This window comes from Megalops cyprinoides, chromosome 17 (genome assembly GCF_013368585.1).
Source record: "Megalops cyprinoides isolate fMegCyp1 chromosome 17, fMegCyp1.pri, whole genome shotgun sequence".
Classification (NCBI taxonomy): Eukaryota; Metazoa; Chordata; class Actinopteri; order Elopiformes; family Megalopidae; genus Megalops; species Megalops cyprinoides.
The window spans coordinates 9,217,657-10,371,089 of NC_050599.1; the positions used below are offsets into that span (position 1 = coordinate 9,217,657).

The 1,153,433-nt window shown below is 41.0% G+C and overlaps 32 protein-coding genes and 7 non-coding genes across 69 annotated transcripts in view; 26 read left to right on the forward strand and 13 right to left on the reverse strand.

Moving 5' to 3' along the window:
* The window catches only part of dtnba (dystrobrevin, beta a), a 102,519-nt gene extending 81,101 nt beyond the window's left edge, over window positions 1–21,418 (forward strand). The window contains exons 12-22 of one of the 4 annotated variants that reach the window (XM_036549213.1): window positions 1,092–1,181; window positions 2,825–2,915; window positions 8,654–8,739; window positions 9,352–9,465; window positions 11,886–11,982; window positions 13,547–13,567; window positions 16,754–16,913; window positions 17,565–17,654; window positions 18,947–19,000; window positions 20,306–20,341; window positions 20,597–21,418. In XM_036549213.1, the coding sequence (XP_036405106.1) occupies window positions 1,092–1,181; window positions 2,825–2,915; window positions 8,654–8,739; window positions 9,352–9,465; window positions 11,886–11,982; window positions 13,547–13,567; window positions 16,754–16,913; window positions 17,565–17,654; window positions 18,947–19,000; window positions 20,306–20,310 (808 nt within the window). In that variant the 3' untranslated portion in view covers window positions 20,311–20,341; window positions 20,597–21,418. The remainder of the gene's footprint in view (window positions 1–1,091; window positions 1,182–2,824; window positions 2,916–8,653; window positions 8,740–9,351; window positions 9,466–11,885; window positions 11,983–13,546; window positions 13,568–16,753; window positions 16,914–17,564; window positions 17,655–18,946; window positions 19,001–20,305; window positions 20,342–20,596) is intronic. The other 3 variants (XM_036549214.1, XM_036549215.1, XM_036549216.1) reach the window with 3 other exon arrangements.
* A 31,497-nt stretch (window positions 21,419–52,915) lies between these two features.
* LOC118791804 (DNA (cytosine-5)-methyltransferase 3A) lies at window positions 52,916–211,648 on the forward strand. Of its 6 annotated transcripts, none has more exons than XM_036549255.1 (24): window positions 52,916–53,024; window positions 56,658–56,868; window positions 78,371–78,475; window positions 104,079–104,135; window positions 121,434–121,797; window positions 146,098–146,144; window positions 150,266–150,415; window positions 192,181–192,417; window positions 193,631–193,789; window positions 194,946–195,053; window positions 195,731–195,887; window positions 196,991–197,140; window positions 197,981–198,025; window positions 198,417–198,496; window positions 199,387–199,499; window positions 199,898–200,081; window positions 200,947–201,031; window positions 201,854–201,999; window positions 203,630–203,720; window positions 204,792–204,940; window positions 206,429–206,514; window positions 208,603–208,672; window positions 210,057–210,175; window positions 211,452–211,648. In XM_036549255.1, the coding sequence occupies exons 2-24, from the start codon at window positions 56,791–56,793 to the stop codon at window positions 211,591–211,593; spliced, it is 2,922 nt and encodes a 973-aa protein (XP_036405148.1). In that variant the 5' UTR covers window positions 52,916–53,024; window positions 56,658–56,790; the 3' UTR covers window positions 211,594–211,648. The 6 variants fall into 6 exon arrangements, with proteins under 6 accessions (XP_036405148.1, XP_036405149.1, XP_036405151.1 ...); XM_036549256.1 differs by having other exon boundaries at window positions 150,269–150,415; XM_036549258.1 differs by lacking the exon at window positions 150,266–150,415.
* Window positions 211,649–217,929: 6,281 nt separating this feature from the next.
* On the forward strand, window positions 217,930–263,249 carry dpysl5b (dihydropyrimidinase like 5b). The gene is made up of 13 exons (XM_036549572.1): window positions 217,930–218,065; window positions 228,988–229,252; window positions 252,747–252,905; window positions 253,564–253,743; window positions 256,722–256,790; window positions 258,032–258,076; window positions 259,151–259,226; window positions 259,787–259,943; window positions 260,572–260,713; window positions 261,069–261,211; window positions 261,721–261,928; window positions 262,526–262,694; window positions 263,008–263,249. Exons 2-13 carry the CDS (start codon window positions 228,992–228,994, stop codon window positions 263,091–263,093), a joined length of 1,695 nt encoding a protein of 564 aa, XP_036405465.1. The 5' UTR covers window positions 217,930–218,065; window positions 228,988–228,991; the 3' UTR covers window positions 263,094–263,249.
* trnal-cag lies at window positions 245,109–245,191 on the forward strand. The gene has a single exon. It is a non-coding gene; the product is annotated as a tRNA-Leu (tRNA).
* A 4,304-nt stretch (window positions 263,250–267,553) lies between the features above and the next one.
* Window positions 267,554–311,853, forward strand: LOC118792513 (microtubule-associated protein RP/EB family member 3-like). Of its 2 annotated transcripts, none has more exons than XM_036550384.1 (8): window positions 267,554–267,676; window positions 282,929–282,997; window positions 305,325–305,452; window positions 306,222–306,367; window positions 306,811–307,012; window positions 309,671–309,816; window positions 310,476–310,628; window positions 311,138–311,853. In XM_036550384.1, exons 3-8 carry the CDS (start codon window positions 305,332–305,334, stop codon window positions 311,204–311,206), a joined length of 837 nt encoding a protein of 278 aa, XP_036406277.1. In that variant the 5' UTR covers window positions 267,554–267,676; window positions 282,929–282,997; window positions 305,325–305,331; the 3' UTR covers window positions 311,207–311,853. The 2 variants fall into 2 exon arrangements, with proteins under 2 accessions (XP_036406277.1, XP_036406278.1); XM_036550385.1 differs by having other exon boundaries at window positions 267,555–267,676; window positions 306,811–306,967; window positions 311,138–311,852.
* Window positions 311,854–315,567: 3,714 nt separating this feature from the next.
* Window positions 315,568–331,631, forward strand: tmem214 (transmembrane protein 214). Its single transcript, XM_036550652.1, has 17 exons — window positions 315,568–315,849; window positions 318,753–318,955; window positions 319,572–319,722; window positions 321,537–321,671; window positions 322,647–322,729; window positions 323,144–323,249; window positions 325,107–325,188; window positions 325,532–325,633; window positions 325,846–325,987; window positions 326,078–326,169; window positions 326,886–326,934; window positions 327,628–327,735; window positions 328,172–328,289; window positions 328,878–328,974; window positions 329,768–329,936; window positions 330,043–330,194; window positions 330,530–331,631. The coding sequence occupies exons 1-17, from the start codon at window positions 315,699–315,701 to the stop codon at window positions 330,654–330,656; spliced, it is 2,067 nt and encodes a 688-aa protein (XP_036406545.1). The 5' UTR covers window positions 315,568–315,698; the 3' UTR covers window positions 330,657–331,631.
* A 1,072-nt stretch (window positions 331,632–332,703) lies between these two features.
* trnay-gua lies at window positions 332,704–332,789 on the forward strand. The gene is given in 2 exon segments: window positions 332,704–332,740; window positions 332,754–332,789. It is a non-coding gene; the product is annotated as a tRNA-Tyr (tRNA).
* A 365-nt stretch (window positions 332,790–333,154) lies between these two features.
* trnaa-agc lies at window positions 333,155–333,227 on the forward strand. Its single transcript has one exon. It is a non-coding gene; the product is annotated as a tRNA-Ala (tRNA).
* An 837-nt stretch (window positions 333,228–334,064) lies between these two features.
* agbl5 (ATP/GTP binding protein-like 5) lies at window positions 334,065–345,173 on the forward strand. Of its 2 annotated transcripts, XM_036549727.1 has the most exons (13): window positions 334,065–334,129; window positions 335,113–335,181; window positions 335,321–335,619; window positions 336,877–337,048; window positions 337,451–337,617; window positions 338,427–338,604; window positions 340,009–340,187; window positions 340,689–341,268; window positions 341,524–341,693; window positions 341,924–342,059; window positions 342,153–342,343; window positions 342,938–343,158; window positions 344,171–345,173. In XM_036549727.1, exons 3-13 carry the CDS (start codon window positions 335,399–335,401, stop codon window positions 344,608–344,610), a joined length of 2,655 nt encoding a protein of 884 aa, XP_036405620.1. In that variant the 5' UTR covers window positions 334,065–334,129; window positions 335,113–335,181; window positions 335,321–335,398; the 3' UTR covers window positions 344,611–345,173. The 2 variants fall into 2 exon arrangements, with proteins under 2 accessions (XP_036405620.1, XP_036405621.1); XM_036549728.1 differs by lacking the exon at window positions 334,065–334,129 and having other exon boundaries at window positions 334,701–335,181.
* A 3,707-nt stretch (window positions 345,174–348,880) lies between these two features.
* LOC118792399 (cytosolic carboxypeptidase-like protein 5) lies at window positions 348,881–352,167 on the forward strand. The gene is made up of 6 exons (XM_036550238.1): window positions 348,881–348,893; window positions 349,618–349,745; window positions 349,888–349,940; window positions 350,344–350,501; window positions 351,481–351,605; window positions 351,871–352,167. The coding sequence occupies exons 1-6, from the start codon at window positions 348,881–348,883 to the stop codon at window positions 351,943–351,945; spliced, it is 552 nt and encodes a 183-aa protein (XP_036406131.1). The 3' UTR covers window positions 351,946–352,167.
* A 746-nt stretch (window positions 352,168–352,913) lies between these two features.
* Window positions 352,914–354,067, reverse strand: ost4 (oligosaccharyltransferase complex subunit 4 (non-catalytic)). The gene is made up of 3 exons (XM_036550536.1): window positions 353,872–354,067; window positions 353,281–353,424; window positions 352,914–353,040 (listed from the first exon to the last, which is right to left on the reverse strand). Exon 2 carries the CDS (start codon window positions 353,421–353,423, stop codon window positions 353,310–353,312), a length of 114 nt encoding a protein of 37 aa, XP_036406429.1. The 5' UTR covers window position 353,424; window positions 353,872–354,067; the 3' UTR covers window positions 352,914–353,040; window positions 353,281–353,309.
* A 937-nt stretch (window positions 354,068–355,004) lies between these two features.
* On the forward strand, window positions 355,005–368,517 carry selenoi (selenoprotein I). The gene is made up of 10 exons (XM_036549994.1): window positions 355,005–355,175; window positions 361,008–361,076; window positions 361,680–361,788; window positions 362,457–362,531; window positions 364,277–364,539; window positions 365,214–365,322; window positions 365,501–365,549; window positions 365,871–366,051; window positions 367,152–367,334; window positions 368,286–368,517. The coding sequence occupies exons 1-10, from the start codon at window positions 355,119–355,121 to the stop codon at window positions 368,391–368,393; spliced, it is 1,203 nt and encodes a 400-aa protein (XP_036405887.1). The 5' UTR covers window positions 355,005–355,118; the 3' UTR covers window positions 368,394–368,517.
* A 5,510-nt stretch (window positions 368,518–374,027) lies between these two features.
* Window positions 374,028–382,917, forward strand: drc1 (dynein regulatory complex subunit 1 homolog (Chlamydomonas)). The gene is made up of 16 exons (XM_036550217.1): window positions 374,028–374,267; window positions 375,047–375,128; window positions 375,809–375,921; window positions 376,381–376,564; window positions 376,695–376,832; window positions 377,031–377,117; window positions 377,348–377,470; window positions 377,764–377,903; window positions 378,128–378,262; window positions 378,606–378,984; window positions 379,347–379,436; window positions 379,788–379,874; window positions 380,293–380,414; window positions 381,179–381,325; window positions 381,793–381,895; window positions 382,812–382,917. Exons 1-16 carry the CDS (start codon window positions 374,146–374,148, stop codon window positions 382,866–382,868), a joined length of 2,109 nt encoding a protein of 702 aa, XP_036406110.1. The 5' UTR covers window positions 374,028–374,145; the 3' UTR covers window positions 382,869–382,917.
* Window positions 382,918–385,876: 2,959 nt separating this feature from the next.
* Window positions 385,877–479,223, reverse strand: otofa (otoferlin a). The gene is made up of 46 exons (XM_036549549.1): window positions 479,098–479,223; window positions 473,894–473,952; window positions 456,009–456,097; window positions 442,612–442,711; window positions 439,023–439,219; window positions 424,296–424,369; window positions 423,782–423,908; window positions 423,089–423,143; window positions 422,003–422,134; window positions 420,854–420,916; window positions 420,674–420,758; window positions 420,398–420,557; window positions 419,738–419,924; window positions 418,844–419,030; window positions 418,402–418,625; window positions 415,862–415,970; window positions 415,290–415,479; window positions 414,583–414,703; window positions 414,094–414,194; window positions 413,637–413,727; window positions 413,090–413,206; window positions 412,632–412,784; window positions 411,895–412,084; window positions 411,269–411,393; window positions 410,581–410,715; window positions 406,606–406,767; window positions 405,322–405,441; window positions 405,038–405,199; window positions 404,744–404,906; window positions 403,464–403,606; window positions 402,852–402,881; window positions 402,319–402,450; window positions 401,784–401,859; window positions 399,032–399,180; window positions 398,683–398,820; window positions 398,220–398,357; window positions 397,683–397,810; window positions 395,882–396,052; window positions 395,075–395,235; window positions 394,455–394,597; window positions 393,990–394,078; window positions 393,026–393,124; window positions 389,368–389,609; window positions 388,812–388,990; window positions 388,255–388,355; window positions 385,877–386,217 (listed from the first exon to the last, which is right to left on the reverse strand). Exons 1-46 carry the CDS (start codon window positions 479,174–479,176, stop codon window positions 386,037–386,039), a joined length of 6,057 nt encoding a protein of 2,018 aa, XP_036405442.1. The 5' UTR covers window positions 479,177–479,223; the 3' UTR covers window positions 385,877–386,036.
* A 672-nt stretch (window positions 479,224–479,895) lies between these two features.
* Window positions 479,896–481,216, forward strand: fam166c (family with sequence similarity 166 member C). Its single transcript, XM_036549212.1, has 3 exons — window positions 479,896–480,090; window positions 480,270–480,540; window positions 481,070–481,216. Exons 1-3 carry the CDS (start codon window positions 480,017–480,019, stop codon window positions 481,166–481,168), a joined length of 444 nt encoding a protein of 147 aa, XP_036405105.1. The 5' UTR covers window positions 479,896–480,016; the 3' UTR covers window positions 481,169–481,216.
* Window positions 481,217–485,036: 3,820 nt separating this feature from the next.
* fndc1 (fibronectin type III domain containing 1) lies at window positions 485,037–528,385 on the forward strand. 2 transcript variants are annotated; one of them, XM_036550505.1, is made up of 23 exons: window positions 485,037–485,106; window positions 495,390–495,584; window positions 496,777–496,863; window positions 498,471–498,539; window positions 502,005–502,211; window positions 503,095–503,193; window positions 503,435–503,552; window positions 504,415–504,602; window positions 505,225–505,332; window positions 506,413–506,601; window positions 507,177–509,483; window positions 509,939–510,054; window positions 510,167–510,278; window positions 511,135–511,479; window positions 512,824–512,907; window positions 514,552–514,740; window positions 520,009–520,239; window positions 521,157–521,265; window positions 526,029–526,108; window positions 526,192–526,221; window positions 526,439–526,600; window positions 526,935–527,057; window positions 527,542–528,385. In XM_036550505.1, the coding sequence occupies exons 1-23, from the start codon at window positions 485,040–485,042 to the stop codon at window positions 527,655–527,657; spliced, it is 5,331 nt and encodes a 1,776-aa protein (XP_036406398.1). In that variant the 5' UTR covers window positions 485,037–485,039; the 3' UTR covers window positions 527,658–528,385. The 2 variants fall into 2 exon arrangements, with proteins under 2 accessions (XP_036406398.1, XP_036406397.1); XM_036550504.1 differs by lacking the exons at window positions 485,037–485,106; window positions 495,390–495,584; window positions 506,413–506,601 and having other exon boundaries at window positions 496,784–496,863.
* A 26,737-nt stretch (window positions 528,386–555,122) lies between these two features.
* On the forward strand, window positions 555,123–555,205 carry trnal-uaa. Its single transcript has one exon. It is a non-coding gene; the product is annotated as a tRNA-Leu (tRNA).
* A 15,258-nt stretch (window positions 555,206–570,463) lies between these two features.
* On the forward strand, window positions 570,464–570,536 carry trnaa-ugc. Its single transcript has one exon. It is a non-coding gene; the product is annotated as a tRNA-Ala (tRNA).
* Window positions 570,537–586,232: 15,696 nt separating this feature from the next.
* sod2 (superoxide dismutase 2, mitochondrial) lies at window positions 586,233–591,524 on the reverse strand. Its single transcript, XM_036549589.1, has 5 exons — window positions 591,379–591,524; window positions 590,504–590,706; window positions 588,557–588,673; window positions 587,322–587,501; window positions 586,233–586,762 (listed from the first exon to the last, which is right to left on the reverse strand). The coding sequence occupies exons 1-5, from the start codon at window positions 591,495–591,497 to the stop codon at window positions 586,617–586,619; spliced, it is 765 nt and encodes a 254-aa protein (XP_036405482.1). The 5' UTR covers window positions 591,498–591,524; the 3' UTR covers window positions 586,233–586,616.
* An 888-nt stretch (window positions 591,525–592,412) lies between these two features.
* LOC118792273 (WT1 associated protein) lies at window positions 592,413–602,381 on the forward strand. The gene is made up of 8 exons (XM_036550086.1): window positions 592,413–592,563; window positions 593,885–593,922; window positions 594,003–594,058; window positions 594,158–594,216; window positions 594,889–595,016; window positions 596,859–597,037; window positions 599,851–600,005; window positions 600,923–602,381. Exons 2-8 carry the CDS (start codon window positions 593,893–593,895, stop codon window positions 601,540–601,542), a joined length of 1,227 nt encoding a protein of 408 aa, XP_036405979.1. The 5' UTR covers window positions 592,413–592,563; window positions 593,885–593,892; the 3' UTR covers window positions 601,543–602,381.
* A 645-nt stretch (window positions 602,382–603,026) lies between these two features.
* Window positions 603,027–607,512, forward strand: acat2 (acetyl-CoA acetyltransferase 2). The gene is made up of 9 exons (XM_036550142.1): window positions 603,027–603,171; window positions 604,002–604,136; window positions 604,538–604,719; window positions 604,949–605,066; window positions 605,207–605,350; window positions 605,496–605,618; window positions 606,136–606,290; window positions 606,474–606,584; window positions 607,111–607,512. Exons 1-9 carry the CDS (start codon window positions 603,123–603,125, stop codon window positions 607,279–607,281), a joined length of 1,188 nt encoding a protein of 395 aa, XP_036406035.1. The 5' UTR covers window positions 603,027–603,122; the 3' UTR covers window positions 607,282–607,512.
* Window positions 607,513–608,309: 797 nt separating this feature from the next.
* Window positions 608,310–614,541, reverse strand: tcp1 (t-complex 1). Its single transcript, XM_036549768.1, has 12 exons — window positions 614,454–614,541; window positions 613,373–613,458; window positions 612,810–612,938; window positions 612,209–612,306; window positions 611,980–612,090; window positions 611,558–611,739; window positions 610,962–611,088; window positions 610,210–610,385; window positions 609,992–610,115; window positions 609,355–609,547; window positions 609,080–609,243; window positions 608,310–608,833 (listed from the first exon to the last, which is right to left on the reverse strand). Exons 1-12 carry the CDS (start codon window positions 614,524–614,526, stop codon window positions 608,620–608,622), a joined length of 1,677 nt encoding a protein of 558 aa, XP_036405661.1. The 5' UTR covers window positions 614,527–614,541; the 3' UTR covers window positions 608,310–608,619.
* Window positions 612,583–612,719, reverse strand: LOC118792772. Its single transcript, XR_005005626.1, has one exon. It is a non-coding gene; the product is annotated as a small nucleolar RNA SNORA29 (small nucleolar RNA).
* Window positions 613,857–613,994, reverse strand: LOC118792773. The gene has a single exon (XR_005005627.1). It is a non-coding gene; the product is annotated as a small nucleolar RNA SNORA29 (small nucleolar RNA).
* Window positions 614,542–617,266: 2,725 nt separating the features above from the next.
* Window positions 617,267–690,659, reverse strand: LOC118791932 (pleckstrin homology domain-containing family G member 1). Of its 5 annotated transcripts, none has more exons than XM_036549492.1 (19): window positions 690,319–690,659; window positions 672,671–672,746; window positions 645,318–645,802; window positions 636,930–637,030; window positions 634,602–634,671; window positions 630,895–630,941; window positions 629,216–629,366; window positions 628,566–628,697; window positions 627,683–627,865; window positions 627,019–627,114; window positions 625,816–625,902; window positions 625,327–625,360; window positions 624,619–624,714; window positions 624,204–624,242; window positions 624,061–624,080; window positions 623,775–623,966; window positions 623,391–623,510; window positions 621,099–622,722; window positions 617,267–620,843 (listed from the first exon to the last, which is right to left on the reverse strand). In XM_036549492.1, the coding sequence occupies exons 2-19, from the start codon at window positions 672,717–672,719 to the stop codon at window positions 619,795–619,797; spliced, it is 4,575 nt and encodes a 1,524-aa protein (XP_036405385.1). In that variant the 5' UTR covers window positions 672,720–672,746; window positions 690,319–690,659; the 3' UTR covers window positions 617,267–619,794. The 5 variants fall into 5 exon arrangements, with proteins under 5 accessions (XP_036405385.1, XP_036405384.1, XP_036405387.1 ...); XM_036549491.1 differs by having other exon boundaries at window positions 624,061–624,083; XM_036549494.1 differs by lacking the exon at window positions 690,319–690,659 and having other exon boundaries at window positions 624,061–624,083; window positions 672,641–672,705.
* A 20,384-nt stretch (window positions 690,660–711,043) lies between these two features.
* On the reverse strand, window positions 711,044–720,241 carry iyd (iodotyrosine deiodinase). Its single transcript, XM_036550489.1, has 5 exons — window positions 720,011–720,241; window positions 715,639–715,830; window positions 713,963–714,122; window positions 711,713–711,869; window positions 711,044–711,337 (listed from the first exon to the last, which is right to left on the reverse strand). The coding sequence occupies exons 1-5, from the start codon at window positions 720,192–720,194 to the stop codon at window positions 711,155–711,157; spliced, it is 876 nt and encodes a 291-aa protein (XP_036406382.1). The 5' UTR covers window positions 720,195–720,241; the 3' UTR covers window positions 711,044–711,154.
* Window positions 720,242–736,819: 16,578 nt separating this feature from the next.
* ppp1r14c (protein phosphatase 1, regulatory (inhibitor) subunit 14C) lies at window positions 736,820–759,756 on the reverse strand. Its single transcript, XM_036549852.1, has 4 exons — window positions 759,448–759,756; window positions 743,269–743,352; window positions 742,410–742,442; window positions 736,820–737,015 (listed from the first exon to the last, which is right to left on the reverse strand). The coding sequence occupies exons 1-4, from the start codon at window positions 759,679–759,681 to the stop codon at window positions 736,941–736,943; spliced, it is 426 nt and encodes a 141-aa protein (XP_036405745.1). The 5' UTR covers window positions 759,682–759,756; the 3' UTR covers window positions 736,820–736,940.
* A 12,216-nt stretch (window positions 759,757–771,972) lies between these two features.
* Window positions 771,973–819,119, forward strand: si:ch73-217b7.1 (ensconsin). The gene is made up of 19 exons (XM_036549704.1): window positions 771,973–772,125; window positions 799,224–799,325; window positions 799,817–799,891; window positions 802,192–802,355; window positions 803,560–803,674; window positions 805,283–805,393; window positions 807,581–807,697; window positions 810,375–810,499; window positions 811,998–812,134; window positions 812,813–813,069; window positions 814,153–814,327; window positions 814,990–815,158; window positions 815,925–816,029; window positions 816,475–816,525; window positions 816,715–816,769; window positions 817,092–817,224; window positions 817,504–817,715; window positions 818,152–818,205; window positions 818,554–819,119. Exons 1-18 carry the CDS (start codon window positions 771,993–771,995, stop codon window positions 818,160–818,162), a joined length of 2,247 nt encoding a protein of 748 aa, XP_036405597.1. The 5' UTR covers window positions 771,973–771,992; the 3' UTR covers window positions 818,163–818,205; window positions 818,554–819,119.
* A 4,699-nt stretch (window positions 819,120–823,818) lies between these two features.
* Window positions 823,819–832,548, forward strand: LOC118792400 (bcl-2-associated transcription factor 1-like). Of its 5 annotated transcripts, none has more exons than XM_036550239.1 (11): window positions 823,819–823,965; window positions 825,274–825,395; window positions 825,522–826,385; window positions 826,524–827,201; window positions 827,303–827,475; window positions 828,725–828,830; window positions 829,320–829,380; window positions 829,671–829,855; window positions 830,423–830,588; window positions 830,851–831,003; window positions 831,727–832,548. In XM_036550239.1, exons 2-11 carry the CDS (start codon window positions 825,292–825,294, stop codon window positions 831,949–831,951), a joined length of 2,715 nt encoding a protein of 904 aa, XP_036406132.1. In that variant the 5' UTR covers window positions 823,819–823,965; window positions 825,274–825,291; the 3' UTR covers window positions 831,952–832,548. The 5 variants fall into 5 exon arrangements, 3 of the variants coding, with proteins under 3 accessions (XP_036406132.1, XP_036406133.1, XP_036406134.1); XM_036550240.1 differs by having other exon boundaries at window positions 830,854–831,003; XR_005005600.1 differs by lacking the exons at window positions 830,851–831,003; window positions 831,727–832,548 and adding an exon at window positions 830,007–830,146 and having other exon boundaries at window positions 829,609–829,855; window positions 830,423–830,504.
* Window positions 832,549–833,079: 531 nt separating this feature from the next.
* On the reverse strand, window positions 833,080–835,809 carry armc1l (armadillo repeat containing 1, like). Its single transcript, XM_036550548.1, has 7 exons — window positions 835,776–835,809; window positions 834,951–835,122; window positions 834,662–834,753; window positions 834,362–834,551; window positions 833,883–833,999; window positions 833,585–833,659; window positions 833,080–833,271 (listed from the first exon to the last, which is right to left on the reverse strand). The coding sequence occupies exons 2-7, from the start codon at window positions 835,101–835,103 to the stop codon at window positions 833,080–833,082; spliced, it is 819 nt and encodes a 272-aa protein (XP_036406441.1). The 5' UTR covers window positions 835,104–835,122; window positions 835,776–835,809.
* Window positions 835,810–836,651: 842 nt separating this feature from the next.
* mtfr2 (mitochondrial fission regulator 2) lies at window positions 836,652–839,793 on the forward strand. Its single transcript, XM_036550673.1, has 7 exons — window positions 836,652–836,727; window positions 837,020–837,124; window positions 837,455–837,579; window positions 837,672–837,889; window positions 838,352–838,664; window positions 839,074–839,254; window positions 839,694–839,793. Exons 1-7 carry the CDS (start codon window positions 836,656–836,658, stop codon window positions 839,736–839,738), a joined length of 1,059 nt encoding a protein of 352 aa, XP_036406566.1. The 5' UTR covers window positions 836,652–836,655; the 3' UTR covers window positions 839,739–839,793.
* A 3,586-nt stretch (window positions 839,794–843,379) lies between these two features.
* Window positions 843,380–878,822, reverse strand: LOC118792684 (cAMP-specific 3',5'-cyclic phosphodiesterase 7B-like). 2 transcript variants are annotated; one of them, XM_036550585.1, is made up of 13 exons: window positions 878,586–878,822; window positions 871,309–871,369; window positions 854,986–855,069; window positions 852,432–852,583; window positions 851,993–852,056; window positions 851,576–851,671; window positions 850,804–850,904; window positions 850,039–850,170; window positions 849,387–849,478; window positions 848,932–849,076; window positions 848,246–848,342; window positions 845,021–845,101; window positions 843,380–843,775 (listed from the first exon to the last, which is right to left on the reverse strand). In XM_036550585.1, the coding sequence occupies exons 1-13, from the start codon at window positions 878,604–878,606 to the stop codon at window positions 843,567–843,569; spliced, it is 1,335 nt and encodes a 444-aa protein (XP_036406478.1). In that variant the 5' UTR covers window positions 878,607–878,822; the 3' UTR covers window positions 843,380–843,566. The 2 variants fall into 2 exon arrangements, with proteins under 2 accessions (XP_036406478.1, XP_036406477.1); XM_036550584.1 differs by lacking the exons at window positions 871,309–871,369; window positions 878,586–878,822 and adding an exon at window positions 862,753–863,087.
* Window positions 878,823–948,083: 69,261 nt separating this feature from the next.
* Window positions 948,084–959,206, reverse strand: myb (v-myb avian myeloblastosis viral oncogene homolog). 4 transcript variants are annotated; one of them, XM_036549694.1, is made up of 16 exons: window positions 959,108–959,206; window positions 957,173–957,290; window positions 956,833–956,904; window positions 955,918–956,010; window positions 955,190–955,410; window positions 954,478–954,706; window positions 954,094–954,162; window positions 953,617–953,721; window positions 952,191–952,430; window positions 951,507–951,824; window positions 950,759–950,898; window positions 950,557–950,671; window positions 950,231–950,347; window positions 949,989–950,087; window positions 949,286–949,393; window positions 948,084–948,826 (listed from the first exon to the last, which is right to left on the reverse strand). In XM_036549694.1, exons 1-16 carry the CDS (start codon window positions 959,131–959,133, stop codon window positions 948,713–948,715), a joined length of 2,184 nt encoding a protein of 727 aa, XP_036405587.1. In that variant the 5' UTR covers window positions 959,134–959,206; the 3' UTR covers window positions 948,084–948,712. The 4 variants fall into 4 exon arrangements, with proteins under 4 accessions (XP_036405587.1, XP_036405586.1, XP_036405589.1 ...); XM_036549693.1 differs by having other exon boundaries at window positions 950,542–950,671; XM_036549696.1 differs by lacking the exon at window positions 951,507–951,824.
* Window positions 959,207–967,469: 8,263 nt separating this feature from the next.
* Window positions 967,470–996,039, forward strand: hbs1l (HBS1-like translational GTPase). Of its 2 annotated transcripts, XM_036549498.1 has the most exons (18): window positions 967,470–967,634; window positions 968,316–968,381; window positions 968,758–968,895; window positions 969,703–969,900; window positions 987,639–987,747; window positions 989,026–989,273; window positions 989,786–989,951; window positions 990,095–990,212; window positions 991,686–991,832; window positions 991,959–992,033; window positions 992,187–992,304; window positions 992,590–992,658; window positions 992,763–992,867; window positions 993,337–993,427; window positions 993,832–993,940; window positions 994,072–994,172; window positions 994,499–994,643; window positions 994,774–996,039. In XM_036549498.1, exons 1-18 carry the CDS (start codon window positions 967,592–967,594, stop codon window positions 994,783–994,785), a joined length of 2,058 nt encoding a protein of 685 aa, XP_036405391.1. In that variant the 5' UTR covers window positions 967,470–967,591; the 3' UTR covers window positions 994,786–996,039. The 2 variants fall into 2 exon arrangements, with proteins under 2 accessions (XP_036405391.1, XP_036405392.1); XM_036549499.1 differs by lacking the exons at window positions 987,639–987,747; window positions 989,026–989,273; window positions 989,786–989,951; ... (9 more) ...; window positions 994,499–994,643; window positions 994,774–996,039 and adding an exon at window positions 970,989–972,729.
* Window positions 996,040–999,575: 3,536 nt separating this feature from the next.
* aldh8a1 (aldehyde dehydrogenase 8 family, member A1) lies at window positions 999,576–1,006,740 on the forward strand. The gene is made up of 7 exons (XM_036549960.1): window positions 999,576–999,826; window positions 1,001,756–1,001,903; window positions 1,002,316–1,002,471; window positions 1,002,926–1,003,075; window positions 1,003,693–1,003,949; window positions 1,004,798–1,004,959; window positions 1,005,444–1,006,740. The coding sequence occupies exons 1-7, from the start codon at window positions 999,680–999,682 to the stop codon at window positions 1,005,894–1,005,896; spliced, it is 1,473 nt and encodes a 490-aa protein (XP_036405853.1). The 5' UTR covers window positions 999,576–999,679; the 3' UTR covers window positions 1,005,897–1,006,740.
* A 60,834-nt stretch (window positions 1,006,741–1,067,574) lies between these two features.
* sgk1 (serum/glucocorticoid regulated kinase 1) lies at window positions 1,067,575–1,098,234 on the forward strand. Of its 5 annotated transcripts, XM_036549389.1 has the most exons (13): window positions 1,067,575–1,067,814; window positions 1,072,746–1,072,946; window positions 1,082,772–1,082,987; window positions 1,086,684–1,086,750; window positions 1,094,040–1,094,115; window positions 1,094,458–1,094,533; window positions 1,094,625–1,094,813; window positions 1,095,140–1,095,271; window positions 1,095,637–1,095,873; window positions 1,096,017–1,096,112; window positions 1,096,345–1,096,500; window positions 1,096,869–1,096,958; window positions 1,097,259–1,098,234. In XM_036549389.1, the coding sequence occupies exons 1-13, from the start codon at window positions 1,067,740–1,067,742 to the stop codon at window positions 1,097,424–1,097,426; spliced, it is 1,779 nt and encodes a 592-aa protein (XP_036405282.1). In that variant the 5' UTR covers window positions 1,067,575–1,067,739; the 3' UTR covers window positions 1,097,427–1,098,234. The 5 variants fall into 5 exon arrangements, with proteins under 5 accessions (XP_036405282.1, XP_036405285.1, XP_036405283.1 ...); XM_036549392.1 differs by lacking the exons at window positions 1,067,575–1,067,814; window positions 1,072,746–1,072,946; window positions 1,082,772–1,082,987; window positions 1,086,684–1,086,750 and adding an exon at window positions 1,089,100–1,089,200 and having other exon boundaries at window positions 1,097,259–1,098,233; XM_036549390.1 differs by lacking the exons at window positions 1,067,575–1,067,814; window positions 1,072,746–1,072,946; window positions 1,082,772–1,082,987; window positions 1,086,684–1,086,750 and adding an exon at window positions 1,091,570–1,091,667 and having other exon boundaries at window positions 1,097,259–1,098,233.
* A 4,933-nt stretch (window positions 1,098,235–1,103,167) lies between these two features.
* On the forward strand, window positions 1,103,168–1,111,320 carry slc2a12 (solute carrier family 2 member 12). Its single transcript, XM_036549942.1, has 6 exons — window positions 1,103,168–1,103,345; window positions 1,104,654–1,104,762; window positions 1,106,041–1,107,360; window positions 1,107,673–1,107,795; window positions 1,108,490–1,108,622; window positions 1,109,731–1,111,320. Exons 2-6 carry the CDS (start codon window positions 1,104,669–1,104,671, stop codon window positions 1,109,822–1,109,824), a joined length of 1,764 nt encoding a protein of 587 aa, XP_036405835.1. The 5' UTR covers window positions 1,103,168–1,103,345; window positions 1,104,654–1,104,668; the 3' UTR covers window positions 1,109,825–1,111,320.
* Window positions 1,111,321–1,111,330: 10 nt separating this feature from the next.
* Window positions 1,111,331–1,116,842, reverse strand: tbpl1 (TBP-like 1). 3 transcript variants are annotated; one of them, XM_036549945.1, is made up of 8 exons: window positions 1,116,775–1,116,842; window positions 1,115,739–1,115,810; window positions 1,114,929–1,115,120; window positions 1,114,214–1,114,296; window positions 1,113,955–1,114,018; window positions 1,113,749–1,113,852; window positions 1,112,834–1,112,928; window positions 1,111,331–1,112,035 (listed from the first exon to the last, which is right to left on the reverse strand). In XM_036549945.1, the coding sequence occupies exons 3-8, from the start codon at window positions 1,115,061–1,115,063 to the stop codon at window positions 1,111,956–1,111,958; spliced, it is 561 nt and encodes a 186-aa protein (XP_036405838.1). In that variant the 5' UTR covers window positions 1,115,064–1,115,120; window positions 1,115,739–1,115,810; window positions 1,116,775–1,116,842; the 3' UTR covers window positions 1,111,331–1,111,955. The 3 variants fall into 3 exon arrangements, with proteins under 3 accessions (XP_036405838.1, XP_036405836.1, XP_036405837.1); XM_036549943.1 differs by having other exon boundaries at window positions 1,115,611–1,115,810; XM_036549944.1 differs by having other exon boundaries at window positions 1,115,611–1,116,801.
* Window positions 1,116,843–1,146,354: 29,512 nt separating this feature from the next.
* tcf21 (transcription factor 21) lies at window positions 1,146,355–1,147,791 on the forward strand. The gene is made up of 2 exons (XM_036550596.1): window positions 1,146,355–1,146,905; window positions 1,147,693–1,147,791. The coding sequence occupies exons 1-2, from the start codon at window positions 1,146,459–1,146,461 to the stop codon at window positions 1,147,780–1,147,782; spliced, it is 537 nt and encodes a 178-aa protein (XP_036406489.1). The 5' UTR covers window positions 1,146,355–1,146,458; the 3' UTR covers window positions 1,147,783–1,147,791.
* Window positions 1,147,792–1,153,433: the final 5,642 nt, after the last annotated feature.

Here is a 1,153,433-nt window from a genome sequence, read left to right on the forward strand (position 1 = left end):
AGAGCATAAGAAAGAATGGGGCCCTGGACTCATTCTGTCTGTATTAGTCTGTCTTATCACTCCAGTGTGAGAACACCCACGTACTGGAGTGTTTGCTTTCGGTATTCACAGAAGAGCAGCGCATTGGAGTAGTCCATCAATTTCCATTTTCCTTTTAAGTGTTGGTAATTACTGCTCGTTGTGATTATTTATTCCACCGGTGAATGAATGGGTCATGTTTAGTTTCTCATGCACAGTGCTATTTGTTCTGAGATAGCACTGTGGATGTTTTTAAACGTTGCCCTCTTTGCCCTTTTTTTTAAGGCAGTAGGTGATTTTCCAAACTCAGCTTGCAAACACTCTACAAGCACTGTACAAAATGTATCTATCTGTCATACATGACCAATTTAAACCCACTGAAAGATTTAATGTACTGAAATGAATGGATTCTGCCCTCAATCACACTCCCTAACTCAGCACTGATCTCACATCAGTGGAAGGGCACAGTTGGTGTCCCTTGCTGAGTAGGGAGCTGGGGAACAGTTTGGAATTAGGTGATATTAGCTCTCTCACCAGGGACAGTTGACAACCTTGGTGCATCAGATGGCATTAATTCACCCTGTCACAGAAGTACCAAGGCTATGGAACATTGGCTGGGCTTTTGCACATTTAGCTTTTCCACAGATGTTTCATGTCCCATTTTTTGCTGAGGGGTTTAAATCTGCTCAGGCTCCCCACCCCCCAAAACCTAAAACACCCTCGGGGGTGTTCACGATTTCTGCTTGTTCTAAGTGACCGTCAACATTGCAGTGGCCCCCGGCTTTAATTGGAAGATCACCTCCTGCCTTTTTTTTTCCCCCATTTAGCACATAGAGAATGAATGTAGATTGCCAGCCATTTGGATGTACCGCCTCAACAGTCACCCATTAATTCATTAGTGTTTTTCTTTGTGTTTTTCTGTTTGTATTTGTGTTTTTGTGTTGGTGTCTGTGTTCGTGTGTGTTTGTGTTTGCGTGTCCGTGCATGTCCGTGTCTGCATGCGTTCCCCGTGTGCTCTGTGCATGCACCGCCCTCCCTCCTCCTCCCGCCCCCGTCATCGCCATGGCCACCAGACTGCAGCAGGGAATGTCCAGCGCGCGGGCAGTGACGGAGGAGCACGCTCTGATCGCTGCGTATGTGACTCGCCTACAGAGCGGGACACGGTCAGTGCCGGGACTCCGCAGGGGAGAGTCCTCTCCCGGGGACTGTGTTCTAATTTCAGCCGTTATCGGGCAATATGTCAGTCATTCCGTCAGATTTTATATGATATAGTACTCCTAGCAAAGGAGTTGTGTGATGCAGAGTGAATCAGAGAGGAACACTGCAAGATACAAGGGGTGCATGGAGAAGGTGGGTGGGAAGAGCTATCATCCAGTGAGGTGGGGAATACAAAACCACCAGGAGTGATGGTATTAAACGCAATGAGATGCAGTATGATGAAGTCATTCTGGTTTATGCACAATGAAATGGCTTTATGCAGCACCTCACAATAATGCGTGTAAAGAGGATTCAAAACCATCAAAGAGCCCCTTGGCAGAAAGTGTCCCCTTCATCCCAATGCCAAAGATAGACAAGAACCAGACATACTAGTGCGTACGAGTCCGGGAGGGGTGGCTGATCCAGGAAACAACATGCAGCCATTTGATGTGTCCTCCAAAATGACTGCACAATGACTGCGCCTCCTTTGAAAATGAAGAGCTCTCCTTCACCCCTCATTACGGATCATTCAGCTGTGAGTGACGGCATATGTCCCCTCATATGTTCATGCCATATGTTGCGGCACAACTTTAAGGACAAGAGTTTCTGAAACTCTTTAACTCCTGTGGTGAAATATCCTCAAACGCTGTCAGTGAATACTGCATTCTACAGCTTTTAAGAGGATGCCGTAGGTATAGGAGGCAGTAAAACACAGATCACAGATGTTCATCTGACAGCGAGCTACTACCAAGGAAAAGTTAAAAATTATAAAGAGTATTCACCCTTTTATAGCCAGTTCCTGTTTCTGTTCCTGAAAATAAATTCTTAAACATGGATACAAGAGATGCCTGCAATGGTGGAGATGTATACAGTGGATATTAAATGGTGCATTAGTTCCATTAGGGTTGATGTCATAAAAAATGCAGGACAACTATCCAGAATATTAGTAAGAAAACACTCATATGTGAAAAAATATGTCTGTATGTATGTATTTATTAGACAGTCCTGCCAACAGCCATGGCACAGTACTTATGCCTCGCAGCCAAGAGCTTTACTGTCAAGTTTTTCATTTATTCCAAGTGGAGTGCTTTGGCCATCTGGACTATTTGCATTTTTTGATTTGTGATATTTCCGAGGATCAGCTGGCAATATATCATTTTCTTTTAATTTCATTTGGTACCCTTCTGTTTCCAAGAAAAAGAAAAAAAAACACTATTTCAGATGTTTAAACCCAAGAAGGGATGTGGTGTTCCTTTGCTTTTTAATCCCTACTCTATTAATTTTATCAAAAATATTGATGATTAATATTATTACAGGATAGAGGGAGCATTTGAAATAACCAAAATAACCTCTCAGCTTTAGGTAAACCATTTAAACTCAATTTTCATTTCTTTCATCATTTTGATCAAAGCCAGCTACAGTCTATCAAGCAGTCCCAGCCTACGGTGTGTGAGTGTTTCACACCAAAATGTTATTGGGCTGTCCTGTGGATTGGCAGATTTTAAGCCATTGAGCTGATGGGTTTGAACAGGGGATCGTGAGTGAGATGACAGTGTTAGAGGTGTCACTGCACTGTTGCTCATGGCGATGCCTTTCGGTTTTCTCACAGCGCCCTGGATAGTCCCAGCAGACTGGACGAGGAGCATCGACTCATAGCTCGCTACGCTGCCCGGCTGGCGGCCGAAGCAGGCAACACCACGGTGAGTAACATGAATTAGTATTACATATGTTCATCGCAAGTACGTTGCAACCCACCCCGGTTCCCACAAGTGGTTCTTGATCCAAATTTTGGGTACCACAAGCGCATACAATATTTTTTTTCAGTCAGAAGAGCACTGACGTGTGCTGTTTTGAAATACCTGTTGGTTTCTTGCTAAATGATCTCAGAGAAAGCCAGATGTCATCTTGATATGTTAAGGTTTGTTTGACAGATGGCAGGGCATGAGAACCTAGAGAAAGAAAAACAAAGAAATTCATTCTGTTCAAAAAAACCTCCAAGATGGCATTAAAAACCCAACAGAAATAGCCCAAATAGCCCATGGAAATTTGCGTCAGTTGACCGCAGCCTTTGTACTGCTCACGCAGAGCTCACCCTGGTTCTGTCCAGGATTCAGGGTCAAACTCTGATATGGATTACCGTGCGTCTCCTCGGGAAAGAGATTTAATCATGTATAGCGGTTGTAATGACGATTGCCTTGATAGTTTCACAGCTGCGGAAGCTCACGCCGCCCTCTGAGCGTGCGGGCCTCCGTTCCGTCCTCTGCCGACCGCCGTCCGTGAAACAGCACAGAACCATCCGTGCAAATGTGGCTGATTGTTTTTTTTTGTTATCAGAAGGAGTCAGTGGCTCTGCAAATTGCTCCTCTGCCAAGCTACCCAACGAAGCACAAAAAAGCCAATGTTTACAGACGTGTCCAGGAGCGTTTGTGCTGTAGCCGGAACATCCTCACTGCTGGAAACTGATTTCCCTGGAAGGACAGATTAATCTGTGCCCATAATGGGGATCCAGTGCGCTGCATGGGTGAGGATTAGACATATATTGTGTTGGACGGCTCTACTGGTGGTTCTTGACTGACAGGCCGTGAGCAGTAGTCGGACTGGGCCCGGGAGTGAAGCCCAAGACTTAGGTCTTCATAGACCTAGCCAAAGCTCCACTGTGAATAATATCTGACGATACCTTTCAGACTCAAAGACACCACGTCTCACAGTCAGACCATTTAGTAATTGATTATTTTGGACGTGTGTTTATTGCCCGAGCTTGATTTTTCACCTCTCTCCATTGTATGATCACGCCAGAGACCGTTCATCATGGAGACTGTGCTCAGGATTCATATTGTCCTGAATATTTTCCATTTTTCAATCCTGGGATTATTTATACCTCTCATGGGAAATCCTAGTTTCTCAAACAAACCAGAAGTAACATTAATAAAGCTTAATATCTTGGAAATACGCTGAAAATTATCCGGTGCTACTGCAAATGGTATTTAGTACTGTTCTTTCATGACCATATGTTTTTAAACCAATGCTTAACTGCAGAACAGATGTGTTTTAATATGGTCCCTACATTCTGTTGTACTGTATGACCCAGTTTGTTGGGTATCTTAATTAAGTGTACAAAACCATCTCAGACACAAACAACTCTTATTCTTATGTTTCTTAGGTTTTACTCACTCTCAGACGCGTGCTACATTTCCTGTATCTGGTAGATTAGCAGTACATGGATGCTTCACTGTAGAAACTCCTTACAATAACTCAGTCTTTATATGAGTCAGTGATCTCAATATGGGTCCCCAAAGCATTTTCAGGTGACTGTGATGGACACATTAAGTCACATATATTTCTACAGGGATGTTATCATTTCATACGATTTCACATAAAATGATATTGATTGCTTCACCATCTCTCCTGTCTACCTCAAGTCCTCAGAATGCACATTGAGGTTGTTCAATCCATAAAGAGATGCAGAGACATGGCGCAATGCTTTCTGGGGCTTGTGAAGCTGATTGCTATGAAGTTGTAGCCACTGAAGCATTTCAGATGAACAGTTTATATTGCGTTTAAAAGAAAAAATATCAGCCCTTCTCATTGGATAGCTGCTTTTGGAAAGGTGAGGAGCAACACATACACTTACACTTGGCAGTTTAATTATTCTTCTTGTTTGCAACGCGGATCCAAAAAGATCACATAAAATTCGCTGCACGCACTTAAATACCCACACACCAGAACATTTCACAGACAAATAGAACATTTTAATAGAGTCATTACCATCTGAAATATTTAAATTAGAATTCATTCAGTTGGGAAATCTTGGCATCCTTGGTCTTTGTCTTAATCCCCAGACTGTTCAACCTGCTGTACATTTCTCCCCCGTTCTGGCTTAGAGTGAATGGCGTTATTAAAGTTGTGAAGTTCAGCAGTTCCAGTGATGGAATGTCCAAGGGCAGGCACAGGATTCTCAGTGACCCAGACCCAGAGCTCTGTGACCATACTTATGAAAAGTCACGCAGAACTGAACACTGACAGGAATTGCTATGTTTTGGCTTGACCCGATTAGCTGTATTCAAATTAATATGTAATGAAATTGGCTGATATCAACCATGTTGCCTCATATGTTCCAGAAGTGTGTTTTTTGAAATCATGGCATCCATGATTCTGAAGAAAGTCTTCCTCTAAGAAAGTAATTTCTAGATACCTTTCATTTTGACAGTTAATTTCGAAGAATGTTTTCTTCCGTTTTTTTTTTTTTTTTCCTTGCACTTCAAAATGTCAAATGAGCTCCCCTGTTTGCTTTAATAAATTATAATGTCACATGCTGGTAGTGTAATGTGACATATATAAGCTTCTCCCAACTTAGTTATGAAATTAATTGAACGCACTGTCATCCAAACCGCGCGTATAAAGAATTTGACTGTAATGCAGTATGAGTATGACGATCTAAAATTATACCTCAGATGTCACTTGTCCCCAGAGTACGTCAACACAAAGGCTCAATTAAATCCCACCAAAAACACATGCAACATTAATACACTGCAAGAGTCTGTCTCCTCATACACCCCAAAATTGTCAGATGATTCTATTTTTAAATTGAGTGATATTCTAGCCTTATTTTCACAAAAAAATACATCACATTGGAAGTCTTTAAAGATCCCTGTCTTTATTTTGGTTCTCTTTGTTTGTAAGCCCCTCACTACATCTTCCCAAGTTAGCTACCCCCATGGTGGTTGAATGCAACTCCTTTGTAACTGAAGTTTTTTTTTTTTTTTGTCGTTTTCCAGGCTGGCGCCAACGTAATTGAAGGTCGCTGTCTATGTCGCTAACTCCGTCCTCCGTCTCGTGCTTTCATGTCGGTTTGATGAGGCGCTGCACCAGCCCCGGGAAAAAACGCTGTCAAAAGAAATTACGAAAATAAAACTTTGCACATACGGAGTTCTTTTGAGACGGGCTCGCAGAGAGAGGAGCAGCTCGGCAGGACGCTCTCAGCCAAGTCGCAGAGCAGGGAGTGGCGAATCCTCAGGGGTGCCCGAATTTAAGATTAAATTGATTTAAGAGGGTACAGAACGGCGCTCTTTCGCTCCCTTCGAGGGGGTGAGGCAGCTTCTAATTACAGCTCTCCCAGGCACAAATTCACCCTCTCAAGTGCAGGAGTAATGAGTCCTCAGGTAATGGGAAGCGCTGTTGTCTTTGCCTCTGTGGCAGAGTGGGTGACGAGACAGTCCCAGCCAGGAGAAATGAACGTTTATTTATGTCCTTCCAGAATATTCTGAAGTCATGCGTCATATTATATGTTATACTTATAGGCCTCTCTGAAACTCTGTGCTGTCCTGACATTTACAGCAGGAACAGACATTTGGTCACTCTTAAGTGACCAAATGCTCAGTGTGTAAAATCAACCCTTGAAGTGTGAATGCATCGTGCAAACAGATCGCTAGCATGATGGATCGTCATAATTGCAAAAGAGGATTTTTCGGTGAGATCTGATGTTTTTGCATTCGTTATGGAAACACCTCAATATCTGATGCCATTCATGTTGAAATTGAAATTTTAATATTCGTAGTATTGTAAATTGCCATAATTGAACAGATGATTGCAGATTGATTCTTCCTGCCTCATTAATTTTAATGAAATATGCATTGCTTGTCAAGATCCCCTCCCTCAATTCAAAGTAGAAAGTTATCCGTTCATTACCCCTATGAGACGCAACATGCTGGAAAAAATTTGAAAACAAAGAATCAAGAGAGGGAACAGCGGCATACCAAGATCATATAAATAATTCCAAAATATTGTAAAATTATAGCAATAACTGTAAAGGGTTATGGCCAAATGAGTAATCCTGCTTTATGTTTCATATATAATATAGCCATTATTGTAGTTGAAAATTTCCAACATTTTAGATGGTGTGCGACTGACACAAACATAAACTCATTTGGAATTTTTTTTTTCCAGAAAATTATGTGTAAGTGTATGGTGTAATGACTTTCCAACCAATTTTATAATTTGAAATACTGAGTTGAAACACATACATTTTCAGTTTTTCCTTAAAAAGGTTCCATATGATTATGTATATGACTGAATCATTTAGCTCAGGAGCCCTTTTTCCTTTAATTTTTCTGCTGTAAGCTTTGTTTGGTCTCATATGATTGGGCAATACACTGTATTTCCTGACTGATCTGTTTTGTACCACCCTTATTTCTCAACAAGAATGGAAATGCTTATGATCTGCAGAACAGTATTTTATAGAAAAGTTTCTGGGGGGTATGTCTATGCCTGATTTTGTGCAGACTGCTTCCAGTGGCTTAACAGATGCAATTAATTGCATTTGCGCTGTGCATTTTATAAAATACGTCGCAGCAAAATCCTTGTTGTTTGCAGGGGCGCGAGTTTAATCCGAGCGGCGGGAGGCAGAAAGCAGTGTGCGCACAGGGCCTTGTGGGAATTGAGTCTGACACCCTGGGTGTAGTCTCTGGGAATGAACTCGCTGTGATGTGTATTTTCACTTTGGTTTTGATCGCGTTTGTTCGCCCCGAGGCTCTCCGGAGTTCAGCACCGGCTGATTAAAATATAGAAACGTGTCAGGCTCTCGGGGAAAGGGGGCTTTTTGAAGGCCCCTGCGCGTTCACCCCCCCTGACTGGCGAGGCGACCGCGGCTTTCTGACAGGGAGCTTGCAGACGGAGTCTTTCAACCCCAGCGATCACAGGCCCGCCATCCGTTAGGGGACATGCCGCTGCAGAGCTCGGACACGCTTCTGGTGGAAATTGTACCACGCCGACAGACCCGACTTAGGCAACATCTGAACCACCCCAACTCACAGTGTAGAGACGGCACTACGACCAATTACCATGGTGTAAATCAGAAGCTGTTCAAGCATGGTTTATGTACTGTGCAATTTTTTTTTCAAGTTACACTTCTTAATGCTATGCTGTGCTGCAGGAAACATTGTCTTGATATCAGTATTTATTTATTTATTTATTTATTTTGCCAAGTCTGGTCCTCGGTCATGCTTTGTAAACAGCCACACATCCCAAGAGCTGAGTTTCTCTTCTGCATAAATCTTGCATGCCGTCTTAACCCAGCGATTTGGATCGCCTCTCTCCTCTGTTCTCCCCCATCTGTGTGCCACTGGCCACTGATAACAAATACAGCAAATTTAGCATGCAGTACGCTCCGCTACTCTGCTAAGATATAACATACATACGGCGACAGGCAACATCTTGATCACAAATGAGCAATTTTGCATGCAAACAGGAAACTGTGATGTTAGAACAACCTTCCAGCATTTTGGATGTGGCATGTAATTGCCAACACAGAATTTTTTTATGTTAAACTGACTGCCTTTTCACCTTTTCGCAGGGAAAAAGGAGATTAGTTTCTGCTGTCTTATTTGAATAGTAATGCATTTTATTCTTGTAGTATAATGGCCTGTGTGTTTTTGTCTTTCAGCAACGCCCTCCAACAGATTTGGGCTTCAACTTTGATGCAAACAAGCAACAGAGGCAACTTATTGCAGAGCTGGAAAACAAAAACAGGTATTTCCTGCAGGGTTTTGTACAGATCCACAAATGCGTCCGCTCTTGATGCACTCTCGAATTTCATGGCAGAATGGGCCAAATCGTATATGCATGCAGTTATATAAAAAGAGGCAGGGACATTCAGGGTCTGTTCAAACCATGCGTAAACTTTGCCTGGGAAAAAATGCTCCGTTAAATCTCAGTTGTTATGCAGAACAGTGCTCTAGAAGTCTGGCTCAGGCAGAGGGATGATCTGTGGGCTTGAGGCGGAGATCCAGCTTGTATTTATATGTGTGTACTTGTGTATATACATGTTTGCACATGAATGTGTGTGTATGTGTGTGCGTGCTTGTGCATATATCTGTGTTTGTGTGTGCGTGCGTGTGTGTGTGTGTATCTCTATTTGTGTATCTGTGTGCATGTGTGTGTGCATGCGTGTGTGTGCACTAGTGTATGTGTTTGTGTATTTGTGTGCCTGCATGTTCGCATGCGTGTATGTACACACAGGCGTGGGCACATGCGTGTGTGTGTGTATTTTGTGTGTGTGTGTGTGTGTGTGTTTGTGTGTATGTGTGTGTATTTTGCGTGTGTGTGTGTGTGTTAATGTCCTCACCTGGTGTTTCTCTGCAGGGAGATCCTGCAGGAGATACAGAGGCTGCGTCTGGAACATGAGCAGGCCTCCCAGCCCACCCCAGAGAAGGCCCAGCAGAACCCCACCCTTCTGGCAGAACTCCGGCTGCTTAGGTACTGCACCCAGCACACAACCCAGTACTGCCCCAGACACTTCCCTACCCCAGAGCCCTGCTTCCTGCGGGCATCAGGAGTGCACATATCCATTATCATAGTGCTGCTATAGTTAGCCATTACCATAATGCTGCCCTCCCACTCCGCACTGCTAGTTATTCTTAAATATACCTCTCCTTTTTCCATGCCGCTACAGTCATCCATTATACTGCCGTCATCCACCTTCAGGTTACTGCAGTTATCCATTATCATACTAATGCATTATCATAATACTGAAATATCATAATACCTGTAATAATACATGATCATAATACCTCTTCATCCTCTCCCTGAGCCCACTGCTAGTTTCATGATAGTGCTGTTCTACCACTCAATGCTGCTGTAGTTATCCATTATCATAGTACTGCTCTCCCCTTCCATGCTGCTAAAGTTATACATTATCATACTACTGACCACACCCCCCTCCTCACTGCTACAGTTCCAGTGCTATTCTACCACTCCTGGCTCCCCTGGCTGTCTTTATCCTACTGTGGCCACGCTGTGTTTCTCCTCAAATAGAACTGCTTGTGCAGAGGGTTTATAAATAATTTTAGTTTTTATTTCTTTAATTTGTTTTCTTGTTTTTGTGTTGCAATTATTATGAGTGGAGGAGATGATGTCTTTGGGCGGGCTGACATCCTCCTGAAGTTATTTAAATGCAGTACGGGTCAAACTTTAAAAGGTGCCACCGGTGAACACTGATGTTTTAAACTTTATCTCAGGTTGTTGTTAATTAAAGGCTTTCCTCAGAGTCCAGAGGCTGTCCAGAGGCATTCATGTGGTGGATATTCTTAATTAATCTGTAGAAAGCAAAGCTTGCTGTTCGTAAAGGAGTGGTGCAAAGCAGTTTTTAGTTAACCCGTTATAGTCCACTGGTCACTGGAGCTGAAGAAATCTGTGCTCCTCCTTTGACTGCCATGTTTTGGTTGAAGAATAATCACCTTTCATACATCAGACATTAACTAAGGTGGTAGACCTGTTATATGCGTGTTTATGGAAGGCTGATTACCTGGTTTTTGAATAATGTTTCTTACAGCACAGCTTCTTGTGCTGTAAAGCAAAGCTCAGAGCTCAGCTGAAGTATTATAAAATTACATCAAAACCACTTTACAGTCATATGTTCATTTCCTCTTCTAAAGTTTGAAAATTTTACTCAGGCTTTAACTGCAGTGAGATTGCATAGTTTGCTGTTAAGTGTTTCATCCTTGCGTAACATGTCAGTATAAATTTAAGTATGGGGGTGCTGTACATCCAAGTGGTCCTTTATCTACAAATTAAAAAAAAAATCTATGCATTGCCTTGTTATCACTGTTCTCACTTTAATAGAAATACATTGTTGTTTAAAACAATTTGATGAATAATGTGTAGGATATGATAGTGCAAGCCTCTAATATATTTATGACTACAGTGTACAACAAATGAATGTACACCTGCACCAAGAAATACTGGTTCCAGATGTTCAATAATGGTAATTTTTGCAGTGAAAATTAATCACTTGGGACCCTTTGTGGTGGAATTAAAGTTAGATTAAGTATTAAACATAGATTAAGCATAGATTAAATATAATGTGATTTCATGCAACTAATCACTCTCTTTGAACTTGAGTACAACATAGTATCTGACGTTCTGTGACAGGTTTTCAAAACTAAACTTGGGCACAAGTCCTTGATCCGTCTGAGTTTGTCAGCAGCAGCAGATGTTGGCTGCATCTAGTGGCCCAATAAATGTACGTTAAATAATACACTATAGGCAGCACTGAAAAAGAGCCCTGATGCAGTGGTGTGTTCAGATCATCAGAGGAGTGACAGGGTTCACGCTGTCTGCACTGTGTTTATTTTTTTATGATCACACTGCACTCATAGTTAGTGTGGTCTGAAGCTTGCCTGGGTACTGACAGACTGAAACCTTTTCCGCTCTGTCGGGAGTTCTTTGTTCAACTGCTATCCCCCTGGGGATTGCACCCTTTCAGCCTTGCAGGATTTTTTTTCCCAGGGACAAAAAGGGTTTTACAGGGCCAAACAATCAAATTTCTATACATGCTGTTCTTAGTTCGAGTTTTTCTCCAAGAACAATGAATGTGAAAAATGTTTTTCCTTCAGCATCATGCTGCCGCAGTCACATTCTGTGAGAGCAGCTGGCCCCAGCCAGAGGGTGTCTGACAGCCAGAGAAATGGCCTGAATGCTGAGAGCTAAAAAACGCTTTATTATTTTATTATATACCCCTTTTATGTAACCTTAAACTTGATAAGGCCTGTTGATGTTCAGTGCTGATCCCGGTGCATTTGCAAGCCTCCTCTGTGGAGTGGGAGTGGGAGGTGGGGGAGCCGCGTGTGTCTGACGGTGAGGGGGGGGGCATGTTCTCTGTGTGTTTGGGGGCACAGGCAGAGGAAAGACGAGCTGGAGCAGCGCATGTCGGCTCTGCAGGAGAGCAGGAGGGAGCTGATGGTGCAGCTGGAGGGCCTTATGAAGCTGCTCAAGGTAAGAGACACGCCCACACACACACACACACACACACACACACACACAAGGTCCTTTCATTTCTTGGGAAAATATCAGGAATTATCAGCATTGTCTTGCAAGTATAAATCTGCAAAAACAATATACTGCCGCAGCAGTAAGTGTTGCTTTTTGAATTCTTCTAAACAGCTGTGTTCTGTATACTCATTGTCTCAGTATTGTACAAAATGAAGAGGTGTCTTCCCCACATGGTGTCTCTACAGCAGTTGATAGACCTGGGGCTATACTGTGTCTGAGTGGCAATGGCAGGCTAACTACAACTACTGCACATTTGCATAGTACTGCATTATTTATGTCAGGTGAACTTGTAGTATTTGAGTATGTGATGGTTTTTAAATTAAACATTTTTGCTAATGAGGCTGATTGGGAGCTGCAGGCTCTAAGTATGACTTCCCAGGTATAATGCAGTCAGTACGGCAGAGCAGTGAGATGTAACGTCTGTCTGTCCCTGAGTCAGTTCGTCCCAAAGAGAACAGTGATTCTTGAAGCTGTTTCCGCAGATCAGTACAAGACTGAACTGAACTAGGGACAGTCTTATTGTTTAATGTATGTATTTGTTTGTTTAATTGTTCTTTTTTGTTCATTTTGACGAAGAACAAGGTGATGTCAATACCAGGTGGTATCAGTGTCAGTAGTGTTTTGATTGGGAGAGCGAAGTCTTTTTATTGGTTCATTTGAGTCAGTGATTGATGCCATCGTTACTGAGGACAGATGTGTGAGTTACACATGCAGATAATTTGCTGTTATAAGAGGGAGGTTATGAAAAAGAAGAAATAAAAATGTCATTTTATCTGCAAGAGCTGTGATCATTAAGAGGATGTTTGGAATATAAACTATCTTCCCTGTTCCTTTTGAAGATTAAGGCTTCTCGACTAAACTCTGCAAATAGATATGAAGATATGAAATGAAAGGAGTGGCCCACTGTGAAAGAATCAATGTACATATTGAAGACAGATGCACTTAAATGTGCAGAGAATCACAAACTGAGAGAATTCATTCTCCTGCTGCAATACTATAGGAGTGCAGTGACTGGTTTGCATCACTAGATGGCAGTAGACACTTCTCTAAGCCATATTGCTTGTCTGAATAATGTATGCATGTATACTTCACTGTTTTCTCCTTTGACATGAACACACTAATAAAATATGGCGGTAGATTACACTGGAGGTAAAACTCAGTTTCAGAAGTAGAGGTATAGCTACCTGTACATGGAAGGAGGTGGCGTCATGATAAAATGGGACGCTCCCTAAAAGTGCTTGGGTGAGAATACAAAAATGGGAGAGAGTTCTGACGAGAGAGTTTTGGGTTAGAAGTGTATTAGGAAAGGCCCCCTCTGGCTGTTACCAAGCCCTCGCAGCCAGTGAATTAATCGGCAGCTTGCGTGTTTTTAATTTCCTCCTGATAGATGGCATATGTGGTGTGTGTGTGTGTAAGTGTGTGTGTGTGTAAGTGTGTGTGTGTAAGTGTCAGTTTTAGCTCCTCTCTTACTCTCCTGTGCTTTCTCTTTCTGACCGCTGCCTGATAGGATGAAGAACAAAAGCAGGCCGTAAGTGTCACCTCCCACGCGTGTCCGCAGCTCACGCTTAACAATCCCGCTACATATGCTGGAACATTGTCACGGTGTGATAACGTTGCCCGAACATTGCAGACACATTGTGCCAATGTTATGCCTTAGCCAGCTAATGGCTCAGGTGATGCGCAACAGTCAGAAATTGAACATGGAATGGATTGTTGTGGCTATGCGGAAATCACTGTCTGTTCCTTTTCAAAAAACCTTGCATGCCTGAAAAGGGTTTGTTTGTGTTCGTGTGTGCATGATCCATTTGAACGGCTGAGAAATGCCTTTATGAAGCTGTCAGCGCTAAAACCTTACCCATGATGCCATGCGCAGCTAAGGACGTTCACTGCCTGTTGGTTTTCTAGATATGTGTCTCGTCACGAATCTCCGTATTGTGAGCATATCACCCGAGTGTCTCCGCGATTAAAAAAAAAACAAATCAGGTAGTCATGACACGCTTGTATTTGCACGCCATTCTTCCTGGCTTTCTTTAGCTGTCGTTGCGGTTGACATAATTTTCAGACACTCTGGTGAAAGTTGCGATGAAAGTTGACATAGAAGCCGTACTGGGAGGGAGAGAGGGAGGCTGGAGTGAACGGCAGCGGAGAGGACATGTAAATGAGGGCGGGGAAGGCAGCGAACGATCGTGTTTCCCGGGTTCAGAACCGGGAGCCAGACGCGGCGCGCGAGATTGACAGTTAATTAAAACAAGATTTGTCTTTTTCAGTTCGAGAAATGACATTTCTCGCCATTTTTTCTTCCCCCGCCTTGCTACGGTTACTTTCACCCTCGTACTGACACTGCTATGGAGATGTCATATGTGCTCTGGCATTTACAGAGACTGCCTAGTTTGCTTCATGTGATACAGTAGTGCCAATGGATAGTTCACTCTCAGACGTATTAGGAGGTGCAAAGAGGTGTAGAATGCAGTCAACCCCGTCATCATCACCCCAGCCATCTCTACAGATGTCTGTGCTGTACCTCTCTTCAAGTGCTGATTGCAAGGACTGTCATCGTCCCGCAGATATGTGTCTCTGGTGACCGTTTTGCTGAATCAAAATGGCAGCTTTCCTTTTCTGTCTGCCTTGCTTTCAGTTTTCAGTGGGCTACAGGCCTGTGTTCTGGAGGGAGGTGTTTCTGTGACTGCAGCCATGAACGTTTGTAAAATAAGAGTTCCTGCTCTCCGTCCAGGGGTGGGATTAGTTAGGCAGAAACGTAGAGAAAGTTGATTCACATCTGTGCAAATGGCTGCGCTTTGCCAGGAAAAAACAGGCAAGTTGGATTCAATTTATCAGCAGTGATTACTATGGGGAGCCAGAGTGACCTAGGTATTACCTCCACCTGTAGTTCTGTTGTGATTGAAAAGGGGCTGCAGGCTTCTGCAGTAGAACTGGACCCATCGCTATTTTCTTTGTAGCACAGCTGGGAAAAGAAATTGCTGGTATTTGTCTACATCTTCTTTAACCACTACCACCACCAACAGTGCTCTTGTGTTCTACCTCTGAAACCATTTGTGTAAACAACATCCTCATCATCACCATCATTGTCATCCCCACCCTTACCATAATCATCACTATCATGATGATCTTCATTGTCATCATCACTACCACTGTCATGCTCATCCTTATTATTAGTCATCATTATCATCATCCTTGTCAAACTCAACATCATAAATATCACCATCAGCACCAGTCCCTTCTCTCTGAGAGAGAAAATGCTGAATGCTTGTTTGCCTACTAATTGTATGCAAGAAGAGTGCAAATTTTTTGACACAAAATAATTTTTCCTCCAGCCAGTTCAAATGTGAAGACCACGTGCAATTATTTGATTAAAATGTTCTGGCAGGTTTTTCATCATTTGGAAAAACAACAGGAAAGGAGTTTGAACTGGAATTGTGTTATTTCCTAAATATGTAGGGCTCAGTATCAAACAAAGAAAAGACCTTTTTATAAAACTCCTTTTGAAATTTTTTTAAGTGTTATGAAATTGCCAAGATTTGCAAAGCAGATAAGGTTTGATTGTGAAATCATAGTTCAGGACTTAAGAAAAATAAAAAGAAAAAAAAATTAAAAATCAAAAGACAAAAGGTAAAACAAGTCATCTTTTTTTCCTGACACAGATATTGGCACCTTATATCAGGCTCCACATTACAGAGGCACGAGTCCTCTCTGTGATGATTACACAAGCGACTGAAAACAAATCCTCTTGCAGTACACCTGCAGTTTACAGAGTGTCAGATGCATGGCTGTTTCAGTGCAGTATACCATAGTCCAGCCAGTCCATTAGCCTATAACAATGCAAGTAATCCTGTCCATGGGCCATCTGCTATGTGGCACCGAGCCACTCGTCCTGTGCACATCATTTGTACAAAGTGCCTCTTTCAGCTCTCTGCCCACTTCCAGCTCCAGCAGCGTGGATGATGCCAGGTTTGAACAAAAAAATGTATATTAGCCACCATTTTCCAAACAAACAAATGGAGAGTGTCTTCTTTTCTGTACCAATAACTCTCCCACCCACATGGGGGGGATTGGGGGGGGGTGCAAGAGAAAAGATATTGTGGTGATTGCATGGGCTTAATATGCTTCCTTTTGATGGAAAGTAATAAGACTTTGTTGAGATCTGAAGTATCTTTTCATGCATAAAAGGGGTAGATAATTCAGTTCTCACAAATCACTGTGTTTTGATCATTTGTAGATTGCATGGGGAGTTATGAAGTTGGAAGTATTAAATGCATTTCATATACTCTTTTTATGTTACACACCTGGTGGAACTAGACAAACTTTGAAGACCAACATTTTTGGATGTTTTTTCAGTATTATTTTTGACTAAGCAATCTGCAGCTCTTTCTAGAAATCAAAATACAAGCACTGATATATGTCAGTTTTGCTTGTCAGATTTAAACTGGCACATTTTTTCATGTCAGACTGCTGGTTGTCATGTTCTGATTGGACAGTAATTGTGACAGAGTGCTCATTGTCATGTTTTGATTGGATAGTGCTTGTGACCATACTGCAGGTTGTCTCTTTTTGCTGGACAGTAATTGTGACCAGGCTGCGGTAGCCACAGACTACGGATTGTCATGTCCCGATAGAACAGTGACACTTGACAGACTTCTCATTGTCACGTTCTCATTGGATGGTGATCTTGATGCAACTCTGCCTTTTTGTATCCCAGGCCCAAGCTGCCGGCTCACCCCATTCTTCACCCAGTCACGGGGCCAGTCGCCCAATGCCCATGCCTGTCCGCTCCACCTCCGCTGGCTCCACCCCTACCCACGTACCCCAGGACTCCCTGGCTGGGGTGGGAGGGGACGTGCAGGAAGCATTCGCTCAGAGTAAGTGTGAATTTCCCACCCACCAACCAATCCACATAATAAGAGCCAACCTGTAGAGTCACATTCTTCTTCTTCTATAATAGTACATTACATTATTGGCATTTAGCTCTTATCCAGAGTGATTTATATAGGTTATAATTTCTACATGTTATCCATTTATACAGTTGGGTTAAGTACCTTGCCCAAGGTTACAACAGCAGTGCCCCAGTGGGCAACCTTTTGGTTACAAGTCCTGCTCCTTACCACGATGCTACACTGCCGCCCAGTAATAATAATAATAATAATAATTGTTATTATCAGTAGTAGTAATGGTAGTAGTTGTAATATTAGTAGTGGTAGTATTTCAAGAGTACTTATCATTACTTAATAATTGTTTCAAGCTGTTGCAGAATTTCAGTTCAGATTTCCTAGTATGAAATGGTGCTTGCTTAACTTTGTGTGAACCTCAAACTGGTAGCATGGATCAGATTTTAACACCTAACTGAACACACATTTAGTGTCTGGTGGTCATTACAGGGATTCCTGGAAAGACGTGAATATTTATTTTTCATAATGAGAATTTGTTGCTAAATTTGAATCTGACTCTGGTGGGAGCTGAATGCTGGTTAAAAAACCCACACCAATGCTTTTCTTACTCCTTTGGTCTTTCAGGTGCAAGGAGAAATCTCCGCAATGATCTTTTAGTGGCAGCTGATTCGATTACGAACACGATGTCGTCCCTGGTGAAAGAGCTTCACTCGGGTAGGTGAAGAACAGCCCCCCCCTCGAGTGGGGCCAAGCCTAGAGCCGGCACCCAAATGGAAACCAAAGGATCCACGTCAAAACTATTTACATGACAAGAAACAGAAACAACACAGAATCGCCTACATCATTTTTTTTTCTGCTTGAAACGTGTCCACGTTCCACATCTGGCCAACAGAATCTTGAGTTTTTGTATGTGATTGTCTTGGAATATACTCATGAAACTGGCATTCTGAGCCTTTATTTTCATAGGTGGCATTCTCTGTTTGCCGTCCACTTTTCAGTCGATGTGAGGGCTTGTGTTTTTCCAAGAAAAAAAAAATTGGTAATGCAAGAAACACAATAAACCCATTATTGGCAGAACTTCAAAGGTTCATTCTGCCACTTTTGGGTTGTGCTCGAATACATCAATAAATCACAGCATATACTGGAAAAGCTCTGGTCCTGAAAATTGCACAGTAACGCAATTTTTTCACTTTAATCTCATGCCTACAAGAAATGAGGGGGAAATGCTAAATAATAATTAATATTTTTATGCTTTTCTCAGCTTTCTTTAGTGAGTACATTCTCACTCTCCTGTTTTTACAGCTTAGACAACGATCTTTTTCTAATAATGTTATCTAAAAAAATACGTAAATTGCTGTTATGTCATAAACATTCACGAACTGAATGCTTTCAGAGAAATCATTATCCTCAACTAGTTTACTTTATCCATGACTTTATCAAGCAGTTCTGCGTGCTGACTGACACTCTGTTTCGTACTTGCATTTGTTTTGAAGGTGGCTGCATATTCTGCATCTTAACAATTGTGCTAAACTGTTAAATTAGCAAAGCTGATTGTGTCCATGGTCGTCTACTGTCTGTGTTAAAGGTGAAATAATCATCTCTAAATATCTCTTTGTATGTAGAAGAGATAATTGCTTACACTGATGACTGTACAGCTGAGAACTGGGGGCTAACAATATGCTATAAATGTATGATCATATTGTCAATGTTAAGCTGCATTTACCTGAACCTCTCCCAGAGTGTGTCACCCACTTCCCAGAAACGATAGGCAAAGTTTGAGTTGCACTTAAAAAAGGGAATTAGAGCTGTAACATGGTGCTGATTTTACACATAATGCTCCACTTCTCTGTTGTAGGGAGGACATTCTCCTTTTTGTACTGAGACACCATGCTAATCAAACTATGTGAATGTCTCTCAGTCTGGTGCTGGACATGGAGTTTTTTGGTTCTGACTTCCCGCTGCGGAGCCTGGACTCTTTGTGACATGTGTCCTTTCTCTCTTTGAAGTAGATAACGGGGGCGAAGAGGAAGAGGAGAAACTGCAGAACGGGAAAGACCGGGGTGAGTGAAATCCAAGCCCTGCAATGTTAGTGCTGATTCCTTGGCAGTTTTAGCCTTTACAGCTGCTAAATAGAGCACTCTTTAAAACTAAAATTCAGTCTAACAGACTTGCTCTTTGCCCATAACATTTAAGTAAGAATTTAAACAAATCGGAACTCATTTTTTTAACACTTTATCACAATATTTTTACTGTACATTTGTATCAGCCACCACCAAATTCATAATGTTGTGCTGGTAACCATGAAAAATAAGAAACACTTGCTTAACGTTTGTATTCAGATTTAAGGATAAACATGTGGTTAGATGGAGCTGGAGCTTTGGTGTCCATGAGTTGGATAATAAGTCAAGACTGCATGTCCCTTTCAGCAGCCTGCATCTTAAGTGATATGACATTCACAGTTAAGCATATGTGCAGTTTTCATCCAGTTTCCAAGCATATGTATAGAGAAAAATAGCAACCGGTATTTCAGAGATGGACATGAGTGTTAGTACAGTCTTGTCCTCTTGTTCCCATAGGGCAGTTTGTCGGTGGGTAGTTATGGCTTTTAATGATGAGAGGTGTGAGAAAACACCTCACTCCTTTAAATGTGTACTTGGTTTCTCTGTGCCATAGGGTTAGAGTTTTATATTCAACAGGTCCCTGGTGGCTAACATGTTGTCTGCCCACATTCAATAGCTTGTTAATGATTCATTAAATGCAAGCTGTGGAGCCCATTTATGAAGAAACGCTTCTTTGTACTTCATATGACTTTTCGTCTGGGTGCTAACCAAGCTGCAGTTATGAATTTTATTGGTGTGAGGCAGCTAAAGTTTTTTTTTTAACTATTTCCTGTAAGATTTCAAAGGGGGTTAAGGTCTCAGACAGAGAAGCCATTTTGTTTTATTGGGTTAAACCCCACCTGGAGAGTCATGTGTTTTATTTCTCCTCATTTGCCTTCATTTTGCCAGACGTGACATAGAGTTTGTAAATTGGGGAGCTGTGCGTTTTTTGGCAAGTGAAAGGCCAGATTTGGCTAATTGGGATTCAGTACTTGTGGGGGTTTGTGGCTGGGATGTATAAAAGTGCTGGAGCAGCTGTCAAATGTTTGAACTGGCCCAGGCAACCTATGGCCTTTATTCTCATCTACAGAGACTCTCCACACACAGGCTTTTCTGTGTTTCTCATGGAAGAGTTAATTATGGTCGGTCTGTTGTTGAATACACCAGTGACTGTCGAACCCCTCAGAGTGCAGTCTGCGATGATAAGATGAACTGTGAAACTGCAGAGCTGACATGACTTTTTTGTGTTTCTTCCATGTTTTCTAGGTTAAGCAAAATGAAGCTAAAATGAAAAAATTCCAAGTAAGTATCAAATGAAACGACACACTGTAGATGAAGGCAGTAGATTTGTTTTAATAAGAATTTGTGTGGACTTGTGTATGTTGTTAGGTTTTGGATGTATTTTATAGATAGATAGATAGAATCTTATTCTTTGAGTATTCCCTGTATTGTACTGTCAGTCCACTTGCACTCAGTAAAGCAGGGCAGTATGTAAGGACATGGACACTCAGAGCCTGTGCTGGGTCCCGCTGTGACTCACTGTGCTTTGCCTTCCAGGCACAGTGACTGTACAGAAGCAAGTGATCACTCTGCAGACATCCCCTCTCCATGACAACAGGCACATCACCCCCGATCACCGAGGACACCACGGGAACGCGCTCGGGAGACCCAGCGGGAAAACGCCCGTCTCCACCACGCCCCCTCGCCCAACCCACCCTGGGACAGGGGAAGACCCTCCCTCCTGGCATTAAAACTTAGAAGTAGTGCATGCTGTAGTTAGAACAGGATCTTGCCTTTGTCCGGAGGGTCCTTGCACAGCCAGTTGTTTTTTATGTCTATTAGCAGGCTTGTGTGTAGACTCCCAGCTGTGGCTCTAATGATTTCTCTCACTATGGTGACGGAATGGCTTGCTGTGCTTTCTCTCACTCCCATGCTGATTCTTGACCCTAAGGGAATTTGCTTTCCAGCCCATCCCTCCACAGAAAAAAAAAAAAGAATGCGCACTGTACATACCGTATAGACGCCGCGCGCCAGGCCAACACGCTGAACGTCATGACCAGAGTTACCTTCCTGTTTGAAACTTATTTGTACTATTAGAAGTGATAGGCTTTGCATGACGCTGCACTCCAGTCTGGGCGTCGGTGCCACGTCCCCTTTTCACTGACCTCTGACCCCAGGCTGCTTTCTGTGTGTCTGTTGTTACCCATGAGTCTCTTACCTGTGGGTTTGCCTGCATTGCCACTATGGGAGCTTTCACATCTTGTTCTGTTTTTCTTTTTTTGCGTGTTTGTTGTATTTTTTCGGTGTCTGGAGAGGATAATTCGCTTCAGAGTTCATGTCATATCATGCTTTGCTCTGACCGGTGAATGCTTGCCCCCCCCCCCCTCCCCCCCACACACCGGGGGAAGCATCGAGCAGACGGACTCAGATCTGTGCTTTCAAGGTGGTCTCGATTTCATTGCAAACAAGCTGCCTGGAAGTGCGCTGCTGCCACTGCCTCTTTTCTCTGCTGTATCTCATCTGTAGAGACAAGGTTTCCTGTGCAGTTTCGTTTACGTTACAGATTCTCTCTGCTCTTTAAATCGCTTTACGCTCTTTGCTTTGCCTAAACTTCCTGCAGTGAAATCTGGGATAATACCTGTATGTGGCTATCAGAGCTGAAAATGAGCGTTTACATGCACTGATTTTTTGTTTTAACTTGTAAATTGATTTACATTGCTGTTTAAATATCCATTAACCTCTGATAATATTGGACTGTGCCGCAGAGGTCTAATCATTTTGCTATTACGATATAGTGCTACAGAGGTCTAATCGTTTTCCTGATATGATGGTCATGAAACTTGTCCTTTTTATTACTGGCAAATGTACAAGAGCTAATAGCAAAAACCTTGAAGTAGCTATTAGCCAAATGTTAATTCCTGTACTAATGTGTCAAGGTAGCTACAATGATTGTTAGAGCTTGACAGACAGCACATGTCAATGCCAACGTGTTTCTAATGTAAAACAATGTGCATATTTTGAAAGGATAAGTTAAAAATCTAGCAATTAGATTTGCTAGCTTCACGGTAAAACCAAAGACATTCAATTTGTAGTAGCAAAGAATACCTTTGGTAAAAACCTCAGTTCAAAGTGCTATAGGAAAAGCAATCATGAAAAAGCCGTAAGCTGGCTAAAGCTGTGTAATTGTTGTGTCATTGAATCTAACAACGCGAGAAGGAAAACGGTGAGTCCGTTTGTAGGTGAACTCTGATTCGAATTTCAGTAAGTGAGCTAGGTGTGAAAGCCTCCCATTCACTATATCGATGCCACTCGATTCATATTGAGTCATCCTCTTCTGTACTCTGCAGCTGGTTGCAGTAAGCCGGGCTTGAGAAGAACAAGGCCAAACAATGAACAATGGCTGGTTTGGTTTGGGGCATTAGCAGCAGGGGGTTCCGAGTTGTGTTTCATTGGCTCGTCAGAAACGGTTATCTTATTTTTTTAATTTTTTTTATTTTTTGGTTTGATTGGGTTTTCTTCTTTCTAATTGGACGGAGCTTTAAACAGAATTATATGCATCCCAAAGATATCTGAAGTAAGTGGACTGAACAGGCGGAGCTTCTGACTCCATGTTTATTTATGTTTGCCGTCGGTTTGGGACTGCACTGATCTTTAAATGGATAGTGAGTGGTGTGGGGGGGGGGTATGAGAGCCTCCTCCTGGCAGAATAAAAACACAGCTGCCAGCAAAGATGAATGGTAAGGAGGAAGCATATTCACATTAAATTGTTATGATTAAGTGCTCAGGGAAATATTAATGGATTATTAAAAATATATATATATTATACACACACACACACATATATATATATATATATACATATATATATATATATATATATATATATATATATATAATATCAATCTGTTGCAGTCGGTTCATCTGAGGAAAAAGTTGTAAAATAGTTGTTCCAATTATGCAAAGATTTTAGCAGAGGCCATAGGAACTGCAGAAACGAGTAGGGCAGCTCAGGGCTAAAGCCAGTGGTGTTGGTAAGCTAATAATAGCGGGTTTAGACAGTCTGGTTGGGAATGGGCAGGCCTCACACTACACACTATGTAGTGCTGTTTTGTTGGTAGAGAGTATGAGGGCATGCATGGAGATGAAGATGGAGATTGGCTATGGGGGATAGAGTCTGACGAAGGTATTTATTACATTCTGGAAGCTATGTGAACAGGAGATGTTGGATTCAATATATATTATTTATTTCTTGGATTCAATGTATTTTATTTATTTTATTTTTTTTAAAAAAAGCATGGAGTGTATACCACTATGACATCCCTTTTGTACCACTGGGGTACCCGGTACAGTGGGTCAGGTGCAAATGCGGATGTCGTTATGAGAAACGTTTGCCCTGTATCTTTAAATAAGCTCTCAGAACTGAAAAGCAGCATCCATTTAGGAGTAAAGCTAAAACATGTCCATTTAAAACATAAATGGGGATATCCAGTGTTCTGGATTTGTTCTACAGGAATCCAAGGGGAAAAGTTGTCAGAATATGCTTGGGCATTCAATGGCCGAATGACACACTCCATGTCTGAAGTAAATCTTCTGGATTTTTACATGTATTTGTGAGGTACCAGAGTAAGGACCTGTTGACAGAACAGTTATGATTTAAAATATAGATCTGGACAGACTGGCATTTCTCTTCATATTTATATATGATTCAAATTCAAGCAACTTGTTTAACATATTTTATTGAATTCCACTTTGTGTCTCAGCAAATGATGTTAAGAGTGTCCCATTTTTGGTTAAAGCATTGCTGCACGATTCCATTTATTAGTATGAATCGTACTTTTGAAAATGTGTGCCTGGATGCTGTATTAAGTCTTTCTGCCTTTGGGAAGTGGTTTTGACTGGTGACAGCAGTCATGGTGAAATGCAGCTTTTGATCTTACAGTTTGTGTTGTTTTTTTTTTTTTTTTGGTGGGGGGGGGGGGGGGGTACATACAAGAGTTGCAAAAAATATATATATCCATTTGATATATATGTGCCAAAATTCCTTGTCGAGTTTGCAGTTTTTTCATGTTTTAAGTTTAAGCTTTGTTCCTGCTGTGCATTTTAAGTTAATTTGATGTCGTTCATGAATCGGAGGGGGAAGGTCGTGTTTTAGGAGGCTATAGCCACGCGACCCTGTGGAAGATCCGTTCTGAAGTCCCCAGGAAGTAACGTTCCCTTCAGAGCTGTGGGGCAGGATAGATCGACGGTACATTTTGGGGTGAAACCTCACTTCCTGTGCGCTCCGATGGGGGCGTAACCAATCAGGCCTGCTGATGAACGTCACATGGGTCCGAAGTGTAAAAGTGTGACACGCAAGGGTTCCTCGCTGTTCGCTTGTGCTACTGCTGTCTCTGACGGGGGTTTGTGAACACAGGAGCGTGGGATTTTCAGACCACGGTGTTGAACATGAAGAGAATCCTTAATGATGCTTATTTTGAAGAACGTTTGGTGCTGGAAACCATTTGTTTCAATATTCATTTCATAAATCCTGAGTTTGTCACCGGATTACTGTGTTTCGTAAATGAATAAATTGTGAAATGAAAAGAAGAATTTAAAACCGCACATTTCGGGTGCTGTGAGTTTTTTTTTTTTTTCCCTCCACAGTGATTTCTCTTCCTTCCTTGCTACTTTTTGAATAGATAAAAAAGGAAAAATATGGATTGGATGCAGTTCAAACATTTCCACTTTATTCCGCTTGCGACTATGAACTGTGGGGAAGGCCTTACAGTCTTGCACTAAATTGAATCGTATGCAGCTGCCAGTACTGTTCTCTAAGCTGTTTCCTTTTTTATTATTACCTGTTATCAACAAAGAAGGACATTTATTAAGTGTTTACCCGATTAAGTAAGCCCTTTGGAATGTGCGTTTATAAGCTAGTAAGATCAGGAAATAAAAGTGGAGCAAACAAAGTTTGTATTAATATTAAAAGCTTAAGGCTAACTCAGAACATCACCCAAGCATAGCAGACAAAATTTACAAATATAACTGTCCTGTTAAGTGACTATGAAAAAAAGTTTTTTTCTTTCTTTCTTACAGAAACTATTTACATTACATTTACATATGTTAATACCTCATAGGCAACATTTTACATATGCATCAGCTGCCCCCTTAATCTGTTCATAGAGCATTGTATTATTGTTGTTATTTATATTATTACTTGTATTGTTGTATACAGTAAGCCTCCTGCACACAAGATCAATTTCTTTTCCCAGTGAATCTACAGGCATGGCTCCAGATGGAATCAGTCAGCATGTGGGTCTTAGACTGGAGACTTTCCAGTCCTCAATAAGATTAGTGTGTCTTCTAGGAGCTGGGGGTCATTTCTCTTTGTGTTCTGTACTGTATAAATAAGATCACATGCCCCAGCTCTGTTTCGGTCAAGATTTAATGAAGATAGGGCCAGTACAATTATTGAAGATGCCCCCCCCCCACCACACACACACACACACACACACACACACACAAAACTTCCAGTACAGTCATCTGCAATAACTCAGGGGAGCAAGGCTTCTCCCTGCTTCTGGACTTTTTTTTTTCTGATAACCCTGAGTCAGTGATCAAGGAAGACGTAACTGGCAATAGAGACAGTATAAGTTCACAGCCGTGTGCAGGAAATGATTACAGTGGGTGTTGAGCCTCACTCAGTGTTAAGGGAAAGCACATTGTTTCACTGGAGCATGAAAATGTAGTGTTGGGAAGATGTTCACTCCTCGAGGCAGGGACAGCACCAGGACCCAGGTGTATGTACTCCAGCAAAGTAGTATGTATAGGAAGACAGAGGTACTGCTGTACCTTACAGTACTGAGACCTTTGCATGAAGAGGTTCAGTGTGTGTGATGATCCCGGCAAGGATTTGGGTACCATTCAGACATAAACATATACACACACACACACACACACATGCCCACACACAGGTGTCGCAATTCATACAAAAAACAATTCGTACTTCAGTACTGAATGTTCTCTGTGTTTACCAGAACACAGTCTCAAGTGACAGTAAACCTGTTCAAATCTGAGAAACTTGCCAAGTAACGCTCATGGTGCTATATGTTTCAGCCATAAATAGCCAAAAAGCCTTAAAAGGCAAACTTTGATGTCTGTTCAGGTGTCATGAATCATGGTTTCAACAAAGGATACCCTTTTCAAAAGATCATTCACCTAAATTGTCCTGACCCCCTTGCTTAACAGCAGGCGACGTAGGCAGCACATTTTCTCCGGTTGATGCAACAGGTATACTGTATGCCCTGAAAATAACAGAAAATTGGGAAATCATTTCAAAAATGATGCTCTATACGCCATCTCAGGTTTAAAGAGAAACTTCTTTCATGTGCAGTTATGGCAGATGAAATGACTGACAGCCATCAGTGTAATGCTGAATACAGTAGCCACACACCTAAAGACTGATCCAGCTGTGCTATCTCAGCACAGGTAAACAATACAATGCAGAAATCCATCTGTATTATTGTCCCAACTGAAATAACGCCATGGCAGCCATTAAAACAGAATGTGACCGGGGACATGGAGCTGCACATGCAAATTTCCCAGCCTAAAATATCACAGTTGGGGTGAGATCACATTCCTTTCTCCCAGTGGTACACAGCAATTCATTTCAAGCAGCCAGGCCCTCCTCAGGCGCCGTCCATTCCTCTGGCCCTCTTGAGCCCTGTTGTGAAATAACTATGCTTTTCACTGCTTTGTAGCAAAAAGAAACTATTTTATCTACAATCTTTATTCACTTCTTCTCACTCGTACTTTTTGCCAGTTGTGGAGTCGCCTACGTCTTGTATTTCTCTCAAAACTACATTTTGTTGCTCTGACACAAAAAATAATCATCAAATGAAAGGAACTGATTCTCATCAGCGAGGTTCAGTAAATACACAAGTCAGTGCAGGGCTTCTGCATCTCCCCTATACCTGATGGGGAGACTGACCAAGACCTATATAACATTTAACTGTGAGCACACTGGATCCTCTCAGACTGTCATCTCCTTTCTACCAGCAGGGGGGGGGTTTCATTCTGACTTTCCAGCTTGCGCTCATGAGAGCAGCATTGGCAATATTGCCCATCCTAAAATTGGCTTGGTTTTGTTTCTAATTTGTAGCAACAAGCTCTTTATTACAACTGTTTGACCTATATTGCACTTTAATATTTAAATGGGTGATTGGATGAATGGGTAAAAGCTGTACACATATTGCACAATGAAAAACATTGTCCTCATATGTTTTACATATTCTACAGTCCTCCTTCCTGGCAATTACTGTCTAAATTCAGAGCACCGTTTCTTTCCTTTCACACTGGAGTAAACTATTTTTGTTAAAAATAAGCGTTCTAACAGGAATACTGAAGCTGAGTTCATCTTAGTCTAAAACTGGTTCCACTTGCTCTCTGTCTCTCTCGCTTGCTGGCTTTCTCTCACACTCTCTCCCTCCTCCTCCCTTCCTCTCTCTCTCACACACACAGACGTAAAGGCTGTGGAATTCAAACAAACTATAAACCCAGAAGGTACCGTTTTCTCTGTGTTTAAATTGGAATGTGTCACAGATGCACCCCTCGGCCCATTCATTAAAAGGGGAAAGGGTTTACAAGCTCAGAGCCTGTGAAGTTGTAGACAAGCAAATGACCAGCAGTCACACGTGTAAAGCTTTGAGGAACTTGCATGGCTGTTGTTACCTTCCCATTTTCATAAAGTCACATCTTGTTTAATGAGTTAACATGCCCCTAAGTGGGACTTTTAAGGTCCTTCAGTGGCTGAAATTAGTCCTTTGGGCGCTTTTTGAGCCACACCTGTCTTCAATAATTATAATTTGTGGACCTTTGCTGTTGTCTCAATCCACTGTGGGCCTATGTGTGGGAGATGGTTAAAGTCCAGCTAAGAATTTTGAAAAAGTAAGATACGATGGAATGCAGGCACCATATTAACCCAGTGACAAAACTATCAATGCTATTGAAATTGTGTCATCAAAGTACTGTAATACTTGGAATGTAACTATCTAAATTCTGAATCTACCAATAAATTGTGTATTTTTAAAATGACTTCCCCCACCACCACCACCCAGTTGGTGGATCCATGAGAAAGTAAATCTAGGGATAGTGATTAGTTGAATATTACCAAGGATTTACTAAAGTTGTTGTTTGTTTAGTGTGCGCACTGTACAAGAAACCCAACTTTCCATGTGGTTCTAATACTTACTTTTGAACTTTTTTACAGGGAATCAAAGTATATTATTCATGTAGTACTCATTAGAAATACTTTTTATACTGTATGCACATTGTGAGGTAAACTGATGATCTTCTTATATAAATGGATTTTTATAAAGTCCAGGGCCACACTGGGGATAATATAAAGTGCAAGTATGAAGTAGGATGAGCAGAGCAGACAAAGAAGCCTATTTTTCAAGAGCCATTAGAGCCTAGCCTGTTAAGGTCTAGCTGTCAGAGGGGTTAAGCTTTTGAGCCCATGAGGGTTTACCTGTCTGCCTAACCTTGACATTTCCACACTCTGCTCTAGACTGAAGCTTATCTATGGCACCATGACATACCTGAACAAAAGGATTAGACCTGCCCACTGACTGAGACCCCAAGTGTTAGACAAAACATTTCAGGGTCCTGAGCCTCATTCTCAAATGGGACTCTCTTTCCCAGCTGCAATACAAGCTTCACAGTGTCGAGTTAAATTACACCACCATACACATTTCTTTTATGTCCAGCTAACACTAAAGTGCTAATATCTGAATTGAGTGACCACAACACTCCTGAGGGAACTAAGTGAATGATGTGTGGAGATTGCTTGGATGCATACATGTGTGTATGTGTATATGGATATTCTGCACACCTCTATTTCTTTTCAGTTCAAATGAGCCTTATCACATCTATACTCAAGTATATGTTCATTCCTGCTGTTGTAATACATCACTTTTAATAACAAACATATAAAACAATAATGAGAGCAATAAGATATGATTCCATCACCACCAGTTTTTTATTATGAAGTAAAGACGACACATGGAGACACTTTAGTTTCTTGGTAAAAATTTCTTAGTCATGAATCTGACTGTAAGTCAGAATTTTATTCAGCTGTGAACTAACTAAAAATAAATGCCTGATGGCACATCTATACATGAACTACATACACATAAACATGTTATTATTAGTCTATTTGTTTATTAGGATTACCCATTACCTGTTACCAGAGCAGCAACTATGTTGTAATTAATATCCTTAAGAGGTACCCAAACATTAAGTCTCAAATGAAGGATAAATTAACTTGGATCAGTTTATATATCCATTTTCTTGCTCACTCCATGTTACATTCCCTCTCACCTCATCAATACATTTGTACAACGACCTCTGTTGTCCTCCACACACACACACACACACACACACACACAATATATAAATAATATATAATTTCCATCAAGCTCTACCCATACTTGTGTCCGTGGAGCCCCACTTCCTTGACACTGACTCTCCCCAGTCTGTGAATGATTGAATGAATGAATGAATGAATGAATGACCCTAGCTCCCCAACCCATGGATGCTGAGTAGCATTGTAGCATATGATGCAGAGGTTGGAGCACTGAATTGTGGCACCGAGGGTCATGGAATTGAAGCCCAAGTGGAAGATTACGCATATTTCGTGAAGGATTTCTGCTTCAAGTGCTCCAGTAAAAAATGCAGCTTCATAAATGTGCTAAAGAACGCTTCAAATGTGTGCTGAGTAAGTAATCGGAGATAATAATGTAAAGTGTCTTGCAGATAATTTGCCCAGATCTCCATCGGGCTAGCGAGAGCGTGAGGGTCTTTAGGTCGCAGCTTTAATGACGGAGGACAAAATTTGCTTCCTGTGTCAGAAAATTGGTGCTGCATAGATGGTCGATTAAGGAGAGATATACAGGGGTGCAGATATGACTGTCTGAGCGCTGTGATGCATATCATTGGTGTATTCTACGGCTCAGTCAGCTGTAGTGCTGATCACCGCCTGCAGAGGGCAGAGGCTTGCACAAGCCAGTATTACAATTGAAGACTGACTGTGCGTGTGTGTGTGTGTGTGTGTGTGTGTGTGTGTGTGAGAGTGTGTGTGTGTGTGTGTAACACAGAGAAAGGAAGAGAGGGAGGGAGGGAGGGAGAGAGCGAGGGGAAATTTTTCTCCTGAATGCAAATTGACATCATTAATTTTTCAGAGGTATTAATTGACCTCTGAGGACATGGTGAGGGGTGTGTGTGGCATGGGATCTGTGGGTGGGCCCGGCTCACTCCTGGCAGAGAAGGTGATCAGCTCAGACTCAGAATGACTGGCACAGGATCACCTCTATCCGCCTGTCACTCTGCGTAAGAAACGCCTTCCCCTTTGGGTCTCCTCCAAATAATGCTCCCTAAATTTGCCTCACTGAACGAGGCCCTCGTACTGGTAAAACCAAAGAAATTGAAAATATTTAACTTCTGCTATTTAATCTATTTATCTTCTGTAAAAAAAAAATAGTTTCCATAGTTGTTTAGATAAGCATTGCTTCCAAGAATTGTGCTGGTTGCATTTCATTTTATTCTGATTCTTGATTTTTCTTTCGTAGGATGTTGAACCACAGTGCAAAACAAAGCTCCAGTCGAAGGTTTAATTAAAAGCAGGTTAGGAATGCTTCGGCATTGAATGCAGCTCAACTGCGCTGTCTGCTTTAAAGCTAACATTTCAGCTTCAGTTACGGTTGATAAATGTTTTATTATATGTACAGTAGATCGAGTCATAAAGCATAGCTTGGCAATAGCACTAGCAAAGCATTACTGGAATTATGATGACAAAGAGGTCATTATTCACGATAGGTTGATTGCCCACACATTCAACGGCAAAATATATCACTGAGGTCAATCTGTTTATTGGTAATTTCCAAGGTATGGGTCACCTCTTGTTGGGTTAAAGCAAATGTGTCAGTAGACCGTTACAGTGGGTGACAACAATGCCCGCAGTGCCCCTGGAAGGTTGTGTAGCTGAAGGAAAGGTTATTGTGTTCTTTTCTGCCTTTTTTCTGGTAATCCCAGCAATTTTCTGTTGCTTTAGCGCTGCGTTCCCCCCGTCCTGTTTCTCATTTTTCCTTTTCTGTTTTCCCCCATCCCTCTCTTTCTGATCTCTCAGCAGATGCCTTGGGCAAAGATTTTCATCGTAGGCAGAACTAGAATGGGAATTTTTGACTAGCCGTGAGTAAACTGAAGGCTTTAAATGAGTTGTCAGAGTTCCATACCCCTTCTACACAGAGAGATTGTTTTATGTATAGTAAAGATCGTTTTAAAAGAAAAAGAAAAAAAAAACACATCATTTATGTTGATCCACACAAAGGGTTTCTCAGATCGGGTTTATTTATGGGCTGGTAATTGTTTTTTAACCTATGTACTGTAATCAAAGACACAGCTACAGTTCTGTTTGCTCAAACTTACCGTGATAAATTGCAATGATAAACTCCTGCAATCCAGCTCTTTCGCAACAGCGCGGTCTGAACTCAGTCACCTCTCGCTTAGTCTTGATGTCACTCGTGAAGCATTTTTTCCCTGACTTGGGATCACACACTTGAATGTGTTTGGCAACAGACAGGCGCTCAAGGGCACGGGAGTAGCAACATGCATTCCTCTGAAATCCCCCTCTCCAAAAGTCCAGGGATAAGACACCCCTGAGATATTACTCCACATCAAAAATATCTGTATCCTTCAATACAATAACTCTTCAAAGGGGGCGCTCCAGAACTTCATTGGTCAAAAAAGGGAAGAAAGCATAACATGAAGCTATGAGGATTACTTTCAAAATATGAAGTGTAACATTGATCAAAATCAAAATATCATTACGTGTTACTTAAAGTGGGTCATAAGTCACATTCATAACACCTTAATGAGCACTATCTAATCCTTCATAGCTGTCATAATAGGTGTACTATACATAAATATTATGGCTGGTTTAATAGGACATGTGATGTCATACAAAATCGAATGCAAATCATTGACAGTGATCCATTATATATGCTTCAGAGTGGCAGCTGATATCCCTGCATTTTATAATCTATGGGAACACTGACCACCTAGGTTATACATACAAAAAAGAAACTATAGTTTACAGTCCTTCATGTTACAGACTATTCTCAAGGTAAGAAAACAACAAAATGAACTTTGTGTGAAGTATCACTTTTTTGTGAGAAATGTGAATTTGAGAAATGAAGCTCTGCAGCCATTTTACCGGTCAGTCTTGCCTTCCTAAACCTGCACGGATACATACCCCCCCGTCTTCCTCTTTCAGCGTGTCGCTAAGCTCTCCCCCAGAGCGTCAGTTAATGAGAGGCAGTCTGCTTCCTGTCCTGCCGCTGTGCATTGTGGGTAGCACTGCCAGACCCGGCTGAGTAGGCATCTGCCGCCTATGTCTTCCCACACAAACCCAGGACGATACGCGTCCTGCCTCAGCACCATGTGTCACCTGGTGTCTTCACTGCACCTTGCAGGATTTTATCTCCACAGCAGAGACAGCCAAAACACAACATGTAGACGTTTTCTTCAGGGAAGCCGGGCTGCGCAAAGTGGGCCATATAAAGTCAACAGATAAATTGTATGTAATAATTGACTTTTATGGTGCCCACCGGAATGGTGAGATCATGCTTTGTGGTCTCTGTGGCTCTCTTTGGATAGCAGCGTTAACTGACACTTTTAAGCTGTGGCGATGTTATCCAACATGTTACAACGTGTGCATCGTTATTACCTCCTAATAGCCTTTTGCACAACTTAGCCATGTGAACTCTGATAGGCTCAGCACGCGGTGTGCATGGGGGTGTTAGAAGCTGGAAACACTCACCTGTTTTGTGTGTGTTTTTTTTTTTTTTGTAACGAACTGTCTCCAAAAAAGACAAAGTAAGTGACTCTTGACAACACCATTTCCCCTAAAGAGTTCCCCTAAAGAACTTTTAGTTTTTACAACTGTTTTTTTTTTTTTTTATTAAAAGAAGAGTCTGAGCAGACCAGACAGCTCAGGGGTTTGACTGAAGTAAAACGGATAAGGGAAACATAAGGTGCTCATATCTTTCATTGTTGTCTGGCAGTATATGAAGGTAAGCTTTGATTTACCACATCAACCAGTCAGGGTGCTGTTACACAACACCTGTTTTTTAGCAGCTGAATGCAAACAGGAAGGCACATTCTTGTCTCAGTTCAGTTGCTACATTATCCATGCAATAGACTATGCGTAGAGTCGCATACTTCAAGTATGATGAATCTCGAGGCCATATTTCACTGTGGATTAGAAAATATACACAAGCAGGAAGTATTTCAGAAGGAAGGAAGTATATAAGAACTTCACACGAACTACAAATTTGAATGTTTGGCCCAAGTGTTTTTTTTTTTTTTTTTAACCCAGTCAGTGTTTGCATCGAATGATATACAATGATTGTTATGAAATGTTTTGAGGGTGAAAATATATGTAAGCAACTGCAAATGGTCCTGCTAATGGAGTGCAATGGATTACTGCTTCAATATATTCACACCGGGCAATGAGTCAACATAAGGCTCATTAGTTACAGTTCTGGAGGATGTCTCAAATTGCCCTGATGCGGCTTGGGCCTTCCCACACTGCATCTCTCCTCCATCACTCCAGACTGGGCCAGGGGGACCTCTGCATCTGTGCTTCTCGTTGCCATGGTTGCACGGCATGTGACGTAGATCCTCCAAGGTAATTCCTTTTTGTGCGCCCCTTTGAAAGCCAGTGAATCATCTGTGGTGCAGCGGATGCACATCCAGCAATGCTTTGCATTTGAAGATGAAGGACGCATTTTTTGCTCCTAAACATGCCTGCCCTTTTTTTTCTAATTGGGCTTGTTGTTCAAAAAATGTGAATCATTAATCATACTTTAGACTGGCATTTTCTGATTTAAGCAGCAATAATTGAAAAAAAAACACCCTCAATGGATTAATTGTCCAGTTGCTTTTTTTTTTTGCTTTACCCCTTTAATACACCCCTCTTTTTCGAAGAGCCAATTGCACATTGTCAACAGTTGTATGTCTACTGGACTGGACTGCAGGAGCACAGGGCTTAGTGAGTTCAACCCTGCCATACATTTACATACCAACGTGGCTATTTTCCACACCACAACTGTCCCAGTCCACCACAGTGAGCTAAGCAGCAACTGGAGGATGGGGACAGCTCCATTGACATCTGACTTGCAGGTACCTGTTAAGTTAAAGTATCGGATAATGTTGAGATGGGCAACCCCTGCCAACATACCCACCCCTATCCCCGGTGGAACAGTGCCAGTTTGTTCTGCTGCTGTGGACGTTAAGCTGATGACATGACTGAAATCGAACATGGGCCGTAGCACTCGGCTTGCATTCAATGTGAGTGCCTTAACCACTGAGCAACTTGGGAGCCCCAACTGATCAGTGTGTTTTCAATTTATGGATAAAATACCCACTCATGGGCTCCCGAGTGGCTCAGTCAGTAAAAGCACTCGTTCTGAGTGTAGACTGAGCGACATTCCAGAATTCGGGGAATTGGCCATTCCAAATTGGGAAGAAAATGGAAAAATGAAAAAAAAAATATCCACTCACATTAACCTGTTGTACAGCATTTAAAACATACACTAAACTTGCATTAATTTCAATTCCAAAGAGTAAGGAAAGTCCTTCCTCCATCCTGAAAGCTTCTAGCTTACTATTTGCATGTATGTGCAAAATACTGTTTGCATCACACTTGCAAAAGGTATAAAAACCTCACTCCACCTTGACCCACTTAAGATGGGGTTAAAGGTCATGGCTGGCCAATGGCGCGTCTTCCTTGGGGCAGCATCTTTAACCTTGTTTGGAGTTCAGCTGCAGCCAGGTAGTGTGCACAGGACATACTGTAGATGTTCCTCTGGAACGGCTGTCTCCTGTGGGTTCTGGTTTCTGTATGCATGTCTGTATAATTAGATTTTCCCCTTACCTGGTTTCTGATGAGTGCATACGACACCTGTGGTCCCATTTGTAATTGTGCATGTAGTGACAACACTGTGCAAGATTTTATATTGATGTTTGCTACTTACCTAATCCAGTTAGCTTTGATGAGCAGCACACTCTAAACCAGCCATTTGAGGAACAAATAATGTTCTTGTTCAGAGCAACTTACATAGCCAACTGTTTGCATACTAATACATTTATATAGCTGAGTCCATCTAGGCTAAGGGTCAAGGGCACAAAAGGCGTCACTGCTACACCACACTGTATTCTACTCGTTTAGTAGAATACAGTGTTTATTTGCCTAGTTTATTTGCCTTTGCAATGCCTATGTTCATACACAGTGTACACACCATATGTACAAGTAAAAACTGAAGTAAAAATTGCCCAGAAATCCATTATAGTACTTGATGTTGTCATTTTTTTTTTTTTTTGGAAGAATCTGCTAATTTCATCAGTCTCTTGTTTTTTCAATCATTTTGTTCAGGTACTCTTGACCTCATGTTTATGTCACAGACATTAGTGAATATATTCAAACATTTTACATTGCATTGATATATAAAAATAGTGTTTAGACTACTGCATAGTATTTATTGTAATAAGACCATGTTGTCTCATCCCTAATGTCATATATTAGGCTTGCTCTTATCCTTCCAGTAGCCTATCTGCTTAGAAACGCTGGGCAGCAGCACTCCAACTAGAGTTATTATGACCACAACTGTACACGTACTTGTGCTGTATTCCTTACTGTCAGTCATCAGATTCACCCAGGAAGTGACATGGACCATCATTACTGATTGCAAGGAAATATATTCCTTAAGTGAATCAAGTAAAATTATCTTCTTTATCATTTTATAGTAAGCTAACTTTTCAGATTTTCTGTTCGTATTGCGGTTTGTGAGCACAGTTTGGCTATTTAAATCCGGAGACTGACAGGATTCCCTTTTTGTGCTTTGGTATTGAGACTGCAGCGTTTGGTGATGTTTAGCATGTGCTGTTTCCATCAAGCACCCATAAAAATGAAGGCTAGTGCACTCCCTGTGTAATATGAACTGTGTGATGTCATTGTGTTTGTTTCAAGTTTCCATCCAAACTGTTTGCAGAGTATTTATTATTACGATGCAGTTATTTTGTTTGGCAGAAACGTTTATCCATAGCGATTTACGATACTTGACATTAATTACATTAACAGATGCCGTATCAATCCAAATCTGGAAACAAAAGATTTAGTTTAAAACACATACCAAGATTCCATTTCCGTTGAGCTAGAAATACTTTCATATTAGCATACCGATAGAGTTTTTAAAAAGCACTGAGAAATTCACTGCTTTTGAAAGGATTAATGGTTATGTGAGGTAAAAACACCTGTTACAATAACAATACAAAAGTCATATAGCTATCCAGTCTTCATTGCACACACTGGCAAGGACACTCTTAAGAATTAATCCTTAAATTGATTTTGCAGTTTTGAAACTGCTGACAGCAGGCTGGCAATGAACCTCTATGTACAATATTTTACTTATATTAGGGGTTGGGTTTAGTGATAATGTTACGGCTCATTTGACAATCACCTAACTGCACTAATTGCAGTTCTTTATTGTAGATTTAGTGCCTGTAGGTTCTGTCTGTCTTTCTCTGTAATCTTAAACCACTGTCTTGGACACACTGTGCTGGGTCATGCTAAACCTAAAAAAATGCTTGTCAGGAATCATATTTTGCACGTAAAACCGTGCGCGCTGGAAAACGACTTAATTCTCAACGTGCTGTATTACCCCTTATTTTGCCCTCCCCTGTCAACATTCGGAGAAGGAGGTGGACAGTCTATGGGTGCAAAGGCGGGAGGAGGTGGGAGGAGGTGGGGGGCATTTCACTGGCGCTGTGCAGCTGATAATACAGAAGCTCCATCAACACGTGCAGGCGAGCGGGTGCGAGCGAGCTGGGTGACAGCCACCGGGAACCAGGTCCTGGCTGACAGCCAGCGGGAGCCAGCCGCTACGTGGGGCGAATTTTAATAGGGAGTCAAGCGAGGCTGGCTGGCTCGCCAGCCACCGGAGTGGGGGGCTGGGGAGCCTCGCTGTGCGAGTGGAAGTGGGTATTTGGTGCTCCTGTCAGCCAGACAAAAAAACTGAAATTCTATGCCCTGGAAAAAAGGAGGGGTAAATAATAGCCGGACCATCAATTTCCACACAGTGTGCCGAAATCAGATCGGTTCGATGGCACTGCGCCCGGTGTTTCAGTGTAGGAACCCACACGGGCTGGTGATGAAGGGTCTCTTCCATGGCTGGATTGTCGCTGGTGAGGCGTTGCGCACGCACCATCTTAACCGACTCTGTGTTTCTGTCAAGGTCATGGACAGTCAAGGCATTGTTGGGGAAAGGTCGGGAAATGGTGAGGCTCTTATTTCGCAGAATTGTGTCCCACAGCTGCCGGTTTTATTTTAAAAATAAAAAAAACTCGATTTAGAACGAACATAAAATAGACTTTTGTCCATCACCAGGAGATTGACCCATATGCTGCCACGTAGCATAAACATTTCACCTTCTAAGTACATTATTAGCAATTCAATTTATCTTAGAGCATTCAGGAACAGATCGCATTTCAGCGCTAGACACGTTAGAAACGGTTACGGTGCTAGAAACGGTCAGACGGTTATATGAATGCTTATAAATGTATATCTGCACGTCTAATAGAAACCAAGGCACACACACGCTGGGCTGTAGAAACAGCAGATTATAAGATGTAATCCATATATTAAATATATATATATATATATATATAAACATAAAACTCAGTGCAGACATTTGACATCATAATGTAAAAAAATCTTCATTCCATATTAACACGTTAAGACACTGCCGTTGCTATAAAAACAGATTATACATAGAAGAATCATAAGGACAGGAGGAATAACTTGGTTTTCTGGCCACACAATATTTATTCTGTTATTTGTAAATATTTATACTGTTAAAACTATGAATATTGTTTCTGGCTGTTTATACTTATTGACAAAGTATAATTAATTCTTACATGTTTAATAAACAGATGGTGAGCACAGAGTAAGTAGGAAAATAGGATTTTTCACTGGTTATTGGTACTTCACAGTTTACAGATTGTCATTCTAAATCCAGTCTCTTAAATCAGAAGTTTATTGTCTAACTAGAACTTACTTACTACTTGCTTACATGATACTTCAAAAAAAGTTAGCCATGTAATTATCAATAGCTTTCTAACAGTATTAACAGGCTTATAATAAATCGCATCCAGTTTTCTGTGGGTTGCAAATGACAGCTAACCTGTGAGAGGTGGATAGGCATGAGTGCCTGTGGGTCATTGTTATCATTTTGTGACCATTTAAATCATATTCTGTGAACACAGTACAGTATTACATGTGAGAGCTGTTCTTCCCTTCCTTGAACACATTCATTTATGTGTACATTTCATCCAATCACTTATCTTTCATATCGGCTATACATTTAATGACACGTTATGTTGGAATGAAATGTTATGAATGACTGGCAACAAGAAAAAGTGGTGCTCATTCAGCAGGTCTCAGCTAACAGGGTTAGTGTCACACTTGCCCTGTGGGAGACAGCAGAGATGGAGCTTCCTTTTAATATAGCTAGGGGTATCATGACTAACACAGGAAACTCCCCATACAGAGCACAGCAAGCTACAGTGCAGAAGTCAGGATTGTGCTCAGCTTCCATCACTGTGGTTTCTTTCAGACTCGGAACCCACCTGATTAGACCACATGTTGGCTCCCAGAACCAGGAAGTATACTACCCCATCCTACTCCAAGATATCTTAGCCCTCCTCAGCCCTCTCAGAATGCGGTCTGATGTATTGTTATTAGAAATGTGTCAGACACTAAATGCATATAAGTGTGACGCAATTTTATGCTTGTCTTACGGTTGCTCTTAAATTGCTCTTTTAACTGCTCTTATGGGTCTGTTGGGCTCTTTTTACACAATTAGATGAGGAGATATAAGTGTCATTTACACATTTACACTTACATCAGAACAGGCTTTTATGCTTGACAGGTTATCTAAACATAGTTTTTTAGCTTGACATCATGGATGTGTTACTTACCATTCTGTACCTGTGTCCCTGTTTTAGTAGTTCTTATGAAATGCACAATATGTATCTTGCCATGATGACCTTGTAAGAAGTTTCAGATAAGAGTATCTGCCAAATACAGAAATAATCACAGGTTATATCAAAAAAGACCACAATTGAACATGATTCTACCTCTCAGACAAGATAAAAAAAAAATACTGGCCCACCATGATAGATGCTTTTTTGCAAGCATGCACTTTCATGGTTGCAAAAGTTGCATTTGCACAAGACAGATGTTTGGCTGGTACTTTAACTGGTCATGTGACATAAACCCCTAGAACCACTTGTGCACCTTGTGCGTAATCCCAATATAAATGGGCTGTACCATTGACTGAACATATGACATGCTGATGAGTTCCCTTGATTGATTCCCCTTTGGTACGCCTTTTTCCTTCAAAAGTTGTGCTCTTGCTTACCACAGGGTTAACTGTATTGTGTGTCTTTATGTCTGATTAGTTGCTGCTCATTCAATCTGTTATATGTAAATTTTTATTGACATAATGTTCTAGCAACAAAGTTATTTTCTGAATATTAATTTTTATGCAAACTATTTGAAATATATGTCTCAAAACATTATTGTGTAATTCACTCATTAAATGTATTAAAAACAGGGCCAACAGCATACTCACATTTAAACAAAATGAGGCGTCAGCATGACTGTTTTGCCATGAATGACTTGTCACGGTTGTTTTCTTAACTTCACCCCAATATTTGATTTTAATCTTAACAATTTGCATTATTATATTTTATACAAGCCTGAGACTAAGGTGTTGGTTTAAAGTGTGATGCTTAGAATGTTTTGGCTACTATTTAGAGGCTGAATGTGATGATGCAATGTCCAAACTGCCTGATTGAGAGCCACTGTATAAAAGCATATTTGCATCGTCTGTGTATTCTTTTCGCAGACTCATTTTGCAGACTCAGTCAATTTGCCTCTTAAATACTGAAAGATTTACCTTCAGACTTCAAATGGAGTTGTTTTAGATATTTGGATTTCTCATTCTCTCTCTCCCCCTAATGTATCTGTAGATAAATTCATAATGTATGCCCGGAGCAGATCAAAGCTACTTACTCACCAACTAATCTGAAATAATAGCCTAATATAATTTACATGTACACACATTTATACTCATGAGCTCTTTAGCCATGTGGTTAGAGTTCGACCCCTGAACCAAATTGGCTGGGGTTTCACTTCCTTGCCACATCATACCGAGGTCTTTTAAAACAGTGCTCACATCCTCACTGCTTGCAGTATTAACAGAGAAGGATTATGGGTAATGGGTCTGTAACAGACTGACGTTTTGTCCAGGGATGTACTTGTACAACAAGTGCCTTCACACAGTAGAAACTGAGATAAGCTTTAAGCCTACATAGCTTACTGGCTTCTTTTACTTTCCAAAAGGAGTATATGCATTTGGCTTAAACTGGAAAGAAAGCCTGAGAGAGTAGATCTATCACCGAGTGATTAATAACGTTTGACCCTCTGTTTGTTTGCTTAAACTGATTAGGAATCAAGTTAGATCAATGTTACCTTCAACAGCTGAACCACATGTCAAGTGTGTGAAGGCCAAATATGCCTTCTCATTTGTTTTCTAATTACACCCAGTCACTCACAGACAGTAGAGCTTTGAGCTTTAGCTGAGTGCATTAGTTACATACGATTAAGTCGTAAGTGCTGTAATTGGCATGTTTTTTCAACCTTAAATATTTTTTCATCAGATTTTCCAATGGCTTTTTTTTCATGCAAAGGAGGTACAAATGCATCGGACCATGTTATGTGTAGAAGTGTCAGTCTCTGCTCTCTTATTCTTCTCTTCAACTTTGCCAACAAATGTCATAAAACACAAATATTTAAGTCCTTACTGGGCTCTTTTAGTCACTATTTTACCCTCCCATGTGTCCATTCACTAAGGCTGCCATGAGAGGATTATTAACAGCTATGTTATGATTACATCATCAGATATGATACTCTAACCACAGTTGTTGCTTTATGTGTAATGGTAATAAATAGTACACATCTTGTTGATTGGGTAATCTACATCTGTGCATATGCATTTCTGAATTACTTGTAGCTTATAATGCTTGTGTGAGATAAAAATCTCGTTTTGTCTGTAACGTCATTCACTTTCACAGAATGAAAATGAACACACTGAAAAAAACGTAAGAATTTTAGTTTCAATGATTTAAATAAATATATAAAATAAATATAAAATGTAATTTCAATAGATAATTTCCATATTTAAAGTGGTCCATACATTAGGGGTACACTTGGTATTTGTTTCTGTGTGTGTGTGTGTTTGTGTGAAGCAGCTGTGGCATTAATCGACTGTGTATCTATCAATCAAAACAGTTCTGCAGGACTTGAAGGAAAATATACAGTGCTTGTACAAGCATACATGTGTTTCACTGTGAAGAATGCAATGACATTTACATTACATGCAATGTTGCACATTTTCTTGATTTAAGTTAATTTATTTGGGAATTGAGGCTGAATGATAGATAAATATGCATTTTTCGAATACACAAAAACAAACATAGTTCTTATTTTCCAGTACTAATAATAATAATGGACAAATAGACCAATCATAGACTAATGAAAAAATAAATGTTTTTTTTGGCACTAGAGAGGCATGCCAATCATGACCTTACTTTGTTACTTTATGCTGCTTGGTCAGCTTATCACCTCTTGCCTATGTCTTCCACCTATGGTATCAGTACTCCCTATCCTCACTGCTTTACACTAGTCTACTATTTCAGTACAGGAACAGCCATAAGTAGTTATATGTAACTATATGTGTAGCTATATGTATTTATATACAGCTATATATGTAGCTATATGTAGTTTTATCTCCAGGGATAGGATATCACTGTGTAAAACAAAAGGAAATAGTTTTTAGAGTTTTTTTTACTGGCTCCATTGAAAACATCATCCTTTCCCATGATCATGTTACATTTGTCAAGTATTGTGACATAAAAACAGTTGTCCCATGAATAAGTTAATCTGGTAATCTGAAATAGTTTTTTTCTCCACAGTCTTTTCCATAGATTTTCCCCTGGGAAAATGATTCACGAGTTAACATCTGGTGTTTTGGCCTGTATAGTGTCAGAAAGGCATCCAGAGAAGTGACAGAGGAGTAAGTTTGGACATAAGTTTGAATTCCAGTTTTCTTGAGCCAATGTGTCATGGATCATTTCAAATCTGAACATTTAAACCGACATGTTTTCCTGTAACCGCACTGTAACTGACCACTTCTCCACCTCTAGTTTTAAGGATACATCTCTGTGACCACAGAAATAATAAAGACAAATAGATATATCTCCATCGAACTCAACTGTGGTGCAGCAATGCCAGAATTCTTACTCAGTTTAACTGTCAACATATCCACAAACTTAATTTTTTATTTCATAAAACTCCACACAATGAATCTGTTACTCGCTCTTTTTTGCCTCTGTTAAAAAAGGCGGACCATATTAACACAAGTCGAAATATTCTCATAACCAGCTGAGGGACTGGAACCTCATGTCATCAAAACTTTAAAAGACATCAGAAAAATGTTCCCTCAACTAGACCAATGACTGTCTTCCCAATGAACAACAAAGATACTGGTATTTTATAGCTGCATGTAGAAAGACTAACGATGACAGAAGATTGTACACAGATGGTGAGTAGAAAAAAAGAAGTCATTTACTGTTTGTACACAAACAATATATTATAGCTGAGATGAAATATGACTTATTTTATTCATTGCACATTTTTAGTCCTGTGGCAACATTACTGACTGCATGAGGATATATATACTCACAATTCCTAAAATGGAAACCTTTCTTTCGGCCCTTCCTACAAATAGTGGGCAGTACTGCCCATGGACCTTTGCTTTTCACTTTTCACTTCGGGTGGTTTACATGGTGAGAAATCAGAGGAGCTAAGTAGAGCAGAGGTAATGATGGGAGAGGGGTTTCAGGAGCCTCAGTATGGGTGGTGCTGCATGTGACATTAGCGCTCACTGATTTGAATCAATCATGTGTCATCAAGTGTTTTGAGTGGCTCATATGAATCAGGGATTTACAGGGTATGGTAGCATTACATTACATTATTGTCATTTAGCAGATGCTCTTATCCAGAGCGACTTACATAGGTTACAATTTTTTACATGTTATCCATTTATGCAGCTGGATAATTACTGAGGCAATTCTGGGTTTGGTACCTTGCCCAAGGGTACAGCAGCAGTGCCCCACTGGGGAATCAAACCAGCAACCTTTTGATAATGAGCCCTACACCTTACAACACTGCCCTAGCTCCACCCATTCTGCTGATGAAGCCTCACTCTCCCTTTGCTAGTTAGAGGTGCAGTTTACATGCAGAAAATTCTTAGAGAGAAAAACACTTGTAGACCAAAAAAAAAAAAAGAAATTGACAAACTAAACAAATGAGTAGAAAGGCTCCGAATGTCTGGACACCTTCGCGTGGGGGGGCGTCCTTTTTGTCCCCCGGATGCCTACCGTACAAGGCACAGGAACTGTTGATTCACACCCTGACATTTTCCACACCAGGGATGTTATTTTACAGGGTCAGAGGGGGTCACCGCCCCCAGTCCACCCCAGCAATTATATCACAGAAGAGATCCTACTTCCCTGCTCTGTCCTCCCGCTACAGCTCCTCTGTGATTCATGTCTCCACTGCATGGTGAAGCGTTTCACTTTTCATAGGCTGTTGAATATATATATATATATATATTTGTTTTTGGATATCTTTTTAGTTGCTTTTCCATGTGCTGAGTTAAAAGGTCATGCTGTTCCTTTAGGGTTTCACTATAAAGGCACTACTGTCTCTTCTTGAATATTTTAAACCAGAAAGGAAAACACTGCGGTTGTTGCAAGGTCCTGTGGTAACAGGCTTGTGGATTGCAAAGAAACACCAAAGTAAACAAACATACATCAGCTCTCAAATATGGGTGCTCCTGGTGAACTCATCTTGACTCACTCACAGCAAAGCCCACGATGACCTAAGCTTTCAGACGGCACTTATTGAGCACCCACATAATATGTATTAGCAGTCAATGGACATTTGCAAGTTCACGGGACTCAACTGCTTGGAGATGTCGCATTTTTTTTTTGCTCCATAATATCATATAGAAAGAGTGTATTGCGCTAATAATTATTCTTTCTGAAATTGACCTCAAATAGCACAGACCCCTAAGTGCCTCATTTGGTCTGTACTGAGGGACCCATTGGATTAACGTGTCTGAAGGATTATTTGAGACAGGTTGTCATTATGGAGTGTCTCATGAATATTGATGCACCATTACCCGGCCGTTCCCATGACTCCTCGCAGTCTGCTGTGACTCCGGCGGGGTCTGGCGTGGGCTGGGGGGGGGGGGGGGGGTGCACGGCTCACTTTTATTTATGGACTGGCAGGAGAACATTGAGATACGGCCCCTTGTGTCAGCAAAGGGCCTCTCCCAGAGGAGAACAGCTGGGCTGCGGAGGGAAGCAAACTTAACCCTTCTGGGCCAAATGAAGACGTCCATTTTTTTTTTTTCTGCTGACGCAATCTCCGCCAGCCAGCTACGGGTTGTTACTGTGGAAACCAGACACAGCGTGTTATTTATCTGTAAGTGAAAACGAAGATAAGAGGGTAGGGAGGGAAATGCACCATGTTCATCATATGGGCCTGCATGGGAACAGTGCAAACATGTAATCAAATTGTTAGATCTCTTTCTCACGAATGCACGGCAGCAGCAAGCAACACAAATTAACTCAAGCGAGGTCCTGAGCTGGCAGGATGCAACGATCAACCGCATGTGTCCTCTACTGTCACTTTCAATGTGTATTTTGTATTATTAGTTGTGAGGATGAATCATTGATTTAAGTTGTGTGAGCTTGCTAGAGCTATATTCTGTAGAGACCAACAGTAGAGAAACTGACTGAAAATCCAATTTTCAAAGATTAGTGAGTGGGGTAATTGAAAATGCCTTTAGATTTATTTTATAGATGCTACTGTACCACTGAATGATTCTGAAATTGTGTTTGGCATTAGGAACATTTATTTAATGTCAATAAAACAGCCTTCTACCCAATTCCAGGGATCAAATATTTACAACTATAGTCTGAAAAGATATTTTGAATGTACATTTTTTATACTGAGATTTTAATGTTACTATATTACCTATTTTAGTGAGTAATGTTTTATATATTTCACTTTAAAGGAAACTGAGGTATCTGACAGATATTTTTCAACTTTCTGTAAGTATAGGTAAAGTTAAAAGGCAAACGCATTCAGAAAACTTTATTAAAACCTCCATAAAGTACAGATTTACATGCCTGGTGAACACAGGAGAAAATACACACAAATCTGTTTCATAGTAAAATTTATTTTAATAATAAACTCAAATGTAGCTCTCAAAGGTAGTTCAAAGGTAGCTCTGAAACCAAGGAAGATTAATACCCAAAATCCAAGTTTATCAAAGGTCACATGTTAGTCAAACAAATGCTATCTTACTTCTCAGAATGACTCCCGCTTTCCACGTTTCCCACGAACAACACCAAAGCAGCAGAAAGGCAATGCTAGGAAGCCTCCTCTGAGCTCACACACAAAGGTGGAATGTGCCCTTATACTCTCCCACTCCCACCAAGAAAATATTAAACCTAATTGTATTGGGTCCCCTCCTCAAGAACATGACAGATAAGATTTCAACTTGCTAAGGTAACAAACAAAAAACATTTTGTGCCTGAGGCAAAAAAAAAGCTTTCAAATGAAAACTGCCCATGTGATAGACATCAGATTTTTATACAATAATGTCTCACAGCATAACTGAGATCATGGTAATAAACCGTGTCCTGCATGCAGCCCAGATTGCAGATATTCACACTTTGTTGGAGATGTCAAACTGACTCTGTTTGCTAATCAACCATGCCAGACTGCTGCTGAAGAGAAATACCTGACAAACTAAAAGGTTGCAGGTTTGAATCTTGTGTGGGGCACTGCTGTGGTAAGCTACCCTTGAACAAGGTGCTTCACCTGAATTGTTTCAGGGAAAATATACAACTGTATAAATGAATATGCAAAATGTAATAGTGTGTCTGCTAAGCAAATAAATGTATAATATTTTCATACCCAACTTGTCAGAAATTGCTGTGATGACTCAGACTTGTAGCTTAGCTTAAGTATTTAAGAGTAACTAAAGAGGCACGTTGATTCATCTGTCCTTATGCATATCCCGTAATTATGTGAGAAAATGAGATGCCATAGATGTTGCAGTGCATGTGAGATTGCGCACAGCTTATGAAGAGATTTAACCTCTTTAATGTCAAGCCCTATGAAAATCAGGAAAGAAAAAAACTGAAAAGAACCAAAACCGAATGTTCCACTTATTGCAAGAGCAGGGCTTTACTGCCTTCAGTATGCTGGAGGCTGCGCAGGGTCAGCACACTGTTAGTAACAGGCTGTGCTCTGGGAGACCATGAGTCACAGAACCTCACAAAAATCAAGACACCTCGTGATTCAACTTTATGACAATTTTCACACTGCCGGATAGACTGAATCAGAAATGTCAGGTGGCAATAACCAAGGCTTCGTCGATGTAGCGCTGTGCAGTCAGGTTGCCGTTAATCACAATAAAGAGTGCTTCTGAAACAAGTAGACACCTCTGCCCGAATGGTTGCACACGCACCTCCCTGTTGATCAGTCTGTTGTTTATCATTCTGTATGCCTGTGCCACACTTGCTGATGTCCAACAGTGTAGTCTACAAAAAGCCTTGATGCATCATGAAGGGGACATGGGTTCATTTCTGGTGAGCCCATCGCTGCAATAAGGCTGACACCATCTCATTCAGCTGTGTTGATGAGTGCTGTTGAATACTGGGTCCCTGTATGTATGTTTGCGGCAGTGTAGCATAGTGGGTGAGACGCAGGGTGCAGGGCTTGTAGCCAAAAAGTTGCTGGTTCAATTCCCTGCTGGGGCACTGTTGCTGTACCCTTGGGCAAGGTACTTAACCCATAATTGCCTCAGTTCATATCCAGCTGTATAAATGGATTCACAGACCATAAGATCTGGCTGTAAAGTCCCTCCTCGTTAGAAATTATTGACATGTAGCAGTACAAAGACATTCTTCTGCCTCTAAAATACAGATGGCTTGAAGGTGTTATTCTTCTATCAAGTAAGGCATATTAGCTCCTTTCTGTGATCTTATTTTTCGATTCTCACTGGAGTTCACATGAAAAAGCCGCTTATGCAACACCATCACAGTCAGCCACAGATAATCAATTAACTTAACTGATGTCCAAAACATTTTATTTATGCACAAAATCTGTATATATGTGTTAATAGATGCATGATGCGTTCCTTTTGATGCTCAGTACATGTTTAAGTGATGACAACATCTGTCAGCTCAAATGAGAATTTGTTTTTTTTTTTTACTTGCAGCTATATTCAGAGAGGGACCCTCACACACATGGTCTTGTTACCTATCATAGTGCTGTGCCATGGTCTGCATCAACAACAGGTGGCTATCATTGGTGAGTTTGCCGCTGAACATTCAAGCCTGCCAGAAGTAACAGGTGTATACTTATATCCCTGCATTATCAAAGTTCATTCTGTCCTTCACAACAGCATGCTACACAAGGGGAGGGCTGATACAAAACATTACATCACATTACATGCATTTAGCAGATGCTCTTATTAGCGACCCCCAGCACAAAAGAACAGAAGTGTATCCAGTCAAGTTGAATGAGCAACAGTATCAGACTAGGCTATCAACACTCCCAGACCACTGAGTGTGAGCATAACACCATTCAAGCCCTACCACAGGTTAACTTATGCAATCTGACTAGACAAGGGAAGCCAAGTATACTACCATACATCAGATAGTAGAACGCAGATTCCAAAATACATCACAATACAACATGTAAAATAAACTTCAAATGCTAGAGATAGCAGGTGTTAGGGGGACAGGGATTGAGGTGGAACCGAGATGAAGTGTGAAGAGTTGGGTCTTCAGTCTGCGTCAGAAGATGGCCAGTGATTCCCGCTGTCCTAACCTGCACGGAAAACCACACCCAGATGCTACTACGAAGCTGTCCGCATTCCACCTTTGGTGTACAGCGTGAGGGTGGGTGAAGAGGTGGAGACGCCGTCCCCTACCACAGCGGCAGGAGGCCGCTGGTGGCAGTGGGGGCGCCGCGGCGTTGCGCCTGTCCTCGGGTGAACTCCCCCCCCCCCCGCTGTCTGCAGGACGGCATCAGCTGACGCCTCCTCTCCTCCCGCCCCCGCTCTGAGACCTTCAGCCCCATGAATCACCTCGGTCGGACTGCCCGCCGAGCTCACAAAGACAGCCGGGATGCACTGGGACTCGACGGTGTGTGCTCTGTCCTGTTGGCAGCATCCTGTGAAGCACCATGTTGAGCATCACTAAAATGCATTTAAAAATATATATATATGTATGTTTTCATATCAGTCCCCCACCTAGTGGGCATGTACTGAAATGTTTTGTAATATGTTATCATTAGTCTGAATCATAGCTTTATTTTATATCATTCTCATCAAAGTGATGTGGCTCATGGGTAAATCACACCTTTATATCCAGTCTCCTCGGGTCCGATCTTTATTGGTTCATGTTATTGACCAATAAAGCACATTTAAAATCTTTCAATAAAGACTCTACATTGGAGTTTAATTATTTTAACACATAATATTTTTTTCACCCTCCAGACTGAATCAAAATGATCATCACTTTGTTTGTTGTCACTTCCTCCTCTTTGCTCTTGCCTCAGCTGGGAAATGAAAAATAAAAAAAAGGAATAATGTGCATAGTTTCACTCAATAGAAATAATCTCTTACACTCTCTAAAGTGTTTGATCTGAGAATAAACTCTACAAGAACAAAAGTGCAACCGATTTCATTTATATGACTGTCTCAGCGTGAATTGTTTGCATATGCTATACCTGCCACTAACACAATCATGGTGGAAAAAGAAGAAAAAAAAATGCACACATATGGAGTCTCAAAACTGGGTTTTTATCAGTATCTCAGACTGAATGTCATTTGTAGCCCTGGTCACCAAATGATTTTGTTCATATTAAGAGCAGTGTTTACATGCATAAATCTACCTGAAACATGCTGTGAGGAAAGCTCTTGCTCTTAACAGGTCTTGCTCTCTGATAAAGGTGATAGCTTTTGGCTTATCAGTGATTCTTAATTTTTGTGGCCTGGAGCAGTGTAACTGCAATGGTACTTTTCTCTTAACTTTGAGAAACTAATTTAAGCAAATGTTAAGCTTGTTTGACACCTGTCCACCATCAATAGCTGGTGGAAATGAATAAATCTCTCAAGATTTCACTCAGAGTTAAGTAAAACCACATCAGTGCTTAGATTTCGATGCTTACCTTGGTCCATGACTGGATCTTGCTCTACTGCTAAATTCAGGAAGTTGGTAAATTATGTACAGCAGTTGTAGTGCTGAGGTACAACAGATTTTTATGAACTATAAGCTTTGTTGCTACAAGCAGTTGGAAATGACAGCTCTTCTGCTCACAGCTACAATAATATTAATGATATAATAATGCAACATTTTAATAATATGGTAAAATGCATACTTGTGTAAAATAGTTCACTACTGTGCATATTTCTTCTGTATATGATGTCCTTGTGCGTCAGAGTTTCATTTTGGTGTCTGCCACAATTTAATTATTCCAGATATGTTTCTAACAGAATGATGAATGAATCTAGTAATAAGCATTTAATAATGAATGTATCTCACTTTGATACTGATTTTAACATAGAGCTAGGAAGACTGAATGCAAAACAATCTTTGGCTAATTACTTTGCAGTTAATAAAAATGTGTCCTTTGCCCATTAACACATAATGTCATAGTAATGATGGAATCAATAATAACTAACAACTATAACCATAATTAAATAGTTAAATGGATTGTACATACTGATTCCTCTAAGATAAACATGTCATGCACTGCAAGCAAGAGTCTCTGTCACACACCATTAAACTATGTTACTGGCTGCTGCATTTTGGACAGCTTCCCACCAAACTGCATTCTATAAATAGAAAATAACTAACGTTCTACCCAAATCTTTAGCTTCTTATGCTTTATTGACACAGTGTGATGCCATGGTTAAGGATTTGATCCTGTGACCAGAACGTTATTTGTTCATATTCTTACATGGGTCACTTGTATGCCTCCTAATTTTTCTTCATTTTTTCAGATAATTATACACCTTAGCTCATGATCAGCCATGGTAATTCTTGAATTAATTAAAATTGAAACATGTCCCATTAGCTCTGTATCATGCCTTCATACCATACAGTACATGGTTGTTGCCTGTTCATCTTTCAGCAAATGAGCCTTCTTGTGTCCCTCTTAATAAAACTGACATATCAAATTAAATGGTCATCTGATAAGACTGATCCATATTGATGCACATTTATTGTCATTCAACAATATGCAGTCTGTGGGACTTGGTTGCATGGTATACCCCATACTACAGCCATTAGCAGGGATGCAAAGAATGTGGTAGGGTTTTCAATGATTCAGCGTGATATGCATTTCTCATCTCTTCAAACAAATAACAAAAAAACATACTTTTTAAATGTATTTTTTAAGTGCATTTAACTGCATATTATTAAAGGAATATTGACTGACCACCATTTGACCACTAAGATTTTATTAATGAAAAACTAAACAACAACAAAAAAAAATCACCAGCTTTGACATGATTCAAAATAATAGAAGTTATACAGCAATAGCAGTTTGCAATAACAGTTTGCTTCCTCACACATACATAGAGAGAATAACGCTCAATAGAGTCAGAAAGAGAAGGAAAAAATAACATTCAATAATGTGGGAATCACTATTAATGCTTACACACAGTTATGCTTTAGCTCACCATGTGTAGCTAAACCTGAAGTCGTGTGGACTGTTCTTCTCAGAGTCAGAACAGCACTGACCAGAGACTGACCTCAAATCTTATGTTGGTGGGAAATGTTTATGTGTGGGAAGATACTGATCGATTGTTTTACAGCAGGGTGGAGGGTACAAAACGGCGATAGATAATCTGGAGATACGTTTAACACAAATTTATTTGGACTTGTAGCAATATTTTTTCCCTTATTTACACTACATGTATCTAGGTAAATACAAAACTCAAGATGAATGATGTTTGAACAAAAACAACATAAAACAGTCTATGCTGATGGAGCATATGTTGTGTACAGTAAACCACAGCATCTTGTGCATTTCTGAAGTGAATTCTTAAATTCAATCTGTTATTTCACATAGTGAATCTACTGTATCTCTATAAGGGTGCTTTCAGATTCAGATCAAGAGAGGCCATATCTCAAGTTCTCCATCTACTGTTCTTATTGCTGTAAGCTTTCAGTACTTCCAAAATCAGGACCAGATTTGGGAAATACTTTAAGTTATAAAAAATGCCTTTATTCTGTACATGTATTGCCAATCAAATATGTTGAAGTCTGACATGCTAATACTGTCAGCTTTCACAGGCCTGTTTAGTTAATCTAATGTCTAGTCAGGAGTCATTTTACCTCATCGGACCTCATCATACCGTTTCCCAATATTTGCCACAGGTGTAGAGATTAGCTTTTTACTGGATAGCATCGTCAATCAATGAATACCCTGTTTTCCAGTGGCCCAGTCAGGCAGCCATGGTTCCAAGCTAACATACAGTAAATACCTCTGTGTTTACAGAAATTGCCAAGAAAATTGAAAAATACAAAGGACATGAGATTGCCACACACTGTCATTTTAGCAGATTCAGCTTCAGGACGATACTGTACCTGTTGCTTGTTGTTGGGATAAAGAGACATAGACAATTACTATTTTAGGGCAAGAGAAAGGGGTATGCATCTACTCCAGAAATTAATCATTTTAGTGAGGGAATTATTGGATATGTTGCCATTACAACAGAGGTCATTTGACTCTTACCACAATGAGAGAATAAAACAGACTTTAATGACACCCACTTAGACTATGGTAGAAATATGACAGTTTTCAGGAGAAAAACATGTGAATAAATCAGTCATTTAATCAGGACAGAATATGACTTTATAACATCCATGGAGAGGTAAGTCATGAACATGGCTGAGATAGAGCGGGAGGTATTCTGGGCTTGGGCCATGGCTACAGTTTGGTTATATTAATTAATCTTGTATCTTGTATCCGTACAATATGCTATATCTAATGCACTATCATTATCCTATTGTTTGATTGACATTAAGATAATCATGTCTCCAAGGCAAGCATAAATTTGATGGTTCCGTCTAGCATGCAAATTTAAATTCTGTAAGTTTACAATTGACCACACACCTGCCTGCTGACCATGAAATTATGCAACTTTTTTTTTCTCGACTTCTGCAGTGGACATAATGTCCTGTATTACAAGAAACCTGTTATGTTTATGTTCTTATTTATCAAACAGAACAGTCAGGAACTAAATCCAACCAATACATGTACAAGTACTGTCATGCCACAGAAGTCGCTAACTTTGAAGATACATCCAGTTTCTATTCGCACAGTATAACTTCTATATTTTCTCTGGAAAGTATGATATAAAACAGTGTCCTCAGATAGAACAATTTTAACAAGTCTTATCTTTACTTGGTCAATTAACAAACTAACTACAATTACATGCGCCAGGCCTTAAAATCCGCTCGGTGATGTCATTCGGATAATCCGACAATTAACTACGTTTAGGACCCTGCGGAATCTCTTCCGGTCTGCCGGCCTCTGCAGTGAGAGCGGAGCAACTGGAGCAGGCCTCGCCGGTTGGGGAGGTGGAGGACAGGGAAAGAAGCAGAAGGAAGATCCGGGAGCTAGCGAAAACGAAAAGGGTCGGGCCTGGGACTGGCAAAACGGGTAATTAACACTGTGATCCACTAATTAAAACACCTCGACCCGTGGTATAAACCCTTTCTGATGATGTAACCTTACATGCTCCAAAGTAAAAAACCCAAATAGGGACGTATTTAATGGTGGAAAAACTGGCAGCATTTTTGTGCTTTTGCAGATGTGTGGTTTAAACATAGCGATCGGCACTTGAACTTGGGGACAGTTTTTTTTTGTAGCTAGAGAAAAAGAACCAGGACTTAAGCGGGTACTTTAGCGCGGTCACCTTTGCAAATTAAAATATATATGTAGGCTGCATATATAGCTAGCTACATATATATTTTTTGGTAATGATGTGTGCCACATTCGTCCAAAAGGGGTGGTTATGTACTGCTGGTCTAAGCTAATGATAAGGAAAACGAGAGGGTTCGCATTTTTCCTCAATTGCAGATGTGTCCTGAAAAGACAAGCACTAGAACTTGTCTCGGTACGGTTTCAAGAACGGTAAAGGCTGATGCCGGTCAGTGTGTATTTGATTTACCTGACATAATCTAATGATGCAATTGTCAAATTAGCTACCTAACTGTGTGGAAGCAGGTTTTTAACCGAAATTGGTACCATGACATTTTGTTCATAAATCTGAAAATGGTACCGTATAAAATAAACTGCATAATTACATGAATCCTCCAGAAGTGAGCTATGTCTCATTGTCCAGCGTGTATAATTGACCCTGTAACGAATATTTTGCGTTTAAAACGCATTCCTTCTGTTTCACCCGACCAAACGCTCTTGCATGGATCTATCTAACGTTTATTTTAAGCATAGATTAAAAAGACGTAGACTGTAACCTATCTGATATGCACGCATTCACAGAAATCTCCCAAAGTAACATGATGTCCCGATACAGGTACATTTAACCAGCAGCTGTTTCCATTGCATAATTTAGGCTTCTCGTTGTCACACTAAAATGAGACATATATAGATGTATATTCTAACCTACATCACATGACTTCTTGTGCTTGTCCTGGTAAACGTCATCTCTGCTCACTTTTTGGCGGAGGTGTGGTTGATGCGCTCATAGTCTTGAAATACTCAATGAAAACGTTTTCTGTGGGTGACTGTACCGTCTTGTGTATCCTTGATGTTTGTGACATTTTACAGAATTAAGTGGGTACATGCCTACCTGTGCCATTTTATTTCTGCATGCCAGTTTATTGAATAGATTATATGTTCCTGAGATCAATCAAAATGGAGATCTCCTCTAACATTTTGAACACCACAGGTTGCAGTACGTTTTAGTGTTGTGCCTGTAGGTCACTTCCTAGTATGTTGATTTGGGCAACAAGAATGGAAAACTAACAAAAACCATCATCAATTGGACTTTTAAAATAACATTGTTAGTTAGGCACATTTGTGTTTGTTACAATCTAAACTCTGACACCTTTGAGACAGAATAAAGTTCATTTCAATGTGTCTGTATGGTCACTCAGGTATAGGCCTTTGTCATTCTCACCTGCTCAGTTGTCTGCTTTGGACTACCCACTGCAGTGTACACTATGATAACATATACAGATACAGTAAGACATTTCCTGCAGTGTATCATGTTTGAAGTCTACATAATCAAAACGGTATACGCTCATGATACATTGTACCTTGGAGGTTTTTCCTTTTGCAAGTGACCTGTCTTCAGGATGAAAATGTGGTTCATCGTAGATACCTGTAAAGGTGTAAAAACATTCCAGTAATGTGTAATGCCAGCTATTGTAATTACAGTTACTTTGTTTTGGGATCCGTGACTTAATGTGAGACCATGCCAATTTTAATTAATTATATGCAATTTAAAAGCACTGTTTTTGAACCCTTTAAATAGGTTTAACAGTGGCTGATTCTGTTGCCTTTCTGCCAACACAATGATCCTGTAATTGACACATTGATATTAGGCAAATTGCTTTAATATTGTTATGAAATGCTGTGTTACCTTGTAATGCTGCAGGCCAGGCATATGTAAATGTAATCTGGATAAGAGTAGAAAGTGTTACTCACAAATGCCAATCCTCTGCCTGAAATGTATGGCACGTGCCAGTTTTAGATACTTGAATCACCATCCACACTGTCACTGAAATCATTCGGGGAAAAAAACGCTTAATTATGAGTTCTCACGTTATTGGCAAAAAAACGCTCAAAATCATATCAGCATATATAACGGAACGAGTACTATTATTGTTACGTTTCAGTTCTGTCTTTGTTGGACTTAATGTACATCTCCTACATGTGTATGAGTATTCAATGGTGAGTTATGGAACAGGCCCGGTGGTGTCTTTGCCGCCACTTAATTTAACATCTTACACTTTCCTTGACGGCTCCTGAACAATCCACGCGATATTTTATGAGTTTTGAAACATTTTGCAATGCTGTGTAAGATAACTTAATGGTGTGTAGGTCTACACATTAAGTTTCCTTGGAGATTTAAAACGGAGTGTATTTTCCCTTGCAATATGCGGACTTCTGAAATTGGGCAAACCGCGAGACCATGAATGGTCTATTTTCTCTCGAAAAGACATTTTGGCCTGTTACATCAAATACAAAAATGATCCCTTCCAGACAAAGTTGTTATGGGTACATGTTGCATGTCATGGAGATGTCATGCGTCCACCCGCTAAGATACACGCTATTAGACGCCCACACTGAGCAGCCTGAAGTTTAGGCTCGTCATCTCATCATCTAGGCTATCATAATGTTACCTGATAGTGAAATTCCGTAAGAAAGCGGAACTTCACTTTTTGACTTGGCAAACTCAGTAATTTAACGTGTCTATTTGTGGTGAATACAACAGTGACGCCTTGACCGTTGCCTTGTTTGGGAGATGTTACATTTTATGCGTGAAGTTTTCAACTGAGCTTGTTAAATTGTATCAACGTCAGGTCGTCACTTAAAAAGAACAGAAATTTGATATATCGAACTTATGTGAGCAGGGACACAATACTCTTATCATATGAATACGAACGAAAGAAAGTAATTTCTTGCAGATGTCGGGAAAAAAGAATCCCATTGGAATCAGACCGCAAATTGTGCAATCCTAGGCCGTGTAAAACTGGAAAATAGAATTTGGCAGCGATTCAACAACCGCCATGTTAAAGCCGAACACAAGAAGAGCGCGCTTTAATAGCTGGGGGTTATAATAGCTGTAGCGCTGTTACATGTATCTACGAAGATTTTCATTAGAAAGAAAAATAGTTTTTACTAGCTGTTTAGGGTGTTAAATTAAGTGTCAATTACAGACGCTGAATTGGTAAAGGATGTTATCAGCATACCACATTTTCATCCTAAATTCAGTCACTGAGATTGCAAACGTTTTGCCTCCCCGAATAATGCGTCTTGATTTGAAATTTACAATGGGTTTTAGTTTGAGCCAGTTAATCTGCCACTATTTAAACTAATTGTCCATCGCAAAGAATGCAGGTGTGTTAATCAATAAATAATTGATTCATTCGTCAGAGCCATATTGCCAAAAACAAGAGTTAACACGAAACATTAGGCCTTCTATTGTCAATTTTACATGATTTTAATCACACGCCCTATTTTATAAAATGTAATTGTGCGTTCTAGTTAAATAATCAACTTTTCTCACACAGCACCTTACATATATTCGTTTTTTATTTGCAGGAAAAGGAAGAACTGAAAGAGAAGACGACACCCAATTCATTTTTACCGTTTTTCTTTTTCTTTGATTATTATTTTTTTTATTTCATTTTAATTTGCTTTTAAATATATAAATATAGACTACGTTATTTCGGTGATGCCGTCCAACGCTGCCGCCACCACCACCACATTTAAAACTTCAGACTTCGAGTATGACGCAGCTGCAAATAAAATGGTAAGAAACAGCGCTGCCGGCGAGAAAAACGGCCGTCCGCAGCAATTTGCTCAATGTATTTTTGTGTGTGTGTGTGACTGTATTTTTCAGTCAGTAATGAACAGAAGCATATACCGTTGTGTTGCATTTTGCCCTGTGTGTGTAAATGGTGCGGTGGTGCAGAGAGACACTGCGGGGAAGCTGTCTGGAAACAGCCAGACGATGATCCGCTCTAGGCTGACGCAGTGAGAGGAAGAACGCGCAACGACAAAACACGACTGCTAATCCCCCGGTTTTCGTCATTGTTCCCCCTACGTTTTACTATAAGGATAGATGTATTGTAAATTGTGTCAATTTCATGTTTTATTTTAACATCAGGGTGGGGCAAAAAAAACCTTCCGTGGTCATAACGGATAGGTGGTGAACGGATTTAAAAATGTATGAGTCGAAAAAATGATTAAATGTTTTTTTTTCTTTACAACTCGCGGAAGGACCGAGTGAATTTCCACCAAAGGAAATGAAATGCGTCAATCCAAGGTTATTCGACGCACCTACATTTTCTGCTGTTTCTGGAGTCTTCTCTACACAACACTCGTACAAATCGTGTGATTATCGTCATTGTCACTTAGACTAAATGATACAAAATACAGTTTACAAAGATGTGCCTCCTCGAAGCATAACAGACATATCTTTCGCAAATAAATGTAATACATTAGAACAAAACTTAAAAATGTCATAACTGCCCCGCTCACCAGCAGGGGCAATACTATGTATGGTAGTCTTTAATGGTTAAACCAAATCGGCAATTTATATGATATATAATGCGTGTGTTCTTCAGCCAAATACACGAAAAAGAAGGACATTACTATTTCTATTAAGCAATTATTGTCAGCCACAACAAGTAAGCGTTACTATAGTGTTGGTCTTGCCTTATTCTGAAAGAGCACACTTCATGTATATTAGTAAGATTCTTTCCTGTTGTGTTTGTATTCAATATCTAGACTTTGTAGTATTGATTCCAAACCCTTAACCTACAGTGATATTTGTGAACCTTCTATCATAAACTAAGCAGTTCTTTGTTTTATGTTCTGATGCATAAGGCACCAAATATGAATTATTATTGATTTTTACCCCTTTGTACCTAATTTAGCCCTCATTACGACAGCATGTAACATTGTAGGGCTTTTGTTTGAATAAGGTTCAAGGTTAGTTTTAAGCTTGGGGGGGGGGGGGGGGGGCTGTAATATGTTAAGGCAGAGGCTGCCTGGAGGGTTTATCTCAATTTCCCCTTTGTAAAGTTTGCACCTTCATTTTTATGATTGGATGTGATTATTAACCTTTATCCCAAGAACCTCCGTATAACCCATCTGAAGTAGCTCTTGTTGAAAACGTGTGTTAAGGTAAGGGGGTGGGTGTCGGGGTGTTCCTCTGATTACATTTTCAGTCTGAGAGTCGACCTTTTGAAGATGAATACACACACCTGTCCAGGGTTTAGCAAGATATGGGATGAATATTTGAAGTCATAACAAACTATATGATAAATATTCTGTGCAAAACCATAGAAAATAGTGTAACAGGAATTAATGAATTTTTTCTCACCTAGCAGCCTGTGAGGTTGAGTGGTGGATAAGCCTAGACCTGTGGTTACAGCCACAGTTTTTTACATTACCCTTGGGCAGGGCATATTTGCTTGGGATGTTCTGCTAAAGGTAAAAAGCAAGGAAGCAAATACAGCAGAAGTATTCATCCAGACATCAGACACTGACAGGTTGTTAAATCCACAACTACATGCTGCCAGTACAATGAATGATTCTGAATAAAAAAATGTTTCTCAAGTGTCCTCAGATCCACAAGATGCATATATCTGAAATAAATTGAATGATGTTAAATTAGTTAAAGGTCAAGTGCTTTGAACATCTTACCAGGATTTGAAGTATGAGCAGAGACCCTTGGAGTGTTCAGGAAGTTTGGCACAGTACTCAATGCACTCTTGACTATGGGAAAAATGGTGAACGTAGGTTGGCCGAATGGTCTGATCTTAATATTAAATGTTCTTATGTTCTTATGATTGAAAGTCTGTTTTAGTCTTTCATTAGGTACCTTTACAGTAGGATATCAAAAATAGTTCTTCTTGAACATGGTAATGCCAAACACACTGTCCAAAAGTTGTAATGGCTAAATGACTCCACTTTCTATTAAAAAAGCAGTCGATATAGTGACCGCCCAGCAACAAGTGATCCTAATAACATTGAATAATGTTAGACCTGAATGATTTAATGGTCTATTCAGTGTCCAGAATGGTATACCAAATGATTCAGCTCCCCTTTTCTTTGCAATTTTCATTAATTATCCATTACCTTTTGTTTACATTTCATAGCATGGAATTTAAAAACCTATTTACTTTGCGACAGTATTTATTACTGTTGTCATAACATGTTTTCTTTGGTCTAGATTAATGTAGACAGCTGTTACAGCTTTGAAGACATAAAGTCTCAGGTAAAACATGTTCCATCTGTACCAGGGATGTGATAATTTTGTTTCTTTCACTTAGCAGCATAGAGGGGAAAAGCTGCTGAATATAGTAAAACAGATTTTTAGAGAGTTTTAATCTACATTCGATAAAAAGATCCACAACTCAACATTTTATATAAATACATGGCTTGGTGTTTCAAATGTTTTCGGCATCCTGAATTCATCAGTGAGATGTTATTTTTTCTTGGCAGTGTTTACACACCTAACTCTGAAACGTCACCACAGGTGTACAAATTCATTAGGGAGGAATTGCCAATCAGTGGTATTTTCATTAAGGTTACTAATGAGTTCTACTAATGAATCCAGAAAGAATACAGTTGTCTGAAAGGCCTCAACGCTGCCTTGGGTTGTAGTTGGCAAAATACTGGGGATTGCACAGTGTCCTTTTCTTTTCTCCCCTCTCCAAAATCATTTTTTAAAACCCAAACAGCCCAAGTGAAGAAGAATATAAATGACAAACCCCAACAGCCTGAGTTTTGCGTGATTGAACTTGGAACAATACATGTCAGAAGTACACTTGGTGTAATCTGTAGTGCGGAGGCTTTGAGTCTCTCCCATGTTGGGTTTAAGGCGAGTCTCTGTGGCGCAGTTCCCTGCTGATTTTTTGAATAATTAAAGCAACATTATACACTGTGCCTGGTCCTAACTGTGATATGTCTGGCCAAGCATATCATTCTGTCACCGCTGCCATGGCGTATGCAAGGCTACATGTTAAATTGACCGTATTCCGATTACAGCGGGGAGAAAAATGGTTGGTGGGCAGAGAACCTGGTCGGACATGACTCCTCGCCTTGTCAAAGCAACATTATCATTGACAAGAGTATTCACAGGCGTACTTATTCATCGGTCTGAAATGAGTCAGGCCTTTATGCCAGCTCATAAAAAAGCTCAGAGCCTGCACTCTGAGCACCACGACTTTCAGGGGTGTCACTCGGTGTTTGGAATCCGTCTGAAACAGATGTGTGTTTCACAGATACCACAAACCTTACTTGGTTTTAGTCAATCAATTGTTGTCGATGAGTTTATTGTATGTCTGAGGGTTCGATTAGATTAAATATGTGACCACCTGTTAATCAGAATAATGTATTTAATGCAGGAAGAAGATTTAGATTAGGATAAATCTTCCATCTCTCTGAAACAGACAGAACTGGCTTGTCTATACTACCTGGTCACATTTTGTGTACCAACATGAGGAAGGTGGAAGAGGACTCTGGAAGGTGGACCTGAATGTCCAGTTTGGAGGTTTTTACTATTAATTAATTCATTTGGCTGATGCGCTTATCCAGAGGCATTCACAAGGCTGTCAACGCCAAACACATTAAATGCATATGTACAGCCAGAGCTACAGTTAGCAGTCATATGATGGAGCTACAGCCAGATTTACAGTATATAGTCATCAAGCTGAAAATCAGGTTGGGGTGATCAGATTCTGAGTTTTGAGGTGCTGGACAGGTCCAGGTTCAGGGAACCAAGGTGAAATCTGAACAGGCGTGCTTTTTTCAGTCAGGCTTAGAAAATGTTCGGCAGTCTTTCAGTTCTGAAAACTGCTGGAGAGATTTGCAGGGGTGTTGGATCTAATGGTAGATTTAAGTACATGTTGGAGGGAGTGGGGAGGTGAGCATTTCAATATTATTCTTTAAGATAATTTTAGACCTTTCAGACTAATTTGACTCCAGTCTCCCCACCCCCCCCAAAAAAAAGGGGGGTTATAAAATTAACCAGCTAGACCGCCATTTTAGTTACGTCTCTCTCATTCAGAACCGGGAGATGTCGTGTAATTTAATGTGATGATAATCACCTATGCCATCAGTAATGATACAGCAGCGTTGGCCCAAAGCCACAACGGCGAGCACGACGAACTGTTATCATTATTGTCATTATAACACAAAATGAGCAATATTCTGGAAATCACTAGTGATCAGGGACCGTGTGGACATAAAGCAATGGTGAGTATACACTGAAGGCGTCAGCAGGGTAATTTGTTTTCAGTTCACGATGTAAAGCCAGATCGACTGGAGAACATGCGGTAAAATGGCAGCACAGCGGCGAACATGAAGAGTGTGTGTGTGTGTGTGTGTGTGTGTGTGTGTTGGGGGGGGGGAGGGGGGGGGGGTTCTTCTTCATTTGATTCCAGCCCACCCCTCAGATAGGTTATACTGTCTGAGTATGTGCAATAGACGCCCACTTCCGAGTTATATTAAAAGGCATCAAAAGAGATTTTCAGAAGTTATTCTGCAAAGGTCTGTATTAGCCTGTGATAAGAATGCATTGAAAATTAGCCGGCTGAATCATCGTGTGGGTTTAACACACCTGTGTTACCATCTGCTCCCACAAAGATTAGACATTATTGCCCTCAGATAGCCTTGATACAAGCAGTGGAAAGGTGAAAGAAACGGCACTGTTCTTTCCCGTGCCGCGTTCTGTCCTTGCAAGCTCCCATTCCTGTAAGCGTTCAGGCCGTTAAAAGAACAAACATATTTTTCTTGTTTTAGTTTGTGGGCAGCAATTTGTTGAATGTTATTTTTGGCTTACCTATTTAGAGTGTTTGAATGAACAAATGTTCTGAATCAAACACGCAGCTCTTTTCTTTTCAGTATGCAACCAGAATAATCAGTTTCAGTCAAAGTGACCTTTTTTACCATTCAGCTCTGCATGATAAAAGTCTCTATAGAAGGAGCCAACAGTTGACCTCAGAGAACTGTGTCAAAGCTCAAGGGGACCAGAAGGATTTAAAATATAATTTACATCAGAATTAAATGATGCCAAAATGTGACAAAATATGATAGACAAAATATACAGTCATAATAATTTAGAATAACATCATTTGTGGTTTTGAGGAAAATTGTAGTACAAGGTAAGTCTGCTTGGGCTACTACACCTGTTGTAACATTTTACTTAAAATAGGATTTGATAAGGTTTACAGGATCATCTAATGTCATATACTTATAAGTACTTTGATGTTTCAGTCAAGATTATTTTGGATTACTGTGGACATTCTACCTCTTACATTCTGAGCTGAAGTCGCACTCCAATACAAAGATTTATTTTTTCATGCTACACATAAGTTCGCATGAAGTTTGAAACCTTGGTGCTGGCATACAGGACAGTAAATGGCACAGCCCCCTCATACCTACAATCAATCTTCAAACTGTATGTATCAGCTAGATCACTAGGCTCTGCAACCCTGGGGAAACTGACTTTCCCTTCCTGACGGAGTTGCTTCTGTCAGACATGAACCCTGTCTGTGCTGGTCCCTCAGTGGTGGAATGAACTTCCCAGAGGGCTCAGGACAGCAGAATCATTGACCGTCTTCTGAAGCAGACTGAAGACCCACCTCTTCAGACTGCATTTTGGCTCCACCATAATCTCCACCCCCTTATACCTGCGACCTGTGTTACTTGCTGCTTATTTTATGTGTAGTAGCAGAATGTGTTATGGATATTTTGATCTAGTGACTGTGTGATGCATGGTAGTGTATGTACTTGCCTTCCCTTTGGTTCTAGGCTGTGTAGTTTCAGGTTAGCACAAGTTAAATTGTCGTAGTGCTTGAATGGTGTTAAAGCTCACTGGAGTGTTATCCTCGTCTGACTCTGTTCCTCATGTAACTTGAATGGTTACACTTCTGTTCTCTTGTGCTGGAAGTTCTGGATAAGCTCTGGGTAAGAGTGCCTGCTAAGTGAACGTAATGTAATGTAGCGAAGTAATAAGTGTAATCATTTGACTGTTTTCCTGCCTTTCCCACCAACAGTAAGTGTATAAAAGATGCTTCACATTTTTAGCCTTTCAACAGCAGTAGAATTTAAACCCAGTGTAATTGGAGATGGGTGGGTGGGGTGTTTAATGTTGGGCAAATCCTGCCCCTGAAGATGCAAGGTCTGCCCCACAATTAGTTGGAATTTCCAAAAGATCTTGTGACCCGTCTGCAATGGATTCCATTACTTTGTGGAGAGGAGGAACACCCTCTGAAACGCCTCACAGACTTGTCACGTTAAATCAGCTCGTCAGCGTCATGTTAAGGTGTTGCTATGGCGTAACAAAGCAAAAAAAAAAAAAAAATCACTTGACTTTGACTTTAAGAATATATCTACTCGTGGGAAGGTGAAGGTTCATGAAGCCCGTTATGTGTGCTGTGAGTCATAGACTCTTGTGAACCAATCATAATACGCTACTCACCATACAGTAGCAAAACACTACGTTTGGTGCCAAGAAACGGGTCATTGATATCGTGTGATAGCTCCAGCCATTTCTGAGTCCGTGAAGCCTCCCTCTCTTGTTACTAATGTTTGTCTTTATGTTGAGTTCATTAATCACACACAGCGATCTCCTCGTACCACAGCAGAGTGGCAAAATACATGGACACCAGTTGTAATTTTCAGTGGTTAAACAGTGGTCGGTGGTTGGATGCATAAGGGCATTTCTTAGTTATTACTGTTTTACCTCAATGTGTACTGCTGTTTTTCATCAAGTTATTTACTCGTTGATGGAGACCTCACATCACTTGTTGACAGTTTCATAATTTAGTGGTTTAGGATATGAAAATAATCAGTATGATTTGCCCTGTATATGAATGAATGTTCATCAAATTATTTGCTTCTGGTAACCTTATGAAAGAGCAATAGATGTCCAGATATTTGATAACAAATATCATGATATACAGTATAGTATTTTGTTTATATCAAAATGTGTGTCATATTTCAGGCATTAGTCACTGCTTGTTTCAGGTACCATATGTTTTTTTTTTTTTATGTTTATAGTCTGGCAGGATAAAATTTGTGTATATGCTGTGTAGAGGATATTCTGCAGTACATGGGTTGAAGTACTTACTGTGTATATCTGTGAGATCAAGTGTATAACACATTTTGATACATACAGAGATACTGAATACTCCTCACGCTGCTCACAGATACAACTTGCGTTTTAGGAATGTTATTTGAACAAATGGCCGATATCAGTCTGAAGCAAGTAACCTGTCAGGATTTTAACCGGGGGCCCCACAGCTTGCCTCATGTCAATCTAGCCATGTTATTATTGCTGTATGTTTGGTAGGTTCTGGCATCTGTCAGGGTTTTTCAGTGTAACAACACTATTACTGACAACGTTCCTAGTATGGGCTGCCATGCCTACATTTATTTTCAGTTGTATTATTTAGTCAAAAATATAATTATATTCAAGTATCAATAACTTGAAAAGTAGATATGATATATTCAGTTTCAGCGTTAGCATAAAAACACAGTTATAGCCTTTGATGTTTGAAGATGTCAGCACAGTGACACAAGTATGGAAATTACCAACACAAACTTGATGTGAAACACAAACTTGCTCATGAAAGACATTGTGTATATTTTTGGAGTGATGTGAAAGCATGTCGCTTGTATCGACTCCAGTGTAAATGAACTGCTGAGCTCGGTGTTGTTACACATTTTTTCCGCATAATATAATCTACAACAGTGTGAAATAAGCAATATCATGCTGAGCATTCCCATGCCTACAGAGTGATCAATACTCATATGTATGTTTAAATTTGAATTAATATGACTGGGTTTCAGAGTTGATTTAATGCATTGTCATTCATTAGCTTTTCATTAACATTTACTTTGTATGTTTTTTTTTACCTTTTCGTATGTTTTCTGACATCTTATCTACAGTGTGTAGTCAGATGTGTTGTGCTGCAGATGTTGGGGGTTGGATGGTAGGTTGAAGTGTCTTGCACGCACAAGAGGACAATGACAGTTTCCCACCTATGATTCTGAACCAGAAGCCTCAGGGCCAGACCTCTGTGATTTGAGATCATTGTTCTGAGCGCTTCATTGTCATATGTGTTATATATTTTTTAGTGTAGGCTATAAGCCCATTCATTTCCAGGAAAAAACCGCCAACAGATGTCCAAGTGGTGTTGGAATGATGTGCAGGTGTCTTTTTACTTTTTCTTATTTCCCTTTTTCATCCAACTTTAGTAATTGACAATTATGCATCTCCACCACCACAATAACAACAGCTGAACCCACACTGGAGTGTGGGGTGAGGTGTGTGCAGTCCTCCAGTACAGCGTTTCTCAAACCTCTCCTGGAGTACCCCCTGCCCTGCATGTTTTAGATCTCTCCCTGCTCCAACACAGCTGATTCAAATGATCCACTCGTTATGAACTCCTGAAGCTGCTTAATAACAAACTGATCATTTGAATCAGCTGTGTTGGAGCAGGGAGAGATCTAAAACATGCAGGGCAGGGGGTACTCCAGGAGAGGTTTGAAAAACGCTGCTCCAGTACACACTTGCACGTACATGGCTGTTTCTCACACTACAAGTCCCATAGTGCACCAGGAGGCAAACATTGTTGGAGGATAGTGCATGCCATCTGAGGAACTCTAGGTGCCCGTATGAGTCCCAGAATGTTGACAGTAGAGCGATGGGGGCAACCTGGCCAACCTATGTACCCCCATCCCCAGCGGAGTGAAGCTGGTTTTCTTCTGATGTGGGCTCCTGGTCAATATCGGTAAGTGATGTAGCCGGTTTCCACCCAGGGCAGTAGGGATCAGTCTGTCCTTGAAACCCGTTTGCACCACCCGGGAGCCCCAGCTGCAGGTTTCTTGACCTTTTCTGTCTATTTAAAAAAAGGAGCAGGTAAAGTACGACATCATAGTGACAGGGTGCCGTGTGAATGAGTCATCAGCTCCGCTCCCATTAACCGGTGGTGCCATGAATCTCACCGTAGCTGCGGCGGCTGGATGGCACTCTGTCCGTGGCCCTGGTCGGAGGTGTGTGACAGCACTTAACCCTGGAAAGGTTAGCAAGCGTCACAGAGGAAGACAGCGAGGGAGAGGGAGAGATAGTGCCGGAACCATGTCTGCTTCACCGGGGAACTTCCTCCTCCTCTACCGCCGATCGCAGTCTGGTTGCTTGGCAACAGTAGTTGCCTGAAATAACCTGCCGCAGACAGAAATAGAGCAAAGATATCGAAGGCAACAACAAACTGTGTGTCTCGTGCCCCATTTTTCAACCTGCCCCTCTTCGCTGGTTGTCTTTGTTCTTCGCCTTCAAAGGCAGAATTAAACTGAGCTCGGATTTCATAATTTTGTAAATGTTTTCAACATTCCCCCCCCCCCACAAAATGACATCGGGCTTGTGTGCCGTGCCGAGTGCAGGTATTTACTCTGAGCTTATTATATTGGCTGGCTTTTGTGCCCGGGTTTTCTGTCAGGCTCCTATTTTAAGTTAATGTGTAACGGTCAATAAAATCCACTGAAGCGACCCTCGGAGCCAAAGTAAACACACTAATGGTACAGATAGGTGTGCCATACGGATAAACGAAGGCAGAGCCCATCATGGAAAATGTTTCAGACGAAAAACACATACATGCATTAAGAAAATACATTTAATGACTGAGCTTCCAGTTCCAGTAGGCTTAAATTTCTTTTACAGTGCTCTCACACACAGTAGGCCTCGAAATGAAACCTCTTTCACATATTGGTTTTTTCATATGGAGTTAATATCTGCTTTAGGTTTAGAGGTCCCCTCTCGGTGCATTATGTGTGAAAACACCAGTGAGAACAGGAGGCACCGGCATCTGATAAACGTTTTATGTACAGACCGCACGCATATTTAATATGTTGTTGATGATAGTATAGGGTTGTGTTATCCAGTCTGATGAATACTGTGATTAGTTTCCAATTTTCCTCACTGAAGAGCCATCTGGTCTCCCCCCTCTTCTGTGTGGTCACCACAGACATTTAGGAGTACAACAGGGACACCGTGGGAATTCCCCTCGAGACCAAAATGTACACACCATCATCTCCATTTAATCAAGAGCTGGTATTGAATTCTCCATGCTTATTGTAGGTGGATTATTGTGGTGCTAGTGGAGGCTTCAAAAGAATGAGATCTAAGAATTATTATATTTTAAATGTAGCTGTAGACCTGAGGTTGGCTTCAGTTTGAATACATTTCATCTGCAACTTAAAAGAAGTTCAGCTTTCACTCAAAAAAACAAAATATTTACGTTTCATTGGATTGCCTTTTCAGGTGATGAGTAAGTTTTTGGTCAAATTGCAGATGTCGCCTTCAGCTTCAAAGGCTGAAAGCTGAAATGGACTTTGTGGTGAAAGGATGTTAGATAACAGATTGCGCTGAGGGATAATGTTTAATAAGGAACTCTATTTTTACTGTTATGTTCCTGTTTTAAATACATTTTTTCAACCCAATGCTTATTTGCTTTAATTATGGCTAATTCTGTGCTTATTACTATGGTATTTGATATTTATTCCTTTAAAATATTTTGGCCTTGTAAGTTGCTCTTGGTGAGAGTGTCTGCCAAATAAAAATAAATAAATAAATAAAAAACTACTACTACTACGACTTATAATAATAATAATAATGTCTGCGTTTATATACTTGACTGTGTGAGGTCTCTCTCACTTGCGGTCACGTCAGTGTCTTTGACAGTGACACCGCTGTGTGCCGGGAGGCATACCCCGAGTCACAAATAATTTAATGATTTGCTACATATCAGTGATATTTAATCGCATCCAGCTTCACATCTCTTTGAGCGTCGTGGTGCAGATCAAGCGCAGCCCATGGTTCCGCAGTAAATAAGCAGCAGGACACTGTGTACATTTGGCTTCAGACAGTAACCATCCGCTCTCTGTTTGAGATGGTTGAAGCACAGTTAAAAAAGAATCAATCCCTGAATCTTTTGCTTATTTACTTTTTTTTATGGAGACCAAAAAAAAAAAACCCACTCTGCATTTCTTCAGGCTTCCCTGGACTTGACGGATGAGTAGAAACAAAAGGCTGCGAGTCATTGTCTAAATTACCTCGACACGTTCCTTCCCAGAGCCGTGCCAGAGCTGTTAGTCAGCAGCCCCGCATCCCGCTCCAAGGAGGATCGTTGCTAAGCAGTATTTCCACCTTAGCAACCGCCCTCGTACCTTAGCGACTTGTTTATAGCCCCGGCGAAAAGCTCTCCACTGACACAGACCCCAGCCTGCAGGCCGGCCAGCACCACCAGCAGCAGCCGGAAGAGGAGAGAAAGAAAAAAAATAAAAAGCATACACAGCTCTGACAGGGGAAGGGTGGTGGAAACGGCAGCAGACCTATCAGGGGGGAGGGAGACGATGGGATTCCGCTGAGCCAAACAGTGAGAGGATGAGCAGAGGAGGTGTGATGTCACACAGGAGGATCTCTGGAGCTCCGGCACCTGCAAATTTGCATGTCTGTCTGGGTTATTTATTTATCGAGAGGGGAAAATAAATGCTCCCGTCCGACGCCTCTGCATAATTCATACGCTGTTGCCATGGTGCACGGGAACGTATGTTTTAAGTGTTTTCAGCCGATAGTGTGGTGTAGTGCCTAGGGAACTTGGCTTGCTACCAGAAGGTTATGGGCTCAAATCCTGGGAGGGATATTGCTGTTGTACCCTTAAGCGAAGTATTTAACCTGTGTTATGTCAGTAAATATTTCCTTCTGTTTAAATGGACGTGTTAAAGTAGTAAGCTTTATAAGACACCCTGGATAATCGTGTCTGCCAAGCCAATAAATTATGAATTAGTGGCCACTACTTGCATTGTGTCTAGGGTGGAGGGAATGACACCACAGAGAGGTCAAATGCTGAGCAGCGCATGATTCAGAGTGAAGTGTCATTTTTGAGCTTGGCTGTTCTCTCACTCAGCTCTTCTCTGCCTGTGTGCTGGGTTACTGTTACCTGAGGAGATTATTTATCATTGACTGTAGAGTGTTTCAGCTCACCCTGCATCATTCACTTTTACAAAAATATTATATATACAGTTTGCAATCACTAATGTTCATTCACTGTGACTGAAAGTGCACATCCAGAAAATGCACATCCAGATCAAATTCCAGCTCGTGAGTGGTACTGTATAAAGACCCATATTCAACCATAGCAACCATAACACCTTTGTCTTTGACCTTGCATGATGGTTTGTGGTGTTAAGGTTGTTAGGTTTGGTTTACAGGTTTCTGAATACCATAGTCTCTGACATTAATGAAAAAAATGGCAAAAATGTCACACCTATTTGAGTTTTCGTTACATAAAGTCAAAGCTTGACTGGTCACCAACAGCATATGACAGGTTACAGTATTATGTCTCAGTATAGAACTGCGTTCAGTATGGTGGAGGAAAGGTTTGCGTGGTAAGCCTGCAGATGAACTTCCTTGTGAGTAATGGAAAATGCATGCAAAAACGTTTTGACCTGGTCATAACACAGAGGAGGAACAGTGAAACTTCTGAAGACTTTTTTTTTTGGTTGTGCACTGTGCGTGCTTATGCATTTATGTGCATATGGAAGCATATGGTAGTAAAGATATTAGATGTAAAGGTTTTTTCCTTCATTTTTGTTTGCTTCAATATAGTTTGTTTTGCATATTTTTCACTAGTTTTTAAATATTGTTGTTGCGCTGTTGTTTTCATTGTTCTAATACATGTGATGTTTTGACTTGGGACAACCAATGAACTTGTACAGTATAATGCAATGCATGACTTGTTTTTAAGTGCGTGTTCTCCCCGTGAAATCAAGACATCAGCTCTACAGAAAAGCATTCAGCTGTATGGATAACTGGGGGAAAAAGGAAATCAATGACAGGTTCAAGGTGTTGTACTTCACCTGTCTGTGGAGTGAGCCCTTGTGCTCCGCTTACCTTTATGTGGAATAGCCCTGTGGAGCTTGAAAAGTGTGAGCCCCAGTGTAATGAGCTGACTTTGATTGTGTTTGGCAAGCCCTGGCAGGCCGGTCGGAGCCCCCCAAAGGGAGTCGTTTAACGAGGAAGTTGGTTTACAACTCCGAGAGACTTTTCATCATTTTCAGCACTGCTGTGCCCTTCCTCCCTCTACCTTTGCTACAGTTCTCACTGTCTGGAAGAACACCAAGCATTGAGTCCTATTGTTTTATGGACATTAATAAGCCAGTATTTAAAGTTAATTTACTACGCATGCTTTGGTCCAAAAACAGGCATTTGTGTGCATTTATAATGTATGTATTTAACCCATGTGAGAGTTAAGCCTACTGTACATATACATTTCATGACTTCGTAATCTTGACTTTGCCGACTGGAATGTGATACAAATATTTATTTAATCATTTATTTGGCAGACATTCTTGTGAAGAGTGATTATAAGGCTGTAATAGAAAGATGCATTACATGCTTATCAGAACACAGAACAGTGAGTAGCACAGCATTTGAACATAAAGCTGAAAAACAGTTCTGTTTATAATAAACATAGTAATAGTTTTTGCCTACACATGTTGCACAAGTTATTTTTAAGCAGCATGCCTAATGGTGATCTGTAAAAGCAACATAATGTTACATCAGAGTGCTCATGCGGGGTGAAACAGTGATCCATAGGAGTAACATTATTCCACCATATTGATGTACACTTAGAGCTTAACAGTGATCTTTAAGAGGAGTATTACATTATACTGGTCTTTATTTAGAGTTTGAAGTGATCAGATACTGGAAGCCAGGGGTAGGAAACATTTTGCATTTAATTTTTATTTTGATTACAGGGATTTTTCATACATTAAAATGTCACAAAGCAAGGAATGGATGCAGTGGGTGTGTCTCATTAACTTGCACCATGATGTGTGCTTTTTGAACGCCATGAACCAGGAGCAGGAAATGAAGTCAGTTCTTCTTAAAGTCTAGCTGTTGCCCATGCTGAGTGAAGACAAAGATGTCTGAAGGTGCTGCTCTTACACAATTGTAAGACAGACCTGACAGAGCATTCTCTGCTGTAACACCTCTCACACTACCTGCTGTATGATGTTTGAAATTACAGTGTCAAGCTAACTGTCAGCACCCTTTCTTTGTATTGAAAATGGAAAGCAAAGCAACATAAGAGGACACTGTTGGATCACAATCAGAAGTGAATGTTATCTGATACTATCCCAAAATGGCTTTGGCTATATTCAGTCTCTTCCCATTCTCCATATTACACTTTTCTTCTCCTCCATCATCTTATACTGCAGGGCTTCCATTTGTCAGTTATGTAAGCTATAGATAAGGAATTTCTCCTCTGTAGCTCCTCAGTGGTAGAATGGATTGCCTACCATAATCAGAACTACGGAAGAGGGAGAGTATTCTATTCCTTGAATATTCAATCACGAGATCACTAATCAATTACTTGTATCAATTTTTGAATGCCTGCTAATGAACAAAACTGAGGTTTTTTTGGTTCATTGTCATCAATATTCACAAGGGACAGCCTTACAAACTGTGTGTAAAATAGGATAATGCAATGATATTAATTTTCCTGCCTGAACGTGTGAGTGAATCTTGATCTTCTTGAAGTGAGTCAATATTTACACAGAATGTAGTGGAGTTTCGTACAGTGCTTGGGGCAAGAAATCATGGTTCCAGTATTCAGATAATTTCAGGAGCCATGGAATATTCCAGTATCCGTTCATGTCCTGAAGATGCACTGCGTTAGTCACACAAGATGCAAGAAATCTTTCTGAGCCACTAATTTAAAACAATCTGCCATTAGCAAATACCCTTATGCAAAGCATATCATATATCTAACATGCTATCCATTTATATAGCGGGATTTTTTCTGAGGCAGTGTGGGTTAAAAACACTGTGGTATAGCTTCCTTATGTGCCTATCCTCTTTTTCCTTTAGAGTGCCAACATTCTGGAGTAGACTTCCTGTCAGGGAGTCAGAAACAGTCCCAATATTTAAGTCAGGAGTCAAAACTCACCTCAACAGTCTGTCTTTGCCCTAATCCTCTCGTCCTCTTTCCCCTCACCCCCTCACCCCCTTCCTCCCCTTTTGTGTATTTGTATTTTTATCTATCATACGTGTTGTTGTTTTAAACAGTGTTTTGCTTCTTATGTATCTTTTCTTCAACTGTTTTTTTTATTTAACTCATTGATCTTTAAAGTGTGTTGAGACATTGCTGTTAAATGCACTTTAAACGGAAATAAACTTAAACTGTTTCCTCACAGACTGCACCACACCACCATAGAAAAATATGTGGTTTCTCACTTTTGTAATTTTAATTTGATTTATTAAAACGTATAAATAAGACTCAGTACTGTGGATTGTATTGAGTCCAATACTGGATGATCAGAATCTATGCTGGACTGTATGATTTGGCACTTCTGGCCTGTGCTTACGGCCGCTGCTACTGCTGTGCTGCCACAATAACTTTATATTACGAGCACCATGGCCACAGTGCCCAGCGCTATATGGTGTGCAATTAACAACCGAGTGGAAATTCAAAGCAGTGCCCTGATGAATAGCACATGGCATCTTTCTTTGTGTGGTGGAAATATAGCAGATGCGATTAACTCCGCGATGCCTTTGAAAGGCAGCGGCGAAAAATTGAATTAAGCTCCTGTTATGACGTACAGAAATGACTTCATGAACGGGAACCTATGCGCTCTCATTACACAGGGCTGAAAATATGTCCCACATTAAGAAACTTCTTGTTAGTTTTATTAGGGGGCTGCGCAGTTCGAGTCAGTAGGAATTCAGTGACTTTAATTTACAGAAATGTCCTTTTTTTTTCTCCTGCTGCCTTTAGTGAAAGTTAGAATGTCTGCATTTGTTTGCATTATATGTTCTCACTCACCTCCGCCCAAATGTGGATAATCCCTTGTGAAAGAAAGAATGATCTCTTGAAAAGGAAAAGGTTTACTCTCCCAATAAGTCTGTGGGCCGAATATGTATTTTTCTTTTTCCTGTCTCACAGCCCCCTTTCACTCCCCGCCCCAGCCCCCCTTTGGGACCACTCTGCACGGATTGGCTTATGCTAAAGTAAAGACATATCCTCTATCCCCCTTAATACCTCACCCAACCCAATACCATAACCCAAACCCCAGCCCCCTAACTCAATTCAGCATGTGTGCATATGAAGTACTTACAGTCTTTCCCCCTCCTCCCGCTCCCTCCCAACATTTTAACACAAATTAAAAAAAAAAAAAAAAAAATCCCACCTGTATAGCTAACATCGTGCGCTGGTGAATTTGTCAGTTGTGACAGTGTGACGGGGCGGCTTCGTGCGCTGAGTGAAGCCATGAAGAGTGAAGCATGGCATATTGTCTCGCCGCTCCTCGCTGATCATCTGTCGTGTACATCGTGTCTCTTTGGAGAGCTGGAGTCCTCCGTGTGGGAGATCAGAGAGGCAGGGGAAGAGCTGCGGGGCATGCGCGGTTTGCAGCGCCGGGGTTTGTGTAACGACACACGGCTCTGTGATTGCAGTTGACCTTTACCTTCTAAATAGGAATAACCCAATTACAAAAAGGAGCGTCCTGTGTGTCATTTTACAAAATGCCAGAAGATATGTACAGCAAGTTCCGTCATTTTTATCCCCTTCCAGGGAAGCTGGCGATAAAGTCTGTACATGGCAATCTAATTATGAAACTATGGAAAAATCCAGCAAAAGATATAAACACTTTACTGTTCTCACCCCCTTAGGTAATGACAGTGGCTCGCTCAAAACATAATTATGCCCACAGTAATCCCATTTTAATGAAAAGATCATGAACTAAACAGGCCATTTACCTCCATCTGTATTTTTATCAGTGTTTAATTATTCAGTGTAATTCTGAAATCAGTGATCAGCCAGTGTGTAAATGTTTTCCCTGATTGTGAATGAGTGACATTCTGCCTAGACTACTAGTATTATTCCGCTGTCAGACATATTGTACATTGTGACACACTTATGCATTAGATTATGTGGACAGTAGATTTTATAGGTTAATGGGTGGATCTCTGCCCTTTCAAGTTACATATTTGATGAACTGTAGCAGTCAATAAGATGAACCCAACATTATGACCATAGGTGCAGACTGAAAATGTTTAATTTCAGTAACAGTAGTTGTAGTGTATAGAGAGGTAGAGGTCAGGAGTGTTATAGGAGTAACAAATGTTGCCAGTAATGATCGCAATCTACCACTCTAGTTTGCTAGGCACACTGGGGATAATTATAAGGCCAACGTCCATAATACTGGACATCTATATTGTGGTAAGCTTGTGGGGCCCATTTCTGTCATAAGAAATAATAGCCGTAGACTTGATGATAATGAGTCGTGGAAGAAAAGACTTGCTGATGGTGCGGTCTCCTTCTCAAGCTGTTTTATGTTCTTTGGTCTGTTTGTAATTATGGGTCATCTGAAAGTGCAAGCTATTTAGTACACATTACAAATGTATATTTCTTTATGTTACACATGGTTTTTTAAGTACGCTATCTCTGTAGTTTGTGGGCCAAATGGGCTGAATTTTGTGGGTCTTCTCTGTGAGGCACAAACAGTTGTTTTGCTTCTTTTAAATCTGTTTGCTAGCATTAATATTACAAAAAAAATCATAATAAATACTTGGGAAGGAGAGCAGACTTCTTTTTTGCACGTCTGTAACTGAAGTACGGCTTTATAGTCATGTATGAATATTTGAAGGGATTGTGTTACTGGCAAATGTCCTTTTGTACAACCATTTATTGTAGAAACCAAAGACTTTATGTCATTTTTATAATTTATATGGTTTATGTAGTCCCGCTTTATACTCTCAACATGAACGTGAACATGAATTTAACAGACAAGGTGGCAGCCATCTCTTCTGTGTTCACCACATCATGCCCTACTTGGCTGAGCTGTTACGCTGAGGCTGGCTGTCTTCTTTCACTTTTTTGGATTACCCCCCCCCCCGAGAAAAAAAAAGTGACCAAAGAAATTGTCTGGTGTTATATTTGTTTTGGTGTGTTTAGTGGTGCAGCATTCCAGCTACAGAGATACTGTTGGCTGCTGCCAGGGGTGCTGTAGTAATACATGCGGGACTTTTACCTTTTGTTTGTCTGTTCTTATCTATTGTTCATTCTTATTCTTATGTGTAGTATGAATGTAATGTAAGTTGCTTACCTGGTTAGCTAAAGTAATACCATGGAAGTGTTGCTAAATACAGTTCTTTTTTGTAATTGTAGCTAGATTTAAGAAGCTTAACAATGAAGAACGCGGTACATACTAAATCATTGTCTGAATGCTGAACTTCCATTCTTTTTTGGCTTCATCCACTCCTTCTTAACAGAAACTTTGGTTTAGAATTAAAGTGGCAGTGATGGTAATTTAACAGCACTGTAACATCAGCAGTGGGCATGCAGCAGAGTACTTAAGGAAATGGGGAAGGAAAGCCGATGATTTCAAGTTTGAAACGTTGACGGGGCACTGCCATCAGCAAGGTGCTCAACCTGAATTAATGGACACTATGTAAAATCCAAGCCGTGTAAGCCGCTGACGACAGCGGACTAGAGATGGTGGTGTTAGCCATGCTGTGGTTTGAAGTTTGTGCTTCACAGCATCCCTACAACAATTGTGTATATATAAAAAAGTAGAATTTTAAAGCATTACCAGTGTATATATATACAAAGTCAGTTCACTCTTTTTTGGTTTCAGATGATTAAAGTACAGGACCTAGAGGCCATCACTGCTGTTACCGCTTGTAGAGCACATGAATCCAGGAAGAGCAGTGTAAAATGTTTTATGTTTACAATCGAACATAACATCATCCATATCACTGGGTTATTTCAAAAAGGTAAATTGAGCTGTTTTTTAGGTCATATTCAACAATGGTCAGCAGTGTCTTCCACACTGTTCCCTGCTGTTGTCACAGATTTTTCTCCAAGCTATATGATTGCTCAGCTCGACTGGATTTCTGTTAAGATGCTTGACAATTTCTATGGCAGAAGTGTAGAAATGTATTCAGTACTGCACTCATTGACCAACCCACACACCGTCCCGGAAATTGCTTGAACCACACAAATTTGGCACAGTACATGCTGTACAATACAGCATCCGTGGTTAACAGATATGAGTTGTTGCAGAGCTGTGGTTTGGGAGCTGCGCACCTCACTGTATCCGTCTCAAAGGGTAACATTTGGTAAAAAGAGAAACTCATTGAGACCCAGATTAAGAGGGATGGTGAATTTCATTTCTTTTTAAACCTTTTTCTTCCTCTTAAAACAAGGATGTCCTTAATTTCTCCTGGAAGGACGGGGTGTGTGAGGTTCCCCGTTTTTTTTAAAGCGTCCTCCAGCACCGCCCCTTTCAAGCTCCGACACGACGGCCTGCCCCAGGTGCGCCTCAGCCTGAGATGCGTCTCCATTCTGATTGAAGGGCCGAGCATTTCATCTCCGTTTGATCCCAGAACCTACAGCCATTCTGCCACCACTCGGAGTCGATGCCCGGGAAACGTCTCCCGAACGGAGACGAGCCGAAAGTGACAGCTTCAAGCTTTTCTGGACCCTGTCGAGGTTTTGAGCCGGCCCTAATTTTTAGGTGCAAGAAGTCAGGGATTCGCTAGGAGTTTTTTTACTGTCCCACCCTCCTGCCATGTGCAGATGCCGGGGGCGCAGCAGTCTCACGGCGCATTCTGATAAGATGAAGGTGGTCCCATTCAGGCCGCCCGCAAGCCTGCAGCAACAACAGTAGGATCGTTTTTTTTTTTTTTTTTTTTTCCTGCCGCCCCAGGGGAGCTTTGTTGGCACTAAAGCAAACTCTGAAAAGGGGAAGACATGGTTTTATTAATCAAAAGGGAAATTGGAGGGGGAGAAAAGACTGCTAAATGTCTTTGTAATAGTTTCATGAGGGAACCTCTTGTAAAGCCCGTGCGACAGTCAAAGTCTTAGCTACCTCTTGTGTAAGGACGTGTCATTCACATTTCATCTCTCATTGTTCAGCCTTCCTTGTCCAACAGAAAGCATCCAAAAGAAAGCAAAACAAAGCTATTGCAGGCCTGGAAATGAGGATAACTGGTAGCAAGGGTTTGTGTGGAGTAGTGGGACAAGAATCTAAGGCCTCAATACAGCTCTTCTGATAGGTAGTACTGCGTTAAAATGCAGCCTGCAGTAAATTTAGTCTTTTTTAAATAGTCTTTTTGTGCTTTTAAAGTTGTTACTTATTTTAAACCTAAATAAACAAAAGATGCTCTGTAACCAAGAAGAGCTGACCTGTTAACCACTGCTAACATTAGGACCTTTTAGCCAGATTTAACATTAGAATAAACCATATCCTTTTGGACTTGAATTGTTGCTTTCTTCTATTGAGTATTTTAGGCTCTCCATAAGGGTGAAAGTAGGCCAGAACATAGATCAATGAAAAAAAGATGGCAGTGATGTGTGCATATGCTAATGTTTAAGTTACAGTATAAAGCATGTCTCTTCTCATGTTCGCATGCCTCTCTCTCTCTTGGCGTCCTTCCCATTAAATTGGGTGAAGACGGAATTCTTGCACGCTTCATCAAAAGAATAAACATGAAGAATGCGTGCAAAATCCACATCTTAGAAATGTGATGCTGATTCCACAACTGTGCGTACAAAGGCCCCTGTTATTTTATTTTTTAATTTTTATCCTTGTGTGTGTGCGTAGCGTTTGGCCCATTCCTAAAGTACAAGCGACATCTATGTAAAGTATTTATCTTCCTCCCCCTTGTAGAACTATATTTGCTTTGCTTTCTAAAAAGTATGAATGATAAATATTCTCCTTGTTTTGGAGAGTATTTCCTTCTTTTTCCTACTGTCCATTTTTATCTGAAAGGGTGTGTATGTGTATAAATATGCATATGTTCCCTTTTTGATCCTGTTGGTTGTCTTGATTTAGAATGTTGTGTACATGGAACAGGTGGGGTCTTGGAGGTTAATCTGAGGTATTGCCAGGTAGAGGGGAGGGTGAGTTGGGATAGAGGGGTATGGGTGAGGGTCAGAGCTGAGAACACGGGTGCAACGGGAATTCAGAACCTCAGTGGTACAGTCGTGCAGCGGTTTTACTGCGCCTTTTCCGTAGCACAGTATGTATTCAAAAGGTAGATGTGATCTGGAACGGTGCTCGTGGAGGGGTTGGGTGGGGTGGGATCATGGGTTTTGGGAAAAACAAATCAATTATGGAATTAGTTCATGTGTCACCGTGGCAAGGTATTAGACAAAAAAGCTGTTGTTCCCTGTTTGTCTTACAGGGGAAATGTGCTGGAATGACGGATGTTTTTTTGTGCACCACAGAGTGAAGATAGACTGGACCAGGACAGCTTCAAGGAGGAGAAGCTGGCCAACAGCATTCCCACCCGCAAAGTGGGAAGGCCTGGGAGGAAACGCAAGCAGCTGCCGGTGAGTATCCCTCTGTACCGACGCGTGTGTGTCAGCGATCCAAACCCCCCCTGCTGATCTTACACAGTCCCGTGGAGTCTTAGATATCATACTGGCTTAGGTGAGCGTTCACTCAGAGTACCCGACCTTGTTTTTTTTTCTCTCTCTCTCTGGGATTTTTGCTCAGTTTCACCTCTGGATTGTATCAAAACCGCCAACCCCTCTAAAGGGGAAAAAAGTCACTTTGTTCTAATACAGTGCCTGATTAATCTGGGAGCCTGCTTTTATCGAACATCACTTTTTACATAAGATGACTTGGTTATTAACTCGGAGTATGCAACTATTAGGCTCAGTTTCACTTCAGTCTTTTCTGTGCCATTTTGAAACTTTCAGTGCCAAACTAAACAACGGGTAAGATTTTTTTTTTTTTTTTTTTTAAAGCGAATCCTCGCTTAAAGTTAGCAGGCTACGCAAAACTGAGAACAAAGGGCATTGTGGTTAGATTGAGTAGTTCCCTGAGTCGCAGTGGCCTGCAGCCTCTGTTGGTTGAAAGGGAACATATGTGGAGGCTCTTTAAGTCATTTTACTCTGTGCTGCTTCTGAGGCGAGTTCGCTTTGATCCACACTGTACCAGATGCTCTATCTGACTCTGCAGAGGGTGTTCATTTAGCTCCCTGCAGGAAATGGTAATATAGACCATGAGCAGGCTCAGGACACGGTGCCAATCCATACATGGGCTTGTCAAATAAAAAGGAATTAAGTGCTGGTGTGAAGCAAGAATGTGTTTTGCATTTGAGGTCAATTCCTGCGCTGAAGATTATTTTGAGAGCGGGGGGAAAAAATTTTGCTCTGGTTCTTAGGCTGGGCTCGCTGAAGAGCATGAGTTTGAGTGTGTTGCAGATGGAGAAGTGAGAGTGTTGACCAGGAGGCTGTAGGTTCAAACCCCATGAGAGAACACTGAAGTTGTACCCTTGAGGAATGCACTTAATCTTGCTAGTGTTCACAAACTTCTGGTTGTCTATATGTTGATCCCTAAAAATGACCTGTGCTGTCTCTTTCAATACTATGGACTCAGACAAGCCCTCGAAAGAGGAACAGGCACAGAATCATCCAACTCAAACCCATATTTGTAAAGCTGATCTCCATTTCCAAGACTTAAAATCTAAAATAGATACTTAGAATGACAGTACTGCATATCAGTCCCCACTGGAAGACGAGGTGATGATGCAGATAGATGAGCAGAAGTGATAGTACACTGTGCACCACGGGCAAAAACAATGTCTTAGCAAAGTAGTACTGATTCAGCCTAGGGTGTGACCCCATGTTACACATATTAATTCCTTATTTGAGGAGCAGACTCAGACCACAATGTTTATTGGTCCGTTAATGTCCAAGACAAATGCTTTTATGGCCTTTGGCTCCACCCACCAGTGTACCATTATACAAAAACTAATTGTATCCCTGACCTAAGACTGTTCCTCTTTTTCCTCTCAGTCTGTTTTATGTGCGACACCCTCTCTTGAATCATCCTCCAAGACACCCCAGACTAATCCTTCTTTCCCTCAACATAGATAAGGAAAAAGTAATTGTAAAAAAAAAAAAAAAAACTTAATGGTTCAACCTAAACACTGATCCCTCCATTCTTCAAAGGCTAACTGCCTCATTCAAATACAGAATTCTTCCCTCATAGCTTGGGGCCCAGTCCATAACTGTAGATCACCTCTGAACTCCATGCTGTCTTAGAGAACTGTATTTATATCCCAACCCTTCTATCTCCTCCTGTCTTAGACCCATTTTGTCATTGCTTTCGGCGTGTTGGTGGTTTCCAGTCAGAACGCTCGCCTTCTAGTAAAACCTGGAATGGCTCAAACTGCTCGGCAATGGGAAGTGCTGTTTCTGTTGTCTGCAATTCAAGGTTGGAGGCTCTCCAGTGCAATACTCACAGCTCTCAGCCGTTTGCAGGAGCTGTTACAAATACGCATTGTTTTGTTGTTTGTTGTGCTACCCTGAGGTCTCGGGCAACTGTGCTCCAAATTCACAGAGCTTACGGAAGGTGGGGGGGGGGGGGGGGGGGGGCAGGAAAATTTGGCAGTGGGATACGGTCACATGAGAGCGAGCGCTGGGGTCGAAGCCTGCCAGAAACGACAGCCGTCGTGTTTACCGGTACAGCCAATTGCCCATTTAAGGAAGTATTGGCCCTCTTCGTGTAATCATTGTAGCTTTTTTTATGACTTAAGGTTTAGTAAGATTATACAGCACAAATGAGCTGGAGACCTCTGTGGCTTTGAACTGAGTGTGAAAATAACAATACCATAATCCTTCCATTATTCATGGTTATTATTCCTCTAAGTGCTCATTTGTTTTCGGGTGGGGTAGGGGAAATGGAAGGAAAGACACTTCTCCAAATGTTTTGAATAACACAAATTCCAGTGTCACAAATTTTATATTGTGAATGAGGTCTTTCCCACAGTTCTTCATGAACATTTATGATGCGCTGTATCTTGAGTAATATGAATCAGCTCCAGCTCCAGAGTCATACAGGCTCAGATCAAGTCTGAGCTAGGTCATTCGTCAGCAGTGACCTGGAGTCCATAGTTGCAGATACTAGTGGTCAATGAGGTGCGTCAGAGTCACTCAGAGAACACCAGGGAAGATGCATCTATCCTCCAATCGGTGTTTGCTTCCCTTTGGTGCACCGTATGGCTTGTAGTGTGAAAGGCAGCCATTGGCGGCGTGTGAATGTATAAAACAACTGCCATTGTCTCACTCCGGCTTTCCTCCACGAAAGAGGGTGAGAGGAGGATGTGCAAAAAGGCAAGTCTACTATAATCGGCAATTCCAAATGGTGAAAAAAGGGTATGTTGGCCCTTTATAGTCAACATTTTTCTTTATAGTATCTTTACTACCAGTGGAATTTTTATGACAAACTGTGCAGTGTAATGTAGAGTCTAGAAATGTCTGGCATATGAATATTCCTTAGAAAATATCTGATATGATTTACACACACAATGGGGTTATATCCAGCAAATGACATGGATTACCATTCTATGTTACTTTATTTCACAAGGCAATTTTTTGTCCCAAGATGAATGAACTAAGTATATGTGAAGTGACTTGGGGGGACAAAAACAACATACTCTACCTTAATCGGCTATTTTGTGACTTTGTTTGTGGAGGGCTAGTCAAATCTTAAGAAGGCGAACCGTTAATTGCCTTTGTGGTTTGCCCCATTTTCAGTTCTAAGGGACGTCAGCAGTAGCAAAACTATCTAAGGATGACTGTTAGGTGTCCTCTAATGCCCGGTACGCATTTATGTAAAGAAAATTGAGGATTATCAGAATTTTTCAGGACACCTCCCATTTCATCTCAGAATACTTTAAATCACAGCTAAACCTTTGGATAGAATCAATACACCACCCCTGACACAGATGTTTAAGCTATTAAAGGCTGTCTTACATATTTTATAAAGCGGGGTTTTGGCTTTGCAGGGGCATAGTGTTATAGTATATGTCTAACACCAACGGGCCTCACAGACAGGTATGTGGAAAAGACTGTGATGGAGCAGCTCTGTAGGGTGTACCTAAATGATCAGGCCTCTTGAATTGTTTTCATTTGAAATGGAGACTCTCTGGAGTACAAAAAGGTTTATTGTTTATAGGTTTAAATCCAGATGTCTGCACTTATCTGGAGAGTGATTTACTTTCAGTATACAGTTGTCTCAGCTGCGAAAGAGGTATTTTTCCACCGAAGAAAGTTATTTTAGCGTTGGCCTCTACTCTGTTCACCAGTGGTGCTCTTTGTCCCTGACATTGAGTGACACACTTAAATGTGCTACTCGTTCACTATATTTGTGTTCACCATTCAATGACATATACGAAAATGTGTGAGAACGAAAGAAAAGTTTGTATGGGCTTAAAATAGTTACTCAGTGGTAAGAAGAAAATACATTTGCTTTTCATGGAATGGACCCATATGGTCTTCAGTTTGTTCCCTACGTCCCTGCCATCCCCCCCCCCCCCCCCCCCCCCCGCCCACCTTTTAACCGCTCCCACTCTTTAAACCCTTCCACTCTTCCCCTCCTCTTCACCCTTGCCCTTACTATTCATGCCCCCCTCCCCCATCCCATCCTCTGCTTTCTCTTTACCATGCTCTGGCACCGGGAGTACCACTTTGAACACTCCCCCCCCCTCCCCCACCAGTTGAACATGCCAGTCAAACAGAGGCTTGTCTCGGGGTGGAGGCGCTGGCCTGCCTGCACTGGACACTGTTTGTGGTGGTTGATAAAGTTGCCCTGTACCACAGCAGCCTGTGTTGACGGCTGCCTGTCTATGACCTAGAACACAAAGAGGCCAATTGTTGGTCACTGGGTTACTGTAACTGTTGCATAACACTTTTTTTGCTTTCAGATGCCAGCATCTCTCAGACAGTGATTTTTATTGCTCTCTCTCTCTCTCCCTCTCTCTCTCTCTCTCTCACTCACTTGATTTTTCTTGCTCTGTCTGACTCTCTCTCACTCTCGCTCTAACTCTCTCCGTCTCTGACTGGATCAAGATTTCAGTAATCATTGATGCATAGAAAACTTTCCTTTTTTTCTGAGCTTATTGAACCATGACATGGTAATCAAATGTCTCCTAAATGGAATACTTTTATGTCTGAACAATTATGGTAAACGCTGACTTTTAAAAGCTGTTCTTCTCAGCTAAATGCTGACCCCACCCCCCCCAAAATCAGAAAGACTGACATTTTTCAAAGCAAAAATTTCCTGAACCAGGTATTGTTTTGGAGTAAACAGTGTATGGAAAGGGAAGCACAAAAGTGACACGAAGTTCGAAAGCTTTTCCTTATTCGTGGAGATGAAATATTTGAGATGAAAGTCAGAGGATCAACATGCTCAGACCTGCACTGTCTAATTATGTCTCCAGATCCAGAATGCTTGGACGCTATCCCTCCGACAGGTTAAATGCATTAAAGGTTGTGTTCGGAGTCTCTCTTCAGCTTCTTGACGTGTTCCTGTGGTAGCATATTTCCAAGCCCCTGAAATGCCCCCAAGGGCTCATGTTTAGAGTTGTGGAACATTTATTACACTGTGATGAAAACATTTTAAGCGAGCACTGTTCCTTCAGATTTTGGAATTCCTCTCAAGCTGTGCTGCGTGCTTTACCGGCAGTGATATTGCGGTGACAGGGCTGGAGATAAGCTTGGGTTTTCATGGCAGACTTCACCTGGTTTCTTCTGTTTTGTGAACTGTGTGCTGGCATGCCCGTTATGTACATCCTACAGTCAAGTCTTTCGATGGTGTAAGTGGCACTGAAATTGAATGCAGAACACAGAAACACAGCAACAGAATAGATTTGTATTAGTTTGCATGTTGGGACTTTTCCTGATCGCTCCACCTTTTTGTGTATGTATGTTTGTATGTATGAATGTATTCATATGCTTAGCACACAGTCAGTTCCACAGAAGTTCATCATCATCATGTTATGTTACCCATTTAGATTAGATAGCTGGAAATTCCTAATTCAGGAGGAATATGCTACTGAGGACTATAACAGCAGTTTCCCACCAGTATTTTGAAAGCTTTTTCAACCTTCTTGTTATGAATTCCGCTCCCTACAGCTACTCCACACTGCTGCTCCGACCTCATGCTTCTCTGATTATTCTGTTTACTGCTTCCAGTGTTATAATGGCTTTTTTTTAGCAACCTATCAATGTTTTCTTACCAGATGGTGAGTGTTTTATTTTTAAAGAGTTTCACTTTGGACTGTATCCAAAGACAGAAGACAAAGACTAATAGCAGATTATTGTCCACTACCTGTGGCAGTTGGTTTAAAGGCCTTACTATGAATTAGGCATTTAATCCATTTTACTTTGTTCTTTTTCTAGTTAGTTGCGTGCTGTATAATGCTGTTACAAAATTTGTGCCACTCAAAAGGCAAAAACTAAAAATCACTTTGGAACCAGAAATTTCCCTGCTGAATCACTCGCTACTGCGGATTGCTTTTGAAGGTTATTTTCGGTGTCACCTGCCGTCCTTCAGGACGTTTTGTGCCCGCCGCGCTAGGTGCTGGGGGAGATGAGCTGGGTGGGTGAGAGGGTGCGGTGATCCAAAGGCTCCGGCTCTGCCAAGCTTCCAGCCGGGGAATCTGAGCCCGCGGCCTAGCGCTTGATCTCCGCGGCGGGCAGCGGGTGACAGAAATGTGGCCCGGGATCCTGGAGGCTTGTGGGGGCATCGGGTTCCTCGCTTAGCGGGCCCAGCTGGGTGTCTGCCTGCTGGGGATTAGTCCTTTTTCTGGAGGCCCCCCCTACAGTCAGAGGCGTGACCTCGGTCAACAGTGTTATCTCGTCCCGCTGACTGATCTCAGCGCCTCCAGAGGTCTGACCCTCCTCTCGGGCTGCACTGGAGCCCGGGGATTGGGGGGGGGGGGGGTCTCTCCTGCCAGGCCCCGGGCTTATTTCAGCAGAGCCGCTTTTTGAGCAGCGGCCAGGCCTGCGGACCATGGAAACAGTGCTGCTTTTGGCTGAGTGAGGGCTCCAACTGGCCACCTGTTCAAATATTTTGCAGTTGTTGATTTTTTTTTTTCCATTAATATTCATATCACCAAACAGTGTTCTCAACAAAAAAAAGAAAAGCAAAAAAAAAAAAAAAAGTGCCATTTCAGGCTGCTTGAGGCCGGTAATTGTGATGTCAGGGACAGGCCAAGTTTTCACGCATAATCCAAATCACTCTGATCCACACAAACCGGACTGGCACTATCATTCATGCTATGTTACTGACTGTGGCCATTGCTTATGTGTGTGAATTAAACCGTTTGCATATGAATTGTTTATTGTGTATTTCACACTTGAATGTGATGGTTAGCAATGAGGCTGGCAAGAATGCTACGCCTCTCAGCAAGAACACATGTGTCCAGAATCAAACATACTGCCAGGCGTGTTGCCCTGAAGTTTAGTAACAAATTACACACACGGCAGTGACAAGTTTGGTACTTACTAAATTTATCAAGAAATGTGTTAGTAACAAAACATTTGCCAGAGAGAATTAAGGTCATGATTCACTGCATTTACATGTACTGTTACTACAGATATTGAACATGTCCATCTGTTTTTTTTCTTTTATTAAGCACTTATGAGTGCCATGGTCCTTAACATTCTTTATTTTGGATAGTGAAGTTAAGCAAGCATTACATTCTTCTTATTCTTACACAACATTTTTCAACAACAACAATGCAAATCTCATCATTTTGTGTAAGTAAAAAATAACACCTGTTGCAGCTTATTAATTAGAAAAGTAAAGGACAAAGCACTCTGCACGTAGATGAAACTGAGCCTTATGAATGAATAACGTTAAAGAGTAATAATTCACAATGCCGGAGTTTGAAATTTGATACAGTAGATTTACACCTCTTAGCCTACGGTGAGCAAGTAGAGCGAGTGGATTTTAGTTTTGCCAGAGTGTTTAAGCACGCACGACAGGTAGCCAGCAGAAAAATTATGATAAGGAAAAAGAAGAGGATTACTATGTGGAAGACAAAGAGAATAAAAACAGTGTGTTTTTCAGGGCTGGGTGTAGCAGGTATGGAAGTGATTCCTTCATATTATATACGGCTGACAGGCTAATAGAAATATGTGCTTGAATGCTATGATACTCCTGACCCCTCTGGGTTTGTCTTTGCCGAAATTTGAGATGGGGCAGAGTGAATGTGCTGTACAGGTGGGGTTGGTCCGCCCTGTCTACCACTTTGAGCCGATTGTGAAACTTGTCAGAGGAGTGATTGTCTATTGAGGGGTTCATGCTGTTGTATATGCGCCTGCTGAAAAAGATATTGTGCATGCTGTGCTGGAGCAGTGAATGTAAAAGGGAGAAGATTAAGTCGGACACATTTTGTGGGTTTTCTTTTTGTTGTCGCTTCCTGCTTGTGCTTTTTGAATGTGAGATAACTTACCTCTGAAAAGGAAAATACTTACATCTTACGAGTTTGCCTTTGCCTACTCAGAGACATTGAAGCCCTTATCATCAAGAGCTTAATTTCTCCTCAAGGTCTCGGTGGTGATGAATAATCTCAGCGCGGCCATTGTTGAGAATGCAACCCGCAAAAAAAAAAGCTGAGCTCTCCAGCGTGCTCTCTGTCTTCCTCTGCATTTGCAGAGCTGACGTCCAGCCTCATTGATTAATCCCCAATCTGTCACCCCCCTAACAGCCAGGCAGCTGGCGTTCTGTGAGCGCAATTTCTCAGCCTGATCTCTCCATTGAAAGCCGCTGGAGCCTGTCCCGGGATGAGCCTTCACCGGGGGGAGTGAGGGGGGGTGGTGAGGTGGTGGGGGGAGGGGGGGGGGGCAGTCAGAGCGGGACAGGGTGAAAAGAGGGGTGAAGAAGGTGTGTCAGCGACGTCGTCTGTCAGCCCCCCGTAACTGCCCTGATGATGTTCTGCGCCGCCTGCCCCGAGACGAAGATTTTCACCGCCGATGTTATCGGTTTGGAGTGCTTGCGCTCTCTGAAGACCTGCTCCAGTTTTTTCCCCCCGACCTACTAGAGGAGTTTCCAAAAACTGCATTTGGATGCTATATATAGGCAGGATCTGAAGTGCTGCCAAGTTCTCTTTTTGCCCAAACCCCCCTCAACTTCAAACAATGGAGCATGGACACCGTGGCCATGCGGAATACTTTTGTAGGTCACATGAGCATTTTTTTTTCTTTCTTAGAGAGTCTTTGACAAGCAGGAAGTGCGCAAAATTGAGTGAAAGTACATCTTCATGCAAAGTGTGTTCAGTGGAGATGTAAAAAAGACAAGAATTTGCCTTTTTTTAACTGCATTTGAAATTTAGTTCAATCCCCTGTCGTGCTTTGTCCTCAGGTTTGAAAAAAATACTTATTGGAAATCAGTGATGGAAAGTGTTATGCAAGACTTGAAAGGCAATATAGTAGTTGCTCCTTTTCATTTCTCAAAGTTAGTATAGCCTGAGTCACCAGTTCTACCTGACCAAATACAACTCTTAACTTGTAACCGTGAGTTTTCAAGTTTGTATCCTGTTGGACACTTCCATTGTACCCTTGAGCAAAATACTTTCACTGCATAGTTTGAGTAAAATATGTAGGTGTATATATGGATAATATTGCACCCTGGATTGAGACAGGATGTGCTAACCACATAAATGCAAACATGGGCTGTTTTCCTTTGGGAAGAGCGTGTTCATTATCTTACAGGAAAAAGGGGTGGATATGTGTAGATGTTTACCAGCTTGAAGGAGGTTTGAAAATACTTGTTGTACAGCACAGTGGCTGGTTGCTTGAACAAACAGGTGCTCTACACACACACACACACACACACACACACGTGTTCAGAGTATCTTGCCTTCAGCTAGAGGAAGATGAATTGAGTGAGGAACAATAATCCCACATCGGGTGCCTTTCCAGGTCTTTAACTCCAGGGCAGGGCTGAAGACGCCCCTCCCTGCTCCCTGCTGTTTAGATTAGCATGGACTCTCCAGAGACACGGTTGAGCACAGCCAATGGCTCTGTGTAGTAAACCCACAGGTGTCTCTCTGGGGTCTTTGTTTCATATGGAAACTCTTGCCACACATCCATTACATTTATTACATTATTTATTTGCCTATCGCAAAAACCTCATCCTGAGCAACTTGCGTAGCTCGTGTTTTATACAAATGAGTATTTACTGAAGCCTAAATGAACCTGCAGTCTTGAGGTAAAGACTCCAGCAGGATCTAGGATACCCACTGTGGGAAATGGGAACCAGGATATTGAGATATCCACAATTCACCTCTTCTTGTGTACGCAGAGAGGGGAGCAGAATTATTTTAGAACTCGTGTATCAATATATTAAAGTACCTAACTGTTTATAAAGAAAATAAAATTTAAAAAGGCAGAAGCTGACGCTGAGCAGCCATTTTTGCGGGAGCATTGTTTGTTCGGCGCACTGCGCCCACTGCATAATGGCTGCCTCTGTCTGCGTCGTAGTTTCAGTTGGACTTCAAGGGAGCCTTGTTTCTCTGTGGGTAACAAAGGGGGCCGAACACAGTGGAGGAGCAGCCGCAGTGTCTCTCTCTCGCAACGTATTTGAATGGAGAATTATGGCGGGGAATCCTTTGTTTTTAAGGGCCAGGGTAATGAATGTGAAAAGGTATTGTGCGTGTGAGAGTGTGTGTTAGGTGTCTGTGAGCAGAGAGATGGCAGGCAGCGGTGGACCCAGGAGCCATCTGCCGTGGCTATGGGGTTTCTGGTTACCTGGTGACAGAGCCACCCCCCCCCTTTCCCCCCAAACACACACATACACACACATGGACACACATGTACAGTCACACATGCGCCTACATGTATAGACACACACATGCACGCCAGCGACAAGGGTGATAAATAGATTGCACTGCACTTCCCTCCCCTGTGCTATTTAAAGATGTATTGTCCCCCGCCGCTCGTGTAATTCATGCAGCCCAACAAGGCTTCATAATTGGAGACAATTTCCTTTGGTGCTGCAGACAGCGGTGCCCAGACATACTGGGAAACAAGTGGCCCTTCGTCCTCTGCGTATCCAGGGAGAGATGTGCGTATCCTAACAACCGAAGCCAAATGACCAAAAATGAATTTTATGCTTTTTTTTTTTTTTTTGCATCCCAGCAAGATCAATATCATAAAGCACCTTTTTGATATGAGCTGCTTCATAGTTGCCAATCAAGCAACAGCCTTGAATATTTGTATGCTGCTGAAAATTTCCCCTACCTTTATAACAGAAAACATCCTAGTGTGATACTGAAAAATGGAATATTAGAATGTATAGTTAATAACAATTGAAAAAAACATGGAAAATGAACCTTAAACATTAGCGCTTAACAGCTTAAAAAAAAATGAAGGAAGCCCGACCTTAATGCCATATTCATTTTTTGCAAGAGATTTTTTCCCAGTTGTTGAATCGCCTATTATTCCAAATGAGGAGTGATGAAGCAGTCATTACTTTAAGGGGCACTTAGGTGTAGTTTTCATGTGTCTTCAAGTAGCACTGTAAGTGCTTGATATGTGTGTGGAGACTGGAATTACTGTGGAATTCCATCCATCAGGCCATTGTACAGGTGATCAGAGGGACTCCAGACAGTCAGCTCTGCTGCGTTTCCTGTTCAAGTATGCATCAATCTTAGGCCATTGGTTGTACATTAAGCAATGCAATTTTGTTCCCCGGCAGCTATTTATGTTTTATTAGTTTGTGTGCACCTGTGAAGGATTATACAGTTGTTGTTTGAGAATGATTGACGGACCGGGCGCCGTGTCAGTGCTGAAGCCAAAAAGTATTTATTCCCAGACGGGTCAACAGCCTGGTTAAAAGGTTCTTATGGCTCTGTATGCAAAAATAAAAAATCCATTGTAGATTTATATGAAAACAGATTATGCTATAATCATGCAACATAATAACATTATAATTACACAACAACAACAACAACAATAAAAATAATGTAGCAAATTAATAGGGGCAGCAGATTTTTGTGAGGATGTTTGAACTCAATGTAGTGGTCAAAGATTGGCTATTGCAAATATGGTGCAGTGCTCTATCCTACCTTCTTTATCAGAGTGCATTTTCAAATGCTTATTCATTTTTATTTCTGAAAGTCCAATAAGATAAACACTAGCAGTTAAATGATGAATGTAATCTGTATGATCATCTTTGTATACTATTGATACATGTTTGGAGAACTTTTTCAGAACTTCCACTGTCATTTGATTCACAGAGAGGGGACATGTGGAGCACAGATGGAGCCACTGGTATCAACTCCTACAGTGACGAATGGGTTAAAAAAAGAAATCTGGTCCGCTCTTAGCTTTTAGGAGATTGAGAGACTGCAGAAATGGATTCTGTTGTGGAGGGGTGTTGGGGCAAACCTTCTCAGACCACTGTGACTTGAGTTTGGACTGATGTTGACTTTCTGTTATTGCCTTTGCATTCACCACTGTGGGGGTTTTAGAGCTGTTTTAGAGTCCCGTTCATAAGCTCTTTTTTTTCCTGTCAACATACCAAGAGTTTGTCGGCTTTAAAGAAACAAAAGTCTTCTGTTGCCGAAGAGGGCTGTCTTATCCAAAATTCCAGAGTAGAACAATGGAAAATCCCTAAATCCTGTTTAAAATTTTCAAACCTAGAAACGTTTTCTAGAACATCGGTGTATTTATGATCATTGACCACTTTGCTCATGTTCGGGGCAACAAAGTCCTGAGAGGAAAAACATTGTTTGACTGCGAGGCACACTTATTAATACAGAACGAATGCTGTGCAGTTTGTATGTCTTCTTTGAAAAAATGTCCTGGAGACAAAGACTAGCAGATGTCCAAGGCAGCATGGGACACGAGTTTATATTGTTGTGGTTTAACAGAATTTATTGGTTGGAAAGAAAAGAGGTTTATTTACTTTTGGACATTTTTAAAGATAAGAGAATCCCACTGGCAATGGGGTCTGATTTGAGTGAGAGAGTTGTGTCTACATCAGATTAGTGCAGGGTCAGAAAGTCCACGGATATGCACAAATTTTCATTAATTCATTACCAGCATGTACACTGTAGCTGATGATAAGGACTAATACAATTCATGTGGAACAAAAACACAATTCATTTCAGCCCGTATAATAATTTCTAATTACACAATCTTATACAGTTGTTTGTGTGCTGTACCTGTAGCAGTCTTATAACAGATACTTAAAGTGAGGCTAGCTGAAAGGAGCCTTGTGTCTCTAGAAGAGTTGAAGATCCCATTCATCACTTAAATGCTGTTGTTCCCCCATGCATACCTTCTGCAGCTGTTCAAAGCATTATTCTTGCCCTTGAGGCTTCAGTAGGAACTTGATTCAGATGGCATGTGCATGGAATTGAAGTGGATACATCATTTCAGAATGAAAAAAAGACATACATTCAGTTTGTGTTGCTATTAAAGTGCAACCTTGTCACTTCTGTTTTTACTGGGAGTATAAAAAAAAAACCTTTGAAATGGTTTCAGTTGATAAATAGCTGTTTTTATTACAGAGATACTCCATATTTAATAATACAGTAACAACAAATGAAAATGTCATACACTTTCACATCTGGTGTCTGTGACATGTGTGACTAAAAATAACATGGCTTTTAATCTGAAATGCAGCGCAGTTGGATCAAAGGAAAAAGAAGATCTGGATGAGTGGACTTGATGATATTTTAACAATTAGTACAGTTCCCCAGCATGTCCAAGTCAGCTGGTTATAATCAATCTCAAGTATAACCTCCCTTACTTCTGTTAATGATAAAGCCGCAATCTGTGATGTACAAACATCCAGTGTCTGGAGCTAGGACATGTAATCATGTAAGCTGATCAGTATTTTCAGGCCATTTTGTCAGTGGCAATTGTGTGCAGCGTCTCACACACTAACTGAACCTGCTGCTTTGTTATAAGTACATTTCCCTAACTGCTACACCTGTAGACTGATGGTAGACCTGTATTCCTGGCTGCAGGAATAGACTGTGGATCTGGGGGTTGAGAGGCTAAATCATATTCCTAAATCAGAGCTGTTACCTCTTTTGTACATACTGTTCTTCTATTGTACTTTACCCGTACCTGAATTGTTTCAGTTGTATCATAATTCACAAACCTGATAATAACGCATGTGGGTGTGAGTTCTGCACCTCACCTGAGAGCGAAGTAATTAACTGTCAAATGGCGTATCCAGTAGGACCTCTATCTACTCCTCAGCACAAGTCACTGTAAAGAAAAGCCTTATTGTTGAGGCACAAGGGGTCAGTTTACAGTAGTATTTGTGCATCTCATTCCCTTGCTAATTCTCAGACAGTAGTTTCTTTTGTTCTTGAATTACCATTCCTTTGATTAATAGAGCAGTTAAGTGTGGATCTGATAGGTGGTCAAACTAAAAGTCGAGCGTTCACTCACCATGACGCTCTCAGTAAAAGGAGAAGGTCCAGGCTGTGCAGGCTGATTATTCTTGAAATCAAGCATAGCTGCAGGTGTTTTACATCTCAGAAGGTGGAATTGAAATCTGTATCTTTTGATACAGTAGTATTTCGAGACAAAACAACAGAAGCCCTTTGAATTTTGGCCTCAGGCGCCTTGTGTCAAATGGCCTGCCGAAAATAAGGAGCAGTACTTTCACTGTTCCAGCTCAGCTTCTCAATACGAGTTCAGTTAGAAGGACTGTAGTGATTATTCTATGACCGGGGTCATTTTGGAGTTAATTCCTGGGCTAGCTAGTTTTATTTGTGTTGTAAATAAAATAATGTCTTAATAAATTACTTTAAGAGTTGCCACAGGTTTAGTAGCCTGAGAGGTATATGAATGTACCTTCCCTATCATACACCATGTGCTAAAAATACATCAACATTCAAAATAATCACAAAGGAATATCTAAAAATCTTGATTATAAAACATTAAACAAAAAATTTAACACAAATGAATGACTGGATCACAGTCTATAACACTCAAGAATCATGGACTGTTAGGGTGTGCTATTTGACCATTTTGCTAGGCAGGCACTTTTAAATGTACGATAAACACCTCATCAGTAAGTAGTGGCATGCATTACTTGTTTGATAACACTATAAATAGGTCTTTAAAGCGAAGTGCAATCCAGCTTTCCTTCCCACCCCCACAGCGTTATGGTCTGCGCTGCGGAACCGCTGCGTTTTAGCAATTAGCACGTCCTTGCTGCCCGTCTTTGTGAAGGGCATGTGGACTACCCAGACGCCGTCTCAAAGCCAAATTTGTGACTGGCAGGGGTGAAGGTAATTCAAGTCTGCCGCGAATTAACAATCGAGAATTCTGGTCGAGGAATTGCTTATACCGGTGCAATTTTTTTTTTCTCCCCCTTCCTCCCCCAGCTCGTTTTACAGATGGGTGTCTTTCGGAGGCAGCTCTGTCATCAAATACTCCACCACTACGTTCTGTGCAGCGCTCGCATCAGCAATTAACCGTACAGTAGAGTTCCCCCAGGAATCCAAAAACCAGCAGGATAGAACGGAGCAGGGACTGACTACAACAGAGAAGCGTATGCACGACACGGCGCGGCAGGCTTTTTACTCAAAGACAATGCACGCGGAGAGATTTGGCCTTGCTGGAATGTTTGCAGCTTCTGAGGGAACAGTTGCACATTTTAGCTTTGCTGTCTGTGTATTGATCTCCGGGTAGCAGGCTCTTCTCTGTCTGTTGAAGCTGGGACAGTCATTATAGGTTTGTCAAAAGAAGTCCTTATAAAGTTAAATAAATGTTAAATAAATAACTGTCTGTAGAGATTTTGAAGGATTGCCCTTCTTTTTGTTACCTGTAAATATATCCATGTTGAAATGCATAAAAAAATCCACTCATAGTACTAAATTTAGGATTGAAATTTAGATTTAACATCAGCCATCACAGTCTGAGGGGGATGGGAAGTTTTTTTTTGGTGTTGTATGCAAACCTCGAACTGCAGTAGTGGGGTGGTAAATCCGTCTTGTGAAAATGGCCTTACCCTTTGCAGGCCAGAGGCGTGTCTTGTACAAGGCTTGTTTTGCTAATCATGAACAGCCTGCTGACCCTAAATCTACACATAGTAAAGATCTTCATTTTTGGAAGTAAAAGAGGTAAGCTATGAATATTCTTTGTTACGAAATTTGAAAAAGGGTGCTATGGAAACTGGGCTGCATGGTGGATTAGGAGGAGACACTGTGTGATGGTTGATATGTCTGGATATAACTTCCAATAACCAATGTGATGAAATTCTTCCAGTTTCCGTTACCTTTCAACCATCAGAAAATGTTAAAAATGCATTCCCTGTATCTGATGCCTTGTGTCTCCTGATATACTGAACCAACATAATAGGCCCACGAGCTCTGAAATGAATCCAGAATGTCTCTTCCAAATCCAGAATGTCACGCTTTGCGTATATGTACTGCAGCCAGAATCACTCTGACTGAGTATTGTGTCTGTAAACCCATTTGTGGAATATGCCGTCTTCTTTCCTTTTACAAGTTTTTTTTTTGTTTGTTTTGGTTTCCTTTGTTTTTTTCAGTGGTGGAAAAAAAAACTCCCTTGAAGAAAGCGTTTGGCTCTTGTCACTGAACAGCCCTGTAAAAGCCCTGTGTGGTTCTGTGGCTGTTAATCTCCCACAAGAAGAAGTAGTAATGGGAAACGGCTATTTCAAAACTGTCTGGAGAGAGAATGCCGACGTTTCAAGGAGCACATGCCAATAACTAGATAGAAATCCTGAAATAGCTCTATTCATGGCAGTGAAAGGCTCAAGAGAGTACGGGACCTTGGTTGCTTAAATATAGCTCTGTCTATAGTAGCGGACTGACTTGCATCTATAAGAAGGCTGCGTAACATACTCCAGCTAAAGTGCACATCCTTTACCATGCAGGACATTTCCTGGAAACTTGCCTATTGTGTGATTAACAAGTATATACATCCATCTCTGTAATGAAAAAAATGAGGCCTTAAAAGTGACTATATTGACAGATACAGTTGAGTGTTGTTATGTAAGGATTTCAAAATGCTTGTAATCCTTGCCTGAGTGTCATTGAAGGAGTACAATAAAATGGTTTGCATGCTGAACTGAAGATAAATACAAGCAAGAGGTGGAATTGAGTATTTTCTTTTATGGTTGTTCTAGGGGAAAAAAACATTGACTTTTTTTTTTAGAAAGGTTGACAGGGTATTGGTATGATTCTGTTGCATTTGTAGTTGTGTGTGTGTACAGACTATATATCTCAATAACAAAAACAAGTTGTTTTTTACAAGAAATTTGGATTTGTTAACTTGAAAACAAGCCTTTTTGATAAAACAACATGTATCCATGATCCATGTTTTTGTACATCTCCGCAGACAATTCTCAATGGAGAATTGCGCGCACAAACAGGAAGTCCTTTATAATTAACAGTGAATATATTGTACATTGTCCGTGACAGTTTCTCCCTTGGGAAAACGAACAACATGATGACCATGAAGATGACATCGAACATTCTCAGCGCAGTTAACATTATACACCCCTAGCCTTGATATATTTCTTTGTCTGTCACTAGAGCAGTTCAATCACAGCAGTAGAAAAGGAAATTGTGAAGCTGGGTGGACTGGACAAGGATATTCAGAATAAAGCAAACTATTTTATATTTCGCAGCAAATTTTATCCCACCACTGCTTTATTCTTTTATGTTTGCGACCAGATAATTAGCAGCTTCTTTTATTAAAAGGGTACATTTTTTTCTAATACTACTTAAAATCATTCATCATTGGACAGCAATAAAAATTGTGATCTTGTAGCAGCATTCAAAAATATGAGTAATGGTTTGTCAGGCAAAAAAGAGCAGTTTATCATGTTACAGACCATCACAGAATCACAAAGATCCTTGCTTATAGGGCTTATCACTGATCCCAAATATCCATTAAAATGAATGGGATATCCATCTATCTCCATTATTCATCTAAATTGCAATAAGGCTTTATTTGACAGCAGGTGAGATATTTGACGATAACTAATATTTCACTGAAACCTCTGTGTTCAGTGCACTCACACAGTACGGCTGTAGCAGGACTTCCAGCCAAAAACCTGTATTACCTCTGATATTATGTCCGGCAGTTGCATCAAAACGCTGATGCATTGGACACAGCCGACTGTAACCCAGTCCTAAAATCAGTTTGGGCCCAGTTTTGTGTGCGGTGCGGTGTGTCAGAAATGGTCACACGCAACTGAAGTATGGAGGTTTAATTGTCTGTGTGCACAGATTAGCCTAAATACATTTTATTCCTTGAATGACAGGAAAAAAGAAGAATGTCACCTCTGCAAATGGATTGAAATGCTGTTGCATTTTCTGATAGAGTCCCCCTCCCCTCTTCTTTTTTCTTTCATTCTCTCTGCCTTTGACTTTGAGAAGAACTCGGTGTATCTGAGGCATAAAATAAGGGAGAAACCCTAGGAATTATCTGTGGTAATGCCTAGTGAAGGCCTACAATTTATCTGAGGCAGCATCTGAACAAAAAGGCCTGAGATTTTTCTTAGGTTACACTTGGGAGAGAATGCTAAAGATTTACTTGGGTAACACCTGAGAGAGAAGACCTTAGATATATCTGAAGCAACACCTGAGAGAGAAGACGTTATAGGTTTAACTGAAGCAACACCTTAGAGAGAAGGCCTCAGATGTAACTGAAGCTGCGCCTGAGAGAGGCCTTAGATTTAACTGAAGCAGCACTTGAAAGAAGACCTATGATATAACTGAAGCTGCACTTGAGAGAGAAGGCTTTAGATTTAACTGAAGCAGCACCTGAGAGAAAAGGCCTTAGGTTTAACTGAAGCAGCACCTGAACAAAAAGACCTGAGAATGACTAAGATTTATCTCAGATAACACCTGAACAAGATGCCAACTTAGAAAGAAGCTGTAATATTTATCTCAGGAAACATCTGGTAAGGCCTACAATTTTTCAGAGCCAGAAACTCAGATAGAGGACCAAAGATGTACCTGGTTTCGATCAATATGCACATGTGGGAGGCTAGGAACAAAGTTGACACCTGAATGACATTTGCTATGCCCCTGAAAGGATAAAAAACACACTGATGGTAAAGAGATGTACAGTAGGGGGTACTCCCAGGTGGAGAATCAACACAGAAAGTGCTGGAAAACACTGTCCCCATGGAGAAATTCACCTTTGTGGACACGGTCAGGTTTTTTTTTTCTGCACGGTTGCACTTTTTCCCTAAGATTAATCATCCTGTGAAATGCACGCAGCCAAGTATGACCACGGCGCAGTAAAAAAAAAAGAGAAGTTGTATGTTAGGGTGCGTACATATCCTCTCTGGGTTATTGCCTGGTTAATGTGAAGCACGGGAATGTTTTGTTATAGTCGACCGTGTCAATCATTACCCTGGTTCACATGGTTAAATTCTTAACTGCATAGTCAAAGCGGTAAGTTCAAAGGATCTTCCCCGGCTCTGTTTTAGATTTCTAGAGTGATAACAGAGCAGCTGCCTCAGTTTCTTGAGGGCACAAGGGGACATGAACAATGCTGATTGACAGTTAGAAATGTCTGTGTTTTGCCTGTTTTCATGAATAATACAGTCACTCAATGTATACAGAACAATCTCTCTTGTGTGCCGAATCAAAGTGGAAACATTTAGTAAAACAAAATACATTTAAATAAAATAAATAAAATTGCATGCATTTGAAAACTATGTGTAAGTAGGGAATTATCATACATCCTACCCACCTGAATTTGGAAATACAGTAAAAGCCCCCCTCCCCCCAATAAAAGGATTATAAAGGTTCTATAATCTGTGTATGCGAGGACTTGGTATATTATTTATGCAGACAATACAAGGTGTATTTTGATAGCTATAATCTCTGTTTTCCACAGAGTGAATGAAACTGCAGAACTTTTTGTAAATGTGTGTGGTAGATTTAAGTCAGGACAGCTCATATCCCCTTTTGCACTTCTTGATTTCCTTTGCTGGAGAGATAAAGCTGATTGTTGCAGTAAGAGCTTACAGGTCTAAACTGGACCACTAACAAGCAGCGCTTACATGTGTGTCAGCACTTGTTAATGCTGTGTTTGCGTGCAAGTGTGCTCACAGAAACTAAAGGTCCACACTCCTCCCCCTTAGCATCAGTGAGCTTCATAATGAGGGGTGGCAATGTGGCATGGGAGTTAGGGCCTCTAGCCACACAAATGGATAACATGTACAGTGAACATGTGAACTGAGTACCTACAGTAAGCCATTTGGGATGTGGGCATTTGCCAAACAGCTAAATGAATTGGAATGGCAGGTACACCATCTGCCAAATAATGAGAACTAAGCTCCTAGCCAAAAGATTAATAATGTTTATACAGAAATATAACTTAAACAGGTCAAAAATATTTCTGGAATACTTTGCCTTATTTCTGATTTAACAACAGTGTAACTTTGTATGTAAAGTCTTGCGGAATTGCAAACTTAAAAGATATGCTTAATATCCCCAATCTATATTTGCTTTTCACAGCCATCTTACACAGCCATCTTACAGTATCTTTTCTTGGTTAAAAATGGTTAACAGTCAACTGCTACATCACCCAGACTGATTGTTAGCTAGTTAATTCTATAGTCATCCCATGGGCTCACTAGCTGTGACTATTGCTTAAGTACAATGGGTACTTGCTATTGTTGGAGGCCAAATGCATTTTTTGTTAATAATGACAGTAATGGTAAGTCTTGGTGAAGTCATATTCAATGATATATTCATATTCAGTCATATCCCGTAGTGTCCCTGCAGACATCATGCAGTCCCCCCCACCGCACCCCCCCCCCCCCCCCCCCCCCAGCGCAGTATCTGCTGGTATTCTGTGGCCCATAATGGACAGCTGATGCCTGACCTCATGCTGCTGAACCCCTGATAGGGGTGATATGATTTAATGTGAGAGGAAGGATGAGCGGTAGGTGCAGGCAGTCTAATGGAAGCTTACTGCCCCCCCCCTCCCCCAACCTCCCACACTTGTACTGTGCTGCTCTCTATTACACGTTTATGGCCGAGAGTAAGGTAAGATGACCAGCGCTTAGCCCCCCACCCCCCACCCCCAACAACACAAGTCCCGCTTAACACAAGGTGGTTATTTATGACAGTCACAGGGCTGAGAGAGGCAGGGCCCAGCACCTCCTGTGTGACCATGGAAGAACCAGAAATGAGTAACTCAGTCCCACTCATAGGCAGTGAGCAATTAACCAATGTTTAGTGGAGACATTTGCACTGATATGAGTGAGTGTGTGTGTGTGTGTGTGTGTGCGTGTGTGCGTGTGTGCGTGTGTGCGTGTGCGTGTGTGTGTGTGTGTGTGTCTGTGTGTCTGTGTGCATGTGTGCGTGTGTGTGTGTGTGTGTGTGTGTGTGTGTGTGTGTGTGTGTGTTCATGCGCGCGTGTGTGTGTGTGTGTGTGTGTGTGTGAGTGTGGGTGTTCTTCCTACTAACTGACAGGAAAACAGCTGGTTTATGAACCATATTGTTTGTAGATGTCTGTTTTGCATTTGCTTCATTGTATACAGTAGATGCTGTTTGTATTCTGTATTTCATGCCATTATGACTTTTGAAGAAAGAGATTGAAATGTTGTGTGCAGTAGCAAGACATAGCATTCACCCAAAGCATTGCATTAGGTACATGTATCCTTGTACAGTATTTGTAGTTACTGTAAGTATGGTAATATGATGCAAGTAAATGCTCCCCATGTGAATCATTGTTTGGCACCATATAAACACTAAGACTTTTATGAATCATTTTGTATGGTCAGCTTTCAGTCTGGTATGATGCAATTAAATGGCACTAGTCTTTGCAGTTGTGTTTTAAGTGAAACAGTGTCATAGCTTTTGTCCTTATTTTCTTTGATACTCGTTGCTCTGTGAGTATATTAGTGTTGTTCTTTATTCAGCTGCATTTAAAATATCATGCCATTTTATTCTTGTAATGCAGGAATTCTGGATAAGTGTATATTAGTGTTGTTCTTTATTCAGCTGCATTTAAAATATCATGCCATTTTATTCTTGTAATGCAGGAATTCTGGATAAGTGCAACTGCCAAATACATAATTAATTAAATGCTGCATGTACATATTTTATATATTTTTCTAGTTACCAGTTTATATCACCATCAAATGATGATGATGATGATGATACTTTATTGTCAGACAAGTCTGAAATTTTTCTTGCATCACAGCAGCTCCATTTGCAACATCACAGAGAAGATTTAGGACATGATGATAGGACAATAGGATGATAGGACAAATGAAGATCACAGTGATGTTACCACAAAAATAGTAATTTAATTAGCTGTTAAATGAAGGCAGATTTTCCCCTAGTTTTCATCAGATTTGAATGAACTTCCAAACCATCTTGTTTTTCCAGTGATGTGCATTTCATGCATTTTTTTTTTAATTATCGTTTGAATTAATGTTACTGTTCATGAATAGTGTGCAAAGGGTAAGAGCTTTGAGTTGATTTCTTTATGCATACTTTTAAATCATTGTCTGTGTAACAGACATGGATTTCACATGCACAGCTAAAAAAGTTTCTGATATGTATGGCATACTATAGGACATCCAATAAAAGTTAGACTAAGAACAGCAGTAACCATCTCAGGCTAGAGTGTGTTGTCTTAATCGTTTGAACACATCACTGGAACATTCATCTTGCATCAACACATTAAGTGGGAAAATGCATAAGCATTGTCACTGAACTGAAAGACCACGTTATGACTGCATGATGGATCAAGAAGCAAAACATAAATCCTTTCTCTTAGTGACAAACCTCTAAAGGGTCACTTACAGTAGGAACTTTTTCTTAATCGTGTCATTATATCTTTAGCTCCTAATGTACTGTCATCCATCTTAAAACTTACTGTTACCATATACCGCACCAAGACTTTTAAAATTACATTCTCTATTTGTGACATAATTATGACATAACCATGACATAATTAAGTCTTGTGATTTAAATCACTGAATTTGTGTAAAAGGCTTATCTGTCCAGTGAGGGATAACTGGAAGAACATATTCTGTATAACAATCAAGCCCTGAAATTTGAATCAAGTCTTTAAAGAATAGCTACTGACATTAATACGACTATAAAGCAACAAAATCTACATTATTACATCACATTCAATTTGTATAAGTGGCTAACTAGCAGCTGGAGGTCTAAATTTTTAAATCATTCAGGTTGGCTCTTAATTTACAGGACTACATTAATAACTTTACCTGATTACACTTGTAAACACCATACAGTCAGCACACCCAGTTTGTTTTTAATCTTGTTTTAGAAGAAACATTGTTTTGTTTTAATCTTTAGTATGTTAAAATAAGTGTCTTAAATAGATGTTATACTGCAAAAACACATATAAATAAAAAAGAAAACTTATAGCAATAGTTCAAAACAGTGGTTCTTTCCACAAAAGCAAGAAAAAAAATCTTAGAATGCAGTCAAGATAGATCACAAAGAACCATCAAATTTCAAATTACAGAGCAACTTCCAGTCTGGTACCATAAACAATCACTTTTTCCTGACATTACCCATGTTACCTCTTTGTTAAATAATGTGCTTAAATTCTATGCCAAAATAGATAGTCATGCTGGAATGCTTTCTTGGCCCACATATAAATATTATAGTTACACTGATTGACTGCATCCATTGTGTAATACCACTGCCAAATACAATTTCCTGCTATCCAAGGTGCTATTCAATGGTCAATTAAGTTGTAGAAATTACTCTCTCTACTTGATTGAAGGTACATGAATCAACTGGTTCTATTTTTTTCAGTACATAGTCACTGACATGCCCATGATTCATTTTAGTTTTATTTATTCAACATTCTGAAATCATTACACGAGTTACACGACAGTGCACAGTTTTCTCCATAAATTGTAAGATGAGAATGCATGGGACAAATGACTAGAAAGCAACTGATTTCTTTGGGCGCAGGGTTTTTACTTGGATTGGTTTGGTTGAATTCCATACCCTTCTTTTCAAAAGTCTGCAGCACAGTCTTATTTGCATTCCATTTTCCATAGATACGGGCAGCGAGTTGGGGGTGGGGTGGGAGGTTTTCTTCTTTTGTTTTAACATAACATTAAACTGTGTCTCTTAATTGCATTCATTTAGCCTGGAGTTAGGTGTTATGGTTTATATGTCCCAAGAAAGGAACGGTCCAAAAAAAAAACCTGTCACTTTTCACCTTTGAGGAAACTAAGAAAGACGTATTGTCCTATAGGTATGCCATAAGATGGAGGCAAAAAGGCATGCATGGTCTACTTGGATGGCATTCAATTATTCATTTCCATTCACACTCATTCATCCCGGCATTCATTTACTCCCCTTCATTCAATCAGATCAGCTAGCCCTCCAGAGAAAGCAGCCTTAGGAGAGGTTATATTGTTGAATGTACTGTTAGCAGGAAGGCGGTTGAATGAATGGATTGTGAACGGCTTGTGTGTAAATGAATCTGTCTCAGCACCGGGTCCCTCCGCCCGGGAAAGACTTCCTTTATGTCCCGGCATTCCAGGAGAGAATCTTTTGTGTTTTTGCAGACCATTAGCTTGGACACGTGGGAAGTCATAATCCGCCGGTGTAAAGATACTGGCTATCAGCACTCTGAGCCCAATGTATGTGTGTATGTGCGTGTGTGTGTGTGTGTATGTGTGTGTGTGTGTGTGTGTCTGTGTGCCTGTATGCCTGTGTGTGTGTGTGTGTGTGTGTGTAGTGGGGGGTGGGGGGTTAGGGGTTTCTGCAGCTGGGACCAATTGATAAACCCTAAAAGTTACAGGGGCAGATTTTGTAAGCTTTGGCAATTGCTACCATACATTTTCCCATGCCCATGCATATTGATGTATGGCAAAGGCCAGTGCCTGCTTATAATAATTTTGCTCAAGAAGTGAAACATTTTGCAGTATCTGGTGGTGGTGTGGAGTTGGGGGGGGGGCTCTTTAGTCTCAGGTAGTGGGGTCGCTTTTGACTATTGTTCTTTTGCAAGGACAGGATCATTTCCTTTGGGTTGGAAGTCTCAAAATTCTTGGGTAACTTAGAAGAGATTCTTTCTCTTTCACCATATTTTCATTCATTTGTTCAGTTATGTCTTTGTTTCTTTGCTTGTTTGTTTTTTCCTTTCTGAACAGGTTTTCCCCATTCTAAAGTACAGTACAAAGTGTGCATAGTTAAACTCAGTGGTTCAGATAAATGTGAAAACTTAAACATGTGCACTCATGAGTTGCAAAGTTAAAAACCAGAATTTGAAAACCTTCCAGTGAATACTATATCATATAGCTATAATCATTTCGAAGCATACTTCATGAACAAGATAAGAAGCTACTGTATATTATTACTGAATTCTGTGTGAATTTTGATCCTCTTACAAAGTACCCCTTCAGTGGAGGGAAGCTAGTACTTACTAACATCTCTAACTCCAAGAGGTGGTAGAGACATTATGATTAGATCTACATGAAGCCATGAGGGCCTTGCCACTGCAGTGAAGGTCCTGTCATATACAGCCATAATCAATCACTGAGGAAATGTTTTTGTAGACCTCAGACCACTATGTATGTTTGAAATAAAAAAAGAAGATTTCATTATGATCGGAAAGCTGTCTATTTGCATTTTGAAATAGTGGGTTTCACTAACCTATAAGCCTAGGTGTATAGAACAAGTGAGTCAGCTGGGTTTAATTTACCATCAGTGGGGGCTTATTATTTTACAACTGAATCTTTCTGGGTAGTGTTAGAAGCAGTGTGCAGATTTGGAAATCTTAGTTAGCTACAGGACCTAGGAAGTACACAGTGATATCATTCACATATAAGTTAAGATTGAGACTTTTTTGGATAAAAACAGACTGTCACAGGCTTCGGGTCATGTAGAGATTATGTGTACATGTTGTAAAGTTTTACATTGTGTGTGCAGGAGGGAGGTTGATCGGTGTGTGTTTCCATGTGTGTCACATGCATACTGTCACATGTAGTTTTTGAAGCGCCGGGGGGTATTTGTTGTCCTGTCGTTTTTCGTGTGTGGCTAACTGCAGTGCAGCCATTCCACTCGAGAATGCCACAGTTCCATAGAATCAAAGATGAACGTCAGTGACTGCAGTAATCAATGTGGATTGTCTAACGCTGAAGTTAAAACGTTCTAATTCTCAACAGGACTACCAGGGGCACTATGGAGTGGATGCCATATCAAGAATGCTTAGAATGAGTCAGGTATGCCAAGTGCGCCACAGTGCATGCTTTTACTCTGATGATAACTCTAATACCCCTAATGATATTTAATACTAACCCAGCTTTCTTTAACTCTCTTTGAACAGAAGGTCCTCGCAACACACGAATAATGTTTTTTGTTTTTTTTTTTTGTTTTGTTTTGTTTTGTTTTACGTCTCAAACACGAGAAAGTTTTATTGAGCAACGGAGTAATTGCAGGCAGTTGCATCATCCGGGGGAACGTTCTTCATCTCTGTTTTGGCAGATCGGATCAAAGAGTGTGGTCTCCGCGGTAGCCACTGTGACTTTAAACAGCCCGCTCTTACCTGCTGTCAGTCATTCTTGCGGCGTTCCGTGAGCCCAGCTGCCGTCCCAATCACCATGGCGACAGGTCTGGCAATCCCTCTTAATTGCCCAGGAGTAATCAGCTTTTGCTTGACAAAGCATTTTGCATAATAAGCAGGTGTTTTTTATATACTTTAATTACAGTGATTGGTGGGTTTATTTGAGGAAATGAGAGCCCTGGATCGCTCGTCCCTTTCTCCATTCCGTCCTGTGGTCTGGCCCCGGCTATTCTCCTCCTTAATCCTCTAATTTGCACTTTTAACGCGCGGAGATAAGGGTCAGCCCAACTCGGCGGTTAATTGCGCTGTCGCATTGTTGTTATTTGTTTCGGCAGCTGACTTCGAGTTGATTGACAGCTCTGTGTCTCTCCTCCGCTGTCTGCTCCTCTTTCGTGTGCAGTGCTGCCGGCGGCGGGAGGTGGAGGGGTGGGGGGGGCTGTGGGGGGTGAGGGGGGGCGGTGGGGGGATGGATGTCACAGAGGAACTGCGTGTTCCCTGTGTGCGAGCCCGGTGGTCGGCGACACTGCTGTGTTAAATGCACACCAGAGAACGTATCGCGGGCGCTGAGTAAGCACATTGGTGATTACAGGGTTTTGATCCTCTCAGCTGCAAAATGAGTCCCTCGCTTGAGTTGCTGTGATTTACGGCAGGGATGTGTTCAGTCTAACCGCAGAGTACTTCGTCCTTAAATTTGCCTTCATTGTCTACGAAAAGCTTAACTTACTTCATGTTTAAATGAAAAGATAGATGAAGAACAGTGTAAGAAAAGAAAGCGTATCACAGTTTCATCACTACATTTGAATAGAGGCCTAAGATATCTCTCATAGTCTCTCATACAGTAGGAAACAGCCATTTGTCAGGCTACATGTACAATTATAACATGACACCATGCAATGCAATGTACACAAGTTATGCACTGGCTACCTTTACACTAACTGCTCCAGGTCTATATGAAGACAATAGAAAGACTCCATGTGTTTATAGCCGTATATACATCTGTCTGAATAATACTGTGACGCTACAGGGTGTCAGTGCTCCAGTTCAGCTTGGTGGCCAGGATAGAACACTACCCACAGAAACCTGAGGTTAAAGTGAAAGGAGCTCCATGTGTTACTCCCTCTCCCCCTAGCCCCGCACCGCATGTGTTGCTAGGTAGCACAAGTATCAAGCCCTGAAAAATGTTGAATGAAAACAGGATGTTTGTGGCTACCACGGAGGGTGTGAAATAAAATGGAGAGGAAGCAAAGGACAACGTGACACAGAGAGAGAGAGAGAGAGAGAGAGAGAGAGAGACGAACGTAGGGGTGGCAAGAGAGAGAAAGAGAGAGAGAGAGAACTAGAGAAGAGGAAGCGATCTACTGCGTCGCATGTGAAAAACGTGTGCTTGCCGGTCCAAACCTTTAGAGCAGTATATCACACTTCTGGATACTGTTCCAAACATGGTAGGTTACGCTTTTATTTATATTTTTTTTTGGTCTTGTACAGGAAGTGTCTAGGTACATCCCTATGTAGTAGTTTTCTACCTTGTACTCATCAAGGCCCATTGGCAAGGCGTTGAACATGTTGAACATGCACAGCTTTGCTTTAGCTGGAGGCTGTTGATCCGTTCTCTTGTTCTTTGCCCTGACCACAGTGCTTAGTTGAAGTTTGGATTGAAGCGCTTCCATTCTGATTTCGCTGTGGTGTTGAAATCGTAGTGAGCGGATTCAAGGTTTGGATTTTAAAGGGTAGCTGTGCAGCACTGCTACCGTGAGGCTTGCGCTGAGACAGGTTTGCCTCGTTGAAGGCTTCATAACAGCTTTTGCCGATCAGGTGAGGTGGGACCACTTCTGCTCATTTTTGGATGAAGGTATACACCGCGGATTAGTCTTGTTACAATTTAAGCGTTACTCGTTTCTTTGGAGAATTAGAACAGGTTGTTCAGTCATGCTTTGTCCCATGATGACTCCTCTCAAGAGCTCATGGAGGTGGTTTCAGAGATCACAGCTCGAATGTATCGTGAACTACATTGCTGAGCCATTGTCCTGCTTTAGTTATTAACTACAGTAAGCGCTGTGCAAACTTTGTCACTCTCCTTAAACCTTGAAGGAATCAAGCCCCTCCCACGGCCTCTCATGAGGCTGGTGTAACATGGAGCAGATGTACACTCTGCTGCTGCTAGGCCTCGCTCTTAAACAAAGCTCTTAAAAGGGGAACTCTGGTCACGGAAGCAAGTAATGCAAATAAGGTGTCCGCAGGAGAAGGTTGTATCTAGGTTTCTATGGCTCATTTACGGTGTGCTGCAACAGCAAGAGCGTGTCTGTGGGCATTTTCTCAAAGCCGCATGCCTTTTTATGAGTATATTTCATTTTCATTGTTTACAATCATTTGGTTAGAATCTCACAGGGTACATTCTGAATCAGCCTGCTAACAAAGCACACAGTAACCCATCTGATTACAGTGTTGGTATACGGCAGTCCTCAATGTGTATATGTTATGTCTTTGTTCCCTGTCTCTGTTCAACTGCCAGTATTCAGATTAGTTTAGATTTAGTTTCACAGTATCAATCAATTATGGTCAGGATTTAAGAGAGCTCTTTAGTATCAAAATAAGATGGCGTCAGCACCAGGATTGTAATCTCTTCAGAGTAGATGCAAGGAAACGATAATTTAATCCTGTCTCTAGTCAGATCATTGTCAAGATGTATTTGCAGCAGTGGAATTAGAGAATTATAGTGTAAAGTAAGATTCTACACAAGACAGATGTGTGTGGAAGGATGCCATGAAGACTTGTCCCTCTGCAGTATCTGTTCATCTGAATTGATGGAAAGATTAGATCACACCTGTTCATTATAGTAAATCTATAGTAGAGGGATTGAGGGTTTATGGGGACAGTGTTCCTGTTAAGAGAAGATAGTCTACTTGTAGAATCAGTCAGTGAATTGATGATCTCAACAGGAAGTCAATCTATTATGTGTCCGAATGCCACTAGGAAGTGGCCAAACAGATGTAGAGAGGTGTCATCCAGATCGCTGGTTTCTGGTGTTTCTTTGGTCCCTCACCCTCTGGGTGACCTAATTAGAACTATTTATTGGAGGAGAGTATGAGTCACCTGCTGTTTCCATTATCAATAAGATGCGAGTTAAGAGGTGTCTTTCTAACCCTCAGGGTGAGTTATAGAAATACCTCTGTGAGCTGGACTAGATCCCTTTCAATCAGGCAGTGCAAAACTGAAAATCTACAGAATTTTATCCTGTCAAATTAGTATAGGATATCTTTTACCAGGTCATTCGAAACTGAGCTTTGGAGAACTTGGGATTTTGCAGTTAAAAGTGTCACTACTGTATTAAATCAGACATTACATTGCGTGTAATGCAGGTTTTGTAATGGAAAGACGTTTCTCAGCCTTGTTACCTTGGCTGTGAGACCTGATGTTTTGTTGGTCTTATTTCTTTCACGTTTCTAACATGGCTCTACTATCACCTCCTACTCACGCTCAGACAGAGGTAGGGGGAAATCCCCTTAGTACAGAATAAGAGCACAGCCACCACACACAAAGAAAAAAGACTGGTAGACTCGGTGCATAGAACCCAAAATTGAATCAAGATGATATGAAGGTCCACACTAAAAAGGAGGCATCTGTAAGTCTTAATAAATGTTTCTTTTTATTGTAAGTTTTTAATTTGCACAGGAAGAAATAAATGGCCACAAACATTTTGGCTCAGGGGCCTGTATGTTTGCAGCTATCCTCTTGTGTGCAGTTACGTTTTGTCCTCTTGAGCAAGTTAAAAACTTAAAAAAGGGGGATTCCCTTTAAGAAAACTGATATTTGGCCTTTTTTCTGTGGTGTGATCCAAGCTGTGCATCTGAGAATTTTACCAGTGGCACTTAACCTCTGGAATGCACTTTATTAAAGCTATCACCTGTTCATTATGAAATCATTTGGTCTGGGAGGCAATTGCATCAGCTTTGAATTACAGACAAACTCACAGTGCTTCTTTCTTCTTTAAAGACACGACTAAAACACGTGTGAAGCAGTTTACCTATTAGGTGTGTGTGGCAGAAATCTAATCAAAACACTAGACTGCTGTTTTAAGCAGCCATTTTAGCATGTTTTTGTAGTTTGTCCTCTGTTAATTTGAATCATTGGTCATACTAACTTTTTCAACATCTCACCAACTGCAAATCAGACCCTGGGGGAAGTGCTCAGTTGGACACACAACTCATTTGTAAATCGGCCTTGAGAGACCGATTGACTTATTGCACCAAACACTTTCCCTGGGGTTCATTATCAAATGCTTAGATTTTTTCCCTTTTTTTCCAAATCATTTCATGATCCAATTACATTTGCATTTATTGCATTTATTTATCTGTCAGACGCTTTTATCCAATGTGACTTACAAAGGCATTATGGCAAGCAACATCAGTGCAGATAACAAGGTTTAACCACAGCGTGCAACAAAACAGTTGAAAGCAACGTGCTGTAATTGAAGTTTGGTGCCTAGCTAATTGTCAGTCAACATACAATTGAATGTTACTTGACAAGTGCATTAATTATTTACAGTAGTATTATGCGCTAGAATAGAAGTGCAACATTGGATGTGGTTACAGGGCTAATGGTCCATGAGGAAAACAGGTTTAGAGATAATTATAATGTAAATTACAATAATGTTTTTTAAAGAGAATGGCCCTTGGTGCCCTATAAATTCTGGAATTTTGACATCTAGTGCTTGAGTTTTGGCAGGACTCCTCCCTGCTGTGTGGTGGGGTTCTTTCTGTGGACCAAAACCCGAAGCTCCTTTAAGGCCCACGGAACGGACCCCTTTCCGAAAAGTTTACAACAGCGAGCAAAGGGATGAGGCCTGAGCTGGAAACGCTGTTTAACTGTTCATTTGTGGATACCCGGGAGGTAGGAAAGAGTGGGAATTAGAGAACGGCGGTCCTGGCTTGTTTTAGCGTCTGTCAGACTCTTAGATCATATTAGAAGCAGCAGGTGGGCTAATGGGTGCAATGTGGTTTTTTCTCTTTCTTCCTCTGAGTGCTAACCTCTTGACAGCATTAGAAATAACAAGAATGGACCGTAATTAATGCATGGGAGGGACCTGTGTCTGGCTGTAAGGGCACCACACAGCACGACATAAATCCTCAAACGACCATTTTGGCTATTATGATAATGACCTGAATTTGACACACATGCATAATGTATGCTGGATGTTAATATTTACCTATGCCCATTAGTTATCGTTATATATCTAATGTGTAATGACATTTTTCAGTAATTAATGACAATTATCTGAAAAAAACATCTGATTATATGGCAGTCTTTGAGAAAGTAAAACCCAGGTAAAGAGTTTGGTTGGACTTGCTCACACTAGATAGACATGCATTAAACCGCTGGCTGGTACACACCTTCTGATGCGATGTATCTCAGATCACACTGCACTTACATTTGGCTGCTTCACCACAGCTTGATGTTTCATGGCTTGCAGGCACTTGAAATGATGAGAGAGCTCATTTTGTGTCAAGGTGGAGATTATAATCACATGTGTACAGTATCATATTTTTTCATATTATCTAGGTTTATACAAGAGGATATTTTTTTCCTGAAATTCAGGTTAAGTACACTGCTGAAGCCAGCCAGCAAGGTGAACCTGCTGCCTTCTGGTTACAAGCCCAGTTTCTCAAAACAGAATCTCACTCTCTTTAAGCCAAGTTTGATAGAACAGGATATTTTAAAAAGCCATCAATATGGTCTTGGTATTATTCAGTGTAAAGTCTCCTACTTTGAAAATACTTTGAAGTATCACAATATCTGCTCACTGGGCTTGTTTGCCTTTGTCCCCATTTTTTTTTTTAGCTAGAGAAAGGGAAGTATGACATTGGTTCAGTTTTTGAGCCCAAACTGCCATTTGCTATACATTTCACAGAAGAAAAGAATCTGGTAACTCAGGCCATTCGAGATGTCATGAAGACGGAGTATACAGCAATTTGACTGGCTAAAAGAGACACCTGTCTGCCCCATGCACCCTAATTATCCTGTCTCCTCCACACTTGGAGCTAGAAACCTCAAGCACATCAGAACAGTAACAACAGCTTTTGAATACCCTATTCTCTTATTTTTAGACCTAGTTTATAATGGCTGAAATAATTTCCAGTTCAGCCACCACGTCAGACTTCTCTAAAATGGAAGATATCTTGTATCCTGCACTTTTGGAGTTGTTTGTTTCGGGGTTCCCAGGTAGCTCAGTGGTTAAGGTGCTTACCTTGAGAGCAAGTGGAACTCTACGGCCAGGGCTTGACCCCAGCAGTGTCATCAGCTGATAATGACCTGGAGCCCACAATGGTAGAACAAACTGGCTTTTGTTCCACGGGGGATTTGTCAGCCGGGGTTTCTCATCTCTCAGTGCTCCTGTGCGAGTGCAGAGGTTGTTGTGGTGACACAAACCTAGTATACAATTGATGATTCCAAAATAGGACAGCATAAAGGGTAAAAAGCATGAAAAACAAGCTTACTCACTGTGGTCATCCCATGGCACTTTTCACAAAGACTATGAGGTTCCCTGGTGTCCTGCCAAAATTCTCAATCTACCTTTCAAAATCAGGCCTCCTAATCATGCCGCACTTTACTTGGCTAAATAAATCCCTCTCCATATCAGCTATTTATTATTCCAGTTTAATGAGATGCTGATATGTGTATCCACCCTGCAGTTTTCAGGAACAGAACAGCACTGCTCCTAGTGTGTCCTGACAGTGGTATGCGCTAGCACCTAACGGGCCTGGTACAGTTAGCTGTTTATGAAGGGGATGATTGCTTCCCGAGACTGGCAATGCCAGGGCCTTTTGCCAGGGCGGATTAATGCCGCATTCACCTGGCCTGCCAAGCTGGCTGCGTTCCACCCTCTCCAGCATCGAGTAAACATAGCAGGAAATGTTTAGAGGCACTGTACTGCCTCTGTCTCTCAATCAGAGAACAGTGTTTGATCACAATACGTGAGGGCCGCTTGTGTTTTTCTGTTTCCCTTCTTTATTTAGAGTCAGGTAGGAATTCAGTGTAACAGCCGTGGTGCTGTGCCCACAGCTTTGAGAAATTAATTCAAGCTAGTATAGCTTTCATTTTTTTTTAAATGTCACGTGCCATTCCTACTTTAGCAGTCAATGACATTAATAGAAAATATTGTGTCAGAATCAATAACTGGTAATATTTCCTTAAATGCACTGCTCAGAGGTTCAGCAGAGCAAGCACATTAACAGACTGAAAGGCCCCTTCAGTGTCAATCAATCCTCCGTTTGAGTTACTGGTGTGAGTAGTTACTAAGTCTGCTTCTCAGATCCTTCCTGGTTTCTGCTGATAACTGTTTGCTTACAACTGTGATGGCTTAATTCTAAAAATTTGTCCGATGATATATAATTGTAGCAAAATATAATTTTGATCTTTAGTATTATGCCATATCAGCTTGTTTATGTGATTTGATCTTTGCTGTATCAGGGGGTCTGGTTCTTCCATATTGAGTATATTTCTGAACAAGAACGTGACCTTTTGCTTCATTGGCTACTGCAATCAGATCTTCAGCTGTACGAATGAAGCAGCTTTCTCAGAAGATGTTGTGCACTGCTGTAAAGTGATTGGAATCGTCTTTCAAACCAGCCAATAAAATAGGGGACATACCAGTTCACTTCTGACAGTTTAAGGTGTGAAAGACTTTTTGAATTCTGTGAATTGTGTCTGCAGCCTTATGATTAACTTCAGTTAGCCGTTTGCGCCATTTGCTGCTACAGTACTTGTAAAGACATCCACTTGTATCAGACTACAATGTTGACGCATTTACAGATCTGAGAAAAATATGAAAGATGTTAGCAGAAACATTTCTGAATGAAACAACAGATGTAAGTACTGAAAACCACAGGTGTTGATTACAAGATGTTTTTATGTGTCTCCTCAAAATATTTGCATCTGTGAAATTGAATTAGTTCACATACAAAATTAAAATGAATAATGTTTGCTAGTTCTGTGGGTACATGAAAATCAGTAATTCTGCTAATGTTTCCTTCTTGTCACACTTACAGAATGGACTACTTCATCCCTCTAGAAAATGTTAATAAATTTATTTTATATCAGTCTGGTAGTAAACAGACAACAAAAGTTTGATTGTTTGAGTATCACATTAATCAGGAAGGCACTAAAATGTATTCGGATGTGTATTGTTATACTGTATATTGTTAAATGATAACTCTGCACTGTTTTGTCAGTTTTTGACAAGTTATCTACCCCTCTTCTTTTCTAATAAAGCCATGCACATTTAAGAACTTGTAGAATATTTATCATAACTATTTTCTAACAGTACGTCATTGTCATTACAATAAAGGTTGAAACAATTACCTGCTGTTAATTTTGTACCAAAATGTGTGCACAGGGATATTGTTTCCGTTTCTGCCATAGTAGCACACATATAACCCATTGTACTCTCTCTCTCTCGCTTGATCTCAAGCCACATGTTAGTCAGTATTCAGGTTGTCTGTGCAAGGCATGGAACTCAAAATGTCAAGAGTATCGCAGCACACCACACTAGGCCTGTTAGCTGGATTTAACTTCTAGAGCAGTTGAGCTAGTATTTGAGGATGTGGCTTTAATTTGTCAAATGGTGGAAACATACCTAACACCCCCCCAACCCCCCCCCCCCCCCCAACAAACACACACACACACTCACTCACTCACTCAATCCAGAAAAGTTAAAATTAACACCTCTGTGCATAACTACTGTGGTCATCATTTGAACATAAACTTGTGTATGATATATATAAACAATGCAATGACTACAATGGACAAGATTTAGTAGATATGCATTATAAATTGCCTCATTTATTACTATTTCCACTTAAAGGGTACCGTCAGAGTTGAACTTTTTTCATATCTTGCCTTTGGGTAGCTGTAATCTTTGAGCAATGTAATATGAGATTAAATATTACTAAAAGAGAATATGGGGAGAGGCCGTGCAGTCAAATTAGAGGATGGTACCATTTACTGCATGATTGTAACACTGTCATATACATTTTACAGTTGGTAGCAAGGTAGCTAGCTAGTTTACATGAATTGTACTTTAGCAACGTAGCAGTAAGTGAATCAGTTTTGTTGGATCTTTACAATGATACCTATCAAGTAATGAGTTGTAGCTAGCTAGCTAATCATTTTAATAAAATGGTACACCATGCCTATTTGCAAGAGTTTTATATCATTTAGTTAGTGTTCATAGTTATCTTGCAAGCAAGAAACCCTTTAAACGCTTAATTATTTTGAGATCATGTAATGATTGCTGACAAACTGTTGATGTGTAGTTACTACCCATCTGGCTAGATAGCTAGGTAGTTTAGCTAAGTTCGTACAGATGTGCTGTACTTGGGGGGAGCATTATTTAACAACCAAACCTTCATATTAGACATCTTGTCCTGAATTGTTAACAGTTAGCTAACTTAGACGTTTTTGCCAAATTCAACTCAAATAAAGTTAATCAGTGGTTTGAATAAATATGGACGACACTGGACATTATTTGTTTGCTTAGAAAACATCTATTCAGCTATACACCTACTGAAGCAATTCAGGTTAAAAACATGGTCTATTTGCCCCATTAAGGATTCAAATTTACAGCCTTACTACACTACATCATACAGTAAGCTATGGTGTGTAGGATGCGTTTTTAACTACACAGATACAGCTGAGTATAACATTTCTTCCATACATCATTGTTTCTGTCTTTCAGATGAAATGTTATTACAGTGCTCTAACTTAAAGATCCCATGCCTCATTTAAATAGAGTTCGGGTGTTCACCCTGGTGTCCATTGGGAAGATTGCCAGTCTGGGTTTTGCTGTCTGCTGCCACGTAATGCCTTGCGCTCCAAATCTTCCTTGTTCCCTGTGTTGTCACTGTAAGAGAAACAAGCTCTCAGCTCAGTCTTATGGTTAAATGAAAGTTAAATAATCTATAAGATCATATGTAAGTTTGCTCATTACTTTTTTTTGTACTGTATGATATTATGTGCATTTTCTTGACATGTGGGTCAAGCTTTATCCTCAAACATAATCAAAATTTTACTGTTACAAGCATATTTTTGTTGACCAGCAGCTCTCATGATCAAGGGTGAAGTCAGACTGAGTTAAGTTTCTCGGGAAGATGGTGACTCCCCCTGTAAAATTCAGCAGGTTGTTTATTTACTTTTCAATTTTAATAGTGAGCCTTCCAGATTACATGATATTGCTCATTGATTAAAGCTGGGCTCTAGGAAGCTGTGAAAAGTGTGTAGTTTCCCTCTGGATGTACCCTGTAAAAGCAGGTGAAATAACATTACAGGAAATGAAATTAAAGTAGATAATATAATTCAGTTACTTTGTCATGAATTATGAATTCCATTCTATGTTCTGCTGAAAGATAGTCTATTATACATTTCTGCTATTAATATGCTGTAGTGAAGACATTCGTGTATATATTTGATTATGCTGGTTCTTATCTCTATTAAGTGCCAAAGCACAGCCGTCTGGGGGATGGAGTTTTTGGTGATTTTTGTGAACAGTGTTTCACCTTGATGATTAATCTGGTAATGACTTGCACTGTCATTGTGATGTTGTGAAGCACACCCAAATTCTGCTCATAGTACATTTTGTCAGTGGTCTCCACTGATTTGTGCCAAACAGGAGAACACTTTTATTTATTTATTTATTTATTTTTTGTTGGATCTCATAGTTGAGGGCCTCACATACAGTAACGCTGTGCAACAAAAGGAAGGTCTCTCATTTAGCCACTGAGGAAAGCCGTAATGTCAGTCATACTGCTCTTACCTCCATGATTGTCATTAAAGTGATGGTCTGGCTGGGTCCCAGCTTTGCCCCAGCAACCTTTATGTTTTTACACAGCTGAGATCTGCTCAGTGAGGTGCATCATGGGACAGCTTCCTGGCAACCGTTTCCAATGGCAACTACTATACAAGTCTCTATAGGACAGTGGAAGTATTGTACTACCGTGTTGCCAGATCTATTCCCCAATTAGTCAATTATAAATGTGAATCATCAGAACGTCAGTCTGAAGATTAATTAAGTATGGAACATTTTAAATAGTCTTTTTATTAAGTATTAAGTATATATCAGAGCAGCACATCAGCTTAACAGCCGTTTATTGGTCTTGGTCTTTCATCAGCTATAACAAAAATCCACTGTCATTACATGTAAACAGACCTTTTCTCCAATTAAAAATAAATCATGCTAATTTGTTTGTTATCAAACTGTTTCCTGACACACTATCACACTAGCCTCACACAGCTCTGATATGTAATGCTATCTACAAAATGAAAATGCTGAAGTTACCGTGACAGTCAGGAAAGTGATTCAAAAGTGGTCTTGTGCCTATGTACCTACTTATTTAAGTACTATGCAAGTATCAACTTGTATTCACTGTAAACAAAACAAAACAAACAGTCTCAGAGGGTAATTATATATGTACTTACATAATCCTTACATAGTAGTTAAATGTGCAGTTTCACAATTACAAGGCCAAGGTTTCTACCAAGACTTCAAGTGTGGTACTGCATTAGAGATGGTGCTGGAATGCACCAAAGTCTTTTTTAATGGATTGTATGTGGAAATGCTATTATCTAATAGCTTGAAGTGTTTAAGAGTTTGCATAGCATGGCACATTAGTCCTCATTTTGTTTGGTGAGTGAATCCTGCGTTTATTGCAGCAATATGGTGACACGAAAACTTATGCACAATCCCATTTGACTCCTTGTAGCCTCTAGTTAACAGAAATGATTTATGGGTAGCCATTTGACTTTCCCTTGTGAAATCTTGCTTTGATTTGTGTGGTGACGACAGATATTTTCTCCCTGCTCTTAGATTTCTCAGAGAATAATGAAAAGGAGGGCCGTAAACATTGTACAGTGTTGCTCATCGCGTTCAGAGTGAGGATGAGGGTGGATCAACACATCTTCTTTGCGTGATATGAGGGGGGCGTGTGCCCTGGGGGTATGAGGGACTCACATAATTTAGGCTCAGAAACAGTCTAACTATAGTGCATTTACTCCTCCTTTGAGTATGCCATTTTGTGCAGAATACACATATAAATGCCAGTCTTGAAAAAAAAAAAAAGAAAGCAGAACTCCTTGTTCTTTTTGTTGATCTCCTTGGTGAGTGTGGGCCTTACACTCCTTACAGTAACTCTCACTATCTTATTTAACGGTCGGGGTAGAGTTCTGTCTTGAAACATATTTAGTCTTAACTTTGGTTATGGAATTAAAATTAGTGTTTCTTTCCATTAGTGCTTGTTTTCATTTCTTATTAAAATGTCTCTGTTAAAATCACTGACCACCAAACTATTGATTATGTATAAATAATGGCAGTAGTTACTATTGCTTTCTTTGTCAAAGGTATGAACAAAGTATATTGTGGGAAGACTGACCTGGGCCTTAATGCTTGGTCTCACTGAGAATGATAATGCGTATAAATCATAACAATAATGATCTGTCTTTTCCTTGCATTCACACCAGAATAATAATAATTATTCTCAAAACAGCATTGATTGATTTTACCGATTCTAGATTTGAAAAAAAAAAAGTGAAAAGTGAAAGTGATCCTATGATGACTATGGTTACCCCTCAAGTTATTTACATATTTTAGCATTACATTTACATTATCACTGATGTTCTTGGTATTAGGTCATTTTTCCCCACATATCATCACAGTGATCCGAGAACTGACATCAACTGCAACAGCTTACACCTTGCACGTTATCATCAGTCCCTTGAAAGAGGTTGCTTAGATGTTCTGAAAGTGTGACAGTATCTGGTCTGTGTGCAGTGAGCTTTCATGCAAACCTCTAACCGTATCTCTGTTTGACACTAATATGAGTCTGTCAAGCGAAGGCAGTAGATTTTGTCAGGGAGGGGTTAACTCAGCTTCAAAATATTATAAGTTGTCTTGTTAATGGATCTAATTTGTACCTTCAGATCCTTAATGTGTGTCACTGAGAGTTTGAGACAATTGTGTCTTAATCTCTTAGTGACTCTCAAGTTGCTCTTGTTCAACAAAGAGTATAAAAAAGGTTTGGCCTGTGGTGGTGGTGGCTGATGTCTAGTGACACATGGAAGGTTCCGTATGACTGTGCCTCCACGTTTTGTGAGTGTGCACAAATGCCAGTGAAAATGACGCGTGGGCGTGTGTGTGCGGGTGTGTAACCTATGATGTTATCTTTTTTTCACCCTCCTTCTTGTTTCCAAAGGGAAGCATAAAGCTGCTTTGCTGATACAGACTCAGGTTCAACGCTGAAAACGTATTTGAGAGACATTCGTCTGGAATTAATTAAGTGATAGTGTGGCAACATGTGCAGATATTTAATTTGAGTACAGGTCTCTTTAGTCTCTAATTAGCAGATCTGTAGGTTGCCGCATTCCTAATAGCTGCTGTAGTTTCTGGGCCCAAGTGAGGCTCACTGCACCCTGCGTAATGACTGAGATTACAGCCTCCGTCCCTAATTTAACAAGTTGTGTTTTTTAATTGAGTTTTTCTTTCATTAAGGAAACTACAAAGACGTATACCATAGCGAACACATTTTGAGGTACTTTTGCTAAACTAAACAAAATGGTGTACATAGGAAAAAATAGCTAGGCTGTGCGATAGCATCTTGTGTGTGGAACGGGTATCTGCATGAATGTATGAACAGTATGTGTGTGTTTGTGTTATTATAGTTTCATTTACCTGGATTTTGTACTTTTTTACTAGAAGCCTATTTCTGAACATCAGTGGAATGTATAAAACCTTTGTCAACAATATCAACACATCAAAATGTGAACAATCTTCATGTCTATCCGTGCTAGTTATACTAGTGTAAAGTCAGAAAATTGCAGACTGAAACTGTGCTTGTGTATTCAGATGCACTTAGTCGTGGTTGCTTGTATAGTTCAGCCCATGACTTTTTTTGCATATATGGGCCCATGGTTGTCAGTATGACTGGGCTCGTGGTTGCCTGTATGACTGGGGCAGTAAGTTTCTGAATACCTTAACTTGTGGTTGCATATACGAATTGGCTCATGGCTACTTGTATGACAGGGCCAGTAATTCTCTTCATACCTTTGCCTGCGGTTGCCTGTATGACCATTGTTGCCTGTATACCTGGGCCTGTGGTTGGAGAGAGTCTGGCACGTCCCTATGTGTTACAGAGTGGCCTGGGGGTGTCGTCTAACAATCTGCCCCAACCCCTATTAATCTTTACTGCGCTACGCTGGGGAAGGAGGCTCACCCTTCCTGCAGCTTTAGTACTGCATATGAATCAAATGGCCCGACGGCGCAATGGGGTCCAATTAGATTGCAGACATGCACCAAAGGGACAGAGAGAGGAAGCCTTGCCGTTGCTGGGGGGTGAGCGGGGATGGACTGTGGGGAGTGTGGTCAAATGGATGCTGAGGTCAGACGAGGCATGCTGTCTTATAGCTTCGGCTGGCTTTTGGATTCTGTGCAGTCTAACAAAAAATGGGCTTGAATAGTGTTATGCTCACAGTCACTGGTCTTGGAGTGTTGTTAGCCAGGCCTGACACTGTTGCTAATTCAACTTGAATGGATACATTTATGTTCTATTGTGCTGGAAGTTGCTCTAGATAAGAGCTTCTGCTAAATGAATGTAATGTAGTGTAATTCTCTTTGCCCCTAATTTAAGAAATTTAAGCATATGTCATGTTTTTCCACAGACCTTGTAAAGTTGTGTGTGTAAAGTAAGACACAAAGACAAAACAAAAAAGTGATACTGAAATTTGTCACTTAATGTTGAGGACAAAGTACGTTGAATTTACATCAAATATGGACCAAATATGGAGTGTTCACTCGGCATCTCTGTGTTTTTTGCTGTCCCCTTTGCACATGACTGATTTTGTATTGTTGGTCACCTAAGCAGCTTCAGTTGATGTGTTTGCCTGCATATCTATGCTGTTGGCACTGTTTCCTACCGCTATGAGAGTGTAGTTGTACAGCAGAGCACACGATGAGATCAGTTTCACCTGGCTCCAGCCTGGTCACATCAGAACGTGCCGAAGAGTCCACTCAGATATTTCTGTTTTTATCACCGTGGTGCTTGGCTGTCACTTCAGTATTGTTAAATTCTAACATGAGGTGGTTCCGGGTAATGACCCTGGTCAATAATGAGTTTGTGTGTTACTTCAAGCGGAAGTTTATTTGGCAGCACTTGATTCCGTTACACAAATTCTTCTCTCGATTGGTTAGGAAATTTGGTTGATCGGCCCTAAGTCTGGCTTTTGCTTTACTTCACGTTCCACATGTGGGGACACTGTTTTGCATTCTCAAAAAGAACAAATTCATTATATACAGTTGCAGTTATTCTTATAGATATGAGTCACCTTTTTTGCAGCTCAGCAGAAGAGGTGATAGGGGTGATAGTTTGGCCAGGGTGTTTTGCTCTCAGGCACCCAGAGAGTCAGCAGGCGCCCGCAAGTTGCTCGGATGAAGTTGATGGAGTGTCACCTGTCCTCCAATGAGCACCCGCATTGCTGTGTTGCACCGTTGGACCTACAGTATGAAGAGCCACCATTGGCAGTGCGCGAGATGCGTTGGAGGTTAGGTTTGCTGTCGCCCTGCTCCTGCACAGATGAGCGAGTGCAGAGGCTGTGGCAGCGAGACGAGCCAAGCGCAGTTTGGCGATTCCAAGAACAAGATTGCATAAAGGGCAAAAAGCATAACAAACAAGTTCCTGTCTCGCTGTGGTCATCCGTGGTACGTTTCACAAAGAGTAAGGTGGGGGGGGGGGGGGGGTTCTCCCCCCTGGTGTCCTGGCAAAATTCCAAATCTAGCTCTCCAGCTCAGGCCTGCAATCATCCACCAGTTTAGTTAGCTAAATAAATCCCTTCTGTTTCCACACCAGCGGTGGTCAGCCTTCTGTCACATAATGGCTGATGTGCATTACCTAGATGGGTGGTACACACCGGTAAAGTATAGTTCTGAGGTCCACGACAATTGCTATGAAATGCAATCCATTAGTTTAATTATTGTGACACTATGATTTTGATGAGATTATGATTTGAGGCTTATGATGATTACGCTTTTCATGATAAACTGTCTACTTGGTCAGCTTGTCACATTTGGATTAGAGAGCATGATCTAAAAGACTTGAAAGCTTTCACAGCTGATCTTGTTTCATAAACGCAACCCTATACAGTTCTGAATTTTTGCACTGTTAGTGTATGATGTGTGTGGTGAGACAGAAGGATGCATAATTTACAGTGCTGTGTCAGGCAGGCTAATGATGATCATGAAACTCAAATTCTCTGACATGAAGCGGCATGAAATGTTTGTACACTTGGGTAGTGGAAATCTGAACAGTGTACTGCAGAATAATCTGAGGCCTTTGCAAGTAGAGATATCTGTCAGTGTACTCTAATTATAATCTATGCCCTTGAAATGCCATTATAACTAACTAATATTGATACCTTTTGACATAAGTGGGTTTATATGTAGATATGTAAATTATCATTGTTGCATGATATCCTAGGCTTGTGCACTATACAGGATCCCATTTGAAAGCCGTATCCTTACCAGAGAGTTGAGATGTGTACAGAGTGAAATCATCTTTGTGGATTTGACCTCATTTGACCCTCCTCACACATGCATTTGAGATAAAAGTCATAGTGCCCTTTTCTGAAAAACAAGCAGTTTACCTCACAGGTATAATTAATGACATACGGTATGTCATATAGAAGGCTGAAATAATTTTTTGTCTACAGGACAAATATCTGTGAAGATTTTACCATGAATCCTGAATTAGGGGCTTTGTTGGCCATATGGTGCCCACGCAAACATACCAAATCAGATTTACCAAATGCTTGGGATGTCAAACGAAACGTTTTCCCTGGCCTCCTCTGTAATGGACGCCCATTATAGACGTTACTGCTGGACGAGTCAGAGTAACGGGTTTCCCTTGCTCCTCTCTGCCCCCTGCAGGTGGCTAGCTGCGAGGCGACAAAGGAGAGCGTGGTGGGGTCGAAGGGTCACGCCGGCCCGGACGGCCAGTCCTCGGATCAGGTGCACAACGGAGAGCTGGACGCCCATGGTGGGGGCGCCGCTGCTGCTTCCTCCAAGCAGGACAGGAACATCCCGGAGAATGGCGTCCCCCGGGAGCCGGTCTGCAGGGCCGAGGGGCTTCCGGATCAGGGCTCCTCCAGGCGCGGGGCGCGCATGGACTCCTCCCTAGAGAATGGGCTCCTCACCCCCCCAGACGACCAGGACTCGGAGAAGGACGGGGAGCCGGTGCCGCCCACCCCGCGCAAGAAACGAGGCAGGCGGAAACTGGAGCACCCGGAGAAACGTGAGTGGCGTCCCGCTTCACCGTTCTGCATTTCCCCAAGCCTGCAGGCTGTGTTATCTGTGCATTCCATCGAAGCCCACTCAGGTTTTACTGAGCAGGAGATTCAGATGCGATTGATGGTTTTTCTGACCATTTTCTCTTCTGTGGTCATTGTGAGGGACCATGACTTCTGGCATCTGTAATGATCTGTGGCCATACCATTCATATGGACAATACATGTAGTAGTATTGTATACTATATGTAGTACATACACGTATGTATTAGCAGTATGTAGTACCTATAGTAGTATTACATATGTAGTAGTCTGCTGAGGCAGAATGGTGTGTGTCAATTCCTAACAATCATGTAAAATAATCATTGTGCAACCAATTAAAAAGTTTCTACTGTAAGTAGGTTGGACAAAATTCTTTATCTTGTGCTTTTGGAAGACTTTGCTAATGTGGCATTTAGGAAGTAGTCTTCAGCAACCATTCTGATTTATTTTCCGAGAGCATTGAGAGGGTAATAATTAATCACTGACTCCAGGGAGAAATACTCTCAAATCTTTGCAGTGGCTTCACTGTAGTCATGCTATCCCTGCATACAGGTGCAATCAACCCTCAGCTTTTTGGGCACAGACACCTTTAACAGGTGCGTGTGGACTGCTTTGGGACATCACAGCCATCTTTAGGTCATGTATAAATCCTGCTGTATCCTAAATTACATGGCCCAGAAATATGGCATCCCTTTGCAGCCAGGGGACATGAGAGGTGAACCACTGACAAAAAAGCCACCTGCACAGCCTATGAATGAGACTGCCATGACATTAGGAAACACCTGTGAGATACTGCAGGTGCAATTTCACTTCATTAAATACTACAGTGGAGCTTTCTGTCATTCTGAAATTTACCCTACAAATCACATGACTACAGTTCCCGTTAAGTATCTATTTAAGGAGATGAAGCAGCCCTCAGCCCTCGATTTGTTGTCGAAGGCCTGTTGGAGGATTTTCCTCTCATGGGGACTTCCTTTTGGCTCGGGCTAAGTCACATACACAGTACATGCTGCACTCACAGCTTTGGCAATTTGTTGCCAAGCAGTATAGTTTAGTTTGACTAGTTGCCTTTGATTTGTCTAAACCATGTTTTTCCACACAGCTTCTAGTATTAAAATCATTCTCTGCAAAGGTTTTTCTTTGTTGTTCACGCTGGATTTGAAGGCTGAAGAGTTTGTACCTTATGCTTCAAGGGACACAAGGCAGCTCGATGTAAAATCAATGGGCAGTGCATGGATAATGGACTTTACAGCACATCAAATTTACCAACAGTGTTACCCAAATGTTTGCGTATATGGCTCATACAGTACTGCTAAATTAGGCATAGGCACGTTATATATTTGTGCCTGCAATCAAATTTAGTACCAGACCTAAACACTTCCATAAATGAACTCTCTTGAAACAAACTGTAATTTTTTTCTTCATCAGTTGATTGTCTGCTGCTTCATCACACTTCTTCTCAGCCAATGATTCTCCTAATATGGGAGTGAAGGCCAATGGATGACTGGTGTCTGATGAGGAAAACCGCATACTTGGAGCTGAAGAAAGAAGAAATCATTATGTAATTCTTGTTAGGTTATTTCCACAACAGCTCTGTTTGTGGGCTTTGTGTCATTTGTATTCAGTTTGTTCTTGAGCTTTTAAACACAGTACAGTTAAGAAGTATTAAAAGGCTCTTTGATATTTCACTTCACAGCAGTGCATTAGGCGCTGCCTGTAAATCAATGAGACTTTGACATCCATAAACATTTTGTGTGGAAAGTTACAATGGACTGCTGATACAGTGTTTTTCTAAGCCCTTATCTGTAGTTGTACAGCTTTGGAAAACAACAGTCTGCATTCATTTGAACTCAAGAGTAACCCGCAGTGACTTCTACAAATATTACAGAATCAAGACAGCAGTCTTAAATTGTGTAGAGGAAACTGGACCTATAACCAGAAGGTTGCGGTTTCAAGTCATGGGTGGGCATTTTGTACACAGGGTGCTCAGCCTTAATTTCTGTATGGAATATGGAGAAATTGATAGTATGTGGTTTTAGAATTTAAAATGGCTAGTGTATAGCTAATCAAAGAGCTTTAAAGAGTATGGGTTCCAGAAGGCCAGGTTTAGACACTTCTGATAAACTTTTGATACAGTCTCCATCCTTTGTTGAAAAATCTCTTTTTCCATTTATAGGGGAAAAAAAGCTCTTTGGAATTACTGTCTTGTCTTTCACAGATCAATTCATAACACTCTAGTCTGGAATTTTTACTGAGTTTTGTTTCTTAAGCATTCCAGTGGAAGGCCTTTGTTCACACCTCTTTATAGTTTCTCAGAAGCCTGACCCTCCATTGTGGAGTGTGTTTAGGGGTGAGTGTGGGAGGCTGTGCGCACACGTGTGTGTGTGCGTGTGTGTGTGTGTGTGTGTGTGTGTGTGTGTGTGTGTGTGTGTGTGTGTGTGCGTGTGACTGTCTTAATCTGCCACCTGACTCCTTTTGTTTTCTCTCTCGAGTGGAAGGCGAAAGGCCATTCTCTATAAAGTGCCTCTCCTTTCCCTCGTTACTGCGACCTTCCATATCTGCCGCTCGGAAATCGGCCCCATTCTCCAGCTTAATAGAAAAATCAGTCAGCCATTGAAGTTGCTTTATGCATCAGGTAAAAGTCGGTGGTTCAGGAGAGAAAAGTCAGCCTTGTGTATTTTCAGATGACGAAAAAAACAGAAGAGCTGGAACTAACAGCATACAGCAATGCAAATAATCAAATGTGTTGGGTGCTTTCTTTCTACAGGAACGGTATTTCAAAAGTGTTAATACACATCTATTTGTGTTGATATGATTTGACAGTATATCATGGTGAAGGCCAAAGGAAAGGTGATATTCATTCCAGCAAAAATGTCTAAACACAAATCCATAGTTAAGAAAATAGGGAGCAAGGCCTTTACCTTTTTTTATTGTCATTCAAGGACAAATAAACGTGTTTCGCCTGTCAAGAAGCTGTCAGCTGTGCCTTTGGTACACAGTGTATCATTTTATAGCTAGTAAGACATTTTTAAAGACGTTTCTTGGTTGCCTTTGCTTGATCCCCCCCAACACCCTACCACCACCTAAATATGGCTGATGTTTGGCGCATTGGTGCTTAGGTTTCCTAGGATACCCCACTGCGTTGGAAAATCACAAGGGCTTACATCTTTATTTGGTTCCAGTGTGAATGCATTTCAGCAATTAGCTAGATGTGCGATGAACAAGGATACAGACCAATTAGTTCATGTGGTGGAACCACGACACTTCACTTTTTTAAAAGTGCCCAATTTGAACTCTCTGAAGACACGTATTCAGCAGTGACAATTTGATGTATTTCTGCGTTGTTAAACGTGTTGTGGGTAGAAATCTCTGGGAGTTAACTCAACAGGACAGAACAAAACAGAACTGGACAACGCCTTTCTTTGTGATTGCTTGTTTGGTTAGTGTGTGAAAAATCCATGCTAGCACAGGGTATGGGATTGGTACATCAGTCGGTAAACCCACTGCCATTTTAATGCTTTGTAGCATGTGCTGATTGCGGAAATGCAAGTGGGTGGAATGGCTGTTGGGATTTAAAAAAAGCCAGAACCAGAACTGAGGGTGGTAAGCAGGCAGGACCACTGCAAAGAGATTTAAAAGCATGCATCTTTTATGCACTGCAGGATCGGAGCCCTCAGGTTGCACTACTGATGATATGCCATCAGTCGCTATTGATGTCTTTCTCAGTTACATGATAAAATTTAACCAATGATTTTTACACCCTGGCAACAATGTACACATATTTCGTGACTTGTTGTACACATTGCAAAGAGCAATGTACAGAACATACACTAATTACATCTTACATTGCAGAATGCATCATTTGGAGGTGGATGTGCAATATGTATCTGATATTAATGCATTAGCATGTATGCTTCATTTGGAGGTAGATGTGTAATATGTGTCTGATATTAATGCATTAGCATATATGCATTATTTGGAGGTGGATGTGTAATATGTATCTCATATTAATGCATTAGCATGTATGAATAATTTGGAGGTGGATGTATAATATGTATCTGAAATTAATGCATTAGTGTGTATGCTTCATTTGGAGGTGGATGTGTAATATATATCTGATATTAATGCATTAGCATGTATGCATTATTTGGAGGTGGATGTGTAATATATATCTGATATTAATGCATTAGCATGTATGCATTATTTGGAGGTGGATGTGTAATATATATCTGATATTAATGCATTAGCATGTATGCTTCATTTGGAGGTGGATGTGTAATATGTGTCTGAAATTAATGCATTAGCATGTATGCATTATTTGGAGGTGGATGTGCATCCTCCAGAGAGGAGGGCAGTCCCTCTTCTGTAGAGTCGCGTCCCACGGAAGCACGATAGCATTGCAGGCTCTGTGGCGGCGAGCCGCGGCTCCAGTGGCTCACGCTGTGCGGTGCTGACAAGTGACAGCTTTCACGCTTCACCGTGTTAGCAATTGTCACTGGGAAGTCCCCAGAAAGCGGCGCTGAAATTGGTGTTGCACTGGCATGCAGGCAGAAAAACAACCCCCCCCCCCCCCCAAAAAAAAAAAGAAAAAACAACATGATTGCTTCATTAACTCTGTGTTTGTGAGTCCACCCGAAATATTGCTGATGCTTGATGTACTGGACGGGGTAACGGCCTACACATTCCCCCCAACAACACCCCCGCCAAAACACATATACACACACACACACACACACATAAAAAAATTATACACAGAAATGCTTGATGTTTCCGTGGTTACACTCTAATTGAATCTTAGAAATTGTAATGACTGTAAGAATCATGTTTTTCTTTTTTTTTAAATGAGGGACCATTTTACTTGAAGTGGTCAAGGGAAAAGAGAGCTGGATGTGACCAAGACTCACCGTGAATAGAGGCTATATTTGTGCCCGTTTGATCTTAAAATGCTTCACAAAACAGGGACTTTGGTGTATGTACAGTACATTTAAAGCAATCCCACAACCCCTAGAGGCTTGTCTCAGTGCAGTACAGTATCGTGTTTGAACTCTCTCCTACAGTCTGAACTGCTGCCAAAACCAATGTTTAACCCTGACAGAAAAATGGAGTCATTATTGTTTATAGCCCAGGTTTACTATTGAATTTACTGAGGGCCTTTGTCCCTCTTGTAGGTTTAATGCAGGTGTTTCTAGGGTGGAAGGGGCCCAGCAGGAAATGGCTGCAGTGTGCATGAACGGAGTGTATTTTCTGTTATTCGCTGCCATCGATCACGTGTGACTCTTGCTCCACATTCCAATCTGTTTTCTTTTATTGAACCTTTGCGTACAGACTGCACCAACTCCCCTACTTCTGTTATTTGTATTTGGACATCAGGGAAAAACACAGATAAAATATGTTTTGCTTGTTAAACTGACCTTATAGACTTCTATCTCTCATTCTCATAATGTCAGTATGGGATCTGGCCTGATGTTTCTCCTCAACAATTTCACAAGGGTTTTTATATTACTGGTTGTCATTTGAGTGTAGGGAGCCGACCTATGATGTTACTGATCACCCAGAATTGTATTAATGAGCTCTTGTAAAGATGTTAACTGTTATTATAATATATCATAAAATTGCCGTACTTGTTAACAGCATCTTGTTTTCCAAAAAAATCAATGCTATGCTGTTAGTCTTGTGTCCTCTTACAAATAAACAGAATTATCTTAGGCAAATACAATCTGGTAATGTTATTGGAATGCATGTTTACCAAAGTCAATGATGCTAAACAGGGGGTGGGTATTCCTAAATAATACGAAGCGCACAATTTCTCCCCAAATTAATGACTTCAGATTACCGTCAGAGCTGCGTGGAGAGGAATGGCAAGTTGCTTTGAGTTGAATCTCTCAGTTTTGGCAGGATCGCTTAAGAAACGCTACAGGGTCAGAAGGTATGCGGCCTTGAGTAATATGAGACAGATTCTGTGTTCTGCCTAATGCTGTAAACAGGGCCCTTGACAACAAGAGCGCTGATAGGCAGGAAATACAAGAATTCATTCCAGTATGGTGTCAGATTACCCAACATATATTTTTGAAGGGAGCAGGTCATTTTTTTTTTTTTTTTTTTTTGGTTTTTTACAAAACGCAGGCAAAAAATATGCATATGACCGATGTCTTAGCAGTATGCCTTTAAATCTATGATTTATTGGTTCCATGAATGTGAGTTTATTTTTGGCTGGTTTGCAAGTTTACTTTTATCATAGAGATCACTGGGCCTCTTACAAAACGGGTGTATTTGGACACACAAACACTGTAACTGTAAAACTGTGCCAGCGATTAGAAAGTCTGTTACATCTTATTACATATTAATTGCTACTATCCTTGGAGATTGGTACCTATGACTCATCGAGGGACTGGCTTGAAAAAAATCCTGATTCTTCAGTCTATAATGCCCAAATAAACACAACGTGATCTGTTCAGCCCAGTTAGGTCACACTGAGTGTCATGTTGATAGTGAGCTGACAGAATTTAGGCCGGACTCAGACCAAGATATAAAAACACAGCATAAATGCTGAAGGAAAAGCTGAATCCAGGTTACTGTAATCACCCTGGTTGTTCTGACCAAGTGCAATGTGATATTTTCAATAGCTGCAGAGCAGCTCTTGGGACGTATGATCAGTCCTGAATTGTAATGTATAATTTCATCAAAAAGGGCCAAACGCTGTTTATGACTGGGTTGATTAATTAATTAATGAAGAAGTCAGCGTACACACCAGCCCTACATCTGCCCCTGTGGGCAGGTAGACTGGGAGTTGCGGGGTGTGTGGAACTGAACTTTTAGGCTGGGTCTGGAAATTTTCCTGTTTCAGAAACAGTATGTCTGGAAAGTGCTTGAAATCGCCTTAAAAGACAGTATGCGAAGATGTGTTATGAGTATTATACTTATTGGTGGCAGGACATTGTAATGTCGGTCACATAAATAAAAAGGACTGCTCCTAATCACTTCAAATGCATAGGTGAGCCAGATGGTTACATTGCCTGAAGAAAAATGTACATCTTTGTTTAATTATGAAGACAAATATATGATGCATTGTTTTTACATCTAAGTAAACATAAAGTAAATTAATGTCACCCCTTCAGCCAGAATGATTATGAATTACTGCATGTAATTCAGACCCGGCCTTTGTTTAAGATTAAGGTAGTAAACCCTAGAAAGCATTTCATCAGTGATTTATAATGCATTTAATTTATGACTCAAACACTACAGTTCATTAGCCCTCTTTTCCCTACAGCACAATCTTTATTGGGAAACTCCTCTGGACCTCCATTCCCCATTTATCTATACTTCACTCAAAAAGTGGGATTTTATCTGTAATAAAGTGCTATTAGTCTTTCATTTCCACTATTTCTTATCAAAATGGTTTAATTTACATTATGAACACCCTCTGCATTTATGTTCTTAGAAAAAATGTATGTAATATTTATAGATATGTTTAGATTTGTATATCAATTGAATATTTGCATCAGTTTAATTAACTTATAATTCATGACTGATACACCTGAGTGACTCGCATATGCACAACATCAGCTCATTAATTTGATCAACTCATTAGAGGTGATTGTACATATTGTAGGTGAATGCCAAGACTAGTGAAAATCAAGAAATTAAAATGCAGAAAGGAACCAATACTTCATGATCAAGACAGCAATGCCCTTGAACCAGTCATATGAGGAAATCAGCAGACAATTGCTAGCCAGTCGGTGTCTTTTACCTTTACCTTTTTAAAAACGTGCACTCCAAAACAAATAACAGTTTTAAGTTATGATCAGTATACAGTTATGAATGTTATTTCCCTACAGTAATGCAAAGGAAAAATCTCCAGAACGTTAAAATGCATACACACAGAAGCAAACAAACATACACACAACACAGAGTGTGAGACGCCATTTTGGGCACATATTGCTGTGAAGCCACGGGATTGTGACTCTATGGGTGACAGGTAGGGGAAAAACCAAGCTCTGATCCCACAGCTTTAGTGCTGAAAAAACAGGATTAGAATCCAATTAGTTTCTGTTGACCCAGTTGAGTCGCAACAAAAGGACAGGCAATAATAGTAAAAGACGGCAGATAAATATGGCGGTGGGGGGAAAGAGAAAAAAAAATTCTGCTTTTAAAGTGACTGAGTCTCCCAAAACAGGAGGGAGATTAAACAAATCAATTAGCTGGTCTCCCTCCTCTGCACCCCGCACCCTCCCTCCTCTCGGTGCCCACTGCTTTAATAGGATAAGCCTGAGACAGCAGTGACCTTGATGAGCACTGTGCAGAAGCGCCGGGAAGCAGAGTGCTCTGCTGGCAGGCTGCCCCCGCTGGGCCCTGTGCTTGGAGACGCACCAGGTCTGGGCCGGAGCTCCTCTGTTTACGAGCCGGGGGAGGGGTGGGGGGGGGGGTGGGGGGGGCAGGGAGCTCATCCGTCGGGGGTGGGGAGGCCAGGACAGGGGCACGAAGAGAATGGCGCTGGGCCCAGTTCGCCACACACCGAGGCAGTGCTCAGTCCCATCCCGGTACACACATTGGACAGACCTTTCTTCCTCCTGGTGTACGCTGAGACTGCTCTTTATTCACCCAGGTCACTCTGACACTGCACTGTGTTCACCCAGTTCACAGCCTGATGCTCTTTACTTCCCTAGTGTATGGTGAGGCTGCTCTTTATTTACCCAGTCTATGCAGAGACTGGTCTGTACTTACCCGGTCCTCACTGAGACTGCTCTTTATTTACCCAGTCTATGCTGAGACTGTTCTTTATTTACCCAGTCTATGCTGAGACTGCGCTTTACTTACCTGGTCCTCACTGAGACTGTTCTTATTTACCCATGCTCTTTATTTACCCAGTCTATGCTGAGACTGATCTTTATTTACCCGGTCTATGCTGACTGCTCTTTATTTACCCAGTTTTTTTTTCTAAGACTGCTGTTTATTTACCCAGTCTATGTTGAAGCTGTTCCCTACCCCTGGTTTTTAATCATCATTGTGCATATTACTGTCAGCTTTTCTCTGTAAAGTCATGTAGCACACGTCATGAAGTACAGCCTACTAAATGGGTCTCCAAAATATATTTTAATAAATTGTAAAAAACACTACCTGCAGTGTGTAATATGTATACTTAGCTACCATACTGTTCCTTGCTGCCAAGTCAAGCTATACAAAGCTATACCATAGTAACACTGACACATTAAATTGTTAGTTTTGATCTACCCCCAGTAATAAACTTTGCTGTAACAAGTAGTTCTGAACAACATCCCACTATCCATGCATAGTTTTTTTTACTGTTGTAGTGAGTTATAGTGAATTAGTTATATAGTGTTTATAAGGTGTGAAACATTCTCTCACAGAGACAAAGTTTGAACAAAAACTTTACCGTTCCAGCTTCTCTCATAAGATAATAAAAGGTTGAATGAGTGAACTGTGGCCGCTTTGAAACTTTTACACCATCAGCACACTGTATCTGGCAGTTGTGCCATATGACAGGGGAAAAGACGTGAATATGATCATCTGCTGAAGTTAGGGACTGAGAATGTCTGTAGAGAAGTGAAAATTTTGTGGCCTGTGTTATCGCGGCAGACGCTGAAAATGGCAAACAAACATTCTGAATCTGAGGGTTTCAAAGGGCCTCTTCTTTTAAAGAAAGCTGGAGTGACTCCCAAATCTGACATTACCGGACTGAAAAGCCAGAGCGACGAGGGGTGTGCTTTGGCCCGGTTCCCTCCCGGGCTGTCCGGAGCAGCCCTTCTGTCTTGGGGCGCTCTGGTGAGGGGCAAGCTGAGCGCCGAAAACAGGATGGGCCGGGGCTCCGAGGGACCTGGCGGCTGCAGGGGATATCAGATGTCTCTGGCACAGGCTGGGGTGTAAGAGAGAAGAGACCTCATCCTGTCTGCGCTCTCATGGCCTGGCACTGCACTGCACTGCAGAGAGGGACACACACCCACACCCACACACACACACACACACACACACACACACACATGCACGCTCTCATACACACTCACAAACACATACTCGCACACACTATTGAAACACAAAAACACACAGACAGACACTCTTACAGAAACTCTCATATTGACAATAGCATTCAAACGTGCATCTGTGCGCTCCTACAAAAACATACACTGTCACACACACAAGAATTCAAACCCAGATGTATGTACTCCTACAAACACATGCTGTCACACATGCAAATGCAGTCCAAGCGCATACACACTTTCTCTCTTTGTCACACACAGCACACACTTGAGCACACATAACTTGGTTGCACACACACACACACACACACATACACACACACAGACACACTTACACACAAACACTGATATACAGCCTGCAATAGCAGGAGCTAAAATAGAATGGACAGTGTCTGAGAGGAGAATGAGAGTGAAAGAAAAAAGGGGTTGAATAACAGTTACAGGACATGCAGAGTTTTTAAACTAACAGAAGGTCCACACGTGTGCAGAAACGCTTCGCACAAGATAATCAAATCAAGATTGGCCTCATAAATGAGGGCAAGAGTGAGAATATTTATTTCATTTTGATATCACCCTGGCTGTCAGCATGGTAAATACAGGCAGAGATATCGGGTAGTGCTTTTGAGCTGCAGTGGGTAGCTCGAAGGGCAGAACACTCAGCGCTCGAGAGTTGGAACGCTGTCAATTGGCACGTATTTCTCAGCGGGGGAATGCAACCCAACCCTTCTCGCAAACCCAGTGACCTTGGCAGCTGGAACGAGGAGAACAAAACCCCTTTACCTCATGGATTGGCTATTTAGCAACCTATTCCCATTGTGCTAGAGAGAGGAATTAACACAAAGACAGAGGTGGAGAGGCCTGAGAGAGACAACTTTTGGCCTTGGAAGGGCTCTCGCTACACCAGGAGTTTGTGACAGAATAGTCCCACATAGCAGCCTGACCTCATACTGCTGCATTCTGCCGGCATTTTGGGGGCTACAGTTCGGTCACTTTTGCTGCTGAAACCACAAATGGAAATTTAAAAAAAACAAAGCACATGTGGAATTCTGGCCAGTCCTCTGAAGTGAAGCACAGTTCAGCCGCAGGTACACTTTGAATGAAAACACAAAATGTGGTTGTCTTTTTTCTCCCTGAGTGCTATCATGCTGTGTCGTTGTTTCCCTATGCAGTGATGTTTCAGTTTTTTTGTTTAGCATTGGAATATGATCTGAAACAAAATGACGTGTAGCTTCTTTTACCACTTAGGACCCACGCTTAAAATAAATTATGTCATCTTCAGAGCTCTTCCTTAAAATTAGACTGTGGGGCATTACAGTAATAGGCATTGTGAGGGTGTGCTCATTGTATTCTGGTGCATGCTGGCTTAGGTATATGTAAATTGGAGAAATGTTCATGCCTTTGATATGTGGATGACATAATTATAAATTATTTCTCTTTTACCGGGTTATACAAACCAGAGGTGAATTCAGACCTTTTATATAGCTATTATTGACAAAAAACTAAGCACATGGTTGCATTTATCTTTTCTCTTGTCATGTCTCAAATATATTAAGTCATATGTTTGATTGCGGAGTTTGATCCCTTTTTTCCCCATTTTTTATAATCCCAAATGTGTATTCCAGATGTCAATATGCATAAAATTTCAAAGCATTTATTTATTTTAACGTATTTTAAATATTTTAAATCCTTGCTGTACTGTGTGTGTGTCATATATGTGCAGTATATATAGTCATTATTGTTTACTGGAGAAAGTAGTATAAAGTTCCATTGTGAATAATGTGTTCCAGCCTTCAGTAGAAGAAAGTGCGGTGTGTTTCAGGATTAAAGGTCTCTACTGACTTTTGGTTATGTAGGTAATCACTTGCTCACATTCACTGATTTACAGTTTTTTTTTATTTATTTTATGTATAACCCATTCAGAAAACTGTATTTATGCCAGAGTAGTTCAGGTAGGGATTTGAGACTTGATCTTATGCCTCACATGGATTTTGAACCTCCCAGCATCTAGTTGCAAACCAGGGGGCCCTGAGCTACCTAACAGTGCTGACCGGACATGCATTTGTGTTTCATGACATTATTTGTTGTGCAAAGAACCTTTATCCAGAGTGACATATCCATTTGTACTGGTTGCTGGATATTTACTGAAGCAGTTCATTACCTTGCTCAAAGGTCCAAGAGCAAGATCTTTACCTGGAAGGCCTTCTGGTTTCAAGTCCCGTTTCCTAAACACCCCACCTCATCGCTGCCTGCCCCATTTCACATTTCAGCTGTGTTGACAAATAAACTCTGTGAGTTCTCCGTGGCTTTTGATCTCAGGGCTGTGTCAGATTTAAACCGCGTGGAATGTTTACCTCCCTTCATGCATGGGAGACTTCCTGGCTCAGAGGGAATGTGGAAGAATGTGAAAGCGATATTGAAATCGCTGAAAAAGGGCCAGCAAATATATGCATTTCCTCTTGCTTGACGGTTCACTCTGCGCGCTGTCAATCATTACTGCATCTAAATCCACCCCTTCCTCTCAGCCGGCTTTTGTCCGGCAGGTTTCGTTTTTAGTGTTTCTCCCACAGCGAGGAAGCAGATCGCCCTTTTTTCTAAAACACAATGGAAACAGTGGTTGGCTAAGCCTGAGTATTGGAGAAATGGCACTGTTTGATTCTGAGGTCTTGGTCTTAGTCATGTGGAAGTTTGAGCCGTCAGGTTCGTGGAACAGTTTGAAACGTGTAAAGGTCTGAAACGTGGAAAGGTTTTGAAATGTGGAAAGGTTTTGAAACGTGGAAATGTTTGAAACTGATTCAAAATGCAAATCCCTGCCTCTGCCTCACCAGCAGGCCACAGGTGCATCATAGGTCAAGCTGATTATTGCGTGGAACCAAGTGCACTGAAACCAATGTAAAAAGCACTGTAAAGCCTTTTCTTGCAGCTTCCAAAGCAGCTTTAGTATCAGAAAATATGCACATTAGGCAGGGTGCTCACAGATGGTGAAGTTAGCATAAATACTTCAGATCGTGCTCTCCTCTCTTCACTTTCCTCCGCTCTGACCTTTATGTATGTATGTATGTCTTTATGTATGCATGTCTGAAGCAACACTAACAATTTATTTAATTTGTTCTTTGTTTTTTATCTCAGTTTGGTCACCCCACACCTTTCCAGTCCTCGTTTCCTTTCTTTATACTGTTGAATTTTCCTTTTTTAAGACCTCTTCTCTTAAAGCCTCTGAATCTTACAATGACTCATGCTTTTTCCTTTCATTGGCTCCATACACTTGCAACTTTGGAGTCAGATACAATTTTAACTCACCGCTGCACTGTGTTGGTGCACACATGTGTACAGAATTGAATATGCCGCTTGTCTTTAGTAACACCTTATTTACCCCAGAAAACAGTGGTCATGAGAGTGGTGCTGTATGATAGACTTGCACAGCATCACTGTGACCAGAAGTGTAGAAATCTATTAGAACCCTTGTCTCTTTACACACCCATGTCAAACTGTGATTGGACACCATCCCTGCCAGTAATCTTCAGGAGAATGTATGCTGATCCTCATTCTTTTGGCATTCATTGTAGGTGCCAAAGCTTGGTGGAAATTATTTTTCTGATGTCGTACTATTGCTCTCTTCAGTACTCTGCATTTTCCATTGCATGGAGTAGTACTGCATTGTTCAAATGGGTACTTTGGAGAAATGGAAACTTTGACCAGAATTTGACCTGTTTTAGGACTTCCACCTCTTTGATTCTGATGTCTATGTTGTACACCTACAGTATCCCCTGTTTTTAAGCTCCTCTGCCCACTCATCTTCCCCAAATGGATCATTCCCCTGCTCACTTCCAGTTTCTTTTCTCATTAGCCCTCATTCATTTAAGGCTCATTCATTTCTGCTGTCCGACTGACTTTCCTTAAAGTCTTCAAAAAACTTCTTCCTCAAGAAAAAAAAAAACTTGAATCTTGAAACCTCAAATCTTTCAGATAACCATCCTGTCTCTTTGCAGCCATCCACCTCAAAAAAAAAACTTTAAACAAGTTGTCCGTTGCTAGCTCTCTGCAGTTCTGTCTCTTGATCCTTTCCGATCTCGACATCCTTCCTCTTGCTCTAAGGAGCTGCCCCATCTGTGAAAACTGACTGTCTGCTTTCTGATCCCCCAGCTTCTCTGTCCTCTTTTTCACATCCACCTTTATTTCTCAGCCTCTTTTAATAGAATACTAAACTGTTTCTACTCTGGGTAGTTGCTGATGTACATTGGTGATCCATTCAGTGAAAATACGACATAAAGCTAAACGATGTAAATTGGATGGTTTTCCAGTGGTCTAACCCGTGGATTTATTAAACATTTTTATAAAGAGCAAACACAATTATTTTTTATGTTATTGCTGTATTTGCCATACTGTTGCATTTGAATTCAAGTGTGAGCCATATTTATGTGCAAATATTGATAAAGTCAAGGGGTCAGTGTGATCATTGGGAGTTATGTTCCCTTGTAAACTTTTCTGGACACCTTAACAGGAAAGTCATGTAGTTAATTAGTAAAGCCAAGTTTTAAACAAATCAGGTTAGAAATAACAGAAATTAAGATTTGACAGGTAAAACGTAATCAATGTAGCAAATCTGATGTAAGTGTTTTTTACGGCATTGCAGACAGTTTCAACTTTAATATATTGCGCCAATGGGAAACGAAAGCATACCAAGAGGCCTATTCAACAAAAAGAAAATTAGTTATGGCTGTAAAATTTCACCGTAGGGGGTTAAGCTGCTTGTCAGTCGAATTCTGGCAAAAACGTGCACCATGTAGCATGTGCTGTGATTGACTGCCTTCTCTGTATAGTGTGTTTCAGCCGTGGCTTACTTTCAGAGAATTTCACCAGAGTCTGGAGAGATTGCAAAGTCACGCTGGTAGTTCTTGAGACCCCCTGTTGCTATGTTTATTCATCCGTGGCATTTTATATTTATGCCCATGTTGCGTTGGTATCTAAGATGATCTGCCACTTCATGGGCTTCAGTTTACAGAACACACCGCAAAGATCTGCCAACACTCACTTACATTATGTGCATGCCTCAGTCTAATAATCTGTGTCCACTGTCAGCCCACCCGTATAATACAAAGATCAGTGGATCTACATAGTTCCTGCCCTGAAATAATGCCTATGCCTGTCCGTGTGTCCCTCTAGAGTGCGGCCATTTCATAGCCACTGTACAGTATATAAGTACCTAGTTGATGGCATTTACAGTTTAAAATGGAGAATTTAGCTATTGTGCTTTGAATATTTAAATCAAAGGGAAGGGGGGGGGGGGTATGTGTATGGTTCAATTGAACAACCCACTGTATAGATAGGTAATAGTGTATGTAAAATGTAAGCCATACAAGGCACACTGGGTAAGAGTGGCTGGTAAGGCAGTAATCAGAAATAAAGACGACTGCATTATTGTTGGTTTTGTGCATCACTACATTGATTGTGTAGAGGCATACAGTGAGACCATTCTAATTTGTGAAAAAAAAATGCATTAAAACTTGAGAGCTGTCCATACAACCATGAAATAAGCAAATCTCTGCTGTATCAGATATACACAGATGAGGACAAAGTGTGCCAAAATGGTATCACCAGAATTAAACTAAGCTGTGGCTACCTTCTTGTATCATGGTATAGGTAAGAATTTATTTTGTCATATATTTTGTTATTTTAAGTGTCACAGTATTCAAAAGACTAATTTCAGGAATTTTATACAGACTAAAGACTTACTATGTGTGTAGTGTAGCTTTTGTCTTCCAAATAAGGCTGTAAGGGTTTGGTTCATGTCTGGACTTGGCATTAGGGTTGGAGTGTGCATCCTGTCCAATGTTCTGTAATATTTCTTTTTGAATAAAGGAAATAGGTCCAACTAGGGTCCGCAATCCACCACTAATCCCACCATCTCCTTCAGAATTATATTTGCTGTGATGCAGGTGAAAGGCTCCTTTGTTAATTATGGAAAATGAATATGAACTGTAGCTACGTTACATGCCCACCATCATGTTAGCAGTTCTCAGTTGCTGAGATGCCTCTTGCTCCTTCAGTACGCTGACCCAGAGAGAATCCGTCCGCACCCCGCGGATAGTAATTACCGGGTGGAGGCAGGTCCAATCCGAAAAGATTCACCTGCAGCGAAAATGGCCCTCCTCCTGCTCCTTCATTTTGAAGAAAGGAAAGCGCCCCTCCGGTGGTGTCAGTGGAAATGCAAAGAAAGGCGTCTTGCTGACTCTTAGTTTGGCAGCACTAGCAGGTAGGAGTACTGGGAGAAATGACATGGCTTCCTTCGTGGGCCGGCAGATGTGAGCTGTTGACTCATAGCCTGCGTGTCATCTCAAGCCTTGGGATATGTCATCAACCCACCAGCTGATACACTGATACATTGATCCATGATCCTTTCGCCACTGTGTAACCTAAACTAGAAAACTGGCAATATACAAGACATTTTTATATTCAGGTAGTACCATAGTAACTCAAGCGCTGAGTGGGCGCATTGCTCAGTCTTCAAAGAACATCCAGTGTGGACCAGATTGTGGTGATCTACTCTAAACAATGAAATGTTACAGCACTAAGATATTCAAGTCAGTGGGTCCCTTGTTTGTCATAGCTGCTATTACTTTACCTACTACCTGTAAGTATTAACTCTTGTTCTTTTTGGAAAGGTGTATTTGATGTTTTACATACAGTACAGAGATTGGTTTGTATAAAGTGTTCTTCCCCTTTTAGAGACAGTGATGTCATCGAAAACATGTAGGCATATTTATGAAAAGAGGAACTGTATGTGCGGTGCCATAGAAACATGTCCATTGTTTAAATGTCTTTAAATTGCTTCATGAATTCCAGATTTTTACAGAATCTCAAGCAAAAATCCCAATATTTTCAAATGAACTTGGCATAACACAATGACACATTTGAGAGACTGCCCAAGCTGAGGAATTCATATAAAATATGATAAGAAAACAGTATCTTTGGCAGTAGTTTGTGGCGTCTGCTGTATCATTCTGTCATTATTGTAAAGATGGTCACACTTTATTTTTTGCGGCCTGTTTATATGATACTGTTAGAAAACAATTCATAAATATGTTATTACTCATTAAATACTGTGTGTAAATAATTTTACAAAAACAGTAATTCTACACATTTACTGTCTGCTCAAAATTGCTCCTGCTTTAAAAAATAAATTGTACATAAGTAACATAACATGTAATAATTCATCATCTGTTTTCTAACAGTATAAGTAGGCCCTTAGAATAAAGTGTGACCATAAAGACTGTGCTGTCAGTCTTTATGAAACAATTCTGCAGTTGAAACTTTGAAGTAATAATTTCTTTTTGGTGGGAAACATCTATTCTTTGGTTTTGCTGGCATTGTTTCAAGCTAAACAATCATAAATAATTAACAATTTCCATGTGGGATAGAGGGCTGTGCTTCAAACCCTCTGTGTCCAACATTTCCATTCCATCTAGTATTGATGCTTTGATAATATCCACATTAAACAAGTTAAAAAAAGACATCGCTGGCACTGGAAAATATGCAAACATGACATGCGCGGATATTTGGGAGACTGCCCATGGGTGTTTTATATGTGAATCTCACAGGATGTGAAGGCACTGTAATCCAAGCAGAGTGCGCTGTCCTGAAATGACCCCGGGATCCAAAGGCTTTATTTATTTCTTATGGTGCAAACAAGACAAAAGAGCCTGGTTAATTTCTGCCCAAGGGTCGTTCCCACTGAATCCAGGCTTGGATTCTCAATCTTACGCTCACAAGGAATGGGAGTGAAAGAATGTTTCTTGTGGTTTATCTTATCAGGCAAGAGAGTGGAAGTGCAGCTTTGGGACTTTAGTTGCTTCGGTTTTGTACACTCGGCTAGATTTAAGGTTTTTGAAGAGTTCTTTTTAAGAAGCTAAGCTATTAGCTAAGAAGCTAATAAAGATATTGAGACAAAGAATGGGGTGTAATTTATGCCACCTCTTAGACAGTGTATGTTGTGGAAAAGCTACTTGTTTGTTTAATGTCAGTGTACTGATGTGTACAGTGTAAACCGATGTACTGTAAAGTAAACAGTAATATCAAATATGTACAGTGCAGTGAAGCAATGAAATTTAGTGGCTTCTGACAACAGTCCAGGTTTGAGAAATACTGCTGATTAATTCATGGTTTAGAAGCAGCTTTTGGTTTTGACACAGTTTACAGCAGAGAAAGAGAATGCGTCAAAAGAGAGAGAGAGAGAGAGAGAAAGGAGCCATTTGTGTTGTCATTCTGTGACCATGCTTTTAGTAATTCCAAGGGCTGGTCTTAGCAATTGCATCAGGATGTTCTAGCTACAAATTTGTAGTGCTTGGAAGAGTTCATCAGAGCATTTTTACTGAAATCTCAGCCCGCAGAATGAAGATGCAGTCATCCAGTTTGTACACTCTTCACAATGCCTTCTGGTATGTTGCGCCACACATGAACAATTATGCCCCACATTGAGTCATGTGGATCCCAACTGCCCAGGAAATCAGCTAATTTTCACTCATGGGAGCCACATGGTTTCTGTATGAAACAATCTCTCCGCCCTTTTAAAGAAGTAATGAAAGTGATTGATGAAATGAACAGTGGAGAGGAGTCATTTAGAACCATTTTGAGAGAGAGAGAGACTGCCTTTTGTGGACGTCAGTGTGACCTGTATTGTTGCGTTGCGATTGTGATCTGTTTGTGTACGCAGAGCGAACCGCTCTGTCCATCCTTGCTCCTTGGCCGTTAAATTGAGTGGAGTTCAACAAGGGCTGGAAGAGTGCCGCACTGCTGTTTCTGTTGGGTTATCTCCATACACTCTGGCTAACCCTCGTCTGCATTGTCGACCAAGGGAGAGTGGAGCTGTTTGAAAATGCATTACACCCCTTGGCAGTTTACTGACCTCAAGAATGTAATTCATACCAGAGAAGAGTAGTACGACCAGACTCTGATTTCCTCGAAAGTGTACAAATGACTTGTCACCTATTTTTGTTTTGTTTTTTTACTTTTTTTTACCTTTTACCATTTCTCTTGTGGTATGTCTGTTTAGTGTCTGGGTGCTTAATGCACTTCTAAATATAAATGCGGCAGTTTTAAATATTTATGAATATCACTGACAAATAATGATTCTGAATTCATCATTAGATTAAGTTTTCATTGCAGTGTATTGGGAATCCTTTGCAATGCAGTATGTGCTTTATGCATATTTATGTGCAGTTAGTATGTCATAATAATTGGAGTAAGATGGGGCATACTTTTGCAGGTCCTGTTCAGCTTCTCTATTCCATACCTTTCTATTCCATAGCTTTTATTCCATATTTATTCCATATTTCCATATCCCGTATTTTTCGGTTGAGTTTGCAGTGTGACATTTGGTGTGTCTGTATGCTTCGGTGTTTAATATTGTTTTTCTGAACTCAAAATGAATGCGGACGGAGTGTGACGAGAAGGGCTCAGACAAAACGTCGTTACGGCCGATGAGGTGTGGATGTGAGAGCGCCGCGTTTTAGCGCAGAGCTGAGCGCTGCGGCTCGGTCCCGTGAGTTTAAACCACGGAGGGGACTGTACCGGAGAACAAGGGGGACACACAAGGGCTCCAGTGTTTTTCTGCCTGAGCGTCGGAGTGCAGGAATGAGAGTAATCATAGACAGCTGCAGCTCATGGGAGGGGATATAAGGTCATGGCGTGACATGTGCTAAAGTAAACTTGGCGCCTTTCCAGGGCCATCATAGCTCTGGCAGCCTCTCTGGATCCTCTCCATTGTTTAAAACTCAACTTTGTTCTCTGCCTTGTGTGCCATTCCTTCATTTTTTTTTTTAAACACAACAACAACGGGTGACGTTACCGCTTTTCCACTTTTTGGGCATCGGTGCACTCACAAAAAAAGCCGAGGAGCTCCCGGGCGCTCTCGGGCCCTGCGATCGGCCCTGCTGTTTTAAATAGCCGACGCATAACTTTGAACACTCCATAAATCTCAGCGAAAATTTCCTCCCCTTAATCCAGTTCCTCTTTGCGATTCCAACCCAACGCTTTAATGAGTGTTGAACCGCAAATAACAAAGCCAAAAAATCCGGTAACTATTATTGAATGCTTTTGCCTCACTTGGCTACTGTAATTCTTTGTGTAATGCTTTTCCCCCTTTTTGCACCCCCTAACTTGGAATCGCCAATTGCATATTAGGCTCATCTCAGTGCAACAATCTCAGGATCGTGCAGGAGTTCTGGGGTTAGCAAATGCAGCGAAGTAAATTCTGATTGGACGACAGGCACGTCTCAACTTGTGTCATCTGAGTGGCTCATGGCTGCCTCACGACTCTCAGGGTGCCCAAGAACAGAGCGATGAGGTAAAACCTGCCATCCCAACCCCATCAGAACGAAGCCAGTTTGAACCACATCTGTGGGCTTCCAGCAATGGTTGGTTAATGACACAACTGGGGTTGAACCTGGGCCATAGGGCTCTGCCTGTGCTCCGAGCAAGTGCTTTAGATCACTGAGCCACTCGGGACCTCCTGTCTCTCTCATCCATAGTCTTGTCCCCTTTGACCTTTGAAATGCAGTAGTCGCATTTCTGTTAGGCCTCGTGTGCCATATTCACATTTGTGTAAAGGTAAAAGCTTGGGTTTATTTTTAATTTGTTTTTTTCCTATCATTGTTCTCCAAAGACCCCTGAACATATGCGATGGTTTCTTGTGTTGAATATGTCTTTGTCGGTTCTCCTGACAGGCTGTTTATTATGCTAACGTGAGCCTTTTCCTCCCGCGCCCCAGCGGCAGAGACAGGCAGTTTTGAACAATGGAAAAAAAAGGATGCATTAATTAACTTAATTAAGGAACCGTACAAGGGCAAAAAACAAAGACCCACTTTGGGTCATTGTTTTGACCCAAAAAAGGGGCTAAAATGCATGCATTAGTTAGCATCCTCAAAATGCATGCTTGAAGTGGTGAAAGGTTTTTTAATGCTGTAAGTCCATAGTAGTGATACGGGTTATGTTTGGCAGGTAAGCTAACATGCAGGTGGTCTTCACTTGTTGTACATCAGTGTTGTTTCCACTGATGTGTACATGTGGACTGTATACATGTGCCTGCTCTCTGACTGCTTCATTCGAAGAAACGAAGCACTCTTCTGCCCTGCAACAAAACACAGGAAGTACCACTGCGTTACGCTGTGTCTGTGTGATGCATGAGCTAAAAATACGGTTTGTCCTCAAGACATTATGACACGTTTTTTAAGATCTGTGCCAAAGTTTTTGTGTACTTTGTGTACTTTATGCTTTCACACCAGTGGTGCTATTGTGGCCAGTTGGAGCCATAGCTGACCAAATGATTTCTCAGCAGAAGCCAACAATAAATACGGAAGTAAATAATTTATTAAACAAATGCTTATTTCCCCGTGTATGTAATTATTTTACTCTGTGTCTTAAAACATTTTTTCATAGTTGCCCTACAGCATGCATTTATTCCGAAAGGTGAACATTATTTGGATTAATTGTGAATAATGTCAGCCTTAATCGTGCTTATTGAATGGCAGTGAAATTTATGGGAGACTGTGGTGTAGCGTCATGGCGCTGATTACAAAAAAGCAACAAAAAATAAAAAAGACGCGGGGGGGTGGGGTGGGGTGGAAACAGTCCCTGCTCCCTCTGTTATTTTTAGCCAGCGGCTTTTGTCTCGCTTTCCCCGAAGAAACTGAAATCTTGACAAGCGAGGTTTGATTCAGCGATAAGACAAGAGAGGAAAGACGGTGTTTTAAGCTCCTGGGCGATCACATTGTGTCACAGACAGCTAAATGCAGCACAGGTAAGGCCTCCTTTGTTTCCAAGCGAAGCAATATCAGATACAGGTCGCAGATGCAAGACAGCCCTCGTCTCCCCACGGAAAAAAACTGAGCGATTACTATCACAGTACGGGAGTGTACTTACTCTTCTTTTTGTATAGTTTGTTCACAGAGAAGTGCACCGTGCAGTCAGCTGTAGTTATCCACTTGGAGAGTCGTTGTCACATGGACAAGAAAAACTGTAATAAATAGTTTCAAAATTCTGTAAACTGTAGAGAAAAAATGTTACATTTTGGTGTTTACTATTGACACACACTTGCTAATAAATGGATATTACCTGTAAATACTTCTACAATTTTGGATTTAAATACTTCTAGAATTTTGGATATAATAACCAGCGACTGTTTATTATAATTATCACTGTTTAGCAGATACAAAATGATATGAAATCAGGATGCCTTTCGGTCGTAGGAACGTTGTGTCTGTTGTCCTGAAAGCCCCTGACAGCCCCTGCAGACATTAATTTTAGGGGCCTTTAGAACTTGTGCATAATGCTCATTTCGGTTTGTCTATGCTAGACAATGCTGTATGAGTCTAATAGAGTTGAAGGATAATGATGTCTCTGTCATTGTTTGGGAAAAACGTGCCTATTTAGACTAAATATAGAAATCATACCTCATACTTTTTAAAGAGATTTGAAAGAATGACTCCCTGCCCCCCCTCCCCCCCATGAATAATGAACATCCGTGATATTTAGTGCCGTGTGAAAGTATAATCCAGTGCTGGCTGTATATCACTGAGGCACTAATCATCAACATCTCTCTCTCTCCCTTTCCCTCTCTTTCTGTCACTCACACGCGCACACACACACACACACACACTCTCTCTCTCCCTCACTGTCACACTCTGAGTCTCTGGTAGTTAGAGCCTCCGTTACGCTGCGGATAAAAGATGGATTTTTACCAGGGCCCGATTTCCAAGTGACCCACTTTTCACTAAGCTGGGAGGAAAGCAAATATACAGCAAGCTGCATTCACACACTGCATTTGGAATTGCAGCCTTGGACAGCCTTTCGATGCCCAGCAGAAGGCAACACACTTCGAGGAACACACAGGAATAGCAAGAGTTTAAAGCTTGTATTGATGTCGTACAGAGAGGCAAATTTTGTGAAGTGGTGACAGGGTTGTAGAGATGGTGTACATGTGATCCTCACTGTTACTTTGGAAAAGATACCCTTTACTTTGAAAAGCACAGCATATTGTCCAAAAGTTCACTAATACATATGAATATGTATATGGGGGCGTTTTTATTTTTATGAATCCCAAAAATTGGTATTTCAGTAAGATTAACTCCCTTGTTTAATTGGACTTTGACTGCATGTACTGCAAAAAGACATATCAGCAAAATAAGGTCTGTTTATTATATTACATGTGTCCTTTGTGTGTTTCAGATGGAATGTAATTAAGTGCTTTTAGTGTTACTGTGACAGTCCTCCTCATATTCCTTCATGTGAGTTAGGGCAGAGTGACATAATGACATAATCCAAAGGTGATTGTGGGATAGAGTTGTATGTGGTCCTCACTTCGCCTGCAAGGTATTTCTTTGACTTGTGATTGATTTGTCTGCTCGTGATTGATTGTGCTGTGATTGATCACATACTGAGGGTAGAAGTCTGTCCAATGTCCCTATATGGAAATGCTCAATAACAATAATGTATAACAGCATTTCCCAAACCTCTCCTGGAGGACCACTTGTCCTGCATGTTTTAGATCTCTCCCTGCTCCAACACATCTATTTCAAATGATCAACTCGTTATGAACTCCTGAAGCTGCTTAATAACAAACTGATCATTTAAATCAACTGTGTTGGAGCAGGGAGAGGTCTAAAACATGCAGGACAAGTGGTCCTCCAGGAGACATTTAGGAAACACTGATGTATAGCATTTATAAAACACCTTTCACAGATTGTAAAGTGCTTTACAGTGAGAGAAATGTGACTAAGCTCAATGACCACAAATGTGCATAGGCTATGTTACCTGTACAGGTATGTTGGCCATGACCCAGGGAACTGATATATCCACTTTAAAAGCACACCTGTTTAGGATGTGCACTTTCTCATGAAGGACTCATAGGACCACTGGGGCGGCAGTATAGCATAGTGGTTAAGGAGCAGAACTCTTCTTCAGTTTCCTGCTAGGTCGCTGCTGTAGTACCATTGTGCAAGGTACTTAACCCACAACTGCCTCAGTAAATATCCAGCTGTGTAAATAGATAACACTGTAAAAAACTGTAACCGATGTAAGTCCCTCTGAATAAACTCGTCTGCTAAAAGCCAATAATGTAATGTAATCACCAAGACACTTACGCTTTGTCAAGATGAAAGCAGTGATGAAATTATTTTCGTACGAACGAAATGGTACTGATCATGCCTGGTACACGCTTATGTGCCAGTGGAAAGGTGGAGACGCCCTGCGGGGTGCACTCATTCGCCTTTTCCTGTCTTTCAGATGTGGAGGAGAAGGAAGAGAGCAGTGCCGAGTCGGTCCGGACGGAGGTAAGGAGGCCCTGATTTTGCTGTGCTGTGCTGTGCGCCCCCCCCCCCCCCCCGTCCCACTCCATGCTGCGACATCCCCCTGCACTTTCGCTCGGCCAACGCATCACACGCTGGTTTCTTGGGTTGCGTTCCACTGCAGCGTCTAACTGAGACACCTGTGTGGCAGCGGTCAATAGCACTGACACCCTTCAGTTACAGAAATGCCCTTCACTAACTGACTTTGCTGCTTGCTGTTCCTTCGTGGGTGTCTTCTCTGAGTTAACTGAACATCCAAGTGGGCCACTGTCTCTGGTGCAGTTCGCAAGCGTTCAGACTCAGAGAACAGAACTGAGACTATTGCAGCACCACCAGTTTCAATACAGACAGATGGAACCTTGGCTTCGGAGTTCAATTAACTCAGCAAACGGAGAGCTGACATATGTTTGGTTGTCAGGTAAAATGCCCCTGTTACATGAATCTGAGAATAACATTGTGATGTGCTTATTGTTTTAAGAGCACCATGTTAACTAAAGGCAGACAGACTAACTGACTGATTGATTGATTTATTGATTGACATTTTGCAACTTGAAGGGTGCCAGTTCTTACCTGCTGTTTCTGGATCACTCCCACTTGATCGGTTCTCATATGAGAGTGCTTTGAGGCTAACACATTGGCATCACTTGCATTATTTTCTGAGGCTTGGATTGCAGCTTCCTGGTTTTGATGTCTCTGCTCAGCCAGCGTGCTCTCTTTGTGTTGATGCTTCAGCCTGCTCCTGTGATACGTCATTCAAGAGATGAGATGAGATGCACAGAGCTTGAATGCAAATTGTCCAAGTGAATGCAGATCTATCAGTTTTATTCTGTTGCGATCTGCTGATCGTAAATTTCGTGACAGAATGCTCGCTTTTGATCCAGTCAGAAGAGTCTAGTGTGATCACATGACTCTTTCTTTCTTGGCCAACCACATCCTGTTTTATATGACTCCTCCCCTATTGGCTCCAGGGTTTTTGCCTTTTTTTCCCTTTTATTGAATGTTTGCATTTTCATTAAAAAAAAATTGCATTCATTTTTACTTTTGTACGTTGTTGCTTGGTCCAGACAGGTCATTTTTATGGGATTCTGTGACCCCAGAATGGCTATAATACTTCTGTGGTATTTTATTTTGTTATTCTATTAATTTGGTAACAAACTGCTGTCACTGTAAATGGCGTGTGTGCAGTTTGTGTCTGTTCAAGTTTGTTTGAACAGCCATGCCTGCTTCCTTCTGATGTTCTCCAGTTCCTCTGTTGTTTGTGTGACATTGGTCCTGTGTTCTCTACCCAAGTTTCACTGTAGCCTTTTAGGCCCAGATTCAGTCTCACCACAGTGCACTACGTCCCTGATACTAAGAGATGGATTTAAGTACTTTTGATCATCACACTTACACAGAGTACTTTCCTCGTAATACTGATACTTCATGACTTCAGCAGTTGCTCCGATTAGTGAGAAATACCGTTGAAGTACAGAGACATTGTAATAAGACTTAAAGTTATGAGTAAAGGTTCGGGACAGAGTGCATTTTCATAAGAATGAATCTGGCCCACAGACAGTGGCATAATAATTCTTTATCATTTGTGTCATTGGCTTTGGATCTGGCCAATCATGTTACAATGATCACTACCCTTGTGAATGTTATTGGTCACTAAATCAAGTTACCCAATATGACTCTGTGTAGCTTTTGTTGTGTCATAGTGACTGAAAGCTGTCAGGCTTTTGTGTAAACAGATGTTTTCTGGTTTTAAGCACTAATCTTAATCAATGCCCATATTGAAAGTGCTGTCTGATTAAATATGGTAAGCATACTAGTATATTGCATTAATCTACATTGAGAAAAATGAAATTGTTCAGCAGATACGAGACGTTTGTTTGTTTTTTAAATTAATTCTAATATGGTAATCTTTTAATTTCCTATGGAAATTCTACCATTGTTGACTCTCAGTTAATATTAAACCAGTATTAGTTTATTGGGATGTAGGTTAACCATGTTGGCCATACTGTTTACCATGGGCCCTATAGCTGACAGAGCAGAGAGGTTGGGTTAATAGAATACAGCAAAAGATAAAAAGAGAAGATGCTTGATAACCAGTCTGATTTGAACAATGTGCTCTTTGTGTGTACTCTCAGCCCCCAGTGGAAACTTTGCCTAAATGACCTTTGTTGTTTGTTACATAGGTATAAAGGGGGCCTGTAACCTCAAATGGCGTCTGCCGATTGCTAGTACTTTGTTCAAATTCAAGTAGTAACCGCTTTGCTAAGATGGTTTTTTCTGCTTCGTTTTTTGTGGCGCCGTGTTCACGTCAGTTTTGGTTACTGCAGTCAGTGCTGTTTTGTTACATAGACATTGAATGGCATCTGTCACAATAGCTTGGGTAGGCTTTTACGTGACACTTTAGCTGCAAATATGCCCCCGTTCACATCAAGTGATGTGAAGGTTTTTTCAGAATGACCTACCCCATAGTTGTGGTTTATGCTACAGAGTGTGTGTAGCATGTTTCCAGCAGAGATGTTGTTTTAACAAAGCGTCGCCGGGGTAGTTTCTGGTTGAGCAATTCAAAGAACTTCTTGTCCTCTTGCACCTGTTGGCCCCCCTTGCAGAATGATCTGCATTGTTTTCAGACAGAGTGGCTCAGATGAGTGCTTTGCCTTTTTAGCATTCCCAGTACCCTAAAGCTGACCTTATAAAGCCTGTATTAACCTTGACCGAAGGGGTCTTTTATTTACCAAGGCGTAATCCACTCCACCTAATGAATCCATGGCCTGGCCCTAGGCCGTGAGGGTTCGCTTCCATTCGATACCTGATTAGGAAATGATTACTAAGAAGCTGATGAATGCAGTCGCATGCCATAGTGCTGTTTTTGACCTTTGCTTTCTCAGCTGTCTGTGTGGGGGGGGGAGGGGCCCGGATCTGCAGGTAGGAGGGGAGAAGTCTGGGTAGGCACCCGCTGCAACTGCCCAAGCTGAACGTGAGTTGGTCCTTCACTTGTGAACACTACAGAAACACTTAAGTCTGGCAGGCACTCCTGCCCTCTTCAGATCTCACTGCTCTTGCTATCATTAGAATCCCACCCCCCCACCTCCAGAGGCTGGCTCAAGTGTTAAAAAATGACTTCTAAAATTAACTGTCATTCTACACGTGCGGCAGTGGTATAAAGGCAAAGAAATCTACGTAAAAAGAGAAGAATAACATTCATAAACCACAGAAGAGGCCCACTGCTTTTTATCAATTATATAGGTTCTCTCACACACACACATACACACACACACACACTGCCAATTCTGTAGGGAGTATGTCTCACAGCCAAAGAAAATGGCCTCTGTTTTATATTGTTTTGACGATATCCAGTTCCATCAGCATAAAGTCTTAATATAAACAGTGGACTAGCTGGTGGGGGAGCCACAAAGCACTTACTCCTCATATAGCGTATATATACTGACTGAAAAGCTTAAATCCACAGGTTTGGACATCACAAGAACATGTAAAGCAAACACAGACAATGGACAGGGTCCCCCTTCGAGTGGTCTCGGACTGCCGAGAGACTGAATCGTTGCCTAAGATGTCGGCAAGGACATTTTTTTTCTTCTCCACTCTCCTCAAGTTCAAGTTCAAGTTCCTCCTCACAAAAGCATCCTTTCAGCTCGACAGTGGTCTGGCGCATTCCATAAATGGTACCGAATGGTATATAAATTGGAAATATCAAATACACTTGGTTTTTTTTTTTCTCTTTCACGCGGAAGGCGACCGCGTGAGCGCTCAGGGAACACATCAGATGGCAGAGGTAGCCAGGGCCCGCTAGGCGCTCGGAGTGAGTAGTAGGCTGGCGTGCCCATGGGAAGGCCGCCCAGGAATCCCGTCTCTCGAGGTTGGCCGGAGCCACCAGCACCCGCCCACGCACCCGTTAGCCCCACTTTTTTTCGCGGTGGAACCCCCTCGTAAAGAGGCGATGTTCCCATCCTGCACTTTTCAGACCCACTCCCCCCCCACCCCACTTCCTCCCACTATCATCATTTTGGGGAAAAAAAAGAAAAAAAAAACAGTGAAAAAAAAAAAGACTCAGCAGTTTAATTCCTTCTGTTTTCCCGTGTTCTCTTTATCCCTTTGAGCAGGGAGAACGAGCCAGGCTCCGTGGGGGACTGGGCTGGGAAATCAGCCTACGTCAGAGGCCCATGCAGAGAATAACCTTCCAGGCCGGCGACCCTTATTACATTAGCAAGAGGAAGCGGGATGAGTGGCTGGCCAAATGGAAGATGGAGGTGAGTACTTGGCTCAACACGGTGCTGCAGAGAGAGGCAGGGCAGGGCTACCAGTCAAACAGTAGGGCAGGCAACAGGGGGGAGAGCGCAGTCCCAAAGAGACAGCACCCCACACGTTCAAAGCCAAGTGTATTTGATGGATCTGTTAATATCTCATGAAGGTACCATTTATTTCATGGGTAACATTCGCTGTGTCTGTTGCTGAGCAGGATTTTTTTTTTCCCCTTCCTTCGTTCACGTTCCTTTGAGGATCAGGGTTTCCATATTTGGTTTCTGTTTGCCGTTTACAGTTGTTGACGTTTTGAATTTTGTCACTTTACTGTTTGCAAGGGGAGGGCATATTCCCTTGCCAAACGCTTGTTGACAAGTGGTTGTGGAGCACGGTCGTAATGTATAGCCATATGCACGGTTTCCTTGCCATGACTCAATGGCGGTTTGAGCCAAAAATAACAAACTCTGTCACACAGGAAAATGGCTGCGAAAGCTATTGACTGTACTGTATGATGTCATCTTTGTGCAAAACCTCTGTAATAAGTTGTGTGTGTAAAATGGCAAAATCATGTTAGTGGGTGATGTAAAATGTCAGTGGTTTCCAAATTTCCCTCACAAGCGCTGCACAGAGCCAGAGAGGTGGAAATTTGGAAACGGTTTTTGGTTCATTTAAGTTTTTTGGAGATTTCGCCAGGAACAGAAGAGGAATCCATTCAGAAGCGTTCATGCGTTGTGGATAGGAGAAAGTTTAGTGACGTTCACTCATTTAGCCCATTCAGGCTTACCATTTTGCCTGTAATTTAAAGTGGAGCCAGCACTGTGTCATGTTAACGCCATGGGTCCTGGTGCTAATCCACACACTGCAGACAGATGCAGTGTAAAACACTCAGCATCTTTTAAGTCTAACTGGACTGTGCTTTTTTCTTAACTTAAAGTTTTTTTAATCTTATTTTATTGCATAAATCTAAGTTAAAACACAAAGCTTCCCAAAATTTTTAAACCGAGGAGCCACCTACTGAAATAAGTGAGTGACCCCCTCTACATGTAGACTAGCATAAGGTCAGCTATGGAAAAAATGAAGATTTTTCAGTATTAAACTCTATGTACAGTAAACCAGCCAGTGCTGTGTTTTGATGAGTTGTGAATGTGTAGTGGACTGGCCCAGGAGTCTCACCTGGAAGGAAGGATATAGTGCTCCAGCACAGATTCAGAGTCTTGTCCTCATCACCAACAACTACTGAGCTCTGGAGACCCAGTCTAGTCGTGTCAGGTCAGAGGTCTGACTAGGGGCATGTAGGTTGACTTCTTATATAGTACATGCGTGCAGCATCAGTGAATGGTCTATATGAGGTTTGTATGTGTGTGATGACCAGCAAACTTCATGATTAGTCAGCAGTCCCCATTCCTGTGTATGGGGGCCTTGATGGTCTTTTCCTTTGGTCCGTCTTGATTTATTGGTGGTTCCTTCTGACGAATCATCTTCTTCTGTTTTGTCACCTTATGGACTGTCATGCCACAACAAATGTGGAGGGGGCCTAATACAGTGTGGATTTTAGCACATGCAGATCGCAGCCTGCCTTAACTCCTACCATGACCCAGAGTTTGGTCATCAGAGTCATCAGAGGCTGTGGGTGGGATCTGTGGAAGACCTTTGTCTAAAGCCGTCTCATCTCAAGGGATTGTTTTACGTGTGAACCTGGGTGTTTTAGCTCCGAGTGAGCAGGGTCGGTCATGGATGGTGTGTGGTGGACTGAGAGGGTGATCAAGGGGAAAAGAACCTCTGAGCTGATTCAGACACATCTGCAGTGAACCTTAGACCCAGGAGCATGCAGCCAGTGCAGTGGGGGATTTTCATAAACAGCGCTTTGTCCCACAAGCCTTTCAACTGTCGCTTAGCGATGCTTGACCTGGTAAAATCTGTAAAAACAACCACCGCCTGGCTACAGGAAAGTGAGTCAAGTGGCCGTGCCCTGACAGACATACAGCATGACATCAGCATGATCTAACTTTTAAACCAATGAACAATACTGCAGGTGGATGAGTTCTGTATGGAGTTCAGATCCATGTCTAAAACGGTGCGCGCAAGATCACAGTTATGATTGCTACTTAATATGTAGTGCTACTGTCATGGTTCAGATGTCAGAGGTAAACTCGTCTGGCTTCTAAGCAGTCCATGCAGTAAAGGTGATTGCAGTTGAGATGTGGTTGCCATTGAGTTTGGTACCATAGGAAAGCATAGCTGTTAGTAGTAGGGCTTGTACCTGAATCCCAGTTGGGGAAGTCCTTGTTTATTTTGTCACATATGAAACTTTTGAGTTCATTGTTGAATGAACTCAAACGCTGAAAGGAACAAAAAAGTAAAAGGAACAAAAAAGAATCCTGCATGCTTAATTTATTCATTCAGCGGTAGACTGTTAAGGAGAATGCACATTGTAATGAAAGTAGTGTCTCACTCATGTTTTCACTATTATGACAAATTATGCGCCAGTGCTACTCACTTTACCTATTGTCACTAAGACAGTTTCAGAATGTCTGTATAGGCATGGCACGATGGTGAAACGGACGTCTTCTCAAAACTGCTTTTGATTTCAGCGTGCTGAGCAAGTTTGGGTTTGATCCTTGAGAAGGCCATTTGAAGCACTTTGTTGGGCCACCTCAAAGTCTACTTTACCTTGTGAATCAATTCATCATGAGTATAAATTCTTCTCCGCAGCGTGACCCCGCGCCCGGCAAACGTGAACCCTGTTCGATTCTTGCTAAAATCAGGCTTATTTTCTTGCTTTTTCCTAAATTAGCTCGAAGGTCCGGGACGCTGACTGACGGAGCACTGTAAAGCCGTCCTACTTTACAGTCCGCACAGGTTCTGTTGTGTTTAAAAGCTAATTAGTCAGAGGCAGCTTTTCTTCCCGAGTCCTCCCCCACCCGGCACGTGTGTCATGTCGCACACTGAGTGACCCACGTTTTTTCATCAATACTTAATTACAGGACAGGGTCACAGAGGCCATAGGCCAGATCTCTCTGAAGTGTGCTGCCATGGAAGTGCTCATCATCCCTTTCTGGGTGCCCCTGTAGTGTACAGTCAGGCAGACTTGTCGTGCATTGATGTTCAGTGACTACGGTGGTACCATTGGTTTGGTGTCTGTCTTTTAGAGGCAGTGAGATGTCTTTCAGGTGCCATCAGAGAGAGTGATGCTTTTGCAGCTTTGCAATCCACTCAGTTCTTAGCAGAATGGACAACTTCCTTTTAAAAAAAAAATTAGTAAAAAATAAGTAAGTAATGTGATGCTGGTTTGATCATTTTAAGGAAGCTGTATGATTACAAGTGAGTTTTTTTTTACTCATCTTAATCTGTCGCCTTCAGTGCAGATGTTTACCTCTAATCAACGCACAGAGACTTTTGTCCTTAGCTTTGAATAAGCCTTTCCAGAGCATCTCACTTCACTCACCATGAGCTTTGTGGCAAACATGAACATCATGGCGCCACTTTAGATTTCAGTGGCCTTGAATAGGGGCCACTGTTTGTTCTGCAATTTATGAGGAAGTAATAACAAAGTAATAACAAATTCGAGGAGCAAATGTGTGATGTCATTGTTTTGTCCCCGTACTGTCGCTATACTTACTGTATGCACTTTTGTACGTCGCTTTGGATAAAAGCGTCTGCTAAATAAATAAATGTAAATATAAATGTAAATACTGAACCCTGAAATACCCGATATTCTTAAGGTTTATGATGTTGTGCTATACACTGAGGTCAATCTCTTAATTTCATGGTAAACTGGTACGATTTAATATATATGTGAATACAAAGACATTTGTTGTATGAAGGTGTATCGTATTAGTTGCCCTATAGGCTGTAATTGTACAAATCTGATAGTACTGTGTCCTCAAACAGACCTTGCTCTCAGCTGAGAACTGTCTCATTGTGGAACTGTACACATCCTGTCCCCGTACTGTCGCTATACTTACTGTATGCACTTTTGTAAGTCGCTTTGGATAAAAGCGTCTGCTAAATAAATAAATGTAAATGTAAATATGTAAAGATTATTATAGAAAAAAATAGGGGTGTATTTTGGGGACTGATGATTCAGTTTGACTTGATTGTGTGTGTTCTTATAGTTACAATACATTATTGGCATTTAGCAGACGCTGTTATCTGGAGCGACTTACATAGGTTACAGAGTGGAATAGTTTTTACCAATCATGAGTTTACACCACACCATAGAATTCCCCAAATGCAACTCTCAAAAAATGTCCAACAGAGTATCTCTGCCGTACTGAAAATGGAAATGAATAAGATGAATACAGACTCAAATGTCATGCCAAAGCTCACTCATACATGCATGTGGCGATGAATAATTGTTTCTCTGTTTACGGTGAGGAAGAACATAATTTTGCTGTCAAAGTAACATCAGCTTGCATAATGACACTTTTCAGGGGGGGAATTCTACATTCCAAGCATTCTCTGTCAAAGACAGAAGATCTGGTAGAAACCCTTCATAGCCTACAGCAAACGTTCCATGGAATCTTTGACTGAGGTTAGAGATTTTCTTTTCCCCATCATGGATGTGTCATAAGGGATACCTTTAACCTCCTTTGGCATAAAGGGGCTTCAGATTTTGGCAGAAAGTTAATACATCTGCTACAGCATTTAGGTTTCTGTGATACTTGGATGAAACTAAAGGGTTAAGGAATGGAAACAGATCTCTTTTTTTTTGCTTTTTGACTTGCAGCCATTGAAATTTGACACTCCTCTCGCTGTTGAGAGGTCTGTCTAAAATGTGATTAAGAAGTGGTTTTAGCACGCTACCAGCACTTTCGAAAACTCCATTTCCGCCAGCTAGCTCGCAGCAGATGGGCCGTTTGCTTTGAAAAGATAAGATCTGGATTCGAGAAAACGGTCATTCTAAAATGGCCCCTCTTGTAACCTAGCTGCGATTTGAAGAACGTTTGACTCCGTGTGCAGCAAATATGTTGGTGTGCATAAGCACACCACAGAGCCGTGGTTAATGTGGGTGCCTTTCCACAAATTCACTCACTCTACGATGGCTCCCTTCATATTGTCACTGGGCCCTCTGTCCATGGTTGGCATAGTGCTACTTGCAATCAGGAATGTGCAGTTTTGCATTTTGCTTTTCTTTTTTTTGCCTTTCCTTTAATCTATGTGGCAACATACAGATGGAATGAGCCCCACACCCAAAAAGCAGTGCCACACTTGTCACCTTCATCTCTCGTTAGAATTGGTCATGCAGTCCAATAACAGACATAATTTACATTTCCGTTCAGTTCATCTTATTAGTTAACACTCCTGATAAATAAATGAATCAGTATGCTGTTAATCTACAAAAGGAAGGGCAGATGCTATCAGAATGACGTCACTGGGCCCAAAACGGAAGCTAATTAACTACAGTACTGTACGTGAAACCTGATTAGCTTTAATAAGGTATTGTGAAATTTTTGAGTAAGAGCCCTTGTAATCTACTCTAGAGATGAGGAATTGACAAGAACAGTACGAGGTAAGACACATTAAAGAAAATCAATGAGCGGGGGATTAAGACGCGGAAAGCTTTTTTTCCTCGTTTATTCCCTTTTTTCTCTCTTTATTTTAAAGCTATCGGCCATTGATGAAAGCAAGTTCAAGTGAGACGAGACTCATGTTAGGGGCATTAGCGCTAATGCTCTGAAAAGATCCTGTCTTATCCTTGCCGCCCGTGTGGACTGTAAAATAATGCAGCTTTTGAATTGACCCTGGTCTGAGAGATCGCTTTGATTGTGGACTTGGAAAGTGTCTTTTTGTTTTGTGGTGGCCTATTTAGCAACAGTGCAAAATTCCTGCGGCTCAATCCATGTTATGCTACTGGAAAGTGAGAAGCAGGCTGCTTCCTCCCAAGTGGAGAGGTCAGTGAAAAAAAACAGAGGAAGAGAGTCAAGTTTGTGTACGTTGACATGGGAATAAACAACGTCAAAGCTGATAAGTTATTCTGACACTGAGTTTCATTATTGATCGCACCTTGATTGAACCGTGATGCAACACCGGGTGGAGAGGGCAATCCCCCCAGGCAAGCAGTGACACCACTCAAGACCCAGAGCAAAGTGGAGTGTAAAACGAGAGAATACACTGAGTAAAATGCAGGGTTGAGGTGGGGACCAGAACAAGCTGCATGCCGTCACAATTTAGGGACCGCTGCAAGCGTGGCTGAAAGTCGTAACTGTTGCTGAATATGACAGGACAGAGCCTGGACTGTTGCTGTTGAATTTTCTTGTTTAATGCAAAGCTGTTCCTTCATGCACATACCACTGGATGGAGGGTGTGACCTAGTGGTTAGGGAACTGAGCTTGTAACCAGAAGGTTACAGATTTAAACCCTCAATGGGATACTTGTGCTGTTGAGTGCCTCGGTAACGACTCTGTACGGGCAGTATACAGTCGATGGAAAATATGTAAAAACAGTAACTATGTCAGTGTCCCTGAAGGAGGACTTGTGTCATGGAAATTAATAACGCTACTGCAATTATCACATATCATTCTGTTTTGTCAGATTAATTTATATTTGGGGGCTGAATACAGAATTCAATATTCTGAAAGTGTCATTTCTTCATTTCCCTTTTTGCTTTTGCTTTTGGGTGTATCTCACTGGAGTCTGTGGTCTGAGTTTCAGAATTAGAGGGTATTTCGGTAATTGTGTGCAAGTGACAAGCAAAGAAAAGTGTCAAGAAGATGTTCCAGCCCCCATGTCCCAGGTGAAAAGACCCTGTATACAGTAAACATGATAGACAGCCTCTGATAGACAGTGTTCAATCTGGAGTGAGGATACAGCTGTCGGTGTGTCGGTGATGTATTCATGGTGTACTTCTGTGCATAGAATAGATATGTTTCTATTTATCTCCCTCTCTTTCTCTCTCTCTCTCTCTCTACATATATATATACATCTATGCTGTACACGTACTACTGTATTACTGTATAGTATTTTCTGTAGGAAGACCAGAGAACCATTTTTTTTCATTTTGTGGTTCCATTGTAAGGCGCACAATGTGTGAGCCTTTCCCTCTCTCCAGCATCAGCATGCTCCAGTCTGGAATCCATTAGGACTCTAATTATTGGCATAGTTGCCTAGAGATCTGCAGAGAATCAAAATGGTTGACAAGTAGAGTGAGAAAGCGCATCTCTCGCAGTTTCAAGCTCGCCTCTCTGCAGGCAGATCTGAACAACGAACGAAAGGCTAAGCACAATGACATGGATGTGAGGGTCGCAACGGATCAGCCAGTGTGCCTAGCTGTGGCCATCTTATCGTCAGTACTGGCATGTCTGTCAGTGATGTGCAGTATCCCAGCAAATGTAAACCATTGTTACTTTCACCTGCGCCACAGTAAATTAAAATTCCATTAATTCAATAATTTTAACTGTAAATTTAATGTTTCAATTTAAATAAACATGTTATGATAGTAAGATCTACATCCTCACCCTCAGATCAGATATCTAACTGGGGTAGTCCAGTTTGCACAGAACAACCTTTAACAATTGTGCTTCGCAAATAACTATGTGAAAACCAGTAATGTGAATGACTAAATTCTTCAACCTTGCAGAGAGTTCATGGCAACATGTGTCGTGTAATGTCATTTGTATCCATAGGTAAACCATGTGGAATCCTGCATTTGGTCACTGTTATCTGGAACGCTTATACTGTTATTTGTTATTTCTGACACGTTGATTTCATTCCTGTTAAGTATTTGTGTAGCGCTTCACCTCATTGGAGGAAAGGTCACTGTGGCCTATCTGTGTCAGATTAGGTGTAAGAGATTATATGTCCACAGAGCAGAGATAAGAGAGCTTTAATTGGAACAAGATTTAGGGGCATTACCCCACTCAGACACCAGGTTAAAGCGAAGGAATTCGCAGGGACCTGACAGTGTGTTATTTGGGTCGCTCTTTATGTTTGGCTAATTTTAGTTATTAGCTTAAATATTCAAGCTGTATTTCAGATGTCCACTCCTGAGAGTGCAAAAGACTTGAGACAGTGATGAATGAGGAACAGATTTTTTTTTTTTTCACACAAAAGAATTGCAACCAGCTGTTCGCAACTCACTGTCCACAAATATATACTGTGGAATGAAGACATTTCATAGAGAGTGTGTGTGTGTGTGTACAAAAAAAAATCACTCCTTGGGATCAATGGCCTCCTTGAAAGAGTGAAGTTTGCAGCGGAAGTCAGGTGATCTGGATTGTCCAGGGATTAGTACCCTCAGAAACTGAGGTTTAGCAGGACCTGGACCCACCATGGGACAGAGTGATGAAACAGCCTCTCTCAGGAACTCTGCACTTGATATGACAGGTCTTTAGGGAAAGAGTCCTCCCCCCCTTAGTGGCATAATTATCCCAGTAAATCAAAATGGATTTGAATGGTTATTGGATGTGGCTTTCAGCGCAAGTGAAGTTTTCAAAGGAGGGGTGGTTGGCATGGTCAGAAACGATGAATAAGAACTGTCTGTCAATTTCACTGTTACGTTCGAGTATCAAAAACATGTTACCATCTGCACTCATCAGCACTCCTTATATGTAGTTAGTGGGCCCTGTATACAAGGTAAAATGTCCACCAGCTACAGAAAATGTGATCTGGAAAATGTGCCCCTCTGCTTTGGTATAAAGTGACGAAATTGTTAAGAAGTTAAGAAATTGGTGACCAATAACTAGCCAATGGTATGAAGGGAAAAAAAGAAATGACATTTGGAAGTGACACACTGGATGATGTGAAATGAGTTGTGAGGGACACGTAATTCTGTTCTGAGATGAGCATATGTTCTCCCTATTACCTCATCTGCTTAACAGGAAGGTCTTTCTCATATCACAAGTGAACTTTAATTTCAGGGCTGTTCCGGACAGCACTTAATCTATGACACTAACTCTGTAAGTTGCATTTTTGTTTTCTCTTGAATGGAAGGATTTGAAAGGCGTCTTGAGGAGGAGGGGTGTTCACTTCATGAGAAAGTAAATCTCAGGGAAAGCTTTTTGTAGGAATTTATTCATCAGCCTTGTAAGGGCCCGTAAATTTAGTGCAAGGTTGTTACATACATTTAAGTACCGTACAGTACAGTACAGTAAGTATTGTTTAGGGGTTTCCTCCAAAAAATATAGCACTTAATTTGGTGTTTCAATTAAAAAATGCATGTCCAGACATCATTTTGAAGTGACCTAGTGATATTTTTAATATGGCAGTGTTTAATGTGTTTTTAATGTGGCAGAAGCTGTATTTACAGATTGCTGAATTGCAGATTTACCATGCAAAGTAAATATGCTCATTTCTTTATCAGTGATATCAGTGATTTTTTTTCCGTGATTGTTTTTTTTTTTTTTTTTGCATACAATCAAGCGTTCCCTTGTATGTCAATTTTCTTCAGGGCAGAAATAATATTTATAGTTCTGGTGCTTTTTGAAGAGCCTGGATTCGATTTTTGGGAACAATACTGTGCCAAGCGTCACATATGCTTTAGATGTGAGCTTTGCTCCTCAAAGGACTGTGGAGAAACACTTTTCAGAAGAGAAACATTCCGACTGAGCGTGTTCTCCACCAGATACGCCAGAATGAGTTGTTTGCATTGTTTCAGTGTTCACATTTATTTTTGACTGGGGTGCAATGCCTGCAAGAATCCAAGGAGGTGTTGGTTGGCTAATTAAAGAGATTGTTGTTTCCGGTAAACAGGGTCTTGTTTTGCAGCAACATGCCCCTTTTTTTCCCTGGATATGTATTCCAATTAATTTGATATCCGGATGTTCTATGGCTCCAAAGATCAAGTATTCAAATGATCAAGTTATATGTTTTTATTTTCCCTCAACCTTTATCCCCCAATGAGTCAAACTGCAAAGAGATCTGCATTTACTAACTCTTTCAGGCAGGAAATTAAACGAATCAATACATTGTCTGTTATGCAGGTACTTTGGCTCTTCCTCATGAATACTGATGAGAAAGAGTAAAACTCTGGAGTTTGGAGAATACATACACACACACACACACACACACACACACACACACACATATATACATATATACACTTTCATAATTATTTGTTGATTAAGTACTGATCTGAGTAATCAATTGGTGATCTCAGGATTGTACGTTAATAGTTGAGTCCCTAGCTTGTACCTTGTTAAACAGTCTGTTGCCACAGGAGAGAGACCAGGGACATGTTTATATTCTGCTGGCTTCTCCAGCATAGGCCTCTGGAGAGACCATTAGTGGCGCTTTGGCAGAAATGGCTTCGCATTGTGGGCCGGAAGAGCAGAACTCTGTCCTGGGCTGAGAGACAGGGCCCTTTGAGATTGCGGTAGCTCGAGGACAAAGCGGTTCACATGAACCTTCTTTTCCTCGTCGCTTCGCCTTTTTTCCCCCATTATTATTCACGGAGGGCAGCATTGACTATTGTTCTCGGTGTGGAAAGCCAAGTGACAGAAATATGCACGTGTGGATTTATGTGGCTGAGGGTTACCATGGGGGCAGAGAGACAGCAGAGTGTGGCCTTACACTGGGCCGAGTCCTGTGTGAGCAAAGGCTGATGGGAATGTTAGCTTGCTGTAGTCCTGTGAATTTGATGTCCTGTGTATTTATACTGACATATTTTTGCAGAAAAAACATATATTGTTGGACTTCAAATGATTTCATTTCATTTTTTTTTAAATAAGAAAAAAAATCATTGTGACATTAGTGAAATACAGAGCCCTTGGTTTTGTCTGCTCTCTTTGTAATGTCGTGGGGCAGCCCCATTTGAACTTGAATGGACTTGAATGAACTTCTTAGCCTTGCATGATAGAATCTTGAGACACTTTTTCAGGAAGGATTTCCAAAGAACTTCCCTTAAAGTAGGTGTGTAGCAGGTGCATGTGTTAACTTTGCTGTTGCAATACCTGGATACATTTTTTTTGTCCTTGAGACCAACAGAGGGTGTGATAGGCCTCCAGCTGAATGCTGTTTTGAGGGCCTCAGAATGTGAGAAATGTAAGAAATTCCCCTTTGCCCTCTTGTTTTACATTTGCATGTGAATTTGAATATGAACTTGAACAACTCAGTGAAACGCAGAAACATTGTGTTATTTTGTGTCAGACAAGTGCTTTCCCACTTCCACAGTGTAATTTTTCTGTTTTTGGTGCTATACATCTAGATTTATGCTTTCTTTGAGGTGGATATTCTTCATAGTGAGACCTTAGCTGACTCTTTACGGGTTTTGCTTGAGAAATGCAGAGCTCATCTACACATAGTGTATGTAATTCATGCTGATATATGATATGATTGTTATTATACCGTACTGTGTGTTTAAATGGTGCTTTTCATTTGCAAATCTAATGTTTCAGTAAAAAAAAACAAAAAAAATCTTTCCAGCGGTCAGTGGAGAAAGTCTCCGTAGACATACGTACAAGATCGTTTTCTCCGACACAACAAAAGTCGCATTGTGTCCCGGCTGAGAGATGACAGAAGGCCGGCTGGGTGGGAAGCAGAAGGTATCGCTCGAGACGAACCTCTCGCTGCTCTCGCGGGGCGGCGCTGATCTGGAGTCAGCGAGTGCTTCTGCCGGAGCGGGGCCGGGGCGGGCTGTCCTCAGCTCACCCGGGCTGGGCCGACGGCACGCAGGAGGCCTGCAGACTCGGCCAGGGGTGCGGTGGCTCCTCTCCAGCCGTCCTGTCCAATCTGAGCCTGGAACGCTGCACCAGAGCGCTCCTCTCCCCTGCAGGATGTGACTGGAGCCCTGATTACTAACACATGTGCATCGGCGCACAGGTAAAACCCTGACCCCAGCACGCCCCCTTGTGGCCGGTAAGGAAACTGCTGCCGGCGTGAGACAAACACTCAATTGATAAGTATCAGCAGAGAAAGGGAAGTGGGGGGAGGGGGAGGAGAGGGGGAGCGAGGGAGAAGTTCAGTGTCTTTTCAGACTACAGTCTGTGTATGGCGTTCAGTTGAGGGGGGTTTTGCTGGTGCATTCTGCTTTGTTACGCTGTGTATTGACGAAACACCGTCATTGAAATTCATGCCTTTATTTATCCCGTCTTGGTGAATTTGTATTCCTTCAGTCCATTAAAAAATTAAAAAATTTCAAAAAAATGGGCAGAACTTCTAAATTGATATTCACACCTCACACATCACAAAGCATCTGTCACTGTTTTGTACACCACATATGTTTGAGTACACTGGTTGCACCGCACTGACCGATATATTCAGGCTTATGCTACCCATTGCTGCTAGATTCATGCTTTGTGCTGAGTGTTGTTGACCAACAGCAGGAGATGTTGTGGACCACAGGAATCTGTTGCGGAAGGTATTTGTGTGTGTAAGCATAGTGTTCTACTATACATTTCTGCTTTCTTTTATAAATGGCTGGCTCGTCCTGCACCACTCCTGCCTGAGCTTAGCGAAGAGGTCTTTAATGGCTGGGCACCATCCTGAGATGGTCTGAACGCTGGTCTGGAAACAGTTATTGGAGGGGATGGCAATCCGGTGAAAGGCTCCTGAGAGAAGGGGGTGGGAGGGGTAACTACATGGTGGATTTAACAGCACGCGGAAACGAGTGGTTCTGGCTGGGTCTCTCCCTCTCTCATTCAGATGGTACTGGCCAGTCACATGTGTGCGTACACACACACACAGACACTCACATACGCGCACACACACACACACACACACACAGGTACATGCACACATTTATATATATACACACATACACACACACTTACACACATACTCTCTCGCTCTCTCTCTCTCTCTCTCACTGTACACACACTTAGGCAAACATTTTCCTCGCTGATGGCCTAGAGACAGCTGTCAGGTGTTAAGTGCTTGGTGTTCCCTCTGAGAGTAGCTGGGGGGGGTAGCGTCCTGAGATACGTGCAGGTGAACCTGTTTTTTCATGCCACTGGCCAAAGATCTGGGGGATGGGTCCACATTTCACACAGCTGGGGGAGGGGTTTACTGGCCCATAGTTCTTTTTCCTTTTTCACCACATTAAGACACATAGGCGAATGTCCCATTTTGATCATTTTTAGGTAAACTGTCAAACCTCTGCTTCAGGTGTAAATCATGTTCATCTGGATTTTGATTCAGTGCTTAATGGGTGCAGTTACCTGGGGCAACCCATAGAGCCTGCACGGTTTTTGGCATACCATTTCCACTTATATGGTTTGAAGTAAGTTCAGGTTAAGCTGGCCGTTAACCTGAGCACACAGAATACTAGTGTCGCAGGAGCTGGATGCCGATTGGATGTCTCGCTGAGGAGGGGGCTGTGTGCTCATTTCCTGCAAGGCCCCAGGGGCAACTCGCGTGTTCCCAGCAGCCCTCAGTAAATAAACACGGCACTGGCTCTGATTGGGCTCTCTGTCAGCTTGGAGCAGACAACCCCCTCCACTCCCCCCCGCCCCTTGCCCCCAGATGGTCCCGCCTTACCAAGGCTGGGCTTGCACCTTCCCCCTAGGTGTGCACGGGCCCTGACCCTCACACCTCTCCTCAGGGTGACAACCACAGCGATTACCTAACCTCTGAACCCCAGGCTAGCTGAAGGAGCTTGTCATGGTCTTGGCAGTGGCAATCTGTACCACCTATGTCCTCCACAGACTCAGAGCCCTGGGAGAGGGTGAATCCTGTGGGACGTTGCTTTTGGAGGAGAAGGAAGTTTTTCTTGCTTTGCGTTGATTGGTTGGTAACAGCAGTTTATTTGGTGTTTGTTAGTTCTTTATGACTCATAGAATGAGTAGTGAGAAGTGAGTTGTGAGGGCCATATTCCCTACTTCCTGACCCTATATTAATCTTTACCCCACTCATTTGGCATTCTGGTCAGCACTCCCTTCTCTCTCTCTCTCTCTCTCTCTCTCTCTCTCTCTCTCCCCCCCCCCCCATTCAGTCTTTTTTTCATTCATTTTTTTTAACATTTCCTGTAAATGAATAACATTCCTTGCCCAGCTCTGGCTAACAGGCTCTACTAATAGACCTGTAGGTGGGGGATGGAGGTAACCGTGAGGCAACCTCACCGATCTGTCCTTTTCCTGTGACAGAGTGGAACGGCCTTTGCTGTGCTGTGACCCTGCTGTCCCATGGTGCATGTTTGTGCGCACACGTGTGTCTGTGTGTGTGTGTATGTGTGTGCGTGTATGTGTGTGTGTGCATGAGTGTGTGTCTGTGTGTGTGCATGTGTTAGCATGAGTGTGTGAATGTGTGTGCCTGTGTGTGTGTGTGTGTGTGTGTGTGTGTGTGTGTATGTGTGTGCGTGTATGTGTGTGTGTGCATGAGTGTGTGTATGTGTGCGTCTGTGTGTGTGCATGTGTTAGCATGAGTGTGTGAATGTGTGTGCCTGTGTGTGTGTGTGTGTGTGTGTGTGTGTATGTGTGTGCGTGTATGTGTGTGCCTGTGTGTGTGTGTGTGTGATGGTGGGAAGCAAACAGGCTGGTCCTCTCAGTGTCAGTGACTGGTCAGCCAGTCACCGCACATGTTTTTACTCACCCAGCCTGTATTTTTGTCAAAAGGTGTCATAGTGGGCAGGGATCTGGGCTCATAATGGAATGGTTGCAGGTTCAAAACCCAGGAGGGGCACTGCTGTTCTGTCCCTCAGAGAGGCCTTTTACCTCAGCGAATATGTGAAATGTGAACTCAGTATGTTTCCTTGAATAAGAGGAAATCAAGAATTAAGAAAACAAATTATAGCAGTAATGGGGGGGGGGGTCATTCAATCCATTTTCTCCTAAACTTTGAACAATTTGAAAGAAACGTGATTTTTTTTCTTTACGTATTCTTACCCAATGTAAAAAAAAAAGCCAGCGACCAATGAAACCAACCAGATTTTTGTGTAAGAATTTTAAAAACTGTAGCCAAACAGTTGTTCAAAACCATTAGTGCAGAGTAAAGACAAAGCAGTGTAATGGTAAGACTGAATGCCCCCCATGGCGGCCATGTTAATGGTTTGCTGTTGCAGTCGTGCTTGTTAAAATGCCGCACTTACCGAGAGCCCCCTCTGCCTGGTTTTTACTGCCATTTTTAAGGAGGTATACGGTGAAATTCATGCACAAACAGTGTTCCCTACGACCATGTTAACGCAGTTAATGCAAGGAAGCACTTGATTAGGATGCATATGTAAGGCTCAACAGTGACTGTGAGCTGGGCTTCTTGAACACATTTGGGAACCTGGTTGTTTTGACATGTTTTTTGAATTTCAGAATACTTTATACCAAGTCCCCGGCAAAAGAAAGAATTTTTATGTTTATATGTAGCGTGAAAGTAGTTGTAGCGCAGTTTGAAACACAAACCTCACCGCCATGTTGTCTCTTCTTATGTAACACACTTTAAAACTTTGTTGTGCAATATTGGCTCAGGATATTCTGGAGGTCTTTAGCATTTCAAGAGAAACTGGTTCAAAATGTTAAATGAAGCTTGCACCGCTAGATAAGACCCTCTCTCCCACTTCCCAGAGGAGAAGGAATGGAGGAGGGAAGGAATCTCTGTTCAGTCGGGGGGGGGTGGAAAAGGCACTGGGACAATGGGTAGCATTCAGCAATTTGTATGCATCACAAGTTCTGCACAGTGCTTGTATTTCTCTTGACCAGTTGGTTACTGTAGCAAGCGTAATTTTGATATGACATGTCAGTTTCCTTCCGAAGGTTGAATATCAGTAATGCATATCCGTATGTAAAATGGTGTATCACGTTTGCAATTTTGATGTCTTTACTATAGTTTGTTGATTTTTTTTATGGGGTACCAGTACATTTTTTGAAAGAGAAATCCAAATCTTGAATAATAACAATAATAATGGTAATAACAATGGTTATTATCTTTGAACTGAAATAACGTACCTATAATTGTTGGGTTATTATTGGCGTGTTGTGCAAGATTGAAGTTGTTCTGGTGGAGGGTGACAGGGAGGCCTTATGTGGGATAATTTTGTTTTAATGCCCTTATTATTTTTATTATCTTGCATCCCCATCAAGACAATATTTCTTTTTTTATTTTTTTACACTCATTCAAATGGGTTTCTGGTGTTTTTTTTGTTTGTTAATCAAATGAATTTTCCTTTTCATTTCGTTCATTGCAGTGTCAGAAATTGTTCCCAAATTAATATGAAGAAGAGAACACTTCAGTGTTCCATAATGAACTGTCACCATGGAAACGGGAGCAGGGCCTACCGTATCTGCAGCTCTGAAGCCTGAACCCCCCTGCCAGCACAGGGGGCTGAGAGGAGTCATAAATGTGTCTAAAGGGGAAAAATATTGCCAAATTAGCAGGACATGCGGGGTCTAGCCCAGGATAAAGGAGTGTGACAGACCAGGGAAACGCTCTGTGTCCAACATTCGTTTCTTTGTTTACACACACAGGGGATTTTCACACCGGCACTGTTGTAACAGAGAAAGCAGAGACCCTCTTCTATAAATAGCTCCTGTTTTTAGCCATGGCAGCAGCTGTAAAACCTGAAAAATAGCCAGATGAATCTATTTGCAATGCATTTGTCTCAGATTTTTTTTCTTAAATCCCTGTCATTTTTTTAAAATTTGTTTTGCACTCCTCATACAGTCTGAAAAAAAAGAAAACAACTGACCATGAATATGATTTTCACAGAAATGGCATACGTTGCAGTGTGCAGCATTGCCTTTTTAATGTCGTTGGGAGTCATCTACTGTAAAGGCGGCGTTTTGCATTGTGGTGGTACCTTGGAAGGGCAGTTTAACGTAGGTGGAAATCCTGCTCTGAGTCTCGCGGAGATGAGAACACTTCTCTTTTATGTGCCTGTGTTACAGTCTACTCCTCGCGCCCACCCCCCAGCCCCCACCCCCTCCCCCTCCCCCAGCTATGGAAATGAACCTTGTGCTATAGATATGAGGGTGAAGACGAGGTTTGCAGCAAATTTCCAGCCTGCATGTAGACAGCCTCCTGGCTCCCTGCCAACGCTTGCAAGTCCTCTCTAGCCAACCAGAATCCCTGTCGGCGATCACCTGACCCTGAATTCCCAGACAAAGAAATTTTCAGCGTTTTTTTTTTTTCCTTTTTTTTTTTTTAAGCAAGCTCCTTTACCCCAAGAGAGGGGGCAAAAAAAAATTTAAACCCCACACTGGATTTAAAGTTGCCTGCACGAGGGTTTATGGGTATGTTCACTGCATTATTTGTTTAATAACACAGTGTTGTGTGCGTTTGTGTTTAGCCCAGGCTACAGCAAGGAGAATATGCTGACTTAAGGTATTTCTGGAGAGTTTACGCAGAGCATCTGCTGTGAGCGGCTTAAAGGGAAACCGTCACTTTAAATAGAAAAGGGAAAACGGCAGCTTTCTGACCGGTCGAGGAAAGTACTTTTAAAGGGAAACAAGCTGGTGAAGGGAGACATGTTTGCAAGAGAGGGCTGTGCTTTTTTTTTACACAGAGAAATGTCACTTTTCTGTTTCACAGCGTTGCCGGGGGAATCACTTAATACTTTCATCTTTGCAGTAATGTTTAATTAGTCCAAATGCCTGTGATTGCACATTTGGAATGTATGCGGTGTGGCAGATTTCTGCAAGGATACTTTTCCAGGAGTTTCGGTTTGAGTTTTGAACGTGGATTTAAATCACTGAAATAAGATGTGTGAGAGGGAAAGAAAGAAGTGATTTAAGGAAGACCGGGCTTGTAAATACAAGGCGAAAGTTAATCTTGAGGGCCTCAAGCCTTGAACTTGAAGTTGTAAATGTTTTGTAACTGCATGACGGTGGTGTAGGTACAAAACTGGCTTTTATGACTGGTCAAAGAGAACAGATTTGTGTGACTTTGCAGTTCTGACTTTATGTTTGGTTGGAAACAATTTTTTTGAAGAGCTGGAGGTTGAAAATGCTTGTTTATGTATGTGAAGCTGAAACTAAAATGCATGACAAATTCACAAAGGACTTTAGTGATGAACGCTTAGACAATATGAAGTGAGGGAAAACAGTTTTCAGATAACTGCTGAACTGGAAAAGAACACAGCTTTGCAGGGAGTTTTGGAGGGGTTAATCTGCCTCTGTCCTCCCTTGCACAATACAGGGAAATGTTTACAACTCCCAAAGAAAACTTTCAACTTCAGGAAATCAAGATTACTGCTGCACTCAACATATTTTCCTTCTCAAGTTCATTTCAGCAGCTTGATTTGCATTCAGCCTATACAGTAAGTCAAGTTTCCGAAATCTATGTTGTACATGCACAGAAAAAAATTATATACATACATATATATATATATATTAAGGGAAAGGTTAATGAGTTTGTTATAATCACATTACTTCTCCCTGTATTCTGTCAAGTGAAAACCCAATGAGTTTCAGTCTGTGTGCTTAGCTTGGTGTGAAGGAGCATCCCTTGTTGTAAGCTGTATCGAGTTAATTGGATAGAACAGTGATTATAGCCAAACATTGTTGTAGATGTTTGTCCTATTGTCGGCCTCACAGTTTTTGTTTAAAAAAAGGAGGGGGGGGGGTGGTTCCTTCCCCCAAAGCAGGGTCATCAGGGACATTCCAGATTGAAGTTGGTGTAATAGTCCACAGTCAGAACAAGGGCAGGTTTTCACCAGATGCCAGTTTGTATTCTCTTCCAAGTTTCATTTTCCTTTTTAACACCTGCACCAATGTCACTACTGTAATCAGTAAAAACATAACCCTGTGGTCAGCGTTTCCTCTTGTTGCATCTTTAGTTTACTACTTCATGCATGAAATAATTATATTATATAATAAATGCATACAACAAAAGAAAAACAGAATAGAACTGAATAAATGGAAGGCTTAATTCACCACAATAATGAAAGTAATCAACATCTGCATGTGTCACTTAAGTCTAAATTACACTGTTTAGAAATTACACATATTTGTTTGCTAATAATTGCACTTACTGTATTGTGCAGTATTTGTTACTGAGTGTGAAACATTTCCAGTGACAAATAATCAAGCTTTTTGTTTGCTGATAGATATGATTTTATGCAATTGGGTTTTAAGGAATTAGATATGTTTTTACTTGCTGCAGGATCTCTCTGGGAGTCTCTCATGATAGCCCCATAGTTCCTGGTCCTATGGCACCAAGCAGAAAAGCAGCTATTCTAGAGAGACAGAAGAGGTCTGACGGACGCAATTACATGAAATGTAAGGACATACTAGACCGCCACATTTCAATCACATTTAAAGCAAATCTTAAATTAACCTGTATATATCTGTTTGTGAAATACAGGAGAAGCTGGTAATCACAGCTCAAGGCTGCTTGTTCGCTGTGGCCCTCCATAAACAGCAATATGGCCACCGCCAAGGAAATGGTGTAGAAGTATAAGGCTGTAGTGATGAATGTTTTATTCATATTTGATTCATCCACAGAATCACATATTGATTTTTCTTTGCCAAATCAATCCATTCAGCTGTTGAAAGAATGGGGAGATGGACTAGAGGGAGCAGGGATTATTGTGTGGAAGGTCGTTTCCAATAAAGAACCCACTTGTATTTTTGCAGTAATGTGGAAAAATGCAGCCCATGGATGTTGAGCCAAACTCAGAAATTGTGACATTTTTAAGGCCACCAGGAATGGGAGGCTATTATTATAGGAAATTGTATGCAACTTTACAGCCCTTAAAAAGCAAATCAAATCAGCAGTGCCCATGATTTTATGTATGTACTTATCTTATTATACATCTATGCACAAATACATAGAGTATAGTGTGCATCTTAAAGCAGATACTTCTGCTACCATCTCCCTACCTCTGTCTGTCTTACTCATGTTTTATGGCCTGTGTGGATCAGTAAGAGAGATAGTGAGTTTATGGGAGGAAACCTTTCTCCCAGAGATGGAGATTCCCTCTATAACATGTTAATTTCACAACCAGAGCGGACCTTATGGTGTCATCTTCGTCTATCACCTGGAATTTGCCCTGGAAGGTCTGGCCCCAGTCAGTGTCTCCCCAGACTGGGGTAATTAGGCCAGCAGGAGACCTCATTGGCACGATGGTCATTTCAAGTCAATCCCTTGAGTCATGTGATCTGATCCCCTAACACCATGCCTCCCCCCCCAGGCCCCTGAGCAGAGACTTGGCCCTCCACAACCCTCCCATCCCTCTCAAGAGGTCTCACTGTGGAGAAACGAGCTGATCTGAGCATTGTCACTGTGGAGAGGCCAGGTCCAGATTTAGCCTAACCGCTACACAGCTTCCTCATTCAAGTTCAACAACAAAATTAGACAGGCGCTGGGGTTTTCTTTTTGGATACTGGCCCATCATCACAAGGTCAGAAGTCACTCACTGTGATAGAAAGAAAAAGTGGGAGACACAGAAATATAAAGACATCTTAAATTGGTTTCTCAAAGTTAAGCAAAAAGGATGATTGTCCCCTATACCCCATGTCAATGTCTGTAAAACATCTGTACACACTGCGATTGTGTACAGAGGGGTAAATTATGCCCCCTTTAACTTTTAAAAGTATTGTAGATGTACCTGTAATTGATATATAACTGAGCCGCTCATTCATAATGCGCTCATTTCTCCGTTCCTGATCCCTGTGTCAGTGGCACCGAATACCCTGGTAGGTTCACATATGGCCGCTGGTCTGCCTTTAACCCACTCAGACGAAATCACCCGTAGTTCTCAGTGACCTGCAGCTCCCCCTCCTTTCAGAGCAATCTGCCTTTGTCCAGGGGAACAATGAGGCCAGAGCCCGCGCAGACAATACCTGTGAGGTCAGGGGGAGGTCATGACCATTAGGTGATGGACGCCTTGTCATGGGCTCAATGACGCAGAATACCAGACATTCTGTTGATAGCGTCAAAGGCAGGTTTGTGTGTGTGTGTGTGTGTGTGTGTGTGTGTGTGTGTGTGTATGTGTGACCAACTGCCACAGCGAGTATCAGTAGTTGAACAAAGTGATAATGCTATCATTGGAGTGTGATTTGCTCTTTATTACATCAAACATCATTCATTTGGTAGCTGCAGTTTTGCCTTTGTTGTTCCATTTGTTTTCATTATTCTTATTATTTTTGGTACTTTGTTTTGTCATTCTTATTGACTCAAGCAACAGTTTTGACAGGTGTTGTAATGGGTTTTTAAGTAATGTGTAGTGTAATAATGCAAATTAAGATTTTGTGAAGAGCAGAATCTCTTTAAAACAAATGTGAGCGGTAACATTTGTTAAAGAGCAACAGAAGAATGCCAGAGGTAACGCTGTGACTCTTCATGGCCCAGCAATGCCTTCTGACACACCAACTCACGGGTCATGTGTTCAGCGCTCAGGCTTTATCGTCCATGACAGGCAAGAGGCTTGTTCCTTAGTCCGCTGTGCCTGCAAAAACCATGGTACTTCTCAGCTTTATCACCCCTGACTGACCGTCACCTCACACACATCTGCTTAGTGTAAAGCTCCCATGTGGGGATTTGTGTGTGCGTGTATGTGTGAGTGTGTGTGGACACGTGTGGCAGTGTGTGTGTGAGTATGTGTGTGTGTATGGACACATGTGGGAGTGTGCGTGTGTGTGCATGTGTCTACACATGCGTGTGTGTGTGTGTTTCTGTGTGTGTGTATTTATGTGTGTGTGTAGGTGTGCATGTGCGTGCGTGTGTGTGCATGTTTGTGTACGCATGCATGTGTCTGTGTGTGTGTGCGTGCATATGTGTGCGCATGTGTGCGTGGGTGTGCATGTGTGTGTGGGTGTGCATGTGTGTGTGTATGTGTGCATGTGTGTGTGGGTGTGCATGTATGTGTATGTGGGGGCAATCAGCAGTGAGTGAGTGCTAAGTGAGGTTGTGCTAATGGCCGCTCCTGGACGGTCCACTCCCACGTTTCGCTCGGCCGACGTGCGGCTGCTGCTGATGTCATTGATGAATGAGGTGCGCGTAACGTCTTAGCGTGAGATTAGTGTGATTAATGCGAGTTTGGCTCTTCCGATACAGGTTAGTTGATTTATAAATCCCTCCGAAGTGCTGGCAGGAGAACGCAGTGGGAACGTCTGCGTTGTTTGGGCACTGTTCTGTAATTGAGCGGGACTCTGTAAAGTTCCATGTCCCCCGCTACTCAAGGCTGAATTAAGGGTTCGTGTCAGAACTTCAGAGGGGTAGCTTTCAATCACCAATGACTCGTACAGTATTGCACTTTCATCTGCATGGGTTGGGGAGATGAAATGCTTTCACAGAACATAAAGCATTTCATCATTGGCAGTGGATTTATTGCTCTCAATTTTAGGGAGGGTCAGAGTTTGATTTTCCATAAACCAGCCCCAAATATACACTTTGTTGCTAAGAGGGATTTAAGAGTTATTCCTGGTGAGTGTCTGTTTTTGTTGCTTTTTTCTTTAACTTAGTATCTGTCACGCTCAAGAATGTGTTGACTGTTGATGATATATGATGTTTTTTAGTAGATGTGTATAGCAGTAATGTATCATTATCAATGAAGACACCATTCAAGGAATGTAGTGGTTTTGTGCCAAGAAGCTTGGAACAGATTTGTTTCTCCACTGTATTATTTGTTGAAATCTCTAGTGGTCTGAACTCTGTGCGTTTGTGCTCCACAGTTCAGCAGAATCGCTGTAAAGTAAGAGCTCAAAGCCCCCTTCATAGACAGGAAGCAACAATCACATGGGGTTAGAGTAACCTTGGCGTGACTGTGCACTTCCTGTTCAATTACCATAAGCCATTCCTCTGTTTCTACCTTCAAAACACTGTTAAACATAGTGGTTGGGATTAATTATAATGCAATTTGTCACTCATCACCAGCACATACAAGGTTGTTTGATTTCTGCTGAAACAATTATTATACTCTTTTTTTTAAAGTAACGTTGTTGGCAAGTGAACAGACCTGGCCCAAAGCCCCAACAGGCTCCCTCCCAAACCATCGTCTGAATCTTAATTCTTACTATAGTAAGTAAGCAGTAGTAAGTCTATCAGCCTAACAGGTCTAATTCTAAAGATACCCAGAACCTTACAAACCAAAGCCTTATTTGACAATGACGTTGGATAAAACGTTGCTAAAAACAGTAATAACACTCTCAGTGTCTCTCAAAGTGGCCCTTAAATTGCCATGTCAGCAAAGCTAAACCTGTGTGGCGTCCGGCCGTTTAACGTTTAACACGACCGGGGGGCCTCACGTCCAGTCAGTCACGTCTCTGTGGAGGCTGCTGCGGACGAGGGGGAACAGATGTTGCGTCTCACGGGGCTTAGGCTAATTGCGGCTAACTGAAAAAAAAAACGCTGGACGTGTTTGTTGTGGATTGCCCCGGGGCCCTGACAGTGCGGTCCTGCCCTCGTCCCTGCGGACAGATGAATCTCTGACATTTACATTCCAGCAGGTCACCAGTGAGCAATGGAGATGGTGGAATGTCCTGCTGGTCCTGTATCTCAGACTGTTTTTTTTTTTAACTAAGAGTTTAATTACAGTTCGAGTGTATGTATTCGAACGAAGGTATTTGTATATGTTTCAGTGCTGCAGCCGTTCCCCTTGGAAGGCTAAAGGATTGGGGTATGAGTCATCCCACTGAATCACAAGCAACCGACGTGATGTACTGTAGGCCACCTACTGAGAAGACAGATCAGTAATTTCATTCAAAGATCTAACAGTTATCATTTCAGGGGTCTCCCAGGGGTTCTGAGACTTACTGGTGCAGAAGGGATGGTAGCAGGATGCCCGATGTGCCACAAAGCTGAAATATTTAACATATTTCAGATCCTCTTTTAGGCCATTTCCTGCTTGGAATCCCATCAAATAAGCCACCGCAAATAATATGTTAGGCTATAGAAAACGGGCAATCTAAATATTATCTGCGGAAAAAGCCTAAAGCAGCTTTGAAATGTGGTACTAGAAAAGGCACCACCATTACATTCTTTGTGGAGGCTCCCAAGCAACTTTTGTCTTCCCCATAGAGCAAACTCAGGTGCCTTTTAAAAACTGCTATTGAGAAGTTGGACTTTAGAAATGGTTTCAGCATTAAGACTGGGTATTGGTTTGACAGTGATTGTGAGTCTTTTTTTTGTCCCAAACACAATCTGGATCATACAGCAGTCAGGGGAATAGTGTCCCAACCAGAAAAAAGCCTCAGGGAAGGGCTGTATTATTATACCACCAGTCTCCACAGTCATGGGCCCATGCACATCATAAACCGTTTTCTCATAAGGTCTAGATAAGTTCAGGGTTGCAGTGCATGTCTGAAAGGGGCTATACAGTATTACATCTAATGTCCCATGCGCTAAGTTTTACCGAGATGGATGAAAGAAGTTTTTCACTGTTCTGCACGGTGATAAGGCAGGGTTCAGAGGGTGCAGGGATCCTTGCAGAGGCAGCTATGTGAAAAAGCGTCCGGAGATGCGCTGGGTATTCGTCTTGTTTGCCGCCGAGGGTGTTTTATATCCAAGACTGTGAGAGGCCCCATTGTGGGGGCCACTTGTTCTGATTTTTTTTTCCCACAATGCAATTCAACATCCACGGAGCCCCCGGGCGTCAGAGGACAAAGGGCACACTGTCACATTATCTCCAACCAAGCCCTGAACCAGTGGATTTCAATACAGTAAGCTCCGAGGGGCTGTGGGTGTGCGGCACACCACATTGTTGCCACGGTTGATTCATGGAAGGACAGCGTAGCATTAATGAAGAGGGATAGAAATTCATGTACTGTACATATTTATTCAGTTGGACACTGCACTATCACCATCCTTCGTTTAATTCCATGATCTAAAGGCAGAAAAAAAATCACTCCATGTCATTTTTCTCAGCTGCTGTATTTAATAAAAAATACATTCTTCTGGTGTATCTTTACTTAAGGTGTTCCAGAACAAAAGAAACCTACCTGAGCCTAGGGTTGTTTTCAGAAAAAAAAACAGGGAATGTGTTCTGGTGGACTGTATTGGTCATTTATCAGTCAGTTTACATGTGCTTGGTATTCCCAACCAACAACCTGGAACTTAAATACTTATTGATTTGTTTTCCGGAGGACTTAATTATATTAATTGATTTCTAGTTCTATTCTAATATGTGTGTGTGTGTGTGGGTGTGTGTGTGTGTATGAGAGAGAGAGAGAAAGAGAGAGAGAGTGAGTGTGTGTGTGCATGTTTGTGTCTTTGTGCAGTGATCGTAAGGTCAAGTATTGATCAGTTTAAGAGAACAGTATTGGGTGCCCTTGAATTAGCTCACATCTCCCTCACTAAGACTGCATAATCATTGAATAAGCTATATGGAATTTATTTCTTTTGGAACTATTGTATATTTCAATAATAAGATGTTCTATGCAGTCTCTCTCCCACATTTTGATCAATTATCAGTTGTTCTTCATTGTATATTGTTTTACCAAGTTAGGTATTGAAGAGACATAATTAGGTTTCATTACTGGTAATTATATGCCCATGTATTCATAGTAATGACATTGGTCCAGTGAAATGCTCTGCAAAAGCTTCTCATGAAAATTATTCATTCAGTAACATTTTGTAATTTAATGTAAGTCCAACAACTTCCAAGCTCATAGCTGTGTGTAGTTCAGCGTTGGCCATTTGGTCAGAGCGCAGTGAAAGTATTCAGTTTCACAAGTTTTTATTTTTTTAACAGTGAGGCTTGTGCGTGAACCCTCCTGCACTGGAGTCTGGACCCTCTTTTTAGAGCGAGGGCCCCCGCTCCACCACCTCTAATCACTGGCTCAGGCTAAAGAGAAACAGATCGCCGCTTTGAAGAGCGTGACAAGAAGGCTCTTGTTCCTTCCGCCTCTCCGCTTTTAGCTGTGGGCTGCAGCTTCCTGCCCGTGCAAGCAAGCTCTCTCGTGCTGACGGGTTCTGCGGTTGACAGGCCTCTGTGGGCGGGCACGGGCGGACCGCTGCCACCCCCACCCACCCCCCCGCTTCACCTCCAAGAGCCGGCCAAAGTCAGGTGTGACGGAGCGCCGGCCAGACAGGGCCAGCTTTCTTCGCTGCTCCGCCAGCGAGTGTTGTGTTAAGGGTGAAATGTCAGCGTGAGCGTCCTCACCGTTTCCCTGTTAGCGCTCTGATCCCGTAGCATCTGTTTGCTCTCTTGTGCGCCCATGTGTCTGTTGGAGAGGTGCGGGATTCAAGAAACAGGAAACCGAAAAAAAACGGCCCTTTTACTGAGTCTGGAAGAGGTTTAGCAACGCTGGCTTCTCGTATATATATGCCCCAGAAGGTGTGACTGTCACCTAGCCACAGAAAACATCCAGGGGATTCGCAGTCCAACTCAGCAGGTTTTTCATGCAAGTTTGTGTTTGGCAGTGTATGAAGTAACCCTTTGTAATCACTCTGCTTATGCGAACCGCATGAGTAAGAGTGAAAATTTAAGACTGACAAGAAACATTTTTCTGTATCACTGCTACTCATGCTAAAGAAAGAAATCTGAAAAGAAATCTACGGGAAGTATGATTTACAGTAAATTCCATTAACATCATAAGAGAAGTTGCTGCCACTCTCCGTAATCATTAGACTGATTGTGTACACACGAGAACATTATCAGCAGAAGGTTTCTCCAGGTGGGTCTGTGTCGATCGGCTTTCTCTTAAATGGATTTGCTGTACATGATTAAATCAGAGAAGAAAGCCGCTTGACCTCACATTAAATCTCTATAATTTCTACAGTAATTTCTGAAGCAGAAATAAATGTGGAAAAAATTTAAGCCATGCAATAAGCTGATCCAGAGAACTTGACCCCAGATCTGCTGCAAAGGAAACTGGTCAAAATCAATTATCTGATGTCTGATGGTTTATGGATATATATACATATAGATAGATAGATAGATAGGTAGATGTGCATAATGCCAATTCAGTGCTGTGTTACATCCACAGTGTCCTCACTGGATTGCTACCTGCACTGAGGACAGGTCTAAAATCTTTGCCCTCAAATGCACCTTATCCAAAGTAACCCCACAACCCCAGACATTTAAGACTAATAAGGCCATGAGTGTGCAAGTACCTCACACTGATCGCATCACTATCTGAATACATAATCATGTAACCACATTATTGATTTTAGCTGGAATTCCTGGAATATTTTATAACATTTTAATAACTTTTGTAAGTGGAGTTTCGTAAGATCACTGCTAGTCAACTTCAGGGCATCCATCTTGGTTTTTCTGTAGCTATAATCATCATTGATGATTACTAGAAATTCTGTCTTCTAGAAGTCAACCTAAAACTTGTAGAAGTACACAACTTGTTTTAAACTGTTGCTTTCAGTCAGCAGTTCCCTCCATTTGGTTCCAAATTATCTGTTTCCTGTCTTGCATTGAGAACGTTTCAGTCAATAAAGCTGATTCAAAACTGATCTTGTGATACCAGCTGCGTTCAATTTATAGACATGAGTGAAAAGGCCATTTTTCCCAATGGCTCCCAAGATTGTAAGGCAACGAATGTTCAAGAGAGCACAAATCATCTCCAAGCGAAAGCAAGAGTGTCATCTGAAGTCAGCTCCCTTGAATGTTGACAGTGAAATGCTGGATAGTTTTTCCTTGTTGGTAGTCCTTGCCCTCGTGTGAATAGGCCTTATCCACAGTTTTATACCACATTAACCTCTGCCAAGAGACTTAAATCCAGAATGCCAAGGCACTATAAACAGTAATGTGACCAGCTATGTGCTGTTGCCATGGTTACTTAAGCGTCATCTCAGTAGAACTGAACATTACTGGTTTACTGGGTATGCCCTACAGTCTGTCAGATGTTTGTTTATTTTCACGTCAGCCGAAATCACGTGAAATCACGATCACCTTAATACAATCTGAGTTAGAAATATGAGGTGATGTAATGTATGATTAAGTGGTTGAAGTTTCTTCATTTATCTTCTTCGTGTGATTCAAAGGGCAGTCCATCATAAGATGGTGGCGTGAGTGATATGGTTGTAGAGAGGTGGCAAATGTGAGGCGCCAGTGGAATTGGGGAGCTGATGGCAGGCTCTGATGGTTGAACCCTTTCTGAGGAGGGCTGGAAGGATCGATGGTCACAGGGGTCTCCCCTCCCAGGGCAGGGGAGATAGTGTTAATATCGATTCACATTTCATAGCCTCATTGGAGAGCCGGGAGAATTAATGTGTTTGCCTTCAGCCTGTGTCCCAATACAGGTCCCCGAGGCATGAGCCAGGAGAGGAAACCACACGGCTCAACTGTGATTAGTCTTAGAGCACGGGCAGTGAGGCTGGAGTCCTCCTTCTCAAATGCTTTCGGGGGAAGATGCTTTATTAGTCTTATTTTATTAGTCTTATTTATTGCTTTATTGGAGGCTGACACACTTGCAATTTCATTGTGCTTGCACAATGACAATAAAGTTCTTGAATCTTGAATCTTGAATCTAGTCGGCCTAGTTTTCTAGCATCTAATGCACTAATAAGAACGTCAGATCCAAGGAATAAGCGGGATGCTCTTTCTTCTATTAAAAAGAGAGACGGTCATTACAGGTGCCTCTTTAAATCCGAGTGGGAGTCTGTCATGTTTGAAAAAAAAACCCATAGTAGGTTTTGCCAGAGGTAAGAAGCTGCCAGCACCCACTATAATTATCCTTAATCGCCCTTTCTCGTGTGTGTGTGTGTGTGTGTGTGTGTGTTGTACGAGCAAAACAAGGGCATTGGAGCAGAGAATAAATATAGAAATATTCATAAATACTGCTCTTTAAATGAACAGAAAATATCTATTCTTTTGAATAAGCAGCACACAGCATGGACCTATAATATTGGGCCATTTTATGTGTCTGGAGCACTTTTTGTCAGCAACTCAGCCCACAGAATTCAGTCAAATATAAGAGGAAGCCATCATCATGATGAGAATTCCAGAGCCCAGTAAACCTTCTGTATTCTTTATCTTGATGCTTGTCATACTTTGATTACATTGAAGCACTGAGTTTATTTCCCTTTGCTTTGATAAGGTATTTAGGTAATTGATACCTCTGACAGATTTTGGTTTCCAGTTCATGTTGAGATGAACTAAATGATTGTTGTTTATTGTCCTACAGTGCTATACTTTTTGATATTGGCACATTTAGACATAGAGGATGCTTATAGTCTTGGTGCGGGACTGTCCGTCTTAGTTCCCATAGCAAATTTGGAGTGGTGTCTCCTAAAAGCTCAGATTGACTTGTCAGTGGATGGTGTGAGCAAATAATAAAGAATACATTGTGTTTCCAGGCTCAGGCTTTCTTTTTTTTATCCTCCTGGATCTGGAAAGCCTTCCCAGCTGGTGTGGTTGAGCTCATGAGAGAGGCCCAGAAACAGGGCACTCACAGCTGGACAAAGTCCAGAAGCAGCTCCTTGGTTCTGACAGCACACTCTCTCACCCAACCCCCAACCCCTAGTCCCCAACCCCCCACTCCCCAACTCTTTTTTTTTTAAGGAGTCAGTTTTCCATAGATTTGTAAGATAAATAACTCCCTCCTCTACAGCTTTAGTAAAAAAATGCATTGAGGTTTAAATTGCTTCTTTCTAGCATGTAAAATATACCACAGAAATGTGATTCCACAACCCATATTGTACTCGGACATAGCTAAAGCTTTTGCACGCAATATTAGCCTGACAAGAAAGTTGGTGTTTTTTTTTTTGTTTTGTTTTTTTTTTTTACATAATGGTAATTTGGTGTCCACTTGGGTGTTTTTTAAGTTGATACATTATTTGTCTTTGTGAGGAATGACTGATCTTTGTAATGCTGAAGTGTTTGCACTGCCCTGATTGTCTCAGGGGGCCGAGGTTAATTAAAACTGTGAATGATGTAATCAGAAATCACAAGCCCACTGCCAAAGATACTGTTTATTTGCCTAAGAAAGACTTCCCCAATGATTAATAACACTGCTAATTTCACAACTTTATAGGGCAGTTCAGAAAGAGAAATCTGAAACTTTAGGGCGCGAGAAATCTGAGAACCACAGAGTCAGCTGAGCTTCTTCAGAGAAAAAAGGCTGACTTGTAGAAACAACGAAGGCTCAGTTTCCTAAGACGGGCCATTTTCTACTGCACTGGCAAAGAGATGGCATGTGAGTGCAGGAGCAGCACCACCTGGGTCTGAGCTTTTATCCGATGCGTAACGGTCCAAGGCAAACACGTCATGGCCGGAGTCCAGGGACACGCACTGCAGTTTCACCGACTGCAGTTGTGGGACAGACAGCATTTTATGTGATGTGTGCTGTGCAGACTCACCGATCCTCATGGGCTGTGGATTGGCTGGTCAGGGGGGCACAGTGTGTGTGATGTGCTGTCCAGATGATTCTGAGATGAGTGAATCTGTGCAGTTTTGTATGTACACCTGCTCAGGTGTATGACTGTTGTGCTCGCCTTGGTTTCAGAACTGCAGTGCTGGTGGATAAGTTCCATGTTCTTACCACAAAGTCTAACTCCTCCCAGAACGCATTGCAGGTGTCACCAAAACAGACTCTCAAGTTTTTCAGCTGTTGCTCATTTGTATCAGGAATTGACCTGGGTTTAGATGCCGTTCAATATGGCTGCCGGCTGTTGCGTCTCGTTCAACCTCTTCTCTTGACGATGCAGCCCATCTGCCGATCTATATCTATGTCCCCGGCCCCGTTCTTTAGGCAAGCCATGCTGGGAGATTTATGTGAGGGGGGGGGGGGGGGGGGGGGGGGGGGGTGCGGGGTGCGGGAAAGGACGGTGGGAATGGGCGAGTTCGGTGAAGGATTTACGGCCAGCAGCATTAGTCACAGCTGGACCTGCGTCCTCTGGTGTTGATCTAGAACCGTCTGTCAAGTACCAGGACCTCTGGGACGGTGGAATGGAGCCTTCTGAGCCGCCCAGCTGCTGAAGTGTCTCCTCTCTGTCACGCTCGCACGGTGAGTGGGGTAGCTCAACGTTAATTACACCATGGGTTTTGTCCTTTGCTGTAAAGTTTTAGCAAAGTTTGTGTGTGTGTGTGTGTGTGTGTGTGTTTGCTTTTGTTACTCCACTGAAGATTTTAGCAGTATTAGAACCGTCACTTTGGATGGTTTAAATGTGAGATACTGTTGCAGGTACCTTCAGTAGGTTGTATGACATGGTCTTTATTAGTCTATGGGTGAGACTGCAAAGACCTGCAGGCTTTATGTTTCACAAAACAATAGAAGACACCCAAAGGATTGATTCCATTTTCGGGAACTAGCAAGGATCATCCACGCTATACCACCAGCCAGGTGCCTTCTGCATGTGTCTACTAAAACAAGAAGTGATTTTGCATCAGCTTTCCATCCGCAAACTATTCAATCATATTACATTTCCATACAGTTGCGTTGTCTGGCGCATGCAAGAATTCTGTTATGACAAATAGATTTATGTATTAGCAAAATATATGAAATGAGATTCTTATTATTTGCTGATTTCAGTAGGAATTTGTGTTGTTTCTTGTAGGTCAGATGGTTCATCTTGATGGTGGCATGTTTATCTTTAAGTTTTTGGGGTTCCCAGCTGTATTTAGGTTGAGCAAATGCTTGTTCCTTTGCACTGGCAGGTTCCCAAAAAACGTGTCTTTTTACCAGTATTGGCATCCTGCTCTGGGGTGGTAAAACTTTCTAAAGGTGGTAACTTTGAGGGTGAAGGCCTAGTGCTTCTGTTGCTTTTTCTAAAATGTTCTGCGGCGTCAAGGCAGGGGTTCTTGGTCGTTTTTCATTCTGTGTCTGTCTGCCCTAACGAGTGTAATCTCGATGTGGGCAAAAGTCCTTGTGTACACAAGGCCAGAGGCCGGGGTCCACAGCTGTGAGGCACAAAACGAAAGGCATTCTTTCAATCTATTTGGCAGTGTTGACTCTAAAAACGATTGCAGTCTACGCTAAGGAGGGAAATATGTAAACACTTTATAACTCACACACAGGGCACGCCAGTGCTTGGGGGGGCGGTCTTCCATGCATCTGCCTCGCAGTCATTCAGTTAAATATATGGAGGGCAAATGGAAAGTGCCTGTTAAATAGATCAACACCTGGAAAAACGAAACATCTCCAGTCACTTTAGAATATCTGTTTGTTGGGCTGTTTTCAATTTGTTCCAGATATGGAATTCCTGTGACTTTCAAGTTTTCTGAAGCAAAGTAGAGCTCAGATGTTCCCACCCCAATGCACACCCCCTTTACCTGTGTAACATAAAGCATACGTGATGGAATTGGCTTAGTATGGCTTCCGAGATGGCTATGCATCAATAAAATACAGCCTTCCATGTCTGTAAATATTTCAGGGCTCAGGAGGTAGAGCAGTCGACTGGGGATTGGAAAGTTCCTGGTTCAAATCTGGCTCCTCCTGGCAGAATGTCAAAGTGTCCTTGAGCAAGACACTGAACCCCAAACTGCTCCCAGTGGGCAGTTGGTACCTTGTATGGCAGCCTCTGCCACTGGTAGGTAGATGTGAGGCATATAACTGTAAAGCGCTTTGAGTACTCAAAATGAGTAGAAATGCGCTATATAAATGCAGTCTATTTACCATTTAAACATTTCCGAAATAAAAGGTGAACTTTGGTTGAGCTTTTGATCTGGGCACTCTGCAGTGTAGTCTTAAAATATGGAGGAAAGGTTGGAGGAGTTACAGGTGTGTACAAATATGTTATAAGTGCTTTCTATCTTTATGGTACAAAAAGATCAGTTATGGTGTGTAAGGATGTTCCCCCTTTTCTGATGTTTTTTTTCTTTTCTGAGTTCCTCTGTGTCTCTGCATGAAATTAGTGGAAGTCCAGTTTTTTGTTCTTAGTTTTTGAGCTTCTCATAATGTAAGACACATATTTCTGAATGCTGTTATTTACACTGCAGATCCTTTAGTAATTTTGCAGCTATTTTTGGTATTTGGGGTATTTGACAGAACATGCTGGCTATTGACATTTGTGCCGTTTCGGTCAGAGCAGAGGTAGTACTCACAGTCCCTTCAGGCGTCTCTGAAACATACGGCGATAAAAAGGGAAGTAAAGGTGTGTCGAGGGTCATCTGATGGATGGCTCTATTCAGTGTGTTTCTGACCGCTGTGTGACCTGTTCATAACTTTGAGTAGCTGTTTACAAGCAGGTTCTTCTTTCTTTCCATTGCTTATAAATAAAACCCCTGAAATAACGCAAGGTTGTGTAGGAGAGAGACGTGTAAAACTATCTTTAACGAGCGAATGGAAGTTAAGGAATGAGAACATGGCAGACTGAATAGAGGCCTCAGCCAGGCCGCTGATAGCATCACAAGGTGGGGGAGTGTACTGTTTAGAATGAAGATAGACCACATGTTACAGAGTAGTTCCTCTCTGGAGTCATGCTTTGCAATTTTGCAGGTCAAAACTTCAGAACATCAGAAGATGTTAAAAGATACGCTGGGCTTTTTTTTTTTGGTTGTTTGTTTAGCTTTCCCTTGGCAGCAGACTCTCACCCAGTGTCAAGCATGGGCCACAAGGACCAGAATTTGACATTTAAACCTTGTGAAATGTGTTTGGGTGGCCTGGGTTTGCTAGCATTGAACCACTAAACACGCCAATATTTCAGCACAATTAGGCTCCTTTGTTGGCAGTTTAAGGAGGTGAGGGGTCAATAGGGTGAGTGACCTGAACTTCCCTCTCTCTCTGTCTCCCTCTCTGTTCCACTTTCTCTCTCTCTCTCTCTCTCTCTCTCTCTCCCTCTCTCCCTCTCTCCCCCCCCCCCCCCCTCCTCCCTGGTGAGGCTGTTGTTCCTCTCTGCTTTGAGAGGAGATTATAAAGTGCTGCAGCACTAAGGATGACTGGAGGTATTCAGCCATGAATGTCCAGGTCCATCAAGGAGCAGTGCTCTTTGCCCTGATCCTTAAACAATGAAATTGAGAAAGTGTTTCCTTTTTCCGCAACAAATACAACATTTTGACATTGTGAATTTGATGGTTTTTACTGAAATTGCTTTGTTTCTTAAGCACAAATAAGTACAAGTTAAGCACAAATATGAATTTGACATGATTGAATCTGGGCCTGAATTATGTTGTAACCTTATGTTTTAACAACAACAATATTTATAATTTATAGTATTTATAATATATTTTATTAATAATTTTGATATTATTACAACCAAAGTTGTCACAGAGCACTGTACAGAGGTTTTCCCAAGACAATCAAAAAAAAACAAAACAAAAAACCCAAGTGCCAATCTAAGAAAAACTGAAAATTGTTCCTTGACCCCTAGCAAAGAGGTGGTTGAGTGAAAGTCCTGGAAAATATTTAAACACAAAAAAATGATTACTACACACGTAAATAGTGAAGTGTGTGTAAATCATTAGGTTGATTAAGCAGTCTCTTAATGGTTTGAGAGATGGTACGGCAGCGGGGTACAGGGGAATCTCTTGTTCGTTGGTGGGGCGGTTTTCAGGATAGGCCGATGGCTTGTGAATGTTGAACATCTCAGTTCCATTGAACTGGAATGACTGTTTGAAAGGGATTTGCAGACACTGGAGAGACACTCAGATTGTTTGAGCCATGCATGTGGCTGTGTATTTCAATAAAGGGATGGAAAATGTGTAGGCTGTGTTGGGTGATGCTGGGATGCAGTCAGGGATATTTCGGTGTCTAGTACTGTGACTGGCTGAAGTTTCTCTCTTATGGGACCAAAGACTGAAGAATGTGTCACTTATCATGTCATCAGCGGTCAGTGAACCATTTATGCAGTCATGGCAGACCTGTTCTACACTGATGTCTGAAGGATCGTCTTTCACCACAGAAATCCACGACTAGATCTCAGTTCTGGAGATGACCCGTAATTGGTTTTATGAAAGTATTCAATTATGTTTAATACGATATTTTGTGCTTGTGTGACTTTCACCCAGGCCTCGTGTGTTCATTCTAGTGGGGCAAGTTTTCATTTTGCACTTAACTAGTAAATTCCTGAGCTCCCAGGTCTCTCCCAGCTGTATCCTGGAGGCACAAAGGCGTATTGTTTTCCAAGCTATGAATTAAATTCCCTAGCTGTCTGTGAGGTCAAAGATCATGGAAGAAGTGTTATTCACTAATCTTTTTTTTTTTGTCAAAGCACTGAGTTCATCTCTGAGAGTATTGCAGCTGAAAGAGGGTCCGTGTTTATGTTTTAATATGTGACATATTGATTTGCTTATCAGATGTTATTCAGAGTTCTTCACATAGCTCACATATTTCAGCATGTATTATGTATTATGTACATCTGCAAGCTTATGGAAACAATTGTTCAGGTGTACAAAAGCTGTGCCTCATGTAGGATTTAGACTTGCAATCTATGAGTTGCAGAACAACACATCAGTTGTCATCACCCAACATTATTTAGTCAAGAAATATGTACAGTAGCTGTAGGGATGAATGTCCTACTTGTGCATGTTTTCTTTAGTGAATACAACTGTACCTGTGTGTACATGGAAATGTCTGTAAACACGAAAGAAATCAGTATAAAATGCGAGACAACATTTGCTCTACACGGTATTGCGTTATAAGAGTTACTTGGCATATGTAGGAAGTCAAATGGATTAAAAAATTCTTTGAGACACTTTTGAACTTTCATGTGTTTGAACTTTTTGAATGAATTAAAAACGACGTGGTTCATTGCCAGAAGATCAGTATGAGCTGAATATCTGTAAAAAGGAAAAGAGGAGTGTTTCACTGTGGTTATTGCGTTGTCTTGTTTGAAACAGTCCGTCTTTCTGAGATACTCGGCTAACATTGTCCAGCAGTTTTCCATGTTACATAGCTGCAGGCGATTTATCACCTTCTTCATTCGTATGTTCACCATTAACCTCTGCTTCCCCCATGGAGTATGAAAATGTCACTTCCTGTTTGGAAAAGCTGCAGTCTTTTAGGAAAAAAACACCTGTGTGCTGAGGAGAGAATTGATAGCAATTCTAAAATGAAGATTGATTTGTGCAAGGGATCTGTGAGAGAAAGCAGAAAAGCATCCATTAGTTTAAATAGTTTATAGAGTGTTTTTCAAAGCTTTTTTTTCCTCTCTTAGGGGAAAGAGCTTAGCTATTGTTTTCTTACTCAAAATTAATTTTGGAAAATTGCCCTGATGCTATTTGGAGCCAGACCAAGTGGAACGTGTTATGAATTGCAGCAGAAAGCTTTGAAAGTCAACGGGTTCACTGTACGAACTGCGCTTGAACTCAGAGAGCTAATATGTGCCATTCTGTGTTTTCCTGTTTTGAAGAATACAGTTACACGTATTCGCTCCTTATGGATTTTTGGCAGTATAAACATATGGAAACAAACTGCGCTCTCTCAAAAACATACAGGGAGCCCTAACTGGATACCAGCCAGACTTCTCTCAAGGTAATGTAGGTCTGTTTACTCTCTATATGAAACTTACTCCAGCCAACTCGTGTGCTGCCCGAGCCTTATGGATGTCCATCTTCGGTCTCTCAGGCCATATACTGACATATTCATATTCATTTCTCATCTCTCATAGCATTTAGTGCTATTCCATCTGTTGGTTGATGACATAATTTGGAAACGTTTGATGTATCAGGGCTTTGTGCATAGACTAGTTTATAGGCCTGCTGGAGATATGGCGTGACTATAAGCTGGTGACCATATATAGTGAGGGTAAGCCAGAGTGAGTACTGTTGGGCAGGAGGCAGACGAAATCCTGTTCTTTACTGTCTGTGTACAGATGTCACCAGCCCAATTCTGTACACCGAGCACTGAGGTGTACTGGGGTGCGCGGAGATCTGTCCATTTTCAAGAGGCCGGACATGGACGTCTTCCGTCTCCAGGAAAATCTGAGCGGACCAACACAAACTGCAGTGCAATATGTTCGTTTTAATTGCCTGGCAAAAGGGGGCTCCTGTCCGTTGGATCCGCCGCGGCCGCTCGCTGAACTTGACTGAACGTGTGCCCGGCTGTCGCAGCAGCTCCGCGAGGACGTCGTGTTCCAGCTGGGCTGTTGCCTCCTCTGTGTATCCCTCGGCAGATTGTTCCTCTCGGAAGCGTTTGCGGTCTGCAGTCAGTGTGTGCAAACTGACTGAAAATCCTTATGATGCCAGTTTAGCGTCACACACGTTGTACACGTCTCTCAGCCTTCTCGGCGCAGTGGGTCTGACGGGTTTTCAAAATAGGTGCTAAAATACGCACGGTTTATTTTAGGCTCTCGATATAATAGCGTGATTTTGACAGCGTTGAGGGGTCTTAAGTTAAAAATGAACACTTCCTCCACTTGGTCGCTGAAGCTACTCTTTCAATGGCCTACTTTGAAAGAGGAGTACAGTGTGCATACATTTTTGCACTGTGCTCTTTACCTCCCTGCCTGAGAAAGTCCCATGAGACCAAGTGGATGCCTGGCATGCCCGCACTGAGACAAAACACTGCTCAGCTACCAGAACAGACAGGCATCAGCCAGCCCGTCTCCATAGCAGGCAGTTATTCACGGCGGTAACCGTGTTACTCAATGCCTTTCTTGGAGGAGTTGGCTCAGTAGGCAGTCACCAGTGTTGTAAAAGACATCCTTGTTTCGTTTTGGGTTTATTTTTCTGAGAAAAAATTATTGATACTTAAAATTGTAATCAACGTGTAATATGAGAATAGGAGACAGACTGTTACCAATATTGTATATGGGGCTGAAAAAACGCATATTTGTTTGTGTGAACAGACCCTTTGAAAATGGATCATCACAGTACTGCTGTTCTTTCCTACTCATGTCTTTCTCTTTGTAAGTGCAACGCTGGCAACAAGCATTGAATGACTTTGGTCTGGTATGTACAAGTAGTTGCCTCTAGTGCAGTGGGGTCATGAGACGCAAGCTTGGTTTGTTTTGAGTGAGCAAGTGCTAAAAAAAAACTGAGTTTTACCAGTATAAACAAAGGTTGACAAGAACAGTAAAGTGGTAGAAGCAAAGGTTCTGTCAACTCTCTGACCTTTAAACCCTCATACTGTCTCACCGGAGCTGCTTCTCAAGAACTGACAGACGCTTTGTTTTATTAATGTGGTTCCAAACAAGAACGGTGAGGTTTAAAGGTGTTGATGTTGTCATCAGATTGGCATACCAGCCCTTCCACAAATACACTGCTTCCCCCATCACCGCCACCACACTCACTTTTTTCACACAAGCTTTAGACAGACCTAAAGGACTACTGGGATGTGAAAAGATCATTATGTACGTGTGTTTTTACTTTTCCTACATCCGATGTTTGTTTTGCATGTATATGTGGGAGCATTCTGAGCAGGTGTGTTGTGCTGTAGTTGTTTTTCCGTTTGAATAGGAGGGCCGTGGTTTGTGTTTTAAACAGCAGGGCTATAACTAATTTACTGTTTGAACATGAGGTTTACAGTTAGCTTCCGAAGCAGGAAGGATATAGGTACTTTACTCTCAGGATGGAAGGACAATAGTGGCTCTCTGTTCATCAGGGAGGCTGAAAGTTTCAGCATGTCAGTTCACATGTGCCTTGAAAGCTACTGAAAGAGTGTAGCCGACAGGACCTGAGCCTCTCCAAACACACCCAGGAGATGGAGAAGGAGCTGTGAGAGAGGCCTTTTGAAACGTGTCCAAATTTGAAAGATTCTGTTTATTTTGATAACAAGCTTTTAATGAGAAGATTCTTCCGAAGTGCTAGCAGTCACCACGGTTGCTTCTAATTAAGTTCTCCCTGTGAAGTTTTGGGGTACACAGATTTGTTGTCTGCGTGCTCTGCCATTTGCTGCATATGTTCCTGTCAGGTGTTGTCTCTACACTAGCGACGAGCAGATTGTACTTTACGTTCATTTCAAAAAACCCATGTGTTTCCTGTTAGTACATGCCTTTTATGAAATATATTTTATATATTTTTGGGGACAGCAGCAATATTTGGTCACAAAATAAGTCAGAATTTTGTATTTGATGTCAAGTGGTATGTTTTGTTGTTATTTTGTTGCTGTTGTTGCTATAGTAGATGCTAATGTTGTTCCTTTAAATGCTAAATATATTATGTGTATTTTCTTTGGAACAGTACATTTGTATGCATATACAGATATGTCTGTGTCTGTAGTCCTATGAAATACGAAAGGTTAATCCAACAAACTTAAGCTGCTGATGTATGTTTTAAGAAATGTGCTAAATGTGTGTTGTGCATTGAGACAATGTTCAGGTTACTGGTTTTAATAGTTGTTAGTTGTGGTGCAACTGGTTTTAATGGTTGTCAGTTGGGGTGCAACTGGTTTTAATGGTTGTCAGGTGTGGTGCAAATGTTGATGGTGACCAAACAGTACAGCATCCTAAACTCATTGTTGTTTTTTTGTTGTGTGTGGGTGTGCAATCATGCGTGCTTGTGTGTGTGTGTGTGCGCATGTGCGTGAGTGTGTTTGGCTCCATAATGACAGCCCCAGCTGATTGCGATTCCTAATGGACCTGCTTTTTTTTGTTCCTTTCATGTTCAACATGTATTTCCATTTCTTTTTTTTTTTTTTTTTAAAAAAAAGAAAAAAAAAAACCCCTCCAGGGAGAGCGATTCCAAACATCCTCAAATGAAATTAAAATCAGCAGTGAGGCAAACAGACAGAGATGGTTATATTTTAAAAAATTGACAAGGCATTTAAAAATGTTGGAAAGGAAACAGACCGTTTAATGAAGGCTGTGGGTGACAGCATAAAAAGTTACATATATCCTTTATTTCAGAATAAAACATATTGTTGTCTCTGTAGCAGGTGTACTCTTTGGATATGCATGCACTTGCGTATGCCTGTAGCAAATCCAAACTGACAGATTTGCATATTTTATAAGGTGGGTTTTAACAAACAAATCTGCTCAGTCCCGCCCGTGACTTGTGAAAGATGATATCTATGCCGCATGAAGGCGTAACCTAGAACATTCTACATTACAAGGTTACACAAAGAAACGGGGGGATACTAACCTTGCTCCATTTGAAATACCCTGTAGGTAATATTATAATTCACTTGTAACTCATATTCCAACCCTGGTCTTCAGTGTGGAGGCCAAGCTTGTTACCAGGCCCCATAAATCCTGCCTATAGGGTGAGGGGACAAGAAGACAGGGCAGTAAGCTTCTGTTTAGAGGGATTTTGTGGGATTAGCTTCCATTTGGAGGGATCTTAAACATTTTCGAGTAGGAGTAGTGCACAATCAGCCCTCCTGATTTAAAACAGACCTTTAAGCCAAGTGTTCGGTGAGGGCTGGCCTACGGGCACCTCTGCCTGTTGGGCTACTCCAAAATGAGGTCAGAGTGCTAATATTGCTAAACTACAACTGTCAGAAATTGCCCATTTTAGGTCCCATTCAAACATTAATCACAGCATCCCAGGATAGAGATCCTGGTGTGAATTTTACTGTATTGGTCTGTACATTGTCTTTAAGTCAAATGCAGTGTGTTCAGCTGCATTGCTTCAAGAAAATAGAGGATAAAGCAGGTCAAATGTGGCTTTAAAGTGATTTAAAAAGCCCATCTTGATGAACTGCCTGAGGTTCAGCATCCTGTATTAGTGTTAATTATTAGTGGAATGGAGATGCTTCTCACCGTGTTTTTAGTTCATGAATGGATTTAAATACACACTCTGACAGAGCGTGTATTAAGTTTTTCACTTTTTTCAGTGTCAAGGAAAGTCTTAAAATGCTGAGTACAGACATACAGGCATGTAGACAAGACTATGTAAATCTTCCTGTGGAAGTGTGTGAAGGTATCTTTTGTGTTATTTTTTTTCTTTTTTTGATATTGTTGTAGATTGAGCTGCTCAAGAGCAATTAAACATGTATTTTATACATGTGTTTTCAGTGCAGGGTAGAAGAGTAAGCTGTCTTTAATGAGAGAATGCCTGAGTGCTGACCCTAAACAGTGCTGACCCTTAACTGTGAAGGCTAATTGGCTTTGTGGCCTTGTGATGGAAAGATCCTGCCCATGCTTCACATCACAGAAAGTGGGATTTACTGCTGTGGCTATGAAGCTGTGAAGACCCACAAAACAGGCCTGTGAAATTATTTACTTTTTTGCCCTTGAGGGTGAATGAGAGGGGGGAACCTTAACAATGAGCTTAAATACCTGGTTCACGATGGCAAATTGGATGATTTTTTTAATGATTACTTTGAAAGCTGTGTTCTTCAGACCAATCATATGTTGGCCTCAGTGCAAGTGCTCGTATTTCTTTTAGAGAGCATTGTACTCCCTAGCATCTGATTGGCTCAGATAGCTGAGTACTGCAAGCACTCGCCTCTGAATGGCCAAGGTGATCATACTTGGAAACTCCAGTAACCTGAAGCATTTGAACTTTTTCTGTATAGCAGCAACAGCTGAACAACTAACATTAATTTACTGACAAATAACCTTTCATTGCTTTCCATTGTGTTGTGTACATATGTGATGCTTAGTTTTCTTTTTTATTGTCTTGTATCAGGTTATGTCACGTAGTAAATGTCTGTTTGGTAGTGTTTATATGCAGAAATGCTAAGTTGACTAAGAAACCAATGGATTTTACTGCAGTTCACCTCCTGCATTTAAAGCATTTTTATTACATTTAAAGGGAGTGAATAAAGTGACGTACCAAAACCATTAAGCCCTGAAATGTTTACTACACAGCCTCCCTCCATTGAAAAGGGTGCTGTAGCTTTGAGCTCCAAGCCCAATGTTTGCGCTATGTTAAGCGGAGGCTCTCAGGTCCTCCAGCTTTAATATAGGATACCTTACAGTAATTTTGCTGTCAGGCAGTAGAGAGACAAAGGCCACAGTTAAGCTTTGAATTTTGATGAGAGGGGTGAGAATGGTGTCAAGAAACGTAAAAACTAAGAGGGCTTACGACCGTGCCCTCAGTGTAGTAGTGTCTCTCCTGTTGACCTGAGTGTTCCTAAGTTGCATACCCCCACCTACCCCCCCCTACCCCCCCCCCCCCCCCCCCCCCCCCCGCCCCCGCGCTTGTGATGTTTACGTGTATTTGTCAATGTCCTGCCTTGTGATGAGAACCCATGAACTGGCAAAAGACAAAAGTGGTTTGACTGGTGCCCTGACCCTCCTGAGTGTTTCTGTGTTGCAGGCAGAGAAAAAGGCACAACTGGTTGCTGTGATGAACGCGATGGAGGAAAATGTGGGGGCGGAGCCTCAGAAAGAGGAGGAGGAAGTAGTCAACAGCCCGCCACCCCCTCCCCCTCCCCCCCAGCAGCAGGCCACAGACCCCGCCTCCCCGACTGTCGCCACCACCCCAGAGCCAGTTCCGGTTGGCAGTGGCGACAAGGCCACACCCAAGTCCACAGACATGGAGCCCGAGTACGAGGTAAACGTCTACCATTCACTATGAACCTCACCTTGCCGTTTTCCTCAATTAAAGCTAGTGTGTCTTCAAATGGTGGCATCAAGAGAAAGCCCTCATCCATATCACGTCTGTTCAATAGAGTTAGGCATTCCTCCTTTTTTCCCAATTAAAGGTACAAGTTCATCTAATACTGGTATTAAAGAATCAATATAAATAAAGCAATACATCAAATAAAATCAATGAAATATTCAATAAACTACATTTTTCCATATTTTCTCCCTTAGCGAAAGCTCCTTCCATATTTACATTAATGGTAAATGATAATACATTGACAGTGGAGACAGTGGATATTATAGTTGTTATTGGGATTTGTAACGAGGAGAACATGTTATACAGTGGTTATTTGTGTAGTGTAGTGTATGTGTAGTACATAGTAATACCTTATAATCTGCTGTAATGGAAATGGAAACACTTTCACCACATTATTTGAGTTATGGATCATTGAAGGTTATGTCATAAAGAGGGAGTATTCTAGGATCTTAGCAAACAACAATAATATCTGAACATCATAAGACATTCTGGCTTAACTCTTAAATCAGCATTTGTCAAATACAGCTTTGTAGTGTCATATTTTCATAAATGGCAACTTGTATTATAATGTTTGAAATCCTATAAACAATGGCGCCTTTGACATATATACCTATGAGTGAGTGAGACAGCTGTCGTCTTGAGAATCATAAGCCTGTGTTAATTATGAGTATAGCAGGTGCTGTTATCCTGGGTTTAGATTACATGTTTACATCCATTTATAGAGCTGGATATTTACAGAAGCAAGCCATGTTTAAGTACCCTGCTCAAGGCAGGAATGGTCGGAGTGATGCTTCATAAACCTCTTGATGGGTGGAGCTATTATGTGCTATCAATCACCTTCTTGTTTGAGTCAATCAAAAGACTTTGTGCTCTCCACTTTCTCTCTCTCAGCGCTCTCAGCATGTTTGGTTTTCAGCAACTCATTGACAAAATCTTAAGGGTGTCACAGCAATGACTCACTGCATACGCCTCCACCCTGAATTAATTAATAGTGGGAAGATTGCACTAGGCGTCAGAAGAGAATGACCTGACCACCATTTTCCATGTGACGTGCCCTCCCTTTAGTGCTGGCAGGTGTGTCCGGGTATGGCTGTTCCAGTGGGAGGGGCGTGTTCTGTGTTCTCAATGACGCTGCTCGTCACAGGATGGGCGTGGCTTCGGGATCGGGGAGCTGGTTTGGGGGAAGCTGCGGGGGTTCTCCTGGTGGCCTGGTCGCATCGTGTCCTGGTGGATGACGGGGCGGAGCAGAGCCGCAGAGGGAACCAGATGGGTCATGTGGTTCGGTGACGGAAAATTCTCTGTGGTGAGTTGTCGTGGAAGGAGGGAAGCGTCTGTGGAATGCACACGGAGAAACGTCTGCACACCTGATTCTCACATAAACCTCCACCTCTTGCCCTAGCCAGAAAAAAAGTTTTGAATGGCCTAACAACTACCAGTCTCAGAATTAAAGGAAAGCACAAATGTAAAAGTTCTCTTTGCACTATGCCCATGTCTCTTTTTCTCCTGCCCCCGCACTTCTCTTTTTCTCTAGCTCTCCTTTTACCGTTTGTACCTCGCTCTTTCTCTCTTTCACTCTCTGTGGGAGACCCCGCGCTAATAAAGGTGAACAGCAAATACTGCAGGAGGCTGTAGTAGTCCAATCATAGCCTGTGGTTATTATAAATGATTGTAGCGATGAAAAGAATGCTCTGTCAGTGAGCTCAGGGCCATCCTTGGTGAATAATGAATAGCGCTGTTATTATAGTGTAATAGTGTTGTAATAAAGGGATGATCGGGTGATTAAAATGATAGATAGGGTTGGGGAATATATAGAAAGCTCAGGCTTTCCTTTTTCAAGGCAACACAAATGAATTGTTAGCAGTATATTGGCTATGAGGTCTGATTTGCGAAACGGGCATCAGAAGAAAAGCTCTCGGAAACAGCTTCTTCTTGCCTCCTGCAATCACTCACAAACAGAATGCCATGAAGCCTGCTGGGGACGGGCCTGCTACCCACATGTGTCAGAGGGGCTTCCTCCCCCCCCGAACCCCCTTTTTTGGAAACCAAAACACGCACCGTGGACATACATCCGGCAGCCGAGATGCAGATGGATCATTCAGTAACCCCAAAATTTCCCCTGGAAGCATCACTGTTTTGAGCTCTCATGGCTGCATAATACTTCATTTCCTACAATAATGTTGTCCCCTTTTGTTCCTTGATGAATTAGCATCACAAAGCACATCTTTTTTTGCACATATACAGTGTGTTGAGTTGAATCACACAGTGAAGTGGCCTCATGTTTGTAACATTGTCAAGTATCAGTGTGTACCTGAAATCTCAGTTTGACAGTGGAAAATTAATAAACTATGTTACACGCGTAAGTTGAGGGATGAGGGCGAAATATGCTAACTGTGCTGGGAAAAGGGAAGAAATGCCTGAAAGTGGGGTCAGCGTGTGAATGTCCCTTCTTCTCCTGACAGGTCTGTGTGGAGAAACTGATGCCTTTGAGTTCCTTTTCCAATGCCTTTCACCAGCCAACCTACAACAAACAGCCCATGTACAAGAAAGCAATCTACGAGGTGCTACAGGTGAGCACTGCCAGTTCTGCCAAATCGCCCATGGGCGGGGGATGGCATTAAGGCAGCGGGAGTGTGTACTGTTGGGAGAATTTGTCAGAGACAGGATTTGTTTGTATTGGCACATTGTTGGGAGTCTCAATACCTGCTCCACCTCAAACTAATTTGTCTTTCTGTACTATTAGTGAGTTGCCACTTTCAATAGGTTATTTTTCCCATCTGAAGCATCAAGCTTCATGCATGGGATGACAGTACTGCTTCTACAATGAAATGTGTTATTTTATCTACAGTGCCTTGCTAAAGTATTCAGACCCTTGACCAATTCTCACATTTTACTGAATTACAAGTGACACATCGAAATTTCATTCTGTGTGATATTTTGTTGAAATTTATTGATATATAAAATATTATTAAGAAAAATAAAAAGCTCAAATATGCTGTTTGTGTAAGTATTCACCCACCCCCCCCCACCCCCCACACACATTTATATTTGGTAGAGCCACCTTTTGCTGCAGTAACAGCTTTAAGTCTTTTGGAATAAGTATCGACCAGCTTTGCACACTGTTTGGTAGAGATGCTTGCCCATTCTTCTTTGTAGATTTGCTCCAGGTTGCTCAGGTTGATTGCCTGATGCTTGTGGACCACAGTGTTCAAATAGTGCCCTTCCCTCCCCTCTCTCCCCTGTGTAGGTGGCCAGTTCCCGTGCGGGGAAGATTTTCCCCGCCTGTCCCGACAGCGACGAGACTGACACTTCCAAATCCGTGGACCTGCAAAACAAGCAGATGATTGAATGGGCCATGACGGGGTTCCAGCCTACTGGGCCCAAAGGCTTGGAGCCGCCTGAAGGTGCGCCTTCCTCTTTACATCTGGCATTAACAACACATTACCAGTGATAACGGTTTCCTGGGGATTTAACACAAAGAGGTTGTTCCTGCGCTCTTTGAAGGCCAGTTTCCGAGTATATGAAGCTGGTGTCTGTACCAGTAAGGACCTGTCAGCCTGGCAGTAGCCCAGCACTGAGGAATTATGGGGAAGCTTTTTTTTAAAAGGCAATTCTGTTGGAACTCATCACTAGTCCTGTTGGCCTCAAAACCGGATTGCTCAGTTGCTCTGAGTACCTTCGCATTTCTATGACAACTCTAATGTTTTGCTTTAATACAGGGAGACTTGATCTCCCTCTGAAACTTGCATCTGTCTGATATTCTTTGTGCACACTTGATAAGCAGGTATTTTCAATCCCTAAAATTCTGCATTACATGACTCGCATACTAATATCCTCTTAAAGTTTTTGAAAAGCAACATTTAATAAGTTTAAATTGGAATGGAAAGTAAACATATGTACATGTTAAATTTACTAACTGGTGTGGGTAGAACTTCATGTGGTATTGTAATCAAATGTATTTAAATGCATTAAATGATGTTTCTTTAAACCACTCCATGGCAACAGGAGCATCAACCTGTCAGTTATATAAATGGAACGGTGTCATTTTGTATCTAAAACAATTAGAGCCATTTTCATCAATTTACATGAAAAAACTTTCTGGAAAAATAGTTTATGCTCATATAAATGAAAGGAAAGAATGGTTGTACACTGAATTGTTCAGTCGTGCCTTGACTAGGATACCTGGCCTCTCACCTCTGTATCTGTAGGAATGTAGGAATGTATTTCCGAAAGGTGGTTTACCTCTGTGATGATCACTCTGTGAGCTAAGCAACACCACCTTCTTGCAGTTTAACTGGAGCCAGGCTAGCACAAGCAAGAGCCAAAGTTGTCTAGTGCAGAATGATTACTTTTCCATTGCATTACCCACAACCAGACTTGCACATGACATCACTCTGAACCCTGGCATCCTCTCAGATCAACACGATTGTGTGGACCAAAGGTAAGGTTTGCCAGACACATCTATCCATCTATCTCTCTCTCTCTGTCTGTCTCGCTCTCTTCTCAGAGGAGCGTAATCCTTACAAAGAAGTTTACCCCGAGATGTGGGTGGAGCCCGAAGCAGCGGCTTACACCCCCCCTCCTCCCGCTAAAAAGCCCCGCAAAAGCACAGCCGAGAAACCCAAGATCAAGGAGATCATCGATGAGGGGACCCGAGGTATGGGCCCTGGCACTCTGGTACACCTGCCACCTCTGTGTACCAGAGGATGACGGACGGGGGCTTTCCGTGATCCTCTGCTATTGTTGTTATTACTATTATTATTATTTTTACTGTTACTGTTGTTTTTGATGTTATTGAGGTGATGATAATGATTATTATTAGTGGTAGTCATAGTATTTAGCGGTATGCTGTTGAATTTCTTGTGAAGGATAAATGAGTAATCGTTTTAGGTGGTGTAAAATGGGAAAATGTCATTTCAGAAGTGCAGTGACAGGGTATATGGGTGGGGCTATCGTGTTATGAAGTAGTTTGGCAGTATAACTTGTTAAGAGGAGGTTGCTGGCTTGAATCCCAGGTAGGACACTTCTGTTGTTTCCTTAAGTGAGGTATCTTAACCTGACTTGCTTTAGTAAATATCCATATGCGTAAATAAGTAATATATTAAAATGAAACGGGCATCTTGCTTGGGAGAAGCCCTTTTCCAGCTCACATTTTCACAGATTATCCAAGATGGTCCAAGAAGAGTTAAGCATGTTAAGTCTAACAGCACAGGCTTACCAAGGAATCAAACCCGCGGCCACCTAGTTACAAGCCCCCTCTTTAACATTCTCATTGGCACCCTGCTGTGCCCAATCATTCTCTCTGCACACCATTAACTCTTTCCTATGCTCTGTGCTGGTGGCGCTCTGTCTGTAGATTAAATGTGGTGCAGTCAAAGGCAAATTGAAAGGTGGAACTGGAGATGGGGTGGGCTTGTACAGAATCAGATGAATTGGTGCAGCTGTTTTATCTTTATCCCTGACCTGCGGTGCTTCTGTTTTTTTTTTTTTTTTCCAGAGAGACTCGTGTATGAAGTGAGACAAAAATGCAGGAATATTGAAGGTAGGTGCAGCGAGAGTCTGTCTCTGCCGTCGTACAGTAATCACATCACTCTGCGTCCGCGAATCGCTTTCACTCATTTAGACAGCATGTCTCCTGAACGCAATACCACAGTCACATGCATGGGTCCACCACAAGTCACAACAGACACAGTGGCTTCACATCTGAAAACACACATTCACAGTGGTTTTAACTCTGTGTATATTTTATATTAATATATTGTGTATACATTTATTAGCTTGATAATATGGCCCTCTTGCACGCGGTCTTGTGTGAGAGGATACGCTCACATTGCGTGAGATGAGAGCAGTGCTTCCGTACCCGAGCTGCAGCGTGGTGTGCACTTTGGTTGACTTTGCTGCATGCTGATGCATCCTGTCCTGTGTCCGTGCAGATATCTGCATTTCCTGTGGAAGTCTGAATGTGTCCCTGGAGCACCCCCTCTTCACAGGAGGCATGTGCCAAAGCTGCAAGGTAAGTCGCAGTCACTTACCACAAAAAAAAGGTCAATGCTTTACCTTGTTATTTTCCTTGAAAGGACATCTCGCCCCCTGCTTTATGAGCAATGATCAAATCTGCATCTAAGCAGAGGCCTGACCTGGGGGTGGAGTGCCAAACCCACAGGCACTGAAGTTGCTGTGGAGTCATAGATACATGTGTGGAAATGTGGTTCTCTGTGTGGAGCTGTGTATAGCTTTGTGGAGCTGTGGTCAGCTGTTTTTATATAGTATGGCATGTAGAGTTATGGCTCTGTGTGTGGAGTAGCGTATAGTTTTGTGGCATTGTGATTAGCTGTTTTTGGTGTAGTATGATATGTGGAGTTGCGGTTCCTGTGTGGAGCTGTGTACAGCTTTGTGGAGCTTTGGTCAGCTGTTTTTCATATAGCATGGTATGCGGAGTTATGGTTCTGTGTGTGGAGCAGTGTAAAGTTTTGTGGAGCTATGATTAGCCGTTTTTGGTGTAGTATGCTGTGTGGGGCTGATTCTTAATGCTGAGCTGTGTTTTGCTGTGCAGAACTGTTTTTATCCCTGTGTAGTCATGTTCAGTTAGTCATAGTTAGCTGTGTGGAGTAGTAGCTTGCTTTGTAGACTAGAGGATTACTCCACAGAATAGTAGTGTTTAGTTCTGTGGAGTGGTGGTTACCTGTATGGTGCAGACATTCAAGGATAGCAACATGATGTTGCATATGTATATTGAAAGTTTTCAGGGCTTCACTTGTTAAAATGTCTGACTCAGAATTAACAACAACGCACATCTCCCATCAGACTGAATGCAGAAGGCAAGGACTCCGGTTTTTACTTCTTGCATAACCGCTGTTGCGCTGTCGTTTCACTGACAGAGCACTGTGTGCGCTCTTTTCACAGAACTGTTTCCTGGAGTGTGCATATCAGTATGACGACGACGGATACCAGTCCTACTGCACAATCTGCTGCGGGGGTCGCGAGGTGCTCATGTGTGGCAACAACAACTGTTGTCGGTAAGAGACTGCCGGGGTCACTTCGAGTCATTCTTCAAAAAATAATGATCGGTTTACATTCCTGTTGTCATGTTGCCAGGGAGGCCTTGGTTTGCTCTGTGAAAAATGATCTGTACATTCCTTTTGTGACTAGAAAGGCCATCGATGGCCATATGAGTGGTTTACCTTACACTCACCATTTTACATGTATATGTAATTGTCATTGAAAATGAATTCCCTTTGAAATAGGTAAGTATCTGAAAGTTAACCACAGCAAAATTATTTATTTTGATGCACCAGACAGGTTTTATTTTGTCACAGAGCAAACCTTGAAGCTTTCCAGAAGTACACACACAGCGCTTTGTGTCATGCAGATGCAAAAAATGTGTTGTGACGTTCGGGTCGATGGTCTCTGGCAGGTGCTTCTGTGTGGAGTGCGTGGATCTTCTGGTAGGGCCAGGTGCAGCTCAGGCAGCCATCAAAGAGGACCCGTGGAACTGCTACATGTGTGGTCACAAGAGCCTCTACGGGCTTCTGAGGCGCCGGGACGATTGGCCCTGCCGTCTGCAGCACTTCTTTGCCAATAACCACGACCAAGACTTTGTGAGTATCTCCAGAGGGCCAGCGAGGGGCCGAGGGGCAAGGGAGGACTGTGCCCCAGTTTGATGGACTGACACGCCAGAGAATGACGTCACTTCTGTTCTGTGGTGGGGTTGGGTTTTGGGTGAAGACAGGGTGGGGTAGAGAGGATGTGGTTGGGGTTAGGGGGTAGAAATAGGATAGGATTGTGTAGAATGGTAGTGTAGCACAGAGGTAAGGAGCAGAGCTCGTAACCAAAAGGTTGCAGGTTTGATTCCCCATTGAGGCACTGCTGCTGGACCCTTGGGCAAGGTTCCTAACCCAGAGTTGCCTCAGTAAATATCCAGCTGCATAAATGGATAAAGGTGTAACCTATGTAAGTCACTCTGGATAAGAGTGTCTGCTAAAAGACAATAATGTATATGTAATGGATTAGAGTAGAGGTTGTGGTTGAGGTTGGGGTTTGCTGATGATATGGATGGAGCTGAGGTTGTGGTTGGGGCTGAGGTTTGGTTTAGAGGATTAGAGAAGAGGAAGTGGCTGGGTTTACAGACTGGGTTTAGGATAGGACTGGAGTTGAAGATGTGGCAGGGGTTTCACAGTATATGAGGACAGGGCTGGGGTAGAGGATATAGCTAGAGTTAGCACGTGGATTGAGGATATGGATGAGGCTAAGGCTGTGTCTCTGGTTAGGGGTTGGATTGAGGAAAGGGTTGTGGTAGAGGAAATGGCTGGAGTTAGGGGTAGAATTGAGGAAAGGGTTATGGTAGGGGTTAGGGCTGGGGACTCTGGATGTGCTTTTCTGGCTGGATGCAGTCAACTTGAACAAGAGGGATCCGGTGCCTTTAAAATGAGATCTGATGTCTGTTATACCTTCTCTAAATTCCAGGATCCACCAAAGCTTTACCCACCTGTCCCTGCCGAAAAGAGGAAACCCATACGCGTCCTGTCGCTTTTTGACGGTATTGCCACAGGTGAGCTCAAAGCCTCTGCCTTTTTTTCAGCATGTCATCAGTGTATTTTATGTTACAGCAGACTTGTCTAGAGTTAATGTGGACTGCAGGAGAACCAAACCTGGATTATTACTCTGTGTGGAAGCAAGGGTTATCGTTGAGTAATGATTTACTACTGTGGTTCCCTGATTAAATTAGCAGGTAACCTTACAATTTCATATGTACATCTAACTACATCTCAAAATCAATAGTTTTTTCATGAAAATTAGTATATATTTGAAGATTAATCACAGAGTATGTGTTCAGCTGAATGAACCAAGCCCACATCAACTAAATGACATTCATAAGATTGATCTGTAAATGCATTAGACATCCAGGCAAGAATTATCCCTGGGTTTTGGTTTTTCATAGAGGTCTTGTTTTATGTCTTCTTGCTGTGCAGATTCAGCCCAGATTCACTCATCTTTAAATCATCTGAAATGACTCATCCTATTCACTATAGGCCACTATATCAGCCGAACCACATACCATAAAAACCAACCAACCCGTGCAGAATCTGCACAGTATGACGCCATGCAACCGGCCAAGCACCTCTCTGGATGTCTTAACATTGGCCGTTCAACAGTAAAAACTGGCTTATTTCTCTCTTTCCACTGAAGCTGAGGATCTGATCTTGCACTCACACTTTTTCACAGAATCTAGCACTTTGCCTCCATTTGCACCCCGTAAGATGAGTAATATGGATCAGTGGCCTTGCGCATGTTGCCTCCTGTGTGACCTCGGGCCCTACAAGCCAGGCCGTGGGACCCGAGTGGTGACCTCTGACCTCTGCCCTCTTTGCAGGACTGCTGGTGCTAAAAGACCTGGGGATCCAGGTGGAGAGCTACATTGCCTCAGAGGTGTGTGAGGACTCCATCACTGTGGGTATGGTGCGGCACCAGGGCCGCATCATGTATGTAGGTGACGTGAGGAACGTCACACGCAAACACGTGAGTGTTACCCCTCGGTTTGTCAACGAGCAGTGATATTAAAACAGTATATGAAAATTCCATTTACCTGTGGGGAGTTCAGTGAATATTGTCATGACGAAAGCAGATTGTCCAACAGAAACAATGGATTGGAGCTAACCGTTTTATAAAGCACTGAAATAACGCTACTGAGGAATAATGGACAGAACAAGTAAATCAAGTAAAAATTCTATTACATGATTTTTTTTTTTTTTTTTTTAGAAAAAAAATGTATAATACATTGTTGCCAGGTTTCAGCCTAAGTCACACGGTAATTTGATTTCACAGCATGTTTTAGGGCCACAAAATATTTAATTTTTCTGATTTTGTGAAATGCTGTATTACGATATTTCATCTCATGCCCAATGACTTCCCCTGAATGCCCCCCTATGGTAGCCGTGTGGAAGCAGTGATGTAGAGGCTACAGAACTAGATATGCTACGAGATATGTGAGGTAATACACTTACGCCCTTGAGCAAGGCACTTAACCCGAATTGCTTCAGCAAAAATCAGTCTTGACAGGGCATAGAGGTCGGCCAGGATGGAGGCGTCTGCTAAGGAAATAAATAATGCAATTTGAATTGATCAAGTAATCAGTGAGGTTTTCATTAGGAACAAATGGCTCCTGAATTTGAATGAGCAAGCGCATGATATATTCTCCAGGAAAAAAAGGGCGCAGCGCTGCTGAGGAGAGCTTTCCAGCACTTTTTGCATATTTGCAGTCACTCCTGTGCTATGTTTGTAGGGCTTTGAGCACAATCACACATAAGCCCCGCCGTGGCTGTTGACTGTATAGTGAGAATCTAAACTGCTGTCTGAAGCTAATGAGTTCTAAAATGTATTTCAATTTAAGGGTTACTATAACCCCCTAAAAAAAGCAGTATTTCACATGCTGTACTTGGTCTTTTGATGTCCTGATTATTTTTGGCCTCTAAAGGATACGAATGCACTGCGCTGAAATGCAAATGTTTCGAGCTGCTACAAATTACCATGGTTTTCCTGTCAGTCCTGAAGATTTCCTTTCTCAGAAGAAAGCGTTTTTTTTTTTTTTTTCAAGCCTTCACATCTAAGAGATAAAACTTCAGCCCTCGGTTCTCCTCACACCATGACTTATTGTGGCAACAGACAGAATTTGTTATCCATCTTGGTGACTAATGAACAGATTAGAAAACAAAATGGACACTGGGTACAACCTCCGGAAGCTACCAAGGTGCACGGGAAAAGAAGCAAGTCAATGCAGTTAAGACAAAATTCAACTTCTCTTGGAGGAAAAACGGAAAAAAAAAAAACTTTAATTATTGAAAAAAAGAATTGTGTTTTAACAGAAAAACTTCTCTTCCATTTCCCTGCAAGAGTCGTTGAATTTTGTCTTAAGAGTGTGATTAATGAACAGCCAATTGGGATGCTCCACTGTGTGGAGAGCGTCGTCCCAGAGCAGTAAATGAAGCATTCAGGAAATTCACTCTCTCTTCTCTCCCGCTCTCTTCTCACACACACACACACACACACACACACACACACACACACAGACAACCTTTCTCTCCTCTGTCTCACACTCTTTCTCACTCCCCTCTCTCTCTCCATTTCCCTCTTTTTCTCTCTCCGTCCACAGATTCAGGAGTGGGGTCCCTTCGACCTGGTCATTGGAGGAAGTCCCTGCAATGACCTCTCCATTGTAAACCCTGCACGGAAGGGTCTCTACGGTAGGCCTGCCCTACCTCCACACGCTGCTGCTGCAGCAGACGTACATACGCTATGTCTTTATAAAGGCTGCGATGCATGTGTTCAACAAAGAAAAAAATACTACTCTCTGAGACTTTAAGGCATGTTTTGGAGGCAGAAGTATTTACCTTAGATCTCATCAGCTTTTTGCTTATTTACGTTTCAGTTTTTTACTGTAGTTTTACTGGTGGATGGGATTGGTGGACAGTGATAAATGGGCACATCTTTGGGAATAAATGAGTTACTTGCCCTTAATTAGCATTATTTGAATCGTGTACTGTGTGTGTGTGTGTGTGTGTGTGTGTGTGTGTGTGTGTGTGTGTATCTATTGTGGGCCAGCTGACCCGCTACACAATACTGCTGTTCCAATCCCATGCAGACTAGAACTAGAAAAACCTGCACCGGATAGTGCCTTTATTTCATTTGTGAGGAGTGTTGCCAGCTCGGTGGAAAAAGTTGCCAGTTTAATTTCCAAAAGTTGCATTTTGTCAACAGAAGTTAATGCATCACGGTTGTGGCTGCCCAGAGAAATGTAAATTATTTTCTGCATATTTTATTCATTTTCAGGCACTCTGGAATGTTGGATGCAAAATGAATGCTAGCTTCTTTTATTACTTGGTTAACAACATTGTAATAAAAGAGGGAATTCTGCAGACCTATGTTTGTAAACAGGTCTCTAGATCTGGTAAAAATTGTCAGATGAGAGGCATTGTTTCTGAGGCTTAAATAAACACACAGAACCTCAAAAACAATTTGTGAAGGACTCAGTGGTCATAGACATCTTTTTTATCCATTTTGTTGTTGCAGCCACATATGTATTTAACATCATGCTGTAATTAACAAATAGGCCCTGCATATGGAGGCTGACAATGACAATAATAATATTTATAACACTATATATCATACATGTGCGTCACATCTTAGGGATTTTGCTAGGCGGCAAGAGATGAATCTGAATGTGTGTGTATGTGTGTGTGTGTGTGTGTGTGTGTGTCTGCGCATGAATCTCCCTCTTCTCCCTCTGGAGTGACGTTCTCTCTCCCCCCCCCCAGAGGGGACGGGGCGTCTGTTCTTTGAGTTCTACCGGCTGCTCCACGAAGCCCGCCCCAAAGAAGGCGACGACCGGCCCTTCTTCTGGCTCTTCGAGAACGTGGTTGCCATGGGTGTCAGCGACAAGAGGGACATCTCTCGCTTTCTGGAGGTAGCCCCTCCCCCCTCGCCCAGCGGCCGTTTGTCCCTGTCACATTAAGAGCTGGCGCACACGGGCTCGTGCGTCCGCGGCATCAGCTGCCGGGTCGGCGGGAAGCAGGACTCGTGCGTCAGCGTCGTGACAATGGAAACCGAGGCACCCCCTCCTCAGACACGCCGCCTCAACATTAATGCGCGGGACATGACTGACACCTTGTGGCAGTGGCTGGCATTACAGCCAGTCCAGCACATTTTGGACAGCGTCAGGGTCAATGAGTTTATTTGTTCCGTCATGGAGTTGAGGCAAGCACAGTCATCGAGAGCCAGAGTGGTTTCTGGTTCTTTGTTACCTCCAAGATCATAATGACAGAATTGGATTGATGCAGGTGACCGTGTGCTGAAGGTACTTGGTATTTCACCATTCATACTGGGTCAATTGCTTCGGCTTTCCAGTACCATTATGGGTTTCCATTACTACTCTGGCTCTTCAGTACTGCTGTGGTTTCTGGCCCTATTATGGCTCTCCAGCTCTGAGAAAGAGATTGGCCTGGGAAAAAAATATATTGTCACAAAACCATGGGTATGGTTTGCTACGTGCAGAGTAGTACAAATTGAGGGTCCAGACACTGGCAATGCTGAAAACAGTTAAATATTGCTTCACTGAGCCAAACACAATACTGGGTCTTGTTGAAAACAGCCCTTTTTTAACTCTAAGAAAAACAAAAAGGAGTTGCTCAGCCAAGGTATTCAGATCAAAGAATAGTCTCGTTTAGCCCAAGTTCAAACAATGGTCAATACTCTAGAGCAAATTCTCTTGCAGCAATAAGTTTTAGTCCCCCCCTCCCAGAAGAACCCCTTAGTATCCAATTAGGGGCTGCACACACTACGTGGTAACTTGCTCTCGCCAAACACTGAATTTCCAGGTTCCTTTAGTGCTGTGGTAGATGAGGCTTGATTGATTTCAGGAGTGCACTTGACCAGGCACTGCCTTGTGGGAAATAATGCAGGAGCTGCTTGTCCAGAAGGTGGAGCCATTTCCTCCTTGAGCCACACCTTTCATCTTGCCATAATATGTTAAATAAGGCTGCCTGTGATATTTAGCAGCTCAGTAGTGGATCTCCCCCACAGAAAGAGGCAGCCAAACTAGCCTTCCAAGGAAGTAAATGACAACTTACCAAAGTTCTTTTTTTACTGATTTATTTTTGACAAGAAAATGGGGCAGCCAGTCTATGTCCTCAAACCAATATGTGGACAATGTTATAAAAAAACATACAGCCAGTGCATAAACTTGTTAAAGCATCCAAATAATTGTTACAGACTTCTGTAAGGAATTGAAAATACACAAAATTAGTGCATCCATCAATCATTAGTTTATTTTGCAGCTTAAGATTAAAATGCATGATGTTGTCATGTTGGATAAAATATAAGATGTTTATTGAGGTGCTGTGCCGCTATTGTACACTGGTGTAACTGATTCTGGTGCACCCTCCCCCCCCTGCAGTGCAACCCAGTGATGATCGACGCCAAGGAGGTGTCAGCCGCCCACCGTGCCCGCTACTTCTGGGGTAACCTGCCCGGTATGAACAGGTTGGTGAGAGAATGGAGAGAGGGGGCTGGTACTTCGGAGGGGTAAGGCCCTTCCCCCCCAGCCTGTCTCCTCTGGGGTCCAGAGTCTTGGGATAGCTGTAGCATGCCGATGGGGTCTCTTTATTTAACCAAGAAAACCTCATTGAAATTAAAATCTCTTCTGCAAGGGAGACCTGTCAAAGATACATTTATACCTGATTATACAGTTATTCATGGTCTTGACTCATGTGTGTAAGTCAACTTCACTGCTATTTGTGGAAGGGACAGGAATGGCCCAGCATTCACACTATGTCCAGAGCATCTCCTGCCATGAGCCATGTGGCCATAAAGCTGGGGTAGTCCTCAGTTAGAGACCTCTGTAACTGAATGCTGAATACCACTTTCAGAAATGACTGAGTGTTGTGCATTCCAGCTCTCCCTTTTCCTCAGATTGCATTCTAGAGAAGACATTCCACACATTCCAAAGTTTGACAGTGTTCTGAGAGGAAAGAAAGGTTCAGAATATGCCAGTGCCTCCAAATGGCCTTTTAAGAGCACAGTCTTGGATGAGAGGAAAAAGGCATAGACAGAGGTTACACTGCTCACATCTGCTGTCTGCATACTTACTATAGGCCACTAAGTAATAATTATTAAGTAATAGTTACTAAGTAATCTAGGAGGGAAGTGGGAAACCTTGCCAGAGGATGTCCTTCTAACAATGTGGAGGAAGTGGCCTGAAGCCGGTGATATTTTAAGTTTTGATTGCGTCAGGTGTAAAATCAATGTAATTTCCTCAACTACCTTTGTACCCTTGTGTGTTTCTGACTGGTAAAGAGACACTGTTCAGGCTTGTAGAATTCTGAACGCACTGGCGCTGATGGCATCGACAGCTGCATTGTGATGTCAGAGTCTCAACTGAAATCAAGGCGGGAGCTCAACGACTATAATTCTCAATGAAGGTCAAAGGATGTGTGCTGACCAAACAAGGAATTCCAATCATGCAGCAATTTAGGAGAGCAGGCGTTTGAATTTGAGGCAATGCTGCCCTCTAGCGGTAGCACTTACTTACTGTACAAGCAGGCTCAGGGTTGGAAATCCAGTTTCCCATCAGTTTGAACATCTATAGAACAGGGGGAGGATGAATGGAGAGAAATAGATGTGTAGCACCCTCCTTACATGCCCAACAGAATTTAAAGAAGTGAGATGTTGCTTGTGTTAAGTCATCATAGACAACACTAGATGGGCAGTGTACATCTGTGGATCTCTTGAGAAAATGGTAAACAAGATTATTCCTTGTAAGCTGTTTTTATCTTTGTATTTTGATTTGAATTGGAATTAAAGCAAGGACATTTGGTTTTTATTTGTGTCCTTAAATGTGGTGAAATTCACCTTAAATGGCATTTATGTAAAGAAATGCTGGAATTCTTAGTTCCCTTTTAATGGTAACTTTTGGCAACTAAAGGCACACAAGCCGTGGGTCATTACTGGATTTAGTATGCACTGGTCCTCCTCTTGTTGATTTTTTACTATACATTGTCGCTGCCACTGAAATTTTCAGTTAATTCACCCTTTAAATTCCAATGTTTTAAATCTTCCAAAGACCAGATCTTTGTAACAGCCACATTAAGTGGTTGAGTGGCATGTCTTAATACCAAACCATATAACTGGCAGAATTAAGGCTAGTGTTCTTTTTGACCACAGCCTGCGTTGCCTTCAAATTTGTATCAGTAATTTGTCTTTAACTTAAAGTCAGTGTTATCTGTTGTCTACTTTCACTATTACCTCTGCAGGTGCTGAATTCATTACTCAAAGATAACGATAGACTGAGTCAAAGCCCATGCTCTCATGCATGAAGTAACACAGAATACTGTTGAAGTGCGTGTCTAGAAAGGTTTGTCTGGTCAGTGTGGTTGATTCGGTTGGATTAGTCAGGATGGCCAGCACGGTTGGCATGGTCAGTAGGGACAGTGTTGCCAGAATGATCCGTATGGTTAGTGTTGTCAGGGTGGTTGGTGCAGTCATGCTGGCCAGTGTGGTCAGCAGCAGTTGGTGTGCTCACAGAGACCCCAGCTGTGATTTGTTCTCTTCTCTCCGTCTCTGCCTCTGCAGACCGCTGACAGCCATGATCAACGACAAGCTGGACCTCCAGGACTGTCTGGAGCATGGAAGGACAGCCAAGGTGAGACATGTGCGCGACGCGTGTGTGTGTGTTCATGTTTGTGTGTGTGTGTGTGCATTGTGTGTTCTTACAGTAATTGTGCAGCATTTACTGTATTTGTGAATAGTATAGACGTTTTTCAATATGATATCAATGAGAAGTTGGAGAATACCTGTACACTAAAAAATATCCCATATGGAAAAAACTGGTCCAGTCCACACCAGAACCATAATAGCCACCTTCAAAATAATAGGACAGTCATTCTTCACAAGAAGCAAATATTTTTAACTGACTTACAAGTAAAGAAGCGTAATGTAGCAGCATTTAGCTGTGAAATGTCCTTAGTTAATATTCTGCTTTAAAAAAGCAACATAAAGTATTTGTTCTTCTTAAAATGAAAAAAAACATAATTTGCAGTTTAGCTTCAATCCTCAGTGGTGAAGAGATTGGCACACGTGCCATTTAAAATCTCAGGACGATGACAGGCTTTGAGAGGCTTATCCCAGTGTTAATGTCCTCTGAAGACCCTGTTTCCGAATGTGCACCCCCCCCCCCCCCACCCAGCCTGGGATGTCCTGCCCCTAACACCTGTTTCTGACCCCATGCTGGAGGACTCTCAGAGACAAATGTGGCTGCCCAGACCAGTAGAGCTGGAATAACACCGCTAGTGACAGGGCCTATAAGCCACCATTGCGGCCTTCCAGCACCAGGTTAGAGTAGCTTTTCAGACACTGCGGCCCTCCGAGACCAGGGTAGAATAGCTTTTTAGACACTGTGGCCCTCAACGGTCAAGTAGGCCTGTCAAAGAGTACAGCACATATTGTGCTGTAGAGCTCAATTTGCATGTGAGACTTGGCTACCTGCCTGAGAAACATAACACTTTAATTACATTTAAGGTTATAGGTCCCTCAAAAAACCTCACCAACTTCCTTGACAAATTCTGTTTGATTGAGTGAATGCATTGACAAGCGTGTTTGATAACAGGGTAATTGTAAATTAAAAGGTTATTGCTGGATTGTTACAATATGCAGTGCTCATCTTGCACTGTGTTTCTATTTTAATAATTTATAACTGTATGTAACCGTATTTATTTCATTCTCAGTCAGTCATGTAAAACACAAAATAGTGTAATAATTTTATTTGTACTATGTGACCTGATCCAATGTTCTGCCTTTGACAAGTTTCTTAACTGTGCAGCTACATGAAGTTTCACAGTTCAGCAATTTGGAGATAATTATTCATGTGAATTGGGCGCAAATTCATTTTGCAGTAAAATTGCTGCAATTACCTGCTTAAAAATAAGGCCCCCGAGGTACTGAGCGGAGCTGCAGTGAAACGTCTCAAAGGACAGACGGGGCGGCTCGAGGGAGCGTGTTCATTTGAAAGGGCTGGTTTGTCTTTTCAGTTCGGCAAAGTGAGAACCATCACCACTCGGTCTAATTCTATCAAGCAGGGCAAAGATCAGCACTTCCCCGTCTACATGAACGAGAAGGAGGACATTCTGTGGTGCACTGAAATGGAGCGGTAGGATACCCAGGGTTACCACAAGGGGGCCACTGTGCCATTTTCATGTATTCATCTTTCATAAATATTCATGTTATTACCTTTTACTTCATGTATTTTCTTTTTTTTTTACTGGAAGAGGAAATGGCACTGCAAACATTGTCAGCGTCATGGCACAATTGTGCCGCTGCAACACTTTACAATGAGATTTAGTCACCTGGTTTAGTGGAAGGATGGTTTAAGACCAGGCTGATTCTCCATGCAGTGCAATTTGGGTGCATGATTTAAGCAAATGTTACTTTTTAAAAAAATGCAACATAACATTTATGGCCCTCACATAAATTAAGAAAAAATGTTATAGAATAAAAAACTATACTTAATTCAAATCAGCATGAACAAAACATTACTTGACTGAATCTGGATACAAGGTCCTGTTGGAACATTGCAGACAACCTCAAGAAACAGGGGTAGTAATAATACTAATTATTTATCAGCAGGCCTAATAAGGCTCATGTATTTTGTGTACTAAGTCCTTCTCTGAGTTTGATTCTCAAGCACTTACTCGCATTTTTTCATGGAACTTGAAGTTAATTTCAGGCTCCAGGTAGGTACATACAGTGTCTTGCAAAAGTATTCAGACCCTTGACCATTTCTCACATTTAACTGAATTACTGAAATAAAATATCAGAGCACAGATCAAAATTTAAACATATCTAACTACTATGTTGCCATGAAAAGAATTCTGTCGGCCCTCTTCTTAACATTTCCCATCTTGGCAGTACAGCCAAGATACTGTGTTCTGCAGTAATTTTTATGTTACAAACACAAGAGAACACAGTACTATGAAATAATACTGAAAAGAGCAGCTTGCACAGAATGTTGTAGCAAGTGTTCTATGTGGTTTGAAGTACACAAAACATGATGACTTGATACCTGTGTCTGTATGGTGGGTGTGACTGTAGTCACTGGAGGTCTTAATGAATCTTAATGAGACCCCTTACTAAAGGTGCTGGTGGATCCCCTTTCTGATGTCAAATCCATCCTATTTTTCCCACCAGTCACAGCAAATAAGATGTTGAATGTTAGGGAAAAGTGTACAGTACTACTAAGGAGGTGTCGCAGGAGGGGGCTGAAATGCAAGTAAAAAGGGATGAGGTGAAAAATGAGATGAAAAAACTCAACCATAGCAGGGCTTGCTTCTCCTTGTTCAGACAGCCACTGACCATTTTTTCTAGAATTTTTTCTTTTGTAGCTGTAATGGTGAACTAATTGATCTTTTCTCCACCCTCTGCGGCAGGGTCTTTGGCTTCCCTGTCCATTACACAGACGTGTCCAACATGAGCCGGCTGGCCAGGCAGAGACTTTTGGGAAGGTCATGGAGCGTACCGGTCATCCGCCACTTGTTTGCACCACTCAAAGAGTACTTTGCCTGTGTTTAGACCGCCACTGCCCTCGTTGAGAGACCGAACGACAGAAAAAACACAAGAACTGATATTTAACATGAAACAAAACAAAAAAAAAACAAAAAAACAACAAAATTTTACTCTTCTTGATTATTCAAACACATTTAAAAAAGTAGATGTTTTACGTTATTTCTTGAATTTTTAAATGTCATTCTTTTTATCCTATTTAATTTTTTATGTCATGTTAATTTTTTAGCAATGTTATCCAGTCATGTTTTTTTTTTTTTTTTCAAAATTGATTTACGTGTGCAAGCTGTACTTGAGACAAGGCTTTCTTTTTACAGCACTGAGTAAAAGAGAAAAAAAAGTTTGGAAACAGAAAAAAAAACAGCTGAAAAATAATGATCTTTCTTAAGATGCATATATATATACTGCATGTTTGTATGGGCATATATATGTGTGTGTTAATTGGGCAATCATTTCAGCAGGATGGTGACAGACGGGAGAGAGGGGTGGGGGTACAATAATTCAGTAACGCTCACTCAAACTTCCAGCTACTGAGCCTTCACTGAGAGAGCTAGCAACCAACCGCAGAAACATACTTTTCTACACTGTTGAGACAGTTCTGTCTTAAAGAACCCTTGGAATTGAGAAACAAAAAAAAAACACCAGTCCACTTACCTCTTGTTTACAGCTCATATACACAAGTTAAAGGTACTACTGTACAATGGCGACTAATATAATGGTGCTTTAAAGATGATGAAAAACATACGCTCTCATGTGGCCTTACCGCTCAAACAGACAGGGATACGGCCGACAGTAACCAAGAGAGGTCGTCGGCTTTCGTTGTCTTTTTGTATTTCTTCTTTTTTGTCATTTTCAGTTTAATGGCGTGACTTCCATGTAACGGAGTAATGCAATACTTTAAAAGTGGCAAAAAGAGATCCTGGGCGAACACAGGAAGGGAACGTAGAAAGACAAAGAGCAAGGAAGAGAAAGAGCATGAGAGTGTTGGAAAATAAAGACAAATATGCCACAACTGCAGTTTTTTTACCTACCACAGCTTTTGTACAAGAACGTACTGGTGCTTTTTTATCAACCCTTTGGCCTTGGTGGCTTCAGGGCCATTGCCTGTGGCAGCACAAACCGGGAAAAAAACTCAAAGCCAGCCAAGTGGGCAGCGTTGTTTTTTGTCATCCGAGAAACCTTGAGATCACAGACTGCGGTGAGCTTTTCTAGTTTCACCGAGGGGGGGGGCTAATGTCATTTTACTGTACAACTGTGTGAGGGCGGGGGGGGTCGAAGGGCGGCATTTTTATAGCCAGGCATACACAACCCCTTCTTTCCTCGCCCCCGCAAGCTACGATTCAGTCAGGTGCAAATCTACAAACAAATATGGTGCGGCTTCACATAGCTCTTCTGCCTTTTTATAGCGGTTCTATGTTTATACTCTCTTTCTGTTGTTGTTTTCTCTGGCTATCTTTTATCCTTTTATCTTTTACCTGTGTGCTATTTTTTATGTTTTGCTTTTTTGGATGTGAACTGTAAGACCCTCTTAGTACTTGATCATGCTAGGGCTGTGCCAATGGATTTGAAAGAGAAGCAAGGGGTGGGGTAGGTATTTTTGTAATCAGAATTATGGAAATTAATAAATTAATTCACTACCCCTACAGTGTGGGAGATTGGCTGTGTGTATGAAACGCACACCACTGTGCAGACGCAGCCGCCCGCCACCACGGTTATTTGTCCCCACATTTCTTTCTCTATTTTAGGGTAGAGCGTGTCACTGTGTAATAGCTGACATAAAGGTGATTCTAATTACAGGCAGCAAGCAGGACATAGACAGGAGAAAGGAACTGCTTCAGATGCTCAACCAGGCGTCTTTGTGCCAGATCAACCTCATCCGCGTGGGTGTGGTGATCGAATGCATCTGCCTCACTCACGTAGGCATGGTCGTTTAATTCATCTGCCTCATTCTTGTGGGTGTGGTGATTGAATATACCCGCCTCGTTTTTGTGGGTGTGGTGATTGAATGCATCGGCCTCATCTGTGTGGGGCATGGTGATTGAATAGTATCCGCCTCATTCATGTGGGCATGGTGGTTTAATGCATCCATGTGCCCTAAAACATTCCCTCATTAGGGAATGCCACGTTCCTCTACTGTATGTTTCTCCTGTAGTGTCTGCATCCAGGTAGTCATGAATCCGCTGATCCCAGTCTCTGACAGATTTCAGTCTACATTACAGTATAATCTGCTTCTTTTTGTGAGGTTTTCGGGAGCAGTAGGGTGCTCTCACTGACATCACAGATTCGGGGTTCGGCAAAAAAAAAAAAGCGAAAAAAAAAGGAACTGCATCATCACGCTTCCTTTGAGTGCAACTCAACTCTAAAACTACTTTAATCCTTGGAAAGCCAATGTGACAAAGGACCCCAGCCACAGGTAAATGGATTTATACTGTAGTAACCACCATTGCACTGGATTGTATGTGATATCTTCAACTTTTGTTAACCAGTCGATCCTTTCTTCTGTGGTCCAACTCCAGTATAATAATAATGCCTAGATTTTATTGTACATAAACAAGTTTGCCTGTTGCTGTTTTTTTTTTTTTTGCTTTGTTTGTTATGTCTTTTTAAATTACCTATGGGATGTACAAATATGATTCTTTGCTAATATATATCATGAAATTAGTAAAGCTTAGATGAAACAAAAAAAAACAAGAGGTAATGAATTTGTATGAAAATAAGCTATGAAACAGTGGGACTGAGTGGTAGGAAGACTCCTGGCTCGCCCTTTTGTATTTATGAATTGTTTTTATGTCTGATTGAAAAGTGGTTTGTGATGAATTTGTGATCTTAACAATAACTTGGCAACAGCTTTAAGAAGGAAAATCTCAGCTTTACCGCACAGCCCTACATGCGGTAGTTTGTTTCTTTACATTTATTTTATAAAAAATAAGACTAAAAAGAGGGACTGTAGGTGTTTCATAAGGTGCTAAACAATTTTATCTAAAAAAATAAAAATATATTGTTAGGAGGAAAAAAATCAACTTGTCTTGACAATGACTGTTTTTAAGTTCTCGTAGTAATGAAAAAAGCACTATTATTTTACTCTTATATGAATATATTAACAAAGGCATTTTAACTTTGTACTTGAAAAAAATAATAAAAAAAATAAAAAATGGACAGATTCATGTGTTTTAGCCTAGACATTGCTGTAGTCGGTGCTTATCTGTGGGAAAATCCTGTATTCATATTGGAAATTAGAGATACATTTGGTAATAACTTTTACTGTTACATATGTACTTGCTTGATCCCTTGGCGGCAATGCTTCTTTACCCTACATTCCATGCAGAGAAACCCTCCCTGTTTCTTTCGGTTGTTTGTTTTAGTTTTGTTGGACTGTAATTTTTTACCGTCGCTTTGATATTTATTGACAACAATAATGTACATTTCACAGTCTCTTAAACAGGTCAATTTCTCTATATATCTCTCAGTGATAACTATTGTACTTCTGTGTAACTATTTTTCGTGACATAGCTGTTGATGGATTATACTATTCTAAAGGTCAGTGCGTTCAACCGATGTAGCAGTCAGCCTCGCTCCACCTTTGTCCCATTTTTTTCAGTGCCCAGAAAGAAGAAAAAACTCCTTTCTTATGTACTTGTGCTGGAGAACACTTGAATAAATGTACTGTTTTTGTGCAAAAAAATGCTTTGGTCATTCTTCTTGTCCTTCTTTTCCCCCCTTAGAGTAAATCTTTTTCTTTTCTTTTTTCTAACTTTGATAGAATGCTGTTGTCTGTACCTGTCACTTTTGTATGTTGATTTAATGTCCCGTAGCATACTATCACTCCACTAAATGCACACAAATTCAAATACAAACATAACTTTCCAGGATTTACATGTACTGTTTTTTTTGCATTTTCTGTTTTTTAAGAAATAAAATTGTAGCATTCATTTATACTTTTTTATATAAAACTACAACAATATTTTATTCATTAGCTCTTAATGCACTGCAAGTTCTCTTGTTGCAGATTTATCTTACAGCAAACAGCTAAATGGAATTTTTCAGATGTTCATCTGAAAGGTAAATGATTTTTTTTTTTTTTATTGATGTAAGTAATCACTTTTAGAAGGACTCTGTAAACTTGTGCAAAATGAGTTAATGAAAACTGTTTCAGAAAGTGGACAGTTCTCCCACATTGTGGATGGAGCTTTAAATGAATTCCCCATGAATTGGCATTGGTCCAAGTTTGTTGAAGGTTGGTATGAGTCTCCTAGTCCTAAATATGGAGCCAGTTTTTTTCCTATTTGTATATCATCATTAAAATTTAATGTAACTATTGTATACTATACTGTATGTGCTTTGCATCCAATGCTATTTGCCATCTTTGTAAGTACAATTCGTGTCAGGTTACACCTCTGGTTTATTCAATGCAGGATGAAATGACCAGAAATGTAAAACCCTGTGACTACCTTTTTTGGTAGCTACCTTTTTTACTTTTTGATTACTGACATCCGAATTACGGATCTGGCCTCCATACCTACATTTTAGTCCATTCAAAGGCTGCAAGAACATTATTGCTTCAGCTGAGTGACTCAAAAAAATTGGGTTTGACAAGTTATATCAAAGTGGGGAATAATGTGGTCATTGGACAGTTTGCAGATCAGTGTTGCAAGTCCATCTCCTCCAAGCCCAATGAAATTCAGTAATGACTGTGTGTTCACCAATAGCCATTAACATTTGCTTGGTCAGCAAAACCCTGACTGGATCATGTCTGTTTGGGACAGAGCCCCACCCCGAGCTTTCTCCATCTCTGCTCATGGGGTAAGCATTACTTCATCTCTGCTCCTTTGTCTAACTATTCACTCGGGACAAGCCATTTATTTTTCGGACCTAAGATTAATATGCCTAGTTGTACAATTTATCCTTTATGTTGGTTAGTTTTGCTTAGGCTCTTTAGTTTACCTTCAAGAAGTCTTAACAGACCTCTTGAAGGTAGAAAATGCAACCTGTTCACTACTTTGATTTTTCTCCAGATACACTGTACCCTAGAGATCATAGGAAAACGTGTATTCCCCTCCTTAAAATCCGTCAGAGGTGCAAGCTGAAGGAAAATATGATTTTTCTGTTTATTTAGGCTTCCACAACTAAAACAAAACACAGGCAGAGAAGCTTGACCAAAACCAATGAAAGTGAGGACATTTTATTAGCTAACTAGAAAGATAACTGCTGTGGTTATTTAAACATTATCTACAACCTTAGGCATTTTTGTCTTTGAATAACGAAATGACTTTCTGTCTCCAGTTTCACTTACCAATCTTCCAACAGGAATGCGAACTCTTCCTCAGTTTAGACAGTTAAATTTTCCCCATCTTCAAGAAGAGCCTCAAAGTTGTGCATGCATCTTTGCCCAGTAACTCTTATAATCCAGTCTTTCTTTCTCTTTTTTCCCTTTCCCAGGGGTCTCAGCTTCTATGACATCACTTCTATCAGCCATTATTTGTGTCTGTTGACCTGTGTCATGGTGCTTCTTTGGAAAGGTAAGAACAGGATGAAGAGGTGACGAAATAGGATTTTTACAGGTCATTGTGTGGGGTACCTTGTTGTCCATAGGGCACAATAAATGTCCGCAGCTAAATGCACAGAAAATGTAGTAATAATAACATACTACTACTACTCCTACTCCTTATTATTATGATCATTGTCTTTCATAGCCTGATTTTTTTCATATTTCCCTAAGGGTTGAAATAGGACTGTGTTTATGTACAGCGTGACCACTATAATAATTACCGTTATGGGCAGGGATCAGATTTGTCTGAGCGTTCAGATCACCCCGTAAAATCATTTACCCTTCGTTGTTTATCTCCGGTCTCTCCGAATTTAATTTTATTTTTATTTATTTTAAAACACTACAGTCTAAGCACGTTTTCGGCAGATAGGCATGCAGATGATGGGCCTTTAAAATCGAAGAGCTTTACACGGATGGAGCGAAGGCATGTTGCTCTGACCACTGCCTTGGTTTGCAACAGCTGACATTTGTTGAAACAGATCGACGCTCTTCAGCATGATGTCCTCAGAGCTCTATGTCAATTTCTTTCTTTTTAAATAATAGCCCTTGTTCGGATTTCATGTTAAAAGAATGTCACTGACTCTTGTAAATAACTCTTAGCTTGAGGCGTCTCCGCGTTGTTCATTTCGGTCATGACAAAATAAAGCGACTATTTCCACTTCAATTTACCCATGAATTCTGATAATGGTACAAACCATAACGAATAGACACGCCCTAACTGCGAACGTATTGGTCCAGCCGGGCGGCTCGCTTGGAGAGGACGCCCGCCATTGGTGCGTTTCTCTGTCGCCCGGTCTGGATGTTGAGGGAAGCTCCGCCGGTCTTGGCCAAGTGTAGCATCTGCAATTTTTTCATCGGCAGCTGCCATCAGATTGCACGGAGTGTGTGCTGTCCTTAAACGTGGCAAAGAAGGCATTGGACATACGATAAAATAAGGTATGTGACTTAACGTTTCGTGGAGCCAGCATTGCTTTTGTTTGCTCAGGGGTAACAGCGCTGTTTTTTGGCAGAGAGGTTTTTTTGTTGTTTATTAGACCCATGTTAACCAAACAGCCAAGGAGACACAGGAATGCTTTATTTGGGTACCTGCAAAAGCTATTCATCATGCTGCTAACAGTTTCTCTTGCCGAACCCACCATCCGCGTTGCTCCATTGATCAGAAGGTGGTTTAACTTGGTTAAGTGCTGAAATTAATCGGTGGTGAAGATCCAGCCAGCAATTGTCCTCTGTATCTTAATTGCGATCTGAATTGCCAGTGAAGTAAAAATAAACAATTAAATAAATAATTATAGCTAGCGCCCCCCTAATTGTCCACAGTTGCATATGACACATGAATGAATTGCGTGTAGGTATCAGCAGATAAAATTTCGCCGCACGAAATGAGATGTGTCGTTCATTTTTGTTTATTTTCAGTATGGCAGTGATGGATACTGAAGAATCTGTTGTTGTTAATTGGACCATAGATAAGTTGCAGTGCCTGAGAACATATTTCACTTAAGAATTAGGGCTTCTTCGTGTCTTCTTTGTGTGGGATAGGCACGAGAAGGAACCGGTGTCATATTGAGGCTTTGGCGAATTTTAAAATATCCCAAATAGCCGTAATGGCAAGTGGCACATACCCAAAGCGTAAAATTAACATTTATTGATAGAGGTGAAGCTATATTTGTGAGAACCTGCGCCAGCATCGATCTGCGTGTTATTTTGGTTTTAAGTAGTATCTTGCAACATTGTGTAGGGAAGGGTCTTTGCCAGGCAGAAAAAGGGTTGAGTTTCATTGTTGGGCGTATTGTGCGAAACGATGAGGGAGAATAACCAACGCAAATACCATACCGGCATCAGGAAGACATGAATGCAGGTTTTATGACTGTGAGAATCGAATTTTTGGAAGGTGTATAGTCTCACCAAATTATTAATTTACAGAACGCGTTCGGTTGCAGGCTAAATGCTTTGCAAGAGGTATAATTCAAACTCAAATTCAAACATATCTTCGGAAATAGCTTATTAACTCTTTCCAGTGGTTTGCGATCGCACAGGCCACATTTTCCACGAATGCTGTCACGCACATGAAGATCGTTATATAAAATAAATATGATGACCAAGGTTGCTTAAACCCCAAAAGCAGAAGCGAACCAATTGTTTGTTAAGATGTAATTAAATTATTTTGGGCGTGTCTTAGTAGGGAGAATACTATTTGAACATAATGAGAAATTTGGTCATTGAAGGCATTGTTGTAATTATTCCATAACAATATTATTTCCCGTGGTATTGCTTAATGTGTTCGAACAGGATGCGTGTGCTCTGTTTTGCCTCATGATTTATTTATGTCAGGACCCCAAAGAGACAAGGGGTCCCTCAAACACAAAGGGGCGAGTTCTGGGCATTAATTAGATTTACTATCAGATTCCCACACCTATTCCGTGCTGTCCATGGTTAACGAGGGCAGGGTTTATGCAAACGTTCTTACTGCATCGCTTTTGTTTTTGTGGGCCGATCTTTTCTGAAGTGTAAGCAAACGGGTTCAACAGATTTTTTGTGGGGGGGAAACCGGTGTCAATTTGAGAGGGGGATCCTGAGTAACCGAGACTGGGTAGGGTATTAGAGCGAATGATCCGCTGTGCCGTGACACTTTACGAATGGTTGATTTATGTTTCCCCTCCAGCTTTTTTTTTTCTTGCTTTTTTAACTAAGGCTGAGGATGAAGTCAAGTTTCTGGCAGCAGCTGTCTGCTCTTATCACAGTTCGTTTAAATCATGCATGAGCACACACCCTTCTGCCCAACCATACATCCCTGCGTTATGCGCTGTTGATACAGTCGGATCCGCTGTTCGGACCATGCGGATATAGAAGGCAAAAAAGAGGCCATACACCCGCGCTCGCACACACGCTTGCTACTGTGCTGCATGCCGGCTCCAGACATCCGAGGGACAACAGTGAAAAGGGGAGGAGAAGGTATCGCTGTGCGGAGTTCGGCCATGATGTCAGTGTCTGTTCTTCTTGTGCAGTCACACCCTCTTCTGCAGATCTCGGCCACTCCCATGCTGGAATGTAGATAGATAAGCAGCTGAGCCAGGATCTGTGTTAGCCTTTTTGCTCAGAATCGGTTGGGTTTATGATTAACGTTTTGCTTGCTGATCTTGGATCAGTGAGGAGGGTCGTTATGATCTTAGAGTCCCATGCTGCGCTCCTCAGGAGGTCTAGGCTGGTTAGCTGAAATTTTAGGAACCAGTAAGGACATGCCTTGTTGGCTGTGACTGTATCACAGAAAAATTACAGGCACATTTAATTCATTTTTTCAAAGCAAACATGCACACATGTAGAATGACCTATTTTTCATATTAGAAGAACAGACTGTAAGCATTACATTACATAATGTGCACACTGTAATATTTTATTTATACTTCATGACAGTTTAGCTCGCTGCTGAAAGTTGTGCCACTGGTGTCAATGGCCTCTATTAGTATTTGGGTTTGGTGCTGATATCAGGGTTACAAAAGCTCACTTTTGGCCCAATGTCATAGACTTAATTCGATATCAGTTGTGCTGTATCGTGCGTGCTGGGTGTGTTCATCAGCTCCACAGGGGTCCTATCGATCTGAATCACACTGCTGCTGCTGCTGCTTCTCAATTAGAACTTCCGCTATTCTCTGCAGCCGGGACAGGGCATAGCTCCTGCAGGATGGGGTGGTGGCTCACGTTTCAGTCTGGTGCGGGGTGCACCATCCCATCCCAGTACTCACTACATCAGACAGAATTTTAAATATAAAGTATGTAGACTTTTCATAGCGAGTTATTGCAGAGAATGTATGATATTTGTATTAGAGAAATATGGTACAGGAATCATGCCTGACTGACTGTGTGAGGGCACTAGGAACTAAGAACATTAAAGCATCGTTAAAAGGCTTGGTCTCCCAGTAAGGCTAGAATTATCTGCTACCAAGCATTTCCCATCAACATCTCCCTGCTGGACAGCTGTAATCGTTATATCATCATCCCTGAGTGCAAACTGTCTCACAAGTGTGTATCCCGTGTCTTACATCATTGTGGCAAGCAGGTGGTTTTCCAGGATATAAAACACTTATTTGCCAGGGTTGGGAACCAAGCCTGCAGGGGCATTGCCACATTGTTGAAAGGCCCACGCCACTTCAGGAAGCAGAAAAGGACTGTGGCCAACCAATGATGTTACCTGCCAAACAGGTGTGATTATTACATGATTGATCCAGGGTGGGGTGCACTGTCTCATCCCAATGCTTACCACATTTTATCTGACAGTGTGAGCACTTTCTCTGCAAGCATTGTGGGTGAGAGTTTACCTAGATTTCTGTGGAATCAAACGATTCGGCCTAGAAGCATTCCCCCTGGCTAGGAAGCCAATCTATAACAGGGCTGTTATCCACTCACTGTACCTTGCTATTATCTGTTACTTATAATGCTGAGTGCCAAGCAGAGAGCTAGCTAGTACCACTTCAAAGCTGTCTTTGGCATGACTGAACCAGGGATTGATCCCACAAATATTCAGGGTCAGGGCAGACACCCTAGCCATTGTTCCGGTTGCATAGCATGTGTCATCTTCATGGTAAGGTTACCGTGATGTCAGGAAGTTATTGTAGAAAATGTGATCTGGGAGGCGGGGCATATGGAGAGGGTGGGTGTGGCCTAATGGGAGTGTTTCCCAGCCATGGTACTTTCCATCCATCCATTTTTCTTCTGTGGATTACAAACAGGAAAACATCACTTTTTATATTTGTAAATTTGTTGTTAACATGAAGAACGCAAAATGAAATCAATTTTATGTTTTTATTTTATGTTTACATGTTTATTTTATGGCTACACTCAAATTTGTATGTTTATTTTATATATTTATATTTTATGTATGTTTATATTTAACCAGTAAAATGACATTGTGTTGCAATGTATTGTGATGACACATTTAGACCCAAGTGCATGGTGAACAGTGCATAGCAAATTAATCAGAGCAGCATAAAATATATTGAGAAATATATGCCAGTAGCAGTATTTCCTCCACAATGTAGCCAGTCTTTAGCTATAGCTGTTACAGATAGCAAGCTAGCCAGTTACTTATGTAGCTATCTATGGACCTACATAGTCAGCTAGCTACCTGTGTTGATATAGCTCGAATTCCTTGCTATATCATAACTAGCTATCTAGCTGTAGTAACTAACAAGATAGTAAATGATTTTGCAGTAACCTTTGCTTGTTAGCGATAGTTAATCAGGTATTGGCTTGCAAGCTATGGGCAGTTATTGATAGCAAACTTTTTTTCCCTCTTAAAATAGTTGCAGGGACTGCCAAATGAACAGGCACACTTACTGAGCTTCCCTCATGTCCTCACACAATTCTGCCATGTTATGACATTGTCGAGAGTGTCTAATAAAGCTCGGTATATAATTAAGTTCTCTGTCAAACCTGATTAACTGAGATCTCAGGTGGAGCAGAAACCAGAGTGTGTGCTGTGTCCCCAAATCCAGCATTAAGAATCACTGTGTGTTGCAGTTCAGTGCGGTTTCCCTTCCACACGTGATTGTGGTGGGGGAGTATGTCCACAGGCACACAAAAGCACATGCCAATGCCCTTTTCCCACACTGTGACTCAGGGTGGGAGCGCAAGAATTAGCCTCAGCTGTTGCTTTTGAATCATACGGCACAAATGACCTTCATGTTTTAAGAGATTTAGGAGTTACTAGTGAGTCCCATGTTCTTTAACCAGTTTTTAAATTAATGTGGTATTATTGCATCAGTGTGTTTCAGAGAGGTCAAGTTGGAACACAAAGGGTGTGACTGCGTTTCAGGCGACACAAGACCACGCTAGCTTTCATGAGGAGAAGCATTAGTCACGTTTCATTGTGGCAGTATACAGTATGCTGGATGCCATATTGACATGTGCTGGGTTTCACATAATTCTTAACATTAAAGCTTTTGCGCAATGCCGAATAATTTGTCACTTAACAGTGAAATGTACTGCACCTAAAAAAAGAAGTCAATTATAGCCCTCATTTTTGAATTTCCTGTGGCTACCATTTCTCATTCCCTCTTGCACAGTTGTTCGTTATGTAGAATACCATTTGTCAATACTCCTCTTTGTTGTCTTATGTGTACTTTTAATAACGCTCACGCTTTTCAGCTGTTTCCTTGGTGCTGGTAGACCTATAGGTCCTGTGTGCTTTTAGGATTTTATGCTACAGTGAACAGAGAGTACACTGTTTCAGCAGTGACCGCAAGGAAGGGTTTTGGAGCAGACAGAGTGGAAAATTGCAATTTGATCCCTTAAATATCCGCTATCGAGGCGAGGCGTTAGGAGCGGCGAAACCCTTTGGCTTCTCTGGGTCACGCCACCCCCATCAGTTTAATATATCACGCTGTAGGTCATGATTTGGCAGAGAAGTCAGTGATTGATACCCATTAGTAGATTAAGGGCAAGTCCTCTAACTCAGTCTTGGAAGTCATGAGGAAAAAGCTTGAATACCGTTTAATCGGAACACAAATTATAGTGTGCAGGAGCCAGGAGCAGGCTGTATTTTGCGTGACTTTTTTGCTGTTGGTACACAAAGGCCTGATGGGTCTGGGGAGGCAGCATGAGCTGGGTGTTCCATGTGCAGTGTGGAAGAGTGGCTGTTTATATAGTAAAAGCTGGGTCTTAGAAGGAGTTTTTGAAAATTTTTTTTGTCCTTCACTAATACCACAAACACAAACAAGTGACTAGCACATTCCTGCCCTGCAGAATCTTCACTGTTTAGATTAATACGTTCATCCTGGATGGATGTTTCCTGTTTTATCCTCAGTAAAGTTACACTGATCTCATCTAAGCCTAAAGCATTAAAAAGAACTTCTTTGCTTCTTTGTATAAGCTACAATCATATGATACATTAAATGCATGTTCAGCAGTAGTTGTCTTATTGTGATACACTTTGGGCAGAGGGTGTTACGCTTAATTAATATCCAAAAGCATTTGAACCCAATTCACTCAAAGGGTTAAACAGAATTTGTGGACAATCAGTACCATGTGTGAGTATCTGTACTAGGGAACAATTTACAGTATCGCTCTGTCTGCGTCTTTGTATTTTCAGTAGCAGCACATTGGCTGTCTATGACTCCACTGCACTTGTAGTATATCCAATATGGGGAAACAAACAGTCCCTTTATGGTGATTGTCAGTGCCATGAATGGTTTTGATGGCATTGCTCGACAATGGATGCTAATGACTAATTGGTATGGCATTCTAGACATTGCAACATTGCTAAAAGGCTGGGCCCTCCAGTTAGGCTAGAAATTAGTGCTGCCAAGCTGTTCCCATTGACACTTCCCTGCCCATTAGGTATAATCACTACATCCCTGGGTGTAAACTGAGCATATGTGGCAAACTGGGGTTTTCAGGGACGTAAAGCACTTAAATTCCAACGCCAGTGAAAGATTTCCATTTCCAACTGTCGACACTTTGTAATTCCACATAAACTATTCATTCATTTCTAGCCAATCGTAGTCATATGTGCCTAGATGACACAAAAAGGGTATGCGTCATGCCTGTTGACTGTAAATGGTGCATTCCCTGAATGAGAATATGAGATTCAGAGAATAGAAAAATACTTTCAAAACTGAAATGCATTTTTGTGTTGATAATGTAAAAATATCTTTTTCAATCAGAGACTATTCTGTAATTTCATAGTTTGTTACTGCATTTATCATTGTTTTGTTTTTCTTTTTAAGGAAGAGAGTATAGAAAAGTAAAAAAAAAAAAAAAGCTTAGAGCTTTATAAAACTTGTGACCAGGATGAACAAAAATTGTATTCTAAGATTTTGTTTGGCACATCTGGATTTAGCATGTGGGCTAATCTCTGATTTCTTTATTGCTGGGGATTTTTTCCCCAGACTGTGATGAGCTAGCCCTGCCATCAAAGCACACTGTCATTCTCTGAGTCCGACGGGGGATTATTGTCTGAGCTGAGAGCTTCATTCCTGTGTAAGAACAGGAAAGCGATTGGTGCTCTTCTCTTTCCCTTTGGATGCATCAGGGCATGAAGGAGCAACATGTCCAGCTATAATGAAACCCCAGTCTGTTGATCTCTACACAGAATTCACACTCTGCCTCTACACTTATTCTGGAGTGCTTCAGGAAACATCCAGCTGTGTCCTGTACATCAGTTATATGTAAGTTATATATAGTAGCTTGCCCCAGAGAACGGTCTTTCCCTGGAATGGAGTATAATGACATGGTCAGTATGAATATTCAGTGACAGTGGAATGAAGGTCTTGCAGCCCTATGGCCTCATTTAACTTTAAACATTAAAAGCATCATTGTTTTGGTTAATTAATACATAAATGAACAAGTAGCCACATTTATGCTTCCACAGTATTTACATTTTTTTTTACATCTATGTTCAATAGAGGTGATTAATGTCCCTACTGCAGGGCTCCTTACATTGGCAGGCATAGCCACTGGTCTCAGTTCAGATCCATCTTTATCAGAGGTTACCATGACAATGCACAATGCTCTCAATGTTTTCCACTGTCATTTTTGGCACTGAGGCTTGCTGCCTTGGTCTGAAGTTTTTTCGCTCTACAGTACCTGGCACTGGGTGTCTCTGTGGCCTGTGAAGCATTTCTAATTGAATTATTCTGTGCTACTGTAGCTGCCTAGCTACATTCATCTTCTGCTTTAGTCATAATTAATAATGGCGATGTGCTTTGGTTTCCTTTTTATTCAGTTTCACTGAAATCTGGAAGATTTAAACAGAATTCAGAATTAGGCAGATTATGAAAAAGAGACAGGGGTGGGGAGGGGGAGGTGGGTAAATTTCCTGTTGTCGATTTTTTTCAGTTTTCAATGATTAATAATTTGTTACAGTGCATTGCAGAAGCTTTGTCGTTATTATTAGAAGAGGGCATAGGTGGAAATTAGCTAAAGGCAAATTTCGCACAGATACTAGGAAGTTTTTTTTTTCACCTAGACAGTTAGTAATTGACAGTTGTTAATGAGCAGTCTTAGTGGAAGGAGAAAGTGGATGGATTGTTCATGAAAGAGCTTGACATACTGCGAGATGCAGTCTGGTGAAATGGTGAACCTAGATGGACTAAATGGGCTGCTCTTTATCAATGTCCATTAACCTTCCAATTAGCTAAAAGTGTAAGACTAGTATTGTTTTCAGCGATTCATCATTGAAAGGAGCCACCATTGGAGTGAAAGTGTTTTTCACAGCAGAGGATCTTTGCTTCAGTCTTGGTCTGATTGCTTAGTGGGATATGTTATTTTGCAGTAGGGGATCTTTGATGTAGTTGAGAGGACTATTCAGGCGGGAGAGGAGGCTGAGGACTCCACAGCTGTTTCCTGTGACTCATTGCCTCAAAATCCTGAAAATGACAGACAGAGCAAAATTGCTGTTTTTTTTCACCCTCTTTCTCTCATAGCATGTAACACATTGCCTTCCTTTGGCTGTCTGCCGCTTTTTATCCTTGAACCAGGGATAAATCATCTTAATTCAACAAACTCTGAGAGCATAGCTAAGTGTTCAACACTAGTGACCCTACCTTCCTGACCCAAATAAAAATATCATTAGGCACTGATTTAATGGTCAACAGTGATCAGAAGACACTTTTTGTACACCCTTTGCAAGCATTTTTTTACAATAAGTCCCTGCCTCCTGAAATCATGGTGTCTACTGAGAATACCAACAGCTAAAGATGACTCAGGCATCTGTTCAATTTCCTCAGTCTGATATGCTAAATCTGAATGTTTTGTGTGTGTGTATGTTTTGTAAACTAGTTTTGCACATGACTGTTTCCCTTGTAGAGCCTGTACATCTCTGTAGTACATAATTCATACTAAAACCTGACAAAACCCAGTAGCTGTAAGGGCACAATGCAAAGAACTGTAAGAACATCTGACTCTACTATGTAATAATCTGGAATTCCTGAAACATCTGAATTGAAAGATGTCACCTCACCATTATGGTGAACAGACAGATTAAAGGTCATCCATTGCTTCTCTTGGAAAAATGATACTTAGCTTACCTTATTGTCACTTATAGTCACATTTAACATCAATGCTTAGCTTCTGAGTTGAACTTAGAAGATAAGTCTCATGGGAAAAGTTACCAAAAAAATTAGAAAATGAACTCCCAGTAAGATGTCTGATTGGACATACCACATATACACCAAGTCATTAGCCCATGCATGGATGATGTATACATGCTTACTGAGTCCAACTGAAATCTCTCCTTGGGTTTCATTTTAATGGGACCACCCAAGTAGCTTTTAAAAAGCTTCTAATCACAAGTTACTGCTTAACAGGGTTTGGGATGGAACCAGATGCCATATGAATTGTAGAAAAAGTGGTGTAACATAATTTGCAGATGGGTGAAAGTTTTGATCCAATTCTAGACCTGTTTTTTCCTCTTTACTCATATAACTGCCAGTGTAGCAATGGAGTGGCAAACACTCATTATGAAGGTTAATAGTCTGCCAGGCTGTGTGTTGAAGCAACTACTTTAATGTCATTTTCTCTGAAAACATTTCACATTAAATGACTTGACTCTTCTGACCACACATCCCTCACAGATTGGGCCATAGGAAAGTTCTGTTCATCTCTACTGTCGTGACCCGTGGATGTAAATGTTCCTTGAACATTGAGTTTATATTGTATAGTTTGACCTCTGACTTCTTGTAAACTTGTATACTGTAATTGAATGCAGAAAAGTGGCCCTTTCTGCAGGCAGAATTCCTCAACTAAGACAAGAAAACAAACATTGAATTCAGCAATAATTACATAGTTTTAATCTGTGTTGTAGATTTTGCTTAGGTATTTTGCAGTCTTGTAGTGCCTTATGTGGAGTTCATTAAAAGTGAGTCTGACTGAAGACTCTGAATTGCTATATCACTTTACTTTGTATTAGTGCAGTACAAAATGTAGTTGAAACCTATAACAGACAAAATTTGATCTGATCTGATATGATTTGATCTGACATAATTTGATATGATTTGATTGACATTAAGGCATCTGTATTTAGGCATGTGATATTATTTTGGTTAGGTCAAAGCAGACAAATGAATCCCTGCTCCACTTAATTTTTTTTAAAGTCTCTAAATAATTGAGTGTCTTGCACTTTGCTGCAAGACATTAAATATGCACTCTAAAAGCACTTACAATTTTTTTTTGTTTCTGAACTTGTGCTTCAAATGTGTTATTTGTTGGTAAGGAACCTCATGCAGTTTCAGTATAGGTTTCATATAGATTAGATTCTGTGACCTAGTAACCTGTGGTCAACAGTCTGGTTTCTGGAAGGACACAGTACCTTTCTTCATGACTATTTAACCATGATCGATAAATTAACAGGCCATCCAGAACAGTGAATGGTTTTGCAACGTGTGATTTCAAGTATTTGTGTCAGCAGACTAGCCCATTAGTACACAACATGTATGAACCCCTTATTTATCATTTCATTACTTAATCATTAATACACTTGGTCTCTTACTGCATGACTACATCCACCAGTGAATTGCTTGAGTCTGTTTAGATGCTGGTTAAGTAATGAGTTTCATGTTTCTTATATGTTATACAATATTGATGATGGAGATGCCCAATAACCCTGCATAAAATAATACGATAGATGTTTTCAATACTGATATCTTTGCTGTGAGTCACAGAAACAACTGTAGATTGATTTATAGAGTTTATTATTGAAATATTCAATCTTGGCAGCTGTAGAGTGCACATCCTTATTCTGTGTGTGTGTGTGTGTGTGTGTGTGTGTGTCTCTCTCTCTCTCTTTGTGTGTGTGTGTGTGTCTGTGTGTGTATGTGCATGTGTGTGTGTGTGTGTATGTGTGTGTGTGTGTGTGTTTTCCACCCCAGGACGATGGCGGCGAACGCGGCGACGATGCGGATCCTGATCAAGGGCGGGAAGGTGGTGAACGATGACTTCACCCACGAGGCGGACGTGTACATCGAGAACGGGATCATCCAGCAGGTGGGGCGCGAGCTGATGATCCCAGGCGGTGCCAAGGTCATCGACGCCACGGGCAAGCTGGTCATCCCGGGCGGCATCGACACCAGCACGCACCTGCAGCAGAGCTTCATGAACGCCACCACCGTGGACGACTTCTACAGCGGCACCAAGGTACGAGCGCGTGTGCCGGCACGCCCCGCAAACCCGGCCTCCCCTGAAACTCCAGGGGAAGAAGTGTGTGAACCTGTCCTTTGTGTGAGTTGCTATAATTACGTGATCAAATCAGACCCTTCTGATATTACGAGTGTATACATTACAGAGGTAATGAAAGTTGAAGCGAAGTGCAACGTTGAACGTCATTGTTTCATTGCTGTGGTGTCGGAAGCAGGAATGGAAGATCAAAAACAAGCTTGTAGCATCATTTTCTGACAGGATTGTTATGAAGGTCCTGTCGGGGCCGTGAAATGTTTGTGTGAAGAGCGGCACGCTCTGCTGAACAGCGCTGCTTGGTTGTACTGTGGTGTGCGGTTGTTAAAGCAGAGGGATCATCACGGGGAGTCTGCTCGTCTTTGGCAAGATGTCAATCGTGTGCTGCTCCGCCCCTTGGCCAGAGCCAAACGGTCAACTCAAGTCAGCTGTCCCACCTCCTTAGCCATGTTGCTGGCAGGACTTCCACTTCATAGTTAGAGTTTGAAGTATTTTTCAAACTCTCTGTCCTCTGTGCTTCACTTTACATCAGCATCAGTTTGAAATGTTTCCCAGTGTTTTCCCTGTTTGAGCTGAGTTTTACTTGTGGAACTGAAGCAGGGCCATTTTTGTCTCAGGGACAATGCTGCACAGCGGATAACGTTAGATGTGCATTCGACTCAGTGAACCAGCATGGGCCCCCGTGTGAACATATGCATATGTGGAATCCAGGCCACAGCTGTCGAAGGGGATTGGCTACCAGCGCCTCTAGTGGGTGTGGCTTCGGAGATGCGGACCCACAGACTCACAAAGGCATTCTCTGGATCGGAGCCCAATTCTGCATTCTGAATTGGACATGCCTAGCAGAGCTGGTTTAATTAATGCATCCCGGGGCCTGCGGAACACTCCGCTTCCAGCTCAATCTGCTTCCGCCGGGGCCCTTGGGAAACAAAGCAGACAGCCGCCTTGACGGATTTATATGGAGCGCTGGAAGTTTGGATCGGGGGGCTCTTGCCAGCACTGCTCCAGTATGTGTCAGAGTGAGGTCTTTTGGAAAATTTGTAATGGGTGCTTCAGGTTTCAGCTTTGGAAGTTCAGACTGTTTGTGTGCAGCTATGTGGTCATTCTGGGCAGACATTAAAGGTCATTCCCTTCTGATCCTGATCCGATAGCATGTTATCATTTCGCTCCTCGGTTTTTTTGAAATGGCAAACTTCCAACAAAGCAGGAAATGGCACAACTGGGTGTGCCCATACAGAGTACGTGGCTCCCGTGTTGATTACGCTTGGACTCCAAGATGAAAATGTTTGCTCTGTAATATTTGCCAGGGGAAAACACATATGAAATAATTGTAAGAGGAAAACCCAAAAGCTCAGATATCCATTCAAAACTGACCGCCATCTGTGGTGGTATGGAAAACATGGCTCTCTTGTTTCCCCTCGGTCAGAAGGATTGGTTTTGTGGATCTGTGCTAGGGGTACATTTTGCTGGGAGGTGTTTTTTTTTCTCCGCTTTGATCCCTACTCTTTGCGCGGGCAAACTGAAACTGAAAAGTCATGGCCCATGCATGCGGGATTATGGGAAGAATTTGAAAGCACTGCCCAGACCACATCATGGAAAACTAGTGTACAGAGGGAGAGCACTGCTGCCAGGGCTGTGTGGATTTTGGTAAAGACGCACACACAGCCCAAATGTGAAGCAAATCACCATGGAAGGAGAAAACTTAAAATGCTCTGAGGCAGGAGTAAGGGGGGATATGCCAGCACCCTCCAGAGATTTTCTGCATTTGGTGCAAGGCTGTGTCTCAGCAGGATTGATTATTGTGTCAGAATCCTTTGCATCTCTTATGTCTTTGGGCACTTAGCAAACCCAGAGATCTAAGAGGGGCCAGATTGACTGAACTTTCTACCCTGCTGATTGAGAGATGAGACTCCCACAGCCCCCTGCCCCCCACCACCCCCAACCACCCTTCTCTGCTTTTAACAGCTCCCAACAATGGGGTCATGAGACCCTGGTTGGGCAACGGGTGGGGGGGATGGCGGAGACACAAAAGGAAATCGATCCTTTTCCGGAGGTTTCCCAGGTCCAGCGGGGAGTGCTACGGAAACCCACCATCTGCCACCCTCTCCAGTCTCCAGCAGTACACCACTTTCACCTTGCTGCCCTGGCAACGCCCCCCCCCCCCCCCCGCCCCCCAGCCTCTTATAACCCTGCCCTGCTCCCTGAGTGAACCAGTGGAAAGTTACATTTAGCCTCTCTTGCCAATCTGAATACTCAGAAACTCAGAAAAGAGGTTTAGGCCAAAGCAGACAGGTTGACATTTGCATGTGTTTCAAGTAAATCATTGAATGTAGACATTTTAACTTTAATTTCTTAAACTCTTAACTTTTGTGATCAATTAAAAATGAATTGCTGTGAAGGCCAAAGAGCCGCTTTTCACGTGGTTTGACCACAGGATTTTTGTGGTAGTGGGTGTTTTACATTTGCTCTCCTGGTGATGAGCTACCACAGGCTAGGACCTTGTGTGTGCCACCCATTGTTTTTCATAGCTCTCCTGTTTACAGAATAAAAATATCCCGAATGATGACTGCACCTCTTTGTTGCGGTGACGTTCACATGCTGTCTGCAGAAGCGGCTGCTGTGTGTCTTCAGGTGATTTGTTATTTTCGTACAAATAGAGCTGTAGTTACAATGTAATATCTGCTTAGTCATCTTAGACACGTGCCCCACCCGTTTTTGACATTCTCCTCTTCTTTCTCTATCAGTCTGTACACAGCCATCTTTCTGCATCAGTCACACGCTATGTGATGTTGTGTTTTCACACTGGGATGTCTGGTACTATAACTCTGTTAAACTGTAGAGGCAGGACTCGTTTGAGATCCTTTTATGGCATGAAGACTCATATAGGCTGAGCATATGGTGTGACACTGAAGCAGTAATGAAAGAATTGCATGGTAAAGAGATGACAAATGACGGAAATTATGTGTCGCACTGAGACTGTGTTGCCTCGAAACCCACAGTGTGTCATTAACGTAAATGGCTTGAAATCAACAATACACTGTACAGCACACTGATGGTGAGGTATACTCCTGCTTCCCTGCGTTTTACACCAAAGAGCCCTGAAATGAATCAGCCTGATGAGAATGTGTGCAAGAAACGCTGCATTAGCAGAACCTGCTGCCCCAGCCCCATACACACAAAAAAGGTTCTTCTTTCCTCTGGGTGGCAATTTATTTTTTGTTTTTATAATGTGCATTATTTGTATTTCGACAGCTGTTAGACAGCCATTAATGAGTAACCAAACACCAAGATACTCTTTAATGGGGCTAATGAGGCAGCACAGGGGGGTGCTGCCAGCAGGGGCCCTGTAGTGGCTCTCACAGATGCGGAAAGAGGAGCGTGAGAGCTCCATGCGTGGACACTCGGGTGTGAGTCATGACCTCGTCCCTCGGTGAGATAATTGAGAGAAGAACAGGGTTGTGTCTCGGTCACAATGAAGGGGCTATCCGCGCAGGGACTGTGTGTGGCTGCTGGTGACTTAAGGAGCATTGTCTCTTCATGTCCATCTGTCTCATTCCCCATCTCTCTCTCTCTCTCTCTCTCTCTCTCTCTCTCTCTCTCTCTCTCTCTCGCTCTCTCCTTCCTTCTGTGGCGAGCACAGAGACTGTGACAGATTATTGTTGGTTTCCATGGAAACCGTTGGGCTGCAGAGACGGCCTGTTTTCACTGGCGCCATTGTGTTTGGGAACAATGGCCGCTTAACACAGGGCCCCGGTTGACGCGCTGCCCCACCGCGACCCTCACCGGGGCCAACTGACACCTGGTGTCCCCGTTGCATTGTGGGATTGTTGGCTGCTTGATGATGAAATGCTTTCACAGTGGGTTGGGTCCTTGGCACTTGCCAAATCTCACCGCTGTGTGGGAATTCTTTATTTTTCAGCATGCCAGTGTTCGAAGTTTCCGGGGACATCTCTCTTGATTAGCAGTAGAATGAAGTTGTCAGCCCATTGTCTCTGGTTTACAATTGCTGACGTTGCTTGGACTTGACAAAATTGGATTTTACTGTCCTATTAAGTGTGAGATGCTAAGCTATTGGCCTTTTCATATCGATTCAGCAGGCATGTCTTTTCAAGATTTATAGAACAGAGGAGGATGTTCTTGTCCCGTTTCTCCAAACATATCAAATCATTCAGCCAGTCAAATTGTATTCTGTATCGCTCTCTTGTTAAAAGATTTGTTGGCGATGGTGTCACAGATCACGTTTTGTATGAACAGTTGTAGTTACAGTGGATGTAACTCAACATGTTCAGCATTCAGCGGAGTGTTCAGGATTCAGCATGTTCAGTGAACAGCGTTCAGAACCTCTCACTTCCTTCCCATTCCCACCTATCGCTGAAGAGTACTGCACGACTTCTGTTACCCAGATAGGAGACGCGGCGTGTTCCGACCTATGTGTCGGGGCTTTGATGTTCTCCTAATACCATAAACAGCCCAAGGCCCCTGGACGCGGGGACTGCGCTGAAAGAAAGTGGGGAGGAGAAGTCACACAGTCTGGTAATTCTGTCTGCAGGCTGCTGACCCTCCAGACTGCTCCTTGACGTGTGTCCTTGTTCACGGCTCTGATCTGACGCGTCTCCCTCTCCACTGTGCTCAGACGTCGTGTTGCGATTCCATCATGTTTTCCTCATCGCCATTCTACCGGACATCTTGCATTTGATGACTTCTGTCTCTCAGTGATAATCTTTGATTTATTTATTTTTCTGCAGCCCTTTTATTGTTTACTTTATTCAAAAGGATTTGCCCCTAATAATAAAAGTCATGCCATTTCACCCACATCCTCAACCCTTAAATAACCTGACATTCACCGCACCGGCGTGAAATTTTCCTCTAAAATGGTTCTTTTTTTCCTATCTTTGATGTTCGTTTTAGGTTGCTCGGCGTGAAAATCAGTATGACTTTTTTCCCCTCTGTGCAGACGTTCGGAAGGTTTTCCACACTTTTGAAGGAGAGAGTTGCGGTTTGATTTAAGCGTGCAGGTTTTAGAAGGTCCAGCGTTGGGGCCGGTCCAGTTTGCAGTCTGACGCTGAGATGCAGATGGTGAGCTGGATTAAGTCAAACACTTTTTTAGAGTGAAGAGCAGAAGAATGCAGCTGGCTGCGTGTGAAATTGGATTTAAGTGTACAGAAAAGTCCCCCAGTGTTGGATTTGTCACACTGCACAGAGCTCTGTTCAGTTTAGAGTGTAACAATGACACCTGACATATGGGAGTTTCATGAATAGGTGGATGGTCACCTCATCTTTATATAAAAGTAGTATGTTGCATATACTTACATAATACCAAGAAAGGCAAGCTAAGTCATACACAGGCACACACACATATATTATTTATATATAATATAAAGGGTCTCTCCAAAAAATGGAACAATGTTGATGTTGATCATACTCCTTCAAATACAGTATGTGTAGCAATCAAAAACACAAAGACAGAATAATGCCTACATTGCTGCCATTTAAATTCTGCACTTGTATTAGCCAATCTGCGTATAAAAATAAGTTTGGGCTCATTCATATCTGAACAATATTCAGTCAAGTGTAATAATCCGTGAAAAAGCCATTTAGTATATGAACACAGTGAGTATCTTAGCTTAGGCTAATTACTGAAGCACTTAGTATGTAAAGTATTTTGAGAATAAATTGTGCAATTTAGTAAAGTGGATGATGCCAGTTGACATGGCAAGGGAAAGAAAAAAACCTTTTTCAGACGAAAAACATTGGCATCTTGAGTCTTACAATAGTCCTAAACCCAAGAGAAGCAGATGAGACATTGTGCATTCTGCAGAGTGCTCTGTCTTAAAGGCAGAAGGAAGATTGTGAAGAGCAGGAAGGGGACAGGGAAGATGGAAGGAGAGAGGAAACGAATGTGAACCAGCAAGGCGTCTAGGCCTGAGGTGGCACTTCGTAGCCCATAGTGGCAATCACAAAGACACTCGAAAGTAATTAATCTGAGGCAAATTGTTATTTTATGCTTGAGGTTGGTTAAGAATGTAGACAGCACGCCAGCGTTGTAGCCTATTTAGCTTCCCGAATCCCCACAGTGACGTTCAGATAATTAACGTGGGTCATTCTGTTTAACAAAGGAACGTGTAAAATCACTGTGCAGTCAAATGCATTTTATTCCATGTTTGCGGAACAAAAATTCTCAATTAAATGACAGGAAAGTGTTCTTTAGAACAGCAAATGCATTTCATCCATTCTTTTGTAATTCTGAGACTAAAAATTATCATCGTATTAGAGTCAGACATTCCTGGATGGTGCACAATATATGTGTACAGAAATATTTCATGAAAATATATTTTTTTTTCATTTCAATGGACATCATGAGGTGAATGAAGTCATGCTTTGGCAGACTGCTTTGTTCCAGTAGATTTATATAGCATACAGTTTGTTGTGTTTTCTGAAGCAATACAGCAATACTGAACCTTTCTGAAAGGGACATTGACAGCTCCATATTTAGGAACTGACACCAGCAGATCTCAGGGTTACAAGGCCAGTACCATTATCACCACACCAAGCTGCCATCATGTACAGTATACTGTGATAGTTACTAAGTCTAATATTGAACCAATGAGCTTACAGAAGCAGAAAGTTCATAGGTTCATACGGACACACCATGGCAGCACTATTAGTTCAAATAGCATTTTTATTATTGGTAAGGAGTTGAACAAATCTAAGCCGTTTGGGCAGGATCCCAGACATGTCAGTGCCGTGGGTTATGAACCTCTGGGCCTGTCTGTGTCCTTGCTCGCTGTGTGACGGTGCACTGGGAGAATGCCAGCGTAGCGCCCGCCCCGTCTGACGTTTCTGTCTGGACGGGGGTGCTGTCCCCGCCACCGGTGCTGAAACTCACATGAACTGATCCTCGGGGCAAGATTGTCCAGTCGAATTTTGGTGATTCCAATAATGCGCTGCTCCCCAGTCAGCATTTCTCATTGGATTTCTGTAGATACAAACTCCATTGCAACAGTCTAGTGAAGTTAGACGGTGAATTTAGACACAAGTTGTGAGCACTGCATGGGAAACTTTTTCAGTCAGCACTCTTTGTGTTATTCTTGTCCATATTCAGAGCAAAGGAATAGCAAATCTGCGACAGATTTATTTTCAAACCAACTGTCAATGTGACATGATAGTTTGTACTGTTCTTTGCACAGCCTTAAATCAAAGATTTTCCTTTTTCCCAAACCATCTTCCCTCTTGTAACACGCGATTTTTCTGCGTGCCATCTACCCAAACAAAGATCCCAAGATCAGCTTTATGTCATATACAAACAGCCTCAGGAAGCAGATAGTATTTGGTAAATCCCGTGTAGCATTCATCAAGCGTGATGTACCTAGGGGTTCTTTACAACACAGCAAAACTGGATTTAAACTTAATATCCAATATAAGTTCTGACGTCATATTGAACTATCAGAATCAAACTAAATGCAAGAAAGCCAAGGGCAAAGCAAGTCAATTTATAAACTCAGAAGCAGAAGTAAAGACAACAGACAGGAGCTCTCACAGGAACTGTGGCTCTTCCTGTTTTAGAGCATCACCTGATCAAACCTGGGCAAAATGCACAGCTTTGTGGGAAGTGGAGTCCTGCTGTGCCAGTTTCTTCGGCACCCCCAGTCCCTCTGGGATAACACATGTTTCTAATTCTTAATATTTCAAAATGTTCTCCCTTCCTTTCTGCACATTTTTGTGACAGTCTGTAGGGAATGTGCCCTGGCAACACTGTATTAATGTCCAAATTATAAAGGGAAAGCATTCTTTCCCCAGAATTTTGTCTTCAGAAGAGCCCTCATTTCACCTGGGGACAGAGAGATTATGTAAACTACTTTCAGCATTTGTGTAATCATACAAAAAAATGATTATTTGGAGTGGTGCATTCTTATTTTAGAGTTGTTCCTTTTATTTATTTCTGTTTCAGTTATTTTAATTTAGCCCCAGTGGAAAAACAGAATAGAACTGTTTTGTTCAAATCCTGTTGGCTGACTCGCACCACACTCTATTCAAGAAGGGGATATTGTTTAAAGGATGTTCCAATTATTTCAAAATATTATTCCAAAGATTATTCTGAGGACACCTTAATATAAAAAAAAAGATTATACTGAGTTGAAAATTAAAGTAACTGTCCAATATTCGAGGGGAATGTACTAAATACTGCTTCTGTGATGGAGTGAATGTTTTAGGAGACAAGCAAAATAAGAATCAAGTATGCTTGTTGTTTTAGCTTTGGATGTGATGGTAGTCCTTTGACTTAGAATTTGATGTATTTAATTTAGATGGGATTAGCTGGAAAATTTCACGATTAAAATACCTACCTAAAGGACTCATCAGAATGCATAATTTCACAGTGTGAGGAAGCTGGCCAATGCTTCTCACAAAACAGCAGAATAGAAGGAACAAATAAACACAAACACCACAAGCTGCTCACAAAAGAGTCCCTAAAAGCAGCCACACACTGGTATTTAATGTGTATCTGATTGGGGAGGTGTGGTCAGTTAACCAATGGCTGGCTTCACACACACATCAATTACAATTACCAACAGTTAAACAATTATGTTACATTATTACATATGGGGTTTAAAGTCATGATGGGGGAGTGAGGCTATATGAACCTTATAATAGGTGAAGGTACCATGTTCTGTCAACTGCTCACTTTTATGATGTAATTATACACTTTGTGGAGTTACTAATAGCACGTAATAACTTCATAGCATTGGCATTCATAAAACTTCACTTTCCCATCCCTAGTTTAAAGGCTGCATAAAGTCAGGAAATACTCAGAACACCAAAATGTTTGGAAAAATTAAAAAATAAATAAAATGCTGCGATGTGTCAGAAAATCCTTACATTTGCTTTAACCCTGCAAAAAAGGGGTTCTTTCTCTAGAGTCACCATTGACAGACTGTCATGAGGAAAAGATGACTGAGAGGAGGAAGAGCCTGACCTTTTCCCTGTTTGAGACCACTGCTCTCATGGGGAGACCAACAGAGACACAACTGTGCTGCTCCATCCTCATTGAGAGAAACCAGCAGGAGACCCCTCCCCCCATACACACACACACTCACACACACACACACAGGAATGATGCAGTGACACTGAGAAGCATGGAACTCCATATGTTCCCCACCAGCAGAGCCCCGTTACTGAAAGGAGAGGTGACGAGCCAGCAGACACAGTGTCAGCGAACCCCGGAAGCTCTGCCATGCGCAGTGCACAAGTTCAGGAATCATTTGACATTACAGAGGCCCTTGCGGTTACTGATAAATTTATGCATGAGTTTATGAGTCATCATTCCGCCCCAGATGTAACCTTAATTTCGAAGAGATGGCCATAGCCATAAATAGATATACTGTTTGCTGTGCCATTACATAGGGAGCAGAAAGCCTTGCTGTGCCATTACATAGGGAGCAGAAAGCCTTGGCTTCTTTTAGGGTGTAATGATTTGCTCGCTTCTGTTGTCTAAAATTCAGTATCTTCCACTGTAAGTGATGAAATTCAGTACTTGTAAAAAAAAGGCAATTGTGCAATTACATTTTAGATGCTTAGTGTGAAGTTGCTGTTTGTCTACACAGCTGGTTGTTTATAGAAGTATTTTAGGTTAATAACCTTGCTCAAGGTTTCAGTAGCTGTGCTTCATCCTGGATTCTAACCTGCAGCTTTCCAAACTTAGTCCTTTAACAACCATACCATCACAGCTAATAAAATTGGTGTAAATAATAGATACAGTAATGCTAGAGCTGGACCTGTTGTGATGCATTCTGTTCATATTGCTGTGGTTTGGAGCGTTGCTCTGTTGCCTTCCCAATTAAATGACAGTGCCAGGAGAATAGAGGTGAGAGTAGAGGTGCTAAGGGAGTCTTTGCCTTGCTAGACTAAGGGAGTACGTTGCAGACACAGGAGGCGGAGGGCTCGTGCTGCACGGGAGATTTGCCAGTGAAATCAGACACCCACGCGTTCGTGAGCGGATGCCTCTCTGTCCTCTGCTTCCTCATTGGCCGGCGGGAGGACAGGCTGTGTGGGCGGGACACGGTGGGACTGGGGTGCATCACTGAGCATTAGCAAAAGATTATTTCATCTGAGGGTGAACCTGTCTCTGTGAGAGAGCTCTGGCTACAGACAAGCAGTTCTGTCGAAAAAATAAATAAATAAATAAAACAATTTGGTCCAAAAAGATCAAGTTTGCATGTATGACATTCCTAATCGTACCTAATTCTAACCTCAACCTCAACCTCAACTCCAGCTTTGAGATCAATCCAAACTTAAGCACCAACCCAAAATTTGCCTCTGGTTTATGCATCCAGCATCAGCCTGTCTCTGTGGTTGTGCTGTGCTCTCTACAATAGAGAGGGGGAGGAAACTGCCAGTCAAGTGGATGCTTAGAGAAGTGGAAAACGCTTTCAGAATTATGTAAGATGTTGGTTTAAATTTGAAATGTATGCACCATTCATCCATGAAAGGCCATCTGTACTGCTGATGTCTCTCAGTGCTTGCATATGTAAATATTCTTTTTAAGAAAAAGGAGAAGGTCGGGACGAGTTTGCTTTGTGCTGTCGAGAAAGGGTTATTCACCGTATGATCATTTCAGACTCCAGCTCCTGTAAGTCTTTGTGTCACTGCAGTTATCTGAATGCCATTATTATCATCTCCTCGGTTTCCTCAGAAAGCATCCCGATGTTTTCGATCATGAATTAATCACGACCCTGAATCGTCTTATCCAGTGTGGCTGTATTAGAGTTTATGCAGCACTGTCTGACTTCCCTAATGAAATTATTTACAGTCCCTCTCACCACCTGCTTACATATTGGTCCCTAAATTAAGATTCATGCACACTGCATGACAATGTGTGCTCCTGCCTCAAGGCCCTCCCTGTGAACCACCTCCTCCCATCAGCTAGACCATGATTCCCCTGGGTGCATTTAGCCACGCCCACACACAGTGCCTCCTCTTCCCATGTAATGGCTGCCACGAGAGACTCATTGTAATTTATTACCATTAAATCTACAGCATGGGCAGTAAATGCCAGCATGCGTTATCGTTGTCATTCTTTTTGGTGGTATCCGAGAAGGCAATAAACTTGTATGGCTTAATTGGCAATTATGTTTATTTACTTGATTAATTGATTGATTGATTGATTGTTTAATTTGTGCCTCTGGCATAAAAAAACATCTGTACTTGCCATTATGTTCACCCCAGAACCGCATATTCAGATAGAACCATCACTAGGGAATTTTGTAAAACACCAGTTAACAGTTACTTGTTTCTTGTTGGGCCTTATCTTTTTGTTTCCTGTCTGCTTTCCTTTGTAGAGGAGGATATTAAAATAGATTAAAAACTCACTGAAAAGAGCTGTCATCTGGCAGTTATATATAGCACAACTATGGTATTTTTCTCATCCTCTCAAAAATGTTATGAATTCATTTAGAAGTGGAAACTACTAGTAACGTTCTTAACTTGGCCTAAGAGGGAAAGCTGATGAGACAGATCGCTTACGCTCTTCCCATAGGATTGTGGCTGTTATTTCACCTTTGGCCAAAGCAGCCAAACAGATCATGTCCAATTAACATCTTGTGTTCTTGCATGTCATCTTTTTTCCAGGAGTATCAGTCTGCTCAAAGGAAGAAATTGTACTTATCGTTTTATAGAAGTAACGGCTGTTTCATAATTTCACAGTATCATTTTCTACACACCGATTACATTACGTTATTGTCATTTAGCAGATGCTGTTATCCAGAGTGACTTGCCTATGTTACAATTTTTACATGTTATCCATTTATACAGCTGGATAATTACTGAGGCAATTGTGGGTTAAGTACCTTGGCCAAGGGTACAGCAGCAGTACCCCAGCAGGGAATTAAACCTGCAGACTTTTAGTTACAAGCCCTGCATCTAACCACTATGCTACACTGCTGCCCCATTAGCAGTTAAAAGGAATGTGGTACAATTTTGCTCTTCATTCAGGCGGTCATGTCAGTAAAGGTGCTGTTTCTTAAATTGCACGTGGTTGAGGCTGACTATTATTATTGTTATTACCACCATTTGACAGACTGTTTCATTCACATGTACTTACATGGCTCTCATAGCAAGATATATTTGGTGCATGTCATAGAGCGGTAAAGACATACAGGAATTTTTCATCCATGACCACAGGGTGTGTGTGATTCTCCAGGCCCAGACCAGATACACTGTATGCAGTGTTGCAGTATTGCCAGTGTGATGTCACTGTATCAAACAGAAATACAAGCAGGATTTTTCCTCACAGTAAGATATCAGAACCCTGGACAGCAGCCACTTTGAATTTTCGGGTGGGCTAGTTAATCCTCATGTTTCATTCTTTGTCCGTAACTTCGACTCATGAATTTAAGCCGGTGTTTCCCTCTTGTTACAGATGGAGGTGTTAGTGTAGCAGGTGACCTGTTTTAGGCCAGCATGAGGGCTGGATGTCTCTCATCTGGGCCAGCTGCAGTGAGCTCTCAGTACTGCGACCCCCTGAGACCTAATGCCTGCTGTTATCTGCAAACCCCTTTGGACTTCACTCTGTAATCACAATGTAATGCAGCCCTGTCAGTCATGGTGAATATGTGAGTTAACATGGTTGTTATGTGGTACTGTGTAAAGACTATGATTTAAGTTTGTTTTGTGGGTCATTGTTGGGTTCTACATGATGCTGTAGGTCTGTTGCTCTTAAGTACAATATTGGGTACTATGTTTTATGTTTTCATTTTAGCACTGTATTTCAGCTTGACGCATATTTAATGTGACTTCGTCTTTAATGCCCTTATGTCCTGTTTCATTGTTATTTTGGTATTGCATTCATTTAATGTGCCATATGAGCCTTCTGTCACTCTGGATAAGAGCATTTATCTAATAAATTGTCAAATAATTATCGTTTTCATATGCAAAGGTGGCTCTTTAACTGGAGTGTGAACATAAATGAACGTGGAAATTGCTTTTGCAGGGAAGGAGAGTGACTGAGGGGGCATTCAGTCCAACTACTATGGCAGCGTGTCCTTTAGCTTGAGTGACGAACTTAAGCAAGGATTATAATTATTTTTGTGAGTTTTACACCATCATTTTAACATTTCAACAACATTTAAACAAACATGTGAAACCATGTGTAAGAATATAAAAGAACTAATAAATGTAACATGTGTTCAGATTTGTTACCTACAGTTGAAGAGAAAGTGCAGAGAGAGTGTGCCTGGACTGAGTTTCCCTCTGGAATGCACTCAGCATTCGAGAGAGAATAAGATGTAGTAGAACGGTAGGTTTGGCTGCAGCTAACGCACTGGTGGTGATAGATTCAGAATGTGTAGTATGGCACACAGGAGGCTCTGTGTGTGTATGTGGGTGGGTGGGTGGGGACTGCTGACTGCTGTTACGAGATCATGGGAAAAATTGGGGTGGGCATAGAGCTGCTGATAGGAATCTGTGTGTGTTGCCAAGGTTACAAGATGTGCTTCCCCCCCCCCCCCCCCCCCCTTCCTGGCAACACCCAGACTGCCATTAATGCTCCCTTTCTTCAGGAGGTCTCATCTGTGCAACACTGACACTCCTGACCAATCCCCCCACCCACACACACGCACACACACACACACACACACACATACACGCACACACAGACACACACACACGTACATGCACCACACTTACAAACCCATAGCCACACAAAGATACACACGCACACACTCACACACAGACATGCACGGACACACACATACATATGCATACACGCACCACAGTCGCACAAAGGAATACATACACACACACACATACACACACACACACACACACACACACACACACACAGGCACGCGCCACACATACAAGCCCACAGCTGCACAAAGGCACACACAGTGACACGCACACACGCCCTGCTCACAGCTGCGAGTGAAACACTCGACAGGCGAACCCCTCGGGTAAGGGCTTGTGCGGGACACTCATTAGCTGCTATTTTAGAATAAGGCCAATTATTCTTCATTGGAGTACTGCGCTGTAATCAAGCAGAGACAGCTGCCGGAGTGAAACCTGGACAGAGACCTCTCCCTGGAAGTCAGCGGCATGAAAGGGGTCTGTTCAGTAGAGCTGTAGATCAGCTAAACGACATTAAGTTTTTGTCATTATTTTGTTAACTTTGTGCTTAACCTACATCATAGGTTTCAGTTAAGACATAAATAAATGGCTTCTTGGTTGTTAAGGGAAATTGTTTCATTATGTAGGCCTCTCTAGTAGACTTAACATTATGAAACCGCTACTTCATTAAATATTGTCAAGTGATTAGCTGGCTAATTGCAAAATGAACTAGTAGATGTACTTTGTGGTTATTTTTATATTGAAGCACGTGTCAGTTTTAAAATACCACCGATTATCAGGTATGAGGACACTACTGTACTGATGTGTTTAAGTGAGTCATCAGAGTAATGGTGAAAAGCAGGAGAATCAGCTCAGGCAGTAGAGAACGAGTTTTAGCCGGAGGCTGTCCTCACTGCTACGCCTGCTGCAGATGCTCTGTGCGACCACGCCCGCTCATGAATATTTATGATGAGGCAGCGAATCAGAACACTTTCAGCGCCAATCAGGTTTGGAATGCTGAGCTGAGCACTATGAGCTGAGGCAGGGGACAACAGGTGAACACCTTGGTGTTCCGTGACTGCACACACCTGGCAGTGAGGCTGCAGAGGAATGTCGTGGTGCCTGAGATTTCACCACCATGCCTTAGATGTAGGTCACCTATATGAGAGGTAAACCGGAGCCAATTCAACTTGCTCCCCTTAGCTGACAGTCAGCTATACTCCAGGCTATGTGCCATCATTCCCATTGAGATCCATGGTGGTCAGCAGACATGTTTGACTGTACTATAAGCCAACAAGCGATGGTGATGAATACGGCTGTTAGCGTGTGTGAATCTGCAGTGTTAGCCTGACCTAGTCTCTCCTTTGCAGCCGGGTGTCCTCTGGCTGTCCCTGTTAATATTCTCTGTGTAACTGTGCCAGGCCAGACAGAGTCAGACGGGCCCAGTCTGCAAGGCTGTCTGTCTGCAACTCTATCTCCAAAGGGAGCCAGAGACACCATGAGCTTCATTCCAGATTTTCACACGAAGAAATGGAGAATTTGAGCCTCTGTGATGCTGTACTCCACCCTCAATGAATTTTACTGTATAAAAATCAGTTCATGTCTGGCTACATTAGTGGTTCTCAATATAAATTTTCTATGGGTATAAATTTGGTATCATGAGTGTCACAGGCAATAAGCTACTGATGATAGAGTGATTTAGCTAGCTATAGTAAACGCACATTTGTCCACAGCACAAAAGATATATTAAAAATTATGATAGTGATGAATAACAGGCAGGGAACAATTACTCATTTAGCTAGTTACTGATCCCAAAAGGCTTTCAGTCACAAAATGTTGAAGGTTAATGGATTATTGTAGGTAAAAGGAGATGTATGTTAGCATTTACATCTCAGAAGCCTCATTTTACCCTAGTGACCTATTTTAGAACATGATTTGTGGGCGTGACAAACACCTCACAAAGGCGTGAACATGCGGAAGGACCACCAGGCTCTAGCTGGCATGACGAGTCAGGCTTTGTGAATATCCTGAATTGACCACTAGGGGGAGCCTGGGTAGAAATGAGGTGCACCAATGAGGTGAGGGTCTGCAATGTCTGATACTGATACTGTCTACTAGTTTGAATCACATTTGTAGTTCCATAGGTGATCATCAGTTGTTAATAATACCAACTATACAGAAGTTATTTTACCTACACGCATATGGTTTTCACTGCATACATCTTGTCAGGATGGCCGAGCGGTCTAAGGCGCTGCGTTCAGGTCGCAGTCTCCCCTGGAGGCGTGGGTTCAAATCCCACTTCTGACATAATAATTCTTTTCTGTACAAGAATGCTAATTAATACGAAATGTGCAAAATTATAGCTTCTCTTACGGCGTAATGCAATAACAAAAATGTAGAGCATTGAAAAGCTGAGTAGTACCAACTGTCACTTTTGGAGGCAGCAGTGTAACATTGTGGTTACGGAGCAGGAACCGTAACTGAAAGGTTCGATTCCCTGCTGGGGCACTGCTGCCATACTGGGCAAGGTACTTAACCCAGAATTGCCTCAGTGAATATTCCGCTGTATAAATGGATAACATTGTAAAAAAACTGTACCCATTGTAAGTCAGTCTGTATAAGAGCATTTGCTAAAGGCCAGTAATGTAATATGGTCAATATGTCAAACCATCTTTTCATTCTTTCTTTTGTACACAGCACTGCTCTCCACAAATGCTCTTGAAGTGCACACATCATTGTTTGTATTGTGGCTGTTATATGTTACGTGGTTTTGTGTTTTTAACTCATGTTAAATATTGTGCATAGTCCTCAACAAATAAAAAAAATTAACAAAGGAAACCAAATATACCACCAGAAGCTTGCAGCTGGGAGGTTGAATGATTCATCCAGAAAAGTAGTGGAAGCACATATTGTATGTACTCATCGCAGATTTTTATCACAGTGCAGGGCCAAATTATTAAAGATTTTAATGTTTCAGTGTTTCATTGTCTTAGTTTCAGGAAATAGGCAGTGGCGGAGTAGTCATTGTGGTGTCACTTCCGTGTGTGACAGATTGACACTGAAAAGCTCTGAGATAAGACATAATTCCTATTACCATCCAGTTAAAAGATTATGCGCTCCAATTTTTCTGCTTGAAATGGCTTTCCATTCTGACATGTGATATTTAAGATCGTTCTGCTCTAATCCTGGACACTTTTATTAATTCATCCTAATTCTTTTGCCAGAAGCTGTCATAAAGAGCAGTTTCCCTGAGAGATAAGCCACACACCCATATGAACTGTGGCAGTGTAACATAGTGGTAAGGAGCAGGGCTCGTAACTGAAAGATTCAGCCGGTTCAGTTCCCCGCTGGGGCACTGTTGTTGTACCCTTGGGCAAAGTACTTAACCCAGAATTGCCTCAGTAAATATCCAGCCATATGAATGGGTAACATGTAAAAAATTGTCACCTATGTGAATCTCTCTGGGTAAGAGCATCTGCTAAATGCCAGTAATGTAATGTAATTAGAATACCTCTTGCCTGGGTTTAAATTGTAGGTGTCATGATACATAAATCTGGGCCTGGCCAGGTGGAAGATGCATGAGCACATTACAGTGTTAGATGGTGGACGGTGGTGTGTATTTCAGTGCTGGTTTTGCTACATGAAGCTACTAAAATTCTACCCATTGCCTTGTTTAGAGCTTTGAGTGCGGTGACTTCCTGGATGTTGTACACCGGAGTGAATTTGAGTGCAATCCTGAAGCTGGCTGGGGAAGGGAGGTGGATGGGCAAGCTGTTCTGGGGCTTCCTCTGGCCTTGTTTGCCGACCAGCCTTGGTCTGGGGGAGGTGGATTGTAGTTGTCTCTCTGCATTGTCTGGACCGCGCTAGGATGAGGCTGAGAGGCCCCGCCTCCCTCCAACATGCCCCGGGCTTTTTTTCCCAGAGCTTGCATGTCACTGCAGTGCCCTCTTCTCTGCATCACATTACCCCAAATCCTGCCTGATTCCCCCACGTGCCCTGCTACAGGGACGCGTCATTCCTAAACAGAGCAGTCCAGCTGCCAGGGGGCAGGCAGCCAAATTCATTTTAAGAGAGGATCCCAGTCAACATCTGTAAATGCAGACATGTGATATAATGTATCAGTGTAACAGAAGCTGATGTGTCTGGCATTAACAGTGGATTCATTTAGCAGAAAGTCGGTTCCGTAGACAGTGCATGCATTGACATATCATGAGGGGTATACAAGTATATAGTGTGTAGAAGTATACAAGTACACACTTGAAAGTTCAGCATCATAGTGCAGTTGCTTTGACCTGCAGATATGCCGTTCAGAGGTATAAGGTACCTCACTCTGTAGCTTCTGCTGCACCTCAGTACTGGCCTCTTTATTGTGGATATTAGGTATTTTGTCCATGCAAGTTTTGTTTATATAATAAGTGAAAGTGTAGATTTTCACCAGAGTTCACCTTTGGCATGGAACATAAACTGAGATGATGATGTTGATTTGGGAAGTAAATGAATGCCTTCATCAGAGCTCTAAGTTCCTCAGAATGTGGAAGGCCTTGACAGAACAATAACTTAGTTACAGTGTAGTGCTGTCTCTGTTATTAGGTCTGATGAATATCCAATTGTGTCAGTCAGTACTTTAAAGAGATGTGATTACCATTTGCCCTTTTGTTGGAAAACCAGTGATGGAGTAAATAACTCTCAAAGCCAGGGATCATAAAAAGTTATGCTGTGCGAGCAATTAAAAATAACTATAATATATGGATTGTCCATTTAATTCTGCTGATGAGGGGCTAAATGTATAAATGGTTCCATACCTTATTCCATAACACAAAACATCGCAAAAATGGGCATCTGGTGTCTAAATTGTCACACTCATGTGCACTGAATTATTCATTGCACACTTCCAAAGTTGAACCTTGAACTCTGTACATATGTGCGAGTCAAGGTGTTTCTAAGAGGGTGGCTTCGTGTAGGCGTTTGAACGCCTTCTTCCTACTGTCCTTATGCTTATGTGCTGAATTTAAAATGTTCGTTTTAGTTTGAGCCATGTCTTGGACAACCATCTGTATGTGTGGGCGAAATCATGATTTAAATATTTTTATTGTTTTTCTACATTACTTTTGCAGGGGGAGGGTAGGACTGTAAAACCCAACCAAATGTGTCCTGCCACAGCGGACACATGTGGTACGGGCACAGAAGACATAAAACACCTGTGAGTGCTAGGGCTTCATTTTTCTGCAGAGGCACTCCGACTGCAAACAGGACTGAACTAATGAAGTGCTTTGTCCATTTAGGCCCCTCTGCCTCTCTGCATTATTAATCCTGCAGATGGCTTTTATGCTGAGTCACTTGCAAAAGAGTTGAACCCACTTGCATCACGGGTATTTTACCGGAACATTCCAGCCAGAGTGGGCACTTAAGCTGAAAGATACAGAAACGGGGTCCTAGATAAGAGCTGAACTAGCAACCTCCTGGTTATGTGCTCAGAGCCACGGGCCATAACCACACCTCTCTGCTGGCAGGCAGCCTGATTGCTGTGTCCACACGAATGAGTGAATCCCAATATGTCCGCCTCCTGCTAGCAGGATGACCAGACTGCAGGCCTCACACTTTATCAGGAAACCCTTATCCGTTGGCAACAACAGAACTGGTTAAAAATTCATGAGAATATGAGCACAGATTTTACTAAGTCCAAGACCTGGCTCGGATTCCACACAGACAGTCTTCCGAAATTTTCGGCTGATGGCTGTAGCTGTTGGCTCCTTCCCCTGGCTAGTTTATGTGCCTGGAGGAGCATCAACATCGTTCATCGTTGGTCTCACCCCAGATGCAAATGCCGCCTCACCACTGTCTAAGATATCCCAGTGAGAGGATTTAAACAGAACCAATTCGCACTGCTTAATGACCTTTCTGAGGAGTAATGGGAGTAATGTCTCGATGGCCCGCTGAGAATCGCTCCCGTTGGAGAAGGCGGCGGTGATGAGATAAGGTGTGTCAGCAGTAACGAGAGGGAGAAAAACAGAGAGAAACAGGGCAGCAATGAATGTTATTCTGAGTAATGATGACCGGGCCCATGTTCCGGAACCCTCTGCCAGCATCAGGAGAGGCAGAGCATGTGCATGCGGTGTCTGAGTTCTGCGTGATCACAGAGACCATTAGCTGACAGAGACTGTCAGCTCTGTGTTCCATCCGTCCTCCATACCTCGGTGTCAAGTATGTTCATCTTGGTTATAAGAGGCTGCGGCAGTGTCTGCTCTGGTGTGCTAGCTATGGATTTAGCATCTTTTGCCATAATATTCACAATGTAGCGGTAAATGAAAACACTTTTCTGCAATGGCAAATGCAGTTTACAATGAAAAGTGTGAGTATTTTCACACTGAGTTGGGTATCTGTTCAGTAAACAGAATATCTGTGGTCAGAAACACTGGGCATGCGTTCCGGCATGCAGCATGTGCTTGACAATGCACAGGCAGTAGCTACATCATGCCGGGAGAGTGCTGTGGATTTGTGTCTTTTGAGAATGTGTGTACAGTGACCACATCATGCCTCGACAACACTGTGGATTGGGATCTTTTGAGGAAATACAGACAGTGACCATGTCATTCAGAGAGAGCTCTGTGGATTTGGGAATTCGAGCTGGGTGGATTTCACCCAGGTGTCAAATACAGTAACCACATAGATGGTTCTCTAAATGTATCGGCCACATTTTAGTTTGTAAATGCGGCAAACAGTCTTTCTCTGAAAAAATATTATTATTGAACATATTTTTTTTTTCTAAAAGGAACTTAACATTCTTTTAAAGTTGGCCATTCTAATCAGTCAGTAATAAATTGACTTAGAAACATTACTGAGAAATGCTTGGTATGTCCAAACAAACAGTTTGCAAGCAGTTGAGCAAAAAAAAATAAAAATAAAATAACTTTTTATTCAAATCTTGAACAGCAGGTTAAACCAGGCGATCAATAAACCAGGGGGCTCCAATCTGTCATTTTGACAGCCCACGACAAGTCCAGATTTTGAGTAATGAGCTATCTTCCCTATGGCCACCCTCTACCCTCAATTACCCCCGAAGCTCTGCAGATTTATATGGTATTCTATGACTATTCTATTCTTGACTCATGCCATATTCTCTATAACTCTATATTCAGTCAGTTTTCTGTGACATTAGATTCATGCAGTGATATAAGAATTTAGATTCATGCAGTAGTCTGCTACTCAGGAGTCAAATAGTAGTACATGACTCAGTGTGTAAACTACCTGAGGGCTTAGGTAAAAGCAGGGTCCATGGTTTTATTTATAACGGAAAAAGCCCTGTTGAAATCTTTTGTTATCAGCAATCCTCCCACTTTGATACATTTCTTTACAGTGAGCAGAAGAGCTCTTACTTTCCAGTGTAATCCATGGCACTGACAAGCACAACGGTCTCCATTTCCTGACCAGGAGAAAAAAGAATACGTCACGCAGAACCGCTCGGGCATCAGCTGGCCGGTCAGCGAGACGAGAGTCCGCAGCGTGGTTGCCATGGAGATCACACAGTGCGGAGCAGAGCCAGCCACCGTGCACGCGGCTGTGGTCACGTCGGAACGGGCCTGACCGTCTGCAGCTCGCAGGATTTGTGTGTGTGTAGGGGAGGGGGGCATCAGGAGACATTGTGTGAGGTGTTCTTTATGTGGCTGCCACAGACAGACTGTGAGCTGTTCCAGTGAGGGAATTCAGTCTGCATTTTCATCGGTCTACACTAATCTTGCGTAATAATCCCTTGCTATTCTCACCCACACAAAACGACATGTCTTCATTTTTTTTCCAGTGGTTATTTACTATAGCTATTGCAATTATTTGCTGTTTCACAATGGCAATTTGGAACACGACACAAATTAGAAAAAGGAAGCAAATCAGTCTTGTATCAGGTACAGGGAACAGTTAGATATGATCTGTTTTATGAAATTGGTGTTAATAAACCCCTTCTTTACAAAAACCTGAAGGCTTCGGAACATCATCCATTCTGACCTTGTTGAACCACAGACACTTTATGAGCTCACATGGCATGTCCTTGCCTTCCTGTACTAGCGTGACATTTTCCATGTTGTGTCAGTAGTTGCAGAATGGCTAGTGGTTTGTGGTGTACATGTAATCTGTCTGAAGGGATCTTCAGTGATTTCAGTGGCTCAAGTGAGACTTCTTTATATGTTGATATTTGGCTAAAAGCCTCACCATTTTACACCTTGTGCAATTACGAGGGTAGTTTAAAGACTGAGAGTGCTAATTTATTTTAAATGTTACATGTTTAAATCCCGTAATTAATTGGCTTTCTCTGATGTGTGACCGTAATTGTCTGATTAGAGCTGAAGACATCCAGTAGGCATCAGGCAAATAATTTCCTCCTGCAAATGTTAATGGGCTGATGCTTTGAAAAAAGTAATAATTCTATAATTTTAATATTCATGACTAAAACCATCATTTTCCTGATAAAAAATATTTACTAGCCCTATTGAAATAGGGCCTTTTATTAGTGCTACATGAGATTCCCTCTGGGTTTCCACTGCAGGGCAGTAATATGAAGTCTTTCTTTGCGTTCAGCCGGATTGGAGTTGAAGTAATCAGGCCACATATGGAGCAGTACTCTTATCTGCAGTGTTATGTGATGACGAATTGCTCACAGTTTGTTCTGAGAGCCTCTAAATGATGGAGAGGATACTTAAAGCCCTACACATACACACCTGCCAACCAAACATATAATAACTATTATCAGCTCTTACAGTTCTCTCCTTTACCTTGTATGTTGTTGGTTGTGGCTTGGGTAACCACGATTACGTGTAGTGCTGTTTTAATGTGTTCTTTGCTGCTGTAACAGATGATTAATATATGCGATTGTCTTGGATAAATCTGCCATTTTGGATCTGATAACAGCTTTACCCAGAAATATATTTGCTTTTTCAGTTCAAAGTTCAATTTGTAGCAGATGACTGCTTATTTACAATCCGTGTCTTACAAAAAACATTGCATCTCATGCAGTAACAAAATAAAACACAAAATTGGTACAACTTTAACATTTGAACAAAGAATGCAGATCTATTGAGGCTTCTGTATACCTTTGCATGGTGCATGGGGCTCTACTCTATAGTTAAAAAAATGCATGAGATTCCCTTGCCAATCTTCCTAAGATTACAATCTTCCTCATTTATTATTTTCCAATAAACCCCACTTAGAGTGTGTCTGGCTGCTGCGGTGCTGGGTGCATGCATAATGCATGAGAGCCAGACAGCAGGTAGTTGCAGGGTGTCGTAATTCTAACCCGTCTGGCGCATCCAGCCCGTGACTAGGCAATCTTGGCTATTAGTGTTTAACGAACCTTCATTCACATAGTAATTAAAGCGGGGGGTTACCTTCAGAGACTGACCAGAGCAGTGGGAATGGGCAGATAGCGATTGTCACATGTGGTCCAACCAGACTGGAGTCTTGCTCATTAAGAGCTGCCAAATAATCGGTCATCCTTCTGGTCTGCCTAATGAAATGGGGAAAGTGTGTGTTAATTGTTGGTTATGCGGGCTGCCTGATGGACAGTGGCGGGATCTCTTGGTGCAGATTTAAGCCATGTGCCTCGCAGAGCTTCACAACCCGGTTGATGAAGGACCAGATTGTGTCTTGCATGAACAAACGTCTTTATCAGATCTCTGTTCATACAGCTGAAAGTGGGTGTAAATCAGAAATCAGAGTCAATTGCAGTTTTTAATGTGGAAAAGCACTGGGTTCCTGCTGTGTCATGCATTACAAGGAACCAAATGTTGCTGAGTGAAGGAATCTCTGCTCCCACAGGCTGCTCTAGATGGAGAGAGTTGTGTGTCTTTGCTACAGTATCCCTGCTCCCCCCCTGCAGGCTGCCCTGGCCGGAGGTACGACGATGGTGATCGGACACGTCCTGCCAGACAAGGACACGTCCCTGCTGGAGGCCTACGAGAAGTGCCGCGCTCTTGCCGACCCCAAGACCTGCTGCGACTACGCCCTGCACGTTGGCGTCACCTGGTGGGGGCCCAAGGTACAGCCTCGCTTCGGCTTGGGTTCCAAAGCGATGCTGCTTTGGTCGTGCCCCAAGCAAAACGATCCCGCATTCAGACTGACATCTGCACAGCTGAATTATTTATGCCTGATCTTCAAATCCCAGTCCTCCTTCAGATCTGTCTACATTAGAACATCAAATGGAAGTTATGGTTCAGCAGCGTTTTGCTGCATCATTTTAGTTAAGGCTTGATGTTAAAAAGCCACACAGTAAATATTGGAAGACGATGTCACTACTCTGAGGGAATAGTGTTTCCGTTCCATGGTTTCTCTCCACCTCATTTTCCTTTCTATATATCATGCTCACTCTCTGCATGCTCTAGAGCAAACTCTTCATGGTGGGGTGACAGTGTAGCATAGTGGTAATGAGAAAGGCTGGTAACCGAAAGGTTGCTGGTTCGATTCCCCACTGGGGCACTGCTGCTGTACTCTTGGGCCAGGTATTTAACCCAGGATGGCTTCAGTTAATATCCAGCTGTATAAATGGATATTAAATTGTAACCTGTGTAAGTAGCTCTGGATAGGAGCGTCTGCTAAATGACAATAATGTAATGTAATGCAATGATGCTCTAAAACAGTGGGGGGTCAGTGAACCCTCAGTTTGCAGACAATGAACCTTCTGTCTGTCCTCTTTCCAGGTACGGGCTGAGATGGAGACGCTGGTCCGAGAGCGGGGGGTAAACTCCTTCCAGATGTTCATGGCCTACAAGGATCTGTACATGCTGAGGGACAGCGAGCTCTACCAGGTCTTCCAGACGTGCAAGGACATCGGGGCGGTGGCCCGTGTCCACGCCGAGAACGGCGAGCTGGTGGCTGAGGTGAGGTCACAGAGCCAGCAGGCAGGGTCACGCATTTTACAGAATTCACTGCCTCAGGTCAATTGGAGGCTTTCGTTTCGTAGGTCCTTGGCACTCATTTAATTGGTCCTCTTTTTCAAGGCTTGCTTAGATGGTGTTATCTCTGGTGCTTTCTTGGATATGGTTCTTTTTTTACTGCATGGAGGTGATCCATTGACTTCAAATGCTGTCTCTGGGTTCCTGGGGGACACAGGCTTTTTTCCGTGGGAAAGGAGAGGTGATGTCAGGAACTGAATGTGAAATGTCAGCAAAAAAACAAAGCGGCTTTTGAGCCTGCAGCTTCTGAGGCCCGGAGTGCTGGTGTGAATGTGGCACAGACCCTCAGGGACATCTTCCCCTTTTCACAGGCCAGTGTTGCTCCTGCTTCGTCTGATGGGCCAGTTTTATGTAAGGCATTTTGGAGGGCCTGATGCTTCTCTGTGGATACTGCACACCTTGCAAGTCTGCGATAAAGAGGGCCTGCGATTCAGGCCTGCGCTGAAGCTGAATCAGTTGCTCCTCAGTGGCAGCTGACTGCTTCAAAATCTCAGACACATCTGACAGGAGAGCTGTTAGCAGCAGTTAGAGGCAAAGTAAAAATGTATCAGCGAAGATGCAGCGTAAATCCTGTACCATTCTATAATTTCCATTGTGCGCACTGTCTCCTACTGTGTTGAGCTGAATTCCATCACCAAAACTCCTTGGTTCAAGAATGCCTAGAATTTCCTAGATAACCCAAAAAAGGAATGCATTATGTGTTGACTCTTTAGGGTGATTATTAACATCAAATAAGCAGTCCGTGATTGTGCAAGAGAGGGGCTTTAGTTCTGCGGTGAGGTGTTGTTAAGCGGTATTTCTGCTTGATCCACATCACAGCTTTAAGCCTGTTTCAGGGGGCTTAGTCTGGTAATTGTGGACAGAAACCAGAGATCTGAGAGGTGTGTTGAACCCAGCCATTTCAATCCTCTTTAAGATTACATCAGCAGACTCCTCAGAGCTTCAGAGGGGGAGAGCATAATGGTATGTCATAGTGTGCCTTTGTAACATCACAATGTAAATTCCCTGCTTTTGATGTCTTCATAGGTATGCTATAAATTCAGTATGGCGCTGCTCAAAGTGGCCAGTTTCAACAGAAGAGAGATATGAATGAAAATACATATAGTAGTAACACAAGACAGGCTGCCCTTGTTTAGTGTGTTATTTACAAGAAAAACAGACTTCAACACCATGGACACCTGAGTATACTGTTGAAATATTTCTCAGCTGCGTAACAGCCGCAGTTCATAGTGTTCCTGAAAAATACATTTCAGTCCAGTATTCAGCTCATCTAAAAGTATGCCATTGCAGACATGCTTAAGCTAGAGTTCTCTGTCACATACTCATAATGTGAGCACAATCACGGAGGCATGAACACTGATTTAAACAAGTGCACATACAAAAGAACACATCGCCTCAGCAATGAGAATTCTCTATTCACCCTCTCCCTCTCCCTCATTCTACCCTCCTTCTCTCTATTTCTCTCTTGCCATCTCTCTCTCTCTTACCTCTGTCCATCTTTCTCTTTTGCCATCTGTCTTGCACTCTGCCTTTCTTCCTCTCTGTCTATTTCTTTTTTGCCATCTCTCACCTCTCACAATATCTCTCTCACACTCTACCCCCCCCTCATGTGTGTGTGTGCACCCAGCCCCTCCTCTTCCCTGCATCCCTAATCTCCATCTCATGCCAAGTGCATTCACTTGTTTTCATCTCCTCTTTCCCCCCGGAGCACAAACGAAGCACCAGATCAAGCACATAGGAAGCGAGAGCTGAGAAAAGCTGCCCCCCCCCCCCTTCGCTGTTTGCAAACCTCCATTTTTCCTGCTGAAACCAGTTTGTACATTCTGTCCCCAGCAAATCAGAACAAGGAGGGCAATTTCCTATTCCGCTGCCTTCCCATGATGCAATAGCTCTGCATAGAAGCTCCCGGGTTGCCGTTGAGTAGCAGCGTTAGAAGCCTGTTATGTAACATCCACACTTTGAACTGCCTTTGAGCATTGTTCATACATCCATGTGCGGATGATCCACAAGTAGCGTAGAGAGGCCAAGGGGTCAGTCATGAATCAGTGGTTGTTAACGTGCGGTCACCCCCAAATCCCATGAATGAGATAGTGGTCCACCGTTCACACCTTGCCGGAGCATGGAGAGTGGATTACAGGGGCATTATCCCAGATCCATGAAGCAGTCAGAGTCTGGCAGGCAGGGCAGCGGCCCCTTTAACATCCCAACCAGCTTAGAAAGCCACCTGCTCTGTCTGTGTCTTACGCTGTCGCTGCTGTTACCTTTTTACCTTTTAAGCCTGCTTTTGTTGGTACCCAAACAATGGGCTCAAAAAAGTTAATACGGACATTAAAAAGAACCAGCTTTTATTTTCAGAGAGGGAAATGTCCACGTGTATGTGGCAAAGGCTCAGGTTTTTAAACCTTTTTTTCTCTGCAAGTCCTCCAGACAGCAGTCTCCCAGCTTGCCATTTTACAGAACAAGGAAGACTGCAATATGCTGTCTCATAAGGTTGATATTCCGTTGAGCTCCCTCTAGTGGCAGCGTTTAGGAAAAAAAACCTTAACATAATGTCTTGTTTGAAGAGATTTTGCTATATTGGATATACTATTACTGTCCAGTAATGTAATATTTTAAAGATATTATTGAAATAAAGAACAATTGAAATTGTTCTTGTTTTTTCAGCTCTAGAAAACTAAAATTATACTGTTCAGATTGTAACCCTCTAGAAATTTAGATCAGTGTTTAATCGGACAGTGTTGTTTCGCACATGTGGTACACTTGTGACTGTGTGAATACCATGCAGGTGTTTGGCAGTGTTTTATGTTCATCGGTTTTGCTGTGATCATGATTCCTAACCTTTTTGCTTCTGTGTGTGTGTGTGTGTGTGTGTGTGTGTGTGTGTGTGTAATCGTGTGGTACAGGGAGCCAAAGAGGCGCTGGATCTGGGCATCAGTGGACCAGAGGGCATCGAGATCAGCAGGCCTGAAGAGGTGAGTCTTCGAGTTCGCCTGGAGGGCTCTCTCATGAACCATTTTTAGCTCTGTCAACCCGATGTTACAATGAAATTTTTTGAGAAAGGCCAAATCTGCAAATTAACTATGGTTGGATTACTTCATTTAAGGTTGCTGATTGTATTCAAATCTGCTAATAGTTCCCATTAACATGTACAGTATGTCAGCCCTAAGCTTAAAAATGCAATAATAACGATGTCAGTCGTGCATCACTTGAAGGTCAAGTTTAAGTTTGAGTCAGTTTTTCCCCAGTGTTGACACATTACAGCAGGAGTTGGACTGCTCTGTACTGTCTGCCATGTCTGGTAACTCTTTCTGTGAAGGGCCCCCATAAGAACTATATAATGCCCTCATAGTAACTATACGAGTATTCATAAACATCCGTGCCAGACAAACAAGGTTCTCACAGGCTATGTGCTGCATCACCCCCATGTCTAGTACAGCATTGCTATGACATAACAAATCAAAATGCCAATGTGGTGCCGTTTAGGAAATGGATGGTGACATAGCACATCCTTTGACACTCTGTATCTTTTTCCATGAATATTTATGAACGATTATGTAGTTCTTATAAAAGATTTATGTAGCTGCTATGAAGCCATTATACAGTTACTATCTAAGCACCATCACAGCAACTGTTGCCCTGTGTTAGCTTTGAATCATGTTTCTTTTATGTTTTTTTCACTGATTTTTTTTATTAGACCAAAATGATTGATTTGGGTATCATGAAGGAACAGAACTGAAGGAAGGGTTTCAGTGGACAGAGAAAAGGTGTCCCGAGGCTTTTATAATAATAATAGTGATGAAGTAATAGTGATGTAAACAGATTAGTCATGAAAGTGAATATACTGTAGGAGGTAAAAGGGAGCAAAGCTATTTTGTCTTTCTTCTTTAATGTCTTTAAATCATATTTTTACTAATAAAATAATGGTGAGAGCAATTGTGAAAGTATTTATTTCAGCCTGTACCAATAGAGATGTGTGTGTATTTGTATGGTAGCATGATGCCGCAGGAACAGTGTGTAAACTTAAAGGTCGTTTGGTGGAGCTTTCACGCTTGATCAGCTTGAGTGATTGTCCGAGGCAGTGTGAGATCCTTTTGTAATATGAGAGGAGGCAGCACAGGTGCCCAGAGGACACTGGAGCTTTAGATCTCCTTTAAAAATTGAGAGTGGTCTGAGGTTCTCTCTCACCACTGTGATGTTTACCCCCCACCAACAGCTGGAGGCGGAGGCCACACACCGTGCCATCACCATTGCCAACAGGGTGAGTGTAAACACTGTGTGTGTGTGTGTGTGTGTGTGCGCGAACATGTTTCTATTTCTGTGCATTTTTGTCTCTGTCACTGTGTCTATCACTGTGTGGGTGCTTGTGTGTGTGTGTGTGTGTGTGTGTGTGTGTGTGTGTGTGTGCATGTATGTATCACTCTGTGTGTGTTTGCATATTGTCTGATTTTACAGTGAATTCCATAGCAGCTAATTTCTGAGATCAAATATCTAAGATATTTTGTTCCAAACATCTGAAATTGACACTAACCTTAAAAGGATACAAAGTCATTACACTGGCACCATGCTAAAACCTTTTAGACCAGAGGTGGAAAACCCCGGCTTCAGAAAGTAAAAGTCCAGCCACGTATTTGTTCCACCCATGCGCTACACCAGCTGAATTTAATTAGCACAACTCTTCAGCCAGGTAGAGGAGCTAATTAGTGAAATCACCTTGTTTAGTTAATGGTTAGAACAAATACATGGTAGGACTTTTACTTTCTGAAGCCGGGGTTTTCCACCTCTGCTTTAGACAAGCTAGAAACATCAGTTGGCAGTGATTCTATACCTCCTGCTGGATGAAAGATATCTTGCAATGCCCTGGTGCAAATTCTTTGTAATTTTCCAGACTAAACAAGAATCGGATTGGTGTCTTTCACTAGTAATATTTGCAATATACACGGTGATATGTGTACATGTAATATACAGAAATGTATTTTCAGGTCACAGGTTCAAATCTTAGGTTGTGACACTGCTTGTGTACCCTTGAGCCAGCTCCTTTAGTAAGTGTTTGGTATAAATGGATAATGTACAATAAAAGATGTCTGTGTAAGCTGGATAATGGTTCAGTGGTTTGTATATACACACAGCCATTCTGAGTTTCAGTATCAACAAGCTTAATGGCACTGATTTTGTATTGATAATATTCTTTTGCTGTGTACAGTCTGCACTTTGTAATAGAACATTTCTAGGCAACAGTGTCGATAGTTTTTGGATGATCCATTGCTTGGTACACCTAGTCTTGTGATTGATAAATATGTCTTGTGAATAAGACTGTTGGTCATCATTGATTTAGGCTCACTGCCCCATCTACCTGGTCAATGTGTCCAGCATGTCTGCAGGGGATGTTGTAGCCTCAGCCAAGATGCAGGGTAAGAGCTCTCTCTGTCTCTCTGTCTCTCTCTTTCTATCTCTCTGTCTCTTTCTATCTCTTTCTCTCTCTATCTCTCTCTCACACACACACACACACACTCATACACATACGTGCACACACACACACAAGCACGTACACACAGTGCTATTCACACAAATGGAAAAAAAAGAAAAATTCATACACATAACCGGGAACACATCGCTACCCCAATGAGCTTTCTATTTCTTTTATCTCTACCTCTCCCTCTCACTGTCACTTTCTTTTCTTTCCTTTCCTCTCTCCCTCCATCCCTCTTCTTCTGTCACCAAAAATGAGCACCAACCTTAAGAAGCAGCATTAATTTAGAAATCGGGAATACAGGATCAGTATATTGGCACCATGGTAAAATCTTGTAGACAAAGATAGAAATATCAGTTGGCAGTGATTATATAATTGTCTGTCTTTTTCTCCCCCCCTCACTGTCTCTCTCTCTCCCACTCCGGTGCTGACAGTGTGTCCCCAGACCTTTAACCTCTGACTCCTGTAACCGTGCACTGTGCTGTCTGTCCCTGTGCGCAGGCAAAGTGGTTCACGCCGAGGTGACCACAGCCCACGCGGTGCTGAACGGTATGCACTACTATCACCAGGACTGGTCACACGCCGCTGCCTACGTCACTCTGCCGCCCCTGCGCCTGGACCCCAACACGCCTAATTACCTACTGAGTCTGCTGGGAAAGTATGCCCGCCTTTTCTGCCTCACCTATAGTGCTGCACCTCTCAGAGCCTCACCTGTGTAGATCTTACGCACTGTTACAGTCTGAATGATTTAGTATGTGCCGCATGTGATTCCTTCAGGCATTATGTATCTGTATGACATGCTGCCAAGCGTGCCTGATTTAAAGGTCTAGAATGTCAAGCCTGAAGAACATTTTTAAAACACCTGGTGTGTGTGCTCAGTGTGTAATTTGACTCACATACGGTGGATTCCCACCGTTTCTCAAAAGTGTGGTCCAACAGGAGAGTATATTTGGAGAGCATCCCAGCATTTCAAAAAGAAGTCAATGTTCATTTTTCTTGAACTGCACTGCTTATTAATAACTTATTAATGAGCATTGTACTCAACAAAAATAGGGCATTCTATATTACTAAATAAAATGTACTAACAACAGCAGAACAATCCAGTAATGGAATGCTTGGGCCCAGGGAAGCAACCTATTGACCATAACAAACTAGGTGACCAGGCTAGCACGATCTGATCCAGGAACTGACACAGAAGCAGAGGGATTTTGTCGAAGCCGCCCACGTGTCCTGTTCTGCTGACTGTCTGCACACTTGTCTTCTTTATCATTGTCACTCGATCTCAGTGACACACTCAACGTGGTGGCCTCAGACCATCGCCCCTTCACCACCAAGCAGAAGGCCATGGGCAAGGAGGACTTCACCAAGATCCCGCACGGCGTGCCCGGTGTGCAGGACCGCATGAGTGTCATCTGGGAGAGGGGAGTGGTACGTAAGCAACACCCATCTGTTTTCCTGTGTGGTGCGGCAGTGAAGCATAGTGGTTATGGAGCAGGACTTGTGACCAAAAGGTTGCCAGTTTGATTTCCCGCTGTTGTAGCCTTGGGCAAGGTACTTAACCCCAAATTGCCTCAGTAAATACCCAGCTGTATAAATGGATAACATTGTAACTGATGTAAGTCGCTCTGGGTAAAAGCGTCTGCTAAATGCCAATAATGTAATGTAATGCCCACCCTGGCCGTTCTGACTCAGCAGAGACAGTGGAAGGGTAACAACATTAAAACCCTGTCTCTGTTTTCGCTAACACGGGCTGACCGAAACTCTTGCTCTCAACCCCTTGCAGGTCGGAGGAAAGATGGACGAGAACCGCTTTGTGGCGGTGACGAGCTCCAACGCAGCCAAAATCTACAACTTGTACCCCAGGAAGGGCAGGATTATCCCGGGAGCCGACGCCGATGTGGTGGTGTGGGACCCTGATGCAACCAGGTACAGAGACAGGATGTGGCCAGGGTGTGTTTCCCTGGAAACCAGGTGTGCCCCTGTGGGGGAGGAGCTTTGGACCCCTGCAGGATCCAGCAGTGTGACATAGTGGTGAGGAGCAGGGCTCATAACTGAAAGGCTGCTGGATTGATTCCCCCACTGGGGCACTGCTGCTCTACTTTTGGGCGAGGTACTTAACCCAAAACTGCCTCAGTAAGTATCCAGCTGTATAAATAGATAAAACTGAAACCTCTGTGAGTCCCTTTGATAAGAGCATCTGCTAAATCACAATAAGATAAAATCTCTAATCAAAGTACATTTTAACCAGTGCTTCAGCTTAATGAGCATTATTGTTAATAAGTTCATTTGAGGAAGAAGCAATTTACAATAGCTTATTGATCATCCCGCTGTATTTTCATCCTGCTGCAATCAAGTAGTTACCTAGAGCTTTGTGTATTACGTGTATTAATCATGTTGTGTGTGTATGTGTGTGTGTACCTGTTACGTTCAAACAGGACCATCTCGGTGACTACACAGGTGCAGGGCGGTGACATCAACCTGTATGAAAACCTGCGTTGCCACGGTGTCCCCCTGGTGACCATCAGCCGTGGCCGAGTAGTGTGCGAGAACGGAGTTTTCATGTGCGCGGAGGGTTCTGGAAAGTTCTACCCACTCCGAACCTTCCCCGATTTCCTCTACAAGAAGATGGTCCAGAGGGAAAAGGTTTGAGCAGTCTGGTTTCTCTCAGCGTGGAAAACGTCATGCACAAATTTGGGCGAGAAGCAGCGCCAGCAGAATAGTCTTGATGAATAATCAATGACAACTGAAATGTTGAGCAACATTATCACAAAGCTGTTTGATGTTAGCTGTGCATCCTAGCTGTGATAATAAACTCCTTTGTGAAGGAACAAATTGTTTGTTACACTTAATTCCGTTACAAATGCTACAGATTAGTGAAAATGGATGGCTTTGTTTTCCACTTTTGGTGGAATTCAGGCCTTCTGCATTGGGGTTTGGCCCCTTAATAACACCTGGCATTTTTTATTCTTTCACAGAATCTGACCTTTATTTAAAGCTGAAAGGTAACCAATAACTGTAAAGATAACCAATAACTGTAAAGGAGGAAAAAAGGTCACATTGCAAACCAGGATGATTGAACTCGTTCATTTTTCATTTTATATGAGGTTGCTATTATTAATGCTAATATGCCATTGCAGTGTCACCTTATCTCGTGAGTTTTGATTGAGGAGGCCATTATCTGTCAGTGACGTGGTGCTCTCGTGTGTGTGTGTGCGTGTGTATGTGTGTGTAACCCTACAGTGCCAGGCTCTGAAAGGTGTGGAGCGTGCCCCCTATGTGGGTGATGTTGCCGTGGCGCACAATTCTGGCAAGAAGGAGTTGGGTCCCCCTGATGGTGACACACCCACTCGCCCCTGCACTCGACATGGGGGCATGAGGGACCTGCACGAGTCCAGCTTCAGCCTGTCTGGTAAACATACTATACAGCACATCTATACATAGTATAGTACACACATCTGTTATTGTGTGTGTGTATGTTTATACATATGTGCTTAAATGTGTGTGCAAGCAGAGGTTAGACATGAAGCAATCATACAAGTGGAGCTGCTACTGTAGGTATTTTATTATTTTCTGACTGGGTTCAGACATAAGCTAATGCAGTGTCTGCCTGAGTGCTTAATAAATTGCCAATGTGTTTAGTAAATTATTTTTTGTAGTCGCATGTCAATACATCCTTTAGGCTTTCTTTTGTCATTTTTATTCTGTTTTATTCTTTCTACCAGGTTCCCAGATAGATGATCATGTTCCAAAGAGGTCCTCAGCCAGGATTTTGGCTCCCCCTGGTGGCAGGTCCAGTGGCATCTGGTAACCATGGAAACCCATACCATAGGACCAAACACAGCTGCAGAGTTCAGTACAAGTATGCTACTGGGCCACAACACAGAGATGAAACTGTCTTTAGTACATGTAAGACCAACCAAGAAAACTGCACTGATTTTGATATAGCAGGCGATTTTAAAAAAAAGCACTTTTTTTCAAATTGGAATTGAACACTGCTCCTAAGTGCATATGGACCGATCCAAATTGTGTATGTATTGGAATGATTGATAGATTTAAATGTATGCAAGCAAGGAAACTTAAAATATCCTTGCTCTTGATTTCAACAAGTTTTACAATGGAAACAGATATGGTCGAAAGAAAAGGTTAAATATCAATTAAGCTTATAATTTATCTGTTTTTATGGATGCCCTCAAGAGAACGTTTTGTTGAATATCTCTGAATGAGAAAACCAGTACAGTTTTTTGTTGGGATGCTAAATCGGTGTTGACTGGAGTTATTTAACAATACTAGAAGCTGAAAATGCATAGCGCTATAGATGTAGAATAGTTATGATACAATGTGCTTTTTGTCATCGTGTCTTCTCGTTACCAAGGATAAGTCTGAAAAAGTGAAACCTCCCAAGTTATATTTGTGTAATCAGTACGTTTCAGAATTTCAGCCAAGGAACATAGACCAGTTACGTCCTTGAACTAACTCCCGCGAACCCTTTGTTTTGATGTGAGTGTGCAACAGCGGCACATGGCTGCTCATTCCTATCCTTAAATCTGATTGATCACTTCCTGTAGCGATACTAAATGCAAGTTAAACATTGTACTTCTTGTGTACCACTTGTAGCACTTACAATTTGATGAAAACGAGAATACATACTTTTTTTTCCTCTCTCAGATTGTTTTTTTTTGTTCTTTTAATGAAGTGCAAATGTGGTGATGAAATCCAGCTGCTTCGATATATTGTTGTGGCTGGTTTCGAGAAGAAACAGGGTCCAAGGTCAGGCTTAGCACCAGCACCCTGACGATTCCTCTCCGAGACTTAGCGTGTTTATTGACCTGGAAGACAAGATAGTTCTTTTTCCTCTCTCCATGGCTTCTCCTGTGTGTGGCTCTCATGTTTAGAGCTGTCAGGATTTTCCTAAAGTGTATATCTTACCACACACACACACACACACTCATTTTGGCTTGTGCAGCAGTTTTGCTGTCCCTTGTACCAAGCACAAAGGGCATCAAGATTTTCAGCCGTTGGGCACAAAACCAAATTGCTGTTTGTCTTGTTTCGTCAAAACATCGTCAAAAAGACACAGCAATGGCAATTACATACTTCTGTTGAACAAAAATGTTCAGATATCTCTTCTAGCCCTGAAAAAAATTCAGCATTCACAAATTTGTGAAACGTAAGAAGACAAATGAAAGACACATATTTCCAGTTGGGTTAATAATAATGTTTACAGACAGCTACCCCTGTATCTTTATCTGTCCTCTTCCCACAAATGTGAATTTTGCAGCGGTTTGAGTCTTGAATTGACTTTAATGTGTTTCGTTCAGTACAGTATTATACCAGTGTTGATATCTGTTTATCTGTCTTGGAGAGTAAATTTGTGGGCTTTCCCTGCAAGTGTCACCAGCTTTCTGCTGCTGCAATCTAGTCAGTTGATTAAGTTGATTCAAATAATTAAATTTATGTTTGGTTCTATTGTGTTCAATATAATTTTCAAAATTTCAAATTAAAGTATGTTAGACATTAACCACACACAGACAGAATGCAAGACCCTGTATTTGACCATTAAAATCAGTTTAACAGGTACAAATTATGGAAAATATATATTATTTATAGCTCAAAATCCATTTAGCCAAAGAGCCATTGTGCACATATAAAACTGTATTCTGATTACCGCTGTATTATGGGCAAAATGGTAAAATGGATTTGTAAAGATTAAATGGATTTGTAATAAAGAATGTATATTTTCTGTAAGTTAGATTTGTGCCTATTCTGCTGAGTATTGATTATTGTTACTATTGGTGTATTGATAGCTATAAATCACTACTTTACTATTCATATTTTGGCTGCGCCTCTACTCTGGCTGATTTTGTCTCCACTCAATGAAAACAGATAAATTGAACAGGAACACTGTTAAAGGAAGAAGAAATGATTATTTGTAAAGCAGAAGTCGATAGGCCCAAAAGACATTTCCATGTGTCTGGATGCAGGTTTCAGTGCATTCTATGGACAAACATTGTGGACATACAGTATTAAGTAGTCAACCAGACACAACCAGACATAAAGACACAAGCTGGTGTACACAGCAGCTATTGGAAAGATTATTTCTGAGAATACTTTTCAGTCAGTGAAACCCTCTTAAAATAATGCACAATTCTTGACCATGCTATTGTCACTGAATATATTCATCTAATTAGATATTCATATGTATTTTTTAAGTTCTCCATGACAAGGGTACTACAAATTTGAAAAGAAACCTAGGCAAAGTGTTTGGTGGAATGTATCAAGTGAACAACCCTTACAAGGGTGACTTGCAAATACTTTGTGTCCAACTAAATGCTTTCTCTGGGTTTGTGTTTTTGATCATTCTCAGTGTCCTACACTGGAGGCCTCATTGACTCTTTACTGTTGTGTCTTACACAATACAGCCGAATTATCTTCACCATGATGCCACGCCCATAGTAACACTCACAAAGTCACTGTAATGTTTTATCAATACTTCAACAGAATATACTTAAACATCTAAAAATGCCTGAAAGCACATGCATTGGGTTGAAAACCTATGCTACTGCACTCACCCACACACTTCCATCAAAGGAATTACTGCTAGGCACTTAATCTCTATGTTGTGTGTTCGGTGCCGCCATTTAAAATCATGGAATGAAGCCTGATTTCAGTAGGTAGATCACTGCCAAAGCCTGTGATTGACAGCACTGACTACACGAGGGAAAGCAATCTCCCTTTAAAACGTAGAATAGCAATCACAATACCTCATGCACTTGTAAGCAGGTTGCATTCTGAAGTACAGGCAGAAGGCTTTTTTTTTTTTTTGCTAATATACAATATATACTTTTTGTTTACAATTATTGTCAACTCTGCGTCTGTACCTCAGCTATCCGGGGACAGACATTGTCAGCTGTGTTAAAGGCAAGTGCCAGGAAAAGGGCTATCAGAGATGGAAACAGCAGAAGTGCTTGGAAAACAAACAAAAAGTGCTTCTTCACAAAATGTTGCCACTACTTAAGAGGAATCAACATCAGAGTTTCGGAGCAAGCCCACGGTTCCCATCAACCCTTTTGGGACTAACTGGAAATCTGATTACGCTTCTCCAGCCAGTAAAACAAAACAGAACATTGTTGGCACACTTCTGAAACAGTGGGGTTCATGTAGTTGTTCAGAAATAATTTTATTCTAACTTGTGTATCACTGAAAGATGTTACGTGATCACACTGATGAGGGGTGAAAGCCACTGTTTCTGGTGGGCTTTGTCTCTTCCATCTGTCTTCACCTGTCCAGGAAAATTTGCTACGAAGCATTATGCTGATTGAGCTGCATGGGTTCACTTGGAAAACACTTACAACTTTATGCCAATTTTTAATTTTCCATTGTGTGTCTCATTCTGGAAGTTATGGTATTTATATGTTTTTTATTGTTTGTTTATCGGAGGATATAGCTCATGGAATTTTGTGTGGACAGTTTCCATCACCATGGTCACAATAGCAGATAGTAAAACATTGCATGGGCATACACAGTGTTTCTACTGGTGCTGATTTTTTTAATGTTACTATTGTTTTTATTGTTATTATTTGATTTCAAAAAGGCACTTTGTGAAAAGGTTTGTGATTGTATGTATCTGTAGAGACTCGTGTTGAAAGGTGAACTTAAAGTAATGGCTTGTTTCTTATCACATGAATGAGTGCAAAATAAACCACATAAGATTCTCAAAAGTGTGACATCATTTTCTTCTGTTTCTTTTTATGAGTACAACCCATCAGAGTTGTGTTGTGAAATGTGTACACAGTGAAACTGAAAATACACGCACCCAAATGATTAAAATAAGGTAGGGTTAGTAACAGAATTTGTAACCTAACTTGGACAGACTTGAAGTTTATATTTCCCTTATAACAGTTTATATTTTCTTAATGGAAAAAAGTCCTTCTATTTATTTTAAAGGTTATTTGCTTTTTCTGAACTATATGTTACACACACACACACACACACACACACACACACACACACACACACAAGTACACGCAAGTACAATTAAGTAAGATCAAAGTAGTGGGCGACTGTGATTTGAAATGATAAAATAAAAGTTGTGGTCATCCGACGGACATTTTGGCTCTATAAACTTGTCATAAGACACTATGGAAGAAAATTCCGAGCCAATATGGCGATCCGTGGGATGCAGCTGCGTGGTAGCGCTTGGCGTTTCCCTGCCAGTTCACCCGCAAAGCGCGCAGGCGCGTTTCCCGACAGGCTGGTTGGAGACGGATCGGCGGCGGTGGGGGCGGCCCGTTACTAGAACAGCGCTAGAGTTAGCAACGGCAGCGCCTGGTGTCAGACTACGCAGAGGGAATATAGCTAACAACACAGAAAAAGAGGAGCCGCTTGAACACAGTGAGTAAAGCAGACAGACAGCGGAAAAATGTCAGCACTTTATTTCTTTGGAATTTTCCCTTTGAAAACTGATTATGACAGTGCGTTAGCTGGTTGTACGCGTTTTAAGACATAAATAGACCAAGGGAAAGCTTTATCCATTCAATGATAATATTAGTGACAGTTCTGTGTGAGATTTCCATAAAGGCCTGCAGAGGGTGTCGACTTGAAGAAGCAGCATCGTAACTGGTTACATATATTATTGCTATGCGCTACTACGCAGCTGAAATGATTTGTGCGCCTGTTCTGTGTACACGTATTACATTTGCTACAAGGTTACACTGAGTATCGCCATGTGAAAAAAGTGCACAGTGTTAACACATGAATCAAATTTGTATGGGAATCGGGGGTATTAATTTCACGGGATGGGCCCGCATATAGCTGGTGTTTTAAATTAAACCCACCTAAGAATAATAATGAAAACTTCACAGTAGCTACAGTACCAGGCTCTGGCTCAGTACACCACAGCAAACAGGAGACTATATGTCGGTCGGGCTGATGACATTTTATTTCACATTTGACATTTCAATGCGTGGATACAAGCATTTGTCTTACCAACTGCTTTACGCTTTAAATATTTAGCAAAGCTTTGTGAGCTGTCAGTGTGGGATTTAATTTCTTGGGGGAATTTGGGCTCGTGGTTTCACGGTTGAAATGAGCGTATTCTGTAATGTGGACAGCAGCTAGCTAACATGTGATTTGATTTTTTTGTGTCGAATATCTGGTTATTTTATTATTCGGAGACAAGCATATGCCCGATTGACAAGTCTGTTTAACCAGAAAACGACATTCCTCGAATTTGCGGAGGAGCAGTGAAATGTTGGAATCATGCAAAGCGTTAGAGATAGGTTGCAACTTTCCGTTTCGATCGGCGAGCACAGTAAAATGTTTTGTCGTTTCAGCGTTTTGCAAATTAGTGATTAGTTTTTATGCAGCAGTGATAAAGAGTTATACATGTGTATATGCGTTAATGAATATAAAAGTGTATGACTGGACACGTTTTTAAGTGTCTTGAATGCCGTCAAATTACAGTGTAGCACTAGAAGGCAGGGTGACAACGTTTTGTAGTGATCATTACTTGCACAGCATGCGTCGGCAATATCCAGCATGATCCCGTTGCGACTAAAATCCTAATCGGACAAGTGTTTGACAATGTCCGTATTCATGCAAAACATGACCGACTTTTCCTTTAAAAATCAAGTTTGGTCCGTCGCGGAATCCGTTTTAATCTCAAAAGGCGATGTCAAGTCTCCACATCTACGATGCAATTACAGATTTAAGATAAAAGCTGTTTGGGACAGACGCTCAGGAAAGGAAATACATTTAAATGTGGATTTTCTGTAAATCAAGCATGTTGGTATAAGGGGGTGGGGCACTTCTATAACCTGTTATGAATTGTTGTGATTCAGAATTTATCTCAGGTTTGCCGAAACTTACTCTGAATATAGACCCCTTCATACACGCAGTTTCCCCCTCTTGTTTAACCCATTGTATCAGTCGTTCAGAAAACACTTAGAGGGCATAATTAAGTAATTTCTCTTCTGTTATAAAATAAATTGTCTGTCTTTTCCCTTGGTAACAGTTAGACTTCTCTTTGTTTCCTCCTCATTGGTCATTGTGTCTAGGCAAAAAAAAAAAAATCTATCACACCATACTGGATGAGACAGATGACCCTGCACTCTTTCTCTTGGGATCAGAGAGGAACCATTTGTGGGTAGAATCTGGAGTACTAGGTTGGAATGCATTTAGGCAGAGGATAGGGCTCTCTGTTCCCCTACCATTTGACTGAGCTTCTCCACATTAAAGGGAATATGCTTTTATGCTGAAGTAACATATCAGGTTTAACCAAGTTTGATACATTAAAGGATCCTTTAGGCTCTAATGAAGCCTAAATAATGGACCGTTTGTGTCATCATGGCTGTATTCACAGGAGACAGCGTAATTAATGTACAGGGAAAATACTCAACATTCTCATAATCTGAAGACACATTGGAGGTTTCATCCAGAAAACTGAAGCCTGGGTTTAAACTTGCCTGTATAGTGTTTCTCTCCCAGTGCTTTATGACTTTAGTTAGTTGGAGTGAACTATAGCATTCTGTGAGCTGTAATCATTTATTGTGCTCAAGCATGCACGACACTGTTAATTATTGATTTTCAAGGTGTAGTCCCATAAATTTTTCCCATTCACAGATGTTCATGAAATGCAAAGATTTATTTTCTAAGAGACACACAAACATGAAAAACGTTTTCCCACTCACCCCATGGAGTAAGATGAGTCAAAAACATTAATGTCATAAGTCAGCAAAAAGGCCAAGTGCTGGGATACTGATATTGTCAAAAAAGCGTACAGTGTTCAGTGAGTGCTTTTTTTCTGCCTATCAGACTTTCTTTTTGATCAGTGTAATTCCTAAACCTGTTCTTGAAATGAGAAACTAAACATATTTTGTGACATGAAAAACATTCACCACATAATTAAGTTTGCAAAATTAAGTGAGGAGTGTTTCTAAGTTAGTGGCACATTGCTAAAAAAAAACTCTGTTCTAGTTAATGAGAATTATGTTACACAGACTGTTGTGTTTTTAAGGCAGGATGAGAAATGTCTGTTTACTGCTCTAAAGTTTCATTTGCGTTATGAAAGGAGATGTCACTCAGAGTTTAACAAGCCAAGTACTAAAACGGTAAAGTAATAGTTAACAATATTGCAAGAGCATCATAATTGTGAGATTTTACTTTAGTTACCCTGTTTACCACATCAGACTTTCTAAAGTAGTTGATGAGAGATAGGTCTTTAAGTGGCGTGGATGTCTTGATTTCAGTTATAAAATGTCATACTGTCTCTACTTTCTTTCTGAATACTCTAATAACCTGCACAATGCTGCTCTGTTTCCACTGAAAATGACGTGGAGTGAGGAAAGAGCTAATGGGCTTATTCCAAGTTAATATCGATATAGGTCTGAAGGTATGTCGGTGGGAAATAAACAAAACAAAAACTATCCGTACTTTTACCTTGCAGTTACCATTTAACATTAGCCTATACCTGATTGGAGCTTGAAAGCATGTCACTGTAATATTTCTGAAAAAAAAAGACAAAATAGGTTGATGGGCATGTCCAAGCAAATACTTTCCCTGTTTTATTCTTTTTATAGTACCACCTCAGGTTCCAGTTAAGATAAAATTCAAGATAGCCCTGTATCAGGGGCCCCAGAACCCCATGAAAACGTATTATAGTGTCTGACACATCATTAAAATTCAGAACTGATTAATGGACTCACTCACAGTTTTTTCTTTTCAGATCACTGGTTGTTTAATTACTCTGGGAAGTGCCCCAGTAAAGAGTAATTATGATGGTGGAAGACATCCAGGAAGGGATTCAAGCAAAAAAAAAACCAAATAATATATGCCCAATTGCAGCTGATCATCAGCTTGGACTGGTTGTACATGTTTATTGAGTATGTAGGACATTAATGTGGACTAATGGAAAATTGCAGGGATGGGTGTGTTTCCCTGGATGATTGTCCACACCTCATTCCTGTGTCTGAATCTATTTTCTTGGCTGAGGATATGATCATCTCAGGGTATTTTGTGATTTTATTTCATCTTATATATATTAATTTCAACGGGCCTAGTGTACATACAGAATTTCAGAATTGAATTCTGTGACCCAGTATATGAGCCAGTTTCTCTGGCCCAGTGCAGATTCCAAGACACTCAATGACTGCAATGTCTTTCCTTTCCATTTAGCCTTGAGCAGAACTGCACTGAATGAGCACAGCCTGTCTTATCATAGGGAAAACGGCCCAGCTACTACATTGTGTCAGTGGCCAGTCCTGTTACATTGGTGTCAGGTGATCAGCTTGGAATGGGAGGGGCTACCGGCTGCTGAGGATCAATAGTGTTTATTTGTTCATGTGGAGGCGATAATGAATGAAGCATTGTTCACTCAGATCAGTTTTGAAAATCTCATTAAGCTTTCTCTGCCACTGCCTCTTTTAATGGGGGGGGGGGGGGGTGAATTTGAATTAGATTGTATGGAATTGAAATTAGAAAGCAAAATATTACCATTAATTTCAACATGGCTTATTACTGTTATGTCAAGACGGAAGCCCTAAGGGAGTGTTGTGTTGTGTGTGGTCTTATGCAATTGGATTTAGTTGAGTAGAGAGACTTGTTTCAAAAAAGCAATAACAAAATAGATTATGTAGGCCCTCTGTTTTTTTTATTTTCATTTGTTGCAAGCAAGTGGACTGTTGTTATCATTTGCAAAAAGTGCACTTGGAAAAAAAACAGTTAACCGCAAATGTATAAATCAGTGATGTAAGGACTACCATAACAGAGAGCCAGGCTACACTGTAACTCTGGTGATAGAATCTTACGAGGAGTAACACCTCATTGTTTTCCCTTTTAAGCCGCATTTTGATTCTGACTAATCAGATGCATATTTCAAACCTGTAAATAGGTGGTTTCATTCCAGACTGAGTAACAAAGGGGGAAACCTCAGACAAGCATGGATTTGACTCAGACGGGGTTTATCCTGGTCTCGCATGCCTGTGCCACCCTCTCTCCAGATTTTCAGAGAGTCAGCCTGCATTGCGCATTCATAGACAGCCAGCATTGTTTACCATGAGCGCTGCCTCTGTGGAGGTGTGAATATGAATATGAAGCAGGTGTCACAAGGTGTTGCACCCTCTGTTCTCACTAGCTGGAATTTTTTTTTTTTTTTACCACTGCATGTATGTGTGTGCATGTTTGTATGTTCACATGTGTTCCCATGTGCATGTCCCATGTGTTTATGTGTGCAGGTGTGTGTGTGTGTGTGTGTGTGTGTGTGTGTGTGTGTGTGTGTGTGGAATGGTCCTGCAGAGTTGTATACTGAGGATCTGCTATTTCTGAGAATGGGTTGTTCCCTAAAGAAGAAAAAATACATGTTTCAGGAGGTTTCATTGGTCCCCTAACCCTCTATATCACCTATCTGCACTTTCCAGAACCACTACATCTGGCCCTCCTTCTACAAGTCTAGTCCTCTGTGAAGACAGACATATTTATGTAGCAGACCTATATCTAAAACTTCTGGGTAACAGCAAAAGAGAATGGAGACACTTATCCTGGGGCAGGTTTACGCATGTTCAGCCTACAGCTGATGTGGTTTTTAAGTCAACCTTTGTTCTGAAAATGTCACCAAAATCAACCAGCATTGTCATCTAGGACAACATCCTGGTGCTTGGATGATGTCAATCATTATCAACAGGTTACCGTCTTCATCTGAAACTACAGTATTAGAAAATTATACGCTAGTTTCTGCCATCTGCCTCTTAATACCTCAGGACATTTCCTGTGTAAGAAGGTGAAGCGGCACCATTGTTTGTAAATGAATATTAGTATTCTGTTTCAGCAGACAAAACCAGAGCACAAAAGAACGGTGCCCCGGTTCCTTGGCAGTGAAGGGGGTTCTTTTACAGTACACAGTGTAAGTGAGCAGTTAAAAGAGACCATTCAGTCAGCTGGGTTTCCTGCACACAAACACTGAAACTCAGTTGTTTTGCATTGTGTGTGGTTTTCCTGATTTGAGACCGATTAGAGTGTGAGACCGACACTGCGCTAAGCTCAATGGAATTGGGGAATTATCCTGACCGATAACCAAGAGCACTTAAAAGGAAGCGCTTATGTCAAAGGTGAACTCTTCTGGGCTAATAGTGCTAAATTGGAACAGTTGCCTCTCACGACACTACACTGAAGTCTATTTGCTTGAACATATATATTTACTGCAGTAAAATTCAGTTTGCCTGTGGGTCTGAATATGCAGTGAATTCCAGGTTTTACAGTGCATTATCCTTGCAATGAGCCTGATCTGTACATTTTTGTTGAGCAATGTGTCGGGTTTCTTTTTTCGTTGTCAATCACTGTTGGAACACAGTGTCATAAAACATCGTCCAGAAACACTCTCAGACAAAAGCGTGCCGCATCATAGCACTGACAGAGCTGTAGTTTACTTGGGTTCACTTTTGAACCTGGTCGCTCAGGTAGCACAGTAGCTACTAGTTGAGTAGTGCATCATCCCAGTTTAGACGTACACATAAGGCTACTGCACATTTGTCACGTCAGCATGCTAACACATTCCAGCAGCGTCTTTCAGAGAGCTTTTTGTCGCTACAGTTTTTGTCAGCACTCCTGTTTATGCAGCTTTGCACCCACTGATTAAACACATGCTAATGGATTCTTAATTTTAATCAGTTGGTCTTTAATGGGTACAGTGACAGCACAGTTAGGGGGCATAATGAATGTGGGGAGGGGTGTGGGGTAATTATTTTTTGTCTCCAGCATGTTTGCGTTGCGATGTACAATATGACGGATGCTAAACCCTCATTTTTTTCCGTATGGTGTCTTTTCAGGGTGGAGTTAAATAAAACATGCCTGGTTGCTTTTGTTAAAGGAGGTATTGGGGTAATGATTTCTATTTGCAATACACAGAACTCAAATGAGCTTTTCCTCTGGGAATGTTCTGTTTGATGGTGCTACTGTGTGTGATGGATATTGACTTAAAGTAGTTAAATGTCAAAATGTACTTGGACTGTAATGAAAAGCGGAGGTGGTTTTAATGATTTGTCATTATAATGCATTCAGCTAATAGTTGTGTTGTGTTTTTTTTTTTTGAAAGGAGAGGTGTCTCACAAGTCAAACATTGTGTGGGAAGATCAGTGTGTCATTAATTATTCATGCTATTCATATTATCATATTTTCTTGATTTGCGTTCTACCACCGCCCGTTAAACACCCTACCTAAAAGTCCTTATTGTGGCACCCTAGGAGTGCGTGTTTTTCAGATGAAACTGAATAATACTGTTTTCTTCACATGAACAGAATGTCGTATATCTGTTCTCTTTCAAGTAAAACCACTGGCAGACTGAAAGCCTGACAGTTCAGGCTTACCGGAGTATGCCATGTCATTTATTTTGAGTATCAAATTTAAGTACGTAACTCTTATGCAGTAAATATAGTTTTTCCTTAAGTTTCCAGAGACTTCATGATGTTTTGTGGAAAAAAAAGAAACATTGTACTTTTGCTTACTTAAAAACCTACTTACAAAGTATTCCATGGTTATGGCAATTAGAGGCAATTACAAGATTTGAAACATTACAAGTATTTCTTGTAATCTGTGACTGAGATATTTGAGATTCATGCCCTGATATATACTGAAGGTCCAATGTCAATCTACAATATAAGACAGCAATATATCAGAGTGTCTACCTTTTTAATTGTTTGCTGTTTCATATTGTAACTTCAAAAGGTATGTATAGCCAATGGTGGCATTGCTGAACATCGTTTTTTTTCTCTGACAATAATCCGACTTGACGAGGATTTAGTTCACTGTAATCCTAATATCAGATTTGATTCTTGAGGTTGAGGCGTAATTATTGGTACAAAATAACATTGCAATTAAATTGGTTTATTGTTGATTTTACACAAACTTTTGGTGCACTCATCAAGTGGTATTCGAATATGTCCTATTACATAATTCATTCTATATCATTCTTGGATAGTTAGGAGGATTTCCTTCAGATTGTTTTTCTTGTAATTATCATAAATCCAGATTTCCCAAATTCAAACAATGGAGCATTCAGTTCACTCTTAATATTATTTGCACAGTAAGATTAAGATGTCTTTAGAAACAATGCAAAGAGTTTCAGTGATTAAGCACATTCAGTACGTTACTCAATAGATATTCCGTAGTCGGCCTTATATTCTGGTTAAAAATTTGTTTTACGAACCCTTACATTCCTTCTGCTTTGGCAGGTACTCGGTTTGGTAAGAAAAGGGGACATTTCATAACCTGTGCCAAGGACCATGTTGCTCAGTGCCTCTCTGATTCTCCAATCAAATTGCTCAGCAGTGCTCAGAATGGCCAGAGGTCATCACAACTGAACAAACCCCGCAGTGTGTTCATCTGCCAATTACGTCGTCTTAAATTAAACTGTTCCCAGTGCTCCAGGTGAGCAGCCTGCTCTGAGCACTCATCTGTGCAGCTCACCCATTGTGAATGACTGACAGTGAAATAAGATATCCACAGTCAACAGGGTGTGGCAGATGCACTGCATGTTCGGTACAGAAACGCTCTCCACGATGTGTTGTTAGACTGTTGTCAGACTAGCCGTTTGGAAATAGGGCTTTCTTCAGGATCACAAATAAGGCTGGAGGGATGTTACTGTAGAAATGTTATTGAGATGTTACTGTCATCTGCATTACATTATTGCCATTTAGTAGACGCTCTTATCCAGAGCAACTTACATGGGTTACAATTTCATCCATTAATACAGCTGGATATTTACTGAGGCAATAGTGGGTTAAGTACTTTGCCCAAGGGTGCAACAGCAGTGCCCTGTCAGGGAATTGAACCAGCAACCTTTTGGATACGAGCCCTGATCCTTACCACTATACCATACTGCTGCCCTAAATATATATAGTCTGCTGCAAAATAATTCGGTGTCGGATTGATTTAAACTTGAAACAGGTGCTCAGACGCATTCAGTTATTACCCTCACAAATCTCAACCTCATGATCTTCAAACCCTCATAGTTTAGCCGCTGTGTCTCTCCTCACTGCGGAGATACATCTGCACCTTGTGTAAACGGGCGCAGTAAGTGATGCCAGCCTGAGTGCATGAGCGCAGCTGGCACGGCGCTGTCTCTCTGTGGGCAGTGCCCATCCGCCGGAGCTCCACAGCCTTCCCGTGCTTTCTGCCCGCGTCCAGCGCCGGGGTCCCGTGCCGGCCGTCCAGCTGCGGCCCATTCTGCCCTGATCCCTTTGAGCCGGCAGGTATTTGCTGTCCCTCTGAACTCTCGGCACGCTGATTCAGCGCAATCCGGGGGGTGGGGGGTGGGGGGTCGGGGGGGCAGTCACAGCTCCAGCCAGACCGACAAAAATGCTGCCCCCGCTGGTGTCCAGCTCACCCCCGCCAGAAGTGAGCTGCAGAGAGCAGTTCCATCCATTCCAAGGAGGGGAGGGGTGTTCTCACTGTCTGGTGGAAAATTCTCAGCAGCACTGTGAAGTGAAGGAAGGCTCTCATATTTGGCGTTAGCTCTTTGCCAGGAATTTGCTTGTGCTTTGGTGATGGCTGTAGAATTGGTGTGGGAATTATTTCCCGTGGATGCTGCCCCCCCCCCCCCTCCCCCCAAGCTCATGATTGTGGACATTGAGTGGCACCCATTTGACAAAGGCCACTTTCTACTATGATCTGTTGAACTGCTGAACACTGACCAGTCCTGTTTACAGGGTACAGGGTTAATGTAACATTTCCCTTGGATTCAGTTTGTGGGGGGACAGTGTGGTGTTGTGGTAAGGAGCTGCGCTTGTTAACAAAAGGTTGGTGGTTTGATTCCCCACTGAGGCACTCCTGCTGTACCCTTGGGCAAGGTACTTAACCCACCATTGCCTTAATTAATGGTAAGTTAATGTCCAGCCATATAAATCGATAACATGTAAAAAAAAGCTGTAACCTATGTAAGTTGCTCTGGATAAGAGGGTCTGCTAAATGAATGTATTGTAATGTAGACAGGTTGAAAGGTTGAGTAGATTCTTGACTGTAGTGTCCTTAATGTTTTTGTTTTGTTACTTGATCTGATACCTGATCAGCGTCGTCTCATTCCTTCTGTGTGAGACAGAGTAGCAGAAGCAGAGGTAGGAGCCCTTCAAGCTCTGCTCCAGATGGTTATCGGGGGGATGGATGAGATGAATCGCTGGGAGCCTTGCCAAAATGCAGCGGACCTCTTTCATTATCGATCCACAAATTACAGACTTTTTTATGAGTAATGGGAGAGGAGAGGTGGGGTCGCGTGAGGACAGCACGGGGATGAGCCACTTGCGTCACCCTTTTCTTAGCCCTGGACCTGCCAAATTTGTTGCAGGGTTGTAAGTCACATGGTCAAGAACATACACCAAGGCGCTGCAAGGTCATGATGGTCAAATAATGATTTTCCAGTCTGACTTTTATCAATTTCAGTGGTGATGTGGGGTCTTAGAAGACAAATTGAATACAGTGCTGGTCATTCAGAAAATATGGGTTAAAATGTAATGCTTGTTTACTGTTGTATATAACAGTTTAGGGCAAGGAGACTATTATCATAGTTATAATCAGTTATTATCACCTGTTATAATGTTCTTGCAGCTCAGTAACTGCTGTTTTAGCTTAGCCTGGATGTTATGAATATTTGGGTCAAAAACAGGGTGCATTTGGACAGCAGTGTGTGTTTTGGTCCCCAGAATACCACCCTATGCCTTCTGGAGGTCAGAATCCCCTCTAAGCCTGTTCCATGACAGATGTGGGTGATTAATACCCCCTGAGTCTCCAGACACTTGAGGCTGCTATAGGCTTCTGGGTTGACTTTGGCAAAAGGTTTGTTTATACGGACTGGAAAAACGGTCCAAGATACTGTACAGGAAACGTTTAAGCGAGGTGACAAGTGAGAGGTGATTGGGTGTAGGGGGAGGGGGGGGGGGGCACTTTTTTATTTATAACCAACAGACACTGACAGCAGAGCTGTCATGATCTTACACCTGTGCAGCCCACATCTAATCACCAAAGGTGTCGTTCTGAGATGCTGGACGGATAGGAGAACCCCACACCAGCCTTGAGTTTAGTTGGCTGCGCTGTGAGTGGGCCGCAGCATGAAACGTATCGACTGAGCGGTTTCCAGTAATTGTTCAGTTAATGTTCCTGCTATGAAAAAATGGAACAGTAAATAAGGATTTCCGTATAGTGCTGGGTGTGGGGGGGAGCAATGTCCGCCGATCACTAAGGGGTGCCTGGATGGAGTTTCCTGCCATTAAAGTGTTAATACCACTGCTTCTGCATGTTCACTGTACAGTGGAAACACTTTTTAAATACTGTTAATACTGTACAGTTACTTTGTGGTCTTGGAAGTTGTCCTACCAGTATTTATTTTAACCACTACTTTGTTCTTAACTACTTAACTTCTTCCAGTACCCTTTTAGTGGCCTTTATCAATGCCTTCACTAAATCCAACCACCAACTAAATCCAACTAAAGCAAGCATTATATTTTACACATTTTAGTAACAGAAAATAACACAATCTATTGTGATTAGATTGAACAAGTATAATCTATAGTTAAGTAATAAAGACAGACTGACTGTTTGTGATCAGTCCCAAACAGCAAAACTTAAGCTTGGACCAGAGGCCCTCAGCCTACTGAGATGACTTTGTGTGAAGCAGAATGTTGTTTCTTGACCTGAAGCCAAAAAAATGGAAGTCTGAAATTTTACTTGAAGTTTGAATGCAGCCAGGAGCCTCTCACGGGGTCTGCCTGTCATCGGTGAACCACTAACACAGACGCGCTGGCTGACCTGAGGCAGCACTGACTGCCAGAGGGTTTGTGGAGTGCCGTGAAGGAGGAGATAACTGCTGTTACTTTACTGCATACTCTTTTATTTATTTTTTGATTCTTATTTTGGCAGACACACTTACCCAGACCGACTTACGAGTCCGTCAGGGCAGGCTCTCCATAGTGCACCTCATAAGAACAGCAGGAACAAGGGCAGAATGGTATATTACATAAATGTGATGTAGCTTTAAGATAAAGGACTGTTATTAATTATTATTATTGTAACAAGTCATTTTTCCTGCTAAAAATGAAAATGTTATAGTTGAATTTTGATATCATTGGACAGTTATATTGTTTCAGAATAAAACATTTTTATTCCATGAAGCCTGAGGGTCACAGGTGTCCATACCACACTAGTTAGCATTTTGTAAATCCTCCTCTGGCATGGATTTCACTTACAGAATACTTCCTGTGGAACATTATGAGAATGAGGCACTTCTGACAACACTTTTTGACCAGTCTTCCTGGTGGATTTGCTCTAGGTTTTTTAGATATTTTGTTCTTTATTTGTAATACATGGTCAGTAATGTTTTTGGAGATTTATTACAAAGTCAGATAACCTTGAATGAACATGCTGCAACAATAGTAGTTTTTAAAGAGTGAAAAAGTAAAGTCACCAGGGTGGACTAATCAAGCAGAACTGAAAAATAATTTAAACAACACTGTCTCTAGTCCACAAGAAGCATAAAACAAAGAGAAATACCCCACTGCGGTGCTTCAGTCATCTGCAGGAAGTGCCGACTTCTGAATGAGACATTAAACCCAAGGTCCTGACTCTCTGTTGACATTTAAAATCCCAAGGCTCTCTTCCGTAAAGAGTAAGAGTTTAACCCCTTGGTCACGTTCAGTTTCCCAATGCGGCTGTCTGAGTCAGACTACCAGTCATCTTCAATGTCCACCGTAACAGAATGGCATGACCAGTCTCCCACTTACCAGGCTATAACTGACAACAGTACAGTACATAATTATCTGTGTGACTCCATTATTGATTTTAGTATTAGCCTAGATAGGATTAACCTCAACTTGTTTTTTCTCCTGTTACTCTGTTACGCGTTTCGGTGTGTGTGGATAAATTACCCAGAATACATTTCTTTCATCTTCTTCCTCTATTTTCTTCCTTCTTTTCCTCCTGGTCTCTCCTTATTTTGACATTGTCCTTTTTTCATATATGCCGAGCCATGATTACTGCATTACCTGGGTGGTTGCCACCAGAGGTGGCACCACAAATATCATAAAATGCTGAAGCCAACTTCCTGTAAAGTGTTGTCCTGAAAGCACAGCCAGTCCATGACTTCAAGAAAAAATCATCTGGACACTTGCTGAGGATTACAGTGTACAGCACCTTTCCGGGTCACGGCTTTACCAGATGAAAAAAATGGGATTACCATCTTGTTATCCCGTTATCTTCTGCTCTGATTGCTAGCGGTGGATGAAGTGAGGAACTCCGTCACTGATAAGCTCCTTAGTGTACTAGGATGAAGGGCATTATACAAACTCCATATTGTCAGAGAGAAAGTGAAAACCACCCGTGTTCCGCACAGTTGTTCCTAGAAATACGGTAGGCCTTGCGTTACTTACGTGAACCCATCAAACGGTGCGTTTCAACATTGTGAAATGAGGCGCTGTTTACAGCAGGGCTCTGAACAGTAGGTGCTTGTGATGGGTGTCCGCAGCACCGAGGAGGTAAATCAGCGCTCTGACAGCATATTCAAGGCTCATTACAGCCCCCATACCATCACAGAGGAGCTTTCATTGCACACACACAATGACGCTCTGTGCCCCGCACTTGGTCCTCTGCAGTCACACTCGCCTCTCTTTTAGCTGGCGGGTTCAAAGAGGCCTAACAGCTCTTCATAGCATATGCTGTTTGTTGGAGAAAGCGCGTAAACGGGAGAACTGTCGGCGGCTCTTTCGGATACGGCTTGTGTTGAAGGCGGGTCTGTGCTCAAACCCTCTGCGGACGCCACGCAGTAAATGATTGGCTTGCTCTGCCACGTGTGAAGTAACCGCGCATACTGTATCGCGCTTCACAAGCCTTGAGTGCTGATGGACTTTGGCCTCGGAGATGAGGTCACCCCTTTGCAAAGAAAGTTGTCTTGTGACACAGAGTGCTTAGAGAAACCCATGAAAATGAAGAACAAAAAAAGGTGGCACTCTGATATCATATATCAAAACCTGTGAAATATGCAATATGCCATCAGAGCATCCACTAAACGGATAACAGATAATGTAATTAAAAGCATGTAACCTGTGTGTCACCTAGTTCAGTGCAGTTATAAGCATCAGTGAAACGAGGTAATAAAATAATTGTTTTGGGTGCTGGGTTTAACGCAAAGCACCAGCATTCTTAGCATTCCTCTGTTATCTCAATGCCCACTATCATCGTTTTTCAAAATAATAAAAAAAATAAATAAAGCTCTAGAGAGACATAATGTCCTCATTTTTCTCCTGCTCAGATCAGTGCACCATTCCATATTACTTTATATTCAAATTCTGCCTCACTTGTGGGTTTCTGCTTTTTGTCATATTGTCCCAGCCGCATTTATTGGCTTTGATCTGTTTTAGAGCTGATCTTGCTTAAGACACTGCCATGTATCTTCACAGAAATTCAGGTGATTTGGCAGGTTTCATTGAGGTTCCATTGGTGTGTTTCAGTTCACCCCAGGTATTTTTTTTTATTGGAAATATGTAAATAGGTACGTTTTGGAGGCTCTCCTAAGATCATTTTGATGGTATTTTTAGTCTGTGAGACACATATCTTTATGTGAGCAATACTTTGCAAGAGAAGAAATAGATGTGAAAAACATAAGAAAGCTTTGAAGAGATGTGCTGCAGAGCTGTGTTTTCTCTTGTCATAGTTTGGCTGCTTACACCGGTCTGAACCGCTCTGCCAGACTGCGGGTGTCTGTAAAACAGACCGCAGCTTTGACATTCACAGACATCCCAACAGAGTCATCTGCTTTACAAGTCAAGGTGCAGGTTGATGCACTGTGATCGGAGAGACAGATGGCCTTTGGCTGCTTGATTAAACGCAGATAGGATTCCTCCATGCTATGTCATTCCTGTCATATTCCTCCCTGTTAAATCCCGCGTTTGTTTTTACACATGCGAAGAAGGCATGTTTTTATGTACACATAATCTTTGTGGGGGGAGGGTCGGAAGAGACGGAGAGTAATGCAATTCCAAAGGTATGAGTGTAAGATCCCTCTCTGTCATGACAAAGACAGCAAGCTATCCTCGCTTATAGACTCAAGGTTACATTTCCAGCTATTACCGGCCAGGGAGGGGCCAGAGCAGAGCAGCTTATCTGTTACTTGTCATGGCAGAGATATCTTTGAATTGCCAGTCTTTCTCAGTAAAGAATGAAATGTCCAGAAGGGTTTGCTAAGTGATGAACTGTTGTGATCTGCTGAATATAGCAACATGTTAGTGGTTTTATTATGTCTTGGCACATTGTGAAAAATCTGTCATTTCAAAGGGAAATGTATTCCTTTCCTGTGTGCCAGAACATCTTATCAGATTCAGTAATTCATTGCTCGCATGTGAGAGTTTGCTTGAACGTTTTTCCTTTTGCATTTATTTGTGATGAAAGAGTTTGAGAGGGGCAGTTTCTCACAATACAAATGAGTTTGAGGTTCAGAATGAGTATAAATGTCTAATCTGTCTTCATGAATGCAGTAATATTTCAGGAATGTGGTGATAAGACTAAAAAGTAGCTCCAGTCTTGAGATGGTTAAACTGTCAGCACAGTTGAGGATTGTGTTTAAGTCCATGCTGTTGTTACCTGGAAGATTACAACTTTTTCTGTTCACTGTTCTTGTAGGAACCTGATCCTTGTGTACAGACAGGAAGTGAGCATTTAACAAATCACTCCAAGACACTCCATACAAAGGTAGGTTTCTCTGGATTGGTGCCAGAATGTGGACTTTTAAGGCAATGTTTAGCTTTCCATCCACCTACAAGGTTATTCGGATGATATTTTGCAGTGCAATCATTACACTTGGTTGATATAAGATGTTCATGAACATTCATTATGCAGAGCTTCTGGCTGAGCTGAAGACAGTTGTTATTCAATGGCTGTGCATATATTGTCACTTAGACTTTTTAATTATTCCTGATTCAGCTACCTAGTTTTTCCAGTGGTGGATAGTGAGCAAGTCAAAGAAAGTGACTCTATCCCATGATATAAAGAATGGGTTAGGAGGTGACTGTACACAAGACCGGTTAAGTTGATTGCTATACGGTAAAGTTTTGTTTAAAGTCACTGACTAAGTTTTGTCAACATGTGCCTCACCACCATGGCTCATTAGTTTTATGCATGACTGGCTGTGCTTTATGCATTTTCGAATGAATGAATATAACAATTCCTAGAATACAACTTCACTTTTGTGAAACACACTTCATGATGTTACACTTGACACTGTATAGCGCAGTCCAACTGTGATTCTACTTCAAAGTAAAGCCAAGTTAAAAGTGAACTCATTGAAAAACTGAACTCATTTCTGTTAGTTTTGTCCCTCAAACAAATGATTAATACTGTTTAGTTTTAGCTAATTGATCCATTGGACTCAGTGTGTCCCAGAACAGTTAATTAGTGCAACTGCCTTCACTTTAAAGGCAAGATATTAACAAACATAAGTTTGTCATAAGTTAGACAACTGTGAAGCAAAGGCAAACCCTAATCATTCATTCAACGGTTTAATTAAACCACATACATTAGAAGCATTTGGATGGAAAACCATTACACACAGTATGTCTTCACTGCCTTAGGGGTTAGGGAATTAGACCTATGACAAAGACATTGAGGTTCTGAGCCTGGATGAGGCACTGCTATTGTTTCCTATTTAAGTCCCCTGGATAAAGTGTACCTTCAAAACAGATGAAGCAAAACAATGTTGTGTCTGCGAAGTGCTTTGTATTGCCAAATCTCAGCAGAGGCCATTTGTCAGAACACTTGCAAACAGATGGTCGCCTTTTGTATATCCCGCGTCCGATTCTTTCAGCTCACGAGGGGACTCGCTTCGAGGTGAGGCGAGTAGCCTCAGAGAGGAACCCCGTTGTGAATGCAGGATTGTGGGGGTTCTCTATGGTGGCGTTCCTTCCCCACAGGAGCGGGGCTGCTGACAGCCATAATTGGGAGGGGCCGCCTGTGTGTTTGCTCCCCTCTCTCCGAGGATAACGTGATGACAATCTACAGCTGCCACAGCACCGTACCGCTGCCACAGGCTGTAGGAAAGAGATAAGAGATCAGTCTTAAGAGAGTATTTTTATACCTTTTCTTCGATTCCGATTTTGCACCAGGCTCGTATCTTCACACGCCTCCTGTGCTCATGTTGGAGCACTGAGCAAGGTGAATGCAATCCTCCACCGCACTGAGACCCCCCAGGGCACCGCAGCAGGGCGTATGCCAATTGGAGGATAGACAAGCCCCCACTGACATCACTGAGGGACATTGCAGGCACCTTATTAGCCATTAGAGGGCACTGCAGCAGAGTGGTGAGGGAATGCACTCCTACCCATGCGTGAACAAAGCCAATTTGTTCCAGTGCTACGGGCCCGTGGTCAGATGAGGTGACTGGATTTGAACCCGGGTTATAGGGCTCAGCCTGCGTTTGAAGCAAGTGCTTTAGCTGACTGAGCCTCTTGGGAGTGCCCTACCTTTTATTAACAATGAAAATGTTCGTGTGAAGTACAGAAGGGTTAAGAGCATTCTGTCCACCACATCAGAGGACAGTGAAATAAAACTGAATTAGCTGCTTGTACTGTAGGTCACCCCTGTTTCATTCACCTACAGTATAAGCAGTTCAGTTTAGCCTCTGCTGTTGGAACCTCTTTATTCTAGGAAGGATCAGGTGACCAGTTTGAGAAAACTGGAGTGGATTGTTTCCCTGACAACACACGTGTGAACTGTGACAATCTGACACTTGTCTGTACTCTCTCCTCCAGTTTCTCACTTCACCTGCACATACACTCTGCATTTGAGATGTCTGTCCCTGTATATAAAGTCCGTAAATCTGCATTCCTCAACTTAGACAAATAACAATCTCCCACTGTTTCAGGTACAACTGTCGTGTATGAATTGCCCTCGAGCGTTTGTTCTGGATGTGTGTTGGTCAGAGTTTACCTGCCGAAGTTGAGAGGGGATCACTGACGTGTGTGAAGGAGCAGGAGAGAAGCTTAGCAGTGGGCAAACCCTCACCCAGTGAAGCGAGGAACTAATTCACGCTCTGCTGTCTTCTCAGTTCCTCCCCTCTGAGGTCACACATTAGCAGAGCTAGGGTGTGCCAGCTGTATGTGATCCCAGTGTATGGATTACATTACATTATTAGCATTTAGCAGATGCTCTTATCCAGAGCGACTTACATCGGTTTCAGTTTTTTACAATGTTATCCATTTATGCAGCTAGATGTTTACTGAGGCAATTGTGGGTTAAGTACCTTAACCATAGGTACAGCAGCAGTGCTCCAGCGAGGAATCTAACTGGCAATCTTTCGGTTATGAGCCCTGCTCCTTAACCACTATGCTACACTGCCGTCGTATAGAGCTCCTGTTCATTCAAGCTGTTAATTGGCTCTGAAGGTATGACTCAGTTGCTACGGGCAGTGGGAGATGTGATCCCTTTACTTTTGGCAGTGAGGAATGCAAATCCCTTTCTGTTGACCATGGGAAAGGCAATTTCCTTTCTGTTGAGCCTGACGTGTGATTTGCTTGCTACTGGGTGTGGGAGATGTCAATCACTTGCTTTTGGCCCAGGGAGATATAATTTGCTCACAGTTGGCTAGGGGAGATATGATTTCTTTGCTGTTGGTCAAAAGAAGGGTTGTTTGCTTGCTGCTGGATGTGGTATAGATGATTCCCTATCTGTTGGACATTGCAAATGTGAAGTATGAAAAGAACATCAATTCTGTATGAGTTGATAATGAGATACTTTATAATACCAAGATGATGGACTATCTGTCCTTTACTTTCAAAGTTCTGCTTCTGCTTTCTTGAACTGAAAGTTCCATTGCCAGAACTCCTCGGTTCAAAAAGTACAGTATGTAATCTTTATAATGGTAAATAGCAACAGGTCATGCTTCTTCTAGGGTGTTGCTCAGGGTTGTCAAGGACTGCGATAACATTATCATGTTGTGAACTAAAGGAGAGCTATCCTTTAATGTTTGAAGTACCTACTCTGTGTGGGCAGTCTTAAGGTGGGATGGCAAAGTGAAACATCTCAGTGAAAACAGCCCTTTTCCCTCTTTGAGGCCATCTTAAGTTATGACATTGTCACTTTTTTGCTTTAGTAAAATTTTAAATAGGCAAAGGCAACTTTATTGTATGCTTTTTCTTTGAATGCTGTGGAACGAATGTATAGTATATAGATATGGACTCAATGTACACGTGGATGTTTGCAAGACACTGATTGCGGACACTAGATTTATGATCGTAGGAGTGTCAATTCTAACCCACCCATGCATACAAACTATAAAATATCTTCAAATGTGGAATTAAATAAGGTAAACAGGAAATAGTTTAAACAGTAACCCGAAGGGTGTAGGTTCCCTGAAAAAAAAAAAATATAATTTATGAATATTTTTATTATTGTTATTATTTAGTTAATTTGGTAATTTTTTTCTTCAGCATTCATGAGGAGACTGAGGGGAAATTTTCTGTGTTTTCCTTTTTCCTCACAAATGTATGAGTGTTTTTTGCAATTTGTGTCACTTCAAAAGCATCTGGCTTGTATGTCTGCATATGTTCCATGCATATATGTTCTATTAGGACATCTCTTTGCCTTAGATCAAATACGCTTTGATCACATCTATTTGCATTTCCCACTCTAAGGCTTTCTTTTATTGTGTCTGCTACAACTTGTGTTCTTTCCATGAAATATCCTATGTCCAGAATAATTCGATCGATTTGACTTTACTCCCCATGCTTTCGGAGGTTTGAGATGGTCAGGGAGAGAACACAAGCAGAACAGAGCACTGAACAGAAACAGCAGCAGGCCAGGTGCCTTTACGTCCCTGGGGAGTAAACGGTGTTCAAGATGGTTCTAAATTCAGTGAATTATCCCCTTTCTCCTGCAGTCCAATGAAACGTCTGCCTGGCGGTACTGACACAAATATGCATGTCTGCGTTTGTGTGCGTGTGAGTGTGTGTACATGTGTGTTTACTTGCATGGATGTGTGTGAGAGTTGGTGCATATGTGCTTGTATGTGTGCATATGTGTCTGTGCATGAGTGCGTGTGTGTGCATGTGTATATGTGTGTGTGCGCTTGTGCGCATGTGTGAGTGTGCGTGCGTGCGTGTGTGTGTGTGTGTCTATGAGTGTGTATGTGTGTGTGTGTGTGCCCTGTGCATGCGTGTGAGTGTGTAAGGGCAGGGCTGCCCCTGGCTCTCTGTGCTGCTGTTAGTAGGTCACCTATTTAAACCCTGAGTGCAGGGAGCTGCTTAGGGACACAGGGGAACGAGGAACTGCCCCTGTGTGACGGCTGCCTGATTTAGAAAAGGTCACACAGGGTGGTGTCAAGTAAATCTACCCCTACACACACACCCCAAATGCACACAAGGACACACACACACATACACACACACACACACACACACAAAATCCACACACATACTGAAAATACATACACACGCACATCCACATACACACCCCAAATGCACTCATCCACATGTGCACACACCTACACACACCCACACATGCTCACACACACACACACTCCACCCTCACATACTCACTCTCACTCAAAGGGAGACTGCCTGGGAACAGAAAAGGAAACACACTTAATCGATGTAATTGAAATAATCAACTGTGGCGATGTGGAACAGCAGTCGAGTAACAAGGCTTAGAACCATTAGGTTGCAGGTTCCATTCCACAGGACCCTTGAGTGCCTCATGGATTCTTTCAGTAGATACCCAGCTGGATAAATATGCAAAACTAAACGAGTTGCCCTGAGCTGTCTCATCAACAAATGGGCAATACAAATAATTATTTAATGTGTTATTACAACTGTTTCTGTATGGAATAAGCTCCTGTAAGATTTACACAAGCCACACAGGTGAGTGATGGGAGGCCAGGCAGTGAGCTGGCTCTCTCTGTCCTTTCACCTTGAACACTTCCCTTTTGGCCCGGCTCCTTTCAGAGGCCTGATGTGCCATTGATTACAGTTTAACCTCTGACAGATGGGTCACAGCAATTCACAGAGACGTGTGGTTGCAATCACCTAGATGAATGCAGCTCTGTGATGAAGCAGCACTTTCATTTGTTCAATAAAATATGGGCGCAGCCTTTAAAGACACATTGTTAGAGTATGGACTGCCAGAGAGCTGAAACTGCAGGAGATTGCTTCTAATTCTTTTTCAGTACAGTGTGGTAAAGAGCAGGCCTCATAACTGAAAGGTTCAACTACCCGCTGGGGCACTGCTGTTGTACCCTTGGGTGAGGTACTTTACCCCAATATCCAGCTGTATAAATGGATAATGTAAAAAAAAAAAAACTGTAACCTAAGTCACTCTGGATAAGAACGTATGTTAAATGACAATGATGTAATACAGGAATGCTTTTCCTACTTCTTCATAGAACTTTTTTCATGTTTTTAGCAGCTGGCTTTCAATGTTCATACATGGACCTGAATGCAGTTACACATGTCCAAAAATATACACAACTGATCAGTGATATTGAGGGCACTATGCAATTATAGCATAAAGCAGATTGTAGCCATTAAAATGATAAAGATGACTACCCACATGCTATTCAATACTCCCCACAGAGCACTTCCACACACAGCCCTGTTGGTGAGCACAAGGTTTATATCAATTTGAGTGTCATTCCAAGTCGCCTGAATCACTCTGAACCAGAAATGACTTCACACCTGTGGAGTGCGATAAGAGTCTGCTGTGTACCTAAAGGGCTTTTCATTTTTAACTGGCATTAATCTTGCTGTCAAGCTCGATAATGTGGAAATTGCTGTCAGGAAGAGTGGCCACTGCGGCTGTCTGCAAACATTTGACGCTGAAAGAAGAGCGGGGATCTTCAGTGGCTCTCAGCGATTTCAGAGAGCCGTCATTCTGCCCTTGTGGACAGAGCGTCGGCTTCTAAGCCTGATCCAATTAGCTTTTGATTCGTTTGTTTCCTGTTTCCACGGCAGTGGGTTGGGTCTGGGTTCGCTGCTGTGTGTTCCTCTGCATTTTCAGGCTTTTTTCTTGTCCTCAGAGCCAGAGCCTCATTAAGGTTAATTGTTTCCAGAGAGATCTGTGTGCAGCAGAGGCTGACTTGAGAATTCTACGATTTTCCACAGCTAAACTTCCCTTCTTACCCAGTAAAGAACCTAGGGATATATGGGGAGAAAAGTCCGTTCAGTGAATCTTGGCTTGTCATTTTGCCTGGATCTACTATAATAGTCAGAGACTATACAGCCTCTCATGGGTTCAGTAAAAGAAAAGACTTAAATAATTTAGAAATCTAGATATAAACTATAACTAAGTCAACAAAATAAGTATCTGTACATGGATTAGCCATCCCCACGCACACAGGTGGTGGTGCTGAGCGTTTGGACACCCTTGTCATTGTCTTCCCTTACCGGCCTTGGCTTAAAGAGGGTAGCTAAGGCAAGGCTGTTTATTTCCTGCGGCAGAGGTGATCTCCTAACATCAGATACTGCTTTCACTGGCAGCTTTGTGTGAGACTGAATTAGTGCAAACTACCAGCTGTATAGCTCTTAAACTGCCATAACTGTTTGTGCTCCACAGAGAGACTATTGAGGCTTGTTAAACAGAATTATTTATTAATGAACACACGACTGTATTTGAATGTTTTAGTTTATAAGCATGTATTAAGGAGGCCTACATACAAGGACATATATTAGTCCTATTAGAGGGCAATTGTCCATCCAGGTAGGTTATCATTATATTGAAGGAAGACATTGTTGTGTACGTCTAAACAGTATAACAGGTCTGTCATAAAATTCCAAGATGGAAGTGCAATGTTAACCTCAGAAACAGGAAGCACTGCTATACATAGCATTGCCATTGTGCGTCAAATTAAGGCAGTATGATTCAGAAGAAGACATCCCACATGATTGCTTGCAGTTGGCATGCCCCACATTGCAGTGCAGACTTCGTGCTTGAGAGCTGAATTCAGGTCAGCATTGATTACCTTGAGACAAAAGTAGGCCATTGTCATTTCAGACTTCAGTTAGTGAGGCAGCAGGAAGCGCATCCTGATGCAAAATCAGTCATGAGGAACCTTAGAGAGGAACAAAAAACAGGCAGGTGGGGAAGAAAACAATCAAGGAAAATAGAGATTTAAAGATGTCCACAAGATTTGACTTTTATTTTTTGTTGCACTTAAAGTAGTATCTTTCACTTAGCAATGTTCATGGATTACAGTGAAAATTCTGCATTGTTTGGTGGAATTCAATAACGTAGCTGACCAGGTGAATGTCAGCTCCTTTATAGAGGGTAATAGCACTTCCTATTTCCAGTTATTTCCCATTGCAGAGGACCCTGTTCTTGACTTCAGTGTCATAAGTGTATCTCTTCATGTTTGTTGAAGATGTCGAGGGCACAGCAGACCTGCCCCGTCTTTATTTACAGTATAGCTTTTGTGCGTGTAAAGACAGGAATTTTAAGGAAAAAAGATAATTATCAACAAACATGTCATATAAAAGTACAAAAGAAAGGGAAGGCACTGTGGTGTAGTAGATTCACCCAGATGTTTACAGGTTTACATCCTGGCTGTGGCTCTGCTGTTGTACCCTTGACCAAACTTCTTTGCCTGAATATTCAGTAAATATCCACTGGATTATATGTGAGCTATAGGTCACATATGTTGTATGTTAAGAAAACAGATATAAATAGTACTTTTGAAAGGAGTTCAAAGGTTTGAAATGAGTACTTTTAAAACAAGGATTCTTGTAGTGAATTGTAAAGAAATTTTAGACAAGCATGACTGCACGGTGTGGGAAATTCTGGGTGTGCTTTATGTTGCTGATTGTTTTCAACCAACTGCAGCGCTCTGCTATTCCTGCGTTGTTTACCCTCCCACCTTCCTAAAAATGCAGAGGCGCTGAGTTTTGTCTGTGTGTTGTTTAAGCGTGTGGAAGAGTGCCAGTGTGGTTCTTTGTTTCCACCAGGATCACTGCTGTGCAGCGCAGCGCAGAGCTCTCAGATCCTTCTGCAAGAGCGGGACAGGGCCGGGAGAGCAGGGGCAGTGCAGCACTTGCTTATTAACAGGCATCTCTGAGCATATGCTGTGCGTTAAAGCAAACGCAGCTCTGCTTCCTGAGGCTTCTCCCCAGAGCGGCCTGCTGTCGTCCACTCAGCCGGAAAGCGGAGGGAGAGTGTGGGGATATTGATGGACACGTGCAGTGGTGCGTGATGGGAAGGCATGGCAGAGTGTTGGACAGAGAGACAGGAAGCATTTGGGCTGAAGGGGGGCCCGGTCAGTGTGGGTGTTAATTGAGGGGAAGGAAAGGCCGACGGGTGGCCAGCCCACTGGAGCTGAGACCCGCACCCCTGTTTCTGTTGGTCAGTGTCAAAATGTGCACTCTCCATTGCTCCATTGCTCTTTCTTTCATGCACATATGACCCTGCATGACATAGTAGCATGAGTGTATGGTCAAATAAGTGATCTAGTATACAAGGAGCAAATCATTAAGATGCTGTATGTTCATGTGTACATCATATTGACTTTACGAAAAAGTAAATTATTGCTTTGTTCATTTTTATAGTGACTTTGCGCTTGCTAGAGAATGCATATTTACAAAATGTGTCATTTTTCAGTGCATTTTACAGTAGATGCATGAGACTGCATCTACTAAAAGTCTCAGCGATTAATTTTCTGGAATATATGTTTATGCATTTGAAATTATTCTTATAACTGGATTTAGCATTTTAACACACATCTCGTTATGTCATAGGGGCCTGTAAGTCGTGTAGGATAAATATGTTCAGGGTTTTTTTTTGGGGGGTGGGGGGGTTGGGGGGCGGGGTGGTCTTGAGGGGGCCTGGGAGGAGGGCAGTGGGCGAGCACTGTCCAGCCAGTCAGAGGTGAGGAGGAGGGTGTCTGGGCATGTGCGGGGATTGGGTGTCCGGAGCGTTCAGGGGGCTGGAGCTCAGCTGTCGGCTGGCCCACAGGCCTGCTCTCTCACCCCTGCCGGGGGCAGCTGGGATGGGACAGGTTCCAGAGCGTGCCATTCACCAGGCCTGGAAGTCCCAGCTGGTTCTACCAGCCCTGGACACCGCTGCAGTACCCTACCTCTAAAAATAGTTTGGCCTCGATTTTTTTTTTTTTGATGGGTAGCGTTAAATGTCCTCCTGTTCTGTGTGTTGCAAAAATTGCACTCCAGTGTTGCTGCCCTGGAACTACTCCTTAGTCCCTTTCTTTCATTTTGAGGCACAAATACATCTGCTCATCTTTATGAGGCGGCAGTGAATTAGTGAGGAGATTGGGGTCAACGTGAGGAACATGGTGGGGTTCCCTTGTTTCAGTGGGGCGGCGGCGTTGGCGTCACCTCGCAGCCGTGACGCAGCTCCCTGGCCGCTGACGCTGTCCACCGCGTTCATCAAAAACAAGGCCGTGATTACGCATCTTCAAGCTGAGCCAGGGGAGTAATCCTGCTCGGTCTGAAATTGAATTCTGCTCAGCTGTGACTCGGCAGCTACATTCTTATAAATAGTTCAGTCAAAGCAAACAACATAAGCAGTATGAGAGGACAGCCCTGTCTCCCCATCCCAAGGCCTTTAAATATCACGCTGGCAGTGAGACTCCTAGCGGAGTAATTTAAATTGCTTTCTGGGTTTCTGTGCTAGTGTGCAGCGGTTATTATGAATGGCAGTGGAATTGTTTGGTTGATTGGCTACACCTTGCAGAGCTCGATATGCTTTTTTATTTTGGAATTTTTCGTTGGTGTGTACAGACAATTTTTCAGATTTTTTATCAATGATTACTGTTATGGAAGCAAATAATCTGCATTAAACCACAACTTTTAAATGTCTGTATCTAACTGTATTATGAACGTTAATGAGATTTTTCTGTTCATCTTATTATTCATTGTTACAGAATATGAGAATAACAGTAAGAGTAATTGCATGAGTTCCGTGTTCCGTTGGAGTGGTACATTCACAGGAACGCAAAAGCAAGTCATAAACAAATTACAATAAACAAATAAAATAAATAAATTCCTTATAAATGAAACAATTGGTGATTTCAGTAATCATCTTTATCCCTAAAGCCGTGAGGGTATGAGAAAAAGTTGATGATAAAGGTTCGTAATCTCTGGCATGACTATGCAGTGAGCATGTGAACCATGGCTACTGCAGTGCTCATAGTTATTGTTAACGCTGGCACGTGTGGCGGGGCCCCCGGTGTGCCTGGCAGGGAAACGTGGTACAGATGATTATCAGAGTTCGGGAGCGGCGCACGTTGGCCCGTCGGTGTGTGTGTGTGTGTGTGTGCGTTTCCGCACGGCTGTGCAGATGAGCGGACAGGCGCGCGGTGCTGAATGCTGACAGGGAGGTCGGTTCGGCAGGAGACTCCGTCTCAGGGACGGGGGTGGGGGTGGGGGGGGGTGGTTGAGGGCGAAACGCCGACAGAGCGGGACAGAGCGGCGAGCGACGTCTCCTGTCTCCTGTCTGCGCTCGGCACCGGCCCACGGGCGCAGCCTCACTCTGAAAGGCCTGCGCACGACGCTGTCCTCCTCTGCCGTCTGCGCAGCGGGGCGGCTCAGAGAGCAGCCGCCCGTCCGTCTGCGGCTCTGCGCGGCCCTCGTACGCACACCACGCGACCTTATCTGAGGAATTCCGCCTCCGACCTGCACTGACACGTCGAAACACGAGCACAGATCACGCATCGTGCTGATTACACTGAGGACAAACAACATTCACAACATTCACATTCAAGTGAGCCAACTCTTTTTGCTTTTTTTTTTTGCTACAGGCAAAAGTGTGCATTTCTATTGTCTTCCGTAATGCATAATTATTTGAATATGTGACCATGGATTTTTTAAAGTTAAGTGCTTTACCAGAAAGATTCTTGTTTGAATCCCAGCCTGACGCACCTGTGTCTTACCTTCAAGCCATATATGCAACCTGAATTGGCTCGCTGAGCATTCCGCTGTATAAATTAATGATATGTGAAATGTGACCTATGTAAGTTGCCCCGGATAAGGGCATCTGCTAAGCTAATACATAATGTAATGTAATGTAATAGTCCTGTATGCTGCGCACGTGAAGGATGCTGATCATCGTGGCCGGTTTTGTTTGTCTTGCAGATTGTGCCCCGTGTAGCTGGTTCGTGTTTGGCTCACGCTCTCCCACACACATAAAGCATTATCTCCCTAGACACTGTGGTGAGCCTAGATTTGTAATTATTAATCAGGTTGTTAGGTTTAAGGATGGCAAACGGATGCTGTCATAGACTCACTAACCCAGGTTAAGATATAGAGCGGTTAGCAGTTGTAAAGATGGCATTCACATAGCAAAACTGTAACAAAAGCACCAGCCACCTCTGCATGCTCACTTGGCCTGGTGAGTACACTCATGTATAGAATACAATTGAATTAAATTGGTATGCATTTGACAATCAGGTACTACAGACATTCTGGATAACTTCACTCATGCCGAGAGAGGCTGTTGAAGTCTATTCAAGTTGTGTTTGTTGAAGAGTAGAGCTGGATGTTCTAACCACTCATAATGAACCTTGTGAAGTCCAGTGACTCTATAATGGAAGGCCAAGTGGCATGGGGACTACGGTGAGGTCTGTCCATAGACTTGGTCAGTTGCTGTTTGGTCGGCACATTCTGAAATACTGTTCTGACCATGAGTGGCAGAAATGGCCGTGTTATGAACTGGATGTTTCTCTGCTTCACAGCACTGCGCACTGGGTTACATTCCAGCATGCAGACATCCCACAGGAAACAAACAGGGGTCACTCCCATCAGCCAACACACTGCAAATACACAGAATCTGCTCCGCATAGACAGTTTCAGAGGGACGCGTTATGATGTGATAGATTTTGAAATGTACATTGTTTTATAAAGGAGAGAAAGAGCTGCACATTTCTTAGTGATCCAGAGAGGTAGCAGTATGAAGTACAGACCAATGTATTTCGCATAATGTGTTTGTGCAATTGACATCATATATGTCATCTTACGCTGGAAAATGTACACAATAAATGGGAAAGATTACCGCTACCCTAGTTTCTATTTCAAGTATTAAGCATTTCCAGAAAATTGTATTCTACTGCTTTTTGTAGTTCAGAAACATGCCTATGCTTGGTACAGACTAGGATATAGAGTCAGATATGTACTCAAGCAGGTTAAGTACATTTTACAACTGAAGTGCCCCACATTGGAGTCAAACCTGCAACCACTGCATTACAATCCCAGCTCTGCAGTCACAGATCCACATCCCCTCACTGTTGAGGTAAGTGCCAGGGAGTCGTTGATTGCTTTGTCACAGAGCGGTGTCATTGGTACAGTAGGCTGAGTGTGGGAACAGATGGAGCAGCTCTGAGTGTGCTGGTAATTGGATTATCCTTATGAGGTACGAATGTACCAGCGGCCACTGCGATGCCACTGTCTCACCACCTGCAGATGATGTAACAGACTTCATGAGCTCACTAATGATGTTAAGGCTTTTGAGCACATGTATAAATGTATGCGTACATATGTCTGTGCTGTTATGGCTTTCATCTGACAGGATCATTATACAATTACCACTAACTAGTAAAATGCATCTTTGTTGACATTAGACTGACAAAAGTTGCGGGGCTTTTTGTTGTTGTTGTATTCTCTTAGGTCTGAGCTTCAGTAAATACATGGAGTTGAGAATTGGTTGGACCCCACTCTTACACAAAAGAATTGACTTTTAGGATTTTAATTATTTAAATGTTTTTGCAAGGGCAGTGCCTCTCCAGCGGTACAGCTGCCCATACGTGAATGTGCAGTTTAATTATAGCAGCATCCATGCTTGTTTGAGCCATAGTAATTTTTTTTGTTTGGTCAATGGCATTAAGTTACATGATGCGTGTATTTTGTAATTAGGAGCACACTCTATAAGGCCGGAGGGGAATTGCATAGCTAATGGTGAAAAATAGTGCTGCATGCTCTATGCACACAGGGAAACACGACAGCTGGTTGATCCTTCCAATTAGCAAGATTATGTAAGAACAAAAGCCAAAGGCACCAGTTAAACAGGTGATGGAAATAATCAAAAATCACAAATGTGGCACACATCATTTTCTGTGTAACTTCATCAGTGACACGAAATGGCGTGTAATCTGCTGTGTTAACGGCATATTTTTCCTTCGTTTTATAGTGTAGATCAGCTCTGTACCCAGGTCTGAAAGGTGTTGTGAGGAACATTGAGGGCGTGTATTGTGCAACAGTTTGGAGTGTGGCTGCGATCGGGGCAGCCTTGGTGTCACCCTACCCGTGGGACAGCGCGGAGCAGCCTGACTTGGCTCGGTGGCACGTTCAGGAAGAATGTGCGGTCTGCCGTTTTAGAACAGTTCTGTTTATCTGGGAGGATTACCTCCAGCTGATAGGATGGGAAAGATGTGATTGCTTTTCCACTGGGCGCTGACACACTGACCTCTAGAGGATATTTTATAATAGTTTTTTCCTTTATTTTTATCATATAAATAGGATACAGTAGGCCGCACTTTTTTCCATTTACATTTTGGTCATAAGGGGGTGTTTATGGTCTGTAAGTTTTGTCCCATGGTGTAGTCATAGGCAAACATCTGGAAAGATTTATTTGTAAAATTGAATCTTTATGTAGTTTGTTTGAAAGTACATTACCCTATGCCAATTTATTTCATAGCAACTCCAAAAGAGCTCTCAGTTATTGGAAGTATGTTACTTGTGTGGCATTTGGTAATGTGGAGGAGGTTAGACATTGTGGCTTTGAGCTTTGATGACCTGTTCGGTTATAGCGTGACTCTAAGTTCAGCAGAGGATCTCTGTGAAAAAACGAAAGCCCTGAATCAGAGCCAATCAAAGCCACTGGCTCAGATCCCTGTGTCTGTGCTGAGAGTTAATCAGCCTCCATCCTTGGCAGACACTGTGCATAGTGATGCTTTATTGGGGACAGAGGATAAGGGATTTATACCTCTTCATTCTGTTGCCACACTGTAAAAAAAAGTTTACAGATGAAAGTGCGAGGAAGATGAAGGATAAGAATGACATGAAGAGTCCATTCTGTGCCCAAAGTTTCCTTCCACCCTGTGCTCTGGTCACCTGCCCCAGTCCTCCAGCAGAAATGGGTTAGGATCTGCCTAGGGTAAAGCTGGAAGCTTATTGGCTGTCCTGATTGAAGGCATCTTGAGGCTCCTCCCTCTGGCCTGGTTCAGTGAGGCTGAGCACACACATCCTGTGACAGTGCTGTCCCGGCAGCCACTTCTCCAGCGTACAGCCCCAGAGTCTGCTTCAGGGGCTGGAGCCGCGATAGAATGACTCCCACGCCCATGCGATCGCCCCTGCTGTCTCCCCGCCAGAGTCGGGACGAAGGCCCGGGAAGCAGGATCATCCCGTTCCGAAAACATGCAGTCCGCGAGGAGAGGTTCTTCAGGTAGGCAGTGGTCGGAGCGCAGAAGTGTGTGACATGGGCGAACTTCAGAGTCAGAAAGAGCGTTCGCTGAATCTTACAGAAATTCAAGACGGGACAGAAGCACTTTGTCTACTCTGCAAGCACTTCTTAGATACATGGAATCTTTGCTCTTTTAATGCATTAGTCTGATGAAAACAATATTGTGTTAGTGTGTATAAACTCCTAATGTATAAGAAACTTTACTGTGTTCTTTATCATTTAGGTGGGCAAATGCACGTGTGTAGGAACAGTTGTGTCTTACATAATATTCATTTCCAGGGTTACACTTCGAAATCGGATGTATTCAGTGTTACTAGACCCAAAAGTAGCTGTTTCATTACTCCATGTAACGTACTACTGTTAAATTATCCTGATTTTCAGACAGTAAGTACTGCTTACTGGCTTACAGGGTACAGTGTGCAGTTTCCAGCTGAACAACAACTGTCAGTTGTGGAGATGCTTATTCAAAATGATAAAAGTGTCAATGGTGCAAAGGCACCTAACACTGGGCTCTGAGTATTTTGGTATGCTCAGTGATCCAGACGTGCTAAATCTGTATTATTATTAGTGTAAAGGTACACATTGTCCCCGTTTTCTGTGCTTTGTGCTATAAAAATCGGGGACAGAAGTTTCAAGGTGGACATTAACTATTTTGCCACTCCTGTAAACTACCCATGTCCCTGCTGCAGGCTGGTTACATGGGGTTGGTATATAGCTTAGTATTTTTAGACCTTCTGTTTGACTGTCTTATTTTGGCTGCTTGTCTTGAAGGTCAGATTTAGAATTGGTAATCCACATGTCACCCCTAAATCCTCCAGGTGAAAGGATACTTATTTACATGGGTATGTAGCATCAAATATTTGTTCTACTGTAGCTATTTGATGACAAGCAATGGCGAAGAATGCTGGCCATGTGGAGTTGACAAACCCAAGCTCTCTTGTGCAAGTTAAGGACCATCATGTCAGCATTGCATGACTGACACCCTTACTTTTACCTTTATGTGTATTTCTTTTTAAGTTAGATTATTTTATACTTTAGTAAATTAATGGGAACACAGCAGTGTAAATCCAAGTGTCCCAAACACTCATTCACATTGCTGGCCCAGTAACTCTATTTAGGGGGTAATAGTTCTTTAGCTACCTCTGTTCTTGCAAAGCAGTCAGTCAGTTTCACAGCTCATAAAAACAGTGATGTTTGATCGCAATCGTGGACCAGAAAGCACTTTACAGTGAGGGTTGGAAGGGGATGACTCACCTTAACCTTCCAAAGAACATGGAATTTTCAGTCCTCATTATTAACTAATGCTAAGACTGGGGCTACCTGCTCTGGCTAGCTTCTTGGTGAGCTAGCTTTTTTGTATTTTATTTTATTTTATTTTTATGTGCAGCTGAGAGAAAGAGGAGTTCTAGAAGTGGAGCAGTTGCTTATGGGTAGTGACTTGTGGCCATGGTGCATGGGAGGTTTCAGTTAACCCCTCTTTTCTGCCTCAGGGCTGCCAGAATCAGAGGCACAGGGATTAATGGAGGAATATTCCCCTCCACCCCCACTGTTGGGGCACAGATGGATCCCGGATAGGCTCTACATCCCAATCTGTCAGCATCCTGCCAAGAGACGCATCAGGGATCACACAGATCAGACCTTGTGGTCCTGTGGTGTTCATTTGGAGCCCCGCCTCCCCCTTGCAGAAGTCTCACAAGGACAACGTCTCGCACTGTTTCACTGTCACACTGTCTCAGCTCTCAAAACTGAAGACAACGTGCCATTTTATGTACTAGTTACGTGATTAAAATTAAAGAAATTTTGCTTTTGATTTTTAATTTGAATTTGAATTTGAATTTGAATTCGAATTTGCATTTGAACTTGAATGTTTACCTTAAAGGACTACAAATAACCCCCTGGGTCATAAATACCAGTGTAGTTTCAGAAGCTCACAACTAAATATCCCAAAACAGCAGTGAATGTTAGTATTGAGATAACCATGGGGTGCGCCTGTTTGAGATTCATCCCCTTGATCTTACAGAAACATGACTCAAACTGGAGTCCAAAATTCAACACTGTGACTGATGACTAGAAGAGGTTTGGAAAGGATAAGCAATTTTGATCTGTATGTCTTCATCTACGGGGAGGCCTTCTTGAGAAATGGTGGTTGTGGCAAGGCACGTATTGCTTCATGAGACATTTTTCCATTGGCTGCCCCTCTTGTAGACAGGAAACCAGTGATGTGCACTGTTGGCTGAGGTGACCGGTGACAGAGTCAGTCTCAAGCTGAGTGTAGTAAAAGTGGCAAAGGAGCTTTCCGGTCAGCGGTTTTCTTAGAACAATATAATTGGATTACCTTAAACCTTACAGCTCAAGTGAAAAACTAGATAAAGTGGCAAAAAACAATGGCATATATATGATTTACCAAAAAAGAAAGCAACATATCCCAGCTCTGAAGACACAGTGGGTCATCCCAATCTTTCTTTAATTTGAAATGAGTACTGTCAGTCTGACTGTTGTTCCTGATGTTACCCTCAAAGGTTAATATTTTTAAATGCTGTTGGGTATCGCCATCCTTCATGCATCAGCTGTTTAATGAGTTTGTGTGTCTGAATAGGAACATGCAGTCGCTGATCGATAACTTTGTCCTCATTAACATTTCCATTGTGGCTGTGCTCAGAAGACAGGCCCTCCACTCAGCCGTTTGGGCAGAGCCGTTAATGTGCCATAAAACCAGATTAAGAGGCATGTGTTCTTAAATAAGGCCTGACCTCCACTGGGCTGCTGAATCTCCTGGTGCCAAGGTGAACTGCAGACATGTGTAGTGATGCCTGACCGTGGCAGTGTCCCCTGTCTGTCCCTTCACCCCAAAAACGTGTCGTTTTGGGGGTAACAGCATAGAGGTAAAGGACCTCATTTTGTAACCTGAATGTTTATGACTCACTTTCTTGGTTGGACACTTCAATCTTATCCTTGAGCAAGGCACCAAACCTGAAATGCTTCCATGAATATCCACCTTTGTCAATAGATAGTATATAACAACGGAAGCTGCAAGTATCCCTGGATAATCAGGAAATAAAATAAGGTAAATAATAAAATAATCTCCTCTTGGTAACACGGTCAGAGATGAAGCAACGCAGGGACTTTTTTTAGTATTGGATCATCTTACTTCTTATCTGGATCACTGCAAAAAATATGTGTTTGCCTAATTCTGCTTAGTGTAGAATTTCAGCATTTAATACTAATGTTGTTGTTGTTCTCTCTAATGGATGGAGACATGACCACTTGCAGCCTTGGTCTGTATAACCGCGACCTTGTGCAAGTAAATAAGATGTCAGTGTGTAAGTAATATGTATGAAACCATATCACTCTGCAGGTGGAAGAGTGTCAGCTCAGCAGAGACACTGATGGTATAATGGCGTAATGTGCATTTGGTCCCAGTGGAGCCTCGGGCAGGGGTACGAGAGTGAGATTATATACCTAGGATGAGTGACAGTGAAGGGAGGGTGCGGCCACTATGCTGACTCTGCACTCCTCCCCCTCCCATTTTAATTGGGCCCCTGGGCCCCCCTGGGGGAGATTAACTCCTAAATGCCGGTTCTGCCGAAGGCCTGATCGATAAACTCGCCACAGCGTTTTCAGCTCCAGCTGCGCAATAATCGCGGTGAAATTCTATGAAAATGGCAAAACCGCCATGCCATTGCAAATCACACCGATTTGCAATGTGTTATGCTGTTTGTCACTGCCAGCCGGGCTCTCTGGAACTCTCTCTCTGCTGGTAAAGAGGTGGCCAAGTTTTTTTTTTCAGTGTTATTTTTTATGCTATCTTTTTTCATATCCTTAAATCTTTAATGAAAGAGTGATGTTTGAGTTTAGTGCAATAAATATTACGCCTCAGATGAAAAATGAATGGAAATAAATGACTTTGAAATAACCTGTTCATTCTCATGTTAACAGGCTCATAAATTTCGCAACTCCTCAGCTGCAACTACATCAAAAACAGATTAAAGTTGCTTTTCATTGTAGTCCTTTTGCATAAATAGTTTATATTGCACATGATTCCACCTTCTGTGATGAGTACCTTATTATTCATAAAGAAAGCTCCAGAATAAATTCTGAAGGGTAAGGGTAAGGCCCTTGGGTGTGTCTTGTGTTTTTGCATAGGAGATGACATTAAGAGTGGGCTCTGGGATAAAGCGGGTGGTGGTGGGGGAGTAGTAGGCCTGAAAAATGCTGACTGCCAGCTTCATGTTTTTTCATGCACCTCGGGTTATGTTTATGGAGATTACACTGATTGCTGTGTGTGTGCTGAATGTTGTATCCAGGCACACTGAATGCATGATTTCTGCGTCCGTTTAATGACTACATACAGGTGCATTGTGGGGATGCCATCTATGACATCTGACCCAGGGGTGGATGTGAGGCCTGTCACTCTTTTGATAGATGGTTTTGAGTGGTAGCTGTGACAGTGAGACTGAAGCTCTCACTTCCCGGTAAGTATATGAGTAGAGTGTATTGTTCTCAGTGGAAAAGAAGGCCTCTCTCCCTCCCCCTATAGTTCTAGCAATTTTGAAAACTCTGTGGTCAGCAACTCTACTTACACTGCACTTTGTCTCTCCCTCTCCCTCTTTCTCCCTTTCCTTCCCTCTATGAAATTCAAATTCGAGTTAGCTTTATTGGCATGACTAACAAAGTGTATGCATTGTCAATGCATATAACTAATGAAATTAGTCATCAATGGGAAGAAAAAAGAAAAAAAAATTGTACAATATGGGCAGTATCAATCTGCCTTTTTCTGGTGATGTGATGCCCTGGGTGCTGAATCACTAACTCTCATGCTATGGCATGCTGCAGTATACCAAGCAGCCAATGATGTTGTGTGTCCTTTCCCAAAGGCTGGTAATTTGTCTTGCTTAGCCAACCGCGCCACTTCTTTACACACTGAAATCCCCATACCAAGCTTGGACAGACTCATGTCTACAAAAGCTTGGTATGGGGTGGCAATGTAGCACAACCTTGGCCACAGTGGCACTGTAGCATAGTGGTGAGGAGCAGGGCTTGTAACCAAAAGAAAAGGTTGCTGGTTCGATTCCTCTCTGGGGTACTGCTGCTGTACCCTTGGGCAAGGTACTTAACCCACAGCTGCCTCAGTAAATATCCAGCTGTGTAAATGGATAACTTATAAACTTTATAAGTTTAGTAAGTTGCTCTGGATAAGAGCATCTGCTAAATGACAAAATGTAATGTAAGAGTACTGTATGCAATGTCATTTAATGTAACGTAATGAGTCATAGCAAGACACTTCATGTCCAGCTTTATTCAGGCAGACTACAGGCACCCAGACTGACCAGCCAGGGTCACTGATGTGCAACAGGATGGCCAAACCCTCAACCACCCTACCCATCCCTATGTCCCCAGTGGTATCATTAGCTGATGACATGACTGGTATCAAACCGGGCAGGGCTCGGTCTGCACTTGAAAGAAGTGCTTTTACTGTGTGAGCCACTCGGGGGTACCTAGAGTCATCTTTTTAACTACATGCAGTGCTCTGCAAGTTTTTTCTCCTAAATAATTCACTTCCATGTTAAAATCTGTGATGCGCTGATTGTCAGACCAGGGTAGGTGTAGCTTAAAGTGTCTTCCAGGGTGGTGCTGTCTAGAGTCATGTGATGTCTGTTTTCCTGACATCTGGCCTATTTTTTTAGATGATTACTTTTGTCTATCTCTTTTTTACTTCTAGGGTCCAGGTTTAGCGGCGCTCTTCCAACAGAGCCAGATTGTGCTGTTGCCCTTGTTCTGTGTGCGACAGCAGAACCAGGTCACCCTCAGAAATTTAACTTCACCTGTCATGTTATGCGAGACCAAAGCCGATAAACTGTTCCAGCTGCACCTCTAACCCTTTTATGTAGATATCGAACAGCGCTGATCTCAGACCACTTTGTCCTTTTGTTGCCGATTGTGCACTTACGTTTAACACTTAATTGTGTCGCTGTCACATTTGCCAAATAGTCACATGCCTTTTAAATGAATGAAGCAGGTTAAAAGTGTTCCATGTTTGTGAGTTGCTTATTGAGTAGTGTGTGTTGCGTGTACATATGATCTGTTTTGCAATGATTTGGAGGAAAACAGGTGGTTGTTAACAAAGGTTAGTACCTTAGTGTTGGGGATGCTACAGCACTAACACTTTGGAAATGCCTTGGTAATGTTTTTAACTGCCAAATTTAAAACTGCTTTGTCATTTTTGAATTCTGGTGTGAAAGCTATTAATAAAGCTAATTAGTTCATCTGGATAAATTTGTGCTGCAGTTTGGAGCCCATTTGTTTGATTGATTCAGGTTGCATAGCTCGCTGGGCTGTGTCTGGATGTTTTTTTTTTTTTTTGCCTGCCAAGTTGTTTTTATATGTGCATTGGTTTGATTGTGGACTGAAAGGGGAGTTTGCTGCCTGACTGTGAATGCATTATTAATAGGGGGGTCCATGTCAGTAATGACCATGTCAGTAATGACATAAACAGCCACATTAGTCCGAAGAGCTGAACAAAATAAGAACTGACAAAGAGTTCCCTCTGGTCCTGATGTACAGGCCTCAGGCTCAACAGAGATAACACCCTACAGCTGTGCCATCTTATTTACTGTACTGTGTAGTCTGAAACTTTGTATTGTGGTTGGAGTAACACAGAGAAGCGCCTGTAAAAACTCATGGTTGTCTTCCTTCAGGTTCTGTGTCTATTCTGGCACTAAAAACTCCACACAGCAGCATTTTATACTGGGCCTGGAAAAGGCATATGCTGGTATGGATGGTGATGAAATACTCCTCATCATAGTAGGGGGATTCCATGGGAGGAATGTGGGCAGCGCCCAGATACACATCTTTTTCACAATGTCCCGTATTTTTTCTCAGCCAATTCCATATATGGGATTGGCCTCGCTTAATCTTTGTTTTGCTTTTGTTTCTGCCTCTCTCGGTCTGTGTCTCTTTTTCTCTGTCTGTCTCCCCCTACCGCACACCCACGCCCCCCCCCCCCCCCCCCCCTTCTCTTTGCTCCCCTGTTTCTCAAATACACGTACACTCATTTATGAAGGTGTGGCTACAAACACAACTTGAGAAGTGACCTCGGCTTACTGTGCTTCACTGGTAATTTACTGACACAAAGAACATAAAACAGTATTTGGGAGTGTCGCTTTGCTTTTTTCCCCCAGGAGGGCTTTTCTAGGTGAGGGTGACACCTCTCTTTGTGTTGCTGGTTTTGCATTACCATTGCAGCACTGCGTTAAATCTGTGAAATATCTGGCTGAGTGTCCTGTGGGGAGGAAACGGCATTCTCTCTTGTGTAGCTCCATCTGGTGGCAAAGCGGGGCTGGTACACCCTAAAACAGATCATAGGCAGTCTCACCACCTGTTTGTGTCAAAAGAATGACATAATTTTTTCTCCTGTAGAGTTTCAGCAGATCTTGTTATTAAGTGTTATAATCTTCAGTGAGTTGCTTTCTGACCAACCTAATTTTGCTAACCCTGTTGTGACACTATTTCAGCTTGTTAAATAAACACTTAAAGACATTCTGTGATCACACATTCCCATTGATGATGTTCTAAGACTGATAAATGATAATAATGTAATTAATGTCCGCTGTGAATGGTGTGCTCTTTTGCGTGACAGCTGGGGGATGGCCGTGAATGTGTACTCCACGTCTGTGACCATCGAGAACCTGAGCCGACATGACATGCTGGCCTGGGTCAACGACTCCCTGCACCTCAACTACAGCAAGATTGAGCAGCTGTGTTCAGGTGGGCTCCTCTTCGTGCTCAGCCCTGCGCTGGGACTCTTCCTCAGACCTTTCATGGAGTATCGTGAGCTTTACTGACTCGTCTCCAGCTGCTTAACTGGATGATCTTAAGCCAGACCTGTTTGAATGCAAGGTACTTCAAAGCACAACTTGCTAAAGACGATATGCTGAAAAGTGCAGGTCGTAGACTTATCAAACATCATTGTTATTCAGTATAACTGTGATTGGTGTTTAACAGCTTGGTGAGCTGTTTTCTTATTTTTGTCTCTGTCTCATAGACCTTGGTAATTATTGATATCCAGTCTACTTCCTCCAGACAACTTTCACTTTATGCTTCACCCAGTATACCTTTATTTGTATCTGAACTTTCTGAGGAGTATTTGTTGGCATCTGTTTTATGAAATTTAAATTACACACCTTGTGGTACATGGTGAATGCTTATCTTCAGCAAGTGTTTTCCGACAGATGATTTGGCAACACAATTTACAGATCAGTAGGAGGTGGAGTTCTTATGGAGCTTGCCTTATAATCACAAGGCTGGGGGCTCGAATCACAGTGTGCTTTACCCCTGAGCATGGAACTCACAGTATAATAGCTTCAGTGGAAAGCTGCATGAATGGAGGATATATAAAATGTTAGCAATGAAAGTTTTTGTGGATAATAACACCTGCTAGGATGCTAAATTGTGACGATAATTTAATTAGATATGTAATGAACAGATAGCAATATAGCAAATGCAAGACCCCAACACTCTTACTGCCCGTCCACAGGTGCAGCATACTGCCAGTTCATGGACATGCTGTTTCCAGGCTGCATTCTCTTGAAGAAAGTCAAATTCCAAGCCAGACTGGAACATGAGTATATACACAACTTCAAAGTGCTGCAGGCAGCCTTTAAGAAAATGAATGTCGACAAAGTAAGTCCTTGCATCATTCCTCATTCATACTGTACAAGGAGGTAAGCTACATCAAGATGCTGAGTTAGAGGGTGATAAATGTCTGTCTGGAACAATGCAGTAAACAGTGTATAGCTATGAATTATTGACTCCATTTAGCACCTCACGGTCAATGCTTAGCCTCTGTAAAGGCAGTGAAAATGAACAGTGACCTGGATTAAGACAGAGTCATTGTTTGTGCATGATTTATGTTCATATATTTTTGAACAACATAGACTAGGAGTTTAACCCCAGTAACTACAGGCGTATCTGCTAGAGAGATGAGAAACATTGAATAGCTAAATGGTCACTACTCATAGTTTACCCTTCTTGTGTTTTCATGTCCTGAACATTTCAAAACATCAGGTCACCTGATCACAGTCATAATCGGCCAATGGTAATGTTCACCCTCTTCTTCCTTTCAGATAATTCCCGTAGAAAGGTTAGTGAAGGGCAAGTTCCAGGACAACTTTGAGTTTGTGCAGTGGTTCAAGAAGTTCTTTGATGCTAACTACGACGGGAAGGACTATGACCCCTTACTGGCCAGGCAAGGTCAGGAGGTGGCCCCTCCCCCCAATCCAGGTGAACAAATTTTCCACAAACCCAAGAAACCCTATGGCCCCTCAGGTAACACACTGGTTCCACCTCGGCCGTCTTTGCCTCTTCTGCTGCGCTTTTCCTCCAAACGCCCCCCCCCCCCCCCAAAAAAAAGCTCGCTCTGGCTACTGGTTTTGCGGGTGGCCTGCAGAATGTGTGCGCTCCTTCCAGTCATGCGCTTCTGTTGAAGGAACACAGAAAAAAAGCAGCGCTTTTGTTTTCACTCATCAGTACGTCACAGGGCTGTTGTATGCAGTGCTTTCCGCTCTGAGTTACGTTTGAAAAGGGAATGGGTTTTGGCCTTGGGTCATATAGTGTTTCCTTCTTAGAACGGCCATGAAAATTGCTCATGATGACCTTGCTGGCTCCACATCTAGTTCTTGGCTTGCAGTATTACGCCGTGGCTTCAGGAAAGCAATGTTTTGCAGGATATCAATGATGTAGAGACTAGATGCCCTTTAATGTGGAATAGTACTTTTGGAACTTTATGGATTTTTTTGGTTCTCTACATTGGGCATAAGGATTTGTATTTGAACGGTGAATAGCAATGACTAATATGAAGAGCGACTACATGCAGAGAAAAGTTACCTGATTTACACTTTCTTATCATACTAAAAGTTCTCCTGGGAATCGCTAGGGAAGCTGACATAGGTTACAGCCATATGGTGAAATCTGTTCCGCCCACACTCCTGCATAGCATGAAACGTTGTACAGATAACACAGAGATGACACATTCTAAACAAGTAGAAAAATGAATTTTTCATAATCACACTGATTTTGGGCATTCTGAAATGCATCTCTGTGTTACCGCGAGCTCCTTCTGTATGCGCTTTTAACAGCAGGCAGCAGGACTGTGTTTCCGCAGAGCAGCACTTCTGGCCTGGCTCCATGCCAGGGTTGCCAACCATCCATACATTTTTGGACAGTTTGAAAAGATAAGACATATTTTACCTTCATCCATAAATCCACAAATTTCACAGACTTTCCCTAAATCTGAGAGAAAATAGGGACTTGCGTAAACTGTGTGTGTTCGTTTGTGGAATTGTTTTGCGTGAAATAAAATAACACTGACCCAGCACAGTCCCTGGGAACTTTCTGAAATTCCACCCACATGCCTGATTAGCTTTAGCTTAGGTTAGGTTTCCAAACAGCACTTATGTCATGCATGGAAAGTGGCCTTTTCACATAATCTGAGCGTGTACCTCTGTCTTTGCACCCTTCCTAAGGTAAAACCATGCATTAAGCAGCTGTTACTACCTGACCCAGGTAGCTACTAAACAGAGCATTTCTGGGGCATTTCTTACCCGTTTTCACCCAAACTTTTGTGATTGCTAATTGTACATATTAGGCTAGTCTGCCTGCCACACCCTGTGCACTGACGTGCAGGACTGGGTACATCAGCATAGATAACACTCAATACACATGCACACCAGTGTGACTGTTTTCACACTACAGTCCCGCAATTAACTATAACAAAGTGAGTGCCAGCTGGAGGATGGGCACCCAGTGAGTCACAGGGTTCCAAGAGCTGCGTGATGAGGGGACCCTGGGCAACCTGCCTACCCCCTAACCCCATGCCTAACCCCAGCAAAACAAAGCCGGTTTGTTCCAGTTTGTTCTGCTGGTGTGGGCCAGTAGATGACATAGACGGCCACAAAGCAAGGCTGTCAGGACTCTAAAAAGTGTATGTTTTGCTCAATGAGGCCACTCCATTCACCCGCCTTAGCTGTAGGTTAGCAAAAACTAAGCTGGGTCAGAGGCATTTTTACAATGAACTGCCTTGGGCTAATGTTATGTCCCACACGTCCTAGGAGATTCACCCAGAACAGAGAGAGGTCAAACAGAAGTAGATTTATTACATGCAAAACACCATAGCCAGAGAGTGTCTTTAGCCTTGTTTACACCTAGCCAGGTAGTATTGGCTTCATATATCATCAGTAGTATCTTTGTGGCTGCAGTCTTTCCAAAATGGTTACAAGAAAACAACTAGTCTTAGGATGTCACCATCGACCTAATAAGCTAGCAAGTAATCACACAAGCCTTACAAGGGATCTGATTTCTTCACAAATAAATGCAGTTCAAATGGGTATTGGAAGTACAAGAAAGGTTCAAGCATCATGCATCATGCTGTCATGCATCATGGCCCTGTTGCTGAGCTGTGAACAGATGCAGCATGGAAGGTTTTTTTTTCAAGTGTTTTAGATTCTGATTGGATCCTCTCAGCATGGTTCTCCTAACCTTTTGTCATGGTTAAATTACATAAACCCAACCCCAAGTACCAGATGCATGTAGAATCTCTTTGCTCATTTGTCAGACAGTAACGTAGTGTGAAGTGCATGCAAGTAATGCATTGTGAAAAGTCTTTTTAGATTTTTTTCATTTTGTTCTCACCCCGTTGAAAACAAAGAGAAAATATAATAAAATGCTGCTGTCTGTAAGAAATTACAAACGTTGAATTCATCAATAAAAACAAAAATTTTAGGTTGGCAACCCTGCTTTTTGGCCTTTTGGGGGTCCCTGATTCCCAAAATAAAAATGACGCTATGCTTGCTACTTCTGTGGTTTAAAAAAAAAACAGAAAACGGGTTTTGAAGGCATGTAGTGAGGCTGAGCATTTCTGATCTTTGTTTGCTTATGGAATCTGTCCGCGATTAATCACACGAAACCTGCATAATGTCCCTGATCCAGTACCACAGAGGACGTCCCCGACAGCACCCAAGAACATGCCCACCCCGCAGAGGGCACTCAACAGCAATCCCATGAGGAGGAACCCCCCCATGGCGCGGAACGGAGGCGGAGACACCGAAGCCCAGATCATGGAGCTAAATCAGCAGGTAGAGTCCTGGGGAGGGTAAGAAAGTATTACTATACCGTAGGGCTATCTCATTAAATCGACGTTCCTGTCCTCTGGATGAAATGTTAAACCAAGGTGCTGGCTCACTGTGTTTTTAAAGTGTGCCTCGAAACTTTTTAAATGGGTTTTCAAGGATATTTTTCTTTTATGGCTCTCTCAGTGCCATTGGTCTATTTTATCTGACAATTTATTTTTCATCCTGTATATGAGGGCTTTGAGGAGAAGAGAGCCATGCGTTTTAGAAGGAAGTGTGATGTACAAATACAATGTATTATTATTATAAGTAGTAGCATTGATAATAATCATATTAATGAAAAACACGATGGATGTCAGTGCTTTTCTGGATGAATGTGTGTCTCAGTACATCATCTCGATAAGTGAGTCATCTCAATGACTTTTGCTGTGACGTTGTGCTCCTGTTCAATTGATATGTCAACAAACTGCCTTGTGTAGAGACCTGGGGACCATGAGAAAATGAGTGAGTGTTGCATATTCTGAACCTTGCATTATGGTTCTCTAATCTGAGGAGGTGTGGAGGAGGCATAGTTCTTGGCAACTACTGACTTATAATGACCTGTTTCTTTCTTTGTGCGTAGTACTGATCACAACCCCGTCTCTGCTTTTTCTTCTTGTCTGAAGCTCATGGACCTGAAACTAACAGTGGACGGGCTGGAAAAGGAGAGAGATTTCTACTTCAGCAAACTACGCGACATTGAGCTGATTTGCCAGGAACACGAAAGTGAAAACAATCCTGTTCTCGCCAAGATTGTTGATATTCTTTATGCTACAGAGGTACCTGCGCTCCTCCGCCTCACCTCCTTTAGACAGTTCTTGTACATGCATATATTTTCTGTGCAGGAGGTGCAGCACTTTTAGTATGGCAAACTGAACATTCTTCCCTAGACTTGAGAAAGGGCTGTATGTATATTGATGGCTTAGTGTTGATGAATGAGTTCTTGAGTTTTTCTCCATTACCATTTCTTTTTTTCCCCCATGGGGGAGTTCATCAAATTAACTTGTAATGCCACAGTTCTTTTCATTGTTTTTAGTGGTCACATAGCCTTCAATGTCATTAGCTCAGTTTATTTACAGTTTTAAAGGCCTCAAAGCACAACATCGGCCCCAGTGGAGGGCTCAGCTAGGCCTAGAAATCGCAACCACTGCATTATAGTGACTGTACTTGGCTCAGTGTGTGTTCGCTCCAGTTGTAAGCATCCAGATCTTATTAGTGGAAGTGGTGACTTACAGTACATGGTGTCTGACCAGGTTTTTTTTACCTCCGTTTTTTTTTTTTTATCCAGGACGGCTTTGCTGCACCAGATGACGAAGAGATTGATGACCACCCACACGAAGACCCAGATGAATACTAAACCCTCCCTGCCTCTAGACCCCGTCTTTCCTTCTGTCCCCCCCCCCCCCCCCTCCCTCCCTCCTGTTCTTTCTCTCTAGCTCCTCTGGGCTGTCCACACACTCCACACTTTTGACTTCAGACGTCGCACAGCCTGTTGTTCTGCCCCTTCCACGCGATCACAGCGGCCAGCCCTCCACGTGTCAGCATGGCGTACAAAACCAACCGATGCAAAACGTAGGTGCAGTGAGATCATGAACCGAGCTATCAATGTCGCGATGAGGCGAGACCATGGAGCAGTCATCCACCCCTGAATGAGGTTACTGTCTTGCCTGCACCTTTTGTAGCCCTGTTCAGGACTTTAAAAAACAGCACTTCCAGCATTCAGGCCATTGCTGCACTACTCTCCCCCTTGTCCACGCACCATAGCAGCTGGTCTCATTCCCATCGCACGGCTGCTGAGACTCTATTATACACGACAGAACAAAGAAATTTATGTGTCATTATTTTCCTCAATGACTTCAGTGGTACTTTTCATTTTGTGTTAAGGCAATCAACTGAAAAAAAAAAAGACTACAAAACAGTGGCGATGATGACGTAATTACAAGGCAGGTTGTTTTAACAGCTTATTTGCGTTTGAAAGACAGCATGAGGCTTTTTTTTGTTTTTGTTGGTTTGTTTTTAATTTCTTTTGATTGGGGGTTTGGGTGTGGGGTGGGTGGGGGGGGCTGGGGGGCACGTAGCACCTTGGAGAAACGAATTAAGGGAAAAAGGAATAATAATGCACACCAGTAATGAGTAATGACAATGCTAATCATGATGGATGGCAACTGACCATTTTGGAACAGCTCTTTGGCTAGCTCTCCTTAAGTGCATATCTACATTGAGCATGTGAATGTTATAGATGAAGAGTGAAGGAGTGATATATATTTTTTTAACTACTTGTATTTGGAGCTTCAGTCCTCATTCGGAGGCCTGCGGATGTTCTGCACCATTTGGCTCATTACTAACTAAGATGGGGAACTTCCAGATGGGCAGTAGTGGGGTTAAGCATCGATGTCTGAGATTTACTGTAGACTGAGTGCAGCAGCACAGCCTCTTTTAGTGCAACTGTGAAATGTATTTATTTAAAAAGGAAAGGCCAGTTGATATTCAGAGGTAAGAGTGGTCACACTTTTCTTAAGGCCTGTTTAATCAAATTATTCTACAAATGACCATTTTAAAAGCAAATAAAAAAACACCACTATTGGCTGACTCCAATTCAGAGTATAAGAGTTTTTAGCTGCTATTTTTCTTTTAAGTTTTACGTATTTGGAATTTGATTTTTTTAATATATTGTACACCTTTAATTGCCACACAAGTTCCGATCTCAGGCAGTAGATCAGGAGAGACTTGCGGTTTGAAGGAGAGGTGTGGGACCGATTTGAGAGTGACGCTAGTGCAGTTATTGGCCTCATGGTTTTGATTCCCCCCGCCCCCTGCTGCCTGTACAACCACACTCCAAAGTCACCTGGCTCGGATATCTCACCTTCATTCTCACACGGACAGTCTGATTGAAATATCGTGGCCATAACAATCTTGTGCAAAAAACCTGCATCTGTTTTGAGTTTTATTAAGTAAATAAACTTGTGTGAAAAAACTGAAGCACATTTGTTGTCTCTGTCATTATTGCACAAAGTTTACATAGCTGGAACACTCCACATTTATCCCACAAAACAGTTATTCATAAATAATATTATTAATTAATAATAATAATAATTAATTAATAATAATTAATAATATTTTTCTGTGTGGTCTTGGTAAGACTAAAATATTGCATATTTAATTTAGTAGTTGAAAAAGTCTTGCTTACAGACTTTCATTTCTTCTATTTGATATTCTTTTTTGGGTTTATGAAAGGTATGAATAAATTTGGAGGCTACTATAATTACATTTACTTTTGCTTATTTGTGTAAAGGGAAAATACATATAAATACACTTAATACACCTGTGCAACATTGGTTTTGTTATTTTCCATGAATTCACTGATAGAGCTGAGGTTAAGTGATTATCCTTAGGTGTCAGCTTGTCTGTCTGTGAACAGGATGGGTAGAAAAGTTATGGACAGCATCAGGTGAAACTTTGTGAAATGATTTCCTGTGGGAGAAGGAGGAAATTGCTTGATTTTATGGTGGATACAGCAATTTACCGGGTGCCACTCGTTGATTGATGCTGCATTAGTTGGGCCAGTGTTTGAAGGACACCAGGTTATATTGTTGCACCAGCACACAGTAGCAAAGTATAGTCTTAGGAAAACAGAACATTTCTCAGAGTCCCACAGAAGAAAGGACATTAATTATCAAATTAAGCAGTAAAATGACATTCTGCCATTGTTTCATGATCAACTCTGGTAATTAAATTGTCATTCAAACCAAAGGATGCTTCTAAAGAGAGCCTCAAACTACTTTGTTATATCTGCTGTGGATTGAATGCAGAGAGTAGCAATGGTGCAGGAGTAACTTAAGATGAAATCTTTTAATGATGATAACATCCCCATGTAAACATGAGTGGATTCATTGGCACAAGACAGCTACCCGCATGCTGTGATGGCTCATGGGGTCATTAAAAATACTGACTTGTTGCAAGGCATCAGAAGTCAAGTATACACTGCCTGCTTCCACCCTGGAGGGGCAAAATTCAACAAGCCAACAATTAATGAGCCCAACTGGAGAAACAAATGCAAGAGATTTCTGCTCCTGAAATGACTTAGTGCACTTCATTTGCCTGCCAAATAGAGTGTAAGAATGAAAATAGGAAACATGAAAATAGTATTGGTTTGAGATTTAAAGGTGTGCTGCTGCTGTTAATCATAAGACCTTACTGTAGCTATGTGCTGCCACCTGGTGTCTTGAGCATGTGATTCATAATTGAACAATCAAATCATTTGATTGAAAATCATATTTTCACAAACAAAAACAAACATAAAACAGACAGATATCTAGGATGTGACCGAACGTGTTCCTGTATTAAACCTTTTTCTTCACTTGTTTTGTTGAATACATAACCCAACCTTTTTATGGGGCATTTTATAGGGCATTGTCATGGATTTGAAAAATGGCACCTCCTACAGCACAGTGTACTAAACACTTCATTGAGGAATTGGTTTTTCTATAGGGAAGACTGCCCCCAGCTGGCCTTCCATCACCACTTATGGAAGCAATATACAGTATATGACTTTTGGCTACAGGCTGCACAGCTGAATGGTTGCTCTTTAGTAAAGGTTTATTTTATGTTAGATTTGGGGTTTCCAGCCTTTACCACTGTGTATGCCTCCTTATTTAGGTAAATGTTGGTATTTTCTCAAGCAAACATAATGTTGATTAATGGATGGGGTTATTGTTTTCAACCATTTGGAAACCTACTGTAATTTTTTTTAATTGATTTTTTATTGCTATACATTGAAAAGAGGAACCATTTTTTCTATTCTCTGCAGAAGCCCTAACTGGATTTGAATGTCACTCATCACACTGTACAAATTACGTTCAGTAATTTTCATCTCAAAATAATCAATGCTTTGCTTTGCTTAGTTGAGACCCAAGCTCAGCTAATAAATACATTCAAAGGAAACCTATAATATTCAGCTTGATTCTAGCAATTTTGCATTAGCTGACAGAAAAGATTGCTAATCACAAAGGAACCTCTTTATTGATGTGTGTCAGTGGTAAAATGCCAATGCTAGCTCAATTGCAGTCAGGTACCACAAATTTCCTAATGTATTCCTGCATGTATTTTCTCTGAACTGAAGCATGGGATATATCCCCATCTTTCAACCAGTGAAGCCCAGGAGAGGAACTCCCTGTGAAGGTGTGATACACCTAATTCCTTATGAAGCCAGGTAAAATGCAACCCCAGAGTTCACATCCTTACCTAGGGGCATTGAGGTGGTCAACCAACAAGAGTATTTCATACACTCACATGTAACTCAAACAGCACACACTAATCTTCCCCCTTTGAAAGGGATCTGAGGTGCTGATATCAAAATAAATAAATGATATATGAAACCATTCGAACATTATCAGTGTATTTTTCCAAGAACTTTCAATGAAGTGTAATATCATTTAATGTCAATGAACTGAAATGCAATTAACATGACGGAATTAAATGCAGTGTGCATTAAAGAGGATGCATTGGCAAACACACAATGTCGTGTTCATAAACATAACGTCGAAATTAGGTGTTGGCTGTTCTGTAAACGTAGACAACCGGTGGTGCTCAAAAGCATGCCGCAGACGGCGCAATCTGTAATGTCAAGTAAAAGCCGATGGTTTTTCAAAAGAATACACGTTAATTTCTGACGTCATGTGGGCAAGGAGACGTGGCAAAGGGACGCTTAAATCCTCAGACACCGTCAACGGGGCGACCATTATTTCTTTGCACGCAACCACACAACGGTGGTGGCAGGAAAAAACTACAACGCAGCCAACACAAAAGACTTTTTTCTTATTTAGCTACAAAGCGTATAAACGTAGGGAATAATGGCTTCGGCTGGGAATAATGGATCCGTTGGCAAGTGGGAAGTGGTAAAGAAAAGCAAAAAGCAGAACAGTGGAAAGAATCAGTCTGACAAGAAATCGGGAGCAAGGAAAGCCCTGAGCGAGTCTAACCTGCCCAGGATTGACCCGGCTTGTAAGTAAGACATGTCACCGAGCTAACCGGCGGCAAGCAAACTATCTGCTGTGATGAATTTAATAAGAATGAAATTGAGTTTTGCTGAACGGAGTTTCCGCTAGTTGGTAGATTGTAATATTCAGTGCCTTACTGACCGAAGTAGCTAGCTGGCCTAGCCTGAACTGTAGCTAGCAGCTAGCTTGCTAACTAGCCGACTAACGTGCCTCGATGTGTTTCATTCTTAACCCCCCAAGCTAAACTGAGTTGGAGTACCTAGATCATATGAAAACTTAGCGATACATAACTAGCTAATTTAGAAACCGAACACGCTGTCATGCAGCTAGTTGGCTACCCGTTTTGATAGTTCGTAACAAATGTACGTGTTAGCTTAGCGAGATATATGTTAGCAAACGCTTGCTACATCAAAAATATTGCTAGTTATCGTTAGCTGCTCTATTGTCAAATATCCTGATAACTGTCTTTTTTGAATTAGCTCGGTAATCACTTGGTCGTTCGGAGGATCACTGGTCGTTAATGTTAGCCAAGTTAAATCGTTAACTAACGAAGTATTTTCTGATAGCCCTTTTAGCTGATTGATGTATGTGTAGCTGGTTTTTATCCGGGCAGTCCTTCGTATTGTCTGGCGTTTTAGAATAACGAAATTGCGAGATGGCTATAATTACATGTTGCTGGCCACATTGGGTGGTCTTTTAGGGTAACCTGGCACAAACAAGCCTCCATATTGAATGAAAGACCAGACTGGCCCCAGGTTAAGTTGTGCCATACGGATACGTTGTGGCATGTCATTTTAGCATGCTTTTTCCACTCGGCGAGGGATGTTAGCTCATTAGCGGAGGTACGGTGAATCTAGCTAAAGTTAGACAAGTTGGCAAAATGACTTCCTCCTTTAGTGCCATTACACGTGACAGCGAATGGCTTTTCACCAAATACTCCCTGCGTTTCGATATTCATGAAATCCAGAGGTCATTTCGAAACAGACGAGGCCATAATAGTTAGTTAGTGGTTGCACTTCATACATTTGACATTTTTTGAAAATAATTAGCTTGCTGTCTGCCTAGGTAACTTTAGTGTTAAAGTTTTTTTGTTTTACCGTTTCTCTTCTGTCGGTTCCATATTTGTTTGCCATCACCTCTTGTCGATATGCATACATAACCTCATTTACCCTGCTGTCTTGCTGTCACGATGGTTTGCCTCTCTCCTGCTTCATGCTGTCGTCGTTACCACCATAGGCATTTTGAACGGTTTTTTAAGCGAAGATCACTTCACATACTGTTTATGCAGTGTAACGTCGCTGCCAATTATTTTATCACGGAGTTATTATTGTAACCGGCTGCAGTTGTAATGGCAGCGCAGTCTAATCACAAATTGTAAGTTCAGTCGATGACAACAGTTACCAAAAATCATTGTTATAAATTGGGGGGAAAACAACTCAGTCCAGTAGCTTTCTAATTACTTTGCACTGTTTACCACCCCTGGGAAAGTTAGAGCTTAACCTGATGTGGACTGAGAAGGCTTAATATCAAAAACTCAAAGGTTGCAGCCTCTCAGGGCCTCATCACAAGTGACAGGCAGTTCTTTTTACTTTGTCTGCAGACCTCTAATGGTGTTACACGTAGTTGATTAGCAAGTGTTACAATCCGCTGCTTATCATGATACTAGCTCAGCAAATGCCAAACTTCGAAGGTGTTTTGTGTTACAACCTGATTTTACCTCTCTCCTTTAAGTTGCTTGACATGTTTGCATCTTTACTGGCCAATCTATCAGAATACTCCTTACTGTAAATGTGCAAATTAGACTGTCTGTGGTTGTGCTGTATGATAAAATGACATGGAAATACCCAGTTGGAGTCAACAAAAATGATATTGATCTAAATAGGGGGTTAAATTTAGACTTTCTAAAAATATAATCTATAGGATATGTGTAATCCATATGGCCTCGTGTTTTCCCACGACTTGTTTTTGTAAGTTGCAATTTGATCCTCTGTCACCTTAGATGCAGCCATAGTCAGTTGGCCTCTTAGCAAGCAGCATGTTGGATCCTAATCACTGCACAGCTGTTTAGTTTTCTCCCAATGTAAATTAACAGTGTGGTTAAGATGACAATTGTTGCCATGAAGATGGCAGTTGGGTCTTCATTCTGTTTTAAATGATTTGCTTCGTGGTTTTTATGAAGGTGTCGGAGTAGGGCATTCCAGTTCACTCCTGGTCGCTGCCATCTTGGAGGGTGTGTGACGCAATTGGCTTCATAGTTGACTGCAGTTCCATACATACCAGTTCTGTCAAGTACTGACACTCTCTCACAGTCCTTGTGTATGCATATATAGCCTGTAGTGTGTGTGTGTGTGTGTGTGTGTGTCTCAATACTGGAGAGTAAACCTTCAGCAAGTTCAGAAATAGAGAGATTAACATTGCGCACATTTCTAACTGCATTTAAGATGTAAATTAGAGGCGGTTATAAGCACACAAATATTGCACAGAGGCCTGCACTGTTATCATAAGTTAATGAGGGTTGTAGAGATGGAACTGATACATGTTAGGCACACCATGTGACCACTGTTTGTGCTCTTCTTTCCTGGGGCAAAACAACCCACAAAGCCAAGTCTGTAATCAAATGAAATGTCACTGATTATTAAATGTTCATGCATTGTTTTTTGAGACTTTTGTGCTGTACTGCTCCCTTTATGCAACAAACCAAACATTACTTCAAAGAGTGAAATAAGCTTGCTAAATCCTTTGCAACTGGGGAATTGAACTTGCTTTTGTGACCTTGCAAATGCTTTGTTGCAGAAGGGAGTAACTAGGCGATGCCAAAACACTTACTGCGCAGATGCGTCTACTGCTGGGGGGGAGACATTAATAGCCTTCTCACAGACTAACACCCGTTTTTAAAATTTGACACAGCGCCGTTGAAGATGTCGGAAACGATCTTCGAGGGCTTTGAGAAGATAGCAAAGAAACAGAACAAGGAGCAGGTCCCCCCAGCTCCAAGCCCAGAGCAGCAGCAGAAGAAGGCCAGCGCTGGGAAGCAACACAAGAAGTCCTCAGCCAACGGCAGCGGACAGAGGCCAGCCCAGTTTAAAACGCTGGAGGAGGCCATGAAGGCAGTGAGTTACTTTTTCTGTCCGTGTTTCCCTGTCCCGTACATTTCAGCTGAACCTGACATGACATTGTGGGTAGTGTGCTTTGTAGTTTAGATATTTCTTCATAGAGGTCCAGTATGGTTTCTCAGCACATGACAAAGGAAATAGGCTTTTTTACATTTAGAAATCGCTGAAAGCTGAGGCAGATATTTTATGCTTAACATGCAGAAAATATTTTTGTATTAACATGGTTATGCATGCAGTGGAGATGTAGCTTACAGTGAAGCAGCCTGTACTAGTTTGTGTTTTTGGCTGTGTAGTTAAGAAGGATGAAACAAAACAGGTGTTACAGTGGATTATTAACAAGTGAGTGGCATCCCAGCCCCAGATACTGTAACAGACCTGTTGTCATTATTCAAAATGTTTTTGGATTTGCAGTGTTGTGCAAATAGCTTGGGGTCACTCAAAGGAAAACATTCCTTTTAAATTTTGAACTTTGATATGCTGCTATGTAATAATCAACCCTGAAGAGGCGCTGATGGGCAGCTCTGAATGAGCTCCATTATTGCATGTTTTTTTTTTTTTTTTTTTTGTGGTTCTGAAAGGAGAAGTGAGCAGAGTGCTGTCGTGTCTTCCTCAGCTTGACATTTCAGAGCTACAGCAGCAGCTGGAGAAGAGTCAGAGCCTGTTTCCAGAGAACCCTTCAGTGTGGGTGAAGGACCTGGCTGGGTACCTCAACTACAAGCTCCTGGCCCCAGAAGGGGACCCAACTCTCAGCAGCCACACTCATGGTCAGTTCACTGCAGACTGGTATTGGCACCTTTTTTGTGTGAAAAGCATGAGCAGAACAGGCTTGGTGTAGCGTGTTCACGTAGCGTGTTCACGTAGCATGTTCACTTCATCACTAGAAATGATGTCCATTGTTTAGGCAGAGTACGCGACACGTTTTTTGTGCCCAGTGAATTAGTAACTGTAATATTTAGGGAGCCAAGTCTGGCTATGGCACCACATTCTTTCCTCAAGGGCACTGAAGGGCATTGTGCCACTGTTCCTGCGCGCCTCAGTCAAGGCACTGTTGGTCTGCATACAAGAATAAAGCTAAGCGTCAGCTGTTAGGTAATTCGAGGTTCCTTTAAACGACTTGACTTGGCACTAAATTCTTTAAGAAGAGCGTTGGTTTGCAACAAAGGATATCTCCATCTCAGTGTGTGGGTGGCAGGTCCTGGTCAGAGCAGAAATATAATTAGGTATATATTCTCCTGCCCTTGGGTGGAAAGAAAACAACAACCTGTACAGAAGTTGAGTCTTGTCATTAGTCCTGGCCTAGGGCAAGAGCCAAATGTCTTCAGGGTAGTTTTGCTTGTTTGTGTCCATGTTTTAAGAAGTGGAATTGGCTGAGTGATTAAGGCCACCTCTGCTTGACCTGGGCACTCCCTGGTTCCCTCGTCTCTTGCCGTCAGGGAGGTGATTCCTTTGGACGGAGGCAGACAAAGGCAATTTGAACTGCAGGGCCTCCTTCAGGGGCACAGCCTTTGTGCGCTCTGACAGGACAGGAGAAAATCATGAAATATGAATGAGTGAGTGAATCAGCCGCTATTTGCGGCGGGGGACCGTGGGTTTTTTACGTGAAGTCAGCACAGGAGGGCTCAGAGGAAAGGGTACTTATTTACATTCTCCAAACAGCTTGCCTGTGGTCCAGGGGCCAGAGCGTGACAGGGCGATAAATAAAAACGTCCTTGTAAAAAAAAAAAAAAAAAAAAACAGGACAGTTTCTTAATCAGGGAAATCCAATCGGATGGACAGCAGCCAGCTTGCGGCAGCGTTTCTCAGCTGCATCAAAGGACAGGATGTTCGAGATGATTCTCCAAGGCTGTTTGAGAAACATCTTTGCTCCAAAGTGCTTGTATTCTGTTGCGTTTGCTCCTAAGAGCAGAAAGAGGAGTTTGCTGCACACACAGACGTTTGTAGGTATTATTTATCATTTTACCTACAGAAGTGTTTTCTCTTGATATTTTAGTATGGTGAATTTTAGATTCTTCCAGTTTCTTGTATAGTTTTTGTAGTGTTTTGATTCCCGTGCTGAGAGACGACATGCTGGTGCAATGTGTACGCCCCTGTGTGTGGATTGCACAAGTTCTCTTTGGCCTAATAAAGAGTTGAGTATATAGGATGATGCAATGACTAGTCAGCCATTATGTTTTACACAACTCCCATGTCCCACTAATAAACCTGATTGCCTGCCTGGAGTGGACTCTGTCATTATGATTGCACGGTGTCACTGTGGCCAACAGAGATGGTGGTGGAGCAGTAGTGCGTCCTCTTCAGTGATGTTTTGAGTTCATATTTGTTCACTAATGCTGTGAATTGTGTTCTTCCAAATTCTCCCGTGAATTCAAAATTTGCTGTTACAAAAATGGCACATAGGGTACTGTGGTTTGAGTGTTTTCAGAAAAAAAATTGTGCAGTGGAAGCCACCAACAAATGTACTTTACCGTGTTTCCAGTAAAGCTGGAGTTGCTCAATCCCCTGTGTGTCAGGGTGTCATTTCAAAACCCGTTTGTTGAAAGCGGAGGATGCTGACCGCCTGAATTTGTGTATTGGACAGATTACCCCTACTGCCTGGCCCCGAAGGAGCTGAAGAGCATCATTAAGAGTCTGCTGGCCAAGTGCAGTGACACTCTGCAGGACTTCTTCGATCACTGCATTTACACCATGCTGCGGGAGCTGGACAAACCCTCAGGTGCGGTGCGCTTCCTCCGTCTGCTCCACGAAGGGCCGGATTGCTGCCTGCTTTAATGGGCAGGCTGATATTGGGCTACTAAGAGCTCTGGCCGATCAGATGTAAATCTGTCTTGAAAGCTGTGTTTGCAGATTGCACTTCAAGTCTGCCGAAAAAAGGAATGAATGCAAAAGCGTATTGGTCTTCAATAGGGATGTTAACCATTTGAACATGTACACAACACCTGAACTAACAGCACAGGTGTTCAGACTGTCAAAGAAGTGCAGTCACCTTCGGAATTAGATTGATTCATTATAGAATGCTAATTAATGTCTCATTTTTGTTTGTAGACATTATAGCAAGCATATTTATCTTCTGTAACGTATGTTAAATGTTCACTTTAAGTACATTTCACACTGACTGTGAATTCATGCTCAGTCCCACATTGACTTGATGTGTTGACCACTGCTGCTTCTGTAAGTTTCTAATTGGATAGGTGGTTCTTTTTAAATAGGATGAACTGAGCTAGCTAAATTCTGAATCGTGTGTGTTGAATTATTCTTGAACCGTGTACATGATTAAATGTTTAACATCCTTAGTCACCTCTTGATTGGCTCTGCCCGGGACAGTGCAGTTACTGTTGCTCGTGATTGGCCTGCCTGTCAGGCGCTCCGCTGTCTGGGATTCCAGGAGACGCATCCTCTGTCCCAGACACGTCAGTTACACTCCAGTGCACTGGGGATTGGAGCCTGGCGGGAGCACGTGTCAGCCACAGGCAGCGGGAGCGCTCCGCTGCCCTGCCGTCCTGGAGCCACATGGCTGGTTTTGTGTTTGGCAGGACCTGTAATGTGGCTGATAAGCTCTGCCAGTCTGGATGGGCAGGGTGGATGCCCTTGCGAGCTGCGCTTGCATGCCGTCTCTGCCCCCCCCCCCCCCCCCCCCCCCCCCCCCCGGTGCAGCAGTCTAAAGGTGAACTCTCACTCTGTGCTTTGGCAGGTGAACCGCTGCATGGCTACAGGATCTGTATTCAAGCCGTAATGCTGGACAAACCCAAAATAGCCACGTTGAACTTGGCGGATGTGAGTGGAACGCCGTGTGTTTGCAGAGGCTTGGACTGAACCTGAGGGTCACGCTGACCCCCGCAGGTGTCCCCGTGTGCAGCTGCCAGTGTTCAGCATGCAACAGTTCTTGGATTCCACTGTTTTTGATTAACACTCCATTTGTGTTCTTTGGGGGTTGCTAAATACTGAGTATGATGTCTCATTTATGTCAATAATTTGACCACAATTTATTTTAATGTACGCATGCAATATCTCTGTTCTTGTGTACTAAGATTGAACAGACTCTTCCCCTGAATGTAAAACAAACTGTTTCCTAACAAATTTAGATTCTGAGGTTAGTATCATTGACAGATACTTACACACGGGTTGAAACGTGTCCATGTGGCAGATAAAATACAGATTGTAACCGCTCTCCTCTCTTCCTCTGTGAAGCACCTGGAACTGCTGCGCTCTCATCAGAACCGGCCAGTGAAGTGCCTTACCATCATGTGGGCTTTGGGTCAGGTGGGCTTCTTTGACCTCAGCCAGGGGCTCAGAGGTGAGTTGTTGTATCGCAGGTGGAGGCTGAGCACGTGAAGGGAATGATAAGAGCACACAGAAAGTGTGCTCAGCTGCGCTCACCTCCAGCCCTGCCAGAATGTCAACGGCTAAAATGCTAGCCGAAAGTAAACTATATGTGATTCTTTAGTCTTTACTGGAGCACACGGCTCCCAGCTGCGGTAGTTTAGAAACCTCATGTGAAATGAAATGCAAAGTCGCTGCAACCTTCCCCTTTAGTTTTACTTTCACAACTGCAGCTGGAGCATGTTGGAAGACTGAGGAAGATTGCACTATGTCTGCCTTTGCTGATGCAATCAAAACGAACAAATCATTGCCATAATAAATCCTGTTCTCTTCGATCCTTTAACTAGACCCTAGACTTGTTTTAATATTTGTGACTACGGTTGAAGTTGGAGCATTGCTATGGCCAGTTCAACTTTTTTCGCTTCCTCAGTGGAAGAGCTTCCTTTCATTGTGGTTGCATAGCACAGTCTAAAAAAGCAGAAACATTACCCAGGAACCAATAGGGAAGGCCCGCACGTTCCAAAGTCCTTGTTTTTAATATGTGAAAAGAGGCAGACAAATTAGGGTTGTCTCACTGGAAGTGCGACCTCCCAGTTTCCCACCTTTGGAGGTAGTTTGCTGATTATTCATGCAGTTAATATTTAAGCTGAACTCTCTGCCACCCTAAATTCTCATGTAACAGCTCATTTAATAGCAGCTGGAAAGCTGTTAGATAGTAATATGTTTTATTATCCTATTTATAAGCATCCCTATGCTGTAAATGTCGCATTTTGTAAAGCGGTTCTCATTGCCCACAGGTAATATCACATAGTGTAATAACTCATAAGTGGATTTCTATCTGTCAGGGCTTTTCCACTCTGACCAATAAAATCAATCAATGTATTTATTAAGCAGTGATGACTGTGTGTGGATGGTCTTACTGTGTGCAGTTCTGGAGGCCAGGAGGTTCCTTTTGTGACCTCTTTGCTGAAGAGTTTAGTTCCATTACACTGCATTCTTCTAACCAGCCGCAGTTATATATCATAAGTGACACTACTAATTTATGTTCATGTCTGTGTGAAAGAAAGAAAGCAGGTCATATACTTGAGATGATGAGGTCTGAGGGTGAGGGTGGAAGACAGTATTTTGCCTCAGTGTGTCTTTATACAGGTTTTCTCAGAATGAGCAGTACTCAGCTTTCTCTGTTTTGACAGCCTCCAGGCTATGAAACCTAAAATTAGACTAAGGCCGTGGAATGGAGAGAGCGAGGCTATTGAAGTGTTTTTCTTTCCTCTAGATCTAAAACTAGCTGAGGAACACTTGCATTCATTAGAGGCATATCACTTTGTTCTCTGTTAGATAAAGAGCATAATGAGTGAGTGTTCGGGTTAGTGGCTTAAGGAGACGAGTGTCATTGTGGACCTCAATGAGGTGTCCCAGTTCTATGTCAGTATGAACAGGATATTATTCAGCAGGTAGCACTAACAGATTTCTCACTACTTAGAATCTATACATAATCCCTTATGTTCACAGCTACTACTTTCCATCACTTTTTTGTGGTCATTGTGCTACTTCTTTTGCTCACCTCTGTCTCAGTTCTTTGTTTGGGCTGCCAGCTTTTGCAACACACATGCTCATGCAAAAGTTGTTTCAAAACGTCATTGACCCACAAGGTCTCAAAAGTGCCGCTTTGAGATCTGGACCTTGTTCAAAAAAAATGCTGAAACACTACATGCGAGTCTCAGGGTTGTGATCCAGAAATGTAGAAGTGAACAGAGGATTGCTGGCATTTCCTTGGTCACAAGTGAATGATGTTTGTGAGTAATGCCATGTCTTTCCCTCCTTATTTCAGTGTGGCTTGGCATCATGCTCCCAGTTCTCGGTGTTAAATCCCTGTCATCCTACGCCATTGCATATCTGGAAAGACTTCTCATGTGAGTTTAAGAAACAAGCCATTGGCTGTTTGTGCATTGGCTGCTGCATCCTTTCATCTCTCAGATGAATGGCTAAAAAAAATACCCACCTCCAGTTTACATAGCTGCTGTTTGTTAGCATTAGCTCTCTTTCATGCAATTTTATTTATTTTTAAATCCTTACCTAATCATGTGGTAGCGTGCGTGTGCTCATTTAAAGTCATGTTTTGTAGATATTGAATTACTTCACTACAAGGTAATTAAACTAACCTTGTACCCTAGTTGATAGAAAAGTTTAGTTTTTGGATTCATGAACTGTTGAGTTTGGTTGTACTTGAGTTTTATTTATTATCTTTGTGTTTAGGTTACACGCCAACTTAACAAAAGGCTTCGGTATCATGGGACCAAAGGAGTTTTTCCCCCTGCTGGACTTTGCCTATATGCCTAAAAATGCACTATCCTCCAGGTAGGTGACTGTGGCATAGCCCTTAAAATGGGAATATGTAATATTGTCAGGATGTGGAGAAATCACTCAGATGATCATTTGAGAGGAGTATCATGTACTTCCAGAGTTTGTATTTTTGCTGTTAACACATCTCATAACTTATTCAGTGAAATATTCAGTTTTAAGTTGGAAGAAGAGGTGCTGGATGCGACTTTAAATCTTTGCTCTGCTAGTCTGCAGGAGCAGCTGCGAGGTCTTTACCCACGTCTGAAGGTGCTGGCGTTTGGAGCCAAGCCTGAGGCCACCCTGCACACCTACTTCCCTTCCTTCCTGTCCAGAGCCACTCCGCACTGCCCCGATGACATGAAGAGAGAGGTGAGCGTAAGCATGCGTTTAAAGAGCCTGCCGCTGCAGTCCTGTTCTCAGGTGGGGAGTGGCATTAATCAAGCCCCTCTACTCTTCCAGCTCCTCAACAGTATGACGGAGTGCCTGTCTGTGGACCCCCAGAGCTTGGGCGTGTGGAGGCAGCTGTACACAAAGCACCTGCCGCAGTCCAGGTGAGGAATCGTTTCCCTCTTGCGATGTCTGTTTATCTGCTTTATCTCGGCGCAGTCCATAAATGGGTCTGTTTCATGTCCTCCGGGCGTTTCATGTGTGAACAGCAGGACGTGACTTCTTTACACAGGAATCCTGCTTTTGCAGTCCACAGGTGCCTGCTGTCAGTGTGTTACATGGTGTTTCGGCGCAGTTCCTTTTAACTTGCCGTACGTTTAAAAGCATGAATGCTGGAATGCATTTGATCTCTCGCCTTAGCTGTTCTTTATATGAAGCTCATTTGCACAGGCTACCAGTTGAGGACAAGAGCAATTTAGAATTATTAACACTGCATGGGTTTTCATGCGATTTTGTTCCAAACAAAGAGGCATTATTGAAGAACTCATGGGGCCCCTTACAGCAACTGCAACGATAACCTTTCCCCCAAAGGACAGTCATCTGTAATCCTTGCTCTCTGTGCAAGAACAGGGAACTCAATGTCTGTCTGATCATTCCAGACATTGCTCAGTGGGCGAGTTTGACTTGGAATCTCATTACAACTGTTATATCTGATAGTCGTTTGCAATCAAAGATGATGGTGCAGGGCACAGTTTTCATACACAGCTGAAATAAGGGGAAATGAAAAGAACAGACTATAATTGATGAAATGTTATGCAGTATGTTGTAGTATGAAACTTTTTGGTTTGTCTTGTAACATTTACTTCTCTTTTTATGGTAGCCTTCTTCTAAATAATCTCCTTAAATCCTGGAACACTTTACCACCAAAGGTATGTACATTTCCATTGCATTTGCTGTTCTTCAGTTTATTTCATGCACTAGTACAGGGGCTGCCAGCCTGTGGCCCTTTACAGCTTTATGTGCGGACCCAGATGTGAGTGTGAGGAAAATAGGTGGGTCCTGTGAAATAAGGGATGTCATAGTGTGTAGACAAACATGGGCAAAGAGCAAAGAGTATTCAGATCATCCCCGTCTTCTCAAAAGAAGCCTAAAACCAAGAACTGCAATGGCAAGTGTAAAATGAAACCGATTTTACATGTAAATTAATATTATTTTAATAATTATAACCAAAGATTATGACCATGTTGCTTATGATATGAAAATACGTTACCAAAGACATAACATCAGTGGTTGTTAATGCTAACTGTTGAATTGGTGATGGTCACTGTAATCATTGCATCAAGGGTATATCATCTATTATTGATTATATTTATCTCAGGAAACATGGTCTGTTTAAGTTCAAATTTTAACACAAAGAGGACTGTGTCCATGACTGTCCTTCTTGACACTCATTGGTCTTTATTTGCATTAGATTTTACTGTGGCGGTTGGAAGGGAGGGGAGCACGGCTTAGACAGAGTATGTTTGTGTCATAGGTTGGCCACTAGAGGGAATCTGTGCAGAAATAAGTTGAGCCAGAGGGGACGTATCCAGGAGTCTCAGAATGCTCTTTTTGTTTTGTAGCTTCGCAAAAATCTTCAGGAGACTGTCCAGTCTTTCAAAGTGACCAATGAGGAGATGAGGACGTCTGCCAGTTCCCAGGAGGTGCAGGAGTGCAATGATCTGTGCAACGTAAGCCCCCTGCATTTGTCTCGAAACGCACGCACAAAGCATTGAACAAAAACCTCTGCACAGGCCTGCTCTACTGTTTTCACATACAAATTGTAATGTGCAAATTGCTTTGGTGGTTGTGTACATGAGGCCATTTCCTGAAGATGGGTGCAGATGTGTATCTTGGCATGTTAGGGTATATAAGTTCTTATGTACATTATCTTAAGTACAGTGCTTGCACAGTATGTTCCATAAATAACATTTTAATATGTCACAGTTTCATTATGGAGCAAAAGTATTGTGCAAGTGCTGTACTTTCCTCTCAGCACCTATTCATATATTATGTTGAAGTTAAAATTCACATTTGGCAAAGTTCAGACTGTAAAAGTTACCCCATATGTGGGTGAGTGTGTGAACCGAGCTGAGTGCATTGGCATTGCCTTTCTCCTGTGTGCAGAGCCTACAGATGAAGATGAAGGGCCAGGGCTTCCCCTGGTCACGTCTGCTGCTGGCTATGATGGTGTTTGCTACGGGCTTCATCGTCCATGATGTCAGATCCCACGGCTCCTTCAAAGGTTAGCTTCCAAACTTCAAACAGCGCCAGCCAGTGTTGTGAAGACATTATTGAGAACATATTAATGCTGTGGAAAAAACAAGGTTACCCTAATTCAGACCATGACACACACCGGCAAAGCAAATCACTCTGTCACCTGGAAGGGGATTAGAACAGCCATTTTCAGATAAGAATGTTACTGTATGTTACTTGATGAATTTCGAGCAGGGAGTGAGTGATTGAATAAAACTCACCTGGATTAATCAGGACAGGCGTTTTAAGTTTACATTTACCAAATGGAGATGCAGAGATGTATTTTACCAGTGGGGGATGATTAGGTATGTAGATTAGTTTGGTTACTCTTGACTGTTAAGGAATAGGGATATTTAATGATCAGTGTTTTGTCAGAAAGATGAACTGACACCTGGTGAGACAAGCCATGACTGAGTACAGCATCTCTTTTCACAGAGGAATTTTAAGTTCTTGATGAAGATTTTACAATGCAGTGCACTCTTGCCTCTTGCTTATAAAGAAGCCTGAATTAACTACTGTTGTTAAACTGGTAAACTCGTTGTTAAACATGGACTTTTTTGCTGTTGCTATTTTTCAGCCTCTACCACAGCAAATTACCTGCAGCAGTCAGGATTGATGTCAGTCTCACAGCAGGCCTGGAGCAAAGTTTCCCACTACTCTCAGGAGGGGTTCAGGTCAGTCGCATAAACTGGGCCACTAAAACGCTGTCAAGGACAGACTCTCACCTGCAGAAGTACATGTTCCACACAGTTAGAAGATGGGTCATGTCGGTATACAGTCAGACAAGAGAGAAAACCATTTACACCTGCACAGTTTAATGCAGAGCAGCTGCAAGGTGTAGCAGGTAAGAAGGACCTGAACTTATAACCCAAAGGTTGCAGGGTTGAATCTCAGTATAATCGCTTTTTTAAATGTACATTGTGCTACTGATGGTAAGAACTAATGGCAATAATAATGAAACTTAAAATTGACTTGTTGCTAACGTGACGTGTTTCCTAGCCACGTCAGCTTAACATGTCAGCTAAAACTCTTTGTGATATTAAAACTGACTGTTGGCTTTTGATTTGCTGGGGAGAAAGCTATTTCAGTAGGAGATACCATTACGTACAGCAATTAAACCATAAATGAAGTGGAGCTATTAAAATGTCACACAATCAACCTGTTCTTAAGGGGGAAGAGTGAAATGGCATTTAATACTCACCAATGAAAGAGTACTTCTGATTTCAGTTTTGACTGGAGAATTGGTACAGTGTGGACTAGGATGTGTGCACCATGTTTCCCACAATTCTAATCATTCACAAGAGGCTTTCATCAAATTTTGTACAGAGAATCTTAGATCTTTTCTGCATTATTCAACTTTATAATCATCTTATTAAATTGTGCGCATATACATATAATATATAAAAATATAGACACACACACACATACATACACATATAATAATGATCTCTTTCTCTCTTCATACAGTTGGTTGGAAACGAATGCTCCATATTACTACTCGGAGGCAGTCACTGCTGTCGGACCTGTATTGGAAGTTGCTTGGGAAAAGACGAAAGTCACCTGTGTCTTCATTGTGGAGCAGTGCTCAGACTTAATTGTATGGGTCAAAGAAAATACTCCTCGGTTTATTGAATGGGTAAGAGAAGCTGTCCTGGCAATAGAAACATTTTTATACTGCAAAGTGAGAATATGCTTTTAATAACTTTCTCTATGCATGTGTACATTTTTTTTTTATTATTCAGCTCAATGCTAACATCCCGGACAGCGTGTTTCAATTCCTTGAATATATGAAGGAGCTTCTGTTGTTTATCCATCAAAATTATCTCCTGCCATCTATGATGTATGTTAAAGCATCACTGGAACATGCGTGGCAGATGTTTGTAGATTCCTGCAAGTAAGTACCAAAACTCTAGATTTTATGTGGAGGATGTCCTTTTCTTCTGCATTGTTGTGAGGGTATTTATATTTTAAATTGATACATTTAAAATGCAGATTGAATATGCAGTTTGTAGTTGAATGTATTTACTTACCCAGACTACAAAGGTAGATTTAAGTTAAATAGATTTAAATGTTAGCTATTTTCATATCCATTATGAGTGTGATGAAGCAAATTCTTGATGATGCTTAATGAAAAATACCTGATAACAGACTGAATTATAAAAAGCAAGCATTCCATGTATTTCTGTGCAATCATCCTTTTTTCTTCTTCTTCTTCTTTTTCTTTTTCAGTGGGGAAGTATCGCTACACTGTGTTCAAAACCACGTGATAACCATTACCAATTCCACCTGGACGTATATGCAGGACACCACTGTGGCCATTAAAAACTGGGCCGTTGAACTGATGTCCAGGTCGTGAGAAGTGCGTGAAGCACTCACTCAGAGACTGTATTCGCTTGTGTTCGCCCGACCAGGGACTAAAACCACCTGCGCTTTTTAAAAATGATGGCTTAAAGAAGGAAGATGGAGAAGACACTTGTAAAAGACTTTTTTTTTCTTTTGTCAAATTGCATGAAATTTTATATCACACTTATTTTCTACCGAAAGCTGTATCATGTTTGGATGCACAGACATTTTTCCTTTTTTTACAGGAGTATTGAGGTTTATAAAGAAACCAGTATTATATCAAAATTAATTGCCAAATGGGAACAAGCTGGAACCCTGTTACCAGCTTCCAGCCAGTCTGCTTTTAAGATACACATTGAAGATATATGTTTTAGGTTGTTTTCCTGATATTGCTGGACTAAAAATGAAAATGCTTTAACACAGAACAGTTAAAACCTATCCTCCATGGTGGGTTAGGTGTTTTGAATGACCGCAGTTTTGGAAGCTGGTTACCTGGTCTGCTCCCATCTCCACATCCAAATTCCTTAAATTCTCTTTTTTATCGTATTTGTGTATTCCCATTGTGAAAGAGCACTGGACTATGGATTACTACTGCTGCTTAATATTATATATTTTACTTGAACATCAATTCTTTTCTGTCGTAGGGCGATTCAGTGACGATTGACCTACCTCTGTGCGGTTTAGTAGATGTAGGCTTATGCTCCTCTCCCGAGTCCCTGCATAGAGCTCCCAGAGCGTACGCAGCCCTGACCTTCGCCCACCCCCCTGCCGTTTCTCTGCCATGGCACGCTGTCTCTGGAGAGGAGTAGTCCGTGGATTTCACGGAACAGTGGAATGAACGATTTAAATTCAAGGCTTGTAAGAGGGGCTTGTATGAGCTACTCTGTTTAAAAACCAATAAACATTTGAAATTTGGAATATCAGCCTGAAGGGTGAACCAATTTGTGACTTTGTATTATGTAAGATGTTTATAAATAAAGACTGTTCAGCCCGTTACTGTGTTGCAGTTCATGAATACTTTTTTTGTTTTAATACCCCGCCTCACCCCCAATGTCTTTGAATCTCAGTGGATTAAAGTTGGATCTAGAGTGTGGCCACAGTTTCAGACTTGTATATACGGAGGCTATATATGCTACTGTACAATTTCACTTGCCACCAGGGCGTCCAGTTCAAAGAAATGGCAGTGAAAGCGATACAGGCTTTTAGGACCTGGCGAATATGGCTAAATTACCAAAAAGCTGACTCGCTATTACAGAGGAATGGAGAGCCTGGCAAAAGGCATCATACCTTCCAGGAGGAAACTTGTATATCATGTAGCTAACATTTAAAAGTGAGTGAAATTATATTATAATATTACTATTATATGATGGTATATTTTTATATTTAGTTGTATCAGGATAATTTGTGCCACTAGGGGAAACGTTCAAATTCAAATTCTTTATTGGCGTGACTATTTCAATAATAGTTGCCGACACATTCGTTACTTAGAAAGGCGTTTTAATAACAGCTCTGAAACTGCTGAACGTTAGGTGTTTAATGGTTAGTAAATCTCAGTATCAAATGATAGAACTGGCTAGTTTTCGGGTGCAATTCTTGGATTTCAGGTGCCTGAAGTTGCCGTTTGTCTTTGGCACTTGATTTAAAATGCATCCACAATTTAAGCGCTTTGTTTTAATATTTTAGGATGTTTAAGTTTGGTCTGTGGAGATAAAACGTCCATTACTATAACGTTACTGGAGTGTCAGTTTGGACATTCGCTTAATTTTAAAAAAACAATCCCGACTGCATTAATTTGGCAAGGTTGAGTTTACAGGACGCCGAAAGACTCGACAGCGACCGGAGAGGAAACCAGTGTATAAACAGAAAGGGGCCTATTGGATGAACTCCACTGTACTTTGCATATAGTTAACGTTAAAAGCAAACTACCCGAGATGTTGACAACATTCTTATACATGTAATGGATAGACCTGAAAATATTAAGATAAGTAAAACATAAATCAAATCTTTATATACAGGTAGGTTGTGTATTTATTGTTATCAAATCCGAATGAACACAACGGCCTTCGATAGCTCAGTTGGTAGAGCGGAGGACTGTAGAGGTACGATTGCCATCCTTAGGTCGCTGGTTCGAATCCGGCTCGAAGGACATGTTTTTGGATATTTTCGGCAGGAGGGAATAGTAACAGTTCAACGTCTACAGTTAACAACCTAGTTAGTATATGTAGCCTCTACATGGTAGAGTCTCATTTTAACAATAACTTAATGGATTTGGTAAAGAAAACAGAGGGCGCACGTGGCCCTCAGGGTAAAGGGTCGCGACCTCACTGACTTATCAGCGTTTACTTTATCATTAAAATAATTTACTCACATGATAGAGACAATGTAAGAGTGGTGTTTTGAGACAGTGTGCTCCCATTGCATGGTTTTCACGCCAGCATCACCGTCATACAGACTTTCACCAAGTAGTAGTTTAGTGAATATGAGAGCACTGCGCGAATGCATTTTGTGTGTGGGGGATTAGCTCAAATGGTAGAGCGCTCGCTTAGCATGCGAGAGGTAGCGGGATCGATGCCCGCATCCTCCAATGTGACTTTTTTTTCCCGATGGATTTTGAATCTGGAATCTATTCAGACGTGGACCTGGCGACCCTTCAATTTCCAGCTGTCTGTAAAATGACTGGTGCCAAAATCGATGTAAACATTTATTTGCTGACTAAACAGTATCTTTCTGACTTCACAAACACACTTCAATCAATATTTGTTTTCTCGGACATAAGGAACTGTCAAGTATTGTCAATTCCAGATCAGTGTTCAGTGAACATATTAGTAAAATCAAATTAATTAACACCACTGGAATTAAAAGCCAATATCTAGTGTGCCTCAAGGGTTAGGAATGGGGAAACTACCTTCGTTTGCTACATGGCTTGAATGGAGGCGAAAAGTTAGATATGATATGTGGTTAGAATTATGATCGACATACGAGTCTCTCCACCATACCATACAGGTTAACATTTGATTAAACGAAATGAAATGATGGGACGGTTTCGGTTTTCTACAGGGTTATGCCCTGCTTGGAGATAACATACTTCAAAATATTTCTCAGCATTTAGGCTACCAGCTGCCGTACCCCTCGTTTAATTTACCGAGCATTTTAATGGGATATTTTTGATTCAGAAGACCTGTTACAGCTAATTAATTTTCAAAAATCTGAAAATATGAAGGATGACCTGTAACCCAGTAACCTGCTACTTACTTGCTTGTGTTTAAATTACTCAGCCACACTACAATGTTCTTTCTGACGTAGCGTTCAAGTAGATCTGACCAATCCCTACTCCCTTTGATTTGAGGTCTTTCCTCTCTTCTCTGAGCCAATCAGCATACGACTTGTTGTCGTTCCGCGGAGACGGGAGCTCGGTGGGTTTGTTTGGGTTTAAAGAACTGGTTGTTGGTCGGAAAGGACACGTACTGGAGAAATGAAAACATTACAGTAATAAAGTCCTCCTAATCGCTAGCTTGCTAATTAAGTAGTTGCCGTGGCGTGTGATCGTAACTGTTATATGGAAATATCAGTGCCTTCAGCATTTGAAAGGAAGATTTTTCACATTCTTTATTTTTGCAAAGCCAACGTTAGCGATCTTAGCTGCCTAATTAGCTAGCGAACTAACGTTAACGCTATCTTCTTTATTTTTATTATTAATTTTTTTTTTCAGCAAAATAGCTGTGTAGCTTGTAAGAATGAGTAACGTTACCTTTAAATACCCTCGCTGCGGAAGAATACATTGAAATGGTAGCTTGTTAGCTTAAATAGAAATGATCTAAGCAAGTATCCAGCTAATGTTAGCTAGGTAGTCTAGCTATTTATTTTGTATTTAAAACGTTTACCAAGGTCGAGATGTTCAACGTACTAATGTTTGTGTGTTCACAGATTTAAAGAGAACAACAACAATATATGTTCGAATGTATGATTATGCATCGAATATTTGTTTTATTGTGATTGTATTTAGAAAATGGTTTTAGCTGTCTAGTTAGCTAATGTTAAAAGCAATGAGCTAGCCGCTTTCACACTAATTAAAAGGTTGCTAGCTAGTTATTTATCACATTACTACCAAGCTGTTTGCTTATTGCAGTCAGATCAAAAGGAATGAATAAGGTCTAAAAGTAGCTTCGTCTCTTCATTTCCTTCGTAAATGCATGTTGTGATCTATTATGGCAGTTTGAATGAGGGCAAATGACAAATCATTGGCATCGTTGGGAACGATCGATCGGTCCTTCTCAAACGGCCACAAAGATCTGAGACCACTGTTTGCGTGATATGTATACTGTCACTAAGATGTTTATCATTGAGCAGCATGATTGATCAGGTTTGGCTGGCAACACAGTAGGTAGTCGATAGACCGTCGTCTAGAACAGCACTTTCCACATTGTTCCCTCTCTGCCATTTTCATAGCCTTTATTGTTCTTTATTATCAGGTTTCCGCGTTAAAGATGCGTCGTCTCAGGGAATCCACAAGACCAATGCATGACATCAGTACTGTATCAGTAAGTGTAAACACACTGAAAAGTCAAGTTCTCGTTTTCTCAAATACAAAATCTAAACAGCCCACAGTATTCAGTATAATATTGATGACTGTTTCAGGTTTTGCATGCTTAATCAGTACTCTAAATTTTGCTTTTGCAGATGTCGGGATTGGTTTGACCTCCTACATGAGGGACAGAAAACGAGCTTTGGGCACTCGTTTAGGTGCAGAGTACAAATATGGAGTTCCGCTTCGGAAATGTGATTTTCAGCTCCAAATTCGACTCTGGTAACTTGGCTCGGGTTGAGAAGGTGGATCGCTCCGAGTCGGAAGGCGAGGGTGCTGGATCTGGGACTGCCGTTTCAGGGGTCCTGTCGGCAGGGCTTTGCAACCCGGACTATGAGTTCAACGTTTGGACGAAACCTGATTGTGCCGAGACGGAGTTCGAAAATGGGAACAGGTTAGCTCTCTGACTTTGACTGCTCTGTTACCTACCATAAATAGGAAAGCTAAGTGTGACTTCGTGTCTTTCTTGTAAGTGGATTTTTCAAAACCCTTGCAAGAGGAACATATAATTGATTTAGACTAAATCAATCAAGGGGAGGTGTGAATGTATGGCCAAACTTTGTGCAGTGCTCTTCATTTATGAGATCACTGATAAAAAGCCAATTGTGATCAAATTGTGCAAAAACTAACGTCCTTAAAATATGCTACTTATAAGCACAAAACATTTAGTTTCATTTAGTAGAAATGTATCACACCAAACAGATGAGTCTATATAGGGAGTGCAGTATTTTAAGCTTTAGAGAGAGACGCATAAGTTTAAATGCAAATAAAACGGGCTAAGAAGTAGTAGTGCGCTGTAAGACTCACTGGGATCTCCACTCATCTGTGGACAGGACGCGTTGATTTAGGGAAACAAAAACATTTGGCAAAGCCGAGTAGAAGGCTACAAGAACATTCCTGTTTTATTTACAGTGAAACAATAGCCACCATTCCAGACACATTCTTTGCATTAGCTTTTTTAGTAGCACTGCAGATTTCCAGGTTCCATGTTTCCAGTCAGTAGTTTTGTTTCCCCCTCTTAACTGGCTGCTCATCCACTCATTTATGTGAGCAAGGTATTCAGGGTGTGTCTGCCCTGAAGCGGCATATGCTTCACCTAAAGACTTGGTCATACAAAGACAAATGTCGCTGAGGGAGGATTTTTTTTTTCGACATTATCATACCCTTATATTAGCATTAACCCAGGGATGCTGTAAGTATATGTTGTATTGGAATGGTGCACTCTTGTGGGGTATATTGTGTGCTGAGCCAGGTGTGCATGGTCTCAGCCTTGTGTGTTTGCCACTGTGTGGATGATGGTTTCCCCGTTTATGTAATGTTTCATGTCATTTTGCTAGATGGCCTTCATGCTTGACTTCTGGGGTCGCTCTGGATAAGAGCATCTACTGGATGTCAACAATCTAAATGTAATGTTATATGTACTCATATAGTCATTAACTCTGGATAAAAGTGGCTACCTGATGTCAAGAATGTAAGTGTATTGTTAAAGGTACTCTTGTATGTTGCTCTGGGTAAGTGTGTCTGCTAAGTGACAAAATGTAACTGTAAATTTCCAAAAACCATCATCGGAATTTCAGTCATTTGTAACTCCAGTGGATAAAACTTCAGCAAAATAATTGTAGCCAAATCTTTTTTTTTTTTTTTTTTTAAGGTCCTGGTTCTATTTCAGTGTCCGTGGTGCAAGCCCCGGAAAGGTTATTAAAATCAATGTCATGAACATGAACAAGCAGAGCAAGCTCTATTCCCAGGGCATGGCACCGTTTGTGAAGACTTTGCCTGTGAAGACCCGGTGGGAGAGGCTGCGTGATAGGCCAGTGTTCGAGGTAAGTTGTAATGGCGGCACAAAGTATTGTGGGTAAAGCTGCTGGGCCTGGAGCCGCAAGGTCGTGGTGTTATTCTTAGACAGGGCTTCTTCTTGTGTCCTTGGACAAGGATCTTAACCTGAAATGCCTCAGTAAATATCTAGCCATATAAAAATGTAAGCAAACTAAGATATCTATGTGCCAGAAATAAATATAATTTATGTAGTTACCCGACATAATCTTGACATGTCTTCCTTCTGGTTATGGCCTGTATTATTAGGTTACTTTAATTTGCATGTCTTTCTGAAAGCACAACTTTGGAAATCAGTGCATAAGCCCTTTATGTGTAACTGTGTCAGTGTAAAATATGACACATTTTTAATTAAGGATGATCTACAGTGCAGTTGTCTTGTTCATGTACAGATGGCGGAGAACCAGTTCATTCTATCTTTCAATCACCGCTTTCTGGAAGTCCGTGGGACCACGACATACTTTGCTTTCTGCTACCCATTTTCATACACCGAATGCCAGGATATGCTACAGCAGCTGGATCAGAAGTACATCCACTCTATGCACCTTAGTCCAAATAGGTAGGCAAAGAGAGCTGGTATGTATGACATAAAATGTTGTCTTATTGTCCTCATAAATCTATAAGGTAATTTTTCTCCAGGACGTCATCTATTTATTGTCAATTAAAAACACAATGTTAAGGTTGCTGTTGACATCAACAGCTTCATCTTCACGGTAGTGATAGTCATTGTACTGTATACTTTGTACTGGTGTCAAAATAGTCACTGGTGTTTAACGCTTCAGATGCAAAATTAAACTTTAAAGTGGGAGGTATGTCAAAATGCATAGCAGCCTTCTTAGTGTAAATGGAAGCCATCAAGTGTTTGTGTACCTTAGACTGAAGTGCTTGATATTAGCTCCACACTGTACCACCAGTATGGATTTCAGATATTATCTAGCCTCTTTTAAGCACATTGTGTTTTCACCTCTTGCATTTATTATTCTTTACCTTTCAGGATTGGTGTACATAGATAGTTTGAGGATGATCTGTGTGTGTGTGTGTGTGTGTGTGTCAGAGAGAGAGAGAAACAAGGCTCCAGCAGACTGCCTGAGAGAAATGCAACGGGTTTTTGGTCAACCCAAACAGTTACCCAACTGTTTTATCTCTCTTTGCTGAAATGTAATGACATCTTCCTCCAAGCCTGAGCACGTTTGTGGTTTTGAGAGGGCTGAAAACCCTGCTGAACCGAAAGTTGTCCCTCCAGCCTTAGCTCCTTTTGTTACAGTAGAGGCGGGGCTGTTTTATGCGGTTGATGCAGTATTAGAAGTTTGATTAATCTGTGGATGTCCAGCGTAGGCGTGTATGACATTGCTGCACACTCCCTTTCAGTCCCTTAGATTCTGTGTATTACCACCGGGAGCTGCTGTGCCTGTCGCTGGACGGACACCGAGTGGACCTCATCACCGTCACCTCCTGCCACGGCATGATGGAGGAGAGGGAGCCCAGGCTGGACAAGCTCTTCCCAGAAAACCACACCCCTCGCCCTCACAGATTTGCCGGGAAAAGGGTGCGTGATCGCTGGATTCTTGCCAAATATGACACACTCTGCTGTGGTCTTTTTCTTTTTTTTGCCTGACATAAAGGGAGCCTAAAGCAGTGGTATGGTGTAGTGGGAAGGGAGGGGCCCGTGCTGCAGGGGCTTACCGGTGTCCAGACTGCAGCCTGAATGGAGGCAGGGCTTAGGGCGGCTCACGGATGAATAATCCCACAGGCTGTCACCATGCCATTGCACAGCCTCTGGGTCAGGGAGGGACAGAGCTGCTACAGAGCAGGGTCACTTTACACAAAGCTCAATAATTAAGCAAAGGTCTTCCTTCACAGAGAAATGACCTCTCTCCTCTTTCACGTGCCAACACCTGCCTTCAATACCTTGATTTGCAGAAGGTCAAGGTATCTGATATGGGTGCTTTTACTCCACTACAGAAACATAAGACCAGCATGTGAACCAGTAAAGTGTTTTCCACTTGTAAAGGACTACAGAGGCTAGCAAACTGGTGGGCTTCTACACAAATTGCAAATGTTGTATTGCTAACATATTGGTATGTTATCCCATTATTATGTTGATTCCTTTATATTAAATTGCATTTCCTTCACAGATTGTCTTTAAGTAAGGAAGCAGAGATATCGAATTATATTTCTGGTATTTTATGTCTCTTAGAGTATTCTGTCTGAAGGCTGTTCTTCCATAAGATTCAGTTTTAAAGATACAAAATTACTATATTTTAGAATGCCTCTAGACAGATGGTATAAGGCATTAGATAAAATAATTGCGGTTCGCTGTACAACTTCTTCAAACCCATAATTACAAAAACACCTGAAGAACTAAATAAAGCACAGATGACTAATGAAACACCAGGTGATTATCATTCTAAAAAAATTGTTGAAATCTAAAGAAATCAGAAAAGCAAAGTGACTGACAGCAGCACTTGACTGATATGAGGTGAAAACCCGTGGCTATTTGTTTAGGCCATTGTGACTATATATGTGACTAAGCCTATGCAGTCAGGAAACCATAGAGGATTGTGGGAAAAATATGTCTCTTTAGTCGGGTTGTTACCAGTTGTCTTTCACCTGGACAGTGGTTTCTGGCCCAAGGGTATGGGTCTGATTCCCCAAACTGGATTTTCTCGCTTCTGTTGTAAGCTAAAGTGTTTGAAAAGGAAGACATTCTGTAAACAGACAAAGGTGACCTTCTACATAATTTACTTCACTATCTCCTAGAGTAGAGATTTTTAACCAGTTGTACAAGTACTCTCAATGGTGCTTAAGAGGGTTGTAAGGAGTGCTTGAGTTCAAGGTAAATGATCACAGAGAATAATAAAACTGAAAGGGCAGGCTTCATAAATGGGTGCTTGAAGCTCTCTCTCTCTCCCCCCTCCCTCTCTCTCGCTCTCTCTCCCTCTCTCTGCAGGTTTTTTTCCTCAGCAGCCGTGTTCACCCCGGGGAAACCCCCTCCAGCTTCGTGTTCAACGGATTCCTCAACTTCATCCTGAAGCAGGAGGATCCGCGCGCTCAGACGCTGAGGAGGATGTTTGTCTTCAAGCTCATCCCCATGCTCAATCCGGACGGAGTTGTGCGTGGACACTACAGGTAATGCAGGGATTTTAAGGCTGCACTGGGGTTTGTCTTTAAACAGACATGAATGTCACCTCCACTAATCATACCATTATCTTTGAGCATATACTGTTCATCATACTGTAGTTTGACATTAAATATATTTTCTCTTGAAAATATATTTAATGTAATCATGTAGTTAAAAAAATTAAATGGTTCGAAAGAGTTGTCAGGTATGCACTAAGAATTCCAAACACAACTTGTTGTGGCAGTGCCATAGTCTCTGAGGCACAACTGAGTTCAGGAGCCTTGTAATCCTGGATGGATTTGTGTTTAAAGGTCAGAGTGTAGGAAAGATATGATCTATTGCTTCTGTTATAAATATTTTTGGACTATTTCCACACATACTTCTGGTGTCACAAAACTCACAAATCACTTGCCCCGAGGGTGGTAGGAATATCAAGATCCACTTCCACGCTGCAGCTGTACTCAGATTCAGGATCAGAATGTGTCTTATGCCTCGTTCTGTGTCATCAGGACGGACTCCAGGGGGGTTAACCTCAACCGCCAGTACCTCAACCCCAGTTTTGAACTCCACCCCTCAATATACGGTGCCAAAGCTGTCATACTGTATCACCACCTGCACAACCGCCTGGGGCCGGACTCTCCTGGCTGCAGGACGTTCGCCTCCCCCCTCTCCTCCAACCTGCTAAGCACAAAATCTTCCAACCATTCCAACACCGCCTGCCTGCCCCTTCTGGAGGCCCCCCTCTCGGCCATGGAGCGGAGCAAAAACCTGCGCAACGAGGAGGAGCACGGCGAGGGCGACCCCTTCCCGCCCCTCAACTGCTCGGCCCCCCTGGAGATCGCCATGCTGACGGAGGAGAACGGGCCGCCCTGGGGCCCCGAGGACCTGGAGAAGAGCGAGGCCGACTGCGAGGGGCCCTGCGACGAGAACGAGGTGCTGAAGGCGGCCACGCCCCCGGAGCTCTCCCCGCCCGCCGAGTACATTCCCCCCCAGGAGAGCGGCGTGGCCTACTACGTGGACCTGCATGGCCATGCCTCAAAGCGGGGCTGCTTCATGTATGGGAACAGCTTGCCTGACGAAAATGAGCAGGCAAGGAACCCCCCCCCCCCATTTCATATCTGTATAAGCGTGGTGGCTTTATGAGGAGGGATATTTATGTATATGGAAGAAATGACTTGACTTCTTTATGCCTTTTATTGTTCTGTTTAACTGTCGCAGAATCTGAATTCCAAAGTGGGATTATATACATCGTTTTTTTTACTTCTGACATTACAGATAGATTTAGATTTCAATATAATTTAACTTCTGATGGTCTTTTTCTCCCTGTGTCTTTGTTTAATGAAGGTGGAAAACTTGCTTTATCCAAAGCTGATCTCTGTGAATTCGGCACACTTTGACTTCATGGGCTGCAATTTCTCTGAGAAGAACATGTACGCCAAAGACAAGAGGGACGGGCAGTCTAAAGAGGGCAGCGGCCGCGTCGCCATCCACAAAGCTATCGGGCTCGTTCACAGGCAAGACAAATTTACGCCCTCACTGTGGGACAAGGGTTATTCATTAGTGCTGGGAAAAAATCCCTCTCATCCTGTAATCTGACCCCAGTCTTGTTAATCATTGAGGACTGCCATTAGTCTTGTGCACCAGGATATGATTGTATTTGCAAAGGATTGTATACGTGAGAGTAGGTGCTGGGGTCCTCTGATGATTGGCTTATCCTGAAGGAACCTGTTTGTTTCCCATGCAGCTATACCCTGGAGTGTAACTACAATACCGGGCGCTCTGTTAACACCATTCCTCCCGCCTGCCATGACAACGGCAGGGCGACCCCTCCCCCTCCCCCAGCCTTCCCTCCCAAATACACACCTGAAATCTTTGAACAGGTAGGTCTCGATGGGCTGCGAAAATACCCTGCTGGTTGTGAGATACTGGATATCGGTAATTCACAGCGAGCCTCTCGAATCCTGTCTCTTCAGGTGGGCAGGGCTGTAGCTGTGGCAGCACTGGACATGGCTGAGTCCAACCCCTGGCCCCGCATCGTCCTGTCAGAACACAGCTGTCTCTCGAACCTGCGCGCCTGGATGCTGAAGCACGTGAGGAACAGCAAAGGGACGAATACCAACATGAAGAGGAGCAGCTCCAAGCCCTCTCCAAAGGGGTTCGCCATGTAAGTGCCTCGCACAGTGAGCTCCTCGGCCAGGCAAAACTGGGGCTGAAATCCTCTTAAGGAGGCAACTGTACAAACCATGGGGAAACTGACTGTCCTGTCCCGGCGGGGTCACTCCTCTCAGACATGATCCCTGTCTGTACTGGTCCCTCAGTTGCAGAATGAACTCCCCATGAAGATCAGGACAGTGGAATCCCTGGCCATCTCCTGACGCAGACTGAAGGCCCACCTCTTCAGACTGCATTTCGATTCCACCTTAGTCCCCACCCCCTAACAAGAGCTACCTGTAGTACTTGCTGTTTATTTTAATGTCCTATCACTTTTGGATTGTGTGTTCTAATGCCAAATGTATGGTGGTATACTTGTTTTCCTTTGTCTAGTCAGATTGCACAAGTTAACTTGAATAGCTTTATGCTCACACTCACCGGTCTGGGAGGGTTGTTAGCCTGGTCTAACACTGTTACTCATTCAACTTGAATGGATACACTTATGTTGTATTTCCTGAAAGTCACTCCTGATAAGAGCGTCTGCTAAATGAAAGTAATGTAATATAAAGGAGGCAGCATTAGCCTGACGGCTGTCCGTGTGCCGCAGGGGCCTGACCAGCTCCGCCTCGGACAACGCCCTGAGCCGCGCCCGCAGCAACAGCAACGGCACCACCAGCGGCAGCAGCAGCAGCCAGCAGACCTCCCCGCAGCTGAAGAGCTCGCCCAGCTTCACCTTCGGCTGCAGCCAGCCACCTCGCTCCTCTGGGCCCCAGACCTCCAGCTCCGGCCTCCACAAGAGCAGCCACAGGGCCCTGGGACCAGTGCGAGGTAAGCTGGCCGCGGCGCTCTGCTGTGGGCGTCCAGGAAGCCTAGTGAACATGCTGTGGACCTGCCTAGCCCCTGCGCGCGAGGCTTAACATACACATACCTGCATAGCAGGGCCTGGTGTAGTATAGTCTTTGTGCCGCGCTTCCAAGGTGAAGTTATCTGTGCCCCCACGTGCTGTGTGGAAAGAGAGACCCTGTGTGGGGGATAGCTCTGGTTCTCCTCCCTGCTGTGTGAAAAAATGACTACTTTTTCCTTGCATATGAGAGATGACTGCAAAACCACATGAATATTCAAACCGCACATCAGAAATGCCAGTAGAAAATAACTGTAAAGAGCAGCCTCACGGAATGACTCTCAGATTTAATTCCATCCTTTTCTTTGGCTGATGCTTTGTGACAAAAAATCATTTCTTTCTCTCCAGCGCCGTTTTGCATAGAAATGACAGGTTGAAGGGCTATGTAGTCATTTGTGCAAATGTTCTTTTTCTGAGGTTTCTTTTCTGTGATGTTGCTTTCTGAGTCTTTCATTCTACAGAGTGTTGTGCGTGCTAAAACAGGAAAGCTCTGAACTGTGTTTTTCGTCCGCCCACTGTTGAGTGGATGAGTGATGTGACAGCTTAATGCCATCCTTATGATCAAGTCTGCCTTTGTGTAGTGTGGAAGTGTAGAAAAAAATGCATAATAATTTAAAAAATAATGCATCAAAGCAGTTCATCGTACTATTGTTCCAAACTGAATTGGGTTATAATTAGGGATGGGTGCTGAGGCCTCATGAACCCCAAGATGGACGGAGCTGTCACTTGTTATTATTGACTCGCTGATTTGAATAAATCACTGTTTGGCTATGTGCAAAGTCTTTTGATTGGTTTGAGAGTAAGTGATTGACAGCATGTGGAACTGCCATCTGTTGTGGAGTTCATGAAGCCACCTGCAGACACAGCCCCTTCATGTAAACCAGCCATAGTGTGTTCCCCTCTGTAATCCAGGAAGTATTTCTCTGTATCTCTGTGTAGAATCAAAAAGTCAGGAGAAGAGGCGCCCTCACCACCGCTCAATGTTACGAACAGCAGCCAGCAACCCCAGCCTCCACCAGCCCTCCCCCACCAACCCTCCTCTCTCCCCCACCTCCTCCTCCTCCTCTTCCTCGGTCTCGGCGGGACTCCCCAAACCTGCGCCCTGCCCCCAGCCCCATTCCGGCCTGGGCCCCTGCACCATCCCCGCCTCCTTCAGCATGGCAGGTCTGTACACCCTCCAGCCCCCCAGCTTCTCCAAGCTCCTCCCCTCTCTCCAAGCCATGCCCAAGGCCAACCTCCTAAACAAGGCCCTCAGCAAGAAGCTGAGCCCCCTGCTGCACCAGGGCCTGCCCCCTCTGGCCTTCCTCAATGACATGACCAGCTCTTTGGGCTCAGGGAGTAGCCTAGGCAGCCAGACAGGGAGAGCCGCGAAAGAGTAAACAGGGTAAGAAGGATCCAGACAACACAGTTCTGTGAGCGGTGGTGACGATTTACTTCAAAGTTTTGGTAAGGGGAAAAATACTGCTAATAGTACTAGTGTATTTCCCTATGTATTTTTTGACCCCAATTTAGCTCCGGTTTTGAACAGGGTGTCCTTATGTGTCCATAAGAGTTGAATATGGATCACTTTTACTAAAACATTCATCTGGGTCTTTTTTTCCCATTCAACACACAGGACATTTTTTATCTTGATCTATTTATATTGCAAAAGAGCCGTGGCACATTGTATCAAAGATACGGAAGTGAACCATTTGGCATTTAAATCTACCCAGGTTAGAGCCAAGGGCTTTGTTTTTCTTTGTCCCTGGGGCTGCGCGGCTGCCAGCTCTGGAGAGCTGCAGTGTAGCCGGGCTGTCGCTCAGAGAGTTCTGTTTGCCCGGTCTGGCTGGCTTTCACTCGCAGCCGTTCCAAACTACAGTACTGTAGCCAGTGTGGGAGTATCAGAGGCCTCTATTCAGTCTAACTGCTGTGTCCTTTGTCCTTCGTTTTGAGTGAAGAATGTTTTGAGCACTTTTTTAAATTTGTAGCATAACATTTTATGTTAATTTAAGAAATGTCTGAACAAAAAAACATTGTGTAAGACATGAAAAATGTAAAAAAAAAAAAAAAAAAAAAAACAATTGAAATGAAAACAAAATGTGTTGTTCAGATTTGACCTGTGGCTTGGCTCAGAAGGACAGTGAACATGGGGTTAATTAGAATCTGGGCCTTAGCGTTACATTCTGATTGAGACTCTGAAGTATTTTAATATGCTGCTTTCTGTTTTTTCGGTGAAAAAGCTAATTAAGGCAAATTTTAAACTCTTATCCACTTATCAGACTTACTTAATATCGTAAACCGTGAAGTGGAATAAGCAAGCATGTCTGGAACAGAGCAGATAATGAATGGAACATTATTAAGACAGAATAATAGTAATAATTATTCTAATAAAAAATAGAGCAGCTGGCAGTGTTGGTCTTGCTGCTGTCTGGCTCAAGCTGGCACTGGTTTATGACATCTAAAGATGAGAGAAAAGCAAAGAAAGCTGTTAAATGTGGTGGTTGCAGTAAAAACTGATTGTGGCCTCTGTATAAGACAGCCCATCTTCCTTCACTGCCTGCAGTGACTTCTGGATGTATTTTAAAAATTACATGTAACTAATTTTTTTTCTTCCAACTGAAAGCAACATTTTAAAACACTAGGATCATGATCAGAAAGTAACTGATATTGGCCAAATATGGCTACAGTACCACCAAATGAGTTGTAAAAAAATGTGTTCATAGATTTACATATGGAGCTAATTTATCTAACATAGCTCATATTCCAGTAGTCAAATATTTTTACATATAATGATAACTTTAGTTTTGTTTTATAAATCATAGTCTAGTGGAAATCATTAGTTAAATTTAAGAAGGAAAATGTACAATCTTCAGAAAACATCAGTGATCTAGTTTTCAAAATAAACGAAGAAAATGTAATAACTGTGTGAACGGTTCTGAAAAACCCACCAAAAATAGCTGAACTTTGGTTTTGCCACAATGCACTTTTTAATGTTCATTTGTGTAAATATGAAAGGTTTTTGTCACATCCTAGAGAAAGACAAGGTTCCTGTTGTTTGTCAGAATGTAACTGTAGCCGTGGAGCACAACTGAATGGCAGTTTCTTGGTGTTCCTTGGCAATGTAGCAACTTTGACTTCATTATTTGAGAATATGTCCATTTGTAGTCTTTTACTGTTTTCTGTGAGGAAACTTTTTATTAAGTCCTAGGCTATACTCGGCTGGTATTTTCTACACTTTTGTGTGCACTTTTTTTTACTGTCTTTTTAATGATCCCATGTGCTGGAAATTTCTACTACAGACTACACTTTCACCTGGAGTCCTGTGCCACAAACAATTTTGCAGAACACTTTACATTTCAGATCATTGTGTGTGATTATTTCAGTTGTTAAAGTAGCCATTTTTGCACATCTGTATGACTGAAGGCATTAAGTCAAATGCTGTCTTGACTGTGAGAATGAATGCTGTGCCAGTGTGGAGTGTATTTTTTAATTGCCTTTTCAACCTCTGTGTGATGCCCACCTGAACTCTACACAGTCTATTTACAGAAAGATTAGGCTAGGCTGCTGTCACGTGTAAAATGCAAGACCACTATGCACAATTTTTCATTTTATTTTTCATTTTAAGGAAAAAAAAAAATCATTTTAATATGACGACCGAGTGCCGGTTACACTGTACTAATAAAACAGTAATGGGTGAATACACGTGAAAAGCAGTAATTTTAGTTGCCACAAAACTTATATACTGCTAACTGTTATGTGCTCGACATGATGCTTGTGGCCTGAGTTACCTGGGCAATAGTTACATTCTCTTGTTATACTTTTTATTTCTATTGAAGTATAAAAGAATACATGCCTTTTGTTTACATTATTTTTCAACCTGAGGCTATATCATAAATAACAGCAATGTAAAACTGGAAGTTTGTTTTGTGCTAATTGATCTTTGTGTATCCCCAAAGGCGCTGAATGATTTTTACATACACTTTTTCAAATATACAGAAAGTGCTTAGAGAGAAACTTTCTCTGAGTGTTTATTGTCATATCTCATGAAAAACATGCCCAAATGAAAACACCCACAAACAGTGAGGCTACATTTCCAAAACCTCAATGTCAGGATTCTTCTTGGAGAGTGCTTTAGGTAATGTTGATGTACTTGTGTAAGTCGTTGTCGGCTAATTGGTGGCCAGATGTTGGTGAGCTAAAGACGTAATATCAGGACATATTTAAAGCATGCGCTTTAAACCGTACCTGTTGTTGGTTATCCCAGTGTTTCCCTTAAACATACTACATGTTCACCACAATTATACAAAAAAAGAAAAAACAATTTAACTGTTGTTGGAAATCGCTCTTACTGTTGACGTATATGATTGTCCTATTGTTCGTAATAAGTGCCATGTGTTGCCTTTTTCTAGCAGTATTATTAAAACGAAGCTACATGTAGATTTCTATTTATATATACATATAAACATATATACATGTACAATTTGCTGAAACAATTTAAGGTTTTTTTTCCCCCCGTTACTGTACTTTTTTCATTTAAGCCTCAGACTGTGCTGTTCTTTATCTCTGATTCCAGTGCTGAAATCTGTCACCTTGGAAATGCACATCTGAAAGGAGTAGTGCCCATTGACTTTATTAATGTTTGTAGCTGTACAGTGTAAGTACTGACGGAAGCAGCATGGAGGACACAGTTATGAAAAGCTTTCACCTAATGAAAGCCGAACTCATTATCAGCAGCACTTTGTGGATGGGGCTGACTCCCAAGAAGTGGACAGGCTGTGGAACATAATGTATTTAAGATACTGTATTCATTATTAAATCCCCCTTAATGATCCATGTTAAAACTACCCAAAATGGTCAGATTGTTTTCACTTCATAAAAGCGCTATTCCTTTCAGTACTGTGCATTGGAATTTTAGTTTCTTTCTCTTTGATGTCGTTATGATGCTTTTATTGCCTATTCCAGATGTGGTGGTCTGATTTCAAAATGTCTAATCTTTTATGTAATAAATGTTCCCTTTATGACTGAAAAAGATCCTTTCCTTTGCTCTTTTTCTGATCTCTTCTCTAACTAAATAAGTGTACTTGGTGTCCTTTACTGTTATAGGCCAAATTCTTGTGTAACAAATTGTGTATTTTTTTCCTCAGACAAGTCTCCTCACTAGATTGTTTACAGAAAATTGATGGTTGTCATTTACTTTTTTAAGTGGTGGTGATAGTCTTTAAGGATATACCACTGTCGGTTTCATGAGAATTTTAAAATGGTAATGTAGTTTAATTATAGTGTAAAAAGCTATAATACAATAGAAAAACAACTGTAATTAGGTCTTAGAACTTCAAAAAATCCTTCAATTCCTCTACAGACAGATAATCTTATTTTTCTGCTCAGTGATAAAAGGATTAGGAAAGCATGAGCCCTGAACTGCACACAAAATCAAGGGTGAAACTCATTATGTGTTGTGTATATGAACATATATGATATCTTTGTATGTATGCTTCAGTTTTGAGTGTTAAATGTATTAGTTCATGACTTAAAATTGGTAAAGATAATTTAGCATTATTGAGGTCACCTGCAATGGTACCTCAGTGTACTTAATTAGATCGCATTCATTTGTTGCCCATAAAGGAAGTTCATCTTTCTAGAGCTCATACTAGCTTGTACAAAAAAGTAGATATGATGAGTGCAGGTAGATTATCTTGAATCATCTAAAGAAACAACCCATCAGTAAGTCTCTTTTTTTGCCGCTGAATCAAACCAATAGACAAAGAAGAGGAATTTTCCCTACCCTCTCGTTCAAACACACACCGCTCTGAGGCTCATTTGCTTCACATCACGTGTGTCACATGTGAGGCTGAACACCCTGGTTTCCATGGCAACAAGGATCAATGGGAAAACATTCTCTTTCACACTAGACGTCTCTGTGGTTAATGATGCATTGCATCCAAGTGTTTGTCAAAAGGCCATGTACTACTGCCCCTTGTTGATTTGATATTGAGAATGTGTGAGAGTTGAAAAGGAGAGGGTACTTTTTGACAGCAAACCTCCTTAGCAGACTGACTAACAGATCTAACAGCTACTGCAGCCCTGAAGTATGGTGTGGTACATGAGCGGCTCATGAGGTCACCACTGCCGGGAAGGCAGAATCAGCACATTTAACACGTCATACTTCCATCATGTTCCATGTATATGCTGTAGTCCGAATGATGAAGCGTGTGTGTAGCACATTACCTTATAGGCTTGTTAAAGACTTACGGATCATACCATTTGATTTGTGTAACATCATCCCAGTAGCGTGTTCCTACCTGTAACATTGAGGTTAAATTGTCTACCATGCAACCAGTTTTTGAGTCTTATTTATTTTAAGCAATACATCTTGGTTTTGTTTCCATTCTCATCTCTCCATTGCTCAGGCCACAGCTGCCCAAATTTTCATGCTGGTTCGCAAAGTAAAGAATTTCCATTACGGAATGGGAGAGCTGGGAAGTCGGGATCCCAGCACCCTCCTGAGACCTCGAAAGGTAGAGTGGTTTCCTTGCAGGTAAGATGCTACTATCATGCAGGTATCTGAAATGTAGCTACATAAAGATTTGTTATATTATGACATTATAGAAGAACACGTTAATCAAGCACTCATTAAAAAAAAAAAAAAAATTCTCTTTTTTTTTTTTTTTTTTTTTTAGAATTCTGTGAAAGAGGGCACCTTAAACTTTTTATCATCCATTGAATATTCAAGGTAAGTATGTCTGGACTTTTTTGTCAGATGTCGACTTTTTATAACAGCTGCATGTTACTGGTAGGTTGTAATTCTTTAAAAACAATCGGGCATTCTGTTCCTCTGAAATGGACATGAATTCCATACAGGATCACATCAATGATTCTTTGATTTCTCTGCCTTCCACTGGTTGTAATCCAGCCATGTATTTGTATAGTGTTCAATACTGGTGCACCTTTTTGCCTAGATTGAACAGGCCCTAAAGCTCAATTAGTAATTAGACACACAATAACACCTGTCATCCATCTATTAAGCAATAGTTGTTATGCAAAGACCAATGGAAGGTGAGCTAATTTAGTTGTGACGGGTTCCTTAATATGTCTCTTGTGATGCCCCCTCACATGCTCTCCTGTCCTTTTGGCAGGTGTGAGCTGCAGCCAAGGCCGAGCCGGATCCCGGTGAGCAGAGCCCGGGCGCTCGCCGCTCATGGGCTGGCCCGCTCTGTCAGCGTGGCAGAGTCCACCTCCATGAGGGTGTGGAAGTTCATCAAACCAGGGATCAAAAAGCAGCTCTCGCTCTCCGGTGGGTGGACTCACCTGCTCTCATAATGTATTCTCACGCCATCCTGCAAAATTTCCTTCACATGTCATTATTTTCAACAGTCAGAAAAGTGCACAGTCACAAGTACTGGGGTTACAGCTCAAATGAAATAGTTGGCCTTGGTAACATGGACGCATTTTAGCACTGACTGCTATGGGTGGCAGTTTACCAGTACAAAATCGGGGGTAAATATGTATTCTTATTGAAATGTCTGCTGTTAAATTAGTGACGGCATGTAGCATTTACCTTCATTTTTCCCCTCAGATTAGCTAGGTCAAACGTGCTCCTAGCTTGTCAGAATCACAAAGAAGGCCTTTGTTAAAAGTAGGTATTGACACAAGTAGCTGTACAAACAGCAGGCTGCCCACTGTCTTTGCAAAGACTGGTAACACTGCCTGTGGTTCTGGGGTGAGCTTCACATGTCGTCAGGCCTTAGCCTGCTGTATACGAAAAGGGCATCAGAGAAAATGCTTAACACCAATTGCTTTAGTAACCACAAGTGTGCAGGTCTGAGTCTTGGGTAGGACACTGCTCCATTATGTATCCTGCTATTGAAATAGATCTATAAAATGTAATCTCTGTAAGCTGCCCTGGAGAAGACTATCTGCTGTACAAGAAAGAAAAAGCAGATTTTAGAGTACTGTTTTACATGCTCACAGTAACTATGGCTGTTTCTGCAATCACACCATAGCATGTGGTTTAGGAGGACAGTATGCTTTTGACAAAATCCAGAATTTTACCTTCATGGCATCACAGCACAGTTCTTCAATGTCCTTTCCTCCTGCCTGAAATATAATGGATTCAGAACAGAATAATTGCCAATGTGGATGCATTTAGATAACAGTATCTGCTTAGTGCATGTAATAATGTGATGTCCGATATTTTTGTCCTGATCAACCAATGTGTGTAATGGGCATATATCCGGACTGATGTGTTGCTCTCTCTTGCATGGCTGGGACAGGTGTGTCCAGGAAGGAGACCCCTTCACTGCAAGTCTCCTCCAGGGCTCTGCTGAAGAAGACTGGTAGGAGTTCCTTCTACAATGTGGACTTGGACACAGAGGGCAAGGGCACCACCTCTCAACAGGTGAACAGTATTGTCCCAACACCTGCCAAGCTTATGGCAAGATTCATTTCAGCTCCAAGGCTGTTTTTATATAATCTTCCATGGCTGGTTCAGAATTTAAGTGAAAGCATATTTTCATGCTTTCAAATGTATATGAAGAAAAAATACAACAAAATGAGTAGAGGTTTATCTTTCTATCCAGAAACAAAGGTTCCACAGGATGTGCTTATGTACCATTGCCTTATACACGTGTTTAAAACAGGTTTCTCTTCAACTGTCATTGCAGGAGATTCCTACAACACACCTGGTGTCTGAGCCTGTTCCACTTTGCAAAAAACTACCACTGTACAGTGAGGCTTGACTCAACTACGCCACACCCTTCACATCTGTCTCCGTCAACAAGCAGTAATCCTGGAGGAAAAGGTTGCTCTTTTGGTTTCTTGGGGCTGGAGTCACACCCACTTACATTCTCTGTACACGTGCACAGTTTGGGTTCGAAATGATGCAAATAGATTATGAAGAACTTGGTGCATGGTAAAAGTATAATAAGAAGGCTACCTCTTTGGACGTGGGAAGCTGTGATCCAGGGTTTGCACAATGCACAACAAAAAGTGAAAAACAAGTTTACTAAAGTCAGCTAGATTTGCACTACACTATCACACAATTGTGGTAATTTCTGATTCTGCATCAGAATGGACCAAATTTGTTTATTGTTACATATTATGGCAAAAATACTGTACACAGATCTTTTTGTCTGTGAGATGTGATGGAATAGTACTGGTCCAAGTCTGGGATTGCTTAATGTAGGTAGCATCATGCTCCATTACAACAATATATTTTTGTTAGACCTTGTGTGCACATCTTGTGTGGATTTGTGTGTTAATTTCATTTTAATTGTGAGAATTTCATTCCAGTAAAAGACATTGTTTTAAAAACAGGTTAATTCATTTCTGCCTAGCCTTTGAGCAGGTATTGCATTATGTGTAGGTTTTTTTCTTTTCTTTTAAATGTCTATAATGTGTTTGTAAACTTGATATGGACTAATTCATTATTACAACTTGCACTTTCTCAAAAAAGTTATCTATGCACATAGGAAAAGGCGTGAGGGAACATGGTCCTTAACTGCTACTCTACGTGTATGTATATTTTGAGAACAATAAATGGATATAAACGACTGCGTAAGTACTCGAACTGAATTCCATTTTACTCACAATAGCTACAGAACTGACGACACACCACAGTCTTGGAACTCTACATTAACGGCATGAACTAACTGGATTGCTTTATGCGGTTTCATATTCTACCCTCACAATTCATGAACAACAGAACTCCATGGAATACGTTTATTCACAACATATTTCTTACAAAAGAATCATTTACAGGCGGCTTCAGACAGTGCATGCGTTGCATTACGGCAAAGTGTCGTCACACGCTGGGAATGGTCTCCTCCTTCACCCTGGTAAAGAAAAGCAAATGAAAATGTGACGGAAACGAAAATTCACAGTCCGTCATGTTACTTCAGTATTTTCAATAGCAGTAAAAAAATATGCTGCTCAACGTGGTAATACAGTAGCTACATTTAGTTACACTATTTCGTCATTAACACGCGTTGTCCTGTATCGCAGAAAAATGTCAACCTGATTTTAAAACAGTAGCTAGCCAGCTAGCTAGTTACATGCATGAAGAACAGGCTTGCCTTCCAAATCAGTTGGTAAATTTTCTCATTCACTCCAGTTTCTTGGGATTGTTGACAGCCACGTAGTGGTACAAAACCACCAGCAGGAAGAGAGAGACGCCAAGCATGTTGGCGAAAATCGCTAGTTGTACGTCCGTCACCATTCTGCAAAGGAAGAAAACACTAACGTTAGTTCAGCCATCAACCTGTACAAAGCGATCTACCTACCTACCTGCATTTTAGTACGTTGCATCTAGCCTAAAGTAAGGTAGCAAGCTAGGCTAGCTATTAAGATCAGTTCACACGAGCCCCTGAATCGCAATTTCGTGTTGTTAAGGTAGTCCTTAATTACACAGTTCATTATTGATTCACCTTCCAATGGAAATGCTAGCTTGTAAGGAAACCAACGTTTCTTAGGTATATCGACGACACATTAAAGAATCAATCAATTAACGTGATTACAAGCTAAAGCTTCCCACCGAGCTAGCTAACGTTAGTTAGCTAGACACTGGAAACGTTCAATTCGTAGGTGGAGTTAATTTAGCTCACGTTAGACACCAAGTCATAAATTAACTTCAAACATGCAGTCATACAAATTTCCAGTTCACTTACGTTAGTCCTGTATTTTTAAATGCTTGGACCGAATGGTCTCTTTCGCTTTGCTAGATCGCCACTCTTACAGCAACGAACTCGAAATTTCCTCCCCTCGTCCTTCTTGGCCACGTCACATGAATGCAAGGAAGAAACCATAGATATTTGCGAGATCTGGTAACGTCATTTCCTACCTACAGTAACGTGTTTTCTCCTGGGACTTTGCCTGTAGTGTTAATTTGCGAGGACATGACTAAAAGTAAAACTTAACAACAAAAAGCCTATATATACGCTCAAGAAAGTCCAGAGAAGTCAAGTATAAAGCAAAGCAGGCCGTTATTCTCAGAGACTACTAAAATCTGGAGATAACACCCACTGCTGACTTTCCTGGTGTAGCCATATGAGTTCCGGTGTAAATTTCAACGGGAGCTGAGGCAGAAAGTCCAATAGGATACCATGCATGTTTGAACAAGAGGTGCCCTTTTAATCACTGCTGTAGACCTCAGCAGACTTTGCTGACTTTGGTTAGTTTGGAGACCATATAGCCCTCTTCCTTGGTGAAATTATGGGTTTATTGCTGTATCCTTGGCTGTCTGTGCTAGCTTGGGTGATGTCATCACAGGTGTCAGCTCAGTCTCTCCCGAAAACTTTCGGTATGTACAGTCAGTTTTTTATCAGTTACTGACATGTGTCATTCTCAGTTATGAAACAATCTAAAGCATATTATTTGGAATATCTGGCTAATGAAATCATAACACAAAACAGCAGCCCGTCAGGCAGAAGAATCCTGATCAAGTTCTTACTTTGTGAACGGAAAAAGTAATGGGACACATAAAACCAAATTAAACCTTGACTGTCCTGATGCTATACTTGATTATCTTGATGTCGCCTATAAGAACGGTTGTCTTAATCTCTTACAGAATTACAGTAGAGGACTAAGAGCAGACAATTTAAGAAAAACGTTACTTAAGGTTTACAAATGTACGACAATGAACCTAACGAGAAGAGAATTGAATTATCTTGGAAAGAATTTGAACCATTGCAATTACCCTCCAAGCCGCTGGGGGAAATATTTCTTTTTTGCTGGTTTGTGAGGTGAGTCCCGGATGTACATTCTGTTAGAGGCGTGGCTGGATCCAGTCGGAGCCGCTGCTGGTGCAAATGAGGAGTCGGCGTGACAGCTAGAATTAGGGAGAGTTGTGGGAATACCGACTCGCCGTTAACCTGGAAAATTAATATTTTCCCCATAAACGCTGAGGATTGTCATCATGGCTCTTTATGAGTATGTCACCAAGGAACAGCTGGCTGGTTTTGATAAGTACAAGGTAAGTTGGTTACTACATGCCCGCCTCATAATCATGTAGCTAGCATCATGTGCTGAAATATGATGACTAACACAATATTGAAACCTTGCTACGCTGGTTTACTTAGCTAACCGGCTGACTATGATTATTTATGTCTCTCTTTTCCGACTAGCCAAGTAGTCCACAGTCGTGTTTCGTTGCCGGGATAATAAACCTGCGGACCTTTTCGTGGTCTTTCGACTTGTGGATCTGATTGAGCGTCAAGATGGGAAAACACCCCTTCCTCACGTTGTGTGTCCTACCGAGCGCTCTGGTCCGATTAGCTACCTATCCGTTTGAGGGTTTTTCGTTCTCAACTTGTACTCAGCCGGAACTCATTCAGTGTATAGTCAGTTAGCTAGCATTGTATGCGGGCCCTCGTTGAGCAGAGAACTAGCTAGGTCGCAGTTTGCTGAAACGCATATTCCCAATCTGCATATTCCCAGCTAGTTAAAGAACCTTAATTTAACCTCTGTATGACACCACCTAGCTGTCTAGTTAATTCATGAGGAGCACCATGAGTTTCCCCGTGTGCTAGTAGCCAGCTAATGTTAGCTACCTGTCGGGCTAATCAGGTAACGAGATAGTTGGCTGGTTATTAGGACTCGATCATGAACTCAGCGTTTGCTGGTTGGGTTTAGGGAAAGGCAGAGAATAATAGCGTACATTATCTGATGTTAGGCAGCTATCTGACTGATTTTGCAGTTGATTGTCAACTGGTTATCTCGCTAGTTATGGCCCACTCTTTCTGCAAAACCACCGGCTATAGAGGCTGTCTCATTAGGCTGTAGGTAATTATTAATATTTGAGTGAATTGTGTTCATTTTAAACATCATATAGCTAATCTTTGCTACAGGCTGTCAGTTACTTCCTGTCAAGGTTGGTTTAAAAGGAGTATGAGAACGCCTTTATTCATTAAAGGAAACGATTGTTGATCATAGCTGAATCGTGACAACCTGTCTTCTGTATCACATCTGGCTACATCTTAGGTGAGTGACGCCCAACCCACGTGAGAGCAGTGGAATTTCAGATACTCATTAAAGCAAGCCTGTAATGTAGACACATACAACTATGGTCAAATTAGTTATATTACCATAGCTAGCCAGGTGAAAAAAAACATGTATTAAATTACCTGTAATTACGTTGTTATACGGCAACGACTATACAAAGATGTAGCTAGTCTCGTCTTCAGTGTTGTATGTGACGGACTTTCACATTCATGATTGAATTCTTCTGTCCGAATGCGAGTTTGTACATGGGGGTCATTTCACAGTGTTATAATTTTGTTGGACAGTTTAGGTTCAACTGATTAACGGAATTGAACTGTGTCAGAACAGTTTAGACGGTATTCAAGTTAATAGATGTATGAGACGAAACGAAATTTTAGCGTTGCCTATATTACTTGGCCTTTACAAAACACTGAATCAAACTAATATAATTTGTTGTGTGTAAAATTCTCCCTGCATTTATTCACTTACACAAGTAGAAGCATAGGTATGCTTCTCGTAATTTAGTGGCCAGAACTGTGGTGTCACATTAAAGCCTGTCAGTTAATTCTGCTGATGATTTGAATTGACATTTTTTGCTACATTTTTGCGTTGATTTATTCATCCCATTCATTGCCCATTAGCTGGATGTAGCAGCCCATTGCTCTGTAAACCATACTGTTTAAGCTACTGAAGACCATTACTCAACCTCTGTGCTCTGGTATGACTTTGTGCACTGGATTGTTTCTGGATGTGAACTTAGCACTTGTTCTCCGACTGATGGTGGTTATTACCAGACCATAGATCTATGCATGATTTAGGAGGCGTCACAAGGGCAGCCATTCAATACAGGGCAACGCAGCAAGAAGCAGTCGGACCTGAGGGGACACGAGTTCAGGGACGGCAGACGGGGGAAAGTGTGACGCAGCGCCAGGGAGGTTGGGTTTCTCTGGCCCCCCGTACCCTGGAGCGGCACATCAGCCGAGGGGGCACGGTTTAGCATGGCAGGAAGCTCCGTCTCAGAGAGCAGCTTGTGTTTCGGTTGATCGCGGGGATGCTGTGAGGACACTCCATTATTTATAGCCGTGCTCGCCAGGCATGTACGAGGCATTCCTGCCGTACCTCAGCTGCCCTGGGTCTGCCTGCCCACCTCACTTTGGTGTCAGGCTCCGCTGGCACTGGGTAATGCAGGGGTAGGCGGCCCTGGTCATAGAGTGCTGGAGATGTTGCTGGTGGTGTGACTATTATTATTTTCTTTCTTGCATCTTGTAATACGTTTATAGAACTGGGTCCAAACAATGGTCCTTGGGTGCTATAGGATAGATTGTAACGTAATGGAGAGCACCCTCTGCAAAAGGTTCACTGTTCCTAGGAGGGTTATCTTCTGTATTTCTTGGATGTTGGTGTTGCTCGGAATCCCATTGATAAATTTTTCCAAGCCTTTTCTTTACAAGTCCTACAGCTTCTATAACCACTGGTATAACCAATTGTTATGGGGAAAGCTTTTTTACTGTCCCTGATAATGTGCGGAATGCAAGTGACGTAAGATTAGGCCATCGGATGAGCGCATAAATAATTTAAGAGCTTTGGTGGAACAAAAACACAAAAACATCTGTGACACTCCAGGGCAAGAGTTGTCAGTGTGTTGACCTGGAACATATGGTTGATATTGCCTCCCCCCACCCCACAGATAGTGCTTTGCATTATTTGGTGAGCATTTCATTTTAATTTCATATACCCTGTAGCTGTATCATAAGCTTTATTTTCAATCACCCAGTAAGCATATGCCATTGATTCATTGAGCTCTTCGAAAAGTCTCTATCTTTTGATTTACACCCATGAGGATGGTTTTTAAGCAAATAAAAACAGATATCCTGTTGTTCTGTGTACATTATATACACTGCAGTCACAAGGCAGTGTAATAAAATGTGGTCTTCTGAGCTGGCTGGTTTGTAGGGTTCAGGGTTAACACTGAAAGGGCATGTTCAGATGAAGATGTGCAGCTTTGGTGTCTTCAGTGCTGTGCCGGCCCCAGTATGTACTCTGCAGCATGTGGGTGACACAAGGCTGCCGTCTTAGTGAGAAAAGCTGCATGCCGCTTGGTTTGACCCAGGGCGTGCGTTAGAGGCTGGACGTTGAAACCTCTGACCTCTTGCGTTGGTGTGAGTTTCAGGCTGGTGTGGCGTGACTGAGAGTGTTGTTTTACAGACCCCACCCCTCCAAGGATCACATCCCCATTCATCTGGTTTTTAACACCGATTTTGCATCAGAATTAATAATTGAATAAGTGATCCTAGTGTTTCCAGAAGGGCAGTTTTAACTTATATGTCCTTCGTCTAACGCTGGATATCTGCCCCAGAGCACATTCATTAGAGCGCTGCATGGAATGCATTCAGCAGGGCAATGCTCTGACGACATTCAGCAGAGTAGCGTACAGAGCACCTGCACTGGAGCACTGCATACATTAGCGCTGACCGCGGCTTCATCCTCCTCTCACATTTTACCCGCTGGCTGTCCTCTGCTGGAGGGCGTGTGCAGTAGAGAGCTGGGGGACCCAGGAGGACAAACCCTTTAGCTGCTGTCAGAGGTGGGGATGTGGCAGAGATGGATGGAGGGAGGGAGAGAGCGCTGCTGTTTTTATGGAAATGACGGGTGTCTCACTGAAGTCATTATCTTCAGGGAGTTACAGCTGTGAGAGGCCCATCTGTGTGGCTGTAATAGTGCTGTAGAGGGGGGAGACTGTTAGGGTGGGCCCCTGCTTTCATCAGTGCTGGACCTGGGCCAGAAACACTGGAGCTCCTGCACTCCACACTGTATTCAAAAGAAAGTCTGTTCCATAACACTGTCTACTGTAACCCGCCTACCTCCTCCATGCTGCTGAGGTTCCCTTCTGTTGTTTGTGGAAAAATAGGCAAATGTGCACACAGCTGGCCGGTTAATATTTCTCCATGCCCTTGTCGATGATTGAGTTTGCTTCCTGCACATATGCAGTTTACCCTATAACAGTCTGTGCAGTCAGCTGACTCCAGCTCTATTGCCGGTCTGCTTTACTTGGAACGAGCCTGCAGATAGTTAGTCTTTGGCACAAGCTTATTGAATTGTTGACCGGGTCTGTTAAGTAAAGGCTTTCCAACTGTGTCTGTTGTACAGTATCTTAATTACCATGCAGATTATGGTGTTACATTATTGCTGTTATCCTTATTAATATTTATTCTTCTGATGATGATTCAGATGATATAATAAAACCTACAAAAGCGACATTACACTGTATGAAGTTTTCCTAAGGGTGTTGAGCAATCAGGTACTCTGGCTCCAGGTTATTGCCAAACAGGTGTGCCTTGCTTTCGGTGTCAAAAGATGCTGAACGATCCTTCAGCTCAGACGATTGAAGGTAGCTTGTTCAACCACTGGTGATCAACTGAGGGAAAAGTGACGAGTTTTGGCTGTCTGGTTTTGGAGGGGAGGAGCTAGAAAATGATTAGGACACAGTAGCAAGACTAAGAGGTTGTGCAGGGGTGTAAGGCCTAATGATGGAATATCAGGAGTAGGACCTGTAGTCTTGACTGGCAGGCTAGGCAGGCTAGCTCCAGGGTCTTGAATATGAAGTGAGCAGTAACTTGGAGCCAGTGGAGGGAGATGACACAGGAGAATGCTTTATGAGGTTGAAGAGCAGTTGAGGGTTCAACGTCCAGATAAGAATAGATTGAAAGACTTTAACTGTCAATGCTTTCTGTTCTCAGCCCCCTTACAAATTGCAGTTGATAATATGCACAAGTTTGTTTTGTTTGTCTGAGATGAGGTTCTCATTTTGTGTTGCCTCTGTTCGTGGAATATTTCTTTTCTCACGGTTTAAGTTCTCCGTCGTTCTCACTGACTAAGCAGGGTAGCGTCTCTTTTTTTTTTTGGTTAAATGTTGCTGAAGAGGTTGCCACAGGAAATGGAGAAAAAGTGTTGCAAAGAGATATGGAAGTTAGTTGTGTGGTATTAGAAAACAATGATAAGTGGTAGGCATGTGTCTTAATTATCGACTGAGAAGGGACATCTCTCGGAAGTGAGATAAGCTGCTGTCTATCCCTATCTCTCTAAGTCTATCTCTCCGTTTTGAATGTAGACCTGTTATTTGTTTAGGGTTCGCTGAACCCAGTATGAAGTTGCACAGGGTCAGTAGAGGCCCCTGTTACAGAAACGTAGAATAACAGGATTTAATATCTTTCTGTGCTTTGAAGTTCTGAGGCATATCCTGATGTGAGTGCTTGATGTGCCAGCTCGTGGTTTCAGTTTGGATTCACTTTATCTGTCCAACTTAACTGGACCTGTCTCCAGAAGGTTGTATATTTGTGTCTTGGGTGTGGCCATTGCTTCTGTGCCCTCCAGTGAAGTACTTGGTGCCAGTCACTTCAATATATGCCCAGCTTTATAAATGTCTTGGGAGTCCACTTGCTGAAGCCAGTGGCACCATTGTTGTTTCGGCTATCCTGTAGTGCCTCATTATTTTTTTAAAAATATCCATTTTTATAGTCAGATGCACTGTTTGTTCTTTTATGTAATATTAATCTTAAATTGACCTAAATGCAGATAATAATGGCTACATGATTAAAAAGGCTAAATAATGGCTACATATCCACACCGCTCTGTGAGTGGAATAGAGTTACATGGTGTAAACTTCACTGTATGCATGCCCCATGGATTAAATCGTTTTTTTGTGAAAAGGTCAATATGTATAGTTTGAAAGGCCACGCCATAAGTTTTGGTGCTTTCTTTTAATAACCTGTTGTGAGAAGGGAAGAGGGAATCTGCACTCTTTTGATAATGCCCTTTTCTCCCACAGTACAGCGCAGTTGACTCCAATCCGCTGTCAGTCTATGTGATGCACCCCTTCTGGAATTCTGTTGTAAAGGTAAGTGAGGGACAGGCTGCTTGCACAACCTTCATTTGATTAGATCTTTTTTTATTGCTCCCCTTTGTCAGGAGTGTTTTACACTGTATGACATCACAACCTTAAAGAGACTTCAGAGCCAGAAATGCTGCTGGGCATGTTCCCATTGATCAACATAGTCCCGTATTGGATATCATATCTTAATATTGATGTATCCTCTTAAATATCATATCAGTGTTTGTCAGGCTTGTGAATATCAATAAAGTTTACACACAGTGTTTAAACTTTCACCTGAATTGAATTAGCTGTTGGTCAATATCTGATGTTAGCAGAGGGTGTGTCTGCAGCAAGTTGGCACATGCTGGCATTACCTTGTCTAACAGCAGATATGATGCAAGGTTCTGCCTGAGAATATGACTAACTTAATGTTGACATCAGGTTAATTTAATATATTAGTGTTTTTATATATGGATTCGTTTTTGGGTTTGTATATGTACCAGCAGAAATGGACATGACCACTAATATAAATTCACATCTTGGTTCTGCATCCAGGGCTCTATGACACATAAGGAAGACCAGTGGAATTTGCCCTGTGTTCAGTCTCCCTCTGTTATTTCTCCTCAGATTTTACCCACATGGCTGGCGCCCAACCTCATCACATTCACTGGCTTCATGTTCCTCGTGCTCAACTTTCTGATGTTGGCCTTCTTTGATTTTGACTTCTATGCTTCAGGTGAGCCGGCGGAGGTGTCGTTCTCTGAGGGGACTTGGCACCCACAGGCTTTATCGGTCCTGCCTTCATGTCACAGATGTCTGCAGCTTTCACATTTTACAGCCAGCTTAAGAGCAGCTGGCCTCAGCTCCACACACAGTGGCGATTTGTGGCTAGTCAGCTGTGAGGCCGATGGAGTGATGGCTCCAGAGGGCAGAGGAGATTTAGCTGTCATCCGGAGGTGTACAAAGTTCAGTTCATCTGTCTATCTCTCCTTTTCTTCCCCTCCTTCTCTCTGTATTAAAGAATTGAGACATGTTGTTTTTTTTTTACTGCCAAGTCATAATATGCTCAGTGTTCAGTGACTCAGTGAAGGCCACGTGTGCTACCTGGAGTGCACTGGCAAACGGAGGAACTTTATCTGTATTTTGTGACAGTGCTTTTATAAGGCAGGACAATATCTGACCAGGAAGTGAATACCCGGTTGTGTTTGCTTTCTCGGTATTATTAAATTCAGCTTTATCAAATTGTGATTGGTTCTCTTACATACAGTTTAGGTTATGTTGATCTTTGGTTTATGCTCCTCAGGCAGGAACGTGACTCACAGGCATATTTGTCATAGTGCACAGTATCAAACAATGGGCACCATAAAGAGCAATGTTGATTTTTTGTGTTGCTTTGCCTTTCAGCCCCAGGTCATGTTCACGTACCGAGCTGGGTGTGGATTGCAGCTGGTCTTTTCAACTTCCTAGCATACACATTAGGTACGTGCTTCCAGACAATCCTGTGGAGTCAAAACTTGGAGTTTTGTGTTTGAGCCAGCACAAGCGACTGAATGTGCAGTTTGTGTGTGTGTGTGTGTGTGTGTGTGTGTGTGTGTGTGTGTGTGTGTGTGTGTGTGTGTGTGCGCGTGCGCGTGCGCGCGCGTGTGTGTGTGTGCGTGCGCGCGTGTGTGTGTGTGTATGTGTGTGTGTGTGTGTGTGTGTGTGTGTGTGTGTGTGTGTGTGTGTGAGTCCAAATGTCCCAGAAGCCCACTGAAGCATGACGCTGCAGCATGGCGCAGTGCTGAGGAAGTGTGAAGGTTAACGGGGTCATCCTGGCACACCGACCACAGGCAGCCTCCAGGATGCAGTGTGCTTACACCAGGATATTGGTGCATATGGAGTGGAGGTGGTGTGATGGAGCAGTGAAGCTGCTCGGCTTGTTACCCAAAGGTTGCAAGTTTGAGTCCTAAGTGATTGCCCAAATTGCTTAATCATTACTGCCAGTATCCAATATCCCATATATGAAATGCGAATGTGTAAGCATTGCTTATGTAAAGGGAACTAATAGGCAAATAATGAAGTTATAAGGTCTCTGATACATACTGAGGGTTAAAGTGCAGACCACTTTTGCCGTCTCTTTGTTTTTGTCTGTGGAGTTATGTACATTACAGAGGCCCTGGGGCAAATTTAGTCTACCGCATGCTTTTCCCTGAGCTTTGAGGAGGCATTTTAAGCAAGCTCAAGCTTTGTCATTTATTTACTTGAAGTAAGTTGGGGGGAAAAAACTCTTTACATGTTTGCTGAATGTTGTAGTGCTTAAAATAAAATTGAGTTGTATTCTCTTACATGGACACAAGTGGCCTATCGGTTAGTGGTATGGATCTGGAGTGGTGGAAGCTTCTGGGCTCAGTCTGTATATGGGGTACCTGCTGTTCCATCAAAAAGACACACACACACCTCCTGTAGCACGGCAGGTGCTGGACACCCATACAGATTAAAAAGAAGTACAGCTTGTACACAGCTCTTATGAAATAAAAAATAATGTGATTTATTTGCACATAGAATATGATGAAAGAACATCATTTGGGATGGAAACAATCTTTTTAATCTGCTCATCCACCTTTGAGCTCAGTGTTACTCCAGTCAGTACTCGGGTACGTGGATTCATTGCATGGACACAGGGTGTAACATAAACAGTGGTAGGAAGTCACACTAGATGCGGGATTGTCTTTGGAAGCGGGACTGGTTTGCAGCAATGCACTTTGCAGCACATACTTTCTCACCCAAAACAGGCCTCAGGCACTGTCCTGGGCAAACATTCCAAAGTCGCGCGTGGAAAGTGACCGTGATATCAGTTACAGACAGGGAATTTATCTCCCTTTCGGAGTTCTTCCTCTAAGGCTGGGGAACATGCATACTCATTTGTTGTTTATGTCTCATGCTCAGCTGTGGCGTGTAAAACTCGGTAGCTTCTCACCCTCAAATTCTCAGCAGTCTCCTGTGTTTTTTTGCCAAGTCACCGCAGAAGGACTGATGGAGTCTTTTTATCACTCAATTTCTACTGAAGACAGCTGATATTTGCAGAATAGAACACCTTAAACCTATTAAGGTTTATTATTTCGCTGTTTTGCTTGATATAAAACACTGGATTATTTGTGTGTCTTAGAAGAAGAATACTGCTGTCATAACCTTGCTCACGATATATTGCAGGACTTTATGTAGTGTAATATGGTGGTACATTTCAGACGGTGTTGACGGGAAACAGGCCCGGAGGACTAACTCCAGCACGCCACTAGGGGAGCTGTTTGACCACGGGTTGGACAGCTGGGCATGCATCTTCTTCGTGGCCACGGTTTACTCCATCTTTGGGAGGGGCGAGACGGGCGTGGACGTAGCCACCCTTTACTACATCCTGTGGGTGGTGCTCTTCTCCTTCATCCTCTCCCACTGGGAGAAGTACAACACGGGCGTGCTCTTCCTCCCCTGGGGGTATGACATCAGCCAAGTGGTGAGCCAATCATTTTGCCTTGTGTCACAGTCTTTGAAAGGGCTGTATAAATTTTCCAGCCTGTGTTTGTCACTGCTACTTTCAAAATGAAGGATGGGTGGTAATTGGTTTAATTAATTAAAAGTTAAGAAACTACTTAATTTAGTTATATGTTGTGGTAGGTTTCTGCCTGGCAGAAACGACACTGTGGCCCTCCAGGATCAGGCACACACACACGCACAGTCCTCTAAAACCATCCGTAGACACCCATCTATTGGACATATCTGCCTCTACGCTTTTTCTGTGTGCTCTTGCAGGACTAAAGCGGAAAACAAATAATGAAGTCTCATCCACTGCCTTTCAAGGCAGCGTGTCCATCATTCCCATCATCAAATTCCATTCAGTTCCATTAAGCAGGATTTACTTGACAGATGTATTAGACAGAAGACAATAAGCCATATAGTACATTTGATTCTATTTAAGTAGTGATGGATTTGTTGCCCGTGGAAACTGTCTTTGTGTCCTCAGATGCCTCTGATTTAATAAAAAAAAAAAAAAAAATCAGTGATGTTTAGGATGTGAAATTGAGGTACTAGCCAAGTTGTTAGTCATAGTGTAAGTGTGGAGGAATTAGGGAAGTTTTTTTCTTAAGTCTTTAAAAATGATGCAGCTCTCTTTAATTATTTATTTTTTAGACCATCTCCATCGTGTACATTGTAACAGCAGTGGTTGGCGTGGAAACATGGTACATCCCCATAGTGTGGAACTTCCACTACAGAGACCTGTTCACTGTGATGATTCTGGGTAAGACACCAGGCTGTAGAATGCCACCTTTTTCCTTTGATTAAATCAGCTGGATTTAAGGTGTCAATACAAAATGTATATACATATATAATTTCCATTTGTATTTAACTTATGTCACTGTGAAAGTTGACAGAATATCATATAATGTGTATATTCAACCTTTTTTTTTTATTCCCAGGTTGTTCATTTGCAGTAACCCTTCCAATGAGCCTTTACAATGTATTCAAGTGAGTGGCTTATTATAACTATCAGTGAGGAGGTGTATTATTAATAGAAAATAAACTGCAGAAATTGTGTTTCATGCTTAGAGTAACAAGGATTGTAAGCATATTGTTCTTCTATATTTGTGGTATTTCAGTCACAGCCTGTGGTCCACACTTGCCATTCAGCCCAGTGTAATACAGGCTGCTGATGTTATTATCTGCCCAAGTATATTAGAGTATATCCATGTATGCCAGCACTGTTAGATCTCTACACTGCGAGGCACCGGGGCCTAGAGCCCCAGTTTCGGATCGGTCGTGAGCTCAGTTGTTGTGGTCTCTCGGCAGGGCGTACCGCAGCAACACGCTGAAACACAGCTCCCTGTACGAGTCCTTCCTGCCCTTCCTCTCCCCCGTGCTGCTCTTCATCCTCTCCACGCTCTGGGTGTGGCTCTCTGCCGTCAACATCATCCAGCTGCAGCCCCGTGTCTTCTACCTCATGGTGGGGACGGCCTTCGCCAACGTCACTGTGAGTCCCCCCCGCCGCCGTACTCTCCCCATCCTGTCACCCCCATCTGAGTTGTGCGGGTCCCTAGCTTGCCCTCTCTGGCTCCCTCTTGTGGAAGGCAAATGTAATGGGCCCTAGTTTTTGCTTGTTGGGTCAACAGAGCCTAGTTGTCACATATTTTCAGTGTATTTACTAAGGCAGTTGCTGTTATGTACCTTGCTCAGTGGTATAGCAGCAGTGCCAGACCCTGAATTCTTCAAACTTAGGTTACAGGACCACACACCAAACCTTCACTCTTCTCTACTGTCCAGCTGATTGCAGCTGGGTCGGTTGTATGAATGAATATTTTCTGACAACGAAAATATTCATGGGGTAACAGTGTGGTGGGGTGGTAATGAGTAGGACTCATTACCGAAAGGTTGCTGGTTTGATTCCCCGCTGGGGCCCTGCTGGGGTATGGCTGTTGTACCCTTGTTTGTACCCAAAATTGCCTCAGTAAATATCCAGCTGTATAAATGGATAAAATTTTAACCTGTGTAAGTCGCTCTGGATAAGAGCGTCAGCTAATTGACAATAATGCAAAGACCTGTTGGACCAGTCGTGTGTTGACTGAAACCGAATAGAGGAACTTGTCGTGCACAAGTGTGGCTTAGAATTACAGCGTGCATGTTGGGTATATCTGAAGGAGCGCTTTTGACACTGATCTGAGCTCGGCGCCTCCAAGGTGTAAACTGATCTGTGGTCTGTGAGGAAACGCACACCTCCCTAACGGGTACTTATGCGCCTGCTGTGACAGACCGAGAGAGCCATAATGTTCTGTCTGTGTGAAGTGTTAATAGAAGAGGGGCTCTGGGCACTGCTGAACAGTACTTGACTCTCCCGCTCAGTTGGCAGGTAGTGGAGGAGCTCTGACACCTGTGCGTGTTTCACGGGGAGTCTCAGCTCTACTGTGTGTGAGAGGGGTTCCGTGTGCAGCTGTAAAGCACTGAGCTTGTCAGGAGGGATACAGAATGCCCCCCCCCCCCCAGTTCTGTATCTGAGAAAGTACCATGTGACAGATAACCTCCCCCACCTGGCTGAGTTTGAGGAGTGAGTGTGTGTGACCCCCCGTGTCTCCGCAGTGCAAGCTGATCGTGTGTCAGATGAGCAACACGCGCTGTCAGCCCCTCAGCTGGCTGCTGCTGCCCATGGGCCTGGTGGTCCTGCTGGTGGCCTCGGGCGTCGCGGCGCACAGCGAGACGCTGCTCCTCTACGTCTGGACGGCCGTGGTGGTGCTGGCGCACGTCCACTACGGGGTCTCTGTGGTGAGTCCGACGGTTAAATAATAAACGGGAAAAGGCAGAGGGGAACCTGCTGCTTTTTCAGAGCTGACGTAGTTACAGGTGCCTACGGTTTTGCACTCCTCGTAGTGGTGTTTTTGGGAAAACATCTGCTGGGTAAGAGGAGCACATGGTCTCTCTGGAGCTTCAGGCTTGATAAGAAACAGAAGCAGTTAAAGTTATCATTCACTGCACACCTACTATATAAATACAGTAGTTTGTTATCTACAGGTCTGTTTCCTAAATTGACCTTTACTATCTATCCTCACTCTGTTTTACTATCCCTTGGCTAAATACGTAATGGATATTCTAGCACATTCCAAGATATTTTTTGTAAATGTTTCAAAACCTCCTAAAACTGTAGCTGAAATGAAATGAATGGTAATGAAGTGAGTGCCAAAGTAGACCCATTAGTTCAAGCATAAAAATGGAAAGAAGAAGAAGAAGAAGCAGCCACTGCCAAAAACCTTTTTGCTGGACCTGCACGCCACAAGATGGCAGTCAAAGTACACATTTTTCAGAAGGTGTCTACTAGATTTTTTAGGAAACAGCAGCTTGAGCGCACGTTATAAGCTTGGCTGGTTCACAAAAGGCGTCCAGTCCTTATTGGTGCTAAAATAAGAAGAAAAGGCTCATTGTTAGACATCTCTGCTGCTGTCATCTCTGTCATCAGGGTGATTGTCTTCAGTAAAGGCTGGGCAAGGCAGTTTCAAACCAGCCATGTTGTTATGCTGACAAGAAGTCACTTAAGCACTCCTACGCGAGTGCTGAGGTCATCATGGTTAGACAAGCTTCATGTACAATTGGCGATTGCAAAACAAAAGGAAAAGGCATAAAAATACCAACATCTGCCAAACGGATGGGCTGTGGAATTAGTGTCACTAGAACATAAACTGGTTTTGCCAATCGTTATGTACCCCCCTCTGTGACCCACAGGTACACCAGCTAAGCGACCACTTCAACATCTACGCCTTCTCGCTGAAGAAGCCCAGCTCGGATTGACTAGAGGAGGAGAAAATCGGCCTGCAGGCTGCCGAGGTTTAGACTCTCTCAGCAGCCCGCCGACACAACTACCATCACCACTGATACTGGCGACCATTCCCACGTGGAGACACATCATCCCCTCCCCCCTCCCCGCCCCTCCCCCCCACAGCGACTCGAGGCTCCCTCCAGCACCCAGACGGCGTTCTGCAAGGGCCCATCCTCAGCCTGCCGCACGTCGGTTCAGGAGGTTCAGCTCATTCCGTTGTTTTCAGCTGTAAACCAATGAGGTTTGCTTGTTTCCTAAGGAAATGTGCTTCTGCTGCGCAAAGAGTAGGTGTGCACCAGTCAGCTTAATCATTTCTTTAAGCTCCACAGTTACGCGAGTTGAGAAAACAACACACGCATATGTTTATACAGTCTTATGAATGTAAAGTGAATATTGCCTTGGAGAAATATCGTTTTTAAATCGCATATACCTTTTCATTTGGCGTGTAGCCCTATAAGTTAACATGTACTGGGTTGAAGGTTTTTCTGGGTTGGCATCTTTGGTTTTTCCACAGGTATTCAGTCAAAATGTATACAGCAGACAAAATCAAATACAGGTAGTTGAATGTCTGATGTAGTAGATGGACATAAATAGATCTATGGTGGTCAGTGGTTTGAACAAATCATTTTGAACTCAAAGTAAAGAAGGCAACTTTCAGTAGCTACTTTTTCCATCAATGTTGTCAGGAATAATTCATTAACCTTCAAAGCATATGGAAACGCAGTATTTCTGCCTTACAATTTACATAAATTCCATCCACTTCATTTAAGCTACTCTCCTGCAGAACCAGGAGTCACTTTGAAGTTAACATATCAAATTAGCCAACTTTCCAGCTCAACTGCACTTCTGGAAGTAAACAGAGTATTCTGCAAGTTGATTTATTTAACTTGTCAGGGATTTTACAGACTGAATCTTGAATTATGTTTCAAAGTGACCAGTGGTGGTGTGTCAGCATGCCGATTTTCATAGACATGGTTTTCTTTCTTTTTTATTTTTATCATGCTAGGAGGCTTTATTGAGTTTAGTTTGTGCTTGAATGAAGAGTATGCCTCAAACCCAGTCCTGGACAGGGTGTACTCTGAAGAAACAAGCATGTGTACCATTATTTAAACACGATAAACCACTAGTTTTCTGCTTATGAACTTATCTGAAGTTAAGTGTTGTCATTATTTTTGTGGCTATTGTATTACTCTTGTTGAGAGAGTGGGAGATGGACAGAAACATTGGTGTTAAATGATATGTTGCCATAGATTCAGTTTCAGTCCTGTGAACTGAATTGTATCAACTCTTGTACAGATTTTTTTTTTTAAAGTGAACTTTATATACAATTAAAAGTAAGATACCTTTACCCCCATCTCATTTCAATGTAATATTTTTGAAAATTAGTTTTCGAACCAACATGGTAAGGTTTGTGTTTAAAAGGGTAATGTACATGACATGACAGTGTTGTCAAATGGAAGTTGATTTTCCCTTGGTCGGTAGCATGTGGCAGCTGTTTGCAAGTTTTGCAGCATTCTCCCAACGACATTATAAATTCTGGGGTGTGTATGGTCAATATAAGGGTTTCTGCATTAACTTTCAGTTTTCCTCAAATTCTAAGATGGTAGCCAAAAGTATTTGGTATCACAGTCATGTTCATTAAAATAATTATTCATATTAATCTTTATTCACAGCTTTAATACCTAACCATGGAAATGTATTGTATATTAAAATTCATTATTTAACGTGTGTATATATGTACACATGCTTATAAGGCTACATGTATAATATAGACACCATGCTGCATAAGAGAAATGTTTAATCATTCAAACAGAAGCAGCTATTGAAACCCAGGTTGTGGCATTGACATGGAGCTAGTCATACAGAACAGGTGATAGTGGTGCCTTGGGTCTCACCCTCACCTAGTGGCAGTGTTGTGCCTGGTGTAATGCCATAGGGCCACCACACAGCCTAACAGAGCTAAATCATGTGCCATTTTGGTGAGGGGAAAAGCCTTCTTACAGGTCCCCTGTAAACTGGACAAGTGCTCTGAACCATAAACACGTGATATTTATGATAGAATCCTATTACAGTGTACAGTGCAAACAAGTACTGTGTGTGAAAATGTGTTTTCTTTATATGTCCTAATCGAGACCATAAGTGGTCGTTGGGGTTCTGCGTAGAACAGGTTGAACTACTCAAGCCATTCCTGTTCCCTCCTTGCCACTTTTCCATGCACTGAACCACTCTAGCTGTGTTGCATTCCGCACAGTTTCAAAGGCATATCAGCAATATTTACGAAGTTAACTTTGAAATGCCGTAAAACTGTTATTGAATCCATCTTCATCAGCTCACACTGGTGAAATTTGACCCAAACCCCACAGCCCTCATTATGTGGGGTTTATTTCAGAACAAGATTGGATTTTGTCATCCCCCCCCATTGTAAACTACTAGTAAATATTTACCCCAAACATAAAAGGGCATCAGCTGTAGCTTGTGCTAAAAGCATCCTATGGAATCTCCACAGTTAAATGGTGTTTAATTCTATCGCTGTGTTTTTTTTGAAATATGGACCTACTCCATGCAACTGTTCATTTTATTAAGCAGTTAAATAGTTCATTTACAAAAGCCTATTACAAACGTCAATTATTAAAGCACTAGATACACAAGTACTTGAATATTGTTGTGTTCCTACTGATTTTGGATATTTGGCCCAACAATTTGTAAGAACTATTTCTTTCCTGGAATTTTCATTGTAGCTATTGAGTTGCTGCACTGTGGGCATTTGTCTGCCACTAAAAAATTAAAAATTCTCATTGGCATTACGTTGTATATTGACAGCGACTGCAATCCTTGCTCCGTTGTTGGCACATGCCTGTCTGTGCACTTGTCATCTCTCTCTGTTCTACCTCAAGGTGTCTTAGTGCAGGAGTGACCTGATGCAGTGCTGTTGGGAACAGGAAGTAACACAAAATATTAAAGCACTTCAATGTTTTTTTTTTTTTTTTTTTGTCCTTGTTTTTTGATCCTCATAACATCTGTCGTTACAAATGTTAGAAACAAAACTATAGATGTTGGGAAATTGGTTTTCTTGAAAGCTTGGTGACGCGTTTTATTTTATTTACTGCAGTAGACAGGTTTTAGGGTCCTGATGTTTCTTACTGTAATGCTGAGCCATGTGTGTTACTGTATGCTTCAAATTGAATTTGGCCTCACCCATTGACAGCATTGGTGGGGAAGCAGTGTGAAGTAGTTTGAACTTGTGTTTTTGGATTGGCTTTCAAGCCTCCAAATTCCAGGAGGTGGGCACTGCTGTGAGAGAATTTTCATCAGGTGGATTATTTAAGAGTTTTTTTGTTTTTTTTTTTGTTGAATAAAGGCGGCCAAATAGATGGGTTAACAGACTTAAGGAAAAGGTAAAGCGTTTGCTGGTTTCATTGTTCTGGTGCTCTGAAAATCAAACTGTACCTGAGAATTGTAGGAACTTTATTTGTCCTAGTTGACCGTGGTTGTGATATGTGGTTTGTACATTTCCAGAAACAAAGTGGTTGGCCAGTCAACCAAAACTGGACCTTTTTGAAGTTTTTTTTTTTTCCTCCAATTTTTAATGTGAAACTTTTCAATGTGAGTTACAAGTTTTGATTAGAACATTTGAGGGAGAGGGGGGTGTGAATGCATAACCCTCCTCATCATGATTCAGAAAGTTCTTGTATAATGAAAGTGTTTTCAAATGTGTAACCTTATATAATACAATCACATAATATTTTTCTTTTTTTTCCATATTTCATTATAATAGGCCCCTATAATCACTTTCATATGTGGTGTCATGAACTACCCTCATGACATATTCTCTTTTAAAAAGCATATATCATAATTACAGAATTATTTACATTGTATTGTACCTGCCGATGATGTACTGTATGCACCTGGCTACTTGCATTTTCCTTCTTTGATGTCATGCCAGTTTATCGCTATTCCTGATGTGTTTTCATTTATTATTGTTTGCCGCTTACCCATTGGACTGAAAAACTGAATGACTGGTACTTTTCTCCTCTTCAGAATGGGGTATCTGCCTTGCCTGCCTCAAAATTGTGGGAATGGTGGAGACTGAACTATACAGCCATTGCTTTGCAAAAGGGCAGGCTTTCATGATCACAACTTTGTTCGAATTTGCTTCGGACTTCACTATTTGGTGCAGTGTTGCGCCATCTTGCAGCTCACCCAGGGCCGAGACCAGGGCCCAGGCGCCAGTATTTTCACATTCACACTTTTAAAAACAAGCATACAAATTATAACAACATGAACTTAAATATGGGAGGGAAAATGTTTTGCCACAATCACAGTAGTTCTCAATGGAATAGTTAGCACAAATAATTGATCTACACTGAAGCTTTGGGGAGGACTCATGTATATATTTCTAACCTTCCACTTTGCTTCTAAAATTCTCACACACTGGGTCTTTGACATCAGTTTCTACTTCAGTAACCAGGTCTGTGACAGGTTGAAAGCATTCTGTAAATGCAATGACAAGTAATTATTTATTGTGATGGCATAACGTTAATACTTCAATAAAGGAAAGTCGTACACAAGGTTATATGCTTGTTTAATTAATTAATTAATTTATTTTTTTGGACTGTGACTATATCAAACATCCATTTTTAATGACACCACTATCTCTAGTGTTGCACAATCCTTGTCACAGGGGACCCTCTGCTGGTTGTTAGTCTAACTAAGCTTGATGTTTGAGTTTTGAAATTAATACACTAATTACACTTTTATGCTACATGGTCTCGTGCAATGAAAGTGTTGTTGGAAGGCTGTTGATCTAGAGAGAGATCAGAAATAAATTTTGTCATCTTACTTTTTGATCATACCCTTAACTGATAAAGGACCGTTGTCTGGTTCATTGTTGTTGTTTTGGGGCCCCATGCCAGTTAATTGAGTAATATAATTAAACTCATTCAGTGTTTATGCTTGTCACTGAATTAGTAATTATTCATTTTACTGAGCTCTTTTGGAATGAAAACCAGGTTTGGCAGCTACAAGGCTACGCGGCCAGCACAAGGCAGGGCTGAGCAAGCAGGAACAGTCTAGGCTGAAAGGTGGGCCCATAACCTCCACGGTACTTCAGTTCATCATAGGACACACACAAGGGGATCTGGAAGTGATCCCAGAGAGTAAATTCAATCTCCACAGAAGGGGATGGGGGGTAGCAGACACAAGAACAGCATGCAAACCTTGGGAGTTTTCAGGTAACATTAGTAACCACATCACTACAGTTTACCTAATCTTAGCACTGTGTTTTAGAATTTTCAAAGATTGACCCCTCTTTTCAGTGAAGTAGCAGTAGAGTATCAACATCCCATTGAGCCTCAGGTGTGACCTTTGTTCAATCCTAATTAAGCGCCACATACTCTTGATTTCTCACAAGGAGCTTTCAATTTAAAAAAAGTATATTTTATGTTCAAGAATAATTATCAACAGCCATGTTTTTTTGTGTTGGGTGTGCCGTAAAAACAACTCCCTGAATTTTAACAGTGCGATAATCTAATTCTCTAGTGGTTGGGTTAAGTCAGGTTACTAATAAAAAATCCCATTCGTCCGTCTACTCTGTGAGCCAATGAGAAGTTCCCTGTTGAAAGGTGACGTATTCGGCGGTATCGTAGCAACCAGAATAACAATATCAACTTCCCTAATGTGTCTAGAGTAGAGAAAACAAGTAATCCTTGTTGCTGTTGTAAAACACTTTATGCAAATCATAATTTTCTATTTTAAGCAGTCATCGAAATGAGTGATGCCGGGGACACAAGCAAAGAGGAAAGCGGACCCTCCGTGGAGTCTGACAATCCACAGGAGAGAATTGCGGCACGCCATCAACGTATTGCGCAGCAAATTGAAGCAAAGCATCGGTAAATTCGCCAATTTGATCTAACGTTACCATATCCCACTTTAGATCCATCACGTGTGCGTAATGTTTAACAGGTAGAACTGTAGCTAATGACTAACCATCTAGCTAGCCAGGTAACTACAGTTTCATCAATGGAATAAAATCTAGAGAATAACACACCGCCCTTATTATTGCGAATTTGCGTGTGTTTGCGAAGATAAGTTGCCTAGTCTAGCTAACGTAAATACCAGGACTCACTCTCGGTTGTTAACAAATTAGGAAGATAATAGTAGGTGTGTTAGCTGGGTTTTCTTTTCATACTTCTGTCAAAATAGTCTTGGCCTACTTAAAACTCATCCTGAGTTGTTGTTTTTGCCTCTTGTTGAATGTTTTCACTAAAAAATAATTTCAGGTTCAACCACTTTAAACTGTGTTTGCTTTTTTTTTTTTTTTGCATATCTTTGCAATTACTTTAAAACGATTAAAAGTAGGTAGAAAATGTTGCATTCTGCATCGTTTCATATATATTTTGAATAATAGCCGAACCAATCAATTTCCATTTGGAATCTTTGGCGAAAGTCTACATAGTGTTACAGCCTTTGAATAGATGGTGAGAAGAGGTGAGATAATCTGCATCCTATGTTCTGTTATGTAGGTAGTCAGAGAAGCTAATATCTACCCTCACTGCAATTAAATTAGCATTATTATAAAAGGTGTATGTATATATGTGTGTGTGTGTGTGTGTGTCGGTGTCAGTGTGCACTCTGCAGTCTACACTGTTCATTACTTTTTTATATGCAGCAAGGAACTTGGCGATGACTCTGAGGAGGATGAGCAGGCAGAAGCCAGAGAGAGCCAGAAGCAGGTGGAGCATAGTGAGGAGGTAGGTGATATTCATTCACTCTCATCGACCTTCACACACTTGTGTAAACGTCAGTGATTTCTCTCTCGAAAGAACAGCTTACATGCCTATTTGACATATTTGGTCTGAATAAATTTGCTTCAAAGTCAACAAGACTTCTGTAATTTATTCGTTTTCTTTTTTTAAACAACACAGACAGACAAGACAAAACAGCACTGATTAAAATTAATGGACAGTGTATCAAAGCTAAATAAAAGTAAATTCAGTATCTAACAGTCCATTCCCTCATATAGTGGAAATAAAGACTATCCCAGACCCTTATTCAGATTCTGTTTCGTGGTAGCCAGTCTGTGTAGAATTTGCCCAAAGGATGCAGTCATTACCTTGGGTACCCTAGGGGGTGTTTTTTTAAAGGTAAAGCCCATTGCTGCTGTGTTCATCATCTCCAGTCCAAATACATTTATATGAAAGTCTGATGTGCTGATTACTTTTTTTTTTTTTTGTTAAACAACCGCCCACCCTCTGGAAAATAAACTAAGCAAAGCAGTATTGTCTCAGATCATTTTTGCGTTTTATTTTTTGGTGTTTGCACAATGTTTACTTAAGCTTGCAGATATTTTGTGAGAGGGAGTTGTCATTGTGAGTTGCGATGATGAGATCACTCTGCTATTCTCTGTGCATTTATTTATGCTCCCCAATAGCACATGATTAAGTTAGAGCGCGATGGGACAGAGCTGCTGACCAACATCGAAACAGCAGCTGACTACAGGGAGTCCCAGAGGAGGATGGAGGAGGAGGAAGCTCGCAGGCTGAGGTACCCTCCCCAAGGCTCCTCCTGCAAGCCCACCCATCACACAGCACTGGGATTTATTGGCAAATTACACCCACTGTGGTGAAGGATGGATTACATTTGTAGTGCCTTGCAAAGAAGTGCACTTGACGTGTTTTTGCAAAGACAAACATGCAGAAAAACTCCAGGAAAAATAATCCGGTGTCTGATGACAAACCTCCTCACTTGGTGCAACAGTATGTGTAAAGCAGATAATATGGGAGCTACGTAAGTCTCTCTGGATAAGTGACTACGAAGCAGTTAATGAAAAATGACAGCATTTTTGCTACGGGAAAATCCACCCAGGTGTATTGCAAAAATGTGTGCTGGTTTGTATTGCAAATGCATTTGATTTGTTTCAACTGTACCCAGTATCTCTTGAGCCATATGGCTGTACATACGTTTCATACGAGTTCATATCTGAGCCCACTGTTCCCTGTAAAGAGTAGAGAAGCTGGAGAATGAGGCCAAGTCAAGCCTGGAGAAGTTTGAGGAGATCACAAAGAAATGGACGTTGGCCAAGGAGAAGGAGATCCCCCAGGACCTTCGTGACGCCCTGGTTAGCCAGCAGCAGCTGTGTGCCCTCCTGATTGAGGACAAAAACAAGCTCATCAATGACTTGCAAGAGGTCAGGCGCGCGCCACCATGTCATATGAGTCACACACACCACATGTTAGTATTGCTTTGCTTAGCAGACCCTCTTGTCCAGAGAAACTTGCATACCTTACATTTTTTAACATAGCATGCTGTGTCAACAGGAGCTGAAAGCCAGTGACAATCTTTATGTGAAAGACTTGAAGAGGCAAGGAGAGGACATTGATCTCATGATCGAGAGAATGGAAGAACAAATAAAGAATTTGACAAAATCCTACAAGCAGGAGTTTGCACAGATTGAGGTATGACTGGCAGCACAACATCGATAAGTTTCTTGCACTCGTCTTTGCAGTTTCCTTGTTTGTATATTTTGGTCACTGTCCTTAGGCCTACAATACGTCTGTATGTAAGTAACCATCACATTGAAAGGAAGTTGAGAGGGAAATTAAATGAAATCTGACAACCTGAGTTTATATTAATTGAACATAACTGCCACGCAGAGTGCCTTTGAAAAGGAACGTGCAGAGCTCCTTCACAAAAACCGTGTGGAATGGGAGCGGAAGATGAAGGAAAGACGTGACAAGGAGGTAGGGGTCTCATCAGGGTTTATTCTCCAAGTCTTCACTAACATCACACACTTAGCAGCAAGTGATTACATAATTATGATGATTTCATAGAGGTTGCTCTGTAGATTTCTTTTTTTTTTTGTAAAACCAAATAATATAATTTAATAAAATAATAATAATACATTAGTTAGTATTTCAAAAGCACAGCTATAGGCCCTTCATTGTACTGTTTTTAAACTTGCTTCCTGCAGGTGGAGTACCTGATGCAAAGGATGAAGAAGGTGGAGGAGAACGAGATGATGCTGGAGAAGCTGAGACAAGAGGATGCAGAGGAGTGCAATGCCATAAAAACCAAACTGGACACAGAGGTGAAGGTGAGTTCTGTGCCCTCCACACCAATAGGAGGCACCACTGTCAATGGTGTCTACCACACTGTTGCCACATGGCTCTCTACCTGTTATGCGATCGTTCAAAAAATTTCTTTCACATTATTTTGCGAGTGTCTACCCTACTCAGGGGGACATCATCACTGTACTTGCAACAACATGCAGCCAACCACTTGCCCTGAAGTAACTTGTGTTTACCTGCTTTTTGGTATGGACGGAGATCCCAGTACATCTCTTTTATACAATGTGTTTGCTAAACAGACACTGCCGTCTTCCTTCAGGTGCTTCAGCAGCAGGTGCAGCAGATGAAAGCCACCTACCAACTGAACCAGGAGAAGCTGGAGTACAACCTTCAGGTTCTGAAGAAGCGAGATGAGGAAAACACCATCACCAAGACTCAACAAAAGAGGAAAATTACCAGGTACTGTTCTCCCAAGAGGACTTTCCTAATAGAATTCAGTTTAGCCCAATGGGATTCATACAACGAAATACATGTGCCAGATTGTGGAAAATGGAGAGTGTCCTTTTGTTGCTTTTTTCTGTAATTTTCCACACACGTATTTCACTTTGAATGTGCATTCAACAGCCGAATGAACAGGACAGAATGGATTAAATGTGAATGTCACCCTGTCAACCCTGTCTCAGACTCCAGGATGCTTTGAACAATCTCAAGGTCAGATGCGCAAAGCAGGAGCAGCAGGCTATGGAGGAGAACCAGTCAATCATCGACGACTACAAACGCATCGTGCAGGAGAACAAGCACAGGGAGAAGAAGATGAAGTGAGTACAGAGGAAGTGTCTCTGGACTCTCACTCACTGGCACACTTTTAAGAGTTTTTAATACTCTGTATGAAGCAGGGCTGGGAAACTGTAGTCCTGGGGGTTTTATCTTGGCAGATGACATGCAGACAGAGCTCTAATGCCAGACATTTTAAGTCCTGTAAAGATCATTTCTGACAATATGTGAAGCAACGGTCAGCATACTCTGAAATTCCTAGGGATTGGGGTTGCCTTAGAAAATTACCCCATGGTATATAAGGTGCTCAGGTTGCTCTTACAAGGGGAGGATTGTATTAGCTTCCAGTGCTGTCGCCGGATTGATTTCCCCCCTCCCTCTCTGAAGGCACTTTGCGACAGTCGACGCAAAGAAGTTTGAGGAGATCTGGCTGATGAATGAGACTGAGGTGAAGGGGCTGGTGGAGAAGGCCTTGGAGATGGACCGTATGGTGCACGAGCAGTACCTGGGCCTGGTGTGGGAGCGCCCGTCCATGCCCTTCATGGAGCGCACAGGGCCCGGAATTCAGCCGCTCCCCACGCCAAAATCTGTCACGGAGTCGCAGAGAGAGAAGGCCCAGGAGGAGGCGGGACCCAGCACACAGAGCCCCAAGGCCTCTGCCTCAGAATCCGCTGAGAGCGGACCGGGCAGTGTCAGCGGGGAGGGGGAGTCGACCGTCTCCGTGATGACAGTCAAGAGGATTCTGGAACTCCTGTGCGACGAGGCGGTAGGGACAGCTGGTCCTTCCTATGCATCAAAGCCCAGGCCTTTGGCCTTTTATGCTAAGAAAGGAATCCATTTCTGCCTCTGGGCTGCATGTGCAGTAATGCTATGAATATAATTACCCATGAAATCTGAATATGGAATATAGTAAATTGGGCCATTATATGCAGCATTTTTAACATTCTCTACAGAACGTTACAGAATTTGAAAGCCTGTTAAGCCTGTTACGTAGTGTCATATGAAATTTATGTAAATGAATGAAATTACACTATACTTCACAGAAAATCCTCTAAAAGTAAAATATGTTTATGACTACTATAGATCCCATTTACTTCTTCCATCTCACTGTATTTTTGTCCCCAACAGGGTTTTTTGATTGATAGTAAAGTTCTGAAACTCCTGGCTCCTCTGGAGAAAGATGAGAAGTCCCTTGTGAAGCTGGATATTATACTCTCGGTACGTAATTTAAGCTGTTAAGCTTTGCACACATTTATATGTAAACCAAGTATAAGTATAATTTTATTTTAAGATTATTGTATTCACAGTCAGGCCTTAGTTAAATAACTTATTCTTAGCATGCATTATGTCTAACTGTAATGTACTTCCCCCTGTACTCCTTTAGCAAAGATTAATAGTATGGCAGTCACTAAAATGAATCAAAACTTTTGTGTAGGACTAATATTGTGACAGTTAAGAGAGTTACATAACGTTAAAGACAAAACACGTTGTAGCTAGATTGAATCTGGCTGCAGTGTGTTTTAACTAATCTAAGTTAAAAGTAACTATGAATTGACTTTACTCATAAAGGCAATTGGGGTTGACAATGAGGAGGACATGTTCAAGCTGGCCAAGTTTTTCATCAAGTATGGACAACAGCGGAAAGAGAGCCAGGAGGTAGGGTGAGGAACTGGTAAAGTTATGTAGGATTGAAGAGATTTATTCAACTGTGTGAGGATATTTATTTGATACTGTATGTGTGATTGTACAGAGGACAATTTATTATCAATTTGTTGTTGAAGTTAATAATTTAATATTTTAAAATATAATAGAACAAGATATAAGAAAACAGAATGGAATGTATTGTCCACAAATGAAAAATTGTCTTTGGCTTCATCTTTATTATTACGTTAAGAAATTCATTAAAAACATTAATTAAAAATCTCTTTACAAACAAAGAGAGGGAGACACAGAGGAAGATGATTTGTATTTTCAGTAATATTTTTGGCAGAGCAGTTACTCTTTACGTTTAGCTAGATAGATAATGTTTTTCAGATTGCATTTTAAAGTAATTCATTTTTTTTTCCTCTTTCAGGCCACAACAGCGGAGAGGCCCCAGAGCGAGAGAGAGGGGAGTAGTCCCGTCTGGGAACTCATTCACCCCAACGACGTCCTGGCTGCGCTACGCGCCTTCACCGCTGAGCACTGCAAGCCCAAGTGAGTGGAAGGGAGCATACTGAGGCCCTGGGGGGCCATCAGTCACAGCGGATTCATTCCACTGAGTCGGAGGGGCCTACAGACGAGCTTTAAAAGCCTTAACTGGGAAGCTCTCACTTACACTCACAAATGGAGAACAACAAACTCACCTGTGTGGTCTTTCTTTCATCAGTACTGTTTGACAGTTTAGTGTGAGTTTTGTCTACAGTCAGTCAGTCAAAACTGATTTTGATACAGCAGAGGAAATGTCACAGAGCTCTTCATGGAGCACCTCTCATGGAAACAATGCAGAGTAGGGTGGATGTAACGTCAATGTAAGAGTAGTGGTTCTTTTTCGATATAAATTACCCAGCGTTGTGTAAGAGATTAACACAGCTATTCTCAATGGAACAAGGAAATAGAGAGGAAGACACAGCAATATGAAGGAGTTGCACCAGCATATTTAATTTGATCATTGATGCAAATGGATTTTCATACAGCTTGGATATGAATCTCAGTTGTTTTTGTACTAAAAGCTGTCAACCAGTTGATTAATAACAAATTTAATATTTATTAGAATATATTTATCTGTAGCATAATTAGCTATGAATTTCATTTTGATTTTAAACTTATAGAAAGATGAGAGGACTTATACCCTACATTATGACATTATAACATGTAAAAAGTGTAACACATGTATGTTTCTCTGGATAAGAGCGTCTACCAAGTGACAAAAATGTAATCTATTAAACATGTCTAAAATGTGATTCATAACCGATTTCCAGGGAGAAAAAACAGCAGTCCAAAATCCTGAGTTTGGATCAGAGGGATGAAGCAGCAGATGCTGCTTTCTGGGAAGCTGCGGCCAACGTCATCCCAGAGTCCAAGCTGAAGCTGTGGGACACCCTGGAGACTGCGCTGGATAAGTATCAGTGAGTGGGCGAGAGCCCAAATTGGCACACGCATCCATGTTATCTTAAGTACCGGGCAAAAAAGCCCCAAAACTATGACCAAACTCATGGAAAGAAAGGATGAAAAGTAATTTTGTGCACCCAGTGGCTTTGCACTTCCAGTAACTCATATTCAGGAACTGTTTCTGTTAGCTTTTTTGGTAATTCAGATAAATGCTAAACAAGTTACTCCCTGGATTTTTTTCAAGTTGATTATAGTTGATTATAGCACAGACATTCTGGGTAGAAAAAAGTACTTAATGTAACTTAATGTCAGTCTCGCTTTGATTTGCTATTACCCCATTCATGTAACTGTCTTTTGTGGCATTAACAATTGATTTCATTTCCAAAGTGTTTTTCAACTACTTATTGGATTTTTTTTTTGAGTTGAAGACAACAGAAAAGACTAGCGTTATATGTCTTACTGTGAGCAATTTGTGTGTTTTCAGCACTGTTCTGACTGAGAGGGCCCAGCTGCTGGAGGAAACGCAGCATCTGAAACAGCAGAACGAGGAGATGAGGAGGCTTCTGCAGAAGCACGTCAATTCCAGGGTGAGTGCAGTCACGAGGCCTGCGCCGATCGCAGATCAGCAGGGAACACATGCATCACAAATTCATTACTTCACTACAGCCAGGCCCTGATAACTGCATGCACTCAGGACTGTTACAGTGTTACACGCTTACCCTGAGTATGTGCATAGCAGGAGGAAGCGGAGTCAGGGGGGGATTAAAATGGGACCAGCTGCATATTGTACAATAAAAAGGATTAAGGAGTCGTCGCATATGCCACTACAGGAAAAAACTGCTGGTTCATGAAACTCAGTGGAGGCAGATAACACACTTAGTCCAAACTTCAGTCTCATTGCTTAGCACTGTTGTAAAGTCTGATCAGCTATTTCTTGCCACATGCACAATCAGGTTTGAAGATTTCTTGTATTAGTAGAAAATGTTAAATAAAAGTATACGTAAAAGAATACTTAAATCTGTCACTCAAAATATCAAAGTATGGACTCCTGAGGAGCTCAGTGGTTAGTACACTTGCCTTGAGCACAACCTGAGCTCTACACTCCGGGTTTGATACCAGCCAACAATGATAGGGAGGCCACAGCCCACAGAGACAGGAGTAGGTATGTCACCAGGAGTTGCTCATCTCACTGCTCTTAGGCACCTGTGAGTTGCTCAGATGGGGTCAGCAGAGTGAAGCATATCCTCCAGTGGGTTCTGTAGTGTGCTGTGTGACATGCAAAAATGCTGTTGACTGCATGCGAGTGTATTGCTGGATTGCATTCATCTCGCCTCGCAAGTACAGGGGTTGTCACAATGAGACGCGTCTAGTACACAATTGGTGAAATGGGAAAAAGTATAACATCAAAATATTATAACACAGGATTGAATCTGAACAATATTTCTATATATTTCAATCAAGTTATTTGTGTTAATGAACTGACACAATGTTTTCCTCTAACAGGTGAATGCTGAATTATTAATCCCACCCACAAAAGTAATGCAGCTTCAGCAAGAGTGAAGTCACTACTGTGTGAACACATGAATTTCCTACCAATGGCTGCTTAGGAAAGAAGTGAGGAGAAACAGTGAACAAAATAGGTTCATTTCAAATAAAGCCTTATTGATGCTGTAACAGACTTTTGTGTTGTGCTGGACTTTTAGATATTCAAAATATTAATGAGAGTAAGAAGAAAAAAAACTGCCAATTTTAAATGTAGTATCTAATTGAATATAGAAATATTACATTTATGTGTTAAAGTTGGAATTAAATCAAATGTTCAAAACAGATACTACTTATATTTAAGTATATGCTTCTGTAGGATTACCTATGATTATTTAAAAAGTTTGACACAGCTGTCCATGTCTATTCTAATATAGTCAATCAGGGTTATTCAGCTCTGAATAGTATTGTCTGTTAGTGGCACAAGATAATTGTAACTTCAACACATATTTTTTGTCTATACACGTAAACCACACGTTCCACAGGCTTCTTTATCATCATCCTTCATAAGTGCAGTGTGTGCTACTGGATATACGTGACCCTTCACACCACAGAATGGCTGCTCTTGTCCTCACAGTCAACAAACTCCCACACTGATGGCGTGCAGCTGTCTGCTTTATTAAAAAAGCCCGGGACACTTGGTCTCGCCTGTCCAGTCACCCACCAATATTCACGATCTTCTGACTAAGAGCTCCTGGCATGGAGAAGAACAGCAGGCCCAAGAACAGCAGGATCAGCAGAACAGCCAGCAGTCCCATACAGTGCAGCTTGTAGTGACGCCAGGCGAGGATACAGGTGACACGCATCGGGTTCAGCAGCCACGACATGCTGGTGTTGGGGCGACTGGAGAGACAAGCCAGGGGAGTCACCCGAATATTCGTTCATCTCTTTATTGTTTCTTCATCATTTAATACAGACAAAAAAAATATTGCACACTGTAGACCAAGGAAATATATTTTACACTCTTAATCATATAAACAAGCGAGAATCAGTGCAAACGAACCAAATGGATTTAATACAAATCATACCAGGACTACAATTCAGCAAGAGCAAACTCGGTTCAGAGAAAACGACACACTGCAAAACAAGATGTCAGATCGTGTTGAGGAAAGCTCACACTGTTTCTTTTTCCTTCCTGGGATCCTGGTTGAGACCTTTGTTATAAGACACTAATAAAACTTCCATTTCTAAACCCTTCATTTTAAACCTTTCTGTTCTATGTGGTCTTTAGAGCATTGAACCGGTATTGAACCAGTAAACATTCTTATTCACTAAGGTCTCTGATGCCCTCTCTCAAATAAAGGCCGGAAAACTTGGAACCAGAACGTTCCAACAATCTTTATATTGATTCACTTGTCACAAGAATTGCAAAAACAATGGAACGCGATAAACTGAGGTTTTCTTCAGCCAAATCTCTTAGAATTTCATTATCATGTTCTTTCTTAAAATGGGATACTAATGCTTCACTGGCTTTCTCAAATGAAGCACACAATGTGATATAACAAACATTAGACCTCTTTTTCCACTGTCAGTCCGCAACCAAGCATACAGGCCCTGTTTGTTTTCCACAATCTTTGTCAAGATTGAGAAACACTCTGATCTGGTGCTGGTTACAAGCAGGTTGCAAGCAGGGTTAGTGCTGTTTGTAGTGTTGGTGCCATCACCAAAGCTATCTGGAGGAAGGAAATGCAACAGGAGGGCTTGATTCATTGTACCAGGCTATTTACCTATCAAATGTCTGCACATCAGTATTGCTCAATAACCTTTGTTAAAATCAAATGTTGATTTTGTACTCTAACAATGTAAGTATGCAACAGCTACAGCATTTAATAGCTATGTTTACATTTACATTTACCACAGAAAGGGTAGTTGTATACCTGTGAATTAGCTAGTTAGCCAAAAATTGCGAGAATGAAAGCTTGAAAAAAAAATCTCTGAATGTACACCTGGTTAGGTATCTACAACAGCATATACCTCTCACAGCCAATTACTGCACTGAAAAACTCATCCTCATAACCAGCCTGGCCCAGCTCATCACCAGCACATCTCAGTTCTGTCAGTGGAAAAGGGGTATTTGTGGCTGAGTGTGTTATACAGAGGTTGGCAGTACCATCACTAAGGGAAAGGGTGACTGACACCTAGCATTGTCTTTCTTTGGGAAGAAAAACATTGACTTTGGTAAGGACTTTAACAGAACATGCACATCTATAAGACCCAAGTGCAATGTTAAGTAAGATTTAAGGTCCTGCATTTACACCCATGAAATCCTCACAACCTTAATTTATATTATTTGTCCTTAGTACAGTAGTTACTGATTTATCACTAAAAAATATTACATCACAGTTGCATGCTTTTTTCTGTTTACGCCTGCAAGACATGAGTACAGTAGTGTTTTACCAGAGGTTATCTGTCACAATACTATGGACAAATTACAGTTGCATTCAATAACATATTTGACGTTCTAGATAATTTTTTTTTTTTTTTTTTGTTACAGACGGGACCTGTGGCATATAACATAATGGTGTCCATACTGTTTGAGGAGTGAAATTTAAGCTACACAAAGAAAATTCCTTAAATCAAAGTGTTTAAATAGTCAAAGCTTTTAAAAAATAATCAGCCTTTTCAAAATCTCCTATTTTGAGTATACTCACGTGTTAATTAGCAAAATAGATATCTGCTACCCATTAATATTTTCATTGTTAATACATAACTGTGCAAAGGCTACAGGAGCCACAGCGGACACACTGATGATCTGTAGAAAGTTACTGCTTTCAGTTTTTTCAGCAATGCAAAAGTGCTTGGGGGTAATCAAAACCCAGTTACAAAGGTCCATCAGATTTAGAGACCACAGCAAAAATCTGAAATATTACAGTATTACTAGAAATATTACAATACTAATAGAAACTTATGTTTAAAGAGTCCATGCAATATCACTTTTGTAGCAACCAACTGGAGTATCAATTTAAAAAGTGTTCCCTAGAGGCAACGGAGAAGCAAGTCAAGCAAAGGTAATGGTGTTAGCCGTGTGATGTGGCAGAGAGCCTTTTGACTGAAAAGGTGAGACTGTTGAGATGTTTTCGCCGAGAGTGGGAGGGAAGTTGCTGGTGCTGCACTGCATAGCGAGAGGCAAGGTTAGGAGCAGAGACGGGGAGAGAGTACAGAGTGATAATCTCTCCTCCCCCCACCTCAGGCCCCCAGCAGCTTCTTCACCAAGTAGCCTGGCATGCTGTAGAGGAAGAGGCCCAGCATAACCAGCAGCAGCAGGGCCAGCACAATCTTAATGATCAGCCACTTGTAGCGGTTGCAGACGAGGTAACGGATCGCTTTGAGGGGACTGAGGAACCAGAGGAAGGTGGTGTCGGGTCGGCTGTTATAATATGGGAGGGAGACAAGGAGAGACAAGTTAAGCGGGTGTCAGTGGTTAATCAGCAATGACCTGGGCAATTGACTGAACTGTGACCTCCTCATCTGGTTTCCCTGACAAGGATTTGTTGATATGGCCCTGTTTATAAAAAGAGTGTCTGTTTTATTTAATTGTTTTATCTTTCTCATACACTCCTGTTTCAACTGTTCAGCATTTTTTCAGGTATGAGTGACCCAATGACAATGCTCTTCTCTTCTGTGTTTTTTTTCCTACGTTTTTGTTTGCTTAGTGTTGCCCCTCTCTGCACTCCCTTTCTGAGTAACTGAGGGAATATCTCCAAAGATAACAGTAGTACCTTTTTTACAACTAGTTGGCAAATGAAGACAGACCCTTAACAGGGCCTCTTTATATTATCTTATTGTAAAGCGTATAACTGAATCATATATGCTAGAACCTATTTAGATGGAGAGATGAACCAATTTGGACAGGGGGGGAGTTGAAAATCAGCAGTGTCGAAAGTTGTATTCAACCCCACAGTCCTCCAGGCCAAGAGCTTACTGTCCTTACCACAATTCCCACTTACAACTACCAAGCTAAGGTGCAATGAAAATGGAAGAAAATGTGCAATATATCCTTATACAAGTGTCCAAATTATTTAGAAAGAGTGAATATGTTGCAAAGGCAGGCTGAAGAAGCTGTTGAAGTGTTACATCAGCATTCACCTGTTACCATTTTTCTACAGCGGTATTATTTCCGTAAACCTTAGGGGTGTTTAATCCCCCTATAATAGACTTCCCTATAAAAGCACAAAACATATAAGTATCTTTTCTTTCAATCTGTTGATTTTGGAAGGGAAAGGAGAATTACTTCACAGTGACAAAGCACAGTGATATTCTGAGATGATGATGAACAGCCATAAAATGAGTGAGATGGGGATTAAAACTATCAATAAAGAAAAAACAGAAATATATAAAACAAATAACAAACAAATATCTTTTTTCCTTCCAACCACTTCAACTTAACTTTCAGATTAAGAGACATCAGCACTGAGGAAAGACATACAGAGGTCAGACAGAAAGATGCAGAGTGATGGAGATCAAGAAATACAAGAGATGGAGAGGACAGAAAGGTGGACAGGGGGAAAGAGGGCTACCCATTGGTTTTCTCCTTAGGCTCCAAGCAGTTTCTTGACCAGGTAGCCAGGTATGGAGTATAGGAAGAGACCCAGCAAAAGGAGCAGAAGGACCAGAACTAGGGCTTTCAGGATCAGCCAGCGGTAGTTGTGCCAAATGAAGTATCGGATGGACTTCAGGGGGTTCATGAACCAGATAAAGCTGGTGTCCGGTCGGCTTTCATCCAGAGAGGGGGCGGGGGGGGGGGGGGGGGGCAGGGGGGGGGACAAGGAGGTAATAATGGCAGAGTTGAAAGTGAAAGGGAAAAGAGGGTCAGAGGTCACACAGGAAGGAAACAGCAGGGGAATGGAGAAATGGGCAGGGGGGAAAAACAAATTGTGATTGTCACAGTGTGAAAATAAGAGTGAAGGCTGTCATAAATATTCCACCAGAGAACGATAAGTCTTTGCCACTGTTTGCGTCATTGCTGTGCCCTCCCTTACAGTTGGTTACAAGAAAGCAATTGGGGTTGTTGTCATTTACAGCAACATCTTGTTCACTGCCTTTTTTCAAATCAAGGCGCATTTGGTCAGCCAGATGTATGTATGTATGTATGATCTCAGGGGTTTGACTGAAGTTGGCACTAAGTACCCCTTTCAGCCTACCAATTTTGAATGAGCTGATTATGGTGGCCCTCCAGTAATATAATTTGATTACTGAATTACTGATTACTGATTATCTATAATATTATTTACTGTCACTGTTAGAGTGTTGCTTATTGGCAAAGTTCCTGATGTTAGGACACTGTAGGCCTATTTCAGTAGTGGGAGACAGTTTGGAAATGACAGAGACAGTGGCCACACACAAGACGCCAGGGTAAGGTCTCTCTTAGACTGTGCAGATGAGTGGTTGTCAAGGATGGACTTACTTTGGTTTCTCCAGAGGGTCTGGCTCATTGCGCCCCAGTCCGACTGGATTCTTCTCTGCCTCCTCAGCTGTCATGAGATGTAGCTCTGCCTCCACTTTGCCCTGGAAGGACAGTAAGACCATGTGATTAAGCATGTAGATCTATCTATTTAAATAAATGACATCACATTATTGTCATTTTCAGACACTCTTATCCAGAGTGACTTACATAGGTTACAATTTTATCCATTTATACAGCTGGATATTTAATGAGGCAACTCTGGGTTAAGTACCTTGCCCAAGGGTACAGCAGTGGTGCCCAAGCGGGGAATCGAACCGACAACCTTGTGGTTACGAGCCCTGCTCCTTGCTACTATGCTACACTGTCGTTTATTTGAAAATATACCTGGAAGTAGCTAATGCAGTTTGCACAAAAAAAATAGCAATGTTTCATATTGAATTGGAAAGCCACATCAGAGGTCTAGTTATGTTTAATTTTGTTGTTGCATTTGTATTCATTTTATTCTTTTTTATAACGCTGTTCATTTGTTGCTGGAGTTAAGTCCATCTGTGATTTACCGTGAGCTCCAGTTCGTCGTTTTCGTCGCGCGCTACAAACGGCCACCAGCCCTTGACCCTCTTCTGCTTGAAGATGGAGATGGTGGGGAGCTCCTGCTCATTCAGAATCATGTCGACGGAACACTGCTTGGCCGTCTTCGCACCTCGAGGAAACCGATTCAGGTCCAGCTCAATTGCACCTATGTAGAGAGAGTGGTGGCAAAAAGCTGAGTGCAGGCCTCAACACTACTCCTGAACAAGCACAGTCACTTTAAACCTTTATGATCCATAAATGTAAGGTAGGCATAAAGGTAAACAGCACATTTGGAGACAGTTTTAATTTTTCCTGCTCATAACTGAGGTTTTGAGAGAAAATCAGCAATCAATAAGTCATATTTGACATTTCTATGAGTAACAACTACTGCCTCAAGAATCTTATGAGATGGGTGTAATGTTATTTTTTATTAATTTTACAATGATTTGTGGTTAGATTTGCAAAAATGAAAAGGGCATCAGCCACAAAACAGCAACAACAAAAAATTCTTCAGGGGGAGGTTGAAGAAGGGGGCTGTCGCACCTAGGAAGTCGTCCGCTGAGAAGTGGTCAGCATCCCACACTTGCAGGGTGAGGCGGGCGGGGATCTTGTACTCAGTCTCGTCCCAGGAGAACATAGACTCCTTCTTGGAGATGACAATCTTCTCCTCGGCCAGCAGGTAGTCGAATGGGAAGACGAAGCGCCAGTTGAAGTTGCCCTCCCCCGTGAGCGAGTGATAGTGGACATCCGTGTCCTGCTTGTCTTCCTGTTGGCCCTTCAGCCAGCTAGGGTAACACCATCAGACAACCAGTCAGAAACTCTCTTCTGAGAATGGACTCCTATTTGGTTTATCAAGAGAAACTGATGAACAAGTAACCATCTGTGCTTTTTTTGAATGTCTGTTGTGGTTTGCTGAACCTGGCATAGCCCATGAAAGCTAGTGAATTTTTTATATGTGTTCCTGTCGCTTGAAATGACTTTTTTCTTATTTATCCACTTAAACAAGTTTTAACTAATATTATGCAGGAGGTATGAAATCACCCATGAATTTTCCTGGCTTCCATAATTTGGAGGTTGTAGGGGATGAACATTCAATCCAACCTCTGAGATGTTTTGTCTTTAACTCTGAGTAAGAATTTTTTTATATACTTGCACAATATTTATGATAATATCAGACACTGGAAAACTTGTCATTATGAAAATATAATAATATGCCATTTACTTTATCTCATTACTCAAAGATAACAGTAAAACAAATTTAATAAACCACTTACTCTACTCAAGATTTAATGAATAGCCTTCTCTGAAATATGTGATGCAATAAAATGTATACCTAAATACATATATGCAAATTATTTCTATCTGTAATTTACATTAACATTCTAAAAAAATTGTAACACTGTACATACTTTTATGTGACTCTGCACCAAAGAATCAGGCATAAGTATCGTTATAATGCTTTTACATTTAGATTAGTTATCTATGAGAACATTTAATCTCAACACATTAGCTAACACGTAATTAAACATTGTTAAATAAGTAAAAACTAAAATTAATTTAAATTAAATTAATTTAAAATCATTTTATGTTAAATGCCTTTTAAAAGTGCTTAAATGAGGTGAAGTGCTGTAGGTTACGACACAGATTTGAGCTAGTTTGGGACTTCAGCTCCCATAATCACCTCTGTGCAATCTTGTACAGTCTTTTGCCTCTTGAAATAACCCCTGTCCTTTTCTGTAAGTTACAGTAGCCACAAATATTCATCTTAAATACCATTAATTCAGCTGCAGTGAAAACAGACCATTTGGAAGACCTTTAGAATTTATGCCTGATATGGTGGCAGAGAGTCACATAGTTTAAATGCCATGCTTATTCTACAAAATGAAAAAAAATCATATAAAAGAGCAAAAGGAATATACCCATTTCAAATGCTACACCAAGGTCAACACAATTGCCATAACAACCATTTGCACATTGAAAGGTAACATTCATATATAAAGGACAGATGCAATATTCACTGAACTGAATGGACCAATTCTACAGCACCAGCAAACCAAGCTGCAAGTCCAACAGAGAGGAACGTACTCTCGATGCAAACCAGCCTCAAGTGCTTAAGCTTCTTTCATTGACTTGGATGAGCAAGACCTTTTGATGAATCTGAACTAGCGAAAATGCATTTTCAGTCCTTACAGACAATTTGGAGTACTTTTGAGAAGCCTGGATACAATTAAATGAATCCAACTTCCGCCTTGAATAAATTCAGTAAAAGCTGGCATAAAGCAGCTATCAGAACCTGGGTGAGCAGAGTATACATTCAATAGATGTATATTTGAATGATTTTTTTTTTTTTTTTTTTTTTACCCATTCCAAAGTCATTTTACAAACTGAAATGCATTTTAGCTCAAGGTGGAATAGTGGCAGATGGGACAGAGATGGAGAGATGCCAGTATGTGTTAATGATGCAGCAGAACATGCTTGGACTGAATCATGAAGAAGTTTCAGAGATCGCTGCACAAGTGAAGTGTTTTGGCCCCAGCTGAAGGAGGCACATAGCTGAGGTCTTCAAATAGGACCAAATAAGATACGTTGGCTTGTTGAGGCCACTTGGCTATCATAAGATTAGAAGATAAATAACTGATGATTACAATTTTAACTACATGGTTGTGTTAGGACTATGAGTACATATGGTCGTGCAAAGACAACGACTTCAGTAATGTTAAAATCCTGAGATAATTATCACGTAGTGTTACAGAACCACACAAAATCTTGTTTCTGAATGACCTCAAGGACCCAACGTGAGCATCAAGTCTGGTAAGATATAATTGGTGAGGCAGGACTGAGCTGCTGATATGTTGGCTGACCCGCGCTGGCCAGAGATCCTGGCTGTGAGGACGAGTGGGGTGAGGCCAGTGATGGAGGGAGGATGCAGCTGTTGATTGGGATGGGGTTGGGGGGTGATGTCATAGATGTGATAAGTGAAGCAGCCAGTGCTGGAGGTAGGGGCTCCTCCTGATGGGACATTCAGCAGTGGGGGGGGGGGGGGGGGGGGGCTTTCACATCTCAGCCTGAAGTTCTTAAACTTCATTAGGTAGACACATATGGAATAGCCCAAGGCGGCACCACTATGTCAAGTAGTTGTCAACTGTTTTTATCGGTGACAACTCTTCCTACAGTTTCTTTCTTTAACCTTTGTGCTAACATCAGTCAGTTGTAATTTACTGAATTAAATGTGCTTAGAGACCTGCGCCCCACCAAAAAAAAGCATTGTGATAAACCTCTTTTAAAAATATCAGCAGTCATTTTTAGTTTTCCTGTCATGCTAGGAAAGCAATTCAGGTTAATATGGTTCAGTATGTATACCCTGTTTTTGACCCCATTTAAAACATTTGACTGCTTTATGTGTGTATTGATTTAGCATATATATGTACAGTTGCTCTGTCAGTACATTTCTCCCATGCAAACTTGCATTCTTTAATGCTTTCATGCGAGGTCCATGACTTCCCATAATCCAAATAGTTTTCACCCCCCCCCCCCCCAAATAAAAGGAAAGAAAAATGCTGAATGATTATGCTGAAACAAGACCATACCAATTAAACCTCCACACACACAATCAGGACAGCGAGGTTATATGCTGAAATCCATGTAAACTGGGAGAGACTATGGAGTTGAACAGTCTCAAACATGCATGGTTAAGAAGTGTCTCGTTATCTGGGAAACACATTATTCCCTCTCCCCAAGCTGTCAAACTTGTCAAACCTGACACCAGCACACTTAAGTTTAGTAACAACCTGAATTGCAGTTATGTGTTTAAGTGGTATGGTCCTGGGGGTCTTTCTCAAGCTCCCTTAAGCTTTTGTAAGCGTGCTGTTGGAAGGGCTTGGGAGAGGGCAGTGTGGTGTAATTGTTTTGGGGGTGGGGAAGTGTAAGGCTGATGCATACGAGCCATGCAATGGAGTAATCTTTACCCCCTGACATAGATGTCAGACATCTTCTCTCCTGTCATGAAAGCATCATCTTCAAGAACTACTTCATCAGTGTTCCAAATAATAACACGAAGCTCATAACTAGACAACAGCACAGCAACGACACAGAGAAAAAGAACAAAAAAACAGACACAAAAAAAGGAAAAAAAAAAACAATGATTAACACCGAAAACACACACTTCCTGCACGACGGGGCACGCGTGCGCGCCCGTACCTACCCCCGAACAAAAATGTCACTGGACTTTTCCCCAGTGAAGTAATCATCGTCTTCCAGAATTACTTCGTCTGTATTCCAAATAATGACCCTTAGCTCATATCTGGCAAGGAGGAAGGGACACAGGATCAACCAGGGACAACTCTAATCAAAACTGGCCAATTCAAAGCCCTTTTGTTACTGCTGCCGTTTGTATATGTATATAACACATACATTTAAAATTCAGTATTATTCCTTTACCAAGGAGTGATACCAAATAACAACACCAAAACACATCTGTTCATGCTTGTTGTCACCTCCTTCAAATCAGCAGAGGCACTTGTTATAATACAGACAAACTACTCTATTTGTTTGGGTAATTGCAAAATAATTAGCAGAAATTACTTCAATGATTTAATTTCTGCATTAAATCATTGTTCGCAAAGCCTAATGCACTATAATAAATAAGTAATGCAAATGCCGGTAAGACTCACCCCCGAGAATCATGGGAAATGAGAGGGAAATGGAAAATTACTGCAGATATAAGACATGATAGATCTTACAGAGGAAAATGCAAAATAACAAAGAAACCTTCCACTTACATCATGAGGACAAATATAAAAATCCCATTGGAAAAAAAATAATTTTGAATAGAACAGACTGAAAAATTTAAATTACAACTGTAAGTAACATAAGTGAAATTTTACCCCATGTTGTAAATATCATATGTGAGTTTATCTCTTCTTCCTGTGTGTTCTGGTTTCACAGACATTTTGCAGAGGTGTTTCATCTAGAAACCCATTCTTAAAGCATGTGAGGAATGGGTAGTTTGTGATGCTGTGCCACCATGCTATTTGCACTGCACTAGGATCTATAAGCTGGTGTTTGGATAGCCCACTTTCTTTTGAGCATATCTTTGTCACATCTAATCCACAGGAAGACAGACCAGACACATGCTAAGCAATCCACCTCCACAGCTAAGAGCTCACCTCTTTGGCTTTCTGGGTGAGATGTCGATGGCTGGCCCTGGGGCTGGCATATCCATGGGAAACATGTCCACCCACATCTCGATTCTCCCCTGCGGAGACACAACACATCGGTGTCACCCCAGGACTGCACCAGACAAGATGAGTCAGCTAAAACCTTTATTTTTTATTAAGTACATGCTGGGTGACATGAGAAAAGACCTTGAACACAGCTTATTCACCAGCATCAGGTCAAAGTAGGTGCTGTGCTGCACAGGCGTATGTCAGCTGGATAGGATGATAAAAGGCAGCGACAGTTAAATGGATATATCCATGTAATATACAGATTTGTGAAGATACACAGAGCCTGCTCTGATCTGATGCCCATGAATAATCATTGTGAAGGGTCCTTTATTTATACTGATTCCAGTGGGAAGACAGACATGCAGCTGTTCCTAGAGAAACCAGGAGGGGGCGCCCATGCAGTACCTGCTCGATGCCTGGTTTGTCTGGGTTGAGGAGAGGCCTGGTTTCCACGTGTTCGGGGATGAGCTTGCAGCCCACCCGTGGGATCTCCTCCCAGTGTTTCAGCACTGTCAGGGCCAGGTGCTCGTCCGTCTGCTTCTTCAGTCCTGTCAGACACACACACCACCATGCCAACAACTTCAGCCAAGAACTTAAAACACAGTGCGGCCTATATTATTGCCATCTATGTGGTTAGCCAATGAAACTTATCCTGTGAGAAACACACAGACAATTTGACACATTATCCATTATATAGCTGCAGAAGCATTTCAGGTAAAGTACCTTGCTCAAGGGTACAACAGCATTGCACCACCTAGGATTTGAGTGAGACCCTTCAAGAACTTACCCCATAATAAGGATTCTGAGATCTTTATAATCCTATAAACATTTTACAGTTCGAAGCAAATAAAGCTGTGATCTGATATGAGCAAAGAAACCGTCTTCATTCCAAGGATTTATTATTAGCCATTACTGCCTCCATCCTCCATCCAGATATCACACGCACAAAAGAAAGAGGATAAATAATTTTGTGCTGAAATGCTGCCGCTGCAACGCTGTGCTAAGAAGACCTTGTCTCAACAAACCGTTTTCGTCCTCTATCTCAGTGGGTCCCAGGAAGATGCGGTTGGCCACTTTGACTCGCCCACCAGGCCCGTAGTGGGGCCCGTCCAGCTTGCCCTCTTTGCACAGCTTGGCCAGGATTTGCGCTGGCTTCATTGGGTCCCTCCACATGTTATAGCCATGGCTACAGAGACGGAAAACACAGCTCTTCTAAAAGGCTTTGAAGTGAATGTGCAGAAAAAAAGAACTTACCTCTTTCATTCTATTGCCCTTTGTAGTCAGACATTACTATTATGACTATCTATTTATTTGGTAAACGCCTGACGAGGCTTACATGTAAGATGCATTAAACACACATTGAGCAGCAACAAGAATAGGTACAGGACAGCCACTGTTACAGTGAAAAGCATCAAGCTAAAAAGACGGTGCTAAAATAAGATCATATCAAAGTAAAAACATAGTGCCTGGCAGTTATCCCTAAGAGCAAAACACATCACTCTAAAGTGAACACAGAGCCCAGAAATGATCTATAAAAGTGACATTACCTTAAATTAAGAGTGTTTGCATGGTGACAAACAATTTTCCATAAGAGCAATACTAACATACTACTATCAAAGTCATAATGACAAACAATGCTCTATTAGAACTATAGTACACCATGTCAAAGTGCACTTAAGAATGGAAAGATCAGATTGTGGGCACTTGGAGTAGGGCATAGAGTAATTACATTATAAAACATTATACAGTTTTTATATATCAGTGTAATAGTGGTAGTGAAGCTGTGGCATATGTGGGCATTAGAAAAGCAGCAGAGAAGGTGAGAGACTCACACAGAGTAGTGGGAGGCGATGCCACAGGTGGCTCTGTGCTTGCTGTAGTAGCGGTTCTCCAGGTCGATCTTGGTCTCCCCGATGAGGTCATCGGTGCCCACCAAATCCCAGTCATAGACTGACACAGTGAGCATGGACTCCATTGGGAAGGTGGCCTCAATGTCAAAGGACCTAACGGAGACAGTAGATAGAGAAGAGTTAGGCCACTTGTACATTTTGACATCTTGTTTTGAGGTGTCATATTGAAATTAAGCATGCTTACTCATTAGTACAATAGTGTCGATTTTTCTTTTTAACTTTACGTTTCCCCCATTGAGTCTCCTGGACAAAATGGCTCTTTCTATATGGCTGCCTAATAATCACAAGTTTAACTAGCTATGTACATTCCTCCCTCTCCATCTCAGCTGATCTGTGTGGTTTTGCCATTATGATATCGTATTTTACCCAAGTGGGGGCCAGGCATTGGTAGGGTTTGCGATGAGTTATCCTTGCTCACGGCAAAAGGCCTTAAAATACTTGAAAAGGAACTGAGGGAATTGAACATGCTGTTCTAATTCAGTGGTCACAATTTGTGCTTTCAGTAAGATCTTGTTGCATTCTGCTTGAATAAAAGAGCAGTAAAGTGACTGCATGTCAAATAGGTATCCTTCTTGTGTCAGTGTCATCGTGCCATTTTCACTTGAATCCATTCACTTGCACAGGAATAAATAATAAAGCACATTAATTTTGGTGAAATCTGGAGGGAAATCTGGAAAGGTTTTGACTCAGTTTTAAAAAGTGGGTATTTAATAGGATGTGTCTTGCTGGTGAACCGAGTAATAGAAATTTCACACCTCCTGAAATGACTGTGGAAGACTGGCTTCTTTGAGCATCTGTCCCTGGTAGTTCATTATCTCAGCATGGCAGTTGATGAGTGCTTTGTGCTATAGCGAATTTGCACATGCTGTGAATACAGAAATTCTAATCTTACCTGCAATTAATGAATTAACACCAGAAATCAATTTCATACTCTAATATTAACTCTAAAGTTAATAGGTTCAGTCATCAATTTAACTTTAATTATACATGGACAATATGTCACTTTGATTCTAAAATTATTTTCTTCCATTTTTAATGAGCAAATGTTCTTTTCACTCCTACAGGTTTTGCTTCACACAGCAAAGGCCAAACAAGACAAAAAATGCATTTCTCTAGAATATATTATCCCCCTAGTCTTGCAGAGAACATTTAATTTTAATAATCACTGGAAATGTTATGTAATGGATAACAGGGTAATAGTCAGTGCAGGTGAACTTGGATTTTAGATTTTCTGGCACACAAGTTATTATAACCCAAATATGTCAGTGTTTCCATGGATACGGTCATAGAATTCTGTGTGCACCATACGCAAAATTAACCTCCACACCTCAATAAACCTGGACATATGAATTTTTTTCTAGGAGATGTACTGCTGTCATAGCAAAAGACTGTATGAGAAACATTCTTTATTTATTTATTCTTATAATAATTATCTTAAGATTATTTATTTTCATAGCACACACCCTTATCCAGGACAACGTACAGTGCTTACATTTATTTTAAATATTGTTAAAACATACAGCTGGTTATTAAGTGAAATTCAGGTTAAATAGTATAGCTCTAGGATAGCTCTAGAACACAACAAGCACTTGTCTCACCTGGGAATAAAACCTACAACCTGGGTTATACCTCTTGATCTCACCTGCTTAACTGCCTCACCACATTGCACAGGAGTGTGGTGTACAAGGGACTATTGAATATTCTGTGCGCACCGAAAACTCACTTTCCAAAGACAGGGTTCAGCTGTTTGGAGATGTAATTCTCTTTGTCTTTGATCTCTGACTTGCCCAGTTTGATACAGATGTAAGGATCGGCCTTCCCGTTGATGTCGGCAGGGTGCAGGTCAGTGGCCTATGAAGAAACAGGTCACCAGGAGGAAAACACAGGATCCGCATCACCTTTTTACCTTAGCAATAAGTTCTTACCAAATAGATAATTAACTATGGGAATCAACAGGCAACATTCAAATGGAAGGTTTATGATCATGATGGATGTAGACATTACCATAGGAGCAACACCCTAACACCATGTGCCTAACACAGATCCACAGATGCGACATCACCTTAAATCACTGTGTTTAGATAATGCCAGATCCATATGTTATATCCAGTGTTAACTTGCATTTAATCACTAAATTCAATGGCAGTTATTTCTTAGCATTACACTATATACGAATTCAGTTCCTACTGATCAAATTATGTGTGCTAGGAGTAGGTTCCAAAACCAGGGAACTAAGGTTTAGGCATATTGAATTACCTACCCTGACCACATACACGCGGACGAGGACATTGATGGGGTCATTGTGTGGGATGCTCTGGAACGTGCCCATGTTGGGGTCGAAGCCTGCCTCCCTGGAGATTTCGTCTGACAATGGGAGTTTGTACATGCACAAGGATCCCTGCAACACACGAGCAATAGCACATTGTCTGTTTAAGATCCTTTTAGTAGCCCCACAACAGGGTGAATCCCTGTGTTTAATCCAACAGAATAATGTTCATTCTGGATCCAATTTTTCCAATAAATCTGGTACATTTTTCTTTAGGCATCTGTCAGCATTTTTGCGCCCTTTCCTTTTGTATACCAGTGGTTACTGTTTTTCCGTTGCCCTTCAGATTCTGTTTACATTCATATAAATGTGTGATCAACATGAGAGTCAGACTGGTTTTATGCTAGATCCATGTTTCTGAAACTCTCTCATAGTTAGAGCCCAAATCCAAAAATACTTTGAATCTGCCGACGATCCTGTCATCATCTCCCACGCTTTGGTCGTCATCGTCCCCAGCCTTTCCCCGGTACAGGTTGAACGTGTGAAGCCAGTCTTCGAAGTTGTCATATTCCTGCTCCAGCTCCTTGTTGTACACCTGTAGCCCAGTAAGGAATGTCACTTAAAACGTGATAACCACTGACAATCAGCTATGCCATACATAACTGACACAGGTGCGTCCCCATTGTCCTTTGTCCTAACAAAGATCCTTGAAGATCAAAACTCTGTCTATTTCATGAGCACATACGAGTTATGCCTTGTGAAGCATTACATTAATGAACAGCCTTTGCTTTTTCCAGGAAACTCACCTGCAGCTCATCAATTTTCGGCTTGCTGGGCTTCTTCTCCGCCCCGTCCCCAGCATGGCCCTTCTTCTTGTCCTTGGAGCTTTTGGCTTTTTCCTTTCCCTTCTCCTTGCCCTTAGTGCCTTTCATAGGAGAGTCATCAGGTTTGATCTCTGAATGTGGGGCGGGGGGGTCGGGTTGGGGGGGTGACACAAACCCACTCAAGACATGAATTCCACATGAAAGTTGCCAAACTGACATCTGGCCATAAACAGAACCACCAGACATTCAGAGGAGTTACAATGTGATCAGAGAATTCCCTTCACAAATGACTCTGATTAACTACTTTTTCACCATTTTCCAATTCTGAAAGTGCCACATGCAAAGTCTTGTAACATTTTATTTTAGGCACTGTAACATTCATAAGGCCTTAATAAGTGCTACACTACGCATAATAACTATTGACATAAACATACATAATACATAAAACCAGTCAACTGGTCTTAATATCATGATGTTATGTCACTAGTGACACAAACTTATCAGTTCTTGATTCATAACTTTACACTGGTTGTCATAAGCTAGAAAGGATGTTTATGCATGCTTATGACAGGGGTTACAGTCATAATCTAGAGCTGATAAAAGCATTATGAATACTATGAACAGCCACAGTTGTTACTGATGTTTAAAAAGCAGTTATGAAATATAATTAAAATTATAAATTATTATTATAAGCAATTTTTTTTAGTTTTTCACTGGCAAATTTATGTCTTTTCAGCATAAACATAGAGATGTTTTAACATTAACATTAGAATTAATTTAATGGGTGGAGTTTTAAAGGGATTAGTTCTGTTTAGCTTCTACCCTACAGTAAAGAATTATGAAAGTTTATTTTTGTTTTGGCCAACTTTCATGGCAGTAAAGGTTCATGCTGATGAGGGCAACAGATGAGGCCATGAAGCACGGGGTGGTGAGTAAATTCATGTCTTATAGCATACGTACATGAAGGGATGATGAGGATACCTGCACATGCTCAGAAATTCTCAGTCAGGTGACAAGCATGCACATGTATTCACATACACACTTGATAAAGCAAGCAGCAGTGCTGGTGTGAGATGTCAAATGCAGAAATCTAAACAATCTTTTAACAATGTTACAGTAACCACACAGATGACCTAACACAGATGATTTAACTTCAGCTTTTAAATTGGTGTTTAATTGCCTAGTCCACTTCTACGCTTCAATAAATAGAAGTTAGGTTGGCCTGTTGGCTTTTCCCAGGATGAGAAACTGACATTTTTACACTGCACTGAAGGTTCAAGAAGAAGTGAAGAGAATTTATTAAAACTCATGTAAATTCAAGAGACCCGTGCATATGTTTGATAGATACAGAAAGTGTTTAAAAGGGCAGTGTCAAGACTACCTTTAAATTCAAATATATTATAAAATGTATAAATAGCACATTCATCTTTGTGCGGACACTTCTACCCACACCACACCACATGAGGCATTTATCTCTCTCCTTCAATTCACACTCAAGGCCAACAGTCCAATGTATATCATGCATTGCACAAATTCAATATTCAGAATTTCAGTTCATTCCTTTTTATAGTTTCATATTTCATTCCACAGTGTCATCATTCACGTCCCTCTATCTACTTGTCTATATAAAATTTCAACCACTCTCCAAAAACCTGTTATTGATATGGGGACCGAATTTTGTAAGCCCCCCATTACATTAGTACAGTACAATGCTACTTTGTAAGTCATTTGTCATACTGGATGTCCAACTGAGCACTTAAGAATTCCGTTAAAATTCCCTTAAAAGTCCTAGAGCGTACTACTTAAAAGTCCCAGCTCAATGGTTAAACAGCAGCATCCCACAGCGTCCAACACATCGTCATTTCATTCCCTGGTTTCTATCACTTCGTTACATACACATCCTGTTTATGTTCCCTGCTTCTTCCATTTGATTTGGGTTAGAAGATCACAATCTCATGCACAGAGTCACTGAGGTCAGCATAGCCCCTAAACTAAAGTTATACCTGCAATTCTTCAGTAGAGAATGTTTCTGTTTGTACAGTGTGCCATTGAGTATTGAGGAAACTGCATCATTACCACCTTCGTTTGAGAAACTTTTTAAAAAACAAAAATTTATATTTATTAGATGTTTAATGTAAGTATTTAAAGATACCTCAATTATATTTAATAGATGTATATTTTATATGAGGCCTTGTGCATCAAAAAATACAGGAAGAATAATTAAATACAAGTTTTGAGCTGAACTGAAGAATCTTGAGAATCTGAAAACAGGAGATGGGATAAAGGAAACCATGGCCTGAAAAGCAAATGAGCTCTGCTTGACGTCTGGATCGTGGGGAATTGACCCTAATTGACCCTCCTGTCTCAGTACTTTTATATTTGCACTGCTTCAAGCTGTTTCAGATAGCTATTATTTATATTGTACATACAACCATCTGTACATATCTTGTCTATCCTGTACATACAACCCTTATATATACAGTCCCCTTTCCAACTTCCACTTCACTTCCACTCCAATGTCCACTTCACCCCCTATATATATATATATATATATATATATATATACACACACACACACATATATACATATATACTTCTGGTTAGATGCTAACTGCATTTCACTGGCTTTGTACTTGTACTCTGCACAATGACAATAAAGTTGAATCTAATCTAATGTAATCTATAGAAGAGGCCTCCTCAGTGCGTGTTTTGGGAAGGCAGTCTCTGAGGTTACCTCCACCCTCCGCAGCGATCTCCAGGTCCTCCTTCTCCTCTGCCTCCGCCTGTGCCGCTTCCTGTGCCCGCAGCATCTGGAACACACGTGGGTCATAGAACACGCCGGCTTTCTCAGAACACCATACAGCATGAGACCATTTCTACACCATACTACTGACGACTACCAACATCAGTTCCGGGCCATTTTACACTGACTGAAGACTGACAAATGTGGGCGTTTTCCAAGGTAGCTAATTGGTTCAAAACACACATATCTGCAAAGTCAACTAGTGCTTGTTTTTCAGTTTTTGTAGAAAGATACTAACAACAGCAGAGCATATAATTCATACAGGTTTGATGGAGACACAGCTTTGATGTAGATTAACACTGATCACATTGAACTGCCTGAGTAGATACAGCACTGATGAAGAAAAGCAACAGCTCTGATGTTACAGAGAACCGACACAATTACAAGGCAGAGAGGAAATTCAGGTTGGATTAAAGATTACTGGTAGAATCACCACTCATATTTTTTGATCATGCACATCTCTGACCTCCATCAGGGTTTCGATGGAGGCGAAGTACTTGGACCACCAGTCCAGCATGCTCTCGTCATATTCCTCCTCCTCGGGCTCCTCCCCCTTCTTTTTCTTCTTCTTCTTCTCCTTCTCTTTCTCTTCTTCATTCTGCAGTGAAGAACAAACACAGCCAAGGGCGCTTTAGCATGGATTCTAACGTTGTTCAGTTTCACCGCAACATAAAGTGGATTAAACTAAAGACAAATACCCATATTGGGTGCTAATAATTTCTGAGGAAACAAAAATACAGTGCACCCCTTTCGAAGATTCACACTGGGCTCACATAACTTTGTTACAGTAGATGGTTTACTCTTGTATTGGTTTATCAAAATTATTTTGATCACTGTAAGTAATATTAGATGTATCAGATCCAGTAATATAAGATATTTTTTTTATCTGTGATGCTCACGAAAGGAGTGCTGTGTATTTTTAACACTGCTTGCATATATTTGTTATTGCACTTTACTGCCAGTCATCTGCATAGCCTTGATTGGTGTGCCGGGACTTACCACATCAACTTTAACAACAGCATCAGAGGTCTAGGAGGAGGGTCACACAAACAAACATTAAATTAAACATAAAATTAAAAAAAAACAACAACAACACACTTGCACAAGACTGACTATGGACACACACAATAGGCAAGATCCCAACATTCAACAATAGCAAGGAAGGAATCTACTTCCATTTTACTTTGTTTACTGTCAAAGATCCTGTCTTTTTCAAACAAACCGGATATGAGATGTTAAGGCTGTTAAGACTGACAGACAAAGGTTATGAAATGACCTCTCAAGCATGAGCTGTATATTCTGTTTGGTACAATCAGCTGAAGGGGAACTCTGGTCAAAATCTATAATTTTAGTGGTTTATAATGTATTTAAGCTGTCATGGACCTGCAGTGAAAGAACAACTTATTTGAATTTAAGACTGAGAAGCTGATTTTCAGCTGTGTGCATGGAGTGCTGATCATCCAGTGACATAATCAGGACCAGCACACAAACTGAAGCGTACCCTTTATTTTACAAGACCCGACTTCATACATATCCACACGCATCATTAATCATAACAAAATTACAGGCGTTTTTGGCCAGAGTACCCCTTATACGAAGTCGCAGGCTTACAGCATCCAACTTGACCACGGTTTCCATCTTCTTGACAGGGGCCTCGGGCTCCATGTTGACCACTATATCGCCTGTGGGGCGAGAGAGGGTGCGAGAGTGGGGGCTCCCGTTGGTAAGGCCCATGTAGCCGTTCATCAGTCTAGCTGGAGGGCGGGAGTACAAACGCAGGACAGACAGACAGACAGACCGACAGACCGACAAGACAGCAGGACAGGACAGTTGACCACAGGGGCAGGGCAAGAAGGGAAAAAAGTGTAAAAGACTGAACAATGCAGGAGAAAGGTTAGATATTCAGGTAAACTATCAATGCAAGATGAAAACAGAGCTCACTTAGAATTATAGGGTTTTGCGTGACATTTTTGTCTAAAAATGAGTTGTTAAATACGTTCTGCAACACCTTACTTGAAAAGCGTCTTATGTAGTATTCATAACACCTTAAAAATGATGAATGATAAACATTGTAATAAGAATACCATATGTACATACTACAACCACTTTATAGTAACTAGCTTTATGGGAAATGGCAGTAGCACCATAATGTCACAACAGCTACAGTATCATACAGGATTCATAATTCCGTTCTTAAAAGTTGGGCATTTATTTATGCTTATGAAAATGGTTATGGTCATTATAAAGAGCTGATAAAAGCTTTATGAATGCTTCATGAGACCCATCTCAAATTACCAATGTCAATGTTAGCTGGGTTACTTGTAATGCCCTTTTTAAACACCTGAATTCACTTTTTGAAAGTATATTCAAACTTGTACAGATGTAATACAAAACTACAATATTTTATGGAATCTGAGAACTTGATGTATGAATATTATACTTTCTGCAAATATAACCCTTTAATTCTAACCTTCCGGGTGGAAGGGAAGAAGAGGATTTCAGAGAAAAACAGCCCTGCTCATTTTACAGCATGTAGACCAAGGCAATTCATTAGGGGCTGTGCAGTCAGCAGGTTTTCATATCCCCTGAGCTTTTAACTCGATTCAACTCAGGGGTTGCCTCGGTTTTAACAGCTCTTCCTCCCAGCGCCAGTTCATTCACCTTCTGATAAAACAGCCCCTCCTCCAAGCTCCCAGAGGAACAGGAAGAAGAAAGAAATTTAAACCTACAGCCAGGCAATCTAGTTTCTCAGAACCAGGATTTGTGGATCCTTAGTTTCAGTCATATCCCATGTATATATGTATATTCGTATATACTACATACACTGGATTCAGATACTACAAGCCAGAAGGCACATAACACCAGCAGAGAGATCTCAGTGGGAGACTTGCCTGCAGTGGCCCAGTTGTTGGCGTTCTTGTCAGGGGGGCTGTAGATGAACTTTCTGAGAGAGGTGACAGCATGAGACCCCACCAGCGTGTAGCGTCCAAAAGCACGGCAGTCCACCACACGGATGTTGAGTGGGGGATGGAGGAGCTCGTTTTCTGGCAGGTCCTAGGTGTTCACCGCAAAAAAAAAAAATCACCCACATTCAGGAAGTGCTTGGGGTCTGTCTCATTAGGCCCTAAAGCTAAAACTTTTAAAACTATGACATGTGGCCTCTGTGTTATATTAAAGCTACTCACCACTTCAAACCACTTGACCAGTGTGCTGAAATTGGGATTTTTCTTGTAGTTCTGGATCAGTGCAGACTGCACCCCTTTTCCGGCACACTCTATGTCCACACGAGGCCTGTCCACCTGGGCTAGGTTGACGCGCTTCAGGTCCCGAAGGCCCCAAAACAGTACCTAGACCAGAGGAGAACTCCAGCATATTAGATGCCTTGTATCACAGAGGACTCCAGCTGCAAGTGATTTCCATGGCAGCACATATGGCTTTCCTTCTGTGTGAGCAGAGAGACACTTCTTACCTCAATTCTGTACCTGCTCAGCACAGGTCTGATTCCCAACGGGACGGGGAGGATGGGTCCACGGTCAGAATCTGTGGGGCCATCGATGGGGGGCAGGTCGGCTTTACCGGCCGGGCCGATCTGGAAGCAATGTTTTTAGTTGTGGACAATTGTACACATCCCTTGTGTCCATCAGTATAAGCTCACAGTATCCAGGGCCTGCGTTACTTCACACACAAAAACTATCCCTGTCATATATACTGTATCTATCCTTAATTCACCTGATACCCTGTGTTAAGTACAATCCAGGAAATCTATATGCAATCCCTTTATTACTGATGGTAAAGTGCGTCTTCCTAAAACTCTTATTGAGCAGGGCTCAACATGCTATCAATTACTCGCTTGTATTAACCAATCAAAGGACCTCATAGCAAACCTTTATGATTGTTTCAAATAAGTGGGCCACTTCATATGACCCAAGAAATTTGGAGTTCACCTCTCTGATCTATACATTTGATGACAGCCCACATAGTCCATGAAAAGTCCTAAGAAACATGTCAGGTGTTTAGATGAGTAAAAGGTGAAGGGACAGCAGCAGCAGTGAATCAGAGAGAATGGGCAGGAGTGGGGGAAAAAAAGCACCTTGATCTGAGGCACAGCAAAGTCATGGACGGCCAGCAAAGCCCTTCTAATCTCTTCATCATCGTAAGGAATCTGTCAGGGAGGGACGAAGTGAACGGAATGGGAAAGGAAAGAAGCGGACAGAGAATCATGGGAGAGGAAACCCTGAGAGAGACTGGAGGAAAGTAGACAGAGAAGAGACCCCCCTTTTAAGGGAAAAAGAGAATAAACGTAGTGTATAGATGATGCCCAGTAATAAATGAGTACTAAAGAGGACAGCATGCCATAAACTATATGGTATGTTTTTCATTTAGGCTTTTCTTTGAACAGCATTAAGAGAAGGTAACGGCCATTGTACATACACTGTGCCTATGAACATCAATGAAAGGAAACCTCAGAGATATATGGTGGGCCCTGCTCTTGGCAATTTTTTTGCAATCTACACAAATATAATCAGAAAAAGGACACCACCAGGCTTAAGTTATGTGGCCATTTTTTGGTTCTTTGTGAGAAAAATGATAATACGTATCTAAAACCTAATTCCAAATGCAATGTGTGTGCACAACTGTTTGTGTAAATTAGGAAGAAGGATGGTCCTTTGAAGATTTCACTGTGTGGTCGCTCTGTGTCCGTGCTGTCTGTGAAACAGGCAGTATAAAACGATTTGTGATCAGACAGGCTCACCTGGAGCAGCTCGAAGGCCGCCAGCAGGTCTCCCGCTGTGCAGTTACCGCGATAGATCTGGTAATACTCCAGCTGCGGGGGAAAGCGGGGCGGCCCATAGTGCTCGTCCGACATCTTGGTGATGGGTTTGGCAAAGGTCCTACCTATAAACTCAGCTTTGCCCTAGAAATTGCAAAGTGAAACACTTTCAGTCTCTGTAGCTGAAAGAGCTGAGGAAAGCAATAGTTAGAATTTCAAAACCAGTAAAAAAATATTATTATTAATTATAACATTTAATAAATGAAAAAAGGAGAGTTAGAAAATGAACAAAACCCCATATAACAGAGTATCTATTAAAAGGGTATTATGCAGGTATTATGGATTGTATTTGTTTTACAACACAGCAGTGATTTTGTGCAATCTAGAAGACAAAGTAAAAGAATATTGACTTCTGGTCATGACCACTTAGAGTCAGCGTAAAAAAATCATCCTAATTTGATGAGCTGAGTTCAGGCATTTGGAAAAAATCATCTGTCTGAAGACAGATAATAATCATAATTCCTTTCATAATTCCTAGTAAATTCCTAGTAATCTATCAAAATAATGAGTGTATACCAGAGACAAATGGGAAATACTCGGTATTCTATTTAACGTCTGAGATATGGTATTAAAAAATGTAATAAAATAATTTCATTCCAGACTAACGTTAAACACAGACAATTCAGGAATATAAAATCTATTTTTCATAGAAATATTTTAACAGAATTACTTTCAATGGAAACAGAGAAATGTACACAGCAATTAATCAATGCAACATGAAAGGACAAAAAACATGCATGCATTAAACAAGACAAGGATACAAAGCTTTAATTACATTTAAAACCACAAACATGACTCTGACATAACCACTGTACTGCAAGAGCTTTGGGGCCTGGTGTGAACATATCGAGTCATTCATGGATAGACATTTGTGAAAACAACAATTTTTTAGTCCTCATAGACCTAGTAAACCTTGAATGGTACAACATAAAATGACAAATATGGTCTGCCTTGGTCTGATGCATGTACTAAAATTAGACATGAGGCAGGCTCTTTTTCATCATTTAAAAAAACTATGTACACCCTACTTTGCACCAATATGATAGAAATAAAGTGGTGAATAGCATGTAAATACATGTGAAATACATGTGTTTCATACATGTGATTACATGTTTGAAATTATCTATATTCACAATTACATATAATTGAATATTGTGACTGCACATAAGGTGAGATTCCTGGGTTATGTAAGTCATTAGAACCATTTATGACAGTAAAACTTAATCTTCATCTTAATCTTAAAATGGTTTTTCCATGTGTCAGAGCAAATTTTGTATTTTTTTATTAATATTTTTAAGGAAGGGATTTCACTAAATCAACCGATTTAAGAACACAAAAGTGGACAAAATTATAACTGGAAGTGTCTCTAGGACCAAACTGGTCCTTCACACAAATTGCTCAGACAGCCAGTGTGTAACAGTAGCAGCGAGTTGTTATGAGAGTGTAATGACTAGAATCTACCACGGCACCAAAAGAGTGGCTGCCGAAGGAATGCAAGAGGTATACGCTGAGAATGGAGTGACTTCAAATTGCCCAGAGTGACCAGCTTTACCGATAGGCCGCCTGAGATTCTGCCCTCCGCTATAAGCGTGTGCCCCACCAACTGAACCAGCACATACTCCTACCGTTGGCCATATCTAAGCTCTGTCTTCCAACCGCTCATTAAGTCATACCCTGTTGATATGAATTACGCGTGCATCCCTAAACCTCCCTAGTAGATGTGTCACTGCATTATTAAAGCGATTACCCAGCTTCCCATCGGAGCCTCGGCCTAATTGCAATCCTTACCACCTCACTCACTCTGGCTCCCGGGCTAAACGAAAAAAACCTGTCAATCACGGCGGAGTGCGCTCTGGTTTCAGAGCAGTGTGAATACATGGAGCCCCGCAGTGACAGACACGCTGAGTAATGAAGCCTGGGTCGCGGGAGAAAGTGTCTGAAGTGGAATGGCACGCCGTAGCTGAACTCAAGCTCAGGATTGGGGATCAGGCGAACGGTGAAATAAAAAAAAAACTACTGCTACTGAAAAAGTGCTGCTGTCTGTGCGCACTACCAAAGGTGATTAATTTCCAGGATAGCTGGTGGACTTTCAGCTCACTGTCCTTGGGATGGCATTAACCAGTACCGATCAGGTGATTGATGGTGGGAGACAAGAGGATCAGAGCTCATTAAACATGAACGCTTAGTGTTAGGATCGACAAACACTAATCAAAGGAGACCATTATGTCCATTTATTTTTGACTGGTTAATAGATGAACCCTATAAAAGTACAGGTATCCACATTTATGAAACACGTGCTAAAAATGGGGCTACATAGTGTGACACTCTAAAGCTCCTTCTAAAACTCCATGACCTATATTGTAGACAGCAATGCAGAGCCTAAAGGAAAATCTCGGTGACATGTTTTTCACCCAAATGATGGATCTACGTTTCAATAAAAGCTGTTTTCATTAGATTGCTCTGATATCCACTGCTCCACCGCCATTCACTTCCCCCTATGTGTCTTTGTAAGACAGATTCCATGCTGCTCAGACCATTACTTCAAACACCCAATCTCTGATTGAATGTGCGAGGAGTGCACTGGGGAGACTTCTGGAATGTGTGAAGACAAGGGAGTCATGACTGGTGGATGTGATTGAGCTTCTCAAGCGTATCCTGCCTCTTGCATGCCTTGGAGCAAGAGATTGATTCAACACACAATGCCCAGGGAAATCAAGGCTGCTACGTCTAGCTTTCAGAATGCACACTCTACTTAGCCCATTGACATCCAGAGAATATTACGGAGAATATGAACAGGAATAAAGACACAGTCAGGACAATGTGAGTCAATGAGTTCATTGTTCAAGCACATCTTATCAAAATTCTTGGTGCTTGTCTGCAGGCTGAAATAAATACCCTCAAAGAGAAACACTTGTCAGAGTTGGAGCAGTTGGATCACAGTAGAGTTGGATCTTGTCATTTAATGATTCATGCAAGGTTTAAGGTTTGAAGTTCAAAATTTCCAAACGGTCCACATCATCATAAGATCCAGATTTTCGATAAAGCACCAATAATTTCTGACTTACCACAGGATTACATGTGTATAATAGTCAACCGTTTAAAGCAAAATTTTGACTAATTTCAGCTGCCGTTGAATATGGGTGTTACACTGTTTCTAGTCCCTTCATGTTAAGGTAAATTTGAAAAAAATCTGTTTTCTTAGAGATTAATTCATCTTGAGAAAAGCACATGATCTGCAGAAAGAGCAATGAACAGACTGAACAAAATCAAACACATGAATCATAGACATAATAACATAACATTCAATTCTCTAATGACTAAAAAATATTAAAGCAATTTACTGAGGTGAAAGAAATTGAGTTACTCATGTTGCTCACATAATAAACACCTTCCTGATGATGAATTTCAGATGCTCTATTTGTTGAACTACCAGGTTTTCACCTGGGGCAACTAATTAGTTTATGGGTGTAAAGTCACACTACAGTAATCCCCTTTGGCTAGCCCAAGGTGAGATGCCTGTTAAGGGGAGCGGACGCACAGAGCAGTAAATTAACATCTAAATGCATGTGGCTTTCAGCTCTTCCTGCAGTTCCTGTTGTCCTCATTAAACATCTTTATGATCTTACATTCTATTTGTTAAACCTGTTGTTGTACTGTACACTAACTATTATGTAGCAGCTACAATGTGCATGTACTCAGTAGTTACAATGTAGGTGCATAATCGTACCTATGGAAGTATAGTATAAAATGGAATTATTAGGGTAGCTTGATGTAAAGTCGCATCCCAGTCCTTACTAGAGATATATCCATTTCTATTTTTTCCTCTTAAAAATGTCTTTGTCTCTCTTCAGAAATAGATTTGAAATAAAAAAAATGTTGTTGGGACCAGACTCTCACCACAGTGTCCTGGTCGTAGATCTCGATGACAATGATGGGAGGGTCATCCCTCAGCTCGCTGGCCTCCCCAAAGAGCTCCACATTATCAAACACCAGCAGCTGGTCCCAGGTGGGGCACAGAGTCTCATTCAGCACCTGGGACAGACACACTGACACTCAGATATCCCCCAGTGGGCTTCACAGGGTCCCTAGCTCAATATTTATTATTGCTTTCATATCAATGTTGCCTTCAGTCACTTTAAATGGTGCATATAACTGATTAATTTACCATCATAATGATTTAGATTTTCATTTATTTCAATTTATTTATCTGATTATAAGGTAGAAGTATATAGATGACACATGAAGGCCAGAGATTGTATTTGATTGGATGATTTGATTGAAGCACCCACAGCAGGTGGTCCTTCTGGGACTAATTACTTTGTACTAGAGCAATGTCCAACCAGAATCACCCACTGGGCTGGGATGAAATAAACACCTCTTCTCAGTCAAAATTCAAATTGTTTGATGTAACCTGATTGGTTGTAAAAAAGGTACAGATAACTGGGAACATGTAAAACCATCCAATGCAGGTTCTGGCCAGTTATCAGTTTATGTGTAGGTTCCCTGCCTCCCTTTGCTGGCATTTCCAGTATAGTGCAGTAGTGTATGAAAGTGGGAATGCTGCGGTATGACGCCCCCCCCTTACCTCGGTGACCTGGCTGTGGGTAGAGAAGAAGACCCGGGCAAAGGGGTCTGACAGGCCACTGCTGTCTGCTGCAAACAGGCTTCGGGCCTGGTACATGTGCACCCTTAGCTGGAACACCTGCTTCACTGTGGAACAGCAAAAGCATGTCTCACACAATGCTCTTCTCCTATTCAACCTATTCAATCATTATTCCCCTCTTGTGTGGAAGGTGCCCTTAGTCCAGACTATTCACCAAGCCTTAGAATGCACAGCACTGAATACAAAGATCAAATCATACACCAGCAGCATCAAACGCATTCACTTTAAAGGCAACACAGAGCCAACTTCTACTATCGAAGCACGAGCGTAGCATTGTAGCAGTTCCAATATGAAGTGTCATTAGCTGTCAGTAAAAAGCACTGAAAAACAACAGTGGCGTGTGCTTGAGGTGTTATTATAACTCTCTTCCTGCAGTGTGAAAGCAAGGTAGAGAGGTTATTAGGAAGGTGACACATTCTGATTGGTAGAGCCCTGAGTATGAACACGCTGATAGTCAGACATGCTTGAGAGGACACAAGTCCTGGTCGACTGTCCTTATGTGCCTCATTTTGCCCTTACGGGAGAGCAGGAAACGGCGGCTCACTTACTGTTGTACAAGAGACTGATGGGGGGCACGGACTGAAGGCCGGGGCCCTTCACAGCCTTGTTCTCCTCAAACCCGTTCGGCAGGCCGCTCAGGAAGTCCTTGCGCTGCTTGTTGAGACCCAGCCAGAGGTACACCTCCATCTTCGCCTGAACCGTCCAACCGGCTGGCCCAAAACCTTTTTTGCCGGGCAGCTGGGAAGCACAGCAAAACAAAGGTTAGATTAGGGATTTGACAGTGTTGGAGGAGGATATGAGGAACCGTTCAGTATGTTGCTAATGAGCCTATTCTATTAGATTTAAAAGGTTCCGAGAACACAAATACAAGGACAGGGGGATTATTGCAAATCTCAGTGTTCCTACATCAACTGAAGTTGTTTGCAGAAATTAAATCAGTTCCCTAATGGATCCTTAATGAGCAAACATCTCATCTCTCTTTCTTCCTGTAGTGTCCTGGACAAACATGTACCCCACCCCTTAGGAAAAAAAAAATTATCTACTTATTTAAAGGTTACTTAAAGGTTAACAATGTGCTTTAGGAACATGCACTATCCATTTGTAACTGCGCACATAAAAGGACTCTGACAAAGGGCACAATGTAACAACAAAAGTCTGACTGGTGAAAAACCTCCGGAATTACAAGGCTCATACTTCATGAATCACTGCAAATATGTTCTTCCCTGCAGGTGCGGGTAAGACGAGGTTTGCAGAGGAACTCAAGCACAAGGGGCGGTGAATCTACCTTGAGGAAGACTGCCTTGACTTTGCCACACTCCTTCCCAGTCTCCTCGTCCACGATGGAGTGCAGGATGTCTTTGGAAGGGATGCGGGCGTAGGCGATGCGCTTGTTGTTACTCATCATCCAGATGAAGATGTCGGGAATGCTGTGCTGAGGCTGAAGGCAAGCATCCGGAATTGACTACATCATTACAACAGGATTACCCATGTCCAGCTTAAGCCCTACTCTCAGAACTACTAGTCCCATACACTGTCTCCCATTTCAGTGAATCATAAAAGGTGGGTGGGGAACACTGATGGTCAAAGACCTTTAAGCTTTCAAGGGAAACCAATTCAAAATACTACACTATGTTTACGTCACACGCTACAGAAAAATGGATCAAAATTATGTCTACAAAAAAAATCAAAACATGCACATGCTAAGAGTGTACGGAGACCTGTTCAGTGTATTTGCTGTGTTACCTCATCGGCCAAGAATCTCAGCTTTTGAAGGAAGTTGTGCACCAGTTTCAGTTTGTCTTTGACTGTGTTCCTCTTCACCTGAGAGCGGATAGTCTTCGCTTGATGACCCATATTTTCCTTTAAAAAAAGCCCATCAAAAGAAAATCTCCTTATACACCACCAGAATAGCAAAGTTCTCTTTCTGTAGGCACAGTCGAACTTGTTATTATTCAGTATGGAGTGCTTTAGTTCAAAGGGTGAGAGAGATGCCTACAGTCAGTACTGTGTGCGGTGGCTTCTTCTCAGCAGGTTCTCAGGACAATATGGATGTTTCATACCTCATTTGCAATGCAAAGTGAGATTTCACCTTTTCACTGATTGGTTTGACCTATCAATCTTTTTTGTCCTCCAAACTGACTCCACAATGATCAGTTTGTCATTTCTTAGCAATATGCATCTGCCGTGTCAGATGAATGGCTGAAAGTAAAACAGGACCTCTGCAATGAACAAGGCGTTTTATCGGATCAAGGGTGTGATTGTGAATATCTCTCTTTTCTGAGTGCCGCACCAGTTCTCTCATGCAGGATTTGAGCCTCTCCCGGTCCAGCTTGGTTCTGCCCGCCTGGTTCTGGTCTTTGTTAGCCAGGGTTACAAAGCGACTAACATAAATAAAAGACAAGACAAACTGGTTATATCCTGATTGTGAAAACTCATTTTGAAGGACTAAAAGTATATATTACAAAAATGGCCACAAACGTATTATTATTGTTACCATGTTGTTGTTTTTTTTAAACTGAAAATGATAGCTTCCCTTGAGCAATGTAGCCACTTGTACTACTTCGGTAAATATGTAGCTGTATTAATGGATAATGTAATGATGTCAACTCTGGCTCGGGCTAGGAGCTGGCTTGAAGAAATTAAGAAAATAAACAATAATAAATTGTATTATTGTACGGTGCAAATTAATATTACTGAACAGCATTGTTCTTCTGAGTTGTTCAATCCCAGAGGCAACCAGTGCTCACCTGCAGCCTGTGCTCAGCTCCTCCAGGACTCCTCTAAGCCTGCGTTCAGGGTAGGCCTTCTCTGTCTTAATAATCTCCTGAACATCATTCAGCCCCTCTTCCTGTAGCAGCATGGAGAATTATAAGAGCGTCAGAAAATGTCACACCAGTGCTCAGTCGGAACACAGACAGGTCCATAGAGCTGGCAGCCACTATCAGTCATGTACCTGTACTTTCATTCCATCTCACACAATTGCTTACTTTCACTCAGGGCTTTTACAATAGAGTTAAGACAGGCTGCGATATACCCAATTTGTTGGTGCCAAACCAGAGCTATGTAATGAACCAGAGTCTCTTTAGTTCCAGTTTGTTGCTTAAAGTGGATTTGTCACAGTCTGGCTTAACCCCACCGTTATAACCCTGGATTCTCTCCCATATGTCAGAAAACAGACACAAAGATTTTTAGAATATTTTAGAGTATCAGCATTTTGTGTTCAGAGGGTGTCTGACCAGCTTATCTGCGATCTTGTCCATTATGTTGGCGTTGTAAAGTCGCCTGCGCTGGTCCTGCCACCAGCTCTTGATGTAGGTGCAAGGCTTCTTCTCAAAATAAGGCAAATGGAAATAATTCCTGAAATAAAAAATTAAACAGAACAGACTTGAGGGACCATTAATGAACGAACATAGAGATATCAAAGTATGACTCTGGAGGTCTATGATCCAGCAGGTAATGCCAGTTCTTTACAATCCACTAGTACTCTGGGAACAGGGGAGGGCAGTTCCAGTAAGCCAGGTTCAGTCAAGATGGTGATTAGCTGTATCAGGTAACTAAACGCCTTGCTGGTGCAAACATCCTGAGGATGGTGAAGTGCACAAAGGTTAACACTCCCACAGATGCAGTCAAATTTGAAGGAATCAGCTGCTAATGGGTGCTGCCTATTGAAACTGCTGTGGAAATTCAGCATCATAATTGGTTTTGTTCTGTATCTGTTATGTTCTATTGTGATGGAAGTCACTCTGGATAAGTGCGTTTGCTAAATGCATGTAATGCAGTGCAATGTATATCCCTGCCTATAGCCCACCAGCCGCCACAGACCGTCTGCTATAGTACATCAAATCCTAAAGAAGAGCAGAGTGTTCCCTTGAGAACCCAACTAGGGTTCTGAGTCCCTGTGCAGCCGGTTCTGGATTGGTTCTGGGTTGATTCTGGGTCACACCTGTCTGTTATGACGGGCTTCATGGGTGGGGTGGTGGAGACCGACATCAGGTCCCCGTCGTCCTCCGCCTCGTCATCACTAGAGTTCTGGATCAGGTCTGACTCCTCCTCGTCACTCTCGCCTCCATCCTTCTTCTTCTTCTTGGTCGACGTCGGTTTGCTCACCCCGTCGATCTGATTCCCATAGTTACCTGAAGATGCAGTAGTTACCGCACATGTAAACTGATGATACTGGAAGTGTCATAATATTCACAAATGCAACCTGACTTTGAATGATCAGCCTATTTATTGCAAATTCATATCTGCATATATAATATAAATGAGACAATTCTAACTATAAAAAATCCATGAACTAAAGTAAAAATTCATATCATGTGATATGGCCAATCTTATTCTAAATTTAATCTACCACCTATTTTAACTTCAGATTTGGCCAGCTCTTGTCTGCAAATTTCATCCATTTTAACCACAAAGCTGCCCACATATTTTTCTTCAAATCTACCCACCTATTCTAATTTTAAACCTACTCACCTATTTTAACTCTGATTTCAGCCACCTGTTTCATCTACCCACCTATTGTCACTTCAAAGTTGATGGGCTTATCGCCAATCTTCCTGTCAATCATAGTGGCCTCTAGGAAGGCTCCGAACAGGAAAAACTCCTCCACTTTCCCAGTAGCAGACTAATGAATGAAAGGCAGACACATATTACATTACATGGCATGCATTTAGCAGACACTCTTATCCAGAGGAAACTAGAACATAAGTGCATTCATTCAATTTAAAACATTAATACAGGACGATAAAACCTAGCTACAGATCCCATACTTCTGACAGGCAGAGCTTTTGGAAGCAGGGTAAGCATTCCTCTGAAAAAAGTGGGTAGGATGTTTCACCTGCCACTGAATCTTAATGTGAATGAATTTCTGCATATGTATTGAAAAGGGGAAACAACTGCATTTGCAATCTTCAAAATGACTCAGACTGTCACTTCACTGAGTGCTTTAAAGAGAAACAATGCAGGCTATTTCAGATAAAACTTTCAAAGAATGGAAAAGTAGTGCAATTATACAGAAACAACGGAAAGCAAATCCACCATATTATGGAATATATGTAAGGTAGCTTTCATCTTTAAATTTTTTCCCTAATTATTCTTCTTTAACAATCACTCTATAATACATATACCTCGTAAATCACATTCACACATTACTTTTAATGAAGTTACATGAATTTTAATGAAGTTAGAATAATGGCATAAGAAACACCAGACAGTATTTATAAGTATATTCTCTGCTCATTTGCACCACATGATTATTTACAAAGACACACTGATTCTTGTTGACCATATTCATTTGTTTTTTGCAAGTGTTATTAAGTGATTCACACTATTATTGCCAGCACTCTAGAGACGTAGCTGGCATTCCTTTCTAATGCAGTTCTGCGTTTCTTCCCATAATCATTCTTAAAGACTGTCCTTACATATTGATTGCTATAGTTTTCCTCCAAGCTGTTCTGAGTGCACTAAGTATTGACTGTTTCTGTTGGCTTACTCTTGCTAACAAGCCAAGTGCTTTGTTCAGCTAGCATTGCAAATATCTAGTGACAAACATGCACTTAACTGAGATTAATATATATAGACCCCCCCCTCCCAAAGCGCAGCAAGAAACACTGCTTGCTACCCACTTGCCCCTTATGTAATTGGAAATGGCTACTGAACACTGATTCAGTGGATGGAATGCTTGCAGTATTTGACTGCTCCGCCTTTGTTGCAAACATTATTTTGGTTTGGAGCACGGTAGTCACCAGACTGAAATCAGGCTGCAGAAACAGCTGGTAGATGAGGGTACTGTTGTGCATGAGCCCCCCCCCACCCCACCCCACCTCACCCCACCCCACCCCACCCCCACCACACACACACACACACACACACACACACACATCCTTCTTGTGGTTTAGGAGTTGCCCACTGTCGATGTCTATGCCTGTGATGTCAACACTGAACCCCTCTGACTGGCATACAGAACTCAGTCATCACCACCATCCAGGCTGCTAGGACTATCACAGCACCTGCTACTGACTGAGAGACACTGACATCAATAATTAAGCCTCTCTCTCTGGGGACAAACAAAGACAAGCTGGCAGACTTGACATGTGTGCTCTGACACTTAGCCTAAGGAAATGTGAGCCGTCATGAGTTTGTCACAGGCAGCTTGACAAATAGGTACAGACCACTTCTGTAACTTTCCACATAGAATTCTACAGTTACTTACTGTATTTTAAGCTTACAATTATATAATTACTCTTTGGATGTTGAAGTATCTTCACTGACATTTTTCTTCCATGTTAAAAACTATGGTTCCAAACAACTCCAATGACCACCTTAGGTTTAAAACATTATGACGATAAAAATGGAGGCACTCTTGAATCAGGTGCTTTCAATCATCATTATCATGATTCTGATCATGCTTCTGATGTACAGACAGATACTATAATGAAGATCATGAATTTTCTGTGCTTTGTGTTGAGACATCTGTATCTGGATTATTGATCTGAAACTTCATCTGGACTTCTTAGTTCAATTATTTAAACAGCAACCAGATCCACAGGTGTTCTATTTGCTGAACATATATTCAGCTCAATTATAATTAAAAAATTGGTCTCGGTTGAAGTGTTCTGATTTGCTGTCTCATGAACATTCATGTAGGTGGGGGATCAATAACAGAACAAGCAAAGCTGGAAAGCTGGCGCACTGCTAAAGACAGGAACCTCCTATTGCTATCCAGAACCTCATGCAGGGAATAAAGATATAAATATCAGTCAGTAAAATAATAAGTCAGTAAATATAAGTCAGTAAAAACATCTTCATTGGAACTCCTTTGCCGAACCAGGAAGGAATGCAGAATGTGTCATCTCTCTAATGAAAGACAGCCTCTGGTTAATAGGGTGCAACTGGGCAAAACGTTTTACTTGCATATAAATGCTTGATTCTACTAGTTATTGACTTGAACGAGTTAAACATGAGTGATTACCATTTAAAAGCAGTGGGAAAATCTGTGTCTGTCGTTCAGAGATAAACCTATGCTGATCTGGACCATGTTGGTGATCTTGACTGACCTCTGAGATGTTGGGCACTGGCTCCACCTGCACCTCAGTGGAGCTCACGATCTCTAAAGAGGTGGTGTCAAGGATCTCCACAGCGATGCTGATGAGCAGCCTGGCCCGGAAGGAGACCCCCTCCCCAAGCCCCTCGTTCAGATCCTGGTGCTCGTCCATGAGGGTGTAGTTCCGCGTGGAGCCGTACATGTTCACCCACGCAGGGCCGAACGTGGGAAGAAAACCTGCCGGTTAAAGACAGTTATCACTGCCAGAGCCCAGGGCATTTTAGCCTCATGTCTAAAAAATAATGGGAAAATGAAGCTTCATTGAGTCTTTGATTTTTACCAATCCTAGTGTTTTACTATTGTCATTTGTCATTTGTCAAATGACTAATGACAATAATGTACTGTGGAAAGCACAGTTTTTTGGAAAAAATCACAAGCAGAATTAAAAAGCATACCTTTGTCCCCATCATTGGCGATCTTCCGCAGATCGATAAAGTGTGTTCCTATGGCAACATCGTTCACTTTGTCCGAATCTCGTATCTGGACCTTCATCCGTTTGCAAAGTGGTGGAAACATCTCGGTGAAAATGATTTGTTCATTCCAGATTGGCTCGTAGCTGCTCTTTTGGACTGAGGTTTTCCCCTGGTTATAAAAGGAGATATTTCCTTTCATTGAAATGATAGTGAATACTGGAGGAAACTGCTGCAATATATTTGTGTAATCATGGAATACCCATGAATGTGTGATACTGTAATATATGCTAGTTTTTCTCAAATTTGGTCCTGGGGACCATTTTTTTTTATTCTAGGCGAGCTCTCAACGAATAAGGTTTGACTGAACTGTATACTGCATACTGAATGTCATTTTGACATCACTTAATCGGGTTAGCGATTTGTTATGGATATAGTTAGTGTGATAAACATGTTTGTTCTAAAAGAAGGATACTAGAAAGAGTGTTCCTACCAGTTACTTTCATTCACTTCAGCCTCCAAAACAAATTAGCAATGCAGGCAGGTATTGACTGAGAGTGATTAGATGTTCAATGGGGCCTAGAACAAGTAGGTAAATGGACCACCTAATCAACCTTAATTGAGACAGCTGCACTGAAAATTGTTCAAGGGGCAGATAAAAATACATCAACTGAATTGATATGAGCACAAATAAAACTCAGGCAATACATTTCTTTCACAAAGACTTTACAGCAGTTTAAATGCCCAGTTGACAAGTACAAACCCGTATTCAGGTAACAACTCAGTCAAGCATAATTATGCGCTCAGTTAGAATGAAAACCAGCACAAACAGCCTACCGTCAGGACCAGAGTTGAGAAACAGTGCTACAGATAACTGACCTTCTGTCCTGCAAAAATCACTTGGACGTAAGGGTCCACCAGGTCTTTGTTCTCTCCAATGAAAGCCTTCTTCACGTTGGCCATGATGCTCGTGTTCATCTTGGGAAGGCCCTCGGCTCTGTAGATCTTCACATAAAAGCGAGCCCACTGCCGTTCAGATGGGACTCCCTCTGGTAACAGCAGGTTGCTGGAACAGCAGATGGGGCAATGTATTGGGAGAGGTCATGCTTCCACAACACCTCCTGTGCTTTCCATACAAATATAAATATATTTTTTTTTCACTGTATATTGTACATTAATAATATATAATGTGTATCCCTGTAGTTTGTATTACTGAATTATTTGATTTTCTATTAATGCATGTTGCATTTTTTATTGGTTCCTTTTTACTGCCACAATTTTTACTTAATCCTATTATGTACTCCTTTTAGTAAGTCAAGTCATACTAGTTTTAGGCATATGGAATTTTTGGAGCTGATGGAAATGACATGGAATTATATGGAACTTACATAAAATATACAAACATATGTTGACATAAAATATATAAACCTGAAAAGATGCAGTAGTTTCCTTAACAAGTATAAAAAGCACATGAAGCAGTTACCACACACCTCTGAAAATTGTTAAAATGACACAAGCTTTTCACATGATGTCGTTTACCCTTCTATGTCGTCCTCATCGGTCTCGTTGGCCTTGTGTGGGGTTTTGATGTTGTCTCCCTTCCCCACCACTGCGATGTCACATTTGACGTAACCTTTACAACCAGCGGTGATGTCATCAGGGTCAGAGAGCATGGCCCATTTGTGGTAGAACTGATGCTCTGTGAAGGGGTATTGAGGGGTATTGAGGGGGTAAAGAGCAGTTGTCAGAAATCCTTTAAATGTGTGGAGAAGGACACCACTATAATGCAAACTGCTGGATCTGAGTGCTTCATACCAGGCTGTGAATAGACTGTGCCAACGTCCAGTTTAAATGTGCCGACTAGAGTCCCACTGCGCAGGAGGTTCTTTGAATGGATCACCTGGTGAGCAGAGAGCAAAGTTCACTCTGTGGCTTAGCAGGGGACTATAAGAATAGTGATGTATATTCATTTCATAAGGTCACTGCTGGACTTACCGACAACTTTAAGATCTTGTCAAACATGACATCAGGAGGAACGTGGAAGTCAAAGACAAAATACTAAACCGGGAGAAAAAAGCAATTAATTAATGGATCAGGCAGTAAATCTGATGTGCATTTGAATTAATGTAGAGCAGTTAGTTTTATTTTCACGTTTGAATTCTGAAGAGAGGTCAACCTGCAAATACTGAATTATGTGCTTGGAGGTATACACTAAAGACATTAAAGGTTCATGCATAAATGAGATTTGATCCCAGAAACATAGGATGTTTGAACCTTTATTGAAAATAAAATGTTATTTTGCAGTACACAAATAAATAAAATGTATATGATAGTGGCGATACAACATAAAGGTTTAACATGAAGTTTTGCCAAATACTTGAAACTGTGAACCAGCTATAATCTCATCTCTTTATTGAAAATACAGGCAGAACTAAGAGCATTGTGGTCCACGTGTCAGATGAACACAGTTTGCTTGAATTTACATGAGCAGACACTCATTTCTGCCAGTGATTGTTACTTGGACACACCTACACAAGCTCTTATCACTGCCTACCAGGTTCATGCTAACAAGCCTCATTGTGGAAAATGACATGGTAGCCAGTTACATCACAAGCCTGTGTTTTTTATCCTGGCAGAATCTCAGTCCTATTTCAGGGAAATTTCTATGCTGTTATCTTGGGCACTGAGTGATAAAACTGTGAAGATTCCTTTGTTGCCCACACTACAACATCCATAACACCATTGCAGTGCAAGGGCTTCAATATGAGAGGGCTGTTCTCTCACCTCAGGGCTTCTTTCAGCTATGCCTCATTACAAGGAACAGTGTGAGATAAACAGACAGCTACTCCGCAGCCTTCATTACTGAATTTTTAGCTGAAATCAATTATGTGACCCGAGGTTCAACACAACACTCTTTTCAATATTCTCCATTATAACACAGATGCGAGTTTAAATTTTCTATTCACTTTCCCAGCACGTGCTTTGGATAGCAAACCAGAAGAGATTACAGAGATGAGGGGTTTCCCCCATCAGATGCCTTTTCTTTACCCCCTTGACCAAATAATAAGGATTGGTTACCTAGGTTGTGGTAAGGGTAAAAGATGTTTTTGAATTACACTTGAAGAAACCATGACAGTGGGTTACCTCATTGTAGTAGGGGCAATTTGTTGACTCCTTCATGGACGTGTATTTCTTCTCCTCTCCAATCTCCACGCAAACCACTGGATCCATGTTCAGTCCAACTAGCTGTCGGGCCTCTATCACAGTGATACTAATCTGGGAAGACATTTTGGTTGGACCACAATGAGAATGAGTATGTGCGTTCCGCTGTCTGTTCTGCTGGTAATCTGCCTGTACACACTGACATACTCTATTCTGTAACTTATTTGCTGATGAAATAAATTGACTGTTTCCCTTCTATGTACTTTTTATAACTTTTTTCCCTTTTCTTCTTCTAATATGATGCACACAACATCATGAACACGGTAAACTTGATATGCGGCACTATGTTTTTGGAATAATGTCCTCGTACTAATATTCTCTGCTTTTTTACTACATCAATCATTCAGGATCCTGTTTCCTTTTTTACTGATTCAGCAAAAACTAGAACATTGAAACAGCTGAATCTACTGCAACAGCAGAGCCTTTTTATATAGTGTACACTCAACATTTGGACATCACCCCAAAAATAATCTTTCCTTATGTTTTTTTTTTATGGCCAAATGACCATATGTAGAATTTACAGTTTTAGAGTTTCATATTCCATGGGGCATGAAATCTTGGAACATTGTTGTTCAATTATTTTTAAATCTATCCAAGCCTAAACCGCAGGATGCACAAATGAAGATGAAGAATTACAAAGCTTAGTCCTTTCATCGTCAGTGAAGTCTGCAGTCTTTGTTGAGAGACAGACGAAGCCAGGTTCTCTGTATTTAGGCCGCTGACTTTGCAATCACATTGAGACTGCTCCCTGAGCCGCACTGCATAATGAATATATCACCTACTTCCTCTGCAGACTCCCTGAACAAGGCAATATCACGGAGCACAACTGAATATTGTGTTTTTATCATTAACAATTCTGTAAAGAGACAGGTTAAAAACCTTAGAGGGGATAACCATATAATCAAGATTACAGGCAAACCACCAATCAACCCGTCGGACTGACTGGTAAGAACAGACACCCTAACTATTTGTCATAATGAATCATTAACACCGAGCTTTTGTACTCACTTGGTAATCTACAGGTCTCCCGGCGCTAGGCTCCATTTTGATATCCGGCTTTGATCTGAGGGAAAGAATACAAAGAATTCTATGTTCAAGCGAAATCTCAAAAGGTGACTGGTGCTTTAGGAAGATAATTTTTAAAATTATTACTCCCCCTTAAAATTCTTGGAAATTACTCACACAAAAGACTTGTAAAGTAAAAAATTTTATTACATAAATCTGATTTACAACAATTGCCAATATTTATCTATTTAACTTACTAATTTATATATTCCTTATTCCTTCCCTGTCCATTTTTACCATACTAGGAGAGAAGTGGAAGCATCACCATTTGCAGAGAACAGATGCTGTCTATGTTCCAATTCTCACCTTCCTTACATAAAGTTGTTTCATGGATAACTCAGCAGAGAGTTTTATTTACAGGGGCATTAGAAAGGAACTCAAATTAAAATGTGTAATTAGTTATTATATGGTGGATTTTAGGATTTTAGTGGCTTTAGGATATAGCTTTGGAATATTCTACTTCAGCATTGCATATAATTAAGTGCTTAATTACACTATGGTGCTGAGTCAGTGAAATAGCTTTCGCTTTCTGTTGTAGAGTACTGTATCTTTGTCGTTTCAACACTATGAATGAGACAGTTTGAAAGGTATAGGATGAAACTGTATGCAGTTTGGGAGCAAGTGTGATGAATTGACCTTTTGTTGGAAACGTTGGTGGTGACGGCGGTGACAGAGGCCAGAGAGATGGTGTCAGGGTCCAGACCGCCACCCAGCCGCATGGCCCTGCGGTCAAGGTCCTCCGTCTCCAGAACGGCCGGCTCATCTGAGATTCACAAAGACAATCCGGAGGGTTAGGGGTGTGTATGTGTGTGTGTGTATGTGTGCGTGTGTGTGTGTGCATGAAGGCTGTGCTGTCACCACGGTGACACGGTTCACACAGTTCACACAGGTCACCTCGTATGAACCTACAAGTGCATGAGTGTATTTGCAATACAAGAGGCAACTCTGTCTAACTCAAGAGCTTCACTGCAATGCCAACAAACTAATAAGCTGCCCATGGCTTCTGCTATGTATAAGGTGTCATTCAAAAGGTGCAGCCAATTCAGTAACAGCTAGCCCAGTTCTCTATGGACTCCTTCCAATACGGAAATTTACCAAACCAAAGAGATCTTTTAGCAAAGATCTCTGGGTATACAGCCGCAGGCTTTACCTCCTTTCTTGTGGTCATCCTTGGAGGAACGCACCTTTCCCAGCTTCATGGCTGAAAACACCCCCTTCCCAGCTCTGTGTGAGAAAATGCAGAGTTATCAATGATGAAGATTAGGTTTGCGAGGTGAAATTACCATTGAGTAATCTGACACCTCAGAGGAGCACATAATGGGACAGCTTTCATTTTCAGCTGTGTTTCAGATGTGATGTCTGCACTGAAGTCCTGACTCGTGCCCTTTCTGCCAGTTTTGAGCATGTTACGTTAAACCGAGGTCCTGATTTCAACCGTGAACAGTACAAAAAGCAGTGCTGTGCTTTTTCAAGAACTTATAACTAATAAATAAGGACACTGAGGTCGGATATCGAAAGAAGAAAGCTTTACCTGACACAGGGTGGTCCACAGGGTAAGAGCTTATTCTGATTTCTGTGTTACGAAGTGGTTCAAAGTCTACAGTGGAAAGCATACCGAGCACTAACAAGGCTCTCATAACCCAATCTATCTTTTTTATGCTATGAACAAAGCAGAAGGTCAGTGAGGAACATTTTTACACTGTTTGGTTTGACAGAGTAGGAGGCAGAGGTTCTAACTATAAGAAACAGTGGCAGAAACAGCAGATATTGTTTGGTATTCACTTTCCATCAGTATTCTGACTTTTCAGCAAAACAGTCACATAGGTCATGAATAATTAGACTGGAAAAATGTCTGCATGTGTGCCTATGTATGGGAGGGGTTATGTCCAGGGGAAACCATTTACAATACAGCAATTTCAACACAATATCCAACGACAAAGAGTCCTGTGGTATTGGGTGACCCCAGACAGATATTAAATGTATCAAATGTCCACACACCAACAAAAGACGGATGATGTCACTGCCCAACCTACAAATGAGACATATTAATATTTAAAGTGGATGTGCTTGATCCGTCAATTAACTGTAGATACATATCACCTCCTTCATGCAATGTGGGAAACATAAAATCTTCATACAATTCATTTTTCATGCAATTTTACACAAAGTGAACTACAAATGATATCTAGTCTTAATTTAAAAAATTAAACTGACACACAAAACAAACCAAACAAAATGACCAAACAGACAAAACAATTTGGGGTATAATACAAAGCAATACTATATTATAAAAAGGAATCGTCTTTCAATATTTTGAAAAATGAATAAAACAAAACACTGCAATGTCATACTATAATAGTTAGTACAAAACACATAAAGAGGAAATCAATGTAAAAAATGTTGCAGATGGTAAATTTTGTATGCCCATAAGCATCTTTTCATTTCATTGTATACATTTATATATCATATTTCATAATATTAAATCGACCCATCTTTCTCAGATACATTCACAGCAATAATCACATCGTAAGCATGAGTCATGAACCAACAAGCAAGATAGAATGAGCTTTCACCTTGTTTCAGACATATTAATCTTATAAGATGTTATTACTGTTTATACCAACATGTTTATCAATGTCATTATTAATATACCATTCTCATTCAAAAATATGCAGAGCAGGTAAAAAAAAGCAAGAAATGACACCTGAAGCCCAGCAACAGCAATATTTTAAATATGAATGATACCATATGTCAGCTCTCCTTGCATTAAACAAATAATGGAAACTTTCGCTACATACCATACAAAAGTTGCAGTTGTCTTTCTCCCAAATCCAACTCCAAAATGAACCAAAGACCAGGCAGCACCAAGAACTCAAAAGTTTTGCCCCCCTTTCCTTGGAACAGTTGGCTCTACAGTCCCATTTTTCGAGTTTCTGTCATGGAATCATAAAGCTCACAAAAATAAAGCTGGACCAAACAAATAAATAAATAAATGAGTAAGTAAGCGTGCTGTAAGCTGGTTTTGTAGGAGGCTGCGATTGGGTCGGAGAGACAGAGTGCACTGATGAATTGTGAATGAGATAACCCGAGACACCGGTGATTGTGACCAGATCCCACTGGCATTGCACCACTGAGGAACGGCATGGACCACTGAGCCAGCCCAGGGCCTGTCATACTCCACTACACCGCGCACAGCTCAGTACGCTAAAATCCTGCCATATGACTTCAACGCTCAGACCGATTGCAATGAATCTAAAATCCTGCCTTAAGGTTTAAATGTTGTGATCCATCATGATTATTCACAAGACAATGGGGTGCACTTTGCAGGAATTGACCTGGTGAGCAGGTCAATTATATAGCTATATCTATAGCTATATCTTAGCTATGTGTATGCATGAGAGGAACAAAAACATTAATCTTGAAAATGGAAACAAGGTTTCCTGCTGTATATGTACTGTACTGTACATTTTTCTACAGATTTCATTAAGACAAGGTTCTGATCCATCTCTTGTGACACCTTTCACTTTATAGCACAGGGTTGCCCTTCTTGCTGGGCACAAGAGAAGAACTATTCAGCACAACATTCTATTCTGCACAGTATAGCACAGCACAGCTATACAGGAAGGACCTGTAAACGCATACATTATAATTACTGTGAAACTGAGAACTGAAATTGCTCATGTGTCTCCTGGCACACAGGCTACCTCCGATTGGAATCAGACAGGTGAAACTAAACTCTAAAGAACATCAAGAAACGAGGCAGTGAAAGACAAAGCCGGGTTTTTTTTAATTACACGCTTCAGTCCACCTGTTTGAGCCAGCCTCTAGGTTACAGACTCCCTTCTCCTCAGTGCAAGACCAAGCAATACAAACAATACGGCAGACAAAAAGGAGTTTAGGGAGCAACGTAAATTTAACCAGCCAGATAACTGAAAAATCCACACATTCACCTGATATTTCATCATGCATTTGCTTAGCAGATGCTGTAATTCAGGACAACCTACACAGGTCATATGTTTACATATATGTGCTGGATACTCACCGAAGCAACATACAACAGTATGCACAACACTACTGTCGCATCCAGGAATTCAATCAGCAACACTCTGTTCCCCAACCCCTTAAAACTAGAGAGTTGTGACCATGGGTGGCCAGTCTGACCCAGGGTAGGGAGCTAGAATTGACACCTTCTCAAAGGGTCACAGTCAATTTTTTTTTTTTTTTCTTCAACATTTTACTACTCAAACTGCTTATTATATTGAGAACTGCCAGATGTCTGTTTTATCCACCCACTTAGTAATCTGCATGTGGAATCTGTTTATCTGAAGCTTGTCATGAGGATCGTGGTGATGGAACAACTATTTTTCCAACCATTACATTGGTGTCTTGCAGATTTTATGCTTCAGGTGAAATGACAGGAATGCCTTGAAAACTTTTTTGCTCAATAGTGCCCTATCCGAAAATATGGATCCAACAGTAACTTTTACAACCATGACATTAGTCATACTTTCAATGGGTGTGTTTTTTTCCATCACTTTCTTCAAGGGGCAACCCTAAACATCTGAAGGGCAAACCTAAACATCTGCCCAAACCTCTCCCCCCACACGTAGCATATACAGGAGGCACATTAACAAAACACACGCATCAAATAATGCCCACACACACAATTACACGTAGAAAAGTGAGAGAATACCAAAATAGCAGGTATACAGAGAAAAGATGGAAACACAATGGAATGGAAGAGACACAATGGAAGAGAAGATAAAGCCACTTAGGCAGGGTCTTGGGGAAGTTGTTGTTCAGCTAGACAGTACTGTTGACGGCTAACACCACTCCACTCCACCCCTGGGTATTACTGGGCACTAGCAGACACTGATACCTACTTGTCTTTACCCCCTTTGCCATCCTTGCCTTCCTTCCCATTCTTGTCCTTCCCTTTGCTTAGCATGAGGAGCACATTCAAAAGCAGATCTTTAGAAATACAGCAAATCATAAGTTCACTGTAATATAGGGCTTTTTTCTTGTTGTTGGTAATTAATAAAGCTCTTGGAAGCAATTTCATAAAGGACAGGATTTCAAAAGTTCCAAGCATGTAGGCGTTGCATGGATTTATCTAATCACTTTTATGGAAATTACGACCCTCAAACTTGCATAGTTTATAAGCCATCTATTTTCTCTTTCTGTAGCAGCAAACTGTTCAAAGAACAAGCTCTGAAACCAGTCATACTACACTTTTTCCTCATCTGCCTTTGTTTTCACAGTGATACACACAGACTGTTTAATAAAACAACTTTTCCAACTGCTAAAGAAACTTTTGTAAGTTTACTTTTTGTAATCAAATATCATATGCAATGGAACAGGTTTAGGGGCTAGGAGAAATTTGATATACAGAATTAAGTAAAAAGAAATCAATTTCTGAGAAGATTTCTAGGAGGAGAGGTTATATTCCCTCTACACCAAAAGAAGATTGCTGAGCAGCAAAGTAACACAGCATTCTGAGATTGGGCAGTAACTTTCTATCCACCAGGGTATTGTACGTACTAGTCAGTCTGAGAGTTTGGGCTAACACATCTCAAAGACACATCTCAAACTTAAGACTAAATTGGGAGATAATACCTAAAATATAAGATCCAGCCTAGAGGAGAGACTGGATATCAAATAGGGACACTGAAATTTGATGCCTGCTTGCATAAGCACTGGTTAGCTACAAAGACTCAAATACCTGAAGGACATAATGCCAGCCTTTTTATCCTTCTTGTCTTTCGGTCTGAAATAACACAAATCAAGTGAATGAGATGGGAGACTACGTTATGATCCTCGCATTTTGCAGTTCAACGGCACCACAGCACATAAAAGTCACTCAAATCAATACTCCAGCTGGGTAAACCAAGGGACAGATTCAATCTCAACACACTCCGATTTGTCCTTAGCTTTGATAAATTTGTACTAAGCAGTTTTTTATTTCATTGTCACACAGTTTTATTCCTTAATTTCACAGACCATTTAACTCATGATGTTGTGTACAAACGATTAAAACATGAAACCTGATTAAATTTGTAACTCAGATTTTAGGACAAAGGAGTTACTCGATTTAGACTGGAAGCACAGCAATATAATCAGGAAGTCTTTAGATATGTGTATTATAAAGCTATAGATAACTAGACCATTTCAGTTGACACAGTATAATGAAAATAAATATCAGTTGAATGAAAAAGCATGCAGACAAATACAACCCACCACTGCAATCAATCTTTAGAATACCGCAAGCCAATTATCTCAATATTACTGTGGTATCGGTGAAGGGCCTTTAATTACAGTTGTGCTATTACATAATTACACAAGCACACTCCATTGGTTCGATGTAATATAATATTCATTAAGTGTAATGCAGAATGCGTGGAAACAGACAGAAAAATTATTCAAAATCAATATCTTCCTGCATTTCTATTACAAGCGAGATCATTCAGAAACCACACAAAACTATAACGACTAGTGATGAATGTCTCATGGAATCGCCTAATGTAAGTGTGATGGAATATGCTTATATGTAGTACGAGTGATAATTATTGATTGAAACAATGGGTTTTAAAATATATGGTTCAAGTTTAATTACATGCATTATCTGTCTGTTGTAGGCTATATATCTACTTTTATTCACTCTTCATTTTTGATTATTGCTATGCAGTTCTCAAACAAGACTAGTCACAGGGAAAAGATTTGCTTGGGTGCACTGAGCTGAAATAAAACAACATGACAGACTCATCTGACTGCTTGGTGCTTGATATGTTCAACCAAACTCTTTTTAGGAGTTTAATAGTCAATCTGTTTATGATGCCGACAATTTAAAACTATATTTCTACGTAGGCCGAATTAAAAATTAAGTGATATTATTATAAAAGTAGTGTAAATCACTGCCCATGTTTTTCAGTTCTGCAAGCATGCATAAACCTGAAACACTGCAATGAGGAAGCATTGTCTTTATCATATACCTGGGGTCCATGTCTTCACTGCAGAAGAGAGCAGAAGGAGTGTTAATCACACACATATGCATATTTTCATTAAGAAGTACTCACATGTAAACCTATAACATGTGTTACTATGTGTCCCATGTCATTAAATGTTTCTGTGTGTCATCCATGCCATAGTGCCACCACTATCGTCAGTATCATCACCAATATCACCAACAAAATTAATGAACAAAAGTGATAAATGTGTGTTACTTCTTAGAAATTACTGGCACAACACACAAGATATACCTAGCCACCGCCTGGTATCCATCACTTCGAACGCTCTTGAGCTCGGACGGTTTTCTGGGGATTAATATGAAAATACAGACACAAGATATGCATATTTCTCTTTAGTCATTAGTGGGAAAAAAACAGGAAAAACTGCATATGTTCATACTGTGTTTTTATATAAATTTTATGGAATTCTGGCTTGGTTTTGCTCTAAGCCATGAAGAAATAGTGAGGAAAATAAGATATGGAGAAAGGACAAGAACAGATGTTGTGGCAATACAGTGCCTTGCAAGCAGATACACTGCAATCAATACAAGAGATGGGGAACATAGCTGAGTTGGAAATTTACCATCTTCATGAAATCATAACTGCACTGTAACATTCTTTCTCCTGAGCTCATGGTTTGACTGGTGTGAATGTGTTATTTTTCGTAATACAATTAAAATCAATGGAATAGCTCCGGGGGCTGAATGCCACACATTCTATCTGAACAGTCGTCCTTTTTTACTGCCTGAAAAGAATAAAGCGAACAAATGAAATGCAGAAAAAACTGCAGGGAATCAATAATGCATTGGCACAAATCCTCCTTCTGCTCGGGGTGGTTATGGCGGATGGAGTTTGTTTCTATGGACGTGTATATTGAGTGGACTCCCCCCCTGGGAGCCTCTATTGTCAGCCAGTGATTAGAGATGGCTGGTAATACAGGCTGCTTATGACTGGAAGCCCATTGTTCAGGATGGCATTGTACTTTTTGCACCTGCCCAGGAGGTCATCACTTATTCATCTCCCCTGATCATCAGAGCGAGATACTGTAGCAAAGTGACCTGCAGGAACACAATTTTACTTCTGTTTGCAGCTGTAAGTCATCGGTGCTCTGAGCTCTAGGCCGGGTAAAATCATGTTCCACCTCAAAACTGAGCAATAAATATGCTTAAACCTGAATGATCTGAGTTATTTACTGAGTTCCATTGAAGGAAATGTTGACAACTTATTTAGTTTATTGATTTCACTGAGAAGCTTTACTTACACTATTTGACATAGATCTACTCTCCTGCAGTATTTGTTTTGTGTGTGTAGGCTTGTGTTTGTAAGTGTATGTGTGTCGGCTTGTATGAGTGTGTTGGCTTGTGTGTGTATGCGTGTGTGTGTGTGTGTGTGTGTGTGTGTGTGTGTGCTAGGCAATTTCTTGTTTTACGCACATTTGCGTGTGGAAATGTGCACAGGAGTGTGTGAGTGCATGTGCATGTGCATGTTTGTATATGTAAGCATGACTCAGTATATCTGCGTTTGAGAGAGGTAAAATAGTAAACAATTAGAATAAACCGGTGCTATATATCGTGCAACACAATATTACCATGAGACAGGCTGAATGCCACTCTTTCTTGAATCTTTAATGCGCTCTCCCCAAAACAGGGCATTGCATTGTTCACCCAGCTATTGCATCAAGCATCTGCCCTTGTGGCTGGCACGACAAACAAAATTCAGCCGCTTCTCACTGATAAAACCCGAGAATAACCAATCTGTTAAGAAAGTCACTTTAGTTTACTTGGAGAGAAACTTATATATTATCATTCAAGAAATCTCTTGATTTAAAAATGTGTAACATAGTTTTACCACCCACTCATTCACGATAAACTGCTTTGATAAATGCCTTCTCCTCAAAGCTATAATTTGAAATATAATCACTGTGAAAATTTATATGATAGTACTGACTAGTGATTCCATCAACTTTTCCTCTGAATATAGGAACCCGATGCATATGTAATATGTATATTCAATATTTGTAACATATGCAATAATATGCATTATACATTAGCTGTAAAACATTCTTTCATTATCATCAGCGAAGAAAGACACTCAGATTCTATCAAATAGCATGCTAGATTGAAATAATATTACCTCTTTTGAGGTGGGACATTAAAGTAACATTGTTCACTTTGGGTGAACAATGGTTTCAGGTGCATAAAAAGGACCACTATAGAAGCACACAGAAATGCACACAGGGAATGCAGACAACAATTACCCTTGCGAGCCCGGCTCTCCATCTGCCTCCTCCAGGCTGTAACTTTGAACACAAATCACAGAATTGTATCTTCTTCAACACTGTACCAGGGGCACCACAGCAAAGGCACACACACACACACACACAAACACACACACACACACACACACAAACACGTGCATGCACACATTCAGGGGCTCGATTGAAGAGCTGATGGCTTGAACACAAAACATCAAAGCTAAAAGAGACTGCACACAAAACTAGTCTGCCTCACACTGGAATCTATTCTACTCTACATTTACACTTCAAACACAGAGTGATCAAACCACTCTACAGTGCAGTATGTTAACTAGATTTCCTGCAACTTTTATATAAAAAGTCCTTTCAGATAAAAGACTCCATGGTGCAAAGTATGGCTTGGGTCTTGTACGAGATCTGTCCATGCCCTGTTGCATGATGGGAAATATCAAACACTTGTTCTAGCAGAGCAACCCATTTACCTTGCAAGCTTCATCCTTGTTGAAAACCCAAAATATACCAACATTCAGACAGATTAACCAATGATTTTTGCTTTGATTTTTATAAGAGCAGTCAAAGCCTATATTCAAACCATATACATCCAGGTCTTAAATTTCTAAGTTGACTGAGGAAAGAAAAAAAATAAAAAACCTACTTTTAGTACCTTTGCTGAATGAACTGATGCCACTCAGCATTATATCTTGACTGCCCAAAGGAAAATTATAACAATTAAATGATATATGAACCCTTTATTTCACCTCTAATGCTATAACTATAGAAGGGCTTGTTACCTATCCTAAAGCTGTATGATATATTGAATATTTTTCTTGTATAGGCCAAATGAAATTGAGAGACTGATTACATTATCTAAATCCTCAATCTGTTTATTTAATCAAATACCACCTAAACTCATGAAAGATCTCTCTGTACTATATCAATCAATGTTAAATGTCATTAATGCATCCTTTTCATAAAACTACACACCCAAGTCCCTACAATTATCTGTAACCAAGCCTCATTTGAAGTAACCAAGTACCTAGACACAAAGAACTACAATATTGAATCTACCTTTCTCAAAAAAAAAAAAATCTAGAAAAATTCTAGTAAAAAATAGCAAAAAAAAAAAACTACTTTCCTGAACTCAAACAATATCTTTAAGATATTTCAGTGAGGTCATACAGTAGCACAGAGAAAGGTGTTACTGAAGCTGCCATTTATTATTTTGGTCGAGACTCTAGATTAAAAAGTCTATCCAAAAAGTCTATCTATGTGTTTTATGGACAAACTGGGTACTGACAATGAGGGTAGCTTGTAGTTTGAGTAAATTCTGGTACTAAGACCTGTCTCTGCTGTAAGCTGATCAGTCAGTCGGACAGCCCCGTTTCAGCCTCTCCTCACAGGGTGAGACAGTCTCAGAACGGCCACAGGTTCAATCCCTGTTTCTCACTTCCTCTGTAGTCTATCCCTGCTGAAAGTACAAAATGTCATGTTGCCCATTAAATACTGTGCGCAAATGTTTTCCCTCCTATTCTGACAACTCATTTGCTCTTCCAATAACTCTTTCATGCCCTCTGAACAACAAGTGCACCTGCAGCCGAGTCCCTGGCTACCAAGAGACCATTATGAGCAGCATTCATAATATCAATAATATCAATGGCCGGTCTATCATTAAAAAGCATATCCCTGATGTTTAGAGAGAGCACTGTTTAAAATGTAAATTAAACTTGACTGTCAACCCAAGACGATTCAATTTGAAGGCAACTGGGGAGAAAACCCTGCATATGCAAAAGCGAAAAACCATTTCTACAAAAAGCTCAAATTTGAATTCCTATTTGTGAATATGGAACAATACCACAGTGATGTGATAGCATCTACACTGTACAACCTTTTCAAATGTTTCAAAATGTAATGCAAACCAAGCATGCACTGCAGCTTTGAGTTAAAAAATGTATTTTTGAGATGAATGTCCTGTGGGCCATATTACAAAGTTGGCTTTATGAATAAACTGCAGAACATGTTGTTATTTTCACTTTAGTTCCTTTGAAAAGCAGCACATTCAGAGATGAGTAATAAATCACCCTGGCTTCTCAGTCTATGGGCGAATGAGGATGGCAGGCATTCAGAGGGACACGAAGTAATTACAGGGACACAGAAGCAGTGCTCTCTCCCATTTGTTCCTGTGGCTCTGTAAGTGCAGGGCATTTTGTCTGAGAGAATCGCTTTCGTCGCATTCACCTAACGTCACTGTAACGGTACAGAGGAGATCCTGTATCTAGCTACCACACAGATATAGCTTGCTTGCGCAATGGTAAAGAATGACAATGACTGATGCAGACAGAGGTCTCTGGAAATAAGAGGATTTCTCCTACTTGCTGAGAGATTCATATTGATAACCGGATCAGACCAGTACTGGTAATCAGTGTTCAATGATGGTTCACGGGTGAAGATCCTCTGGTTAAAAAACAATTCACTGGAATAATTCATAAGTCAGGGTTGTCAGACTGTGTTCGTGGAGGGCTACCAGTATGATGGTGTTTACTTCAGCCTCTTCTCTTAATTGCTTGATCATTCCAGTCATTTCCTCACTTTGTAATTTCCTCATTTTTTATAAGTAGCATACCATATTGTACCACTTTAATGTTACCCAGAACTAATTTTTTACTGCAGTGTAATGCACAGGTGTAAAAGTATACGGCTAATTACCTGGACTAAATAAGGAGGAAACTAATTAAGTTAGGGTAACAAAGACGATGAAACACACAGCCCAAAAACAAAAAACAAAAACAAAAACACTTCTTAGGAGGCTAAATGTTAACTATTTAGGAAACCATTGAAACTTCTCTTTGACATAAATGAAAAAAAAAACAACCAAAAAACAAAACAGAACTCTAAACTTCACAGTTTTCAAGTCACAGTCAAACTAACACTCCATATCAACATGTAAAAAACGTCTTTGTGTTTTGTAACATGTTATTGTTCAATATGTACTGAATTCATAGGTGTGCAGATTTAAATAAATATTACCCACTGAACCAAGTAAATTTACCACATTTAATTATAATTTTCACTGCAATTTCACAGCAAAAAGTTCAGTACTTAAATAAAAGGCTTGATTTTTTTATGTTGGAACACAAGGACATCTGTTGTAATCATTCAGAACCCATTCATTGGTTTAATGAGCAGAATTCCAACCCTTCCTATTCGTTGTTATCATTGTCAATGCCACAGCATACACACCAAGCCTTTTATTCAACAAGAGAGGAATAGAGGGTGTGCAGTCAATAACGCTTCCACTGGTGTGCAGTGAGTAATGGATAATTATGCCTATTGCACAACCCCAGTTAGGACGATTTCATCACCAAAAAACGAGTCAGTTAATATCTGGGGAAAACTTGGTGTCTGGTGGAAATGAATACGAATTATGAATATGATTATGAATAAGAGACACATAGTTTAAACAGAGCTATTCAACTCTGGTCCTGGAGAGTCTCCTACCTAGCAGGTTATTCCAGGTCTCTCCAAACAGTTACCATTCTCAGCACTGGGGAAGGAAGCTAAATTGGTTCAATCAAGGTAAAGATAGCTTGAATCAAGTGGTTAAGTGCCTGACTGGAGTGGGAGCTGACAGACATTGTGGCCTTCTGGGACCAGGATGTTGATCTGCTGCAGAATTTCACACTTAAGCTGAGAATGTTAGCAGTAAATAGCTTTAGACCACTACACTTCCCAGGTGCCTGATGTGCTGCTCATGAGAATATCTGGGCTGAGTTAAGAAGTCTGACACCCTGCAGTGTCAAACTGCTGCTTGTTAGTTTATTAGTCTCAGTTGGTATCTTCAACATGCACACCAGCTACAGGAGACACTCAGGCACACTCGGAAGAGGTCACAGCCCAAACTTCTCTACCTGGAGGTGACACTGTTATTGTCACCTTCGTCTTCGGTGGCACAGCCTTCTTCCGTACCATTCCTGGGGTGAGTGAAACCACACAGGTTAGTTCTGGGACACTGAATCCCCACTACAGGCTACAAAACTCACATGACAGTAACAGACTTTTTGGTCTGCACTTAACCTTTCACTTAATACCGTGACCCCAGTGACAAATGTATGCCTTGCAATCAATTTTCAGTATGCATCGTATTGTTCACTTCATTTGCCTTTATTGGGCAACTTACACACAACACACACACACACACACACACACATACACACATGCGCGCACGCATACAACACATGCATATAACACTACTGGGCTGTAGGAGTAAACTGAAGCACACAGTGCAAGCCCAGAAAACAACCAGTAGAAACTCATATCTATGAAGGCCCACTGTATAAGCACACAAATACTGTTGACAGAGACGTTTTTCCATTAAAACTCATGTTGGGACAAGGGGACTTGCACAAAAGAAATATGTATATATATATATATATATATTGTAAACAAAGGTCAAAAGATATTGGAACAGATCCAACAACATCATTGTCTGCTCAGACCTGGTGAAATATTGCTCTATTTCTGCATTTTCAAAATGAGCACACCTTTGAAAAATGGCTCTAAATACAAATACTGCGCTTTTCTTTGTCATTACACAATTCTGGTGGCTGTTGAAAGAGTCTGTTGAGACTTATCAACACAGCTCACTCTGTCAAAAAGGGTAATGTGGGCGAGCGATGAAATTAATAAGCATTTCCAAGGCAACCGTGGTTTTATTAGTGCAGGTTGGAGGCTAATGTAATGCGGTTACAGCCAACTCGCTCCACCAAGCCTGTCTCACGAGCCTCTCTCTCACGTTCTCGTTCCAACTTTGGCCATCTTTACAAAGTGGCATAAATGTCAGGTTGCTCCTCTGACTGTGTTATTATAGAGCTATTAAAGGGAAATAAAGGGAGACAAGTCTGCAGGGGACACACAGTCAAAGGATATTGTCATGTTTCGCTGACCGGCATTACAGGAAACTGTTACAGCCCACAGTGCCCAAGGGGCTCATTCGCAATAAACTGCATTGTGATTTTCCGAACAAATTGTCAGAGCGTACACACAAACACACACACACACACACACACACAGACACACAACCAATTTGCATCTATCTTAATCACTGTAAAGCCATTTACAGTGTAATCTCACTATGAATGGAGACAGATTTTAGTAAACAGTTTACCTCCAGTCTTCATTTAACAAAGCAATTGATTGGAGTATTCTGCATTAAATGTACATTGGCCAGATAATTTAGGGAAAGGAGAGGTCAGAAGTTTAACCCACATTAATGGCAGTGGGTCTGTCTATCCATCCATCTATTCTATCTATCCAACACATTCATTAATACAATTATTTAATATATTTAAATAAAAATATTCTCCCTTGTAAACAACAGCTAGTTAAAAGAGTGTCCGTAGAAAGTTCAACATTAAATATAGCCACGCACAGAAGAAAAAACATATAAGGTAACAAAAGCAGATACTGTCAGTAGAAAAACCAAAGAATGGTTCAACTTTTGACTGCAGCCAAATCAAATTCCAAACCTAAAATTCCAAAACTCCAGCGTTGGCCATCTAATCATTCCCCCAGGTTAATTGGCAAAATAAATTCCTCCATCTCCTCTTCAGCTGATGTGTAGTGGGAGTTCTGGCACAAAATGGCCACCGTACATTACCCACAGGGGATCTGAGTCACCCCACCACCTTCACTGTAGAGTGCTCAGAGCTCCATGAAATGGATGAACGGTGCTATTTAAAAATGCAATTCATTCCTTGTGAGCATAACTGCCCCGAGGAATCACCAGTGCTGCTGTTATAGAACTGACGCTGCATCTTCATTACCACATTTGTTCTGAAACATAACTGTACACATACCCACAGTGGCAGATGCACACCCGGGTCTGGAGACCTCTGATGAAAAAAGACGGCGATTTGTCTTTGTCAGTGCTATAAAATCATAGAGAGGCACCAGAAACTGAGCAAATACATAATGCATTCCTTGCCTGATCTTCACGATACATTTACAAACTAATCCAGAACAAAATGACGTAAGATGTGTGAATTATGTTTATGAATTCAGTTTTGTCTGGCACGGGTTGACCAGCTCAACGGAAATCAATTGTTCTTTTAAAGTTTTAAATTGTTGTGGTCGCCAGTGCTCCATTGCACAACCGACCATCTCTGGAGTGCAAGTGCAAGGAACCATGCAGAGATACTGATGAGCGGTCAATTTCTGCCTGTGTCTGATATAACCATATATCATATTGTAATGTTTCTTCCATAGTGAAGGGCCTTTGTTTTCTTTTTCTCTGGGGAATTTATCAGCGGGCATGACTACAGTAACCAAATAAGGGCAAACGTCTAAATTTCGTATTATGTATAATCGTATTAAGTATTATGGATTGTTTTGTTGGACCAAAGTACAGAAAATGTATTCAAATAATTGATTCACTCCGCCTCAGCTGATGTGTGGGGAGCAAAATGGCTGCTAAGGGGGGCATTACAATTAATGGCAGTCACACCCTCCCCCTTTACTTTAAAGAGGTTTGAGATCTATGAAAGGTGCTATCTAAATGCATTCCATTCTTCTCATTTTGTTATTATTAAAACCCATAAATAGTGGGGATTCCCAGACTACTCACTTCCTGAAGGCAGGGAGGCTGCCATGGGATCTCCCCGGAGACGCTCCTGACCCCTGGCTGTGTCCGGACAGCAGGCTGTCTGTTTCGAACTGGAAGGCCCCGTCGCGGTCGTTAGGAACGTTGAGAAACTCTCCATCATTCCAAGCCCCAACAGTCCCATCCATGGCCTGGTACTTTATCTCTATGGCGACGCTCGTCTGCAAGGGACACACGGACCATCTTAGGACTTACAGGGCCATGGTGGCAAGATACATTATATGTATATCACAACAGTACCAAGAACAATAACATGACATGCAGTAGCTCATACCTTGTCTGGCTAACTACTGAAACTTGGTCATGCAGCACTTCTAATATTGTGATTCCATGTATGGCTTTCACACCTATTGTACACTGCCTCACTTGTAAGTTGCTTTGGATAAAAGTGTCATGTAATGTAATATAATGTAGATGCTGTCCAAATGACCTCAAGGCTGCCTGGAGTATATTTATATATTTATGTATATATGAATTTGGCTGGATTTACTGAGCACCTATCAGTTCAATGTCTCTGACAATGCATGGAAAGACCAACTAAACACTGTCCCTGCGTTTCACTTTCTTTCAGAATCACCACAGGGTCACTTAAACAAAAGGACCCCAACGTTATAGAGTAATAAATATATTTGTACCAAAAGAGGCTGGTACACAGTTTGGTCAGCAAAATGGAGAAAGCCTTGACTGGCTCCTGGACCTGGTCTTTGTGTCGGTTACGTGTCGAAGGTGTCGAAACTCCAGGATCAGTTACCTGCTACACGGTATTTACAAACTCTGCAAGTGCAGGGACACTTAGCCTTTCCCATTCTCCCCAAGGGGTGTTAGCTGATAGGGAACATGACCAGGCCGACAGCACGGAAACAAGGCTTTTACTTAGAGCACCTCCTGTTGCAAGAGCCAAAGTAATCCTGACTGACATTACACACCGGCAGGAGCTGCGCTGCCTGGCTCTCGCCTCATACTGTAATTAATTCTAAATACCATACAGCTTTAGCTCTTGTAAGATACCACTGTGGCTACTTATATTGATTTGATGTTTCCAGAAAGAGAGAGGTAGATTCAAGCCACTGTTGCTCTCTGGTGTCATGAGGTTGAATATGGCAGTCTCTCTGGAAATATTTAGTACAGCAAACAGCATAAATTCCCTGAAATTTAGAAAGATCTACTGTTTGCATTTGGCTGTGACAGGCAGGCAGTGCAGTCTCATGGCAACCCAAGTTCAGCAATGCTGTTGTACTTCATTATTTTAGAAACATTGCTTAATGTCTGCAATATTCAATGACACCGTGGTCCCCCAAATCTGTTCATATATAATGCACATCAAATCAAACGGCATGAAACATAATTTAAAATATCAAAACACCATCATATAGCATACTATTTTGTGCAAGGCTCATGAAGGAGAACAGATTTCTTGATGTTTGAAGCTTGTGTGTGTGAAATCATAATGTATATCCCTAGGCAAAGCCCCTACCCAGCAAAATTAAATATTCAGGGAACAGAACCAAAAAAGATAAAACAAAGATAAGGGAATTCTCATTTTACTACTCCTCATGTTATCTCAAGTTACAGTTATCAGGCTGCAATAAAGACGCCATTGTTGTTTTGGCAGTTGCAACGAGGGAAAGGATTTCTGGAGCAGGTATTTGTTTACATAAGGGCTGTAATAAAACTCCACCAACACACGGAGACCTGTTCAGCATGGGAGCAATCTTTCTTCTCGGTATGGCTAAAAAAAAAAAAAAAGAGAGAGAAAAACAAAATAAAACCTCCCAGAAGACTGATGTGGAATTAAGGAGTAAGTGCCTATGGCTGATCTTCGCCATTACCATGGCAACTCTATTTGGTGGGCTATAAACAAAGATGTTTTCCACTCCGTGAAATTCTGCTGTGTTGTGGCAGTGGTGAGGTGGGGGGGTGGGTATCAGTTTGGAACTTGAGCCTGAACGACTTCCTGTGCTCCAGGCCAGACAGTAAACCCTGCCACTGTGAAATCATCATAATGAGATAATAACACTCAGCACTCTTGCCCTCAGTGCACACCGCTTCACGAGCTTGAGGGCTGCGTGCTCAGCTCAGTCCACTACAAACTGAGGACGTGATCAGAGCAAGCGAGCCTTCACCCTCAGACCAAACACAGGGACCAATCAGGTGACCCACATTCCAATAACCCAGGCTGTTCTTTCACAGTATCACGGTCTGCTGCATAAACACTGCACTCTGTATTACTGTAGCTAAGAGAAATCAAAACTGGCATGCTTGTACAGGTAATCATGAGTATGCTCTGTCACTTTTCTCTCTTATTATATTTTACTTGGAGTTCAGGCACGTGGTGGAAATCAAACAGAAATACAGATCAGCTCTAGCTTTTTTTCTTTTTCAAAACAGCATGTGTCTATTCAGTGTCACTAGGGAGAAGTAGAAATTGATCATTTATATAAAGAGAATCTGTGAAACGCTGCAAGGTCTGTAGCATTGGTGGTGTGTGAAATAGAAGAATCTCCACTAGCACTCAGGATTAAACACCAATGAGATCAATACAAGGTGACACCAAGAAGAAGCTGATGTAACTGACACCTGCTGACGGTCAATCTTTATTTAATCTGGTAAATGTGTTGATCATGCAAAGCAATCCAATACAGGTCCAACACAGTTATCTGGTTAACATAGGATCTGTACAGCCCATCACTATCACAATATGGGACAGTGATCTGACAGGTCATCCCACAGTGGCCTCCCTCAGTGAACTCCCAGAAATAGACTCCCTTGTCTTTGTACGACTGAGTCTTTGTAGGACTAAGCTGAGGGACAAGGCTGCCGCTTCACCGCAGACATAAATGCCCCCCTCAGTTAACGAGTGGATGAGCAGCCAGCTCAGAGGGTGAAGCCTGAGCTACCGACTAATTAGACTAGCGGTTAAAATGCATTCGTGAAACTAACTGAGGCAAAAAACAATCATGTGATTGCGATATGATACTCATCAATACACTGTTAAAACACAATACAGTTTAAAGCGATAACAAGTTATAAAAGTGGTACTTTGTATAGTCCTGTGGAGATAGCGAAGTTCACACCATCTGAACTACATGCATCCTGAACTAATTGCCCTCATTCACTGCTTTTATCCAGCTAGCTGACAGGGAAAAGCTTTAAACTACTGACTAATTAGACCTACAGTTGAATGCACTTGTGAATCTAATCAAGACAAAAAACAAAGAAGAAAGAAAGAATAAAAAGAAGAAGCAAGATATAGATCCAAATATGATAATATAACTTTCTGGTATTTTTGTACTGGTATATTTTCAACTGTCTTCAGCTATCTCTCAACTCAGTAGTTATGTCTCAAACACGTTAATGTCACCTTATTCCACCATGAATGCCCAAAGAATCAGAATGTTGCATGTTGTTGTGTTGAACCGTCAGCAACATGACTACAGCCACAGCTGTTGTACTCTACATTCAAAACATTGATACAGTGATGCTCTGTCTGAGTGTCAGCATACCGCTGCATCACTACATGATGTTACGGGTAGTTTGGGAAGGAAACTCTCACCGGGATGGCTGTGTTGTTGTCATCAATTAGAGTGTCAGACACCTCCAGCTGCGCTTCCTCCACAACCTTCTGAAGAACCATACGGAATGTCCCTATCAACCTGTGAAGAGCAGGAACAGACGTCAGGATTCAGCCTCAGGGAATATGATGAGCCATGGCTCTGTTTCACCACTATGGCATTTTGTTAGTAAATCTTTCTAATGAATGTAAACCAATGCTACATTTTTAAAATCTTCCACGTCATCATTGCTTTGGCTGTTACCAAAATCAAAAAAAAAAAAAAAAAAAACTGAAAAAACATAAAACCTTTGACTAATGTGCCATAGTGGTGAGATACATTCTCAGCCTTACCAATAAAACAAAACTGCTTCCCCCCATATGATAAGAATAAAAATCACAAGTGAAAAGTGCATGGGGGCCACCTAACACATCAATGAGATATTCACATCAGGAAAAAAAACTTCAAAGGATGCTAAAATAAAGCACAAAAACATTTTCTCATTTTCAGATCATGACAGACAGAAAATCCCAAAACATTCCATTTCCACCATAGAGCAACTACCATCAGTGCAACACAGCAAACCACTAACATACAGCACACTTATATCAAGCACAACTAGAGAGATGAGCAGGTTTGCCAACGGCTGATTTTTTTAACACATATTTCTGGAAGACATGTAATTCTCATTAGTCTGTGAGATACACACAGTGCCATTAGAGAGGAGAAAACACTGGACTCACTCTGTTTGATCTTGTATATACTTGAAACAGGTAAATTACTGGCATTTTTTTACATTTCCTAAACTCCAGAACGGGAGTCTTCTTTCATGTTTGTAATTCTCGTTTTTCAAGTCTTGCACACTGTGGAGTAAATCGTCTTTCAGACAAGCAAGTGCGGAACAGCAAAGTTTCCATTTAGTTTCACCTTCAGAGAAGGCGAGGCCATCTTCAGTTTCCACCGACAAAATTTTATGTCCTCTCTTCCTATTACTACTGAGCACTGTAAATATGAAAAGACAGATCTAACTTTTATATGTGATTGTAAAACGTCCAGTGTTTTCTGATGCCTTCTAAATGCAGTTTGAGAAAATGAGAAGTAAATGTGACCGCCTTAAATATTGTGTCCCTATGTGGCCATTACTTTAGGGAAGAACAAAATTTATTGCATGCATTCTGTATGAAAATTTCTGTATACCCACATAATAATATATATATATATATATATATATATATATATATATATATATATATATATATATATATACATATGTTAACAAAGATTTCAATTTACTGTGCACGAACCAGCACTAGTGTTATACAAACTAAATGTTTTGAAAATGTGTATAACTCATATTCCAAATATTAATCACAAGTGTGCAAAAAAACTGAAAGCGAATCAGGGAAAATATTCTGAAGCCCTGATATTTTCTAGTAGAGAGTAATGCATATTATGTAAATTATACATTTGGATCATGTCCTTCACTGTGAATTATGAATGTGGGGCTGTGTGGTACTGGATTGTGAAAAGCTCCCTCTGAATCTCATGGTCAAGACTCTGCCACATGTGGAGAACCACAAACAGATACCCTATCCAGTATAACCACAAAGCAGTCTAAAAGTGTGTGCAACCCTTGTGGCTGAGAGGTCATCCCAGTGTTTAAAAATGCAGATATGTTAAAATACTTCAGACATTGAAAATATCAGTCACTGCCATTTTTGTGTATTCAAACTGAATCAGATTTTGCATTAAAAAAGTTACAAAGCTTGAATATGTGAAAGCATGTGGTTTAATAAAAGAGGAAGATTCATCCAAACCTTAAATAACCTTTTTTGAAATGGAATTTATGCACTCATAAAAAATCAGCTTTAAGGTCAGCAAAGACTAAAAGCAAATGGTTAATCCTGGAATTCACCACCTTTCTGGAGCAAAAAGGACATAACAAACTGTTATTATTTGAATCGCATTATAACTATATTATTATTGCTCTAACTGCATATGCTTTAAAGAAAGTAGTGAAATAATTACACTTCCACAATATTTAAATTTGCTGTTCGCCGCACTATTTTAAATGCAAACCTATGCAGTTCCAAGAAACTGGGCAAAAAAGGTAAAGGTTGCAAGTTCAATTACCAGGTTTGCCATTACTCTTGGGAACCTAATGAGCTTCGGTAAATATCAAGCTGTATAAACAGATAATATATAAAAATGTAAGCAGGATCAAGATGTCTGCCAGGCAAATGAGTAATAAAATCATTATAGTTTCCAGCCAAACTAAACAGATATAGGTTGAGTATGGCAGGCATGTGAGGGACTACTGTACAAGAACCATAACTCAGCTGGGGGATGCGGGACGCTGAACACTCACTCACTATAATCGACAATCATTGGTCAGTATCTGTTCTGCCACGCCACTCCCTCAGAGAGTTTTATGTTCTTAGTGAGTGCTCACCACGCTCATTTTTTTTGCTCTGCTCTGATGAATATAAATGAGCTCTACTGAAACTGTTTTCATTGACTGCTCTAATCATATTCAGTCCGGGTTTTTTCCTTAGCACCGGCTGTCAACCTGATTAAGCCGTGAAGAGAGTGGCTTTCCTGCAGACTCAGAATACCCAAACATCATCAGGCACTTTGATGAAGATGCACCTTGGCAGTGCCAGAATGGCATTTCATTGTGAACATGTGCAGCTCTGGGAATAGACTCTTACTCTTGAAACTCTGCTTAAACAGAGACTTAAAGGTCATGTCGTGAGGTTTGCTTGTTCATTGTTACAGGTCAGTCTTTCCCTGCGCCTCACTGCCTTGTCTTCCTAACCGCCCCTGCAAAAGGTCACTTGCCTGTCGTTTGCCCACAGCTAAGTCTCTACCCTCTGAACAAAGCAGCTCATCGCAGTGCTGTTCTGAAACATTAACCCAAAGGCTGGATCCATTCTTACTTTAAAACAGTTTGTCCTTTGAACTTTGAATAACTCATTCAAGTTGTTGTATATTTTCTTTAACTTACATTTTTTGTACAATGTAAAAAGAAAAAAACTGTACAAATCTATTTACAGCTGAGCTGAGACTGAAGTGTGACATTCACATACGCTTTATTCTTTGTATAAGATGGTTTGCTACCACAGCATTGAATAGTGTATAGCAAGTCCATGTAAAAGCTTTCCTGGGGTGGATACCACCATTACATCACTACAGTAGACATACAGTGGTATTTTCAGATCCTATCAGATGAGGTTATCTTTTGACTGTAATCCATTGGTGTTTTACTAAATTCCAGTAAGCAGATAATGGGAAAGGTGAAAGCATCTGAGTATAAACCATGGCTAGGTGAGACCAGCTGTTTTTTTTCTGTTTGAACAGGGGAGCCCTGAGCCGTGATGACGCCAAATGGCTTCTACCAGTCTGACTAGTGCTGGGGCTGTTTGAGTAATTCCATGAATGATGAAAATTGAATGCTTCTCAATGACAAAACTGTACACAGACCTGATGAAGCATTCTGTTCACACAAACTCACATCTCACACTATGATTAATGCTACTTGCTGTTGGAAGGAAGCCCCCCTCCCACCCAGAAAAGGACACAACATGATAAAATACTGCTGCATTATCATGGGTTATTTGTCCCAAATTAGTTACAGTAACCAAAGTCAGTCTCCTATTGCCATAGTCCTGGAACCGAAAGCAGACAGGTTGGGTACTGGAGAGTGTGTAAGGACTAGGTAATACAGTCCCAGGCTTGTATCTCTAGGTTTGGCCACGCTGGTTACACATGCTGTCAAATAGCCACATCCTCCTGTCAAACAGTCACATCCTCCATTTACTAATGGAGATATTGTTCTGACTGCATTTTAATGACTGAAAAATGAAGATCCGTATAGAACACACTGACGGCCGAAAGACTTAACAAAAAAAAAAAAAAAACATTCCAAGGGCATAGCCAAAATAACTGGATTACAGTGAAATAAAAAAACGAAAGTTTAGTTAATTCAACCTGAGAATCCAGCAGATAAGAATTGAACTGTGAAGTTGGTGCCGTTTACTAAGCCTGGTTAATTTAGTTGGGCATCACAAACCCCAGCGCTTTCCAGTTTATCGTTAGCCAGGTGTAATGTAAGATTCTATATGTGAATGCAGATTCATTTCAGTATCTCGTATGAGAATGACTGATTGTAAACATAATCTGGTATCAAAGGAGATCAACATCATGCGGCTAATACATACGTGCAGGCTATGTAAGAATGTCTGACTGAGAAAAGAGAGAAGCTAAGAAGAAATTATTATTCCGGGGTCTCATTGTTGCAATAAATCAAATTTTAAACGCTGCATAGCCTACTAAAAATTCAGACTTATGGTTTTTAGATCAATGAACAGCTGACAGCAAAAGAACAAAAAAGTACCATGAGGTTTTTCATGCTGATATTTTCGCTTCTGCGGGCGTCATTTTACCCAGTACCCCATGCACATTACCCCTCATCCGGCATTAAAACATAACAACATTTTTTCAATTTACCCGAAAGGGGAAACTGCCTGTTGTGACAAATTATGATGGCTCTAATAACCATAAACCATTATGTACATAAAATGCGTAAAAAGTATCATGGCTCACAGCCATTTTTAACAAGCTTACGTTGTAATTCCATCAAACTAACAAACCTCTCACAAAGCTCCTGGCACTGGTACAGTTGCTTTATTTTATTCAGACATTCTTTATTTATCAGGAAAGCCTGGGGTTAAAAACCTCTTTTACAAGTAAGTTTGGTCAAAAAGCAAGTTGAGTTTTATCCACTAAAATGACTAGACTAGTCAAGGGCAGTAATCACACTACATACATGTAAAAATGAAGAACATAAAAATAAAAATAATAAGGGAGGAAAAGAATATTAATCATGATTTAAAACTTGGGCACTCCTCAGACACAGGGCTGCGGGAAACATTCAGTGGACGGTCTAATTTTACCTGTACATGGAGCCTGTTTTTTTGATGCTTGCATGTGGAATTTTAGAGAGGAACCATTTGCTGGGGCAAAGTTGCTGAACAGCCTGTAAGGAGCGCTAGCGTACTAGTGTTCTAGATTGTATGGAGGGAGAGCAGCACACAAAGGTAAGAGTGGACTCCAAAACTCAAAAGATACATGTGAAAAATGATGGAGCAACTGGGAAAACAGGCCTCTTTGGGCCGCCCTCTCCTCCTGTGGTAATTTCTCTTGTCAACACTCCTTCTCCTTCTGTATTAAAAGCTCTGTGTTATTTCCCTTTCCTCATCTTGCAAGGGTCCTGTTTTTTTTTTTGGGAGTGGAGTTCAACTGAGTCCTGCCTTTTCCTGCAAAAAAACTCCTATTCATGTGTTATCAACTTGCACAACAAAGTAATGATGAGAGGTAGGGAGTGCCTTTGTGTGCTTTGCACTTGGCATGTTAAAAAAAGGTTCATAAGACTGTGAAGGATGTGGAGGAATGATATGATTTAACTACTTCTAGCATGGAGTTTGTGGCATGTGTAAAGGGCCATCCCTCGTCTTGTTCCATCACCTTGGGGTTACCAAGCACCGCCACTAAATATTCTCTTAGTGGAGTCACAATTTTTACATAAATTTGCAAATTCTTGACCTCTCTGCCTATTTCTTCTATTTATTCCTTAAACTTTGAATGTGATTTGATGATCTTGCATCCATTTGTACATTTCTCATGAAAAATGTCATTATGATGAAAATATCAGTATAAAGCCAAGACAAGTCACTGATCATCTCTTTCTCATAATTAAAATTATTTAATAAAATCTAATCTCTTTGATACATTCAAACTATTTTGTCTGAAAAGGAAACACACGACCCAAGTGAAAAGAGAATGAACAGCAAACGAAGGTTTCCCTCTTGAATTCCGTACACGTGTTGGTCATGAAAAAAAAAAAACATTAAAGACACATTCAGGATTCAGTTAGCAGGTAGGAAGCTGTAGCAGGAGCATTGGATAACAAATTACTACAATCAAAAGCAGTACATCCAACTGCTTTCTATAGGCTGGTCTCCAGTCAGTTCACTGGTGCTGCACAGCCTTGTTTTCCAGTCACCCCCCATTAGGTTCTCCTCTATGGCATTTCCTTAGAAAAGCACTTAGGAAGAGATAAGCAAAACTTTGCTAATGTAGCTCTCTGCTGTGTCACCCCCCATTGTGTAAATGTCAATGCGAGCTCAACCATCGCCGCATAATTCATACCACACAGTCAGAGCAGGCAGGGAGAGAGCCCAGGAAAAGCATTAAGTCAGAACATAATCATCCCCATTTTGTCCTTATATTGCAGAGCAGTAACCACCTACGACTACTTTGATGATGCTGCTTTCAACAGTTTCCCTCTGAGAGATTTAAAAGAAACAAAATCTATCAGAACACAACACAGCAATGGGCCCTATACATGCTGTGCAAAAGATCATGACTAGATACTCTGGAAATGACAAATGTGAATTCAGAAATGGCGGTGAAAGAAAAGATTTTGATAGAAATAGTTGTCTGCGTTAAATATCCTTTCAAATATAGCATTGTGTACTGTCAGTCTTATTTATAAGACTTTTTTTATTCTTATTTTCCTTTCTAAAATGTATTGCGTGAACAGAATGAACCTGAACCGGCGTTCATGTGCTCTTTCTGCACAACATTTTCACACAAATGACCGAATGAGGGACTCCCTGTACAATTGGAAAATAAGCAGCTATTAATAAATAACTGATCACCTCCAGAAGAAAAAACAGAGTGATGCATGAAAAAAGAATCCTTGAGCGATGCACATTTGAATATTAATAAGTCATCTAGCAAACAACTAAAACAAACAGTGATAAATTAGAGAATGGAAATTTTTATAATACAATATCAGATGGCAGTTCAGCATAGAGGGATATGAGGAAGATGCCCTTTTACTGATTAGCTGTTGGGAGGCTGAAGTACACAAGAGGTGTTGAGGGGAGAGACAACGCCAGGAAGAGAATCAGTAAACAGTTTTTAAATTGCTTTGCTTCAGTGAACATATGCCCCATTTTGTGACAAGGCTACAAATTAGTCTATGCAATCCAATTAACCAAAAAGCATTACAGCAGAAAGGTAACAAGTTTAAAACAGGAACCATCACATCTGCTCTTTAACCCTTTAAACTTCAATAAACATGTTCATTGAAGCATATTTTCCTTTGGTTGTAAACACGATTAGCAATATGTAAAAAGACATTTATCAGTGAAAGCTCGAGGCAGTGACCTATAGCCAGCTTGTGGAAAAACAACTCTATCCTGTGTGTTGAATATCATCAAATCCCCCATGTTCTTTACTCTGAATAGAGAGGCTGTCATTCATTTATAGCTATGTATTGTGGACAGCATCTGAATAATTAACAATTGTTGTATCATGTTCTGGCCTCTGATCCTGTTCTGAAAGGAAAACATTCATTATTGATTTTTTTTCTTCTGCCAAACAATTTATGTTTAGGTGCTTCATAATTTACAAGCTCTCCCCTTTTCAAATCTGCTTTTCTGGGTCAACCTTGAATTCACTGCTTTGTATGACGAATTCCTTTCATGCTTATGAACAAATGGTTTCAAAAGTTTAAAATCTAAACAGGCAATATAACTAGCATTAGAATGTACAACTTTTTGATGAACATCTTTATCAATGAAGTATCTTTAGCTTTCTTCTCCATATGTCTTGTTACATCATCTTAGAAGATTCTGGGAGCTCAAAACATCTAAAATATGTATGGTTTGGATTCCAAAACAGTCAATGTGTGATTATGTTTAATTTTGAATTTAGCTGTTCATTTGGTTATTTTTTTTAAATGGTGAAAAACATAATATACTTTAAATTCTTTAACTGATAAATTGTATTGTATTTTAAAACTTCAATTTATTAAAAAAAAAAAAGTTAGAATAAAAAATATGGTAAGTGAAGTCAAATCTATAATTAATGTGGTTTGATGTACAGTATTAAGCACATACCAAAGAGTGTTATCTAGGTTCATACTTGTGTCACACAAACTTGACATATCCAGCCAAATATGTTTTTTTTTTTTTTGATTTAGGAAATGTTCTAATCCATACCCACTGCACAGTATCTGTCCACTCCTTGAAGAGGCATGATAAGGCATTTTAATAAGAAATTTTAACAGGGGTGGGTTACACCTGAGAGAGAGAGAGAGAGAGAGAGAGAGAGAGAGAGAGAGAGAGAGAGAGAGAGAGAGAGAGAGAGAGATAAAAAAAAAAGAAAAAAAAATCTTTTTTCTGTGGTGAGACTTTTAATAGCCTACTACTCTGTCAAGAATAGTGGAAAATAAAAACCAATTAACTTCAGACAGAGACTTCCATCCCAGAGGCTGGTGAAAGTGAAATTTTTATCATATTCTTTCATATCCTTTATTTTTCAATTTAGAGAGGATTAGTGTTGGAGATAAAGGTAAAGCTACATCTTTAAACAGAGCTGTCTCATAAAAACAAAAAAGAAAAGATGCAAAGGTGAAGGTATAAGTGTTGCTAATTTGAAATTTAACTTGAAATATAGCACATTTCAAAAATGATTTACAGTTATACAACTTTGTTTCAGTCCTCCCTTCTTTCAGCTTCCTGTAGACTTATAGGGAACCCTTGAGTATCCATAAATTAGGCATTATCAAATACTAATGAATAATATTAATCAAAGCATCTTGGGTGACATGGCACCATTATGTGCCTGACTTTCCATGTCACGTTCCTGCAAAAAGTCTGTTTGAATATTTCATCAGTGTCTTCCTGCATCACAGCTGAATAAAGCAAGACAGGATGTCACATGCTCCTCATGGGGAATCCTGCAGCTTTTTTTTTTTGGATTCTCCTGCATCACAGCTCAGCAGAGCCTTCTGTGGACTGACAAAACCTCATTTCGCTATCTCCGAAAACACTCCGCACCCTGGGGTAGAGGCTGCACATCAAAGGGAGCTGCTCACTGTCTCATGTAGGATGCGGCTCGTTATCCAAAGACAATGCGGGTTCTGGAATTCAGAGGAAGCCATGCTGCTTTTATTTGGGGGGACTGCAAGAGGAAAAGTAATGAAAGAATGAGAGAAAAGTAACAATTACCTTAGAGATCTTGGTTTCTCCAGTGAAAGACTTTTCCAGAGAACTGTATTACATATCACATCATGCACTGTTAAATGGCAGTGAGTAAAGATTAAGGATAGTACAGATTAAGGATAGATTAAGGATAGTGAATGTGTGCATATAAAGAACTGTCAGATGCATCATCATTTTTGTTGCCATTGGCAAGGTTACAGGCTTACAAAACCAACCATTATGTTCACATTCATGGACAGATACTGCCAGAGCACTGTGTTGTTTATTTTAGGGCTACTGCTTAGGACATTTCAAGAGATACGAAGAACTCCCCACCCTCACAACTCCCCCCCACGACTGCAATGCAACAGAGCACTACCTAATGTGGGGGGGCGGCTGCCAGTTTCTGTGACCTTAGCAAAGGCAACCCTGAATCCATCTAAACAGTGACTCAGAGAAAACTTTCACAACTTGAAAAAGCAATGACCAGCAGGCCGAACAGAACTGCAGGTACAGCAGTGCTGCCTTGAGGCTATGGAGGTGTGGGCCTGTCAGCCACATCACCATCAAATTCACCTGGAACACAGGCCTGCCGTCCAATGAACCTGCGGTATAAAACGCACAGCGGCAGTGTAGCATAGTGGTAACGAACAGGGCTTGTAAGTGAAACGTTGCTGGCTTGATTCCCTGCTGGTGCACTGACAATCATGTAATGTAAAATGCACAGAAGCCATCCAATGGCCTAAAAACCAGTCAAGTTAACATATGAAACACAGAAAGGCAGTCTAGTTAACCAATAGTGGAAACAAGACCTCCAAGGAGATGTGCATCCGCCAGTCACTGAGGTCTTTGTGAACTGAGATGTTGCTGGTCTAGCACACTTAGAATCACCACTGAGCTCCAGAAGGGCAGGATGCCAAATGTGAAGTCCTTGGTCCAGAATGCAAACCTCCCATAACACTTATGATACCTCCAGAGGGGAACCTGTGACTCAGCCATCCCTCCAAATACCTGGAACTGATCCAGTCCCTCTGGCAGACTGCCTGCCTCTCCCATGTTACTGAGCCCTACGTGACCACGTAACCTATTCAAGGGGAAAATCAAGGGAACCCCCAACATGGCTCTCCCTGCCAGACCATAAAGGTGCAAAATTCATGACTGACAACAGGTGAAATGCTGCCCCGAATGGTGAAAACACACACACACACACACACACACATACGTATATACATATACACACCCTATGCACACAACATCAAAAGGGTCCCAGCATGGGTAAAAGACAGAGAGAATAATCATGTGGCCAGCCACCTCTTAAGTGTCTTGAGCATGTTACAATGCTTTGTAAATGAAGGCTGTATAATAAGACATTTAAACATATTTTGTGACTTGTTTTCATATCATTTAAGTTAGAGATTTATGCATTTCTGTCAAAACATTCATAACTGCAGTCATAATGCATTTGAATATTCCATTAATTCTTTATGTTTCTTTCCAGGCCAACACTGTACCTTTAATTATTCATTCTGCTGAATTTGATCTGTGTCTGTATTTACCCCTCTTCACTGTATTTAAACTGGCATGATCTGCAGTTTTTGGACTTCTTTCTATGTCCCCTTCTTTCTCTGATTCCCCCTGTGACAGTTAGTCTGTAGGATCAGACTCACTGTCACCTTCCTGACAGGGGCACAATGAAGACTGTTTAAGCAGTGGCTCCATGTCCCTCTATACTTCCAATATTTATCACCAAACAACAGAACCAATCCCCCTCCATTGTGTGTTTATCTCCTCGGACACAGTAGAATGTGTCCGTTTGAGAAGCACAGAACCATTTGTGATTGCCTCACCTAGCTTATAGTGGCTGACCCTTCCAGCTAAACGCAGATGTCACTTGAGTGAAACTTAGCAGAAAAACGTCCACTCATCTCATTTTACAAGCTTTCTGAAAGCCAACGGTGTAAAATCATGACCTGTAAAGCAGTCAAATTCCAACCCACCCAACGTTTTGTACATACTTTGTATGTAGTTGCGACTGTCAAACAACCAGTCAAGCCATTTGGGCAACAAATATCAGTGACAAAATTTCACAACATGCTAATATTCTTTACGGCAGGTTTCTTCCATTCACAAAGAAATAAATAAATAGATAAATAAATAAATAAATTCTCAGTCTGTTATAATCAGCCCTTTAAATTTTAAGGTAGTTGAAATTTGAAAGTCAAATCAAAGTTAAACACAAAGCACCAGAAATACAGATGAATTACCCACATGAAAAAGGTTGCTCAAGTTGTTACAAATCCTGCCTTGAAGTCTACAATGGGTTGTAACACATGCTTTAGAGCTAGTCTGAATCAGACACAGGTGTGTGAACCATCACAGGCCTGTGCAGTTCTGGATACACCTCGTCACCAAAATGCAAAACAGATCAATTTCCGCCCTAATTAATTTCCAGGTAACAGATGGACAGACTTAAAGAGGACCACACATGCAATGCTGGCATATACAAATAAATAATTTAATGCCTTTTGTTATCTGATACTGCCAGCATGTATGTATAGCTTACCAGCTGCATTTTTTATTGATGAGACCTGTTTTATTTCTCATTTTTATCTTAATTTTCTTTTTTATTTATTTATTTTTTTTATGGAACAGCAGCGTTAGGCCTTCTCCTAGCATATGTAATATCACAAGGGCCTTGACTTGTTGACCTCTGCAAAACAACTGATATGACCTGACCCGTACGAAATTTGACAAATACCTTACATTGACTTCTCTCTGTCTTGTCTTTGACTCACTCACTCTCTCTCTCACAAACAAGTAAAAAAACAAGGTAAAGTAGTAATAAAATATTCAAAATGCCTCTAAACTATACAATACAGTATGATAAACTGCAAAGACAATGTCAATAAAAAATGCATGTCAATAAAAATACTTCTGATGGGCTTCTGATAGTGGTGCAGAATTTTTGTTTTTTCTCTAAACTCATGGATGGAGAAAAAGACACAAATTCTGTTATGTCATTTATATCAAGATATCACTTGTGGTTTCATTGCTCTGTCTGTAAACGTTCATTTTTAATGTCAATTCATCCCTTTGGGTTTACCTCATGACTCATTCAACACAAACACGCGCTGAGCTCATACTGAGAAGGGGGGGGGTGCGGCCACCAGTTCTAAGTGAGGTCACAGAGCCCTTCCCAAAAGACACCTACGCCACAAGCTCTCATTAACACAGGCCTACGCGCAAACACTACACTCCACAGCCTGCTGTGATGCAACAAGCAGGGGGTGGAGGGAAGGCCCAAACCCAGGAGAATGCACCGGGCAGCGTGGTGAATGCCAGAGCGATTTTCACACTAATGGCTGAGAGGCCTCTACCATCAGAGAAAGTCTAGCCCTGAGAATTTGAACAGGGAGATGCTATACTGCCACACGCATGCAGTATTAAACCACAAAAACATGACATTGGATTATTAGATGTACTGTATGTGTGTGTGTGTGTGTGTGTGTAGAGTATGTGTTAGAATATATATCAGGTAAACAAACAGATTTGTAATAGCATGTTATGGCAAGCATAGTTATATATGATGTAAGTATGTATATATCAAAAATTGGATCTTTCCATATGTTTTGGTATCAGAATGATTTTTAGTTTAGCATGAAAAGGGACAAACCTTTTTATGCCAACAACAAATATACCTTTCTGTTCTAATTTATCTCCAAACCACTTGAAAGTTCTGCGTGTTCTTGAAATTGCAAAGAGGAGTTTGGGAGTAAGGTAATCCCTTTTTAAGGCTCCTGTGAGAAGTGTTTCCTTTGTGCAGCTTTCATGGTCATGCACTGGAACTGCTGCTTGACAGGTGTGGCCATTGATGGATGGTCCTTGCATACTTTATTATAAATTAGTCCCCCCTGACTGATCGTACAGGAGGCGGATTTAAGTTTGTCGTTGTCTTGTGTAACTTGCTGCTCGACACACAGTCAGCACAGCTCAAAATCTAAGTGCTTTTAATGTTACGATAGTTATGATTCTTCATATAAAGAAATATATTTATTTATTTATATGAAGAATGCTGTACTCTGCACTCTATAAATATATACATAAAACGTATATATCTGATGTAATATGTATGCTCTCTAGAGCAAATTAACAAGAGGAACAACTTTCTGTATCTATTATTGGTTTTTATTGGTTTCTGTGGGATTCCATTAAGATGCTTCCTGGAAATCAAGAACAATCCATTAGGCTTTTTCACAACCTAGAAATGTATGAGGCTGCAAAGGAGCACATGTACATCAGTGAGAGACACTGTGCAAAGGTCGTCACTGAACTAGGGCACTGACCTGTTTGTGAAGACTTTGCTGTAGTTAAACACCTGAATCTCCAGCATTTCATTGCCATCAATCTTGCTGGCAACCGGCCATCGGAAAGTCTGCAAAAAAAAAAAATGAGACAGACAATCATCAATCACTCAATGCACATTTTCACCATTGAAGTGACACAAAACTCAAAGTTTTCAGAATAAACTGGCAATGGCCAAATGTGGGAAAAATGTGCAGAACAATTCTCTGACCCTAGGAAAAGACAGTCAAAAGAAAGACAATGAAAAGATGATCTTATACAGCCATCAACATGACATTTTCATCCCTAAACAACTACATACTCCTCCAACCATAAAATGGCACTGTATACTATTTTTTAAGAACAAATTCCTTCCATTTATTATTAAAACACTATACCATGCATTGACCACCACGTCAATTCAACTCTAACATTAACAAAAAAAGACATCAGATGTGTTTATGATGATATTGTGTCAACCCTGAGGCATGACCATCTCTGAACCGTTATATAACATTTTAGGTTATTTGCAAGCTTGCTGATTAACTGTTATCAGCATTAAGTCATTAATTCAGACCACCAGAGAAAGCCTTAATTAGAATTTTTCAGATAATCTTGGGCGGAATTAAGTGTTTAAAAGACTGCTGTAACCATTTTTGCATTGCTGGTTTAATTGGATCTGGAATGACTTAATTTGTTAGTTTACTGAAGTGAACCAATGTATTTTGTTTAACACTGAACACTTTCCTTGTATGTTCCTGCTGATTTTGCTTTACACTGACTTGCCAGCAGTTAACTCTAAGGTTAACTGAGCATGATGCTGAATGATGTTCTAGGCACGTCAGCACTGACAGCTGACAGCATGCCAATGTCCTTCCAAGAGATGCAGAGGAGACATACCTAGGTACAAAGCAGGGCTGCAAGATTGAATCCTGGATGTGGCACTGCTGTTTTACCCAAATTAACCTATCAACATATAGCTCTACAGAGTGACAGCATGCAATGTAACAGCACTGACAGCAGTGACAGTAATGTAAGCTATGTAAGTCATTCCCAAAATCACCCTACAAAAGCAAAGTCAGGGTCCTAAATATCCCCTAGTTGTTATGGTTCAACACATTAATTAGAGTAATGCAATAAAGTATGGACAGAAATGAGCAAACAATTAGGTAATAAAAATCATACGACTTGAATTTCATGTCTTAGTATTTGCCTTTTCAAAGCAACACCCATATAACAAGTTCCTTTTTTCTTTTGATGGCTGATAAAGATAATTATCAAGCAACAAGATAACACTTCCAATGTCTCTAAACCAGTCACGCTTTATTCTACAGTGTCTGAAAATTGCTGCAAAATAGCACATTATTTTTGGCCAGATATACCAGCTACTGCACTATGCAGCCATCACATCACATTAAGAAGGAAGTGATGACACCAATATTCCAAAAACACCAACATAGAAAGAATATAGTTATCAGCTACTTCTTGAAGTATTGTATTTGTAAGTGTTAATAAGAGGCACTGTGAAAGGAAAGAAAATTTCTTGATGCAAGAAGATCCATTGCAAGAAACATTTCCATTGATCATAGACTCACAAGCACATCTTATGTGCACATCTTCAAAAAAGGACTGAATTTATAGAGAAAAGACAACATAGTAAAAGCTCATTAATTACAATACCACATTTTTAAACAATTCCCACATTTTTACAATGTCTGAATTTACAATCACTTTCACAACCTGTAAATCGTGGAGAAAAGTGCAAGAGAATTTGCCTCTCATTAAAACACACAATTATACCAATGCGATAAGGCTACAAAAGGTTACATTATCTTTTTTAAACTCCTGTGGGAGGGCTGACATATTAGCCAATGGGGAGGGGCTGTAATTGGATCTCTGTGACTGCATTCTGCTGTTGGCAGATGATAGGCTGCCTTCATCTACTCCTCCTCCAGGGCCCCCACCTGGAGAAGGTTTAATCCATCACCCAGTGGCACTTACTGACTCCTGTGGTCTCCATCTGGCAGGGTAATCATCAGAGACAGCTCACTGTCTGAGGAGCCCACACAAATGAATGGGCAAGCCCTGTGCAGCCTGCCTACAAAGACCAGCTAATTACACATCACTCCTCAGCGGAAATGAAGTGTCGCTCAGCAAAGCAAAAAGCACAGGTGGGCAATTCATTGCCCGTGTCCGGACCTCGGAGAGAGCACAAACAACTTTATCCCTTCATTTCACAGGTTGAGATGTGGATAAATGCCATTCGGGCATCTGAACTGGAGTAGCTAATCATAGATCACATTCTAAACTCCCTTGTGGGGGGGTGTTGGATCACTGACCCTGGAGGAGCATCTTGTGTGCATTTGACACAGTGACATGTACCCTCTCATTCAGACCTTCGTGTCCCTGGGCACCTTCCGAAGGCTGAAACTAAGTGGGGTAGCATTTGGTCAGCAATTAGACAGAAGACAACCCTGGAAAAAGTAAGCTGCTACTGGAGGGGCTACACATGGGCCGGTAGGGGACTGTCTTCCCCCTGGAGCAAGTGTGGTAAAAGGCTTTGCTTTTTCAGATGAAACATTAAACAGAGGTCATGATGCACTATTGTGATTAAAGATCCTATGACACCCATCACAAAGAGAAGGGGATTGCCCCTATATACATACACACATCCATATTCATCTTAGCTGATGTGTGGAAAGTGTTCTGGTATAAAATGGCTGCTACGCATAAACCAGGGAGGTGTTACACATTGTTTGTGGTTGAAATTATTCATCTATCTGTAAAATGCTTTGAAATCTGTGAACTGTGCTGTTACGATAAAAAGCTGACCAAATCTTTCAGCTGATTCTGATGTGAAATGGCTACTTCCAAACGTTGATTCCACAAATACTGCCAAAACACTGTCACTTCACAGGAACAGTGTACTTTTAAAAATGCATTTGCTCCTTATTCAGAATTAAGCACAATATTGATCCTGCTTCTGAGCCAAAAGATCAATAAATCTTTACCCTGAAATGAGGAACAATTAGCAATTGTTTTCTTATTCCTTCATTGGCAGCCCATGTCAAATAATTCTTCTGAGGACAGAGCAAGTATACTTAAACACCCACATCCAACAGCCCAGCTTGAAAGGGAAGTTAGCTGCTGGCACCGTGAAGAGAATTGATTGGAGGATGGCGACGATAAGACTACACTGCTCCAACTCTTCTTAGTCATACTGGACATCAGGGGTACTGAGTGCATGTTAACAGCGCTAACCATGGCACGCCATGCTCAGCAATGAGGGAGAATATTTGGAACGTGAAAGCCTATTTGGTGTATCAATGCAAACCGCAGTGCTGACTGTAGGCAAACAGCTTTCAGTGGGGGGTAAGTGGAAGAGCCTAACACAGCATGCCATTCACAATGTACAGACACAAACGCCCAGTTGAGACAAATAAGCTGGGATTCAGCGGGGACTCAGTCCATCAGCCCATCAGTATGGGGGAATGGGGCCGGGGGGGGGGGGGGGGGGGGGAGAACAGGGATCATTTTGGATTCATCTCATTACATTTCAGCACAGCAGTTCTATACTGGGGAGACTCTGGGCATCACATTGTGAAATTCATGCACGGTTTTCCTGGTTTTTAGTTCCCGTCGCTGTGCTATGGAACTGATTTTTGACGAAATGCCGATAATAACACACACCGTATAATGGATTTGCTGCGTACCTGTCTGTCACTTGTCACTCGGGAGACGTTTAGTCTTTCACTTTCTTAACACTTCTCTCACCCTTTGCGCCAAATTTATTTCAACTTCCAACTAAGCTGAAATGTTTTATGTTTAAATTATGTTAATCAGTACCCTGTTTTCAAGTCATTATCAGAAGCTGAAGCATAAACCTTGTTGGGCTTTGATTGAACAACAACCTCTTATCCCTCACAGCCCCAGCCTCCCACACACTCTCTGGGGGAATTTAGCTTGCTCGTATACCCGCCGTGCTGTTTTGGTTAATGATAATCGTAAATAATAGTGGCAGAAATATCAATAATCCAGTCCTGACAGTGATAGAGCACTAGGGAAATGACTGTGTAGAAACAAGAGGCTTTGGATTTTCTGCAGCAGATGTGACATCATAATGAAGCAGTACAAAGAGACTCAGAACCAACTGTGAGGCACCTCTCCGCTGTTTCTCTCTGCTCATCTCTCTGGAGGATTTCTGAAAAACCTAATGCCTTTTTAATGAGAAGTCTATGAGCAGCCTGCGTGTGGCTGCGGTGTGGATCTGGACTCATTCTACTGCTGCAGGACTGAGGAGGACCCTACAGATCAGAGGGGGTGGGGGGTGGGGGATGAGGGGTAGGGGGAGGGAGGGAGGGGGTTCCACAGCACCCTGAAGATACTCGTACTGCACCAAACACATGCTGCATCACACACTTCTGCTCTCCTCAGTATTTCCTCTGGTTTCATGATTTAGGTTGTCTGTGAGAGAAATGAATGCTAGAAAAACACATTCTTTTAAAACTGACACCAGCTCACAGACTAGATATCAGACCACAATGCTTATGATGGATTTTTAATAGGGAACTATCTTCAGTTTTCTAATAGGTGCTGACAAATGTGGTAAAGTATTCATCTATTTTTACAGCAGAATGTATGAAATCATTGCCATAGTCAGGGCCAATTCCATTTCATTATATTCAAGGAATGAATTTAAATTCAGTTCATGAATTGAAAATCACCCATCATTTTCTACAATGATTTTTCAATGAATTGAACTTCCTGAAACTTATTCTGAATGCAGAATTAATAATCCATTAATAAACCTGAAGATGTTTTGTTTTCAGTTCCATTACTTCGTCAAGGATTCTTTAAGCCTTTGTTGATGCTTCCATGGTAATCATTTTTTCCCTTCCATAGACCAGCGATTTCATGCAAGATTTGCTTTGCATTGAACACGCTCTTAAAAACACAACGAAACAGCATCCTACCAAACATAAATGCTGATTTCCAACACATTGGAATTTTGTCTGATATCACCTACCTCTCATGGGCACTGAGCATGTGTTTTTGCTAGCCTTGCACTGGAAATACATGTTTTGCATAGCATATACTGACAAACTATGCTATCCGTTTGGTTTCGAGATACAGCAGCTATATTGATAGGGTATGCAAATAAAACACGTTCCTCCTTTATGCTTGTTATGGTAATTACTCCAAAAAAGAAATAAAAGGGCACATGAAATTCTTATTTTTACTCTTTTTCCATACTTTTGCCCCCTTATGCAACCCTTTATAATTTAGAATTGCCAATTATGTACTACGTCTTGCCTCACTACAAAAACCACTGCACATGCCATGCACAGGAGCTCTTAAGAGAAATGACTGCAAACCTCTGATACACTTGAACATAGCTAATGCCTATTTTTTGTAGTGCAATTGCAAAAATTTTAGTTATTGCAATAAGAATTGAGTGATAGTGTAGGTTTGCTATTTATTAATTATTGTGGTTTGTATTGATATCTGCTGATTGACTCCCTTCTCTGTTGATTTCTTTGTGTTTGTTTTCATTGGCTTCCTCCCAATATGAAAGAGGAACTTTACTGTAAAAGGTGTACTTCCAATTAACAATTAACAAGGGGATTTATAGGATGTGCTTCTCTGGCATGATTTTACTGCACCAAGCGTAACAACACAATTCTGTTTTACTGCAGGCAGCCCAATCCCACACCTTTGAAACTCTGAAGCTAACATGATTGATGAAATGGCACGCTTGTTTCAAAAATGACAGGTAGGCTGTTCAGCTTTGAAAGCCATGGAAGTGCTAAACCTTGCCTAAACATGCTCCATTAAAAGACAGAATATAAAGACAACCATCACATGTTCTAAGGCCGAAGTGTTAATGCGTGAAGCGTGTCATCGTAGCAGTCAGCACGATTTTCCACAATTATTGTCATTTTTACTCTCACAATACCACTGTTGCCATAGGCACATCAGGCTACTCAAGCTCCAAATAAAATAAACATGCACAACGTTGGCAAGCTCTCATAAGACATGAAACTTAAGATCTATTAATAACCATGTCTGGCTGCACTTCTTTCTGTGCCTTATTAAGCTCTGAGGAAGATTGTATCCATTTTCTTCAAACAATAAGCTTAAAGGCACAGTGAGCTTGCAATAAAGAACTATTATTTAGACTGTTTTTAGACATACAAAATAGACTGTGAATCTAACCACGCGTGTACACACATGAAACATCCAAAAACAAAAATTTCATTGATCATTTTTTTCATGATTTGTAAAACGCCACATCCGTATGGGGATGGAAAGCTACCAACTACTGCAGCAACATCATTCCTACTGTTACTGTATATATTTAAACTCGTTGTGACAGCTACTGTAAATAAATGTCCTTCAGTTGTGACAGCTCTCCACTGAAATAATCTGGATCAGCTCCACTTAAGAACTGTTTCAACTGTCTCACCCAGCAATATAGACACTTGGATGACAGCTGCACGGGAGAACATGTCTTGCATGCCAGCTCTCCATCTTAAACCTCTGCATTCACATTCAGCGCTGTCCAGAGTACTGAAGACCCCGCTGCACAAAAGATGAAACTTGGTTTGCAGCACGTATAGCAAACGGACTGTTTATGCGACTGGTTCTCTGACCTGGCTTTGCACAAAAACAACAGCGAGACTAGATCTGTTAAAAAAAATGTGATCAGAATCCATTAGTGACAACAGACACTGCAATGATCATAGCCAGCACAAACTTTTAAAATATAAAACCAAAACAGACAGACATGTGTTTGTGCCTCCTGAATGAAAAGGGCAAGACTGTGATGTTCATGTATTTTGTGGCCATTGTAGGCAAATTATTTTGATAGTAAACCCTAAAGTGTTTTATTGAGTTGCTTTCCACATTCCCGCAAAGTAAACTTCAGTAATTAATTCTAAATAATTTTGAAGTCCAAATCTATCGTGAAAAAGAAAGGCATGAAAAGGAAGGCACATCTAAACAGAGAACATTACCAGGTGCTTTTGCTGAAACAGTAAATTTACAAATGTTAGGAGATGGGAAACTTGATGATGCAAAAAAAGATCTTATCCTGAGGGTGCATTTAGTTTGCAGCATATATACCCTTCCCAACTCACGCTGTGTGAAACGTGGAAGTATAACATAGCATCTGCCTTCAGACAAATGTATTTAAAAATGTAAAATTGCTTTTTTATTTTGTTATTGGACAACAATCAAAATATTATTTACCCTGTGATATTCTGATTCATTAATTTTAATCAGAGAATTTCTACTGGGGTACTGGCTTTAAAAGATGAAGGTCACTGATAAATAATTTGGTGCATAAACAAAATGAACAAAAATGATACTTTTTAAATAATTAATCAGACAGTGAGTAGATATGTTTTGCTCACAATCTGTCTCTGAGATTGAAGTCACTGAGGCAAAAGAACATTAAAATGTATTCAAACACAAGTAGGACCAATGTGGCACCAGCTAAATTAGTGTTGCAAATCTAAAATTCAGCCTCTTGATACTAAAGACATTTGATGTCATGGTCTTCTGCTCACATTCAAAGGCTCTCTCTTCCTTTTCTACAAAGACTAAAGCAACAAAAATATTCTGAATTGAATTAGAACATGCATGTTCAGAGCTTCCATTAAACTGTTTCCTTATATTACGTAACATTCTGTGCGACTCAAAAGAGAGAGCAGACAGGAGACAGCTAAGGATTCGAGTCCTGCTCTGAATTGTCAGTGTGCTGAAACCCAAACGCAGCCCTCCCTTCCCATTTAAAAACACTTCATGTAAATTATTTAACACAAGATCCACCCCCAAGCAAACTGGGGGCTGTTAAGGTACTCTCCTTAACTGATTAAAGGAAGCAATGAAATCCTGCTCTCGGGCCCTGACCCAGATGGAATTTGTCATCCCAGTGATTAAAGTCTAAACCACAGCCCTCACCAGGTTCACATGAGAATCGTCTCTGGCCCTGTGTCTCCAACATGGAAGGGGGAACTCTCTTGGTTCTCCGATTTATTTACTTATCTGTTTATAAAAACATAGGTTTAAATGTTACCGAGACCAAGGAGGTGTATGATAAATGATTGATTAACTGAATAATTATGATTTACAACAAGTGTTTTACAGAGAAATTCATGCAACAAAACAGCTCATAAAAAGTATAAGAGAAATGCACTAATTAAACAAACAAAAACCTGTTTGAAAAAATCACCCCATGGGACTACACTCACTAGCTGGCAGTTTCTCAGTAGCCAATGTTCTAGACTTAACTGTGCTATAATGTTACCTCAAGAAAGTTCTGTTCTTGTCTGTGAAGAACCTTGTAAAGGGAAAAAATCTTGGTTTTGTATTGTGTACAGAGGGAATGGTCCTCTGAGAGTTAATGTTAATCGCCCTGGGAGTTACGTTTATGACCCCATTCTTCACTGAGTAAAACAAATCAGAGCTTAAGAGCAAAATAATTAAAGTCACCTCATGTTCACCTCATTGTTTGAGCATCACAATGAATGTAAGGCAACCAGCACAACACATAGGCAAATTAGAGTAAGCATTTGAAAAATCTGAATCACATGATGAACACAGGCATTGACACAACTTCAGAATCGCTCAAATAAAAATAATTTTAGATGTCATAAAAATAGAATTCAGGGAGGATCCTCTTGAGGCTTTACTTGTGGTGTGTCAGGGAAAGACCGCATTTGATCTGGCCAGACAAGAGAAGGGATGCTGTACTGCCTCACTGATTTGGGGCTGGAGCATGATGTTGGCCAAATGCACTTTAAACGGTCCTGCTTGCCTCTAAGCAGAGCTCCATGAAATCCATCTGGAGAAACTCTGCGGGCCGTTTTCCTATATGGCAGGTATCAGTTTGATCTGAAGTGAGGTTCATATTCAGTCTATCTGCAGTGTGCTTCTGCCTTTTTTTAGAAGACTGTGCAACATCTGGAGGTGGCGGTCCCTGAATCTAACAAAAAATGTTGCATGAAAAATAGACAGGAATAACACTTGCTTACTTTTTCCTAATGCAAAGTTGATGACAGACCACAAAGCAGTTAAAAGAAAAATGTAAAGATAAAAGTACGATAAAATATGGGCCAAAGATAGTATGCTCATTTGCATTATTGTGAGGAGGGTGCCACCCAAGGAGTGGACTGCCTGGGTGAGTGTTATAATGAGAACAGAGCCGAGGTGTGCAGAAGGGAAGTCCTCTCTTAGCTTTCTTTTATTAGATCATTATGTCTGTACTATACAGGCTTATCCTTGATATCTGAGTCACTGGTGAATTCATTTTGTGCATGCTAGCTCTTATCTTCTGGCGGTTATAATTGCTTCACAAGGGAAAAGCCTATCAGTGTACATTCATTAATAGTATGCAAATTCCCAAATTAAAGGCAGGCAGTTTTAACACAGAAAGTGCAGTATTACAGCTGTGTTTGATGCTGTCTCTGGTATTTTTTTTTGGCCCATTAAGATATATCCAGATTCTGTGTCAGCAACATGCAGACATAACTTCATTTACATTAACTCCACATCTCTCCTTGTGATAATGAGTATTACACAGAACACTATCTGGCCACTCAAAAAACATGGTTAGAAATAATGGTGCTATGTTTTATATCACTCTGTGGTCTTCTGCTGTCTGATGGCCGAAGCTAAGTGGGACTAGATTTGGTAGAAAATGGAAGCCAACAGGAAAAAGTCTTACCTCTGGAGCAAACTGAAAACAGATGCTTTGATTGGGACACTGTATTGCAGGAGACACTGTCTTCAGGGAAAGATGTTAAACTGAGGTACTGACTCACTGTTGTCACTATAATCCCCTGGCTCAGGACGTTACTGGGTATCCTATCAGTGTCTGCACTTCTCAGTTCAATTATTCCCTCCTTGCCACCTCAAATGCAAAATGGCGGCAATGCATCACCCAGTTGGGTGTTATACATTGGTAGTGGTTGTGGTGAGCCATTGTACAATGCTTAATGATCCACATAAGCCACTACACAAATGCAATCCATTTGTGCTTGCTGAACATGTGTTACTATCTTCGCTTTAGAAGTGGTTACAGGGAGGAGATCCAGATTCACTCTAACCACAACCACATAGTCCTACTGTTTTCAACTAGAGAAAACATTTGTGTTCAGAGGTTTAGTGGAATTTCCTCACGCTTTCTGACAGGATTCCACTCACCACCCAGTAAAAGACATCCTCTGCTGCCGCTTCACTACTGGAGCTAAGAGAATAATAAATGACTCCCACCAACACAAGCACTTAAATGACTGCTCTCGTTAGCTTTTAAGTGCTCAAAGTGCAGCAGCCATTTTTGCATTTGTTTACAATTCTCACACATTATCACAGGGCCAGTGGTCACTAAAATTAATTTAAAAATTCTGTAAACATCAACTAAATTACAAACACTTTTACATTCAAAGTAGAGGATGCAGTCCTTTTAAATCTGTATTTTATGTGTACTACTGTGATATTTCTTGGGTTCTGTGATCTAGCGACTGATGTATGATAGTATACTTGGAGTCCCTTGTCTAGTCAGGTTGCACGAGTTTACTTAGGGTAGGGCTTGAAGAGTGCTATGCTCACACTCACTGGTCTGGGAGTGTTGGTAGCCTGGTCTGATACTGTTGCTCACTCAACTTGAATGGATACACTTGTTCTATTTGTGCTGGAAGTCACTCTGGATAAGAGTGTCTGCTAAATGAATGTAATGTAATGTATTGTACTGGCCTGTGTAGTTTACTTGGATAATGATGACAGCTGCAATACAACAATTCTCCTTAGCTAGGCTACTGCTTAATACTGCATATATTGTATCCACTTCTTAATTCAGTTAGGTCCAAAGGTCATTAAAGCATAGCAAATAATACGGCCCTTTTAAAAACATCAATTATGTTTTTGTAATACTCAATGGATTGTGTTGCCTTATTTTACCTCATGTTATTGTTGTTAGCTATTTTACAGGGTTCAAATGTCAAAAGAGTCTAAAGGGATGATTCGATCAATGAGAGAAAATCAATACCTTCAAGTAGCGTTGACCTTTGTCCTGTCTTGCAAAACTGTTTTCCAAACAGATCGAAACTGAACAATATTATCTGTATGATGGGACTTTCCTTTGTTGATTGATTTTAGGATTTCCTGATGCTACAATAGCTCCCTCTCCCTCCACGTTCTTCCCGTTTATTAACATGGCAGGTTACCCAGTGTCCCCACAGCACTACAGGACATGAGCACATAAGACCAACACTCCCTCTTTTTCCGTCCCTCATTCAGAATAATACAAGACAGAATGATTAAGACAAACACATTGCTGTAGTATAGTATACAAGTGATATATTAGTCACTGCTTTATTCATCTTGAATATGCAGCAGCTGTTATCCTTTGAAGTGTACTGTCTCTCTCATTTGTTCCTTCTTTTCTCTTTGGGTAAATTAATGAGTCAGGGTAGTGTTTTTGGCATGTTTCAGTTGTGTGTGTTGGAAATTGGGCCCCTCTCAGCGCCGTTTCATTTTGGGCTGTGACCCCCCCCCCCCCCCAGGTGATGTCTGTGGGAGGCAGCATGACTGACTTCATGTTCCCAGCCAAGAGAGGCCCGATTTATTTATTCATAGTGGCTGTCCCTGCTTGAACACATCAGAAATCACAACACATGTCAGCAGGGTGACGTCTCAGGGGCTGTGAATCGCCTTTCATCACACACTCTGCGAAACAGTGGGAAATCCGAACGTGCGATGTCCCTTGCAATCCCTGGCGAAGCCTAGACTATGCGCCCCTATGGCTGTCCAAGCATATTGGATGAATGCTTCTGTGCCGCTAAGCAAAAACTAGAACGCCATGCTGCTGGAAACTGACGCATCCACCTCCTACCAGGACCACCATCCGGAAAGTGTGAGAAACAGGAGGAGCACTTCCCACGTTTATACATACAGTGGCTTACTGGTGACAAGTATCAGACTATTGGCTAATGCACCTTACCACTTTTCTTTTATTTTACCTAAAAGAAATTTCATACAAGGCACACAGACATAAATGCAGAAAAAGGTTTCCTTACAGTGTTGGAAAGTCTTCTTGTATAGATGCAGCACTAACTAGAGCACTCCTGAATTAACACATAAATGTCATTGTTGCAATCATGTAACTATGTGGTTATTCAATTATAGATCAGTTACGGTTAAAAATAATAATTGCAAATCTGCTGAGGGCTAGTGAAAAAAAAGGAACAGTACAGAAGTAGATGACGCTGGTATGTTTTATTACATTAAACCACACAAAAGTGCAAAAATACATTTTGTAACAAAGCAAAGAAACGTGGCACTGATTAGGTAACGCACAGTCACCTGAAACACTTTGACAACTAATTACTGCAGGGAACTTAAAATAGAATGCTAGTACATTTCAGCAGAACAGAATGCCACTCATTATTTTTTCATAACCTGTAAAACAAACACTCCACCTACGCTACATGACTTTATGAAATTAAGACATTAAAAAAATAAATAAATCAGTTCAGTTGTTGCATAGGCGGACTAAGTTAGCTTCCTACGAACAATATTATATTGACATTAGCAAATTACATTCTGATTAGCACTGCTGTTTCCTCTCAGGGTACGACCACTCAGGCTTTTAATGGTCTGGTTGTACTGGGCTGCAGGTAATGTTATTATAGTGTAATCTAGATTCAGATCATCTTGGTATTAAGAATGTATGAGGTGCAGTCAATGTTTAAGGATCTATCTGTGGCAGGTAGAGCACCTGTGCCATCATTTTCTAATTCTTACAAAGAAAGGAAGTAATAGTTTCATGAAGAAAAGAAAAAAAAAAACCTTTTTCTTCATAGCTCTTGTCCAGAGCTGGCTCAGATGAAAGGATAGAATAAAATTCAAAAGTCATTTTGGAGATGTATCTCAAAAGCTCAGTATCAGCGTAACAGTGCCCAGGTGCACATAGTTCCTACCACTCTGAAAACTCCCCAAACTAGTCAATAGATTTCACCGCTGCATCTCATGCAATATTTAGTGCTATAGTAGCAGTACAACCAGTAGCTTTCACTGCAACCTTCTATTCTCTAAATTCTGATGTTGAAATCCAAATATTTCAGCATCATTACTGTATAGAATCAGTTCTCGGTGATTGTGCCTAATGAGAAATGTCTTAGATAGATAAATCTTTTAAAATCTTATAATTATGAAATAAAGTGTGATTTCAGGAATTTAAAAACTGTGGTAGGCTTTCTGCTTCTTTAGTTTCTTGTTCCTTTCAAATTTGACTATTATTGTATATATGGATGTATAAATTGTGATTTTTTATGAGGGATTATATAGTGCCATTTTTTTATTTTAAGAAAATGGTATATTAATGTCTATAGAAGGTACTGTGCTGCTGTAATTTTTAAACACTTCAATGGAGACATTAGCTACTTCAAATCAGAGACAGGCTTGTCTTTACCTGAACACCCTTACTTCCTGTAACTTGAGCCCTGTGTTAACAGCCTATGATCTGCACTCACAGGCCGTGATCTCACAGCACTAGATCAGGTGCAATCAAACTCTCCCGAAGTACAGGATGGAGAAGAACAGTGTGTGTGAGATAAAACAATGCTGAATGTTCCTTGTGTTTTTTTCTTCCTTTCCAGTAAGAGTAGCCATTTAAGACAGAAAGAATGTGAACCCGTTCTGAAAATGAAGGTAACGGAAGACAAGGGACAGAGAGGAAAAGAGGAAAGACTGCCAAACACCTATCTAAAGCCCATGACACCAACAAAACTCTCCTCCCAAAATTATTAGGATGCATAAATATTGGTAATTCATTTTAACATAATTACATTAACATTATTTTTGCCATTTAGCACATGTTCTTACCCAGAGCAACTTACATAGGCTACAATTTCATGAATTTATACAGCTGTATATTTACTGAGGCAATTGCGGGTTAAGTACCTTGCCCAAGGGTGCCCAACAGCAGCATCCCAGCAGGGAATCGAACTGGCAACCTTCATTGTTTAAGCAGCTGCATTATCAGCAACAAAAGCTGCTTCTGCCACGGGTGACTGCCTACACACTGCAGTACCACTGTACACTCTCTGTGCTGCAGCTCCAAAACAGCATGTCTCTTGACACGCGGTAGGGCAAAGCATACAGGAATATTGGCTTTGAAGGAAAATTAAGCTAATATTTAAGCACTTTGATGAATTAACGAAATGAACACTAACGATGTCTCTTCTGCCGGCACATTCGCACTTTCAGCTGGAGCTCTTGAAATGTGTTCCTTTGCATTCATTTCCATTGTGTCGTATATGAATAATATGCACATCAGTCAAAATGCTGTTTGTTTAGGCTTCAATGTACTGTGCTTTTATGTTCCCTTCCCCGCTCTGTAGGATTCAACGAATTAATGACTTCAGTGGTAAAGGAATGCTAATCCTTTCAGTTGTCAGTATATGCATGTTTTACAAAAGAAAACCGTTCTAAGAGTGAACATGATATCAATGGATATGGATATGAATGATCATGAATTAAAAGCGTGGACCTACTGAAGAAATGTAGGAAAAGGAAGCTTTTATGCACAGTGTCCAAAATTGTCAGTTGGAGTGCATGGAATCTATGCTGCTGCACATCACAAGTCATACACAGCTCATGCACATCAGAAGAAAAAAGGGAATACCAATATCAAACAGCCTGTACTGAAGTCCTCTGCATGCCCCGTGTATGGTTTAATTGCACAGATGTTAATTAATTTTAGTTTTATACCTGAGTGCTGTCTTCTGACATCTGCATGCCATAGCTCCTCACTATTAATAACTGCGGTGCGAATGCATTAACAATAATAACCATGTAATTGATTTATCTTCAAAACTAATGATCAGCCATTCCATGAAACTCCATTAGTCCATGTAGTGGTGCTGGAAGAGTAGAGAGAATGTAGAGTAGCCTGCAGCATGGTGTAGTGATTTGGGATTCTGTCTGATAATCAGTTGCATGTTTGAATCCTGGGTGGAGAACTGATGGTTTACCCCTGAGGCAGGGAAATTAACTTGAATTGATTCAATAAATAGCCAACAGTACCAATAAATAAATATCGAATGCAACAGATTTTCGGTCAAAATCCCCAAATTTCCACTAAAAGAAGAAAACGGCTTTTGCGTGCAAAACTGATCCAGCACTATGAATTATGAATACTTTTCATTTTAGGAGCATTCTGTTCTGTAAAATGCATGAGGTGAAGCACACTGAGGCATAAAAAGTTATTAATCGTAGCGAAGCTATGAGGCTGAAACCCAACAGCTTTGTGGAAAATATTAAAGACGTCAATAGGTTCAGGTGTATTTATGTACAACCGGGAAATGACGCCATGTTTCAGCCTGACTTCTTAAGTGAATGGGAGGAGGAAGCATGATACTGCATGTGCAGCATAATTCAGTAGCCTTGATTTAGCAGTCTTGTTAGTTCTCCCCTCAGGACAAACATTACTGGCCCTTTACAACTAGACAGGGGAGAAAAAAAATATACAGACTTGCAACTGAATTCTCTGGATTTCTCAAGACAACCGAACTGTAATCGTTTTACATTAAATTTTGCTTGCATTGCTGGAATAATGCAGCCAGTGATCCTGTCATTTTCATTAGATCTCAGTGCCACTGGGAACGTCCTCTCTGCGGTAGGATTAATTCCCCCACAGCAACCGTGGACTTTACAGTCTCTAATTGCTGTGAAATACACTGTTTACTACCCTGCTCTGGAGGAACATCCATCTAAATCCATTCATAGTTTTCATAATAATAATGATAACAGCAGTTCAGCGATACTTTCCCCAGCCTTGATCATATCAGCCGTTCAATAAAAACTCATTACTACTGACTTTGAAGCTGACAAAAATAATGGCGATAAATGTTATACGAGATCTGAAGTGCCCTCCAGCCAGCCTAAATTGATGCTGTTGAAACAGAATTGTTGTAACTGGCAATTTTCCAAAAGGATACTTAAAGCCAAAAGGAGGAAGGAAGAGAGGCTGAATAAGAAAACAAGCTGTCAAATGAAGTGATTTTCTCTATTTTATTTATTTAATTTTCAATAGTTAGCTGCTGAACTTTCTGAAAATACTCGGTGCATGAAACAACATTGGTGCACAAACTTTCCATTGACCTTATCATGAAAATAAATTGCAGCTGTGTTCTCATGTGTGTACTGTTAAACTGAGGACATCACCTAACAGTGCAATTAAAAACTTATGAGATTACCCGGGGAGGAACGGGTGAGTTATGAACATCTGTGAGCAAGTGATTAGGTTGTTTTCCTAACAAAACCCAAACAAGGGACCAAACCCTGTTATCAGTATGACACACAAACCTTCCCAGACACAGCATGTTAAATCAAAGTTGATTTTCCATTTTCACATATGCAATATGGAATATGGTTCTTTTTAAGTCACACTGTAACTTCACCCATGAGAAGTCAAGTAAATGTTGTGTGATAATATGCTGAATGTGATTGAGACAGGAATACAATTATCATTTATCATTTTTTTGCAAGGATGTAAAATACATGTCCTGGAGGGTCAGTATATGAATGTTGGATTCTACTTTTGCTTTTAAGTGTCTCATATTCAAGCAATATTTTATTGCTGTCTATTTTGTGAAATACACAGGCACAAATGTATGTGGCTCATTAAATAATTGGCCCAATTAAGTCAAGGGAATTGACTGGAAAAAATTCTATCACACAAACAATTCAACAGGAATCAAATCAGACACCCCTGAAGTATTGCATCTTGTAAACTGCATTTTATTTTTCAACTGTAAATATGACTTGTGCGTCCTTGCTACAAAAAAATGAATAGAGTAAATGGATACCAATCTGAGAAGGTATCTCAAGGCTGCTGCGGCGGGTTAATGCTGGATCCATTAATCTTTGTGAAGTCTCACATTTACTGAATGCATTAGAGGGCACAAGAAATCCCCTTACACAAGATCTCTAAGCCATATTACATAGGGATGGGGTCCTGATTCATAAAACAACTGCAACCTGCTCTAGCACAACAGCTTTTTGGGTTTAATCTAAACAAATCAATTACTGTTGGACTGAGATGCCAAGGACCAAGACAGAAAATCCGAAACTCCATCACTAGACTAGAGCCTTCGCCTCTGTTCCTCCACTCTGAAAGCCCTGAGGGGCCACTAGTGATAGATAAGGCTTAGGGCTGCAGGTTTCGACCATTTGACCGCTGATCTTGGCTGTTCCCTATCAGTTAACTCCAAGTTGCTGCACAACTTTTGAGGGACAAAATGTGGCAAATTCAGTAATGTGCAAAATGGTTGTGTGCTGTGCACAAAAATGAAGCTGCCAGACTGTCATCTTCACTATTAGGCTAGCTCTCTGACAGGCAAGCTCTTACTGACGTGATCTACTACACGCCGGTTTACAACACAATCCAAGCGATATTTCCGAGAACCAAAAGTGACAGTTGCAGGAGAAACATGACACCAATGCAGAGAAAAAATAAAATATCTAAACCTGAACACTCTCAACACAGAGAAAAGACTGACAGAGGAATAGGGCTGTATGTCAGACGACAAAGCAACAGAGTGTCAATTAAGGCAACAAATTTACTGACTTCCTTCTCTTGGTGCCTTTCAGGTGAGAAAACTGACTATACTCTGGCTCTTAGTGGAAAAAAATAACAGAACTTTCATTCCCCTCAGATAAAAAAAAACTGACCATCAATCATCTAAAATGAATTTATATGAAATGTTGTCTTCCAGGTAGGGATGGAAGTGGAGAGGATCTGTTTGATGCTGCTGCTTGAACTCTACCATATATCTCAGGAAAAAGAGACAAGAGAAATATATATGTGAAAAGCACTTACCTCATCAAATCTGGCTTCATCCTCACAGTTTTCCAGAACCCGTGTGTAGAATGAAAGACCTGTTGGAGAGGACAAAGTAAGAAGTTTATTTCAATAGAAAAAAAACTGTTATCGCACACAACATCAAATGTCAACATGTAAAATGAATGTATACAGTAAATGCTCATGAACAAATTTGCTTGATAAACTTTGAATTGTGGATTGCCATTGACGTGTGTATCCTTGCAACAATAAAACATTCAGAACATTAGCTAAATAGAGAAAGTGACATGGAACTGTTTCTTAGTAGCTTTTATTTTATTTTTATCAATATAGGCTTGGTGTCAAAAATTCCTGCTAGAGGCAAATGCTGACATCATCGATGAACCAATCCATTTAAACCATTTAATATTACGTAAAAGTGTTAAGTTGCAATTGGGAATTGTGAATTAGATCAATATCAGAATTGTTTTAGATTTTATTAAGTCCCTAAACATATTTTTTAAACCAGGAACCTTGTTTAATGACAAAAACTTGGAAGCATAACTTTATGTTTCTAAAAACTGTCAAAGCTTTCCTAACCAAGAGGCAAATGATACATTGAACCTCAAAGAGTCAATCTATTTAATCTTGCAAAAGAGAGTCTCTGAGTTTTCCAAGCTGTATAGAACACAGAACATTGATGTTGCTGCAATCCACAATGATAATCACATATAATATCAGTGACTGCATTAATAGTCCTGAACAGGAGATCAATCATGTATAGCATGGATGGTGGTCCTATGACCCTGTGTTGTATTGTGATTTCAGTTAAAAATGCATGCCATATTAAAATCAATTCTTCATTTACCATATAATTAGACCATGCTTCTTTCTTTCCCCACTTGCCTGAAGTAAATATTTGCTTGAATGTGAAGAAAACCCACACATCTTTGTAGGGTGATTGTATGTTTACCACTGTATAAAATGCAACACCATGGTACTTTGTAGCCTATTCTCCTAGCTGGTTACCGACAATTAAGGTTGTATTTCTGATACAGTTCAACCGTATAATAAACTCTAATTTTAAACCTGACAATCTAAACTAAATTGTATTGGAAATCAATGAAAACTGCTCTCAGTATTGGGTACTTCTTGTAATTTCTCAGCCACAGTAAAATATCATGAGTGGGCCAATATATACATTATGTTTGCTATATAAATTGTGTTTCATCATATGTAGGATTAATTATATAGTATACAATGTCAACTACTAATCAGTACCATTATTTGCAGAAGAAAACTGCCCCCTGGGGGAGACATTTTATTGAATGCTCGCAGGCTGTATGGTGTGAAACTGTTCGACATCACTGTTTGTAGTGAAACACACAATAATAAAATGCACTGTACAGTGAAAGTAGTGGGCATTTCCTGGACCAAGAAGTTACACAATCCAGTAACATTTTATGACATGTTAATGAGAGGGCTCTGCAGCTCTTTGTTTGTCTTCAGTGACATCACACCTGTCAAATGTGACATGCTTTTCATTCCAACACAAAGCGGAACATTCAGTTCTCCCACTTAGAGCTTAGTGTTACATATAGAACTTAGTGTTACATATTTAAGCATTTTTATATACTTGCACAACAATTTATGGCTAAAATGGCTAAACCTTATGTTGTGTACCAGGGGGTGGGTGGATGGTGGGCAGTCTCTCAAACAAGGACAAAATACCAAGAAAAGCATGCAGCAATTATTGGCAGATTGTCTGGAATAATGCCCTGTATCAATTTGATTTTTGTGTTAAACTCTGACTATGAAGGACTTGTCTTGTGAACAGGCATTATCACCAAGTTTATTTACATTCCCTTTACTAATTAAGAAATTACTAGTAACATTACGTTCATATAAAAATCTTTTCAATATTATTATTATTTATGACAAAAGGCCACTGTGAAGAAACATCTGGAAACATTAGGAGGGGTAACTTTACCCTCAGTAACACACAGGTAACAAATATGATATACCTGCTAATTCGAACAGCGTTGTCAGCTATACCTGTTGTGACAGTGAAATGAATGAATCCCTGTTTTGACAGTATAGGTATAGTGAGGTGTTGTAAAGTGCATAGTAGGTAGTAAGGTGCATAAGGAGATGATATAACATTTTGTTACAACTGTAGGAATTAATGACAAAATCATACCATCCACTTCAATGAAGAAGGTTACAGCACGCATTACAGGTTACAGCATGCCTTCTGACCCTAAGAACACTGCTTTAGTTCCCCACGTAAAATGAACTGCTCAGCAGACACTGTACAGTATTTTTCTTTACAGCTGCTCTGGTGCAAACAGAAAGCCGGAGTTGTAAGGAAGCAGCGCTGACAACTACAGTGGAAAAATAAAAAAAAAACATGGCAAACTTCAAAGGCCCCATTTCCACAGCATGTTTACAATCTGAACTAAAGTCTATGCTCTGAAATATTGGAACTCCCCCCCCCCCCAAATCCAGTTCAGGCAGTAGGAGTTAATTAGTGTTGTGAGCACTGTATTCTAATTGTTATGATGCAAAGGGTAATGAATCACAAAACTCACAAAATGGCGAGATACCTTCTGCCAAAATATCAAACCACTGATCAGAGTATCATTTGTCATCTTCACAGATGCTTTACTCTAAGGTAATACAAAAATAAACTATTAATCATTTATTTGGAAGATACCAAATTGGAAGACACATTAAATAGCTAAATAGGAGCCATAAGAACAACAGGAACAGCCAGTAACACAGTTAATAAGCATTAAGTTGAAAACGCATCCTGAAACATAAAAATACCATAGTAATTACTGGTGCACACATATGGTGGCATACAATTATCCTTAAAAGCAACATACATTATGCACGGAACATAATTCTGATCTATAAGAGCACTATTTCTGTATTATACTGTTGTCACGTGGCCAAACAATGATTCATAAAAGCAACATCTCTTTGCACCATATTGCCATAATTACTCTGACTAACAACAATCTGAAAGGTCTTCGGTACACAATAACTAAAAAATGAACAGTATGGGTTATTACACTAATGAGTTTATCATGTAAAACATTGGTCACCCCAAGCATCCACCTTGATAGGCACTATAGGACAGAAGCAACTTCATTGTAGAATCATGTTACAAAATTCACTCTCTTAATACTCTTAATAATTGAGTATCAAAGGTATTAGTTAAGATGTAGTGGAACATTAAACAGTTTCTTCCAAAATAATAATCTCATAATTAATGCATGTACATGTCTAGAATACAATGACAGAAAAATGGATTTAGGAGTGAGACAACTGTAAACCTGAAGGAACATACTGTAGTTCTTATACACCAGAGGCAATGCTTGTCAGTTTGTGTTGACTGTTGCCAAACTAACACAGACATATTCTTGGTAACAAGGACAGTACAGTACAATACAGTATAGTGGCTACTGCCAAATGTCCACACCATATTCACTACAGATTAATCTACGGTCAGTGATGAGTAGCTTTGGTCACTAGAGCTACAAGCTATCCTAAACCTGTTATCCCCAATTACAACATACTCAGATTGATTCTATATTAACTTTTTTTTTCTGATTTCCACCTTCCTCTGTTTCCACTAGGCAACACTATTGTTGCTGTCCCAATGTAATGGAGTTGTTACACAATGCAATAACAAAAACAATAGTTGTACTTCCTGATGTCTGCTTCAGATAACATGACTATACTTCATGTTTCAGAATTCAGTTGTACTGTTTGTATTCCTTTTTAAATGTACGTGTGTGCTTTTTGTCCATAAAGAATTAGATTACACTATTTTATTTAGTTTTATTGTGCATAATTTTCATTATCATGTCCTGCAAGTGATTTCCTTATAAGATAAATATTTCTCATATTAAGAGTATTCGAATTTGTAAAATGCTTACTATGAGATGATTTATCTATTTTAAAAAAGAATGAAAACAATTTACTTCCTTGATCATGGTAAGAAACATTCTTGAGTGGCCTCTAATTTTCGAAGGCACAGTTTTTTTCGGAATACATTTATTAATGGAATGAGAAACAGCATTGTGGGGAAAGAATGTTAGTTTACAGTGTGGCCTTGGAGCTCAAGTATTTGGGGTTTTAAAAAAGTATCTGTAATGTCTTTCCATCAGTGCATTTTCACTGTAAGCAGGGGGAAGGAGAAAGTAAGATTGTACCTTAATCGCCAGCGGGCTGTAAAACACAAATCAATAACGTGGATACTACAGCTCCAAATGGCTGTAAAATGTGAATTAGTAGGCTCACTTTATTGATTAGACTGTACCGAAAGGCATGTCTTCAGGACATGAATTGCGTTGCTTTACGATCAGCCTTTGAATTGTGGGATATTGTAAATCTATATAGGCTACTGGAGAAGTTGAATGCAATAGTTAATCTCCGTGTATACGCCTTCCTAACTCTGCGCTTAGAATAACAGACACAGATTGCAGAGACTTCGACTTCGACTACTCTATACACAACCTGTACCACCCGTTAGCGATGTCTGTGACTTCAGTTCATGCCTGACAATGAGGTGTAAGTATCCTCAACTAAAACACCAATTTAGGTTAAAATTGTGCACCCAGATGGGGCCACTGCTTCACAGACGATCTAATCGTACCGGCGCATCAGATCTTCTAGACCAAGCCAACAGAAGACTCAAATCTCAAATCTATTAATACGACGCCCTGCAACCCAGCTGTAGTGGATAACTCCATACAATAAATATGTACGAATAATTTAGCTCCTGTGACACAATATTAATAAGAAAAGGAAGTATTAAAAGACACATACATAGACCGGCAAATAAGACATTTCATACAAAACGACGAAGCAGACTTAGGTTTTTCAATAATGCTGATGACATTAATGTTCTTTTTATGCGCTCTTTAACTCTGCGTATTCCCCATTCCCGTAAGCAATGAATCATGCATCTATTATTACATAGTAACACTGCGGAGGCAAGGGCTTCCCCCAAGTTTTCGGCGCAACCATAAGAGGCAACATCAACCAATGCACATGTCATAGCCAGCGGTTTTATACATTCCAAAAGATACGTGGTCTTATTTCTCTGATGGCAAAGCAAAACGACGCGAATGCAGTGTGTAGCTTATGGATGACTATGACACGAAGAAACCGTTGATAAACTTTGAAATAATTACACACAAAACAGCGCAAAATAGAAGACAGCATGGTACCTCGGAATGCCACTTTAGCGATCCGGTCTCCTTTCCCCCGCAGATCTGTAACCGTTTTTAGATGGACGATCAGAGCCATGGCAGACTAGAGAAGGTCCAGCACTTAAGGTGAAACAAAGCAACAATTTCCACAAGAAGGAAAAATACACATATACTTAAGTATTTAAACTCTTGTTTCAGTCAAATCTGAACCTGCTGCATTTCAGTGAGTCTTTTCATGATGAAACAAAAAATTGCTCCTCCCATTCTGTCTTAACAACATCCGCTTTATCTGTCCTAAGAAAAAGTGTAAATAATTAAAGAGTTTTCATTTCATTCCCGCTATATGTTGCATGGGTTTGTTACGTGCCTCGCTCTCCGTCTCTGATGCTTTAGCGGGGTTTTCATCCAAGGAAGAAATTAAGTGCTTGCGAGATACTACTGTTTGGGCGATAGGGGGCGTAAAGATTAAAATAAGAATAGGAAACGCAGACATTGAGTCGATTTTCAGGGTGATTCCTCCAAATTGTACGTGCATTAACTTGAGAACGCAGCTCTACAAAAACCTGCGTTGTAGGCTACTCGGCTACAACAGATCAATGATGACAATAATAATTCTGGATCGCATTACAATCTAAAGTTAGTTCAGTTAAAACGTTTCAACTATCAAACAACACAGAAAAGTAACTACACCTTTCGTGACCAAAAATCATGACACTTATTTTACGTGTCGTAACATCTCAATTGTTGCAATACTATCCCACGTACACTACAGTTGCCTGGCAACACTTTGTTGCACTTCAAATGCGTCAAGTTTGTATTGTGGTCACCCGTAATACAAGCTGTAGGTATTTTGTGAATCGTCGAATAACTGTTTATAATTTGTCAGAAACAAAACTACTCAACAGATTTTACTTATCAATCTCGTCTAGAAACAGGAATGGCGTACCGAAGCGTTGGGACGTTTGTCACCCCAAATAATCCAACCTACATCGTACCTTCTCTAATGCCCGGGTAAGCAATTTCTTTTCTAAAGCAACGGAAGGGGAGGAAAAAAAACTGCATCAATGCTGATATTATAACTGCTACCACTACAGCCCTTACTATTATGATAATTGTAATAAGACGAAGTTGAAATTACAGATTTAGAGAGGCGAATCCACCTAATATGTTTATTCATTTATTTGTTTAAGGTACTGTGGACATGTGCCAACAGTCAAGTTAGAATATGGAGACACATTTGGAAATGCATCGATGAAACATTTTCGGAATATTCGCTCTGCGGCGATGGAGACCAGCACGAGCCCATTCCGCAGAAACCTGTTCCCGTCCATCTACCCCAGCAACCCAATGCTGCTGGCCAGCTACAAGTCCCGCAGCCGAGACAAGGGCGCATACTCCCCCTATTGGGCACGACACAACCGGGATTTCGTTAGACAGGAGGAAATAAAACGTTTTGACACGGTGAGGCGTATTGATTGTTGAGGAAAGTCAAGAAGTCTACTGATCGCTCAGATAAGCTTCTAACCAAGTCATTTTAATTTCCTCGGACCAGTGAGCTGTCGGTTCTACTAATGTGTATGGACTCAGCCTTAATTTTAGAAAAAGCGAGGTGATAAAGATGTTTTTTAATTGATAATAGCCCTCCTTCTTCTGATCCATTTTCTCCCGATATGAGAATCACATTTTCAATGTGCATTGTCTAATGAAGCCTTTAATTGTGATGCAGAAGGTCGAGATGAGAAAATAATGTGTAGTGATAATTCTGAAACATGGGCTAAAAAATGAATTAGAGTAATTGCATATTTAGTGTTGTTTGTGATCAGTTTAGTTCTAGAAAAGCTAGTTATTCACACGGAATTATGTAGTAGGCTGAAAGCTTCTTTTCCCACCTCCACTTAACTGGTGTTATGTGAATTGTAGTTCTCAATGCAGTTTCCTTGGCCTGCTGTTTCTTACATTTTTTTTTTTCTTTCGGTTCCACCCCTCACAGCTTGCCCAATCGCACAGACAGCAATACAAGGACACAAGTGGAACACGGAAGCCTGTTAACTACTTTGCCATGACGCCAAATAGGAGAGAGAAATATTGAAAAGTACTGCAGAGAGAATGACTGTTTGTAAAAGTAGACAAAACAAGAACATTTACAGCCCTCATAATGCAGCATAATTTATGGCTGAACATAATAAACTACATGGATGTAGTGAGAGGTATCTCAGGAATTAGTTAACAAGTAAATATTTGTTAACTTGATTGCATTTATATAGTACCTACTCACATAAATTATAGCTAATTCTTACATGGTCTGTGGTCTATGGTATATGACATGCCTGCATTAAAAAAAGTGTTATAAATGTGTTATGCATGCATTTCCACTGTTGTGTACCTGAAATCTGTGAAATGTTCCATGATAATTCTTTAGTTGAGTGTGTTATATCAAATAAACTTTGATTGACTCCATGAGGGACTTACAGAAGGATACCTCCCATGCTGGTCCTAGCGATCAGCTATCAGTGGCATGCTGATTTTCCCTTTAAGGTCTCAAATAAAAAATAAAAAAAGAGAAAAAGTTAAGCCATAAGAGAAAATAGGACCACTGGTTGATATGGCTACTAGTAAAATCACTCAAATTTGTCCAGGACAGATTTGGATATCTTGCCTGTTTTAACCTTAGGATTTAGCCCTCTACAATCAGTGTTGGTAACAGTGGGGAGTAGTTGTTATGGTGTTGGGTTTGCAATGTTGCAGTTTCAGCCTCCAGATACAACATGGCTGTTGTACCAAGGTACTTCTTCCTCAATTACTGTAAATGTACAGTAAATATAACTGTACAATGTGCAAGAAATGTAAGTTTGTATATGCACACTAAATAACCCTGTATAACATATGCTAATACATAACGTAACAAGAAACATTCTGAGCTGCATACAGATGTCAAGGCAGATTTGTTTATGTTTCACAAAACTATGGTATAAATTATACCACGTACATTTTAATAATAAACATGAGACATTAGGTCAAATAAATGATTGATGTTTATCATAAATTATACATGCACGAATATGACACACATCACCAATCGCCAATCACTCATCACCGAAAACCATACATCTCCAATAACTCCTTCTGAAACTTGGCCGTGGAGAACATTCCTGAAAAATGAAAAACAAAGCTTTTCTTGGCAATGGAATTTTGAACATAAATTCAATGCAGGTACCATAAGAAGATGATAATAATTATGGTTTTGAAAAAATCCTCTCCATATTGCACCTGCAACCACACTGAGAGAAGTGTGGATACCATCTGCTGTTCAGGGTTATCTCAGGTATTAATGTATTTGTAAAGTTTTAACTTTAACCTTAAAACTTTTTAGTTGTTAATCATCATACACATGGTAGTCCAGTCATTTCATGTGTCTTATTTAAAACAAATTTCTATCACACAACAGACAATAATGACAACACCAAAAAAATACACAGGTTAGGGATGAGACATTAGGTTTAGTTTGTGTTGTAAATCACATCTCAATATTTCAGTTTGCAGGGACATATTTAGAGGAACATACTATTTATATTTATATATTGATATTTATATTCAGTAGTTTAAAGTTTAAAATTCCCTAGACTTCTTAATAATATTTGGCAGCCCTTTACATTGACAGTGTTTTTACTTTGATTTGGATGCCTTCATCGACAAATGTAACCATTCAGAAAACAAGGAGAACATACCTCCTCCTCTCTGAGCCAATACTTGTCTTTAGTCTGTGTACTTTGCACTTAGATGTAAGTCTAGGCCCACATCTGTGATCTCAGCACTAAGTTTGGCACTGATGCTCGTGCATGTGTGGATGTGTCCTGTTTGTGCAACTTCATTCCACTCCATTAGATGCACTGTGTAAGCCGCTCTGGGTAAGAGCATCTGCTAAATGACAATAATGTAATGTCTCCATTGCATGACTTTTTGCCAGTTAGCTTATTTGGTTTCCTTCCTGGCTTGTCCAAGAGACTCACATATCATAGAAATAGATAGACACGTCCTATTGGCTACAATGAGACATACCTATGCATAGTATTCTCATCACATAGCATCCAATCAATGAATCCTATGTTATTTGATACATCCTCTGAGTAAACAACTGTCAGAACAACTGGCTGCTTCATAAATATTATTTAATAAAATGGATGAATAGCACCTGACAGCCAGAGAATCCTGCACATATGAAAAAGGCGATAAACTATTGAAGTCAGAGGATTGGGTTCTGTAGTGTATGAGCGCCAGCTCGAACCTCTGAAATCACTATTTTCTTATGCCAACGACAGGGGGCGCCCTTGTCTGTTTCATTCAATTACATATTTTCTCATGGTTTGTTCGGATGGAATTCTTTATTTGTTTCCATACTTTGACGTCGCTTACTGACTCGAATAAATGTAACTAAAACACCGAGCAATTAAATCAACAGAAAAATCATCGCATCATCTTATTTGTTTAAACTGTAACATTATCACTAAAACATTGTCAGTGTTTGGTATAAATATCTTCCAAAAGGAGTGCATGACTTTACCTAGAACACAATAAAACATTAAGAATGAAGACTATCAAAATACTACCAGCCCAAATATCAAACAGCAGATGTTTATGGACCGTCTGACTGTCTGTGGTTCCTGCTGCGCTAGGCTGCCACAATTTTTAGAACCCATTTTCTCACGAGAAACACTGTAGTAATAATAACACATTGCGGCCAAATATTAAATCCATAATATATTCATTTTAAGTCAGTTAGAAATCTGTGTTTCTCCGTTTGCTATTTCCTGATATATAGGCCTAGTGGAATCGATTACATCAACTGAGTTTTGCTCTGTAGATACATATTTTATCCTCAAATTTAAACTCAAATAAATAAAAAAAAAATCACCAGTTTGCATCGCAGGGTGCAAAGTCCATATATATAGAGCCTGCAGAAGTTTATAAACAAGTGATGGCGCTATAGCTCTGTCAGTCTCTTCCAGACAGCCACGGTCATCGCAGTAAGATGAACGCGCTGTTCCGACAGAGGATGTCGTGACAGATGTTTTTCCTATTTGAAAGATGACAGCCTTGAAACCCAATCAATGGCATTTCGCAGGTTGTCGCTGGATCCGCGCTCGACACGAAAGCAGATTGTTCGTCTGATTGCCGTAAATCTATATCAGTCCAGCTCTGCTATCAGTACGCGTTAACTTTCCAGTAGATTCTCAGAGGTTGAAGCAGGTGCGTACGATACGCGGTCTCACAAGACTCACGTTGATTGATTTGCCATCGTATAATAATCCTGAACTGTTAGCCACATGGATTTGGTATGTTAGACTGCGAGAAGAGCAGATGCCTTGAGCCATGCAGCAAAAAAACGTTTTAAATATTAGAGCCATGCACTGGAATTACAGTGCTGCAGTGTGCGTACAAGAGAGGCAGGGGTCTCTTGAAACAAACACAATACTGTTTCCCATTTGGGCACAGCATTAAGTTTCATGAGAGCTGTTCTCGTACGAGGGAGGTCATAAATGAAGTCTCCCTTGGCCTGTGACTTATCTAACAGAGGTGTACCACCACGTCTGTCATGAGTGTATGGGACACGGTGAGACTTCCAAACAGAAGTTCTTTTGTTAATAAACCTGAACGCTGGAAAAGGGTGCATTTATTTGTTTTTAAAATATATAGCAAAATCTACGCAGCTGACTACAAAAAACGAGCGTCTTCGACAGGCATGCCCCGGTGGAGAAGATACCCGGTAGTGGAGCTGCCGTGATAACTTCCAGACGCGCAGCTGAGGATAGCCTGTTGCCCCCCCAGTCCCGGCCACCCCCAGAAGAGGGAGACAAACGTAGCGGAATCGAGCGCAGAGTCAGATGTGGCTGTCTTCCGAAAGATCCCTCTGCCTTTCCCTCGCACTGTAGCGCCCGCGCGGCAGGATTATCACACTATTCACAATGTCTCCAACTACAGTAAGGACCATCCTAGCTCTTTTCATAACATTCTTTGCTCCAGAAGTGACAGGTAGGCAACCCGTCCTATTTTTTCTGCAGGTTCATGCCTTCTATGTGCAACGTATAGCTGTATACTTTAAATAAACGAATGCATATTAATTTTGAGAATTTCTGGGCGCATAGCTGTTTTTCATTCCTAAAATTAGAAATGCATTATCTTAATTGGGAGATGGCTGGTTTATGTTGACTTAGTCTTGTGTTTAACTTTGCCTTTAACCGTAACGTATTTTTTTTTTGCATCCGTGATTTTGGAGTGGCCAAATTAGGAAGAAGTGGTGAAGACCTAAAAAGGCTAATTAGGGTATATACCAGTTAGCTTAGAGGAGCCTTTTTTTATCAAAGTTGTGTGTTTGATAATAGCTACACTCATCGTTATGTATTACTCCTAAAGTAATAATGGCAATGGAAAAAATTCTGGTCATTATTTGGATCCAATCTGTGCGTGTCGAGCGTGCGTGCGAGCGTGCGTTCGCGCGCGCGTGTAGTCATAGAGAAAGAGCGTGTGCGAGACTTAAGGGCGGCTGCGTCTTAATGAAGAGAAGTGCATTGTTGCACTAAATACGTTTTTCAGATTTATGTGGTCATATTTTGGCAAAGACTATTCATTCTCTAATGGAAATTTCCTTGATGTACAAAAACAGGCTAAGGACAGGAAAATTAGCGAAAGATATGTTTTCTTTCATTATTGGTTATAAAGTGTGCATATATTAAGTAGAAAACCTACATGTTTTAGGAAGGATACTGAAAATCATAATAAAAAACGGCATGGATTTCAGAAAAAATGCTAATCTTCCTCTCAGAAATCACATCTGGCTGCGGTGGAAGACTATTGTATAGCAGTATAGTAAAACCGGATCTAATAACTACACCTTTCCATTACACAAAATTTCTACAAGGAAAATGTGATGCTTCTTTTCAGAGCAAAGGATTACTGTGTCTGGTGGCTTCATACTCAGACACAGAAGGATCTCAGTTAAAAGTTATCAAATCAAACTGAAACGTTTCACACCCAATCTGGCTGTGGTAGCAAACATTTCATGACCTGACATTCAACTCAGTGATGGAAGATTTTACTGCCAATTCGCCCCTCTCTGGATCTGTACATGATCAGCACTGGGTCACATTGGTTTGTTGCACATGCTGTGAGCTTGTGGGCTTTTCTGCTAGACACATTGCACATCCACAGTGTGTTGATACTTCAATTAACAAAATAAGCTTCTGTGAAGCCAGAGACCCACCAGCAGTTCATGTGAGGGGTTTGCAGATGGCAAACTGCCAACCTGTACCCCTTCTCCTTCACAGAGCTTTGTCTAAGCATTTGCAAAACACTCTTCAAGTGGGTGTGGCTCAAATGAAACTCATTATAACTTTGTTGGCTAGCGATTAAACAGTTGATTAAAGACACGTGACTAGCGTGAGAGTTAATGTAAAGGACAACAGGAAACCACTTAGATTTACTGTCAAAAAAGTACCGTAATTTCTGCTGCAAACAGAAAAAAAAACCAGGGAAAGGCATTCATATGCACACCTACTACTAGTGTTTGTCTTTCTTGATAACCAATTTATGATACGGATACATGAAACCAGCAGGGTTATGCATGGTGGGTGAGGGTTCACTGGGAAGCATGTCTGTTCATAAGTCCTCAAGTGTATTGCATTAATTCTTTCCTCCCATATAAAAGCGATTGTCAGAATGAATGCCAATATTTTCAGCAACCGGGGCTGGAGGCCAGAGGGGCTCTGCAGTGAGTGTACTCTACACGACGCTTCTGCGCCTTCCCAGTAATGTGTAAATTGGAATTTGATTTTAACGCACAGAGTGGGGATACACAGTCTCAGAGCAGATGTGCGTGGCCTATGAAATAAGTGTAAGGATCGGTTCAGCTGCGCTCCTCTCCAAGAAGTGACCGAACAAAGATGGTTTGGAAGGCAGCGCTAACCCGCCGAGTGTTGTTAGCTGCCACGTAACAAATGTCTTTGTGCCTGGCTTCAGAGCCCCCTTTTTTGGACTGCTCCCTGAATGAGATCACCCTGTGTCAGTGGACTGAAGTTAGCAGCTGTTTGGTTTGTTTCTGAAGCGCTCCTTTCCACTCGTCTGCAAGAATGTTGGGACTGGACCACTTCTGCCGAGGCACAGATGGATAAATCAGGGCCACTTCAGACAATAAGTGTATTTGAGAGCCTATTCTCAACCTGTTGATTCTCAGCTTACTGGGGTGAAAAGTGCCACCACCAATCTGTCCCACAGAACTCTGACTCATTGTCAAAGGAAGGGGAGGTGGGGTATATTTTCCATGTCCATTAGAGTTTAAAACCATGTCCATCATATTCACAGAAAAAATTCACTTTTCCCCCTAGCCATTTTGAGGACTGCGCATCCATCCTCAGCGGCCCCTCAAGGGCGATGTCGGTAACGAGTTTTCACACGCCGAGAAGAATTTAATCTCCGTTTCACTCCGCAAAGAGGAATTTTCTCGGGGAGGTTTTGATTGACGCTCTTCAGATGCGGCACGGAGTTGAGCAGTGACTTCAGCGCGGGAAAAAAAGAGGGAGAGGAGAGCGCAAGCAGCGGCATGACACATGTGCGGCCGACCGAGTTCGCAACAGGAGGGAGCGGGAATACCTCTGCCGTGCGAGACACCCGCTCTTATAGTTGTCACTCATGTGTCTGCTACCGACATGTTTAACACTGTCTGTGGACAGGCTCGCAATGTAAACAGAGAGCACCTGGGAGACTCTCTTTTTAAAATGCCGTCTTCACTCCTGCGAGCGACGGGCCTGGCCGACTGTTCAGTCAGAGTTGGATCTATTAGCTACGGGAGGAATGCATACTCCTGTAAGTGAATGGGAGACGAAAAGGGCTACTCTTTTCCCTGCATTAGACTAGAATGCTTTAATATCTTTGCGTGAAGATACTCCTTCAGCAAGGTTGCACAGTAAGACAGTAAAAATAAGACCATGGAGGTTAATAACAGAGGGGACTCTGTGACCCAACATTACAGTCAAGATGGCAACACTATCAAACAATCACATTCAGGTTCAAAACTGTTCATTTTTCATTAAGATGCTTCTGGCAGATTACGTAAAACTCCTGATACAGAAAAATCTGAAGTGTGCTGTCTGGGAGTGCAAGCAGTGCTGTCAGTTATTGGGTGATTTAAAAAAACTGGATTAATGGCAGCAGGAGGTGCTGTTTGTCGCTACCTTGTGTGAAACCGAGGCTCTGGAAAACTGCAGGTGCGCGCCCTGCAGCAGTATCCAGAGTGGGTTTTAAAAAAATGTGTCCTCACCCATTGACCTCAGACATTTATTCATTCTTGAAATAGTGCTCTCTCTCTCCACTCACATCCCTCCTGACACACACCTTTGGGGTACAAGTGATATGCCTCCTACACCCTCTCGATGTGAAACTCCTCCAACGCCTGTCCTTTATACTGTGACCCACTGCTAACTTCCTCTCAGTACACATCTGGCATTTCAATGTCCAGGGCTTCCTCAGATTCAGTGATGTCTCCGGTAGGACTGGAGCAGATTATTAGCCAGGGACAACATCGTCTGCCCAACGGAGAAGAAAGATATTCATGCCGTCTGCATGTATTGTTGTTATAAATCTGTCTGCTACAGCCCACGCCAGGAAAGTAAGCCGTCATAAAAAAAATAAAGGAGAAAAAACTCTTTGCCAACTTGTAACAGCAGAAGATCTGAAAGTGAACAGCTGGTACATATGGCACTCTTTATGAAGTAGATAACTTTTTATTTTCGTAATTTTCTGATCTACACATTGAGAGTTCAGAGGGTTCAGCATTCTATTCTATCCTGAAACACTAGGGGGCGCTCTTGTGGGAAGGTTTGTTTATCTTGGCGGTTTCTCAGAGACCGTGACATACAGTGGAGTGCAGTGAATGTGTGCATTGTGCTAAGGCAGAAACTCTTTAAGGATGTGAGTACACACATCCCAATGAACAGCCCAGCAGCAGTACACACAGACAGTGCACCAGAGTGAAATCAATATGTGGTTTAGAAACTGTTAGAGAAGCCTGCGTTTCACATTTATGTTATCATGTTAACATATCATGTTAAATATGTTACATGTTACAATCATAACGTGTTAACTATGCATGGAAATTCATTCAAATTAGGTTTAAGACAAGCTTATGTCGCAAACGGAAAAAATAAACGTAAGGAAAATAATTGAATAGACGGTACACTATTGCATTTGTCTAGATTAGACTCAAACAAAAGCTGTGATGTCTCCATTTTTGTGTCACAGTTGCCATTTGGTAAATAAGGACAGGTTCTCAGATAAGCAAGAGCCATTTTTGGAACAGTGCTCTGGCAATCTTACCTATCAATCAGTGAGACTCCATGTACATGTCAATTGGTCTGAGATTGCTGGGGACTCTTCTGATGTGTCAGATGTTTCATATGATTATCTCACTGTTGGTGGAGGAAGTCACCAGAGATGTGCTTGTACCCCTGTATCCACGTATGGTAATCAAGGTTAAACCAACCTGTACCTGTCTGAAACGACCTTGTTAGCTCTCTCTCTGTTTCATTGAGTTATTTTTGTTTTGTGTAGTTTAAAGTACAAATGACAATGTGGAAGATACGTAAGCAGGAGACATATGTTATGACATGATTACTGAAGTAACTGAGATAAATGAGACACACAAAACATACAATCAAGTGACACTAGCTTTGCACTGAATTTGACTTTTCTTGCTGGGAAATAAATAGGAAATTCAAGACTAAACACAGTGCAAGTCTGTTTTTGAAATTATAATAGAAACAACTTATAATGGCATTCCTGTTACAGTGAGTTAGTGTGTGTGTGTATGATTCAGACTTATTCGTTTGTGAAGTTTTGGTACACTGCTGTAAACCTGTCAAGAAATTATTACTGCAGGCCTTTTGGACACCGATGGTTAGCCAACTAATGAATAATCATCATAAAAAAAAGTTGTGAGAAGGTTGATGATGAATGTTGTTTTGAGTTGCTGTTGCAACAACACTACCTTCCTGTATGTCTTCAGAAAACACCCCATTAACTGAATGGCAGGTCAACACTAACTGCTAAATTATTACATGGGACATTAAGGGAAAGGAATATTACATGATCATTTTAATAGCTGGCACTGCATAATAAAAAGCAGACATTATTTGTATGAATTCGATGGCATAGATTTAAAAGCCTGACAAACCTGAAGGTAATACCATGGTAATGGAGTTTGGTCTTGCGTATTGTGGCTGTAAGATTTGTAAGTGAAGCAGACACGTGATTGTGCTTGCAGCTATAACATTCATCAAAACTCAACATTCTGACGTATCAGAAAAGTTCATACAGTCATGACATGACGATCCAGTGTCATGATCTCACGGCTCTAAGATCAAAAGACATCAAGACCTTGCATTGCAATCTGGACAAAATACTATTAACCTACTAACTGGATTGTAACACAGTAAGGTTACGGAGAGATTTTGAACCAATGGCACTGACTGAAAAATTCCCGCTGGGCAGAGCAAGCGGTTTTACCTTTTGTCTTTGTCCAAGGCATGGTCTCCTTTCACCTTTTATCTGTTAGTAAAATGCACTGCCAGTTTATTGACCTTGGCTGAATCCACCTCACAGCTGGCCTCTTCCGTTTAATTGCGGGCTCTTTTCTAGTAATACCGTTTTAACAGCATTAATGGCAGGACTTCTGCTAATTGCCTGCGGTAAGTGTTGGAGAGCCGCCAAGCTGGCCTTCGTTTCCTAAGAGAAACACAAATAACAAACAGCCCATGTTATTTGGCCCCACTGACATTTCGTAAACCACCCCACGGCTGCTCTCCTTGGAAAATCGTAATGGTCAATACATTACGTCATTTAACTTCATATATTTGCTTAACAGATGCTCTCGTACAGAGGGTCTTGCATAACTTACATTTGATATACCATCCATTAATACAGCTGGAAATATGTCTAAGCCATTTAGGTTGAATACCTTCCACAGCAGGATTTATACAGATATAAAAAATGGTTATTTAAGACATTTAACCATTGCTGCCAACTACCGCACTACTTTTCCTGCACTATTGTTCCGGTTCCAACCAACAAATATACAGCACAATTCACTGCTTGCGTCCCTTTCCTCAAACCCTTCAGATAGCATTCTTAGATGCATAGTTATGGCATTATAAGGTATTGTTTAATGAAGGAGATCTGCATTTTATGTGGAGGCTGGGTTTAATCAAAGGTTTGACCTACTCAAAGGCCATTACATTTAAACAATGCAAAAAAAAAAAAAAAAAAAGAACAATGGAATGAGCTCAGGTTAGAAGCAGAGCCCTCCATTATGTACAATAACTTCTATTAGAACCAGATTCTGCATTTCTGATTAGTCAGCGCATCATGACTTTGATTTTATTTCCAGCCTTTTTTTTTATAAACTACTAATGTGTGACATGAGTGTTTGAAGCATATTAAATAGGTATTATTTGGTAGGGAACAACACAATATTGTTAGAAAAGATTATTAGTGAAAGACAGTGAAACAACACCCAAAATGTAAGCAGCCTATGTGTCTCCTGCCTTTATATGTCTTCTTTATGTCACGAAGAATTACTGATCACAAAGCCATACTGGAGAACACATGTGATGTTGAAGGCTAACCTAAGTCAGCCTTAAAAATAAATTAACATCAAGTAACTAACTATAAATAAACAGTACTGGGAAAAAACTATTCCCTTTCACAAGGCTTAGCAAACTAGTACTTTCACCCTGTTTTACCATGAGATGTGCCAAGTTGAATGGGCATATTGTGTAGCAAATGTTAGCTAAGATGTTTAGCAACTTAGTGACCATTATTTTAACTTCTGTGAACTGTATATATTTATTTCTTTGTATTATGTATAGAAAAAATAAAACGGATACAGAAGTGTCTTCAATAATGTTAGAACTGCATTTCGCTGTACATAATTAGATACAAAAATACTGCACAATGGTCAGAGACTAAAATAAAGATGGTGCCAACACATGTCTAAAGAATTATGGTAAACATTTGTGGACAGCAAAAGAAAATAAAGAATAGAACTTGCTGTGTTTTACAAATGTGAACTATCTATGCTGTCTAAAATCATGATTAGTTTTCACTTGCTTAGTAGATGCCTTTATTACAGACAGCTTAGATTTCAAATTGTGGCTGTGATACAGCTGAATGGAACACCACCAATGGTTCTTTCAAAAAGAAAGCAATCCCAGGAGTCACTGAGGCTCATGCAACATCTCAAAATATTTTTGAAAAATCGTATCTATTAGTAATATTATCTCAGGCAGTCAAACACCTGAAGCTGTGTAGTGTATCACAGGTCTCAAGTGCGCCACGCAAACTTGCCAACTTAAATGTACACGATGCCCTCAAAGGGAGTCCATATTGGATTCTTTTTTGGTTCTATTTCCTGCTGACCTTTCAAAGTAGTTGCCTTTGCAGGCATTAAGGTAGTATGCAGCTCACTTTGAAAATAGACACAGCTACAATATGTTCACATCATGTATATACACTCAGCCTCTGTTCCCTTGTGTGTAAACATATATCAGATATGTAAAATATTCCTGCTCGATGGTTAAGGCATTCATCTTGAGCGCAAGATGAGCTCTAAAGCTTAGGTTCAATCCCAGCCGTGACATCATTTGACAATGCTCGGGAGTCCACAGTGGCAGAACAAATAAGCTTTGCTCTACTGGTGATGTGGGTATGTCTGCAGGGGCTCCTCTTCTTACTGCTCAGTCATCCTGTGATTCATCAGACACCTGCAAGTTAATCAGATGATGTCAGCAGAGTGGCATCTATCCTCCAATGAGCGCCAACTCTGCTGTAGCACGCTGTGTGACTAGTATGAAAAATACCTGTTAAATGTGTGCGTCAGGGGACTGCATTCGTGTTTGCTTGGCCCTCTCGCTCTCTCGATTGTTGTGGCTACACAAGGATGATATACAATTGGCAATTACAAGAAAGGGTTGCATAAAGGTGGAAAAAGCATTAAAAAATCTTCCAGCAACATACAGACTACAGGTCTTCCAAGGAGGCCCTGGTTTATATCAGAGAAAGATATCAAATTCAAATATGCATTATGTTCTTTCCATGGAAACATAGCACTGAAATATTTCTCTATTTTTATAAGACCAATAAAAGCTGATTATTTCCCATTCCCCATTAAAAGATATTGACCATTAAGACAAACATTAACAGTCAAATAAAAATGAAAATCTCAGTAATTGTTCTGCACAGTATGGGGAAAAAGCTGACGCTTTTAATTTCCAGCTCTGTTTGATGGGCTTTTTTATTTGTTTTTTGTGCTTTTGTTCTTCGGTTATCTTTATCTCAATCTCTAGGCTGAATGCCAATACTGTCCTCATTGTTAAGCAAACAGACACGGTGCTGAGTTTTACTTTCAACAGACTGTAAAACTCAAATGGAAAAGAAAAGAACACAAAAGCATGTTTGGTCCTCTGTTTATGAACAGAGAGATTTTATCATTCGGAAGCCTGTGTTCAAGACCCTAAAATATAATACACTACCTCTCCGTCCAGCTAAGTCATCTAATTTTGGACTTTATTTCTTTTGCCTGCTTGTAATGATTTTATCAGTGCATTGGAAAATATTGATGAGGTATGTAGTTTGGGATCATGTAACAATATTGAATCAAGTACTATGTGAATGTATGATCACTGCATAAGTACATAATCAGTGTTAGTGCAGGTTCCATATAAGTAACTGTCCTAGTCTAATCTTAACACTAATTAGAAACATAACCCCAAACCCAACTTTGCCCCCTTATTTTCATAAATTATGCAATACTCTATTTTTGTATAGCAGTTACAATGTGTTTACAGTGTAATTACATGTGAAATATATCTGTAATATAAGCTATACAGCTGAGTCGTGTGGTGTACTGTAAGTCAAATGAATCCAGCAGCTCCAGCAGCTTATATTACTGAAGAGTCCCTTATGGTGAAAGTGTCTAACACCTCAATCTGCTACCTCAATGAAAGGTCCTGGCCTTCATTGACATTTTATATTATGGAACATAGAGCACGGCATAGAGCCACCTTATATTATGGTGTATGTAGTATGGTTTAGAGCCATCTTATATTATGGTATATATGGTCACGGCCCATTGAGGCAAAAAGAGCCCAATCAATTGTCAATGTCCACTCATCACTGGAGTAACCACAGTAGGTTTGTCATGGTGAGTTTTAAACAACCTTATTCAGAGTATAGCACAAGAAGAAGCTCTTTAGCAAAGCTAGGACACAGGTCCCCAGCTAAGGAAACCAATCTTGCTTTTGTCCTGTGGGTGATGTCATCTCTTCACATGCTCATCTGAACTATGCTACACTAGTAGTCCTTGGACTGTACAATATTGTTACCATACTTCTAGAAAAATCACAATCAGCTATACAAACTTACACTTAAATAACCGTCAGCAGAATTTCCAATCAAATAATCAAAGATAGAATGATTAAAGAATATACATACCTAAGATAGGCTTCATTTAGTGTAAACAGTGCCAAGTAATTAACTTCTAGTATTATTCATTATCAGCTTCAGATGGAACCATTAATGTATTTTAGGATAATACAGTTATCAGAAAGTACCACTGGTGTGAGTGACTGAAGAGCTGGAGGTGTTATGAGGGTGTGAAGATGCATATAGGTATCACTCTGGAAATAATATAAATGAAAGAAACACCTGTAGCCAGGAACATCTGTGGTGTGGTGTCTAACACTAGCCTCTCTGTTACATTAATTATTCTTGAATGGAGATCACTGCTCAAAACTGAACAGAAGATTTTCTGATGCTGTAATACATACTGGAGGTTCTAAAATCAGAATATTTTTGCTGCTGCTTAGACAGGCACCTACTACAGATTTTAATCAAAAACTGCAAAAAATGTAATTGCAATGCTTCAATACATCACATATTTTAGCCACTGAACTGTAAAATATTGAAATCTGTCCTCTATTTCTATATTTACATTATATTACACAATTTATTTGACTGGCATTTATTGGATGTTGTTATCCATCTTTCATGGCAACTTTGCATATTTTCTATTTATACAAATGGATGTTTACTAAATGAATTTGGGTCAGTTACCATGCTCAAGGGTGCAACAATAGTGCACGACCTGGGAAGTGAGGTTCCATCCTTTTGGGTTACAAACCCAATATATTAGGAACAAGCCTTTCCACCTAGCATCTCCTTTCTAAGGATATACAGTATGGTACAGTGGCCTTTAATGTGTTTTGTAGGCTTCCGCCCCCTGAGGCCGAGGAACGTGAAGCTATTGGCTGTGGAGAATGGCCTGCAGGTCACATGGGAGGAGCCCAAAGAGCTGGACACACGGCCTGTTGAGCGCTACAGCATCGGCTATGGGAAGTCCATGAAGGCTCTGCGTTTCATTAAAGTGGACAAAGACAAGCGCTCCCAATTACTGGAGGATGTAGGTGAGAGAGATGCTGACAGTTTCTCCTACCAATGACATGCATGATGGAAGCCAGTTATTTAGAGAGACAGACAAGCACACAGATACCTAGTCATAGACATATTTATTTGTAACCCTAACTAAACAGGAACAAGAAGAAATGTGCATATTGGAACATTTTTCTGCTTAAAAAATCTTATGGTTTAACAGTAATAGCATTGCCGGGAGCAAATTCAGATTGCTCACAAATAAATTTCATCCCAGGTCACGTTTATTCACACTTTCAGGTAATCTTTACAACAAAATTCATACTTTTCATCATACCACAAATCTGCACCAACACTCTACTAATTATACTACCACTACTATCGTAATTCAGTGGACGTTTCTGGCATCATACAGAGGCAATCCACAAGATGTTGCAAGTTGAATTTACTTAACATCTGAATTACAACTGAAAGCATTTCTCATGATCAGATGAAAATGAAAATTGTGCTTTTTGAACATGTTCATGGATCTATGGGTCTTCTTGGGCCCTTGTTAGGAAAGAGGGAGTTATTATGAATTCTATTTTGGCCAAAAACCTGATTCTGAAGAAAGAAAACCTGCCATGAAGCTCAAACTTGGCTGAAAATAGACATTACAGCATGACAATGACCCAAAGTGTTCACCAAAATCTATAAAGGAATGGGTGACTCAGTACAATACAAACATTCTCAGGCAATCACCTCAATCTCCAGAACTCAATCCAATCAAACATATGTAGCAGTTCATAAAGGTAAACCAAAAGATCTGAAGGACCTAGAATGATTATGCCTGAGGAGTTGTATTTCTATACAATTTGCTCTGTACAGTGCTATCAGGATTGAAGTATAACTTCAAAAGCAGAAAAAAAATGATCCAATCACTAAACTGTTTCTTTTACAACATTTTTTCCCTATTTAGTCAGGGACATGAATAATATTGACACTGTATATATCATTTGGCTGCATCATTGAAATGTACAATATTTTTTGTTGTTAAGAACACTACGTTAGTCATATGTACTCACATATATTCATTTAGGACCTCACTGGCTAGCGTGTATCAGTTCTATTAGCTATGACAGACAGATGGCATGACTGCCCAAGCTCTGCTCGATTCAATGAAGGCACCCGATTCCCCGTGAAGAGTACATAGTATGTTCAGGACCTAAACTAAGCAGTGTTTTACAGAGCCGGGTGTTCTGCATTTTCTGAAGATGACTGCTGAGAACGATGAAGGAATGAGCAAGCCGGTCTACAGAGCAGAGACGCCACAAGGTAAGGGCATAGCGCACCCACACAGGGCTGGCTTTCTCATAATATTTAAGCTGTCTGAGTCTGGACATCTAGAGCTTTGTATTTACAGTACTTGTGAAGCAATGCAAATAAGAGGCAGTGTAGTACTCCTCGGTGCCACATACTGTTTGTCTGAAACAAACGAGAGATGTGGATGAGCACCCAGGTCCCATGCACAGAGACACTACTTTTTGTATCTTACTGAATATAAGTAATAACATTTACAGCTTTGTTTTGAAAAAGACAGTTGAGTTAATCTATGGTGCTATAGAGTTTGCAGTTGTGCAGTTTGATAGTCAGCTCTGAGCCAGTCAGTATGATTTCAGAAAGTTGTACTTTTAAACTATGGTAAGGCATAGTGTTATTTTAAATGCTGAAGAATAATCATCTGCTAAGTTTGGATATTTTCCTCATGGATTTCGGGAATTGGCTACCACCTAGGAAATCCGACATGCTAACAGGCGTTATGTAACACCACAAGTGTTGATATGTGGAAAGCACATGTGTTCCAAACAGTATACTATTGTATATTATTGAGTCTCATCCATATTGCACAACTATAGCTGAACCATAAATCATTTTGTGGATTCTCTATCTTTTCATTTACATTTATGCATTTTCATCAAAAAATGCTACAGAGAAAATATGGTCAAAACAATCATAAAATATTACTCACATGGTATCACACTGCAAATTGATGGGAAAGTTCAAAAGTTGTCCAATATTATTTACAGTTGTAATTCAACCAGCCAGCCAGCACACCAGTACTAATAACCTTACAGTGCTTATTTAACTTTATATTGATGCATTTTTATTTAAGCACTTCACAGCTCTTGGGTGCTATTCCCATTCTCACCATATAAACCCTGCTCCCAGAGTCCAATGTTTTTCCTATACAGTATATTAAATATTTAATCAGCTATGTCTGCTTTTGTAATTATTCCATTTGCTGCTGTACTTGGCAAATGCCCGCAGTTCATCATTAGTGGAGAATGTGGCCAACCCTTGTTCTGTGTCCAATAAAATCTCTTCCAGGCTAAAGCTTGTGTTGTGGCTTCTATTCTTCCAACAACATGCCATATAAATCTCTTAGAAGTATATATTTCCCTTCCGCTTACAAACATGAGGTCAACACTTACAAAATAACTTTGACTGTTCCCTTTTTCAAATAAAATAAAATTAGAGTACAAAAATAGCACATATATTTATTATCTAGCACTGGTGGTGGGTAAATAGTGTTAGCAACAAAAAAGTAATGGAATAACCTCACACTATCCCAGCAGTGGTATTCCAAGTTATAAATGTGATGAACAAGTGAACCTGATGAAGAGATTGATCTAAAAATTGTTCAATTAGCTCTACGTAAAAAGAACACTGCTGGGCGAGCAACAGAGTGGGCATTCCTGTTCTTTATCTTGCAATAAGCAATTCCTCCTACAAACACATTTTTCTTCTCATGTATGGATTGCCACCCATAGTTTGGACAAAGGCTAATTCTATGTATTGACTGGACTGGATATTTGAATTGTACTGGAAAAAGATAAGCTGTTAGAGCTTTGAATAAAATATGTAATTACCTGTTTTAACAGGTGGAGAATGGGTGAAACTGGATGGATTTGCTGTCATGGGCTCAGTGCAATTCAATGGATCAGTTACAGGTATATATAAAATACATATAAAATGTGCTCAAATGTTTGTTTATTTCACAAGCATTTAATTGAACAGCAACATTACATAATGAAGTATTATTTTGTGCCCGTCTGAGAGTAGACGTTAGATATGAAAACATTGGTAACATTTATATTAAGGTCCCATTAATTGACTGTCAATTAATATATTATTATGATTTTTCCAAGTCCTGGTCTTAAAGTAGACATCACTGAACCCCATGCACATTACATTAGGACAGACACTGCAAAGTGTGTTAGCTTATGGCATAGGGGCTGATTCAGTCTTAGGAGTGCTGACCCCTTTTTCAGTGCATCTCACTATGCACATTTTCATTTTTGTTGCTCAGACTGAGGTACACGTGTCTCTCAAACTGAGCACTGATTAAATTTCATTTCAGTCTGGAAACCACACCTCTTTTCCAAGAGCTCAGTGGCCGATACATTGATACATATTTTCACAGAGCTCTATCACAGACACTTCTTGTCATTGCAGAACCCAAACTAAAGATATTCACAACCTTAATTTTGATTACTGGTTAATTACTGGTCCGCATCATATGAAATGGGGCTTTATGAGGTTATCTATATAAATGTATGTTGTAGCCCATAATGACTGATGAGTGCATTATTGTCTAAGACTTCATGGCCACATCATTTGCAGAAGGCGAATGTTCAAAAAAGTTTTGAAAATCAAGCAAAGATATTTGTTGAAACTCACTTTTCTATCTTTATTTTGCCTGTAAGTAGGCTGCCCAACTGCAAACAGGTTCACATTATACATGATTACCACTATAGGAGACTTTTTATTTCACATTTTGAGGTGTGCCAGAGTTGCACAGGAAAAACTGATTTAAGTTTCAGGTCAGAGTGCATGTACTGGTATCTTGGCAATAATGTTACGCATGTTAGTAACAACCACTGAAAAGCTACAAATTCATGTTAAGGTTAATAATGTTTCCCTAATTTACTCAGAATATAAAGTTGGTGATGTCCTGAAATTTTGCAGCTGGTGTATACAGCTTCAATGTGCAATTCTATTGAGTGTTCTAATTGACAGAGTTCCCAGTAAGAACTGCCGATGTGGCAGCTATTAAATCAAAGTTTGCGCATCTGAAAAGTACATCCCAAGAAAAACTGTGTCTGCACGACAGCTTTCCATAAGCACAGCAAAAAAATCTGCTGATTCAAACCAAATGAGAACTTGCTTTCTTCCTTTCAGTATTGCTCTGGGATAAAATCACAGACAGAAAGATAAAAGGAAATCTACAAGAATAGCTGGTGCTTAAAGCTGGCTATAAAAATAATTATGACTATAGTTAAGACACATATGTGTTAGATGAGTAACTGAACTGATGTCACACATCATGCATTATCCTGAAATCTGCCCTGTATTCCTTATTAAATCTGGTGTATATTCTTTTTGGAAGCACATTCACTAAAGAAGGGCAGTGTCCAGCACAGAAGCAGGTTTCAGTGGTTTTTAAGTGACTTTAGTGGTTTAGAGAGCAGGGAGAGTGATGGTCTATACGTAAACATGACCTGTGCAACAGACCTTACCTTCTTGATCACTGCAGTTCAAACCCTCCAGCTGCTGCCTCATACCAAAACGCATGGATTAATTTCTCATCACTTCAACTGGCACCGTTAACCATATGGGTCAATGGCAGGGGCGGTATGACCACAGAAGAGAATGTGCGTACCACCCAGCCGTTCATGACATACTCCTCATTTAGCTGTGCTACAAGTCATGAGCTGTCTTATTCTGAGCATACAGAGAGAGAGAGACAGAGAGAGGGAGGGAGAAAGTAGGATAGATACAGGATAGGACAGATACAGAGAGAGGGAGATGTGTTTAATTAGCCAGAAGAAGGACATTGAGGAGACAGTGTGCATAAGCATCATAGTCTCCCCTACTAAAACCCTGCAAGATCCCTGCTTTGCTCAGCCATGTTGGCACTTTCTTTAATTATGAGGGAAGTTAACAGAGACAGGAATTCAAGCCAAGAGTGCAGCCCACACCAGTTTCAGCCAAATCTTTCATACGGAAACTGTCTCAGTGTAATCACTTAAAATTTGCTCCAGCATTTATAATTTTCTGCACTCAATCAGTGTTTGCCTTGTAGAATGACGGATTTTGTGTGTTCCCTCTTTGGTTATTACCATATGGTGTTTATATACCAAGGGCCATTGGCATTATGTAAGATAGATATCCGGGTCTCTGCGGCAGAGTGACAGGGTGTTCAAGGAAGTTTTTCCTTCTTATATATATTGTTTGGTGGTGTAAGGACCTGGGTTCGTAACCAAAAGGTTGCAGGTTCAGTCTCCAACTAACACATTGCCATTGTACACATGAGCCAGGTGCTTAAACTAAATCGATTTAGCACATACATGTTGTATAAATGGATGAATAATAATCATATCCAGTAAACAGACGTTATATTTTCTTGCTCTGGACAGACCAAACTGACTGAGCTGCTTGTGGAAGGTCTCGAAAGGTGTGATTTACCTCAGCTTGGCCATGTGAAATAACATGTGAACACATACACAAATTTAAAAGAGGAAATGGGGGAGAAAAAAAGGTTTTCAGCTGAAAACTATTAGAGGGAACTCCTCCTTGTTATGTCATTGCAATGACTCCACAAGCCAAAAATCTGGGGGGGATGAACGGATGGTGTAAGATCATCTGATTTGTTTTCCATGTCAGAAGTAGAATTACGAGACCAGAGACAGGAAGCTCTGCAGATGACAGCTTTTGCTGCAAGGCTCGGCGTCCGTGTTTTGCTATCAGCAGATTAAGTCATCGCCAGACAGTCACATGCTCTCCATCTTGGTTACATATGTCAAATAATTTGCTTCTTGTTTGTTTATTTCCACTCTCATTTTTATAGAGATTTTACAGAGTGGGCTCTGATTTTATAAGGACCGAGGGCAGAGCAATGTGTTAAAAAGCACCAAAGATGTAGTGCGAGACAGACAAGAACGCAGAGAAAGCGTTCGGGTCAACATACTACATTACAAATCCAGCCTTGCAAGGCCTTTTTGCTCAGTGTTTGGTTGTCATGCCCGAGTAAACACTGGTGATGGGGTTCGTTTCATCTACGACATTTTATGCAAAAGTGAAAAGTTAATTTCATGCTCCACTCAGAGAAATTTTAAATGTTAATACATAATTATAAGGTAACCAGCTAATAACTTATCATATAAGAGGTCGGACTCACACAAGTTACTAGATTCAGTTCTGCCATACATAGACATGTTCCATCTTTGGTGTACACAGCCCTGCTTAAAATTAGCAAACAGAGGATAAATTGCAATCTGTTAATGACAATTAGGGTTAGGGTAAAGAGTAGAAACTATCTCAAAGATGTAAACACCTTCATGGTAATGCTAAAATTATGATGACCATTGCTGGACTGACTCGTGGCAGTGCCTTTAATAAAATTCTGCTTTCAGAGAGGAGGGCGCCCAACAAGCCGGTGCGGGTGAAGGCGCATCCGTCGTCTGACAGCGTTTCGGTGCAGTGGAGGCCCCCGCATTCCTCAGGACCCCAGCAGCCGGGCCGGGTCCGGAGCTACCTGCTGGGCCTGGCCCAGAACGACCGACGGATGGACTACACGCCACTGCAGGCTGACCAAAGGAGCCACGAGAAACGAAAGCTTGGTAAGAGAAGCACAACTACAGCAGCTGCCATCCAGAACAGTGTTTCTCAGCTCTGGTCCTGGGGCCACACAGAGTTTCCAGCTGAGCTCTCAGTTGGGTATTACTGAGCTGTGAACCGAATACTGATCTAGATCTCACTTACTTACAAGAGTATCAGCTGTTTGCTCTTTGTTACAGATAGGGGCTGCTGGAAATGGTTTGTTCTGGCAGAAAGATACAAGTAAAGGTAGTTCTGTAATTTTTTCAATTCATTTGAGCACTTTAAACTAATTAGTTAAAAAGCCAGGTGTTCCACTTTACCTAAGTGGAAATGGTTGTTCAAAGAGACCACAGAGGCCAATGTATGTGTCATTTTACAAGTACAGTAATTAAGCTTAAACAAGACATTTGCTGAATGTGCAACTTTATCTTTATATTACCACAGACGTATCTCCAACACATACAGCACATTTCTTTCTCAAAATTACAGCAGATTAAATGCAGAGGTGTCCAAGAAAAATCAGTATTCAGTCACTGAACTAACTGCAAGCTCAGCTGGAATAAGTAACAGCTATTTAGTGATTCCCTGTAACAGGGCTGGGAAACACTAATGGTCAAATTAAAAGATTCTATTTAAGCATTTAGTTTGGATTCAGTTTCATTTTGCTCACTTATTTCACTTAAAATACCTCCACATTTAAACATATATGAGGCACTGCTCTTGAATCAAACTGCATTTTTATCTAGTCTTAGATGATAGAGAGGAGCAGTGATGTATGGTATGTACAGTAACGCAGGTGTAAAAAATGTCAGGATTGATGTTTTAGTGTCATTGGCCACAATGGTCTGTACCTGTGTGAATGTGTAAACTGTGGATGTATTTGGTATTCCTCTCTGTTCGTAGCCTCTGAGTCCGTGTATGTGGTATCACTGCAGGCACAAAATGCACTCGGGCAGAGCTCCCCTGTTTATAGAGCCGTCATGACCAAAAAAAAAACCGCAGGTAGGTGAACGACCCTGAAGCCCTGTTGTCATTTCAGCTTTACTGGCTACGTAGTCATTTTGCATGCCTTACTGTATGCCTTTGACAGTCAACACCTATTAAGAGAGTATGTAATAGTTCAATATGCAATTACAGGGAGTTGACTGTACATAGGTTCAATTTATTGTCACTTTTCTTTGTGGTGTAGTTGACACAAACTTACTGAAAAAAATTGACCATAATCTTCATGTTGGTCCCTCAGAGCCAGAGGAGGTGCATGACGCCAAGGACATCACAGTGCGAGTCGTGTCCCCTCAGTCAGTGCTCGTCACCTGGGTGGACCCTGCTGTTGAAAAGGAGAAGACAGTCAGCGACTCAAGGTGAGAAAGATCACAACAAGCCGTGCCTCTCACAGTTAATCACCAAACAGTGTTAACTTGCTGATCTTTTCTATTAATGACATGAGAAATGCGTCAGCTGATCAAGTCTGTGTATGTGTGTACCCACACACAGTCACAGTTAACACTTCCAATCAGGTTCTTGCTGTTTATTCTTAATGACTGGCTTAAGTGAAAATTTCAAAATTTTGACATACTATTTAGTAGCTTGGGTTTACCCATGTGGATACATTTGGAAGTTAACACACCTTTAGTTTTTGCAAAAAAAACACATGAAATTGAACAGATCATGCCTTCAGTGGCTAAAATTTGTTTGCAAGGTGGACAACAAGGTTTTTCAGTGCAGGCATACAGTATAGCAAACAAAGCTTAACTAAAAGAAAGAAATACTCATAAAAGGAAAGCTATCTGATACTCTGTGGTTTCCCTATATGTGCCTCCCCATTTATGATTTATGTTTATCTACATTACAGCTAGCAACTCTCTCAAGACTGACAATGCCATAATTATCAGAAAGATATCTTCATCTGTCTCTATGGAGCTCTTTGATTTGAAGTAATCTACTGTTTTAGAATTAGCTCACTAGCCAAGGAATTGCTGATGTCAGCATAATTCACAACTACCTATGGTTTTCATAACATAGTTTCAAACAAATATAGCTGGGATTTATTGCTGATATGCATGGTCATCTTCATTTAATGAAGAATAACGTGACCTGATATATCATGCATGATGGCAGATAACCAAAAACATGTTCTATAGTACATGTATATAGTTATGTCTGAATGAATCACAGTCTCCCTTTAATGTGGAATTCCATGATTGCCTGATGTTCTGTGAGTAGGTACTACACGGTGAGGTACAGGGAGAAGGGAGAGTCTGCCAGGTGGGACTACAGAGAGACTACACAGCGGCGCCTCCTGGTGGACTCGCTTTCTGCAGACAACATGTATGAGTTCTCCATCAGGATCTCACAGGGAGAGCGGAATAGCAAATGGAGCGTTTCTGTTTTTCAGAGGACCCCTGAATCCGGTAGGTTAGTGAACTACCTGATGAAAATAAAAGCTCAAACATAATTCAACTTTGATTACATGAAATGTCTGGACAGCTGCAGGTCATTGAACTTGTTAATACTGATTGCATATTTTTTTCCAGTGTGATTGCACTTACGTTTTGAACTTGAATCTGGGCATAACTTCTAATACTCAGTTCAAATGCACTTTTAAAGAATAATTCATTTATAGTACTTGATACTTGCTATTGAACAAAAAATGAAATTGGCTTTGCTCTTGCCCTTTTAATGGTCTATGTCCATGTCAAAATGTATTATTTCAAGCATAGTTTAGATTCAGTAGATCCATTCTAGAATATAGATTGATGTTCAGCTGCAGAAACATGTGCTATGTAGGGATTAATGGGGTGATATATTATACACTATGTCATAATTGACTTTGAATAAGGGGTCACGTAAATGTCACCGCTTATTGCCTATCCAGTTTTTTGGACCAAAGTCAAAACTTGTTTTAAATGATCTGAGCATGCTTTCCTAGATAATGTTTTCCAGAGTTTTTTCCATTTCAATGCTCCGCAGCAAGAACAGAACTACTCGTTTAAAATGCAGCACTTGTTTTTTTTTTTGTAACAAATTATGTAGCCCCATCGGGTCCACCTGAAAACTTTCTTGTTAAGCCATTAAGAGGGAAAGGGACAGCTGTCACAGCCACCTGGGAACCACCAGAGGAAACCAATGGGAGAATAAGAGGTAGGAGGCTGCACGCTATTGGCTGTAGTACAGAAAACACATGTGTGAGCCATTTTTCTGCTCATAGCTGTAACACAGGCTAAAACTAAGTGTGAGTGTGCTTTGCCCTTAACTTTGAGCAATTAAATTAAGTTTGTTCTTTTTAATCTCTCACATATGCTCATCATTTCAGTGACCAGAAAAGACTACAAAAACCTCAGTATGTGTAATATAAGTATTCCTTAATCAGTTGAGTGACGTTGTAGAAAAATCAAATAAACTCTTTTTTAAGTTTCATTATTTCAGTGCCCACTTACCTGATTATATTGTGCTAGTATATATGAAAACCACTCTCTTGAATGTGTAACTCATAGTTAAGGACAAAGCTCTATACACGTAGCAGTTATATTGAATCTGGGCCTTCCCTAAATTAAATTAACTCAAAGTGTCATTGAAAAATACATAAGAAATTAAATACAGATTTTGTGTACATTAGTATAATATTATTGCTCTTAAACTGCAGAGAGCTTAAAGCTCTCTTCCCATAATCGGAAATTTAATCAAGTCAATTCTAATTTTAACTACACATTTCTATCATGGCTAGCTTCAGGACATATCTAGCTGACTAAATAAGCTGAACATTTTTCATACCAGAAGCCATTTAATTTGTAAAATGTATTCCATAAATAAATGTAATGCATTTTATTGGCAAGCATACCCAAAGCTGCTAGGATGTAATATTACTGAAACCATGGACGCTATTGAAACCATTAATGACGCTATATTAAAAACATTATTTAGTATCTAAATGTTACAAATCAAAATAATTGAAAGCATTGGGTGATTAATTTTAGGAGTAACTTTATGAGAAACGATTCACTCCTTGCATTGTCGCATGCTGTACTTGTTTAACTTGCTAGGTGTTTTAGTTATAGCCATGTGCTATAGTAGATCGTGGTGTGTTTGTGTGTGTAGTCAAGTCACTGTTGAGCATGTTGTGAACCAGAGACCACCTGTTGACGTGCATTGCTAGTAATGCGCGTTCTAATTCATCCCATCCATGCAGTCTCCACCTTCCAACCGTCTGCCAAATCATTTCAGAATACATTCTTTCATACGCCCCCGCTCTCAAACCCTTTGGAGCAAAGTCCATTACATATCGTGGAAGCGCTACCTCTGCCATTATCGATGGCCTTCAGCCTGGGGAACGCTATATTTTCAAAATTCGTGCCGCAAACAGGAGAGGACAAGGTCCCCAGAGCAAAGCCTTCAGTGTCGCTATGCCAACAAGTAAGCAAACATTTCCTGTTTGTCGCTTTCTGTAACGTGTGCAGGTACCGTACCTCATGAACTCACGTAACTTTCTTTACAACATTTCCTTGGCTGCATGTTTGTTCCTTTGTCCGTAACATAACACAGTGACTGATAGCGTTTTGTACACTGGTTTTGTAACCACTTGTGATGTTAGTTGCCATTGCTTTTTTGTGTGACCAAATCTGAGGTGTTACTATTTACATTTTTTTCCTTGGTCTTTGTAATATAAGTACACTGTTATTTGTGGTGACCCAAAGAGGTAAAATGTGTCAGCACGCTATGTAAACTATTGTCATTGCTGGTAATTTTCCTAGGATAATAGGCATGCAGTTCTTGTACCTGCAGTTGATTTTTTTTAAGTACTGGGAATTAAGGAGGCTATTAACATTACTGAATGATATCACATCTTAAATGTTTCTCTTATGTGGCAAAAATATAAATATAAAAAGAGTGTTTTATATTTTCCATCATGTTAGGTGTCTGCATTTTCAGAAAAAGGGTGCTGAGAAAATGATGCAGGCGCTAAACAAATATCTCTTCTTTGTTGCTAGCCAGTACGGTTGCTTCAACTCCATCTCAACACTCCAGGAATCAAGATAGCCGCAGAACGAGTCACGGTTCCTCAAGGACCACAAGACCTGATACCACAGATAGCACAGACTCTGATCTTCAATCTGTGGAGGAAACAGAGGAACCCACCCAATACACGCCAACGACCGTTAGCCCCACAACAAGAAGAAGCCGACCCCTCTCACAGACTAGATCTTACCACAGTATTTTTTCCTCTGTAAGATCTAGTGTTCGCGGTGGGGGTTCAGCCACCACTCAAAGAACAGGAGGTACTTCACTGTCTCCTCAAGCTAAAGAGAAAGAAAGTAAGGAAGACAAGGATCGTGAATCTCCCAAGGAAATCACAAAAGCTTCAGAGTCATTTGATGAGTATGAAGAGGAAGATGTGGATGAGGACAACGAAGAAAAGCAGCAACTTACCACTCAAAACAACGTTGTGCACGCAAAAGCTGTGGAAGACAAGACCCACAGCAGGACTAACAGGAAGGATGCTACAGACTCAAGCTCCGTTGTTAAACCTGCCAGTTCTGCACCAGAAAGCCCAGCCGCACCACTGAAACCATCTTCTGGTTCGTTACCTAAAGCACCAACTAGTAGACGAATCACCCCTGGTCTGAGACCTCGCACATCATCAGACTCAGAAACCAGCAAACCGAGAAGACCGATCTCCCATTCCTCTGTGTCTCCGACGCAGGGTTCCGACACATCCTCTGCATCATCAAACAGCCAAGAGTCTGCTGCCATAAGGAAGGACCACACAGCTAGAACTTACCCTGAAGGGAAGGAGTCATACGACCTTGATGGCACAGAAGTCAAACCTTCAACCCCTGCCCCACAGGAATCCCTCCCAGATCCGCATGCAAAGCCTTCATCACAATTCCCGGGAAGGGGCAGTGCTTCCGTTCCAACCAGCCGCCACACAGCTGCTGGTGCCGTTAACGGCAGAAGGAAGATTCCCGCTAGGGGAAAACTGAGCAGAGTCCACAATGGTCAACGTAAACCTGGCTCCTCTTCAGCAACATCTCAATCCACGTTACCGACAGGTGCCCAGAGTCCACAGAGTGGTTCCCACTCTTCAAGCAGCCCGCACACAGAAAATGATGAAGACTACAAAGCAGAAGAAATGGAGACTCGGGACGAGAGGCCGAGTTCTTCCTCTCAAACAACTAATTCTCACTCCCCTTCCTTGCATGTTCCCAGTGAGGATACCCATACCAATGAAGATGAAAAGGTAATCAGCTCCCAGGACACGAGCTTTGACACTCTGCCATCTTCTAGGACCAATCTCGGCACTTCAGGACATGGAGCAACACCTTCACTTCAAAATCGCAATCAAAGATTTGGCTCTGGAAACAGGGTAAGGCAAGGCACAAGGGTCCCTTCCAGCAGAGACTCATCCTCACCTTCAATCGGAGCCCGTCCACCCATTTTGAAACCCGTACCACATTCAGATGTGTCCATGACCCAGGAGACAAAGGAGAAAGCAGAAACACCTTCAACGTCATTCCCTTCAAAGAATGATGCCACTTCTGGTTCCTTGAAACCCTCAGGAAGTGGTTCTACAAATCCTATGACCTCATCTCCTGTCTCCTCACCCTCTTCTCCTGAAGACACACACCCCAGTGATCCCATCCTGAAAAGCCCTGGATCAAAGGACAGGGACAGTGATTATGATTATCACGGAAGCAAGGATATATATGGCAAACACGAAAAAATTACTGTTACCGTGCCCCCCAAGGCAGCTACCTCAACTGTGGGAAAACCTCACAGCCCAGACTCAAGCGATAATGACAGCATAGAGAGAGACTCAACGCCTGATAAACTGGGCTCTTCCTCTGTGCCGTCTCTCCCCCGTCGACCTATCGTGGGACCCAACGGCCGATTTCGGTACCCCCAGCTCACAAACCGTCAGACCGGTTCTAGGTTTCCTGGTAGGTTGCTTCCATCACAGCACACAAGGGTGGGCTCCTCTGACCCCAACTCTGCTTCATCAAGCTTGCCGTCTTCTTCTTCCTCATCCTCCTCTTCCTCAAGTCAGCCGGCATCGTCCACAGACCGAGGGACCACCGTGAATGGCGGATCGTCCCGAGTTTCGTCCTCTCTCTACCCTCGCTCATCCTCCAGGCATACCCCTAGCGAACGAGCACAGACCTCATCCTCTTCTCAGCCCTCATCTACAGCATCACGGGAGCCCGTTCAGGGCACAAGGACACGCTACCCGAGCCGTGCAGATGTTGCTTTCAGAGGAAAAACACCCAGCAGTGTTTCAAAACCTACCTACGAGCAAGGTAATGTGGTTTGGCTGAGCTAACATTTGAAATCCCCCAGTGGTTGCACTTATGTTCCATTTGTGCAAGGCTAATACTGTTTTGCATGTTATTCATGTAAGAAAATTAAGGCATGTCCTCACTTTTGTTAAAAGACTTAATATTACAAAAAATACAATACCAGTGTAATGTAAAACCAGATGGCAAATTAACCAAAGTTTCAAATGCATACAAATGTAGCAAGTGAATACAGTGTTAAGGGTTTATGGGTATTACAGGTTTCAGACTTTAACAAAACATAATCAAGACCAGATGGTATCTATAAAATCGAATTCAAGCTTATTTGGATGTCTTTTTGGAAACCACAAACTAAAACCACTCAGAATCATTTCCTTATAGTGAGTGAAATAACAACTGATAATTTAAACGAAATAAAAATCATTTCTTGACTTGCTGTGATTTCATGCCTTGCTCAGGGAAGAATGGCCGTCCAAATCTTACAGCAACCAATGGAAAAGGTGTCTCCACATCCAATGGTAACACCAAACCAACAGGTCGTAAATATATCAATGGTCCTGAAGGAATGAAGTGGGTGGGTAATCACATTGAAATATTTTTATTTCCCCTCATGTCAGATGTATTTTCTTACACATATATCACAATTTTCCCATACAACACAGGAAAATGTTCTTGTTTTTACTCAGATAGTGGACTTGGATAAAGGCGTTTTGATGAATGAGGACGGAAAAGTTCTACAGGATTCCCAAGGCCGGCCTCGTCGCGTGGTCCTTGGGGAAGATGGGCGCACTATTTTTGGTTTGTTTAAACCGTTTTCATTTTAATGCAAATGATAATACAGCATACTGAGAAAATACCCCAAACTGGTACAGCCTGTACTCTAAGTAAAACCCAAGACACGGAAAAATAAGTAATCAGCAACTCATATACCAAAATGGTGTATAAATAAGCCGTGATATGAATAATGGACATTACTGTCACTCAAAATGCAATTTGTCACAGTAAACAAAAGTGCTTAAGGGTGTACACAGTACAAGGAAATATAACTGTGTGTAATAACTGTGGCTTCACAATTATACCTCATTGCACATTAATCCACAAGCCATGTCAGGCATTCATTTTATGGAGAACATTAAAGCAGGCTTTATGCCTTATGCCTGGTTCACCTGAAACCAAAAAAATGAAATAACATAAAAGTCAAACTTACACACAGTTAACACTTTACACCAAGAACCCAATATTAATTAACCACCAATAAAACGATATTAAGTAATCTTATGAACACTAATCCTGTAATGCAGGCCTTCTCATTCACATTAATAAATTGTTTTGCGGTTCCTGTCCTAACATAGGCACTACTCACTTGCAATAAATGACTTATGAACAGTCATCAAACATTAATTTATGTTATAACTGACTTGTTTGGTCAGATCTGTCCTAAATTAATTTGTAGGGGTGACTGATGTCTACAGGCACTGCAATAAATGTATTAATGTTTTAATAATGTGTTACCTACTGTGTACTTAATGTGACAACACATTTCCAGCACACTCCAGAAATTGTTGTGTATCACCACCGTTACCACTAGCCTACAATACATGTGTTGGCTCTGAACTGTAACAGCTTAACTGACCATTATCTTTCTCCACCAAAGATGATCAAGGGAGTCCACTTGTGAACCCTGAAGGGTTGGCACTGTTCGGACATGGGAGAGACAGCAGACCAGTGGTCAACCCCAAGGATAAGATTTTCACTTTGGGTGGAAAGCCAATAGTCGGCTTGGACCGTCCTACTCCGAGAACTACAACCACAACCACCACTACAGTTCCTACAACCACACCCGAACCAACAACCATTCCGACCACTACTGAGATGACCACTGAGGAGCCAACAACCGCACCTATCCTTCCAACCTGTCCACCAGGAACCTATTCTAGGATGGACTCCCAGGGATACCCAGTTCTGGATGAAGATGGTATACTCAACTGTTACCCAGAAGGTAAGACCATTAGTGATACAGAGATCCTGACAGGATGGAAGAGTAGCAGTTCATTTTATACTACAGCTTGCAAATGGGTACTATTATGAAAGAATTACAAACTGCAGAATTTATTTCATGCACTGAAATTAGTAGTACTTTACATACTATGACGACTACAATGAAATTAAATGACAGATCAATAATGATGAAAAGTCATTATTTATAATATAAATCAGATAGTGACAATCTTGTTTTAATCCTGTGTGGCCCTGAAAGTGTAAAAATGCAGGGAATAAACATTCATGCCTTTTACTTCTACATTGTTTACTTTGCTGTTCTATTGTAGGTTATATAGAAATATACAATGCCTTAGTCAGACCTCACCTGGGATACTGTGTGCAGTTCTGGGCACCGCACTATAAAAAAGATATCGAGGTTCTTGAAAAGGTTCAAAGAAGGGCAACTAAATTAGTTCCTGGCATGAAATATAAAAGCTACGAGGAAAGACTGAAGTTACTTAACCTAAGTGAGAGAAGGCTTAGGGGTGATTTAATTGAGGTTTTTAAATTTATAAAAGGACTCAATAAGATTAACTATAATAGATTTTTTAGGGTGAGTTCAGTCTGTAAAACAAGAGCACATAAATGGAAACTAGTTAAGAGTAAGTTCCACACTGATATAAGGAAATATATCAAATAGTTATCAATACATGGAATAGGTTCCCAGGTCATGTAGTTGAGGCAGAGACCCTTGCTGTGTTCAAGTCTAGACTTGATGCAGTTTTGGATACTCTTTAATTAAGAAATGGAGAGCTTAGTTGGGCCGAATCACCTGTTCTTGTCATAATATGTTCTTATGTTCTTATGTAGGTGCCTACCTTGAGTGTTGCAGCAATCCAGGAACTGACATTAGTTATGTAAGGGTTAAACACACAGAAGCATTTTAGAGGGTTTACACAGTTAAATCTAGGGCTATTTGACTGGTGTCAATGGGATATTCAACATAATTCAATTACAAAGAATCTTGCATGATCACCTCTAACAGAATACTTCATGAGCAGCACATACTTGGGTTTGAATACAGATACACACTGTTTGCTTCATAGCAATGCCCCCATTTTTATGTTGTTGACACCAGCTAAATTATGCATTTTCAACATAGAACAATTATTAAAGGCAGGAAACACAGGTTGTGCTAAATGATAAATGGGCAAGAAGCATATCAATATATCAATTACGTTTTGTTTGCATTGCACAATTCATTCCGCGGCCACTCACTGCTGTGCTATATCTACAAGAGTGTCAACAATGCTGAATGTTTGAGTTTGAAAATGTGCAATAGCATCTCCTGCTTCCTCAACAGAAGGGTCCGCAGGGATGGAAATGGATTCCATGGTATCTCTCACCATGGCGCCTGACAGGGCTGATGCTTTTGCTATTGAAGAAGGTACCAGCTGAGAATGGCTACATGCTGCCATTGGATCTTTTTTGCACCTCCGACTGCTTTTATCCCCTTTCTGTCTTCCGTTTTGCTTGATTGTGGTCTTGCCGTGTATGTTTATTGTTTTTTTTACTTGTCTGGTGCTTCACTGGCTTGTCACGTACTAACATTCATGTTCAAAACTGCACCACTAACTACAGCTAAATCTTCTAGCATGCTTTCTGAATGAGCCATGTCATGTGACTTTGCAGATCTGAATGTCAGAATAAAACTGGCTTGTTTGCTTTGAATATTAGCGCTCACACAAAACATACCTTCAGGTGCACTTACCCTGGACAGTTTTTTGTGCGTTTTTGTTTTTTGCGTTTCCTTTCACCGTATTCAGTGACTAATCTGACGTGAACTTTGATTTGACAATCGAAAAGGCTGTTCAAGAGCTGGTGGGATGGAGGCTACATCAATGCATCCCAGGTCCAGTCAGTGGCAGCGATGCTGAGGGGGGATCTGTTGGATCAGTCCTCCTTCCGCTGTTTGGCTCTCTCTGTGGGAGGAAGCAGCTGCTTTGGCTGCCCATGCTGTGGAGGGAGAGGAGGATGGACCGTCTTCCTCTCCCTAGGGCTGGAACAGCAGCTTCACTGTGGGCCTGGACTAGTGATGGGAGGCAGAAGCATCACAATGGGTGCTGTCATGTCAATCACTGACCAATCAAAATGCTTTGCTTGCCACAGCAAAATGCCATGAACCATTAAAAAAGTGAGTCACTGATAACACATGATAGCTCCACCCATTCTGGGTTCATGAAGCCTCCTTCTCCCATCACAAGCCAGCACAAATAGATATGTATTAGCCTCGGGAGAACTGACTAGATTTAGGAAAGGAAGTTAAAAAGAAAGCATGCTATGTTAGGTCTAAAAGAACAGATGATCCTAGTGAGAGTAAGGACTTTTATATCTCTTTTTGGGGAGCTCTGGCCAATGGGCTTTGTCTGGCACAAGTGAAATACAGCAAGACTAGGATGTTGTTAGAGTTTATTTATGAGTTTCCAACTATAATCTACTATTTTGGATTTTGCAAATTGTTAAAAAAAGTTCTGGCAAACAAAATACAAAATTTACAGCAAGCAATGACATTAGTACTACATAAATTATGGAAGTGAATGTAGGGTAACAGTTACCAACTACTGTTAAGCTTATGCAGTTGTATTAAGGGTTGGGTTTAAGGTTAGGGTTAGATAAGGAGGTTGAGAATACTATGGCACACGGCAGCACATGTGGAGAACAGTTATGTGGTAATTTAATATGGTTACTGTATGTAATTACATAGGTATTGTAACTGGGTATTTCAATGTAGAATCCTCTGCAGAGGGATACAGAACTGTATACATGATGGTGTTTGTTTATAAACTTTCCAACCATAAGGACACACTTTTCTGAGACTCCTCAAAATAGGCAATTGTACAGAGACAACTTTCCAAAAGCAAATACCCCTTTTATAATAACTTTTAACACTACACAGTGCCCTGAACATTACATGGGCCCAAATAACCATTTATAACTCCTCAGTCAGAAGTATGCATTTGAGTTAAGGGTTTTGAGTATTTCAAACCAGCAGAAATTCTGAGCTTGATTTTTATGAGTTCTGTCTTTTTAGAACACTTTGTCATCCAGACCACATTGCCACCAACAACTGAAGCTCCAACAACTGAAGAGCCGACAACCGAAGTTCCAACAACCGAGGCACCGACGACAACGGAAACACCAGTCCCAGAGCCAGTCATGAAGCCTTTGAACTCCACCCCCACTTCACTGTTCGATGCTGCCGGAAAGAAGCGATTCACAGGTAATCCGCGGGGTTTGTATGTGGGTCTGAGAACTCAAGAACTATAGTAACCCATTCAGAAAAGAGCAGGGAATTTATGTTAGAGACAGGATGCATGAAAGATGCATATGGCCTGTGCAGAGTGTCAGGTGAAAGGCCTGAGTGAGAGGTGAGATGCTCATGTGCACCCTTGTTGCAGCTCATTTAAAAAAATAAAAAAAAAAAACGTAACCTTCACCACCACAGGGCTCTTTGAATCAACAGGTTAACATTCTGTGATGTGAGATGCGTCCAAGGAAATCCCTACAAATGCTGGTGCAAAAGGCTTTTGACTCAACAACCATAAATAATGAGCGCTGCCTTAGATGATGTTCCAAATTCAAACTCTCATTCTTCAAGAAGTCAGCAGTAATAGCTTCTCTTACCGCTGGGAGAAATTACATCTAGATTTTCATTCTGGCATAACGCATAATCCCTATAAATTCGCTAAACTTGACACTTGCATGCTCTGTGTCTATACAGCATTGACTGACAAAAAAACAAATGAACACAGGTGGCCGTGCGCCATCATTGTATTGCTTGGGAAAAGTATCACTGGATTACACACACTGACTAATGTCATATCATATGTCTTTCCTCTTTGAGAAAGCACATGATGTATTAGAGCTACAAGGGGATGATAAATATAATTACTTCATAATTCCTGGAGAAGTACGCCAATAGCTCTGCTTTTGAAAGCTCTATTTTTTCCATTAAGACATAAACTAGAAATGCTCATGGGTCTTCTGCTTCAATGCACTGTCTTCCTTCCTCTACAAGCTGCTCTTATATTGAAGTCTGTATAGTCCACCCCCCAATGTATGTCTCTGTTTAGATTTGAAATGTTCTCTCGCAGAAACAATAGACAAACACTGTAATGAAAAACCGCATCAGTGGCCTTTGTTCACTACACTGTAGGGTGCAGCGAGATGGCTTTGTATCTGTTTTACTTTGCCTTGCTTTGTTTTGTGTTTGCTTTGTTTTAGATATTGGTTTGTCTTTGGTTTGGTTTTATTTGCTGGAAAAAATATCTATACCACATGGCTTACAAGAATGGTTCTTGACATGACTCATGTCACTGCAAAGAGATGGAAAGCATTACAGCCATCATAGGTCAGAGACCAGTATCTAGCTCCAGCATATAATAATTTATTGTGGTCAGTACTGCCTTATAATGAGGGTGTCAAACAGCATATTTACGAGACACATGGGTACCTCTTTAGAATATCCTGAAGTTATAAATACTCAATAAAGCATGAATAATTACAGTACACAGCACATGCTTAACAGAAAATTGTTCACATGTAGTACAACATTAATAAATATGTTAGCAGCCCTGGCCACTTCCTTTATAAGTTGAGAAAGCCCACACAAGGATACAATCAGTAACAGTGCAGTACGGAGAAGGGAATATATACAACATAGCAATGTAGTGTTTGGCAATTGTCTCCTTTTTGACACCGACACTAACATTTATCCATGCCATGTATTTTTTAATGATGTATAATGTAGTTAATAATACGTATATACATAAATTTAATGTCTTGTGCAGTAATTCAACACAGGGTTTAGAAATCCTATTTCAGATTAAAATATGTGTGCAGAGAGGATAAATTGTTTGAGTGTGTCAGGCAAGTTCTGTAAAGAATAATGAGGCTAAGAATTTTCTTTGTGATGTTAATTGTTAATTTTTGGGAGGACAGTTAATTTTATGATTCCATTTAATGTAGTATCATTGAAAGACATGATATAGTCTGAGTTTAAACAGGTAACTCCTCAAATGGAAAGAAATAAAACATTTTGGAAATGAAATACAAACACTTCATTACACAAATACAGTATTATTGGCAAATCTGAGCCGCTCAATTTATGGAGGCCTGAACTTTCTTGCATCTAAATTATGACAGTGCAAATTAAGGCATTTGAGGACAAAAACACTACTACAGCAATAAAACTCTTCTCTTATCCTCCTATAAGAAAATATTATTGTAGTAGCCTTGGATATGTTTAGAAACAGTCACGTGATAGTATCACAACAAGGATGGAATCCAGTGATCTAAACTGAGCTAAGTCAATTTACCGAGGAGTCACGCAGACTCACCGCTAACTTAATGTGCTTGTTTTGGCCTATCCGGTGTATTGACTGCTTTTGGCAGGACTTAATCAGAACAGAAATGTTCCCTCCTTCCCATTAACGAATGGCCCCATTGGTGGCAGTCAGGCTCCCAACGACAGCTCCGTCTCGAACCCATCCTGTCGAGTAATCAAGGAACCTGTCTTCCCCTAAAATGTCCAGGGCGAGAATGGGCCCGGTCCAGGCCTGGCGCGAGTTAGGCACTCACTGGCACACAATCACAGGGGTGATGGATTGCCCCTGTGATGCACCGAGATAGGACCACGCCGCACACATCTGAAACCCATTACATTTTGGGGGGAAAAAAAAAGATGCTGACATCGGCAGTGTCTCCCCGCGGCTGTGTCCTGAGACACCTTGCGATTTATGACTTTAATATCCCAGGTTCTCTGAGCTCTCCAGGTTTCCACGTCTCCTGTCTGTCTGTCTGCAGCTTTTCACCACCTCAGAAAATCTCTGTAGATGGAATCAGTGGCAGCTGACAAGCTACAAATATGGGAGGCAGAGATAGAAGAGAAATTAATGTTCATACTGACATGATAACGATCCTGGATTTGTTGTTCATGATGAACCAACTTGCCAGCTTGGATCACCCAAGAGAAACTGTTTTCTTTATTACTAAATTATGCCACAACCTTTGTGGCATGAGGTCATTTTAATAAAAAAAAAAAAACAAAGAGTCTGAATTACATTAAATAATTCTGTACATACATCTTCTGCATGTAGCTACAACATGTAGTTAAAAAGGTATCCAATTTATGCATAAAAAATGTTGTGTGTATCTCTAGCCATCCACTGTTAATACACAGTGTAAAGGGGATTCAGACTGATTCCAATCGCAAATTACACGCACAAGCATTATGAGAAGCAAGCATGGCAGAAGTTGCATAATGCCTTTGTGAAGTGCTCTGAAGAGAAAGGCCAAAAAACAATCAGGTTACAGAAAGAAGCCTGCGCATAGCGAGTTTTGTGAAACGAGCCCCTGGCTTTTACAGGTGGCGTCCTATCCAAGTGCTAACCAAGCCCAGCTCCACTCAGCTTTAGCCCACAGGCAGCAGAAGGATACAGTGTGGTATGGCTGGCGAAACAGTCTTGGAAAAGCTACTCCTGTCACAGCTTTGAGGATTCCAAGATGGAATACAAAAGGCACACTGTGTGACACATACCCTGGTCAGCTGATTCCATTATTTTTCTGGATGGGATCTCAGCTGCGATTTCAGCTGGCACTCCCAGGACAACAGGCCGAATGCGAAGTTCAGGAAAGACAGAAAGGAATCTCGTATGTGTCATCGTGGTGATTAAAAACAGCCGACACTGTATTTACCCAAGCCCACTTAGAGATGTTATTTAGTTCCATTCTTAAAAACAAAGACAAAACCACTTGGAGTAATTCAATGCTGCATGACAAACTCCCCGTCCTGTCTGAAAAATTGCAGAAAAGGAACAACTTCTTTCCATCTAACTACATATTTCATGCTCGCTCTATGAGCTCCATTACAGAGTTCCATTATCGGAATGTGGAGTTATGGACAGTGAAGACACATGATGCATGACGCTAGTTATCCCTGCCGGGAATGAGTTCAGCAGACACATGATGGACTGAAACGTGACATACTTCAATCTTTAAATCCACAGATGAACTCTCTGAGCCTCTCAGGTGACTGAAAACCCATTGTTTGATAGTTTATGAACCTTTTATGTTCCCTGACGTACATATACTTTGAGCCCGTTTGTTTCTTGCGCTTTTGAGCACCACAAACATTCGCTTTCAACACGCAGTAGATACTACTCAAATCTGCTGTCGATGGCACACCTGGTTCCCTGCAGCTAATTTCCAAGGTGAAACACGCTTCCAGTCCTTGTAATGAGATGTCTTCAGCAGTGCACAGCTGCAGATAACACCTCATTAGATAATCTTCAGTACGGCTGACACTGGAAATTAAAGTGCTGTCAAAGTATTCTGCGTGCAAACACAAAAGTTAAAGTAATTTTGATGGCTAATGCAATCTAAAAGATCCAGGTTTTGTGGCAGATTTAATTGTACTACAATTTGTGGAACATTCAGTTAAAAGTAGTTTGGAACTTTTCAAGCTCACAATCCAGTAGAGAAAATGTTAATGGCCAAGGTAGCAAATTATTTTAAAACCAAAATTTATTTGGCTCAACCTGTCATTCTGGAAACATCATGTGATGTCAAGTTAAGAACAAACTGTGCAAGGAGAGGACTTAAGGTATGGCAATGAAGCAGAAATTTCTTAGAATTCTGGTGTCTGAACAGACCACCTGCCTCTCACAGTCTAAGAAACAAACTTGATCCCATCAGTTCCCACAGATTCAGGGACTTCTCATAAGTGTGAACTTCAGTGCCTGATACAAAACTTGTGTACCATTTTGCTTTCGGTTTTAAGATAGGTACAATGCCATGTTGATGAAAAAATTAAATACTAAAAATAAACAGTTGATGCTCCTCTGCGCAATGATTTAGAAAAAATGCGCAGAAATTTAAATATAAGCCAATAGGAGGTGTTCCACAAGTGATCAGTTATGTTCAAATTTTTCTTTTTTTTTCTTAAAAAAAAAAAAAGACACCTGCATAGTTGTCTGAAGTTTATAGGCCTTTATAGTTCACAGGCCTTTGTAAAGCTGCATTTGTGGACATGCTGAACAACTATAAAATCTCACTGAACATCTTCTACAGACATTGCGCTTTAGAAACAGAATTTTTAATTGTAGAGAATATCCTATCCAACATCATCTTATGTTGCTGCTTCAACACAATTCCATTGGAAGTTAATCACAAAGTCGAAGCTTGTAAGTTATCACACACTGAGCGGGGTGTTGTTTTACCACTGAGCATCAAGCTTAACCTGCTTTATTAAAATGAGTATGCATAAATGCACCATTTAAAACCCAGTGTGTAAATTGATAACATTCAATAATAAACATTGGTAAGCTTTGTAAGATGCAATGGTTAAGGTCAGTCTTTAATGCTGTCAAAACAAATGAAATTCAATTAAACTAAAAATGCTACTATATTATTATTATTGAGTAGGCAGAATTCAAGCTTCACACTCATAACTGCCTCATGCTCATCGGATCGTCTCTTCTCTTCCCAGCACCATACGTCAACTACATTCGCAAGGATCCTGGAGCTCCCTGCTCACTCACAGAGGCCCTGGAATACCTGCAGGTGGACGTCCTGGAAAACCTCTTAGAAAAGGACAGTCACGGCATTAACCAGCCCCCCAAGAACAAGCCCCACAACATCACCGTGGTGGCCATGGAGGGCTGCCATTCCTTCGTCATCCTGGACTGGGCACGCCCGCTCAAAGGCGACATGGTGTCAGGTAAGTCTCAAGTTTTGAAGGACGGTGGATGCCAAGTCAATGGCAATAATGAAGCAGATTTATAAAAGCTTTGTATGTCCAACCAAACATTTGCCCTGTGTTAAATTTCCTCCACCTTGGGTGACTTTTGAATGCATTAGTTTCATAAGAGACAGAGTAGAGAACTAATTGTTAGATACTGTGTGTGATTATTGCACTGAGATACAATGGGCATTCCTTTTCAAGACTTCAAATGTACATTTACAGTTCCTATTTTCTTGAAACAGATGTGTGTATTCAAGTGCACGTTCGACCCTCCTAAACAGACTGAAATTGAGTTCACTGAAGCCTGCATGATAGAAAGGATTTCATGTTGGAATGATAATGGAATTCAATGTGGAATGAAATGATGTGTATTTTTTAAAGATGGAAGAACTAAGTCAGTGAAATGAATATTAGTGTTTTCATTGGCTTGTGAACAGAAATCTGTAGATTTGACCAAAGGCATATGATTTGATGACTAGAACAGATATCAACCGTTTGTTCACCATTCCTTGTAATAATATTTCTAACAGTTTTCCAGATGTCTTATCATCTCTTCATTAATATACTTTGTTAAATGAAATTCTACCAAATCAACAGCATATTTTTTGCCTCTCCTAAAAGGTGTGGCAGTGCCTTACCTCACAGCTTAGACCCAGCTGTACTGGCAACCATCCAAGGGAAAAAATGTGGTATTTGATAGGAACAAATTTGAACTAGTTGAGCACGAGAGCTTCATGCATAAATTTTCCAGTGAACCTGTGGTGAGATCTTAGTGTTCAGGTGTTTTTTAGGGGAGGGGGGCTGTTTTTCTTTAGTCATAAAATAAAGTTATTAAAAACAGTGCGTAACAAATCCCTGTAAGAGCTCTGATTGGTCTCTCGCGTAATCCTCAGGGTACATGGTACACAGTGCTTCATACGATGACGTCCTGAACAACCGCTGGTCCTCGAGCACAGCAACCGGCACCCATCTGCCGGTGGAGAACCTCAAACCGAATTCAAGGTTTGTCATTATCGCATTTCGTTCAAGTGGGAGGCTAACTCGTCGTGACGGCAGCAGGCAGGCTCTTGTGTGACTAAGCTGGCCAGCTTAAAGCAATCTGATCCAGGGTTTACCACATCGTTAAACTGCATCTCACAGCGCCAGCAGGGGAGATTGACACGGGACAGACACAGTTTTGCATTAAAACAGTTACATTTGACATTCATTGCAAGGAGAAAAGGGCACCAAATTTAGCCTTACAACATAAAATATGAGCATATATGTGACTCACAGGAGCTTTCCGGGGGCAGTGGTTGCTCTTGTTGGAATGTCTCAATAGTATCAAATATGGTGCAGCACCAGACTCCACAAAGGCACACAGGCCCCTATTTGCTATGATTTTGGAGTACCACAGACCCACCCATCACGGGCCTTTTTCATCCAAACGTATCAATTACACACTCACTTAACACAGTTCAGATGAGGGACACGCTACCAACAGTTCAGGCTGTGTGTGGGGTTTCACACACAAGCAATTATAAGATAATCACTTCAAATTCATTACAGATACCAAAATAAAAGGGGATTTACTCAAAGTACTGTGCCGACACACAATAATTCAAAAGCCTCCTTTTGTTTTTCCACAACTCCTGTTGCAGCTATGCTCTTTGGGTTGCTCACTGGCTGTCCTAGATACTTAAAAAGCTTTCTCTGTATATATTTCTGTAACGAACAGTAACCTCTGCTGTGTGTTTGCTTGTTCACTTTGCTTGCTTTCTCATTTTGGTTGTGAGTTCAAAGACATAGACTGCGATTCATCATAGAAGCTGTCTAGAAGGGCACTGAGGGTCACTTGCATCCAGTTACACTTGATGATCACTATTATTAAAGTCTCCATAAATGTGAAATTACTAGCACATGCAGTCTCAAGCACAACTCAAAGCCATTCATGCTCGCATTAGTAAGTAACCCACTGTGGATGGTGTGGGTGTTTTAGTGCTTGTGAGTGGAATTCTGTGGCCTATGGTTATTTGGGTATGTAGCTAGGCGTGCTTTCACATTGCTGAGTGTAATACCCTAGACCAGTGCTCCCCCCCTCTATGTATGATCCTGTTTGTTGATAAGATGAAGGTAGGCTCGTTACTTTAGTTTCAGTTTTGTTTCAGTCATCTGGTTTCCCATACTTTAGAACATCAGTGTGATTTCAACCGTCACTTAGTCAATAAACTAATCAATCAAGAACATTTAATGTTCCTAAAGGCATTATTTGACACAGCACACATTACTTAAAAAAAATGTATAACTTGTCTGAAAACAGTATTGACTTGACTGGCAAGTACTCTAGTGTATGGTGTGTTCATCATTTGTAGCAAGCGTATCTGCTACTGTGGTTGTGGCTTTAGAGGATGTGTGAGCTCAGTATTACCATTGAGGCACCGCAGTTACAGTTGGAACTAAACACAGGGAGGCCCGAAGACTGACTTCAGGAAACTCAGGTGAAAAATTAGTCCATTCGTGCTAAAATTTCAGTAAAGACCATGTTAAACGTGACCTGAATTAATTTTAAATCATCACAAAGTCAGCAGAAAGATTTGCTGATCCTTCCAAAACAAATCTCAGTGTTTCCATGCGCACCTGCCTATTTATACATTCAGCGGCCAAGACAGCTAAAAGGCACTGCTTTTCTCTTTCACTTCATGTTACTCCCTCACTCTCTCGACTAGTTCTTCCCCATCCCCACACAAACGAATAGGTCTCTCTTCGGTATATGTGTCAACATATGCATCGGTTGTTGCTAACAGCAACAGGCCAACAGAACCTTTCACATGCAACTCATGGGGTTGGAGCTCTTCTGGCCCAATAATTTACAAATTATTTTGCACAAGCCAGCTAAACCCAAATTCACAAGCCAGCTAAACCTGGACTCTAGACTGCTTCAGTCAGTCACTCCAGCATCCAGCATTTCAGTCTTATGCTTGTAGGACAACGCAAACTACTGTCAACCACTCTCTAGTGTGAATTACAAAGGAATATTTGAAAACATCCTAAGAAAACAGCTTGTCCCGCAATTCACTGAGATGATCTAGCTGGACGGGACAGGACATAAGCACTACACACACAATATCTTTGACATCTGATGCAATCTTGAAAAATGTCCATGACAGAGATATGAGACGACAGACGTAACGCGGAAAATCGTTCCACAGGTAGTGAGGCATCATTTAACAGAGAAAATAAAACCGCAGAGCACCAGAATAAACCGCGACCAAGCATGTGGAAGCTTTATAGAATCTCCATCGGCCCCAGAGATTTCCCAGACTGTTTATGGGAAAACCAATGGATGGAAAGAGGAAAGGAAACATGTGAACAGAACATTGCAATTGGAATTGCCAGTCTGTAGGTCCTTCTCTGAACAAGATGACTCACATGGTACTGTGTAAGAGAGACATGGTTATCATTACGCTTCATTTATTTGGCAGACACCCTTTTCCAGCTGTTCTTGCAGACCACTGGAAGACGCAGTGCACCATATAAATGGCACGATACAATTACCAGGGGGTAGCCCCAGAGCCAGCTTATACAGTCAAAACACTGATCCATACATGTAATGACTCCAGTGTAATTCACAATTACCTTTTTTCTGCAGTACTTGTTCAGCAACAAATTAAAATCTGTAGTTGGTTGTGCTTCCAGTCTCAAGCAAGGCAGCAGATACAGAATCAAACTGGACCACCCCAAAAAAGTAAGCCTCCAACACGTAAAGCAAACAAGTTTTTTTTTCATATGGATTCTAAGGCCAGATCAATATGAACTATTGAACTTTTAAAATGAAGGTTGTTTTCAGGCCACAAGTGTACAGCTTGAAGTAATTAATCACTGGTTGCCAAACAGACCACCGTTCTCCCTGAATCAAAACAGGAAAATATACAAGACTTGTGTCAGTGAATAACACCATGAAAGTTTCTGCAAAATGGAATAACATTACATGTGCAATTCATTTTCATATAACTGGAGGGAAAATGCCATCTTATACACCGGAAAGTACAAAATGGAGAACATGTGTTCCAATATTCAGCAACAGAAAACTGATCACATAAAGTAAGACCGATAAGACAAAATTCCTGCGACAGATAGTTATTACAATTTGTAACTCTTCTTTAAATGTGACACCTAAATATAAACGTGCTCAAGGTCTGTTGGCTGTAGAGGAAAACTGTGCCAAACAGCCCTGTGTGGCAACACTAACACACGTGTATCCCAAGTTACGCCTGATTAGAACAACTTTTACTGGGCCGCCCAGACATCTGTCTGCAGATGTGCAAACCCGGGCTACCAGGCTTGCGTAATGCTTCGTGTTCAGATACGTTTCTGCGTTTTCAAAGTGAGTTTAGCGGGGCTTTCACCCTCAGAGAGATTTAAGCTGCCTAAATGAGGTGGTTCACAGCTTAGGAATGTAGAAAGGATGCATGTGTTTGCTCTTGCCCTATGGTGGAGTTTTTTTTGCCTGGTTTCAGAGTCCCATCCACATTTCAGAGAGCCAGCTTTGTGTGCGTATGAGTGTTAAGCAGCACAATAGATCAGGGTGACAGACAGACTGAAACGAGCTGTGAAAGGCATGACAGACAGATGGAAAAGATCATTTGAGATCCATTTGAAAAATACAGTTTGCTGCATGTATGCAAGACATGTGCCTAAAGCTTATCCTTGGGAGTGTTCATCATGTCTGGAACTTTAACTAAAAGACAAGTAGAAATGGCAGGACAGATGTTAACCTGTAGTTTGAGAAGCAATATGTATATGCCAAGTAACAGTCCAAGAAATTGTCTGTGACATGCTGTGTATTTTATCCTATGTAAATTTCACACATAATTTAGACAATACAACATGTCACTAATGCCAAGTTAAAAATGTTTCAGCACAAAATCTTACACAAAATCCAAAACACCAGAACAGCTCCACTCTAGCACACATTCAGTGTGTTCAAACATGTTCCATGCATATTCCAAGAGAAAAATAACAAAAATGACCACATCCCTTGGCAGCCTCGTGCCTCCTTGCTGTCTCTTACAATGAAACCAGTTTACAAAACACTGTACTATGGTATCCTCTTTCATAAAGTTGAATAGGCCAGGGACAGTCTGCCAGCTAATGGGGGAAACACAGGCATTTCTACCAGCAATTAAATGGCACTGCCTAAACACAGCAAACTACTATTTTGCAAAAGCGGTTTATCTTTAATTGTCTGTTTGGACTGGATTTATCTTCTTTTTCAAAGTTTCCATGTATCTCAACTGGTGGCTTTTTAATTCAATCCAGCACTGCCGATTTTGTGTTCTTGAAGCATATAAGTAAAAATTTGTGAACTGTGAAGTCTCAGTATACATTGCCACAGCAGGGCACACTGCACTATTCCACAGTGGAAAAGATTGCTTGCGCTTGGTAGTTGGTACACGTATTTAGACTTTCACTTTACAATTTACAATTTACTACATAAAATAAAGATCTGCTTCTTGCCATTACTCTTGAGCCCATCACACTTATGCCAATAAAACGGCTTGTCATTGGATGTCTGGCACATAAAAGCATTTTATTTAGACAGTGTGTCATAACTCTGTTTCAGTGACATACACAACAAGAACATTTCTCCTTACCCCTGTTTCATCTAAACTCATAATTACTACTTAAAGGCATCTCTGGGGATACAAAATAAAATGGCTTAAAACAGATATAAAGCCTAACTAAATGGAAGACTAATTCCTTGTGTTTTTCTCTTTTTTGAACAGATATTACTTCAAAGTTCAAGCAAAGAACATTTTTGGACTTGGCCCCATCAGTGAAACATTTACATATGTCACAGAATCAGGTGTGTGTCTTGAATTTGCATGTATGGCTTGCAATGTGGAAATCTGTGTATTTTTAATTTGTAACATTTGCTTTGTTTTTCAGATGACCCTCTTCTTATTGAAAGGCCACCAGGTAAGTCCAAGAAATTCAGCATACACACAGAACAAATGAATGAAACTGGTTTTATGAAAGTAAAATACACTATCAATACTGTACTTGATCTTTAGAGACATACTTGTGTGTGTGTGTGTGTACACATAAGGGAGGACTTACCCTGGCACAATGTAAGAGTCATACTTGGCGAGTGATATCTTTGATTAGGAGAGCTGTCTGTTGGTGCTCTTTCCAGGTGGGGAGCCAATTTGGATCCCCTTCACTTTCAAGTATAACCCCACCCACAGCACCTGCAAAGGAAGCCAATTTGTGAAACGCACCTGGTACAGGAAGTTCGTCGGGGTTGTCCTCTGCAACTCACTACGATACAAAATCTTTATAGGCGATGGACTCAGAGGTACCAGGATCATTTCTTATGACTATATGCCTGGATATTTGTCTTATTGGTTACTGATTTTGACCCTCCAAGGTGGTCTTATTTAAGATATTTGAAGGAAATATCCATATAAAATTTGACATTATATTATAGGGCCATATACTTCTTTCAGGCCTTAAAGAAAGCATGTTGTTGGCGTTTCCAAATTACAGACGATATGATCTTCCTCTCCTAACTCCTAACAAGTTTTACTGTCACTTTCCAGCAATTGGCATAGCATTATTAGCCATTAATTTTGCCTCTTGAAGAAGTTAACATGTCACCAAATCTCATGGACTGTCCCTCGATCTTTCAGAAACATTCTACAGTATTGGAGACGCATTTGGCTATGGCGAAGATCACTGTCAGTTTGTTGATTCTTACATGGAGGGAAGAACAGGGCCTCATAATCTCTCAGAATACCTACCAACTGCTCAAGGTAACGTCCATGTGTGGCCAATGCTAGTATGTCAATGCTACAGACTTGAAAGGACTCAGAGGATCATTTCATCTTGAAGGGAGTCAGCAAGTTTATAAAAATGTACAGCTTGATCACATGAAGTTTCTGGTAGACTGAAAACAGTTGTATCAGTGAACTTGTGTTTCACTTGTGTTTCACTTACATTACACTTACAAAATGTTAAAGCAAGATCCTGACTCACTGTGCCCACTGAAGTTCCCATAGCATCTACCACAAAGAGTATGGAGTATTAAAATGTGTTCTGGTTAGACTGCCCAGTTGGGTTTCTCAATCTGGCCACTTGATCATTCCCGTTGCATTTGATTGACTAGGCAAATCATTGCACTCCCTTACCACCTTGTTTCCCCTGGATTCTCTGTGTAAATGTGTAAGGACCTCACCATCCTCAAAACCAATTAATTCCTTTGCTCTTTGTCTTCTGTCTTATTTACATTTATTTCAGGCTTCTTCCGTTCTTATCGCCAGGAACCAGTGCGTTTTGGCCCCATAGGCCGTCGAACAGCTCACCCCTTTGTGGGCTGGTATGAGTGTGGGATCCCCATCCCAGGAAAATGGTAAACAAAAATTCACCAGGAGGGCGAAATGCGCCAAAGGGACCTGGCTCAATCCTGCTGCAGCCTCTCTTGTAGACACAGAGATGAACTATCACATACTTTGGCAAACTTAAATCATATACTGCTTAAAATGAAGAGAATATAATACTTTTTTAATAATACTAATAATTCTATGTAACCATTACTGTGCACTTTTTAAGCAGTCTGTATATGGGGAAAAGCATGTGTGCTTGGCTCAGTTAACTATGTCTTCCAGATCAGAGAATTTCCAATAATTCATTAAGACACATAAACTAATCAAACCAAAGCTTGTTGGTCACAAACAAAGATTGTGTTATAATAAAGAGCAAACCTATTTTGAGTAACGCCACAAAACCACAAAAAAGTAGAAGGCCATGAAGGACTTAAAGTCTGAATATGGATCGTATGTGTAGTGTGTAGAGATGGTCTGTCACTCTAGCTGTTTTTTTTTGGGGGGGAGGGGTTTTTGCACCCATGGTTTTTATACTCACAAATAAGTTCTATTTTGATATGTGTAAATCCAAGAAGATCTTGGCTGGAGGTATTGTTTGAACAAGGTCAGGGAACAGAGTCACATTAGCTCAGGAATGAGGGGAAATAAAGGTGCTATTAGAAACCACTAACAATTAAAACTGTTACACCTTGCCATCTTTCAAAAATGTATAGCTGAACCTATTTGAAATGTTTATTTTCAACAGCAAACAGAACTGGCAAATGGCTAAATAAAGTACACCTTACAAACTTTTAACGAAGTGCACTTGCTTTGAAATATTAATGACCTTTTCACCATTGTTTATATTAAAGTATGTTGTATTTATTCTAGCTGTGCTGCACAACGGTATAACAGATCAGTTTCCATCTACTTTCTATATCAATCATAAAACGTGGATGTTTCTGGAAGGACAAAGCTTTGTGCTGAAATGTTTGCATCAGATTTCCAGGTGTTGTAATTTGCATTAAACTGCGTAAGTCCAAAGGTCACAGAATGACAGCTGAGGACCTATCCATGTCTGTGCAATTCACACACTCCAGTCTCGTCTGTACAAACTGTCCCAAATCAACAAGACTGTATATGAGATTCCCCGCTTGACTTGTGTGTTTTCCTCCTGTTTACATTCGTTAAAGCGAAGGACAACCCAAAATTATACATTCATTTGAAATTAAAGATGGTAATGCATAGAAGCCACAGCCTTCCATACGATTGATGTGGAGTATTAAAAAACACTTCTGTTAGTGAACTAATTGCATCTAGCCCCCCCCCCCCCCAAAAAAAAAAACAGGGAAAAAAATCAAATATCAAATATAATTTGCAAATATTAATATGCTAACAAATATCCTCAACACCCTGCATTGGCTGGTGTCCTTTAATGCAAGGATTTCAAAGGTGAAAGTCTTCCAATAATTTTGTTGATGATTCTGTTAAAATATGTATCTACAGTAGGTTGCTACTTTTCCACTTGGCAAGCTACTCTAAATTGTTGGAAAAAAATTGTCATCACATACTGAAAGGAAACATTTCAGTCTATAAAATGAACGGTTCTGAACTGTTCTCTCCAAAGATTTTTCTTTATATTGTTATTTGCAATACAAATTTGCAACAACAAAAAATGACAAAAATGTGACTGCTGGCCAGTCAATGTTCATAGATATTTGACTTTAGCTAGCTGTATGTGTACATCCAGTGTATGCTTCCTGAAAGGACTTCGTGGTTCAGTTTTTGGAGGAAATAAAAGAAAATTTGCCAGAATAAAGATGGAAACCTATGAGAAAGAGAGGCATGGATTGAACCAAATCACAAAACTCACTTAAGTAGGCCTCAGTGTTTCTGAACCATTTAGGATAATACAGTATGACAATTGAGCAGCACAGGAACTTACTGCTCAGATTTAGGGAGCCAGCCCAGAAGATGACATTTTTAGTTGTTGCCACTTAGTGACTAGTTCAACTGATGTAATTGATTGTTATCACTAAAAAGTAAAAAGCAGTGGTTAACTACTGTGCTATATACTGTGGAATAAAACCGAGACCTGTTATGCCTTTCTTGTTAGCTTTCTGGTGTTAATTAAAATATTTTTAACTTCTAGTTTGGCTACAAGCATGTTAATAACATAGTTGATTTGGCAGTACTTCTATCACATTATTACCAATGTCCAGCATGATTATTTTGGCAAGTTGACATAATTTAGTTTATTAACAAGGGAAAGGCAACTGTGCTACTTGTTCTTGCAACTTTTTAGTGAGTGGACCTTTTGAAGATCACAAATGAAAAAGAGGTTTGCATTCCATGACAAAACACTGGACTAATTAAGGAGCAGGAAATATTAACAGAGGAAAGAGTAGCGCTATGTAAGGGTTTTTGCTGCAGAGTTTTTTTGATAATTGGATGTTTTTCTAAATGTTCTTATTTGAGAGATTAGAATATATATTATTATATCATTACATCAGTTCATTTCTTTTGGCAGAGGGTATGAAATATAGTGTGGCTCGCCCTGGAACCAATCATCAACTATCATTAAGGATCATTAAGTATTTAATTGTCTGCCGGCAACGCTTCATAACTGAAATACTCAAAGCATTTAAAATATTCTTATATGGATTTGCAATATCATGCTCCATCATCCTACAACTTGAAATATGGGTTGTCCTTCCCTTAATGTTTACATTTTAAATTCTTTTATTCTTTTGGCAAATAAATAAAAATGCAATTTAAAGAAGTGTCTGCCATTTTATCTTCAGCTTACAGGGACAAATTTTAGACAGCCCAGAAATAACACTGCAACTTTATAGGTTGTCGTAGTATTTTTCCACAGTGAAAATGTATACCGCCCTGAAAAGATACTGTTTCGGGTCATAAGGCCCAGAAGGTGCAGCATTACAGAGGACTTTTTAAACCATGCTGCAATACAGTAGATGAGAGGAAAAAATACATTATAGAATACATTGGTTCCATATGATTCTCCAATGATTCCACTGGATTCTTCATTTCTGTGAAGTATCAGCTAGGTTTGTATCAGTGCTCCTGGTGGATGTTAGAGCAATATTTATTCAGGAAAAAAACATACAGAGCGTATTACATACTTGAGCACAGTTAAGAAACATTGTTTTTTTTTATGCAGGAAAGTTGTCAACAAGTTTACATTACATGTGGGATTTCATTTTCATACGATGACAGTTCCTGGCAAAATGGTTTCCTCAGGAACTGGAACTAAAACAGAATGCTACAGAGCATCACTTGCTCCAGTGTAAGTTTCCTGGAAAGGATGACGATCAGCTGTAAACCACTCGGACATGTTTATGCTCACAATGATTTTCACTGTTTATTTCATTTTTTTGTTTGTTTCACTTGCTTGTTTCTCTCTACACAGAAAGTACAGTTTCTGCCTCAGCTTACTGACACAAATAGAAATATTTCTCATTCAGTGCTATATTTTATTTATTTATCCACTATTTACTGCATCTGAGTGAAGCTATATACATATGTTTAATGCCAATGAATATGTTAATATACCAATGTACCGGTTACTATATTTGCTCTAATGTTCCCAGTTGGAACTTAAATTCATGACAACTTGAAAATGTTGTGTCTCCTGTGAATTTTGCATCCTTTGTACTTTATTAGGTTGACAAAGAACTGTATTACACTAACCACTGTCCTATATTGACTACATGCTTTTAAAAATCAGACTATTTAAGCTGAAAACATAATTCCCTTGATTTGATGAAAACCACCACGGCATTTCAGGAACACTGACACTAACTCAAAAATCACCTTCCCGGATCAGGTTAAAAAGTGACTTTTTCCCCCACTTCTAGTATCTTGACAGTTTTGATTGAGTCCAGTGTTGGGTAATGTTGCAGCAGTGTATCCAACTGCTAATCAGCTTTTTCAGCAAGATAATTCTCTGTGCCACAAGGCTAGGATTGTCCAGAAATGGTTCCAGGAACCCGATTACGAAGCTTACCAGGAGCCTGAAGCTTACTGTTGTGGCTTCCTAAGTTACTAGATCTCAGTCGAATCGAGCATGTGTGGGATGAGATGAGACCAGTTTGCAATGACTATGGGAGGCACTGGAGTCGACGTGGGCTTACGTCCCTGTGCCACTGAATTTGGGCCTTATTTACAATCAGTGCCAAACTGCTAATCATGAAAAAAACAGGTTCAGGACCATTATTAAAGGGAAGTACTCCGTCTCCACTACTTGTTGCTGACTGGCTGCTGCTTTTTGGGAACCAGCAGGTCTAATGTTAAGATGGGAGCATGACATTAACTGATTTATGGGTTTTGGTTATCTTAAACATCCTTCCAATTGAACATTATTTCAATATGTGCACAGCCACTTACTCTCATTGACATCATAAATATGTTTCTTTTAATGCTGCTTTGACACCATAATCTCTGTGTGCTAAATTACTGTTCCATGGCTGATAACAAGGAGACAACGGATAGGCAACAGCTGATCTTGACAAATTCATCCTCACAGGAATGCTTCATTGTCTCGGAAAAATTCAGGTTGTTATCTATATGAGCGCAGCCATTCCTTATCTAAACGAGTAAAACAAATTTGTGTTTGATTTGGAATCACGTCAGAAGTCTGCAATGCATCCTCGCAAAAGGCATCTCAGAACTGATAAGAGGCTTCTAATTAGGCCAGTCATGGTTTCCAGAGGTACACGTAGATAACTGCTGTTTCTTTAGATTGGGGTAAAAAATAACTTGTCATCAAATCCTTGAAACTCTCCATATTCATAAGACTACAGCAAACTGCCAACACATCTTAGAGGCCATGGCTTCTCCCTGTCTTTCAGATCCAGTCTCTTGCATCACTGTGTAAGAATCCATTTTTCTGGCATGCTAAATACAGACATTTTGTAATTTGTTCCAGTGGACAAAAAAACAATTTATGAGGTTCAATACTGGTGTTTGCTCTTTGTTCATCATTAACAAATCTTGATTGGCCACACTGGAATGACACAACCCATTTAATAAAAAGAGATGGTCATGAAAAGACAATCGAGACTGTAACTTACATGGGCTTTAGTATTAAGATAACAATGCTAGATATTTGGTGTTATTTCAGCTTATATCAAGTGTCATGTACAATATACCATATACCCACTCTACCCAGTGAGCAAATTTCTGAGGTCTCCTTTGAAAAATAATAAAAACAGATCTGTGTACCACGCAATCTGACGGGTGTGCCTGTCAACATCTACGGACATCCATAAATACTACAGCTGACATCTCTGCTCACCAAAAACCAGTGCCAAGGGAGTCCACCGTGTGGACGCATGTCTTTCATTCGGCTTTAAGAGAGCGGGGAGCAAAAACAAACTCCAGCAGCACTCACAAAAAGCCACATCTGGTAAAGGCGTTAGACAAGAGGGGAAAGCAGTCATAAAATCACTATTCATTTTTTAGTCTGCAAGCAAGGCAAAAAAAAAAACATAGCCATGACTTATTGCAGAAGGAAAGAAAGGTCAAGAGTAATTAGAATTAACATTTTGATAGCCAGAAAAACAAAATGGAATCCATGACTCAGAGGAACATTATTAAGTGCTTAGCAGACGTTCTCATCCAACTTTACATATTGTCCATTTATGAAGTTGGACATATTCTCGGAAGCAATTCAGGTGAAATTATTTGCTCAAGGGGACAACAGGAATGTCACACCCACAACCTGAACTCACAACCTTCTGGACTTCCTTAAACACCAGAACAAACAGGCTACTTCTAAATACAGTAATACCAAAGTGAGGTAAAGTAGAACTAGCATTAAACAAATTAGAATATTTGCATAGGGCATTCCATTTAGTGAGGGGATGGAATTTCTACAGCATAACAATGGCACTGTTTCTAAATGTCATCAGTTCTGTTCAATGTTTTCGTTCATATTTGGAACACATTATTCATTCTGGAACCTCAGTGACCTCCCCCCTTGACTGATGGCCTTAGACCAGCACTTATGTATGGTTTTCGCATTTCTCATGATTTGATTTACTTTCCTTGAAACAGATATACATTATTTACCTGCCATGTTATCAACATCTTTGTTTTATTGCTTTTTCCCCTGTTATGCATCCCTGTTTGGTAGCAGCAATCATACATTGCACTCACACAAGAATGCTAATTTGAGTCAAATGCAATCCTCTGACTACAGTACAATGACTATTTTTTCACACTACAAGTCACACAGTGCAATACAGTGGTGCCCACATTTACTGGAGAATAGTCACCGTGCCACTGACACCATCCGAGCAACACGCAAGCATGTAATGAATCTCAGGGTGCCTAAGAGCAGTGAGACGAGGAGAAGCTGGCCAACCCACCCACCTCTATGACTGGTGGAGCAAAGCCAATTTGTTCCATTGCTATGAAATTCTGGACACTGTCAACAAATGATACAGCCAGTTTCAAGCCCTGGCCATCAAATCGAACATCTTTCCAACTAAGCCACTCGGGACCTAATGGTAAACACCATTTTCTTAAAAGTGGCAATTATTTCCCTGGCAGGAATAAAAACACAAATGCAATCTGTGTATGTATATAAACTGATGCACTATTTCTCAAGACTGATACTCAATTGGCCATGTTTACATGACACAGAGATGACACACTATTCCAACTCTGTGCTATTAAATAATGTAGGTAATTGTTTTCCCAACTATCAGGAATCTGCACATAATAGGGAATAACCTATATTCTAGTTCCATGTCATTTTCCATTATGCAATTTAAAGGTACTACAGCAAGCCTACTGATTGGTCTGTCACTGTCACATCTCCGTCACACCCACAAAAAAAAGGAAGCTCCCCACCCACTTGCACCAGGTGTGCTAGTGTCATTAAAGTATCAAAATTGATTTGGATCTGCATTTGACAAAAGCACTACACTGGGGGGAAGGGGGGTGTTTATTCTCAAAAGGAAAATAAATTAAAAGAAATAACAGCATGAAATATGGAACGCCACCTGTGTATGCAGATTCAGATCATAGTCAAGTTAAATTATGCAATATTTGTACAACAGGTACTGATGCAGAATATATTAGTAATGCTTCATAAAAGTTTAATCCATTATCTGATTTTGCCCTGAAGGTAATCCAAAGACCCACTGCATAGCTGTCCTCCTCTTACTGAGAAACAGCTAATACTTTCCACAGACTCCAAGGGAGGCTGCATGCTGACTTGTCCCTGAGGGACGAATTTCAATGAGTTTCAATTTTAAGCTCCTCATACAGACAGTGGCCACATGTTGTTTCTAAGCATTCAGTCAATAACAAGTCTCAAACTTCCAAATCCCAAGTTCCCTACTTAAGGAATTCAATTTTTCTCTCCATTTCTTTTTGGTAATTTTTCACCCCATTCTCATCTCCGTGTTGATTCCTGAAAGTGGGAAATTCCACTGATGATCAGACAGCTATGGCATAAATTCAGGCTACAGACAGCGTTTCCTCTTGCTGCTGATGGAATGCAATGAAATGAATGCCTGTCCGTTTCTTTCTTCCTCTTGAATAAACATTTTAATGATGAGCAGAAGTGTGACTTCCACAGGCACTGGAGTGACAGATGAACTAACGGGAATCAGGCTGTGGTGAAGGTGAGACTCCTGTTTAGGTGAATCTGTTATAGGTATGGATGCAAAGTGCGTGTGGGTGTGTGTGTGTGTGTGTGTGTGTGTGTTTGACTCTGACCAACTTCAAGAGAAGAAAGGATCACTGATTTCAGACTTCATGTCTTTTTTTCCTTTTCTTTTCATTATTATTTAAGTAGAACACTGACAAGTGCTCATTTCAATTTAGGACAAGGCAGAAAGGACTGACCTGCCACTGTTTTATAAAGCTCATCTGTGTTTTTTTCCAGAGAATAAAGGGAGGGAAATTCTTCATATTTCCGAAGAGCAAAAAGGACATCAACAACAAGGTAATACAATGGGTTACTGCTGGAACATTGCATCGGTCTAAAATATTCACAGATTGTCCTGGGAAACCCCGCTGCTTTCAAGCAAACATACAATCTGTTATAATCTACCCCCACTGCACAAGGAGCACAAAAAAGGCTCATTAGCATTCAACAGCAATAGCAATACCCTGCAGACTTCAGTGCACTTCTAGGTCTAATGTAATTACTATGCCCTTCTGGGGTCACATATGAATTGCAAGTTTTATAGGTCTTAGCTACTCAGGACAAAAACTGTACTCAGATACAACGATATAAAACCGTAACGAATTTCTCAAAATGACAAAGTCCAGAAAGGCAGTGGACTTAATATGCAAACTGGAGAGTGTAAAGTTTGACCTAGTTAACAAGCACAAAAACAGTTTTCAGCCCCAAAATATTTGTCAGAAGTGAGCTCATTTCAACATATTTAAATATTACACGTAATTATGTTTAATTGCAAGCTTATTAAAATGACTTGAAATGTAGATTTGCACCACACAAATATAAAGCAAGGGCTCTGTGTTTTCCACATGCTGTTTGTAAAATGACTTTTAAAAAGTAGGTCACACACCATTTGAACTGGAAAATGTTATCCTTCATTCTAGAAGGATTAAATCATCGCAAAATGGAGAGACTGAAGTCTAAAAAGAGAGAACGTGGTAACAATGAAAGTTCTGTAGACCTTTCAAAGTACCTGCTGTAAAGCTCTGATCAAACTCAGCTTCCACACAACTGGCTTCATCTGCACTGAAGAGAACATTGCAAGGTGTGGCCTAAACTGAAGGCATTCCACAGCTCTTTTATGGTTTCACTAATTGTTTGTCAATACCACAGACAGCCCAAAGTGGGACTTTCCAAAGCTTTGATAACCTCTTGGCTCAGTTGGCAGGGTACTCATTCTGAATGCAAGCTGAGCCCCATGGCCCCAGTTCAAAACCAGCCACATCATCTACCAATGATGAAGGGGAGTCCACTAAGGTGGATCAGACTTCCTTCTTTCCTCTGGGGATAAGCCACTCACCGGTTCCGTGTCTCACCACTCTCTGGCACCCTTTCACTGGTCAGACACCTTTGAGCTCGTGGGATGATGTAACCTATCTTCCAATTCCAACTGGCACCCACTTCACTGTGGTGCAATGGGTGGCTTGTAGGATGAAGAATAGCCATTGGCCTCATGCAATGAAATTTGAAATTTACGTTTTAGCCCACCATGCAGGGGGGCTGGCAGATTCACTAGCCAGTTGGAATTTTCACCAGATAAATAATTATTTTGAATCAAGCTACATTAAAATGGATCCTGTGAGGCACACATCTGTACAGTAGCAACACAATATATTATTAGCTAAAACTATTAGCCAACAAGATAACCTGACAGCTAAACCACAATAATGTTTGCTAATACTCATAGCTAGCTAGTTAGCAAGGCAGAGAGACATTAAGTGGACTGGACAGCTAGAGGTTGCATAGAGGTGACTAACACAAGCTTTCACAACTTGAAAATTACAGAGGAGCCCTAGCATGGGTTCTTTATCTAACATAGTAGCCTGTGATGATTTTTTTGCCACAAAAAGCACTGCCAGAGTGGCTTGTGACCCTGCAGCTTTAACCTGCCAAAAAGAAAATCTACCTGCACTTGCAGCCCAGTGAGTGTTAATTTCGGACCCTGTAGTGGTGAGTTGCAAAACTGAATGAACTGGGGTTTTTTTTAGTTTTTGTGCCAGAGAGGATAGATTTCCAGTTAAAATATTCGTTTAGCATTGCATTAATATGATGTATCAAAATACTTCATCTGCCAAAACAGAGCTTCTGATAATACAATTAAATATTATCGACATATCATTAATGAAACAGTACCAGGACAAAAATCTATAATATTCTGTTCATTCAGAGCATAATCTACCATAAGGAAAGACTATTCAAAACTGTATAACTTTCCGAGGAATGAAATAGCCTATTTACCAAATGTCAAAAAGCCTTGGGTTTCTGCTATGACAGCCATTGGTCTGAACTGTGTTTTGCCAGCAAATCTTTGGAAAAAGTTCAAGTGTGTTTTGCTTAGTATATCTTCTCATGGAAAAAAATGTTTGTTGATGTAAAGGGCAAAAGCCTCCCAAAATATTTTGGAAAAACTCAATACAGAACTATAATAATGGGCTTAGCTAAATATTGTAGGCTGTGACTGGAGTTCTTTTACTATTCATTTTCATACTTCTATCCATTACTGAAATATTTTGTTTATGCTTTATTTCACAAGTGCTTATTAAGTCCATAATGAAGCATTTCCTGGCAGTTTACACAGTATAAGCACATATTAGATGTATTAGATATATGAAAACTATTGATAAGCATGACTGACTTTAGACATAGACCTTTAAAAGATTCCTATTGATCATTTACATATTACTTTTTATTCACAATCAACACTGACAATCCAGAACGTCCACCCCCCCATTTCCTTCCAATAATGGCCCAGCATCTACGTCCAGCCGTCATTTATCCTGTCGATGAAACACACTCGTGCCTTATAAAGGCCTTGAAGTAGCTAATGACTAATTAAGGCCACTTGAGGGAATAAACTGCCAGTATGTCTTCAAACGATTTGTTTGCTTTCTTCACTGTGGGTCCTTTTCCTGCCTCTGCCTTGGTTTGTTTTTGTTGCTCCTCTGTTGTCACAACAGCACAAGTCTGTGTTGCATCAACACCAGACATTGCAGGAGTCGGGCGTCTGACTGCTATTCCAGGTGATGGCCTCTTCCTGAGATAAAATTACTCATCCAGAGTTTCTAAGAGCATTCATTTCCTCCTGTCCTGGCCTTTTGTCTGAATCCCCTTTCACTTGGCTCCTGCAGTGTGGTAGTAAGCAAAACTCCAGCCCGCAAAACTGGTAATGTGCTCAGCAGAATGATAACATTTTGATCTGATGATCAAATGCGCCTGTTCTCCTTACTCATGATGTAATAAAGCCAAGTGATTATCTCTTCTCCTGTTTCCTTGTATCCATATAAATATTTAGGACTGTAGCAATTAGTTAGGAAATTAGTCTGTATATGCAACGTATGTTTTAGTTGACAACTTAACTTTTTAATATAAATTGATTGCGTGTAACCTTTCATTACGTTGTAAACAACGATGTGAGAACTACGGGGCTGAGCTAAAAGAATATTCTATTCTGCCGTTTAGGAGCCTTCCTTCCTATATACACAAGATATACTAAAAGCCAAATATTACAGTCTGCGCATTTACTGAGTGACATTTGCACTACTGAATATACAAAGCCTCAATAGGATGACAGTTGTTAGCTATACATTTACAAAATGCAAATAAAGCAAAAATGAATCTAAAATTGATCAAATAGCATTACAAAATTGATAAATGCTCAAATTGCAAGCACAAAAAGGGGAAATTATAGTTTATTTACCTTGATGAGCCAAATGACGAAACTGGCCTTTATCCTCGCCTCATTTATCTTCATCGCTTCATCGTTCTGAAGAGTTTATTGCAATCGATATAAGTAGTCTAACAGCGACAATGACGTATGGAGACGTACACCAGATATGTAACGTGGCTGCAGTTGTTTGTAAAAATGATAAACACAAACTGGCGTAGCTGAAGCAACAGTTGTCCTCGGGATGTTGCTGCAAAAAGAGCAGCATGCTGTTTCATTTCTTAGAACTGGGAGTACGGATACACGGAACAGTACATCTGCTACCTAAAGTAACCTTTGTTAGGCCGTCGTTGAGTTCAAATAACTAGCTAACACGCTAGCTTGTTGACTGCCAAGGGCTTGAAACTGAACTGCGATATCCAACCAAGGATTTCCTTGTTTAAATGATTGCTGTAATCTGCCCTATGGCGAGTTTTTATAAATTAGGGTTGCCTGATTTTCACAGGGGCCACTAGCTAGCATTTGCTAATGCTAGCTGCGCCACTGCCATTAAGCTGCGTTTCTGGCTTCCATAACGTCATCATTGATGGGGTCAGCCATTTGGGTCAAGGTTCAACGTTTTTCAAATCTCGATCCAGCTAGCGACCAGCTACAGATCAAAATTTGACAAGTGCAAGCATAAATGTGTAAAATCCGCTCGATACCTGCATGTTAGCAGTCGCAATAACATCGGTATGACAGTACAAACCAACATTAATTTCTACATAAATTATTTCACGCCAGTTAGGTTCGTCACCGACAACGCGCTCACCCTACCTGCGAATTTGCAGTTATTTAACTTGAGTGAATGCTGTGGGGACGGTGAACTGCAGATGCGTAATACATTCAACGCACTCCACTAAATCTTAAGTTAAATTATGCGTACGGTTTAGACAGCAAACAAATCCACTGCTCTGGCACGTTAGCAAACAAGTTTCAACTGCGCGCTCTGCAAGGTTTCCAGCCTAACTTAAAGAAAACCAAATCATATTGATGTCATCTGTTAACCAAAAAAAAAAAAAGAGGCCAAAATCATGACACGTTCCACGGTAAAAACAAAATCTGAATCGCAATATGGTTCGCATGTGGAAAAGAAACTTGCTGCCCACAGCAGTCTTGTGACTTAGGAGAAACAAACACGACACATTCTGCTCTGGACTATGCCTACTGTTAGTGTTGACTGCTTTCAGAAGGAAGCCAAAACGCCAGCTGGCTTTTCAAGTCCACTAGTAAGCAAAAAACTGTTACAATTCAACCAAATGCAGACTAGACAGTCTTGCTTACCTGCCACGTCCAAGGCCTTCAGAGCACCTGACAAAAAGCCCTTGCTGTATCAGTTGCAATGTCGACTGCATAGTGCATTTCACCAGTTATTTCTAATAAATACAGAGACGGTCATAGCAGATAGCATTCTCTCTGATGATAGAAGCGTTTAAAATGTGCAAATACGCAGGAATGCATGTCAGTGTAACTAAAATAACTGATTCTTCTACAGTTTAACCAAGCATTAGGAAAAAAAATAGGATTTTTTAATCCCATGTTTTATTCCCAAAGTAAAATACATAGATAACCTGAATTTCTTCAGTAAAAGCACACTGTCTGAATGATAATATTGCTTGAAGATATGTATAAGTGCATTTTGATTTTGGCAATTGGAACAACACAATGCATGCATTACATTACATCATTATTACTGTCATTTAGCAGAACACTCTTATCTGGAGCAAATGTCAATTTTATCCATTTACGTAGCTATATATTTACTGAGACAAGTGTGGGTTAACAGGGTACAACAGCAGTGCCCCAGCAAGGAATTGAACTTTTTAGTTAGGAGCACTGCTCCTTACTACTACGCCACCCTATTGCCACATGTAGTTTTCTGTAGGCAGTGGCAGCAGGTGGCTACATTACATTATTGGTATTTAACAGACGCTCTTATCCACAGTGACTTACACAGGTTACAGTTTTTTACATGTTATCCATTTGTACAGCTGCATATTTACTGAGGTTATTGTGGGTTAAGTACCTTGCCCAAGGGTACAACAGCAGTGCCCCAGCAAGGAATCAAACTGGCAACCTTTCGGTTATAAGTCCTGCACCTTACCATAATGCTACACTGCCGCCCTGGATACCTAGCAAAGGAGAATATCCTTCAAGCATAGGTGTGTTCAGTTACACAGTTTATCAGTTGAGCAAACCTTTGCACAGACTTGTCTCATTATGTCACCAGCAGACATATTCATTCGGGGGGGTCTAACAGTGCTTTTGGATGTAAAACTGTACACATCTGTTCATACACAGTACCTGGAATGTAATTGAAACAAATGAGGTTAAGGATGTAATATTGCAGCCCTTTTTCATCATATTTCCAACATAAATACATTACAATACATAATTCCCTTGGCTCTAATATACATGGTTTCTCTCTTCACAGTAGACTGTATTCTGAAAGAATGACTATACATCAAATAAGGAAATTAACAATATTCTGATGCTACCAGATTCATATACGGTACACATCATTATCTTTGGATTTAATTTATAACACCCAAGTAGGTGTGATCAGTGTTCTCCCCTGACCACTCTGCCCCCTGCTGGTGTTTGGAAGCTTCCCACACTCTATGTTAGCAGTGAAACTCTAGAAGTATGAACTGTTGAAATAATATAGGCAATTTGAATTAATACAGTCATTACATAATACAACTACCAATGACAGCTGGGGCATCCATATGTGGTCATACTGATACCTGGCTGACCAGACTGAAAGCATCAGGCTTTGGAGAACCACTCCAAAAGGGACATTTAGAAACCTCTGTACAACTGTATTTACAGGGGAGACATGCTGAGTCCATGGATTCTAAGACCCCTGCATTACAGTTTCACTGACAATGACATTTAGGCCCAGATTAATGTAATCACATTGTACTTTGCCCTTAACCTTAAAAAACGAATATATGCAAATGTAAAGTTTTCTTTTCTTTTGTCTTCTTTTCTGTTCTCTTTATTTCGGTGCTGACCAAAATTATAATGTTGTGTAACTTGCACTGGCTTAAATCTACCGCTTAGAGTTGAAGACAATGCACATCATGGTTAGAATGAAACTGTCACTCAGTCCATGGCTATCCTGGCACATCACATTCACAATGGTATTGCAAATCCATTGATGTTAACATACCAATTATTCTAATCCAAGGGAGAAAATAGAAAAAAATCAAAAGAAGTCCAGGAGTGGAATGAAAACCTTAGTTCTTCCTTTTCTGACAAAACAAATTGTAAGCAGTTTTCCTGCTTATTATGATCTAAGAAATGTGGAAGTCTGCACATTATTTTTCAATATAGAAATATGATAAACATATGTGCCATAAACATACGGACTCATATCTCTCTGTCCAGACAGTACTTCTGTGCAGATTCAAAACCCAACCTCCTTTGTTTTGATTTGCTAGAGGCTAGTTATTAGTTAGAATTTGCCAAATGTTAGTTTCATTTGAATTCTGCCCTCAGAGTGTTTTCATGCTGAATCTGGTTTTACTCTTTTACTCTGACAGACGTAAAGAGTATGTTTATTCTGAAAGCATATGCACACATTTTTCATAGGGAGGAGAAACGGCATGCTCTCAGAAATACACTACAGTCTCACCAGCTGCCATTGGTTTGACCCACTAGCTATCTGTGAGGTCAGGAATGCACCACAATAATATACATTTGAGGCATGTGTGCATCATGCATCGTGTATTGTTGGTGGAAGAAGCGACTGGAAGTAAACAGGTCCCTGGGTTTCTCAGAGGACACTCCCATGAAATCATAAATGTTGGAGTAGCTGAGACTTCATGATGCTACGCATCCCACCAGCACTGATGAAAAAGCTGCCACTAAGACCCTGGGGGAAAACCATGAGGTAATGTAATGTATGAACAGGGAGGTTACCAAAAACACATGCTCAAAAATTCAAGATTTAGTTCCCAAAATTATGCAGCTTGTTTTTACTACTTCGAGACCAGGGACAATGGTTGAGTCAGTATATCAGACCTGCTGTTTTTATATTATATATATTAAAAATACCGAGCCCCAGTGAGAGAATACTAAACACTGAGTGTTGACAGTATTCCATGAAACATCTTGAAAATACAGTACCCAAGGTCATATAACAGTATATTGTATTTTATAGTGATTTGGCATCATTTGAATGTGTTGTTATGCCCTTGACATTATTCTGACCAAATTATTAACTTTAAAATCCAAGTTTTTGCTTTAATTCACCCCTGGCAAATGTTGGGTCATATATAAAGCAATCAGGTCAGTACATAGAGAACAGCAGGAGCAGTTGGCCAGTCTTCCACGACCACAGAATTTCCCCTTATAAAATCTATTTATACTCTTAGCAGTGGTCTGCAGTCTGGTGTCATGTCTGTTGCATGCCTTATAATCATTGGGAGAAGACATGTGAGGGATGATAAAGTGTGCCACTATATTAAGAGGAAGAAGACAGTTCTCCACAGAGTTAAAAGGCCGACACCCAGAAGAAAGGAATGACAATTTATGCAATGCTCCTTTTTCACATTCAAGTAACTGTGACGAGTAGAAATGGGAGGTGGGGGTGGGGGGACTGTTTTGACACTGCTGTTTTAAGTTTCATGTACTATGTTTTAATTAATACATCAGAGATTCTTTGTGGACCTCCTCGGACTCAGTGGCAGCTCCAGTCCTTGGTTTTTACAAGCACAGAGTCTGCATTATCCCTAAAAACTCTTAGCTCCTTGGACGCCATACCTATTCACAATAACTGGTCTTGAAGACTTCTTGTAATGAAATACATTACTGTTGTAGTCTATTTGCTGGGGTGTAAAGATTCATGTACATGCATGCAATACCAAATTCTCTTGTAGTCCTTTGCCAGTTTTATGTTGTAGTGATTTATGTAGTGATCTAGAATCCCCATTTTGAATAATGACAGTATAAACCACATATAAGTTGTACAGAAGACATAATTCATTCATGTTTTATTCACTCTAAATCAACATATACATATCATATACAAGTTTTGATATGTTACTGTTTGTACAAAGGGCTTCTGTTTTTCAATCCTGAATGATGTACAGTCTTGAGTCTGGAAATGATGTAAGCATTTTTATTGAATCAGTCTTTTTGTTTTATCACGTACACCATAGGCACACACCGGATCTGTTCATGAGCCCAACGGTTTCGGTCAAAGTATGTTTAGTACATAGACAGACACACCACCAAACATATCTCACCTGTCCTGGGTCTCATTGGTTTGGGACCATGGTCAACTCAGTCAGTCCTTTGTCAGCTCTGTGCTTTATGTCATTTGCCAGCAGGTGAATAAAATAGGGATTTTTTTTGACCCTGAAACATTGTTAGTCTCAGACAGAAAATTCTAGGCAAATGGGTCACACAAGAGGCATTTCCAATGAATAACCTAATTCTGTCACCTTTTAATTTTTATACAAGGTGATGCAATTGTCTAACATTCTAGCCTGAAACAATTTTATACTGAAAAAAAAAAGATTTAATAGTTTAAATGGATGTTAATTTGTCAATTCGATATTTTACATGCAGTGAAAATAGAGCAATTTGGGATTTACAAGTTTGCATTTACAAGCCTATGAAGTCCTGAAGCTGTTTGAGTTCTTTCACACTGCTTAATGTTTAAACACACAAACAAACAACCATTCCACAGGAGACACAAATCCAGGTGCTGTGGAAGGAGAGCAAGTGCTTCTATCTTCAACCATTTACCATTCATTCTCACTAATAGGGTGTGAAATGACAACTAGATGGTAAACTGTATCATGCTTCCCTGTTGGCTGTTTTCCTATATTTTATGATGATTAAAGGTGTTGAATCAAATCAGGAAGAAAAACCTCATGCAAAAACATTAGTGCACCAGTTCATTTCTTTGAATTGTGATAAATCAAATAATATAAAAATTTCACTGTTGATAAAACATTACACCAAAAACTTGGCTCATGTCCAATTCAATTAAATGTCACAGAACATATAAAAATAAATACCATTTACATACAGACATAAAATCATCTTCAAATATTTCAAAATACAGGTTTTCAAACATGACAGATAAAAATGGATGTTTCACAAAACAACTGAGATGAGCCATTCCCTGAGATGAGCCCTTAGTCCCTCAGTTTGCATTTTAGGTAAGCACTTTGAAAATCGAATAGCATGAAAGTGTGTTATACATCTGTCAGTGAATGGATAGAGTCCAATGTAAAAAGTAATCCAATACAACGTGTGGTATTTTCCAATGCAACATTTATGGATTATACTCATTTTTTCCAGATGAAACACAGGTGCAAACAGAAGAAACATTTTGCTGGAGCCATACCGTCATTCTGGGGCAGCAGGCTGAAAACATTGCTACGTCAGGACTGGATATTTAAAACTTTTAAAATGACTTGCTAAAACAAGCAATTACTTGACAAATCGGGTGTTTTAAAAAACCAGTATCTCCTCTTGGTGTCAGTGGTACAGAGTCAGCTCTGACATTTCTGTAAGTTGTCATCTCTTTCCACATTTCCAAGTCAAAAAGCAGGCAGAGTTCTGAACATTGTAAGAATAATTGAACTTGTTGTGCTCCATCAATTAAACTAAAACACTAAAATCAGGAACAGGAGGTGTATTGTATGGAACTTTTCATGACCTAAATGAAATTGGCTCAATCACGATTTAAACCTTTTTTCTTCGCTTTTTTTCCCAGACCATATAAGAATATGAATCACTGCAGAACACAATGACTTCCACTGTAGTTCTTTTACAGTCTCCAATTTCATTTCTAATCCTTTTGTTCCACTCACTTTTGGCCTAAGTGGTGTTTTCAAACTTGTCTTACCAGGGCTGCGTGGATTTGCCAGAAACCAGAATTCACCTCCTTCTGAGATGGAAAGCTGTTCACAATTCACATGACTTCTTATTAGACGTCAACATTTAATACAGTGAATTCTTGTAAAGCAAAACAAGACCAGAGGCCAGTAAGCTTCAAACAGTGAGATGTGCCAATGATACCTCATTTTGACAACTACAAAGTTATAAGGCTAATGAAAATAGTGTTGTTTGCTGAAGTGAAACAGTGCAAGGGGAAAAAAGACAGATTCAACAATTATTCATTCATTTTTCAGGACTATTACACATGATTATAGTTAAAAAAGAAAGATCAGTGTCAGTGCCATGTGGTTCCAGATGGCTGTACTGAAAAATATTTCACATTGAACCACTTTCAAACCTGTCCCTTGCAAATATTAACCACTTCCAGAGAAACCAAAGTCTTGGTTTAAAAAAATACTCATTCCATTTAAGTCAATTATATCTTCTACACAGCTTTTCTGATGCTATGTGACTCAGTCCATGGTACTCGTTCACTCATCTTGGTGTGATTTCAGCTGCATCACTTATCATAGTAGGGTGGAATAATGATAATCATGGTTTGCATTTATATAATGCTTTTCAAGAATCTAAAAAAAAAAACCCAAAATGCTTGAAAGTGAAGGGGAGTGGCTCACCTCAATCACTATCACTGTGTATCACCTACTTGGGTAGCACAAAGCAGCCATTTTGCACAAGAACACTCTGAGGAGGGATTTATTTAGTCAATTAAACTGGAGAAAGAATTGGATAACCAGGTGGAAAGAAGCTGATTGGGAATATAGCCAGGACACTGCTAAACTAGAGAGATTAAAGAGTAAGGGGCAGTGGCGTTGTTAAGTCCAATCATTCGGAGCTATAGCCCCGAATATTTTAAGCCTAGCCCCAAATAGTTTCACCTTGAAAAAGGAGGTGTTTATAGCAAAGCAGACACACTGTGTCACAGAACGGAACTTGACTTGCAGTGTCCGAAGGCGTGATAATATTTATTTATTATAAAGGTAGATATAACCTCCCCAACCTACCGCTGCCGATCTCCCTTCAAAAAAAAGACAAGCCCCAGGCAAACTTGACTTAGCCCCGGATCTTTTCAATAGCTAGAAACGTCCCTGGCAACCACAGAGAGGGACCACAGGACCTCAGTCTAACATCTCATCTGAAAACAATCTCTCTGTCAGCATGGTGCCCCCATCACTGCGCTGAGCCACTGGTCTCTTATTTGGTCCAATGTGAAGAGTGCCCCCTACTGGCCCAATAACACCACTTCCAGCAGCAATATGATTTTCCTCAGTGATCTCCCATGCAAGCATTAATTAAGGCCAACCCTGCTTGGTTTTAGACATCAGACAGGAGATAGGCGTAGGGCATCATAGTTTCATTCAGTACTCATGGACCAACCCATGGACAAACCCTAAAATCGCTTGAGGTACACAGTTTCTGAATTGTCAAACAATGCGACTGTCACAGCTAAATAGCTACATACAGCTACATAAATGTCACAGGGGAACTTTTTTGGCAGCTGGGCAGTAGTGATATAATTCTATTCAGATCCACCCATATTAACTCCCACATGCCATTTGAATTGCTGCTGGGATGAACTTATTGGAAATTGGAAACTGAAACGGCATTGTGCTGTAGCAACTGGCTGCTTCTCCACAACTGTGTTTGACAACATTTCAAAAAGTTGGATTTATCTTTTGAACCACAGACATTTCATAAAGTCTGGAGACTGAATCGGTCAGTTGAAGCGGCAAGTTTCAGTGCTGCCTTTTCCATTTGTCATTGTGATGAATTAAAAATAAACCACATATCTGTTATTTTTCATCGTTTTTCCCCTGCATACCATTTTTTTTTTCGCAGTTGGCTAATGAGATTCTGAGGACATTCTTTCTTCTGGTCTAATTCTGGTTGGCCTTCAGTTAAAGAGGATTTATGTGTCACAAACAGAGCTGAAGTCATACAATACCCACCCATGTTTAATATAAAACAAATTCAGGCCTACCAGTTAATACTGTAGTTTTATTGGCTCATAAAAAGTATAAATGGGTTATTTTAGCTTCAGTTCTATTTATATAGTGCATGACACCTCTTTCATTGTCTTTATGTTATGCATCAATGTTTTGTGTCGTAGTAAATGAACTACTAAAAAGGGCACTCATTTTAAAGAAGACCTGAATGTAACTGAAAGGCATTTACTTTTTTTGTTCATCTTACCACTTATTAATATCTTATTGCAATAAATGTATTTTTTTTACTGGGAGTGATGTAGGCCTATGTAGTTCATACTTCATTCAGTTGTTTTCAAAATGTCTGGAGGACATACACATGTATTTTATACTAGAAATACTTTTATACTAGAAATGACACTGGACCATGGGCCCAGACCCAGTAAAATCACTAAGTTGCTTTGTCCTTCAGTTTGAGCAATTGCTTTGAGTATTTATTCGTCTCCATTTCCTATGATGTAGCAGATCACCTATCTGTACTTCATTGTTGGATTAATTAAGATGAAGTCAGCCATAACTGGGCATTAATTAAGATAACATCAGATTTCAGTCCCCAGGTCCCTCTAGAAGTAAAACCTAATGGTTCCAAAACACACTTTGATTGGTTACAACTTGCAGTGGTCCAGTACTTCTGACACACCAAGGAGCTGCTTCTTGTCAAAGCAGACATGTGGAGCATCCATCCATGATCATTTCCTCTTGGACTTCCTAGACGTTTGACGAAGATCTTGGGCAAAGCTGGTGTCTGCAGTCATCTCAGGTGGAGCGGGTCCCAAATATTCAAACAGTCAATCCATAAGGATACCACAATAACCGCAAAAAAGTGAGGCCAATTCTGCGCTGGCGTGGACAATCCAAAGCAGATTAAAAAAAAATGCTGTGCTCTGGTCTGTAACATTGCCCATGTCAGAAGACCCTTAGCTGAGAGAGCCTTTTGGGGATTCTGGTGGAAGCATTCCCAGACATTGCACAGGTGGAAGGCATTGCCGACACAGCACCTGCAGATGAGGCATCTCCCCCAGACTTCTCAAGGGAGAGCACATGGCGCGTGTTAAGACCTCCCAGAACCCCTGCAGTGCCTGCCTGTCTGCTCCACTGAAAAGGAGAACAACAGGAAGAATTGATCAGTCTGCTTTTGCTGAAATAAAGTGCTTTTTCAGATAGTAATGCAGCCTTTGGCAAGTTGAAATCGCAGTGATATGGAAAAACCAAAGCTTCTCAAGCTGCCAGCATTCATGCACATAACATTTTGGTTTTCAAGACAAAAACAAGAAAATATTAAATTACACTGGACACAGGGAGAGGTGGGTGGTCATATCCAGCTCTGAGAAAGCATTGCTTATCATGCATTTCAGGAAGGTAGATGGTAGGGGAGTGACTGTGTGTGAACTGCAAACTGCTTAATGCCTTGCAGGTAGGAAACTGTATGTCTGTGATTTGGGAATGAGTTGATTTCATGGTAAACTGGCATTTGCATGTCCATAACTTTGCAGTGTGTCAGTTTCATGTTGTGTGTTGCAACTGAGAACTGAGAAATAGGCCCTATATTTACCAACAGTAGATGATAACCAAGGCACAGGTAAATGATCAAAGGTGAATAATTATACTTATAGGTCTAAAACAAATGAATATATATACGTAGTATGCACCTTTATATTTATCAATTTGATAATTTTAAGGTCAGCTTTATATGTCACTACGATACATATGTCTCAGCTTCCTGTGCCTTCAGTATGACTATTTGACAATTGAAATTGGTTAATACGAATCTTGCTTATGACGTCCAGCTCCTACATGTGCCACCACCTGAAAGTTAAATTTCCTTCCACTTGTGTATTGAAAGTCATCAGAAGAGAGATTTCTGGTTTGAACATTATCTGTTTATCAAATTTCCACTCTCAAAAGTCAAGCGGAGTCTCTCTGCCAAAACAAAATTTCCCCACAGCCCTTTGTACTCATGTTTTGTGTTCAGTGGTTATGTTAAAAGTGAATATATTTTCGCAATGGGGAGATTCAGAGTCTCTTTATGTAGACGAAAAGTAAAATAATACATTGCCATGTATTACATAACAATGACGCCATCTCCAGAACCAATTGCCACCAAAACATAATTCATTTGGGATCTGTTCTCCCCCTTTGTTTTGAATGATCTTTTAAAAGAGGAAAGAAAACCTCTGTCTCCAGCACAAGGATGGCCTGATTTCTTCAGACCAGTGAAAGAAAGGTCAAGGAAAGGTTACAGTTCTTACAATAAAAACACAATTTTTCAAGCTTTTTTGTGCAGTACCTTCCACTGTTTTATTTTTGGTCTCAAACTGCATCATTTTGATGCGTGGTTTTTATGCGAGCTAGAAAGCAGTGTAATCTACTGTAATTTTCATTCTTCTTTGATCACTTGATTAGATGGAAAGAATTCAATTTAATGAATCCCTTACATCCTACATGAATGGCGAGCTGGTAAGCAGACACTAACGCAGCCACTAATGGGACTTCAAACTCTCATAATGTAAGAGGAATATCTTTTTTTTTCCAAAAAGATACTAAAATACCAGTAATTACTAGGATTGTTTTCAGTCCTCATATAAGCAGTATAAGTGTGTATAATTATCTCACCGCCATGGCAAACAACGCAACATGAATAGTATAAACACAAAGGAATGTTTGGAGCTCCAGATCACACACCAATGAGCAGGTGCAAGTTCAGACATTCAGAATACTCCCAGAGATATAAAACCATGCACACGTGGCATTCAAACTCGATATTATGGGTGCCTGATATATCAGAGAGGTGTGAAAGAGTGTGAGAGTTTTGTTTGGTTTCACATTGGTTAAATGCTATTAGTTTCCTACCTGTGTGAAAACATGGCATGGTGTTCATATTTACTTTGTGCCACACATGCAAATAGGCTGCACAGAATGATACTATTCTTAACATGCTCTTTGTGCACTTCAGACATGTATTTAATTAAAAACTAGGACTGCCACAACTCCCTAAACAGAGGAGTTTTAGTCACATCATCTGCGTGGGTCAGCACTATGATGCTACGTCACATTCCAACCCTGCTCAGCCGGTGCTAACTGTTGAGAATGGCAGCTTATGTATTAACGAAAGCCAGCAGAACAACCTCACTAGCTGCTTATTTCTAATGGCTGCATGTCTTGATTTGTGGACTTTAGATAAACTTAAATGGGTGCAAAAATAAATTATAGAAATTTTAAGAGTTATCCAATTTGTCACACATGCATCTGATCTGACCATTCCTTTCACTGCTCTTTTATCTTCCTCTATTTTTTGGCATCTGGATGATTATATATCCTTTCAGCCATTGTGGAGAGAGACATAAACTATGCCATTTTCATTCATTCTTGAAAGGAATAAAATATTATGACGCAGGGGACTGGCAACAGAGTGTTTTTTAAATATCTGGAAGTCCATCATAGTTAAGAGTATCACTGGTGTTGAGAGGGATGATTCTAAGTCAGTTGTCAATGACAGAAAGTAATATCACATTGATACCTTGGAGGGGGCCTTTTTTCTTTGAAGTTATAGGATTTTTGTGCCACAAAATTAAATAAGATTAAAGTTTTCTGATTGGTTAAAAAATGCTGTCAGGAGCCCCCTGGCAGCCACTGGGGCTCTATGCAGTGACACACTGCCCATATGCCAGGAACAGGCAATGTGAGTGTGGACTACAGAACAGTGTTTGCAATAGAGCCCGGTTACCAATCCACCCAGAAGTGTTAGCTCCGGCTTCACACTACACCCATTATCATGGTTTTTGTGAAAGGCCATATGAGTATCCGCAAAACAGGCCGATCCAAGTTCATGTCAAATCAAATTTATGAGAGCAAGAAAAGCTAAAGACATGACACGATTCCCACAGCAACCATGCCCTATCATATGTGTTTCCTCAACTCACATTTAAGTAAGGATCACTTTGATCCTGTTTTCTTTGTCCCAAGACTGGTCATTTTGTGTAACTAGATGTTTGCACCATTTCAGTCACATGTAGTTTGTTTTTTTTCCTACCCTTCCTGGCTCTATAAACTTCCAGGGAGTCACATCAATGAGGTAACTTGTTATAAAAGTGCAGTTAAACTTCACTTTCATTGTAAGAATAATGCACCAGGGCGTCCAGCACAACTTCCTGCAGCACCACATAACTATAACCACACACTTAAACTTATATGCTTTTATTTCAGATTTTGGCTTAAGTGTTTGAGTTTTTAGTCGATCAGGAGTGTCCTTTGCTAGTTCCCAATGTCCTGTTACCTGATAACGAAAGGCCAACAGAAAAATCTAACCAGCTGCTTAGTGCAAATGGCTGCATGTTTTGATTTATAGACTTAAGGTCAACTTAAGTAGGGGGCATAACATAAATGATACAACTTTTAAGAATGATCCAATTGCCACACATGTTTCTGTTCTGACTATTCCTTTCACTGCTCCTTTATCTTTGTCTCTTTTTGGCATCTGGGTGGAGATATCCTTTTAGCTATTGTGGAGAGAAACATAAAAATATGCCATTTTCAATACTTGTCTTTTACATAGCTGGTAGTTCATCATAGTTAAGGTTGTCACTGGTGTTGAGAAAGATGATCCTAAGTCAGTTGTCAATGACAGAAAGTAATATCACATTGATACCTTGGAGGGGGCCTTTTTTCTTTGAAGTTATAGGATTTTTGTGCCACAAAATTAAATAAGATAAAGTTTTCTGATTGGTTAAAAAAATGCTGTCAGGGGCCCCCTGGGGCTCTATGCAGTGACATACTGCCCATATGCCAGGAACAGGCACCAATGTGAGTGTGGACTACAGAACAATGTTTGCAACAGAGCCCGATTACCACTCCACCTCTCTGGAAGTGTTAGCTCTGGCTTCATTCTACACCCGTTATCATGGTTTTTGCGAAAGGCCATATGAGTGTCCACACAACAGGCTGATCCAAGTTCAAGTCAAATCAAATTTATGAGAGCAAGAAAGGCTTAAGATGTGACCATGCCCTATCATATGTGTTTCCTCAACTCATACTTAGATAAGGATCACTTTGATCCTGTTTTCTCAAGACTGATCATTTTGTGTAACTAGATGTTTGCACCATTTCAGTCACGTGTGATTTGTCTTTTCTTACCCTTCCTGGCTCTCTAAACGTCCAGGGAGTCACATCAATGAGGTAACTTGTTATAAAAGTGCAGTTAAACTTCACTTTCATTACATGAATAATACATCAAGGCCCGAGCCTTTTGTTTGCTATCAACAATCAAAACAAATGATAAACAGCAGTTAGCATAGGCGTTTGATATCTGCATCTTATTGCTTTTTTGTAATACCAAACAACGCACAGCTGCAGTGAGTTAACAGACTCATCGTTTTGACAGCCTGCTCTCATGACTAGAATCGTGACTCATCATAATGAAACACAAAGCTTTAGTTTCTCAGCACTTGTCCAGGGTGAGATGCACAGCTCACGATTTAGCTGTTTTCCATTTGTGCACCTTGGGGGTTTTTCCACCAAAAAAAGTCAGGTGAAGTTCTTTGTTCAAGAGTATAACAGATGTACTCCTCCTGGGATTTTTAATCTCTACCATTCTGATTGTGAGCCCTATTTCTCAGATAACATGCTAAAACACTGCTCCAAGAGGTTAGCAAGATGAAACACATGCACACACACTCAGAACATACTGTATTGTTGCTACATGTTGTCAGTTACACTTGCATGGTGGAGAAGGAAAGCATAGGGTGAGTGTGCGTAGTTTTCACTAAACAGTGGAGTGTCGCATGAAGTCACCCAAACCAGTTCCGTATAACATCCAAAAGCTAGGACGCGCTGGAACTGAAAACATGTAACATAAACACAGAAAAGTCAAACTCAATACAAAAACACAGCCATATGCAAAGAATAAATGGTTTGTTCAGATTATGTGAAATGATGTGCAGTTTTTTTTTCTTTTTTTTTTTTTCCAAGGGGACACTCATTCTCCTGATTTTCCAATATTTAGACATTCTACCAAAATAGCGGAATTATCATAGTAAGCCACTTTGGATGTGGCAAACCAAAAAGCCAAGTACTGTAGCTAAGCAACAGCCTAAAATTATTGTGAAATACTACATGATCCTGTTTGGAATGGAAATTTTTAAATTTTAGTGGCCAGAGAATATCATGTATTTGTGCAAAAACGATTATCACTGAGGAGTAAGTGAAAATACTACTATTATCTCATTAATCAAATTAATTTGCTTGAAATAAGTCTAAATGAGTTTATAATCATCTGAGACCTACTTAAAGTATTGCTATTCATTCGCATTGTTATTGTTAATCACTTTCAAAACATTAACATTTTAAAAATAAAGAAACAAAGTTATTTCAATATTTACAGTAATTTGGCATTGCCACTCACACATCTTGGCTATCTTGGATGTTGGTATCGCCGTGTTTGGAACACGCCTTGCTGATGTTTCCCATCCCATCAATGTTACCAAAGAGACTAAACATCAGAAGTAAACAATGAGTGAGCAGTGGAGTCATGAACAGATCCTGGCCATAACATGCGGCAAGAGTCTCGTTGCTTTGTCATTTTCGGAAGGAACGGCAGTGCAAGGGAATTATTTTGGAAGTGTACTCATAACCTTTAAAACAATTAAGGTGCCAGACAGCGCAGTCCAGAAGTCTCGGGTAACGTGAGACGAGTTAAGGATCGTTACGTTATGTAATGAAAGGTTAGTCCAGAGATGTCTCATGTTTTTGGATGGAGATATGTATACTCAAATGCATCACGAGGCCAGTTAAAAAGTAAACAATTTTATCCCAATAGTCAAAGCGGTGTCCGTTTGATCATGCACATTTTTTCACTATGTAACCTTTGACCAGGGTAACCAGCTTCCGATTAGCAGTGGCCTATGAGGTAACCCTTTGAATTTTGTAATATAGTTTGGCGCTTATTTGAACACGGCAGATTTTCAACTCTGCATGCAAGTGCAATGAGTCCATCTGACCCCTCTGGGAATGTCTGGGCATTGTTTACGATCTGACATTTACAGACAGTTACACTCTTGGCAAAACAGCTTTTCATGCTCCCAACAATTTGGGGGGGTGACGAAACCCTCCCGTCTATGCCAACTCATGTCACTCTTATAAAAGGGCCCAATTTCCTATTGAAAATGTCTGCAGTTGTCTTGTGCATGTGCACCAGGATGGCCGAGTGGTTAAGGCGTTGGACTTAAGATCCAATGGACGTGTGTCTGCGTGGGTTCAAACCCCACTCCTGGTAAAATGAAAACTTTTGGGACGTTAGTGGTGTAGTGGTAAGGAGCAGAGCTCATAACCAAAAAGGTTCAATTCCCCGTTAGGGCACTGCTGTTGTACCCTTGGGCAAGGTACTTATATGGTTATGGACAAGAGCATAAGCTAAATGATAACAATGTAATTTAATGCACATATCAAGTAACATTCATTTAAACCATAAAACCAGTATAAATATAAAACTATAGGGGCAGCACTGTGGCATAGGTGCTCGGAGACTGGACTCCGGACGAAAGGAAGAAATAGTGCTGTTGTAGCCTTAAGCAAGCCTCATCTCCTGAATTTCTTCAGCAAATATCAATCTGTAAAATTTAAGCTGTGATAGTTGTCCAGGAAATAACAATCTCAGATGTGAATCGATGCATAAACAAACAAACAAACACAAATTTTCTAAATCGCTAAATTCCTCTGGAATCTATCAAAATTGTGAATTGGTAATTAAAGGTGAGCCTTTGTGCTTCCATATATGCAGAAAATACTAACACTTGACTTATAACAGAGAAACTAATCTGACACTCCTGGTGATAATATAACAAGATATTCTGAAGATATATGGTTCAATATATTAACAATTAAATAACATAGTCCTCCTGTCATGTGATTGACATTCTTCAAACAAAACATTTTTGATGGAACTGAATCATCTGACAGTCGTTTTGCCTAAATGGTGGTGGTTTATATGACGGCAAACCTTTGGAAAATAAACAATCAGCAATGAAAAGTGTAATCAAACAAGCACATATTTTGAAGGTTGTAGACTTATTTCATTTTGACAAATGGGATGCAGATTTCGCCTATCAAACAAAGACTTTTGAAATTATTTACAAACAAATCCCAGATTACAAGATGTGGGGTGGGGAGTTATACTGCTGTCAGGACCAGCGCATGCACTTCTGCCGCTCTAGGCGAAAAACAATTATGCTGCCCTTCTGTTTGCAATGTACCATACCAGCAACAACACACAAATGCCAATATGCCATACACATAACGCAAATAGTCTAGTGCAACGATAGTGAGCTCAAAGTGTCAACAATATTAAAGTATGCATGTTGCGATATGTGGGCATTTTGCGGATCCATACACAAATAACGCACCAAACAGGTCTGCATAATAACTCCAATAACCTGGCTCCAAATTCTTTACAGCAGAGTCATGACATCACAGCTATTTTCCAAATAATCCAATTTCACCTCCTCAAACTAAATAATACCAGTGCAAATCTCTCCTATACACCACTTTCTCATGTGCGTAAAACACACACACACATGCTAACACTCCCTAGATCAATATATTTTAACAACGAATCCCTCTGTTTTTGGAGTGCTTGCTCCTTCAATAGTCTCCTCTTTTTATATTTGCAGCCAGATAATTTTGGTCATGTAGACATGCTACTTTCCTTATTCTCAGTCATGGCTAGTGAGAGCTGGAGGCGGGAGGCGGGGGAGGGAGGCGGCTGCAGGTGCAGCATGATTGACACATTCCTCAGCAATTCATATATTTTTTGAACAGTTGGCCCCTGGTTGGCCCACATTTTGCCACCCTTGCCATAGTGCCGCCCTAGGCAATTGCCTAGTTCGCCTTTATGGATGCACCGGCATTAACTGCTGCTCCTTCATGGGTCCAGCAGTTATGCCCCATCCAGCATTTTTCCTACAGAAATAATCCCAATGACCCTGAAGTCTAAGTCCTTAAAAATATTTACATCTGTTCCATCTAATTGAAGAACCCATTTTGGATTCAGATTCATAAGGCCACACCATTAAAAAAATGGACCTTCATCATCTTGTCCTAACAAGACCTTTTCACCATTACTTCATCCTGTTTGGATATCCTAAAATGTATCATGTCTTTCTCACAGCAACATCTGTTTATGACAGCCAGTTGCAAGTTAGCTGCCTCCTCTGACACACAAAGCATTACCTATATTACTGCTATTGTGTAATATTACTTCAGCAAGAAGCTGTTTATATGTTATGCCACAGCATGGCCTTAGAGATTTTTGCAAAGGACTGGATTGATCCCTCAGAAAGCTTTAATAGTATGAGCAATACCTAGCTGCTTGTTTGCCAGAAAACTAGGCCTGCCATAAAATGCAGCTGTAAATGTAACACTCTCTACGCTCTCACTATTTCACCTTGACATAGATGGCAAAATGAGAGAGCACAGGGCCAAGTTACATGGTAGAACCCAGGAAAAAGTGAGTGACATTGATTTGTGATAGTGCTTCTTTTGCGTGTATGAGGTAACATGGCCAAAATTGTTAGCTGCAAGTTGTCAAAACATTCATATCAATATGTTGAGTGAGAGACCTGTTTTTACAAATGCACATATGTTGACGCACAGGAAATACATGAAGTAAACCTGTTTTTGTATGTTGCAACCTCTGTTTGATCCTGAATTACAGAACACAGTGGAGAACAAATTCCGCCTCCAGTAATCACAACAGTTCAAGAAAAAATAATTTGATTGGTGGGAGGGTAAACTCATTTGGCCAGTAAAAATATACAAGGGCTTGAATAACCAAATACATCAACTGACATTCAATAGAAACATTATGGGAAAGAGACCTCCGAGATGGTGAATGGTAGGTTATGGAAGGGTAGGCTCAAAAAACCACACACTGGAAAACAAGCTGATGTATTACAAGTTTATTCAAAGGCTTTATTTCAAGACATGGAAATTAGAGCTAATGGAGACCAGTGAAAAAGACACAAGCTGGCATGGTAAAAAAGGATGATATATTCATTTTAGTTGGAAACGCTCAAAATTAGTAAAATATTGGAGTCTTATTGTAAATATATTTTTCAAAATCACAGGGAAGAAGATATCTTTGGATCCCAAGGTATGCATTTTATATCATTTGGAAGATGGGGAATGGAACAAATATTATTATCAATCACCTGTATGAGTTCAAAATGTTAATTACAAATTAATATGTAATACAGAATATGGCAATAAAGAGTTCCATTCATACCTGAACATATTGATGTTGGAGGAAACGTCTTGTGACCTAACAGTTACACACAATGAACTATGAAGTTTGAAAATGGATAGAGGGAAGAATTCAACATGTAAATGTTTATCCTTGAATGAACTTTTAATAGACACTCCCATCATATATATTTATGTACCTTATGTATAACATATCACTTAATTGTCTTGTCTGTGTTGGTCCTTGTTATGAAATGATATATACCTTGTTGTTATGAAAAAAAAGTTGAATACATGTTTTAAATTTATAAAAGAAATCTTCCTCCCACTCTCACCACTTCTAATTTACACTGTGTTGTGACTGCCAGGCATAAGCGCAGTTGACGGGCTTTGCAAGACATCAGCGTGAATTAGGGATAAAGTGGCGGGGCCTGGCAGACACTGGCGTTCCTTCGAAATGAACCTGGCCCTCGTGACAGGGTAAACACTCGCACACTATCACTGGCATACCATACAGGAACAGAATTTCTTCATTTCCTTTGATCAAGCTTTAAGGGAGCAAACCAAGAGTAAGGATTAAACTAGGTCGCAGCTGAAATCTATTACCATCCTTTCCTAGATCCAAAAAACTTTTAAGGGCACATGTACAAAGAATGAGAGCTATACAATTGATTATTCCTATAGTAATTCATTTAATTTTATGATTTTTCCTTAATAAGGGCTTTGATAACTTTGAAATCTTGAAAAACTATTTTGAACTCTTGCCATCAGTGCATTGAAGTCATATATAATCAATTATACATTCTCACACACTTATAAAAGTTAAATGTCCAATATTTTTTCAAGATGTCAAAGCTTTAAAGGTCCTTATTATGCAACATTATATATATATATATATATATATATATATATATATATATATATATATATATATATAATATATATAATAACACATAACAATAACACATAACTCAATCTATGCCGGTTTCTAACCCAATATAATCATATCTAATTTAGCAATCTTGAAATCTCTGTTCTCTCAATTATAATTGCTCCCTGCACAAACTTACCATCATGCCAAGTATTTTCCTTGATCCCCACAAACTTTACAAACACATGCTCATTGTAACAGTTTTTCTGCACAGATGAATTTGAGGAGGCATGTTTAATAGGATTTCCCCTTCTGTCTCAGCGTCCTCTGAGTGTACCCTTTCCCCTCCATTAGACTAATTCTTCCTTTTGTTAATGCGTCTTAAAACAGTGATTATTCCGCTTGAAAAGGCAAAAATCTGACACCTCAGGTGGGCTAACTGACAGTTTTTGTTTGCTACCACAGTCCTTAAAATAGACAGATACATTTTCACTGACATTATTTTTTTAAACCCTTTTCCCCTGTTATGCAACACTGGCTGGAATCACCAATTGTGCATTAGCGGTGTTGAGGCAAGATGAATGCAGTCCATTGATACATTTGCACGCAGCTATTGGCTATTTTTGCATGACAAGTTCACCCCAGTGAAGTGGGTGCCAACTGGAGGATAGTCGCTACTCTACTGTTTGAGCAACTCGCAGGAGCCTAACACATTGCAGGGCGCCTGTGAGTATGGAAATGAGGAAACCCTGGCCGGCCTACCCAGCCCATCCCTGGCGGAATGAAGCAAGAATGACCTCACCACCCATAAATTCACAGACCTGTCACCAGTAGAACCTCAAGGTAGAAAGAGCTCAGACACGCAAAATTGTATTTTGTCATGTATTTTGTCATGTAAAGGACATAATGGCAGCTGACAGGCTACTGAAAAAACTGTTTTTTTTCCTTAGAAGAAATAGGTGCTTTTGAGAAAATGCAAACCTGCAATGCACAGAGAATGAGGGGAAGTATTTCAGAATGCTTTGGTGTCATGATATTTCATAACACAGGCTTTCAATCGTATTATTGGGCAATGGAAAAATCTGCAGAATCCATCTCCTTAAAGCGTGAAGTGTCCTTTTTCTGTAAAGTAAAAACACAAATATAACTGACAAAAAGACTGTGGAAAGAATGTGAAAACCCCTTGTCATTTGTCAAAAGTACATTTAGAAGTCATTTTTTTGCAACCAGAATATGTGCGTTATTCTATAGCAATTCACATCACTTGTGCAATTTATAATCATTTTTGGACTGCTGCTATGCTTTATCCCTTTTTTCCGGTACGCATACTGTAGAGGAGAAGAGGTAAAAGCAGGATAGCAAAGACATAAAAAAGGTTCTTCACAGAATTCTGAGCTTTATTGTTGTTAAGTTCATGTTACTGTGGCAAGACTATGTTAAATTCATGCGCACTGGCACAAAATGCAAATTGGTTCTTCACCAAATAACGTTCATACCTTTTTGTATGTCTAGTGCTAGGGCGTATCGATTTATACAGCAAGGACTGGGCACAGGAATGATTTGTGTAAGCGTAAAACTCCACAAGGCATACAGTGTGATATCAAGCCATTATATTTTTCTTCCATATTTCGGAAACATTAACATGATTTTACTATCAACTGACACAATGCCTTGAGTCACCACAGTTATGAGCAGGACAACTTTCCTTCACTTTTGTTCTGTGATGAAATAAGTCTAGTAGTTTTGGAAAGAGCAGGCTGGAGAGCAATCACTCCCCAAATACTCCGCATTAAAGGGACCTAAATTACACACATGATTATAGCGTTATTGAAAGAGCTCCAGTGACACAGTAACAATGTTTGCAAATCTCCCTCTTGTCCTCCATCTATGTAGCATTACCTTCCTGCAGATCTCATAACTGAAATCTCACATCTTCACTTGCTTGTTATTTCACACTCAGAGGAAAAAATATGACCATTCCCCACCAGATAAAAGGGGAAACATTACAAAGTAGGCTATGAATTCATTAATAAGCAAATCTGATTGTGAGTTATGCCATTTTTGTTTTCTTTCTTCACTTTGAGTTCCATGCTGCTAATTTCCTATGTCTAGTTGCCTAGTCTTTCATGATTGCAATAATACCAATTTCAAAAAGCTAAAAACAGGTGTGGACTTTTGACTTGCAAGCATTGTTGACCTACAGCATTTCAACTGACACAAGAGAAATGTAACATTTTGTCCCTTCGGTGTTTTGCATTACCAAACATTAAAACTATATAGCTGATAAAAATCAACCAATGAGGTTAATGTAATGGTGCGCAAAAAGTAGCAGGACAAAACAAAGACCTGAGAACTGTATGGTTGTATGTTGTATGGTGGAGACATTAGTCTTGGTCTTCATGTTTTCAGCTTCAAACAACATTAGTTATTCTTTATGTTTTCCCAGGAGATACAGGGCAAGTGAGTCTCATCTTGAAACTCTGAGGCTGATGGATAGAGACCTGCGATATTGGTAGAGATCTTTCAGGATTTACCATCCTGTAAGGACTCACTGCTGAGTGCTGTACAGGATACTCTGGATCTCCAGGGAAGGCGTTGCAATTGAGTGTGACAGGCCTCCACAGTTTCCCACAGGCTGAGAGCTCCAACAGACACTTGGCACAGGAGCAGATATTCCCATTAGTGAAGTGCAGACGCCAGCCAATCGCCTTTCAGCAGGGGTGTGGTCTGAGGGGCCACAGAGCAGCACAGTTTACAGAGAGACCTAGGGGTAGCCTGGGGTACTCAGGGCGCAATACTTTGTGAATGCCAACTTGCCTTCTGTCGTTCATATACAAGTAGTTTACAAAGTAAATTGTTTTCAGACACTGACACGGTTGCTTAAATTTCAGTTGTAAATTTCAGTTTGTGAATTTTAAAGTATACATCAGTGACAAAATTTGATTTCTCAATGAATATAGTTAAAAAAACAGCAGTTAGTGGAAGACTGACAGACACAAAATTAAGGTAGTCTATCTGGTAACGAGATGGAATAATATTCTATATTATTCATCTCAATTTTGACATATTCTCCTTTGTGACTGCATAATGTATTGCATGATTGCATGCATTATTTCTAAAACATATGTTTTAGTGTGCCAATTTATGTCCAGTAGTAGTGGTAGAAGTATGGATGAGGATAATGTTGATTATTACTGTCATTATCAATTAATTACATGTAGATGTAAATTTAACATTTACATCTGAAAACCAATACTACAAAATATTTAGATTTATTATTCTACAGAGCAACATCAACATGATAAAATAAGTAAATTGAGGAAACATTACAAGAACACATACAGACTTAATTTCCATTTCGATGTCAACACAATCTTCACTGATTCCTGGGCTAGGCTATTTATAATAAATGGCCATAAAATGAATTCATTGTTATGAAGAACATCAATCTTTGAATTGCTAATGAAAGCAAGATGATCTGGAATTTACTTGCCTCCTGAGGCATGTGCTAAAAGTGCTACGCTAACTCCTAAATCAAACTATGTGGACCAGATATTATTGCACATGCATGACATAATACACAATAAAATGGCGGCCATTAATTCTACTCCGAGTTAAAATCAGCTCTGGAGAGAGTTCAATTAACACTGATCATTCTGGTTTTAACAGGCCTGCTGTGATGTAAATGAGATGTGTCACATTAACCAGTGTGGATAGTACTTTACAGTGTTGTTGAGTTTTTAACTGGTTTACTCTTTTTGAAATACATAATCCAAATGATAAATGATGTTTCACTTTATAAGTCATACTCTGGTGACACTGTGATTCACTAATATCTTCTGTGTCATAAGGAGTATATTATGCATGGAAGGCTAGAGAATCTGGAACCACAACTAAAGATGCAAAATCTTTCAGAGGACAATACTGTTGCTTTTCCTGTATTATTTGTTCCTTATTGCATTAAAAAAAAACCTTAGTGAATTATACGGCTGTAACAGTGTGATAAATGACAGCCGTCTGCTCCTAGTGGTAAGGAAGCAGGAGGGCTCATATCCAAAAGGTTCTGAGTTCAATCCCCAAGTGGGAACACTGCTGTAATATTTTTGTACAAGACACTTAATTTGAATGGCCTCAGCAAATCTACAGCAGGAGGTAAATGGATAACATGTAAAAATTGTCAGTCGTTGTGGATAACAGGGTCTGCTAAGTGAATGTAATGTGACTGATTAACAAAAACACACTCTTTGCTAAAAACCAGCGCTCCCTACGGTATTGCCTCTGCCACATTCAATCATATCTGATCATAAGCTTCTCTGCTGGACAAACGAATAACAGCAACAGAAACATTCAGATTGGGATATTCAACATGAGCTGATTCCCACGGAACAAAGTAACTGACTGCACGTGATAAATACATGCATATGATTGATTTAGTGTATTTTCCAGGATTTCCACAGTTATTTCCAGCCCATTCTGGCAGCCTCAGAAAGTAACCTAGTTGCAGCTCGTCATCTGAAATGATATTGCTAATAATGCGCATTGTTCTTGCAGATCAATATACATTTTGAGCATACATAATGAAAGGAAACCACCTTATCTTCTACATTTGAAAAAGACAAACTAGTATACTTTTTTCTCTCTAATGTCAGTATAGTTATTATGTTTGTAACGGTGATGATACGAGGGAGAGGAATAATGGATTGCATTTATATAGTTACTTTCAAGGATTCCAAGGCCCTTCGCAGTAGGTGTGGGGGGAGACACCCCTTAGCTATCACCAATGTGCAACACTCACCTGATTCTTGTACAAGTAAATGACGTATGAAAGTATGTATGACGTGATTGGTTACACGCAGTCCAGAGAGTTATTAGCTGGTCTCTAGGCAGGAAAGCCTGTGAAACGTCCACAACAAAAACAGTTGTAATAGCAGATTACAACTGCCAAGTGCCATGCTGTTACATTTAAACTGTCACTACGAAATATGTATTACCAAATCTCTTACCTTGCACACTGGATACAATTGTTTACAGGAAATAAAACAGGAAGATTTTAACAACATTGATTACAAGAATAATAACTGAACTAGTACACTTAATCTTCCAAAATGGAGGAAAGTGAGCAGAGCAACTTAACATTAGATGTGCTTAGATTCAAGAGGAACAGATTGTAAGGCTACAAGAAGAGTATTTAGAAGAGCTATACTAAATACTTAGGATGATATCCAGCACAGGTATGTATGCATGCTTTTTCACACATCAGGAAAATAATTAGGACACAGCATAACTTTCAATTACAAAGGAAAAGCATGCTTAGGATTCTAAAAATATATACAGATATACAAAAGAAATCTATATACCTCATGATGACATTAATGCTTAAGAAACTCCCTAAAATAACACGTCTTGGAAACTCATTGAGTTTTAGACATTTGTACATGGAAAAAAAGTTCACTCTTCTGTAATGCATTTAAAGGCAATATATTATTTATTCATCAATAGCATTGAATTAAATAAAAAAAAAAAAAAGTCAAAAGCCTTGTGGTCAGTGAAAAGATCGGTTTGACAAAACAGGTCTAATTATAGCTTGGTTGGCAGGTCACTCCAGCTGCGTATGGAAAAACACAATCATAAGAAGACACGTTTGCCGACTGCTGCATGCAAGAGCGTGATACCAGAACGGACACAGACAGCCTCAGTGACACTCTGGGAAACTTTGCCTTTATGAGTTATATCTGAGTAATATCTGTGCTACTTGGCAGAGAGGACATCACATTTCAGTTTAGCTGCAATTGTCAAAACCCCCAACCACCACCATAACCACCACACACGCACACACACACACACACACACACACACACACACACACCCTAACCCCATCCCTTCTCCCTCAGAATATTAAGGGAGGGAAAAAAGGAATGCAACAGAAATTGTGAAACCTGTTTGCAATTATATCGAACATGATGTAACCCTGATAACTAACGTTATAAACAAGTCCGGCACAGTGTTTACAAAGGAGCTCGCATCACAAAAGCTTCATTCTTAAGGAAAGTCTGTGTGAGTTTAATCTAAACAAGAGCCACTCGCTGCTTCTCCCCATCACATTCCTCCTTGTTTAGCTGGAATATTCCTCCACATGGGTCATAAACCCAAGAGAATGTCACTGCTGCCGTTGTTTAATTGAAAAGTGCTGCTATTTGAGTCAGCGTCAGGTCATTGAGTAGTTTACTATGTAATGTCCAATCCTGTGCTCCTCCCCTCTTTTGCTTCATTCTCATTGGTTGTCTTCAAGTACTGTTAGTCCAGGGGTGTTCAAAATGGTGATTTTCATATGTTGTTGTTGTTGTTGTTGGTCTTGTTATTATTGAATTGTAGCAGCAGTGCAGCGTAGTGGTAAGAAGCTGTGCTTGCAACCAAAAGGTTTCTAGTTTATTTCCCCTGGGGGACAGTGCTGCTGTACCTTTGGGCAAGTTACTAACCCAGAATTGCCTCAGTAAATATCCAGCTGTATAAATAGATGACATGTAAAAATGGGAACTTATGTAAGTTGCTCTGGATAAGAATGTCTGCTAAATGACAAGAATGGCATACCATGTAATGTAATGTAATTTCCACACTCATACATGACCACTGATTGATTCCACAGGGTCAGGGGCTAACAGCGTTTAACTCCACCCTCACCCCATCCCTTCAAATCAACAAGTGCTCATGTCAACAAGTGCTTGTGAATTTCAGAATGCGCATGCTATTTACTGTTGACCACACAGGAACTAACTTAACATGGAATAACATGGAAACCAAAGAAGACAAAATGATTCCACTGCTGCTTGTCTACATCATTTAATTTATGCTTCTGTTTTGTCTTTAGTGGTTATTGCTGCCATTCCTGAATTCTAGCTAATACTATTGAGGTTGGCAGCAATTCAATCACTGGTGCTTCATAGTAGTTCAATAATAAAAAGCTGGCTTTCAAAGCAATTCCTTTTGCCCCATTTTCTACAACTTCTCCCCCAGTTGTCCCTCTTGCAGCACCATAATTCTTTGCTGTACTCAATATTTATTGGAGCTATGTGCAAAGATTTCAGAGATTTCATATTTCAATAAACATGCCTACTTCTGCCGGGCCTGTTTTTTTAGCCATGATATGTAGAAGAGAGCTGAAAGAGACCAGACTTGCACCATGGCAGAGATATACTGGGATGGAGTTTCAACAAGACAAAAACTGGCCATGATTCAGGCATAGCTGAAACTGGGCATGTGATATTTAGAAATATCTCATTTCTCTCCTGAATTGAATTGTTCTAATAAGTACGCACATTTAAGTGATGGGTGTTTTAGGGAAAAAAATGATTACTCAAGTAAACAGTAGAAGCTTGAGAGGCCTGAATTCATAGAGGCGTTCATATTCAGAGTAGGGTCTGTTATCCTTTAATTATGAAATAATGCTGAGAATAACATTTAATCTGTCAGTTTAATCATCCATGGTAATAAAGGCTTCAGAAAGGAATGTAAATGAATCTTGTGAAGCCAGGAGGAAGAATATACTGAGTATCCTAAGCAGACAGGTGCTGTGGAGAAAAAAAAGGGAAAAGTACTCTGGGCAGGGATAATGAGCAGTTATTTGGCGGTAGCACTTCCTGCTCTCCTGCTACCGGACAGACAGCATCATTATTTTGGGGATTAACGTTTTCTTTTCATTCTGCAATGCTGACAGTTCTGTGTAAATCGTACTGGAAATGCTGTCCTCCTTTTATTTGTGCATTACGATTCAGAGTCCTGCTGTCATCGTGCTGCCAATCTGTGAAAAAAAAAATTATATCTGAGACACTTAATTCTGAACTTCGCTGGAGAATGCATCAAATCCCTCGCCGACACTTTCACGCGTAGCCACATTTGACAAGTTGTCTTTGCCATGTCTTTGTCATTTTGTCAGCCAGACCAAAAAAAAAAAAAAAAAACAACAGAATCTTGGCCAAAAAAGGTGTAAACTCATTTTAAACACAGAACGTTTTTTATCAGCCATGCTCGTGAGGCAGTGTGAGATGATTGGAATTGAGGTCCGTGGCAGAGAAGTAGGATTGTGTTGTCAACACTTTTTGGAAGCTGTATGGTTGGAAGCCAATGTGCAGTATGGGAAGAAAATCTGAATTTGGAGTGTTTGAAAGTAAACTGCTAACAGAAAAACAACTTTCAGACCATTTTAAACTGCTGTTATAGTTTCATATCTGTGTTTGCACATAGTAGTGGAAACCTCGGCTTCCTTGTCACAACAAGTATGTGTGTGCATTCAGACTCACCAGATTATATCAAAGGCTTTTACGCTTGTTTTTTGTCACTTTCCTACATTCTAAGGAAAAAAAAACAAACTCATCAGATATATTCTAATGGGACTGGGTAATGAGCCAATCAACCCCCAACAGCTGAAGGTGAAGTAAATGCACAATTAAAATAGTCCATTTTAATTTTCACTCTGAACATTAAATGATGATGTTGTAACAGCATAGGCACACTATACCCTGTCATGTCATAGAGGACAGTGGAACACATGGCAGATGCAAAAGAAACTATGCTAACAATAACAATCTTGATAGTACAGCAAAATAAATCTGTCTCATAGAAATGATATGAAAATTTACTTTTATAAGGTAAAGGGTTCAGAATCCCAAAATAAAACAGATGACTTGTGACTAAGCCAAGAGATTTCTGCTAGTTCAGCTGAATGTAATTGAAAGCAAAGTTACAGACTCCAGAATGGAAAACAGCATCCGAACCATAAATACTTTTGGTTTAGAACCATCACTTTTCCTCTCAGTTAATTGGGTTTAACTCATTAAGGGATGTATTTTTATTCAGTAAAGAAGGGCTTTTTTCCTTTGTGCGGACCATGGTTCCATCCAAAATTTCCAAAATTATGACCGCAATTTATGTGCTTAACAGACAACTTCATCCAGTGCAACTTAGATGGCTGAAATTTGTATATGTTATGCATTTATACTGCTGGATACTTACTGAAGCTATTCAGGTAAAGCACCTTACTAATGGGACTGTGTTCCACAGGACATGTGAACATGCAACAATCTGGGTTTGAAATTTATTCTCTAACCACTATGCTGTGCTGCCACCCAAAGCATGGCCCATGCAAACTCATTCAGCTGCACAGCCACTGTCACCAACCCTTCACTTCTCCCATCCAGAATGACTCCAATCATTGCAGTCTTTTAAAACCCCCTGAGCTGAAGGCACTGGAGATGTGCATTGACTACAGCAAGGTACATTTGTGATTATAGGTTAAGGTTTTATGAACCCCAAATAGACTGAATTAGTGAATTGCTGATTTCAACCAGTCATTGTTTTGCTCTGGAGTTTTGCAAAGAATTTTTATTGGGTTAAATATGAGCCAATGATTAACAGATCATGGCACATCTTCACCTATTGTGGGCCTTACTTTCTCATTACTAGGGTACATGGCAAAAAAAGTTTACAAGAAGTGGGTTAGTGACAAGGAATACCAAAATTTGAACCATCATCAAGCCATATCATACACAAACATTTGACTGTGTCAACTGAGGAGTGTGAAGTAACAGTTAAATGTGTTTCAAGCAACCTACCGTACACTTCGAGAATCAAAGGCTAACTTTTGACATAATTGGCTTGTTACAAGTGAAAATGCTATGCCGACAACATGTACCTTCCAATACTCATTTCACAGTTTGCATTAATAAAGATCACAGCTCCTTTTCAAGGTCATTAGTAAAAATAATGAGTCGAGAAGCTGTATACTGCATTTCCTCCATTGGGGTACTGGTAACAGAGACTGCCAAAGCTGAAAAGCTGTTATGAAGCAAATCGAAAAAGCAAAAGTAAGGATCAAGGGAAAAATGGCAAAAAACTGTTATTTAGCTAAAGGCAGAATTTGCGCAATAGCTCTGTCAGATTGTACTTACTTAGTTTTATATAAAGTTAGCTAGCTATGAACCACCCAGCAAAACATTGCTGTTATAACTGACTCTAACCTAGCTAACCTAATAGTTAATGACAACAAATGTATTCTCTAATAACATAACATAGCGACAGTACGGGGACAGGATGTGTACAGTTCCACAATGATATAAATGCCTATATAAATACTTATATACAGTACCTAAATACCTCTAATCTGTAATTTAGGAGGAACATAAAAAATGGAGATGTATATCAGGACACTGAGTTTAGTCTGCTTTCTTGAAGTTGTTGACATACTCTTCAGCTGACAGTTTGAATGAACAATCCACATGTGTTTGGCACTGTCCCATTCCAACGACTATTCAGAAAGCCTACAACAATATATGTATGCCATAGTGTGACATCAGCTGCACTGCAACAGTTTAAAGCAGATTTACAACAGCAGCCACCTTGAGCTGTTAGTTTTGGTCTGGCCTCAGATGGACTGCAAGTAGTTTTACAATGAGAGCTTGTACGTTGAATGGTTTGGCATCTACTGCAAACAGGAGACAGCGCTATTTCACCACAACACCTTGAGCGGTTAATGGACCAATAAAAACCCATTAAAGCAAGATGTGTGGAAGCTTCAACAGTTACCGGCTGACAATCAACAAAGACTCCTTGAATGGGAGAAACTCATTTTACAATTACCCTCACTCACCATTACATGGTTAATTGCCCTTTTCCAGAGGAATTATTGGAAATTAAAATAATTTGTCATTATTATCATGTAATATCTTGTACACGTTAAATATTAAGTCAATATGGTCTGTGCAGGGATTTTAACCAGAAAATTTATGGTTACATACTGAATCTATCAGATGGATGCTACCCTGTGACTTTAAAAAATCTGCAAAGAAACTGGTGGTAAATTGCTACTATATAAAAAAGCCTTGTTTTTTTCTTCATGCTTAAGTAATGGTACATTTTGAATGACAAATACACAAGCATGATTTATGACAATTCTGTGCCAGGTGCAGTCAGTACAGTAACTCCCCAACATCAACCCCCTATTTCATCATTACATCATTATTACCCCCATTCATCACAGGCCCAGCTGTGTAAACACCCTACACATGGAAGAATCAACAACGCAGTCTTTTTAACAGGAGAACCGGCCTGCAACAAACTGCCACACATTCCACTTAAGAGAGATCGTGTATTAATATTCCATAGTATCCCCAGATTGTTTTTGTATTATTATTTTGTTGTTAATTGGCTGTGAATGGTCAACGGGCCTCAAAGCATTCCCACTCTATTTGAGGTTACCGCTCTGTCAGCTGCATTCAGAAAAGACTTAGCGTCTACCAGCTTTGTACACATGGGAAAAAAAAACATTGCTATGATCAAGGATAGTGACAGGTCAAGTAAAGCTCTCAACGGTAATGCTGTGGTGGGATAAATAGGTTCATTGTATTTACTGAATGGTGGACATGTTATTGAAGAGGGGATGTAGCTCAGTGGTAGAGTGTATGCTTTGCATGTATGAGGTCCTGGGTCTGAATCCCCAGCATCTCCAGTGACTCTTTTCAGCCCTGCTGCCCAAATCTCACTACACACTGTGGGTAGCAGTTTGACATAGTGGTAAGGAACAGGGCATGTAACCAGAAGGTTGCCGGTTTGATTCCCACTGCCGTGTACCCTTGGGCAAGGTACTTAACCCTCAATTGCTTCAGTGAAAATCCAGCTGTATAAATGGATACCATTGTAACCTATGCAAGTTGCTTTGGATAAGGGTGTCTGCTAAATAACAATAATGTAATGAATCAACTGTGAGTAAGAGGCAAAGAGGTAATCCACCAGATAACATAATAATGCGCATACCCTTCATTTTGTTTCTCTAACCAAAACAAAAAATATATATATAAATTTCTTTTTTAGAAACAAAACACTATAGGCATTGGGAGAAAGGAGACAGGAATGCTTTGAAGGTTTATTTTTAATGCTTTTTACATTAGTCTGCTGGCTGCAGTGCCACCAATGCATCTGTTTCTGGCTATAAGGCTGGTCATGGAAAATACTCTGGCAACAGCGAAGCCTTCCTCACACAACCACACAGCTGCAGGGATATCCATCCCCCAGCGTCCTCTCCTCTCCTCTCCTCTCCTCTCCTCTCCTCTCCTCTCCCTCTCTCTGTAGACTTTGGCAAAGGCCAGCCCTCTCCATTGTAGTTATGGCTCACAATTGATTTTTATAGCCGTTTTGGGGATGGTTTCGATTTTAAAGCTACAATCCGACCAAAGACTTATTGTCTGTCACTATGTCAGCCCCTCCACTTTGTAATCTGTTTTTTCCTATTGCGTGGGGTATTTTTTTTAACACGTACTCTTCATTGTTGGCCATGAGGTTTGGTCTATTCACCGCAGAGGGACTTCCAAATGTTGGTTACAGGTGACTGTGGTCATGGTGAAACTCTCCTTCCTGGAAGCCCCGGGGAGCTGTTCTGCAAATGCAGGCGCTCCTGTGGAAAATGATTCTTTGGGCCACGATAAAGCATTTACAGTGGGGGCCAGTTGGAAAGTGAAATGACCTCAGCCTCCCCATGCTATGATCCTAACGCCCCCCCCCCCCTCCCCTCCCCCCGCGCCCCGAATTACACCGCTATTTTCCACTGTCTGTCCTTCTTGGCAGGCTGATCCATTTGTCAGAAGCATTTCAGGGATTATCAGGCGGGAAATTGAACACAAAAGTTCTACTCACGCTCTCTACTGCTTATGTTCTTCCGTATTATGGTTGTTATAGACTAACCAGATTTTATTTCAGTTTTTTTTTTCAGAGAGGCACAGATCAGGTTTGTGTGCAATGCATTTGAGGTTCTAGTGAAGCCTCACTGGTCCATTGTTCAATCTAGTCATATTCACAAGATACATGCTGTACAGTGCTCACTGCTCAATTGATATAATAATCAGTTTTATACAATCCACATGGCATGTAACCCACAAATTAACCAAAAAGCAGATAATATTCAATGAACAGCCAGATATTGTAGTGTAGTGGCTATTCTGAGCTGACACTGGTTATGTCGTAATTCATTAATACACAAAATACTTAAAAAGGTACATCATTCGTGTCAGGTTATATTAAAAGAAATATGAATTTGAACATGATTGCGATCCCTTGCATTATGTTTATTGTTTTAGTGAGCTAACATTCTGTAAAAATGGAATGTGTGTCTCATTAACTGGCACAGTTCAAAGTTTTAGTTGGCACATACCTCTTATTTAGTCCTTCATCTAGTCAACCCTAAAACAAAAGCAGTGACCAACGGTTTCCGGCAGACTGTCAGAATGTTTAAGATGACACATGGCCAAGTCAAGGCCGAAGTCAAGACCAAGATCTTTCCATATCTGAACCGATAAAATCTGAATGCAATAAGACCAAGAGTCGCACGGATAGCATTCTATTCTTCAGTAGCTGCCTCACATGGACCACCCTTAGTCATTAATTTTGGCCTAGATCCATATCTCTTCTTCAACCAGTGAATAATTCCATGGAAATAAGCTGCCGCTGCTGGGAACTTTTGAACCCTCTGCAAACTTTGGCCTGCTCAGTGAGGAACACATGCGATCGTGCACCAGTTAGCATAGCTCAGTGTGATGGATAACTTGTCAAAGAGTGGGTCACGCAAGGTAAGTGCAAAGGAGAAGCCATGGCTGACAGTTTATTCTTTTTGCAGTTTTAACAAGTCCAAGAGTTTTCGGACATTATAATTCTTTAAGTTTAATAGGGCCCTGAGTATCAAAACTTTATTACGCTCTGTGAACACATAATGAATGCCAAAACACTTTCTGTGAAAAGCACTGAATGTTGATTTACTCGAAACAGATGTCCTGATGCTGAGGTACAACATACAAAAATAACTTTTAACTTTGTTTTAAATTTATTTTTGGTTTGTTGATTCCTTACATTACAACCCAGAACAAAACGAAAAAGTTTGCCAACTTGTGAGAACACCTGTTATAGTCTTGATCCGCTCTGTCTCAGGAAAGGAAGAATAACATCCCAAACTGTAATATTTCACTGAATGAAACACTGAATGAAGGGGAAGCAGTGTGGTGTATGGATCTGTACTTGTAAGCCAGCTGTAGGTTCAAATCTTAAGTGGAACACAGATGTAGTACTCTTGAGGATAATATACTGAACTTTCTGTTGTATAGCTGTGTAAATGTATATGGTATGTAAAAATACTGTATGTAAGCTATCTTGTCAGCTTAGCTAAATTGCCATGTATAAGGACATTGTCAGTTATTCATTTGGAGATGGTCTTATCCAGACAGACTGACAATGCTACGGTAGAAGGATTCATGTTGTTTCATGTTGTTCCTCTGTTGAGAAAATAATGTAATAAAGAAGGATCATGGAATTTCACCCAAGCAACCCAGGTAAGTGTGTGTCATGAGACATGTTACCCCCATATTTTTCATATTGTACAATAGCTACATGATTCCATAACCCTTTCACCTGCAATTATGTGTGTTGTCTTTTGCCCTTCTTTCAAATTACCTTCATGCGAACCATCAAGCCTCGTTTGCTTTGATCTACTGTAGAGGTAGCTTAGGTCGCTCCGTTCACTTTCACATTCCCCCGCTGACCCATTTTCCCTCAGCCGTTCGGTTCAGCAGAAAAGAAAAAAAAAAAAGATTTCAACATCTGCTTTTTATGACGGAGAATCCGCCTTTGACCGGCCACAAGTGTAATATAAAGCTGTTCCTCTCCTGTCTGCCACCTGCCTGTGAGCTACCTCAAACAAGCACCAACAGTTTGGAAGCAGCGCCTCGGGCGAGCCGGGCACTCGACTCTGAAAGCTCGCGGTCATGTAAAGGGGAGAACGACGCCCACTCTTAATTACATTTATTGGGATTCCGAGCTGCTGCGACGACACACACTCAACCGCACGACAGCGGAGCACGAGGTCCCTCGTCAGCAGTTCCTTACTGAGATGAATTCAGGCCCATTTCCGACAGTAAATCTAGCCATGGAAAGCCTTATACGCGTGCCATTGTGCGTATAAAAATAGAGGGTAAAAAAAAAGATTTGCTCGTGGAATGATTTCATTGACAGGAGTCTTCATCTCTGGCTGAGCTGTGGTGTGGTGAATGGTGTTTTTTGCATCTAACATGTGGTGTTTTGCATTGGTTTATCATTAGGCTTTTAGTCACTAAATTTTACATTAACCTTTTACTTTCAGATCAGAAGTCATAGCAAAGAGAAAATTCAGGGAGGTTAACGTCTTTCTGCAACAAAAGACAGTGATTTGCCACTCAGAGAGGTAGTTACAGTGGATTAAAGGACTCAAAAATTAAAACCTACCTGTGCAGTGAGTTTCATTCAAATCATTTAGGCTTTCACCTGTTTTCACTAGCTCATTGTTGCAGTCATATATTATATATTTGTTCAGTGGATCCCCTGATGCAAGGGATTTACATAATTCATATTTTTTACGTTATCCATTTATACAGCTAGATATTTACTGAAGCAATTTGGTTAAGTCAAAGTCAAAGTTTTTATTTGTCACATGCCAAGCACCTTACTCAAGGATACAGCAGCAGCTCCCCACAAGGGAATCCAACCTGTGACCTTAAGTTACACATAATGTCATCTCATTTCTGTATTTTACTATTATCCATACCACATAAAATATTTAAAACATTTTTTTCTCTTCTTAATTATCTGACAAACATATGTTCTTCAATATGTGGTTTTTCCACTTTCATAACTTTGTCGGAAAAAAATACAGAAACATGAAATATATCTTGATTCATAAAAAAAAAAAACCCTAAAGCTATAAATGACCCCAAATAAACTCACCTCCACAGTAAGTACGATATGTACTTTTTGCAGCCAAAGCAAATTTTTTTGCCCCTCAGATCTGCACCACTGAGCCTTCCCTTCATACACACTTCCATTCCAATGTTTCTCCTGCCCTCTCCTGAGACAATTATGTTAATATGGGAGTACAGTAGTGGGGCTGTCAGCGCTGCCTTTCATGCCAAAGGTGCAACTACAGCCATCAATATTCCCAAATTTAACTATAGCCAAAGGGAGGGTTTTTTTTCAACACTGGACCCCCACAGAAGTACATGTACTTACACTTCACTTAACAGCTCACAACGAAGGAGCAGGAATATGGTGACAATGTAATAACATTGCAGTTGACCCCAGGGTGTGTGGTTCATTGCACAGAGACAAAGAGCAATGAAACAATCACAGAGGAATTAAAAGGTACCAAGAGCTGGAAAGCGCTGCCTTATTTTCTGATATGAGAGTTTTTTGTTATGAACTGCTTGTTAGAAAACCACATCACGATCCTTTTTCAAAACCCTGGCAAAGTGGTTAGGTCGAGGACTCCTCTCATTGTGTTGAAGATACCAAAATAAGATGTTTGCAGTCACTTTTTCTCTGAGACTTCATCAGCCAGCGTGTCGGTCCCTTGATTGGACCTGCTGAGATACATCTCTTGAGACAGGAACACCAGCAGCAGCCCACTGCACCGGCCAGGCCCATATGGCATCCTGTGAACTTTCAGAGATTAAATTTCAGAGTGTCTTCCAATTTTTTTATACATCCTGAAGGGTCGGCCAACAAAAGATTTTGCTGACTCCTAGAAAGGGAAGCCAAGCCAAATCCTCCCAAAAATCCTCATCCCCTTGATTAAATCCAATGGGATTACCCCTCAAGACCCAAGAGATTTAATTGCTTCAGCGAATAGACAACCAAAGATGGCAGGGAGACGATTAAGTGATTTTGTGTCCATTAAAACTCTGAAAGATTTTTATGACACTGCTAATTACAGCGATTACTTGAAACTGGGGTGATTACTGTTTATGGCACACCTAAGGCGCTTGTTCATTAAAAAAAGTTAATGGGATATAGATAGCACACCAGGTATTTAAAGAAAAAATATGACAAGATAAAAATACTATAATAACAATTTTAATAAATGTTATATTTGATATAATTGTTTATGACAGAGCGTGGAGAGTGGCCCAGTGTTGTGAAAGTATTGGACCCCACACCCCAGTCTTCCTTTTGGGCTCAAAATGGCATTTCACATTCAAGCAACTAGACGTGTTCTTTTCAGCATTGGCCTTGATTGTAAAAAAAACAAAAAATACAATTTTGTCATAGTGTAATGAGATGTGAAATCATAAGGAATTACATTTTGAACACTGTTTTACTTCAGGGGTTGTCCTACCTTATTGGGTTATGAGGATGTAATGGGCTTTGTGGCAGTAGAGGAGAGTGTCCACATCCTTGCTTACAACAGACTGAGAGTGGCCTGTTAGTGAAGTCCAAACTCTTTTATTTCTATAAAAACAAATCTCATTACTTTCTGGACATGCCCCTGATATGCCTGGCCTGGATACAGGAAAACATCCAGAAAGAAACATGAGCGTTCAGTAAATTTGGTTTTACGTTTCACAATTACAATTCTCCAGGGCTCCTTTTCAGCAATGCACTTTTAGTCTGTGTGCTTTTTGTCACCAAGCCAAAACAGTAAGCAAAGGCACCCCTTTTTCCCCCCATGAAAACTTTCCTCCTTTGACCACAACAACAGAAACGAAGACTTTTCCTTCCTTTTATTGTCTGGTAGGAACGTGAATTCTTTTACTGGGTTTAATTCGCAATGGAGGCATGCATAATTTGATCAGTGCTTTATTTTTCTCTAAACTCAATGCACCCATGGTTGAGTAATAGCATGAAGCTCAGGGGGACTCTCCTTTTCTCTCAACCTTACCAAGGCCAGTTTCTCCTATAGGAAATATTTCACTATGCTATAAATGTTCAGTGATTTTTCCCAGGACACAGTGGTGCTTCAGGAAAACAGGGTATGCCGACACACCAGGTGAAAGCTGTATACTGCATATAATATAAACAGGAATGTTAAAATATCTTTGAGTGGACTATTTTTCCTGGTTTCCATGCTGGTATCAGCTGTAGAAAAGTGGCAGGGTTATGCTTTCAATCTGCCAATGGCTAAATTTAATAAAAAACCTTGATATCTGCTGTAATTTGATACTTTTGTCCACAAATTAAAAAGAAAAACAGGTTCTAATTCAATATTTTTTCCCAATGAACAGAGTCCCTGCAGTGGCAATCCAAAGGAGCAGTAATCTTGAACATAAACTGTCTGGACAGGCTCCTGTGAAAGTCCCACTTTGACATCCGACTGCAAGAACACAACGCTGTCCAAGAGTTTCAAACAGAGTATAAATCTGGATGAAACTGGAATTGGACGTGGAAGAAAAGATAACCACATTTCAGCTGTTGGTGAGAAGATATGCTAAACTGACAAAAGCAGGCGGCTGTCTCAAGTGAAGAACTATAATCAGTGAGAGGATCCATGTATAATCAGTGATTGGCATCAAAAATCGCAACTGCTTATTCGAATACAGAAGCACAAGAAAGTCTAGGCAGGTATGCATGCAGAGCCTTATAATGTAACTTATAACATACAAACATTATTTTCATATATACTTGTAATGGTAGAATGGGGTTTCATGAACCATACTTAGACTTACCCCCCCACCCCCCCATAACATAACAGATATGCTCAAGTCATTAAGTAACTGATAACACCAGTTCATCATCAGTTGTGGCTCATATGACCTCATAGATCTATCACTGAGGCACTTCTAGAATGTGATTGGATTTTAAACATGTTAACTTCACACACTATCATGTAGGGGGAAATGATCCATTATTGAAATCTGTTTTGCGGAAGGTTAATATTTTATAATGTGATAGTGTCAGCGAAGATATTATGTTACTGGTTATGCTTTAGAAGTAATCTGAGTTCATGTTTCTGAATATTATGTAAGTGGAAGAGGGTGGAGGGAGGAATCTCAGATAACTGTGGATTTTGGCATCCAATCATTGCATTTTAAAACAAAAATAAGGAGAAATAAATGCCAGAAGGATCAGATGCAGTGGGCATCTTGTTTTTCTCTGGTATCACACAACTGTCATGTCATTTTCTATGTTTGTCTCTCTATCACTAATTCCTTCCTACCCCCCTTTCTCTTTCCGTTTGTCTGTTTGTCTGTGTGTGTGTGTGTGTGTGTGTGTGTGTGTGTGTGTCTCTCTCTCTCTCTATCCCTTGTACAACCCCCTCTCCCTACCCTTGGTGCCATAGACACTGGCAGCTTCATTGGAAAGTATTGCCGTGCACTTGTTGACACTCAAACTTTATAGATTCTGTTCCATTTTCCCAAACTGAAAGTAAGGGCCTTTGAAAAGCAACACACGAGTTATGGAAGCTGTTTGTGCTCTCTGTGAACACCTGAGCAGCAGTGCAATGTTGTAACGAGCGAGTAATTTGTTAAATTCAGATAACTACATGGTGGTAAAACAGCACCTTAAAGGCATGTACCGGCTATTTCCATCTCATTTGTGAGTATGAATGGTTTTAAATTTGATGATTACATAGATATGGTCTTCACCTTGTGCTACTGGTTGAGTCATCAAAATAGATAAAATTCTCTGTCTCATAGCAAATAAACACCTGTAATAACAGCAATTCATAATTTTCATAATTTGTAATTCTAGATACAGCTTGTACTGATACTGATATCTGTAGTGTTTTTCGTAAAGAGCCAAGGGGAGTTCATGCTGTGTCAAAAAGAGTTTGTAGAGGTATGTCATATTAAAAGAGTTGGTAAGTCATAATAGCCCATGCGGAAAGGACATCGCTTATTTTTTTGGCACTGTAAGTGAATCTGGCGTTAACATCAAGCCAGTACTTATAACATTATCGTGCACTGAGTCCAGACCCTGGCATGAAAAAGAAGGCTTTGGCTGCTTCTTCTACCAGTTGTGTTTAGTCTTTTTAAAGAGTTCAGTGATAACTTTCTACCTGCATACACCACCAAGTGACCTGCTTTGTTCTTGATTACTATTAAACTTTATTGTTACAAATGTGGTTGAAAAATAAAGCTATTCAAGGTATGTATCTTTTCCAAGGGTTCCGTGGTCCACCTGGAAATCAAGGCATTCATCGCACAGACACCTACTTTTTAAAGGTCAGGCTTTTTAAAAAGCTAGTTATTTGAATCAGGCACGTGGCACACAACTTATGCCATGTGTGGTTTTATCAAGGCCTTTGATGCATGTTCTTCACATGGCATTCTAACAATGAGCAGTTTCTTTCCACAGGCAAGCCAGAAGCCATTCTCCCATCCCGGTTGTTTTGCCAGCATCAGCCCGGTGGAAAGATGCTGCAAATGACATCAGTATGGTCAGAATGGCCAGCAGTTCTGGGCTGCAGACAAGCTTTTGTTGGCTTTCTGTTCTGAATCAGTTTTTATGCTACCCCTCCCCCCAAAAAAGAATTAAAATAATAATCTGAATGCACAGCAAGTAAAACTGGGAGTTCCATTTAATTCAAACCATAAATTACACTCACCACAATGCATGGGTTGGGCACGTTTCTCCCTTATTCATCTCTTGACAATGAAAATTGCATTGTAAAAAGAACCCACATGTAACACACATAACGACCATAGCACACTGTAATGCATCACGCTGTAGGAAAAGTACCCCTCTTACTCATTTCCTCACAGGGTGAGCTATGTGTTTGTGTGTGTTTTCAGCAGATTTCTTTTTGCAATGTTATTTTCTTTAAAAAGATTCATGGCTGCTCCCACACTGTAAATCAGGACAATTTATGTGGCCACGCATACTGCTGGGTGTTGGGACTACGCTCTCCATCGAACAGCACTGAGATCGGTTCCCCCACAAACACTGAGACATTGCTCAATTTTGTGGCCCCCATGATACCCTCACATCCTGGTTTCTCCAATCACATGCTCAAATCCTGACTGGCCTGGTAAACTGGGCAAAATCACATTCTGACAGTGTAAAAAAAAAAAAAAACAGCACATACACTATACAGATGTAAAAATTTAATTCAATTCTCAAAGTAGCCAATGAACACCGGGATTACATAGTGACTGGTAGACGTCATTGAAGACATATTATTAGCAGATGGCTTTGTAACGATGACTACAAATCTCACAACAGCAACATCTTCAGTTTGAAACCCTCCACTGGATCATCAATCAACTGATTAATTTGGTCAGTCTAAAAGATTATCCCTTGGAACGCGCCTGGATGAGATTCACAGTGATTATTTAGAAGTGGCAAAAATGAAGAACAGACCTTCTCATAAGTTGTCATCGCTACACATTGTCACTACATTTCTGCACTATATTTCTCCTCAAATGTGAGGTTATTATGATAAAATATGTAAATCTCATGTGGTCATACCACACCTGTGCTGTTTGGCCTGTATACAGTTGCTGTGTGTAATTTGTCCTAAGGAATTATGAGGTCTGTTGTTGGGGGGAAAAAACATAGCTAAACTAAAACACTTTCATCCAACCTCTTAACTTTCGGAGAGCTACAGCACTTTGCATTTTTTAGTGCTCTCCAAATTTCTGAATGCCTTAACCACATGGTCATTTTAACCTATCAAGACTCAAAATCAGAATCAGACCAGGATAAAAAAACAAGACCTCCCACTGTCCCAGTGTACCAGAATGGGTTCTCTTTGTGGGGGGGATATGGAGAGTGAGTGAGCAGGAAAGAGGCATTCTCTCCAAGGAGTAAAATAGGACAAACCAGTCTCACATGAACCTGCCAGAGAAAACTGCACAGGTTAATTGATGCCATCTGCACGGTAGCTGTACCAGCCACCTAGCTTAGAGGAATAGCATGGTGTGAAAGGGAGAAAATTCCAAATAGTTTCCAAAAGTAACAGCAGTTATAAGATGTCTGGAAAGTAAAATTGAAAAAAGAAGATCTATTCATATTATGATCCCACTCAATGACTCTCTATGCTGATATGCTTTTTGCTTAAAGAATTGAAATATTAGAAAGAGTAGGTGAATTGGAAAAGGATAGTTTTAGACTAATTTCAGTTAAATTCATTTTTATGTTAAAGCGTATAATATTATTCAGTAGCTGATTTGCTAAAAATGATAAAAGAATTTAAGTTCTGAAGTAGTGTGACAGCCAGTGTAGAGTGAAATCACTGTGAAATATGTTACATGTTTGCATGCAGTATTTCAGTTTTTCCATTACTTGATCTGATTTGCATGCACACAAACAATTTGCTAAGTTCATTTCTTTAATGACATTGTTTCTGATATTATTTCATTAAAATGGATGTCATTTGTGTATTTATAACTTTTTTTAAAGTGGTTTCATCTTTGTTTGGTGTCTCTGCATTTCCCTCCCTGTACTTTGATATCTTGATTATGGAGAGACAGTAATGTGCTGTTTGTTTTTTGTTAGGATGTGCCTTGAGGTCCTCCTGATGAAAGGGAATTTGAAAGTTGCCCTTGCTTTCCTCTCATGTGTTCATGCGAAGGAGAAATACTTCAGGAGTTTGGGATCCAGGACAGATGTTTTCTCTGGACAGCACTACTGCCTTTCTCCTCTGTCTCTGGCCAGTATCCTGTCTGCATGAGGGGAGGGAAAGGGCTATATGAGTGAAAGAGAGAATGAGGCAGAAAGAGAGAGAAAGAGAGAGGGAAGAAGAGAGAGTGAAAACGAGAGAATTTAGTTTAAAGTGACTGTATTTGGGCCAAGCCACTGAATATCTTATATTACAGTATAACACATAAGAACACAAGTACACAGAACAAATAAACAGAATAAGACATATAATATATTCTTAATTCATATTCTCTTAAAGCTTCTACTTTAAAACACTGAACATTCAGACACGGAAAAAAACTAATTGCCCACAATTTTGTGCATACAACAGATTTTTTCAAAGTCCTCCTGGATATTTGTCCAAAACATAAAATACTTTGCTCATTTGTTTGACCAGACTGCAGAAATCTGATGTCTGTTTCTGTGTGTGGCCATTTTTGACTGTTCTAACGCAAAATATTTGAGGCAGCAAACACCCTTCTAACTGAACAGGTCATTTTCATAAATAGAAGAGATAATAAAAGCACCTTATTCCAAGTTTAGAGTACGTAATACTATACCATTGTTAATTACCATGTTAAATACCATGGTAATCATCCCCTTCTGCACTGTTTTATCTCATAGTTTAATACTTCAATTGCAGCTCCTTTATTTTTCTGCATTTATTGTTTATTTTATATTTTTTCATTGTAAACTACCAGTTGCAGTTATTGTATTCTTATGTTAATATTGCTCCTTGTGTCTGCAAAATGAAACAATGAATGCCTGCAAATATAGAAAACTGAATGTGAATGTGTTGAAATTGACAGCAAGACAGAGGAAAAAACACAGAGACAAGCAGACACACACAGAAAGAAAGGTGGGAAAGCAGCAAGACAGATGTTAAAAGAACAAAGGCAGAAGGATATACAGGCAGACAGACAGGGAATGAAAGAAATTCAGGGAGTGAAATAGAGAGAGACAACCCAGCAGACAGACAGAGCGAGAGAAAGCCAGAGAAAGAAAGGGAGAAAGACAGACAGACGCAGAAAGCGACACAGCAACAGGGAAAGCTTGAGGGCTGAGGTATTTTCCTTCTTGCCTGCCAGGGGTTAGAGCAACAGCATGGTAATTGCGAGTCCCGCTTTACAAGTTGGGGTGGAAGGAAATGATATTTGGCAAAGCACAAATTTAAGAGAGGAAAAGCACAGCAAGATTTGCTCTCATTTTGTACAGGAGAAAAACTACTGTAAAATGTTGTTCTGAAGGGATTGTGTGAAAAGAGGTTTCAATAATTATACTATCTATTGCCTGCACAAAAAACATTGTGCAGGCAATAGAATATACATGTTTCTTAGGAAGAAAAACTTATTTCTTCCACTTGAAAAAAATTAATGTTTTCCCCACAGATATGAAGCAGCTGACCCTGCCCACAGATCCCAACATGGCCCCAAATTCCCGGGGAGTCTGTGAGGATGTCATCTTATGATGTATCGGCATCATGAACTCATAACCTGACTGCAGCAGGGAAGAAGCTTATTATTTATGTCACTGTGAACACCTTTCAGCATCAATCCACCCCAGACACTGCCTGCACAAGATGAGGGTGCAACTGACACCCTAAGCCTGATAACACCCCGCTCACCATAGGTAGGGCCATAGGCAAGGAGGGCATGGGCTCTCTCTCCCACTTCCTCTCCCTTTCTTCTCTGACAGTGTGGAACTGAATCCTATACTGACAGAGCAGCATGTGATGATGTGTAACCTGATCATTTTAAAACAGTTTGGGTAGTTTGTAGGAAAGTATATAACCGACAATATGGATGCTTTGATGGTTTTTTGAAGCAAGAATATGCCTTAAAATGGTAACTGACTTGCTGTATGCTTTGTGTGCCAACTGACTCTTTTCAAATTAAGGCAGTTATCTTTGTCAGAATTCCAATTCAAGCACGATTTATATACACATGCACATTACCTGATAACCAACTGTTATGTAAAATACTTAGCATTCTTCAGAAAACAGCCCTACATGTACTTTAACTCACAGTTTTCTTCTGATGAATTCAGTTTGGTCCCTCATACAAAATGATATTTGAAGTGTGCCAAGATCATTTCCCTAAATAATCATTAATAGTTATAATAATGTTATTATTTTACATGGAAACATGTAAATTATTGGAATCTTTATTAAAATTGTTGCTGGGAACACCTGATTATCATGTACTGGATAATGAAAGTCTCTGACAGTATTTAGTAGGACCTTCCAATTAATCTCCAAGCCTACGGCTTTTACAGAATTTATTAATGTTTGTTACGTCCCAAAGTATACTTTCCCTGAGTTTGAGTTTTTCTCTAGCCATTGTTTAAACATCAGAATGCTCCTTTATCCATGAACGGACTCCTCAGAAAACCATAACATTGAAAATTTTCTGGAGTGCAGCATTGGATCAAAGAATATCACGCATCTTTGAAGCTTGAATGGGCATCAGTATGCTGGAAGCACACGCAGGCCAGCTCTTGCTGCACAGCTGTGAGACCCAAATTCTAATCTGACCAACATGAGAGTGTCTGTCATTCAACATCTCAGAGGCAATGTGGAGTCCTCAACAAGGCAACACTTGCTCATTGTCCTCAAGCAAAGAGAAAATGCTGCACATAACACACCCTGAGAACAATATACTTGCCTACTTGCCAAACTAAGAAAATGAACAGATGAAATATTGCTTGAAAATGCAAACATTTGAATTCCCATCTATGAAATATGATAAATATCAAGTTATTACGTCTCTCACATACTGTGCTACACAGCAATTCCTTTTCATTTTTCTCCTACCTGACGTCAACTGTGCTGCAGCTGAAGCGATAATCAAACTGCTTGACCCGGGCTTGCTGTGAGCGCAGGAAAGTTCTGACTCACACGAAGGCACTGATATAAAGAAGCCAAGGTAGAGGTCTTTGAGCTGACCTTTGCTGGGACGGTGGATTACTTTAATCATTGACAGAGGGTGCTTGGCTGGTGGAAGAAATAACAGCTGTGAGCAATTTGGTCAGTTGCCCTAAACTTATCCTTAATAAAAGGGGAGTTTTTTTAAAAAGAAAAAAACCAAAAAATTGCTGTTGGCATGATCAAAGCCTCTTCTCACTTCAGTGGAAATTAGGCACCCTTAAAGAGGGGGTGATTTATGATTTTTGTACAAAGGTTAGGCAAACCAGGAGTCTTTAAATTTGGGCTGTCCACTGATGCACAAAATGTAGGAAGCTCATCTCTGTGATTTACTGTCAGGTTGTATGGGTTATTTTTTTTTTTTTTTTGAGGAGGGATCCAGGCATAGGGGAAATCGTTTGGTTACAGAATCAGCGTGTGAAGGGTGGAGTCACAGTGAGGCTGTAGGTAAAAGGTTGATGGCTGAGGTTACACCCACCTCAAAGGGCTACTTGTGGGGGCATTAGAGCCACTGACTATGACATAAATACTCCAGAAGGATACTTTGGGTTACTCTTTTATATTGTTATAAGTAATTTTCAAAGGCGAGCAACGGTTTGTGATGGTAGTCCAGTGGAGCTCACAATATCTCAATGCGCTTAGACACAAAAGGGTGGCAAGATAAATCCTCAGTGCTTTGTACAAGCAGCACCAGGCAGCAGTGAAATGCAGCAACAGCCATTCAAGGATGAGGAAGTTACTTGAAAATGATAAACTTTTGGTACTGAGGGCAATCTAATGATTCAAATTCCATTCCATATAATGAGAAAGAGGAGTCATTAAAGTTTTTTCAGAGAGCTGTAGTGCTGGCAATAAAGCCACAACTAAACAAAACAATGGGATTGAGAATGGAAGGCAATTACGGGCATTTCATTTATGTTAATGTTGCCAATAAACATAATGCTATTTATGGGAGCTGAAAGTGACATTTTAATAAGTTAATCAGCAAGACAGTTTTCAACTTTTTTCAAGCTCTTTTCTGGTTAATGAAGGGATCATGCCTTGTGCATGAAGATAAAACTGACATCTGCATATCAGATTTTCAGGAAACACAACATGCATGGACTACTGAGCATACACTCCTGAGCATTACAGCCACATAGCCATACTTTACACTCTGAATTTCCCAAATGCCCAGTGTCCTATACATATACTTTCTACCAAATGGAAGTATTCACAAGTAAATAATTTGTGCAACTGAAAATTTTGTAAATAGCTCCATCTAGTGTTGTACAACAGAAAAAGAAGTGTGACTCACTGCTGCTGTTTTTTGGCTAGGGTGGGTGGTGGGGTGATAAACCAGACAAAAATTGATATACTTTTGTGTATTATAACCTTTTCTTTGTTGTACAGAGCTGACAGCATGGGATAAACATTTTATCTCAGAGGGAACCCATGTGATGCTATTTGCCCTATGTGTCCGTCATTCACAGCAAATAAACTATGTCCTCTTTTGAACTTCACACAAACCAAATAGGCAATACTTTGTCCGTTGGTCATTAATACAAAAAAAGAAAGAAAATCAAATCCACATGGCCTGGATTTGATCTGCTTTAGTAATACACCCAGTTTCCGTTTACCGCTGATGCCAATACATATCAATCATTATGTAATTTCAGAAGCCAAGTTACATTTTTGGAGAGTTATATAAGCTGAGCTTCAAATGAAAAAAAAAATATAAGCACTTAAACCCATGGTCATATCTGGTGCTTTACCACATTTCACCATTATCAGATACTGAGCTACAACTGAATTTCCACAAATATGCTAATGTGCTATTCACACTGATTTCTGATGTACTTGTCCCTCCCAATAACTCATTACTACATGTACCTTGCATTTACTGACTTATGTGCTTGACCTGGAATAAATTTTTAATAAACTGACAGGCAAGAGTGGTCATAAGTCAAATATATACAGTGAAAAATTGAGACAGATATGCACAGTAAATAATTTTAATTAAACACAAGAACAAAACTGATCTGTCATAACAGTGTGCTACTGGTGTGATACATACTGAGAAACAGAGTAAACAGTCTGACTCTAAACAGCAGAATTACCTCTCTTTTCACAGACATGCATCCATTTAAACTGCCAGCTACTGAGGACGGTGATCTGAATTTGAATCTTTGGGTAAGGATACCTCACAGGACAATGCATTTTTTTATCCTTAGCTCTCATTCCTGAAGAAAAGTCTTATTTCTTTGCAGCCTGAAACCTCTCGGCCACGTTCTCCCAGTTGACCACGTTCCAGATTGCTTTGACGTAGTCCGGTCTGACGTTCTTGTACTGGAGGTAATAGGCATGTTCCCACACATCAATTCCAAGCAGGGGAATGAGACCTGATATATTAAAAAACACAATGTTCACGGATTAGAAAACATCAGAAACTGCTTACACTAAGGGGATATGCCCTTACCCTGCCGGCCCAACATCTGGTGTAAATTGTACTGTGGCATCACACTGCAGACCCAATTTACGCCATTTCTGGATCATCTCATCATATAGTCCAAAGCCTGTCCTGTGCTGGTGTTGACACAGGCTACACAGTGTATGAGAAACGCTAAATGTGGATCAATAGTACTGTTTTCTAAGGATTTGATTCACAATATTTATGTTGCAATAAATATTTAGGCAACGTTCTTTTACAAGTGTAACCCTAAACCCTAAGCCAACACAAATGGCTGAATGAAAAAGGGAGGTGACATTTCAAGGATGTAAACCTTACGAGAATCCTTTTTCACCAGGCAAAACTAGTCTCATTCATTTAAACAGCCAACAATGCCAGGAGCCATACCACTTTGTACAGTGTGTTGTTCTTGAGGAACAAACAGTGATTTACAAACACATCCTCCCCAAATGGGTTTTTCCCCTTTTGTGGTTTTAGGATCAGACACCAACCTGTGGTGCCTTGTAGTGGATCTTGATTGGGGCAGGCGGCAATCCTTAACCTTCCACTCTCCTGGTCAAAGCCCAGCCAACCCCAACCTGAGCCCTGCACGGCAACAGTCACTGTGGATATCTTCTCCTTCATCTTACTAAAGGAACCAAAGTCACGTTTAATGGCCTCCATCAACTCACCTATAAAAGAAACCAGTGGGAAAATGCCAGATAAGCTTCCCCATGTAACAGACCTAAGGTACTTTTAGTGTTATATCATCAGGATTAGTTGTTCAAGTTCTCTCCCCCCCTTTTTCTTTACAATTGACCTGATAAGGGGTAACTTCGATCAGTTCTGATTTATATAGCATTAGTCTTTAACTGAACTGTAAATTGTGCAGAAAAATAAACATCCAAGGCCATGTATTAAGATGGTCCACATGTGGGATTTGAACACAAAACCCCACATAAAAAAGAAAACCTCCTGTGACCTAAACCACAGCACCATATGGCCATCATGAGAGACAACTTCATGACTACTCTAGAAGTGTAAATTATGCTCCTTTTCTTGATAAAGCAAAAAAAAGAATGTTTTGCATGCACTAGTAAACTTTACTGTCGAAATAAATACACACAGATATTTCCAAATAAATACAATGAATCGCTATACTAATCACAGTTTTATTGTTCAAGTGACATGTCAAACAGTTCTCTTCCCACAAATTCTGCCTCAACAGAAGAGACAAGGAGAGCAAGAACACCACATATTACCATGTATTGTAAGTGACTTGCTAACTAGCTACTTAGCTGGCTATAACTCACTTCCAAGGTAATTCCAATTACTGCCCACACACGCCTCTTTTTCATCGCATTCTTGAATGGAGAGCTGGTGTAGCATACTAATTGCTGCCCATGATAGGCATTAATGCACTATGCTCTACAGATGAGCAGCTAAGTTAAACATTTTGACATGGTTACTGGTAGAATGCTAGCTAACCTACAAAAGTAATTTCATTTGCTGCTTTGGTCTTTTATATCATTGTACAGGGGCATTATTGTTGTATTAGTTGCTTGTGTTTCATAATCTGATGAAACCTGCCAAACCTTTTGGAATGCACACCCTGAGTAAGAGCAGCTGCTAAATGACTAGACGTTAATGTGAAGCAAATGATCAATGAAAACTAATGAGAGAAAAAAGAAACAGCATGTGAAATTCTTTCCATTCTTCCATTCCTTCCATAGCCTGCTTGGCTTACCTTGTGGTTCCCCTCCACCATTAGGAGAAAGGTTAGTCCAGAAAATGGTATGATTGATGTGGCCACCACCATTAAACCTCAAGGCTGGCTGTAAAGCAACCTGTGCTGTCACATCACCTGAAACACGTTCAAATACATCAGGACTGGACAGCTCTTACGCCCAAGACATAACCTAGCACAGTCATGTATGTAATTCCTAAAACAAATTAGTCAAGCTTTTAACACCTCAAATCAAGTATCAATAAAATATTTCCATTCAGGTTATTAAGGTCTCAAGTGAAATGAAATCCTAACAAAAGGACTATTCACCAGGAAGACGTTGAATTCTTGACTGCATGACTGTGGTCAAATTGGAATGAAACTATGCAAACCACAGACTAAAATTCAAAAAGCAGATCTGAATGACAAATATAGTTGGCATGATTATTGACCCCTCTTAAGCCAAACAAAATACAGTAAAAACACATTCATTTCTTAAGAGAAATGCTGTCTAAATAAATACTGATTCAGTTTCAATTTTTCCTTGAACCACTCTGACAGTTATGTTCATGTGTCAGTAGGTGTGCAGGCCTCAATAAAAGGTTCAAGCTGTTTTTTGGAGAGGTTCACAATGAAATCAGGCAGTAGATTCCTTACTGCCTCATATGCTCAGTAAGTAGTAGTACTTATACCTTATACCTTATACGTACTAAAAGCACCTAGGAAGCTACAACAAACCCTTTTACCATCTATGTGTTAGGGTTGCATGAAAACTTCCACAGCTTGGTCTCCATGTACGTTTTCAAGAATGATCTCAGTTTCTTAAAACATTTCATTTGTTTTAGTCTCACGAAAGCCCCAGAAAACCTATGTTAATTTGCACCTGCCTTTTTAATTTAATCCCATCTGCAACAGTTTTGCTGCCCTCTAGAGGAGACTAAGATACTACTGGATCATTTTCGGAGCTCTGGATCTACTGCAAGTAAATTATTTGCTATGAGAAAATACTGTACACAACTCTTGCATTGAGAGCTGCAACCTGTTGTTTGAAAATTTCTGTAGAGTGAGATACCATTACACATTACAAGTACATTATGTTAAAAACACTGTATGTACTGATGCCTCTTATTTGTGTATCATGTAACTAGTGACTCGCTTAATATCACTTCTGCTGTACATATCCAATATGTGACACAAAGTGCAGTGTAATTTTAATGCGGTTCCATTATAATCCAATGGCACTGCCATGCTAGTTATGCAAATACTTTTCCATATTTGATGCTATGTAAAGTATTTTAACATTTTAAACAAACAGGGGGAGCAGGCATGCAAACTCACATCCCATTATTTACTTCAATTAAGGAGAATAATTTACAAAGTTGCAGCTTCAGGAATTAAACACCCAAAGGGCATAAAAAGCTGCAACTGGCTTGTTTGACAATAACATGAACAGGGTTAACTTAAGAGTCCATTCAACAGTCTACGCAACAGTGCGTAGTCTTGAGAAAAATAAAGGTGACGTTTGAGGGTTGTGATATTGAGCAAAGTGATATTAACTAGTTTAATCTCTACTTACTTCAACTCCAATGGAATGGGAATTGACACAATCCTTTGTTCACTGTCTTAATAATTGCAACAACAAAAAGTTACACACTTAATATGGTGACAGTTAAACCATGTTTGAGCCTTAGCGTGTGCTATGAACAGATAAGCACTACCACTTACAAAAAATGTGCCTGGACATGTGCTTAGAAAGACCTATATGAATAATAGGTTGCTTGCAATAACGTGTGCAAATTAGGGTGCATCTTCTTTGGAAAGATATTACCCCCCAAGTGCCAGCCCTTGGTTAGTTTCACCTTTATTAATATACTGTTTAATATTAGCTAAGCTGATCTCAAATTATTTATGGAGCACAGGAAAAAAAACAGCAGCAGGAGGGGACGCTTTGTTTGAAATGGCCTATACCTTTGGCCAATGCCTCTTGGTACTTCTCCTCGGTGATATTGAGGTTGTTGACATACGTGGCATGGTGTTTGCTGTGGTGAAGCTGCATAATCTCGGCATTAATGTGGGGCTCCAAAGCTCCATAGTCATAGGTGAGATCGGGGAGAGTGTGCTTCCGTCTGGAGACCACGCAGCTCAGAGAAGGGCTCAGGGCAGTTACACATCTGCGGCAAAACATTGTTTTAAAAACATCTTTTAGAATTATGTGTTTGAATAAAGCAATAATTATGCATTGCGTCGGGGTTTCTTTCTTTCTTTCTGATATGCAAGTGTAGTTACATGCATCTACTTATTTTCGCTAGACTTGCTTAGCACAGAGAATACAGTACGGTTATCTCGCTAGCCCGTTATGTAGACAGCAGGCAATTTGCCACTTATTGCCAGTGACAAATAACAGCCCACGTTTGAGGCCTTGTTTTCTAAATTTATACCCACTAGAACGATCATTACAAAACTAATTTAGCCTGCTAGATTGCTAGCTACTTTCGTGAGAGAACCACTCACAAGTTAAAGGTTAATAAACACTGCCAACATGTTGATATTTTGACCAAGGGATAGATGTTTCTGGGTAACTACTGCAACTAAAGCTGTAATTCTTTCTGTATTATAGTTAGCTAAATTGCTTGGCTGAATATGTTGCTACCTAACATTTGGAAGATAACGAGCCTTGGCATTTGTATGGACCAAGCAGAACGACTTATATCAACCGCTAGCTAACTCGGAAAGCAAGCTAAAAATAATAACACATCTTTGTGCAATATAAGTAATGTGCTTTTCAGTGATGAACACGATTGCGCTAATGCTTATCCCATGCTTAATCGCGCAATTCGTTTTACCTGCGAACACAACCGACTCTGCACAGCATGCTCGATCTACGCAGTCCAGACACCAGTGCAGTATTGCGTTCCTGACAGCCTGCAGTTTGGTTGCGCTTGAAGTTGTAACCTCGCAGCATGCGCTGCCCTTGAAATTTCAACTTCAACTTGCTCGAGAAGAATGTACCATTATAGACAGCAACAAAGCCTAAACGTAAATATAATATTGAGGATCAGTACCAAGAAAATCTATATAAAACTGGATTTCCTGTTAATATTATTTTTTTCTCGTCGAGCTTTATTTTTAACACACAAAATTCTCTCTCTCTCTCTCTCTCTCTCTTTTTTTTTTTTTTTTAAAAAAGGCACCCCTTCGTAAAAAAAATGGGTTTACCCACTCCATTTTGTTGCACAGACAACACGCTCCCCGTGTATATCGAGATAAACGTGACGTTCATATAACTGCTCAGTTAAATCAGTTATAAACAGTTGAGCTGGAGATTGGTTATATAACACTATAACGTTAGCAAGCGATATTATACCCATTATGGATACATAATTTTTATTCCCAAGTACTTCCACGTTTTGCTAAGATAAAATAACTACATTACTCGTTTTAAAATTGCAAGGCAGCGATGCACAATTCCATATTCGCTCGTGGGTCAATATGTGAATTGCATTTTATTCGCAACATAGCTGCTTTACTTTGTTATTAATGCAAAACTTGCTTAAATCACGCTCATTAAAATTCTAAGGTTTTTCTAATAGCACTAACATTGTCTAGCTATGTCAATGACATGCCACATGGGGCCGGGAAATGTAGCGAAAGCCAGCGTTAATGTTAAGTGTCTTATTTTGTTATGCTTTCATATACAAGGACACTTAGCATTCGATTTTCACATGTAGAGTTTGTTAAAAACATCTGATGTTAGATGTGTCACACAACACTTGTTCTCTGACTCCCACATACCCAATACTGCGTACTCGCCGTAGCAAATGCGATGTGCGTCCCTCCCACTTACGACGCTTTACGGCAGAATCTCCTCCTCGTTTGATGATGGCGGCGGTGATGAATTCGTACAAATAACAATCTTAGCAAAGGAGAAATAGACACGAATTTACACCTAATATTCAGGGTTATTGCTTGGACGCAGATTACATAGTGTCAGATCATCCGATTTTCTAATCTAAGCAAAGAAGGGTCGGGTAAGTATTCTTAGTTTCTAGTTACCCAGTGTCCAGCTAGCCAAGTAGCTAGCTAGCTATCGTCGGAAAGGAAAGTGTTTCTTGTTAGTGGACTGTGGGAGAGTCTCTTCCTTCTCCGCCATTTTGTGACAAGAAGAAGCTACTAGCATAAGAAACCGGCAGGTTGCAAGCTGGTTGTCCAAAGTAAAGTGGCTTTACTTGCATTTTACATTTAGTGTGGATTCAGTCTGTTTCCAGTATGTAGAAGGAGACGTCGCTTTGCTATTTGTGTTTTCTTGGAGCTCGTCATCTGGCAGGGCAAGCGGGCTTGCTAGCGCCAGTTAACAGTATGGAAACGGCGCGATTTGCATTTACGATATCCTGCCAAAGCAAAACGGGACAGAGGGTGGATAACTCAACGCAGTATTCGTTTGGTTATTTAAAACGTAGTCTACAAGCCTACTGTGTTCACGTATTTTGCTGCCTGTGGCAAATTTGCTTGCTAACCAAAATGTAGCTATATGGAGAAGTATTAACTAAATACAAGGGAGGCTGGTTTATTGGCTAATGTTAAGGCTTCTCTCCGATGAGTTAGAAAGCTAACTGTTAGCCAGAAAAATATCCACTTTACTAGCCTGCCTAGCCAACAGTCGTCCACTAAAGAACATGAAAACATTTTATGAGAGACAAATAGAAGACTATTCGCTAGATGATACATTGGGAACGCAGTCACTTGAAATTCACGTTAGTCGTGATATTTTTAACACGGCGGGATGGTTAATCAGCGAGTTAGCTACGATACCTGTTTGCTAGCTCATACAGAAATCTAACCCCCAAAATGGCCTAACCGCAAGCGAGCCATCCAGGCACACGGGACCATGTAATAATGGCTTGCGAGCAAGCTTGAGTCATAAGCTAGCAGGCTAAAAGCTACAGGATTTGTTAACACTCAGTTGTCTTGTTTGCTGTAAAAGGCTGCTTGGTCAGGGTGGTTCGCTAGCTGATCATCTAGCTGGTAAGGGAATGGCCACGTGCAAGGGGTTGTGCTCTGGCTAAACTGCAGGCGTGATTCCGCTAAAAAACACTGGCGACACGAAATGACTTTTGTTAGCCAGCAATCAAAATATATTGAGCCAATTTTATTAAATCGGGTTGCATTTTTATCAAGCACTACTCAGATCGTTTACTTTCTGAAAATGTAACTTTAAATACAATCACTCATCTTTTGCGTGTATGTGAACTCAGAGAAGAATAACAGGAACTAAAAGCACGCTGATTTGTACGTAGATAGCATGTGATTACGTTGAGGCCGTCATTCTAATATGTTTTCTGTACATTTCAGAGTCCAGGATGACTAATGAGGAGCCTCTTCCAAAGAAGGTGAGTTCAGTTTGCAAAATTAAGCCATGTAATTATGTGACAGTTCGTGTATTGACACTAACGTTTACATCCTGGACCAGGTTCGCCTTAGTGAATCTGACCTGAAGACCCTGACCAGAGAGGAGCTGTGCGTGAGGTGAATATAAGCTGTTCTTTGTGAGTGCAAGTTAAAGATTTCTTGGTCTTAGTGCGGCTGTAAAATTAATGTACGGTGTAACTTTGTCTTCACCTTTAGGTGGAAGCAACATGAAGCCTATGTCCAGGTCCTGGAGGCAAAATATAATGATTTGAATTGTAAGTCATCTTCAATGTGAAAATTATTCATAAACTCAAGCAGCATCACGACGTCATAGCAGTCTTCAGTTGAAACAAAAAGCAACCATAGGCATGTTAACATGATAACAATTTTGTTTGCAGTGCCTAATGCCAGGCCACCACAGTAACCCTAATGATTGACGGCAACTTTATGATTGTAGTATAAAGTAAACAGGATTAGGTGGTGTTGTCAGATTGAATTCTTGAGTATTTCCCCAGTAAAAGCAATGTGTTTTAAGCACTGGCAGTTAACTGTAGACTTTCTAGACTAGTTTTTGTGTGTCTGTGCATTCAACTCATTGAAGCAGCAAGGGTATTCCCACATGCATACTTCACACTCTCAAATACCATGTTTACTCTCATAATGTAACTTCATTTTTTTCTTGTATGTACAGTATCAGTAGGCCTTAATGAACAAAAGGACGCTTCATATTCCTTGTTTTTTCTCAAACAAGTGTCAACATTCCTTAGCTCTTTTGTTGTCATTGTCTCCATCCAGAACACATTGCAAATTCAGAAGGCTGAATTTTTTTTTTTTTTTTTTTAACTGAGAGATTCATCTGTCTCTAGGCTTTTTACGTGCTTGCCTGAATTAGCTCGAAGCGTCTCAGTCCGATTATCCCCCTTTCTTTTCGGTGAACGCTCGTGCAGCTAACGATGTGACCAGTCTGAAGGAGTCCGAAGAGAAGCTGAAGCAGCAGCAGCAGGAGTCGGCACGGAGGGAGAACATTCTGGTCATGAGGCTCGCTACGAAGGAACAGGAAATGCAAGAGTGTACAGTAAGTATTTCATTTCAGCTTCTGCAGGAGAGAAGAGGACTGTGGGATGAGAGGCCTCATATAAGATGTTTTAGAGGGAATAATTTTGGAGGGTGTACATTTCTGTGTTGTACCAAATAAAAGGGTGATTTATGTCTGTAATTTCCATTGGATGTTTTAACAGGGAATGTGTTTATCTTTAATCGACTGGGGTTGTAATTCCCAAGATATTCTTGAGACCTCAGTGTCTCCTGTGACACCTAAGTCTGCAAATGACTTTAAGATGTTAAATCCCACTTTATTGACCTGTTGTTTGTATGTAGTTTGTTTCAGAAGTCCTTCGGGATTATTTTTCCTTCCCTCTGGAAATTTTAACTCAACCTTAGAGTACATATGAGTGAATAACTATCAGAATGTAATGACCTGGCAGCAGCTATTTGTATGAGGTATGAAATTTCTATATTGGAAATGTCTGCTGAATGTCATTACATTCATGGAAGTTGAGGTCACATGATAAGTGCAATATTTAGTGAAAAATATTTCAAGTTCATAAAGTAATAGTAGTGGGAAAAGGTACAATCAGTTACCCTTAATTTTATAATCATATAAATTTCCAAAGCTCAGAAACTCATCGTCATTGTATATGTAGCACATGTATCATATACTAAGTGTCATGAAGGTAAATCAGATAACTGAGATGTTTGATGAAATGGCATCTTAAATATACTTAAATTATGCTTAAACTGGTACCGTATGAGATTTAATGTAACTAACGTGCAGCTGTGCCCCCTCTGCAGTGTTTCGGATCTCATGCATTTCACTCAGTGCATACCGTTATCATGCTGTCTTTTCACTTGATCCCAAAGGCATAACTCTGGGACTGCTTATTTGGAGCCACATATTGGAATTTCAGATTTTCTCCTCACAAGCTCATGGGGGAGGTGGTTTCTTTTTTTATGTACTACTTGATCCCCAGCCAGAGAAGATGATATTTAAGCATAAACAGCCTCGTCCAGAGCCGGCATTGCTGTGATCTGACCTAGATTTCATATGTTGCCTTTTATTTTAGCATCATGGGTACAAACGGGCAAGTCTTCACACTGCTGATTTTCTGATTATTAATTACTGTCTACTAGGGAATGGGTAAGGGAGATGTTGAGTCCTAATCTTGGTTGCTCTGCGGGCCACAACTTTGTTAGTGACTGACAGAGTAATGACTTAAAGCTAGCAGACACCATTCATCACTCACTATGGGTTACAGGGGCAAGTGAGGCCAGTCATGGAATCCCACCTAAGGTTAGAAGCATGAACTGCACTGTGGATAAACCTAAACTAACCCATTACATTAAGCAACAGTGTCATGTTTTGGTCTACCCTGGCGGAGTAGTGGAAAGAACTAGTGGAAAATGTTCCTAACCCTGTACAATATCAATTTGGAGAGTGAGAGTGTGTGACTCAGCAAGAGCACCATAGTTTCTCCCATTTAAGGGCTCATAAAGCCTCTCTGTCTCTCATATCACTGCTGGAACACTCTGACAGGGACCCGCAGCAACAGAACACACTTGCACTTGTGCTAGGGAGAAACTAATGCTAGACACAACAAGGGTGTGTTATCTTTGTGTCTCTAGCCTTATCTGGAAAGAATCATACAGCTGACAGACTGGGGAACGTGATTGTTCCAGTAATGAGCTCATAATCTTGGCCCTCAGAAGCATACAGGCCCTGTTAACACACTGGCTCAATCAGTATCTTTCACTGGTCGTAGAGGGTGCCAGTGAGAAAATGGCCTTTGAAAAGGCCTTGCCTAATGCAGGAGTGTTATTAAATGTTACTTTTAGTAAAACCTGTCTCTTTGCATTACAGACCCAGATCCAGTACCTCAAGCAAGTCCAGCAACCCAGTGCTGCCCAACTGAGATCGTCCATGGTGGACCCAGCCATCAACTTATTTTTCCTTAAAATGAAGGGCGAACTGGAACAGACTAAAGACAAACTGGAGCAAGCCCAAAATGAACTGAGTGCCTGGAAGTTTACTCCTGATAGGTAAACAACCCAAAAAAATACTCCCCAGTCAAGACTTTTCCTGACACTCCCACTGCAAGAAGGCAGAAATGCTCTATTCACAACGAGCCTCAGACTTTAAAGCCCAGAGATTCTGTACTGTCCCTGCTTTATAACACATAACATAAACTTTTGTCAGGTGAACCTTCTGTTTGCAGCTCTCTCTCCCCCCTCCCCCCTCCCCCGGTTCAGAGGCCTGAAGGAATTGGGACTGTTCTGAAGAGGCGGTCACATCTGACTTCAAACGCCCCCCGTCCCACTCCCCCCCCCTCCACCTCATAGAATGTTGCCGTACTTTGTGGTGTATGGGGAAGATCGAGGGAGGCACGAGTCTGGAGTCATGTGGCATGCCTGAGTCTGCACTCTGAGTAATGGAGGAGAGAACCCTAGCTTGTAATCACCAATTGAACATGTAAAACTATCCCAGTAAAACTAACAGTGGAATACCCCCCCTTGCGCTCTAACTGCAGCGCCCAAGACTCTGTAAGACATTGTGAAGTCATAATGATAAGACCCTGGGCTTCCTTCAAGTTCTTTGCGAACTGAAACGAGAGTCAAAACCCTAGGAAGTGACTATGATTTAAAAAGCCCTAAGACGTGACGTGATATTCTATAAAGAGCATGGTGTCCAGACACGGTTAGAGTTTTCTTCATTTCTTTTTGTTTTATGTTGATTTTTTTTTTCTTCCAAGTGGAGGTGCACTTACAGCAGTGTGCAGAGTGCGATGTTTTCTTGTCCTGTCTAAAATGATTAACTGGTCCTCATGTGTTCTTAGAACAGGCTTAGCAAAACACAAAGGGCCTGATCAACAGCAAGTGCTGCATGTCAGGCTTTTTAGTATGCAGACTGCTATATGTGCACCAAGCTTTTGTGAATGCCAATGTGTAAAATCGAAGTAATGTCATGAGCGGGTTGCTTCAGGGCAGATGAGAATCTATCACTTGTTGTCCTTGAAAAATAACGATGATAAATAGTACAGGTGCTATTTTGGCTTAAAATAATGAAAGAGAAACTTTTTTCAATGCCCAGACCCTTTCTGACACTTTGAATTCATCTTTCAGAGACCATAATGTAAATTATAATGCAAAAATTTTATATGAGGAAATTGTCATTGTCAATATTTTCCTCTTTGCTCCAGTGAGAAGCCCTTTTATTGGCATAAATCATGGGCTCCTGGCTGGTTCCGTGGAATGTTATTTCGTTAATATGTGGAGAAGTGTTCGTAAGGGTCCGTTATTATGAACATGATCACTGCTTAGCCATACCGGAGGTTAAAATATTTATTCGTTCACTTCACTTGGTAAGTTCTGAAAATATGTTTGGGTTGGGATGGTTTTTCAAAATGTCAGCAAATGTATATTATAGGTTTGTCACTTGCAAATGCACAACCAATTCATTAACACTGTTGCATTATGGAAAGATATTGTTAATAGGAAATGTCTTGTTTTGGGCTGTGCTACTGCTGATGAGAATATGGTAGTTATTTTTACTTTCATGCTGTTCAGTATTTGTGGGTTAGATTAACAAGCAAAAGTGAACAGGTTTGGTTAAAAGCTTCATTGTCGCCTCTGACATTTTAGATTTAAAGAGGTCTTGTATAGATTGTATGTTTAAACAATATGAAAATATAATCTTAACAATTCACTCACTAATTTACTAGATACTAGGATACTAGGACTAGACACTGATTTACTAGAGGTCATTCCTCCATTTTAAATGATATCACTTCATTGGAAAGTCTCATCCAAATGATTCAGTTTTGTTTCATTATTAGTTTAATAATTAAAAATAATTTGCATATTAAAATTAACAGACAAAACTGCTTGTAACATTTAACATAAAATGGTGTTGAAAACCAGCAGATGTGTAGAAAGGTTGTATGTAAGTGCTCTGATACTGTTGTAATATTGTTGATGGCCATTTTAGTCTTCAAAATAGCGTAATTTGCTTGGATTTAACACTGCCCACATTATAGGTCTCAGTAGCTCCTGTTTTGTTAAACTAAAATTGGAGGGCACTGGACCATTTGTATGCTTTAATGGAAATACTGAATTACCTTGTTGGCGCTCCTCCAAAATGTAGGCTGACCCCTTTACGGTACCTTGAGTGGTCAGAAAGACGCCCTTTTTGCATTTAATGGCTGCAGACTGTCGCAGTAATGATAAATAGAAAGGGGAACAACGGTGGTAGTTTTACAGCCTCATTTGAAAAGAATCAGTTATGGCATCTTCACATGAGGTTTGATTTCATGCCATGAAAGTGGGAATGGTGCATTTAATGAAGTTTACAGGTTAAAGCAAAAGTTTGTTCCTGTTTGTGTGTTTGTGGGAATGGGTCAATGGTGGCGTTTGCTCTTGTACTTGTTCATGTACGTATATTACCGTAGCTCTGGCTCGAATCCAGTCAACAGTTCCTGTGCAAGTAAGAAAAAACCCTCTGTTAAAGTGGCAGTGACCTGAATTGCAGTGACCTGAAAGTGTCGTTGCAGAGATTGTTGCACAGGCATTGCAAAACTGGCTTTTACTCATCAATTTTTCAATGAATCTAACTCGGCCCAATTGGTGATAATGGTTAAAGGTATGGTATATTGTGGTTTTGAAGGTGCTGTTCCTAAAAGGTAACATTTGGTCACTTTGAGGTCACAGCATTTTTCTAAGGCCCTTCGGGTATTGGTATCTTAAAATCGCTTCCACCGTGTTTCTGTTCATTTATTTTTTCGGCATTGCTTTGGTTTAGTTTGGCGTTTTGAAAGACGAAAGTTCATGATGTGATGTCAGGCTCCTTTCCTTTACAGCCAGACGGGCAAAAAGCTGATGGCGAAATGCCGGATGTTGATTCAGGAGAATCAGGAGCTGGGGAGACAGCTGTCGCAGGGACGCATTGCCCAGCTGGAGGCCGAGCTGGCTTTGCAGAAGAAATACAGCGAGGAGCTGAAGAGCAGCCAGGATGGTGAGACCTCACTTTGTTCCTATCATTGCGCGTACTGTTTTTGAGATGACATTATTCTTGCAGACGTGTTCAGCACTTGTACGCCCCAGATATTTTGGTCTGAACGTGAGTTGTACGCTTGTGGTATGCTGTCAGACTCGTGCAGATTTGAGTCAATATACATTGATCACACTGCGATTGGTTCTATTGCATGCAGTGTGACTGGAGTTGTTCAGCTTGGAGCTGCAGCTGAGCTTTGTGAGGGCCAGTACTTTTCCAGTGTAAAATGCAGCTTTTCTGAATGCCTAATTCTGTGTCCTGAGCCCATGTTTTTCACTGCAATTTCCTTTTTTCCCGTCCCATTTTGTTTTTAATCCACACTTTATTTTCAAAATCATTTAAATAAGAAGACGGCTCTTTTAATAATGAATGCAAAATGTGAGTTAACTGCATTCTAAAAGTAGTGCATGAATATATTGCTGCTTTTTTGTTTGGTGCGCATTTTGCAAAGATTTGATTGGCACGGTCAGGCCATTTGGAAAATGAATCTGTCCTACCGTTGCATAAGCATTTTCATTGCATCAGTGCAGAGGAGCTTGCGCACCTAGCGTTGACACAGAAGAACAAGGCTGAGAAACTGCTTTCTGTGTAGTTCCTGTGTCTGTCAGAATGCTCACCTCATCCCCTTAATGGTTAAAACAATTGATCAGTGCTCCCTGTGTATGTCCTGTTACATTTGATCTTGTGCTATTAGTTACATGGCTTTGAAGACTATTTTATTCCATTTCTAAATGCCTGGTTTTTTTTTTTTGAAATGAAGATTTCCAAACATCACTTCCCGTGGTTCTGCAACAGCACAGAAGTAGCGACCTAAATTTGTACCCCTCAGTGCCTGACCTGGCTCGGTCTGTCTCGGTTTCCCCCCCTCCCCCCACCAGAGCTGAACGACTTCATCATCCAGCTGGACGAGGAGGTGGAGGGCATGCAGAGCACCATCCTGGTGCTGCAGCAGCAGCTGAGGGAGACGCGGCAGCAGCTGTCCCAGCAGTGCCAGCAGCAGCAGAGCTCCGCCCCCAGCGCGGGCACCAGCGCTGGCGCCGCCACCAGCGCTAGCACCAGCAGGACTTCCCCCACCGAGCCGCCGGGCCAGGCGGAGGCGGCTGGAAAAGACTGCGGGCGGGTGGCCAACGGACCGAGCAACGGCAACCCCTCCCAGAGGACGGCGGGCCCTAGCCTGTACAGGGAGGTCAGCAGCGCCGAGGAGGATTTCGCCCCCTCCCCCGGCGCCGAGACCAAACTGTCCAACCACTCGGAGGAGCGCGCCGGCAGGGGGGGCGGCAGCGGCTACACGAACCAGCTAAGCGCAGGCTATGAGAGCGTAGACTCACCCACTGGTAGCGAGACCTCTCTCACACAGCACTCGAACGACACAGACTCCAACAATGACCCCCAGGAGGACAAGGCAGTCAGTGGCAGCAAGGGTTCTAGAACTGCGGGTTCACGCCATACGCAGAATGGCTTGGACTCGACCACAAGCGCACATGGCTCAGTTTTGTAACTCTTTACACATCAGCTTTTTTTATACACGGAAATTGAAAGGAAAAAAAAAATGCATAGTGTCATTAAACTTTTGGCTGAGGATTCTGTCCAGAATTGTTGGGACTCATTTTGTTTTTTTTTTGTTTTTTTTGCTTCTTGTGATACCTCTGCCACAGTTGATATTTTTAATTACGTTGCTAGATAACAAACAAGAAACAGTGGATTAATGTAGATTTTTTTTTTATGATTTAATGAGACATTTGATGGTACTCAGGTGTCTTGCAGTTGAACACATCTGGTTCTATAAAACCCTTGATTACCGTCTGAATGCATACCACATACAAACCATTTTGCATCTGGTGTAATACTGTAATGCTCAATAAAATAATGACACCACAGGTTTTCCCTAATTTTTAAGTAGCATTGCCATGTTCAGGATGTCATTTAGTTTATGGTGTTAACGTGTAGGTTTGTTTTATGTTCCCATTCTAGGCAAAAATCTGTTTGACTTGTGTGTAGTTTCTTCAGAATGTACCCTATTAAATTCATATTATTCTGACTTCAATCCTTTTCATGTACTGACCAAATATCAATAAAGAATTTTAATATGACGACCGTCTTATTTTTCCCAATGTTTAAGTGTAGATCAGGTGATTGCATAGCGTCACATAACCTGTTGCCATTTTTGCTGGTGTCATCCATATTGTGCAGTTCAGTACTTGCCAAAGTATTGGCAAAATGGGTGAGAAATTTAACTCGCTACTAAAAGGTATATAATTTAGAACCGGTGGTCTTAAGAAATATCCACCTTTGCAACGATATTCTTTAATGTTCTATATATGAACCATTTTTTGTAACGGCGCCTTCCTTTTCAGACTTCGTACACTGTATTGAAAATGTAATGGCACTTGTTGAATGTTAAAAGATTTAAGCCTAGCTTTATAGTTGTCTAGTACATTGGTGTTACTGGGTTTGGGAATAAAGAAATGAAGGTATATTGTCAGAAACTGTCTGAAGTCATTCTTGTAATTGAATTGTTCACCTCCACATGAAGTACAGAGGGGAAAATGAGGTCTACATGAGGCGGAAATCTTACCAAAAAAGCCGCTATAGCCCAAATCGCGATTTCCACTTACATGTCTGATGGTTGATTATTCTTAAAGACCAGGTTATAGTTCTGAAGATAAGCTTAACTTATATTCTTATTAATGTTAAACAAAACTACTTGCGTCTTGACAATAATCAGTTTACAATTAGACAGTAATCATTACAATCAGTAGTCTTAATTTGTTTAATAAGGTAAGTAATTTGAAGTCATTACACTTTAATCTTTTAACAACTGTACAAGAGACTGAAACTGTCCTCCTCGCCATACGATGGCGCTCTTTTAACATGCGTGATATACTTCACAAATAGAAGGCCTGTTTTGCATGCGTCTTTACTCTGAAGGCGTCCGGTTTCGAATGGCGAGCACTGCATGCAAATTAGGGGGAGTCGCCGTAGAATGGTTGGCTGGTCCGCATTCTCGCCTGACAACCAGCAAGCTGTAAAAGGGGCTAGGATTTTACTTAGCGAAACAGAACGGAGTAGCAATAAGACATGGATACGGATGCTGTTGTTATCGTCTCTGCTGCAAGGACTCCTATTGGTAAGTATCTACTTAATGCCCTTTATTTTGCTGCACAGGATGTGACGGTATTGCAGCCGGCAGGTAATGATTTTCAGAGTGCATTTTATGCAGCTAGTGCACTATACCGTGTGATTTAATGTAGCTAAAGGACATATTTCTTGTTTCCTGCTTGCTCGCTGTTATACTTTACTCGTGATTGTTCGACTTAGCATGGTTATCAAAATGTATGTGTGTGTTTGGTAACGTCAGACATTGATCTGTCTTAACTGCAAGATTAGAATCGCTGTGTTGCCACCAAGCTATTATAGTAATCAAGCTAAGCAGCTACCGTTTAGCCCCTTTCATGTCGCGAAAGTGCCTGCATCGTACGTGCCATTCATTTCAGAAGTAGGTAACTGTCCCATACCAGCCATTGGTTGCTTTACATTGTGGCCACTTTCTTGCGGCTGTGAATGGCTCTTTAGGGATAGTGCCACGAAGATGGGGTGAGCTGTGATTGGCTGAACCGCTTAAACTATGAACACTTCCGCGCGGAACTCTTTTGGCAGGGCTACAAAATTGATCTTTTTTCATCTTTATATAAAATTCTATTTTTAAACACAGATATCTGACAGTGTAATTATTAGTTACTAAAGACATTTATTAACAAGCAGACTAGCTTGCTACTTTTGTGGGTCTTTTATTTCACACTGCCAAAGATGAATTGGTGGTGTTTCAGTAAAAATGGTTGCTAACAACGTTGTTGCTCCACACCCCCTTACCTTGATAAATATGCTCTCAAGTACAGAATCTTCTTCTTTGTACAGATTTTCATTGGGTAAAAGACTGTTTTGTAAATGTTCACCTAGGTTCCTTCAATGGTGTCCTATCCACTGTGCCTCTGCATGACCTGGGGGCAGCTGTGATCAAGGAGGTCCTGAAGAGGGCTCACCTGAATCCAGATGAAGTATCTCAGGTCATAATGGGACATGTGCTCACTGCTGGTAACATTGGTCTCCTCCTGTTCATTATATCTACTCATGTATATAGTAGCCAAACATACAGTGCATAGTGGTAAGGTACAGGACTCATAACTGAAGGGTTGGTTTGATTCCCTGTTGGGGCACTGCCGCTGTACCCTTGGGCAAGGTTGTTAACACAATTACCTCAAAAAATGTCCAGCTGTATAATGCAGAACATTTAAAACTGTAACCTACATGCAACCTAAAATTGTAACCTACTTCTAAATGACAACAATGTAATGTAATATTCATGTGTGGTGTTCAGAGTGAAGTCAGTTAATGCTGTAAAAGTATGATGAAGTGTCTTTTTTTGTTAGGCTATCACAATGAACAATTATGTGAATTCATAGACCATTGATGGGCTGTTTGACCCCTGTTCTCAGGTCATGGGCAGAACCCGGCGCGGCAGGCCAGTGTAGGAGCAGGCATCCCCTACCCGGTGCCAGCATGGAGCTGTCAGATGGTGTGCGGTTCGGGGCTGAAGGCGGTATGCCTTGGGGCGCAGTCCATCCAGACCGGGGAGTCCAGTGTAGTGGTGGCTGGGGGTATGGAGAGCATGAGCAGGGTAAGTCCAAGACTAAAGATTGGATGTTGCAATGACGCTATTGAGAAACCATGGCAAAACCTTCTTGATTAAACTCTTAGTGCCTAAACCTGGTGGCCATTGACAGAACTGATTTTAACCTGAGTTGCAGAAGATGTCATTGGAATTAATAGGGATACAGCAAAGATGACATTTTTATCTAAAGAGCATCACAATTTTAAGGTGTCTTTCTATGTCCTGTACCCCTCAGACTCCCCACACAGTGCAGATGCGATCTGGAGTTAAAATGGGGGACTCCACACTGCAGGATTCTATCCTCTCTGATGGGCTGACTGATGCCTTTCACAGCTACCACATGGGAATCACAGGTCAGGAGCCCATGCAGATAACAAACATTCTGGCCTGAAAATGTCATTGCACTCTTGATACATATTCTCTTACATTAACTTAATGCTTCCCCATTCAGTCAGCCATGCTAATGTGAATAACCTTGCTGTTTTCTCTGTAGCGGAAAATGTTGCCAAACAGTGGGGTGTGAGTCGTGAGGATCAGGACCAGTTTGCAGTCTCCTCCCAGAACAGGACAGAGGCAGCCCAGAGAGCAGGCTATTTTGACCAGGAGATTGTACCTATTATTGTGCCATCCCGAAAAGGCAAGACTGTTAATAACTGTATCATGAGTGTAGTGTAATATTCAAAAGTTGAAACATTCTGTCCCAATCAGTAAATTAGATATGAACGTTAACTGACAGATTTTTTTGTGCACGGTTTGAAGGAGGTTTTTCCTGTGTGTTTCAGGACCAGTGGAGGTGAAAATGGATGAGTTTCCTCGCCACGGCAGCAACCTGGACGCCATGTCCAAGTTAAAGCCCTGCTTTGTGAAGGATGGCACGGGCACAGTGACTGCTGGAAATGCTTCAGGTGGGCAGGACTCACTCGTATCTGATTGGCAGCGTGGTCAGATCAAAGGTTGTGTTCAAACACTGAGACCTTGCAAACACATACGGAGGCAAAAGCCAACTTTATGTGTGACGATAAGTCAGTTCAGCTGTGGCCTTTGTGAGTGGCATAGTGTGTCATCAGATTGATTGATTGTCATCAGCTCCCTGACTTTGAGCAGGGCATGATTACCACTGATACTCATAAACTGACCATGTATTCAGCTCTGTGTGCTTTGAAACACTGTCTCAGCCAGAAGCTAAAAGTAGTATGGTATATGTATGTATATCTATGAAAAGGTGTGGTTGAAAACATGGTATACATAGGTAGCCTAGCCACACAGACAGTGCCAGAATGTCCTTTAAACAAGCAGATTCTCCTAGAGAAAGGCGTATCGGACAGAAGGACCTGAAAATATGTTCAGACTGTTGAATGTCTGTGTAATTAGCGTGTGGAACAAACAATGTCAGTGGTTTGTCTTACGCTGTCCTCTGCTTAGGGATAAATGACGGAGCTGCAGCAACAGTTCTCATGACCCTGTCAGAGGCAAACAGAAGGGGTTTGAAGCCGATGGCAAAAATCATTTCCTGGGCCCAAGTAGGTCTGGATCCATCAGTAATGGGAACCGGGCCTATTCCAGCCATCAGAAAAGCTGTAAGTACACCACGGAACACTTCAGAGCTTAATGGGATGTTACTGCAACATCTGGAGGTTGTACAAGATGTGATCAAAATGCTTCTTCAACCACAGCAGTTAATCTGCAGCTTGTGACACTGTTCTTGTTGTTTTTTGCTGGCAGTTGGTAAATGTAAAATTAACAGGGAGTTCTGTTTCCAGCTGGAAAAAGCAGGTTGGCAGAAGGATGAGGTGGATCTGTTTGAAATCAATGAAGCTTTTGCTGCCCAGTCTGTCGCTGTTGTGAAAGAACTCGGCCTCTGCCATGACAAGGTACCGCTGGGATTCATTTCAGATCAGATTATGAAAATAGCAAGCAGGGCCAAGTGCAGTGACCTTAAAAGGTATTTAAACCTTGAGTTCAGGCCACTGAATTTTGTCCATCTCTAATTATGAACACATATCCCCATTGTAATAGAGCTCTGTGGACTAAACTGAAAGTTTACATTTTGTTATTTTACAGACACTGTTATCCAAAGCGACTTTAAAGCTACAAATACAAAGTGCATTTCACAAAGCAGGTTAAAACAGGTTAAACAGTTTAAAAATATCTAAACAGATTTAAACTCCTGGTAAGGTTATTGCCAATGAGATATCATGGTTGATTGATGCCAGACTGTTCATGATAATGATGATGACGATGGTGTTTACAGTATTTTGTGGTAGTTTCGTATCCCGGGTATCTTAAAATGCATTCAGATTTGCTGCATGTTAAAGTGCATGTACATTTCATGTCCCTGCCGTCCAATAGCAGGGATATCACCATTATTGTTGCTCTGGGCTTGCATTCTCTCTGCAGGTGAATGTGAGTGGAGGGGCCATCTCCCTGGGCCATCCCCTGGGCATGTCCGGCTGTCGGGTCCTGGTGACCCTTCTGCACGCGCTCCAGCGGACGGGAGGAAAGAGAGGCGTGGCAGCGCTCTGTATAGGGGGCGGAATGGGGATAGCCATGTGTGTAGAAAGAGTGTGAAAGCAGGATGGTTTACCTGGAGGAAAGTGTGGGAAGGTGTTGTTTTACATTAGATTAGACACCCTTGGGACATTCCTCTGTTCTTTCCTCTGAGGGACACTAATTATGTACTGTTAGCGCTTAAGAATTTAGGTGAGATGCAGACTATCCAGAGAAGTCTATCTTTAATATGCAAAGTGCCAAGAGGCTATACTAGCCTGTACCTTAACTGTTTACTGTAGAAAGGTTGTAGAATGCATTGTTGGTGTGTACATGTCTGTATAAATTATGACCAATTTGCTTCCTTAAAGTAAAATATACATGTGTATGGATAGAACTCTAATTGTGCAATAAATAGCTTGACTAATTAAATTTTATTTGTTTAGCAATTTAAGGCTTTTACATTGTCATATACAGTGATGATCAGCCTAGAACAATGATACAGTCCCACTTCGTCTCAGGTGGAAACTGCTTTATAGGTTATATAGCGCATTTAAATACAGTGCAAAAGGAGTGACCAGACAAAATAGGATACTTCTGCAGTCACATATTGCGATTGATTATTTACAAGAACAGTGCTTAGTATAAAGTTTACTGAAACAGGCTAGCCAGCCTTGCAAGCTACTCTAGTTTTGTCCAAATGGTAATTTGTCCAGACATTTTTGTGTATCAAATGATGTTCCTTTTGCTCTGGGATATTTAGTAAGCATCTATGGCTTAGGTTAAAGTTCTGATATAAACAGCCATGAATTTGAAAATGAGTGTAATGTAATGTAATGAATTTGTGCACTAATGCAAGTCATGGTCACTGAAAATCCAGATTGCTTTTTCAAGTTGGGGCTTAACTGCTCTCAGGGCAACCAACTGGATAAGTTGAATCCCCAGTTTCTCCAGGTGTCGATCACCTGTTAGTTGAAAGGCATCTTTACAACGCACAGGACTAGGTAGCTCTACACAGAGGACACTAAATGTCACTTATGGAAAAGAAAACAGTCTCAGGGTAATTGTAAATTTGGCAATGACACCAACTCACATAATTCAGATTTAATTCAGATTTTGTTGGATTCATCTGGTGCAAAACTGAGAACAGTAACAGGGTGATTAACAGGTTCACTGCAATTGTCGTACTCTGACAGTAAAGGACTGTTTTGATATTAAGTGAGCATCAACACAATTAATGGGGGCCTCTACAATCTTTATTCCAACGTCCAAAACGTTACAGTTCCAACAGCTACAGCTTGCCTGTGGAAGCAAGAGAAGTGAAGTGCACAGCCTACATCCTGTCAAACAGTACAGTAAATGCTTGTATAAATACAGGTAAGAAAACACTAGGACAATCTCTGAGGCTGCTGGAAGTGTTCAGCCTTCAAGAGATCCAGACTCCACTGCATCCTGGTATGATGGCCCCCCTTCCTTCTGTTCTGGGAACAGCTTGATGAGGTCATCGATTCGGAGGATGGTGATGGCTGCCTCGGTGGCAAACTTCAGGCTCTTGGTCTTCACCATGGTTGGCTCGTACACTCCAGCTTGCTTGTTGTCTCTGGGCTTCCCGTTGACCAGATCCAGACCGATCCTTTTAACACACATTTGATAACATAAATGCACAAGCTACTAACGCTCACGTTCAAAACAATGTTTTGTTTCACCACTCAAATAATATAAATAAATATAGTACAGATTATTATAGTATTATATACTACTTATAGCACATTTATAGTATTCTCCATGTATGAAACATCCCATGCGCATCCAACTGAACTTTGAAATGCTTTGGTTCCCTACACTGTACCATGTTCCACACCCCTGCACTAGTACTGACCATTTGAGGTTCTTGCGCTCTGGGTTGACCTGGGCTTCATTGTGGAAAGCTCTCAGCTTAGCCACCAGGTCAGTGGAGTCCTGGGCGGCATTCACAGCCAGGGTCTTGGGGATGATTAGCAGAGAGCGGGCAAACTCAGCAATGGCCAGCTGTTCGCGGGAACCCTGGGACGAACAATGATCAGGGTCAACCGCCACACTTCCACAGCAGTCTGACAAAAACTACACAGACAGTCCAGCAGAGTTCAACAGTAACGGAATTGTGCTGGTCATTACCATGCTGGTGGCATAGTTCTCCAGGTAAATGGAAAGAGCTGCCTCAACAGCGCCTCCCCCTGGCACGACAGACTTGGACTCCAGCACTCTCTTGACCACACAGAGCGCGTCGTGCAGAGAGCGCTCCATCTCGTCACACATGAAGTCGTTGGCCCCACGCAGGATGATGGAGGCAGATGTGCGGGCCTTAGTGCTGACAGACACAAGCAGAAGAGTCTGTCAGACACAGTTCTGGCGGCAAACTGTCACACTTCCTTTCTATCAAAGGGGTATTGCAGTAGATAGATGTGTCCAAAGGTGGTTCATTGCTTCAATGGGGCAATTTATAATTTAGAGTCAATTGATAAAACAATACCTGTGCATCTATCGAAACATTAAAACTTCAGTGACAATGTTCAAAGCTTCCACAGTCAGCCATCTATACCTGAGGTATGATCAGACGATTCACTGAAGTATTTACTAGAATGAATTCACAGGCAAACTAATGAAATGAAGTTATGCCCCAGGTCTAAATACAATCAACTGTAGTTACCAACACATTAGAAGTAATAAAGTAATAAGCATCTGGCACCTAAAACCCTCATAGCTCCAGAATCTTGGTCTTGTTTCTGCATGTCACTTGAGATTAGAGACTCACTTCTTGATGAGGATGAGCTCATCGTCACACACTCTTTCCTGTACAACCTCCTCTGCCTGGCCCAGCATGGTAGCCTCAAACGTCTCCTCTCCCTCCAGGTTAGACAAGGATGGACAAACGGTGGCTGAAGAACAGTTACACATCAAAGTCATTTAAAACAAATTTAATACACATCAAGTAAAAAACAAACAAACAAAAAAAAAGCAGTTTCAGCTTACCTCCTGTTGCCTTGGCGATGCGTTTGAGGTCCCTCTTCAGGACCCTGCGAACAGCCATGGCCCCTGCATCCACAAAGTACTTCAGGCACATGTCATCGATGCCCCCAGTGGTCAGGATGACATTTGCACCTGAGGCAAGGATCTTCTGAATGCGCTCCTTTGTGATGTCAGACTCCCTGCCAAACGCAAAACACACCCGTAACATCACCGGCAACACACCCGTAACATCACCGGCAACACACCCGTAACATCACCGGCAACACACCCGTAACTACACCGGCAACACACCCGTAACCACACCGGCAACACACCCGTAACTACACCGGCAACACACCCATAACTACACCGGCAACACACTCATAACTACACCGGCGACCTGGTGCTAATCAGTGGACTCATTTCAAGAATTACTAAATCACATTACTTAGTTCAGCAGTTCTGATGTATTTAATATTGCTATAAAGTTTGTAAATTCAATTTTGGGGGCAATAATTTTGTGCCCGTCTCCAAATACTTAGTGACAACTGACAAGATAAATTGCCAAAACAAATCTGTTCAGCCCAAAGTAATTCCAAAAATACAACGATTTCCAGAGTAAGAGGCTTCAGGCCAAGATTGCTTTATCCCACGCGTATAACCACTCACACTATGTTTAGTGTGGCAGCAATTGAAATGGGAATCAAAAGCAGATCATTTCAGACATTTAACTCGTCTCACTGTGTCAGTGCTGAGTAACACAGCGACGGACGCACCTCTGTCTGATCTGGTCCAGTTTCTCAGGGTCACTGATGACCACTTGGACCCCCATCTTCATCTTGGTCTTCTGCAGGCTGAAATCCAGACACGCCACCTTGGCATTGGTCACACGCTTCACCATACCTGAGGAGACAATGCAAGATCAGATGTAATGTTACTCTCAAAATGAACATTTCTTCACACAGATTTCCGCACATCAAGCATTGCGAATTTTTCGAAACTTAACCCCTGGACATAATTCAGTTTCTGTTGTAAGACACTTTTCTTACTGCAGGTAAAAGACTCATTCTGAACCAAGACCGGCTGTTTAGTGTGATTCATACATTATAAAGTCTGATGTGCATCTGTAATACAACGGGATATTTCACGCCAGCTTCATTACATTTGCAAGCAGCTCCAGCACAGGTTTAGAGCAGTGTGTGTCCGGCTTGAACAGTGCGGCTGCAACCCATATACAGGCACGCACCCATTAACGCTGCTCAAAGCCAGTTTCATTTTTCCCACGCGTATAACTGCACACACCACTTTATAAGCATGGCAGCAAATGAAAATGGGAACAGGGGGAATACCACCTACTGCCCCAACCCCTCACCTTGTGATCCAACTGTGCAATTGAGCGCGTAACCGTTGACCAAGAAGCTCTCTTTCTGGCTGCGTCCGTGGGCTTTGAGCACGTTGACCGAATTGATGGGGTAGCGAGCCACGCCCTTCCCGTCAACGAACTTCACTGCAAGAGCTGCATCAACTACCATGTTTGCAAAGAAGTCTGCATCACTGACGGAATGTCAAGGACCAATGACAATGTCTTAGTTTCAATTATCAATCGAAATTTCACACAGTTCAGTGTTATAAGTGTTATCTTCAAGTTCATTTCTGCATAAACAGCAAAAACAATGAAATGGAGGACATTTATAGAAAAGGAGAAAGAATCCTCATTAAATTTACAGAAAGTATTTGCACTTTTGAGTGCTGGGAGTTTTGAGCGATCCAATATTATCAGGGGTAAAAGGATACACTCCAATAATTTTGGAGGACATTGAGGTTTTTGCTGCGTTAACGAGACATTCCCTTCCCAGATCATCTGTGCCAATGGTGAGGTTCTCATTAATGTACCGCACCGCTTCCCTGCAATGACAATGAAAAACGCATTAAACTGAGTAAAGCAAAAAAGAACATGACAGTATAATCTGGTCCTGTTCTGCGCATTTCCTAAGCAGAACATACGCATAAAGACAAGACTTACTTGCAAGCCAGGCGATATCCACTGATTATAGACGTGGGGTGAATTTTCTGCTTCACAAGTTCATCTGCACTCTTCAGCAACTCTGCAGCAATGATCACCTTAAACCAACAGAATAAAACTCAGATTGGTGGACTTGAACAAGCTCTTCAGAAATTCTGAAAATGTTCAGGTTCTCAGACACTTTGAAATGATGTCAGAAACATGGGATGGGCAACAGTGGGAAGTGATAATCACTGGAATTACTTTATACAGACAGGGCACATCAGTCACTAAAACTCCAGGCACACTACGAGATAAGAAATACACTACTATGCGCTTATGGTGCTCTAGCCTGTATTAAGGCATTAACTGAGCAAGTAAATTCCACTGCATTAAATGCAATGTACTGTCATTTCATATAAGAGAGGTGGAAAAGGCAAACCCCTCCTCCAGACAATGACAGCATTTCTCTCTCCCATTAGCATAGCCAGTCATTCGTGGTGAAGGGAATGAATGGTACTAAAACGGGATCCAGTCTGTCAGGTACCAGGCTACCGAGTAAAGCTGGGAATATTGACCATGTATCGCTCTGGGTGACAAAGTGCAGCAGTCCAGCACTCACCACTGACGTGGTTCCGTCTCCAACCTCTTTGTCTTGCAGGTCAGCCAGCTCGCACAACACTTTAGCTGCAGGATGTTCAACCTCCAGGAGCTTCAGGATCGTGGCTCCATCATTGGTGATGGTAACATCCTGAATTAATATAAAATAAAGGTTAAAGCTAAGCACTTGATGGCTCAGGGGAAAATGCAAACTCAAACAATGTCTGTAGAGGACATAAAATGCATTTACGCTAATATTGTGACTAATTAATCTAACACAATGAGGTCCAACTGAAGATAACTTAACAATGGATGAAAATAATTTGTTACAGGGCATTTTTACACTTGTATTGTGGCAACTAACTACACAAAGTATGTTTTCCCCACAAGAAGTCAGAAAACCACAAAACCCAAGCAACCAAGATCTAGGATGGCAATTACAAACTGACTTTAGAATACTGCATCAGTGCAATTCATAATCAAGTGATTCCCGGACAATCAAACAACCTTAAATGTAATAACTCTTAATCACTGATGGTCTTTTCTTTCAAAGAAATAACAGTATTCGAAACGATATTTACTTACTCCAATGTCGTCCACCAACATCTTATCCAGGCCAACAGGACCGAGGGAGCTTTTCACTATGTTTGCGATCGAGGCCGCTGCCATGACTGCAAAAGGTGACCAAAGACAGCTGTACTTGAGACTTTCTTTAAAGCATGCTTAAACTCGCAGCTCTACCTTTTCTTAAATACAAATCCCCGATGGAAAACAACGATTCAAAGAAATGGTAAGGACACACTATTACCTGTTCAGCCTGACATCTTCAGTCTTAGGGGTAACAATGTGAAGTATAGTGACAAATTCAAAAATGGGAACCTCGGTGCAGCGGGGTGGGGCTGTTAGCGAACAGATGCCGACAAAAGCTAAATATGGTAGCTAGCTAGCTAGCTAGCAAGCGGTCAAACAAAGACACCAGTTGACTAGGTTAAAAAGATCACATACAGACATTTCTCTCGAGATAACAGGAGACTTTTATATAAATGACACCGGCTAGCTGCAGAACGTATAGCTCATGTGCTGTCAATTCATGTAAGAGAAACGGATGACGCCGGTCCCTCCTTCAGACAATGACAGGATATTCTGTCTCCCATTCGCATAGCCAGTCATTCGTGGTGGGATGAATGAATGGTACTAAAACGGGATATATCTGTACGTTCACAACTAACAAGTAAGGCTAAGTAACTTTACTATGTAAAGGCTAGTTTGTGGAAATCACTACGCCCATCGACGGCAAAACAATGCAAGCTAGCTACCATTACTTAGCAAACCTCCTAGCTAGCCAGTCTTGCGAGCTAGACAACCGCATACAGAGAACCCTGCAAGCTAATTAGCAAGCTAACTTTGATATCTTGCATGTTTTCAGACAACAGTGTAGCAGTTTATAAAACTCCGGTTTAGCTGTTACTACGTTCCGTTATTCTGTGCGTTAAAGGAGGAATAGGTATCCGCTGCGAATTAGCTTAAGTAGCTTTTTCCACACGTGCGACGTAGCATCGTCTTGTCACACCGCCATATTCCAGTCAATCGCGCACTGTTCTTTTCACGGAAATCGCACCGGGATTTTCCGCGAGCTTGGTGTTCAAAGACAGAGAAATGATCTCACCATTTTGAGTGCGGACTGACTCGCCAGTGCTTCTCTGGCCGAGCACGTTTAGCGGACCTTCCAGCACCGACATCTTGCTTCGCCGCTTCAAAAGACGGGAAAGAAAAATCGCCTTTGCACTATGGGTAACCGGCGTCGCGCACAGACTTATGGGATACCACGAGCATTAGCTGGAATGTTCGAGATCCATAACGGAGCTACCCTGAAATGATGCTGTTTGAAAGTCACAGACTGTTTAAATGTGGCTATCGTATATGTCAGTAATGCTGGTTAGTAAAATACATTACTAATCTGGTTCCATTTATACCTAAGATCACATTTGTAATCGTTCTGCTTTTGTCTCACTCTCAACTACATTTCCCAGGCAACAATATGACGTCACTTCCTTTCAATGGTCCAAATTAAAATGCAGGATCCCTGAATGCTGATCCAGAATCAGCTAATCCAACCCCAACCTTGTATTCAAAGATCTTGTATAAAAACTGACACTGATTCCAGGTCAGTGTGCGGGACAGTTTTTGTCCACGCAACAAACCTTGGCGGCCTCTACCGGCGGGAGAAATGTCACAAATCATTTATCGACGCAGATTTGTGTTCCGATTTTTCACGACTATAAAATGGCAAACCGTTTCAAATTTTAGATGTTAAAACGGCTTGCCATACCACTAAGACAGTTCTGGGAAAGTTTAGTTTTATTGGACACATTTTACTAGTGCTTGATATGTCGTCCAGCAGCGTACCTTTGTAATGCACACACATTGCGCATAATTATATGTAAAAATTGCAGAGAAGACCCGAATAAATAAATCGCGATTAATCCAAACAAGAAGGTATACAAACATTGGCGTAAGCTCTCGAACGTACAATATATAAAATAGAACGACTTTGTTTAATTGTTATAGTTGATGCATTGCTGGCAATAAATTACACATAGGTTTTTACATGTTTTTTTTACATCTATAAACTTCCTGATTTAAAAAGTTAGTAATCGCGAAATGTGTGACGTGTACAAAGGGAGGTAAAGTTCAATGTATCTTTACGCATTGGATATCCTGTTATTGTAAGTAAGCTATTCTAGCATTCTGAGCGATTTTTAAATTGTAGGGCCCTTTTTTGCCCACTAGAAGGAGTGAGCAGACAAGGAAAGATGACTGGAATTCGTGCTTCAATGTCAGATGACGAAAAAAATGTTTAGCAAGCAGGGGGGGGGGGTAGTCAGGGGTGATTATGTGCGTGTAGTTTAAGGCTTTAAAAAACCCAACTAACTTTGCAGTAAAGGAGGGTCGATGGATGAAAATGCATGATCACCCATAACATGACGTAATCTGGAGTTGCAGGATTGAAGTTCATGTCAGGGTCAGCATGTTCGGGTAAGCAGGACCTGTGCTATTTTTTGAGAACAAGTTGAGAAATCCTAGAATTGATCATAAAATTAATTCATTTACTGTTAGGCAATGGAAGTTAGCCAGGACAGTGGGGAAGTAGGCTGACCTTTTTGATTTAGTCAACACCTTGGCAGTTCTGGTTTGGATAAGCTGCAGTTTGTTTGGTGAGCTGGCTGGCAGGCCTCCAAAGAGTGCATTGCTGAAATCAATCCTGGAGAAACTAAAGGCACAGACCAACTTCTCAGCATCTGGCATTTTAAGTGATGGCATGAGTGTATAGAGATATTTTTCAAGGGAAAGAAGGTTGTTTGGCAGACATGTTTTTCAGAAGAGGAGAGGGGTATCACTTGACTATCTATGCTAGATGATCCGCTAGATACCATTAACTGACAGAACCATCAGTTAAGACTATTCTTATGAATTTCATCTTTTCATTGTTTAAGATTTTTGAAGTCATATCAATTTCATACAGATCCTAATTTGATATTTCACAGACCTTCATTGACTGCAGTCCTGAGTTAAATCGGTCAGCTAGATAAAGGTGGTTGATGGAATGCAACGGAATGATGGAATTCACTCTAATGTAAGTTAAGGGTTTCAGATTTTGTAAGGAACTAATCTGTTAGCCACCAAAACACTGGGGATTAAATGCTAAAAGCACACATACTGTAGCAACATCTTAATACTAAAGACTCCATACATCACAATTCATGTGCAAAACAGATATTAAAATATCTGTAGTATTAATAATGATATAGCATTATTAGGGGGCAAAGAAACAACAGCACCTCATCAGGATATTTCCCCGTAACAGGAAGCCCTTTATAATGAACAAGTTCTTATGCAAAATCCAATATGGCATCTCCTTCTAATGAAGAAATCCAGATCATAAATATGAAAGGTACACATGTTGCATAGAGCTGAATATGTCTCAAATGTATACTAAGTTGGCAAAAACAGAATGCAAATCAATAGGGTGCATACCCTCCTAACAATAATAACAGTGAACAATTGCCTTGTTGTAATATACATTTATTTATTGCCTCCAATACATTTGTTTTCCTAAGCGATGACAGCTAGGCAGTTAAAAACTTACTTAACTTAAACTTTAGAGCATACGGTTATAAAGCAAATCTAAAGCATAAAATTTTACTTTCCTAAAATGTACATACATCTTTACAAAGTGTTTACAAATCAAATGTAAAAAAGGAAAAAAAAGTGCAAAAGACTCAGTTCAATGGACAAAAGGTTGACAATCCCCACCTGTAAAGCAAAGAAAAAAGTAGCTACATGTACAATGAATAAACAATGAAAAACTGAGGACATACTTCATTCATATTCTTACAATATTTTTGGTATATTTACATTTACATTGGTGGTATGTCTTGATATTTTGCATTTGAACTTTGAACTTTATCACTGAACAGTGCTTTGAGATTTTTTTTTATTTTTTATAACATTCACAGTATACATAGGAACCAAATTGGGGTTTGCTGAAATATCACAGGATTACAGTCAGGCAACCTTTAAATAAATATTTTCACTTAATTTACAAACTTTCTGAAATTCTTAAAGAGAAACTCCACCCAAAATATATAATATGATGTTTTATAATATGTGTGAAACATGTTGATGACTGGGAATGATGCCTGCAGAGCTCAATTAGCACAGAGCTGAACTGACCCCTCCTGTCATTTGATGATGTATGTGTAACTATAGCACCCCAGAACTGTAACTGTAAATCAGCTAGAGGAATCAGGAAGTTAACAGTAGAGCTCTCTGATTATTTAAAGGCACAAAACAGGCTGTAGATACACTGTGCAGTTTGGCATGGTGAATATTTACTTCTTCTAAAATACCTCTTTCTGTTAGTAACTTCCAACTTCCTCCCACTGAATCACAGCATTATCTCAGAGGAGCCTCAGTTCCATTGACATCTTTAGTATTTGGGATGGGGATAAGGTCTTGACTGACAACCCACTGCAAGCACCATTCTTGGGCTTCACGTTAAGGTTTCATACATATTAGGTATGTCATATTATAGATTATGCCTGGAGTGCTCCTTTATCGTGGCATTGGGTAAACAAGAGGGGTGTGACAAGGAACGCTTATATTGAAATAAAATTGATGTGAATTTCAGTGAAGAACACATCTTGCAACGGTCAAACAGAAAACAATACAGACAGAAACTTATTTGACTGATAAGGTCTGAAATGTGCCCAACCACAACAAAAAAAAAAACATATTTTTACTCTGACCTGGGGCAAACAGGCACCTTTGATCTTTAACTAAATGTTCTTGTCAGCTGCTTTAAGAGCTGATAGGCCTAACTATTGGATTGACCCCAGGTCTGGACTAGATAGTGTCCAATATCATAAACATAACCCTGAAATGAGCAAACCCTTAGTATGTGTTTAAATGTGCAGGTTATCTGAAACAGTGTGCATTCCGTGAGTGGGAGGCTATGAGAAAAGGAACGGTGCTTTCTACAGATCAGTAGTGTTATGGGGGGAGTGTCCCGATATAAACACAAAGGTAAACAAAAAAAAGAATTGAACCTGATGATGTGATAACTATAATAAACATATACATCAGTACAGTACTCCTTAAGCAAAATTTTAATTCCTAATTCTGTGTTCGGTGGTCCCTCATAGAAAAAAAATGTGTTTTAGATTCTTAAAATGTATGGCCTGTTACAGTATGTGCCACTCGAACTACTGATACGTACACAGTGGCCTAAGTACATATTTAACATTTCACACGCATAGTTTTGAAATAAATAGATACTACCGTTGCTTAGCCAAATTAAGCGTAATAACTATATACATTTCTTCAAGACTGCTTTTACTATAGCCTGATCCCTCACTTAAAAGGTCAACATTTGAACAAGAACCACCTTCATTCTTGTTGCTTACATTTGAAGATACTGTTGGACATCCTTACAGTCCTATTTAAAAATACCACTTATGCACATATCATTTCAATATATATGAATGTTTCAGGCATAAAAGCATGCATATCTAATTAATCAATTACTTAGTGACCATTAGTTGTTGGTAATGAAATCCTGAGTTGCAGATACATCTATAAAGTACATGAATTAGTCAGCATCTAAAAATCTATTCTAAATGCTGCACTCCATATGCAAATGATTGGTTTGTGCAATTAAAATACACTTTAGGGTCAATGCTCTGAACTGTGACATACTTATCTATGCAGATAAATATAATACTAAAATTATTTTTTAAAACATGGAGCTTTAATATGAAGATCCATAGAACATAATCTTACACAACTAGAATGGAAACCAACACTACAGTTTGAACTACATCAAATTGCTATGGGCTGCCTTTCAGGTTGGTACTCTATGCTGACTTTTGTGTAAATTATAGTGTTAATAAATAAAGTTTTGAGCAAGTACAATACAGGCCAGGTTGGTGTAGGTGGGGTAAAAGGTCTACATTTAGTTTTTACCAGAGAACAGTGGAGCTTTATAAATATGGCACCATAAATGTGAATGGCAAAGGGCAACAAAATAATTGAGATTGCAGGGTGTAATTAATCCACAAATAATCTCAGTTTCATATGCCTATGTTTTGCTGAACCATACGGGAACATCTATGTATATACACAAGTCACCTTTCAGCAACTTCCAAGGCAGCCTCTATTAGCATAATCCCTTTTAACCTTAGCCAACAGTCTGAGCAATGCAATGCCTGTCTGATCTTAATCTTTAACACTACGTAAACTACAATAAACAATCTATCTTTGACTTTTATTGGTTTCTTAAATATACATACCATTTATCCTTAAACAAGTGTGGAAGACCTTAAGTTATTGTTGGACGTGCTTCTCTGAATCAGATCACAGTACTAGCTGTGCTGTCAAAGTCTCAAACACATGTGCATTATACCAGCACAAGCAATAATGGATACCAGTACACTAAAAAAAATTCCTTAGGCAAAACTACTGGAGCTCAGACACTGAAATTTTTCTCTCAATGACTGCACTATGTTCTGTTGGGTAGCCTGGGGTTCATTCCACAGGTAGTTGTTGAGTTTGCCTTGGTCAGTGAAGGCGGAGAGGGAAACAACAGGGTTGACATTAGCATGGCAGGTTTTGATGGGTGTGCAAGGCAGGCTCTGAGACTGCATTAGGCCTCTGTTGCAGTGCATGTCCAAGCAAGGAGTAGAGACGGCCTGTGGTGCATTATCTCTGACCCCCGAGTCCTGGTCTTCGTCCTCCGACTTAATTTCCACGTAGTCCTCGTCATCGTCATCTCCGGTGTCCTTGAAGTTGGCGAGGTAGTTCTGGGTGGCCCTGTGCGCGCTCAGAGGAGAATGTCTGTTCACCACCACTACCTGCTGAGTGTCCTGGAGCGTCAGGTCGGAGTGCCCATTCGACGACTTCTCCGGGAGGCTGAACTGTCGTCCCGAGTGGGCGAGCCCCGGCACAGGGAACCGAGGGGTCTTCTCTCCCGCCGAGCCCCTGCTGGAGGAAAACTGACTGCTCTCATTTCCCAGCAGATCTGGGGTCTTGCCATTAGCCACTATGGAGGAGGAGGACTGGCACCTGCTGTACGGGAGTGCTTTGGAGGAAGCAGGCCTTCGGCCCAGGGAGTTATAGATGTGCTCCTGGCTTAAGTTCTCCTTGTTTGGCTGATTTATGCACGCGCTCCACCTTTGGGTGGGGGGCGGTGGGGTCGGGAGAGACTTAAGAGCAGGGACGGAGCAGGCCGGGGTCAGCTTGCACTGGGGAGTAGAAATCCGCCCCTCCCCTCTGAGGTCAGAGTCATTTGGCCAGGAGACAAAGTCGGCTAACTCCCCGTTGCTGTAGGTGGAATTCAGCCAGTCCTCCTCCAAACATTTGCTGTCAGAGTCACACTGGGAGCTTCTCTGGGACTGAGGTTCCCCTGATAGTCTGTGTGGTTTCTTCTGGCTGTCTGCGGGGACCTCTTTGAACATGATCTGCTCGTACAGCTGCGAGTATTCTGCAATCCTCGCACCTGAAAGAGAAACGGAAGGTTTTACACACCGAAATGAGCGAACATCAGATTTCTAAAACAGATATTTTTGATGAAGACAAGAGGTCATTTCATAATTAGATTACCCAGTCCTTACAGATGTGGTAAATTATTGGTATTTGCATATGCCTCTAGGTATTCTGACATGTGCAGTGCAATATATACTGACTTTTCACACAAAGATTTCAATGTAAGGGCAACTTAGTGCCACTGAATCTGTATGGCATAAAATTTTACCTATGGCAGCACCCCCTTGCTTCTTCTCCTCCAATATGGCCGCCAGGTCCTTCTGCTTCGTCCTGATCCGGCCGCCCATGTGCTCCTGCTCTGGGCTCTTCATCTTCAGCAGCTGGTTGGCCTTCTTGATCTTCTGGCTGTACTGTCTGGCCATGAGAAAGACCCGGTTCTTGGTCTTGTCTCCCCACTCCAGGGGGATCTCCATGTTGGAGTCAGACAGGATGCTGCTAGTGGAGGCCACCGTGTTGTCCAGGCTGGCCAGGTCGCCAGGGAACAGGCTGCTGCTGAGGCCCAGCAGGCCTCTGTCCTTCTGTGTGTCCCCGTCGTCGAACCTGAAGCTCCCGCTGCTGAGCCTGGCCAGCTTGTTCTTGACAGACTTGACCGTACCCAGGCTCTCTGTGACGGGAGCAGGAGGAGACGGGGGCTCATCTTCCTCCACGTGCTTCTCTCTGACGAGCGTCGGGACGCTCAGGGTGTGGGCCTTTTGCAGGGTCTCCGGCCTGCTCACGGGGAAGGCTGCCGTCAGACGGTCCTGCTTCTTCTCGTTCTTCTTGATGTAGTTCTCCAGGTCGTTCCAGATCTCGTCCACCTGCTCTGACATTTTGTCGGCGGCGGAGATGCAGGAGAGGGAGTCGGAGTTGGAGGAGGTGGTGTCTGGCTCTGCTGGGATGCTATGGTCTGCTGTGGTGTGTTCTCCATTCTGCAGGCTCTCCTCAGAGATTAAGGTGACCAGGCTGTCACAGTGTGCATAGTCTGACTCAAGACCCTGCAGGCTGTCCATTTTACCAACCTCCATCTCACCCTTGAACTGTGCAGGTGGCTGGTCCAAGAGACCTATGGTATCATAGATGTTCTCCTCCATGATCTGGAGGTCACACTTCACTAAAGGAGCAGTGTCCTGGGAAGAGGGCTTGTTGCTCTCAGATGACAAGGTTGCTTTTGGTGCAGGTTCAGTCATTTCACAGTTGTTGGTGGGTTTTTCAGTGGTCTCTACGCTCAATTTAGGCTTCTCCTCCACCACCTCTTGTGGAGCACGTGTGCACTCCTGGTCCCGGCGAATCAGCCCCATCGACTTCAGGTCCTCATAGCTGATGTTGTCATAGACGTTCTCGATGTCATCGATGGTGAGCTGCTCGGCGGAGTCGGAACCAGAGACGTTGCTGGAAGTCTCTGTCTGCAGGCTGTCGGACTGACGGGTCAGGCTCTCCCCTGGGTCTACGGCCTTGCTCTCCGACTGCTTCTCCCCGACGCTGCTTGCTCGCCTCATTACTTTCCTGCCCGCGGGTGGTGCCTCTGGCTCTGTCTGTGTCTGTTCTACATGCCAGCTGCAGGGCCTGCCGGGCGGTCGGCCACCCTCTCTGGTTGGGGACTCCTCCCGGTCTGGGATAGGAGGCTCTGAAGGCAGGAACATCTGATAGATGTCCTCCTCGTCTTCCCCCTGTATGGTTTGCTGGCGGGTGGGGAACATGGCGCGCCTGATCTGGTGATCTGTCCAGATGTTTCTCACCACGTGGTCGCTGCCAAGCACGGAGGCTAGGTGGGGGTCACCATGCACATCGGACGGGCGAGACACGCTGTGGATCGGGACGTGGCCGGCGTCCATCTGCAGCGACTCTTTGGCAGCCTGGTCACACAAAAGAGCAGAGAGGTTTTAACAACAAATGTAAGTTTAATCCTAGTGATGCGAGAACGAAGCTTCATAGACCTCATAAGCAGTGGAGGTATCCTGTGCTTTCCATCACGGACATGTATTAACTAATCAAAAGACTTTCCCCTCTGCAATAAAACACCACTGTTGGTTCAAATGCAACACTTTTTATACACTTTCCTGGAATGCACTCCAGGGAAGTAAATACCAAATGGAAAATGACTGTTACTCCACTAACTTCATCTGAGTGGCTTATAGATGCCTGACAGTTGCACGGTGCCTAAGACTAGAGAGATGAGGAAACCCTGCTGAAAAACCCACCCCAACCGTGGTAGAAGGAAGCCAATCTGTTCAATTACTGTGGGCTTCCAGCCACTGACGACTGATGACATGGCTGGGACTGAACCAACATAAAGGGCTCAACCTGTACACAACACAAGCGCCTTGCCAAAGGAGCCACTTGGAAAATCTACAATACATCTTTTCAAACATGACAGCTCAACTCATTTTGGAATCCATGAAACCTTACTTTTTCACTACTGCTAAATGTCTTCATTCAGATTACATATGTACTTAATCAAAACGCCGATATAGTAATACAGACTGCATCAAGTAATTAGTATTGCTCAGTTGTGGACACTTACCTGTAAATCATGCGGGCTGATATTAAAATTTTGCCACTTGTCAATGCTGTCTACGGAAACCTGGGGATTAAGTCTTTTCCGAGCACCTTTTGCTTGAATTTTGAACTTCTTTCCTGTACCCTGTAGATAAGAATGTAAATTTTATTCTTTATAATGTCACAACAAATTCATTCAAAAGTACAAACAAAAATTATTTACTAAAAATATTCACACATCAAACTAACATATTTACAAAGGGAAATATCATTACAAGAAATGGGTACTTTTTAGTTATTAAATACCAAAAGAAGACCTGATCATGCTCTTCAAATGGTAATCTCGGTTCGCAAGACTACTAGTTTGCATATGTAGAGCTGCTGAATGACATTCGAAAGATCTGCTCACTGGACCAGTCTCATCCTCGTCATCGGCATCTTGCAGGTGTGAACTGTCCTCAACGTCGCTGGGGTCACCCGGGTCCAGGGACTCCTCTGATTGGTTCACCAGGCTCCGGGTCCGGCCAATGGATGCCAGCAGACCCTCCCTGGGGCTCAGCCCAGAGACAGGTGACAGGAGGGACATGCCCAGACTGCTCCGCTGTGGACACAAGGAACGGTACGAAGGATGAGGCTGTGTTGTTGTAGAAACTTGAGTAATCAAACACAGGACTAAGTATAATATCATGTCTTACCTTTTGTGCATCTGGATTAGCTGCTGTGTTGAGGATTGGAAAAGAAAAAAGAGAGAGGGGAAAAGCATACATTATTGGAAGTTCTTTTTAAAAGTGATCTAATAGTGGACATATTGACAAGTTTTAACACGCCTGAAACTCACCCCCTTGCTTGGAATTCTTTAGCAATTTTGACAGAGGCTCTGAAAAGAGGAATAAGACCATGGATTAGCTGCAGATCATGGGAAATCATCTTAAGCGACCGTGACTAAAATCTGTTACCATTTCTCCGCTACTGTTGCCAAATACCACTGCCTATGGCAATCTGCAAAAAGCAGCGCTCCAGAGTACAGCTGTAATCAGGATTGACTTTTGGCAATAATACCTCTTGCATAATGGCACACATGGACAAATGTGTCTCATAAGTATCCCATTCTTGCACAAGTTACAACTCTAATCCCACTTTAAACTTGTCTTATTTGCTGTTGAGGCTTCCCGTGCAGACGCCGTGAAAAGCAGATGGAAAATAGAACAGCTGCGGGCGACATCCTGTCTCACGGATCGGGTTTCTCTCCTCACCTGACTTCCGTCTCACCCTCCTTGTGGTGGGGCCTTCCTTGGCGTGGGGGGAGGGTTTCTTCTCTCCCTCCGGGCTGTAGTGGAAACCAGGGTGATCTGTGGGGGGGGGGGTTGGGAGGAAAACCATTATGGTCGATGAGGTGTTTAATGATATTGGCTTTGATTCTGCAGAGAGCAGCAATTAGCAGCAAAGCCCCATTCTCTTGTTCTCCAGACATGAGATATTCCCAGCTTTCATGTGGTAAACCTGAAAGATATCATCTACCTGGGAGTTACAGCTGAGTGTCAACAAGATGTCTCTGCCCTACAATTTATGCTCATTTTAGGTGCATGTAAATTCACTCCGACACTTATTCACTCTGGTTCACACTAATCTCTCTTAAAAACACTATGGAATAAGGAATCATTTTGTAAAATTCATTTATACTTATGAATTATTTTATTTATTTAATATGCAAATTACCTTCCATTTTGAAGGATATAGGGTGGATGTGCTTTGAGTCTATCAAAGCACATCCACCACATCCAACTGTTATTACGTCAGACATTTCTAAATTAGCATGCTCTGGAAATGCTTAATGCTCTTGGAGAGTTGAATGCTCTGAATGTATATGGCAATTTTGTCATCTGAGAGTGTATAAATGACCAGAGAGTGTATTAGAAATGCATCAGACGTTAGTGATATTATTTAATCTAAAGTGTACTTACGCACAGCATCCATCTCCAAAATAGCTTGCTTAGCCTGTGGATAAAGATCAAATAAGGAATTAGTAGTAGAATTACAAATATCAAGAACTTTGGCTGTTCATGCAAAGCCCTTAATACATGTTTCTTTCATTCTGGACAATAATTTAGTAACCACTTTCAACCATTTAGTATCATAAGATTCCAGATGCATACTTGCTGCACTTTTCTAGTGAAAGTAGGAATTTACAACCACTAGATGGCAACAGATTGTTGTTTACATATGATTTACATTACAGACATAAATGTTTGTCAGGGTACTAACACTTTTCATAAAGAAATGGCACCATCTGAATCAAGCATTTTCTTTCTAAAAAACACAAAGGAAAGTGTGTCCGTTTATCATGCCATGATCTACAGAGAAATCGGCTGTCACTCTGACAGTGCTCTGAGGGACGCAGTACAACATTTACAACTTGTAAGAGAACTGGGCCTACACTAACATGTTCTGACCTTGGCTGGAATTTTTGCAGGGTGGTTTTCAAGTATCAGTCTTTTCAGGTGAAGGATCCACATGCGTTTGTCCTGTTGGGACTTGGCCTGGGGAAAACACAGACAGCCAAATAAATATTCGTACTGCAAGCTGAAACCGACAACATACACCATATAATTATGTAATAACCAATGAATTAGATCATATAATATTATGATATAGCATTATATACTATCTATCTCAACTTTCTGTGACTGAATTGCATAACACACACCAATTTTCTGATTGTATAACAATCTCAAACAGGGAGGGAGGAGTTTATCCCAATGTCATTTGACAGAGTGCATCCTGGGAATTATGCTCTGTTTGCTTGTTTCGGGGGGGGCTTCAATTACATTATTTATCTAATTGTGGGCCAGGCAGCCCTTCTCGATCAGAGAACACGACAGTGAAGTGGGTCAGTTTTGGGGCAGCTGAGGGTCCAGGTCACAGTCAGCAAATAAACCAGCTGAATGCAACACTGCCAGCAAAAAAGCTATTTCAATGTGAACTATCTCTTTGGTACAAGGGGTATCTCCTTTCCTTATTTGTTCTTCTTTCCTAAAGAAAGGAACAGGTAGCCATGCAAGTACGCTTACCTGATGCAGAGACCATCTGTCTAACAGCGGTCAAAGTAAAACACATCTCCCCAGTTTAATTCCTGCAGGCTTTTGGTGTGTGTTGCTGGCAAACATTTGACTTGAGTGACCTCAAGAGATTATTTTAATGCCTCCATCAATGGCAGGTGAAGTGGAGGTTATGTGTTTGATAATGAGTGTTTAGCTGAATTCTGTCTGTTTGAGAACAGCATATTGGAAAAAAAACTGTCAATTAATTTGTTTCAATTTTACGGCTGCTACGTGCACTCTACCAAAAGTACATAGCATAATTACCATAATTAAGCATAATTACCAACTGCTTAGAATACATGTTCATCCAGGGCATCCACTTGCTTTTTTATTTTGTACACCTTTAGAGCTGGTGCCCTTTCCTGGACATATTTACTGGGGTGCTTTAGGTTAAGTGAATTAGTACAGGACACAACAGCAATGCACCACAAAGTTTCGACCTTGCAACCTTCTGGTTAGAGACCCAGGTCCATAACCACTATTCCACAATGCTTAGATGTCAGAACTGGTGGAAAGAGTTTAAAAGCATTCCTTTGACAGTAAGCTGAGGGTTACCTGAACAGTGTGCTGCAGTTTGGGATTCTTGTAGTGGAACACGCTGAAGCTCAGGGGCTCTTTTGGTATGAGTTCTACCAGCATGAGGTTGCAGCACTGCCAAGGGAATAACCAACAGAGTCAGCCAAACAGAGTTCTCTCTCATTCTCAACCCTGAACCAGGAGTGCAAAGGCCACCAAAGGCCACTTCTGGCTCTCGAACTGACTGAACCCATAATTTTCTAATTACACTTGATTACGCTAAATTACACTTGTTTCCATTTTAATTAGCACAATATTTCAACACACAGAGACCTTGAAAACCTGTGGCACTCCCAGTACAAGGGTTGTCTTAGCCCCACCTCTCTTGGCCCATTCCTGCTCTGTATGTGCTAACTTGCCATTCAATTCATGTATTTCTTAATCAGTACATTTAATCCACAGCTGGAGAAGGTTAATAGTACACTTCCATAGAATCCCTATTTATCTTTTGAATGGTTATGTAAGTAACAAAAGCTTGATGCTTTATCACTAATGTCTTACTTTCTATTTTGTACCTGTGCCCTTGTTCTCGCAGCTTGGAAAATATGTACTATTTGTATCTCAACATGACAGCCTTGTGGGCTGCTCTGAATAACAGCTATTGCCAAGCTAATACATGAATAAATCGTTTCAAAACACTTACCAAGATGTGAGCCTTGTACGTATAGGACTCTTCTCTTTTCTTTGTGATGAGCAGTAACCTATCAAATAGAAACAATGTGCGTTCGTTCTTGGCTCGCTGGATCCGGAAGGTTCCCTCTAGGACCAGCTCCCCATAGCTAATGAGGTCCGGGCCTTTCCAGTTGGTGAGTAGACTCTGTACCTCCTAAGCAGAAAAGAACAGACAGAACATCAGTCTCTGGATTCACACAACATCACCATCCCTAATGATACATAGCAAATGCTTACATTCCAGCCTTAAACGGGCAAAATGGCATGGCAACTAAATACAAGAAAGCCTTTCTTTGGTGTTACGTAAAAAAAACAGCTAATGTTGTACTGCAGTGTATTTTCCCCACACACATTTACGTTTGGCAAGAGAACACTTACTGTTATGATGTGATTTGCTGATGTTTATTCATTTTATTCATTTATGTAAGTTTATTCTCTTACCATTAACAGACTGGACCTGAGACAAACCAGTCACCTTCCAAAAACTTCTCGCAAAGGAGAGCAAACCGCACATTAGGCAGTAGTAGTAAAGAGTAATTGGTCCACAGTGAGTGTCCTCTACGCTAAATTACAATAAACCTCTTCCCAAAAACAGCCAACAATCACACCAAACATGTATGTTTTATGCAAACTTTGGTTTTCCATAACTAAAAAAAAAGTGTTTGCAACCACTAGATGGCGCTCAACCATTATTTACATAACAAGTTTGTACGTCTGTAAAGCCACAAATACCTTTTGTGTCAATAACCTGACCCCTCTGAACTGTACAGTTTAATCAAACATACTACATCTCAATGCGGGCACTGATTTCTCTGTATCCTCCATCTGGTTGCAGTTAAAACTGCAGCTATTACCTGCAGTCGGACTGCATGCTCATGTTTCCTCTTCATGTCGTTGATTTGCCAGGCCACCCTCTGCATAGTGTCGATGGCTTCCAGAACCACATCGTACGTCTCCGTGTCCTTCTCCAGGTGATTGGCTATCTCCTGTAAGGAGACACCGGTGTTAGGACGGCGTGGAGCGGCGTGGTTCAGGAAGTGGGTTTATAGACTGAAGGCCATTGTATTCTATTCCACTGTTTTCCAGGGTGTCCTTCTGTTTTTTTCTGATTCCTTCTGGAAACCGCTACCAAGCAGTTGTTAAATACTTATACTCTTTGTATTTTAAATTGTTTAAAATATGTTTAAAATACATAAACGTGTAAAATACACTATGTGTGTGGTGGGGGGTGGGGGGGGCATGTTTACAAGTCTTACTTCATAAGCGCCACTTAAAATCTGACACTTATTCTTAATTTGGTGTGAGAAGTGAACATTATGGTCCATTACACTTTTAACATAAGCACATAAGGACAATATATGGATCAGCAGTCTGTTAAGATTAAAACATGCAGTAACTCATGTGTGTTTCAAATGAGCCCTTCTACAGAGGCTACACTCATGTGCTGAGGAGCTGAGGAGTGGCAGTTAGGTGTGTTTTTGCGAGCCGGCGGCCGTGCACTGACATGCAGGAGCAGGTGGTACTTGAGGATACGCTGGACTGGCTTCAGCAGGTAGGAGCCCAGCGGGAGCGAGTGGCGCAGCGACTCCTGCCGCTCCCGGAAGAACTTGGCCAGCGCCTTGTTCCTCATGCACTCCGTCAGGACTGCCACCGACCTGCAGGACAGAGCCCAGAACCCCGTGAGCACCTGCGGTGACACCCTGTGGGCGTTCCCCGGACCGGGTGAGGCTGGGGGCAAGGAGTGTGGGTCAGGGAGTGAGGTTAAGGGCGAGCACTGCAACAGGCCTAAGGACATACTGGTGTTGGGATGTGAGGGTCTTTTTGTTGAATGGTCTCCATGACACACTATAAGGAGAAATTGTGTTTTTTTCCACAATGTGCTTCATACAATGTAGTATCACTGGTTATGTTTCCACCCAGCAACAAACCCGTCCAAATTCCAGTAGGCACTGCTCTATCAACTGCACACAGAGCATCTATTGTTCCACTGGAAACTTAACCTGGGCCACTGAGAGCTTTCTGTGACTGAGATTTCATGCACTGCTCTCGATGCTCTGAGATATCTTTCTTACTGTAAGTGCTGCTGTCTCTGTGTGTGGCCATGCATATGTGTCTGTGTGTGTGTGTGTGTGTGTGTGTGTGTGTGTGTGTGAGAGACACACAAAAGGATGGCAGCAAAGCCTTCGCTTACATGAAGGAGGCTGGCAGCACTTTGCTGTCATCCGTCTTGTCCTATTCAAACCCTGACCTGGGAACGTCAGCCATGTTCAGTAAAGACTTCATTTATATTCCACCCACAAACTCGAAGACCAAATTAATGGACTGACCGAGTATTAGCGCTAATCATGTCCAATAAAGGGCACGATCTACATAGTTTCCCTGTTGTGGCTTCCTTGTTGGTGAGACAACAAGCCTGTTCTGAGACTGCTGACCAGGTACTATGCTTGCTGCTCGCCATGTCATTATGCAACACAATATCTGTCATTATGATGATTTGGTCTGTGCAAAAACACAGGTGAAGAAGCAGCAGGAAAGGCTGCTTGCGCATGGGAAAATAAACATTAAACCCATTAAATACACAGGAGAGTGATATAATGCTTGTCTGTCACTGAGTGGGCTGTAACTCTTTCGATAGGATGAAATGAAAAGGAATGCCTTGAGGACAAAGCAGTGGGGAGACAGTTTGTCTCCTTTCGGTGTACGCTCAGTGCTCACCTATTGCAACGACCTTACCGCTTGGTAACAAAGCTGACGCTGGTGTTACATGAAACTGCAGGTGTCAAAATGTAAAAAGAACTCTCTAATGTGAGCAGATGCTTAACACACACAGACAGAGTGAAACTGGAGGCTTTCAAACTCCTTTGAAGTATACACACACACACACACACACACACAGTACTCAGTCAGACTGACTCACAGCTGAAACTTAGAAACTGTGCTGCTTAGTCCCCCTCATTTACTGGAATCTGAAGTTGGTAAGTGGGAGTAGCACAAATGAGACTTACATTTAAGAGCACTGACCTGTAAAATGCATTAAGATTCATCCAAATGCTTAATTCACCAACAATGAAAACCATTCGGTTGCAAAGAGTTATCTAAATTCAAACGCAACAGCGTGGAGTTCCATGAGCAAAATCAAAGCTGGATCTACAGACTCTCATTTTCATGGTTTATTTTCCTTACCTCGGGTAATTGGTGCAGTACTGAGTGTAAATGTGGAAATCTTCACTCTGACGGGGAAAAAAGAACATACAAAACATGTATCAGGTTACAGCTCTTAAAGCCGGGCTTCCCTCCACCACAATGTGAATGTAATGTTACAAGACAAAGATAATAACACACTCAGTACACAGCAGAGAATTACACTCAGAGAAGTGCTACTGAAGCCAAGGGTGAAATTCCCTATGGCTGTGAACTTTGATTCTGAGGACGGGGAAAGCTCTAGGGGAGTGGGTTCATCAAAGACCAGAGGAGAAGCAGGCCTGGGCCACGACCAACACCACACTGCTGGACTGCAGAATGCACAATTCATTGGTGGCAACTCCACAAGGTCAAGTTAGGGGCTCTCTGGAGATTTGAGGTTGGGCCAAGCAGCACCGAACCCCAAAATCAGCTGTACGAGTTCCTACAGCGCACTCAATCTCCAGATGAGAGGGAAAAGCACGTCCAGGTTTGAACATTTGAACGGTTTCCTCAAACCTCCCTTTCGGGTTAAGGATGTTCTGACAGCCGCTGCATTTTTTATCCATGCGTGCGAGTGTGCTGACACCTGAGAGACGTGGCACAGCCGTGGGTGCCAGCGCAGTGAGAGGGTAACAGCTAAGAGGCAAGAGACACTGCAGGGTGCAATCATCGGCTCAGACAAGTAATATCAGGAATTTAACATAACCAAGCATGCAATTATGGGGAACATCTGAAACAAGAAAACACATCCCCCCTGACAAATTAGTTTTCTCTTTGTTTGGAAGAAGAGGGTGGTGCCAAAAAAAAAGAACAACTAAATGCAGAGACATTTTTGCATACATCACGTTTTAACACAGCCGCTTATGACTATTCCCCCTCTGATGTACATGTCTAAACCAAACAGAAATGTTGTGCCAGCTTTGGTATCATTTGGGATCTGTTACACAACCCTTGATTGCACAACTTCTTAAAAACAGCTCCCTAGTAATGATTGGAAACCTGCAAAGTTAGCACCGATGACCTTGCATAAGTTTTCGTTTCATTGCTCCAGTATAAATGTAAGAAAATAGCGTTCTGGGATCAAGAGGTCATAGTGCATCCACACTGTCTGACATTCTGTTGTTTGTAATTGGAAACAACTTAGCAAATTGCATATGATATGAACATAAAATGCAAGGGGCAGGCTTTGGGGAACAAGTGACCAAACCTTTGCTGCAGCAGTGAAGAAAGCGTTAACAAGGAGGTTATTGAAAGTTTAGGCTAAACTGTCTTTGTTATAAGTCAATTGGTACTGTGATAGAGCATAGGGAAAGGATAAACACTGGCTCAGAGACAGCCAATGGCTCAGTGCTCAGTAAGAGTTTCTAACTCCTTACACTGACTAATATCCTTTCTTTGTAATTACTGTGCTGCGGAGGCCTGGGAGATCCAGCATTACATAACGTCCATCCCACTAAAAATAATTTCGGAAATACCCCGGGATTGAACGTGTGGGGTTTTTGGGAGGAGAACAACTTGTAATCATGTTGTGCACGAAAGGAGCATGACAGATCTGTAAGTATAGATGCTGCGGACATATGAACGGAGGCGTCCCGCTGATCGCTGGACATGTGGAGTGCAGTTAATGGCACGGCGAGCCCCAAGCTCTTGGTGGTTCTTCGTGGGAACGTCCAAAATTGAAGACCAGGGATCCACCTTGTCTCCAGTTGTCTGCTGCAGGAAAACCCATCCAAAGTGAGACCAGATGTTGCTATGGAGCACTGCTTGAGAAATGTTCTTGGAGCCTGCCAATGATCTACATGGACAGGCTTGATGATTCAAACCTGAAATATGAGTCGTGAGCAATTACAGCTATCTTCACTAAGGCCTGGAAGTGACTGAACAGCTAAGGGTGTAATGGGGGTAACAAGAATGATAATGGTAAGGTTATAAAAACTTGACATTTTCACTGAGCCAGCATCCCCAGAGATTAGACCATTTCACTGGCACCGCTAGGGTTTGAGGGTGGGATTTAGTATGATGGTAAAATTAGATTTTACTGATAATGCAGCATCATTATGTTTTTATTCACCATGTGGGCTCAGCCTGCAACCCCTGCCCCCCAAAAATAAAATACGGTGCTTACTCAACACATTTCAACACACAGATAAGAACATTACCGAGGACAAAAATCCAATTATCTTTTAGTTGGGAGACGCTTTCAGAGATTTATGGCCCGTTGGAGCACTTTGAAGTACTTGCCGAGTTCACTTTTTAATTTGGGCCTTCCATATTTGGCAAGCGCGTCTGGAGACACTATAACAGCAGGCATCCCACAAGCGGGGAGAGTCTGGTTTCCGATGCCTTTCGACCAGCGGCAGAGTCACTGTCTGATTACACCGTGGCTGCAAGGCCTGAGTCGCGTTCCCTGAGATTAATGAAGCCGGGTTGACAAATTGATACAGTATGTCCCACATTAATCACTCTCTGTGATCAACGGGGGCAACGCTGGAAACAGAGTCAGGAATGATGGTGAGTCATAAAGGAAGCCCCAAGCAAAGGCCAATCAATAAAACAACAGGCTTCTGTACACCAGTGTAGTGCAAGTTTACGACCTCTTGACACACTTGCGAGCCAACAAATTTGGCCACTCTCACAACCTTCCCCTATAGGCCTTCTGTGAAGTAAACAATAACCTTTGCCACTCGAAACAGCAGTTGAAAGGAAATTACTGAACTGAAGAGCAAATATTGCCTATGCGGGAGACAGGTCTTTGAGGAGCACCAGAGGAAAGCAATCCTTCAGAACAGCATTTAATGGAATCTGTAGTAAATCAAGGCCATGATTGCTTAAAACAGTCAAATTTATTTAACCTTATTTCGTGACAATGTCTGGTGTGAATTGTTACTCTTACAAGCCAGGCTGAAGGAAGAGCTTTCCAAAAATGCTCTTCTTTGTGTTATCCTGACATTACATCAGATCTCTATGTGACAAGGTTTTGCTTATCATGTAATGATATGTGATATATTGCCTGTAATAGACCGCTTGGAAAAAACCATAACAAGCTAAAATGTGTTCTGAGGAAGAATCTGAATGCTGCAGCCAGTATCAGGCAGAGAGCAGAAATTGCCTGCATTTACATGACGAGACATGGGGAGAGTATTACCACAAACGAAAAACATTTTGGCAGAATACTATAATGCCATTCTAGAGAGGCTGATTTCCATGCACTACCATTAGACACTTGTGAAGAATGGTAATTATACTTTTCTAGCAGTCTTTTCATTTTCCCCCTAGCATTCGAAACACGTATTCCCCAGTGAAATTCCTCCATAAAAACGTCAACACACCCTGACCTGTGAGGAGACGCTGCAGACAGCCTCACTGCAGCCGGTATTTTAAGACTCCGGTGCCCACCCATGAGGACTTTTCCCTTTTGGTTTGGAGAGCTTTGGGTTTTGCGCCTCTCACGCCTCATTTCAACACGCGACAGAAAAACACTGCAGCGTGTGGAGCCAATCACCACAACAACAAAATGCGAAACAAGCGTGGCGTGCGTATGCAATCTGAACTAAAACCTTTGGGCTTCTTAGGCAGTAATTAGCTTGCGGGGAGGTTTCCAGCAGGGGCTGGGTGTGTGCGTATTTATTGTCCCGAGGAGATTCCTTGTGAGGAAACCAGCTGCTGGAAGACGCAGGCCCTGACAGGCAGCTGGGAGTCGACCTTACCTTGGCTACAAAGCACTCGGCGATGGCCACGGGATCAGCGTTGCACTTCTCCAGGTCATGAAGCAGTTCGCTGAAACACAAATGAAAATGACATTACCGCAGGGCAATTTTACCGTGTTTTTAAGCCATACAGAGCTCCTATAAAAATGCTAGCATTTTCCTTGTTCCACTGTGACAAAAGGTTTTTTTGTATTTCTTGGCAGAAAGAGCAAAACCTTTCAGTCATTATGGTATTTATACTTGAATGACAGAACAAAAGAAAATGCCACTTCCATGTATTGAGAACAGCCATTTTTTAAATATATTATTGTCATGAGTGACGGAAAATGTTTCACAGTGTAACAATCGTAGCATGACTGGTGGATGAAGTCACTGTGTGTATTTGTCTGGACTACTAAAAGTAGTTCACCATAGCAATTAAACTTAGCCAGAGCTTATTTCTGAAATGTCCCCTCTGTCTGTTCTGGTTACTGCGATGTGGTGGTGTGAACCAGTAGATGTTGACACTATTGGCCCTTTTTGGACCACTAGAATTCCACAGCCTCTGTTTTAGGGTCAGAAAGAAGAACAGCCTTATGTGTGCTGCTCTCTGGAAAATGCACACTGTCCAGGCATCCACTCTCCTGGGGCATATCGGTGTTCTCACAGTGAAACCGCTCCCATGTGAGGTTTACCCTGGATGCTTGGCAAAAACCTCTGCTGTGCTGCACTGAAGTGAAAAAGCCCCAGTTATTCTAAGTAATTACCATCCAATACTGTGAATGCGACTTCAAAGATTCTAAGCATGTGCGGGCAGTGAGTCGGCACTGTGCTGTAACCACAAATCCGGATTAGCAGATGAAAGTACCAGTCTCGATACCTAAACACAATCTGCAGAGAGTGGGGTTATGGTGTCCATCAGAGCACAATTAATTAAAGTAAGTAACCTGAATGATGCAGAGGTTTGGAGTTCATAAAGTCAAATCTGTCTGCATGCTGTAGTTATAAATGTGCAAGTGAATGGATAAACAAACCCCACTGATCATTCTGAGGCTTCTTCTCTCAAAGCATGACCATCCCAGTCTTAACAGCCCCATAACCCTCACTCACAATAAGTTTCAACTGGTCATTTCCAAACAAAACCTTAATTTCCCAGGTCTCAGTCATACTGACATTTTTATAAGTATTTCAAGAACAGATACCATTTGTTCATCTAGACTGGAGCTGGATTGCTGGAAACAGCCACGCCCACCTAAATGGACCCCTGCTCCCACAGGCAGCAGTGACACAGACTAACTACCACAGAGGAAGAAAGGACAGACGTGGTGGTCTCCAGGCACACAGAGGAGTCTGACGACCTAACACGTCTGAAATGCTTGACCTAATTGCAGAATGAGTGGGCAAACAGGTGGGAGACTGTGCAGAGATGGGCCCAGGGGCGGCACCGAGTGGCCAGCACGACACTGCGACTGGTCTATCTGACAGCTGTCAGGGTGGCTAAGTTAAACACACATGCTGGTGGTCCAACGCCAAACACACAGCACACAAAGTAGTGGAGCCAGATTAAGGGAAAAAACCCAGACGAAAGAAAAACGCAGCATCCAAAAAAAGATTGCCAAATGCCTGATAGGCTCATAGCAAAGACGCTGAGAAATATTCCTTGCGAGAAGTGAATTTCACAATCCATTTCCCAGTTTCTGTCCGTAGCGAGATAACATTTGCAGCTTTTCCCAATTCTCATTCTGGTACCAATCATAACAGCCCTGAAGATGGGAGCTTTAAAAAGCAGAGAGAAAAACAGAAAGGGCGGATTTGCCTGAAGTACAAAAACAATCTCAACAAAAATCTAAATTCAAGTCAACGCTCTAAAAACAACACACATACCACAGTGGGATTATAGGATTATAAAAAATATCATGAAGGAACAGAGACGAGCTGGAATATAAGATACTTGCTTACAGAGAGAAGTGCCTGAAACGCATCATGCCTAGGTTAAAAAAATACAGTCACATTCAATTACATCCAATGGTGTCTTCCACACTGCTTCCTTCTGCTCCATTGTCCAGCTTGATGTGATTTTTGTCATGTTGCTTAGTGATGTCTACACTACCAGGGTCAGAATCCATAGTAGCCTGGCAGACCAAACAGCAGACCCGTCCCAAATAAATCACATGAGCTACCCCATCCTCATGTGGAAGTACAATGCAGGAACTGTGGCTACCGTAAAGGAACTGCGGCAGGCTAATTCTGGAGCTCTGTTAAAACAAACTGACTGTGTGGATTCTTCACAGGCACCACCGTGGTTGACTCTGCCATCTCAACTGCAGTCATATGGTTTTTTTTTTTTACCTGTTGAAGTGGTAGATGTCGCGGATGTTCCCAAAAAGAGAACCCCTCTCCTCCGCCCCCAGAGGGAGCCGGGACTGGTTGGAGATGCAGTCGAGGTAATCCTGTGGTGGAGAGGAAAGGAGAGGGTCAGAGAGCCGCACATCAAAGCCCCGACTCCAAAATCACATCAGCAGCCATGTGAGAGGACATAATGCTCCATCAGACAGGGGGAGACTCGGCCCGGTCTTATTTGGTCTCGTCGGAGCAATCAGATTAGCTTGTGTGAGAGAACCGTTACTTCCTCAAAAGATTAAAGTTTTGGGATGGAGGGGGGTTAGGCCTTATGTCATACCGTTGTGTAGTTTGGTTACGTAAATGAATGCAGCAGACAAAGGGCATGAGAGATGTTAGTCCTGGTGCCTCTCTGAGCACCTGTTTAACCACAAACGTTAATCCTGCAATGTCGGAAGACCCCAGCCCTTAAACAACCTCATCACATCTGGTTAGCATCCACAATGGTAACAAAATATTTGACCAGGTCAGAACAATGGCCACACAGTCTGTCAACAAAGCCACCAACCTCAGGTGAATGTATGCAGGCAAGTTTCGCACCAAAGTGTTAAATTTTATAGATCAGCCTGTCCTTGTAAATTAGCCTATTGTTCCTGCAAGCAAAAGCACTGTTTCCTTCTGTTCAATAACCATGTCATTCCCCTGAAAGCAGCTCTGAATCAAAGAAATGTGATTTCTTGTTTTCGGTTGGAGAGCAAGAAAAAGTCTTGGTACATTTAAAAAGGTACTCATAAATTTATTGCTTATGTAGTTAATCAAAACATGGTCAGAGCAAGGGGTGCGGCTGCACATCTTCCATGGGAGCAGCCGCACAGGACTCTCAGCCAGAGTAAACAGTAGCAGCTCGCACACCAGCACACGTGCCAGTGTTTTTCTGCGTATGCGTCTGCGTTATGATGTGCGTATGGATTTGGCTCTACTTTCAGAAAGAGCAGACATTCTCAGCAAGCTCAACAACGGGCCCTTGTTGTAATTACTACCCCTCCACCCCCACCCTCTGCCCTGCTGTGATCCTGTGGGTGTCTTCTATGACCCAGATAAGGAGGGTGGGAGAAGGCATCCCATCCCAAACACAGCTACAGCTCTGTGACACACACACACACACACACACACACACACACACACACACACACATCCCAACTACACAGGATGCGTGTCCGCTTGAAGAAAGCACCAAATATGGTGAAATGGAATGATCTGTTAAAAGATAAACGCAGATGTGTTTACTTTCTTTGAAAACATGGCATTTGCCATGCGTGCAGATTGATAGTCTCAATATCTTAACCCCCCACTGCCAAGGAGCCCCTGTGTCGCACTTTATCTAAAACATTTCTATCAGGTGGCACATTGCTCAAAGGATTAAAGGCTCAGCTACTTGTTGCAACACACAGAAGACCCTGGCATACCAGGATCAGCATGGTGGAACCTCCAGCACACTCGGCACTGTCTGTTCCCCTCACTGACGGATGTGGTAACTGCAGGCCTTTCAGGCTGATTACACAGATAACGCCGTTACCTGCGCTGCTTAAAGCAGCCAAAAGTAACCAATCTGTGTCTACTCCCCAAATGCCAGAGTCCTAAGGTGTCATCAAACAAACAGAGCAAGCCTTCAATGGAGTAGCAGAGCGTGCAAGGTCGATGCATCTTAACTGTGTGCGAAATGACTGGCTGAATGCACCACCACCAGGGAACATGTGGGCGGGTGCGCTGTTGCAACAGACACAAAGAATGAGGAGTTCCCCAGTTCTAAGGTTGTTTTTTTTCCTATTTTTGGCTTAGAGAAAATCAATGTGTTATTTCATTGGCAGACCTCTGTCTCCAGAGTACCTGACATAGGTTACTACATCTTTCAAGCATATTCGCCATTAACAGCTGGATATTTACTGAGGCAATGCAGGATAAGTGCTTTGCACAAGAGAACAAACTGCAGCACCACACCTGGGAACTGAACCAGCTACCTTCTGGTTACACAACTAGTTCCTTAAGCCCATACATTTAGCATTAATGTTCTTTAAATTCATCACAAAGTTTCATCTGCATTGCATAATCTTCCATAGAGTAAATTCCCTGGTTTGGCAATAAAACCTTTGCCAAAATTGGATACTTTGGGTTGGATGGGTCTATTTTGGATTTGTACATTTGTGAGGGAAATAAACAATGACAATGATCTTTCTGTTTAAATCCTCCGTGCCTTGGAACATGGACAGGCAGGGGTGAAGGGTGCTAACAGCCAGCCCCGTCAGCCACTCGGGTGTTGACCTCAGATGACCCCGTCCACTGGGGCACATCCGAGCTGTGTCCTGTCAGAACCTGCTACTGCTGGGCCCCGTGGGGGCGGGGGGGTTAACCCTGTCAGTCTGAGCTACTGCTCCTCCCCAAAACACAGCTCAAACATAAACTGCATGTCGACCTTCCAACAGAGAAATGAAAAGGTTTACACATTAACTCAAAGACTCCCTTGGCTTTCCTATAAGGAAATATACAGCATGACAGCTTATGCAAATGACAAAGGTCATCTCTGTGTCTTGAATAAGTCAAGAGGCCATTGATACACTACATCATTAGGTATTAAGGATTAGAGATTTTATTGTATGATTATCAAAACCCAAATACAACATACAAATTATTACTTTACTCTTTAAATGGCAGTAGTTTTAAACATATCTTTCATAAGTAATTTAATACTAAAATATTGACAAATTTTAAGTAAAATACAACCCCATCAGGCATAAAGAACTGAAGAAGAGAATTAAATCTTCAAAATCAAACAAAGTGAAGGTAACTGAACTGATACCAAAAACAGAAATGAGAAATTATACAGGTTGATTTGTAAGGTAAGATTAATGAATCTCATCTCATAACAGCTTTGATTTTCAGCAGTGAAATCTGCTGATAGTGAGACACTGTGGGTGATTGGTGAGCTAACTGAACACACACACACACACACACACACTCTCTCTCTCTCTCTCTTTCTCTCAAAGCCACTCAGCTTCAGTCCTGATGGCTCATAATCTGCTGGTCTTTACAGCATCTCTGTTATCACCTAACACAACTGGGGATGAATCATGAATCAAGATTCGTTCAATCAAGACAATGATTCACTCCAACAGGTGGTTAAGAGTCTGGCTGGGCTCAAAGCTATCACCCTAGCAGCTTTTTAGGACCAGACCCCGCAGCTTTCTAGGACCAGAGCTGAGGTCAAGACGGAGCGTGCCCCATCCTTGCAACCTGCCCAAGAGCGCCTCCTATGGTTGCAGTCTCAGCCACTGCCCTCTCTGACTTAGGCGATCCAAACTCATTCCGTACACATGAATTCTATTCACTAAAACATAGATGAGAAGCTGACGTTTGAGAACTCAACCAGATGAGCAGTGACGCTGACAAAGGGATTCCTGCATATCTAATGACAGGGGGAATACAGTGAGTCCTCTGTCTGCAGTCTGCACAGCGTGGTCACAAATCGGAAAATGACAATCATCTGTTCTTCATTGGCCCAAGCAAAGCCGAGCTCTATCAGAGGGCTTTGAAGTGCTAAGTCTACAGCTCAGGACCGTTTTGGGAGGGGAGGGGGGTATTCAGGGCAGTGGTTACAGGGCAGTGTGTTCCTGCTCAGACCAGCAGCAGATGTTTGATCCACAGGATTTTGGGCTGCTCGTCTTCAGCTTTGAACCAGATGTTCCCCGGGTGTCAGAGGCCCGCGAGGGTTCCATCCGTTTCGATGCAAACACTCATCGTGCTTTTTCCAACTTTCTCCCCAGAGTTGGCGTGAGCCAGATGACATCCCGCTGACACACACACACACACACTTGTGCACGCAAAGGTCCTCTTAAATTATGACAGCTAAATACATTCCTCTGTTGAATGTCGCCTGTAGCTCATAAAAAAGCCTTAAAATAAATCAAATGAAGAGATATAGGAAAAGGAATGAGGAAAGCATTCTGCATGGCAAGCAATATAATCATTTAACATGTCTACTACTTACAGGCGAACAGGAAGAGGATTGTTATGTAAAATGACCCAGTTGCACGCACATACATGCCTAAAACAAATAATGTGATTATTTAAGGTTAATTTGACAAATGGCAGCTCATTTCTCTGATGTGTCTCTTCATTATAAAAGCATGGCACATGGCACTTTTATGTAATCGTCAGTACTCATTAAACTACCATTGCAATATAAAGCAGAATTCATTTCAGGTAATACTGACTCCAGGTAATACTGGTGTAACATTGACTGTACTCAGTGGAAAGAACATTTTATTCGTTATGTATAAGAATAAAAACTTTTTTTTTGTTTTACCCTTGCTCCATTTGATCCTAAAATTTGAAACTGTAGGATTTATAAAAACATCACTTCAGGATAACAAGTAGAAGATTATTAAAACAAAATCAGCTCTATTTTCTACAATTTTATAAGAACAATAATTTATCAGCCTTGCACATAATCCACATTGAAATGGAACCAGCTTTTGAGATTACATTAATTTGCCAATGTACACAAAATTAATTCCCCAACAGAAAACTGCCCGTGAATTGAAGCTTTGCTTGAGCAGCCACATATTCTCTGCCAGCATCAAAAACCATCTGCTACTAGCCAAGCCCTTCATCCATCACAGGAAAATGGTTTTAGGTTCCTTCAGAAATAGAGTAATAATGAGAGTTCAGATGGATTTAATCATTCTCCTTAATCCTGTTTATTCTGCTAAATGATGTCATTTAGAAGCGTATCTATGCACATTTTATGTATATAAGTCCCTTCATATTAAAAATGCACTGAGTTTCAGGAAACTTTGCCTCAACAGATCCTTTTCTGTGATCCATTTAAGATTAATCATCACATGGTGAAAAATATACATTCAAACTTCAATATGGTGAAGGCTGAGTTTCAAAAAAGTATAGAGAATCACTCATCAATTGCTTATGATTCCCAAGTCTCTGTTCCCTCCCAATTAACTTAAAATACATGACTCGCCATTTCACCACTTCAGCAAACACATCCTTGAGGAAACAGGTTCGTTCAGCAAGGCGAAGCAACCTTGAGTACACACAGGAAGTTTAAATTTCATGAACTTTCCTGTTTGACCTTAAAACCGTGGCTTGCCAGTGATGATTATATTGGGCGCAATTCTTTACGGCGTTCAACGCCTTTGTCAAAAGCCTGACAGCTCCTAGACTTTGGGCCAAGAAGAGCTGATATCCATAAAGTAAACAGGGCCAAAGCCAACGGGCGTGAGGTAGCGGAACTGCCTTCCTCCTTTCTGTCCTGCCGCAGCTGTCTTCTTCCCCATAAGAAGCTAGAGGTGGGGGCCAATAAGCCTCTGGTGGCCAAGCGCACATGATGGATCAAGTGTCACTTAATGGACTGTATCCTGACCCCTTGTCCGTTTTCCTGGCCATGGGTGACATGGGGGGCTTACTATGGGTCACCCAGCCTGGGAGCAGAAAGGAGGTCCTTAGCGCAGATTGAAACCTCCTGCTCCAGCTTCACGGGACAGCCTTCCTATTTTGGCTGATTGTGATTAGGAACACACTAATGAACCCAACTGATGGCGTCACAGCAGGAGTTGGAACCCTTGTCCCCGCTGATTAATGGAATGGACTTCAAAACGTAATTAGCCTCGGCAAGAAAACAACTGGCACACAATGCCCCTGTTGATACTGCCTTTACAGTAATACCTTTACATCCGGGTAAATAATTGCATTTAATCCTGTGACACTTTGCAAAGGCAAGCAATGCATGGAATAGGCCTACTATGTTATCCTGTACATGGTGGTAGGAGACAATTTGTTCAGATGAGGGACAAAAATGGGGCTTAGCTGCAGAAGATTTCAGACTTCGCTGTGGACTTCCTGGCCTATTTTATCATCAATGTCAATGTGTTCCTTCCCACAGGCGTCCATTTTGCCATCGCTTTCTCCTTCCCAGAATGGACATGTGATTTATCAGCTCTGGTGACAGGCCTGGGAGGAAGCAGGCTATTTCCCTGGAACCCTGTTCTCTGCAGGCCAGCGTTTCCCCCTGGAAGTCTGGGGCTTCCTGTCTGTCTAAAGACCCCCTGCCCCCCCCCCCCCCCCCCCCCCCCCCCACACACACCCTAAAAATGGGGAAGAATGGTTGCGGGAAGGAAAGAAAAATGAGGAGTGTTGGGCAATGCTCCAAACCACCCTGAACTCTCTCTGGTTTACATGGTGGAGCAATTTGCCTTGTGTGGTCTCATTTCAGCTTTGCATTATCCACATCATGCATGACACACATTCATGACTCACAAAACCATACATTATGTGGCGACACCATAAATATAGTATTTTGCCTCTTGCTTCCCAACAGCAAGGGTCTATATAAAAACTCATTTGCACTGGCATGCTGGCATTACCCATCAACTGCAGCACTACCCACTGCATTACACACCCACTGCAGCGTAATCTGCTCACTGCTAAAATCCAGTGTATTAACTGAGTTTTTCAAAGTTCATGGTGGTCCTGACCACTTTTTCAGATGATGGTGGGGATTAGCATTGTGTGAATCATGAATCCCAAACGCCCTACCTCTCAGACAGTCTGAGTAGGGTGAGTAGCTGCGTTTCTTGTGACTGTGTTTGTGTCTATGAGCATGTCTGTATATACATGTGGGCAAGTCCGTATATGCATATGTGTGTAAGCATGTTAATATGTACTTGTGTGCATGTCTTTATGCATATGCGCACATATGTGTATGTCTGTACATGCACACATCCTTATGTGTGCGTGCCCGTGTCCATGTGTGCCAAAACATGTATATGTGTGTGTGTGTAACTACCTGTCTCATTCATGCTGGAAATGAAATCTCGTTTCCTTGCACTCTGAGAGTGTGACTTGGGAAGAACACCTTTCTTTCTCACAGGGCCATCTAATCCAGGTAAGCAGTTAGTTAACTTGTGAGAGGTGAGCAGTCATTTGGTTACAACATTTTCGAGGATACACACGACACCTTGGCCAAGTTGACAGATTTCTGAACAAAAAATCTGGGGTTATGACTTCTTATGCTTAAATCATATTTCAGAGAGTAAAATAACCATCTCCAGGATACAGTTACCCCTGCATTACTTGAGAGACACCAGTTTACTTTACCTGTAAAGTCCTGTACTCCTGGAGCCAAAATACTCTAACCACACAGCAAGGGCAATGTTGACACTAAGCATACTTCAGTGTGACGGTAAAGTCTTGCACATTTCAATGAGTTTATCTACAAGTTCACTGACGTTACCTTCTGGGGAAACTAATCAGTGACAGTTTATTTTTCATGGCACACAAATCTAAATCAATACACTCCCGCTGCCCAGACTTTAAGCACCTAATGGCTTTGACCAAATGAGCACTGTGCTATTAACTGTAAGGTTTATATATTCTGTGAGTCAGTGAGTCAGTGAGTCAGTCAGTCAAAGGCCTTTTGAAACTATGCAAATTGGCATGACATTGGATCCTGGTCCGTGGAGAGTGGCACAGTGTTTCGGGAGGCACTGTGCCGCTCCTACACAGAGCGGGGGGGGGATGCGTGACAGGCCTTTGATACGGGCCCACAATGCAAGCGGTGTCGGCTTATAGAGCCACCTGACACCCGGAGCTGCTCCAGCAACGGCCGATTGGGCGAAACCCGAGGGATCGTAACTCACGCCGCTGGTGGAAAAACTCCTCGGAGTCATCAAAATACTGTAAAAGGGTTGGAGCCAGCAACATTCTGTGAAGGATTGGAGCCAGCAGGACATAGTAGTTGGCTTTGCACACTGTCGGTTTTACACTGTTATGTTGTATCTTGATAGGCACACTGCTGTTTCTGTCAATTGTTTTTTAACCGATCCCGATTTCGTTTGGATATGACCTGATGGACGTGTGTCTGGCAGACATGTGTGGAAGACTCGTATCATAGGGGTTTCAGCAGGAACAAAAGTACAGTGATGGCCATCATTCAAATAAAAACACATTTTATCAATGTTTACTTTGTTTCAAATTGGATGTCATGTGATCTAAAGTCAATATACATTCGTTATATTAAATTCATTGCCAAGAAAAGACATCAAAGGCACTGGAGAAACATGAACAGATTTTAAGGGAAAAACTCTTGCACAATGCTTAGAAATAGGGAACGACCTGAGGGGGTTTAAATGCCAAACTTTTCCAAGAGACACTACAAAAACAATCAGGAAAATAAAATCCTCCTATCTGTCTTACTGTGGCCCTTTCAGGATGGTGTTTCACAGCCATCAACCCAACCCAGTGACAACATACGCACATTTTTTAACTATTATTGCTGGCAATGCATTTACCACTATAATTAGGCCATGAGAAATTACCCTCCCTCACCTGAACAATGCTCCTAAGGTCCTGCACATAGGTCCTCTCCGTGTCCAGAATCTCCTGCACCACTCGGTCCACGTACTGGAGCTTTGGCCCGGTGGGCGTGGCGGTGGGTGTGGTCACGGGGCTGTCCTTGCCCTCGGCCTTCCCCTCCGCTGGCTCATCGGCGCACTCCAGCTGCCGGGCCGGCACCAGCTCCAGCCGGATGGCGCCGGCATCCCGGTCGGGCCCTGGGTGGCAGTGGGCGGCCAGCGTGGAGCGGCTGCCCAGGGAGCAGTGGCTGTCCCGGGACGAGGCCGAGGAGGAGGTGGAGCTGTAGCTGACGGGGCGCTCGCTGTCCGTGGAGTCCATGCTGCGGGCGCTGCAGTAGCGGAAGGCGGCGCGGCTCTCGGGGCGGAAGCGCCCCAGCGGGTCCCCGGGGCTCAGGGCACTGTGGCTGGCGGGGATCTCTGGAAGCGGGGGCAGGGCATCGGGAGGGAGGTGGTAATCGTCTGGAAGAAAGGAGCATAGGGGTGAGGATGTCTTTTGATTGGTTTATGCACATCTGTTACATGGTACTGTACACATGCTAGCTCAACCCATTATGGGGGTTAATGGAGCCTCAGTCTCCCATCGCTATGTGGTACTACATTCAGGATGTAATGTCGCTCACTCTATTAAGATTTTTCTCATTACACTTTTCCAGATGGAACCTATAGAATTTTAGTGCTGAGATGTAAGAAACAGAATTTCCACTTTTCTTATGAAATTGGACATTATAAGAAGACATGGTGCATCAGCCTTTTAAAAACATCACAAAATGTATGCCCAGGAGAGGACCATGATATATTGAACACAAGTTCTAATATATACTAATGTATATTACGTACAAAGGTATCAGAATAAACAAGATAATATCAATTCATTTAATATTTCATTTCATGTAGAAACTGAGTCTCTGTGCAGATTAAATACTTATTTTGCAGTTACATTCACTTTATATTACAGAGTAAATAGGAGAAAGACAGGAAAAAAAATCAGTGAAAAAAACCCTGAATATGCAGTGTAAAGATTAAAAAAAGCCCAATTCACAAAATAGCCTCGGCTTTTTACTAAAACGGAACAGTAGTGGACTTGCTTTATCATGGTCTCAGCGGTAGTGCAATGGGGACCAAAAACCTCTCAAAAGACCACCACTGAGCCCTTGACCACAGTTTCACTCAACAAACTCTTATGGCTGCCAAACTGCCCGAAACTCTAAAAAACCAAGGTTGAGGAATGTCTCCGTCAAAACTCGCCATGAAGGTTTACTCCCGTGTTTAAGGTGGAAAACAACCACCTTTTCAGGACAGTGGAGGATAATTGCACAGCAGATTCACTTGATACTCTGGAGGAGTGCAGGGCTTCACAAAGTTTCCCATTATGCCCACATATAATCACTGACTCATTCTGAATAAATGGGAGGGAAGACGCAGAGGGGACAGTGGGAGTTTTTAATAACCAGATTAACTATGTAATGGCGGGGGTATTTGCTTTTTTTTCGGCCAATGGAATGAATGCCTTTTTTGTAGCCACTTGCTGGCCAGTCACCAGCACCAGACGGGAGGCAAGCACTGAAACCCTCTATTCCGAGGCAGCCGGGTGCCGTCACAAGGTTGCATCTGTGAGACGGTGGTTTTCGAATAAACTGCCGAGCTGGGACTCCCGTCTCCAATCAAAGCCTGCGCCTTTTGTCCTTATTACTGCGGTTTCTGAATTCTGTCTTTTAAAGGAGGAGAATTCCTTAGGAATAAAGGCTGCATTCACAGAGATCCTGCCCTCCACAGAGAAATGAAGTGTGCTCCATTCAGTTACTTTCAGGTGAGGCTGACCTTTCCCCCATTTACCAAAGAAATACTCAAATGTGACCCAGAAGCATTCAAATGTGTTTCCACTGATGAATTAGCTTTATAGGTTACAGGATCAGGCTACTTGACTGGATTAGAACGTGTTAATTAGGACACCGAATGACCTTTTAATGTCTGGTTTAGGGTCTGAACAAGTGCTGGGACGGTAATGACATCAAAGGTGATCTCCACAGCTCACTGCAGGAGTTAAACCACTGCAGGAAATAAACGAGCGATACAAATCTGCTGTGATGGGAGGTCCAAACTGCATTTTACCACAAATAAAAATTTTCTCAGCGGAGTTTACACTGAGGCTGGAATCTGCTCAAAGACCGCAGAAAGTTAAAAGAGCTTGTCAGTCTCCAGTCCTGCATCGTGAATATGTTTGCGTTTCTGACTTCAGTGAGACTAAACAGGGAGGGGAGACGGAGATATACGCTGCCGAACCACACCGCACACACGCCCTAATCCTGGTCAACTGTCGAGACTTGCACAGCTTTGGAAGGAAACCAATATTTACAGCGAGAGTATGGCCCACTTTCGACACGCTCAGCAACAAGCAACCAGACAAAAACAAACAAATGAATGAGATGAACAGAAAATGCATCAATTTCACTTATCTGCCACAGTGCTGCCCCTACACCACCTCACAGTGCATGTGAAAACCTCAGAACTGGAACTCCTTTCATTACTATTAAGTGTTGTATACACAGCATGTAGTAGACACAGCATGCCAATAGATGGGGTGGTATGTGTGTGTGTGTGTGTGTGTGTGTGTGTGTGTGTGTAGGGGGAGGGGTTAGAACACTATGTTTATATCAACAAATCATTACTATAAATCCTCTGCTTCCTGCATTTGACACCCCTTGGTCTCATGTTGCTCCAAACAGGCAGTACAGCTGAACCAATCCTCTTATCTCTGACATGAAGTGATGGATAACCCCGTAAGAACCAAACGAAGAATGCAGAGAGCACCAAACCTCAAACGCGGCCTCAAACCCACGACCCTGGGGATCCGCTGCGGTAGCGCCAGAAGTCCATTTACATGTGATTGTATCTATTTTACATCTGTTATATGTGTTTGCTTTATCAGACGTGAGATAAGTCACTTGAGCTAATGATTTTAGTGAGGTTCTATATACCCATTTGGGCCATTAGTAAAGAAGGTAAGAAAGGCTTGCAGGAACCAGGTTCCTCATAAATTATATTTACACACTTGATGGTTGATGGGTTCACAGGAACCCTGATGGTCTTTAAAATACCAGAGATTAGACGTATTTAGTTGAACACTAAAACAGTCTCCCGGGAGACTGGACACGGACAAAACAATATGGAGTACAAAACTAACAGGAAAAAAAAACAAAATCCAAAACAAAAGAGAGTTCACACATGACCACACAAGGAAAGAGGACCGATCAACACTTACTGTCCGTGTTTACAGGTGAACGTCCCGACCGCAACACAAATACACCATGATATGAGCCAGCTGTTCTGGCTCAGAGCTGATGCCCTTTGTTTGATCTGAGCTGGGTGAGCTCTTGTTTGCTCACACCCACCTTGTCTGGAACACACCCACTGAAGCAACAAGAATCACCTCTGGAGGGCACAGCCCATAATACTGGAATAATCAATCAAGTGGAACCCAATTGCTATGGGTGAATGTTAGAAGTGACCAGAAAGGGGGGAGCGTGGGTTATTTAAAAACACAGCTGTTGACCTGCCAGTCTCCCTCCCCGGAATCCTTTTACACATCCAGTCCCTTCGGGCACAATAACTTTTCGCTTCAAAACAGGTGAGATGTTTTGACTGGAAAAACCATGGAACAAAAGTGGGGCATTCTAAGCGCTGAATGCCGGTACCTGTGGAGCATGCAGCTTGGCGTCCATATTTATTTGATCCGTTGAAACCGACACAATGCAACAGAGACCCACAGAAGACAAAACACACAGCACAATTTCCATCTCCTTCAAAAGCTGTGGTGTGGCTTACCAGCTGCAGTTTTGTAGGATGATACGTTCTGACTGACATACAATTTATGCCATAATATGAAGTTTCATGACTACCTTAATGGAAAATGTACTGCTTGTTTATACAATAGATATTTTATGGCAAGAACAAAGCAACCAAACTTTAAAACATGATCTCTGTGACAATATGAAACTGTCACAGAAAAGATAATGCTCAAAGGATGTGCATTAGGCATACTGTACACAGAGCAGAGATTATGATACTGCTTTCAACATAAAAAGAAAACTAAATCTATGGAAAACTGAGGTAATGCTAGATGCTACAATGGAGGGGGTTTACCTTCAGCCTAGATTATGTTAAACCTGATCCCCTTAATGTCTCCTCCTAATGAACATAAGCCTCTATATTTAACTGTTACTAGTGCTGGGATTCTGTGCCGGGTTGAGCATTGTGCTGCTGCCGTTTCACTGAATATAATCAGCTGGTTGCTCCAGCAAGGGCTGGGCATGTAAACCAGGAAAGTTAATGTGATTTGCACATAAAGCGACAGCTAAGCCTGTCTTACTCTCTCGGGGCCAAGTGTAGAATGAAAGCATGAATGGAACTCAGTTCTGGTCTTCCATTAGCCAGGGAGCTTTTGTCAAGACAGTAATTGATCCTCAATAATTTCTCTGGGCTTGAAATCACCTTGATAGACATGTCCCCATAAAGGATATGCCTAAATAATGTATAAATCACAATGAGTTGTTCAAACCCAGTTATTTGTAATTATTTACAATTTTAGTTAATGTATTTGTAATTATGCAGTTATGCTTAAGTTATGTTCACATTCAAAGAATATCAATAAGAAAAAATCTGGAAAATGAACAGTACATGTGTGGAATTTCACACATACCACATGATTAGTTTGTCTCCATTCTCTGCCAAAGACAAAAGATTTAAAGCAGGCAAGAACCTCTTGCTTCGGAGACACATTTTAAATGAATGATTCCCTTGAGAGTTTAGCAAGGTAGCTTAAAAAAGAATGTGCAGCCCCAGTTTCAAAACCACATTTAAAAAACAATTACTGAAAAAACAATCTCACTTATCAAGAGATAAAAAGTGAGTTGTACATAAAATTTTGTTCATTGCCCAGAGATTACTTGAACTACACTACTCAGAATTCCGCTGAAAAGTGAAGGGCCCATCGCAAACAACATAGTTTATGTTTAGTGGACACCATGAAGGTTCTCATTAAAACCTTACCCAACCCAACAAAAGTTACAGGTTAGTTCCTCGCAAGAGAACCAGCTGCTGACAAACAGATCCTAGAGACACCAGCTGCCAGCTCTACAACAGTGCATGAGTCAGCTCTTCACTATAAAATCCTGTAATGCACAATGGTGCACCCACAAACCTGATTTGCAAGTTTCCCCACTGCTTCTGTCCACTCTCTCCCAGTGAATAGGGGCTAGGAGAGAGAGAGAGACAGAGACAGAGAGAGAGAGAGAGGCAGACAAAGAGGGAGAGAGGGAGCAACCCCCTTCTTGAGTGCCACCACTGAGAGACACTCAAGCTAAAACATGACATCATTCAATTCATGGCAGCACAATGGCCCAGGCTGTGGGCAGGATTAACACACACACACACACACACACACACACACACACACACACACACACACAGACACACACACAGTTCACTGAACAGTACCGTGCCACCCCTATTCTCTACTGCGTGCGGCTGCAGGACATCAAACGCTTGAAATCCACACTCTCTGTGCATTTCCCAGACTCTCATGCACCACACTGCAATCGCAACCCGCACTGTCTCAATACTGATCCATCTTCAAAAGAGACACATCCAAACGTACCAAGGACTATTCTATTGCTTAATATACCCAACAGGAAAAGTGTTTGGTTGGGTGAATCATAGCTTGCTAAATCAGCCTTAGAAAGGTACATGGTGTGAGACTGGAACAACCACGCGGCTGAAAAAAATACCTCAGGGCTCTTTTTCAAATGCTTGCTAATTTTATTCCATAATAAAATAATAATTTAAAAACTTTTAACCCATAAAGGGTATAATCACTGTTTAAAAAGTACAAATTAATATTATTGTATATGAGAGGTTCCATGCCTGACCATTAATGTAAAACATAAAACCATAGAGGAATGTGGTTTATACAACCACATTCCTCAAAAAGAATTCAATAAAAGATTTAATCTGTTTCTTGTATGAAGAAAATTCACCACACAGCTGAAAATAACCTTTGGCACAGTGTTGCTGTTTCACTTTTTCATGTATCGCACATTCAGCCCCATAAGTACATGCTCTGAACATAAACACCAATTACTCTGCATCAAGAGAGCAAGAAAAAATGAAAGGATTTTTACTCCTTTTGAAGTAAACCGATAGCGCAGTTGAGTCAGGACTGGGATGCTCAAGTGCTGCGTTGCTTTGAAAGTGCCTGCACTGACGCTGGCAAACAGACCTATCTGTCACCTCCTCCCGTCGCTAATGCTCACATTCCAACTCTCTGTGGTCTCCAACAGAGCTTCCCAGTTTACAGCATTTACACAAAGAAAAGCGATTGAGCGCAATGGGTATTTAGGCTTCTCGAGGGCTGTGTCTACACTTCCTGAATGAGTTTCCAGTCCTGGTACAGAAATGCAGATTGATCCGAGATGGATAGCCTTAAATGACTGAAAGAAGTAATGGCACTGGACTGGGCTACCGCTCCCCCTTACCACTCAAGAGGGTGTCAGAACAGACAGACTTCTCTGTAGCCTTGTTGTATTTCTGTAAGAAGGGGGGGGGGGGCTTTCCTCTTGCTTCTGAGAATGCGCACGGCTCACCCTTTGGAGTTTTCTACATTTCATTGATGGTTTGTTCCACATGACATCCAAAACAATAGCTGATGCCAGTTCCCTCTAAAAGCAGATGAGTGTCAGAATCTGAAACTTTGTTTTGGCACTTTTAAGATTAAAGTCAGATGTTCTTACAAAAAAAGATTCTGATGTCCCAATCAGCAGATTCCACACACACATCAGAGATAGCACTGGGATGTCCAGTCCATTACTACATAATTGCATAATCTGCAGCAGTAATGTCCACAGAGCAAAGACAACCCAACAGAATGACCACCATGAGAAAAGACCTCAACACTTTGCAACATGATAAAAAAAAAATCAGGAGCAGCTTATAGTACGCCAGTGAGTTACGATTGTTGATGCGGTAACAGTCACTATAAATACATCAGATAGGACAAATTGCAAGAATTGAAAACATATAAACTGTGGGAGCAAAGAGAGGAGAGGCCAACGTCATTATTTAAACACCCCCTTCCTTCCTCCCTCCCCCTTTCTCCTCTCTCTCTCTGCACTTCCCTCTCTGTAATTAAACAGTCTCAACCGGGGGCCAAAATTGGACTCTATTTATCTGAAACATCTGAAACTAAACTTGGCTTCCTTCGACTGCTTTGTGTACAATCAAGCTACGCAAACACGGTGCCACTGGCGCTTCCACAGAAAATCTCATACGAGCAAAAGTCTGCATCTGAAATAAACCCTCCTTTGTTTTAACCCTGAGATAACAGGGTTAAAAGAAACATGAGCAATCTTGTTAATTTGTGTAAAAATACTTTCAATCAATAAATACTGCAACACACAATATTACAATATACTCCCTTAAATGTTATGTCTTGTTGTCACAACAAATAGAACAATTACTAATGATTTTTACTGGCATAGAGATGTGATTTCAATGTAAGTATTAAATACATTAGTGACTCAGTGAGTGAGTCAGTGAGTGATTCAGTGATTGACTCAGTGAGTAAGTGAGTGACATGATCATTTCTAGGATTGGTTCTCCCAGTAGCAACAAAAACTCATTAAACCTTCCTCTTGTCTCCACAGTAACTGCGAAACACTAATTCAAGTCTAAAACTATTTAAACACATTTTTATCAAATAAAAATTCAACTGAAACATATCACCAACAGAAAACAGTGCCTTGCATTCATAAACATGTCTGTTAGACTCATTACCAAAAGGGTCAGACCTGGGACTCATCTGCCTACTGCACTTTGCTAACCTCGCCTGTCTAATGGAGGCAGTCTCCTTCTCAACATGCCTGATGAAAGAGTAGATAGAACATGTTCACATTAAGATGTCTGAGTGATTTGCACCTCTGCCTTCTGTAGTATGTTAATGACACAGCGAGCTGGGGCATAAACAGAGGTGGGGGGGGGGGGTGTAAATTAGATGCACTAAAAGGCTGCATGGTTGTGAGGGACCTGTTGGAAAGAGTAGTTCTCCTTCAGAACTGGCAGGGACTCCCTGAGCCTCCTGCAGAAGCCCGCTGCCCCCTGCTTTCACCAGCGTGATTAGATTACACTTCCCCAAGTAGTGCACAGAAACCAAAACCCTTCCCTAAATAGTTCTCTTCTTGCTTACCGGGCTGCGAGACCTCACGACCCGATATGGGAGGCCCTGAGAGATGGAGCGAGGTGAAACCTTTCTGATCAATCCAAATCCCAAAACAAATCAACCCCCCCCCCCCCCCCCCCCCCACACACACACACACACACACACACACACACACACAGCCCCCCATGCCCCCTTTGCATGGAAAAACGGTTCCCAGCTGAGACCTGAGCAGATGTCCCAGAGAAAGACAATGTCCTCGCAGCACTAAACTGTTATTAAGGACCCCCGGGGGCAACAATTTGGGTCACGGGTCTGGGATGGGATGGCATTTCAACATTCACTTGCTAAAGAGCAGTCAGGCAGCATGGACGCTAGGAGCATCTGACAGAGGACAAGAAGAACAAAGTGCACTGAGCAGGTTTCTGCAAACAAAATTCCAGTACGAGTGCAAACGAAATACTTTTACTCTCTTTACAGGTCAGATTCAGATACTAATACTTGACAGTTGTGCCAACGCTTTCCTGTTAGCTCTTCAACCAAAATACTCAGAGCACTTCACAGAATGACTACAGAAAGAAAATAAGTCCAACAAATTTCGACTGGTCTCAAATTAAAACTTTTGAAAGCGTGAAACTTGAAATCATTCGCCGTTCACTTACCAGTTGGCATTGTCCCTCATGAGAAATCAAATGTAAAAAAAGCGAGCTCAAAAGTTTAGCCCCGAAACGGTCACATATCCGAGAGCAGCGGGATTCCTAGCGCACGTCCTCCTTGATCCTGCAGCCGCGATTCCCTGCGACTTCCTCACATTCTGCCCAGCGGTTGCGTTTCCTTCATCACAGGAGAGCAAGCTGCTCTGAGCGGCCAGCGTGTGTGCGCACACACGCAGCTGAGTGCGCGTGCAGACACACACTCGGCACACACAGGAATAATGCCTCCCTCTCTCTCCGTTTGTCTGCTCCCCTCTATCCCTGCCCTTGCAGCTGACACGGCTCTGCTAGAGGGCCCCGCAAAGACACATCCAACCTGTCTGATACTCAGACTGAATATCTCCAGTCTCCTCCCCTTCAGAGCTCCTCACTCTCAGCTAGCTCCACCCTCTTTCCCAGCCTAATTTCAAGTAGCTGGAAGTAAATCTCTCTATCTCTGTCTTTCAGTCTTTCTCTGTGTGTGTGTCTCTCTCCCCCTCTCTTCCTCCCTCCCTCTCTCTATCAACCTCTCTCTCTCTCAAAATATTCAAGATTCGAATGGTACTTTTCTTGGCAAGATTTTACAATGTACAGAAGAAAAGGAAAATGTCTCTCTGCCTCTTCTCCCTTCACACGCGCTGTGGGCTAGCACAGGGGCTTCACTCTCAAACAAAGCAGTGTATTCACGGCTGGACTCGCTGCCCCCCCCCCCCCCCCCGTGCTGATGTGGTAGCCTGTGGCCCCAGTCGGCCAAGCAGGGTGTCTGCTCTGTTAGTCAGCATGTTTGCCCCAGTCAAAACTTACCTCCCCCCCCGACCTCCTGCCCCTACTTCTGTTCCTTTAAAAACAAGGGGGATGGAATGAGCACAGATCAATAACTGAGAATGGGTAAAAACAAAGGAATGCCACCATTCCCATACAAGGATTCACGCTCTGTCCCCGAGAGAGGCAGAAAAATAGCAGTATCCATCTAACACATATGTAAAAGAAAGAAGCATTTCTCAAAGTTATCCTCCAGTATAAAAGCAACTTGACTGAGAAACCTAAACCTTTTGACATCAGCTAAAGGGCATGACAGTATTGGCCAGGAATCAAGTGATGTCACATGAATCCTGAAAATGAAGAAACCAGTATTTCAAATAATTCAGCCTTAATGTCATGAGTAAAATAATAGGCCATTGCCATTGTTCAGGCTAGCTACACTCCAGGGCATACATTCAATCAAAAGGACATGACAGATAGGTGTCACTGCAATTGGTACCACAGCTTGCATGACAAGCAAACTGTGTTTCAGCTTTGTCTCTTTTGCTCTAACCATTTTGAGTAAGAAAGAAGAGAGCTTTTTTTCCTGCAGTCTCCAAATGTTATCCAATTGAGTAGACTGTTGAGATGCCCAAGTCTTCTACTCCACTACACTTTATTCCACTACACTCCACAGTAATTCTGTTATTACCTTTTCTGTGTTATTTTATGCACAAGCTGTGGAATAAAGTAAACTAATCAAATTCAAATGTGACAAATTGCTACCAATCTGGGAAAGAGCTGCTTAGTCATTTTTCAGGAGGTTGTAACCGGGCACAGTCATCGCTTGCAATACTGAGGTCATCCCAGTGATGGTGGGGGGTGGGGGGCGCAAGTGCTCTAACCCCAGCATTGGTCCGTACGCTCACGCTGGACAATGCTGGGTGACACGGTCCGCATCAAAGGCCCGGGTCGGAGCGTTCACCCGTGAAGCTCTCCGCCCAGCGCCGGGACACAGACCCACCAGAAGGGCCTTTCACAAACCAGCCGGGGGAGCACCACGCAGCAGCAGATGTTCTCCGTTCACACGGTCATTGTAAACTGCTTTTACGGACCTCACTCCTGCTCATTACGAGGCCGAAAAGGGGGCGATTCACGCTGACTGCCCCCCCCCACACACGCTCGTGGTGTTTGCTGTGGTGTTCTCTCTGACTGGCCGCTCTAAAACAAACAACCTCCACCTAAGGGATAGTGACCGTGTGTGTGGTTATGTCATACTGGGCTGCCCTGGAACATCTCTTAAGGCTGTGTGGCTGTGCTCCACAGTGCCTGTGTTTTTTGGTTCAGGTGTTAGAACCACAAATCTACCAACTTCTGGTATAAATGGCCTCAGTTATAAATGGCCTCAGTAGGGAAATCTGTACATTGTAGGAATAGGAAAGCATCTGGCATTGTATATATTATGAACATTATATTAAATATGATCTGTGATATTGTTTTTACGCACACTATATGAAAAAATATTGATATCTTATACTAAAAAGATCATCCCCTGATATCACATTCACAGAAAAATGACAGATTATGCACTGTCATTAAATTTGGATTGCTTTCATTCCTATGCTTTATTATTTACCATAAATTTTAAAAAGTGTAATCTGCTGCATGTTTGCCTTCTCTCCTCAACAAACTACAAAAAACAGCCTTTCAGGCTATTAGCCTACAGTATGGTACATATTAAACATACTGTGCAATCTGGTTTGCACATCACTTTTTTTCTTTCTTTTAATCATCCATTCTTTGTCATAGTTGATTTTCAGAAGTGTAGTTTATTTCATTTAGGGAGACTGAGCATTTGTTTTGAAAATGGTTGAATTACTTTCCCCTGACTTCTTCTGGCTTTGAACTGAAATTGAACAAGTTTTATTCAGTGTTTTCAAAGCTGGCAGCTTTTTTTTAAAAAAAAACTAACATGTTGGTTTCTTTAGCCAGGGCACATGGTCCTCAGATGCTTCTGCCTGTGGATTACTAATCAGATCGCTCCATATGGCACTGCAGAGGCCTAACAAAGCAGAGCCGGGCGGGTTCCGACAGCCCACAATGGGCCCATGAGGGAGCGGGGAGGGATGTTGGGGGTGTGGGGGGGGGTTTGGGGGTTGCCAAGATGACCAGGGCTGTAGCACTGCAGTTGCTATAGCAACAGGTCTGCACTAACCCCACAGTGAGAGGGAAGAAGGAAAAAAAAAGCACAAAAGCCCCAGCGTAAATAAACCGGCCATTCCTTCATTCCTCTGCACAGGAAGAGCAAACAGATTTGTTGGGCAGGCCATACACCACACACAGACACAGACAGACACACACAAGCGCACACACACTCTCTCACACACACACGCATGGACATCTTAAAGGCTTTCCATTGCTTTCGTGCACTGTGTCTTGAGGTGGAAGTAACCTTTTACACAGAAGATGGAGCTTCCTGGAACTTTGGCGTGTACACTCACGCGTGACTAAACTGGGCTGGCCGGGGGGGGGGGTTGGGGTGCAGTATGAATTTAGACCTCATTGCTGAAGCCTCAGCATAAATGAACTGGGTCATTCATCCCAAGGAGCTTCTGCATCTGTCCTGGGCCAGGGTGAGCTGATTGTTACTGCAGCCAGTACAGAGGAGTGAACCTCGCTTGTGCTTCAGATGCACCCCAGTTTTCCCAGCTGTGCCTTCCAGATCAAGAGGGGAACCATTTCCATGGGAACCCTGGGCCTGGATGGGGGGGGGGGGGGGGGTCATGGTGACATCCTTTAATACCCATTCAGAGGAGTTATTTACTCAGGTACTGCCCCTACCCAAGATGGATCACCTAGATTAGAGGGCCAATCACGCCTCCCTCAGCCTGAGCTGGACCTCTGTTAATGATTGATTGGGGTTTGTTTCGAGAGCTGGGGGGCTGGCATAGGCTTCATTGAGACCTGTTTGGCTTCTGTTGTTGATGTAGGAGTCTCTCTATTTATTCCTTAAGCGGGAAGCTTAAGTTGGACTGAGAGGGAGAGAGGAGGAAACCTAGTCCTCAGGACATGGCTCACTGTAGGAGACATATTTAGTATCACCAATAATAGATCAACAATTTTTAATAGAGGTCCTTCAACGGGTTAAATTAAGTCTCACTGTAAGAGATGCCAAGAGAGTGTTTGCAATGCATCAAGTTTATACAGTCTTTGACATTTGATGGCAGTAATAAAAAAATAAAAACAAAGTTGGTCTCTGTCAGAAATAAAATCAGGACGATTCCAGCTAAAAATGAAATGGAAATCAAACGCAATTCTCTATTCCACCACCTGGCGGCCTCTATTACGCCAGGCACCTTGCACTGAATCACTCAAGCCGTCCTGCCATTACCACACAGGGTCTTCAAACTCCTGACCAGCTCTCAGTAAGGCCGATCCAACTGCTAGAACAAGCCAAGGAATGTCTGTACCGTGTCTGTGCTCCGGCAGCCAAAATTCCAATACAGCAATTAAATCTTATATAAGAAAAGGAGCCCTTTGACAGCATACAGGATAAGCAGGAACTCAGCCGAAGGGAGAAAAGGGCTTTTCTCCATGGCTAAAAAAAACAACAACAAAAAAAAACAAGACAGCTTTTTAGAAACTTCTTCTTTTCACCCCAAAAATTAAACCCACAGCCGCCACTGTCAGGAGCTGATTTAGGCGCATCAGCTGCTCGAGTTTTCGCATTCATTTTGCAGATGTGGGTCGGCGAAGTTGCCAAAAAAGCTTAAAGAAGTAAACAAGCGAGGCAGCATGAGAGAGGGGAGCGGGGCCGACGGCCACCGGGCAGCGGAGGAAGCTGTGCTTCGATTCAGATTAAAATGCAGGACAACTGGCCAACAGGAAGGAGAGTAAAACGACACCAAGAAACAACCTTCCCCCAGCTACAGAAAAATTTAAAAAAAGGTTACAAAAGCAAAAGTGTGCCGCCCCCACAACTTCATGCATGTTTTATCCCTGTCACTTCATCATTAACTCTAATTATAGCTGGTGTAAAGTCTCTTTATATTGCCACAAGAAGGTCAAACACAGACAAAATGAAAATGACTGTGAAAACAAATCCTTACAAAAGGTTGGCCCAAAGTTCAAACAATCTTAAAAGTTTTAATGTCAGCTTAATGCAACCTCCCTTTTTCATAGCCTTCAGTCCACATCATAAGAAAGCGTTCAGGCTCTACCCGTAATTTGTAGTGCTGCGCAGAACACAGAGAAGTTGCATCACAAGGCTTTTCACATAACGGTTTGACAATAAACTGACCGTTCACACAGCTGCCTCTTAAAGCTCGCAGATAAAAGGCCGAATAGCAGAATAAAGGAGACATTACCCATAAATCACTGCCAAGTTTGGAACACTGTTTCCCCTTTCCCATGTCTTCTTCTAGCCTTCACCACCAAACTCTCAAATGTGAACTACTGGGGGGGAAAAAAACAGTCTTTCCATTTCTATCAAAATATGCAACACAAAACAACAATTCAAAACAACGCCAAACCTAGTTATTATTTTAAATTACCCAGAGGACCCCTTTCTTTCCCCTACGATGGTAGTACTCAGCACCTGTGTTCTGTACTATATTTTTAATAGATTTCTGAACACTGCTACTGAAGCACTGACACCAACCCACAACACTGAGAGGGATGCATACATTTAGAGAAGTAAGAGTAATTTTTTTTTTTTATCTCATGCACTATATAGCAGAATCAATGAAACAGACCTTTACACTGCCTGTATATGTAGTAATGCGATTACACAGAGCAACTTCTCAAACAGTCCACTGTGGCATTAAGAAATAACAGGCTAGCATCTAATTATATATTGGTGGAGGGTTGCCATTAACTTTACACCAAATTGGAACTTTCAACAACATAATTTGAGGACAGGGCAATTGAGCATAGCTGCAGTACTACAATTACAGCAAGTTCAGAAAATGCAGACCTCAGGGAGCCGCAACAAACTGAAACCCCAGTTCCACTTATTCTGAAGCACAATCGATTAAGACAAGACTGAGATGCGGCACTCACAAACATTCCTCTCAGACATCTGACTTCCAGGACTTCGCCGCTCTTCAGCTCTGAGTTACAGTAAGACACATCAGCATGAATAAAACCCTCACCTTTAAGACTGTATTCTCTCCCGACGCAGCGCCCGTAGTCTGTTCGGACTGGCGATTCGAGACAATTTCCTCTGAAAGTTTAACTCCATCTCAGGGCAGAACTTGGGAGCCTCTTTTCTTCCCCCCCTCACCACTGCTGCTCTAATTGCGGTGTGACTTTTTCCTTCGGTGGCTAGCGGAGTTGACGGGCGAGGAGGTCCACACCTCTCTATGAGATCAGAGCGGAGGGGCAGGGTGAGCGAGGGAGAGAGAGCGGCAGTGTCCCGCTCTGCACATCCTCTCTAATTACTGGTGCAGGAGCTGTCGTCGTCGTCGTCGTCGGGACGGCGGAGCAGCGGATCCAGGTCCGGACGCGCGGGGACGGCCGCGCACTTCTTTTGCTGGTAGCGGAGCTGGAAGGAGGCCAGCGCTGCAGGCGGCACAAATGATATCGCAGTGGCTGGGGGTATGGGCTGGGGTGGGGGGGTGGGGTATTGCATTCACCACACACACTCACTGAGCTCTGTCGCGTCTCCCTCTGTGCTAGAGCTACGACACTCGATTTAAGATGATCTGATTTCTAACTCTGCAGTCAGATGCAGGGAAAGAGAGGCCAAGGACATGCCACTGCTGCCCTAACACACATTAACTGGGTCATGTATTTCATGCATCTCAGCAAACGTTGCGAACATTATTATGACTATCAGTGCCATATTTCATCAGCTCACTTCCTGTTGGATTTGCATGAGATGTGGCCATGCCCAACTAATTCTCACTAAGTGGGCGGCAGTGTAGCATAGTGGTAAGGAACAGGACTCAACCAAAAGGTTGCTAGTTTGATTGCCTCAGTAAATATCTGGCTGTATAAATAGATAATGTAAAAAAAATTGTAACCTATGCAAGTCGCTCTAGAGAAGAGCGTCTGCTAAATTCCAGTAATGTAATAATGTAATGTAAGTGGACACAGATCATGCCTGTGTGTATATCTGAAATGCTGATCTTCCCCAAAATGCACAAATAATGCAAAGACAAATCAATACACCACAGACAACACTTCCCCATCCAGTCGGCACCATGTGAGAACTTTGCATTGCGCTGTGTACAGATCACTACAAAGACAAAACCAGGACAAATAAGAACAATACTTTGTGTAAGCGGTGACACAATAATGACATCAGTTGCTGACTAACACTGAGTAACACCAACACCTTTCTTTTTTTATCACTGCACTTTGAGTAAATCGAATTACAGATCAGCCACTGATTTCATTTGTGTCAGAGGTCACTGTATGCAAATTCTGCACCCATCTGAAACTGTAATCCGGAAGTGATCACTGTGTGCAAGAATGGTCATTGTGCGCAATCTACTTGAATTGTTCTGGATCCTACAAGTCATTACAGCAGGGTCTGCTGGAAAAGGCTAACAGGAAAGTCCCTAGTTTGAGCCAACAGCAATTCCTGACTAACTCTTCCTGGAATTGAACATTTCATACCGCCATGTCAAAAAAGGGCAGCAGTTTCGTTTTAGGAAACGCGAAACCAATTCGGTTACACTTGCTTGACTATATGGCCTGGAATGCAGTAATCAAATCACAGAACTGGGTCAGCGTATGGGACCTGCCTATTGTTTTACACTTGAATTTGGTCTGGTTTAGGCCACAGGTTGTTATTTAAGCCTGTGCTCATAAGCTGAAGAATACTGAATACCCAGGTACTCAGAGGAGTTTCTATTTAAGTTAAAGTATTGCATGTGACACAGTATCTGTGCACTGCTGATATAGAGGAGGTTCCTGATATATAGTGCATTAGGTCATATGGACGACATTCTGTGCTGTATTATGTATGTGTGTTTTAATTCTCCTTTTCCACCATAGCGTTTGAACCAGGCTGTCTCACTTGGTTCAGGTTTCGATTGTTTTTCCATTATCGTATATTTTTTTTTTTTGGCCATGCATACCAGTATCAGCTCAGCCCACTAGACTTATGGGTACTGGCCTACTTTCAAGAGAGCTGTGGGAATAGTCGGAGACTGTAACAACCTTGCTGTCTCTGTCGACCCTGCTGCTAAAAACTGAGGACACAAATGCAGAAGCGAAAGAGAATGAGGCGCCATTTCTGATCACAGCAATCGATAGCAGAAAGAAGTAACATGGGGGTTAAACTGTTCTGGAAAAACTTCAGTCTTGGACTGCAGACAACGCCCAGGCTATCATCTCCATCTGGGCAGACACCAGAATTAAGTGTGAAGTAAAGTGTCACACCTATGGTTTCCAGTAATGCAATGGAGAAGGAATCAGGCTGTACTGGGTCAGCCAGGTTTAGTTCTACTTCATGTTAACCTGGTTTCAGCTTTATAATAGGAAAGGGTATAACTGTAGAGGGACTGCATCATGACTTCTAGTCTCCTTGTAGACTGCGGGACAGGAGGGGATGTATCATTACAAAAATACAGGACATTTGTTACCCTTAAGACCATGAGCTTTGGATACTTCAAGCTAGCACACCCCTGTTTAAGAGCAACATCGTGAAGTTATAGATAGGGAACTGGATTCAGGAGCAGAGGGTTTCAGGACTGAATCTCGGGCAGGGCACTGCTGTTGTACCTTCCAGTAAAGCACTTATGTATTGAGTAACCACCCAAACTGCACTGGATTAGGGTGTCAGCTATGTAAATAAATTATGTTAGCAGTACAGAGGTTCTGCACTTTCACCATGAACGTATTTTTCAGAAGCATCAACGCAGTAGGGTGATCGAAACGGTTCCATGTTGGAAGGAAGAGCGCTGAGTCCTCCCATGTGAGTGACAACGCCCTGCAGATAAGCTGCATGAATCACCGCACGTTCAGATCCACTCACATGAAATGACATAAGCCACATAAATATCGATGAACGGAGCTCCGCAGCTCGCGAGGTCCAGAAAGGAAACGCATCACTTCCTGGGCCGGATGTTTGGAGATAAGGAGGCAGAGGGAGCGTGACATCAACCACTTCTCCTTTGAGTCACTGGTTTATCTACTCCACTGTTCCTTCTACAAAGCTTAAATTAACAAGTCATTACTTGTGTTCATTATTATTTCTTTCTCTTAATGCCTTAGATTAAGAAATTAATACAGTTCAACAGGGCCCCCGGTTACTTAACGGGAAACAATGGAGTCCCTTTTCTGAAATATCACAGACCCATGGAGCTCCTGTATTATTACCACCATTACTAGTATGATTACAGCATTATTATTGTTATTATGATTATAATTTGTTATCATTTTCTCAGCAAGCACATTTACCCATGGCGATTTACTCCTGCCATATTATCCATGTATACAGCCAGATTTTTAGAGCAGCGATTCAGGTTAATTGCTTTCCTTCGGGGAACTACAGCAATGCACCAGTTTGCGTCTAGATGCTCAGCTCTGGTGTGTAATGTGATTGTAGCTGGGTAATGACTGTCACACAGAGAGGGAGGAGCTATTTGTTCTGACAGTGACCTCCACCAAATGACCCTCCAGCTGGTCAACCAGAGGTGTGAACAGCAACTCCCACCCAAACTTCCTACCCAGTGGCTAAAAAATGAGTAGATTCTTGTAGCTTTGGGTAGAGTATGGGTATTTTCAGGGTGGTGAGTACGTATGTTCAAGATGAAGAACCACAGACACGTTGTATTTTAGAAAAAAAAAAGGTCAATGGCATTAGATGTGACTGAATAAGTCGTTTTAAGTGAATTAACTACATGCTTCGAATACTTGTAGGAGTGTAATGACTGTTTCACAGGAAAGGAGGGGCTATTTGTTCTGACAGTGACCTCCGTGAAATGACCCTCCAGCTGGTCAACCAGAGGTGTGAACAGCAGCCCCCTCCCAAACCTCCCACCCAGGAGCTGCAAGAAGAGTAGAGTAGATCCTTCCCTTCCGTGTGAAATACTGTTTACTGCCATTAACTCTACGATGGGGAAACAAATTAACAGCTTAGCAAACAAAAAGGGAGGAAACCAAAAGTTCCTCGCAAGAAAATACAAAGCTTGTAAACATTTTCTTTCTTCTTTATGTCAGTTATGTTAGCACCAGCAGTTCTTTTCTTTCACAGGCAGAAAAGAAGATGCCTCTTTTGAGCTGACATAAATATAGCTTGTGTGTGTAAGTGAAACCATGTGTTTGGTATTTCACAGAAATACAGCAGTCCTCGTATGGCTGTGAAAGAGAGAGCCCGGCATGGCATTTTCCTGCTCTCGGAAGCAGCCCTTCTTCTGTAGTCCTCAGATTAAGCACTTTGCACATTTGACTAGACAGGCAGCATTTATGCACGACTCAAAGATGAAAGCGGCGTCCCAAAACTTTTTTTTTTTTTCTGGGCAGTTTAAAGGTGGGGGGGGGGGGGGGGGGGGGGGTAAAATAGTTCCCTTGACCTATCAAGCATATTTCTCTCAAATTAATTTAAGGCAGGAGGTTTCCCATGCACAATTCAGGGCCTTACTTCTCGGTTCCAAGTCTTCAGGGAACCGACAATGTCACATTCAACAAAGGACCTTTGAAAGCCTTCCAGAACAAATAAGAGCTATTATTTACAATACCAAAAAGAAACGAGCTCTCCTCTGTGCGCCCGCCCGAGTCACTGGCCAGAGCGGTCTCGGAGGGAAAGAGAGTCCCTGCACTGCTCAACGGTCTCATATATTAACCGTCAGATTTTTCAAAACTATGTTGGTACTGAACAAACAAGCCAGAACGGTGGGAATTGCACAGGGACCATCGCCCATCTAAACCGAAGAGATATTTGTAGCCATTGAGGTATTCTGTGAATCTGGTTATTGTACAACATGACAGTACAAAAGCCCTCTACTTAGCAACCCCCCCCCCCCCCACCCCAACCCTGACTAGAGCAGCCTTGTGATTTTTGGGAACTAATTACCATTCCCTTACAGTACGAAACACACCAGGGAACACGGGACCCACGGTTACTTCCGGAATCTGCCTAGAGTGTGCACCAGGGGAGCAAAATAAAATAGACATTCCAGGGTAAATAAACAGGTTTAGGATCCCTACTTCACACTGCATAATTCAAAATATGAGTGTGGTCCTCACATCCACCTTCTTCCTGGCTGACTTAGTGGTTGAAGGTTATTTGCTGGCAGCCAGCTTCAAGATTCACTGTGTAGAATGAGGGGGGATGGCTCAAAACTATGGCTCTCCAGGACACATTCAGATGGCAGTCAGGGCAGAATTTCTGAGCTGACCATTTGGTCACTAAAAGCCTCCAGAGTCTGTACTGGCCTTAAATATCTCTAACTGTACATCCAAGAGACTTTAGCAAGAACCGTAAATGAATAGAGCAGCAGCTACTTTCAGCCAAACTACCTCACTGCTTTGGCTGGATGACCAAACCCCAAACATGAGGGCACATGCCTGTTTAATAAGAGGTTATCTCAGCAGACACTCAAGCCACTCTTTAAGTTCCACTTTTAGACTTTTACACGGTTTCTTAATAAGGTACAGATGTTCGCAACCAGATCCCCTAAAACGTTATGTTGCGGACCATGTCTTTCCATAGTCATTCCTCAAAAGCTTCATCCATAGTTACTTCTGACTGATTTCAATTTCCCACACAAGCCTGCTCTAAAAACTACTCATAACATCCTTCAGTAGTGCTGAAAAGTGCATGGCATTTCTGTGCCAATTTCCAGTAAAAAATGCAACAAACATGCCTTCCACTAGTTAACAGATTGCACTCTGGCCTTAAAAATAAACTACGCATGTTTTAACTGTATTTGTACATGTACATGTTTTAACTGTAATTTTCAGACTCTTTCAAAAGTTCTCCTGAGGCATTATTTGAATTTTTCAGCAGCTGTTTTCTTTGCTCACATTTTTTCCTCTTATCTGTACATGTTTTGTTTTGCATTCCATGGACAAATACATGACATATTTTTCTCAGTAAATGACTTGTAAGTGAATTGACCTGGATATAAATTGCATATAGCAAGCTAAAGAGTATGATTGGTGTACAAAACAGCCAAAATCATCAACCCATGACTTCTGGTTGCAAGAGATCAATAATATACAGAAAACAAAAGGCATCAAAGTCTGCATGATGGCCACAAGGATTTGGAAGTTATGTGCTGCTGTAGTGTAGCACCAAAAGAGAGAACGACATCTTTAGAATTTCTCCAAATGAGCCCCATAAGTGAAACTTTTCCTAAGAGTAATTATGACACCAATGAACATAATGCAAAATACAATTTAGAAAGCTGCCTTGAAGAACACCAAATAAAATCTAACGAGATCCGACAATCATTTAATAGGATCAGGCCACTGCACGTTCCTTAACGGAGTGTGACAAGAGCTCTCAGGATTCATCACGTCAAATGCCATTGGTTACTAGCCCTAGGGGGTTCATCTTACACACCCCGCCCTCACCCCAGAGTTAACCTCTGTTGCCGGGCTCCTGGAGGGAAGAGTAGCCAAGGACCTTTGCCAATTTGTTTCTCACACCCTGCACTTCCCTCAAGCAAGGGCTTCAATGAACACAAAGCATGATAACTGCACAAGAGATGGGGCCCATTAAATTACACCAAGGTGACATGAGAATTAATTCTGTAGGAAGGGCACATTCACTGTGACTGTAAGCCAGATAAATACAGGGCTCCTTCCATTATCTCTGAGAGAATGCGCATCTCAGTTGTAAGGCTAGTGATCTTCAGAGAGCAAAGAGATGCAATACTGAAATAGGAGTATGTCTATCTCTCTCTCTTCCCTCTCAAGGACTTTTGAAACACTTAAGGGATTCAGCATCTAGGAAGCGGTGCAGTGGCTCTACAATGGCACTGTATAACATTGATTCTACAGCTATCATGTAGCTATGAAAAAAAGTTCTGATGCACATACTCTCTGCAAAGTCATTAACAGAGACAAACTTTGACCGCAAAACAATAATCCTTTGCACTGAGACAGAGGCAGAGGTGGTCTTGAATTAAGTCCTTTACCTTGTCCTAGAATCAAGTTTTCTGCTCCATCTTCTCGGTTTTACAACATCGCCCATTTATTAAGTTTCCGAGGGAAGAAGCTGAACTGTGTCGCTAATATAGGGCAGTTCCGACTTCAATGACAACACCCAGTGATTTCAGACCACCCCTGGTCCCCAAGGTGCCGTTAGGGAGCTCCAGAACTAGGACGTGCTCACCACAAAAATATAGCAAGAAGGAAATCAGGAAGGCTGCTTATTGAGAACAGCATTCTGGGTCAAAATAAGGCTGCAATATGGACATCAAAACACAATGAGACCCGCATCCAATCAGTAAATCCAATCAGATGACCTACTCTTTTGTCCTTCTTATCTGATTTTACTCTAGTCCTCAGTCAATCACCATTCTCCTTAGCTCCAATCTATACCGCTCTTTGAACTATGCTACATCAGCCAGATGAGAGGTATTGATTCAAGGTGTCAACACAATGGTATACGAGCTTCTAAGAGGATATGATTCTGGGCCTCATTAATTATTCAATTCTCCAGCGGAGCCATTATCTGTGGCATCAGCCAGTTCCCTAGAACGACAGTCTGCAGACAGAAACTTACAGGAAATTCCCAGCCTCTTACAGCACCGTGATTTATCAGATAATAACTGTCCAGAAGATGGGGGATATTTGTAGTGGTGGCTGGCAATAGCCGTAATTAGGGCTCATTAAACAAGGGAATTTTCAGTCACCGCAGTGTTTGCAAGGCACAGGCTATTTTCAGCAGCAAACAGAGGTTAGGAAACAGAAGGAAACGACACAGGGGATGAGGGCAGCGTTTCTTTCAGGGCTGACGACAGTTCCATCCACGCACCTATTTGCGCAGTTGTTATTTTCACCTAAACTTTTCTTTTTCGGCAAAGATAGAACACCCAGTATTATTAGACAAACATGAAGGCACAAGCCATGGCCTAGTTCCGCCTGCCTGCCTCTGGCAGCAGTCAGTCTCTACTGGATTCTCCAGCTCTAAGGTGGCCTGAAAAAGACTGTCTTTATTTTTAGCCCTGTGCCCTCAGATGGCTATCGCCAGGATATGGTTCTTAGACCTGAATTCTTACAGACCCTCAGCTGGACTTTAACACCAATCATAATACTTCACTTAGTAAATCACACAGGACTTGGACATACGAGTAGGATTTCTGAGACTGCCATCCACATTTTTAAGATACTGTGAAATACCACTATTGAAATTAGGCTGTAAAGGGCACAGACAGTAAGTCTCAGTTAGCAGCTGCTTACCAAACAATTATCACGTAATCACATATGTATAACTGGAGTTTGAAATTAATTTGATTTTGCTTAAGGGAAAAGAAAAGGCACATTTAGAAATTCTTTTGGAGCAAGTCAATGAATAATGAGATGAGAAGTTTTCTGTTGAACATACCAAGCATGCACTGGGTCAATGGCTCTTGGGAAGGCTATTTATGGATTTCAATGAATGATGCATCTCTTTACCAGTCTGTCTTATACAAATAATATAGGTACTGTTTAACAGTGTTCTCTGAGAATACACGTGAGCTATACATATATGAGCTTTATTTGTCAACAGAAATATTGTGACTAGGTCAGGGTAGGATAAATGCTGTTACTTCTATGGCCAGTCCCTTTTACTATGTGTTTACAAGGTATACAGCCCAACTGTTAATAAGCTACTGACTTCATTGTTATCTCACTCACATGGAAACGTACTTCCTCCTTCATGCCTGTGTACAAACAAACGTGAAGCACTGCAGTCGAAAAACAAGTTTGGTGCGTTTACTGGTTAGAGCCTCGGGGGCCAATTTTATCAACAAAGGAAAGAAAAAAAAAAAACACCAGCTTTGCAAGAAAAAAGTACACCTCTGGGTTCTGTTTAACCATTTGTTCCAGCTGTCAGTGAGGCTTATCTGAAAGTGAAGTCTGAACACTTAAGTCATGCTCACTGCCAGCATTTTGAAGGTTACATTTCCATTAAAAAACGATTATCTGTTCTTTGAACACAACGAGTCCATCCCAAAGCCTCTAAATGGTGTTACAAGCCCTGACTTGTAGAAGGTCAGTGTTCCTTTCTCTACAAAAGATCACCAGATTTAATTGTCTTTTTGCCCTCATTCAAACAGCAGATGAATTGTCTACAGCACTCACCTGAAAATGAAAATTTGTCACGTTTCTTTTTTAAGGACATAGATATATTCGTTTTGTCACTTCATGTCTTACATTACTTGTTTTCAGACTTTCACAGCAGAAGTTGCATCGTTGTAGATAAAGAGATCCTTAAAGAACAGAATAGATGCCACTGGTGCTTGTTAGTTCTTAAAATGCACTGTGGTTTTTTTTAACTTATCAACAAGAAATTAATTATCACTGGTGATCTCAGACTAATCCAATTTGAATGTCCAAGAACTAAAATAGTTCTGAAAGTAGCAACAAATAACTGTGTAACTAAGCAGCCATCATAGCAGCCCCATTATAACATACGCTGACAAAAGTAAGAAAGAGATTACATGTCACACATACTGAAATCATTGCTCAAGGACAAACCTGTGTGACTAACACAGCACATTTTTGTTAATGACTTTACAGTTCTGACTGGTCCGTGAGCAGTGTCCTACCATACGGGACCAACTGTGACAATCTGGCCTGCTCTCTGGGTAGGAATTCCACAGTCAGACACACATGGAGCTATTTATAAGTCACTTCCTTTTATTTACACAGCGTATTGTTCAGATCACATCTGCTGTAATCTGGAAACACAATGGCCAGGGGAACGGCAAGAAGTGGCCTGGCGTTCATAAATATTCCATTGTTTCAAAACGGTATGGGGAACCCCAGGGTCGGGGCTGTTGACGGCACCTGTTTCACGCACGCGGTTTGGCCACAGGCAAACATGTAATGTCATCGCACCTACGGATGGATCTACTCCACATGGGTGTGGACTCTGGGAGCCAAGTGACCCGTGAGGTGTGAATAACTTCAGCACAACTTCATGTGCCCCCTCCAGGGGGAAAGAACACAAAAGTTCATGGGTTTCCATCAACGAGAGTAAATATATCTTGCCCACAGAGTAAAAAAAGAGAACCAACACCTGTTGATCCCTGTGCTGCTTATCAGTGTCCACACATCTGAGATACATCCTACAGCAACAGCCTGAGCTACTGGGATTCTTTCCTTTCATCTAAACCTCCATAAAGTTACATCAGAGAGCTTAAAGTAGTCACGAGAGAGTCCAGCGTCATGAACCCTATAATGGGCATGGCTATCTAGCAGTTTTGATCACTGACTCATTTGAACCAATCAAAAGGCTATGCTCTTTATAGCAGAACACTAAGATTGGCTAAAATCAGTGAGCCATTGGAAGCACATAATAGCTCCACCCATTTATGGTTTCATGGAGCCTCATTCTTCTATCATCAGCTCAAACTGAAAAACAAACCAAATTCTTCCTGACCACAAAACTTTGTTTTGTTCCCTTTTCTCTTTCTCTGCTTTATTCAACATAACATATTCCAGCATGACCTCATTGTCAGTTTAATCTCTTAAAAGCCTCCTCCATGCCGGTCATTACCGGCAGTAGTCATGCACACTAAATACATCGCAGGAAAGGGGGGGGGTGATTAAACAGTGCAACTCTTGCGCATTTCAGCACAGCTCTGTTGCAGACTCCTGCTGCTTCTTCAATTCTGGGAGAAACCATCCCAGTGAGCCTTTCCCCACCTCTGGGACCCCTCTCATTTCCTCTGTGGGGAGGATTGCTCAAACGGGCCCAGGGTTCAGAGCAGTAAACAAGATGATTATCTGTTTCAGCCCGGATCAGAAGGGCCACAGGGAGGGGGCAGCTACACTTTTTTTGATCACTTCAGGTTAAATGAACCCTAACCAAAGTACCAACTACACTGGACCTCAAACAGCCCTGCACATCCAGAAAACAAAAACAACAAAAATTGCACCGACAGTAGACAGTAGGTATTTCTAGAGGCACCCGATTGGTTGCAACTGTTGCTGTGTGCCCTGCGTTCTCCATACAGGAAGTGGTTGTTTGTCCATACCACAAACAGCATTTATTTCTGTAACCTTTACTCAATGAGAGCTCATCTAAACCAGAAATGTGCTAAACTATCTAAACTACTGCAGGAAAAGTGTTTCGGTCTGTCTTGTGTAGTTTAAGATAAACACAAGGAATTATCTGGCTTTGTAAGTAATGTAAAACAGCCTTTATCGGCTTATGAAAGAATTCAAATCATTTGATTTTCCATGAACAATGGCAACGGTATGATAAACAGCACAGTGCAGCTTAAAGATATTTTTCTCAGTGCCAAAAACTTAAAATTCACTTGTTAATGAGTCATTCATAAAAAGTGAAAACCAACTGATTGAATAGCGGGAATTCCGAAATGACTGAAATTTATTCAAACCATGATGAAAATAAATGCAAGAGGAGTGTTTATCACTGCAGGAATAAATGTAGCATTCGGTACAATTTCACTGACATTCAAGTGAGTGCCTTGTGTCTTCACATCTTTTCAGATGTAGATTTATGACATCTGAAACTACGACAACAGGGAAAAACCTAACTGAGGATTTCCATATTAAAGGTTGGGGGAGGTGGTGTAGCTTGGTGGTTTACAAAACACTTAACAGCAAAAAACAACTCTTACATAAGAACCACGAACCACTTCTACAGTTGAGTCTCCAACGGGGTGTCCATTAACCCCTTCAGGCATTTCACGGCCAACTGCCCCCGGACAATAAAATAAAGACCTCACATGGAACCGGCGGGTGATCGCTAGAGCAACAGCTGCTGTGAGCCGCGGGCCCTTTTCTGACAGTGAAAATAAATTACTTTTATGTTTGTGCTGCGTCTGGCCCGTCCCTCGCTGTGACCTGCTTTTCCCGGGCAGCTCGCAATGGCATCTGGGCCCGGTGTATTTACACCCTCTGGACGGGTGCTCCGGAGAACAATGAGAGCTCCGTCAACCAGGGCCAGTGCCCTGCAGTTCTGTCCCCAGAGACGCACTCTGTCCCTTTCTCTGCCTGAGGGGCAAACTGTGGGAAAGTGCAGTGCCACCCACTGCCCCCCCCCCCCCAAATCCTGACTTGCTCTGCCCTCCCTTGCCATCTATTTAGGTCCCGGTGGCACAGGCGGTAGGAAAAAGAGATTTATGTGTCAGGGAGGCTTTCCTCCACAAAAACAGAGGTTTGCGTTATGGGGAGGCGTTTGACCTCGTGACCTAAAATGTTGTATGATATCAACATGACAATGACTCCTCCCTCTGATTTAACAACACAAGGATCCGCTTCAGTTCCCTCGTTCATATTAAATATTGCCCTCTCTCAGCTTCTGCTGTGCCAGGTACTTTAGCGGCAAGGAAGACGTCTTGGATTTAATACGAATCATAAGGACTTTTAAAAAAGAAATAAAACCCAACCTTGATTTAAACTGGTACTATGTGAAATTTACTGAACTACTTAAAAAGCAGTAGCTTTTCTATTTTAAGAAAGCTGCAAAGACTCTCGCAGGAGACAGGAAAAAAAAAAAAAAAAGGCAGGAATTACATGGTTATGAGTGCACGTCTCACGGCTGACCTTCCTCCTCGCTGGCGCCTCGCGTTGCCTCCAGCTCCTTATCCGGCATCTCAGAGGAGCACCGCTTTTGGGGGACCTGCGGGACGTGTAGAAAGGAGAGAGGCTCTGAGAGCGAGGCCACAGCATTCCAGCGAAAGGACACTAACTTTCAGTGGCCCAGGATGCTGTTACAGCCCCAGATTAGCCCCAGGTATGGGGAAGTTATGAGTCCTCTCACACCCCTAGGCTTCACTTTTCACATTCTCCTCGAGCACAAACCAAAAAAACATGTCCAACAACCTGGGAGAGCCGTCGCTTTAACTGCCGCAAAAAAACGCATTCAGATGTACTGAGTTCTTTCTTTCTTTCTTTCTAGCAGTACAAGACATTACATTCCAGCTTGCCTGTATTGGACCTACAAGTAAAGAATCTGCAATTTCAAAATGCCAGCACAAAACTGAACACAAAAATTAAAATCAATGTTGACACATTGTTGCTATATTATAGTGGTCTGATATGCTGCAAGCAATTTTTCCTTCTGATACCAACTTTAATCCAATCTGACCTCATGACAGCTATCTGATCTGAAAAATGCAGAGCACGAAACTTAAAAAGACATTTCAAGGACAACGACATGGTCTGTTGGTAGTCCTTTGATGATAATTTTGAAACAAACGATACAGCAGAGCATATCCTTAAATACCAAAGCACTTACCGCTAAAAGACAACCTTTCCACGTTCCCCCCTCAAAACTCCCATAAAATACCACTCCCAAACAGGTAGAGCCGAGGTTAGAGATTTGTATTTCAGCCTTTCAAGTTACATAGCCCCTGGGGTGTAACCTAACTCAGCTAACCGTTGGTTACTGGCACATGTGGAATACAGGATCAAACGTACGCTACATTCTTCTCTAATCTTGTTGAGTTCATTTCCCAGAGGATAGCTCCGGTATTGAATCCCCATTGTCATTTGCACACAGAGACAAAAGTAACAAAAAAAAAAAGCTGGATGGCTCAACCAGCATACTGTATATGGGGCAAATCAATTAAGCACATCTCTCTCCATGTTCCATTTCCTTCAGCTTCAGAACAAAAGGAGCCAAATTCCTTCCCCATGCACGTTGTTGTCCTGTAAATTATATTGCGCGTGGCATACCCCATGTACTCATTCCACCACATCAGAGACTACATGTTGCCCGTTATGCAGGGCTAACTGATTTCATGTTATCCGTTGTACTTCACAGTCTCAATCAAGTCCAAATCAGTAAGCACATATTAGAAAGTGTACCTGATTCCCCTTCGTTTTCATTACATTGTGCATAATTAAAGGCAGTTTTAACTTATTGTTTGCTTATCAGACACCCGTATATTTGATAGCTTATATTTGACACAGTAGTGTACTTGTACTCACATCAGGATATTCATTATTTATAAGTCATATTTAAGTCATATAAGATATGTGGCCAAGAAGTCTTCAATAGCCAACCAGCTGTTACCCAATGCTGTCCATTTATACAGCTGGCTACTCTATCACTGTCCTGTCTGGGAATCAAACTTGCAGCCATCTCATTACAAAGCCCATTCCTTATCCACTAGATCACATGGCCAGGGATCTTGCTGAAGGATCAGTTGTCATCCTTAAAAAAAGGAGCCTCCCAAACCAGTGCCAAGTCATTCAATCTGCGCATAATACCAGACCTTTGACACTGACCTATAGTATCAGAGCAAAGGAAAAATTGCAGTGGATTCGTGGCTAGTTGGTAAGAGTTTCAAATGTCCGGTGGGATTTACCCATTGTACCCTTGAGCAACGTATTTAACCTGGAATGTTCTGCTTAAAAGCATATAAATGGCCCAGTTTGGAAAAAAAACAATTCACTGTCTGCACACAGAAACAGACTGACAGCAGTTATTATTTAACAATGATATATGTAAACTGACCCTTTCGAACGAAGGTTATTGATGTAAAAAAAAAAAAAAAAAAAAAAAATGGCACAGCATCTTATGACAAGAAATCACAGCGGACAATTTATTCTAAAATGTTTTTTTAAGGGACAAATGTATCCAAAAGGTGCTGACAAAACGGAATAGTTTCTGCTCTCCTGTTTAAATAATGAAACCAAACACTTATCACATCACAGCTGGTGATAATTTAAACACAGCGGATTAGTTAAGCAATGCACATAAGTATCAAACTTAAAGAACACATACCAGCAAACTATAAAGAAAAAAGCCTTCAAAAATAAGCTTCTAGTTGCTTACACTAATGCTCTGTTTATTTTTTTATCCTTGTTTAACAAGCCCTCTTGGCAGACCTTTTCACATACGTTAACGTACAAGACTGCCAAAAATAATGAAGCACATGGTTAGACTTTAGACATAACAAAACTATAGCCAAATATAGGACTCTACAACTGCCACAGTAAAAGAAAGCACTTTGTACTGGCGTTGAGGGAAAGCTAGACATCCTTATCTGTCTGAAGGGAACAGAAGCAAAACATGAAGCACAAAACTCAGCTCTTTTTTAGGCTTGGATAAAAAAAAACCCCACTGAAATCAAGGAACTGATATCTGAGAAATTAGTAGTTACCTACAGTATAGGAGCACTTACTCTATAGGGGTACACTTACTGTTTTGTGCTTCTTTTTCAGTCCTTTCTTTCATTCATCTACTTCATATATTTATGAATTTCCATGCCTAGACCATTTATTTTGCTTTAATTTATAAATACAATATGCATAATATATTCAAATATCCAGTCTTGATCTTGAAGTGTCACCTTAAAATATTTCATGTCAAGCAAGCATTTGTCTGGTAAAACTTGGTAAAACTGCCTTCTGATTGGTGGAATCATTCACTAACACAATGTTGGCACACTGTTAGACTATTCAATCATATTATTTGCTCTGTCTAAAGGTGACTGAGGCATATTGTAACTAAGCAACTGAGAGCCACATCTGTACACCAGTGAAAAGTACAGGCTTTAAAATCTGCATTAACAAGATTCCCAGTCAAATCTGCCGTTAAGCTAAAAACAGCACAGCAGAACCTTCTGGAACACCTGGAACAGCTGCAGTACAGAAACACACCCTTGACAACATGAAAATATTGATCTAAGCCTTAAAGTCTTAAAATCTTCAGTGCAGAGTATGTCAGAGCAGGAACGATGATCACTTGTACTATGGTGTGTAGCAGTTTAACAAGCATGAAGTATGCCACAAATAAACACTTTCTGTATATTTTACATTCAATAATATACAGCAGTTGTTTCAATGATATCAAAATCTTCATAGTGTGTGAAATGACTACTGAATGAGAGTAAAATGGTCATTTTTCTGAGAGCTCTGTGGTTTGCACTTTTTTGATAGATCACAGTGGAATAGTTAGTAGAGGTACTGTGGTGCACTACTGACAATTATCCCACAAAACAGACCTGTGAGTATTCTAAGCAGATTTCAAGACATACTTTCCCAGTTTCCTCTCAGTCCAAATGATATATTTAGAATGGAGGAATTCATTTCCCATTTATAAAATGTGAAAGGTCTCTTTGGAGGCATGGTTTCAAGAATTTTCCCTGATTCGCATATATCCCTTTTCTGGAACATTCTAAGTAGATCATTAAAAGCACATAAAACCACATCTTTTTATACCTAGAGCCAATAAAAAGCCCCATGACAATTAACAAATAATTTAGCCACAAATGAAGATTAACAAGAATAACAAGAATATGTGCATACCAACAAACTATCATTCGATGCCTATGATTAGAAAATAAAGAAATTAGGGATTAAAGTCCACAAATGAAAGGTAAAATTAGCCCTTACTACCCAATCAAGGACCACTAAGTATTTGTAGAAACCTGCCTGGTATATAGTAGTTAAAGTAAACCATTACTTTCCATCACCTCATTAAGGGGTCATTTTTAAAGACCCAGTCCTGCAGCAGACAGAGGTGAGACTGGTATGACAGGAACAACATTTATCCCAGCAACCTTTCAAATTAAACTGTGTAAATGATACAGAGGACTGCAAATGACGCAATGCAGATAACAATGCCAAGGCAGCAATGGCATAGAACAATGCTGGAGTGATGGGGAATCAAAGGAAGCCTATTTTCCTGTATGAAGGGCTACAGCTGCTCCATGAAGGAGTGGTGGCCAATCCAATTCTGAACAAACTTTATTGTAAAAATACACAGCAATACGACCATCCATTGTTCTGTGGGCATTCCTCTCCATTTTGTCTTAGTTCAAACAACCACAGTCCCGCACAAACTCTTTGGAGGGCACAGGCTCACTTTTCTCAGTCCTCAAAAAGGACACGGCTTAGCAGTGGTTGATCTGGTAGGAAAGGACACTTTGGACTTTAAGACCAAAATGGCAGGGACTCAAGTGCCCCTTTCCCCCCAACCCATACCCCAACACCCCTCCACCCCCAACCAAATCCAGCCTCCCCCTCAAAGACAAATATTCAATGCTGAAAATCTACAATCAGTAACACTTGTGTCACATTTATATGCCAAAAATAAATTATTGATTGAAATACTGTCTACCTATACTAAGACCAGACATAATCAGGAACTGAATTTTTTAAAGTAATGTCTCACTGCCTTTTTGTCTGTGGTAACATCAAATCCCAAATGCAAAGTGGCTGGAAAAGTCTCAGGGGATAATTCCAAAATTACCCCTTAAATCTCCTGAAGTCCTTCAGAGAGCCATCAAACTGTATGACATGGCATGACATCGCAGAGGAAGCACTCCAGGGCTTTTGAGAGAGAGGGGAAAAGAAATCTCAAACACTGGTCACTACAAAACACACAATATAATTATTATCAGCTGGCAGCAGTACAATGACTACTAGAAAATTTACATGGAGTGCTGGTCAGAAGTGAGTCTATGTTGGTTTGTGGGCTCGTGGTCCCCCAAAAGCCATCACTGGTTTTGCTTATGCTGAGGGCTTATTTGGGAGCTGGTTTTGAGCCACCTCATCCCAATGTCCATGGATTGGACCATCCATTATGATGACTACAGCCTGGATCATCCAACGAGGGATAGCTTTGGACCACAGCCCCAATACACACCTTTAGGCATCCCAAAACAACAGCATCATCATTTCCTTCAGGGTAAGCCTCAAAATAATATTTATGCGTATACTTCAAAAAAATAAACCCTCTAAAACACAACTGATTCAAAAAGGTGATTCTTCCTTTAAAAAATAGCCTTAAATCATTACTTCCATCCTTCATATTCACCACTGAATAGATGAACAGTAATGAAAGGGTACCTGTGGGAGCCATTTCACATATTTTGTAACCTTTTTAGTTGATTAAGAATAATTTTGTATTGCCATTTGCTGTAATAAAACTTTGGCTAGTCATTTCTAGCTGCACAAAAATCCACAAGAAAAGCAGTTAAAATTCAGTCTTTACCAGTAAGCATCTATTGTTGTACAGCTCATGTGCAGCTATGCAAAAACAGTGTAAACACAGCATTACATTACAGCTGCGTATGAATTGTGTCAATGGGTGTCAACGATTCAGCAAAGGTCTATTGTCAGCCATACCAAGCCCTTCATTGAGAGAGAACTGTGGCCTTTCAGGGTCTTTAGTTTCAAACTGAACTCATTTGAATGCAACATTTAATTGGCTTAAGCTACTGTGTCAGATCGGATTGCATGACCCACATACTGGAGGCGCCTTGTATTACCTCGCACACACTCTCACACTACCCTCACCATTCAGACCCTTGTTATTAAACCCGCGCCTCAACTGACAGTCCGCGGGAGAGGGGACGAAAACGACCTCGCGTTTTGGTGCCAGCGCCTGCTTGTAAACCCTCAACGCCCCTCGCTGTGCTGCCACCTACGTCTGAACGCTAATCAGTTTACTGACATGGCTAATAATGTGTGGGTGAACGGGGTTAATTTACGGTGCGTGGCGTGCCCACACACACTCACACACACACAAACACAGACTCATAAATGTCCATGCACACTCAAACACATTCATGTAAGCATGCATGCATGCACATGGGTGTGCATACACTCACACACACAAAATCATAACTGTATGTGTGCAACACACACACACACACATTCACAAACATTCACCCAGATACCATATCCAAACACACGCAAGCACAAACAAACACAAACAAACGCACATTGCGCCGGCCGGGCCACGGCCCCCCTCTTAATAGCAGAGTAACTTTTCAAAGTGAAATATTCTGGGCCCTATGGCAGAGCTGGGAAGGCTGCCATGGTGCAGCGCCTTTAATGGACGCCCTTGTGCTGTGGTGTTAGGCCCGGCGCCAGCTCTCCCAGTTACACACTTCACACGGGTATTACCCATTGACTGACAGGGTTTTGGGCCTGACTGCCCTCTCTCTCACCCACACAAGAGCTCACTGTGTCCACCCTTAAATGTTAAAGGAACAATATCCTGTAACTCGCGACTTGCACGACAGCAGAATCACTGTGGAGATCTTAGCGCACCAAGGCTACTGTGAAAGGGGATATGTGAAACGAATGGCTTGGATGTCATGGGGATTTTTCTGAGCCTGACAGACACACTGCAGCTTCCTTCCTACACATCTGCATATCACTTCAATGGCACAGATGGGAGCCACAGAGCATGATGCGTTTATGAAATGTAAACACTTCTGCTTGCACCACAGTTAGTAAAACAATGACTGTGGGAATGGTTAAACTCATTGTGATATCAATATTAAGAAAATTCCATGGTTATATGCCACCTGATAGGTTAGATGCCTTAATATCTCAATCAGCTTAAATCAAGCTCAGTATTGCTGGCAACTTAAAGAAGCTGAGCCATTGTAATCATAACACCATGTAAAAAACAGTTCTACACATAACTAATATCTACATGGATGTTGACTAATACAGCATCAGATCTTACATACATTATTTTATGTAGTGTTAAACTTTACTCTTTCAGCATTAGAAAGTACTTTCACTTACTTTGAGTCTCCATTATCAATTCAGAAAGATTAAGCATTTCAATTAGATGCAAAAATTCTAAAACATCACAGAAAGGTTTCAAAAGACTCACATGTAAAAGGGAGTGATTCCCCTTTAAGCCCCACATCCAGGTGTAATCCAAAAGCTTTAACACACTTTCTCTGATGGATTTTCAGAAATATGACTTCATACTGTATGTTCTTAGCACATGTTGAGACATCACTACTGCATAGGTGATTGATAGATTGCATTGATAAAACAGGAAATTCTGCCTCACCCTTAGATTTTATAGTCATTACTTATGAAGTCAACTGCAACATTAGCACAATACAGTTGTTCCTAAGAAACAAATATATAAACTCACAGGAATTCTCATTACGGGCCATAAGGAAATCACTTTTATTCAGTTGGTTAATGTTTCACTGCTGTGTCAATTCAATTCATGGCTCTATACCAACTTTTTATCTGCAGCTACAAAGGTGACAATGTTTCTATTATTCAAATCATAGCCTACAGTGTGTCATTTCAATAAAACTCAAAGCGCATGAACGCATACCAGGTTTATGATAATGATAAATAATAAAGCATTACTTCATCAAGTGTAACACTGCGGCTGTCACTGTTTTATTCGTATCAAAGTGACCCGTATTTTTAACCTATCAAGTCTCACACATTCTGTCTACGAAGCTGGAAGGCAAACGTAACTGACAGTGTTTAAACAACGGTATGACATGGTATCTATATTTAGAAAAGGGAAAAGGACTTGTGTCCATATCTGAACTCTGTAATATATCTACTTTACCAAGATGTTTACATAATTACTTGTCAGCCATTTTCTTAGCTATTATATCTTACATTACTGCTTGTTACAATTTATACCTGCAGTTTCACTGGAACAGCTTTATGCCATACTGTATTTTGGGCTGGAGCATTTTTATAGCCAATGCCAGCATGTGTATTACAGAGTGAGCTTTTCCATGTTATGACAACTAGCTAGCTTGCAAACAACAGCACAATGATGTTAGCTCTCATTTAGCGCTCATACCCAGCCCACACTCGAACTTGTGATGTCTGTTGCTGTAGGGCTCAGCCTGCACTCGGAGCAGGTGTCTCTGTTTACTGAGCCACTCGCAAGCCATAGGTTTTACTTTCACACATTTCCCATTTACAGCTGGACATGTTTACATTTCAAGTGCATGACAGCGGTTCCCAAATTGGGATTCAATCCTGCAACATTCTGGTGACACGTCCACTATGCCACTTAGCCTTAGCACTTAGCCTCCTGCAGCACCTGTAACCCTCTAGCAGAACGACCAGTACCCACACCATGTAAACCTGCCACCCCAGGAAAACTAGGCCATTCTGCCACCGCGGCGCCTTTCACACTTCTGATATGCCATGTTTGAAAGATTGCACTCACATATACAAGTAGGGCTCGATAAGCTAGCGTTTATAGAATGCCAAGCCAAGAAGGAGTATTAGCACAACTGGCACAATGGTGTTCTGTGATAGCAATGTTAACACGAGCGATATGGCACTCCATTAAAAGCACCAGCAAGCTCCTGTCAGCTGGCCTTACATGTATACCTTGAGGTAGAGAGCAATCAGGCCTTTGTCATCCATCCAAGTGTGACCCTTGTTTTTAGGGCCCGGCACGTATTGTGTGCACACTGTGACAGATTCAAACACTCAACCCCTGAGCAAACCCTGGTCTAGTTTATCACCGAGCGTGACGTGCCCTGAATGGAGATGGATCGTGTAATTAATAGAGACAGAAGACTCTTCAAGGCCAGTCGCAGCATGCAGGCACGGCCTCTTGGCGGTCAGTGCTGAGACTGTTAAAAACTTTGCATTCTGGGAGGCAGCAGATGAAAATCACCCACGGAGCAAAGAAAAAGGGCACGTCTGATTCAGCTGTACTGCTGCAAAAGACACATGCACACACATGCATTGTGCACTCTGAAAAGAAGCACACAGAGCTGTACACTGAAAAAAAAACACACACACACACCCACACACACACGAGCGTGTGCACAAACACTCTCTGACAATGTAATCTTTAATTTATCCTGAATCGCCTATAATTCAAAGCCTCCTTACACATCTTTTTGGGTGGTGCCAAACCAAAGTGACAGAGGGGGACACAGCCCTATTGACAACTCCACCATCATACCACACACAGACATTATGGGCCTCAAATATTCCTCACTTAGCAATAAGAATGGGCTTGCTTCTGACCAACTGCTGAGCTTGCCCAACCATGACAAAGCATTTTTAGTTTAAAAACTAATTTATTAGGACTTGTCTGGTCAGTTGAATGGCATTCAGCCATAAAGCCTGTGATATTCATGGCTCCATTTCTCTTTGGACTTTTTTTTGGAAATACAGGCCATCATTTTCAAAAGTGGTACTTAAGTTAACAACAGCTCATTAATCAACGAAATGCGCTTCATAAACACATGAGTTACAAGGAAAGACAGATTTGCCTCTTGTAATTATACAAGCTTGCAGTTCTGTTGAAGGCTGGCAATTAAAATGAATTACTCGATTTATTAACAATTTACTGGAACTGCACTGTGTGTACCCCATCAGCAATACGCTAATATGATATATAGACATTTATTACAGGAACGAAATTCCTTCCACTCAGCGGAGTCTGCTCTCTGATAAACTGTTTGCACCATACTGTAATTCACCTCACAGAAGTCAGTTACTTTAATATATAAATGTTTCCCCAAAAAAGTATGGCATTTGAGGGACCCTCTGGAAAAGGGTTTAGTTGGATTGGCTGAGTAAACAAAAGATAATTGGGTGTTTCCAGGTAGATTTATAAATTGTTGGGCCTCTACTTTCCCTGGGTTACATGATCTCATAGATCAACGTTATAGTAGATGCTGTGAAGCACAATCTTCACCTGTTCCCCAAAAACTCGTCATTTTTTGTTAGTTATTTGTTGTGGGATTGCAGTCAGTACAGGTGTGTGGCTTCCAAGCAGGAGGCATTTTGTTTCAGTTGGGTGTGTGCTCAAGCTAGTTACTGTGTTTGTTGGTTTTTAAAATTATTATATTTTTTTTGTAAATTTGGCTTCTTCTGTTGGTTTTTGTGAGAAACATCAGCCAAGCTCTTAACAGGAGTCTTTCACATTTGTTTCATATCTACTTGCCTAATGTCAGGCATAAGTTGTTCTTTCAGTCATTATACTGTTAGAGGAGAACAGCCATCAAAGGCGGCAGAAGCATTAAACTGCAAAACAGGCCTCCAAAACTGATATCCATTAAACCTTGCATTACATTTTCACAACCTGTCTCCCAATGCAAACCATTCCTTGTCAAATGCACATGTTCTTTTTTCAATCCATCTGATCTAAGGTGAGTGCCAGGGGAATGTTTTACCTTCTAGTTTGCTTAAGCAGTATTAATCCAAGACTCCCCTTTTTATTTTTGAAAAGTGACAAGTGCATCACCACAAAGACGCATGACATGTTTTTTTTTTTTGACATCGACTGTAATCCACTGCTTTAATTGCATGTTGTGATCTGAATGCTGTACATGTCTCAGCCACACAGCGAGTCTTTTTTTTTTTTTTTCTGCAGCAAATTATTACCTCTGCTCTTGCTGTGAACCTGCTCGATCAGTCAGATCCATATTTAACAAGTAAATAAGTGTATGCTGTGGAGAATAAAACAGTACTTAAGAGAAGTGGAACACAAAACAGCCCTGAGCTGAAGCGCATACATGCACAACAACCCTGAAGTGCGACATTGTCAGTGAGACTTCTACTGGCGTTACGACATCCACCTATTCTTAACAGTAAATACCACATCTATTGCTACAGACAAGCAGCCTGCATTGAAACCAATGGGCGCCCAGTGAGCTTTGTCTGGGCCCATCACAAAATCCCCACACAATCAGTTCAGAGCCATCATATGCAAGGCCTTTCATAGACGATTGTGTATCCAGTGACGGCAGTGTCTGTGCTTTAATGTGGTGATGGGGGACCAGGTTCCTACTGAAGTGATTGTTTTCAAAAACAAAGGAGAGTCGCTTTGTGAGGGTTCGGCTATGCCTCGTGCAGATTGAAATTAAATGACATTTTCCTCCCAAGTCAGACCGGTTTTCGCCAGGGCTGTAAACTGCTTTAAATGAGCTTACCCTCAGCACAAATTACAAGACAAGGCAAATGGGTCTGCTTTTATTGATTTGCTGCATTAATCCCAGAATCATGGATGTTTGAGCTGGGGATCATTTGGTGAACTTGGAAGAAACTGTACTTTTTTGTGGTACGCATCATTCAAAGTTAACTGTTGAGCAGCAACTTTGAAGAAACCAAAAATTAAAACCAGCCTCTGTCCTGGTTTAAAGCCTGTCCGATTTTGTAGGCTTCAAAATGAATATATAAACAGCTACAAAAATACAAATCAAAGTGTGGGTTATATTCCATGCAGGCTATAAAAATCTTCTGAGGGTCCACTTGGCTCAGCACATCACCCAGATTTCTCTTATAGCTTATTAATCTAGTCCAGTACAAGGTCATCTGTAAATAGCATTTCAGCACAGCGTGGCTGGACATGTTTGTTTATATAGATCATGTCATTAGGGACTTTTCTAATTAAAATGCTAAAAAGCTAAAAGAGTAAAATGACTCCTATATAATGCTGTGAAAGGACTGCAGCAATTTGACTAATTTTACTATCCATCATAACAAATCACATATCTCACATTTTGTTTGTGATTGAATATAGAAGGAAGAAGAGTAAGCTGCAGAAACAAGAATAAAATGGATGATTGCTACTCCACCAGTCTCAAAAGACATTTCACATCGAATTTATGACCCACTTTCATTCCAAGTGGAGTCCAGAATACAGAGCTATGTTTAGGATTAATACCCACCTCCAAGGTCACCAAATAAAAACAGTCAATGAACATTCAAGCTTAATGAACGTTCAAGCCAATAACCAATGCATATGGTAGAAAGGAATGTACTCCTACTAAAGTCTTGAAAGGAGCACTGTTTTGGGGAGATGTGCATATCCCATTTGGACTACACTATAGTGAATGACAAACTACATTGTTAGCAGATACTCTTATAAAGCTTACATAGCTTACATTTGACATGATTTCTGTTTATACAGTTGGATATTAACTGAAGTAATTAAATTAGAATCTTCATATAAATAATAAATAAGGTAATTACATGAACTAAACTGTTGTTGTGCTGACAACCTCAGTTACCAGACAGCTCTATAGCACTTCCATCACCGTGCTTTTCAATAACAATACTGTATGCGTTTCCACTGATTACACTACCCTCACGTCATTCCACCCCTAAAGCACAATTTATTTACAAACGGATTTTCCGAGGGGACATTCCAAGCTAAAGTCTCTCAAAATGATCTTTCCTTAAAAAGGAAGTCTTGAAATTTTGGACGGGGGTGGGGGGTGGGGGGGGGGGGGGGGGGTTGTGTGGGGGGAGGAAATTCCGCTACACACAACACTACACTAAAAATAATAGCTCCCGCTAAACAGGCCCTGGCCTGCCTCTTCCGCACCAAAGGCCACCAGGATCTCCTGGCCTGCTGGATACCCCCTGTCCCAATGCGGCGGTCATGTGACCTCACACCTGAGTGCTTCAGGAAACAGTGATGCTTGTCTGCTGGCACCGAGTCCCCCTCTGACAGGCGACTAGGTTTTAGGCCAAAAAAACACTGCCCGTTTATATATAAAGCAACAGGAAACCAGCCACAAAACAGCAGATGTCCTCCGGTCAAGGTCAAGCGCTGTCATCGCAGTGCCATCGGACATCTGTAATGCAGGAGAGGATTCTCCAGTAGGAATGCTTTTGTTGGAGGCTTACTTGTTAATGCTTGCATCATTTTCCAGGCAGCAGCCATTGGAAATTCGGGAAGTAAGAATTGCAGATGTTGTCTGGAATTGAGCATTTTCCCTAAGATAAACTCGCACACGTTTAATGTTTAATGTAAAAAAAAAACACACATGAAATGAAATATATGAAGTATATCTAAAATAGCTGAAAAACTAATTGTATACAATCAATCCTCATGGTAAGCTAGTATTTACCAGAAGTTTGTTTTCAATTTTCAGTGGCAGTGCAATGGCTAATGCAGAACACTGGCAAACCGCATCATATTAAGAGTGTTGAGTGGTTATTTTTCATTCAATACCCATGGCTCATTGACTGGTTGGCTATGGTACAAGTCCATTGCTATGGTACATTCTGTACCAGTGATGAGCTCTGTAGCAAAGGTACATTCAGTAACAAAGGGATATTCAATCTTTATTTTAGATACAATAGTCATAGTTCAAGTTCATTGCTATGGTCAGTTCAGTGGCTGTGCCACATTTAGTAGCTATGATAATTATGGTCATTAAGCTATTACAATTAGCATAAACTTAGGCGAGTATTACCCAGCAGTTACCAATACATCACAATAACTTCAGAGTTGTCTGCAAAAAAAAGGTATGCGAGGAATTCCTTTACAGGCTGATTCCTATGAAAACTGCACTGCTGCACAGTTTATGGATAGTGTTACACCTGCAATGGAACAGCCACTGCAAAGGTCCTGGCAGAAACAGGGGTTAGAGTTAGGATCATATTATGGTCTGTCGCTCCCTTGGTCCAGACATGCATGCTCCAAAAGGGCCCTCTTTGTCTGAAAATCAACACATGCACCATAAAGCCTTGAAACTAACTACAGTATCTTGAAAGCTTGCAGGTGCCCTCATTAAACGCCAGGAAGGAATGCTGTCATTGATCTAGACACACACACAGAGCGAGACTGGTGTCATTGTTCAGTACCCCTTCCCCCCACTCCGGCTTAAGATTGTGGTGCCTAACAAAGACACACTCAATCTTACCTGTCTTCAGAGCTTTAGGTGTGTTCACAGATGTACCTAGACTTGGGTGGGAGTGGCGGGGGCTCTGGTATTCTATGGCATATGTGAGCGACATCTTTCACAGATAATCTCACAGCAGGGAAATAATTAGACAATTTGCTTCAAAAGCTGTTACTGTCCCACCCCGACCACACTCTGTTTGGATGCTGATCCTATTCATGATCAAAAAGGTACAAGTCTCTAGCCCTGCGGTTACTTGTCAGAATCCAAAGATAGCTTTGCATTTTAGATGGGAACAGACAAATAGACAGATCAGATCAAGGGCAAAGGTGGGAGCTGGAGGCTCTGAAATGAGATCTGCGCTGATACTGATCAGATGAGAACAGTTACCTGCTGATGCAGCAGATTTCCTGTATGGCAAACCAGAGTGGGCGTTCAGCTGTCCAGGAAGATTGGAGGCCCTGTGGCTTGGCTCGGCCACATTGTTTTGGTCCCTTTCTCCTGCCAGGATCAACAGAAACCCCCTTCAGTGCAGCTAAACCTTCACTCTGAAGGTGCCCCGGCTCAGGAAAGCAAGCCGTTATCAGTGCAAGTTCAGCTCCTAGTGTTTTTCTTCTTCATTTGACCTACTGACTTAAACAGTAAATGGCTGTCGCTGCCAAAACTGCTGAGGTCCACAACTGCTGATTGCTTAGAGAACAAAGACGTCTGAGCAGGTGAAGCTGTTCCGTTTTCACAATGAACAATGAACATCTCACGTGAAGCACTGGATGCAATTCACCAACCATGCCTTCCTTTCATAAACAATGTACATTCTTGTGGGCGAAAAACAACAGAAACACACATCTGGCAATTTTCCGTGCAAAATACATGCTGGAAGAATACAAACTAGTGTCCAAATAGCAATCAGAAACAACAGGAAATGCCTTTGGCATGATGTACAAGTCAGTGTTTCATCTACATGAGACTAATCCATCACTTCCAACAGAGGTATCTGGCCATGCTTCAGAGCAAAGCAATATCAAAAATTCCCTATCAGGAGTAATAAAACCAGAGACTCTTTTTAATTTATACTGGAAAGTTTGTACCTGCTTTGTTGAATCAAATAATCCATCAAGCGAACTCCTCAGTTACTTCCACATCTTAATGATGGGAACTCCTTAGCCAGACCATGAAGGAGTGTAGAGCACATCATCTCCCAGTTGATAAATTGTCTATAATAAAACTGCTCTACATACCATGTCTTCATACCAGAAAAGACGGAGAGGGAGCATCCTCTAAGATCTGACTGAAGATAACTTTGTGCAGTAGCAGAAGGGGACTGAAGTGATGTCATGCCCCAAAAAGCCTCCTTTGCAACTGCCCGACGTGACCTCACAGTGGGGTGGCCTGCAAGTAGCAGGTGAAAGATCACGACCCACATACACACTCCCAATGTGCACTCGGCAAGGACTCTGGCCCATGCAGGCTTAAAACAAGCTTGTGATTCAGAAGGAGGAGCCCCACAGTAGACCCTTAGATTACATCAAAGGGACATATTATGGACCATTAGAAAACACATCTCTGACCCAGTGTCCAGGGTCATAAACATTTACAGAGAACATCAACGCAGTAAGAATGTCTAACTGTGGTCATTGCTTCTGAAGGCTCTCTACTAGCCTATACAGTAGATTCCAGGAGATCACAAACTCAGAAAAGCACATGATATAAAAGATGAATAATGGATCTTGTTTAGTTTTACGGTGCCAGGTTTTTCTATGTCTCTGGAGACTTGCCCCCCTATCACTAAACACTGTAACAATATTATTCCCATCTTGGAAACAATGTTAAATATGCTTTTCATGTTTTCTATAAAGCGCTGCACAGCAGGGGTCTCTTCCTTCCAACATGCTTTGTATTCAAGGCAGCCTGGATCTGGTTTGATGTGGTCGAAGAGACACAGATTTTACCTTAGGTTATGGGCCTTGGATCTCAGTAGGTAAGCTCGCCAATATTATCTGCAAACAGCAATTGCAAGTTTCAGTTCTGTTTTTAGGTGAAACTCAGAGAAAAACGTTATGGACTGATGTAAATTAAACTGGGGGTTGGACCATCTCTACACTATAATGCTTTGTACTTTCTATACTTTGGTACTTTGAATAGCAAATATGATATATTTTGTTTGATTCATACATCAAGAATTAACTGGCCACTGAACTGAATAGTAATAGCACTGCGTAAAGCAAAGGACAGAGCACCCTAGTGGTTTAACTGATTGCCAAGAATAAAGCACTACAATGAATGGTGAAGAAGAGAGGTAAAACAGCAGCAAAATGGACAAATAAAAAGTTTTAGGAAGTGATAACTGATACACTTCCACCATGATAGGGCAGTGCATGCAGTGTGACTGAAATCATTTTACAGAAGAAGCAGGGGCAGTGACCTAAAAATGTAACAATACATTCTGCACACTGTAGTTCTGCATAAGTACAATTAAGCAGAAGAAGACCGTAGCCATGCAGGCACAAAACCAGACAACAACAAAGACACTAAGGACCTCACATGAGCCAAGCCAGAGCTGCCCCGTAAACTGAGCTTGCCGTAAATCAGGAAGAGGCAACAAAACAGAGAAACGCTACTGTGAGAACAGGGAACTGCTCCCCGACATCAGGCCTCTAGCATTACACAGGGGCATATATATCACACGGGGTGGCAGGGCGAGCCGGAAAATCAGGAAGATCAGACGTCACACTGCACGTGTGATTTAGGTGCCAAACATAACACCTGCCACCCCCCGCTCTCTTTGGTACCAGTCAATTCTCAATAAAGTCTGTGAATTTAACAAAACGAAAAGTATTTACTAAAAAACAACACAGGAGGCGCCATGTCATTCATACATTTAATATTATCGTCCTTTATGATAATCTTTTGTATCACGTGCCTTTAAATACTCACATGAAAGCCATGTCACCCCCCATGAAATTTCATGTCAGAAAGAATTAAGCAAGCACTGCAGTCCCACTCTCATCAAAACAAATCATAATCAAGATGCCTCCCTAAAAACTACTTTTACATAAATATCCACACATACAAATCACAGGAAGGTGCACTTTGATTATAACATTTTTTACAGTTTTGTTAATCTCTGAAAGCTGGCTATAAGTGGAAACAAAGCTCTTTATCCAAGCTCCATGACAGTGTCTTCAAGCATAACAGTTTTGTATAACTCCAGTAGTTATGCAAGAATTTAACTTTTTGATTTTGAAAAAAAAGTTTTGTTTTTTTCCCCCCAAGGGGAAAACTTCAACCATTCTCGCAATAACTCTTCTCTTCCTGTTGGCTATTAAGCCTCCAGTGTTCAATTTTATTTAAAAATGTGTCTCTTGACAGCAAGGGGGGTATGCACTCACATCAAATGTAATGTATATTATTATGTCATCATAGATCATTTACACGTTACACGAGACAAAATAAAATGTTAAAGTGACTGTTACTTATTACCTTCAATCTGGTGCGTTCTTATTACTCTTATATGATAATAAACATTATTTGTCCCAACAAAATAACATTTGCCAATATTGATTAACCAGAATGTAAACCAACCATTTTACTGCTTAATCTGAAAAATTACGTGTTAGAGACGGCTTCACAAAAAATATTCAGCAAGTAATCGATCGAACTGTCAGTGGAGAAAGTAAGAAAAAATGGCATAAAGCTATATTGCCTATGCAGTTGCTTGAACACACCTTGCCAGACCCGAGTTCATTTAGTAAATACGAATAGTTAACAAGCTGTACACGACCAGAGAAACTATTTCTGCACCTTGTTGAAACATGCATATTATCAATGATATATGCTTACCTTGAGTCTTCGTCAACGTCTGAGGTTCGAGTATGAGCTTCAAAGTTATGTCGCCCTAATGAAAGCACTGCCACAGGAGCAAAAATTATTCTTCATTAGTCTGTGGAGTTCTGTGCTCCGACGCCGCTCTTCACCAAACCACCTTTAAAAGCCTCAAACGGTTCCTTTTCAGTTTGTTTGGGAGTCTGCCAAGCGAGAGCAGTCAGATTTCAGCCGGGACACGAAAAGATCATTATACTAATCGCTAGCGGGCTCTGTCAGGCGTTCTTTGTGCAAGGCAGTGGTACCGGAGAGCAAACGGTTAACTATTCTTCTTTCCTTTAAGCGGTCTCCGTTGTGTCACTGGGTTTTATGAAAGCGTTGAACATGCACCAGAGCGCAATCGCGTAACATTTCAGTAGGAATTTTGAGAAAGTATGATGAAAACGAAATGGTCTTTTTAAATATGTAAACAGGTCTTTCATATTAGGCAAAGCCGCATTGCTACGCTTTCGATTCAAATTGTGTCCAGGTGCAACTGGCAGGTTGAGTGGGGGTCGTAAAATGTTCATAGGTAGGTAGAAGGCACTGTGAATTCACTACTTACTAGTGAATTTATCTTTTAGCGAGGACCTTATGCTTTCCTAAGTAAAAAAAAAAAAAAAAAAAACCTATCAAGGCAAACCGAAATGCGAGTTGTGTTTACGAAATAGTGTCGGTTTGACTGTTTGGCTAATGTGTTCCAACACATGAGCTGCTTTTCGATTTTGGCAGAAACTTTTGAACATACAGATATGAGTGCAAGACTGCAAACCACAGTTTTCTGTATTCAGCCCACGCTACAGAGATATACTGTTGTTGTTTTTTTTTTACTCATTAGTGTGCAGTCCATCATACATTTGGTAATTATTATACTTTGTCAAAAGTACTAATGTACGCCAGTAGAATAAATTACTATGCTCGAAACTGGGTGTTTTACATTACATTACACAAATGTCATTTAGCAGACGCCCTTATGCATTACACACAAAACCGTGCAGAAATAGTCATGTTTGATACATTTTTAATGCATGTCCTTAGCCGAAACAGACGTGCATTTTGTACCAAAGTAAGTAAAAAGTGCTTTTCATGATGCGTGATTAATGAAACGACAAAACGACATCAGTCCCTAATGCTGGCATTTCCTGTTCTTTGATCTTACTCCCACAAAGCAGAGAGGAAGCTATTTAGATGTTTCAGATAGATATGACATAGAAGATCCCAGACAATTATGGCAGCTAAGTGAATATTCTGCTGCTGTGAAGCTCACACTCATTTTGTCTCTCCAACACTATGGACAGTTGTATTTATATTTATACGTATATATACTAAATATGCAAACATCCAGACAGCATGGCATCAGCTGAAATCCAGAGTTATGCCAGTAGTGGTTCATAATGGGAAACAGTCTAACTATAGTAATCATCCAGAGGGGTGGAGCATTCCCAGTTAGTTAAGGTCCAGACTTTGAAACAAAGCATAAATGAATCTGATTGCTCTGCTAGGCATAGCACATCTTTCACCAAACCATCTTGCTGGCAGGGTATTACCTCATTGTCAAATGAAACCAGTTTCTCAGTTATTACCCCCACACTGAGAGATGAGGCATTTGTTATCACCTCATCCTTCCATCCTTGTAAGAGCTGAATGCAGCTACCTGTCATGAGTTTAGCTAATTGGTTTGGGGAGTGTGTCATTTCCCATCTTCACCTCATTTAGTTGGTCCACTGGCATGTGGGTGGTGGTACTAGTTGTGGTAAAGTGGGAAACAATACTGCTCCAAGCAAAGAGTCAGGGAGAAATTAAATGTAGCGTTACTTACTGGCTGAGAAGAACTGCAGCATCATGCTGTACAAATGAAACTGGCTGAGATTTAGGTACAGCCCCACTCTGGTTGGGGTGGTTTTGCATAACATGCCAGTCTGAGCCGGCTTTCATGGTGCAGCGCTCCCAGGCAACACTAGGCCTTCACGGATAGGAACTCCTGAGAATGGTAGGTCAGTGAGGAAGACCTCTTGGTAGTGCCTCACAGTGGCCAACAGAGGTGTGGCATATTTCTGAGGGGGTGTGTAGGGGGCCGAGAAGGGCTGAATCAGTCCTGTGAACCTTGCTTCTGCCAAAACCTCACAGATTATTGTGTGTGCATTGGTTAAAAAAAAAGATTGCAACTTTGAACACATGGCCGTAATGGTCATGTCAAACAGCTGCCAGCAAGCATTTCTCCACATTGTTTCACTGTGTCCCCAGATGGTACCAAATAGTCCAGAATGTGGTACTGATCCCATGCAAAAGGAAACAAGCCGCCTGAAACTATGAAACTTTGGTGGAAATTAATTGAAAGAGTTTCATCTCTCAGCTCTTGTGGCTTGTTTATTGCACAAGACATCATGGAAAGCTATAAATCAAATTAAAATGTAGCGACGTCACAATCAAAATAATACCAAGTACTGTGATCGCAGATATGCAGATCGAATTTTCCTTTTTTTTTTTTTGCTTTGATGTATCAGTGTTTTATTTTGGTTCATCAACTAATGAAATTTAATCATTAATTATGCTTTGGTTGGAAGAACAGAGTGGCCCACAGCGTCCATTGAGATTTGTCAGTTCATAGAGGCATTGTGTGTTTGTGCAGAAGATTTGAATCAGAACTATTTGTTTTATGGCCGCAGAAGGGAAAGTAAAGAGGTTTCTCATCATAGTTTTACATTTCTCACCCTTCAAAACTTGAAGACAGGATGAAATCATTTACAGTCGTGAGGAAAGGATGTGTCTGTCACTGGCGCTTTACTCGCTGTAGGAAACGAAGCAAAATGCATGGTGGGGCTCACCATCTGCATGTGAGTGTCCTGCAGGATCAGAGCGGACATAGGGAGGACAGAGTAGTGTTTCACATTTCCTTCTTGACAGATACACAGTCCCTTTGACCATTAAATTACTTTCAGATGACTTTATGAAAAGGCATTCACAGAAACAACACAAGAATGGTTTGAATCAGGGAAGCTGTATCCAACAAATGTACTAAGACTCTGATAGATTATGCTGTTCCATGGGCATTTAAATGTAGGCGGCTCATTTTTTGACAGTGTTAACACGTTTATATTGGGTGAGTGACGTGAACATGAGTGTGACTTACATTCACAGTTAAAATTTATTTTCTATGAAATGCTTGCCATTGTCCAATCAAATGTTGTCTTTTAAGCTCTACTTGTGACTGCATGAAATATAAGATGAATAAAAAGAAGGCATTTTGATGAAAATTACGATTGTGTGCTCATTTGTTGAATTGCTCATATTTAAGGACAAATTTTGTTTGAAAGAAATGTAAAAGTCACACTGGCATGCTTGTTTACGTAAGACATTGTGTTGCACAAAAACACAGACAGAAAGGCAGCTTGTTCTCTGAACAAAACTTTCCTCCGTTATACCCCATTTCATTATTGCCTCATGCCTGCATCTAATGAAGTGTGTTTATGCTTAAAACCAGAGAAATAGAGTATCACTACACCAGACCATCAGAGCATTGTTTGGGGAAACTATAAGACTCATATTCCCTTTGGTAGACCCTTTTCCTTTAGAGAAAACATAACACAGCATCACATTGTGTGGAGACATTATTTATCGAGTGAAACAGTAGTCCCATCCCACATAAAGGAGGAGGAGAGACTCCCTGATACCAATTTCCGGAGCGGTATTTAAAAAAAAAATGCCATAAAGGTATTTGATTGCACTGCTGGGGATAGCAAGTAGCTCTTACTAGGTCATCTTGCTGGCATGGCGTCAGTCCCGGTCTCTCAACCCCACAACGAGGAAAGAACAGCTGGATATCACCTTAGATTCCCATGTTACTGTAAGACCCGATGTTTGTTCACATCTCAGAGGTTCTATGTCAGAGTGATTTGTCATGAAGTGCTACTTGTGTAACTCTTCCACGAGCTTTAAAACGTTGGCCCTCCTGTGAAATACAACACAGCGAAATCCCTGCTGACCACCAGCATTCATTAAACTGTCAGAATTTATTTGATAGAAGCCCTAAATAACAGACTGCCCTAAATAATAGAATGCTAAATCGTCAACCTGCAAGTGTAAGTGGTTGGATGAAGTTCATGAAATTCCAGACCTCACTGAACCTGGCATCTGCTTAATTTCTGGGCCACACCTCTTAAGTGGAGAGGTCTCGACCTTTGTCTAACCTGTTACTTAACAATAACACAGTAAGTGTCTTTGGATCTCCAGTGTGCAGCCTCCAGCTCATATTTTGGATCAAGGTTTTGAACATATTACCGACTGCCTTGGAGAGTGGAGTTGTATTCCAAGACCTTCGAAGAATGAAGGAAACACTGGGGTAAAATTCAAAACCACTGTTAGGCACACAGCTTTAACTGTTAATATATGTGTGTGAAAGGAAAATGTAATCTTACGTAATATGGAATAAAAATGTGAAGCAGAAATGGTGTATCCTTTCAAACCCCATAATCTGTGGTCAGACGTGATTTCCAGGTTTCTGAAATAAAACCCTCTGAACATTGGTGTACCTCTAATATAGTAATTTATTTATGATTATGCGCCTTGTGTTTGGCTCAAGGTGTGGTTTACCACCAGAAAAGTTTCTCTGTTTCTCTGTATCTATCACTTGTTGTGTACAGTTTGAACAAGTGTTAAGAAGATTAGTTGGTATACCTTTCAAGTTAGTTATAAAATAGTGCATTTGTTTGATAAAGATGAACAAGAGTAGCACAGTCATACTGTTAGATATGGTACATAAATGTACAGAACCCGATCATCATTACCTAAAGCGCTTTTTGCTTTTAGGATGTTGTAGTACGTTTCTGAACAACAGCAGTGCTCCATTAGGGAATCCAACATGCTGCCTTTGGGTTGTGGACATTACACCCTGGCTGACCTAAAATGAGATAAAATCCCAACTATCTCATGTCATCTTACACATAATTCAAAAAAGCTGTCCATTTTCTAACATACATGAAAATCACCTGACCATATCAAGCTCTCTGGAGATGAGAAAAAATACCTGCAAAACTGATTATTTACATTTGCAATTTAATATGTAAACATGTTATCTGGGAGGCCGAAATATATACAAGTTATGATTATAGGAATCAATCCTGACCCCAAGTTAGTGCTGTGGTTAAACCACTATCTCTTTTCTTTTTCCAAAACAATGAGTTCTGGAACAGATTTAAGTAGTTTGGGTTTTTTCGCTGGAACGATTGTGGTCAAGCACAATGCCAGGGGGCTGAATTCCACTCAAGTGTGAACCTATGACCTAGTAGGCCGTATCCACTGCCTCAGCCATGGCTCTACATAACTCTACCACAGTATCTTTTTGTCTGTTTTGCACAATTCGAGCAAATGGGTTGAATTAATATTCATTTTGACTGGATCTTTTTTTTTATTTTGTGGGGTAAGTGTAATCAGAATATGTATAGTGTTCGCAGAGTCGTTAAGCTTTCAGCTGAGGTCTTGTGAGTATGGGGCTTTACCATCTAGAGAATGCCTCTAGAGCAGAGATCCGGGTTTAAAGCAAGTCAAGGACACTGTCAGGACATGTTAAGTGTTAAATGAATGTTATTCTTTCTAACGATTTACCACAATGATGTAATGACAGTCCTTACAATGCTCTTATTCTCTCTGCATATTCAATGGCGGATCTGGAAAGTAGACACACACACCCACACACACACATAGATAGCTGACTCCATCACTGATGTATTCTTATGTTTTTTTGGCAATTAATAATGGACAATTACAAGGCAGAAGCAAAGCCGGTGGTTTTTTCACAGTGCGTAGAAATGAACGGTTTGTGTGTGTGTGTGTATGTGTGTGTGTGTGCGTGCGTGTGTGCGTGTGTGCGTGCGTGTGTGTGTGTGTGTGTGTGCGCGTGATGTAACTAATGGCTGATGTCACAATATCTTCTGCAACTGAGGGATTCTCACAGCCTGGGGGCCATACTGTGGAGAGACTGTGATGATTGACATATGGAATGTGTCTGTCTCTTTTTCTCTCTCTCTCTCTCTCTTGCACACACACACACACACACACACACACACACACACACACACACACACACAGACACTCTGACCTCGGACTCAGACTGGCTGACCTTCAGGGAAACCTGTGGTTCACACACAGCTAATCTTCCCCATCAGCTGAGAAAAAGCAAAACATCTGCACTGCACTGAAAAGGATGTCAGGAGCCGTGTGTGATTGATGGGTATTGGAGCATGAACTGTGAAAAAAGCAGGAAATTCCATAGTGGATGTGTAATGCAATCTTTAATGACTTTTCACATAATTTGGTGCTTTGTTTGCTGTTTGGAGGACCGAGGGCAAAATGCTACGTTTATGGTGCTTCAGCGTAATGTATGGCTTGTGTGAGACGGAGCGTCAATGCACACATGGTGGTTGCGCGATCTGAATAACTCTTGGCTGCAGTGAGACCGCAGAGCACATTTCTCACTGTGTGCAACCTGGACTGGGCTTGAGATGATTTCCATTCAGACTTCACCGAATGTGTCGCTGACATCCATGCGGAGCGCATGGAAAGAAAGAGGTCCATTGTGAAGGCCGCATCGTACATTTCCCCCTCCGAGTTAATGCTCCCAATTACTCTGGATGTGCCAAGAGACTGCGAAGAATTTGAACCAGTCTGTGGCCCTCGACTTCTTGACTCCAGCGCAAGAGGCTTTTCGTGGCATCTGTCAACCAGCTGGCCCTGCTGCTCCTATTAAACAATTCAATCATGTTTATTTTGACTATTCATATCTGGTGAAGCACTGAGGGACTTCACCCATATCAGATCTAAGCAGGGGGGGCTATATCCTTGTGTTATCAATGTGTTCATTATATTCTTTTCAGTCTAAAACATTGTTTTTCTGTCTTTTTTTTTTTTTTACCCTGGCCATACTAACATCTACTGACAGCTTTCTCTCGGAGATTCAGCAGGTAACAAAAACACTGATATGGCATCAGTTCCGTCCCAGGCCTTTATTTCCAGACTGGTTGTTATGGAAAAACCCCTGAATACTGTAACCCAGTTTTAGGGAGGGTCATTGTTTTGAAGGCCACACAGGCACTGTTATTTGGAAGCGCATGATGGGTGAGTGTGATAAGTGGTGTTAGCAACAGGAAATATATGACTGGACTGGGTGCAGTTGAGTTTGTGAAGCAGTAAATTGAAAAACTAGCAGCCATATGGTCACATTCTACATATGTATGCTTTATTTATGTTTTATTGCTCTTTGAGCATTCATTAACCCAGGGTTACAGGAAGTCCTCACATGCAGATTTCCTAGAGATCGTTTTGCTTGATATGTGACTTTAATATAGAAAGAAACCAGGGGAGGGTGTTTGAGGTCAATGATGGAAAAGTCCACAATGTTCATAACAGAGAGGTGTGAAGGTGTGGTATAATTATAGTTGTTTGTTTTTATCCTCTTTGAATAGATTTGATGTTTTAATTTTAGTTATCATTATCACTTTTTATTATTCAGTTTATACCTCTCTACCTGTTGCCTGCATGATTGACATCTAGGTTACCCAAGTCATTATTTTGGCTCTGGCCCTTGCAAATTCAATGGTTTTTATGTTGTTACAATGTTGTGATATTTTTTTGTGTGTTTCAGCATTATCTGTTCATTTTAATTTCTAATATCTCTCTGTAGGTTTAACTATCTACCTATCTGTCTTTGCTGGTTTTGATTACACAATTACTGTGTGACATGTTTGTAAATTGCTATCATCTGTTCTCATTCTGCCTGTGTAATTCTGCTCATTCTGTATGCAATATCTGTGTCTATATTACTCAGTGCGTATTACTTGTTTTCATCCAGATTATCTTTATAATATCTGTGTGAATCTTTACATAGACACTGCTTGTAAAAGTGTTATTTTCACATTAAATTGGTCATGCATTTTTAAAAATTTTATTCGCTTGAGTTAAGTCAATGTCAATTTATTGCACAAGAAAAATTTAAAACTTAGTGAGAAAGGACTGGACAAACACAAAAGCCCAGGGCATGCATGCTCCATTAACATGTGAACATAAATGTGACTCTTGTACATTACATTGGGTCATAAATAAATGTCTCGAGGTTTCATGTTGTTCACAGTGAGTTTCTGTTTTGGCACCTCCTTTTATATGGACGTCTTTCTTCTATGGCAGTGAGTCATAGTGGAGTTGAGTGACATCAAAAAAATCCCTGAGAGGGTTAGAAAAATTGCTTTTTAATCGTTTTCTTAGCACATTAGGGATTGTTCAGGAAGTAACCCTGAGACTTGTGTGAAATACATGAATCTATGCCATTAGTGGTCTTAACTAAGGTAATATGACCTCTCCCATTTATCTACTGGGAGTTCTATTTAAACACAAAGTACAAAAATCCAATATAATTGACTGCCTCTGAGACATTGGACCAGAAGGCCATAGCCATGTGGGAAAATCTGCATTTTCACTTAAAATTTGACAACAAGTCACAAGTATTTAATTGTTCAAGTGTTTTTCTTTCTTTTGTCTTGTGGCGGGTAGAGTTTTCTCCCTGATGGCAGTTCACTGCAAGGCTGTGAACTTGTCCTTACCCCCTTTTTCTTCATATCTTCCACTTTCTTTCTACTCCTCTCTCCTTCCCTTCTCTCAGTCTCTCCTTCTTTCTCTCCATCTCATCTCTCTTTCTCTGTGTCCCCCTCCCCTCTCTCCCTCTAGCTCCAACTAGCCTCCGGTCCTCTCTCCGTCAGCTGTGTTTCTCATTAGAGGGCTGTCTCAGCATGATATCCGAGTCCCTCGACGTCTCTCGTTGTCATGCCCCTGTCAGCGCTGGGACGAGGGGCCTGCGCTTTCCATTATCTGCACAAGGGGTCTGACACGGGCCAGGGTCAGCGCTCTCGACTGTCAAGTTCACCTCCAGCCCTTCCAATAGCTACTGGCAGAGATACGGGGGTGAGGGGATTTATCCAGCACTCTAGTTCCCGGCTTTACAGTATAGCACTATGTGGACTTGGAAAGGGGGGTGGCCCTTGAACACCGACAGCCAGTGAACTGCAAACAGCGGAGGCTTATCTTTTTGATCATTTGATAGTTATCCTGATTCTGTTTTTGATCATTTTGCATTATTAACAATCAATTATAATATAATATTATATATTATATTTGATTGAAATGATCATTTAAATCAAACGATGAGCGATGGCCGTGAAATGAACAGCTAGGCACAATTGTGTGTTGTGTGAGTCCACGGAAAAAAACAAATGAACCTAAAAGCTGCACGAAACAGGCCTCCAACAGAGGTGGGCTTGATTTCTGATTGCTTCATTGGAATCAAAATTTATTTTCATGAGATTCACAATTATTTGGTACATTGTGTACCATGGTATGGTAAAGCTACAGCCTCAAACATAGTGAAGTAAAAAGTAATGAGCTGCTGATAGGTGACACTTGGCTAAACTGGCTATTTTGGTAAATAATCCAAAAAAAGGTTCAAGACACTTATTAGCTTAAAGGTCACAGTTGGAACTGATGGAGTGTTTGATGTGGGTCATCTGCAGAATCTGGGCGAGGGAGTACCTTTTACAGAGCTTTAGGGTGGGGATCTATCTCTGCCATACTGCATAATAGTTTTTATCTGGTATTTCGGAAAAATATTCACAGTATTAATACTATGAAAGCAGCAGACTCATGACACATTTGGAAACTAATAGCTACCTCAACATGTGTGCCATTTTGTCTTGTGATTGAACATTAAAGTGTAACTTAATATAAAAGTGCATGAACACAATGTCTTTGTCTGAGGTATGATTGGGATAAGATCTTTTCAGATTTTTAAAGCAACCTTTGAGAGAACAAGCAGCTGACAGAATAGTGGGAGGCTGAACTTTTATCCCCAGAAGAGTCTGGTGGATATTTCCATCTCACATGTGGCAAGGATTGTCTGTCAGCCTCTGGGCTACAACTGAGTCATTTGATCAGTTTCAGCTCTGTTTTTGGGTTGGACAGGTAATTTTTGTCTTCTGAGGGTCCCCATTTTGTTGAACAAATAATAATAATAAAAAGAAACTACTTCCTGCGTCCCATTAGTTCTTATGTAACATAATATCTCCCCCATCATCTCTACAAGCCGAGTCACGTTTCCTTCATCTAAACACATCTGCCCTCAAATAATAGTCATTGTTTCCCAATGCTGCTGCCGTTAGCACTTCCTCTACAGCACATCGACTGCTTGTACGGAAGCAGGCAGCAATTTCCCTTGACAGCAAAGATAGAACATTCTAAAAGGAGAGATGGAACATGGACACCCCCTCCCACCACCACCACCACCTTTTAAGTGGATTGATTAAAAGAACCTTTCTCGGTTCTAAAGTTAGCAAAGCAATTAGTTCACTTCTTAATGAGGTATGCGATCCTCACAAGAGGGCACAAGTCCCTCGTGCAGGAATATGTGGCTGTGGCCGGCTAAGGGAGAGCTCAAAATGGAAAACGGAAAACAAATGTAGGTTAGCAGGAGTAATATCTAGAAGGAAAGAGGAAAAACCGAGATCAGCTACGATGCTGCTTGATTTCATAATGGGAAATTGACACTCCCACACGTTCCAATTAAAAGGGTGTCACACTAAATTAAGAGTGATGGGACAGTGAGGCGTCATGGCCCCCAAAATGGATGTTCAACATACGTACCACAACAAATCATAAATTTATATTGAGAGCAAAGTCTTTTGAGCCATTCATATGGATCAGTGATTGACAGTATATGGTACAGTAGCTCCATCCCATGATAGGATTCATGAAGCCCCACTCCTCCATCACTGGTTAACAGCCCTTATATGTGTATTCATTTACTGCAACTGAAGGGTTGGTGTATGGATCAATAATGCTATGATCCCCTCCTACCCAAAATGGCTTGCAGTTGATCTGACTCCAATACGTTCTTATTCTGACTTTAAATTCCTAATTGGGACACACTCTCACATGTTATCTATATATTAACACAACCAGTCATGCGGTTCAGTTCACTGTCATAAAATAAGCAAAAACAAAAACAAAAAAAACATTCTGACCTTTTAATGTGGGTAAAATGGATACCAGAAAGTCTAGAATGTAAGAAGAAAATGGTTCATTATCTGAAATGCGGAGTATACTGGCAGATTCCACAAATTGGTGCTGTTCTAACATATTGACTCAGATAGGAAGGAAGACATTATATAAGACACCTAATTTTTGTTACTTAACTTCATACATCTGCTTTAAGGCCACTAATACTGTTATTTAAAGATCAACAGAGGTTTGATAGAAGGTGTGATAGAAAGTGTTTATTACGTTCTACTAGTTTCAGTACAGAGTGTGCTGAAACGAGTCAGATTGCAAGTTTTTTAGCTCCTATTCTCTGTTCTTTTGCCACAAAGTCATCTTACACGTGAAAACATTCTCATCTTATCAGATGTAAATGTATCCAAAGAGCCATTGCTGCCTCAAATCCCTGGGCAACATATCAAAGAAGTAAAATCCGCCTGGCATATTTGCTATTCATATGCTGAACTCCTGCAGAGAAATATGGAAGAAATCCCGGCCTCTCACTGGATCCTGAACACCTCGGGGAGACAAATGTGAAAGTAATCAAAGAACTCTGAACTTTGTATTGTCTCCAGTGTTCAGATATGGATGCACTGGGACACAGATTTCAAGATGAGGACAACACTCACAGAGGGACATTAGGAAGGTGGGCGTTCTTTCTTTGCATGGAATTAAAATTAATGGTGAAGTAGATATTGCAATGACACTAGAGAGTACTTCTACATACAGATAATTTTGAATGCATGGAATAATCAACATTGATCACATTTAACATGGGTGCTGATATTACATTTAACATGGGTGCTGATATTATTTTATTAGTTTCAGTGTGGAAGAATTTTGAAAATGAATTGTCCAAAGTAAAAATCCATTTTGAACTCAGTATTCATCACAATACAATATTCCAAATGTGATTATTCCAAATTAAAGTGGTGGAATATTCCACTATCTATACACCACCTAATAAAATCATAAAATTATATATATATTATGTAAACATCACATTCTCTAGACTTAATGCATGTTTTGTATTAACAAAACATTTGTGCTAATATGCATAACATGTGCTCACTCAAAAACCTTGGACATGTACCAATACAGAGCTTTTCAAAAGGTAAGGACAACTAGAAGGTTTCCTAATAGAGACAGCAACGCTGGATCCATAGCTTTATTGCATTTGTAATTTCGTACAGAATAAGTCTTAAGGTCAGGCTTTATTAAAGCCGAGCCCTGGGTTGTATTTGCTGGGTGATGAGCAATGCAGAGGGAGGCCAGCATCATGCATTTGATTACAGACCCCAGAGGAACAGATGGAGCTTCATAAATTAAACGGCACAATGAGTCCCATAAAGAAGAAGCCAAAACTGGAAGCGTGCAAAAGCGAAGAGCTCCAGTTACCAGAAGGCCTCAACCGAAGTGTTTATACTTAGCGCCGGATTTTTTTTTTTTTTTCCTTTTTTTTTGGTAAAATAAATCATTGCAGAGAATTGCTACTACTAGCTTTTTGGCTTCTCTTGGCCAACAGAAAACAGATGGCACGTTGGCTGGGTGCTGATTCAGGCAACAAATATGAGGAAACTGTATTGTAAACACTTTCAGGGAAGGGAAGAGTTCAAGCATGGCCCTATTCCTAAGAACTATTTGTGACTTTAATGCCTGACTGCTAATTAATTGCCAAAGGCTGCTAACATTACAGTGAGTCATGCACATATCCTGATATGTGATATTGTGGCACGGTCATCATAAATTCTCAGCCTAGATAACTAGGAATTGTGAGGGACAGAGTCACAAAGGGGAGACACATTTATCAAAGTATAATGAACTGGAATTCAGTACACCGCAAATCTGAAATGCACTTCTATAAATAGCCAGCAGAGCAAGGGTTTTAAACAGAAGGGCTGCATTTTTTCAGTTATGTTTTCTCTCTGTTACCCCAGTTAATTTGGCCCATTTAGTTAATTGGCCTTACTGTTTCTACCTTTTTATACTTTCCACAAATGCAACGTGCTAAAATCTTTCGTAAGAACAAGGCACAAATCTCCAACTATGGTCTATCACTCACAAAAAAAGTTAGTTTTTAAGGTCAGAGGGTTGAAACAGAAAACAACGAACGCTCTGTGGGGCTGACACCTCAACACAAGTGATTGCAAGGAAGTGCTGTCTGAATTCCACTGTGGAGCTGGAACCAGGTTAGTTGGAGGTGTTGCCAAAAGCTGGCCAACTCGGAACAGCATGACGAGAGCTGCAGCACATGATGTCTCGCTAAATGCTATCTGCCCATATCAGGACAACCGCCTGGACTTTCTCCGCAGGCTGGTGCTGAGGTTTTACTTCACTTTGGTTGTTTTCTGTGGCAAATCAGCGACGGCAACAATCTCTTCACTCCATTCAGTGTTTCCTTCCTCAGGTTTTTTGGCCTATAGTGACAAATGCCACATACTATAATTATGAAGCTTCTGACCCTATGATCAAAATCAGAAGTGGTAACGATTGTGGGACTGAGCTGACATAGGTGTAAAATAGAGAGCCTAAATCCATCCAGAACCTGAACTAAATGCAGCAGCAGCTCCACACTGGAGTATAATATGTTAGCCTAGTTACAAGAGAAAAGGGGTACAATGACCCAGTCTGGTTCCAGGTTCCAGTGTAAAAGCATTTATGGATTCCGTTAACCAAAACTAGTGACATAAGAAGTGTGTAGCGAGGACACTGCTGGCAAGCAATGTATCAGAGAGAAATATTTCAATAACACAATTGACATTTTTCCACACTGCAATACAAGAACGCAAGCTATGCTATGCCCTGCTTTCATTGTGTGTAAGAGGCTTCTGTAGACTGTGGGGTATTTTAATTCCAGTATCCTGTTATAAAATTGACAGTAGCTTCTAGAAGCATGCACTGGATTGTGCAGGACAGTTATGAAGCTAAAGAAAGTGTTGCCGAGGGGGAGGAGCCAGGACAAAGGATGGGTCGAAACTGTGTCTGGTCATCCTGCATCCAACGTCCAGTGGTAGTGTTGCAGTGACACTGAACATTCCTGTAAGAGACAAATGCCTTATTTATATCCCACCTCTGTGGCCTGTCAACCCAAACAAACCCAATCTCAAATAAGAAGAGTGTTACTGGTTTATTGAAAGATCTCAGATTATTTGAAAAGATTAAGCAAATAACAACTGGTTACAATACCTGAACCCCTACATATGCCACCCCCATGTTTTGCTTGTTTTTTTTCTGACATATTAATGCTGTGGCTGACTATGATTGTCTTGTCAGGATGCAGGCCTAACAAATCATGAAAAAGTTCAGAATATAGTCTTCAGTTAGCGCCCTCATGTATTTGACTGGGTTGTAAAATGAGCAGCATTAGACAATCTTTATCAGTTTCAGATCTGCCTTAATTGAATCCATTTGACTGTATCTTTATTCTTTTTTCAGAAGCCATTTTCAATTGTTCCCCTATCATTTGTTGGGTGACCGAATGCGTGGTTGGAATGTTAGAATCAAATAACTTAGGGAAAGAACAGTGAAATGAATCGCCCTGGGAAAAGGGCTTTGCCAGCAAATGGTGTGTATGGTATCATCATACACAAGACCGGCCTTGGTGTAATGAAACGCATGTCCCCCTTCTAATTTCGCTCTCAGCCAGTGGCAGGTGTTATTATACTCCACCCCGGCGCTCTGACCAGCTTGTCCTTAAAGTCCCTGGGGTGAATCTATTTTATAAACCACCTTTGACATTCATCTAGAACCGCAACAATGCCTCCTTTCTTTCCCCCACTTCATGCATGGCTTGGTTTTCTGAATTCCGCCTTGGGCAGGGTAATCCCCAACCCCCCCCCCCCCCCCCCCCCCCCCCTCCCCCCTCGCTCCCCCGCACCCACTGCAGCCCTCGTACCCTGACCTCACTCTCAGAGCTCCTCACCTCTGAGGAGCGCCCCGCGATTGATACCCCAGCAAATGGCCAGAGGGTTGGGGGATTGGGGGGGGCACGAATTCTGAGCAGGCTCTGTTTCTCAGACCCCCGGCTTTCGCTTCCTGACAGCTCTGCTGGAGCGTGCGGGGCATGGGTGTGACTGTGCATTGCCCCCCAGTAACACGCCCGGGATTGGTGGCTCCGCCCCTGTTGCTGAACAAATTGAATGAGAGAGCATGCCCCTCCCACAATGGGTCCAGAGCCAGGAAATGACAGATACCTGCTGTACATTTTGGAAGTTGCCCTCAGGCTATGCGTTTGCTCCCCCTGCCCAAGAACCAGTGGGACAGTGCCCCCTCAACCCCAGCTGTGTCCACTTCCTCTACATCCGCTGGTGCAAGAGTATAGCTCTGCCCAGCCCCCCCCCCCCCTTAGTGACAGGAGTAAAAGTACACTGACATGCCGGAAAGGCCCACTCTGGACAGGACAGGAAGCCTTGGGTGGGGTGTAAGGAAGAGTCAGGCCTCATTGCCCAGCACAGTGGTTTCTGGGCTGGCTGGAAATAGCCCAGACTTGGACACGAGGACCTGGTGTACCAGGCAGATTAATGAGAGTTATGCAGAGGAGGCTGTGTGCTGTTCTCTGCTGATGGTGCAACTCCAGGGTTCATTTTTAACTATCCACTGGCATGAGAGGAGATTTATAATGCTCTGTCATGTCAAGGTCTGATTTTGCATTTCAGTTGAACATTCTGCAGCAGAATAGAATTGCCTTTTTGATTAATGGAAATTATGTTTTGTTTATGGAGTTTATGTTTTGGGTATCATGATACGTTTGATGATGCAGCTTATTTAATAATGTATCCTCATCACTGTATTCAGAAATTTAGCTCATAGTGACTGACTGTAGACTATTTCCCTACAAATGGATATCTATGTAGAGTGGATATCTGTTATCAGTCTAGAATTCTGTAATTTAATGAAGTCGATAAATAGTTATCTTCCCAAAAATGTTAGCTGTCATAATTTTTATTTGATATATGTCAATATGTGAAGCCTTATTTTCTCACACAAGACATGCCTACATGCTGTATAGAGAGAGGAAAAATCAGACCTGGAGTATTGGCGCCCCTTAGCGGTAAACTATACTTACACAACTGTATAAAACTCGAGGAAGTCAGTTGGATCGGTTAACCAAGATCACTGAAGCACAAGGAAAATGTGAGTACTGAACAAATAACACAGTTATTGAATGCAGAATTGTGTAATCATACAATGTCTAATTGCGTGTAATTGTATTAATGTATTTTCTCATTTCAGGATCAGTTTCACTAGACTGATTCCATTACAGTTCCGTCAGCAATCTTCTTTGTAATCTACATATTGATATTGTTGTAGTTCAGTTAGCTTTTAAAAAGTAGACATAGCTGTGAATCTTGAGAATTTACCAAATGGGTACTAAAGTCAGTCTACTTCTACTTCAAAAAGAAAAAAAACAAGCTTCAGAATGGAAATCCTCATGACTGAAAGCAGAAAGTGCATAAAATATTAAACACATTCTGCATGCTTAAACTATAGATTCCTGTTACCTTTGTATTGTATACTGATTAATCTTTTTAAAAAGCCAAATATATTCGTTATGTCTATTGGTGAGAACAAATAATACATTTGACATAAAAGCTAACCAAGAACATAATAATGAGTCAAAATGACCACGTAAACTGAACGCGTTAACTGTAGTAACATTGACACGCATTCTACATTTCAGTTGACTTAACTTTCATGCATTGTTCATTGTTCCCCATGGTAACACGTTATATCAAGTCTATAATGAGAACAATTTGTCCTGAAAAATTACGACGTTGGAACATGCCCTTGAAAATTAGTACTGCTGAGGCAGAACCGGTGCGAGTCAATTCTGAACGCGCAGCGTCGTGGAGACGGTTGAGTTCCAGCCACCATTACAATCCAAATAAAAGCGTCAACAGTAGCCGCTTTGTCTGGCGAATTCCTTGGCAAACGGTGTTTGGACGGGAATCACTCAGGAGGTGAGGTGAAATGAGGGGCCTTGACGAGGACATGACGCGCTTGAAGCGCACTGCCGACCAAAGTTACCTGCAGGCGAGGTAAAAGGAAGGCTACGCAAGAGACAGACTGCCCTCCGTTAAGAGAAGAAAATGCTCACAGGGAACCCCCTGTCAAAGAATGAATGAAATGAAAGTAATAAAGAAGAAGTAGTAGTAAAGAATAAATTTACCTAGAAATGTAGTGTCAGTACACCATCTATTTTCTACATGCACTATTGTGTGAAAAAATGTCTTGCAAGTTTGCATCTTGATGCTGACACAGGGAACCCATTGGATTACAGTTTCCACCTGCAGTTTCATCTTTCTGCCCCTCTTTAAGACAGGCTTCTGATACAATGACAGCACATAAGGACCTTTAGGACCCATTTTAAGACACAGTCCCTCAACCTCACAGTATATCCTTGCATGAGGACTATGACATTCAATGACTTACAATGCATTACACCTGGCTAATTCATATAGGACATGCGAGTTCAGAGCGCAGTGATCACTTAAATAACTGTAAAAGAAGACAAACAATACATGGCACTCAGAAGACTGAATGAGTGATGGCATGGTAATGGAAGAAGTACAGGGATGACATGAAAGTGTGCCGTTTGAAGAAAGCTACACCTTAATGGCGGGGGTTTAATGACAGACCCCTCCTTAAGGCAATTGTTCGCCACGCTGGCACTGGTATCCAGTGGTGCCAATTTCAATTTGCTGGAATAATCTGAATAACATCTAGACTGCCCCTGGCACTTCCCGTGTAGCTCCATACTTTAACTGCAACTCAAGCCTCACCTGGCAAGATATTTCTGTAATATCCCCAATGAAAAAAATAAAATCAATATACTGATGAAACTGAAATCTAAACACAAACCCAGTCTAGCTTTAGGCTTTGATTTAGTCTTCCCGCAAGGTAATTTTGTCCTTTACTTGGAGAGATACATGAGGAATCTAATTTTATTTTTTTAATTTCTTACACATTTGGTGTTTGCTTATAATATACAAAAACAGTTATGTAAGGCATGGCCAATGTGACACATGCTTAAATTGTTTTGGAATACAGGAAAGCAAAGAACACTGCAGTTACACATTAGTTTTAAGCTGAGCCTTAGTCCAACAGCAGCTGATAACTCTGTAAAGATGGACACGGTATCATCACTGTGCAATGTAAACATACACTAGAGCTGCATTATTGCACTTTTTCAGGGTTATTTAGAGGCACCCTCAGCCAACAAATTGATTTTCCACTTCTTCAGAAGAACCTTAACATCCCTAATCGAGCATGTTGCTTTTAATTGCTGAAATAATGCTTGACTAGACAGGAGGAAGAGCCTTATACAACTGAAAACAAGATCTGAGGTCCATTCCAGTCTGCAGAATAAAGAAACCAATTTCCCCCCTCTGACTGGTGTGTTCCCCTTCGAAATGCTTCATAGCACAGACACTAAAGACAGATCGTGCTGACATCTGTTTGACCGTGCGCTGCCCCTGCACAGTGCAGCCATTCAGACCTCTCTGACCGAGCAGGTGCACAAAGAGGAACTGTTTGATGCTGAGGCGGATTCCGTGCAGGGGACCGTCTGCGCTAACTCTGCTAGGCTGGGATATCTGCGCGCTCACCTTGGTCCAGATGTGACCTCGATATTCTCCCCGGACAATTACGCCGTCTAATGAGAATCCGCTGGGGAGCGCTGTACCCCGCAGGTGCGGCACGGCTCGGACGGGCGTTTTATCATACTGTCAGGATGAAGGTGACCCGCAGTCACGGAGGGAAAGGCAGGTCGCCCTCTATAGCGAGCGCCAACGTCCGCTTCAAGGTGACACCGTGACCCGCTAAACATTCCTCCCTAGACGATATGTCAGATACTGAAAGAATCCTTTTTTCGTTAATATAATTTTGTCAAGAGTATGTACTAAATCAAGATGTGCGATAGTAGTGGAAGAGGGGGCAACTCACTCTTCTGGCCCTTTGTCAGGATCCATTAAAATTTCAAGATTCCTTTGCTCTTAAGGTAGGTTCTACCTTACAATGCTTTGATACCAGTGAAGGAAATGCACAGCACAGCACCCCCTACAGTCAGGACAAATCATTACAAGTACAGTAATACATTTTTACTTATGGGGCATTCACACAGTGAAATGAAAAAGGCTGAATTGTGCAATAAATCTTATTGTTGGCTGTGGAGAACTGGCAGCTTTTGGATCCCATGCAGAAGGGCATGCAGGAGCAGAGTAGGTGCCTCACAGGCAATAAGGACAGAGAAAGAGGCAATGAAATATGACGGACAACCTGCCAGTAAAAATGATTGAAAAAACAGCCAGATGCTTTAGGGAAAATATTGCTCTTGATTAAAATATTACGTATTTTATCTTTGATTTACTATCTAATACACCAGCTTAAATATGCGTTCAAATATGTGCCCATAACTGCCATATGAATTGTGAAATCAACATTGTAATTGTTCTAGCTACAGTAGGTAGTCGTCTCTATAGTGCTTGCTGCAAATAACAGTAAAATAATCCGTTGTAAAAGTAAAACAGTCCACCGCATTGCCACTCTTGCCACTAGAACTGTTTGCATATACAGTTTACATGTACAAGCTAACCATGCCAGTGCACTTTGCAACTTACTTTTTTGTTTGTAACAAAACATTTCTAATTTATTTCAATAACCGCAAAAATCCTATTGTAAGACTGAAAAAAAACAGGCAAAAGTAACACGTGTGAATTTATGATTCTAAAAGTGGGCAGCAATATGGAGCAGCAGCACTGAAAAGCATTAACCTCATGGTACGGTAATATTTCTTTTTACCATTCTTACACTTTCCAGACAGCTTATATCAGTAATCAAAGCCTTAAAGCAACTGTCACATCAAGGGATGTAAACAATAACAAAAAAACCTGAGATTAATTAAATAATGATAAAATTCCCGGAGGTATCTAATCCAAAGCTTTGGTTTATTTGGGCAGAGACTACTCCGTGAAAAAGCAACATACATTTCAGGTGTTAAAGTGCAATTTCCTGTGCGTCTTGTTATACAAACTTTGAATCATAGATATTGCCACGCCACATGAACTCTCTGCATAGAGTATCTGTTTCACTTCCTGTGACATCATAATGCCTGACTGGAGTAATACAAGGACACTTGCGTAAAGGAGGTTTATCACAATGTTAACTTCTAAGATCTAAACAAACCATATGAAGGCCACATGTTGTATAATCATAATCAATATCTAAGGCAACAAAAATCTCCCTGGATATGGCTATTGGCTACTGGACTTGCAAATAGGTTTAGTATTGATGTAGTATTTCTCAACTGCTGTGCTCATTTCAATGTAAAATTGGTGTTCAGTGAGAACTAATCATATGATGATGATATGTGTGTATCACTTCGAAGCGAATATTTGATATTTAAGCGAATATTTGAATATTTGGTGTTAACCAGTGTTGCCAGTGTTGAAGCCAATGACTCATTTTGCATAGAATTTGTGAGGTTTTGCTGAGTTAACAAACTGTTTTTAGCACTCTGTTTACAGTTTCAAGAACATGAGATACTATTTCAAGAAATGTGTAAAAACAGCTAAGAAAAACTCTACTGAAGCAGCTTAATTTTACCAAAGGAGTTCAGTATAAGTACCTAGCTCATTACTCTTGCTGCACTGTCACACCCTGGATTTAAGCACATGACCTTCTGGTCTTTAATCACGCACTTAAACTGCCACTCCACCCTGTTGCCTCCATTGCGGCTGCCCCGGTGTCAGATGAACACCATGATGTCATCCAGGCTCTTCCGGGTCAGCTTGGGGACGGTGGCGTCCTTGGCAGGGAAGCCTACAGGCAGCAGCATCAGCAGTTTCTCGTTGGCAGGGCGACGGAGCAGGAGCCGCAGCTGCGGGCCGCAGTTCAGCGGGGTAGACGTCACCGTCACCAGGCCAACGTTCTGACAGGGGTGGGCGGGTGGGGGGGGTTTGACACGGCGCAGGGTTGGTTTTTTCACATGTCAATCAAGATGTGGTGGAATAAAGGATTGCATTGAATAAACAGATGGATGAATCCAATATGCCCAGGCATGACAAAGGCACACAGTGACAGAATAAAGAGGTGTGCCTCCTGCTGATCATTGCAGTAAAGCTGCTTACAGCAACAGAACACATACAGTCTTGCATGTTTCTTTAAAATGGCCCTGTTAAGATCAAAATGATGGATATGATTACAGGGAGAATCCTGTGGATTCAATAACATGCCCTGTTGCACTGTGTGTGAGTGTATGTAAATTGGAGTGTGTGTGTGTGTGTCTTTAGGTTTACAGCCTTACCTGCAGTGCAGCCAACAGGATTCCGCAGGCGATAGAGACACTGATCTCATTGTAATAGTGAGTCTTCTTCTTACCGCTGGCGTGCACCCCGAAGGTCTGCTTGAAGACCAGGATGAGGTACGGTGCAGTGTCCAGGTACTCCTTCACCCAGTTGGTTCTGTTAAAGCGATAAGCCTTCTCAACACAAAAACGCAGAAAGGTCAAATCCGCTTACGCCTGTGCTCTGATCTGTCAGCTTATCTCTTCCAGACTGAAGAGTCACTAAAGCTTCTGTGGTACATGCAGTGCCATTGCAGGTACCAAAAATCACATTGGGTGAGGCCATCATCCCAAAAATCCTTTTCAGGGCTTTAAACAATAAAGTAAATGATTGATCGATACAGGTGGATGAATGACTATGATATCTGATAATGTATTAATTTTGAAATTCCCTAAAAGGACATTTTTTTAAAATCCATTCTGAATTTTAATATTATTTACAAATGACCACTATTCCACAGGGATTAGTTATTGTTTTTTACATTTCAGCATACTTATGAGCACTCTAGTTTTTGGTAGGCTAACCGGAAAAGCATTTGTCCAAGAGCAGAGAAACCAAACCTAAAACCTAACCCCTATTATTTTTTTTTAAAAATCTGAAACTGATTTTTGTCCGGTGTTTGGTGGCACATTTCGTTCAGGTGCACCTCAGGGTTAAGCGAAGAGTTTTTCTGAATTGATTTGGTACATTTCTGCAAATTGAAGTCCATATATCAAAACAGTTAACACAACCATGTGCAGAGACTGTTGATGATTCACACATTAAATCACAATTTTCTTCAAAAGAGGCCTTCCCAAAAGCATTTACTGTAGTGAAAAATTACTTCATACATAATGAATATTAATTATTTCATATTTATTGTGCTGATTGAACAATTAGCAATTAGCACTTTCTGAGCTAACAACTTGCTAATTCACTTGACATAATTATGATAGAAATTGAGCATGTAGACATGATAATGTAACATGAGGCCAAATTGACTAGAATTTTGGACTTAAATGTAGAGTTTTGTTGCAGGTGCTTGGTAAAAATTGTGTTTAGTTTTGTAATTTGTGTGAAAGCAATGAAAATGTCGGTTTTGCAAGAATTATCAAGAGTTTCAACTAAATCAGAATGTAAGATGACACATGTTCAGGCCTATTATAGCCACCAGGGGGAGACCCTTTGCCATGAATGTGCTCACTGGCAGGTTAACATTTGCTGCTCTCGGGTACAATCTCAGAGGAGGTGCGTGTATGTGTGCACGTATGTGTGTTTGTGTGTGTGTGCGTGTCTGTGTGTGTGTGGGGGGGGGGGGGTGTAAGCTATATTTGAACATACATCTACACATCTACTATGCTCCTGTGTCCACCTTCAGTAACCACTCCTCTACTTTGACGGCTTCTAAATATTTAATACTGACAGCAGACATGCCTTTTATGATTTCACTGCTGTCTAAGGAATAATTCAGTAGAAACACAACCAGTTGTACCCACATCTCCACACCAATGTGTATTCCCTTTGCTTATGCTGGAGAAGCCATGCTTGTACTATCCACAGTCAGTTAGCTAAGATGGCAAAATTGCCACAACACAGACTGTAACTGTGCATGCATGTCAAGTCTCTGCAGAGAGCTGTTTGAATGTTTGTTACAGAGCCTGATTGTTGGTTCAGGGGTTGTTACAAAAGTGACTTTGATCCCCAGCTGTTTAGCAGCATCAGGGTGCACTGAGGACACTGCAACTAAAGGTCATAATGTTAGCAACAGAACTGAATAAACCTTGTGTGAAAGAAATTGGGTCTGTAACAGACCAGATCCAATATTTTGTGCATGTACTACTTACACACAGACAATCGGATAGACGGAAATGGACGGAGAGACAGACATACAGACATAATGGCAAACACCCCTGTCAGGTAGGGTGATGTTACTAGGAAGAGGCCTGACTAGGAGTTCTGGTGTTTTAGTAATGGGGTGGATGTCACAGTGCTGTGGTGTGAGAAACTACAGTTTGCTTCCTGACTCTCCTGGCAATCTTGAAAGCCCTGCACATTACACTATGTATCAATCAAGGTCCATTCCAAACATGGTTACTGCTCCACCAGGATTTTATGCATTTACATTCGTACATGTAGTACGTGCGCAACATGCAGTAGTTTAATATGGTTTAATAATCCACTCCCACTGACCTACGACCTCTGGTTGGCTGCTCGCCTGCCACGCCCCTCACCTCAGTCTCTGCAGGTCTTTGACCCACTTGTCCCCCATCCTCTGCTTGTAGTTGATCTCCTCCTCTTCCTCCACAATCTCACGGATCTTGTGCTTGGTCTCGGCGTCCTCCACTACCACAAAGGTCCAGGGCTCTGTGTGGGCCCCACTGGGAGATGTGCCTGGCAAAGGTAGGGCATTGCTGTAATTATTGTTGGAATTTTTAATAGAAGTTGATTCTCCCCAGGGAGACATACATAGCTCACACTGTACATGCCATGTATTTATACAGCTGGATATTTATTTACTGAAGCCATTTTGAATTGAGTGCTTTGTGCATGGGTACAACAGCAACCAAACCTCATGTTAAAACAGTCCAGTTCCCTAACTTTTATGTACCTTAACTGCTTCTGGCTTCTGGTTTAGAGCTCAGACAACATACCCCTCCACCAACACAGTAGTGCAACGAATACTCTGCCACTGGGAACACTGGAACCAGAAATTTTCTTATACACGTTCTTATTAAAAAGAATAACTCTTTCAACACAGAATGGGTTTTATTGGGTTATGGGCCCCAGCTGCAGATAATAACATTGCGGCGTGGGCATGGGCTGAAGAGCGATCACGGGAAGCTCTCCCTCTGCTCGCTGGGCTTGGTGCCTGATTGCGTGTGCAGCCTTTGTCTCTAGCCTGCGCTCATTACAATACTCTGCATAATTATGAAGAGCACCCAGCCAAAAATAGACCCCAGTGCTCATCAGGCTGTGCCTCAGCCAACAGCCCAGTGTTTAACCTTTTAGCCCCTTGGTGATTCTGCAGATGAACTTGTTATCGGTTGAACAGGGATTCCCACACCAATACCAGCTGGACCACCAGATGCACCATGGGTAATTGGTCATCTCCTGATCAGACATTTCCTCAGTTATTTGTCAACATCTGGGCGCTATCTTTATCCGTTTGCATTCCTGACTACTTTACTACACTATTGCATTGTTTACATGATCAGGAGATGCACTTACCCAAGGTGACCTACGCAGCTTACACTTTACACTCCTGCAATATTATCCTTTGACTAGATATTTACTGGGGAAAATGTCAGATGTAGCACCTTGCTCAAGGAGCAACAGCAGTGCTCCGCCCAGGAACTTAACAACACTACGTTGGCTATGCACAGTTCTCTGTGTTTTTTCAACTTATAGAGACTAAAAATAGTCTTAAAGATTTTCCTGTAGGCTAAAGAACAGACCACCATGCTTCTCTGTTTACAGTTATTATTTATTTGTTTAGCAGATGGCCTCATCCAGGGCAATGCACATAGCTCACAATTAATATATCATCCATTTATAGAACTGGATATATTATTTCAACAATTCAACTTAAATATGTTACTCAAGGCAGTGCCCTACCTGGAAATTGCACCTATAAAATTTAGGTTGCCAAGCAACAGCTCTCTAACAGACTGGATTCCTGCCAAAATAATTCACATATCATAAAAATGTCCTTGAATGCATTTTAGAACAATACAATACATTGCCCTGATTTTTGTCTTCCAGGAAATTTTGATAGGTACTATATCATCCTAAAAGGTACAACAGTAACATTAACGTCCTAATCAGTCCACCAGCACCTAGTTACAGAATTTATGCTCAGTCATTTTTTCCCTGAGAGAGAGGGAGCAGACACACACACACGACCCACCTGCCGTCTGGATTACGTTGTCAATCACCTCCCGCGGCACGGGTTTGGGGCTGATGAAGCGCACGGACCTCCTCTCATTCATCAGGGTGTAGAACTCCTGCGAGCGCTGCAGCATGATGTCATCGGCGTACCGCCGGGGGGAGTAGGGCGTGTGGGGGACATCCTCTTCACTGTCAGCCCAGTCACCATCCTCTGCCATTACACATCAGCACAACCGGCACACCAGCGTTAGTGCGACTTTAGGGAGTCCCTACCGTTCTCCCTTCTCACACTAAACTGTTCCTGCAGTGTTAGTGTGACCTTAGGGAGGGCCTGAGGTTCTCCTCTTTCTAACTAATCTGTACCTGCAGCATTATTGTCATGTTAGGGAGGCCCTGAGGTTCTCCTGTCTCCTACTAAACAGCTCCTGCAGCATTAGCGTGACCTTGGGGAGACCCTGAGGTTCTCCTCTCTCCTACTAAATGGCTCCTGCAGTGTTAGCGTGACCTTGGGGTGACCCTGAGGTTCTCCTCTCTCCTACTAAACGGCTCCTGCAGTGTTAGTGTGACCTTAGGGAGGCCCTGAGGTTCTCTGTCCAACTAAGCAAAATATGGTTATGGTTACGTCAGGTCTCATCTCTCACTCCTCTTATTTACAGAAGAATACAGAATAGAGAGGAAGCACAGAAAGAGGTAGAACAGGAGAAGAACAGGAGGAGGAGACAAAGAAAAGGAGGAACTGGATGGAAAGGAAGAAAGAACAAAGAAAAAGAGGACAAGGAGGAGGAACGGGCTGAATAAATTAAGGAAAAAAAGAACAGAAGGGAAGGGAAAAAGAAAGGCAAAAAGAAGAATGGAGGAACAGACACAAACACACAAATCAACTTTCAGAGCAAAAGCCAGGATCACTCTCTTATAAGCTGAGTACATGAACAATGAAATAACTAATGACACAGTACAGGGTAGTGACACAATAAGGTAATAAACATCTAGTGCAGGAATGTTCAGACAAAGGTGAAATCAGGTTTACATGTTACACGTGAAATGTACTGTTGCAGTAAGTGATAACAGTACTGTACTGACAAGGGTATTTGAAGGTACTACACTTTGGTGGATATAACACTTGTCACCTTTATTATCATCATTATTTCTTTTCTTGTAAGGTGTAGGATTTAAATATACCCCAGAGGCCAGTTAAAAACCCAAACCAAACATGTTCACCCCTGAGAAATGGACCTTTGAAAGACCAAAAAGGTACAGTACAGTAAACAAATAGAAGAGGCCACATAACTGTTATAAGAATGTAACCCCCTCCACCTATAGACAGAGTGCTCCAGTTTCTTAGCGAAGGCCTCACTGATCTTTAGTTTCAGCATTAAAGTGTCTCACAGTGCACTCTGGCCAACTGGCCGGCCCCCAGACAGCAAGGAAATTCAGCAAGAAAAAACTTCTGCATATCTTTCCTCTAACACCATGAACAAGTAACATATCTGCCGTGAGATAAATGTATGTTTAAAGTTTTAAAGAGCATGGATTTTTCACCAAGTTATTCCAGATCAATAAATAGCATACTTGCATTCTAACTTAATTTTTTCCCATTTGTACCATGAAATTAATTATGAGTGTTTTGCAAATTAATTTCTGAATTACTAATGAATAATTCAACATCAGTCAGATTCCCTCCACTGTTTTCGGTAATAGGCTTTGTCTGAGGCATTTTCAAGAGCAATGGCTACTTTCTCCAATGTGACAGCATTTTTAATTATGAAAAAAATATTTCTAATTAGCCTGTGAAAGCAGTTACATTTCACTGCATATAAAGATTTGGTTCTGTGGCACTTTTATCATACATCAGATAAAAAAAAACATATGAAAGCAACTTCAATTTTTTTAAAGTAATCAAATAAATGACTATGCCAGCAAATTAATTTCTGTAGTCTCCAATGCTGAAAAAATGCAGAGTGCTATTTTTTGTTGCTGCTCTGCAATAAGGATTTGTACTGTATTCAGCTGCCAGCTAGAAAGGGATACAATCATCATGGTCAATCATCAGAGTTTCCATGTTTGCCACACTGAGGTGAACTAACATCATAGTCATCAAAGAAAGGACAAACACAGAATCACTCAGTAGGAAACTGGTCCCGAAAGAGCCAGAATGGTTCCGCTTATCATTCTATTTCAGTTGTAAATGCATAGCCAATGGTCACACACGGAAAGGCACTGTAATAACAACAACAGCGATACTAAAAATAATTTAGCAGATATGTATTTCCATGCAAACAAAGTCTGAAAGTTGTGTTTGATGTAGTTATTGTGGTACTTTTGGCTTTGTGCCCAACAAAGGGATCACACCTGGACATGGGTGGAGGTTGTTAACCCCACCATGTAGAAGGTGGGGAGGAGTCAGGAGGCTGAGAACAGCTGACACAGACAGGAAGTGGAAAGTGGGATTTTTATACTTTTAGACAGGACCAGTTTGTCTAGGTTTGGTTAATTGCATAGGGGTTGACTGAATTTCCCCTCCCAAATCTTCATTTTAACCAATCAGTCTTTGAGTTTGCAAATACTCACAGGGAAAACAAAAAGGGAAAAACTCCTTCAGCTTCGAAATGACATCGCACTAAGTTAAATAGTCATGATTGCTATGGTCTCTGATCAATCCACTGCTTCCCTGACAGGTTGCAAATGGGTAATCATTTTTCTTCTTTTGTGTGAGCAACTCCTGAAATGGTGATATTCTGTCAACTGAAACCACCCTGACCTTACTTGGTATGTACAGTAGTAGCACAATCACATGTTTCCATTTTACACAATAATACTCATAATTTAAAAACTATTTTCTGTGCAGAATCAGAAAAATACATGGTCTTACACATGAGTTCCACAAACCCTTACACAGATAGGTGTGCAGCTCAGGTGGAGAAGGAGAGATTCTTTGGCCCATTTAAATTGGGAGGTGATTATATATAACAAATTTAGGGAGCCAGACTGGGACTTGGGTCAGGGCACATGGGAAACCTCCAACTCCATGCAATGTGTGCCATGGGAGTTTCATTGACCAGGACAGGAAACACTGCCACCTACTGGCCCAACAACAGCACTCCCAGCACCAGGTTTGCTCCCACCTTGTTACTACTTCAAGCTCTATCCAGGCCCAACCCTGCTTACTTTAGCTATGGTACGAGAGTTCTCATGTGGAACAGCTGCTGGCTGTGTTTCCAGTTCTGAATACAATGCCTATCTGAAGACACTTAGCAAACCAGAACTGCTAAATCCATTAGGGACTACACTTATTCAGCACTGGTTCAGATGAGAGTCTGTGCCCAGCTGTGTCAAGAGCTAAGGTGAGAGTTACCTCTCACAAGCACCCAGAGGTGCACGTGGTATATGAACAGAACCCACAGGTTCCAGGTTTGACTTACAAATGGGGCACTGCTGTTCATCTCTTGAGCCAGATGCTCAGCTTCCATTACCTCAGTAAATGGTCGTGTGTATAAATAGTGGGGCCTATTATGTATGTCGCTCTGCACATTAATTTTAGACGTTAACTCCTCAGCTATAACGAAACTGCGAAAGCACCCAGCTTGCTTGAGCAGTATACAGTAGTCTGTGTTCGAAGCTTAAGGTCTTAATTAAAGGAAACGTCTGATAAGAATTTACAGTGGCATCAGATGTCTGGGCAATGTGCACAGCCAACAGTCAATCCTGGCCGCTGCAAGAGGAACAGCGTTGCCGACACCTCCAGGGCTATGCTGACTCACCGCGCTGCAGCAACCGTAAATAATGCTGATGTAGATGAGCGCGTTTGAATTGCACAGAGAAAGCAATAACAGCAAATTCCGTTTCAATGCAGACATCCTCCACAACAAACTGTTGGAAGTGGATTCAGATATGATTTTCTCCCCCAATGGAATCTTCATAATAGTGCAGCGAAAACATTCACCAAATTTCTCAGTTTAAATGAACGGGTAAAAGTAAAAGGGACACTTCTTTCTGTAATGACGCACTTTGGATATCTTGACCAGAACTTCACCGAGGACGTGAATGAATCACCATCAGTTGCGGAGAGCTTTGAAATGGCTCATTCAATGTAATATATACAGTAGGCTACCTCCATTTATAGTACTACACAGACACGGCACTTGATGTATTTTGTTCAGGATAAAGGTTGGAAAAAAAAACAAATATTAAACTGGATGATGATGATAATAACAATAATAATAATAATAATAATAATAATAATAATAATAGTGCTTATTTAATCAACAGATGACCCATTTATTTATTACACTGTACTTATGTAGTGATGCTGAAGTTTCAATTAATAATGGAAATAAAACAAGCACATCCTGAAAAAAAAACTTTTTTGTGTGTTGAAGTAATGATGTAGCTACCTTCCTCCTTGATGATTTCTGTGTCATCTTGTAGATCCTCGTCCACCCACGGTCTGGATTTCACTGGGGGTGTAGAATGCGTCTTTGGTCCCCTCTCCTTTTTCTGAATGCTTTTGAAGAGAAAAGCTATGACAACGCATAAAACCGCCACAAATATGGGCGTGAGAGAAGAAACCAGCGCCATAGCAGAATCTAGTTTGACGCTACGTTTGTATGAATTGTACGGTTCTAACGTTCTGCCCTGGCAATGGTATTCTCAATGTACACAGGTCAATGAGAAGCGTCAGATTACAGGGGGAGTTGTCTTCACTTCGTTAATATTCAAACCAATTCACAAAATTGAGCGCGGAAAAAATACAAGGAAACAGCAAATATACACATGCATGCCCACTCGCACCAGTTTTTCAAATTAACCAGTTTAGTTTTTCTCTTTTTTTTCCCACTCGATGCAGTCGTGTCCGAATTCCCTGCACCAACTCAAAGACGTGAAGTGTGTAAAAATTCGATTCTGTTTCTGCTTCATTGTAGACAAGTTGCTGCGGCAACGGATAATTGTTTTACATGCACACTTTCAGGGCAAGGTCTGACTACATTTCGTTCAATGACAGTTTATGAAGTGATGAGAAAAATCACTGTTGAATCGTATTCCGGAGTTTTATTCAAGACCACGCTGTGGGTCAGCTCTTAGTAAGTATCATTGACTCAGATAGGCAAGAAACTTTGGAAATCTAGCTTTGTGGCAAAATACCCAGCTACATAAACTTACGATGCATAAAATATTGGGGAAAATTGAGGTATATTCCCCTCTAGGGGGCAGTAGTGTTAACCGTCACTTTGTCACATGAGTGGATGAAGCACGATGTGTGCAAAATACATTGATGGAGTGTAATGAAGTTAATGAAAAAGATGAAAAGAGATAGATTACACCATACACTTGCAACTGAAAAGCTTGCTTATATGCTCTTTCTGTCTCAGCTGGATATCTCTGGCACTCACACGCTCACGTGCACACGCACACCCATACATACAGGTCTGATTTTAAGACTTCTTTCAAAATCACCAAGTGATGTACAAATAATGGGCTAAATAAAGAATACAGATACTATAGTGCAGACATATTATAAATATTATTATAGTATAGAAGACAGAATACTGTCTATTGTGATCCTGTTTTTTATTGGTTCAGAAAGGTCCAGCTGTGCCTTCATTTCCTTTTTTTTAAATAAATGTAGGACACTATCTCTTTATATATACTATTGTTTACACTTGATTGCAAATAAAAGTAATTAACACAACATTAGCGAAGGCCCAGCAATGCGTAGTCACCTGACTTGACTGAGCACCTCTGGGGAATGTTTGTCTCGGGAAACGGAGGATGATTGGCCAATAGACCGCGCTCAAGCCTTGGTGACATTTCCTCAGGTAAGTGTCAAGCCGAATGCGTCAGTGTGGCGCAAAAGGAACGAACACCTCAGGGCCCTGCAGTAACTACCGATTTGGTGAACAGCAATAGGCCTCACTACTGAGATGTATCCAGCTGTATAAATGGATAACATTGTAAAGAACTGTAACCTATGTAAGTCACTTTGGATAAAAGTGTCTGCCAAATGAATAAATGTAAATGTATGCACAAGCTTTTTATTTTTTTGCCATATTTTCTCTGTCCCTCCTCCTACATTACATCAAAAAAACTGAAGTAATCCAAAACAGCATGTGAGTGTGAGGATTAAATTTTAGACAACCTTAGAAGAACGTAAAAAAGAATGTGCTGTAGGAAGAGCACAAGAGGAGAATGGGTCTTTCAGCCCATCCTGGCGCATTTGTCCTAGAACAATAATAATAATAATGATGAACTATGTTTATACGATGTTCCTCCTGCATTAAAACAATGAGAAGAAATCAGTCCTTGTGTTTCCAATGGCTACACATTTATTGTTGCTTTCACCAGCACAGGGATTTCTGTCACTCAAATAATGCTCTCAAGATCAGTGAGAGAAAAGCCTTTCCTGTGCTCATCATTAAATCTCTATGAATTATAAGGGATTAAAAAGCAATAATAGCAATTAATGCAGTAATAAAAGCAATTAACAGTATGTGCAAATGAAAAAATTAAAATGACACAGACAATTGATTAATCAATAGAAAGGAGATTACAATGAAATTATTTCCAAAGTGAAAGAGAGAAATGTGGAAACGGCGCTAAAACGGGGTGTCCCTGCTTCAGTGTAATTCACGTCAACGACGGGACACTTTTTAAGAGTGGTGTCGCACAGTTTGTTGATTTGTGCAAACAAACCTGTTCTGTTCACCACATCAAATGTGCTCACTTGCTCCAGGGACCAGAGGACCTTGCTATATATAGATTCCGCCTGGGTGGCTTGTGATGCTCAATGATTTTTTTATCAGTCAACAATGTGAGGGCAACAAAAAATCTCCCCAAAGCAACATACATACTGACATTATTAACAAGTCCACATTCATGTCCATGGTGTACAGTATTTCAGAATGCTGACAGTGGTTTTTATGTCTGTCTGTGTGAAAGCTTTCTATGTTCAGTCCATACAGGATATCTGTGAATTGATGTAGCTGTAGTGGGTGAACTCAAGAAAATGTATCTGAGCTCAGGCAATATTTGAACAGTTGCTTTTATTATCTGCTTATAATTCAGCAGAACACTCCACTGCATTTCACAACATCTGATGCATTATGTAGGTGGTACAGAAGGCATGATCAATTATAAATTCTCAGCTCGCAGCTAAACAAAATGTTGATTGTTGATGTTGGCCAGGCACATATTTGCTTTTGCAAAATTTTCTGAGGTCAACACAAAATACATTTATAAATGATGTTAGCTTTAGTTCCTGTTTAGGCTGGTGTTAACATTTCCTATGTTAAATTAGTAGGGAACACAAGAGTGGGAGAGGGGAAATCAAACTTAATTTAACTGGAGAGTTTTGCTTATAAAAAATAATTATTTAAATCTACCATTGTGATTAATTAAACAGAGGCACAAAGGCCTTTGGCACAGAATTCTCATTTTCAACATAAGTTGAAATAGTTTAAATAATGAACAGAATAATATCTCACAACACAATGTGTCAAATTCCATGATATTTTGTGTGATGAAAAATATAAAATATAACAAAAAATATCATATGAAATATAATCAATTAATATTGCTATAAGTCATGCATCATTCAATTCACAATGTATTTGTCTTTGTAAGAGGTAAGGATTGTTTGAAACATTCTTTAAAACCAGCACAGTATGTCCTATAAGGAACAGGGCTTTATTTTATGAACGCACCTGTGTGCAGTCATGTTAATTCTGTTGAGGAAGTTACTATCAGATAATCTAAGCTAACCTATAGCAGTGGAAGAGTGAGGCTTCATGAAACCCCAAAATGGATAGAGCTATCATGTATTAACATTATGTGAACTGAGTGTTCTGCTATGGAGCGCAACACTTTCAAATGCTTTCTGACCCTTTGTATCACCAGTTGAATTACATTAATCTCATCTCTCCTCAACATCCCATCCTTCAGGAGGATTGCAAGAATGAGTTATGAGTTATTTCAGACTACAGGTCCCGCAGTGCACCACCCCTGAAAAAATGCTGATTGGACGGTAGGTGTATTTCCACTTGCATTGTCCAGGTGACTCACAGGCACCTCACAATCCGCTGGGGGGCACCATAGCAGCGAGACAATTGGACCCTGGCAGATGAAACCCATACTATTGCTGTGGACTCCTGGCAAACAACATGGCTCAGACTCAAACTAGGGCCTAACCAGCTGAACCACTTGGGAGTCCTGACAGATATGGGGATCACAGTCTGACTCTCCTGTCACTACAAACTGAACCCCCCCCCCCCCCCCCCCCCCCCCGCCCCAAACTCCCCATTCCACACTCCCCACCCTCACATGCTTAATACCCGCAGTTTTAGGCCATTACTGTTGGTTTTTTTCCCCACAGGCAGACAGTACACAGCAACCATTCCCATTCAGCAGACATGATATGTGCAAACAGACCATGGCACAGTTCCATTTGATCAGCTTCCACCAGGCTGAAGTCATTTTGAAATGGCTGTCATTTTAACCTCACCCAGTGGTTTATCCAAACACACAGGCCAGTGAGATAGCAACCTGTGTGCTACATTTGCCAGACTCAACTCAGGAGTGCTGTCAAGCTGTCAAGATGCTACATTACATTTAGTAAAGGGATGCGTGCTGTAGTCCTGGTACATATGATGGCTGTCTGAGAAAATGAAAAGCTATGCACTGTAATAAAGAGTCTCTTTGGGTGTTTCTCATCATATCACCACTCTTCAGTCTTCATTGACCGTATTTTTTTTGTCAGTATAATCTAAAACTCGATAGCTACCCGTTTCATCATTAATACAAATCAGTCAAGCACTACAGTTAAGAGGATCTCTTAAAACATTTTGACATTTAGCCCGTTGATTACTGTCTGTAAAGTGTATGAGGGTACAATTTTAATCAAAACGTTCTCAAAGTTAGGACAAAGTGTGTTGCAGTTAGGTTGAATCTGGGTCTAAGAGAGTTCATTACATGACCCTCATGTTTTCACCTTTATCCAAAGAAGCTCCATTGACTTCAGTGCCACTGGGGGGTCAAAAATGCATTAAGGAGGGCTTGAAAAAATGCTAATTAAATCACAGTCCTGCTGCTGGTCGGGAACGCTATCAAACATTGGCATGTGGAAAGAATTAATTGACATGCATATCACATTAAATAAACATCAACGTCTGACATGATCTTAACCCATTACACTCGTAATGTAAAATATAGGAGATGCGCATAAAACAGACTGCTTTCTCGAGCCCCTGTAATGGGATTTTCAAATCATGAGTAAACAGAACTGAATATTAATCTTTGTTCATCTCATATGCAACGTTATATAGGCTGTGCTTACCCGGGAGCCGCTAAGCCGGTTTACAGTGAAACTGGCTGCATCGTTACTGGGGCAACCAGCTGTTTTGGCAGCCCCCAGCAGAGAATAATTTAATGCTGTAGCCATGAGATATTTTCCTCCTTACCTCGAAATATATGAACGAGATTCAACCGCATGGAAGTAGGTCAGCTCTGTTGGTGGGAGAAGTGACAATTTTTTTCATCAATGAAAGGGCTCATGCTAGCTCAGGGAAATTCATGAACATCTTAATGTGTTTTGTTGATATTATAATACCAAATAAATATTTCAAAGCTCAGTTTAGATCTATAAATCTATAAATTCTATTTATATTTATTATGTTTTTGACCCCCTCTTTTTGGGATCAATGTTTCTATGATCATTATGATTGTGATTATGATTATTATTCATCAGAAATTAAAAAGCTAATTGTATTGTATGTCTAAATAGTAATAATGAAACACCCTTATTTCAGAAAAGCATTTTCCACAGGTCTGCATAGCAGAAGGAAAACAGAAGACGTGATGAGCTCACAATGCAGTGAAGGCCAAAGGTCAGCACAAACTCCAGCACCTAATGAGACGTGTCTGATGAAGTGCTGCCATGGCCAAGGACAGATGCTGTTGTGTAACATTATCTTCAGTAGACGGTACCTCTGATGAACGAGGACCAGTGAAAACAGGATGCCTTTTTCCTTGTTGAATAACAAAATGAAGACAGGTAAGGAACATAGGTAAGCAACGTGAGGAACACATTTTGCAAACAAAGGAAGATGTGGATTCAAAACAACATGCAAAATGTTTGCAATGCAAGCCCCATTTGTCAGAAATAATTAGATTTGTGGTTGTTTTTTTTTTTTCATTTTATTTTTGTGCCATTACAAGTTGTTCAGAGTCAGCACTGGAGAATGAGATCTGTCCTTATTTAATCAGCTTACAGCTATGCCAAAAAAAAAATAAAATAAAGTAATAAAAATAATATAAAATTAATCTGGCAAACTAAGCCTGACGGCTGGGTCACAGACTTGATGCAGAGGTCCAGATTAATATCCTTTTCAATAACTGGAATTATTTCAATAGCCTCATTGTCCAATACGACTATTCATATATTTGCTCGGATGCAACCAGACCACTCGACTTTGGATTCTACACAGTTGTAATAACAAAAAACCTACCCCTGCAGAACTGTACTACTGATAAGGAGCATTTATACACAAGTACAGCTGTGATTCAGGTTTTGGGAGACACTGTGGCATAGTTGTTGAGCACTTGGACTCAAGAGATTGCAGGTTCAATTCCAGATAGGGTACTCTGGCTAGAGTGTTGACCACGGTGGTTAACCTTAATTACTCAGTAAGCATCCAGCTGCTTCAGTGCCCAAACTGTGAAAATGTGAATCACTCTGGAACTAGGGCATTTCCCTATAATAAAAAAAATGCAAGTATTGGTAATTAGTAACTGCAGAGAGAAATACTCCCGTCACAAACTCTGCTGATACAACATCATCTAATACTGAATCAGTTCTCTCAATGCCTTTGACTCCAAGGTTACCGTCTCTGACATATTAATCAGGTGCCTATCAAGAGGAAGGTGTGCCCTGAGTGAGGGCATTCATTGTGAAACAAGAGAACTTTCAAAAATCAGCAGGAAAAAAATCCATTGCCACAAACAGTAAACCTTGAAATGTGTTTATATAACATTTCTGGTGCAATTTGAACCACCTTTTAATTGAAACACTGGGCAGGTGTCTGGGAATGTGACTGGGCTTGGTTTATGGGGAGAGCAGGAACAGTGGAGAGTCTACAGGGGGATCTCACCTCAGTCAGCCATGAGCTCGGCTCACTCTCTGAAAACTAGGCCAACGCACCATTGCTTTTCACAGCTTGTCTGCCTTCCAGAGCAGCGCCTGATCAAAGCAGACTTCGATATTCGCCCTCGAGGGATGCTGTCAGCGCTTGATTGAAACGACATGGCTCGCTCCGTATTGTGAGAGCCACCCGAGCCAAATGATGCTCCTCCTTATGACTGTCTTCGTTATTGCAATAGAGGGGATGTTATTACTGTTTCATGAGGGGCTGTGTGTGCATTGCAAGGTGGATGCTCTTATCCAGCACCACTGACAAAGCCTGGTATTATTATTGTTATTTGACATAAGGGTTTATAATGTGTACTTACAGAGGTAGTTGAATACCTTAAAGGGTGCCTTAGCAGTGTTACACCCATGATTCAGGGGCATATTTCAGGGGCATGTTTTACAATGTCCTTGAGGATCCTATTGTACACCAGCTTGTCTCAGGACATGTCTGTTAGTGTGACCAGTTTGTTGGAGCTGAAAAGCAGAAGGAAGAGATATTACTGGGGAGGAATAGACTGCACCAAGCAGACTCAAACCCACAATTTACATTACAAAATCATTACAAATTGCTCTCCTTCACACAATATATATAAATGTAACCGAATAACTCCTTTGCAGTGAATTTTGTACTGTGCTCTGTAGCACCCCATCCTAAAGGCAACGAACCAAATACAGTTTGACTGATTGATTGATTAAATGAATGACTGTCTGTTCCATGGGTAAAATGCCCTCTGTGCTTTATCTGGCTTGCTGCTGCAGCCCTAAGCTGCTTGTGGGACTCTGATTGGTTGAGCCTCGGCAGAGACTCCCAAAGTGCCATCCTGTTGGGTCACAGGGGAACAGTCTGTTACGCAATGTTACTACAGATGTCAGAGGTACACAGGTTAAGCAAGATGAGACGATTTGCACATCCAGACTAATCTATCTTAATGCAATGCCTATTTCAATAACAATGGCACATTAATCCAAGACAACCACAATAGTCATTACATTGGATTGCATGATAATCAAAAAACCTGATGTACATTTTTACCACACCATATTCAACATGAAATAATGTATTCTGTCATCTCGACATTTGGAGTAGCTGATTCCTTTTGGATGGGACTTGTGAAAACACAAATTCCTTGATTTTGGAGTAAAGAGTAAAGAATTTCACCTGCAGAATATTCAGAATAACAGAGACAAAGAACTATTTTGCCAGTATTTACTTCACGAAATTCTAATTAGAGTAAAAAAAAAACAGAATCGAGACTAACTCTCAGTTGTAAAATATGTTTAACAATGACATTTCTATGTCAAGTAAATTGGTTACTCTCATTTTGAGGTCCAATAGTTTTGAAGACAATTTGCAAGGGAGCAAAATCAAATCAGACCATGAATGCCAAGCAGGCATCTGTGGTGCGTGACATTTAATTTCAGTCGTGTCAAATCTAGGGCACGTTTGTCATGTTTTTTGCTCTCTCCATGGTAACATAATATATTCAAATTATTTGCATGACCTTAGTGAGCTGAACATCCCGTTCTTATCTTTGAGATTGATTGAATATTGCATGTGGTGGTTCATAGAGTACTGTATGTAATATGATCTCCCATTACTTCAGTGGCATCCTGGTTATCAGGCATCAGCTAATGTGCCTTACTGTTGGGTTTCTGTTTACATGTTCATTGATACCACTGGAAGCCTCGAGCCCCTGTGTTCTAAGAATCTGTAATATGTCATCTGAGGCATTAGGTATGATATTCTAAATACTGCCACAATTAGGGCTATAATATTATTGTAATTTATTGGAATAGAAAGAAAAAAAAACAACATACTGAGATTATAGAATTAGATGGTTATATCTGCCAAAAGCATACCTCTCAGATATTAAGATTTAAAGTTATCACATACCACATCTAAGAAATGTTTTATAATGGATTTCTCTATTATTAGTAGTATGTGAATGGTAGTAAACAAGCAGAGCTTCAAAAACCAAACCTGGGATTTTGTTCATTTTCAATGTATAGCACACTCTTCGTGAACATTTCAGTATTTTAATTTATTTTTTATCATATTTTTTTGCACATACAGACCTTGAACTTAAAGAGTTCTATCTGATAGATGCATGGCTTTTTAGCATGGAGTTTTAAAGGTGGGATATACTAGTAGGAAGTACTATTTTATAATGCATTTCTCTTTATTTCTCTTTTTCATTATTTTCCTTAGTGTCTGTAATGTTAAAGATAATAAATACAGATTTAGATTAATTTCAGGAGGTTTCATTCACTTAAATGGGGTTATTGGGGGAGGTAAAGTTAAAGACAGAACCTTCTAATTCTATGTCCAAAAGGCTTTTGTACAGAACTCGTAACGCCATTGACACGACAACTTCATAAAACTGATGTGGTTCTTTTTAAAGCAGTCACCTTGTCCTTGTTTATTCAGTTATGTATTTTCTCACAGTATTATCAGTGTGGTTCTGCTGTTTACTTTGGAGTGAGGGGTAGTCTCTTTGTTGATCGAAAATAAGAACTGGAAACAGATGGCAGAAAACAACAGACTCAGTTTACAGTCTGCTGGCAAACTGTATGCATTAAGCTGTCTGAGGAGATTAACTTTCCTGCAGTGTCACTATTAGATGCTCTGAACCAGGGTGTATCTGCGCTTGGTGACATGCGAAGGACAAATCTCCTCTGGAACCCGCCAGTGTCTATGTCCACATTATCAACAAACAACCCTCCAAAGGTCCCACCCCTCAAAGCCTATTACCACCCCGAAGTTCAACCAAGCTGTGAGCCTAAAACAAAAGGCATTGACATTATGGTCAACAACTGTTCTTAACTATTTATTATCTAAATATAAAATATCTAAAAATAAAAATAAAAATATACACAATAATTCCTCTGTCTTCAGAAAAAATGGAAGTAATAGATTAAAATTTATTTGATAAAAACATGACTACATTTTTTACAGTATACGCACAATAGTAAAAACAACATATTCTTATTACACTGTGTAACTTGCTACAATTTGAACAATGTAACAATGTGTCCTAAATTGTTTTATTCTTTCTCAAAGATAAATCCCATATAGAAAATACAGACTGAGGATATGTTAAAGAGAATATATTATTTAGCTCAATAAGTATATTTAAAATAGCTAAATGTTTGGTATATTGGTGTATTGTACAACATATTTCTTAATATATTACATATATTTCATTTCTGTGTGGGAGGTGAACACAAGGAGTAGAGGCACATTAAAAATGAGGCAATCAAATGAATTATTCTAGGATATATTACATGAATGGTTCCGCAAGCTTATATGTGTGTTACATCAACAATAGAATGTGCCAGATTTTCCGAAAGGGTGACTAATTCTGCCATGGCAGATTTAAATACTGTACCTTAATGTCTGCAAAGCAATCTCCTCACAGCAAGACAGTCTGACATCTAACACACCAAGTTGTTCCAGCCTTAACCCCATTGTTTTGAGAGAGGGAAACCTGTTCAATTCAGGGCGTAAAAAGGAGGGCACTGAAGCCAGAGCCACTTTGTTATCCAATGTTCCATTGCAGTTCAGAACACTTAGCAAGGTAAAATTCTGAATGTGCACAGAAGAGTTAGATTAAGGAGATTCTTGGAACCAATGCAAACAAGTCCCGTGACCATGACATCACACTTGTATTCCTGAAGTGCATAGACCACTCCAATGGCTAGGAAGTAGGTTAATGGGATGGGATTAAAGATTTATGACCCCGTGCACTATAGTATTGAGTGAAGTGAATCATTCTTGTAGAGTTATAGAGCTACTTCTCTTAACACTGAAATGGAAGAGAGAAGGTATGTTTGTATCTGTACACCCATCCCAGGTTTAATTCCTGATGAAGGAACTGAGCACAAAGCATCGCTTTTAGGATATGCAGTCCATTAGTTACGCCTGAAATGAGCAGCGTGCAGATCTATCATTGAAGCAGTAACATTACAGTGGCTTCAATTTCACCGTCTCCCATGGGGATGGTGCATTGCAGCTCGAATGGCTGCATCACGTCTCTTTTGATCTCAGCTGATTTCCTGCATATGACTTACTCAAACATAACATAAATTGAGAGACGAGGCGTGTAATTTTTTTTTTAACCTCCCTCATGACTGATCATGTGATAAAATATCTTTGAGGGCATATGCATTCTATGACATGCCTTAGGGATATACTTGCATTGGCTTTTTTATGGTGCCATCTCAGGCAGAGGGACTGTAGATCAACTCATACACCCAATTATTTGCATGAAGCAAGGCTCCGACCACACTGATTGGTCCTTTAAACATGGGGGAATGGTAGTCAAGACAGTCAAGATACATGCAGATAGATAGATATAGAGATAGATAGATAGATCACACTAAATGTGGCTTTTTGCTTATGTTGTACTCTGCCTCACTTGTAAGTCGCTTTGGATAGGAGCATCTGCCAAATGAATAATTATAATGTAAATGTAAATACAACAACAAAACAATCTATCAAGTAGTTTCTTCACAGAGCTCTAAATAACCTCATATATTTGATGATTTTATGTCCATCTCCACAATTGTACAAACTATTTATTTTTTTCAGTCCAACAGTTTTTTTTTTTTTTTCTTTCAGAACTGCACAAACTGTTACCGCACATGTAGCATATTGGCTGTCTGTCTAAGATTCCGCTCCATTTTGAGAAGGGCTGTGATGCAACGGCTCTGAGGGTGCGGGACGCTTCCCGCGGCTCCAGTGTGGGTCCCGGCGAGAGGCGAGAGGCAGCGCGGCGCGCGATCCCTCCTGTCATTAGCCATTCTCCCCGCATTCACCTTGCAGTCAGAATTATTCAGCCTGCGCAGCCCTCCCGCTCCGCAGGCAGACTGGAAAACTGGGTCATGGAATTTAAAGATGCAGCAACCCCCTTTTCCATTCTCCATCTCACCATCCGCATCTTAGCGTATGCCACGAGGCTGGGCCTGTGCATAATCTCATGCGAAATGGAAAGATTTACTAAAATATACAGTACAGTGGTACATATAAAATTACTCTTCCATCTGTTTTTTTCTGTTCTTATAATTTCTATTTATTGCATAAGCCAGAACAGGCTTATTTCAAAATTGATTGGGTAAGATAATAGTGTGGACATCTCTGGAATGATAAATATAGCCACTAAAAATGTTTAATTACAAAGACTTGGGTGATTTGCTTCATTGTGGCTAGAAAGAATGGCTGCACCTGTATATTGCACTTATCATTTGGAGGAACTGGGGGGGATTGGTTTGGAATACATAAGATCTACTTCATTAGTCCTCTGACTCTCAGCTCCTTGGCAACCCTCCTGGAGGGACGAGAATCAAGCTGTTTCAAGCGCTGTCTGATGTCACATCTTATCAAGGCAGCCCATTCAGTAGATCTGCAGGTCTTTGGAGAGAGGTGGAGGACAGGGTCAATACTGATGACTTCCCCCCTCCTTTATACATTACTTACCCTGAACCTATCTTGACAAGATGGCAAAGAGGAGAGCTGTTTGCTCACACTTGTAAAAGGACAAAAAAAAGAAACTGAGGGAATTGTTGGTTTGGAAGGATTTATATAGATTAATCTAAAAGAGCAAGGGTGGTCACAGTAAGGCAGCCATGGCTGTGGCTTAGAATTCGGTGATATCTTTTACTGCATGAAACATTCCAAAAAGTGAATCTTGAATCATGAATCTGATCATGGTTCCAATGTACAATAAATGTTAGATGTACATAAAAGCTGTACCTAAACGCCTAAAAAATACTCATGCATTTCATATATTGAAGTGCAACGGCATTTTTTTTTTGCACACATACAGTATTCTTCCTTCATTATAAAAACATGTTTCCAGTCCAATATGTCGAAGCAAGTATCCCGTAGTATAGGCTCTCTACAATCGGCTCATAAAGAAAAGATGAGATCCCTTTGAATGCAATGTTTTGAGTGAAGCATAGCACGAGAGATCCTGTGAGAGCATGGTACTCCTTTACTGAGCTACAGTACTGCAGCTGAAGGGGGGAGGGGAGCTCTATGTAAGCAGACAGGTTTGTGAACAACCCACAGTTAATCAATGTGTTTCCAATGCCGTGAGATTAACTGAGATTAACACAGAAACACTATTGCACCTCCACACAGTCTTTAAAACACAGCAGCTAAGCTGCTTCTGTGCTCAAATTTACCAGGCTAAATCAGATGACAAAAAACAGAAAATTCACTCGACACCATTTCTTGCTAAATAAATTTTGTAATATGAAAAAAACCGTTTACATTGATATTTATTGATGAAAAATGTTTTGGAATAAAACTGCCCTTTGTTCTTTTTTGAATTCAGACAGGGGAATACTGTTGTAAAATTGCTGCTTTGAGGTGCAGGGCTTAAGTGTAGAATTATCAAAACTGGACAATGATGGCTGGGTCTTGCATTTTACCCTAGCATATTCACAGCTAAACTGATTGATCTAATAGCAAGAGTAGGTTGGTGTAGAGAAAGGTGTTAAATCAAGGTGTCAAACTCAAAAATTCATGGATCACTGGTGTGTTTGTTGTTTTTTCCCCTCTAATCTGTGCTCTTACATGCAACTAACCCAATCATTTACTGGATTTTGAGTTTTTGATAAAATATTAATACACATAGCAGCCTACAACTGCAAATTTGCTGTGTTCAGATATTCTACTGCTCTATATGTAGAGGGGTGGCATTAGTGTCCCTGCATACAACTAACTGGGAAAATTAACCAATTACGGCAGTAGGTCAGAAACCAAAACAACATACTCTGTATGACAATACTGAGGATTTAAAGGTTAAGGAACATAGTATGGGAATTCCACTGACATGATCTGCACTGGAAAAATACAGCACCTAGGCTTTGTCAGCACAAACATCTATAATCAGGACAAGGGACAAAATCCTGGCAATGTCTAGACTTCAGTTCTCACCTGCTTAAGCCAAAGCAAAGTGCAGCTCAGGTTCAGCGCACTGAGTTCTCTCTGCTGCCATTCAACTTAATATTCTCATTTGCAGCCAACCAGAATCCTCTTTCATGAGATAAACAGACAGATTGAACCCGTTAAGGAGATAACTTTCACTGTTTGCACGCACATTTCACACTAATTGCACATTATGACACAGCTTCCTGTAGTTTGGATAGCCTACCTAGCATCAAATCTGTCATTGCTATGACACCATCTATCATAAGTGCAACTTGGTATAGTTTAAACTGTGATAGGTCAGCATGTTTATTCTGCATTTTAGCTTAGGTTACAGTACTCCATAGATTTTCATTACCCCCATTCAAAGTCAAAGCCCTGCCCCTTAGCCTGGGTAATGAAGGTTATTATAAATGCCCCTACAAAAACTCCGGCTGTATGTGCATGTTACAGCATTTACGTTCCAATAGAAATGGAGGTACAAGCGCAACATGGCCATCTGAAAAACAGTGAACACCCTGTCCAATCAATCAGTCAGTACCTCCTGATACGATGATCAGAATTCAAATGTTTAATGTGAGGGGGGGGGGGGAACACACACAGAGAGCGCTACTATTTAAAACAGTTGTGTCATTCTGCCTTTATTGTCAGCAAAACAACTCAGATACCACACGTTACATTTTATAAAATAAAAACAAAGCTCGCAGATGTATGGAAAACAAATCCTTCTGAAATTTGTGAATTTTTAATAACAAGGTATAAAAAGGAAAACAATTTAAATAAAAAGCTGGGTCTAAATATTCCCTTCATGACACTTAATTCATGCAATTTCAAAACTTCCACACACTACCATCTCTCAAAATACTTTTATTACATCAAATTAAAATCACTCTAAACCCTGAATAGACGGTCTCTTCGGACAGAAAATAAACATACCTGAATTTTTTACCAGAGGAAATATGAAAGAGCTCTACATATTTAGTCAATACACAGTTTCTGAGCATAGAAAGCTCTGGAAATCACTGGTACTGAAATTTAAAATCCATTACCAAAGGAAAAAACAAAACAAAACAATCAGCACCATATTTTTCCTGGTTTCCTAAAAAGGTATAATTGTGTGACGACATAGATTGATTTGTACAGTTATGAAAATGATAGTCAATTATCTTAGCTTATCAGTTAACCGCATAACCTTTACTTATATAATACCCCCATTATGTTTACCCAGTGAAAGAAATTGTCCTGCATTTTCTTTGGCAGCTTACATACAATAAGGTGTAGAAAATGTAACTGACAGTCATTTAGTGTGTGGTTGGCATACAGATATATTCTGAAACAATATTATCCCTGCTGCTGCTGCTACTGCTGTACCAGCTCCTTAAATAATTATATTACTTCCAGAACGCTGTATCATTTCGTACAGTAGTCGATTCAAAACCTGAAGTGATATCATGTAACAGCTTTAACTAAAAAGTGTACGGCTTCATCCGTTAAAAAAAAAAAAAAAAAAAGACAACATTCTCATTCAGAATCCAGCTGACAGACAGTATGCCACTTGGCATAAAGCCCCTGCAATTGTTGAAAGTGCACTGGGAGCGCCCTGTAAAAACTGATAAGTGTGGTATGGTAGAGCTACTGGAACTTCTTAAAATGTCTTACTGTTATTTGTGCCATTGTGCTTATGCTCACCATCAAATGCAAAACAGTATCTGAATCAAGATAAAAAAAAAACCTAACTGGAACTAACCAAATTATATCGCAATATATTTTATGACGAAGCAATCCTGCTGTAATTATGCTAATACTCAGGTCGTTGTGTAACGGTACCTGATATGTTCTGTTAAACAAATGTCAAACTGAATGATAAACAAAAAATGGCAATGCACAGTGCCCTCCATTTTATTCATAACCAAGACTAAAAAGGTACTAAAAACATGTTATTAGTGAACTGCTTTCTTGAACCGGTAGACCTCAATTCAACCAAACATTTGCAGTGTGAACTCTAGAAAGCAGATTGCATCTGACAAATTGAATCAAATGTACCATTCTATTTCTTTTACAAGTTTTTCCCCTTTCAATTCTGGGGTATCAATAAATATGGAAGGAACTGTACACCATGGATCTGAGAGGAAACCTGTTGTTTTGAGAGACAACTTCAAGAGTGCTATTCATGGCTACAATGCCTATCGTGCTGTGTTCCATGTGCAAAACCTGAGCGCCATCGTTGCGGTCTGATCATTTCACAACAGGATGCAAATGAATGAGGAGCAGCAAAACGGATTTTGTGATTGTTTAACAAACAGCCATATTACTTGGATCTGTTTCTGGCTGCAGATGGAAGAAGCAGCCCTATAAATTGTACTGTCCCTCTCTCATTCACTCACTCATTGAGCAAGCAGCTCCCGCAGTAATGACAGCACCTCACTAGAGGGTACTACAGGACGAAAAGCTCAGCTAGGTAGTGCTGGCAAATGAATGTTGATTTCATGTTTATGTATTAAAGACAGTCTTACTTCTCATAACAACGTCTCTTACAACAGCCTTGTTATTCATATGCAAAAACACTGATGGGCAACAATTCTCAATCAAAATGTACTTTTTGCATACTGTAGTAGCTAGATATAATATGAAGATGTTCGCAGCCAAGAAGAAACATGAACAGTCATGACAATACGGTCAAAAGGAGTTCTTGCCTTCTGACCGCTGCTCAATAAGACCGTGACATAACATGGTACTGTAACAAGCCATGAAGACCATATTCTTAGCCAGACCACCAAACACAGCCCAGGAGTGAGTTTTTCTCTTTAATTTGCTCACCTTGGAGCAGCCTGGCTGCATCATATGTGACCTCAGCGCACGTTGTTAACAAAGAGCAGATTAACTCACCTAAAATGGGAATTGTGACAAAAATAAGTGGAGTTTGATGGACCGACATATTGGCAAAAAAAAAAAGACAAAACAAAAAACCCCACAAATCTAACCTGCAAAACTTGAAAAACACCACAGTTAAAAAAAAAAATAAAATAACTGGTGTCCTCCATATATCGTCCATATATATATTCTTTACATATAAATACAAACAGTTCCTCAATCACAGCTAAATTAAAAACCAAAACAAAACAAAAAAAAAAACAACATCTGAGGAGCCGGTGTCAGGAGTCCACCTAGAGTGAGTGATGTGGAGTTCCTGGCTGCTGGCCTCAGGCAGCCATTATAGACCTTTCTTCTGCGGTGCGCTGAGTTTCCTCATCCCTCTTATCCGCCCCAGCAGCTCTTTGACAAAGTCCTGCAAGACACAAGCCACAATGCAGGAGCGCTGCCGTGAGCTGTACCACGAGAAGCGCAAAAGGTGGACAAGATACCGTTAGACCAGGGGTGTCCAAACCTCTCCTGGAGGGCCACTTGTCCTGCATGTTTTAGATCTCTCCCTGCTCCAAAACAGCTGATTTAAATGATCAGTTTGTTATTCAGCAGCTTCAGGAGTTCATAACGAGTTGATCATTTAAATCAGCTGTGTTGGAGCAGGGAGAGATCTAAAACATGCAGGACAAGTGGCCCTCCAGGAGAGGTTTGGACACCCCTGCATTAGACAGAATGGAAACTGACGACGTACTACATGTGACCACAGAAATACTGACAAGCACGTGGTACGGAGCGATGGTGAGTGTGTGCGCTTGTGCATTCAGGCTGATAAGCTGTCAAAGTAAACATTTCTGGGCCATTTCTGGGACTACATTTGCATCACACTTACAAATCAAAGGCATGTATTTTGCTTATCAATTCTGCGTTCCCTCTGCAAATACACTTTTTGAGATACACTCGCTTGTTGAGCTTAAATGAGAACCACAACTGTTTCCATTGATGTTATCGTGCAGTTTCTCCACATTGAATACCCAGAGCAATATCCATGCACTGCCAGCGGTAGTAGAAAGGCAAATTCCTGCTACGAATTTATTAGGTAAAACTCCTTTATATCGATAAATGCTATTTGCATTTGTCCCCAGGGATGTTACTATCTGGCTCTGAACAAGGAGGAACTATGCAAAATCACACTTCACCACAATACTTGTCTCCTGGTCTATACTGTACATCTTTACTGCCTTTCAGTGAAACTAAAGTCACAGCTCAGTTCCATAAAAGGCACTGGTCAACTCACTGGAAGGGAGGTGGAACAACCTGCATCTGTTGAGCTTCTGACAGTTGAGTATTTTTAACTCACTGTGTTAGGGTCCTATCTGTGCATGCAGAGCGGGTAGAGGCTTAACACGTTGACAAGGCCATACAGGTGCCTTCATGCGTAGTTAAAAGAATGGAAACATTGGCTGGTTGGAGTTCATCACCACAGTGTCAGAAAAGTTAAACTGACTGAGCTCTTGATCCACTTCATGGTTTCCCTATAGGTGACATTCCCAAGATAAGGAGGCCATGCCACTGACTTGCAACTGATGCTCAAATGGCATGGGTGTAATCCGCCATGTATATACCTCTACTAGCATGCATGCACACAATAACCCTCCAGCACATTCAGCTCCCAACAAGCATGGGCCCCGTGTGGACCGTTTCAAGTGGACACCCATCTTTCTGCATGCGGCCTTTCCATGACAGCTTGAAATGGAAACAATTCAGAGCTGGGAAAGCACTGCTAAGATTGCAAGCACACAAGGTCAGCTGTGATTCATGGGCGTGCGTTTTAATCACAAAATGGCGGCAGGCATCAGTCCCCTGGGGCTTCCCACACACTTCGTGTGGCTCGATCAGCACTGTGCGTTATGGGGGGACACTGATGAAAGTGGGAGGAAAGGCACTGTATCCTCTCATTGCCCTTCATCATAGTATTTTACAACAGTCCATAGAGTTGACCGGTGTTATAACAGTGTAACGATGATGTAATTACTTTGAGAACCAATCTAGAAACAAGAAGACTGTGGTTGTTACGCATCAATGTGACTAAAATGGGATAGAGGTGTGTGGATTTTGGAATTACAATTATACAAACCACAAATACATAACCGCATATTGGGGAACAATACATATTCATTCCATAGGTAACTGCCTGCATGGATGAAAGGTCAACCTAATATAAAGTGTAACCAAATAATTGTTCCACTGCCTGGTCCTGAGGGATCCCAGAGGGATTTATCAGCATTTTGTAATCTGACAGGCCCCTTTGTTTGAGCACCATTAGTATCAATCCATTTCCCAGATGTGACACAGTTACATTCAGGTCACCCTGCTGGGAAAGGCGGCTCCTGAAAAGAGCCGTCTGTCTGGTGGCCCCGAGACCCGAGAAAGGGGGGGAGCCCCCGGCCTGATACGCTTTGTGGTCGCTGACCCAGTCACTGAACATCTGGAGCAAAGCTCAGGGCCCACAGTGCCAGTCCAGCGACTGTGCTGGCTGCGCTTTTATTGAGGCCAACTCAGCCATGAGGGAAGGGCTGGACTGCATTTCCAGCACAGGGCTGCTTTGTTGCAGGCTTTGATGTGGTGGTGACCGGCGAGCTACAAAAAGGGCAGTTGGAGAAATTACATTTATTCATCATCCTAAACCAGTTTCAGGTTAGTTGCTCGATAAGGTGCAGCAATTAGCGTCCCTCTTAGTTTTGGTACCCATTTAGTTTTGTACACAAGCCTTTTACTTAATTGCATCTAATGTAGTGGCTCTGCTTTAGTGCACTGAGTACATGAAATCAATTGAAATATAAAAATGGTTCTGAGTCAAGATGCGATCTCAGATTTCTTTGTTCCAGATTGAATTATATAAAGTAACCCAATCTCTTTGCTATTGTTAGGATTATTTAAAGTGAACAGCACAAAAGGTAATCATACCACATTATGCATACTGAGGTAATTAGATATCAGCTGCTGGCAGGTGATCCTTACTAAAATTAGTAAAATTGTTCGTGAGATACAGGCTCAGGCTCATTATCAGTTTAAAGGACAGTTCACTGCCTTCTCTTATTTGCAGCTCACTGTCCACCACTGCTTTAATGGCCTGACTGACCTCACTGTAAGAGGCCAACACCATGTGCATCTATCAAACTCGGTCTGAAGCGATAAGCTTTAGAAGGGAAATGTTTTTTCTGCATAATACTGGACTGAGAAAAAGAGACCCTCTGTGCCAGATCTTTTACTGCCAGTCCTGATCAAGTGAAGTTTTCCTACAAAAAGGCAAATACAGGTTTTTCCCAAGTGTAATTACATTGCAGGGAAATTTTTAGGCTGGACGAACTGAGCTTTTCAAAATGTACCTTTTAAGTGCCCCACACCTGGTGCCTGAGAGGGCCCACTAAAAGCTTTCCCTGCTAAATGTATTTTTCACAAGAGCTATGATAACCTCCATGCGTTACCTTAGTTTTCAAAGAGCAACTAAAAGGGTCCCTTTAAAAACGTTTCATGAATACAATGTTAGATAGAGCAGAGGTGTACAAACAACCCATGTTGCCGTGAGTAGCCCACAGACACCTTGCATCAAGCCATCGTACACTACAGTATTAGAATGCATTACATAAAGTCATGAATGGCATATGCTAATGTGATTTTAAGTGACCTCCTGGCATTTCACATAGTAGAGCATTACAAGTAAACAGAACACACTTAGACAACTTGCAGAACTGTGATTGACATCATTTCAATCACTCAGACATTTCAAATAAAGACTTTGCTACGAAGTCATATGATGACCCCCACTGAGGCCATTATCCAATGACTGTAAGACTCTACTCTCATAGAGCAGTATCTGAATATTAGTCACTGATCTTAGCAATGACTGAACATCTATTAATCAGTATGCATTCTCACCTGTGTATTCATTCAGGCAAGAAACAGAATGTCAGCTTCTTCTGCAAATATGCAGTTTTTTTAATAAAGAAAATGGAATTTAACACTGGTTTCACTTGAACAGTGCAAACAGAAAAACAACTCATAAAACCTGAAAAATTTTGAGCTGTAGGAGGAGAGCCAGAACTCCACACCTCCCAGCGGAGAGCAAACAGACAAATGACTCCTTAACAACAAAGGGAATGTCTATTGATCGAGGTAGAAATTAACTCACTCTTTGGAATCATATTTGTCTTTTTTAATTTACTTATCAGATTGCCCTACAGCTGAACTTGGATTCAGGTTTCTCTTCATTGTTGGCTACAGTTGTGGCCTGAATGTACTGTAACATTCATCACGAATAAATTCATAAATACCACTACAGCTGCCTTGTAAAAACCACCACTTTAGCATACCATCCAGTCATGCAGATAGTTGTTTACTGAAGCAATTTGAGCTAAATGCCTTGCCAAGAACTGCATGCCACATGGGTACTGAACCAGGGATCCTGCAAACTACAGATCTAACCAGGGTGCCGTTGATAGATTACTGTGAGAAGGGAGAACTGATGACCCACATCCCATTGTTAGAAGCCATTCGAGTGAGTCCACCCTATATATCACTGCAAATTAGGCAACATCGATCCTCTCCACATCTGTGCTTGAGAAATTACACATTCACACACGGACACACGGTTCACCATTTTTGAATTGCAAAAGAGTGTTGAGCTGTCAGATTTTTTTCCCCTGAGTCAGGGCCACAGCCATTTATCCCTGCAGCTTTTTTTGAGAGCTCTTCAGCTCCAAAGTGGCCGAACCCGGCGAGCCTCTCTCACGCACAGACGTTGCGCTGTTTAAACGCAGCCTGTGCACTTGCAACGGATGAGCGCTCGGCAGTCTTTTCCTGTGAGTCGCACGTAATGGGTGAGAAGCGCAAACTAGCACTTGGTGCCGAGTAAGAACATGCTCTGCCCCACTCCTCAGTTCCTTCCTAAAAACGACATGGATTCACTCGAACGACAGGACAGACCTCTGCCTCCTCTAGTGGTGACATTAGAGAATTAGAAGGGCACTGGGCTCCGGGTCTGCAGATTTTGCCAACAGTCATAAAAAAAAGAAGCAGGCGTGCAGATGTTATATTCAAAGTGGGGGGGTACATTTATTTGGTGAAGGCTTAGGATCTTTTGAATGAAAGATACACTTTATGCATTCTCAAAAACACACCTTATGCTCCACCTCTCACCACGCATAACTGTTGGATGAACAATAAAGCAATAGATGAATAGATGGTTAGGAGTGGCATGACTATTGCAAAGTCCCCACTGGCTATTGTCAGAAATGCTACATGAAGCAGCAGTGTTACTGCAAACTCTTGGTATTGAAATGAAATTGGCTCTGGTTCTAAGGCTGTGGTACGTGCAGAGAGACATGACTAAATTTCTTTAAATAACACACATTTGGAGTAGTTTGTGTCATTTGCATGATGAGTAGATTGTACTTTACGAAACAATTTAAGTATTAAATCATCCACTTGTCAAATAAAATTCAGAACAAGCCATTGCACGCGTCTATAGCTGTTTACAAAATTTCAAAAAAAATTGGGCAGTTGTGACCAGCAGTGGTCAAAGTGTACTGATCATAACCTCTTAAGTGACCATTGCATGGGGCTTCAACAGACGCCATGCCAAGTTTTCTCTTCTTCAAATGATAAATATGAATACTTATTTGTCATCTTAATCTATATAGATGTACTTTAGTTTGAAAAACAAAAAGTTCAGAACTTGTATTAGAAGGACAGTGACACTGGAAAACACACAAATTCACAGAAAAACAGAGACAGACATCTGAACATTTAAAATACTCACTTCTGTAGGTTTATAGCAGTCTATCAGCGATTCCTGAGGAAAGAGGAGGGAATTGTTAAGCAATGTTTTGCTCAGCAATACAGTGCAACTCTTAGTTTGAGGGTCAAAACCAGTGCTTTAATTGTTAAGCGAAATGATCTTGATTTTAAACACCATTAACATTTTGGTCAAACATGAACTGTAACAATATTTACTTAATTTGTATAGAATTCTTATTGTTAATTGTGTGTAATAGAAATGTGTTACTAATGTTTTATGTCTACAAATTCAATTCCAAGCTTTCTAAAAACACACACAAATTTGTTCAGCTATTTATAGGAGGTACAAGGTAAGGAATGACAATGCAGAATAAACCAGTGCAAGCAAACAAAAGAATATAGTTAAGTTTTCTTAATAAAGGGCTTGGCATAAAGTGAAATGAAAAAAAAATAAAATTACAAAGACAACCAGAAAGCCTTAAAGTGAAATGTCTGTATTAGAAAGCCACCTGTAAAGCCACCTCAGGGGTCATAGCCTTGAGAGTAAACAAGCATTCAAGGTCAACAAGTCGAACAAGATGGATTTAGTGAACACTGGAAGTTCACTTGACAGTTCACTGAACTTACCACATTCCAATGGCAAGAGCTGTCACACGCAATGCAATTACATACTGACAGATCATAACAACACCAGAATTTAAATACTGAATTTTAATTTTCCACTGAAAGATGAGAAACCCACAGCTGCGTACAACGGGCAACAGTCACGACGGCTGTGATGTTCTCAAAATGGAACAGACCACAAAGCTTTCAGGCTGTCTTAAATGGAAGCAGTTGCCACACCCACCCTGACGGATGAGGTCACATGACCTTGAGCTCACCTGCAGTTTCACTGCCCTCTCGTCTTCACTGTTCACCTCCAGCAGGTCATCGATGTCGATTTCCACCTCCGGCATCTCCTCCTCCTAACAGAAACAAACATGTTTTTCAGCATTTCAACATTTTGTCAAATTCAACGTTTGATTGTGAAGTTTCAAATAACTTGCACTCTTTGAATTAAAGAATTCAGCAACAGTAACTGAAAAGCAATCCATTCACCTCATCCTGAATAGAATATGAATGTTCAACCTTAGCGTAGGTAGGAGAGTGATCAGAGGTGTAATAATTATTCGTTAGAGAAACTGGTTGAAAACCTAATTAAGGAACGATGCCATTTTCAAGTCCCTGAGAGCTTTTAGTTTCTAAAGCACATCGTTGCTAGACTCTGCTGACATTTTCCACAAGAAAATGGTTTAAGTCTGTGCATTTATAATCAAAAGGTAGTCATTATAACAGAGGGGGGAAAGGATGGCAAAATTAGCTAATATTATCTGAATCAAAGGTTAGTCTCAGACTAGCACATTAACAGACATGTATGAGAAGAATGCAGTTATTACATCGTTTCAAACTGAATACTTGGATGAACTATAGCATATAATACATTCAATCTGTGAAAATGAACATTCTAAAGCAACAGAAAGCAAATTCTATCCTGCCAGGGGGGAAACCGTAAATGCATTGCTTTTAGAAACCTACTGCACAATAAAAACAGTGGAAACACCCTTTCCTGAGACAACAAAAAACACACACACAGATGCAACTTAATACCATTCGAAAGCAATTCAATTTCCAGTGAGATAGACCCGCCCTGTACCAATAAACTGCATGCTGCCCCGGACCGTTCCTAATGAGCTCATTGAAATGCGGTGGATGCAGTAAGCACACACTTCAAACGCGAGGCATGAAAGCCGGCTCTGAGCGCGGGAAACGGGGCGAGCACTTCACAGAGTGGTCTCCCCCTAATTACCCCGAAATACAGCTGACGCAGGGGCATGCTCTCTCCTTTCAGTCACACGTCCAGCACCATGAGAACAGGTTTAAGCACCAACCTGCAATTTTTTTTTTTACTGATGAGCTGCAGTGTTCTCTTCAACACACAGCCTTTGGCTGAAACCCCTCCAGAGAAAGAGACCTCAGTCTGTGCTCTGAGGAAACTGTCTCACAGGGCTGCTCTGTCCTTGAATTCTTGGATTGGGACAAAGTAAAACTAAAGGCAAGCCATACGAGCTGTGGGACTGTTCAGAGGTCTGGGAAACGGATGTTATACCCAGTAGTACCATCACTTACAGCATAATAGAAGCATCTCATCAACAAATCCATTAAATCCAAGAAGAGCAGAGGACCATTTCTGGGCCACTTTCTGGAGGACGACTGGAGGATGTGAAACGCAAACCTCTCTGCTGACACTTGGCAGAAATTTTATTTTCCACCACCTTATGGAACAAGGCCGTTTCAAGTGTTGGACCCCTTCAGGCATAGCTTAGGTGTAAATTCTCCAGAGGAAAAAACTGGACCCCTACCAGCTTAAACAGACATCCATCTTACCCAGCTAGCTTGCAATGACACTGAGCCAAACAAAGCTTTTGAACCATACCAGTGTCTTGAATTTGGGCTTGCTGTGTTAAGATGCTAAAATTAGAACGCAGTCACAAGGGGAAATTATTGCTCCATTAGCTGAGTGTGTAAACAGGGCCTGGATGACAGCTTATTCAGAAGGAGAAACTGAACAGAAGGTCCATTCCTAAGACAGACTGTTCCAATCACCGTCCGTCATGCATTACCAGAAACATCCTCCATTAACATTTTCAATATAAACATCCACTGCCACATGTTCAAGGACATTCAAAGACACTGATGCCCATCTTTGCTACTCTGAACAGGCTGGAACAGAAAAGGTGCATGACTTAACTATAGACTTTACACTGTTGGCAAAGAGTATTGAGGGCCTTAGAATTCTTAGAAACAATATGTAGTTAAACCTGTTTGTTTTGAGAATGTGCTAAATTACATAAGTCATAACAAGGGGTAAATTACTTAAAGAATATCGGCAAGAGCAAAAAAAGCAGGAACCACCCTGCAAAAAAAGACTAGCAAAACAAATCATGCATGTCAGACCAGTTCCCAGTGCCATCAGTTCTCTGAGATCAATATATCAACACCCAGCAGTAATTGGGAAACAGTGATCATGCTCCTTGAAGCTGATAAAATTCCTCAGCCACGCACGTGCAGATCATGTTTCTATAAAATGCCAAGGTTGTGGTTTTGCTGTTAAAAAAAAAAAAAAAAATCTGCTCCAGGCTATTCATGAGAGCACACACACACTTTTGGACTGCAGATGTGGCTTACAACAGTGATCATAGCCATAGTTTATCATTCCTCTCATATCATTTCACTGGCATCCTTCATATCTAGCTGTCTTGGACATGAACAGATCAAGAGAAAAGGTTTTGTACCTGAATTTATTACTTTTCCATTAGACCAGGAATTCTTACAATGTACCAGAATGTTCAACATTGCATCAAAACCAAGTTACCTCAAGCACTCCAAATCACACACTTACCACCTCACTACACTGCCGCCCACTTTCAGTTTCCACTGAAAGTAGCCAGCCTATCCCTTTTAACCAGACAGTAGATGTGTTACACCTTTTAAATAAACACAAAAATGTTTTAAGAGATCCGTATTGTGGGTGCTTTCCTAAACGGGGTATAGAATGTGATGCTCTCACTTAAAACCTATGGGAAAACTCCTGCATGTGCACAGAATATTTTTAAGACACATAAGTTTAACATAGCAATGACAATTCCAAAAACGTGGGGAAAAAAATCAAGAGTATTTAAAAAAAGAACAATGCTCAATGTGCTGCTGAAAGATTTCAGCAGTAGGTTAGGGGTGGAGATTGACAGTGTTAATCCCTTACAATGCCCTCAAAGTTCACTTGCTCGTGTCTAACATGATACATGACTTCTGATGTCATTGTCAAGGTCACGCAGCATGCAAATTCTGGTGCAGACGTCAAGCTCTCTGTAGGTCGGAATCACTGATCTGGGTAAACAAACAATAGCAAAATTATCCCATTTCCTGCTGATAAATTTTCCTTCAACAATATAGCCATGGACAGAGGTCACAGGCACATGTCAACTGTTATCACCGGAGACATGTGGAAGAAATGGCAACCATCTGGACATCCAACATGTGGCTTATTTACACACCCAACACAGAATGTCAGCCCTAATATTCCACAGAAAGCCTATAATAAAAGCCTATAATAATTCTTTGTTGCTGGATCATAACGCCAATCTCAGTGTCTGAGGCAGAGGATGATGCATTGCAATACTGTGGCAGGAAAGCACTAAAGCCGGTGACGTTCTTTGAAAGCCTTTAGCTTATACTCCACCAGTTGGTAACTTAAATAGACCAGATGGCCGGGCAGCTTTAAATTCTGAGTCACCCAGCTGTTAATGGGGGAGAGAAGACACTTGGAATGAAAAGGTAGACAAATTAAAATGGGAAAAAAACTGTATGGGAACAGCAGTAACAGGGATAGATTTGGAGGGATTAGTTTAAGCACATATGTTACTGTAATTCGTGAGAAAACAAGTCTGCCATATAGCACTACTCAGAACTTCTTTATCCAAGTGATGGGTATTCTCTTGTGCTGGGACACTGAGGCTTCAAGACCCCCACAGTTGAAAGGGGCAACTATGCTGTCAATCACTGACTTGTATGAACAAAAAACACACACAAAAAAATCCACAAGAAAACCCAGACTGGTTCAAGTCAGTGTCACTGATAATACAACGCATACAGGACTTATTTTTAAGGGCTTTATTGGGCTTGTCCCTCTGTTTCTCACATCTCATTTTTCCATATAACCCGCTCCCCCACAAACACTGCATTCATAAGGTACTGGCCATCTCGGTATTCCAAGAGTAGCAAAAAGTGCTATAGGTGGTTGAGTCTTCTTCTACCACGATCTTATCAACTCGTGTTTGGAATTCAGACACACAGTCTTCAAGTCTAGGCTAAAAACATACCATTTTGACAAACCCTTTAGCTGAGGGATGGGACGACTAACAAAAGCCTCAGTCTCTAACAGACTGAGTTGTCAGTTCCGTTGCTATGTCACGGCACGGCGGCTCCATATTTAGCAGTTCCAGCCGTGATGTGGCGGTGCCAGACCTCTGCCTCCCATCCCTTAGTTATGCTGCCACAGCCTTATTAGATCATTTCCTTACTACACAAAGCCTACTCTTCCCTAGTCTCTCATCTAGTCAGTCCTCTCTCCCTCCATGTACTCCTCCCTAATAACGGCTTCTCTCCTCTCCCCTTTCCACTCCTGAGGACCTCCCGAAGCTTCAGATCACTTCAGATGGCATGCAACTGTTGTAATGAACTGATGCCTTCTATGCATTATCCCAATGTTAACATTTCCACTATTTTCCAGGAGTCTGTCAATCACCTTTTCCCAGGGTCAGAGGATAATTTTCCATTTTCCCCCCAACTGCCCCAGGTTTTGGTCTCCTTTTAATCCCTCTGGAAAATCCTCTATCCTGCACATATAGTCCTTTGGGACAATCTCATTTGTAAACATGCACAATAACAAAATTTGATTGATTGATGGAGAAGACAGCTCCATCCATTCTGGGGTTCTCTGCCATCACAAGTATTTTCACGCTTGGAATCAGTAAACATGTGCCTATACTCACCGACCAATTTAATGATACTTTATTTTCTTTTATATTTTACAAGTCCCAGTTTCCACCTTTCATACAGTATCAAAAAAAGATGATTTTCTCATGGTCTTACCAATACTGATCTGAATTTCTATCACAGCTACATTGGAAAACATGTCATTTCATCAAAACAAAGGGAAAACTGGACACTCATATTTTTGTGCTTTCAAAAAAGGCGAAAGTTGAGAGTATAAAGACTAGTAAATGAGTGTTTAACTATAATTCCTTTCGTATGACTACAATGTTCAATAGAATAGGCAGCCAGTAAAAAGAGGACACATTCGTATCAAGTGAGGATTCATGTTAATTGTGAGCTTTTGCTCTGCATTCATTAATACACTAATTCCTTTCTCCTCTGAAGCAGAGAAGGCTGACGTCAAACAGGGATTTCTCAACACTCTGAAAGTACCAGTTTGTTACAGTTTGCAAAAATAGGTACTGTCTGAGGACCGTGCTAACATCCTACCACAGCAACAGAATCCTTTTTAGGCCTGTCCACAAAGGAGTTTTATAAACATGTTAAGAGGGCAAAACCTGAACTGGTGCATGAAAAACTTGAAGGTCAAGCATTTATCCTTTTGACCTGCCAAAAGTGTGACCCACCACAAACTCACCAAAGCAAATGAAGAGCCCTACAGAAGGCCTTTTCTTAAGAACCCTATCAGACTGATGGCAGTGCTGAATCACTGTCCTGGGCTTCTGAGCCAAGCTAGAGATGTTGCATAAGATGTAGGCCATATTGCAAAATATTTCATAAGGATTACAGATATGACCAAATTTTAAACAAGGTCAAACCATGGGGGCATAACCAAACCCAGGCTCGTCAAAAACATTTGACCACAACCATACAGCCAAAGACACACCCAGGACATGTAACCCAACTGAAAAAGAGGTCATTTTAAAGTACAAGCAAAAGGGGCTGGGAGCAGTTACATTCCCTACACATCTGTATGACTTGAGCCTCATTATCAAACTCTAGCTGGGACTCTTCATTCAAAAGCAAAAGCTCTGCATATTTAAGGCATCAGTGCTGACTCTTTCCTGTCCTTGCCTCCTCATTATGCAAATCCTCAACAACTGAAACCTCTTTCTGCTTTCAAGTTTTGTCCGAGTTCACGGAGGAGTTAGCCAGTGATTCCGATTAGAGCTGCCTGAGTCCATAGCTCCTTGCAAGCAATTACCTTCCTCGCTTCCCTTTAAATACACGAGCTCTCAGTTAATTTTGATTTTTTTTTTTTTTTTCATAAAATCCTCCTGAATGGGGCAAGTGGCATATACGATGCAGAGTGGCTTCAGAGTGGTGTGGTGGTTATGGAAATGGTAACCAGAGGACTGCAGGCTCAGTTTCTCTGGTGGGGACACTGCTGTCATTCCCTTGTGCAAGGTACTCAACCTGAATTGCCTCAGTATGTATCCAGTCATACTAATGGATAATAATGTAAGCTCTGCAAGTCACTCTGGATAAGCAAATAAATCATGCAGAATTTCATACGTGGTCCCATTTTGCCCCAACGACAGCTGGCATGTCAACCGTTGAACACTACCATTGTGACAGATGCAGGTCGCCCTCCCTTCGAGCAAAGGGTTATAGGAGTGTCCGAGTGGGTTACAGCATTCTAGCAAGATATACCGTTCAACACAATGTGACTAGCATCTCATTAACAACTGGAGGCAGAAGGACAGAAACTGGGTCACCATGATTAGTTACGGTCTGTAGGAACTGTTCTGACATGTGCAAGTGGGGGAAAATGCTCTGCATTTGATGAGGTGAGTAAAAATAAAAAATTGTTGTCCCCCCCACCCCCCACAAAATAAGAAAATAAAAAAACCTGTCTAAGTGCAACTCCAACAACACAACATCTGTGGCTGCTGAGCCAAGTCCATTCTCTGAATACTGCCCAAGTAACTGTGTATACTTTGCATGACTGTGAAGGCACTATGCAACAATTAGCAACCAAACAAGTGAAAGCCTCTCTCAGATTTTGGCAAATTTAAAGAACTGAAGATGCATTTTTATCCTTTAATTTAACATGATTGCATGCATTACAGTGCCATTTAAATTTGTCATGTGCTACAGCATTTCATGTTATAGTCAGCACAGGTATCGTACTGAAATGGAGCGGACTCAAGACTACAGGCAAAGAGGAAATGCTGTATACAGTACATCAGCATTTGAGAAACTGAGATGCTATCAAGTTTTTCCCTTAATCTGAGAAGAGGGAATTTAAGATTAACATTTAGGCGGATCGTAGACCGGAAAAGGATTAACGCGGGGAGGCGCTTTGTCGCCAACGGCTCTACTGAAATGGATGGAGACATGGAACACCACAGATCTCAAATGGCGACAAAGACAGTGAAACCACACTGTCTTTTTATTTAGTTGCCCTTATTCAGGGGTTACTCCGGAATTTACAGATTATCCATTTACACAACTGGGTATTTACAGAAGCAGTTCCGGTGCTTCTAAACCATGCAAAGGTACACCTAAGAATGGAACCCATGCTCCAAGTTACAGGCCAACTTCTTTAACTACTACAGCATAAAAATCGTTCAGAAATATTCATCATTGCCATAGCAGCTTTGCCCTTTCAAGTTTTTTCTTTAATGACATTTTGCATTCACTTGCTATGATAATTCATCCAGGTAGAAAGGTCATCATCATTGTTCAAAGCTAGCACATCAAACCAGCACAAACATGCATGCAAAGCACAAGTAATTTCTCCAGAAAAATCTGTACAGAATATCCTGGGCAGAATTTTCACCATGCATTCCAAATGACTACTCCTAACAGAATACACAAACAGAGGTGTGTGCATCCCAAGAGATTTGTCCATCTATAAAGCGCTTGATTGGATGACGTTAGCCAACGCTAACACTGGTAATGAAGGAGTGGGAGAGCCACGGAAAACTGGAGACGTTCCATGACCTTTTCCTCAGATTGCCTGACACATTCAGTGTAAACAGTGGCACGCCAGTGAAGACAAAAGTTGTTGACAAACAACAAACTCAGTGCTCTAAATCAGGCAAAAAAAATCTGCCATCTGTCTGAGATGTCGACATAATTAAGCTCCTTCTAATCTGCATTACTTATCACTTGAACCTGTTCGCAATTTAACAGCGCTCATTGTCACTGGAAAGCGCAAATTAATCATGCGTTATTAAACGGACAGGGTCGTGCAGGACACATTAGGCCTTTCTCGGCAACGTCGCCAACTGCCCCTTTAAACAATCATGAGCTGTTTATTAAATCATTCACTTCCATCACTTCCCAATTCCATTACGCCTGGACACCTCGGCACTCAAATTTTGAGCCTCAAGTCCTGCCGTGTGTCCAATCATTAAAAAAAAAAAAACGTTCTTCAGTATGCTGCAAATGGACACTGTCATCTTGATTTTTTCAGATTTTTGTAGACTTCTAGCTAAGATCCTAACAGTTAATGATTTTAATTATAATTTACTGACAGTCTGATGTTATACTGTAACATTTTTTCCACAGACATATGTACACATTATCAACAGAAGTTTGATCACACTGACAATCAATTGTTAATTACACATCAGCAACACATACTATCAACAAATGTTGAATCTATACAATTACCCAATAATACATTGAGGTCATGCTGGTTCCCTGCAAAGGACACACCAAGTGATGAAACTAGTATCTGGGTTTATAAAAAAATGTAAGAATACAGCCACCTTTTTATTTTTGATTTTCTGACAACTGGCACCTCACTACCAAAGGTGTGCATTTTCACAAATCATCTGGCTGTCTCTCTCACACTCCAGCACATGACTTTCTGTTGGGAAGGAGAACCTCTATGTCAGTAAAATGCTATGAAGTTTTCTTTTTTGTTAAGCGTGCACAGCTAGGGACTGTCAGTAAAGCACAAGATAAATAATGACCAGAATTAAAGGATGATACATTTCAAATTTATGCCTTATCCAGCTGGGTGCTTTGGATTTCTGCAGCAGTATTATAGCACTGGGATATTGCACATCCATGTGCAAACATTACCTATGTCAATTTAAAACCTGTCCAAAGTTGCATCACTATTGCAACACTGCCGTGCAGGACAGGACATAATCACAATAGTGGGCCACTACTGTGTACCCATGAGCATAGTAGCCATCTTGGAGTTCTTCAATAAATACCCAGTTTCCTAAATGAATAAAATGTCAAACGTGAATTTTACTAATCACCCTGAAAAAAGGGCATGTTAAGCAGAGTCCACACACCTCTAAAAAGGTGCTGGGAAGACAGGGAAGAGGAGTAGGAATGCACTTGATGACAGGCTTCCTTTGCAAGGCAAAAGAGGCCATTTTGTTTTCCATGTGATTACTGTGCTCTTCAGTCACAACACAGGTTGTATCTGAGGGCATTGTACCATGCAAAATTCTGAATGGATTCACTAATCTTTACGGTGGGTGGATAGGCTGCGACAGACTGTCAGGCACAGGGAATGGAACAAGCCACCCAGGTACATCAGGGAAACTGTGTAGAAACTGATATTGTATATTCTCAGCAAATACAATATCAAACTCAGGCCAGGCTGAGAGGACAATCTGTACAATCTCAGGCGCCCTGGCTCCAGCTGTGTCTGGACCAGGCGTGACCATACAAGACCGTACCTGCCCAGTCAGGTAGGTCCCCAGATCCATGGATATGGCACTATGCTGGGGATAGTAAAGGCTTCTCCACAAGGGAGATTTGTTCCAGACACAAAAACATTGAGTATGAAAAACAATGCATAATGCAATAAACAAAAGAGCTCAATAAATATATGTAATGATGGGCAAGGAATAGGAGGTCTGTCTGACCTGCATACACCGAATAGCTGAAGCTGCAGCTGCATCTCTCAACAGACCAGTATTTCTCAGATCAAGACCACCACTAGGGTGCGCCACTACAGAACAGAAACCTGCATTTCAATATGTACTTAATGGCCCCTGACTACTCTTCTCAATCCCCTACCAAGCAAGCTGTGCCAAGCATGCTTGTACTGAATCTGTTTTACAGACAACACACACCAGCTAATTTGTTCTGTACCACCTCCACTTCCAATTACATTTAATTGGTAGTGACAAAAGTTCCTCCCCCACATTAATTAGCAAAACAATTAGAGGGCTGCCCAGCTAGAAGTTTACCTGTGACAATTCATTCGACAGCCGCTATTTTAGTTGCAAATTCATCGCAGCATGGTACAGCCTGAGTTGTTTCAGGAAGGTTCTGTGGGTTGCCCCAGGGTAAATAAATTCGCAAAATGGCATGAGAAAAATCAAACTAAGATAGTCATGTGAACTGAAGCAAAGGAGTAGAAAACACTTTTCCCACAATGGAATGAACACACTTTGTTAAATTGAGAAAAAAGCTGACTGTTAAGGCTGGAAGTCCTGTAACTGTATGGTCCTGGACATGACTACATTACTTTAGCATTCTGGATGGTAATATAATAGCTACAGTCGGACCAGTACACTCCATGCCCTCCACACGGAGGTCAGACTGCAAGTGCACCTTTTCGATTTGCATCCCTGTGTGCAGCATTTGTTTGAGAGCCGCGCGGAGTGCAGGCAGGGTTCAGCGGTACAGAGGCTGAGATAATAAGCACCGCGTGGCCCTGGAGGAGCCTGCATCACCTGGGATTTCAGCCGCCTCGAGTGCAGAGGTGCAACAGCACACAACAACAAAGCCTGCGCGATCAATCTCATCCCGCGGGAAAGAGAAGCTGCCACCGTGCGAGTCAGATTCCGCAGGAGGCAGACAGGGATGGAGAGAGGGAAAGAGAGACAGGGACGGAGAGGGGAGGAGGCAGCGTGACAAAGACGGGGGAACTCAAAGGATTCACAGCTGCTCTGTCTTTTCCACTCCATAGATCTCCGTGTGCAGTGCCCTAACTGCCACAGGGTGCAAGGCACAGGGCATGGGACAGAGACATTACTAAAGCTCATCTCGCTGCCCCACTGTCACAGAAAGTATGGTACACTGACCTCAAACAGACAGACCCCCCTGCTCCATAAACAGGCTCTGACACAGAAACCAGTGTGGAAATAATCACTGCGTGGGGATTCTGCAGACGCACAGCAACAATGGAGTTTAGGGCATTGGAGGCCTAAGGGAGAAGCATGAAGGTTGCCACATTCGATTCTCCATGCTCTATTTAATTGTCTCTGCAGCGTGGCATGGCCTTATAGTGACACAGTTCCCAACAGGGAACGATTCTCATGAAGAGAGTCCACGATGTGGAGCATAACTGAAGACTACCATGGATGAGGTCATCTCCATCTAAAAGCCATTTCTTTGATACCTAACGTTTTCTACACAGTGTTTGGGGAAAGCAGGGCTTGATGCTTACGCTGGGCAACTAGTCATCGGTTTTTGTTTCAGCTGTATTTTTTTTTATTACAATACAAGTGTATCCAAACTTTGGGTTGTCCTCTTGGGGCACACTTTATAAGCTATAAAATATCAAATTGTCTAGAGACTCTTTCAGGGGAAGAAAAGTGATTTGGTTTGATTTCGTTCCTCAAGTTCAAATCTCTTCAAATCAATACATATCAAGGTCACAAAGGCAGCAATTGCCTATAACATATTTTGGCTATGTCTTGGTTATTAGCCTAGATAAGTGGGAAAACACTAAATAATATAACACTAAAGAAAATGCACATTGTTGGGTTTTAAGGAGGACAGGAAGAGACTATATTCTATTGCTGGGTGTTGTGCAGTGGTGAGAGAATATTGCAAAGACAAGTCACCATTGCAAGGAAATGAGGGGAAGCCATTTTTCTTGGAGGAAAATTTTTTGGTTGCGAAGTTGGGCAACCGGGCAACATGAAATGTTTGCAAAAACCTCTTGATCACTGAAATTTGGTTGCCCATTAATACCCTGGAATGGTTCCACCCCAAGTGACAATGCTGCCCAATAGCCTCATTCCAATCACTTCGGACGAAATATGAATCAGCTTCACTGAAGTAGAAAATCCATCATGGCTACTGCCAAGCAAACTGGAACAAATTTTTTTCTAAATGTATACTTCATGCCATTCTTTCAGATAACATGCAGCTTCTCCCCAGAAAAAAGATGAACCCAAGAACATCTTTTATAAACAGGAAAAGACCTGTTACGTTTACTGCAAGTGCAGACAAACAAATCAAATCCTTTTTTTGAAATTACACTGAGAACTCAATAGGTAAATCCAGTGTAAACTTCACATGTCATTCCTCCTTTGGGAGGGGACAATGCAAACATTTGGAGCCCTTCGTAAATCACTTCACAGCCTTCACATTCTTCTGCCTGCCCTGCTCCGAATTTCAAAGCTGACCCCCTCAATTACATTCACCTTACATGAGTATATTAAAGCCTCCAGCGGGGGATTTCTCCTGAAAAATCCTCATCCTTGCAGAAATTTCTGAGCCCTAACCATTTTGCACTCTCGCACCTCATTAATACCGCCTAGGTCCCATGAAGATGGGCCATGGCCTCAAAGGAGATGGGGATATAATGAGAAATCCATCACTGTCTGACACTGTTGTCCTACCACAGGGGGACCCAGGGAGGGGGAGTGGGGGGTCTTTTCTCTCCTGTTTCAGAGACTAACTCCATTATGTCCATCCATAACTATTCTTATCTTGAACAAGATCCAAAATTGATCACCATTCAGCTGTACTTTTAGCTGCAGCTTATGTGTGTGTGCAATACTGAAGTTGTAACCCCATACCGATGAGTATCTGTATGTTATTTCTGCATCAATACTCTCCAACCTTTGTTCTCTTTTCATTTGAAAGGGCCTAACTTGTGGCTCACATGGTTCTTCAGAGATTCAGGAGCCACCATCCCAGAACTACAGCTGGCAAAAAGTTCAATATGGAAAAAAAAAACAGACTCGTACAGCAGTCCAAAATGTGCTGGGTCTTAACTACTCTGTATTCGATCTGGTGTCATCTTTGACACAACCTCATTTCCAGGATTGAAATTCAAAACCAATATGCATCTATCAATACAAATTAAGTGGTCACTGTACTGTTCCCCCCTCAGGAAAGAAAAGGACGGTTAGAGAATCAGATAAAAAAAAAAAAAAATTCATAGGGGCAAAGCCAGTATTAGACCCGTTCTCTTGGTATTGGGATCAGACATGCATATGAAACAGATATCAGAGCTGACCTCAATGCAAGACCCGCTGATTCAGCACCGCCTCCCCACTCCGCCCTGCATGACCGCAGAAAGCAGCTCTGGGGGGCACTTGGCACCCAGGGTATTCATTTCTCCAGGCCTGTGCAACACAAGTTACTGTACCAGAGTGGCTTTTTTGTCAAACTAAACGGCTATCAAGGTCACCGCCATCTCCACAAAAGAGAGCCCAGGCAAATGGAGGATCCCCCCGTAGGGCTGTCTGCGTGCGGTTGGGTCAAACATCACGGATCACCCCTCCTTTTATTCACCCCTTCATTCAAACAACAGCACGGTCGCTCACCATGCTGTGAGCAGTCTGATGGTCCTGCCATTTCTCTGACAACAACATATACTTCCCCCAAAGCATGCTCAGGAGTCAAGAATCATAGACATGCGCAGGCTAAATGGAAGTGTCAGTCACTGGCGTTTCTGCGATTGCAGCGCTGCTGTGCCGCGAGTGACGGGTTTGCTCTTGCCCCACGGTTTCTCACATGCTTCAACACTGAGGCAAGACAGCAAAGTGTTAATGGGAACCATGTGCTTTGATGTCGATGGGGGGGGGGGGGGGGGGGGGGGGTCTGGTAACCTGCTGTGAGACTTCCTGCTGTAAATTCTTGTGACCAAACAAAGAACTACAGAGTGAAAGACAAATGCAATTAACACCTGTCTGCGATCTGGTTCTAGCTCTGAAAAGTAGCAAAACCAGTTTGTTAGTCATTTAATAAAATGTTTAGAGAAACAAAACCTACACCTCTACCATTTTAATGCAAAACATGTAAATTGAAAGCAAATGAGCTTTGTAATTACCCTATAGTTCTGAAACAGATGTTCATTTGACAAGGCAAATGATATTTGTAATTTTACAACATAAGGTAGATTAGGTATTGTACCTATATACATATGTAAAGTTGTCCATTCATCCGAAGAATGTAGAAGCCCATGGGACCAAGCAGGTACTTTGTGTTTGTAACCAGTAAAAAGGAACGTCAAGGTATTTGCTGGCTTGTAAATGTGGAGTTGTCCAAATCTGACCTTTTTAAAATAGCTGAAGGGTTGATAACAGGTGACACAATCTTGTTAATGGAACACTTGTCAATTTCATTTCCTAAACGTTTACTGAAATTGCTTTGGCTTCATAATGCTTTGAGTGAATCCACCTGAAGATAAGATTCTGAATAAACCTTTCACAATACCCAGCTTAGCCTCAGTCTGACAATTAAAATGAAAGGATAAGTTCATATCAATTTGAGGAGGGCACCTGCAAGCGGTCCCCTTCACTCTATCGTTTACTCTTTTCAATTCACACTGAGTTCCATCCCTTTAACCATTTTTTGAGAGGACTCCTGAAAAGTGTTATCCCATGAATACTCTTCTGATTCTTTTCACCATTGCATGTCAACAGGGTGCCTCCTTACGTGACAGTATAACATTAAAGGGTTCAGCATCTCTAATGATAACAGGGTTTGTGTCACTTGACATGGAGTGGCAGGTGTCCCAATCTCCACCAGAGTCTGAACTCCGTCATTTCTAGGGTGACAAGATCAACCATGTGATCCCAGGCCCTTTTCAGATTTACTTGAATAGTAAGGACTCTGAAACACACATGTGAAAATCACTGTCTTTTGAGTCCCTACTTTAACAGGAGATGTATTCATGTTTAGATCACAAGCGATTAAGTGATAGGCACGTTTCAGGACAGTTTTTAAAATTTTTATAGTGTACATTTTTCATACACACAGTCAGAGTTCAGTTACCATATTATATGGCTTATATTTTAATCATCAAGACACTGAATGAAGTCGATCTCAATGGCAGTCTCCAGGCACTGCTGCCTCCAATACTTTGAATGTGTACGCCTTAGACAGCTGGGGTTGGTGTGTCTGCAAAAATTATCACCAACTGGAAGGAGGTCAAAGACCAGCCTCACGATTGGCTGGGGAGAGTCGCTAATTTGCATATCAGTCTGACCTAGTCCAACACCTCCCTCCCCCATCTGCTTCTCTCTCAATCCTACAGAATTTGACACAGAAGTGAAAACAATGGTGCCCTCAAAACGTAAGCAATACAAACATATTCCTTTGACCAACCAGCATTTCACCTTTTCAGAGCATAAAGGCTAGTTTTCCTAAGATGTATCCACATTCCCACGAGACCATGCCTTTTTGTTCGTTTCAAGAGCCCTTTGCTACAGTTTTGATTTTACAGGTTTAATACTGACCATTTTTTTCCATAAAGAGATAAAAGAATACTGCATACATGCAAAAATGGATCAGGTGACATCACCTCAATTTAGCAAAGGGAGAAGAATTTGAAGCAGAATGTCAAAAGAAGGATCTTGTTTTAATTTCTTGTTTAAATCTTGTCTAAATTTTGTTGTTTAACCCTGAAAAACAAGCTCTGAAGCAAAACTATAGATGGCTCCATGTGAATATAATCCTACACGGTTGCAAAATGGTACAAATAAAATCTCAAAGACCAAAGGTACCCATGGATTCCAACCCAAGGTTCAAGATCACTGCTTTCACAAACCGCCGAGCCAGTCTTGGATGTGCAACCTCCTCTCCTAAAGACGAATCAGTGTTGGATTGTATAGAACAAAACGTCAATGCCTAATGTTTCATACACTCGATCAAACAATCTGTCCTTGCTATTGATAATAAAATGCAATATCTGGCACATTCTGTCAGGGTCTGTATGCTTGACAAAATGTTAATTCAAAGCGTTGTAAAAAAAAAAAAAAAAAAAAAAACTGACATATTACAAAAAGCGGGATGGGGGTTATCACATAATTTCATTCATCCCAGCGTCTGGAAAATTTGTTTCGTGTCTACTGAAATGGTGCTGCAATGCTGACGCTGGAGGAAAAGACAAAAGACGCGCACACTACCTGCACCCGCTGGCTGCAGTCTTTGCAATACCGTCAGCTTCGCAAAAGCACCGTCAGAGCTTAAACAAGCCTTTTCAAATATAACACACTACATTACATGAGGAAAATTACTGTGTCGCGAGGCAGGCTTTTAGAAAATCCCAATTCACATTAAACAGCGTACATGTCTCCACAGAACATCTGTAATTTGTAGTACAGGGGAATCATATGGGACGTCATAGGACAGCCGATCAAATGAATAATTATAAAAGGAACTCGCTAGAGCTTGAGGTAGCAATGCGTTCGTGTATTCTTAGAATTCTATGCAGCCTTAAACGCACATATGTGTTGTAGTAACATGTAGCTAACTAGTTGGCTGAAACGAACACGCGTGAGCACAACCTGTCTTACCTCGCAATCATACAGCTCACTAAGTTGCTCAATGATCCACTCTTCCAAGATAAGCCTTTTTCTCAATTCCTTCCTGTCGTATTTCACGGTGACTTTCCCCTGTTTCTTCTGGACCGGGTCATCCCGCTGCACTGGTCCGGTCCCGGCGCAGCCTCCACCGGGTGCCGTCTGGAAAAACACCCTCCCGGCGGGAGGAGGGAGCTGAGCGCTCGTCTCTGTGCCGGTGGCTGACATTGTGTGGATTGTTCACTGCGTTAAAACCAACTGGATATGCTCTCAATATTAAACACCTGCTATTTAAAGCTCACCACAGCCTTAGCACTCTGTCATCAAGAGGGAGGTGCCTTCCATCCAAATTTTCTCGCTTGCTTTAACGCTTTCGGTGCCGAAGCGCTTGGTGCATGAGATGGGAGTGGGTATGATCAGCTTACTTTATTGGAGAATTCTTTTTAGAGAATGCTGATTGGCCGCTTTTGAGTCGTCTACTTTGCCTTTAGACCAGGCGTAGAGAAGCTCCGCTTTTGTGAAATAGGTTCTGGTTTTACGCGTGTCCTTCGAACGCAAATCGATCAGAGGTGATGTTAAGGTGGTAATGAGTACAGGTCAAATCAAATTGTTGTAAAATCTTCTGTTTCATTTCGGATATCACATCGGTTATAAAGAAGTGTTTTGAAGTAGTTGATACGCCAACATGTTTGAGTGTTAAAATATGTATTTTTGAACAATTCATTCATTTATTTTTTTTTTTAAATTAATTTGTGCTTCTGAAGTTGGAGACCAGTAATCTGAACCAGTTTGAACTTAACCCGAGATAACTTTGTAAAATCGCTCTAGTAACATTAGCAAGTAGTAATTAGTAGGACATTTAAACATAACACTTGGTAGACTATATATAGCTTGCTGGAAAAATGTAAAACTTATGACTCTGATATGATTGCAATGAATGATGCCAATAAACCAGTAGATATTTCATCCATGGCCAAATGTAACACCATCAGAGTGTGAGGAGAGCTTGTGTGTTCCCATGAACAGTAGTTCAGATGTGTTCTTCTAACGTGTTGAGTGATAGTGTTAAGGGACTCCTAAGGGAATGAGAGCTAAATTTAGATTGGCATGTCACTGGAAAGTGAAAGGATCTTGTTGTCGATGTGGGGCATGTTGAGGGGGCATTTGTGTGCCTTTTTGACCTACTTATGATCACGTCTGGCCCAAGGTGCCATGTTTAAAGGGCTATCATGTGTCTGTTTGCACCTGGAATCTTTCCCACTTCAATTGCCCTGGTCTGAAAATAACCCTCTGCTCATGTCTGACATTTCTTCCTCTATAAAGCTGGGGGTCATTACAGTGAGGTCTTCAGGTCCTGCACAGAGTGGTTGCAGCTAATCCACATACATGTGCAGGGTCAAAGAAAGGACTGAGAGATCAGATCATAATTATGTGGCACTATCTGATTGATTTCACAAGGTCACGTACCGAAATGACCAGTTCAGCGTAAGCTCTTGGAAAAGTCAAGGGAAGCCGGAACTTGAGCTTTCATTAACTCTAGTTATTTTCCTACCATAAGTATAGGCTCATATCCACTCACAAGTGTACTGTTTCCACTTACAGCCATCTGTGGGTGGGGTTGGGTTGAATTTCAGTTAATCTAGGAATATTTGGCTACCTAGTGCACAAGACTGTAGTTACACTCTGTTTGGCATCGAAAAGCTGGCTATGGAAACAACAAAGAAAGAACTAGCCTGCCACAAGGTTAAGAAAATAATGCACATTTCCATGAGTTGAAAATATATTTAAAGTAAACATTGAACAAATCCAGCCAGACTGAGACATCATTTACGAGTGGAGGGAGAACCTGTGTTTAAATGTTATTAACACTAGGGGTTTCTGCGCATACCTACTTGCTAGCTATGTAGCTAACTACAAGTGAATGAAAATGGCAAAACATTGGAAAAGATAATTACAGATTTCTTGACATTACAGACAAAACTATTGAAACTTGGTCATGTAAGACTTTATTGTGACTCCATGTACTCTGCCACACTTGTAAGTCGCTTTGGATAAAAGTGTCTGCCAAATAAATGAATGTAAATGTAATGTAAAAAAACAGCTGAGGAGGATGTTCAAATCTGTCAAATTGGACCATTTTTTTCCACTTTTCCACAGCTAACCAGCAATTGACCAGATGCCGGTGTTTTCTGTGTTAGCTGTTGTAGAAAACGGTTCAATTGATTTGTCGTGTAGTTGGTTAAGAGAGAGGCACGATTGAAAAGGGGTTGACATCTGACATTGTTCCAGATCAAACTGCATCATAATATAATGTAATCGACAGACTCATGTCTGCTGGGCCATGTAGCTATAGTTGCAAGGGGTAATAGCTAGAAACAAAGGGTGAACCTTAAGTGTTAAATGAATCCTTGTTTTACAATGTGTCCGGTGCATGCTTTCCAGTGCTTTAGTTGATACCTGATAATACTGGAATTGGTACTCAGCTGTTGTAACCTACTTATTTCTCAAGTGTGTTTGTTTGTATTATCAACATAGTGCTCGTAAATTTTCATTTTTGGTTGCCACAAGGGGAATATGGGAAAAATGTTACTTATTCTTCACTAATGATTGAGGGTTTTCTTCATCTCCACAAAAGAAACGTGTTTACATAATATCTCATAAAAAGTAATGTCCTGTGGGATATCTCAGAAATTGGTTCTATGCAATGTGATCTGTGAAGTGTTCTGTGAATTATAATAGTTAAGAGTGTGTTGAATTTGAATTGAATTTTACCTGCATAAAAACAAAGTTCTCTTCCACTTTGGAAGCCAAAATTGAATTTCTGGGGATAACACAGTTTTTTGTCTTCTCTTGTAATTGAATTAATCACCAGTTAAAAAATCAAGCCTATTTTTCAAGGAAAGGCTCAACCAACAATTGTCCTTTATTTTGTACAATTGAAATAAGGAGGTCAGCTTACATTTATTTGGGAGCTTATTAATATTCTCAATAATGAGCTCAGCTTTGTTGATCTTTCACAGAACAGCATGTGACCCTAACAAGATGTGCAACTCTTTCTCATGAAGGTTGTAAAAGTACTGTTAACTAAATGTGGGGCAAAAATGTGAACTATTTTAAAAAAATGAATGAAGATATATAAAATGGCTTTAAAAATGCCCAATTCTCTGCAATGACAGCTCTCTGCTTAGAGCATCATATGTACTGTATTCAGTTCCATTGTCAATTTCTTGTTCAGTTTACTATGTAAAAATTAAATGGTTTTAGAAAAGAGAGGAAAAATAATTTTTAAGGGTCTAAGGAGTATCCTAGTGAGTGCTGATGGGGATAATTGCATGCTGATTGACGTTCATGCTCTTTCACAGCACTTTTGTGTAAGTGTTTCTCTAGAGATTCCCCCAGACTGAATTCCCCAGCTCTCAGAATGAAATACAAAAAAATCAAAAAATGAGCAAAAAAATCAAAAAAAATAATGTGACACTATTTTCCACTAGCTTCCATAGTGTGTCACAAGTGCAAGTGAGGACAGTAAATGCTTGGTTAGTTAATTTCTCCCCAATAAAGCAACTCAAATCATACTCCTAGTTTAAATCTGCTGTTTAAAGATAGGCTTTGCCTGTGACCCCGTAGACTACCGTACAGTAAAATTTACTATGGTGAACAAATGCTTTGCTACTGGTCAGGATATATCATATCATTCAATCCAGTTTTTATACTGAGATTAATTACTTTACTTGTCTAGTGTTTTCTCACATATAGACCAAACCAAACAAACATTTAATATTACAAGTCAGTGTCAAGCCACAAAACCCCCTCACTTGAACCATTTTACCATTCAAGACAAGCAAAGGTCATCTTGAGTTTGTCGTTGATTTTGTCATATTGTTAGAATGTATACATCATCCATGGGATCTATTCTCTGGATTTTCATAGACTAAATTTTATAATTGTTTTCAGTTGTATTTGTTACTTACCCATGTTATTTTTTCTCTTACAAGTAGCACATCCAAAAGAGTTCTTGCAAATTTGTCATGAAAGATGCCAGTGTCTCTAAACCATCTTTGATATATTTCTAGACATGTGTTTACAGAACACACAATTCTTTGAATTTTACTTTCCTTTTGTGGCCTCTTTAATATTTCTTTACTACAAAATGTTAATGTCTTTTTCATCCACAGTTTTAAAAAAATAGTTACAATTTGTCATTCATGTAGATGGATATCTCCTCTTGCTGGCCCATAAATGAACACACATACAATGGAGCCATATTGCAACCCATATTGTTCCTTGTTTTTGTAAGTACAATTGAGGCATACATGTAAAGTACTTCCAAAACAAAATGTACATATTCAAATAAGGAGCTGTTAGGCAGGTGAAGTTGAAACCAGGTTAAGTTGAATCACCGGCTGTCTATGATTCCATTGTGTGGAATGTCAGTGTACCAACTAGAAGCTTCATGTTAGCCATAAATTTAACCTCATATATGCTGGCAATCACCATAGGATGATACAGACAATCAGTTGCATCATGTGTATCACATGGCAATTTTACTCACTGTAAAAAATGGCTATGACAGCAACCATACCTGAGATTGTTTGGTGGCCATTTGGATTAATGAGCAATCAGTGCATTTTTGTTAATGTGTAAAACAGATCATCTGGGATCATCAATTTCTGAACCAAAAACTATTGTGAATTTTTCCAGCAGTTGCATAAAGACAGTGCCCCATATGAGGACTGAATTTGCAAATATTGTGTTACAGGCCAACTTTAAATGGTATGCCACACTTTGTGACCTGGTACAGATATGCTTGATACTCACTTCTGATATTGAGCCAAGGACATGAATCATTAATCATTAAGGCATTAATCATTCTAAATTCTCAGTGCTGGTGTAGCAAACCTCATCAGTCTAGTCCATTAACCTAGTTCTTTTTTTACAGAGTTGGGGGGCATTAAGCAGGCAATAGTAACCTTTGAATGAATGAAGTCTCATGCTAGGATTTCTAATAGAACAGCTGTATTACATTGGTATCTCAGTCTTGATGAGGTCACAGTGGCTGCTGCTGAATGGGGTAATGAGAAATGGAAAACTGTAGATAAAACTGCCTGTAAAACTTACCTACTGACTGTCCCCACAAGAAACAGCTAGTTTGGAGTTAATTTGCAAGTTAATTCCATGCTTGTTGGAACTTTGACTAAAAAGCATGATTTCCATGAGACAATAGAGCTGTAATTGAAAGCAAAATGTAGGATGTCATCTACGGTAATCCGGTCCTACAACAGCTTGCTGTTGATATTCAGTGCAAGTTACACAAGCTGCAGACACAATAAATCCGACAGATGCAAGAAACATCTTCACAGACGTTCATTGTTCCTGCTTGACAGGCACCCTTTTTATGATGACACCTGCTGCTTAGATTTTTACATGGTTGCCATTTGGAACGACATGTTTCTACACAATCTTTGTTTTGTTTTTCAAAGAGGAGAATTTTTGGTGATAGCCTACTGAACTCAGTAAGTAAACAACTCCGCCTGCTGGAAGTATGATCGAACTACACCCAATCCAAAAATCTGGGCACGGGTGGCAACAGACAGATGAGTCCGATAGATGTCACTCTACGCTGTCGCAAACTCTAATCATAAATCCAAACAATCTGAATCGTCACCCATGATTTTAGAATTAAATCTGAAGTCGTGCAGTGTTGTCGGGAACATGGGCTACATTAAATACATTATATCTATATCTAGATTCATAGCAGTAATAAATGTTTGTAAACAATGTATCGTGTTTAGTACGATCTGAGGGTATGATTTGCAAATTTTAAAAATATTTGCATTATTTGAAAGGCGGTCGTTCTGGGCTGTGTTGGTAAAGTGGTCTAAAATGAGAAGGTTGAACATGTTTTGAATATCTGACAATTCAGGGGGAAGGCCTATTTCGGTGCGTTATACTTCACCTGTCCACTAGGCGACTTCTTCCCGGCTACACATCGATGTTATTACACAGCTGATCCTGTTAGTTGACGTCAGGAGAAATGGCGGATCCGGAGGGAACAGACGCATCTCCTGGCAACTCTCAAGGTGAGTATCTGGTTTTATTTAAACTTTATTGATTTATTCGTTTTGAGTGACAATATCAGATGAGACGCTAAGTGCCAGTGAGAACTGCCTGAAGTTTATTGAGAATGCGTCACAGTGCGTCAACAGTTCAAAGAGACGCAAAGTGACTGGAGGCAACACGATCTGGTCACAAGACTGGGATTACCAACAACTAGACATGGAAACAGCGGATTAAATACAATAACAAGAAGAGCAACCTACAGTATCTAAATTCAAAGTGAATGAAGGACACTTGTGGAATGTTAATGGTGAAAACTGTAATAGTCTAATTTTTATTCATTTTCGAATGAAAATTCATTTAATGAACGCCGCACATGAAGACTCATACGATGTGGTCTAAACTAGGGCAAACACCGTGGGAATAGCCTGCGGGATGTGGTAACATGATCAGGTGCGATTTGGTTTTGGTTTGTATTTATTCTAACCGTCTTCTGCTTATATTTGTTTTTCAAAGTGTATTTGTGTAAACGGCACGCAAATGCTCTCAACAAATGGTCGAATTAAATTCACGGACGTGGCAATTAAAGAAGCCATCACGCCACCTGTATCGTGCAGAGTTATGCGGATCGCATGATTTCATCACACAGATACATACATGTCTTTCGTTTTGTGTGACTTTTTGTTTCATCTGCACGCTACTAAGCTCACACATGAGGAAAGTGCCCGACTCTTTTTATACCATTACCTAGAGGCAGCTGAAATAAACCAAATGTTGCCAATTTTTGAGAATTTGTCTTACATCAGCATAAAAAGTACATAGCTTGTTTACTTGTAAATCTTTAAAAATACAAGTGGCTGCTTTTGGCAGATCCTTGGTCAAATAAAAAAATACCAAAGAAATCAGGAAGATCAGTTTTCCATGGGCTGTAGAGTCCTGTCTCGTCCTGTCTGATCTGTCAGCAGTGGCAGGTGAATAGGAGTTGTGGTTCCTCTGGTGTTCAGATAGGTGTGCACTCAGGTGTCAGATAATGGATTTGTGATACCCTGTTAACAGCAGAATATCACATACCCTGGCGGCCAGTATCCTGTTTCTCAGCACAATTAGCATTTGTTTTAATGCCTGTCTGCAGACCTGGGTCTCTTGTAGAGTTGTCTTTTTGCTTGTCACTGAGTTTAATTTTAAAGGGCCTAAAAATCAAGCTCTGGTTTTGACTGTATTGTAAAAATCTGATGAAGAGGTGCAACACACTTAATTGTAGCAGACTACTGCATCACTGGACAAATTCCAAGGTCTAAGATCCAAGTTAATTTGCGTAGACATGATTTTCTACATTATATTACATAATTGTCATTTAGCACACACTCTTATCCAGAGTGACTTAAAAACATTACAGTTTTTACATGTTATCCATCTATACACATGGATATTTACTGAGGCAATTCTGAGATGAATACCTTGCCCAAGGGTACAGCAGCAGTGCTCCAGCAAGGAGTTGAACTAGCAACCTTTCAGTTACAAGCCCTGCTTCTTACCACTATGCTACACTGATGTCTAAATGAATGTTTGCAGAGATCTCTAGTGTCTGTTGCCTCTGAGCTGTACACTGGTGGAGGATTATTTTACCGTTTAAGGACTATTAGTGTGTGAGTGTGCGTGCGTGCATGCATGAGTGTGTCTGATTTCCTTTAATCATTTACTCTGGTCCCGCCCCAGGTTTCAAACAAACATGGAGTCAACCAGTTTCAACGTCCATATGGTTGTGTAAGAGCTGCAGCACAAACTATGTCCCATTTGAGTTCATTAATGCAAAACGGTATGTGTGGATGGTATGTGTAGAATTTGCGGTAACTTTCTGTTACAAAAGAACTTGACAATCTGCCATGTACCAGGCTGGATGCTTTTAGTGCCACATTGTCTCTGCCTGTTGTTGGTGCATCATGAATGAGAAACTTTCAGGCAAGCACTGTAAAGCATAAATTTATCACGATGTAAGCTTTGACTCACATTGTAATTCCTCGGTTTGAATGCAGTGATTGTTCAAGAAGATCAGAATTCAAAGTTATTCACAAGTTAAAATGAAGATTGCATGAAATGTAGGTATGTAATGGAGAAGGTAATTGTCTATGGGTAAATTAAGAATAGTTTATGAATGTCAGATTTGTCTTCTATAAAGCATGAATTATTTATGCATGGTTAGAGTAAAAACCCAGTCTAAATGTGCCATTGTAACTCAACATTAAAACACATTTGAAAATAATTACAATACTATGTTGGATCTTGAATAACTTGAAAATTATTTTAGGGCATGTGTCAGTGATAAGCTTGCGGGCAGAAACATGGAGCATGTTTTTTTTTTTTCCCCCTCCTAGGATAGAAAAAAAAAGATCAGTATACTCCTGACTCCTTTGATTTCTTGAAGAGAAAAATTAAATTATTTTCTAACCCAGGAATTAAGTTTTCCCCTTAATTTGAGATTTGTTTATATACATTGCATGGACAATATTTGAACAGGAACACACTGGAATGTCAGTTCCACTGCATCTAATGTGCAGGTTTTAAGCGTTATGGAATGTTGTCCTGTTTGGTGTTCCATCACTGTCCATTCTGTCTGTAAGAGACAGTTTGTAAGTCACCCATGATAAGGGTGTTAGCTGAAGAATGATAATGTGGAGCAGGCATCTTAATTTGTTTCTTCATGCAGGCCAAGTTTGGCAGAGTCAATGAAAAAGTAAATATGTATCCATTCTGTACCCTCGGAAGTGCTGACCATGCATGCTCACAGATGATACTGTATTGCTGTGAAAGCAGCTTTGCTCTAATTTAGAAGCTCGTGTTCATTATTCTCTGTGTCAAAAGTTGGCTTTATTTTTCTAAGGGAGGCCTCATTCAGTCCTGCCACGAGGTGGATTTGCCTAAGATTTAAATCAGCAGTATAAGAGCTACAAAAACTGAAATAAACAGACATTCTAGTACAATTAACAACTTGATTTGCTATTGATAGGGTAAACGAGTTTGTGAGTTGACATCAAGTAAAGATTAAATGGCAGACCACATGCACACCAGGGATGGCACTCAGTGTAACTTCTGCCAGGATTAGCACATGGGTAACAGTTATTGTGTACCTCTTTTGACTGTTTTAGAAGTGTAATTCTGCTACATTAATTTCAACTCATGTGTGTTTCTTCACAAATATCTACTACAGGCCCAGTAACCACTATATTGAAACTTTTTGTGTTTTGTATTCCTGACCCAATCAAAACACCAGTCAAAGTACTACATCCATAAAAGTAGTTTGGACCCCTTTTGAGGAAGAAGCCTTGTAGGTTATCATATTACCTTTCAAGTTAGCAATTGATTTAGGTACTGAGGTAACTGATTAATTGAGTAGATGAATAATTGACAGTTGAGGTACAATAGAAACTTGCAGTGTCCGCCCTGTTCTGTTTGATTTTCTTCCACTGTCTTCACCAATTCTATATCGGAGGATTCAGTGTGATGAACAATTGCCCAACTATAGTCAATATTTTCAATGCTGCATCAGACGCCATTGTGAAATAGTGAATGATCCTTGTAATAATGAAAGTTGCATCCTATACAAATTTAGTTTTTTGATCTTTTAAAAGCTAGTTTGTGGCTAGACTTTGTTCATCACAATCATATTCTGAATTACTGTTTATTTTATGATTAATTACAGTAAACTGTTTAGTTCTTGTCTGCATTGTAATGTATGTATCATCTACATATTAAGAGATAAGTTGATAGACAATTGCATGTGAAATGAGGTGTGCTCTACTTTTACCAGTATGCAAATTTACAAATCTGCATGGGACAAGAATATTATTATATATTAGTGGTGTTTTTATTGTTTATTGAAGGAAGTGATGTAGTTGTATTTCATAGATATTTATTCTCTGACTGATTTGCTGATATTAGTGATTTTTTTTTGAAGGGAGCCAAATGCTTATAAAATAAGTGCTATGTATTTTATCTACTGTCCTGCCTAAAAATGCACCAGTAGGAAGTGAGCTTGCAACCAGGAGATTGCAGGTTCTATGCCCAGGTCATATGTTGCCAATGAAGACATGAGCAAGGTTCATAACCTGAATTGCTTCAATTGTAACAAGCACCTGTGTTCTGCTCTCTAAGCTCTAAAGTAGATCTCGCACATCATTCCAGCTCACATGTGTAGGACATCCGTAGCATGACTGATTCTCATCTTGCAAGAAAGCTGTTAAAACAGGAGCGTTATGCGGATGATCGTCATCAAGGTCTTCCATGAACCTGGAGGCCTTGCAGCAGTAGCGGTCTACGGATTTCATCTGTGCAGTTTCTTGTGGCCAGTTTGCCATCAATCACTACAAGTGGAATTCCGTCGTGACTTGACGCTTTAGGTTAGATCATCAGGCTTGGACCTCCCCATCGATCACTCTGTTGTGCACTACAATTAACGCATCGATCTGCTCGTCCGCGCTACATTTGTTGATGTCCATCCGTGTTGTCCACACAAAACCTTGATTCATTGCTTAAAGGAGACTGGGCTCCATTGCTAGTGAATCCACCTAAAGTGTCGCTGACACCACCTCTCTCTGTTGCCTTTAAATACGGGTGAGTTCTGGGTCTGCGTGTGGTCACCTGGCCTGCAGACTTGACAAAATGACAAGGCGCCTTCACACAGCCGAACTGCTAATTCATAGATTGTTGGGAGCTGTTTCTGGTGCAGTGGCAGCGTGAAAATGATCACGCAGTGTTGTCTAGATCTTGGTGAGGTGTTGTGACTCATAGCCCCACAGATCGTGGCCTATCATTAACAGTGTTTGGCTGTAGCATCTTGTCTTGTCAGTAATGACTGGCTGTGAGTACCACAGACAGGGAATGCCAAGTAGTCTGACTTTGTCCAATCATTGACATACTGATGGCACAAAGGCATTGCTCTTATAACCACTAAGGCATATTGATTTCTTTCTATACTTGTTTGTCCTTTCATGTTTTTACCCTTTCTTGACATTCAATGCCACATTACAGTCCATCATGAACAATCAGTTAGTCAGAATGTTGGAAAAAATATTTAAACAACATGCAAAAGTCTGCTGAATAAAGATAACAGGCTGCTGTAGTTCATTAAATAGTATGGTTAGGTACAATGGTTGCAGCTTTGGTCAATAAGTAATTAACAAGTGTAAAAAGTTACAGGGGGAATACCATTCTGTAGGGTTCAGCTTAGCTATGCGTGCATATATATGTATATAGACTACGTCCATAATCTCTGAGACCTCTGATATTTTATACATTAATATTAAACACCTGCTTCAGCAGTCTCTGTGTAATCTAAACAGATTGCTTTTGGCATGACAACCTTGAATGCAAAGGAGTGGTGGTGGGGGGGATCAGAGGGGGGAGGAGCTGTGCAAGTCTCCAGACGTTTCAGGCCAGTTGCTATGGGCGTTAAGACCATTTGACTCCTGGAACGCCTATCAGTGTTTATTTAACCACACACCTGCCGGCAAATCTCCACTCCGAGCAGGTAATGACACGGTCTCCGCGGCTCTGAATTCCTCCGCTGTGGGCCGTGTCAGGGAAGAGCGAGCTCTGGGCTGCGGGGTGCCAGCATAAGGCAGGGGCTCGGGGACTCGGGGAGAGAGAGGAGGGGACGCCTGCGGCAGCGCTGTCAAGGTGCAGCAGCTCTGACTGCGCTGCCAGCCGCTTGCTGGTTCAATCCATCCCCATCAGCAAACTCCGTCACCGCCGCTGCCGCCAAGCGTTCCAACGCATTCTCACATCCCGCCGACCCCGCTTCCGCCGTTTCATCCACTGACATGCTGCCGTCGTCCCGGCAACCATTTACAAGGACGGATCGGCTTCTCCTGCCTTTTGTTCCCCTCTGAATATTTCAGATCCTGGGCACCGGCGTCCAGCATGAGAGACAGGAGATAAAAAAAGAAGAGGCGAGCAAGTAGGACTGTTGACTGGGGCAGGCAGACGAGGCTGCAGCGCTGGGATTCGCGTGCACCGGTCAGACCTTGAGAAGGAAACGTCAGCATCTGAAGCTCAAAGGAAGAAAGCACAGAGGGAGGGAGAGAGAGGGAGAGAGAGAGAGAGGAGAGAGGGGACACACTTACAGCATCCTTCTGGCTCCGGCAGTTCTGGATTTAAGATTCTCCTGTTGGCTGGGTAGGAACTACAGGGCCCAGTCGTTTTTATCTCACAACCCCCCCCCCCCCCCCCTTTATTGCTTGCCGTTGTCATCGCTCTGCGCGCTCGCCAACTGGATGTGGGCTGTAAGTCAGCTGCTCCCGCGCTTCCCCCGAAGGGGATTTGTTTGAAACGCGCAAATGAGCAGGCATCAGGAGCGCTAGCCGAGCCGGCTACCGAGGGGGAGCCCGGATATCAGGGTCTATTTAAAAAAAAAAAAAAAAAAAAAAAAAAGGGAGGACGGGGGGGGGGGAAAAAGGAGGGGGCTTTCCCTAGCCAGATTCAGCAGGATGCCGAGCTTAGCCAGCGCAGCCAGGCAGGACCGGCTGAAGAAGGGGGGTAGCAGGGCTGCCATCCCAGCACTCTTTACCATCAATGAGGAGGACGAGCAGCAGAAGAGTGGCACGTCCAGGAAGCAGAAAGGTAGGCAGGCTGTGATGCGTTGTGTGCTGCATCGTTCAAGCGGACCACCGGCAGTATCGGGTAGTGACACCCCCCTTCTCTTGCAGGGGGCAAACAAGCTGTCTACTCTACTGTTTGGGGCAGGGAACAGGCATTCAGAAAAGGCAGATATTAGCCTCTAAAATAGTGTGATGCTTTACAGTCTGGCTGTGGGACAGTTTGTACCATGACAGGTTGCATATTGTTATCTGCTGTTTCCCAGTCCTCTCTAACCTATCTCCTCTGTCCGTGGTAGGAAGGCAGCAGGTCAAGGACTGTGAGATAGATGGTTAGCACAAAATAGAGCAGCTATAGAAGTTTCCACTTCATGAAGCTCTGGAAATGTATGTCATACAGTGCCAAGGGTGGCGGGAAACCAATGAGCAACGAGAGCAAACTTAGGGAAAAAAATGGGACACATTGAAAAAGGGAGGAAGCTATTAAATCTGTTGTAAGTTAATTATGCTCCACTCTCACTTTCTTGAGAGTAGGGCTGAACGTATAAAATGTCACAGCTTTATGGTGGTTGTTGTAATCTTTTATAGCAGATAAACAGATACAGATAAACGGATAAATCTGATTAAAATTCCCTTGCTTGTCCAGCCCCCTGAATAGCTCATACCCCAAATACTTCCTTATTGGCATCAAGTAAAAACCCTCATGAACATTTTTGGTACACTTGTGAAAGCTGCAAGGCTTTTTAAAATGCCAAAGCAAATCAATTAAATATGTTGTACATCAGCTACAGCCTATTACCTTGTGTGGGTGGCTTTATGTCTATTCAAAGAGTACATTCCTGCATATTCATTGTATGCTCAGTTGTGTAGCTATAGACAGCGGCACTGCGTCATGTTTATTTTTAAAAATGGTCAGTTCTGACCATTTGCTCAGGAGGCACAAACTTCAACTTTCTTTTACAGTTTGTGTTTTCATATAGAGGTGATGGTAGTCAGTTATGTTTCTCCCTGTTTTGAATTGTTTCTGATGGTTACCTGGCAAGTTTTGTTTTGTTTGTGTTGAAACCAACCCTTGATAGCTAAATAATGCCCTGCTAAGGCATTGGGAAAAAGTGAACAGCAGATGTAGTTAGCCAATGTCTAGCTGTGGTTTTTTTTGCCCCAAATGTCTTAGTCCTTATGACTTTTAGTTATTGAGCTAGCTCGGTCTGTCGCTAGCTTTTAAAATCAGAACATGATTTACACTGAATTATTAAATTGACAAATTAAATTAACAATCAATTTAATGCATACTTATGGAAAAATTGAAGAAGATTAAGAGGGCCTTGTAATTGTTAATTTTGTATTACCAGTAAAGACATTTACATTTGGGATAATGGAGCATTATTAATTCAGTTAACATTTCCTCAGCTGGTCCCATGGAGGAAAGATGCACTAGATGCACATCAATATCTTGATAATGTCCCCACATGTCAGGCAGGGACTGTTTTGCGTGCATCATGGGTTAACCTACAGTGTACAACAAAACTGCGACAAGTCTCCTATATTATTTTCTCAATGATGAGATTTTCTGTCTTATCAGCACAGTATCCATTCTGTGATGTGAATACAGCTATCCGGGCTGTGCCTCTTAGTACATGTTTCCTGCACTCTGTAAGACACTGGTAAGCACTGTCATTGTTACCTGTGTATTTCATAGCCAATGGTGAAGTTTTGTAAGTTGCCTGTGTAGTGGATTGAAAGAGTTGGTGTACTGCCATTACATTACATTATTGGCATTTAGAAGATGCTGCTCTTACGCAGAGTGACTTACATCAGTTATGTTTTTTTTTTTTTTTTTTTAAACAATGAAATCCATTTGTTCAGCAGGATATTTACTGAGGTAATTGTGGGTTAAGTACGTTGCCCAAGGGTACAGTAGCAGTGCCCCAGTGGGGAACTGAACCTGCAACCTTTCGGTTTCAAGTCTTGCTCCTTAACCACTATACTACACTGCCTCCCTTGTGCCTGGTAAGTGTATGCTGCTTTTCAGCTGGCCTCTTGAATGGATGTATTCAGGATGGCGATGGTGACATTTGGTGGCAGGCGCTGTCGGTCTGATGCTTGAGGGGCATATAGAGAAGGCTTTGAGTCACCGCCACGCTTCCAAAACTAGGACACCTCGAGATCCAGCACTGTCTGTACACATCCAAGGGCCATATGCGGAAACCTGGCATTCAAAGCTAGCCAGAAGTTTTTTTTATTCATAGTTTTGTGGTATTTTACGGCTTTATTTGAACATTCATTTAGTCCAGCTATTTTTTGGGGTGTGGTATTTCAGTTTTTATATCTGGTCAAAATAAAGATGAGGGTGCATCTTTATTTTGACAAGATATTATTGCTGTACACAGGAGACGGGCCTCATTTCACTTAAAGTTGTGCTATATTTCTGTGTTTTTCAAGAGCTTCTGAATGTTTGCCAGCCGCTCCTATGGGTCAGAGTCCATGTGTGATTTTATAGGTCTGTCCTATCTGTCCCTTGCCCGGTGCACAGAATATCAAAGACCTTATTTTCATAACGTCCCAGAAGACTTCTGCTTTCAAAGAGCTTTTGTTATTCTAAGGTGTCTCATCTGAAAGTGTGCACTTATAAACTCATGTGATCATGCAAGGCTGGTACTGTTTAACTTTCCGTTCTTCAAAATGGGACAGCAATTGGAGATGCACACAACAACAAACAGCCATGTCTTTTCTAACAAGGCCATTTTATCTAAGAGCGTCACATGAAAACAACTGCATTTATTCCCTTTAATGGTACTGACATGAAATGCAAAATGTCATGCGACACAGTCTGAAGTCATGCATTAAAACAGAAAAGGTGGATACTCAGGCTACAAAGGAAGCATCTGAATGTAAATAATTTGACCTTTAGGGTTTTTCCCTGGTATGGAACCAGTTTCCAACCAAAGGTTGTTAAGAGTTGTGTAGTAATGTGGCATATAGGGGAAGGATTCAATGCACTGTGAAATATAAATGTAGTGCAGCAAGGACAGAGAGAGATTGGTTTGTGTTGCTGTAGCCATTCTCATCAGTTTTCCAGTTGCGATACACACCAGTAATTCCCTCAGTTTTATTACATATGCCATCTCCCCACTATTGCTGATCACACTCCAAGGCAATCATTATATACACCACAAAACTGCAGAATCAACATTTCCAAGGTGCCAGTATTGCATACATCAGTTGCCATTACCTCAAGGTAGAGTTCTTCTAAATTTTTTTCCAGCTATGGACAAAGAATTGTTTCACTTGCCTGCTCCGACAGCTTCTGGTGCCGGGGAGGCTACGCTTCTATCCACCAAGTATCTGACAGGGAGAGACTGAGTAACTTAAAGTTCCTTTGTGAATTATATTATGTATAATGTATAATTATATGTATTATTATGTTTGTTATGATGAGGTGGCACCTTATAAATGTATCTGACCAAAAAAAAATCTTAATGCATATTTTAAAATGCTATCTGTGTCATCAGAAGCATCAGTACTGCTGAAATATTTGCTTGTGGAAACTGAGCCTTACGGAGACTAGTAGGTGGCAAGAGTAATCAGAATAACATGGTAGAAACTTCTTGGTTGTCTCCTATCTTATTCTGTTTTTGTTGTTCCAACCGGTCTCTTGATCCTTATAGGTTATTGAAAGCATGGGTTTAAGTGCTCATGTTACTTTTGTCTTTAAGCAGATTTTATCAGCAGGTTTGACTTAATTAATAAAAAATGCAGATTTAACCTTTATTCAAATTGAGGCATTTTTGCCACAGTGCACAGAAGTGCATGAGAAATTGGATATTCGTTCTTGATTGTATGTATATCTATTTCTGACATAATGTGACCTTACAAGGCAAAATCTTCATTAGTGTCAAATTTAATGCAATTGACAGCTCATTACTCTTGGGACATTGCAGTCACGGCTGGAATGAAAACTAGCACCCACAGGATGGCCTCAGGACCGAGACTGAAAAGCACTGAAATTCTGATATGCTCTTCACTGTATTTTACTACCTCTAAAGTCTAAGGAGAAGGTGAATTCCAGAGGGATACACTTATACTTGCAAATGAAGACCAAATTTTACTAAATAAATATCTATTAGTCAGACACTGTGTAACAGTACCAATATTTATAAACTGTGATACCTGGATGTGAGCGTTAAAGGTGGCTAAGCAGCTAGCTAACTACAAAAGCTAGTTAGGCAGCCAGTTATTACTAGTAACAACAGTATCCTATTATAACTGCGGGTTTAGTTAGCAAGTTAGCTAGCTAGCTAGTGAGCTATGATATCATTCTGATTTATTTTCGTTAACAGCTTTGTGTCAGGCATGTATTAGAGCTATAGGTAACTTTTGAATTGTTTTAGTAATTGTGAAATATCTTGTCTGCAGTCTTTACACTTGGTAGTTTCCCTACAAATATTTGTAAGAAATTGGGTACTTTGCATTACACCCCATTCATATACTTTATCAGCGCTCTGTAAGCAGCTATAATATATGTCATTATTATGGTAATATAAAAACATTGATAATGATTGAGTTATGACATGTATGAATGCAGAACCTGCCCCTCCCAGCTGTGTCTTTTGATTGGCAGGTATAGGATGTTGGCCTGTGTGGTCGGCAGGGCCTGGCCCTCTTCGATGGAGGTATTGGGGCGTGGGTGAGCATTGTCTTGTTTGTTATTGAGGAGTGGCTCGCTCTGCTAACTTGCCTGCTCCCGACGGGAAAAACGGCAGGCGACAGGTCCGACCGGATAGCATGGGTGTGGCCCACGTGACCAAGCTGGGTATGTCAACACCAGTGTGTCACCCGGGTTGAATTGGCTGACTGGCTGGTTTGCATTGTGGATGGACCGGGAGCAGGCTGCGTCAGCACATGGCCTTCAGTGTCCCCATGGAACTACCTAAAAAAAAAAAGAAAAAGCAAGCCTGTGCAGGTGCTGGACAATCAAAGATGGAAGACTACTCTATTAAAAACAAGCTAGTTTCAGTTCTGTGGTGTGCACACAAAAGAAATAAGTTTTGTGTTTTCAAGGAAAGAATAATATAGTCTGTAGTGGTTTTAGCATTAACGATTCAAGACTGATTTTAAAAGCCCCCCCACCCCCAATAAACACCACTCATGTAACCCTGTCCAGAGATGTTGAATTGTTTTAAAAATTATAGCTGTGGCGTGCAGGAACAAAAGACTACTTGAGTATACATGATCAATGGGCCTCTGCGGCAGCATAGGGCCATGATGTAATCTCCATATAAATACAGCCCTTTTGTGGGGTTGTACAATGCGCCGCACACCCCTCGCTGATCCAGCGGAGCACCACTGGTTCAGAGGAGTGCAGTGGTGCAGGAGGTGAAAACGACCCTCTGCTTTTCGCTCTCCCCCTTCTCATGATTCATGGATATGCTGGCAGTAGTGGGGGGGGGGGGGGGGGGGGGGGCAGGAGTGCGATGAAAATTGCATGGTGACGTGTAGTGTATGGTAGAGGTGGCAGAGGAGAAATGAAAGTAGGCTGACGCAGTAGTCAGGTGGGTTTTTTTTTTTTTTTTTTAAGACGAGACCACCCGCAGTTGTTTGGTCTGGCCATCGTCCAGTTATTATTTTCAGTGAAACTTTCATTTGGTGGAAATGCTCTACACTGTGCATTCTTGTGTTGTGCTTAATTATACCCTCAGGTCTTACGTCTTGCAGCAAACATAGAAAGCAGTGGATTGTGTGCACCACACAGCTTTCCATGAAAACTGCCTACTGTATGAGTCCACTTCAACACACTGACATTTAACTCAATGATGGTCTTGACATTGAGGGCTGGCGACTTGCTGATAGCCCACACATTGCAATTAAGGAGATTTCTCTCTCCTTCTCAAACCCTTCAGCTTTTGTGACTGAGTGCTTAATCAATTTTAAACGTGCCAGGATTATGCAATAGTAGGAGGTCTCCTTCAAGGCCCAATTTCATCTGTCTGACAGTCAATATTATACCACTTAAAATTCATTTGTAGTGATGCCGTGTTAACACGCGTTGATGTACATGCTTATAGTGAACTTGTATTGAAATCACAATTGTGAATCCTGAACATGGTGGTGAATGAACAATAGAAATGATTTTGGTATGGAAATAACATGGCATCACTTGAGACGTTAAATGAAAAGGGGTTTGTGGGGGTGGGTATTTTGGGGATACAGTAAAACTGTACCTCAAAAATGTAGACTACTTTGACCAGAAAAAAATATTCTGCAGAAACTGAGTGCGAACCCTTCCTCTGTATTGAGAAGCAGATAGTGCATGTCACTCGGGACCTTGCTGAATATGCAGTGCAGAGAGAAAACGTCAGTTCAGATAGGAAAACTGAATAAGGCATTTTTGATCACTTCCATCGCTATGACAGAATCACCTTTATAAAGACTACCTGTTTAACACAGTGATAGCTATTAGTAGTAACTAGTATTTTTAACTAGTATTTTTTTGTTTTGGTAAAAGGCTTAAAATCTATACAACGAAATAATAATGGTAGTAGTAATAGTAGTAATAGTAATATTAAAACTAACAATAACTGAAGTATATCCAAACTGTATCTGGCTGTATTGGTAAACTGATACTGATGTTTTAAACCAGTTTTATTATTGATTTAGTTGCTAATACACCAAATAACACTATGTTTCATTCATTTTAGATTTTCCAACATCCACATTCACAATAACAAAACAAAAATTTTTTAAATAAGTAAAGATAAGTAAAACCAGAATTGGGGTAAAACTATGGAAAAAGGAATTCCTTAGTACAGTAGGATAGTATGGTGCTGTAATAAGCACCCACAGGCCTTACAACAGGTCAACTTGGTGCTCATTTCTCACTTTCATAATTTGCCTTTGCAATGATGTGTTTTCACACCTGCCAGCCTACTTCCAGCAGTGAATAAACATGAAAAATTCAGAATAGTGCGGTAGGGTGCAGGTACACTGAACAGGTCAAATAAGGACTGAAATGACACCTAACAGCAGAAGGCAATCTCGAATAATAATATTCATGGTAATCAGACTTGTGAAGAATGCATTTGCTCCACTAAAGCTCATTGTAATCCTTAATAATGTAAATGGTGCATATAATTCAGTAACAGTTCTATTGCTATCTCTCCTGTACGTACAGGATTACAATTCTGTCTTCTGTCTGTGGCTTATGTGTGCAGCTCTGGTGCTAATAAGTATGGCAAGACTTAAAAGCTCAGAATTTTTTTTTTTTAACTTAGCAGCTGTTATATTTTCAAACGAATTACTTTTTATGACTTAAATTGTCAACAGACACTTCCACTCATTACCCTGATTTAGGTAGACTGCAGGTAAAGCCTGGAATGGCTCAAATTGTTATGCTTCAGGAGTGCCATGTTCATTCCTGTAATATTATAAGTCTTTCTGATTTGTTCAAATGTCAGCTGTAATACCGTCTGTATCCTTGTAACTTGGGGGGAAAGTGCTGAGTTCAGCCACTTAAGTTGTATTTTTTGGCAGGCTTGCTGTTGTCCCCTCTGCCTCTCTGCAACACTGGCTCTGCAGTCCAGTATTAGACGGCAGCAGCTGAAGCTTCACGCTTCGGTGCCTGCTTTGGGGGCGTGCAGTACTACGGCACTGTTGCTGCAGCTTCCCGAGATGATTCCATCATTGGCTTTGGAAGTGGAGATCAGATTATCGGATTATTAATAATTTATGGTGTGACATCATGGGGGAGTTGTGTGGAACTCCATTTCCCACATGCCCTGTATAAAAGGCCCTATCACCTGACCAGCTGCGTGTGATGGTTGGAGCAAACCAGGAAAAGCTAAACTGTGTTCCAATAAACATATTTGCATACTATCTAGAATGCTTAAAATTTCAGTGGACTTTGGCCACCATATTAAGTACTTTTCCAAAAGCCATGTATGCATAAGCAAATATGCATTAAATTACCTGAAAGCTTTCTCAAATACATGGGAGGATTGAAAACTGTAACATGCATGGTGCATCTGCTGGTCCATGGACAGAGTGGATCCAACCTAATAGTCTGGTCATGGCTATACTTTAGAAGCCTTTAGTCTTGTTCATCTCTTTTAATGCTAAGTAATGGGCTTCTTTTTTCATATGACTCTGCTCAGGATCAAACTGTCAACCTTCTGTGATCAGTGCAGACAGTCTACCCAAAGGGTTAGATAAGACAAGATGGTGCTGTCCACAGTATCTTGAATATCTTATCATAGATCCATATCCATTTATTTAGCTTGATTATACCTTGTTTGTATATTGTGTACAATTTGTCCAAATGGTTGCTCAACATTTCTCCTCAACACCAACTGTAACAGAGTGCTCGGGCACTGTGAGATTCTGTGTGGTTCTGTCTCCATTAATGAGTATAAACCCCTTTTCAGAGGAGTTGTTGATTAAGCGCTGGACCTTTTACTATAAAATGTTTAAGTCTAGATGTCTGTAACTCCTCTTTATCCACACCAATCTCTGGTCAGTGCACCTCTACTGAGCATTTAACATGGCTGCTAAATGCTTGCTTGTGGAGCACTGATCTTAGATCACTCTTGCTGCATTGAACATCGCTGAATGTCAGGGGCAAAAGGTCAGTAGTTATGGTGACCGATGATAGCTGTAGTCAGACGTGACTTGCTCTGCGATGTGGGCAGATCTTTTGCGTCTTCACTGTACTTTTTAGCATATGGCATATGGTTACGCCCACCTGCAGCTAGTGCTAAGCAACATTTTGTGTCCTCAGAGGCTTGAGTTTGCAGAGAGAGAGAGAGAGAGAGAGAGAGGGAGTCCAAGGCCTTTCTTTGTGGGAATGGATGGAGAGGAAACTGTCTGTGGCAAGCATGAACTTTTCACTGAGTCGTGCTTCATTTAGCGGCCTTCCATGAATTAAACAAAAGGCTGAAGAGATCCTCAGTGTTGCAGGGGGACACAGTCAGCATACATTATCCTGACTAATAAGGCTGCACTTGGTCTGTTTGTTTGTTTGGTCAATTTCTTTATTGCAGGAAAGAGAGGAAACCTTGCTTTTATTCCTGGTGCAGTATACCCAAAACTATTACTGAAAGTTTTAGCTGAAAAGCTGTGTCCGATGTTGGTGTTTTTTTGGTTTTTTTTGCCATTATAAAGCCTGCACCTTAAAAATCACCCAGCGCATATCCAGATACTTTCTGCCGAGTCGTGCATTCAAAAGTATTTGAGTTGGATTCTTCATCCGATCATCACAGGATATTCAATGCTTCCCCCTGTAGAGGCAGAACAGTGTCACCTCAGCAGCAACTAGCTGCTCAATGATCATTTTATCATTAAATATATTATTTATTGTTAAATGGGGCCATACAGGGTTTTTTTGTAATTTTCATCATTTAATCATTCTTTGGAATCTAAGAAACACATAAAATACATTTTTCAATTAAAAATTGTCATTTCCTAAAACACACACACACACACGTGACACTGTGTCCTAGAAAGGTAGGTCATTTTCAGTGGTAGTAGCGCATATGGTCATTCATATTCATGAGCCATTGCCCTGATTGGCTGACAATACTCATGACAGTCCAGGCTTCTCATTACCACTTCCCACGTGAACAACCTTGCATGGCTGTCTATCTCAGGTAGGTGACTTGCTAGAAAGATGGCTCGGGACAACACCGTGCAACCTGAAGCTGGACACACCAGACGGTCATTTTACGTGCTCCGATGGTAGCCATAATAGGGGTCAGACAATAATATTTAATGAAGACCTGCTGTAGCACACAGCCCAGGCTGTGGCTGATATCCCATTTGTAGAGACTGCTGTTGTGCCTTGACTCTGTCCATACTCCCTCTATCAGCTGCAGGTGTGAAAGTAGCTACTAGGAACAAAACTACAAGGTAGCAAAGATGGCTCACAAAAATAACAGGGAAAAATACTAATAGAGGCTGCAGAAATATATTTTATTTCAGTGTTGTTTGTGTTTAAATGCACACATATATTTCCATCGCATGATCATTATCAGCGTCAAGATAGCTGACAGCTAATTTGCAAATACGTTTTGGGTCTGAGTGTGAAAAGCTCAAGACCAGAAGGGCAGGCAGTGTCTGCAGTTGTACTTAAACTCTCCTTTACTAGCTAGCTGGAAACAGCAGGTGCTAGCTATGCTACCTTCTCTATGTACCTTCGGTTGGTTCCACACTTTGCACAGGCCACGCAAGATGGTTACAACAATAAAAAGGTAGTACATGATTGCTTAAAAAAACACAGGCTCAGTGAAACAGTGGCATGCAGGTCAGTATGTGATGACACTGCTATAGCTTTTGCTTTCTCTTTTCCACAAAGGCTCTGAGTATTCTTTCTTCATTTTAGGCAAACACTTTTACTCTGTCATCCTTTCTGATATTCACTGTGTCATTTTGTTTGAGACCCAAAATTTGCCACACAGTTCATTTTTTTGGTATGATGTCATCCATTTTCTTGTCAACACGTTTTAAAAATCAATACATTATGTACTCTCTGCCCTTCAATTTTTTATACGACTGAGAGCAGTTACGTTTTTTTTACACTCCTTTCCTCTGTTGTGAGTTAAGAAAATGGCAAGTGAAAAATGCTGGCATTTCTCCCACCAATGGGAGAGGCTAATGGGGTTAACAGGCTTTAGTTTACTTTACACAGTATTGTAGAAAGAGCACAAATTTCCTCACTCTGCTCTCTCTGCTAAAGTGAATTTTAAAATGCTGGCAAGGAAGTCCATTCACAGCAAATCACTGTTCATCATGATGAGTTCAAGTATTTTAACATGCATTTATATTGAAGCAAACAATGTCCATATGATTTTAATGCAGATGGAATTTTTAAATGTCACTATCGTCATCCATACTGGTACCATCGGCGAACCCTAGTGGCTGTCTTCACTTCCGTAGTGTCATGCTACTGCCATTTTCAGAGTGAGTTTGACTGCTGCTCCTCACCTGTCAGACCGGCAGACCTGGAAACGGCAGGAGAATCAGATCAGCTGTGTGAGGCATTGGCAGTGACACCCATGTCATTGTCGTAGGCCTGGGGGCATGCTGATGTCACAGGGTAGGCTCAGGATGAAGTGGGTCAGTAGCTCTCACCCTGTACTGCTCTCACTCATTTACAGGGCTTACAGAGAAATCTTGCTCCTGCCAGGAAAAAAAAATCAACATCAAAAGGTGGCTTAGAAGCCAGTGGTTTTGGCAAACAATAGAGAAAACTGTACCCCAGGACCTTTTTCTATACAGTTTCCCATCCGCATCAGATCTGGGGCAGAGGCAGGCCTTCGTGTTTGCATGTCTTTGAAGCCTTAATCTTTCCTGAGTTGAGGCAAGCTTTCTGAGGTGATTAGGATGAGAGAACTGAACTTGAGCTTTGCCATCAAATACTTTCCTTTGTTTTTACCTCTGCCATTATGTATAAGAAAGTTCTAAATTATTACTCTGCAATTGCTTTGTGTATCAATTATTTCCCATTCAAGGGGTTTTGCCAAGTCAGCCTTTAAAGTTTGTACCAGTGTTTTAATGCGCCATCTTAATTTAAAGCTGTGGGTTTATTGCTGTCTACTGGGATTATTTGGAAGGGCCTGCAACTGCATGCTAAGCATAAAGGACTACAGTTTGCACTTAAGGATGGTACAAACACCTTGCTAAGTATATATTACTGTCTTGTTATGCAGTCTTTAAGGGGCTATAGCACTCAGATTTTGTACTTGTACAACTAGTGCATTCTGTAGTACATGTTCTGCTGGAGATCTGTGGCATCTGGGAGACCACATGAGACCTGGACTGAATTATCATGTGCTTGATTCCCAGGTGGCTCTGTGGACAGCTGCTACATACTGAAAAGTTTTTTGGTACCCAGATTATTCTTGTCAAAATGCATTCAAAATACATGGAAAAATGAAATACTTTTTGAATCTTAGTCTGGTATTCCCTTATCCCATATTATTATATCCCATATCTTTAATATCTTGCTTTTTTTTAACTTGCGCTCGCTAGTGACAAGTCAAAACGAATTAAAGGAATGCTATTAAAGGCTATTGATTGTTCCAAAAAATAGCTTTATCCATTTTGTTTCATTTTGAATTAATTTGCCTGGTAGATGTATCCACTTGGTAAATGTGGAGTGCTTCTTTAACCCAGTGTGTGTTGTGTTAAAAAGAAGCTGATGAGTGTCAGAATGACAGTCCTATGGGGTGATCACATGTCTAAGATATTGAGGTTGATGTGGCCAGAATAGACTCGGCACTGCCTGTCACAGTTCCCGACCCTGGAAAGACCATTATGACTTAAAGCATATTGCAGTGATGGCTTTGCTGGTTGGCCTTAAAAAATGTTACACATATACACATACACACACACACACACACACACACACACACACACACACACACACACACACACTGACACACACACTGGTACACACACACGTACACACAGCAAATTCACATGCATGTTCACACACCTTCAAATGATGGCTTGTTAGTGATCCGTTTTTAATACTTTGGGAAAAGATTGTTGTCGATTGAACAGGCTGTCTGTATTGGTTGTTCTGTTCTGATCTGATGACGTTGTACTGAATGTGGCTGTAGCTGTTAAAGTCGACCTTCGTCTAGTTGACATTGTTTACAGCAGCTTACTACTGATTTGCTCAGAGGGCGGGATGAGTAACTGTCAGTTTATTTTACATCCATTACCTCAGGTCATGTGACCTACACCAAAACAGCCTGTTGAGGATTTGAAAAAATGATCAATAATTTGCCTTAGGCTTTTTAGATGCATGAAAGAATGTGAACTGGGTTCATTTGTGAGATCCATGTGAGAAATGTATTGTTTTTTGTGAAGAACATAGTACTAGCCACATTGGCACAACATGTATTACAGCATGAGGCAGCAGTTTACTAACCTGTACGAATGGCTACTGTAAGCGATAGTAGAATCGGGGTATCAGAAAGCATTTTCAGATTTATATGGGCTTGGTGTTGCTTTTCTATGGACACAGTTACAGATATGGTGGTGTTAGGTATGATGATATAGGTGCGGAACATTCCAATAATTTTCAGACCACTCGGTACAGGAGAGATTTAATCTATGCTTTCCAAATCATATATACATATTGGGCTTCCGTGTCCTTCATTGACAAATGCCAGCAAGCAGCTTAGTCTGATAGACAGGAAAGATTTCATCAACAAGGCTTGAGTAACAGTTTTCTGCTCCAGACAGCTTAATGAAAGTGTTTTGTCCCCTTCCTTGTTTATTTTATTGCTTATTGTCTTGAGCTGTGGGTTTAGGACAAAGGGAGCTTTATATGTACTTGGCTGCTGTGGTTGTATGTTTGTGTGTGTGTGTGTGCGTGCGTGTGCGTGTGTATGTATGTATGTGTGGAGTGATTCAAGACAGCTACTATAGACCTTTTCAGGGTACAGTCTTCATCTGGCCTTCTTTTACGCTTAAGTACGCACTGGTGTGTATTTTTTAATGGTGTATACTTTTGCTTTACTTTTAGATTTATTTATCAGTTTATCAGACACCATTTACCACAGTATTTCAGGGATGGAGAGAAGATGTCTATGCTAAATTTAATTCCAGTTTTTGCCAACAGTTTTTTCCTGGTCCTAATATCTCAGTCAATAATATAAATACAAGCCTGTTTTTTGTTGCCGTTCACAGACATAAAGACATCATCTATAGCAAGATTGGAGTTCTAGACCCAACACACCAGACATTCCAAACTTGATGAAAATGGATTAAGTATAGAATGGGAACATAACAAATAAGTTAGCTTTCAGTAACAAAAATGATAAGCTTGATGCAATAGAGGCAGCGAGGCTATTGTACTGGGTCTCAAGGGGTATCAGTGACCAGAGTGCTGAAACTCATTAATTTTACAAAGATATTTAGATCATATATAACCACACAATTCCCTAATGCACCTACAGTAAATGAGGTCTGAGCTTGGTGCTTGTAAAATCACATTTCTCCAGGTCAGTTTGAAGATGAATTTCTTTAATATATATACTTTTATATATACATATACATACACACACAGTTGTGGTTAGAGTACTGATGTTGTAACTAGAAGATGTGAATCTCAGAGGCACTGCTGTTTGCTATTTTAACCTTGAGTCTAGTGTAGTATTCTAGTCTAGTACCTAGTGTTATAAACAGGTGATAATGTGAGCTCATTCATGTCAGAGTTCAATTGCCTATAAAATGTAAACAAATAAGAATTGAAATCTGTCATTAAAATTCTTGTAATTAAGGCATGTAATGGCACCATCATTGATTTTTCCTGAAAGTCTGCTTTTTGTGCATGTTTTCACTTGAATGCCCCCGCCCCCCCCCCAAAAAAAGGAAAAAAGTGGCCACTGTTTCAATATGTGTGTATTGAATTGGAAATTGCAATTTTGATTTTGAATCTAATTGGGTATGTTTCTTTTCATAAAGGGAAGGGCGCTTTTAGTTCTGTGGTTCTGTGTGGGGAGAAAGATTGCACACCACTGTTCTGTTGTAACTTTTAAACACAATAGTGAGCACTTCTGAATTTAGGGCATTTTCAGCTTTATTGATTTGAAACTTTTTGCATCACTGTGAGGGTTCTGTGAAGCCTGCAGAAAAAAAATCTATCTCAGGGAACAAGGGTCCTTTCAAAGTTTGCTCAGGGCACAGAAAGTGTTCAGGAGAGAAGCAAACAGACTAAATAAATTTGATCGTCCCTCGTGCAAATGAAATGAAGCCACGTAATGATACACAGTTCTGGAAAAGCCGAGCAAAATCACCATTACATAACACCGGCCCTCCTTTTGGCAGCATAAACGGTTAAGTATATGGCAAAGAGGGCAAAAACAACAAAAGCCAGGGTCCTTTGTGTCCTCTTCCCCTTTGAGTTATAGCATAGATGACAGGTCCAAGCCCCTGTATTGTCTTCCCTCTGTGATGGAAATGGGGTTGGGTGGCAGACAGCTGTTGGCACTGCTGACCAGTTACTCCTGGCTTAGCCGCCGCTAAGCCGCTCAGCCCGCTAACACAGTATGTCACGGCGAAGTACCATTGGAAGTCTCGCGCTAATCGCTTGCTGAAATTTCATCTGACGGGGCTGATCGCGCTCGGTCGCACGGTTGCGTTGGGGGGAGAGACCACATCACGACTCCTCGCAGCGGTCTCTGGGGGACTGGCTCGCTCGCTCTCTCTCTCTCCCCCTTCTCCTTTTCCCAGGGGACTCCCCAGAGAAACTAAACTGTGTTGGGATTCTTTCCTGTGTGTTCGCCCGTGTGTCCATTTTTTTAGCCCTGTTGTGTGGCTTTTGTGCTTTTGTACATTTTTTTTTGCCTTTCCGTTGCTCCTGACCTGCTGAGGATTTGCAGTGCGCTCTGTGGAATGTAGGCAGTCCAAGGGGGAACCTAAAGTCATTTAACCGAGGTGTAGCAGGAGCACAACTACACCGAGTGCTGTCCTGTCCAGTGGGGAACTATGAGTGAGGCACCAGGTGAGGAAAGCGTTTAGGTTGTGCCATTTTACACACATGTATACACACACACACACACACACACACATAGATATGCACAAACACACATACATACGCACACATACACACACATACTGGCTTGAAGGATGCATGTTTATTTGATGTTCCTCTAAAGCTGCACTTGTTGTGTGATATTTTGCCTTAATGATTAATGATAATTAGTCTTTTGCAAAGTGTGGGACAGTTATAAGCTGCGTTGTGTAACTGTCGGTCTGCTCCCAGGTTTTGGGGTGAGGGGCTTGCAGGGACACATGAAGCGATTTAAAAGCCCCAGGATTATCAGTGCTCTAGTGAGAAGGCTCAGCGGTCATGTGCAGAAATTTAAGGGGCCTCTATAAGACAAAGGTGACTGGGGGGCAGAGAGCTGAAGAGGGGGTAGGACTTTGCATTCAGAGCGCAGGTCAACAACAGAACCTTGAATGAAGTGTCTGAAAAGCAGTGAGGAAAAACCTCGCTCTGTCAGAAGGGAACAAGTTAGAAATAGGGATTTGACAATCCACAAGTGGATTTGCCATTTTTACCTTTACACAAAATGGTATGACAGCTTTATCACTTTAAAAACAAATTGGGACAAAGTTGATGTAGCTGGTGAATTGTGTTACCCTTGATGAATTTAATTAATTAGATGTAATTTGCATGTGTTTTCATAAATTGTTACTTTCAGATACTTGCTTTTCAAGTTTAGGTCAGTTTTTTTAGATTTATAACCTTTAGTTTCCCTCTGCTTATTTGAGTTGTGTGTGAATCACTTTTTTTGAGTGATGAGAAGAGATTGCATGACAAAAGCCGGGACTCCGATTACCATATCCATACATCGACGGGAATCAGGGATGACCTCTCCTGACTTTTGCATTCTTTGCTCACCGGGGCAGCAGAAATGCTTCATCAGGCCTCTCACAGTGCAAAATGAGCACCGCCAAAATGGCGGAGTCTGAGCTGCCTAAACCAGCACGGACAAGAAACACTCCAGTGACTTTAAATGTGTTTTCCTTGTCCTGAAAAATCCTTAAGGCAAGGGGTTTTTTTTTTTGCCTGCTCAAAGTCAGTCTGCAGTTCTCTGTTTGGGGGTTCTTAGAGGAGTATATGACATGTATGCTGTGAATATAGCTGGGAATATGTGGTTCATATGGTTTCATAGAGGGGAAAAAAACCAGGGGATGTTCTCTTAAATCCGCCTTAACCTACTTTATCGAAAATAGCAGCGTGCCGGTTTCGATCGGGGTTACGGTCTTACAGCAAGCTGTGTCGCAATCTGTAGGCTACATTCATCAGGCTGAGCAATTTATTAGTGAGTCCACATGTATTTTTACCAACATACACATTTATCACCACTCTCTGGAAATTGATTTAGGCATATGAATAATGAACTAGATCGTAAAATTAATGGGGGGGGGGTTAGTTTTGTGTCCTTGTCCAAAAGACTTTTTTTATTAAGCATCAGATTTGATGGGATGTTTAATATTATATTCAGAAATGATTTTAGGCTTCATTTTCATTTGGCTCAGGATTGCAAGCATTGGTGGTGATCCATGTTTATGTAAACCAACTTAATCCATTATTCGTTATGCAACTTTAAATCAGTATCTGTTGTTTTTCATCTCCCCTGCAGATCTGTTATAAAGCCTAATAATAAAGAATCATCTGAAGGAAAGCGGAAAATGCTTTTTGTGACAACCTTTTCCTTGCTTCAGTGTTGTAGCAGTGGAGGTGAAGCCTTGTCTTTTTCCAACTAAATAGGAAAATAGGAACCAAATAGGAAAATATATAAACATATGTTCATTGGAAAAAACTATTAAACTATTAAAAAGCTGTCTATGTTGGGAGACATCTGTATTTCCCACCTTTTGTTTTGCTAAGACACTTCACTTACCTGAAATAGGGACTATTACATGAAAGGAACTTAACACATGTGTTTCAGGTATTGTGCATTTCATATAATCTCATGCAAGTTAAGAGGCATTACTGAGAGAGGCAAACATGCATACATGGAGGCGAATGCTTTGAATCATCTCAGTATCATCTAACTGCTCTGACTCTCATCCCTATGAGTGACAAATTTATTTAAACTTTTGTTGTTCAGATGTTTTGTTATACAGCGTTTTTCACTGTCTGACAAATTAGAGATGATGTTCAAGAAAAAAAAACATGCAACACTTGCATAAATCCTATTCTCAAAGCTAAGGAAAAACCACACTAGAAGTTAGATTTAATACCCCCCACTGGGCACTAAACCTTGTTTCCCTGCTGCTTTCCTCCTAAGATACCTTTAGTAATTCAGCAAACAATGATTACACCCTCCACACTGGCAGTTTAGAGTACAAAGGATAGGGGTTTCCACAGTTGCAGAGTCATTAATAGTATCCCAGAGTTAGAAAACAGCCCAGCCTAAAAACACTGTAATTAATTCATCTGAACATGGTGTTATACAATCTGTCAATGTTAGTCACATTTTCTATATCAAGTAGGTTAAAATGAAACTAACTAACCACTTTTCATTGTGAAAGACAAAAGAGCAAGGTCATAAATCAGTGTATTGATTCATGTTCATGTCACACTTTTCTCCTTCTAGTGCTAGTCAGATAAGACAGCTGGTCATGGCAGTTTCAGTTCATTATGTCTATATGCTTTTCTACTATTTTGAATTATAGACCCATATTTCCCTGTTATATTACATTGGCTGTTTTCATAAACAGCTGTTGGGTAGCAGGCATCGGATGCCTTCTTTGTTTGAGTGGTGTCCAGTATATGATGATTATTTGCATTTGGCTACAATGATTAACTGAAAGGTCAACTTAATTTGTGAGCAGCATCATTGAGACATGGCTCTGCAGTGGGAGAAGCACTAATGGTTCCAAAGTCTGGCTCTGTAATTTTTGCTCTCTGTCAGGTCAAAGATCAGGTTGTTTGGACTTGACAGCAAGCATGGTATAGTGGTTAGTGAGCTAGGGTTAAGTTATAGCTGGATTCCAGTGGTTTGAGAGCATCTGTGAACATATCAGATCTGACATCCATCTGCCCTGATCGATCCACCTGTTTGATTGCTGACAGATGAAATTTGTTTCTTGGGCCAATGTCCTTTTGGAAAATGGAGTCATGTTAACATGAGTAGAGGAAAAGTTCATAAGACCAACTCATCATTTATGTATCAGTAAAGATATATTTTGTGGGAAGCATGGTGCATATGGTTTTCAGGTGATATTTCTTCAAAGCACTAGCATATTTTATCATGTATGTAAATGTTTTTATCTGCTATTGGAGCTGAACTTAGGACCAGAATGTCACAGGGTTCTAACCTCTGAAAAGGGCTCTGCCTCTTTGTCCTTTTGTAATGTGCTTCACCTGAATTCCTCAAGTGTAAATGGATACTAACCTATATGAGCCACAGAAGTGATGCTGTAATTGTAATATATGCGAGGAATAAAGCAGGTGAAATACTTGCATATAAAGTGGTAACCCGTAAATGTTAGTGTGCATTACAGGAGAGAGAAAATTGTAAATAAAAACTGCATACACACAATACTATTTTAGCCATGATGTCACACAGTTTGTTGATGCCTGAATAGAGTATAGTATCCACTATTGTTTGTGTAGCAGAAAGAAAGCCATTGTCTAGGAGGCAGTGCTGTACCTGATTCTGTGTATTCATGAGCTGTTAGGCCTTAAGGGTTTCTCTCAAAGGAGTGTAACGCAAATCGTATCAGAAGTTTCCTCTGGCACTGAGGCAATTTTCATCTCTCGCTTTCTCTGCTGGTTTCACATTAATATGTCTTGAGTTGGGCAGGAAGATCTCAATTTGACATGAAAAAGATGTTCCTGGGTTTCTGGATTCAGTGTATAACTGGTAGGTGTACTATATCAAGTTAACACTGCATGGTGACATAGGCTAACAACAGTAGAATTACTGCTTGGAAAATTGTTTCACGCATATAGTGTTCACCAGAGTTTTTTTTTTGTTATTGAATCTTTTCTGGAAGTATCAAAAGGATTTTAAAAATGAAGGCCAAGGTCACACACCAAATCTGTAGCTCTACAGTACCAGCTTGTAAACACACAATACATTCAGCAACATACTTTCCATGGTGCCTGTCAGGGTGTGCTCTATGCTGTCAGGCAAGCATGTAAATGGAGAAAACGTAAATAAAAAAGCCTGAGTGTGAGGTTTTGTGAACACCATAATGGGTGGAGCTACCCAGAGCCATCTATCACTGACTTGATTGAACCAATCAAAATATTATGCTCACCTGGCTCACCTGAAAAATGCTATTATTGGTTCAGATCGCTCTGTTGCTGCCATATAATGTCATGACCCTCTCTTTTTTCTTATGGATATGCCCTGTTGTGATTAGGACATGTAAGAAAAATCAATTTTAATTTCATGTCCCCCATTTTGCTCTAATGGATATTTCAGAAAGTTGTGTACAGTATTGAGTCACACTTCTGTCTATTGGCCTAAATGATTTGCTGCTTTAGTACTAAAAGTACTTTAGTTTAAAGATTTTTTTAATCAGGCAGTTGTCAGCCTCCACTTATTACGATTGAACTCCTCAGCCAAAGTTCACGTGTACATTAAAGCATAGAAGCATCTCAAGTCATTTTTGCCTAGGTTTGCCATTGTTGCCTAGGTACACTAACAAATAAAAGGTATTCACCACTTGGACTGTGCTAGCACAATTATTCAGCTTTGTTTCAGGCACAATGACATCTCCCTGGCAACAGGAATTGCCAACAGTTTGGCCCACTGTAAAAAAAAAACAAAAAAAAAAAGAAAAACCTGATTGATTGGACAGGTCAGTGTGAAATATGGGCTCAGCAGATCTTTGATACTTATAATGTAAACCACTGCCAAATGTGAGATGAATCCTAATGAATTTAAAGAGAACTCCTAAACTCTCAAAAGTTAACATTGTTTGAGGCTCAAATCCTGGAGGAGCTTAATTTTTTTAAACAGCTTTCTTTATATTGGATGAGGAACTGTCCCAATCTTACTAATGTGTTACATGGATTTTCTGAGATCGATCAATAATGCAATTTCCAGAGGATTTTTTTTTTGTCTCATGGTACAATGCCATCTGTTTTTATGGAAATTGGACTTGCTGCAGTTTCACAGTGAGATAGGTCATCACCAAGGGCAAGATGGTTTTATAGATGGAGGATTTTGGAAAGTGTCCTGTTGGCATTTGCTTCTCTCCTTCTCTTTCTTCAGTGATCATTTTTCATCTATCCTGCACTAAGGATTGCATGAATACACTGCATCATCTGAGGATCGCAGAAATAAGGTGTACATGCTCATAAGCAACAGAACTGTAACCAACAATACAGCTGTTTGTCTTGCAAGCCCAGAACTGCCACTGCTGGGAGTGCTGGATCAGTAAAGCTGAACTTTACTGGTGTGGTGCACACTGATAACAATGAAGCTGTCAAAATGAATGCTAGTTTTAAAGAGAAACAAGCTCCTTACATGTATGTCTCTTCCGAGCTACCGGCCAGGCCAGGCCGTCCTGAACCACACTCCATTGCTGGAGTGTTTTTTTTTCAATCAACAGAGTGTGAAAGACCGTGATGACCCAGAATTCTGCTGTCCTGGGTCTGTTTGTGCCAGCCCTCTGAGAGTTGTTGGGCTGGTACACTGGAGTCAGCTGTGGAATCATTTTCAGAGGAGCTGACGGAGTTGAAGCAGACTAGAATTAGGGCATCAGACAGTAGCAGCAACGGTCCTCTAAGGTCATGAGATATCAGTTCTGTCAGCTTTAATTGAAAGGCCTGTTAATGCCCTCAAAAACATTTCATCATCCAGACTATTAAAAATGGGGCTACTCTCCTCAACAGCTCAAGTGACTCCTTAGCATACATAGGGAGGATATGAGAGTCTCCCCATTGATTTATATAGCGTGGTGATATTATGGTCGTAAGCAGCACACCAAGTGCTTTTATTGTAGTGATGTAGCGATTCACCTTCCTAACCCCCCGTGAAATTATAGTGAATGAAGGTGATTGAGTTTGTTTCATCTAAAGAAACTACAGATAGAGATCACAGTGTTTTACTCTGTATTGAAAGTTCTGTCTCTGTGTTGTTGTAAAGTTCTGTTTAATGGAACTCCGTAGCTCCACGGTGTAAATATTGACCAGAACTCCGTGGCAGTATCAAGTAGGAACTGTGTGCAGTCTGCTGAATTATAAATAGTCTCTGCTTCTACCCTCCCGGGGATGAAGAGGTCATGTTCTTGGTGTAGGATGCTTTCCTGCTCAAAAACCATTGTCTGGCATGGGAGTCTGCGTATGCAGTGTCTCACCCATGTGATTGCGTAGCTCCTAAAAGATGAATCATATGGTGTAGATGGAATCTGCCCCCAAGCACAGACACCAGGATCGATATCCTTTTTGCATAATGGCCTGGGCTGGGATTAGGGTTGTGGAAACCTGATCCTGAATCTATTGCTAGGGGGCACAAAAGACCCAGAGTGGATCATTTTCAAGAGGAAGGGACTCACTCATAGCCAGTGACTTCAGCTGTATTGTACAAATTCATACAAATGAATTTACTGCAGACATTTACATTGATGAATTTTCTAAAACACACAGGAGTAAAATAAATGGCTTTAGCGAACATGTGCAGTCTTCAGCTGTGATGTGATTTTATTTTAAAAAATTCTATGAATAATTCAGATGTTAAGGGCAAGATACATCAAGCATGCATGTCCGCTCACCAGAAACTGGATTTGACACTACTGAATTTGTTTAGAAGACCATGCCAATAGCTGATGTCATTGTGTCACTTGAAGACATTTGTTGTCATTTTTTTTGTTCAGAGGCTGTCAGCTGTGAGGAACATATTTCAGCTGGGAAAAGCAGATGGGAGAAAGCAGCTCCTTATGAATTGTGTATTTGTGTAGAAAGTTGAACCAGAGTTTGGGGGGTCAGTTCTCAAACTGATGTAATTCATTAGACTAATTCTGGAACATTCTTTGTTGACTTGGAATTGTCCAGAATGGTTGTGAATTGTGAACCACAGGAAGTGCTTGTATTTTATCATCATTTGACTGTGCTGTAGCTTGTAGTGTTTGGTTGGAGATCATTTTATATTTTTGGGGTACATGGAATCTCATATTTTCACTATTGCCTTGAGAAAGTGTCAGTTTGAGATCAAAACGCTTTTATTGTTGGACAAATACAGCCAGTGACCCAATATGTCATATATAATTAGTCACATTCATACCAATATCTAAGGTTTATCTTAGTTTATCAGAAGCACTAGGTCACTGTAGTTTAATTTTTTCCCCATAGAAGATAACTACCAATAAAGATCAGGAGCTAAAGATATATCAGAATGTGAATTATAGACAAAGAGAAATTCTGAAGAATAGTGGATGAAAATATTGAAACAGTCAGGACGTAGATTATAAATGCAGCTGTTTGACAGCTTATAGAATATGTGTTATCTCTCAAACTGGGACACTGAGTATTGCCCTGAGTTTAGGCTTGCTGCTTTTCTAGGACAGCTGCCTCAGAAGGAGCCCTCCAGGTTGAAACTAGAACAGGTGGCATCTACAGTGCATCAGTCTGGTGCTTTGATTCAGTGACACTATGTGGAAATGAAGGTATAATGCTCCTGTTGAGAATATTTGTATTATCACTGCTAATATATACATTTGGATTTTTTGCATTTGCATATTATTTGGTACTGAAATAACTGATCATTTGAGATGATATACAAAGTACAGATGCTGGTATCTATTACTGATACCGGGGAAAAATACTTTGTATCACATTAAAGCACACAACTGGTACAGCCCTCCAGTTAGCCAAATGGCAGCCGTATCTTTTTGCTGATCTTTTTATACACAAGTAAAAACAGGCCAGTACGTATGCAGAAGGCTACAGTTTACAGTAAATACCCTATCGATATTATTGACTTCTGTCCATTGTCTTAATCTTTGCTGATGTACGGCATAGTTACTGTCATGTTATATTTGGATCAATGTAGCAAATGGTTACAGTGTAGGCTATTTTACAAGCTTCCCCATTACCCTTGCAGTGCAGTAATACTGTATGCATAATGATTACATTATGAAATTACTACATAGGTTAGCTAGTAAATTGTAAAAGGCTAAAAGGCTAGACTACTTGTTTGAACTACTTGTTAGGCTTTATAGATCAGCTGTATTTTTGGGTTGACAGAAATTTTAACTGCATATAACCTTATCTACAAGTGAATTTTTGGGTTATTATAGCTTAACTAAAATAACCACTGTTTTGATCTATTTTGGCATTCAAAAGGTGAATAATTTATTGTATTGTAACTGCAGGCATTGGGGAGATCATATCTACGTCTTTTTTGTATAGTTACAACCTCATAATCTAAGGTTAACCATGTTACTTTAAAATATACTTTACATACTTTATATCAATGTTGGTAAAGCCATGTCATTTTCATACTGAGACTGCAATACAAATATGGATATAAGCTAAGCATTTTTTTGTAGCTTTTAATATTAAAAGCATTTAAAATGGTGTTTTCTGCCTTTTATCAAACCCTTTGTGGAATCACTAATTGTGCCTTAAGCTTGGATCACCATGACAACCTCCACAATCGTGCAGGTGCACAGAAGGAATACGAGTGCAATCCTCCAGTACACTTAGCAAATGGCTATTTTCGCACTTTAGGCCCTACAGTGCAGTGCAGTTGTGCATTTACTAACTGCAGAATATTCGCTCCTCCACGGACGTTATCTGACCAGTATGTTGCTGCCCGGCGAGTTGTAGAGTGCCAAGAGCAGTGTGACCCTGGCCAGCCCACCCACCACTATCCCTGCCAGAACGAAGCCAGTTTGTTTTGCTGCTGTGGGATCCCGGTCATTTACAGTAGATGACATTGCTGGTTTCCAACCTCAGCCGTAGGGCTCAGCCCGCACTCAAGACTGGTGTCTTGCAAACTGAGCCACTCAAGAGCCCAAAAATAATCCTAACTTTGGTAGGTTTCACTAAATTGTGTCCATATTTATTGAAACCCAGGTACAAGGTGGGTGTTTTATTCAGTCCACTCTGATTTGATGACCCCTTTATGAGTAACTATTGGGAAAAAAAGTGGTAGTAGTTACTGAGATATAAGCTACATGAATGAAATATGCTCTGTAAATATAAGCTCCTTAGGTAAAAAATGAAATGAAATGTCTAGGTCAAACTTGGTAGTGAATTTTGCTGTCATTCCATAAGTGTGCAGTTTCATATGATATGTGCACCCTGATTGTACACACTATATTAAGTTAAAAGATGTTACTAGAAGATGTGAGGAAGGAGGATTGTCTGATGATAAAAAAAAAAAAAAAAAAGTTTGGCAGAAGTTATTGACCTTGAACTGTGAGTGAAGTCAGCAGTGCCTGCCAAAATATCCCTAGCACTGTGTTTATTGGGGTGATCTCACTGTTGACTCGCAGGTTCTGTGGGAAGGATGCCCTATTGCTCTGATCTCGGGAGGGCCATTGTGCTGCTTACAGAGGCCTGGAGGGAAAGCGGAGTGTTTTCTCCTGCCTCCCTTTGCCCAGTCCTTGATTTGAAGTGATTATCACTGCCATCTGACAGGGCCAGGTGATGGAAGACGGCCACCGTGGCAACTCTCAGCCCTAAACGTGCAGAAAATAAAATTAGATTAGGCTGATGCCGTCACTCTCTTGTTTGGCAGTCTGACAGCCGCGCTTTGCTGCCGATGGCAGCGTGGATCCTCAGAAATAAGCCGGTGACTCAGAAATATGGGAACGCATACAAAGTCTCAGTCAGCGTTTTCAGAGGTTTGACATGGTTTGATTTTATAATCGCTGAAGGCTCCAGTACCATCACACACAGCCAATAGCTATTTTCACACTACAAATCACGCAGTACATCACAGTGAGGTGGGCACTCATTATAGGATAGGTACTACTCCAATGATGTCATCCAGACAAATAGCAGGTACCCAATGAATTGCAAGTTGCCTGGAGTGATGAGACAAGGAAACCCTGGCTAACCTCCTACTCACCCTTATCCTTGGCAAAACAAAGCCTTCCCTTGAAGGTTCCCCCTCACTGTCAACATATGTTGGCCTGATTATATTGATGTGACTGTTCACATCAGAGTAGTGATTCTTTAAGCTGTGATCGTGAACCGTCACCAACACGTTTGCATACTAGTGCAACCTTGGGAAGAAGTTGCATTTGGGAAATGTATTGATCACACAGTATAGTTTTTTCACAGTACAGTTTTTCCTCAGATGATAATTGGAATGTGAATGCTCAAACCTTACAGTTCATAACAGTACATCTATTGCTTTTCCAGTGGGTTGTTTTTTTGGCCCAAGCAGTAGGAGGCAGATACTCTAGATTCTTGTGATCCTATCTGTATCACTGGCTTTTCATCATATCCTCATACCAAGTAGATTCCTAAAGGTCTGTGATTTCGTCCTTAGAAGAGGTTGTCCCACACCCTTAGAGGTAAAGGGTGCACAGGAGTGCTCAGTGCTCATACTTTGTGGCCCTGTCCAGATACCTGGGTGCATGAGCTGTCTAGACGGCCCATCTGCCCTGGGAGACAGATCCGACCCCCCATCCCCCCAGCCTGACCTCTCACAGTAAGAGGTATTGCGGGTATTAAAGCCTGTGAGCAGAGGGCAGATTACTCTGTCAGTCACTGGAGATTCCTGGAGTGCTCCGGACGACTGCTGGTTTCTAGGTTATGACATCACAGCAAGGGTTCTGTATGAGGGTGTGTACCTCAGGCATCCATTTACACACACTGACGTAGAGTGGCAGTATTTATTTACTTTGTAGGCACTGTATACATATCCTACAGTTTACTTGTCTGTTTAACTTGTCTGGCTGTTTAAGTTATTTAGGTTAACTGCCTCGCTCGGGGTAACCACAGTGTACATCCTCTGAGATTGGAACACTTAACCACTTTTCCCCCAGGGATTTTTTAATCTAACAGCCAAGAAAGTACAGCAAGCTTTCCATTCTATATGCAAGATGTTACTGAAGTTGAAATTAAGCCAATTTAAAATGAGATACACAGGGACCATTGAATGGTTTCCTGTTAACCTGACAATAATACGGTCAGTACTGGTCTCCTCTGTAATGCCTTTGCATAACTAGATCCTCCTCAGTATGGCGAAATGAGGTCAAGGCTTACAGTGAATTATCAAATAGTATCAAATTGTTGTGAAGCAGTGATGGCAAAGGCAAATGATGTGAGGCACCTTGTGCTGCATATCGTTAAAGAGGCCAGCTGTAAGAGAAGACCACAAGTTGAGGTGATAACCTTGAAAGCCAGCGATCACTCAAAGAATGAAACTCGGCCATTACCAGACAGGCACAGGCAGCGCAGTGGTCAGAATGTTTTGACGTCATGTGAAGTTGTGAGGTCCTTTGGTAACTATCTGGAAGGGGACATCACTCAAAATGTCGTTACACTGAATTAAACCGTGGACAGTTTAACGGGTGCTTTGAGTTACATTCAAACACATTGTTTGTTCAGCAGCCATTTAATGACTCTTTCTGAATTAATGCTGGAATGCTCACATGGAAGTATTTCGTTTTTCTCCCCTCTCGCAGGCGGCGACTCGCAGCCTAAATCGGACGACAAGAAATCATCCTGTCGGCCTACTTCTGCGGCTGGGCCAGGACAGAACAGCAACAATGCTGGCAGCAAACCAGGTCTGATTCTGTCCTCTCTGTGCCCCCCTTAGCTCCCCCCGCCCCGCCCCCCACCTCTTTCTACTTATTATAGTACCCCTTAGCTGCTCTTAGGGATGTCATGGTTCATTGCTCTCTGAATGTTCCTGTCTAGGATTGAAGGATGTTCACTAGATCAATTGTACACTCTCTGCCTCTGTTGCGAAAGCAATTACGAGAATGGACAGCTGTTTCATTGTAGTTTACTGTCCTGTATGTTTTTTTTTTTTCTTTCCTTTGAAATTGATTATTCATAACCTCCTTTAATCGTTTCATTTTCTACTGCCGAAAATGACAGATTTTTCATTTCTATTTCTGTTATGTGCTCTGGGTCTCTTCCACTTCCTGGCACTTTCATCGGAAACACTGCCGTTCTAAATACGATGCTAAATGTTGTTCCGTCTCTGTATAATTTCTTATGTGTAAATATTTTCTGTCTGTGTGTTAAGTGTCTGTGATGTTTCTGTTTCCAGAGCCTCTGGTGTTAAAGATTGATGAAAGACAGAAGCTAGCCCGCGAGAGGAGGGAGGAGAGGGAAAAACAGATCGGTACGTATTTCCATCTGAATTTTTCAATGTACCCTGTACCTCAATTAAGGGATGTTCATTTTATGAGGTCACTGGAGCATTAACCCAACATTTGCTTCCACGTCATGTAGAAACAGAGATCTGAGACCTAATGGGAACACCATTTGAAGCCCATGCACGCAGGTCCTTTTGATGTATTTGGCATAAGGACAAAGGTGCACTTAAAAGAGATTGTCTGGCTCTTAAGCTGCTCTCCTGGCTGCAGTCAGCCCAGTCATTATTAGAGTCTTGCTATTGGTCCTGAGCTCTTCCTCGTCACGTGTAAGGAGCGATTCTATTGGTTTCGGTTGATGCAGTTTCCTGTCTGAACTGGGTCACAGTGCACATTCCATGCATAGGGATATGAGAGGTCTGTTTTTCTGTAATTGTGAATGGTTGGTATAATTAACTAGATTCTTTAATTTTTTTGTCAAAGTAGTGCAATGGTGTTGTAAAAAATGTATATATTTATTTTGTGGACTGTATTACTATGCAGAGACAGGCACTAAAAGTGCATTGGATGTGCCAGAATTATACTAGTGCCTCAATTTAAAGTAAACTCATTGAATTTGGATAAACCTTTATAAATGTCATATCCTGCATGGCAAGATGACCATGGGAGTGATTGAAAACACAAAATCTAAATTATCAAAAATATTCTTATTTTCAGGGCATCTTTCTGTGGCATGAACAAATGGAAATATTTTGTCATCTCATGTGAGGAGGTTGACTCACAGGTGTAACTCACTGCGCACTTGTTTTCACTGCGGGAAGGCTTGGGAAATCTCAGGCTGTCTCTCGTGAAATTAAACTCTGTAAATCTGCTTACTTTAGAGCTGAGAGAAACCCCCTGCTGTCGTTTGTCTCCAACACTTTTATTAGCCAGATAATTAACTCCCTGTCAGACCCATGGACCTTTGAAGGCCTAATAATGCTCGACTTTGACTGCTGGCAAACCTGAAACTGAGCGCAGGGTGATGTTAAAAATTGCAAAAAGACAAGAATGGGCCATGCTCAGGAATCTGATACCCTCTGATCAATATCGGCATGTCCTTTCATTTGGGAGAGCACGTCCTATTGTGATTACCGTCGGTCGTGTTGGGTCAGAGTGGGTCCTGGTCTTTGATCACATTGCCGAGTCTGTGTGGAGCTTGAGTTTGATGTAACTGAACCCCTGTGCCAGTGCACCCACGTGATGAAACAGATCAGAGGATAGGGGACTGCGCCCGGCGCTCTGGAATGCTGTCCTCTATCTTGTTTGCTGTTGCATGACTAAGCAAATATGACGGCGGGAACGAGTGTCACGATGTTACGTAAACCGCAGTACTCGCGTTTCCATGGAGCCGTGATTATGTAACGTATTGAAATCACAGGGGAAGCGAAAAAAGATTAAAGGTTTTGAACATTTGGATGTTAGAGTTTTAGAGACAGTGAGGTACAGATTAGGGGAAATTTGATGCCATGTAGATAAAGGCCCTCCAAAATGTTAGGGACACGATGAATGTCGTCATATATGAGCTGAGTCTTGCCTGAGTTGGTAAGACCTGCGATGAGGCTTAAAATGGTTTGTGGAAAAGGTGCCTGCATCTGCTGTTTAAAGCTGGGTACTGGATTTGTCATTATCCTTGCAATGCTGTCTGTCCTTCGTTGTGATTCAGCGAAATTACATTTCGGCCTGGTTTGTCCTTAAAGTAGGCTAATGCAGTCGGTGGAGGGCAAACTCCAAGGACTACGGCCACTTGCTGCAAATAAAAAATACATTCACAAAGAGTTGCTGGAGTCTTTGGGAGTTGTCTGCTTTTTTCATTACCTGAAATTGGAACTAAGCACCCAGGACAACTAAAGTATTATCACTGCTGGTACTACTAGAAGCTCAAACATAACTGTAGACTTCTTTACTTTGAATTACCAAGATAATAAAGACTTACTTTTTGTCATTAGATGTCTTTTTGTCCTTTTTCAAGGCCAGTGAAGTCAATGTCATGCATGTGATAAAAAAAACTTCATATATTACTCAGTGTTAAGGGAAAATGTGGTAACACTGAATGTGTGTCTCATTCTGATCTGCATTTTGATGTGTATCAACCATAAGTGACTGTGAATTTTATGACATGGGTCAAATCTGTTGTGGGTACTGGCTAGTCTGCAACATTTCAGTACTTCAGTAATGGAGTAGGATGGGTTCTGCTCTCAGTGGTGAGATTTGTCAGGGTCGCTGAAGACTGCGCCGTACAGTCAGTTACTGAGGAAGTGAGCGGTGGGCTGGTGCTGTTTGGTTTCAGCGGCGCGCGAGTCCATCTGGCTGCAGAGGGAGGAGCGGGCTAAGCAGTACTATGAGAAACACCTGGAGGAGCGGCGGAAGAGGCTGGAGGAGCAGAGGGTGAAGGAGGAGAAGAGACGGGCAGCTGTGGAGGAGAAGCGACGATTGAGGCTGGAGGAGGAGAAGGTGGGGCGCTTGTTGGGGGGGGGGAGGGGGGGGGGGGGGGACTTGGGAATGAGTCGGGGTCTTCTGTGGACCCAAACTGAGGCCCTGCTGTACACTGATACTTGCGTAACTGTCACCAAGTGTTCCTGGGTCCCTAATTCTGGCCGGTTATTTCTTTCTCTCTTTATTTATCTGTTGATCTGTACAATATAGTATATTGAACTACCACGTCACCAGAATGTAGTGTCACTCTTTTCAGTCATGTTATATGGTCAACTTATTTTAGTCTAGACTTGCAGGACAGAACAGGAAGATTCAGAGGAAAATTTCCACTAGAGAAAACGTATTTGTCAAATATCAGGGAGATGGCAGTAATGAGCAGAAAAGTCCTTTGAATAGAAGAAAAATACATTTAATTAGAGCATTTTTATTAATGAAAATGGAAAAAAAAACTACAAAATTTGCCCAGGCATTCACAGTGCAAATAATTTGTGTTTAAAATAGTCTTTTAATATTTCATTTTCCTCTTTGAATAATTCATAGGGGAGATTTCCATGCAGGTGATCTCCAGTTAGTTACTACATAATTGAATGCAGAAAAAGATTCTTTAGTAGAGAAAGTGGTTTCATTTCAGTAATTTTACTTACTGATTTTTTGATACGCCGGGAATTTCAACATATGGTACAATGCATTATCCCAGTCTTAAATGATGTAATAAAAGTTATTGATAAGAGATGGAAGCCATTTGAGAATTCAGCTGTCATGTTTCTCTTTACCGGGATATAAATGTTTTTGAGTTCTCGAGCTCCTTATGACATCAGAAATCTTTGAGAACAAAGGGAACACATTTCATTGCATAATGAATCAAGGCTAGATCCTCCCTGCTGGGAGGATTAACGGCCCCCAGAACTCTCTGATGGCTCCGATTTCACAGTTGATTTGCAGTTTCAAAGGCACCTTTTAGGCACTTATACTTTCAATAGAACCACACTTTGAGGTATAACCACAATCTGATTAAACATGCACCCATTGTACGTTGTTGGTTCAGATCACAGGTAACCCACAGCAGGGCATTTATACTGCTAAATTCAATTTCCTGCTGTAGAAACTGGTTTTATGTCCATGTGTATCATGAAGTCTGTGAGCAAACATCTGGTAATAAATGATGGGGCAGCGGCAGGAGGAACGCTGACCGGGCCTTTTCCGTTCGGGTTGTGTTGTGAAGGTACGCCATGAAGCGGTGATACGGCGGACTCTGGAGAGGAGCCAGAGGGCCAAGCAGAAGCCCAACCGCTGGTCCTGGGGCGGGCCACTGCATGGAAACACCGCCCACACCAGTGGTAAATAACCAGGGCCAGGACCCTCCCACCACGGGCATGGCCGCCCTTAGTCATAGGACAGGGAATCACACCTAGAGTACTGCTGTTCTTTAGGGGTCTTATTCCTAACAGTCAACAACACTCAGCTTCAGTTAGTTGGAATTTTTTTTGTTTGTTTTCGATAGATGGCAGGAGATGGCACATTTTGCTACTCACTAAGTATCTGCCTGCACAGCTTTGCCTTTGACATATGATTTTTAGGACAGAGTAGCTGAGTCTCATATTCGGATGAAAACTTTATTTTTCTTTAATTATTATCATTATTCAAGAAGTGGTCATACAACACATTGCTATTGCAAGGGTCAGGTTGAAACACCTGTAAGCTGTAATTGCTTCTCCTTTGGTTATGGGAAATAGCTTTTCACATATTAGCACGTTTCCTCACATGTTTAAGACAGCTCATTTATTTCTTTTCATGCACTAGATTGCAGTATGTATCCATGTTTTTTATGCAGGGTATTATAACCTTTGATCTCATGCTGCAACCAGGTTTAACAGGAGGTTTCTTTATGATTTAAGTCTCCATCTATGTTCAACTTTTGTCTGTTGTCCTGTTGTCTTACCATTTGTTTTACATTAATTTCTGTGCATGAACTTTTAATTTGCTGTGTCTCAGTGATGAGTATCACTCATCATCTTGTTCCGGCTGTCCCTTTTGTGTTTTTTCTTTTTTTTTTTTGTTATTTTTTTTCTCTTGCCCAGGTTTTGTTGAGTCTGCTTTCCTCTCTCCTCTCGATCTTGCGGGCCTGGAACGCCATTTCCAGGGCTCTTTCAGTTTGGTTCGCAGATATGGTATACAGTCGCAATGTGAATATCAGCCTCTGCTCTATGTAACTGCGTAGCAGTACAGCACGCTAGTGCGCATACTGACAATAGTCAGTGTTAGACGGTTAACATTAGATGAAATTAGAGTAGACCAGTGCAGTCCTTAATGCATTGCATTGGTTCTCCAAAACAGGTTGGTCTGTGATATTTGACACAAGCAAAGCCAGAATCTCCTGTCTGTGGAGTGTTTTCAGACTTTGTCTCCTTTGCACCTTCAAAACAAAACCCATCACCCTCTACAGTTATTTTAGGACATGTACATTCAAAATGTACTCGTACCTGGAAAATTTTGCTCACCCATCTCTGATATGTTCTTTCACAAAATTTGGATTTCATTCTGGTGTCAAGGAGTAAAAGAATTATGTGAAAATAATAAGCTGAGTATTGTTGCATTCAGCAATTCAATATTTATGTGCTATTCAACTTATATGAACAGTTCTACTCAAAAAGAAAGGCCTTGATCCACAAATTCCCAATGCATTGGCTCTATTGTGTTGTAGGTTTAGTGTAGCTTGTGTACTGGCGGAGCAGTTGTGTCAAGTAGACCAGGTCAACCTGCCAGTGGAGAACACTTCAGTGCCCAAGGGAAGGAAGGGGAGTGGTGTTGTAATCCTATGGTCTCCTCCCCTCTCCTCCCCCTTCCTCGGAGGTCTCCACCAGCCCCTGGTGGGTAGAATAGAGCGAGTGTCAGGTCTTCCCCGCCCCCCACCACCGTCACCCACCCTTATCTCCCGTTTGTTTTAGATGCAGACAGGAGGTCAGTTTCCACCATGAACCTTTCCAAACATGCAGAGCCAGTCATAACAAAGCGGCTGTCATCTTCCTCCGCGACACTCTTAAACTCTCCGGACAGAGGTACTGTCCCCACCGACCGCTCTCAGCCTATGCTCTGCTTGTTGTGGTTGGGTAACTCAATCCTGTCTCAACAAGAACACAATGCGCTTTCCAGTATTGATTGATTGAGAGATGTCTTTCCTTTGTCAACTGTACTGGATCATGAAACAAACAAAAAATAATGGACACCTCTTTGTTATTCAGCATGGATAATGTGATTGGATAAAAATGAGGTGAGATATTTGCATTATTTAAATGCGCTGCTAAAAAAAACATCTTTACATTTTAATTGCATAAAATTACAATCATACAAAAGCATCACGATTTTTTTATAGCAATAAATAATTTAATCGCAGTATGACACATAGTGACACATGATCTCGGGTGACCTCTACCCTCTCTGAGTCAGGCTCTGGACTCAGTACGGAGATTGTAAAATGTGTCTCATGTCCTGCTGATTCAGCCCATGTTTTTTTTTTTAATTTTTGGTGTTTGAGTTGTAGATCATCCTTGTATTGTGTGTCCATGTTTCACAGATCATTTGATTTGTCTGTGTTGCTCTGTTTTGTTTTCAGAATGCTCATTGTCTTTATGTTTCTGTTGCAGAGTAAGGTTACTTTAAAAATATGCAGCAGAGATTAAGTATATGAGTCAATGTGAATACTGAAAACATCAAGAAACATAAAAAATACTTGGTTGAAACCTGTAATAAATGCTCAGTGTTGTTTTTTTATAATTATTGAAAGTTTTTCTTAAAAGTATTATGTAGTATGCCATTCTAGTTTCAAAATAACACTGGCTCTGTCGGCCTAACTAATCTCATGTGTTCATGGTGATTTCTGTGTTTCAGCCTGCCTTGGAATAATTTTTACTATGATGGATGCATTCGTTTTTGTTGTAGGGGGGGGGGGGGAAACAAGTAAAGTGACGCATATAAATTACACTTGCGGAAGGAAGTGTTCAGAAAGTGCGGCGCTGAAGTAACTTGTTTGGTCTGTTGTCACAGCCTTACAGAAAAGGACATCCTCCTTAAAAACACCTCAGTCTAAACCCTGCGCCTTCAGAGAAAAGACCACCCGGGACAAACGCACAGGTGTATCTGGGGAAGCCGGGGGAGTGAAAACACAGTGGCATTCATGGTCATGCCTGAATGTGAAACTGGCTGGAAATTGTTTCTGTTGACATGTTTATCCCTCTCATTTCACAATGAAAGTCAAGACCTGGAAGGTCATGTATTTATATCGCATATTAAATCGACCAGCTTTAGGATTATCTCATTCTGTTTATATATATATTTTTAGATTATTCTGACAAGATCACCCACTACTATATCTTCAGTGTATTTTTGTTATGAAAATATTTAATCTTGAAGATAATCTTTTTTGCTGGATATTTTAGTCGGTTGTTTACCTGGTTTAAAGCAGTGGGGATTGGAGACCAGCCATTCAAAGCAGGCCTTTAAGGACCTCCTATTATTATGACATCAGTTTGCTACCTCGGGGAGGGGGGGGGGGGGGGGGGGGTACTCAATCTCCAGCCTAGTTTTTCCCACCCCTCCAGGTCCTCAGGGGCCCTCTGTCTGCTAAAACCATCCGCTGCACTCTGTGTCACAACATGCTAACGAATGGCAGAGTTTAGCTTTGCATTCCTTACGGTTCAGCTGTTGCAGCATTCAGGATTGCTTCATTTTTAATGCCTGCATTTTCCAGGGCTTGTGTGGACAGCTAACCACCTTTCGCCATCGCATATTAACCTACACGCCTAGCGACGGGGACGAGCCGCTGCACAGACACATGTGCATCCCCCCACTTCCTGTTGTTTTCTAGTTTGCGCGCTGCAGTTGGAACATCCCGCAATGACTTAATGCATGCACAGCACAGTCCGGCAAGCGGGGAGACATCTGAGGCATTGCATGTGATGCGCTTCCAACACAGAGCATTACTTCCGGCTTCGGATGGCTCATGCAGCTCCTTTGATGCATTGCTTTTTATGTGTGTGTGTGTGTTTTTTTTTTTCCAGCTAACAGGATTCATGCAGTCGCTGTCAGCCCATTTCGGTTTTTTTAACACGCCAGTAATGGCAGGCTGCTGATCCCTGCCATGCTCCCTTCCCCACTACCACCTCCCTGTCTAATGATTTCTGTGTGTGTGTGTGTGTGTGTGTGTGTGTGTGTGTGTGTGTGTGTGTGTGTGTGTTTCTCCGTACCAGCCATGCGCCGCCTGCCGCTCACCCCGTGGGAGAGCACCATGGTCAGTCGCCTGCAGACCCCAACGCACTCCTACCTGGCCAGAAGCAGGAGCGCTGCCTCACTGTCAGGGGAAGCAGGTAGCCTCTCTGCCCCGACCCCGGTCACTGCTCACAGGGGCCTGACTGTTAAATTCACCTCCGCTTCTGAAAAATGCATCTGCAATTTGAGCTCGACTTCAAGTGTAAGACATCCTGGCCAGAGCACCTAACAAGCACTGGACAGCCTTTCTGATTGCTCATCTCATGTTCGGCACATTTTGGCCATTGGGCGGGTCTATTAGACTTTTACTCCCATGTTTGAATTCACGTGGAGGTCTTACTGTTTATGTCATGCTAGACTTTGCATATGCGGTGTGAAAGGTTCGAGTAATGTGAGGTGCTGGTGTCTTTATTGGAAGCAATCCAGCACTTAATTGCTTAACGCTGTCTGCCTACTGATTCTGTGGCATGGCTGGCAGTGTTTCCACAATGCGCCCAGACAATGCTTCTTTGAGGACATGTTGGGCTTGGCATATTGTCCCAGAATATTACAGCTCATCTAAAATTGGGCCATGCCATTTTTAGATGATCCTTTTTCTCTGTGCCAGTGAGGAAGAGTGTAATACCATGCAATAAACAGGCAATAAAACTATGATAGGGATTAGGGCTGGTGTCGAAATGTGTTTTGGAATTTTTAAGCACTGCTTAAGATGTTACTCTACAAGATATGACATTTTTTAAGAAACATTTATCATCACCCAAGTCTGGGGAAAAAAGATAATACTTCTAAAAGCTTTATTGTGCAGCGGAATTTAATTTAATGTTCATTCAATAGTTACGCTACAGGCAAAACACTGCAGCATTACAACATATGATTATTATATTTGGACCGCTGTATTCAAACTGTTCATGTGTCAGACACAGCCATCATCTGAAGGCAATGGCTCACGTTTAATTAGAGCTGTTCTGCCGATAATATTTTTTCATTTCAAACATTTATAGTCTATCCCACAGCAGCTCTTCACAGCACTGAAGAACACAGTAATTAACCATTGAAGCAAATTCTAATAGTTTATTTCTTAGACTACTGTACATAATATTTTGTTTCTATTTTGTGAGGTGAAACATATATTAATTACATGCAATATGTGTCATTTTGACAATATAACTGGGTTCTTCATGAATAATCATACATTGGCAGAACCCAGGACCTGTCCCACTTTTCCATGTTTTTTTTTTTTCTGTGTAGGCATTATGTTCAACAATACAAACAATATCCACTTAGACACACGGTGCAAATGTCACACTGCACCATGAGTGTGTTGCATGGACTGGCTTGTTTTTCCTTGTTTTGTTTTGTAGATCCTTTACACCACGCGCTTAGTGTGTAAATGATGAATACTTAAGTCTTTGGTGGTTGCAGTTGTTTTGAATGGCGGGAGTTATTCTGCATAACCTTCTCTACTTGCTGTTTTGCTTGGGTGGTGCTGCTGCAGTGGCCTTGTTTCCCCATTAACACTTTCTGGGATTGATAGAGGTGCATGCGGTTGATTTAATTACTAACATGTCTGGAATCAATAACACCTGTAGCGTGCAACTCAGCCATCACTGCTGCAGCCCCTGTTATGTAATGAGGGGTTTTTGTAGCTGACAATGCAGTACGTTATGTCCCACTCAGCAGAGGAAGGAAAGTTGAAGGAATTAGCTGAATTCTTATGAAATGATGACATTCCCATGAAAAATATAAATGGCATTAGTTAGCCCAGGTCAACAATTTAAACATGGTTTCGGGGCTAATGTTGACCTATCTTTTGGAGTTTATAATTCACTGTATGTAATGTTCCGAAAGGGAAAGGAACCGAGAGTTCTCTGCATTTACTTTTAGTGTTTAGTGAGACTTAAGTGTTGCTTTTAGTGGGACACAGTCTCTCATAGTTATTTGTAGAAGATGGGACCAGCTATTTTCAGGTGTTTTTTTTTTTTTTGCTCGGAGTATGGAACAGGCTGGTCCTAGGCAGGAGTACAGCATGCTTGCTGGTTTGTTTTAGTTGAGCTGTGTTATATAGATCTTATCAAATCAGTCAGTTAATCCATCAGAGCAAGTTGCCCATGTTTATCCTTTCCCTTGAATCATCACCTTTTTGACATGTTAACTACGACATGGTTTAAATATATCCTTTTAAACTTGTAGTTGCAGAAATGAAAATGCCCTTCTTTGTGTATAGCAGTTTGTATAGCGATTTCAGGTTACTGAAACCAGATCAGCCTATTAAGTGGAATTCAATAATGAGTCTTCCAATCACTGCCCTGACCTAGTTTAACATGGAATGGCTCAAACTGCTATGCAGAGGGAGGGCCATTTCCTTCTCTGAAGCTGTATGTTTTAATGGAGCGCAGGAGGCCTGGGGTAGCCTTTTCAGGATATGAACCCACAGACCTCTGGTTTTGAATCCAGCGACTGATCCTGCAATCTTCCCTTTAGGTGAAAGCACATTAATGAAGTGCACTGTGGTCCACTGTGTTGAGATAGTCACAGGGGTTGCTTCTAGTGATGGCTGTAGTTGCCACAACCATAAAAACGTGTAGCGGGTCTAATAGCAGCTCTTTCTTCTCTTCTTTTTTTCCCCCTCTTTCCTCTTTCTCCTCTCTCTCCTCTTATGGTTCACCTTCTCTGCACTCTTTCCTCCATCTGCTCCTAAATATCCACCCCTCAAAAAAAACCAACCACCAAAAAAAACAAAAAACTGTGTAGTTATCCCCGTTTGTCCCCGTTCAGCATCTTGTCACCCCATGACTGCCACGTCCTTCAAGTCTCTGCAGTGCCGCAGCATGGAACGCCCCAGGATGGCTCTGTCCAGCCTGGACAGTGTGAACCGCCGGAGGAGTGCCCACCCCACCACGGTAAGGTGCAGGGTTCTCTCTCTCTGGAGGTACCTCTCTAAGCATTGTTTTTGTGGTCCTTGCTTCCCCAAAACGCTGCTGGTGTCCATGGAAACAAGGGCAATGCCGAGGGTGTGGCATAATGGTTGCAGAACTGGGTTTGTGATGCTAAGGTTATAGGTTTTATTCACGGGCGGGGCACCACTGTGGTACCTGTGAGTATTCACTGCTCCAGCAAACCTCTAGCTGTATAAATGTATAACTGTAAGCAGTGTAAATTAAACTGGATTTTGATTTTCAGAGCCACATGCAAGCTCATAGTGTCAGATATTTTTGTGATATTAATCAGCTGATGTAAAAGTACATCATCTGGACACCACTCTATCACAGGGCCATTACCCTTAATCCAGCCCCTATAATGCTGAGTACAGTGCAGGTGAGCAGTTGATTCCATTTTGAAAGTATTGGCAAGACTCTGCTGGGGATTGAAGGCCCAAACTTCTGGGGTCACTGACAGACACTGTGACAATTATCCATTTAAATGCCCTGCCTGGCAATTGGGCCCAAGGCCTTAATGGCTACTCCAGCAAGCTCAGCTGAAAAGGGCTCTAGGTTTATCAGAACCTACTTTTGGCTTCTGTCTGTGGGATGTAGCTGTGGGAGCATGCAGTACAGTACCTTTCCATTTCTCACCTGTAAGAGAAATTCAGCTTGATTCTGTGCTAAATTATCAAAGCTTCTGGAAACTGTTTACCACTGTGATGTGTTCAATAGGTGTAAAAATACAGGTGTTATCATTTATAACATTATGTAGTTGTATGGAGAATCCACGTACAAACTTGGATTCCAATTCGTGTGACATTAAATCAATATTTACACAAGCTGTTGTTTTTCCTGCGCTTCTGGTGAGCAGGCCAGCAACTTCTTTTATTTGATCTAATAGCCTGAACGCTTAATTTAAAGCGAATTTTCTCGCAGTCCATCTGTCTGAATGCAAGAGCTTATATAATTAAGTGCTTAAGGATGAGTACTTGGCCCCATCCACAAGTGCAGTCTGGGTTGCGAGGGCTTTCTTCATTTTCGTCTGATTAGTGATTCTCTAGACCGGCAGGCAGCCACAACTGTGTTTGACAGCCTGCCCAAGGTAGTGTGTCCTTACTTGACACTGCTCAGCTTGTTATGAGCGAAGGCATTGAAAACATTAGCGTCTGTGAGTAAGACAAAGCAAAGTACCCATCAGAGTGAAGTGGAAGTTAAACGTGTCACCTCATAGGGTCAAGATTTTGAATCGGACTCTAGATACCTAATTTCAGTTCAGAGAGGATCACGTTCACCCCCAACGCCCCCCCCCCCCCCCCCCCCCCCCATTGATGCTCCCATAAGACATACTTAATTTATGTCTGGTAAATATTTAAGGTTGTGTTTTTTATACCCAGAATCAATGTGGCATACCTTGTAGGTATATGTTGGGTCTTGTATGTACACCTTCTGACAGGTTTTTATTCTATGCTAAACTAAGGGCGATAAACGAGAGAAAGAAAAGAACTACATGAGGAAGTCTTGGAGCAACCTCTCCACTTCTACCCCTGCTGACGGAAAGCGCTCACAGTCTCTTGGTAACCAAAGGAGCAGGGTCAAAGCGCCCTCACCTGTGAGGTAAGGGAACTACCGGGCATTCAAGTTGAAAGGGGTTTCCTCATTCAGGAAGTGTATGTGACAGGGGGTCAGTTTACTATTTACTAACATGAACAATCAAGGTAACAACCTTACAGACAAGCCATTGATTTTGGTGGTTTTACTAATATTGTTTTGCAGCAAGTTTCATCTCACCAGATTATATATGACTGAAATATTTGTGTGTAAACACTGATTTCATGTAGATAATGTTTATCTGGGTGAGAAACAAAAACAGAAGCTGTATCAGCCTAATTGCATTGTAGTACTGGTATTGCTTCTCTTGGGTCAAGGAATTTGACCTTTTAGATCAGGGAATTTTTAGTAAGCCAGTAATGGATTTTGGTCTGAGATTTTAAAAATATGTAATATTTTATTAAATGCGGCAGGTGGCAGTTTAAACTAAATTAATCTTTTAGTTGGGCTGTAGAAATGGAACATTTAAGCGTGTGAATGTTCCACTAAATGTTAACTTAATCAGTTGAATAGTTTTATATATAATATATAATATCCTCCAATGATAAGAAATAATAGTGAATTTCAAGGATTTTATTCCTCAAATTTTAGACATTGGTTTCATTGTCATAGCTCATGCACTGTACTGTACAGTGAGTTAGGGTATTAGCCCAACAACTGACTCTTACTCCGCCTTCATTCCAGGACCACACAGAAACCTCACCCAAGGCCCCCCACCCCAAAGCAGGTGAAGGCTCCACCCCAGCCCCCACCTCCACCCCCAGCAGAGGAGGTCCCCTCACCCAGCTTGCCCCTCTCCCCTGGGAACGTGCGACCGGTGAGGGCGGTGGAGGAGAGCCCCAGGGAGGAGCCGGAGGAGGGGGAAGGGAAGGGAGAGGAGACCCAGGCCCCCGACAGACCAAACCCAGAGTCGGCAACACCTGCCAAAGAGCCCCCCAGCGGTGAGTCCTGCAGCCTCACATTCCCTGCACAAAGAGAGTGGCCTAATGGTACCCAGGGTGAATGGCATTTCAGATGTAATTTGGGCATTCAAGAGTACATGGAAATGGAAGGGTACAGACAGCAGTGTTGCTCTGCACAGCCAGGAATCTCCAGATTATCCTCTAAAAGTCCAGTGTTGTAGACAGGCATCACTAATGGTTAGACTGCAGGTTATCCAGAGGTAAATGGAGCTTTTTCAGATCATTTTTAGAGCTTCTTTTAAGGAGGAATGAAATAAGCCTACACCACGGCTTCTCCTGTTTGTCCACCCACCTAGAAATATGAAAGTGGAAGTAACAGACAATGTAAATCAGGTTTCATCCTTTCTAAATAAAGACAGCATTTCCCAGTTAACTCCACTAAAAATTGCTATTGATTCCATGTTTTCTGTGTATTTGCCATGTACTCTTGATTGCAAGTGATACGTCAATATGTGATAGCATTATCATTGCTGAAGCGTCATTTGTGAAATTGAAAGTTTCATAAGAAGCATTGTTTTCATTTGGGAGAAAATACAGTGTCATCACTGAGAACTGCCTGGATGAGCCAAAAAGACAGGGGCCCTCTGTAGGTGTCTTAAGGAAATGCTTCTGGGAGTGCTATAACATGCTTCCAAATATGGTTTCTAAATCCATTTCTTGTGCACCTGGCAGATTATTCTATATCTGTATGTGGTTCTGTCAGATAAGGCTTTCTCCACATATAGGTGTGATCCATGTGTAGGGGTAGTTTAAGTCTTTTTGAGATATATAGGATGCTGTACAGGCCTGGTGCTATGAGGGTGCTTAGGGATGCATTGCACACCCAGATGGACCTCAGTGCACTCTCAGTTGTCTCCTTATATCCCGATGTCTACATAGTATCCATGACTTTAGAGGCCCCCTATGGATTGCAATTGTACCCCTCTGTATTTTCTCCTGGCACCAGGCCTAATGCCATAGCCTCTTAGTCACCCCTGCACCCCTTTGGAATGAAACCTATGGTACGGTGTCTGTGTATATAGCCACAGGGTAATGGCGTGTCTCCTCCCTCCCCCCCCACAGACTCTGTCCAGGCCTCGCGCTCTGTGGCGACCCCTCCCGCTGCCATGGGTAAGCCCTCAGCGGGCACCACCGACCCCGAGGAGGCCACACGCCTGCTGGCGGAGAAGAGACGGCAGGCCCGCGAGCAGAAAGAGAGGGAGGAGGAGGAGAGGAGGCAGATGGAGGAGGCAGAGAGGTAACCACATCAGCAGTCTTCCTGCAGCCACATCCAGCCCTCCTGTGACAGGGAGGAGGTGTCTTCTGTTTCCTCGGGTCTTGATACTTTAGTGGGGCTATTTGGCTGCTGCCTGGCTCTTTCAGACCCTGCTCTGGACACTTAAGATTTGGCAGCTTGGCCATCCTTTCTGTCAGGAATAAAATGAGTAAGATGACATTTGATGATGTCATGGAGACAGGGAGGAGAATCCACTTTGAGAGTACTTTGAACAGACAGATTGACAGTGTGAGATGCACAGCCATGATTCTGAGTTTCAGAAGTTTCTTATTGTGAGGTGGAGCATGCCTTAGATGGCTCGTGTAGAGATATGCTTGTTTTGTATGGTTGATATGGTCGATATGATTGCACTTAGATGGGTGGTATGATCTCATGTCAGAATTGCTTGGCAGCTGCTGGAATCCACAGATTTTGGTATTTTCTGGATGGTCATCTTGCTTTCTCTGCATGCCACCAGCCCATCTTGATAAGGAAAGAGCAAAAAGGAAAGTCTATACAAGTCTGATGCCTTAGAAATCAAAATATGTCAGTAGTATGTGTTTTGTATTGAGCCTTATTGATACAGCCACAGCACAGATGCAGTGGGTGTGGGTTGGCAGTGAGAGTATTAAAAACCCTTACAGGCGCAGCAGGGAGGAGATGGCACGCAGGAAGGCGGAGGAGCGGGTGCGGCGAGAGGAGGAGGCCCAGCGTCTGGCAGAGGAGAGGCAGAAGAGGGAGGAGGAGGAGAAGCGTGCCGAGGAAGAGCGACTCCAGAGGGAGAGGGAGGAGGCAGAGCGTCTCCAGAAACAGGTGAGAGATTCAGCACAGATGCTCAGCACCACCGCAGACAGTGTGCTGTGCCGTACTTTAAAACAAAGTAATAAGGAACTGAAACACCATTGTTTTCCATTGTGCTGAGTTGTCTTTAACTTTGCTTAATTCATAATTTTGCCATGGAACAGCATTTTATTTATAGTCAACCCCCGAGTATCCCAGCATATGGGAGGGAGCTGAGGCACAAATAATTCACCGAATTGTGTGAGATACATGACACAAGGCACAATAAAAGACTCATATCACCACGTTATTGTTCAGTTATTTTTAGCTGTCTGTATCATTTGGCTGTATGATGGCTTACTATTTTGACAATAGCACAATTTGCTACCTCTCTCTTCTGTTATGTATTTGCTGGAATGTCTGGTAAGCCTTAGGTGTACTGATCCTTACTATCGACAAATGGATGAGGTGAAAAAAACTGCATATAAAACATAACATAAACTGCGCACGCTACAGATAATTAGCCACCTGATAATCAGGAGTGCACTGTATATAAAGGTAGATTTTGACTGCAAACATACAAAACCTTTGTTTGCGGCTGATGATTCCCTGCTGGGGCACTGCTGCTGTACCCTTGGGCAAGGTACGTAACCTACAGCTGCCTCAGTAAATATCCTGCTGTATAGATGGATAACATGTGCAAACTGTAACCTTTGTAAGTCGCTCTGGATAAGAACATGACAATAATGTAATGTAATGATGATGTGGGTGAAAGGCAGTTTGCCTTTTATTTCCCCAGAAAGAGGAGGAGGAGGCCCGCCTCAGGGAGGAGGCAGAGCGGCTGAGGCTGGAGAGAGAGAAACACTTCCAGAAGGAGGAGGCAGAGCGGCTGGAGAGGAAGAAGGTACAGCCCACTGTTACTGTTACTGTGTGTCTGAATGTGGAGCCACAGCCAGTGCGGAAATGCTGGCTGCCACAGTATATAGGCACCTTAAGTATGAACATCAGTGTTTGACAGTAAGGGGTGCATTTATGAGGTAATTTCAGGGGTGACTGCGGGTGCTGCTTTGTGCCTGAGCATGGTAATTGACCTCAGTTGTACTGGAAAGTACAAGTAAATGTAAATAGAAGTTATAAAAATGGGTCAGATTTGAAACTGACGCGGTGAAAGATGCATTAGTAAAGTAAATGCATAATTTGTTATGAAAGTGACTGTTACACAAAAATGCATTGACATCTTTTGTTCATCACACTTTAAACATTGTACGTTAAAACAATTTCCTTCTTTATATAAAAGAGTGTTTGCTTAGATTTCAGTGTTGTTACAAAAAACATGTCTTTCTCCATAGCGTCTGGAGGAAATAATGAAACGAACACGAAGATCAGAGCCTGCAGAGAAGGTAAAGTAGAGGGGCATAAACGCAATAACCTGGCTTACTGTGGTTTCATGAAATCCCAGATGAGTGTGTCTACCAGTACCACTGAGCTGTAAATATCACAGAGTTCAGCCAATCATAGTGTTTTGCTTTTGCAGAGAAATCATCACGGTTTTATCCCAGTACATTACAGCTAGCATTTTTGTTTTGCAGAAATCTGTTCCACAGAGGAATGGAGAGTTCTCTCAGCAGAAGGCGGAGTTAACAGGTATGTTTAATCGACAACACATGATTTTACTCTTTCTATTCACAGTCATATGCCATTTGGACATGAACAAATTCAACATTCATGAACAACAAATTCAAATTCATGAACAACAAAATTGGGATTAGAAATGAAAAGTACCTTATGATTGATTACCTTAGTAAAGGCTTTTTAAAGAGGGGGGAAATTATTTGATTTGTTGTTCAAATCAAATGGTAGCTTTGCAAACCAAGCACAAGCTTGTTGGCTAATGGGTTGTGTTGATTGTTGCCTTGTGGGTTGTGATGCCTCTTGCTTTTGGGTGTTGGCTTTGGGTTGCCTGCAGCACTGACTCCAGAGCCCACGTCACCCTCGGTGACAGTGACAGAGCCAGAGCAGACACCGGTGTCCCACCACAGCAGCCGCAATGGCCATGGGGCCCTCGGCCCCTCACCCCCGCTGCCCACCATTATGGAGAGGTAAGGGGGGGTGGAGCAGACAGACCCACTGGAAGCTGGTAGGAGGCAGGGTAGCTCACATGGCATGCATTTTTACATGTTGATACATGATACAGCTGGATATTTTACAAAGGGCTGTTAGTACTGTAGCTATATTGTCCAGGTGAAACTAGATAAAAAGCAAGCAATGATATAGACATAAAACAGGAATTAAATATAACTAAACTTGGACAGATACAGGACCTTAAATTAAGCCCTCTTAGTTGTCAGTGGCATGTTTTTGTGTGCTTTCTCGCCCAGTCCTTCAGCAAATGAAGTCGAACCAAAAGAGAACGGCATTCTGACACAGAATGACACTTTTGAAGAGGTGATCAATCTGCCAGTTGGAACCAAAATATCCAGGTTGGACATGGGTGATGAGGAGGATCTCATTCCTGTCGTGGCATTCAAAGAGAATGGATCCCTGAGGCCACTGGCCAGCATGGAGGATGTCCAGGCACATCAAAGAGCAGGTAAGGGCCGTGTGGGCCCAAGATCACCTTCCATTGTGAATCTTTATTACCCTCACTACAGAGGACTGTGTTGTATGGATATTTGATGCTCATTGGTTATCCATCATTGAAGACCACCTCCTCAGGTGAGGAGACGGTTCACAACAGGCTACTACATTATTCATACATTACTCTTGACAAATTTTAAATGACAGTAGGGGCTGTTCCCTGGCACAAATGATCAGCTTAACAATTGCTACTTGACATCTATATCTAATTGGAACTTGAAATTCATTTTTATGTTTTCTGCGATAACCTAGATATACCTTAAAATTCCTCAGATGAACCCCAGGAAAAATTATTGGACATACTGGGCAAACAGTACGTCAGTTCCTTTACAAGGCTGATCTGTAAATGCATGGTACAATCAGTTAACCTGGGTTTTATTTCCTCATAGAACCACCCTAAGTGCCTTGCAGGTAAGCTGTGAATTCATGGCATTCCTATGCAGGTGAGATTCTGAGCTTTGCGACAAGTATCATCCAGCTGCATTAAAATTTTTCCAGGGTTATATGAGGAAGCCCAAACAAACAAGTGTGGGAGGAATGAGGTTAAAATGTGGTACAGTGGATTTTTTTGATGCTGATATACCACAGCACCAGATGAAGATGTGGGATAAGATATTTTTGTTTGCTCCAACCCAAGTAACAAAAAAAGTACAATTTTTTCATTGGTGGAATGAAATTCTGACTGTTTGGCCTGTAGGACAGCAATAGCCCTCTCTGTCTGAGCAAATGAATTCAGTTGAAATTAAATGACCAATGGGGTACTAATTATTTATTTTTATTCTGAATTTCAGACGTTATCTGAGAGCCTCTGCTGAAGGAGTTGGATGGCTAAGCTGCAATCCTTTTTTCCCTTCCTGGTGAAGAAGGCAGCCATTTTCTTAAACTGGCACTTTGAGAAAACACTTGAAACATTTTTCTGTCATGGAGGACTGCTTAAAAGCTCAAAAACCCTTTCCTATTTTGGTAGTCAGACGACAGCTCTCTGTCCGGTTGATCACGCTTTCGTGTGCTTTTGTGTTAAAAAAAATTCTTCCCACCTGCTCCTAGGAAGATTGGCCACAGAAGACATGTTTTGTTTCGTGATTGTGCTTGGCAGAGGGGAGTAAATTTTCTTGGGTGTTACTAATAACTGTACATTGAAATCAGTTGTAATGTCCTCTTATCTAATACTTGAATTCCTCGTCGCTGTAGACGTAGCAAGGCAATGAGGTACTGTTATAAACCTAGTGGGTTAAATGTGATGGCAAGTGGAAGGTGCATTGGGGTAAAATGCTGTTTTCTCTCAGTAAACCAGGAAAAGTTGTGTGTACTGCTGATTTCGCCTAGTTTTTTAATCTGTAAAACGTGAATAGTTCTTTTTTTAAGCTCTCAGCTTTAACAATATCGCCCCCTCATTCACAAAGATTTCTTACGACATAAGAAGCACCTCATTTAATGAGAGCTTGAACACTCAAAAGTAAAGATTTCAGTAATTTTTTTTTTGATTTTGAAATGAGAAAGAATGAAGAATGAGGAAAACATTTTGAAACACAGTAATGACATTCTGTTAGACTTTCTTTATCTCTGTGTTCCAAGTTTTCATAAATCAGAAATGTAGCTCCTTATAGCATAAGAAATCCTAGTGAAAAGGGGGTTGGTATTCTTTGTTTTGGCAAGGCAGCCACAAGATATACTAAATATGCATTGCATACCCAAATTTTGTATGACTGGGATTAAAAGAACATGATCCAACAGATTGATGATCTGTCAGAAAGAAGAATTAGATAAAATTTTGTTTCATGCTGCTACTTAATGACTTTTCCTTTGCCTTATCGGATCATGAGAGTATGAGATTTGAATGATTTGTGAAAGTCTATGCTTTTGCTCGTTTCAGAGCAGAGGGCTTAAACTGGACATGGAGTTTCAAAATTGCATTCCTAAAACATGACCTTCACGTATCTTGATTCTTCTGGCTCATTTATTTGCAACACTTGAACCATTTAATTTCCATCTCACAAAATTCTAGGCATTGCTGCTATGAAGCATGGTTCTCAAAGCTTTGCACTCATGCACAGTTCTCACAAGAATTGTTTCAGGAACAGTGAAAGGTCTTTGTATGATACAGATTAACACTGGTAGGCCACTTTGCTGGTACCCTGGATTTGCGATAATAAAACATTTATGCAGGGATCATTTACTGTCTCTTGTTAAAATGAAAGTATGCAGAGGATAAATACATATAAATATATAGAGAGAAATATAGAAAAGTGAGAAAGTGTATATTTTATTAAAAATGATAACAAAGCTTTGAAAAGGGGAAACATTTGGATCCATTCATTGAGAAGCTGGAGGATTACTAAAGCCATTCAGTGGTGTGTTTTAGTACTAAAATGTGCTAGGATTCTTCTGATTTGGTTCTGTTTTGTGTTTCCTCGCATTCCACTCCTGTCCATGTTCATAGAAATTCTATTTAATGAGACCTTTCTGTCAAAACTGTTGTAGTTTTCAACCATTTGATCTGTATAGCATGTAAAGAACACAATAAATTTTGTTTGGACAAAACCACACTCATGCTTCTGTTGTCAGTCTGTGAAGTTTAGTTTTTAATTTGCTCTGAATTCGGCTCCATGTTGTTTACGGTGGAGGTGTCATGGCTTCTGATGTCAAGAGTAGGTAGCTGCAGTCCAAAAAGGCAATCTCATCCATAGATGTCCAGGTTCCTCTGGACCATGCATATTTGCTTAGGGTTAGCAGTGCCACATTTGTGAACAAGATAACCTTACATGAGATCGAATTTTCGATTAGATCTAGATGCAACTAGAATGTTCTTGTAGGCATTATATCTGAGCTAAGGGTGAACTAAGAGTTCCTTAACAAGAGAGGGGTGGGGCTGTTTAACTTTGGAGACAAGTGCTTCCCTTGGGCAACACTGATCTTGGATCAGAGCCAGCAAGTGTACGCCGCACCTCACCTTCTGAGCATTGATCAGAGATCAATGTTGCTGAGGGGAGAGGGCAGCAGTTTGGGACACAATTCAAAGACAGAACCTAGCTCCATGACTGAGCCCTGAATCCATTCACTGCATCCTCTGAGCTCAGGGAAATTCACATCTGCTACCATGACTGAGCCTTTTAGCAGTTTCACTGACTAGAACTGACACTTGAAGGACAGGCCAGGAGCTGGAAAAATCATACCTGAGATTAAATCAAATGTTCAGTCTAAGAGCAATAGATATTTTAGTCCTTTTGGATTTGCTAAGAAGTCTATGAAGCCACTTTTTACAAATTCATTTCCAGCTGCAGATTTATATGAATCTGATCTAAGGTTGACAAAAGAAAAATAGCAATAGATACATATGAACACACATGCATATATCAGTTACTTTTTGTGATTAACTGAAATGGAAAATTTGTGCTGGGAAAATGATAACTTTAGACACAGTGATGAGTTTGAGGGTGATGGCCAGGGTCTTCCCTTGAGAGACTGAAATTATTGAGGGCTTCATTCCAAGCGTGTGAAAATGCTCCTCAGGCCCTCAGAATTACATGCAGCTGGTGCTCGGTCAATACTTGGCCACCCTGCGGTTCACTTCCTGCGAAAGCTGGCACTTATTAAATCCGATTCCCTCGAACAAAGCCAGAGGCTCAATATCTCCACGGTGACTGACGTACTGGTTTCCATCACAGGGACAAAAATAATACAATGGGCCACTGCCCTTTGCTTTATTCTCATGCTGTTCCTGAAGAGGCCTGCCGAAATCTGAGAGAAAGAAAAATGCCATAAAACCATGGCATCATCATGGATTTGTGGAATGTTCTCATAAAGCGTGGTGCTGGGTTTTCAGAATTCTATTTTTTTTAATATAGCACATGAACACACACAATGAACATCTGCTGGGAAGTTATGTTTGTAACTTAAAAATTGGCAACATGGAAACTGAAATTTCGAAACTGTCTCTGTCATCCATACTCACAAATTGTGGCAGAAGCATAAAATTGAACCAAATATTTGTTTGAGCCCAGGCAACATCAGGTAGTTATGAGAGTACCAGCTTGACAAGCAATCTGTTCCACAAAGTGCATTCTTTAATGCCAGATGCGGGTGTCTTGTTTTCAAACCGTGAGAATAGACCAATATTAAAGATTCAAGATGGACTTTTCATTGCATAGTGATGCTTTTTATAAATATCTAGGATGCAAACAGGGCAAAGAGAGAAGGTCTATCACCAAGAAGGTTGTCAGTCATACTGACACAGACTACAGATAAATTTTATAACATTCAGACACAGAAATGTGGTGTACAAACCCTCATTACTGTCCTGGAATTGGGGAGCTTGCTGGCCACACTATTGTGAATCTTAATGTTGAACAACAAAATCAGAACACTCACATTCAATGATTTCAGCGACAGAATTGACATCTACGGATCTGAATAAAGGTAAAACAGAGTATCTGTGCTGATATTGCCCGAAGGAAATCTTACCCAGAGGCAGGCTCTTTTAAGAGCACTCCTAAATCTGTTTAATAAAATAACAGATCAATGAAGCCTTATAATGGGTGACTAAGAGTTGTTGTTTGCCATGTCTTGTGCCATGCATTTTGAAAAATGGATAAAGTATTAAATAATGTACTGAGTATAGATTTATACCAATTAATGTCGCTATCCATCTACAAAAATAATTACATTTCTTGCCCATTCACCATTTTTATTCTTCACCTTTTAGAAACAATGCTTACTGAGTCAAATGAATTTTCTTAAATCAGTCAACATCAGATTTACTTCTTAAGATGTATGCCTGCTGTGAGTCCCATACTAAGTCATGCATACACATGAATGTACTAATACACCCACACTCAGACAGAGCATGTCAATATGGCAGATAAATCAGTTTCTCTGAGTCATGTTTCCCAATGCAGACTGGAGAATCACAGCTGGCTCTGTGCCAAGGTGCTCCCTACATCTGACTGAGATGATTCACCAAAGAGCCTGGGGAATCACAAAATGCAGCTAATGCTATCTGACAGATTTTTTTCAGACTGCGTTCAACCATTTCCTGACTCAGCACTCCACAGCAATTTGCTGTTTGATCAACTGAAAGCACATGACCGCTTCACTGGTGTGGCCTTATTTCAAACTCCAGAGGGCAATGCCCTCAAGGGCGATGTGTATGTGATTTTTTTTTTTTTTTTGTCATAACCAATGCCCTTGGCTTAAAATACAATACAGGAGACAATTTATTCAGCATAGAGCACACAAACAATATTCAGGTGTGAGTTATCATATGCAAAACTATTCCCATGGTCAAACTGAGTACATAGGTAAATGCAATAATTAAGAATAAAAGTTGGAAAGCTACCACACAAATGCCCCATCATTAACAGAATTCAATCCAGTCTCATACAATACAATTTCAGATTTATTTTAGAAAGCACTGAAAACATATTGACTTATTTTCCTAATAAAATAACAATATTAATTTTTTGTTTATGTATGTCATACAATAACAATATGAAACGTCTGATGTTAGCCTGTCAGAAAAGACAGATGTCTGTTGAGTTTTTAAGGTCATTACTATGGGTTCTTGAAAAGCACAGATATTTTCCAGTAGATATATTTATTAATTTTGTGTCATACTGTAATAATGTGTATCTTATTTTTTATCTATAGCACTAGGTGCTTCATAACAAAACAAAAAATGGCTTGGTGTTATCTTCATTGGTGAAAGAACAGTTTTTAAACGATTTTTCGTTTCTTAAAACCTGGTAAAGCAACTTCTCCAAAGTCCGTCAAACCTTGCAAATATAGTGGAGAACGTAGATATACATCCTCCCATCGGAAGGTGGCGGAAAGACTTTGAATTCACCAGTAAATGAAGCTTGACCACAGGAAGTTGTATTTTTGAAGATTCTTTATCCTAACCAAGATAACAACGTCTATGTCATTGACATAAATTTGGTTTAGAGAGCCGTTTGAACATACACCGGAACTCCCTAATCCTGAAAATAAATATAAACCGGAACTTATTTATATGCAGGAAGGCGAGAACACGGCCCGCCACATTTCTGTTTTGCCAGGAGATAATGTGCTGTACCCTTTAACCTTGGACTTCCTCTCGCAGTTAATGGAAGAAAATAATGTGTTAAAACAGGTGCGAATAGGCTCAAGCTGAAGCACAATTGAAAAATCTGCGCAATACCACGCACACTTTGCATGTAGTATATAAGGTAATTATCACTGTGTCTTTATTTCTCCTCGATGTCTTGTCATTTGGAATCTAGTATGGGAGACAGATGTCTCGTATATGTTTTTATGCTAGCTGGCTAATATTAGCCAAGCTAGCCAGTTATCTCAGTACCAAAGACGGAATTCTTACCTCAGAACAAGCAAAGTATTAGTAACCTACAGTTAGCGATCTGGGTCCAGTTGGCGTTGAGGAAGGGTTTGTGTTTGATGAGCACCTCCCTGAAACCTAGATAATTTGCGGCCGTGCTGAGCCCAAGCACACACTTGTAGCTAGCCAGCTAACTGGCTCAGTGGGCGTGTCATCGACGCCTGGCTGTAGTAGAGACGGTATTGAAACGCTGTACAACAAACCAGCAATATCTAACATTATAATGAATTCTCAGAAATCGCTTGTGAACTGCCTGCAGTTAAAATTTGAATCCGAATCTTACGCGGTTTTAGCAAGTGCTTTCCCCCCAGCTAGTTCGTTCGCTAGTGATTAAACCGTCCTTCACTTTAAGTTTTTATCCTTAAGCCATACGCACAATGACGTCTTGACTTTAACAGCTAACGAATAATTGCTAGCTGCTAACATTGTAGCCAAATTAAGTGCTCAGTGCCCGTCATCTGCTTAACTCTTCGACTAACCGTTGACCCTTACTTACAGTATAGTAAATTGTGCCCTCAGTTTCATGACTCACACCAGCATAAAAGCATTGTTCGGTTTTATTAATACATTTTTACAAATTTGTTAATGTGAACGTTTGCTTGTACTAAATCGAGGGTTCAAATTATTTCATGTGTAGCCCACCCTTTATTAATCTGAGATGAGGTTGATTTCAAGAATTGGTTACTGATTACTGGACAAAAGTGAACTAAAATGGTGGCCTTAACAGTGTGTCTTAATATGCTGTCCATAACATATAATTATTACAATGCTATATTTCAGTTGTATTTGAATTGTATCTGTCATAAATAACATATCTATATGTTGCATCTTCAAAAGTGCACTTTGTCAGTTTCAAATTTTAAATGGGACAGGGTGAAAAAGCAGGATGACAGTTATTACAACTCTAACCTTCAAATGTGAATTAAGTCTGGATCTGGAAAGTGTAGCACCACGATGATATCATATTCACCAAATATGAAGCTTTCCCGCTAATAGCCTCTGTTTGTTAATCATGAATGTGCATACTTGTAACTCTGCTGTTCCAGCTCTGCTGCTGTTTTGAGTCAACCTATGACTGCTCCTGTCAGTGCAAACCAATTATATAAGTACAAAGTAAATTCTGTTCAATTTTTTTTTCCAGGTTAAAAGACACTTTGCAATGGTACGCTCTAAATCCCACACACATTCATCTAGGTCGAGGTCTAGGTCTCAGTCGAGTTCCAGGTCGAGGTCCAGATCACGCTCAAGAAAGAAGAGATACAGGTAAAATATGACATATTCATTAGAGCTTTCTCTGTCATCATAGATGAACATGTCAACATCTTTTCCTGTTGTACTGCAGGAAGCAGTTTCCTCTCTCTCTATTTTCCTGTCCTCTCTCTTTTAAAGTTCTAGGTCTCGCTCTCGGTCGTACTCCCGTTCCCGAAGTCGGGAGCGAAACTACCCGAGGGACTACCGACGAGACTACCGAATGAACAGAGGGATGAGGCGTCCCTACGGATTCCGTACCAGGGGGCGGGGATATTACCCGGGAGGCGGTCGCTTCCATCACCGCGGGGGGTTCAGGCCCAACTGGCACAACCGCCGCTACTCCCGCAGCCCCAGAAGGGGGCGCTCTCGCTCCAGAACCCCCAAACACAGGTCTGTGTCCCAGAGGTCACGTAGCAAGTCTCACCACTCGGGACGGTCGTCACCGTCCCGCCGCTCCTCCAGCTCCAGCTCCTCTTCTCACAGCCATTCCCCTACAGCCTCCAAGCGGCGTGGCCCTCAAGACAAAGCGGGAAAGAAGACAGAGCTGGCTAAGGTAGACAGCCGACCAGTAGAGGTGGAGAAAGGGGAAGGCAGAAGTGATGAGCAAGTGGTCATGTCTCTGGCTAAATCTGAGCTGAAGAGGCCGGCAGCCCTGATCTCTGAGAGCTGGATCGGCATTTCGGCCTATGACGACAACAGCCCTCATCGTAGCCCCTCCCCCGTGCCCACCCCACCCAGTCAGAGGTCCTCCCGCTCTGACACATTGGCTCAACAGTTGGCCTCCAAGATCAGCCCACCAGCACAGCTCCCCATTCACTCACGTCCCGTGCAGCGGAGCCCTGAGGCTGCTGCCTTGGGCCGCTACAGCCCCTCCCATAGCCCCGCCCACAGCTCTCCTGGAAAGAGCCCTGGGAAGGTCTTCCCCAGCGCCACAAGCAGCAGGGGCTTCTTCTTCAACAGCGATGAGCAGGATCTCCCAAAAGTTGGGAAGTTTTTCAAAAGGTGCTTGGTGTTACTTGTACCGTTTCATTGTATTTTCATTTGACTTTTAAGTTGATACTGTGGACGTCTGTAGCAGCCAGGAACCTGATATTGATCAGTCTTAATTTATGTCTTAATTTGTACTGATGTCCTTTTCAGGTATCTGGATGAGGGTGATGGCAGGATGTTCCTTCAGGAGAAGGTGGCAAATGTGCGGGATGGCGAGCCACAGAAGGAGAGGGTGCAGGGGAAGGGTGATTGGGAGAGTGTGGAGCTAGAAGTGGGGGTCAAAAAGAAAACAGAAAAAGTGCCCTTCCTTGGGGACTCCCCTGAGGTAGAGGAGGAGGATGAATCACAGGCTTATAGACAACCGTATCAGTTCAGACTAGCCAGTCAGACAGAGCCCACGAAGAATTACCCTGTGGACTCGCACTGGAATCTAGAGAGCCAGGAAGAGGGTAGCAAGTATAAAACAAAGGCCTCCAAAGCCGGGAGAGAATTTGACAGGTTTGGCGAAGACAGGACATCCAAGTTTAAAGACCCTGGCTTTGTGCTAGACAGGCTGAACAAAGACAAGTACATTGAGGAAGGAAAGGGATTAGAGAAGAATGAGGGGAGGCTGATGGGAAAAAGGGAAGCGTTGTCGCCACTGCGGCTGAAAGCTGATAGGCTGAGAGAGCTCATTAACCAGGGTCCTTTGCTGCAGAAGACAGTGGACACGAGGGACAAGGGCACTCTCAGAGATGAAAGTCCGCCCAGAGTCAAAATGATCCACAACGAGGGTCCCCGTCCCGAGGTGAAAATGAAAATGGCGCCTTTGTCTTTTGAAAACACCAGGTATGGAAATATTTTTTTTCATTAAAGTTATGAAATGGAAGGAGAATGTGTCCTGTGAAATAACAGTTGTGGATCTTTCTGTGTGTACGTGTGTTTTACAGCCCAGGAACCTCTGTGACAAGTGACAGGTCGCTTGTAAGTGCCCTCGTCCATTCAACCAAGAAGGAGCAGGGCTTCCGCGCCATCTTTGACCATATTAAGAGGCCTCAGGCATTCAAAAGCTCCGCTGAGTCCTATATTCACCATGTTGTGGCCTTGGTCCACCATGTCAGAGGTATTTAGGATGTCACCTTTCTCAAAGCTAGTATTGTTCCATTGCAGCTGTAGAGGTTTTCTGTAATTTTCTGTAATTTAAAAAAAGTTGAAACATGTTCAAAACAGATGTTTAAAATAAGTACCCAAATGTTGTGTGCTGTAGGTGATGTGTCACTGATCTCGATTCCTTTTTCCAAAACTGAAGTGACCTGTTTTTAACCTGTTGAGATTATGCTGCTGTTTTATTAAGATAATTTAAGTAGGATTCATCCCAGTGCTACACTTCAATAGCTCAGTAGTATTAATGTGCAGAAGCTTATGTGGTCTCCAGAGCAGCTTGCCCAGTGATGTTCTCTTTTTCATTATGAATAGGTCATGGCAGTCCCGGAAAATGCATTGAATTGCCAAGTCCCATGTTACAATGTAATTACACTTGAGAGATACAGAGGCCAGAACTGGCACAGTTGAAGCCCCTTGAGTTCCTGGCGTAAAATCGGGTTTCTAGCTCCAAAATCCCCCTCTCCGCCATGTTGGGTTTGATTGAAGTGCCACGCTTGTAGTGACTGAATCAAGTCATTAGTGATTGGTTTTGAGACCGTGGCGGTAAGTTGAAACATGGACTTGTTAATAAAAAGCTTTTGTTGTACTGCTTTAATCTCCAACCTGCTGCTGTGTGTTTGTGTCAGAAAACAATATGATAAACGTTAAAATAAATGTTACTTGATAATGATGGGTTAGAGAATATGATGATCTCGTGTCATATTCCATCCTCATTTTATGTAAAGTAACGTACAATTACTGTATGTAAGTGTGTCTTAAATATATTTGAAATGGTTGGAGATCTTTTCTTTGTAACATTTGGATTGAAAATATAGATTATATTGATAGATAAAATATAGATTACCTATATTTTATTGGATTCCTTTTTAAAACATAAAATAATAATCATAACTAAGATTGAACTAAATACACAAAATACTTTCTCAATGAATATTATTATAGTTTATTAAAGTTTGTGATTATTTGTATGAGTCTTGCCATGACAAAACCACATTTAAGACAGATAAAAGATAAGCGTAAGGATGCCTGGTGCTTCGTGTGTGTGTGTATATCTCAGTATTCGTAATCTGTCTGCCTCTCTTTTCATCTAGGGTTCCTCATTGAGCTTTCATTTCTCCATCTGCCACTGACTCGCTGTCCAGAGTGGGCCTGTGTACGTAGGTGCACTTAGAACTAACTGGGCAGTGTTTCTCCTCTGCAACCAACAGAACATTACTTCAAGTCAACAGGAATGTCCCTCCATGAGCGCTTCACTGTCTATCAGAAAGCTGCTGTGGAGAATGAAGCCAGACACAAGAGCCCTGAGATCCATAGGTAAATGAGTTTATCATTAAAGGTACTGCTTGGGCAAATGAGGTTTTGAGACCCCTAAAATGAGTAGAGCCTTGATTGGATTGGTTCGCATGATTCTGAGGTATGACAGTCTCATCAACAAACACATTGTTCTCACTCTTCCGTCACTCTTCCGTCACTGGTTTTTTTGTGACGTGATAATTATTGTGTGTCCACTCCTGTGTTATATTGCTTCATACTGGGAGGTCATTTAGTTTAATGTTGTTTGTAGATGGCACAATAGGAAATTCCCTGACAGTCTTGGAGTTCTTGGAGGCAGTCTTGGAGATACTTGCTTTTGCATTTGCAATGTAGTAAAGCTACTTAAGCTATTCTATATTTTGCCAATTATTTTGTCAAAAATGTATGTTTTAGCACACCTGTTTTTTGACAGCATGGAAAGGTTGAGAATATCATCAGTGGGTGTTAATTGAGTGTTAGTCGTTAATTGTAAAATTTTCTTTATTTTAGGAGGATAGACATCTCCCCTAGTGCTTTTAAGAAGGCAAGAATCATGAAAGAAGACTTCAAGGTAAGTAGATTATGTTAAATGCTTCAAATCTGAGACTATGTGAAACTGTGTTCTAAAAGAACCCCATAAAAATTGTAAACATTCTCAGGTTGTCAACATGTGAGCGGACCATGTTAATGTGTGAGAGGTTGAGATTTCTGAGACATTATTTGTCACGTCTTTGTTTATCACATTATCGGGTGACTATCGGGTAGGTTTAAATTTCAACAGCTTTCTGTGTGTTGTCAGACGTTCTCTCAAGACATTTTTGAGTTTGAATCAACCCAACCAAAGGAGTGTTGCTCTGATAGGGCGACAAAAAAACGAGGTGCGATTCAGCCGATTTGCGGCACGATATCGACCGGAGGCGGAAGGAACGGAGCCGTGACCGGGATGACACCAGGGGTTCCCGGGAGCCCAGTCCATCCAGGAAGATGGAGAAACTGGGAAAGGAATTCAAGGATTACAAAGACTACAAATCTGTAAAGGATGACAGGTGACTTTACACCAGTAACATTTATCCTCACGTCTTCTACTAAATGTACCAATATTTTAATCGATTCATGTTTTTCCATTTGATTCAGTCATGCTTTTCTGATCCTTTGCCTTCTTCCAATGTTCATATGAAAACTGATTTTGTTTTACAGCAGTATTGAATTTTTTGGGCCTTTTGTTGGATGAGGAGAGTTGGAATTAGCAAACAAAAATGACATGATAAAAATGTCAGATAACCCAGGCAACAGCAAGAGGTTGGACTTCATTGCAGTGCACTTCTTAAACCTATTGTGTAAGAGAAGCAGTTTGGTATTGCATTTTGTTTGTCTAATGTCCCCTTTACAAAGGGATTTCAATATGCTGAATGTTCCAAAGCTATGTGTTGGCTTCTGATACGGCCTCTTCACTGTGAAAAAAAAAACGGTGTTGAAAATCTAATCATTCATCAGCTATAGCTGGTTGATTAACTGGTTTATAACCGGTCCTTATTGATAATTTCAGTATGTGGATTGTGGACTGGTTAAAAGCCGTCTCCCAGTGGATGATTTCTGGTTTGGCTCACTCACAGCAAACACAAAACCAAGGAGAGAGAGCGCTCCAGGTCGTCATCGGGGTCCTCACCGTCCCGAGAGGACAAGGACAGACGCAGGGTTCGAGAGGAAGACAGCAAGCCCCATCATGAACAGAAGGACTATGCTGGCTATCAGGGCGGTCCCCGGGCTAGAGGGACTTTTGTAAGTACAATGCTGAAGTTCTACAGCAGCAGTGCAATTAGCCATTGTACTGCATTATTCATAAATGGAAGATTACTTTAAGAGACATTATTTTTTTACATTAGTTATGGTTTGCCAAATAGATTCTCTTATCAAGGACCAACTATATAGTAGGTTCGACATTTGATATGGTTAGATATCTTTACGAAAGAATTTCAGGTTAAGCGCTTTGCTCAGAGGTACAGAAGAACCAAGGCAGAAGTCCCTCTCTCTCATCTAACAGCAGTTCCGCATCAGAGGTGGTCGAGGAAGGGGCCGTGGTGTATTTACAGGTCCAAACCCTGGACCCAGTGCACCAAACATCCCTTTCCAAAAGAGACCCAAAGAGGAGGAGTGGGACCCTGAGTACACACCCAAGAGCAGGAAGTATTTCCTGGTTAGTCTTTTGTTCACTTTGATTCTTGTCATGCTTTTACGGCTGACTTGTTTAAATATACTCATGGCAGTTAATATATGCAGTGTTCTCTTGATAGAGGGCTGCACTACAGTAGTCCTAAAAAGCCACATGAGTATGCAGACCTTTTATAATCATTGCATGCATTTAGTAGATCACTTTTCAGGGTTTTGTCATGCAGTCAGAATGAAGGTAGTTCATTGTAAGGTAGTGTTTTTCAAAGTACATACATAATATATATCATCACACACATTCACAGAACGAATGCTGTGCCCTTTATATGACAAATATGTCACATCAACATCTAGCTAGCATGTACCATGGGTAGATAAGTCCATGGCTACTCATTCACATAAGTGCATTTTCAGAGGATGTAGTTCACAGCAGATCATGACAATTATCAGTGTTAATCCAGTAACAGATGAAGTTGTATTTTTGAGAAATGGGATGAATTTCACCCTGCTTGCAAGTTACAAAGGTTACAGTGAGTCTTGCTGTATAGTGCCTCAGTCATATTCTCACTATTTTATCTTGCCCAGTCATTTATCTGAAAAGTTTCAAATACAGTTTGTCTCCAGGGAGCAGTGAAAGCCCTTTCACTACGGTTGTTAGCTCTGAGTGGATCATTGTATCTGCCCCTGGCTTTGAGCAGAAGTTCCACAGATTGACACTGCCTCTGACACATGCGCCTGTCTTGTTGCCCAGCATGACGACAGGGACGACGGCATCGATTACTGGGCTAAAAGAGGAAGGGGGCGTGGAGTTTTTCAGCGTGGCAGAGGAGGGAGGTTCCCCTTCAAAAAGTCCAGCAGCAGCCCGAAGTGGACCCACGATAAGTATCAGTGCGACGGCAACATAGAGGAGGATGACGAAGACAACGCAGAGACCGAAGAGACGAAGGACAAACACAAAGAAGAGAAAGTAGAGTGAGAAAGTGGCCATTGTACAAACAATGCCTTTATTAGATATCCTTCAAGTGTTCTGTTGAGACTTACCTGCAACAAGGCATCCTCCCTTTGAGGTCATGCAAAAACTACAAAATAAATCAACTTTAGGTTTAATTTGTTCTTAATCTACTATTAACACAATATGATAGATTTGTTTCTCTGAAATTAAAATTTGATTATGAAATCAGTTGATCTACATGTAACCTGCAGTTCGCGGCAAGTGTATTATGTTATATCGATTAGTTTTGCTTTGTCTCCCATCAAAGGTTTCTCTGCTACTGCAGATTTTTCATTAATTTATGTAAATGCAATGCCTCTTGCTGAAGAGAACATAGCACCATTAGACATCAAAATCGATCACGGTGTCAGCAATTTAAAAAGCTCAGATAAAAGTAAAACCGAATTGGTGGTTGCGTGCTGCTTGTTAGAGGTATCACTTTGTCATTTGTGTTCCGTACTGGTACTAGACCCAGTGAGATTAACAAAGTAATATTTCCCACTTGTGTTTGGCGTATTGTGTTACAAATAAGACACTTAGTGATCTCTTCAGTATTACCAGATACTGTATGTTGCAGTTGTTGTAATACACTGACTGTTAATTAAACATGTTAATCTGAACGATCTGCTTGTTGTGTTTGATAGAACCTATTCTAGTGGAAATGTGCAAAACTGGATATTTAATATTTATTGGCTGTACACTTGCAATTCTTACAAGTTTAACCTATGACTTTAAAATGCACAGGGAACAATGGTCATCAGTCACAAGCAATTGTCACCATAAGGAATGTCAATACACACCCTGCTTTTTGTAAGTGATTAAAACAGACCTTTGTATTTACAGATCAAAATCAACAGCAGAAGTAGAGAAAAACAAAAACAGAAGACAAACATTTCAATCTACAAAACATTACAAACATAGTAGTAGTACTGGCCACTGCACACACAGGTTCAGTGTAAGGCCAACAGATATACCTGAGGGCATCATTATGCAGATTCACTGAGCTAAATAATTGGAACATCACATCCCATTCACTGTACCATTTTTAGGCTAACAGCAGGGAGAGGTAAGTGAATCTGCTCAGCACAATACCCTAACACTGAACCAGTGGCTTCACCAATAAAATGTCTTGGTGAGAAAACTTGCAGCAGCATTCAGCCAGCTCCCATTGGAGTCCTCTTTGGCTGCAGTCCTTGATACGGCCTTGTCCATTTCTCTCTCTGGACTTTCATCCTCAGGGAGGTAATCTGGCAGACTGGAGTTTTCCTGAATGGTGCCCTCTGAGATGCTGAGTGGAATCAATACCTGCATCCAAATGAATACACAAAAAGTGTACCATGACTTGCAGTATGAAAAGTAAGCATTACCACACCAAGACTGTTTTAGCAGTCTAACCACAATGGGTAAAGAGACTCACACAAACAAGACCCAACACAAAGGCAGTAAATGTGACTAAAATACAACCAGAAAACTGGAAGTAATGAAAGGTTTCAATTCCATCAAAAGAGCAGTCTGACGGCAAGACATCTAACATGGTGCGGCAGGGCAGCATACCGGTAAGGAGCAGGGCTCGTAACCATCTGCTGAATGCCGGTAATGTAATGCATAACACACTCACCTCCTCCCCATCTTCATTTTTCACCACTTGCTGTGCCTTTAGCACTCTGGTAGCCGCAATAGCAGAGGCCAAACTCTAAACAATGAAATGAAAGATTATGACAAATTCAGCTAGACTGCTGTACCTTTCTGTCATTTGAAGAAAATAATGGCATTAGAACAAAGAAACCAGTGTGATTGATTCAATGGTATAGAGATATATGAAAATATATGGATATAGGAATCCTGACTGAAGATGAATATTATTGCTCTGTATTTGGTTTTCTAAGGTACAAACGCAGACATGTGGCAGAACTCACCTCAGTTGGCAAATCCGCTCGAATCCGCACAGTGCACCTTTTCAGAGCCATTTGAAAAGTAAAGCTAATTACTCCCCTGACCTTCAGCAGGGCTTCTTCACAGAGTCCACGTTGATCCTGCATATTAGAAGATTTGAAATTCACAGCACCCCAGCTGACTTTCATACAAAACTCTCAACAGCTACAGACAGCACAGTCATTGATACTCGCATCGGATTGCGTTACACCTGGGACTTCGTATTTAAAACTGGAAAAAGCCCTCATCTTGTTCATTTTTGAAAACTCAGTGGTAGTAGTAATCTCACTGATTGATCATAACTTCCCCTCTTGCTATCCGCATTCTACACTATTTTCTAATCCTCTGTAAGCCACCTGGGATAAGGGAAGATTCTGCTGTAATAACAGACCATGCTTAGATGGACTGCCTCTTCCAGATACTTTTTTTCAGTGCAAGTGAATTAGTTAAAGAGAAAACATACTGTACTGTCCAGTCCCTGTATGTGAAGAGTCACAGATTTGGCCTTCTTGTTGGAGCTGTTGATGAAGAACTGTGATTTCACTTTTCTTCTAGATCTTTCTGGAGTTTTGGCAGCTTCAGCGATCACTGGCATGTTCAGAATGTCGTACACTTCTTTGGCTAAGATGCCAACGTCATCCTTGGCCCCACTCCTACGAAAAACAGTGACGTTAATTCCAGACTAAAAGATGGACAAGACACTTTACCTTGTGTGCAAAAACCACGGTGTATATTGCTGGTAATGGGCTTCAACAGGACTTGCCTCTCAATTAGGCGTTCCAAGCTCACCATCATCCCCAGCTCGTTTTTCATTGTGTTTATGTTCAAGGGTGATTCTGCGAGGTAACGTAGAGTCTAAAATGAAGAATACATATATATACACCTTTAGATTCTTTAATTCAATTGACGATTACCTGGAAAGCGAGAAGAGAGTATGTCATAAGACGAGAACGAACTTTGAGTTCGGCAAAATCTACACACAACCCAGTTTAGCATCGTTTGTTAATGGAGAAGCAAGCGTGTAATAAACTAGCTAAAACATTTAAACCAACCTGTAAAGTGGAGTACTGCACTTGGGAATCCTGATGATCTAAAAACAGCACCAACCCAGGCAGGCATCCTTGGTCCTGGACAATGGCCTCTCGATTCTGCGGTTCCGAGGCCAAGTCCCTCAGCTGGGTCACGACAGCTAGTGCGTCCATCATCCTTAGTTTTCTGGTGAAACTAATACAAATGTTTCCCACTTTAGGTTAGTAGCAAATTTTGTTCTGTATACCGCTAGCCAGATATACCAGAAGCCAGGTTGCAGCCACACATTTAGTTCGCATAGCTAAGGTTAGCCAACTAAGCAAGGCACTTAGTCCGTTAGTTATTCCGCAGTTCTACTGCGGCCCACTTCGTTCTTGTTAGGCGAATGGTTGTGCTTTTGAATGATCATTTACCTAATCACTATCGATCTGCAGTACAGTAACATTACTTCAGTTACACATGTTATCCAGTATTATTAGCCAGAAAACCAAAGTTAGCCAAATTAGCTACATAGCTACCTACTAGTTTTCCAAAAGTCTGGTTCAACTAGCTGTTGAGTTGACTAGACTATTTAGACACCATCTCACTGAACTCTAGTGCGTGGTTAGTCGGCTAATACCAAATTAGCTAACGGCAACGGACGGGAGATAAATTAGCTAATTCAGTAACCGCGAACTGGCTAGTGTAATCTGGCACGCGATTTCCAGTCAGCTCACTCGCATACTTTTCTTTAAAAGTAACAATACGCCACTATGTAGTGATAATTAGCTTTATGTGGTTTCAATGGAAGTGCTGATAGGCAAATTAAAATAAATTAAATGAGATTAAATTTCGCAAACCTTCCCCACCTTTACACCAGTGCAAGCCCTCTCCCGTCCAAATACCAATCCAAATTTTCGCACGCATCTTCCAAAGTCAGACGCAATTGGTGGATGAACTAGTCGGACTTCGCATTATAGTGCGTTATCATTGGTGTATGTTGTTCATGAAATTGAAATATCCAATCAGAGCCACTTTTGCTGACGCGGCTTTATTTGAGTTCGTCTGACCTGGAAGCGTGAGTATTGTGGAAGCTGTTTATTCCGTTTGATATTTTGTGATATAGCGAACGTTTGCAAAGTTAAAACTACGCTTAATTTTAATCTACTTAAAAGCGGCATATACAACGGATACGCTCCTACAGCGTCGGCTTGTTACATGGTTACACATCAGCTATAAATGTGCTTTGTATGCTTTTCAGCCGTATTTTGACGATCAGCGCTACACGCCCGGATCACTGCTGCATCTCCTTCACGCGTCTTTCTCAGGTAGCCAGCTAGCCAGCTAGCCATCCAGCTACTAGGCTAGCTGGTCAGGGATGATCACAGTTTGCAGCATGCACAGTATGCCAGGCTGCAGCAGTTTAAATTGATTTCAAATTGATTAGTGCTGTATTATTTTATTATTAACACTATTTTAGTAATGCAGTGCATAGCTAACGTTAATCCGTCATTTGCGTTCGTTTCAGTTATCTAGCGTTTCATTAGCTAGCTGGCTAACATTAAGTAGGTGGGCAGCTTGGTGGCATTTTTTGTTAACGTCAACTTTTTTTGTTTGTTTTACAGATTAAAATCATGCGGCTGTTTTGACACTTTTGTCCTCACTTGGTGTAAATAGTTCGTGAATGCACTGCCAGCAGCTGAGGCATTTAAATCGTAAAGTCAGCACGTCTGAGTATTGATTAGCCAAATGTCTCTCTTGGCTGATATCCTCGACCTTTTGCGGAATCTCCTAGAGTATTTTGGAGTCCCTCCCGACATGGTAATAATTTACGTATATTATTCTTAATTTCTGTATATTTTAACGTAACTTTGATATTCAGTGTTTAGAGGACAGGAGATGTCAACCCTTTCAAAGTCATCTAGTGGATTAGCTAGCGCTACAAAAATGGTCTTGTTCAAAAGGTGCATGAGGTAAATGTATGATCATTGCTTAGCTTATAAAGTTATCACAAACATTAAATGCAGCTTTTAGACTGCTTTTAGTTCAATTGCATTGGAAATTATTAAATAAAATTAAATTGTGTTTTGACAATGTTCATGTTTTTCTCCAGTTAGTGCCAGGATGGGAAAGCCAATACTGCGGGCAGTATCGCAGTATTGTTCGGATGATTGGAACTCACCTTCCCTTGACTCCGCCTGCACGAGTTCATTTTCAGGTATGGTGCCAGCTCATGTGAATAATGCCCAGGGTTGGTCCACTTGACAGAATGGTACCTAATGTTTGGCAGAGACTCCTTAATAGGAGGAGGGAGTGAGATGATGTATTCTAGGAGTCAGAGTCACTGTAAAAACACTTAACAGCCTTCAGTCCTAGAGGTCACCTTCCATCAGCAGTGCTGCAAAATATATCTTAATGTTTGCCTATTGAACATGTTGTGTGGATTTCAGAGCAGGGCTTATGAAAGAGACTTACAAGACTTCCCAGATAAAGAACCCACACTGCATCTGGGGCACTGCAGGATTTCATTTCAACTGTCCTTCCACAGATCCCTCTGCACATGTTTCCAAGACACGGTAATGATGACTTTTCAACCGACAGACCAGCTATACCATCCCTGGCGGATGTGATGTTGATTGCTGAAGATGAGGGAGAAACCTTTACCAAGTTCAGGTAATGGAGCTTTCAATGTCAGTTTACTTAAAAAAAAAAAAAAAATACTCTCCTCATTCTTATTACAGGTGCCTTTGTTTTTTACATTGCAGATATGACCTCCGGCCACCCAGTTGGCATCCTGCCACCCAGTGTGTCATGAATCCCCCGGCAGAGGTGTTGGTGCCAGCTCTGCCGGCGAGGAGGATGCTAGAACGGAGAGGGACCCAGCCTTCCTCAAACAGAGACGCCATGAGGAAGATCACAGCCCTGGAGGACGAGCTGCTCCGGCTACGGGCTCAGATCGCCATGATAGTCACCGCACCGTCAGGTGTGTACGCAGTCACTAACCATTAAGTTAGAGGGTTTCATCCAGGTATTCAGGTTGCTCTGGGGTTACCTCAAAGTGTCACAGTGCTTGGGATCAGGATAAATGTGGTCATTGCTTGATCTATTATGAAGAGGCACTAAACTTTGTGGCAGAAACAAAATGTTCTAATGTTGACACAAAGAGCAGAACTGGTTTCTCAGTACTGTGTGACTTGTCTTGATCTGAGTTTAATATAGTGATAATATTGAATGTCTTTCACACAATATTATGGGATGGGTAGCACACTGCAGCTAGAGAACTTAAATGCTTTTATTCAGCCAGCTCTCCTAATGGCAGTGCTTGTGCACTTTCACACAAGGCCCCCTTCCGCTTGCAGTTTGTTGCGAGTTGCTGTCCATAAATCTTTCTCACCTTTGGCTGAAGTTCAAAACCGCACTGTTCTTATGGGCTTCTTTGTTCCAGCTACTGTCTCCTTCCAAAGCACTCCCAGTACCCCTAGGGCATCACCTCCTCCTCCTCCACTTCTCACATCCACTCCAGCCCCTGCCCCGTGCCTCCCTCCCCCTCCCCCGCCTCCCCCTCCTCCCCCTCCCCTTCCTCAGTGCCCTGGATCCACTGAAACATCAGCTCAGGGTTCAATCAAGAAGTGCCAGGCTACCAGTAAATGTGAGCAGAGTCCTAAAGCTCAGAAGGCTGCATCTACATCTGTAAAAATGCCTAGTATGCTGGATGTACTGAAGGACTTAAATCAAGTGAAACTCCGTGCAGTGGAGAGGTATGCTTCTCGTTTTGTGTTTGTGTCATTTGAGCTGAAGGGCCAGTTAAAATGGAAAGCGTAGCTTACTGTACTTGTTTTTACAATACTGATTAAATAGTTTGTGAATGAGTGCATGAGTGAACTGATTAGCATCCACACACTGCTTTATGCTCCAAGCAGGTTTTTGACTGGTCATTTGGAGACTAAAGTGTGAAGTACTGAGTTCACCTTGGAAGTGGTTAGACTGCACCTCCCCAGTGTCTAAACATAATATAAACTAATCCTATTCACACACAGGAATACTATAATTTGGCAAATTGAATATTCAGTCACAAAATGGCTGACATTGCATTTAACAGCATGAAACTTGGCCTCGCTCCTGTTTATGCTTTTCATAAATAAATTTGTGTATACACATTACACGCAGGTCCCCAGGAGGAACACCAGTGATGAAGCGGAGTAAAAAAGCACTTCCCCTCACTGACCCGGCAGCTCTCATCGCTGAAGCACTGAAGAAAAAATTTGCACACAGACACAAAGAGGATTCATTTGACAAGGAAAATCGTTCCTTTGAGCTCTCTCCTTTTGGAAGCCCAGAGATACCAAGTGTGAGTATAGTTATTTTTTAAAAATTAATCGCTTATTTGATCAGTTTTTTTTTTTCAAAACACTGTTAACCATCTAGCCCCACTCTGCAATGCCAGCTTTTATCCAGCAGGAGGAGCTGTTTCATCAATTAAAGTGGTGAGAGTTTTTAACCACTGAAAGCTGAGGTGTAGAAAGTGGAAACATTCAATGTTAATGTAGTGGTTCTCCTAAAAAGCATCTAGAGAGACATGAAGTTCCCATTCAGGATGTTGATATTCACTGTTATTACCATTACAAGCACAAATGCATGTTTAGTGTAAATTGCAAACGCAGAATTGAAATAATGCATTGGCCCATTCTGAACGTAATGACTGAGACAGAGTATGATTAAATCAAGGCCTTATATGTTTTACAGTGTATGGTGTGCACACATTCTGATGATAGATTTCTGTATTTCAGATCCCTCATAGCATCAGGCGAAGTAAGGGAAGATTACACCTGTGATCACCATGTCAACCAGCACGCAATCACAGCAAGGATGGATGTGGCTCAGACTATCGCTGCTCTCTTTCAAACTTCTACTCAAACTCTGCTCTGTGTTTCATGTTTAAACCCTGACTTGAGTTTTATGCCATCCATTCATCACTGGAGGTACTTAACATCATGGATTTTTTTGCAAATATTTGTTCAAATATTGTTTTTTGTAAATAATTTAATTTGCTGTAAAATTGCTTTAAGAACACTGATTTGTGCAATGATGTTTTGTTATAATTATTATTAATTGTATTGCCTTTTCTCCACTGTTGTTGCTAACGCGGTATCGGTATCCTATGTTAGGTCCATAAAACCTCTGTGAGCTGACATTAATTCTGCGAGGTTAGGTTCCAAGTTGACCTTGCATTGTTCCTGCAAAAAGTAATCTCTGAATAACACATGATACCTGTATGGCCAAAACACTGAAAATATTTTGTATATCTGGGGACAAAAATATAAGGGGCATATAACAGTATGTACCATGCAGCCAGCAGTTAATTTATTAATGTTTTGTTGTCTGTGCTTCAGTCTAATATAATTCAACTGACTATATTTATCTCTCAAGCATGTTGAACTACTGTTAACCCATTCCGAAAGCTCAGCTATGCTTGCCAGCCTGACGCCACACTGAGTCTGAAAAGCTTGGACGCAAAATGCTTGTGTGGGGGGGACGAGTAGAAGTCACAGTTGTTGATGGATTCCTGCCCAGGAGAAAGTGCCTCGCCATCCAACAAGCTCTGAGTGTGAGTCTGTCCCCCCTGCCAGCTGGCAATGCCTTCGCCTCTGTGGTGGGACGGGGACAGCGGGAGACTCGCTCACACCTGTCCCCGCTCAAAACAATCTCGTCTCCACATTACTTAAAAAACCACAACAGTGCACCTCCCTCCAGTTACGATCTTTAGCTTGTTTAGCCTAAATTATGCTAGGCCTAAAGAGGAAATCGGGCGCAGAGCGAAGAAGGCCCGAGATCCTGTCGGTAGATTAAAGGCGATTTGGTCAGGAACGGGGAGGTTTCGCACGCCGCCATTTGTCGACACGCCGTTGCAAAAACGACAGAATTCCCACGCCGTTGTCAGCGGAGCGTGATGTAGGAGAGTCCTCGCTTTGCACATTCAGCATTTGGGCTCGGGCCTGCAGACTGGATCTTGGCCAGGTTTCAGAGAGCACCGTCGTGATGAGTGAGCGATCCAGCTCTGGCTGTCTCCGGGGAGATTTAAAGGGTCGCGTTCACAGGGGCGCATGATGAGGAGCTCCAGACTCAGCTGAAGGGAGGAGAATTGAACGAAAAACCCTGCTGCTTTTGGCCTTTTCAAAAATAATCTACAAATATTTTTGTTTTATATCATTTATGTACAAATGTATACTTGGTATACATAACTGAACTGCACTGCCTGGCTTAGTATGTTAAACAAAGAGGATACTTTGAATACACTGTGCAAACCTCGAGCTGTGTCTTTAAAAAATTTCAATAATGGTTGAAGCTGCTTGCATGAAAATAACAATGGGCATGAGACTGTCTTTTTGCTGAGTCAGATAGCCAGTCAGCCAAAAATAGCCAGTTGGAGCAGGCAAAACCCTGTAATGGTTTTTTTGTTTCCAATGTAAATCAGAAAAGACTTGAAGAATAAAATGTTTGGCTTGGCACCGGCTTTTTATCAGTTGTTTGAAATGTAATTTAAAATAAAGCACACACTCCTGCGACCACCACTGGACTACAGCACCAAGTAAACCCAGTAAAATGAAACCAGAGGACAGTATAGCACAAATACACCACAAGCAGGATGACAAATTATGATGTTGGAATTTGTGTGGACACAATACCAAATGCAAACGGGTATTTTTTATGGATTGTATTACATCTTCACCTGATTGCGGAATACTGATTTATCCACAGTGGTAACATACAGGGTAGTTGGTCCATTGTAAACCAAAATGCTGAAGTCTGTGCAGGGCAGTTACCTGCAGTACATCTGTAGGACTTGACTCACAGGATTGAACCTTTGGTGTTACTGGTAACAAAGCATCTCAGAAGAAAATGTAATTATAGCTATTTGTAGCGTGGGATTTAATTCTGTGGTAGCATATTTTTAAAAATGCAGTAATTGCTTTGGAATGACTGTTATAATTCTGCTTACACAAACCACACAGCTGTTTCACAGAAATTACTGTTTTTCATGATACAATGTTTTTAACACTCATTCCTAAAGCAATGACAGGTATTACAAATTCTGTTTTTAAAACATAAAACAGGTGCAGATTGAATTACAGTAGGCTAAAAAACAGTAATTTTATTCATCACAGTGTTTGGAATATTATGGTCTGACAAAGTCACATGAAAGTTTTGCGGTTGGACAGCAGAATTTCTGCGTTCGAAAGTTCCCCCAGTATCATTTAATTGGTGAGGGATGTGCTATGTTAGCCCATAGATATTGAACAAATAGCTGTCGAGCAGTGGATATTCACTGAATACTTCTGACTTTAGGCTTCATTTTAGGAAATAAAAAATATTCATCCATTATCCACTGATGCCAGTGCCAGAGAATGTATCGTATAAATGAACACATTTCAAACCTAGCCTTGAACAGCATTTCAAGTATGGCAAATACAAGTGGAGCACTTAAAGCTGGTGGAAAGTGTCAAAGACATTTCAAAATGAATCTAATTCAGATTGACATAAACTGGTATTTCGCTACAAATTTTCTGCTCTCATTACAAACAGGGAAATATATCTATACAGAAAACATAACTGGCCTAAAAGAATCAATGTGATCATAGCACAGAAATCAACACAAAAATATTATGGCTGTGTCTGAGTATAGTGAAGTCGACCTGCCAAGTGAAAAATGCACCGACAAAGTCTAACATACAAGTAGTTTGATTTGGAAAATAACGCAAATAATAATGTAAATAATTTATTTAAAAAGATTGTGTACTAATCAGCAGAAAAAAAACAATCATGTTAAGGCTTCATTATATGTGCACATATACGTGTAGTCATCAGACGTAATAATTATTTACAAAGTTTGTATTAAAAGTAACAGTATTCATTTAAGAGTGACATGTTACCCTTGTTATATATAGGTACCAATATTCATTTGGCATGTGAACCAGTAGCTTCATTTACAAAATATACAATTGTAACCATTACAGCACATTAAAGTGTATAAAAAAATCAGAAAGATGACATGGGGCTTTGCCAAGCATTCATCTTGTTCTGGAAAATCCTCTTCAATGACAGTTTTGTTTAGGACTATTTTAGTGCTTGATTAAAATGCGGTAAAATGAACAGGTAAAAGTAAAATGACTGTATCCAATTTCTTTGCAAACATTAGGATAAAAAGGAAGTGAAAAGTGTGTTTAAAAGATCCTTAAAAAAGCTTTTGTGTTTTTTTTTAAACATTTGTATCTATAGTGCAGCCCAGCTGCCTTTTGTGTTACTTTTTTATGTCCTCTCAAGAAATAGTTGTGTTCCCCCTGTCACTGTAGGTTTCTTTTCAGTTTCCTGGAGAGACACTCTAACAGACGTCCCCCCCCCCCCCGTCCCAAAATCCCCTCTGAAATTTAAAAAACAACAACGGAATTTCAGAGGGGGGAAAATGAAGGGGGGGGGGGGTTGGGGGAAGAGACAGGTAAATGAAAGATTGGGCTGGCCTATCGCTGGCTTGGCTTCTTTCGCACGTCTTCAGTGCGTGCCACAGGCACAGGATGCAGAGAGGCCAGGGGCTGTCCTCTCCGTTCTGATCCCGGGAGGAGAGATAAAGAGTTCCCACAGGAAAAGCAGAGTTCCGGGGTGGGTCTCTACGGGACCCCCATGCCCCCTCCTTCCGGCTCTTTGCTCAGAGGCTGGCCTGGGCAGTCCCCTGCTGGCTCCTGCTGCTTGTGCCGCAGCTGGCGCCACTGTGACTTGTTCTTCCGCAGGTGTCCCATCATGCTCTCTGTCAGGAGGCTGCCATCCGTAAAGCGCGTCCACTCCTCAAACAGAGGCTCCACAATGTATGTTATGAAGCCTACGGGGGTAAAAATACTCTCTTTAAAGGCAGCTTTCAGTAGTGTCACTAAGTTAACTCTCGGGTAGTGATGGGAGAATGACACTTAATGAAATTAAAAAAATGGCGGTATCATGTGTCATTGAACCAATCAGCATTTCACATTTGAACCACAATTGAACCAATCAGCATTTCACTGTTTAGAGCAATATGTTTTGATTGGATCGTATGAGTACCTGATTGAGAGTACTCAAGAGTGCTCTCAAGAACACACATTAACTCTTCTCAAAACGGGGTTCATGAGGCCTCACTTTCCTATCACTCATCTCAGGCTAAACACTACACAGTATTTCAGTGACTTTGTTGCTATGGCAATTCAAGTACTTGGTACTTGGATGTTTGGCTGGGTAGATATTTATTGGGAAACAGAGAGGTGTGAGGGTCTGTATAAAAGAGAAGTCAACACTCCTCCACTGAAGCAAACAACGATCTAACAATGAACAGCATGTAACAGCACACGGCTTGTTACCATTAGGGAAATGAACCTCAGAAGGCTGAAGGTTCAAATCTTAAATGGGGCCCTGCAATTGTACCTTTGAGCAAGGTAACCCCTTTGCTTTACCCCTTTCAGTAAATATCAATATCACTATCAAAAGGATGTTGTGTAAAATAGATACTTTGTTCAAAATAAACGTAAGTTATGTGAGTTAATGGTATCTACCATTGGTGTCTGTGAAGCAACAGAGTTTCAAAAATGACAGAAGCATTTATACATTCATTAAGGTGATGCAGTGCTTCACCGGGTGAATGATTTTCAGATAGAGGCTTGTACCTTGTCATCTGGTGGGTGATTGATCAATTTTTGTCAAAGTTTCTTGGCTGTATTTTAATTATGAAAACATTTGATAAATCGGGTAACTTTCTGAAAATGAAAACGGCCAGGTCTTGTTTTGTTTAGAACCTGTTGTCAGGCTTTTTGCTGCCTGAAGCCTGTCCCTCATTAGACTGCAGAGTTGAGCACCGCAACAGTAGAGCAAGAAGCTGCAGCTGGAGCCTGTGTTTTTAATGAAGCAAAAAAAAAAAAAAAACGTGGTAAAGGTCAAACCTACCGAGAGATTCGCCCTTCATTCCGATCACGACTGCTAGCAGCCTGGACGCGCACAGAATGTTAAAGACAGCCGCCCGATCTCGGTCGGATCTTGGCCGCAACAAGAAGCTCTGCTGCTGCAGGAAGATAATTAGCTAAAAAGGTTTGGCTTTGCTCACCTATCTGTATGACTGGGACTGTGTCTGACTGCTGGTTGCATAGGGGACTGATCTCAAGGTCACAGCTTCTCTCAAGGTCGCCTGTGAAGAAGAGAAGGGAAAACACTGTTTTTTTTTTTTTTTTGGAATAGCACAAAACAAGTTGCCTCGAAACAAGAGATCATTAATAAAGCAGAAGGTGCCAGTAGCAAAAAGCGCTGCATGTGGGTGTATGATCTGGTTATGAGAAAACATAAGTAACATATTGTTCTTTTTGTATCACATTTATTTACATGTACGTGCACACATTCCAATACATTTGTGCTCTTGCTGAAGGACAAATGAAGGATGCTTTGATATCTAAGTCCTCTCAACTTCAACTTAAAAAACACCAACAACATGCAAACAGCAAGGACACAATTTAATCTAAAAACCTCTCAGAAGTAATTTATGGTGCTCATATACTGTTTTTAATTGGAGCCTCAATAAATAATCATCATGAGAGTGGGTTTGACGGGAATGTACTGCATAATGAGATGACACCAGGGAATATGTTCTGCAGCTGTGCATTTGCATAGTGTCACATACAACTGCTGCAGTGACCAGAATTGCCGCTGAACTTATGACAATATGCAAACTAAAGAGCTAAAGTAACTTCGCCACTCAAATTTTAAGCACAATCACGCCAAGCCTTCCCTTTGTCTTCACACGGACTTCTGCAGATATCCCTCTGCTGCGTGTAAAGTTGAGGCTGTCGCTGAACCACTAATTCTGTGTTTGTGTTGCGTTTCACTTTTCGTTTTTTTGTCCTTCCCACTGTCCATGGTGTGTGTGTGTGTGTGTGTGAGACAGATGGCGATTGTGATCCCGTGCACTGCCCTTTGGTGGAATGGGTAAATCAGAGCATTGCAGCCAAGAGATACTCCATTAAGATGAGTAGCTGTATCTCAACTTCTGTCCACTCAAGCAGGCAGGGCATGTGACTGCTCGATAAAGTATATCAATATTGCACATGCAGTTTTGGCTTTGCATATGAGAGCATGGAACAAATGCACAGTTATCTTGCAGGATCTTCTATTCCTACAAAATTTTCTTCCTTTTCTGTTACAAAGAATATGCACCTTGCTCAAGCATGCACCAGCAGTGCCCAACTTGCATTTAAACCTTCCAGTTACAAATGCTGTTCCTTTTTTCACTGCACTACATTGCTCCTTGTATGCTTAAATGTTTCTAGCCAACATACAGATGGTTGTAAATAATTATTTATAGCACTTTGAGAATGCAAAAGAGATCCCTTAGGAGAAACAAGCAAAATGTTTTTAATCCCATCTCACATTCCAGTGTCTTCACTGCTTATTTCGCAAAATGCCAGCAATATGCCTTTTTTAATACCACACATTCAATTGACAATGATCTCAGAACACAACAAGCCAATGGCCAAAAGTTAATATGTAGTGTCTAAGTATCAGGATTAAAAGTAAGTGTGATTTGATCAAAATTCATTTGTGATTCTGCGTTTGCTGACAGTGGGAGGGTGGCATTTGGTAGAAAAGCACTAAGCCTTGGATAAAATATAAGAATATATTATTATGAGTCCTGCTCTTGATACAAGTACGTCTGTCTGGTCTCCTGCGATACACAGATATATGGACAAAAGCCTTCGGAGCCTGTGGTTATCTACTCATGAGGAAACAGGTTGATATGGGACCACACTGTTTGCTTTCAGTCTTGATTCAAGCATTTTGGTTGGCAAACGATATGCCTCTGATTTCCTGGATGACAGGAAACATAAAGAAGAAGTGAATTCCTCCAGAACATGACAACAAACACACTCGAACGCAGACTTCAGGTAAAGACGAAAGGGGCGATCAAAACAACATCTGGTTCCGCTTTGTGTTGTTATGCTTACAACACCACTGCACCTGATCAGCAGAAAACAATAGGTCCAGTGGTGGGGGGGGGGCAGAGTCTATGCAAGAATGATGTAATTACAAAATCCGGTTTTGCAATTTACCTCACAGAACCTCATACCGGTAGCGTGATCAGTTCCTTTTTGTGGCCTGTGCAATTCCAAGTCGTTTGTTTGCATGTTGCTGGGCAGTATGTAAGTTTGCTTTATAAAAAATACCATCTGACAGGTAGGAAAAACATGACCATTTCGCTTACATTCTGTCCTCTGGTATTTCGGGTCATTTAGAAAAACTGTATGTTTCTCATATTCATGTTTCTTTGCTGTTGCCCAAATACATTTATTTCATTTATTATCTTTTTAAAATACTTTATCGACAGAAAGAATGTGACAAACAAATGTAACACTCACTGCTACAGAGTGGCATGATATCAAAACATCAACTCTTCAATTGACTGGTACAAAAATAAAATAATGCTCGACACTAAATCTGGAAAAGTGCCTAAAAGCCACAAAGCAAAATGTTAGGAATATTTACAGATTCAGTGCCCTTTTGTATGTACTGAATAACCTGTGTCCAGTCTGCACTTCCGCAGGCCACTGTATCACAGGATATGAACATTGTCCAAGTAGGAGCCAGGATTTTATATGTTTCAGCTATGTCTATCAAAATACAAACACTTGAATGTAAATCATAACAATAATATAGTTTTATATACATTTTCATAAAAACTTAACAGTAGTCCAACGTTGTATCATACACTGTTATACAAATATACACTGAGATCAAATGAAATAAGATCTACACCTAAGTTATTGAACAAAAGCAGTACTAAGAGCAATTTACTTTTAAGAACATAGATGTGAAACATTTTATTCACCTATTCACTTCACTGCTGTTTGCTTCAGAAAGTGCTGGTCTGTTTAGAACATTAATTTTCCCCTATGCTTTCCTATAGGCTCTTTCTAACCTCAACAATGGCATTGCACACGGTGTATAAAAATGTTCTAACCCCTGGGGAGAAAAAAAAAAAGCCTTTTGAAAGATCCCGAGTATTTCACCGCTAATTAGGAGAAAGCTCAGATACACCCGAGAGCAGCCTGGTACGTGACCATCCAGAGGCGCCTCCAGGAAATGCTGTCTTCCTGTTTGTCAGCCTACTTCCTGACTTAGCACCTACACACCATCCGCATGGGTCAGGAAATGCAAGACCAGTGGCACCCTGCTTAATGAAGCTAAGAGGCCCGAGTGACTCACTACCTGTGGTGGAATCCACTCTGCCGGCCCGCTGGCCCATGTAATTTGGAGCTGGGGGGGGATTGGGTGTGTAACTGACCTTGTCTGTAGAACTCTTCACAGACCCTCTCGCTCCACTGACGGCTCAGCTCCCACACACGGCAGGGGTTGCAGATGTCCGCACACTTGAGGGCGATCTAGGGCAAGCGCATGCAGACGTGCACAACACATCAAGGGCTAGCGAAGTGAGTCAGCGAGTAACGTCACACCACGCTTTTACTGCGGTTTCAGACACCCTGTGGCCTGCACCTTCTCTTGCTAAATCTGCTGCTCCGCAGACTTTTGAGTTTATCTAGGCCTCAGCCAAACCCCTCTGTGACGGGGGAACAAGTAAACACAATAACACCGTCCCGAAAACCAACATGTCAAAAATGCCCTTGAGGGTTTTTCTAGCCATTGTTTTGAAAGTCCCTTATTCTTGCGAACGATAGCGGTTGGACAAATGTCAAATATTCAGGAGTCTTAATCTTCATCTTGGTCCAGTTTACACGATCCAAGATAAGTTGTGTTCAGAACCCTTTGAAGTGGTGTGCCCTTGTTATCTTTTCATCAAAAGTGATTAAGACTTCTGGGGGTGGCAGCAGAAAAGCAGGCCTTTCTTTTTTTGTTAAGTGAAAAAACAATATTTTTCCACACAAAATCTGAGCAAAACAAAGGCTCATCAAAGACAGTGACGTCTGCCACCTACTGAAAAGGATACACAATGCAAATGTGCAGAGTGCTGACCTGAAGCACAAAGTGTCGATGCTCGGCATCTTCCAGGTTAATGTCGTTGTTGTCCAGGTGAGATTTGAAGCGCCCCAGGAACTCATTTTGTCTGCTGATGTCAGTGGCCAGGATGAGAGAGCCCAGCTGCTGCTCAATGTCCTGCCTGTGGAAGGATGAGGGGGTGAAAGGAATACTGCGTTTTGGCTCTTACGATAAGCCATATACAAAACAAAAGATAAACTGTTTTTACTGTCTTGCACTAGCAGAGAAACTGAAACTGTCAAACTACTGTCAAAGTAAAAGAAATAATAGCTTGTATGGCCAGCCCCGGGGCAGGTATTAGTCCTTCCAGTAGTGCTACAGTTGCACACTTCTTGACCTCTGGTCAATGATGGCAATGACTTGGCTGACACTAATCCCTCTGATTTTCACACCATACTTGCTCTGTGTCAGCTTTTGATGACATCACTCACGTCATGTGAGCTGGCAGGTGTGACAGCAGCCCTGATTCCCGTAGCATTCCCACTGTGGATCGCCAATGGTGACTCTCCAGCACTGAGGTGTTCTGTCAAGAGGTAGCATAGCTTGTGTCAGACAAACACAAAAACAAACAAACAAACAAACACATACACACACACACACACACACACACACACACACACATATACATTACCAGTCAAAAGTTTGGACACACCTTTCTTTCTTCATTTTCCACATTTTAGAATAATAGTAAAGACATCAAAACTATGACATAACACAAATGGAATTATGCAGTGACCAAAAAATGTGTTATAAACAAATCAAAACTATCATATATTGTAGATTCTTCAAAATAGCAAAAAAAATAAAATAATTTTTTTTGGGAAAGAAATTGATACATAGGCATCAACTTCACTATTTATATTTGTCTAAGAAACAAATTTCAAGCATCTAAGTATAAGTCTCAAAATGTCTTTGAATGCATCCATTATCTTAATCAGGTGTGTGCAAACTTGTGACTGGTACTGTATATACATACTTCCCAGAACATCCAGGAACGGGTCTTCAGGTCAGGTCAGGCTAATCACAAAATACTACTGACATTCACAATGGGACGGCTCCCCCTTTCACAAAGGTGACACTGACCTGGTACAAGCTGGCGAGATGGTGTTTGGTCTTGATCAGAAAGGGCTGATTCACCCCCGGGTGGTCCACGTCGTGGGCTGCAGCCGCCATGAGCCCCAGAAAGATATCCAGCGGGGTGAGATGCCTTGCCAGCTATGAAACAGGAGATCCAATCATCACTTCAAGGAGGCCCCTAACATACAGGGTCCTATGTTTTACTCAGGGCAAAATTGCCATGGATTTCCTCATCCGTTATATGGCTCTCAATGAAGAAATGGGCCCTGGTCAGGCTTTGCCAGTATTCTCCACACATCCTGTGACATAAAAACACTGAAAATGCAGTGATCTAGGAAGGAAGGGGCTAAAACAGGATGCTGTTTCTAAATCGGTTCTGTAGGTCTTCAGTCATATTTGGCATATGGGTAGCCTGATTGTTCGAATTAACAGCAAACAGCACATCTCTGAGGTTAACACAGCCTTTGGAGGAGCTGTTTCCCCTCAGATGAAGGACCAACGTGCACCACCCCCCACCTCACCACTCCCCCAACAGTCTCGCTGCACAGACAGCCAAAAGTTGAAAGTCGAAATAGCAGTGACCTGATCGTCATCGGTGGCTGCAGTCACAGCTACGCTCCAATGACAGGGTCGCTAGTGTCAAAGTAGAGGCTTGTTACTTCTGTTATTTACCAGACAGACAGGCAGCAGCATGGGGGGGGGGTATGCTTGCCTCCTTCCTGTTTACATGGGAACCGGTGACTCGTGCACACTCGGTGTGATCTGTCCTACCTTGGGCTCCTTCAGGTAGCAGTGCATGGCCTGGGTGACATCTGCAGCATGGACAGCATTGTGGTACGGGTTCTGGCTATGGTAGTCCTCCTGCACCATGCCTGTTCAGACGCAGGGGGGGTACAGTGGCTTATTTCAATATCGAAACAGGAACCTGACCAGTGGCCAAGTTCACTGCTCCACAGAAATAAAGCGTGTGACAATTTGCAAGTGAAAGGAAAACCTCTGAGAAGTCTGGAAGGGGGAGAGGGGATTACAGTACACTGGATGTGAATTTTGGCTGAGGTTCATTTAATAAGTCTTAACTTTCAAAAAAAAAAGGTTAAGGGATTTTTCTGAGGGTCAATGCAGCATGCTTTCAGAAGGTGAGTAACACTATTCATTAAACTTTCTGAGGAAAGCAAGATGAGTCATTCTCTCTAAGAATAAAATTATCTCATTCATAAGGGATAAGAATGACCGTAATGTCATCAAATAAATTTAATCTGTAAAAAGGTCTGGCAATTCCTATACTTTTATTGGTGCATGATATCTTTTTCTGTGAAAACAATTATTACCAACAATTTAAAACTGAAATCTCATTCATGTCAAATTTATAAATGAGTGGGCAGGATGTAAAAATTGTGTTATGCAAATATACATTTTAATATGTTTTCCACAGAATGCAGTACATTTCCTGACAGGCCTAAAAATAACACACATGGTACAGAAACCGCGACTAGCAACTCTCATTTGAATCGTGAAAGTAAAATCATTATTTAGAGACACTTACCGAGAAACCTATGTAGTTTGACCATATCTAACTGGAAATGGTGAATAAGTCCATAGACGTTGAATAGATGACACAAAAGTGTGACTAGACTATTGCCTAGAACAAAATGAAAGTGGCAAATGTGAACACTACATTACTATACAGTGAAATACACATTAAGCAGAATAAATTAAAACCAGGTCAAAACATCTTTTTTTTTTTGAAAGACCCAAAACCTACAGTGTCCATTGGCTGATTCATTTTATATTACCAAACCACATTAACAAGCAAGACTTTGGAGACTGGTGCATAAAGCCATCAACTAGCTCAAAGGCTACACTTCAACATTGGGTGGGTGCTTTTCTGTTCTTCAGTATTTACAGTTTATACATACGTGTTCATGGCACATGCTGATATACTGTATGTGTTATTTCTTACCATTGGTGAGACGATCAAACAGGAAAATATCAAAGTTCCATGTTCCAACCTTCGACAGCATGTGCTGCAATGTAACAAGACGATACACAGCAAGTCAAATTTGTGTAACATCATAGTTTCATATCATTCTGCTAGTGTGTTACTGCCTGCATAAAAATGGCAGCAGAAGGAAAATTACAGGGGGATATATGAGTATATAAGACGCTGCAGTGGCTGCACTTCAGTGTTGGATGCTGATTATGTGGTTGTTGATACAGTTGCTTGTCAGAACATACACAAGGCAGCAAAATGGCACATGTCAATTTTGCTCTTCTTCTGTAATGTCTCAGTATGACAGAACATAGTACTTCCACACTGAGCTCTGAGCTTCTGGCCACCTCCAAGTGGGGCAAGCTCTGTGGCGACATGCAGGTGAGCGGTGCGGGCGGTCAGCGCTCACCGCAGCTTGCCCCAGGTAGTCTTCGTCTAGCAGGTGCAGAGAGGTTTGGGGTACGATCCCCCGCAGCAGTCTGGAAGCATGGAAGTACCGCTGGAAGCTGAGGAGCCTCTTCACCTTCTTCTTGGTGCCGATTTCACCTGAGTGAACTGTAGCTGCACGACAAGCACAGAGTAAAAAAAAAAAAAATCACAATCTGCAAATAATGGAGAGGCAAAAGCACAAACAGCACAGCTGAAAACAGACAGACCCCCAAAAGATTTGTTTTGACAGAGAGAATATAAACACAGATTAACAGATACATAGACAGACAGACATATATGGTCTCACCATGACAGAATGACTGGACAAACACAAAGTTTACAGTAAGCCTTGTGGAGCATGTTACATAATCACAAATTTTAGTACATTTTCTGAAAGACTGAAGGAAACATACTTTTTTATATTTGCTATACCTTTTATGTAACTGCACATATATCAGGCACCAGCCTCAAACATTGAGTGCCACAAAAGACAATGAATAGGCCCCTTGAGAGAAGTCTGTAATAAACTAACGCCACCGGCGGTGCTTTTGGCCAACTTTCACTGAATTCTCTACCAAGTACCAAGAGTATCCTACGCCAGTTAAAAGTACAGTCCAGTGAGCATTGCAGATGCCTGCCCTAGCCCAGGGGACCCCAACAAAGCCTCACATATTCCCATCAGAGAGCCATGGAAAGGTCACCTAAAATCTGAAGGATCTAAACATACATATCATGTGAAACCAATGCGTGTCGGCAATGAATTACACTCAAAAAGAATGGCTTCAAAGCACATGTAATCCACGTTATTTATAACAATTTCCTGCGCAAAACATGTAGTTGAAGGGTTTGTATTACGGTGCACATACAAAATGGCATGGCCAGAAGGGTTTAAACTTACATAATCTGATTCCCATTTGGTTCCAAGAACATACAGTAAGGAGAAGCATAATTTGCTTACAAAAACAACTAAGTTAAATGAACATAATGCACAATTCCCTGCATTTTCACAATGTCTGTCTAATTGCCTAACAACATCAATTCCAGTCTGTATGCTTGGAGAACTCTATGTCATCCACATGCCTTGCAGTCTTTGATAACTGGTAAGAAGAGCCTAAAATTTGTATTACTTTGAGAGGATACAGTAATGAGCAGTATTCAGAATCAGTGCTCTTTTTAAGGGCAAATTACTATTTTTATGTACTGTCAACTCGTATGCCAAACATTTAGGTTTTTTTTTTTTTTTACAAATAAATCAATGTAGAATAAACACATACACAGACACAACAATGTGTTTTCAAAGGCCAGAACATGCAGAAAGAGAAGATCGCCATACAATACATTGAGTTACTTCTATTTCCTTGATGCATCCAGTGAAATATTTTTAAGAAGAGCTTTGATTTAATTCAACTGCATGCAAAAATGAACAATGCAAAACAAAAAAGTAAACAAGTAATTATTCTATTTAAATGAAGCTGAGACACATGGGAGCTCTTCAGTTTGCCCCATAAAATTACGCTTGAGGTTAAAAATCTGATCTGTCTGAGCAATGACTGCCATACTTGGTCAAACTAATCCTATCAGTGTATTTCAGCAGTTTATCAGTTTTAGTGTCCCTCAAAGATACTCTGAAAGCTTAATGGTGACACAAAAACAGCTAAATCAAAAACAAGCTGTGCCTGTTGACAGAACGAGAGCTTTCACCAGTGAATCCAATTTTATGCGATCTATGTTATCAAATTGTGTCTCCCTGGGGTATTAGGCAGGGTTCACAAATTCTACCAATCTGACAATGATTTCTTTATTAACAGTTTTGCTTTTTTTAACTTCTGAGTGGACAGAAAAATAAAAAAATACACTTCAGGAACAGAGCAACAACAACACTAGGTGACTCTGTCCGAGACAAAACTGTTACCTTCAAAATTAGTCCGAATACAGTGACCTCCCTGACCCCCTGTCACTACCTATATCGTTCTGTTCCATTACAACCTGAGAATGAGAGCAGGCCCACAGCCCCTGCAAGGTATTTAAAAGCAGATGCATTAATACATGGGTGATTAAATACGTCAATGGATAAATCCACCCATGATTTTAACCTACCGTGGCACATCTGTCTAATGCCAGGGGCTTTCACAGGAAATGAGCAAAAAACCACAATCCACTCAGTTTCCCATTTAACTGCACGGTCTCCCATACGGGGAAGACGATTACTCTTTCTGTTTGCTTGCTGTTTGTCCCCTACAAGTGACATTTATTTCAGGTGTTGAGAAGCGCGCTCTATATGAACGGAGCTGTGAGTCTTGTGTTGGTGTTTTCAGGGAATGTGTTGACTCATTTTCTTTCAAGTGACCTTCTTCTAGCTGAGAGCAGATATGTATATTTATGTGGTGTCACTGTGCTATATGTACTTGGCATCGCTGCCCTTCTTGACATGCTCAGGTTGGAAAAGTCAGGCAGGCCAACCCTGCAGTTGTAAGGGATCATATACAAAGGCTTAGTATGGCATTACTCTTATCATAAGGAAGGCCTAAACTTACTGTTTAACAGTCGCAAGTCGATGAATGGGTACGACCCTCTACGTTCGGACAATACCCCTGTTTGCCCTCTTAGTCTTCCATCACCTAGGAGAGAGACAGAGAGAAATATGAAAGAGAGAGAAAATAGGTAAGCTAAAGCACTAAAACAGCAGATATCATGTTTTGGGTGAGTTCTTGCTCTGAGGGAGTTTTTTGTTTTAATTGTAGCTTCTCCTTCACTTCAGACCAGAACTACATGTATCTTCCTGTGTGCCTGTGAGTGTGTGTTGTGTGGTTGTGTATTTTCCAATTTCTCATGAGTGCTAGGTAGTCACAACAGTATACAGTGCTGTACAGCACTGTGCTGTGTGCCGTTTTGTGCTGTGTGACATATATGAGTGTAAAAGCTACTGACAAACAACCTGCTTTCTGTGCAGCAAATGACTTTCATTGCACTACCCAGTGATAAAATGAGAGACACAGTAACACGCCAAGCCAAGCTAACCCCACCATATAAATCAAGAAAGAAGTCTCCTTGTTTGGGTGAAAGTAATAACTAAACCCAGCCTTAACCTCTCCTGTTGCCAATCGGCATTTAAAATCAGCCAAAACTTCATGACATTCTCTGAGCTCCAGACATGTATGATGATTCACTCGGAGGACTGGTTTTCTACAGTCCTTGTTTGTTGTGGTTTCAGAATGAGACATGCCCCTGTTTTGAATGTTGCGCATTCTGGTGTACATAAATTCACTTCAGTCAAGGTTTTGGTGGGGATTATCATCTAAGACACCCACAATGGCAAAAAAATTTACATGTACTTTCCTTGGAAAATACCCCTATCCTATAATGTGGCATTTTTTACATAAACCTGTAAAAAATATACTTTTCATGAGAACATTTATTAATTCACAGTTCTCTACTACATATATCCATAATTCTACAATTAAATTAGTCATAGTGTGGCATATGCAGCGTTTGAGAGCTGAAGCATAAGCAGTTTGTCCTTGACTGTGGAAATCTGTGACGCAAATTCTAGTTCCACATCTGCTGCTCCTCTTTCAGAATGGCATCTCAAGTCAAGAATACATTCAAGTGATTTTGCATACCAACAAACCATAATACTTTCCCCCCCGAAGGCTGACTCGTAACAAGAGCACAACATATGGCTGTGGGGATGTTTCCTCATCCAATAGTCAATCACCCACACAGGACAGTGCTGTTTAATCTCACCTGGGGAGGTTTATGGCTGCAAGTTCGCAATGCACAATCCATGCTGTTTTCATGTAAATACATTACACTCGGTTATGAAGGTAATTCAGAAAATAATCAACTGCTTTGTAATCTGCCAAAGCCTTTTATGGTCAATCAGTACTGCCTGTGAGACTGAACATGGAATCACAGGTTCATCGGACATGGACATCCTGAAATAAAAGGCACACACCATATCTGTTTTGTATTGGCTATGTTTATAGATGTTTCTGACCATATGTCTCAACCTCTGCTTACCAAATGTAAGAATAATTGCAACTAACAAGATTAGACTGTCTGCATATTTCTTTACAAATATTACAAACTGATTAACTTGTGGAGGACATGTTTTTTTAAATGTAGAAACTCTTCCTTTGCAAGTTGAAGTGTAACTCAGTGATTACACATACCACGTTTAGAGCTGATAGGCCCAACAGTTCATGAGGAGTTGACACTGAAGTTTTTCTTTTTTTTTTTACTAAACACTGAAAAGGCAGAAAATCTAATATGGTGGACCTTGTGGGTGCTTGAAGCAGAACAGTTCCTCAACAGGAGAGGAACACAAATCCCAAGTTTTGTGATGCTACAAGAAACAGGTCAAGAGTTCTGTGTATTCAAAAATCATGATCTCAAATTACTACTTAAGCTCCACTGTGAGGTGAATTGGGGCCGTTTCAGTATACATCCCAGAGCTCTCTACAACCTTGCCAAGTTACGTGAGGTTTTGCTGTACCATCTGGGATTTGCATCCATAAAAAAACAATGGAAAAATGTATAATAACACCAACAGAAACAACAAGGTTCCTGCACTTACGGTGCTTAGGTCCATATCATACTCGTACTGCAACTATCACTACTACCACTACTACTACTGCTGCCACTACTACAACTACTACTACTACTACTACTAACAATAATAATATAAAGGCTATGTTTGTATATTTTAGGGAAATAACAGCACTGATGCTGGTGACCCATAATCACAGATTGTAGGTGTAAACATAAGAGCTTCAGAGGAAATCTGCAGTGTGTTAAACCCTGTGGTGGTTAAACACGCCATCGCATTTTCTCTGTCCTGCTCGCAAGCGTTACACGGCCCCGCACAGGCCACTTCTGCTTGGTTTGACCAATCTGATAGCTTTCTAATTACCCACTGCCTTTGTAAATTGTCTGCTTCCATATCACAGCACTCCCACTGGGGCAAACAGAAGCAATGTCATTGCAACGCCCATGGCACCATACTGCTATTTTTGTCAGTCGTTCCCCAGTCCTTTTTAAAATCCATTTTAAAAAGGAAATAATTCTGCTGAAATGCAATGGATAAAATACTAAATGCTGTTCATACCAGAGAAAGAAGTTTTTGCCTCAAGATTAGTGATCATCCAGTTACACAATGAACAGTACACATCCCCCCACACAGCATAAAGGCATCACTGACAGCATATTTCCACACAAATAGAAAGACCTGTACAGCTGCCTAATTCTCTCAAATCTATATCCTAACCCAAGGATATGATATACAGTTTTAACCCATGGCAATAACATACAGTATCTAGAGCTGAAAGCTTTAGAAGTACTTTCCCTGGGAAAATGTGAGAGATAAGTTTGGAATATTACTTTGTTAAAGGCAGAAATGTATTAGACTTTTTAATTTTATATAACCTCTAACTGTAGGCTATATCTGGAGCAATCTGGCTGTCCTCAGTTGCTCTGTTAAGCAATACTGAAATCCTTATGTTACCCTACCTTAAACTAAGGACACTAAACTAAACCTGGCAATGCATGGACTACTAAATTGACCCTTGAAAACCCAGGTCACAAGGGAGGTTGCAGACAAAGAACTTTCAGTATGTTTCCTAAATGAAGTTTCAGTACCTCCACAATCTTCCCAAACTGCAAACTAGCAGAACACAAACCTCACTAGAAAACCAGACAGTAGTAGTAAGTTGAGCTTTCTCTGCCTTGTGCAGAAATAAAGTGGAAATAGCATAAAGAGGTACAGCATCTCTGCTGGGGGGTGGCGGGGGATATTTTATGCACAATTTCACTCACAGGAGAAAGCAAAACATTATTTTCCGGCCTCGCAGCCATTCCTTGCCATACAAAAAAAAAAAAAAAAACGAAATTGTTTCCCAACTCCTCCGAATCTAAACGTGGTGGGGATCGTAGATTTCTTGAGGTTGGGAGCATTATGTGGCTCAGTTTTGACATCTGAAGGGAGTGTAATAGGAGCCTGTGTCTGTTCCACCCACGGCCTTCCTCACACAGCTGTCACACTCTGTGGAGACGTGTCCAACCTGCGTCAGTGGGACAGAGACACAGTAACAGCGTGTTCCCACACAGCCCCTCTCTCCCTTTCTCTCTCTCTCTCTCTCTGTCTCTCCCTCTCTCTGTCTCTCTCTCTCTCTCTCGCTGCGACAAACCCCGGGCGACCTTGAAGCGCGCACTCCAGAGCTCTCCAGAGCTTCGCTCCTTGCGAATGGATCTCGCTCTGCGTCAGGGCGGCCCCCCGCCCCCCAGCCCCCCCAACCCCCACCCCCCCCGCGCCTGCGTGCAGGAGACAGTTGCACTTTTGTTTATGTAACACAGATGGAAACTAATGCACACAACATGTGAAAAAATGTCAGTGTGATACAGAGCTCCTTGCACGCTGTGTTAGCGAAGGAAAGCACTGTAATGGATCCGATTTTCACCAGATTGTATTTGCTCCAACGTTCATCTTCTCACATGTCCAGGACCCTAAATTATGAAGTGAATATAAGCCCCAGTAAATAAAAGCATTATCCTGGGGTCAGGTTTTATATGAATGCTAAAAAGTCTCCCTGCAATCAGGCAGCCACATCTTCTAAAAGGTGAAAAAGGCTGAGTGCTAAAAGAAGAGGACAGTAGCTACATTGGCTACATTGACAGTTTCTGACAGTTGTTTACTAGTTTTCTTTTACAATTCATTCTGTCTTGCTTTCAAAAACATAACCATGTTTATATGCAGCATTTTCCCCAACTTCAGTTGTTCGGGAGGTTACACAAGACCCCTCCATTGACACACACTTTTCGTCTTCCAAAACAGCACTGCCAATGCACCAGGTGTTTTACGAGATTTTTACAAACCATATATTCTCTTCACCTTTATTACCTAAATAGTGAGAACGCTGGCAGAGAATTCAATCTCTCAGTAATACTATAATATAAATAACACTATTTCTATTCTTTGTAAATAACACTATATGAGCACTGACATTATTAATATTAGTCGTTAAATAATCTTACTAATTCCTATCGCACAGTTTGAATACATATATAACGAAGAGGGACATATTTCACGCAGGATGAACACCTGGCATCTTGTTGACAAAATTCTCCACATCTAAGCCCGTGTCCGCCGCGCAGGCCCGGGCCTCGCTGCCCACACAGTGACGGCACGAAGCGCTCTGTGTTTGCAAACAGTGGACGAAACGTGCTGCTGGTTCGCAGTCTGTCTGTATTTCCAATCAGATGGCCTGAGCTGCCCCGTGCTGCGGCTCCTTGGGGAGAACGCCGCTTCCTGTTTTGGGGCATGCTGGGGCCACAGGCGCTACCTCGCGTGTTTGGCCGGGAGGCAGCATGGGGGCGCAAGGTGGGTAGCACGACTCCAAACCTCAGGTTCTTTGGTTCCAGTCCCAGAGGAGGCGGTTGTTACTTGCAGTGCTACTTGCGCTGGTAATGAAATTCAGATCCATAAATGTAACAGGCTGCGAAAGGTGTAACAGTTGTTTGTTTTATCCCTACAGGGATACTAACCCCCAACATTGTGTCCATGACAAAGCAGATAACCTACAGTCTCCACTGGAACACACACATACCTGTTACATACTGTATATATACACCTGGCCAATTAATGAGCTTCCACTGTTCACTTGCCTGCAACCCAGTCTACAGTATCAACTACTTAAACTTACACACTGTTAATGGAAAGTGTATTCAGTGAATGCTAAAACTAAGATTTACAATCCAGAGCTGAAAAGGAAGAAATATATGTGTGTGCTTTATGTAATTTGTTTTGTTATTATCACCATTATTATTACTGGCAACACTTGAAATTGGCATACAACAATGGGCATGTCTCTTAAACATGAATTCACAGAAGATGGAAGGAATACAGTATTTCAGTGGATATTTATGAACTTTAACAACTGCAGTAAAAATGGGGATAATGAGTGTGTGTGTGTGTGTGTGTGTGTGTGTGTGTGTGTGTGTGTGTATGTGTGTGTATGTTTGTGTGTAAGAGAGAGTTATGTAAATTCTGTATATAGGGCATGTTTATACACAAGGTGAGAGAATCACTCAGTGCCATCTGACTGCTTCTGCCTCTTCTGCATCAATTCACCGCTGTAGAACAACAGTAAAAAGAGAGAGCCCACATTCCGACACAGCTCATAAGTACAGCAGCGCACCTCTCTATGCTGTCTTTCAGTTCTGCACGCTGTTGTTTTGCTGTGCTTTACCTTTAAAACTGCAGCCCATGGTTGACCTGTGGGCCATATTTTCTTTTAATTTCACACACACAAAAATATAATAACCAAGGGAATCATTCACTCTCCATGCACAGGACATCAATCCAATAAAATGGAGCAGAAGTGTTCTATTAAAATATTATAGTTCCTAACTGGAAGAGCTGAACCAGAGGAACGCTGAGTAAAAAAAGGCAAAATGTACAAAAATGAAAGCGGAGGGGAAGAATCAAGGATTTAGCCAAAAGGTTTTAACTTGATTCAAATAACAAACACCATCTGATGGTGAGACCAAACGTTCCCTCTAAAGAGAGACATGCTCCAGGGCATATGAGGCCAACCAAGACAATCAATGTTCAATCCAGCAGCAAGTTAATTTCTCCTTCTTACATAATGCTGTACATAGGTTCAAACCCCAGGTGGGACACTGCTGTTCTGCCCTTGAGCAAGGTACATGCTGTATCAATGGCCCAGCTACATCAACGGACAGTAAAATAATGCTACGTATGTACCCATGGATAATAAATACACTGTGTTTTCAGAGTCCAATTAGTATCTTTTACTCTATGTACACACAAGGCCGGAATGCCCCCGTCAGTTCCTGTAGGACTGTTTCATTGACAACAGCAACAGTCACACTGCAATTTGATGTCCCATTTGTCAAAACACAAAACCCTTAAGTGAAAACATGATGTTGGATGGAAGTGTGAGAAAAGCTTAGGTTTCATGGCTACAGCAGAATTCTGGTGCTGTAAATCTCGCTTGCATCGTTTTTTGTTTTTTTTTTTGTGACAAATATGTTTCTGCCAGCAGTGTGGCGCGTGCTGTGTGAAAGACGGAGAGGACACTGTCGCAGCTGTTGTATGCTGACAGTGCGTCACACATTTACAACTATGGGACCCCGAGATATTTACATACCCGTCCCTGCATCCTGTTGACTGACCTCAAGGCTAAGAATAGATCAATGCTGAGCTATCAGCCCTGAATCAAAAGTAAACGCAATTCTTTAAAGTGTTTCCGGACCATCAAAAGGGGTATCAGTGACAGGGGAATCGGGGTGCAAACCTTGCACAATCTGACCCTGGTCCCCCCCCACTACTGGCAAAATAGGTCACTGTCTCTACAGAACAGAAAAGGGTCGGCCATAATGAAACGTGAATCACCCTGAACGCCTCCGGGCGTCTGAGACTCAAAGCATTTCTGTTTTTTTTTTTACACACGTGACTGAAGACTGCGGACATGTGCCGGGGGTCACATCGCCTTCGTGACAAGATTCCGATGCGTGCGGAGTGGCTCGTCCCAGCGGGCCTTGGAACACACCTCTGCGCTGGCTGCCTGGGGGGGGGGACTCCCGCGGCATGTTGTACTTCATCACCACCACCACGCCCCCTGGCACGGACGCATCTTGGCACAAACCCGCCCCGACACTAACCCATCCCCTACAAAACATTTCCAACAGTCCAGTCCCAATACGGAGCTGGTGACAGTTGGCCAGCTGTAGCAGATCCCCACTACATTAAAATGGAGCTGTTACTGACTGGCCTTTCCGTGATATTTATTTTTGTTTTGTCATGAGTAAGTCAACTGCATAGCTCAGCCTGAAGCTCAGCCCCCTTCCCTGACTTCATCTTAATTACTCATTTTGCTAATTCCTCATAGCCAGAGGCGAGGCAATTAATGCAACACAAAGCGAAAGGAAGTTACTGGCATGCAGTCTCAATGGATTCCTTGACTACAGGATAACTGGTCTTTTATTTTGAACTTTTCAGTCACCCTCTCATCTTCTGAGGTTGTCCAGATCAGTGCCAGGGCCAACATGCTACCTGAATGATGAGTGAGTCTAACATCTGGGATGCAACACTAAGCTCGGCTTAGTCAATCTCTGTTGACAGCCATATCTGCTGCACTATTTGTCAGACTCAGTGCAAAACCCTAAAATGCTTGAATCTATGGAGCCTATCAAAAACCGAGAAAAGCACTAGTTCAAACTTGAATCTTTCTAAGGCTGTCACAAAATGTTAAACCCTGTTTAAACGAAGGCCACAGCTTTACCTTGAGGTTGACACAGACTGTCCTCGTTCTCAAAAATCCCTGGCTTCTTTGGTCCTTGAAGACTGTGTCTGGATTTCCAGGCCAGTTTTATCTGTTTGATGAGCTCCGGAAGCTCCAGCACCAGAGACCCATGCTGGTGTGCAGAGAGGGCACATGCCGAACTTGTGGACGACTCCTCTCTCATGGCCAGCCTCCTGCCCAGCTCAGACGCCCAGGACCTGCTCAACACTGGCATCTCTCCTGAGGCTTCCTTTCAGTACCATTAACAAAAGCAGGTACAGCTCAGCCACCCCCAGAATCTTGCAGAATCTTTCCTGTGCCTATTAGCTGCTGGTTGCTTCCCTCTCATTTCCCTTGAAATCTTGTTGTGGGTGTCCACTTCATTCCTTTATCTCTCCCTCTCTACCCCCTCCCTCTCTTACCCCCCCTCCTCTCTCTCTCTCTCTCTCTCCCACACAGATAAAAATGGTCCTCACTGGCTGACTGAACAAAGTTACTCCAAAGGGGGAGAGGGAGGGAGCGGGAGGGAGAGAGAGAGAGGGAGGGAAGCAGATACATAAAGGTACCCCTGTGAGTGATATACTTGGGGGAAGACTGCTCATGTTCTCCCTGTAATGCCTGGCGGTCATCACAATAAGACCACACATAACTCGTGATCAGTAGCCTTGTGAGTGTGACATTAAACATTCGACACATCCCCAAAGAGCCTACTAACCTCAAAAAACTGAACTGTCCTAAATTCCCCTCCCAAGTTGATGTAGTGTGGATGAGGAGTATCCCCTATCTCCTTCAGGAGACCATGTGAGCCGAAGGCTGGAGAGAGGAGTGGATTGATATGAAAGCCGTCCTGGTTGGTTGCCGGATGGTTCTGTGCAACCAGCTGAGCGTACTGAAAAGATCCATGAAAATTAACAGATTGATAAACAAAATGGATTTATTTAGTTTGTCTTGGGTCTGATCGCATGAAATGAAACGGTCCAGCATCACATGGTAAATTAGGCGGGAAAGATCAGACAGATTCTGCAGAATCGCTTTACACTGAACTCTTCTTATTTTCAGCTTGCACAAAGTCTTTTTTTTGATGATAATAATGGCACCTTAGCATAACGGAAGATGGTAATGTTTGTTAGGAATAAATTCACTACTGTGGATGTGCTTATCCAAGGTATCTTACATGTTTCTAAATGTTCTACATTACTACACATGTATACGGCTTCATATAAGTTAAATAAGGTGCTCCTAGCCACAACAGCGATGCCCCACATCAGATCTGAACCTACAAGCCACTTTATTACTAAAGTTAACTCCATCTACGTAAGAAGACTATTGATTAATGTTTTATTTGACATACATATCAATGGACAATATTTTTTAACCGCATTTTAGTTAAGAATACATGCAGTTCTCACTTACAACACATGCCTTGGAACGCCACTGTAAACCAAATCATCCAAACCCTTAATTTCACACAATGTTATATGAGGAAGTTACGTTACTGAACAAAAGTTAGAAATGGGATTTTTTAACAAATTGTTTTTTGGGATTAATTGGGATTAAGTTAAATATTCAAACTATATTACCAGAATAAATATTTGTGCATTTAAAAACAACATACATAAAGGATAGTATAAATATTTAGTATTGAGACATAAGAATAAGAATAAGAATAAGAAATACTTTTAAGAAATACAGTTAATCCTGAAGGAAATTTGAGTTGTACTGTTTAATGGCTTAGAAAGAACAGCAACATGCAAATCATGGTCAGCAGACAGGTATTTATTTAGTTACCAGGCATGCAAGACAGTTCGCTCACTCATAGGTTAAAATAAATAAATATTCCTCTGCTTCCCCCCATAAGTTCACTGAATGAAAACAACAGTCTAAAATAAGAAAGACAACACAACAAACTCAAACAAAGACCCCCAATGGGAAAAAAATCTTTGTTGTCTTTTCAGACTTTTTTTTTGGGTGCAGCTCTTTCTCTTGCTCGTACTTACCCCCCAGTCTCTCTCTCGTAAATCTCACCAAATTTTGAATCATTAAATAATTCATGGTGACAGCAACTTAATAAGTCTAGTTAATGAGGATCGTCATCATTCAAATTGTCGTAAAACAGAAACCGCCTATATTATTCAAACACAAATGCTTATTCGTGAATATTCACACTATTTTTTCTGTAACATTTCATTTAATCACAAATTTGTTGAGGGCATTTTCAACAGTCATTGTTCTCTAAAGATACTGCTGTAGTTGTCCGTTCAGTTCACGTTTATGAAGATATAGATAACTCTAGGTAAACTGAATTAACAATGTTGGTTAATGCTGATCCAATCAGCACTGGAGTTAAGAGTGGTTCTCTCTTGTATGCTGAAGATAAACCCATTATGACCTTTTTCCATCAGCCATGCTGACTGTGGGTGGACAGCCTCAGCAGATATAAATCCGTTTGTAAGGAGAACTGCATTTCTTTGCATTATCTTGTGTTGCATTTATCTCTGGAAGTCATATGTCATGCCTTTTCTGTGCTTCCACTCTCATGCTGGTAAACATCTAAACAACCTGGCCAACTGCTAGACAGCTAAAAACTAGCACCTCGTTACAGCTATCTATCAAGGTGGAGAAATAGTCTAGCCTGACAGATTTTAATATCTCCCTGAATCATTACAGTGGATAAACAGTGGATATCTTTTTCTGCACTGTGCCATTTTCATTTGTTTGTAGCCAGCTAGCTAGTATGTGTACAGGAAAGACCCCCAGAGTGAACAAAGCAAAAGCTCTCTCTCCTCCTCTCAGCAGACAAAGCCTCAGCCTGGCTGGACATGTTCTTTAAGAATCATTCCTATTTGCATGAGACTGTGCCACTCATTTGTTTTATCAGGCTTGTTTTTATTGCTGCTATTTCTTTTTAAGTAACAGTTATTTCAGATTTGAGACCAGGCGTGCCTCATTAAGAGACTGGCACCTGTGTGTGGGATCATCCCTTCCATCTACACTGGTGTCTTTTGCTACCCTGAAATCTTTTACATTTACTTTGTTTGATGTGCTGTTGTTCTCTGATGAAGACTGTCAGAATGTGTCAATGCAACGCTTTACATGAAGAATCCAATGCTTGGGTTAATTCATATGCTTATGGGAAATGCACTTTTTACAGGGGAACTTGTGTTCTTATATGGAGGCTTTGGGACCGGCACACCTCAAGACAGCACGGCGTCTTCATGATGATCACCCTGAACCCTTCAGAATGCCAGGAGCATGTACTTTTCTGAGCAGGACATCACAGAAACCTCAGTTTTGTCCTTTGATATGGATACCAGAATGAATAGGGCTAATTTAAATTGGTAATGACAAATGAGGTCAGGGATAATGACTCTATTATATCTTTTCCCCTTGTGAGGCAGCTGGGGTTCAATGTGTGGCCTTCTCAAGAGATGGCTTTCACCTCTGACTCCGATCAAAATAAGAACAGGCAGCAAAAACAATTAGCACACTTTCAGTCAAAGCAGTTTGTGTCCTCTTTGGGAACCAGAGCAAACAACATAATGATTCAGTCGTCAATATCCCTCTGTTGATACTAATAAAGTACTCATTTTTATTCAGCCATAGGGCTGCATATTTGCTGCCGTTCAGATATCTTTTTCAGAAAATGCAGGAAAGCTTTTATGGTCTGGTTGAAAAGTTTGCTGCAGTTCAGTGCCCAATCGTTGATTCTTTATAAATGCAGAGCACAAACGCATTTGAACTACTAGTAGAGGTTACAGAAAGGCTTGTGTGTGTGTGTGTGTGTGTGTGTGTGTGTGTGTGTGTGTGTGTGTGTGCGTGCGTGCACAATCAAGGTCAAACAATAACACTTACAGGACTGAATAGCAAACAAATAACACAATATGAAATCTGTGATGTGGGAAAGGAATAATCATCAATTGTTCTATAAAGTTAAGCATGCTTACTGACAAGCCACGACAACCTAGAATCCCAAACTGTGCCTCTGATTAGAAGCTTTTCCTTGGATTCCCACGTCCTTAATGAATTCCAGTAAAGAAAACTGGAGATTGGGACTATCACTGGTGGCGGCTAACCTCCCCTCCTCTAGCGCACAAAGGACAGAGACAAAGTTATAAATCAGGGTAGTCAAGGTCACCCAGAGAATCAAAGTCAAAACTTGGGGAGCTGCCAGGGCTCCTGGCTCCAGGTCCATGACATCCAGCAGTTTCACAACTGCACTTTGCTGGATGATCTCGCAAAACACGCTCGAAACGCATGCTGCACCACTTTAGTGCCTCCGAGGGAACACAGGCCTTTGTGTTGTAGTCACGGCCCTTTTAAAATCCCATCATGGACACAAACCACAGTTGTTTTTACTGGTAACTTTTTTTTTTTTTTTTTACAAAAAACATCCCATCAAAAGCTTGTGGAAATTATGTGGGTCATTAAATCCTCCCAATCTGCATCACACACTGAGTGAAGGATTTAAGAAAGGGTTAGCAGTGTGAGTAACAAAAAAAAACCCTCACCTTGATTTTTTTATAGTAAGTAAAGGTCAAAACACATTTCAGTAAGATTTAACAGGTCTCCAATTTTTTAAGAGCTGACTTTCATTTTACATTTGCATTCTAATCTGTAACATTTATTTACAATTTGTTCTGTTCTGGACCTGCTATTGGTGTGGTGCAATCCAAGTACATCTGATCTGACCAGGGCAAACTAATTCAAATGATGTATTCTGTTCGATGTACTTCTAACACTCTTGAACTGTAGTGAGCATGTATTGTGCATTTCTACTGATCACATCACCGCTGGGCCATGACCCCTGGAAAAGATGATTTTATATTTCCGAAGTCAGTGATGGTGCCAGAGACATTGCACTGATTGCAGTGCTCAGTGGCAACAGTGCTGTTCCCTGATGTACAAGGACCTGCAGGCTGGTAAGTCTAATGCCCTTGGTGGAGCAAGCCAACACAAATGGGCCTCGGGGGGCCTCTTGATAGTCTTTTGTTTAAGGGACAGTGTGAAAACTGTTTTGCCATTCTGTGCATTTGACCGTCCAAGGACAGGTTTTAAATACAAAACAGGTTTATGAGTGCTTCACGTGCAGTACAGGCATGTGAGGAGTACGCCACACTATGACACATGTCTTTTGGAGGTTTATAAGTTTTAAAAGGACAGTAGGGTTGTTCTCAGAAAGACAACCTAGATAATGTGCTTTGCTGGACGTACCCTGCATTATCCACCAGTCTTGAAAAGGACTGTGTTTTAGGGTGTAGTCAGAAATTTTGGTCCCAGGAACTATCGTCACTACAAACTTTTTCCACATACTGGCTTGGGTTAAGATTCTGATCATGTAAGCTGGTCCTTAATCTTCTTCTGTCTTCTTAGAGACACCCACAGTACCAGAGCTCTACCTACTACTGTCTGCTTTATACATCAAAAACAAAACCATATTAATTCATTTTTAGAGGCAATACAATTAATTTTGAGCTCATATTAAATGTTAAATTATGATGATAGTTATTTTTGTCTTCAGAGAATGTTCTTAGTTGCCCTTTAAGGACAAAGAAAACCATACTACTATCTGAATGGTTAGCCCAAAGTAGTGTTTTCCTTCACTGCTCTGTGAACAGTACCCTGGACCTCGGCCAGGGTTTTCATTGGTCAGGAAAACCATAGAAACACAAGCAAATAAGAGCTCATCAGTCATGTTCACAACAGCTCCATGGGTATCAATGACTTTTTTTCTCTATCCTTTGTGTATGAAGAAAGTGCAGAAGAAATGTCTTGTAATCATGAAAAAGCAGGCCACTAATTCCAATCTCTGGTCAAGGATAAAACACAAACATTCTCCTAATGTAGAGCTTGCAACACAAATGCAGCATAATTCAAATTTAATTACTACTTTTTTCATGCTATTTCCCAGCTTTAGGTTATTGTTAATCCTATTCCTCAAGCATTGCTCATGACATTTGTCATTATATATTTATCTTTTATTTCTTTATATATTTATCTTGTATTTTACCTGCATTTCTCTGAGATCATACTTACCTATTTTATATGATCTGGACTGTGCAAACAATGGTAGAGATTAAGCCTTTTCTTCTCAGGATTTGTTTTATGTTACTGTCAGTGTTCTTTCTGAAAGCTGCTCATAACATTCATCCCTTAAGTATTGATAATCTATATAAACAAGCAAGATGCAATGTTTAACCATCTTACATTTACTTCCAAGATTTCTGGATCGATAAAGTTTTGACTGACAAATAAGTAATGTATTGTTTTTCTCTTTCATCAAGAATGAATAATTAAATTTAGTACTATTTACTGGCATACTCCATTAAAATAATTCTGTTGCGTTTTATATTTAAAACAGTTAAAACAGTGAAATAATACAGCTATTTCATTTTAAATGGATCTAGTTACCCTCTAATGTACTGTGTAGAGGGTGAGTGCAGTGGAAAGAGCAAAGGCCTTTTCGCATTTCTTTAATGAATGAATGCTTCTTGAAATAAATAAGCTATTAGCTAGTTGTGATACAGCTGAGCTCATTACAACCCCGAATGAGGAGTCATTGATAAATCTGCCTGAAATTTAGAAATGTCATGAGTATGCTGGCATACTCAAGACAGGGAACAAACTTTAGTAACCTGAAGCTCATCACTAGCTAAGTAGCTAGCTAGCACCCTCGTGTGTTCGTCAGTCCTTTTAAATTAGATTATATATTTAGCTAGTAGTAGATATATTAAAAAGCAATTTGTAATATCAGTGATGTTCTTTTGTCAGCTAACTGCTAGACTGTGAAGTTAACTTCCAGGTAGGAGGCCTAAAGTGTAACTTTAGCTATGTAATATTAGCTGTCGCTACTAGCTGCAAAACCGGCTAATATTATCTACAGATAGATAGCTAGAAATTTAATTTAGCATTTTTCTTCCATTTGTTAGCGGTCCACCTTGCTGATCTGTTTGAGCCAGTCAGTGCTCACAATGGATTGTACTGTCTTTGCTGGATACAGAACCAGTTGTGCATTTTGACCCACCCACTAACTTTGGCAGTCTCCTGCCTGAAAAATTCAACACATATTTCAATTGCATATTCATAGCAGAAGAATATAGCCACACTGTAATAACTAAGAGGCATGTTTAAACACACCATGCAGTGTCTGGCACATGAACCATGAGGATGTTTTCATGATTTCAGTTTACAGAACTGTTTAATATGTGAATAACAGCAAGGGAGTAATATACTGTAGATTCTCCACAAACTAAAATGCTGAAAAACCTTCCGGTTAAACTGTAGAAGCGTCAGAAGTAATTGTTTTACAATGGAATTGTAGGTTTCATAAGCCCCCCACAAAGCATTTAACCTGCACTATAAGTAACCTAAGGCCTAATTCACGTACAGCAGAGAACAGTAATGAGCTATTTGCCTGTGTACGGTTACTGGACATTAATTATAGAGATGAAAACGTATTTTTGAGGCATTTTAAAGGCAGGGAGCAACATGTTGAATTATGATTATTTGATGAATAGTCAAGCGAAGCATAAATGACCTTGGGCTTAAATAATTTTGTGCTGCAAGGCATATGAAATACAGGACAAGTTATCTTTATTATTATTGGGCACATATTCCTTCTCCAGACAGCCTATGAGACACTGAAGCAATTCAGGTTAAGCCCCCCTTGCTGAAGGGCACAATGGCAGTGCCCCACATGGGAATCAACCCAGCATCCTTCTGGTTATAAGCCCTGTTCCCTTACCGTTTTGCTCCATTGCTGTATCACTTACATCCTACATTTAAACCCAAATACCATTCGTACTGTATGGGTTCCAGGTGTTTTAAGTCATTGACAAGACTTGAGCAGCAATGACATCCATGTCAGTAGAAGATGTCATGCAATCTTTTTTTGCTCTCAGCACACTACAGCAGATGGTCTAAACCCTTGCCAAGGGGAGAAAGGGAGAGAAAACTCAATGAGGCACAGGAAAATGAAGTCAAACAGTCCAAGTGTGTCTCCCAGGCTCAAAGAAGGAGGACAGGGCTTTGGAAAGACATTTTGGTCCCTAAGCTCTCCCATAACCACTGCCTATTTAAGATTGTGAGTTTGTGACTCACAAACCAATAAAATCCCATACACCACACATTCTCCAAATTGTACATCCTTTGAATACTATTACTATGTTCTCATAATTATAAATATGTAAGCTTGGACAACAAGTAACAAGGCATAGGCAAAAAATTCAGCAAATGAAAAGCCATGGCAATAAATATAATGTGAAGATCTTTATAGTAAAAGCAATAAAGCGTCAATAAAGAATAAACTTGATTTATTAAACCTTTAATTTATTACTATATTTATTCACTTATTACTTTATTTATTATGTTATTATTTATGCATCTATTTATGCTAGCTTTACACTTATTCTCATATTTATCTCTACATTTATTTATTTATTTCAACATTTTTTCCAGTATTAATCTATTTAGATTTTTGACAGGTTTGGTCCCTCTCCCACTTACAAAAAAATTTGTTTAAAAAAAACACAGAGCAGAAGGGATTGGATTCTTTCTTACCCAGCATGCGAACACATATGGCATTCTGATCTGGAGTTTCGAATGAGATTGCTCCACACCTCTGTAGGGGAAAAACGCAAGGAATCAATTAACATTAAAAATACAAGGCTTTAGTTTTTAAAAAAAAAATGAAATTTAGAGGGTAGATCTTAGTTACAGACACATCAAACACTTCTTCCTACAGAAACTTCTTCAAATATTGTCAGGCAGCCTTCACAAATCCAGAATTACAAGTCAGCCAAAACAACAAAAAGTGCCCAAGACAGACTGAAAGACTGGAATACAGATTAGCCCCGCAAATGATGCAGTGGGACTTAGCAATATCCACCTCCATGCAGACACAGATGTATAATTCACTATCCATAGCTACATCCATAATTAATGTCACCGTGATGGTTGCTCTGAGCTAAGGAGGTCACACTAGGTTGGGCACAACTGTTCAAATGTGAAAGTTGCATTATCAAAATTGGGCAAAAAAATGCAATACATATTTCCCTAGTTGAGGTAAACTTCAAAATCCAATGTGAAAACATTTTAAAAACAAAGACACTTTTCCCTCAAACCTGGGCAAGAGACAAAAGAGATTGTAAAATGTCTGGCTTTTGGAAATATATTAATAATTTGGGTTTAGGGGTTTAGGTTGCACTTGGTTACTAAGAACTGTAAGTGTGGTCTGCTTGAAAAACATTTCTGATTTGTTTCCTTGCAGATTGGTTTGTTTATTATAAGAATTCCAAAAGTCAGTTTCTTGTTGATCTCTCTCTCTCTCTCACACACACACACACACACACACACACACACACACACACACACAGGTACAAGACTACATGGCAATAAAACACTGGGATTAACTCAAATAACTTAAGTGCAACTAAATTTGTACCTAAACTCTGACATGATTTGAAGTTGAGTATACATTTTACCCCAAAAAATGTTATATCAGCAGTGCAGCAATGTATGAAGTGCCACGGGGAATAACACAGCAAGTACATTATTTATCTGCTTTGCAGAACTCGGATATGCTCACCCATTTACATTGGTTTGATATGCTCGCTGAGGTAATTTCAGGTACCTTACTCAGCAATGACACACTCAAGGTTTGAGCCCAGAGTCTTCAGGACTCAAGCCTGGTTCCTTAACCACTGTTCCGGAATGCTGGCACTGAGTCTCTGACTGACCTCATTGTGATGGAGGACATTCAGCTCTTCAGCTGAGGCTAATTGTCCCTGCCCTGTGCTGTGCAGGTATATGTGATGAAGACAACCCTCTGGGGTAATTAAGAACATCCTACAGACAGCCCGAGGCAAGCTATAAATACAGTATCCAGACAGAGAAAAAGAGCAAAAGAATTACATGATGCATAACTCCATGACCCTACCTGCAGCAAATTCCAATATTAAATCATTTGCATTCATGACACAAACACCTGAACGAAGCAACAAAGTTTGAAATATTGAAGTACACGCTGGGTGTCACTACTGTTCTCAATTTATGACATGTGCTTTCAGCACACTAAAACACAACTCAAATACAAATGGCAGAGCCATAACACACTGTATGATGTTTACTGCAGGTGTTTTATCCATTACAACTCTTACCTAGCCCTTAATCCCTGCCCCTATTATGGCCTCCCATACCACTGGCTATGTATCTGTCCTCTCTGTGGCTTTCTTACTCTCATCACTGGACCTTCCATAGCGGAATGTGCTCCCCATGACTACCAGCAGGGCTACACTCGCTCCACATTCCATCACCATTTTGAAGACTCACCTCTGCTCACTGCACCTACAGAAGCTCCTCTGATGTGGATTTGTCCTGAAGCTGTACATTTGCACCGAATCAGCACTTTTCTGTGTAAACTGACCTTCAGATAGCTTAGGCCGCATTATTAGTTTTTGGGTGTTAACTAAAAATGTTTTTGTAACTGTATTCTAGCAACTGTGATGTATATTGTCTGCTGTCATTTCAGTTCTAAATTGTGTTTTGTCCAATATACGGCACCTGTATCCTCTAATACTCTGTAACTCTGCCTGGAAAATATGCCTACTGAATAAATAATAATACAATACGGTATTTACTTCAATATGTGGATATGTTTAAATTATTGACGTGATTTATGACATGGGGAAAATAACGTATAAAGCCAGACCGCAAATGGCTGACATGTCTTTTAAGCACTTTTGAGTGCATTCTGATGTTTGTAAACGTTTACATGTTCTCCGCGTCTTTCACTGGAGTAGGATCTGCAGGCAGCACACAAGTGGCTGCAGTCCAACAATAACAGCTCCGCCATGAGGCCCCCATGTCATTTCTTACCCATGTGTTCTATCAAATTACTCACATCACAATCCCGTAGTCCTGTTTGCAGGGCTCCAGTTGGAATTGCTTAACTCCATATTGGAAAACTCTGGTATGGACAATGTCTTGTCCAAACGACAGCAGCAGCAGTGCAGCAGAGGTTAGGGGGCTGAACTTGTAAGCAAGTTGTAGGTTTGAACCCTTTGTGCAATGTGCCTAACTTGAATCATTTCAGTTAACTGTTTGGCTACATTCTATGTGTAAACGTAAGCTGTGGAAGTTATCCTGGATATGAGCATCTCGGTCTGACCCTCTGCGTGAACATCCCCTCTAATGAGATCCACACATTCATTTTATAAAATGCATTCTTCAACCACTTCCGGTTAGTTAAAAAAAAAAAAGAAAAGAAAACTACTGTTTTCTGCAAAGGGCCAATTACACCACAGTGTGTTGAAAACAATTAGCAGTCTAGAGGCTTCATTTGAAACCTGGTGCAGCAGAAAAACAAACAAAGTCCTCAGGCAGGGGTACGTGTTGAAAGAACAGATCACAACAGCCCTGTAACAGCAGAGGCATGAGGCATGTACACTATGCCAAATAAATGATGCCTATGTGCTGTCCTGCGCTCTCCCTTCCAACAAGTGCAGTCTGTGATATTTGTCCTACACAGAGAAAGGCAGCTATCAGCTCCAGTAAAACTGCTGTCTGGGCGGTCTGAGCAAACCAAGACAGTTTTGACTGCAACAACTGACATAAGCAACGTCCTTGTCCTTGTTGCGGGTTTGGAACTGATCTGATGATTTCAAGTACTTCTCCTGAGATCCTCTCTGGCTGGCTCCCTGATTCTGACTGACACTGTAACATTCAACAACAAGAGACAAACACAGTCAGAGTGAAAAAATGGACCTCTTAAAGGCTACGCAAGAGTCAGATTGTGCTATATGGAATATGAATATAATGAAAAAATCCATCTCTTAGGTCTCAGGGATTATGTTGCATTAGTGGTATTTGTAATGCACAGAATATTAAACCAATCCCTTAGTACCTGTATGTTGCCAAGACGTTCTGCAAATCGAATTTTAATTTTGTTTAGCGAAGGATATTTTAACATTGCTCTTTGTTTGTAATATTTTCTGAGATGGCAAATATATTTGGTCACAACTGTCAAGTATACTGTGCAAGAGAAGAAGGGTACAGACGGTGACAGATTAGTGATAAAACCCTAAAAACAAGGTTCTCGTAGCGTCTCATTCAAAAAAGCTTATCTTGTATATTTACGAAGTGCATGAATTGAGGAATAATTATATTCGTGTGAAAATGAATATGCTGGAGGCCTTAACAGCCCAGTAGGATGAGAGGGTAGTTTCGTTCAGCTGGAGTCCAACTGTAACACAGGGCTTTTTTTTAAAGGATTAAAGACTGAAGACATGAACTTCACATTGCAACTTCCTGTGCTTTTTAACCCAAGCAGAATAAGCACTTAGGCACACAAACATAGTTAGGTTTAAGTGTAACTGCACGGCAACGTCAGGTCAGCTCTCACAAGATCTAGGGTTTCGTTTTAATCTTTCAATTTAAAAATATCGCAAATACCCACAGCAATACATCCTGGTATTTCACTGCTTACTGATTCAAACTAGACCCTTTATTGTACAATATAGAGCAAATATAACTGTAATGACACCAGACCCTGTACATAAGTTACTAAAATGCGTCCTCCTATAAAATCCTGTGAATATTCGAGTAAAACATATGTCACATGAAACACTTTAACACAGCTGCCACAATGTGATTCATAGGAGAACATCCTGAGCCAATCATAGAGAATTTATTGTCATAATTGTCTATTTTCTGAATATCTGTAAGGTAGGAGGTTCTAATGTGAATGCAGTATAGAGTTACCACTCAACAATCTCATTTTTACACTTTTTTTGGTGGTATTTTAATTTAGTCATGTCAGTTACATCACACACTTATATTAGTGTCACATCTGCAAATGCTTTACCAAACTGGTTTCCTTTATTTTAGAAAGGACTAAAAATTTGTGTTCACAATGAACATTACAGACCAGAGACCAGTGAAACTACTGATGCACATTTCACCAAGTGAAGGACTATCAACCAGCCAATATGCGTCTGTTTGTGTCTACGATCAAATCTGTTTCTGGTTGCAAACTGGCCTTTGCAGAGTGTGGCCTCACTGGTCTGCCATTGATCTCTGCATTTCAAATCATCTGAACATTTTTTTTTTACCCTGGATAAGACATTCTATTTTTGTGAGAATGTACACCTATTTGCATTGGATTTTAAAACAGATAAAAAAGCACACAATGATGGTAGTTTTATGAATAACCCATATAATCTCCTCTTCATACGAGTCTAGTTTTATCACTAAACAAAATCACAAGGGACACCACAATACCCCTGCATAAATGGTTTTAATGTTTTTCTGCACGTCGGCCAAATCTTGTATTGCCGTCACACTGAACAGCTGCACACATAGTCACAACCAAAACAACATTAAAGGACTACAGAGAAGTATTACACATCTAAATACACATTTCAAGAAACATTCCATACAGGCAACTTGTCAGCCACCTTTTGTCAAGGTCCTACAAGAGAGTGTGTAGTGTTTCCTACAGCTAGATATTATCTTCATTCACTCTCAACATTTAAGCCACCTGCAAAACCACAAAAAAAAAATCACACACGGTCCCTGTCGATCGCTGTCGTGGACAGTGACACTCTAATGCAAGTCTAATGGCTCAGTACTCTGGGAATACTTCAGTGCTGACAGCGTTTTGTTGGTTTTGAACTTGAAGTACACTGGCGAGGCTGCAGCCACTGAAACGTACTGGTTGTTGTTTTAGCACCAGCAGCACACAAAGTCTTTTTTTCTCAGCAGGCACCGCAAGCTCAACATTTTCCATTCAAACCACATATCACATCCAAGTTTATCACGCATGCAATTCTAGCTAGTCGATTGAATAAAAAATGTTTTTGTCATATTCAGCCATAAAAAACATAATGCCTCTGGGTTTTATATTTCCTAACAATATTTTTCAACAAAGGTAATACCATCGTTTTTTGTGCATCTTAGCAGTATGACAATTCATCAGATTTAATTGTATTTATGGATTCAGTACTTTGTAAATTTAAAAGTATTATACACAGGCCTTTCAAATCAATGTGTTAACTCTAATATCAATGCAAATGTTATAACTGTTAACATTTTGTTTGAATGTAACCCTAATTCCACTGTAGCACAATGTGTTTTGTTGTCTAAGTTTAGTTTATGTGCTTTGATAGCTAGAGAATTCCTTAATTATGCTATAAATTTTGATGGTAAGGTTTTTCTTACACTACATCATACTGGACAACGTACTATTGTACATATATGTGTTACATTACATACAGACACCAGTGTAAAGTATTTGACCTTAAAAATAATTTACCTGAGGTTTCTAAGATAAAAAAGATATGTTCAATCATTTAATTTACAGGCCTTACACTTCAAGATTTGGTGTAACATTCAATCTTAGAAAATTATTCAATTTTTTTAAATTATTTTGAAACGAAATATCTGATTTACATGTCCAATGTCAGGCTTCCCTTTTAGTGATGGCATCTTAACGTAAAAAGTTAAAATGTGTGCATGAATCCTACTGTTGCAAAGCAGATGTTAAAACTCTACTTCTCCTTTGGAACTTTTTTACATGCCAGCTTGTCAGACAGCAGTGAATTCTGTTTGAGCAACAGTGTGGTATATTTATAGAGGTCTTGTAACCTGTAGGCTACAGGTTCTAATCCTTGACGATGCACTTCTGTTGTCCCCTTGATAAAGATAACCTACAGGATATTTGCTTGTGAATATCCGGCAGTATACAAGAAAGAAAATGTTACACTTGGTCAGGGAGTCTGGTAGGCAAATAAATAATAATGATATTCACTGGCCTTCCCCTGGGCAAACGAGTAGTTCCTCATTTTGGAGTAAGACTTTCATCTCATCTCGTTGTTTTCACTTCATGAAATTTAAACCAGCCACTGTAAGCTTCCGTATCCAGTAAAAACTGCTCTAAACTTTAAACACTGATTACTTACTATGGACACTCTTTTCAGCTCTGCGGTATCTGGTTACCGTAATGCACATAGCTTCACCAACTAATATGAAATGACAATGTCATTCAAAAACTAAAATCCATGTCTAACATGTCATAGGTTTTTCTGTTTATCACAAGCCACTACAGTACACCAAAGAAAGGTGTGTGTGTGTGTGTATGTATATATACATATATATATATATATATATATATATATATATATATATATATATATATATATATATATATATATAAAAATCTATATATATATATAAATCTATATATATATTCTATATATATAATCTTTAATATTAATATCAGGAGGCAAAACACATCATGTGAAATGCTTGTCCGTGGTGTAGCCACTGAGCCACTGATGCTGCCGAGAGAATTTGCATATAATCAATGCTACTTAAACCTTGATTGAATATAAAAGTCCCAGGATTAGAGACCTCTGCGTTCAATAATCTTGTTCTTGGTGCGCCACGCGTATGCAGTGTAAAGCAATAAGTAAGCAGGTGTTCTGCAGGTACAGTAACATTTGCAATACACTAACTTGTTTTAACATCATTCTTCACAGGCAGTCTAAGTTTGCTGATGAACCACCTTGGAGGAACTGAATTCATAATTATTTTGCACTGCTAGTATTTTATTCAAGTGACATGATAGTACAGTGCAGAAGTAAATATTCTCAGCCAAAAATACCTACAAGAACACATTTAGGCTGCCATAGTCTCCTTTACAGCAAAACATGCATCATGCTGCAGACCTGTATGTAGACAGAATCGATCCGTTCCAAGTATACTCAGTATTTTGATTTGTATAATTAAGGACCGGAATCAATCAGCGGCATCGTGGAATGAATAAGTTTAATACATACCTCAACCATTAAACAAGACATTTAACCATAGTGGCAGATCTGGGACCGGGGAATGCTGTGAAATCTTGGACGTGTGCTGCTCGCTCATGAAGACGCACTGTGCACAATCCAACAACCGCATGCAGAATGAGTGGAACTCGGAAAAACAGAGGCAATCTCTGAGATCGTATGCGCAGAAATGTTTGTACTGTATTACTACCAGAGTGACCGGCTGTTAGACACACCACTCCGACTGAGTCGCTGATATAGAGTACGGCTGGCGACGGGAAAGCTGCAAAGGGTGGTGGCGTCAGAGGTGCGAGGCAGGGCCAGGACTGCCAAACCAATGAGCTTCAGCGGCGCCGGGCTGCTGCAGGGAGAAGCTCATTTTTTTTGAGGGGCATTTTTCCCCCCAACACGGTCTAAAAGCATTCGATTCTGATTGGCCCTGAGAGTCACATGGGACATCATCTCCAATCAGAGTCAAATGTTTCGTGCGTTCGTTGAATAAAAAACGCCGCTTCTTTTTTTCTGTTGACTGCGCTTCCTCGTTTCGTGACGTCAAAGGATTTAGTTTTTTCCCATGAATGTGCTATTATTTGAAAACAGCTACCATGATGACAAGAATTTGCCATTGATTCAGAGGACTTTCCCTCACTCGTACCTGAGATATTTCAATACCGGTAAGGAGAAGGGGAAGCACATCTTAGAATCATAACTCAGTTTATTACTATTTGATTATGATGTCGATGACAATGACAGTGATGACGATGATGATGATGATGATGATGATGATGATGATAATTACTACTACTATTGCTACAGATATTAAGGTGACTTTTGTACATGACCACTACTATAGGAAAAAAATAAGTATAACAAAATGTATTTTGCAAGTGAAATAAGTTGCAGAGCATTTGAACTGAAGAGTGTCCTTTCAATCAGTATACTTTTTGCTGAGGATGTGGGACAGGAAGAGAATTTCAATTGTGTTGTAAAATGTTCATGACGTACATCTGTGAGTCTCTGCACCCTCTTCTTGTGTGTGTTATTCGTTAAATGCTGTTGTTATTTGGAGACGGATTTTCATCTTGAATGATGCATATTAACAGACTAGCTAATCCTCTATGAAAAAGACCAAGATACAGGGAACGTGACTGGAACAGCTGGTTCATTTCATTAATTCTCCAAGGTTTACAGCCCATCACACTCTGATTTGCAGAAATTCACTTTCCTCCCCTATACTTGGCTGCAGTTGGTTTGGGTCATAACCCTTTCTCTGTGTCCTAGAATTAGAAATTGACATCCAATAAACAGCCATGGAACTGCATAAGCTTTATCTCCATTGATTTGTCCCCAAATGACATCTCCACTGTGAATAAATGTCACTAAGCGCAAATTAAATTCCCAGCATATGCATTTAAAAAAATAAAATAAACTTTCATTAAAACATGATGTTTAGGGCACTCTTGACCCCAAATCGTTAAAAAACTATTAAAAGTCTATTTGTGTGGGGTATTCAGTGGAGACTGTGGAAAAAGTGCTTTGCTATATTTGTTGACCAAATCATCCAGAGACAGAGAACGGGCATGAGTGTTTTTTTGTTGCTGTTTTATTTGCAGTTTTTTTTTTTTTTCCCTCAGAAGTAAGAGTACATCTTAAGTCTCTCAAGAATGGAAAATGAATTGGTCGAATAATTAATTTCCATGTTGGTGATATGCACAGATACACATTTGTAAATTAGGCAAAAAAACATTTTCCAGATATTTTACAGGATGATAAGGGAGAAAAACCTTGGCTGGAAATTTACTAAGATGACAAAAATGTTTTTAATGTTGAAACGAACAAGAGAGAGCAAGTCAACAAATGTGTAACATCAGAAAACAAATGATTCATTTCATTCATTTTTTTATACTGATAATGTATGGCCTTCTTTAAAGCCTGTATAATCCTGGCTTAGTCCATAATAGGACAGGTTCAGTAGCTCTCTTTTTTATGCTTAGTATCAATACAGAGGTCGGAACTTTCTGCTTGACCGAGTGCATGAATATAGTTCATTACACTATTAACCATTAAACCATATATTTGTTTTTCAACGTGTTTACACAACGTTTTTACGTAAAAAAAATACAATTTATACTACATATTCTTCCAATTATATATACCCTATACATAAAATTTGAAAGAAACATTAGGTCCTTTCAAAACAAAATCAATTTGTCCGAAACAAAACCCATTTGACATGATCAATGGCAAATTAAGGTGATGCCTGGGAACATCACAGAACAAAGCCAACTGTTATAACTTTTATGATGCTTCCTGCAAATACAGTCTTGAGCTACAAGGTTTCATGCATGTGTTATGGCAGGAAGGTTTGAACTGTGCCTGACATAAATATCATTATCACTGTGAATTCACTTTCATGTTTTGCGGAGCAGCTCATTGTGTCCTGTTTAACTCAGAGGAAGGAAAAGGAAACACATGACATTGTGGCTGGTTCCATTCAGTTCTGTTAGGAGAGAACTCCACAGTCATTCTCCATGAAAAAAGTTGCCTGTTCCTTTGTATTTCAAAAAGTAACCAGTAGTATAGAACCTTATCCTCAGGAGGTGAATGAAATCTGTTACCTACAACAATAATGGCCAGTGAGTTTCAAGATCATGTTTAATCTCAAATTAATTACCAGCTTTTCAAGCTTTTGTGTTTGGAGTTGGTTATTAGTTTCACATTTTGCAAATGAAAGAATTTTTTTTATACACAAGAGCAAATGTTAATCTTCTCAGGCAAGTTTGAGACTTACAGTCTGCCAAATTTGGATTTTACTGCCTGTCAGGAATCCAGATCTTTGACAGAATGCCTGATTCATGTTCTGTATTAGTTCAGTCCATTAGAATACAAAATAAAGATACCAGCAGCCAAGAATCATGACTTACCTTTACCACATCGAGATAAGTGTCATGCATTGACTGTTTGAAGCCTCAGATACCCTTGGTCATCTTTTAATAATCTTTTTTTATTGTTCAAAGTTTGGTCTGTTGTTGTGATGAACCTTATGGGTGAATCTGACAGTGTTCCTAAATTTGAGGCTGGGATTCAAGATTCGTAGTAGCAAACATGCATCATTCGCGCTTCTGTGATAAGCCCAGTCTGTAGAGGCTTGATGGTGAAACAGGGTTCCTCGTGTCTTGTCAGGGATTGATCGAGTGATCTCTGTAACCTAACCAGGAGTTCCCAAAAGCCTGTCTGTCTGTATTCAATCAATCCTGACAAATATTGTGACATTTTTGGCCCTCAAGGTTTTCTGCAGAGCAGTCAAGCTAGGAAGCAGATTCTCCAAGCCAGAAGCCAGGATTCTCAGCCATCAGTGTAACCTAAATGCTAACTAGCACTGTACCCGTTTTTGAGGCTTTTCATCAGCTGCTCCTCACCTGCTGCACGCAGCCAGTCACATGCTTCAACACCCACACTTTCTCTTCGACCAAATCAGAAGTCCCTAAAAAAGCCACACCACCGACTTTGTCCCATATCCAAGGAAACAAACCTCAGGAGGACTGGATCAATAATCCTCTTCATGCCATTCAGCTTTCAACCACCAGCTCCATGTCTGAGGCAGCTCTATGCTTAAGACAGGTTTCATCTGCAGGACTTAGTCCATAGACTGATACTGGGCCTTAGACTGACTGTGGTCATTTTGCTTTGAAAAGTGAAATATTTGAGGATAGGATCGGACATGCTCGATTCTTTAGCAAGTTTGAGTCCATCTGTGCTATCATTTGATTTCAGGGGAACCTGTTGTGTACCAAGCCCTTGGAAGAAGGGAGAGCCATCTTTGAGAAGGATTTTTAAAGAAACCCTTCTGATTTAAAGACTTGTTTGAAAGACAATTTCAGACAGGAAGGTGTGAAACATACCCACAGTTTTTATGAAAATAGAATTGCATTAGTGTCATGAATAAGCCTTTTCATAGATGCTTAAGCGCACGCACAAAAATACATGAACATTCAAGATAGTCATTACATAATTCACCCTTGCACATTGCATTGATAATAACATAAGAGAATGTGTTGGATTTTATTTGCAACAGTGTAGTTATGAAAAAAAGTTTTCAAAAAAAAAAGAAGAGATGGTGATGCATACTGAGCATTCTCCCTTAAAAAAAATGTGTTGTAGTTTGAATCCATTCATTGTTGCCATAAAACATGTTAGAGATGTGCGCCAAAAGTATGCTGTCTGTTCTTTTCCAGGAGAGAGTGGGTGGGGAGTGGTGGGGTAAGACAAACTGACTGTACTGCATTATGTACCTCTAAGCTCCTGTAGATACTATGAACCTGAAGTCTGCTCTTGGCCCTGTTTTAATTCCCAGTACACGCCAGGACCAGTAGTGCGGCACATTTTCCATGATTTTTTTTTTTTCTTCAAAAACAGGAAGTTCCTGATTAGGTGTAATTAGATAGCCTCAAAGCCTGCTGTCAGCCATCTCCTGCGATCTTCACTTTTCTGAGGAGATTGCAATTAATTGCCTGTGATGACAACATACCAACAGACTGCCCTTTTCCATGACTATCTTGGAAATCTGGCTTCAGAGCAGGCTCAGGAGTAAACAGGAGCACTGCAACGCCTTCAGGAAAGGAACAATCCCATTCGTCTAAAATAGAGAGGAAGTCTGGTGATGCAAGTCCTCGTTCTATAACATGGGAGTTAGGTAGGCAAAAAACATTAGAGGATACAAAGGTAGCATAATAATGTACACATTATCAATGGCTATAGGAGACCTCTTATTTCCTCTATTGTATGTAAAACTAGATTTTACACACAAGTAGGTTGCTGGTCTAATTAACAATATCTGATGTAATTTCAAAACTGGAGATGACTTCAAACTTCAAAAAATAGCTGGCATTTCTTTGAAAACAACAAATTTCAGTTCAAGTAGTATTTGTCTTTCCAACAAAGTTTCTCATTACATAAATAAATATGCCAACATTTCTGACTCTACCAATATTATTATGAATATCAATAAAAAACCTCTGAAGTGTGAGAATGATCTGACAATGTTATTCACACAGTAATCAAACCATAACTTCAATGCAGCATTATGGCCATGTGGTTGTGGCAGTTAGTTGGAAATATGTATTCTCAGCCAGTCTGTATGGCTTTTGGCAAACATGTCAAGTTGCAAGGTTGGTCCTGTGCCATATCAGCATCCTATATTTACCATATGCCATGGATATTTCAACTTTATGGATCTGAATTCCAGCTTTTTGCTATTTTTGTCATAATGAGGAGAACATCCTATCAAGACAATCAGGGCCCTTTCCAGTGCTTTCCACAGGAGGACACAGTCCATTTTTCAACATCACCTCAGCGTGTGGCAACTGGGGAACAGGGCGCGGGGAGAGGCAACCAGCGGAAACGCTCACGAGCGGAGAGTGCGTAAACTCCTTTGTTAGAACTCGTGGAAACCTCCTGATCCGTGTTTTTGAGGAGGGCCGCAAAACTGAGCACAACATTTCCTCTCCAGTAGCCGGACGGGGAGGAAGCTCCATGTGCTTCCTGGTTTCGGCGGTGGCACAGCTGCCGGGGGGTTGCCAGGGAAAGCAGACCATCAAAGCCCCGGGTGGGCTGCTGACCCAGCACAAAGAAACAGGACTCATCCTGCGTCGAGGTGATTTTTCGATTCGCCCGCGGCCAGAATCCAAGGCATGCGGCGCGCTGCGCATTGAGGAATGTCTCCATGGGCACGAGATAAAACCGCAAGGTGCCATGGAACGGAATTCGGACTGGTGTTACTTTGTACAACGCAAGACAGTTTTATGGCACTGCAGGGGAAAGTCATCAAATGAGTCATCCACTCAACATGGCCGTACTTGCCTCTTTTTTTTTTTTTTCTCAAATGGAGAGAAAAAAAAAAATTCTAGCTTAGCTGAAAAACAAGACCGGTACAAAAACAGTGCTATGGTATTTCACGTTCAGTCTGCTTATGTTCTTAAAACTATTTTCATATTTTTGTTTTGTTGTCTTTGTGCATTTTTGTGTATCAGTGAGACTTTTATTACCACCAGTAAAATTCAAAGGGCATCTTTATTTTCCCCCTACTCAGACTGTGGGGATTTGTCTTACCCCCCTCTCCTCTGTTGGCGTTGTTATTGCACCACTCAGGCATTGTTTTTTTTTTCAGCGTCATTTCTCAGCTCTTCTGCATGGCATGTTGTGTGCACCAGTGAGACCTCCCCTAACCCCTAGTCTCATGTCTACTGCTTAACAGGCATGCAAAATCCACTAACCTTCCATCCTTTCACTAGATTCACTGCACTAACAGTTGGGGCTGTTTTTGTGTGCGCCCGCATGTGTGTGTGTGTGTGTGTGTGTGTGTGTGAGCGTTTATGGCTTGCAGCTGACGGAAACTTGGGAAGAGAGAGAGAAGGCCATTAGGAGGGCAAGTGCATTCTTTGTGATGTGAGAGTGACGTCAATGCATGAGCTTGCAGCCAAGAAACGAGGAGGAAAGCCCTGTTGTGGTGCAGAGGATTAGACGTGCCCGGCACATTGCTATATCAGCTGTGAAATACACTTGGCCACGCTGGAGAAATCCAGGAAAAAACACCAATCTCCTATGTTTGGCTGCAAAGAGCCGCTGTTTGTCGTGCTCTGGGCCCTTCAAGGTGAATTCTGTCACATCCAGATTTTGCTGAATATTCCTTTGGATCCTGTCACACCCAGGGCTGCATTAAACAGCACCCCCACCTCCCCCCACCCCCCAGCGTAACAGAGTTGTTTTTCATGCAAGTACTGATTTGGGATGTCCACCCACACAAACGTCATTGCGAACTTTGTATGTAACCCTGTAAAGTTCACACACATAGCTGTTAGAATTGCAGTCCTTCACAGATAAACAAGTTTCGACGTTTTGAGTAGAATAACCATCACAATGCTTTTCCATTTAGTGCAGTCAAACCAGCAGGAATAGTTGCTATTTTCATGTGAACTAGAAATCACATACAACAGAAATTGAATGAAAACAATTTGTTGTAGGTGCACATGATGGCTTTGAAACATTTTCTGAAAAAGGTCAAATATATCCCAAATTTCAAGGTACTCATGATTGAGAGAGTATATGAAAGCCTCTATTTCATGGGCAAGAACAAAATGCATTCCAGCTATTGAAGCCTTCATCAGAGTATGCATTTTACATGGATGTGTAATATACACTATTTCCCAGTTACTAAATTGAAATTGATTTTATTGTGATTTCAGGCATTTGTGGGACACTGGGCTCTGGGCATGTGCCCACTGCAGTCTGACTGTGTGCTAACCCTCAAATTGGATACACTGTGCCACTTCTAATGTTTGGCACAGTTAATGACTGATAACGGCTATTCTAATACCCCCAATGCTTTGAAAACTCACCAATATTTGAAACAAGATGCTGTCTTGTTGTTTTGAGTGTCAAAATGGTCTTTTAATTTCTCTTTATTTTGTTCTTTTTTTCCAACAGAAAATGCATGAAAGTGTGCCGACATAAAATTTATTGCTGTACTAACATGTCAACATGAACAGTTTGAGTTCATGTTACGATGCCTGTTGTGAAAGGGGACCTTTAAGCCATTGATTAATCCATTTGATTAATCCCCTATAAATAGATTATTATAGATGTAAAAGAATATTGGAAAGTTTAGTGTCTGACCCATGCAGTTTAAAATTGGATGAATCTGTGGCCTTTTTGATAAAATTAAGATTACTATCTATGTCATGCATCAAATTCTTAATAACTGTAAGTGTTACTGTATCCAGTGTCAAATTCATATTTGGTTTTAGCATCACATTCAGATTTGTGTCAAATTCAGATATCAGGCAAACATGCTTTTTATGACACCATGCATTCCTGAAACACCACAATTAGAAATTTGTTCATAAGATGTCTTCAAGTTAAAAATGATTGCACTTGTATTTGCCGTTCCATTTAAAGATATTTGCGAATCGGGATTTTGTGTCGTATAAATAAATAAATAAGGGTGCGTTTCGTAAAGGTCATAAATATATATTGTCATAAACTGTGACAAAATCTGACCTTGTACAAAGACAGGAAAATGTTTAACAGCCTCCATTTAAAAATAGTTATGTTGTACTACTATTGTATTCCATATGTATGCTGTGCTATTCTCTTCACTCTTCATTCTGTGTTATATTGATCATTGTTATATACCATAATGGCCATGATGCCATAATTAATCATTTAATATAGCTTAATAAATCATGCTTTATCATTTCTGTGACATTCAGCTCATGTTTCCCAAGGGTTTACCAGATAATGCTGTTCTGACTCTGGCAGTGTACTAGTGTTCAAGTAGCGTGGTTTGGTGAGCTAATTGGGGCCAGCATCTTTATCTACAATCTACCCTTATGTGATACAGATTTTCAGTAGCAGTTTCGGATGAAACCCTCCCAAGTTACTGAAACCAATGTACTGACAGCACATAGAACACACCTCCCTTCTGGTGAATGCAGCTGGCAAGCAGCAAACTTGAACAAGCTGGCTAGCTCGACAATGGCAGGCTTACAGATGTGATTTTCCCTGAATGTTTCTTCAAAGGACATCACCTTTCATAATGCACAGTCGGAGGAGAGGTATGTTTTAAATGCTTTGCTGTCATTGTTACATTTTTTTCAGACAGACAACTGAAAACTGTAACGCCCACTCTGGCTCATGTGAATGCAAATAAGAGTGGATGACGGTGTGGCGTTGTGGTTAAGGAGCTGGGCTTGTAACCCAGAGGTTGTGAGAACAAACTGGGGCACTGATGTTAAACTCTCATGCAGTGTACTGAAACTGTACTGCTTCAGTAAATATCCATCTGTGTAAATGGACTACATATAAAAACATTTCCCTGGATGTAAAGGGGACCGCTAAATACCATAATTTGAATGCCAGCTAGCAGGCCTGACAACATTCAAATGCCCTCCAGAGTCCTCAGGCAAGCTTGCGTATTAATGGTTAATAATTAAGGGTGTCACACAGACTTTTTGAAAGCATATTTTAAAAGTCTGCTGTTTAAACAAGATGGTACATACGTGAGAAAAACCTGATCATGACCAAACATCTCCACCCTGTGAGATCAGTGCAGATCACCACTCTCTGTCTTCAAAGCTGTTGTCTTCATATGACTAAAACCAGAAGGATGTTGGTACCAGCAATGTAGGCAACAGTAGGTATGTTTGCCAGATTATAAGTGCATTTAAGACTCATTCAAAACATAACTGACATGAATTAGTAATTAATATATGACCTTTACAAATGAAAAATTTCAAAGAGAGAAAAAATGTGGTTACCTATATTTCTATTTGTGGTAATGCTATTTTGAAATGTCAGTGCACAGCTCTATCACCATCAGGTACTTTGCAGTGCCTAATTAGGCTGCAGAGGACAGAAAGTAATGTGCAATCACTAAGTCTATGATTTTATCTCAGGACATTTTGTAAATGTCAGAACAGGGACAGGACAGGGCATGGGCTATTGTCAATAAGTCATGAACATATACACATTTAATGCAATAATTCACAGAAATATATGGTGTGGTTTGTCAGGTTGCACACCTCCTGTGACACAGGCATTGCCTCTACTGGGGCATACAACTGGCATGGCAACCAAGATATGTTGTCTGCAACAGTGGAGGTCAGCGTTTCAGATCATGTGCTGAGGTGACCTCACATCTGCAGTGGTGGGGCGTAAGCAGAAGGTTGCCAGTTCTGATGTTGTCTGGGACACTGCAGTTACACCCAAGGTGTCTAACCCAAATCTCTGCAGTAAATGTGTATGTATATCACTAAATAATACATAAAAATATGAGCTATGCAAGTTTCCCTGTATGCACACGCGTGATTTGATGTAAAGTGACAGCGGTGGTCCGAGCTCCGGGTCACGTGCAGATTCATCCTCGTGCCACAGCTGCAGCGCGTGTGGGGAGAGTGTGGGGGCGGGTGTCCTGGCGCCAGCCTTAGTGGGGGTGTGGAGCCTGACCCCCTTGCGGGTGCTGACAGGATGGCCGGAATCAGGATCCAGGCAGAGACAACAGAGGTTAATTATTGTCGCATCTCAGGACAGGCCCGCTGTAGACACACACAATAAAAGTCACCGGGCAGTGACACCGCCTGGAGCTCTGCTTTGTCTGAGTGTTCTAGAATCAGTAGAATCAGTCTGCAGTGCGAGATCTTTGTCATTTCAGCATACTCCCATTTTTTTTTCTTTTCATCACTTTAAAACTGCAAGGCAATAACTTCTTTGCGATGAGTAAAGAGGGGGATTCAAAAAATGTATCCTGCATGCGAACATCCATCACTAAAATTTCAATATCAAACGCCCCGGGTTTGTTCCTTTCCGTAGTAACAGCACGTAGTGAAGACATTTGTAACACTGCAAAATGCGTCTGATGAATGTATTCCACATCAGTTCTTTAACCAGTCCCTGGATAAAGGCACATAAGTGTGTGCAGTTCACAGGAATATTCAGATAATGCTTTATAGTACATTAGTCGAAGAGCATCCCATTTCTGTCTTCACAGACACAAACACATGTAAACGCACAAACAGTAATGTCATATAAAGAGTGTGTTGTTCTGAACCCCCCCCCCCCCCCCCCCCACACACACACACACATACACACACACACACACAACCCCCCCACCCCATCTCGGGTTGTATCAGCAGACAGAGCTGTTGCAGCTGTGCTAACAGTAAAAGACTGTGATATTTTCCTAAAATCGTGAAGGGCATGACATTCTGGGCAATATCCTGCCTTAGACAGAGAATAACATCTGTGCTGTTTACTATGCTGTAATCCCCAATTTGATTATTGTACCAAGAAACTTGATGCTATAAAGAGTGATCACCACTTTGCTTAAACAGCCATGTCCCCCGATGAACCGCCATTAACACTTCAGATTTTGTTTTCATCCCCACGTTTTCCTGCCGCGTGGTTTAAGACAGCATTTCTCTTAAATACCAGGGATATTTCCAGGCATTTAATATTACTATTAATTCACTGGACAGACCCCCTAGTAAAGAGGATCGCTGAATAGCCTGCATTGTTACGTATCAGCACAGCTAGCTTTGTACTGAAACAGGGTCCATACCTTGTTGCAGAGTACTATGACCCACCTGGGATCGGAACCTGAAACCTTGTGGTAACCTGGAATCTTTAACCACTATGCTATATCATTACACACACTTAGCACTCTTTTGCAGTCACTGACCTAGTCATTCAACACAGGGCTAGATACAATACCTTATAATACAATACCTGGAGGAAGCTTAAGTAAAACTATGTTTGCCTGTCGTGTTTACAATTCCATCAATGCTGAGCTTAATCAAAGAAAACTATTAAAGTTTGGATGCTGCAGCTCTTGCAGCCCACAGAGCTCCATGGTGAGTGACATATTTCTGGCTAAACTAATTTTGCAAGGACTCACTCTGTGTCCAAGAGATTAATGGAGTTACCATTAATCCTGCTGGACAGACACAAACAAGGATAAGACCATCACCAGAACAATCTCTGGATGGGAAACTAAGCAATACATTTGACTTGTACTGGTTGGTATGTATTGAAATGTGTCATGTTTTGCCTACCAAAATGATTTTGCATACACTGTGTCATATCTTCAATACATAACTGGTCATGTTTTATTTAACTTAATACTAAAACAAGCATATTTTATGTTACATCAAATCAGCACATCAAACTAGAAAACAAATATTATTGCACTTAATTATCATTATAATGAAAATGAGTAGTTTTATTAACTTCATATATTTGTTTGTTGATTTTTAATACAGTATAAAACTGATACATTTGTATTGATGTATTGTAGTGATACTGTATGTACTGAACTATTCCAAAGATTGCATTTGCCATGCTACTGTTGATCTTAAAAGTTACTTTAAACGTTCCTAGAGAAAGTATTTTGTATAACATGATTAGATAGGGCTAAAGATGTGTGACATCATAATTACAAAAGGGTAATCAAATGTCATGTGACATTTAGTAAGGGCATCTATTACTCTGAACCGCAGTTTTAGTAAAATTGCATTATGTAACATTATTAAGACTGGTTAGCCCAACCAGTTTGTGAAAAATATGAGACAGGAAATGTAACAGCACTCAAACAGATGAGAATTTTGGAAGGGGAGGCAGATCCCACATCTGTGTATTCCTCTCTCCCTCTTCTCTATGTTGATTAATTTACAAGCGCATATGACACGCAAGCACTTAGAGGCAAAGCAGAATAATAGCATATTAGATTGAATAAGCCCTTCATATCTACTCCATATTAATGCCAATCAATTAATGTCAGACTTTATTTGCATAAACAGGACCTGTCATCGACACGATTGCATTTTCATTTAGCATAGGTCTTGTTAAAAGGCATGAAAGCTGATGTAATGAGTAAAGTAAAACCCTGGAAAACTTTTTGGTTGGACACATCAAGTATGGTAAAATGTCTCATTGACATTGACATTTTCCCTGCAGTTTATCTTCAAAGTGCCCTTTTTCCAGAAAATTAAAAATGAATGACAAGTTCAAATTCGATATACACGTTAAATAGACGTCAAGTAAACCATAGCTTATCTGTGAGAGAACAGTCTTAGCTGGCGTTTACACAGAGACTATGAGCTGTTTTATGTCATGTCAAATGTCTATATACATTTGAAGGGGAAGCACCATACCTAAACATGCAAACAAACTCAATGGAAAACTTTAGCAATGGAATTGATGTCTCACGTATTGTATGTCGCCCAGTCTTACCACCAGCCCACAGGAGAACAACATTGTGCAGGGGTGAGGAGAGGACACACAGACACGGTGATTCATAAAGGCATATCAGCGATGCTCTGTCCTAAAGAAGAAACGCCACTCTGTCCCTCTTCTTTGTCAGTTGTTTGCATTTCACAATCCAGAATTAAGAAGTCTGCGTATGGCCAAAACAGATGGCCGAAGGAGTCCTTCAGCTTGCATTCAACATTTTAGAAAATTATGTCTCCTGCAAGCCTAAAAAGGGCCTCTCTTCATTTTAACCATGAAGCCTCGCAGGGATTAAGGTAAGCCTGTGGGAGAGGGCCTGGAGATAATGAAGGCATCTTATAGCTCCCCTGACTTCTCTCTGCTTTTCCTAAGACCGTGTCAGGCAACCAGGATCTCAACCTAATGCATGCACACCGACAAAAAGTGTGCAACAGGAACATTACAATCTACAGCAGACTTTTACTTGTGTTTACAAAGCAGAAAGAAAAAGTGTACCTTAAAATATCTCAGAAGAAAATGAATACTATTGGTACATATGACTTGCACAGTAACAATGAAGTGGAATATGCATGCAAAATAAAGCACAGCAGCATGCAACTACAGTAATGCTGAACATGTGCAGTAAAGAAGCCTTTGCTTTTCATTTGCTCTCATTTGTACTCAGAGGTGAAAGTCGGAGTACTCTCTCTGTTCAAAAAAAAAACCTCTCCAACTGCAGACCTCCTCTCCCTGCACACCAGGAAGTGACCCCCCCAGCTGCTCATCTGATTGTGATTTGCGTCACTAGGGTTTCACTGCGGTTGCGGTGAGCTGTCTCGATGGCTTGCATGTCAGATGCCTCGCTCTTGCTTTGCATACTCGGATCAGCAAGTGTTAAAGCTGTTAACGGCTGTTTTGAATCAGCAGGCTTTGCCATTTTTTTATCTTCAGTGCATCACGGCCTCATTTCCACGGACATGCCACGGCGCGTCTGTGTCACAAATGTCTTTGGCCGAGTTTCCACGGCAGATTTTCTGTCAGAGTAAAGGTGATGCATGGAGGCTTTTCTGGGGAAACACTGGGCTTTAGTGTCTGTGGAACGTCACACCAGCATATATGCCTGGCCCAGCAAATCCATTTCCCCTGACTGTAACAGTGGAAAGTGTACCGATTCTTCTCACTCTCTCCCTTTCTTACCTAAAAACACACACACGCACATCTTCTTGAAAAATACATATAATAATATTTACGAACTAATTGTTCGTGGAATAGACAGAACACCCTGCAGTCAAATGCTGTCTGAATGATTCCATATCCCTTCTCAAATCATCTCAGTCTCCATGCAGAGTTTATGTTTACATTTAACTCTTTAAACCCGGAAAGATCCCTTTAAGAAAAAAAATGATGTGAAATGAACACCCACATTCCTGTTTGATCATGTACAGGCGGAGGGCTTTTGAAGAATTATAGACTTTTAATAATACAGGCATGAGACCTAATTCAATGATTCATAATATTCCTTTGATCCCCATCGCAGAGATTTGCCAGGGTGCTTCAGAAGAAAGGCTTCCTTCCCGTTTGAAATATATCAGGGAAATGGGGAGATGACAATGGGCCAAGAAACCATTGTTTATGGAACAATGCTCTTGACCATGCAGGCCATTAAGGAGATGCAAGTTGGAGAGGGGAAAAAAAACTTTGCAGTTTTCATGTCTTGTTCTAATATAATTCATATCTGTCCAGTTGTGGACCTTTGTCGGTCAGCGTACACCTTTGCTCTCAGTATTTGATCCCTCTCAGTTGGGAGTCGGTCATTATTGTTTTTTATAAAATATAACTTTGAAAATAAATATGGCATATATGTCATATTCTGCATATGCTGACTGTGCTCATAATATACTTTTCACTCATTGAAATTCATGCAGTATACCCTCTGCTTTGGGTGTGTGTACTCCATGGAGGTCACCCAGGTCATAAATACTCTAGTACTTTAAAAAAAAAAACTAGTATTATTACTTTTGTTCTTGTAAACACCACATTAAATGCATACTGTACTGTGTGCCTGATAGGAGGAGTCCATTTTTCACTCAAAGTTACTGTTGTGATTGGCCTATTTTTTCTCGAGTATAGAGACTGTGGATATTTCCTCTTTTTTAAGTTTTTTTTGTACCTCTCAAAAGCAGCGAACCAATGGAGCCTATTATGTCCGTGGCTCAAGGAAGCCACGTTTTCAAAAGCGTGCGACCCTCATCAGCTTCCCAAGCTTTTCCCACAGGAATCCAAGGTTTCGTCAATTACCCAGGAATGCTCAAATCCGGAAGGAGTGACGTCAGCACACCATGCTGAACACAGGCAGGTCAAGCTCATGCTGTGATGAGTCCAATTTTGAGCTGAAGTGGATGGTAAGTGGACCCCTTCCCTATTCAATTCAAATGTAATGAAGTCTAGAGAAAAAGGGAAAAAGGAGTTTTTTTGAGCCAGTGACGTTTTGGTGTCACTTATTTTACATTGTCACAATGTATGCTTAAAGTCATACAATGATAAATCTTGTAATTTGCTAGGCTACCATGGAAATGTTTTCAGATTCATGTTGTATGTATAGATAATGAACAAGGTCAAAAGGAAGGAAGATCACGTTGGTTATGTACATGGTACACGGTGTATATTGAAATTGGTGTAATGTTGTTTTTCATTTTTCTTAGCCCCAAGAGCATATATACATCATATTGTCTCATTAAAGTATTTCCTACTTTTTGCATTTGAATTGCTTTATTAATTAAAAGTGATATTCAACACCATATTACCAATAATGGCTGATAATTAAAGTGTGTGTGTTTTTTAATTACTCTTTGTTTGATATTTATCTGGAAACACAAAGAACACAATGTTCCAACAGCCTGTAGCCCTTCGTCACCTTGTTTAAGTTTCAGGGTGTCAGATCCTCTTGGAGGAAGACTGGGAACCCAGACTAAAAAAATACAATCCTGTCACCACTTTCATTCCAGGAGTCCTAAAAAAAAAAAAGACATTGCATGCAAGTGCGGGTGAAACAAGAGTTGGTGTGATAAAGTCACCCAGTGGCCTGGGCAGGAAGGAAGGAGTCGTTCTGAAGGGGTGAACAGACTGGAGACCCGGCTAAATGACAGAGCGATCAGAGCGCCAACCTTCCAGAGCCGTGGAAAGGGTGGAGAAGGATCTGTCTGCCGCCGGGACGCTAAAACCCTGCCAGCACTTTGTATTTAAAATATGACTTTTCTGTCTTCTCTGAAATACTGATGTACAGTGGCTATTCCTGGCAGTAGAGGTTCTCTGGGTTCCATCCAACACATGACAGATTGTGCAGCAGAGGCGGGTGATATATACACGAGTGTAGATTTGGACCCTTTTTTATTCTCGCTCTACACTCATGTTGTGAAGCGATTCAGATTGTGCTTCCCCCTGAACGTCTGCCAAGACAATGATTAATAATACGTGGTATCGAGATGACAGACACACAAGGCTGCGGTTATAAGGTGATGTGATCAGTAGTGTGGAGCAGTGGGTAGAGCACTTAAGGTTAGGTTCTCAGGCTGAATAGGGCCATTACACTTTTCCTCAAATTGCCTCAGTGCAAATTAATGTGTCACACACTGAATCTCGAATTACGTACAGTATGTGATGAAAAGATGAAAAGAGCGCATGGCTTCAAAAATTTAAGAGCACCTGTGACTGTTCCCTAAGAACACATCAGTATTTTACTGTACTGTTATCATTCAAGATATGTATCTCCTGTGCTTGAAATGTTCTCTGGAAAAACTCATGAAGCCCTTGAAAGTCATCTTTCTGTTCCATTTGAACTGTGAAAATTTCCACTGACATCTGTTGAGATACAGTAGCACTGTGTGATAACAGCACTTTAATCAGCATTACAGGACTTCTGACTTTACCTTGATTTGCCTGTCATTATAAATAACTTTGCCTTGGTAAACAGACTGCTAATTTACTGTTTTATCAATGTGTTTTGTTCTGATATTTTCATTATTTGTTCTTGTTACTTAGCATTATATAAAAAAACAACCCTTCAATAATACATATGGGACAGGAAAGTGTATACCTCTGTGAGGTCTTTCACAAAATGTTTTGACAAGTTTCTGCAACCACAGAATGGTTTTCACTGTTAGGGAGGTTTCAGCCAGATCAGCTACTGTAGGGGCAGCTTACAAGACTTATAGCGCCTCCACTGTGCAGAAATCAGATACTGCAAAAACAAAACAAGAAAAACAAAGTCTGAGTTTGGACTCATGTTGTGTCTGTAGTATTTGTATAGCTGGCACAGCACTAGCATGCAAGGACCTTGACATTTTCAGGACAGGTAAAATGTCCTGAATTGAAAACTCAGAGAATGGTGGCATCTGAATAGAAGACGAATTGATAAGAATGGGAATATAGCTGAAATCTGCCACTATCAGAAAAGTAATTGATTGCCTTGATATTATTCATGTCCATCCCAAAAAATGAGTGTGTGGTGTAGTAGTCAAGGAGCTCTACTTATTAATCATCAGTTGCTGCTACATGCCCCCAAATACAGACATGGCCAACTGAGCAAGGTATTAGATCTAAACTGCTTTTGTAAATGTCCAGCTATATAAAATCAATGTATAACACGTAAAACGTAAGCTGCTCTGGTGTGTTTGCTAAGCAAATCAATACCATCTATCCTTATCTCAGACAAATGGATCTTTTAAACACATGTAAACACCTTTTGCAGCTGGTTGCTTGATTTGGAATTATACTGAAGAAAATGGTCTGGAGGGAATATTGACTTGATCTCAATCTATCCCATTCTGGATCTAGCTACAGTTATCTATTTACTTGGAGCGTTTTTTTGTGATTTTGTCATAGGCTGGGCAGCTGAGTTCCAGCTGGGGTTTGAATTAATATGGTTCTTGTCTAGACTCTCAGCTCTGCCCATTACTCCACTCGTCAAATTGATTTGCATTTTATCAGGACTGCATTAAGTGATCTTGCACATAATCCTCAAACAAGGAAGCTGCTGGTTGAGGATGTAATATGGGAGATTTTGTTTTTGATTTGGTTTTGACAGACACTTCCCTCACAAAAAAAAAAAAAGCTGCGGGAGGATTCAAGGATGAACTTTTGTTTTCTGTTGTAGTTGCATTGTTAAAAATGTTATCTTATTGTAGCCTGCATTTTAGTTTGAGTTCTTTTATCTGAGCTGACACATACTTCATGCACATGCTTATATGGATTTTTGTCTATTTTACACTGTTGATATACATATCCTATACATCCTATATTCCTGACCTACAACGTGCAACGTGTCCACATAAAGCACTATGTGCGTATGATGATATTACTCTTTGTTACTTTCTTGATAACAGAATACACACAGCAAACCCACAAAGTTGCTGCTGGATTAACGTTAATCCCAGAGGACTGTTTTAAAGCAAAACAATACATAGAATTTATGCAATACGTTTGTTTCGTTCAGTGATCATCGCTCATTCTCCTCGCGTACAAACAATCCGTCAGTGAACTAGCCTGGATTATGGCCAATGCAGCAAAGCTTTTCAAACATTGTTGCAGTACAAAAACCAGACATTCGTTTATCCTGACAACATCGGAACTCGTAGCCTAAAAGGTTAAGACAAACACATCAGCACAGAGTAGGCTTCTGCAGCGAGATGAATGTGAGAGCCTAACTCACACCGGACATGTTAAATGATTCAGATTACATTATTTACTTAGCAGACTGTCAGTGGAAGTGTACATATTATGCAGCTGGATTGTGAGTAAAACAATCAAGGTTAGGGGTACAAATCATGAACCTGTGCAAAGATTCAAAACTGCAGGTCTTTTTAATTTAAAGTCCAGCTCTTAAATTATTACTGCACATTGCAATAGCAATGCCTATGAACAGTGATTTTGATTACTGTATGATCGACAACAACAAAACTAGTCATTTTGGAACCAATCATTCTGGCACCAAACCAGTGATGCATGTCTAAATGTTCTGACTCATGCATACACGCACTGGTTCCCAAAGTTAATTCAAGTGTGCAGTTTGGGGGGGAAAACAAACAACTACTTAAATGAAACCAAGAAATGAATCGATACTTTGCAGTAATACTAGCCAGGGTCCAGGTGAGTTTAAAAAGAAAAAGAAAAAGAAAAACAAAGAAAGCATAAGCAACCCGCTGACGACCGAAAAAAAAAAAAAAAATCAAGGACATTACCTGAAACAACGTCTTGTTTGAGTACTGTGTGCTGAGAATCGTCGTGCGCGATGGGGTTGTACACAACATGGTTGCGATCTACACTGCTTGAGTTTTTTATTTTTATTTTAGTGGACATCAAATGTCAATAGCCATGCGATAAATTGGGTACAGGTACGTTTACTACTGTTTCTTCAAATAGTAGTAATAGTAGTGTGTTTTAGATGACAGATCGAGCATACCGTGTTGCAATGACAATTTTTTTTGAGTACAAACCCAATCCGGTAGCTCGCCAGGTAGTTAGCAAAGGATAGCAAAGTTTCAAAGCAAGCTAACGTTAGAGAAAATTCCTCCAAATCCGTATAACGTTATTTTTAAGGAGTTGGGTATACAAACGGGAAATGTCAGGAACGTGGAATATACTTTAAACAGTGTACTACAACATCACCGAGAGAGGCACTGATGTGGGGTTGCTGAATCTTCAACAGAGGCGGAAACGCTCATCTTTACCTGCAGCTAGCTAGATCACAAGGTGGGTATCCATTATCTGCTACGTGTTTTTTTTTTTTTTACTACTTAACTTGCTTCCGCCGTGGACCAATGCGTCGCGCTTCGTCAATCTGAAAGAGTTTTAAGACAAAATGCACAGTTAATTGCTCTGATGGTGTTTGGGTTGACTGTTATAGCTCTTATTTTTGGAGTTTGGTAGGTTGGTAGGTCGCTAGCTAACTGCTAACATTGTTACTTGACACATGCGGGATGTTTGCAGACATTTAAAGTGAGGTGAATGCAGTAGTTTGGTTTGTTGACGACAATTCCCACAAGTATTTTTTGCAAAAAGTGTCATTTAGAAAAATGCAAACACCTTTCAAATAACTGTCAATGAGATATTTTTTTCTTAACCGGTGAAGATGCATTCGTTATGCACGAGTAACTAAAATTATGGTTGCTAATGGCTTCACCCCCTCCCCCCCTCTCTTTTTTGATTACACTGCCGCTAGGCCCTGCATTGTCGTTAAGCGACTCTTTGTCTTTGGATTTTTGCTGTAAAGATGACGCTGAACGTGAAAGTTTTCCCAATATCAGAATAGTGGTGCATATCGTGCAAAATCACTCCAATTTCTTGTTGTAGGGAAAATTATACGGACCTAAGTGATATTAATAGCTGTTATTGTTAAATTAAACATCTGTGCAAAAACCTAGTACAACTTAATGTATTTAATTTAAGTAGATGCTTGAAATAGAAGCAGAAATAATGTCACATAAAAGAGGGTCCTTTGATGCAGTTAATCCAGCCATATGGCTGCTTGCTAATTATTATGCCATGGATTTTGTTGTTGTTACATGTGTTGTACATATGTATTTGAGAATATTGAAACAGTTTTGTAGTCTTTTGCCCTAAGATGTTATGTGTCTGTGCTGCCATCTACATAGTGGAGGAATCATTACAGCCATTCCAGTTACTAGGTCGGGTAATGTCGTCCTGCTTAAGTTTGTACCTCTCGGGTTGTTTTTTTGCACGGATATAGCACATAATATTGGATTGGATATTAACGGCATTGTAGCGCAGTAGTAGAATCTATATTCTTCTTCAGTGCCTTTCCCAAACACAAGGCACTTTGTAGACAAAATGAAATGCAATGTGTTCAGGAAGCTCGAGAAACAAGAAATGACCAGATGAATAAGTGCATGAAATGTTATTGGGTGAGCTAGTCCATATAGAATTCAGCTTATGAATTGCTTTTTAAAGTATTCAGTTATTTGACAATGTGATGAGTTGTAGCACATACGACAGTAATTCCATTCAAATAAGACAGGACAGCACTAGTGTATAATGAGTGAGTGTAAGTGCTTTCACTCCATCTTAAAGGCCATTTTAAATATTTAAATATTTTTTTAGAAGTGTTACCAAACCTTTTAGATGGTACTGAGGAAAAGGCTGTCAGACCAAGGTGTGGAAATGAAGGAAATGGCAAGTCTAATCTATGGCAGAACCATGTACATGAGCAGGAGAACCCTGAAATTAATTGAAATTACTCCAGGTCTGTATGGGAAACTAGCTGAGGTTAAGAAGTACAGTACCAGTCATTTTTTTTTTTTTTTACCATTTTCCTCATTTTAGAATAAAAGCCAAACACATCAAAACTATGAAACAACACAAATGGAATTATTGAGTGACCAAAAAGTGTTATAAACAAATCAAAACTGATATTTTTGATTCTTTTATAATCTTATGTTTTAGATTCTTCAAAATAGCCAAAAATATTTAAAAAAAAAATTGGAAAGAAATGCATACATAGGCAACAACTTCATGATTTAAATTTGTCTAAGAAAAAATTAAAACATTTAAGTCTTTAGATCAAAATGTCTTTAAATGCACGTTTCCCGTTACCTTCATTAGGTGTGTCCAAACTTTTGACTGGTACTGTGTAAGGGTAATATGAAGTGCAGGTGAGGACTCTCAACAGCAGCATCTTGAACAACCTGTAACTGTGAGAGGAACTGCTACCAACAACATTGCAGTAGTCAACAGCAGCCAGTAGACAGTCTTGCTTACACATTTTGAAATGTGCATAAACAGGCATAGAAATGCATGGGTTTAATAGTTAATTTTTAAAGTAAAAATGTACTAAGTAGTAGTGCAGACTAAATATATTAATTTAATTTTTATTGATTAAGTAAAAGCTAAATTACTTAATTAAAGCTAATTAATTTATGAGTTTTAAAGTAAGAACAGCCTGAGGTGAAACTACCTAAATCTAGGCAAAATAACTCTAAACAAGGTCATCAATAATGCAGGAATTATGCAAGTGGATTTCTTGTGTCACGAATGAAACAGTCACTTAGTCGATTTTTACCTCTTCAGCCCAGGCAGAAAGAGTAGCCAAAACAGTGTATTGGAAATAAGTACCAATGTTTACAAATGCCTGAAATATGGAATAATAATGTGAGAATCGTCTCACGTCTGCAAAGCTGTGCAGCTGAATATTACCTCTGAGCACATTGATTTGATTAATTTACTTTGAGTTTTGTATTTTCTTGCATTCCATTACAAAAAGTTTTTATATAAATGTCAGCTTTGCATTCTGTGTGTTTTTATTGTCTTTAATTCAAAAGTTAAACAAGGACATTTGCTGCAAACAGTAGTATGTACTGAGGTACTGTACAGAAGGCAGAGTGGAGAATGTCTGTTTTTTGTCATTGTATTGTAGATATCCTTTTATGGTTAAAGTCTTCAGTTACATATCTGTCAATAGTTGTTAGTACACATAGTTTCTCTGTTGGTGAGTGAAGCTAGGGCAATGACAATTGGCAGATTTGGCAAAGTTTTTAAAAGTCAGACTGCCCTTCGGAAGACAATAAGATTGCCATGGAAACAGTAGACCAGAGGAATGCAACTTGGGAGGTAGTACAGGGTCAGTACAAACACGCCTGGGGCTAACAATTCTTCTGCAGGGCATTAAAACTTGATCGTTAATATACATATTCCCTCAGACTTGATCTTTACATGTTTGTCCAGCTGGTGGCGCAAAACCTCCATAACAATAACACGTTGATATTTGAATATTTGCTAAATGAATCATTTCTCACAGGAGTTCCCTTTTTAGCCCCCTCAGAGACACAAACATTTCTATTTAACTTAAAATGAAATACCTTTATGACTCTCAAGAGTCAATTCTTAGCTTTTGCAAAGGGCAGTATAGTACTTCAGCAACTCTGAAATGAATATTTTTCATTTTGAAAAATGTGCTTTTAACATTGTGCTTTGCTACAGTTTGAAAGCCATTTGAATTTACTTCTCTCATTTCTTGCTGCTGTGAAAAAGCTCTGGAGAAAGTCCCCAAGCTACTGTAAATTCAAAACATTTCATGAGAGTGCGTGAAATCTATGTAAAATACCCATTTCCTTTATAATTCTACATTTCAAAACCTATTTTGTACACCAAATGTCATTCCAAATGTCAAGCAGACGCATGTCGGTACAAACCCTGGAAACAATCTTGAAAAAAAATGCAATAAAATTTTTTAGCATTGTTTGTGAGAGCAGCTGTTACAGTGTAGTTATTTTTGCTGCAAGTGAAGAAAGCAGCCCTGCTGAGTGAGAAGCTGGTGCAGTAACAATGTTTTACCACTAGAGGACCTACAGAGTAAAAGACCAGCAGAAGATTCACATCCAATTCTATAAAACTCCCATTTTCATAAATGAAATAAGTGTCATGTTGCATTCAGCATGATCTTTTCCCCCTGTTTTTCTGCATCCTTGGCTGTCAACCTAAAAAGGTATGTGCCAGATTTACCTTGCATGACCACATTATGAACTGTCGCAAGATATCCTGAAACAGAAACAATGGCCTCACAGAGATAACGTATGGCCCAACATCAGTGGGATGAAGTTGACTCACAGACTGGTTTCCAGTGTCAGGTCGCATTAGTTGCGAAGGGAGAACAGCATGTCTGCTCAGTTTTTTTCCCTCTGTTTTTGGGTACAGTACTGCTTTCTGAAACTGGAAACCAGAGGAGCACACTCCAGAACAAATACTGGCACATATGTTACAGTCAAAATAAGCATTCTGTGTTTGTTTATTTGTCCCGTAAATGATGTTTGGAATCCATCTATTTTTTTATTCACAGACAGAAGGAGGTATGTGGTACATTTAATGCATGTGTGTATCATTATTCAGTGTTCAAAACCAGAACTGGCTAAAACAGACAAAATTAGCTGATTAGTTAAGATCTTATTGTTTTTCCGCTGACCGATTCACATTTTCCATTTGTCTTAAATGAATTACAGATGCGTCTATTTGTTGCATTCTTCCATAACCAATCAGTACATCTACACTTATCGTCTGTATGAAACCACATCCTCTTAACCCGTAACGCTCTACATGGAACGGATATTCTTGGTCTACCTTGACAGGAAAGGGTTAAACACCAATGTTTGATTGATTTCATCTTTTTTTTTTCCCCTCCTGTCTCAGTGCGGTTACTTTCTCCGATGAGGAATTGTTTGTGATGGAATGTTGCCATTTTTAATTATTGTGACAACGAGTTCAGTTGTTTTGCTGCTGAAGTTGTGTTTTTCATTTCAGAAAAGGTATGCCCTGGGAACCTCTCTGTTGTGTGGAGATACATACCTACTGTACTACATGAAAAGGATTAAAGAAGAAAAATACAGAACACCTTTGAAATGCAACAGATGAAAGACTCATGTTATAAGTCTGTATATTGTATTTCAGTGACCTTATTTCATAATCACATAAACTGTATTGGAAGACTCAGCAAAACCATTGCCGGCAAAACATTTCTCTGCTGTGTGAAGTTTTTTTGTTTCATACAGTATTTTCATAGACCTAAATAGAGGCCTCATAAAAACAGTTTATAAGGTCAGGCAGCTTGCTGAAGGATGCAACAACAATGCCTCATGCAGGAATAAAACTGTAAGCTTCTGGTTGTAAGTCCAGGACCACAAGGACATGGCCAACCCCAGCTGAAATATGTGGTCTCTTACTGTATGTTACATTCAGAAGAGAATTTCTAAAAGAGCATTTAGGCAGTTAAATGCAATGACAAAGTCCTGTCAAAAAGAGTCCTCTCTGTTCAAAAATGGTCATTATGAGATAACGCTTCACATGTACCTCTCTTCCAGCCGGTAGACACTTCCAGAGCAAGAGAGAGAATCGGAAGGGAAAGACATGGCTTCAGAGAGGTGAATGGAGAGATGATGGGTGCGAGGTAGAAACCGAGGCCTCTCCAAAACAGGGTGAAGACAGGCCCAATCATGCCATATTGCCACCAGAATAGAAGCATAAAGCTCAGTTGGAGTTTGAAAGTTGGAGACAAGGTATATTTGAGCTCTTAAGTGTATCCAGTACCTGTTGTTGTACAGTGTCTCAAAAGATTCCCCACTCATTTCACATCAGTAGAATCCACTAATAACATTTTTTTCCAGTTTTTCATGCAAGCCTTGAAGCACACATTTAATTTGTGCTATATGATATGCATGTGTTCCTTAAACTGCTGTATGTCAGGTTTCCAGGTTTGAAATCTGCTCAAACCAAATGACCTGCTCCCAATTTATTTAGCAATTGGGCTCTATGATTGTAATGTAGAAAAATGTGAAATGCATGTGTAGTGACTAGAAAAAGCAATTCCAGGGGTTTAAAATACCCCCAATTATTGCACAAAGAATTCAATTAATTTTGTGGAGCTGTTAGTGTTTGGTTTTAAAAGAATATTTGCAAATGCAAAATGCATTTGTCCAACTATTAGCACTGAAATCTGAAGGCTGAAATCTGTAGAAATTGATATTAGCATAGGAATCTCAATCTCCATAAATGTTTGTTACTTGAAGAGTGGTGGCTGGAAGAGATATGTATGTATTCCCTGAAGCTGACGGTGCAAATGTTCCAAAGTGTTTCTGTAAGTCTGCAAATCACTTTCTGTTTCCTGTTGCTTTAGTCACTGTCCGGTCCTCTCACTTTACAAGAAAGTCGACCTTGTCCTCACACGGTGAGTCAGCCTTCTGATGTCTGCAAAACTGTATCAGCTCTTCCAGAGTGGGAGGGCCCATTCAGCCGCACTCACCGTGTTGGGTATTTCCTTCAGGATGCTGACTAAAAGTCCCGACAGTTTCACTGTTTTTCCAGGTACTTTGTTGCATCCGCACATCACGCTTGGAGCTGTTAAAAGCTGTCAGACTAATAGGTGTGAGAAACCGGTCCCGTCAACCTCCGTGGCCCAGAAATGGCTCAGAACTTATTTTTGTTCCAGGCTTAAAACTGCTCTCAGTCTCTAATCAAGGTGTTGAAGATTGAAGCATCAGCAAAGAACAGCATCAAGGAGGATATTTTGAAAGCTTTGTTCGATGGAAATTGTTTGATACGGTCTGGCCTTGAAAGTTGAAAAGTTTGAGTGAAGGCAGGAGCAAGTTGTTGGAAAAATATACATGCAGATTAACTGAACACAGTACTGACATATTACAAGTGTTCACACGAACATGTCTGTGATTATATTGCTTTCAAGAAGGAACCAGTGATCCTGCTCATATTTTCCAAATAAGAGAGGTGCAAAATGCAAATGAGGCAGCGTTGTGCTACAGTGATTTAGGAACTCCTGTTATATAACCAGAATATACAAAATGCATTGGAACTTGGATTGGTTTGATGAGGTCAATATCGTTGATTTTAAGGTCAACTTTAATGAATGTTACATGCCAATATGGTGAGTTATCTGTTTTTATTATAAAATATTATTATTAAAATGTCATGAAATCTGTTTTGCTATAATAAGCACAGGTTTTATTGAATGCCATGCAGTACCTACCAACTGCAAATTATCCTGCAGAAAAGCACGAAAAAAGATTTGGTTTGGGATGAGTAAGTGTCAAGATTTCCTTTAAAGGGTACGTTTGACGTATGCTGTTTTTTGTTAGTGACCCGTCTCCTCTGATGTGAAGTCGGCCATTTTTAGCACCAGCACCAATGCGACGGAGTAGTCCCTCCCTCCTGGGCGATTCAGATTTATATACACTGCATGCGTGGGCGGTTCTTGTGCTGCACTGTGTGGCTTGGTTTAATCTTTGCAACAGGCGATGGGTAGTTTCCAGCTCGAGATGTTTCTCACGCGCTCTGCTCTGGGATGGAGAAGCGTGCTCTGCAAGGCTGGGGTCCTTCCCCTGTGACTCACCTGCGGGACGAGGAGCTGGCCTCAGCACACTACCACTGACGTGCCAGGCCGCTCAGTGACGAACACTGCGGTAGCTATTATTGACCAGTTTAAGCGAGTGTTAACTCAAACCTAGTTCACACTTTTTTTCTTTTTTTTTTTAATTAATACCTGGAAATGACTAACACATAATGTTGCACAAGCAACAACAGCAACAACAAAAACAATTAACTGAGTTATCCAAAGTGACATGCAGGCAATATCGTGCCTTTGGCTGTCTCTGCTGTTCAGTCTTCTGTAGCTTGACGTGGAGACATTCACTCTCACAGCCTCAGTTGGTTTCCTCCGTTTGAGGGCAAGAGAGGTGAAAAGGGTGATAAGCATCCATTCAGCGATTCAGACAAGCTGGCCCTGATGAGTGTTCATGATGATTCAGTGAGAGCCTGTCACCTAAATTGAGCTGATAGTATTAATGAACCCTGAATACTCACTATTTGCACACATGTACAGTGCAGTACAGCTCTTTCTTTTCTAAGCTTCAAAGGTCACAGCTCCCCCAAAAAATGTCCCACTCCTTACAGGTCCATGTTACCTTTTCTTGGGGCTCAGACGCACATGACTGTAGGACACCCCCCAATTATTAGTGTAGGTTTGCCACTCTACACCTCTCCAGTCAGCACTAAAGGGCAACTACGGAATTCTCTTTGAAAGTTTCTCACTCTTTCACTCGGCTGTTTTCAGTGCAGAGATCTATCAAACATCATTATTTGAATATAATGCACAAATCAAGTACCCAGCGAAGGATGTAGAAATGCATGCTGCTGTATATCCAGCACTCTGTCTGGGGTTTATTTTTTCCACACCATCCAAGGCTCATTTTAGATTCAGTACTGTAGGCTGGAGAATTAGTGAGTCCATTCATTTTAAATCTCTGCTCTATAAGCAGTCTTGTTTAATAATTTGTATACTGTTTTTTAATAGGCAGCTAGAAAATGGCAAAGTACTTTTAAGTTTTTATCTTTCTGAAGTGTTTGGCAGTGCAACAGGTGCAGTCATTACAGGTGTTTTGCTTTGAATAACGTGGTGGCTATTTATGTGTGTCCCTTTGGTTGAACTCGTTACTGATATGTGTGTAATCTACCGTCAGATCTCTGTGATTTGATTATGAAATTGGCACAGATAAAAGAAGTCATTTTTGTGTCAGTCAAATGGTAGAAAATGGGTTGTAATCAGCTTTACCCACTACGTGAATATTCACTTTGTGAATGATGCTGTTGCTCCACTCAGCCAACCACTGCTTGCCAGCATTTGACTTTGTATTAGGTTTTACTCTTATTCGCTTAGAACCAACCAATGACAATGAATATGGTGTGTATGAAAAATTGAATAATTTCAGTTGAGTATACTTATAGTAATGCATTGATAAAATGGGTTTTTCTGTGCATAAATTACACAAGAGTGAGGAATCAAGTCAATGGCAAGGGTGCAGGACACTAATGCCTTTTTTACTGACCTCAAGAGGGCGCTAGTGTCTCATGCTGGGGCATTAGATGTATTAAGAGCAAATTTGAAGATCTGAAAGAGAATGAAGTTTGTCAGAATATCAGTAAATAATTTCCATTCTGTTTTTAAAAAGAGTCATTTTAAACTATTCAAACAGTGTATCATGGTGATATTCATGCTCTGTTTTGTTCTGAACTGAAACAATGAAGCAAAGACTCACTCAGGCTCTGTTTACTTGTATTTTTGACTGGATGGTGTTTAGTAGACAAACATTCACATCAGTGAGACACATTTTGATATGCAGCATTAGGCATGCAGTTGATGAAAAGTCTAAATCATGTAAAAGATGAAGTGAATGGAGGTGTTACTCTATAGTAACCTCAAGCAGAACATATAGAAGTCCCATTTTACAAAATGCCATTCTTTTTTCCACAGATTAGGAGTGATGGGGAAAAATGTAAGGGTAAACTACTCAGATATGCTGATCAATGTCCACTCTTTAACTCAGCCCAGAGGTAAAGCTCAAAGAGAACTCATCTGTTTACCAGGGAACACCCAGGCCCAGGTTTCCATTTGCATACTCACAATTTTGCAATGTAAATTAGGCGCTTTCAGATTTAGACGAGGGTGACCTTCCTGGCAATGCTCAGGATTGGCCAGTTGGCAGCTTGGCTTATCCTACATTATTTTATGAATCAATTACACATTAATGATTACTAGGCTGTTGTTCAGGTGTATATCATACCTGGTATAACAATGGATTTAATGTAAAATGTTACACTGCTACCTCAGTGCTGTAAATGATTTTTTTATAATCGTATTTGCAACAGTGATATGTAAATACATTTAAAAAAAACTATCAATGTTTTTGGAATGTTTGATGTATTTAAAAAAAATAATTTAAAAAGATTATATGTGTACTCCTATATGTCCTCATGACATCCTGGATCCAAAAATTGCTTTTGGAATTATATTGACAGATGAGCTGTAAAATATCCTGGTTGCTTGTATCATATATCATACAGGGTGTGAAACCTGCTTTTCCAGAATCCAGGATATGGAGATAAGTAAGCGCTTTGCAAGGAGATGGCAAAAACAGTGTCATTTATGGAAGCAGAAAGTGAAAAGAGGCCTCACCATCTCCTCAGCCCATGGGATGAAAGTAGTCTATGACATTGAAAGGGCAGCCATTGCAAGAATTGGTAGGAGATTAACGCTTTGACTCGTGAGGCACATTTTTATATCATCTTTCCTTAATGGCCTGCCCCTACATTACACCTTAGAATTCCACATGGAAGTCAGTAGAAAGAAAGAGGGTGGGGGGCAATGTTATGACTGAAATGCACTTTTCACATAAGTCTGGGGTTGTTTGCTGGGGGCTGTGCTGGTTAGATCCCCACACACTCCATCAGCGGAGCGTCTCTAGGAGAGCGGACAGAGGAGCGGGATGTGAGTGGACCCAGCAGTGACGCTCTCTCTGCTGTAGGAAATGGAAATTTACACTGTACGGTTGCCATCATTTGATAGGTTTCCAGTGAGGATGCAGTGTTTTGAACTGCCAGGGTGAACTGCAGCATGACTACAGCATGACAGGTGCTAACATCCAGGTGCTCCATCACCGTAAGTAGTGCCAAGATGTAGTGAAGTACAATTAGTGTTTGTTTTCTGTAGAAACAGAACTGAAACTTGTTTTTTTTTTTTTTTAACCAGGCTGAGCTATCCATCTTTCAACTGGATATGGCTGCCCGAAGGCAAAGATGCCATGTTTGCGTTGCTCACTCATGCAGTGCACTTCGTGAAACGCAGTTTTGCCACGTCTTGTTTTTATTCACATGTCAGTTAAAGTTAAAGTGATATTATAATGATATGTGAGTGATTCTGCTGCCGTTATATTTGTTTAAAAATGCACTGCAAATTGAAAATGGTATAGTTGGAGGCATCAGATTACAACTGTGTCTCTCCTCGTGTTGTCCATCCAAAATTCAGATGTCAACAAAATGTACATCAGGAACCGCGTTGTGAGAGTTGTGGATTGGAAAAAAGTAAATGTATTAAACAAAACAGTTGATGTTCTGCTTATTCCTGTTTTAATGTATACTTTGAAAATGACAGTTTGTTAATTCCCTGTTGTGTTTATCTGGCCTCTTTCTGAGAGAAAGGCTCATAAATCAGTTTGGGTTTTTGTTCACCCACAAGTTAGTCACTTGGGTGCATTAACAGTGACCTCATCCTAGTTTACCACACATAGACAAATGAGGCCATGCCCATCCATAAGACATGCACACCTTTATCTGATCATATACAGTGAATGTATCATAGTAAATATTTATATTCCAAACACAGGACTTCATGCCGAGTAATGCATTGTATGTTTGTGTGTGTGTATCCCTCACAGGCTAGCTATGAAGAGGTACCTGGCAGCCACAGCTTATGGAGAAAGGGGTCATGATGGATATTCAGAGGAGGTGAGGAAGGAATGGCTCATGTGAGCAAAACTGTTTAGTTATTTAACTCTTTTTGTACAATTTGTCATTGCCTGAGTAACATTGCGGTAACGTTGCGGTAACATTGCTATGCCTGTTTGTGTTCGTACGGACCAAAAGGATGCTGCTATATAGACACTAGGCATGCAAAAACTGAATCTTGGTAAGTCAAGAGACGGTGGACATGTCACATAGCATAACTTGGAATTTTTTTTCTTTTTTCCTCAATCAAAAAAACAGCAATAATCTTTGTTAGCGGTTGCAATGATGGGGCTTTCCCCATCACAGTCTCATTTAGTAGTGGTCAGCAGTCAAGAGGTCCTTTCAGTCATATTTCAGTTAAGCCCCATTGGTCATTGCAACTACAGAAGTTTCTGACATGATTACTTACATAAAAAATCAATGAAGGTGGCGGAACATTCCTTCAATCTTTTGTCTTTGGGATATAAACAAAGATCACAGGTACATTGAAGGAGAAATGCCTTCCTTAATTACAATGACAACAACTGCAAGTTTATTATTAAAACAAGACAGACATGCATACGTAGCATTGATGACATATGATGACATGATGTATTGGTATATGATGATATATTGTCACTGAAAACAAATGAACCCAGGAAAATAAAATGAAGACCCCAGGAATATCATTTGATTGCTAATCTGTTGTAGGACAATCAGTTTTACTGATGTCAGTCTTATTCATACAACTTGCCATTGAACAGTACTGAGCATGATGGACTTGCAAAACGCAGAATAAGAGAATCTGACCACCCTTCCTGGCGGTGGGGCTCTCGCACCTTGGCATGGTCAGAAATGAAGAGATATGAATGTAGGTGATAAATGTGAATATAGTACACTGGTTTTGAAAATACACCCATAAAGTACTGGTTGCTGGCCCAAATCTTAGCTAAGGCACTGTTCATTTACCTTGTAGATAATAAACACCATTACTATTCCAAAGGCAAATATACCATTGTTTTATGTAACATTTTCTTCTAAGTGACACCAGTTTAGCTGCCCTTCATGTAGCGAATCATAAGGAATGCATGCATATTGATAATTTAATGAAGTGAAATGGATATAAACCCTAAAGTCTAACCCTGTGAGTTTCTTCAGGTTCTATCACCGAGCAGTGAGCATGAAGATTTCTGGATGCTTATGTGGGTGTTATGCATGCAGTGTTGCCTTCCTAGCAATTCTGGCACCAGATCTAAAGACATGTGACATTTATGCACAGTTTTCACCAGAAGAGATGTCACCATGTGACACCATCTTTAGTTGTTTTCTTTACCAAGTTATCAAAGGTTTACAGCGTGCATTAATCACACCAGAGTGCTCAAAGATATTTTAGCTTAAAAAAATAGCTAAATTTCCATCTGGAAAACCCCCAGCTCTTTCTGTAGCCACTTCTGTCCGCAAAAAGCAACTTTTGGTAGGCAATTGCATGACTTTCTGCTCTCCAGAGTAGGTAGATCTGTGTATATCCTACACACCAAATGATGCTACCAAACAAGATGGGCTTTGTCTTAGAGCAAGGTAGAATATGTTAGAGTTATAAGTATCCTTCAGTTTGTCTTGTTAAATTAGGTACAGATATATGCAAGTATTCCTTTTTCAGTATGTATAAAAGCCTGAGAAAGTACAGCTGTGGTACTCTTTTCTTAGTGGTCTTTTTCTTGTCTGTCAACAACCACATCTTTTGGCGTGATCAAATTATTAATTATGTGACAAAAACTCATGCTTGTGAATCTGTATCATAAAGAGCTACGTCTAATGTGAAAGCAGTGTGGTCATTTTTTGGTCATATTTTTACCTCTTTTCGTTTAAAAATGAAGCCGCTACTTTCAGTAGGCAGTTGCGCAGTGTCTAGCATCGAAAGGGTTAATCATATATTACTTCTACTTTTAGTCAGAAGAGAGAGGCCAGCTCCATAGCTGAGCTCATATGATGCTGAATTTGTATTTCAGTGTATTTTCTGAAGTGAAATGGAACAGGTGACTCACCATTGTTTGCCAAGTCATGAGATACAGGAGTAAAGGAGGCCTTACCCATTTCTGTGTGTTGCCTTATTATTTTACCTTTTCCTTCGTGTCTCCGTTGTCATTCTTGATTGGAATTTGTATGTTGTTATATTGTATGTTTTGGTTGAATATAAAACACTGAATCTGAGAAAAACGCAATACAGATTAATGTATTTCTAAATTAAAAAGTCACTTTGCTATTTCCGCTCTCACTGTTAACCGAAGTCTCATTTGTAAACAGTTAGTACATTTAGCAGTAGCCCCTCATAGTTGTTTGATCTAATACTGTGCTCAGTGAAGTCCTCTTTAAAGTTTCATTTTAGTGAAGCCGTTGACATGCTGTGACTCAAGAAATGAAATATTAGCATATCATGTATTAAACTTTTATTTCGGGCTTCCAGTGATGAAAATACTAATGTACTTATATGTGCTTATAGATAAAAGTTAAATTGAAGTTTGTAATAAAACTTTATTAAGTTTGGCTCTTTTTTGAAGCATTTTCAAGAATTTCCAATACAACATGGGGAAACAGGCCTGAAACTATTTTCATATTTTCATTTTATGTCATATGAATTGATTAAATTAGAACAATAGTTTTTAATGTTCAATGTGCTAATGCATTATAAAAGTGTATTAATTAATTCATATGTCTCCTTAGAGCAAAGCAATAATCTCACAAGAAACTGGTTTTGACTTTTTTTCTTTTCCATCCACCTCATTTTTATTTTTCTGACCTAACTTAGATATGCATGAATAAGTGATATCAATTCCTTTTTCATGGTATTGAAAGTGTCATTTTTTTTTCATTCCACCATCCTCTTCCAAGTTCTTTTTCACCAGTGTCAATGACAATGCAAAATCGGTAGCGCTCGTTGATTTTGGTGAAAATGGTGACAGTACGCAAAAGCAGGTGTTCAAGAGAGAGCGCCTCTTTTTTGACTAATTCTGGGTCCCTGAAGCAGGTGGTTTCCAGACAATGGTACAGTAAGTTGCACAGGAATAGAAAGCGCAGTTTTCAAATGAGTAAGTAACTGCTCTGGCAAACGAAGGGTTAATTTATTTTGCAGTATCGAGAGCTCTTGCAAGGTGTTTGAAATGCAAGCTGACAGTATCTCTGTGTAACATTCATTTAGATAATCACAGGTATTCGTTCCTCTCATTTCACTGAGTTTTGGTGAAACTGAGCGCAGACTATTTTAAATTAAAATGACTTTTGAATTGCAAGGTTCTCCCATTTGTGTGCACAGTAACTGTTAGATTAGCTGCAGCAAATGTAAAATGAAAATAGTGTAAAAATATATTTTAATCATAAAAATAAGCACTTTGACAAAAGCATTATGTGGACTACTTTTATTTGTTCGTTTTGTCGCAAATTAGCTATTTGCTTAGCAGACACCTTATCAAGAATGATCTTAATTTTTTAGATTGATGATCCATTTGTACAGATGGATTTACTAAAGCAATGTGGGTATCTTACACAGCCACAGTGTACAGCCACAGTTGCCTACCTTGGATCTGAACCTGCACACCTGTAGCAACAGGTCAGATTCCACAACACACACTGTGGTAAACACTGTGGTAATGCTACTATGACTTCTGCTGGCTTAAAATATTCTTCGACTCAAATTTAAGGACATATCTATGAGTTTGACTGAAAAGGCCTTAAATGTCACCGGAGAGGCGTAAGGTCTCAAGTTCACAGAGAGGCATGTTTCTTCGTTCATTTCTGGTTTATGTTGTTTAGAATCTTTGATTTAAGGTATTTTTTGATTTGCTTCTTGTGTTGCACACGTTGTACTAGCACAGTGTTTGACACTACTTTGATACCATCACAATGAAGAATCAAAACCAGCCAGAACATACTTTTTAGGTACACTAACATTTGTAAGCCTCCAGATTTGTTGCTTTGTTGAAGAGGATAAGGGATTTATCACACTGTCTTTGTGTGATGTCAGACTCTCAGTGTCATTTCTGTGTCTTTTCAGTGCTCCAAATAGTGAGAGAGAGAGAGTGTATGTCAGGGTTCAAGCATCCAAGGGTGATGGCCAGTAAAATGTCCAACTTGTAAACCAATGAAGACTCGGAGTGTCAGCCAAAATGAGACTTACTGATTTGAGTAAGTCTTTACATTGTGTGTGAAGCACTATATGTGATTAATATTATTAGTAATAGTTGTGGTAAAAATAGTAGTATTTCATTTTAGATTGGGATATTCATTTATAATTATTTTCATTTATGAATGATTTTTCACCAAGTAGAAGATTGGAGGGTTAACTTGGTTGACTGAGGTCATAAGTGGCTTGGGCCTTACTCTTTACTTTTGCTTGTTTTCTAGCATGCCATATATAAAAATGAAGATTGTAGGTTGTATAATATCTGTCATATCAACAGTCTATTTTACTGGTACTAGTGACCCTTATCTCCCACAGCAGAAGGCTTGAGGAATATCAAAACCTTTGTTGCAGGTCATATTGGTATGATATTTCAGTATGTTTGTTCTTGACAAACTTCCTTCATCAGTGAATGAGTCATGTAATTTTGGATGCTCCTCCCCTTCTAGGCATGTTTCAGAGTTTTTAAGATGTATACCTCATCTTAAAAGTGCAGGTTCACAATCTCAATCTTTTGCTTTTCAGTTAACACTTTCCATTAAAGGATAACACTTATTTTGGCCTCTTTTTTAGGCTTTTTAACAAGTGATTATGCTTTTAGTAGGAGTTTCATTTCTAAACCTATATGAATGAATGAATATCCTTCAGGATGTAACTAGAACCAACTAACATTTCTTGAATTATTTCTGTCCATACAATGTGGTGTCTTATCTCCTTTTTTGCTCTGTTTTATAAACCCTCATAAATGTGTTATTGATCAGGGTGAGATCCAGTTGAGGTGACTTTTGCACCTGCTCTTGTGCCTTATCACCACCGTAAACACACTCCTGGTCTACCTGTCTGTCTGTCCTATGATGAAATGCACTTTTACTTCAGTTAGTGCTTGGAGCTGTTGTTGTTGAGGTCTTTCTTACCCTTCTTGTTATACTGTCATTTCTGCACCTCTGGGTGGTGGATACATTCGTGGAATATGGATGTATATCCAGAGCCTGGTTAATCCCTTGAAAGTGATCTTAAGTCACTGCGAATGTTTGTGTGTGATTCCTAATACCATTGCATAGCATTCAAAAGTATTCGTAGGCCTGAATAAGACATAACAGAAAGGAAAGTCTTCTTACCTCACTTGGGATGAAAAATGTATCAAATGCCATTATCTCAATTAAAGCATATACTGTTTGTTTTTCTTTTAACAAGAAAAAGTTTTACAGTATTACATGCTTCAAAGATGAATTAATTACTTTTTTTCAACAGTCTGTAAATATTAGTAAGTTTTTTGTTTATCTCAAATAGGGTGCCAGTCACGCTTATGATTGCACCATTTCTTTAACTTAATGCACTACTAGTTGAAGCAACTACTTATTTTTCCGCCAAACTGAAAAAGATGAAGTTGAGGCTAGTTGATTCGATGCGTCACTTCTGGGAAATGAGCAACTTTATAGTGTGTGTTCGCACGAATGTGTGCGCGTGTCTGTCTGTGTGTGTGCGCGTGCGTGTGTGTGTGTGTGTGTGTGTGGATGGCTGTGTGGGCATATGAGAGAGTGTGTGTGCATGTGTGTGTTCACATGTGTCCATACAGGGTATGTGTGTGCATGTCTGCGTGGGTGCAGGTGATTTTGTGTGTGTCTGTTTACGCATAGTTATATCTATATATGTAGGTTCATGTGTGTTTGAGTGTGTGAGTGCGTGTGAGTGTGTGTCTGTGCGTGTTTGTGTGCGTGTGTGCATAGTTGCAGATATGATTCTCTGTGCATATGTGATTTTGTGTGTTTTTCTGTGTGTCTGTGTGCATAGGTGTGTGTGTGTGTGTATGTGTGCGCGTGTGTGTGTGTGTGTATGTCTGTCTCCTCCATGGTTTGCTTGGCTGGGTGGGGGACTGACATAGGAAGCAGAACTGGTAGTTCAGGGACCAGCTGCCCCTTTTTTCTCTTGGATAAACAATTAATTGAAACAGTCATAATATAATGTCTTTTGCAGTCAGCATGCTGTGGAGCTGCTGACGATTTCCATGTTTTACAATAGATGATTGTGGTGTTGATAATACTGTTGTTGCTTGTGGCTTGTCTCCACAATCTGTTGCCATGGAGAGGACTAGAGGAAAGTTACCTGTGGTTTACGGTGCTCATAGGACATGCTTAGAAACCTTTTTTTGGTGACCAATTGGTACATTTCCCAGGTGAATTATTGCCCCCTTCAGAAGGCATTTTTGCGTAAGTGGAGGAATGCAGGAAAGTGGGAGTCATTTGACTGCAGAATAACCTGGAGGCAGAAAGCCCCTGTGACAGAAAGAATTAATGATAGAGTGGGAACGGTGAGCTGATTTGGTTTGCAAATGTTTATGCAAATAACTAGCATTGTGTGATACAGGGGTCCTGTCTGGAGAGAGCACTGAGAGGGCCAAGTGTTTGCCCACTTGTTGGATCATGTTTGAATCCACTGCTTTTCCTTGTGTCCCCTTAAGAAGAGTTTTGCCATGGAAATTTTGTATCTAAGAAATATGTGGACATTTACATAATTTGCATAAGATTGACGTGGATAAGAAAAGTAATGCAAAGTAGAAGTTGGCAAGGATTAGTTCTTCATGGGTTTGTTCCTTTTTATTGTAACCTGACTCGGCCCATGTCGTTGCATCATACCCAAGCTGTAGTAAATAGAGAGAAATAGGCACGCTCATTTCCCCTTTTTCTTAGGCTTTTTTTTGCAGTGCTTGTTGTGAAATGGACTTGCCTCCCACTGCCTTTCTCAGCGCAATATCTCTTTGACAGTGTGTTTTTTTTCTATCCAGTTGTTTCGTTCATTCAGCCAAGAGAATGAAGTAGTGAAATATTTTGAGGAAGTTGTAAAAGACGAGGGGAGGCCAGGGAAATGTGCAATAAAAGATTGCTTTGACTATTGTTTATTTTGGGGATGAGATATTCCTCATTCTGTGCAGAGTTTTGAATCTTTCAGTTTGAAAATGATAAATGAATGATTCAGGACCAGGAAGTGAGTAAAGATAACTTGAACAGTGTGTTTAATGGCTTAAATGCAGTTTAATCCAATAAAGCTGAATTCTTTTCTCTCTCTCTCAATTGAAATAGCCCTCCAAGTCTACAAAAAGTGTTTAAGACTTAAGTTTAGGGGTTAGGGTATTTAAGAACATTTGGTTATTCATTTAAAGCAGATTATATATAAACGTATATAAACATGATAATCATGATTGCACGTCTCATGCAGGTGGTTACATTTCCCTGTTTCATAATTTACACATAACATGTCACATACAGTATTGTAACTAATACATTCACATGGTGGTTCACCACATCAATTATATGATGCTGATGTCATTACCCTTTGAAATCCCTTCATCTCTGTCTTGGTGCTTGGGTAGGTTTTTTGTCATTTAAATGTAAAAGAAAACAGATGAATGTTGAATTTGTGTTCTTGTTATTTATCAGCTTTCTTACCCATTACCTACATGGTGCTGAGAATTAAATACAGAAATAATCACACTGAGCCTGTGGTCTTAGTCCTGTGGTCTGAAAAAAAATGTCAATACCTTTTGTACAATAGATGGTTAAACTGACCATTTTATTTCATCTTCTTCACCTTCTCAATTTTCCTGCCTGTGAAATTGTCACAAATCTTCAGTCCTAAAAACAGTGCTACCTTCTATTACTCTGCTCTGTCTGGAAAGACCAAACGTCATCATGTTTAGTGCATAGCAACATCTGCTCAATGTACCCAATCACAAGTTAGGTAACTACTTAGATACAAAAGAATTATGGGAATAATTACCAGAGCAAGTACCCGTAAGATGGTAAGGATAAAATATGTGGTTGGAGGGTTTTGCTTTTAGAGGAACAGCAAGAGTGCATTCCTTCTGTAAGCATTGATGCTGAATGTTGCAATATTCAGTGGGGGTTTCTCGCAACTGAGCTGTTTTGGCACTCGTTGCTCTCTTCACCATGACTTTGTGGCCAAGATCAAGTGAGTAAAAGTATCTTCTGCTTCAATTTACAGTTTGGTGCACCATGGTCTGTCCCTGGGTAATGAAGGAGGATCTTTTCTGCTGAAAGTGACTGGGTGTGGTAAATTATCAGACAAGTAGTAGAACATCATGCTGACTGCACAGTGCATTGGCGCTGGGGTCAATCTTGGCTCTCTTGCTGCATCAGTAAGGTTCTTCAGTGGCTATCAGCATATAAGATAAAATCTGTAGTTTGACGATAAAACCCTGTAGCTGTCTTAATCCCAGAAATATTCGACAATTATCTATGTTTTGCAAGTACCTTCCATTGAGCCTGTATATTGATTTCTTCTACTGCACCTCAGCAGTCCATTTGATGTTTAGACTGAGCTGATTTTCTCCTCATGGTAACATGAGAAACCACAGGGCAAAGTTACATGAAAGAATAGAGGAAACAGTTAGTAGAATTGGTTTGAATTGGTGCCTTTTTAGTAACTTTGTGTTTTTTATTGTACACTGAAAGCAGTTTTGTTTGAGATTTCGTAAAATAGCGCAGATCTTTCTTTTCTTTCTTTCTTGTGCTGCCTTTGTATTACTGTAGAGTATGTCGTGTTGCACACATGAAATTATTGAAGCACTTATGATAGCACTAGTAATCACAGCTCTGTGTGATGGATTGACACAATGTTCAGATGTGGTCAGTTGTTTTCTGGTTGCACTGTGGTTCCTGTGACTTTATTAGCTGTTCTTTTTGTAAACTTTGCGAGCCACTCTGAGTAAGAGTGTCTGCTAAATGACAACATGTAAACGGAAAATAGAAATGTAGGCCAGAAGGTTTTAGGTGAGCTTTGGATGAGAGCTTAGAGTTGACCACAAGGCTTCAGGTCAATGGTTCCACGCTGCCAGAGGCCAGATGGGTGGTCCCAAGTGTGTCAGAAGGCACCAGCCATGCACCTTTGTGCTTATCAGTACTAAATGTTCTGTAACCCATCTTGTATAGCGGTACTGAAAAAGTCGCTGTTATAGTTTAGCATAAAGTTGTTTTATTCCTCTGACCAGACTTTTTTTTTTTTTTTTTAATTCGAGGCAGCTAGCATCTCTTTGCAGTGAATACTGTTGACTGGCCTCATGTGCTGATGGCGTCGCAGAGTTGTCACAACCAGTTGTTTGGATCCACACTGCAGGATGCTCTCCAGTGAGATCTGAGGGCGAGAATTTCCTGAATGCTAGGAAGCCACAGAAAGATATCTTTTACCTTTTCGATTTTCTGAACATTCACAGGAGGACATGTGAGTACTAAAATTCAGCCAATTGTGATGGAGAGCATAGATTTTAAATTCTCAACGGCTATTAAGAGTAGGTAGTAGTACCAGAAAAGTCCAGCTGCTGGATCCAGTGCTACAGTTCATATAACCGTGCACAAAACACGTAACATATTCTACATATTGCAGCTCATGGCATAATTGTGATAACACTTGTAATGCTTTGGCACCAATAAACTGTTGTTTGTGGTTGCACCGCAATAGACATATCTTCAAAAGCACACTGCCACGTAATATACGCAATAACATCTTTCAATTAATTGATTTCCCAATTCAAGCGTACGCTCAAAATTCTTCATCATGTACAAATGCAAAGGATACGGCACAACTCCTTTGTGCTTGATGTGTAGCATAATAGTGTAGTACTAGTGGTAGACTGAATGATGGAAAACTGCACTTTACTTTCTGGTTGCCCAGACAATTAAATCCTGACATCTGATGCAATGAATGACATCTTATTAACTAACAAATGTGTTTTTCACAGTGTACTATTCATAATGTTATGGAGCAATAGCACCGTCTTTCTTTCATACCAGTACAAATGATAGTTGCAGAGGTTGGAGGATCTCTCGGGTCTCCCTGTTTACATAAGATGTCTTTCGATGTTTTGTCATTGGTGACAGGACGATACCTATATATATGTCTAAAAGTGTGTGAGAGCTTATGAATAAACTAAAACACTTATGTTGCAGGTTCTGTATGTATGTGCAGTATTGTTGCCTCCTGTTTTATCCTGTTTTATGTTTTTCTGTCAATTACATGACATGAAACCATTATATATGATTTATAAACTTGTTTGTAAGTAACAAACAGTTGATGATGTTAACCTTTCTTTCAGTATCTGTTGACGTAGAAGCATTGTTATCATTCAGAATTATTCAGAATTATTATTCACGTATTTCTGCAAATAAGAGACATAAAATCTGCGTTCAGATTAACTATGATGACACTTCTTTGTGTTATTGGTTAGGCCAAAATTAATCAAAATGGTAATTGTCCTTTTTTGAATGGCTTAGACATACTCATGAACTTATTACTTATGGAGGACAGGGCTAGTGACTGTCCTCTTCCTAATGACAGAAAAATATGATCAAATGGCCTGGCTGAGACAGTCCTCATTCCAGACCTGTTATACATGTAGTGAATGGAGCTTGTTCAAGTTAAATTTGTGAAAGTCTAAATCTTTTATCTTTTAAATCTTCTTTTCAGTATCTGTTAAGATTGGCACGTACTCCTTTGCTAGCTGCTCACATACTAGCGCTTATCTAGCACTACTTAGAACTTTTTATGTGGGCCTGACCCTTTTTTCACTTTACAAGGAAGAAAGCCTGACTCATACCGTAATGGCAAAGACGCCGGATGAGGAATATAAGCGTGTTATTGCATCCAATCTCCAATTCGATAGACTCTGTGAGTTGAAAGAAGTCTTGTGTCCGTTAAATTGCGTTGAATGTTTCTTATTTTTGGTCAGTAACATAAACCAGCAGGTCAAAAAAAGCCGCGTATAGCTAGACGCTTAGATCAAAATGATCTTTGCCGATAGCCATTTAAGATTACCATTTCCTGGCACAGTGTATCTTTACACATATATTGCAGAATGTATATTGACATTATTGTCATTTTAGCAGATACTTTTATCCAGAGTGACTTACTAAGATTACAGTTAGATATGTACTGAGGCAATTCTGGGCAAAGTACCTTGCCCAGGGGTACAGCAGCAGTGCCCCAGTGGGGAATTGAGCCAGCAACCTTAACGTTAACGAGCCCTGCTCCTTACCACTACGCCACATAGTGTCTTAGCATGTTTGATCCATTTTCAGTGTCAGTACTTACCACTGTGTGCACTGTTCCTGTTGACCCAGTATGTAACCACCAGGAAGCAGATAACCAAAGTATCTGCTTCTGATTGCTTATGCTCAGGCCTATAACACTGATAATTTCCTTGCATACTTCCTATACACAAACCCTTTTCATGAAATATATTTCCCTTATGTATTTTTACGCATTCAAAAAAAGTTCCCCATTTAAGAACTCTATGCAGCACTCAGGTTTTTTCCACTGTACACACATCAGAGCGCCCTCAGTGCATAGGTCTCTCCTCCTAGCAACACAAACAATTTCAAAGCTTATCAGCGCATTTATGAAAATGACCACTGTACACAGGCAAAATTCTTTGCAGTTGACGTATGTGCGCTGTCGGAGGCTAGAATACATCTTCTCACTTCCACTGAACAGAGGACATACTGTACAGAGTGACTATGATCAAACAATGCAACATTTCATTGGCTCATTCATATGTGTCGTATGATTATCTTCACATCCTAATGGCTTTCATTACGTTTTCATTTTCCACAAAGCGGTTGCGGCATATTAACATCAGGTTAATAACTGATATTGTTTCCTATTGCTGCAATGCTGTGTCATACCACAAATGTCGTCGTCATAATCCTTGAAACGGGTGCATGATTTTGAAGCCTGGAACATTGTATAGATGTCCACCTCCTTGATCCGACTGACATGTTCTGTGTGACAAGCATCTTGAAATGCCAATTTCACGGTCAGTTCGCGTAACCCTGCTGCTCTTTTTCCCCGAGTGTTGCGTCAGTGTCTGACCCAGGAAATGCCGGTCTTGTGTTCTTATTTGCCTTCCCCGTTGCAGATCGGCTCAAATCTCTCGCTTCCTGCCTTCATTTCTGCCCTTGTCTCACACCAGGCTGTGTGTCCACCGGGGTCCTCCGGGTGCTCGACTGATCCCAGAACAGTCCCTGACCGCTTGGAGCAGTGAGTCAACCCGGCGCTCATTTGGTTACGGCCAGCGGATGCCTCTGTACTCTAGATTCGGCTGCCAGTGGCCGTCTGCTCCAGCTGCGAACTTGGAGATCCCAGGAAGGCAGGTAGGATAACTGTTTCTGTCGGACGCCGGAGTGCCTGGATCTGTTGCGGGGAACGGTACCTGTCCCTGTGCTGTTTCTGTCACTTGGGTCTTCAGTGTTGGGGTGTGCTTTATTTTTTCTTCTGTAGTGTCTTGTGCTCGTTTGTTCTCAGATGTGCGTATCTCGAAAAAAAAGAAAAGAGGATGTGAAAGAACTAAGCCTTTTAAAGGTAATGCACTGTACTGGACACTGAATGAACATACGGCACTGCTTTATATGGTCTGTCATTTAAGGTGGGAACCTTTTGCTTCTCTCTTGTTCATTTCGCTGACTAATAGACTTGTTTTTTATGGTTGATGACTGACGGACAGAGGATGTTGTGTGTGTTTGTGAAAATGTAAGGTCCTAGGTACCGATTTCTGTAGTATTATAGCCAGAACATAGTAGCCTCATGTGATCTTTACAGGGGATGAACCAGTCAAACTTTACACACAACCATTTGTAACAGCAGGACGGGTGAAGCCCCTTTCAAAGATCCTTTCTTTATAAAAGTTAAACGTGTTGCTTGACATGTAGGTGTTAGTTTGAATCTGAAGATAAGTGCATAGTGCAGTGAAGACATTTTACTGACAGTCCTCAACACAAAGATACACCACAAAACACAATATTCAGAAATGAAAAAAAGACAGGAATGAGGGAAGAACTTTTCTGTGGAGGAAAAATCTCTTCAGCATTTAAGACCCGATAAAGTAAGAGTCCATGAATGAATGGTTTGATAATGGTTGGCATAGTGGCCCAGATTATATACAGCCTACATTTGGACATAAATAGTTGTCACTACTACACTGTGGAAATTCCTTTTGGAAGGAAGGAAGAAAGTGAGATGTTCAATTTGAGTCATATTACACCACACTGGCAAGCAAAATATTGACATTGGTACAAGACATGTGGCATTCTCAGTGATATGAACAGACTACAGTGTTTGTTTTTTACATTCTGTGAATAACACACACTTTTTAAGACAACAGGAGGAAGGCTGGTGGTTATAATGAGAGCAGTATTGACAGAGTGGTGTTGATCACCATTGCTTCCAAACTAGCTCTTTGGTGACATCAAGGATTTTATCTTTGAGAGGCGTGACATCTGAGGGGTGTTCTGGAAGAGATCTGATTACCCAGACAAAGTAGGATTAAAAAAAGGTGTAGTTACTTGACTGAATCCTGAATGACAAGTTTTAGTGATTTAAGTTTGACCATTCAGTGTCATATAGTGTCAAATCATGAGTTAACGAGACTGGAATGTGGAGAGTCATGCACTTAAGTTTAATTATTTATTGCAGTACATGTTGTTTTGAAATCCTTGCATCAGGGTGTGTCTGTGTATTCTTAAAGCAGTCTTCATTGTATTTCGGTATAAGATCACCACAAATGAGCTGTGGAATACAAAAAATACAAACGCACCAATAAATGCAGAATGTGCATATATAGGCCAGGGCGTCCTCTCTTCTTGATTTCCCACTTTTCTGTGACATAATTCATTTTTCAGTATTTTGCTTATGTTGGTAGGACAGTTATCACAAGCTCTCCTTCATGGTGTGTTGATGAATGGCTGGAATTGCATTACAGCTGGGTAGGAGGCCCTATCAGGTTGGTTGATACATCGAGATGAAGGAGCCCAGTGCGCAATCATAGCCGTATAACTGCAGTAACAGCAACAGTTTGTTCGTTCTGCTTCAGAAACAGACTGACAGGGAGGGGAAACTGAAAGAACATTCTGGAAAGTGGACCTTCAATGAAGCCTTGCAGGTCTGGTGCATGTAGGCAGTATTTGGGCATAGTGCTTAGGGGACTAACTGTGTAACCACAAACTTATATCTTTGAATACCAGGTGGGACCCTGTTCTTAGTACCCCTAATGGTGCATATCTTGATTTTGTTATGCAAGGTACCTTGGATAAGGGGTTCTCCTGTGTAGGTATGACATAGTATTAGTAAGTTACAGTAATAATGCATTGGCTCCAGTAAAACAAGGATAATACAAATTAATGTGACATGTTGTAGATTGTCCTCATCGTCTGCGAATTACTCAATCCATCGGGATGTTCAGACAAGGAGGCTTTGTGTTCATTGCCTCAAGGCACGAAACCTAGAGCTGCAGACAAGCAAGCCTCTGAGAGGGGAGCTAGGAAACCAGTACTGGGACTGTGCCCTCGGGCGCCGTGCCTGCTCCAATACTGTGCCTGCAGGGTGAGTCCCCTTCATGCCCTCACCCTGATCCTGTCACCATTGTGGGGCTGTTGTCTTTACTCTAAACCTTGTTCCCTATTATGGACACAATTTTAGAATTTGGAATTTTGAATTCCGACTTAAAGTCAAAGACTCTGACTTTTGAATGATTGTTGTTTGGTGAGATGGTGCTGTACTGCGTAGATGTTTAACTGACACCTCCAATTGATTGATAGCTTGCGTGGGGAGAGTGAAATGATTCCAGGCAACTTGTTGGGATTAATAATTCCCCTTTCTTCCTCTTGGCTCCTTGGTTTTTTCTTGAATCCTGTTGATCTTCTTCAGATACGTGCAACACAGCATTTATGAAGAGACGTCATTAAGCATGCCATCATTTCCGAGAAAAAAAAGATGGGAGAAGAATCCACCCACGTGTTGCTCTACATTGTGTGACTTATCAGAAACGTGGCAGCGTTTCTCAACAGCCAACATGTTCCAACATGAGCCAGTCAGGCGATCTACAGAATTTTGTATGGAGGGAGGACATCAACTCGAAATTCAGGATTCCGCTTCGGATCCGGCTGTGGAGCAACATACCACCCCGAGACTTTCCCACGAGAAAACCACTGGCAGAGTCTGAATGATTGCATTCTTGGATGCATGTGTAGGGAAGGGGGCTAGAGGCTTTTCCCATATTGCTGTGTTTTGACAGTGCCACAGGTGGATGCAGGTACACTGGGCCTCAAGTTCTATGTGCGTGTTTCAGAATTTCTCAGAAAACGACCCTTCTTTCTGTGACAGTTGTACATTCTTTTTTTAACTTCCATCTCCCTCTCTCTTTGTTCGCCATTCGATTTGTTGGCACTGTGTGTGTCATTGTGGATCAAAATCATCCATCAACGACATTCGTCTATTGCTGCCTTTCATATGCCAGCACACAGTGTTCTGTTTTTGAAAACAAGCTCAAATGAAACTTCCACATGATGTGACAACTAAACATGGAACTTCATTTGGAGCAGGAGTCTCATATCAGCAGAGGAAGTTGGTATACACGAGAAGTACGAGGTTCCTGATACAGGCACTATGGAAGATAACCCCTGGGACACATGAACTGCACTGTGGCAGGTGTCAACTCTTTCTTTCTTTTTCCCCCCCTCTTACACTACGGGAAGCACCAGCTGCCCTCCCACACGAAGGTGTGGGTGATATGAGGTGTTGTCGTAATTCCACCTGGCAGCACGATCTGATACGCTCCATGAATGTTCCTGGTGCTTTGTGTGATGTAACTCCCTTTCACCAGCTCCTCCCATTTGGCTCCCAGTGCTGCCCCTACAGTACTTTCTTGTTTTATGGGATGGACCGATTTTGCTAAACCGGTTGAAGGCCGAGTCCCTCTTTTCACAGGACCATGGAACATTTTCAGTATACACTTGCAGATTTAATTTTTAATTTCGTGGTTATTAAAAGTAACAGCAACAATCCTTTTCTCAGATAAGACGAGACTATTGTTAAAAACGGGCAATTAAATTACTGTACTTCCCTAGCTCTTTGGTGACCTGACATAACAGTTTTTTATGGCATTTTATGAGATTTTATGGCTGAAACATGTCTCCTCTGAACAATTTGCGATGTGTCTCACAGGAGATTTTAATTAATTGAAAGAATTCAATATTTTATGTTATAAACACACTATATATGTAAATATTCTACTATTATCTTAATAACTTTACTGTGCAAATAACACGTGGAAACATGTTAAGTCAGAAAATACTACAATACTAAATTAAAGCAGAATACACATGTTAAAGTCATTTTTCTTGAATATTTGGCATCCCATCAATCTTTTTCTCTGTCCTGTCATCTAATTGTGGTTAATAACTCCAGTATTCAAACAATAAATTTTATATGCTCAATCTAGAAATGTCAGGTGGTAATCTTTTACAGTTTTGATCACAGTTTTTGTTACATATGTTTGTATAAATAAAGAAAACATACGGACACCTTACAGGTTTCGTTTTCTCGGAAACCTGTTCGCTCTTTTTGAAAATTTGACCTTGGTAAATTATGCTTCTTCACTTCCTTGAAAGAACCTCCCGACAGTCATCCATCAACTTAACCTCACCCCTAAAAAGTCCTGTTTTGCCGAGTTTTACATTGGATTCGCCAAACCAGTTTTCTCTCCCTTAACATGGTGTCACGCAAAGCCGTACATGTATTAATAGGGTTTTGTGCAAGATCCAACTTGTCCCAGCTTCACACGAATTATCTGCAGGGTTTCAGGAGTGTAAACTCTGACAGACGGATCCCCACCTTCACTGACTCATCATGGTCCATCAGGATGTTGCTGTGTGTTGGAAAGCACAAGGAGTAATGTGTGTTGTCAGACTGGCTATGCACTATGTGATTAGAATAAATAATGTCAGACTGTACTCTTTTTTTCTCTAGGTGAAAAATGTTGCTCAAATCAACTCCCTCTCCTCAGTAATGATGACACTGCAGATACTGTAGATATTAAAGGTATTTATGTTCGTTAACATCAAAAAATGAGTAGCAGTGACATGTTGAGTAAAGAATGGCAGTTTCAGAGTGATGAAGCAATGAAGAAGAGGTTGGGTGCTGTATATAACTCTTTAGCTATGAAAATTGGCTTTCATGAAGGAAAAAAGATAAGTGCACATAATTGTCTTCCTCAGGGTGTGATATAATAATTGCTAGAAATGGTTCAGTTCCATGCGCACATACATGCGTTTGTTACTCCATGTATGCATGTATACACCTACAAACCTAAATCATGTTTATAAATTAGAGGCATTTCGATCACACATCCTCAGCTCAGTTCTTTTTTCATAATCTCAGTGAAGTCCAAAAGGAGAATATAAAAGGAAAAAGAAGCTCCTTTGGGGTCTAGGGTTTGGGGTCTAGGGAGGCGGTGATTCCTGGGATCTCCCAGCTGAGGGACCAGCCAAGTGAAAGTGTGGTTCCCACTGCAGAGCATTCAGTCAGCAGTCTCATGTGCCTTGGCTTCAGCCTGTCCTATGGTTCAGATAAAACATACGAGTCAGAGGCTCTGGCAGTGTAGCGAAATTTGTTTATCCCCAACTTTTTTTTTTGCATTGCAAATGAAGCTGGCTCTGATCTGTAGCTTGTGCTGGAAAAAAAGGCATTCTTTCTCTGGCACAGTAATCCCTGTGAGCACATTCAGTCCTCTCTTTCTCTCTCTCTGTCTCTCTCTCTCTCTCTCTGTCTGTCTCTCTCACACACACACACACACACACACACACACACACACACACAGACACTTTCATTTCTGACACATGTGTCTCAGTCACTGACAACATGACCCACAGCAAACTCTGCTCTCACTCAGTGTAAAACTTTCTCCAAGGGCAGCGGTGCAACATGGTAGGCAGGGAACTGAGCTTGCTAAAAAAGGCGCAGGTTCATTCTGGGTAGTCAGGGTATTTCAGTTACACCCTTCCCTTGCCTCAGAGTTAGCCTGTATTCAGCTTAATACCCTGCTGTGTAAATTGCATTTCAGATGTGGACTATGTGAGTTTCCCTGGATGAGGCTGTCTGCTGAGCAAATAATTAAAGGAGCTACTTTTGCCTCAGTTAGACACAGAATCTGATGATTGCTTTTCTCGTGTGTTTCAGTGTGTTGCTGAATGGTCTCAGTTTGTGGACTGAGACATGGATCCATTCTGTTCTCCTTCTTGGAAGGGCATGGTTTTGCAGTAAAGGGTTTGGGTTGTGGGAAGTGAAAACCTCTCAAGTCTTTTAGCATGAGGGCTTTTTACATGTCTCTGCCCTCACTCCCCCACACCCACCTCCCCTCCCTCTTTTTGTCAATGGCTAGCCTCCTGTTGAGCAATCATGACAAACTTTCCAAACAACAGCTGCTTCTGTCACCATGACTGCATCGTGAAAATTTTACCCTTGCTCTCTTTTCCTTTCCCCTGTTTTGGCTCATGTATTTCAATTTTATTTATTTGATTTGATTTTTTTTTCACCAAGCCACTAATGAAGGCATTATTATTCATCAAGTAATTTCTCCCTAGTAGTGATTGCCTTTAGTAGTGACTCTTGATTAGCAGTGCAGTTTACATGCAGTTTCATTCCCTTGGCCATTCTTTGTCTGCTGTAGAATTGTTAGGTACTCATGACCTTTCATTTAGTTATGCCAAATTCAAATAGAAAAGCTCATTGAGTCTCAAAGCACCTCTGTTATTGGTGAGGTTTACAAGGCAGTGCACAAGCATAGATGGCTATGCTGTGTATGGGACCTTCAGTGTTTGTGTGTGTGTGTCTGTGTGTATGTGTGTGTGTCTGTGTGTGTGTATGTGTGTGTATGTGTGTCTGTGTGTGTGTGTGTGTGTGTGTGTGTGTGTATGTTATCTCCACTGATTTCACCTGCATGTTCTGCACCTGCTTTTTACGGCTCACCTTGATTTCCTGATAGCCCCATCATGTGCCTCAGAATGCCTGTACGCCACTGAAAACTATGGTTACGTTATATAACAGAAGACAAGCCCCACCTGTCTTCTACATTTGTGAGAAGACAGTTTGTCTTTTTCAGTAATGTAGAGTAATGAATATATTTAGCCTTTGCCTTTACTCAGAATTGATTATTATTTTTAAACGTCTATACCAGTGTTTCAGAATCGAAGAACTTTCTTGGTTTTGCATTACAGAGCAGTGATCCCTCAGAATCTCCGTTGAGTCTTGTCATTCTATTCTGCTTTCCAGATCAATTCTCTGTGTGTTTGCCAGTGTACTGGTGCTGTGGAAGTTGAAAGTAACCTTTAACCTCTTGTGTTTTCATCATATTACATGGTTGCACATCTTACCTAGCTTTTGAATTATGTTCCATGTCACATTTCTCAGAAGCATTCATGTTATGAACTTGATTAAATCAATCTTTAGGAGAAGGCTGTTGATCTTGTGTGATTACGAGTTGTTCGAAAATGGCTGTTGTTTCGGCCACAGCCATATTTTCAGTGAAGACATGAAGCATTTGTCGGCAATAGAATGTATGTGTGATCATGACCACCTGTTCTTTTCAATGCAAGCATGTAATTTCCCCTTTGTAACAGCATTTTTTATTTTAAATGAGAACTAAGAGGTTGCATCATGTGCTCCCGAAAGTAAAAATGAGTGAATGTATTATGGTGAATTTCAACAGATTAGTCACCGTAAGAGATCAATCTCATAAGTTCACAGCAAAATTATGCCTGTTAAGCAAAAACAGTACGGCTGTACGTTCACACAGGTAGTCACTATTAGCTGCTCTATTGTAAAAAAGAGCAATGATGCCTAACAAATACTTTGGTATAGTGGTTGGTTTAGTTTGTGGATAAGCAGATGTTTCTAATGGATTAATGTGTTCTTGTTTGTTTTTATTATTTTTTTTTTTGCAGCGAAAATTGTCAGATTTATGATGTCCCTGTACATAGTAATTGTACGTGAAATGCATTGTACGATTTTTTCATGTTACCTTTGGTGATTTTGTGGTATGATTGATTTCAAATGACAGCAGAGTCTTAGTCCATCCTGTATGCACCAGTTTCAATTTGCTGTTGCTCTGAATCTCAGTGGCTTCATTGTAGGAATATGTGCCAGTCTAATTGTTGCAAGCTAAAGCTCCAATCACCCTGCTGAAGTCTTTGCCAGGCATTGCAGCAGCAAAGGAGAAAGGGTTGAAACCATGGAAACAGATCCCAGTCCAGCTCTGTAGCTCAATGGGCACTTTCAGCAACTGTCAGTGTACTGTCTTCAGCAAGCCTTTGGACTGAGACAGACCTCTCATGATCTTTGCTTAGGGTCTATGCACATTGAGAGTTCCCTGTCTGTCATTGCAGAGGAGAATCATAAGAATCATACCTTCTCTAACTTTCTATGCAGGAGGTGTGTACACTGTGGGTCAAGGCTTCAGCTGTTCACCAGCTCCCAGACTGCTGCAGGTAAGACTCTTAGTCTTCTGTGTTCTTAACCTTAACCTTGTTCTTAACACTTCTCTGTTTGACTTTGTTTAAATGTTGGCTGTTCTGTGCTAGAATGCAAACTAAATGCCTAGCAGATGGAGCAGTTCTCAGTCAAGGCTAAATGCCTTCATTTGAAATTTTGTTGCCATAGAGTCATCAGTACATTACTATGAAGTAAAAACAAATCTTTGCTCTAAACCATGAACGCACACTATTAGTCCTTAAGAGTAAACAGAAGAGCAGGATAGTGGCAACGCTTGCTCATTTTGGGGAGTGTTGTCTTTTCTGCTGGTGCTGTTGTTGTCTCTGAGAGTGTGTGGAAGGTTCCCCTCCTGGCTGTGACGGCTCAGGCGCAGGTGAGTGACTGAGATGTGGTGAGGGCTGGTTTGCGCTGCGGCGTGTGTTGCTCACCCCACCCATAACGCTGTTCCTGTGGGCTTGGCCCACCACGCCTATTCATCTGCCAAGAAAGGGCATATTCCTGCGCAGTGCAATCAGATAGTGAGCAAAATGGCTGTAAAGAGGCAGAACTATAGTCGTTTCAGATACAGATCTGTGTACTTTTAACCATTCTAATATCAAACAGGAATGTGGTTAAGTTTTCATATTGGAAAAGTATATGTTGCACACACCACTGACACTGAATCTTAGATCCAACCAGCATTTGTACTTAACTTTGACGCAAAACTGAAAGTAGGTTTTCACCTCCATTCTTCACATAAACAGTTTCTTGAGTTCAGTGATAAACCAATTTGTGGTTGCAAAGTTGCAGTTCCATATTTGTGTTAGTATTGGAAAGACCATCCTGCCTCTTAGACGCAATTTAAACAGCACTGTCTGCTATGAGCTAAAGGAGCAAGTTTCGATTAGTGAGAGGTGTATTTATCCTGCGGAAGCAGTGATTGAGATTCACGCATAAATAAATAAATATGCAGTGCTGTGAGGGCATACCCCACCGCTGTAGTAAAAGAAACCGACTGCATACTCTCGGTGAGGTGGTATTCATGTGCTAGACGTGGTTTGACATTCCCCTGCTATTGTTTTTCATGCAGAGTGTAGATTGTGTAAACAGCTGTCTTCTCTATTGTTGCTGGTATTAAGGTACTTTCCCTTGTCCCTTCACTTCCTTTCCTCACCCCTTTGTTTACTTAGTGTTCTTGAAATCGCCAAATTGCTGTCAGAGGCACTGAAGTTCATATCAGTTTTCTGGTTCCATTATAATGCTACCGTGGACCAGTAGTTACTAGTCTGAGATCTGGTCACCTGCGCTGGATGCAGAAATATATCTGTCAGGAGGAAATGTCTCAGTTTCAACCTATTTGTGACGTCATGTTCTGTTTTGTACATGTATAGAGAGGCTTGCAAGAGAAATGATCAGTCGAGTCTTTCCAACAAGGCTGCTGATGCTCTCACTGTGGTGTAATTTGAAATTTTTTTGATATCAGATTGACTGGTAAAATGTTGCTTGACTATTTGATTTACTCTTGGATAATGTCAAGAATATTTTTTTAAATTGCTTTATGACAAACTTTAACTGAATAGGCAATGTTAGGACATTTATAAGGCCCATTGTTCATGAAGTAAGGCATTCATACAGCTTTCCTTTATGTCCTTTTGTTGATGGATGGTGTTAATAGTTGGGAAGCAGTCATAATTTCTCGCTTACCTTGTGCACATACAGGATTACATTGCTAAGTTGCCATCAGATGGGGTAGATTTGCATCTCTTTCAACCCTATCATTCTTAACACTTTACAAAGAAAGTGTGTACTTTGCATAACTTATAGGTTCCCTTTTTCTGTGCTTTGCTGTGCTTTGCCGATCGTTTGTCTTTGTTCGTTCAAGTACAGACGGATTCATTCATACCCCCGGCTTCAACAAACTGTAAGTTAACACTCATCACAGCGTATCACCAATCATAAAAATGCATTTGTTTTAGCGCTTCTGATTAATGAAAATGGTCAGAAACAGTTGTGAAGGATATTTCTCTGTTTCTAGTACAGTGTTAACCATGTCTGACTAGCGCATACTAAATAGCAAACAAATGATCAAATATTTGACTGTATGGCTGGTTATTAATATATGTTTTGAAAGTACACTGATTTTTGCTTCCCTTGTGTTGTAGGAAGCTGCTGCTGAGTTTGCAGAGGTTTTGATCTTGTGGCACTGTTGGCTGGGATTTTTCTAAACTGGGTGACTCAGATGTTCCACAGACAACAGGATTCTTCACAGAGGTGTGTATCACATTAAAAAGGCGAAGCAATCAGAAAATCTCATATTTAAGTTAAGGCTAGTGTTTTTTCCTGCCCATAGTGTTGTTTCCTCTTTAGTATATTGTAGACTGTAACCATACAAAAATCGCTCCATAATAGGATGCCTCTGCTCTTGGTTTCTGTCAGCAGTAAATCAAATGGAAAGATCACTTTTGTTTTACATGTTTTTATTTTGGCTCCAGCTGAATCTGAATATTCACGGCAAAAAGATCACCAGAGATGTCTAGTACTCTACCATATCTGATTTAGCGTTCCTCCTTCACTCTGGGCTACTTGTCCTGTTGCTATTGAGTGTTGAGAGTGTTGTGCAGCAGTATAAATGTAATTATATAATATATTCTCTCCTGTTCTAGTGTCAAGATGTAACATATTACAAACACACACACACACAGACACATATATATATATATGTATAAAAATATGGGGGGAGAGATAGAGAGAGACTGAGAGTAAGGGTATGTCAGCTGACTTGAAATATGAAGTAAAGGGTTGAGCAAGTAGTTGTGGACGTGACAACCAAAAATTTTCTTGGTGCCAGTGTTGGGATTCCTGGAATATCACTCTCACTCAGCTTTAATCATTTATTGAGTGCCTGCTAGCAGCCTCGGTGACTAATCGCTCATCGGCATTTCCTCTCAGTTCTCGCGCTCTGTCTCTTTCTCTCTCTCTCTCTCTCTCTGTCACTCTCTCTCTCTTTCTCTTTCTCTCTTTCTCTCTCTCTCTTCCTCTCGGGCTTACTTTTTTCCACTACTCGGCAATCCCGCAAGTCCTTTATCTCTGCTCTCCTGCTGTGTTCCCACCAGTCTCAATCCTTTGTGTGAAAGCCGCGCGCTGCCTGTGCCCTCCGCAGAAGCGCAGCTTTGGTTTCTGCTGCACAGCCTGTGCAGGAAGTGAGTGTGAGGGCCTGTCCCTCGTGGCAGAGCCCTGATAAAGCTGTGGTCCCCTTATCTCCCCCCGAGGTTATGCCCCTCTCTCACTGCCGCGACGATCGATCAGATGAGCTAAGCATACGCCGCGGTGACATTATCCAAGTGTTGTGCAGAGATAATAGCAACTGGTGGTCCGGGCGTTTGCTGAATGCAGATCAGGGCTACTTCAGCTAATTGTGAGGCTGGTGTGAGAGTTGTTGTTTTTTTTTTTTTGCATTTAGAGCCTTGGTTGTCACATGGATGTGAAGGAGGTCATGTGTTACATTGCCTGTATCTCAATTTCGGGGGGTTGAGAAGATGAGCAGTCTGGTGCTGTGGATGCAGGCCGCGTGCTGCAGAGCCAGAGTGACTTACATCAGGTACAATTCTATCCATTTATACAGCTGGATATTTACTGAGGCAATTGGGGGTTAAGTCCCTTGCCCAAGGGTACAACAGAAGTGCTCCAGCGGGGAATCGAACCTTTGGGTCATGAGTCCTGCTCCTTAACCACTATGCTACAATGCCCCCCCACCTGCACCGAAGGCTGTTTCTCTTTGGATGGACATGTTACGAGTGTGTTGGCTCTCATGAGCTAGTGGTACCTGACGCGCTTGGCAGGCCAAATCTACCTCCCCCCCCCACCCCACCAAGTTGGTTGAGCATGTCCAGAAACTGCGAAATGGGGATCTGCGTGAAAGTGGATTCGAGCTGTGTTAACAGGAATGAGAATCAGAAGAATAGCTATGCACATCTGACGTATTTGAGAAAAGTTACAGCAGTGCCTCATTCAAGATGCTAGCAAGGATTATTAGCCTGCCTGAGAAAATGACAACACTACATTGTTTTCAGCACTAGATTTGGTCTGGGTTCTTTTTTATGTGTTGTTTGTGCTGTGGTATTAGCATGGTCTACTTTCACACCTGAATGAGCGCACATATGAAGAGGTGTTGTTACACAAACATCTTCCTACCCATGTGGTTTAATCGGTCTGCACATACTTCTACTCCCGCTGTGTAACACGCAGTCCTTGTGCCATTGCATCAGTTAATCATCGTAGCTGATTTCAACATGCACTACATAGAGGTAAACGCAAAAGGGGTCACTCTCACGAGTTCGGTTCAGTCTGCTTCATTGGAAGAAAGTCATTAATGATCATATATCATTATATATCATCCTTATGATCAAGTCATAAAGGCACACGAGCAGCAAGACACGCATAGCGTGTAAAGCCTTAGAGGTGGCACTCAGATTCTAAGAAGAAGAGCATTCATTTTGGGGAATGCCACCACAGCCCCTGTAACAGCTGCAACCTGCAAATTACAATAACAGATACAAAGCTTGAATTTGTTGAAATGAGTTGTCGCAAAGATGATCGTATGGCGTCTCTGATTCCACTCAGATATGTATTATGTATGGCAACATACATAGTGTAGTGTAGTGTACAACAGACAGCACAACTCGGGGTTGGTTATGCATTCAAGGATACATAATGCAGCCTCTTCAAAGAACTTCAGAGGGTTTTGTTCATCGGTCTTCTAAAATTATGTAATTGTGGTGATGTATATTTTTACTGCACTTTTGTGGTATTGTTCTCTGTAAAACACTTCATGTTGAGGAAGTGCCTTTACACTGTGCTCTTTTCAGAGGTGTGAGTAACAGAGCTTGCTGTTCTGTTAACCAATTAATTCACACCAATTGAAAGGGAAGTGTACAGTTCTGCTTTTGTACCATTGTGACCTTCTATTGAATGCAATATTATCTGGCAGGCAGCACTTCGGTGATGCAAAAACACACTCACGGTGTTGGCTCATAAATATAAACAAACCGGACAAAATGCACAGCCCAGCCACTGATTGCAACCCACTGCATGTTAGATGATGAGGGTTTCTCTGAATAATATTTTTTTTCAATTGAGTTGTTCAAACCCAGTTATAATTCCATTCTCTTTATCAAATCCTTTGCCATCAGATACCAGAGGTGATAGATGCCATGCAAGACCAAGACTGCTGACACTCTATTGTTTACATTGAAAGTTCTGCTCCTGAATTGCGGCGCTGAGAGTTCCTTCGCTGGAACTTTCACATAGACAGACCAGGAAGATAACCTTAACAATAAAGGATCTCTCTTCCACTGTTCCACTCTTATCTGTTACAACATAATGGAGTTTTAGGTGTTCTCTGCAGTGTGGTGGCGGGGGCTGAGCAGGTGACAGACACAGCCCTGCTGGTAGCAGAGGGCAGTGAGTGCACAGGAAAACAGTGGGTTTCCTCTCACACCTTAGACCCGGACTCCTGGCCTCCCACGCTGTCTCTCCCTCCCCTCCCACACCCTGACACCTGTGTCCTCTCGTAGATGTCAGCCGCCACGGATGTGCCAGGGGAGCTCAGCTTCGTCTCGGAGCACGACACAGACTCAGAGTCGTCAGAGCCCGCGTGAGTCATCGCTCTGGAGCGATTAAATGTCTCAGCTGGTGAACATGAAGTGACACTGTGCAGCAGGGTCACACTTTTCCAACCGTAGTCACAGTCTGGTTCACGGTTATCTCATTTTTCCAGCAGTCTGTATAAACTTACTCAGAAATCCAAATCATTATAGACTCGACATCAGTTACATTACAGCAGCAGAGTTCAGAGGGGCTCCCATATGTATAGTTTTACCTTCTCATTTGATTTCTCCAGTAGACTGTCACACTGTGAAACATGTAAGCAGTGTCAAAACCTGAAGTTAACTGTATTTATTTCACATTGACATCCTTAGAAAGTATTTTTCCACTGAGAGAGATACAAATGCATGAAATGCCTTACCAGCATTCATAGTGGAAGTAGAGACCCCTAGTGTGGTCAAAACCAGGCTTGCACTAGGGACTATAGGTTAGAATAACAAACTTAGTTGGGCTCAAGGGCCTCTTCTTGTTGTTAAATTTCTTCTCCTCTCTGTTACTGGCAAGTGCTCTTAGAGGATTAAAGGTGATAGGGTTGGTGTCTTGACAACCGAGGACAGACGTATATGTCACCATGTCACTGCAAGTGAAGCTGGGGTAAACATACCTGATAAAGAACATAAACTATTACAAGGGCTATCCACCATACCGATAAGTGCTCTTATCTCTGAAAGAGCAGGTGTTTTACTTATTACCTGTCTGTTATTTTGCTATAAATCCAGAGAACTTGACTCAGACGCTAAGTGTTTTAATTACAGTGCTTTAGTGATGCATTCACATGAAGGACACTTTTATTAAGTATATCAGTTTGATATAATAGCTGGTTGTTAGAAAAGGATAGAATAGATTGAATTGAATACATTAGCCTTAAGTAAGTTTGCAAAACTTTGAGGTCAGAGTTTAGCCCCAAATGACCAGTGAGTGCAGGAGGTACCGTAACAACAAAACAAATATCAGGGCCATTTCAGTGTGATGGTTCAGCTTGTCTAGGAGGATCATACAAGAAGCAGTTCTTCAAGTGTAATTTTTCTGGGTTTCAGTATACTGCCTGTCTGTAATAGATCTCTTTGAGAGTTGGCTCAGGGTGCCTTAGATATGGCGTTGGATGGGACTATAAGATTAATTGGTTTTGGTGACCACTTACTCTGACATTTCTTTACTTACTTAACATCATGCCAGTGCCTTTTGTACAGGCTACCAATTATGTGTGAAATACAGCAAACCTTTCAGGATTCAACTAGCATGTGGAATTCCTCCCCGATCCCTGCCCAGCGATATCTCCAGCATCTGATCAGCCTTCCTTGTCAGCACTTCTGTATGTTTTCACAGGGTTCAAAAAAAGAAGAAAAAGGTAAAGAAGAAGATAGAAAGCCCTGCAGCCCCAACCACTGTGCATGTCACAGCAGTCAACACTAAGGCTTCCAGCAGTTTAGGGAGGAAGAAGACACCCAAGACCACAGAGGGACCCCTCCCAAAGAGAGGACAAACCAACGAGGCCTTCGAGCCAGATTTCAAGACCTAAAAAACAGACCTGAGGCTTTGTTGAAAACCAAAACAAAGATTTGTCATAGGTGCAAGATAATTGGACGCTGTTTACTTTAAACTTGTGAAATTCTGGTGAGAAGATGTTCAACAGCTCCTCAGTCATAAGAATGGTGAAACCAAACCAAGAGAAAATGTATAAGGTGATGTCTCTATATAAGTTAATGGGCTCTGAGCTCCCAACAGCATTAAGCCATGAAGGAGAATTTGGTTGTTTTTGTAGGTCAGGCACAGAGCAGTGATATGAATCTCTGTTCCGTACCTGGCTTGATATGTTACAGTAATTAAAGAGAAGGCCCTGTGAAATTCAAGCAACACCTTAGAAAAACACTCACCTATTTGCATAGGGTTGATGTTTTCCCCGAAGCTTGCTGCTTTACTGAAGCCTAGTTTGTTGTCACTCAGCATTCATTAGCTTGTTGAGCCAGTGGAAATAACCAAACAAAAAACAGATTAATTATTTTATGATTAATTTATTGAGGTTAAAATAGATGTGTTTTGGTATTTCATAGTGATCCTTTGTACATTTGGATTCATTTTTTAGTTTCTTTGAACTCTAAATTTACAGGATTTTCTGTATGTTGTGTCTTTTAATACACAGAATGAATGGAATAAAACACTTTTTATTTAATGTGCAGTTTGACAAAGGTGTGAATATTGTAAAATATTTCACATCATAAGAATTATTGATTAACTACTTTCATACTAGTGATAATGTCATTCACATGATTTGGTAATAACAGAGTGACATACACGTGTCAACAGAGCAAATGGTTGGGAAAATACAACTTATAGCCAAATTCTGCAGTGTACAGTGATTCTACAGTGATTGTTTATAATTGAGAGTAACCAGAGTAGAAAAATAGTTACAAAAAAATTCAAAAAGGATCTATTTTTTCAATCCTTAACCAAAATTTTTCATTATTTTCAGTGATCGCGTAAACTTGTGACGATGTGTAAAAACTGAGGGGGAAAAAGTGACGCATACAGTGACGAAGTTCATTATTCAGAGTTATTGGGTATATGTGTTAGATTTAATCTAGCCTTTGCTAAGTCTGCCCTCAGTTGTTAACTCAAACCACATGAGAAAACAAATGTCTGAAAATAAATAACCAATAGAAAGCAGAGGTGGATATGAGCCAAGAATCCTGACTGCTCATCTGTAGATAGTGTAACTAGTTTATTTATTGATTTAGTTATTTATTTGACCTTTTTCCTGACAGTTGTATTCCACAGGAAGTAGCACTCTCTTTTTGAGGCAGAATTCCACTGTCCACCACATGGAGTTTTGTGCCACTTGTGGCAAATTCAAAACCAGGACTGATGGAAATCACCTAACACAGCGCTAACTCTCTTTGTTACAATGGGTATGAAGTGTGTTGTCCTGCAGTTTGTTGCAGAAATACCCTCTGCATACGTTAAGCTTAATTGCCATGGAATATGCAGGCCTGAGGGATGTACTGATTGTGACAAACGTGTTTTGAGATGATTTAAACTGATCCATTGTACAAAATTACAATATGCGCACAAGGTCTGTTGGCTTTGTCTATGAACACTAAGTGAAAAGTGGCTTGCTAAATAAAAACCTGAATTCGCTTTCGAAAACAGCATTGCTTTGTTGCTTTATTTCTGCCGTTAACCTTTAAAGTATCTTCTATCTCTGGTTACCATCCAGTGCATTTTTGGGAAATGTTAATTTATGGGCCTGTTTACAGAAAAATGACAGTGCCCAAAAACACTATCCAAATCTGACAGGATGTGTTCTGGACTGGAAATCACAAACAACTGCAAAAAGGCAGCTTTTTGTTAGATCATTGAAACAATTGTTACCAAAAAAAAAAGGAAGAAAAAGGACAAATGGAAGTGGGTGGGTCCAAGGCAGAAAACACATGAGGGGAGCAGGACTATTGATGACAAGTGGCCTAAATCTGCTGGCTGTGCCCAATTGTCTGCCTGTGAATTGAATGTCAGGATCACTTAGGGTTAACAATGGCCCAACGAAGGCAGCACTGGCCAGCGATGAACACTTAGCGGGCCTGTCGTCCGAGGGGCCGGGGCTGTGGCGATGCAGGCTCCATAATGACCTCCCCCCCCCCTCACTCATTCAGCGCTTCCTTCTGCTCTATTTCCCCAGGTGAATGGCCCGCCGCGCGTGTGAGAGGCGGGAAAAAACTTTCAGCCGCAAATAGTTGTTTTATAAACAGAAGCCGTGTTGTCATCGAGAGCCCGGACCCCTCAGATAAGAGCAGTGAACCCAGAGCCGCGGCTCGCTGACCAGACTGCAGAGCTGCCCGTGACTCACCTCTTCCGCTTTCCCGCCTTTTTTAGCTACTGCCAAGCCTGAATGCCGGAGAGCCTGCAGCTGTGGAGGACATACCCACATGTCATAATTTGCTCGCCTTTGAGTTCCATTGTTCTAAATTCTAAATTCTAAATTCTATTCTTATTCTAAGCATTTGTTTCTGACAAATATTTCAGTTTACAAACATTGCACGTTCCTGATGCAGGCCGTGTTAGGCTCAAGGTGAACATCATTTCATCCAGTCAGAGAGCATCCCCATAATGTGTGGTGGTAAAACAATAAAGTGCACTTGGATTGCTTTACAGTACTGTTGAAACGCGGCTACAGATTTTACAGGGCTCTAAAGTCTCCTGATGGAAGTCCCAGCACGCTTCGTAAGGTAGCTTATCACCTTGTCTAGTGGCCTGTAAAACTTGGCCTGCTTGCAGATAAAGTCTGGCATTGCAGATGCATCGTGGGTATTCATCTAACTCAGACCGATGTGTTCAGATGTTATCTTTCGGGTATCAAGATTGGCTGTGGGTTGGTACAATAGTGCACTTGAAATTCCTTTTGTTTTCACAAGATAGGATTGGGGAATCTGTGAGAGGAGGAGAGGAAGAGAGTTAGAATTTGAGTTTTAGACAGACATTTGAAGTTTTGATTCAAATCTCTGTCCTTGTTTTTCTATCCAAAGTCAAAGTACCAAAGTCAGTTTTAAAAAATTGCAAATATTTATGAATCTCTTTTAAATATATGTATGGGTTCATCACTTACACAAATTGAATTGCCCACTAACCAGACACCAATACCAGTCTTAATATTCAATTAACACATGAATCCCCATCCCCAATCATAATCCCCATACCACATACTGTAGACAGAGGATGAAATAGAAATAATTATACTTCACTTTGGTAAGATGTGAAAATATTTGTCAGTCAGGGGTTAACTGTGACCATTTAGATATGCTTGTGGACGTGATGTCTGTGGACGTGATGTCTTCATTATAAAGGCGGTATTATTGTGTTTCTGTTCAGTTCTGGAATCTTTCAAACAAGGGAACAATGATTGAACACAGTACTTGAATGATGTTGTGCTCACATTCACTGGTCTGGGAGTGTTGTTAGCCTGACCTGACACTGTTACTCATTTAGCTTGAATGGATACACTCTGTTCTCTTGTGCTGGAAGTTACTGCGGGTAAGAGCATCTGCTAAATGAATGTAATGTAAATGTAATTATTATGGCTAGTGATTGGCATGTCACTACGTAATTCTAATAAATTCCACCTTGTTTCTCACGTTTATAGTGCTTATGCACCTCTACAAACCAATTTCCTGTGTCTGCTTTTACATGGTTTACAATAGTTGAGATCTCATTAAGAGCATAGACTTCCAAGAGTATAACAAGTGTAAAAATGCAGTCCATTTGAAAAACACGAGGTAGAGTACATGAAAGCAGTCAATCAACAGGTGTATTCAGCAGAAACCATGCTTTGGTGTTACTGCTGTCATTCGATAGAATGTTTTTGTTTTCATTAGAATCTGACAATTCTGCTGCAAGAGCTCTCTTATGTATTTTTAACAATCAGGTGAGGGAGAAAAGCTGACAATGAGTGAAACCGAGAATTTCATATGAGGGCAGCCGATGCATGAGAAAGACCTCGTCGAGACAGGAATCGCGAGCAGGAAGTGGGCCGGACTGAGGCTAGGAGGAAGCCCACCTCAAATATGACCACACAGCCCCCTGACCTGGAGCAGGCAGTGTAGCAGGAAGTAAGGGAGACTGGAGAGACACAAAACATAAAGGGATGTGGAGGGAGGGGGTCTAGAAAAGAGAAACCCACACTGGCAAGCCGGCGCATGCTTGAGAAATTTTGATTAATCACAAAATGAACAGTGCATGAGTGATCCATTTATTTTCATGCTTCTTTACTTGAAGAGGCTAGTAATCTGTCGAAATGATCTAAAATGATGGGCCATCATCAATCTCTTAAAATGATCACTTTTTTTGAGTCAGACAAATATTTACGTTGAACAGATGCCTTTTCCTATTCAGGTAATGTGGCAAGACTTTTACTCCATAAACCTGGTCAAAAGGCCCAAGGGCCACAATTTTGACTTTCAGTGATCAGATGAAGTGGAAGATAGGTGTTTGCCACTGGTGACTTGAAGAATAATGGTTGCTTATGAAGTGTAACCAAAGGCACAAGCTGGTGTCGAGCTGAATGCAAGATCAGCACTGCAGACCGATGCAGTAAATGCTGGAGTAAGCAGTATTTGGAAATCCACTCTCCAATGTGTGTAATCCACGTTCATGCGCTTGGAAAAGTGTTGCCTTGATTCTAGTATTGACGTGGTCTATTAAAAAAAGAACGCAAACATGATTCACGTTTGTCAAGCGAAATTTAAAGTACTTCATCCTCTTGCTAAACTTATCCTCTCTTGTTAATGTGCTGACAAGGCTGGCACTCTGACGGACTGACCTCATTCTAGGAGTGAATTTACAGTTGTCTCTTTTATCTAAGTCACGCACATTGTTCAATACACTTTTTCTTTCTGTCAAAACTTAGCCAGTAGATATTAAGGCCAATCCCCACCATTGCAGCTACACCCTTGAGGAGCTAGCTAATCAACACCACTCCATGTTTACTTCTAACAGCTTTAAACTGCTTTCAGACCTACACTGTATATGTAATCTAATCTCTTCAATCTATGTTTTTCAAAACAAAGACCATGTTGGGTATCTGCACAAGTGCTTGTGTTTCTAGTGTCAGAGCTGAAATCCTTACGTTTGGAATGGATGACCAAGCCAACTTGGCACATTATCTGGGGAGAAACATCTGTCATTTGAATCTTAACCAACAGCGGGAGAGCTGACCCCGTTTTTTTTTTCGTCTTTGTTTACACTCATCCACAACACCTCCTCTTATCTTCTGTCGCTGCAAGTCTTGCTTGCTGTGCTTGAGGCAGATACAACCCCTTGTCTTTTTGTTCAGTCTTTGATTAGCAGTGTGGAATGTTTGTTTGTGTAGATGCTGTACCATACATGATTCAGTGTGTTTGCTGAGAGCGGGGGTCACACGTCTACATGTTTGTGGATGAAGGCTCTCTGTAATCACTTGTTAAGAATCGTGAATGAGGTCTGTTTTAGCCGTCTTCTGCTCCACGGCACTGGCCTGTTGAAGGAAGAATAGCTGAGCCATGACATGACTGGTGAACAGCAGAGGTCAGAATTCAGGATATGTAATTTAATAAGGGCACATTTGAAGAATGTGGCCACCATCAGTATGCTGTTTTTTTATTTACATTTACATTTATTCATTTGGCAGACGCTTTTATCCAAAGCCTTTATTATATTCCTAAATGTGTCAGGAAAGGCTAATGCCTTTTTGGATATTGTTATTTGTGATGAAGTTCTAATAGACATTCAAATAAGACAAAATGAATGCTCACACCACACAGTGGAGGTATTATATATAATTAAAATAAAACAAAATAGTTGGAATAATCTGAGTCAGAACATTTCATTTGCAGATTTTGCTAAAACATCATTGTCTTCTAAGATTGAATTATTTTTAATGACTCCAGATGGATGCTTGACAAATATCATTATTTCATTGATGAATATTATTATAAATATTATTATTATTAGTAGTAGTAGTAGTAGCAGTAGTAGTAGTGGCAGTAGTAGTTGGTAGTATTATAATCATTGTTTAAGCTTATTCGCCTATTTGGAAATATGATTGGACATACCTTTTACGTTTTCTTTGTCATGATGATGAAGGCCCCAGTTGATGAACATAACACTGGAGCATTACTGTGAAATGTCTCAGGTCTGCTGAAACCACATGCCGCTGCAATGTGTGTGTGTGTGTGTGTGTGTGTGTGTGTGTGCTTGTCTACTCTGTCCCTCTTTCCCAACACCATGTTCAGAATTAAGCTTGCAATATACCTGTCAGTCATAGTGTGGAGCAGCTGTTAATGTCTGTGGATATCTCTGACCACAAATACACAGAAATGAGGAAATCAGCCTATATTAATCTATGCAAGCTCTGTATGTTTGAACAAAGCCACTACTGCAACATCCGGCAATTAATTTATTGTGACAGGCCGAGCAAACTGAATTTCTGAGCCAATCTGCTTGCGACAGAGGGAAAAAAAGTAGAGGGAAACCTGTAACATGCAAAAGGAACAAGAAACACACACTTTGAAAGATTTTTTTTTAAATTGTGGTTATTGTGATATGAATGTGCCTCTCTGTTCAGCTTTTCATCTTGTCATTGCATTAAAGTGGCTACTTTTAATCGCCGTTCATTCAAAATATCCTACGTATATACTTGTCATTTCCTAATGTGACTTCTATACCAAGTCATGCATCATGCTACGTTATGTAGCTGCGTGTTTGCGGCGCCTATCTGTGTGGGGTCATTTTGCAGCGTGAATGATCAGGTTGTCGATCAACAAAACTCCTTTTGACCAACCCTATGTTGAAGGACTGAATTGAAGACATCAGTTTTGATAGTGTTGCTTTTGATACAATACTCAAAGGCTGTGGGTCATTCTCATTGCAGTAAACAATAAATAACTTCACAGTCCACCGTCAGTCCACAACCCTATCACCATCATTCTTATTGCTTTACACACTCAAAGGTCAACCTTGCTCCCATTGGACTGTTCTGGCTCTAAATAGTTCCAAATGGACATAAAAACACAAGGCTGTTTGAAATGACAAGTGAAGACTTCACCAAGGCATGAAGTGCTTCAGTCTCTGAAGGCGGGCTAGATTTGGGCTCCCTTATCTTTTTCTTCCACGAATAGACTTCTCCTCACAGCCAAGAGCAAGTGTAAATTTGAGGCTTTTTGGCAGCTATTTGTGTCTTGTAGGCCAAGCTGTTCTGCAATTATCTTAAAACCAGCAATAGTAATAATAGTGGCAACACTAGGGGTACATTTCGTAAGGCTTTCCAAGAAAATAATGCCCTTCGTTTAAAAACTATTATTTGCACAGAATACTGATCCAAGATTAGATGATGACATCTGGCTGTCTGGAAAAGTAATATATATGTGTCCATTAAATATGGTGAATATATGGTTTTACATTTCTTTCTTTCTTCCATGCTGGCTCAGAAAAGCAAGACACTACTTTCAGCGTGACCCTCCAGGATTACATTCTTGTTGTTGCCCTTCAAACAAGTGTCCAGAGTTCTTTCTGGCTTTCTGGGTAAGAATGTGACGATGAGATTAATTTGTTATCATTGATTGGGTGTGTTTTTCTGCCCTGACTGGAAGCAATCCAAAATGGCTGCTTGTGTGACCAGATAGTCTTTCTACACACTTTTTGTAACATGTAGATCTGCGCCTGTTTTTTTTTTTTAAAGGTTACAAAGGCTTTCTGGTCTCTGAACAAAGCCATGAACAGGCGAGGCACACCTGCGACCCAGTGTTTTTGTTGTTTTGCGTCGCTCTGAGGGCATCCCCTCCCTGCTTTCTTTAAACACGCTCACACACACACACACACACACACACACACACACACACCCTCTCCCCCAGCTGTTCCTCCAGTCAGCGCCTGCAGGTGCAGTGGCCCTGGGGCCCGGGGATCGAGACAATCCCATTCTGAAAGTCTGTCTCGGCTTCTTGATTTCCCCACAAAAACACGCACACACGTCCAGCCCAACTCTGACATGCATGCACACCCGTGTACATGGAGGTGCACATCTGCAAGGTATACACACACATACTCCTCCAGAGTAGGTACACATGCAAACACAGAGAGGCACACAGCTACATGATTACAAAACAAATAAAGAAGCAAACACACAAATATGCAGAGCAGGGCAAGTATGCACATTAACACCTACACACACAAATACACATACGCTCATACACAAACTCTCAAGTATACAGAAGTACATACACATGCACACATACACTGACTCTCAAATACACAGAGGTGCACACACACATGCTCACATACACATATACGCTGACTCTCAAATACACAGAGGTGCACACACACATGCTCACATACACATATACGCTGACTCTCAAATACACAGAGGTGCACACACACATGCTCACATACACATATACGCTGACTCTCAAATACACAGAGGTGCACACACACTTCCCTTGGGGTTCACCCTACACTCCCCTCTGGAAGGTTGAAGGACGGTGCTCAGGTGCCGTGAAGCAGAGAGACAGTCCCCATGCATGAGTAGCTGAAGGACTTGAGCCAACCGCGGAGCCAACATGAGCCACCAACTCCCCCCCTTTTTTGCTTTAGCCATCCACATATTCATATCTCTACTGCAGCCACTGAAAACAACATGTAAATTGAAGGTACAGCAGACCAATGGATTTTTTTTTCTCAGTTCAAGGTCGGTGTCCTGTGCAATAAGAGCGATGTTGTAACTGGCTGCATGCGATTAATTGCTATGGATGAGTTACGCGGAATTAAAGAACACAGGAACAGTCTGTGTGACTTTTATACTGGAGACAAAAGCCTCTGCTGTTGTTGTGACTCATTGAGGCTGGCTCCTGATGTCAAGATTTGGTGCTTTAAGCTTCTTTTCTGAAAAGTTCCAGTAACTCAATTTAATCTGTTTCTTTTTTCTCCTGATGGTTGGTGTTGTATTCCTATTTGCTTCCAGCACTTAGATGTCCCACTCGTTTCCAGGGGTTCCTGGTGCAGACTGTCACATTAGTGCAACATGAGAGCAGGCAGTTTGGGTTGTCACTCCCAGAAATAATGCAGTTCAGAATGAACGGCTTTGAGCAAGGCTACATGAGAGAAAAGGAAACAAAGCATAAAATGCTAAGCTAAGCGTACATGTGTAGTTTACCACAAAGAACTCAGAAGTTATTTTAGATTACAGCATGTAAAGGTGAAATGCCTCCAAATTGCATGTGACAGTGAAAAAGGACTTTCACATTACCACATGTTTACATTTTTTGAGGTTTTGTTCCAGATGGTGATTGGGCTTGGCCTTGCCCGTGTATTCTATCCTGCAATGGAATGACCCATGTTTGCATGTCCAACACCTCTACTGACCTTGCAGCATTTTTTGTTTTAATGTACCACCTCCTGCATTGACACTTATTTTCATCATGATTGACCAGCAAACACACTTTCTTACATTTCACATACCATACATAGTACACAGTTGAAATTTTGGCCAAGTACTTTGCACAAGAGTGACCCAGAAGTCTTGTGTTTAGGGTTTCAACGTGCAACCCTCTGGTGACAAGTCAATATCCCTCACCCTACATGAGTTGGTGTGTTGTTTTATGAGAAGATAAGATCTGGTATCCTGCACATGTGGAAAAAGCAGGCGCTGGATGCTCAGGGCAAGGCAGGTGGCTGATGGGGATGTGAGAATAGGGAGCTTTTAAATATAGACCACTGGGCCTACTGCCTCGTCTCTCGAAGGAAGTGATCTCCCTCAAGAGACTGCACCGGACCTCATATTTGTGAGAGTGTCTAAGTTTCATGTCACTGGCACCTCTGGGGACAGCACAGTGAAAATATCAACCAACCAAAGTGAGGAAGTCATAAAGAGCACGTGCTTCACAGTGCTCATTGATGGATATGGGATGGTGTTTGTGTCGCCCACACATACACACACACACCTGGTTACCTATAACACTGTCTAACACTCATGATACATAACATAGATATTGTAGAATTACCATTTTGTTGCTGTTGGCAAGTTGCATGGTTATTCACAGCATTAGCATTAAGACAGTGATTAGCAACATGAATTAGATCCTCAACCTGCACATGATCATAAAACCAATGTTTTCCCATCCACAGAGTTACCTTACATCAAGTGAAGAAAATATCCTGATGAAGTGTTTTCATCAACTTGTTACCGGGCACTGTTATGGCTACAAACACTGTTACCCCCTGCAACTTTCTCACAAGAGTGCTTTTAGTTAACATTGAACCATGCTGGAACAGCCTAGCACCAGAATGTTCATTCAAACACTGGTTGCATACATGAGCCAGGAAGACAAAAGGGCCATGCCCAGTGGAAAAGACAGACATAAGGACAAAGGAGAAAACGGTTACAACATTTGCATTTTTTATCGTGTTCGCTGATAAACTTTTATTAGATGCATAAGCAAAATGGTCATGTTCAGGCATCCACTCCCCTTTCAGTACTTTGTGTGCCATTGTTGTGGCTCAAGACTCATCTTCTTTGTCATTACCTTTCTGCATTATAATTCAGTGATGCTGATGAACTAACTTATTGCGCTCATTGTGTAACCTGCACATGATTTGCAAAGATGGTTGAGATATGGAATTGTAAACCACTTGGACTTACTACCCATTTGGAAAGAATTCTGGTAAACCACATCTATACAAAAGATTCATTTCCCCTGGCTTAGCTGTATCAAATGTATGAACTATAAATAAACAGACACCTATGAAGATAGCATTAAACCTCTCCCAGAGCCAGGACTGTTTTTTTTAATGAAATGAAAACAATTGAAACGTAATTTCAAAAACACACTTTATTTACAAGGCAGTACGAAATGTCTGTATAAAAAGATTTGCACTGGAAGCTACTACAAAAGGCAGCAAAATAACACATTTTGTAAGCTAAGTGTTTGTCAGAGATTTGCTACAGAAGTTTTAAAAAAGCAGATTGTATAAAAAATGTCAATTATAAAAAACTGAGTATCAAAAACATTTTCCCCTACAACTAGTGATACTGTGGTCCCTCCCTCAAATCAGTGTTTACAAAAATATTTCCAGAGAAAATAATTCTCCAATGCTAGTGCAGAGTTTTTTTCATTTAGTAAAGCTCTATTTGACATTACCTAATGTATGCTAACTTTTAGCAGCAACATATCCTGGTTCTTTTGGCATTTACGGTATTAAAACAAACAAGTAAGTACATTTGTTCAAAAGAAAATTTCTTTCCATACAGTATCATTTAAGGGCAAGCTGGCAAAAAAGAAAACAAAGGACAAAAGTATAGACACACACTATTATGGTTTAAAACCAGGTATTTAAAATACAACGCAGAGATTATACATATATTTAAAAAAAAATCCCATTGGTTGATTTGGTCTGTAATAATGCTTGGGGAAAATACTCTCACAGCGTTAACATACTGTCACATGGCGCATCTTTTCTGCCAATGTTAGTGCATGACAGACAAAAAGAACGAATACTGATGTGAAACACTGCTTCTTTTGCCAGATAAAAACAGTCTTATGGAAAATAATAAATTACTCAGGTTGTTCTTTATATTAATATCCATAAAAATACATTTAACAGTTATTAAAAAAAAAAAAGTTTACCTAGGGACTTTAGGTATGCTCTCCATTTAAAATAAAGAAACAAACAAACAAAATACAAACATCTTTGGTTGGTTGAAATCCAACGAGTGTACGCACAGAAAAATTGTAATGTGCCGCTCCCAACTGTTGTACCACAACAAATAGATTCCCTGCTGCATCTTCAGAGGATTCAAGCAGAGGGAAGGTTGATGTTTCATAATCAACATGAAGTGTTTTATGTTTAATTTCCATGATTGCTTTAGGTTTGCGTAAGGTTTCACTTGAGTCCTTTACATGACTAGCGTCCTGGCAGAGAAAGTGTTAATGTATTTGTGGGCCTGTTCCGTGGCCAGCATCTGATCGTCAGTCTTCCCACAAGCCACTGCTTCCCATGTGCTGAGCTGCTACAATTAGGGAAAGACAGAGACAAGACATCACAGGGTCAGCTTTGCATGAATGATAGGCCAGTAGTTAATAAATCATTCCTGTCCTGGGGGTTAACCATTGTATTGAGCTTTAGAGAACACCAGCACTACAGGTGTTATGTAAATGGTTCTGAGGAGGAATGGCATAGGTCTATTACACACACCCACACAATTTCATGACATGTAATATATGAAGGAGAACTGTATAAACAGTGTTCATTCTACAGACTTGGTGTTATAATGGTTTTCTGAAAAGTAGCTTCTTACTGCCACGGATTAGACAAAGACTTCTCCCTCTACTTACTGCAGTATAACATACTTCTATTAGTAATGCCAAAAATATGAGCTATACTGACAATATTTAGTTTCCTCACAAACATTCCACTTTGTCCTAAAAAAAACTGACTCCTGGCACTGAACTTGAAAACTGTGCTATACCTGTAATGGGCTTCCCAGGGGTTTTCGTGGGATGTGATATGCTTTGACATGATTGTCTTCGCTCTTCTCAGATCCTGCCATCATTAACCCTGAGCTTGTGAGAAGATCCTGAAAGAAAATCAGGTTTCTGTTAAAAAAATGAACACCTGCACAGAATACCAAAATAGACACTGATACTGTGGTTGTTAAAAATCAAGCAAGGGTTACGACTTAACTAGTTATTCTTCAGAGAAAAAAAAATGCCAATCTTAAAGGTATGCCATCTTAAGAGATCAGTTGTATGTTTTGTATTTTACAAAATATTTTAGATAATCACATCAATTATTGAGTTTAAAACTTGTAGGTTTGTTCACAACACATACACATACTCTCTACATTAATAACAATCATCATGACTACAATTGAAATCATCACAAAAGTTTCTAGTGGATAGGAGTCCAACCCCTTCCACTTAAGCTGAGCAAGTCTGCTCACACACTATTGTATTTATTTTCGGTCGTACTGTGACTCATGGTTTCTCATGCCACTCATATAAACTTTATTTGCCAGAAAATAGATTTAAAAATACATATCATTTAACTGCAATTGTTCTCATGGCACCCAGCACAGAGGGTTCCATGAGCAGCTGGAGCCATTTTAAATCTCTACTATGACATCATCACCCTGTGACAAGGCCTGAGAGAAGAGGTGAAGGGTCACGCACCGGGATGTCCTCCACAGAGCCAGAGGGTGGGAAGAGCTGAGCCTGGAGGTCCCCTTCCTCCCACTGAAGGCAAGGCCTCCTCTCGCAGGGTGAGTCCACCTGCAAGGACAACCACAATAGATCAGCCTGAGGATGAGCCAATCAATAGCCTCTTGTGCAGCACGCTAATGGTATGGATGCACGCATAGGCCCCAGAATAAAGGGCCATTTGCCGTTTAAGGTCTCAGGTTGTTGGAAAGTACCTCCTGTTTGATTTTCTTCAGGGCTGGCTGGTCATCCTGCTGAATCCCAGCTGAGATTTCGGACTCCAGGGGCTCCTGTTTGATGGCCAGATCCTGCTCGAGAAGGGGACTTGAAGGCTGGAAAAGACCGAAATTTCCCATGAGTTACTGGCAATAAAGAATTAGCAGGAATGAGAAACTGAATACAGGGCCACCCAATCCCAAAATGACTCAATTCATTGTTGGATGCCAAATAGAAAGCAGATGCAGGCTGAGTGAAATGCATGATGCTTTTGACAGATCAGTGGACTTTCTTGTACAGACAGAATCACCTGTGGTCCTCTCACCATCATTTTCAGAGAGCCGTAATGGATTTCCTGATGTGCCACCGCATTTCTGAACGGGGTTGGAGTCCGAGGGGACGTCTCCATGATGGATCTGCGGATGTTGGGAGTTCTGAAACTGAGAGGAACCAAATGGGACACAGTGAGACTGGTAGTCCAGTCAAATATAGGGATTATTCACTCTCTCAGAGAGGGGATGACTTACATATCATTTTCTTTTTGAGTTTTGAGGGTATGGTCCCGGTGCAAGGGAGTTGACATCAAGGATTTCTGGGAGCAAGCAGTGGAGGATAGTGGGAGACTATCAATGTCTGAATTGTCTTGATTCCCTGGCGTATTGAAAAACTGAAAGAAAGAAAACACATACATAAATGCATTATTTCATGCTGAAAAAGTAGAAGTCAGCTTTTTAAAAGTAAATCTATGAATTAATGGCTGAATTAAAAAACAGTGGATTGATCAACCACACAAGCTGAGTTTAAAGGAAACAAAATTGTCCTTGTTATTCCAGAGCAGAATTTACGAATGATCCAATACTGAACATTGTTATTCTCCATTAGCCAACTTGACTTAGTCAAGTTATAAGCATTGATTGTGAACAAAAAAAAAAGACAGCATAAAAATAACCTTGAGAACATGTATCCCTTTTATTCCTTCAAAAAACCCTGTCTCTTAGAAACTCAACTTGTGCATTTGTCCATTGAAATTGAAAATGACTACACACTAAACAATCTACATAACTCAATCAAAGTAGAGAATCTGGAAGACAAGCACAACATATGAAGATTAGGAGGTTAGATTGATTCCTAAGGAGGAAAGAATGATCAGAAAGTAAATCAATGAAGGAAAGAAATCAAGAAATGCCAAAGTGATTAGTTATCCGCCTCCTGTTTGGTGATTAGTTTTTCTACTTTTTAAAATCCAATCCGCAGCTGCTGCTGCTGCTTAGCTACCTGTGAGGGTGAGAAGGGCAGGTTTTTGACAGGGGAACCCTTGGGGGTAGAGCAGACGAAGCCAGCCAGTGAGAAGAAGCTATTGTCAGCACTCGGTAAGTGGCAGCTGTTCCCTGTCCCAAAGGGTGAGGCACAGCACTTTGAGCCCTGACTGAGCACGTGTTTGCTTAAGCTCCTATTTGCAAGCTTGCCGCCCCTGCATGTGCCGCTGTCTCGGGGCTCGAGCTCTGTGCGTTTGCTGGGCGGGGTTTTGGGAGTCGGAGCGTCGGCGGCCTCGGGGAGCTCGACACTGCTGAGATCAACCCAAGTGGAAGGGTCCTGGGGAGATCGGGGGAGGCACAAATCTTTCAGGACCGGGTCCGGCGGTCTCCACAACTGTGCAGGTTCTGTGCCAGTGTGGCCTGTTTTACAATTAGATTTGCTTCGTTTGTTTTACACATGACATTTACGTCCAAGACACAACAAGGTGGTGAAGCAGCACCATGCGGACATTCAGAGTGCCTTCCACCGTTGTACCACTATAAGCCTGTTGTTCACAAATGCAACTCCAAAACAGGGTCGTTTTTAGCCAACATGCCAAAAGGAGCCTGGAAAAATGGATATCCACTTCTTAAACCGTAGAGGCGACCTCTGGCCCCACACCAGAGATCCCAGAGCGGGATGTGGTCAGGGGAGACAGCTTACCGAGTCGATGACGGAGTCGATGTACTCGGGCAGGGCTGACAGGCTGCCGTTGTGGGTGGGGACCATGCTGCGGGCCGAGGAGGCGCTCTCCTCAGGGAGGCAGCCATGGTCAAGTGGCGGAGGGGGCGCTGCCTGCTGGTGCTGCTCCCCCAGGCAGGAAATGGCAACACCTTCCCCGAGAGTTCCTGCACTGTCAGTCATGGCGGCCCGGGTCCAGGCCGCATAGTTTGGCATCTGGCTCTGAGCAGAGAGAGAGAGAGAGAGAGAGAGAGAAGGAGAGAGATGCAGAAAGGGAACTCAGCCTTAGGGGTTGCACAAGGAGTCAGCTACAACTTGAGGCAAGATAAGGTGATTGCATCACCGCAGCAGTTTGCATGCGAAATAGCCCCCCAGATGTTTCCTTGCATTTAATGCTATAGGAACTATTGGATTCTTCGTTTAGCAGGTTGGATGATAAGATACGCTTCGGAGCAATGTGTACCTAAAAGCGTCAATGCTGTATGCGCAACACTGTTCTATTGAAACGGTCAGGAGATAAGCAGAGGGAAAAGGGTAGGTTATTATTCAATATCCAATACTACCCCTAAAGTGCTAGGAAGAGAACGGTAACCTCCTGACTCTGCTAAGTCATGGTCTACAAGCTTATGGCCTCTCCATATAAGCATTGCAAAGTGGTAGTACAGTCATCCAAGTGGGTTATTGTCTTCACATGTGGGAAGTTATGTGACAATGATCTTGCACCTAATCACATTTCAAGCTGTTTGGTCTATAAGGAGAGCTACAGATGAACCACTCTAAGGCAATCACTCTGGACCCTATTCACAACCATCTGAACCCTATGCTAACTAGCAAAACCAGGCACTAGTTTCCACTTTAAATCAAGCTTGAAAACATTAATGACTTGTGTAGAAGAGACCAATCAACAAGACATTAAAACAAGCACAAAAACTGGAACATAAGGGTTGAACATTGTCATCATTTGCTAATATTATGAAATAGTTCAGATTTTTTCAAGCAGAGAACAAATCATTGCTCTTCAGCATGCAAAAAGAAACACAGGTTATTTATAATATTATAATGTTCTGAGCAAAGCAGGAGAATCATAAAGCAGTTTAGGAAAATTGACAGTGATACCATTTAAACAGAAAAAGCCCACATGGAAGCAAATTAAAATGTGGGGAAGCAGAGCATTTTGAATTTTGCAAACTCTGGCAAGAATTAAAATCTGTCCATCCACAGCAATCATTTTGAAATGTGCACTGCACCCATTGCACAAGTACAGCTGCACTGAAATAACGAATTTAACACAATATATTATAATGCATATTAGCAATTTTCCACAGGAAAGACAAAAGATAGAGGAAGGACTAGGGTGAGCCCTCCACCTTTCCCAACCACACCAAACATACAGTAGTAATGCTCTTACTGGTAAAGCTTGCTGGCCTCTTAGTTCATTTTCAGTTGACATCAGTAGCAACTCGATCTCCTTGACTCTTTTCTCTTTCTCTGGGTCTTCGTCGTTATAGTGTCTCTGAAAGTGAGAGCAAGGAGAAAGGGTGAATTTAAAAACAGATGAGGTAGTGTACACTTCAGACTGCACCACTCGCTGTGCAGAGGTCAAATCAGGGTGAGTAGACGCAGAGAGGTCTGTTATGACTGCGCAGAAATAGTGTTTGCCGGTGTGCGAAAGATGAATATGGCTTCATTGCAAACTTTTTCTTTTTTACTTGGCTATCTTTTATCCCACCCACTTCCTCGAACCTCAAGGAAACCAGCATACCATAGGTTCTCCAAAAATGGTTTTGTGTGAAAACACAAAGCAAAGCCTTACTGCTTTCCCGTGTTACCCGCTATAGAAAACCCACAGTGTCTTGTGAAGAGTATCCATTACACCATTGCTTACTTGTATAGCAGCAGTTCCATGCTGTGGGATGTTTAATATGTTGACATGCAGGGACACTGGGAATGGTACCTGCAAGGCCATTCACAGGCAGAAAGAAAAAAACAAATTTTACTCCAGAGAAAGTCTCAACAGATAGTAAAATAAAGGTCTCACAGGTCAAGGGCAATCATGATTGGCTCCTTGTACATAGTTTTGGGCCATGTTTAAACAATAAGGCAACAGTGACATCACAACAGTGCAAAACTCCATCCCACATCACATTATGTCAAATTAACTGAGGCTAAACAGCATGCTCAAAGTCTGAAAGAGACAAGCGGTATCCTATGACTGCAAATGGCAGTAGACTGTGACTGAGTGTGAGCATAAGCCTGAAGCGTGCCGTACCCGTTGACTCTCTGTGACATGGTAGTATTGATAGTCCGTGCCGATGGGGGACTGGGCGGGTAACTGCGAGGGAGGGGAGGAGTGGGTGAAGGCCATGATGTGGTTGGTCTTGGTGTAGTTTGAGGCCAGCGTTGGTGGGCCAGCTTTAGCAGAGTGCTGCAGATAACCTTCCTGCTCCACCTTTCGCCGCATTGTGGAATTCCAGTGGTTCTTGATAGCATTATCAGTCCTGTGCAAGAAATATATTTATTTAAAAAAAAACAAGCCTTTTGTAACCCCTTTCCAAGTTACTGCTATGATTACTAACCCATTTTCAATAACCTACTGACAAGCTTTTACACCAGTTTACTTCCAAGTCTTGACAGAAAACAAAACTTAAAGTACAGAAGTATGTGGTAAATGATGGTAAGAATAACAAAATACAACACACATTTGGTCCACCAATAAATGCATTGAGTACCTGAAACATGTATGAAACCTCTCAAACAGAGACTTTTCATGTGAGGTGATTTTGAGCATATCCAAACGTATATATCTATGCGTTGGAGTGATTACCTTTTTGTGTTAACATGCCCTTCCAAGCCACCCCCCCCCCCTCAAAAAAAAAAAATTATATTTGCACACAGCTGACAGATGACAGCAACCCTGGGATTGTTCATCCTGTTACTGTAGACACTGTAACTGTGCTAACTGTGGTAGCTTTTTTTTTTACCTTCCCGGTAGCAGTTTGGCGATCTCTGCCCATCTGTTCCCAAGCTTCTCATGAGCTTGATAGATGATTCTGTCCTCTTCCTCGGTCCAGGACGTCTTCTTCACCTCTGGGTTCAAGTGGTTGTGCCAGCGTTCGCGGCACTGTTTCCCAATCCTGCCTTTTAAGTGCTTGGCGATGACAGACCAGCGCTTGGGCCCATACTTCTGCACGAGCTCGATCACCTGCGGCAGACAGTGCGTGTGCTGGGAGTCAGAAAATGGTGTGGAGTCCGTCGCAGACAAAAGCACCACTGCCTCCCAGCTCTAAAGAGCTGTGAGATCTCAATCTTGATTTTGTCCTCAACAAGATATCCCAAGCTGTAATTGTACAAATAATTCTATGGTTTATTCATGGGTGATAGCCAGATTTCAGAGAAGAGTGACTGATGTATTGTAGTATACCGGGCTTCCGTTGCCTAGACAGATTGCACAAGTTAACTTGTTGTAGGGTTTGAATGGTGTTATGCTCACACTCACTGGTCTGGGAGTGTTGTTAGCTTGGTCTGACACTGTTGCTCTTTTAACTTGAATGGACACACTTCTGCACTTTTGTGCTGGTAGTCTCTCTGGATAAGAGCGTCTGCTAAACGAATGTAATGTTATGTAATGTAAAGAGTTCAAAGCCCTTTAGAGCCAAGTAGTCCTAGACTTTTGTTTCACTCGGTCAAATCTGGCCTTGCATTCTCTCACCCGCTGGTCTTCCTCTTTAGTCCAGGGGCCCTTGATGAGCTCTGGGTTCAACACCTTCTGCCACCGGTGCTGGCACTGCACATCTGTACGGTTCTGTTCCAGAAAAAAATTAAGTAAAAAAATTAGGTAACTTCAGTTGATTTACAGAAGCAGCAGTGCTAAACCAAACAGGTCTAGATGCCCCAAGGCTACAGTGCTATGGGGACATGATGCCAAGCACCCTACAGGGCTGGGTCTTCAAAGAATGCCTCTGTTCTTCAGAGAAAACCTTTTGGCTGCATTCTTCTTAATTGAACAAAAAAGTCCCTGTTGCCAATTTTTTTATAAGCAATACTCCTGCTCAACATGTGAAAATAGCAGGTGCCTGGCATCCTTCTTGCAATTTAGAAATGAAACATTTCTGGTTTCTAATTCTCATTATACAACAACCACAATTATAAAGTTTTATTTGGAGAAACGAAATCATAGACTCTGCCATCCATGCCCCTGGGAACAGGTGCAGTGTGCCTCTGAGGCTGGTCATTAAAATAGATCCCCTCTCTCTCGTGCCCAAAAGCAACACATCACAACTTTCAAATGAATGACATCCCTCCAATCATTTCACACGAATGCAAATCAGCGAGATCTACAACCAGTATGTGACCAGAGCGTTACTCTACATTCAGTCTTTACAAAAATGCAAATGACTCATATCATTGGTCAGTATGATAATGCATTTCGTGAACACTTCACTATTTATGTGAAACCATACTGAGGCCAAGGCCATAGTCTCCCTGTGATTTTTACCCTACACTCTGTAGCCCAGTGTCTCCAGTACAATGTAGCCCAGTCTCTTCAACATCAAAATGGGAAGAATCATGTCTGTTGAAGAAATACATTGTACAGTATCATAATTGAGAAAGATGTGGCACGTACAGGAAGGAAGCTGGCAATAACTTTCCAGTCTTCAGACCCATGGTGTTCAACCAGCTTCTTCAATTTTTCATCCTGCAACCAAAAAATATGTTTCACTCACCAACATAAAATACCTTTATCAACAACACTGAAGACCAAAAATGAAGAGTTCACTGAATCCACTGCTAAATCATATCTGGAAGTACCTCACACTTTCGTTGCAGACATTGCACATCTCTCAACTTTCTAAGGAGCATTTGTCTTTTTTCTCAGAACACTGCACATATTCCAGGTTTAATCACTTTCAGCGTGTGCAGTCTAAATGGATACAAGAGTAAGGGAACATCCCCACTTGACTTACTTCTTCCCGTGTCCATCTTGTTTTGCCCAGGTGACGTTTCCCTGACTTTGGCAATGATCCATCATAGTCGTGGTCATACATTTCAATCTCATCGTCATCTTCCTCACTACTGTAAACACTGTAAAGAGGGCAAGACAAACAACCATGGAAACCGAAGAAAAAAAAAAACAGAGAGGCTGTCTTTTAGGGTTCCACAAAATAAAGTGCCATCATTTTAAAAACAAAACAGCGGGTGACAAAACCTGTAAATCTTGCAGGTTCAGGTTCAGGCAAAGTGAGGTGTAAGGTACATATTTTGAAAAACTGGTTCTAATGTTTTTGGTTTCCACAGATACATCGACAAGGATTGGCCATGTTAATTATATTCTCATGACTGGTGCATGTTGAGACCTGCACTTGTATTGTTAGACAACATGATAATCACCCATTTGGCAGGCTATCAACCAATCAGGATTCAAAACAAAGTTGAAAGTGGAGGATACTACATGCCGGATATAATGTCCTTTGTGTACAATGACTATATGGAATTAACCCTGAAAGTGCTATAACGATCACTGATGTACTTCATTAAGCTCAGCAGACAAAGGAAAGATAGGCCTTCTGCCCACTTTTTTGGGAAAATATTCGATCTTGCATAGATACATATCCTGCCTGCATGTATTCCGATCATGTAAAGTATCTGCGCATTAAATATGTAACTGTTTTCAAGTATGTATATTTTTCCGTACAGCTAAAGAACAGAACTGTATACACGTGTATTTTTATACAGAAGTGAGGAATTTAAATTTTTTTAAAAGATTAAGTAAGTACCTAAATATCGCACATTATATGACGTAAGTTCATGTATTTCTTGCGTGTTTAACCTTGAGAATTCAAGAGTTAGGAGTCATCGAAAACAGCGCAAAAGCGCAAAACCGGTAAATATTGTACTCGTTTCTATCCCATGCGCATGGAATATGACTTTACACAAGGTAGTATAAAAACCGCTCTGCAGAGTCTGGCCACTCTTAACACCTCAGTAACGTTACATACTTTAATGATTCGCCTCATCACACGGCGAGGCACAACGCGTAGTTCGTGACAAGCGCAGAAGACACATCGTGACATATTAGCGCTGCCTGTCCGGCTGTCAGATCGTACATGCTCGAACTGACTACTTATGTGCTGATAGTCATCTGCCTCGATCAACTTATTTAGCGATTTACCGTCTTAACATATCTAAGTGTGTCACAGGCATTCACAATGTGTTTTCCACCGATAAAATGCGTATATGTGACTAATAATGAAAAAAACACTGCAATGTGCCGTGTATGATCATGACCACAGTCTCGAAGTAAAATGCATTTTTCTAATTGATTTTCAACTAAAATACAATATAACATCGATTTTAAATAAGAAACTACACTTTTAAGTCAAACAGTCGGATTAGGCATGACAGAAAAAAACGCACCACTACAGCGAACAAGATAACGCAATACCCGCTAATTTCAGAGATGTTCATAAACCCAGTTGGTCTGTTTAGTTTTCAGTTATCTATTTCTGCAAGAAGGGAAGTACCGTTTTCAGTGCTAACCTGTCACCTGACATGCGCTACCTGCGTCCCAGCAGAATGAATGAATGAATTTAAATGAACAACCTGCAGGCGCTGCGCGATTGTACACCTGCCATATGCTCACCTGACATATCCAAAAGACAAAACCATAAAATATCCCATGACAAAAAACTAAAAGTACGACTTCATTTATTTGTACCTAGCTGGACATATTGCGATTCCCGTGGCTAGTGTGAGAGGAACATGCATGCATATCATTATCAAAATGGTATGACTAAATAACACAAAAATCTCCATAACCATGTGCTAAAACTACTCTAAAGAAACAATCATCTGTTAAGTTACAATGAAATAATTCGCTGCACAGAAATCCATTACTGTACCTATGCCTTGGCCGCCTAGCCATCATCAAGGTAAGAAAGCAGGAGGAACTTGCTGTAAGTGTTCGGCTACAGCGTCTACTCTCGGGAGGAGGAAGCAGGTTGACATTAAAGAGTGAGGACTGTAAACAGATCTCATCCAACAAAGCAGCCTTTTTGGGCCCTCCCTCCCCGCTAAATTTGGCGCCCCAACTTTTGCGCAAGCGCGGGTATCGGAGGCAGCAAAGGCGGGTTTTCTGCTGCAGCCCCCGCTAAACGCGAGTATTATTAGTTATTATTTCTTGTTTCTAGCAGCGATGGGAGGGGGTTACTGTTACCGAGGACAATGTAAACAATTAAGGAAAGAACTTGGCATGGGCAGCTCTAGCGATTTGGTGGAGTGTAGGTTTCATGCGTCTGTTGCCTGTTGCTCTTGTTCATATTACTGTAGCTACCCTGAAGTACTTAGCGAGCTATCTTCCACGCTATTTCGGAGATTTTAATTTATATGTTTCAGATCTCATTAACTACACTATTTTCGTGTTTATCGTAGCACTATTTGCAATGCGCGTTGATCCCAGAATGTGCTTATTTTATTATAATTTTTCAAAAGTTTACTTTCACTTTGTATTGTCCTCCGGAGTCCAAGAACGTTGCATCTAACCACTTATAATTTAATTATTTGAGGAAATAAGTTGCTTTTTGATGGGTACTCATTACACGTGTGGGTATTGCTTATGTAATAAAATGTTCTAAAACGTTTCCTTTGCTGCTGCAATTGTTTGAAACGAAATGCAAGAACGATCAGTCTTAATGGAACTTGATCTTTTCACCAACGCTTGCGCTTTCGCTGCTGAATTTCACCGTATCAGATTTTCAACCCACAGAAATGTCCTAAGTGTTATTTAGACGGATTCAGATTTGCCTATTACGGAGTGTTTTCTGTATGTTTAAAATACGCGTGGAGGCATTTACGCCGTAGGCTCCCCAGTTGTCCAAGTTGAGATAGAAAGCGCGTGTCTGTTAACTGGAAAGTGTCAACACCAGTTCGAGGGCGCCCGTTCAGATCAGTAGTTTATCAAATAATATTAAAGGTTTTAATTTTGTAATTAGAAGTGAGTGTAGTTACACGAACGTGTTGATATTTTATTGGACACGCGTTCCACTACAATTTCGGTTGAAATAAAAGTAAAACACATCAGGAGAGCCCTTTGCTGCCACTCCATGTTTTCAGGAAAGAAAACACCAGGGGAAATAATACAGTATTTCGTGACATCCTGCTACAATTATACTGTACTGTTCTACGGCCAATTATTAACCGGTACCGTTGAGATGCTGTTTTAAGTTCTTAAAAATATTTTTCTCGACATTTCAAATGCAAGCACTGGTACGTATCATAATTCATTCCTCCCGCTACCTTACTGTTCCAGTCATATGCAATTATATCACCGGGAGCATGCTATTGTTTGGGGTCACTGGTACTCATGTGAAGAAAGTTATTCACCAAACAGAACGTGTCAGAACGCGTTGCTATTGAATGCATCTAGAGCAGAATTCAGTCATGGAATTTTATTTGCTTTTTATAGAGATTATGCAGAAATGGAGACATCGCAATGTATTGAGCCATTGTTTATAAAGAAGCATAAGTCACTGAGACAAAAAATCTTGTCATATTAATGGCATGCTTTTTGACAGATGTGATGTAAACACGTTATGTTTGTGTCCATTAATAAATGGAACTGTGAAGAGATTTTTATTCCAACTTTTTACTTTCACTTAGAACTCCTAATTTTGGTGGGGTCTCATGTTTTTCAAGGGTTCTTCTTCATTAATACCTTATTCAAACCTTTGAGTTTGCAGTCCTAACCACAGTGATGTGAGTACAGACCATAAAAATAAATATTTTTTAATAGTTTCCACTGGTGTTTCAGTACATAAATAACACAAACTATAACAATAACACAATCTGTATGCCCTCACAGTCTTATGAGGGTATTTTGCATAACCAGTGCACAGCCTTAACTTTAAATAGAACATGTAAGCACTAATATTAATAATAATAGCAATAATAAGGGTGTAAAAAGTAACTGCCCCTGAACATGTCATGAAATTGTAAGGGAAAAATGCACATCTGTTTGTTTTAATGCCTTTATTAGGTTGTACATTATACATCAGTCTCTGCATTAAAAAGACATGGATCCCAAAACTTGGAAACTTTTGCCTTTTTCATATCTGTATGTTGAATCTGATCACATCTGTGTGAATGCATTTAGTTATTCAGAATGGATCCTATCTTTCCAGAATGGATGGCCACTTAAGTAAAAAAATGACCATTTCTGTGGGAAATTTATCAGATTACCTTTCGAATCAAGAAATATAATTAATCACATTGTAGTTTTCATTGTATAATGTTAATATTCTAGGGATTAAAAATGACATCATTGTTTAGTGTCAAGTCATTCAACTGTGTATTCTCCAAGTATATAACTTTCTTACAGATATACAGTAAGAACAAGTTGTGAACACACTTGACCATATTATCTCAACCAAACCTGTAGATAGCAAAATCAAATACTTGGTAAGCTGCAAGTCAAGTATGCAAATGCAGTTGGGAAAATGAATATAGGGATTTGTGTTCTCTAAGTTTTGTTTTAGGAAATTTGCATTATAATGATTGAGATAGTTAAGATTCTGTGCTGCCTTTACAAAGCAGTGTGTACCAAGCACAAAGCATTTGAATCATTCCTTACTGTTTTACAAACACCTGTGACAGTAGGCTGCTTATCACAGTACTGCTGTGTATGTTAACTGTTTGAGAATGAATGATTGTAATTGTCACATTGCTAGATATTTTATCGTGTTTAAGTTGTTATAGAACAGCTTTTTGAGGGGGATCATTTAACACACTGTAAGAGGTTATGTGCCGACTGCGGTTTTGTTTGCCAAAGAAAGGTTTCAATGATTTGTAGCAAAATTAAAAACGTACTTAAAATGGAAAATACTATATTGTAATTATTTTTATTTCACAATTGTACTGAAGTCCTTCTGTATTTATTGTTTCCATTGTATGATCTATATTTAAAGGTATGACTTGTCAAGAAGAACTTGGGGGGGGGGGGGGGGGTATTCTTCTCAACCTGTGGGACATGAAACACATTGTTTTTACGGTGAGAAGTTATCCAGTCAACTATTTGTCTAACATAGAGTGAATTACTTTTGGACTTTTGTTTGCAGAGGAGGACACTTATGAGAGTTGAAATTGTTCTGCCCATATCCAATCTAGACGTGGAAAGGCCCGGATTTCTGTTTTGTATTTTTTCTTGATGCATTCTCGCCCTTTTCACCCCTATGCTGGCAGGAATGCTAATGAAATGGCTGGGCTTGAACCCAGGTTATAGTGCTCAGTTTGGACCTCGTTAACAAGACTGGTGTCACTGTTAGGGTCAGAAAATTAAAAAAAAATGCATGTCCAACAAGATTCCAGATGCTGAGAATCAACATTCTATTGTTGGAGGAGAGATGGCTGTACCTACAGACTGTTGTATGTGAGGATTCACTGTTTTCACAAACTCACTGTTATTACAAAACAATGCATTGAGCTGTAGTGTTCACCTTGTTACTGAAAAAAGGGACTAGATCTTTACAAAATGGACATGATATTCCTTTAGGTAGAAATGATGCATGTCCAAAATTTGATGGCTGTCTATTATACAAAAACAAAATGAACATTTTCAGATAATTAAAAGAAACGTGTAAGTGTAACTATTTACAAGTAATGTACCACCACAATGCTTCAAGAAGTGGATGGGAATTGAGATAGACTGCCCCAAAGTTTTGGCATGGGAGAAGTGACTAAAAATGACAAAATGCTGGCCACATTTAAGAAATTGTTGTTCTGGATACAGGATGTATATAGTAAACAGTATCTATGTTGGTTATAATATACATTGTATTTCAGTTCATCTCACTAACAACCAAGAAACTAAAATAATATTGACATCCAGAGGAGGTAGGCAAGGATCTATAGTTTCAGTCATAACCACAGAGGAAAAATAAAAGTTTTTCGCAAAAACTTCTGTTCTTTTCCAGGCCAGCCAGGTACCAGACGGTGACTTAAACTGAAACAGGAGTCTGCTGTTCTGACATTGCAAAGCCTGTATATAAATCATAAAGGTGTTGGAATTTTAGAGCATATTGTGGAGTAGAAAAACCATAAACAAGCTATTCCCACAGGGAACATATGATTGTAGAGGGTAGCTCCTTTGCCTTTTTCTCAGACTGTTAACTTAAATGGACATGGTGCCTTCACATGGTGTCTCCAGTGCCATGTATATTGCAATCAAGGATGTCTTGGAAAAACAGTTGCTACAGGGTACACTGCCATTCCAAAGTAAATGTACAGCACTGCAGCTGTTTTCCCCTTTAAAGACTTCAGTTCCACTTCAGAGGGTAATGCCTCCGGCATGGGGGTTTCCACCCAGCCCAGGAGGCAGCTTGAATGTGCGCCTACTCTGTCGAGGTACAGTTGGCTGGGCGGGGCTAAACGTGGCCAAAGCATGCTCTGTGTAAATAGGCTTGAAAAAAATAATGCACAGAGGAGGGATGCTTGAAATGAAATTAAAAGGGAAAGGACAAATTTTGTGCTTAATTTAACCTACTTTCATCTACTAGTTACAGTATGTTGGAGACCATTCTCCGATCTTGCAGTGTTTAAACTTTGTGATTTTATTCTTTCGGTTTTGTCATTATTGCATACTTAATGCATATTTTCAAATGATTAAAAGTATTTAGCTCACTAAACAATTTATCAACTTTCTGAATTTTGTCATCACTTGTGTGATGACAAAACCATAAACCGTTAAATGTTACTCATGCTTTAGGTACAATGCTAGAATTATGTAAAGCCCTTAGTATCAATGGACCTTGTTGGTGAAGCATCTATCTAGCTACTGACTTAAATACGCACTCCATTCAAAAATGCTGACATTATTCAAAATAGAAAATCCTTCATTCTGAAAATGAAGTACAGTAGGTAAGAGGTCATTTTGCTGGAACATATCATAACAAGACAGCAGAACAACTTGCTGTCTTCAAATACATCCAAACAACATGTTATGGTTCAGGGATAGCTGACAGAAGCCACTGATAATATGGGTGTAGATTCTGACAGTAGGGTAGGTACTAAGGCTGGCAGTAAGGTACATTGAGAGGTTATGACTTGATGAATTCACTTTATTTCACCTGTATGACCTGTAGTGGTTAACACCTTTCAAAATGTACACAAAAATACAGGAAATGAAAACATTGCGGGTGCAGTCATTGCCCTTAACTTTGGTAACCCCCAGAGGTGAATCCCAGGGCACACAAATGTTTATCACTGCTGGTGACATCACTTTTGTTTCTGTACAACAATCCCATATGTTTCTTTACCCCTCCAGTTTTTTGACAAATGTGACTGCCAAATGCAATAAGTATTTTTACAATTATATTTTTAAGGGACTTTTCAAAATATTTAATTGCAGGGGTCAACACACCTCTGCATAAAAAATGGAGAATGGCTGTCAGTAGGCTTGGATAACATTTCCCCTGAGTCTGCCACCCAAGCCACCACGATGAATCATCTTCATTTTGTTTAATTTTTTTCTTTTATTTCTTTTATTTCTTTTTTTTCCTTTTTAGGTATGCTGGTGTAACCATTCACAACGGAAATAGTGACGTCACTCACCATACTTGGCCTTCATGTTTGGATTCACCAGAGGTCCTGACCTTTACTGTCAGGGTGAACCTGCATATTTGCATCAAGCACAGTATGTGCAGTATTGCAGATAATTTTTGTAGGAAAATACATGTTTATTTTCAACTCAAATCATTTATTGGGTCTCACAAACAGAAAAAATGAACACAACAAGCTTTTTAAACTCGTATGGCTTCACTTTCCAGTGGGAGGACAAGGGTACCTCTAAATTTTATCAAGACGATGAGATACTGTGGCATGGATGGATGTATTGAGCTTGTTTGTGTAAAGCAAATGAAAGCTTAACAGATGTCTTTTGTGAGGCGTTTCCTCTGTCAGTAGAGGGTTGGTTGTGGTCTATTGGAGTTTCATGGCCATCTGCAGTGTTGTAAGGCATTGTACAACCTCTGATAGTTCTGGAAGTATGTAATGAGAGCAGGCTTTTGTTTGTCCATCAGTTTTTAACAGTTACTTACGTAAGCATGCTGATTTCTCTGAGGATCATAACATTGAAATGCTGGGGGAGCACAGATGGTCAAGATCTTTCCTGTGGCTAAAATACATATGACAGCATATAATTCCATACAACAAATTACATACTAAGAATATATTTTAGAGATTTTTTTAAATCTTGAAAGTATGTAAATTCCTGCCGTTTTGGCATATTGCAATACATTTCTGCTTTTCATTTCATCAGTGTATTTTAAATATGTTTTCAATATATTCTTGTGCTGACCAACATATTAATCAATATATTACAATATATTTCATTTTCTAATGGGATATCCTTTAATGTGACTTTTGTTGCATTTACAATGATGTTGTACAAGTTGAATGGATACACTTCTGTTCTTTTGTGCTGTGCTGTTCTGCTAAATGAATGCAATGTATTGTAATGCAACATACAATAATCAGGTACAGAACAGTGTTGGTCTTTTAACTAGCTTCAAACCTACCCCCACACTGCAAGTACTGTGGTTTGGTTTGGCAAGTGGCTTGACACACCAAATGTGATTTACAATATGATAAAAACAAATTCATTAAAACTCATTGATTTGCTTATGCCACTGCTGTTGCATCAGTGTGAAGGTCCTTTCTTTATGTAGATGAATACTTTTAACGTGACACAAACGACCCATTCCACAGGGCATACAAAAACTGCTTTGCTGTGAAGCAGACAAGGCTGTCACTACATCAGTATTCGGCAAAGTCAGACAGGAAATGTCTACCAGTGATAAAGCTGCTCATCCCCTTCAGTCAATATGTTTGAGAAGAGAACTCTGAATCAATGGATCAGTTTTCTCAGAAGAGCATGCGCCTTCTCCCTCTGTCCATTCAGTCATTAAGTGCAGGTGTAATGACCATGAGATCCAGTATGCAAACTTTGCACAACTGACTGAGTCCATCCTAGGACATCAGACACATCTACACAATGAGCCCCACGACATTGACGTTTGTGTCATAAAACAAAGACTGAGGTATAGAGTGAATATTATTATTCATCATTTGCTTAACAGACCTCCATTTTTATGATAACAAGCTTACATTTTTACATATTATCCATTTGTACTGCTGAGTTTTCACTAAAGCAATTCAGGTGCAATATGTTGATGTTACTATTCAGACCAAATGTTACAACACCAATAGGCCATCTGACAGTCTAACTTACAACACTCTAGTCCTTAAGCGTACACCTGCAAATGCCCTTCCAAGAAACCATATTAACATAGGTTTCAGACTTTGCATTCCAAGTTCAGCTCCCCAGCCCTTATGTCACATTCCAGCAGATATACAATAGACATTTTTGTTCAGTGTGAACAGGCATTGTACAACAAAGTGGGTGAGGTCTTGTAACATCTGAAGCAATTCCAGAATTCCATGGGAACTGGAATGGCATACGGGGTATGGGAGGTCACGACTCTCTCTAAAAACTGAAAATATCAGGTGTGAGCAGAACCTTTTTGCTCATCTAGTTCAGTCATTTTGTGTAAATATCATAAGCAACTGTTATTGTCCAGAATGAATTTATTTATAGAATTTATTAGTATTATACATATTGTATTTTCCATGCAAGAAGCACATTCCAATAGGAGTTAAGGGAATAGACTTGTAGACCAGAAGGCTGTATGTTAAAATCCCAGATGGTAGGTTTTTCTGTTATCCTTGAGGGAATTACTTAACTTGTACTACATTAAAAAAAATAATTATTCACTTGTATCAATAGATCATACATAAAATGCAATTTATGTAAAACACCCTGGATGAGAGCAAATGATGAAATAAATGATGATAATTAAAGATCACGTTAGGTAAATTAAATGTTACGCCATATGACAGAAGTTGGTAGGCAGTTTATGAAATGACACCAGTCATGGCAATTTAATATGCGTTATCCATGCCAGTGTTCCAAATTCGCTTCTAGGTGCTCTTGCATTGCATGAAAGCATTGCCGCCCCGTGTTGCAAGTACTGCTATGAACGAAGCTGTGCACGAATGTGACATTTAGCGACATTTAGCACCTGATTGCAATTTGGTGTGCCTGTTACACGTTAGTCACATATGCTGAACCCACACAGTCGGAATTTTCAGCACAGAGTACACGCTTCGCACATGTGCTCTCGCTGAGAATGCGCAGTGACGTACAGCGTGGTCGGGAATGGAAACAAAACATGGCGGCCGGAGAGTGAGACGAACATTACGTTAGATGCTAACAACCACAAACTCTCTGATTGTCCAAAATCACCTCATAAAGGGGCAAAAGGAAATATTTCAAAATGTCTCGACACAGAAATGTCCGGGGTTATAACTACGACGAAGGTAGATGCTCTAAATTGATTGTGTACATGTTTTAAATTCAAGGCCTGCTAGCCCGTTGGCTATCCTATCTCGCTTGTCTAAATTACTCTGAAAAGAACTGCTGTCGTGTACTTTTCACTAACGTTACCTGTTTACATCTGTGGCACAGGCCAGGCAATTGTATATTAGCCGGTTAGCTAGCTACACTCAGCATAAGACAGCAGACTAGCCAGATAGCTACCTAAACATCATTGTAAAATGTAGCCCTGTTGTTTTAGCTAAATCTTTGCATCATAACCTATGAATTCTCAATTAGCCAACATTAGATGATCAGAAAAGTCAAAACAAGCTAGCCTGTTAGCGAGCGAACAAGCATGCAAGTGCCATAACATACCCTAACATAATGTTTGTTAGCTTTAAAGTTTCTAGCTGGCTGATCTGATGATTCTTTAGAGAAATCTGGCCCACACCTGTTCTTTAACACATAGCCTGCTAGCTAGGATAAACGAAAATAGACTTAAAAATGTTATTTGTGTGTTGGCTGAAAGCTATCTTGGCTAACTTGCATTCATCCAAAGCAAGGTAGACATCGGCTTTAATGATTCTGTCTTGCACCAAAAATGGTAAAATACCGGTTGTGACTTAGTTTGTAGCCTTTGTATAGTAAGCTGCGGGTGACCTAATGCATATTTGTACAAACAGACTTTGAAGATGACGACATATATGGACAGTCTGTGGATGATGACTACTGTATTTCACCAGCTACAGGTTTGTACACCTACATCTGTGGTACCTAGCCCAACTGACTATAGTTAATGACTCTGATGTTAAGACAGTTCATAACAAAAAATATATATGAATTTGGTAGCAAATTACGTGCTTTTTTAATGATTGTGTGATGTTTATGAGTTGTCAGTTGTAGTGTTTCCATCCTTTTGTGGGAAGATGGTAATGATTGTTCTAACCAATCAGCAATTACTTCAGTACTTCAATAACCCAGACAGTAGTTGTTCAGGAGAAGATTCTTTCTGAGGGTGTCCTGGTTGGGATGTGGTGTGTAGCTACCTCCTATACTGCAGAGGAAAGGAGAGTGTTAAGTGAATGAATTTGAATATGTCAGTCAGTTGATGCGCTCATTTTGCAGCTGCCCAGTTCATTTACTCCCGCCATGAGAAGCAGGCAGCCTTTGCAGAGCCCCTGGAGGAAGAAGAGTATGAGGCGGAGGAAGAGATGCCCATGTCCCCCACCAGCAGCCATCAGAACCTCGATCCCCTCGACCAGGGTACTGGTGGTGACTGAGCCACATGCACAGCTATTATAAAAGGCATTTAATGTCAGGAAAAGCCCTAAATTGCTAGGTGCTTTTGGGATGGCATTCAAGTGTTGGACTGTTTAATGCACTTTCCAGAGTCTTCTCAAATAAAGGTCTTTACAGGCCCAAACAAATACACCTGGCCCAGACCTGAACTGAACAGGACATGTCAGAAAGGAGATGGGTACATACATACCTTCTTAAATAATCCAAAGTTGGTAGACAAAGGACTGTTTATCAGAAATAGTTGAAAGAATCTTTAATGGTTAAAGCAAACAACTGTTCATCAAACTATGTGAAAAGAACCTTTTGAGGTAAAAACAAATGGCGATTTATCAAAAACAGTGGGAAAGAAGATTTGAAATAAAAAAAAAAAAAAATTGTAGTCTACTGAACATGCCCTTAGGCCAACAAAGGAAGTTACGCAACGTGGAAGACGGCAATGTTCGAGAAATGAACAAAAAGAAGTCCCAGTTTCAGCCAAATTGAAATTACTGTAAATAGATTTTCAGGCCTCAGAGTGAAATTTGGGTGTTTTCTGCTGTTTGTATATATGTGGCAATTGTCACACTGTTTTTGGCACTCAACACAGGGCTTTCGAATGAATGATTTTCTTAAGTTGAAAGAAACGTGAATTATCACTGCAATAACATCAGTTACAAGCAATAAAAGTGATGACCTCATTGGAAAAATAATGTGATAGATTGTAAGTTTATCGAACAGAGCACATCAGATGCAGTGTATACGAAGAACATGTATTTTGTGCGTACTTTTCAGGGAGGCTGTACTCATGTTTGGACCAGATGCGCGCGGTGCTCGGAGACTCCATCCCGGACTCCGTTCTGACGAGAGCGGCCCTGGAGGCTGGCTTTGACCCGCAGAAGGCGCTGGACTCTGTGCTCTCTGACGACAGCAAGACGGCACCTGCTACGAGAAACCAGCAGGAAGAGTCCACTGCTACAAGAAGTGACAAAGGTACGCACATGTTTGGCCTACAGGCTGTTCTTCACTCCAGGTTTCATTGTATGAGAGTGGGCAACTGGCCATGACACATCTACAGGGTAGTCTGACATATGAATGGTTGTGCGTTGCATGGAAATTTAAATGAAAGAAAAGAATGAACAGGAGTCCCAGGACTGGCAAGTTGCAGATTAACGGTAACTCCATCAACAAATGAAGGTTCAGCACTCTCTGCTCCATAAGATAACCTGTCTTTAGATTTGTGTGGAAAATACACCATTAAAGACACGTAACATTTTCAGTTGAGCGCTTGTGACCTTTTTGTCTGTCTCAGCCTGTTTGTGTGTTGTACATTTCCGCACAGTACTCATTCATCTGTGAGCAGGTCATTGTAACCATTGGCCCCATTGGTGCATTTGGCTCTTGCAGAAGCATGTATGCAGTGTGACCTGTTTAACTTTTATATGACAAAGGGATATTGCATCTGTATTTGTATTTATTGATCTTTGAAGAACTGACATCAACCACCAACTTTCCACCAAAAAAAGGTCAACGTCCTGCATCATAATTCTTTTCAACTTATGCGAACTATTTGCTATTAGCTGGAATCTTTGGTTGGCAGAAGCTGTTTGGCTTTTATTGATTTTAAATGTAAAATGATTATACAGGTTAAGTATGGGATTTTATCTCCTTTATGGTGTTCCTTAATTAGTTATACCCTCTGGTTTTATTAAATTTTAGTACTGATGCCTACTGGTGCAGTCATTTTGAATATTTGATCGTATTAAAACCAGGGAGTTTTTGTATTAGTCAAGCACATCTCCGTAGGTGGCCCTTTAGTGAAGGTTGACAAATGGCCTCCTAGTGTATCCAGCTGAATGCTTTTCTCGGGTTTTTTTTCTGAGAGCCAGCTTTGGTTAAGAGGGGTGGGTGGGAAGGGACTGTATCCAGTTTCGATGCCTGTCTTTATTTGTTAGTTGTTTTTGTTGACAAAAATGTAATGAAATGCCTTCCCCCCCCTCTTCCTGCCATGATCCTCCACGCTGTTGCTTGTGGTCGTCCGTGTGGACCTGTGATGACATTTTTGGCTATTGTAAGGTAAGGAGCCTTATTTTCCTCATCAGTTGTCAACTCACAGGCACCTTTGAAAACTGCTGCAGATTCATTTGGCTCTTTGAATCTCTGCGACCTCTTGGCTCAGCCAGACTTAAAGCCGAGCAGCACTCATCTTTGTCAAAGCCTTAACACACAGCTCGGTGACAAAATAGGGTTGCATTCCCAGAGTCTGTCCATGAACGGTTCACTTAGAGAGACAAACGCTGCGGGACAGCACACGTCTCTGGCCAGTGCAAATGCTGCGATGACAGCAGGCAACAACTTAATGAAAAGCAGTCTGGCCCAGCTAATGGCTGAACATGAGCAGAACACTCAGACGGGCGGAGCTATAGGGAGTCATGTGACAGTCTCTGGGCGAGAACCAGGAAGCAAGCCATATGAAATAGTGAATAGTCCATCCCTGGGTCTTTCTTCCTCACCTGTGCCCTGTAGCCTCAAAAGCAGTTTTTCCCTCAGTGGTTTAGCATCTGGAAACTCATCTCTTCCCAGCTCCAGTCCCCTCTTGTATTCTCTGGGTAGTTTAACACTGGCAGATCTTCAGGCACCTGGTGAGAATTCCAAGCCATTGCTTGGCCTCAAGAGCAGTCCGATAGATGTTCACAGTGGAAGCAGTGACCACAAGGGGAGCCCTTCCCTCGCTGAACTGATTCAGGAGCACAAAAACAGTAGCCCTGTCCTATACAGCTCCCTACCTGGCATCCATAGCCAGCCACTGCAGACCAAATCACCAGCTCCACCAGCAGGGTTGCCATCGTTGTCTGCATTAGCCTCTGAGCATGAGGTCAAGACGGGTCTTCTGTCAAAGTCAGGGTGTCCGTTATCTTCTCTGATGGCAGAAAACAAGCAGAGCCACGAGGAGAAAAAGGTGTCTCTGTGTGACCTCATTGCCGCTACTTCTGAAAACCAGCCTCAGCCTTCAGTGGCCAGCAGTAAGAGCACGCGGCCCAAGGTGCAGCTTCCACCAAACCCAGATCTGAGTGTGGATTTAAGCACGCTTATCCAACAGCCATCCGTTGGTGCCACGACAGCCGTCTCACCGGGCAGGTTGAGCCATCGTGACACGAGGCGGTCTCCGAGCAAATCTCGGTCAGTCTCTCACAGGGCGTGCTTTCAGCAAGGCCACATACCGTCTGTGTTTGCCCGACCCTCTGTGTTTGCTCTGACTCTGTCTGTGCGGTTACCAAGCAAAAGCTTCAGGAAGCGAAGCGCTTGTACCTATGGGGCATTTTTATACAGCAAACAGATGCAACTGGTTAGAGCAAAGGAGCAAGGACCTCTGTTTAACATAACACCATTTGACTTCCGTACGCCCTCTCCCGATGACATTGTAAAAGCTAATCAGAAGAAGGCGTTTACGCGTGAATAGCAAAGGTGCTTGCTTGTCGGTCGGTTGGGCAGCATGCATTTTTAGACACAACCCACAAAATTCTAAAAATTTGTATTTTTTCATTACTGCAACAGTGTTCAAAATTCCTTTTAACAGTTTCCGCGCCATTTTTGTATCCAACAAAGTCTTATGGCTTTTTAACAGAGTTGTGTTGTAATTTACTTCTTTGTTGAATCCCAGGGAAAACACTCTTTTCAAAATTTTCACTTTTTTTCCTAAAAGGTTTCCTGAGCACTTGTCTCGTACATTAGTGATTTTTAAAATGCCCAGTTTTACACCTGTATATCAGAATATATGACCGTCAACTGACCGTAAAAGCCAGCATAATACAGTAGTTCTTAAACAGCCTGATTACTTGTAATGAACATGACAGCTATTTACACAGAATTGTTTCACAGTAAACTTTTCAGTTTGTATTGTTGGATTTAACAAAACCTCTACTTTCTAAAGAAAATGAACTACTGATGGCTAGTTTTTATACTGTACTTTTTTTTCCGCTTTGCACTCATCATTGTTTAAGATCATGGTTTTGCTTTCAAGAAATGAATTGCTATTGCTTTTCTCCGTCCTGGCTTTGTGGTTCACACCTATGGCACATAGTACGTCATTACCCATCAGGCCAGAAAAGCATCAGTGTCCACATATGCAAGAAGAAGTGCTTCTCTGACCGTAACCATGAAGTGACTTGCCAATACTGCGTGGGGCCAGTTGTTCAGAATTACTCATCTGTTAAATCTTGAGCCAAAGGAGAAAGTTGGTGTTAAACCAGCTGGGGTAGCTTTGGAATAGCGTGACGTGTATCTGCCACAAGTTCCAGTGAAACCCTCAATTCTGCTGTAGATGAACTGATATATATCACGGGTTTATGAAAATAAGATGGAAAATGCCTTCTTTAGAGAGAGAAAGTGAACCACAGTTCACAGAGTTGAGAAGAAAGGGGACACACTTTGCAGGTGCACAGACTCTGGAAATTATGAGCAGTTGGTGCACTCTTTTGGTTTACCACCATCAGAGGCTGGTATTTAAGTTCAGGGACACCTGGAGATTTTCCCATATATAAACGCCAAACCAAACGCCCTGTCTCTCTCTCTCTCAAACACACACACACACACACACACTTTCTCACATACACACTCAGTGTCAGTCACACTTACGTGTACTCTCAGATACGCTAACATGGCATTTTGTTAAACATTAATGTTCATATTTTAACCCTGTTTTCGTGTCCGTATTCTAACTTTGTTGCATTGACTTATGAATTTGTCTCTGATGAAAACATGTTATAAGTGCATAAACTTTAAAGCATTTTTAGGTGATCTTCATAACTGAGGTGCTTTTCATAAGGATAGTTTTTGTTATGTTGCATTCCTGAATTAATTTTGTAGTGAATATTAAATGTAAAAAAATTTTTTTTTAAAGAAAAGTTAGAAATGTACAGGTATTTTTGATGAATGTTTTTTGTATGCAGTGCATCAGTGGCTTGCTGTAAGAGAGCTTTGTGTAAATATTGAAATAAAGTTTGCGATTTGATCTGTTTACTAAGCACATGCATTAAGTGTCCAGGTGTGTCCTGCCCCCTCCTGTAAGGTGCAGTGGTAAAGAGCGTGAATCTCTACATAGCATAATGTGCAAAGCGGGCATTTAGTATTATCGCTATGGCGATTCCTCCTTAATTTTGATTAACAAATTCAGGCATAACATGTCATTGATTCTTGCATGTGAGTTTTCCACCATATGCATGGCTATCTACAATCGTCTAAAAAACCCACAGTCATTAACAATAAGGTGCCATAGTTTTTCGGTTGAACCTTCTGTACTTCCTGTAGATGCAGGAACAAAGGAAGAGGATTTATTTTATTTTTTCCTGCATCACAGAGAGTGCCGTAGAACTTGCCATCATTATAATCGGGCTCTAATGGAAATGTTCGGGGGCTTTTAGGAATTGCATATATACTCCCGTAGAGAGATGCATTGCCTTAATGCAGCAGAAATTTCTGAACTTTTTCCTCCAAATATTTCACAATTGATCCGCCTTGAGTTTTTGTCTTAAGAAGTTCCCTGCAGCAGATTTAGATATTATGCCTTCTTTCTTTTCTACTTGTATTCTTTTGAATAGTTGCAACTGTGAAAGCCATCCATCATGCTGAAAAACATCAGACTGATTTTGAGGTTACAGGAAGTTGCGAGGTACTTTACTTGGCTGCCAGTACCTTTCCTGCCTACTTGAGCACAAAAGAGGGAACTTCAGTGCTGCTCTCTGTCAGATCCCTTGACTTGTTTTACAGGTCCACAACATCGCTAGCTTTATTGAATCTGTGCTCAGTAGAGAAATGTGTGGGCTATTGCAGGAAGTGGTGCATTGAAAATGTCAGCTTTGCAGTGTTCACTATACCACCGATCACTTTTCTTTTTTTTTTTTTTTTGTTTTTTTTTTTTTTAGCACCACCTACGTAGGAAAAAATGATCCTCTCTCTGGGCCCAAGTGGTGGTATTTTTTATGTTATGGTTTGTTATTCCATTGCATTACATTTTAGTCTTAAGCATACTGTACTGTACTTGTGTTGTATGATGCTCTAAACTGCTGCTCTAAACTAGAGTGTAGTGAATGGAGTGCGATTTTTGGGATTTCAGTTGCCGAATTATCCTAGAAAAAAAATGACCCCTCAGAAAATCTCCACAGCTAGCCCTTTTCCTACCAGGGGTCATTTAGTGGTGCAGTCTGTACATACTGTTTTACGCTCAGGTCAGCTGTTCTGCAGCTAACAGAACCTCATGATGGTGCAGAACAAGAACCACTATTAGCCCTAAGATTAGAAGACACTTCTCTTGGGAAATGCCCTCAGTACATATTCCTTTTGACTAAGCCCACACAATCTACTGTATTTTGCATACATTCTGGATCTCAAGCTCATGTTGCACAAACGTTCACCAAATTTGAATAATTCAAAGCTTTGCTGTGATAAACTTTCTCTTACAGCGTATGCCATTCTAAGGTTGGGTGAGTGTCTGTGGGCAACAGCACACTCAAACGTAGAGGCACTTCACAGGCGCTGGGAAAGAAGGTACGGTGTATGCTCCCAAGTGTTTTGACGGTCTTCAAAAGGATCATTTTTCCACTGTAGAGGTCTTTGCTTGTTCAGAAGAAGTGATCCTTTCATGTTCATTAAAAACTTGGGAGCATTCAGTGGTGTGTCGGTACTCATTGACTTATTTCTGTTTGTCCGTTCCATGGTTACGAGGTTTGCAGGAGTGCGGATGCTTTTGCTCTTGGTTTGTTTTGAGGGGATTTTTCGGACCTGAATTCGTTTATCCCACTGAGTTCAGTTTGTTCAGCGTTTTTCAAACTCGGGTTTACTCCAGAAAGACAAAACTCAAATTTGCTTGAACAAAGTGGTCTTGGGGCCTTTTCACACCACTTGGGGCACAGTTCTCCGGAAATTTCTCTGGTGTGAAAGCAGTCCACTCTATTTACAGGAAGTGAAACAACTGTTGATGATGTGGAATCTACTTTTAGCATTCACTTTTTCAGCCTTTCCTAGTGCTGATGCTACACAAGTGTCATGTAATCATGGTTTTAATGCACTGCATTTCATTTTCACACTAAATGTAAGCTCACTTTGGTGATGTCTTTGTATGGTGCTAGTTGACAATGAGCATCTGAGAGAGTGCATCCATCATCAGAGGCTGACTTCTCTGATGCCTGTGACGTCTCCTCTCCTAAAGAAGCGTGTTCACTGCATGTAGTGAATTCGTTTAGGTGAGATCAAAAAAAGAAGGAAGGTAAAATATGTGCGAGTGATTCTCCGCGATTGTGTACACTGTATATCCCGCAGTTTTTGTAACAAGTAGAATAGTTGCATGGGCCATTGTATGGATATGTTAACATTAGCGGTGTGTAATGAAACAAAACATCACATGAGTCTGCAAATTCCTGGCTCACTGGTAATGTGTCCTAGTATTAGACTGGACCATGGGGTAGAGTGATGGCCCTAGCAGTTTGCCTTGCAGTGACCTCTTACACATACAATACAACAGAAATACTTCTCAGCTTTTTTGAAAATCTGAGAGGAAAAATTGTAAATTGGAGTCAGAATGAGGATTTGCACGAGTTGTAGGAAGATTGAAACTGGCCATCAGAGAAGGCTAATCCTGTTATGGATTTGTACAACAGCACAGCACACAGAAAAAAATGCTATAGGAGGTCCTTAACTCCTATCCAAAGCATATACATTGTGGGACTGTGAATGTCCAACAGCTTGGCTTTACGCAGAATAGTCAGCATGTAGACACCTTGGTTGCCTACAGAAGTGAAATTGTAATTTGGGGTGGGGAAATGCAGAAACTTCACTGACCCACCGCTGTACTGCTTTTCCTGTCATTTGCTCATGTAAAACAGCATTGACTAATATCAGCAGTAATAAAGGAATTGGGCTCATAATCAGAAGGTTGTGGGTTTGATTCACAGGTGTAGTGCTGCTGCTATTTTATTGTAAGGGCACTTACCCTCATTCTCATCTTTCATTCCACTGTATATAAATCCATAGCATGTTCAAAGGTAAGCTTTTTAAGTTAGCCTGGAGATGGGGCATCGGTCAAGCAAATGAAGTACTGTTGATAACTTCACTTCAGATTCATTTCGTGGGAAAACAAGTGTTCTGTTTTCACTACGTTTGACATACTGAAAAACATTCATTGCATACTGAACCAGACCTTGCAAAAGAAGTCAACATGGTAATGACGTGGTAGGCTGTTTCCCTCTCTTTTTATTGATATGACAAAAAATTTTGGATGACTCATGTAATAAGAGGGGAAGTTGATACACTGTGTAATTTAGCATTTGGTGTTCGCAATACAAACTGAACTGTTTTTCCCCCATTACCAAAAGCCAGATATTTGCAAAACATGAGCCTCTGCAGACACAGTAATAATAAGAATGTAATAATGGGAGTGAGAGCGGAGTGGATGTGAGGAACAAAAGTAAATATTTCTCAAAAAAGGATGCCCTTGTTTGGTGCAGTCCTGGTCTTTTTCTTTTCCCTCTTGCTGTAGGCAACGTAAATAGCGCTTTATCATAAAGATGAAAAAGGATCAGCCTCACAGTTGAAAAACAATGCTTTTATGGATTTCTTTTCCTACTTTTCTCAATGAACCATTGGAGAAATTACTTGTCTATTCAATACGATTGAGAAGGTTGGTTATTGAGAGAGAGGGGGGGGGGGAACCCTGACTTTTAGCTTTTGGAGAAAGCTAACAAACAGTGGCACAAACTTCCAAAGCTCTCAAGAATGCAGTCTTCTTGAGGAGCATCTAGCAGAACACAAAAGTGCATTTGTAAGTAAATATTCTTAGATCTGCGGTCTACTTTATCAGTAATCAGTAATTTGTACTTGCTCTCATTTGTTTTGCACTCTTTCTTGTCATCCATGTACTTTTTCGAAGAATACTTACAGACACGCGTAATATTTCCTAATGTAGTGTTCAGGATGGTAGTGTGGATTTCGGTACCTGAAAATTATTTTATGCTGAGGAGTCAAATGCAGTAGTGAAGCGGCGACTTAAACCCAGTGTCGTATTGTAGTGCTGTGCCATAGAAGAATATCATAGCATGAGTTTTGTCAGAAATGGTGTGCAGTGGCTTTTTTTTTTTTGATGATGAGATCGCAGTCACCCTTTTGCACTCGGCACAATCTCAGCATCTTTGCACCTGTTACTTGTAAAGACCCTCAAAGTTCAACCAAGAAAGCTTGACAGGTCACGTTCACCTCTTAGTTCATTGCACCCCCCAGCTTGCAGCAAGATCTTTGTCCTCCTTGGAACAGATGGAAGCGTAAACTGCTCTGTGCAAAGTCTGTTATGCTGTTGGTCACAGTTGAAAATGAAGTGTAAGAAAGTGTAGTTTTTATTATTTTAACCTGTTTTGGAAAATGTAAGGTAAAAAAGATACTGCTGTTGGGTTTGGTGTGTGTGTGTGTAGTGTGTGTGTGTAGTGTGTGTGTGTGTGTGTGTGTGTGTAACATGCTGCTACCTAATTGATTTGCAAGGACACATTAAGGACATGAATATGATGCATTAAACTCATGCCCATTATTACTACAATTTGTGTGGGGGAATTCCCCTAAAAAAATATTGAAACTGCTGGTGAACAGCCTGTATTCAAATACTGTATTGGAACGGATAAAGCACTCCGCAAATCCTGATGCCTTGCTCTGCTTATTTCAAGAACAGAAAGTTTTAGTGTTGTAGCGTGCCTTATCCTAGAATCCTGAAATTCGATACCATACTGTCTCTAGTGGAATGTCTGCTTGACAGCAGCGCCCTCTAATGACATCAATTCCTCAGGAAACAGACTTTTAAAAATTGTGGGATGTTTGGGGCGTCTTTGTTGGTAAATGAAGTTAATCCCTTATTAAAAACATTTGTATCTGAGGCTTTTTGACAGCAGTTTTCTTATGAGAGCTTGTGTTTGTGGAATCGTGAATTGTTACAGAAATTGTAGATAATTGTTTAAAGCTTTTCGTTTACATCCAGATAAGTCAGGACAAAGGGATTCCCTCCCTCTCAGTGTTAGCTGGTGATAATGCGGTCCACTGTCTGTCTTCACTGATAGATGTGCTGTGTCTTACCATTAATACCAAGCTGTCCGAGATAAAGCAACCGAATTCTGCGTTTGATATTTTGAAAAACAAAGTCGGCGCCTCTGGGCGTTTCGTCCAGAGTGAGTAGCAGTAAGAACCTTTTTTTTTTTTTTTTCCCCCTCCCATAAACCACACCTCCAGGACTCTTGTTTTCAAACCTGCACTTAAAGGATTAACCTGCTGCAGGATTTTCCTGGTAGTTGATTTGCATGTCCTGTTCAGTGCTGGATCGGTTCTCACAGTCTCCCTTCCAGAGTTCATGACTTGTGTTTCTTGCAAACTGCTGCGGACCCGGTTCTCACCAAGGGGCTGGCCTGATCCGGGGAACGAAAAGCAAACTGTAGGCACTGAAGAGGGAGTAGTCTGGGAACAGGATGTCGAGGAGGACGCTGTAAAGATGCCACACTCGCAGCCCCAGTACATGTGCTCTCCACTGTGCAGAGATCAGTTTTTGTATCATTGTCCTCAGTCCATGCTGAATGATGTAGATTACACAAATAATGCAAGGTGGTATCATTACTTGCCAAAGGTGGTGACGTGAAAGACCATTGACAAATATTATTTGTTGTTATAATTTGTAAGACTCCTGTATCGAGAGTCTTTTATAGTATGTTAGAAGGTAAAGTGCAGAATAAAAATAAATTAGCAGTTGTAATGTCAAGTGATAAAATATGTAGGTAAAACTACTGAAATATCCTCAAATTTTTCAATTTTAGCACCACATAGTTGCACTTTTAAATTCTCCGCAATTAACTGCCAAATACTGCTATTAACTGCAAGCCAAGTAGTGTATTAAAACCGTAATTAAGTTACTTTCAGGAGTGAGTCATGTTATAGGTATATGAGAACCAGAAGGTTATAGGTTTGAATCTAGGCTTGTGAATTGCTTCAGTGAGAAAGCGGTAAAAATGGATTATATTTATGTAAGCCATGTGCATTGTCTTAGATAAGGGAGTCTGTGAAGAAAATGAATAATAAAATGTATAACTCAGTTGGAGACATTATTTATTTATATTTATATATATTTATATTTATAACATAATCATGTTTAGTTCTGTTGAGGACATGGTTTTAGAAACATTTTAAGTCCATTTTTTTTAATGATCTTTCTAAGGATATGAGAGGGTGTAAGAGTGTGGTGCGAGCCGGTCCTCTTGTAGCTGTGTATGCTATGGCAGCTGTGGTGCGGTGTTTTCGTGGACCATTCGTCCATCCCATTTGCCTGTTGGAGATCAGCTCATGATGATGCGCTCATAAGCAGCAAGACAATTACGCTGAGGTTTTCCTATAAGAACAGTGTCTGTTCTGTTTCATTTTACAGTCATTGGTAAGTAATTGCAAGCAATTTATTAGAATTCATTTGAATTCATTGCAGATTGTACATCTGTGCAGTGCAGTTTATAATTAGGTAAGTGATACTGGCCAAGATATTGAGGTGTATGAGGAGAAGAACACTCATGCAAACCCCCCTTGTTGTAATTTCAGATGCTCTGCATCATCTAGATGTTTCTTGCAGAAGTGCAATATCAATATTCTGATATTTTGAAAAATTCTTTTTTCAGAAAAGTAAGTTGTTTTCTTCTCCTAATAGGAATATGGACCCCTTTTATATTCCATGTACACAAACGTAGCTTATTACTTGCCATACCGTCTAACTCAACACTCTATGCAGATACATAGCTTACTGAAAACATTAAACTTAAACTGCATGACACAATATATACAGTTACTGAGCCGAAAAAAGTGTGAACTAGAACTATTATACAAAAAAACAAAAACCTAGAAGCAAAAATGTTAAGGGGGTTGTTCCCACCACTTAACCTGCAGGGGACTTCAGACCTATTCCACACCGAGGCTGCAAGCCTTGGAGATCTCTCCACACAAACCTCATTCCAAAAACAAAACAGACAAGTCAGTAAAAAATTAATGAGGCTGCACTCTGCTCTTCCCTGGCGCTCAAACATAGAATGAACAAAAACTCCGCCTTGCTCATGGTGGCTATAACTCACCGCACAGACAAAATATATGTATATATATGTATCACAACTCACAGTCAGAACATAAGCAGGAGTACTCACACAACATGTGTATTAATCAAATATCAAATCAGCAAACGCCCAATCAAATCCTCGACATGTCACTCAGAAGCAGTGCCTCCACCTTCCTGTTCCAGCGAACGGACAAGGGAAGTGGCTTCTTTCGGAGTGCCGAATCTCCTCTGCTTTCCATCCACTGTCGCCTTTAAAGTTGCCGGGTATAGTAGCGCATAGTCCATTTTCATTTTCCTCAGCCGTGCCTTTATGTCATCAAAAGCCTTGCGACTCCGGGCCACCTCAGCCAAATAATCGTTAAAGAAGGAGATCCTGGGCCCCTTGTGTGCGGGATCATCCTGGTTAGACTGGTGAGATCCGAGCTGACGAGCTGCCTCCATTAAACGCTGCTTGTCTGTGAAGTTATGGAATTTCATTATCAACGATGATTGGGGTCGGGTTTTGGTGCTAAGGACCGGCAGGCCCGGTCAAGCTTCAGTCGCACTGCCTTTGTATTCATTTGGAGGTAATCAGGGATCCATTTTTCAAAGAATGTCACTGGATCAGAACCTTCTGAGCCCTTGGGTAAGCCAACTACTTGTATGTTGCACCTGCAACCTTGGTTGTCGAGATCGTCAATGTGCTCTAGCATGTCATGCACTTGTTTCTCAAGAAATGCTATCCTAGCTTCCGAGGACGTAGCCACAGCCTCCACATCAGCAATTAGTTTCTCCGTTTCTCCCACTCAGATGGTGACCGCTTGCAATTGTGAGATTCCTTAATGGAACCTGTTCCTTAATGGCTTCCAGAACAGTGGCAACCTTGGTGTCGATGACTTTAGTAAGGTTGTCAGTTATCCTCTCCAGGGCTTGAACAATACTTGCCTCCATGGAACCGGAGTTAGCATCCATGCTGGACGTCTCAGGCGTAGCATTTAGCTCTCCCTCATCCTCGGCGTTGACGGGGATTTTCTTTGACGACGTTTTCATGTCTCTGGGCATACATGTTGTCCGAAGCTTTCAGAAAATAACTGTCAAGGCTCATGTTAAAGCACCACCCGTTCAAAATTCCGCACTTTTACCATACAGACATGGAAAATAAAAACATAAACTGATAAATGCGACCGGAGCTCACTCATCTGTTGTGTTTACTCTATGACGCCATCTTGTCCGCCCTTAAAAGGAAGATCTAAAGTAGCACTAGTGCACAAAACACTTGGACATGTGTGTTGCTTAATAGTGCTGCAGCTAGACAACAAATTAATGGGGTAGGATGAGTTGCACTGCATCCTCTTTGGGTGAGCAGTTCCTGATTGAAAGCTGTCAGTAATGGGGGGTGGCGGTGTTCTTGCATATTAGGAGGACGAGAGATGACAGTTGTGGTTATCGCAGTGTGGACAAAATGGAGAGTGAGCTGTAACTCAGATGGCTTGAGGTTCTAACCACTGCCCTTGCATTGCTTTATTTCGAAAATGCAAGTCTTGTTTTCTCAAGGTGTGGTGCATCAACGAGGAAGCATCAACCGTGAAAATGATTGAACCTCAGCAATCTGGGGTGTTTGAGGTCTGTTTATCTCATTGTGGAATGGGTTACTATAAGCAGAAAGTATAGGGCGTATGAAAGTACAGAATGAATGAGTTGGCCTGAATGTTTCATAATCCAATATGTTCCACACATTTATTCTTCATGAATAGCTGTCTGGCTATGTAATGAACACAATTGACTATCATTCAAGAACAAATTTGTAGTGACCCCCTTATGTATGGCTTTAAAAAGGAAGTAGCCATCAACTAAAGTAATTTTTAATTTTAAATTTATCATTAAAGCATCACTCAAATCATCATTGCTACAAAGAATGTTTCTGTAACTTTGTGTCTGTTCTAGAGCCTCAGGTTTCCCATGTTCATGTTGGGGCTTTAAAAACATCTGGACCTGCAGTGTCAATTAAGTTTAATTGGCTGTTCAGTTGATTGCTCCTGGGACTTTTCATTACAGTTCAATTCATTAATCTTAACCACATCATTTGGATAATTTGCGATCTTACTAATCAAAAGGGCAAGGAATTACGTTGAGGTGCTTTTTTTCTTGAAAAACATACTATCCACACAGTACATTTTTCCTCACAAAGGACATATTGTGCCTTTTCATTGTTTACTTTAACCTAGATCAGTATCTAATTAACAGCTCAATCAGATGTAATTAAGAACTGATTTAGAAAGGAAAGCCAGCATGCAAGTTAGGCCCCCAGGATCAGTGGTGGACAAAGCTGCAGGTGTGAGATGGAGGTGCAGATGGATGAGCTGACAGTGAGCAACACTGTTCTGTGAGAAACTACCTGTGTGAGGCCAACTATGTAGTTGTCCCCTCACAAACATGCGTGCAGAATGCATACACAGCTTGACTGTCTCTCCAGCTGCAGTCCCCTGTTTTACTGTAGTCCTGCTCTACGTTCATTTTTAATGTTTCAAAAGCCAGCTTATCTACGCCTTGCTAGATGCTTACAGGGTGTGGTGCAATCTGCCCATTTTGTTTAATGACATTTAAGCATACTAAAATTACATAAAATATCAGTTTGATCTTCTCACTGACAGCTTGGATGGCGTGCAGGCAAGCGGGGCACGGGCAAAACAGTGACACATTCCATTCTACACACATGATTGGTGGAGGCTTTTGTACGATGCTGAGCTCACACGGATCCTTGGGTTTTGGTTGCAGATGCAAAACGCACTAAAGTTGGGCCCCGCATTTGCATGTTGGAACTTCAATGTAAAATGTCCAATCTTCTGTAGGTCCTAAATTAATTAGAATTGTATGCATGACTGACAGTCTTGAAACGACCTGAGCACTGCAGTTCACGTGCAGATGTTGGAGGTGCACTTTTTTTGCATGGCAGATGCTGCAGTTGGGAATTACAGACCTATACTTGTTTTTCTGTCATTGACCGAAAAATAGATGGGTTTAAACCCGGGGAATTTCACAGATCTTGATTAGCTGTGGACACGATGATTGGCCAAGTATGTAATTTAGTCCCAACACTAGGGCCACTCAGAGCCCGCAGAATACACCTAGAATGTAACAGGGGCTTGCCTTTCCTCAGAACTTCTATTATTAATTTTTACTACTTCTGTGCAATACGAAAATGAGTGTTTTTCCCCATTTGAAGAATGCTGGATTCTCTGGTGTGTGTTTCTCTCTTAGGAAACGTCCCCATAGAAACTCCCTAAAGTATACGTCACTGATGTCCTTGGAAATTCCCTTAAGCTTTTTCTGATCATGGTGATGAGTGCATACACACACGCACACAGAGTGATGGATGGAACAAGCACCGTTTCCCTCCAGGGCTGACACAGCTGTCCTGCCCTGAGACAGATGGTAATCAGAAGCAGGAATCTCCATGAAACTGCATCTCACGAGAATAAAATCATTTGTGGAGGGATAAGGGCTCAGATGTTTAGAGGATATTCTGATTTTGATCAGTTCATAAAGACTCAAAATGCTCAGCCAACTGAGTAGAAATCCAGCAGGTCAGGATGGACATCGGATCGATCAGAAATGTGAGAGAAAGTGCAGACAAGTACCTAATATTGAAATGAAGCATGTTGCTTGATTTTAATTGGTGGACTTCAATCAGGCTAGTACCTTAAAGGGATTTCCCTTCCTTTAGGTCAGAGTCAAGTTTTCAGTATCTTGCTGTCTTCATCAAAGTATATTTATTTCTGAAAAAAATTATTTTTCATTATTTCCCGCCCCCCCCCCCCCCCCCCCCCCATTATGTGTCATAACTTGACCTTGCACTGTTAAACTGAAAATCATCTTGTGCTTTATAATAATACTCCATCCTAACAAGCTTGTTTCTCAAGCATAGCACCTTGAAACATTACCTTTAGTTACACCATTTGTGTAGTAGACACTGTTAGCCGCGGTGACTTGCTGTGCTCGCATTTTTTTATGTGTACAGTTGGATCTGAACCAAAGGAAATGAGTGAAATTGCCTCACACTTGGATTTGAACGTGCAGCCTACCAGGAGCCCAGCACTCAAACCACTGACATTCTGTTCTGCCTTATGATGATCAAAGTTGATACTGAGGGAAGGACCACAGGGCCCACCTGCCTCTTGTTCCAGAGGGAAGTGAAACAGAAATAGTTCTCCTTATGGTCAGTGCCTAGTACAAGAGGTGCACAGCTGGGAGCCAGTTGGCACAAGGCCTACCTCACGGACGTGGCAGGTCTTTTTGCTGGACTTGCGCCCTGCCTAGGTGTAGTCAAGCTCTTTGAGACCCTGTGCATCTCCACCTCTCCAGGTTGAGGTGACCGATGAGCTACTGTTGCACAACTGTGTAAATTTGCCTCAAAGCGAGTTACGGCTAATTATAATCATCAGAACTGTACTCATGTGAAATTGAAAGGACCACTGGGGGAGAACAGCTGCTGAGTGACTGCAGCGGGCTTCTTTTAAACTGTGAAACTCTCAATTTGAATACAAATAGGCTGAAGAAATGGAATCTAGATCAGACAGTGGCCCCTCATGTTGGTTCCTGTTTGCACACAGAAAAGCCAGAAGGGGCCAGCTGGTACAGTACTTTCCATCCATGGAAGCATTCTCAGCTGCGCATTATTCATTTATGCTAATGCAGTTATTTGAAATATTTTTTTTTTTGTGACGGTGGTGACTGCCTTGCAGTTAACAACCGCCAACTTGCCTCAACGATCGAACCTTCAGCAACAGAGAACCCGAGAGCGAGCGGCACATCGAAACGGTCCCATGATTTTTTTTTTTTGAATTTACTCAAAATGTAGACCTACGCAAGAGCCAGCATCTGTTGTATAGAGGGTATAAACATGGAAGAGCAAGCGGCCAGCCGGTACAGTATTGGCCACTGATGAGCCGCCTGGCTGGCCGTTCTGCCGCAGTGTCTGCCTGGCTGGCCGTTCTCCCCCATGGCTGTGTAGAGGACAGAGTGTGCTTCAGCCGGTGGTAGGACTTGGCCCCTCGTGATTCATCAGAATTGCTGCACTGCTGCAGAGCTGAATAATCTCGCCACGCTCCTCCTGGAGGCCCAAGTCGTTTCCTGTTTGCGGCTCCTCTTAATCATTGCTGGCACTCTGAAGAGAGAGGAGCCGCTGTCACTTTTGCACTCTGAGGTGGAGCAGTTCACACCTTAAAGTACCTGAGTCCCACGCGCTGAGAGACATCATAACACAAAAGCGTGTTTTCTCTCCAAATCAGTCGGCTGCTTATTCCAGTGATTTCCCCTCATACAGCAGTGATAAAGCTCACTAGTAATATTGTTGACTCCTTATATGGCTATTTGCTTGTGTTGTACTCTGCCTCACTTGTAAGTCGCTTTGGATAAAAGGGTATGCCCCATGAATAAATGTGAATGTGAATTTAATTCATCTCATCAACTCATGCATAATGAAAATTGGGCTTTTTGGGCTACAGGAGCAAGGCTTTCTCTTCCCTGATAAGCTTATTTATTTCATTCGTGTGAAATGGAAATTGTGGCCCAACTGGGTGATAGTTATACACCTTTCTAGTGGTTCTTTTTAGACATTTCGTGAATATCATTTCAGAGTCATGTAGAGCGTGTGGACACCGCGCTAACTGTTGTACTGTGCATTCATGCACTTGGATGTTCATGACAAGAAGAGCAGGTTCTTCTCTTTTTTTGTTGGCAATTTAAACTGTCCTGTGCCATTCATTCAGAGAAATGCGGCGTCATTGGTCCACTTTAAAAGCAAAGGTAACTGTCAATGAAGTACGAGAAAATTAACCCTTTCCTTGCTAGACTATTTTGGTCAAACGACGACTAAGATGACATCTTTTAAAACACTCCTTTATGAGTCAAAGTGGCGTTATGACTTGCAGCATTGACCTCAGAAGGCAATCAGAATGCATCAGTGAAAATACTTTTGACAAGAAGCTGACTTTCAGTTCAAGAAGACCTAGCGTTTTGTACAGATAAAATCTTTTTATATTTTTTTTCTTAAATAGTATTCAATATTTTAAATCACCAAGGATATGCAGTGGTCTAGTGAACACTACACCCTTGGGAAAAGGAAGATAAAATCTGTGTGTTGAGTGTAATCTGTCTTGTGCTTTTAGAATGTGTGCAGTCCTGTCACAAATGGTACATTATCAAATGAAAGTATTACAAAACATTCTGTGCATTCAAGGCAGTGCGAATTTCAAAAGTTTCCCAGTAGCCAAAGCTGCTGATTGCTCTTCGGTGCCCTCATTGGTGAGAGCGATTGGCTTTTACCTTGGATTCAAGGTAAACTGTTCTCTGAAGATCTGATAATTTCGTTAGGGAGCACCACTCCAAAAACAGACATTTCCTCTTTTGGATCTATTCTTGAGTAGTTTCCTTAAAAATGGTGTATTTTTTCCATTCACATCTGTGCAGTCTTGTAAAGAAACACATGAAAGGTTGATTCAAAAACTGAAACGTCTCTTATTTATTGCAAAGATTCGTGCTTCCTCATTTCATTGTGAGATTGTTGGGGCATTCCCCCCCTTGCAGTGGGTGGTGTTTTTCTTTTTCTGTGTGGAACCTCTGTGGTGAAATGCCTTTTATTTGCCAGGTAAAGGAAGAGACCCTCCTGTTAGTAAACTTGACTCAGAAGTGCTGCCCAAAGTAGCCCGGATGACCGTCTCGGGAAAGAAACAGACCATGGGCTTCGATGTTCCCAGGTAAGCACTGAGAACACCCAACAGACCTTTAGGAATTACGTGTTTGCAGGCGAAAGACCCTTCTGGTTCAAAAATAAGGCTAACGCCAGCAGTCTTGCACTAAGACCTCTTCCCATCAGTGCTACTGGTCAGAGGAGAGAAATAGAAGGTGTAGTAGTAGTCTTTCCTCCCCCCTCCATTCTTTGTGAACATGAGGTTTGCAGTCATATATCCCTTTGACATCAATGTCCTTGGTGGTCAGGGAGAACAATGGAAGGGCACAGCTCTGCTGGAGCTGATAGTTGCAGTTTACAGCTCACAGACAGGCATCACTCACGTGGGCCTGCCCCACCCTTCACCACAGCTGCCGTCTTGCCCCGACAGATTATCTATGCCTCCTTTGTTCATGTTTGCATATATCTAGCAGTTAAAAATGCTGTGGGCTTTAGTTGTGCCTTTAAGTGAGTCCAAGTAGTGAAGTGAGTCTTAAGGGGGGAGCCCTTTGTGGAATGGTGATTCACATTCAAATCAACTATGTATTTCAGCTATTTAGTTGTCAGTATTAAGACACCGGCAAACTCTGAAACTTTTTTTGTTTAATTGCAAAGAATGCTGCTCTTCCATAAAATTTATTTGAATTTTTGAGTAGCAATTAACTGTACATACTGCATAGTTGGCTCTCAATTTTTCTTGCAGAATGTGCTGAAAGTGTCTATATGTATATTTTCAGTTCTTGTATGAATATACAGCGGAGACTGACCAGTTTCAGGGTATTACCGTTAATGGTATGACAGAGCTCAAATGGTAGTTTATTGTCCCAGATGATCTGTGACACAGATTATAAGATACTCATATGCACAGTTTTTTTTTGTGCCCATCGGTTATGTTTTTGCTCACAGGCGTGGGAAGTCAAATAAGTGACAGTGACCTTTTTCCATAGCTTTTATTTTCTCAATTTAAATGTCATCTGTTAAGAATATGTGTACATTTTTAAATTTGGTGCTCTGGTTCTTAGGTTTGTTTCTTTTTTCTGTCATACTTTATATGGCCCAAAACTGTGTTTGTCATAATTGAGCTCTATTTCCGTGTAGAGATCGCTGTTGTCAGTAACAGTGTATCGCATCTTAATATTGTATTAACTGTTGTGCTGTATGCTGGATAAATGTGTAAATGTATAAATGCAGGTCTCTGCAATATATGTGCTGCTTTGATGCTCTGATATCACTCTGGCGCATTGAGTGTAATAAATGCAAGGAGATTGCTGCACTGAGAGAGCCGTGTGTGACGGGCACTTTCCAGCGCTGAGGAGAACGGTGCCCTGGTCACCTCGGCACGCAAGGGGGCGACTCCCGATGACGTCACCGCAGGAGGGTTTCCCGACACGCCGTCCCGTCCTGCTGCCGCCTCCAGCCAGGGCGGCGCCGAAGAGCCCGCCGCCCTGCCGACACCCGTGAAGTCTTCCAGTAAGGCCAAGCAGCAGCTGAACATCAAGGAGGAGCTGGAGAAAAGACAGGGAGGGAAGCCCCTGCTCAACCTGGTGGTCATTGGTACGCCCCCCCCCCCCCCCCCCCCCGCCACCACCACCACCACATGAATGCACGTCAAGCCCCTTTACTGAAGCGCATGCATCTGAAGAGAGCCATTCAGAGTCACTGCTGGAACAGTTTGGTGGCAGTGTGGAGCAGTGCAGCCCTGATTCCTGGGTGGGGCACTGTCTGTGCACTTCTGAACAAATAGCGAACCTCAGTTGCCTCGGTCGTGTGAACGGCGCATAAAACAGAAGCTTTATAAATTACCCTGGAATAGGGCCTCTAAGCAAATATACAGCGGAGTCATAATTAATGGACATAGCTAGTACTGAGAACAGGAGCTAGTTTTGCAAAAGCCTAATAAAGGTGAAATTACATCCTGTACAGCTGATTTCAGCTGGCCTCAGATGACTGATTGTAAAACTGTACAGTAAGTGTTCAGTAATGAATCACCTGTAAATTTTTTTTTTTTTTTAAAAAAAAGAAATATTTGCTTCTGAATTTTTCCCTGGTTTCTCTGCCTGGTGCAGGTCATGTCGATGCAGGCAAGAGCACCTTGATGGGTCACCTCCTCTACCTGCTGGGGAACGTGAACAAGAGGACCATGCACAAGTACGAGCAGGAGTCCAAGAAGGCAGGCAAGGCGTCCTTCGCATACGCTTGGGTCCTGGACGAAACCGGGGAGGAGAGAGACCGGTGGGTCCAGCGCTTGGCACAGCATCACCCCCTTTCACTGCTGAAAACAGTCCCCTTCTGTCAGCCCCCTCTGAACATTGATTGTGAGTCCACAACAGGGCCGGTGTTATGCGGTCTATCCTGACCTGTTGTGTCTGTGCCAGAGGTGTGACTATGGACGTGGGGATGACCAAGTTTGAGACCCAGACAAAAGTGGTCACCCTGATGGATGCCCCAGGCCACAAGGACTTCATTCCCAACATGATCACCGGTGCTGCACAGGTAGACACAAATGCACCCTTAAAGACTCCTTAAACACTGCTCTCTCTTTATGAATAGTTATCCAGCTCCAGATTACATGTCTTGGCATGTGTGACATGCGCCATGTTTTTTTAGGACAGCGGACGACATAACTTCCAGCTATGACTTCTAACTATGCAATAAGTGTCAGCCAGAGAATGCCATTGCATGTTGCTAGTGCAAGAAATGATGTGGCATAGTTAAAGTACAGCTAATCTCTGTCCCCTTCAGACAAACAAGATTAAGTCATATTGCAATTTCAGAAAGAAGCATTATTTAAAATGCAAATATTAACATATTAATGTACCATCACATTGTACTGAATATGACTAATCATTTAAATCCAGTGACTGAATAAAGGGCTTTTTCATGAATAGCACAAGTTGCTGTGTGGAATAGCCTGTGTGTTATCTTTTGCCACAGAGGGAATTTGGCCTTAAAAATGGAAAGGAAATCTTGAAAAGAAGAGGATTCTCAAGGGTGGTGTGCAATGAGGTTTTAAATCAGTCTTAGTGGAAAAAATCCATGTCAGATTAATTTTGGAAAAAAAAATCATTCAACATTTAAAACTGTTATTCTTAATGATAGCAAGCATTTAGCACCCCTAGACATAATAAAGCCTCAATGAACATCAGAATGACTTACAATAACAGCTGTCCCGCTTTTGTTAATAAGACTGTAGTAGAAGTTACAGCATCTTAAAGCATGTCAGTGTCTTAAAGCAGAGAGGAAGTATTTGCTCATTTTAAGACTTTCCTTTGCTTTTTCCTTTGAAGAGGACCCAAATGCAAAAATGCCATGCTGCTGACCCCCTTGCACTAGCTTCCACAATCCTGAAGTGGGAAGCGGTGTTGTAATGTTGTTGTTATGCTGGTTTTCCTGAAATGAGTACCTCTAATTTGTGGTGAGATCAGTAATGCTCGGCAGTGGAACTTCACCCACTTTTCCCCCACGTGTGGTGAATGACACAGGGGAGTTTCTTGGGGAAGATTTTTTTGAGTACACCAATGGGGTTTGTTTTTTCATTACATTTGTCACAGCCATGTGTTTAGACCTGTATGTGTCGCTTTACTTCTTAGGACTATTCCCTACAGTGGTTTGGAAAGGAAACAGAAAACAAATTATATCCATAATTAAATGGGGTAAAACAAACACCCTACTATTATTTAATACCTGCTTATTTTCCATATCAAGAAATGCACTCAGCATGGGCAAAAGTACCCTTATGCTTTTATGTACTGTAGTTTTAAATGTATTTTTAGGAGTTACTGAACTTGGAGGTTCTTCAGAAATCGCCATTTGGTGGAGGCGTCTGTGTCACCAAGTTAATGCTCATTGTTTTTTCTTTTTGCCTAATAAGTAGCATTCTGAATTGCTGTAAAGAGCAGAGGGAATTGTGGGACGCGTCAGTTGACCTGAGGAGGGCTGACGCTGCTCTTCTCCTCTCCTCCGCAGGCAGACGTGGCTGTTCTGGTGGTGGACGCCAGCCGGGGCGAGTTTGAGGCCGGGTTCGAGGCGGGGGGGCAGACCAGGGAGCACGCCTTGCTGGTTCGCTCTCTGGGCGTCACCCAGCTGGCTGTCGCCGTCAACAAGATGGACCAGGTGAGGCCTACGGCACCTTATCATTTCCCCGCAGGTCGCCCGTCGTTTCCGTCCGCCGCTGAGAACCACCATCCACCATCTCTCGTCTCACCCTCCCACTCAGCCCCCCCATGTCTGTTTCTCCAGGTGAACTGGCAACAGGAGCGCTTCCAGGAAATTCTCACCAAACTCGGTCACTTCTTGAAACAAGCAGGGTTCAAGGTAAACGTTCTGTTTTTGCTTTCAAGGCCACAACCTCAAAACCAGCCTCCCAAGCCTCAGGTTTTGACAGAGTGAATGAGCGTTAGCTTGGCCAGGGCAGTGTCATTTTACAAAATGCAAGCGCAGAGCCTCTTGCTTGTGTGCATTCCCCAGGACTCGGATGTGTTTTACATACCCACCAGTGGCCTGTCTGGTGAAAATTTGTCCACCAGGAGTAAAGTCCAAGAGCTGACTGCCTGGTACAAAGGGCCTTGCCTTCTGGAACAAATTGGTGAGCATGGCTTCGGTGGTTCTGAAAATCAGATAGGGAAAGGGACTGATGAATTATACTGACAAACAGATAAAACCCCAATTTTTTGTTTTGTGTTGAGTCTGTATTCCTCCCCGTAGCAGTATTTCAAAGAAAAGCAGACACGTCTCTACTTTCGCCCAATCAGTGTCACACCATCTTTAATTCTTTGTAGCACTGCAAGAAGTCAGTGAGTGAATTACTGAAGTGCAAATCTTCAAAACAAAAAAGAGAAGCTTTCTCATACTTGCTGTTTCTCTGCTCCAGATGCCTTCAAACCACCCCAGAGATCAGTGGATAAGCCCTTCCGACTCTGCGTCGCAGACGTTTTCAAAGGTTGGACCACCTGCTCTCAGCCTCACCTTTTCAATTTTTCTCCTAAAACCATACTGTAAGCGCTGTGTACCACTGATGGATAAGCCTGTTCACTTCTTTTACAGATCAAGGCTCAGGCTTTTGTGTGACAGGCAAAATCGAGGCGGGCTACATCCAGACAGGGGACCGCATTTTGGCAATGCCTCCGAATGAGACCTGCACGGTCAAAGGTGACCGTTTCTGTAACAATAGCTGCAAAGGGATTTGTCTGTGTCGTGAAGCACATCACACTTACATTGTGAAGGCCAAAGTCTTGAATAGTTACTTCAAGCAATCAAGCAGTCAGTCCATCACTAATTACAAGCGTGTATCAAAGTGATTGTCTGAAAGTTCTTGTGTTTCCTTGCGGGTTCGCTTAAGAGAGAGAATGATACTGCTGTACAGCATTAAAACACAGTAACAGCGCCCTCTACTGTCAAAGCGTTTCATGATAAAGTCAGCAGTTTAGTGCACAATATAAGGGCTATTACATATGATGGCTGAGGGAGTAGCGACAGAGAGAGACTCTCCTTTTCCTGTCATTTCATAGTGAAATTTGATGAGTCAGAGCAGGCCTGAGTGCAGGATACGAGAGCTGCTCTGTGAGCACCTCAGGTCTGAGGCTTTTACTGACCAAGCACTTCTTGTTCTTGCTCACAGGCATAACACTGCACGAGGAGCCAATCGAATGGGCTGCCGCGGGGGATCACGTCAGCCTCACCGTAACCGGCATGGATATCATCAAAATCAAGTCAGTGCTCACTTCCTGTCCCTCCCTCCCTTCTGCCCCCCTCGCCCCACCCCCCTTTCATAATCGCACCTGAATCATTCAGCTCCTAATGGAGGAAACCCACAGTCTAGCCAGTTAGAGAGAGCTGTGTGAGCGGGGCCACACCTAGTCCCAGCTGGACCACTCAGCACAAGGCTATATTTGTTACCACGGTTATAATTTGCTCAATTTCACTCTTTCACTGTGGCTCATATCAAGAGAACTTGATGACCCTATAAGGCATATTCTGTTGTGGTTTGTCAGTTTGTTACTGTTTTCAGACTGGGGCAAAAGTACAGTTTAAACGGCATCACGTTTCAGGGTTAACAGGGTTTCAAGAGAAAAGCCCAGTAGAGACACTGTCTGATGTGCCACTCTGGTTTCAGCGTGGGCTGCGTGTTCTGCGACCCAAAGGAACCGATAAAAGCTTGCACCAGATTCCGGGCCAGAGTGCTGCTCTTCAACATCGAAGTTCCCATTACACAAGGATTCCCTGTAAGACACGCCCTCTGATCATGCTGCTCGTAAAACAACAAACTTGTTTGGGCGTGGTGTGCTTGAAAATGAAACTCCGGCCCTTTGATACCAAAGTGCTGTAATCCCTGTCATTGGTTTTTTTATTGCAGGTGTTGTTGCACTACCAGACTGTAAGCGAACCAGCCACTATTAGAAAACTAGTCAGTGTTCTTCATAAAAGCAGTGGAGTGGTACTGAAGAAAAAGCCAAAGTAAGTCTACTATGGAAGTAAGAGGTGAAGGAGAATACAGCGGAGAGGGGTATTCAGCTACCAAAATGCATTTGCGCTTTTCCTGAACATTAAAGCAACTACGGTTACTTTATGTTTGTTGTGTGTTGTGGACTTCTGACAGGCTTTTAAAGCCTTTTACGAAGCATTGAGTCTTGTTTGAAAGGCCAGGGTACTTTTTGGCCAACCGTAGAAGCAGTGTTGCTCATCGAATGGTGCAAGGCTGAGCTGTGTTTTAGAAACACAAAACTGTAAGTCTGACTTTTGAAGAGCTTGTGTAATAATCACGGCTGCTTTGGCCTCCATAGATGCCTCAGTAAAGGGCAGAATGCAGTGGTGGAGATCCAGACCCAGAGACCTGTGGCCCTGGAGCTCTACAAAGACTTTAAGGAGCTGGGTCGCTTCATGCTACGTTATGTGGGATCCACCATTGCTGCAGGGGTAGTCACTGAGGTGAGAACAGGACCTGTCAAAGTGAAAAATGATCATAAAGGTCCTCGAAACTGTGATTCGGTCATTGCTTTAGTGAACAAAAGAACAAAAGAATGTCCTGATTGTTACTTTTTTTTTCCCCTCACCTTAGATCAAAGAGTGACGAGCCATCCCTCCACCCTCAGCAGAAACCAGAGACCCAGAAATGGCAAGAGCCTGTGCAGTTTCTTCCAAATTTCTTTTAAACGAGCTGGCAGAGAACACAGTTTACGTCCTTCACTTGCGCTCATCATACACTTTAACAGCATAAGAGATCAACCACCGTGACCTCGTTTGCGACCTTGCATGAAGGCTGCTCGGACCAGAATCGCCCCGCGAGAGGCGGGCGCCTGAGGGAGAAACCCCGCTGATGACGAGAAGTTCCACACATTTCCCCTCAGCATCTCAGCTGCTCACGCGGTGCTCTCCCATTGGCTGGCCCACTGCCCCACCACCACCTCCGCCGTTCCACAACAACTCCATTCATGTTCTGAGCGACAATCCAGAGGACCTTTATTTTTCCAATTAATTTATTCATCTTAATGAGTAGCTAAATGATTGACTGAGTATTTGAATACAGGACAGCTTACCTGACTCCAGGTATTTTTGGTTGGTTTGAACAAATGTGTAAATATATACCAGAAACTGCAAGCAACTTAGAAGGGGATCACACATGGAAAATACTAGAAACAAAGAATAAAGAATATATGACAACAAGAATATGTAAGAAACAAGAATATATGACAGAACATGCACAAATATACCATTGTCAAGAAATCTTGCAGCTGCAATAGTATGAAACCATTGAACCTCATTTTAAGTAAAAGAACATAATATAAAACTGTCACCCATCAGCAAAGTATCAATAGAGTTGCTTAAGTTGAGGTTTCATCATTGCTATATTTAATATTTGCAAATGCTGCAAGTTTATTGGCTCATGGCAGCCATGTTGTTTTACATAGCAACTTAAATGAAGGATAGTACAGTCCTCAAACAAATCAAATGAGATGTCAGTGGATAAATCTGTTGATGAGCATAAAACTCAAGTGCACAGTCCACCAAATCACAGGGCCATCAATTCATGCCACCAGATAACTGGTTCATGATAATTGACCCTTTTAGACAGGGGCGGGGAGGGATAAACAAGTGTGTAAAAGTCCCGTTTCAGAATGTTGCCTTTCATGAACGGGAGTGCTTTAAAAATGGCCCGGGTAAAGTGAGTGCAGTGATCAAACTGGGGCAGCCCCAAACATAGTGGGTACTTCCCAGAGCCATTTACAGTCGTACAAAATTTGAGGCATCCAGGCATAAGCCATCTAGGTATCAACGCTGTTTTCCGCTTGGGAGAAAATATCTTAAAAAAAAAAAAAACGCTTTACAACAATAATAGCATGCCTCAGCACAGATGGTGCTTGGGCCCCTAATTCTAAAGATTCATACATGCATGTACTGGTCTCTGCTAAGCAAAAGTCTAACATTCAGAAACGTTAAGTAAAACACTCTGCTACAAATTAGGAACCAAATAAAATGAGGGGGAAATATTACAAAATCACATGCAGGTTGTCAAAACAAACACTACAGATGCAATTCCTTCATGGTTGGTGAATAAAAAAGTCTTGGTGTTGGCAGACTTGCCTTTCTCTCTTTCTTGAAATCTCCAGTGTTTTTGAATTGATGACTACCAAAGCAGACATTGAGGTAGCTTTGGATTCCGATGAAAACAACATAAACATCTCAAGGGGTTTTTCTAAGCATTTTTAGGAGTTGCATGTGTGGGTGATGTTTGTTGAAAGAATTAAGCATCAGCATCCGTTGAATCTGCTATGTTGTGAAGGTTTATTACAATCTGTCAGATGTGATCCCAGATAAACCATAAGTAATCAACAAATACACTTAGTTTTAAACTTCACACTTCTAATTTCTTAGTGATGGGTAGCAGAAATCCACTCTGGAGGGAAACTCTTTTTAATGGTACAGACCAACTGTTCAGTATCATTCAGGAGCTCAGGAGCATTATCGGTATAAAGAGCTTTTCTCAGCCTCTCCTGGTATTCTGTCTGGCTGCCACTGAGAGGGTGCAAGCTTGCTTACATTTGGAGTGCTTGACTGTCATGTTTTTCTTCAGATCAAATTGTAGAAGTCAGAATGAGTCTCAGTGCAGTCCCTCACACAGTTTCTGTACCCTCCATGTAATAATGGAAATAAAGTTGTGCACATGCACAGCAGTTTACAGGTAGTGTGTGGTTTTGGGAGGTATCACATTACTTGACAAATGAAAGTGGTTGCTCATGTGTTGTTTCAGGGCTAGAGAACTGCTAGTGCATATGTGTCTCAGTTGTGATGTATTACCCTTACTTCCTTTAATGTTAATTGTATCTTGAGCAGTTGGTGAGGACCCCCTTCCCAACACAGTTGTATAAATGCTGCAAAGCACATCACTTTCCCTTTGATCCTATTTGGTTTTAACCTTGTTCGCCTTGTGCGTCAGTAGCATTCTGTCAAGGGAGTGGATGGTCTCATATCATTGGGCAGAAATGTGTGAATGATCTTTGTGAAAATCCAGCTTTTAGTAGGCATGAATGATCAGGCCTTTGAAGGAAATTGCAGGAGTGGAAATGGTCTAAATGACACACATCTCAAGGATAGCACTATGTCCAATCTATCGGATGACCAATACCTCCAGATGAATTGAGTTTGTATCAGAAAGGATCTGGATCTCAGGAAATACTCTCAATGGTGCAAATGAAATACTACTGCAGTACTAGAAATATTGTAATACTGGTGTAGTGAAATGCTAATGATTTTCCATGTGTATGGTGCAACAGCCTGTAACATGCAGGGGCAGGTCAGAGTTGAGAATTGTTCTCTCAGTCACATCACAGGCGTTACGTGTGAAAATGGTTCATAGTTGCCATGGAAGCCACAGGAAAGTGTTGCATGAGATGAGATGGACAAGCATGTTTCACAAGCTGGGTTTCCCCTCTCACCAGCTCTGGTTGATTCATGCTAGATGCTAGACTTCACATAACTCACACAGCAGAGGGGATAAAGCAAACCTCTGCAGCCTGTGAAATGGGCATCACCTTCAGATGGATACATTTTGTTACTTTGGAAACTGTTTTGTCTGCAGTGAACTACATGCACTCAGCAAACTAAGTTTGGTGTAAAATAAATGGATGTCCATGACATGAGGAAAAATAAATGTATGAAGTTGAGGAAGAGACACTTGGAAAACATGAAACCTAGGTTATCGTTTTTGCTTTTCTTTAAACTATGTGTAAATGTAAAGCCATACATCACACTGCCTTGTATCATCCAATTTTAGTGCATTTGCTTTATGGTTGTCACATGTCCTTAGCCCATAGAGGTTTATTTCAACCTATTGGGTTGAGTGTGGCTTAGACCTCTTAACCCACAGAGACAGGGATGGGACCCGAGTGTGAAACCGAGTGGGCGTATGAGCTCAACACATGAGGTAGAGCTGGGCCTGAGGGATACAGTCGTACGATTTGCTTGACATTGGTGCTATCTGTTGACCAGCTTGAGTAGGAAGGCGTGGAAGGCCTCTGACGCAGCAGTGTAGGTGGCTTTGAATGACAGTGGTGGCAGCTGTGCTGCTATGTCTGGCCCTGGCTACAGGAAGCTGTGGGAGAAACTTTCATGTCCATGTGAGTGTGATTTCAGCGTCTTTGACTCCTCACTTCTGACCCACGGATGAGGAGAGCTGCTCACGTTATTCGTGCAAACCAAGGGCAGTTCACATGCTCTTCCACTTTCTCGTCACCCGGCGCACTGTGAATTCACTTTGGCCATGTTAACCAGTCAGGCCGACAGAGCCATCCCAATGCATTAAGTTTAGCCAAAACTAATTGCTCATGCTTGCTAAGGGATCCGTGTTCACTCCCTCACAATACACCTGGTGGTATTTTTGAAAGAACAGAGCATGCCCACTTCCACAAACATGTCATTCACCATGCCTTTCATTGAAATTAGTCGCATGATCTAAAACAAAACGTGCATCTCCACTGTGTTCTGTACCATCACATTGTGTAATCAAAGTAATTTGACCAGGATGTATGGTATCAGTAACCCAAAATGTGCCCTTAGCGCAAGATCTTTTGCAGAACTCCGGGCTGTATGACTGACAGATTCATTAATGCATGCATTATTGATCACGTCGCAATCGTAATCATTTATCAATGCCAACTTGTAGAATTACAGTCCGTGTAATAAATGCTACCATCTAGTGTTGATGCTCGGTATTGGCATTTCTCTTTCCTGGTGACAGAACGAGTCTGATTCTGATCCGTAGCTTAGGGTTGTTAAAAATCTTATATTTTATATTTTAGATTATTCAAAACGGCCAAAAAATGTTTCAAATTATTTGGGGAAAGAAATTCATACATAGGCATCATACATACTTCACTATCTGCCTATTATAATTCCTATTATAATGTTATGTTTCCCATTATCTTAATCAGTTGCGTCCATGTTCGTATGTGTGTGTGTGTATGTACACATACACTCACAATATTTGCTTTCATGTGTTCTTATTTTTTCGATACTTTGTTTTTCTGTGAGTCCTAAAATGAACTTGCCACGCACAGCACACAACGGTCGGTTTGATCTATTGCGGAAACGGGAATGTCTGCCGGCTCTCAAGTAGACTGTCCTTTCTGTTTTTCCATAGTTAGGTCGAAAGGTACGCATTTCACCATGTCCATGGTTTAGTCAATGAACAACCCGCACACGCCATCTTCTCATCCTCCCACCTAGCACGATTGGCGCAATTTTTGACAAGCACTGCAATAGGAGGTGCGATTGGTCGTAGAAATTATTGTACCCGAAAAAAAACATGGATTGTCGAGGGGAGGGGTGGTACGCTTCCACAACACAGCCGGTTCAATAGTGAATCGGAGCCACTCATTCTGGGAATAGGTTTTCAGGTTGCATCGGCTTCAACGGCTTCACTGCGGTGTCCTCGTTGTGTAATATATTTCCCGAATAGTTTTGCAATAATGCCCAAAATGGCAGATAACAGGACTCACTTGGTGCTGGAGAATTACATAGGAGGTAAATTTGTGCCGTGCCCCAGGCACATAGACTCCTATGATCCATCTACGGGGGAGGTGTATTGCAAAGTTCCGGACAGTGACGTGGAGGAGGTGAGAATACAGTAAAATGTAGCGAATGGATGTCCTTAACAATCGTTGATTGACTATTCTAACATAATACTCACAGTTTTGCAATGCCTGGTTTACACGAGCTATTTAATATGTGACGGAATTATTGTATTTGTAGGTGACACTGGCAATGCCCTTCCACTTGAGGTGCATCTTCCGGTCATTTATAGGAGCTGATTTAACAAGTGACTGATTTGTGATCTAGTTTTTCGGTGACACTGTCAAAGCCCTTTGGTTTGAGAGGCATCTTCTGTACGTGATGCAATATTGCTGACTTATGCACTGTCAAACTTGGAGAATCGATGCTAAAACAGAGAAGGATAAAGTGATTCACGACGGTGCAGTCTTCCTGGGGTAATAAGATTTCTTTTACTCAGAACGGTGTACGACAAGATCAAATTGCGAAAATGTAATGAATGCAGCATTATCAGCATGAACTGAGAAATAGAACAAACGCATAAATAAAATACATAAATCCTTTAACGGCCAGAGTATCATGTCATAAAACAGCCCCTTACCAACAAATCCCATCCACTAAGGACTACATTTTTTTTTTTTTTAAATGTATTGTTCAGTCCTGTTGAACCGTTTGCCAGTTTGAGTTATGAAGCGTTGACTAACGTGTCTACAGCGACCCCCGGTAACACTCTTTATCTTTGAACGTCCAGACTAGATTGTTAAACTATGTTCTCCTCGACCCAGATTCCAAGTTCCTTCCAGACGGTGTTACTTGTTCGTTGCTTTCCAGATTTCATTCGCATGCATCGCGACCTTCAGCATCACCTGTCGATGCCTCTTTTCTACCTCGCAGATGCAGTGTCTGTTACCTCCATCTTATGAGACAGGTTCGCAACGATTTTGGTAAGGAGGTAGAGTAGGCCTGCCTTCCCTCTGATGTCTTCAGCCTTGTCCTTCAGACCATTTAAATGAGGATTATATTTTAATTTACAGCCCTCAAGCCCCACGGTTCAGGCTCTAAGTTCACTAATTTCTTTGAGGGGCAGTGAGGCTTCCTTTTCCTAATCAGTAACTTTCACTGCACGGTCTTTAACTTCGGTGGAATTAAGGTCAAGAGTCAATCATAGTGCAATGGTACTGGGTCTTCCAGTTTTTTATGCTGGGTACCAAACCGTTTAGTCATCTTCTGGATTACTGCAAGTATGGTGATGATTATTTCATTACCTGGTTTAATACATTCAAGTAGTTGCAAGGTAATCAGCTGAAAACCTGTATAAAGTTGGACAGTGCATTAATATGGACAATATTGAAAAACAGCTGCTTTTCCAAAATGTCTTTTCATTTCAGTCAGTCCTATATATAGTACAGTACAGTATGTCCTTTTAAACTACTTCAACATAACTAGTCAACAAGCAACTGTATTTCATACAAAACCACATTCTTAAATGTCAAATATCTCCCACTTACTTTAAAATAATACTAACAAAAAACCCTTTGCAGAGAGCAGAGCCAGAATAGCTGACCTTTGCACTTTACTGAGTTAACAGTTCACTCTTTTCAGCTAATTATTAATATACAAGCCTCTCAAAATTACAGTAGTGACATGGATTCTTTTTGCTACACATTATCAACACAGATACGTTCTTTCATCACACTGTATAAAGGCTTATTATAGGATCTTGTGAAAATGTAAATACTGAGGTCCTTGCCACAATCTGTTTGATCCACAATATATACAGCTTAAATTTTAGGTTGATGGAGAACAGAATTTGAGGCCATTTTTCTGTGATGTGGGGGTCAAGGAGGCAAATTCCAATTTGGTCCTATTAACATGATCTGTACTTGCTGCTCTTTTGAACCCCCAGAGGTGGAATATTTTGAAAAGCTCTGCCAGTGATAAAAATGCAGGCCCTTCCCAGCCTTCCTGATGTGTTCATTTGTGGTCACATTAAGGTTGAGGCAGCAGTGAAGGCAGCCAAAGAAGCTTTCCCCGAATGGTCATCAAAAAGTCCAGCAGAGAGGGCGCAAGTCCTCCACAAGCTGGCCGACCTCATCGACGGCCACCTGGAGGAGTTTGCTCAGGCAGAGTCCAAAGACCAAGGTACTGTAGGACAATGACCTCAGAGAGGTGGAAATGGGTCAGGGAGGGTAGCTCATATAGTCAGCTAAAATGTTGTTGTGAAAGACTTTGAATTGTGTTAGTTCGTCTATTGGCTATGAAGAATATTTTCCATAGTCTAAAAATACTCCCCAAGTTTGCATTTTTCATGCCAGTGGGTTCCATAATCAAACCAGCAGGGGATGCACTTTGCTAAACAAATCAGTTTAGAGAATACAGTTACAGCCGTGCTATCCAGCTCGGCTGGTTTTCAGTTGTCTTTAAACTTCTGGCGCTCAGAATTTAGAAGGAGCATAGAATTGTTCTCATTAACACCATGACTCATATAGTCAGGAGGTCTAGCGCCTTGCTGGCTGGTTTTGAGCTTCTTACACCTTCTGTTTCTGCACACCAGGAAAAACCATCACCTTTGCTCGTACTGTGGATATTCCCAGGTCAGCCTACAACTTCCGCTTCTTTGCATCGTCCGTCCTGCACCACACTACCGACTGCAGTCAGATGGACCACATGGGCTGCGTGAACTACACTGTGCGCTCTCCTGTGGGAGTAGGTAAGGTGGCGGTGCACAAGGAGTGCTGTAGATTCTTTCCCTAAGACTGAGCTCAGTACAGGATCAGCACTGGATGCTGCATAACGAAGCGCAGTGCTGTTTAGCTGAATGAAGCTTTTGCTCCAAGTCACTCCCAGTTACATTTGCTTCTCATATGAAGCAGTGTGCAACGTGTGCAATTTTCGGTCCCGCATATTCTACTGCCTGTTAAGACATTTTTACCGAGGCAGTTGTACCTTGCCCTGGTGTGAGCACTAAGATTCAAACCATCTTCCTAAAGATACAGTGAAGTGTTCGGTTCAAAGCCATATCCACAACAGCCAAGACAACAAGTCTGACAGAAATGTGGTTCACTATCTGATCTACCAGCATTAATTTTGCTACAGACAGTTAGGGCACTGGGTGTGGAGAAACATCACAGGAGTCTTCACCTGTCTGCCCTGCCTGTGTTCAGCTGGGCTGATCAGCCCCTGGAACCTGCCACTCTATCTCCTGACCTGGAAGATTGCTCCAGCCATCGCCACCGGCAACACGGTGGTGGCCAAGCCCAGTGAGATGACCTCTGTCACTGCCTGGATGATGTGCAAGCTCCTGGATGAAGCTGGTAGGGATGAATCAGAATGACAAGATCAATGCAGTCATATCACATGACACATCTAAATTGATATATAAATGCTTCAGTGTATTCAAATATAATATCTAATATCCATTCAAATGTACATTTTAGTGTACTTTTTCTTTTCATGTGGAAACAGTGGAATACTGTTCTTTTGCTTGTCTTTGTGTATTATACTTACCTTTCTCAAGTTTCTCAGACTCAAAAATAATTGGCTAGAAATGACTTCTATAAGTCTTTCTTTCACGCTGACTAAATTTTTCTGCCAGCATAAATTCAAAGGCTCTGTATTGTATTAAAGTGAATAACTCTCATTTGGTAGGTATCATCCCCTTTATCGTACCAATGTAACCCCATGCTGCTCTACATATATTTATCATTGTTAAGTGTCAAGCATGTGGATGAATGTCTACCTGGTTGAATTTTAGCTGTTTTGAAAAGCAGAGGCATTAAATCCTGGTGGTAGACAGAAGCAGGGGTGTTTGGATTATGGGTAGAGAGGCTAATTTTATAGCCTATAGGGGGCAACTGTCAGGTAGTCAGAAAAGTGTGTGGAGTAATTTGGGTGTAAGACTAGATGATTTCACAGGTACCTCCCACTGCAGGTGTGCCTCCCGGTGTAGTGAACATTGTGTTTGGGACGGGCCCACGGGCAGGGAACGCTCTGGTGTCCCACCCAGAGGTGCCCCTCATTTCCTTCACGGGGAGCACAGCCACAGCCCAAGTCATCACAGAGCGTAGCGCCCCCTACTGCAAGAAGCTGTCGTTGGAGCTGGGGGGCAAGAACCCTGCCATCATCTTCGGGGACGCCAACCTGGAGGAGTGTATCGCCACGACGATCCGCTCCAGCTTCTCCAACCAGGTCTGCGGACTTGCTCCAGTCTGCCCCCTGCTGTCTTTGCCGATAGCACCATGTCTGTGACATATTGCAGAGTGGCTCTGTGTCTCTCAGAGTGGCTATAGGTTGTGATTGAGTTACACTTAATGAACCCAGTAATTAGTGGAGCAGCTGATAATCACTGACTTTTTTGAGTGAATCAAAAGCCTGTGCTTGCCACAGCAAAACTCCATGGCTGGTTCAAACCAGTGAGACACATATTGCATTTGATAGTGCCACCCATTTTGGGGTCCATGAAGCCTCACTCTCCCACCATTAACCATGGAAACCTTTTGCTGGAAGGCCATGTGCCATCCTCTCCTTTGCACTTCAAAACTTATCTTTCAACATCCTCTAGGATTTTCAGATCTCCTCCTTTTATGTTTTAGATACTTCTTTTATGAGTCATGTTTCCCCTGTAGACTTTATACGCTGAAATGCTGCTGTCTGGCAAAGGAAAGGATGCTTAACAGAAACAGTGAGAAAATAAAATAAAAATACTGTATGTCTGTATAAAAGAGGCATCCAGATAGCTAATCAGTTTGAAGAAAAATTAGTTACAACTTAAAAATGGAGATGACTGGCAATAAAAATGACTTATATAATACTTATATAATATTTTTGTGATAAAAGTTGCAGTACATCCTTATTTGCAGCTTGATGTAGAAAACTGTGTTTCTTAAAATAGTGACCACATGAGGGCAGTATGATGGTACATAATGTTGTTTTTTAAACAAGGCAATTCCATGAAGATGGTTCTGTCAGTATGGAAACTCTTTATGTTTCACTTTTAAGAATGCTTTAGCTTAGTTCCTCTCTTGTTTTTTATGCAGGGTGAGATTTGTCTGTGCACCAGCAGGATTTTTGTGGAGAGGAGTATCTTCCCAGAATTCCTGCTGAGGTTTGTTGACGCTGCAAGGAAGTGGAAAACAGGGGTACCATCTGATGCCAACAGCAACAATGGAGCACTTATCAGCAAAGAGCACTTAGAGAAGGTTCGGCTCTTCAGTGTTTGTTCCTTGATTAGACTTAAACATCCTCGAAGGGTGTTTGGGATCAGTTTTGGAGACATTCATTATGTGTGTAACTTCTCCCTTCTCATTGACTATGCTTTGAAGCATGCTTACATGCTCTGAATATTGAGCAACTGAAGACTGAAATTAGTTTTCAGTGTCTTTGGAAATCAGTGAACAATTATGAAAGTGTAAAGTAATGAAATTTTGACTATCCCATCCAAAGCGCAAATAAAGATATTTCTGAGACATATCCTAGGAAAATTTTCATCTGGAGATACCAAGGCAATACCAAGGCGGTGCTTATTATATATTTATAATTCAAAAACTTTCCTGGTAAATATTGTAAATATATGAATGAAGAAAACCAATAACTTCTGGTTTAGTGTATTACTGGGTGATCTTTTAACAATCTGTAAATCCATGGTGATGAACTTCAGTTTGTTTTGGTGCTGTGCCGACCCAGGTCAGGGGCTACGTGAAGCTGGCCCGGGAGGAAGGTGGCAAGGTGCTTTGTGGGGAAGGGGTGGACAGCCTGGAGCTCCCAGAACGCAACAGGACCGGCTACTTCATGCCCCCGACGGTGATCAGCGAGGTCTCAGACAGCTCCCGCTGCATGCAGGAGGAGATCTTCGGCCCCGTCACCTGTGTGGTGCCTTTTGACGACGAGGACGAGGTCATCCGCCGCGCCAACGGCGTCAAGTACGGCCTCTCCGCCACTGTGTGGTCCCGGGACGTGGGGCGCGTCCACAGGGTGGCACGCAAGCTGCAGGCTGGCCTGGTGTGGACCAACTGCTGGCTCATCCGGGACCTCAACCTGCCCTTCGGGGGAATGAAGTGCTCTGGCATCGGGCGAGAGGGCGGGCGAGACTCGTACCACTTCTTCACCGAGGTCAAAACCATCACCATCAAGCACTGAGCAGCAACAGGGCAAAGTCCAAAATCACAGTTTTTTTTATTTTTATGTACTTTATATGATAGACATGACAGTGGCTGCTTTGGCCTAAATGTGACATGTCTTTGATCCATTCTTGTTGATTGTCCTGATCAACACTAGTGGCTTAAGCATTAAATAAATGCATATTGCCACTACGTCATTATCTGCTTCAACTTAAGGCATATTGTTGTGGGAGGGGGGCAGCCATTTTTCACTGCACTAGACCCATAATGCAACACACTTTGACGTGTAGACATTTGCAAAATAAAAAGAGCACAAGCAAAGCTGATTAAACTCAAAGTGTTCTACTTCTCAGTGGAACATGTCACCCAAAAAACACCAAAGCACAGCCTAACTATGATAGGTAGCTTCTGTTTGTTTGACAGTAATTTACATTCCGTGGTCTCTAAAACGTTTGACAGTATTGCTTCTGTTGCAAAAAGCCATATTGGTGTGTTTCTTAAAATGACAGTGGGAGAAAACTTCCAGTAGAAAATATACAGGAAAAGTTTAGAAGTTTGTCTTCTCACTTTATTCGTGTATTGTAAAGACAGTCTATTAAAACTTCAGGTCATTACTGAAATGGGTTCATGAAGACTTAAATATTCACTTTCCCTGCTAGATGTTCCTGTAAAATTGTGACATGTAGTAAGAACTAGAACTGAAATTGCAAGGGAACAGGAGGGTGGTATTTCAGGGTTCACAAAGTACACATAATAAAAACAAACACCCTTCAATTGCCTTCAGAAATAAATCTCGATCTGTGTATATCGATTTTTAGTGCTGATATTTAGGGTGTTAATGCTGAATCATTTTAACTGATGTGGTACTTTTTTTTTTTAGTACGTATACTTTAGATTTGATCTCTCTAATCCAATGAATGGATCCTCAAAGTGTAGTGCTGATATTCTGATAATTTAATTTGTAAAATTGACCAGCATTATGTCACATCCGTTTCAGAAATGTGTAAATCAAAGATATATGATGTTAGTAGAGAAATAAGAAACTGCAGCCTTTCAGACTGGAATCAAAATGTTTCTTTTTGTCTTATTTTGGTACATTAGGAAATCTACAAAATGTTCAGAACGCCTGCTCTGTTTATCTTAAACCAGGGACAGAATCAGCAAAATTTATATCTCCTTTTAGTTCAGTCTGCTTACTCTAATGATTTTGTGTATGCTTACTATATACGTTTTGTACCAGACAACATCTGCTACTCCTTTCTTCATCTCTCAGTATCCGTATTTTTGTCCCAACCTTTGTTGTTCACTCGTCCACTATTGCAGAGATGCCCTCTGTGCAAATGGAGTGCAGCTTTGGGACCAAAACATGAAGAAATCGACCAATGCAAATGTGTGGGCGTGGGAAGGTTCTTTCTAATGACCATCAAACCAGCAGAAAATGTGTTCTGTCACGTCTCCTCCTGAATTTCGCATGGCTTTAATTTCCCGTCTTTACTTTGGCCCGTGGCTTGAGGGCTCGGTGGACGCTGTACCACCCAGGGAACGGCCGCGCAGCGGAATTGTTTAAAAGCCAGGGCGTGTTGTCGTTGGCGGAGTGCCTTGCGCACAGTGCGCGCTGCGCTCGCTTGCGTGTGACAGATAGAGCTCTGAGGTCACAAAGCCTTCTGATAGTCGGAGGGACGTGCGGCACAGAATGTGAGGGGAGTCAGTGTGCTGATCGACATTATTCTCAGTGTTTCACATTCTGAGCAGTAGGAGCCAGGCCTTTTTGCTGCCTCTTTGTGTTTTCTCATTGGTTTTCGCTGGTGTATCTGTCTGCCTCAACCTTCCTACACTCAGGAATGAAGCAATGACAGATGATAATGATTATTTTTATTGTCTATTTTTAGTAACTGTCATCCTTTAGTTGGAGCTGAACTCAGCAGGAACAAAGTGGGACCACACCCTGAATGAGGCCCTTGTGCATATTAGGACACACGGTCTCACACACACACACACACACACACACACACACACACACACATACAGGGTGATTTAGAGATGTCAGTAAGTCAGCATGTCTTTGGCCCAGGCAAGGAAACCAGGAGCATGGGCATAAGGACAGCCTGCCAAGCCAGCTCTACACATGCTGTATTATTTATTCATTTATTACCTACCTTAGGGCAGCTGACGGTGCATGGAACATTAAGGACAAGTATGCATAAAAAGTAAAAAATTGGATAAAAAAGCATTTTACTAAAATTACATTAGTGCAAATGGAATCATAATTAATGCTCAAGTAAATATAAAAAAAAAGCCAACAGAGGAGAAATAGCAGTGAACAAACAAATCAAGCATTACTGAGGGAAGAATAATAAGGGTTATTAGAAAGATTTCCCAGCTACACAGAGGTTATTTGATGTGGGGTTGATAACAGGGGAACTAGAGGGAGTAAGCAAGAACAAAAAAAATGCAATTATATTATAAATGCACAAAAAAAACACAGGGAGTCAATGAAAGAGGACCCCAAATAGACACACCTGCAAAAGCAATTCAGAGTAGCCCGTGGGACATGGAGTGTTTAGACCTTCCAGATGTTCAGCTGAAGGGGAGAGAGGGAGAGAGAAGAAGACTGGAAAGATCTACAGAGTGATGATGAAAGTGGAAGAAGGAATAAGGTCAGCTTTGAAACCATCACTGCAATGAGCAGTGCTAATGTGTGTGTGTGGCTTTAACTAATTAGGGTGTATATGTGAATCCTGTGACTAAAAACCTGAGTATTGAAAAAACAATGGCAGCAGACATGAGACTGCTGTGTGTGCGGTGTAACGGGGTATGCCATTTTTGTATAATAAAGCCCTTGTTACATCTGGCAGAATTATGGTGTAAGTGCCTCTAGTGTTTTTATGTGTTAATTAATGGACTGGCCTACTGAACCATCTTCCTGCACCAGCAGGGCTGTCTCAGGTAGGAGGATTGCCCCGCACTGAGCCTAGATCATCACATTACATTTAACTGTCTGGAAGTGGGGTCAGCCAATGGACATTCTGAAAACCAAGTATCAGCCTGGGGACAGAGGACCAAGAAAAGGGACACTCCTGTTTTCAGAGAAAGCAAGGGGAACGGAAGCGGCCTGACATAGTGGTAATGGATTTTAACATTAAAGACCGTAGGTTTCATTCTCAGATGGGGCATTGCTGTTGTACGCTTGAGCAAGGTGTTAAAAATGGAGCACTTCATGCGGCTGTATCACAATTAAACCTCCAACAGCATAAATCAGTATTATACTGTTAAAAAATGTCAGTTGCCATGGATGATGGTAACTGGAGGCAAACACATAAGGTGATGCCATAATAAAAATGCAGACAGCTTTTGAGAGAAGACACAGCTGGAGCTGCTGCATGAGCAGAGACTTAATTACAGATATACTGTAAGTTTGTTTATTGAAATGAACATTAGACGTCAAATTAGACGGGAGCAAGTCGTTAAAAAATTCTTCATACACATGAATACCCCATCCCTCACGAAGACAGTGAATTAGCATTTAGGGTAAACAGTTCGGAGTATGCTGCGGACAGAGCTTGAGGCAGATGTCTGTGAACTTTGCATCGTGATTAGACCAAATGATTCATGACAATGACAAGTTCTTGGAAGGAGGTTTGGCCCTGTTACAAGACAGGATGTGAAGTCGATTATGTAATGCCAAATAAACTCAGACTACAGACCTTAAATGCCCCTGGGCCGTATGACAAAATAACTTACCTGAACGGGTTCTAGAATGCCACCACTAGTTTAATAGTCTAATAGACTGCAGTTTAACCTTAAATGGTGTTGTAAGAAAATCAATAGAATGTAGTTGGATGTTAATCATATCAGACATTTTCACTCGTTTTACTGAAGCAGGTCAAGGGTAGCGATGAGGTCACTGATGTCATGGCCTGTATATTTATATCCCAGAATTCCTGCCATTCATGTGTCGGCATGCAGTGCAGACGTGATGGTTGATCTCCATGACTTACTGAGAGAGCAGGTCTGAGATATTTTGAATCTGCAATTATCGCTCCAACACAGCCAAATTATCAGTGCCAACAGAAATACCTTGAAGGATTGGACAAACTTTCTGTTGTGTATTGAGGAAGAAGTGAACATGATAAGCAGTATGTTCTAATTGTGCTTAATGTTATCGCATGCACAGACACACACACATACACACACCTGTATTCTCATGCTTTGAGACCAGGGTAACACGAGAACAACTTCACCAAAGTGACTGTTGCAGTAAACATGTGATAGCTGGCAAAAATGCTTTCCTTTTTTCCGTAGTGCATCCTCTGTGTGTTGAGTAAGGACTTCATCATAATGAAGCAACAGCTATGTCACTGGATTTGAATGTACACAGCAGTTTACAACAAAATGTAATTGAAACATGAAAAACAAGTTATGTATGTAAATGAATGCTAGACATGTAGCTGAATTAAGTTCTGACATGTGTCATGTTTTCTTCATTCTAACAAGGTTAATTACTACCCCTTCTAACTCCACAGGTAGTCTGCTGTCATCACTGAAGGACATTGTCAGTCTGAACGATTGCAGTTTCAGCTCTGCAGCATAAATGGACAGCAAAGTAAGTAAGATGTATATTATGTGACACACAGCAAGTGAATTATGGGATTGATGAAGCAAGAGAATAATGCAGTGTCTCTTATATGTCACCCTAGTATATGCACTCACTCTCCACTCTGGTCATATACTCAGCAGACATTCTCATCCAGAGCGACTTACACGGTTTATATTCATCCGTTTATAAAGCTGAATATTAACTAAGCCAATTTGTGTTAGGTACCTTACCCAAGGGCACAACAGCAGTGACATGTCTACATTTTCCAAAAAATTCATTTTGTAAAATATAACCAGGATGTCAGCAGTGGCTCCATTTTGTTGTACGCATGCACATGTTCTTACTGGCAATGTTACAAGTGTCAGGCCCTGTGTGCATTTGTCTTTGTCTAACAAGGTGAGCAAACTTCTACATGGGATTCAGATGGTGGTAAAGACAGCAGTATTATTTATTCAGAGAGACTGCATGCATAATCAATGGCTGCATTGTTTGATGAGCCAGTGTCCAAACAGTAATTATACAGGCCACTGACACAGCGGCCTCAACGGTGCACAGGTCTGCAAATAGCTGGAAAAATGGTATCAAAAAATGCCCTTAAACTTCGGTCTTTGACTGTGAGATCCTGACCTACATTTTCACTCACTCTTTATTAGGCAGCAGTGACAAAAATAATCAAAGAATAACAAGAATAACCCTGAACCCAAATAGGATATAAAAACCTAACCAATTCGAAAGCAATTCACGACCTCGGTGCAAAAGTCCAACAGTGCGTTGTGATGTTATGTGCGAATCGAATCTAAGTCTCCGTGTTTTGGAGCGGTTATTGTTATCACCCTACAAAATTTCCATTGATGTCTTCCAAGATTCACAGTAACCCCCCCCCCCCCCCCCCCCCCCCCCAGGAAAAACTGCGGGGGAGAGCGTGCAATTCAATCCCTCCTCATTGTGGTTCCACAACCTGTCTACAAATCCAGATCATAACATGTTTCAGCTCTGCAGCTTCTAGCAGAAACAGACTACGAGAGGAAAATAAATAATGTAACATATCCGCTTTGTTTCGAATGATTCAAAAATTGACTTGCATTTCCTATCATTTGAGTAAAAAACCTGTCTCCTTTCTGCAAAAAAAGCCACATATTTCAAATCGATACAGTTACATAAGTTTTTGTAGAACATTATGAAAGCACAGTCAAGTCAAAACAGGGAACATTCTGTTTTAAAGATTTTTTTTCTACCTCGGCCTAGATTTGGATAAACAAAACTTCCAGGCATTTCGCTGCATGCACACACACACAGAGGGTATATATAATGTATATGTAACTTTGGTCTGCATGCAGAGTTTTATCGCCTGTGACAGAATTTCGCTGAGTGGTGTGAAACCTCAAAGTTTAATCAGGTTAAACAAACGGCAGCTCGCCCGTTAGTGACATCCCAAGGCCCACAGAGGTCAGGCGTTTAAGAGGAGGACTGCCAGCAGAAAAAAATTAAAAAAAAACACCGTGGCCTGTGTGGTCTTTTCCTCACTTTTTAAAGATAACATCGTGCTCCGTGCTGGGCTCATTTGCAAATCCTGCCTGGAAAAGGCTGAGAGGAGTGCGTGTCCCAGGAAGATAAGCGGTGGGGGTGGGGTGGGCGGGTCACACAGTGGCTGTTCTGGGACCCCGCCCTGGACACGGAGCACACTCGCCCCTGCCAGGGGAGGCCCAGCCAAATCGTGGAGCGAGGGGGCCGCCCACGAGTCTGAGCTTGCCGACTGTGCATATGTGGCAGTTTTCAAAACGAGAAGCGACAAAATTGCCAAAAAGGTCATTTTAAAATGTTACATTTTTAATGTACTTGTTTACATTCTAACGACTATTGTTGGTTTATTTTCTGTCGTGATGGGAAGGTTTTTCATAATTCCATTATGCCCATGATTACGCATTTGTCAGTTACAAGAGTCAGACCTGACTTTATTTGATGAACCTGTCCGAATACACATAAACACCAGGGGGCGCTGTTGTAATTTTGAAGGAATCATCCACATTGTGACTTCCCTGAGATAAGAATCATTCCATGAGTTTGTGATTACCTGCTAAAAGGACCACAGAAAGAATTGTAAATGGTGACATCATCTCAAATCCAACCAGTACCCCCTCCATACATTTGCTTCATCGAACACTTATCATTTGACATTTCAATGAAAAATGAAAATTCTCTCCTCCCAAAATTCCCTAATCTCAGCTGAATTACCACCCTTCACTAGCTATGGCTCAAAAATGAAGTGGAATGGCTGCCCGTGTGACATCGCAAGTCTCCCTACTTCTCTGCATATTGTCTCTGCACCTCCATCACAGATTGCCTATCTCTTAATCCAGCCCCCTCCTCCTCCCCCCTCCTGCAGGACAACAGCAAAAGCCTTGCCATTTCCATCAATGGCCCCTCAGTCAATACTAAATAAGTGAAGCTATAATCTGAAAGTGATACAAAATGCTGTTTTCTATAATTACAATGCTAAGAGGGCATCAGTAATAAACATTACACTAGCTCCATTGATGTAATTCTTAATTAAAATTGAAAGAAAAACACTACTTGTTGGAAGTGAAGAAATTCTCAACTGGCCCATAATGACTCATCAGTGAACATTTACTTCTTCATAAGGGATCCCCCACAGTGATATGTGGATGTACATTTATTGTCAGTAATAAAAATGAAAAACAAAAATATTGTCAATTAATAACAAAAAAGTTATAGACAAGAAGAGGACAAATATGTGCTGTTGAATGTTTGTATTTGTTCAAATTCAGTAATAAGCTGTATTTATATAGGAACTTAATCTCTTTAGAGGATAATTGTTGTGTGTGTGTGTGTGTGTGTGTGTGTGTGAGAGAGAGAGAGAGAGAGAGAGGTGTGGGTTGGGGATGGATGATTAAATGGAAAAGGGGGGAATGAATAAGTGGATCAGCTGTAAGAGCCGGATTTGGAACGTGGCCAGAAAACCAGGGAACCACCTTCTCCTTGCAGGCCATGAGTGAAAGCCTTTTTTATGGCGCTGCCAGAGTCCACATCATCAAACACCTTTTATTCTCTCAAGATATAAGGATTCTGTGCCTGGTTAAATGTGCCCCACACTGTTTCAGTTCTGTGCCAGAAATAATAGTATTAAATGACCATGACGTAAGCTGTAGATAGATATCTAGTCATCAGAAGCGCTGATATTTGGGCTTTCAACGAACCAGCTCTGCCCCTGGGTCCTCATTTAAATGTCATCTGAGCTGAAATTCCTGGGCAGTGTGCAGTAGGTATCCTGCCTGGCAGAGCCTGCTGGCCTCCAAATATTGGCACCAACGTATACAAAGATTGGCCCAAATCAGATGACCCGCGGCTATATATACCCAAGTGCCAGGAAGGGAGGAGGGGGATGGGGGGTAGGGAGTTTTAACCGTGATATTGTTTAATGTACAGACCTATTGTCTGGAAGCTCTGGGCTAAATTTCCTGAACATCCTCCAAAACCGACCGGCTGTCGCACACCGGCCGGCGGGTCCAAACCTCGCACCTTGTTGTCGTGAATCTGCTCCGAGAAAACAACAAAAGAAAAGAGAGAGAGATTAACTGCTGCAGGTGCAATCACGAGTGTCCGACTGAAACAATGGACAGGGTGCCAGACTCCTTTGCCTGTAACACCGGTGGCGCCAGATGACCCGGGATGTGTGACCAAATTCTATTAATAGTGAACGGCCGGCTTCTGTGTCGCCTTCTGTGCAGTTCACTGTCACCTTTACGGTCACTTCGGGCTTCATCAATGACATACGCCAGGCTGAGGCCTCGCTGTGAGCAGAGCACTTATTTCTTGTAGCAAAATAACAATGAAATAAAAAAGAAGTGAAGTTAATGCAAGGAGACTTTTGTGAGTAAACAGTCTGATTCAGAGTTAACACAGCATCAGAGCCTACGGATTATGCAAGGGTGTAAATGAAAGTAAAATGCAATGGAGAAAATAATAAAGTATTAGTGCTGTTTTTACACACAAACTTTGCACAAGTATGGGTTATTAAATCCGAGACAACCGCATATTCGAACTTATGTACCCAGCCTTCGGCATGCCACGTCTCTTACTCTACGTGAAACAGCAGCGATTCCATGTGATTTAGGACATTCGGAACGATATCCACTCACAATGGCTTCATTTTACAGGAGAAATGAAACTGCAGCTGACTGAGGCAGAAGAGAATCTCTCCGAGAGGCATGACTGGATTCATCAGTTTGTCACAGGGGAGACGGGACGGGGCGAGCGGCTCTCTGGTGTCGGGTCACGCTGCGCGAACGGACATGCGGTATAATGAGAGGCCATCTGGGTCAGGAGGAACGGCTCGGTCAGCAAAAACCCGCAGCACCGGCTGCTTGCTTCCATTAATCCAAAAGCGAAATTGGATTTTCTTTTTTAGAGGACACCTCGCCATCCACCATATACTTTCAAAGCCAACACGCATTTGAAACGGGTAACTCATCGCATGCCTGTTTGCATAGATATGGCACGCTAAAATATAGAAAGAGAGGGAGGGAGAGGCCGACGCTTTCTGTGTCAGATAGCTAGACAGGGGTGGAAGGCGAAGCATGCCAGTCAGTCTGAGTGGATCTGGGCGTAAAGCACGGCTTTGCTGGCCGTCCAAGCATGTGACTGCCGGTCATGATTTTCCACTTGCATCATGAGTGCTCGATGTTCTGAGGGGCGAAGGCGAGGAGACGTGTGACGCAGTCACCGCGCTGTGCACGTCTGTCAGCCGTTCGCCGCGGCTCCCCTTCTGTCTGTCATTTCGCTTGGAAGAGCGCCACGTGTTTGTGCTCGAAGCCCCGGTGCAATCTAAGCGCAGTGCTCTGTCCTTGACTGTGACTCTGGCAAATTTAAAGTCCTCATTTTGTTTCCCAACTTGCACTTCCTCATCGCTTTTTCCAAAATGAAATTCATGAAAAATATTATGCAAGAATTGAAACATGGCAATATTTCCCTCAACTGACTACACAACGCGTCATAGTGAATAGATTGAATAGGCTGTTAACAGATGACACTCGCCCATATGGATGATAATGGTACAGACAAGTTGATTGCCCTATTACAATGCAGATGAGCTTTCAGCAGCAAATATTGGTTGGGATGATTCATTTTGGCATCTGAATTTACTTGGCCAATGCCTGTTCTGACTCTTCCAGGGTTTTATTTAAAATTAGCTAACACAATAATCTGTATTACATTATGATCATCAGCAAAGCACTTTCCCATAAAATAGTAGAATTCCTTTCTCAATTCTTCTTTCAAAAACCAGTTTTGCATTCCTTGGACCAGTGGAGGGGTATAAACTTAAAAGAGAGGTGGCTTCAACCTTCCATTAAGACACTAATTGTGTAGAGCCTGTCTAAGCTTTTTTTGCATAATTGACTAGTTTTTTCACTTTAAGTAATGATCACCCATTTTACAGCTGATTCGCCTCTTATTTCATATCATCTAATGTGGTAACATTACCTTCTGTGCAATTCACAGTATACGGTACAATATTACTAATTATAACATGAGAACGCCTTGCATAAAGTAATTTTGATGGTAACACAGAATACGGAGATCAGGTATTGAATTTTGCCATAATTAATTTTAATGCTAAGGTTGCATGGTTGATGATATCATATTAGAGAGCATTAAGTGAACAAGGAATGAGCTCATGAAAGGAGATCCTTGTTCAAACTGCACACATGTTAAATCTGAAAACAGCAAGTCTGTCATTTGCCCTAAACCTTTTGACCATTTTAATTAGTTCACTTGATAACGAGCCACATGGCATGCATTGTCTGCATAAACTATAGAATACTTGGCATGTAACCTCTAACCACTTCAATATGCTTATTATGTGGTTTGATAAGGTATAACAGGCTTATCAACAATTCATAATCAATTCATGACACAAGCAGAAGTAGATTATTATAATTAGATATACTCTGAAAACCAGTTAAACCTGCTATGGCTTGTTGATTTACTGTTTAATATTCAATGCACTCGAATGACCTAATCAGAAACATGGCATCATGCATTTTCAAAGGCGGAGATTATTTTAGTGTTCAGACAGATTGCAGTGAAGTACAGATTGCAGTTATATCATTTGCCATATTCTAATGCTTTTGTTTATTTCCCATCATTTCTAAGACATAATCTAGTTTAACTGTCACTACAAAAATTGAGTTGAAGTAATAACACTCACATAAATTCATCTTGTTTAACTACCTGCAGGAGCCATTAATCATACATAGGGAAGCTGGGCCATTGTGACTCTTTGATAGGAGGCCAGAGTTTACTACAGGGCTAAATCTGCAGCCATTTTCATGCAGTCTATGTCACATACTGTACAGTGTTAAGCACACAGATAGGCTCACATCCCTTTAACAGACTCACACTGAAACTTACATTTCAGGCAATTCATTTGACATGCCTCATTACACCAAGGCACCAGCTCTAATTGTGTATGCATTTAGGACCGTTTCATCACTGAGCTAAGCTTATTCAGTTACGTTCTGTCTCTTGAGATTCGTTATCTACATTCTGGATATATATATGTGACGGCACACTCAGCAAAGCACAAGGCTCTGTTTGCTTGTGAGGGGGCTGTAGCCGTCCTCTGTTGGAATTGGTTACAGAGAGACACACCACCAGAAACACCTCCCACCCCCAGAAAGGCTGAACAGCTACATGAGGGAAATGAACTTGTAGGTGAAGGGCTATTGACTTCGTTTTAGTCACCCCTCACCCAGTGTTATATTCACTTGCACAGTTGTAAGTATTGTCCGTTTTGAAACTCCTTCTGCCTATCAATTACAGTATAATGAACATGTTTTGACATGGTTGCCCTGACTTTTCAAAACTTTAGAAGAGTTTAAATCAATGCTGAAACATTTCAATATTGATTTGTTGGAAAAAAATGTTAATAAGCATGGTTTGTTTCACTTTCAATATTTCTGTATGTGAACTGTACAGTTAAAAGTCTTCCTACTCTGAATTATGAATACAATTGAAATATATAAATCAATCAAATGGTACTACTGCATTTCAGATCCAAATTTCATATTTAATAAATCTTATCAGGCCTCTAAAACCTTTATTCTCTGAGATGATTTTGAGGATGACTGTCGTTAACTTTGATGTCCATCATCATTAAGCTGAAATTCTTCCTGCTTTGCTGATATTAGCACTCGTTCCTTGCCCTAGTTCATTTGCATTCACCAGTTCTGCTCTTTTCTGACCATATTTGCAACCATGAAGTCACATGTTTTACAGGTTTTTCACCAGCTCAAATGGAAAAGTACAGCAGCTCCAAACACTGGCTTAAAGATTGCTGTCCAGCTCACATGGTCAAGCTGTTCTTATCAGGCTGTGGACAAGGTCAAAGCTTTTTGGCACTTGATTTAGGTTGTTCCTGTTTGAATAATGACAGACAATCTGAGCGTACGGTCACTGTCTGAATTCCTGTAAACCTCTTGTCTTTCTTTCCTCTTCTCTGTTCTGCATAAGGTGCAGATATTTTTTATAATGAACTGCTCTAGGTCAAGTCAAAATTCATCCAGCACTATGGTACCATTGTATTCTCATAAAATTGTCTACCGTTCTAAATGTTGCGGTTTCTACTTTGCAATTGTATTGTATTTTCTGTAACTCTCATCACCCAGCTTTGCAAAATTTCCCCCAAGCATTTCATTTTCTTTAATTTGTTTTCACCCTGAACAATCTTATTATTTTCCATTAATGTTATTTTTATAGCAAATTAAGAACTGTATTACTGACATTGGTGTTGTTTGGCCTTAACCCTCTCAACACATTAAAGCGACTTATTAGTGAGTTGTATTCCATTTTTCCAGGCTTTTGTACAAGTAGACCATTCATTTGTATCCAAGTAGGGCATTTGACTATCCAAGGAGAGTAAAGCAGGGTGACTTGGGAACTGAGGCCTGAGAGGGCTGGATAGGAATGAGACTCGCGAGTGAGGGTGAGTATGGCTCTGCCTACATCTTGGTCTCAGACAAACGTCCTGTTTAAAAAGGCAATTGAGATGCATGGCTGCTTCTCTGATGTCCCTTGAAAGGATTTGGGGAACAAACTGTGCCCAGTGCTGAGGATCTGGAGCAGCCTCGTGCCACTAGTGCCAGTCTGTGTTTCCAAAACTGTTCATCATCACGGCGTAATCAGTTACTGTTGCGTTCACGTTTCGTGCACTTGGCTTGTCCTTTCCAGGGTTTGTGCAGTGCTGTAGAATTGCTCGTGTACAGAAATTTACACTGCAGGCTGACTATGAGAGAATGGTGCAGACATGCCCACAGCAAAAAATCAGCAATGTAAACCAAAACACGCTCTTGTTATAAAATTGCTTACATTCGAATCCAAATGCACCACATTCATTAATTTCAAAATATAACATTTTTGCATTTGTATGATATAGTAATATTGCAACATATGTAATATATAATGTTGTAATATATCTGATGTGAATGTTTATTTGACTAGATGAAAGTATCTCTTTGCATGTTTGTCTATTACGCATATACTTAATGAATGAACTTTTGATATTGTATCAAAACATTTGGTATCGAGGATGCACCAGAGCAAATGAATGTTGCATTCTGCACATACATCTCTGCCTCAACAGAGCTGAGCAAGCAGATCTCATTGCTGTATCCAAGAGTTCAGGGAATATATTACTGTTGTAGCAAGTCCAAGAGGAGCAGAAAAGTTTGTTTTTCTTATAAAATGCACTGTATTTTTTTCTGCAATCCTATTTCAGAATGGCCCATTGTAATACCAGGCGCATCTCACCATGACGACCTCTGTACTCATGCTGGAGCACTGAGGTGAGACGAATGCGATCCTCCAGTTGAAGGATTGACGCTATTCCATTGACATTATCCAAGCAACTCACAGGCACCTGAAAAAAGTTAATATAAATTTGTTCACATTGTGACTTAGTCTATTCTCCTCTTGTGGGTTTTATTCACATAATTGGCCCCACCCCCCTCATCACTCCTGGATCTCACACAATTACACACAATCACCATCAAACTCTAAATCTATTCCTTCTTGTTCATTTTATAGCTTCTTCTCATTCTAATCAACTTCTCTGTGTCCGCAAGAAAGGCCCTATTCTTTCCACAGAAAGTTTAGAATAAAAGTTTTCATGTTTACTTGCTTTACATTTTTACTTGGTCACGAAAATTCAAAGAGAAATAATCATTGTCAGGTGTGGTTTTGATAACCACTACAAGCAATGTATAAAAACGTTTCTTTTCATAGTTTCAGTAAAATCTGATTTTCTTGGTTGCGTTTTGTCTTAGAAAAGACAAAAAAAAAAGGAAAAAATCAAACACACAGGATGCGGCATGAGTTGAATGGCTTTTTTGTTAGAATTCTACAATTAAAATGCTCAGCAAAATGAAACGCTGAATCGGCTGTGGTTTGAGTAGAGGTCCACTGTCAATAAAGGCACAGTTAAAAAAAAAAAAAACAATTTGTTCCAATAGCTTTTACAAAGATATCTGTAACTGTCCATGTCTGCTGAGGCCTGACAAAAAAGACAGGAAACTGCAGAAAGAATAAATGCTGACAACCAGGAATCTAAGTAACGAGTTTGTCACGTAGGCTGCCACTTCAGGGTGGAAACGGGCATGAAATCCACTCGATCTGTCTGTACTGCTAATGCCTGAATCTGTTTGCTTACTGTGGGCTCAAGGGCTACCATACGTCTGACATGATATTTGATTTAACCCATTCCACAAAAACTTTGGCCTGTATTCATTTACATCCTAAGAGTATTCTTAAGAATGATCTTAAACCAGGGAAAAAATGCTTACCTCAGTGGCTGGTGTGACCTGGCTAAACTTACAGAGGAAATGAAAACTTTGTAAGTGGGAGGTTTGGGTCAGTGGGAAATGCAGAATAAGTCTTTGGAAGAATTTGGCCATACCTCAGCACTGCCTTGCTTTGCACTGAGATTTCCAGCTAGGAGTGTGAGAAACCATGGTGTAGTGTGCTATTCAAATCAATACTGTACAGGATACCCTTTCTCTTTACAGAGCGATACTTGTATGCTTAATTCATGTTGCTATTTCACTGCTGCTTGCCTTGCATTTCCAAATAATGCAGAGCTGCCTGTTACAAAATAGGATAGACTCATTCCTTTGAGTATCCATTGTCAAATAAATACCTTAGAGAATATGAGGTTAAAAAAGTTTACCCACCTGATTTAATATGATTGGTACCCTGTCAATTCCCTATCAGTACTTGGTACTACTACAATTCAGGTTGAGAACCAAGCAGTATACTTTGGTTTTGATTCAGATTTGCAACATTGTCTTTAAAGTTCTTGTTCCCTCACAACTGTACCCCACTGGAAACACCAAATAAAAAAATGCAGCAAACCTAGACTTCTGAGTAGTAGTTTATGTTTGTAGAAAGCTAAACCACTACTCAGAAGTAAGGAAGCCTTCAACCTGCATTGTCTGTTCTCAACAGTTAAACATGGTCTTAGACCTGCTATGGTATGGGCAGCCATCTCATTGGAGTCATTGGGCCCGATTTTTACTCTGCATGGTAGAATTATGGCCAACAAAGCCATTTCAGGCAATGAAATGCAAACATTGTTTCCTTAAGATGTACCCATATTTCAAAATGATAATGCCTCCCTACACACCGTAAAATGGATTCAAGAGTGGTTTCAGAAACCTTCCATGGACTCCCTCATCCCCAGATCTAAACATCATTTAATCTGGATGTTTCTGGAATATAGACTGCTGAGTAGATTTCCATCTCCTTCATCTCTCAATGTACCAGATAATTTTCATCTTGAAAAATGGTCTTGAAAAAAGTATCTCTCCAGAAACAGTTCAAAATTGCATAACAGCCTTCCAAGAAGGACTGAAGCTGTTCTGAAGGTAAAGGACTGACCAACTCCTCATTAGTTAATCATTAGTTGATAAATACTCACATATTTCTGTCTACCCTGTTGACAGGTTTTGGAACACTGCAAGCTTTGCAAATCTGAACTTGATAGTTTTTGAAGTAAAAAAAAAATCAATTGGCGCCATGAAGGTATGCCTGGTATCAAGCAAAGTTCATAAGAGCACGACAACATTGATGGCGGCTCTGTGTTTTGTTATTTTTCACGTGATTGCTCAGATTGAACAAAATAGTTAATGTAACAGCTGGACAAACACATTGATTTCTGGTAATGATTAAGTCACCTTTTTACGTGTTTTGTTTGATTTATAACTGTGTATCATTGCCATTCACATTGGCTGGAGCCAGAAGTATGTGGTGAACAACATCACAGGGGTTGTGCTTCACGTTATTTACTCCTGGGGGGTCATGACAACTATTGAACATGGTACTCCTTAGATGGAGCCAACGGTCTATAAACAACCTGTATGAGCCAGTTGGCTTTTTGGGGGGCGGATGGGTCTACGTCACAACAGAGGAAAAATATTTGCGTAAAAAAAAAGAGAGTAGAAATGAGTAGAAATGTAGTGTTTAATACAATAAGCTGTGAAATCAACACGAATTTGATTATATGCAAAAGGAAGACGCAATTAGAAAAAGCCTGCCGTGGAATGACTTAAACATGTTCAAGTGTTGAGGAGGTTCCAGGCCAGCATGAATCGGATACCGGTCTGATCATATGATAAACAGGAACAATGAGTTAGTGTAAAAAGCGGACAGACATGGACGCTGCTACGTCTCCACAAAAGACAAACAGCGTACAGAGATGAGGCCCTTTTGTGTGGTAGAAGGGAAACCCCCCCCCCCATCTCCTTTCCCTGTTTCTGCTCCAGCCCCTCTGTATAAACAATGAGAGGGCTGGCTGGCCTGACTCCACTCAGTCGCGTTGAAGTGACAGTCTCAAGTGAGAGAGGTCTGCCGTTTGCACACTCCTCCACCTTGGTCCGGCTCTCAGCTATGCTCTCGCAAGCCGTCGTAAGCAAACACTGACAGGCAGAGAGTCAGCCTGTAAGACCCTTTTCCTCCCTGCTTTGATTCCTCACCATCATGCAAACATTTTTAGTGGGTGTTAAAATATCTCCTGCAAGTACCATGCAAGCAGAATTTTGCCCTAGCACTTTTCAAGGCCTGGATAATTTGTGTGTGGGGAGAAACTGACAGATTTTCACCATTCAATCCTCGTGACCCAGTTCTGCCCTGCTTTTTCAAAACATCATCTAGTCAACACAGCAAAATCTCAGATGAGAAATAATGCAATATTAATATCAGGACATATCACAAGCATACCGTATACTGCTGCTGCAACCAGACTGTTCCAGTCAATTTTAATGCATTCTTTAGAAAACCACAGAAAACCACACTGATTTCCACAGTGTGAATGTCATCTAAAATTAATAGGTCACTGTGAAAGGTTCATGTGAATGGAAGACAGTAAAGTTCCTGCAGGCAGTCTAATGTGTTTGGACAGTCCCAAAATACTGCTGAACCAAGGATGGGCAGATGAGGCACTCCCAAGATGAGTACAAGAAGAGCAGCAAATGAATTTCCGTCGATGACAATGATGAGGACAGCAATGAAAGAAGAGATGGAAAAAGATCATCACTCCTCCGTGTTCTCAGGGAGACGTAGCCATTTCCCTGTGACTATTTAAAGACAGGGACAATCTAAAAGAGGGCTCGGAGCCCAACCTTTAGAGGAAAAAGGTAACGGTCTTCACAGAGACTGGCTGGAGATTTGTGGAGCGTTTTCCTGGTATTGGGCTGCGCGGCGTTTGGGAGGGTTTGTTTGACCCCACGCCCCCTTGCAGACTGCTGTCTCCATAGCCCATCTGCAGCATCCTGCGGTCGGAAGCGCTGTTTCCTGCACAGAAACTGCTGATTAGAACATCAGCCTATTTTAGACACATCAGTGAAGGGCGCTGTCTCATAGGTAAAGCGCGCTACTCAAGATAAATTGCCAGCCAGCCAGAACCATTAATTAATCAACAGGAGGTAGCCGTGTCCCAAACTCAGGAACCCTTTGGAAGTATTGATTTTCTTTTATTCTGTTATTCTTTCTAAGCTTATTTGAACAAAGTGAATATACTGGAGTGTACTTGATCTGGCAATTTGGGAGCTTGCTTGAGAACAAAGCAAGCTCCCAATTTTGCATACATTTCTGATAGGTGTTCTGTGTTTACACCATTTATTAGTCACTGCTGTGATAGCAAAACTCTGCTCATTCTCATTAGGTTTGCAGCAATGAAATTACAAGCACTTGGAATTAAAGTGTAATTTGACAGAAGTATGTTATTATGATGTTCATCATATCGAAATTAGTTTAAATCTGCTGAGTTGAAGTCATTAGGGGTTTCATGTAAGGGAATTACTTAGGTTATTTGCGTTATGAATGAGGTTTCCACAACCTCAGGCTTTTGCTGCTCCGGGTCTCTAGCTCAATTCTGTGTCCTTTACTAACACTAAAGCTGATTAAATTGGCACCTTAACCTATGTGAAGGCCATGGTTAAATATGACGTATGGGGCTGTGTTATCAAAATGTGGCAGAACCTGAGTTTTTTAAGATTATTATTATTTATTTTTCTGGAGAGATGAGACATTTAATATCAGAAAGCTTCAGCATGTCAGCCAACATTGATGGATTAACTTTCAGAAATCCCTCTCTCGCACACCTCCTGTGTAACCATGCGTGAGATGTGACAAAATGTCCATCTATAGAGACAGTTTAGTGTGATTGGCAAAAATGTCCGTAATACAACTGCCAGCTCAAATGCGTGTTCTGTCCTTGCCTCTTTAACTCTACCAGTAGGTTTCAACACACCATATTCACTGGGTTTCAAAAAAAAAAATGTTATGTGCAATAATAGTAAATTGTGCCTTCTACACTACCCCTTCTGACGCCACTTCTAACTCCTCTATTAACTGTGATTGCTCTAGCCTGAGAACTCTGGTAATGTAACACATATGGTGCAGAAGTTTATACCATATGGCTCCACAAAGTCTTCACTTCATAGACATTCATGTCTTCTCTCATTTTTAAGAGAGAGCATTTAATTTAATTTTGCCTGAAAACACTAAAGTGAAGATTACAGTGTAAGTGTACATAATTAACTGTACTTTCTGTACTTTTTCTATTTCTCTTTTTTTTCTCTTTTCTTCTTATTAGTTTTTCCACACATTGCTTAAGCAAGGGATGAAGATATTTCCTGCTATAAAACAGAAATTTATCTTAACATTAATGTACAACATTGAGAGAGAAAAAATAAAATTTCCATCCCCCAAAATAATGCCCACATTTTGTTTCTACCATGGAAGCAACGAAAAAGTAAAAAAATGCCTGGAATTTTCCACTCAGAGGCAACAGGCATGCAGCTCTTTTCCCCACTTGTTTTTTTAATTAAACGCTGTCAAGTGGTTGGCCTTCCCGGGGAACGCTCAGCTGCTATTGGCCAGCCCTCAGCTTGCAGATGGGTGTTCATTTTTTTTTCACTGGCTCCTGGCCAATGACTGGGGGATGCCAACCTGCAGACCTGGAACCTCTGACTTCTACAGCATTCCTCAAGGAAGAAAAAAAACTTGGTGAATGTCATAGAGTGCCAGAGAAGTCAGTCTGAGACAGAGCGAAGATGGAGAAAAAAACGCCAGAACTTTCAGGGCTTTCAGACAAAGTCTCAACTTCTGCTTTCATTTTTTTGGATGTGCAATTTCATGCTTAATCAATGAGGACATCTTAATTTATTTTAAAAAAAAAACCCCGGAGATTTTGAAGATTAAGTGAAGTGGGGGGGGGCATTCTCTACTTACAGTTATCTTATGTTAGAAACACAGGTCACTTAAGACAAATCATACAATGTGAATAATATTAATGAAATTAATTTAAAAACCCTGTGAATCTTTGCAAATTTAAAAACTGATGGCTTGTGCAGCAATTGAACACAATTACATTTCATAGCATATCATGAGGTGTGTAACATTCATAGGAAGAGGAGACTATGCTATACTCTTTCATAATTCATAATTTCATAATCATTTACACAAATGATAAAATCTGCCAGTTTGTCCTTTAGGAATATAGAATGTGAAACAATGGGATGCTGATGGGATAAGAAATTACTGAAGTTACTGAACTTATTTCATTGAATGGCCTTAGCGCAGTTCAACTGACATGCTTAGGGTCTTAGTAGAGTTTCACATGCAGCCTTCCCAGCGTTGACACAGTGCCAGTCACTGAACATCCCAAAGTGAAGGGACAGATTGGGATCTCATCCCCTTGGAGCAAAGACAGAGCACCGCTGTGCAGTGGAAAATTGCTGTGAATCTATTTATAATCACAGTTTACATAATAGTCTGACAAAGAGCCCGCAAATGTTGTGTTTCACACTGTGTGGAAACGAATACAACAGACTGGGCTGGTGAGCCGCAGGACTCTGAGTGACTACAGCAGATGGGGGGAAAACCAAAATAAATTGCACATTTATTTAAATGAATAGCAAAAAAATAAGGAAACAAATATAGACACTAATAAGCACTGACATGAAAGGCACATCATATTTCATGAAACAATCTGATTTAAGTTCTGATGTTTAAAAAAAAGAAAACACCAACAGCAATAAAAGAAAAAAAAAACAGTTTTCCAAACGCCATGGGATTGTGCTGGACGAAATTCTTGTCATATTTTCTGACCATATGCCTTTGGGGTTGGAGAGGGGTGCTGCAGGCCGGGGGCCCCACAGTGCAGCGAGACAGAAGGCTGACAGGAAGTGGACTGAAAGCAGCGTTCTAGTTACATAACCAGCCATTACTCTTGCAGGGCATTCTCCTGGTGACAGCCGAGAAAGGTGTTTTGTGCCTATGCAAGCCCAGGCACAGGCAGAGGCCTGGCTGTCAGTTACGGTTCACAACAACGTATTTTGTAACGAAGAAATAGGTCAGCACCCATATGTTTGTTTATTGGCATGATGTGTGGGATAGTAGCACTGCGCACATTTTAGGGGATGCGATTTTCTGCTCAGCCCGTGGAGTGCCCCTGTCAGAGGCTCTCTGTACGTGGACAGACAGCCATGACCTCAAAGGATCTTGGGAGAAAAACTGAGATTGTAGTAAGTTAGAAATCACCAGAAAAAAAATGCCCTCTGAAAAATCAGCCTTTTATAAATGAATGTTTTTGTTCTCACTCAATAGGACAGAGTGAAATGAAAGGTCTAGAAGGAATGGAGTTGTGAAAAAAATGAGAAAACACATTGTTAAGGGTGTCAAGGGGGTGATTTAAAGTTGGCCAAATAGAATGTTTTGAGTGCAGTCTAGCCCTACTGCAGTTAAAATGGATATAAAATTGCACTCAAACCTTTTCCACAATTTCCTGTCAATTCCTTCTACAAAACAGTTAGCCACAACTGCCAATATCCCCTTCACATTTCGATAAGAAAAGATTTTTTTCTTTTGATTTTTTATTTTTGTCATTGAGTAAGCCATCAAATTTTCTAGAAGTTTCATCAGGTCTTCAGCTGAATCTAAATCTTTACATGGGGTTCCTTTGCCCTGTGAACAACTTGACTTATTCCCCAGAACATACTGTAATCTTATATGACATATTGTCATACTTCTTGAGATGACATGCACAATCATGTTTCAGGCAGAAGCAGCTGCACGTATCCGTGTGTTTACGCCAGTGCACCTGCATGCTTACACTGGAGTGTTTGAGATCAGCGACATTTTGTTCAAGCATTAGTTCTAGCATTGTCAGAGCCCTCCTCATGATGGCATGAGACATGCCTTTGACCGACTTCATACAGTGTGTAGACCTGGCTGTTGTGCGGGGTTATGCCCTGCATGCTGTGTACTCAGAATATAGTCATAACCATTTCAAAAGACCCCAAATTGTAAGTTAATGTAAAAGAAGAACACATCACTGAGATGGTCGCTCCTCTGGTTGTAACTCTGCACAGTGATATAAGCATGGCTGACTTAAAAAATGAGATGTGTTTTCTTACTAAGCCAGGCCCTCAGGTTTGCTGTCATGACATCCAGCTCTGAGAGAACTTTATTCTGACAAGACAGAGTGGTTATGCAACAGGGAAATAGCACGGGGAGTCCTAATAGCCTAGTTTAAGGACAATGCCAGTCGACTTTAAAGTGGATGTTTTTCATCAGTAGAACCCGGTTGTAAGATCAGCACTGCTTATTAACTTAAATCGTATTTTATGTTGAATCATGCTGTTCCACCGATATTTGTGGTCCGTGTCCAAATGACACGACTTGAATTCAGTCATAACTCCTGCCAGTTTGAGATTAATCTCAACGCTGCTGTCAGGTATCTAGGATGCTTCCCAGGGAATATAAGTAAAGAAATAAAGAAAGTTGTTTGATGTGTCAAGCGTTTACCATTCATCCTTGTGAGGCCCATTGAGTTGGTGTGTGTTTGAGAGTCTAACTAGAAGCTTTTCTCAGGTTCTCATTTTAAAATACTGCTCTGGCTTTTCCTGCAGATTAACTTCAGATTCTATTTGGCTGTACATGTTAAATGACAATGCCAATGTAAAATGATCCAGAATTCATCTGATAAGAATGATGGGTGTCTTTTGAACAGGAAATTTTGATCAAATCTGCAGTTTACCCTTCATTTGTACTGCTGATGTGCAGATGTGAAATCCTCTTGATGCAGGGGGGAAAAAAAAGTATTCTGGATAAATTGACTTTCATCGATGGTACTGCCAGGAACTATCTCTTTAGGGAGGATGCATTCCCGCTCGGATTATGGGGTGGAATTTTATATCCACTCCCGACAAACGGGAGCCAAGCAAGGAGAGCTCGTAAATGTCGGGACTTGATTTATTCATTCACATCGCCCTGCACATCCACGCTGTGACACTCGCCGACTCAGAGCCAGGTGTATCTGCGAGACTGTGGCAGCCGTTCTCGGCCGGCAATTACTCCATTGTACAGAGGGAGGAAAAAAAAAACACACAAACGCGAGACACTGAATGAGGTCCTGATTCTTCAATAATGGTGATATGAAACCGTCATTAAGATGTCTTTCATGTGCTTGGTTTGCACGCGTTATCTTCATTGCTTTTGTGATGACTGCATCTCCTGACTTTCACTGAATTATCACTCTCAATAAATCACCCACAGCTCTTTGCCTTTGAGAGCTGTGTAGGTGGGATAATAAATGTAATGGCTATTGCTGACCTTTATGTGCCCTCCATAGATGGGTTTGCTACAGCTTTGTGAGGATAAGTGTGAAAGCACAAACTGGCTGCCATCAAAATATAGTTTTAATGCATCTGGGGTTAGTTTTCTTGAGTGAAGAACCATGTACTAGACGCCTGATCCAAGCTTATGGAAAAGGATGTTGCTTTTCAGTAAAGTTCTTGATTTTTCAAAATTAGCTTCACAGATGAAGACAGTCGTAAATATTCTGTTCCCTCAGGCATTTTCTCCCGTTGAGAACAACAACCAGAGCTACAAAGAAACTCTGCACTGTAATGGCCATGCTGAACTTAATGCTCAGCACGTCGTTTTATTTTCAGGCTTGTTCTGTATGAACACGGAACCAGAGGGGCATGAATCTGTGCTTAGAATATTATAGTGCTGTTATGATCATACAGCTTGCAATGCACCGCATATCACTCTATGAGCCCATACACTGTTTTATTTACTGACAAATGCGTGAAAAAATAACAGATGCATTTTTTCATTCTATTATCAGAATGTAATACTTCATGGCTATACTTCACAGACCTTGCTTAGAACTGGTTTTGAGCATCCTGAATTGAAAATTTATCTTGATTTATTGGCTAAATTATCCCTAAAATTGCAGGGAATTCATTTGTACTAGCCATACTATGTACATGTCTCAAATATTTTGTCAAATGGAATTTGAAGATGTGTTTGCAATGGTGAAAAAAATAATAAACACCATAATGCCATTTTGAAACGTAATTATTACATGCATAAACAAACAAACTTAGGCATTTTGAAACTGCTTGGATAAATGGTAGCAGTGGCAGTCACAAGCAAAAGTAATTTATAATCTCAGGATATTCCATTAATTTATTACAGCAACTATAAAGAATCATTGGTCAGTGAAATTTACTCTCACAGCCAATCAGGGCACAGAAATGTACTGCTGTTGGTAGGTGTTATGAAGTTATTTGGGGACACAAATAAACCTCAGGTTGCTTACAAAGTGGTGGACCATTTTACACACACACAGCAGTTCATTGATTCCATCAGCCTTGTTCAAAAGTGAGTGGAGTCAAAAAGGCAGAACATTGCCCTCTTCCATACCATCACATGCACGTAGGCACATACACAGACATGCAACCGTACAGAAATATGGAGAGGGAAGGATTTATAGTATGTCTAAGGAACGTGACAATTAATCTACAAATCAATGTGTTCAGAAATGTTATTTTAATCCAGAATGAGCTGGTTTGCTTTAGCACTATTGCTGTAAAATGAAAGGGATGAGGGAATGATCCAAAAATTCATAATGTATGTATACACAGAGCTCCACCCAGAAGACCCAACATCCCTTTATATGACTAACAGGAAGATACAACAACAATGACTTGCTAACACCTGGGGATCAGAGTTCCTCTAATCTGCAGTTATTGACTGAATTGGTGTGCTTCAAAGAATATTCAATATCGAAAGTAATAAAAAAAAAACTCTAAAAACTGGAAATAGCTTGTTGAAAAGAGAAACAAAGAATAGACACATGAAAAACTGAATAAGATGCTAAAACTAAAGTACCACTTACGAGTGGACCCAAAATCCCTCTTATTCCTTAGCCAGTGGTTGATAGGTTGGTAGTGTCAAAGGAGTCAGCTTTGTATAACTGTTCTCTGATAGTTCTCCACTCTGAATATTTCTCTCAGTACACCATAATCTCCCAGGCAAATGCTGCCTGCAGAATCAACAGTAGCAGACAGTTAAAAATGGTATTCATTAGTCTGCCTCCTGTAGACGGGGACTAATGACAGCTCAAAGTCACCCTGTTTTCGTGGCTCACTTGCTGCTCGGGGGGAAGTTATTTCCCCCTGCAGAATGACAGTTGTTCAAGCTGAAAGTGTCAGAGTGTCAGACCCATAACAATAGGTATCATCCACAAGTGTATAAATGAAAACAAATAACAAGGTATGCATGCACTGTGGCCCACTTTGACAAATGGAAGCCAAATGACAAGGCATTGAATCAGCAGAGTGTAAGAGAAGCTAGGGCAATAATAATAATACATTTACTGTATGTAACGCCTTTCCAGGCTCTTAAAGTGTGTGTTTGTGTGTGCGTGTCTGTTCTACTCGCTCACTTCAGCCATCACCAGCGTGTAAACAGTGTTCGCAAATGATTTGTTATTTCAAATCATTTTACTAAGCCGTGCAAATCAATATGAATCGGCTCGTCCAACTCAGTCAGATATCGAGCCATAAAGGTATGGCGTGGAATTTATTGGAATGTTATAATCAAATGAAAGCAAGCAGCACTGCGGCTGTACTTTTAATCTATTCTCCAACACAATTTACAGGACAAGTTCAGGCTCTAGAGGCCGTTCTGTATCTTATGCTACCTGGATATATTGCACTATACAACAAGGCAGAGATGGCAAACTTGACCTTTTTTTCAGTTTAGCTTCCACTGTGAACAAATTGGACCTTATTTCTACATCTTACGAAAGAGTTGTCTCCCCTTGTTTAATTAAATTAAAAACTGACCATATGCTTTAAATTCCTATCATAAAAGCCATAGGGCACCCTGAGATAAGGATTATGATTCAGAGATCCCAGGACCCTCTTTACCATTGGACAACAAATGAAAGTGTCATGTGAAATGAATATGTTTTCTGTGTTATTTGCTTCAAAGATGATGCAGGAGCAAAGAAGACTATTGGATCTGTTATACAGTTCATTCAAACATATTTTAGCATTATGTTGTGCACTGAAAATGCAAAAACCAATCAGCCTCCCTGATTGTTCCCACTGAATGAACAAAATGTGCAAATCCTGAATTGGCTATTTATGACGTAGGTACTCAAATGAATCAATTCAATGAAATGTATCAGACTTGGCAGTGCTGTTGGGCAGCCCCCCCCCCCCAGCTTTGGATATCTCTTGGGGAACATTAGGTCATGTGACCCTCTCTATTACAAAGATTCTAAATTTACCTCCAAACCGCAAATAGGGGCCAATACAGTTTGAGTGCTCATTGCTCAATGGGAAAAAAAAGAAAATAAACCTGGACCTCATTCAAATATTGCTCACAGTCTGTTGAGGAAGCAGTTGGGAACAGCGACAAGGAAATGAATTACGATCTGCGGGCCTGTTTCTCAAAGCCTGACTGATAGATATGTTTGTCTGGGGCTGCAGTGTGGAGGTGGAGGAGTGAGCCCCTGAAAAGCTTGCCTGAGGTTCATTCACCTGTTTGGTAGACCTTAGCCTTTCACTGGGCACACAGACTGGGTGTGTGTGCTAAATAAAGCATCATAACACTTACGATTAGTGTTCGCTGTAGAGCTATTCATTTGCTTTGGCAGATGCCCGAATCGAGGGTCATTTACAATGACTTTACATCATTTATACATCTGTAAAGCTATTTAACTGTGACAATTCAGGCTAAGTACCTTGCTTGAGGGTTGAACAGCAGCACCCAATTTTGACATTGAGGCTGCAGACTTGGGCTGTTTGCCAGCCCAGTACCTTTTACATTACAACACACTGCCACAGTCAGCATTCATTGTAATATTAATAATATTATGATGGTTGTTGACTAACTGTATGGCTCCTATAACTATGACTATCTATTTATCTATTCATTCATTTGTATTCTTAAAGCTCTTAATTGCATTTGTTTGTGTATGTGTGTGTGTGTGTGTGTGTGTGTGCGTGCATGTGCGTGTGCGTGTGCGCGTGCGCGTGCGTGTGTGTGTGTGTGTGTGCCTGTGTGTGTGTGCACAGATGCGCGTGTGTGTGTGTGTGCGTGTGCATGCCTGTGTGTGTGTGCACAGATGCGTGTGTGCCTGTGTGTGTGTACACGTACATGCGTGTGTGTGTGTATGCACAGATGCATGTGTGTGCCTGTGTGTGTGTGCACAGATGCGTGTGTGTGCGTGTGTGTGTGTGTGTCTGTGTGTGTGCACAGATGCGTGTGTGTGCCTGTGTGTGTGTGCACAGATGCGTGTGTGTGTGTGTGTGTGTGTGTGTGTGTGCACAGATGCGTGTGTGTGTGTGCACAGATGCGTGTGTGTGTGTGTGTGTGTGTGTGTGTGTGTGTGTGCACAGATGTGTGTGTGTGGAAAAATGCAAAAAGACTTTTTTTTTTTTTTACATTGTTTGCTGCAGCATTCCCAGCCAGGCTCTCTCGTGATCATATCAATACATCTACTGTTTATATACTCAAAACAGCTATTTTCTACTTCTATGACAAAATTATGTATGTATTTTAGTAAACTGGAACAGTGTTGGTTGTAAAAAACATAATAGCATATCTCACCTGAAGTACAGCAACGTATATTATTGAGACAAGATGCACTGAAACTCAAGGCATTGCGAGACCACTCAAGAATGTTTATCTTAAATCAATTGCTGTAATGTGGGGGATACAAATTTATTAGACATCTATTGCAATATTAGTGCAAAGAACATTGTATAGCATTAACAAAATGAAATGATGGGTTTGTAAAGACAAACAACTGTACAAAGATGTTTTCAATCCCTGCCACATAGCAAGTACCACAAGTTTTTAATAGTATTGTTTTTACTGGTTTTATGGGTATTGTTCTCTGAAACAGTTCTACATAATGTTTTTTAGAAAGTTGTTGTTTCCCAGCTTCAATCCAATGCTCCTATTTTTGTTCTGATTTTGGTTGCTCTAATGACAGAATCACAGACCACAAGCATCCCAAATACACTCTGACTGCACAGATGATGCAATGCCTGGCAAAATATTTCAAAACATTTTGGAGAATACATTTTTTAAGTCACTGTTGACAGAGCTTCAGATGTTTTACCAGGAGGGGAAAAATCATTCAGTCTTTTTTTCTGCATAACAAAAGATATGTAGATTGCAGATAGGCACTGATTGCTATTTGAATCTACTTGCTTTTTGTTAAAGCTCTAATTGGAATGTGAGTCAGCTTCAATTAGAAGCCAGCATCTTTCAAATAACCTATTGTCTCAGCACAACTGGAATGTTCATTAAGGTTATGAAGCCAGATAACAGAGAAAGAGCTTGATTAAATCTGGACCCTAAAAAGATTGACTGTGCAAATGAACACTCATCTGCTCAATTTTTCAAACCCCGTATTTCCAACTGTCATATTACTGAAAGGTTTTTACTATGCAGGGATCAGCAATAAGAAATCTATCATCTTTGAAGAATTACAATTATTACTGTTACATTTAAAGTATGAAAACCGTCATGGAACATGTACATTTTAGAAGTCTACATGCTATCTACAGAAATGATGAGTGAGGCGTCATGAAAAACATTATGGATGGAACTAGTGTGCCATGTCACTGACTTGTTTGAGTCAGTCAAAATACACTGCTCTCCACAACAACTCACAAACATTGACTCCCATCTCCTGGTTTACCACAGATAATACATGATAGCCCCCCCCATTCTTCAATTTGTGAATCATCAATCTCTCACAATTAACTGTAATCACCAATGTCATTTCCAGCTGAGCTAAAAGCAATTTCTCCCTAGCTCTACAGGCAATGTCACAAGCGAACTAAGTCTCAAAGAGTGACATCACTGCTCTGCTTCTTTTTTGGCTTTACACAGGGCTCACACAATCCATTGCTGTTAGCTCTGCTGCGGTAACATTGAATAGAAAATATGCAAGCATTGCATTTTTTATTTTATACTTACTTTTTTGACATGTTCAGGGATGTTCAAACTCATAGTGCTAAAGAAATAGTAAAAAAAGACTATTGCTTAAATCTGTGGAGGGAAAACACAAGTGGATTGAATCTGGGCCGTACAGGTAGGTAGCATAGCATAATCACACTGTATTGATAGTAGTATTTTCTATTGCTCCTCTTTTTGAGGGGTTTTGAGGCCTGTTAATTTATTTCAGTTTCAGCTTTGACTCACATACAGTGCAGCACTGTAGAAATCAGATTTCCATTTCAAAGGTTATTGAAATAGAAAGGGTTTTTTTTTTTGGACTCATTTTTTTTTTCTTGAACTCAAACTTCAGGACAAGGCTTTCAAAGTTAGTGGGGAATGCTCTGTGAAGTTTCCTTGCCTCTAGCTGCAGTTCACGCCCAACATTGCTCTGCCTCTTAGCTGACACAGACATTTCAAGTTTTGCCCATCTAATAAACAAAAAGTTAGTATATTCTTTTTTCTGAATCGATTTCAAAGATAAACGTCTCATCAGATCTGTGCGTTGTCACCCTTTCACTTGTCACAAAAAACATAAAGGCATACAAATATTCTGAACTTCCCATAATTTCTGTCACATAATACCATAAAAATGACTGCTCTCATTTCATGTATATAGAAGTTTTATGTGAATAAAAGAAGCTTGATGAGACCTACTGATGTTCTTATTTGTATCGCTGTGCTTCACGCTTGGAGAAGGACAGTCTCCATTTAGTTATTGTCTGGATACTTCCATAGTAATCACTCATAATTAAAACACTTAATTACATAACTGTTAAACAAATGTCCATCTTTCAAAAATGAAGCAAAGTACCCAACGTTTCTCTCTCATGTCTCTTTCTATTGCCAATGAGTTCAAATTCACAAATTTGTTTTATTTGATTGAAAACCACTCTGTGAAGCAGTCACGACAATTAATATAAACAAGAAGATATGAAAAAATCCCTTGCCTGTGCTTTATGAATGCATCCAGTACGTTATTAAGCAAAGCTTGAGTAGGTTAAAAGGTTAAATGTTAAATGTTATGTTATGTAACACTCCCAGGAAAGGAGTGTGGGTAATTCGCTCCACTCCGCAGATCATGTTTTGGACATGAGTGTGCTCTCAGGTATAGCAGAATTCACAGAATGCCCCCAGGCTTTGAATGAGGCCAAAAAAAAAAAACTTGTAGGTAGGTTCTTTTCCAGAAACTAAATGTTCTCGGCAGGTTGCCAAGGTAATTGAGCATACATCATTATAATCTTGTAAGAGACTTGTGACTAATGAGAATTTAAACGAATGTCATGTCTCTCCTACTCCTGAGGATTTTTTAAAAAGTCCTCTACCTCTTATGTCACTTAGCAGTGTGGTTTGTAAACTGTTTTGTCACTTGTTATATAAAGTTAATGGTGCATTGGTTGTCTGCTGTATGAAAAGACAGTAATAGTTTGCATTTTCAGAAAAAAAAACAACCCTTGTTATATCAGAATGGATATCAACATCTTACTCATGTAAAAATGCTTGCTATTACAGAAACATTGTTTACTACTCAAAACACATAACATCCAAATTTATATTGCATGACAGTTTAAGAGATCTTGCAATGTAATGTTCCTACTGCTACACACTTGTACACATACCAACAGCAACGACACACCTGAAATGACTTTGGATTTTGCATCCGGTGTACATAGAGACCCACTGAATTAAAATGAGTGCTTTGGTAATGAGACCAGCTGAGACCGGGGGCATTGAAGAAGGCATCAGTGACCAAACAGACCATAGCAGAAACAATCAGAACGAATTTGAGGCACTGAATCCATGACAAAACTTGTAAAACTTCAAAAATACAGTGAGGCTGAATACCAAAGTTTTGCTGTTAGGTTCATTTTTTATTATTATTAAAAACAGCGTGCCATATTTCATATTCCTATACTGTTTTTAAGCAAGGTAATCATGCATTGAGAAAAAATATAGCAGTGAGTGGTTTGGTAATTGGATTTTGTTTACTTGCATTTTTTCACTTTCAGAGGAAAACACTGCATATGTCTATTACCCTAGACACCCGGTTGTTGCATATTTACTGCACTGAAAATAGCTGAAGTTTATGACCAACCTACTATACGCTTTATGTATTCATAGCATTTACTGAAGTAGATGCTGTAGCCTCGATGCATTATGCATGTATACTGTATACTATACCTTATACAAGTTTCTTCCCTTGAAGGATGGAGCTCCTGACTCTCTGTCATACAGTCTGTATTCAGCATGTGTTTCTTTCTCTCTTAGAAAAAGAGAAAAACACAGAGTGTGTATAAAATATGTGCATATGTGTGTGTGTGTGAGAGAGACTGTGTATATTGTGTATATGTATGTATCTATATATGTATTATATATATTTATAGATTTATTATATAATTTCTATGTATTTATATATGCATGATGTATTTATGTATGTATTTATATATTAGTCCATAAATATTATTCTAGTATTGTATCATGACTGGCAATTTGTTTGCTTTCACAGATCACTTTTAGAAAATATACTTACAGTTTATTTATTACAGTAGACATTCCAACGGAGCACATAGAACTTACTGAGACAGGCAGAGTTTGAGGGTAATTAGTCTGTGTGCCACAGGATTTGGGGATTGTTTGCATTGTGATTCAGCAGCAGAAATGGGAACAGACTGTCACGAGCTCAGGGTGTTTAACTGCTGTGTGCTGGGGCTTGCTAATTGATGATAGGTGTCAGCTTAGATAGTTAACCCTGCTGTGACGCTGTGTAGGGATACCATAGTGGACAGAATGGACGGGTGGGCTTTAAGCACCTTCGCTTTAGTAGCATCTGAGTCGCCACGATGCCCCTCATTGTTTTAATACTGCTCACTAACAGAGGACTTTTAAGTATCCCATGGGTAGTATGTTTCCTGTAAGGCAAGGTGAGTTAATCATTAACATACTGCAGATTCTTTGAGGATATCTTATGCTGAGTTCTCCTGCTACATTCTGTCCTTTGGCTGTGTGCTCACAGGACCTTCCCATCTGTCTCGTTCTCTTTCTCCTTTTAGACCTCCACTTCCCACTTCCCATGCTTTTCATTAAGCATAGAAATTTTTCTGAATTTATAAATGCTTTACTGTAAATTTCTCTTGGCATTTCCAAACTGTCAAACGCTTGGAAATATTGTGAATGACAAATGGAGAGCTGCGAAATGATTTGGGACAGGGGGAGGAAATGAATGTTATTGTCCAGTCTTTCTTGTGAAAATTCTCATGATGGGCTAGCCCTTTCCACCCCTTTGAAAGACCTTTTCCTTTTAGTTATGAAACACAGTTCAAGTAACATACTGCACAGTAACATTTCAATTCTCTTGTGACATAAAGATCTTTAGAATGGTGACCTTTTAGGGAGCATTTCACTTAAGCGTTGCCACCCAACCTGATGGGTGTCAACTTGTTTTTGCAGAAAGATAAAATAATTGGGCTACGCATCATTTGCTTCCATGAAACTGTTCTGCTGACAGAAAAGACAAAAAGAACTCAAAGCTCGACATTACATTTCTGCTCAAGTCCTCTGTCAGTCACTTATCTCATTACCAAAAGTGCACAGTGTACTGTACGTGAAACAAATGTCTGTAATGTAGATTTATTTGTTCAAAGTGTACTGGGCTACTCAGAAGATACTTCCTGCTCTTGCCTTGCTTGTTATCTTAGATAAGTTTATCATACCCGGAGGAAGGGGTCAGTAGTACATTCCAGAATGAAGTTCATTGAGTGCTGGCTTACAACCAATTAAGTGTGAACCCAGCTAACTTTGTCTGCAGTCACGCTCGTGAAACCAGGCCACCTCCCCTGAGAATCAAACTGATATTCCATGCGCTTTTATAACTGCGGTCTTTTCAAGGCATTTCATTCATGTTTCATGCTGCTAAAAATTCTCTTTGAGAGATGTTTTCTCTTTTCCACAGCTGGCATTTTTTGAGGGGAAGAGCTCTGGCTGGATTGTGCTTTTGTTGGGGCTGAATTATGTTTGCTGTTCAAAGCGTCTGATGTATTGACTGAAATTTAAACATAAAATTGTATAAACGTATCTTTTACTATGTCGCCCATACAACTGTGAAAACCATTTTAAAAAGTGCACCAATTGGGCCCTTTAAAAGGAAATTATGTGCACAGTAAGATCACTATTGTTTCACTATTGTTTTAACCTCCTGTCCCCTTCAGTTGGTTCATTTTGTGTGTCTTGCTTTGCTGGACCTTCTCAATTTAACATGAACATTTAGACTTTAGAGTTTAAAGGTTATCCCATCAAAGAAGAAGATAAAATTTAATTGCCCCAACTAAGGTCTGCTCCTGTAAAAAAAGGTTCCAAAATGTTATATTTTAATTATTTATTGTGTTCAATTTCTCAATGTGCTTTATGTATCTTTTGTGCATATCTGGACAGTTCTCTGGACAGTAATCTATTATAATCTATTGTAATTTATTTGGTGATGTTCTTTATGAACTGTAAATGGGTTTCACTATGTGTTGGTGCAGGCCTCAGGAAACTTTGTGCATCACCGGATGATCAAAGCCAAGAATGTTTTCATGTTCTTGGTCTCTTATATCTGTGCTACCTGGCCATAAGATATTGACATTGACATATTGGAAAAAAATGCACACAGGAGAGTCAATAATTTGGAGGGCCAAGTATGCAAACTCCCCTTTGTTCCTGGTGCTCCTATTTAGTGGATTTGTACACAGACTCTATTGATCAGTTAAATTTCATCAAGTATACAATCTCTAAGCATTGTTGCAAGTTGGCATAGAGTACAGTATTAGACTCCATCTGACAACAACAAAATTACACCAACAAATAGCAAGCTGACATGTTACATCAATGGCATGTTTTAAAAAAAGACTTAATTGATGGAATCAAATGAATGAAATAATTAGTTTACTTAGCACTAACTGGAGTATGCCTATGCACCCCGTTTGAGTTGTCATCCTGCATGGATTCACTTTGGAGCTACACTGTTCATGTTAATAGTGGACACGTTGAGTTACATACACAAAAGTATGAGATTGTGATGACTGTCTGTTCTGTATGGGTTGTCAGACTGTAGTTTGGCTGGAGTCAGTCTTTGTATATATCCCTTGCAACAAAATGTTGTGAAGAAATTTGACTGTGATTGCCTTTATTTCTTGAAGGTTTGCAACAGAGTGAAACACATTTTATCAAAGGAAGCATACAGTCTGACTGTTGAATATAACCTAGAAGGTTGTCACTTCTTTTGAAAATTGGAAGATGGTAGATTTTTAAAGGAAGGTGGTTAAGTCTCTGCAGCTCTCTAAATGAGAAATCCATATACTGTCACAGCTGTATGGCACTCTTGCTGTTCCCTTCCTGCATAGATGGTACTAACACAGTATAAATAAACTTGGGTGAAACTTTTAACCTGTTTCTTTCTGCAACCATATTAATGGTATTGGTTCCATCAAAGCAAAGCATGCAGATGAATTATTCAAAGAGAGAAAGACACATCATTAAGTAAGTTTCACTTTAGAAAGCATCCATTTTTGAATTACCATATCTTCTTTATGTGTCATTTTTGTTTTTTAGCGGTATAAACAAAAGCTGTGTTTCTACATTACTGTAGGTAGATTTTTTCTTGTATGGACATTTTTTGACAAGTGGTAGCTTTCCCTTTTTAACATTCTTGCATTTTTGCAGTGTTTTTGCAGTAGCAATGTCTACTGATTTAAACAATACCAACAATCACACTTTGGGGATAATGCATACTAAACGTATAATATAAGATTTAAGATTTACGATTTATTATAACATAAGATTTTTACAGCAGCATAGGCACAAATACGCTGCTGTACCTTTATCCTGTACATTAATGCAGCTGATACCACAGTGGTGATCAACAACAGTGTAACGGCAATGTATTGACGTTACACTGGGCCTACTGTATATATATTATATTATCACAGTGTTAAGAATTTTATTTCATCATGGTCCCTAGTGGTACCACAAGTCAAGAGATGGTGGTAATGATAATAAAAGAGAGCCAGTCTTATTTTTTTTGTATTTGAAATATTGAAAATTATGTACAAAAATTAAATGAAAATTTTATTGAGTAAAAAATATTTTATTGAGTAAAAAATACAAATTATGCCTAAATCCTGTTCTGTTTTGATGATTCAAACCTGTAAGGACCTGTGGTAAAGCAGTTCTTGATTAATTTGATTTATCTAAGATAACATCTGAACAATAAAACTACACTGATCTTTTCCAAGTATTAGCAGCCCATGTAAAACAGAATATAACACAGATGATGCACATATTGGTTCATGACCTGAGCCAAAGAAATATATCAGCAATAACATTTGTAATTCTGGCAAATGTCAATATAAAGCCACTTGTATAAGAAGTGAATAAATAGAAGCTAAATGAGTCCTTGCTTTGGGGGGAACAGTCCAATCCTGCTTAAACCCCCTCCTCAGATGTATCTGGGAAGAGACACATTTATTTCAATCAAGAGAGTAATTAGTCAGATCATCTGGTTAAATGCTCTGGTGGAATGTAAACGTCTTGACACAACTGGCGCAGCGCCTTCACTAAAGACGTTCGTCTCTTTCAAATATTAACATGGCAGAACAGGAGACAGCTTTGATGTCTATCACACAAAATCCTTGTTACCCAGTCTCTCCTATCCTCAGCTGAATGCTCGATATCCCACAGTGCAAAATTATCACTGCTTAATTGTCATTTATTGTCATACATATGACTGGCCCTGCAGCAATCTGCAATAGATTTGTCATTTCATAAATTACACACGCACGACATTTGTATCCATCATGACATATATAATGTACATTTTCAACATCAAAAAGCAACAAACTTTCAAAGTTGTGTGCGGTTCAAATGGTGTGTTGTACGGGCAAGCCATGAGTGGCTCAGCAACTGCAGACTATAACCAGGTGGTGGTCTGTGAGGATCGTCAGTGAACGGGCATGCTTTTTCCATCATGTGAGTAATGACAGGGGAGACGCTGACCTTGGTGTGGCGCCAGCAGGGCCGTGGCTCCTGCATTGTGTGGAAGCAGCTGACTTTTGCACAGGAAGCTATTGCTGCTGATAATAAATGGACTTCACTTGTGCTATGTCAACGGTGAAGCTCTGGCTCCAATCTCCATGAATACATTTTTTTCAGGCTTGGAAGATCGACTTCTATAAAAGGAGAAGGAAAAACTGTAAATCATTTGTACTTACCATAAGATTCAAGATGTTACTATGCAAAAGAAAAGAAAATTAAGGACTTGCTTCTTTGATTGAGCTCTGTGTGTGTGTGTGGGTGTGCGTGCGTGCATGTGCGTGTGTGCGTGTGTGCGTGTGTGTGTAGGTGCTAAACTGTCCCTGTTTGTGCTCATTGTGCTGTCAAACTATTAGTCTATAGTCTTCTATTGGTGATTATTTCCTCCAAGGATAAGTGATACATGTATACACTTATGCTATCAGTGTCCACAGTGGGGACACCATAAATGGTAGAGTCAAAGGCCAAGATAAATGTTGTTAAACTCTTCATTTGCATGTTCATTTAAATGTATAAAAAGTTGTGTTTTCTGAATTCATTAGTTGTTCTTTCTTTATTAAGCACATGACCTCAGGGTGCAGATTCCCAGGCGCTAAACTACTGTTGTACTCTTGCATAAGGTACTTCAGCTGAATTGCTTCAGGTCATATGTAGCAGTATAAAGAGATATCACTGTGTGTTACTCCCTCGGATAAGGAACTATGAAGGTATAATCACCCAAGCTCACATTTCTTGAAAAAGTGTTCATTATTTGCAAATCATAAGCTTGGTTCCAAACGCTGGCTGATAGTTTGATTTTCCTCCTCTAAAGAATCTTATATGAGTTTAGATATTCTTCAGCGCCTTTTGGGTTGTGAAGTACAGCTGAAATCTTCAATCCATATCAGTCATTTGATATCTAGATGTGTTCTTCCAACGTTTTTCTTATAAGGTTCAACAGGACAATTGGACCAAAGGACATTGTCGTTTATGTAAGAATGATATTTTTCATTTCTTTCAATTCATCACACAATCAATGGTTACTTGAAATGACAGAACAATATCAGCTAAGGCTTGAAAAATATAATCCGTTTATTGAATATAAGCTACAGGCTGAACAGGTGAAGTATTCACCCTGTTAGACAGCAATTCAGGGTTAATTACATTATATTCATTTCATTTACATATGTGACATATGAATGGAGTGAAAATAAAGATAAAGCTGAAAAAAAACTGAACCCCCCCCCCACACACACATGTTTTAGGAACCTTAGGTGAATGCGGAAATTAGTGAAATACCTTAAAGGTCTAAAAAGTGAAGACGGAAACCACAAGCATATGAATAAAGCCAATTGAGGGCCACATATGTAGCCAAGCTGGCCCCAGGTGTGCCTTCTCATCCTCAGAAAGTTTCTATTTAAAAAATGGAAGAACGGCTTCGCATGATGGCTTCCTATGATAGCGGCCGCTGCACGGAAGGCCCACTTCCCGTTGTTCTTTGAAGACTGGAATTCCAGCTCCTTGCTTGCGCAGGGCGACACAAAGGCGAGCAGGGGGATACGCAGATGCTATCGGCACTTCTCGAGAAGCAGGAACAATGTACCAGTCATGTCAGGCAATGAATCGCTCATTGTTTTCTAAAATGCGGAGAGCTCCCCAGGGCGGGGCTCCTCGCTGTGTCTTGCGCACCGGGTGTGGGTGGCGCGTGGATCCGCGCCAGCCGCCGGGAGAGAGCAACGGCGTGGGCAGCGGTGCGTTTTGTGCTGTCCCCAGGAGACACACTGCAGAGCAGTATCGCTGAGGGTTAAAGAACATCCGCCGCGGCACACCTACACCTTATTACAACAAAGCTCCTATTGTTATTAGTAATCCTCTTCCAGGGCGACTTACAGAGAACGACTTGGCCTTACGCGGATGGAGACAGGGACAGACGTCAACACCAAAACCAATAACATTTAGGTTAAAAGGAAAATTTCCCATATAATCACACAGGACTTATTGCAACCACAAAATGAATGATGTTAAAAGAAGCAGCATTATTGTCCCCCACTCATTCATTCCTATGATGGGCCACCCAAGATGGATGTCCTGAGTCAGCCATTGAAGGCCTTCCTGAATGGGAAATGGAAAGGTATTAATGATAATAACTGATACAATACCAACAGGTGTGTGGAGAGCCTTCACTACCTCCTCCTTGGCCTAAATGTCAATTGTCATTACTAGTTAATTGATGTCAATCATTATTATTTTTGGCAATCATTTGTTAATTGTGTGCACCTATGTTTTTTTGTATGAGGACCAGTCTATTTGATAACGAGCCACACCTTACTGATTGAGGCCTGACTAAATACAGGTGTGGCTGCACAGCAGGGAGGGGGCCACTTTGTCCCTGCTACGGGTTTGCATAGGCTGGTTTCTTTGTCTGTTTGGTTTTAAAATATATTACGGTTTTTGGCTCATTTATGAGAGAAGTATCGACCAGGTTCTCTACAAGGTGCATTAAAAGTCATAGAGAATACAGCTACAGTGAGTACAGTTTTGTTTTGTGGCATTGAGTTTCTCTTCTTAAATATAATAATATTCAATAAAAGTATTCTATAATAATAATAATAATAATAATAATAATAATAATAATAATAAAACCTAGGAAATGCCTATGTTTTACTATTTTGGCTATCTGGCTTAGAAAAAAGACATTTTAAAAAAAGTCACCATTGCTCCATCCCACTGGACAGAATCAAACTCCCAGAAGTATTCCTATGCTCTACCAAAGCATTGATAGTCACACTGTTGTAAAGTACAGCTGACAGAACATTTTAACCTCATGCCAGTACATCACGTATTGGAGAATGCCATTGTGGTAGACATGTCAGCTGAAAGACAGTATCTACATAGGGACCAAACACTGTGATGACATCTGTTGCAACAGCTCAAGGGTGTCAAAGTAGTGTTCCTTTTATAGATCAACATTTGTGGTTTAACAGTCTACATTCACTTTAGTTTGATCCTCTTAAGGATAATTAGCAAGCAGTATTTTTTTTAATGATCGAACGTTTCATATCAGGATTTTATATTCATAGTTTTTCAATTTGATGCATCTTTGATGACTTCTCCATTGTTATGTTATTGTCATTTTTATTGCTCTGGTAATATGTATTTAACACATAATGCTACAGTTCCCTTGGAGGTCATATTTTTATTTTGGGTTCGTAGGTATGCCGTAATGACAGCAGAATGTTTATTCATTCAACCTCTGTTTCCCTGCTGCCTGATCAGTTGCTGTCACTGAGGTTTAGACTGACATTTCATGACAGTATACATAGATGTGTACTCCTTTCTCACTGTAGATGTGACACCAGACAGGCATGAACTGGAGCCAAGGCTGACTGATCAGGTACAATGCTTTTTTTCATTGCATCACCCTGAATGTTATTACCTGTTTTGTTTGGGTTCCGCCACCTGTGGTCTGGTAGCTTCTTTTGATCTTGCTAGTAAGCATGAGCATACACAGTAAATATATTGTGTTGTGCTGAGATTTTGGGGAAAGCAATTTTCACAACCTCTGCTTCCTATCTGAGGTAAGATCACTATGAAGACAAAAAAAGTCATATGCAGTTGTACTCCTTCATGGTTACCATTTATGAACATGAGAAAGAGATGGCACAGTCAACCAGAGCACAAACAATTATGCTCACAGAACTCACTTGCAAGCTGGTCATCATTCATGTCACAAAAAGGGACAAAATATTTTACTTATTTGGATCAAAAGAATGAATCAAAGTAATAATCATGTGTTGTGAATTTCAGAGGTTAAGGTAGACCCTACTGGGATGAATTTGAAAAGTGCAACACAATTAGATAGTCATCATCCTTTACTTTGAAAACATTTCCTTTTCCTCTTTTACAAAGAATTCATAATTAATATGACCTGCCCCCATCTTGCTCACCATTTTCAGCTTCTTTCACATTATCTATCTGTGCTTTGATGTTTTTCTTTTATGTGTGGTATTCAGAAACTCAACCAAGAACAGGACAGATAATGATGCATTAGGCACTAGGTGGCATTTACCAATACGACAGCACTGAAACTTTGAGAACAAGCTGCCAAACTGTGACAGGTGCACATTTTTTCCTTCCACTGGGGAAAAAAAATGATAACACTAAAGAGGGTAAAGATAGGCTTCACATTTTTCCTCTGAAAGAAAACTGTCGTTCATCTGCACAAAACAGAGAAACCTCAGCAGTAAACGAAGTATCATTTGAGAAACATGGCAGAAGCTCTCCTTTGAATATCCGTTCTGCAGTTTTATTTTTGGCACACTGAATTATTTGTATTTCTGTTAGGGGAAAAAAAAAAGCATAGTGTGTTGTATTCACAGCACACAGCAGTGGGGGCAGACGTCTACAGCGCCAGATATCTGAATGGCAGATATGAAAGCGGAGGGCACTTGAGGCCTGTGAAACAGGCCATGGCAATGCAGAGGCATCAAAACTTGAGAGTTAACCTTTGAACGACGTGACACATTTCCCGATGCACCCTGCATGTTGAGGCAGACGGGCAGCATGTGAAAGCCACATGGTGTGTCAATGATGGCCCAGAAGCCCGGTGGGGCGAGGCGGGGGCGGGGGGGCATGTCTGAGTGGCTGGGAGCCAAAGCCGGGAAGGTTTTCGGTGACGAACGTGAAGGCGCCTCTGCGGTACAAACAGCATGGCATCTCCTCATTTGTACACATTGGCCTGTGGGCTGTGGGAACTCGCGAAGTGACAGACGTGACCCCGGGGTTGGGTTTCGTCTCCAGGCACCTGCCCTACAAGTGCCACGGGAAAGCAGTCATTGGCATTGAGAAAGGGAAGGGGGGGGCAGGGGCAGAGGGATTGTGGTGGATGCAGATTTAATTGAACCATTATGATGGACAGCAACACGCTGTTCAAAAGGAAGCGGTAGGGTCACGGTACATATTTATTCCTTTTCATATTATAGATTCATGACTGTGCTGAGAATTAAACAAGGGGGTTGGCAGAGTACAGTAAGAAACCTAATCCACAGCACATTGTGTAAGCTTATAAATACACCAACAATTATTTCAGACCAGATTTCAGATTGTTTAATGAATTAATAATTCCCTGCAGATGCTTTCCTCCCAGAGCGATTTATACAGCTCACATATTTTCCGTCGATGCAGGTACCCTTGGAGACCATTCGAGTTAAGTACCTTACTTTGTGGTACAATGCAGGTGGTCACCTCTTTTGCAGCACAATAGATTTCTGGAAACTCCACTGTAAGCGCCGTAAGCCAGGAAATGAATCCTTTTTCCCATAGACTCCGCGTTATGAGCGGGTTTTACATTCCCGAACACGGGCTGGAAACCACATTTTAATGAAGTCAGATATTCATGAGGCATTAATTCTGCATAAATATTCAGTCATTTAAATATGCTTACACATGAAGGACAGTATAAATGTGCAGTGTTGTGACATGCACTGTGCGATGCCTTGGGAATGACATGACATGGAGAGCAGTCAGATGCAAACTATGGTCTTAAAGACAGGCATTTTTATAGCGAGAAAGTGCACACAGTCAAAGGATGAAATAAATCTTCCTCAGCTTCCCTGTCACAGGTTCACAGAATGAAAACTACAGTAAGAAAGACAAGACAACAAACCAAAAGATCCCTTTTGGGAAAAACTCTTGCCTTTTCAGGCATTTTTTACTTTTTTTTCCCCTGGCTCTTTTTCTCACTCTCATTCTCACTCCCTAGGTGCCTCTGTACTAAATCAGAATTTGTGTCATATAACAATTAATGGCAGCATTTTTATAAACGTTGTAAACAAGTACTGCTGTAAATCAAAGACTGCCTGTATTTTGGTTCCCCCACGGTTCAATAAAGTCAAGACTGCACACTCAAAAACAGGGTCATGATTTTCTATCTATATCTGATTTTCCTCAAAACTGCACAACTTGGCCAACACTGTATTCAGTTCCATTTTCCATACTTTTGCTACTTCATATGCTATCCACATTCCCTACTGCACCAGACCCGGGTTAAATTACTTCTGCTCAGTATTGAAAGTTCTTGTTAAGATGGCCTTTCGCTAGCAATTAGTAACCTGGAACGATGTCATAGAAGCACTAGAAGTAGCAGTGCCAGTAACAAAATGAAGATGTAGAGAGGCTGTGAATTCAATGAAATTCCTCCCATTCAGGAGGAATTCCACACAGGAGGAGGAGAGAGACGGCCGTACAGCTGACCCTCGAAACCCATTAGATGAAGATTATTGTTAGAAATGGTGTAGTGGAGCTTTGATCTGGCCTGATGGCGAGCCATTAGTTCTTATGGGCTTATAGAATTATGTAACATCTATTAGCGGTTTCAACTTTTACATTCACTGATGAAAATGACAGGAAAAATATTTAACCCAACTGCGCTTGCTATGTGTGCAGAGCCTTACACATAGCAAGTGCAGTCCATTGGTGCTTTCACCACCCAGAATTCAAACCCGCTATCTTCTGGTTGTAAGACCAGTTCACCAACCATTTCACCTCATCTTGAAGGGCTTGCACAAAAACAAAGCAAATTAACAAAAATACAAACTGCAGCCTCTCTCCCCTGTGATATTTTTGAGCATTATCATCCTGACTAACAAGCAAAACCACACAGATGAGTTAAATGACACAATTAAGGATTTGTTTCAGCAGCTGGCCTGCCACTTTCACTTAGTCATGCAGTGCGTTAATTGCATTACCATCATAACCATGCTTAATTTAAATAAATGCTCCGGTAAGAAGCAAGTGAACCTCTCAATTTTAAAATGGACACAGTGTCTCGCAGTGCCTTGCATTGTCCAAAGAGAGGGGGGGGGGGGGGGGGGGTTTGCTCATCTGTGGGAGTGAGATCAAAGGTATCTAATAATCATTTGGTGTGATTCATCTGTTATGTTTTGTGTCTTGCCTCAGAATCCTTCTCCTCTTGGCTATGATGGCTGTGCTTAGTGAGCATGTGCATTACACAAGCTGCAAGATCAGAAAAAAGCAGCAAAACTGCCCATCCTCGAGAAAAACAGGGCCATCGATCAAAAAGTGTCTCTCAAATAATGGAAAAAAAAAAACTTGCACTAGGCGCACACGCGTCCTCATCTGCCGCAGTTACCTGCCTGACATCTAAATATAGATAATTGAGTCTGCAGAGACTGAAAGGGTTTCTGCATGGGGGGGGGCACGGAGGGAGGGGCATGATCTGAATGGAACCCGATTTCCCTCTGACATCAAAGCAGCGAGGAGAGGGTCAACGCTTGTGAGCGCTCTCCTCTGATCAGCCAGCGTGGCGGGTTACGTAACGTGGCTGACACGCTCAAGCTCCACCGTCGAGTCCCTTTGAACTGTCAGAACCTCAGAGCCCGCGGTGCGGCTTACATCTGAGGGCTGTCACTCCTCAGCCGTGGATTAAGTAAATCTCACCCGCCACTGGGTCAGACACCGCAGGGAAGCTGCTCTCGCTGGAAACCAAATCGTCTAAGGGCACATTCACCGGATGCATTTTAGGATTTCAAAGTTGTAATCTAGAGCTTTATGCAGACACTTTGGACCCCAAACATTGCATTATTTCCTGTTGCACTGTACCCACCTCGCTATATGCCCGGCACTGTTATGCAACTGACTGCCTCATTGTTGGTTAGTGCTGCGGGCTGTCAAAACCAGCAAAATTACAATCAATGCAGAAGACTGGGCAGAATGAGTCCTCCATTCCTCATCTCCAATTGCTTGTCAGTTTCATGCGACACAGCAATACCATGGATAGAAGCTTCAGTGACACACCAATGTAAAATGGTGCTGGCATTACAGGAAAGAAAATGTCGAAATTATATCCACAATTTTGTTTTAACTGTGACACAGTTTCATATGTATCTAGTTAGCAGTTGATGATAACAATATTACATGAAGTATTCATGAATTCATATGCAAAAAAGAGAGCACATTTCTTTGAAGGCAGTTTTGAGCAACTTCCAGTGTGCCCTGCATCATACCAAGAATTGTTGTATTTTGCATTACTTTGCACTTGTAATCACCCAACATGTTATAATTCACCCTTGATAACCATGACTGCTAAGCAGTAAATCAACTTTAATGTAGGGATGCCCAGTGGCCCAGATGTAATTAGTTGAGAGACTCTGTAGTGATGGGGCATTAGGGGGGACTCCCAGAGCCCAAAAACAAGTAAACAAACAATTGATAAAACACGTAATAACATAAGGATTGTCTCTCGTCAGCGGTCACTGATGTTATAATTAAGTCCTATATATATTGCACATATCGTGCAACGTCAAGACACTATAAAAAGAGCTTAATCTTTCTCTGCCTCTCCATTTTCCTTGTGAACTGTGGTAATGCCACACAGCTGTACAGTGTCAAGCTACATTTTTTCAAATGACCCGTCATTAATTCAGGTACAATCAGGGCATTGAGTCAGAGGTTCTCATTTACATTTCACATTTTGTCATTCAGCATATGCTCTTACGTGGAGTGACTGACAAAGAAAAAGTAGACAGTGTATCTGATAAAGTGGCATGGAAAGCACTAGGTGGTCCCTAAGTGTTAACTGCACTCCATATTTCATTGAAGCACTTTGGGAATGGCATAGTCAATTAATCATCTCTACGGTGTTTCCATGCCATTTGAATTAATCATGAAAGGTAGGACTTCAGAATTCCATAATGCACAATTGCATACTCATCTCAGATGAGGGTAATAATCGTCCAGTTCAGTGGGAAACTGTAAAAAGCAGTGTCACTTTAGATCATTTATAAATGCTTAATAAATCATTAATGTTGGCATTATTAAACTTTAATGAATACGTTGTTGAGGTTTTGTCCAGTAAATCAGTAAAGAGGACCAAAATGTATTAAAAAAGGGTAGCAGACTTGCAAGAGTACAGCTGACTTCTACTTTCAGAGTAATAGATTCGAATTTCCATACAATACGAATATGTCTATTTGAGAACATGGAGGCTTGCCATTTACAGCTTGGAGTCCAATGAAGAGATGCATTGGAGGCTGAGGTTGTTGACCCCGCTAGCTTGCATCCCCCCCCCCCCCCCCCCCCCTTACCATATGGAAACCATAAAAAGGGAAAAAGGTGTAGATGGGCTGGAGGAGGAATGCCGTGAACAGCTAACCTGGAAAGGAAGTGGTAAGGGGAGGATTTTTATACTAGTAGGTAGAGCCAGTTTATCCAGATTTAGTTAATTGCTTAGGGATTTATCTGTATATTCTCTTCCTGAATCTTCGTTTGGAACTTCAATTAAGTCCATTAAAGGTTCTCTTCTGAGCAGTGTTGACTCACACTTAACAGTAGGAAATAGACACAATAAATTCATAAATAAATTCATTTTTGCCATGAGGAGGACAGAGTGAAAAGCAAATAAATATTTAAAAAATGCATTTTCAAGAGGTATGTTTTACACTTGCAATCACCTGTGAGTTCATTTTTAGTCTAAGGAGTTTATCTTCCATTCATGTCTCACAAAATCTTAAAACACAGTCCATAAATAGTCTTGAGTAAAATCAGTGTAGCATGTAGTGGTAAGGAGCAGTGCTTATAACTGAAAGGTTGGCAGTTTGATTCCCCGTGGGGGCACTGCTGTTGTACCCTTGGGCAAGGTGCTTAGCCCAGAATTGCCTCAGTTAATATCCGGCTGTATAAATGGGTAACATGGAAAAAATTGTAACCTATGTAAGTCACTCTGGATAAGAGTGTCTGCAAAATGCCAGTAATCTAATGTAAAATCATCCCTCATCACAGAACATCCAACACTCCATATCGTGATAAGGACAACTAGTTGGTGTGTCCAATATACACATTTGTTTCACTCCCTTTAAAAAAGCACACACCAGCAAAGCACAATCACAAACACAGAACAGAGAGGGGTAGAAGAGTCTGTTGGTCATGGAATTTGCTTTACATTCAGTACTAATTAACCAGGGGTGCCATTTGACTGGCAGACATAAGTCCAGTTCTCTATCCATTTGGAATTCATAACTCCCATTGCTTAAAGCCTCTCTGTACTTCTCAGCGGGTGGGTGCAGCTCACACACAACCCATCTTCCCTGTGATAGAGCGATCAATCGGTCAAGGCAATGAATTGGAACGCAGGAGGACGGAGAGGCATGCATGATATGTCCATGATATATCCAACCACGCCAAATGACAAACGGCCTCACATCATTACATTAATGACTGGAAATGGCATCTGAACAACCAGCTGTTTTTTACGCCACATTTAAAAAGCTCTCTGCTTGATTTAAACTTATTAACACTGAAAAAGAAATTCTGACGCACAGACGGGAACATCACTAACCAATGTTGATTATGTCCTCTGGGCCTGAACAAGAACCTCTTTGCTCAGTGCAGTGCAATAGTTTCTTTAAGAGTGCAGTAATACAGAGAGTGCAGTAGATACAAAGAGTTTAACCTGGATCATTCTCTTACAGGTAATTATGAGCAGTTGCCAGGCATTGTGTGTGAGGCAAACCTGTTAGCTTTCCCATGCAGCTTTCAGGATTTATATAAGATTAAAGGAGCTAAGTAAATAAGGAATAAACCTCTTTCCTATAGCTTTGTAAATCCAAGGATAACAGTTAAAAGCTATCATGTTACTAGGATTTGCTATCTTTTTTTTTACCAATCACTAGATGGAACAGAAAAATTCTTGCTTGTTGACATAGTTAACAACGAAGCAGAAGTTCTGCTTTGTCATGCTGTTAGATTTTATTATATGTGTTTTTGCAACATCGCCTTAAAATCAATGCGTTTGATGCCTATTTGCAACGGATTGAAATTTATCACAATCATAAATGTATGTATGAGAGTGTATGTGCAGATTTGATTTAGGCTTATATGATGGGAAAGCTCGTATTAAGAGTGTATAAATGATGATAAATTCCATACTATATTTTAAATAATCTAATTTTAAATAATAACAATACATACATATGATATTACAGTGGAAGAGTATAAAACCACCTTAATTAGTAGGTATGAAGCTTGAATAGTTAAAGAGATTTAGAGAGGCAGAGCTTTCGCCTGGATGATCCTGCTCTGTTCATTTGCAGCAGTGTCTCTGATCCCATACAATCCCGCTGTAATTTAGCAGCAGGGTAATGAAGCAGTGGTGGCTGGAAAAGGTACAGGCGGGTGGGCGTGAAGAACAAAAGCCCCTGTGTGCCAAGCTTGAGGGGGGATTACTCTGCTAAGACTGAGAAACGCTCTGTGTTCACGTCACGGTGAGAATGCTCCGAATCAATTACGACCATTCCGTCTCCACAGCTAGGCCCATTGTGCGTAGTTTTTTTCTCACTCTTTGTCCCTCTGATTACTGACGTTCTCTTAAATTGTAGTCCCCCCCTCGCCTCAGCATGGCACACTTTGGCACACTGGTCTTTATGTGGTACCCATGAGCTTCCTTCCCACAATCCTTCACTCTCACAATAGCTCCAAAATGCAATCAATGTGCATCAATCTTCATAACCCCATGTATTCAGAGAACTGAGGAAGTCATGACCTCAGCAACATTCTAGATGTAGTTAATTGCACCAACATTGGGGCCTCTCTCCATGTTTAGAATGTAATATGACTGTGATGATTTGAATTCTTATAAACATATAATAATGGAAACATTAACTACTTCTCTAAATGATGCCTTTTTTCATATTTTTTTGGCAGCCAGTTTCACTCTGAGGCATGAAATGATTCCTTCTCACACTTTAATGGTAACTCATCTACAGTGTTGTTGGATTACTCTAATAGTTCGTTAACAACTTCTAATCCATCACACATCAATGATAAATAGCTATAAGAGACAATTTACAACAAAGCACTATAGAAGGAAGGCATTTTGAGGAAGTACTGATTTCTTGTCAGCAGATGTTTCTTTTTAATACTTGCTAAACAGAAACACTTTCAATTGCTTGACTGGAATTTCAAAGCCATTCATTGAGTTGTGCTCTCTCTGAGCAAATTCTCAGATGCATTGGTATACAAAAGAATTGTTCTGACTACTTCCTTCGGTGTAGTGCACAGACTAATCCAGCATATCTCCACCCCCTCTTAAAAGGGCAATTCGCTGTGGGCAAACAGTGGGGGGTGCATTCAATGTAACCACTGTGGTGCTTTGCCCTTAATCTTGAGCAATATATTTAAACAAGTGTTACATTCACTCCATTATTTATAGTTGGTCTCCGGTGGAATTTTACCCCCGTTTTTGGTCAAAATATTACAACAGAGAATATTTGAAAGTGATAGGCTTATGCCAATAAATTAGCATAACATGAGCAAAAAGGCATTTCAAAAAGCTACCTGCGTAAACCATAAACCCTTAACCCTACCATAAACCATTAACCCTATCAGGTCTCCATAAATGTTCATTAGCTAGGGTGGGTATAAGGGTGCTTTCTGATGCGGAAAGACATCCAGCCAATGACCCCAGAGATGGGAGTAAAAGTCAACATGTATCTGCTACTGTTGCTAGTGATTCTTGACACAGGCAATTCCTTTGTAAGGGGGGTAGGGTCTAAGAATCTTTCAGCTGGAATACTGGTAAAAATTTAATTCTACTTGGCTGCAAGGAGAAATGTCAGAGTCCACATTTTAGCCATTGATGCCAAGCGATAAGCACCAGTGGAAAAGCTTGAAAACTGTTTCTATTGTCATGTTGTCTCATTTGCACAAAACCAACCAGTATCATCACCTAAAGGGATGTTTTACCTGCAGAACCAATTCACCAGCATAAAATCGACACCCCCTAAATACAATTGTGACATTTTTTATGGAAATCACATTTCAACTGTCCTCAGAAACCTGTGATTTTAAAGTTATATGTACATATTTGGAATATATGGAATACTAATACCACAGCTCATTTAACAGGGTGTACTAAAGCTACACAAATGGCGAATGAGTTCAGTGTTTGATTTTTACTGGAGTCTGCCTCTACCCTCCTCCTCCCTGACAGACTGACTGCACCACGGTCTGACCGAGATCTAAGGCATTGCTGCAGGAGGTGCAATCTCACAGGAGGGGCAAAAAGGATATAAACAGCATTGTTCCTCTGTAGTCACGGACCGCTCGGGAATCAACAGATGTTCCTGTGTACCAGTGATCTGAATCAATAATGTCAATCGTGGATTTTGATTAGCTGCTCTCAGGAGGTTTTAGGCGTGGGGGCATGTGTGCTTGCAGCTAACTGTGACATTTCTGCCACAAGAAATACACAATATGTTTCTCCTTGTCATTCCAGGACACAGACTTCACAAACCTAGGTATCAAACCAGACTGGGAAATTCACTTGTCAAAAAAATCAGCAAAAAAAACCCAACGTTATTATTATTTCAGTCATTCCTTTTGAAGAATATAATTCTGGAATATGGTATTTGAGATCATTTGATCTGCATTCACCATCTATATTGAATCTTTTTATTTGACTCTGTTTCAGTCATGGTAGTAAATAACACACTCAGTGCTAAATGTTAATGTTTATGAGCATGGCACTCTGATCCCCACACCATGCTGCATATCTGAATAGCATCATTGGCATTCTGTTAGCTTAGGTGAATGTTTTCACCTCTTAATTATGTAAGGAAAAAGAGTTCCCCAGGCAGATTGCATTTCTACTTATTCCAAACCCTTTTGCAAGGCAGCACTTTCTATCGATTGAATTGTTAGTCTGACCTTTTCAGAAATACAGCATGTCGAGTGTTGAGCTGATCTTCTTCGAACAGGGGAATTTTTAGACGTGAATTGAAGATGCAGGCTATCATTTGCTGTCTCTGTGGACCAGCTGCCCAGCGTTAGCAGAAACAGGTTAGCATTAAAAAAAAGAAAAAAAGATTATGCTTCATTTTCAGGGAGTTTCAGAGTGATGGACAGAAGGATTCTTTTGAATGGTTCAGACATTTATGCCTATTTATTTGTTAAAACTTTCAAAAAGAGACCCCTTTACCACCTGCTGTTTAAATCTCATCTCTGTTAGTATTCCCAACTATTTTCCCGTAGGCTGATTGTTTTTCCCCAATATGATCCAGTAATATTTTTCATCAAATATTTCACAAAAATATCATTTGTTTAAAATGATAATGAAATAACTCTGCAAAGTAATAATAACATAATATCTCACAAAAATATAATGATAATAATAGAAAAGTAATAAGAACATAAATATTCAGCATGTGTTTTAATCTTGACATTTGTTTTGTCAGACCACTTTAAAAAAGGCAAAAGAATGGAGATCTAAGCAAAAATACACTGTAGACACAATGAAAAAAATGTTGCTATGAGACACGGCTGTGCTGTCTCCATGGATGATGGAACACTTTTCATGTTTACCACAACAAATTGTTCATAGGATGCATAAGTCAGTGGTGCCCCCTGCTAAATAAGATTACCTGCAGATCCGCTGACAAACGAGCATTAAATGGGGAATATTTTTCAAACGCAATTGCGGTTGGTCACAGCTGGGTTTCCATCTCTCTGTCTCCACTTCCCCCCAATGCATGTAAAGCTGTGATCCTTCCTATTGGCCTCTCGAGCTTCTGCCCCTCCCCCGCCCAGTTTAACAGCAAGGCCCAGTCAGAGTCAGAGTCAGACCCCGGGTGTCACGGCCTGCTCACTGTGTTGCATGTGGGCCGCAAAGCGCGGTCTGCTGTGTTGGAGGCGTCCCCGACACCGCCGGTGTTCCTGTCATACCGTCTGTTGCTTGCCCTGCTCAGCGTTCGCACCCGCACCGCCAGTGGAGAGCTGAGTGGCGTTGCCTCGGCCTACGCCGGGGATTATGGGGTCCCCCACGCACCTCAGCCCTGCTGGAGGGAGCTATTCTCCGTCATAATCGCCAAAATGCCTCACATGGCCTTATTTGCTTTTTCCATACCCAGCAGAGACCTAGCATGATGTTACACACACAAATTTGTTACACTGATAAAATTCCTGCATCTTGTTTGTTCCTTCCTGCCATTAACGTGACCTGAGAATAAATCATTTGTTCATATCAGGGCATAATTATTTGTGCTGCAGACTGTCTAATTAATGTATTCCCCTTTCAGAAAACTGCCTCTCCTGCTCGGATTTTCACCATGTGCTGCTCTATTAATGCCACTCACTCCTTGACATGTGGAATGTTTTTTTCTTACATCTGTCAAGAGAAGGGTTTTTGTAGCCTTCTCTCGCGCATGCGGTGCCTCCCGCCCCTGCTTTGGGTTTATCACTGATGCTCTCTCACCGCACTAGGAAGCGCTTTGCTTTCCTCAGACGCTGTCTCCTTGGCCATCACCCGTGTGCTGTGAATCAGTGTGTGTACTAAATTTGCGAATACAATTATCATATTGCAGGGCCCGGTGCTGGGATAACTGCTTCTGGATTCAGCCGGCAGTCCTTGTCGCCGACTGTGTGGGCTCCTGTCCCACAAGCTCCCAGCTCTTGGCTCATCAGTGGTGTGAGGGGATTGCGTTGTGACTCACTTTCAAATTGGCCTTAGAAGCATTTGTGTAGCGGACGGTGACGAGCCCTAATTTTTCTCTGTGACATCACTTTCTTCTGCTGTCTCTTTTGATTTGTCTCCGGGTTGGTGGCGCAGATCACCCGCGTGCCGGGTGGAATGAGAAATGAACGGGGGAGCGCTCTTTGTCTTTGCGGCACCAAAGGCTGGGCTGACAGACAAAACGATTTTTCTGAGCGGTTGTGTCCCTGCATTTGAATGATGTTACGCAGCAGTTAAATGGATGCACAACTGCCGGATTAATTTTTTTTTTCCCTCTGGCTTGACCTTTTAGATCCTTCGATGAAAAAGGGTCCAGCTCTTGCTGCTGCAAAATCAAATCATGAAAATTTCTGTAAATTTCACCTTTATTTACACAGAAAAATCTATAATTTATGGATTGCAGTAGAATGATAGAGTTTCTGTACTATTTTTCCTCTCATGTCAAGTCAGTGCACAATAATATAAATATAAGGCTGTTAAAATGCTGAGGAGATTCTATTTACTTCGTCGTCGTAGAGCTGCAGGATGAATAATGCTGAAGTGCATTACCATCACCGTACTACCATCCGAGTTGTGCTTTCAGCTGCTCCTGAAAAGTGCCAGCTTTTGAAAAGAAGGTGAGAGGCATTCATGGGTGGGTGATAGCTACTGTTCATATGAGTCAAATTAGAGTTACTTTAATACAAGTTCCATTCCGCTTGGTGACCGGCTTGGTGTTGGCCAACAGGTAGCTATTACTTGTCCAAATAGGAAGCATATTCATAACACAGTGTAAAAAAAGGTTTGGACTGAAAATGGCTCAAATCATTTTTTAACTACATGAATTAGTTTGGGTGTTCCAAATGGGTGGTTTGTGCCTACAATTTTGTGATATTTTACATTTTAGCATATGAAAAAAAAAAGTTTTTATTTTCAGCTAGATGTTTCTTTCCACTGCTGAAGGGCGTTAGTACCTACAGTATGGTAGTAGTAGTATTAGAAACAGTTTCAAGTAATACAAGTTCTGTGAATTGCTAAAATTTTGCCTCAAATGATGGGATGTTTCATATCTATCTATAATTATCTATAAATTAATTATTTACAATTAATTATCAATTATTGAACAATTGTTATAAAACTCATGTCACAATCATATGCAATTGCATTTTAAACACCATGCACAACAAGTCTCTGTTTAGCTCACAGAAGACATTTTTCTGGTACTGTTCATTTATGATGTATGCATTCAAAAATGGTTGGATCCACAGAAAAAGAGTCAGCCATTTTATTATAATGAAGTAAACCAGTTTTCATGCCTTCTGGAAGGCTGTTTTGACATAAAACCATGGTCAGCGTGCTTCAAAGTATTTTAAAAATCCTACTGAATTTACAGTTCAGTAGCTGGTGGCAGCGCTATCAGGAAGGGCGATCGTTGAGGCAGCCTAATTGGCAAAAGCAATAGCGCTTCTCTCCGGTTTTCTAGTGGGTCGACACACACCAGACGTCCCAGAGGAACACCTTCACCGGCGCGCTGTCAGATCCCACACAGGGGTGCCGCACGTGAGCTCTCTCCCACGGCCCACGCACGCTGCCGCTCTCGCGCTCCGTTAGCATATCTGCACGTGAGCGCTCGCTAACACACCCGCTTCATGTCCCCTCAGCTCAATCTGCTCCTCACACGCAAACAGCTGGTGCCATAGCGCCCGGGACTGGAGGGACACGGTTGACACGTGTTTGTCCCTCTGTCATCTCTGCCTTCTTTATCGCGTCTCCGACGCCGGTGAAATCTGATCGCTGACTTTTGCACGGCAATGTCAAAAAATGTCACACCTTACATATGACTGTATCTCAACAAAGCATATGACTATGTTGTACTGAAGACGATAAATAACAATTCCCAGGTGATTGCAGCTTTTGATCTAACCACTAAGGCACAGTTTGCTCTTAGCTTTGAAACTACCAGTTAAGTAACTGTGAAATAACCTTTATCTCCACCACAGAATGTATCTTAAGAGGCCTTGATATACGAGGCCTTTTTTGTTTTGACGACTGCTATTATTTTTACATTAGTATACTAGATATTTAGTTTTGTCTTGTCAAAGTTTTAATTGAGTTAATTTCAATTAACTTAATTGAATTATGGTCGTGGTAGTCAATTTTACAGGAACCAAGCCATTACTGCTTCACTGTCCGCGTGTGTACTGTATGGCTAATGGTTTTCAGATTGTCTTCCATTAACGGCAAACACAGGTTTTGTGTTACTCCAGAAATGATCTCTCTCTCTTGCTCAGCATGCTTCCTGATATTTTTTTCATTTGCACTTTTCACTAACATTTCAAAGCTTCAATTATCCCTCACCATTTTGTGTGTATGCTTCACACCTGTGGATAACTTCTCCACTGTTCAGCATGACGATTTCATATTCCTGCACATTGTGTCAGAACAAATATTTCACCTGCAGGATATCCTGTTGATCTGTCACATTCACCAGTTCTTCCCTTTCTCCACACAGTGACATACAAACTATTTTCAGCTGTGAGGGCCTGAAAATACAGCAGAACTTCCAGTTTTCTGACAGATGTTCTCAGCTGTGTTGGCGCTGTATTGTGTGTGTGTGTGTGTGTGTGTGTGCGTGTGTGTCTGGAGGTGTTTTTTTAGGTACTATGAACCAAGAAAGTGGCTATGTGTATTGACTGGAAACGTAGCAACATATCACACTATATTGTCTTATCTGTTCCTGGCATTACTGTGGTATAGTGTCAGAGCCAAAATGAGTTCTACTCTGTTGAAATCCAAGGTGTGGTGTGACTTCTTGTGCCATATCACACAGATGACCAAACTTCAGAATTGCGTCAGTGTTATCAAAGGTTTGTGTGTCATTGTGTTGAAATATAAATATGTACTAAGACTTTTAAGCAAAAAAACGAACCCTAAATCAAATACAAGAAAGCATACAGTAATACTGAAGACAGCCAATGTGCTTACAGGCAGTATAAAAAAAAAGCTGGAATTTAGACTCATGGTCTGTTTTATATCCCCATTATGGCCACTGAAGTGAACACATTCCCCTTTACAGTGACTGCACTACCTTGATGGGAAAATGAGACACGCATCTTCGCCCTGACCTCCAAGCTCCCTGACCCGTGGAGCATCTATCCCTCAGCACGGATGGATGGAGTGTCCATTTAGTGATGCTAAAACGGTAAGATCTATGTTAGCCACCGCAGGGTGCTAAAATCAGCAGTCCTCTGATGGCAACAGAAGTGGGAGAGGAAAGGGTGGTGGTAGGGGGGGCTTGTACCTACTAAATGGTCTTGTCCGACCAGACACTGGAACGTTCTGAGCTTGATTTTCACTGGACTATACCAGAGTTTAAAAATGTAACCCAGCTGCCTCCATCTGCATTACCACGATGGATTGCAGTAATGGAAGCCGTGGAGTAATGGGGTTACATTACGTGAACTCATCTAGAGGTTGTACTTGTACGTAAAACTCCTTCACACCTCGGAAAAACAGATTACTTCCAACCGCATTAGCCTGGCCAGTGTCAGGACTGGCTTCCACTCAACCTGCAGCAGTTTTAGGACCATGCCCAGCGCTTTCTCCCGTGTAATGCGTGCACAATCACAATGATTTTCCACCAGAGGAAAAAGGTTAATATGATAAATGTGAGGAGTCTTCCAGGAACATCTGCAGTCATGAATCCACAGATGTCTTTTCATTTTTTTTTTTAAAGGGCTGGCCTTGCGTACTCCCAACAGGAAATGAGGTGGAAAACTGAGATGCAAAGGACAATGTGTAACACTGAACACTGTGAAAACACCTACCTAAAAAAAAACCTCAGGAAGATTCAGGACAATTTCTGAATAATGAAGATCTTGGGTCTATCAGCAGAACCTGGATAAAATGGGTCAAAATTAATTTTTTTGCCATAAATGACCTCCTTTATCCCACTATTCATTACACTAGCAGTGCATATTCTCCCAGCTCTTGTAAAGGAAGTTACAGGAAGCATCGCATTTGTAGTGGAGTCACATTGAAATATCAAATAAAGCACTGCTTAGGCATTCATGAATGAGAACAAGGACTAAGTCTATGTTTTAATTTGATTGCATAAGTCATTACAGAAGTTGGTGCTGCATTGAATTCTCTGTTGCTTTGTATAAGTGTAAATACAGTAGAATTTATCAAATTGACCCCTAAATGGGAATCTACAAAAAGGGTATTTTTAAAATATTTTAAAAGTATACCAACTGGAAACCATCAGGGATTTAGATGAAGCCAAAAAGCTGTTTGGTTCTTTCGGCATGTGCGCATAGAGAGTTCTTCAAAACTGAAAATAAAGTTGTTCCAAGACAGTTTTTGGGGTATAGTGTGCAAGATATGTACCATCTCTCCTAAAATTTAATAATTTATTAGTTTTATGATAATTTAGTATTTTTAGGCAAGTTTTTCTTTTCCCACTAAATAATTTATCCATGAACCCCAAGCTCTCATGGATTCTTGTTTTAAAAGAATGAAAGCATTTCAAAAACACCCTTTAGTATAATGAGATATGTAAGGATCAGAAACAGATTAAAAAAACTTTTTTACATTAATTAGCAAATCTAAGAACAAAATCTTCTTTTTGATATCTGTGTTAAATATGATGAAAAGGAAAATACATACGCAGTACAATAGTAATTATAATTTGTTTTGTGAAAGCATTAATGTCACATCATACAGGTGTTAATAGTGGATTCAGATACTGTATGATAAAATACTTTTCATTAAAAGCATATGAATACATGCATTCAACTGTCACTGATCCTACATCCTAATCCTACACTGTACAAAACAAAAATCTGAAAAAAAAAAAAATTCTGCACATTCCTGTCTTGATAGGCTTTTTTTAAACACAGAAGAAACATTTGGTTCACAGTTTTGTAACATCGCACATCGTGTGATGTAATGTTACTTGCTGTACACTGTCTGGTGCTGTGCACAGCGCTTGGCTATGGCGTTGAAGTGTAAGTTCCAAACAAAGATTTAAGAGAGAATTTTTTTAAGCAATTCCAATGCAATTAAAAAGCCTATCCCACTCTTAAAAAGGTATTTAAAAAACCAGCTTATCATTTCTTTTTTTGTGTCAGCTATTCACCATATCCCTCCTCTACTTCATCTCCTTTTGTCTGTTCCTGTGTGTGTAATGTCCAACAGGAGGGTCAACAAGCTCGGCCTGCTGCAAGATGCGACCCCTTACATGGACCAGTACCACATACCCTAAAATTTAATTAAAAATTCATATCTACTGAAATGTGGATGAAGGATATTCAGTTCCATTCCCATGATTTCTCCATTGTCACAACAGATATAGATCATGCTAACGACATCTGTTTGGTCTCACATCGATCTTATCCCATGAGGGAACAGGTGTAGGCCATCTGTGTGTATGAACACCAATAAAATTACACATGACTGATGATATCACATGCCAGTTAAATGTCCTCATGAGGACATCAGTGGGTTATAGAGTTTGAGCCATGGCACCATAATACGATTTATTATAGCTACACATATAAGCTAGCCAGACACATTTGCAGGGTTTCTGTTGAACACCTCTCAGGCGTGCAGAAAAATGGGCAGACATATTTGTAAGACTGTACCATGCCAGCTAAAAGCAAGAGTTCACATTCTCAGGGATACAATTTTTTTTGTCAATTTAATTAACTTTGATAAACATGAATGTTCCAATATGTAGCCTCTTAAATGAAGAGTATTATTATTTACTCACTTTACTCAGCTCCAACAGTGTAATGTCAAGTTGTCTCAAGGAAAAGTGCTATTTAATAAATCCAGCTTTCTCAGTTAAAATTTAGCACCATATAACAAAGAAATGATTGTTGGCTTTGTATTTTTAATTGAATCCAGAGCTCACTTTATTGTGAAACTGCACAGGAAAGTTTCTATTATATGTTTGTTTGTTTATTGATGGAATAATACTTTCCCTTTAGAAGTCTTGGCGTATTTCTTTTAATGCAGAGGTGAGTCTGCATTCTTCTATATGTGTATTGTGAGTCATTGATTTTCATCTAAATTATCAGCTAAATGAAACTGACTAATTATGGAATTTTCACTGAATGCAGCAATTATGCTTACTGAATGACACCAGGAACCACAATGTTAATTCATGCAAAATTATCTAGCAGCATTTAATCACAAAACTCTTGTTAAATACAATGACATCCACAGGCAAACTGAAGTAAATGGAATCTCCACTGAATGCAAGCTTGTAAAATTGGATTTGCATTGTGATGCTGCTCTCGGAGAAAGTGACATTAGAAAATAGTCTCTTTTTTGCATTTTGAATGCACAAAGTTGTTGACATTTTCTTAGTGTCCCAGGAGACAGAGATTGTTCCACAGGCTATTGTTCTCTGTAGAGGCATTGCCCTATTAATAACTACTCTGATTAATTACATTCTCTGGGGCTTGGCATTTTTTTTTCAGCTTGTTTAATATATTATTATTGTTCAGAAAAGAATCTACATATTTGTCAAATTGTATAAATTAATCTGATCTTTTCAGATTTTTGTTTGTTTCAGATTTGTTTTAAAACATTTGGCCAATGGTGTGCACTTGGCTGAGGCTGATATTTGAATTATGCCAGCCCAAGTAGGTTTATTTTCTTACTCCAGTGGCCTCTTTCTTGCAGTGAGTCATTCTTGCTTAAACAGATCCAATAACAGGTTGCTGTGGTCTCCATAGCAAAATTGTGGACCCAACAAGGTAGTGAGCCTGCAGTAGTAATTAATCTAAATGAACAATATATAAGACTGGGGACCCAACAGCAATTATCATATAATTATATAATATAAGAAATTACATAATAACTTTGAGCTACAAATATAATAAAATATTTTGTCTTTTTTTTCAGTTTTAATATAGTGTCAGTGGCTGTCTGTGTGATATTACCATAACATGCTATCATGAAACTGAAGTCCTTTAGAAGAAGCACTTTACATTATGTGGCAACAAGTTCATCTTTTACAATAATATTGTCTGGGGGAGAAATTGCCTTATCGGGAAATTCTCAAGGAATATTGTCAGGAAATCTTGTCAGGCCTTTTTTTACTGGTTTGAGACAGGTGTATACTTATCCATGTTGTTCTCTCATTCCAGCATATTTTTTTTTGCAAAATTAGAGGGGAAGTGTTGTTGTTGAGGTGAATTTTCAAAGATAAGGAGAACGCAGTAATAAAGGGACATTTTAGATTCATCAATTAGGAGACATCACCTCTTGTCGTCTGCATCTTAATGTGTATGCATACTGTCTGGTTTTGGCCAATTTATTTCAGACAGTGTCAAATATTTGCCTGAAACAGTTTGTTTCAGATGACACACCAGCTTTGCTTCTGCACTTTTTACTTTCAGATTGATGTCAAAATTCATGCTGCCACTATACTGGCTGTGATATCAGTCAACGGGGCTGAAGAAATATGAGGTCTAAGCTTCTATTTATGCTTTTAACTGGTGATTTTTTTAGAATTAAACTTCAACTAGATATTCAGACCAGGTAAAAGCATGAACCACCTACTATTTGTATGATGTAGACTATGTAGGACATTGTTATTTGCATACATTTTATTTTATCAGCTCTCTGTTTCAGTTCATAGATTGGGGGTGTAAATATCCCTTTCTGTCAGTGCACATGTGGCATGTCTGTGCAGTAATGGCAAGTGGTATCAATAAGCGTATGTGCCTTAGTTCTTTGTAATTTGGCATTTGGCCACTATATTTTACAATCTAGTTTGACAGCGCAGCAGAACGTTTGCCAAAGAGGAAATATAAAATTGCTGCTAGCGTAAATAGAAATTGCAGCTACTCAGAACATTGGCTGTGTTAAACAAACAAGCAAAGATGCTACAGGCCACAACAAAAAAAAAATACATGCTGGGATTGCTGGGGTTGGGGGGTGGGAGTTGAAACTGAGGGGACAGTGAAGCTGAATTTTGGCTGACTTCCTCCTTAGGCGGTCCTATATTAGCACGCCTGCTTATCACAGCTGAATTTCAGGAAATTGTGCTGAATCCAAAGCTTAATGTCTACCAGGCTGTTAGTCAGTAAAGAGAAAGTCAAGTGGGCTGCCAGGTTTTGTGCTCAGATGAATCTGACTACTTGGCCAGAGGGTATATGCCAAAGGCGGGTACTGGTGGTCAAGTGTAATGCCTTGATTGACAGCAGAAGGCACAATTAAACATGCATGAGATGAACATTGAGAGTATGTAGTGAGGGAAGACAGATCTCATCAAGAGAGCAGGAATGGTGTGGAAGGAGTCTGCAAGTGCACATCTACAGTATCAGTCAAAAGTTTGGACACCCCTACTCATAGGAAGGCTTTCTTTATTTTTACTATTTTCCACATTTTAGAGTAACAGTAAAGACATCAGAACTATGAAGTAACCCAAATTGAATTATGCAATGACCAAAAAAACAAAATCAAAACTATCTTATATTTTAGATTCTTCAAAGTAGCGAAAAAATGTTTTTTAAAAATAACATTTTTTTTTGGAAAGAAATTCATACATAGGCATCAACTTCACTATTTACATTTGCAATAAGAAGCAAATTTCAAGGATTTAAGAATAAGTCTTTAGATCAAAATGTCTTTGAATGCATGTTTCCCATTATCTTAATCAGGTGCGTCCACCTGGCTTTTGACCGATGCCGTATATGTGTGCAGATCTTGCACGGAAACAGGCGGTGTTTGGCGTCCCGGCCCATGAGCAGAGTGGAGGCTCTGCTCTGACAGTGTGAGCTGAATGGCAATGAGGGGACCATGAGAGGGCTTCTGGAGGCTCGTGCTCTGACGCAGACGCAGTGCGCGACCATGGGGGGGGGGGCGGGGGGGGGTTCATTCAGCTCTCTGAGGGTTTTCACCGCTGGAATTCTGTGATGCTTCTGAATGGCGCCGCTTCAGATAGAGGGACAGCGTGTAATGGTTAAGATCCTTTGGAACATCAGTTTGGAGCAGAAGGCATGTGAATAGGTATGCGATTAATTACTAACTCTGAACTAAATCACCACAGGTCTGCGGCAGAACAGGACTTAAATGGAATCCGTGATCCTTTGTATTTTTCAAATCACAAATGTATTTAAATGATAGGATTAATCCTGTTATTCAGGATGTCCTGAACTCACATTCAACCTGGTAAAAAACGCTGTAGGGGTATTGTTGTGTGTAAATTACTTTTGAGTTTATGTTTTCAGAACACGTCCATCAGCTCAGAGACAGCAAGACAGCTCACAACAGCAGACAGAGGAGGAACTCAATGTAACTGCCGACAGCTGCCGCCACAGAATGTGATCGTGTGACTGAGATAGGTGTGACCCTCATGAATGCAAATGAGACTTTGTCACAAAGGCTTGTGGGTCAGCAGCACTGTCACCCCATGTAGGACTTTGATTGGACAGAACCCATCTCCTTTCACAAGCTCAGAGGGGATGAAGGAAACATAACCAATCAGGAGACAGGGACAAATTGTGCTACTAGGATATCACCTTGAAGCACCCCTTGGGTGACAATATTCCCAATCTTCTTGACTTTGATGTGTCTAATGTCCCCTGGCAGATATGCAATTTACACATTCTCACTGACTGAGGTAGACGGAGTGGGTCAGACCACATGAAGGTTGCAATGTTTCATTGTCATGTTGCTCCAGAAAGCATATTGTGCAGTTAAAATGTGAGCCCAATCTTGAATGAAAGCTCAAAGCTGTGGCTTTGCCAAACCACATATCTGCATCAGAGTGATTCTGCCATCCTAAGTGTTCTATACCACTGAAGTGAATATTCAGAAGGAAGGGCCGTGATGCTTTAAAGGAGACTCTGAATGAAAAAAAAAAATCCCCTTCGCCTGAGGTGTTTGTGTTTGCTTCTCTGGGTGATGACATATAAACAGAACAGGGGTTTTTCCTCACAGAGGAACAAAGTTCACTGCCCCTGAAATGAATTAAAAATGTTAATGTGGCGCACAAGCCAATGTGATAACTGTGGTCAGGCAGAATCTCACCGCCTCCCAGCCCCTGTCCACCCACAACCCCCCACCCCCCCTCCTCCCATATCCATCACCGCTGCCAGCATGGGCTGCTCTCCTCCTGTCATTTTCATTCTGAGCCGTGCGGCCCCTTTGAGCCTAATTCAAATGCTTGCGAGAGAGCAGCAGACCAAGCGAGCATCAATTGCAGAAACGAATGAGGGAGAGAGAGAGAGAGAGAGATGGGAGGGAGGGGAGGGAGGGTGACGAGCGTGAGGTGGGAGAGAGAGAGAGCGAGAAAGAGAGGGAGAGGGAGACAGAGAGAGGGGAGCATATATCTCGCCGCAGAGCGTTTCATTGATAAAGTGGCATTAGCCGTGCTCGCGCGCTCAGCTCTGCTCGGCTACGATCAGGAGCTCCACACAGCTGACGGCTGCAGCCTCTGGATTCTGGCTGCCCTGGATGCAATGCTCTGAGGCTTTCCTTTCCTCAGCGGAGGCATCAGCATCGTCTCTGGCTCCGGCTCCTGGCTCCCTGCATCCCGCTCCCACACTGACAACCATGTCAAAGGGACTCGGCCTCCAGAGAGACCGCCTGTGATCCAGCATCACAGAAACCCCCCCCCCCCCCCCCCAACCCATCCACTCCCCTCTCCCCTCCTCCTCCTCCTGTCCACTGTGAATAATCCCCCCTTGGACGGAGACAGCGAGAGGGGCGCTCACCGAGGCGCTCGGCATCACCTCCGCGGCAACAGCATCAGCACCAGCATCAGCAACGCTGGGATCCCCGGAGCACCCCGGCTCCCCGGCCGCCACGATGAAGATGGTCAGCAGTGACAAGAACGGATTTTCCTTCAAGAAGTGCTCGGCGTTCCAGTTCGTCAAGAGGAAGGTGAGACCCCCTGCTTGCCATTTCCGCGTCACCGTCCCGCGTTAGTTGGCACGGGTCCAGTCCTGGGGATCAGAGGAGGAGGACTGACCATTTGCAAGAATCTGCACCCTCCCCTCCCTCCCCCTTTCCCCAGGGATTTACCTGAAACTGCTTTAATCGCGCCGCTGTTAATCCTAATGGACGGTGCCCACCGTTGTGACGTAGTTTGTGTATTGTCACACTCTCCTCAGAGGACAGGCGTTCAGTGGTTTGTGGGTAAACACTAATGTGATTAGAAAGGACAGGATTAGTCATTTGAGGCAGGAAGCCGGTCCCTTATTTGGGATTTGTTTACAAATATACAGCATATGAAACATGCTGGCTTGCCACAGCTGCCAGTATATCTAAAATGTTTTTCAAATTTGATTATGATTTTTTTTCAACAATCTTCCTGCAACAGACAAAATATAGCTGATTTTGGTTGCAAAAATAGTGCTCATGTACTCGTCTCTAATTTGTTGGCAAATGTACAGCGTATGAAACATACTGGTGTGCCACAGTTGCCAGTATATCCAAAAATGTAAAATTTTCCTACAATACTCATGCAACACTTTAAAACCAGATATTGATTGGTGACAGAAATTGTGCTTATATTGCATATCTTACTTGACACAGTTAAAATCTAGTTTTAAAGTGATTTACAGCTCTGAATATGCTTGTTGACCAACAAATGATTACATAGTAAAACATACATCCTTACAACCGTTCTGGGCAAATTCTTTTCACTCTTCATTTGTTTGTAGAAAGACACACCCAGTTCATAAACAAAATTATGCCTATTGATTAATTATTTGATAATTAATCTCACCCTCATCAATCAATTATCATTAGATTAAATTTTATTTGATATAGAGTATCTTTAGGAATTCATCACAGAGCCCTCGTATTAATCATATCCATTAATCATGATTTCAGTATCGTAGGACATTGACTGAGTCAAACATTGTCTGTGTATTTGGATCAGTTTGTCCAAGAGGCTTGATTCTTCTAACCCATTAACTGGTCTTTGCAGATTGCATGGTATAGCAAGACCACTAAAATTATGTGTTGTGGGAGGAGGTGGCTCAAGAGACAAGGAGTCAGAACAGAGTGCAGATAAAACCTGCTGATCTTTCTGGCTGCTCAGGGACCATGACTTCACACTGTGGTGGATCTGAATCTGCGCCTGGGAGCAGCAATCCCATTTGTGAACGGGCTGTTCCTGCCAGGGAAGTTGAGAATGCAGGCATTGCACAGGCGCATAGAGCTATGGTAAAGCAAAGCCCTGCATCACTAGGACAGACTAAAGAAGTGACAGGCATCTATTGTATGTGAATGTACTTGAGAACGGGTATACACACACAATGAATGGTGACGTATTCCCAAAACAAATATGAGATCATTAAACACCTTGTACTTGTTTGCCTCTCCTTAGTTTGGGCATTACTATATCTGATAGAGCCCTAATCTGCATGGACATGGCAGGTTTAATGAGGTTGCTTTTAGTCCGTTTTTCCAATTAGCTAGTATTTAAGTGCATTAAATCACATTTGAATGGAGTGCAAAGGTGTGCGGTTTAGTAAATATTAATCAAAGAGTGTCAGTAATGGCCAATATATTTCTTGGTGTAGTGCGTGTGTGTTTGTGTGTGTGTCTGTGTGTGTGTGTGTGTGTGAGAGAGAGAGAGAGAGAGGGTGTGTGTGTGTGTTTGTGTGTGTGTGTGTGTGTGTGTGTGTGTGTGTGTGTGTGTGTGTGTGTGTTTAAGAGCAACAATAAAAACGTCTTTAAGAATTCTGCACCTTGTGTAACTGCAATTGAGGAGGAACAGAGAAGTGAGTGAATACCAGGACAGCCTGCGGACGATGGGGCTGATACCGAGCACTGAGCCACGTGCAGCTGTGCTGAGTTATTATGCCTCTCATCAGACCTGACAGTCCAGGAGAGAGACAGAGAGAGAGGAGAAGAGGTAGAGCAGGTAGAGCGGGACCATGTGATCCCGGCGGAGGCGCATAGCACAGAGGTGCTGGAATGGCAGGGGCATGGTATGGGTCTTTGCCTTTGACCTACTCGCAAATGAATGCCAGCAGGGACACACCTCTCCCCTTGTCTTCACCTTCCCTTTCAATTCAATTTTTGTGTGGAGCTGGTTTTTGTCCTTTTCATTGCCTGTGTGCTTATATCCTGAGGAAGCTCCCTTGTATTTTTCTGCATCTCTCTCTCTCTCTCTCTCTCTCTCTCTCTCTCTCTCTCTCTCCCTCTCTCTCTCTCTCTCTCTCAGCATGGCTAAAAAGATGCATGAAACACCAGCTGCTCAGCTTGCATTCATAACATCCAGTGATTATCTGAGAGATAAAACACAGGCTCATTCCTAGCCATGTTGCATGCAGATGACTTAGGATTAATACTGCATGCCTCTAGGAAAAAAGGATCTATGCTGTATTTTGGAAAAAAAAGAAATATCCTATAAAACATAATTGCTTAGATTAACTACACCTCTGATAAAAATACTGGACTCTGATACCTACCAAGGCTCTAAACATAATCATAATCAAAATTAAATCTATTAAACTAGGCAATAATTGGCTATTTTGTTTCCAGGCTCTTAGGACTTGACTGTGGTCAGTGAAAACCTTTTATGATTTGTCATATTTCTGTAGTATTATCACAGAGCTGCCAGATCTATGTTAACAGAACAAAAACAAAACCTCACAGGTAAAAGGTAAAAGGAAGCATGATTCAGACACACTGCAGTTGAATCCCACTCAAAATAAAAAAAGAAGAGAAAATAAGAAAAAAGGGTTTTTTTTATTGAATCGTCTGCGTTATGGGCTGTTAACGATGCTACTGATCAAGAGTATTTTCAAAGGCAATCGATTGAGGGCTATTTGAAGCAGCTCAAGCCGTGACACAGATCTCAGCACCTCCCTGTATCTGATTCACAGCGCTGTGCGTCTTCCATTGTTCAGAGGAAGGAAACTTCTTTTAAGTATCGATCCGTTTATTGCTATTTTTTTTAATGGGAGCCAGTTCAAAGTCCAGCATGCAGCGCCAAAAGTGTCACAGATTGACTGCGAGTGTCAGAATCCACAGTGTGTGTTTAAACATGCTGTTGCAAGCCCGTTTTCTGTGCAGATTGTTTGTTTCCAGGCATCCGCGAGCCAGCAGGTTCCGCAGCCGTGAGTCACCGAATGTGCAGTCATGGGGAGCGTATTTTCAAAACACGTCCTCAGCTGTGTGGTTGCTAGGCCTGTGGAGGGTTCGCCATGGACAGATACCATAACAGTCATTTCTTGTGGTCAGGTTCAGGGTTTGAAATACGTCTGTGAAATACATTACTCTGTAAACATACTTTTCTGGTGTACATGTTTTAGGCAAAAGATGAGGTTTTTAGTTTTTCACCAAAAATTAAATATTTGCATTCTTTATTTTATATTGTCTGAGAGTCCGTCTAAAAAAATCTCTCTTAAACTGAATTTGTTGTAGCATTCCCTAATATGACTATGACAAGAAGTTTCATAATCCACAAAATTCTAGTGTTAAAACTTGCAAAGCACATTAGCCCTACTCTTTAATTACTTTTCTATCTTGATTGAGACCCGACTTAAGTGTCCTCTGACTCATTTATTTGGTGTGACCTTGAAAATGAACAGGCTCAGTTCTGACACCGTCATTTATATTGCTATGGACTGAACAGCTTCATCTGTTGTTTTTGCAGGCAGTGGTACTGGCCTGGCCTCCTTATTAGCGCAGAAAGTGTTACAATGGAGGTCTGAGAGCGGTGTAGAGCATTGGACTGTCTGCATGCTTAAACCAAAGTAATAACAAAGAAATTGTGTACCACAGGGAATAACAAATGACTCATGCCGCCTGACTCTTCCAGTTAAATCCCACAGCTTTGATTGGTTTTGTCTAGTTCATGAACAACACCAAGTAAGAATGAGCCGAGGGGTAAACACTAGAAAAAAAACAACCCACAGTCTTGCAAGGACGTATCACCATTAATGCCTCAACTTGCACACAAGAAGGCCTCTATCTTTAGTAGTTCGTCTGTGTTTCAGCAAAACCTCGTGTTTTTGTTGCACATTCCATATTCTTACTATTGTTTTCGTGTTTTTGGTTAAACACTACCTCCGATGGCATTGGGGATGAATAGCTGACATATGGTGTGCAGATCAACATTTTCAAACGCTGCAGTACTGAACGCTGGTGTAAAGGAGAACAGGGGCGGTAACTCTCACACATTCACTGAGACACTCACACTTCCAGATAGTAAGAACACATTTCATCAGAGTGCGAACGTCATGGTAAATGCACGCGAGCTGACAATTTCACAAATAGTATTAGATTTTTAATATGTTCAGATTTTTAACACAGACTTTAAATAAAGTTAATTATGAAATTAGAATTAAAGAGTCATGAAATAGCTTTAGCCTGTCCTTGATGGATGATCTCAGTATTTCTGTTCATCGGTAGTAAGTTCCTATCAAATGTTATCCATGATTATGGTTATATTTAAAGTGCCTATGTGTGTGTGCATGTGTATTATTTTCTACAAATTAAGATATCTTCACTTACTTGAGATTTGGTCAGGTCATAGCTGTCATCATGACTGCAGATATCAGACTCTTACAGAATATTGCATCATTCCACAGAATCTATCAACTTTGCAAAGATGATGTGTGCATCTGACATTTCCACAACATTCGAACATGATGTCTGTAAAACCCTATCTCTTATGATGAGGATGGGACTCAACACCAACGGCATCACCTATCATTGAGACTGTCATCAGATCTGTCAGACTTGGACATCAGCTTAGCTGCAGTCACACATGGGGATGCTTTGCTGAGCAGCTGTTGGAGATGGTGACCAGTGATTGACAGGAAGTTCTGTTCTGCTGTGTTCTCATACAGGTGCGTCGATGGATACGGAACCCAAAGGTGAACATGGAAAAGGGTCAGAGCAAAGCCTTCCTGTACCCAGGTAGCAAATGTCAAATGGACCAGGACCTCTGGTACACACAGTTCCCCCCTTATGGCTGCTGCCATTTCAGCCATGGGTACTACCTACAGGACGAACCGCCTTGTGTTGTGGACAAAGGGAAAGGTTGTAAGGTGAGCAGACTGGTGTTTTTTTTCCTGCTTCCTTTTTTTCGAGTTTTGTTTTGGTCCTGTTCTGGATTCATGCATAGATAATGATTTGTCTGGACCTGACAGTTGCATGTAATAGCTAATGGGCCTAAGGTAATGTTCTGGGACGTTTCATATTTCAAGCCATCTAATTAGTGTTTCTGTTCTATTTTTCACCCACATTAAATTAAGTGGAAACATTTGCCAGTGTGTTGTTGGGGCACATCTGAGCTAGCGTTGTAGGTCCCTATGGAAGAAAAGAACATGGGAGTTATTCTGTAAAAGATGTGCATCCTATGCTTTGGTCCAGCGGCAATGTTTTTCACAAAAACATTTTTTGTGAAAGGCACATTTTCAGCAGTGTATATCTGTTTTTCCTCCTGTGGTAAAGCACCAGTAGAAATCATAAACCCATTTTTTTTCATATAACTTCAGCCTTGTAAAAGTGTGGCTAATGAAACCATTTAACGCTCTTATTCCTTTCTCAAATGGCAGTGAAACTGCATATCTCTGAGCTGCAGTTTTGCAGAGACCTTTCTGTTCAGCACACTCAATATAAATTGAACGTACCCAGCACTGAGAGATTAGCTGATATAGAACAGGGAGCAGCATTGCCAGTGTAAAATTAATATTAAATTCAGATCAATATTAAATAGATTGATCTCTTTGATATGTGCCCAGAATCTGATGCAATACCCAGGCCACACTAGCAAAGAGAAAGCCGCTACCACAAGGAGCTGGCTTGCTTACTGAACAAACCCCAGGGAAGATCAATTTAATTCTAGCATTTCTGGTTAGAATGGTCTGGCAATTAAAAAAAAAAAAATCTCTTGTATGCCCCCCCCCCCCCAAAAAAAAAAAAATCAAGGCTGCAGGAGAGAAGTACACTTTAAATCCAGGGGGGTAAACAGACCACCTAATTAAAAATACCCCTTCATCTTAGGTCATTACTGAAGCTATTCATTCGAATTCAGAGGAGAATTCTATTATTGGCCAAACTTGTGAGGAGTCAAACAAGGGCAATTGAAAAACTTGTTTCAAGAGAAGCGGGGAGCAATTCTAGTTATCTCCACTTTGGCAGCTCCCAGCTATTGAGTGACTGCAGTCTTGAGTCTTCCTGGCGGGTCACTTCCCATCAAGCAGTGGCTCTCTTAGCAGAACCTCTAAGGTCACCCAGGGCTGTGTGGAAAGCTGCCAAACAGGGCCTCCCCCATCCCCAGTCAGGGACAATACAGTGTTCAGCCAGTAAAACGTACGAGATCAGATAATCAACTTGGACAGGATAGACTTGCTGCTACACTTCTTCGATATTATTCCGTGACTGGAAGAATTTTTTGGCCCATGTGAACTTTTGGTAGAACACTTCATGGTTGCAGATATATTTATAAAAAAAATTACAAATACACTGAAATGCTTGTTTGGATCTTAGAGCTTGAACTCTTTGCTTCGAATTGCAAACTTTTTTTTTTGTTTGTTTCATGATAAATTGTGGGAGGTCTCAAGTGTTGGAACATGGAAAGCTAATCCAGGACTGTACTATGCTTTTTCTGAGAGATATACTGAGTTTTAAAAAGCATGCATTATATATATAGCTTAATTTCTCCCTTGAAACACACACACACACACACAAACACATATATACTTATGATGAAAATATATGATGCCCTCATGCTTTCTGTTTGAATACAGGGATACATGATGAATAGCTTAGCTGAAGTAGGGTGCTGTTTGATTGCCACAGTTCACCATGGGGAGACATTGTGGTGTTGTGCTTAGAGCATTGTCCTTGTATAAGTCTATAGGTATTAATGTGAATGTGATGAGAAGTTTGCTTTTAGTCATATAACAGTGAGGCAGCTTTATGTTGCAATGGTTATAAAACTGTGCTTGTAACCAGACCTTTAAAATTCAAATTCTGGTTGGGGCACTGGTTTGTACCTTCAGCTAGGTATTAAAACTTAACTGCTTCAATAGATATCCAGCTGTATAAATGGAGAGTATGTAAAAATGTATGACACCTTGAATAAGAGAATCTGCTGCTATGATAATAACTATGATTGATTTATTGGAAAATCTTTTGCAATTGGTCACCATGTTTGATTTTGAATCCAAATCACATGGCCACTGGTTACCCATGTGGACCTGTGAGACATGGCTCATTGTGTTCAACTAGCCTTGCAAATTTCATGAGTTTTCAAGAGATTGTTCAGTGTTAATAGTGTTTTTAAAGTGTTGGATAGGAAAATGTGAACAATGTTGATAGGGTACCATAGGTGCCCCCTAATAATGTCTTTCAAAATTGGTTGAGACTGGAGACTAGAAAATTTAGAACAAATATTGATTGAATCCAGGGTTGCATGTTAACATATATACGATAGGGTCTAGGGAAGGCACCTAGTTATACATGATGTATATATGTTATATGTAATGTATATAATGTACAATGTAAAAAAGTAAGTGAGAGATATGAAATGGGGCCTTATTTTTACGTTTGGAGTAATGTACATATTCCCTTTGTTGAACTCGCCTTGTGTCAGAAAGTGAAATTTTTGCGAGGTGATGTGTCTCGTCAGTGTCAAGCTAATTGTACAATGCACAGAGGAGAGGCGAGTTAATGGCATATTTCCTCCGGGACCGGCGATTAATTCATCCCCGGAGAGGGCAGTGTGACTCATCCCCTGCTTTTCCCGTCATCGCCTCTTGATTGCGCCTCATTATGCATTGGCAGAGAGGGCGCTCAGTTAGGCAGGGTTAATTCCATTTCGCCACATGTTAACCAGATTAGACGTCACGCAATGGAGTTTGAAGAATTGCAGATTGAAGTCTGACCCTTTCCAAACACCCTCGTTTAAAAACAAAAACTAATTGAGTGAGCAGTGTGTATGCTCATTAGTGAGCGCTCTTACCTTGACACTGCAGATGGTTAATTAAAAAAAAAAAAAAACCTACCTCAACATTCATCTGCAGTTTAGTTTTAGCTAACAGAAACCAGCACAAATCGCCACTGCAAGCCAGGAGTGCTGATGGTCTGGTCCTTTGGGAGAATGCAAAACGATACGCTTGCGAGTTCCACCCTAAGCATTGTAATAATGTGCAATTGAGAGATGAGTTGAATTGCTAGACTTTCAGTTTGGAGTCCAAACTCTAATGCTTGTCTGATGTTGTGGCTGAGAGATATTGATAGGTTAACTCTTTCTGTATCACCTCCCCTTTAATGAATTTACAAGTCTAAAATAAGGTGCAACTTTATTTCATAACTAGGTGGAAGTTCATTTGATCATCAGCCAGCCTGAAGTTACTCATTAGTTGGAGATCATATAATATAATTACCAAAAAGAGGACACAGGAGCCCAGTTTTGGTATCAACTTCACAGCTGCATATTTCCAAAGTGGCGATGGCCGCAATAACTATTTATTACTTTGGGTTTGCCGAATGACTGACGAGGCGGCTGAAACCACAGATTCATTATTAAACTGTGCTGTCAGATATAACTGTGCCCTGACAACATGGAATTAACTGTCATTGTATAACTCAATAACTTGAGAGGAATAAACATCTGAAGTACTAAATGGAGCAGAGATTTGGATTGCCCCAAATGAATGATGATTCTGTGCTTCCTGATTGCTTAGCTCACATCAGCATTCGGCCCTGTTACGTCAATCCGAGTCCAAAGTTTAGCCATCAGCAGGAGTCTGCAGCCTTGAAGCAGTTCTACTTTGAGTTCAAACTGCCTGGGTGGTACGATGCAGATGAGCCCAGGAGAGCAGAAAGACTTGTCTTGTCAGCTTCCTTCTGAGCTAATGTGTCACCTCCTGCTATGGACTGGCTAATGGGGCTGACCGTCCTGTCCCAGGGCAGGACTGGATCTGGCAGCTGAAACCAACCCACTTACTGGCATGCCAAAATCTCTCCCTAACTAGCTTGCCATATAGTGATCCCAGTAATTTGGGCCTGGCAATATTATCAACAGGAGCCTTGATTTCTTTTCTTATCACATTCCTGTTGTGTTCAGAGAGGATAAGCATCCTTAAGCTAATGATAGAGTGAAACTGTTTCAAAGAAAAGCAAAGTTTCTGTTTTTAATGTAATGGGAGAGCAGGGTTGCATGAAGCAGAAACGACGGCTATAAGTTTCAGTTTAAAAGAGCAGTTAGGCCTTTTATTCTCCATTATTACAGAGGACTACTTGGAGAAACGGCTATTTGAAATGCTAGGAACTTTATGGGTTCTTTAGAAATGCACTTTCTTTTCCAAAGAAAAAAATCTCTTCCTGGTAAACACTGAAATAAAATTGCAGGACAGTGTTTCTTCCTATTCAGTCTTAACTATGCCTGGTGAAATGTGTGCCAATGGAAGACAATAACTTAAATACTGTATCCTATAAATAAATGTGCTTACTTCATGCTGACCTTGATTCGATGGTGTTGCAATTTCACATTTGCCCACCTTTACACCATTGTTCCTGGTAGTCTCTTATCTTGAAAGAATTCAGGTGATGTTGCTTGAAGCTGCCAGTGGCCGAGTTAATGAAGGTAATGGTTAATGTTCCATCTGACACATTCCACATCAGTACTGCTTCTAGGTTAAGGACTTTCATCTTCAAAAAAATTTCCAAAGCTTATTCTTCATTCATTTCTTTATGATGTAACACAAATAGCAAAACTGTCACACAAGCAATGAGAGTGATTTGTGTCTTGCACAATACAAATAAATGTGTAAAATGTAAATCATTTCAGCCTGATACAGTGTCTAGATGTTGACAGAAAAGTTCATTTAGGAGACCTGTCACAATATATTCTAAAAAAGTCACACGCCCTTAGCTTTCGTTACATATAAAAGTTAATGGATAGACATACTTTGATGTATGAGCTTGTGAACCAGTTAAGACTCTACCTCAGTGAAGACTTTCCTGTATGCAGCACATGAGCTGGCAAGAGTCACGGTTTCTTGTCCCTGAAACTTTCTGCTCAGTTATGCGCTGGTACAATGCCAACTGCTGTCCAGTTCCTGGCAAAGCCTGTTGTTGAGATGTACTATTAACAAAGTTCATGACTTTTCCCCATTTAATATTTTTAGCAACAAAGGTTTGATTGGCAACATTTATTACTCTTAAGATTGTCCTTCCAAAAATGTAACGCTTATTTTATTGCAACAGGTAATTTCCTGCCAGTGTCCAAAAATAAAAGAAAGATACATCTGAATATTATCAAACCTAATAGTTAAAATATATAGTCAGTTCAGACATGTACATGCAATAAATACTTAAGCTAAGTATTTCAGGTGTGCATGCTTAGAAAAGAGTCTGGATTTAATATATAGCCAAAGATGTAGCTAAATATAACTAATTGCCCATGAGCTTGGCAACACTCCTTTCTGTGCAGGATTTAGGAAATGTTTCTCATGGAAGATAACACAGCTAAAAATATCAATCTCCAAAATCAGTATCAATCCAATGGGCTTTGTCTTTCCTTCATCTTAGCTTTCTAACATCCCGAAGAAGCACATTAAATGTGTGCTTTTAATGTCTCAAAACACACATATTAGTTTTCCAGGAACAGGCAATGTTCCCTCATACAGGAGTTTAAGATGATTATAAGATGACTATAATGATGATTATTGCAGAGTGTAAAAACAAATGTGACTCATAAAGGTTGCATCATATGTGAATTCAGAACTACCAATATGTACAGTAATCCATTTTGAGGAGAGTACTTATTCTGGTAAGCACAATTCAGCATAATTATCTCATTAGAGAGGTAATGTAAAGTCTTATACCGCCTCCAGGAAGATCTACCTAATTAATCAAAAGGCCTCCAGCTTCTGCTATTAAGAAAAAATGCTCTTCTGTGGTTAAGCAGCTTCAACAGTTTTCAAGCTGCAACAGCCACTTCAATGATGTTTATTTCTCAAAGGCATTAATTCATGGATGTTCTTACATGGATGATCAGTTGCTTTGTACTGCTTATGTTGGGTACAAATTAAAATCAAATAATTCTGTTTTGCTTCACTGCCTGGACCACAACATGTATAGATGTTTGTGGTTGTTGTTGGTTTTGAAGTCAGCTCATGAAACTGGTGAAAAAAACCGTCTCAAAATCCATTTCTGGTAACTCTGTTTTATTATAACAGGTGAACAGATAACAGATAACAGGTCAAGATATTGGAATGCTTTCTTATTCTTAACCAGTGTTGGGAAGGTTACTTTTGAAATGTAATTGGTTACAGATTACTTGTTACCCTGTTAAATATGTAATAAGTAATGTAACTATTTTAATTACTTCATCAAAGTAATGTAACTTATTACATTTGATTACTTTTTGATTATTTTTCTAACAAATGGGCAATAAAGCTGAAAATTCCTAAAAACATAAATTTAAATCAGGCAGTGTAAACCTCACAACAGTACTCAACACTGATTACTGTCAAACTTTAAATAAAAGTTAGTGAATGTCATTAGATCTCACATAGGGTATGTACATCACTATTCAAGGAGGACTAATGTTAGCTAAGATTTTCTATCAAAGGGTTCATAAATGGAGGTGCGGCTATGCAAAAGGTGTCTGTTAGCTAGCTAGCAATTAATTTGTCATGAATGGAGATTAAACATTAATATGTAGCCTACTGGATTGGCACCGAGCAAAATATAGAGCTAAATTACGTCTTGAACACACATAAATAACATGGTGGGGCGGGAGGTACTTTATTTTATGTGACTGATTGAGGTTACATTAACTTACCAGTAAATGTTTCCTCAGGTTTGACATCAAGCATTTCGATGCTGACAGCATTTTCACTGCTGGTAAAAAAGCTTTACACTGTACAGTAGTGTTAGAACCCTTTTCTGATTTCAGAATGAAAATATTGTTGAATTTCCAGCACTGAAAGGCTTCTTGTCAGACGATATGCCCACCCACCTTGGTCAGCTGGTCGCAGGCATGGCAGACTCAGGTTGCTTAGAGCAATGCGCATTGATTTGACTGGCAGACAAGAGGCGGTGCAAATTCAAACAAGAGAACTAATAAAAAACAATGCTGAAAATTTGAACGCATGCTGCCAAATGAATGGAGCCTGTCTAGACGTAGAGACAGGTCCTTGTAAGCCATCCTACCCTTGATGGTGTTGCACTCAAATTTGTCTCAACGGCTTTGCTGACCCTCGTCGTCCAGAAATATGCTAAAAGAAGACATTCCTCCATGGCGAAAAAGATGCAAAGCAACAGAATGAATGTGATATTCTACATATAAGTTTTTTACCGAAAAGAATATGTTCGGATGTAACCCCTTTGTAATCACCAACATTCTCAGTAGAGAAAATTACAAGATTACAATTACAATTACGGTTATTTTGTAATTTAATTACGTAACGCCCTTACATGTAACTAGTTGTAACTACATGTAACTCCCCAACACTGTTCTTAACACACATAAAACGTAATGTTCTGTGCACTGGATGAGTTCTGTAAAATGGATATATTGCCTTTTTTCCATCTCTCCTACCTAAAAGGCCTTTTGAAATTAAATAATAGGCTTCAGTAAAATGTGTTTGTGAAAGTGGTGTGATTCATAGCTGGGGGAGGGGTTATCTTTATTAGGAAATTAAGCACGCCTAAGGTTGGGAGTACGGATTTACGGTTTTTGAGGAACAAGCTAAACTATCAGGGACTGGAACTCATCATTAATATTAATATTTGATTTTAAAAATACCACTTGAAGGATTCAAATGTGTATTGTGGCTTATAATAGCTTTCTAAAAGCCTTGGCCTGACTTATTTGTTCTTACTGGAATTGAAACACATGTCACATGTTAATTCTGCAAGGAATCCAGCATGGTCAGTAATATTTATTTATTTACTTTCTTAGCAGATGGCCTTATTCATGACTTACATGGTTTTCATTTCTCACATAATATTTATGTATATATCTGCTACATCTTACTTGGGGATATAGTCCTTCCCAGGATGTGAACATGTAGCCTTCCAATTACAAGGCCATTTCCCACAACAACATGGTTCTGCGGCTCTCCAGTGAAAACATTAGTGTGCTTTGAAAAAAAAGGAGGTCTGACCTCCACATCATAAGCTGGTCTTATCCTCAAGTGAGCTTATATAATCATGCTTTTTTGATGCTGTGATATGCAGAATGCCCCTCCAAAGCAATTTCAGTTGGTGTCACATAAAGATACTAGTCCGCCCCTGTGCAGAATTTGCATCAGACCCCTAACACTGAGGCCAAGCGCAGTTATTGACATCACGTCAAAGCACAGCATCAGACCCGTATCCACCGCATGACTTTTAACTTTGAACCAGCTTTTTTCCTTGAGACAAATAAACACATGCCTCTCCTGACAACTGGATGTGTTGTAATTTAGCGGCCCAAGTCAGCTGATGTCCCCAGAGTGCACATTAGTTTGGTTTGGGTGAGACTGGTCTTTATTTGACAGACCTGCTCCTTTTGTATTTGTTGAAAGATATGTTTTCCATCTAGAGCTAAGTAGAACATAATACAGACAGGAATTTTAGTATCTACCCCTTGCCATAAAAAACTGAAGGATTTATTGGAAATGTATGACTATGTTATTTGGGTAGACATCTCTGGGAAATATATGTGCTAAAGCCAAAACATTAGAAGGCTTTACCTTGTTGAGAACAGCTTTCTGCTGTGACTCTGTTTACCCATGGCTTGAAATATATACCATATAATGTAAAAATATGTCATAAATAGAACACTTAGAGCCTGGTGATATATTAAACATTTTAAAAAGGAATAAGAATACATACTGTACTGTAATTCCCTTGTGTAATTGTTAGCTAATGTCCAAGAACCTCAAGAACAAGCACTGGGAAAGTAGCCTATATGGTGATATGTCATTTCCTTCAATAATGAACACTGAGTTATGTTAACTTAGGAAAAATGGGTGATAATGGCAAATAAGCACTTGTTCTTTTACTGCTAAGAGGCATTCATGTCAATAGGCGTTAGAGGTTAGAGATACCTGGCCATGATAAGAGTCAGTTTAAAATCTTTCAGCACTTGCCAGCAAAGCTAACAAAGAATGCGCCAAGGACATAGGTTACGTAAGTGCCCTTCTTATGAGTCGGCATTGACACCTATAGTGAGCTTGAACCTTGACCCAGCTTTCCATGATGTTAATGTTGCCACACATAAAGAGCCTGAACGCAGTAATGGTGCAGAGGGACCAATTAGAATGCTGTGCTAAAGATAATTAACCAGGGATATCCAGGGAAACAGGGAATGGGGGGTAGGGAGGGGGGAGGATGATGGCTTTGGTGAGGAAGTTTGCCTGGGGAGCTGCAGTAGTCCAGGCAGAAAAATTAGATGCATATTTCTTGGAGCTATGTTGTACACTTGAATTGATTATGCACTGATTGTGAGTAGTTTAGCCATTTTCTTCAAAGTTAGCATAATAATGGCTCAACTCATTTGCTGAGCAGATGCCCTAATCAAGGGGGACTTGTACATTGTATCTTATGTTTCCTTGTGACAGGCCTGGAACTACACATTTACCTCAGATACCCAAAAGTACAGTTTAATCAGGGTCTGTAATCCCTATGGTCCTTCTACAGTACTTGGCCAACACACTAAATAAAAGTTTCACTTACTTCAAATGCAGCACTATGTGTCTAATAATTTCAGCACTGCTTGGAGAACATGGCTTTACAACCCCCTCACCTCAACCCCCTGATTACTTTGTTGTCACTTCTGTGATTGTTGATTGCTTCGGAAAAATGTGCAACTGTAAAAAAAAAAAAAAAAAAATGACGCATATGTTTGTGTTTGTGCCTGCTGACAGGTAAGGAAATGGAAAATGCTGAACCGTCACCACGGCGACAATAAGCAGAAGAGTCCGTGCAGGGAGCAGGAGATGGACATGCATGCAAGCTGCTCCTGGTCAGTGAGGGCCACCCCACTTCTGGCCACGCCCGTCATGTTGGAGTGCTGTGTCTGCAGTGGACCTTTCGTCACCTACGCCATGGAGGAGGTGTGGCAGCCCAGAGAGCGCACTCAGGTGAGCTCATCTAAACTGGAGACGCTGTCGAACAGCCGTATTTACACTGTGGATTGTGCCCCCCTTTTCTATTCGGGGGGGGGTCTTTTTCCCACCTGCCAAATCTTTTCCTGATTAGTATTTCAGGTTTCTTTCACACAGATGGTGCAGCAGTTGTGCTGACACGCTGTTTTAAAGCCAAGTATAGCGGGTATATGTGACAAGCGGGCAAACCGCAGAACGCGTGGGCTAGCAGCTTGTCTCCCAGCCCTTAGAGAATTGTAAAATAGTAGGTCAATGAATGCATTTATTCACCAACACGTGGCTGAACATTAGGAAGTTTTACTGGGGAAGAAGTTACAGAAAAATCTCAAATAAAAGGACATTTAGTCTAAGCGCTACTTACATCATCTACTTTTAACTCTAATATGCAAGATGTAGTTTCCCAAAATTTTTGCAGGTTCATTAATCTGATCTCAGCAATTATTGAGATCAGATTAATGGACCACAGGCTCATCACAGCATCCTAACACAAGTATTTTTTGTCTAACCAGATATGGAGCAAAATACCTAACGACACAAAGCTAGTTAATGGTTCTCCAGTGGAGCAAATCTGTTCTCAGAGAGTGTGACTGTGAGATTGACAACCATCTATTGCTGATGTAACAGAAAAGCCCTTTCCAAGACCTGCTCTTTCTCTGCCTACAGAGTATACTGTTTAAAGACCGTTTCAGGGGTTACTGGAATATGCTGCTCAAAAGCTTACAGCAGCCTTTTCCTTTCAGGTTTTATGTTTACTCCGATGAGACAGTAGAACTGGACTGGAGATGTGCTTTTTTTTGTAAATCTGAAAGACAGCAGGGAATCAGAAAAAACCCTGCTCAGAATTTTAAATTATATATACTTTTGTTGCCTTGTGTTTCTGGCCCTGAGTCATAAAGAGAACAGCCTCCTTAAAGTAAAGAAACACCAAGTACATTTTTAGGTGACTATGGTGACTATGTTAGTGTGGGGAACTCTTTATGTTATGCCCAGTTCCCCCTGGGCTGGGGCGTAACAGTTAGTGTGTCCCCTTATTAGTGTTTTTGTGAGTGAGTAATAGACACAGCCAAAAAAGAAAGAACCATATCAATACACTACATGGGTTTGATTTTATGGTAGTATTTTTCCTGCTGATCTGATCACCCTGAACAAGGAAGTTCACGCAATTGATCTTTGCTCCAACAGCTGAGAAATTGTTGAAGGATTCTGCGAAGAAAACTTCTCAGATCTTCATTCAGTTTCTTGGCTTCCATCAGAGAGCAAAGTTCCCACAGAGCGTTTGATTTTTTTTAATGTTTCGTTAAGCACACAGTACAGTAGGATATTTTTTAAAGGATCCCATATGAATAATTAAAGTACATAAGTCCTAGTTTGCTATTGCTATTGCTATGGATACAACACTCTCAGGCAACAAACTGCAGATAAAGAGAACTAATGCTGTACTGGCAGGGCTACAGGTGAGTAATGGAAATATGATGTGAGTGTGCCAGCACAATGCAGGACCGGAAGGAAGGCACTGGATTGGACAGGCTGCAGGGAAAAGATTTTAACAGACATACAAAAGGCAATAGGACACCTTCCTGCAAATGAGCTGTTTTACATCAGTGTCCCATCCTCAGTTAAAACAGTTTTACAAGTTTAGAAAGTTTATGAAAATTAAAAGATCTCCTATACACAGCTCACTCAAAAAGAAAATATATTAACTACATACATGACTGTAGATGCAGTTTATACATATATAGTACACAAAATGTGTTTATTCCCACATATCAGTGTATAATCAGAAAATATTTTTGATAAAATACATTGACATGCATTTCCTTCGGCGTGGTATTCAGAAATTCAGAAGATGGGCTGTGTGAAGAATCCTATATGTAGCCATCCTTCTGTTGACTTTTTCTCAAGTTCCAGCATTGGCTGAATTTTGTCTGCAGAACTTTCTGTGATTTGTATGGCCGCACCTCTGCCTGGCTAATATTACAAACAGTAGAGAAAAGGTCTGTGACGCATTAGATAAGCCGACAGGACAGGGTTACGCTTTCAGCATCAAAGAGCTCATTCTGAAGTCTGTATGCAAGACGATCCTTCCTGGGGGAAGGGGTGTAAAGTGCCAGCCGTGGGGCTCGCACTGCAAACTGCCCCTTTGAAGTGAGGACTGTATATATGTGCACATATGTATATTAGTTGTACTAATGAAGCAGTCTTCTCTAAAGTATTGCTCTTAAAGTTTTATTTTTGATGGTCACTGGAGAATCGAGGGGAAACTTTCCCCTTTTATTCATGTTTCATCTTTGTTTGTAGTATTTTGGCTCTTCAACAGCAAATCTTTATTAGTATTAATTATATAATTTATATTAGATAATTTATAATGTTTTAATATATGCAAAGTGTTGCTGTAGGGCACTTCATTAACTGTTTATATGGAATGCAATCTGTGGCATTTCTTTGTTGGAACCACAACATCAAATATGCTTTGATTGGCTGATTGGTTAGCATTTTGTTTCATCTATTATATTCCCAAATGAATGACCCTTGAAACTGTTTGATTAGATTAAAAAAGGGAACAAGTGTGATACAATAATGTTCCTTTTAGGGGTTTGGAACTACTTTCACTATTGATCTGAGATCATAGGTTTCTATGGTTTATATTTGACTCTTAGGTATGGTTCTAAGCATTGAAACACAAGACCCTCCCAACTAATGGGTATATAAAGTAAAGGAGATAATATGGGACATGAAAGTGGAGATTTTGTTTATTTGGGTGGTTTCGTGTTTTTTAGCTGATTCATTCCATTTGCGCTGATGGAACAGGTTGTGCTTGGCTGATAACGAAATTGTTGTTTACAAAAAGGCCATGTTGAACTATTGAAAATGCAACAGTAATCATCCTAACTAAATTATCAGACAGATTTTGTATTATCTTAATACACATTAATTAGTTGTTCAATTGATTAATTGTGCTAGGGCATAGGGCAAAAATCTTATCTTTTTTGAAGAAAAACAAATGAGCAAAAAAATTCTATGCAGTCTATTCAACAGGACAGGCAACCCTCCAACAAGACATTTCTTTCACAAAGGTCTTACAGCAGATAACTGTCAGGAAGGGTCAAATCCAGATAAACATTCAGTCACCTCTCAATCGGAGATAGGCTAGAGTGAAAAGCAGCAGACAAGCTGGGGCCCCATTTTCAAGGTAAAGAAGAATTGGTCTTGCTCATCCTACAGAAAGGTTGAATGGTCTGTGCAGATGAATCTATTTCAAAGAGTCAAAATAGCAGGTGATGTTTTTCCTTCCTTTCTTCCTGCTACAGGAAGACAGCTTATACAGCAACTAAATGTTGCTGGCGGCAATGACAGAAATGACCTGCTTGTAGACATAGAAAGTATCTTGAACAGGCTGTAAACAAATATTCTGTCTTCTCCAATGGTCCTGGAACTCTGACACTGTAAAGGTTTATTAGCAGTTCCCCAAAAGTCAAGACATGGGATTCAACTTAAGATGAAACAAAGAACTTTACCATTAGCAAAACCATCAAACAGTTTTTGGATTCCATCAGATGTATTCGTATTGTACCAGTTTTTTTATAATTTGACTTTGATAGGTACAAAATTATGTTTCAGAGAATAAATGAATAATTACATAACTATGGAAACAATTTTGTTTTTTGTTTTTAGGCAATGGACCTGTACTATCCCAGTGTTCCTGTCCCAGAGACAAGCTACTGCTGTGCTAATGACTCAGGTGAGATTAAGCCCCAGCTGGATTGCATCTTACGCAAACTGCCATGATACCACTGATAAATTGCAGGGTAAAAGATAAACACTGTTTTTTTTGTGCTCTGTTTTAAATCGATGTTGTTATTCTCCAAAACCTGTGTTTCTCACAACAGAAACACATACATACGTACACACAGACACGCACGTGCAAACACGCATAAAACTTTTGTGACGTGCAATCGTACCTCCCTTCACCTTATTTTTCAAATTTACTCAGAAGCTAATTGTGTCCTCACCTTCATCTGCAGGGCTACCATTTTAGAACACAACCAAAAGCAAGTTGCATGTACAAGTTAACAAGGATGTAAGAAATAGCTGTGCATGAATGACTTCGGACATTCTGGGTGCTTTAATTGGCTTTGAATCTGTAAAAGAAATCTTAGGTTGACTCTTAACTAAAGAATCCAATACCTCTCTATAAAACTTCCTCCTCCATCTTTCTTACTCAGAGTAGTTACTTATCTCCAAGACTGTCCTGGCCAAACCAGTAAAAGGATATTTTTGTTATCTCTGACATAACATATAGGCAAGGCAGACTTCAACCTTTACAGAAAATACAGATTTCAGTACATTCAGGCCATTCCTGGCAACAGAGGGTATATTTGTTTTTATTTTTTGTACAGACGGGCTAAATTAACTAACGGGTGACGATCAGAAGAATTTATCAGTTTAAGAAGTATCCTAATATAAATAATACCTTGACTGCAGGGGTTTCGGAGAGAAGTCTGTTCTCCCAGAATGTGTTACTGCAGCACTGTCGAGAAGGTGGTAATTAATTCACGAGATCTGTGTTTTATGCCACTGCTGAATGCACAACAGGCATACACTACAATAAACCACACAACGGTTGAAAACATGGCCTCAATAACAAACTGCCATGACAAAACATTGCCTGTTGATGTCACTGAGTCATTTTAAACAAAGTAAAACATCACTGTGACAAACATGCCCCAACCCATGCCTAACAATCATTTGACCTCCCTACATCTACAGAATAACACCGCAGTCATTGAAGGACACAATAGCTGTTCCAACCTGAGATGCCGCTGAGAAATACACATCAATCCCTCTGAGAAGCCACTAGTGAAGCACTTTCACACAGCTAAATGCAAGGGATTCTTTTGTCACTTTTAATAGAAATGCTCATACGCAGAAACACCCAGTGATCTAGCAAGCAAATAAGGAAGAAAACAGAAGAGTCATCAAAGCTTTCAACTTGTGGTTAGCAACAGAGTTGTTGTCCACTTCAACTGAAGGCGTTACCAACCAAGAAGAACAGGCATTTCTCAATCAGACTAGGGTATTTTTAGCAGTATCTATTGTTGCTCTATTGCCTTGTGATGATAATACTACCAGACACAAATAGTACTCCGTTGTGGGTGATGTGGGTCAAATCCCACATTTTCTCCGAGTCCAGTAGCAGTCCACAAGAAACTACCTGTTTTAGCTGTCCTCAGAAGATCTACTAAACATGTGGATATACGCAAATTAATCTTGTTTTCACATAAACATCTGCCTTCTAGCTTCTAGAGGACAGAAATAGGAGCCACCATTCACCACTCAATTGGTGTGAAAGGTGTAAATATTACAGCCCTAGTCACGATGTGTAAGCTTTTTATACTCCATCCATACGATAAATCACCACACTTTGCCTGAACTCTATATCAATGGCATTCACAATTTATTTTTACTCTGTGTACCATGTGTCTTATAGATGATTCCACTCTTTATTGCTAAATATTTTTTTTTTTCCAGGTAGGAGAAAATGTGGTAACATTTATTTTATGTTTATATTATTCACTTTGGCATTACCACTAAAAATGTGCAAAGTTGTGCCTTTTATAAATGTAAATATAAACGTATTCCCAAACAGAGACTGTAGATTATCATTTTAACAGCATCAACCATTTAGGAGAAATAAGTAAAACCTTTTAAACAGAAAATGAAATTAGAAAGAGGAGAGCTTCTAAGCAAAAGGCTCTTTAAATCGTGTCCTTGAGGATGAGATGGTGTCAGGAATTCTGTTACACCTGAGCCTTGATTAAATCAGTGTATTATTCTTTTTTTGGAATATGTTAAACCGTTTTTTCCTTGCTCATGAAAAGTTTGAAATAAAGAGGCATTAAAGACTCTCAGGCTACAGCTTTTGGGGCCAGAGCTGAAGATCCATGTGAATGAGGCCCATTGACTCTGGATGCACTTTCCTCCACAGAGAAAGGAACCAGTCTCTGTTCAAGGCTTGGCACCACTGAGCGTCCATCCTGGTTATGTAATGTTTAAAGCACATATTGTAGCATTTCCTGTCGGTCACAAGCTCTGGGCCCTCCAGGGAATGGTTAGCAGACCAGCAGAGTGAAAGCTTAAGCTCAGATATGTTCACGGCAAGAGAAAGAGGAACTGCATTAACATTGGCAGGTAATCCTTACTTTCCCGATTTGGTGTGATAGTACTAACATGCTTTTGGAAAGGTGTTTTTCTAAACTGTCAAAAAAAACAACTTCTGAGTAGGAAAGTAGAACAGAAATCATCTGTAAAGGAGTGCTTTCCCTTTTCCTGAGGCTAATTTGTAACAGAGCCAGAGAGCTCTAAGCACTGGATTTAAACCAATAACCAAATAAACTTTGAATGGTAAGTAGCTATCACCATTCTGTGAGCTAGGTTTTTCCAATAGCAATGGATAGTAGAGAGTTGAGAGTGTACATGATTTTAACTGGATTGAAGTACCTTAGTTTTGTTTGGCGTTTAACTTTCTGTCTTTGAAAGCTTGCATGTACATAGTTCATTAGGTGGTGGAGAGGCAACAGGGGGAAAGGACAGGAGGAAATGTTGTCAGACCTGGAAAAATTAGCAGCTGAGGCACGACAAGTTCACTTCCTGGAGTATTGATTTCAGTACCGCTCTGACACAATTTGGTGTGGCTACAGTGACTCACTTTTAGCGTTAGCGTAAGCCAGTGGAATAATGTTCTGTACTAGGCTATTGAGATTCAGAATGTACTCTCCAGTAAATATTTCACCAATCCTTCTGACAGTATTATTAAAAGGGAAATAAGAACATGCCCATCACTGTGGGCCCTGTACATGACAGAATTGAATTATGAATTATGTGTGAGAGTAAAAGCTGAGGAAATGAAAGGACTTGTGCTTCAGGGTCACTGGTATACTACTGTCTACATCAAATGGTGAGAGGACTTTAAGCATGTGTGTGCTGTTTTGGATTCATTGTAGGTTTCATCTCTGCTAGCTATGGCTTTTTAAACATGTATGAACATAAAAACCATTGTGGCTGTTCATATTCAAAAGCACCAAACACAAATGGCTGCACTGTCTCACACCGAAACTATATTAGACCAATGCAATCAACTAGCCTACGAAGGGTATTTTGTCCTTCATTTTATGTATTTGATAGTATTGCATTGCATTTTTCTTCTACATATTTATGATTTCCTCCATCCTAAGATGCAGTTGCTATATAAATAAATGAATAGTCTTATGATTCTGATTTTCTAGTTCTGTACATTTTCTGGGAATGTGTGTTTAGGTGTGTGTTAATACACCTGCATGGAAAATTAGAAAAAATAATAGTAGATTATGTGGTTCATTAGGGCGCACAAATCCTGTGGCACAGATGTGTACAGTCATTGCATAACACTACAATACATGGATGCACAGGAACATAGATACCTCCAGAAGGAAATAATTGTATTATTAACTAAAAATGTAACCTAACTGACATATTACATTCATCCAACAGGATATTTAATTGAAGCAATTCATATCAAGTGCCATTCTCACAGGTACAATATTAGTTGAACACCCACGATGTAAATAGCCGAGTTAAGCTGCACTTGTGTAATTACATTCACAATTAAGTTTCACTTGTGAAACTTCCAAGTTTAGCTCCTAAATGACTTCTCCACCCTGTGCTGCCCATGTTAATTTTTGAGTATGTCCAGGCTTCTAACACACACACACACACACACACACACACACACACACACACACACACACACGGGGAATAGTCATATAAAGTCATTTTAGCCAATATGATGAAAGCAAGGTTTGCTTTTTCTAAGGACACTGCATATGTTGTTTGTCCTCAGTAAAAGGCATACTGTAGAGCTATATACTCCATATCCTCCCACTCATTGCCAGGGGACATGAACTGCCAGCTCTAGCAGCATTTGGGGAAACCGCAAAGACTAGGTGGAGGCCAGGCCACAGAAACACAACCTCACCATTCTTTCCACATTTCTATTGTGGTGCGATCCACAGAATGAAGAAAAATAAATCAAGCGCATTCCTTTTTGGCGAACTTTAGAGCTTCATTTTTGAGATCACCGTATAGATTCTGTCAACGGTGAGCACTGAGGTATTTCATTGCAATAAGTACGTTCTCCATCACACTGTCTGAGCATACATATTATATATATACATATATGCTGTCACCAAAACGCAGGCATGCACCTTATTTACAGTATACTTGTATGCATCACCAAACTCAGTTTTTAGTTATCCGGGCTTACTCGAGAATAACATGATAACTTATTACTGACATAAGTGTTCTGAGTTTCTAATTATAGATTTAATTTAATCGATTCATGGGGTGCATTTGGTAAATAGGGAAAATTAATTACCACAAATCCGTCCTGTAAATTCTGTCAAATTCTGACTTACTGTAGCTTGCTGGCACGCTTGGTTGGACAGGCATTCTTCCAAGCGCCGAGAACAAACCAAGGGGGCGGGGATGTTCTCCGCCCTAAGATATCCGGTGCTAAGTTAGGAAGAAAACTGAATGTTACTTCTTGCGAAAATTCCTCAAGTTACGACGGACTGCTGCTGCTGCTCTGACCAGATGAAAGACAAAGCAACTACACTGACTTGTGAGTTAACTTGATATTAGACACTTTGAATTTTGAGAGAAACTGAGAAGATGTAGAAGGTGATCACCGTTTATATGCGTTTCAGTACTTTTTCGGCTTGAAAAATGTATGCGCAGTTTCTCCTGAGAAACAGTGTATGTGTCGAAACGAACTAGCTCCATAGACCAAGCGAACACCCAGCTCACCTTACAGGTGCTGACCCTATTTTCACGTTGTACTTTCTCTTATCTATGCAAATGTTTCTAGATAGCCTAATGGGACTGGACTCATATATTTAGCCGCAGCGTAGGCAGGATGCTCTTTTCTGTCTTTGTGATAGTGTCTGCTCTTGTGAATAAATAAAAAACGAAAATGAGAACATCTGCAGAGCTAAAAGGTTAGTTTTGACACTATTATTGAGTGTTGTCCAGCAACCCATGCACGCTGTATTTGTTTTAATTAGGTGTATTATAAGGCTGCATTATTTTTGAATAGATAGTGCTGAATACAGAATAGCTATTGAATTTGAATAGATGGAATTATACAGAATGAACTTCAGCCTAACTTAACAATATGGCTGTTGTCTGTGTGAATACTTTCTTTTTTGTTATTCTTCCTATAGATTACAGCATGGCTTTTAACTTTTAAGATAGTATAGTGGTGACATTCAGTTTACAGTAGCGTTCATGAATGTAGATGTAGACAATGTTGCAACCGAAATATGATTTGATCGGGATTTTTATTTCCTGTTCACAGCTTGCATTTTCACTTTAATGTAAAGAGAGAGTCTGCCCGCGCTCGGTGTCAGAACCGGGTCACTGTTGTCGGGGCCCATACGAAGCTGATCGCATCGATGCATGCAGCATTAACTAGGGTAGTTAAGTAATGAGGAGAACTGACCATTCAATCCATATGCTGAACTGTTTCAGTGTGTAATGTGTAAAATAGCGTAAGTGGATCTTCACATGAATATTTTACATTTTTTAAATTAACTGATGCATAACGCTATGCGTATGATTTCCAAAATGTGTGACCAACCGGGTCACCCTGTTATGTAACAATAGACGATCCAAGTGAATGTTTATCATTAATGTATGATATTCATTGGAAAAATCGATTCATTTGGCTTGTTAATGCGTTCTAGCAGTTCCCAAGGAACAATATGTGCAAATTGTACTGTACTTAATACTTTATTTAATATGACACTTTAAAGGATGATGTGTGATTTGGGATTTGCTTACGAATGGTTACACATCATGGAGGTAGTCATGAACTTGTAGTTTTCCAGAAGAGAAAAGTTCGGGTTATCTTGGCTTTAGCCGCAATCTGTGAACGCCTCCCCAACCGTCTTTCGTAAATCTAACGTCGTGCGTCATCAAATCCCTTTCAGTTTGTTAACAAGTCAGGGCAAGGTGATACCATGAATAGAAGATTGAAATGCATAGTCATAACTTGTTTGTTTGGTGCTCGTTATTTAAGAAACTACAACCAGTTTATACAATATCAAGCAAGCTAAGCTATGCCAAAGTTCCTAGATGGTTGCGGTGTCCAGGTGACCAAGTGTTTGTCTTTAAACGCTCCCCTCATATGAGAAAACGTTAATCAATGCTGTAGTCTTATATTATCTTTAAAGTAGTAATACAACAAGGCGTATAAATAGTAAGGTGCTGATGATGTCCAATGTCTAATAGCGCATATAAACAGTGAAACGCACATCGATTATTATTGGTTGAATGTTTATCTGGATTTACAATAATGGAATTTACTGTAGTACTTTAAGCAAATCGCACTAACAGTTTAACTACGTACAGGACGTCCTTTCAGCTGACTAGTTACTGGTTGTGAAAGCGTTTGTTGTGTACTGAGTGACACCAGCCGGTCGTGACGCGAGTGGAGTTTAGTCAGGGCAGAGTCGGAAGAAAATGTTTTATTCAGCGGAAACTCACCGCCTTCCACTCGGATTCACGGTGATTATGCTCTCACCAATCAGAGCCGAATGCGCTGAGTGTTAGTTGAGTACAAAGAAGGGAGAAATACGCCCACGGAAAATGGTTCAGCCTAAGGACACACCCCGGGAAACGCAACCACGAGATCACGTTACTATGCAGTACCTCCCTTAGTATAAATGGGATGAGAAAGGCTTCAAGTGGTTAGTGAGTTAATTTCGGTTAGGAGTGCAGCATCGAGAAACACATACAACAATGACGATCAGAACTCAGTCGGACCCACCAGCACTGACTTACTCAAAAATGAGAGGGGTGGTTACCATACTAACTGGTAGGTTCATCTCTCTCAGCAAAGAAAGTACCTGAAGAGTATAAATGAATTTGTGTGCACCCATACTGTTTTCTGCATTTAAAACTGTTTAATTACTCTGTCTTTCTCCCTTGCAGCTTTCATGAAACAGAGAAGAATGGGACTGAATGACTTCATTCAAAAGCTTGCCACAAACTCCTATGCCTGCAAGCAGTAAGTGCTGTTCAGCTAATTGAATTAAATGACTATTTTTAACAGCTTGCACTGGCAAATCAAAAATGAATTGCATGTGTTGCATGAATGACACATGATTTTTATGACTTCAGTTTCATGTTTTAATGTCAGAGAATATAATCAGGCCTATTGGTGTAAAGCCTATTGTGTATGTGTGTTCACGATTTGCATAGTAATTTTCTAAAATAATTTTTAAAATGTGGAAAACAAATTTAGCTGTTGGCATCCCCTGTTTATGTATTTGTTAGGTTGTTTCCAAAAAAGTACTGAAACACATCTAATAAGAGTTACAATTAATCTGTTTCTTGTTTTGCTTTGTAGCCCTGAAGTCCAGTCTATTCTCAACATGAACCCCCCTCAAGAAGCAGAGCTCATGAATGCAAACCCCTCCCCTCCTGTAAGTGCTTAAACTTCCTCCAGTGGGTCTTGTGTAACAAGGCAGTGGGTCTTCTTGGACATTTCTGATACATTTATCCTTCCTTTTGCAGCCTAGCCCATCACAGCAGATCAACCTGGGGCCATCTTCAAACCCCACCGCCAAACCCTCTGATTTCAACTTCCTCAAAGTTATTGGAAAAGGAAGCTTCGGGAAAGTGCTCCTGGCCAGGCACCGGAGTGACGACAAATTCTACGCTGTGAAAGTTTTGCAGAAGAAGGCCATTTTAAAGAAGAAAGAGGTAAATGGATTAAAACAAGGTCATCCTTTTCCAGTCTTGAGAGAAACATAATACTTCATGTTTGAACACATTACTGTGCAGTCATCTATATGGAGTCTGCAGGAAAAAAGAAATGGAAAAAAGAAACATAATACCCAGCACAAATATGATCTGAACATTGAGGTTATGATTGTGTGGTTAGGCAAGGAATGGTTTCAAGGTGAATTTTCTGTGTACTGTAATTTCAAAGTTAGGTTAACTTAAAAAATACGTAAATAAAAGTGCAGGGTGTCAAATTTTTTCTGGGACAACCCCTCACATGATTCCTCACTTCCGGTCTTTTCCAGGAGAAGCACATCATGTCAGAGAGGAATGTGCTCCTGAAGAATGTGAAACACCCTTTCCTGGTGGGGCTCCACTACTCCTTCCAGACAGCAGACAAACTCTACTTCGTCCTGGATTATATTAATGGAGGAGAGGTAAAAAAAAAAACATGAGAGCACAAGAGGAAATCCTGTCATGAGAAGCTATGATAGCTATGAAAGAGTGTTCTTTCTTTTTGTTCATTAAAAAGGAAATTCATCTCAGGATATTGCTGGGTGGAGGAATGGCTTTAGGGGGGTGAGGAAGACTTAGGCCAGAATTAGCAACTTTGTATTGCCTGGCAAAGTGTGGGGGCAGGGAATGTTAGGGGGAGGATTTTTTTTGTTTTGTTTCTAAATGGACCACAAGGTTATTTCCTGCAATTGTTTTGCGAGTTAAAAATTGAGGCCACTGATTAATTATGCTGTCAGGCCAAGATGTGGAAGAGTCTCTCAACCGTCTTTTTTTTTGTCTGTTCCAGCTGTTTTATCACCTGCAGAGAGAGCGCTGCTTCCTGGAGCCGAGGGCCCGTTTCTACGCGGCGGAGATCGCCAGTGCGCTGGGCTATCTGCACTCTCTAAACATCGTTTACAGGGACTTGAAGCCGGAGAACATCCTGCTGGATTCTCAGGGACACATAGTGCTCACCGACTTTGGCCTGTGCAAGGAAAACATTGAGCCCAACGGCACTACGTCCACTTTCTGCGGCACACCGGAGGTAAGACGGGCATGCATGCACAGGCTTGATTAGTATCATTCATTTGTACATGCCGGTATTCATGCACACAGTCAGACTACCCCAGTTAAGTTGGCCCTGTATAAGCAGATAACCTAACGAGTCTATTTTTTCCTCCCTTGCAGTACTTGGCACCAGAGGTTTTGCACAAACAGCCGTATGACAGAACAGTGGACTGGTGGTGCCTGGGAGCAGTGCTGTATGAGATGCTGTATGGACTGGTAAGGGAACAGTTGAATGTGCTAACAGATGCCTGTTACCTAATCATCGCTTGCTTAATCAAGGCCAGACGTACGTCAAATACCTTTTGTATCTATGTCTAAACCCTAGAGCAATCTTTCTCAAGGACACAGATAACGTCAGATATTTGACAGATCTTTGTTAGAAAGATACTGCCACACAGCACAACAAACAGGCTTTTTAACTTGCGCTTTTTTTTGGTCCCGTTTACAGCCTCCTTTCTACAGTCGCAACACTGCAGAGATGTATGACAACATCCTGAACAAGCCCCTGCAGCTGAAGCCCAATATCTCCAATGCAGCACGCCATCTGCTGGAGGGATTACTGCAAAAGGACCGGACCAAGAGGCTGGGCTGCACTGATGACTTTGTAAGTTTCCTGTAGAGCAGGGTTGGTTCTGGAGGCCTGGCATCTATCCTTGAATGCTCATGCCAGCTTGTTACCCGGGCTTAACTGGTCTAATGAGTTAATTAGATGTCTTCAGGAACACTAATGCATTTACCCAAAATGCACTGCAGTAAAATGTGTGAATATAGGGCACACAAATTATCTTCATCTGTAATTTAATCAAAAAGTACAAAACCTATTACACATTTGGTGTAATTAAGTCGAGAGCATTCCAGCTCTCTGGGAAGTGAGTTTAACTAATGTGACATAATATTGGTCACGTGCACACTGTAGGCCTGTCTGTTCCCTGTCATCTCTGTTAAACATTTCCTGTCCATTTTCTCTGACAGACTGAGATCAAGAATCACATGTTCTTCTCCCCAATCAACTGGGATGACCTGAATTCCAAGAAACTCACGCCTCCCTTCAACCCCAATGTGGTAAGTAGTGAACTTGTATTGAGATTAGGGTGCGGGCTTGCAAAGCCATGTTTGAAACAGTTTCACAAAACAGAACTGCTTGTTTGTGTGCACACAGAGGAGGCCTAGGTGCCTCAATCTTGGGAAACTTCAACACACAAGATTGAATGTCAAATTGGTGGCCAAGGATCCATATGGACATAAATTATTGTTTGGAAAGTACTAGAGCAGAGTATCTGTGCTGTGCGTTACATGCCAATAATATGCTTCAGAGGGCTAAGCCATTCGAAGCTCTTATAGTGTATGTGACTGTCTTTACAGACTGGCCCTAATGACCTGCGACACTTTGACCCGGAGTTCACTGATGAGCCCGTCCCCAATTCCATCGGATGCTCGCCGGACAGCACTCTGATCACGGCTAGCATCAAGGAGGCAGCCGAGGCTTTCCTTGGATTCTCATACGCCCCGTCAATGGACTCTTACTTATAATTCGGAATGACAGACTTGCCCATGGGTCTTCTTCTTCAAAAAATCTCACTGGAAGAGGAAATATTTGCACATTGCTTTGAGGCAGCTTTTTGGCCTTTAACTTTGAGAATGGTCTGACTTAACAACGAGACGTCCTCATTAAGCACAGTTCTCTTCCGCCAAGTCAGGAGATCTGTGCAAATCATCGTTACCGCAGAGGAATTACAGTGGCATCAACTGCTACCAAGAAGATACTAATGTAGTTTTCATGTTTTTGTTTCCATTGTCACGAAGGAAGACCCCCTTGAACTGAATGTTACAAGGATATTTTGTAAGGTGCCTTTTCTGTCTGACCATAGCTTGACCAGATCTGAACGTGTTCCTCATCTGATGGACAACTTCAGAACCTGTGGTTGAACTTTCCAGTGTGAACGTTGATGTTTGCGGTTTTTGGTGTCACTTAATGTTCATGACACCAGACTTACTGTTTTAATAACTGACCAACACTGCAGTGTGGGGCTCTCCATTGTCTGCTTCTTCCACATATGGAAAATGCAAAATTTGCTGTAGAATTTCAATTCTATTTGAAAAATTTGTTTGCTGACCCACAAAATGCTAGAGAAAGCATTGCTGCTACATTTCTTGTAAATACGGACCTGGACAAAAAAAAAAAAAGAAAAAAAATTTAAAAATGTCCCATCTGGAGAGTCATTATCACAGTCTTCCATTGCCTATTTATGTATTAATGTTGTACAGTTGGGCATTACTGTGCGTCTAAACTTGACATTCCATTTAATATTGCTGTGCACCAGTATTTAAGTTCATATGTAAATTTTGAGTCTGTGTACTAGTTTTAATGTATATTAAACAAATTAAAGGTATGCTTATATGTAACTATTCATATTAAATGTACTGTAAATTGTAAAATGTTAAATTTATGTGACCATGTTGGGTTTGCAATAAAAGTTAAATGTTATTTTCCTCAAGCTTGTTTTTTCATTTGGAGTGAAGAATGTCTGGCAGTAATTATAACCCTTGAGTTGCGGGGTGGCATTTTGCCATTTTGTGGTGATGTTTTTCTATTTGGACACATAGAACAAAACATTCACATCTACGCAAGTCACTGTGTATGTTGTTTAAAGAATAACCAGTGCTGTAAACATCAACCACGTATATGAAGACATAGGCATTGCAGTGACGCATTGACAAGTTCACAGACTGAGTTCATTCAAAGAAAAGGTGAACTTTTGTCTCCCCCCATCAACTTTGCTCTCAGTTCAGGGCGCCACATCAGTCACACAAGTGTTCTTGTTGACATCTCATGTGAGGTTTTGTGGACCATTAACCTCTGCTGACTCACTGCTCCTGAATGCAGCCCATGTGCAGACAAAAACATTTTGTTTTACCATTGCTCACACTGAGTAGTTGAATGTGCTCCCCGTATAAAGTGAACCACATGGTCACAGAGATGTCAAAGAGCCTTTAAACAAAATTCTAATAATTCAGGCAACCTAGAGCATTGGAGACCTCCACAGTGAAGATGCATTAGTGGTGTAAGCTCATTCCAAAGACTCAGGCTTGCTTTGAGAGTGACTGAGCAGGAGAAGCAGAGCTGAGAGTCAGTTGAGATAACTACACATTCTAGCTGCAAAATTTTTCAGAAACAGCAATTTCATCTATGGGCAAGCACATACAAGCTGTTTAAGATGTCATTGCCAGCTTACATGAATGAATCTTATGCTTTGGCCCCATTTCCTAACAAGACCAGACAGATCACATGCAATTCACCATTTTGTTTTTGACCATAACATGCCTCTGGAACACACCCAGAATACAGAAAATGATATTTGGTGTACTATCTTCAGGAAAAACACATGACCATCTCTGGCTCCGCTGCATTAGTATTGCAAAAATACTTAGACGACTGTCCCTTTGGTTGAAGTTCTGAAAGTCAATAAGTGATCAAAGAAATGAGCAGACTCTCCAGTCACGGTGATGCAGCGCTAGATCCTGCTGTGTTTTGGAAATTTACTGCTTGAATAATTCAATATAGTGCTCTACTGACCTCTGGTGGTGCCATTTTGCATTGAAACAGTTTTGTTATATAAGGCTGACATTCTGAAGTATGAGAGCAGAATGTCTCCCTGAAGTCCCAAAGAACATCACAGCCGTTTGCATTTGGGTGACTCGTACTGACCTTATCTCTGCAGTATTCACAAAGTTGTGTTGAGTCTTCTTACACATACTAAAGGATTCAGGTTATGTCATAACATTGTAAATCATGAAAAATGAATATTAACTAGCACTGGCCTTGACTTACAGTCTCATGTATATGCAATAAGGTAATCAAAGCATATGTTTCAGCAAAAAATGAACTTAAATGTCTCATTATTTACATTTACAATTCCGTCATTTAGTGGCTGACAAAACCTTGCTGTAGACAGGCAACTCCAGGATGTAAAGATCACACTGAATGTGTCCAGACTGACCTACTGATAAGTTAACATGCTAAAAGTGACACACAATAATAACCAAGAATCCAGCAGAGGTGTACAGTTTGCATTTTGAATGTGAGGACAATGTTTGAAGGTAATATGGCTGCCAAAATATGTGACTCTGCCAGCTGTAATTCACATAAACAGCTTTTCACATTGTAAACCTGCCTGAAACATTTGATGTTTAGGAAAGTCACAGATGACCCACATCAGTGACCTATACATACTCATGCAGATAATGTGAGCCAGCCAGTGGTAATCCACATATTAAAAAACAGACAATCTATTTGCAAAATACCAGGACTCTAAAATGGATCATTCAGAGGAAAGCCTTGTTTTACTCTGCATTAAAATATATTTGCCATGCAGAATAGTTACATGAGGCGCAAGCAGAAAACTAAATTATTGTAATACAGCTAGCTGTAAAACATTTGAATGCCCAGTGGCGGTGCCACTCAAGGTAAATTAAGCCTTTTTCTATGTCTTAAAATTACTACTTAAATTATTTAAATTGTGAGGGAATGGATTTGATTGGGATATGTTGTCTGTATATGGTCTTAGTGGAACTAAATGAATAACATTTAGTGATTAACAATTGGTGATGGTGTCATTCATTAATTAGTTAGTAATTTAACAATTTCATGATAATTAACTTCATAACTATCTTGCCCAAAGCAACTTAATACATAGTATTTCATACTCAAGTATGAAATTTACTAATTGGTGGTTATAATGCAGAACATGCTATATAAGATGATTCTATTCCTATCATGTTTGCAACTGAAAAAACACAAAATACTCTGGCTTACTAAGACCTCATGGACTAAATGACAGCACACTCAGCAAATATTGTCACCTCTATCTCAATCAGCTGATGTATCTTTCAGTGCAAGACACTTGCAGTCCAGAGGGTCCAGAAGAGGCTTCCCTTTCTCAGTGTAGGTTTGCTGAGAGCACCCTAAATGTGGGGTAGCTATGGGTCTGGTGTTGACTGTCAGAGGTAAGTGTGAGGTAATTGTGGGGTAGCTGTGGGTTTGGTGTTGGGTGCTGTGTCATGAAATTTTGTATTTTGTATTTTATTCTCTTCATATTTCTGGCATTTGTTTGCAACCAGTGTTCCAGGGAAATAAGAGCCTGTCTGCTACCTGTCATCCTGCACATGCCCCCCTAGTCATCAAATCACGCTAGTAACCCACAGTAGGCTACTGTCTGGCAATATTGTAGCCATTTTTAAATAAATTTGCATGTATCAATCTGAGGAAAGTCACCAAGGTAAACCAGGGTAATAACGGACTATTTCACTGCTGGTCTAGAGTGAATTGTGAATCAAGTGAGATTCATTCAGAGACACTGACAATGCAAGTCCCCCACCTCACATAAGAGGAGGCGGTGAACATTATTGTGCATAATTATTTTGTGATTTTAAAATTGTTATATATCTTTAATATCCACTCTCTGAGCAGCTTTATAAATTCAGACAGATCTGTGCTTTTATGCCTATGTATCTGAATTTTGACTCAATGGTCAGTTCAGTCGGTGTCCAGTTAAATGTTTAATAACTGCTTTATATTACAGTATATTTGCTTAGAGAAGTGATATTTTTCAATTAATATGCTTGCAAGCGTTGTTATAAAATGTTTTGGAAATACTGAATACAACAGTAAGCTGCATACAGACAATCAACCCTGGTGTTGGTATCTTTTTATACCTCTCAAAGGAATTTGAATGACATCGGAGGGGAATTTTTAAATGTGTTTTTCTCCCTTTTTACATTTGGAAGTATGCTGATTTCGAAATTACGATTCTGACTGAAATATTTCAAAGTTTGAGTTTGACAGAGTTTAAAATGGTCACCATGGGAAGGATTTTACATTACATTACATTACTTTCACTTAGCAGATGCTCTTATCAAGAGAGACTTCCATCCCAAAAGAACAGGTGTCCATTCAGGTTAGATGAGCAACAGGTTTTCCTAGATTGCCACACGGCAATCAAAACTTAATTTGCACCTCAGTAATCCTAAATAATGCCCAGCTTTGATTAAAAAAAAAAAAAAAGTTTTGTAAGCCAGTCTGGTTACACTCCACACTGAGAATGCAGCAAGTGTGGGGAGGGTGTATATTTTATTTATTGTATATCTGTGTTGGCCTGCTGTATACTATATATAATTGAAAATGTACCCCTATTCATGATTCTACAATGGAAAAAGAACCGCCATGGGTTCATTTGCACTAAAAAGCAAAGCTTTTATAACAAGAAAAGACTTCTGTGTCATACTGATCCGTGGACATCACTGTTAGTTAGGAAAATGAGCTAAAATACCAGAATTCTGCTTCATTACTTAACAAAACAGACAAATAATTCAGTGAACCTAAAAGAAGTACATATGAAAAAGTACAGTATGTGCCTGCTCTTCAGATATCGGCTGTGCCAAGAATTCGATTAGTATGACGCAATTCCAGAAAGCGAAGTATTTTGTGTTTGTGTTCTGCGGAGAGTTTGTTTCTGTATTTTGCATTGATATCTCAGGGCTACAGGTTCTGTTTTCTTCTTTTATTTGTGTTGTGCACCACAGAGACACAGAACTATGCCACCTGCATGATTAAAACTCACAGTAAGGTGCCTTGGCATACTGTACTGTTTCTTAAAGAGTAAAAAACTGACAAACCCTTGACTGTAAGTCTGCACCAGCTCTTCCAAGAGGACTTGAGACAGAAATCAACTCATGACACTATCCAGCCTGAGTCTGTGTTGTTTGGATCATTAAATAAATTATTACATATGTTTGATAGGAATTGTTGCAGAGATAACACACTATGCGGAAAGACATTCAGCCTAATCTTGTAGTTTATGAAGCAGTATATTTCTATTCCAGTTAACCTACATTGAGAAAGTTCATTGGCCTGTAAACCTGTGAAGGACTAAATTGTTGTACCTTCATTCACATTTTATGCCCTTTGTTCTGATTTCCACACTTCTGTTCGTTTTCACTCAAACATGATCCAACATTAAAATTAAAAATAGCTGATTTTGAGATAAAGTTTACCCTTTTTTGGGGGGGGGGGATACGTGCGATACATGCAGCTGAATGTGGATTATTGCTTTCTCAACCCACAATGTGTGGGTGTGTATGTATTTCTGACAAACCGTCTGTTTATTTGTTTTTAATTTAGTCTGATGCGGTGTCATCTTAATAAAGTTCAAAGACTATCACCGCTCTTGCTAACTTCAGACACAGTGTGTGATCAGCAGAGGGCGGAGCGACGAGGCACAGCATTTCAAAACAAGGAACCTGTGCTGTCAAGGAGGGAGACACCGAATTAATGAGTTTAGGACAAAGTTAGCGAGCTAGCTAAGCTCACTTAGCTAATCAACGACAATGCCTCATTATAGTAGCTAAGTATTTCGCTAACTAGCTGGTTAGCAAACGTCTGCCATACTTAAGGTAAGACTAGAAATTTGTTACATTTTGCTTTATTTTGACAAAGCTAACTAGATAACTACACTCAAACTGACTCAGCTAGCACCATAGCTAGTTACATTTTAAATGTCGTTCGCTTGCTTGCTAGCTAGCTGTCCAACTTGGCTGTATTGCCAACTTTTAAAGCAACACTTAGCTTATAACTGTGGCTAGCTAGTTTTAGCATGGTTTCACTGTAGTTAGCGAGTTAACGTTAGCTAAATCAGTTAATGTTGCCGGTAATATATCTCCTGGGTTCCTTCTCCAAATTATGCCGGTGGGTAATCAATAAAATGGCCAATAACATTCCTGCTCAGTGCGGTTTTGCGATAGCTGCTGGTTTATGTCACCACATTTTGTTGCTAGCTAGCTAATGATCTATGCGATAATTGGCACCGGACTGCAAAATTAGAGGCAGCACAGAGTGAGCAACCTAACTGTGTAAACAGTAAACACAAAAACAAGAACTTCCAAATTTACACTATTAGCTATCCCGTGTGCTAGCCATGGAAACAAGAGCACAGTATTTTTAACTCAACACACCGTGTTAGGTAGCTAGCTAACTTCTTGTCTTAGCACGTCAAGTAATTTAACGTTATCCAAGTTTATATTAATTAGTAAATCTAGAGTTCGGTTTTCAACAGTAGATGTGAGCGTTCTTTGTGGTGCACTAGCTGCACATTATAAACTGATAATCCCAAGAAAAAAAACTGATGAAAATGATATTTGTATTTACTAACCCATTTCATAATATTCCATAGGGGATGATGACGTTGAATGTGTAAAAATGAACATATTTCGCATTTCAGATTTGGTTGTTATTGTAGGTTGTTAGGTTATGCATATATCTGGCTAGGAAGACTAGGTAGTTAGCTAGGTAGCTAGCTTACTCTTTTTATTGTGTACTCTATGAACTTTGAGGTCATGTGTACGTGAACTTATATGACACAATGGAGCCACCTCGTAATTTGCATTATTTTTCCCACACGCACTCGTATTCCTTATAGAGAATTATTTCGCGAGTGGGACACTAGCCCAAAGCAACAGAGTAGCAATACATAGCGCTGCCAGAAACCTGTTGGACTGTCAGCTAGCTATACGCAAACTAATCGTATACTTAAAATTGTGTGTCCCAACGCCCGATATATAGTTGATAATTATCAATTATAAGATAGTTAGGATTTGTACCTTCACGTGTGTGCTAGGTGCCAGTACTTATCTAAGATGTATTGGCCGAAGAAATTGAAAATCCTTCAACATCTGACACTTAGTTTTTATGCTTTCATTTGCCAGTTAACACCAGTAAGGATGGATTCTGATGGCACTGAGAAACTTAACTCTCACCTTAAGAAACCTTTTAAAGAACACACCGCCCAGAATTCACTGGACACTAAAAAGACAGGTAAGCATCTTCAGATTTCACATCTCCAAGTACAACAAACAATTGTGTAATATCATTAAAAACCATTAGGATCACAACCAGATTTCAGCACTTACTTTTGGGTCTTGGTTATTCTGTTGGCATGTACCTAGGGTTAGGTGTTTCACCTTTACACTGTTCTTTGATGCTGTTGTATTCTCAGTACGTTTTAAGTGTAAATGTAAGAGTTGATTTGTAACTTTCCACAAACAACAAAACAGCAATTGCAATAGATAATAACAATAAAAACCTTGATCACAACGTGTCATGTAAACCTAGCATATGAGTTAGGGTGCTGTGCATGTTCCTGTTTTTCTGGTTGAGTAAACATCAGAGAACTGTCATTTACATTTTTTTTTTTTTTACATTTCTTGAAGCATGTATTGACAACTGTGGGCATTTGCAGATTCCTTAGGAGGGGTTTAACCCTCAGGTTTAACCTACAACCTCAAATATTGCAGAGTCGGAACAGCTGTTCCAGTTCTACTAGAGGTCAATGGTCTAGTGGTCTAAATTTTATGTTTAATCCCTGACAGGTTTTGTGCTAGTTGTTATAGACTCAAAAGCTCTTTATTGTTTATTGTTGTCCACTAGAAACCTATGCATTATTCAAAGACCATTATACTGACAAAAAATGTGACCATGGCATCAGAATTCACTCTTAAATGGGTTGCACACATTTTAAAAAGATGCTGGGTTTCACAATCCGATTCATACAGTAATTAAAATACCAATTCCTAAAAAAAAAAGTCCTAAAAAGCACAATAATATGGTCATAGGAGCTCTGTTCTGTAGGCAGATGTAATGTGGGCTGTAAGCGGATTAGTTCCTACAGGAGTAATCCTGTGGCAGGTGTTAAATGCTTTCTACACAAGATTAAGAACATTTTTGTCTGTAACCTCATCTGGTAGAAAGTGAGAATTTTGTAGTAGTACTTACTTCAGATGTACAGTACATAAATAGCAAGAAAACACATTTAATTGTAATAAACAGAATGTCTTCTCATTAAAAAAAGGTAAAAACAAATGGAGCTGGTATTTTTTAAATCAGATTTCATTATATGATTCTGTGTTAATAACAGACACTACTGTGATTATAGAACAGGTAGCTATTCCATGTGTGCATGTTGATTGTGGAGGTCATAATGGATTGGACTGGTTTGTTCAGATCAAGTACAAATTTCAACCAGTCTAGTTCTTTAATTATGCTCCAGCTGTTATACCCTTGTGTCTGATATATGGTTTGTCTTTGGGATTCCAGGATGTTGCTCTTTCCTGCTCCTGGCCTCAGTGGTGGCCACTGTAAGCGGATTCATGTTGGGCTACGAAATGGGTCTCATTTCTGGGGCCCTCCTCCAGCTGCGGGAAATTCTATCCCTCACATGTCAGAGACAGGAAATGGTGGTGAGCTCCTTGTTATTTGGGGCCTTGGTGATTTCTCTAGGAGGAGGATTTATACTTGATCATTACGGGAGGAAGTTCACCATAATTCTGACAGCTGTCTTCACCATAATCGGAACTGTCATCCTGATAGGCTTTGTCTCCTACACCACGCTTATCATAGGCCGTGCTGTGGTGGGCATGGCTGTGGCGCTGTCCGGCACAGCATCCTGCCTTTACATAGCGGAAATTGCCCCGAAGAACAAGCGGGGGCTTCTGGTGTGCCTTTATGAACTGATGGTTGTTATTGGCATTCTGCTTGGGTTTGGTTTTAGCTACTCCTTTGCCGCTGTTCCAGAGGGCTGGAAGTATATGTTTGGCATTGCCATCCCGCCAGCGGTTCTCCAGGCGATCACTATGCTGTTTCTGCCGGTTAGTCCGCGCTTCTTAATGAAGAAGGGCAAGAACCAAGCTGCCCTTGAGGTCCTGATCCAACTGCGGGCCTCTCAGGCTGAGGAGGAGCTGCAATGCATCCAGACCACTCTGAAGGAGGAGAGCCAGCACAGCTTCCTGGACCTCTTCAGAACAAAGGACAACATAAGAATGAGGCTGATGATTGGGGTGGCGCTGGTCTTCTTCCAGCAGGTGACGGGGCAGCCCAACATCCTGTTCTACGCCTCAACTATTTTGAAGTCTGTCGGCTTCCACAGCAACGAGGCAGCCACGCTGGCATCCACAGGCCTGGGCGTGGTGAAAGTGGCCAGCACCATTCCTGCGGTCCTGCTGGTGGACCGTGTGGGGAGCAAGGCTTTCCTGTGCATTGGATCAGTCATTATGACTGTGTCACTCGCCACTCTGGGAGTGGTGACACTACAGAGTCACACAAATGTCATTAGCATCTGTCAAAGCCCCATCAGCCTTAACCAGACCCACTGGCTGTACAACACCTCTACAGTAAGAGGAGAAGGTGACCTCAGAGTGACCTCAGACTTTCCGCCTGTCCTCACAAATGCTGCAAACATCAGCAATGCCAGCAGCGGATGGATGACCAGAGAAGGATGGAATCATGGGGTTGGAGAAAGTGTTGTGAAGACTGCCGATGTAGGTCTAATCCAGAGAGAAGTGTCTGGTGCCTTAAAGTGGCTGTCCCTGGTTAGCCTGCTTTTTTATGTGGCTGCATTTTCCATAAGTCTAGGACCAAGTAAGTTTTTTTGCATTCCTTCAATTATCCTGTTTTGCCTTGCATACACAACTACTAACGTCACCATTCTGAATATCTGTGTTTGCCATTTAAGAAAAGTTCAAAAACATATTCAGAAATATATTTTGACCCATTTCTTTACTGCTATTTTAAGACCGGATCGCAAAGCCTTACACCTGAGGAACATTGCTTTCTTGAATATAGGTCATGGTGGGAGACGGAGACATTGACATTCAGCTCGTGGAGCATGGTGTTGCATTTTTCATGCACTGTCAGGCTTGATCTCATCGACGTTGCGCATTTCTATTGCAGTGGTGTACGTGGTTCTGAGTGAGATATTCCCCTTGGGAATACGCGGCAAAGCAGTGTCTGTAGTTTCTGCAGTAAACTGGGGCACCAACCTCATCATTTCCCTGACGTTCCTCACTGTGACAGGTAAGCATTGCTTTGTCCTTCCTCATTTAGCTCATACTTTTACACAAAAAAATGTGATTTAAGACATGTTTTGATTTACTATGTAAACAAAATGAGGCAAAAGCATTAGTGTGACTTGATGCAGTTCAACTGTGTTGACACCTGTGTGAAGGAATGATGTGGACTTTGCATACCATGTAATGTCTAGATAACAGTTGAGGGCACCATATAATATATGGATTCAGGGAGAGAGCATATGTCCCCTTTAATAAAAGGTCATGTGTACCTACTTGTTTAAGACTTATATGAGCACAGTATATCTAGCACCTGATGTTACCTAACATCTTGATAAGATACTAGTTTGCTTTTGAAACAGTCCATCTGTCAATCAATTCTGTACACTGTGCTGAATGCATTAGCCACCTAAATGCCTGCCAGAAACTTTATACAAGTTTAAATCAGTTGGTCATGGTGACGGCACAAATGCTTGGAACACATTTACTACCAAATGCAATAAATTGGTGCACCAGATACTTCTTTTGATATTTGAAAATTAAAATGTAGTCTTGTCTGCTTGTAACTTCAAAATACCACAATGTCACCCCACAGCAATATAATTTCAGCTTATTCATATGGTTAGGATTTTCAAGAAAACAATCAAATCTGTGCATTTCATTCAATGTCATGGTGAATTAATGAGACCTTCTCTTTTCAGACAAGATTGGCCTTCCCAATGTCATATTCTTGTATGCTGCAATGAGCTTTGCTCTTCTGGTGTTTGTGATTTTGTACATACCTGAGACCAAAGGGAGGTCACTGGAACAGATCTCAAAGGAATTAGCCAAGAAGTAAGTATTTTGCTTGTTTGAGAACAGCTTGCCTCACTTCACATAATTAGCACATATTATAGCCAATGGTGCTTTCCATACCATCACTGCTGTTGCCACACAATATTCTCTCACTTATGCTGTGTCCCAGTTTGGACTGATTGCTTGATTTGCATTACTTGGCAATTTTAGAACTCCTAGAGTGCAAATCCATTTGTACCCAAGAGCCTATAGATCCTTGCCAAAATGGCACATTTGGGCTGACATTAGAACAATTAGCAGTATCAAAAACCTGGTGCAGTGCAACTTTGGTTTGAGAGCTGTGGAAGGTAATCAGGGGCTGTTGTCGAGTTTTTATAAAAAGTGAAACAAAGTACATGTCTAGAATATCCAAGAAACACTTTTCTTGTGTTTCTTTAGATAGTGCTAGGTATCTTTTTGATCCATTTGCTGCTTTTCCTCTGATTTAAGGTATAAACTATGTCCTTTGTCCTTATTGTTGAATTTTGAGTTTGTTTTTCATATATTTAATCTGAATTTACAACTTTACATTTTACCTGGTGTATGCCTCAGACAGCTCCAGATGTAGAGATTACAGTTAGTGTGCTTAGATGAATATGTGTTAACCAGTGCTTTTCACTGTTGTTTGTGGTGAGAACCAACACATATATACGTACAGATTGTGAAAACCATTACCTCTGAACAAAATCAGTATATTTATATCCAAACTGATTAAAACTTAACTGGTGGGCAGTGGGCATACAGTCACTATGTGCATATCCTGTATTTAATGCTGTTATTTTATCAATATTCTGGTTTTTTATTATTATTTAATGATTTCTGTTTTATTTTGCACTGCTTTGGACAGTGTTTTCTGTATTGCCCTCTTTCACAATTACTTTTAAGGCAAAGGCACTATATTAATCTGGCTAACCATTACAAGACAGCGTATGTATTAACTGTCATAAAACACATTTGACTGGATCTTCAAAAAGGTGTTCCACTGGATTTGTTACAACCAAGCCTAACAACCTCTAGAAAACAATTTCCCTGAAAACCCAGAGAGAGAACAGAAGGGCAAGTACAGGTGTGTATGGGCAGATACATATTCATATTCATTATTTTCCAGAAACCACCTTGAAGACCGAATATGCTACAGAGTGAAGCCTAAAATGGACACTTTGATTTCAATGAAACGGGACAGTGAAAACGGCTCAAACTAAGAATATATACCTCAGAAGTTAATGTCTGTATTACGAAACGGCACAAAAAAGGCTGCTTTTTGTGATATGTTGGGAGATTCAGTTTCTCTCACAGTAAATGGTAAGATATTGTTTATGACGAAGTTGGGCAAAACACTTGAAGAACAAAATTAGAAAAAAATCAGCAGCTTGTATGAGGATTTGCCTGAAGTACTGAAGTATGTACTGTACATTGAGATCACAAGACTCGCCATGCGGGAACTGGGCTATACCGTGCTCCATAGACATCAGCATTTCAGTTGTAGCAACAAGCCCGACTGCTTTCTTCAGCTCAAAACATACTTGATGGACGTGATAAGTGTGCTGACTGTCACAGGCACTGAGTGTAAAGTGTGTTGTGGTTAACACCGTTGCTAGTCTGGACTGAAAACAGACCACACCAGTTTAAGTGCCTTCTCATGAAATTATTCATTAAAATTAACTATACCTTAATTTTAACTTTTAACCTTCATTTCATTGAGTAAACCTGCTGCTCCGTCACTCATTACTGCAGTCACTCAGGTGTTTTATAACAAGGGGGAAGCTCCATCTGTGTGGGATATCTTTCCTTATTTTAATGTCTAATCATGTTTTATTTTGTGATTGGAAAACATTGACATGTGAGGATTATTTTACTATTACACAAATGACATAGTGTATGGTCAAACATTGGAATCTGTGTACGTATGTGTGTACAAGTCACTCTGGATACGAATGTCTATTAATGGACTTTTTTAAAAATTCCTGTCAATCTTATCAACTGCATTGACTGTCTAATGGAAGCAAATTTGCTTCATATAAGCTTAGTCTCAGATGTGATAGAGCACAGTACAAATATGTATTCCACTTTCCCCCCCCCCAGTTGTGTGAAAGGAGCCTTAACAATACAGATACTTTAAATAGCAAATTCAATAGAACACTGCAATGTTTAGACATTCTGAACACTGTGCCAATCTGCTTGACATCTAATGTTTGTATTAGACATGATAGCTGCAACGCAGCCTGCAGTGCTTATACCCTCTGAGATGCCAATTCATGTTTTTCAGGACCTGTGCTGATTAATTAGCACAATGTTTCATGAGGACACACAGGTTTTACAGTAAATATAAAACCCAACATGGCCACCCACAGTATGCTCAGCCAACTACTTAACACATGTACACCTTGAATAAGAATTCTTGAATAAGAACAAGTACTGTACTAATTGTCAAAGCTGAACTGTTATCTGGGGGGATGGATTCATGTAGTGGTTCCAAAGTTAGGGTATAATTTTTGCAATGTAGAGCTCAGACGGCAAAGTGAATGATTGTAAGTGTGATTGCAATATTAGCAAGTGATAAAAATCCTTAATTCACACCTTGAGTTTTTCATGTTGCCACCGATGTCTTGTAGCTGAGCTTGATGACTGGATTCTTCTGGTCCAATTAAAAGCGTAAATGATCAGTGTCTTCCATAATAAAAAAATGCATTACTATTTTCAGTCTATTTTATTGTACAAAATACAAAAGTAAACATATTACATCAACAAATGGAAACAATTTCTTTCATTTATAACTAATGTTCCAGTCTGGCAGACTTCTCAAGATAAATTTTAGTGCACCTTACCAAGTAACGTTCATTTCATCATATGTACAACACAAGAGTGATACTGACTTTTGATAAGCATTAGTAATATATGTAACTTCTTCATTTAAGTAAAGGCATTTTAATATCCTTGGGCATAATGTCTTTAAATTGATTTAAAGCTTTACCTGCATGTGGTGAAATGGTTTGTCTTCTGTGATTATTTTTGAGAATGTATTTTTGAGACCAATTTTCATCTTTCTTTGGCGTTCATGCATTAAAACATGATAACATTAAAACAAATTGACATGCACACTTTCCAAATGCGTCTCCTGTACATCGCTGTCTGGGAGTGAAACAGTGTTTCAGCAGGGACGGAAGGAAGCCAGCAAGGAGTGAGACGCTACCTCTCTTGCAGGAAATGACAAATTTCTTTACCTTTACAAAAGGTGAGGCTGCCTCACTCACACAATTTGACATGATAAAAGCGTATAAAATAACCAGACAAGGTGCTTCCACTTAAAAAAAAACAAAACAAAGTAGCAGTCGTTTATCTCAGTGTCGTCTTGCATTCAAAGAGCAGAGGATAGATTTGCTCTACAGCCGTGGCGACATATTGGACATTTGGTCCTGCGGGGCAGGGAACATGACAGATTTTAATTAACACTTCAAGTACACTGAAGCTACAACCCCCTCCATTTACGTAAAACACAAGACTGCCCTTTTCATGCTTAAGATTCCCTTTCGTGTGCTTATAGTATGGTTATTCATTAAGTAAGTCAATTCTGAATGTTGAATTATGAGGCAGGCAAAATCGGCTTAGTGTAACAGCGACTACATGTATGGTTCTGAGCATTTTTTTGAGGTCAGGAACATAATACAGTAAGGTTAAATTGAGTTTATTTGTAGTATGCCCTTTTAGCTCCTGCCTTCTAATCCCCACAATATCCTTGCATTCCATCTGTAATTAAAAACCAAAGCATGAATGTCGCTCTTTCCCTCATACTGACACAAAGCTTGCTTATTCTGCTTTACTACAGGCCTACAGTGCAGAACCTAAACTCAGCTGCAAGCTCTCTCTCCTACTCTTAACAGTGAAACTCATTCCCAGTCCAGTTACAAACAGGGAAAGTTGTCCTGCTTAAAGCAAGACTGCAACCACATGCTTGACAAGAGTTCTGCAGAGTGTTAACACCGCTCTCCCCTACTGTACACCTCCCTGGTTACACTAACAAACACATCAAAAAAGTGTGCCTGTGTGTGTATGCATGCATTTTGCTCATTAGTAATGGTGGGAGAGTACATGGGGCTATTTTAATTTGCAACATTACTGTTCTTAGCCAAATGTCCTCATATTCTTAAATACAGAAATTCATCTTACAATTCATGGGATATTACTTTCATTTTCATGCTGGGCCACAGACCTACCTGTTACTGTGATGCTGCCAGTAGAGAAGACCTGTACTGTCGCCCTGAGGTTTTTGATCCTGTATGATGCAGCAGGGTGAAGCTCTGGCTCATAACTGAAAACACATGCAGATACATAGCACCTCACCAAAGTGAATAATCCTTGATTGACTGGTTTAACACTGTACATGAAACATTTAAGCTTTACAACTTTATGATTTACAAGAATTCTTTCAAACACACGATGCATGGATGCTGTATTGTTGAAATCTTTTTTTTACATTTACATTTATTCATTTGGCAGACGGTTTTATCCAAAGCGACTTACATAGGTTACAGTTCATTACAATGTTATCCATTTATACAGCTGGATATTTACTGAGGCAATTGTGGGTTAAGTACCTTGCCCAAGGGTACAGCAGCACTGTCCCAGCGGGGGTCAAATCGGCAACCGTTTGGTTACGAGACCTGCTCCTTAACCACTACGCTACACTGCCGCCATTATTACTGGTTATTTCATACATTGGCAGCCAAAAATAACAACTAACTACATGTAAAAATGCAAAGATCTACTGGGCAAGGATTTTAAGCATTTTAAGGATCCCCACATGGGATGCACTGTCTCAGTAACACCTCCACAGATTGTTAAAACGTGCCAAAGGAACCCACCAAAGCAAAACAACATTTAACAGACATTAAACAAATGATTTGTTGTGTGTGTGGTATCACAATTATTTGACTGAATGTCTTACAGGCAGGTATTTCTTTGCACAAGACCCTTTAAAAATATAAGCTGTATAATACAAATGGCCACTAGGGATCACCCTAACTCAGCTCAGCTGCAGTTTCTGTAAATGGCCTAAGTACTTACTCATCTGAATTGATACTACATATAGTTTAAATAACATATAGATAAATAAGATACTTGGTTCTTACCTGGCAATGGGTCTGTTGTTCTTTGTAAACTGTATCAGATGTATTTGAAAGGGCATTGTGCACACAGCCAATACATTAACAATCTTGAAGTCTGTGAATTTCACCTAATGAAAGACAAATGCAAAACATTAGTCATAACAACAACCACAATTTTTCTTCAGCCTGGACACGATGTGTGTTCTCAAACATGGCAGACAACCACAAACCTTGAAACCTAATTTTTGCAAACAACGGGCCAGTCTGCGGGCTCCAAATTTTGCTTCATCTTCACTAAATAGGGAAAAAACACAAGTATGTTACTGTTGAATGCAACAAAACTACACTGCAAAACTACATACATTATTGGCATTATTACACCTTTCACACAAAATACTTAAAACCAGAATTTACTAATGACTTCATCTCATTTTACCAGACTACAGTGCATGACACAAACTCATAATGTCTAAACCATGTGTTTGTTACCTTGTAGCTCCTGTGCAAATTATTTTTCCTGAGGACCATATTGAAGCAGTAATTCTTGGCTTCCTAAGTTTCATCAAAACTTTCTATGGAAGAAAAGAAAACACACGTTATCAGCACCATACACTAAAATTGACCTTTAAGCATTTGGTAAATATAAATGTTAGGGATTTATTTAAAATGTCTGGGATGAAAAAGTGAATGTCTGTTGCTACTGCCATAGCAACTACATACTCCAATTACAGAAACTGCTGCAGATTTGAGTTAGGGTGACCTCTAGTGCTGATTCGAATTGAAAAATTACCATTCTAAAATAATACAAATGCATTATTCTCCTTGCACACTTCTGCACATCATATGAGTAATGAAAAAATAAAAAGCAGCATTTATACATTACAAACACACTGATAGATTCTAGATAAGGAACATGGATACATTTGTCTTAATGGCAATACAAGGTCCTGTCTGACAATGAGGATAAATCAATCCATAAAACTCTATTTAATATAGCACTCTTAGAAAATACTTCACTAACGAACTTTATACAATTGAATTAATAGTGTGAGGCAGTAGTGTTGCTTTATTTAAGAGCATCTACTAAGCAATAATGTAAATGTAAATAGTGGGTCATAGAGAAATAGTGTACAGAAGAACTGTAGTTAAATAATGATACATTGCACAACCAGGTAAATGGTGGTAGATGAATTCTGTAACTTACCCCAACTTCCGGCTTGTAGATCACATTTGATCCCTCTAGTGCAATTGTGCGAAGATTTAAATGACATCTTGTTCTAAAAACAGCGACCACATTAGTAATGATAATGTCTAGTGCAACATCATTGCTTGGTTCCATGGGGGAAATGGTTCTGTACAGCTTCACTGCTTCATATCAGGACTCAGGAGACTGAACCTGGAAAAAATGAAATAAAGCTAGTCAACCTGCACAGTACAATATTCTTGACAATTGTATGTGCAGTGAAGTAAATGTCTAATGACATTTCTAATGACATGGCTAATCATATTAACTTAACTGGTATCCCACCATATCATTACACTTAAACATTGGAGAAAAAGCAGGAAAAAAGAATTACCAGCAATACAAGGTAGACCTTCATTCCTTAGAGTGAAAGGAGCTCAACAAAAACCAATACAACTAAACTCATGCTAATTTGTTTGCAGGCCTACGTGATTAAATTACATGACTATTTTCATAGTAGAGGGTCTCAGCCAGGAAAAGTTTACCTTTAAGAAATGATCTATTTTACATCAGGATATTTACCTAAGTATTCATATTAACTTTGTACTGTATATTTCTTGTGGGGACACCTGTACCAAACCCAAGATTCGAACTTGGATATATATATGCTGGCGTCACGCCTGGCTTCCTGGCCATATCTTACCTGTTGGTTTATGTTAAATGCTCAATAGCCCTTTCGCTGCTAGAGTGTTTTAAAGTGTGTATACACCCTAGTTTTGTTAACCATTGATACCCTTTCCTTTTCAGGTAATTCCAGGCAGAGGTATCGACCTTGGTTTCGTCTTAGCGCCCCGACCAGATGGTGCTCGTTGGACAGGAAGCTCCTCCCGTGGTCCCTACAGACTACCACAACAACATTGAAATTGTGACAGCAAGAAAACATAAACGACGGATTTTCAATCTGTATTCAGATAGCTAGCTTACGCTACCAACAGCTAGTATGATAACTAGTTTGTTCGGTAAAATCCCCATGATTACGCTGACCGACAGTTGGAAAACAATGCAGTCTGGCTAGCTAGTACAGCTGGCTATGTTCTTAAACACTGAACAGCTTCGCACGCTAACTATCCAGCTACCGTGAACACATTCAAACCTTTTTCCCCCTGGTTAGCCACCTAATTTATCGAGTTACACAGGAAAACACCTCACTGAATAACTGATGCACCCAGCTTCGATAGTTAACCGAACTACCCATTGTTTGCAGACACAACACAGCAAATAACGTCATCTTGCCTTGGTCTGAAATCAGCTAAAGATAGCTTGGCTCGCAACGTTATAAGGCTAACTACCAAGGTTAGCCACATTATGAGACAGAAGTCTCGTCATCTCAATTTGTTTACAGTACCACAAGTAGCTGGCAGTGCCACGTTAAGTTTGAATCGGAAGGGTGCGTAAAGTGCAGCTAGGTAGTGTTTAGTGATGCTTTTCGGTCACGATTAGCAGGTTGGCTAAGTAACATTAACGGGGTAGCTCGCTAGTTAGGCTACTCCGAACAAATCATGAGCTAGTTGGTCATGCGTAGCTAATGACGCTCAGGCAGTCTTATCAATTTGCTAGATATAGCTATCTTTCAAACAATCCCATATTTCCAATATATCTGGCTAAGTTAGCTAACTAGCTAGCTATCTGGCGAGTCACTGCTATTATTATTAGTCTAGCTGGCTAACATGAATCTAGCTAATTAACGTTACCTAAGTTGGCTATTCGTCAAAACAAGGCATGCTAAATAGCTTAAATAAAATGCAAACACATGAATATTGCAAATGCACAAAAAGTCAGGTAATATTTATGGATAGCTAAACGTTACCGGCGTCCAAATACGTTTCACTGTACTGGAACCCTAACACAAAACAAATGCCGTCTCCGGCACAAAGAGAGCCGAACAGCTGAGGAGCAAAGCCGTTTCCTGTTCAGCCAGAGATGCCCGTTTGGCAGTTAAAGCTCTTTTTCAGAACTTTAGCGCCACCGTGTGTCACCGGAGGACTGTGACTCACTGATCGAAACAGCGGATTTACCAGTTTATGCTGTAGAAGTAAGGGGATGAAAAATGCAGAAAAATATTCAGAGGCATTCACTTATAAACAGGTTAGTCACCCATAAACTGGCTAGCTCAGCCTAAGAGAATATCGATAGAATCGAGAACGCAAAATTAAAGTATGAATATTCCAGAAAGAATTCTAATAAATTTAGGGAACTACAGGGCACAATGCTTTTAGACATGCTTGATGCACAGTGCGTGTGTAATCTCAACTATTTATAGGCTTTAATCGGTATATGAATGAAAGTTTGCTTTGCTCGATCGAGAATCTCGATCAGATTAGGTGGTCGATATTTTTAATTACTTTCCATTTTTGTGGATACGAATTAGTTTCTTTTTTTTTTTTTTTTGAAAATGACAGTCTCCAAATGGGATTAGAGATTGTTGCAGATCAGTAGCCAAAGACCAAAAAATCGGCGCACGTTTATTTCTTTTGACTACAGACGTTTGTGGAGGATTTAATCTTCAGAAATGCCGCTGCACAGCGAAGACACCTCACTGTATAACTTCTCAACTTTACACTAAGATTGGATCAAAGTTATTTGTATGTCATTTCTGGGAATAAACAGCTTTTCTGCGTAGATGCATGTGGTTTCTGCGCATTCTTTGCGGTCTCTGGATCAGTGACAGTGGTCTGAAGTAGCCGATGTCACGTATTTAAGCAGTAGCAAACTAATTATGTACGAGAATTCACAGCTGTTCAACTTCTCATTGAATGAGATGAAGCCACTAGTTTGGGATGTCTTTCAAAGGCTTTCACTGTAATATAAAGTAGTTTTCACACGTTTAAGTGCCAGGAGGTGGTAAATACAAAACATAACTAGTATTTGATGTCATGGAGCGAACATAGTCTAAAGCAATCTTGGACTGTGTCCTTATTACATCATACTTATCTGATATGTTTGTTTTCTGATTAATCACTGAAAAGATTTTGTAAGCTTTGTGATTTCGTGACATTTTAGTGATAAGAGTCTTAATCTTAAGAGTCAGAGGGGAATCACCCAAAAGCATTAGACAAATCATACAGTCCTACCTATGGGTCCTGCCATTCAAATTACTGAGCTTCTGTGCTTTGATGCAAATGTTTCATAAAGGAGCTACACCTACAGAAAATGCAAGCTGAGGTGTTGAGAACAAAAAAGCATTTAAAATTGATTGACGAGGAAACGGAAGAGCAACCAGTCCTTGCCCTTGAAGATGCTGTTGTTATTATTCAACCTTTCACTGGGTAGCCTGCTTTGTGTCACCGCTCTATGAGCCTCTTGGACTGGCTTCTTCCCAAACGAAACAGCTAAATAACTTCAAAATGATTCACTGTCGTTGTTTGGGCCTCCGTGGTAACAAGATTGTCTTCGTATTCTCAAGGGCTTGTCTTGGTGAAATATATTTGTGTAAATAATATAAATTCACCAATTGAAAGGCCTGTAGAGATGTTCTGTGTTGTTTACTATATGTAGTGAGATTTAAAGTGGGTTGTATAATGTCAGACCTCCTCTGTAGTTTTGTCCCTATGCATCTTTCATGTTCATTCAAAAATATGTAAATAAACAAACACCACATAGTCACAGCCACACCATCTTCTGAAAAACCATAAAATGAGTCTTACTGTCATAAGATGCATAAATATGGTACACATAGGCTTATTGTAAACGTACATTATCACACTTCTATTCTTCTATTGACATAAATGACCTTATTATACCCCAGGCAATTCATTATTTTACCACAAATGTGTATTATGGTGATGAAATGTAAAAGAGATATTCATCTGACTTTCTTTGAAAGCTTCCATGGATTAATATATGCTGAATGTCAGCATTTGAAAGTATTGTACTTGGAACCTTGAAATTACCGGTACTTCACCTCTTGCAAAATATGAAAAATTCAAATACGCATGTTAGAAATTGGCACTTGCATTTACTGCTCCATATTGTCTGAGTAAAAATGAGTGTAAAGGTCATTTGTCCATGAAAATTGAGGTCCAGTGAGGTGTCTTTCTGTGAAATTGTTTGGGGTTACTCTGGGCTCTCACTAACGATGGCTTGACATTCTTTTGACAGACAAAAAAGGATTTGGGTTTCCGTACCTCTTGGAGCTCAGAAATGGAATTGAATGCATCTGGACATCCCAGCATCAGTTTTTTGAAGTGCAACATTAAGATGCCATTATGTATTAAAGGTTTCCCCTCTTTGGATGCGTTGCTGTAGTGACCGGCCTTCCTCTCCCCTCCCAGCTGGCTCAGCGACCTCAGCTTTCCCTTTAAACTGGGCGGGCACATCAGGACCTTGTTTCGCTGTTTATCTTGGTCCAACATCAGAGATCTATTATTTAGTATTTAATGCACTTTTGTTATTTATTAGTCCTCTGTGCTATGAACTTGTGGGGACACTCCCCTTTGGACTGTATCTCTGCATTTCAGCCAAGGGCCAGAGAGTGACCCCCCCCCCCCCCCCTCGCCATCTTCCAAGCTGTGTGCTGCATCTTTTCTGTTCTATAAATATGCCTGTTGTTTGACTTCTTCATGAAAAGTGAATCCAGACATTCCATAGCATTGATCAGTTTTGTCTCTGCCACGTGTGATGCTCTGATGAGCTAAGCTTGTGTAATTGGCATGAAGTATAATCAGTCCATTTCGTGTTCCCAACTGATTAATCCAACCAAATAGTTTATAAATTAGAGAGCTATAGTCATTACTATTAATTTGCATGGCAAGTACCCATTCCCACTTAAACGTACACACAGCTAACTTTAATTTATAGTTATACAGCTAATTGTTACTTTATATCAATTTATATTGAATGTACTTGCCAAGTGTAAAACTGCAGAACCTGCAACATGTACAGTACATGTACATTTTGTTTTCATACTCATACTTCATACTCTCCCACCTGCCTCATGGTTGTCACAGTGTTGATATATATATGCTTAATCACAACCTTTAGTCCCTGAGGTCTCTCTCATGCTGTAAGTGGGTCTATGTCGTTCACTATTTCATGTCTCTTGACTGACAATGCTTCTCATACTGCTGCTGTTTTCTCTTATGTGAAGCCACGTTTCACCCTTTAAAAAATAATTTTAATGTCAATGAAAAGGAACAAAGGAAATTTCATGTAAATTATCCATGGATTTCACCAGAGTTGTTTTTGCTTGAGAAATCTATGTACAAAAAAATACAGTAAACAAACCAATAAACAGAAAAACCACCCCAAAATATTCTATTATAATAACTATTCAGTTATGTTATTATCCTGATTTGTTGAAATGCAGGGGTCAGACGCTTTTCTGTGGCTAATTTTGGTGCATCAAAATCTGATGCTGACTCCCTCAGTCATTGACAAACTTTGGCACCTTGAATGTATAAAAATCTTGAACAAACACAGGTGGTTCATTGGTCAAGTGTTGTGCACAAAGTGGGTGGCAAAATGCTGATTAATTTCAATGTTACTCTAAAATGTATTCCCTTCTCTTCTATAACACCATGTCAATTCTTAGCAACAATGAGCTTGGCTAAATTTGCTTCTGTTCAATTCACTTGGACAAATTTACAAACATTTCATAAATATCTGACTTATCCTTTAGGGACAAGAGGTGAGAAAGTTGGAGCTTGCAGTGAAAGATTCCTTTGTTGCTTACTTTTAGAAAACTGACAGATGTAATACAAAAAAATGCTGTGACGTGAAATTTGAAAACTTCAGATCTTAATAGAAGCCCTTCAGTCTGAACCTCTCGAAATGTTCGGACGGACAACCTTGAGCTAAAACCTTTCAAAGATCTTCACGATAAAGCTTCAGGCTACTTGTAGACAATGCATTTTATTGCTTTCCGTCATCTTGGCATTGTCAACCCCACAGGAAGAAGTCTACTTTACTGTTCCACTCCAACAATATCCATTTCCCAGTGTTTACAATACAATGCTTTCTGGAGAGGGGAAAAAAAGGGTCTAAGCTCAACATCTGCACTGGCGCTGGCACATTAGTGGAAGGCTGCGATCTGTGGCCCTGGAGCTCTGCAACTGGTGAGGGCCGATTCATTAGGACATTTTTATATCGAGCCAGTCCAGCCTGAGTGCACACCTGCAGCCTCTCCTCCAGTGTATACTGGAGCCATGAATTAAAAGGACAAAGATTTATTGTGCTGGAGAAACGTTTCTGAGGAATACAGAGATCTCAGCCCCTTCTATAAACAAAGATGGTGGGAAGCTGTCGGTGTTTACACCAGCTACGCTCATAGTCCTTGTCATTACGACATATTCGCGGTGATATCATGAATTACAATAAGCTCCACACATGTCAGTCGTTTAGTCTGGTTAGAGCCCCCTATAATCCTTTTCCACTCCGGGGTGGGGATGGGTCCTGCGCTGGGTTGTACAATTTTTGGCCTTTTCTAAAAACAGTGTAGTTATGTGTATGTGTAGAATGTGTATTTGACAATAAAACTTGAAAATATCATTATTAATCAATACATCAATTGGTCAACTGATTTCTCAGCAAGGCACACTGTTGGGATGGGTTTTGTCTCTGAAGGTATCACTATTTGACTGATGTTGACTGTTGCCATCTGCTCATTGGAAGATTAGTGCAGACGGCAAGGTCTTGCAACAAGAGTCTCAAGAACGCTGAAAATATGCCCTCCACTGGGAGGCTGCAACACTAAAAATGGACACAAGATGTTTAATTTGAGAGAATTAGAGGGCAGTTGGATTTAACAGCATGTAAATATAAAACTGGCATTCATATTTGTGATGTTTAATATAAAGTCAATATTCAGTTAATTTTTATGCATTGTACACTATGGTGAAAGTTAGAGGAATGCCATGGCTATGAGTCCACTCCCCAGCACTGGAAGCCAGTATATTTCCATTGGGATAGAAGCCACCAGAGGTTCGTGATGGTCGTCCATTCCTCTGACAGTATTTAGATTGTGCATGAGACACCGCAAATTGTTTAGAGGGATATTCTTCTCATATCACCAACACTTCCTTCTCTTTGTATGCACAGGCAGCCACAGAAACACAAACAATTAAATCAGAAAAATAAGCAGTATTTACATAACAAAGCCGCTGGGCTCCTGAGTGCTTTCTGGGCCATTCAACAAAACAATCTCATCCATTTTGGTCTGGTTCAAAGTCCAAGTGTGAAATCAAAAGTAAAGTGCCCCTGCTGTTAGAGCCAAGCCACCTCTAGAGATAAACAGCCCATTTTTAACTATGAAAGGCATAAAAAGAATGAGAAATCTTGGATGGTATTAGTTATAATTAAAATAGTCTCTATAAAATAGACAAGATCCCTGGCTGGGTTTATACAATGCACAGTAATTTGTTCTGAGTTATAATGAGCAAAAGAAAAACACTGTTGGGTTGAAAAATGTCAAATAATTTGCAACTCGAGTAAGTTATCTATGCTGCAAAAATTATCTTCTAGGTATTCTAGCACATCATCAATAGCTAGATCTCTAGGTGGTTAGTTGCAAAATAAACATCTTACTGAATTCTTGGAAAATAAAGTCTGCCTAGGCCTCAACTTTTTGTTTGAGTGAGTGAGACATCAGTGATGTTTTCTAAAGTGTGATGATGACAATACTGAACTAGAGGACATTTCTCCATTGGCATATGTAGGAAAGATAGACACAGTTTGCCAAGACCTACAGAAAAAAAAATCACTACACTAAGGTATAGATATCTTTATAAAGCCTTGTGACACTATTTACACCTGTATCAAGCTATCAGATGTCACGCACTTTTTCAGCCATAAGAGCGAGGACTCCTTTGGATTAGTTTTAATTCAAGTCAGCATTCAGTTGTGGTCTGTATCTGAACAAGGGCAATAAGACATAGCTGTATTTTTGTGAGTGCTTTGCTTTAATGGCAGCAGTACTATCTGTCACTTTTCTAATTGACATAAGTGGATCAGTGCACTTAGTTGCTGAGTGATTATCCTGACCTCTACCTTTGTGACTTAATTTTTCAGGTTTAATTGTTAAATGATAACACACACACATACACACATGCACACACACACACACCCATGGTACACACCTCTAAAAATATGCTCAACGATAGGAGGAAAATGATCAGCCAGAAGTGAAACTTCAATTTATATTCTCAGACATAAACAAATGTCTTATGATGATGTATATTTCGGCTACGACTAAATGAAAAGGAAGAAGATCCAGATGGATGGCCTAAACCAGTCCATTGCTCAAAAACAAGTCACCTTGACACTACACTGTAGTATTAAAAGGTTTTTTTTTTCTCCTTCTTTGGAGTGGGAGGGGAGTAGAGGGGTGGAAGTGGGGGGGTATGCAGGGGGTGTTGTAGGGTCTGCTGTGGCAGGTATCACTTGATTAGCTGATTGCAGACGACCTCAAATCTCACAACAATTATACGCCTGGTTACCCCCTCAAGACCTTAGTGGATGGGTGTTGGGGTCAGGGTGTTAATCTCACAGTGATATGTCACTGTCACACACGATGAGGTATTTGAGTCTGTGATGGGGGGTTTATGCTCTTACACAGAGGCTTGGAGCAGTAAACCTCTACAGTCCAACTGTGGCCTTTCCTAGGACGAGCAGATATCATGTTTAAAAAGAAAATAATAATCTGATTTAGGTGACTCCTCTATTTTTCTTCGGCTTACTTGCGGATCCCCCTCTTTTTCTCATAGCTGTCCCTACAGTCCAGGCATGTTTTGATACCATTTGGCCAAGAAGGCAAATTGAACAAGGTTGAATTACTTTAATGAGAACTGTATGCCTTCTTTTTTAACCAGGCAGGAAACATTCCATTTCCTGGGAGATGTTTATGGCCACACAGAGAAACATAATCACCATCTTTGGTTCACTGTTTATGGCTTGAATTGATGAAAATTCATAGTGCGTAGAGTCTACGCTTGAAAAAAGATGAACACTATGAGGCATTGCTGGTCTTTGGTTTTCAGCTGAAAAAAATGTGCTAAGATTATTTTCCGGAATTTTAAACTTTATCTTGCTGACAATGAGCAGACTCATTAGGAAACTATACACGACATGTCCCAATCCCCCCACGTGTACGCTACTCTTCTCTCTTACTTTCTGCTACACAAGTCAAGTGCATCTTCACATTTTCGTTTTTTAATGGAAGATAAGACTATTTTGAGAGGTGAGTATATGATTATTTATGTGACATAACACACTCTGAGGAGCAAACATTCCTCACTCTTAATGATTTTTTTCCTGTCTTCAAGATCATATAAGAATGCACTTTAATATGTTTTATGTATCTATGCATATACCCATGAGTGTACAGCTATGAATTCTTATTAGTCTACTCATACAGTTGTAATGCTACACTTCAGTATCAGCGAAATGATCTTCATGTTGTCGATCAACATGTTGCCACTAGGTTGTGTGTTCCATTCACAGCTCAGTAATAAAAAATGGTACCCAATGATTCTCTGTGTGAGGTACTGGACTGGAATCCTGTTCTAGTGGAAGGAAGAACACTTCAGCCTGAATGGCCAAACTGTTAAGGTGTTGGATTTAAGAGCTGATAGATGTATTGCCCCTGTGGGCTGTACCCCACTCCTGATGCAGTATTATATTTTACTGGCAGCAGTGTAGTAAGGGTAACGCTGCCAGTTCAATTCCCAGAATGCACTGTCACTCTGCCCTTCACCAAGGTGATTAGACTGAGCTGCATCTGTCCAGGTATACACATGGATGCTGTGTAGGATATTCTGGTGTGAATAAATGATGAAAATTAATAATAATCAACCTGCTTCACACTAGAGACTTTGTAATATTCTCTGACACCAGCCTAAACTGACCCAATGTGCAACCTGTCCATACTTTACTGTACTTACTGATGGCAAGCTGCATGCAGGTAATTGATTCAGTCTGATCCTACAGTGGGAATCCCTAAAAGCATTAATCCTACTGCTCTTGGAGGAAATCCTCAACCCTTACCCATCAGCCCTTAAACTGTTAGAGCTGGGCACCTAATGTTTTCAGGAAAAAAAAGCACCCTGAAGACCCTGATGCCCAAATTCTGCCAGAGGCCGAGGCACTGCCAGTCAGCGGAAGTTGATAAGTGAGATGCTATACTTGTTTTCTCTCTATCCGTTCAGTCCATGATTTTGAGGGAGTGTTCGATGGAGGTTATGAGTTGCTTGAAGAAAGATGTTCTGCTGACTTTTTAACATTTTGGAGTGCATCTCACGGCTGGATTAATGGCCCCCTTGGGAGTCAGCCAAGGGTTACGGGCCTTTAAGAAAATATTCTTGGAAAATAGGTTCATCATCAGAACAGAGGCCTCCTCTCCACAGTAACCCCATATGGGCCAAACGCTTAACCAGGGGAGATTAACTCTACCCAAAAAAATGTTGTGCCAACTTTTAATATCACAGGAAGTTATTAAACCATGTACCAATAAAACTTTTTGGGGCACTGCCTGACCCCTGGGTGACAGGCATGTGAAAAGTGATTATCTTTTTTCATGTGAGAGTAGTGTATTATTTATTGGTATTAAACTGCTGGTATGTCCTGACTATCACATGGGTAGATATTCATTTGTGTTTTGGAGGCTTTTGTTTTGAAATTGTGCATTTCATTCTTTTTATTATTCTTTCATGTGTTATTTTCATAATTTCTTTTTGCTGGAAGATTTCGTGAGCATTTAAGAGCATTTAAGTTGTATTTAGTAGAATCCAGAAACTAAAGTGGTCAAATGATTATTTTTATTCTTTTTATTTTGCCAAAGAGTGCTGATGGAATATGTAAACAATACAGGTCATTATCACAAAGTCATTAATGCAATTTCATGAACCAAGCCTTTTCTGTTTGTTTGTTTAAAATTACATTAATGGCTGGAAAGCCTGCCATCCTCTGTAAATAATATGAATTTAATAAAACTATCATGTTCCAGATCAGTGAGGCTTTACCAGTGGCTTTCATATGCACTCAAAATATACCCAGAACTTTAAGTAAAATGTATAAACACATGACATAAATCCCATTCAAAAGCTGCAGAGACTACTATGCAGTGGAATATTCAAAGTAAATTCTCCTGCTGAACACCAGCAAGAAGAATCATTGCACTATAAGAATATATATTCATATTTCACAATGCTCAATACTTTGTAAAATACCATGGTCACTATGTTTGAGTATTTTGGAGAGATACAGATCTAGAAATGCATTCGCTAAAATATAATGGCAGGATATACAGTAAATCAAATCAAGTTCCCCATCTTTTAAGAATGCCTCAATGTCATTTTTATTGGTTATTTTTCAGACTGACTGTACAGAATGAATTACACTAGTATCACTTCATTGAATCTTTTTGTAGTTTTCTGAGCATAAATCTGCAGGTGTGACCACATTTCCACTTACCTGTACCACTCACCTCAGCTATGCCTGACTCATACAGAGACGGAGGTATTTCTGCAGCTGATCCAGCTTGATCCAACACTACATTAGCTAACCCAAGATACACTAGTGGGTTTGCCACTAACCCAGATGAGTGATGCAGAAGTAGAAGTATTTATCCTGAAAAATACATCAGGCAGAAAGAGTCTTTAACAGTGTTTACCCCTTGCAGGCTACCACTGCATTGCATTGATTGTCCATACCTGAAATTAAAACTTTTAGCATGCCTTTACCCATGCAATTTGCCAGATCTGTATATAATCAGCATCAGTTGCCTCAATCTTTTTCTTGTGGTCTGCCCTCAGCTGGAAGCAAAAGCTTCAGGATTTCTGCTTACATCATAATCTAGTGAGCTAACAAATTTGGCAAGTGACCTTGTTGAAGTATTTACAAACAAAGTTGATATATAGGTGGGTGCAGACAGTACCAGAAAAGTTCAGCTCTACAGGTTGCCGTGGGGTTGAATGGGATTGCAACAGTCTGGTTCACATACAGCTAAAGAAGATTAATGAAAGTATGCCTTTTGTCAGGGCCAGCGCTATGGGGGTGCTTAGGGGACGGACCTCAGTGCACCCCCAGTTGTCTCCTTAAATATGGATGTATACATAATATTTATTTATTCATAAGATTTGATGTTTTGTGCCACCCCCGTGGATTGCAAGTACACCCGAGTCTCCTTTTATTCAAATCCCAACGCTGCACCAACAAGAATGCTAGCATTGCCTAATTTCTACATTGTTACTTAAATGTGTGGGGTATGTAGGTTTGTTAATATTGCACATACATACTTACAGTAATGATATATAGTTGCCTTTCCTCAACGATATTTTACTTGGTTAAGAATCAAGTTTTGTAATTAATATATTCAGGAATGGTGGTTCAGGAAAACATGAAATGGTTTATTTAGCCTGATAATGTCATCAATATGAACACAAAACAAATATTTTAAATAGAATGCAGTGAAATGTACAGATGGGAGAAAACATCTGACAAAGAACTACAGTCACGCTATCTGACAAAGAACTATCACTCACTAAATATATGTCCTTTGTATTTTTTTACATCTTCTAGAATTTGTTATTTTGGGCCTTCATTTGGGCCTTCTAATGCTACATTTATCACTTCAATAAATACCTTTGTAACACCTGATAAATACTGGACTTCACTTTTTCCTCTTTAATATACTCCAAACGTTCATACCCATTATTAAGTTCTGTTCGTTCTCAAGTATTCTCGATCTCACTGCTTTGTTTATAAGACAGAAGGCTGGGGAACCCAATTTATGCCTTGTCGTTTGTATGAATTAAGTGCAATGGCTTTTGTCCAAGGTAGCAACGCAGAGTGAAGTCAGTTAAGCATGCTACAAAGATATTAATGAAAACAATCCTTGGCAATGCTATTTTTATGAGGAAGGCATGCCCATTACCCTTTTCCAATATCTCTGTTGTTATTGTCCTAACATAAATAAAGCTCTACAAATGGTATTTTGAAAAAAAAATCAGCTCTTTTCTTTACCCCTAAAACAAGATAAGAACAACAGTTAGTTCCTTTTCCCTGCATAATGGGGCTATCATATATTTAAGACCATTCATGAGAAAGACCAAGATTGCAGAACATACAAAAAAATCTCCTTTGCCCTTAAGACAGCTGGAGTAAGGAATTTAAGCATGAATTGCATTTTCTGGATTTTAGCCACATCATAAGTTGAGTGGTCACTAAAAAAAAGTCTGTACAAATCACAAACGTAGTACTCAAAGTTAAGGCTAAAGTTCCTATTTTTAGATATTGCAGCTCACTGTAAATTTTCACATAACGCAGGGGCCTTCTGTTGGATAAAATGATTTTTATTGATTAAAAAATTAATCAACACAATTTAGCTTCATCAGGGTGGTATGCAATGTGTGAATGAGTTGAGGCTTGAAATTGTAAAATCGAATCTGTGCCACTTGAGTAAGTACATCCTGCCTTATCAAATAAACAGTGTCACAATGCAAACAGGGTTATAGTTATGCAGGATACAGATGCAGATACAGATCCTGTGCTATGTGCCTTAATTAATGGGGATGAGATGACTTATCTGAAGTGAGAACATGAGAGAGTGGGAACACAGAGTTTTCAGACAATGGGTCCAGATGCGGCATATATGTTTAAAACAGACAAATAAATACAGCAAAAGAAGCAGATGAGCAGTTTTGTATTTAAAGTGGTGTATTAAAATGTTTATTAGGCTCAAGCTTTTTTATGCCTAAAATTGGATTACAGGGTAATGTAATTTTGTATTTCGCTTTTATCAAGGGTACATTTGCAATACACTATATGACATTTTGACCATGCAAAGTCTTTCTTACACAGCAATCAAAATTCAAAAGGCCAAACTCTCCTCTTTTCTGCATCTTATTTTGTCACTGTAGTGGATATTGTATTTAAAAATATACACCTTTACCAACTAAACATGTTCCTTTCTCACTTTAAATATAAAGCTGCTTAACTAGTTCTTTTTATTCAACAGACATTTTCGACAATTCAGTTTTACAAAGCTAAACATACTATAGGGCTTATCAATGGATGGGACCGCTAATCTGAGCTTGTTACGCAGGCCCCAGGTCCACTCTTATGCCTCACACACCTACTTCCACTCTAAATGTGGCATATTTGGTTACCCTTGATTTATTTCATAACCTAAGCAGAGTCTGCAATGGCAAGCGTGCCTCATTCCTGGTATCCATTGGTCATGTGATGCCCCCTCCCCAACCCCCATGAGTGTGTGCTTCTGTAGTCAGACACTGGTAGTAGAGAACCACTAATTCTGAACACTTTTCAGCAAACATGGCATTAGCTACACTTATAATGTTTTGTGTTAAACAAAAAGAAGGATTGTACATTTCCCACCTTAAGTGTAGAACACTTTAAACTGAATCAAGGCCAAGGCCTAGGACTACACCCTGATGATTCACTTTGAGAAATGTGTGTTTGTAAAGCCTTCTGGTGAGATTTATTGAATCACCGGTTTACTGAAAAAAAAAAACAGTCCATGAAACCTTTACATATTAATTGCTATTTTAAAATCACTATTGCGCTTTGAAACAGAGACAGGTGAAATATCTTTTTAAGTATACTGCTGTAGTGATCAAACTATTATACGATTGTTTCCAGTTATTTCCTTGATGATAGCAAGCTGTGTACTACACATGAAAAACATCGCCACAGAGATCACAAAAGACACAAAAAACATTCACAGTCTGACCCTGCTGAAACATGAAGGCCTTTAAGAGGAAGACGTGAAATTCAAACAAATGACTTGCAGCCAGCGGTTTTTCCATGTTTAATTCAGACATGTCTACCTCAGCTAATTCTTTTTTGGCCAGCAGTTAGATTCTTGTTTATGAATCAATGGGCTGTTTTTTGGAGGTGAATTGGTTGCAAGTGCGCTCTGAAGCAAAGAGTAGAATTATTGTTTAAACATTGTGTTTATAGGTTGTGCTGTCTGAGCCAAAGCTCTCAGGTCCTCTAGTAATCTGGACTTTATAAGTGTTCTACTCAAAGCTTGTCTGTCCTTTTTTTTCTTATGTTGTACTTCAAAGTCATTTTAAGGTAATAGTTTAACTCCAGCTTAATTCATCAACTATTGCGTCATCCTCATCTTTTCTACAATTTAAATAAGTTTGGCAGTCTTAACACAGATCCTAACAATAACCAAGGAACACCTCTAAGTACTTCAGACAGTAAACTAAATACCAAAAGGTCTTGGACATTTTTTCAAATTCAGTTTTGGAGTCTACAGCAACTGGAAAGAGAAAAACAAACTGAACTGAAACTGAATTTTGACAAAATGGATGCTTTCTACTGCAGCCACTACCACTACTTTCACCATTACTGTCTGTTTTCCAGTTCCTTGTTCAGTTATCAGCAGTGTATATAAAGGTAGGGAGGGGAAAAAGCGTATTCCTCAGCCCTTAGTCACCCTCAGTAGGTGCACACCAGCAGAGCCTTTCACCACTGCGTGCTGGAGCATTTCATTTATCAGGTGCATGTGCCACGGCCAGCGCGTGTTTGAAAATTCCTTTGGCTGTGCGTTATGCCTGATCTTTGTTCTTGCTCTTCATTCATCAGCGGGGTCCACTTCTCTGCTCTGTTTGGCTTTCGGGGGGCCTGACAACAAGTTCACCCCACCGCCAGACTCCAAAGCCATTGCTCGGGCATCAGGGCTCGGACGCCAGCTTCCGCACGGCCCGGGATTTTAAGCACTCAAATGGAGGGCGATGGGAATCTCGTACAGTTCTGTGAAGTTCGAAGTCTGCCGGTGGCAGTGTCTGTTCTGGGCTATCCCCATTTGGCACAAAGACAGGGCCATTTGCCTGTTTCGTTTACACTACGCTGGCCAAAAATGTACGCCCTCACGTGTGCGCTGATTTGTTTTGATATATAGGTGGAGGATCTAGCGGTGGATGGAAACGGGATTAAACGCTTCACTTCAGCGAGTGTGTCTATGTCACTTCTCAGTTTTACATTTGAAATATTCTTGACCTTTTGGATGAGACAAATTACATATTATAGTGTACACTATCTAATGTCTGTAATCTACGGTTTGATGATTTATCCTGGTGTCCTCTAACATTTATTAATCTTATCCTGAAGAAAGGCATTGTGGAGGGTATGGGAAACTGAACAATGAATTGGGTAAATGGCATGAGGAAAATGTACAGTTATTTAACAATCTTAAACACGGTAATCCTAATCTAATATACAGCACAGGTTGACACAGCACAAGGCAGGGAGATTGCTTTGTTTTAAGTGCTGCTCAGTATTATTTATAGCTAAACAAAGAACAGGGAATCTGGGAGAAAACCTAAGGTTTCAAGCATGAAATCAATTTCATAATGAAATATGTGTAATAAAATATATGCTTCTTTGTTGAAAAGTACAACCAGTGCTTTCATATAACGTCAACCCTGTTTGTGTAGTCATTTTATACAACTGGGATCAATAAGCCAAAACACGCTTTCCAAACCGCTTTATCTCAATATCAACACATATCGGGTCAAAGTTCAGCACAAGAATTTAAGAGAGGAAATAGCCTGCGCATAAAGAAAATTAAAAAGCAGGAGCCGGCACTGCCAAACCAAAGACATGCACTTGAGGTTTCAACACAAGTGACCATAAACAATTTTGATTGGTTATGTGCTGCCAAAATAAATAGTCAACTAAGACAAAAGGGGAACTACTTTTCTTAAATAACTGTTTTCTGTTTAAGTTGAAGACAATGAAACCTAGAAAGTATATACCAGTAAATCTGTGAGTTGTAAACCCCAAGTTAATGTGACGCGAAAGAGGAGGCTTTCAAAGTGTCCATTTGCTTCAGACTTAGGGGTCACACTGGGTATCTCCCTGTCTTCTATGCATTTCCTCTCTGACTCACTCCTTAAATTATATGAGAAGAATCTGTCTCGTTTTAACAATGTATTACACACAACTCCTAGAGAAGATGTTTCTCTGCTGATGCGTGCAGCTCTCTTCTCTCTGGCTAACATTCAACAAATATGCAATTCTGTTTCTTGACTTGTCTTTTCTCTTCCTTGTTTATCTGGTTTTGCTCTTTTGCTTGTTTTTGCTTGTTAGCTCCATATTACTGTTGCTTGAAAACTGTTGCTCTTGTTTATAGCTGTGTTATTAATGTTAGCAAATATGCTTATCCAGAATAATTTTGATATGAATAAATATGATACATTATCAAATAAAACATAAATACTCTTGAATACAATTTATATTGACTGATAATACTCATGGATACAATTTGTACCCTAAAATACTGGAGTAGGTAAAATTAAATCATAGTTAATGAAGTGCCCAATTATTTATATATAAATAGTTAATTAGTGTTGTACATGACAATTTTCCTTAATTGCAATAAGACAATAAACCATAGTGCCATCATGCAAAAAAGCCTACAGTTCTTAGTTTTACCCATGAGGGGTCTTGGGTTGGGTATTAATGATGAGAACACAATATGTAATCAACATAGCTCTGATTTCTTTGACTAACATTGTACATAGCTAAAAGGGCACACACTTGCATAAGCCCTCCATTTCCTACAAGCTCCTCTCCGCGCAATCCGAAAGATAACAAACGTTTTGCTACACGGAGTAAACATTCACCCTTCTCCAATTAACCTCTGAGATACTCTCTGATAAGGGAAGGAGGGGCTTGCCTCATGGTATGTAGCTGTAACAGCATCCGTCCAGCAGAGCTGCCAGTAAGCCTCGGCTTTTCTGATCCTTGCTAAGTGGGCTGCCTCCAGAGAAACAACCGGGTTTGAGTTACAGCACTTGTCCCGCTTCCTGCCCCGGGTCTGGGGGGTACAGCTCCGGAGGGGTCCCCCAGGGGAAGGGGTGGCGGCAGTGAGTGATAAATGTTCCTCGTTGGCGGCGCGCCCTTCAACACCTTCCTGAAGATCCCCCCCTTACCGCTTCCTAAGCCTGTTCCTTCCTCTGGCAGCGGAGGGTGCGGTCTCGCGGGACACCCCCCACACCCCTCCCGCACCAGGAGATGTTGAGCTCTAATCCCAGCGGTCAGTCCCCTATCTACTCTGGCGTGCCCTTCACCCCCTTTTAACCTTGGGGATGCATCCAATATCTGACAGTCTCCATGGAGAACGCCGGAGAGCACCAGGTGCCTCATTTCTTTATTGTCTAGGGCGGGTTTTCCACCAAAAGCTTCAAACAACCAGTGCATCTATCACCTTTTCTCTCTGGTGTGCAATCTTGGAGCAAAGGAGAACTGAATGAAATCAGAGCTAAAACTGTGAGAACCTTAGAATTTTGTTTTTAGAACAGGTTTAAATGCTCAGTGAAAATAAAGTTACAGTAATAGATGATATAAAAAAAACTATATGTGGGTCTTTTTACTCATTTTTACTTTGCTAATACAGATTTATAAATCTGTTAATATGAAGGAAAACAAATGAATGATGAGAAATATTTATCTTTTGAAGTCTAACATGATTGACCCATGGTGTTTACATCTACATTCCTTAGATAACTTTACGTGGCATAAAGGCCATGTATAGCCATGTGACCCTGGGTGTGACCTGCATATACATACACAATATTTACAATGTAGCTATGTGAGCTCTCAGATTCTTTCTGTTCTGTTGTGGTTTGTTTTTGTCACACCTTGGTTTTTTGTCCATGAAAAACATGCCCTGAATATGTGAGGAGTGGGATTGGACAGCAATCACAAAAGTATACACATGCTTCTAAAATGACATTGTGTTTAAACCCCTAACTTACTAACATGGTAGCATTACCATTGCATGAGAGCATGTCCTGTACTACAATGGCAAAAAGCAGACAGCTTGGAAGAACACTGTTCTTCCTTCACATGACACAGAGGCCACTTGAACGTATTGTACACACTGAGCATTACACATGCAACAGAAATGATACACACATGGACAGCGATGAACTTTTGCCATCTTCTGATTTTTCCCAGGGTTGGGCAGCAAAGTGGTCGCGAGACATGACTTCTTGAACTTCCAATTTTCCCTGCATGTTTATGTTAGTGTTCATAGGCACAATTTTTCTTCTCTCCGGCTTTATGGTGTGTTATGAAAATACCGGGAGACTGGGCTTCCCGGGTGTACACGAGGTGAATGTTTGCCATTCTCATTCTGGCCGACGGCCTCTGATGATGACGCCCGGACTCTCAGGATAAGCCCAGTCCCCTGAGGTCCGCCGCAGCCAACACCTGTGTAAACAAGCCATTTGTCTGCCCTATATACGACAGTGTGGCAGAGGCAGCTAGTACCAGCCCACAGCCAGCCCGAGGCCTGCATTTGCTTAAAGCTCATCTAATGAGGCACTCACTTAATTTTAGCAAAATGAAAGTTCATCCAAAGGCATTGCTGTTTTCAAATAAACAGAGATCATGAACGCTTCAGCATCCTTTCTTAGCAGAACTTTTGTACAAACGACCTTTTGCATTTCCTCACACTGGACACATGCCAACAAGTGCCGCTCAAGAGTCTGTATTTTAGGTCAAAGAAAGCAATTACGGTTTCCAAATGGCAAACAAGCTCTGGCTGTGCCGATAGCGGGAGACATCGCCGTATCGCCCTTATCGGAGATGTGTTCACGAGCATGGGATCCGTCCCCAAGAGTGCGTCTGGAGCATTGCTGCGTCTAGGCTGGGGCTCTGGGCTCCCATCCATAAGACTCCCACCAGAGACGCGGTGGAGGCCGCCAGTGGCGTAACCACGCCACGGATCCGTCTCATGCCTGATATCATTCCCCTTCAGTGGTAGCTCAGAAAGGGGGCTCTGGTTTTGGGGCGGCGGGAGAAAGTGACATGTTGAATGTCATCCTGCAGGAAGCGGAGATATTTTACATTAAACCCAGTCAACACATTGAGGGCTATCTGTGGGTTTCATGCGTTTATCTCAGCGAACTTTGAGCTCATAACTGGAACAGCACCAATTCCATGCCTGTGAGCTGTGTGGACTGTAAAATCCGCCCCAGCACGACATGGTCCTATCAGAATTTCCTGTTCCTCAGCACACGGCCGAGATAAAAACGTCTATCTCTTTCCTTTGTATGATATACTAATAATTAAGAGAATGTTGCACTGAGGCCATAAAATATTCCAGACAAATTCATTTCTTCCTGGTGGAACTCATGAGAACAAAACAGCTGGATGAACAGCCCATATCTCCAAAGCTGGTAAGAAACTGAAATATATTTTAAAAATCTTTTAAGTAAAAAAAATAAAGCAAAGAGATTACAATATTTCAATCACTTTTGAACATATCAGTGAGCTAATTGGGTGTTCATCAGTAACTAATATCTAATATCTAGGAATAGATCTTTTTTAAACAAAGAATGTGCAGTCAGGGCCTAGGAATGGACAAAAGAGAAGAGGCTGCATGTTGTAGCTTATAAGTATAACTGAAACAGGATAAAAGCCTCCTCCAACACATGTCCTGAACACAACTAATCACAACTTTATCACTTGCCTTTGAGTTTGACATAGGAAATAGTAGAACAAGGAGACAATAGCCTTAGGTTGAACATAATAAGCAAGCTGCACCTCCGCCCTTGTGATGACAAGCTTCAACATAACGGCAATGACAGAACAGAGCCCACAGTAAGACACAATTTATCCAATTTCACTCAGTTCACGAACCTCCCACTCACTGTAGATCTTTAGACGTTTGCAGTCTTATTAAAAAACACCATAAACGGGTCAGGGCAGGCCAAAAGTAAAGGAATGAATAAGTATAGAAAAAGCAGTGGGTGGGAGAGGGAGGAAAATATTGTTTTAGGAAAAACACATGGAACTTTAGGAAAAGGTGACGAGACAAAATTTATGAGGAAACATCAGCATTTTTATTCCCAAGATGATTTTTCTTTAACGGCTTGCTAATGGGGTTGACTTTTCTTTCAGGCCTATATGTTACATTGTAATTTGATGTGGCTTGCTGTTAGCAAAGTTAACAAAAACATAATAAGTAAGTAGCAAATATGCTTCAGTTTTTGGTGTACCACTTTTTGGAAGAAAGTGACTCAATTGTTTTTAAGATATCAATGTTATGTTACAACCTGACATTAATTAAAACAAGAATATCTTATGGAATAACATATGGGAGGCACATTTCTACAATGGTTTTGAAAAACTTTGAAAATTTTCAATCAGATTTTATATTATTATTATTATTATTATTATTACTGACACTAGCAGTCCAACAGTAATTTTGGAACTAAAGGCATCTTGAAAGGCTTCACTTTCTAGCACAGACCAGAGACTGAGGTGACCCAGGTGAACACTGCCAAAGGCTGAGGGCTTCACTGCCAAAAAAGAAGGAAGCACTTGTTTACACCTGCCTTTCTAACAGTCCGTATTACCCTCACTGGAAGGGATTCACTGATGTGATGAAAGGAGCACAGAAATCCCACAAGAAGCACTCCCTGCTACTTGCAAGTGTCTCGCTGTATGGAAGCTCAGGCTCTCAGAGGAACATTTGGTGAAGAGGTTCTATTATACTGTTCAGGACTGTGTAGCTACAGCTGTGTAGACATCAGATAAGGACATGCAGCAGTATATCATCAATGTCCAAGGCCTGTGACCACTATCTGAAAACACCCCCCTACACATACACATAGACACACACACACACACACACACACACACACACACACACACACACACACACACACACACACATATATACAGAGAGGTGACAAATTAAAGGAAAAACGAACATAAAGTGTCTTAGTAAGGTGTTGGGCCACCACGAGCCACCAGAACAGCTTCAATGCACCTTGGCATAGATTGTACAAGTCTCTGAAACTCTACTGGAGGGATGGAACACCATTCTTCCAAAAGATATTCCCTCATTTGGTGTTTTAATGATGGTGGTGGAGAGCGCTGTCTAACACATTGGTCCTAAATCTCCCATAGGTGTTCAATTGGGTTGAGATCTGGTGACTGCGAAGGCCATATGATTCACATCATTTTCATACTCATCAAACCATTCAGTGACCCTTCGTGCCCTATGGATGGGGGCATTGTCATCCTGGAAGAGACCACTCCCATCAGGATAGAAATGTTTCATGTTAAGATAAAGGTGATCACTCAGAACAACTTTGCATTGATTTGCAGTGACCCTTCCTATAAGGGGACGAATGGACCCAAACCATGCCAGCGAAAAATCCCCCCACAGCATAACAGAGCCACCAGACCCCCTCACTGTAGGGGTCAAGCATTCAGGCCTGTACCGTTTTCTTGGTGTACGCCACACATGTACTCGCCCACTTGTCGAGAATAAGGATGACCATACCGCTTTTTTAAACATCTCTGTTGAGTAGTGCCTATGGTTTTTGCACCAATGAACTCTCAAATGTGCATTCATCTTAGTAATGAGGGGTTTATGCACTGCAGCCCTACTATAATATCCCTCTCTATGTAATTGTTGATGGACTGTTCTTGCTGACACAGTCTCATCATGTCCTGCATTGACATTCTCAGTCACATGAGGAAGAGTTGCTCTTCTGTTTTTCCTTACATATCATATCGCTAATGCACAAGCATCACGGTCATCGAACATGCACTGTCGACCACAATTCCCAACCCTATTTACTGATGTCTTTCCCATAGATCTAAATGCAGATGTCACTTTAGTCACAGTTCCTATTGAAACACTAGCCAGTTGAGCCATCTTTGTGACTGAAGCTCCTGCCATCCATGCCCCAACAATGAACCCTCTTTCAAAGTCACTTAGATGGTTTCCTCTTGCCATCTTGATCCAAAATCGAGATCAACTGGGCCTTCTCAGCATTTTTATACACGCCACAGAGCATGATTGGATGTTAATTGTTTAATTGTACCATGCGGTACACCTGTGTGGAAGCATCTGCGTTCGTTATGTTTCTCCATGCATTTATTCAGGGTTTTCCTTTAATTTGACACCTGTCTGTATGTACCAGTTGTTTCAACAGCAATAGAGAGAGGGCGAAAGAGAGAGAGAGAGAGAGAGAGCTAGATAGCTCCATCTGCAAAGCAACATAATAATGCAACTACAGATGCTTTGGATGTGCAATACAGCCATTATGTCACCACAGCTTGTAAAAGTGGAGAAACATAAATGGCTGGAGTCCCCCAGCAATCACTTTGGGGGAGGCTGCGTCTCGCAAACCCCCAGCCTATTGCTTATACCCTGAACCGACTGAGGAATGCCAAATTAACAGATGATAACTCATCTTCATAGAGGAAGAGGCAAATGCCAGAAAGTGCTTTCGGTTCAACAGAAATCAGCCTAATCACAACAAAGGACAAAAAGTTAGATTACAATATTGGTTGTCAGTAAATAAGACTATGCTTGTGTATTCTTACAAATACATCTGGCATGCTAGAGTATTCCAGATTACTGAAAATATTCTCCACAATGTCAGCTCCAACACCCACTCAAGAGGGCTGAACACGGAACAGCTGAGGCCGTCAGACTCAATGATCTTGCGCTGTAAACTACACATCAGCTTCATACATCTTGCAGACCAGACAAAAGCTATGCGGCTCTTTTTTTATTTCATGTCTACTAATATAAACACCGGGGTCTTACTTTTCAAACAGCCTTCAACAGATGGAGGAATAACACAAGGTTTAATCCAAGCCCTTAAAATGCAGCTGATGCAGAGATGTGATAGCCATCAGTGCTACGTGGACGTTGAAGCCCGCCAAATGGGGAGCATATTGAGAATGATGCAGGTATTAAGCAAGAATTAAGATAGAATTTCATATGTGTGCTTAGGGAAACACTTTTGGTAGCTGTGAATGTGTGAGTAGGCACTCTGCAGATGTACCAGTCTTTAAGAGATCAGCATGTGCAGTGGAATAGCACATGGCTGTTAAATAGGTGAAATCAACAATGAATAAATGAGCATGCACAGGGTCTCCAGCGAAACATCTACAACTGGCAGTGTAGTTAGGTCTACATTTTATGGAAAGGCGATTAGAACTTCAGGATGCTAAAATGGAATTAGCACCATGATCTCACACATATGGCTGGGTATATTGTTTCAGACTAAGTTCACGCACCTGGCACATTTTTCACAGTATTTACACATGTTCCTAATGACGACAAAAAAGATTAATATGACGCTACAGTTTTTGTTTTTCTGAAGATGTTCAGAAATGTTTCCATGTTATTTGTTGCACTACAATTTTTTTTAGAAATAACTAAAAATTTGTGAAATGATTTAGTAGTATTACAAGAAATGTACCTTTCGAGTGAAGTCTGACAGTGGTGGGGGTCTCAACAGAGTGGAAATGCTCTTACTAAACTTCCTTCAAGACGGACATTTAAGGTGCAAAACAGCCAAAATAAGAATGCTATAATAGCCACCCCTGATACATTACCTTCACCATCTCAGTGGTCAGTTTTCATCCTCAACTTTGAGTCGTAAGATCAAAAGCACACAAGGGTGGTCAGGAATATCAGATGACTGGAACTGATCTTCAGCTTCACTGTGCCATTTAAAAAAAAAAAACTCTCATTAATTTGTCAGCCATGCTCTGCCTCACTACATCATTCCTGTTTTGTTTCTGATAGAGCTGACACTGTGCGCTAAGAGATGCTGAGAGCTGGAAACCATGCGATGGAAGGGCATCACATCCCCCTCTCACAGTAATGTCATCCTGTTGTTTTCCTGCTCTTCGCCGCCATAGCCCTCTGATTTTTTTTTTTCTCACGCAGGCCCTTTCTCAGGGGAGACACTATCCCCCCAGCTCCACGATACAGACACAGCCTCTGCTTTGTCTCAATGTGGCCGTGACTGCAGTTTACAAATACAGGCGTGCAAAGCGCAGGGCTTCTCCCTGCTCCATTCCTCAGCATGGAGGAAACCTATAAAAAAGTGAAACTTTACAGCTTCGGAACAAGGCTGTGCAGGTCAGTTAGAGGGACACCAGTGTGACCTCCAAGAGAAATTTGTTCAGTGTCTATATGCAAAATATGCAATTCTGTTAACTGAAATGCAGGCATGACGATATTAGGCTATGAATTTTGCATTATTTTAAAATGTGTGCTGACAGTTTGTGATATTATTCTTGATGTAAGAGATAATGCTTAATAGAACAGTACAGAATAAAACTAAACAGAATACTGTTTGTGCTTTCTATTTTTTTCACTGCACATGTGGAATTGCAAGCAAGATTTCAAAAAAACAAATAGCAAGTGACAGATTCTGTTAGGATGCTTTACCACATTTTAAAATGGTACACATTTTAATCTTTATCTGCATCTTTTTAAAGACAGTATGATTAAAGTAATACACTTCCCTGACAGACTTACTGTACAGTTAGTTTTTGGATATCTGATTTCTTTTCACGATACCACACTGTACTTTGATTCCACCATTGCTGGACAGATTTATGACTGCAGTTGCATGTGGGTTTGTGCAGTTTTAACACAAGCCACTGCGAGTGGGAGACTCGAGCCTCGGTCAAACATTCTTTCGAGCTGAGTCGCTGACCTTGGGAGTGACTGGTCCTCTCAGACCCTCTCTGTGACACTCTGTCTGCGCGACACTGGATGAATCCAGCTGCAACTCCTCCTACTAATATCTGACAGGTTGCTTGGCATCAAGCCAGCTTGTGTTACATCCTAGTGCCTCCATTCCCTTTTGTCCCTCTGTAAATGGCCCCCATCCCACTTCGTGTCAACAGGTTGCCTTCTCTGTCTTTGCCCCTTACGATGCTGTTATTTTCCCCCAGCTGCGCACAGACACAACATAGCCCTCGATTGTCTTCGTCTGTTAGACACGATGTCGATGTCGTGGAGGGGTTTGTTGCTGGACAGGACAATTGTCCTCCCCCAGGGCTCTTTTTAAGATCTCAGCACATTCCTAAATCCATCACATGTCAACTCCCTCACCAGCAAGAGGCAATCCATTCCCTGGGATGTCGTGAACTGTATATCTGACGTGATATCAGTCATGTGAATTGTAAACAATTAAACATTCTCCCTGCCACGCTGCTTCTAATGTGTCTTTTATACTTCCCTGAAGTTACAACGTGATCTTGTTTTAGTTCTTTTTGCTAGTGGGAAATATAGCTGTATTTAAATTTGTCTGCTTCTGTGTCTGATTCTGTATTTTCTCACCTGGAGCTCATTTCAAGACAAACATCTACTGCAAATTATAACAGCAATAATAGAAAGAAATAAAAGAAGTAAAAGTTGAAAAAACTGTGAGGTTAACAGTGTTGGGTAATTGGGTAATGCTGACCTTCTGTCAGAGACGGTCATTTTCAGAAAATCCTGGAATCATGTTTCTGTTTTTTGTCACACATCGGGAACATTTCACTTCATGGCAGTCTGTGCTGTTATTCCTCAAACCTTACATGATATTGGGGTTCAGCTATGTGATATGATCAATGTTATTTTATTCTTTTTTTGGTTGTTGTTTAAAATAGTGTTATACTATTTATAAAATGTAGAGTTATACTAATCTTTAGGTTACTTTGTGAGCAGGTACCAGCCATGAGGTTGTTAGCTGCTGCCTAATATGATTAGCAAGTGCCTGCAATGCAGTTTGCCGGTACGGTTAGCTGGTAAAAACATGGAGAGCTGTGCATTTTGAGAGATGCTGATGAAAAATGAACGAAGCGATGCCTTTATAAAAATGGAGCTAAGTTGGGACAATTATGGCAAGAAAGTTTCTCAAGCCAGTTGTGTTGAGCCATATCTGTTCATTTACACTTCGTTATGTTATCACTGACATTGTGACAACGCCCCAATCACTGCCAGACCATTGACACAGATAAGAGCCAGCAAGATACAGACACAGATAGATGACATCACAGATCCCCCTCCCCCATCCCTCTTTTTCTTTATCACTCCTTTCAGGTTTCTCACTTCTAGTCATGCTTTGGGTGTAAGTAGGCCAATACCATAGCATGCTCAGCTTTCAATTTTCTTTTTTTTCTGCAGTGTTTCTTTCTTTGGTACAGTGCCACCAAAACCCTTTTTTCCTCACTGAAAAAATTAAAAGGTTTGTTACTGACAAGTGAAAGTGTCTTAAATGTTTCTTTGTTATTTTAAGGTATCTATATGATGACTCTCTTGTTGTAGATCTTGAAGAGGAATTTCACCTCAGCTTGAGGGAAGCTTGAAGGAAAAGAAAAAACACAAAACAACTTTTCCAATACCACCTAAGTATTGACTCCAACAAATGGTCAATACTATTCCTCTAATTTTTACATTTTGATCAGTTTCAGGGTAGGTGGAGAAAAGAGCACAGCCTTGTTCCAAATCATTCAAGTCAAGAGAAAAAAACTCAAGGGTTAGAATTTGCTCATTATCAGAACCAGCAGGATTTAATTCCATTTGGAAACTGGAATGCTCCAAGTAAGTCTTAGGCTTATGGAACGCACACAAGATTGGGTATTGTTATTTTCCGGAATAACCCTGAAGGTGGAGAAAATGATGTGAACACACTTGAATGTGGTGCTGAGGCCACAGCGGTGGGTTCAGTGGAGGCAGGGCTGCAGTTGTGTCCTTCACTCAGTCAGATCTTGATTCTCCCACAGAAACCCCACTCTGTTGCACTGATAATGACCCCTGGGCGTCGGATTTCCACTCTGGTGTCCTAATGCCATCCTGGTTAAAATGACAACTGGAGCAGTTCCTTGCAGCTTGTTCAGTATTTTTAGCACCTTTGACCCGACCTAGCTAATTAGCGATATATCCCCAAGGCTGTTTAAAGTCCATAATAATGAAAGCTTGTTTCATGCTTTTTGGCTCATGTCTCACCTGTTCGTGTATGTTACATTTTGAATGCATGTCTGCTGAAGGTTTCACATTCAAACAACCAAATCTGAACTTACTATGTGGGACAGATCATAACCAAAACACTGTGTAATTAATGGAACATTGATGTAATTTGGTCATTAATGTCATATTGGAACAAACTTGTTATGCCCAGATTTGATGCATCCACAAAAGCTTAATGTATGAGCTGGAACATTTACCATGCCTATATCTGTTCTGTGCACATTCCGCCTTGTCTTACCACAGTAACAAATTAGCCTCACTGACATTTTGTCTTCAGTTGTATAGAAGTATTTTCAAAGATTATGAAGTGTTTTTCCCTAATTCTGTATTTTCTCTTCTACTAGCATTTACTGCATACTACTGCTTTTAACTGCTAGCCTTATTGTGGACTTATTTGCATCCATATGGTTTTATTCTTTCATTAGCTTTCATGTATAAGGAGTAAAATTATAACTGACACACACATGTAATATAAACAGGCCTCTTATTACATATTGCTCACAAATTAGTTACATAAAACACAAAGGAAGCTCTTTGCATGCAACACAAAAATGCATTATAACCAAGTCACTTCCTAACTGTTATCATTTTTTTTTCACTTGTTCAATAATTTGTCAAAAATGTAATTAATTTGACATCTTGCCTTTTTTGTGGGGAGCTCTTTGATTTCCAGCCCACCCAAGAGAGTCCTGCTTGCATGATACCCCCCTTCCCTGATGGGTTTCACATGACAAATACCTGCCCTGTCTTTGCTGTTCACTTTTCAGCCCTCTGATACCGACGGGACGCAAATCGCTTCGCAGGAGCGGGACTCTCAAGGAGTTGGTTTCTGCACACACGCAAGAGGGTGGGTCACAATGTGAAGTGTGTGAGAGCAAAAAGAGGGACTGTGTGAGATTATAGGCATGCAAACGTTACAGTAATACGCACACGAGGTGTACTTAATTCCAGCTTGTCAGCAGTGATCTTTAGGCAACCCCATGGCACTGGTGAGGCTCTCAGCATGATGGATTTCAGGGTAAACAGTGCAGTGCTTAAATCAACACCGCCATGCTCCAAAGCACTCAAAATCATTAACTGACTCATGGGTGGGGTCATATTAATACATTTTTATTTATACTAATTATCACAGCATATCAAGTGTAAAATTAATGCACATATGAAGAGACAATCATACGATTGGAATGGTTTGTGATATTCATTTTTGTTTGTTCAAATTGTGCAGCTGGGGGTGAAAAGTGCCTGTTTTCCAAATAATCCCACAGAAACCTGCGGAACTGAAAATTTCCAAGAACAGGATGAATGTAACGTTATTAAAGTAAGCTAAATTAAATGAAAATACTTAAAGCATGATTAAGATACAAAACAATATTAAATTATATTCAGGCATTTAAAAATGCTGTTTCTCACACTCAGTGTATTGTTGTTTTCCTGTGTTTGCTCTACGCTACTATTTAGGCTTTCAAAGACTGAAACAATGGGTTGTTTGAACTTACTGATCTATATATGGTAAACTGTTTCTGTGTCAAGTATAATGTGTTCTTGTCCTAAATTTGTGGCAAATATATTTGTTTGGAGTTCACATCACCAAAAACTGAGTTTTTATTGTTTACTCCAAAAACAAGTAAGCTGCTTAAATTTTATGATATAAAATATTGTGTAATGTCTACAAAATATTAAATCATAAGCACTTTAAGTTATAAGGCAATTTGTTAATTAAACTGGTAATGTAAGACACTATATCAGACCATTTCTATTAAATACCGTTAAGATTATCACAACAGCAACCTGAAGCCTTGCATTTGACTTTTTGGTTAAAGTGCCGTTATCCCCCTTTCTCCCGTTTTCCGAAATCTTTCTAAACATGAATGGTTCTTTCTTACTCGTTCAGAAAAGTAACGGGCGTATTCAAAAGCACTACAGAACACCCGCGTGAATCTTAGCAATCATCAGGTCAGTTAAAAGTCCCCTGGAATCCCCTTAGCTCTCTACTTAAGGTTCCCAATAATTTGCGTTGTTTTGGCTTGGCAGTGAGTGTGTTAGTGGAGACGCAGTGAGGAATGATATTAAGAGCAAAACACCGGTTTTGGGGATGCTGAGTATCCGTTACAAGTGAATTTCCGTAGGCGCCAGTGGGTATTTGAGACCCTCTCTGCAATGTCCCATTAGGGAGGCAACGGTGCTGAAAGTCGGGGATCCCGTGGATCGCGGTTAGAAAACAGTTTAGATAGACAATGAACACCGGATTAATTTTAACACCTCAGAGGCAGAATATGGACCACGTTTGCTTACTTTGGAGATGAGCTATCGCTTTGTTTAAAGGTATCTCTCCTAATCAACAGGTGTTGGGTGGAATTCGGAAACCACAAGCAGGTGCAGTGTAATTACTGTATTCTATATGTTCCCGGGGCATCCTGATTCATCGCACAGCTGAACCCTTGAACTTTAAAATGGCTTAATGTAACGAAGAAATCTTAACATGGATGCAGAGGAATTCAAATATGGCGATAGCTGGATAAAATAACAATGTCACATTTCGACAAAGCAACAGTAATAACAATAGCATAAACAGATTTAGTTGTAAATATTAATAACAACAACATCAACCTTTATACATACAAACCTGTAGGCCTATTATAAAAATAATTGGGCGATCAAAGATGCACCCTTTATGGAAGACAGTTCGTTTACTGTTCGTTAATTGCGTGTTAATCACACAAGGGGTCTCAGTTATGAAGCGCATAGTGATTTCATGGAAATAACTGCATTCCAATTTAACATCTGTAAATTCAATCTATCTCGTATACCAGCACAGCTTCATAAAAAAAAAAAACAGAAATAGGTGTGCACTAATATGTAAAACAAATGCATTTTCTACGTTGTTTGCATCAACAATTTACCAAATGAAATATGTTTGTATGAAATATAAATTAAAATATAAAATGTGAAGAAAAATTCTTAGTCTTATCTGGAAATAAAATATTATGACAGACAAAACTTTTGTAAAATAATTGTTTTCCTTATCTTTTCCACACACTTTGTTCTATTTGTAATAAGTCTCTGCAGCCTATATTGTGGCATTATTATTTTTAGCCTATTTATTACACTGAGGAGGTTTGTACACAATTTTGTAAAAAGGTTTAAGGTTGCATATAGCATAATGTCAAGATAGGGTTGTACATATAGAGAATACAGAATAGTGCACATTGGCACATTCCTACTATGTTGATGACATCACATTGTCCTTGACATTTGTGTTGGATCGGCTCGCTCTATCTGATGCTCCTGGTTTTATTTTGCTGGTATGTATTTTGTACTCCAGTGTGTGTGATCAATGTCACGTATGCATTTTGACAAGTATTTTATTATATTATATCATATTACATTATCCTGATGGAATAAACTGAGATTATATTCCTATACAAAAATTAATAATCCATACGATAATTATTACAAACTCCTGTGTGATATGGCAAAACAAGTGATTGCCTTTAAAACCTCCCTCTTATCTTGGAATATTTATGCTGGTACGATGGTACCCTCCCCTAGACCATAGTCACGCCCCACGGACAATCTAGATAAATTGTGAGTTCCCAAAAGCGGGATTTCAGAACACAAACTGAAACGCTGCACATGAGTGCTTCCAGGCGCAAGCCGCTGATTTTCCCGACTTTCACCCCAATAGCTACATGCTCCGAGTTTGCGGCCATTGATAAATTGTTTTCGCGAACATGTCCACGGGATCCATCAGCGACGTCGACGACTTTCATGAAGCGGAGCTCCTGGATGACATCCTAAAACTGGGATCTGGCAAAGACTCCGGCGCGTCCAACGAAAGCACAGAGGAGAGCTCGAATTGTGAGAGCAACTCGACGAGAGAGGACAAGGAAGTTTCGGGAAAGAAGAGGAAAACCTCATCCAGAAAGAGCACCCTGAACGGAGTAGCGCACGAAGGCAAGCAGGTACAGAGAAACGCCGCCAATGCCAGGGAGAGGGCGAGGATGCGCGTTCTCAGCAAAGCCTTTTCCAGGCTGAAGACGACTTTGCCGTGGGTTCCACCGGATACCAAACTGTCAAAACTGGACACTTTGCGATTGGCATCAAGCTATATCGCCCACTTGAGACAGATTCTAGCCAACGATAAATATGAAAACGGGTATATACACCCAGTTAACTTGGTAAGATGCTCTAAATCCTATTTTTCTATTCAATAGAAATAATAGGCTATAAATTATAGAAGTGCTCTGTGATTAGGTACTTTTCAGGAAAAAGGGAACAGCTGAACACGTTTTAGAAGCATTTTAAGTAGCATGTCGTTTTATTAAATAATGAATTTTTCAGTGGGGTATTTTAGCCCGTCTTGGCAAAAAGCCAAACGATGTTAACATAACAGAGTTGGCTGTGTTCGTTATCACTAATTTTAGCAAAAGCCTAATTGTTGAGGCACCATTGTTTGGTATGCTATATAACTTTTAAATTATTCGACTACATATTAAAAACTGCAAAATAATGTAATTAATTCATGGAAAGTATTTAAAATATAGGCCTTCACATGACATTTTGAGTACATGGGGCGGGTGGCATGAACTGATAGTCACATAAAGCCTCTAATACTTCCGAGCACCCATTGATGTGGTGCACCTGGGATGTTTTTTTCCTCATTATTATTTTTAATGAAATTTAAAATGCACGTCTTCCAAGATAACTCTGTGTATCCCAAGGTGTTCTACGGTGATATCTTTCAACAACTGCGAAATGGAATAATACGTCTTTGGAGAACATCTGAACCGATGTAAAATCAACTTTTACTGATTTTACGTTGCAGTTCGAATTTAATCGCTAAAGTTACTGGTTATTTGTGCTGTAGTAGCTATAAATGTAGTTCATTTCTTGGAAAAAAATAACAGTGTGTTATTATTATTATGCATAACGGTATTTTCTTTCCTTTCCCTCTTTCCTATTCAGACATGGCCGTTTATGGTGGCTGGAAAACCCGAGAATGAGTTGAAAGAAGTGCTGAACACAACGCGGTTATGTGGAACTACAGCCTCTTAATTTAATTGACGGATCTACCAAAGTAAATATGAACTGTGTATATATTTTAGAAAAAGTAAAAAATAAAAAAACAGACGTCTTCTCCGAAGAGAGACAAAAGAGAGGACCAGGCTGCATAGGGACCAAATCTTCACACTTGTTTCTCTACAAAAAGCCATATTTAAAGGATTCACATCTTGGCCTTGCTGGTTCAAGGGCAAGAGAATGTCTGTTCAAATCATATTAACATCGTAGATGCTTTATGAAAGGTGTGCCATATAGGTACGTTTGCAGGTGACGTTGACTGTCATCGCTGTATTTGAGCACACGTGAAATATACTTTGTCCAATTTTATAAAGATATCATATAAATAAAATGGCTTTGTATTACTGCAAATTACTTCGCCTTTGTTGTTGATTTGTTGTCATTTAAAAAACACAGGTCTGTATGTCCAGACCTTAGCCTGTATTTATTGTAAGGTTGTACTGTCTGATATTTTATCTAATGCTGTGGCCAAATCTGAGTTTCATTGAAATAACGCTATCGGTGAGGAAGATAAGGGTATTTGTTTTCTTGATCAACAAAAGCAAGCCAGGATTACTATCGTCATATAGCTGGAGTAAAATAAACAAACATCTGCTATCAATTTGCTCATGGGACAAATGATCAATTAGGGGAAAAAAGCATTTATCTGTCAACGTCAAAACTAAAAAGTACCTGATATGTTATCTGAGTAGCTATATAAGCCGTTTTTTTTATATAGTATCAAATCAGCTTTCGTTTAAGCAAAGCAATCTTATGAGCTAATACCTTTGACTAATTAGCTGAATTGATAATGGTTAAGGTCGAGAAATATGCTGGGGGAAGATATTCATTGTTTACGGTAAAATATTCTGAAAATTGTAAATCTGTGCAGCTCTTAATCCCGAGCCAGACTCGTTGTTTAATTCTGAAGGGTTATGACCGCAGTGTTTATACTGAGCAGACAGTTATTTATGTGGTCCTCCTTAGAAACTGGAATTACAAGGGAAAGCCAATGTCACCAAATACACTCTATCCACGCTCTAAAAAAACAGGCTCTGTGCAGATAGAATGGTTTAAAACTGGGGCTATAGTCAAAGCATACTTTATTAGAGTAATCTGCCTCAGAGCAACAAAATAAAAGGCCATTCGTTTAGAAATCTATCATTATTTTAACAGTATTTTTTCCACCTCATTGCAGTTCTTAATAGTGCAATGAATTGGCATTCATAAAGATACCAATTGCATCTTATTAAATGTGACATCTCTTAAATTCAGAAACGCAGCTGGTTACAATAAACGTTGCTTGTGTATTTTTATGATAGTCTTATTTTGTGATGAATTCAGCCAACTTTGGTAATCTATGGGGCACAGCCATATGAAATTATGTGTTATTAATGAAGTACTTTCCATTTAGTTGATGTTAAACTAATAAAATTTTAATGGTGGTTTTGTTAGAATGCCTTTGATGTAGCTGCTAATCTAAACATTTTGTAAGGCATCCTGATCTCAATTTAAATACAAATGAAATGATCTTCCCTTATGTAATCAATAGAAAACTGTGATACTCTGATGCTGTGCAAGGTAAAGTATATGGAAGTATACAGGGCCCTCTGAATGAGCATTTCAATTTGTGATTTAGAGAATCTGCTTTTATCCTCCTCTAGATTTGTTGTTTTATTTTGTGTGTATGTATATAATAAATGTATAACTAAAAATGTTTCAAATATTTAGTATAAAATATCAGTTGGCCTTAATGCTAATATGAAACATTCACTGATACACAGATTGGTAGCATTACACTATTTTTTATCAGACATGCATGGGAACGAACTGCATTTATTGAACAATGTAACAACCACATTAACAACTGCTAACAGGAGTTAGTAGACAGCAAGTGACCTATTCTCTCTTTTTTCAGTTCTTTTTTTTTGCCAAAATTTCAGATGAGCGACGCACTTAGTTCAGATGTTGTGTGGAAAGAAAAGCCCATCATTCAAGCTCGGCAAAAAGCTTGCACCGCTGGCGCTTAAACCCGAGTGTTGCAAGACCGTCCCTTGCACTTCCTGTTAAAAGGTCCTCACGCTATACATCAACCCGGACGATGTGGCAAGCCGCTACATCATCGTGGCCAGACCACCAGTGAGAAAATAAACTTGGACGCTTTATCCTGGGACAGCTGAGCAGCTGCCTGGGATCTGCAAAATGTTGTGCTGTAGGAGGATGGTCATTAATGAGATAGAGGGCCCGGGTTCCCATGGATTGAGGGAGATGGTTAATTGTTTTGCTGGATCGTTGCCCAACTGTTTTCAGATCCCCTGTTCCTAAGAGAACATTTACATATCGCTGCACTCAGAGAGATTTAGGGTTACCAATTTGGTGTCCTTTCAGTGCCACAGTTTAATATCCCGTGTACTAATTACTTGGACAGTAGAGCTCATAGATAAAGCACATAAATTGTGCACACATAAGGACCTACCGCCACAGCAAGGCACTGTATGTGGATGTGGAGCTACATCCAAAAGTGAAAACACTGCACTCGCTTTGTGATGTCAGCCATAGGACAATACAGTCAACTTACCACATTGATTTGCTTTATGAATATTCTTTTGAATAAGAAGTGCAAGTGTTTTTATTACTGTGATTATTGTGCTTAAGGTACATAAAATAATTTATGTGAATTCTTGTTAGCCAAAGGTCATCAAATAATCAACAAAATCTTCCTTTTAGTTTTATATGTTCTTCACTCGTCATGTTTTATTCACCCTGTTCACATTTCACAGTTTTTTGGAAAGCTTACTGATCTCACCCTGCTCGCAACAAAGTATTCTTTTTAGTCTTAAAGACATGAATATAGCTGCATTCAAAATAGAAACTTAGAAATTGAAAAGCCAGAGAATCCCTAGCCCAATTCTGAGAATGTTCACTCTACCTGCCAAATAGCAGCCCATCCTTCTCCCACAGGCTTCAGCAGAATTGATACTAAGGGTTCTACTCAAACTAAACACAATTTGTTTATTGCTTAGCTTTTAGAAACAAGCACCCTTAATCACCATAATTTTATGTGTTGTTCAAACAAATGCTCTGTATGCAGCTGTTTTTATTTCTTATTTCTTCTTATTTGATGTTTAATAAAATGATTAGTCATGGATAAAGACCAGATAGCAAACTGTGGGAAATCTCAAATTAGACCTAAAATGATTACCAAATGAATGTCCAAATACCTCAAAAATCAGACAGCTATAAATAGGGAGAAGCATTAATATAAGTAAACCAGGAAACATGCTATCATTATGTATTCTTAATTTATACATTTGTTGAAATATTGTTGTCCAGGGTGACTTACCAAGCTTGAAAAAATATAGCAAAATGTTTCTTTGCTTGTAAAACATGTTTCATACAATGTATATTGTAACATAATTCTAGAGTGTATCATATTGTAAAATGGAGTTTTCCAGGCAGCATCTGGATTATGCTGACTGGTACCGAGCTTGTCAGCAGTAGGCCAGGGAATGCCCTGTGAAGGGTTTTCCCCAGGAACTCTACTCTGGCCAGTAGTTCACAAAAGATAAATGAACAAACAAATAAATCTCTCAGGAGTACTATAAGCAGTGGCATGTCATACTTGTAAGGTTTTTAACATACCCCAGGTCACATATTTACATTTTCTTTCTCCAGATATCTTAGAATCCTGATGAATATGATTTACATGCCACCTTGTGTCCCCAAATACCTCAAAGTGCCTCACGGTGAGGGAGACGGAACTCTCTTCATCGGCTACCAGTGTGTATCATCCACCTGGCTGAGGTACGGCAGCCATTTCACACCACAGCAGTCACTGCACATGAGCTGAGGTGGACAAGTCAAGGATTAATGTAGCCAACTAAATCAGAGGGTGCACAGATAGCCAGGATGACAGAGTCTGATCAGGATATTTGCTATTAAAATACAATAAATGACTATATTCATTTCAGTACTACTGTTGCATTAAGTCAGAAGTGAACGTCAACACATAAAGATCAGCGAGGAGGTATGTGGTTGTTCTCCCAATAGCAGTCAGCATTTATCCCACTGTGGTTTAAAGTCAAGGTTTACCTGGTGAGTCTCAACTGACCAAAGAGATCTCATGTCAGTCAACTCTTAAAAAGCCAATAAGTAACACAAACTCAGTACAAGTGGCCTTGGGACATAAACTCTAAAGCCCAAGTCCTGGGTAACCATGGGCTGAGATCACATGACATGCACTGTGGGCATGAGATGTTACAGTCAGCTAGGGTTTGTTGATATTGTAGTTTCTCAGATTCAAAAGTCTATATGTAAAATTTGTTTTGATGTCCTCATCAGAAAGTTATGCATCACATGCATCAGTTGTAAAACTGATATATCAATGGATGTCAGTGAGTATGTGAGTCATATAGAAAAGAAATTAATTGGTTTTAATTAGATGTTGATTGAAGTGCTGAAAACCTATGCTGCAGTATCCCTGTTGTCATATTTCCAGTGAATACTATTCCATGTAGTGGCCACGCTGGAATAGATCCTCATTATTTCAAACATGTTATGTAAATCTATAGAAATTTTCATCTGTTGAACAGCTATGCTTTCTAGCTACAATATATGCCTTATGGCATTGTCAGAGGACTATGAAAATAAAATATGTATAGTAAATCAACAGACAGAAACATGCTGAAGAAGTCTTGGTAGTATTTTTGCAGTGGTATGTATCAATTGGTTTCTCTTTTAGGGTGAAAAAAGGTTAAATGAGTAAACTGGAATACTAAGCACAGCTAATAGTGAAAACAAAGGACTAAGGACTACACAGAAAAGCTAGGCACTAACAGGTATGAGGAGTAATCCTTATGGCAGAGAGGGCTCTGTTCAACAGTCTTTTACCAGCCAGCTACACTTTGCTGAATGCAAGCAGGGTTTAGCATAAGGCGAGAGCTGGATGCCCTTGGCACAAGGGGCCTTGACGATTAACTCGAGTTGCTAGAGTTGCCCACAGATGCCAATTAGCTACACCACAGAGGAGAAGAGTTCCCTGGTTCCATGGAATGAGCACCCCTCACGCACATGAAGATATTATATGAAACAACCTTGAACAAGATGGAATGGACTATGGTTTTGGTTTTCAGCCTGGAGCTTTCAGTATTTTACCACAACATGGTTCTTCCACATGCAGGAACATGTTTTCACCAGCAGAGGGTGATATCACCAGAGTACTTCTAAAAATCTCCCCTACATGTTCACACAATCACAGTTTCTGGATTTTTTTTTTTTTTTAAATTTGGCACAAGACGCCCTAAACTCTGCTTAGCTAATGTTTTAAACTGTGACATGCTGTTGTTGCAGACATTCTTGTGTTTTTAATTCCACAAGGTGAAAGGGGATGGAAACATCTCACTGTGGAAAAGCACTGGTATGGAAGAAGTAGTAACAAAAAATAGATTCTGTAGGTTAGGAAGAAGAAAAATGCTGATTACTAAGTTTTTGTTCAAACTGATAAGCTGTACCTGCCTGTAGTAACAGATGTATGCTTCCTTTTAGTTATTCACCAATAAAAGAAACATGGTGGCTGTTATAATGATATAATAAGAATTAAGACAGGTATGTATTAATGATCTAATAACAAAGTTAACGGAAGGGAGAGA

Excerpts from the sequence above, each read along its gene's own strand:
- LOC118791932 (XM_036549491.1), bottom strand. The coding sequence starts at position 672,719 with ATGCCGGATAAGGAGCTGGAGGCAACGCGAGGCGCCAGCGAGGAGGAA. Across the intron at positions 645,803-672,670 it reads AGGCGCCAGCGAGGAGGAAG|ACGATTACCACCTCCCTCCC; the intron begins GTCAGCCGTGAG and ends CCTTTCTTCCAG. Across the intron at positions 624,084-624,203 it reads AAAGAATTCCAAGCAAGGGG|CAGCTAATCCAGATGCACAA; the intron begins GTGAGTTTCAGG and ends TCCTCAACACAG.
- sod2 (XM_036549589.1), bottom strand. The coding sequence starts at position 591,497 with ATGCTGCGAGGTTACAACTTCAAGCGCAACCAAACTGCAGGCTGTCAG. Across the intron at positions 588,674-590,503 it reads CCAAGAGGCATTGGCCAAAG|GTGATGTGACAGCACAGGTT; the intron begins GTATAGGCCATT and ends AACGTGTTTCAG. Across the intron at positions 587,502-588,556 it reads TGGTGGAGGGGAACCACAAG|GTGAGTTGATGGAGGCCATT; the intron begins GTAAGCCAAGCA and ends TTTCTTTTATAG.
- aldh8a1 (XM_036549960.1), top strand. The coding sequence starts at position 999,680 with ATGCCCAAAATGGCAGATAACAGGACTCACTTGGTGCTGGAGAATTAC. Across the intron at positions 1,002,472-1,002,925 it reads GCGCTCTCCTGTGGGAGTAG|CTGGGCTGATCAGCCCCTGG; the intron begins GTAAGGTGGCGG and ends GCCTGTGTTCAG. Across the intron at positions 1,004,960-1,005,443 it reads GCAAAGAGCACTTAGAGAAG|GTCAGGGGCTACGTGAAGCT; the intron begins GTTCGGCTCTTC and ends GTGCCGACCCAG.
- si:ch73-217b7.1 (XM_036549704.1), top strand. The coding sequence starts at position 771,993 with ATGCCGAGCTTAGCCAGCGCAGCCAGGCAGGACCGGCTGAAGAAGGGG. Across the intron at positions 810,500-811,997 it reads GGAGTGCCCACCCCACCACG|GGCGATAAACGAGAGAAAGA; the intron begins GTAAGGTGCAGG and ends TGCTAAACTAAG. Across the intron at positions 815,159-815,924 it reads CAGAGCGTCTCCAGAAACAG|AAAGAGGAGGAGGAGGCCCG; the intron begins GTGAGAGATTCA and ends TTATTTCCCCAG.
- tbpl1 (XM_036549945.1), bottom strand. The coding sequence starts at position 1,115,063 with ATGGAACCAAGCAATGATGTTGCACTAGACATTATCATTACTAATGTG. Across the intron at positions 1,113,853-1,113,954 it reads TGCAAAAATTAGGTTTCAAG|GTGAAATTCACAGACTTCAA; the intron begins GTTTGTGGTTGT and ends GTCTTTCATTAG. Across the intron at positions 1,112,929-1,113,748 it reads AACAACAGACCCATTGCCAG|TTATGAGCCAGAGCTTCACC; the intron begins GTAAGAACCAAG and ends ATGTGTTTTCAG.
- tmem214 (XM_036550652.1), top strand. The coding sequence starts at position 315,699 with ATGGCTTCGGCTGGGAATAATGGATCCGTTGGCAAGTGGGAAGTGGTA. Across the intron at positions 321,672-322,646 it reads GGAGCTGGACAAACCCTCAG|GTGAACCGCTGCATGGCTAC; the intron begins GTGCGGTGCGCT and ends GTGCTTTGGCAG. Across the intron at positions 322,730-323,143 it reads CCACGTTGAACTTGGCGGAT|CACCTGGAACTGCTGCGCTC; the intron begins GTGAGTGGAACG and ends TCCTCTGTGAAG.
- LOC118792273 (XM_036550086.1), top strand. The coding sequence starts at position 593,893 with ATGACTAATGAGGAGCCTCTTCCAAAGAAG. Across the intron at positions 594,217-594,888 it reads AAAATATAATGATTTGAATT|CTAACGATGTGACCAGTCTG; the intron begins GTAAGTCATCTT and ends ACGCTCGTGCAG. Across the intron at positions 600,006-600,922 it reads GCTGAAGAGCAGCCAGGATG|AGCTGAACGACTTCATCATC; the intron begins GTGAGACCTCAC and ends TCCCCCCACCAG.
- myb (XM_036549693.1), bottom strand. The coding sequence starts at position 959,133 with ATGATGGCTAGGCGGCCAAGGCATAG. Across the intron at positions 955,411-955,917 it reads CTAAAGAGGAAGACCAGCGG|GTGATCGAGCTCGTGCAGAA; the intron begins GTGAGAGAATGC and ends TGTCTGCCGCAG. Across the intron at positions 954,163-954,477 it reads ATGTCACAGAGAGTCAACGG|GTACCATTCCCAGTGTCCCT; the intron begins GTACGGCACGCT and ends ATGGCCTTGCAG.
- drc1 (XM_036550217.1), top strand. The coding sequence starts at position 374,146 with ATGAGTGATGCCGGGGACACAAGCAAAGAGGAAAGCGGACCCTCCGTG. Across the intron at positions 375,922-376,380 it reads GAGGAAGCTCGCAGGCTGAG|AGTAGAGAAGCTGGAGAATG; the intron begins GTACCCTCCCCA and ends TTCCCTGTAAAG. Across the intron at positions 381,896-382,811 it reads AGAAGCACGTCAATTCCAGG|GTGAATGCTGAATTATTAAT; the intron begins GTGAGTGCAGTC and ends TTCCTCTAACAG.
- tcp1 (XM_036549768.1), bottom strand. The coding sequence starts at position 614,526 with ATGTCGGTGCTGGAAGGTCCGCTAAACGTGCTCGGCCAGAGAAGCACT. Across the intron at positions 611,740-611,979 it reads TCCTCCAAAATTATTGGAGT|TGATGCAGACTTCTTTGCAA; the intron begins GTATCCTTTTAC and ends ACATTCCGTCAG. Across the intron at positions 608,834-609,079 it reads GAGCGCAAGAACCTCAAATG|GATCGGTCTGGATCTGGTCA; the intron begins GTCAGTACTAGT and ends GTGTGTTAAAAG.
- LOC118792399 (XM_036550238.1), top strand. Across the intron at positions 349,941-350,343 it reads TCATCCATTGAATATTCAAG|GTGTGAGCTGCAGCCAAGGC; the intron begins GTAAGTATGTCT and ends TCCTTTTGGCAG. Across the intron at positions 350,502-351,480 it reads AAAGCAGCTCTCGCTCTCCG|GTGTGTCCAGGAAGGAGACC; the intron begins GTGGGTGGACTC and ends TGGCTGGGACAG.
- LOC118791804 (XM_036549255.1), top strand. The coding sequence starts at position 56,791 with ATGCCGTCCAACGCTGCCGCCACCACCACCACATTTAAAACTTCAGAC. Across the intron at positions 150,416-192,180 it reads TGGCCAAATGGAAGATGGAG|GCAGAGAAAAAGGCACAACT; the intron begins GTGAGTACTTGG and ends TCTGTGTTGCAG. Across the intron at positions 199,500-199,897 it reads GGCAACAACAACTGTTGTCG|GTGCTTCTGTGTGGAGTGCG; the intron begins GTAAGAGACTGC and ends GGTCTCTGGCAG.
- mtfr2 (XM_036550673.1), top strand. The coding sequence starts at position 836,656 with ATGTCTCTCTTGGCTGATATCCTCGACCTTTTGCGGAATCTCCTAGAG. Across the intron at positions 836,728-837,019 it reads TTGGAGTCCCTCCCGACATG|TTAGTGCCAGGATGGGAAAG; the intron begins GTAATAATTTAC and ends GTTTTTCTCCAG. Across the intron at positions 839,255-839,693 it reads GAAGCCCAGAGATACCAAGT|ATCCCTCATAGCATCAGGCG; the intron begins GTGAGTATAGTT and ends TCTGTATTTCAG.
- iyd (XM_036550489.1), bottom strand. The coding sequence starts at position 720,194 with ATGGCGCTGGTTTCTTCTCTCACGCCCATATTTGTGGCGGTTTTATGC. Across the intron at positions 714,123-715,638 it reads CAACGTAATCCAGACGGCAG|GCACATCTCCCAGTGGGGCC; the intron begins GTGGGTCGTGTG and ends TACCTTTGCCAG. Across the intron at positions 711,870-713,962 it reads AAAGACCTGCAGAGACTGAG|AACCAACTGGGTGAAGGAGT; the intron begins GTGAGGGGCGTG and ends TCGCTTTAACAG.
- slc2a12 (XM_036549942.1), top strand. The coding sequence starts at position 1,104,669 with ATGGATTCTGATGGCACTGAGAAACTTAACTCTCACCTTAAGAAACCT. Across the intron at positions 1,107,361-1,107,672 it reads TTCCATAAGTCTAGGACCAA|TGGTGTACGTGGTTCTGAGT; the intron begins GTAAGTTTTTTT and ends TTTCTATTGCAG. Across the intron at positions 1,108,623-1,109,730 it reads TCAAAGGAATTAGCCAAGAA|AAACCACCTTGAAGACCGAA; the intron begins GTAAGTATTTTG and ends ATTATTTTCCAG.
- LOC118792400 (XM_036550239.1), top strand. The coding sequence starts at position 825,292 with ATGGTACGCTCTAAATCCCACACACATTCATCTAGGTCGAGGTCTAGG. Across the intron at positions 827,202-827,302 it reads TTGTCTTTTGAAAACACCAG|CCCAGGAACCTCTGTGACAA; the intron begins GTATGGAAATAT and ends TGTGTTTTACAG. Across the intron at positions 827,476-828,724 it reads CTTGGTCCACCATGTCAGAG|AACATTACTTCAAGTCAACA; the intron begins GTATTTAGGATG and ends TGCAACCAACAG.
- fam166c (XM_036549212.1), top strand. The coding sequence starts at position 480,017 with ATGGCGTACCGAAGCGTTGGGACGTTTGTCACCCCAAATAATCCAACC. Across the intron at positions 480,091-480,269 it reads GTACCTTCTCTAATGCCCGG|GTACTGTGGACATGTGCCAA; the intron begins GTAAGCAATTTC and ends TATTTGTTTAAG. Across the intron at positions 480,541-481,069 it reads AAATAAAACGTTTTGACACG|CTTGCCCAATCGCACAGACA; the intron begins GTGAGGCGTATT and ends CACCCCTCACAG.
- dpysl5b (XM_036549572.1), top strand. The coding sequence starts at position 228,992 with ATGGCGGCGAACGCGGCGACGATGCGGATCCTGATCAAGGGCGGGAAG. Across the intron at positions 253,744-256,721 it reads ACGGCGAGCTGGTGGCTGAG|GGAGCCAAAGAGGCGCTGGA; the intron begins GTGAGGTCACAG and ends CGTGTGGTACAG. Across the intron at positions 262,695-263,007 it reads GTCCAGCTTCAGCCTGTCTG|GTTCCCAGATAGATGATCAT; the intron begins GTAAACATACTA and ends TCTTTCTACCAG.
- acat2 (XM_036550142.1), top strand. The coding sequence starts at position 603,123 with ATGGATACGGATGCTGTTGTTATCGTCTCTGCTGCAAGGACTCCTATT. Across the intron at positions 604,720-604,948 it reads GTATGGAGAGCATGAGCAGG|ACTCCCCACACAGTGCAGAT; the intron begins GTAAGTCCAAGA and ends TGTACCCCTCAG. Across the intron at positions 605,067-605,206 it reads CTACCACATGGGAATCACAG|CGGAAAATGTTGCCAAACAG; the intron begins GTCAGGAGCCCA and ends TTTTCTCTGTAG.
- armc1l (XM_036550548.1), bottom strand. The coding sequence starts at position 835,103 with ATGATGGACGCACTAGCTGTCGTGACCCAGCTGAGGGACTTGGCCTCG. Across the intron at positions 834,754-834,950 it reads TGCAGTACTCCACTTTACAG|ACTCTACGTTACCTCGCAGA; the intron begins GTTGGTTTAAAT and ends TCTTCATTTTAG. Across the intron at positions 834,552-834,661 it reads TTGGAACGCCTAATTGAGAG|GAGTGGGGCCAAGGATGACG; the intron begins GCAAGTCCTGTT and ends TGTTTTTCGTAG.
- otofa (XM_036549549.1), bottom strand. The coding sequence starts at position 479,176 with ATGGCTCTGATCGTCCATCTAAAAACGGTTACAGATCTGCGGGGGAAA. Across the intron at positions 423,144-423,781 it reads ACCAACGTTTCCAACAAAAG|ATCAAAGCCGGATATCAAAA; the intron begins GTCAATTCATCA and ends TCTTTCCCTCAG. Across the intron at positions 396,053-397,682 it reads CTGAACCCTGTCTTTGGAAA|GTCCTTTGACATTGAGGCCA; the intron begins GTGAGTTTTCGG and ends TGTCTCCGTTAG.
- tcf21 (XM_036550596.1), top strand. The coding sequence starts at position 1,146,459 with ATGTCCACGGGATCCATCAGCGACGTCGACGACTTTCATGAAGCGGAG. Across the intron at positions 1,146,906-1,147,692 it reads ATATACACCCAGTTAACTTG|ACATGGCCGTTTATGGTGGC; the intron begins GTAAGATGCTCT and ends TTTCCTATTCAG.
- hbs1l (XM_036549498.1), top strand. The coding sequence starts at position 967,592 with ATGTCTCGACACAGAAATGTCCGGGGTTATAACTACGACGAAG. Across the intron at positions 992,305-992,589 it reads TTGCCTTCTGGAACAAATTG|ATGCCTTCAAACCACCCCAG; the intron begins GTGAGCATGGCT and ends TCTCTGCTCCAG. Across the intron at positions 993,428-993,831 it reads ATGGATATCATCAAAATCAA|CGTGGGCTGCGTGTTCTGCG; the intron begins GTCAGTGCTCAC and ends CTCTGGTTTCAG.
- ost4 (XM_036550536.1), bottom strand. The coding sequence starts at position 353,423 with ATGGTGACGGACGTACAACTAGCGATTTTCGCCAACATGCTTGGCGTC.
- LOC118792513 (XM_036550384.1), top strand. The coding sequence starts at position 305,332 with ATGGCCGTGAATGTGTACTCCACGTCTGTGACCATCGAGAACCTGAGC. Across the intron at positions 307,013-309,670 it reads GAAACCCTATGGCCCCTCAG|TACCACAGAGGACGTCCCCG; the intron begins GTAACACACTGG and ends TCCCTGATCCAG. Across the intron at positions 310,629-311,137 it reads ATATTCTTTATGCTACAGAG|GACGGCTTTGCTGCACCAGA; the intron begins GTACCTGCGCTC and ends TTTTTTATCCAG.
- ppp1r14c (XM_036549852.1), bottom strand. The coding sequence starts at position 759,681 with ATGTCAGCCACCGGCACAGAGACGAGCGCTCAGCTCCCTCCTCCCGCC. Across the intron at positions 743,353-759,447 it reads GTGAGCTGTATGATTGCGAG|GAGGAGGAGATGCCGGAGGT; the intron begins GTAAGACAGGTT and ends TGTTTCTGTTAG. Across the intron at positions 742,443-743,268 it reads AGAGGGCAGTGAAACTGCAG|GAATCGCTGATAGACTGCTA; the intron begins GTGAGCTCAAGG and ends CTCTTTCCTCAG.
- agbl5 (XM_036549727.1), top strand. The coding sequence starts at position 335,399 with ATGGAGTTCCGCTTCGGAAATGTGATTTTCAGCTCCAAATTCGACTCT. Across the intron at positions 341,694-341,923 it reads GCTATCGGGCTCGTTCACAG|CTATACCCTGGAGTGTAACT; the intron begins GCAAGACAAATT and ends TTTCCCATGCAG. Across the intron at positions 342,344-342,937 it reads TCTCCAAAGGGGTTCGCCAT|GGGCCTGACCAGCTCCGCCT; the intron begins GTAAGTGCCTCG and ends CGTGTGCCGCAG.
- LOC118792684 (XM_036550584.1), bottom strand. The coding sequence starts at position 862,987 with ATGCCAGTGTTGAGCAGGTCCTGGGCGTCTGAGCTGGGCAGGAGGCTG. Across the intron at positions 849,077-849,386 it reads CACCTGCCAGCTCACATGAC|GCAGGACATTGAGCAGCAGC; the intron begins GTGAGTGATGTC and ends ATCCTTCCACAG. Across the intron at positions 848,343-848,931 it reads ATCGACACTTTGTGCTTCAG|ATCGCCCTCAAGTGTGCGGA; the intron begins GTCAGCACTCTG and ends CGCTTGCCCTAG.
- fndc1 (XM_036550505.1), top strand. The coding sequence starts at position 485,040 with ATGTCTCCAACTACAGTAAGGACCATCCTAGCTCTTTTCATAACATTC. Across the intron at positions 498,540-502,004 it reads ATTCAATGGATCAGTTACAG|AGAGGAGGGCGCCCAACAAG; the intron begins GTATATATAAAA and ends TTCTGCTTTCAG. Across the intron at positions 505,333-506,412 it reads AACCAATGGGAGAATAAGAG|AATACATTCTTTCATACGCC; the intron begins GTAGGAGGCTGC and ends AAATCATTTCAG.
- sgk1 (XM_036549389.1), top strand. The coding sequence starts at position 1,067,740 with ATGAAGATGGTCAGCAGTGACAAGAACGGATTTTCCTTCAAGAAGTGC. Across the intron at positions 1,094,116-1,094,457 it reads AACTCCTATGCCTGCAAGCA|CCCTGAAGTCCAGTCTATTC; the intron begins GTAAGTGCTGTT and ends TTTGCTTTGTAG. Across the intron at positions 1,096,113-1,096,344 it reads ATGAGATGCTGTATGGACTG|CCTCCTTTCTACAGTCGCAA; the intron begins GTAAGGGAACAG and ends TCCCGTTTACAG.